Raw genomic sequence first — 1,153,433 nt, 5'->3', positions numbered from 1 at the left:
ACAAAGAATTGTCTGGTCCAAAATGTCAATAGTGTCAATCAAGAAATCCTGATCTGGTTTTAAATATATTTTTTATTCATTACTCCATGAAAGAAAGTACAATATAGAGGAAAAAGCATGGGCTTGGAAATCCAAAAGAGTTGATTTTAAACCTCACTTCTTCATACCAGCTGTATGATCTTAGGGAATTAACAGCTTGCTGAAGACTTCAGTTTCTCATCTGAAATGACGGGAACTAAATCCTGGTTTGTTGCATTATTATGAGGGTTGCACAAATTAACCAATGTACTGTGCCTGGCACACAGGAACCCCTCAATAATAGTAACTGGATGTATGAAGAAAGCACATATGTTTCAATGCATTTATGCTAAAATATACTACCCAAAACGTACTTCTTTAACTTCTTAATTGCTTTCCCCCTCAAGGAACAGAAATCTGCAAAATTACATAAAGCACACATTTCCAAGAGCAAATTTTTTTATTAATGGTGTTTATTTTAACATGAAACTTGATCTGCACAGTCTAACTTTTTCCAAGGGTTTTAATTGGAGTAATCACATTCCTCAAAGCAATAATCTCGTAAGAATCACAATTAGAAGAGGGCAAAATATGAATATATGGGGACGATAAAACAAATGTTTGAAATTGAGACATATCACTGCCATAGCTAGGCGACACTTTCAAAGAGTTTTAACTGTTAAAAAAGATAGCAGTTAGATTTAGGCTGAACAAAACAAAACAAAACAAAAACTTAAAACGTTCACCCTGATTTATGAAAGAGCATCTTAATAATAAAAAATGTCCATTTAGCTACACCACAAATCATTTGGATTTTTGCTCTCTCTGTAGCTTGCCTAAGAGAATAGATTTATAAGTTTGTTTTTCTAACTATCAAAGCAATGCAAGTTCATTATAGAAAAACTTAGGAAATATGAGAGTGAAAAAAAAAGAGAATAATAAAAGTGACCCATAATCCAATAACCTAGAAAGAGATATCATCATTTTAGCGTATTTCCCTTCTTCTCACTAAATGAATATTCTTGGGGCTGGGGTACTGCTCCAGATTTGTCCTAGGCTCAGTAAGCTTATCAGGACCTGTATTCTTAGCATCTTACACCATACTTGGCACATTTTGAGGGCATTTGATTATTAACTAATTAATAAATGTTAATTAAATGTATGTATTAAGCAATAAAATTCTATGAAAATAACACACCACCTAAGACGTAAAATCACAAGTGAACTTTTGTAACTGCTTATGTATTAGGTTGTACCACACGAAATGGTCTATATATACAACAAATTGTGACCTAAATGTGGCAATTGAATTACAGCCTGTATTATATCACGTGCTTTTCGAAGTCTGAAAGTGAATATTATTCCTCTTTTATATCACCTGCAAAGCTTGGGTGAGAGCTTTGTAGAAGGAAGGTGCTCAAACATTAAACTCTGCGTCGTGCATGTATGTGTGTGCTGTGAGTACCCCCAAAGCCTTTCTTTGCATGAAGCCAATGATTTCATAAAGTGTTTTTAGTATATGATTCTATTTATATAAAGTACCCAGAGTAGGCAAATCCATAGAGACATAAAGTAGATTAGTGGTTGCCAGCGGCTGGGGTGAGGGAGGAATGGGGGTTTGCTGTTTAATGGATACAGGGTTTCCTTTTGGGGTGGTGAAAATGTTCTGGGATTAAATAGTGTGATGGTTGCACAACACTGCGAGTGTACTAAATGTCGCTAATGGAAAATTTTATGTTATGTGTATTTTACCACAGTAGAAAACATAAACCAAACCCATGTTTATTACCTGAATTCGTCAGGATTCTTTTTTTTGCAAGGGACTGAGGCAAATCAAATTGGTTTTAAAAAGGGAACTTGTGGGGGAGTGAATTCATTACCTGACAAAACTGGGAAGCCCAAAGGTAGAGGACTCAGACAGTGCTGTCAGGGTGCATCCTCGTTCTCTCTGTCTGTCTCTCTCCTTTCTTCCCTCCCTCCCGCTTTCATCTTTGCTCTCCTTGGAATATTGGCCTGATTCTCTCCTATTACAGGTTGTCTTCCACTATGTGGCAGAAAAAGAGGGTAGCACACAGCCTGACAGAGAGCCAGGCTTCCATCACCAACTGAGGGACCCCAGGTGAAAGAGAGAATCTCTTCAACTGGCCAGATAGTATTGGGTAGTGGTAAGAAAAAGACCTCCTAGCACCCCTACTTCTATCAGCTGTGTGATCTTGAACAAGCTACTTAAGCTCTTTGAACTTCCATTTCCTCATCTGTAAAATAGGAATAATCATAGTGTTACCGACCTAGACCCTTGGGCTCTTTAATCAATAGAAATTGATAAGAGTCCAGATAAGAATTCCAGGCAAGGCTTTACTGGGGCTCCTGCTGCAGCATGAGGGAGCGAAAACAAGCAACAGGTGCCCTTGCTCCCTCCCCGAGAGGAGCTGATTGGGTCCTTAAAAGGGGTAACAATAGGGGCGGGTCCATGGGTTGGATAGGAGGCGTGGCTTAGGTGGTCTGCCCACCCCCTTGGTGGTGCTGTGTGCAGGGATGTGCATGGTACCCTGCTTTTGCTCCCAGCACCTCAGAAGTGGAAGTTGGTTTGTGGCCTTTTTGTATTTTATTGTTCATAATTGCCCCAACTGTTGCATGCGTGCAGTTATTTTTAGTTCCGTATAGTTTCTTTATATTCTGTTGCTGGAGGAGACATTTGTCCAGGTGCAAGCACTCCGGTAAAGGGTCCCAGGTCCCAGCCTATCTCAGTAGTATCTACCTCCTTGGGTTGTCATGATGGTTAATGTATATAAAGCGCTTAGAGCTGAGCCTGACACACAGTAAGTGCTTTTTATAAGGTTTGCTATTTTAATCATTGCTGTCATCATCATCATCATGATCATAGTGATTATTTGTTAAATCCAGAGGAAGGACTTGATTGGCCAAGTGTGGGCCAGTGAACTCTGCCAGGCCCAGGATGCTGGAGTGGGCAGGCCCACCAGAAGCAGTTCTCACAAAGAATGAAGTTGTTACCAGAGAAGGAGCAGAGCAGACATAAACACCTGTTGGCTACCCAGTAGCCTACCTCCGCTTCAGATAGTTTCAAAATCCCTACTTCATCTGGTATAAATACGTCCATGTGTACAGCGGAAATTAGCACTTGTTTATTCACTAAGTGCCAAACCCGGTTTTAAGTCGCTTGTGTTTATTATGTCATTTGTTCCTCCAAAGACCCTGTATGATTAAAGTATTACTATCTTTACAAATGAGGCAGGTGAAAGAACTTGCCTGATGTTGCCAGACCAGGATATGAGTTCAGGCAGCCTGTCTCCAAAGCCTGAATTCTCAGCCATTCAGCTCTGTTGCCTTCCGCTTAATGGTCATTAAAACAAGTAATGAAAAGATAAGAAAGAAGTTGGGCAATTTGCGCAGGTAGCATTTGTATTGGCTAAAAAAAAGAACTTGCTTTTTTAAGAGTACAAGTATGTAACAGGTTCTGCCTTCAAGGCAAGGTTGGAAGGAGCAGTAAACTCCTGAAATCAAGTTCTGTTTGCAGTCCCGTCATGAGGAAAAAATGTTTGTCAGCTTGAATAAGTAGTTGTACTTTCCTAAGTTTAAATCCCTCCGTCCCACCAAAAATCTTGAGAGATTTGGAGGCAGGAATCTTTAAGGAAACCCCAGACACACAATTGTTACGTATTTGTGATCTCCAAGCAGGCATTTTTTTACTAACAGGCTTAACCCAAGGACGGCTGGTTAAGCAAACAGGTCTTTTCCGGACAATGGAAAGATAAACGGGACACTGAGGCATGAATGAGTGAATTGTCTTCCACTGTTGAGTCTTGCTCAAAGCACCTCTGGGTGAGAAACAGTTTTTAAGACAAAAGAAGTGCCACAGCTGGCAGTTAAATAAAATGAAATTTGCTTGTTTTGGCCATCCCATTCTGTTGGTTAAAGAAGGAAACAAACACTCTTTAAATAAGCACATAAGTAGGACTGGACCCATTCCTGTGTTTGACAAAAGAGAGGCTCTGATTTATATTTTGAGAACTGAAATAGATTGAAGTCAAACAGATTTATTTAATAACAGAGTAAAAAAGAACAGCTGTGGAAAATATTTAGAAGATGATACACAGAGAATCACACATAGCTATAGTTGCAGCATAGACCATAAAATGGTGCCAGGATAATCAGAGGGTTTTTCCTTTTTTTCAAGTCTTATTTTCCTGAAGTTAAAAAAAACACAACAACTTTGTGATTTAAATGATGCAGTTAATAAATGGCATTTATAAAATATTCAAATAGCAAAGATATGTGGTATACCTAGCACTTTTTGAGTACTTCCTATGCATCAAATAATATTCTAAGCATATTAATTTATTCAGTTTTCTGAATTCTATGGAAATGGTTGTCATTACTAATCCCATTTTAGCAAGTGGGGCAACTGATGCCCTGAGTTGGGAGTTGCCTTGGGTAAGATCACCCAGCATCTAAGCTGGACCCAGGCAGCTGGATCAAAGCTATGCGCACAGCAACTAATGGAACTCCCTGAAGTCTGTAGACACTGTTTAATGAAAACAGTAGAAGGGCCACAGTTCTGTGCCCATCTTCCCCTCTCCCACCCCACCTCCAATCCCATCATGGCCCAGAGGTAAGGTGACCAATTCATCCCTCTTTGCCTGAGACTTTCCCAGTTTTGAAACGAAAGTCTTATTTTCCAGGAACCAGCACACTGGGATGGTTGTTCACCCTACCCAGAAGGCACCTCACAGATAAGTTTGTTTTGTATCTTTTCCATGGATATATAAATGTACTTCCATAACTTTGTTCACACACACACACACACACACACACATGCTCCTCCGTGACCTGCTTTTCTCTTGTTCAATGTATTAAGCAGCCCTTTCCCCTCCCTCTCTTTTTAGTGATTGCATATGCATTCATTGTAAAGTTGTATGGTCACTCATATAACCACCCCCTCTGAATGCTCTGTTACAGAAAAAAAGTATTATAAATGAAGAGGAAAAATGGTGATATTTGAGGAGGAAGCCAACACTTTAAAAAGAGAAAGAAAAAAGAAAGGAGGAGAGATAGAAGGAATGTGGGGAAAAATTCCCAACAAGCAGAAACAAAGAAGAAAACGTGCATTGGAAGATAATGAGAATAATATTATCTTCAGAGGAAGGAAAGTCTCAGTGGATGAATGTCAGGAGGTCAGGGATCCAGCCCTGGGTCCATCCCTGGAGAGCTGTGTGACTGTGGATGAACCGCTTCACCTCAGTTTCCACATCTGCAAAATGGGATCAGTAAGTCCTGCCCAGCCAACTGGAGAGAAGGCCTGTGAGGACTGAGTGAGTATAAAGTACAACTATAAGGCATTTTTATTAGTATCCTAGTTAAAGTACTAGCTGACAGGTTTGACTGTGCTCGCTGAACTATGGTTCAGAGATCACAGGGTGATGAAAGAGTCTAAACTGTTGATTCTCACACGTATAATATTCACCCAGGGAGGGAGTTCGAAAATGAAAATCAGGAGCCCCACCCCAGAATTATTGAATTAGATTTTCTGGGAGTGGAACCTGTATATTTGTCATTTTCATGAGTTGACTCAGGGAATTCTATTTTATTTTATTTTATTTTATTCTATTTATTTATTTATTTATTATTATTATTATTATTATTTGTCTGCATTGGGTCTTCATTGCTGCGCTTGGGCTTTCTCCAGTTGCTGCGAGCGGAGGCTACACTTCGTTGTGGTGCGCGGGCTTCTCACTGTAGTGGGCTCTCCTGTTGCGGGTCACGGGCTCTAGGAGCTCGGGCGTCAGTAGTTGCAGCATGCGGGCTCAGCAGTTGTGGTGCACGGGCTGCGTAGTTGTGGCTCGCGGGCTCTAGAGCGCAGGCTCAGTAGTTGTGGCGCACGGGCCCAGCTGCTCCGTGGCATGTGGGATCCTCCCGGGCCAGGGATAGAACCTGCATTGGCAGACAGATTCCCAACCACTGCTCCGTCCCTGACTCAGGGAATTCTGATGGAAACCATCCAAATTCGTGAACAGTGGGCCAGATTGCCACACAGCAACAGGGGGCGCTATTCACTTGCTCTGCAATGAGCATATCAGTTGCTGGCGCTGTGCCCTGGCTGGCCTGGGAATCAGGCTCTGTGACGATCAGGCCCCAGTGAAAACTATCAGAAATGGCCCTTGACCCTTTTCTAATAGCAGAGAAAGGGCCATGAACTTCTGCTAAGCACCCACTATGCATTAGAACTTTTCACATACATTATCTTTTTTAAAAATTAAAATTTCTGTTGAGGTGGAATTGACATAAAAATCAACCATTTTAAAACCTACAATTCAGTGGCATTTAGTACATTCACAATGTTGTGCAACTACCACCACTATCTGGTTCCACATATATGTTATCTTTAATCCTCACAACATTCTGAAAGATTGACTATTTGTTAATTTGCATTTTCAAGTAGCAGAAGAAGGCTAGGAAAGTGTTAGTATTGTAGGAGATTGGACAATTAAGGAGGGGGGGAGGAAGCTGGGATTCAAATTCAGGTCAGACATCCAAAGCTCTTTCAAATACATGAATGGAGGGAGGGACCCCAGTGTTCCCTATTTTCATGTGTTCTACACATGCCCAATCACAAGTTTAAATCTAACCACAAGGTAAGTCAACAACTTTACCCTGTTATATACCCTCAGGAAAAGAAAGGGAACTTTCTCAGACTATAGGTAAACCCATACAGAGTAAGATGTAAAAGGATGTGTCTTCAGTCGCTGGATCCATAGGATCCAAGCGTGTTCAGCCCTGGTCTGCAGATTAAAGTGGAACAAACCCACTTTCAGGTAGGGTGACCATGTAATTTATCCCCCAACTGGTACATTCTCAAAAGAATACTTGGACTGGACACTAGAATGACAGGCCACACAAGCGCTGTCCAAGACAAATGAGGACGTATGGTCACCCAATTCATAGACTCTCTTACCAGGAGGCTGAAAAGCCATTACTCCCTCAGCCAAGTCCCAAAGCAGGAGAGGAACAAACAAAGTATACTGATAAATAAATGAGAAATGAACACTTATAAAACAGTAAAACTCAACTAGGAAAAATAAAGCCAAGTAAATACCTGTGAAGATTTAAAGTTACTTGATTGCAAAACAATAGGGGAGAAAGGAGTGAAATGTAAGAAAGTTACACACGAAAATATGGACCTGGCTAAGCCAAATGAATCTCAGAAATCCGGCACCCATAAAATGAGCAGAAACAAAACTTCAGCAAGGGACTGTACCAGAACAATTAAGTCCAACTGAAACGACTATAAAAGAAAATGCATCTTGAAGCTGGAGCAGCATCTAAATGGAAATCAGATGACTTGGGAGAAGACAAGCCAGCAAATGACTCATAAAAATATCCCTTGAAAAGGAAAGTTAACAGAAAAACAGAGAAACATCCAAATAATATGAATTCTACTAGTTCAGGATCTGGTCCAGCAGAAGGTTTCTTGTGACCTATCGAGTCTCAGACACAGAAGAGAATTGCCAACCCTGCTTGCAGCCCAACTCACTCTGTTGGGTTGGAAATTGTTAGGCAGATGGCTGGTTGTGTGTGTGTGTGTGTGTGTGTGTGTGTGTGTGTGTGTAGCTGAGCATGACAAATGTGGAGCTTCCCAAGACTTAGTAAATGAGTTATGCACCTCCCAGCCTCCCTGACTCCCAGTTCTCAGTCCGTCCGCCTGCCGGGCCCTCCCTGGGCCTCCGCAGCGTGAAGGGCTTCAGGGCAGCGTGGACTTAAACACCACCTGCTTCCTGGCTGCAGGCGTCACAAGTAGCAAAGGTGAACTGAGGCTGTGAGCAGGGCAGTTAATAAGGAAGGAAGGAAGGAAAGAAAGAAGGGTGCACCCTTTACTGAGCACAGCAACAAATCTTCATCATTTTGAGAGGACTTTTGCTTGCCCAGTGTTGCAGTGTTCTACAAGCAGCGCTGCCCTGTGTGATTGGGTTGTGATTGGATTGTGATGGGTTTCCCCGTTTCATCCTGGGTGATAGGAGGAGCAAGGATTGGGGAATTTTAAAGGCCTGGCCTCAAAGCTTAATTTTTTTCATCAGTAGCCGAGTGACCTTGGGCATATATATACCTTTAGTTCTCCTGGTCTTAGTTTTCTTGTCTGTCAACAGAGAAAAATATCTCTTGTCTTGATACCTGCAAAGTTCCAGATCCCCCTCGGGAATTCCCAGGGGGTTCATCTACAGCCGGTATGTGCTCACAATGAAAGTCGTTCTTTCCCCTTTCCTATAATAGCAAAGAAATGGTGAAAGGCACAGAAGACTTAAGTTCATAGTCAAACACTATTTACTCTCCACGTCAGGACTGAGATCCAGTGCTTTTGCCTTTACCCAGCACGGATGCTGTTCTCAGCCTGCTCCGCCTCCCTGTGGCCGCCTCTGTGTTCACCTGCGGCTGGGGTAGAACAAGAGCTCCCATTTCAAGTGTGGGCATGGCCCTGCTCTCCGTGTGCCCTAAGACTTTCTCCACTACCATGGCAATGACTCCACTTCAGCAAGACAAACCTGTAAGTGCAGTGTGAAGGGCGGGTTAATATGCCCCAGAGGCAAACTCCAACCGGTGAAGGTTAGGAGTCAATGGACAAATGGCCCCTGGTCTCTCTGTCCTGGTTCCTCCAAGGTTCTCCCTTGGCCTGGAGTGCTCACCCACTTATTCCACGCCCGTTATCAGCTTTTCTCCCTTTCCCGTCTCACTCCCTCTCCCTGCCTCTCCCTGCTTCCTGGCTCCCACATAAACCGCCTGCATCCAAGTCCTCGTCTCAGGTCCTGCTTTGGGAACACCCAACTAAGACGGCATCTGATTTCTCTGTCTTAGGCTTTGCTTTCTGCCTTCTGCTCTCAGAACTGCAAATATCTCACCCCAAGGAAAGCATCATCATAAGGGCTCCGTTTACTGAGCGCTTACTATGTGCTAGGTAAGGTGCAGAGGGAAAAACGTATAACTACAAAAAACTTTTCTTCTAATGGCGCTAGCCTAAGTTATATCAGTATGGGGATAAGTGTGTCTACCTTTTTCCTCATACTGAGAGCAGAGAGGATGGTGAGGCACACCTGAGATTTTTGTAATCATGTTAAAGAACGGACGTATGTCACAGGTTCCGTGGCTGCTTTGCTATGTGAGAAGGTAAAGGTCCTCCAGTAGATGGCCTCTTGTAGAGCAGAACCCTTTATAGAATTCTGGATATGCAGCTGTAGGCTCAGTTTAAGGTGGAGTCACGAAAAGCTAAAAACGCAAACATTCAGGAAGAGGTTATAGGCGACTGTGAGAAAGAAAAAGTGGATGAGGCCTGGAAGTGTGGTGGGGGCATGTGGTATCCCCAGCAAAACACATTCAGTGACAGATTTCTGTGGGGAATGTTTAATAAAACTTTAAGAGCAGCTAAGTTTACTAGACAGCTGTATTTTGCTGGGACGTAAGTCACCTGTGCTACTGGGCATGGGCCACACAATTGCCTTGTGCCAGTTAACTCTTGCTGGGGACGGTTAACGAAATAGTCCACATTTCCTTCAACACAGGGCAGAGAAAGGAAAGCAGCAGGCAAAGAGCAGTCACAGTTCAGAGGACACAGGGAACCCCAGAGTAAGAAGCTACTAGCAGAAAAGTAACCTCCTCCCACTTGAAAACAATCCAGGGACCCCCGGATTTCACAGTGTAGATGGGAAGGTAGATTTAGCCAGGTTTTTTTTTTTTTTTTTTAATAAGGGAAAGTGACTCAGAGAGCTGTGTTTTGGGGTGTGGGTTTTACCAGTAGTTGACTTATAAATTCGTTACCGCACGTAGTTCTCAGTGATGAAATGGTGATGCCCATTTGATGGATGCGGATGCTGAAGTTCAGGAGAGTGAAAGTAAATTGTCTGAGGTCTCAAAGGTGAGATTTCAACCCAGCCCTGCCTTTGAAGCCTTACGCTACACACATCCTGCACTGGGCTTACGTTAGACTAGAAGGGGACACACATCTCACTCAGATCTGCCCCTCCCCTTTCGGATTGTGCTTTTTAAAACCCAGTTTCAAATGTTTTTCTCATTGGATAAAAGTATAAGACAAAAGTCTTGAAGATTTATGAAATTCCCTCTTTTTACCCTCTAATTACCAGAGAAGAAATTAGTTCTTCCTTTCACATTATGTTCATCTTCAAAATCCTGTGTGGGACACACACACACACACACACACACAGAGCAGAGTCTACTTGGGAGAGTAAAAACTGGCGTTGCATATGTGTCACTGCATTTCTATTGCTGATCATTATAGAGTATGAATTGTGTTAGAATAAAAGCTACATCTGGCACCGGGGACTGTGGCTCTCCATGCACATATATTCATTGCAACCAAAACCCTTAATAGCTTCAAGGTTCCCAAGCATTTCGTGTCATGGGCCAGGAGAAAGCATTCATTCATTCAATCAAGAAATACTTACCGAGTTCTCTCTGTGCATCAGGCACACTTTTAGGCGCTTGGAATCAAATTAGACCAACCAACCAAAGAAACCCCCAAAACCTCTGCTCTTGTGCAGTAAAAGGAAAGTACAGAAAATAAATAACATGCATAAGAATAATAAATTAGGTAATATATTGGAAGGTGATAAAGGCAACGAGAAAGGGAAACACTAGAACAGTGTGAAAGATTAGGAGCGGGGGGGTGTGAGTTGCTGTTTTAAACAGAGGCTGCATAGGACTCATTGAGAAGGTGACAATTGTATAAAGACTTGAATATTAATAATCCACGAACAAAACCGTTAGGACCCCAGGGAAGCTTTCTGATTGGCTTGGAGATGAAATCCTGGCCCTGAAGTTTCACCGGTCTATTGACTGTGTCTATGAAACTCCACAGGGAGGCAGCAGATCCTAGTGATGATGGCAGCCTTGGGGAATTTGGATGATGAAGGCCTTGTGCTTCCCAGTTACAGAAGAGGGTCTCAAGGAATCTGTCTTTGACCTGAGTGCTTGTCAAGGTATTTCTTGTGTATTCAAGATGTTAGCTGGATTTGGCTCTTCGTAACAACAGCAACAACAGTAGCTTTCACATATTGAGTCTTTACTCTGTGCCATTAGTTGCATTGTTGCATTTACAGTCTCTGAGCTTCATCTTGTTGTCCCCATTTCTCAGATAGGGATGCTGAGGCTCAGAATCTCATCACAAGTGAAGGTGGGAACCAGGATTTGCCATAAAGTCTTTGGAAAATCTTTGGACCCTGAGTTGATAGAAGGAAGGAATCTTTAGACTTGTTTATGGAAGTTTCATGTGGGATGCAATTCAGTTAATTGAAAGCTAGAAACTCAAAGATCAGCAATATCAAGGTAATAGTAATAACCATGTTTACTGAGTGGCGCCAAGCACTGTACTAAATGCTTTACATACATCATGTCATTTAACCCTTACCTATTTGCTCACTCCATGCTGGGCATTATCTATATTGTTGTATCAATTTCCCTCCCAAAATAACTTTATTCATAAATGTCATACATGATCAAAATCAATATTCAAACAACCAAAGTTATGTAAAATGTAACTGAACTAAGACAAAACCTCTCCCTGCCATGTCAACCAATGTAAGAGTCTTATGTAGTCTTATAATAATTAAAATAGTAATTATCTATATCTGAAGCTATATACACATAATATCTGAGTATTATAAGTTTTTATTAAACAGTATAGAATAATATTATGAAAAGTTATGTCTCTCCTGGTCTTACTACCTAGAAAGAATTGCCAAAATCGTATTTGGGGTTTTTTCCCTGGCATTTACCATTAAACTTCCATATTGTATTTATGCTGTTAGTTCTTCACAGCATAGCTATTTTCTCCTTGCTAGCTTGTTATTACCCAACAAACTCCCAATTTTTGTTAACTCGGCCTTTTCAGTTTTTTTTCCTACTGATTAATTTTGGGGCTTTGATTAATAGTACATGTAAGTTTCCATTTTTAATATATAAAATTTAAAACGTGTTTGCTAACTTTTTCATACTCAGAAGAAGAGAAAATTCGTGAGCTCATTTATTGCATACTTACTGTTCACCTATTTGTGGTCCACCTTCCTCCTGTCTCTTATCACTCACTGGTCAAAGTTTGCCCCACTGGAATTAATTCACCTACAATGCTAGTTATATCATCCATCCCTTCTGGGGGAAGCCAGGACGCACACCACTTGCAGAAATGGTGAGAGAAGCCAGAAACGATGGGGTGTGACTGGTTGGCCTCACATGATGTAACTGCCTGGCAGTCGTTACAGTGTTAGGTGGGCTGAGGCCCAGAGTGCCGCTGTGCGTCTGTGAAACTGGGGAAGCTTGGAGAATCTGAGGCTGTACCTTAGTTGTACTTGTTGTATCTCATACTGTCTTGTTGCCCCTTTTTATGCATTTATTTATTTTTTTATGCATTCAGTATTTTCTTGAATATTATTAAGGTTATTTACTGAAATTTGCTAATCTCAACTATTCCCTGAATGATTCTCTAAATGCTTCTTGGAGATTCAGTTGTTCTGTTTGTTTATCTTGGCTCTTCCATTTATTGGTTTTCCTCAGATAATCTGAGGCTTAGGTACTTGTTTATTTTCATAACTGTAGAATGTTTATGACATCAACAAACAAACACTAAATGAATATTTATCATATGCCAGCAACTATTACAAGCACTTTTTAGGATCGCCTCCTTTAATTGTTAACTCAGGTAAGGAAGTGTAGTGCTAAGTGCACGATACAGGATTCAATCCCCAGCCCTCTGATCCTAGAGCTTGAACTCTTAACTACCACATAACACACAGTGTTGTATTTGGTTTGCTTTTAGATTTTATTTTGATTAAAGTTTCAGAAATTTAAAGTAATCAATAAGTGCTTATGGGAACAACTAGTTGTATTCCATATCCAATCTCCTGTTCTTCCACAGCAAGAAATCTGTAGCCAGGCATGTGTCTGTCCCAAATAAACACTGTACTTTAAACTCCCTTTGCAGCCAAATGTGGGCATGGGATAGGTTCTGGCCAATAGGGCAAGCAGGAGTGTTGTGTGGCTTCAAGGAGACTTCCTGAAAAGACTGCTAGTCCTAGCCTGACATGCTTTCTTCTTCGTCCCTTTCCCACCTTGTTGGGAGGAAGGTGGCTTTGGATTGCAAAGGCTACTTGCTAGGGGGTTGTGAGCTGGGAGGAGTTTTGTCCTCCTGAGTTTTATTCATGGAATGGAGCTCCCACACCAGAACTGACTACACCCCTATGGAATTTCATCTGAGCGAGAAATAGACTTTCTTATATTTAAGCAGTTGTTACTTGCATACATTTTGTTGCTGTTGGTGTTACTTGCAGCCTAGTACAACCCTAACTAATATAGTGCTATAAGGCTTATGATGAAAAAAATAGTAGTTTCCTGGCCTGTGTCCAGCTCCCCAGCCATGTGCAACACTTCCTGCTGATTCTTCCCATGTTTCCATCCACATTTCTAAATGATTTACTCTTGCTGCTTTTTCTTTTTTTTTTTTAAATTTATTTATTTTATTTATTTATTTTTGGCTGTGTTGGGTCTTCGTTGCTGCTGCGCACAGGCTTTCTCTAGTTGCAGTGAGTGGGAGCTACTCTTCATTGTGGTGCGCGGGCTTCTCATTGCGGTGGCTTCTCTTGTTGTGGAGCACAGGCTCTAGGCACATGGGCTTCAGTGGTTGTGGCACGTGGGCTCAGTAGTTCTAGCTCGCGGGCTCTAGAGCACAGGCTCAGTAGTTGTGGCACACGGGCTTAGTTGCTCCGTGGCACGTGGGATCTTCCCGGACCAGGGCTTGAACCTGTGCCCCCTGCATTGGCAGGTGGATTCTTAACCACTGTGCCACCAGGGAAGCCCTGCTGCTTTTTCTTGATTAATCAATTTGGTATTTAATGACTGCCTCTTATAGTACATGTGAACTTTACTCTCTTAAAATTTTCCTTCCCCTCACTCACCCTCCCCATGTAGATCTATTATAATGTATTTAGTTAAACTGATATTCTCTAATTACCTTGTTATGCTGAACTAAATATTATCTACTGATGAGGCAAACTTTAAATTTTGGTTACATTTCTTCTTGTTTTTGGTATAATTTTCCTTTTTATAATTGTAGGTTTTCTCCACAATTGTCAGATTTTCCTTTAATCCTCCTATTGGACAGGTTTTTAATTACCATTTTATAGCTGAAGACTTTCAGGGGTTTTTTTTTACTTTAATGATAATAGCAAACATGTAGTGGGTGTGTACATTATGCCAGACCCTGAGCTTGGTGCTCATTTAATATCCAGTAGTGCCTACTGTTGTCCCTGCTTTAAAGAAGCTGAGGCAATAGAGCTTAAGTAACTTGTCTGAGATCACAGAGCTGGTGGGAGGCAGAGTCAGGATTCAGACCCAGGTCTTTCTGACCCCAGAGCTCACATACACCTTAACTCTCTTAATTAGGGAGGGGAGGAGGAGGAAAGGGATGTTGCCAAAGTATATAAAATTCAGTGCAGGGTGAGAAGGAGCAGACAGAATAGCTGCTGGCCTAACCAGAAAGGAAGACAGCTGTTTTTTACCAGTGCATACCAGATAAATATCAGCTCTATCTTAACTAAGAACTCCTGACTCAGCCCAAGATGAAAAGACAGCATTTTGTTTTTGTGTTTGTTTTCTGTTACCAGTTTATAGATGAACCTGCACGTTTAGCTTTAAAGTAGAAGAAGGGCAAGTGACAGGGGCCTACAGACATTTATTTTCCAAGTAGAAAACTTGAATTAAGCAATTTGCCTACGGTCCCACAGCTACGTGGGAAAGGGAGGGTCTCACCCTAGACCCTCAGCTTCCATAATCCAGACTCTCCTAACACTGGGACATTTTTCATGGTTGTGCTGTCAAATTTACTGCCTCAATAATCTATGGGGAAAAAAATCTGTGGGGCTTGGGGACGACATTTTTTCCAAGTTGAAATACATGCACACACACTATGAAAAGACGATTCTACTTGTGTATGCCACTGTCGATCTGGGAGATGACTTGAGATGCTCTAATAATGACACTTCCTTGAGAGAGATTTTGATGATATGAGGGGGAACACAATAGGATCTTTAAAATTAGAGCTGTCCCAGAAGATCTGGGGACCTGTCACCAAAATAGAGATATTGGAAGTAATGAGATTAATAATGAGACATTAATGAAGTAATGACCCATCTCCTGCCAGTTGAGTTAGCACCTGCCTATGTGTAAATAAGTAATGAATTACAGGAATAACATTACCTGAGACTTATAGAATATCTCCCAACTGTTTGAAAAAGCTGTCTCTCTCTGAGGATCAGTCAGAGGGAGATTTTTTAAAATTATCTTGAATTACAAAGATTACCATTTAGTAGTGAATAATTTCCTACTGGACTCTCAAAAGGACTTAATTATACTTAGAGAATAATTTGCTCCAGCTTTAAAAATAAACTTGGATATTGCCTAAGTCCCTTTCTAAAAACCCCTATGGGAATATGGTACCTAATATAAATGAAATCAGTGTCTACACAATTCCCAGAGTAGCAGTGTAGCCTCACCCCAGTCTGTAAAATTAGTATTATAATCTTACCTCTTGGGGTTTTGGTGAAGGCTGAGTGATGATAATCAGCAACTGGTTACATACCAGGGTGTTCCCAGCACTTCATATATATTAACTTACTGTCCTTACAAGCACCCTATTAGGTGGGTACTACTGTTATCTTTATAGATCAGGATACTGAGGCACAGAGAGGTTAGGTAACTTGCCTATGTCACACTGTCAGTAAGGGATAGATCTCAGATTTTAACTTAGACTGTCTAACTGCCGAATTCATGCTCTGGGAAAGAAGAAGATGGTTCAGTTGGGACAGAAGCAAAGGGTGTGTGATAAAATCGCATGGGGGGTAAAAGCAGCCAGACACAGCAGGGGAAAACAGGTTATGACTAATTGATGATGCTAGGTGCTAGGAGTATTAAAAAAGTGGAAAGAGAGCAGGAATAGTATTCTCAACATTAGGAAAGGGCCAGTGGTCTCTGTGTCCCACCAGTACCGCGAGAACCCCTGCCCACTGGCTGGCCATGCCCTGGGTAGGGAGTCTGGGGCTGGCAAGACCTCAGAAGGGAATGGCTCTAGGGGGGCACCAGGGAGGCTGTACCCTGGACCTCTGGCCACAGCAATGATTCCTCTGCCCTGCAACATGGCAGGGAAACAGAAAGTCTCTGCCTTCAACCATTAAGAGAGCGCTACATTTGGAGTTGGTTTGTCCTAAATTACAGAGTTGACTTGACTTCATTGGTGTTTGAAGGAGACCAATGAATAGCACTACCTTCCTACCCGCCTCCCCAGTTCATAAGCAAGGAAAAGATGGACTCACATGAGAAAGAAGTAGATCTAAGTACAAATTTGTTGCTGTTGGTGGTGGTGGTAAAAGTCAGTTGAAGAAAGTAGCCTGATCTGCAGCCACTTCTGGGTCTCATAAGTATTCTGCCCAAATGTAGACCTTCATGCATGTCACCCAAGCAAGAATTTGTATTCATGGGATTACTACTTTACCCTCTTCCTGGAACAGAGAAAGAAAGATGAACTTCTGAACCTGATTCTTGAAGGAAGTCCTGGGGTCAACTCTTACATCCCTACTATCTGGTAGTAGGAACAGAGCGTAAAACACTCATTTCATCCCAAGTGCACGTTGATCCAGAACCAGAAGAAAAAAGAGAGTCAAGAATCATGCTGTTTGGTACTCTTGACCACCTAGAGGGGTGAGATAGGGAGGGTGGGAGGGGGATGTAAGAGGGAGGGGATATGGGGACATATGTATACATATAGCTGATTTTCTCTGTTACAGGGCAGAAACTAACACAACATTGTAAAGCAATTATACTCCAATAAAGATGTTAAAAAAAGAATCATGCTGCTCTGTTCCTTCTCCCAACATTTGTTGAGTGCTTTCTGTGTGCTGGCCAACTTTCTCAATGCTTTCATGAGTTAATTCATTGAATCCTTGTAGTGGCTGAATGTATTATTATTACCAGCTCCATTCTTACAGCTGAAGAAACTAAGGTGCAGAGAGATTACCTACTTTGCTGGCAAGTGATGAACTTGAACATTGAACTCTGTCTGGCTCCAGAGCCCTCACACTTACCCATTCCCCAAAAGTGCTTCAGAAATGTTACCTGTTTCTTGGGGAGGAGGGAGAAAGGCTGGATGTGTTACTTCATTACTGTTGCTAATACAAACATGAGGATGGGAGATTAAAGTCCCCATTTTCATCCCCGATCGTGGGGCCAAAAAATATCAAGTCACCTCTCTGATTCTCAGTTTCTTCATATGTGAAGCAAAGAGGTTGGGTGTAACAGGGTGCTATGTTTGTGACATGTGTGCAGCTACTCTCTTTCCTCTTGCTGTGAAACACCATTGCTGATCAATCACAGCCAAGGTCTGGGGGGCCTGAAACTTGTACAACTGGGGGTACTCCTTTAAGCAAAAGAATACAAAATCACAAATACGAATATTGTGTATGAAAGGGAATATATGCACGGAATGAGAAAAGGGGAATTTAGGACTCAAATTATGTTTCATATAGGGTATGCTCAGCTTCTCTGGATGTTCTTTCTCTCAGAGCTGACTTGGTTCTTTTCCTGCAGATATACTAGACTTTAGACACCAGTTATCGTCCAGTCAGTTAGCATCTATCTTGTACCTACTTATTAGACGAGCTGGGTCCCCGCTGAGCCTCCACCTGTCATGCACTAGAGTTCAAGACAAACTCTTTGGTTTAAGGAGTAGCCTTTGTTGGAGAAAGGAGAAACTTACACAGGTCAATAGCAGCAAGCGAAGAGAAGGCCTGAGTCCCCATTCTCTCATGATTCCACAGAAGTCCACACCAGCTCAGGGTATTCCACTGCATTCTCTCCTGTGGTGGGGGGGGGGGAGTGGGTTGGAAGTCACAGGTTTCTTGGTACTAGATGGCCTCAATCTGGGGACCAGCTCTTCAGAAGGAGTTTTCTGGCAGTACCAGGTGCCCAGCCCCTGGAGACCTTGGAGCCTATGCGATGTTGCAACCTTCCCCATAAGGGAAAGGGAGCCCCTGGTTCCATGGGAAGCTGAGCTTGAGTGCAGCCCCTCCTTATAGAAGACAGGGGCACCTCTGATGTGATCCCAGCTAGCCCGTTGTCCACTTAATCTGGAGGGAATACACACGATCACCTCCAGACATTTTTGCTCATTGCACCACACATTTGGTTCACATTAACTGATGATTTTAAATGGTTTGCTATACAATCTAGCATTTACTGAGCACTTAATACATGCTAATCAAAAAGACTATACCTATATAATCCCACTAACTCTGTGGGATAGGTACTATTAAATGTACTATTATGATCTCCATTTTGTAGAGAAAGAAATGGAGGCCTAGAGCAGTCGTGTAATGCATCATCACGCTTAGCACAAGGCAGATGTAGGAATCTGACTCTGTTACCAAAGGCAGTGTCCTAAAACCTTTTCCCATAATGACTCCCAGCATGGAAAGGAGGAAAAACCAGGGCTTGGAAAATCAAACTCAGCCTCAGTTCTGGGACTCACTCTGGCAGCCTTGTTGTCCAGTCACTTCCAGCCTTAGAGCTGGCCGTAGAGCTAGCTCCAGACCTGAGGGCATGAAGGGTCCCTCCTCCTGGGGTTGAAGAATCCATCAGAGGAGATAAATTTCTAAGTGGAAGCACTATAAAAATGTTAATGAATCAGAGTTTGTGTCTTTTGCATTTTTGGATCTTTGGTGTCTGTTGGGTACTCAATGATGGTTGTTAAATGAATGATTGAAATGAGAATTACTATTGGGTCAAGACCTAGAACTTTAACATGGGTTAGAAAACAAAAGGCTTAAAGAAACAGATAAAGTGGACTCAATAACATCCTATTTTAGTTCACATGTCTTTGATAATAAGCCACTGAGGTGAACACATACAAAACACACACACACACACACACACACACACACACATATCACACTACATACACCATACACTGCAAATGATTCTTGAAGCTGCGTGTGACTAAATTACGTGGCAAAGCTTTCAATGAGATTCAAAAGCTTCCTTTTAAATTGTTGCTGACATCATGCTATCAGATTCATTTTTTTAAATTGATGTGTCTTGGGTGTATCTTGGAGGTAAAAATGAAGAACTATATTTCTTCCTTTCTCACCTTTCTAGTGTAACTTTCAGGTACAAATATAAATTGAAGTGTTGCTGTTGTTAAAATGACACACTTTTTCACATGGGCTAAGATTAGAGAGTTTCAGAAGAGAAATTTGTAAGCCCATGGTCCAGCCCAGGAGAAGGAAGAAATCATTCAGTTTCCCTGAGTTTACTACCTACCATGTGCTGTGGATGAGTCAGAGAGACGTTATAAAGATGTTCTTGTCTTAATGTATTTTCAATGTCATTGAAGAGGCAGGGCCTAAATATAGGCACGTTTACTAAGGGTGCATTTAGTGCCTAAGAATTAAGACTCATGACTAGTATTATAGCTAATAGAGGCTTAAACAGTAAAATAATGTAATTGACTACATACCAAGATTTTTGGGGGTTAGTAGTCTTAGGATTGATTGAGTGATTTAACCATTTCAGGGATAGGAATTTCTGAGATAGTCCTGGTTTTTTCCTCAGGATCATGAGACACCTGCTACACGTTTAGAATCTGCACATGGCTGTGTCCAAAGGCAATGAATGGGGTATCCAATGAGAGAGATCTCCTTGAAGACTTCTCTCTTTGATCATACAAAAGAACTTTAGCCCTCCCAACAAGCATACTCTTATATTGCATTGGCCAGATCTGGACAAGCTTACTTGCAAGGGAGTCTGGAAATAGAAGTATCTGAGTTTTTCAGGATCTGTAATAGGCAACAAAGCAGTAAGGGAGTTGGAAATTGGCTATGGAAAAGCCAACCCAAAGTCAGAAACTGTGATTAAATGCCAAATAACTGGCATAGACTTAGCCTTCCAAAAGAATTTTCTGCAGTGATGGAAATGCTCTATGTCTGTGCTGTCCAATATGGTGGCCACTAGTCACTGTGGTTACTGAGCACTAGAAATGTGGCCAGTGTGAATGAGAAACTGAATTTTAGTTTTATATAAATTTAAATAGGCACATGAGGCTAGCAGCTACCCTACTGGACAGGGTAGAATTATAAACAGTGTCTTCTTGGAGGTGAGAGGCAACAGAGACATAACTATGGGCCAGGATAATCTGGTAGCCTTCATGGAGGCTGAGGAACTTGACATGGATTCGAAGAATAGTTGGGGTCTGGAAGTTTTCTAAGAGGGTGGACTTGCCCTGAGACAGGGAGGCAGAAAATAATAAGACATTTTTGGGAGATGCTAAGCAGATCAGTTAGGCAGAAATGTGTTTTTTGGAGAGGACTGGCCAGAAAACTGAAAAGCAGGTTTAAGTCAGATGGCGGGAATTTTTGGACTGTGTGCAATGGGAAACTTACGATATTGAGAGAAGAGTGAAATAAGAAGTGGTTTCCTAAGTGGGAAACCATTAGCTTTGTGATGGTAAAAAAATATTAACGTGGTGATGGTAAGAACGATGGATAGAAGGCAGAAGATTCAATTACAACAGTGTTTTCCAAAATTTTCATTTTATGGCACATATGAAAAAAGATGAATGTATTGCTCACTGTGGCAATTAGACAATACAGCTCCTGGTCGGGAGTGACTGGTCCAGAGACTCCAGCTGCCCTAGGCATTCACCCCAAGATCTTCAAATGATGATCACCCTATCCTTCATACCTTATAACCTTTTCGTAGCATGGTAGTGAGTACCAGCACACAGCTGGAATCCCCTAAGTTAGTAGACCGTCCTGAACAAAATAAGTAGTGGCAGTGTATATGAAAAAGAAAGGAAAGAATGTGAGATATTTTACAGAAAAAAGTGGAAAAGAATTAGATGTAGTTAGGATAGATTTTGGAGTCAACAATAACTCCTAAATTTTGAGAATGGTGATACCAGAAGTAAAAATTGCAATGTGAGTTTGTTTTGAAGGCACATGGTGATTTCAGTTGAAGATATGGAGGTGAAAAATGGACCCCTATGGTGGACCGTCTCTTTGGTGGTCCCTAGTGATCTATGGCTCTAGTAGTCATGCTCTTGTATAGTTCCCTCCCACACTGACTCTGTGCTTGGCCATGTGACTTATTTGGCTGATGAGACATTAACATAGTGCAGGAAGAGGCTTCATGAGTGTCTGTGCATTGAGTCTTGTCCTCTTGGAACCAGCCACCATGATATAAGGAAGCTCAGGCTAAACTACAGAATGTTGAGAGGACTTGGGCAGAGAGATATAGGGCTATTGAGAATACATCTTGCATGTTCCAGCTTCAGCCAAACTACTAGCTGAGTGTAGGCAGGGAGGTAACTGCAGCAGAAGAACTACTCAGCTGAGCTCAGTCAATCTGAAAATTGATGAGAAATAATAAATCATTGTTATTTTAAGCCAGTACACTTTGGGTTTTTGTTAGGCAGCAATAAATAATAAAAACAATATCCAAATGAAAATGTTCAACAGGTCCTTGGTGATATGGGCATGGAACTCAGGCAAGAGGTCTGGGCTGTAGATGTAATTTTGCAAAGTATGCATGCTTCTGTCATAGCAGTTATATTGTAATTAAATTGACTGCTTATCTCCCTTGCTAGACTGTGAGCTCTTTGAAGACAGGGACTGGGTCTTTTGTGTTCACAGCAGATGCTCAAGAGATCTGGGCTGAATAACAGAATAGTGAAGTGTAGTGGAAAGGGAGTGGACTCTGAAGTCAGATTGACCAGTCTTGAACTCCAACTCTCCCAATTGCTATCTGTGTGACCTTTAGTAAGTCACTGATCCTTACTGTAAGATGTAAGTAATGCCAGCTACCTCTCAGAGCCATTGAGAGGAGCAAATATACAGAAGACACTCAACAAACAGTAGCTGGTACTAGTAAGGATAAAGTGATCATTGAAATGTGAGAACAAATGAAATAAATAAAGGAGTCGGTATAGAAAGAGAAGAGCTCTGAGCCTGGAGAAGACAAGTAAGGACTAGAAGAAAGAAAATGATTCACAGAGAGATAGAAAGCAGGAATGAGAAGATAAGAGAAGAAGAACCAGACCAGTTGGAATGACAGGAAAAGAACAAAGGTAGGGTGCATTTTAATGGCCATAAAAGGGCAAGTCAACCCTACTACACTGAATGGTTATAGTTTATGGAGTATATTTTTATGTTTTTATTAAAACTCAGACACTGCTCCTTGACTGTCACTAGTGAAATCTCTGAAGAAAAAGATTAGGCTGTCTTGAATGATCTGTGTCTTTACTAAAAGCAGTGGATAAGACAGAATTCTGAGGTATGCCCACTGAATGCCTGGTGGTTGATAAGAAAGCTTAAACTTTCTGTGGTTGGGTTTTCAGCATCTAGTAGAATCATTGGGAGGAAGGAATTTGTTGAGAATAAAGAAATGGTACAAGAAAGGAGAGTGCTATCCACATTAGGCCTCTTGGGAGAGAGATCTAATAGATCTAACCTTAGAGATCTAATTCTCTGAAGTCATTTCTCTCTGGAGAGACAAACAACATAAAGACTGAAAAGACACAGTTCTTTGAAACATTGTAAAACATCCAATAAAATCAACAACTGCAAGAACAAAATCATCAGTTATGCAAATATCTCTCATTCCATTGCCGTGGAGTTGGCAAGAAATTAGGCCAGACTCTCAATGATATCAGATTCTGTGAGTAAGAACTCTGAAGTTTACATATGTGAGTTTTGCTGCCCAAGTCCATTCTTTTTTTTTTTTTTTTTTAATCAGATAACAGCGTGGGGATTTTGTTTTGGAGGAGCATCTTTCTCCCACTCTTAGTTCATATCTTTTTTTTTTTAATAATGTAATTTGTTTGGTTTCTTTTTAAAAATATATTTATTTATTTATTTTCGGCTGCATCAGGCCTTAGTTGCAGCACGTGGGATCTTTCGTTGAGGTGCGCAGGCTTCTCTCTTGTTGTGGCGCATGGACTTAGTTGCCCTGCAGCATGTGGGATCTTAGTTCCCCGACCAAGGATCAAACTGGCATCCCCTGCATTGCAGGATGGATTCTTAACCACTGGACCACCGGGGAAGTCCCTTAGTTCATATCTTTGAATGGCGTTGCTTTCACCTCCCCTTTACCCTCTGCTGCAGCAGTAGATGTGTGACAAAGACCCAATCAGCAGAATATCACATTCATGCAACCATGCGATATATTCAAAGATGGATATTTACCCTAAGCCAAGCCAATCTGGTTCAATCTAAGCTAATTCTGATGTTTTGCTTGAGCACCTGAAAAAGAGATATGCTCCTTTTCGACTGACCATAAACTTGGGATGATGTAAGCCTGGAGCTGCCAGATATCATCCTTGGAAGAGAAGTTGTCTGACAATACGGTCAACAAGGTAGAAAACAGCATGGAGGAATGGAGAGGGATCTCTCCCCAGTGACATCGCCTAAACCTCTGGATGCAACTATATCTGAGCTTTTTGTTATGTATAAGCTAACAAATAGCCTTTACTGTTGAAGCCAGTGTGAATTGGATTTTTATTATTTGCATTTGAAAGAATCCTGACTAATAAAACACCAAGAAAATGTGAATGCATTAGTGTATGGAGATGGAAGAGTACCAGACATAGATGTTTCAACATAATTCTCAAGTGTTCTGTTATATTGGGCCCACTAACCACTCCATTTTAAAGATGAGAACTATGATGCTAAGAGAGACGAATAAGTTTGTCCAGTGCCAAAGAAGGGGAAAAAAAGTCATTTAAATTGGATGACAAAGGAACAGTCAACAAATTACTACAGGATGGCCAAATCCAGCCCACCACTCGTTTTTGTATGTTACACAAGTTAGGAATGGTTTTTATATTTTAAATGGTAGAAAAGAAATTAAAAGATGACCATGATTTCATGATACGTGAAAATTATATGAAGTTGCTACTTTGGAAGACAGTTTGGTAGTTTTTTGTAAAAGTACACATGCCCTTACCATATGATCCAGCAATCATGCTCCTTGGTATTTACCCAAAGGAGATGAAAACTTATTTCTACTTGAAAACCTGCACACAGCTGTTTACAGCAGCTTTATTCATAATTGCCAAAACTTGGAAGCAACCAAGATGTCTTTCAGTAGGTGAATGGAAAAATAATAACTGTGTACATCCAGACAATGGAATATCATTCAGCACTAAAAAGAAAAACGAGCTTATAAGCCATGTAAAGACATGGAGGAAACTTAAATGCATATTACTAAGTGAAAGAAGCCAATCTGAAAATGCTACATACTCTATGATTCCAACTCTGTGACATTCTGGAAAACGCAAAATTATGGAGACAATAAAAAGATCAGTGGTTGCCGGGGTGGAGTGTGTGTGTGGAGGGGTGGCGGCTGAGATGAATAGCCAGAGCACAGAGGATTTTTAGGGAAAATCCTTTGTATAAGATTGTAATGATGTATAATCATTATACGTGTAATGCATTTGTCCAAGAGTGAACCCTAAAAAAAAAGGAGTGAGCCCTAAGGTAAACTGCGGAGTTTGGGTGATTATGATGTATCAGTGCAGGTTCACCCTTGGTGAAAAATGGACCATTCTGGTGGGGGATGTTGATAATGGGGGAGGAAGCTCTGCATGTGTGGGAAAAGGGGGTATGTGGGAAGTCTGTGTACCCTCCTCTCAATTTTGCTCTGAAAAATTGTCTTTAAAACAATTATATAAAGTTCAAATTTCAGTGTCCATAAATAAAGTTTTATTGGCACACAGCCATACCCATTCATTTATGTATTGTCTATGGCTGTTTTCACATGTCAACGACAGAGTTGAGTCGATTACACAGAGACTATATGATCTGCAAAGCTTATATTATTTACTCCTTTGTCCTTTATGGAAAAAACTTACTGTCCTTTGTGGTGGAGGATATACACATGAAGAAATCTTTGTTCCTATGGCAGGATATCTGCATGTGCACATATTGTATGTTGTATATGTGAATACAAGTGCACATATGTTTATGCATACATGTATTTTGGAGAATAAGAATAGAAAGAAAACAAATCAGCTCTTTTTCCACTTGGGGATGGCCCATTGCTTGGAAGTGATGCCATAGGAATAATTTCCTTCAGATGGAACAATAATTTTGGAATATTTTTAGCAGCAGAATCCCTTTCTCAAAAGAAATTTCTGGTAATCTCCCAGAATATGTAGTAGTTGAAAGCAGGGCTTTTGTATGTGTGTGTCTCCATCCTTGTCTACTAATCACTGCCCTTGGCCTCACTTCCATTCTCCCCCAGCCACTGCCACCCCTACCAGTTCCAACCGTAGGCCCCGGACACTGCCTTGATACCTGAAGACAGTTTGAATCGCTTAGTTTGAAAAGCACAGAGAGATTTTTGCCCTCGGCCAGTGATTTTCAAACCTGTCTGCTTGTCTGAAAGAAAGGATATTACATTTAAATGTGAATTCCTCATTTGCTGCCACACACCTCAATTCTCTATCAGAAGCTCTGGGATGCGGCCCCTAAATCTGTATGCTTCACAAGCTCTATAGGTGATTCTCCTAAATTGCTAGGATTAGAGTTCCTGTCGCAGGTAATTACAAATTATCTCAGTGCTCTTCATCTCTTTCTTTCTCTTTTCAATAAAATATGGGCGTACCTGTTAAAATTCAAACTCTACAGAAGAAAGTTTCCCTCTGGCTCGTGACCCAAAGTCCACCAATTGCCTCTCCATTGGAGTTCAGAGGTGCTAATTTTGGGTACATCCTTCCAGAGATAGCATATACAAGTATTTGTGCCCATCTACCCTTTTCTTTTTTATATCAAAACTAGAAAACCATACACACTTGCTATTTTTCACTTAATATTATATTTGAGATCATATGTGACATCTGAAATACAGAATTATCTAATTAGTTTTATTGTGTGCATAGTATTATTATTCCTGCACACTACTTCTTCACAGTATTATATCCTATTGAAGGATGGTTGGGCTACTAATCAATAATATGATGTGTATGTACGTGTGTGTGTGTCTCACACACACACATGCACACACACACTTGGAGTTACATGTTTGCTGACATAATGTAAATCTAAGGGGTGCATTTCAGAGAGCTTTACATTAATTTCTTATGATAGTGATAAGAATTTAAACGAAACATTCTCTTTAAATATCTTGTTTTTTTCAAGTTTACTTGTTTGGGTTTGAAGTGGCAATCAGGCATAGGAGAAAAGAAGTGCCTGAAAATTGTATTTTTAAAAAATCTATCTAATAAGAGTTCTACTTTTTTAATTTAAAAAGTTACCAACTATCCTCTATGGGCAGCCACTATGCTTACGTTTTTATCTAATTTACCTTATTGAAACTTCTGTGAAGTGGATGTTCTTTTCTTTGTCTTACAGGTGAGGAAGCTGAGTCTCTGAGGAGTGGCACAAGCCACTTCTGTTCCCATGTGTTATAAAGTAGCAAGATGAGATTTGGAACTTGGTCTTCCATTTTTAGAAATCCAAGTTCCTTTCACAAGACAGGGTACTTGAGCCTTAAAAACTAATCTAGTGAGATGCTATCTAATGATTTCAGGTTTAGATTTTTAAAACCCTCCAGTGACGAGTAGGAGTAATATTCCACAAACTTCTCTTCTTACCAATGCACCACTGAGGTACAAAGAGGAGGGACAAAACCCCGTTTCTTCCAACATGTGAGCAGAGAGATGGGAGATTTATTATATAAGAGGGCTATGAACAGAAATAATAGAAAATAGTCATCCTAACTGAATTCAATATCTGCTTATTATCTAAGTCTTTCTAAATTTCTCTCCTTGACAGTACCAATTAGCTACACCTCAGGAGGAGATTTATAATCTGAGAAGCCTGAAACCCTGGTAATTAGGAAACTCCTCATTATCACTCATCTTTTGAACAGTGCAGACTGGCAGGCAATTGTCAGCTTTAAATTGGTCAAGCCGTAAATTGGCCAAGGATTCCTGAAGCCTCTCCCTCATGTCGGGAGGAGAAGAAAAAAAAGCTGCAGAGTTTGGGGCCCCTTTCTTGAACTCTCTGAAATGGGATTCAAGCCACATAAGGGGGTCATCTTACTAGCTGAGGCTAAACATCTACTCTGACCTCTGACATCCATGGTTTTTTAATTGGTAGTCTCCATATAACAGCCTAGATTTTCCAGTTTACATCACTTGTGTCCTGTCTTAATACTTAACAAATCACTCAACATATTGTAACTGTGAAGCAGAAAAGGCAGCCACACTCTTAATTAATAATAATGGCAGTTAATATTTATTGAATTTTTTTTCACTAAGCACTGCTTGAAGATCTTTCACATGAATTTCCTCACCCAACTTAAGCAACACCTCTGTGAGGTGGGTTCTCTTAACTATTCCATTTTGCAGGTGAGAAAGCTGAAGCACAAGAAATGAAATAACTGTCTCAAGGACTCATTGTTTAGAAGTTACAGAGCTGGAATTTGAACCCAGCTTACTGACTGACTTCACAATCATAGGCTGTAAATATTAGGTTCTAGTACATGGAAAAACAAATTCTGTAATTACAAATCTCCCCAATGGAGCAATTTTCCGTTTGCAGGAGATGGACACTTGCCATTATTTTGGGGCTAAATGTCCCTTGGTTAGGGGAAAGCAATGATTATACAAATGTGACAGAAGATCCTTGCTGGAGGAACTGTGGCTTGAGGAGTTTAAATGCTCTGCAGGGGAACACATAAGACTATTTTAGTCAATGAAAATCTTCATCTCTGCAGACTATGATTCCTACGATGTCTATATACTATTGCTTGGTTTTGGAGTGGAGTGTGTGTGTGTGTGTGTGTGTGTGTGTGTGTGTGTGTGTGTATTTAAACAGTTGTATGCTGGAGAAAGAGAGCCAAGAAAATAAAATAGCAGGAGGGATGTGTAGACCTGATTATCAAAGTGAACCAGAGGAATTCCTTGGTCATCTATGCTTTCCCTAAACTCTTGATGTCTGACAGCACTTCTGTGGAAGCCCTGAGATCACTCTTGGGAAAAACATGGCCCTGTTGAAAGCCTTAGAGCTATGGAGAGAATGGTAATTCCCACCACAAGTCATCCTGGAAAGAGGCCAGTCCTGACCCAAAAATAAGGACTTCATTGGAAAGCCTAAGACTTCAGGGGTAAAAGGAGACCTCCTTCATCTGTTTGGTTTTCATAGACACAGGCAGAAGAGGTGTACTCAAGGTGTCCCAGAGAGGAGATGTGAGCTGTTCCCTGAAACATGGGGCAAAATTTGGATTAATTACACACCCAACTGATGCCTCTTGAAATGAATTGGACCTATGGACTCTGAGAGAAGACAAATTTAACGACTAATTTAAAATTTCCCTGTGTGGTAATGAACTTCAATTGGTCTGAGGTCTTTGGTAAAGTCTTGCTGAACATTATAGCCTGATCTCAGCCTCCCATTGAGTTGAGTAGATTCTCTTTGATTACACTTGAAGTGAGGTGATTCGAAGAGGAACAGCAGCAGACTGAGTAAAGAAAGTCTGTAACTGATGTTTCCTGGTTCAGAATGTCAGATAGACCACCTGTGTTTATGTATTCCCCCTCCAAAAATTCCACAAAATGACACCGAAGCGATAAGTAAGTTATTAATCCATATAGTAGATGGTATTGGTGCCCTATTCATATCTCTCAGATTCATCATGCTATTAGATGACCACAACAAGCATATTGGAAAATAAAGTTGAAGAAACATGTTGGGATGAAAAGATCAAGAGACAGTCAATAGAAAAAGAAAGATGAGGATTAGAAGGTCAGTTCTACAGAAGCAAGATATGACTCATAGGGAAAAAAAAGAAGATAACAAGAAAAAGGAAGAGAGGAAACTATCAAATAATAAACACCAGAAAATTTTCCCAAAATTGAAGGACTTAGGTGTTCAGACTGACTAAGTCCAGCAAGAGCTCAACACAATTATTAAAATAAGACCCATATTATAGTGGATAATGTTGTGTGCCACCCAGATTTCCCTACAGGACTGAAGCACTCATTTCCACATGACCCAGCTTTGTTGATAGTTGACAGTTCTCAGATGATTCCCTCTTGGGCGTTTAACACTGTCTCAAGGGCGTTGCCTCATGCAGGATCAGTCCCTTCTTGGAAATGGCTCAAATCCCTGACTAGTCAACAGGGGAAGGGCGCATAAAGGCTCAGCCTACCTGCCTAAGGTGGGACAGCTTTGAAGTGCTATTCCTCCTCACAGAGCTCTCCCTCTCTATGAGGAGGAAGCGTTGACTGGCAGAACTCTCCATAGAACTGGCTGAAGTCTCTGCGGCAGTTCAGCTTCTGCCCCTGCCCAATCCTGCCATCCCTCTCCCTCACAGCGTTGTTTTCAAGAGCAGTCCCCAGTAAGCTTCCTGCACATCAATCTCTGTCTCTGGACCCAAGCTGAGACCATACCAAGGCATACTGTGGTAACATTTCATAACTCAAAGGAAAAAAAGATGATCCTAAAATCTTCCAGGGAGGAAAAACAGTAGATCAACTATAACAGAACTGGAAGCAAAATGACATTAGTTTTCTCAACACAACAGCAGTATTGAAATCTTAAAAAGCACCTTTTAAACATTTTCATCCTAGATTTAGATTTACTCCTAGACTCTAGATTTTATCCTAGGAATATATACCTATCAAAATAAGTGCAAGGATGGCATAAAGAAATTTTCATGTGCACAAGCACTCAGTACATCAGTATCTCAATCTTTCTTTGGAAAAGACTGGAGTGAAATGATGCAAGGAGGAATAGAAGCAAACTGAGTATTGATAGTAGACCAAAACAAAGGGGTAAACCAAGAAAGAGGGAGATACGAGGTGTAGGAAAATATGGGATGTTATCCTGAAGATTGGCAAAGGGCCAGCCCTAGGAATGCTGTCTTGCAGCAAGCTAAGAGAAAAATCAGCCCAGGTAGGGCGAGGAGGACAGAGGGCTCCTGGAGGGAGGGCTCTAGGAACCAAGAAAATTAATACTCATTATTAATAAAGTATTAACTCCAGCAGAAATATGTGTTTGGACACAAAAGGAAGCATAATTCTAGTGAATTGAATAGTATTTGCAAAATCATAAAAATGTAAACATGGACTATTGATTTAGTAAAACATGACTATGTTGGAGTGTTATGGAGAAAAAGAAAAATGGTGGGACATGACGATGGGCTAAGTCCTTATGCAGCATGTAGAGAAGTCAGTGGATACCTTAGTGTATGCAAAATTCTAGAATTAAGGAAGTAAATACTGGGGGAGGTAGCTAGAAGAGTTAAGGAGGCATTGCTTCTGGGGGACAGAAATGAAGGTCAGTGCAAGGAATAACTTTTAAAATTATAAACCTTTAAGGACTGCCTATGTTAGACTTTTAAGGTTATGTGCATGTGTTCACTAAATACAAAATTTATGGGGTCCCCCGCCCGCTGAGGAGATGGATGAGGATGGGCTTCCTCTCATGGGGTCAGGCAGAGACCTGACTAAGGTGCCAGCTATTCAACAGAAAAGAATGATGGCATTTCTAAACCAATTTGTGGTGCACACTGTATGGTTCCTCAACCACTTCTCTACAGTTTGTGAGGAGAAACTGGCAGACCTTTCTCTTCGTATCCAGCAAATCGAAACAACTCTCAATATTTTAGATGCAAAGTTGACATCTATCCCAGGGCTAGATGATGTCACATTTGAAGTATCTCCTATAAGTGTCACTAGGATCACAAATGAAACACATTGTGAAACCACTTCAGAGCAGTCACAGCAGTTTAGAAGACTGTGGACACAGGAAAGTGAAGTAACACCAGAAAATATCTTAACTGTAGTCAAGGATCCAAGAAATGCCAGATATCTCGAAATGGTTCAAGTGGGTATTCCAGTGACAGCAATAAGAAACAAAATGATATTGGAAGGACTAGACCCAGGTTTTCTTGAGAGGCCAGATGCTCCAGTGCCTGATGGTGAAGGTGAAAAAAATACACAAGAAAGTTCAGATAGCATATCTTCTTTTAGTGACTAAGCTTAATTTTGATAACAATTACATATACATGTGTTGGTGCACATTTACATTCTATAAGAAAGAGAGCCTGAGCTTTAACTCTTAGTCATAAAAACATCAAATGGCTACATATGCACCACCAAGCTTCCTCTATGTTAAAAAAATAAATAAAGCATTTATAATAATAAAAAATTTTTAAAGTTATTTAATAAAAAATTTAGAAGTGGTAGAAAATGGCCTGCTCCATCGTGATAGTGGCAAGTGGGGAGTGCAAAGATGCAGAGCTGGATGACTGATGGAGATGGCATGCATCAACCAGCACAGACTCATGGAACATGCAAGCATTCCCTGCGAGTTGCTAGAAAACCTTGACAAAGGAATCCTGGTAAAAGATTGAACTTCCTAAAATCAAACCATCATGATACACCACTTTCACACTTGGGTTCTGCAGGCGGGTCTGAAACATAATGACAAGTGCCTGGCATCCGTAAGCGCTTGTGCTGATGGCTGATTGCTAACTCAGCACTGCTCTATTCCATACATAGGTATGATCAATTAGCAATGTCTGTCATGGGCACAGAAAGGAGGAGTGGCAGCACATTTGCCTAAACCCTGTAGCTTCAGAATCCTTCTCAACACAGGGCTCTAAGAGCCATACCCCTGGGGCAGTGGGACGACTCTGAAGGGCTGTTCCAGTTTCAGAATTCCTCATAGGATTGATATCCCTGTATACAATTTGCCATTCCTAGTATAAAAGTCCAGCTTCAATATGTTAGTTTGGGTCCTTTCAGAAACAAATGCTAGCACAGGATTAAATGTACAAAATTGATGAGGGGAAATGGCTGTGAGAGAAAATGGAGAGGCTGGGTGACCCTCTCCCCGACCTCATTGCAAATCTGTTCCCAGTGAAAAAGAGAGAAAAGTTCTAAGTGCAGTTCTAGGGAAACTTTGGCAAGGCCATCAAGAGTTCTCAAGCCAAAGTCACCCATCAGAGGAGCTCTGTGCCCTCCAGGAATGGGCCTGCCTCAGTATCCGTCCACAGTCAGTCCCTGGCCACTGGAAGCGTGGCCTTAGCCCAAGCACAGTGATGCACGTCAGACGTAGCAGCTGAGGCTTAGTCAATAATCCTCCCTGCACTTGGAGGTCTGTGGTTCACATTCGCATGGTCAGCACACCCCACCTTGGCAAATGAAGAGAGCCGAGTAGGTTTCAGAATGGCCTGTGGAACTAGATACCTGAAATCCCAGGTGTGACCATGGAGTCACAACGGAATAGTGAGGAATTGCAGTGCGGACCAGGCCAGACTTTAGGCAGTAGCAGACAGACTCGGTTGCTGGTGTCTGCCTCCCAACAGACTCATGATGGCCACTGGCCAGGGCTGGATGGGGAGAGAGGGACAGGAACTTTGTTAGCCTGAATTTGGGCAGTGAGATGAGAGGAAGAACTCAGAATCAAGATCTAGGAAGACTCTGATAGGAACCCTCCTAAGTGTTTGTCCAGGACTCCAGAGCACTGATCCAACATATTTCTGTTCAATGGCTCAAAGCTGTTCTAATCAGTAATTACAGTAAAAGCTACAATTAGTTACTGCACTAACAACAAAAACAATTAATAAGCACATATATACACTAATATGTATAAAATGGATAACTAATAAGAACCTGCTGTATAAAAAAATAAATTTAAAAAAGTCTATGTGTTTGAAAAAAAAAAAAAGCACCATCTAAATACTTATTCCTATGTAGTGGGTATTAAAAACACAGTTCTTGACCTCCAGATTTTTATAGCAGAGTTGTAGCATAAGCAAACTCAATCAGTGTACACTGCAAACACACACACACACACACATCCACCCAACAAACAAAAAATGAGCAGTTCCCTTTACTTCAAAGAAAGATGTTTGCACAAAAGAGCCCCTAAAAGTTAGTTGCTTCATCTGCTATGCCATCAAAGAAACAGACTTATTTCCAATGTTAGATAATACAGTTTCAGTCTCTAGTTGCTTTTTTCCTCAAACTCATGATGTAAGAATCTTCCTATTTTGAATTCATTTGTGTCATCCTGTCTACAGAACTACACAGGCCAAATCACTTAGGTTATTGAAAAGCATCCTTTGTTCCATCGAAGGCCAACATTGGTCATTTAGACATATCTGTTGTAGTTGATTCCCATTAAAGGCTAAGGTCATTGACACAACTGTCAAAACACATAAGACTCTATAAACAGTCATCGTGGTTGGAGGTACTTACAAAGTGCTTAAGATTCTCTGTCATGTTATTAAATATGTGGTGGGATGGAGTGTCTTCCCCTGCTTCCAAATCTGAATATCTGAGTAATAAACAGCACCAGGAAAATTCTAGGTTTGGCTTATATATACGAATTCACAGAGCTTCAATACTCTGTGAAGGATGAATTTGTTACCCATTGGAAAGTTAGGGCAGCTGTGTTAGAGAAGTTATTCAAGGTCACATCATGAGTCACGAGGCCGTATCGGAACATGAACACTTGGCTTAATGTGGACTTTTGTGTCCCATCATATGTGTCATCTGGTCCAACCTTGTGTTGCCAGCAGCGCTCTCCACCAAATCTAGACTCTAGAGAACATCAATCAAGGTACTTGGCAGAGAGTCGTCTTTGTCATCGACTTTCTAAAGCAAAGACCAAGCGACTCTGCTATTGGTTCCTTAATGACACCACATATTGTTTCCAAACCTACCTTCTGAATCTAAAAGGAATAAGGAAAAGACTCGAGAACTTTCAGTTCTTTTGGCCAGTCTGGTAATTATAGTCAAATAATCTACCATTTTATCCATCTCTGGAAAAGTATTCTGCTTTCAAAAATGTGACGTGAAGACCAGCTAAAAACGACCGGAAGACACTCTCTGAAAAAGAAGAGGTCCCCAAACGGCAAATGCTAAAGGCGTTGATCACTCAGATGCTAGCTGTCCTCTCCGAATAATCCAACACTTCCGAAGCTGCACACTTATTATGTGCCTTGGCCACATCCCTCCCATTAGCACTAATGAACATCTCAGGGACCTGCCTAGCCACATTCCCATTGTATGTACTGAGCTAAGGACATACTCCGCATGGGATACTCAAAGTCCTTCCTTCCCCTGGGAGTTGCTTCATCATATTTGGGGGGGGGTGTAGTATATTCCTAACTCTGTGTAATAAAAAAACAGTTGAGTTCATAACGTTCTGCATTTGGGAAGATGATTCAGGATTTGTCTGAGAAGTGGTAGCACTTTGGGGTTTTTTTGTTTAAATATTAAAAATAAGAAGGAACATTTGACTGAAACCCAGTTCTTAAAGATACTGTATCATTCTAACCATTAAATATAAGGAATTTCAGTATATGCTTCTTAACTATTATTTTTGTCAAATGTGTAACTCCTGAAATTTCCCCCACTCACCTTAACTATATTAATTTTACTCCAACTACAAAAAGCAAAAAGAAAGTCATGCTACAATTCCTCCTTCCCCCAAGCAGTTGTTCTTTGGTTCATCTTTAAGAGTTAAGAAAAAATATACTGAAAATTTAAAGTATTCATCTAAAGAATGTAATTTTCATGAGGAAATAAAGAGATTAAATAACATTTTACCTTAGAAACTATCGTGACAGAAAAAATAACGCATTTCAGTTTTACTCTTAAAAAATTCTGTTGACAATTTCCAGCAAGCATACACACTGTCACAACACAACACGCATGCTCTCACCCATATAAACTCACAGACACTCTTAGACACCACACGTACACCCTCATACGTGCATGTCCTCATGTGCACACCCTCACCATGTTATCTAGATTATACTGCATAGGTTTATATCTAAGTAGTGATTTCCTTTCGGAATGGTCAAAAGAAAGTGTTTTTTTAATTTTAAAAATAATTTTATTTTATATTGCACTACAGTTGATTTAAAATGTCGTGTTAGTTTCAGGTATACAGCAAAGTGATTCAGTTATACATATACATATATTATTTTTTATAACAAATGGAAGGACTAATTCTGTAGGATTTAAATAGGTGTTCCAAAATCAGTGTGTGTGTGTGTGTGTGTGTGTGTGTGTGTGTCTTGTGTGTGCTCCATGGTCAGATAGGTTTGAGAAATAATGAGATAAGGAAAGTTAAGTAGGTCTTCTTAGGGTAGAATCTTAAGATAGAATTTCTCAGAGCTTTTAATGAACTAATGTGTTCTATGTATACCTAAGAGAGGTATACTGTATATAGGGCTGTGCTGTCCAATTGGCAGCCACTTGTCACATGGCTATTGAGACCTGAGTTGAGATCTGAGTTGAGATACGCTGAAAGTGGAAAACACACACTGCCGTAGAGAAGAGAAAGTAAAGTATCTCGTTAATAAAGGTTTTCTATTGATTACATCTTGAAATGGTAATAATTTAGATATATTGGATTAAACAAATAGATAATTAAATTTAATTTCACCTGTTTCATTTTACCTTTATTTATGTGGCTACCATAACCTAAAAATTACATAGTAGGCTTTAAATTCTGAGATTATACTGTCTACCATTAAGATGAGGGAGCAGTCAAAAGTGAAGGTGGTTTTGCATTTACCTGGGAGTGCTGGTGGGACTGAGGATGAATGTTGTGTCTAAAAGTAGTTTCCTGTGATCCTACTCTGTGCCAGCCAGGCTCTGTATTAGGCAAGAGGATAGGTCAGTGAATCCCATATACAGTGCTCAAAACCCTGCAGTAGAGACCAGCAAGTAAAAACATTGTGCTTTCAATGCTTACTCAAATCGGATTCCTGGGCACCGCTTCAGACCTACCAGATGAGCTCTCTGGGAGTGGAGCATTTTTAATGAGCACTCCTAGTGATTCTGAGACACACTGAAGTTTAGAACAACTGTGCTAGCTGGATGCATAAACACAAATAAAAGAACTTCGTTTGTCAGCTTCTTGGTTGCAGACAACAGACATGGACAGCAGCTATCTTAAGTAAAAAGGGAATGAATCAATTGGAAGGAGATCAAGGGCTTACAGAATTAAAAGCAGGCTAGAAAAACAGGCTTGGAAAACAGAAAGCAAGGACATTTCAGAGGCTTGGCAGCAGGAGTTGTAGCTTAGGTCTGGTCAAGACACCACCAAATTTTCAACCTCCAATGGTTTCCACCATCTTTGCATCATGCGTGTGAGATTCAAAGTGTGAGATAGGTCGTGTATATGTGGGGGGGAGGGCAACGTTTGACCTCTTCTCTTTCTGTTTTAGGAAACAGCAGTGAGAGGTAGCTTCTGGGAATAGCCATCCCTTTCTACCAGCCCCACAATTACAAATAATGGAGAATCCCTCCACAGGAGAGGTCAAAATACTACTCAGAAAGTGTGTGTGATGAAGTGAAAGAGGGAGAGATTGAATACTCAACAGCACCCAAATAACCATCATTCCTAGAGTAAAATAGTCTCCAAAGTGGACAATCTAGGGGAGCGGTATTAGTTGAGAAGGGGATATTAATATATATTACTTGGGATTCTTCTGTAAGGAAGATGTATTTCTTCTTCTTAATTTACTTATTTATTTCTCATTTTTTTCATATCCTTATGGACACATAAATATTTATGTTATTCTTTGGGTTATAATCCAGTGCTGGTGTTACTTATCTTGTTGCTCAGTTGTTTTAACTTTGGCCATTGGGAGCTCTTTCAGATTGGCTCCTATGTCCTCTCTTCAAATTAGTCTCGGGACTAGACTAATCATAACCTTCTTGAAGGTTATGATTGTGTCTTACATGACTTTACAAAATGAATAATGCCTTATCCGTAGATGTCACTGGGTTGGAAGTTAAAAGTCCAAGTTATTCTTCTAATGTAGCAGATACTCTTGAGTGTGAGCTTATGCAACAAGTAGCTTTTCTCTAGGACAATAACAGGTGCAGAGAGTTGAATGATTTCTAATGCATATCCTGATGCATGATGCCATTCCATTTCCCCACCACCCTGTGAAGGTCGTGTTCAAAATACTTGATAACCAGTATTGGTATGAGCACCACTGACCAGTCACGGCCCACACTGGCCTTGGCAGTGGAGCAGGGCCTCAGGGGCTCTCTGCAGGGTCAGGCCTCAACTCTTTAGCTGCTGAAGTGGTCTAGGTCCAGTCCAGGAGATTCTGAGAAATAAACCTGGGTGTCTAGGACAGCAGTTTGGGGACAGTTATCAGGCATGAGTCAAGGGATGTAGTTCTGTGCCAGTCACTGCAAAAATATCTAAATATTTTAACATTTGGTATAGCCACATTGGTGTATACCAGAACATAATGACTGAGAACTTTCCCTGTCTATAAGGCAGGGGTTAATATGCCATTTTATAAATTGAAATCAAATAATGTGCCCAAGGCTGCAGTTAGAGGTGAGCCTAGATTTTCCAATAGTGTCTGTTCACAACACCGTAAAATTTGGAAATTAAGGAAATTAATTTGAATTTTGAAAGTAAACCAGATTCAAATGCACCTTCTACCTTTCTCAGAATTCCTCCTCATGGTATAAAAGGGCACATTATTGCAGTCAAATTCTAAACCAAAGATGCTCAAATTGACACCTGACACTTTGATTAGACTTCCTGTTTACAGGGGGGAGAAAAGGTACTCTTTCCTGTCTTTTTTGATGTACACCAAGTATTAAAGTGTGTTTCCCTATATTCCAACCTGGAACTCCGTCCTTCTGCAAGAATGCTCTGCTCCCTGGAGCTGGCAGGTCTCTAAAGGCTTAATGTCAGTGGTGGCCACGTGACTTCCTCCTTAATCTACTTCATTGGACCATCTGTAGCTCTGCACAGCCAAGGTTGATAAGAAGTTGCTGTTCTCATTGGGCATATTTTTAAATTCTTCATTTCAGCCTTCATTCTGCAGATCAGATCCTCATCCCTGGGTAGATGTACAGGTTTACACTTTCTGCCTTCCAACAAGGGAGTCAAATCAATGCATACTCCTGTGTAAATGGATGTATGTGTGTGTGTGTGTGTGTGTGTGTGCATCTGTGTGTAGGGGATTGTGGATTGTGGCCTCAATTTTGCTTTTTGCTGACTCATTCAAAAGCCCAGAGGTCCTAACTTTGAACAGGTGTAATTAAATTTTTTAAAAAGCCTTAGCAGATATCTGTACAGGAAGATGATATTATCCATCACTCTGTGTGAAAATTGCATATTTACTCTTTTCAACGTGATATGCAGGAAAGATCACTGCAATGCATTGGGCTGTGGTTAGGCATCCGGTAAAAATAACCCAAATTGTTTTTCTATACATTTTATATGGAGGTGGAGGTAGATCGTAGTTTACTTTGGGAGGGTGTGATTATTCAATTTCTAAATTTGGTAACTCTGCCTCTTTTTTTTTAATGATAGGAATTATCAGTGGGCTTCAAATAATTGTGCTCATGTGGAGACTCTGAACACAATATTGATACTGTTCATTTTAAGTAAGAGAAGGTCTTCAGATCCCTCTAGAAGCAGGCCAAGGCCTTTCTTTAAAAAAAATCCAACTGAATCAATTGCCACTAACTACAAAGGTTATGCTTTATATTAATATCATTCCCTTAACAGAGTATCTAATGAATGTTTAAATGTTCCTCCTGGACCTGATTTGCAAGATTTTCCACAGCCAGGCTCCCTTCTCTGGATCCTTCACTGTTCTCAGTATCTACTAGAACCTTTCCTCCTTGGGCCTTCTAGGAGGAACAGGGCCAGTGAAGATGCAATCCTCACAGAAGATGCAGCAGTAGGCAACCATGTTCAGAGACAGCATGTTTAGTTTCTAAGCCTGAAAGTTCCCATCTTAAAAAGGGAAATAATAATAGCACCTACCTTATGAGGTTGTGTTGTAAAATAAATGAGATAACTGATAAAAGTTTCTTTACCCAGAGTTAATGTTCAATGCATATCAGCTAGCATTATTGTTGTGTTCAGTCCTTTGGGGCCAGGGCTGACTGGACCGTAAGTAAGGGAAACCAGCATCCTATGTCAAGGATGACATAACTTGATAAGTCCTCAGAGGACTTACTAAGTCCTCTTGATACTAAGAGGAAAAGCTATTCTTTGTAGACACTAAAGCTGTAAGGTCAGGATGTAGAAGAAAGGTCACAGTGGGAACTGTGATGAACCACAGAAAAACTTAATCTCTAGGCTTTTCTGATTTCTGCCTTCTGTGAACACTTTTTGGACTATTCAATGTACTCATTTGGTCATACAGTTTTGTTACTTTTGACTTTTGAATGCGTGTGTGTTGGTTTTGTGTCTCGGTGTCATTTAGGGTCCAGATAAGAAAACTGCAATTACTCTAGGTGTCTCAAACGGAGGAATTAATATAGAGGGTTGGTTACACAGGTGATGAAAAAGCTGAAAAGTGATACAGGGGACATGAGATTAGAAATAGTGGGAAGCTAGTCCCAGCCCTAGGACTGGAGAGAGGAAGTTTCCAAATAAGTTATTTGATATAAGTTAGCAAAGCCCAGTATTTGGGGCCATATGCTGGAAGCTGCCAGGCAGGAACTGGGGTCGAGAAGAGACGGGCTATCCTGCAGAAAGGAAGCTACAAAGCAGATACAACCATCTCAGAGGTACCCTGTGAAGCAGAGAGTAAAGAGGAAGTACAGCAGCTTCTGCCCTCCTCTTGTTCTTCAGTCTTGCATCAATGCCTGCCATTGGCCAAACTGCCTGAAAGCCAGAGGCAGTCAACAGAGCCAGAGGCAGTCAACAGAGTCTGAGGAATGTCATTCCCTAAGGAATGGAGCTGAGAGCAAAAAGGCACAGGACCAACAAGGGCCCAACCATATAAGCTGCCCCATGTCATCTCTGGTGTCTGCTGGGTGTTCCCTCTCTGTAAAGCTTTATCCTTGTGGTAGACATGTATTATTGCCTCTGTTTGAGGTGTGGTTCTCTCTCTAAAGATAAGAGCTATGAGAAGAGGAACACTGAAATTCCATAGTCAAATTCAAGAGAACAGGCTTAAAAGTAAAAAGGATATTTTTAAACTCATAGAACTCTGCAGCTCATGTCTCATGTTTTCCAGCTACATCCTGATGACTCAGAAGATTTTGGGGGGGTTTTGTTTTAGCAAATCTTGATTATTGATGTGATCAGCCCTTTCTACCGAATCTGGAGGGAATGATTAGCAGGAGGCTAGCTGTGAACTGAACAAGATAACTTTGCACTTGAAAGGGATTCATTTTGCATCCTTAATCTCAAGGATATTTTAAATAGCATTGAAATAAATGCACACAACCTGTGTTGGTGATGGATTCTGAATTTTGCATATGTAATTACTTTCCCAGTTACTTCGATGTGTGTGTGTGTGTGTGTGTGTATTAATCACATCTAGATTAAAATATCAAAGCAATTGAAAACCCCAGGCAGTTCTTACATTGTAAAAGCTAATTTTAGTTCATCTATGCAGTGTCAGAAATTATATCTGCTTGTAGACTGTTACTTTGTGACACAGCTTTTGCCATTTCCATTGCCTCATGGCAGAGAGGTAGATATCAACAGGACTGGCCATTAACATTCTGCTATTGCTAGACACAAACTAGTAAAGTGAGCTAGACGTCTTCAACATCTGGAAACCCTAAGGAAACTCCGTCCAAGCATAGTTTTAACTCATTCTGACACTTGTTCCTTTGTTCATGCTTTGCCTTGAGGAGTTCACCCACAGTGTATTTATTATTAAACCAATCCTTGTAAGAGTTATCACCTTACTGACAAACAAATCAAAGACTTACTCAGTTTTGGGCTGAAAATATCCCTGGATGTCCATGGAGACTGGGATTACATAGCCATGAACTCCATAGTTTGTAACATAACATGCTACATTTCACACATTGTCTCTAAAGTTACCCCTTGTTTAAAAAAATATTATCCTTCCTGCCATTTCTAGGTGGAATCAGTCCAGCCATATGAACGTAGGTGTAGCCTGTTTTGGAAGATCCGGAGGAGGTTCCCCAACTCTCCACATTTCCATCTCACCATCAGTTCCTGAATATGGGGTCCAGCGGAAAACTTATGTCTTATCTTTCACTCCTTTGAGTGTGTGAGGCATTTAGAGTTGGATACTGGTGGTGTGTCTGCCAGGCCCATTTTAACCCTCTTCCTCTGACAATTGCCCCTCTCCATACATGCAGAAGATTGGACCCCAGGCAGCTGTGTTTCTACAACTTGACTTCATCCACATTAATTGGACTAGAGTGGTCAGGCATATGACCCATTTAGGGCCAATGGGTTTCTCTATCTCTAGAATTTACAACTGACAGACTGCTCTTCAGGGTGGTCTGGTGCCCTGAACCAAGAAGATATTACCTAGGAAGATATAAGTGGCTATTTCAGCCAAGGGCATGAAGTTGAGGAATTACATGGAAAGAGAGGAGAGAACAAAGAAGATATATAGAGAAAAGCCAAAGAAAAAGAGCTGAAAGTATTGCCTGGTGAATTCATTATCTCTTATTGTACAACAAATCACCCCAAAATGACCAACATTTAATAGCTCACATAGTTTCTAGGTTCAGGAATCTGAGACTGACTTAGCTGGATATTTGTGACTCAGGATCTCTCATGAGTGTGCAGTCAAGATGTCAGCTGGGGCTGGAGAATGCACTTCCAAACTCACTCGTGTAGCTATTGGCAGGAGGTTTCTGTTCCTTGCCATATGATCCTCTCCATTGTGTTGCTTACTTGACGTGGCAGCTGACTCCCCCAAGAGCTGAGAGACAGAGAGAGAGAGAGAGAGAGAGTGCACCTGAGATGGTGGTGGACCTTAATTCTCCTCCTCTAGAGTGTGTGCTGGACTTGGTGCCTCTTCCAAAGAAAAAAATATGGAAAGGGAAAAATAGTAACTATACAGTGGAGAAATATGGTAGACATCAGCTTAATCAAACAATCAAGGTTGACATCACTAATGATAAGTCATGTTGATATTATATACTCCTGATATGATATGATGAGAAGCTTACCTCACCTTGTGGTATTCTTCCCCAAATCCATAATCCCAGACTAGCTCTGAGAAGACAGTAGACAAACCCAAACTGAGAGACATTCTACAAGATACCTGTCCAATACTCGAAAGTTATAAGGTCTTAAAAAAAAAAAAAGACTGAGAAACTGTCACAGACTTTAGGAGATTAAGGATATTTGATGAATAAATTCAATGTGGTATCCTGGATTAGATGCTGGAACAGAAAAAGGACGTTAGTAGGAAAACTGGGAAAATCTGAATGAAGACTATGGTTTAATTAATAGTATTAATTTCTTAGTTTTGACAAATGTACCATGGCTATGTTAACATAAGGGAAAGCTGTGTGAATGTGATGTGGAAACCCTCGGTACTATCTTTGCAACTTTTCTGTAAATGTAGAATTATCCCAAAAGTAAAAAAACAAATTTTTTTTAACTAAAAAAAATCCTCGAAAAGCAAACAACTAACCAACCAAACAAAAAATGTGCAAAGTGACAAGCCCTGGGTGGGACGAGAACTTTTAGGAAAGAGATCTAGGTTAGACTTGTATGTGGGTGGATGGAATAGTCCAAGAAAGCTTCTTAGAGAAAAAAGGGGCTGGTGGCGTACAAAAGAGAGTGAAAAATATAGCTGTAGCATCATGAAATACTCAGATAACTTCCAATAGAATTGTATAAGCTCAGCAAAATGGGGTGGCCATGGTGGTGATGCATGGGGTGAGAGAGAGAATCACATAAACAATGCTAGAGAGATAGTCCCGGGCTCTTTGGTTAACACTGACACAGCATTGACTTTCTGTAGGAGATTGTAATAGTCAGCTTGGGATGCCATAACAAAATACCATAGACTAAGTGGTTTATACAACAGAAATTTATTTCTCACAATTCTGGAGACTTGGGTAGTCCAGGATCAGGGTGCCAGCCTGGTTGGGTTTTGACCAGGACTCTCTTCCTGAATTGCAGATGGCCGCCTTCTCGCTGCATCCTCATATAGTGGAGAGAGGTGGAGAGAGGGCTCTTTGGTGTCTCTTCTCAGAAGGGCACTAATCCCATCATAAGGCCCCCACCCTCATAACCTCACATAAACCTAATTACTTACCAAATGCCCCATCTCAAATATACATCTGTTAGGATTAGGGCATCAACATATGAATTTGAGGTGGGGGAGGGACGTAAACATTCAGTCCATAACAGAAATCTTTTGAGACAGTGGTATCTACCTCTGGGATAGATATACCCCATGATATGCTGAGGTTATAAAAATACATATCCCTAAATCTCAGTGGCTTAAATAAAACTTTATTTCTCATTTATGCTCCATGTCCATCATGGGTTGGAGCTGGGGGGAGGCTGTGTTTCTTGTCATCCTCACTCGGGGACCCAGGCCATAAGGAGTCTCTACCATCAGTGATTGCTGTAGATAAGGGAAGAGAATGTGACAGATCACTGACCATTAAAGGCTTCTGCCTGGATGTGACATGACTTGCTTTCATTCACACTTTTTTGGCCAAAGCAAGACACATGGCCAAGTCTAACTTCAAGGGTATGGGAAGTTCAGTCTTACCATGTGCCTGGAAGAAGGAAAATGGAATACTGGTGAACTGTCCTGAAGATCACCAAGGAATCCATGGAAGAGCGCCACAGGGAGTGTCACTGTCCTTCTGCCTTCTCATCCCCTTCTGCTTCCTCCTTTTTACTTCCCTCCTTCTTATCTTTATATCTTTTTCATCCTTTTTTTTCTCTTTCTTCCCCCTCATTCCCTTTCCTTAATTTAAACAATTATTTTCTAATCACAAAAGTGATATATTTAAACTGCAAAAAAATTCAAATAACACTGAAACATAAAAAAATTGCTTACTTCTTTTCTTCTGCCAGAGATGACCACTCTTTTTTTTTTTTTTTTTTTTCCTAGTGTGAGCACTATATCTTTAATATAGCTTTAGAAGAGAGTTGTGTTCTCCTCTGGCTCATACATCACTAACAAAATTACTAGCAAAGATCCAATTCTCAATTACAAGCACAAAAGAGTCCTACATTTTATCATATATCAAGCCCGTCTAGTTCAACAACTGTTCTCTGACATTGATGTATTTCATCAGTACGGGACAAGTCATTAGAAGACCTTGCAAGTTCCCCTAATATCATATTATTAGGTTGTATTTTTCTTTTTTTTTTAATGTCTGAAACATTTATATTAACATATTTCCATACAAATACAAATATAAGATTTTTAGAAATTTCATGCAATGTCTGAAACATTTATATTAACATATTTCCATACAAATAACCCAATGAAAGTTTAGTATTAGTTGTTTTGTTTGTTTTTTTATACTGCAGGTTCTTATTAGGCATCAGTTTTATACACGAGATGACCACTCTTAACAGTTAGGATGGGGAACCTAATTCCAGATCATTTTTTTTACACAATGCAATTATAAATATTACAGTACGTTTTAAGTTTACAAAAGTAAGATCACACAATACATAGCATTTTGTGAAGTGCAGTTTTTACTTAACAGTATATCCTGGACACCTTGCCTTATTTTTAAGTCAGGAAACAAAAAAAATGACTACACAACAGTAACAGCAATCATTTGTTGAATACCTAGATTGTGCACACCACTGTTTTAGGGATGGGGTTCTCACCATGAAACAAGATCCTGTTTCTGTTCTTAAGATTTTTATATTCTATTGAGGATAGATCTGTGCCTGGTCCTGCCTCTGTCACCAGCAGTTGTGAGACCTTAGCCAGATATCTTGGCATTATTGGGCCTGTGTGTGTTTGTGTGTGTGTGTGTTTTAAACAACAACAAAAATCAAGGGGTGGGCCGTATGTTCTCACTCTACCTATGAGTCTAGTTCTAACTGTATTAGGACTTGTGTTTTTGTTGTTGTCAACAATAGACACTGACTCTCACCAAGTAAAGCAAAAAGAAGGAACTAACTGGAAGAATATTGTGAGACTTGGAGACCAGAAGGAAGAGTTGAACAATCATGTCTGGGGAAGGGCAGGAACCAGGGGTCCTTGGGAGATCTCTGTAGCAAGAACCCATGGGTTGATTTTGTAGGGTACTGCTATCAGATGTCTCAGCTCCAGTGGTCTTCCCTCCTGGGGTTTCTGTAGGAGATTCAGCTTTCTGGATGAGAGAAGCTTTTTGGTGTAGCTTGGGTCAGCAGTTCACTCCTTTGACCAGAGGGAGTTGGGTACTGTTGATTGACAGATGTACCAATACCACATGTGATGGAGGTGGGGCAGTTCCCCAAAGGGAAAGGGAGGTGCTCTTAAGAGAAGAAGGAAAAAAGGAAGGAAGGCTGACTCAATCAAAAAACTGATGTTCACTGCACTAATTTCCTTCTTTTTCCCCATCCTGTTCCTATCTTTTTTTCCCATTTTCTTTTTCTTTTCTTTTTCCCCTTTTTTTTTGTTTTTTGAAGTATAGTTGGTTTACAGTGTTGTATTAGTTTCAGGTATACAGAAAAGTGATTCAGATTCTTTTCCCTTATAGCTTATTACAAGATATTGAGTATATTTCCCTGTGCTATACAGTAGGTCCTTGTTGGTTATCTCTTTTATATATTAGTGTGTATATGTTAATCCCAAACTCCTAGTTTATCCCCCCTCCCTTTCCACTTTGGTAACCATAAGTTTGTTTTCTCTATCTGTGAGTCTATTTCTGTTTTGTAAATGAGTTCATATGTGTTCTTTTTTAAGATTCCATATATAAGCAATATCATATATTTGTCTTTCTCTTTCTGACTTACTTCACTTAGTATGATCATCTCTAGGTCCCTCCATGTTGCTGCAAATGGCGTTATTTCATTCTTTCTTCTTTTATGGCTGAGCTGTTCCTGTCTTTTTCTCTCTCGTTTCCTCTTCTGAATTTTCTGCTTTTATTCTGCCCATCACTGTCTTAGGTTTGGCAGCCAGTGACAGGCTTTGTGTAATTGAGCTTGTCGGGTTCCAGTGTCTGGGGGTTTCTAATCTCTACTTTGATGACTCTAAGAAAATGTCTTCTGCATAGATGTTTGAACTGCAGCACATTCACCTGTTTTTCAACAAAAAGAGTCTCAATAATATCGCAGTACTCCATACCTTTCATGTTTTCCTGAACATCGGAATTGAAAACTCCTAAATTTACTTACGGCACTGTTTATAACAGTGAAAACTGGATACAAACAAAATGATCAAGAAGGCATTGATTAGATAGTCATAACATCTCTTGTACAGCTATATCATAGGGTGACTCAACTCTTTTTTTTTTCCTTCTTTAATTATTAGTTAATCCTTGGAGAATCTGAGAAGAAATGCGGCCTCCCTCTCTAGAAAAATGTGCATGCACTGTCCATACAATTTCTCATAAATGTTTTGGGTATTTGCAAACTCAGTAAAAATTTACCTCTAAATCCAGGAGTTGTTGTGAAAACCACTTTATATTCTCTTGATGTAATGGAATACTGTGTAGGCTTAATAATTATGATGAGTATATTTTTAATATAAAAGGCTGTTCAAAATATACTATGTAAAGAAAAATTGGTTACAAAAGAAGAGAATAGTGTGTGTGCATGCGTGTGTGTATGTGTGTGTGTGTGTAGTAACATTAGTAATAAATTTGGACAGCTGTCCAGGAAAATACTAAGTGTATTTCTCTCTGGTGGTTCAGTTACAGATAATTTTTTCTTTTTGTTTATTGTAGTCTTTTCCAAGTCTTCTAAAATGAATATATATTGCTCGTGAATATTTTAAAAAGGGAGTATGATAAAGGAAATATATACTTTAGTCATTTATGGCTCAGCTTTTTTATGCTGTCTGGTTTTCACGGCTCTTTGATTAACTGTAGAAATAATTGGGAAGCGTGGATAAAAGAAGGTCCTATGTCAAGCACTAAAGCGAATCCTAAGGGTTAAATCTATAATTTATCACTTTTTCTCATCGTAATCATTGCCATTCTTGTTACTGACCCAAATGGCAAATTTAAAATAACCATTTTCCCCTTTACTTTCAAAAGCCATATATGTATGTTGTTACAAAATAAGACATTACAAAATGTGTGATTTTGAAAGTGAAATTTCTTTATAATTCCTCCTTCAGCCCCAATAATAGCCATTAATGGTTTAATTTATATACACCATCACACGCACACACACACACAGAGACACACGCAAAGTTTGTTCCCTAAATGAAAATAGAATTGACATAAATTGTTTGCAATGTGCTTTTTTTCACATAAAATTTATTTTGGACATCTTTCTATGTCTGCCCATAGAGCTCATTCTCACTGTCTCACTTGCATAGAATTCAGCTGTAAGAATGCATCATAATTTAACTATAGCCTCTGTGCCATGGACCCAGTTTTCCAAAATAATGAAAAACATTGCAAAAAAAATTCTTGTGTATGCATCTTCACACCTTTGTGAGAGTATTTCTGTAGTATAGATTCCTAGAAATGGAATTCGTATTCTTACTTTTTTCCCAGGTAACTGATTTGCAGTCCCCATTTCTTAGTTAGTTTGTGTGTCCTACTGAAATGGTAGCAGAGTACAAAGGGCTGAGCCATCCCAGGTGGCTGTGGATTGAAGGTACTCAAGATTCCTGCTTGATCAAACAGCTTAAATATTAAGAAAACATGATTTTCTGAGTCTGTAGCAGGTTGAAAAGTGTGTTTGCTTTAATTGTCAGTCAGAGGAAAATATATCCCAGGAGGGTGTATGTCTCCACCCCATCCTTTCCTCTAGTCTATTTGAGAGGCAGAGAAGTCTAGTGTCTACTTCTCTGGTGATATGAAGGACAAGTAAGGCTGTCACTCGGGATGAGTATGTTTACAGTGAAAAGAGAGAAGGATCATTCCAAAAACTTCTTGTTTTTCGGTTATTCAAGATATCTGGATTACTAAAATACTAATGGTAAACTTGGCCTCAAAGGTGTCAAATGCTATTTATCCTCCCCTCCCATACCGGCAGAAAACTGCCTCCAAATCAAAAAGTATCCCTTCTCAAGCCCTGCAAGTTAAGAATCCGCCCCCCCCACACCCGACCCAGACAAAAATGTTTATAGAAGTCAAACCAAAATGTATCCATACAGTAATAGAAATAAAGTTACACACAGTATCATACAGATGTATCTTTAAAAGAATTTTGAGTAGAAGAATCAAGATACAAGAGAATTCACATTGTGTAATTTCTGATTACTTATCTATTGCTGCATAACAAATTACTCCAAAGCTTCTTGGTTTAAGACAACAGAAATTATTTATTACTGATCATGGTTTTTGTGGGTCAGAGATTTGGGAGTGGATTGGAGTGTTTCTGGCTCAGGGGTGCTCATGAAGTTGTAGCCAAATGCCCTTTGGGGCTACAGTCATCTGAAGGCTTGGCTTGGGCTGGGAGATCCACTTCTAAGGTGGTTCAATCACAAGGCTGGCTAGTTGGTGCTGGCTGTTGGTGGGAGACCTCAGTTCCTGTCCACATGGGCCTCTTCTAGTTTCCTCATGGTCCCTTCAGATTGAACAATCTGAAAGTACGTAGAAGTTGCAATGAACTTTTTTGATAGCCTTAGAGTTTGGTCACACAAACCAGTCCTGCTTCAATGTAGGGAGAGGTCACCAGGAGACCAGGATCACTGGGGGCCATCTTGGAAGCTGGTTAGCATAATTTATGTAAAGCCCCCAAATAGGCAAGAATAAACTATATTGCTTAGGGTGGCATATTTAGGTGTTAAAACTATGGAAGAAAAGAAGAAATGATTACTGTAAAAGTGGTTACCTCTTTGAGGGAAGAAGTTGTAAGTGGACAAATACCATTATTTGTAAAAGAATACATTTATGTTTTGTGCACATTTCCAAACTGTAATTTATTTCATAATTGCAAGAAAAGATCTTTAAAAAAAAAGAGAGAATTGACATTGGAAACAAAGTGTTCTGTTCTCTTTTGTGCCTCAAACATAGATTGGTGGATTCCTAAAGGCTAATTTAAGGTATGGTCAAAAGAGGAACAGAAACAACGATAGCAACAATCCACAGTAATAATAACATAAAATTAGCCAAGAGTTCTTTTTTTTGTTTTAATTATTATTTATTTATTTATTTATTTATGGCTGTGTTGGGTCTTCGTTTCTGTGCAAGGGCTTTCTCCAGTTGCGGCAAGCGGGGGCCACTCTTCATCGCGGTGCGCGGGCCTCTCACTATCGCGGCCTCTCCCGTTGCGGAGCACAGGCTCCAGACACGCAGGCTCAGTAGTTGTGGCTCACGGGCTTAGCTGCTCCGTGGCATGTGGGATCTTCCCAGACGAGGGCTCGAACCCGTGTCCCCTGCATCGGCAGGCAGATTCTCAACCACTGCGCCACCAGGGAAGCCCTAGCCAAGAGTTCTTATGAGTTCCAGACAATATAAAGCAAAGTGCATTATACTGATTTCCTTATTTAATTCTCACTAACACCAATTTGGTTCTATCACCCCATTTTTACATAAAAGGAAATTGAGATTAGGGCGATTAGGTATCTTACTTAAGGTCACACAGCTGGTTAGCGGTGGAGCCAGAGAATAGAGCCAGCCAGTGGGCCCTTCTGATGCAGAAAAGGAGGTCAGACTATTACTATACATTTAAACCTATTTTTGCTTAAATTGAACAAACTCTGGAAACCTTTAGTGAATCAGTCAACTAGTCTTTCTCAGTATGTGAGTGGCACAGAGTAAGTACTACACAGATATTTTTTAAATGAATAAAGAAATAAAGATTTATTTATTTTACTTATTTTGCAGAAGTCTTGTGTGGAGTGTGTCATATGCCATTCACTGGTCTCTGTGTTTTACAAGTATTAATTCCTTTGTGGTCCACTCTAATTCATCGCTAAGAAATAAGTCCCTGGGGACCACCCCTTCTTCATTTGCTCCTAGGCCAGAAGTTTTCTGTTTTTTCCAGCTACTTGACTTTGGTCCCTAGAGTTTGATATTTTAGCATACTACTTTGGCAAACCAATTCAACAGCAGTGCATTGAGTCTTTACTCCTCACTGGGTTCTAGGGGGAAATAAAGATGAATATATTTTCATCTGCAACCTGACAAATGAGTCCTTGTCTTTTAAAACTTTCTGACGCTATTTTGTGCTAACATGGTTGGGAACATCAAATCCCTTGAGGTTTACCCCTGCTACCTTCACAACAGGAAATGTGCATGTATCTTGGCTTATTTTGTTTTCTGATTTTAGTTCCTTTAATAAGTGCTAAATGATTCATTCGGTTATTTTCCAGCATGATATTTTTCCAAATCTCCCACTAGCAAGTCTGAATATGTCCACTTGTTGCTCTAATGAAGAGATCTCAGCTTCCTTATCAGGAATGCTACTGGGATACAGGCTAAATTCTGCTCTGATAAATCAATTCAGACTAGGATAGAGCATTAGTGATGGAGAAGAAATTAGTTATTTTGTTCCATCAGTATTTGCCTATGTACAAATGGACACTGTGGAAAACCTTCTGAAAATTCAATTTTCACTTGCAATATCCTTGCTCTCATTACAAAAAGAAACAATGTGAGTTTGCTAAGAAACATACTTTCTTTTACTTGGTGGCTAACCCATTCATTTATTCAATAGACAGTTCTTAAACATCCGTTGTGGGCATGGTTCCAGCCCTCTGGGAGCTCACAGTCTGGGCAGGGAGAGGGGTGCGTTGGCTGTGTGTGTGTGGTGGTGATGGGAATAGGGTTGTGGGGTGGTGGGAGCTGTGTACAGAAAGTTAAGCAGAAAATTACAATACAGGGTACTGGAGATAGTATATCTAGGGAACTTAGGGATGGGGCCCTTAAACCAACGGGGAACTTGATGAAGGTTGGCAGGGTAGAGCAAGGCTTCTTGGAGAAGGTAACGTTTGAGCTCAGTCTTAAAGGCTAAAGAAGTGTGTAGGCAAAAGAGGAGAGAAAGGTGCTCCAGACAGAGAGAAATGGACTGGCATATTCCAGGAGCTTCAGCAGTTTGGGGTCACTGGAGCTACTTAATATGGAAGTCAGGGAGTGATCTCAGAGGAGGTCCAGAGGGGTAGGAGGATCCAGGGCACAGAGAGCTGGGTATCCAATGCGAAAGGGCCTGCTCTTTATTCTGGAGCAATGGGGATCCTAACATTTTAAAATATGGAAAGGACAAGATGAGATTTGTGTTCTAGGAAGAGCCCTCTTGAAAAAATTTCAAAAGCATGCCTGCTTTTTGGCCTAGCAATTCAATTTCTAGGCGATTATTGTGGATGGGAGCAAAGATTTACTTACTAGGATAGGAGCAAAATTACCTGTAATAGTGAAAAATGGAAAACAATCTAAAGGTCCAGTAATACAGAAATTAGAAAAATAAGTTCTAGTATATTTACTGAAATTACCTGTAATAGTGAAAAATGGAAAACAATCTAAAGGTCCAGCAATACAGAAATTAGAAAAATAAGTTCTAGTAAATTTACTGAATGGAAAGTATATTTTAAAAATATTAACATGATGTTATAGACAAGGAAAGCCACTTATAATACTACATGAAAGGGAAAAGTAGTTGATGAAATGGTATATTTAGTATGATCTTCTGAATATTTCTTGAAATTATATATATGATATATATATATATATATATTTATATATAATGATATGTATATATGCCTAGGTACAAATATCTCTGGATAGTGGTATTATGGGTGTTTAAAATTCTTTCCCTTTTACTTATCTGTATTTTCTAATGAAAAAAATTATTACTTTTCTAAAAGAAAAATATGTTTTAAATATTTTACATACAAGCCAGTAACCTCACTTTGGTAGCTGTTTATAGGAATTCAGAGAAGCAGGAATGCCCACTTTGGAGTGTGTATCTCCTCTTTCTGCTATATTATCTCATGGAATGTTTGGTGTTCTCCTTCTTACTTCAGTTCCTGTGGCCGAAGATAACTTGGAACAAGAATGAATGCATGACTTTCACTGATAGCTCTGCATTGGGTTTAGAGTCAAAGTCCAGACGAGGGTCAAACCACTCTTCCTCCATTGCCTTGATAACTGCGGGGTGACAGTCACCTGCTGCCACAGCCTGGCTTTGGGCCTCATGAGCTATAAAAGGCACTTCTTTTTAAAAAAAAATTAAAAATTTTTTTTCTAATTTTAAAAATTGAAGTAGAGTTGATTTATACAGTATTAATTTCAAAAGTACAACATAGTGATTCAATTTTTTATAGATTATACTCCATTTAAAGTTGTTACAAAATGTTGGCTGTATTCCCTATAAAAGGCACTTCTTTGCTTTGAATCTCTCCTTGACGAAATTTTAGTCTCCTCTGAATCCTCTTCCCAACTAGGCCTTGACTTTTGGACTTCCACTTGCATTGACCAATTTTAGCAAGAATCTTGTCAAGTCAGTTTAACCAGCACCTCCCACCCTCAATATCTGATCACCTTTTTCATCCCCGCCATCCCCCAGGAAATATCTGATTACCTGAGCCTGCCTTCAGCAAGAATCCTGTTAGGTCAGTTTAAGCCAAGAATTACACTACATTTTAGTAATCTTCTACCTGCTGACCACCTTCCGCACCCCAATACGCATTCTGTTTCTTGGATATAAATCCCCACCTTTCCTTGTTGTATTTGAAGTTGAGCCCAATATCTTTCCTCTACTGCAAAACCCCACCCATTGCAGTAGTTCCTACACCTATGGCGATAGTCCCCCTGAATAAAGTTGGGCTTACTGTTCCTTAATAAGTGTCAGAATGATGTTTTCTTTAACAGTTCTTAACAAGGTAAAACTCTCCCCAGACCCATTGCTCAGCTCTTAACCCTGGTGACTCTTCAATTGCTCCATTGCAATCAGCTCTTCTTGAGACTCATCAGACTTCCCTTCCTAAATTCATTTAAATTACCCTTCATGTCTTAGCCAGCCCTTTCCTAAGCCATTTATGTTGCCATTTATATTCATATCCAAGCTTCACAAATTTTGCATTGGATTATTTATTAATCATCCTCTTTGCTTTGCTCAAATCAGAACTCAGATAAAGTCTACAAAATGTATTTGAGTGATATGTCTCTTTTTTTTTCCAGATCATTTTTAAAATCAAGATGTAATTCACATATCTAATACGTCTTTTAAATCTTTAAAAGCCTGTACCAGTTCCTCCTTCCCCTTTATTTCATGCTATTTGTTTTTTGAAGATTTCTCAATGTCTTGTAGAATTTCTCAATATCTGGGTTTGTCTTATTGAATCCTTGTGGTATTATTAACATATTTCTCTCTCATTTTTTTTTTTCTGTGAATTGGTGATAGTTTTCATATTTTATACCTTAGATTTCTTCTTTCCTTTCTTTCTTTCTTCCTTTCTTTCTTTCTTTTTTCTTTTTCTTTTCTCTTTCTCTCTCTTCCTTCCTCCCTCCCTCCCTTCCTACCTCCCTTCCTTCCTTCCACTTTCTTTCTTTCTTCCTTTCTTTTCTCCTCCAAGAACTCATCTCTTTCTTGCCCTCAGTGGTTGCTCCTTTTTCAGACACTTGTAGTATTTACCTGTCTATCACTTTATTTATCCATGAAATCATTTTCATTCCTATTCCTAAAAAGGCAGGGACCATGTCCTGAGTACAGGGAATACAGGTGGCTCATCACTGCTATTTCCCCTATATCTAGCACATAATGTGGCTGGCACAGAATAGGTGCTCCATAAATAGTTGTTAAGATAAATGAATATAAAAGTATAAATCACACACCAGTTATCACTGCCTAGCATTTGCTGCCTTGGGTGTGGTTTCTCATTGTGTTGCAAACCTTGACTCAACTCCTGGACTTCGAGCCTCTTGAGGGCAGGAAGGAAGTCAAACACATTCTTGTAGTCTGGGTACCTAACACAATGCCATGTTCATAACCAGTGCATGTTCAATGCATATTAAAATGGGGACCCTTGCCTATCTATCCTTGCTGGATTTTTTAAAAAATTTAATTTAATTAATTAATTTATTATACAGCAGGTTTTTAATAGTTATCTATTTTATACATATTAGTGTATATATGTCAATCCCAATCTCCCAATTCACCCCGCCACCACCATCCCCCCTGCCACTTTCCCCCCTTGGTGTCCATATGTTTGTTCTCTACATCTGTGTCTCTATTTGTGCCTTGCAAACCGGTTCACCTGTACCATTTTTCTAGATTCCACATCTATGCGTTAATATATGATATTTGTTTTTCTCTTTCTGACTTACTTCACTCTGTATGACAGTCTCTAGATCCATCCACGTCTCTAAAAATGACCCAGTTTTGTTCCTTTTTATGGCTGAGTAATATTCCATTGTATATATGTACCACATCTTCTTTATCCATTTGTCTATTGATGGGAATTTAGGTTGCTTCCATGACCTGGCTATTGTAAATAGTGCTGCAGTGAACATTGGGGTGCATGTGTCTTTTTGAATTATGGTTTTCTCCGGGTATATGCCCAGTAGTGGGATTGCTGGGTCATATGGTAATTCTATTTTTAGTTTATTAAGGAACTTCCATACTGTCCTCCATAGTGGCTGTATCAATTTACATTCCCACCAACAGTGCAAGAGGGTTCCCTTTTCTCCACACCCTCTCCAGCATTTATTGTTTGTAGACTTTTTGATGATGGCCATTCTAACCAGTGTGAGGTGATACCTCATTGTAGTTTTGATTTGCATTTCTCTAATAATTAGTGATATTAAGCAGCTTTTCACGTGCTTCTCGGCCATCTGTATGTCTTCTTTGGAGAAATGTCTATTTAGGTCTTCTGCCCATTTTTGGATTGGGTTGTTTGTTTTTTTTAATATTGAGCTGCATGAGCTGTTTATATATTTTGGAGATTAATCCTTTGTCCGTTGATTCATTTGCAAATATTTTCTCCCATTCTGAGGGTTGTCTTTTCATCTTGTTTGTATTTTCCTTTGGTGTGCAAAAGATTTTAAGTTTCATTAGGTCCCATTTGTTTATTTTTGTTTTTATTTCCATTACTCTAGGAGGTGGATCAAAAAAGATCTTGCTGTGATTTTTGTCAAAGAGTGTTCTTCCTATGTTTTCCCCTAAGAGTTTTATAGTGTCCTGTCTTACATTTAGATCTTTAATCCATTTTGAGTTTATTTTTGTGTATGGTGTTAGGGAGTGTTCTAATTTCATTCTTTTACATGTAACTGTCCAGTTTTCCCAGCACCACTTATTGAAGAGACTGTCTTTTCTCCATTGTATATCGTTGCTTCCTTTGTCATAGATTAGTTGACCATAGGTGTGAGGGTTTATCTCTGGGCTTTCTATCCTGTTCCATTGATCTATATTTCTGTTTTTGTGCCAGTACCATATTGTCTTGATTACTGTAGCTTTGTAGTATAGTCTGAAGTCTGGGAGTCTGATTCCTCCAGCTCCATTTTTTTCCCTCAAGAATGCTTTGGCTATTCAGGGTCTTTTGTGTCTCCATACAGATTTTAAGATTTTTTTTGTTCTAGTTCTGTAAAAATGCTACTGGTAATTTGATAGGGATTACATTGAATCTGTAGATTGCTTTGGGTAGTATAGTCATTTTCACAATATTGATTCTGTCAATCCAAGAACATGGTATATTTGTCCATCTGTTTGTGTCATCTTTGATTTCTTTCATCAGTGTCTTATAGTTTTCTGAGTACAGGTCTTTTACCTCCTTAGGTAGGTTTATTCCTAGGTATTTTATTCTTTTTGTTGCAATGGTGAATGGGATTGTTTCCTTAATTTCTCTTTCTGATCTTTCATTGTTAGTGTACAGGAATGCAAGAGATTTCTATGCATTAATTTTGTATCCTGCAACTTTACCAAATTCATTGATTAGCTCTAGTAGTTTTCTGGTAGCAACGTTAGGATTCTCTATGTATAGTATCATGTCATCTGCAAACAGTGACAGCTTTACTTCTTCTTTTCCAGTTTGGATTCCTTTTATTTCTTTTTCTTCTCTGATTGCTGTGGCTAGGACTTCCAAAACTATGTTGAATAATAGTGGCAAGAGTGGACATCCTTGTCTTGTTCCTGATCTTAGAGGAAATGCTTTCAGATTTTCACCATTGAGAATGATGTTTGCTGTGGGTTTGTTGTATATGGTCTTTATTATGTTGAGGTAGATTCCTTCTATGCCCACTTTCTGGAGAGCTTTTATCATAAGTGGGTGTTGAATTGTGTCAAAAGTTTTTCTGCATCTATTGAGATGATCATATGGTTTTTATTCTTCAGTTTGTTAATATGGTGTATCACATTGATTGATTTGCATATATTGAAGAATCCTTGCACACCTGGGATAAATCCCACTTGATCATGGTATCCTTTTAATGTGTTGTTGGATTCTGTTTGCTAGTATTTTGTTGAGGATTTTTGCATCTATATTCATCAGTGATATTGGTCTGTAATTTTCTTTTTTTGTAGTATCTTTGTCTGGTTTTGGTAGTAGGGTGATTGTGGCCTTGTAGAATGAGTTTGGGAGTGTTCCTTCCTCTGCAATTTTTTGGAAGAGTTCAGGAAGGATGGGTGTTAGTTCTTCTCTGAATGTTTGATGGAATTCACCTCTGAAGCCATCTGGTCCTGGACTTTTGTTTGTTGGAAGATTTTTAATCACAGTTTCAATTTCAGTGTTTGTGATTGGTCTTTTCATATTTTCTATTTCTTCCTGGATCAGTCTTGGAAGGTTATACCTTTCTAAGAATTTTCCATTTCTTCCAGGTTGTGCATTTTATTGGCATAGAGTTGCTTGTAGTAGTCTCTTATGATGCTTTGTATTTCTGCAGTGTCCGTTGTAACTTCTCCTTTTTCATTTCTAATTTTGATTTGAGTCCTGTCAAATCAAATAATTGATTTGAGTCCTCTCCCTCTTTTTCTTGATGAGTCTGGCTAAAGGTTTATCAACTTTGTTTATCTTCTCAAAGAACCAGCTTTTAGTTGTATTGATCTTTGCTATAGTTTTCTTTGTTTCTATTTCATTTATTTCTGCTCTGATCTTTATGATTTCTTTCTCCTTGCTGGATTTTTAAGTGCTCCAATAAGAGGTACATATGACAAATGTGTAAAAAAAGTAAAGTATTACATAAATATAGGTCATATTATTAATGACAATAATTATAATCTCTAGCCATTGCCTTGGTGCTTTTAACAGGCATGGTCCTTGGTTGAAATGTATGGAGCTATTGATCTTTATCACCTTTTTAAAAGAAGAGGCATCTACTCCTAGGGTTTAATTCACTAATGAAGAGGGATTACAGGGGTCATCTGCCAGGAGCCATCCCCAACTTTTTGTTACATGAATTAATGGTATGGAAGTCCACAGAAAACTGTCCATTAAATGGAGTAAAAGGTTTTTAAGGTAATTACTCAAAGCTCTTTTGGTTGCAAGTGACAGAAGCGTAAACCAAAACAGTTCCACCAAAAAGAAAAAAAAAATTTGGTTCATATATCTGAAAAGTCCAAGGATATCTGGCTTCAGGTATGGTTGGAACAGGGAGCTGAAACAATGTTATTGTTGTTTTCTATTTCTCAGTTTTGCTTGTTTCCGCTTCTCTTTGATTGTTGATCATGTCTCATTCTCTCTCATTTTTGATCAGCTTCCCTTTGGGGCCATAAGTAATAAGCTCTAGCTTTCCTTCCATCCACCACTGTGCTTCCAAGAATCAGACAGTCTTCTCCAGTTGCCCCAGAAGAAAAGTCCCAAGGAGGACTTCTAGTCATGTTAGGGTACTGTGTCCATCCCTAAAGGAATCACCATGGCTAGGAAAATGGACCCATTGATGGGTCAGGACTAGTCACATATCCACTCCCACTAGGTAGTGATGGCACTGTCATGAATAACCCTACTATAGGTAATGGAAGAGTAGGACGAACCAAGAGTAGGATGAGATCAGAAGAAAAGGTGTTTGGGAAAAAATGACAGCTATCTCTGTGTACCTCCAGGCAAGCTTACTTAGTTGGAGCTAAGTTCAGGTGTGTTAGCTTTTCTGACAGTTTTTTCCCCTTTGGGTTTGGTCCCTTAGGTCTAGCAGGTCACTACTGGATATAATGACAAAATGGACTGTTTCATTATAGTTCTAAAGAGCTTATAAACTACAGTTCTAACTGAAGTCCTTGATAGCCTTTAAAGGTCAACAGACCAAAATTATGCACAAGAATCTTGTTTTCATCTACATTTTCTGGGGAGAGGGTCCATAGCTTTCCTCACATTAAAAGACTTCTGGTGAACCAAAAGAGTAAGAAGACTCCAGTGTTTCTCAACGCGGGTACCAATGATATTTGGACAAGACAGTTTGTCATTGTGCAAGATGTATAGCATCTCTGGCCCATACCCCTTAAATGCCTGTAATACCCCAAAGTTATTATGATAATCAACCCCTTCTACCACATTCCAGCCACCTACAGTTGAGAAACAAGATGAGACTAGGAGTCTAGACTCAATGTTTCCTGCATGTTTTACATTTCCTCTCCCTTCTGGCAGAGAATAACACTTTTTTTTTTTTTAACTTTTAACATCTAATTTCTAGCAGTCTCTATCATGGAATCTGGGATCCCATATTCATGAGCACAAAAAGCCTATTTTTCTTAGGAAGGTTCAGGTTCTGTCATATTTTAATGGTATGGACCTAATGTGAACTTAAAAATGCCTCATGTGAGGCAAACTAGCAAACAGCCAACTCCTGGGAGGTGCCCATCATAAGTCTAGCCTCCGTAGAGTTTTCTCACAGGGTGATCATTTGATTTATTACTTTTGAAAGGACAAATTCACAGATGAAGTGTTAGTCTGAAAGGAATATCTTCAAGATCTAATAAATAAAACAATGACCATTGAGCAGCATTTTTATAGATTACAAATCACTCTCTTGCATTTGACCTTGCAACAGCTTCAAAAAACAAGTTTGCCAATCTCCTCCTTTACAGATGAAGAAATTGAGGCTTCTAGGAATCAAGTGACAACCTGACGATTACACAGCACTTTAGAGAAGGACTCGGGATTTCAACTGTGGGTCTTAGAACTTTAAAAGCCACACTCTAACTCTCTACTTCCTCCCTGATGCCTCAAAACACTTTTAAAAGGAGGAAAACACCCTACTGGAACTAATCAGAGGGAAAGACTGGAAGTTCAAACGAGCCATAACAGAGCCTGTTAATCTGTTACCTAAATGAGTGCCGGGAAGGTGGGGTGGGGGTGGGGGGTTGACGCTTGTACATTTCATGCGCCCCACAACTGCACTTCTGAAATGTCAGGACAATTTCATTTGAACTCCCAGTCAACTGAGAAATTAAAAGCAGTCAGTGACGACGCTGTTTTGTAACTTCGTGCGTTTTAAAATTAACCACACCTTTCAAGTACCGCTTTAGATTAGAAGTGGCTAATTGGATAAAGGGGAGAGTCATCCAGATGGATGAACAGTATTGTAAAAGCCCAGATTGAGTTAGTTACGGAAAAGGAACGCGCAAGAACACTTTCTACAGTTCTGTTTTACTTACAAAGTGAAGGAAAGTTCCTCCACTCAGTTCCAAACCGAGGACAAGTTCATTTGTCGCAGCAGCGCTGGGAAGCATGTAGCCTGATATAAAGTCTGGTTATTTTAAGGGAGGCTTGAAGGCTGAAACTTTTCAGTGTCAAAACCCTTTTTTTAAAAAAATAAGGACTTGGCGTGCCCTCGCGAATGTGTGAGCTGGGAGGAGGAGTGATGGTAGGAGAGCAGGGCTGAGTCCGTTCTTATTAATATTAAATAGCCACGTCTGTACCCTTGAAGCAAGTAGCGAGAGAGGAGGGACAGGAGCTGCTGACATTGACAATGAATCCAAACAGGAGTTGCACTAGCGGTGTCTACCACGTTGCCTCTGCCCTCGCTTGGCCTTCTGGGAATTGTAGTTTTCGGGGCAGCGGCTTTCCTGGCAAGCCGGGAGTGCCCCGCCCGGCCGGGACTACAGATCCCAGGCGGCGCCGGGCAGCCGCCCCTCCCGCCCGGGTGGGAGTGTAAACTCCGGGCGCCTGGGCTGGCGGCCGCGCGCGGGCCAGCGGGCTGAGCTCTGCACTGCGCGGGGGCGCACCGCTCGGGGACCCAGGCCCCGCCACCTCCCCTCCGCCCCCAGGCTCGGTTCTTACTTTGGAGCAGTGGGACAACGGGAAGCGGGAGCCATGCAGTCGGAATCGGGGATCGTGCCGGATTTCGAAGTCGGGGAGGAGTTTCACGAAGAGCCCAAAACCTATTACGAACTCAAGAGTCAACCCCTGAAGAGCAGGTGAGTGGTGACAGCTGGAGGGAGGCGCGGCCGGCGGCTAGGGAACCCCGCGCCTCCCACCCTGGGGCGAGGAAAGCCGCTCGCCGGGGCTCTGGGACAAGGACCCCGTGCCCTTGCCCCGGGGCAGAGGGCGAACTGATCCCCGCAGTTGGGGGCCGTGACCGCTGGGCCGGTGCGCCAACGGGGTTCTCCGCCCAGGCGCACTTTGGGGGTGCGGCGGGCAGCCCGGGACGGGCCGCGCGGACGAGGGGACCCTCGGTTGGGGATACCAGCTGCTGAGAGCTGTTGGGGGCTGGGGAGTGCCGCGGCGCGGAGGTGGGGGAGGAGGAGCGCCGGGCCCGGACGCTGTCCGGGTGGGAAGGAGGAAAGAGTTTCGAGTGAACCCTTTTCCTGAAGATCCCAGCGGGCTGAGCACTTGGAGAGGGAGAGCTTGGGGTGGATCGAGCGGGATGTTAGAGGGAAGCAATTAGCTCCTGTGTCGTTGCCTCTTAGGAGTCCGATCCCTCTGGGAAAACCCGCCCCAGGCGGCCTCCAGGTGAGGTTTCCCAAGGCCCGCCCCTCACCTTCCCGGCCGCTGCACCCCAGCGCGGGAGGGGCGGGGGATGGCGAGCAGCGGTGGGGGGGGCCGGGGGGGGGCGGGGGGGGCGGGGGGCGTGTCTCCTCGTCCAGCTTGAACTCCCCGGGCTATAGGGTCCCGTTCAAATGCAGGCCTTCCCTGTAGGGGAAGAAGCTTTCAGATGGAGGGTTTGGGGAGTGTCCCCTGTTGGGCAGCGACAAGTGTTTAATTCTCTGGGGATTTCAAAAACTTTTTGGGAGAGGAATGAAGACACCTGCTGCTCTGGCGCCCCACCACCCCTAGTGCCCACTTCCTATGCTGCCTCCATTTCCACTCATCCGTCGGAACGGGTTGGGTGTCTTCCTTTCTCTCTGCCCTGTGGCTACTCAGGACATTTCCAATGTTTACTAAGAGGGAGATGGTCATTTGAGGCCGTGAGTAGAGAGGGTTTAGTTCCACCTCTCTCTGTTGTGAGGTAAGATGAGGCTGTAACTGGAAGGTTCTGCAGTGCTTCTGCACCCTTCTCAGACCTCCCTTCCCGCCCCTCTCGGTGGGTAGGGCCTGGGTGAAGGGGCCTGGCTGGCAGAGGGGAGGAGGGCCCAGAAATCAGGGTGAATGAAGAGAGACAGCTGAATCAGGAGTGAGGTGGTGTGATCTTAGCTGCTGGGGCACATGGGTCTGGTACTTGATCCAGTGTAAAGTGTAGCCAGGTTTGCTTCTTTCAGGGCTGTGTGAGACTCTGAATCCAGTTCGGGGAAGAAAATGTGGGAACAGCGCACCCACTGGGTGGCTGAAGCAGCCTCTTGGCAGACGCTTAACAGAGATTGGAAGGAAACCTCCTATGCAGTTAGTTGCCTAAAACCAGCCTTTAGTTGATGGTTTCTCTTCATAATGGCTGTTTTGTGTGTGAGCCTAGATTGTGTGCATTGGGGGTTGGGGGTGTGGAGTAATAGTGTGTAAAGGGTATTGTTGGTTATGCTCATTGGGGCTTTATCTGCATTCGGCTGAAGGGACCAGTGTTTTACCGAGCAGTCTCTGCTTTTGCTTCTATAAGCAAATGCTTACATGGCCAGAATGAGGGTGTGTGTGTGTGTGTGTGTGTGTGAGTGTGTGTGTGTGTGTAGTCCTGAAAGAAATGAATTAACCGGACTGTTTGGAACGTTTTTGATGGTAGCTGATAAATAATATAAATGAGTTTCAGAGAGTGAGGAAAATACCATCTGGAAAAACCCAAATGAATGTCATGAAATTCACGTTGGAGGATTTGGGGCCTGTTCTTTTTCAGAGTCGGCAAAAAAAAAAAAAAAAAAAAAAAGACTTGCAAGGGTTGAACGTCCTCAGGAGCTAGCTTGCATGTGTAAGGAAGAATTCGGGGATGTGGGAAGCTCTAGCTTCACACGTTGAAGCTGGAAACAGGTGCGGGACAGAACTGGTGTGCAGAGGAAGGCTAAATTAAAAACGCTGTAAAACTTGTCTGTGGAGCAGACACATGCTCTTTGAAATAAACCAGTGAAATAAAATCTGTGAATAAATATATGGGGTTGGCAAAATTTCCGTATAATACTGTTTTCCACAGTTGTCTAATGCACTGTCATCAACATCTGTTGTATGACTTTACAAGGGCTGCACGTTCAGGGCCTCCTCGTGGCTTTTTGTCCTTAAGTCTTTGCCGAGGCATCTCCCTTCTTTGAATTTTGCTTGGAAAAAGTTGAAATTGGAAGGTGAAGACTGCTGCAACTATTTTGTCTCTCAGTTTCATTTTCTGGATTGTCTCTTGGAGTTGAAAATATGTCTAGAATCTGCCCACTTGTCACCAACTCCTCTGTCTCCACTTTGGTTCAAACTGCCGCCCACCCTCACCTGGGTGACTGTCTCTTACCTGGTCTCCTGCCTTCATCCTTACCGGCTTTCAGTGGTTTTTTCACACAGGAGCCAAAATGTTCCTGTTAAAACTGGTGTTCAACCTAGGGCTGATTTGCCCCCCAGGGGTCATTTGGCAATGTCTGGAGACATTTTTGGTTGCCACAATGGATGGGGGTTGCTACTGGCCTCTAGTAAGTAGAGACCAGAGATGCTGCTAAACATTCTCCAGTACTCAGGACAGCCCCACAATGAAGTATTATCTGACCCCAAATTGTCACTGCTGAGGTTGAGAAACCCCCTGTTAAAATGTGTTACATCACGTCATTCTCTCCTCAGAACCCTCAAAACACTCCAGTAGCTCCTAAAATCAGTAAAACTCGAGACCCTTAAAATGGTACCAGGCAGATTGTATGGGAAAGCTTCTGTCTGCTCTCATTGTATCTCTTGCTGCCACTCTCCTGGCTTCCTCTGCTCCAGCGGTCTCCTCACCGTTCCCGGAATACTCCACACCCTTCCACCTCTGGGCCTTTGTATGTTGCACTTGCTGACCCCTCTTTCTCTCTTTGTCCAGAGAGCAATAGCATTCGTTCCTTCCCCAGCCAACTTCACATCTTCCTTTAAATGTCATTCCCACCAACCCTACCTGACCACGCTCTACGCAGTGGCTGTCCCTCCAAACTCGCAGTCTTCCTTGGCCTGCTCTGTTTTTTTCCATAGTACTTACATTATAACCTAGTCTATACTTTTCTGATGTGTTACATTTATGATATGTTTCTCCACACTAGACTGCAGGGCCCAAGGGGGCAGGGATTTCTGTCTCTTCCTTGTTTACTGTGGTGTCCCCAGAGCCTAGAACAGAGTTTCTCAACCTCAGTGCTGTTGACATTTTGGACTGGATCGCTCTTTGATGTGGGGCTGTCCTGGGCATTGCAGGATATTTAACAGCATCCCTGGCCTCTGCCTGCTAGAGGCCAGTAGCTCCCCTCCCTCAGCTGTGACAACCAAATTCGTCTCCAGACACCACCAATGTCCACGGGGGACAGACTCACCCCTGTTGCAGGTTGACTGGCCTAGGACAATGCCTGGCACAATAGTGTTTTGTCGTTTGAATATGTGTTGCTTTCTCCCTTTGCATCCCACTCAGGATGGGGTGTTTGGTTCTGGTTTCTTTTAAAATAGCTATCCACCAGGGTCTGTCCAAAGAGGAGTTTTATATTCTTCATTTGGGCTAAGCTCAGATGTGCAGGTGTTTGATGAGGAGAGACAGTTTCATTCCTAACCCAGACCTCCTGGCCTTTAGGAGTGTGAAGCTGATGGATTTAGATGATGGGAACCCCGTTTTGCTCACAGTGACTGGCAAAGCTGTGTCGTACGTTGGAAGACACACACTATGAGAAAAGGTTCTCATGAAGAACTGTTTGCAGTTTGGTTCCTCCCCAAAGGTTTTTGAAACGTTTGTGTGTTCTTCTGGGAATGAGCCCTGAATGGTGGGTGGCAGAGGAAGAGTGCCGAATATGAGGGGGTGAACCCAGAATTCACACGTTGGCACAGTCAGGTCAGGGTCAGATGTGGAACTGTTGAATGGGCTCCTAGCAGGGAAGGGACTCTCTGTAGGGCTTTGGGTCCTGGAAAAAAAACATTAAAAAATATGGTAGCATCTTTCAGGTTCATGGTTCTTTTGTTTCATTTATGCGGTGCTAAATTCTGTGATTTTGTAGCTGCTAATGCCCTTTTCCTGGGCAGACTTCAGAATTGGCTTAATCTAATTCCAGTTTCTCCTCTACTCAAAGTTTTAATAATGGTTTAGATAATGGTTATTTAACTTCCCACAAATAAGAAATGGGAATGAAAGTGAGAATTAGGTTTATAATGGCAGGACGAGATACAGCAGTGGTTCCCAAATGCTGATTCAAAGAGGTGTGTGTGAAGCTGTCACAGGTTTGTGTCGAAATGAGAAAGAAAAAGACTGTTGTGTCACATGTACACTCACACATGTATTTCTGTGTAAGGCTACTGTCATTTCTTGGACTTATTCTGAGATTTTTCCCTCCTGTCTTCCTACTAAACATACCCTTTCGTTTATGAAATGATAATCCTTTCTTGGCAGGACAAAAGTGTCCATCTTTTATTGATTTCTGAAAGTTTTCTTGATTTTTTTATCTGTCCAATCTGCAGGGAACTGCTTTGCATGGAGATTAAGAGCATTGTTCTGGCATTTCTGTCTGTCCCTAATAAGCTGGGTGACCTTGGGGAGGCTGGGTGACCTTTAACCTCAGTTTCCTCATCTGGCAAGTGGGGGGCCTGCCTCCTAGGGGTCTTAAGGACATTAACTGTGTTATTGACTATGGAAAAGTATTAGCATGGTGCTGGGCACATGGCAAGTGCTCGGTAAATGTTAGCAGATGTTGTTCTTGTTGTTATTTCTTTATTACTTAGCAGAGAGTCCTGACCTTCCAGAAAGTGTTCACGTTTGGTTGACTCTGGCTTTCTTCTCTAAGGCCAGTGTTTTTATGCAATAAAATTACCCCAAGTTTGGTAAAACCCTTTTTGCTTTCCTCCTAATGAGGTGCTGCAGATAAATCTTTCGCATTTTATAATTTTGATCCGGTCCTTAACAGTTCCTTTATGCTGGTTAAAAAAAAAAAAACAGTTGTGGTGTCAGCACATACATACAAATTCATATTCAACATATATCTATTGAGTACATGCAAATTAATACCAATAAACCCAACTAACATTAACTGAGGCCACACTGTGTGCCAGCCTCTGTTCTAAGTGTTTTTATGTGTGTTAATCTTGCAAAACCCACATCAAATGATAATAATAAATGAGAAAAATAGTGTTGTTAATTATAATTTTGAAAACAGGTAAAACTTATGCAGTGCTTACTACATGCCAGGAATGATTCTGAATATTTTACTTCTATTAACGCAGTTAATTCTCACTTCAACCTTTGGTGTATGTATTTTTATTATTCTCATTTTACAGAGAAGGAAACTAAGGCATAGCAAGTAGATGGGCCTGGATCTGGCTCTGGGCCCGTGCTCTCATGAGCTAGGCTGTGCTGCCATGTGCAAGGCGCGGGGCCTGCCCATGGGGAATCAGGCTGCACCTTCTCCAAAACTTGCCTCAGTGGCGTGAGGGAAAGAGAACATGTAGATCCAGCCAAACAGACAGGATGGGGTGTGATCACCGTGGGGCGTGGGCATCAGCAACGGGAATTTAATACAGGAAGGGAAATTGAGGCTCAGTCTTGTCAGTGAATAAGGGTATTCAATTGGGCCTTGAAGGTCGAGCAATACTCAAATATATTTCTTTATAACATTAAATAAAACGTTAGATGCCTTGGAAGGCATAAGCTTAAAACAGACTTCTAGGATTTCTGGTTGCCTTTTATATGTCTAACCAGAATCCCAGCTCTTCCTTGTGGTCTTTGGGCACCTGGGGTGGCAGAGACTGGATGCATGTGGACAGGTTCAGAAGTAGCTGTGCTTAAGTGCTGTGCCCACGGCTTTGCCACTTAACTCCCGTGTCTGCGTTCAAGACAAGACGCTTAGCCTCTTCGAGTCTCGATTTCTTTACCTGTAAAGTGGGATCAGTAGAAGCATCCTCTTAGGGTTGGTGAAGTTTTAAACGTGAGAAAACACATGTAAAAGTGCTTTGCAGGGTGCCTAGCACATGTTAGTAAGTAATATCAGTTCCTTCTCTTCTACTTTACCATGATTGCAATTTTCCCCCTCCTCATAACAACAATAAAGCATGTACAGAATTACGTATCTGAAGCAAAATAGACAAGATTGGGGTGCCTTAACTTGGCAGATGTTCAGATCTTATTATGCAAATTGCTTGTGTGGTATGATTAGATGGAAAACTTGATTAAAGTGGAATTCTCTAAGTGTTGGTTTTGTGTGTTATTGGAGATTTCCTTTTCCTGAGTACTGCTATTTATAGAATTATTTAAGTGTATGTATGTGTGTGTGTTTTTAATTCCCTTTGAGTTCTGCAGGGCAGTTTGCACAGGCTGATGTTTATATCTGCTCCAGTTGTGCAAGAAGTGGAAAATATCCTTTTTTTAGAACAGGTCACATGTGCTTACTGTCAGGAATAGGACCTCAGTGTAAAAAAATGTATCTTGGGACAAATCAAAGTTACTAAATTTCTGCTTCCAACTGCTCTGTTTCAGAACTGGCGGTATTAGGATAAATAATAGGGGAAAAAAAAACTCTGGCTAAATGTTTTTTGTCATTTTTCAAGGACAGTAAGCAAGAGTTTCATTTGTTTTGTGTGTGTGTTTTAAGTATAAAACGTACTTTGCTGTTAGGTCTGTCTCATCGAACTAAATTATAAAAATATGTTTGACTCATCTCCAAATATGCATTATTTGAAGAAAATAGTCCAGAAGGCGGGTCAAAGATAGTTAATGTAGTCACTACAGGCTTTTGATATTGTAAAGACAAATGTGAAGTTTATAAGGAGGACTTTGTGAGTCTGGTGAACACTGTGTCCTTGAGGGCAAGGAATTAAAGCAAGCCATGAAGTCTGCATCTTTCCTGAGGCAGCTGAGGGCTGAGGGTGAGAGGACCTGCAGGCAGGTCTGGGATCTCTGTTGAAACTCCCACACCTCTTTCTGTTCCTGAGGACTTGGGCAGGAGGACCAGGCTCCTCATTTCTCTAGGTTGGGTCTTAAACATGGCTTCCTTCTTTCTTTGCTGCGTCTTTCCTTCTGTGACCTTTCTTGCACATCATGAAGAATAAAGACGTACACCTTTGGAGTGTTTACACAGAAGTTGAACCCAGGGCAGGCTGAGAGAGATGCAGTGCTTTGGGGAGTGGTGATACTGGTGAGAGAAAGACACACAAGGATATAAATGGTACCTCAAAGTCGTGAGCCCCTGTTGTCTTCCCTAAGTCATTTCTAAAACGTCCCTCAGTCACTTTCAGCAAAGGCAGAGTATCACTTTGGGGTCAGAAGGACCTGGATTTGTTTGTTTTTCTTCTCTTCCTTCCCTTCCTCCTTTCTCTCCCTCCTTACAATATTTATTTATTAAGTGCCTATCGTGTGACAGCTTTTCACCAGCTGTAGGGAATCAAAAGTAGAACCAGACAGAGTAGGTTCCTGCTAGTATGGTGCTCCTGTCTTGGAGGTGGGGGCATAGCTAATAATGAACTAAATAGATGAACAAGATAAGTTTTGGTGCTATGAAAACTAAATAGAATGTTACTGATAGAGTGTGACTGGGAAAGAAGGGGCTTTATTGGGTGGGTCTTTAGGAATGACCTCATGGAGGAAGTGATTTTGAGGCACTGAATGTCTGAGTTAAATGTGCAGATCTTGGTGCTGTCACTCATTAGCTGTGTGACTTAGGACAAGTTGGCCAACCTCTCTGAACCTGAGTTCCCTCCTCTGTAAAATGGAGCAATAGCTACCTTGCAAGGGTGCTGTGAAGATGAAAGGTAATGCGTGTAAAGAGTTAACAGTAGGCTTGACCTTATAGTTGCTCAGGAAGACACATAGGACTGGTTTAAGGTAATTTTAAGGTAATATATGAATAGTAGAAGAAGAAATGCAGACATTAATCTTCCCCATAAGTGTTTATAACTTGGTCTTAAGTGTTTTCCTGATGTCAAGTGAGTCAGAGATATATACTTGTCTTCATAAATCTACCCCTGGACTAAACGTGGAGATGGGTCTTGTTATTTTTATTATCCTTTCTTTCCTCCAGGATCATCTTACTCGAATTGTCCCCTTGGCTCATCTCACTGTTGTTGCATTGAGATCATTCAGGTCTGAGCATACTTCCCTTATGTTTAGTTTAGGAATGATTTTTGGCTGCATTTTGAATTACTTTTTGGCACAAAGGAGAGGTCCAAGTCATCTAGGATTAAACAGTAAAACCTGAGATTGATTTCCCCAAAGACGCACACCACAAACAAATGACCCATGTAGAACTCCTGACTCCCAGTCCTGTGTTTCAGCCTCTAGATCACACGCTTCCTGTCTACACTGATGTGAAAATGTCAACGTTGGTGCAGAAAGGAAAAGAAGCCTCTTCTCCCACACACCACTTCGACCTTTCACTAACATTGACATCCACAGGCAATGGTGTGTTTTTAATTCGACCCTTTACGAAAGAAATCTTCAAAACATTCGAATTTCAGTAGCTGTGTTCTTTGATTGAAGTGCCCACGGAGTGGTGACTTTCAAAAGAAAAAAATCCTGGGTCGTGTGGGAACAAATATTTTAAATTCAAACGTAGTGAGTTGTAGGTTTAGGGAAGGCACTGGTAGAATCATGTCTTTCTATAAGAAAATTGTGGGTTATTGAGCAATTTCAGGAAGGCATCTGTGGCCTGGGCCCTCCCCGCCCCCTCCCCAGAGTGGGATAACTTGCTGACTCATTCACACACATTCCCCTATTTTCCCACGTGGTCGAGGGCAGATGGGAAAGGTGCTTGTCCCCACTGGTGGGAACATGCGTAGCTGTTGTTTGTAGGATAGGTTTTCCTTCTGGGAAGCTTAACTTGCTTCCATGGGAAGAAGATTTGAGGCAGAGAAGATTTATTTAGCCTGATGGTTAAGGGTGTATGTGAGATAAGGATAAAACAGACAGACAGGAATGCTCTATTTACTTCGGTACCTTTATTGTGATATGTTCCTAAATATTAACTGGTTCTAAAAAGTATGTTTTTCAAAACATACATTTATTTTTATAACTGGTGATTTGAAACTTGGTATAGGGAAGAGCACACAGAAATCCTAAAGATGATTTTCCTGTTTAATTTGGAATCTAGTGCAATCTCCATATAGTCTACCTGGGCACCTCAGTGAGCTGTGGCCACCTTGTTCCTCTTGCATGAGTCTGTCCCAGACAGCTGGAGATAGTATTCACAGACACACCAATATTGTACAATCCCTTCTCCATCAAAAGGACTGGGTATATTTTTGTTCTATTTTTTTTGCATTTGAAGTTTTTCACCAATGATGAAAAGGTATTATTTCAGGGTCAGCTTTGCTCTGTGGTATTGCTAAGCCTGCATAATCACACCACCTAAATTTAGAATATTGGCACCTCAGCCAATAGAACACTTTGCAACAAATTTATAATACTTGGGGCAGAGAATGACTATGAATAAACATTAAAATAGTATTGGCCAGTTAGGGTCATTTACTTTCAAGGGAAAAGGATGACATCAACTATGCATTCTTGAAAATTCTATTTATTTTTCAAGGTAGAGTTTACAGTAGCTTATGTAAAACAGTCTCTAAAAATATAAGCAACTGGCACTCTTCCTGGTGACATTCCAAATAAAAGTTGGCCCGTTTGCTGCAAAGAAGTGTGCTTGGAGAGTAACTTGGAGAGATTGGCCACTGGCTTGTGGTGTATTGATAATCGGTGGGTAGACTTTTTGGAACCACATCTTGCATCACCTTGGCATGGTCATTAATCCACTGGTCTTTAGGTGGATAAACACTAATCATGTCTTATCTAGATAAAGGCTAGATGTATAAATGCTAAACGATGGGGTCTTGGAATGCAGTTCTAATGATACTGATTGTGTGTGGATGCTTTAAATCCTTGTTGATTCAGAAATGAATGAGAGAGAGGATTTGATGGTGCTTGCTTGGTCATAGTATCATAGTCACTAAAATGCATGCTTTAATGGTAGGGGGCTGAGTGGCAAGCACAATTAATTGGGATTTGTTTCTGGGGTCAGCGATGCACAGGTCACTCTGCTGGCTTAGGGTATCCCTCTTTCTCACTCTTGGGTTCATATACCTGACATCTTTCTAATCAGATCTCACTGGCAGCCAGCTTCCCTTTCCTTATGCATTTCCCCTAGTGGACAGTAGAGGAAATGTATTTTGCCTGCCTGTAATCACTTTTCCAAATTCTTACAACAACCCCTTCCGACATGCTTAGCCCACGTGCTTGAGTGTCATGGCTTTGGGGTGGAGAATTTGACACAGACTTAGCCACTCTTCTGTATCACAGGGGTTGCTTTCAGGGAGTTACACATTGACTATGTCTCGCATCCCAGGGATTTGCTTGGGTGCTAACAGAAAGAGAGTCTCCCTTTATTTCCGTTGATCTTGAACTTGGGAAGGTGTTGTGCTCGAGAATAAAGCCTTATCTTGGAGGCAGAGAAAAACAAAGTCCTTGTATTGGGTTAATGTTAGTTGCTATAACAAAGTGGCAGGCGATAGTCACATAGGTAGTAGTTCCTGGTTGGCAGACAGCTTTCCTCCGTATGACAAATCAAGAACCCAGGCTCCTTCTATCTTCTGGTTCTGCCACTGCCTAGAACCCTGGCATCTTTTGTGTCTGCTGGTGGAAAGGAAGAGGAGAAGGCACAACTAAGGTCCCAAAGTGACAGGCATCACTTTTGCTCACATTCTTCCGGCAAGGACCAGGTTCATACCGAGATCTGGATGCAGGGGTGGAAACTGGGGAATAGAGACCCCAGCTGGACATCAACACCACTGTCCTAGAAAAGAGAACACCCTTCTGGTGGATAGCTAACCATCATTGCCATGGTCCTAGTAGTAGGGTTTTGGCTTCTGGATCAAGTTGTCCCTATCTTTGGTTAGGTTTATCTTTGGAATTTTCTGTTATTTTATCAATAAATTCTTTTTCTGAGTAAATTCGGTTAATTTGGATTTTCTGCCACCTGAGTGGGGGCTGCCCAAGCTGATCCGTTCTCAGAATCCCACCTCTATGCAGTGCTTCCTGTTCCAAGTTCATGGATTAAATCACTGCCTCACTTCCCAACAGCAACAATACATCCGTCACTACCACCACCACCTTAGAGCAATGGTTTTCAAAATGTGGCCCACAGACCAGCAGCTTCAGTGTCACTTAAAAACTTGTTTGAAATGCACATTCTCGGACCCTACTCCAATGCCTCCTGAATCGGAAACTGTTGGTGGGGAGTCCCAGCAGTCTGTGTCTTTTAGCAAAAGCCCTCCAGGAGATGCTGATGCACACTCAAGTTTGCAAACTACTTCCCTAATGCTTTTACCATAAATCCTTTGTCTCCACATTAAATTGTTCCTGTTTTGGAATGAAAAATATCCTGGATTGGAGTGCATTTCGTAAAAAATGGCGTGTTGCTTGTTATGGTCAGGCTAGAGATGATCATTGATAATAATCACTCACTGATTAAAAAAAAAAAAAAAAAGGAAAATCCCCTCTAGAAAGTTAGCTATCAGATTTAGGTTAATGAAACCAGGTAGGATGCTTGGTTGTCCAGACGTGATCTCTAAGAGACTTGGAGTTAAGCTAGCTGTACTACCATAAGGAGCCCTGGCCCAGATCTTGGAGGGTTGTAGTTTAATGGAGACTCACAAAGTGTGAAACTTGAAGCACACTGCAGTCACTTGACTGAATGATTTGGTGGAGAAACAGGGTAATGGTGGTTATGAGCGTGCCCACATGACCAAATTGTTTTTCACAAAACTTCTGCTGAATAAAATTTGAAATACGACTGTCAGCCTGTTTTCCCTTCTTAATGAATTCCAGACAGTTTGTAGAGTGTGGGAGCTTCCAAAACAGAGGGGCGGGGTGACTGCGACCAGGCAGCCTCTGTTTTGTCACATGTTAGGGTGTCCTGACATAACAGATCGTCCCCCTCATCCTGAATCTCACCAGGCCATCTTCATTTCAGGTGGAGAGGGAAGGGCAGGGTCAATGTTGTATCAGACAAGTAGGACCTATAGGGCAATTCTGGACTCCTTACTTACCAGGAAATTCAGCCTACTCTTATTTTTAATCCACTAAAACCCAAGCATTTTTATTTTATTTTTTTTTTCCCTTTTGCTGCATGCTGACCTTCTCCAGACAAAAAGCCCTGATGCTTTTTGGCAAAGAATCTGTTCTTATTGTAAACTGGTTAAGAGCTCTAACCAGTCTAAGAAGTCTAGAGTTCTGGGTTTAACCTTCAGAGAGAAGAAGGATTTTTAACTTAAATTTCAATTTGACCACTTAACTAGCTTTTTTCTCTTTGGGCAAGTTATTCTTGTAGCCTCTATTTCAACAGAGGACTAAGTGGGGTGAGTGGATAATAGTATGATCTAAGTTGTAGTTAATTGTGTGGATTGAAAGAAATACTTGAGTAAAATCCTCAGCCCGAAGCCTTGGCTCTTGTGCTCATAACCGGGCCCTCATTCTGGTTCCGTCTTTGCCCACAGCACCAACAAGGTTTTTGACTTGAAATGACTTTTTAGTTTTAGACTCTGTCATTAAGAGAAAACAGCTCAAAGGCAATCAGCAGGAAACAAGAGGGTCCATAGAAGAGAAGGGAAGTAGGGCCAGATCATCCCTTGCTTGGATGATCAACATCAGGACCTTTGGGAGTGGATGCAGATCAGATAGTGGTGAACTTTGGGATGCCTAACAGGGAGGTATTTAAAGACAGCATGTGCTATTTACAGGTAAGGCATTACTTTTGTTGCCAGAACAGTCTTTGTCTTTATCAACATGTTTCCTTTCATCGTAATGATAGACTATAGCTAGGTGGAGGAATAAATAATAAGATGCACTAACTGGGGTTTCACAACACCGTGCAGGGTGGAAGCCGAGCTCCACGGCTGTGTCCACACGGGCATCTGTCATTCCTAACTGTCACATTTAAACTTGGCCTGTAGTGAGTTCCTGCTTTATCTTTTCACATTTCACAAGACAGCCTCATTATACAGTTACCTCTATCCAGTATAAGCCATAATACCCTGTGTTCTTGAATCTCAAAATCTTTATATCTTTCACTCTTCTAGGATTTTTCCCTCCTAGTAGCACTGCGTAGCGAGGCTAGGTACCCACACCAACACGATAGCTTGCTCTGCTTTGCTTTTTTCCAGCTTTATTGAGGTATGATTGACAGATAAGAACTGTGTATATTTCAGGTGTATAACTGGATGCTTTGGTATACATATACATTGTGAAACGATCACCGCAATCAGATGACATGCTTTGCTTGAGCCTCACAAAATTTCTCCCCCAAACCTGTGGCTAAACCGATCCCTGGAAAGCAGAAAGGGGGATTAGCTTGAAGAGCCACCATCTTTCTTAGAAGGAAAATTCCCATTATCTTGCACACATAAGTGGATGTCTTCATCAGTTACAGCTTAAGACGCGTTACCTCGGTAACGAGGGTCCCTGCCTCATTGGCTGGCTGGGAAGATTCAGTGAGGTAATGAGAGTACTATCTGTAGTTAAGGGCGCAGTAGATGCTGCTGCCCCAATTACCGCTCCACCTGCTGCTGTACCTGCATTACTGCTGCTCTCTGCCTGCTACTGTACCCAGGGGCTACTCCTGGGGTCATTGCCATTAGAATTCAGGGGTTTACATAGAATGAAAGAAGTGGTTCATCTGTGTAGGTGCTGCTGACTCTACCATTGTTTTGTCACTCTTAAGTACATATAGTCAGTTCTCACAACCAACCATATAGTCAGTTCTCACATGTTTGGGATTTATGCAGTGAGTTTTCAAACCTGGACTTGGACTTGGCTGTCACCCAGCAGTCTTCCGGACCACTTCCTCCAGCTCTCAGCTGTTGTGTGCAGAGGGATGGGAACTAGTTTGATTACCAATTAATGGGAGACATTTTCTACCAGAAACCATACATATATTCATACCAGCACATACAGGATTCTCAAAACAGTATTTTTCAGAGTATCTTCAGCTTTTCTGTGGTATTGTCCTGACTAATTGAAATTTGGTTCTTGACTAAACAGTTCCTTTCCTGAGTTTTATAACGAAACAGGGAAAATGGCAGTTTCCCTCTTTCCATGTAATTGAAACACCCCTGCCTCCTCCACACCCCCTAACCACACCCCCCCCCCCCCACACACACACAGAGGTGAAAGATGCGTAGAGTTAGATGCTTTAGGGTGAGATCCAGTGTGCTTGGGGAACTCAGGAGCACAGGACAGAAGGAAGCCTGAGAAGGATGGTCAGAAACCACCCAGTGTGATGGGTTTCTGAGCTCTGTGTTTTTGTGAGAGAAGAGGATCAATCAGCTGTGCAGGCTGGAGTTAGAATGAAGATACCCATAGCTCAGGGAAGAGGAAATGGACAAGGCAGGTTGGGGAGTTTTCAGAGTAGATTTATTTCTTGGATGTCTCAAGAGGTGGACGTGAAGAGATCTAACTCTCCCTCTTATTTTTTCAGAGTCATGGTTTGGGAACTATTTGGAAGATCCTTCGGTAAATTTTCCTTGCCTATGAGGTAAAATGATATTCAGTAAATATTTATTGAGTCTACTGTGGAGTCAGGAGATAATGGTGAACAAAAAGGTCAACCGTAAACTGCCATTGCTTTTGGCAGATGGGTGGCTGCCAAGGGCTGGCACGGAACCCAGATCAGGTCATCAAAGGCTAGAGGAGCTCTTTCTGGGGGAAGAAAAGAGCCCACTTGGTTGTCACATCAGTTACCCTGTGAAAGAAATACATTTAAGTGATTTATTTATTTATTAAATAAGAGTAGTATGTTATTTAATCCAATACATCCAAAATAATTCCAAGTCAAAATGTAATCAGTATAAAAATTATTATTATTTTTATGGAGGTGTAATTGACTTATAACATTATATTAGTTTCAAGTACACAATGTAGTGATTCATTATTTGTATATTGTATATTTATATATTGTCATGTATATTGGGAGATGATCACCACAATAAATCTAGTTAATATCGGTCACCATACATAGTTACAAAATTTTTTCTTCTTGTGTTGAGAACTTTTTAAAGATTTATTCTCTTGGCACCTTTCAAATATGCAATACAGGATTTTTTGTTTTCTTCTGATTTTTATTTAAAAAATTATTTTTTAAAAATTGAAGTATAGGTGATTTACAATATTATATTAGTTTCAGGTGTATAGTATTGTGATTCAGTATTTCTACAGATTATAGTCCATTAAAAGTTATTGCAAGATAATGGCTATAATTCCCTGTGCTATGCAGTATATCCTTGTTGCTTACTGCAATACACTATTATTAACTATAGTCACCATGCTGATTACATTCTCATGACTTATTTATCTTATAACTGGAATTTTGTATCATTTGAGTGCCTTCAGTCTTTTGCCCACCCCTAGTCCCTGCCTCTGGCAATCACCATTCTGTTTTCTGTATCTATGAATCTATGAGGTCCTTTTTTTTTTTTTTTTTTTTTAGATTCCACATATAAGTGAGATCATATATAATGTAAGAGATCATGTATAGTATATGTGAGAACATATTTTAAACTGATATTCACTGAATACAGCCTTTAGCTCTTACCTTGTTTTATGTGTGTTTCTGTTTAAAGACACTTTATTTAATAATTACTGACTCATTAACATTGAACTCATGGCCAACAGTACTGTAAGTCATGTCTGAGGGAGCTTATCTGACACTTGCGCTTTTCTCCCTAAGGCACCTCACAGCCGTCTCATGCCCAGCAACACTAGACTGCACTTCAGCACTAGGTAGGCTTGGAGGTCGTCAGTAAAGTCACCAACAAAAAATACAAAGATGCAAAAAGCATAGCACTAAATGGACCCCCCCGCCAGAGGACACTTGTTTACCATGTGAAAACTGAAACAAGGAGACACAGGATCGCCTTGTTTGACCTCGGTTGGGAATGCATGTTGTGGGTGGCTCAGATTTCTCACTTCTCTGTCCACAAATGACTGTAAAAATGCTGCATATATTAATTTTGGGGTTACAAATACATTTTAGTGATAGGTAAATTTGAAAATAGGGAGTCCACGAATAATGAGGGTTGACTGTATTCAAAATTGTTTTCTTGTGCCTGTCTTTCTCTGGCAGTTCTTTGTCTGAGCTAAAAAACATGCTCATTGGGGAAAACATTTTTAAACACTGTCTGCGTCAACATTGTTGTGGACTATACATGAAGCCACAATAATCAAGCTTTTCCAGATACCCAGTCTTCTATTTTTACGAGTTTATTTGCCAATAAAAATGACCCATCAAAAAAAAAAAAAAAAAAAAAGGCCCATCACTTCCAGATCTTTAAAGTTGAATGGGGCTGTTCAGATATGTTACTCTTTATTTTGGCATAATTTCTACTGTTCTTTAGAAGGTGGAGAGTGAGAATGGGGACCTGGGGAAAGAGCACAGAGAAATTGTGGGGATCACTGCTGAAGAATCCAGCAGAAAGCAGTAAAATGGCTTAGAAATTCTGGTGCAGGCAGTTTTTGAAGTAACCAGGCTCAACTTACTCATGGCCTAGAAGATAAAGGTGATGTTTTTGACTTCTCAGTGTATTGAAAATTAGCACATTATAATTATAAGCCTAGTCATTATTGTAAACATTAACTGAGTACTTGTTTAGAGTGCTTGGAATTCTTTTAGGAAGGAAGGAAGAAAAGAATTGTTTTCAGTAGGTCCCGTAGTTTCAAGTGACATAGCAGATAGATCACACAATTTAATAACAACAAAGAAACACAAACAACAACAATAATAACAGCAGCACCTAGCATTTCAGAGTCCTTACTACAGGCTGTGTCTTGTGTTAGTGCTTTAATTTCTTCTGCATTTTGGAAACCGAAACCCACTGGGGTTAAAGTGATGAAAATTATAGAACATTGGAGTTAAAGTATTGAAAGTTGCGTCTTTTTCTGCCTTGCATCTGTACCTTTTGCATTTTCATAACGTATCCTTGTGTATTATAAAAAGAATGGCTTCTTCATTTGAAGCAACATGGATGGACCCTAGAGATTGTCATACTGAGTGATGTAAGTCAGACAGAGAAAGGAGAAAGATTGTATGATATCGCTTATATGCGGAATCTAAAAAGAAATGATACAAATGAACGTATTTACAAAACAGAAACAGACTCACAGACTTAGAGGACAAACTTATGGTTACCAGTGGGGAAGGGTAGACGGAAGGGATAGTTATAGAGTTTGGGATTGACATGTACACACTATTATATTTAAAAAGGATAACCAACAAGGACCTACTATATAGCATGGGGAGCTCTGCTCAATGTTATGTGGCAGCCTGGATGGGACGGGAGTCTGGGGGAGAATGGATACCTGTATATGTATGGCTGAGTCGCTTTGCTGTGCACCTGAAACTATCACAACATTGTTAATCGGCTAAACTCCAATATAAAATAAAAAGTTAAAAAAAATAAAAAGAATGGCTTCTTTACTTTGTATGTGTATGTATATATGCATATGTATGTGTGTGTGTGTGTGTGTGTGTCTGTCTGTCCATCTGTCTTAGTCCTGGGATAAGGAGGGTACCTATGTAATTTTTTTTTTCAGATTTTTCTTGTGTTAGAAAAGTCAAGAAGCTGAAACAGCAGGAATGAATAACTCAGATCTAGTTGAATTACAAACATATTAAGACATGTACTAGGTACATTTCAAATGCTTTGTATATTTAATTCTGTGAGGTAGGTAGGATCCCATTTTAAAAGAAACTGAGGCTGCGCCATCTTAAATCACTTGCCTAAGGTCATTCAAATAAGGGTGGAACCAAGACTTAAACTGGAGGACTGTCTAACTTCAAAGCTTACCCTCTTATCTGCCCTGCTGAAGTGGTTACTGTATATATTGGGGCATGGAAGGGGGAGGCAGGATAGGAAGAGATCAGGGGCAACAACTCATGTTAATTTTGGAATAGAAAGAGGACTAGGTGTCTGATGAAGTAAAGGGAGACTCTGGGTATGGTTGAACATCTTAATCCAAGATAAATAGATCTATTAAAGGTGCTCACAGAGTGCTTGGCTGAATAGTCCTTTGTTTTCAAAGCTGTTTCTGATGATTTAAAGGAGGTAGGCTGTGAAGGCTTCAAGAAAGGTAGCAAAAGATGGGATGGTGGATGCTTAATTATTCACAAGGGTGTGGTATTAAGTTACAGATTTTCCTCATTCCTCATTAAAGATCTTTGAATGGCCCTAGTTGGTGACATCAAGAAGTCTTGTCTACATACCCATCCTTGTGGGCTACCATTGAACATGTAGCTCCTAACATCTTGATGTTTTCCATTCATCTCTCTATTTTTCCCCTCTAACCTGAGTTGTTAATTGCTTTCCCTGTATGTCTTTATGAAGTCGTAGCCAGTCTATTACGTTCTGGACTGTTTATCTTTGAATGCCAAAGGTCTTGAAACATCATAATGTTGTGTAATGAACATAACTTCTGCCTTGACACGTGGGCGTTAAGAACATTAGTCATTGCAAAGTATTGAGTTAAATATTTTCAATAATAGGATATAATGATCTAATAGAGAAGGAGAAGTTATAAAAATACTAGATGGTGGCTTTAACGATGAGTCGTATATATACTCAGTGGGTTCCAGCAGTGATAGGTTAGACATTCACCGAATGAATGTAAAGGCATTCTTACTTTTTATTAGTGGGAAAGGAGAAAGACCAACACTAAAAAAAAGAAAACACTTAATTCTCATGCATACTAAGAAAAATGTAAACCATTTGAGTTTTCAATGCTTCTGCTCCTGATTTACTACCTCACATGCATCTTTAACTGCCACGAGAAAAGTTGGAGATTTCCATGAGATATTATCAATAGGGACTCCTGGGCTGCGTCTTGTCAGGAAGCCCTTAGTCTTTCAATGATCTGTTTTTTGTAGAGCATCAGGTCATCCTCTGCAACACCATCAGAAAGCCAGGGATTTCCTGAGTGAATGAACGAGGTGGGTCTTTACTTGTGGAGTTGATTTTATGAAGAATTTTGGTCAGCATTAGTCGTTATGAAACTATGTGCCTGCTGCCCTGGTTTATCTCTCTAGACATCTCCCCATGGCAGAAGATGGAATCCTCGTCTCTCCATGTCTCTGGGCATCTAAAGATGTTAGAGCTTCATTGGTCTATTTCTTGCTAGGGAGTGTTCAGTAGATACTGGTCTTCTCTGAGGGAATATTGTCTAGTTGAGTGTTTGGTAATCAGTACTCTTATTTCTTGGGGTTGGGAGGTCTAAACTGGAGATACTGGGTGCTAACTGTCCTCTACCTTGCCAGAAATCTTCAGTCATACCAGTAAAAAACTTCTGAGCTAAATACCTTTTCTTTCCTAGAGAGGTTACAACCAAGAAATTGTTTTAATTTCAGACTAGAGAGCGTAAACTGTGCCTGTGGCTGCTGTTAAAAGTTTCTTAACAGCCTGGTTATTTTCAAAGGATGTCCAAGTCAAATATATCACTTATGGGAAAAATGTTCTTTTCCAGTATGACATCATGTACAAGTTGATAGTTATCTTCATGATCAATGTATGACATTTTGGGTGTTGGAGAGTGTGTGGAAGGGAAATCAGGGAAATCTGTGGTAATACTTCTGGAAGGATTATTGATCTCTTAGTCCTCCTGTATGTGATTTTCAATTTATTTGCTCTCATTATTAACTGAATGTGTAGATAAAGAGGTAGTTTTGAATGGGAGCCAAGTAACCTGTTGATGTAAGTCTTTTTTACCTTTTATGATTCCCATTGTTAGCACCTCCCTCTTTGCTGGCTGGATTCTCTGTCATTTTAAGTAGGCAGCAATTACTGGTTTGTTCAAGAAGCTGGCTCCTGCTGCCAAGAATCCTATTAATTATCACTCCATCTCTCATTTAGTCTTCCTAGTGTTGAGAGAAGGTGCATGTAATCGTGTGGCAGAGCAGCTACAATCGCATCTTTGTAATCATCTCCTTTCTGAGACGGTTTAGTGTACTCAATGTTCAGCCAAAGGGCTGAGGCAGCCATGGTGAGTCTTTTCAACTCTTCTATAGGTTGTTTGGTCAGTCAGGTTTGGTGTGGTTTTCTTCTCCCTCTGACTCTGACATGAGTAAAAGGTAATGGTTGGCATTTATATTGGGAGTTCAGACCTGTTCCAGGTCCATCTGTGAACTCAGATGGGACACCTTGAAATTACTGCAATGGTTTTTTCACGAGCTGTTTTCTCTCTCTGGGGAAAAGGAGACCATGGAATTGACTGTCTTCAAGAAGGTAATGCAAGTAATAACCAAAGTAACTCAGTTTTTACAGGTTCTCGTATAGCATATGTTTTTTTGAAGAGTGACAATCTTTGTATAATATTGAATCTTTGGTTCTTGTCATTTACAAATGGTTAGATTGCTTTCTGTCTGTTTTCAGAAATGTTTACTTCACTTATTTCAGCGACATTCTTTTTTTCAGACGTTCCACTGGGTCATTTGATTAGGTTTGGGGTGCTTATGCTTCCTTTTCCACTTTTTCTGTTTTTTTTTTTTGGCAGCGTTGGTGTTTGAAGCTGTTGAAGTGATTCACTGCAAAGTGAATTAATTTTCCACGTCTTCAGATGTGTTTTCCAGTTGCCCCCAAGTTTCTTTTCCCCCCTCTCATATGATTCTGCATTCGTAGTTCTGTCATTCTTGCTGGATCCAGTATAAACGCTGATGTCACTGAATTTCTTAAATTACAGCTGGTGGGGATTAACAGAAATTGTAAGAGAATACCACTTCCTCATTTTGCTGTTTTCTTGACTAATTATTGTCCTTTCAAGTTCTGTAGGAGGATGGGGGTTTGGAAGTAAGTTCTCTGTCTTGAAGTTAAAACAGCACTTTTCTGTTAATGTTATTCTTCAAAAATAATTTGGTTTTTACGATGCTACCCTAATGTGCTCTTTAATAACCTCGGATATACTTACCCCACTTAGGATTTTGCACATCGAGTTGTCTTCTGTCCTGGGTGAAGGGTTTTGAATACTTCCCTTAAGTTTCCTTATATAGAATATTTTTACTCAACAGCCCTTCGCCAGCTCCAGGCTGTTAATGGTAGTAGGTGAAGTGTTGTGATTCATTTACGTTTTTCTCCAGAGCCTTTTGTTCTTTAAGGAATGCCTACCTCTGTCCCCATTGTTTTCTTATTTAGAATCTGAATGTTCTTGGTGAGGGTTCTGGTTGCTCGACACCTTCAAAGATTAATTTTTCTGGATTTCCAGTGCTTGTTCTAGCAGTTGGAGTCTCGGGTCCAGACTTTCTTGTCACTTTCTCTGTGGCTTGATTGATGGCTCCCTGAACCTTGTCTGGGAGTTCTCTGGGCTCTCTGGGTGGGACATTGGAGGCCACCTGGAAGTGTGCATAAATGGCGGCAGAGCTCTGCAGGCGGCGGTATTGATTGAATTGCAGTCCATGGAAACAGAAATAGAAAGGGTTCAGCATTTGCACTTTCCTCTGGTGGTGTTTTTGCTTATTTTGTGTATTTGGAAAAGGCAGCCGTATGCAAACTGCTGACTTACTATTTTCCCTGGAATGGAAACCATTTGGATTATTTCAATGAGTTTTAGCTAAGATTTGTTTGCTCACAGTATTAGTTTTGTTTTCTGGTGTCCTCTTTAGAATAAGGCCAGAATGTGTCTTTTTACTCTATGGAAATAAGTGTTCCTAGGTGCCTCGGGATTTTGCAGACCATGAATTTGAAAAATCATGTGTTTACTCCAGAGTCAAAATGGAAACTCCTTAGTGAAAATTATAGGTACATAAATATATCTTTTTGGGTCAGTTACTTTCTTTGAAAAAAAAATTTTTTTTGGCTAAATTATTTAAGATTTCAGAGCAGTCCCTTTTCCTGCTTACTTTTCCCACAAATTATTTTTTCTCATTTAAAAAAGAAATTTATTTATTTTATTTTTGGCTGTACTGGGTCTTTGTTGCCGCACCCGGGCTTTTCTCTAGTTGAGGCGAGCAGGGGCCACTCTTCACCGCGGTGCTCGGGATTCTCATTGCGGCGGCCTCTCCCGTTGTGGAGCACAGGCTCTAGAGCGCAGGCTCAGTAGTTGTGGCGCACGGGCTTAGTTGCTCTGCGGCATGTGGGATCTTCCAGGCCCAGGGCTCGAACCCACGTCCCCTGCATTGGCAGGCGGACTCCCAACCCCTGCGCCACCACGGAAGCCCTTTTTCTCATTTTTAAAGAGAAAAAGATGAAACTGAAGAATTGCAGACCAAAAGCATATGTACTCCACTATTTGATGTAAGATGGTGACTGGTTCTTTTCTGTTGTCTTTGATGATGCAGTGGATTTAGTTGAACTTTTAGTGGTAAGATTCGGATTAGGTTTAAAACTAGAATTTCCTTGCTGTAAGAACTATTAAGCACTCGTTTGAGTTCCTCAGTATAAAGATGATTGTTCAACCTCTGGAAAATGTGAACTATAGGGTCTCTATAAGCTTAGCTAACACTTCCTTCTAACTTTGTGATAAGTTCTTTGATGATAAGATCTGGGAATGATATAGCTATCTGAAAAAAATTTCAAATATCACTGTGGAGTTATTGGTTAAATGTGAGTTTTTAAAAGTTTGGATAAATAGAATGGGGGGGGAAGAATAGTTATGAATTGGTTGAATTGTTTGGAATTCGGTATTTTTTTAAAAACAGGTTTTTTTTTTTTCTGGGCAATGTCACTACATATAATAAAATGGGAGTTTTATAGTGGGGAGGTGGGAGTTGGAGACATTATGAGGTAGTAGGAGGAGCTATGGATTAGGCATTGAGGAAACTGAATTTCACTAGGTTGATGACCATGAATATTTTTGTTCATCATTTTATCTCAGCATATGGCACTATGCAGGACCTAATAGTCACTCAGTAAATGTTGAATGAATGCACGTATTGGCCAGCTGTGCCACTCACTAATCATGTGACCCTCAGCTAACCATTTCTGAGGTCTCTCTCCTCTTATGTTCAGTGAAGGGGAGGGACTAGATCAAGGTGACTGTGTGGTACTCTACTGCTTCTTCCCCCAGCTACACCACTGTAGATATTGCCTACAGTCATCTCCCTTTGTTCTGTAAACCCAGGAGGAGCCTTGGGCCCTTCTGAATTCATTGCTCCAGGCTTCCACGTCTCACCATGGACATTAGAGGCAAAACTTATTTGCTATCTCAGAAGTATCTTCTTTCTGAGGTCCCTTACCATGGGTCCTTGATTTTGGGTCCTTTTGTTTTTGATACCTCAATCCCAATTACAAGTAGGCAATATTCTATGAAGTTTCTTGCTCAGCAGGTGTTCACAATAGCAACAACAACAGGACACACCATTGTCCCTCCTTTCATTAATTTTTCTGGTAGATTTAGCAGATAAATATAGAACTTAATGAATGGGTCCAGACAATATTCCTCCAGCGCAGTAAGAGATCAAGAAATGATTAGCTTACCAAAGTTTTCCACTTTTATTTTCCAAAACCCACTTATCCATCAAGGAAGGGATTATTCAACACCTACTACATGCCAGACACTGTGCTAGTGATAAAATGGCCAGTCCATAATACATGCGCTCTGCCTTCTTGTAACTCACAGTGACATGAATGTGATGCTAGGTCTGTAATTACACCTTTAGGGAGAAAAGATGGAGGGGTTGGTTCCTCTGAGGGGAGAAGGGAAGAGTAAGGTCTCATAGAAAAATAAAGTTTGAGTTCATTATCGAAAGACGATTGCCAAGCAAATGAGAGGAGAGCCTTCAGGGTAGACGGGAGCCTTGGAAGTACAGCACAGTATGGTGCCTTTGGGACAGTGTAAGCTTTTGAGTGTGGCTGGAGCACCAGGGAGCATGGCTGGATTTAAGCAGAGGAATAGTACTCTGGCTGCCAAATGAAGAACAGGTTGGAAGATGGCCAAGGTCTAGTGTCACAGAGGCCAGTTAGGAGGGTGCCAGCTTAATAGTCTTTGTGAGAAATGATGATACACATGCACTATTCAGCCCTGAAGGGAGGTTGGGATTGCAAGAGGATACAAGTCTTGGTTACAGATTTTAAGGGCAATGAGGCCAAAAGTAAGATTGTGTGCACACTGCTTACTGGTGGCAGTAGTGGTTGCTCATTCATTCATTCATCCTATCACTGGGTGCCTGTTTTGTACCATACACCAGGGAAGCGCAATGGTGAATACAACAGGTATGGTCCCTGCTCTCAAGAAGCCTATATTCTCATGGGAGACACAGTCAAGTATTCAGACAGTTTTAGATTACTACGTAGTTATAAGTTACATGAGAAAAATTCTTTGTGTCCATTCTATCCACAGATAACCCCCTCCTTTTCTTGCAGCTAACTCATGTTCTGAGCAACGTGCCCTCTGCTCCCTATAGGAAATTTTGAGGGGAAAGTCACGTAAGCATTGTATTGTATGTGCCTTGTATTGCACATGCTTAAACACACACTCCCTCTCATTCTCTCTCTCTCTCTCTCACTCTCTTTCTCTCTCTGATTAAAGACATCTGTCTTCATTCCAGAGGTAGACAAACACCTAAAATAACACATATGAGGGTTCCCGTAGGCAAGTCTGCTCCAGGTAAAGTTCTGGATAGCTTCTGATATTTTCTGAACTCTGATGTTTTACATGCAGTAATGCTGGTTGTTTAGTTCCAGATCCATGCAGAAAAATCTTCGCTCTTGTGATCTTTTCACACATAATTGGATCTTGAAGGTGGCTTTGGTGGCCGGTTCAAATTGGCCTTCCTGTCTGTGTTCCAGGTTGTAGCCAGTGTTTGGGATTCATGTGCAGGAAGAAGAATTTGTCTCCAGGCAACAAGACTGGTAGGCATCAGATAAGTGGCTTATTTGAAAGAGATGTTTGGTACAGAAACGACAGCAACAACAAATTCTTCCCCCAAATAGAACTCTTCTCCACATTCCCCATCTAACTCAGGATAACCTTTAGATTATAAGGAGTCGAAATTCAGCTGGATGGATCTGATAAGAATTCCGAGGAGGCCATTCTAGGTTCAAGCACTGTTCTTTGAAGATGAAGCATTCTGACTTATGACAATGGTAATCGCAGCTGGTTTAGGTGGGAAAGGGACTTTCCCCACTTGGCATGACTTGCAGAGGTGATGTATTGTTGGGACTAAGACTCTGGATTCAGACTCTCCTAGGTTTGAATCCCAGCTGCACTGATGAGCAGCTGTGTGTCTGGGCAAAATGCTAAGATTCTCAATTTCTTCACCTGTAAAATGTGGTAGCCGTTAAGCACGTTAAGCCCTTTTGTTAAACCTGCCTGGGTTTGACTCTCCACTCTACTAGTCTGTGACATTGCGCAACTTGTTCACCTTGTATCTTGCTTTCTTTGATAATAATAATAATAGTAATAGTAATAATAAAAGTTCCTACCTCATGAGGATGGGCTAAGAATTAAATGAGATAAGGGTTTGGAATAGTACCCAGCACATAGTTAGTTTAGTACTCAGTGTACTTCACTTTCTGTTTTTCTTGCAGTCATTATATCGAGCTTTCTGAAATGTTCTATAATGCTATAGATGACTTATTTTATTCTTTCTGAAAATTAAACCTTCACAAAATGCATTCATTGCTCTGTGCTTTCTTTTTTCTTTCTTTCTTTCTTTTTTTTTTTTTTTTTTGTAAATACAATTTCTGGGTTTGGAGTAGTGTCGGCAGATAAAATACTGGATGTCCAGGTAAGTTTGAATTGCACACAAAGAATAAGTTTTTAGTTATACTAGAAAATACGTGCCTCGAATATTTCATGGGGTGCTTATACTAAAAAAATTATTCTTTGATCATCTGAATTTACATTTAACTGGGCATTCTATATTTTTATTTGGTAGATCTGGCAATCCTAGTTTTGGGGTAATACCCCTTTACCCTCTGATCCTTTTTTTTTTTTTTTTTAACTCACTGAGAAGTATGTGGATGCTTATGCAAACACAGTGAATGAAATCCTTGGAACATGAGCATAGTAATAGTTACACAAATTTGATGGGACATTTCTTAGTGTCTCTAGTAAATATGTCTCCTAATTCATTGTGAGCAGTGGGGCCATCACATTGAGATTATGTTGACACCTGAGTACTATGTAATGAGGAGTTGCTTGAAAATTCTGAAGTGCTCTAGTGTCATTTCTACCCAAAGTGAACTGGGTATTAATAATGACACATTAATGGGGAGGTGTGCATTCCAGAGAATCCTGAAAATCTCATCATCTTTGAAGGAGATTACCTCATTATTCTTAGAGTTGCCTATCTAGGGATGGTCATACCCAGTGGCTGGCCTGTTTTTCCAAACTAGGAAAATAAACACATCGAGTGGTTAAGTTAATTACTTAGAGTGATTTCATTGTACTTAAAACTTAAGTTAATTTTTAAGTAGGTTTGGTTCTTAAGCTGTTAGACTAGTTGGAGACGTTGAGAGAATTAAATACAAGACTGAGATTCTTTCCATTCAACCAGTATTTATTTAGAGTATCTCTTGGGTGTAAAGCAACTGCATAGAGGTAGAGAGGAATTGAAAGGATAGTTCTGGTCCCCCAAATCCTTAGTGTTAAGTGGAGCAGTAAAGCAAGAAGCCATTATGACACAAGACAAAATAAATAAAGTCAGGGTCTAAGGCAGGTAAAGCCAGGTCCCAGATGGCTGAATGTAGGAAGTGATTAAATCTGAAGAACAGATGGAGTAGGAATGGATTACACTGTATTAAGAAGGGCTTCTTGGAGGGTCGTACTGGAGAGAATTTTTCAAAGATGAGAATGATTTCATTGGGGAAATGAAGTGTTCTGGGTGTAGTCTTAGCCTGAAGGTGGCCACATTTTGAAATGAATATGATATTTAGACCTGACAAAAATATACATAGCACCATCACTGCCTGTGACCTCTTCTCTCCTGTGTGACTGTTCATGGTCTAGAATTTCCAGATCAGGAACTTGACTTTATGTAGGAGGAGCTGGGCTCATTCCATGCTGGCTTCCTAAATATTTTTTCATGCACCTGCTGTTGCTATGTGTGAGGCGGCCCGAGAGACCTGGGCAACCTTCAGAGACTCTTCGTTAGTCACTTCAAACCCACTGAAAGTCACTCCATTGAAATGTGGGTTTTTCCTGAAATGAACATTTCCAGTGATCTCTGATTTAAATTGGGCAAAATCAACAGCAGAAGAATTTAATGAGAGGCTTTTTGTGAGGTACTCTGACCATGGGAATATTTGCTTAAATGACTTTGAAGGCTAGCTTAACTCATTTCCTTTTGGGATGACACTTGTTTATTAGACTTGACCCAAGTCAGAGTTTATAGCCTTAATAGTTTGGAATGGTCCCCAATGATTCTCCAGCTGTGTGCCATTAGCAAGTGGGGAGGTTTCTACAGATGGCATATAATACACAAACATCTGCTTCAGCCGTTGTAGTTTTAAGAGAAGAGCTATCCCCATCTTAGATTTAGCTATGGAAACATGGAGTACTGGAAAGTTAGAGTTACCATTGCAGTAAATGCTAGAATATTTTTCAACAGCCTTTGGCTCCAGCATTTGAAACTTGTAGAGATCACCCCAAATTCTCCAGGAAATGAATTAAAATGTAACAGGGAGTTCACATTGGTCAATGGATAATAAGGCATGTCATGAGGAGTATTGGATTGGGTAGCATGTCCATTGCATGGGAGGGACCACTGATAGTGGGAATGGAAAACTCTAGTTTTCAATTTGTCTATTTGTTGGGCTGTCAAGGTCTAAATTAGACTAGAAATTAGCAAGGCATTTAGAGTTCCCTGGTATTTCCTGTTTGTAAATTAGGCCTAGCTTGTGTCTTTCAAGTTCAGACAGGTAGCTCTTTGTGGATGTTTTTGCTATTTCAGGTGCTGGTGGGGTGAGATATAGCCTGGATGTAAACCTTCATTGGGTTCTTAGACATGAAAGACCATAAACTGCTTATGTTAGTTTGGGTCTGTCTGAATGTTGTTGTTGTTGTTTTTTTTTCCTTGATGACTGGGCCAAATATTACGTAGTTTTAATATCTGCCCTTGGTTCCTACTGCCTTGTTTTTGGCTACTCTTAGTATCTTCCTTTATATATCTGTCATTAAGGTATAATTGAAGCTTGGTGTTTTATGTTTAGAACGATGCATGGAGGTTCAGCTGTGCCAGCCATTCAGGCTTCATAGCAAATGTGGGTTCATGCCAGTTTTTGAAAAGTTTTTGAAATCTCGTCTCTTTTTTGGGATGTCCAATTTGAGCAAACCATCCCCTTCTACTTAAGCTGAAGGGCACAGGGAAGCAATTCAGAAGTGATTTCTGCATCTGGACATGTAAGAGGCATCTTGTTGCTGATAAAAAATATTGGCTTGCTAGTTGCCTCTCTAACCAAGAGTCATGAAGCCTCAAACAGGATTGCTTTGACAAGTCTTCATATCACTTCATTCCTTAGTTTACTGTCTTTCACCCAGAGTATCAGTGAATGCCAGTTCTGGAGTGGGCACATAGTGATGGTAGATGACACCCAGGCCACAGGCTGTTTCTCAGGGGCTGCCAGACTCTGTCAGACATTTCACAGCTCTTAAATTCTCTGGATTTGAGCCACTTTTGAACTCCATCCATCAATCCATATAACTAGTTATTCAACTTATATTTACGAGGTTTTACTGTGGGCCAGGCATTCATCTAGTTTCGAAGAACAGAGCAGTGAACCAGATGGTTGAAAATCCTTGTATTCATGGAGCATACGTGGTGGGGAAGGAGAGAGTTGTAGAAATAAATATATAAATAAGTAAAATATACAGTATGTTAAATGGCAATGTGTGCTATAGAGAAAATAAAGCGTGGATGGGTTTGGGGTGACATGTGACTTAAAATTGAGTGGACAAGGAAGGCCTCACTGAGAAAATGACATTGGAGGAAAAATCTGAAGGAGATGAGAGAGTGGGTCATGCCAGTATTTGGGGGAAAGGCTCAGCAGACGGAGGGAAGGATTAGGACATAGGCCCTGGGCAGGAGTGTGCCTGATTCAAGAACAGCACAATTACCACAGTGGCTGGGACAAGCTGAGCAAAGGGATAAGTGGTAGAAAAGGCATGAAAAGAAATGGGATCCAAGTGGAGGAAAACCCTGTAGGGGTTTGTACACACTTTGCCATTTACTCATGAAAAATGGAGAACCTTTGCGGATTTCCAACTACAGGAGTAACATGATGTGACTAATTCAGGTGGCAGCCCAGTGTGGTGGGGAAAACAATGATCTAAGAACATGGAGATCATTTAAGTCATGGTTTTGTCACCAGGTAGAGGCATATTAGTTCAGCATTCTGAGCTTCAATTTTTTTCCACCTTATAAAGCAAAGCTGGTGGAGTAGATAATTTTAAATGACCTTCCAGGGTTTGATACGGCCTCTCTGCATTCACTGATTTCCCCCCCCACCGAATCTCAATGTGTTTGAGTATTTCATATTTGTGGCTGATTTCATTTCTGTGTGTATTCAGAGCAGGACCTCAGGTGTATGAAATCTCATACTGCACTTTAATTTTTTGTAATTTTCCATAAACATCTCACACTGAAAACCTTGCAAACTATGAAGTAATTTTATGTATTGATGTTAAAGGTTGCTCGCAGACTTATTGGTCTAGATCAACACAGATTATAAAGCTTTTGTCTTATAGTCTTAATACTAGTTTTTGATTATCTGACATAGAGCTAATTTATCGATAGCTCACTGCTACAGTGAGCTATCAATTGGGATAGAGTGGTAAACAAGACACAGCTTCTGCCCTCAAGGAGTTGAGTAGGAGGAGACAGGTCTGGTTAAGAAAGTACCACACGAGGCAGTGTTCATGGCAGGAAAGAGGGCAGGAAGTCATGGCCAGCCTGAGGCCCATGGGAGTCCTAGGCAGATTAATCAGGTGAACTTTCACACCAGTATTCTTTAAGTATGTTTGCACCATCCATTTAGACCTAGTGCTATGCAAGGTGTGAGGTGTCAGGAGCGCGGCAGCCTCTCTTCTACAGCCCCGAGCAATTTGGCTCTGCCCCAAACTTGCATCACACTGTTTAGTACATCAAGGTCCTGCAATTAACCCTCTTGAGGAGGCAGTGTAGGGACCATCTTTTATTACTTGAGAATGTCCTTTGGGCATCTCAATCCTCTCCCTTCCATCAGAATGTTTCTTCTGCTTCTTTTGACGTTTCAGTGCCGCATACAGACTGGTGCCCCTGGGAGGTGCACGGCTGGTCAGTTCCTCTATCTCCCTTGTGGAGAAGTATTGCCCTACCTTTGCCTTATCTCAGGCCTTCCATGTGAACTCTTTTGTCAGGAGTCAGTTGGAGCTCCAGTCATTTTACCCACTGACATAATGTATTCCTCGTGTTCTATTAACTGGCCTTGTCTTGGGCAGCCTAGAGATGTCATAAGTTTCCAGGTGGATGATTCTGGACACAGCTTCCCAGGAGGTAGCAGGGCTGCCACTTGGCTAGAAACCTTTCCTCCTTCACGGCTCCTTCCCACTGGCGCAGGTCCCGTCCCTATTCTTTTGTCTCTGTTATTTCTTTTTTCTTTTACCCTACCCAAGTACGTGGGGATTTTCTTGCCTTTTGGGAGGTCTGACGTCTTCTGCCAGCGTTCAGTGGGTGTTCTGTAGGAGCAGTTCCACGTGTAGATGTATTTCTACTGTATCTGTGGGAAGGAAGGTGATCTCCGCGTCTTACTCTTCCGCCATCTTGCCCCTACTTGCCACTTGGCTAGACTGGCCCTTCCACCGAGTCTCCTGGCATGTTTTGGGGAGTGGGGTGCTGGAGGCACTGCTGCTAGTGGGAGTTACTATGGTTCCCGCCGCCACGACTCTGAGAAGAATGAGGCCAGCCCTTTAGCACTTAAGCTGTCCTTGTGGCAACACTTAGGAGGCCATTGACTGTGCCAATGAGCGCTGTTGGAGCTGGAGGGGAAACTGAGGCCTAGAAAGGTTGAAGGACTTTCCCAGGTTAGTGGTTGAGCTGGAAATAGAGCCAGGAGTTCTTGACTCCCATGGCATTGCCTCCTTTTAATCCTTTTCTACCTTAGGCCTTTGCACACATTCTTTCTGCCATCTTGAACGCTTTCTGAGCACTCTTTTGTCTACTATCTACTCCATCTTTCAGTCTCAATTTAAAGGTTGCTCCTTGCCCCCTCATCTGAATTAGCTTGCTGTGCTATTCTTTTATGGTTTCCTGATCTTTTCCTTCATACTAGTTACTTACATACTCAATTACTTACATAATTATCCTATATTCATCTATGTCTTCACTGTCTGTCTCCCAACTCCATGAAGTCAGAGAGTGTGGCTATTTCGTTCATCATTGTGTTCCCAGAGATTAGCCCACAGATAGACACTGTATAAATATTTGTTGATTAAATGAGTCTGTAAATGAAAGAATGATTAAAAGGCAGACTCTGCATTTTCTCTTGTCTATTCATATTAAATGTCTGTGCCTATCCTGGCCAAGGGTAACAACTGTTACTGACTTTGTATATTATTGTGGATGCTGAAGATGTGATTTTTGTCTCCATATGACTCTGTGGCCTTGTGGAATTCTATTAAAGTTGTCTCTGCAAGAACCAAAACCCAGTGACACACACCAATCAGCATTCTTTAGTTGGTGTGGGCCTGACATGTTAGGCTTTGATTTATCAATTTATTTTGCTGTAGTTGCATTTTTTATTTCTTAATACTGTTTCCAGAAGTGAGCTTTAATTCTTTTTTAGATCTTACCCATTTCTTTTTATTAAAAATGAATAAAGAAACAATTGCTTTTTCTTAACAAGATTCATAATGCCTTTTTGGAGAGATTTGTTTAGGTTTAAATAATGGGACTTTTAAGTAGATAGGAGTAGAAAACTGAGAGGAACTTTCTCTAGAAGAAAGAGTAAAGTTTCATACTGTGTATGAAAAAGAAAAGCAACAACAGTGGACTTTCTTTTTAAAACTAAATTGTCCTAAGTGTTCATATTGCACAGATGGTCTTTTCCCAAGCTGGGTTGGCGTGTTTAATCTATAGAGAAAGCATGCATTGTTCTGAAGTGTGCATTGTGGTTGCACTGGCTCCCAGTAGATTAACTGAAAGGTATCTATGAATAGTTACACCCTAAATTACATGAACTGAATGGTTTTACAGAGGTGGAAAGTCTGATGCATGCTGTTTCCCAGCCACTCATGCCTCAGGAAAGGAATTGGGGAGGTAGGGAGCGAAACCCTACTGTTGCTCTTTATATTTTCCAATGTGGCACTTGGCTGTGTGACCCTGGGCAAGTGACTTAACTTCTCTGAGCCACAGACCCTCCATCTGTAAAGTGGTGGTAAAAATACCACCTACTTCAGAGTTATTCGAGGATTTCATGAGGTAATGTATGGAAAGTTTCACAATGCCCAGCACATGATAAATGCCCTAGAGATGTTATTACTTGGGGGATAGTACAGTGGATAGGGCGGTAGTTTAAAGGTACATACTCTGGAGGTGCTGGCCTCGGGGTACATCCTGGATCTGCAGCTTACTCTCTGGACCATTTTGACCTCGTAACTTGACCTTTCCATGTTGGAGTTTCCTCATATGTAAAATGAGAATAGTAATAATACCTGCTATGTAGCGTTGTTGTGAAGATTAACTGAGTGTCAAATCCTGGTACATGATAAATGCTATGTGGATGTTTGCACTTGTGATTAAGAAGCCTGGGTTCTGCAGAGGGATGGCCTGGGATCATAAATCAGTTTCCATTATGTACCAGATGTGTGACCATGAAGAAATTGCTAACTTCTTTTAGCCTCAGTTTCTTCTTTTTGTAATATGGGGATGATTCTAGTTGTAGTGCCAGGTTCTGTGAGAGTTCAGTGAGGTCATGCATATGCGTGGTGCTTAGCATAGGACCTGGACCATGGAAAATACTCAGTAAGTCATAGCTACAGCAAAGACTTTTGTTGTCATTGTTATTACCATCACTAGGATTGTTTCCGTTTAAAAAATTTTACTGATAGTATGTCTCTGTCTTATATAGAACGTATATTCTAAGATGGATTCCACAAACCCTCTTTGGAAATCAACATGATTAATATGTGGAAAATGATGTTGAGGTCCGTTGTTACAGTTGATATATTTATATAAATGGAGCTATTTCAGCAAATTGAAAATACTCAGTAAAAGCTTTATAATCATGCATTTACAATTTTCTGTGTTGCAAAAGATCAAAGTTAGTCAGGGTCAATGTTAGGTGGACAGTTTTATATTCATGGAAAATGACTCATAGGAAACGTCAGGAACTAAACTTTCCAAAATAAAAAAATAAAAAGCCATCACATGAACCATGTTTAAATCAAGTCTGTGTCTATTTCATATCTTAACGGGCATTGTGTTCATGAAGTTTTGACATTGTTTGAATTTCTGCTGTTAAATCTCATTTAGGACTAACAACCATGCATCATGACCACACATCACCGGAAATGGGTAAGCACTGATTCCAGTGTTAGTAACATTTTCCACTTCAGTCATCTGGGTCACTGGGTCTACAATATCCATATTTAAACCTTTATGTTGTTTTGCAATATATCTTTAAGTTCAACTTCCTTTTTTTAAAAGGAGAAAAAACCCAAAAAAGGTAGGGAAGCAACAACAGCGATTGTAATCCAGAGCTATAAATGGCGTTTGAGAAAAGCCGGGTTTTGTCTTGTGATTGACCCGGGAATCCCCTATGTTTTAATGGAAGGTGGGAACTTGCACTGAGCCATTGGGTGTGCAGAGAAGTGCAAATGGTCGTACCTGGGTTGTAGAAACTCACAATTCAAAATATGGAAGTTCTGATGGAATTCCTAGATTATATGTTCTGGAAGGATGAGTAAAGCTATTCAATCAAAAATATGTGGGAGAACTTCCTCCAGGCATGTGCAGATATCTGCGGAGATGTGGGTTGGTTTGAAGGCTGGAGCTTGGAGAGAAAGTTAATTTGAGTTCAGTGTCAATGGAGGACCTTTTCAGCCATGATTAGGAGGGCAGGCTTTATTCAAAGGCCAATAAGAAGCATGGAAAAGTTTTAAATAGGAGCCAAAGGATCCTGTTTGTGTTTCTGAAAGATCACTGTGGCAGGGGCACAGAGAATGGATTGCAGAAGGTGGTGGCAAAGAAGACCAATGAGGAGCAGTGCAGGTAGGAGCTGATGCCCTCCTGGACTTGCATGGTGGTTGTAGAGATGGATGGGACTGAGAAATACTGGGGATGAAGAAGCACAGCCCTGGGTGATTGGTTGGACTTAAAGTGGAGAGTCAGTGAGGAGGGAAGGATGGCTTTTAGATTTCTCACGTGGGCAGGTGAGTAGAACAGTAGTGCTGTTTACAGAGATGGAGCGCTTGGGAGAGAAACAGGTTGGGGAGGGTGGATATTAGTTCTTCTTTGTACATGGGGTGTGAGGTGGAACAGCTGTCACCTGAGAGAGCTTTAGGGCAGGCACGATTCTGGGGGTAGAGTTTGTGTTTCAATCAGGTTTACATTTTCACGCATGAAACTCAAGAGCCAACTAACAGTTGCCTAAACAGATGGGGATCCATTTGTCTCCCATACAAGAAGCACAGGGCTACGTGACCACTGCCATTCTTTTAGTGGTTCCATGATGTCAGAACCATCCTTGCAGTGCTTTGTCTTGGCTTATTTCTGATGCTTTTTACCTTGTGGCTGCAAGACGGCTGCTGCTCCTCCAGGCATTACACCTGCTTTAAGAGGAGGGGAAAAAGAAGAGGGTAAGACCTGTAGCAGGAAAACACAAGTCTTTCTAGAAACCCCCTGTAGGTGTCTCCTTGCATCTCATTGGCCAGAACTGTGTCAGGTGGCAGCTCTTCACTGGGCACGTTGCTGTCCTGAGCAAATTATGGTTCTGTTAGTAGGAAGCAAAGGAAGTGGAGCTTCTGTATGCAAATGGTCACCTGGTTTGCCTCAGCCAGGTTTCTGGTAAGGGATGAAGGGGTATGAAATGTTTGAGGACATAGAGGAGTTTAATCACATGGATGAGAGCTTTCAATGGACACGTTTTCTCTTAACTCTGTAGTCAGCCCCAAGCTATCATTTCCTATTAACATGTAAATTATGAGGTGTGTTTAAACTTCAACTATATTTTTGTTTGTTACCTTCAAACACGTATAACTCTGAATTGTCTTTAAAATATATTAAACCCAGCTTTTCCCCTGTCTGATTAAAATTCTCAACCTGCAGAAGACATTTTTTTCAAATTTATTCCAAATCTTCCTTATCCATAAGCTCTCTCTCAGTGGATCCCTTTGGGATTAGAGCAAATGAGGAGAATTCCATTTGGTGTTCACTTACTGATATGCATGTAAAAGCAGGGCTGGAAAATGTCATCCCCTTTACTATGACTTTTGTATCTGTGAAGGATATAATTATTCTGTGTTTAAAACTAGGGAGAGGAAATATTTGTTCACTGTTTTTGAAGGTAATGTTATTCAGGGTATTGTAAGATGCAAATATTTGTCCTCTATTCCAGTTTAATTCAGGAGAGTCTCCCCACCTAATGTATGCGGAATTCTCTTAGTGACTGTTTTAGCTGAGAGTGGTTCTGAAGATAAATAATTTTTCAGCCCCTGAGGTAGAGCGGAAGGAACAGAGATTTTGGAAGGAGGCATCTCAAGCCTCCCACTATGCTGTGCGATCTTGGGAATATAATTTAACCTCTCTGAACTGGTTGATTCTATGAAATTGGGATGAGAGCAGGCGATAGTTTTATGGTCCCTATCACATACATATAGGAAAATACCTCTGCAACAAGGGTGGCCGGGGCACACTGAAGATGCAAGTAAAATCCAAGGGGGTGTAGAGTAAGGAGAGATTAATTTCTGCTGGGAGACTTTAAGAAGGCTTTTCGGAAGAGAGGGTTTGAACCCCATGTTGGAGAATGCTGTAACCCATGAGGGTTTAGGGTGATGGAGGATGGCCCCAGGCTGAGCACATGCAGGGTATGTTTGAGGATTTCAGAGATTTATTGTTTTTAATAGAGGACAAAACGAGGAGAGCCTTGAAAGTCTGGCTGAGTGAGTTTGAACTTTGTTTCACAGGTGATGGGGAGCAACTGAAGACACTTAAAAAATTCGTACAAATTCAATTTTGATAGAAGTGGATATAATTATGGGTCAACGAATATGTACATTTAAAACTTTCATAGATTTTAAAAATTAAACTTTGTATTTGAGATAATGGTAGATCCCTGAAACACATGGTTTTAAGAAATAATACCCAGAGAGCCCAAGTACTTGCCCCGTTTTCCCCAATGGTACCATCTAGTACAATATCGTAGCCAGAAATCCACTGAAGACTTTGGAGAGGAGTCCACAATGTGCCCGAATCTGTGTTTTAAATGGGTGATCCTAGTGGGGATGGACTGGAATGGATTGGAGGGACAGCCTGGAGGCTAGGAGACCCTTTGGAGCTTCTTGCAATGATCTAAGAGAGGACATGAAGACCATGGTGATAGGCTTGGATGGGAAAGGATAGCCAAGGTAGTCAATACAGGATTTGGCAATCATGTGGGAGTGATAAGAGCATTTGATGCTTGGTGCAGTTGCTCAGTAAATAGGTATCGAGCACTAGTTGTGTGCCTATCACTCTGCTAAACCTCGGGTTAAAAGATGATCTGACAGAGACCAGGCACTGTGATTGAGGGGAGGTGGGCCCGGTGAAGCTGTGTTGCACTGGACAGGACAGTGAGCCCTTTGTAGAGGGGATAACTGCTATTCTGTTGCTGCTGGTTATGACCATGCGGGAATGTAGATCCAGTGTGGTGCATGTTCCGGTTTCTCAGAAGCCAGCAATCTAGATTTTTATGTGAGATCTCCCAATTTTTAAATGTTATGTAGTACAACTTAAAAAAAAAAAAAAAAAAAAAAGATGCACACTAATTAGCACTCATCTGTGGGCTTGGTTCACCTCATTATTGCCAGTTCCTAGGCTCTCTTTTCTCAGTGGAATGTTCAGAGCTTATTTCAGGAATGTTTAGGGTTTATTTCAGTTATCCACTGCTGTGTAACAAAATCACCCCAAACTTAGTAGCTTAAAACCATAACTGTTTTTCCATGTATATGTATGGCTGAGTTGCTTTGCTGTGTACCTGAAAGTAGCACAATATTGTTCATTGGCTATACCCCAATATAAAATAAAAAGTTAAAAAAAAAACATAACTGTTTTATTAATTCTCTCTGTTCTCAGGGTTGACTGGGCTCACCTGGGCAGTTCTTCTGCTGGTCTTGCTTGGGGTCCCTCATAAAGGTAGCGTTGTAGGTAGATGATGGCCAGGGCTGGAGAACTCTGGAGATCTGTCTTGGGCCCTGATACAATTGGGATTTTGTCTTCCTCCATGTAGTTTCAGGGCTCTGATGGCATCTCCCTGTGGTCTCTCTAGCAGGCTAACTTGGTTTCTTATATGGTGGCTCAGAGATCTCCAGAGTGAATGTTCCAGGAGGGAGTAGGTGGAAGGAAGCTAACAGTCTCCTTGAAGCTGGGTCCAGAATTGCCAAAGCATCACTCTTGCCACCTTCTGTTAGTTAATGCAAGTCACAGGCCAGCCCAGATTTATTGTGGGAGAAAACTACACAAGGGCATGAATACTGGGAGGCCTGTTTCGTTCATTGACTACAATCTTTGGAGACTACCTACAACTGAAGTCTAGGTGTCTGGATATTGGTGACATTGTTGATCAAGATCAGTTGGGAAGGCAGGGCAAATTCTTACCAGCCCATGTTACTCTGAAGTTTTTGAGAAGTGTCTGATGCTAAGTTTTTTTCTGCGGTCTGTGATTCTGGAGAGAATTTAATTTTCAATACAATGATGTCCTTTGGAAACATAACTTATTTGTAGTTATTTGCTTTCTAGTCCTTTAAAAATAATAATACTATTAAGTGATGAGGCAGACTGATTCTGGTTTTGGTGAGTGTGTGTTTCTCAAATATGTGACCAGGTTATTAATTAATGTTGGATCCCTAATCATGTATCCTTTCAAGAAGCAAGCCCTCAAATAAAGTCTGTCGAATAAGAATCCCAAATCTTTACTGGCCCCAAATAGGTGCAGCTGTCCATTATTGTGGCACTTTTGTATTCCTAAGTATTCCTAGAACCAGCTACATAATTGGGAGGGCCCAGTACAAAATGAAAATGTGGGGCCTCTTATTTAAAAAGTAAGAATTTCAAGATGGTGACAGCAGAGCATGAAACCAAGCCCAGGCCCAATGCACTGCATGTCACGCGCCCACCACGCTGGCCCTGTTTAGACCCTTGAACATGTGTGCAAATGTTGGGGTAAAAGTATGTTTTTCCAGTTGAGGGCCATTGGCTCTAATCAAATTCTCATTCGATTTTGACACCCAGAAAAGTTTTAGAAGCACCGCTTAGACAGATCAGAGAAGGCGGAAGCTTTGTGTTTGAACAGTCCTCCGCTCCCGAGCAAGCAGTACGCCGTTGGCCACAGCACCTGGTCTTGGCAGACATTAGGCTGAGCATTCTGCTGTTCGTCCTCCTGAATTCCAGCGGCAGCAACACAGTAGGGATGGTATATGTTGCCGAGCCTTTGATAGGTCGTCTCCGGAATGCACTTGGCTCCCTTTTTACTGAACTCTGTTTCTGAAACGTACAGAATAGATTGCCTGTCCAGTTGATGGGCATTTAAGTTCATTTGGAACAGACAGTAGCACTGTTCGTTATGCTGGGGATTTGGGGATCAACATTTCTGGAAGGCGGTTGGTGGACTTCAGATAGGTCTGCCGCATTGCCCGACTTCACAGGGTTTATTAGTTTGTGAGGGCTGCCAAAACAAAGTACCACAAGTGGAGTGGCTTGAACAACAGAAATGTATTGTCTTACAGTTCTGGAGGCTGTAAGTCTGGAATCAAGGTGTCAGTAGGGCTGTGCTCCCTCTGAAAGATCTAGGGAGGGATCTATTCCAGGCCTCCCTCCTGTCTTCTGGTGGTTCCTTAGCTTGTGGCGACATAACTCCAGTCTTCACATGGCTTCTCTCTGTTCAAATTTCCCCTTTTTATAAGGACACCAGTCATATTGGATTAGGGGCCCGTTCTACTCCAGTATGTCTTCACCTTAACTAATTGTATCTGTAATGATCCTATTTCCAAATAAGGTCCCATTCTGAGGTATTGGGGGTTGAGACTGCAACATAAAAATTTGGGGGGGCACACAATTCAACCCATATGAGGGGTATTTTCAGATCGTGGTTTAGGAATGGCAGGTCCTGGCATTGTGTACCGCTCAGCCCAAGTGGCCCTACACAGAGAGAGGACTTGCCCTGTAAGGACCTCAGTCTGCTATAATAATTTAGAGAGGTGTTTGTGGAGCTGGTTGGTTATTTATTTATTTATTTATTTATTTATTTATTTATTTATTTATTTATTTATTTATTTTTGGCTGCATTAGGTCTTCGTTGCTGCACGTGGGCTTTCTTTAGTTGCGGCGAGCAGGGGCTACTCTTCATTGCGGTGTGCTGGCTTCTCATTGCGGTTGCTTCTCCTGTTGCGGAGCACAGGCTCTAGGCACGTGGGCTTTAGTAGCTGTGGCTCGTGGGCTCTAGAGCGCAGGCTCAGTAGTTGTGGCGCACGGGCTTAGCTGCTCCGCGGCATGTGGGATCCTCACAGACCAGGGCTCGAACCCGTGTCCCCTGCATTGTCAGGTGGATTCTTAACCACTGTGCCACCAGAGAAGCCCCTGGAGCTGTTTTTTTAATAATACATGAGCCACTTTGAATTACTTGTTTGGGCCCTTGACCTGTAGCATCATAAGCTCTTAAATTATTTTTTTAATCATCCCTGTCAGTCAGTAGATGCCAAGGTCAAATTACTGTCACGCCTACATGCCTGACATTTATAATAGAATAATAATAAGCTAACATTTATTGAATGCTTATTATGTGCTAAGAACTCTGCATGCATTATCTAATTTTATCTTCACAACAGCTCTATTATATAGTTGCTGTTTATCTTCCATTTAACAGGTGCGGACACTGAGATCACGTATGGTTGTATGACATGCCCATAGTCACATAGCTAATAAAGTGGCAAGCTGAGATTCAAATCCAGTTCTGTCTGATTTCCAAACCCAAGCAACATTACATTGGATGTGCCCTGTATTTTTAGAGGAATGTTTGCATATGACAGTTCACCATTCAAAGCCTGTTTTATCATGGGCCTTTTCTTTTTCTCTATATCATTCCCTGATTAAATATTCTCCACCTATGTTTATCTCTCTCAGGATTCTTAACCTTTTTCAAAGTAACCACCAGGCTTTCCATAGGTTTTATTGCTATCTACTTCAATAAATCTAGGAATGTTCATCTGAATTAATTGAAATTACAAATGGTAAATGGGATTATGTTCAAGTTGTGTGTTTTACAGATCCTTAAGAGAACATAGAAATTAACTAATTTCCTTGACACAGGTAAGAATAGAGCCTTAAACATTGCCAGAGAATTTCCTAGTAGTGCTAAGGAAATTTACTCTCATCTAATTTATACTGCTTTCAGTATAGTGTGCTATATGATAAGAGTGAGGAGACCAATTCTCTCGAAAAACACCTTTTTTGCTTTGTTCCTTCTTGCCCAGGTAGCAACTAGAATTCTCTTTCTCCATCAGAGTGATAGTCCAATTAAATTCATGCAGGTGAATAGATAGGTTCTTCTGCAGGTGTGTGAACAGTGCTGGTTTGGAAGCAGAGACTGGGTATCCTCTGACGGGTTATGGGTAAGTTCACATGCCAGAAATTATATTTTGCTTGGATGCTTCTTGTCTCTCTTGCCCAGCTGTACAGTATTAAATTGCAGACAGTATGATAGAGTCATCTTTTTTAAAATCCTTGTTATTCTTGACTATTAGTTTATTTTGGGCAGGTAGAAAAGAAAGATAAGGTGCTTTATTTGACTGTAATATACTTAGTCAAATATGTATACAGAAACACATACATATATGTGTATACAGGCACACACACACACACACACACACACGCATATATACACACACATACATCCACATAGAGCCTTTGTTAAAATGGCGTGTCAGCTTATGTTGCTTTCAGCACAATAAAAATTGAGAATTTCCCTACTCTAACTGAAGTATTTGCCAGGGGCTATGGGATAATTTATTATACTTATTTGTAAGGTTCTGTAAAGGATGTTTTGAGTAACCCAGAACATGTTTTTTCCCCCTATGTGTCTAAAAGGAATGTTTCGCAAAGTGTAGTCCGAGGGTCACCTGTGTCAGAATCATCTGGGAGCACATTAAATATGAATTTCTGGGTCCTGGGACTCCAGCCCTACTGATTTCGAGGTTTCCAGGAAACTGCATTTTGCCCATCTCCTTTGTGATTATTTGCCACACCATCCTTTGAGAACCGTGGTCTGATATGTATCAACAGGAGAATAAAGATTCAATTTCATTTTCTCCTTTTTGGTTTACTTTTCTCTTGTCTGTCTTTCCTCCTCCTCCCCTTCCCTCAAATATATTAAAACTATTTCAGGAGTTATTCTAATGGCATATATTTTTTATTGTTCATGAAAGCCTTTTGTTAATTTTAGCAATATCACAATTCCATCTTTTCCTTTGTGGTCTATATAAAAGAAGCCATTGGGGAAGAGAGAGAGTATGTGTGTATGTGTGTGTGTGTGTGTGTGTGTTTAAATACCCACTATTCTTCATAGCAAATCTCCAGGAAGGAACAACATGCTGTTTGTTCTTTTCTCAGGATGAACCATGGCTTTCTTTGCAAAACTGGGTATTGTCATCAGTGCTTTTCAGCAACTTATGATCCTTCCTTTTTATAAATCCCAGAATTTAGTGCAGACATTTAAAAAGTTTCTAGAGGCTACTTTTTGGGGCGGGTGAAGGGAATCAGAATTCTCTGAGCAATCATTTCGAGGATTTTCTGGGATCTCAGAATAGGCAGTAAAGACTCCCTCAGTGTATAGTGTCGAGGACTTTGAGGTCTCTAAGTATAGGAAACAGTCATAAAACTAGAGGTTTTAATGGATTTTTAGAAATAGGAAGTTTTTAACCAAAAGTATTCCTGACAGGTGAATTACGTCACTTTCTCCCCCATATTAGAGAAATTCCTTTGTTGAGAAGCTGAACTAAGATTGTCTCCACTTTAATCCACGGTAAATAACTCGTTGGATTTCAAGAGATTAGGAATTTTCCAGGTGACTTGGATGGATGCTTCTAAAGGTATATTAGTCCAGACAATGATTTTAGGGACAGATTCTTCTTTATAAAAGGATTTTTTTAGCCTAGGAAAATCATAACTTAAGTATTATAAAGTTAAGAAAATGTGGTGGTGGTTTCTTCTGAAGTGTCAGATCCAAGGTATGCTTTCTCTTGGAGACCCTCAGGTCAATCTCAGGCGTCCTGTATTCCAATCTGGAAAGGTTGGCCTGGATTGTGGGCTCCAGCAGCTAACTGTTTTTTGTTTGTTTGGACTGGTTAATACAAGTGAGAGTCTGTTATTATTTTTGCCTATGTGCTGCGGTTGGTTTTTTTTTTTTCCCAAGTGGTACAAACGTCTTATCTTCCCGCTGTGTCTCTTCCATGAAAGCTTTGCGCTGGCAGAGAACCCCTGGCTGCAGAGCTGGGCTGATAGACGTGGCACTGAGTATAATTCGGGTTATTCTGAGAGGGGCTTGAACGTTCTTCATGAGGGCTGAGGCTGGCTGGCTGAGTGGCGGTGACGTGCTGGGACACTTGTGTCCTGAAATAACAGCAGCGGCAGCAGCAACAATTTAATAGCAGTAGCTGGCTGATCATTTATTGATGCTTCCACTGTGCCAGGCACTGTAAGTGCCTTCCATGCATTATCTCATTTAAATTGGCAATAGTCCCATCAGCTAAGCACCATCTTTAATCTCCATTTTATAGATAATCATCTCAAAGACAGGAGACTAGTAAGAAGTAGAAGTGGAACTTGAACTCTGATCTCTTGGGTGCCCACATGTGTGCATTTAACAGCCACATTGCATTCTCTCTGACTGAAGTACACATTGTTACCGGCTTTTTTTTTTCCCTCCCCTTAAATCACATCATAGTTTTTTCTAAGTAATTCGTACTTAGTAATCTAGGAACCTGAAGACTCTCTTTCCTTATTTTTCATGAGTTGAGGTTTTGAGTGAGTGAGAAAGTTCAACCTTGGGAAACTGAGCCTGAGCATGGACATTCAACCTGAGACCATGTCCATTTACTGAATGCTGGGATAAAAGGAATCTTGGGGCGGGGGAAGGGTTGGGAGGGTTGGGTAAGAGAGAAAGAGATAGGTGGACACATCCAGGGTGATTTTTGTCTTCTTAGAGGAGCAAGAAGGATAGTAAATATAATTTAAGAACTAGAGTTCAGAGGTCAGCCAGGTAATAATGCCGTAGGATGCTTTATGTAAAAAAAAAAGTTGTGTCATCAAGTAAATTTGGTAAACTACCTTCTAACATCCAATTGGAGGGCGTCAACAACCGAAGCACCCATAGCACCTAACACTTATTGAGTGCTTCCTGTGTGCACTTTATATATACCAATGCTATAAGGTAGGTATTATTTTGATCCCAATTTCACAGATGAAGAAAGGTTATCCTGCTATTGTGTGGCAGAGCTGGGATCCTAACCAAGGCAGTATGGCCTCAGATACTGGACTCCTACCTACTAGTGCCTCTTTTGTGACATCTACTGAGCACGTATATATGTGCCAGGCCCCAGTCTTAGTTCTTATTTATGCTTACTTTTTAAACTTCTCAAGCATCATAGTGTGCATCAACATATTAAAGGTTCTGAAATGTCCAGCAATCAACACACTTGTTTATCTTTGTCCAGTTTTCCTCAGATTTACTTGACTACAGAATTCTCCTGTCTTTGGAGGGGAGGAGGAGTGAAAGGAGAATATCTGCCTATGTGCACTTGGGGAAATGATGAGCAAGAGAATCATTTTATTCTGACTTTGCTTCCTCCCAAACGCAGATTTGAGACATGATTTATTTTCAAAACAGAGCAGATTCACTGAGAGTCTGGCCTCATTCTATAACTGCGCAGTGTCTGGTGACCTTCATCAGGGCTCCATCTTGCTGACCCCGGGGCATGAATACCTGCTTCTCTCTACTTTATGGGAATGTTGACAGTAAATGACTGTGAAGCTCTTTGAGCTCCTTAGAAGAAAGAAGCTATTGAAGTCCAAGGTCTTTGTAATGTCATATCAAATATCCAGGGTTCCTTCATTTTGGTTAACATGGAAAAATGAATGTATGTCCTAGCAGGACAGATTAAGTAGTGTTCGCTTACTCAGGGGAGGGAAGGAGATATATCTGGAAAATGTTTACTGCTCCCTGGAGTCAAATGTTCAGGCTCTTATAGGCGGCACGGAGATGATTGCTCACAACACTTGAGTAACATTAATGTTGAGTTCCCTATAAGACTGTGGGAGCCATAGAATTGTTTGTGTTGTCTTACTCTTTTGAGGTACAAATATCTGAGGCCAGAGACCCAAATGCATACATCTGGGCATACATGCTTGGAAGTGTACACTATTTTAAAAGTGTTGCTTTAGCGTTAGAGTTTGATCGGTATATCAGGTAAAAATCCATTCAGTTGTAAATGACATAAAATCCAGCTCGAGCAAGAAAGGAGATTTACTGGTTCATTGAGGTGAAGAGTGCAGGTCCTTTCAGGGTTGGTTTGAACTTCAGGATTGTTTTGACTGAGAGGCCTGGCGTTAGTATCATGGGTCTTGCTTCTGGTACCGTACACTGCGCCTTCACGGTGACGTGTCACCTTTAGTCTGTTTTTGGTTCTACCTCATGTCCAGATGTCTGCCAGATATTCCTGAGGCCGCTTGTCCCTTCCACATCCAGAGAGAGGGAGTGAGAGAGGTTGAGAGATCAGATATATTTCTGGAGGCTCTTTCAGAACAGCAAGGAAGAAGATCAAACCTTTCTTATTAACCAGACTTAAATCGTGTTCCCGTTCATGAGCCAGTGCCTCTGATGAGGGAATGGGTTTAGGCTGATTGGCATAGACAATGGCGCCATGTTCTACTCCTAGATTCTAAGGTGGCGTGAGCTTTGCCAAGGAGGTATGGAAAATCAGATGGTTTCCAGAGTAAGTGAGAATGGATACAGATTTAAACTTTTGAGACTCATGGCACAACTTACCTGACTCTTTTCTCTTATACACTCATGTGAGCAGTTACATGTAAAACTGGCCAGTTAATGAATAAAAGACCTAGATCAAGATTTAACTTCTAAAGGATTTAGTTTCAAGCTCCTCTCTTTCTTAGTAGTACAGGCTACACCAGACCAAACTCACAGATTCTCTTCCTTTTAGCTTGTTGGAAAGTGTTGGTGTTTTAGTTTTGAATTTGTAAAGCATTAAATTGAGTTTCTGTCTGGCCAGTGGTTTTCTTTTTTTTTGCCAGTGGTTTTCTATACCAAATGCATTTTGGATGAGTGAATCTGAGGTTTCATTAAGGAAGTATAAATTACCCTAGCTTTATTACTCTCTTTGTATTAATCTCAGCATGACTGCTCCTTGCTTCTGACATTGAGCTCCTGTTTTACTAAATAAAGGATATCTGTTTCCACATTGGTGTCCTAGATGCCTGACATTACATTTTATTCCATAAAAATTATGCCACTGATAAAAAGAAAATCATTAATATAGAGAGGCATAAATTCCAAGATTGATGGTAGTAGTCAGAAGTGGATTGAGTGCTGACTGTGTGACAAGAAAGCACTGTGCTAAGTGCTTTATATGCATTGTTCTGTTTGTTCATCACAACAGCCCTGGGAGGTGCTGTCATTACTTCCATTTTATAGATGGGGAAACTGAGATTAAATAATATACACGAGGTCACATAAACAGGAAATTGTGGAACCAAAACACAGATCTCTTTGACTCTGAGTCTTGTCCTTTTAATCACTATTCCCTCCACTATCAAAGCCAGGATATTTAGATGTATCTGCTCCATCTAATGTTAAGTTTGGAATTCCTGGGAAGTTGCATTATGTCTTTAAATCCTTCTGAAGTTAGTGCTTCTATATTCTAGTAGTGGTAGAGGATTGAAAAAGAGCATTTACTAGCATGGATCTTGGAAAAACCTGACCTAAGAGTCTTTCATGAAAAATGTGCATTTTCCCTGATAGCCAAAACAGTTTTGAAAAAGGACAGAGTTGGAGGACTCACACTTCCTGATTTCAAAGCTTATTACAGAGCTACAGTAATTTAAACAGTATGGTACTGACATTAAGACACACAAATAGACCAGTGGAATAGAATAGAGAGCTCAGAAGTAAATCCTTAGATATATGGTCAGATGATCTTTGACGGGGGTGCCAAAACCACAAAATAGGGAAAGGACAGTCTCTTTAACCAGTGGTGTTGGGAGATATCCATATACAAAAGAATGAAGTTGGGCCCTTATCTTACACCATATACAAAAATTAACTCAAAATGGATTAAGATCGAAATATAAGATCCAAAACTATAAAACTCCTAAAGGAACATGGTGGAAAAGCTTCATGACATTGGACTTGGCAATGATTTCTTGGATATGACTCCAAAAGCACAGGTAAGAAAAGGAATGATAGACTAGTGGGACTACGTCAAACCTACAAACTTTTGTGCATCAAAGGACTTAATCAATAGAGTGAAAAGATAAGCTGTGGAATAATAGAAAATATTAGCAAATCATATATCTGATAGGGGTTAATCCAGAATACATAAAGAACGCCTCAACTCAACGACAAAAAATCAACTCAGTTAAAAAATGGGCAGGGGTTTCCCTGGTGGTCCAGTGGTTAAGACTCTGCCCTCCCAATGCAGGGGGCCTGGGTTCGATCCCTGATCAAGGAACTAGATCCTGCATGCCGCAACTAAAGATCCTGTGTGCCACAACGAAGATCCTGCACACAGCAATGAAGATCGCACATGCTGCAACTAAGACCCGGTGTAGCCAAATAAATAAATAAATAAATAAATAAATATTTTTTAAAAATGGGCAAAGGACTTGAATAGACATTTCTCCAAAGATGACATACAAATGACCAACAAGGATGGGAACAGGTGTTCAGCATCATTAATCATAAGAAAAATGCAAATGAAAGCCACAATGAGATATCACCTCTCACCTATTAGGATGGCTATTATTAAACAACAACAACAACCAACCAGCCAACCCAGCCAAAACAAACAAACAAATAAACAACTCAGAAAATAATGAGTGTTGGCAAGGATGTGAAGAAATTGGAAACCTTGTGCACTGTTAGAAGGGATTGTAATATGGTGCAAGTGCTGTGGAAAACAATATGGTGGTTCCTCAAAAAATTAAAAATAGAACTACCATATGATTCAGCAGTTCCACTTCTGGGTACGTATCCAAAATAACTGAAAGCAAGGTCTCGAAGAGATATTTTCACACCCATTATTCACAACAGCCAAGAGGTGGAAGCAACTCACGAATATCTATTAATGGATGAATGGATAAACATAGAATGGAATATTATTTAGCCTTAAAACTGAAGGAAATCTGTTACATGCTACAACCTTGATGGACATTATGGTATGTGAAGTGAGCCAGTCAGAAAAAGGCAAATATCGTATGGTTCCACTTATATGAGGTCCCTAGAGTAGTCAAATTCATAGAAACAGAAAGTAGAAGGGTGGTTGCCGGGGGCTGGGGGAGGGTGGGGGGAAAGGGGAGTTTTTTTAGTGGGTATTGGGTTTCAGTTTTGCAAGATGAAAAAGCTTTGGAGATTGCATAGCAATGTGAATGTAATTAACACCACTGAACTGAACACTTAAAAGATGGTAAATTTTATCATATGTGTTTTTTTTAACCAGAATTGAAAAAAAATTGTATTTGTCTCCTGGTACTAATTTAACTACTTAATTGAGTTATTTGAACATCTTCAAGTTGTAAACCATGAGCCTACAGGCTGAATATGGACCACAGACATATTCAGATGGATTCATAATCTTTTTTGGACAAAATATGAATTAGTGATCAACATTTTTAAAAAATTAGGAAATTTCACATCAAAATCTCTACTTCTAGCTTCTCTTGGAAAACTGGGCCTTGTCCAGTCAACAAATGACTGGAACTGAGGAGTAGCCAACCTCTTTTTAGACAGGGCATGAAGCAGACTACATTTCTCTCATCCCCTATTTTCTTATATCAGGTTCAAGGCCCTCATGTACAGTTGATCCTTGAACACTACAGGGATTAGGGGAACCCACGCTTCTCAATCCATGGAAAATCCACATGGAAAATGCCCCTCTGCATCCGTGGATTCATCCAACCGCAGATGGTGTAGTACAGTAGTATTTACTGCTGAAAAAAAATCTGAGTATAAGTGGACCCATACAGTTCAAACCCATGTTGTTCAAAGGTCAACTGTACGTATACTAACTTCCTGGCCTATTTGTAGCTTTCAAATACTAAACGCCTTAATTCCTAATGCCTTATTACTAGTGATATTGCCCTGTGGGTGCTCTGCTGGTCCTATACTAACTAATTAGGGTCTGTCATCTCTAAGTAGCCTCTTCTCTTTTAGGTCTGGGAGTTCTGATCTGTCTTTCTGTAGGAGCAATATAGACTCAGTGCTTTTTTTTCTTTTTTTCTTTTGCTGTTTCACTTGCAGCAAATGTCCTACAAGTCATGTTCTAAATATAGATGTGTTAAATTTCAAATGTGAAAGTTTTTGATGGGTCTGAAGCCAGTTTGCTAATCAGGGCAAATGCTATGATTGGCGCCAGTGTTTACAGACCCTGGGGGTATTGTGAAATCCACCCTCGCCACTGTGATTCAGCTCTGGGGTGGAAAGAAGCTCCTTGACCCCTGAAGAGTTCCCTAAGTTGTTTTTCTTCTTAACAGTGTGGTGGTTAGTTGAATGTCATAACTTAGAAAAGAAAAATATATGTTCCTTAGTTCATTTTACTAGTGCTGGATTAACAGTACAGTGATAAATCATTTTTGCAAGCAAAAACAAATCATTTTTTTCTGAATTTTTTTATGTGCCATCAGTAAGTAAATGCCTGTCTATAGAAAGAAATCCAGAGACCCCAGGGCCTGCCTCTTCATATGAAGTTAAAAATAGTTACTTGTGCAAAATGTAAAAATCTTGGCTATTTGAAAGTTCAGACTGGCCAAATTTTTTATCTTGTATCTTTTAAATCTAATTACTTACTCTTTCCAGGTAGGGCTAGTGCTGTCCATTTGTTAAGTAGCAGCAAAATACTGGAGAAGCAGCAGTTTCAAAAAATTTTCAAAGCTACACAGTGCATGACATTCATGTGTGTGTGTGTATGTATGAGGCGTTATTAGAAATGCCTGTATGTTTCATGATGGGTCTATTTCATTTGTGTAGTAGAACTTGGAAAATGCATTTTCATGCATTGAATAATAGTGACCAACAGTAGAGGAGGGCTTAGTTTCTAGTACTGGTGGAGTAGAGGTATTTGGAGAATTTTCTGGTAATGAGACTTGGGTAATTAAGTTGCTGTGCCCTGAGAGTTACTCCTTAAAGGGGAGCCTGATGCTCTCAGTCCTTATCTTCACTTGCCAGAAGTTGAGGCTGTCATCTAGCGAAGTTGGTGTCTGAAATGAGATATGACTGTAGTTGATCCCATCACTCTCTGGTGCAGAATTTTTCAAGATGAGCAGCGGATCAGAGAAATCAAACAAAACAAGCCAGTTGAACCAAACTGTGCTTTGCTAGCTGAAGGGACCTGAAAGTGAACAAAGTGACAGGCATTTGGAGTTGCTTTCCCAAATTTGGTTTTGCTGCTTTTATCCATTAAATTGGTCAACAGCAGCACTCACTGGTAAAAACAGGAACAACAGACTCAAGTTTTGCTGTCAGCTATTACAGTGATGTTCTCTCTTTTTTCTTGCCCCTCTCTTCTCCTCCTCCTTCCTTTCTTTGATCCTTCTCTCCCTCCCTCCCTTCCTAAGTTCAATTTTCTTTATAAAAATTTTTTTTAATTCCAAAGGAATAATAACATAAAGAAAAATTTGTTAATCTTCCTCCTCGCCATCCCGAATCCTGCCCTACTAAAGAAATCAATATTAATAATTTGTTTTGGATCAACAATCATTCCCTTGCTCACGCAAACAGGATCTGTAGACAGAGAAATTTATTTGTTTGAATTTTTACAAAAATGGACTCATGTTGTATACTGTTACTTTCTTTATTCTCCTGACGCTATTTTGTGGCCATCTCTCCAAATCAAGACATTAAGCTAAAAATCGTTATTTTTAATGTGGAAATATTTCATAGTATGATTTTATCATTTCTTCATATAATCCCCTGTTGACTGATTCTGTTTACAGATTCCTCCCCACGCCCCCACTAAAACAAATAGTTTTGCTTATTTTAACTGCATTTTTTTTTAAATGATGATGAAAGCTTGGTGGTATTCACATTGCTTAATTTGTGTCATGCTTTATTTATTTATTTATTTATTTATGGCTGTGTTGGGTCTTCGTTTCTGTGCGAGGGCTTTCTCTAGTTGCGGCGAGCGGGGGCCACTCTTCATCGCGGTGCGCGGGCCTCTCACTGTCACGGCCTCTCTTGTTGCGGAGCACAGGCTCCAGACGCGCAGGCTCAGTAATTGTGGCTCACGGGCCTAGTTGCTCCATGGCATGTGGGCGCTTAAAGGGCTTTTTACTTTTCATTGTGCATCTATTTATTTTCTATACAGTTTCATCTGGTTTTATGAGTTTAAGTCTTTAGCTTTTCTAATTTGCTAGTTTACCTCTCGGAATCTTTGCATTTTGGTTACCTATGTTACAGTGCTGGGTTTCTCACCGTCGGCGCTCTTGTCATTTGGGGCGAGGTAGTTCTTTGTTGGGGGTTCCATCCTGTGCACCATAGGCTATTTAACAGCATCTCTGGCCTCTACCCCTCAGATTCCAGTAGCTTGCCAACCCCCGCTCAAGTTGTGAAAAATGTCTCCAGGCACTGCTAAATGTTCCCCAAGTGGCAACAGGGCGAGAACCACTGCTGTAATGTAGAGTGTATATAAAGTATGTGGCAGAGCTTTATTTTCCTTATAGGTTCATCTGTACTTGACAACATGAGTCTCGTGTTACATAGTATTGTTAGAAATTAATTTCAGGACTTCCCGGGGGGGTCCAGTGGTTAAATCTCTTCACTCCCAAAGCAGGGGCCATGGGTTCGATCCCCGGTCAGGGAAGATCCTGCATGCTGTGTGGTGTGGCCAAAAACAAAAGGGGAAATTAATTTCTATCTTGGGTTCCAAATAATTTGGAGTGAACCTCAGTTGGCTCATGTATACAAGACAGCCTTGGACTCTTCTTTAGCTTATGCCGTTTTGGTGTCGTACGGTGGTGCGTCGACATAGGGCCCTCGCTTGTAAGCCACGCTATTTTCTTTTTCTTTAACATCTTTATTGGGGTATAATTGCTTTACAATGGTGTGTTAGTTTCTGCTGTATAACAAAGTGAATCAGCTATACGTATACATATATCCCCATATCTCCTCCCTCTTGCGTCTCCCTCCCACCCTCCCAATCCCAGCCCTCTAGGTGGTCACAAAGCACCGAGCTGATCTCCCTGTGCTATGTGGCGGCTTTCCAATAGCTATCTATTTTACATCTGGTAGTGTATATATGTCCATGCCACTCTCTCACTTTGTCCCAGCTTACCCTTCCCCCTCCCCATGTCCTCAAGTCTATTCTCTACGTCTGCGTCTTTATTCCTCTCCTGCCCCTAGGTTCTTCAGAACCATTTTTTTTCTTTGAAGATTCCATATATATGTGTTAGCATATGGTATTTGTTTTTCTCTTTCTGACTTACTTCACTCTGTATGACAGACTCTAGGTCCATCCACCTCACTACAGATAACTCAGTTTCGTTTCTTTTTATGGCTGAGTAATATTCCATTGCATATATGAGCCATGCTATCTTAATCAGATAGTTTGAGTATTTCTTGGCTGCGGTTGGGGTGACACCTACTCAAATTAGGGAAGCATGGGAACGAGACGGGAATGCTGTTTGAGTCTTACATCATTTTATTCCACTAGGATTTAGGTACTTCTTATGGTGCACAAGGTCCTGCCCGTGGCCCTCCAGATATTTTATGTGTGTGGGAGGCAGTCGCACCCACAGAGCCAACCACGAGCTGCCCCTCCTTGTCCACCTTCTACAGAGTCTCCCTAACTTCTGACCTTGGGCAAAATAGCCCCAATTGGGAGGATCACGGGGGAGCTCCCTATTTTCCACATATTCTATAATTTTTCTCTGCAAAGAGATGCATTGTGTAGTGCTTTAAGTAGCTTCCCATTTTACAAGTGACTATTTATGGATGATTTATTGAATTAACAGGGTGTCTGTTACTATACCTGAACAAGGCTGGGCATCAGGCCCTTAATCAGAAATGTGGCCCCTTAGTGTGAAGTATTGTTTTTTGTGTGTTTGTTTTTTTTTTGTTTTTTTTTTACAAAAAGTCAGATGGCCTAGTGTTAGTTTGACTTAGTGCCTTTTTCAGATAGGTGATTATAAGGATTACTGATGTTTCTGTGCACTGGAGAATAAGCCATGTGCATCTCCCTTCTTTTGCCTTAGTAATGAGCTAAGATGACTGAGATTTGATTCTCACGTCCTTGGTTGGCGTTTTAGTTGTGCTAGCTTTTTTTGGTCAAGGTAATAGACAAACATTAAAATTTACATGCATTTTAAAAAGTTGTAATGTCATCCAGACTGCTTTGCATCTGTGATTTATTTATTTATTTATTTATACACACACCTATAACCTCCCGCGCACCCACACACACCCATGTGGCTATTACCCAGATCAAGAATTAGAACGATTCCAGAACTGTGGAAGGTTCTCCCGTGTCCTTCTCAGCCAGTAACCACCCCCCAGAAGAAAAACCATCAGTCTGACCTCTATCGCTCTGACTTAGTTTTACCTATTCTTGAACTTCATGTAAATGGAATCATTTGTATTTGTTCCTTTGCCTCTTCTTAAGAAAGCCTGATATAGAACACTTCAATTAAAAAAAAAACAACTATGTAATCACTCTTCATATTATAAAAAGATCACCTTTGGTTTTAAAAAAATAGTGAATTTTCCTTTCTTGTTTAAAAAATCAATCTGTTCATAAAATTCAAATGTATGTACATAGCACGTATCTTAAATCAATCTTACATATTTCAAATACACATAAAATTATAAGGATATGATACATATTTTTAGATTATCTGTGATTTCTCTTAATGTCAAGTATGCTTTTTATTTTTATATTTATTAAACAATTTTTAATTTCATATTGGGGTATAGTTGATTTACAATGTTGTGTTAGTTTCAGGGGTACAGCAAAGTGATTTAGTTATACATATTCATATATCTATTCTTTTTCAGATTCTTTTCCCATATATGTTATTACAGAGTATTGGGTATAGTTCCCTGTGCTGTACAGTAGGTTGTTGGTTATCTATTTTATATAAAGTAATGTGTATCTCTTAATCCCAACCTCCTAATTTATCCTCCCCACCACCTTTCCCCCTGGTAACCATAGTTTGTTTTCTAAGTCTGTGAGTCTACTTCTGTTTTGTAAATAAGTTCATTTGTATCACTTTTTAGATTCCACATAGAAGTGATATCACATGATATTTGTCTTTCTCTGTCTGAATTACTTCACTTAGTATGACAATCTCTAGGTCCATCCATGTTGCTGCAAATGGCATTATTTCATTCTTTCTTATGGCTGAGTAATATTGCACTGAATATATGTACCACATCTCCTTTATCCATTCATCTGTCAGTGGACATTTAGGTTGCTTCCATGTCTTGCCTATTGTAAATAGTGCTGCAGTGAACATTGGGGTGCATGTGTCTTTTTGAATTATGGTTTTTTGCGGATAAATGCCCAGGAGTGGGATTGCTGTATCAAATGGTAGCTCTATTTTTAGTTTTTTAAAGAACCTCCATACTGTTCTCCATAGTGGCTGTATCAATTTACATTCCCACCAACAGTGCAAGAGGGTTCCCTCTTCTCCACACCCTCTCCAGCATTTATTGTTTGTAGACTTTTTGATGATGGCCATTCTGACTGGTGTGAGGTGATACCTCATTGTAGTTTTGATTTGCATTTCTCTAATAATTAACGATGTTGAGCGTATTTTCATGTGCTGTTGGCCATCTGTACGTCTTCTTTGGATAAGTGATTTCTCTTTATTTTTGCTCATGTGCATACCATACCAAATTATATAGGACAGGGGTCCCTTACATCATAAATCACATAAAATCCTTTGTTTTGAAACACAATTTTAATTTTCTGTTGTTATTTTTGAAGGCTGGGTTTAGTTGGTATTCCTTCAAGGAGTATGGCAGTAATTCTTTTTGATGGAAAAAGGGGATATGATCTGACAGGATTTTTTCTTTCAGTGCCTGTGAGGAATCTTTTGAAATAGTTTTCCAGGTAGTAAAACGTTTAATGCCGTTTGGATGCACTGTAGTTTGTGAAGCTGACAAGCAACATCTCTTTGGAGTGGTTGTGAAACAAATCCTGGGACAGATTGACTTGTTACTTAGTCCACATCTGTTGCCTAGGCAAAAACTAAACATTTCAAAATACTTGGGCAAATGCCACCAGCAAGTGATGCCTGGGGATTATGCTATTAAAGCAGAAGCACCAAGACCACATTTAGATGATAAAGGTTGCAGAAACAATATCCACTTAGTAAGAGATTTTTATTGTAGGTTTTCTGAGTCTAATGTACGGTAAATGCATTAGCAAAGAGAAAGTCTTGTACTCTAAGTTTAGAAATTATTTTTACTTGGAATAGGCAGCAATTTGCATTGTATTTTGGTCTAAAGGGTATACCCCTTATTATTTGGCTTTCATCAAAGCAATTTAGTGCCACATGTGAATGAAAACTGGGTTAGATCTGTCATAGTAGCTGAAGGTTAGGGTGACACAGGGAAACATAAAATGCCAATCTTTGTGCCTAAGTGTTTTTTGTTTTTAACCTATGTTCTCACATTCTTTTTTTTTTTTTTGACATTAATTTTTACTGCTTTTTCTCTTACTAATGGTAAGAGGGCTTTAGTTGGTTTTTTTTAATGTATAACATAACACATTGATTTTTTCCCCCTTTATTTATTTATTTATTTAAGTTTTTGGCTGTGTCGGCTCTTAGTTGCGGAACACAGGATCTTCGTTGTGGCATGCGGGATCTTTTGTTGGCGGCTTGTGGGCTCTTTGTTGCAGTGCGTGAGCTTCTCTCTAGTTGTGGCACGCGGGTTTTCTCTCTCTAGTTGTGATGCACGGGCTCCTGAGTGTGTGGGCTCGGTAGTTTGCAGCAGGCGGGCTCTCTCATTGAGGTGCCCGAGCTCAGTAGTTGTGGTGTGCGGGCTTAGTTGCCCCACGGCATGTGGGATCTTAGCTCCCCAACCAGGGATCGAACCCGCGTCCCCTGCATTGGAAGGCGGATTCTTTACCACTGGACCACCAGGGAAGTCCCTCATATTCACAGAGGTATTTGTTGTCTGGTTGGTGATATCTACAAATCATATAAAGGAATACTTGTTATAGCATCTCCTATTATACTAAGGATCATTCATTACATAATTTTGGGGAGTGAATAGGTTATAGGAAAAAAAAAAAAGATTCTTTTGGCCAAACTGGAAGGATTTTCTATTTTGTTGGACTCAGTGGGAGGAAAAAAAAAATCCTGTTGCAGATTTATGTATTTGAAGGGGTACAGGTCATGATAGTTGAGAAATTAGGAATTCAGGGAGCCTCTTTCATTCTTTTCTGTTTTCGTGAATTCTCATGATCTAACATCATCCTCTTTGGCTGTAAGTGACATTTATTTTCAGTCTTGATTTTGAAATGCTGTTACTTTAATTATATACATTGTGAAAAATAATATAATTCCCCATAGATGACTTGATTGTCAAAGTCATTTCTTCTGCCCATCTTGGTGGAAATACTCAGTATTTTTTCATCTATAACCAAGGTTATCTTTATCTTTATGAGCTGTCAGTGGTGTGGTGACATATGTAGTGATGCAAATCTGGGACTCCCAATGCTGTGGGTTAGAGATTACAATAAAAATACAAAAGTGAATTTCAGAAGCAACATGCATTTTAGATTTTCCAGAAGGCTTTAAACAGATTATAGGTAAAGTGTTGACGCATAGTTTTAGTTTTTAATCAATCTGTATCTTGATTGAAAAGGAAAGACCCTCCAGAACTTTATTGTCTTCATTGCATTCGAACCCCAGTTCTATGACTTACTGAGTCGGGAACTGTTAATGGGCCCAGTTTATGCCTCTAGCTGACCTGGCTCTGCCTCAGTTTCCCCATCTGTAAAGTGGGGCTACTGCTGCCCATATGACCCAGTTGTTGGGAAGATTAAAAGCCCAACTAATTTTCAACATACTAGCCCAGTTCCTGGCTCCATAATAGTTGATACTTTTATTATTTTTATGCTAAGAACACTGTGTTGTATTAGTGGAAGCCAGGCAGACTTTATTCAGTTCCTGTTATATCACATATCAGCTGCATGGGATCTCGGCCAGGTCACTTAACTGACTCTGAGTCTCAGTTTCCTCGATTGTAAAATAGGAATCCTAATATTTACCATTCACAGTTGTGAAGAAAAAACGATAATATATTTATAGTGCATAGCATAGGTCTTGGCACGTCATAAGCTTTCAGCAAATGATAGCTGCTGTTGTCATTATGGTTTTTGGTATTATCATTTTTATTATTATTTGATGATGTGTCTACATCGCAAAATTTCTGCTGCCATTTCCATAGCCCAGCTACTGTTATCTCTCTCTGGATTATTGTAATAGCCCTTTAACCCTTCTCTCAGTGTTGGGATAAAGACTCTAGATCATGATCTGTCCTTTGCCTACCCCCCTACCTCTCGCCCTCATTTTCCCACATTGCTTTCCCATAAATCTTTCTGTGCTTTGACTACCACGGACTTTGTTCATTTCTTCCAATATGTTATGCTACTTCTTTGCACAGGGCCTTTGCATATGCTGTTTTTTTTCTCCTTGAAATAGGCCTGACCTCTTTTTCCTTTCCCTTCTACTTCTTCACTTCCCTCCCTATCCCCTTATTAAATACCCTCATAGGTCCTTGTGCTTAATTCTTTAAGTCACTTGTCATGTTAATTTTTTTTGTGCTCACTTAATGAATTCCATGCCCCTCCCCCCCCACCCCCCAGACTATAGGTTCTGAAAGAGTAGAGGTACTGTCAGATTTGGATCACCACTGGGCCTTCATTTAGTTCCCCTCCACACTCATTTGTTATGGGAGGGAGGGAATGACTGGATGCATGACTGAGATGGGAATAGAAAATAACTGGGTAACATTTGAGGAAACAGACGAGGTAGTGGGGTGTGAGGCTTATCACTGGGGAATGCAGAAACAGGCATATTAGCTCATGGTCTGGCATGCCGCAGAGGAAGAGTGGTGTGTTTGCGCAGGAGGAGAAACTGTGCAAATGAAGAAATGCAGGGAGGAAGGAAGAAGCTTAGCAGGAAATAGTTGTGGAGGATTGGAAAGAGGAAATAACTGAGAAGTGACTTGATAGAAAATTGTGCATTTATTTCCTCTGCTGTAGCTCTTATTTTTCTGGTGTACACATTTGACACCTTTGGTTTTTTTGTTTTTTTGAGTCTGATTTGTAGTAGTCTCTTTTTTTCCCTCCTAGGATGCCATGTCCATTTATTTATACAAACTGATACACCAAAAATGAGCAAACAGACAATGGCAATGTAGCCTCCACGTTGTTTTCTCTTCCTAGGACAAACTCTTCCTCCCCTTTGTCAGTTTCTTTCCCTGCCTTACTAGTTCTTCTGTCAAAAGTACACTTTTATTTTCTTGTGGTCCTCTGCTCTGAAATGGATTTAAATCCCCTTCCCCTGCTCCCCTTACCGTTTATAATGTTTAAAGATTCAACATTGGCGTCTCATTTCAGCTGTTCATGTCACTATAATGAAGTGGAGGGGGGGTGGATTTTTCAGGGCAGAAAGCTCTTCGAGACCACTGTCAGGTGCTGGGTGGTTGCAGGGGGTGAAGAACTAACTGCACACCTCTAAGTTGAGTGTTTTTCTTTTTTAGTCTCTAACCTTTTCTTCTAGCGTTATGTTAAATTAAGATGTAATTCACAGAACATCAAATTCACCATTTTGAAGTATATAATTCAGTGGTTTTTAGTTTGACTTTCTTGTTCAGTCATCACTATTATCTAATTCCGGAACACTTCCATTACCTCCAAAAGAAGCCCTGTACCTTTCAGCAGTTAGTTCCAACTCCCCTTTCTCCTGTCCCCTGGCAACCGTTCATCTACTTTCTGTCTTTATGGATTTGCTTCCTGGATATTTCATATAAATGGCATTATGCAACATATGGCCTTTTTTTTGTCTGGCTTCTTTCACTTAGCATGAAGTTGTTAAGGTTCATCTTTGTTGTAGCGTGTGTCAGTACTTCATTCCTTTCTGTGGCCAAGTAATATTCCATTGTAGGGCTATTCCACATTTTGTTTATTCATTCCTCAGTTGATGGACATTTGAGTTGCTTCCACTTTTTGGCTGTTATGAGTAATGCTGCTCCAAACATTTGTGTGTAAGTTTTTGTGTTGGAATATATTTTCATTTTTCTCAGGTAGTTACCAACAAGTGGAATTGCTGGGTCATATTGTAACTCTATGTTAAACCTTTTGAAGAACTTTTAGACTGTTTTCCATAGCAGCTATACCATTTTACATTCCCACTAGCAATGTACTAAGGTTCTAGTTCCCAGTTTCTCCATATTCTTGCCGACACTTGTTATTTTCAGTTTTTTAAAATTATAGTCATTTTAGAGTGTGTGAAGGGTCTTTATGTCTGACTTTTTACATGGTGGGACTTGATTCTTCCCCCCACCTCCACCACTGCCTCTTTCATTTTAAAAAATGGATATTGGTCTTGTCATTTTTATTAGATTTTGAAATGAGCCTTTGCTAAGACTGAGGGAATCTTGAATAGTATTTGAAATACTACTTTATGGTTGGGAAACAACATGCTTAGAGACAGTAACTGGAACAGAAAATAGAAGTTATGGCCTACAAATTAGGATTTTTTCTACCAAACTAAGCCTCAAGTAAATATTCTCATGTATAAATTATAGAAACCTATCATTATACGAAAAAAGTCAAAAAAGAAATTTGGTAATAAAAATTTGTGTCCCTCTTTGGTTTGGTTTCTTTTCCTTGTGTCCCGCCATGGTTTGGTTTCTTTTCCTTTGGTTTCCTTTCTTTCCTTTTTCTTTCTTTTTTTTTTTTTTAACTTTAAATACTTTTTTGGCCGTCATATGCTATTTCCATGATGATTAATAAATTCATTTATAGACTAATCTTGTAAGATCTTTTAAATCCTTTAGAAAAAGCTCTGTTAACATTAGCCAACCCCATTTTTATTCTGTTGTTTCAAGTGGAAACATCATGGCTAAGGGCCCCACATTAAGAAGCTTGAACAATTATAGACTCTTTATCTTCCCATTCATTAGATATAATTTAGTATTTAAAAAAATAAAATTACTCAATTTCAGTTGAAGTTTAGCTGTCTTAACCCTTTCTAATATTCTCTATATGGCTTTTCATTGTAAACCCTGAACATGTCAAATCAACAGCAATATATTTTTGTTACTCTCTAGTATAAGATCAACACTATCACCCATAAACATGTAATGAGCACTTCTATTATGTGTGGAAACTGATCTCTGATCTTTAGGAACTTACAGTTGAATACAGAGAACGTTGATGCCAGTAGATATTATGGACGTAAAGCATTTCCTCTTTGATGCAAGAGGCAACTATGATATAATTGACATGGGGATTTTAAGGTATCATTTCCAGATTTCATGCAGTAGGGAAACACACTGAACTCTGATTATTCCAGGGAAAGAAAATTAGGAAAAATGTTGGAAGGAGACAAATATTTGTTGACGACCTACTGAATGACAAGCTGTATTTGGAGATTGATTATGTAGAGTATGGTGGGTGAGAGCTCGGGCTCTTGAAATCAGATGGCTTCAATTTGAATCTTGGCTGTGACAACGCTCATTTGTGTGATTATTGTGAAAATGGGAGTGAGTGCCCACAATCCATAAGGGTGTTGTAAGGATTGGAAGGAATCAATTTAAATGACTCCTCTATTCAGTGCCTGGCACATAATGGGCACTCAAATAATGTTTATAGTCTTGTTGTTGTCAGAATTTTTTGTAATTATAGTTATTTTAAATTTAATTATTATGACCATTACTTAAGAAAAGTGGTATTACATACATTTTTAAATGAGAAAATGAGGCTTAAATAATCAAGAAATTTGCCTATAGCAATGGTTCTCACCTGGGGACGATTTTGACCCCCCAAGAGACATTTGGCAACATCTAGAGAGATGGCCTAGGTTGTCACATCTGGGGTACACGGTGATACTGACATCTAGTGAGTAGAGGCTGAGGATGCTGCAGAACATTCTACAATGCACAGGACAGCCTGTACGACAAAGAATTATCCAGACCAAAAGGTCAGTAGTGCCAAGGTTAAGAAACCCTGGCCAAGAGCCATGGACCTTCTAGGAAGAGGAGTAGGATTTGAACCAACTTTTCTCAATCATATGTTTATGTTTTCCCCTTGAAACCATTTCATTTCTTCATGAGAATCCAAGGAGTGAAATAAAGTAAGTTTTGACAAGTCCCTTTAAGATAGTCTAGTGGCTTGGGACTCAAATATGGCTTCATGGAGAGGATGACAAACCAAGTCCAGAGAAACTGAGATGATTTATTCTTTCACCATTCATTCAGTCATTCATTCATGTATTGATTTGCTATTCATGTTTTAATTCATGTGTTGATCATTAAATTCTCCACACACTTAGTGAGCACCGACTCTGTGCTAAGTAATGGTCTGTATTCTCATGAAACTTCTATTCCTCTAGCCAGACAACTCTCAGAAATGGAAGAGAACATTTCTGAAATGTAGCATAAGAAGTGAAAAAAAAAAAAAAAAAGATTCACTATAAGAAAATCTAGTTTATGAAGTTGTCTCATTTGAATCCTCACATTAATCTTTGTTCGTTTATCCATTGACTGCTCAAATGTATGTATGCATGGTATCCTCTGCTAGGAACTGTGTTAGGTCCTGGCACTGTATACACAAGGAAATCTGTCTTCTGTTGAACTTTGCATAAATCCTTATATAGCCTTCAGAAAGAAATTGCAGTTTTATCATTCTCATTACCAGTAAAAATCTTTTTAGAAACAGGAGCTATATTGGTCTGTGTTTCAGATGACTCCTGAAATGAGGTTAATGCTTGGAAAAGAATCTTCCTTGGATATTGACTGAGCCTTGTGGTTTACTCTTAATAATTATTTTAGTATGAAAGAGTATGCTGGGTTTTGTGGGAAGTATCATAAAATACCTAATTTTCCTAAAAAAAAAAATGCTTGACTTATAAAAAAAGATTGGAATACAGCAATTCTGTTTTTTAAAAAAGTCTCTATTCTGATAGAAATTCCTTTAATGACAAAGAGCAAGTGCGCACATGTATACACACACACACCCTCACCCTCAAAAAGATAAATCAAAGGCCTTGATTCTTAACAGTTTGTACTTTTATCCCATGAAAAAGCAAGAATTACTACTCATATTATTGTTATTATGAACTTCACTGACCTAATAGCTCTTTTTTTTTTTTTTTTTTTTTTTTTTTAAGTAACCACAAATTTCCCCATAGTGAGGAAGAGGCAAACAGTTTCCTTGATGCTGGGAAGTCCCTTTCTTAGAAATGTATATTCATCATGGATGAGCTAGGCTAATTTTTTTTTGGTTTGTTTGTTTGTGTTCTAATTGAAATAGAAGAAAGAGTTTGTGAGGCAGATATACCCTGTGCTATCCAGAAGGAAGGACTGAGTCAGCACCACAGATCGGTTTCATCGGTCACTCTTGTGTAGTCCGAGCCGTTTAAACAGTTTAAAAGTACATGCACTGAGAGGCTTAATTCTTTACTATGAGACAGCCAACTCTACGATCTTTCTGAAGCTCTAAAAATATATATAACCATTTGTCATGACAGATAGTATTATATTTTGCTCCTTGATCAATTTTTGCCAGTTTGGTTTGTCTCCCCTGCCCCTCACATCAACAATTAATCTCTCTGAACCCTCTGCACACTTTTGGGGTTGAGGCCCCCCCGTTTTTATTCTGGCTCCCCTCAACCCTTTCCCCGTTGTTTACCACTTACATTTTTTCTCTATGATTCTTCCATGTCCAACATTGAAAAAGTTTTTTATGTTTAAATCTCTTTAAAAAATACACATTAGCACTTGATATTTTTGTGTTTATTTTTTAACTGAAATTTTGGAAAGTTTATGTACACAAGCTCACTTACGAGTTGATAGTTTCAGGGCTTCCCTGGTGGCGCAGTGGTTAAGAATCCGCCTGCCAATGCAGGGGACACGGGTTCGAGCCCTGGTCTGGGAAGATCCCACATGCCACAGAGCAACTAAGCCCGTGCGCCACAACTACTGAGCCTGCGCTCTAGAGCCTACGAGCCACAACTACTGAGCCCGAGTGCCACAACTACTGAAGCCCGTGCGCCTAGAGCCCATACTCCGCTGCAAGAGAAGCCACCGCAATGAGGAGCTCCCACTCACTGCAACTAGAGAAAAGCCCGCGCACAGCAACGAAGACCCAACGCAGCCAAAAAAAAATTAAAAAAAAAAAAGAAGAAAAAGAGTTGATAGTTTCAAAATGTGGTTTGTGTTTGTAGTATATGAGGGCAAGATTTTTCATTTGGCACTAATGCATTATCCTCGCGAATTCGTTTTCTTCTGCTTTTCTAGAGCCTCTGAAGGCTCTCAGAGGGGCCCCGAGAGGCAGAGACCACCCTGAGGGAGGGAGTTCTGAGTCCAAGGAGAACCACGGGTGTTGGCTGACTTGTGGTAAGCCCAGCATGATGTAGTCCTAAGACTTCACCATGCAAATCTTGTCCCTTGAATTTGAAAAGCTGTGAAACAATTTTGTTCTACTCATTAGAAGAGTGAAACCACGGTGGGGTATATGTGGAGGTCTTACAGCTGTAGTACACGTGTACTGCTAGTGGTTCTAAATCTAGTTTTCAAAGAAAGCTTGCCAATATCTGGATGTCTTATAGAGACAGATGTTACAGGAATCACTCTCTGACTTTCACGCTTGTATTTAAGCTAACAAGAAACTGAGTCTATAAAATGACACAATTTTGTCTTGTACTTTTTTCTCACCTGATAATTTCCTTTTGCCGTCTTAGCTAACCAGTTCAAATTAGAAAATTAATTCCTCTATTGACACATGTTTCTTAACATCCTCTCCATTTTTTCCCGATTTGAGATATTTTGTCTTGTTAGATAGAAACTAGAATTTTAAAGTAATGTTTTAACAAATATTCACTATTTTACCTAAAATTTTGAAGATAACTTGGTATTTTTAAGGCAATTCAGCTAAAAACAAGAAGCTCTCTACAGTCTCCACTAGCTCTGATTATTTAAAGATTTGTTCTCTTTTTCTGGGGTGGAGGGAAAAAGAGTGAGGCCTTCCCTGACCACCTGATGTTATACTAAATCACAGCTACCTGTTGGTTTCTTTCATAGTGATTAAGAACATCCGTGAGCACGTATTTTCATCATTTGCTTATTTGCTTGTTTATTGTCATCTTTTCCACTAGACAGTACATGCTATAAGGGCAAGAAGAATATTCATTTTGTTCACTATACCTCAATACTGAAAACGTTCATGATATATAATAGACACTCAAATATTTGGTGAGTGAATAAACGCATTTTTAGAAGCATGGATATAGAGTTATTGAGTCATTTAATGTGAACTAGTTATATGAAAAACTACCTTGCAAAAGCAAATTTGGGGTTCAGGGTATCTGTTTGAAGTAATAAACTTATTTTTTTTTAAACTGAGGGATTTTACTATTGTTTTAACTGAGAGTGTTTTTAGAAATGAGGAATTCATTTCATAATAAAATGTTCTTAACATTGAGGGTCAAGAGCCAATTTATAATTTGAAGCTAAGGATTCTTTTCTGGAAAGATATATTTAGCCCATTTTAAGTTTATGTATGTAACAATAAGATTTATGGAACTTTATAGGTAGGCCCTTGAACCCATATGCTAAGAACTCAGGCTGTTCTCTCTGAAGCTTTGTATAAAGAACAAATCTCTGAATCCCACTACTGGGCACATACCCTGAGAAAACCATAATTCAAAAAGTCATGTACCGCAATGTTCACTGCAGCTCTATTTGCAATAGCCAGGACATGGAAGCAACCTAAGTGTCCATCGACAGATGAATGGATAAAGAAGATGTGGCACATATATACAATGGAATATTACTCAGGCATAAAAAGAAACGAAATTGAGTTATTTGTAGTGAGGTGGATGGACCTAGAGTCTGTCATACAGAGAGAAGTTAGTCAGAAAGAGAAAAACAAATACCGTATGCTAACACATATATATGGAATCTAAAAAAAAAAAAAATGTTCTGAAGAACCTAGGGGCAGGACAGGAATAAAGATGCAGACATAGAGAATGGATTTGAGGACACGGGGAGGGGGAAGGGTAAGCTGGGACAAAGTGAGAGAGTAGCATGGACATATATACACTACCAAATAAAATAGCTAGCTAGTGGGAAGAAGCTGCATAGCACAGGGAGATCAGCTCGGTGCTTTGTGACCACCTAGAGGGGTGGGATAGGGAGGGTGGGAGATGCAAGAGGGAGATATGGGAATATATGTATATGTATAGCTGATTTACTTTGTTATAAAGCAGAAACTAACACACCATTGTAAAGCAATTATACTCCAATAAAGATGTTAGAAAAAAAAAGAACAAATCTCTGAGAGTTTAAAGATGGAGCTTCTTTACTTAAAACTCTGTGAGCCTATGGACTTGTAATTAAAACCGCAGTTATTGTTAGATTGGTTCCATGTGTAATTAAGACAGGAAAAAATACAAGCCAGTAAAATGAGTAATGCAAGGAAATTCTGATGCACTGCTTCCTTTTTTTACTTTTTTTTTTTAATGTATTTTTTTAAACGCATTGTTTACTTTGTTTATTTATTTATTTATTTTTGGCTGTGTTGGGTCTTCGTCTCTGTGTGAGGGCTTTCTCTAGTTGTGGCAAGGGGGGGTCACTCCTCATCGCGATGCGCGGGCCTCTCACAATCGCGGCCTCTCTTGTTGCGGAGCACAGGCTCCAGACGCGCAGGCTCAGTAATTGTGGCTCACAGGCCTAGCCGCTCCGTGGCATGTGGGATCTTCCCAGACCAGGGCTCGAACCCGTGTGCCCTGCATTGGCAGGCAGACTCTCAACCACTGCGCCACCAGGGAAGCCCCACTGCTTCCTTTTGAAGAGGTTTTTACACATTCATCCCTGTCTAGTTCTCTGTTGAAAATTCTTATCTTGGATGCCTAAATTGTTCAGAATTTTCATCATAAAGGAAAACAGTTGAAGTGGCCTGCCTTTTCTTGGGGAAGCTCTCCAAGAAAGTATTTCTAGCTGGGCCAGATTCTCTCTTAACTTATATGATTTCCCCCAGCGTGTTGGTTGGTGGTCTTATTGCCCGATTTCTCTTTTATTTAAAATTCCTGTGTGCCGTTGTAGCTTTCTGGAGCTATATTAGGGATGACCTAGCACACCTCAGACCTGAGGAATGCTTGGATGTTATTTTATGGCCTTTGGCAGTCAGTGGATATCTTACTTCTTTCTGTCTGATTAATGGGGAATTCAGAGCTATAGTTAGGAGATAGTTCACCTAAACTATTACTGCTTTGATGGATTTAATGATAAAATGTTGGCTAGTGCCCAAAGCAGATACGTGAACTGTGCTCTATTTTACATTTACCTTGTCAAAGGCAGTTATGCAACAAATGCCATATATATATATTTTATAACTGGTGGCTTTTATTAATTAATTGATTTTTGGCTGCGTCTTCGTTGCTGCACGCGGGCTTTCTGTAGTTGCAGCGAGTGGGGGCTACTCTTGGTTGCGGTGCGCGGGCTTCTCATTGTGGTGGCTTCTCTTGTTGTGGAGCATGGGCTCTAGGTGCGTGGGCTTCAGTAGGTGTGGCTCGTGGGCTCTAGAGCACAGGCTCAGTAGTTGTGGCACACCGGCTTAATTGCTCCATGGCCTGTGGGATCTTCCTGGACCAGGGATTGAACCCATGTCCCCTGCATTGGCAGGCGGATTCTTAACCACTGCGCCACCAGGGAAGTCCCTACAAAAGCCTTTTATATTGATTAAAGCCAATTAATAAATGGAAATGTAATTTAATTTGTTCCTCACCTATGGTTGAATGTGATGAGTCTTGATTGCCTACAATGACATTTATACAGGTAACACCTTCGTTTTCTAAGTGCAATAATTAAGGCAGAACATTTTTTGCTGCACCTCTGTGGTGGATAAACCACTTTGATACCTTTATTTGGGTCAAAGTGTTCTTTATACAGCCTTTGAGGTACTGACCTTATCAAAGCAGTTGATCTTCCAGTGACCCATTTTGGAATAATATGGGCACAATGGTGCTTCTCTAGAGTTGATCTAAAGTATTGTGTATTTAGTAACTAAGCAAAGTTATTCTCAGTGCCAAAGACTATTAAGACTTGACTATATATTTGATGGTTCCCCTGTTTAGCAGTTTGGTATGTTGGAAAGCTACTTGGTAGATCTTTTTTTTTCTTGATATGAATACATATCAAGATTATATTAGATTTTATACTCATCAATAGTTCAGTCAGTATTTGTTGATTACTTTATAGAGCTGCTCTAGCAGTAGTTACCAGGATTCAGTGATGAATCAAAACCAGGAGAACCATATAGGTTTCAGTCTAACTGGGTATCTTTTGGAAGGCAAAGGTGGTACGCTTAGTAATTATTCTATGACAACAAGTGTAACCTTGGATTATTCCACGAAAATTAGGACTAGTGGGTCACTTTAGTTAACACAGGCAGGGTCTCTGTCCTCATGGAGCTTGTAGTCAATGGAGGAGATGGAAGTTAATCCAATAATCAGATAATCAGACTTCCCTGGTGGTGCAGTGGTTAAGAATCCACCTGCCAATGCAGGGAACACGGGTTCGAGCCCTGGTCTGGGAAGATCCCACATGCCGCGGAGCAACTAAGCCCGTGCGCTACAACTACGGATCCAGTGCTCTAGAGCCTACGAGCCACAACTACTGAGCCCGTGTGCCACAACTACTGAAGCCCTCGTGCCTAGAGCCCGTGCTCCGCACCAAGAGAAGCCACCGCAATGAGAAGCCTGTGTACTACAACAAAGAGTAGCCCCCGCTCGCCGCAACTAGAGAAAGCCCGCGTGCAGCAATGAAGACCCAACACAGCCAAAAATAAACAAACAAATAAATATATAAAAAATAATCAGGTAATAAATACCAATTTATAGTTGTTAAAAAATTATAAAAGGCCATATAATAAGGGAATTTGACCTGGCCATGGGGTTAGGGAAGGCCTTCCCAAGGAGGTAAATTTTATGCTGAGTTCTGGTAGAATATTTCAGAAGGAAAAAGCATGTGCAAAAAGCTTTAGGGTGGGAAGGGAGTATGATGTGTTCCAGGAACAGTAAGACAGGAGTGACAGAAGCATAGACCTCAGTGTAGAGCGTGTGGGGGATGAGGCTAGGAAACCACACCATGCAGGGCCTTAACTGCCCTAGAAGGGTTTAGATCTTTACCCTAACCGAAATGGCAAGGCATTATAGAATTTAAAGGGGGGGGGGGTGGTCAAGTAGGTGGAAGGGTCACATGACCAGGTTTGGTTTTTGAAAGATCATTTAGGCTGCAGTGTGAAGAAGAGATTGAGCAGGGGTGGGTGGGATAAGACAGGGCTGGGGGCAAGAGGAAATCTGGGGAGAGTGGTGAGATAGTTTTTGTGTTAGTCCAACCAAGAGACAACGGTGACTTTAACTAGGATGGTAATTTATGGTGGAGTTAGAGCAAATGACTGGATCTGAGAGGTATTTAAGAGCAAAAGTCAAAAGGACTTGGAAACAGGGTCTTATGGAGAGTGAAGGGTGTTCAGAATTCTTTTGTGCCCACTTGTGATGATACGCAGTTCTCTTGTATCCACTCAGCCTGTTTCATAAATTAAAAACGGCGGCACTGAGCAGAAACCACAGAACAGATAGAACTAGGTTCACCGACTTCTGAGAAGTGACTGGAGATGGTTCCTGAGAAGTCAGAGACTCAGAAAATATCTTAACTATTTGGCATCATCAGCATACCCTGTAGTGTGTGGTGGAAATATAGCACAAAGAATGAGCTGTGTCGGGGGGAGAGTACAGCTCCTTACGTTCTTATGCAAGAGTTGAACTGTAGTATGATCCCAACCAGTATTGCTGTGTGGTTGATTTCTTACCCTGATCTCTCCTCAAGTAACCTGTAGGGCAGCATGACTAAGGTCTCATTTAGGGTGCTAAAACAATAATTTTCTAAATAATACCCTGGTACATTGAAGGGGTTAAGGTAAGGATGCCCAGATGCTTCATCTGTGATCAGGGTGCATCTTAGACATTGGACCCAACTGGTTTATCACATGGTTCTTTCACAAGGCTGTTGCTCATATTAAAGTGTGATGTAATAGAACTTATGAATTAAAAATAAAAACCCACAGGGTCACGTGAGTGTGGATAAACACTAGGGAACTAAGTATATCTTTCTTTGTAGAACATAATGTTGTGGGTAGAAGACTTTTGCTTTTGCACGTGCCATAGCATCAGGCCGACATTAGTACTTATGTATTTGCCTGATGATGAAATAGTAGTTGTTAGTAGCAGTTTGCTTTTCCCTATAGTCTGGATTATGTCTCATTCATTCTGCCTCTTTGCTGACATGTGGGCATACTTTTTAGCACCAGTTGAACCAGGCCTGTTTCTGGGGCTGTCTTGCAATCTTAGCTCAGATACTGTACTAAGAACACCAACATTTATATTAACATAAGAAACATTCTGTTTACTCTTTAGATATGAAATACCAATTTTATGGCATTCTGAAATTCTTAAGTGTATTTTAAGTGTTCTTCCAAAAATATTGTTTCAATTAGATAAGAAGAAGCACAGGTTCTTTCATGGGTTTCTCTTCACTTCTTTTGCTTTTAGCTCTTTAATCTCGGTGAATTATGAAATTCTAACCCAGTTTATACATAGAGATCTGGTTTGCATTAGCAGTCTTTTTTTTTTTTTTTTTGGCTTGACTGGAGGTGAGGAAAGATGTTGTTAGGAATTTTCATTTTCTTCTCCTGTCTCCTCCTTTTTGTTTTTCTTTTATTTGTAAAGCTTAGTATTTTAAGCAGGCTCATCTACCTTTGGTCCTTCATCTTGAGCCTAGCATTGGCTAGTTAGGAGAATTGGATGTTGTTTTCCAAAAGCTTAGTACAGATTTTGATAGCTTCTTGAAGGATTTGGTACTGAGAATGACCAAGGCCAGTGTTCAGGAATAATTCAGGTGGCTTTGAATATTGCTTGCCAACTCATTGCTTTACTAAGCTTTGAGTCATATTTTAGATTAAATGTGGTTAACTTTTTCCATTCAATTCTTAAAACTTTACACACTGAGTTAGATATGTGGCTTAAGTTTAAAGTGTGTTTGCCATAAGTGGGGTTCCTATATTACTGTCCAGTGTGAATTTGAACAGTCCAAAGATTTATTTGGTGGCAATATGCTCAGATTTTGGAATTAAATAATAGAGATAATATTCAAAAAAACTTTTTTTAAAAATTAATTAATTAATTAACTTATTTATGGCTGTGTTGGGTCTTAGTTTCTGTGCGAGGGCTTTCTCTAGTTGCGGCAAGTGGGGGCCACTCTTCATCGCGATGCGTGGGCCTCTCATTATCGCGGCCTCTCTTGTTGCGGAGCACAGGCTCCAGACGCGCAGGCTCAGTAATTGTGGCTCACGAGCCTAGTTGCTCCACGGCATGTGGGATCTTCCCAGACCAGGGCTCGAACCCGTGTCTCCTGCATTGGCAGGCAGATTCTCAACCACTGCACCACCAGGGAAGCCCTCCAAAATAACTTTTTTTAACACAGCAGTTTTTTGTTTTTTTGTTTTTTTTTTTTTTTTAAAGATTTATTTATTGATTGATTGATTACTATGTTGGGTCTTCGTTTCTGTGCTAGGGTTTCCTGTAGTTGCGGCAAGCGGGGGCCACTCTTCATCGCGGTGCGCGGGCCTCTCACCATCACGGCCTCTCTCGTTGAGGAACACAGGCTCCAGACGCGCAGGCTCAGCAGTTGTGGCTCACGGGCCTAGCCGCTCCGCGGCATGTGGGATCCTCCCAGACCAGGGCGCGAACCCGTGTCCCCTGCATTAGCAGGCAGACTCCCAACCACTGCGCCACCAGGGAAGCCCCAACACAGCAGTTTTTTAAAAAAAAATTTTTATTGAAGTATAATTGATTTACAATGCTGTGTTAGTTTCTGGTGTATAGCAAAGTGATTCTTTTTCATATTCTTTTCCATTATGGCATTACAGGATATTGAATATAGTTCCCTGTACTATACAGTAGAACCTTGTTGTTTATTTTTTATAAATTTATTTATTTATTTATTTTTGGCTGCGTTGGGTCTTCGTTGCTGCACAGGCTTCTCATTGTGGTGGCTTCTCTTGTTGCGGAGCATGGGCTCTAGGCGCACAGGCTTCAGTAGTTGTGGCTCACGGGCTCTAGAGCGCAGGCTCAGTAGTTGTGGCGCACGGGCTTAGTTGCTCCACAGCATGTGGGATCTTCCCGGACCAGTCCCCGAACCCGTGTCCCCTGCATTGGCAGGTGAATTCTTAACCACTGCGCCACCAGAGGAATCCCTGTTGTTTATTTTATATGTAGTAGTTTGTATCTGCTAATCCCAAACTCCTGATTTATCCTCCCCCACCCCCTTTCCGCTTGGTAACCATAAATTTGGTTTCTATATCTGTGAGTCTGTTTCTGCTTTATAAATAAGTTCATTTGTATCATATTTTAGATTCCACATATAAGTGATATCATGTGATATTTGTCTTTCTCTGTCTGACTTACTTCACTTAGTATGATCATCTCTAGGTCCATCCATGCATTGTTTCATTCTTTTTTATGGCTGGGTAATATTCCATTGCATATATATACCACATCTTCTTTATCCATTCTTCTTTTGGTGGACATTTAGGTTGCTTCCATGTCTTGGCTCTTGTGGGTAATGCTACTATGAACATTGGGGTGCATGTATCTTTTTGAATTATAGTTTTGTCCAGGTGTATGCTGAGGAGTGGGATTGCTGGATCATATGGCAACTCTAGTTTTTTTAAGGAACCTCCATACTGTATTCCATAGTGACTGCACCAATTTACATTCCCAGGAACAGTGTAGGAGGGTCCCCTTTTCTCTATAGCCTCTCCAGCATTTATAATTTGTAGGTTCTTAATAATGGCCATTCTGACCATTGTGAGGTGATACCTCATTGTAGTTTTGATTTGCATTTCTCTAATAATTAGTGATGTTGAGCATCTTTTCATGTGCCTGTTGGCCATCTGTATAAAATACCAGTTTTGATCTTTGATCAAAAGATCAGTTTTGATTAATTCTCTGAAAAGACGTGTAACTTCAACATTCTCTGTATGATAAGTGGAGCGCATGTGTTACTCTAAGTTTATTAGAGTTTTTCTTAGCTTAAAAATCCTCATTAGTGACAAGGAAACAAAAATGCCTACCTTCAAGAGCCATTATGAGAGATAAATAAGAATATTCATTCATTTGTTTGATTAACAAACATTTGTTAAGCATCTACAATGTACAAAGCACTGTACTAGACATTGGGATATGACAGAGAACAGCATGAGGTCCTTACCTTCATGGAGCTTATGATCTACTTCATAGTTGTAAAGCACAGAGATGAGCAGTAAATGGTAGCTCTAATTGTTGCTGTCCAAAATTTGTGTAAATCTTGTGATCTAAAAGATGTTAAATTATTTGAGAATTTTCCTGATTTTGAATTTGAATTAGAGATGTTAAAGAATTTCTATAGATATATTTGCATATTAATTTTAAGATTCTAAAGCAGTGATTCTGAACTCTGACTGCACATTAGAATGACCTGGGGAGCTTTTAAGAAACTATAGTACCAGTGTCAGGAGGCTGTCCTCAGGGATTCCAATATAATTGGTTTAGGGTGGGACATGGGTACTGGCCATTGAGGAGCTTTAAGAAGCTCCTCAGGTGATTTTAATGGGCATGTATGGTCGAGGTGTACTGCTTTAAAGGTAATAATATTTCATGAGTATTTACACATTGTGGTTAATGGTAGATTTGCTATTGACATACCAGGATGTTTAGCTGATAGGTTTGATGTTTAGATGATAGGTTTCAGAATAAAATATGTGGCTTCAAAGAATCAGATATGTGGACTGTACGTATGACTGCCATGGTGCATCTGTGTCACCTTAGGTAAGTCACTTTACCATGCAGACCTCAGAATTCTCATCTTTAAAATGAGGGATTTGGTTAATGGCAATACTAGCATTTTGCTCTGTTATGATGTATTATTTTAATGTCCCAGTCTATGAATTACCCTGTTACCAGGATGATTTCCTGGCCTGCTGTATTGTTCTCTCCCTTTCTCATAGCTAATCAAACCAGTGGTGGACATCCAACCAAAGTCTGTCCGACCATCATCTGGCCAAAAGACAGCTAACTCACTCTTGAGAGAGTTGGAGTAAAGATACAAACTTTATTACAGTCTGTGAAGCATGGAAGAATGAGGAAGGGGTAGGGGAGTTTGATGATAACCTTGGACCACGTCTGGACTGAGGCCGACGGTGTAAAGAGAGACTAACTAGGGTAGGTGTGTGAGGCGAAGCACAGAAGCCATGAGAATGCAACAAGATGACCCACGAGAGAGACGGCAAGGGGGGCTTTGACTTTGACCTCATCCCAATTCCAGTCCCCAGGGTCCCAGCTGTATAATTCCTGTCCTAAGACAACTGTGAGGTGGCCTGCTGTGTCCTTATCATTTCTCCTTCGTTGTACCCCCCTCAGTGGGTTTCTGTCCTTTGCAACCCCATATGCTTTGAGTCGAACATTAGGTTAGTAGAAACTTTGGAGAAACAAATGGGGCAATGATAAAAATAGAAATGGGGTAAGGAGAATAAGCAAAATAGTGCCATATTGTGGAAAGAATGAGGATAGTGAATTAGAGTCTTAGCTCTGTCCCAAAATAGCTCAGTGACCTTATCCAAGGTGCTTGACACTAGCAGGCTGGTCTAAAATGGGAATGGTGCAATCTCATAGGGATGGTGTAATGAAAAATTAGATTACAGTTGTAGAAATGCTTTGAAAAGGTAAAAGGGTATGTCAGTGAGGGGCTCGCCTTGTTAACGTATCTGGAGAAGGCAAGTTTTGAGATGTTTGCTCTCAGAGACAGAGACAGTAGAGAAGAAAAGCAGAGTTATAAAATATGCCTGAAGGACCAAGTTTTTAAGTATTGATTTAACTCTAAATAGACTATTTCTTTCCTTCTGTCAATTTTTAATTTTCACAGCTTGATTTTTCTTTCACTGGTTATTATTTCATTCTTAGAACTTCTAGTTGTTTGTTGCCTAAATTGTCTCGTAGGGTTTTTCTGATATATATTTTTAGATACAGTTCACTTTCTTTCATGAAGTTCTGTTGCAAATATGGGTAATATCAACAGAATTCTGTGTGTTATGAGTTAATGATAAAGTTACTGTTTTTCTTGGGCTTCAGTGAAGAGTAAGGATTGGGTCATGAGTGCAAGCGATTTAGCTCGTTGGTTTCCTTCTTGTCCTCAGTTGACACATCCTAAAATCATTTTGTGGTCTCCCACTCAGTGGGCTGGGCAGACAATGGGAAACATTTATGATTGGAATCGTAAGGGTGTCCAGAGTTCAGGACTGAGGGAAATTGGCCCAGCAGTGAACACGCTTAGCATTTGGAAACCTGACTCAGACAGGATTTTCTCATCCTTCTGCGTTACTCTACAAGGTAACTTTTCATTGACACAGTTGGGTAATTAAGAAAGATAACGTAAAATGAAAGGAAAATTTGATTGGTCAGTAGGTAGAATGTGTACACAGTCTTTTCTATCATTTATGCATTTATTTACACCGAGTGGAATAATTTTTCCCTCCTGGAAGTGCTCTTATATTTCTTAGTGTATTTGGGCATGAATATCATTCCGTTTCTTGGAGCCACTTACAAATTCAGTTTATATCAGAGGCACAAGCATAAGGATTTTTTAAATAGATTTTACCGCTGGAAAGACCTAGGCCATTTTTCCTTGTGTTCCAAATTGTTTTCTGTTGCTTTAACGGAAAAGGAAGATTATCAAATGCTGCTCGTAGATCTGACATTGGACCGCGGGTTTCTTGAATCATTAGCAGCTTTTATGGAGTTATCTAGCAGCCAAATATTTAAGATTTCTTTAAAAGGTATGAAGTTTATTATGTCCAGTGAAGTATGAATGGAGCATGCAAAACTGTTCTTTTTAAAAACTTACTGACAGGACTTCCCTAGTGGCACAGTGGTTAAGAATCCGCCTGCCAATGCAGGGGACATGGGTTCAATCCCTGATCCGGGAAGATCCCACATGCCATAGAGCAACCAAGCCCATGTGCCACAGCTACGGAGACTGCTCTCTAGAGCCCGCGAGCCACAACTACTGAGCCCACACACCACAGCTACTGAAGCCTGAGTGCCCTAGAGCCCACACGCGCTGCAACTACTGAAGCCCGCATGCCCTAGAGCCCACGCGCTGCAACTACTGAAGCCTGTGTACTCTAGGGCCCGTGTGCTGCAACTACTGAAGCCTGTGTACTCTAGGGCCCGTGTGCCGCAACTACTGAGCCCGTGTGCCACAACTTCCGAAGCCCAGGCGCCTAGAGCCCATGCTCCGCAACAAGAGAAGTGACTGCAATGAGAAGCCTGCACACCACAACGAAGAGTAGCCCCCACTCACCACAACTAGAGAAAGCCCACACGCAGCAACAAAGACTCAGCACAGCCAAAAATAAGTAAAATTATTAAAAAAAAAACTTACTGATAAGTTGATTAGAGTTTATAGAGTTAAGTACAGTGGAAAATCAGTAATTTTCAGAGGGTGCTTTTGTTTTTTTTTGGTTGGTGTTATGAACAAAAAGTGAAAATACTTAAGGATCACAGGTAAAATTCTGTAATAGGGCACTGGAAGAGGGTTGCTGATCCGTTCTTTTTTAGGGACACGTTAACTACAGAAACTTAATGGAGGGCGATTAAGTATTTAATTTAAGTGTCCCTGGAAGATATTATATGCTTATCAATATTACGATTGAGTATTGTTTCGTTTAACCTTCTGTCGGTGGGTTAAATGGTATATGATTGGCTCCTAGAAACCAGGAGAAGAGCTACATACCCTTCGTCAGGTAATTGTGTGAAAGGGCAACTTCTTGATTTCCCTCTCAAAGAATCAGTTCTCCACAGACTTTTGATCATCTTCCCAACACGATGCATTCATAGTGTCTGATGACCCAGGCTTATGGTACGTTTTATAAAGTATAACTTAAATATTGATTCATCGATTCATTCAATAAGTCTTTCCCCATTCTGTATTTTTTTTTTTTTTTAACTTTGGGTTTATTTATTTATTTATGGCTGTGTTGGGCTTCATTTCTGTGCGAGGCCTTTCTCTAGTTGCGGCGAGCGGGGGCCACTCTTCATCGCGGTGCACGGGCCTCGCACTATCGCGGCCTCTCTTGTTACGGAGCACAGGCACTAGACGCGCAGGCTCAGTAATTGTGGCTCACGGGCCTAGTTGCTCCGCAGCATGTGGGATCTTCCCAGACCAGGGCTCGAACCCGTGTCCCCTGCATTGGCAGGCAGATTCTCAACCACTGCGCCACCAGCGAAGCCCCCCATTCTGTATTTTTAACCCGTCAATTTTACAGCCATTTTTCTCTGTAGTCTGAAATTTTGGTATCTTTATATCCAGAGATGTGCCAGCTATTAATTTATTGGTTCATGTAGAAACAAGTGCAATACTTTCAGGTGTCCCTTTCCAGTGGAATCACATTGGGGTTCACTTAATTTTCCAGCAACAATGTGTAGTAACACATGGAAAGTGTTGCCAACCGAGGATGTTTACCTGAGCCTTGCTACTCCGGAATTTTTTTTTTTTTTTTTTTTTTTAACTTTTGGGTTTATTTATTTATTTATGGCTGTGTTGGGTCTTCGTTTCTGTGCGAGGGCTTTCTCTAGTTGCGGCAAGTGGGGGCCACTCCTCATCGCGGTGCGCGGGCCTCTCCCTATCGCGGCCTCTCCCGTTGCAGAGCACAAGCTCCAGACGTGCAGGCTCAGTAATTGTGGCTCACGGGCCCAGTCGCTCCGCGGCATGTGGGATCCTCCCAGACCAGGGCCCGAACCCGTGTCCCCTGCATTGGCAGGCAGACTCTCAACCACTGCGCCACCAGGGAAGCCCCTGGAATTTTTTTGAAGGTCGTGTCATGCCCCTGTGACTGACCTTAGCTGCTCTTACTGCACCCACTCCCCCACCCCTTTCCCACCCAGCAAAAACAGCTATTCACCCTAAATCACAAAAGTGAGGAAAAGAGTTTAAAAAGGTAACAAAAGTTAGGAAAACTTTTCTAGGGTAAAGTTTTCTGGTAAACTGGTACAGCATGGCCCAAGGCCTCAGGCATACAGAAAGAGATGTTCACCATAAGACAGTGTGGCTCAAGAGCTCAGACATACAAAAACACTCTTATCAAGCAGAATATTCCAAGGGCTCAGAGGTTATCGCCTAGAAGCCAATGAAGGTCAGTCCTGAAGACAGGCCTACCTTTGGAATGTGCAGGGTTTGAGCAACCCAGGCCTGCTGAGTTTTTCCTGCCCACATATTTAGTAATATTTTATTAGATGATGATCATTGTGAATATTATGCTGTTGTGTCTCTGGATTTTGTTGCCTTCCTTTAAGAAAGGTTGAGTTTTCTCCTGGCAGGCAGTTAGTTTACTTCAGCTTGATTCTTTTGAGGTTGTTTTTATTTTTTGTGAGAGTGGATCTTGTGTAGTCTTATCCTAGGCCTGGTTTATCCCTACTCTCCACAAAGGCCATACCTTTCTGGACAGTAGGTATGGCCTTTCTGGAGTCTCCACGGAATGCTGCAGGTGTTTAATGAAGTCTCAGGCAGGTTGGACTTTGTCTCCCTGCGCTCTGTGAGCTCTGAAAGCTGTTCTGCTTATAGCTTCCCAGTAGAGGTTTTTTTCCTGGTAGTCATTCTTCTCTGGTAGTTATTCTTTGCCCAGCCTTGCAGAGTTTCACCCTCTGCATTTGTGTATTACTATTGAACTAAAGACTCAGGGAGACCCACAGGAAGAATTCAGATTTCTTTTTTTTTGCACAACTCTTTCCTTTCTTGTACTCTGTCTTACATATTCTAACTACCTCATTCTCCCCAAATTCCAACCTTTTCTTCTCAGCTCACTGAGATTGCTCTGCTCTGCCTAGGTTGCCCCTCTCTGCCTCACAATCTGGAAAGTACTTCTAGGCAGAACTCTTAGGTGGCTATATTGCTCATCTCATTTGTTTCTCTTCCTTCAGGGATCACAGTCCTGAAATGCCTATTGTTTAATGACTGAAAACTGTTGTTTCATATATTTTGTCTAATTTTCTAGTTAATTACAGTGGGAGAGATAATGTGGTAGCAGTTACTCTGCATGATTAAAAGTGGAATTTTTTTCTAATGTAATTTTTATGTAATGGTTAAGATCAGAGGTTGAGATTCAGACACGTGGACTTCAAATTTAGTCTCCAGCATTTACTATCTTTTGATCTTTGGCAGTTGGTTAACGTCTCTCTGACTTAGTTGCCTTATCTGCAGAATGGCCATAGTAATATCTAAGTCATAGGGTTTTATGAGCGTTATTTTTTATAGTGCAAGTAAAATGCTTAGTGTAGCTCCTGACACATGTTAAGGCTCGTTCTATGTTGATGAGGATGACGACGATGACAGTAATGATAGTGATGGTGGTGGTCGTATTTGGCTGTATTTGCGGCATTAAGTGAGGATGTTACATGGGAAAAAAGTGCTGTTAGGTTAGAAAGTCAAGGTACCACATTTCTTGTGGCAGTTAATTGTCCCCGAAGTGTGATAGGATTAAGGAGAACATAGACATTTTCCGTTCCTCTGCTTGAAGAACTGTCAGAGAAGTTACAGAAAAATTCACTAATGACTTCCAGGCATGGTAGCCAAGAGTTGATGCTTGTTCTGAAACTACTCATATAGACTTTAGGCATGCAAAACTCCTGAAGACTGTGCAAAATGCCTTTGAAAATCAACCTGATTATATCTTTAATGTTTTGTTTCTTACGCTGTGTGATGGATGTGTTTATTATATTTGTCCTCGTTCTTCTTGGTACACCTGAAATGTTCCATAATTTTAAAAACCTGTCTTACCCCTTCACATAATCCTGATGTGCATGTTTAAAAAAACTATTGAATTAAACATACAAATTGCAGTATGATGGGTAGGATAGGTCTCACTTAGGTTAAGTTTTAAAATATGTGTAGAACATTGCCATGTACTCGTAATGACTGTGTGTGTGTGTGTGTGTGTGTGTGTGTGTGTGTGTGTATGAAAAAGTTGGTTTGGAAAGAAACAGCAATTTCAGGAAAGCAGTGTCTTTGTGAGGAGAGAAATAAATGGGAGGGAGAACAGGCAGGGGTACAAAAAGTCTTAAATTGAGTCCCTGATATTTTATTTCTGACAAAAATTGAATTAGAAATTTGGAATAACATCTTAAGATCTGAATGGTGCTTACATGGGGATTTGTTATCTTCTTCTTTGTATATTTGATATATATCTTAAAAACAAATACAATAACAAGTGTTCAAGTTGGGAGTAAAACTCTTTGCTTCAGTGCCTTGGTTCATGTTATATCAAGACTTTTGGGGATGTTTCCAGGAATGTGATTATAAAATTCGGTATTGTCTTACTCCAGGACAGTTGTGGAATATAAAGTTATGCCTCAGGACCAGGAATACTGCTCCATCTGTATATATATTTGCAGCAGTTATTATTAGGATAAAACTTGGTGGGTGGTCTACCTCAGTTTGAGTTTTGGGAATCAGAGTGCAGGTACTATCTCCTGGGCGAGTCTATGCTCTCCATCTAACTTCCTCTCTTCTGAGCCATTCAAATCTTCAAACTCCGAGATGGCTTCTCACTGCTAGGACGTAGTCCGTACAACTTAAGGAGACCTATGAAGTACCCCCTGTTGTTCCTCCCAAACATCAACTACTCTTTCTTTTTGCCATCCAGCCATACATACTTTGCTTGCTTTCTTCTTCTTTTTTGGTTTCCTCTCAGATTTCCTGTTCATTCGCTGGTTTTCGTTCCAGGTGTTTCCACTTGATTTCTCCCTTCATCTATAACTCCCTCCCTGCTTCCCTCAGTTTTTTTGGCTGACTTTCTTATCATGCATCAAACCTGAGCTTCAACAGCCCTGCCTATGTATGTATGTATGTATTTATCTGTCTGTCTGTCTGTATGTATCTATCTCTCATTTCTTCCCTCCCTCTTTCCTTCTCTCTCTCTTTCTCCTTATCTGTCTGTTTTCTACAATTACCCAATATTAATGCTCATATTCTTACAGTTATTACTTACTTATCCATCTTCCAGCTTAGATTTTAAGCTCCGCTAAGGAGAGACCATGTTTCTTTTCCTTTCCCCAGCACCTCTGTAGTATGTGTGTAGTGTCTGGTATAATGTAGGCACTAAATAAATATTTGTTGAATGAATACGTGAATGAAGTACAGTTTGAGCTTTTGACTTCCATATTCTCACTAAATATTAAGTTCTTTAATGGAAACTACTGGATTTTAATAAAACATTTGGGAATTTTATGACTATTTTCATAAAACATTAAGAGCATTTGGAGTCAAAGGTATATTTTAAAGTCAGAAGTAATGTTAGAGTCTGTGGGCATTAAAATAGGTTAATTTTCTTTTAAATTGTTTTAAAATTTTCTCACAAGGAGCACATAGTTTGGGAAAAAATCAAAGAAGAGTGTTTCTTTTTTTTTTTTTAAAGCACTTTTTTAAAAAAAATTATTTATTTATTTATGGCTGTGTTGGGTCTTCGTTTCCGTGCGAGGGCTTTCTCTAGTTGCGGCGAGCGGGGGCCACTCCTCATCGCGGTGTGCGGGCCTCTCACTATCGCGGCCTCTCCTGTTGCGGAGCACAGGCTCCAGACGCGCAGGCTCAGTAATTGTGGCTCACGGGCCCAGTTGCTCTGCGGCATGTGGGATCTTCCCAGACCAGAGCTCGAACCCGTGTCCCCTGCATTGGCAGGCAGATTCTCAACCACTGCGCCACCAGGGAAGCCCCAAAGAAGAGTGTTTCAAATGAAAATCACCATTCGTCAGCTACACTGTTTCTAATCCTGTTTGATTAATAGCTTAAAACTTCAGTAGGATTCACCTTCAAGAAGAAAAAGATATATACATATGTACATCAGAAGACTGTAATGTTTTAAGAAAAGCAACTACAGTTGTTCAGTTGAGACTATGATGGGAATAAAAGGTTCATACTGAAGGGACTTTTAAAGTCACAATTTGTTTTTTAAAAAATGGCGTATGAAGGGCACAGTGTCTCTTCCAGTGTTAGCCAGTGTTTCCTTTAACCTTCTTCCTCAAAGGCCCATCCTAAAAAAAGGTTCAGCCTTGGTTTTCTTCCCTCTTTCAAAGACAGTATCTCAAAAATGGTACTAATTTAAGCCCTGCTAAATGTCCAGATGCAGCACCTGGGGAAAATGAAGTTCAGAAGTGCAGGATTTGGAACTGCTTAAGCTAGGAGAATCTTCTTGCTGCGGTTGCATGTCTGGTTCTAGAAGCTGGTAACTTCTTTCAGGTGGGCATTGATCCATTGTAACAGATGGCCCCAAGTGTGGATGTCTCAGAGAGTGAGGCCTGAGTGTGAAGTTGTCCAAGAAGTTGAAACACTTCTCAGAATGTCTTCTTTTCCCGATGACAGCTTTGTCATTCCAACTAGAACTTTCTGGGTTGGAAGAGTGAACTTAATGAAGCATAAGAGAAGCCTTTAAGCTGTGTTGTCCAATATGGTAGCCCTGGCCACATGTGGCTATTAAACACTTGAAGTGTGACTAGTCCAAGTTGAGATGTTCTCCAATTATAAAATGCACACCAGTTTTTGTATGAAAAAAAAAATGTAGAATATCTCATTAATAATTTTTAATTTTGATTAATGTTGAAATACTCTTGGGCACACTGGGTGAAATAAGATAAAATTGATTTCACCTGCTTCATTTTTTTTTTAATACAGTTACTAGAAGATTTAAATTTACGTATGTGGCTCGCTTTATATTTTTGTTGGGCAGTGCTGTTTGGGGTAGAATCTTTACCAGGGATCTACATGAAACTTGGTCCTACTTATACTTTGACATGACTGTTTACTTTGATACATGTCAGTTCAGATCTGGAATGAAAAGCTTGAACTTTCTAAATTAGTTTCTTCATAACTTGCCATTTAAATGGAGCAGTAAAAGCAAGAGTAGGATTTTTTTTTTTTCAGTGGTACAAGAAATTTCTAGAAACTTCAGCTTTGCAGAGCTAAAAATTCATTCCCATTGTTTTATTTTTAAGCTCTATTTTAAGTTTCTGCCAGGACGAAACGTTCATTCCCTTTTGGGTTCTGATGGCCTGGTAAAACTTCTTTGTAAACCCAGGGGATGTGATAGAATTGGCACAGGAGAAAATTAATTTGGTTGGGATCCACGAATGGAATGGAGGTAATGTGCAGGGCTTGCAGAGTCCATTGTCATCCCTCACTGCAGAGGTTCTGCGGCGATGCCGGGCTGCCCCGCACGCTGTCCTTTGGGCAGCAGCAGGTCAAGATACCTTGTTCCCGAAGAGCCCTGCTCTTGTGCGGTAGAGAAAAGCGTAAACACAGACTATGCGTGCAGTTATAGGCCGTGTATACACACATTCAGTATGAGTGCTTGGCATCTATGCCTGTGTGTGTGGGTTTTTCTGGAAAAAAGTTAAATGGGGTTTTCCATAACTTTTTTTTTTTTCTCTTAAAGCGTTTGTTGTAGGATATTTTCCGACCCTACATTTTTCCAGTAACTGAAGCTCAAAGCTCATAGCAATGAGGTACTTTTCTTGTCGAAGGTGAGTCAAAAACAGGAACCTTTTAATTCTGTCACATGATGGCGGATGTCATAAAATAGTAATAGCACGGAGTTCATTTTCTTCCCCCTTCAGTCGTCAGACTTTTAGCTGCTTGCCTTCTTCACCATCGCAGAAGCCAGGAATTCAGAAGCGTAGGTCGGATATTCGCCGTAGAAAATGCATTCAGGAGCGTACACATTAAACGGGTTATAAATAGTATCTGCCCTGACAATGCTGGAATTTTCTCAACTTCTGGAGACATTGAAGTCTTTGTTCTGTGGGTCGCTGCCCTCTCCCCACCACCCCCTAAGCTTGAGTCATAAAGCCTGAAAAACTAACGAGGTTGCTGAAACTTAAAATCTAGTGAGTAGCATGTATGGGAAGCAGGGAGACATGGCAGAAACTGTACGCTTGGATTCAGGGTGGCTTCTCTCTTGCAGTCCTGAACTTGCTTACCTTGTGTTTCATTGTTTCAGGCCCTTGAATTTATTGTTTTCCTTCAGTAGGATCAAATTAGACTGAAAAAATTAAAAGAAAACGTTAAGTAGATAGCAGCAAAGCTAATATTAGCTCCTGAATATTCTGTTTAGAATAGGAAAGAAAAAAATAATCTATCCATGAAAGCAGAAGTACAAGCTAGATTAAGTTGATTTTGTGTGTGTGTGTGTGTGTGTGTGTGTGTGTGTGTGTGTGTGTATGTATATATGTATGTATGTATGTATTAGCCATAGAACTAAGAATGGTTTTTACAATTAATAGTTGTTTTCAAACACTTAAGGTAAAAACAAAAATAAAAACAAAAAAACATGCAACAGAGACCATATGGGGCCCACCAAGCCTAAAGTTTTTACTGGCCCGTGGTTTAGAATGTGCTTGCTATGTAACACTTGATACTCAGTATATAATCAAATAAGAGTTCCTTTCTTAGATTTTGTTAGTTCACCCAACAAATATTTCTTGAGTATTTGTTCTGTTCCTAGCACTGTCCCAGATACCGGGGAAATAAAGTTAAGAAAAAGAGAGACATTTCTACCTTCAAAGAGCTCAGCTTCCTATGGAAAAAAAAAGACCAAACCTAACCAAATCGAATGGAAATAAGAAACTGGAAGGTTAAGTCCCAGGAAGACAAAGCAGCTGAGTGTGAGATAGAGAGCAACAGAGGGGGTTCTGTGCGTCTCACCCTCTATTCTTCCTTCCTTGGACTGTGCTGCGAAACGGTGACTAAGTTTTTTCCCAGATTTCAAATTCACCCTCTCACCCGCCCACACACAAACACAGAACAGTGTTTGCTTTTCCCTGTGATTTCCTTATTTTTCTATTTTATTTCTTTTCCAAAGTCTCTTTTGGCCCCAACTGAAATTCATTCATTATTCAACTCAGGCTTATTGAGTCCTAAGTTAGGTTGGTGTTCACAAGGAATATTTCTTTACTTCCAATAACATTTTATTTTATTTTATTTTATTTAGTTTTTTAACATCTTTATTGGTATATAATTGCTTTACAATGGTGTGTTAGTTTCTGCTGTATAACAAAGTGAATCAGCTATATGTACACATATATCCCCATATCCCCTCCCTCTTGCGTCTCCCTCCCTCCCACCCTCCCTATCCCACCCCTCTAGGTGGTCACAAAGCACCCAGCTGATCTCCCTGTGCTATGCGGCTGCTTCCCACTAGCTATCTATTTTACATTTGGTAGTGTATATATGTCAATGCTGCTGGGACGAAGTGAGAGAGTGGTATTTTATTTTATTTATTTATTTTTGGCCACACTGCATGGCTTCCGGGATCTTAGTTCCCCACCCAGAGATCAAACCCGTGCCCCCTGCAGTGGAAGCGCAGAGTCCTAACCACTGACTGCCAGGGAATTCCCAAGGAATGTTTATTTTCATTCTACTTTTTCAGTCAGTTTTTCTGTGTCCTTCTACTTAAGGTTAGTTGCTTATATGCACCGTATAGTTGGGTTTCGAACCTTAGTCTTTTATGCTTTTTTTCCTCTTTTCTGGAAATATGGATTATGATTATTTTATTTCTTTTAGCATCAAGGTCTTTCCCTAGATCTGATCTTTCTAAAAAGCCTGCGTTTTGTGATCTGTACCAAAGTGACTTATTGACCAGTGTTTGCTTGTTTATTTTGGATCTTCCCTGTTGTTGGAATCCTTTATGACACTACCTGATCATTAATCCTGCTCTCCTAGCAAATGAGTAGTTGAATATCATTTCTTTTCTGGTTCCAAAGATGCCCTCCAGCCTGCATTTTGGTTAGCAGAATGACCAGAGCTTGGACAAAAGACCATGAGTGACACACACAGGCCTGAAATTATCCTATTACAGAACAATTACCACATTCGTGTGAATGGCTAAGCAAAGGTCAAAATATGAGCAACATTATTTATGGCTCAGTGAGTGATTTTATATTCAAAGTCTGTCATCGTTTGTCAGAAGACTAGTATTATCAAAGCTGTGCCAGGCTAAGGACCATCTAAAAAGTGATTTGGGACAAACTCAGCATACAGTAAAAAGAAGACAGTTTAGATGTATCCCAGGAAACAAGAACCCTGCCCCTGACTTGGAAGTAGTTCTGTTATTCCTGCTGTTGTCAGACTTGTTTGCCTCTTGAAAAGTGGATTTTCCTCCCTCTAAGTCAGTGTTGTCAGTGCGTGTTTCCCGCAGTGCCTGTGGCACTGAGCGGTGGGTGTTTCTCCAGTGCCCGGTTCCTGTAGTGCGTGGTGGCCAGAGCTGCATGTAGTAGCCAGCAGCTTCCTCTGGCATTCTTACCTGAGGACATTTGGAGCAGCGTGCCTCTGGTGGGCCACCTCTCTGTGAATAGCCTTCCCTGGCACCCTAGAGGATGGAGTGCAGTAAGTTCCACAGGTGCGGCACCGCAGTGAGTTTCCTGCCGTGCAGAGAGCTCAAAGGACCTGGATCTCAGCCCTGGGGAGGAAGACTCTGAGCCCTAAGAGTAGTGAGTGCTCCTTATATCTGCCATTCCTATATTCTTTAGAGTCTTGTTTACTTCTTATAAGCGAATTCCCTGCTACAGTTAATAATTCCTTACATTAAACTTTCTCCATTCAAATTACTGTGTGGTTTCTCTCTCCTGATTGGACCCTGACTAATACAGGGTCCCATCAGCAGCATTAGGTTTCTGTTCTTGCATTGCAAGAAGGTAAGAGAGTCTAATGGATTTGTACAAAGGAGCATGAAATCAGAATGTATTGCAACATAAGCTATTGTATATTTCTCTGCGTTTTTCTGATTGAATGACCAGATCTTAGGGAAAACTGGAAATATGCAGTTATCTGTGGTAAAGGTGGAGGTTGGTGGTGCTGATGACCCTAGAGTAAAAAAATCCACAAAAGATTTTGTCTGACAACTTGACCATTCTGCTTTGTGTGGGACCTTCAGGGTATGTGAACCAGGCTGCTGTGAGACCCAGTGGTGAGTGATATAATTCAGTTTCTGAGGATTGTCTGCAGAGCTGTACTATCTTACATTGATAATCAAAGGTTGATTAAATGTACATGTCAAGTTTGTTTCCTTCTACCCTTGTATCATGTGATGGAGTTGCAAGCAGTTGCTCTTTTGTTCCCCTTTTCCGTGTGAATGCTGCAGCAGTGTGATACGAGCAAGTGTAAGGCTCAGAAAAAAAGACTAGAATGAGGTGCCTTGAGGATTATTGGGTCTGATTCCTTCAATTTTTAGATGAGGACACTGACCACAGGTGAGGTTAAATGCCTTCCTCTCAAGCGTATGCACTTAGAGAACAGAAGAATACACCCAGACAGATTTTTTTGACTCCTAGTCAGTTGTTTTCCCCCAACTCCAGTCTATTTAAAAATCTCTAATGAGTTTTATTTTTTATAATTATTTTTTAATTTAAGTATAGTTAATTTACAATGTTGTGTGAGTTTCAGGTGTACAGCAAAGTGATTCAGTTATACGTATACATATATATATATATATTCTTTTTCAGATTCTTTTCCATTACAGGTTAATAATATATTGAGTATAGTTCCCTGTGCTATACAGTAGGTCCTTGTTGTTTATCTGTTTTATATATAGTAGTGTGTATATGTTAATCCCAAACTCCTAACTTACCCTCCCCTCTCCCCCCGCTATCCCCTTTGGTAACCATAAATTTGTTTTCTATGTCTGTGAGTCTATTTCTTTTTTGTAAATAAGTTCATTTGTATCATTTTTTAAGACTCTACATATAAGTGATATCATGGGATATTTGTCTTTGCCTGACTTACTTCACTTAATATGGTAATCTCTAGCTTCATCCATTTTGCTACAAATGGCATTATTCCATTCTTCTAATTTATTTTCTTACATTTGTACTTAAGATTTGTAAAGCTTGGGAAGATATAGTATGTGCTTTATTAAAGAATATTTGAGTCTAAATACATTAAAAGGATAAAGTAGAAAATGCCTTAAGTAGGTGCATCTTCTTTTGATTAAAAAATATTTTATTGAAGTGTAATCTATGTAGAGAAAAGTGTGCTTATTGTAAGTGTATAACATGATGAGTTTTTTATAAATTGGACTCCTATCATCCAGCTCTCAGATCAATTAATCAAATGACATCTGCACCCCAGATGCTCCCTTCCTGTGGCCTTTAGTCATTACCCCTCCGAACGGTAGCCACCGTCCTGACTCCTAACAGCATAGATTAATTTTGCCTGTTTGGGGCTTTATAGAAATGGATTCAGTCATACAGTCACACATAGGTACTTACCTGTGCCTGGCATTTATTCATCACGATTATGTTTGAGGAATTCATCTATGTTGCTGGGGGTAGTTGTAGCTGATTCACTTTCATGATTATATGGTATTTCATTGCATAAGTTTTTTGAGATTTATTTGTCCATCCTCCTGTTGATGGGTATTTAGCGAGTTTTCTAGTTTGGGGCATTTACAAATAGTGCAGTTATGACCATTTGTCATCGTTATTATTATTTTTTAATGTTTGGACATTGGAAGACAGTGAGATGTGAGGTTAAGGGCACAAGCTTGGAATTAGACAAACACATTAATCTAATGTGTTTGACTTTAATCTCAGTCAAGTTATTTACACCCCTGAGCCTGTCTCCTTATTTGTAGTGGGCGTACTAATTCCAGTCTTGCAGGGTTTTGGAAAAAATTGCATGAAATGATGGATGCTCTGCACAGTGCTTGATACATAGTAAGTTCTCAAAGAATGGAAGTTGCTATTATTTTTCAAGTTAAGCTTTTCTAAATTGTAACAAAGCATCAGCATAATTCACTGTCTGCATTCTGTTGTTGTACACAGTGTTTTTATGTTTTTCAGAGCTTGCACTTGCTTTGTTTGAATCTTCTTTATCTTCTCCCTTCCTCCAATACTACACTTATTACCTGCCTATTATAATCCAGGTATAGGTGCAGGTATTGAAGAAGAGTTTTTTTTTTACCGGACTTCATTCTTGAGTTAGCTTCTCAGTTTTTGCTGTATAGGCGCACCATTATAATACCATTTGCTTATTGTTTTTTCTTATTTTGCCTTAATCAACTCACTGTGTTTTACTTTGCTTTGCCCAAAGATGCAAAATCCTTGCAATAAGGGGTTTGTATATCTGAGCCTCAGTGACCTGTAAGAAATGAGGAATCAACAGTTTCCTTCTGTAATTCAATAATTATTTACTCCTTCTGCCAGATGGTGTGATAGAAGCTCTGTGGGGCTTGAAGGCAACAGTCTTGAATTCTACCTCTAGAAAATTCATGTTATAAGTACCACCAGGAATATCCTTGCCTTTATTTACAGTTGGCCCAAAGCTAGGATTACTTGCCTGGGTGCCAGCTAAGAAGTGAATCAGTGAGTATTGACTCTGTGTTCAGCCTCAAGCAGGCTTTCCTGTGGAATGCACGTTTAGTTGGACTGTGAGGAAAATCATTAACTCATTCCGACCTAAGGAAGCTTTGTGAATGGCTAGAAATTTCAGGATTATGTTTATATAGTTTCAGAGGTTGTATTTTGGGATAAAGGATAATTTAAAGAAAAAAGAAAAGGACAATCTGTTTACTTCTTAGAAGAGTCATATGTTGGTTTTGTTTATAAATTATATTTAATCCAATTTTATTTAGGTTATATATTATATAGGATAATTTTCAAGTAGGTAATGTTAACAGACTTAGAATAGGTAAAGGAAAATACTTGTGGTCCAAGCGTATATCATTTTAGTAGCATTTTAAAAACCTCTTTATACTAGTTTGCACAATAAATATATTTCTGAAAAGCTGCAGATGTATAGATATAGGAGGTAAATATATAAAGACTACATTTTATAAATGGATTAATATAAAATCACCATCATAAGTAGATACTTAAAATATATCTCATTATAATTATTCTACTAAATGTAGGATCTGTTATAAAATGAACAATCTGTTCCTAATTTCTATGCTTAAATCTTGGGATAATTTGAAATGAGGTGTAGTCAATATTTTAACATATTCTTGGAGTTTGATTTAATGAGCATCATGGAGTTGATAATTTTATTCCTAGATAGTTGAAATAGGTATCTGACAGAAATGTAATAGAAGCAGAACATTATTTTTCTCATTATGAGCTGGAAAGCAAAAGCATTAGCACCTGAAGTGAATGCTGGAATCTCCAATATACGTGTGTGTATATGTGTGTGTGTGTGTGTGTATGTGTGTGTGTGTGCGTGTGATCTGAGTCATGCTACTCCAAGTATGATTCATGGACTAGAGTGTTTCATGAACTATGTGTCCGTCAGCAGTGAGGTATGAACAGATACTGAGTGTCCAGAAACCTTTATAGCAATTGGACAGAGTGATTTTTAGGTCTCCTGAATCTAATACAAATTTGGGCTTGCATATTTGTGTGTCTGTTTTGTTTTTCATTTCATTTGTCTTAGAATTCATTTTTATTATGTTTACAAAAGTATTGATCTGTGTTGGATTTGAAATTAAAAAAAAACAACAGACAAACTGATGCAAACCACATATTACAAATGGTTTGAGAAGCATTGGTGAGAAACTTGCATGACTGAGGCAGAAAGCTAGTATAATTTCTGATCTTCCCTAGGCATGTTTTATGACATGGAATACTGTGCTTGTGTTGCATCGAGCTTTTCTAATCCCTAGTTAACCATATCCTTGAACCTTTCCAACGTAACTATTCTGTCTATTCAATTGTGGCATTTTGATCCACTGATTTCCTAGAGTGATTTGCGAAGAAGTAATTCTTTGGATTTATTCATTCATTCAACCATTATTTATTTAATGAGCATCTAACTGTGGGCCAGATACTGTTCTAAGCACTGGGAATTCAGCAGTAACAAAATGAAACAAAACAAAAAACAACCTCTGTTCTCTTCTAGCTTGTATGAAGAGAATTAAAATATATAAATATATGTGTACATACATACGCGCACACACACACACGTATGAACTGCAAGGCGGTAGATTGGGTCCACATGCATCCAGTTCCCCTTGGGCTATGACTGCATGCATTCCTCTACTCTTTGGATGTTAAGGTCACTAGTGATGTAGCTTTGTGTCTGAACCCTGTGACGAGCAAAGAGTCCCCAGGTGACGCATGTAGTTGGCTTCCCTCAGGGCTGTTGGTGTTTGAGCATGACCTCCCTGAGTTGGTGAGGACATTGGAACAAGCAAAGCCTCAGAGACTGGAGGAATCTTGGTGTCCACTGTCCTGAACTGCTGTCTCCCTTTGGGATGTCATTAAATACAAAGTTAAATCCAGGGTGTTTCTTTGGTTCAGCTGGAGGAACTATGATCTCCTCTAGGATGTTGTTGAGATCCTGGGAGTCTAGCAGGGAGATGTCAACCCTCTGAAATTAGGACAGCATTTTGGGTGTGCGCACTTTTTGGGGTGAAGGCTCCTAGCTTTCATCAGCTTCTACGAGTAATTCATGACCTTCAAAGCTGAAGAATCATGGGTATCCAGTGAGCAAAGAGCCTTTTGCAGTTTGGCTTCTGTTGTTTAATCTGGTTGTATCTCCTGTTTTCTCCCTTGGGCTTCCCTGTGGCAGCTAGACCTGCCTCCTCGCTCTTGCTCCGGCATGTCAGGCATGGCCCCATCTGGGATGCTCGACCTCCAACCATCCACAGAGCTCCTCTCCTCACCTCCTTTAAGCCTTTGCTCCATTGTCGCCCTCTGGGCTTACCCTGACTACCGTATTTAAAATAGCATTCCCTTCCTACCTCTATCTTGGTCCTTGGTGCTTTATTTTTACCCTAGCACTTGCTGCCTTTAACACCTTAGATGGCTTAGTTATTTACTAAGTTTATTGTCCATATTCCCTTTCTCACCCTAATGTTCCATAGAAGTAGAGATTTTTGTCTCTTTGTTCACTGCTGTATCCCCAGCACTTCAAACAGTGTCTGACACATAGTAGGTGTTCAATAGGTATTTGATGAATAAATAAATGAATAAATGAATGAATATGGGCTCTGATCCTCCCTTTCAAAGTGTACAACGTGGAGCTTAAATTCTGCCAGTTTAGCTGAGATTCCTCGTGTTGTTCTGTGTGTATTTCATCCCATCGGTCGTGGTTTCATGAATCTCAGTTCTTATGTTGCCATAAATTGACTTCCAATATTTTCAGTATTTTATTTTTCTTTCCATGTTTCAAGTATTCCCATGAGGCATTTTAATCTTTTTCTTATTGATTTTCACCGTTTATTGACTCTTACTTTATCCTAGACCCTCAAAGTGTTCATGGATAAAACCTAAGGCAAGTTAGCTGGCCTCTCCATCCCTCAGTTTCCTCATCTGTAAAATGGGAATAATAATAATATCTAATCTTGCAAGATTGCTGTGAGGGTGAAATAAGATGATGCTTGTAAAGCAGATAGCACAGTGCCTGGCATAAATATTGGTTGCATTGATGCTGATGACAATGTAAGCATCTTATGGCTCAGCATAGTGTCTGCACGTGGCAGTCACAGAGTAAATGGCAGTAGTTACAATTATTATGGTTTTCCCTCCCATTACCACCACTAATGATATGGTCCCAGACAATCATCAGAGAGTAGGGCATTAACAGAAAATTCTAGAGAAGGTTAAGGGTTGTCCTCCCTTCCCTTCCCTTCCCTTCCTTTCCTTTTTCTCTTTTTCTTCCTCTTTGTTTTCTATACACTGTTACTCTTCCCTTTCCATGCAACAGAAGACCTTTCAGGTTTGAAATTTATTCTTCACTCTGCAAATCTGATCTTGGTTGTCACCATCATAACAGTACTCAGTTTTTTTTTTTGGTGACATTCCATTTGAATGGATAGCAGTAGGTCCTTGAGATGTATTTCCACATATGTATTTCACAACAATCAGGATTTCTGGCAATGGTTTAATTTTTTTGGAGGGCATTTCAAGGAGCTGCCTTGTAAATCTCTGAATGCCTGGGTTATTTGCTTTCTGTCTTTTCCTCCTCAGTGCCAAGTTAGTAAAACTCTCTAGATTTGAATCTTACAAGTAATCAATCAACAAATGTTTATTAAGTTTATATATGAAAGACTTTTGGAGCAACCAAATGGCATGGTGAAAGGTGAGCTTTAGGAAGATCAGTCTTGGGGCTGTGTGTATAATTGGTATTGGAGGTGTTGCAAATCCAGCAGAGAAGGAAGGAAGGGGTTGTATTGTGGGAAATGGCGAGAACCAGAAGTGCAGCAGTGCCAGTGGGAATGGAAGCTGGGCTGGTGCTCGGGATGTATGCATGTCTGGCTTTCCTAGGTACCACCAACAGTCTCCCAAAGCAACTGCCTCAATATACATTTCCACCATCAGTGTCTGAGAGTTCTGGGTGGTCCCCATTCTTGCCAACACTTGGTTACTATTTTTGCATAACGAATCATACTAAAACATAGTGATTGAAAATAATAGCTATCATTTCATTATCTATTGATATCATGGTTTCTTTGGGTCAGGCATTCTAGAGGCCTGTGCTGGGAAGTTCTCACTCAGGATCTCTCATGAGGTTGTAGACAGATGGTGGCTGCCAGGCTTTCTGAAGGAGGAAGCCGTTGGTGGTCCAGGTATACTATACCCCTTCTTATTATCTTTCTGCATCCCAAGGCACAGGGCCAGACTAGGGTGAGCCAAGAGATGAAGTCCCGGCCCTGCCAAGGAATGAAATGAACATTTATTGAGCATATACTATGGGCTAGGTCTTGTGCAAGCTGCTCTACTATTATGAGGTTTTTATTTCCTTCAGCATGCTCTTTCTCTCAGAGTTAGCTTCCTAGACAAGCCTTTCCTTAAGAGCTCTGTATTTAAATAATATTCTTCTTTATTTCCATCTTAATTGCTCAGTTTATCACCTTCATAGCTCTTTTTTCTATTTACACTGTGTATGTAGTTGTTTGCCTATTTATTACCTGTCCACCTACGTTCCTCCACTCCCTAGCGCTAGACTGAGGGTTCATGACAACAAGGACTCTGCCTCTTTCGTGCAATGAAAATACAGGACACCCAGTGAAATTTGAATTTCAGATCAAAACAAGTAATATTTTAATATGTGTGTCCCAAATGTGGGACATTTAAAAAGCATAAGCATATCTCAAATACTTAAAAACTATATCCGTAAAAATGTATGTCTCAAATGTGGGACATACTATACTGAAATATTTCTGATTTATTTGAAACTCAGATTTAATCTGATGTCTGGTAGTTTTATATGCTACATCAGGCCACCCAAATACCTAGTATTTAGCATATTGTGTGGCATATAATAGAAGCTCAATGAATGTTTGAATCAATGAATGAGTAAATGAAAGAGTTCATATCTTTTTCGGGAACAGTTTTGCAAGGTGGATATTATTATTTTAAAACAGGTATAACTTTCTACCTTGTTTGAAAATAGGATTTGGAAAAGGGAACCCTCCTACACTGTTGGTGGGAATGTGAATTGGTACAACCACTATGGAGAACAGTATGGAGGTTCCTTAAAAAACTAAAAATGGAACTACCGTATGACCCTGCAATCCCACTCCTAGGCATATACCCAGAGAAAACCATAATTTGAAAAGATACATGCACCCCAGTGTTCATTGCAGCACTATTTACAATAGCCAGGTCATGGAAGCAACCTAAATGCCCATCAACAGAGGAATGGATAAAGAAGGTGTGAGACATATATACAATGGAATATTACTCAGCCATAAAAAAAGAACAAAATAGTACCATTTGCAGCAACGTGGATGGACCTAGAGATTGTCATACTGAATGAAGTAAGTCAGACACAGAAGGACAAATATCACATAATATTGCTTATATGTGGAGTCTAAGAAATAAAGGGTACAAATGAACTTATTTACAAAACAGAAATAGAGGCACGAATGTAGAAAACAAACTTATGGTTACCAGGGGATGTGGGGAGGGACAAATTGGGAGATTGGGACTGAAATATCCACACTACTATACATAAACTAGATAACTAATAAGAACCTGCTGCAGAGCACAGGGAACTCCACTCAATACTCTGTAATGGCCTATATGGGAAAAGAATCTAAAAAAAAAAAGCGTGGATATATGTATATGTATAACTGATTCACTTTGCTCTATGCCTGAAACTCACACAACATTGTAAATCAACTATACTCCAATAAAAAAAAAAAGAAAGAAAATAGAATTTATGTTTGCTTTAATTTTTTAGTGTGCCCACGGAGTATTGAGTCTGTACTCCCAGGAGGCATTCAACACATGAGTGAATAAAAGCTCGATTCTCTGTGTGGTGGGATTTTACAGGTGACTTTAATTTTATTCATATGTATTTTAAAAATTTCTTATCATGAACCTTTTTAATAAAAAAAAGTTTTCAAAACTTGGTAAGTAACTGGGAGAAAAATGATAGGGCTAAAATCCCTTATCCACAATTCCAAAATTCAAAAGTTTCTAAATGTTGAATGATTTTTTAAAAAAAATCTCATTTGGCAGAATTACCTGCCCTGAAATGGCACGAGGCTATTTATAGTCTTTATTATCCCACTTAATTGAATATCCATGTTTTCTGGAAGAAATATTAATATGGTTGATTATGAGCTGTTGCCCTGATCTCACTAGGGATATTGCACTCTGTATATACTTCATTATTGTTACAAAATCTAGAAAATTCTGATGTCTGAGACTCCTCAGCCCCCAAGAGTTTTTCTGAAGAATGTTTGTGTGTGTGTGTATACATACATGCATACTATGTACATAGAAATTTCGGGAATGATACATTGAAAATTGTCAACAGTGAATACCTCTAAGAGAAGGGATTGGATGGGGAGACAGTGAGAGATGAATTTATGCTTGAGTATTTCTTATTTTTCTTATTCTTTGTATTTCTAATAAAATGATTGCCTTTTTCAATGAAAGAAAGAGTAGAATTGGCTGGAGGGTTTATTAAGGAAAATAGTGGTGTTATTAATGTTAAAAGACAGTTTATCAAGCAGACTATGCCTTTACATATTAGTTCAACATTTCTGACTGCTGACAAGGACCCAGAAAAAGTTATACACGCACCAGGCAGCCTATTGCCTTTTGGATAATGTGTGCATGGTCTAGTGGCAGGGAATTTGCATCAGCAAAAACACTCATTTCTCTTAAAAAAATAAAATCAAGGCACCCAAAAATGTGATGAGTAAATGAAACTACTGTTACTAGTGATGGGTTTGGCATGTTTTACGAAGTCTGAACGATTACTCATCCTCTGTACGTTTGCAGAAGTGCTTTAACAAAAGCCAGATGCATACGTACTAGCAGGGGTTAGTAGGTGGATGAGAGGATTAAACCCACTGAGTTTCTGGAGCCCTGGTTTGTAGCTGTTTTTGGCTTGTCGACAGGCTACGTTTCTGAGTCAGCTTATAGGATGGCTTCCAAGGGTAAGTCTGATTTTGCTTTTCTGGGTTTAAAATATAAGTGGTCAAGGAGATGTGACTAGTTGCCTTTTGCATTGGATTCTCTTCATTAATAGTGCATGCATTTCTTCTATGAGAAAGACGTTTATCTTACTCCAGCATATTCTGGTGTGCCTGCTACTGATTTTTATGGCTTTACCTCACCTCCCCCTAATTTTTAAAGTGAAATGTGTGAGTGCTGAAGGGATTTGCAAGGGGAATTGCAAAGGTCATATGTAAGTTCTATGGCTGGCGTGTGGAGAGCAGTGTGATTGAGCCAGAGCCCTCTGTGACCCTTTCTTTTAAAGAGGATGTTTCTAATAAATTAGTGTAGCACGCCGTACGTGCTTGTTTATGACCTTAAAAATGGTTTAGTTCTTGCTGAGTGGCTATTACTGATGCTTTACGACATGTTATCATGGTTTCAACTTGCACATTTCTTTTTGGATTAAAACAATGTCATGCATCAGTCAATGTGAAGTTCATTTTTCTGTTTTTTCTTTTAAAGGGACTCAGGAGAACATTCAACATTAGAATAAGTCCCTGGATTCTGACTTCAGAGAATGTTGGTTCTTGAGGTCAGAAAAAGTGAGGATTCGCCAAGCTCTTACAGATGAGCTCTGTAGTAATTGCTGATGAAATTATAAAACACTGCTTTTCCCACTGGATACTAAATGCCCCTTTTCATTAGCTACAGTATGGGGAGCAAAATCATGTGATTTTTTTTTTTTTTAATGTTTAACCATAACTACTTTTAAAAGGCAGTTTTCATTTTGTGGCTGCTTTTTTTTCTTCCGGTGTCTAGCACAGTTGAGGACTTTATCTTTTTTGTATCTTTTTAGGACACTCTGGTGAATGACGGGGTCTGAGTAGCTCTCTAAATGGAAGAGGGTGCCAAGGGGCCTGGGCTGGAGGGGCAGGAGGAGCCTAATTGCATCTCTGCCAGGCGTGCTTGTGGATATATTGCCCTTCTCCCTTCCTCTGCAGCTCTCGGGCTGAAGGAGGTCACTGTGATGTGAGGACTGGGGCATGTCGGTGGCCGGTAGCTTTTCCGAGTGGCAGTGACATCTCTGTGGGCTCAGAAGGGAACTTGCCTCAAGATTTCCGTTCATTCATGTTCAGTACCCATGAGGGAGACAATTGATCTAAATGTAGTCCTTCCTCAAGAAAGACTGATAGATAAAAAGGAGTAAGGGAATTGCTGTTGATTTTTTTAAAAAAGAAAATACATACATCAGGGCTTTGAAAAATCAAAACACTTATGTTCTTAGTGGAAGTCTGAAGCCCTGTGCCAAAGACTGCATGAAGCTGGAGGTTAATGTGGCTCATGTGTTTTTTAGAGCATCAATAGTTCTTGACTATTTGGGGTAGGGGTGCAAAAGTCTCAATAATTCAACTGGTCGGTAATTTAGGAACTGTTTCCTGCTGATAAAAGCAAGAGTAGGGCTTCCCTGGTGGCGCAGTGGTTGAGAATCTGCCTGCCAGTGCAGGGGACACGGGTTCGAGCCCTGGTCTGGGAAGATCCCACATGCCGCGGAGCAACTGGGCCCGTGAGCCACAACTACTGAGCCTGCGCGTCTGGAGCCTGTGCTCCGCAACAAGAGAGGCCGCAATAGTGAGAGGCCCGCGCACCGCGATGAAGAGGGGCCCCCGCTTGCCGCAACTAGAGAAAGCCCTGGCACAGAAACGAAGACCCAACACAGCAAAAAATTAATTAATTAATTAATTAAATAATTTTTTAAAAAATCCATAAAAGCAAGGGTATATTAGAGAGTAGAATGTGAGGTGAAGTGTGAGGCTGCTAGGAGACCTCTGCCTTGCTGACGGTGAATTCAGACCACGCTCCTAGGCCTTGCTTCCAGGGCTCCTTGCAAGGATGTGGCTCCTCTGCTGAGGTGTGCTTTGGCGGAAAAGTTATGGGGTTCACTTTCACCCCTTCTCAAACGCAGCCTTTCCAGAACTGCTTCTATGGGTACCCAAGGTGAATTGCTGTGAGGTTTGAGAAAAGCTATTGCCCAGGACGAGCTGGAACACTTAATCCACCATGTCACACACACACAGGTACTTTGAAAGGGACAGGAATCTTGACTGAAGGCTTAGCTTCCACCTGGAAATTGTTATCATAATAAGACAGTGGTCTTTTTCAATGAGAGAGAGAGAAGCATAAAATGTGGTGGAGGCTGGCACCTGAATGGCATCTGAAGATGTAACCCTGTGACCTTTGCCAGTGTTCCCTCCCTCCCCTGGTTTGGAACCTGAATAATGACTTAGCTAAGTAGCTTATTTAAAATTTTTTTTAAATTTATTTTATTTGAAAAAAATTTTAAAGAGAAGAGTAAAATAATTTATCAGTGATTTTAGAGCACAATATTATGTGTCTAGATTATCTCACCTCTTTTGATTTTGTCCTTATTGCCCTCATTTCTTAGTGTTTCTCAGCAGCTCATCAACTGGCAAGAGAAGATACAACCCCAAACAGCTTTCTACACCTAGTTGTTTGTTAGCCAATTTAACTTAAATATATAGAATGACATATATATTTCACATTTTGTAGAAAAGAAAATTCAAGAATATATATATATGAGCCCAGTCTTTGATACACACACAGACACACACACACACGCACACACACACACACAAACACACACCTATATATATTTATGTGTATCTGTATCTTCCACGTAATTTACTAAACTCTTAAATCCATAGTCACACAGAAGCAAAATAAAATCTTAAAATAACCTTGCTGGAACAAATAAAGAGGGAAAATTGGTAGGCAGACTTCATGACACTTTTTTTTTTTTTAACATCTTTATTGGAGTATAATTGCTTTACAATGGTGTGTTAGTTTCTGCTTTATAACAAAGTGAATCAGCTATACATATACATATATCCCCCAAAATGTGGAACACTTCACGAATTTGTGTGTCATCCTTGCACAGGGGCCATGCTAATCTTCTCTGTATCATTCCAATTTTAGTACATGTGCTGTCGAAGCGAGCACCATGACACTTTAATATGTGTATTTACTGCTTAGAAATATTCAAATACAGCTTTGTTTTGTGTCGTTAATTTTGGTTGTACAGTATTTGAAAAGGTGACGGATAAAAGGGCGGAATGCAATTCTTGAAGCTGTAATTTGCAGGCGGCTGATAATACAAGTCCATTTTCTTTTCCAAATGTGCTATTTATGTAATTTATATTTTTAACCAATCTTAGAACTAGAATGAAAATAGTAATTAATCTTAAGGGCAAGAAATGTTGCAACTAGGCCAAATTTGGAAACTTTAAGAAATTCTCTAGGTGGTTAAGCCCGGTCTGTTGAATATTCTAATTCGCACGTCACAGAGCACAGTGCTCAACAGGTAGTACGTGCTCAGTTAACGTTAAATGACTGGGTCAATTGGACAACAGTTTTTTCTTTTTTTTTTTTTTAAGAAATGTAAGCATATTTGATTTAGAAGTGGCAGGCCAATTTAAAGCCAAGATAAGATAAATAGACCAGGCAAAATAGTGCACATGGCAGGGATAGTGGTGTTATATGTACAAAGAGAAAAAACTGAAAGGAAGAACATCAAAATGCTTGCATATTAAGATGATGAATGATTTTTATTTTTTTATGTATTTTCTTGTTTTCCTTTCGTTTTGCAAAGTGAACACATGCCTCCTTTGAAGTGTAGTCCTTTCATGACACAGATTAGGCTTTGCATAACAATTTGTTAGATGCCGAGTTAGTTAATTTATAATGAAAATGATACACATCTTATATGACATGAATGGTGTCCCCTGGAGTTGGGGGAGCAGCATGGTGGCTTCGAGGAGAACTTACATTCTAGTGAAATAATTTTCTTGCAAGTAACATTTTACTTAGTGTCCCAGTATTATCCGTTCTTCCCTAACACAACATACACGTTTCTAAAAAAATCACTAGATGATGGAAAATCATGCAATAGATGGCACAGAGTCTACAGGAAAAGTGGGGCTGAGGCACAATACTCAAAAAGTTCATCAAGAACATAAAAAAAGGAAAGCTAGGAACCTTAGAAAAGCAGTAGAGTTTTACACTTGCTAAATGGTTTAGCAGTATGCAAGTACCACATAAACTTGGCGCTTTGCCTTGAAAAGACCTAGTGTTTGCTTGTAGAGGTGGCTGAGGAGAGGGCGGCAGCTTGTAAACTGTGGTGAGGTGGTGGAAGGAAGCTGGTCTGAAACTGGGTGGAAAGTCGTAGCAAAGCTGTGGGTGGTTGCGGTGTGCAGCACGCGTGGTAAACTGAAGGTAGCGGGCAGATGTTTGCGGTGTCTAAGTTTTGTGTATTTCTCTACTGCTTGACTCAGGTGGGTGTGGTTTTCTGTGTTCACCTAGTGTTCCCTGTGGACCAAATCATACATAAGGAAACTCAAGTTCATGTGGGTTATGCTCATATTCTCCCCTGATATGTCAATCATGTTTAAACAGATTTGCATGCTCAAAACAAGCGTTAGAACTAACTCTACATGAGACAGATGGAATAAAGTTGCACTAGTTCTAGGTATGTCAAGAGCCCAGTTTGGAACCCAGCCGCCCTTTCAGCACCCCAGGGATTCCAGGGATCGTCACTGTGTGTCACCGTGTAGACTAGAGCTTGCTTGTCCTTTTGTTTGTGACCTGGAACAGATACAGAACTTTTTTGTGTGTGTGTGTGGAGACATTTGGTCCTACCTTTGTATCCTTCCTTGGCTGGTGACTGGCAGGTTCTTTGACATCCACAAAGTTCAATCCTACTGCTAGATGGACTGTCCAGTAAAGCAAATGGCTTTGAACTTGATGGTCCCTTAGAATACCTCACTCCAGATCCTCGTCAGGGGATCTAACCTTGCATCTGGTTCTACTCAGTACTTCTCAAATGCTGCTGAGAAAAACCAATATTTATGGATTACTGTCCGAAGGATAAAGGTTCATCTGTTATTCCGAATACTCTAATAAAACAATGAGGAAAGAAGCCAATGTCATTTGAAAAACCGTTTTCCAAGGTAGCTTTTACTCTGATTTGTCAAATAACATTAAAGAAAGGCGTGAGGATTTTACATTTATCAAAAGTGCTCACTGGTTAAAAAATAGTTAAGGGAAATCTACGGTAAAATCTATACCTGAAATAATCCAGACCAGCAGAAATCTCTAAACCTGAGAATTTGCCCCTACCCCCCAACCCTATTTCCCCCCAACCCCAGCAGTTAGTTTTATTACTACACTTAGTATTATGCTCTCAGTCTCCGTGGAAGGTCATCAGGAGATAGAGCCCCATGAATCCTGATTGTATGGGGTGCCTATCTTGTGGATATTCCAGTGTCTCCTTTATGAAGATCCTTGGGAGAAGTGTCTCTCTGGTTTTGATACCACAAATGACTGTACTTCTACTCAACTTTGGGTTTTTATTTTATGGATATAGTTAGTCATGTAACTGATCATGTCTTCTTCCTCTTTATGGCCACAGGCATGTTTTCTTTAACCCATACTTTTTTTTTTTTTTTAAACCAAAAGAAAACTAGTTTGCCAACGTTGGAAAATGAGAAGATTTTGCACAAGTGTGTTTGAATTTCCAGCATCTATTGAAAAATCAGATCTGGCAATGCTGGGATCACATGTCTCCATGACAACCATGGGATCCAATAAAGTAATGCCGTTTTCCTTAAAACAAAGCGTGCACTCTTCCCTTTGTTTTACCTCCTTACTTTAACTGCTTGGCCCTTGTAGACCTTGGACTCTGTGCCCCGTGGCTTAGAAAGCAATTTGTGACTCACCTTTAGAAAACGGGCAGACTCTTATTTGCCTTTTGTGAACTAATATTATCCCTAGGGTCATTTAATTCTTTTTTTTCTTGAATTGTCTTTCATCCTGTTTGCTTCACCTGCGCATGTTAGTTTTCTGTTGTTGTTTCATCTTGGAGTGTTGTGTGCTTTTACATAAGCTGCTTTAAGTTTTTTGGGGGGAACAAACAAGGTATACATAAAGAAAAATAGGAGAGTGATTTTTTTTCCCCCTCAGATCATTTTATTTTTATTTTTTGCCTGGTAAGAATTTAAAACAATTACAGCTCTTTCTCTGACCTATTTTAGAGTCTGCTTGATTCTAGTACCATCCAGAGCTCTGCAGTTTTTTGCTGGGGTTTTGTTTTGTTTTGTTTTGGTAATTCTTCATAGAGACTCTGAGAAAACATTGTCTTGTACCTAAGATTGGTTGGCGTCCCATGATCTCTCATTAAGAACTGAAAAGTTTCTGTTTTGTAAATAAGTTCATTTGTATCATTTTTTTTAGATTCTAAAACAGAAACACGCTCACAGACTTAGAGAACGATCTTATGGGTACCGGGGGAGAAGGGTCGCAGGGGGAGGGATAGATTGGGAGTCTGGGATTGACATGTACACACTGCTATATTTAAAATAGATAACCAACAAGGACCCACTGTACAGCACAGGGAACTCTGCTCAATATCCTGTAATAACCTAAATGGGAAAAGAATTTGAAAAAGAATAGGTGCAGTTATATGTACAACTGAATCACTTTGCTGTACACCTGAAACTAACACAGCATTGTTAATCAACTGTACTCCAATATAAAATTAAAAAAAGAAAGAACTGAAAAGTTAAGTCAGAATATTTGTTCATTCAGTTCTAGGAGGGAAGATTAGGAAACCATGAACCTTCTTAGAGTTTATATGCCAATTGCAAAGACCCCCAAGAAGACATCGTTCAGTGCCCTGCATGTGGCACTGCTGTGACTCCTGGGGACAGGGTCAGAGAAGACAATAGCTGCTGCTGGTCTGGGACCTTCTATTCTGAATGGTGCTGTTAGATGTTACTGTAGCCTGAGTAGTGTTGAAAACAACTCTCAATTGATCAAAATGTGGCATCATTAATTTTTATATTCTCTTCAGGATTTACGTATGCTTTTTAAAAATCTGAAGACTCAACAAATATGGGCCAACATGCGCCCTTGGATGGGTTTGTATCTAGTTCACCACACCCTCCCACCACCTGTGTCTGCATGACATTGAGGCTGAATGTCATGTGCCCTGTGTCCCTCCATTTCTCGATACGTGACTCTTGTTACTTAATGCCACACTGGTACACCACCCTAACTCATCTGCTCTTTCGCATAAACCACACTTTGGCATATTTTCCTACTGCCGCAGTCACCTTCCGCATGCTTCCCAGCCACTCAGCTCTTTCCATAGCATTCACGTTTCGTGAATTGGATTTCTGTCATCGTCCCTCTTCTCTGCAGTCTCGGGGTTGTAAGCTTCCTCAGCAGGAGTGACATGGGTGTGCCTAAGGGTAGGTCAAAAGAACACTGTGCTTATTCACCCAACACATGTTTATTGAGCACCTACTCTGTGCCAAGTGCTGTCCCTGTGCTGGGGATAGAGCAGTGAATAAAATGGGCAAAGATACGTGCCCTATTGGAGTTAACGTCCTGGTAGGAGTGGAAAGTTCTATGAAGAGGAATAAAGCCAGGAGGAGTTCCTATTTCATTTGAGGCTCAGAGGTTAGACCTCGCTTCTGAGGTTCCTTTTAAACGGAGATGTGAATTAGCTGACTGAAGAGTAAGTCATGCAACTGTCTGGGGATGAGCGTTATAGGCCAAGGGGACAACAGGAAGAGTAAAATCCCTGAGGAGGGGACATACTTGCATTTGGCATTAGGCATGGTTTTTAATTCAGTGCTGCCCTGGGGCTTCCCTGGTGGCGCAGTGGTTGGGAGTCTGCCTGCCAGTGCGGGGGACACGGGTTCGAGCCCTGGTCTGGGAGGATCCCACATGCCGCGGAGTAGCTGGGCCCGTGAGCCATAATTACTGAGCCTGCGCGTCTGGAGCCTGTGCTCCGCAACAAGAGAGGCCGCGATGGTGAGGGGCCTGCGCACCGCGATGAAGAGTGGCCCCCACTTGCCACAGCTGGAGAAGGCCCTCGCACAGAAACGAAGACCCAACACAGCCATAATTGAATAAAATAAATAAATAAATAAATAGTGTTAAAAAAAAAAAAATCTGTAAAAAAAAAAAAAAAATTCAGTGCTGCCCTTCCTAATGGTATGAATTAGGGTCAGTTGCGTTTGCCCTCTGGACCACGTCTGTGCACTCATCTCTAAAATGTAAGATTCTATATGGGATTTGCAGACACAAACTACTATACATAAAACAGATAAGCAACAAGGATTTACTGTATAGCACAGGAATTATACCCAATATCTTATAATAGCCTATAATGGAATATAATCTTCAAAAAAAATGAATTGCTATGCTGTACACCTGAAACTAACACCAGTATTGTAAATCAACTACATTTCAATTAAAAAAAAAATCTCATTAAAATGCAAGATTCTACATTGGAGAAGGACCATGCCTTTCTCACTAGTCTCTACCCAGGGTCAAGTCTGGCCTTTGGCTCTTGGTAAGTGTTGGATAAATATATATGCAATTAACAGATGGACACATAAGGTGTTGTAGAAGCATATGAAGGATCTCAAAGGCAGGGTCTTAGCTAGGTGTATGTCACTAGTTCACAGATTAAAGACAATAAACGTGGCCAGCTCTGAAGCCCATGTACTAGGAATTTTTCCTTAATGGTGACTCCACATTCTTTATGCTCAGCAAGCTGCATTTCCAAAGCAGCACTGAGGAATATATGATGGAGGAAAGGGGCCTGGACTGTGTCTTGTCTGTTGTTGGTCGTTGGTATGTCCCAACTTCTAGCAGGGTACCAGTGGGCTCAAAGTAGAAACTTAATGAATATTTGTTAAAGAGTGAATAAAATCAAAGCAGGCATACATTTTCATTTCTTTCATAAAGCAATGTTGGAATCACTCTGCAGAGATATCCATTCTGCCTGTTTTCTGCCCAGGAAAGATACACTAGGACTAGATAAGATGAGAAAGATTAAAATGGTGTCAAGGCCAGGCAGAACATGAAAGTCTTACTTGCCTTATCCTCATTTACAGATGGAGAAGTTAGAGTTAGTGGCAGATGCAGGAAGCTTGAGTCCAGGGGTTGTGTTCTTAACTCCTGGAGTGTGTTGCTTGTAGAGAAGGATAACTAGCTGGTATAGAAACAGAGGTATGAAAAGAATTAAATTCCACTGAAGGGACTGTGCCTGTGGCATTAGTCATTGATGATCCTTAATGTTGATTGAAGTTTCTTTCACATATGACACGTTTCGGATGGAGAGAAAGGTCTGATTTGTAACTTACACTTCTCTAGTTTATGTATGCCTCAAAGACTGCTTTGGTTCAGTTTCTTGAGAATTGATCAGGGTTTTCTGAAAGCCATGTGGGACTATTTCCTAACATAAATCTTTGTTTTGTTCTGGTAAGACATGGGTAAATTCTAAGTGCTCCGATTACATTCCATATCCCTCACATTCGAGTTTAATGACGCGCTAGCAACATTATCCTCTTGTCAGCCTCGATTCCTCCCTTCTGTCCCCAGCTCATGAACAAATTCTTCTACTTTATTATTCTAGGACAGTTGGGTTTTCTACTACTTTTTTGCATTTTCGATGGCGTGAACTCATTTACTAACTGTGCTTTTGCAGGAGAACAAATTTAAAGGTGAAAGGAAGCCTGGTGAATTTCTAACAGTCTGTTGGGTTCGGGGAAGATCATTGGAACACCTTTGTTTTCCTTTCCTGTGCGTATGTGCTTTCAAGTGAGGGGGACGTTGTGATTTTCGTAGCTGGTGTCAGCCTCTGTGGCACAGGGAAGCAGATATCCTGGCCATCTTTCTGGGAAAGATGACAATGGTTGTGTTTTCTCATGACTTTATTTTTCCAGTGCTGACTATATGGCAGTGTCATTCTGGCAAATATTGGCTGGCCATGGAACATTTTTAAGTACAAGGGTTTCATGAATATTCTGTCTATTACCATGGCTGAGGAATCAAAACAAAATACTCTGCACACATTTCCTCGAGCATTCATGGATGGGTTCCAGTGTATTACTTTTTTTTTTTTTTTTTTTTAATTAATTTATTTATTTATCTATGGCTGTGTTGGGTCTTCGTTTCTGTGCGAGGGCTTTCTCCAGTTGTGGCAAGCGGGGGCCACTCCTCATCGCGGTGCGCGGGCCTCTCACTATCGCGGCCTCTCTTGTTGCAGAGCACAGGCTCCAGACGCGCAGGCTCAGTAGTTGTGGCTCACGGGCCTAGTTGCTCCGCGGCATGTGGGATCTTCCCAGACCAGGGCTCGAACCCGTGTCTCCTGCATTGGCAGGCAGACTCTCAACCACTGCGCCACCAGGGAAGCCCGCAGTGTATTACTTTTATGTTAGCTCCTAGACTGCGTGAAGAATCTAAAATAAAATATTACTGAAAACACAGTGATTAAGAAGAATTGGGTATAAAATTTTGTACCATTTTCCTTTTCTACGTAGTAATGCCATGAATGGTGACATAGATGAACTGGGTGCAGAAAGGCTTTGCAAGAATTTATGTCTTTAGACTCTTGTTATGGACATGATAGTATTGACAATAGCATGTACTGTCTGTCTAGCTCTTGATAATCTCTATTCTCACATAAGAGAAGAGCAGACACTGATGATATTAAAAAATACCCGCCCCCCCCGATATCCTAACGATTGTCATAATTTGTTTTCCCCCTACTCTAGAGTGTGCTTTTAACATATTTACGTGATTAACGAGAATAACTAATTGCGTGTGAGTGTACAAGGAGTTTACAAGGAGAGTATTTTACTGGTGACTTTTTGCACTGGGGCTTTATTTGGACAAGGATCCTTCCACGGTGCCTCATGGGTCTAAGAATGTAGCAGATTGGCCCAAACATGAATCAGAGAGTTCTTTTCTGTGCAGTTTTGGAGGAGTTCTTTTGGGGAAGCCATTTAGCATCAGGCCAGGGTGAAAATGATGGCGGTGATGATGAAGTTGTTAATAATAATGGCTACACAGTATTCAGTGCTCACACATATTCAGTGTGTCAAGTGGGTATCATGCATTATTCCATGGATGGTCTTACAACAGCCTGTGAAGCTGGGGCTCTTCTTGTCCCCATTTTACAGACAAGGAAACAGGCTTAGAGGGGTTTAATTTTCCCCTGGCTGTATAGCTAATGAGGGGGGGAAGACCTTGGATTTGAACTCAGTTCTTTCCTTCCTTCCTTCCTTTCTTTTTTTTTTTTTTTTTTAAAGATTTATTGATTGATTGATTGCTATGTTGGGTCTTCGTTTCTGTGCGAGGGCTTTCTCTAGCTGCGGCAAGTGGAGGCCACTCTTCATCGCGGTGCGCGGGCCTCTCACTATTGCGGCCTCTCTTGTTGCGGAGCACAGGCTCCAGACGCGCAGGCTCAGCAGTTGTGGTTCACGGGCCCAGTTGCTCCACGGCATGTGGGATCCTCCCAGACCAGGGCTCGAACCCGTGTCCCCTGCATTAGCAGGCAGACTCTCAACCACTGCGCCACCAGGGAAGCCCCCCTTCCTTCCTTCCTTCCTTCCTTCCTGTCTCTCTCTTCCTCCTTCCCTCCTTCCCTCCCTCCCTCTTTCTTTCTTTCTTTCTTTCTTTCTCATTGCAGGGGACTTAATAGGCACATCTTGTTTTATTGCGCTTCAATTTATTGCATTTTGCAGATATTGCCTTTTTTACAAATTGAAGGTTTGTGGCAAACCTGCATCGAGTAAGTCTATCAGCACCATTTTTCCAATAGCATTTGCTCACTTTGTGTCTATATGTCACATTTGGTATTTCTTGTAATATTTGAACTTTTTCATTATTTGTATATTTGTTATGGTGATCTGTGATCAGTGATCTTTGATGTTACTATTGCAAAAAGATTACAATTTACTGAAATTCAGATGATGGCTAGCATTTTTTAGCAATAAAAAATTTTATAATTAAGGTGTATTTTTTTTTAGACATAGTACTATTGTGCACTTAATAGACTACAGTATAGTGCAAACATAACTTTGATATGCAGTGGGAAACCAAAAAATTCATGTGATGGTCTGGAACCAAACCCACAATATCTCTGAGGTCTACCTGTGTTTATATGTTTTTTTATTGGTTTATAACATGTAAGTTTCATATGTACAATATTATATTTCGGTTTCTGTATACACTGCAGTGTGCTCACCACCAAAAGTTTAGTTTCCATCTGTCACCACACTGTTGACCCCCTTTACCCATTTTGTTTTCCCCCACGCCCTTCCCCTCTGGTAAACACTGCTCTGGTCTCTGTATCTATATGTTTGTTTTTGTTTGATTTGGTTTGTTCATGTTAAAAAAATTTCACATATGAGTGAAATCATATGGTATTTGTCTTTCTCTGTTTGACTTATTTTACTTAGCATAATATCCATAATATCCATCCATGTGGTTGAAAATGGTAAGATTTCATATCTTGTTATGGATAAATAGTATTCCATTGCACATATATGTAGTACAAGATGTGAACCCAGTTCTTTCTGACCCCAGAGCCTGGACTCATACCTCATTCTCACCACATCCTTCCTAGAAATAGGAAACTCTTGTCTGGAATATTTTAGTGATCTGCTACCTAATTCCCTGCTTCCCTCCTCTTTCCTCTTTAGACCTTTGTCCTCCCACCAGCTTTCTGAAACATGCACCTCTTCCTTGAAGTCCCCCTTCCTTCCTTCTTTGCCTCATGCATTCTCTGTCTTCAGGACTTCCGTACCCTGAGCTTTCTCCTTTGAGTTCTCACAATACTTCGCTCCTCTCTTAATCAAAACCCTTTGCAGCTAGTAGTCAGCTAGTTAAGTATTCCAGGGTTTCCTAGGCTGTGGCTGCAAGCATTCAACTTTGTGTGTCTGTGCCTGTGTGAATTTTTTCTGGAGGCAGTCCGTAGTTTTCATATGAGTCTCAGAAAAGTATTTGACCAATAAAGGTTAAGGTATTATTATTTACAGGATTCTCTGCCCTTCTCCAAGTAATGAGCACCTAGAGGGGAGGAGCATATCTCATTCCAATTTATTTCCTTAGATGGCTATAATAATATAATATTTTTTGAGTAAATAACGAATAAATAAATGTCTCTATAAGTAGAGCCATGGGGATAGCCTGTGGGTTAAGAACACAGGCTCTAGAACCAGACTGTGCCTTGGATTGAATTCCTTCTCTGCAAACTCTTCAGCAAGTGATGCAGTCTCTCAGACCCTCACTCTTCTCGTTGGTAAAAGGGACATCATAATAGTGTTTAAGTTAGAGGGTTGTTATTGAGGAATAAATCAAGGTATGGTATGTAAAATGCTTAGCACAGGAGTGCGTAGCATACCTCCCATAATTAGCTGCTATTATTATTAGTAAGAACTTTTGAAAGAGGCTGGAGGATGAGAGTCTCATGATTTTTCTAGTTACTATCATGGAGATATTACAAAAAGATTTATCATGCCGCTTTGACTTTTCAAAGCTTAAAACCAACGTGTTTTCTCTAGCCAAGGTGGCAGGTGCAGCTCGGAGACGTCCCTGAAAAGTTGTTCTTGGACATTTTCTTTCCCTGTGGCCTCGACCCTGGCCGTGTAGTGGCTCAGTCTTCATAGATGGATACCCTGAAATGCCAGCTAATGGAAATTTTGTGATATGGTCACTCTGCCCCCGAGGATTTGGACATATGCTTTTTGTGTTTAAATCAACAGAAAAAAAGTGCAGCTGTAGCCACCCTTCTGCATAATCGTTGAAGTAGCCCTTTTCCTTGCATGTTGTTGGAGCCCCTGAGTGCCAGGCCTGTCACTTACTGTCCCCTCTGTGCAGCGCAGGTGAGTCCAGTAGGTCAGATGAAAGGCAGAGGCCGGCAGGGCATAATCACTTGTTTACGTAGCACTGATGAATAGCTGTACACAGATCAAGGCATACATGTTATTTATAGTAGTGCAGCCATAGGGTCACATTGGCAAGAAGCAGCCTCTAGAAAAGTGCTTTAGTTGGATAGTTATGAACTCTGGCTCATTACTGTGCACTAAATATAGAAAAGGGAGTTTGAAATCTCTTTACGGAAAATATATTGTGAGCTGGGTTCATTGACATAAGGGGAAAAATTGTTGACTCCTGTTTTCCCAGAGCTTTTTACGAGCGTATACCGTTTCTTTTCATCACTGGTAAGTGTATGACCTTTAGTAAGTCGTTTGCAAGTACTCTTTAAAAAAAAAAGGTCTTTAAAAAGTATAGCAGCTTTAATCACCATCATCAAAAACTGGAGACAGCCCAAATGTCCTTCCACTGGTGAAAGGATAAGTCAGCCATGGTTCGTCTATACAATGGAATATTAATTTGCAAATAGGTACCGATACCTGCTGCAACATGGATTGATCTCAAATATACTTGCTAAGGGAAAGGAGCCAGACTCAAAAGTCTCTGTACTAAATGATCCCATTTATATGACATTCTGGAAAAGACAAAACTATAGGAATAGAAAAATAGGTGGTTTCTGGGGGATGGGGTTGGGTGATGTTTTGACTCCCCAGGGGCAGCCTAAGGAGTGTTCGAAACGATGGAACTGTTCTGTATCTTGATTGTGGTGGTGGTTACATGAATTTATGCATTTCAAAACCTCTAGAACTGTACAGCAAAAAGGTGAATTTTAACGTTGTATAAATTAAGAAAAAAATTTTTAAAAAAGAATGACAGTGTGTACCCAACACACTGAGAGAGAAATGTGGACTTGCTTTGAAAGGGGCAATGCATGTTATTAAAATCCCATAAGTATCTTTTGATTAGCTACTAGAAGTCAGTGCTTTATAGGAAATCAGAAAAGAAAGTACTGGTCTATATGCTCAGTGGCGTAACAGTCAACTTTGGTAAACATGCACAAAAAAATAAAAGGGAACGTTACATTTGTATTATGGAAATTTAGACAGAGGAGAAAAAGGCATCTAGCTGGGATCATGGATGATTTTTGTTAAAGTGAGGAAGGTTTGTCAAGGTATTAATATAATCTTGAAGAATGGGTCGATTCTTAAAATGTTTTTTAATAAACTTTTAATCAAAGTATAACATTCCTACAGAAAAGCATACACATCTTATGTGTACTGCCTGATGAATTTTCATGAAGTAATCCAGTCTGTGAGACAGACCATTACTAGCATCCTTGCCCCTTCTGCTAGTCAACCCTTCCTCAGGTATAATCACCATCCTGACTTCTAACATAGATTAATGCTGTCTGGGTGTTATTTAACTTTATACAAATGGAACAATACAGCCTGTACTCCCATGCCTGGATTCCTTTGCCCAACATTATGTATGTGAGATTCATCCCTGTTGTCATATGTGGCAATAGTTTATTCCCGTGGAATATTCTGTTGTATGACTATATCACTATCTCTTCTGCTGTTGACGGGCATTTGGTTTGCCTACAGTTTTGCACTGTTATGAGCTGTGCTGTTATGAACATTATTGCTATATGCTTTTTGGTGAACATGCATGTACATTTCTGTTTGCTATGTGCCAAGGAGTGGAATTATTGGGTTATAAAGTATGCATATGTCCAGCTTTGGTGAATACTACAAACCGTTTCCAAAGTCTTTGTACCAATTTACACCCACAGCAGCAGCATCTGAGTGTTCCAGTGGCCCCATTCCTCGCCAACATTTAGTAACACACCTCTATTTCATTTTACTGAAGAATGTGTAGGATCTTGGTAGAAAGGGATGGTGAGTGCATGACGGGTATTCCAGGCAAGAGGAACGGTTTAATCAACAGCATACACCTGGGGTTAGAGAATGAGTGCAGTGGTTCCCTGTTATCCACAGATTTAGTTATCCATAGTCCACCACCATCCAAAAATATTAAATGGAAAATTCCAGAAATAAACAATTCAGAAGTTTTCAGTTGCACACCATTCTGCGTAGTGTGATGAAATCTCGTGCTGTCCTGTGCCGTCCTGCCCCAGACGTGAATCATCCCTTTGTCCAGCATATCCAGTCTGTTAGTAACTTAGTAGCCATCTAGGTTATCAGATTGACTGTCGTGTTCAAGTAGCCCTTATTTTACTTACTGAGGGCCCCAGAGTGCAAGAATAGTGATGCGGGTGATTCAAATATTCTCTTACTGTGCATAATTTATAAATTGAACTTTATCCTAGATATGTATGCATAGGAAAAAGCATAATATATATAGAGTTCAGGACTACTCATCCATTAGGGGTCTTGGAAAGTATCTTCCGTGGATAAGAGGTGGGGGACTACTGTATGTTGTTTGTAATGGTTGCACTAGTTACAATCGTTAAGACTAGAAAGATAAGTTGGCCTTGATTGTCAGTCTAAATAAGGCATTTGAAATTCATTCATTCTGTGTTGATAAACCATTAATTTTATTAAAGTAGTAGCATGAAAAATGAAATACTGCCATTTGCAGTAACATGGATGAACCTAGAGATCATCATACTAAGTGAAGTAAGTCAGACAAAGGCAAATATCATATGATATCGCTTATATGTGGAATCTAAAAAAAGGTACAAATGAACTTATTTACAAACCAGAAATAGAGTTACAGATGTAGAAAACAAACTTATGGTTACCAGAGGGAAAAGTGGGGGAAGGGATAAATTGGGAGATTGGGATTGACATATACACACTACTATATATAAAATAGATAACTAATACGGACCCACTGTATAGCACAGGGGACTCTTCTCAATACTCTGTAATGACCTATAGGGGAAAAGAATCTAAAAAAGTGGATAAATGTATATGTATACCTGATTCACGTTGCTGTATAGCAGAAACTAACACAGCATTGTAAATCAACTATACTCCAATAAAAATAGAAAAAAGAAATAAAGTAGTAGCATGAAAGCAGCAAAGCCATGCTTTAGGAAGAGTTATCTAGTAGTAAGTGTAGGATGTATTGCAGGGAGTGGGGAGGGCAACTTAGCAGTCCAGGCCAGAGCTGGATCATGGCAGAATAACTGTGAGGGCAGAGGAGATGCAGTGTGGTGTTGACAGGTAACATATGATAAGTGACCAGACAGTGGAGGGTTAAGGGCAAAGGAGAGTGAGAGATACCTCTGACCTGATGGTATCTTAGCCAGATAGGTCAAAATTATCCTTAATGAGTGGACTATACTTGTTATCTCTATATCTTCACTTTCCTTACACTCCTTTTTAATCCTTCATTAAAAACGTGAACTATACACATAGAAGAGCACCTAAAACCTATCAGTTAAGTGAAGAACAATGAGATGAATAACCATGTCCCCACTCTTCATCCTGAGATATAAAACACTCTAGAAGCCTCACCTTTGATTACATCCTCCTCTCTGCCCTGCCCCCAACTGAGTTCACCACCACCCTGAATTTTATGCTAATCACTCCCTTGATTTTCAGTGTTGCTATCTGTGACTGCATGTCTAAACTAGACTTTGAACTGTAAACAGTGGAGCCATATGGCAGTATTCTATGTGACTTGCCTTTTTCAACATTGTTTTTGATTCAAAAAATGTAGAGGCATATAGCTGTAGTTTATTCATTTTCACTGTTGTGTACTTAATCCATTGTGTCCATAATCTTCAATTTATTGATCTATTCCTCCTTAATCCTTACCCTCTGTGCTGTGGCTTTAATCACTCACTCAACATAATTTTTACACGTTGACAAAATACTGTGGCATATGTAACTCAAGTATGTCAGTGTACTGTGTCCCACTGACTTTAAAAGCTGTCTGATAGACACACTGAAGTTTTTGCTTATTTATTTAACACTTACAATGAGTTAGAACTACTCTGTCTCCTGTATGGGAGAGCTGCTTACTTTAAAATAGAGTTTCTCACATGCAGCACTATTAAACATTTGGGGCTGGATAGTCTTTATTGTGAGGGGCGTGCTAGGCCTTGTAAGGTGTTTAACAGCACCCTGGTCTCTGCCTCTAGATGCCGATAGCACCTGTCTCCCCATCTGTAACAACCAAAAGTGGCTCCAGAGATTGTCACATGTCCCCTGAGGACAAAACTGTGCCGTTTGGGAACCACGATTTTAAAGGATTAGGATTCAATGAAAAGGCATTGAGTTACCATGACTGACAGGAGAGAATCATCAGTGTAACCTTCCTCTTACTTCCCTGCTGCCCCATCCTGGCTCCAGGTTAGAGGTATATTCTTGTCTTTGGGCAGTGGACCTTCCCTGGTCCTGGAGATCAGCCATTTCCTCTTGCAAGTGCCTTGGCAGTTTCACTCCATGCTGGTGACTGTTTTCTATATTCTCTCTGTGTCTGCCACTGTCTTTGCTCTGATCCCACCTGCCCTAGAGGTGGTCTTTACTTTATGGGTCTGATGAGAGAATCATGCTTATTGCATTTATAAATTGCTTCCATTCCTCCCAAAGCAAAGGAAAAGAAATATTTTTTGAAATTGTCAGTTTAAAAAACTATAATAAATACATGTTAAACCAAAGTTAAAAGTGCCAGTGAACTATAAGATGATCATATTTCAAACGTTTTTACAGCATTATTGATAGTTTGATATTAATTTGGGTTTAGGAGTTATGGAACATATGCAGAGTGGTAAAATGATGGGACCTTTTGATCTTTAAAATGAAAACTTTGATCTTCAAAATTTAAATTAAAATATATTTAAGTGGTAGATGGCTCTCCTATAACTTTTTGTGTGGGTTTTTTTCATGTCCAGCACAAACCTGTATGTGAATCCCAAAGCATTATAAAGTTGGCTCCATCTAGTGTATAAAAATATTATACAGCTAGGGAAAAAAAAAAAACCCAACAACTCTACTGGGAATCTCTTCTGGTACTTTATTATGAAATTAGAAAAAAGGCAAACCAAAACAAAACTGGGCTATAAGCTACATTTGTGCCCCAGGAGATAACACAGGCAGAAGTGACCTTCACAGCGTGAGAGGAGAGGTCATTATATATTGAAATACAGCATGCCTAACATTTTGTTCTAACAGCCTTGCCTTTTTTTTTTTTTCTGGACGGAGGTCTTGTTTACAGGCGCTATCAACAATCGTGGCGTCACTTCCATTGTGATATTCTCGGTCCTACTGGCCTGGCCCCTAGTTTTCCTGTATGGAATCATATCTGTCAGTCATGTTCACTTTCCACAGTTAGGAAGTGATTAGGGCTAGGCCCACGTACTATGATTTCAGAGCCCTAGATGATTTTCTTTATCAGACTGGAATTCTTTGTAGCTGTTTGCTTCTCACTGCAATAGAGTAGCCACTATTTCTGGGCTGTGTTTAATCTTGTTTCCACTGAAGGATTCTGGTACATTCTTCATTTCTCTCAATCAGGGTTCCCAAATTTGAGCCATGCTCATACTAACTTCGTGACCTTTGCCCCCATATTCCATATGGAGGCTTAAATAAATTAAAAATATATATTTAAAGGAAATGCTATAATAAATGGCAACTACAGATGGATGTATGTGTAAAATAAATATAATGAAATTGGAAGAAAACTGTTAGATCCTGACTAGGTGTGTGGTCTAGAAGGGCCTGAGTATGAGATCTGAGCTGCTTTTGTTACAAGAGGCAAGTGTTGCGAGATTGAAGACACATTAGCATCAAAAAGACACTTTTCCTGGGATGAAAAATTGGAAAGGACCTTTCTCACTGTGTAATTCCATGGTCATTGAACGTGGAGTCTGTATGTCTCCATTTGAGACCATCCTGTATCCCACACTTTGAGAAACTTTGCTCACGATTTACCATCTTTGCCAAAGGAAGTTTGTCATGCTACCCCAATCTCCAAAGGCCTTGTTTCCCATCGAAAGCCTTTTGGAGTAATTCTTTCTTTTCTGAGTACTTCCTTACTTCTCCCATTAAAAAGTAGAAATTGTGCTGATATTTCACATTTTCTCCCTTTTTTTTTTCAATTAGATTAAGTTATCTGAGAACAAACATTGTGCGTTTCTTTACGTTTCTAGTGAATGCCATTAATTTAACTCATGCTTGGTATAAATATTCAGGGAAGCCTGCTTCATTCCTGTTTTTGTTTTTTTGTAAAGGTAGATTACAGTCAGAAGTGACCAGAAAAAGCACCATGGTCAATTCATTAATCATTTAACCCATTGACAAATAGTTACTGGGTTCTTTCTCTGGGTCTGGAATTGTGCCTGGTTAAAGAATGAAGAGGTGAACTAAACAGACATGGTTTATGCCTCCATGGAATTCAGACTCTAGTGTGGGGTGTGGGGAACAGACCACTAAAGAGTCGGCTCCAGTGCAAGGTTCTAATTTTAGAATTAGTTTGCTTCTGTGATTGTTGAGTGGCTCACAGAAACTTGGCACAGAGAACCCTAGCGAGAGGCGTGTGGGCTCTGGAGTTTCAAACCCCAGATCTGCAGCTCATCAACATCTTGACTCTAGGCAAGTTACCTCACTCCTTGTCCCTGTTTCTTTATTTAAATAAAAAGAGATTAAATAAAGGTACAGTTATCAGTGTGATGATATGATGAATTCTCTGTCTTCTCTCTTCCCCCCTCTTTTTTTTTTTTTTTAAAGAGGCAGAGACACAATCTCATTTTTTCAGATTTTCAAATTCCCTGCCTGGCACACTAGGAAATGAAAACACACTGATCCTTAAGCCAGTATTAGAAAGCAGATGTCCGTATTAATGGGACTATCATTGTGGATGGCGCTTAAAGATGGCAAATTCATGCAACTTCCAAATTGACTGTTTAAATTAATAAATGATTTGAGCATTCAGAGTTACTCCAAAACATTTCTGTCTTCAGAGTCTAAGGGCTATGATATATCATTGATGGTACCTCAAGCATGTTGAGTAGTGCCTGGGAAGTAGTAGGTGCTCAATAAATATTTGTTGAATGAATGAGTTTTAATAAAAATCTTTCTATTTTTCTATCTTTTACTCATGATTTTGTCCATATGTTTTAAAAATGAGCCAGCGTTGTTTGATATGAGGAGCTTAATAAGCTTGAATGGGAGTGGTGGTGATTCTCTGCAGCTCCATTACCAGCCTCATCTGTAATAGCTGACAGGTAATAAATACTTGGTAAATGTCAAAGCGAGAATTAGGTAGTTTTGTTAGGCACTTTTTTTTTTTTTAAGGACATATAGCTTAAGTTTTTCAAGCAAAGATTTCATTTTTATGTCACTGCATAGCAGTATTACTTGAAATTACAGAGGCTATTAATTTAAAATATTGGTTATTTTAACATTTTACTATCAACATAAATATACGCTTTGATTATAGGACTCCCTAGTGTGTAAATTAGATTCAGAATGCTAATGTGTATCAAGTTTATGAAGATTGATTAGATTTAATCAACAGACAGGAAGGATTTCTGTGCAAATATTATTTTTCTCATTTCAAATCCTGTTTGCTCAGCATAACTGAAACAGGATGTCATTAATATAAGAGTGAGTATTGAGATGCTTTAGAAGTTTGGGAAACTTGATTATTGACATAAATTTAACCTATGGTGATCTTTTGAACACAGAGAGGTTTGATTTGTTATACTTTTGCTTATTTAAATACATTATTTCCTGCTTGACTTCTGCGTATGTTTATATAGTAAAAATACAAATTAAAAACATAACTGACACATCGAGTCAGAGCTGAAGGTTCCCTGGGCTAGCAATTTTGTCTGTAGCTAAGACAGTCATTGAAAAAGCATTGATAGTTGTCCACTATCAGAAGTTTCAGATCGCCATCAACATCTTAGTTTTTAGTTCTTCACTGTGAATGAATATGTTATTCACAAGTATCTCTAGACCTTTCCTGAGCTTACATTTATTTTCACACTGCATAACCTCTTCAAATACCATGTTTCAAAAGCATTTTCATTTTTGTCTCCTAATAATAACTTTTATTTGTCCTACAACTTGAAGTTCTTTGAGACTCTAAGGGCTGACTTTCCATGCCCTACAGGGTTCTGAAAGTGTCCTTTTTCCTTGCATAACATTGATTGAGTGCTGTTTTTTTGCAGGTACTGTGCTGGGTACTTTTCATACCTAACCTCATTTAATCACATAACCTGTTAAATAGGTAATATAAATATCTCCATTTTACAGATGCAGATCTTGAGACTCAGAAATGAAATGAGTTGCTCAAGGTAAAGCTACGAGGTGAACACAGTGCATGGGGTATGTGTGTGTCTACAGTACACCACCACACTATGCTGTCTCCAGTTGAAAAACGGTGCTAAGTTTACGTCTGTAAGAGAGACTTACCAGTTGTTTACTTATGTATGAAATAGTGGACCTCTCAGAGGTTTTCTGCTCACAGGCCAAAGCCACTGCCCTGGATTCTTACCACATGCTGTACAAATGAGAGCTTTCACACCTGACACACTTTCGTACCACCTTCCACCATAGTATTGTGATTTTCCATGAGAAACAGTCTGTCTCTACCTTCAGCTCAGTTTTTGGAATACAAACATGGGATTTACGTGAATGGAATAGAAAGTCTAACTGACAAAGTACCCTTCTTCTTTATTTTCATCCCTTTTCCAGTTCCCCCTTGGACCATAAGGGATTAGGTGGTTCTTGGAGCTGCTGATGCCTTGGTGTCTCAGAGAGGGAAGCTGGGGAAGGATGGATTCACCTGCCCTGTAGCCAGAACCTCAGCTAAGGTGGTCTGTGGAGGCCACTTCTAATAGCTGAATATTGTGTTGCTTTAAAATACTTTAATATCTTGACTCTTGCTTGGAAGAAGAACGAAACTGATGTCTTTGTTGATGACGATGGGGTTGCACTCTCCTGCTTATGGCCTCAACACTGTTAGGAGGATGGCAGACACACCCTATGTGCTTATTTGCTCTTCAGGCTTTAATTACTTTAAAAAAAGAGTTACAACAGTAAGAGACAAGTCCACATTTTTCTTTTTAAATAAGTTAAAAGTCCTGAAGGCGAAGATTTCACTTCTTATAATAAAGTCCTAGTGTGAATAACTTTGTGCCCCCCCCCCCATGGCAACAGCCTTATCTTTTCCTATTTATTTACCTAGATAAGGAAAGTAATTGCATTTTTAGTAAATTTCTCATTTGAGGAAATGCCATCAAAGTGGCATAATCTCAAATCAGTGTTTCCCTCCTCAAGTTTGTGTTGTCTCACAAACTTGGTTTATTTTGTAGATTGTGGTCTGCTTATTGCAAATACCCCGCTGCCATTTATAGAGAACAAAAAGATAGCTCCTGAATCGCCTTAAATGCAGAGCAAGTATTTCTTTTGAAGTGAACTCTAACAGATAATATCAGAGAGCTCAAGGTAAGGAACTAATCTCTCGTATTGATTATTTATGAAAGACCAAGCTATTATTTCATCTATTTCTCCTTTCATTAATTGCTTAAAAATTTACTTTGACAGCATTGGAGATGTCTCTTTGTAGATTATATCTGTATTCTCAGGACAGAGTTTTCTAAACAGTTTTAAAAAAACATTATTTTTTTCTTCTGGATATTTGTATAAGCATCTAATATTTCTTTCATAATGTTGACATGAGCCTAGATTAAGTTTACCTGGGGTCATCCTGGTCTTGTCTGCATTTTCCTTTTCAACCTTAAAGGGCTTCTTTGTGAGCCAGGTACAATGAGCAGTCTTTCAGAAGATGCTGTACCATCGTTGTTACAGGGAGATCTGTTCCTGGTAGTAGAAAAAAAAAAAAAGAAACAGGATGAAAGAGATAAATGTTATTGAGTGGTACTGAACACTTATTTCTGCAGGTAAGTAGTCATTAAAAATTTCCCTCAGTCATGCTGTGAGGGGTTCAAATTAGAACTGCTGGGCTGCCAGTTCCTTGTAACTTTGTATCCTAATACTTTATCCATGAAAGTGAGTTGTGTTGCAGCTAAAAGCTTCCAAACAGAAAGTATACAATTGTGAGTCCCACTTACACCTACTGACTTCCTAATTAATTAAATGCCATCATCAAATTATATTTCATAGCTCCTTCATTACCTGATCTTTTTCATTTTGTCACTCATCCATCCATTGTTCCATCCATTTATCCATCCATCCATCCATCCACCCACCCATCCATCCATCTAGCAAAAATTTATTGAGCACTTACTTTATCCCAGGCACTGAGAATGAAATAAAAACAAAGAAAGAACCCTGCCCTCAAGGATGAAAGATGAACAAATAAAATGATTAGAAGTTGGAGTAAGTGCTATAAAAGAAAGAAAAAACATTTCCTGGGAGAGTAAATAGCAGAAGTGGGTGTTCCTGCTTTAGGTAGGATAGGGGGCAGGGGAAGCCCTCCCTAGGGAAGAAACAGAAAACCTGTGAGACGTCCTCTGAAAGGTGAGAAGGAGCCACCCTGGGAAGGAGCTCCTGGAGCAGCCATTCTGTCCTTCCTCCTCACTCTTACCATGGGCCTGTGTACGTGAGTTTGGGGTTTCTCTGGGGTGAGCCCCAGAGAAGCAGAGCCTCTTGCATCTTCCTGTTTATCTTCCCCACAGCACTTGAGAGATGTCTCTCAAATGCTGGGTGCATCAATAAATGTTTGAGTAGAAGGGCCTTTCGGTGGCATCTTTTTCCAGAGCGTGAACGCGATGGCATGTGGGGAAAAGAGGGGATGTGTTTGTTACTCTGGAGAGTAGTTTGTGAGTTTTGTAATCACTTTCATGATACTCGTTAATCAAGGCTTTCACTCAACATTCAAAGCATATCCACTGAAACTCCAAGTGAACACTTTAATATATTGAACTATTCAAGTAAAGGCTTCTTTATTCAACAAATAAAGGGAACTTACATTCTTGGGTGTTTTTCTGTCACTCTTGGAGAGATAATTTACATAGAATATATTATATATAATTATGTATATTATAATATGTTATATAATGGTGGTTCCCAGGCCTTACTTCACATTAGTCTTTTATGAGAATCTTTTTAAAAATATGGAATTCAAAACCATGCCTTTGGAGAGTCTCAATCATTTGTTTGGGGAAAGATTCTTGACATTTGTATTTTTAAATGCTCCTGAGTTGATTTTAAGGAGATGGAGTGGGGAGAAATGTCCCCATGTGCTTCTGATAGGAATACAGGTTTGGGAACCATTGGCTGGGATCACAATAAAACATGATGGGTAGGTGCTTCCTAAATTGTATGTAGGGGGTAGTTCATGCGTCAGTATAGTGCTTGGCATGTATTAAGTCCTCAAATGTTAACTATTGTGAGGGTGGTGAGAAGAAGTAGTTTATTGAAAAGAGCAATACCTATCAGAAGGAAAGATATAAGAAAATGATGTGCTTTGGGGGCAATAAAACATTTGATACCCAAATAAAACAAGAAGAATTCTGCCTGTGATAAAAGAGTGGTTCTACTTTTCTTCAGCTGAGTTTTGGACAGGATAACAAGTAAAACCTCTTATCTCTTCTCTAACATGTTCAACATAGTGATTGAATTTTTCCTTCAAAAGAGATTGAGGCCCAAATTTAGCCAAAAAAAAAAAGAAAAAGAAAAAGTTGGCTGTCACTTGGATGTTTGATAGTTTTAAGTTCCATTTTAGTTACGGTTGTCTTTGAAAAAGGTCAGTAAGAATTCTGATGACTCTAGTTGATTTGCTGGAATTTGGGGCAAGGAGTAGTAATTAAGATTTTAATTGTATTGGAGTACAGGTAATATTTTTATTCTGCATTCAGCGTTTTCTGTTAAAAAATAGTATCTTTCTTTTTCCTCTGCTACCAAACCTTAGTTTGTGTTTAAATTTAGGGTTTATGTGTATATATGCATTTATGTATATATGTTTGTGTTTATATATGTGCATTTATATATGTATATGCACTTAGGATACATATCTGAATAGTGCAAATGTGAACGAGAGTTGCTTACACATTATAGATTAATCCATTTTAAACATATGGATATCAGCCATGGACTATTTTTTTTTTAAGCATCTTTATTGGAGTATAATTGCTTTACAATGGTGTGTTAGTTTCTGCTGTATAACAAAGATAATCAGCTATACACATATATATATCCCCATATCTCCTCCCTCTGGCGTCTCCCTCCCACCCTCCCTATCCCACCCTTCTAGGTGGTCACAAAGCACCCAGCTAATCTCCCTGTGCTATGCGGCTGCTTCCCACTAGCTATCTCTTTTACATTTGGTAGTGTTTATATGTCCATGCCACTCTTTCACTTCGTCCCAGCTTACCCTTCTCCCTCCCTGTGTCCTCAAGTCCATTCTCTACGTCTGCGTCTTTATTCCTGAACCATGGACTATTTATTCTACTAGGTTCTAGGGATACAATAGTAAACCAAACAGACATGGTTCCTGCCCCTCAGAAGACATTTGTTGAATAATTGCATGACTACTTGAGGGGCAGTATCGTGGAAATGTATGTAATGTTTCATGAATTTTGTAGATGGTGTCAGATGTGTAGGTCAAGCTTTATTCCATTTGCCAGTGGGTATTTCATTGCTGTGTTCGGGGAGATCCCCCAAGAACATTAGCATAATATAGATATTTCTGAAGTACCATGAATAAGTTGAACACGTGCCCCTTTAAGGTAATTTTACTTGGACACTTATGTAAATGGTCAATAGTTAGCCTCCTTGGGGTGGTAGATTGTCCAGGACAAAATGTCAGGCGATGTCATTGGCGGGACACGCCAAGGGAGCATTTGGCACCACATTCTGTCCCTGCTGGAATGGCTGGAATTGATTCCATTGGTTTCGTGATCAACGTTTGAGAGCCCACGGAGGGTACAGATTTTCCCTGTGTGTAAGCATGTAATAAATCAGGGTTTCAGTTGTAAAACTTCCCCGGGTGCGTTGTAACTTAATGCAGCTTCAAACAGTGTCCAAGGTGGGAGAGAGTCCAGCTTGGTCTTTTAAAAAAATCATCCCTTTGAGGTCCTGATATGGTAATTTCCTACCCTCTCTGTTTTCTTTGATCTTCCAGTTTCTTTATGGTTTTTTTTCACTCTGTTGCATTTCCATTGGTCAGTGTGCATCCAGAATAGACAGTTCCAACTACAATCATAATTGTAAGAGCTATTTTTTAATTGAGAGCTTACTATGTGTCAAACTGTGCCATACACGTTACATATATTGTTTCCTTCAGTTTTAACAATAACCTACAGGATAACCATTTATCATTTCCCCTTTCTCAAGTGAAGAAACTGGGGCATGGAAAGTTTAGTAAATTTGCACAAGGTCACAGAATGAGTAAGTGGTGGGATTTGAACCTGGGTAATTTGACACCAGAACCTGTGTTCTTTTTTTTTTTTACTGAATTAATTAATTAATTTATTTATGGCTGCGTTGGGTCTTCATTGCTGCATGGAGGCTTTCTGTAGTTGTGGTGAGCGGAGGCTACTCTCCGTTCCCGTGCACAGGCTTCTCATTGCAATTGGCTTCTCTTGTAGTGGAGCATGGGCTCTAGGCGCGTGGGCTTCGGTAGTTGTGGCTCGTAGGTTCTAGAGCACAGGCTCAGTAGTTGTGGCGCACTGGCTTAGTTGCTCTGAGACATGTGGGATCTTCCCGGACCAGGGCTTGAACCTGTGTCCCCTGCATTGGCAGGCAGATTCTTAACCACTGCGCCGCCAGGGAAGTCCAGAACCTGTGTTCTTGATTTTTATGCCAAACTGTGCTAGAGGCAGGAGAAGTGAGGTGTGGAGTAGGTTAGTAAGGGGAAAAGTGTAGCATCTTAGTCATCTGTTAAACCTAGTACCCAGCACAATGCCAAGTGTGTAGAAACTCCTCAATAACTATTGTTAATGAATGCAATCATTTGCATCAGGGACGTGGATTCCCCACCCCACCCCCATTCCTTCTGTTTATTGGTCTTTAGCTTTACCAGTAATCTACCCACTTTAATCCACTTCTCTCCACTCTTGTCCCTTCTCCCCTCCCCCTCCCTCATAAAGTATCATCACCTCCTACCAGGACTATTGCAGTAGCCAGTCTTGCTCCTTCTCTAGGTGGTTCTCGATATAGCAGCCAGAGGGACCTTTCTAAAAACTCAGATCTGAGCCCATCACTTCCCTGCTTACAACCTCTCAATGGTTTCCTGTTCATCTTGGAACAAAATCAGTGACTCTTCTCTGGTCTCCCAGATTCTGATGGTCTGGTCCTAGCCACCGCTTTAGTCTCACAGATGCCATGATTTCCCTTACACTCTGTCCTCCAGCCACAAAGAATCTTCCTTCTAACTCCCCACTTCAGAATTCTTGCACATGTTGTTACCACTGCTCAGAAGACTCTTCTCCCGTGCCCCCCTCCACACCCGTAACCCATGACTGCTACCCCCACTCACTTCTATGCCCAGAGGTCCCTGCCTAAGGGAAGCCTTTTCTGACCCTTTACATTTTAAGCTTTCCCAGCTCCTTGTAGCATTTACCACATTTCATTATATATTTGGGTGATTATTTAATATGTGTCCCACTAGACTGTAAACTCCACGAGTTTGCACAGTGCCTGGGACGTAGTAGGTGTTCCATAAATATTTATTCAACAAAAGAAAAAATGAAAAATGAACAAAGAATAAAAAGAGCCAGAAATCGCTTGTCGGAGACCCCTGGCTGGATATTTGCTATTATTAAAGGGAAATTAAAGAAAGATAATTTCATTACATTATGAAATTCAAGTTGGATTATGGCTTATAGAGCCTGCATTGTTTTCCAACTATGTACTTCGGAGACAAACTCTTAGGCACAGAGAGGTGAAGTAACTTGCCCAGGGCACACAGCTAGTCCATGTCAGATGTCTTTTTTCTGACCTCTGAATTGTGTGTAGGGAGAAACAGACATATTTTCATAACTGTGCAGAACATCTTTGGTGTGCTGAGTCTGTAGGAGCTGCATCAGTATTCGATAATATTGACGTCATGTCAGAATTTTAAAGCATCTTTTGAGAGCATGTATTATTATTTCGGCACGTTCAGAATTTAATTAGATGACAGTCTAAGAATACACAGATGTATGGCCTAAAGATGTCCTAAAAGATAGTGGCCACAGTTGAAGCAGCTTGTGTTTGACTTCCACCAGGACTGGGCAAGGGTAGCCCTCCATATATTCTTGGGGTCTGAGGGTAAGGAATGTTGTCCAGATCTCTAGCTTGTCGGCAGTAGAGCACGTTCAGTCATCAAGCTCCAGTTCCCCAAATGCCTGTGCATGACACAAGGCAGCTAGAGGCGTGTGATGAGCTGAGGTCTCCCCAGTTGAGAAGGGGCACAAGCTGTCCCACAGCCCTCCTGGATTCTGTGGCTCTTTTAAGTGTTAGAAATTCACCGGTATGTGAAATGACCTCAGGTTTCACGTTCTCTGTAACGCACAGCCACTGCAAGCCTCCACCGGTACCTGTGCTCGGGAGGGCTAAGTAAGCATCCCAAGGTGCCGTCACCTGGCTGCCGGGTTGGATTTCTGGTGGAGCCTGTGTCCTGGCGAAGCCCCCGTTGCAGGGTGAGGCAGCATTTTTGTCCTGCAGGTACAGTAGGTACTGGATTAAACAGGTCTGCTGTTTCACACAGACACCAGGCACCGCTGTAGCACGAGCTGTGTTTGGATTGGAGTTTCCAGGGCCTTATCAGGAGCCACCCCTAGTGACACAGCCGGTGCCAGAACTAACTTTGACTTTCACTCTTCACCAAGGGCTTGCAGAACACCTTAAAGGAAAAAAGATGGAGGCGCTTAGAGTCCAGATGTTCATGCCTTGTTCCTTTGAAAGCTTATATCTGTAAGTGAAGTTTTATTCTGGAAGTAATCCTGGGACCACTTGACAGGAGTTTTGTTTTTGTTTTCTGTTTTTGCTTTTTAAGGGGAGGACAGAGAAAGGGGCGGTTCTATTCGGAGTTAAAAATACTGGAACTGTTACTCTGTGACTGCGGGTTTAATCGGCTTCAGCTGTAACCTCTAGTAGGTGGCTATGACAAGGATAACGACTAATTTGTGGGGGGAGGCGGGATTGAAATGCTAGCCCATTAGCTCTGCCTTCTCTTTTGAAATGGAATGTTGGTCTTAAATTAATCATGCCAAAAATGACTGCTTGAAAAATCTGAGTGAGAACAGAGCTTGATTTATGATTACTAGGTAGACTGCAGCCCAGCTTCGTGATGAATAAAAAAGGGTTTTCTTCAGGAAAACGAGCGTGCTTAGTGACATTGGTCAAAATTGCCCCATTGCTAACACTTTGGATTTTTTGCTTTCTCCCCCCCTGCCCCCCCGCCCCCCCCTCCCCCCCGCAACTGTGGAGTAGTAACAGTTGCATTAATAAACATCTCGTTTGCATTTCTGCATATTGATTTTTTTTTTTCTCTTTGAGAGGAAAACAAAACATCCAAAATCAGAATCATCTGTCTGGCATAGAAATGTAGAACAAGCTTGAAATTGGCACTTTCAAAGAAATACTAGAATGGAGAAATGCTAAATGGATCATAGCCCTCCCCTCCCACTCCCCCATTTCCTTCAACATTTACTTTCAATGTTAGGTGATAAGATTTGAAAACAATACTAAAAGCTGTGTCCCTAAGTGAATAAGCATTCAAGCAAATCAACTTAAGCAAAAGCCACCTCTGGAGCTTAATAATTATTTACTGAACGTTCCTGGGTCATGAGAGAGGTTCTGATTAAGTCAGAAAAGCATTATGTTCAGCAGCTTGTGAAGGTGTGTTTAAAGACGGCAAGAAAAATGGAAAAATACTAAGTGTAGCAGAACTATTTTGGGAATTTGATTCTGAAAAAAATAAAATTCCCATAAATGTAATTGTGGTAAAAGTTCCTAATGTTCAGTAGGTAAATCTTTAAAAGGTTTTACAGTAGCTTTTAAAATTATTTTTAATTTGCTATTTTTGCTCTATTGTTTGCTTTTGTAGATGTTTTTTCATTGTATGTCATTAAAACAGTTTACTCATTTCTCTAAAATGAAAGAACATTTTATGAACAGAGTATACATAATTGTGTATTTAAAATGTCGTCCTGTTAGAAATGTTATAATTTTCTGCTTTGTAAATCAGATACTAGTTAGGGAGATGATGGCTATTCTTTGTGATTCATACCCCACAAAAATGCCCTCTATAACTTACTAATTTTTGAAATATTATTTTTAAGCAAATTAATGGATATCATGATTGGATAAAACATGCCATTCAGCTTAAGGACAGTAGTGGTGTCATCCTTGAATTTACACCCAAATTAATTCTTAATTTCAACTACTTTTGCTTAATTGATTTTGAATTTTTTTTTTTTTTTTCTGGTTAACTAAACTACTGGCCACAGGAACATGCTTCCTTTATGAACTCGCAGAATGAAATTCTTAGCACACATCTTTGACAAAACTTGTTCACTGAGCTGTTGCCCATTAACTTCTTTGTGCCTGCTCTTTTGGGGAGGGCACACACTGTGAATTAATTGTTTCTATTGTATTTTCCTCTAGGAAAGCAAAGAAACAACATAGCAGAAGGCAACATTGTAAGAGATTTGGCTTCCTAGAAAATAACTTGTCAGTTTTCACTAGTTTAAAGTTACTAGGAGCCTCAGAGGGTACCAATCCAGGAATTGAAGTACAGCACAGAAGAATCCATTGCCTATTACTTATTGATTATTGTCTGCAGGGTGTGCTGGCCACTACTCTAAGAATCTTACTTGCATTAATACGTTCAGTTCTCATACTTGCTCTATGACAAAGGTACTTTTTCCTACCTCCATTTTGTAGATGACAAAATTAAGGTTTGGGCAGGTGAAAGATCCTGCCCATGTCATATAGCTGAGAAACGACAGAGCTGGGATTTCAACAGAGGTATTCTGGGCCCATGTCTTGTGCCTTTCTCTGTTCCGTTCTGTGGATTCTCATTTCAGATACTGAATGAATTGATGTTTCTTCCTCTGCCTTTTAATTGAGTGTGTATCTCCGATGCTCAGATTTCTGAATTATCCAAACTATAACTCCTTTGAGCTTTTGAGTGGCTATGATTAGTCCAATGCCACAGTACTTGTCTATCAAATGGATTTCCTTATATCCAATTCAATGTTGATTATAAGGTGACTGTTCGGGGGAGATGAAAACTCTACTAAATGTATACAATGATTATATGACCTATTCTGACTTGAGAACTCTTAAAATGTGGAGGGAAAGTTTGTCTTAGAATTAAGGTAATACAGTAGGTCTCTAGAACTGAGCTTTTTGGAAAAAATGTGTTCTCTGCCACTGGATGACTCAAGCAAATGGTTTGACTAAAGGTCTTCCAACACTAAGGTTTTAGTGTTATCTGATTTTAGGAGGTGGGGTATTTGTTAGAAGAGAGACACCAGATTTACTCTTTGGATAGATATTTATTTCATCCTACTATATGCTAAGTATTCTTTTAGGTGCTGGGGAATTTATATGTGAATAAAACATAAATCTCTGCCCTCATCGTGCTGGCTCTGTCTGGTCATGAAGGGCCAGGAACATTCCAGCTCTGTCCTTAAGTCTGGTTCTCATCCTCGTGGTCCAAAGTGGCTGCTAGTCCTGCAGCCATTGCAGCTAAATTCAAGGAGACATGATGGCAAAGATGGGTATCTCTTTAGGGAGAATTTTTGGACGTACCACATGATCTTTCTGCTTAAGTCTCATTGGCAAAACTTAGGCGTGAAGCCAACCTAGCTCCTGGAAAGCTGGGAAATGTTGTGAGTGGCAGTGTACCAGCCTAAACAAGGAGAAAATAGAATGGATACTATATTGTTTGAGTTGTAGCTCTTAGGCTGAAACATTGATTTTTTTTTTTTTCTTTTTTGGAGTAACTGATATTTTCTAAAATGCCACAAAAATGAGCTATGGTATAACAGAGCACATCCAACTGGCTTAAACAGAAATGGAGATTGAGAGTCCCTTGTAAATCAATATCCTATGTCCAGGGTTATCAAGTCTTCAGGGATGGTTTGATCCAGATGCTCTGTGTCATCTAAACACTGGCTCCTTCTTCATTCTTCCTTCTTTTCAGGCTTCTGTTCCCTCTTTCAACTCACATCACTGTTTCATTTAGTTTGGCTTTCTTTTCACATGGGTCCAGGAAGTTCCAGATTTATATCCTAGCATCTTTCCAAACATTAGTATACATAGAGGTCTTTTACCCCAATATTTCTAGTCAATATTTCTATTTCTACTCAGCATAGGGCTGACTGTTATTGGACCATTTTAGAGCACAAGCACATTCGATGGGTATGCTGATTGGTCCAACTTACGTTGTGTTTCTATGTCTGGAGTTGGCAGCACCGCCATAACCTACCTCGTGAACGGAAAGTGAGGAGGCTGATTTTTCAAGGTGAAATCAGGGTACTTTGCCAAAGAAGTGGGACAGGATGCTGGGCAGGCTTAAGTAACATGTGACCACCATAAATCATTACCACTATTTGTAAGGCTGGCTTTTAAACCGTGACAGGTGCACACATTCACTACTCCTGAGATCACAATTGGTACTTTTGTCTTGATTTCCACACAGTATTGCAGACTTTGCATCTTGGTTGATATGTTCTAGACATGCAGTAATTGTTAAGCGGTTAAGGCTTTTGAATCTTCTCTGACCTGTTGTGACGTTGTCTAGACAAGTGGTCAGAGCATGCCCTGTGACTGGGGCAATTATTTGAGTAGAGATAGAAGGCTTTTCTGTCTTTAAAAAGATCCTTCCAATTACTTTCACACTCACGTCTGAATTCTGTCATTAGATTGTCATAGTTTTGGATAAAAAGTTCTTTCTTTTAAAATACTCTAAGTGGGATATCTTGTCATGCCATATCAATTACTTACACCTTATAGGTGAATTTTTCAGAGCCTTTTAAAGCATGGCGTCTAGATATGAATGAGATTCCATAGTCGGACAGTGTAAACAAGAATTCTAGAACATGGTCTAGTGAAAGGCAGCTTGATAGGAGAGACAAGAAGCGTGAGTGTGGGACCCTCAACTTTATCTGCTTTATAGCTTTTTGATAGTAGGCTGACGGAAATAATTTCTTTGAGGGGAATTGAGAGTTAGGAGCATGGAAACCCATGGGGGCATCTGTGGGAAATGGAGGACAGTCATGGCCTTAAAATGAGGAAATGGCACCCTCATATCCTTGTTTGAAAATATCTTTTAGTAAGAGAATCTCCTTGGTTGGAGTGTATAGAAGTGAGAAACTCTCTTTGGGAGGGGTGAAAATAATCAACTTAAAAAAAATCTGCTGAGAAACGTTGCCTAGAAGAACATTGGTCTAATATTACAGAGGTCTCAACCATTTTTGGTCATCCCTCCTAGTTAAAGTAAGGTTTTTTTCAAGCAGACTCTCTCAACGTGTTTTTATTTTACTTATAAATTTTATACATGTGCCACTATACTAATACTATATTATAATATACAACATACACAAAAATAGAAAATAGAAATGATGGATAAATTTTACATAAATTTTAATCTTTTCTTTCTGCACTCCAGGGTATCATTTTTTTATACCCTCTTTTGAAGAATATTGATATATTGGGAATCTCATTATGTTTCTCTTTGATTGTGATATAATCAATTATTGAAATTACTCTTACTGGCATCTGTCAAAGGTCCAGCTTAAAGAATACTAATCCTGAGTAGATACAGAGAGACTACGATGTTTTCAAACTAATTCGGGTCCAGGTGTTGAAAAGTAACAATTCTAGCTTTTAACTTGCGTATGATTGGTGGTTCTTGCTTTTTAGAATGCTTTCCTCCTTTTGTACCATGGAGAGTAAAGAGCTCCAGAGGACAGGTGTTCTGTCCACTCTGGACACCATGCTACCCTCACGTCTGGCAGAACCCGGCCCTTGGAAATGCTTTGCCAAAGCATTCAAATATTTGTTGAAGGAAAGAAGAGGAGGAAGACAAGGTGCACTTTGCAAGTCTTTTTATTTCCTCCGTGCCAGAAACCTGTAGTATTTATTGTCTGAGCTGGTAATGTTACCAGAAAAAGCTGGATGTTTGGCATGTTTTCATGTTTTTTTCTTGACCACTAAAACCAAGGTTGGTGATGCCTGAAGTCCACAAGATCTCAATTTTTGAAGCCAAACTGTGAAATCTGGTACTTTCATGTTTACATGAGTTATACGCTCAGTTATTTTAAGTGAGATATATATTTATCATATATATCATATATACCATATATCAGACATACCATATATTTCACATATATATCACGTAGACAAGTAACAATGTATTTTCTTATTGGTACTTGCTTCCACCATTCATGATGAAGAAGTCATCTTTACGCTTACAAAGCGATGACTTTGGAAGGAATGGAAAGGTTAAGATAATGGAAGTACTGATCATTCTAAAATGTTAGATACCCAGACTGCCATTTAAAAAGATATGTCCATTTACTGACTCTTATTTCGGTGATTTACGCACTTGGACTTACTTTCTAAAGACTCTTAAAAATTTCTTTTTGCTGACAGAACAACATTTTTGTAGATTCAACCTGTGGATTTTTTCCTTATGATAGAGTAGTTGTGTTGTAACCATGACGATCCATTGGCAGTATCTGCACAAATGTTTTTGTCTGTTTGATTTTATAGCCTGTTTGGCAGGAGTAGGTAGTCCTTCCCATTTCATTCCGTTCAACATGTTGGGTTCAGTATCAGAAGGACTCTTCAGAGCTCTTGTGAGGGTTACTGGAGGTGGGGAATGGAATGTGCATTTCCTCAGACATGGAAGAAAGTGTTCTGGTCTAAGAATTAAAGATGTGGGTTCATGTCCCAGCTCTCCTACTAAACAAATGGATAATCTTAGGTGTTCTAGTTTCTAAACATGGCATCCGAATCAGGAGCAGAGTTTTTGTAGACACATTGATTCCTAGGCCTTACCTAACCTGAAGTCAGAATTTCTAGGGATAGAGCCTGGGCTTTTTTTTTTTTTTTTTAATAAATTTATTTATTTATTTTTGGCTGCATTGGGTCTTCGTTTCTGTGCGAGGGCTTTCCCCAGTTGCGGCAAACGGGGGCCACTCTTAATCGCGGTGCGCGGGCCTTTCACTTCCGTGGCCTCTCTTGCTGCGGAGCACAGGCTCCAGACACGCAGGCTCAGTAATTGTGGCTCACGGGCCTAGTTGCTCCGCGGCATGTGGGATCTTCCCAGACCAGGGCTCGAACCCGTGTCCCCTGCACTGGCAGGCAGACTCCCAACCACTGCGCCACCAGGGAAGCCCCGGAGCCTGGGCATTTTGACTTTAGACAGCAGATATTGTGGCAGCCAACCTCTTGCATTTGGAAACCCTGGTAGCTTAACCTGTTCTCGGTATAGCTTTCTTACCTGTGCATGAGGTTAATTATCATGCCTTCCTGCATCTCCACTGTGTATGTGAACATTAGCCATTGTGCTTTCCTGGACATAATTACATTATATCCAGTACAGGCAAACGCTAGGCTTTGAGCTCTATCACCTGAAAGATTATAAAGAAGATTAGTTTTTCCTGGAGAAAAATGCTAGGATTTTTACTTTATATCTGGTGAGAGAACTGCAGGATAAATTATCTTCCCTCCACTCCTGCAAAACTTTGTCAGATTCTCTGAATTAAATAGGGATTGCCTAAACCTTAAAAGGCAGATCTGCTATGGTCCAAACTTGCATATAGGCTTATGAAAATTCACTTTCTTGCATCAAAAAAGAAGTAGCATGTTCATGGTTTCATATTTTTTTACTACTAATTTTTGAGCTCTGTTCCAGTTTATCTGACCTATGTTCTGGTTATTGTGCTAAGCTTTTTACATCTATTACAAATTTTAATCCTCCTAACAATGCTGAGAGGCAGATATAGTAAACAGTCTATAAATAAGGAAAACCGAAGCTCAAAGAGATTGACTGACTTGGCCATGGCCACAGGTTAGTAAGTGTCAGGGCTGTACTCTGCCTGAGGAATTGAAGAGAGGAAATGCAGGGGAAAGTGTATCAGCTCCTTCCGCCTGAAAGGTAAGTTTCAACTGACAACCAGATTCGTGTCTTGGATGACGATGATATGGAGACCAAAGACCGATTCCTAAAGTCTGGGGAGGGGGTATTGGCATCACTGTTAAAGGTGAGGGGTGGTCAGGCAGGTGTTGTTTGGATGGCAAGGTATTGGATTTCATGGAATTTCTGATACATTTAAGTGGTTGATCAAGGCAGTGGAATTAACTCTGAATTTAGGAATATACCAGATAATTCAGAGCACATGTCCACATACCTCTGTCATCACAGAGAAGAGGCAGACTTTGAAGGTTAAAAATGTAAATTCAGCCATCGAGGTAGGAACTTGAGTCACATTTATGGCTATATATGTAAGTGTCCATATTCTAGCTGCTGTGTTGAGCACTTTAACTTAGCTCACTCAATCACTGCTGTACATTTAGGGGGTGGGATTTGGAGAGGCTCAGAGAGGTTGAGTGGCTCGTTAAAGATCAGATTGCTCAGCAGTGACTGAGCTAGAACTTGTGTCCAGTTGATGGCCGTCCTCCTTGAGTCACCATTGAGCAATTCCCACTTGTCAGGGAGGTTGCACGTCTGGCTTCAGTGATTCGGGTAAGTGCCAGTAAAGGCATTTGTCTCCCCTTCATTTGGCTTTCAAAGGGTGATTTCTTGTGGTGAGATGTATACCTTCCCATGTGGAACTAGATAAGAGCCAGATAGTCTACGTAATTGACTTAATTTTAAGGCATCGTAGAAAAATTATGTGACCCTGGCTTTAAACTCTATGAGATTAGAAACCAGGTGTTCCCAGCAGAGGAAACACTCAATAACTATTTGTTGAATAAATGACCTTTACATAATCTGATTAAAAGGAATCAGACTGATGGAATTAGGATTATCTAATGCAGATTGGGCCCTGGATGAGTTCAGTTAGCTTTTAAAATTAAATACATTGGGACAACTCTTCTTGCTTATTATTAATAGTTTAAGCATCAGGTCCTCATTTTAAAAATAAGCTTTTGGCCACCTGTAATATTGTCACATAAACCTCGACTTTGAGTTCAAAACATTATGCTCATTTGACCTGCCAACATTTTGAAGTGTAGGTATCTTCATTTTTGCCAGCAAGGTGATAATTGCCCATTCAATTATTTCTAAGAGAAAGCGATGTTGAAAAGATCGAGAGTAAAGCTGAGAATCTGAGAGTCATCTTTAACATGGAAATATCCCGCAGGGAGTGTGTGTAGTGAAGTGACTACTTTTTCCTTTTTTTGAGAAGATTTATTAAAATGTCAATTAGCTGAGCCCTGCTAGATTTTCTTTTGTGGGGTTTTAATTTATTTATAGGGGTCTACCATATAAATATGTATTTTTTTTCCTGATAGGCTATTTCAGTACATGCTTTAAATGATATTGTTGTTGACTTTAAAGTCTGCAGCCTTAGTGTGGTTGATAGCTAGTAATTTTAACTTAAGATGTCGCAAGAATGCTTTACTGTTAATTGAAAGGATTTTCCCCCCTGTATCACGGCCAATGGCTTGTCTTGAGCAGCTAATTAGTGCGATTTTTCCACAGCTGCATTTGCTACGGCACAAAGGTCTGCTCCTGATTTTATCAAAAGGATCAGTCTCTCTGGGAATGTTTTAACCTGACAGGCTTTGAATAGTAAGACCATCTATTTATTTATTTATTTTTAAATAGCCTTCTTTTCTGGGTTTAGGAAAGTACATCTGAGCTCTGAACACATACTCAAAAGTGGGAAAATGCATTTTCTTTTGATGTCCTTTTAGCAGAAACTTACCAGGTGAATGGATTATTTTTGAGGAATGGCTAGGTATTTTTATGGTGCGGATGAATGTATGCTATAGAAATAATAAACAGAGTATTTACATTGTTCAGTCTTTGTACATCTGTAGGGAACTATAAAGGAAAGAGGGATTAAGTCTTCCGGGATTCTGAAGACTTCCAAGAGAACCAGTGTGCTGGATATAAGTCAGTACTTTCCCATCTTATTGTCAAAATACTGTCTGTGATGGATCCAGTGTCTTCTAGCCAAACGGTGACTTTGATCACTCAAGTTATTTCTTCATGCTTGTGAATTAGTTCATGTTCCTCATGTTCTTAAATTAGTGGCATATATTCTGCCATTGAAAAAATATTATGGCTTTATTATGGTTTGCAGGGGAAAAAGTAAAGAGAAAGAAATTTACCTATAATTCCACTCCCACAGTGGCAACTATGATCGTCTTGCTAGTCATGTGTGTATTTGTGTACATACACACTCTGTCCTTATTTTAAATTAGAATGTAAATCCACTTTAGATCCTACTTTTTAATTTACTCTTAGGACATGCATTTCTCACTTTGTAGTTGTGCGATTAAAAAAAGGTATATTATCAAATCTATGTATCATAATTTACTTTTTTTTAAACCTATTTTATTTTAAAATCTTTTGAATGGTTTTATTTGTTTCCTCAACTTTACTGAGGTATAACTAACAAAATTTTTTAAGGTGTATAATGCGATGATTTTTTACATGTATGCTTTGTGAAACACATTTATCACCTCACATGGTTACTATTTATTTTCTTTTTTGTGGTGAGAACACTTAAGATCTGCTCTTTTAGTAAATTTCAAGCGTACAATACAGTATTATTAATTACAGTCACCGTGCTGTGCAGTAGATCCCCAGAACTTACTCGTCTTATAACTAAAAATTTGTATTCTTTGACCTACATCTCCCCTCATAATTTACATAATCATGTTCATATTAAGGGACAAATTTAGGTGGTTCACAATATTGTGCAATTTGTCAACAGCTTTGTAATGTCAGGTTTTCCACATTTTGAATTTTTTTCTTAGGAAAATTATCCATCAATGAAATTTCTGAATCAAATTGATAATACTGTTATTTTCTTTTTTTTAATTAATTAATTTACTTTTGGCTGCCTTGGGTCTTTGTTGCTGCACGCGGGCTTTCTTTAGCTGTGGTGAGCGGGGGCTACTCTTCGTTGTGGTGCGCGGGCTTCTCATTGTGATGGCTTCTCTTGCTGTGGAGCACGGGCTCTAGGCATGTGGGCTTCAGTAGTTGTGGCGTGCGGGCTCAGTAGTTGTGGCTCACGGGCTCTAGAGCACAGACTCAGTAGTTGTGGCTCACTGACTTAGTTGCTCCTTGGCATGTGGGATCTTCCCCGGACCAGGGCTTGAACCCGTGTCCCCTGCATTGGCAGGCAGTTTCTTAACCACTGCGCCACCAGAGAAGCACAATACTGTTGTTTTCTTAAAGGTTTGTGATAATGTATACTGGCAATGGCTCAGGATAGCATTATCTTTGCACTTATTCTTCTAGTGAACATTTTTTTAAGTTGAATCCTACCTTGAATACTTTCTTGCAGCTGGGTTTTCTAAGGTTATTATATTGTGTAGTTTTTATTCACACCCATAAATATATCTCTACACCAGTTTTAGTGGCTATATATAGTGTTATAATATATTAACTTATCACAGTTTATTGAACCAGTTTTCTGTGCTGAGTAATGAGTTAACTGCTAGTATAATTTTTATTATGTAATTTTCTGGAACTATGTGAGGGTGAAATGCAAACATTTCTTCATCCTTTAGCATGTTTTTTTACCTGTAGAGTTTGAAGGTTTCTATCTTTAAGGAGTTTATAAGGCTGGTCTGTGATTTAACGGCTTTATTTTGCCTTTGTTAGAAGATAAGGACAATATTGGGATTTATACTCAAGGAGGGAAGCTTAAAGGTGCAAATACTTCTTTTGAAGAGTAATTTTGGAGTGAATATTTTGTCAAATGTTACTCTTTTTCTGTTTCCAGTGCTAGTTAAATTTTATATTCTTTGCACTAAATAGGGATTTTTTTAAAAAAGAAAATGATATTACTGGAAACAATTAAAATTTCTAGATAATAATAATTGCAACAGCAACATTTATTAAGGCAGTACTACATAGCACTCATTAAGGGATTTGTGTGCCTTATTTCATTCATTATTTTATTTAATCCTCACAAAATCCCTAAGAGGTAGGGCTTTAGCGTATAAATGATGCAAAAGACATTTAAAAAACATCTCCCATTTTAATAAATGGGTAAGTAAGAAAAATTATTGTTATTCCTCTTTTTTGGATATGGTAACTAAGGCAGAAAGGTTTAATTTTTTGTTGATGTCATAGAGCTGGCAAGATAAGCAATAGAAAACCATATTTAGGAAAATCAGGAAGTCCTTTCTTTTTGACTTACGACAAGGGTTTAAGCTTTTTAAATAATTTTGGGTAGTATAAGTACCAATACCATTAGAGGTAGACCTCATAGGGAACTCACAAAGTGTGTGTAGGATAGGGCTTGCCAAGGTGAATCAGAAGAAAAGACAGTATAAAGAAAAGCAGGGAAAGAAGAAGTGGGTTGTCAAACTAGCTTGTCTTCTGCCCTCTTTCCTGAAGACTGAGGTCGAGTTCAGTGTTAACATTCTGGTCCAAATGCTTCTTTCATTCATAATTTTTACTTCCTGTATCATAGAAAAATTTCCCCACGACAAAGTTCACCTTTTCTTTAAACTATTCTGTGTTAGTAAACATTTTAGATATCTTCAAGGAATTTAGATGGCACGTAGGAGTAGTTATTTGGTTAGATCTGGCTATAAAAAAGGAAATCAAACAATTTATTTTTAAATGTGGAAATCTGGGTGCCATTAAGACGCCTCTCTTCTTGGCACTTCATATGGTGGCACTATATTTGGTGGTGATGAGTAGTATGCAGTATAAAATGTCAAAAAAATAAGCGTATGATAAAAATGCCTAGATGCAATCAAGCTGACTTATTTTAATTCAACTACTAATGACTTAAATCCTGTCAGCTCTTGATTTTCAATTAGGTGGAATACTACTCCGCGATCTGATTATATTTGCCCAGGCTCATGTCATAGTTTGGTGCAATTTAGGATACCCCAACATGCAAATGAAGGGTTTCATTAGGGAACTGAATCTGTGTTTTTTTGGTTTTCCCACAGCAGTTCCGAGGAGCATCCTGGGGCCTCCAAGCCTCCAATAAGCTCCTCCAGTATGACATCACGCATCTTGCTACGCCAGCAACTCATGCGTGAGCAGATGCAGGAACAGGAACGCAGAGAGCAACAGCAAAAGCTGCAGGCGGCCCAGTTCATGCAACAGAGAGTGCCCGTGAGTCAGACACCAGCCATAAACGTCAGTGTGCCCACCACCCTCCCCTCTGCCACCCAGGTGCCAATGGAAGTCCTTAAGGTACGTGAGTGTCACTCTTGCTGGTTGGGCCAAGCCTTCTTCTTCTTCAGCATTTTCCATTTTCTAGGTGTTGTATTTATCTCATCGTGTATTTGGTTATATTGACCCATGTGAATCATATCCATAAATGTCAACTCCATTGATTTCTACATGGCTTTGTATTTCCAAAGAAGGATGCCAACTAGCTGGAAATTTACTAGTAACCCTCACTAAATGGGGGAAGAGTGTTGATGTTTCATGAGAAATTACAAGCAGGAATAGATGTCTGTTATAAGGATATCTTCCCATCTTTCTTTGGGAAAGTTTCAAAATGTACAAGTTATCTGAAATGAGCTGCTTCTAATAGCTTGCATATATTTTTTACCTAAATACGTTCCATGGCCATTCTTTAGTTTTCTTCTTTCTTGAGTAAATAATCTTGGCTGTAGAATCTGATTCTTTTAGAAAGTCTCTTCAGATATATATAAAACAGTAGAAGCGCTTTCTACGCTTTAATAACCAGACTGCATAATCCTTTAACTGAAGTGAGTTGTCTGTTTTGGGTCCCTTTGATTTCTTGCTAGAGTAGAAACTGCAGGAGCTTGTTAGCGTCATTCTATTGGGGACATATAGCTTCCTAATTACCACGGAAAATTGTAACGAGTCTAAGAATAGAATTCCATCTCACACATGGGTCCTCCACATCACATTGGGAGTTACTCCTTGTTTAAAGATAAACACTCCAAGATGTTAAAAAAAAGAAATTAGGTTAGATTGAATTTTTCATTATCATTTCAACAAAGTGCTATTTAAAAAATTAAAATTTGAGAGAAAAAGCAAATTGAGCAATCTTACTAATGAAGAAAAATGTGTCTTAAGTCAAATTGGCAGTACATATTTTTTATTATTTAAATTTAGAAAGATATAGCACATTATTTAGATGTTTATGTTAACGTCAAATGTTTGTTTTAAAAAGAGTATTGAAAAGTAAAATAAAATAATAAAAATAGAAAAAAAAAAATAAACATTCCAACTCTTAAATGTGACTGATGCAAGTAAAGTTAAAAGAAAAGTAAGGGGACTTCCTTATTTTTTAATATTTTTAATCCCATCACCTAATTATTTCATTCAGAAGTGTCCCAAGTATTAGTGTTCATTAAACAATGTGAACTTCACCCTCCGGTGATTGATTGTTGGGCTTTGTATTCATTTCTGTGCTCAGAAAAAGGCCATCTCCCACTATTTAAAGTTTACTATGAAAGCAAATAGAGAGGATGCTGTGTTATAATTGGGAAGCAATCTATGATTCTTACCAGGAAGTAGGAAAGGGATTCTTTAAAAACAAATTTTAAGTCAGTTGTTTTCTTATTTGCAGAGACTCTTAAAACGTAGTGATGAAGTACTGAAACTCTTTCATAGAGAAACCAATTAAAATTCTGTTAGAGTGGAAAAGATCCAAATGGTTTAGCATCAAATTTTACTCTAATGTGATTGAAGTTGTGGATATTGCCACAATTAATGGGTATTTTATGCATACCCTCTCCCTCCCTCTCCCCCAAGTAAAGGCAAGGTTTTCTCTTTTACATTAAATCTTTCTGTTCTGCTTGGGTGAAAATCGACAGTCACTAGGTTTTTACAGATCTAAGATTTATCTAAGATTTAAGTTGTCTGGTGTTCACAAGAATCATAATTGTTTTGCCTATACCTTAGATTATTTAAAGTTGTATGAGTTAAGTAATAATATAATAAAATGTGGAGAAATATGTCTGTTTTACTTACTATAATAGTCTATTTTTCTAACCTGAAGGACAAATTTTGGAAGAGATGACATGGACTTGTGTTAGTAGTGGTTTATGTTTAATTCAAAGGTAATTCTTGATATTATATTAAAGTATATTAGCTGAAATCTATATTCCTATTAAGGCAGTTATATCCAGTGGAAGAGAAATTACCCAAATATGTTGAAAAATCATTTCCATATCATTTTAAAAAGGGACATCGTTTTAAAAAGTTTGTATTACTTAGAATATGTAATCGTGAAATGATTAAAATTTAAATCTATACTAATTGGTTTGAATAATATACCCGTTTTTCCTTATATATTACTATGTCCTGGTAACACTGGCCTTAGCTGCAACCCTCAATTTAGTTATGCCAGAAATATGTCCTAAGTTAAAGCACGAATAAATTGTTAGAACTGGGAGACCTAATCTAAATAAAAATGAACAAGTGGTAAATTTATATTTCATACTGAGTTAGTTTAATCTCTATTTAACTTGTGCATTTTTATACTTCATTTATATAAAGTAGTGAAGTGTGTCATATAAATGAAAAGAAAGAAGTGTAGGCATAGCAATGTGGATAGGTTTGGTAGCTATTTAGACAGATTTTAGTATCCTTAGGTAGGTGAAAGATCAAATATAAATATATGATTTCATATACGATGGCATTCTAAGAGATTCAAATTACATTTTAAAGGAGAGTATCATAAATGATTACTTCAAATACTTAAAATACTTAGTACTTTATGAAAATAGTTTGCATATTTTCAAAAGTTTTATGTATGAAAATATTATGAATTATTTATTACGGAAAGGTAAGTGAGAGAAATGTTTTTTTCTTTTCTCTTTTTTAGTTTTTAAATCATAAGCATATTATTATGAAGTAAATGGTTAATAGAAAAACAGTTAATTTGCTTAATCTTGGCCCATTTTTCTATGAATATACATTTTCAAGGCATAACACCGAGTGTACTAATTTATACATAATGATACAGATTATTTTGAATAAATATCCTTTCTAATAGTATAGTCTGAGTAAATTCATCATTTAATTTTTAAAGATTTAAATTGCTAAAATAGAACATACCTGCTTCTCAGTGGAGGTAGATGTGTACAGTCAGACATGCTAGCGTGTGCTGGAGAATCCTGGGCAAATCTCTCCTTCTCCAACTGGTTTGCAAGAACTTGATAGAAAATCACACACACAAACTCATGTTACCAACATTTTGCTGCCAGGGGGTTGAATGACTGATTTTGAAAAGCTAAATTAGTGTTTTCTGGTTAATCCCTTTTCTTTTGTAGAGTTATGCTTAAAATATGAAGCTTTATAAAACATGTTTTAAATTGTTGACAGCTTCTAGTAAATTTAGGACTAATCTTTGGAATTCATAGGGATTGGAAATTCGCATTACTTATTCCTCACATGGTCGTCATTCAGCCTATAAATTCATGAAGCTTTGCAGGATTAGCCTCTGGTTTCTACATTGATTTAATTAATTTATGACTTTATTCATACTATTGATTTTTATGTTAGGCGACATGGAATGATTAATCGTATTGCTATGTATTTACATATTGGAGATATCCTTTAGGTTTCTTAATAACAGCCCTATTCAATTGGGTATTGTAATCTAAGGATGCTTCTTTGTCGTAAATGAACCAGTTCCTGGAGTGCATAATGCATTTTCCACAGTAGTGAACAGACTCTGTATGTCAAACTGCAAATGAACAAAGTATGTCATTAAGAACCATTAATGGAAGCGGTTTCTTCCACAGGTGGGTTTTTGACTTGCAAACCTGAGGTTTGAAATTTGATCTATAGCTTCTTTCAGACAAAAGCAGAGGAACCAGGGACAGGCCTTGTGGCCACATGTGAGGTCTCATGGCCGAAGAAGCACCACATGGTAACCACTACATTTTTGTCCGCACAGCCGTCAAGCATGCATTTTCACTGTCGCATCTCTCTAGGTCTGATTGATTATAGAAACACCTGGTTGCTCTAATCTTGGACCGGCAGGTTCGTCAGAATTCCTCCCCCTGCATGGACTCTGACAGTGTATACCTTGAAAACATTAGTTTATAGTTTGAAAACATTTCTCTGTTTAGAAGTATATAGGAAATTGCAAAGGATTTCCCTCTCTACTTCCCTTCCTTCCTTTCTTCGCCTTGGAATTTAAAAATTTAAAGGCAAGGTGTTTTCTCTGGAGTAAATTGTATATTGAATTTTTCTTTCTCCTGAGGAGAAAAAATTATGTATTTTTGGTAATTTTAGGATATCTTCTTTTAAGTAGTTTGAAGGAATTTATTTTTAAATTTTTCCTTTTTTCCAAATCATCTCAGGTAATCCAAGGAATTAGGCAGATTACTGCAGAGTGAGAAAGGACGCTTGCTGTTCATCAGATACCAAAACACATTCTGCCAGGGCCCTCTACATTGTAAACTAAATTTACATTGGCATTTATTTGGTGGTTGTCTCATGGTGTGGCATCCCATTTAGATAGTGATTCTAACAAGTCAGGATGGTTGGATGTCCTGTTTTCTTGTCACCATGTCCGACAACCAACATTCCTTGAGATTTCACTGATGAGGGAAAGGGTGGGTGATTGAATTGCTGGCCTTTCTCTGTAATTTATGAAATTTACCTGATGTTGAATTGTCAAGGTGTGGGTTATGCTTTAGGTATAATGCAGAAATAGGAAGAAGGTGTGTGGAGTTACAGGTGAGTTGGTGAGTTACAAATTAGAAGAAGGGATGGCTCCCACACCCCATTATGCATTTGGTTTTCTTCCTGGTTTAGGCAGGAATACAGAACCTTAATAGCATCACATTGGCCAAAAGAAGCAAGAACAGATGCAGCATGTCTCAGATCGGCTTGCCTTGGTCCCCTTAGTTAGGGGACCTTGCTGGAGGTGCTGACCCCATAAGAAAGGACATCTGAGTATTCTTTTAATCCCATAGTCCATGGGCCATCATATATTTTTGTTACCAGTCAGTGTGACTTGCACAAACATTCAGTGAGCTTTGATTTCAGAATTGTTTATAAACTTCGGTGTCCTTTTGTTTTTGAATCAAACACGGTGTTTACAAGGCCACATCTTCTCTCGGGGACAAAGGGATTCAGTTTCCATGTTCCACAAACATCTTTTCATCTTCCTAGAGACCTTGTTTCCCTATAGGGTCTTTGCATCTCTCGGTCGTATTACTTTGATGTGTTCAGTGTCACATATAAGGTAATTTTCTTTCCCTTTAAAACTTATTTTTATTGGAACTCCACTCAATACTCTGTAATGACCTGTATGGGAAAAGAATCTAAAAAAGAGTGGATATATGTATAACTGATTCACTTTGCTGTACACCTGAAATTAACACATTGTAAATCATCTATACTCCAATTAAAAAAATTACAGACAATACTTGTTAACTTGGGACCGATTTAAGCAGCGTGGAAGGAGAATCCAGCAGAACACTCTTCCTCCCTTCCTCCACCTCTTCCCTTTCTGGAACTCCTAGGAGGGAAGCTGTTGTTAACAGTTTAGGGTGCAGCCTTCCTGACTTCTGCTGCTTTCCAACTTACAGTTCCCTTTTGTGGGAGCGAGGTCTGAAGAAATGTATTAGGCAGTTTCGATCAGGTAGATGTAAACCCTATCTTTCTTTGTTCACCTTTTCAAATGCCATGAAAGAAATAGTTTCTTCTCTTTCTGGGTTGTCTGTACTTCTGAGAATATTGCTTTAAACTCCCTGTTCCTTAGGCAGAATGGGAACTTCTTACCCTGTGTATTGGAAACACTTAGATCATTCTGGTGCTACAAGTGTGCACCAGTTTGCCTGGGCAGTAACCGGTGGCCCTTTTGCTTCCCATGCAAATGGGAATGCATACCTTCATGGGTAAGGGGTTAGTCATCTCAGGGCTGTCACAAGAAAGTGCTCCGTAGAATTGTCTTACATTGGTGAAATCTAACTCTAACTTAACCCAGGCTAAGTAGTGCACGCATCTCAGTAAATGTGCATTGATGAATTTCAGACGTCTTTTTCTTCCTGCACTGCTTTTAGTAACCAGGAACTAGTAATGAAGTGCTGGCTGAAGAAAGTCATCTTTGCTTAGATTTCTAGGCCTGGTCCACTTGAGAGAGCAGCCCTGTGGGGAGCAACCATCTAAAACAAAATAGTCAACCTTGACATTGCTAAGCCTATGAATTAATTCCACTTTTCTGGAAACACTGAAACATCAGCTGTAATTCCATGTTCACTTGTTAATAGTGGCACACAAACTGGAAATGATTTCTCCCACTATGAGCACATGGCCATTTTTATGTGGCCAAGGGGTACCATAGAATCGAGGTGGTGTGATCTCCTCAGGTAGTGGATCGGGTCCGCTGTGCTCAGTGGACACCTGAGCCATGCAGGTTTAGGAGGGTCACCTTCTCTTTAGGGACACGGATCTTTATCCTCTTCTCAAAGAGCGACTTTGCCATCACTGAAGTCACCTTGTGGGTTTACATGAGGAGCGGCTGCTCAGCTCCTCTTTTTCTGTTGTTAAAAGAAGCCATACTGATAGGTGCAGTCTCTTCTCATTTACACAGTTCTCATAATCCTATAACTGGAGGTCAAGGTAACATCTTAAGGAGAGTACTAAGGTCTGGGGCCTAGGAGTGAGGACTGAAAATTGGAGTGAGCCTCTGTTTTTATCTGGCTTTGAATGGTAATTTCTTTTCAGTGTGATGAAAAGAACGTCACATTGAAGAATGCATGTGACCTATAGCACCTGCATTCTTAACAGGGGTTACTGTCCCCCAGGGGTGCAAAAATTGGCTCTTGAAGGCCAAAAGAATCTAAGATGTTATAATGGTTTGTGATCCTCTAAAGGGCCACAGTACATAAGCAGATATACAGTATGTGTACCTGTTACAATTTCCTGTGGTTGGGGATGAGGGAAGAGGTAGTTAGGGGGAAAAAAAAGGTCTAAAGAGGCTGCTTAGGGGAGGTGATAATGGAAAAAAAAAGACTTGAGAAACATTCCTGTTTCTATGCTGAATCTTTCTTAACTCCTCTCTTTGTGTTGTGCTTAGAGAATAATTAGGCTCTTATAGATGTGCCACCTGCCTTCCAGCTAGTCTGTACCTCCTGGAGAACTGTTAGAATAGTAGTCATGGTTGGCATGTCCAGCACTGGACAGTTATTATTAATGTCCCCATTTCACAGATGTGGGAACTGAGGCGAAGGGGTCAAGTAGCTCATTGGAAGTCGATGAAGCAAGTGGTACATTCAGGATTTGAACTCACTCAGTTGGACTCTGTGGCCCCAATTTCTTAACCATTGGTGGTAGTTCCTCTCCTAGAGTGAATGACCTGAGAAACTTTAGGAGGCAGAAGTAGCAGTGTTTAGTTTCTCAACTGACATGGTAAGCTGGGACCTGTAGCAAATGTTTATTACAGATCTTCAGGTCATAGCTTAAAATTTTTATAGAAATTACTGGTATAACTGTGGTACTGCCTAAAGCAACTTCGAGGAGGACAGGTGATGACTGCACAGACATTAATTACTGGATGTGTTGGGTTGTAAGCTGAACCCTTCATATCTTTTGTCTATGTGTCCCTCTAGAAGCCCTGTGAGATAAGTACGATAACCCTGATCTTCCGCAGGAGGAAACTGATGCATAGAGAGAGATAAGTCACTGAAGTCACAGTTAGTCTCCTCAGCCTACTTTATTTACTTATAACCACATACCCTGCTTCCTCTATGTTTTCTACATAGCTCAAGGATAGCCTCTAAACATTTCTAAAAAAATCACCGGTAACAGACTATGGTAGAGCAAAGTGGGAGGTCGAAGAGAAACTACAGAGGAGTCTCACAGGCTTAATGGAAGGATACTTGATCTTAAGCATTTGAAATTAGTAAGGGGCCATCCATATTGAATAATTAAAGTGTGTCCCTGAGTCTCCATGATATGCCAGATGGAAGACCTGGATGCGTTCTTGCTGTATAAAAAGACCGCCTAGCCACATTGACCACTATGGTAATTTATGGTTTAGTTATAGTCATCATTATTGGTCAGAAAGCACTACAGTGAAAGTTTCTGTAACAACATCCAAAAATCATAACTCAAGATGACTTATGTTCTAGAAATCCTATTGGCCCAGGCTATTACAATTCATATGCTTTATAGTTCTATACATTTCAATAATACATTTGTATTGTTGTAAATGATTTTTGAAATACTCAATTTGGTAGACTTAACACATGTTTTTTAATATGCATTTTCTCCTGAGATTATGGTTGCATTAGAATTTTTCTTCCCCTGCCCCACTGCAGTATGTATTATAACTTTTGCTGTATTTTAGCACTTAAAGCTGGAACTTTTTCTGGTTTGCTTTTAAGTTAATAATGTCAGCTGTCATAAATCTTATATTACTGTATGAAAAGGTCATGAATCTTCTTCACAATGTTACCTACATAATCCCAACAATTAAAAGAAGGACTTAGATTTGAAAGACCACCTTCTGTAGGTATGCTCTTGAACAATAGAGATTGTGGACATGTGTAAGCAAAATCTAATTTTAACATTGCCCTAGCAAAATAAGTGGGTGGGATCTGTGTTTAAAAATATGTAAAGTAGTACAGTGGCTTTGCACAAGGTTAGAGCTGCAATCAGTACTAGTATATTGGCTCTTGCCCTGAATATGTCTCTTGTTATTGACGTCTTTGAGCATCAGTCTAAACTTTAAGGAAAATTTAGCTCCCAACAATACCCTAGTCTTTCAGACCTCGTTTATAAAGTTAGATGTTTTTGCCTATTAATTTATAGCTTTGCAAAAATGAGATGAATCAAAATTGGAGCAGATAAAATAGGAGGTTATTAAAGTAGAGACTGGTCCTAGAAAAAGAACTGTTGTAATCACTGTTTTAAAAACTAGAGAATATTCTAGAAAAGGACCTAGATGAATCTCTACCAAACTGTTCTTACTCATTACCTCTGGAATGGGTTTGGGCATTGGAGATGGTGGTGGTCAAAGGCTTTATTTTATTTTTTTAACCAGGAGAGCATATGCATACATTTTTCGTATAATTAAATGGGCATCTCTTAATGCATTTTATTAGGAGTCTTAGCAAAGTTTTTTCCACCGTAACTCTTTTGAGCAGCCGAACTCTTCCATCGGGCGAGTTTACTAGATGTGTGCACATTATGTAAGTCGAATGGTCTTCCTTAAAGGAAAGACAGCAAGGTGTAAGCGTCCTGAAAATTAAAAATGAATAAAAGGATTTGAATCACCAGGTTATGAATAACTTATTTTTTGGAATTTTTGAATTTTATTTATTTTTTTATACAGCAGGTTCTTATGTGAATAACTTTTTAAAGTTGTTAAGAGGCCCAACGTGAAAAGCAAAATTCAGATTTCTACTACCTTACCACCAGGCATAGCTTTGTTGTAATCTCCCCTGTTGGCCCTGAGTTTCGTATAATTAAAATTTAGGAGCTAGAAATTTTGTCGAGACTTAATTAGAAGTGACAAACCAGAGACATTCCTGCTGGTTAGGAAAGGCTTAAGAAATTCTTATTGGCTAAATTACAAATATGTAACATTTTTTCAGAACACTGCATGGTAGTTCAGACTGCCTAAAGGTGACAAGATTAGCTCTGTTTTTCTAGTGAAGTAGTAAAAATTAGATTAATAAGTACCAGGCAAAGAACCTTTTCTTTTTTTCAAAAGGAATCTTACCTTGAGTACTTCTGGCTGTGGAAATCGGTGCCTTAATTAGCCACATGTTCTTTTTACCTCCTGGGAAATAAGTACGGGATAAAATTGGGGATCAAGACGTAGACGCACATTGACTTAGCACACGCCGCTAAGTAATTCATCAAGGAATGTTGGTAATTAGTCCTGCCTCTTTCAACTCTTGGCTTATTTCATAAAACCAGTTGATTTAAAATAATGCCTGCTGATTTATTACCAACACGTTTCAAGACTGAGACTTGGCTCTTAAACAAAAGCAATATTGTGCAGTGATGGAAACGCGCCCTCTTGTTTTAGTGTTTTACAAATTCTGAAGGGCATCTATAGTCCCCTATTAACTTTGTTGCATTTTCTTTTACCCCATTCAGCATTTTCTTGGGCTTTCTTTTGTCTCTTGGTGAAGAAAAAGGGGGAGCAAATTAGAAAAAAAAAATTCCAAGCTCTTGGAGGTTTTGGATGTGAGGTGCTTGTCAAAGTGTATTGACTCAGTGTGATTTGATGGAATTTAATTTGAATCCTTCGTCTGGTAAGACAGGCTGTCGTGATGGCCTTTGGTCCTCCTGCATTAAGTGTTTGGTGATATTAATGACAGCCAGGTTAATCTTAAAAGATTGAATTTATGAGAAGTACAGAACCTTATGACTTCAGCCTCGTAGCCTTGGTATCCAAACACTGCACTAAATTATTCTTTGGATGCCAAATTCTCCTTAATGCCAACTGATGTGCTTCATTATGCTTTGAGATGCGACCATAATCAGCACCCTCAGAATTGGAGCGTATGAAGCAGATAGTCTCCAATACTTAACTGGGTGACCTTAGGGACATTTCCTCTTCTTTCTGGTTCTCAGTGTCCTCATCTGTGAAATGGAGGTAATAGTGTCTGGCCTGGAGAATTTTTGTGAGGGTTCAATGAGATAATTCATGTAAAGCAGCACTATCCAATAGAAATAGAATGTGAGCCACATATCTAGATTTAAATTTTCTAGTTAGTCACATTAAAAACAGTAAAAAGAAACAGGCGAAATCAATTTTAACAATGAATTTTATTTAATTCAGTATATCCAAAATGTTATTTCAATATATAATCAATGCAAGAATTACCAAGTTTTTGTATTCTCTATTTTTTCCATATTAAGTCTTCAAACTCAGGTATGTATTTTACACCTATAAGAACATCTCCATTTAGATGCTAAATTTTCGTTGAATTACTCAATCTGTGTTTAGATATTAGGAGATTTACAGTTGAAAAGGTAGATTCATATCTACCTATCAGATTGTTTCAAACACATTTAAAAGATTTCCAATAACTAAGTTGAGTATAAGTCTTTAAATTCAAGTTTAAATGAAGTAAGAAGTTCATTTCCTCAGTCACACTGGCCACATTTCCAGGGCTCAGTAGCACAGGTAGCCTGCGGCCTCTTTATTAGCAAAGATCAAAAGCATTTAGCACAGTGCTGGGTTGCTAGAAAGTGCTCAGTAAAGGATTCTGCTTTGTTGTTGTTAATTATGAAAAATATAAATATAGTAATTATTATTATCAAATCCAAATTCCCATCTTCATTTGCTGCCATTATACCTACCCAACACGACTGCTTTCCTACTGCCTTCCTCCCCACCAAAGAAGACCCCAAATTTTTTAGTCATTATTTTCTTTGTCACAACCCTTTGGAGCCCAGTTTAGTTGACATATCTTATGTATGGTTAATATTTCCTGTCAAAACACCCTTTCCCAGGAGAGCACAGGAGAGTCACCCTTGGTAAGGTGGCATTTGAACCCACCTCTGCCAACAGCCTTCCATTCAGGCCTGAGCAGTGACAGCTCTTAACTCGTTAGTCACACGTCTTACTCATACTCTCAATCCAGTTTCTTCTCAAACCTACACATATCACACTTAAATAGCACCTGTGCAGCGTGTTAAAGATGACTAAAGCCTCAGGAACATATAAGCACCTCATCAATGTTCGTGGTGCAAAAAAGACATTGAAGGAAAAGGAGATTAGTTAATCCTAGTTCTTCTTTAAATATGTATTCAATAGTAGCTGAACGAACATGTTGGACATTGAAACCTACTTTTTTAAAGGAGTTTTATATATAATTTTTATTTGTGCTAATGTTGCTAAGGCAATTTCTTCCCTCAATTAACTTGCAGTATATTTTTAGGAATTTTCAGCACAGCTGATAATTCCATGAAACAGTTTTTCCTCCTTTTCTTATTTACCAGGCACCCAAGTTTTCTGTTTCATACTAGTTTTTGACCATTTATTAAACCAGAAATAGTACACCTAAAATGACATTTATATTTTATTCGATACCTTGTCATTCTTAATGCAAACAATGAGTTGATTATAGTAGAATCAGTAAACTATGTTTGAAAGACTTAATGTGTTCTTCATATAAACACTAAGAGCCTTAGAGTTGCATTTTTGTCCAATTACAACAAGCGAGAAAACCAAGGGAGTAAAAATATTAACCATGCCTTAAGTTCCAGAAAGAAAAATCTTTCTATTGTTAGATTTTATGATTTCCTGAGTTTGGAGTTATATATTTTCTCAATGTTTATTACTTATTTTATTATCATCTTAAAAATAATATAAGTTAATAAATATGCACACCATTGTAAACTTGATTTCAGTTTTCCCAGTAGCTTTCCAAATTTATATTAAAATCATATACCTAAATAATTTTTTCAGCTCATTAATTGGCATAACATTGATAGAATTCATAATACAATGTTAAGAGTATGAGACATTGTGCCCATTTATACTGACACCTAGGACCACTGATATAGACAGGGGAGGAAAAACAGAACATTCTGGAAGGACATTTAATTGTGATGTAAAATCCTCAGTCAGCTTGACCTGAAGCTTAGGTGTGTAGAACTTAACTCCAAAAGGTGTTTCTGGGAAAGTTTTCTGTAGCTCAGTGGTTCTCAAAACGTGGTCTGGGGCCTGCAGCCCCTGCATTACCTGGGAGCTCTTTACAAATGCAAATTCCCTGGGTTCACCTCAGACCTACTGAGCCAGAAACCCTGGGGGTGGAGCCCATTAATTTGTTTTAGCCAGCCCTCTGGAAGATTCTAATGCAGGCTCATGTTTGAGAATCACTGTTGTAGAAACCTGGAAGTTAATTTGTAAGAAACATAAGTAAAATGGGGAAATGCTAGTGCAAATAAGGTCAACCTCTTAGACCTAAAGTAAACATATAAAGAGTTATGGAAATCTCCAACAGTGGTACAGTTGGTAGGCACTTTGTTTGAGGAGAGAGGGGAAGAGGAAGGCAAGCAAAGGAAATGTTGCTTTCGGGTAAAATTGATCAGTGGAAGTTGCAAAATATCCAATAGCTCTTTAGAGCCTTTTGGTACATCCCGTTACATGCAGATAATTATGCAAAGTTGATAAAAATAGATTAATCCTGCCAAATCTTGGGGAGATGAGTTGGGGATAAAACAATAATAAGAAACTAGAATTATACAGTGGTTCCCACTTTAAGTGACGGAAACCGCTGTGCCTTTGTAGGAACTCTGAGGGATCGATGAATCCATTTGTCTGCAAACATTTATAAATTAAATATCCACCTTACTTAACATATACATCTCTTTTTCAAATAAATGTTGATGCTGTTGGAATGAACAAAGTACAAATTAATACCAAGGCCATATATTTCATTTTATTCCTTATCTTTACACATTTTCTTAATCAACAAAAACTAAAAGCACAAATCCTAATCAAACAGGGCCTGGAAATATTTGACTTATAAAAAAGGTTAAGAGCTACTTCTTTTTAGGAAACTTTTTCTTAAACTATCAAGTGTTATTTCAATTCTACTTCTAGAATCTACTTTCCTCTTTTTCAAATTGGATTTAGTTAATGGTAACACAGAATGCCCTTTTCAGAGTCCCAGGGACCCTAACATCTATCATTTTGCAAGCAGCAGACCCTTGATGGTCAGTCTCTGACATCAAAGGTCTTAACTGAAGTGGCCATAGTCTTGGCTTGGCCTTTTACACTGGAGCATTGACATCAACAGAAAGTGTTTTTCTTTCTTTTTCTTTTCAGTATTAGTTTTCTGCTGGAAGGCAGTATATCCAGTGCATGAGGCCAGCTTGCCCCCAGGTTGGAATAAAACAAATGTTCATTTTTGGAAGCTCTATGGAAGGACCAACTCTTTTTGATGCTGGAGTCCTTAATTTGCACACCCAGCGTGCGGACCCAAGTACAGCCTTAAAAGAGGCATGGCTCACATAGGAGCCATGAAGTGCCCTTTTCTTCCACCAGAAGACATGGATTATCTTCTTACCTCCCACCTAGTAAGAGAAGAAAATCAGAAATAACTCAAAAGATGCCTCTTGTGAACTTCTGCACTGATCATGAACCTTGTTTCCTAGACCTACGTTGCTTTTCTGTTAGGGTTTCCACTTTTCAGTTAAAATTCATTCAAAAAACTCTTGTCCCTAGGTGTCTGATTATGTGTCACACCTGCCCTCTGGTTGCAGCATACATGTTTAAGGACATAAGCTCTGGAGTAAGATGCGCAGTGCCCAAATCCTTTCTGAACCCCAGTGCCCTTGTCTGCATGACAAGGATAATAAAAGTCCCTAGCTCAAAGGGTTACTATGAGAAATAAGTGACATGATGCTTGCAAAGCACTTAGCACTGTGTCTAGCACAATACTTATTAATGTTGATCGCTGCCATCAGCATTTCAACCAGAGTCACACACCAAGTCCATGGTGATTGAACCACACAATGGGTTCTTGAGAAATAATCAAAACGTTAATGTTTTGGCAAAAGGTGAGGGAATTTGATTCTACATACAATCCAGAATTAATTTCTCCAGATGTGTATGGAATATATAAAGATTCATTTAACCAATAACTATTGAGTTACATTTCAGCAGCAAGGAATTTTTATTCTTACAAATCACCTGACTATGCAGGTTCCCTTAACAGTGACTTTTTTTTGGAGGGGGAGAGAGTGATGCTTGGCCAGTTTTTAACTTCTCCCCAAATTATACCCATTACTTAAAATTCTTAGAATTTGTTTTGATGATGTACAGCCAAATTAGGCAACAATTAAATCCCTACCTATAGAAAACTCTGAGGAAAATGGTAAAAATTGGGGCTAATTTTCAAGAAACATTAATAGGTGTCAGAGGCTGTCAGAATGCTCTGATTCTGAAATTAAACCTTACCTTATAGGTTGGGAAGTCAGCAGTTTTGGATCTGGATCTCTGGTTAAAAACAAGTGACCATATACAATTTTATTAGCTGTTCACTTTTGTAAGCATTATTATTTTTAGGCAATTAGAGATTCAAAGTACATTTAATCACAGCCTCTCATCTCCGAGCCCCAGGATCCACTCGGTAGAGCCAGTCAAGTGGTGGCGATCATTATCTATGTTCAGAAAGTTTTCATTGCTAACCAAATTGCATAATTATATAGTCTGCAAGTGCTTTGACTCATATGCTCTGGGATTACTTGACTTCTTCTTTACATGATCCGCCCTTTTTTTTTTTTTTTTTTCTAGTTTAAGATCCTGCTGCCCAACTCCTATTGCTTGTAATTTATATAAAATTTTGACCTTTTTTTAGTTTTTACATTTCGGAAACGTGTCACCTTGAGTATTCTGTACTCACTAGTAACTACTTGCTGACCTTATTTTTGCTATTAAACCGTTTATCTTATTTCCATGATCCATACTATCTTGAGATAAGACGAAAGGCCATTCCTCTCAACCTATCACTACTTCAACGTCCCTTCAACGTCCACTACTTAACAGTTGATACTACCTGAAATCAAGCATCCATGCATAGTATCCATGCCCAGGCATGGACCCGTAGTATGACCTTGGAGAAGTTGCCTTTCTGGGCCCCAGTTTCCCCATCTGACTAGGTGGTCTCAGAGTTCCCGCCTAACTGACATTTAGTAAACCGTCTCTACTTTTTCCTTGAGAGGTGACCACCTACAGATTACTGAAATTTCATTCATGATAAGATGAAGAGGACAAAGGACTTTAAAAGCCCTTGAAAGAAATGTTAGGATTGTTTTAAATATTAGATACACAGAACAGTTGTCATGATAAAGAGCATCCAGTGTATATATTGCTTAGAGTTCCATGGTAGTTTAAGTTTCTCCTTGAGGGTGGCAGAAGGTGGTTTGGAAAACCTCTTTTTTGTTATTTAGTTGTCTTATTATTTTGTCTTTGTGTGTTTTGATAATAATAATAATATTAATAATACTGGCTATCACTTACTGCATCTCTGAGACTTTACTGAATACCTTTTAAGCAGAGACTGAGCACAGACTTATTAGGAGTAGACGACGAGGAAGTTGACCAAACTGCCATGAGTTTTTAATACAAACATCTTAAAATCCATATTAAATATTTAATTCTCAGGTTTACTAAATCTCTAACATGAAAATTTATTTCTGACCTAATTTGTGGTCACAGAATGTTCTATAGCTTTTAGTTCTTTTCCTTATTAAGAAGGAAAGGGGTTGAGGCTAAGGGTGTTTATGATTGATGAGTGAGTGTGAAGGCAGGAGCACATGACTCACTTCTATATATTTTTTGTTAATTTTCCTTTAGTTTACATACTAATACTCATTTTAATGAGAGAGAGAGAGAGAGAGAGAACTGACATGTTTTCTCTCAAAGGCTTTCCTTTTTCTTCAATTTTTCCTTTTTTCCTGCCTTGGAGTACACCTTTGTAGATGTTAATCTCCCACCCTGTCGCCTTCCCTGCTTTGCTTTCTGCTTTCCTCCCTCCCTTCCCCCTTCCCTCCTTCCTTTCTTTCCTTCCTCCCTTCCTTCCTTCCTCCCTTCTTTCCTTCCTTCTTCTTTCCTTCTCTCTTTCTTTAAATGCACAAATCTGGAATTACACAGCTTGCCTTTGAATCCCAGCTCTGTCATTAGGTAATATTGGGCAGGTAATTTAGTCTCTAGTCTAAACCTTAGTTTCCTCATCTATAAAATGGGTATAGTATCAGTACATCTTATTCTGGTGTAGTGTGTTTCTTTAATGTGAACACCTCCAATCTTAATGGCAAATAAAGAACTCATGCTGTAACATGGAATTCCTTTTGTTCCTTTTCCACAGCATGTAAATGTTTGAGGCAGTCAAGGGCAAGATTTATGATATTTAAAGAGAAATCCTTAGCCATAGGTGAAGACTTTACAATAAGCCAAATATCTACAAAGCATCCACCCCTCCTGCAGGTTTAGTGGCATCTAGGCTTCAAGAACTGCTTGCCTTTCCATGGTGCTCCGCTCCTGCAGAAGATTTGAGTGCAGAGGAAGAGCTGTAGAGACGTTTCTCTCTGAATTAGCACAATGCACTCACAACAAAGGCTATATCCAGGATCAGATTTTAATTTTTAAAGAAATGATCTACATTAGAAGCACTTAATATACAGGGTCTACCTTTTGAAGGGTGGAAGCAGGAGACTCAGGGTTGAAAACTGTCCGTGAAGCTGGCTGCAAATGCCAGTAGAAATTTAACCAGCTGGTGTTGAATTAGGATATACTGATTGTTGTTATTCATGCTCTGGTTAACAAAGCCCCAGAGGTCTAGAGGGGTTGCCCCTAACCTTCTCTTTTCCTATATGCCTCGTTATACATAGTGTGTGATTCTGCAGAACGGGGCCTTTTCTCAGGACTGTATAGATGGAGTTAGAGCAGAAACACCTGAATCAACTTCCCAGTTGTGATAATCCAATGAATTAATGTATGTGAAGTACACAGCATAGCTACTGAGGTGGTTGCCTTTGCGTGGAGTCTTGAAGGACAAGTAGGAAAGCACTGCACAAATATTGGCTAGTGCCCTTAAAGCCTTCGAACACTGCAGTGTTTCCTTCTCCAACGTTGAAGGCAGTCAGGCTGCCTTGTGGGGTGGTGCTGTGGGCACATAGAGGGACTGCCTCAGTAGGTGAGGAAAGTATCCCTGGAGTGGTTCATGTTGAGTGGAACCGTGAAGAACAAGTAGGGTCATTCCGGAAGGACTAGGATAAGGGAGGATGGCCATTAGGAGAGGAATGAACCTACAGTGCATGTTCTAGATTCTGGTGTGAAGCAGTGAAATGCAAGATAGTAGAAGGTGAGACCGAGAGAGTGTTGGGAGGTGATGGTGGTCGTGTGAGCAACAGCCAGGTGATAAAGGGCCTGTACGTGACCCTGAGGAGCTTGGATCCAATGTAGCGGGTGTTGGGTAGCCGCTGATGACATGTGTTTTTGTTTGTTTCCATGTGTTTGTTCATTTATTTTCATTTTAGAGGAGAACAGGGATGGTCAGGTGGATATCTCTGGGAGCTGGTGGAGGTGGGAGATCTGTCAGTTTTAGAGGAATATGATTGTAGGCAGGGAGGGTGTCAGACTAATTGGGGGAATCAATTATGAAAGAATTGACTCTAGAAGTCTTAGGAGACATAAGAAAGCATTAGTTAAAATAAAGGGTAAAGTGAATGGAAACTTACTAGATTAAAAGGAGAAGGAATAAAGCATAATACTATATCCATTTTACGTAGAAGAAAATTGAACATAGAGATTAAGAAATCGGTCTACACCTGGAGTTGGCAAACAATGTCCACAGGCCAGGTTCTGCCTACTGCCTATGTTGTAAAGTTTTATTAGAATACGGCCATGGTCACTCATTTTCATATGGTCCGTGGCTGCTTTTACACTATGATGGAGGGTCGAATAGTGCAACAGAGAATTCATGGCCCACTAAGCTGAAAATACTTACTCTCTGGGTCTTTCTAGAAGAAGTTTGCTGACTGATAGTCTCTGTACATGGTTAGTAAGTGGTAGACCTAGGCTTCAAATCTTCCAGAGTGGGGATTGTATCTCTTTTGTTCACCTCTGATGGTGAGCATTTTACATTGTATCCAGTATGTAGTAAGCCCTCATAAAAAAAAAAAAAAAAAAAAACCTCTTATTGAATGAATAAATGAATGGACAAACTAGCAAAGTCAAATCTACTTGATTTATAGCTTGTGCTATTCACCATTATTCTGTACTAATTCTTATAAAGATATTAAGTGGGAGTTAATATAAAAAACATACATTTTATTGAGTGCCAGCAATGTCCAGGCATTGTTCTTGGTGTGAGGATTTTTATGGGCCCTTGTGAATCTCACTGCTAACAGAGGAGGCAAGTGCTAATCAGATCATCACAGAAATGATGTATAGCTGCGGTGTCGACATGTATCAGACAAGAGAAGGGCACAGTGCTATGGGAGCTGGGAGGATTTGATATAAAGAGTCAGAGAAGGCTTTCCTATATTCACCTAGCCCGTGGTCTGAAGAGTGCATAGGTTTCAATTTGGTAGAGAGAACTACCTGTGCAAAGGCCCTGTGACAGCAGGGAGGCAACAAAGAACAAAGAGAAGGCTGGCCATGCTGAGGGTGAGACTGGAGAGATGGGCAAAGGTTTTGTGATCAAGATATGGGAATCCATCTGCTCCTAGAGCCAAGTCTGAACTTGAGCCACACATTTGGGCCTCGGTAGTATAGTATTTTAATCCAGAGAGAGTATGAGGTCACCAGAGAGAGTGTTGTGAGAGAAGATGTGGGCCTTGAGAAGAACTCTGGAACACACCACTAGAGAAGGACAAAGTATGGAGAACCTATGAAGAGATGCAAAAGCTAGGAACAAACCTTGGAGAACTTGATGTGATAGAAAAGTTTGGAGGTGGAAGAACAGCTGATCAATTGTAGGCATGACATGTGTGTCCCAAGAAGTGAAGGATTGAAATGTGTCCATTAGATTGTTCCATTGGGAGGTCACTGTGACCTTGGAAAGAGTAGATTGAGGGGAAGGAAGGAGGAAAGTTGGAGCTGCCGATTTGTAGAATGAATGAACAGAGAGGAAAGGGAAATGAGTATATATTCTTTCATTTATTGAACAAATAGTTATTGAGCATCTGTGTTTGAGGGATCCAGTGTTGATTAAAACCAGACATAGACCTTGTTCTCCTCCCCAGAATTCTCCTCTCCAGACCCCTTGCCCTTTGCTTCCATGGCTGGCTGACCCCTGTCTTGACACGCCCACTCCTTCTTTGCTATTAATACATTTAGGCAGCTAGATCTAGCCTGGTTGGCCAGGAGACATTGTGACTCTTTAGGGCAACTTGGGGAAGCTTACTGTAAAGTGGGGGAGATGGACACTTAGTCACACAGTTTTCACAGCACCACCCCAAAAGGTGAATGGACAATTTAAAACTCAAGTGTGTGCTATGAAGGAAAAAAAAGAAGGTTCTGTGGGAATACAGCAAAAGGCAGGGGAAGAGTTTGTGTAGGGAAGAATTCTCTGAAAGTGATCCTGGAGCTGAAGGAAGCGTAGGTGTTAACTCTGTGAAGTCTGTGGGGAGGTGACATTTCGGGGTGTAAAGAAAAGCATGTGGCCAGGGCCCTGCAGTGCCAGAGGGTTTGGCAGCTCCAGGAAATAAGAAAATAAGTCTGGGTGGTTGTGGGCAGAGAGTGAGAGTGAGAACTGTAGAGTCCAAGGCTAAAAGGTAGGCAAGAGCCAGAGCCCCCAGGTCCATGCAGACCGTCTTTAGGATTCATGTCTTTATCCCAGCAGCAGTGGGAAGCCATGGAAAGGTGTTGGCCAGGGTCACCAGACTTAAGTCTTAGGAAGTGTTGTGTGCTGTTTGTACAGAGAGCATGAGCCTGTTATTCCTTTCTGAACCATCATGGGTGGGTGATCTTGCGAAGAATTCTCATCTCAGGGGGGTGTCAGTCCGTCCTCTGAGAGTGTGCGCACCAAAGCTCTTCAGGGAAACACCAACTCCCATACAATCTCTGCTACTTTGGCCTGACAGCATGAAAGTTTCTCCTGAAATCACTTGGAGAAAATTCACCTGAGGAGAATAATGTCCGTGTTGACTTTGTAAATTCAGGAGACCCGAATTTCTGGTTCAATCAATTGCAGGCAAAAAGAAAAAAAATGCAGGTGACTTCGTACAGAAATGATTTTAAGGGCCACTGGCTTTATTTAGGCTTGAGTTACCCCTGGGTGGTATCTCTCCTTGGGGTCTACCTGGGAACATGACAGTAAAGCAGACACGTGTTTTCAGAGACTTGCCCACTTCTGTACTCCTGTTTTTAGATCTGATGAATCAAGAAAGCCTTGCTGAGAGTGAGTAACTTACATGATTTCCCCCAGGAAGTCTAACTGTATGTTAAGAAGACTTGACTTCTGCTGGCATGGGAGTGGGGGGGGGGGGGGAGAATGATCGCTTTTCAGAGAAAATAATGGCTGGCAGTGATGGGGGCTTTCTCTGCTACCCTTCCGATCGCAGTGGGTGGGTGGCCCGTTCCTCTGCTCCCAGTTCAGGCTCACCTCACCCAGCCCTGTTGCACCTGGTTTATTTTTGCCTCAATGATAAATAACCTTTCTCCACAAAATTAAAAAATGTGATACTTCCCTGTCTTGTTCTTCCCTATCTTCTCCTGTTTCTAAACGCTTTCTGTCTCTCTCGATCTCTTTTTCCAAGAGTTCCTCCTTAATCAGTTTTGTATTGTATGTGTGGTACCATTACTTGAATTTCTTTTCATCCTTCCTGGTGCTGTTTATCCAAACACCTCCCACAGCTTTGTTCTCTGTGCTTATTACTGATTGACTCATGAGGTGACACTGACTAGTGACCTTCTTTTTGGGCTGGAGTCGACAAAAGCTGATAGAAGAGGATAAAGAGTGGATGGAAGCATGCAGCCAGCTCTTTCTTCATTAAGGAAGAAGCAGCTTATATGAATATAAGAGGAAGTTATGTTGTGAATATTTGGGGAATATTTGACTAGATAATTTGTTCAAGAACAAAAGGAACATAATTAAGGCAAATAAAGGAAGAGGGGCAATGCTCCCTAAGGGAAAAATGCAACAGATGGACAGAGTATTGATAAAAAGTGATTATACAGTGTCTACTTTGGAGATATTACTTTGTGCAAGTCCTGTATTTGTTACTATTAAAATTAGAAGAATTTGCCTGGGAAGGTAATACCTACATAGGAAAAGTGGGTTTAAAATATGTTAAGCACTGGAAGTCCCCCTTTGCACATCTCCCCAGAAAAGTTGTTTCAATTCAAAAGAAGAAGAAGAAGAAAAAAAAAAAACCTGTGAGGATGGAATGACATATGTGTGGATCGATTCATGTGTTGATGGATGAAGTTGCTACAGTGTAACTTTATGTCTATGACTTGGGTTTTGATTGTAATTTCAAGCAGCATACTCCCAGATAAGCTAGATAAAAGGAATTGCTCTTTAACTAAGTTAGCAGTGATATGAACCAAAGGGATTTTAAAAAAATTTATGGTCAATTAATCTTTTTTTTTGTTCTTTTTTATATGATTTTTAAAGTTTACACTCTATTTACAGTTATTTAAAAATATTGGCTATATTCCCTGTGTTGTACCATACATCCTTGAGCCTATCTTACACCCAGTAGTTTGTACCTCCTACTCCCTACCCCTCTACTGCCCCCCACCGTAACCATTAGTTTGTTTTTTATATCTGTGAGTCTGCTTCTTTTTTGTTATATATTGACTAGTGTGTTGTATTTTTTCAATTCCACATATAAGTGGTATCATACAGTATTTGTCTTTCTTTGTCTGACTTATTTCACTTAGCATAATGCCCTCCAAGTCTATCCATGTTGTTGCGGATGGCAAACTTTTGTTCTTTTTTATGGCTAAGTAGTATTCCATTGTGTGTGTGTGTGTGTGTGTGTGTGTGTGTGTGTGTGTGTGTATAACCACATTCTCTTTATTGATTCATGTATTGATGGACACTTAGGTTGCTTCCGTGTCTTGGCAATTGTAAATAATGCTGCTATGAGAATCAAAGTGATTTTTTAAAATCCAGTAAATCTTCAGTAATATTTTTCTTCTGTGTTAAAATTAGTAATATTTAGCTTCAATTAGAGCATTTTTTCCCCTAAATATGAATAGTCTGCGATGAATAATGCAAGTGTTCTGGCTCTTTTTTTAAATTATGTTTTTATATCAGTTTTTACAGTTTCCATTTTGTCAAGGTTTAGATAAATTTCATGGGTTTGAGCACAGCTTTCTATTTACACACCCAAGTTTTTAGCCATTATGCCATTGATACTACTCTTCTATTCATCCTCCATCCCTCTCCCATGGTTCAAATTTCTTTACGAATGCCTTTGTCAGCATACACTTAGAATGAATAGTGCATGAGCCCGTGGAGGTTAGCTATTGCTCAATTATTTTTCTCCCAGTGGCTCATGGTCTAATCACCATGTTTTGAGATAGGACAGTTGGTCCTATTTTATGAGTTGCTCCATACTTCTTTATAGGTTGTAACCAGATGAAGAAACTGATTAATACGATGGTAAATTGTGAAAACAGGCATTTAACATGTCACCACCTGTCTCATTCAGACAGTTGCAGAAAAACTTGGGCGGTACTTCGAGTTTCCGAGACATACTGTGTTTTGAGTATAGCTTCCTATCCTATGTCATTAAGAGCTCGTGGTGTAGGCAGTTAACTGAGCTGTTTATCCCAGCATGAGTCTATCTTGCAAATGCACGTGCTACAGACTTGGAGTTGGCCCCTCTGTGCCTGCATGGGGGTAGTAGAAGGAAATGGAGCCCTGGCCCAGTCTGGCAAGGTTGGGGGAAGTGGTAGAAACGCCATTTGCTTTAGAACTGTTTGCTTTGCATTGGAAATTGAGATGTGGCCCCCATCCAGCTGGCAGTGAAGAGGGGGCCTGACTCGTAGATTTTGTCCCCCATGCTTGGTGAAAATAAAAGTGGGTAGGTGGCCATCGGTGAAATTGAAACCTTTTACAGCAGAGTCATAATATCTAATAGGAAGAAATACTTTCGTGTTTTGTGGTTGTTCCTTTTTCTAATTTTTTCTTTTGTTTCTCCAGTGATAGGTTATTTCTTGTGCATCCTCAATCTTTCCATTTATATAAATTTATGAGCCTTCCATACTTAATATATTTATTCTTAAAGTTCAGTTTTAACTTCATGAGGACATGGATCTTGGCTTATTGCTGGGGCCTCAGCAAACAAAATAGTACTGGGACATACTGTGGGCTCAATAAATGTTTATTGAAAGGAATTGCAGTTTAATCCATGACTCACTCTTCACCCCTTGATTTTTCTGTTTGAGTGAACTAGCTGTCCAGTGGGCTTGTGAGGATGATTTATATTTTCCTCCAAATGAAGGGTGAAACAGAGAGCTCATAGGTTATTCTGGTATAAAATAGACCCCTTTGAAAACCAGCCTGAGGCTTTTTTTTTTTTTTTTTAACATAGGACACACTGGTTTGATCTTCTGACAAAAATACTACTTCTAATTACTGTGCAGTCTTTGTTACACTTATAACCTCTGGAACACTGAGATGGCAACACATTCAAGTCTTTGTCTTTAAAGATCTTGCCTTTTGAGTTGGTTATTGGCAGTTCATATTTAGCTGGAATTGCATCTGTAACATTTTAATATGTACTTTATATTTCAAGGTAAAAAACACCAAAAAAAAAACACCCCAATCCAAAGGGATTTGTTTTTGAATTTTAAAATTACTTTTTTTTTTGTTTTACAAAAATATAGAATAATTGAAATAATGCAATAATGGTATTTTCTATGAAGTTTCATCATTTCCAGTTTTGTTTGTAGAGATTATAAGCTGTGGTCTCTTAGTCTTCAAAGAGTTTAGGAATTAGATTTCCCTTTTAAGTTGACCACATTTCATGGGTTTTAGTTTCAATTATTATGAAGCCATAGAGATGAAAATTCAATTTGTATGATAAGAACAGTTTTTTCCCTGGGAAGTGGGTCTAGTTTGCAATTGAGTGTAGTGATTTCCAAACTAGCTAATCATTGGGAGACCCTGGTGAGCTTTTAAAAATAAACATAGCTAGACACAGACCTATACTTTGGAAGTGCCCTTTCTATCTTTATTTTTTTAAAAACTCCCTCATAGTTTCTGATGATAAGCAAAGTCTGGTTTAGAACACTGGATCAATGAGTTCAAGGTAATGAGTACGATTTGTCTATTGCTCTATTGATAGTACTTACTCTCTTCTATGACCTGAGACCTGCTTCTGACCATGACCAACTCTCAGATGATGAGGCAGGTAAGGTCCTCTTCTCTGAAGACAGCTCTTTTTGTTAACTACGTCAAGAAGCAGGCTTGTCTCTGGGATCTTCTTTTTTTTTTTTTTTTCTTTTTTTTTGGATCGATGGTCAGTGGAGGGGTGTTGTTGAATTGCCACTAGTTGAGACACAGTGGTCCTTTCCAGAATTGACTGGAGTTGGAATTCAGAAACTCAACTCACTTCTAGACATCACAGCTTCTACCTCTGCCTTGGTGTAGGAGGTGTTTCAGGAGTGTGTGAGCAAATGGTCCTGGAATCAGATCGCATGGGATTCTGCCTCTGCCATGTCCTATATGTGTTTTCTTGGCAGCAAAATTTTAACTTCTGAGAGCTCCTGTTTTCCCATTGGCAAAATGGGAAATATGTTATGGCAGTCTTTAGAGAGGTAAAACTGAAACTTTGCTTTATCACTCTGGTTAATAAACGCCATAAAGCAATAATAATAATAAGATAAGGTTGTTGGAGATATGAGATAATGCCTATGCAAGCAAAAAAGTAAGTGCTAAGTAAATGTTAATGGCTGGTATTTTTACTGTTAATATTACCACAAGTTTTGAATAAAAACTCTAGAGACAACTTGCCATGATTGATTTGAAGCAGTATGGCTCATAATTGTTCATTACTTCTGTTCTCTAGAATTTTTATTCATTTCACAAATACTGACTTAGTTCTGACTATGTGCCAAACAGGGTTACTGCGCACTGGAAATACTGTAGTGAACAAAAGAGACAATACATAACTGATAGTTTAAAAATTGACACTTCATTGCCATTTGACATCCTCACCATTTAACCATACTGAAGACCAAGAGAAAGGCTGAGATACTTAACCAATTTTAGATTTTCTGTATTTGCCCACACCAGGCATTGACCAGCATGAAAAATAGCAGCAGAAGTCCTGACAGTTTGCTCATAATATCTTCTGCTGGTCTGCCCTCTGTCTCCATCTGTCCTCGGCCAATTGCTTTTCCAACCAGTAAGGCCCAGCTCAAACACTGCCTTCTCTGTAAAACATTCCTTGACTTTTCCTCCCCTCCCCTCCCCTCCCCTCCCCCCCTCCCCCTCCCTCTCCTTCACTCTCCACCCACCTCCTTCATGGAATTTTGCTTGTATTCCACCTACAGCACTTACTACCACTTTATCCTTTCTACTACCATTAGTTATTTTCACCCTAATAAGCTGTAAGTAAGGAAATGACTTCCAGATCTTTGCATGATCCTGGCTCTTAGGACAGTTCCTAGTACATATTAAGTAGTTGGTATGATGCAGAGTTAATTGAGAGAGAAAAAGAAATCTCAGTCTACATTTCTCCACTGCTCTGTAAAACAGGAGTAAATAATACCTACCTACAGGGTGGTAAAGATAAGTGAGAATATATATATATATATATATTCATATATATATATGAATGTTGGCACAGGACGTTCATGTTATTGAGGCATAATTGACATATGATACACTGCACATATTGTGAAGGTAGGTATTTTGATAAATGTTGATATATTATACACCTGCAAAATGACTACCTCCGTCAAGACAGTGCACACATGTCCTTTACCCTCAAAAGTTTCCTTGTGCCTCTTTATCATCCCTCCTTCTCACCCAGCTCAGCCCTTCTCCCCTCATCACCAGGCAACCACTGATGTGATTTCTGTCATTATAGATTAGTTTGCATTTTCTAGAGTTTAATAAATAAGGATTTATACAGTATGTACTCTTTTTTGGGGGCAGGCGGTCTGGCTTCTTTCAACCATAATTAATTTGAGATTCAGCAGTGTTGTGGCATGTATGAATAGCTTGTTCCTTTATATTGCTATGTAGTATTCCTTTGTATGGATTTACCACAATTTGTTTATCCAGTCACCCTTTAATGGACTTTTGGGGTTGTTTCCAGTCTTGGAATATTACAAATAAAGCTCCTATAAACTTTTGCATACAAATCATTGTATAAATGCATCCTTTCTTTTCTCTTACATGAAGACCTGAGAGTGGACCAGCTGAATCATACAATAGGCATATATTTAAGAAACTTCCAATTTTTTTTTCCAAAGTGGTTTCACTACTTTCTATTCTCACCAGCAGTGTATGAGAGCTCCATTTCTTGTTTGCATTCTCTCTAACACTTGGTATGGTCAGTCTTTTTAATTTTCTGGTAGGTGTGTATAGTGATAGACATGTAATGCTAGCTCATTGTGGTTTTAATTTGCATTTCCCTTTATGACTGATAATGTAGAACATCTTCTCCTTTACTTATTTGTTATCTGTATACCTTCTTTTGGTGAAGTGCCTGTGCAAATCATTTGCTCATTTTAAAACTGGGTTGTTTGTTGTATTTATTTTGAGAGTTCTTTATTTCTTCTGGATCTAGAGGTCCTTTATCAAATATATGCTTTGCACAGGTTTTCACCCAGTTTGTGTTTCGTCTTTTCATCCTATTAATAGTGTCTGTTGAAGGGCAAAAGTTTTGAATTTTGATATAGCCCAATTTATTAATTTATTCCTTTACTGTCATTTGGTGTCATTTCTAAGAACTCTTTGTCTAACCCAAAATCATAAAGATTTCCTCCTAATTTTTATTCTAGAAGTTTTACAGCTTTAAGTTTTATGATCCATTTTGAACAATTTTTGTATATATTGGAAGTTATGGGTTGAAGTTCATTTTCTTACATATGGATGTCCAGTTGTTCCAGTATCATTTGTTGAAAAGACTGTCCTTACTCCATTGCATTGCCTTTGTACCTTTGTCAAAAATCAGTTGTTCATGTATATGTTGGTCTACTCCTGTACTCTCTGTTCAGTTCCAGTGATCTGTCTTGACACCAATATCAAAATTTCTTGCTTACTGTAGCTAGTAAGTCTTTTTTAAAAAATAAATTTATTTATTTATTTTTGGCTGTGTTGGGTCTTCGTTGCTGTGCGCAGGCTTTCTCTAGTTGCGGCGAGCGGGGGCTACTCTTCCTTGTGCTGTGAGGTCTTCTCATTGCGGTGGCTTCTCTTGTGGAGCACAGGCTCAGTAGTTGTGGTTCGTGGGCTCTAGAGCACAGGTTCAGTAGTTGTGGCTCGCAGGCTCTAGAGCATAGGGTCAGTAGTTGTGGTGCATGGGCTTAGTTGCTCTGCGGCATGTGGGATCTTCCCGGACCAGGGCTCGAACCCGTGTCCCCTGCATTGGCAGGTGGATTCTTAACCACTGTGCCACCAAGGAAGTCCGCTTGTAAGTCTTGAAGTCAGGTGGTATCTGCCCTCCAACTTGTTCTTCTGTTGTTATATTTTAAAGTAAAATTTAATGGTTAGTAGTTGTGTATATGGTGACAGTTTTTAGAGAGGTAAAATTGAAACTTTGCTTTATTACTCTGGTTAGTGAATGCTATGATCTGGCATTCTGCTAGGTGTCCTTCTCTTAAGATACTTTAACTGAAGCATTTCAGAATTCTCCCAAATAGCAGAGGGGTGAGTTATGTATAAGTCCATTTGTTTAATCTTTAATTTTTTCTAAGTCTGATTTTTCATGGTCTTTAATTATATAATTATTTAACATTTAGGAAGTGACTTCAGAGTGCTTGTCACAAGACTGATTAAACCCTGGTAGCTTCCGAAGTGGATTGCAGAATCTGTCCAGGAGGAGTGTGATTGAGTTTCTTTTTGCTTATTTTATGAGATGCCTAAGTGGAAAGGGTCTAGAATGAAGACTGGCAACCATTAGACTGTTGGGTGTGATTTAGAATAGATGCTGTCAACACACTGCCTTTTCTACTTCTTTGCTCACAAGTACACAATAAACCAGCAGCTTTTATTTGTTGGCTACTTAATATATACTGGTCACTGTGCTAAGTACTTTACATAAATTGTCACATTTGGTACTTATGTTGTCAGTGTGAGGGAGGTGCTGTTAATGACTGGTTTGCTTGGAAAGAAGTTAAACAATTTATTGAATGCCACACAAATAGGAGTGATGGAGTTTGTATTTGATCTTCTCCCCGTGTCCCCAAATAATCTTATGTTGCTAACCACTATGCTGTAATACCCTTAGTATTGATACTTAAAGAATGAAAGGGATTTAAAACTTGAAATATAACTTAAATAGGCTATTTATCTCTGGAATTTTTACTTTCTATGTCCAAAACTTTCCTGTATATGATCTCTTTGGAAGCATTGGATGAGAAAATCTCATCCAATATTTAGAGATGGGGCCCTGTGGGTCAATCTGCTTGAATGAATAAATGGGTCATTTATTCGTTGAGTAATTCAACACAAATCTGTTAAGTATTTATGTGCCAGGCACTCTTAGAGGTGCTGAGAAAACAGCAGCAAAACAAACAGAAAAACAAATAAAAAACCACAAAGGTCTTTCTTTCATGAAGGTTGTATTCTACTGGGGAGAGACATCATGGACACCTCTGAGATTATACGGATGAAGTTAGTCTACAAGTGGATGTAGTATTCTCCTCCAATCCCAGTCTAAAGGCCTGGATTACAGTGACAAAACTTATAGTTGAAATTACCTTTGATTTCAGACAGGAGACCCAGCCTTCTGTCCCTGTCAGTTTTGAGCACTATCTAGTTTGGGTAGATCATCTGCTTTACCTTAGCTTAGGCCATTGGCTGTCCTTTCTAATATTGAGTTTTCCTGAAGACCACTCATCTCTCCACATACTCTTTAAATGTATGAGAGCAAACTCCCCAAAACTTAGTCACTGCTCTTGAGAATAAACAGTATCTGAAAGAAAGAAGAAACAAGATATTTCTGCTGGGCTCAAAAAGAGTTTCTCGAAATTGTCTCAGGAGAGGCTTAAAAATAGTAAATATTTATTTGGCTTGAGTTTCAAATTGACTAGTATTTCCCTTCATCACCTTCTTCCCATTAAAAATAATTACTAGGTAGTTGAAGTTTTTAAAATTTGACAATTAAAAAATAGTTGCACCTTAACAAACATAACAAAATCATTATTGTTAAAAATCATATTAAAATAACAGTATTAAATAATACCAAATAAAATAATGGTAAGACTTTTTTTTTTTTTTACCACATTGATATTTGTGTATTTGTGGTTTGTTTACTACATTGCGATTTAATCTCTTGCAGTGTGTGGAGATAATAATGCTGATAATAATGCTGATAATAATGCAAATTGGTGCAGTTTTTCTGGATGAAAATTTGGCAAAATGAATGAAAAGCTTCAGTGTTTTGTTTATGTTCTTTTATTTCGTAATTCCACGCAGGATTTATTTTTCTCCTTAGGAACAATCTGAGAGCTTTTCTTCCTATAGGAGCAAACACAGTTTCTGAAGATTTGTATTAGAGTTAGTTCCTTTGTACTATCAGTTTTGCTTTTAAGTTGAGATTATTTATGTGATAAAATTTATTTAATATAAGTCCTTAGAAAATATGTCTTTGATGATTATGATTATAGGAAAAGGTGATTTTCTTTACAAGCTGCTAAATTCTGTTAAGTTTAAACCACACTTTTAGGAGATGATATTATAAAAGTTGAGACATTAATGCTGTGATTATTTGACTTTTAACATGAAAGGCAAATTGAGTTGCCACAGAGGTGATTCTTAGTTATCATATAAGGTTTTAATCTTCTGTATTAAATATGAATATCATTGTTAGTGATGTATTTAAATAGTGAATCTATTTGTATACAAAAGTTCTCATTTTAAAAAAAGTTGATTTTCCAATCTTCAGAAGCCAATGTTATAGACTGACAATTTAACTATAATGTTTATGGGTTAGTTCCCTAATAATATTATTAACAATAATTTTCTCTAAAATAATTTTAAAAACAGTTTATACTTTATTTTTTTTAACTTTTTCATTTTACTTTGGAAAATTAATGAAGCACAAATGCAAATGGGACAAATGAAAATGAAAGATCTCTTCCTATGGCTTTTATTCTTGAACCATTTTCAAGGAAGGTAGAAGTAGTTAAATAGAAACAAAACTAAAAGACAAGCAGTAAATAGGAAAATAGTATCGCTAACATAAATGACAGGCATAGGATTAGTAGCCACAATATATAAAGAATTTCTAAAAATCAATAAGAAAACAGTGGGTTGAGAAGAAGGGCAAAGAAAGACAATTTACAAAAGCTCAACCCGATTTTTAATTAGAGAGCTGCAAATTCAAACAATAACATACACTATTTTATGTACAACCAGATTGGCAAAAATTAGAAAGCCTGATAATACCATATTTGGACAGAACAGGGAAATCAGAACCCTTATATGTTGTTAGTGGGACCATAGATTGTTCAAACACCTTGGGAACAATTTGGCAACATTTAATAAAGTTTTCAATGTGCAGAACCTACCATCTAGCAATTCCATTTCAAGGTTTATATCCTAAAGAAACCACAAAGGAGACACAGGAGTGTTCACTGCGGCATTGCTTCTGATTGCAACAAATCACGATCAAACTAAATGTCTATCAGTAATGGGATGGGTTACATCATAGCATCAGGAAAATATATGAATTAGATGTGTATATGTTATTGTGGGTAGATCTGAGCAATGTAATTATCAAGTGATAAAAGCAAGTTGGTTCAGACATACATATGGTCAACGTTTGTGTTTCTTTAAATAAAATCATCCAAAATAACACAGATGCTTTATAGGTGCTACATTGTAAATGCATAAAACATGGACTGAATGGATACACAACAAATTCTGTGCAATAGTTGCCACTGGGGAGGGAGAAAGGGGAATAAGACTGGACGGGGGAACCTAAGGGACTTATTTTTATCTCCAGTATTTAATCTAAAGCCAACATGGCGATATTTACATTTTTTTCACTCTGGGTGCTGGAAGATGGTTATTAGTATATCATTCTTCCCAAATTTTAAAAATTGAAAAAAAAAAAGGAGGGATCACTTTGAGGTAAAAAAAAGTCATGAGTCAATCCCAACCTAAGAGACTACCAAAGTGCTTTATCATAGAAGCTTATCATCACTTTGCTTAGTTAGCTTCCTTGGGTACGGTCTTGGGTATTTTTTAGTTGTCTTCCTTGTTGCAATTTCCCCTTACACTGTAATTATCTTTAAGGCGGGAGCTTTACCTATGATTTCTTTGAAGTCAAGCGTCTTAAAGTTTCCTAAAGAAAAGGTGACACTCATTCTTTAAGCTGCTTGTAAAAATTGTTAGAAAGCTTCTCAAACCTGTTGGAGTCAGCGTTGGGGAGGGTGTGGGTAAGAGGCTACTCGGATCCTCTTTTGGTGGGACTGTAAGTGGAACAGCCTTTTGGCAGAGAGTTTGAGCAGCCTCTACCAACATGTAAAACAGGCACTCTCTTTGCCCAACCATCTTCCACCTTAAAGATTCCAGCCCCCACAAAGATCATATAACAGTGCAATGTGTTCACGAATGCAACAATATCCAATTCTGTATTACTTACTATAGTAAAAATTGGGAACCACCTAAATGCCCTTCAATCTGGGAATTATTGAAAAATATATTAATAGAATGGAACACTAGGTGGGTGCTTTTAAAAAGGGAGATAGATCTAGTTGTCTATAATATAATAATACATATTTTTTAAAAAGCAAACTACGAAAACATATGCATCACACAGCCAAATGTTTATTCTAACTGCATATATTATACACTACCAAATGTAAAATAGCTAGCTAGTGGGAAGCAGCTGCATAGCACAGGGAGATCAGCTCGGTGCTTTGTGACCACCTAGAGGGGTGGGATAAGGAGGGTGGGAGGGAGGGAGACTCAAGAGGGAGGAGATATGGGGATATATGTATATGTATAGGTGATTATCTTTGTTATAAAGCAGAAACTAACACACAACTGTAAAGCAATTATACTCCAATAAAGATGTTAAATTAAATAAATAAATGCATATATTTTATATATGTGATTATATTTTTATTTAATTCTATTTGAATTAGCCTAGAAATATAAAAAGTACATGTCAACTCTAAAATTGATTAAAGAGTAGAACTCAAAGAGAGGAATGAGATGGGGCATTGTGTTCTAGATTTACGTTTGTCTCTATTGTTTTAAGATTTTTTTTTGAATTTTATTTTATTTTTTTATACAGCAGATTCTTACTAGTCATCCGTTTTATACACATCAGTGCATACATGTCAATCCCAATCGTCCAATTCATCACACCATCACCCCCCACTGCTTTCCCCCCTTGGTGTCCATACGTTTGTTCTCTACATCTGTGTCTCAATTTCTGCCCTGCAAACTGGTTCATCTGTACCATTTTTCTAGGTTCCACATATATGCGTTAATATATGATATTTGTTTTTCTCTTTCTGACTTATTTCACTCTGTATGACAGTCTCTAGATTCATCCACGTCTCTACAAATGACCCAATTTCGTTCCTTGTTACGGCTGAGTAATATTCCATTGCACATACGTACCACATCTTCTTTATCCATTCGTCCATCGATGGGCATTTAGGTTGCTTCCATGACCTGGCTATTGTAAATAGTGCAGCAATGAACATTGGGGTGCATGTGTCTTTTTGAATTATGGTTTTCTCTGGGTATGTGCCCAGTAGTGGGATTGCTGGGTCATATGGTAATTCTATTTTTAGTTTTTTAAGGAACCTCCATACTGTTCTCCATAGTGGCTGTATCAATGTACATTCCCAACAACAGTGCAAGAGGGTTCCCTTTTCTCCACACCCTCTCCAGCATTTGTTGTTTGTAGATTTTCTGATGATGCCCATTCTAACTGGTGTGAGGTGATACCTCGTAGTCTTGATTTGCATTTCTCTAATAAGTAGTGATGTTGAGCATCTTTTCTTGTGCCTCTTGACCATCTGTATGTCTTCTTTGGAGAGATGTCTATTTAGGTCTTCTGCCTATTTTTTAATTGGGTTGTTTTTTTTTTAATATTGAGCTGCATGAGCTGTTTATATATTTTGGAGATTAATCCTTTGTCCGTTGATTCGTTTGCGAATATTTTCTCCCATTCTGAGGGTTGTCTTCTCGTCTTGTTTGTAGTTTCCTTTGTGTTTTAAGATTTTTAAATGAACTTGTTTTATCATTGTTTAATGAGCAACATAGTAGTGTTACTGGTATTTGCATGACATTTCGGTCCAAATATATGAAGGAAGCATGTTGTGTATTGCATTTCATGTTTTATGCCATTGTTTTTCTTTAGGAGATAACTTCTTCCTTGAGAGCTCTCATTTGCCTTACGTTTGTAATATAAGGTTTTTCTAAGGTTCCAAAGAAGAAGCTGAAGTAATGGAGCAGTGACATAGTTGAGTCTGCATGAAGGTGACTCAGTTTTCAGCCCCTGAGATACTTGAGCACCAGGCACGGTGATGAACTGCATCTCATTTATGATAATGCAGTCGACTCTTCTTGGATATAAATATTAGCACAGCTCATTGGACAGGAGGGTAGAGCCAGGCATTTCCACAGGTGTCACCAGCATGTAAACTAAGCCAGTGATTTTATATTGTCATAACAGACGTGCTAATAGCATGATAAAATGCATGCCCTTGAATTGTTTTGGTGCTAGTACCTACTCAGCCTTTCCATATCCAGGAGGACAGAAAGATGTAACTGGCTTTCGTGAATGCAATATAGATTTGATATTGCACTTTTTTTAAAAAAAATTTTTTTATTTATTTATTTTTGGGTGTGTTGGGTCTTCGTTTCTGTGCGAGTGCTTTCTCTAGTTGCAGCAAGCGGGGGCCACTCTTCATCGCAGTGCGCGGGCCTCTCACTGTCGCGGCCTCTATTGTTGTGGAGCACAGGCTCCAGACGCGCAGGCTCAGTAGTCGTGGCTCATGGGCCCAGTTGCTCCGCGGCATGTGGGATTTTCCCAGACCAGGGCTCGAACCCATGTCCCCTGCATTGGCAGGCAGATTCTCAACCACTGTGCCACCAGGGAAGCCCTCTGCACTTTTATTGACTGTGACACGATGGATTTTGGCACTTTAAATAAGAAGGGGAATTCTCCCTCTTTTTGAAATGTGAATTAACAAAATGCTTATTCTTGGGAGAAGTTGGTTTTGTGGCCTTCCTCATTTGTTTCCGTTGTGGTACCCCTTCTCCTGCTCCTTTATTAGACAGACTTACACACAGTTCATACTCATCAATGCTTGCTATCAGAATTGAACAATTTTGTTTTCAAAGAACAATTTTGCATTTCAAAAGATATTTAAACTGGACCATGCAGTGGACACCCTCCAGCAGATGAACTTGACGCTGTTCTGTATTTATTGTCTGTCTGTGCAGAAATGGTTACTTCTTCCAACTTAGGGATGCTTCATCCACTTGTGAGGTGGCAGTAGTGGACACTTACCTACCCCATGGGGGTGTTGGGTCAATGCCATCACTGCGCAGCGTCAGATGAGTAAATAAGTGAACAAGGGTGACTGCTAAAGGCTGGGACTTTTTGCAGGGGTGGGCTGTAATAGTTGCCTGGTTGTTTTTAAATAAGAGACTAAGAAGAGGAGCCCTGAGCTTGTCTTCCTCTAGGGGACCTGAACCTGTAAAAATAATGAGCAGTTCAGGATAGTTCACTGTCCATTCAGTATTTGCATATTTATTGGATACCTGCTATGAACAATGTGTACTGAGCATAGGAGGAGATGGAGAGCCTAATTTAGTAGGTTCTAATGGAATGGAAACATCGTAAAGTAAGTGTCCTTTTTTTATAGAACAAACAGCACTTGTATTCCGTGGATCAATCACTGTGCAATATGCAGATCCAAACATGGATTTTAAACATCGTCAGTTGCTCTTTTCTGCAAAGTTGAATAGAGATACTTACTACCTGCTTCCACAGACTACATTTAATTGTAAGGTGTAGCCAGACAGAAATGCTAGCAGCTCATTTCACTTGTTTCCATTGGGAAGAAATTATCAGAGAATGCATTCATTTGTGGTTTTTCCATACCATAGAATTCTTTTCTAAACCAGAGCTTGTATTCCTTTAAATGCAAGAAGTGTACATCACAATCAGGCATAATAAAAATGAATCATACCATATAGTTCTTGTTTGTGTGAAAAGTTCCTAATACTTAAAAATTAATAAATGAACACCCCCCCTTATATATATGTACATAAGTATATCTGCATACATAAATGCATATATTCATATATATTTAGGTATGTACCTATTTCTATAATCAATATATATATATATATATATATATATATATATATATATATATATACGCATCTACATATATATTTATAAAAGTAGCCAAACCTTAGCCCTGTATCAGAGTTTTTAATAGCTAGCAACATTGGTTAATTTTAAAGAGATTTGTTGACAGGATGTTGGGATACCTGCAGAGTTATTAGGTAGGTAAGAGAACTAGGCTTGGAGCCATGAAGCTGAAACACCTCAAACCACAGCATGGAACTGGTCTGCAGAACAACCACTGAAGCCTGCTCTATTGCCCCTACTGCACCAGAAACCCAATATTCCCGTACCATGACCATCCTCAGTGGTGCCCACTGCTTATCTCTAGCACATGAGTCCCATGCAAGTACATCCGATTGGTGGATCCTAAGTCACTTGTTCTCTCCTGAGCTGCAAGGGAGGCAGGAAAAGAAATACCCATGATTCTCTACTTCTCTAGTAGAAGGCTGGCTCTGCAGCAAAAAGAACTTGGCAAATTGTTATAATCATACCAGAAAGTTTGAAAGGTAGAGAAGATGAAAATATCATATTCCGTTGTTCTGATATAAAAGTATTTTAAAATACAATTTTCTTAGTTTTTAAAAAATTCATGTTTTTCTGTCAGTGCAATTATAGCTTTTATACTTTTATATCTGCATTTTATTTTCAATATCATGTGTTTTTATATTGCTGTATATGTCCCATATGTATCATTTTTAATAGTTACATAATAATACAAATGAATGTACTTTGTCATTCTTCTAATGTTGGAGATTGCTTACACATTTTCATTATTATGAAAAATAATGTGGTGGATATGTTCATATCTGAAGCTTTGGCATCTAGATGTTGGATTTAGGGGTTAAGAGCCCAGAGAGAAATCTTATTCACTCTCCATTCTCTAGTAAGAAAAATCAATACATGTAACTTACACCTTTCTCTAATTTCAACATAGACACACTCCTGACTCCTTTTGATGTGAAATTTTATAGGTTCATAATTGAGTGAGTTAAATTTGAGGCTGTTTAAACCTTCAAAAACATTTTATGTAGGCAAGCTATATTTGTCAAGCAAAAATTTACTAAATAGCACTGCTTTTTAATTTAATATTAGGAGAACAGATCTATGACCAAATAATAAGTATCCTGTATCTAGACTAGGTAATTTGATAGACATCATAATAAGCTTATGGCTGTCATATGACTATTAACATTTAAAATGAAACATTTCCGGTTCATCAAGGTCACACATTTTGGAATGAAATTCTCCTTACTTTGTGGATGTTCTGAATCAATTACAGTATTTACAAGTATACTCTTTTAGAATTAAATGATATTATCATAAAATGGACATACCATGGTTTATTAGCCAGCTCCCATGGTAAATCTGTCAATCTACTATTGCCATCTTTAGAAGACTTGCTCTCTCTTGTAGGATTGTGGCTCATGCAACGTATTGTTTATTAGAAATAGAAACATGTAGTACAGTGCACTAAGCCAGACACTGTACTAAGAACTAGGGGACAAGAACAAGAAGGCCATCTGCTCCGCCATCAAGGAGCTCACATCAAGAAGGTGGTTTTATAGTCTGGAAAGATATGTGAATGGATACTTTTGAAAAACCACAATAGACTGTTTTGGGAAATAATGACCAAAAAACTCATTTGTACATATTTAAGTTGTTGGCATTTAGGTTAGTGTGCATGATCTGGGGACTCAGGTCTGGAAAATTGTTAGGTATTGTTCATCATTTTTGACTTTGAAATCTGGGGATATTTGACTTGATACAGTTTCTGCCCTCTTTTTTTTTTTGCCACTGTTGGTTAGCCCTTCAACAGAGTCTGGGTTGTAATTCTGCTCTTAGGTGAGGGTGGTTGCATGTATGGCATGATGTAAAACACATTAGTGTGGTGAAATTGGAAGGGTTAGGAGGAAGCATAGGATTTTTCCACATTAAGTCTTTCCCTCTATCATATTCCTTGTATTCTTCTTATTGATGATTCCATGTCTACTCCCTTGATACCTGGCGCAGGGCTATTTGTAGCTCCAAGTATTTCCTAGAATTGGGACCTTACAGCATGTAGTTAAAGAGTAGGGGAAGTAAAATATAATTTAAATTAATAATCCAAATCAGAGCTCTACTCGCAGAGATTAAACTGGATGTGACTTGCAGGATCTTGGTGGGTCGGTTCGCGAGTATGTTTTGTGTTTTAGAGATGTGTATAAATCCGCCTTTAGGGAAGACAGAGCCTTGGTCTTTTTGAACAAGATAACTTTTGTTCCAGTCCTGCTAACCTTGCCTGTGTCCACATTAAAATTCTACTTTGATCAGTAGAAAGATAAATACTATAATGCTGTCAGGATTTCTCTCTCTGTATAGAATTATTTCTGTGGTTTTTTCCCTTCCCTTTCCTCATCTTTATTTTCTAAATTTTCTCCAAACATATACTTTACATTTCTTAATAATAAAAGTCATAAAATTTTTGTTTCCTCCCTAGTCTTGAGGGCACTAATAAGTTCAATAAAATTCCCTCAGTGGTTTTTCTCTGATACATTCCTTCTTGAGGTGACAATTTTGGAGGTCTTTAAATAAGCACATTTGCCATATCACTTGTAGCACAGCATTGGTGACTCCTGAGAAGTGAAGCCTCGATGAATCCTTCGTATTTTGGTTGGTTTGGAATCCAGCAAACTTGGGTTTAGATCTCTGACAGTGTGAGAGCAGGCAAGTGACATTGGACTAGTTATTTAACCTCTCTTTTCGGTTTCCTCATCTGCAAACCAGACTAGTGATAGCACTTTACTATTGCTGTGAGCATCAAGTAAGGTTCACATCTGTAAAGGCCTGAGCCTATGCCTTATACAGAAGAGATGCTCAATAGAAGTTAATTTTCTTCTGTAATTTTATTTTCTTTAAACAGAGAGGGTAAAAATTGTGTTAAAACTCAGTCTCCTACCCTCTGATGACCATTTTGAATATGGATAATTACATGGCTTGTTGTTAAGTAAATAATCTTGTTGTATCTAAAGGAAAACCAACCAAGAATATTGCATTATCTGGCTTTTCATGACATGCTTTTCCTTAAGGAAAAAGAAATCATTTCTATTTTTTCTCTCTCTCTCTCATCATTTTATATCAAAGGATAACTTTGTAAACATATTCAGTGGTAAAATATGCATCATTGCATATTTCAATACTAAAGGGAGAGAACACTCAAATTCAGCTATTGCAATGCAATAATTTTTTAGAGTACTAATTAGATAAAACACAGAAGAATATAAGGAAGCTTCAGTTTAGCAGTTGAAATTCACTTATCATTTTGCTAAAACTAAGAGCCCATTTATGGTCATTTAGAGCCACACTCCAGGCATCATTTGAGACAAAAACTTTTTGAGATGATATTGTTTAATTAGTGCAATTTCTTCCACTTTAGCTTTTTGTTTGTTTTTCCTTTCTGAGTGTTTACAGATTTTTTTTCTCCCCCTAAATGTAGAAGATGGGGAGGCAGATAGCAAAATAAAGCCAGAGCTAATATCTTTCAGACCAAAAAGAATTTGCCATTGAAATAATCAGGATTAAATTATTTTATATAAACACCCAAGGCAACATTTGTATGTGTGTGTGTTTGTATGTCTAAGAACTGTTTAAACATTTTTTTTATGACTTTTATGATGGAAAATTTGCAAGATACATAAAAGTAGGAAGAACAGCATAATGAGCCTCCTCAACCCCCATCATTCAGCTTTAACAGATAGCAGCATTTGCTTCACTTCTACTTCTACTTTTTAAAGCAGTTAGAAAATAAAAATCTGTGTGTCATATACAAAATTATAAATTAATGGCTTTTAAAGTTGTTAAAATATATTGAAAAAATAATTCCTTTCTTAAGATATAGGAAATGAATTGATGAAAACTTGTTGTTTTGTTATTGTAGTTTGGGAGAGTAAGGAGGATTTATGTGAAATGTAAAACTAAGAACTGACGTACTCTGGCTTTGTTTGCAAGTACAGTAATGTTCCTTTAGTATTTGTCAGATAGAAAAGACTTTTAAGTGATATTGCCAATGCCCTCACAGTTGCCAGTACACTCAGAGATGCCAAAGCAAGTTCCCAGTGTGCTTTTTGAATCATTAGAATTGTTTGGTTTTGTTCTGTGTAGTTTTAGGGCACAGTTGATCATTATCGTGTAGAATTGATAATTCTCAATTTACTTTTCCCACCCACATCACTGTCCAGAACTCAAGATCTTGATACAGGATCTCGGAGTTTGAATTAAGCTCTTCACAGTGACAATGACATTTCCTCCTCCTTCCGTTGAACTAAAAGGTGTCCTTTGCGTGTTAAGACCAGGCCTGAAATAACTATTGACTATGAAACTCAGACACATGTGGAAGCGCGTCAGGAGTTGATGAGGTATCTACGCCATTCCTTTGGCTTGACTGGTTTTGTTGCCTTTTTTTCTGAAATCTCCCCCAGAGAGGTTTGGGGTGGTGAATTGACACAGTATCTCTTAGCGTAGGGCTTCTCCACTATCGAGATTGGGGCCGGGTCATTCTTCGTAGAGCGGGCCTGTTCTGTGCCCTGTAGGACGTTTGGCATCATCCTTGGTCTCTACCCACTAGATGCCAGTAGCAGCCACACGACTGTACCCCCAGTTGTGACAACTAAAAATGTCTCCAGACGTTCCCAAATGTTCCTCAAAGAGCAAAATCGCCTGTGGTTGAGAATCACTGTTTTAGAGTGTAGGACCATCTTACGTGTAAATTTGTGTGTGGGTTTCCCTTTCCTCTGTCCCCATCCTAACTCTCCATTTGTAAGCTCCTTGAGGAGAGGAATGAGGGGGTTTCTTTCACACTGAGGTCCCTCTTTTTATCTACTACACGTAAGATAAAGACTTTTGGGGACTGACTAAACCACTGCCTTTTGTTTTTGTTTTTTTCCAAACCATGTAGTGTATTGGGCCACTTAACAAAAGAGTAATCTGGACACTTCTCTTCCCTAACTTTTTTTTTTTAAATTGGTTTACCATTAGGTATATGGCGACTGGCATTTCAGTGATAACAGTGGCTCATTTTCTTTCTTATAAAAGACGTTACTATACTGTACAATGGTTTAACCTTTCCTTTAAAAATCCCATGATACAGATGCTTTTGGTTAACAAAAATTCCTTTTGAGTCAGGAAGATTCTGTTTGCCTGCCGATCCCACCCCCTCCCCCAACACATCCCCTGCCTCCCCCCAAAAAAGGAAGAAAGTAAGAAGAAGCATCAACCCTTAAACTACTCAAAGTCCTGAGGCAGCTTTCCCATAACAGATGTTCACATTGACTTCTCTTTTGTGAAGTTCTGTCTTCATTGGCCCACTGCTGGCCTGAGGGCTCCTTCTGTTTGCTTAGGAATGGGGTCGTGCTTTGGCTTAATGCCTGGTGTCCACCCAGTTGATCATTATATATTAAAGAGAGACTATTTATAATGAAAGTGTGAAAACAAGTACTCAGGAGAAAAACGTATTCCAAAGGGTCTCTACAGTTTCACAATCAGCAATACTATGCTGAAATATAAATTCTACAGATAACTCATAACATGGTAGTATTTAGTGTAGTGGTTGGGAGCCAGCCTCAGATTTCTCATCCCTAAAATGGGACTAATAAGACCCCTTACCTCATAGGGTTGTAGTGAAGATTAAATGAGCAAATCCATTGAAAACTTTTAGGAAAACTACCTGGTATATGAGTTCTCAGTAATTACTTCATTTTCACTTTTTAATTATTTTTCTTCTTTATGAGAAACCCCAGTATGTTCCCATATTCTTATGTCTTTCAAAATTCCCATTTCTGTTCTCAAAAGAAGTATTTTGTCCCTTTCCTCTTCACACATTTTATCCATTATTTTTGTCACACAAAGAAATCCACATGGGGCTACCTCAGTTACATATATTGATTTTGTATAGGTGTGTCCTACCTTTTTACATTTTTTATAGATTTGCAGCAAATTTTAAATCCCTCTGAGAATTTGCTTTGTAGAGTGTGATAAATCTTTTTTTTTTTTGCAAATGAACAGTTTTTTTTTTAGTCAGGAAAACCAGAACTCCTCCTAAATGTCTTCATCAGCTCAATTTCAGATGACTGTACTTTTTTCTGTGACATAAATGTAGATCATCAGCTACTTTGTTTGAAAGAGGTTGTCCTGATTTTGATCCGAAAAGGTCCATATGAATTCAGTTTTGTACCCTCTGCACAAGTTAATAAATATTTCAGGGCTTCCCTGGTGGCGCAGTGGTTAAGAATCCGCCTGCCAACGCTGGGGACACGGGTTCGATCCCTGTCCCAGGAAGATCCCACATGCTGTGGAGCAATTAAGCCCGTACAGCACAACTACTGAGCCTATGCTCTAGAGCCCACGAGCCACAACTACTGAGACCGTGTGCCACAGCTACTGAAGCCCACGTGCCTAGAGCCCGTGCTCCCAAACAAGAGAAGCCACGGCAATGAGAAGCCCTCGCACCGCAACAAAGAGTAGCCCCTGCTCGCCGCAACTAGAGAAAGCCTGAGCACAGCAATGAAGACCCAATGCAGCCAAAAATAAAAACAAATAAATAAATAAATTTATTTTAAATATATAAATAAATAAATAAATAAATAAAAATTTCATTTGTAGCTAAACTACACACTCCTGATTCTATCAGTGAGAACACTACATGGGCAGATCCAACTTACTTAGTTAACAAAATGTGTCTCTGAGAGGCGCTCAGGCTGACAGTACAGAGGAATGACCTGGAGCATATTGAATACAGCGATCAGTTCATGCAACATCAAGTCAGCTCCTTTAGAGGAAAGCTTCAGGCAAAGACCGAGAACAGTGAGCAAAAAAGCAGACATTTATGCTTGTGGTAGGTTATTAGATTGACCAAGTGCTTACTTAGTAAATATGCTACCATAGGACTTTTCTTTTTATAGAAAAAGAAGATAGAAAATGAATATAAATGAAGTATCTAGAATGTAAATGTCTATGCACTGTATGAATGTGGATAGGTTGTTTCAAACTTAAATAAAATCAGAGAGAATAATATAATGAGCCCCTCATATACTCATCACCCAACTTCAACAGTTATCAACTCAGGGCTCATCTTGTTTCTGTATATACCTCCCTCTTACCTGCAAATTCTACATGTAATTTCATCTTTAAATGTTTCAATATGTTAGACCTCTTCCTAGAAAAATGCAGAGTCAAAAGTTTTCATACAATTTTCAGGAGTTTCCACTTTCCCTAAGACCCAGATTAAGAATAAGTAGCTGAGCTAGCTCCTTTGGAAGTGGGAGAGAAAAAAGATTTCACAAAGCCTTCTGTATGATACTCCAGCTAACGAGTGTCCCATGCTCTATGATTCTTGTTTCTCCCCTTTTACTCTTATCTTTGGCATCCATCTGTGATATTTGAGTCAGCCAAAGAGAAAAAGATAAAAGGATACCGAAAGAGGCTGAACTGCCCCCCTCCTTTTTGCCCTCTCCACTCCTTCAAGGTGACCTTTTTTTTTTTTTTTGAGATGGATGAGCTAAATGATCTAACAATGACCTACTTGGATGTGAAAACAAAAAATCCAGGACTAACAATAATAGAGAGCATTATTAATTTATTGAGCATTTACTACATACTAAGTACTTTTCGTGCATTCTATCACTTAAACTAATCAACAAGATGAGCAACTACTAGGTAAGTAGTATCCATGATCCCATTTTACAGATAAAAAACTGAGGTCCAAAGCAGCTCGCTTAGGATTTGAGGTCAGATCCCTCTGAAATTCTAGCCAGATACTAACAAGACAAGGCTGCCTCTCTCCATTGCACTCTGGCAGTTGGCCATACACTTAGCTTATGTGTTCCAAGCAGGTATACATGGAATATTTTACAACACTGTGCGTCATTCATCGTTACTTCTTGGTGTTGGTGTGAGACATTTCAGAGCATTGTGTAAGAAAGTCCTTTAACATATGTGCTATTCTTAAATTAGTTTTGATGGAAGCCAAGAAGCAGCCAGAGACAAGAGCTAGTAGCATGTATCTCATATCCAACTGCATCTTAATATTTGAGTCCAAGGCATCAGCAGCTCTCATATATGTAGCTACGGGAGCCTCCTAATTGTTTCTCCTGTGTCCACTGTTCTTTCCCATCAACATCAATCCCAGAGTGATATTTGACAAATGTTCATCAGGTCTTGTCCCTTCTCTGCTTGAAACCTCCCAAAGGCTTCTTATAAGCAGCAGAGAAGAAAAATCAAATTCCTTTCTGTGTCCTGCAAAGCTCCATAATATCTGGTCCTGACCATCTCTCTCAGTTTATGCACTGACCTGGTCACTGCTCCAGCCCTGCTGGCTGGGTTATTGATGTCATTCTTGTTTTTCAAAGATGCCAACCTGCTTCCGGCTCAGGATTTAAGCTCCTCTGATTCTCAGCGCACATGGCTTCTTCTCATCATTTGGGTTTCAGCTGGAATGTCCCCACCGCAGAGTAGCCTTCTTTTCTCCCAGTGGCTTTCTTTCTTATCTTTCCTGCATTGCACTGGTGTCACTGTATGAAGTTCTTTCTTTGTTGATTTGTTGCCATCGTGTTTGTCTCTGCTTCCCCAACTTCAGTATGGCTTTTGCGGACTCAAGAACTCTGCTTTAGTGGCTGCTGTATCCTCAGTGCTTCCATAAATGCTGGTTAAATGAACGGCTGGGTTGTTCAGTGGGGTAGTTACGATGTACCTGCATGTAAAACTCTCAGTCAGAAAGTGCTTGTGAGCTGCTACGGTTATTGTTTGAGTTGTTAATTCCAGACTGGAATTTCATTATCACATAGTCTATACAACAAGTTTTAGGAATTGCCCAAGACAATGCATTTCCTCAAAAACCAGGAGGACCCCTCAGTCTCATGATCTAGGCCCTAAAGTCTGTGTTATTATGAGGTGGCTGCTTTTGCCAGTTTTCGGCTCATGTGGACTTGACCTTCAAACCAGCAGCATTCAGCTCTCATTTCTGACTGACCTTTTACTTAGGCCCAGGGCAATGTTTTCATCTCTGACAAACTGGACCACTGCTAGTTTCTTAAGAGTGTCTGTCCTTATGAAAAGGGATTTTGCTGCCTGTGTCATAATGATCTCTAATACCCGATAAACTGCAAACAATAGGGGCATTTTGGGGGGATGCTGAAACAAAAAGGCGTCTGCAATTCTGAGGCAGTGCTAAACTGGGGCACGTAAAAAAGTTATAGCATGTGGAATGCTGCGCTCGCAGCTCCCATCAGGAGGGGGGAGAACTCGACGGTCCTTACAATGAGCTATTATTTTAAGGGCACCATGGAACCACGTAATTGCGGCCCTTTACAAAACCATAAAAATGTGTCAAACATTGTACCAACTCAAACTGTCTGGGCTTGAATGTTAGACCAAAAATTTAATAATTAACGAGGTCTTCTTAATCTGATCAAGTATTTAAAGAAAAAAATTGAAATGAGGCAGATTTCATCATTATATAACAACTTCATAGGTTTATTTGTGGTTTTCAAAACGTTCAGTAGAGGAATTCTGCCTGAATATATTTTTGTTTGTCCAGATCCACAGACTTTAATTTTTGTGGAATTTATAGATTTTTTAAAAAAAATTACAAAGTTAGTGCCATATACATTATAGAAAATATTAAAAAGAACCAATAAGGTAGCAGCCACCTATAATTTAATCATCCTGAGACAGTCATGAAGAAGATTTTTGATGAATGATTTGTAACTGGTTTTTGTGTGCGTGTATATGCATATGTATAAACAACATTTTTAAGCCCGTTTAGGGTCACAGTGTATGTAGTGACTCTAACCTGCTTTGTGTTCCTACTTACATGATGAACTTTCCCCTTCATTTAATAGTTTTATAAAATATGGACTTCATTCACTGGATTGTATCCATCTATATGGGGGCAGTTCCCCTCCCCACCCCAAGGACATTTGTAATGTTGGAGACATTTTTGGTTGTCAAAACTGGCATTGGGGGGCTTCCCTGGTGGCGCAGTGGTTGAGAATCTGCCTGCCAATGCAGGGCACACGGGTTCGAGCCCTGGTCTGGGAGGATCCCACATGCCACGGAGCAACTGGGCCCGTGAGCCACAATTACTGAGCCTGCGCGTCTGGAGCCTGTGCTCCGCAACAAGAGAGGCCGCAATGGTGAGAGGCCCGCGCACCGCGATGAAGAGTGGTCCCCACTTGCCGCAACTGGAGAAAGCCCTCGCACAGAAACAAAGACTCAACACAGTCATAAATAAATAAATAAATAAATAAAAGAACGTGAATTTCTAAAAAAAAAAAAAAAAAAAAACTGGCATTGGGGGGAAGGTGCTACTGGCATCTACTGGGCGGAGACCAAGGATGCTGCTAAATATCCTATAATACACATGCAACCCCACAACAAAGAAGTACCTGGCCATAGGGTCAGTCGTGCTGAGATAGGGGAACCTTGAACTTACATGGCTCCCTCATAATTAATTGAATGCATTGCTTTCTATTAGATATTTGTTTCCAATATTTTGTTATTAGAGATTAATGGTTGGCATACTTTCTCTGAAGAGCCAGATAGTAAATATTTTAGGCTTTGGAGGATATAAGGTCTATTACTCAACTCTGCTCTAGTATTGTAATAGCTTGAAAGACTATAGACTATATGTAAATGAATGGGTGTGGCTGTGTCCCAATAAAACTTTATTTACAAAAATAGGCGGTGGGCACTAGGGTAGTAATTTGTCCACTTCTGTTTTAGGCAATGCTCTGATGTACCTCTGTGTTCTTAAATCTTTGCCCTTATATCTGATGATTTCCTTAGAAAAGTTCTTGAAAGTGTGAATTGCTGGATGAACATGTATGTACCTTTTAAACGTTTATATCAATTTATTATTTTTTTCTCACTCACATCATATGAGATTGTTCATTTAGTGCGGCTTATTCTAATCCCACTTATGCCACCATCATTCCATCAGATTTGGAACTACCTCCTGGAATGTGGAGTGTGAAAGGTAAAGCAGGGTTTGCCAATTTAAATGCCTTCAGAAGTCAGGCAGATTAATGAGTAAATCAGGCCAGTTGTCAGTGTCAGAATAAGGAGTGGTAGGAATGTAGCAAAATGAAGAACAAGTGTCCCATCAAAAGAGGGAAGCTGCTTCTCAACTCTGCCCCCTGCTGGCCCACTAGAAGGTGGTTCATTGTTGCTAGATCTTCTGTTTTATCCAGAGAAATCAGAAATCCAAATTTTAGTATGATAACTCCCAGTTTTTAATTAAATACTCTGTAGGCAATAAGGCATACCTGTGGACTGTGCCCATGGGCCACCAGCTTGAGGACTGCTGCTTTAACTGTGACTTATCAAGGGGTCTACAGTTTAGAGATGGAGACAGATCTCCAGGATCCTGGCCCTAAGCATCGTGGATGAGAGCTATAAGAGTTGGCAACCTTTGGGTCTGTCCTCATAGAAAAGGAAGCTTTATAACTCAGACTAGGGAGGTGCACTGTGAATCAACGGCCTGGCTTGGAGATATTATCTCCAGAGATTTCTGAATTAGTTAGGAAGAGTGAGGGTCTACCACTTCTCCATCTCCTCAGGACGCTTCTAGAGGCTTCAGGATCCTAGCCTCCAACCTGTACAAGGCCTTACACAATCTGACCCTTTGTCCTTAGTTTCTAGTCTCCCCCCTCATTCATGCATTTCAGCCACACTGCCTCCATTCAGTCATTAATTATCCAAATATTTGCTGAGCTCCTACTATGTGCCAGGCCATGTTCTGGACAAAGTAGAGCAGGGTATGTATGGGGATGGAGAGCACTGGCAGGGTGGGAGTTGGGGTCTCTAAGTTCTTAGGATGGTTGTGGGAGATAAGATCAGAGAGGTCATGACCCCAGGGTGGAGGGGGAAGGGGGCACAGTAGGCTGGAGTCTTCAAAGTTTACTGTGCATAAGAATCTACCTGGAGAACTTGTTAAAACATAGATTTCTGATCCTCACCCAGAGATTCTGATGCGTTAGCTCTAAGATGGGGCCCGAGAATATGCATTTCTAACAAGCCCCATAGGTAGTTCTGGTTTAGGGACCTGTAGGCCATTGTAAGTAGTTTGTTTTCTCTCAGACATAAACAGGGAGCCATTACAGAGGGGTTCTTTTTGCATAGGAGTGACATGATCTGCCATATTTTACAAGGATCACACAGTGTATTGATCATAGGCTGCAAAAGAGCACAGACAGAAGTAAGTGGAAGAGTCAAGAGGCTTTCAGTCATCCAAGTGAGAAATCATGGTGGCCTGGATCAAGTGGTAACAGTAGAGATGGTGAAAATTAGTTAAATTCGGGATATATTCTGAAAAAGAAGGCAGTACTTCTTGATAGAGTAGATGTGGGGTGTGAAGGAAAGAAATGAATCAAAGATGACCAAGGTTTTGGAAATGAGCAACGAGGTTGAACCAGATGAAGGTCATTTTTTTGGTAATTTCATATGTTTTAACCTAATGGAAGAATGGGGGTACCATCTACTACGATGGAGAAGACCATAGGGGGAAGAGGAGGATGGACACTTTAAGTTTGAGATGTCTGCAGTCCTCCCAATGGAGTAAGCAGGTGGAGCTGAGTATGGAGTTCAGGACATCTAAACAGGCTGTTTAAATCCAGGAGCCTGGCTTAGGTCACCAGGGCTGTGCGTGCAGAGAGAGGAAATCAAGCTCTGAGCCTTGAGGCGTTCTGACATTTACGAGGGAGAGAAGAGGAGAAAACTAGCAAAGGCCACTGAGAAGAAATGTTGAAAGAGGCAGGAGGAAAACCAGGCGAGTGCGGTCAAGAAGCAGCCAAGGGAGGAATGTGTGTGAAGAGCCTCCTTGCTGTTCCCTGAGCATGGGAGGCTTCTTCACACCTAAGGACTTTTGTACTTTGCTGGGTTTCTCTTCCCACCCATCTGCCTGGCTCATTCTCTTCCCCAACTTCAGGTCTGTGCTTAAATGTCATCTTCGGGGTGAGGCTTGCCCCAAACAGCCTGTGTAAGATGAAGACAGTTGCCTGGCATCTGGTTGGTACTCAGACAGTATTTGGTGAATGAATGTGAAGATAGAACTCTCTTGATCGGGGCAGAAGTCCAGGTGAAAACCTTGCACTCAAGGTGTGGTGTGGTTTGTGGACCAGCAGGGTGGACATCCCCTGGGAGCTTATTGGAAGTGCAGAACCTTGGGCCGCACCCCAGACCTACAGAATCACACAGCACTTAACAAGATCCCAGATGATTTATATAGACATTAAGGCTCGCACCCAATCCTGTATTTAGTTCTTTTTGTATTTGGTAAGAGGACGACTGGGTATACTCTCTGATGGTAACAACTCAAAATAAGAGGTTAAAACTATGAAAATCCAGAGTCCATAGTTCCTTCTGTATTCAATCAGTTGTCGTCATATGATCTTTAAAAATTGTGAGGAGAGGCTTTCAAGAATACTTTGTAGGCTATCCAAGTGATTTCTTAGTTTTATTTTGAATTGACCTAAGCTAGGAGTGAACATATAAAATGCACATCATCAGGTACATGGTAGACAATTTTGAGTGAATGAATGCTAATTGTTTTCTGTGTTTTAAAAAATCTTGGTACTTATGACATATCATAAGTAGGAGATAATAAGCATATCCTGTGTTCTTATGTCCAGTTATATGGAAAAGCACCTATAAAATTATTTATACATATACTATTTCTCTTTAGAAAAACCACCTGATTCTTCAAACCTTGCTAAAGCTTCAACATAATAGGAAAGCTGAATTCTAGATTGGTAAACCTTTCTTACAGAGCACTGGTTGACATTTTCTGTAAACAGTAGATATTTTAGGCTCTGGGGGCCACGTGGGCTCTGCTGCTGTAGTGTGGGCGCAGCGTGGACAGCATGTAAACGAATGGACGGGGCTGTGTGCCAGGAAGCTTTATTTATGGACACTGAAATTTGGATTTCATAGAATTCTCATGTATCATGAAATATCATTCTGCTTTTGATGGTTTTCAACCATTGAAAAATGTAAAATGTATTCTTAGTTTCTAGGCCATACAAAAACAGGGAGCAGGCCTGACTGGGCAGGTGGGCAGATCCCTGTGATAGAGAAAAGGACCTGGGCATATCAACCTTGGTCGCTTCTGACTTTCCTTTATTTAAGTACTCATTGTTTTTGCTTTTTGTTTGCATATGACTTTTTTTTTTTTTTGCATATGACTTTTTAAAATTGAAGTATAGTTGATTTACAATGCTGTATTAGTTTCAGTTGTACAGCAAAGTGATTATTATACATATATATATCTATTCTTTTTCAGATTCTTTTCCATTATAGGTTATTACAAGATATTGACTATAGTTCCTTGTGCTGTACAGTAGGACTTGTTGTTTACCTGTTTCATATATAGTAGTGTGTATCTGTTAATCCCAGACTCCTAATTTTTCCCCTCCCACCCCTGCTTTTCCCTTTGGAAAACCATAAGTTTGTTTTCTATGTCTGAGAGCCTGTTTTCTTTTTTGTAAATATGCTCATTTGTATCATTTTTTTAGATTCCGCATGCAAGTGATATCATATGTTATTTGTCTTTCTCTGCCTGACTTACTTTACTTAGTATGATAAACTCTAGGTCCATCCATGTTGCTGCCTATGGCATTATTTCATTCTTTTCAATGCCTGAGTAATAGTCCATTGTGTATATATACAACATCTTCTTTATCCATTCATCTGTTGATGGACATTTAGGTTGCTTCCATGTCTTGATGATTGTAAATAGTGCTGCTGTGAACATAGGGGTGCATGTATCTTTTCAAATTAGAGTTTTCGTCTTTTATGGATATATGCCCAGGAGTGGGATTGCTGGATCATACAGCAACTCTATTGTTAGTTTTTTGAGAAACCTCCATACTGTTCTCCATAGTGTCTACACCAATTTACATTCCCACCAAAAGTATAGGAGGGTTCCTTTTCTCCACGCCCTCTTCCAGCATTTATTATTTGTCTGCATATGATTTTGATTCTTCTGTCTTAGGTCAGGATTTGTATTCTTGTTGTCCTTCTTTTTTGTTAGGGAGACCTTTGTACAGGTTGTACAGCAAACACGACGGAGTGAGAACATGTGTTCTGGGCTGGTGTTTTCTTTCGTGGTAGTGTTACAATTGTGGGACTGAAAAGAATCTTGGCACCTCTCAGATGTGACCCTGGGCAAGACTTTGCTCAAATTATTTCAGAAAACTAGCTTCCTCTGTTTCATCATTTTCTCAGGGATGGTGATTGCATCGTTGACCGTCTCTGTACATAGTCCTTTAAAAAACAGAATGAAAAGAATAGTGGTTTGGGAGTGGTAGTGGATAGCAATTGATTGAATTATAATCCTTTTACTATTTCTTTAACTTGCTGAGCAAAAGAACACATTCTCTCTCTAAACACAGAATGAGAAATCTAAATACTTTGTTGACTTGTTAAAAAAGTAAAATCAATTATAAACTAAAAGGATAATGGGAATCTTCGCTCAATTTTATTTTTATTCTGGTTTACAAATAGTAGAGGGAATAGAAGGACGGTGAACATCAGATGGGGATTTTTTTTCCTCCAGTGAATTCTTTTGTCAGCCAATTTGATAGTATCTGCAGGCACCATCTTACCTTGGGCTCCAGGATCTCTTTAGAATGAAACTGATGGAAAATAACCTGTCAGTGTCACCTGGGAAGTGGCGAAGCTAAACTGTGACAATTAGAATGTGATTTATTCCAGTTCTCTTGCTATCAATTCAGGATCTGAATGAAGAAAGGAAAAAGGGCAAAAAGATAGTAGTAGTAATAAGGAAGAAAAGTTTCAAAGCCAGTGGATTTTTGCCCTTGATCCAGATAGCTAACATACTTTATTTATGTGAAATATAAGTTACGTCAATAAAATACTATATTTCGATAGAGTAAGAAGTATTCCAGCTTTATTTTGTGGTCTGTGCTTCTAGTGCTCAGCAATACCCAACTTTTGGTATCCGAATTCTGTGGTATAGTTGGTTTCAAGGTCAAAAACATGAAAAAATTATCAGGAAATCATGTAGATGTTTAACACCACGTATGTTTTCAGTTGCATGCTTGTTTGGCTATTTAAAAATTAATGAAAGGGAAATCGCTCACTAAAAAGCTATGGTTTAGGATGGTTGAACACAGAACATTATATTTATATGGCTTTTAAAATATTCCAAGGACTGTAGTATAGAGCCTCATAATAATGCTATGAGAAGTTAGGGCAATTAGTGTTTCCCTCCAGCATCTTTTGGATATGAGGGAAGCAACACACACAGAGGTTGTGTCACACACCACCACCACACAGTGGGGATGGCATGGCTAGGATGGGGTGGAGATAATGCAACAGTACTAACTGTTCCAGAGCAGCGCTTCTCAGAGTGTCTCAGAGAGCCCTGGGGGTCTCCAAGACTCCTGTAGTTCTGTCAGGTCAAAACTACTTTCATAATAATACCAAGAGGTTATTTTCCTTTTTTCATGCTCATCTCTCAAGTACAGTACTATGCCACTTTATATTAGGGACTTGAGTATCTGTGGATTTTGCTATCTGAAGAGGTCCTGAAACCCATCCCCATGGATTCTGAGGGATATCTATATACAGAAGAGTTTTACAGAGGCTACATGATGTGTTAAAATGTCATTGTTCTAATGGCCAGTGGACTATGTGCTAGTGGGTAATCTTATGTTTTAAAAATCTCTTAGTTTTAATTCCTAAGATGAGAAATATGGATGGATATAACCCACATAAACACAAGAAGTTCAAACAGTTTAAAAGGGTCCTAGGACAAAAAAGAAAGTTTGAGAATTGCTGTTTGAGATAGGTTGCTAAGCCTGGTGGAGGTGTGATTTCATTTAATACTGAAAACACCTCTAAGAGGCAGGTTCTATTGTCATTCCCATTGAGCACGTGAGGTGACGAAGGCCTGGAAAGGTTAATGACTTGCAGAAGGTCATAAAAGTAGTAAGCTGCAAAGTCTGAATTTGAACCCAGGTTTCAACTTCTTAATTCTTCTGTTGACTGTGCTGTCAGGCATGATATCCCTGTCAGAGAAGCACCAGGAATGCTTGGATTCGATGCTAAGTTCTAAGAAGAAGAACTAACTTCTCAAAACCTAGGCCATCCCCCCCAGGGAATGTAGATAGGAAGGTTCTCCTTGTGGGCATTGTAGAGCAGAGACCACATTCTATTGGCTTGTAGGCTGAGTCCAGCCAACAGATTTGTTTGATTTGTCTTCTACAATATGAAAAATCAAACAATTCGGTGTCATTTTTGTAATCTGGGAGATTTCATTTAAAAAACAAGTTCAGATTGCCAACTAAATTGAAAAATTGGAAGATCTAGCTAGACTGGAATAGTTTTCCCATATGGCCACAATCAGTTGCAGTTTATGTTAGCTATTCCTTTTAGATGAAATATCCGCCCTCTAGTTTGCCACAGACTTCACCACTCCCTATTACACACCACAGATTATGACCTCATTTATGTTACCTGTTTTAGGTGTTTGGAATGGAGACATCTGGAGATGTTCTGTCTTCTCCATAGTGTTTATAGCCAATCTGTTCTCAACTTACTTAAAAGGACACTGACAGTAAAAGGGCAAAAATACATCCCTCTCTGACTACCCCAACCTGGTTGCAGTTAAAGACCTCACTGACAGTGCCAAATAGAGAACAAGTTGCTTTTTTCCTTACTGAAGCTTAAAATTCTGATTCATTAAAAATAAGGATCTGCCAGTGAATTAACATTTATTTTTAAATGTGCAGCCCCTTGTGTTTAAAGTGTAATAGTGAAATAAGCACATTACACCCATTGCCCTCATTTTATGTTTATTTTAGAATTGTCTATTGTCCTCATCATTATCGTGTCTGGACCCTTTATGAAACTTAAAATGTCTCTGTGAACCTCTGTGTGCATGTTAGATCAGTCATTTGAAACAATTTGAGGTTGTCAACTAAAGGACTTCATTATCCTGGGCATTTGGATGGAATTATTGAATTTCAAATTCTTGTGCTTAAAGTATCTCACCAATTCAGCAGTGCATATCAACCATTATCATAATTTTTAGATATATATTTGTTTGCCTTTTATCTTCCTTTGCCTCCCCCCAGACTCTCAGGGTCATAAACCTGGCAATTATATCTACTTGCTCACAATGTGTATTCTGTGCCTTGCACAGTGTTTAGCACATAATAACAGTAAATAATGGAATGAATAAATGAGGAAATATATAAATGCATCAGTTGTGTATATGATAACTCTTATTCTTCTCTAGCCCCAAGAATTATATTAAAAGATTTTTTAGTGAAAAATGTTATGCTTCCTAATTTGAGGATTAAATTGGGGAGATGTGTATTTCTTATTTTCCACATAAATATATAACCAAAACTGCCTCTGTATGTATGTATTTTTCCTTTTCTATTTAGAATAGCTCCCCCTCTTCCGGATGCAAGGTCAGTAGGAAATTTATATATCTGTCCAGCTAAGAATGAGATGCACATTGAGATCAGGATGCAAAATGAGGCTGTTGAACTTGAAAGTTCATCAGAGACTCCCCCATATTAAAAGGCACTCTTTCTGCATTTGGAAGGGCTGAGTTATTCGGCCATTAGCAAAGTCTCATGTGTAGCTTTTAGGCAATGTTCTCCAAAGGGGGCATCTAGCTCTTAACCTATTGCTGAAAAAGAAATACCATTGTCTATTAATACTACTGGAACTAAAGATGAATAGTGAATTGGCCTTGATCTGACAGTGAGTTTGACTTTGATAGCTCATCCCTTAAAAAGGTTCTTTTATATTTATGAAAAAAAAGTATGACGTCAAGCTGGGTGGGGTGCGGGGGGGTTGATATCAATATTTAAGAGCAAACTCGTAGGGCTTCCAAAAAAAAAGCCCTTTGTGTGAACTTTTTTTTTTTTTACATGCATAACTAATTAGCTTAGGTTATTATAAGCAGGGCTGCTGTGATAAAGTTTCCGGTGGTGTCTCGGGATACCTTGTTTATAGTACTTTCTCTATGCCAGTCTACGAATTGGAGTTACAGAAAGTAGAGGGAGTGAATAGTCTACCGTTATTTGTTGGATTGGGGCCACCTAAAACGTGGTTATGCTGGAAATGCTAGAATATAATCACTATCAGGTGAGCTTTATTCTTATATTTAGTCTCTGAAATGTAATCAATAAATTGAGCGTTTCACCTTTTCATGTTATTGTAGTAGACACAGTTTTCAATAAGTACATGTCTTCCCATTTAATGCTGTTTATTGTTTGATACCATAATCAGTAATTCAATGTAGTTTTGAATAAAGTAAATATTAGTAGGATTTTTTTCCCCTGTTGCATGGCTGTGCTCTCTCCCTCAGCTCCTGTTCATGGCTCTAAGATTAAATTGTGTTTATCAAGGAAAATGTGACTAAATTGAGTACCATTGATTTTTTTTAAAAAAGTTCTTATTCTCTATTAATGTCTATAAGAAAGAAGGAAAATAATGTTGGTGGCTTAATATTCATGCCTTTAAAAACATATACATAGAAGTGCTATGTGTTTGAAAGAAACTGCTTAATGTGGAATTGCTTTTTATGTTGAGTTTAAGATCTTAATTAAAATGTTGAACAATCATGTCCAAGTGCAAGTGGGAGGAACTGATCCACAACTAGTTGATTTAATCATCCGAATGTTTCTGTTTCCGTTCTACAACCGTTTTATAGTTGTTCCTTAAGGAGGGTTTTTTGTGTTTTTTTTTAAACAGAAAGCGGTTATGTTTGCCAAAGAAAACTGAAATGAATCAAGTTATGCGCCTTCTTCTAGATTGTTGTTTTGATCTTAACAAACTCTTTCAGGTGTGTTGGGGAAATTTTTGCCCTACAGATCGTGGCAAATTTTTAGTCATCAGACATGAGAAGAAGGGCACAAGGTTTTAAAGAGATGATGGACCGCCAATTAGCAGGGAAATGAAACAGGGCAGAGTATTACCCCAAATCCTAAGAGTTAGCCTTTAAACTTCAGTAATATCAAAATCCATCAGCACAGTGCCTGGTACCTAACAGGGGCTTAATAATCTATTCTGTTGGTGGACTGGCCCGTCTCATGCTTGTGCCTGAAAGAAGAGCTGTCCGAAACTCACCAATAACAGCGCTCTCTTCTCTTCCCTCCGTGGCTATGTTCAGGTGCAGACCCACCTCGAAAACCCCACCAAGTACCACATACAGCAAGCCCAAAGGCAGCAGGTAAAGCAGTACCTTTCTACCACTTTAGCAAATAAACATGCCAACCAAGTCCTGAGCTTGCCATGTCCAAACCAGCCTGGCGACCATGTCATGCCACCAGTGCCCGGGAGCAGCGCACCCAACAGCCCCATGGCTATGCTTACACTTAACTCCAACTGTGAAAAAGAGGTAATTCATGTCTCCTCCCCTCTCCTTTTTCTTACACTGAATGACTGTCTGTTGGATCTCCCTCCCGCACTTGACCGTGGACTCCAGTCTGTCCGCGTGGCCACCTTCGCTGGCCATTGTCCCCGATTCCCCATTCTAGCTGTCACCCTCCAGCCTCTTCTCCCTGTCACCATCCCCGGGTTATTGGGTTATGGCTCCTGGCAGGGGACCTGGCCCCCTCAGGGCAGAACCTAGACGCGAGGACGCTTTTTCTTCCACCCTGTTTCTGCTTCGTTAGCTGAGTGTTCTCTTCCATTCCTTTCCGTTTACAGAGCAGTGAAAATGCAGGGAGAGAAGGAAAGGTGGAAAAGGGAGAGTAAAAATAGAAAAGGTGTCGGACAGGCGGTTTAGAAGTTCCGCTTGCTGTGAACGTCTGGGATGTTATTTTTATTTCTCCCTGAGTTGGAAAGGAAAATAAAAAAGCACAGAGTGTGCATGGCTGGATTGGAAGAATATAGCACATGAAAATCTAACAGAAAAGCAAAGATTTCCTTGCTGGGTGAATTCGGTTTCCTAATAAAATTGCCACTGCTGGTGAAATCTACTTTTTGTAAAGGCTGGGTTGGAGACAAGACTCAAACGTACCTCAAGCTAATTGTTGCATCGAAATTTGAAGCATACCTAACAGGAGAGTTGTGATTTAATACGTTATTTCCAAATATGAGATGATGAGCTTCATTTTAGTGGAGTTTGTCCTCTGAAATATTCATGTGATTCAGAGGTGACTCTTCTGAAGTTTGGTTGATTTTAATTTCTAGAGGGACTAAGTCTTTTCCCTTTTGCCCAAACCAACCATCTTATTCTTCTCTGTCCATGTTTGTCATCTGTCAAGCTGATTTACTGGAAGAAGTTCTTCCTTCATTATTTTGTTTCTCGGTCAGATTACACTTTATCGGAAAGCTTAGTTCATCTTCTTGCTGCGCCGTCAGCCTCGTATGAATATGTCATTGAAAAGTCATTTGCAAATCCAGATCATAGGCTGATTTTGCTTGTGTTTTTGCAGGGATTTTATAAGTTTGAAGAACAAAACAGGGCGGAGAGCGAATGCCCAAGTATGAACACGCATTCACGAGCGTCGTGCATGCAGGTACTGAATGACTCAGCAGCCCAAAGATGTAACGCTCTGTAATGAGGATCTATATTTGTGACTCATCACACTTTCCTGATGACTTAAGGGTTTTTCTTCCCCCCATTGATTTTTTTTTTTTTTTAATTGAGGAAGCTATGAACAGGGCTATTTTCTTCATAATGTCTCATGATTAAAAAATTACTAGGGAAATTATACCTAAAATGCATTTTTCCCTGAGTTGCTGTAAGTCATTAAACAGTGCTTAAAATACATAAATTTTAATAAAATGGAATGTAAGCTGTTGTACTTCATTTAGATACCATCACCAAAATATGTTATACAAATTTATAGGTTAGCAACTTTGAGAGGATATTTGTAAAACCAAGATGTTCGTGTGTGTGAGATCTATATATTGTTTTATAAAATGGAGTCTCATGGAAAATATATTTTGAAATTTTATTTATTCATTTAATGATAAATCATGGATATTTTCCCAAGTAATAAAAAGTTCTTCTATGACATCCTATTTAATGGCTATATAAATCATGCTACACCCATTTATTAATATATTTATATATTTTTAATGTGTGTATATATATATATATATATATATGAGAAAGAAGAATAAGCAACAAAAAATTCTTATTTTTTTGCTTTTCTCTACTGCCTTTTATCAACATGTATGACTCTTTTCATAAGAGAAAAAATTCTCTCATACCAAGCCCAGTAATTTCATTTCCCTAAAAATAAAATTAAAAATTTACAAAGAAAGGTTGCTCAAGTCTTCTGGCCCATTTTCCAGTTTACCAACTCATTTAGAAAATCACCTCTTAAAAACAAACAAACGAAACAGATACAACTGGTGTACCTGGAAAGGAAACAATGTGCTGACAGTTATTCAAAACTGACCTCCAGTTATTCTCAGGGGTCACTTAATGCCACTCAGTTTTTGAATGTTTACTATATTCTTGGCACTGTGAGCACTTTATATGGTTTGTCCTGAAATCTCGCAAGAATCCAATAAGGCCATGAGTATTATTACCCCCATTTTACAGATTGGGACACTGAGGCTTGTAAAGATTAAGGGTGTTGCCCCAATCCAGAAAGTGGGAGAACTAGGATTCCGACAAGCCCCATGATGTTGGAGCCTGTCTTCTTTAATTAGAAAATGGCAAAAAGACACAAAGGAGCATCCCTCTGAGTTCTGAGATTTCATTGTGTACTTGTGAAGCACTATTAAGACCCAAGCGTGTGTGCACACATACACACCAAGTAGCTCAAATATATAAGGTGTTTGCGAAGAAATGTTTTCACAGACTTGTCTTTGCAACTGCTGCAATGCACATGTAATCACTGTTGTTTATTATCATAACTAATGTTTTGGTACTACAGGAATAAAATTGATCTGGAGGGAATGTCAGCTCCACGACTGTAATGATAACCTCATCCTGGTGTACTCCTCTGGGAGTGCCAAGCACACTGGCAGCTGTACAAGGAGAAACTTATTTTAAAAGTCCTTGTAAGATTAGTGCAGGGATACCCAGTGGCCTGGGAGCCACAGTGCCCCACACACCCCTGTGGGAGCACAGGGCTGAATTGCCATCTGTGGTTTTTTATTCCAAGGAGGGTGTGGGAAAGGTACAGGGCATAGTCTTTAGAGGAGAAAAGGAAAAGGCAGCTATCATTCAAAATGAAATTTCCTGGTTCATCTTTCCTGTTTAAGGCAGGGAGTTTTGCATAAAAGTTCAGAGCATGGTTCAAACTGTGGCTCTAACCCTTCTCCGACGTGTGACTTTGGGCAAGTTGCTTCTCGTATATCTCACCTGGAAAATTGCTATAATAATAGCACCTACCCTGATAGGGTTATTGTCAGGATAAATCACCTAGCCCATAAAAAGTCCTGCGCCCAGTGTCTGGCACCTAGTAATCACTCACTAAGTGCTGGTTGCACATGTCATCCTCATCACCCATTAGTGTTAATGGTCTTCAATAATATTCTTATTTGGGGAGGAAGAGGACAGTTACCTCTCAGAATCTAACTAAAGAATGTTATTGCTTTGGGTCAGGAAAGACCATGGATTTCTTTTTGGGTTGCTTTGCACAGTTTTTGCTTATATCTGTCTGTTTTCCATTGCCTTTTTCCTTCAGATGGATGATGTAATCGATGACATCATTAGCCTAGAATCAAGTTATAATGAAGAAATCCTGGGCCTGATGGATCCCGCCTTGCAAATGGCGAATACGGTATCGGTGACCTTTTTTTCTAAAAGAAAATCTTGTGACATTATTTCCAGTGTTTTCTCCCTTTTCCTGAATTTTCAGTTTATCTTTGCAAGTGATTCATTGAGAGATGTATTGATGATGAGGCAGAGAAGTATCTCAGCATCACAGATAAATGACTTAGACATCAGAAATTAAGAATTTCTCATGAGTTTATCAGTAACCCCATGATGAAGCTCTGCATTCCCTGGAGTCCAAGTCCACTTTCAGTAGCACGTTAGATCTTCCAGTTGCCCTTGACATCTGATGCCCAACTTAGAACACTGCTGCCAAGGGAAATACTCTGGACTGTGTTATTTACAGTGGTTTTCTAGTTGGCCTGAAAAGTTAATGCACTTTTTAAAGGAGATCCCTTATTATTCACAGGTGATAGAGTGACATTCAAGTTACCCTTCTTCAACAGCAAATTTATTCCAATTTTAGTTAATTAATCAGGGGTCATGTTTGCTCTTCTCTGTTACTTATTCCTCTCTGCAGTTTGGAGCCTTGCTTGTAGAGTTTATTTTCTTTCACTCCTTCCATTTTTGTCTTATTTGGTCCTTGCAGGAATTCCTTGGGTCATTGCCTTCCGTTTTAGGGTTAGGAAAAGTTAGCTTGTGTTGCCCTAGATTACACAGCTCGGATGTGTCAGAGCCAGGACTCCTCGGTACATCTTTGAATGCCTAGTCCCATCCTCTTCTGTTTTCTATACGAGCAATGCCATGAGACTATCATATTCTTTAGTAATCAGTATTTAAAAGACAAACTTCCATGGTGGTAAGGGGGTAAAAGGGAGCTGTTGTTAATGGGTATAGAGATTCAGATTTGCAAGATGAAAAAGTTCTGGAGATGTGTTGCCCAACAATGTGAATATACTTAACACAATTGAACTGTACACCTATTGCATTGGCCCAAAAGTTTGTTTGGGTTTTTCCTGAAAACCCGAACGAACATTTTGGCCAACCCAGTAAAAATAGTTAAGATGGGAAATTTTAGGTCATATGTTTTTTACCCCACATACACACAAAAAAGTTTTAAAGACTAAATTCTAATAGTAAGTTTCCTTGGGAAGGGAATGTGGTAGCTCTTACTTATTTATACCAAAATCCCTAGAAAACCAATTTTTTTTAAAATTTTTATTTATTTATTTATGGCTGTGTTGGGTCTTCGTTTCTGTGCGAGGGTTTTCTCTAGTTGTGGCAAGCAGGGGCCACTCTTCATCGCGGTGCGCGGGCCTCTCACTATCGCGGCCTCTCTTGTTGCGGAGCACAGGCTCCAGACGCGCAGGCTCAGTAGTTGTGGCTCACGGGCCTAGTCGCTCCGTGGCATGTGGGATCTTCCCAGACCAGGGCTCGAACCCGTGTCCCCTGCATTGGCAGGCAGACTCTCAACCACTGCGCCACCAGGGAAGCCCAAAACCAAATTTTTATAGTTAAGTTTTCTTATCTATCTTGATCCAGTCCTTTAAGTCATTTACTTGCAGTCTTGAGGGTTAAGGACGACTCCCCTTGAAACCTCTAAGCTTCTTTTGGGATGGTTAGTTTTGTCAATTTACTGTCCATTTAAACTCACCCCCTCGTTTGAAAGAACTAAATATTCTTTCTGACAAATGTTTCCCTGCCAAACTCTTCCCAACCTCTTGGAGCCCTTGGTTGGCTTCTGTGGAACCCTCTTGCTTCCAACTTTTGCGCATCCCGTGAGGCAGACTGCACTTGTCAGCTGTCAAAATCCTAGGACGAACAGGAGCAAAAACTTTGGAGGAGCTTGCACTGGGGAATTTATAAATATACCCAATGCCCTAGCAGTACTGATTAGCAATGGCCCAGTCATCTCAAAAGAACCTTGCTGGCGAGGGTGGTCGTTTTTCCATTGGCATCAAGGGGATACCTGAGCACACTCAGGAGGACTGTAGAATTGGCATGATTTTTAAAAATTATTCCTTTTTAAATTTTTCCCCAAAGGTGAGGACCTTGGGTGTCATCTGATCCAACCTAGTACTTACTCATTGCGTTAACCTCCTCTTGCATATCCTTTGTCTTCCCCACCAAAATATCAGGCATTTGGCTTCTTAAAAGCCTCTAGTGAAAAATATGCACTCACTTACAAGTGAAGCAGTAAAGCACAATGGTTGGGAGTTGAAGATTTATGATCAGACCTGGATTCAAATCCTGAGTCTGTCATTTACTGTCTGACCTGGCACATTACTTTGCTTCTTAAAGTCCTCCGTTTCCCCGTCTGTAAAATGGGACTGATCACTGTTTCTACCTCACATGGTCATCTCATAAAGTATGTACAGCATTTAGCGTTGGAAACATAGCTTGTACTCAACAATATCTAAATTATTAAATGTAATTTATTATAGTTTCAAGTAATTTTGATAGCATTTTTTCTGGGTGTTATTCACTCAGCACCTGTAATGTGTGAAGCTCTACGTTAGAATAATATCATTCTCGATAATGGAAATATTTCTCATAGTGAGTCTCTCTGTGAATTCCAGATATGGGTCCCAGTTTGCCTCATGGAGAACTCGTCCTTGTGACAACCCTTCTGGAGATGTGACCTTTAGACTGAATACCCGTGTCTCCTCAGTCAGTCTACATTAGAGTAGACATCCTAGTCTTTCATTATCCGATTGCTCCTGAACTCATTTTAAGATTGATTTAGCATTTATTAAAGGCCTCATATGTGACCAGTGCTGGGTAAGGTGCTGTGGATGCAAATGACTCAGGTCTCCTTCCTGGTCTCATTGGGCTTACAAGTTTAGAAAAGGAGACCACTTCAGACCTTGAATGGAAAAGGATAATTCAGAAGCAGAGAGGCCATCTCAGGGGAGTTCCCAGATAGGAAAGAACCCCCAGGTAGACTTTAATTAATTCCCAGTCAGGAGAGGAGTAACCTGCAGCCACCCTCAGGAGTCACTGACTTTGTCCCAGCATCCGTTTCTCTTCTGTGTTCCCCCGCACCAGAGCTTTCCCACAACAAACTATTTTAGCATTTTACTACGGGCAGAAAGACACTGTAACATAGAGGTTTGGAACACAGACTCTGAGCCAGACATCTGAGTTCAATACATACTCTGGAGTGAGTTATTTGTCTTCTCTGCCTCACTTTCCTTGTCTGGAAAATGGGGACAATAGTAGCATCTAAAACAATAGAAGCCATGTGAAAATTATAAGAGTTAATCTACAAAAAAACATTTAGGACAGTCTTGCCTGACATGCTCTCACTGAATGTCAGTTACTAGCTCTTATTCATGATAAATTTGGGTTTTAATTGTCAAAATTAAATAACAAAGCCACTACAACTTACTAATGTTTTAATTTTTTTTTTCCCCACAGGGAAATTTAAACTTAATGTTCTTTATGTTGGGCATTTTTCCTTTTATTTGATTCTTTGAAATGGTCTATTTCAAGTAAACTACTTTAAAAAATAAAGTGGAAGGAACACTTAGAGAGGAAACTATCCTAAGGGAATTGGAGTCTAGAAATAACTATTCTGAGAGCACAAGGGCCCTCTTGTACCATCACAAACAAAGAATAAAAGTCCCAGTTTACTCGTGCTAACAGTAGTCAATTGATATTCAGAGAAGGGGACCATCCAGAGAGAAAAAATAATAACATTTTACAATTATCATTTACTTGGGAAAATATTCGTTTTGGTAGAGCAGAACACTGAAGAACTTGATTCAGACCAAGTTTAGGGCACATACCCATGTGTGTCTACCTTCTCTTTATTTGTCCTAATTAGGTTGCGGCTTTCATCTGTCCATTGTGTAGCTTGTGCACTGGAAGTGAAATCTTGTCCATCAGGTTAATGTGCTAGATAAAAACCCAGCAGAGACACAATATATCCATGTTAACAGAAGAGGCCTCTTCCTCTTCCTTAGCTCCAAAGGTGTTATTTTGACCTAATTTTGATGTTAACCGTGTTTATGAGGGGATTTTTCTAATTCAGAAGGGGAACCACAGAATCATTTCTTAAATTTGCATGGCTAGGAGACTAATTTCTAATTAGAAAGCCATATTATTTTAATCAGCCTTCCTCTGAGTAGCTTCAACAAGTAACAGTCATTAATACAAAGAGCATAAGCCATCATTTAGAGCAGAGTCTTTCAAACTTTGGTACTGTTGACATTTGAGATGGATAATTCTTTGTTATGGAGACTGTCCTGTCCATTGTAGGATGTTTAGCAGAATCCCTGGCTTCTACCCACTAGATGTCATTCACACCTTGCCATCCCACTATGACAACCAAAAGTGTCTCTAGACATTGACGAATGTCCCCTGGGGAAAGGGGCAAAATCACCCCCAATGAAGAAGATTTAGAGTAGTGAGTGGTCACTTTAGCTCTGCAGATCCCCTTATTTCTGTGCTTAGATCTGCATTGCAGTCCAATAAATTGGTGCAGTGGTCAACGGGATGCTTGGCAATTAACATGGCAGATAGTTTTGTTGATCAAAGTGAAAATTAGCTTGACTATCCAAAAACTGTAGACTGGGTATACGGTACTTTCCAGAAAACTATATCACTACACGTAGCAGTTTATCAGTCACTTAAGAAGCAGGTACTCTGTTTCACCTACTTTTATCTCGTTTACATTTTACAGAACCCTGTGAGTTGGGTGATATGATGGCCACTTTTCAAAGAGGGACATCTCACCTCAGAGAGGTTAATATCATGTAGCAGGTCAATGACAGACAGGTTCTTACCTGGGTCTCTGACTCCTAAGCCCCTAAGCCCAGGCTGTAAATGACTGTACTGTTAATTTCTAAATTTGAGTATCCACACTTGGTTAGTGAGCAACTGGGTTTTTATTTGCTCAGGTTCAGTTGGAGATTAATTGAAAATTGCAGTTTCTAATTGGTTATTATCAGCAGGTTGATCCTGCCCCCCAACTACTACAATTAACATGCAATGTGAACCTCCTGTCAAAAACCTCCACTCAGACACAGCAAGACTTTCCTTTTTGTAAAGTCAGCAAGATAAGCTACACAAAGTGCCTTTCTACTTCTGTGCCTGGCTCAGAGTAGGCGCCCACAAAATTAAATTTTCCCCAGCAAAATATTCCAGCAGGCTCTACGCTGCCCACTCCTAACCAGCAAGTATTGGAAAAGCAGCCGAAGCGGGAAATCTTTTAGAGAACTCTCCAGAGGGTTATAAGCTGCTTTTTCAACTGGAAGTAATGAGGTTTGACCTCAGTGGAGTGCCCGATACGGCGTCTTGTTATCGAGATTTTAATTCCTCTCTCTTCTTGGCCAGCACTGCTGTCAGTCCAGGCAGTCTTCTCTAGTTTTTAACCCCTTCCCAATCTATTTCTTTCTGGGTTTCCCCCACTTCCACCCCACTTGTCCATCCATCTCTCGCCCCGTCTTGGGTTTGTGTCTCTCTCTTCCTGTTTCCATCCTGCCCCTTGTGTCTTGGTCTCTGTCTTATTCCTAGTTTTTGAGTTTTTCACCCTCTTTTTCTCTTTCTGTGAGTCTGCATTTATTAAATATATGTACATATAACATCGTCCTTTACATTGTAGTTAGAAAATATATTCTTGTCCTGGAGAAGCTTATAATAGAAGATATCTGTTCAATAAAGATCCAGTGATGACTTAGAGGGTTTTTTAAAAAAGCTAGTTGCATTTATCACTTGCCTATTGTTTATCTCTAACAAATTATCATAATAACACAATTGCGTGTTTTGCATACAATTTGCATATGAAGCATAATACATATGATCTATATTTCTCGAGCCATGGAAACAATTGTTTTTAGCTTGTGGCATTGACTCTGAAGTCACATTCTTGGTTTATTAATACCTGGTAGTTCTTCCCAAATCTAAAATTCCAGAAGGATAGGAGGATAAAGCTTTGGAATCTAGAAGGGTTACCAGATGTCATACCAGCTTTGTACGTTTTGACTCTCTGACTGTACAGTGCTGTATTGAGACATTTGAGCACCTTTCACTTTGCTGTATTAAGTTGGACAAGAATAAAACTGAACACACACAGGGCAAGGCTGACCCTGAGAAGGTGACCTATTTCGTATAAAACCACTAAGTGAAATGACAGCTAATAATCAAGGTCACTTTTTTTTATCAGTTCCTTAGCTAGAGGCCCTTGAAATGTGGTTCAAGGGCATTTTACATTATCACAATGCATTGTTCATATGCATATGTATAGTAAGATACGTGTAATCCATTTTATGTACATGATTTAGATGCTGTCTTCACAAAGGAGCAAAAGACTGAGTGGAGAAGAGAGATGTGCCCTGCTGATCTGTCTGTGCTACCTGCCCCCAGCCCCAATCGTATCAGAGCAAATGTCACATTAACATGTTGGAAAATATCTTATTCTGTGCACAGCCCGCCCCCATCTCTCTAGCTAGGAGTTTAGTTCATGGAGTATTTATTTAGAAGCCATGATAGGAATACGATGGCTGATGGCTACCAATAAGGGGAAACACATTTGATTCTATCTTTATTTCATGGTATAATTTCATCTGTATGTTAGTGGTTATTTGAAAGAGTGAAATGTGTTGTATTGTGGTACAGCCTTTACCAGGTACCTCTTGATTACTAAACATTTTAATCATACTTAAATGTTATCTAAATTTACTTTTCTCAGATGCAGAGTAAAATTCAGAGTGTATAATCAAGTAAGGGAAGGGCTGAATGACATAAAATCTCACCTGGTAATAATAGTTACAGAAATTATTTGAGTCAAGCTGGAAATGGGAAGTTTCTGCCATGGAAATAGTGAAGCCACCTATTTCCCAACAATTAATATTTAGAACTTTATTTCAGGGAGTGGGAAGAGGAAATGTCTTGGATCTCTTTCATCTACAAAAACGGGTGCATCAAACTCATGACAGTGAACTAGTTACAGGAAAATGCATATGTGGCAAAGGGAAGTCATTGTTGGGAAAAAAACAGGTTCATTACTTGAAAATGTTCAATTCAGAATGAGAGACAAACACTCTTAAGATAGTTTAGGAAGGCTAAGTATTTCTTTCATTCTTTTTCTTTTTTTTTTCAAATGTAAAGTTTTGTTCTTTTATGAAAGCCAGTGGGCTCCCTCTTGTGGCTTTGTGAAAGATTTCAGTTTCAAGGAAAATAGCTTTTTGGCAGTAAGGAAGTCATTTCTTTTCCAATAAGAAAACACTGTTAATTGCTTTTCCTTATAAAGAGAGAGAAAGAAATAAGGGAGGGAGGAAGAGAAGGAAGGAAAAAAGTTGACTTTGATGAAAAACGTGATTTGGTAACAAAGCCATGCCACATGTAACCCTACCTATAATAATAGCCAATATTTACTGGGTGTCTTCTATAAGCTACTACATGTGCTAAATAATGAGTTTGCACATTATCCTTTGTCTCCATGCTCAAAATAAACCTATAAGCTGGGTAGCAGAGTGATTTTATGGGCATGAGATTCTGCCTCCTTTCCTGTCTCTAAGGGGAACCCCCTAAGGAGACCATATATCTGTGAATGAATGAAAAGGTAAACATCTCATCTTTTCCTATGTTAAAAAATATCTTTTTACATCAAATCATTTCTTTTAAATAAAGTCTGGAATAGGATATGGGTTTTAGCTGAATAACTTAGGAATCGTTCAACAATTCATTTCCATTACTCTTTTTCTCTCTCTAGTTACCTGTCTCTGGAAACTTGATTGACCTTTATGGAAATCAAGGCCTGCCACCACCGGGCCTCACCATCAGCAACTCCTGCCCAGCCAACCTTCCCAACATAAAAAGGGAGCTCTCAGGTAAATACCCAGCAAACGGGCCTCTTACTAGAGATTTTCTGTTAATTTTCTGGTAAGCAAAGTTATCCAAATAGTGACCTCCAGAAGTATTTCCAACTCGCAGACATACTTTTTTAGGTCTATGCAGTGGTCAAAACATTGAGCCATATTTTAAGATAGAGGATGTATCCTTGAAAATCTTTGTTTCCAGTATTTCTTGAGATACTGGGAATCAGGCTGCCGTAACTCCATGACACCCATTATTGTGTCTATGGCTGCTGTCTCTTTGGGGTGAGGGCAGCAGGCAACACTTTCAATTATGAGATGTCTCTCCCCAGTCTGGTGTTTTCCTTAGTTGCTCGGCCCCTAGAAGCCTTTGAGTTTGAGAACCCTGGTCTGAATTTTCCTTTGACACACATTCAAGCCCACAGTTGGGATAGGGTAAGAATATATTTCTTACATCTTCAGATGCCTCCTGTTATTTTTGCTGTGTCATGTGCAAAAGATTTATTACACGGAGTGAAAAAATAAATCATCAGATGGAGCAATGGATATTGTTTGTTCTTGAGGCAAGTGTGAAATTACCTCTTTTGCCATTTTTGTTTAACACTTTAGGGAAGGCATTTGGCCATTAAAACATGATGAAACTGTATTAGAACTGGTATTCTACCATGCTGGGTTTTGTGGCCTTCACCTCATCCCCCTTTTTGTTATTTGATCCTTGCATCCTACAGGATTGGGTGAATAGACTGAGACTATGGAATATAGATTTGGTGCAGAAAATTCCTGTTCTGTTCGAGGGTGTCTTTAAAAAAAAAAAAAAAACTTCAGAAAATTGTGGCAGGAGAAAGAAATTTTTTTTAAAAATCATTGATTTGGTTTAAAAAAGATGATTAATTAATACATAAAAACCATCAAAAGCCAACAAACCAGTAGATACCGTACAGGAAGGAAAAGTACAATGAAGTCTTAGGAAAGATAGCTAAATGAAATCTGTATTAAATAATGATAAAATATGGTTAGAGTGACATGTATAAAGTTCCTGAGTGCAAAGTGGAGTTTTGAATTATGTATATGATTGTTCCTTCAAAAAGAAAAGAAAACAACAGAGGCTGTGGGTAGGAGGAAGAAATAGATGAAAGGGATATACATTTATTAAATTTGTAAAAAAGCGGATATAACAGACAATATACTTCTAGAGTCACTGGTATCTTAGAAAATGCCCAGTACAGACTGGACAAGGGTAAACCAGCAGGAAAAGGAGAAAAGGGACAGGAAATGAGGTTCAGACCACTGATAGTTTGGGAGGCAGCCTAATGTAGACAAAAAAGAATAGGCTTGGGAGTCAGCAAATCTGATCTAAGAGGAAAAAACATTATCTTTATGAAGTCCAGCTTTCCCACCTGAATTAGGGTCCAGTCAGGAAGCAGAAACCACACAGGGATTGGAACAGGGAAGGTTTAAAATAATTATCAGTCATGTACAGGCAAGCAGCTGCTAAGAGAGGAAAAAACTAAAGAAAACCCTAAGGCTGCAGGGGAGTGCCCAAACTTGGAAGAGAACCCTCCTCCCCAAGGCCAAGAGGCCAGCCTCAGGGGGCAGGGTGTGGTTGCTGCCACTAGGTGGCAGAGACGTTCACTGGTTGCCTTGACCAGAGCTGGTCCACAGTTGGTGGATTGAGGGTGACAGGCAGAGAGAACCACAAGGTGGGGTGGGCAAGCTGAAAAAATAAAAAACAAAAAAGAAAACAATAAAAAAGTTAAGATACTGAAGCAGAGGGTGTGTGAATAAAAGCTGTCTGTCATGCTTCTATGTGAGAGGTAAAAAAAAAAAAAAAAAAAAAAAGAAATGATTTGGATTGATCTTCCTAATTGAAATAATTCAGCTTCTGAATTATTTATTTATATATCTATCTATATATATAAATACATATAATAATAGCCATATAATAAATATATGCTATAAGTAGTGCTGAAAAGATTTCTATTTTGAAATAAAGTTCTGAAATGATAGTGTGATATTTTGGATACCACTTCTGAAAAGAAAATAACAGAGGTTCCTGAATCCTGGGATTAGTGAAGTAACATTTTTTTTCTTGTTTTATTTTGCTCTCTGTAAGGCGGAAAGTAATTCCTTATCACAGAGATCTCACCAGAGTTGCTATGCAAATAGACCTTTCCAAATGGAGTTGCTACTAAATGCCTCTGTACCCTATGCCTATTTTTGTTTTTATAAACTCAGACTAGTAAGTAGTTGCCCCTAAGAGTCATTGAATCATTTCATTCTAGCAGGTTCTGACAGAACCTGGCTCCAGGTTCTTAAATAATGAGTTCATTTCCATGAATCAGTTAGAGATCCAGTTTGGAAGCCTCTCGGCTTAGTTTTCATACCTTCGTAACATACCAAAGAAAGACTGAAAAGATCTATTGCCTGAAAAGAAAATTTGACTCCTGATAATACACTATCAACAGCAAATTCCCATAGTTTCTAGTTATTTATTTTTTTCTTATTCTTACCTGTATGTTTACAGCTTGTCAGACATCTTTATTACTGGTCTTTTGCCATTTTGTAGAAGCTGAGTTTTTGCATTTATTTGATATATATTGCTTTTGGAAAAAATGCAAGCCTTTTAGAAGTCAAAAATTTTAAAACCCTATTTTTATTCAAGTCATATAAGTGTCCATTTCTTTAGAAAATAGGTGTTTTGTAATTTACACTATTGTATATGCCTTGAACAATTCTAATTTCTAATGACTTCATTCACATGCGCAGCGCATATTTTTCCCACAGAGTCTGAAGCAAGAGCATTGGCCAAAGAGAGACAAAAAAAGGACAATCACAACTTAAGTAAGTTGGTTTTATGTTCATTATATTGGAGTTGATGTTTCCCCTTATATCAAAAAATTTCCAGACATTTTGGAGGAAAATTGGTTTCACCTGTTAAAGGTACATTTTATGGAAGAAAATTGTTTTCTGGAGAGACCAAAGTATATAATTTTCCCTGTATTTTAATCTCAGATCAAATTGAATTACACACACACACACACAAGTTTTCAGTATCTTGAGGAGTTTGTTGTTTTGTTTTTTTGGGGTTTTTTTTTGGTAAGAGGGAGTCTTGATCCCCAACTACCCAAATATAAGTTGCTCACACTGGAACTTATTTAAAAAAGGGGATTATGGGATCACCTTCTCCAGTGAGATTTAAAAGAAAAAAATTAAACATCTGGAGGGGAGTCATTGGGTGACATGAGGTAGCCTCCTAAATTTCTGACTTTACCTGTGACTTAAAAAAAGAAGTTTTCTAACATTTAAAATTATTTTTTTTACATGCTTAATTTACTCTTGGTCACATCTTTAAGCTTTTTCCTATGAAAAGTTAGGATTTTTTGTTTCATAAACAAGTGAAAGAGGCTGAAAATAAAAAAGGGATTGGGCTTGGAAGTAGAAAATAGTTTGTGTGTGTATGAATTTCTCATCTCTTGCCCCCTATCCTTTTTTTCTTAAATTGATTTTTAAGGATATAAGTTATGTATAAATACTTTGTCCTTATAAAAATGATAGAATAAGGCCAGAGTTCTCTGATCCCTAAAAATAATCATTGTTGGGTTTTTTTTCAATTTGCTGTTTGTCTTTCCAACCTCTTTCCAAGTTTTTAAGAACATACACCCTTACACTTGCATGCAGAGGTTATAATAGAATGGTTTTGTGTATGAGTTAACACAAACAGTATCGCATTGTCTGTATGTGTTACTGCCTGCTTTTTTACTCACCAGTATGTCCTGAAGACCTTCTGCTGTTATTCATCTAGATCTATCTACTTTTAAAAAACTGTTGCGTAGTATTCCACAGTGTAACTTGTGATATTTCATAATCTTCCTACTGCTAAGTGTTTATGTTGTTTCTAGTTTCTCCCTATTATAAACAGTGCTACAGTGAACATTTGCAGACACGCCTCTCTGTGTACAGTGGAGTTTGTTTCTCCAGATTAAATGCTAAGAAATGGAATCACTAGGTCCTTGGGGGAAGGAGGTTGTGTGTGCATTTCTTCTTTTAATAGATCCTGCCCTTCCCAGTCCCTGTTTCACTTAGAAGAAGCTTTCCTCATCTTTTAACCAAGAGATTTCAACTAATATTTCTAAGGTCTCCTCTGGCTTCAAAGTAATTTTACTGTAAGATATTTCTTCTTTTAAAATACCTTAGAAATGAGATAATGATAATTTCTCCTAACTGAAATGTGGAAACTAAGTTGGATGCTGTCAAAAACATAATCCGCCTTTACTTAGTCACCTAAACGCTCAAGTTCAGGGTTGTCAGTAAAGTGTAAATATGATCAACTCTGAGGGCTATAACACAACCTTAAGATCTCATTGAACTGTTGGAAATTAATACTCAAGTTTCAATTGCCCATTGGCATAGCTTTTCCTCTTCTAGGAATTTATCTTGTAAGAGTCCTTGCCAAAATGGGCAAAAGAATACATTCATTTATTCACTCATAGCTACTTTTTGAGCCCCATTATGTACAAGGCACTTTTCTACAGAAGTGAACCAGATAGACAGGTCTGCCACCCTGAGGAGCTTACATTAGAGTCAGGGGCAGACAGAATAGATGAGCAGTCAGATACACGCAGATGGTTTTTACAGCATAGGATAAGTACTGTGATAGGAGTAAAAAGTACACGCGAGCGTTGGCAAAAATAGTCATTATACCTTTGAAAAAGAGGGAGAAATTGGAAATAGTCTAAATATTCATCAGTAGAGGATTTGTACATAAATTATGGTACATCCTTATGAGGGACACTCAGTGCCTCTTAAGAAGAATGGGGTTGGTCTGTTTTACTTGTCTACAATGTATTACTGAGTGAGGAGAGCAAACTGCAGAATAATATGTATAGGGTCCCATTATGTAAAAAAGAAAACACTGTATGGTTGTGTGTGTGTGTGTGTGTGTGTGTGTGTGTGTGTGTGTGTGTAAGAAGATCTAGGAGTCAGCCTTATCATTGACAGTTTCGTCAGGCAAAAAATGTTGGGTGGTGTAAAGAGTTTGCTTTTACTTTTTTCTGTATACACTTTTGCATGTTTTGCAAATTTTTGCAAGCTCATACCACTTTTATAATTGGGGAGGGTAGGCAGTGAATTAAAAATAAAATGCAGTACATACAAATGTTGACGATGAAAGGTGTCAACAATATGCTGTCGAGTGAGAAAAGATAGATGCAGAATGGTTTTTAGTGTAATTCTGCTTTAACAATGTCATTCTTTATTCAATACATTGTTGGGGGCCTACTGTGTGCTAGGCTCATATAGGTACTCGGAATGCCTCAATGAATACACATATAAATAAATAAACAGACAAAAGTATGCAGATCTTAGATAGTATAGAGCTCTATAAATGAATGGAAGAAAGAAGTATGTAGATGTTAGGTGGCAGAAAGTTCTTTGAGGAGACATACTGCAGACAAGGGGGTCAGGATGGGAAGTGGTGGTTCACTTCTAAATAGGTACTCAGGGAAGGCTCATGGGTAAATTTGAGTCACCTCACCTGAGGGAGGTGAGGGCCGAGGCATTCACGTATCTGCGGGAAGAGTGTTCCAGGCAGGTGGAACAACAGGAGAAGGTCCTAAAGTGGGTAGTGTGTCTGGCTTGGTTGAGGAAGAGCAAGGCCCATAAGGCTGAGGGTGGGGGGAGCACAGGTGAGTCACCATAGAAAGTGTGGTCACAGTGGGAGATGAGTAGAAATGAGGTCAGAGAGATGGGAGCCCCCAGATCCTTGGAGGACGCCTTGAGGACTGGGTGTTTGTCTAGGTGAGAGGGGAGGCGACTGGAGGGTTTTCAGCAAGAGATTGACAGGCTCTGACTTATGTTTTAACAGCTTCTGTGTTGTAGTTAGACTAACGGGGGTAGGTAGTGATGGGCATGGGTGAAGCAGAGATACCACTCAGGAGGATTGCAATAATCCAGGCAAGAGATGATGGCGGCTTCTATTCAGGTAGCAGTGGAGGTTTGAAGTGGACGGTTCTGGAAATATTTCGAAGGTAGAGCGAGCAGATTTTGATGATGGATCAAGTGTGGGATGTATTGATTAAAGAAATAGAGGTACAGAATTGATGCCAAGGCTCTGGCCTAAGCAACTGGAAGGACGGAGTTACAGTAAGTGAGCTGAGAAAGCCCGTGGGTGGAGCTATTTGAGGGGGGAAGACCAGGAGCTCAAGTTTGGAATGCTGGGGCTGCCTGTTGGACCTCCATATGGAGACATCTAGTAGTCAGACTTATGAGTCTGGAGTTCCAGGGAGATGCCTGGGTTGCAAATACAAGTATGGGAGTCATCAGTGTATATGTGGTATTTAAAGTCATGAGGCTAAATGTGGTCACCAGGAAGTGAATGTAGACTGAGTAGAGTCCTAAGAACTGTGTCCTGGGCGTACATCTAGGCCACGTGTGTGTTTATTCTTAGAGCATAAAAATAATCACAAAGGATATATAACAGATTTTACAGTGGTGGTATCTGGATCATCGGGGATTTTTATTTCATGTGTTTCAGTATTGTTTGTTTTTTTTTACGATTATCATATTCTTGGAAAAAGTAAGAAAACATGTCATGCTTCAGAGTTTTGGGGGAAGTTAGCTAGAAGATCAGAGGTCCAAAAATTTCTTCTTTGGAGCCATTTAGTATCACTTACTGTTTCTATTTTATAAAAGTCTGATAATAAGACAGTATTATACATAACTGATTTAATCATAGAAATAATCACTCAGCTAAGAAAAAATGCAATATATATTGAGAAAGTAGTGAATAATATTATTTATCTAAGTGTGCAGAATATTAGTGAGTCAAATATAAATATATATTAGGTTTTAATATGTGTAAAGTAAAATATATCTTTAATCCAATTTATTAGACTTTAAGTTATTTGGAATTTATTTGTCAGACTAGGTAAATGAAAAACATTTATTAACTCATATGCCTACTATTTCACCCTCCTGTAAGAAGATCATAATTTAGTTAAACATACAGCTGGATTTATAAAAGAAGAATGCTGTTAGGATGCATGGTATAGTTAAAGATGCTTGACTTCTAGGATTATTTTATTCAGTACTGTAACCCCTGGACACATCTGCCTATTGAGCACTTGAAATGTGACTAGTCCAAATCGTGGTATGCTGAAAGTGTAAAATAGACACTGGATTTTGAAAAGTTAGTACAAAGAAAAGAATATTAAATATCTAATTTATAAATTTTTATATAGTTTACATGTAGAAATTATAATATTTTGGATATATTGAGTTTAATAAAAATATTAGGGCTTCCCTGGTGGCGCAGTGGTTGAGAGTCTGCCTGCCAATGCAGGGGACACGGGTTCGAGCCCTGGTCTGGGAGGATCCCACATGCCACGGAGCAGCTGGGCCCGTGAGCCACAATTACTGAGCCTGCGCGTCTGGAGCCTGTGCTCCGCAACAAGAGAGGCCGTGACAGTGAGAGGCCCGCGCACCGCGATGAAGAGTGGCCCCCACTTGCCGCAACTAGAAAAGCCCTGGCACAGAAACGAAGACCCAACACAGCCATAAATAAATTAAAAAAAAAATATATATATATATATATATATATTAAATTACACCTCTTTCTTTTTACTTATTTAATGTGACTACTAGAAAACTAAAAATTACATATGAAACTTGCATTATATTTCTCTTGGGCAATACTGGGCTAGAGGAGGGGTTTTTGTATGACCTGTAGCCTAAGGATGTTTTTTACATTTTTGACTGGCTTTAAAATATCAAAATAAGAATAATATTTTGTGATATATGAAAATTATATAAAATCCAAATTTCAGCATCCAATGTTTCTTGCTAGTAAAATAGATACAAAAATTGTATCTAGTTAATATTAGTACATTTTGAATTTTGTTAACACAAAATTTGTGGAAATCTGTTTTCTCTCTTGCTGTGTACGTACCTAATAATATGCTTAATTTTGCTATTTGGCCCACAGAGTACTCACAATCAGACCCTTTGCAGAAAGCTTGCTGCCCCTGGTCTGGAGGATCAGGGTTGAGTTCAGGCTGTTCTCCACTTATTGCTGGGTGTCCTTGTCAGGTCCCTAATATCACCAAGGTAGTTTTGTCATTTGTAACTGAGGATGGTAACTCCAATTTCAGGAGTTACTAGAGTCAAATGAGAAATTACAGTCTCTGGGCTTCGTAAATGATAAAGTTCTATACAAAGCTAGCTCATTTTTAAAAGGGCTTTATCCTCAGTACCAGAACTAGGAAAATAACCAGGAAATACGGATTCAAGTTTCTGTTGTCCTGACCCAGCAGAGTTAATATGCACATGCCTTTAATGAAATATGCTAAATGCGTACATGTCACCATTACTAATAGCCCTTTCCTGTGCTCTTTTCTTGAAGTTGAACGAAGAAGAAGATTTAACATAAATGACCGCATTAAGGAACTAGGTACTTTGATTCCCAAGTCAAATGATCCGTGAGTACAATTGCATTGTATATTTTTTCGTACCTTAATGTTTTTTCATATGTTGCAAAAAAGCACACAGTTATAAAAACTAAAGAAGTACCCCCTCTCCCTTTGGTTCCATTTGTGAATACTTGCACCTTTCTTTTGGTTAGTCTCATCAAACTGAAATTTCAAGAGAAATGAACTGAATTGTTCAAAAGTATTATTGGACATGAGCTGTTCAGCTTTGGATGTGAGGAGGTGACTTCCTGAAATCTGAGAATCCTTGGCAACTAAACACCGAACTACTAAAAAAATTCTTTTTATCAGTTCATGCAGGACAGAGATTTCAGTAGCTGATAAAGCAAGATTTGTTAGCTATTTGTTTGCCAACAACCTCATACAATATCTGTAGGCACGGAGAGCTGATACTGGAGATTTCAAGTTTAACAATATTCAGCAGACAGAAGGTCAATTTTTTTCCCCAAAATTACATGCCCTTTGTTTTACCAATCTAGGAAAAAGTAATTTTTAATCCTCTTATAAGCACAGGTCAGCTAATTTGGATTTCAACTTTCAGTCTCTCATGCCACTCTTTCAGAGATAACGGTTGTAAAGATAATTTTCCTACCAGCAGTGTCAGCAAATAGGACAACAAATACACAATTTTTATCCATTAGAAATTGGCCCATTTGAAGTAAGGGGCTCTAAGATGTATACATTTTAATGGCTCCCACAGGCGGTCTATGAAATTAGCCTTTGAATATGACCTTTTAGCTACCTAATAAAATGTAAAGATGAAATCAAGCATTATTCATGCAAGGCTTATTAAATTTGCTATTCACATTATTGTCAGGGAATTTGTGACAAAATAAAATAAAACCATTGCCCATTCTAAGGTGGTTTTGATGAATGTTCAAGCGCAGTCTCCATCATCAACATTTCGCCTTCCCAGGTTTCAAGGAAAGCTGTTTTGAAACTCAGAACATTCAAAATCTCAGTTCTGCAGCACAAATGCATCCTACGAAGGGGCTGTGACCTTCATTTCCTATAGTCAGTCTTGCATGATAGTTGAAATTGAATTCCCATTTTCCTATTCTTTATCAGCTTTCACTTTTTAGCATATTCTTTTAAACTGCAGCACGTGGATCTCTTTAGCAACATATTATGAAATTATGGGGCTGCAGTGGAAGCCTCTATTTGCATATCTTCTTTCTCTGTTGTATCAGAATACTTGTGTGTTTATCATCTGAACTGATAACAATCTTTAATTGTAGGCATTGTTTCAAGCTGAAATGGACTGCAATCTGTATGGGGGGTTTCCTATACCAGGTTTCTGGAACAGACTTTGGGGCTGCTATAGAGACATAGTCTAGCTGATCACGGTCTCGGCCCCATCCCCTCTCCTGCCCTAGAGTAGATCTGCTTTTATTGACTTATATATTAGGGATCTGTTTACACTTCTGTGTAAAAAAAGGGTCGCTCTCGTTGCAAAAAAAAAAAAAGTTTGGAAACCCCAAAGCATAATTGATTAATTGGGTCTCACAAGGAAGTAAAACCCAAGAAAATTGGTTGGAATAGTCTCTTCTTAAAAACGGAGTGGCTGCTTGCGTGTTTCAGTACTGGTCTCTCACCTTACTGGCCTAGTGAAGGCATCTTTCATTATAATTTTATTTCTCTCTGGCGGCTGAAGTTTCTGTTATTCTCTTCTTAGCCCTGAACATTAAGCGGGTTGCCTTTGTGCTCACTCTGAGTATCTCAGGACACCTCCCTGGGTTGCCATCTTTGGTGCCCAGACCCCAGGGATCAACCCCTGGGAATTCTCTGGGGGCTGTAATTCAGCATCCCATGGGAGAGCTTCTGTTTTGTTCGTCGTCTAACCCATATGAGGATCAATTACTTGGTGGCTTGTTTTAATGGCCCTCCATTCACACGTCCCAGCTGATACTTCCGATCTCCTTTTAGCAGCTATAGGTTATGGGGTAGGAGGTTTTCCATACATTAAATTGTTTTTGTTTTCATCATTGTCATTAACATCATGAATATTTTCTATAAAAGAGCTCAGGTTAATTTAAAGCACTATAAAAATATTACTATTAGCTATAATTCTATTCTATAATTGTTTTCTGGGGTGCTCTAGACTTTTCAAGTCATTTTTACCTACATTTTAATGGCATTCTTAATGTTCTCATATAGGAATACAGTAGCGCTATAGTGTTTAAAAACTGAAAGGCACCAAGCTCAGGCTACCTGGGTTTGAATTCCAAAACAGTCCCCTACTAGATGTCTGTCTTGGGGAAGAATTCTCATATTTCATTTTTCTCATCTGTTAAAAAAAAAGGGGGAAGGAGGATCAGAATATTCCTACCTAGTCTAGTTGTTTTGAGCACTCAGTCACATAAGAGGAAGAGTAGTTTAGGGCATGGGGTCTGGCACCAGATTCTTCAGGCTTCCTGGCTGTACCACTTCCAGGCTGTGTGACTTTGGGCAAATTACTTAACCTCTCTGTGCCTTTGTTTTCCAGTCTGTAACATGGGGATAATATTAGTGCCTACCGATTAAGGTTGTTATGGTTAAATGAGCTGTAAAGCACTTTGAAAAGTACCTGTCATGCAGTAAATGCTGTTTAAAGATAGCTATGGTAATTACCACGTTAAGTCCTTAACACAATGCCCGCTCCATTGTTTGAACTGCATTCTAAACTTTTCCCAGCATATTCATAGAAAGTGCCTCCTTTGATTCTAACAACATACCTATGAGCCTGCTCATACAAGCATGGTATCACTGTTTTGTAGATGAGGAGGTGGAGATCGGAGAGAGGTTGATATTCATGGGAATATTCATGATAAAACCCAAGGATGCCATTTTTATGCCGCATACAATCAAGTAGTGGGATCTCACAGAATTTTTTTTTTAATCATAACTTATTCTATCTGAGTGAGTTAACTTTTATAGTCCTAGAAATCTATAACTACTGAATATAGTGTTTAAGAGTATTGACTTTGTCATCAGCAGACCTAAATTTAAGTCCTGACTCCACCTTCACGTAGCTCTGGGACTGAAGGCAAGTTGAATCATCTCTGATTCAACACGTGCACAACGTCCCTCTGACTCCAGGTGCCTGTCCGGGTAAAAGAAGATAACGTAGAAGTTATGGGTGGACGGTGTCCAGCGCGTTGCCAGCACTCAATGAATGATAGCGATTCTCAACTTCTAATTGTTATCTCATCTTTAGAAACTGAATGCTCTGAATATTGAATTTTCATGGAGCCTCCAATCCTAAAACAGTCTGTTTCCTTCCATTTTCATCCCAGAGACATGCGCTGGAACAAGGGAACCATTTTAAAAGCATCTGTGGACTATATCCGGAAGTTGCAACGGGAACAGCAACGTGCTAAAGAGCTTGAAAACAGACAGAAGAAGCTGGAGCACGCCAACCGGCACTTGTTACTCAGAATACAGGTACCAGGCGTGTGCAGGGTGAAGGTGACTACATGTTAGTGACTTGAAGATGGGAGAAGAAGTATAATGAGCCATGAGGGAGTTGATTTATGTGATCCTAATACAGTCTGTACTCATTATTTGTGGATTCCGCTTTGTGATTTTTGTTTCCTCGTAAAAATTTATTTGAAACCCCCAAATCGACACTTGTGGCACTTTCACGCTCATTTGCAGACATGTGCAGCATGGCAAATGTGACTTGGCTGGTGCGTTTGCTCCTAGTTAAGGTTGGGCAAGGCAATGCTCTGTCTTCTTGTTTCAACTCATACTGAAACAAGTGTCCTTTTTTGCTGTCTATTTAGTGCCATGTGTTTCACATTTTTGTGGGTTTTTTGGGTGATTTGCTGTTTAAAGTGGCCTCTGAGCATGGCCCTGAAATGCTTTCGCATCTTCCTAAGCACAGGAAGGCTGTGATGTGCCTTATGGAGAGAAGTTTCATTCAGGCATGAGTTGTGGTCCTGTTGGCCTTGAGTTTAATATTAATGAATCAATGATATGTAGTTAACAAGGTGACTTTAAACAGAAACACGCATAAAACAAAGTTACATGTTGATTGGTTGGTGAAATGTTGTGCGCAGATGCTTGCAGGACCCTAATCCTCTGTTTCCTCCAGGAACAATGGTTCGGCATTCACTAATTCAGTGTTCATAGCAACTCTGTAGCACATCTTTGGCCATTCATGCTCCTGTGACAAAAACACCATAGACTGGGTGGCTTACACAACAAGCATTTATTTTTCACAGTTCTGGAGGCTGGGAAATCTATGATCAAGGTACTGGCAGATTCGTTGTGTGATGAGGGCCTGCTTCTTAGTTCATAGATAGCTGTCTTCTTGCTGTAACTTTACAGGGCAAAAGGGGTGAGGGACCTCTCTGGGGTCTCTTTCATAAGGACCCTTATCCCATTCATGAAGGCCTCCCGCTTGTGACCTAATCACCTCCCAAAGCCCTACCTCCAAATACCATCACATTGGGAATTAGGTTTCAGCATATAAACTTTGGGGGGCATAGACTTCAGTCCATAGCCATAACTACTACAAATCATGAGAATTGAGAGTAGTTGTTAAATACAAAGATACCTTAGTATTGAGTGGGGTGCAGTCCATGGTCAAAGCTCATGTTTATAGGGAACCTGGGACACCCAGAAGATCTTATCATCAGGGTATAAATTTTAGAAATAGTTACAGATAATGAAGTTATACCATATGTATCTTTAGCTTACACACTCTTAAAGGGAGAGATACTAATTTTAATTATACATGTAATTCATCTGTCATTCCATTTAAGGAGTGTACATACCAACGTAACCATGAGATGGGGGATCCCTGCCATATCAGCTCCTGGTGCTTCATCATCACTTGGCTTTTCATGCTGAATATAAAGATGCAACTTCCTCTGGAACTGTCTTGAAGAAGAGAAAGAAAAACTGACTCCTTGCTAATGACTAAAGGAGTTGGCTAGGGTTATTTTAATTTACTTGCTGACTTTGAACACAACCAGCCCGTAAGGGTCGATGACGTTGTGTCTTCTTCTTAAGTAGATGGACCCACTTGTACCCAGTTTCGCCATAGAGCAATGGTTGATTTTCAGGTTTCCAATGCAACTAATGATGGAGTGGCAGCGTAGAGTATGGCACTTTAGAGACTGCCTGGTGGTGGTTATTCCCCGATGTTGAACTTATTTAACAGAGTCGTTGACTTCTGATTTCCAAGCTTGTTAATACCCCACAACACTGTGGACATTTCTAGATGTCACATCTCTCATGTCATGGCAGTGATCTTCAGCCCTGGGTCAGAGAGACAGAAGGTGGTTCTCCTTTAGGGGGTGCCTTTTGGAATCTTGGTAGTGAAACAGAGGTTATGTGTCACTTGAAAATCCCCCTTCCCTGCTTTCTCTTTTTTTGGCTTTTGCTGCTGGTTTTATGTTCCATCTCTTCAGTAATCAGCCACGGGTCTTTAGTCTCTTGTACTTAGTATATATACCTATTTATAAAAGCAACTCGTACTAATGCGTCATTTCTTTATACAAATAATAAAATATAATAACTGTTTTGAAAGACAGGCTAGGTTTTGTTTTAAGGTTTCAAACGTATATATTCGTGTGAAATACGAATACCGTGAAAAATATGAATTGGAAGTTGCATGGTGACGATGTCTTGGGTTTCTTCCAATGTCAGTGAAGCAGCCTTTAGAACTTCTGTGTATCATGGAAAACATTATTAATTAGGAAAGCTGTGCTGTGCAATGAGCCTGAGTTCTCTAGGTGAGATCTATCGCATTATTTAGCAATCTAAGTAACACTTTATTCAGCTGGTAAACATTTTAAATTAAACAACAAAAGATTAGAGTAAAGATGGATGCCTCTCTTAACCCAACTCTTTTTTTATTTATGACACACTACACGTGTGAGAGCGCTGTTCTTATTACGTGGGCGTAGGTTTACAGTTGTGCATGTGCTCAGCTTGGGCCTAAGGGGTTCCTTTCATTTTCACCCTAAGTGATACATGCCAAACTGTTCACAGAATAAAGAGCATGAAGCCTTAGTGTCACTGGGACTGCCATTTTATTAAGCAGCCCAGGGCTTTGAAGTGATGCCCAAGGAGACTTGCGTGTCTGGAGACTGTGTGAAGGAACATGCAGATACTGGTGTGACATCTCAGCCTCCCATCTCTTGTACTGCATCTCGAGGAAGACCTTGCTAATCAAACATCCTTTAATACAGGCTGAACACAACTTTTCAGGAACATGTGTTTCTAGGCTTGTGGGCAAAGGTTGAAAGGTTGTGTCCTGTTGGAGAGTACATTTCCCCCTCTCATGACGCAAGGTGACTTGCTTCAAATGTATATTCTGTTATTTTTATTGTACCACAAACTATAGGAAGATGGCATTGGCTTGTAGAAGCAAATTGCTCTTCAGGATCAATTGGGGTCTTTACGGTTCATTGTAGGAGGGTGGTCTAGGCATACTCAGAAAGGGAAAAGGAAAAGAGCTTGTTTGGAAGGTATTTGAAATGAGGCACTGGGGCAAGTCTCTGACACTCAGGAAGTGAATTAGGCACCTAGGGCTGCCATTACGAATACCACAGACTAGACAGCTTACACAACAGAGATTTATTTTCTCCCAGTTCTGGAGACTAGAAATCCAAGATCAAGGTGTGGGCAGTGTTGGTTTTTCTGTGGCTTCTCTCCTAGGCCACCTTTTCCCTGTGTTTTCCCATTCTTGTGGCTTTTCCTATGTGTGTGTCTGCGTCCCCATCTCCCCTCACCAATATTAGATGAGGACCTACCCTAAGGATCTCATTTTAACCTAATCACCTCTTGAAAGACACTATCTCCATGTACAGTCACATTCTGAGGTCCTGGAGGTTAGGATTTCAACATAGGATTTTGGGGAGGGGACACAATTCAGTCCATAATAGGAAGGATGTGAAGAAAGTGTAGGAACAGATTGAGGACTTTCTTGTGGAATTAAAAAAAAAAAAAAAAAAAACTCCCTTTGCCTTGGTGAGATGGGTTAAATGATGCATCCCAAACTTCAGTTACTTGTATGGAATTTTCATCACTTTTGCCATTACTGTGCAATCGTTATTAGTTCCCAGTGCCCTTAATATCTTAGTAACTTTTTCATTGCACCTTAGACCAAAAAAATACCTACCATTTCCTTGTTAGGTGCTAACAACTTAGTAGCCATTTGAAAATATAAAACATATAAATTGAAAGAAAAATCGCATTTTAATTTTATTTTTAAATAACCACGTTACTTACTAGTGAGATATGTGTGCCTGTGAGGCACTGCACAGCTCCTCCAACCCTGGAGTCAGACTGGACACTGCCACCCTCGTTTCCTATTCCACACTGATGTTCATGCAGGAGTTGGTTTTTTCTTTTTTTCTTTTTTTTTTAATCACAGCAACTACCTGAGACCCGGCTTTGTGTTGATATGATGTGATGGAAACAATGTAACACAACCTAATACTAAAACTGTAAAACTGTCTTGAGTTTGATCATTCTCACAGTAGGGTGCATTCCCCTTGAAACTTTAAAAATATCCCCAGTGTCCTGGGAGTTCATTATAGTACCCGTAGATATCTCTGCACAGTGTAGGGACCGTAGACCTGTACTATCTACTGATTATTTTCCTTCAATCAGGTCACATTTTGACATTTTATTTTTACATTTTTTAACTTATCCTCCCTGTTAACATTAACATCTATGAGAAACCGTCTCTGTATTTCATACATAATAAAATCCATATACCACCTAAAAATCATTTACTGTATTACCAGTGATACTCTACGTACTTTAAGAAATACGCTGTTTATTAATTTGAAAGAGCAAAAAAATTTTATTTTCACCATTTATTTTTTTGCAAACGTATGATTTTTTTTTATTAATTAATTAATTTATTATTTATGTTTGGCTGCGTCGGGTCTTTGTTGCTGCGCGCGGGCTTTCTCTAGTTGCGGTGCGTGGGCTGCTCCTTGCGGTGGCTTCTCTTGTTGCAGAGCATGGGCTGTAGGCGTGCAGGCTTCGGTAGTTGCAGAGCACGGGCTCAGTGGTTGTGGCTCACGAGCTCTAGAGCGCATGGTCAGTAGCTGCGACGCACGGGCTTAGTTGCTCCGCAGCACGTGGGATCTCCCCGGACCAGGGATCGAACCCGTGTCCCCTGCATTGGCAGGCGGATTCTTAACCACTGCGCTACCAGGGAAGTCCCTGATATTTTTAAAATACTTTTTAAAGCAATTTCAGGTTCAGAGCAAAATTGAGCCGAAGGTGTGGAGAGTTCCCGTATACCTCCTGCTCCCACACGTATATAGCCTCCCCCAATATTAATATCCCCACCAGAGTGGGGCATTTCAACACTAGATGAACCTATAGTGACACATCATTATCACCCAAAGTCCCTACTTGACATTAGGGTTCACTGTTGGCGTTGCACACCTTCTGAGTTTGGACGAATGCATAACGACATGTAACCGTCATTATAGTATCATGTATTGTACAGTAGTTTCACTGTCCTACAATCCTCTGTGCACCACCTCTTTAAGTTTCTGATTTTTATTTTACTTTTAGGAACTTGAAATGCAGGCTCGAGCTCATGGACTTTCCCTTATTCCATCCACGGGTCTCTGCTCTCCAGATTTGGTGAGTCGGATCATCAAGCAGGAACCCGCTCTTGAGAACTGCAGCCAAGACCTCCTCCAACAGCACGCAGACCTAACATGTACAACGACCCTGGATCTCACAGACGGCACCATCACCTTCAACAACAACTTTGGAGCTGGGACCGAGAGCAGCCAAGCCTATAGCGTTCCCACGAAAATGGGATCCAAACTGGAAGACATCCTCATGGACGATACTCTCTCTCCTGTTGGCATAACTGATCCACTTCTTTCCTCGGTGTCCCCTGGGGCATCCAAAACCAGCAGCCGAAGGAGCAGCGTGAGCATGGAAGAAACCGAGCACGCTTGCTAGCAGGTTCTCCCTGCTCTGCATTCTCACAAACTGCTCCCTTTCTTGATTAGCAGATTTAATAATTTACCTGAAGGGGTTTTCTTGATCATTTTCCTTTAATATGAAAAAATTTTTTTTCATGCTTTATCAATAGCCCAGGATATATTTTATTTTTAGAATTTTGTGAAACAGACTTGTATATTCTATTTTACAACTACAAATGCCTCCAAAGTACTGTATGGTAGTGTACAGTATCTGTGAACTGAATTCACCCCAGATTTTGGCTTTCAGAGCAAGAGGATTTTTGCATCAGAGAAATTTCTGTCCATTTTTATTCAGGGGAAACTTGGTTTGCTCTTTGCATGCCTGTGACTTCCTTGGAAATGAAATGTAAAGTTTAATTGAAAGAATGTAAAGCAACGAAAAAAAAAGAGAAAGAGAGAGAGGAGGAGGGTGGGGAAGAAAAGAAGAAAAAGAAATCCATACTAACACTTTTCCATTTTGTAAATGTATTGATTCATTGGTACTGCCTTAAAGATACAGTACCCTTTTAGCATCATTTAGTCTTTATACTGCAAACTATTTAAAGAAATACTATATTCCATAAAAGAAAAAAAAATGCAACCATTTTCATGTGTATTGTCTGGTTAGAAAATGTAACTGATACCTTAGGTGCAACTGAAATTGAAGGGAGATATAGACCAAGGCTCTGAAACATGGGGTCTCATCTTGTTCTCATTCATTCTGTGCTCTGTTACAGTTTTCCTCATCAGGGAGTGTGATTCAATTTTTCATAAGATATATTTTATTTTGAAATGGAAATTAATGTCCTCTCAAAGTAAAATGTTGAGGAGCACTGAAAGATTTCCTCTTTTTTTTTTTTTCCTCTTCAATTTCGCTTTTGATAAGAAAACCAAACTGGGCACATTTCTAATTGGCTTTACTATTTTTATTTTTAAATTATGTTTTACTGTTCATTTGATTTGTACAGATTCTTTATTATCATTGTTCTTTTCAATATGTTTGTATTAATTTGTAAGAATATGCATCTTAAAATGGCAAGTTTTCGATATTTTTACAACTCACTGGTGGTTTTCCGCATTCTTTGTACACACATGAAAGAAAACTTTTATGCAAGGTCTTGCGTTTAAAGAGAGCTTTGTGAATATTTTGTATATTACAGTCTCACTCAGAACTATTTTCCACACATTTAAGCTGTAGTATAAATAGGCTAAAACTGGCTTTCTAGAGAGAAACAACTTACATATTTATTTTTAGTGATATTAAACTAGCAATATCCTTGGAGAATGATAACCATAGCGTTAATATGCCCGTTATGGTCATTTAAATTGGGGTTTATTTCAGCAAACCTGCTGAATGGTTTTTAAGGAGAGAAATACTGTATTGGCCAATTACTGTTACTTGATAACAATGTTTTAACAAACAGCAATGTTATAAAGTTAGTTTCAGTGCATTATCTACTTGTATAGTCCTATGCAATAACAGTAGTGTTACATATATTCTATCAGGCCTAGATGTTTTATACAGATGACAAATGGTGTTAAGAGGCAGGCTGTTGAATGGAGTTTCTCAGTAGCAGCCTACAGTTGAATAGCAAGTGGCATAAAGCATATCCATTCAGAATGAAGTGCCTTAAATATAGCAGTAGTCCCTAGCACTGACTGAACTGTAATGTAAAAGAAAGTTTCAAGATGGTATCTATAATCAAGAGGAACGTGTAGCATGGTGCCTATGTAGACAATATAAGAGCTTCCAATTTTCCTTCATATATTTTTAATATGAAATATATTTTAGTGACAGAGTGCCAACTTCTTTCATCAGGAAACCTTATTCAGGAGGTATTTTTTTTTGTGTGTGTGCTTTTTTAAAGAAAAACAGTTTAAATGTCAACTGTGAATTGGTGATGGGTATTGGAGGGTTCAGAGAGAAGGACTGTCAGATGTATGAATGGATGGCTTACGTGAAAATAATCAACCGCATAGTTACCATGCACGGTGGGCAATGAGAATCCTTGGAAACGTTGATGATGCTATCAGTTTTACAGCTTTATGACTTAAGGGGCTAGGGAAAATTAGTTCCCATTCTTTCAACCCCCTTAATTGTACAGCTCTTTTCCTAGAATAGTGATGCAAATCTGCATGAACAGCTAATTGTACCATAGTGTTCATTGATACAATCATAGCAGTGTCTATTTTTCTCTTCATATTTATATGGGGGAAGGGGAGCTGGGCGCAAAAGTCGAAGATCGCGATGGTATGATGCTGGTTTTCCTTAGCTGATTTAGAGAGTTCTTAAAAATAGAGCAGGTTTGACTCACCCATGGCCCAGGGAATTTGGCCACGGTTAAGCCACCTTATAGAAAGCTTTGTTGAAAGAAAGCATGGCATCTTGTACCACTGCCCTGATGCTCGCAGCTCCTGAGCTCACCATTGCCTGCTTCTCCATCCCCTTCTTCTTAACAGACAATTTCTGGGAGGGGGCAGGTGAGCAAGCTCAGGAGAACGCTGCAATCTCTGGGGCGGTTTTATTTATTTCTTTTTTGCCAAATAGAGTGTGGATGCGTTTTAGAGACTAGCTAAGCCAAGAGGCGGTGGTTTGAGCTCACTGTCTGTGACAAGAAGAATGGTCCACACCACTCCCCCCATCCCTGGGTGCAGAATTGTGACTTGGGGTTGGGCCTCCATATGGAGTGACCAAAATGCCAAACTTGTCCACCTGCCTCTGGGGTATGGCAATGGAAATACCAAATCTTCTGACTTTGCCAAAAAACCATACAACCAACCTGGTCATACATAGGATGACAAAGTTCTTTCTGGTTGTTTTAAAATACTAAAGCAATAAGAACAAATAAAATACATAGGAAGTTAAAAGATATAAAATAAAGCACAAAGGAATGCACTTACTAATTTTTTTTAAATGCACTGGGGAAACGTTGATGTTGATAACAGTATATAAAAAAAACCCTATTTCTTGAAAAAAAAATGACAAATGACTGTCTCTTGCGGACGCTTGGTACTGTAATGTTAATACTAGTCACCTGCTGTTGGATGCAGCAATAATTTCTGTATGGTCCATAGCACTGTATATTATGGATCGATATTAATGTATCCAATGAAATAACTGAACTGTTGTTCTTGATAGCCTCATTAAAGCATTTGGTTTTTCACTTAGTGGTGGCCAATTGTGTTTAGTTAATGCCAATTTTGAATATTTTTTGCTTTATCAAAAAATAGGAGCACACATTTTCTTCTGATTTAATGAATAACAAATTGCATGAAAAATTTTTAAATGCCAGTAAGTACTTTTTTTGTTTTAAATGCCACTCTAAGATACTACTTTTTGGTTTTAAAGATTTTTGATTACTTTATGACTTGCACTGAGATGAACTATAATTATGCAGCTTTTCCCCCCTCTGAATTTAGGGAGTTTTAAAAGTCCCAAATGCCAAGAATTCATTTTAGATATAGGAGTTTTATTTTAAATGTTTCAGTGAGAGGTCGCTTTACAAAGAGAGAAATTGTCAGAGAAACTCTTGCATATTTACGAAAAAGGTATTGGGTTTTTAAAATACAAATTTGTGATAATGAAAGCTTAATATACCCAGGTTGCCAGCTTCTGGCTGTTTTGTTTTTTTTTTTAAATACAGTACTTAAGAATCATTTGATAAATGTTGGATTTGAATTGGGAAGTGTCAGACAAAACATGTCTTTATTCCCTAGCTAGACCTTAAACTTCTGCCCTTTAAAAAAAAAATCATCTGGTTTAACCTCTGGAGAAAATGAGCAAGAAACTTCCCATAACATTTCTGATCTGATTGTCAGCTTTTTCTTAGGCATGATTTTTTTTCCCCTTAAATTGTAATATACAATAATTGAGCCTTTTCTTTTTCAGAGTTAGTTGAATCATTTATATTTCCCATAGACATGTGATTGTGTGATGTCTTAAAAACGTGTACAAGTAGGAAGATTTCGTATCTGAACAAGAGAATTTTCTGGGCCACACAGAAAGCAGGTAAGTTGAAAGCTGGGGCTTTTCACCTCAGGGGGTCTGTACCAGGACTTTAACCCAAGTTTCTGACCTGTTAATAAACATTCACTTCACAGTCTATGAGGATCTTTAATCTCTAGCTCCCCGCCCTCCCAAACTGTTACCTGAACATCAGACATTGGCCTACAGCTTGTATGATTTTATTTCATATCCATAGACTTACCTTTCTTAAATTTTTTATTAAGCAAACTCACTTAAAAAACAAACATATATATCCCTGGCAAAGCATGGACTTTCAGCTAAATGTACTGATTTTGAATCTCATCTCTGCCCGTTTCCAGCTGTGTGATTTTGAGCAATTTACTTAGCTTCTCTGTCTCAATTTTCTTTCTGTTCATTGGAAATAATAAGAGCAGCTACCACAGAGTGGTCCTGTGAAGACCATTCAAATTAATACCCTAGGATTTTTGCTTGACAGCACATAATAAATCCTCAGTAAGTGTAGCTATTTGTATATTATCATCATAACCACTTTCATTATTAAAATAGAAGAACGTTCCCTGGGTCACCTAAAACCATCATATGTATCAACAGAAGCATGCACGTGTTGAGAAACACTGCATTTTAGTATATGACTAACGTCTGTGTGAATTGGCAAGGTAACAGAAGCCACAGGCTACTTTGGAGAAGAGGGCATCGTTGTCTCTAGAATCCAGGATTAAACTATTTTAAAGAATTAGTAATAAATCCAATTTACATTGTAAAAATATCTTCAGCACAAATGACCTAAAATTTAAATTGTTTTAAACCTTTTTACTCTGCATGTATGCCTCTGCCATGAGAACTATTATATTATTTCCAGAAAATTTGTCTTGCTGTAGCTGAAATCTCTATTATATTCCTTAGAGAGTTAAATTTTTTAATCCTTTATGATATACAGTGATGTTATGTATCTGAAGAGTGGTGTCTTGACTATATCCTATCCGTTCACTTTTCTATCAATATTTAAATGTTTTTCAGGTTTTTATTTTCAATTATACTTACATTTGATGACTTCTTTAGAACACCATCTGAGGAGTTAATCTTCATAATCCAGCCAACATAAATGAACCTTTAGAACTACCCTGTTTTTATTTTTTTGTGTATGCCAAGATTTAATGCATAGCCAAGTAGCATGAGGAAAGCTCATTTAGGAAGAGTGTTGTAAAGTTAGATTTTCATTATATTTAGAGAGAGATGGTGATGATCTCTTAATTCTTTGCTGCCACATCTGAAGCTCAGTAGCGATGGTTTCATGTCCTCACCCATACTAACATGAATCTGTAATATACAGCTTATGCAGAATATAAATGAAGAAGTTTCCATTCCATTCCCAGTTTTCCCAAGAGGAATGTTACCTGCCACCCCGCCACCCCAAATACAGAGTACATTTGCCATATTAAAATTGTCAGACTTGTTTGTATATAAAATTTAGACATGGCTAATCTTATTTGTGTTCAATATTTATAGGTCTTTGGAGCCTATTACCTATACCAGATATACTGGAAAGTAATACGACTGTACCCAAATCCAAATAAATCTCAGCAACATGTCTGAATGGTAAAAGGCAGTTTGCTTTTGAAAAATTTGCATTTTAAATTTCTAATTATGGAGTCAGCTGAAGTTATATCCAAATGGGTGCAATTGTCACTCAAAGTTCCTTACATATTATTCAGACAGCAAAATCTGTGTAGATAGAAGCCACTAAACTACTGTTTCCCAAACTTTGCTTTGTGGAACTAGTTCCACGAGCTGTTCCGAAAGTTGCTTTGGGGAATGGGGGTTTTGGAAGTTGGGGTAGGAAGCAAAATGCTATAGTTAATTTTCAGAGAGTTAACTTTGGGAAATACTGGGTTAATCCAATTTAAACAGGTATCTACTGCAAGACTTTTCACATTCTAAAATATGCAAGTGTGCATTGAGAGTTTTTGGGACTGGGAATAGTATGTAATGTTTCCCAGTCTTTTTGCTCACAGGAGCACGTGCGTGTGTGTGTGTGTGTGTGTGTGTGTGTGTGTATAAAATACCTGTTAATGGCTCCACAGAACATAGTTTGGAAAATTCTGGAGATTTTGCAGAAATTATATAGTTAATAAGGATAATTCCTTTTGTTTTCCTAAGGTAGGTGTGCTTACATTTGTTTATTGTTCTGTAGGAAGAAAATGATGTCATTAAAACATTATTATTCATGAATAAGCATTTTAGCTTAGCTTTTCATTTCCAATGAAAATATAAAATTCTGGTTAAGGAAACTATTGCCACTAAAATATCATTATTCCTGAATTCAAAAAGTAATTTGTGTTTTGATTTTTAGTGAACATATAAATTCTGGTTATGCTCATATTCAGTGTACCTTTTCTATAAGTGGTAAAAAAAAAAAGCCTCTGGACACCTGATATTTGGGAAGTTGGGTGGAGGTCCTGGGCACAGTACAATTGGTTTATAACTTTAGGTCCTGCTCATTGGTGTTTTGATGGAAGGAAGTTGGGAAGAATTGCATGAGGTTCAGAATTTACAGAGTCTTGTCAATGATTTCTTTTTTTTTTTTCTTAAAGTCTTTATTTATTTATTTATTTATTATTTTTTTTGGCTGTGTTGGGTCTTCGTTTCTGCGTGAGGGCTTTCTCTAGTTGCGGCAGGCGGGGGCCACTCTTCATCGCGGTGTGCGGGCCTCTCACTATCGTGGCCTCTCTTGTTGCGGAGCGCAGTCTCAGTAGTTGTGGCTCATGGGCCTAGTTGCTCCGCAGCATGTGGGATCTTCCCAGACCAGGGCTCGAACCCGTGTCCCCTGCATTAGTAGGCAGATTCTTCACCACTGCGCCACCAGGGAAGCCCTCAATGATTTCTTTTTTTAATGCAGGCAAATCCTAACTGAAGGACCAGGTTAAATCTCAAAAGTTCAGTTACTAATTGGTTGTAGGCCAACCCAGAAAAGCTATGCTAATCATCATGTACCTGAAGTATATTATAGTACTTATTAAGACTGCTCTAGAATGGAAATACCCAGTATTGCAAAGCCTGAGGGAAAACACATTAACACATCTTTTGCACTCCTTACAAATGAGATCAGAGATTTCTTTCATTCATATTGTTCAGTTCCCACTCTTTGCTTGGAAATAAATGGTGAACAGAGGAACTTCTCTCCAATGGGAAAGAGGAATTTATTGGCTCATATTACCATACAGTCTAAATGGTGAATGTAACTTCCTGTGTGCCTGAATTCAAGGGCTTCAACAAGGTGTTCTCTCTGCCTCTCTGTAGTTTTCTTGACTCTGCCCTCCTCTCTGCATCTGAGTCTTCTCCATTGAGGACTCCTCTGGCAGCTTCAAGGTCCAGTTGAAAGCCAGCACCTCTTCTCTGTTGCTAATACCAAGTCCCTGTATTAGTTCTCATCAGGCCAACTTGAGCATGACCACCATGGCCCAAAGATGGAACATGCCAGTTGGCCCGGTCTGGGTCACGTGGTCCACTCCGGTATATTCAGTGATCGGCCCCTAAACTATGTGGACCAAGAGAAAGGGAGGTGAGATTCACCCAGACTCCAAAGGGTGATGCTGCTCTAAAAACAGGGAGGTGAGGACTTCAGGAAAGCAGAACAACAGATACTCATCTCTGTACCTTTGGAGAAGCTTGGGCAAGCGCTACCTTTTCCCATCTCTTGCTACTCCCAGATGCATCCATTTAGGATTTTTCTTTCCTCTGCCTTAACCACAAGATGATGGAAAGGGAGGGCAAGAAGGTATTAAATCCCTACATCTGTATCCCCCTCCTCCTTATCATTCATGGCTAGGTCTTCGTAAATTATTTTCCAGCTCTCACCCCTGCGCCCCAACATAATCCTCTACCAGATGGAGATCCTAAGACCCAAGCTTTTCAATAAGATGTTTAGAGAATTCACTAAGCACACGTTCCTCTAAATACACATGGACTTTTCTGTCATTTCCAAAGCCCACTGAGTTGTCAGGATGTTTTCAGTTACAGGACAGAAGCGAAACTCCATTTGGCTTAAACTGAAAGGGGGGATTTACTGATTCACATAGAAAAACTCCAGGATTGAGAGTTGGAGTGGTGACTTCAGATGTTCAAATGACACTTCCTGAATCGGTGCCTCTCTTTCTTTGCTCTGCTCTCCTCTTTGTGGGCTTCATTCTTAGCCAGACTCTCTCTGTGAGGTGGCAAAATGGCCGATGGCCCCAAACCACCCTTGCTGTTTACCAACCAGCCTGGAAAACGTGTTTCTGTCCTTCCAGAGTCTCCTTGGCCTGAATTGGCTGGTAGGCTTATTCCTGGACCAATCACTGTTGGCAGGGGCGGGGCATAGATGGGCCGCACAATCATATTTCCACCTTGAACCAGGTGGACTCAGTCCTTCTGGAGGGGAAGGGGGCAGCCTTGCAAGCTGGAAGGTGGTCCTCCCATGGTCCTTGTTCAGATGTCCTTTCTGCCGGTGAATGTCTAATTTTTGCTCTTCCAACAGTTGGCTCCTTATTTACATTTCAGATTAAAATTCACCTCCTCAGAGAAGAGGGCACTGACCACCTTACAGAAAGGAAGCTCCACTTCTGTTTTCTTAACACACCATCTTATTTCCTTCCTACCCTATTTTTTCTTCCTCTTCTACTGCTTATGCCTCTTCCCCTGTCCTTGCCCCTCTCCCTTCTCTCCTCCCCTTTCCCTTAAATCAATTTGAGCTAGTTTCCTGCCACTTGTGTATAAAATAATCATATCTGTGACCAGTAGACCAAGACTGGCAAGTTTTGCCACAATATTGTCAATAAAAATAGTCTTGTTTAAAACAAACATAAAAACATAGATAACATTGGAAAAAAGTTGTAGGTTAAAAGAATCTGTTTGCTAGGACTGTGGAAATATCTGTTTACAAGCACATGCTATCACATCTTATTTACATGAGTTCTTGGGAGATGAATTCAATTATGAATAATTTATCTCTCTAAATGGCCAAAAGTTTCTCTTCCTTGTTTTTGATGATAGACTTTCTCAAGTGTATTATTCTCTGCCTCTTGAAACAGAATATAAAGAATATAATTTTACCTGTGCTTGATGGTACAGGACCATCACTTCATTGAGCTGTGATGCAGTGGTGTCCTTGGGGACTTCAGAGATGGAATGGAGGTTGAGGTCTTTATCTTAAGAGACCTTAGAGAGCAGTGCTCTTACCCTGTCTCCTTTCCTCCTCAACCCCTTCAGATTTACAGCTACAGCTGTACTGTGGGTTTGGGCAAACTGCTAATCCAGTTAAGTCATTAACAGTTAACAGAATTGTGCCTTGTACGAGGAAAATCTGGCCTGTGTGAAGATCTGGGTGTTCTCCTCATGTGCAGTGCATGAACTTTAGTGCTTTCATGTGGGCTGTACAGAAACTTTTTTCTCCCCTAGTTTCCTGTTTTTTTCACTGGACCTTGGCTCATAGAAGTTGCTGGGTTTGTGACCTAGTTAAAGAGGTTTTGCTATGATTAGAAACACAGGCCAGACTCCTTGGGGTCATGGGGTTCTGTTTTGCTATGCCACTTGTAAGCCATTCTTCTTTCTTTGCTTTGCAGGAATTCCACTAATTTAGTTCAGCTCAGACCGGGGTCAACAAACTTTTCTGTAAAGGGCCTGATATTTAATACTGTGGACTTTGCAGGTCAAGAGGCAAAATCAAGGAAATTATGTCAGTACTTGTATAACAAGAGAGAAAACAAATTTCCACAAATTTTTCATTGGTGAAATTCAAAGTGTAATAATAATAATTCAGCACCATGTTTGTAACTCAGATCTACTCATGAAAAGAAGGGAATTATTTTTGAGGGGAATAACATTTGGCTTAGCTGGGGTTTGAAGTTAGCGTTTCCTAACACTAACCTGATTGTAAATGTTGATTAAATTGATTGTAAATGTTCATTTGTAAAAGTTAACTCACAGGCTGTTCAGAAGCAGGGGACAGGTCATATTTGGGTCATAATTTTCCAACTTCTGGACTATGGCATAGATGGATAATTGTCCCTATTTTCTCTTCTTCCTGTTAATAATAGAATGCTCTGAATTTTAGCTCAGCACATAGCCACATTGCTCACTTCCTTTTTTTCCAGGCTCCCTTGCAACTAGGTGAGATCATGTCATTAAATTCTGGATAATAGGATGTGAGCAGCCCTGTATTTCTTACTTCCTACGGGCTGGAAAACAGTGAGAGCTGAAGCAGCCACTTGGAACCCAGAGACAGATGCCCGACACTGACTGTGGCACAGCTGCCCGCCAGCCCTGCACCTCTCCTCTCCAGACCGTATGTGAAAAAGAAAGAAATTCATTTAAAGTCTGTAGTCTGAAGTCTTTTGTTACAGCTTAACTGTGCTCGCAAACATATGGGAAGAAATGTTTTCTCCTCCTCTTCCTTCTCCTCTTTTTCCTCTTCCTCCTCTTTATCCTTTTCTTCAGTGATGTTATTTGAGGATTTTCACTATTTCTTACTGGCCTACTACTCAAATAATCTAAATCAATGCATTTTTTCTGCTTAAGCAAAAGCAGATTAAATTCCTCTTTATAGCTTGGATGAGAATAGTTGAATTAGAAGTTAAAAGCTATCTCAGTATTTTTGTATGTTTCCTAAACAAGGCTTATGAGATGTAGTTGTTCTTTTGTAATAGTAGGAAGGAAAAAAAAAAAAGCAAACCGAAACGTGAGAGGTGTATCTTACTTTGGTTAGTGAAAACTATTTCGCAGATTTTATCTCTTTATTGGGATTATGATAAAAGACTAGATAACAGCCTTGAGTATTTATTTGTCTCTGTTGTCAGCTGAACTTTTTCTTTAATCATACCTAGTCTGAGATGAGGAACTGCTAAATAGAGACTGTTTTATATATATACACAATGCCAAAAATTGAAAATGATACAAGACACAATGAAACTAGTGCAAATGCTATTGTCTGTGCTATGATGCACTGTGGGGAAAGAAGCCTAAAGTGGCATTTTTCTCACCATTTTTTAAGGTTATGGGATATGTGATAACTTCTCGGGCAAATAATTTTCTCTCTAGTTGTGTTTATACCACAGTGTTTTGTTTCAAACAATAGTTGTCTTTTCTCCATATAAGGTAACTCTGTTATTAGCCAACATATCTTAGTGTCTGTAAAGCCCAAACTGCATTTGGCCATAGATGGTGTGTGAAGTAGTAAAAGACATCCAACTTCTTTTTTGTGTGTTATCTTTTAAGTAGACTTCCTTGAGAGAAAAGACCAATCGTTGCTTTTCTTTCATTAAAAATGCTAATAGGATCTTCTCAAATAGGTGTGCAGATTGTTCTGAAGGATCCACACAAGTTCTGGGCCACACCAAGCTCTACGATGTAGTGCAGAACATGGATGCCAGAGGCAGAATGGGTTTGAATTCAGTGCCCTCCACTTACAATTGTATAACCTCAGGCAAGAACCCTAACATCTCTCTACCTCTCTTTCTTCTTCTGTAAAATGTCAATAACTAGTATTCCTTACCTCAGACAGTTGCAAGGCTAAATGAATGAATACATGTCAGAGAACCTTGTCACAGACTAACATTCAAATGTCAGCTCTTGCTGTGCCCTAGAGGCTGTTTTTTTTTTCTTGGACCAGCCTTCCAGTCTAGCGATGGGCAGCTCCAGCTCACTGCCTTGTTCTTCTTGTTTCTGTTTCCCAACTCTTCTACCTACCTCTTGCTGCGTAACAAACCAGCCTGAAATCATGGCATAAAGCAAAAGACATCTTATTATGCTTATGGATTCTGTGGGTCAGGAATTTGGACAGGGCCTAGCCAGGATGGCTTGTGTTATCTCTGCTCTGTGGTGTCTGGGGCCGCAGCTGGGAGGACGCCGACAGCTGGCCATGACTCAGCAGCTGAGGGCTGGACTCGTCGGGAGGCTCCTTCGCTCACAAGTCTGGCGCCTAGGCTGGGATGACTCAAAGACTTGGCTCAGCTGAGGCTGTTGACCACAGTGCCCACACGTGGCCTTTCCATGTGGCTTGGGTTTCTCTCACCATGGTGGCTGGTTTCTGAGAGGGAGGAAGCCAAGAGTGAATGTTTCAAAAAACCCGGACGGCACCTGCGTGGCTTTTTATGACCTGGCCTCACAAGTCCAAAAGCATTACTCCCACTTCTCTACTGATCAGAGCAATCACCAGCCCTCTCTGATTCCAGAGGAGGGGACGTGGACTCCCTTCTGGATGGGAGAAATGTCAAAGACTTGAGGTCTTTTTCCTTTTTTTGAAAACTTTCTTCTTATAAATTTGGCTCTGTTTCATCGTTAAGCACTTGTTACCCAAGTTCTTCTGGCTACTGGTCCCTGGTCTTCCTCGATTGCTGTGTACCTTTGACTAATCCTAACCCCTAGAATTTGTACCCTAGAGCATCCCTCTGTTAACCTTCACTTGGCCCTTCCACAGCCCAGACAGCATTCCCTGTCACCGCCCACTCGCCACACCCTGCCTCTCACCTCCTTTCTTGGCTCCAACTCCATCTGCCCACCGAGAACTTACTGGGTAGAATCATATTTCTGTAATACTAACCAAACTTTCTCTCAGTATTATAACTTCCTCCTTGGTCTCTCTACAACTTCATGAAGTTAGTTTATTCTATGCTCATCGACCCAGAAAAGGGATGTTACTTCAGAAAGTGGAAAACAGAGGAGGCTTTTCAGAGTGAAATAGAAAAGACTCACAGCATAGGACAAATACTTGGATACAAAAGTTTCCTTAACAGACTGCGAAAAGATTCCCAGTTAGGGGTGAAGAGAAGGTCGGAGGGAGGGTAACGGGAGCAGAGGTGTTGATGGGCACCAGAGAAATAGGCCCTCCGCACTGTTACTTAGGCCACAGCCTGGGGAGGTGGCAAAAATCTCAGGTAGTTTTGTGGGATCTGAGAGCAGAGAGGACAGGAAGGTCTCCCCAGATAAGTTCCCGGAGAGGCAGCAATATCTAGAGGAAAAAATGACTCCTGGTGTATTTAGGTAGGATGGAGCCTTAGGCAGCATGACCACTCACTAGAAAGACCTGGAATTAAAGATGGAAACAACCAATCGTGGAAGGACCTTGCAGAGAAGAATGAAGGAAGACTCATCAGTAGCCCAGATGGGCCCATCGCCAAGGACCAGAGATGGTGACATTAAGGACCTGAAGCCTTGCTTCCCCCAATGCCTCTTTTCTACAGACTCCCCTGAAACTGAAGCAAAATCCCATGGGCAAAGGAAGAGAACCTCCAGTTTCAAAGATTAGTCTTCCACCTCCTTAATAAGAGGTGGTAGACTCCAATTAGAAATGAAGTCTAATTTTAGAAAAATAAAACAAGTTGTTTTTTTTGCACACCTAAATGTGTGTACTGCAATCCATGGTCACCGCGTACATGTAATGTTTCATATTGAGATAGGTTTCCAGAGGGAGGGAGATGTATACAATAGAATACCATATGGTATTGGTTTCTCGATAATCGATTCTAATTTCTGTGGTCTTGGAATTTTATTATATACTGGATTTCTGTCAAACACTTTGGTAAGGACTTAAGAGAGCTGTTGAGTAAGTGGAAATTGTTGTGAATGAAAGTTACCATTCATTCATTTAAACCTTACTGAGCAACTGCTATATGTCAAACATCGTGTTAGGTGTTGAAGTTACAGAGGTAAAAAGGACATAGTCTTTGCACTTGAAAATGAGGCTCACATTCTAACAGCTTCGGAACAGACATGATTTCTTGGTGCCATAGACTAGGTCTTATGTTCATAGCTAGACGCATTAAGATGTGTAGGGAATCTGGTCAATTTAGAAAAAGTATATTCTTGGAGCTTCTTCTTCCAAACTTGTGATAGTGATCTCCACGGCAATTCCCCTCTTCTGTGGTTTGGTCAACAGACTCAAGAAGAAGGCTTAAAACACACGTATACACACACACCATCTCTGTATTCTGTAGTAGGGCATGATGCCATTGAAAGATATATTTAGGCAAAATTCACTGGCTTTATAATGATCTTTGTTCACATGAAATCTACAGAAATAAATAGTATTACCGATTCCTTTTTTCTGTTTGATGTCAGTGTACGATATTCTTTAAGAAAATTCACTGGGTGTGATGTTACCTTAATTACAGGATGGGAAGGCAAATTCCCCTTTATAGCTTTAGGCTTTCATGCCACGAGGCTCTTCTGTTTATTCCAATGAATTACATTCTGGCACCCATGGAAATCACGTAACAAATGCATAACGAATGTGACACTCGCACAAAACATCACATTAGTTCCATACTATCAGTTCTATTCCAGTGAACACCAAACCAAATCACATTATTGTAATGTGAGTTGTGATTTAATACCCTAATTTGTAAGTGGTTTTGTCTGAATCTAACATGTTATTTACACCACTCGTGGTGGTTTCTAAGACATACTAGATGCACACTTATTCAGCTTGGCTACCTCATCCCCACCCTGGTAGACGCACCCCTAAATAATATATCAAGTAGTATTTTGTTACTAAATATGTTCTCAGCTATCTTCCTACCAGGTTCAAAATTACAGGTGACAGTGGTTGTCTGTTGCAATAAGCTCAGAATTCCCATAATGTAACATGCTTTGAGATTTGGACAACTAAGAATTAGGGAAGAAAACAGATTATCAGTCAGCTCAGGAAAACTTAATAGTTACAGAATATTACTTACAAAATTAAGTCAAAATCATTCTGTGAGCAGAAGTCAATCTATTTTGAAATAAGACATTCTTGTTGCCTGAAGGCCTTTTCCTCCAGTGTACATGACAAGGTCACTTGCATGCTTTAGGCTTTACCTCAGCTGTTACCTCCTGAGTACCCTATTTGACAACCCTATTTAAAGCAGCCCCCTCTGTATCAGTTACTCTGTGTCACGTCATCTGGTGTGGCAATGTCTACTACCTATCTTCATCTGCTCTCCCTGTTTTTTTAGTAATAGAATTACTGCCTAATTTCCAGGTGGGCATTTGACCACCTAGAATGAAGGCTACCTGTTCTAGCTCCCCTTGCAGCCATGGACTATATTCTGGTTATTAGGATAAACACTAAATTATCCTCAAGTGGCAGAGGTATGGCTCTCTTTTCACCTTTGTTCTTCATGTAGATGTAATGGCTGGAACCCAAGCAGTCATCTTGGATCATGAGTTGGAAGCCATGGTGAACAACAGATCTAGGTCCTTGGACTTGCCTGGTGGTGCAGTGGTTAAGAATCCACCTGCCAATGCAGGGGATACGAGTTCAATCCCTGGCCTGGGAAGATCCCACATATCGTAGAGCAACTAATACCGTCTACCATAACTACTGAGCCTGCGCTCTAGAGACCGCGAGCCACAACTACTGAGCCCGCATGCCACAACTACTGAAGTCCACATGCCTAGAGCCTGTGCTCTGCAACAAGAAGCCATTGCAATGAGAAGCCCGCTCACCACAATGAAGAGTAGCCCCTGCTCGCCACAAGTAGAGAAAGCCCACATGTAGCAACGAAGACCCAACGCAGCCATAAATTAATTAATTTTAAAAATTGCCATCTCTCAAGTTACCAACAAAAAAAAAGTTAAAAAACAAAACAAAACAAATCTAGGTCCTTGATGAATTCATGAAGCTGCCTTAACCATTATGAAGAAACTTCCTTAATGTGAGAGAACGAAATAAACTTTTTAAACCATAATCAATATGCAACATACATACAACTTGTCCAGCATATGAATCTGAACCAACCAAAGAGAATCAGGCACTGATCAGTCAGAATAGATGCCAATTTAAAAAAATTGTTGTAACTACCTCAGTACCTACTGGGCTGAATCACAGCCTTGGTTAAAGCCAAATGATTTTGAATCTTCTGTCACTTGCAGCTAAACATAATCCTAAGTAATATACTTTATTTCTTTTATAACCCTTGTTATAGTCTGTGATTATTTTTTCATTGTTTTACTTATTTATCATCTTTCCCTTCCCTTAAATCTCTATGAGGGCAGAGAATGCCTTTGGGGTTTGCTGCTGGAACATGACTTTGTTGAATGTTGAAAGAATGAATGGACTAATTCTTTAATTTTTTATCGTGAGATATAATATTTTGGGAATTGCAGATCTGGAGGAGTGAAAAGAATTCTATTTGGAGGACTAGGGTTGGCAGTGCAATTGACAAAAGTTTTTTTTTTTTCCCCTCTGACTGAAAAAAAAAAAACCATGATGAAAATAGTGGTAGATAAAAATTCATTTCTAGCTTCTAACAAGGAATCACAAACAATGGAGGACATATAAATAGAGTAGCAGCTTTATTAATAATCCTTTCCTACTCCATTTGTGATCTTTTGATGACAACCCTACCAGAGGCACTCTTTATCAGGCACTAAAGCAATTTAGATGCTGTCATATGCCTTTCTTGATATATACGTATTAGACATAAAGCAGTCTTCTGTTCTTTAGCTTATTTTAGTATATAATTAAAACTCTGACTGTCTGCTACTAAGCAACGGGGCATGGCCGAGGTTGATCACATCCTATCACAAAGATAGAAAGAGGAAAAATAATAAAAATAATCATACACATTCCCGTAATCAGTCTTCAGATCTTAATTATGTTTTAACTCCTTTGTTATGCCAAAGGCAGTGCCTATGGGCATTTAAAGGACACTCTCACTTTCCTGCCTAAGTTCAATCTAGTTCTTTCATTTGGATCCTCATCCATTTATGGAATCCTTCGGGGGTGTTTGAGGTCACAAGGGGTGATAAAAACTGAGATAGGAGTCAGGAGGCTTACGTTCCATTCAGCTCCCAAACTGGTCCAGTGGAACTCCGGGGAATAGTGGCTGGGCTGGGGGTGTGTATAAGCCTGGAGGAGGGGGCAGGCAGAGGGATGCAGGGTTTGCACCACCTGCAGGTGCCAAGGACACACGTACCCCAAACAGCCCTCTCCTACCTGTCTATCTGTCTCAAGGTATGACCTCTGAAGTTTCAACTGTGTATTGTACTCTGCTTCCAAAGATGCCTTTTCATCAGTCTTAACTTTCATATTAACAGTATTTCTTTAAAGTTGTTGAAAATGCACCCACTTTTGAAAATAGGCTCAGAGGGAATAGCCCATGCTCGGCTCTGACGCCTTCCTCCTTCAACTCCCCCAAAGACCTCTGAATATGATCCTTATTCCTTCAATTGTTTATTCGTTCATTCACTCAACAAGTAATTTCTGAGCCCCTATCTTGTGCCAGGCACTGTTCTATGTTCTAGGGCAATCACGGTGGCCCTTGGAGAGCCTCCATTCTATGGTGAAAGACAGCCAATAAATAAGAGAAGCTCTTTTAAGAAAAGGAATGAATGGCTGCCACGTTTTGAACTCTTGCTACACCAGACACAGCATAGTCTTGTGAGGCCATTAACTCTTCACCCAGCTAATGAGAGAGGTTCAGAGGATAGATAGGGTGGTGCATGGGTATGAGATGCCATGCCTGGGCGTGATTCCCACCTCTGCAGCTAGGTGGTTGTGTAATCTTTCTTTTTTAATTAATTAATTAATTAATTAATATTTTTGGCTGCGTTGGGTCTTCGTTGCTGTGCACAGGCTTTCTCTAGTTGCAGCGAGCGGGGGCTACTCTTCGTTGCAGTGCGTGGGCTTCTCATTGCAGTGGCTTCTCTTGTTGCGGAGCACGGGCTCTAGGCATGAGGGCTTCAGTAGCTGTGGTTCGCGGGCTCAGTAGTTGTGGCTCGTGGGCTTAGTTGCTCCACGGCATGTGGGATCTTCCTGGACCAAGGATCGAACTCGTGTCCCCTGAATTGGCAGGTGGATTCTTAACCACTGTGCCACCAGGGAAGTCCCGCTGGCCAGTGATTTAATCTTTACTTGCCTCAGTTTTCTTATCGGTAAAATGGGGGTTCTATCTTGCAGGAGTTTTGGAAGAATATTTAATGTATCTGTAGCCTTTAGAACAGTGCTTAGTTGTTGTATTGATAAATTGGTCCAATTTTACAGGTAAATAAATCGAGGCATGGAGAGATTAAACAACTTGTCCAAGTTCCCATGTACCTAATAAAAAGTGGGAATCAAAATTCCAACTCAAGTCTCTTTTGCCTCTACAGCGTGTGCTCTTACCCACAATTATGCTTTGTTCTTCTAGCAAAGTCCCTTAAACTCTTGAAGGATCAGTATGTTCATCTGCAATCTGGGTGTGATAATAGCAAACTGCCTGTTGTGAGATTCAACTATGATAAGGTATTTGCAAGTGCTTTGAAAACTATAAAGCATCGTGGGAAAATACAAATTGCTATTATTACTACTATTGATTTGTGTTTTTATATTCAGCATTTTAATTTGCCTGTGATGGGTCTGTTTGCATATTTGTCAGATCAGGCTTTCTGTTTAATCTCCCGTGCTTATTACAGGACCCATTTTAGCCATCCTGGGGGTCTCTGTGTTGTCTCCTCAGAGTTTTTTGTTTGTCAATCCACCTTTTGAAAATGATCCCTTCTGTCATTTCTCCTCTAAATGGAAGAGTAAAGACAGAACATAGGGTCTTGAAGCCATCTACAGTTCTAGATACTTGTTGGATTTTCTGTGAAAGTTTTGGTTGTTTGGGTGGAGGGTGAAAACACTCAAACTATTGGCAAAAAGCATGGGAACAGAATCTGACACACGTGAGCCTGTCAGAGGAGTTCATTGAAATGATAGAGGATATCTTGGCAAATCCAGAGTAGCCAGCCTTAAGGAAACCAAGTTACTCTCCTTGCTTGCAGGGGTGACCTCCTGTGAGTTCCAGATAACCTAAAAGTGGCCAGTGCTGTCATGTAACTTGGGAAATATTTCATCTTGGAGAAGCCAAGTGACTCCACGGGAGGAAACAATGTGATGTCTCTAACTCTATTCAATGGATTACCTGTTGACCAGATTTGTAGAGATCAACACAAGTCCTTTCCCTCCATGTGCAACACTGAGAGGAGTTATTTAATGTCCCTCTTTACCAGACTCACCTATTCCCTGACATCCATGGAACTGCACCACCAAAAGATGTCTGACTGTATTAGATTTTCCAGAGCCCAGACCTACATAACTTTCTTTTGGGAGGAGCCTATGGAGGGATGATGATGGATAACTATTAAATCATATAAGACATGGAAGAGATCTGGAGTTAGGGGAGGCAGGAAGGGTTGTCCTAAAACAATTAGCTACATTAGGAAAACCCAAAAAGTGCATTTATATGTAGATGTCTCTACACTTAAACTATATAAATTCTTGGTGGGGGTGGGCAAGAGGAAAGATTCCTTATGTGTTCTGGTGGCCTGTTTCATTGTTTTTCTTCTTAGGTTTTTATCATCTTCCTACATCTTAAGAAATTAAAGCTGGCAGCATGATCTCTTGTCTTTTTCTCTCAACACCTAAACAATTCTTCTCCTCCACCCAGGCTAACTCCTGTCTCTGTTTAGTCACCTTTTTTTTTTTTTTTAAAAGGATAAAACAATATCTTTATTTTACACACAAACATTGATTAGATAATAACTTGCTTCAGGTAAGAGTCTTTTTTTTTTTAATAGACCTTTATTGGAGTATAATTGCTTCACAATACCGTGTTAGTTTCTGTTGCACAACAAAGTGAAACAGCCCTGTGCATACACATGTCCCCATATCCCCTCCCTCTTGCATCTCCCTCCCATCCTCCCTATCCCACCCCTCTAGGTCATCGCAAAGCACCGAGCTGATCTCCTTGTGCTGTGCTGCTGCTTCCCACCAACCAACTATTTTTCATTCAGTAGTGTATATATGTCAATGCTGCTCTCACTTCGCCCAGCTTCCCCCTCCCACCCCGTGTCCTCAAGTCCATTCTCTATGTCTACATCTTTATTCCTGACCTGCAACTAGGTTCATCAGTACCATTTGGGTTTTTTTTGTTTTTTTTAGATTCCATATATATGCATTAACATACGGTATTTGTTTTTCTCTTTCTGACTTAGTTCACTCTGTATGACACAGACTCTACATCTATCCACCTCACTACAAATAACTCAATTTTGTTTCTTTTTATGGCTGAGTAATATTCCATTGTATACATGTACCACATCTTCTTTATCCTTTCATCTGTCGATGGACATTTAGGTTGGTTCCATGTCCTGGCTATTGTAAACAGTGCTGCAACGAACACTGGGGTACATGTCTCTTTTTGAATTACGGTTTTCTCAGGGTATATGCCCAGTAGTGGGATTGCTGGGCATATGGTAGTTCTATTTTTAGTTTTGTAAGGAACCTCCATACTGTTCTCCATAGTGGTCGTATCAATTTACATTCCCACCAACAGGCAGGAGGCTTCCCTTTTCACCACACCCTTTCCAGCATTTATTGTTTCTAGCTTTTTTGATAATGGCCATTCTGACCGGTGTGAGGTGATACCTCATTGTAGCTTTGATTTGCATTTCTCTAATAATTAGTGATGTTGAGCATCTTTTCATGTGCCTCTTGGCCATCTGTATGTCTTCCTTGGTGAAATGTCTATTTAGGTCTTCTGCCCATTTTTAAACTGGATTGTTTGTTTTTTTGATATTGAGCTCCATGAGCTGTATGTATATTTTGGAGATTAATCCTTTGTTGTTTCATTTGCAAATATGTTCTCCCATTCTGAGGGTTGTCTTTTTGTCTTGTTTATGGTTTCCTTTGCTGTGCAAAAGCTTTTAAGTTTAATTAAGTCCCATTTGTTTATTTATTTATTTATTTATTTAAATTTTTTATTTATTTATTTTTTATTTATGGCTGTGTTGGGTCTCCGCTTCTGTGCAAGGGCTCTCTACAGTTGTGGCAAGCGGGGGCCACTCCTCATCGCGGTGCACGGGCCTCTCACCATCGCGGCCTTTCCTGTTGCGGAGCACAGGCTCCAGACGCGCAGGCTCAGCAATTGTGGCTCACGGGCCTAGTTGCTCCGCGGCATGCGGGATCTTCCCACACCAGGGCTCGAACCCATGTCTCCTGCATTGGCAGGCAGACTCTCAACCACTGCGCCACCAGGGAAGCCCCCATTTGTTTATTTTTGCTTTTATTCACATTACCCTAAGTGGTGGTTCAAAAAAGATCTTGCTGTGGTTTATGTCAAAGAGTGTTTTTCCTATCTTTTCCTCTAAGAATTTCATAGTCTCTGGGCTTACATTTAAGTCTTTAATCCATTTGGAGTTTATTTTTGTATATGCTGTTAGGTAGTATTCTAATTTCATTCTTTTACATGTAGCTGTCCAGTTTTCCCAGCACCACTTATTGAAGAGGCTGTCTTTTCTCCATTGCATGTTCTTGCCTCCTTTGTCATAAATTAGGTGCCCATATGTGTGTGGGTTTATCTCTGGGCATTCTATCCTGTACCATTGATCTATGTTTCTGTTTCTGTGCCAGTACCATACTGTCTTGATTACTGTAGCTTTGTGGTATAGTTTGAAGTCAGGGAGCCTGATTCCTCCAACTCCATTTTTCTTTCTCAAGATTGCTTTGGCTATTCAGGGTCTTTTGTGTTTCCATACGAACTGTAAAATTTTTTGTTCTACTTCTGTGAAGAATGCCATTGGTAGTTTGATAGGGATTGCGTTGAATCTGTAGATTGCTTTGGGTAGTATAGTCATTTTCACAATATTGATTCTTCCAATCCAAGAACATGGTATATTTCTCCACCTGTTTATGTCATCTTTAATTTCTTTCATCAATGTTTTATAGTTTTCTGAGTACAAGTCTTTTGCCTCCTTAGGCAGGTTTATTCCTAGGTATTTTATTCTTTTTGTTGCAATGGTAAATAGGAGTGTTTCCTTAATTTCTCTTTCTGATTTTTCATTGTTGGTGTATAGAAATGCCAGAAAGTTCTGTGCATTAATTTTGTATCCTGCAACCTTACCAAATTCATTGATTAGTTCTAGTATTTTTCTGGTGGCATCTTTAGGAATTTCTACATATAGTATCATGTCATCAACAAACAGTGACAGTTTTACTTCTTTTCCAATTTGTATTCCTTTTATTTCTTTTTCTTCTCTGATTGCTGTGGCTAGGACTTCCAAAACTATGTTGAATAGGAGTGGTGAGAGTGGACATCCTTGTCTTTTTCCTGATCTTAGTGTAAATGATTTCAGTTTTTCACCATTGAGTATGATGCTTGCTGTGGCCATATATGGCCTTTATTATGTTGAGGTAGGTTCCCTCTATACCCACTTTCTGGAGAGTTTTTATCATAAATGCGTGTTGAATTTTGTCAAAAGCTTTCTCTGCATCTATTGAGATGATCATTTGGTTTTTATTCCTTAATTTGTTAATGTGGTGTATCACATTGATTGATTTGCGTATACTGAAGAATCCTTGCATCCCTGGGATAAATCCCACTTGATCATGGTGTATGATCCTTTTAATGTGCTGTTGGATTCTGTTTGCTAGTACTTGTTCAGGATTTTTGCATCTATGTTCATCAGTGATATTGGTGTATAATTTTCTTTTTTTGTGATATCTTTTTCTGGTTTTGGTATCAGGGTGATAGTGGTTTTGTAGAATGAATTTGAGAGTGTTTCTCCCTCTGCAATTTTTTGGAAGAGTTTGAGAAAGATTGGTGTTAGCTCTTCTCTAAATGTTTGATAGAATTTGCCTGTGAAGCCATCTGGTCCTGGACTTTTGTTTGTTGGAAGATTTTTAATTACGGTTTCAATTTCCTAACTTGTGATAGGTCTGTTTATATTTTCTAATTCTTCCTGGTTCAGTCTTGGAAAATTGTACCTTTCCAAGAATTTGTCCATTTCTTCGTGGTTGTCCATTTTATTGGCATATAGTTGTTTCTAGTAATCTCTTATAATCCTTTGTATTTCTGCAGTGTCAGTTGTGATTTCTCCTTTTTCATTTCTAATTTTATTGATTTGCATCCTCTCCCTTTTTTCCTTGATGAGCCTGGCTAAGGGTTTATCAATTTTGTTTATCTTCTCAAAGAACCAGCTTTTAGTTGTATTGGTCTTTGCTATTGTTTTCTTTGTTTCTATCATTTATTTCTGCTCTGATCTTTATGATTTCTTTCCTTCTACTGACTTTGAATGCTCCACTGTTTGCCACAGAAAGAGAAAGCAGACGCAGAAGAGATTGAAGTGAGGACAGAGGAAGTATGTAATTGGTCAGCATCAACCAATGAACTGGCTGCAGTGGAGTCAGATGTCTATCCTTGTCCCAGTTGGCTATCATGGGGGCAGGGTCAGCTTTTGAGACTTTTTATCAAGAAAGAAGTGGAGGTTTGGGAAACCTTTTCAAAATTTCTCTACTTTTGGTAGTCTCTGGAATTTTTTAAAAATTGAAGTATAGTTGATTTACAGTGTTGTGTTAGTTTCACATGTACAGCATATCGATTCAGTATTTTTGCAGATGATATTCCGTTATAGGTCATTGCAAGATAATGGGTATAATTCCCTGTGCTATACATTATTTCATTGTTGCTTGTCTATTTTATATATATATAGTAGTTTGTATCTGTTAGTCCCATACCCCTAATTTGTCCCTCCATTTTACCCCCTCCCCTTTGGTAAACACAAGTTTGTTTTCTATGTCTTTGAGTCTGTTACTGTTTTGTGTATACATTCATTTGTATTATTTTTTAGATTCCACATGTAAGTGATATCATATAGTATTTGCCTTTTTCTGTCTGACTTATTTCACTGAGCATAATTTTCTCTAGGTCCATCCATGTTGCTGCAAATGACAGTGTTTCATTCTTTTTATGGCTGAGTAATATTCCATTGTGTGTGTGTGTGTGTGTGTGTGTGTGTGTGTGTGTGTATATATGTCATATCTTCTTAATCCAATCTTGTTGCTGGGCAGGTGGGTTGCTTCCATGTCTTGGCTATTGTAAATAGTGCTGCTATGAACATTGGGGAATTTTATTTCCACACAGTCTGTCCAACTCCTATTACCTCTGCCCTAAACTCCATGTTACAGATAGTTAAGTATCAGTTATATTGTCATACCGAATATTTATTAAGGACCTTCCTCTATGTAGCAATGTACAGGTTACTTTTTAAAGTAACTATTAGTCTCTTTGTGAGTGGAGTGGCTCAGAATCTTACACCCAAAGGTGATCCCTAGCCATCCAGGAACACCATCAGCTTGACACCTGAAAAACAGATTAACATGTGGTTCTGTGTTTTATTCTTTCAGTCAATCTACCAACCCCGTGGTCCCTCTATACTTAAAGCACTACAAGGAACAACAGAATCTGTGCCCTTGAGGAGTCTTAATCAAGAGTGGATCATGACATATACAAGATTTTAACATTTTCTCCCAGTCCAGCTGTGACATGGGCAACTAAATTGGCCCCTGGAGACAAAAAATTTCCTTCAATAACATCTTCTATTACAATTGCATGTAAAAGTTTTAACTGCTTTCTTCTTAACTTCCTTTCCTGGTGGGATTGTGCTGAGCGGTTGGCTACCACTCAGGAAAGCATTATAACTAGGCACTAGCTCAGCCAGAAGGCCATGTTTTTGCTTTAGGGTAAACTTGTTAAAATTGGGAACTCAGCCAAGGTCATCCATCTACGAACATTGTGAAAGCATCTTACGGTTGTTCATCTAGCTACAGTCTAATTAATTTTCAAATGGACAAAGTAGCTTCTTGGGCCACGTAACAAGCATTTTCATTCATTTAAGCAAAGCTGGATTTGGCTCGGAGCAGGGTCACAAGAAATTCTAATAGCGTCCTCTCTTCTTTGTGTGTCCTCAGGAGAGCTCGCGTTGATGTCAACAAAGCAAGATTTGTGCTCTGGGCAGTCGGAATAGAGTCAGTTTCCAGCCAGCTGAGTTCTCTGACTCCCTGAGAAGGAAAGGGTCTGAAATTGAGCATATGGGAAGGCTCTGTAGGCCCTTTTACTTTATTGGATTTAGCTATGCTCACATAATGAAATTGTTGGGATTGTTTAAACCTTCTGCAGGGACTTCTGTTAGCAGAGAAGAAACTTGTACTAAAGCCATAAGAAGATTGTATTATAGATATAATGGAATCCTTTTTATCTTTTGCCTGGTTTAATGTGCAGGGACTGACATTTTTGGGGGCACCAAGCCAGAGGTCTATTTAATTTCTTAAAATTTCACATGGTCACTGATACTGTCCCCACCGATGGCAGTTTCATAAATTAATAAAGACATAGCCATTTGAAAGGTTGTGAATCCTTGCAGTTAACTTCTAAATAACGTTTGGTTATTTTACACAGTAAACATGGTAACGCCTATGGAAACCAGGCTCTACAGTCTTCAGGAAAATGTTTCACTGATATAATCCAGATTTCAGTAAAACATTAAATTTGTTTATCTTTGTCCTGAGACCATATCTATGATTGAATAAGGCTTGAATAAAAATGCAGGTTTGCTTACGTCAAATGAATTATCAGGATCAGTTGAAGTGATATTACTCTTACTTTTATTGCATTTAGAATTTGGGGGCGGTAGTGGCATTTTCCATTTTGAACTTGACATCTTACTTATTTTTATATTTTTTAGGAGTTTTTTGTTTTTGCCAATTTAGAGACAGAATTTGTTTGTTTCTTTATGTGTATGAGAGAGAGAAGACCAAGGCAGCTTCTCATAAAGGACCATCATGATCATTTTTACTGTAAACAGTGCACCCCTTTGAATACCACAGTTTCCAGAAAATTACTGTCATGGAACATCCTCCGCCGCTAGCATCCATTTCAAGAGCACCCCCAGTTTGCTTGCTTGCCCCATGGTGGCCAACCCAGGGCTGCCAAATGTACATATAGAAAGTCATCCTGGCTTCCACAATCCCATCTTAGTAGAACTATTTCTCATCAGAGGCTCTTAGCCTTTCCTTTCTCGTGCTATAAAACTTCCTCTCCTTTCTAACACCCTTGAATCCCCGCTGAAATGAAAGTGACAGCCGATAGGTTCCCTTGCAAGTTTATAAATAAATAGTCTTTGTGAATTTTGTCTCAGGCTCAGTTTTGTCTTTGACGGATGTATCCCCAGCTTAGAGCAATACCCTGCTCATGGAAAATCAAATATTTACTCATTCAACAAATATCCACCCCTTACTACATGTCAGACACTATTCCCAGCATTGAGGTGTAAGATACATAATTTGCCCTCTGTCCAGTTTACTAAGGTTAATCCAAGAATTCCACGAATAGTAGTAATGTATCACTAACAATGCTTACTGAGATGTAAACCTGCTTTTTATAGTTTAGAGAGAAGTGGTTCCTCTTTTATATGTGTAACCGAAACTAAATTGTTTAACAGAACATCATAAACTATTTGTGATAGAGAAATAGTTATTATTGTTATTGCCATCACATCACCTTAGTATCTGCAATTAGAGAAGCATCACATTTTCAAAGAAAAGAGTAAATTAGTTGACACTTTCACAGAAGAGTTTTCTGTGGCTGGTGAAATATACTCTCTTTTTTTAACTTCTAGAACTATAAAAATAATTGTATAATGATACATATTGACAATATTCCTCTTTCACCCACTTTTTATATGTTTTCAAGAGTAAATGAAAAAGAATATTCTCAAAAAGCTAGCAAAAACAATGGAAAGCAAGAGTTTATGCCAAATATAAACATATTTCTGTTTAGCAGATAGCAGGGGTATAGAAAACATTCCCATTTCTCTTCTCACATAACAGAATGTTCTATGCTTACTGTATTAGTTAACAAATTCAAGTCTGTTTGTTTTGTTTGAAATCCCACTTCATCCATAAATTACAGCATCACACAACAATAACACCAGAAGGACAATATCACCATTGTTTGATTCTACAATCATCTCGGCCCACAAAATTCTGTTCCATTGTCAGCTTGCTGTCATCAAGCCATTGTTTTCCTCTTTTCAGGGTCTCCCTCCTAATATCATTCAAATTATTTAGACACTCAGCAATGTTTTTGCTATCAGTGCAGACTTCTAAAGAGCTGGAGCTCCAGTGTGATGACCAAATAACCCTTGACTATTTGTATTTCCACAGTCATTCTTCCCTGAGGCCCAGGAGTAGCTGAGTTGCAGTGTGTGTCATGCCGCGAGGGAGCTTCCCCTGCTGAAGCTGGTTTGTTCCACTGGACAATGCAGCCTTTTCTGCTTGACTGTCTCTCTGGGCACATACACGACGACATGGTGCAGGGGAGAGGGGGTGAGGCCGATCATTTATTACAATAATTCCCAAACTTCCTAGAATAAGGAATTTTCAAATACAAAGATATATATATACATATATATATATATATACATATATATATATATATGTATATATATATATATATATAGTAATTACTAATTCTCTTTACCCTCTTCTCTAATTGTAAAAGGATTACAGGTACTTGATTTTAAAAAATTAATGTATGAAGAGTCAGTCTCTCTCTCTCTCTCTCTTTCTCCCCCTATGTCTCCTCTTCTCTTCCTTAGAACTACATTCTTTTATTCACTCTGCAACTTTTTATTGTGAGCCTCCTGTGTGTTTGTTGTTGAAAATACAGCCTGGGACAGACACAGTTCTTATTCTCAGGGAACTGAAGGCCTAATGAAAGGTAAAGGTGTTATGCTGTTTCTAGTAGGTTTTTAGTTTTGTTCATTGGCTTGTTTTTAAGAATACCTTCTATACATATACATGTAATATATATTCTCTCATTTTTAAGAATACAAATGGTGACTTACTATACATATACTTTTATGTTTTGTTGTATTCCTGTAACATTATGTAGAGGACACATTTTTTTTTTTTTTACTGTACAGTATTCTTTCTCCCTTACAAATAACTCCCTGACCTTATTTTGTGGAATCACGTCTTTCTCATTTTGCACACTCCTTGTGGGAATGTAAATGAAGTCCTTTGTCCTCTGGTAGCAAAGGGTGAGGTATGCAACCCAAGCTCTCACGCTCTCTCTCTCTTTAGAGTGAATCTCAACCAGAGTGACTGAAGGATTAAAACATTTGAAGGGCACTGCCAACATCCAGAGAGGATGATGGAGTGATACCTGACGTGCTGAGTAGTCTGGGGTTGCCAATTCCTCTTCTGTTCTCCAGCCTCCTGGCCATTCTGTGGACCAACTCCTAATGTTCCAATTCATTTCATTTTTGCTCGAGTACTCCAGAATTGACTTCGGCTGCTTGAACCACAGAGTTTTAATCAAAGGCATACAGTCCATCAGCATATATAGACCTATCTCGTTCTCTGTTAATTCCTGAAAGATGTTTTTTTATATCCATGCATCACCATTTATTTGACCATCCCCTGTTAGTGGACATTGTTAGTGTTCCAGCAACAAATACTTCAGAATATACATCTATACACAATATATATTCTTGTATATCTGTGTTTAGACAGATGTGTGAATATGCTTTGGGAGATAAATTTCTGTAAGTGAAACTGCTGGGTCAAAGCATATGTACGCTTTTAATAACATCAGTGTCTAAGGCCCTCAAATGAGAATAATTGTTCTATTGTAACTACTGATTGAGAATGTAAATAATGGAAGAACTGTAGTGACACTCTATTTGTAATAACTCTCTGTGGTTGCTAAGTGAAAAGGTAATTCTTACTGAATTTAGAAAAAGTTATTCTTGCTGAATTTATGAAACTGGGAAAATAAATATAAACAAAGAAAAGCCAGCTGCCAAATCACTTATAATTTTCTCACCTATGGTGGTAGAATTACATTTACTCATCATTATTTTTTTACCCAGGTTTTAGGGATGTTTTTGAATAGGATTGTTCTCAACAAGCAATTCCATCACAGCTGGAAATAGAGGCCACTGAATATATTTCTTAAATTCCAAATATATGAGATTTTCTAATTAACTTTTTGTGTTTTTGATTTCTAATTTAATTGCTAGTAGTGAGAGAACATACTCTGTGTAGTTTCAACCCTTTGAAATTTGCTGGGACTTGTCTCAAGGACCAGTACATGATTGATTGTGGTTACATTTATGTGTGTCTTTGAAGAACATCTTCTCTAGTTTTGAGCGGTATTCTTTGTACTTGCTTTAAACTGAGTTTGCTAATTGTGCTGTTCAAACCTTCTACATGCTTACTGATTTTGTGTACTTGATCTGTGAGTAACAGAGAAAGACACTTTAAAATTTCCTGCGATGATTATGGGTTTGTTTATTTCTTCTTATAATTCTGTCAGCTTTAGCTTCATATATTTTGAAGTTCAGTTGTTAGGTATGTAGGAGAGCAGAAATGTTCCTCTACCCTTCTAGGTTCTTTCAGCTGATATAATAATCAAGTTTATGTAAGATAGATTAACAGGAGGAAAGCAAATTTAATTTTGTAGGTACAGAGGCCTGATAGGTATAGGGCCTAAGACCAAAGCAGGCTGGCTGTATACCTTTTTAGACCAAGAATCAAATTTTTGTGAGGATTTGTGAAAACAAAGGGGTTTTTGGTTGAGATAGCAAAATAATGAAGAATTAACAAAGTCTGTTTCTACAGCTTTCTTGGCCTTGAATTCCCCATCTAGGACAATGAGGATGCCCTCCATCCTCCCAGAATAGGGAAGATACCTTCCCATGGAAGCTTGGTTTCCTGCTTTCAGGGGAACAAAGGAGGGTCAGAGGGTTCTTCTTATACCAGCTATTTCTTAAGTAACTTTAATTCAAAATAATCAATATGCCTCCTTGGTATATTTTGAGGCAACTTGCCCCGAGCCCCAACAGTTACATAGAGATTTAGAATTGTTATATTTTCCTGGTGAGTTAAATATTTATTATATAAATTGTCCCTCCTCAACTCTAGTAGGGTTTTTTACTTAAAATCTATTTTGTGTTATTTCATAGATTCCTTTCTGTTAGTTTGTATGGCTTAACATTTTCTTTCCCTTAAAATCTTTTGCTTTCAACCCATTATATTTATACCTTGTAAACAGCTTGGAATCAATTTTGTTTTTTAATCCAGTTGAGTGGTCTTTGTCATTTAAATGGAACATTTAGTACATTTATATTTAATATAGTTACTGATCTATTACAGAATGTTTTCTATCTGTCCAACCTGTTTTTTCTTCTTTTTCCTTTATTTTTTGGTATTATTTTGGATGAATTGAACTAAAGAGTTCTTGAATGTCTCATATTAGTATTTTTAACCTCTTTATGGATAATCTGAGGACTTTAATATTAGCTACTTTACTGCTATTTATCCACTCCTGACTAATGTAACATCGTGTGCTTTAATTTTATATGCTGCAAAAGCAAATGAAACATTAGTGTTATTGTTTTGTACATTTAATATCCATTTTGACATATCCACATATTTACTGTTTTTGTTGCTTTTCACTCTTTTCTCCATCTTGTTGTTTCATCTGGGATAATCTTTCTTCTATTTAAAGAACCCTCTTTAATATATTCTTTAGTGAGTATCTGCTGGTGACAAATTCTTTTAGTCTTTTAGAATAAAAATGCCTTTATTTTGCCTTCATCGGGAATTAATTTTTTTTAATTTACCAGTTCGAAAGGTGATAATGGTATTACACTGCTTTAATTTGCATATATTTTATATATTTACTACCTTTCTCTTTCTTTTCTTAGGTACTTAATTTCTTACAAGATTAAGAGCACCTTTTTCTTTTTTCTGGAGATGAGGAGATGCATTATTCACATAACTGAGGTTAAAGTATGACGTATGCTTAGGGTAACTTATCTGCTTCTTGTTCACATACAAAGAAACAGAAACCCACCTAAGTGCTGCCTATGGCTAATAAATTAACTCTTTATATGGACAAGCACATTATTAATACCACCAACCATTCTTGCCAGTCACTCTGATTTCAGATAACAGACTCCTGGGCCAACATCTTTTCCTCAACTGTGTGACACTTTGGGCATTTCTCTCCCTTCCCAGCAATGTTTCAGAAGAGGAGCTCTTCTTTTTGAAATAGCTTTCAAGGGTTGAGATAATCCTAGGTAAGCAGAAGCTCACTCATTCAACCAGATATTTTATTTTGAGCACTTACATCAAAAGTTGTATTCATTCCCTTATCCCTGCTGCCTTCATTTAAGTTATCTATTTTTGGATAACTGAGCAACTCAGAACTTAGTGGCTTAAAACAATTATGATTAATTATCTTTTGCAATATTTGCATCAGGAATTCTGGTAGAGCTCATCTGAGCAATTCTTCTCTTCCATATCGGGTGGACTGGGCCAAAAGGTACAAGAAGATGTTGCTTCCTCGTCTGGCATTGCCTCTCTGTGCTTCTCCATGTGTCCTTTCTCTCTCCGTGTGGTGTCTCATCATTTAGTGTTCTGGCCTAAGCATCTTTAGAGCTTGGCATCTGGCTTCCTACATCAAAGGTGGAGGCTCTTAAAGGTCTCTTGAAGACCTTGAACAAAGCTTGCCAAGAGTCACTTCCACCATATTCCAGTGGTCAAAGCAGATCACAGGGTAGGTGCAGATTCAGGGGAGTGGAAATGGAATCCACCTCTTGATGGTTGGAGTGACATGGCCTGCATGCGGGGAGAAGGAATTGATGGGAGCCATCTTTGGATACTATTCACCACTCTCCCTTGGCAAGTATTTCATATTTCTTTTCTGAAGACCAGAACACATTGCTTCTTTCAAACTTGTATTTATTTTAAAGCATAAATTAGAACATGAGTTGCACATATGCTTACCCACTTGGTCCTTTCCTTATGGACTAAAGATAGAACAGACTTGTTCTAAACAGGCTGCAGTTAATGCAAAGTATGTAGGCCACCCCTATAGAAGCTTGGCTTTATAATAAAGAATTCATGTAATGCTTTAGTTTTTCAATTGCTTCAGCCCTCCTGGTATTAGCCAATAAAAGAATTATAGTTTTAATAACTAGTTGACACAGCTGATTTTATCGATTTTAATAAATAATCAAACATGCCTGAAAGCGAAAGCATCAAACAAATGATTTAAATCCCTAAAACCTTGCTTGTGCTAATCATGAAACTCAGTTAAATGACTAAGATAAAAACAGATTAGTGTCATTAGGCAAAAAGAAGAACACGTACCAATTACAGAATATGTCTTATCAGTTTGCTTAATAAAAACCTGAAGTGCGAAATGAGCAGCTGTGCTCTTACCCATTCGTGGAATGCTTCAGGCTCTCGTTTTAAATAGTCACCCAAAGGAAACCAATAAACACAGCAAACGGAGGAGCAAGAGGATGTCAAATGAGTGCCTGCCCTTCCTTCATTGCATTTTCTCTTTTGTTATCCTTACGAGCCCTATAAAGTTTGACAAAGATGGAAACTGACACTCACAGAGATCAAGTAAGTAGTCCAAGGACCCAGAGCTACCTAGAGATGGATGTGGGGTTCAAGCACAGGACTCAGTGCTTCACAAAGTCCATATGAGTTCCTGCTCCCATGCTGACTCTCAACTAGAATAAAATCGTACCTTATCATGAGAAGTGCCACTTGGGGTCAGCCCTGGGCCCATCCGATTCTATTGATGTTCTCACCATAGCGCCAAGGAGAGGATGGATGCTATTCTCATTGATGTCATTCTCATGTCTTATGGTTTCTGTTAAACCTTCCCAACTTTTAATAACCTATTTATAATTTCATCATATATAATCTCTCAGGGATAATTGGTTCCTTAGAGGTGTGTATACAGAGCACTGGTTTTTACACTTTGGAGTGTTACTCAGAGGTTAACCTTTTTTTGTGTTTCAGATCCCTTGAAGGTATGATGAAGACACCTCACATTAATGTTTCTAATTGCAATACAAAGGAAACCAATTTTACTGAAATACAGTTTAACTTATTACCCCAACTTGAGTTAGCTCAAGTGAAAAAGAAAAAAAACATGTCAGGAGTGGGGGTGAATTTATTGGCTTCAAGAACTAGATCAGAGGTTAGCAAACTATGACCCATATGCTAACTCTGGCCCATTACCTGTTTTTGTAAAGTTTGTTTAAAGACCATTATTTTCATTTGTTTGTGTCTTGTCTACAGCTGCTTTCTGAGAAGGTAAAAAATAAAACCAACAAGTCTCCCATTCTCTTATGGGAAGAGCAACCCACTTCTCCCTTGCTCTCTGTGCAAACTCCATTCCAGATTTCCTTTGAATACCTAAGCATTTGGCCAAAGTTTTAAAAGTACCTTCAGTTAGGGTCTAACCAATGGCATTCTGTTTTTAAAAAAAATTTTATTTATTTATGTATGTATTTATTTGGCTGCGTTGGGTCTTCGTTGCTGCTCGTGGGCTTTCTCTAGTTGCAGTGAGCGGGGGCTACTCTTCTTTGCCGTGCATGGGCTTCTCATTTGCGGTGGCTTCTCTTGTTGCGGAGCACAGGCTCTAGGCACACGGGCTTCAGTAGTTGTGGCTTGCAGGCTCTAGAGCGCAGGCTCAGTAGTTGTGGCGCACGGGCTTAGTTGTTCTGCGGCATGTAGGATCTTCCCTGAGCAGGGCTCGAACCAGTGTCGCCTGCAGTGGCAGAAGGATTCTCAACCACTGCGCCACCAGGGAAGTCCCTAACCAATGGCATTCTTAAATGTAGGGTTTTTCTTCTCCCCAGCCCAATGTATTGGTAGGGAGAGTTTTTTTGCTTTTTGTTTTTTTTCCTGTTAGTCATTCAGAATGTATATAATTTGTCTGTAATCTTAACAAAGGCCTAAATTGGCCCATGACTGCTTTCATTTAATCCAAAATTCAAGGGCGGGAAAAGATCTCAGAATTGTATGCAAGACTGAAATGAACATAGATTTAATTTTTTTTTTTATTATAGGAGTGAAGTCAATTGGTTAAGAAGTGTCTGAAAAGAAAACTGGGTATTTCACTTCCATTTCTCTAATAGCAAAGAAAACAAAGACTGGGAAAATCTGATAATGCCCATTTCAACATGACCTGGGAGGGAATCCAAGAAAGCAAGCAAACAAATAAATCACTTACTATTATGAAGCGTGGAAAGCACAGTGATCTCAGACCTAAACAAGGAAATAATCACTATTCATAGAGTGCTTTAAAAACACAGTTATTAAAGGGAGACCTGTGGAAACTTATTCTGGATGTAGCAGGTGAAATTAATTCCCGCAGGTGATTGCATTCCGGCAACCATAAGTGGCAATGCTCTGGGTTAAAAGGCAATGTGACTTTTGGCCTAGAAGAGACAGGGATCATTGTGTGAACTGTCTCCACCCCTTTTTCTTAGTTCCCTCCCAGACTGAGCCCAGGGCCTGCTGGTTCCACCCCAAATCCAGAGTTGGAGTAGAGAGATTGGATTGAACACTGACGTCATGAAGTTGAAATTATTTTCTGGAAGCAGTATCTGTTGGCCTCTGGGGATGCTGAAACCTCCTCTGCCTACTGTGGTAAGCAGGGTAATGGCTCCTCAAAGGTGTCCAGGTCCTAATCCCTGGAACCTGTGGATATGATACCTTACATAGCAAATGTGATGAAGAACCTTGAGATGTTAGCCTGGATTATCCAGGTGGGTCCAATGTAATTACAAGGGTCCTTATAAGTGAAAGTGAGAGGCAGGTGAATCAAGGTGACTCGAAGATTCTACACCGCTGGCTTTGAAAATGGAGGAAGCGACTGCAAGCCGAGGAATGCGGGCCGCCTCTAGAAGCTGGAAAAGGCAAGGAAATAGATTCTCGCCTGGAGTCTCCAGAAGGAACACAGCCCTACTGACCCGTTTTAGATGTCTGACTTCCAGAACTATGAGATAATAAATGTGGGTTGTTTTAAGCCACTAAGCTAGTGATCATTTGTTACAGAAGCAATTGGGACCAAGTACACCTACTTGCCCCTTTCCACTCTACCCACAAGAGGAGCTTGCTATGCCTCTGTCAATTCAGAGGACATATATCAGGCCACAGTTTAGAAGGTACAACTTTTTTTTTTTTTTAAAGGGGCTCACCAGCAGTTTTTGATTTAACATCATTAACAACCACTCCTTTTTTTTTTTTTTTAATTTATTTATTTTGGCTGTGTTGGGTCTTCGTTTCTGTGCGAGGGCTTTCTCCAGTTGCGGCAAGCGGGGCCACTCTTCATTGCAGTGCGCGTGCCTCTCACTATTGCGGCCTCTCTTGTTGCGGAGCACAGGCTCCAGATGCGCAGGCTCAGTAGTTGTGGCTCACGGGCCTAGTTGCTCCGCGGCATGTGGGATCTTCCCAGACCAGGGCTCGAACCCGTGTCCCCTGCATTAGCAGGCAGACTCTCAACCACTGTGCCACCAGAGAAGCCCCAAGAAGGTACAACTTTGAGTGTGATATAGGGACAGCTGGGGTTTTGCGTAGCTAGTTTTCTGCTTCTCACCTTTAGTTTTCAATGGGAAGTTATGATCGTTTCGGTTTCTTAGAAGTTCTGGCTTCTTACATGGGTGAGATGGCATGAGGGTCCTGGAGCCTTCTACCTTGGAAGGAAGCACTATTGTTCCTTTTCATCCAGGCCAGGTAACGAAGATAGTACATTGGGCAAATCTGCAGACTCTGGAGCAAGACCATCTGGTTTTGGAACATATTCACTGTGACTTTTTAAGCAAATCAGTTAACCTTCATCTCTCCATTTTTAATTAAAGGATAATAGTATCTAAATGATGAGTTATTTTTGTCAAACACTTGAACAGTGCCCGGAACATAATATGATGATGATGATGATGGTGATGAAGATTTGTCTAGGTTTTGATTTTGGCTCTATTCTTAGGTTTGTAATCTTGTACAGTGTTCTTAAACCTGAGTGAATCTCAATACTTTTTCATTTATAAACTAGAGATAATAATTGTAACCACCTCAAATGTTATGAGAACTAAGATAATACATATAAAGCATGTGGCACACAGTAAGGGCTCAATAAACTTCAGCCATATTGCAGTCAGCGGGGTTTCAGGCAAAGGAGGCTGGGAGTCAATGCTTAAGCCTCCCTAGGATGTAATTCTTCATCTTCTTTGACTTTTCCTTTCTTTGCCTTCAGGATAGTTAAGATTGAAAGAACTAAGAAAGCACTACTGCATCCTTGTTCCTCAACCAGGCAACCCAAAACGGGTCCTCAGCAGTGAGCCAGGGGGTAAGAAGACACTGTATAAACATGGCACATCTTCTGGGAAAGTCAACTTTACTCAAAGGTAAATAATTTAACATATTTTTCTTTTAAAATAAACATGATGTATTATGAAGGAGAATGCAAATTCTGCATGAATTTTTAAGAATAGGAGTGGATTACTCAGTCACTTTCTTATTGAAGCTTTAGAAACTCAACTCAAACTAGCTTAAGCAGAAGAGACATTATTGCTTCTGTAATCTGAAATTTTAGTGGGCCATATTTCAGCGATATAGCTGCATCCAAGGGGCCTAACATTGTCATCAGGAATCATTACTTTTCCATCTTCCAAGTCTGTTTTCCTCTGTATTGGCTTCAGTTGCAAGAAGGCCATCTCTGCTCTGATGGCAATGATGGTCTTTTCACCAGGCTTATTGCCCATGGCATCTACTATTTCCAAAGGGGAGAGAGAGCTTCCCACTCTTAGGTCCCCGTGTTGGCTGGGACCCCAGATTTTATCCACAGGACAGAGGAAATCTATATTGGCTAAAGTAACCTGCCTTCCAATAATGTTAGAGTGTCTTGTCCCCCAAAATATGGAGGTATCTAAAAGGAAAATAAAACACGTTCTTATAACTGAAGAAGGAGAGGATTGTGGGCAAAATCAACCCTTGTCCACCATGAGGAGACTTTGGAGAAATTGCTTGCATCTGGGGACCATGCTCCCTGATTACTCAGGACATATATTTATTCTATTCTTTGATATGTTAGCTTTCAATCTAGGCAAAGCCACAACTTTTCCCTGAGCCCACACCTTCCAGCCAAATCTAGATGCATCAGTTCTGCTCTGTGGGATAGTGGTGGGAAAGAACACACAAAAGTGGCACCCACCTGTGATCACCTTCTCCACAGAGTCTGGAAAGGTACCACTTTGGGAGAATATGTTTAGGGACAGAACCAATCACCTTAACTTTCTTCCAAGTCCCAGTGTAACTTCTGGCCTTAATCTTCAAGGGTCTACAGTGGAGTTTGTGAAAAAGACTTTTTCATGGAAGTGTGTGATTTTGTATGAGTTGTCCATCTCTCTGTATCTCTCAAGGACTTGTGGTTTTAGTTAAAGATCTGGAGCCCTGCATCCTAAACATCATACCAGCATTCTTAATCATATAAGAATGATTATAGGGTTTCTAAATTCCTCCCGTAAGTAGATCATATGAACTTGGGTTACCAAATCTAAGTAATTTAAGACAAAAAGAGCAAATCAGGATGTAAAACCATCTTGGGACTTCTCCAAGCATTTCCCCAAATGTTTAGGAGACTGCTAATTCCGTGAAATGCTCTGTGCAAAAAGTGTTGAATGATCAAGGAAGTACCTCTCTGGGGAATTTCTGTTCCCTGTGAGCACTTTAAAGGCTCTAAGCAGTCTTGCCGTAAGGGACCTGTTTGGCTTTGTTTGATGTAGCCTTTCTTACCCTGATTGACAGCTTGTATAATGACTATTAAAGTTTGGAACACTCTCAGTGAAGAAATGCTGCCTCAAGTCCGGGAACTGGAAGTCAGGAAGTTCTTACTTGGCTCCTCGATTATAAGCAAAGAGTATCCAAAGACTTTATGTAACGGTAGAGTCAAAAGTGCACTATGTCCATCACAGCCAAAGGCTGGAGTTTCTGCGGAGCACAAGGTACCGGGCTGAACACCAGCTGTGAGTCTGGGATGAATCCCTGAGTGAATCTTGAAAAAGTGAACACTAAGCACAAAACATTTGGGTCTAAAAGTTGTCTTTATTCTTTTTTATCCTTCTCTTTCTTTCTGTCCCCTCAACTCTTTTTCCCATCAAGAGCTAAAAGATTAAAAAGGCAAGCAAAATTCAACAGGAATAGGGTGATTCAACAGCACCCTGGGTGAAAGAGTACAACTTTAACATGTCACAGGAAATGGCCCAAGGAGTTGAAAGTATCCAAAAGCTCTGTATTTGTACAGGTCTCCTTTTACTAGCTCCACTGCTCTAGACTGATGTTTATGTGCCCCACAAATCCCTATGTTTAAACCTAATTCTCAAGATGGTGGTATGAGGAGGTAGGGCCTTTGGGAGGTGCTTGGATCATGAGGGTAGAGCCCTCGTGAATGGGATTGGTGCACTTACAAAAGAGACCCCAGAGAGCGCCCTTGCCCTTTCCACCATTTGAAGATACAGCTAGAAGGAGGTCTGTGAACCAGGAAGTGGGTTTTCATCAGTCATTGAATCTTCCAGCACCTTGATCTTGGACTTCCCAGCCTCCATGACTGTGAAAAATAAATTTTGGTTGCTTATAAGCCACCCAGCCTCTCGTATTTCTGTTATAGCAGCCCAAACGGACTAGGACACCTGCCCACCAGTCTGGAGACTGTGGCATCTGTGGGGATGGCAAATCAGTCAACAGTCAGGCCTGTCTACAGGCAAACTTGACCAGGAAGTGGTGTTTATCTTAGACTTTTTTCTTCCCCGACTGTAGTGGGGGAACCGAGAGCCCTCAAACTGCCCTTCTTCCACTACTTTCATCTTTGCATTTCTCTCCACCTTCTAATGATGTCTCTGACTGAGCCAGCTTGGGACTCCCTCCTTCCCATTAGCTAATGGGAATAATCATAATCATCAGAGAAGTAGCAGCTTCAGTTTATTGGACCCCTTGTACAGTTCAGGAGGCATGATGCAAAGTAAACCCTTTACAGACATCATTTCATATCACCTCCCCAGTGACTATATGGAACATGCATTGTTGTGTAAATATCCATTGTTTACCAATGAAGGGGTTCAGATTTAGAACATTTATGCAAATTTCTCAGTTCCACAGAGGGAGGCAATGGCAGAACCAAGTTATGAAAGAGTTGTTAATGGTGAGTGAAGTGTTCTCCCCTCCCAGTTGTAATATCTGTATTTTAGCATGGGCGTTCTGGAGATTCTGATGCCTTAGCTTCAAGGAGGGAGCTAAAAGTGGGAATTTTGTTTTTCATGGGAAATGACTAGAGACCTTTCTCTTCACCGCATCTTCGGTTCAAGGAAAGAATTTCCTGTGTGTGTGTGGTGGGTGTGTGCGGGGTAGGGGGAGTGATGGGAAGGGAAGGAAGGATGTGAGGAATCTTTACTCAGTAAGAGGCTACCTAAACACATTTCCTGCTTTTATAGTTAGTATAGTGAGTTTTTGTTTTCAGTTCAAAATGTGCATTTTTTGTATTAAATTTTCATTTACTTCTGTTTGATATGTTTACTTTTCAAGAAAGAAGCTAGCATATCCTCTGTCTTTCAGCCTTGTGAATCGTTTGCTCTTTTTATAATTGTTTACCTTATTTTTTTCTTTCAGTTTTATTGAGATATAGTTGACATACTGCGCTGTATAAGTTTAAGGTATATAGCCTAATGCTGTGATTTACATACATCAGGAAATGACGATCACAATGAGTTTAGTGAACCTCCATCATCTCATATAGGTACAGAACAAAAGGAATAGAAAAAAAATTTTTTTCTTGTGGTGAGAACTCTCAGGATTTACTCTCTTAACAATTTTCATATATAATATACAGAAGTGTTAATTATATTTATCATGTTGTACATTACATCCCTAGTACTTATTGATCTTGTAATTGGAAGTCTGTACTTTTTGACCACCTTCTTCCTATTCTCCCCTCAACTCAGCCCCCAGCTCTGGTAACCACATATCTGATCTCTTTTTCTATAAGTTTGTTTGTTTGTTTGTTTTTTGAAGTATAATTGACTTACAACACTATGTTAGTTGCTGTTTCACAACATAGTGGTTTGGAATTTCTACACACTTTGAAATGATCACCACGACAAGTCCAATTGCGATATGTCACCATAAAAAATATTATATAGTTGTTGACTATATTCCCTACCCTGTACATTTCATACCCGTAATCTATTTTGCAACTGGAAGTTTGTACCTCTTATTAATCTCCTTCACCTATTTCTTTCCTCCTTCCACCCTCTTTCCCTCTGGCACCCACCTGTTTATTCGCTGTATCTATAAATATGTTTCTCTTTTGTTATGTTCGTTCATTTCTTTTGTTTTTTAGATTCCACATATAAGTGAAATCATACAGTATTTGTCTTCCTATGTCTGACGTAGTTCACTTAGCGTAATACCCTCCAGGTTCATTCATGTTGTTACAAATGGCAAGATTTCTTTTGTGTGTGTGTGTGTTTGAGTAATATTCCATTATATATATATAATATATATAGTGTATATAATGTATACATATATATATCACATTTTTTAATCTATTCATCTATTGACAGGCACTTGGGTTGCTTCCATAATTTGACTATTGTAAATAATGCTGCAATGAACATACAGGTACATATTTCGAATTAGTGTTTTTGTTTTCTTCAGATAAATACCCAGGAGTGGGATTGCTGGATCATATGGTAGTTCTATTTTTAGTTTTTTAAGGACTCTCCATACTGTTTTCCATGGTGGCTGCACCAATTTACATTCCCTCCAAGGTTGCACAAGGGTTTCCTTTTCTCCACATCCTCGTCAGCACTGGTTATTTGTTGTCTTTTTGATAATAGCCATTCTGATAGGTGTGAGGTGGTAGCTCATTGTGGGTTTGATTTGTATTTCCCTGATGATTAGTGACGTTGAGCATCTTTTCATGTGCCTGTTGGCCATCTGTATGTCTTTTTTGGAAAATGTCTATTCAGATCCACTGCCCGTTTTCTAACCTGGTGGGGTTTTTTTTTGATATTGTATGAGTTCTTGTATATTTTGGATATTAACTCCCTATCAGATGTATCATTTGCAAATATCTCCTCCCATTTAGTAGGTAGCCTTCTTGTTTATCCTATATTTAAAATTTTTAGTCTATGAAAACTATGAAATTTATCCACTTAAAAAATAAAACATCTGTGACAAAATAAAGAGGTGGCAAAATACTAAAAGAACCAGAAAAAAAAGAGCTGTTAAGAAAAACATAGCTTATTTAAATAATGCCAAATGAATATATACTATACCTGATTATATTTTCTTTACTTTTCAAAACCTCCCTTTGATTTTCTGTAATTAATTGTCATTAAAGATCCAAATCATTTTTGGTGCAATGTCTCAAAGGATTTCTCAGATTGTGGTGATATTAACAGGGGAGAAATCAGCATTATCGTATATTTTATTATTTTGGAATTGTTTTCAAGCCACTGGAGTAATTGGACTGTAGTCTGCTTCAATAAATAAGGTTTTTAAATGTATTTCTACAAATCTGTTTTTTTGGAAGCAGAAATCTTGACCTAAAAAAACTTGCTTGTAGCTGAGGCTTATTGCTCTGCATAGTTAAAGCCTGGGAGGCATTTCTTTTTTAATAATTATTTTTAAAGAAACCTGTGAAATCTTCATCAACATTTTTAAAGAAAAAGTCCCTATCAAGGAGAAGAAAGACTTTGAGATCTAAACCTGTTTAGCCATCATGGTAGGTGACAGAGTCTCAGGTCACCCACTGAGAAGTGGTGCTTGCTGGAAAGCAACACATTTACAAGAAGGGCCATTTGTTTTTGCCAACCTTAAAGATTCTGTTCCTCCAGTCATCTGTTGTCCTTGAGTTGAGGCTGGAATATATGAAGCTTTCTGCAAAACTGATTCTCTACAGAAACTCAGAGGATTCAAATGACAGCATGATGTCCCCCACTGGCCCCCAAATGTACATAAGTTGATTTCAATAAGGAACTGTGTTGTGAGACAGCCAGCTCAGAAGATAGACGACTGGTTATTTCCAATAGTCTTCATTTTTTGTTTTCTTTTGTTTTTTTGGTCTTTCAGTTGGGAACATTTATGAGACTAATTTCATTTCTTACTGCAAAATCTATGTAGTACTCTGGCTTGCAGCATAAATTCCAAAGGGAATTCTAATTGACCAGATGAAGTAAGTACCCTTTGGACTTCAGCATCTCACCATTTCACTTTGTCTTCCCAGGGTGTTTCTCAATAATATCGTTAAAGAATTCATGGATGCTGATTGATCTGGTGCACAGTTAAAGGACCTATAAGAGTTTTAAAGTTCAACTTGGTTTAACTTTCTCATCTTTAAACATAATGGTAGCTACCATCATTTTCAAATAGAATAGCTTCTGTCATTTTTAAATAGTCTTCATTTATTTTTTATTCTGGATATGGAGGAAAGATTGCATGGATACATTTCTTGTGAAGAAAAAGCTGGGTTGATATCTTCATATGATTGCCTTGGATTAAGAAAATGGGTGGAGGAATCCAAACTCTTTTTAATGTGGCATTCAGCTGGGATCTAAAGCATCTTCTATGACATCAGACTTGCAAAATCTCAACTCATTTCATAATCTCTCTCCTGAAACTGGCTCCTTAAATGTTGTTAATTTCAGTGGAAACTACCAAATAATTTCCAGTCTTTTGAAGCAAGGTCTTCTCCCCATTTCCAGCTGTCACCATGCTCAGTTCTGTCTCTGTCTCTCCACTCACATTGAGGCCTCCTTCTAGGATGCCACACTTTTTCCTTCTGCCTGTCTCAGTCTGACCTTCCCATTCAGGCTTGGTTCAAACGCCTTTTTTCTATCCTCTTCCCAATTATTGTCACCCACACTAGTCTGTCCCTTGTTTCAGATGTGCTTCAATCACCGACAGGTCCAAATTCCGTTATTCTATGTCTGTCTTGTTTCCTCCACCAGATTTGCAGCTCTTTGACTCAACGAACCAGGTCCCGTACCTCTTTTGTATTCCAACGTGACTGGCAAAGTTTAGACATGTACTAGGTGCTTAATATTAAACAAGTGTCTTATTAAGGGAACCAATGCATGATTGTCCAACTTTCACTGATATACCACGGTCAAAGCACAATAGTTTGCTGTATCGTTTTAATGATTTATCCTCTTTGTTTTTCAAAGCTACCTCTATTTGCCTCAAATTAAAAATGAGGCAGACATATCCTTTCTGATTAGAATAGAAGCTAGAAAATATTAGGCCAGCATGCCAAGAATAATAGTAAAATTAGCAAATATTCATCCACAAGTTATCATATACCACCAAATGAAATGGAAAAAGGAGAAAATAGGATGTTAGCCCAAAGGCACGGAGCTAGAAAGCAGTAAAGCCTCAGATGCCAGAGGACCACTGAGCCATTACACTCTGCTGCCTCCCAGCTGAATTTTACTTTGTCCTAATCTCTTGTTCTCCACAAGGTCCCCAAGAGATATATGTGGGGGAAGAGGTAAAGGAAAGCATCAGAATGCTCTTTTGTTGGCTAGGACTTTGACTCCAAACCTCAGTGTAGAACTTTGCCATTTAGGCTGGTCCCAGTGACAGGCTGTTTTGTTTTCCAGAGATGAGAGCCTAAATCAAATCATCTGCTTTGCCCTATGTCATGCAAATCTTGGATCTTAACATTGATGGCAAAGAAAGAAAGATATAGCAGAAAAGGAGCAAGGGAGGCAATAAATTCGAGAACATCTGACGACTCAGGTTTGCTTAATCAGTTATGGGCAGAGGTGTGAGAAAGATGGCCTGAAGTCTTTTGTGGTCATGAACTTGTCCCATTCTTGGTGAAGGGGATGAAGGAGGGGCTGGAAAAGGCCTTGAGCTTCCCACAGAGGACTTCATGGGCTAATATCTACACTTACGTGCAGGAGACATGTTATTTTAAAATGAAATCAGCTGAACTCCATAGTTTTTGAGGGTTGGTGGGCATGGTAAGGTTTTGAGACATACTTGCTTCAAAGGGTTTGGAGGAAAGGGATCTTGGAATAAATACGGAGTTTTATGTTAATACTGAGCCTTCAGTTGTTTTTGTATTTAATAAGCTAACAGCCACCTTGAATCAGAAATCCTATTCTCAGAAAGAACTTAGAAAACAGGAAACAGAGAGGAGAGCAAACTAGTATAATGGAAACGACAAACAGTGAAAGTTTAGTAATTCATCAAAGTGAAAAAGGAAGAAATAGTTTTGGAAAAGTATTCAGTGACACAGTGATATGTTCCTTAATTAAATATTTTATTTTGCCAAGGTTCTCTCTTTCACGAAAGGAAATAATGTCACTGGAAGATGATATTCAGCGCTGTTCTCGAGGCATTGAATAGATTCTCTTTTAACTTCTAAGAATAGGATTTCTGATTTAAGATAGGTGTTAGCTCATTAAATATAAACCAATTTGAGGCCCAGCAATTTATTGCTTTTATCCATTTCTTTTTCATTTCTTCTTCCCTTCTGCCACTCTCTCTCTAGTCTCTCTGAATTGTCTGTATCTCTTTCTGCCTTTTTCTTTCCCACCAAAATCAAGATTTCCTGGTGGTTTAGTAAATCTGTCAGAAATAACATAGGGTATTGCCTTGTCAGAGACAAAAGATGACAGACTGCAGGGGCATTGAAAACATATCAAGTCCCTGATCACCACAGGCAAGTGGTCTAGACTAAGGTTTTTTCTCCCCCCGACACCTTCCTGTGGGAGGAGAATAGTTTGCTGGTTAAGGCCAGTTAATAAGACAGTCTTACAGCAGGCTGAGAGACATGGAGAGACCCAAGTCTCTCTCGAGCTTCATGTTGCTGGGCGTGGAGTCAAAGGAGCTGGACTCTTCCAAGTTCATCACTAAGATTCTGAACTGGTTGGCATGTTAACATAGTTGGAGGAAATACACTAATTGAACATAATGGTGAGATGGTGCATACATGGAACTTTTTTAAAAATTAATTAATTAATTTGTTTGTTTATTTATTTTTGGCTGCATTGGGTCTTTGTTGCTGTGCGCGGGCTTTCTCTAGTTGCGGAGAGCGGGGGCTGCTCTTCGTTGAGGTGCGCGGGCTTCCCATTGTCGTGGCTTCTCTTGTTGCGGAGCACGGGCTCCAGAGCGCAGGCTCAGTAGTTGTCGCGCATGGGCTTAGTTGCTCCGCGGCATGTGGGATCTTCCCGGGCCAGGGATCGAACCCGTGTCCCCTGCATTGGCAGGCGGATTCTTAAGCACTGCACCACCAGGGAGCCCACACACATGGAACTTTATCCTCTCAATCTTTTCTTTTTCTCTTAGCATAGGGAGTATCGATGAACTCCAGTTAAGGAAGCATCATTGAATGATGGGATTCAGTAGCAAGTTGGATTGGGGCATCACTTTAACACTGATTCCTGGAGGCACAGTGCTTCAAATGGGCAAATAGGACCAGTTTCCAAACTGTGCTGGGAAGTTTTTAAAGTGGGCACTTTGAACACATTTTAACAAAGAAGTCTGTGGCCCTGCAGGTTACTCTAGCAGGCTTGGATTGAGCCATGTAGGTATTTTCATTTGCCATCATTTTCTTTGAGTTTGAATGTTCATAATGATTTATTTCAGTAGTTAGCTAAAATATTTGTGTCCTATTTAGGCAAAGTAATGGAGGGGACAGCATTCTGGACTTTGAGGAATGGAAATGGGAGAATTGAGCTTTGGAAAAAATGTATCATCAGCCATGTAGAAAGCTAGAATTTGGTATAGACGAATTAATTGTGACTCAATTTTTGTTCTCATACCCTTGAGGACATCAGACGTTAATCTCCTCTCTCTGCTTTGGAGAATCTACTGAAAAATTTAAGTGAGCGAGAGGTGGACTAAATTCGAGTTTTCCTGAAAGCCATGATTGAAATTTATCATCAAGCTTGGGCTAGGTTATCCCTCAATGTACCAACCCACTAGTTTTAGAAGCCTTCCTTCTTTGTCATGAAAAATCAATTTAATGTCATGAATAATTGTTTTTTTTAAATCAGGGAAGTTATAAAGATTGTTATGAGTGTTTGAGGGGTTGGTTGAGAACAACAAATACTGGTTTATTTCAGACTAACACTACCAAGGTGGATCTATACATTTATTCTCTTAGACCAAATCTATTCTTAGACCCATTCGTCTCCAGGTGTTGCCATCTTCGGAGCCATACATCATCAGAGTGAGGTGCTTGTATAATATATTGCACTAATACATTGTGCGAAGGACAGCACTGATGATAAATTTCTTAAATGATGGTGCTGTCTAAGGCCAATGACTATCCGAGCAAATGCAAGGTAATGCAGTGATTTCTTTTCAGTCCCCAGCAAAGAATACAGAGGACATCTTAAAACCATTTTCACTTGGAGATAATATTGAAATAGATGGTATTTCAAGGTCTTTGCAGCAGACAGTTAGGCAATATCAAAGCAAATGTAAATGGCTTTGCATTTTCAGTTAAAACCCATTTAATGCTTTCCTTCATGGGAGTTAAGCTTTTTTATTTTTTAATTAAAAAATTTTTTTCTGACATCTCTCACCTGACGTTGTCTCTCTCTCTCTTTGTGGGTATGATGTGTCTTATACTTTTTGTATAGGTAGTGTTTACTTTGAGCTCTTTATTTTGAGCAGGAGATATGTTCCCAAGACTGTTTTTCCCATGATTGCAGCCAGAGGGAGGGACTAACTGGCAGAATTTGTGGCTGGCAGATTCCTGTCTGGCCAAAGATATGTGGGTGGGTGAGAAATTCCTGTGTGTGCCACAGAGTTGTGTCACATCCATGCCCAGAAATTGTCTGGTTATTCATTAGTTGGGAAAGGAACAACCCTAAATTTGAGCAGGCAAGATGAAAGATTTAATGGAATGTTTTGGTAGAAGTCATTCCTTTGGCCAGTGTGGTGTTATTTGTTTGTACTAAAGACAGCAAAAACTGTGACCAAATCATTTCTCAATACTTGGAAATGAAACCTCTCTAGATAGTATCATTGTCATTCTTTAGGCATATCCAAAATAAGGTTATCTAATATTTTTCCAAGGAAAGAAATGTAGGTCCAAATATCATCCACACGATAGATAGAGTTTCCTTCTTGAATAGTAATAGTAATCATCAATAACATGTATTGGGCATGACCAGCCCCTGCTCTGAGTGCTTCCATACGTTGTCCCACTGAATTGAGGTGGGCACAATTTTTATGCCTGTTTGACAGAAGAGCAATTTGGCCTTGGAGAATATAAGTTGCTTGCTCATAGTAGATCCGGCATTTGGACCATCCAACTCTTGAGGCTACGAGCTAAACCATTAAGCTATATTGCAGGCTGATGTGTTTTAAAACTAATCCTATGTCTCCTTCCCACATCACAATGTGAGATAGGATCAAGTCATAGACTAGATCTGAAAATGGATAATTTCCTTGCCCAGTTCATTGACTTTTACCAGATGATAATACGTTTAATCCATTCTTCTTTCCAGCCAAAGAGATCCACAACAGGAGTCAGTTCTTTCCTCTTGAGCTGGATGCCATACCAAATTCTGAGAGTTTTAAAATGCTATCACTCTTAGCCTTTCAACAATGGATGAGACCAATGTGGAATCTTTCCTTAGTCTACTGTCCCAGCAAAGGTCTCTCCTCTCTGTTAAGAGCTAGAATAGTAGTTCTAAACTTCCCTTTCAACCAGAAGGAAGCATTATATTTCTGTTAATTATGCCTTAATTTGCTGATGAAAATAGTTATGTGTTGAGTTAGGTGCTTTGGAGTGTGATTTTAACTTCTTATAATAGGAATATTTGGTTGAAATCCTTGCTTTTTACTGTTTGTGAATTACAATACAAATGATTCTTTATCTGTTTGTTACCTGATAGCTTCTCACTTCTAGAATTGTTTTCTTGAATCCATATTTATTGCAGATCCCGCAGTTGTAGGGAAAGAATCCAATTTTAGTAATCTTTTAAAATGAGCTTAATTTTGGTTAATACTCTACAGAATATTTATCTTGTGTGAGTGCCAGTAAGAGGGGATATGGGATGACAATATAGTTTTATTTGATATTTTTGCCAATAAATTTGAACAGGTGTGAATAAGACAAAAAAATTACTACTTATGAGTGCTTAGTTTTAGATACTGAGTCAAGTGTTTTACAAACTATTTTTTTTCCATTTAATACATTATTTATTTATTGTCCTAATAAGATTTTCCTTTTTGGAGCTTAAGTGATTGAGGGACTGGGAACAAGCGTCTAACTTTAGCTTCCGTCTTTATCAGTTTCCTTTAAGGTGGAAGGATACCGCCGGCCACCTTCAGAGACTGTATAAGCAACTAGTTCTGATGTGTGATTATTTGCTACACTTTCTACAAAATAACCAGAGAAGATATATATATAGCCTCACCATTTCCCTAAGGATAGATAACTAATATTTTCAGAATGCAACTACATTTGTTCAGTTCTAACCACATGCTACACATTCTACTAAGTGATTCTACATTACTACCTCATTTACCTCTTACAATACTACTATGAAGTGGTTATTAATAACCTCATTTTACAAACAAGGAAACTAAGAATTGGGTATTTTATGTAGGCTCCATAGACTAGCAAACATGTGTTTGTCTAATGCTAAAACCCTCGATGATATTTCTCAGTGTTACCAACTTCTTAGAAATGTTTCAGAAACGTCAGCTAAGGATAATGGCACAAACTCTATTCATTTTTTCTTTTGTTTTGCAATGCACATTTAATAAAAATGTTTTATTACGTTTATGATGTTTTAAACATTTTATTAATAAAACGTTTTAAATGTTTAATAAAAATGTTTTCAGTCAGTGCATTAAAGTTAAAAATTTTGTAATGTTTTGATGTTGGTCATGTAAGAGTAATGCAAAAAAATGTTATAAAGAAACAATAAAGTCTTTTTCTTCATGCTTTCTACGCCTACCACCCAGCAAATCGCAAAGCACTATTAAAGACCTGTTCTCTCTCTCTCTCTGTCTCCCTCCCACAACCCCAGCATAACTGAGATATTGACATATTACATTGTGTAAGTTTAAGGTGTATAGCCTGATGATTTGATACAGGAATATATTGCAAAATGATTACCACCATGAGGTTAGTTATTATCTCCATCACCTCACATTATTTTTTGTATGTGGTGAGAACATTTAAATCTACTCTATTAGCAACTTTCAAGTATATAATACAGTATTATTGACTATATTCATTGTGTGCTACATTAGATTCCCAGAACTCATTCCTCTTATCATTGGAAGTTTGTTTCCTTTGACCAACATTTGCCCATTTCCCCTACCTCCAGGCCTTGGCAACCACCATTCTACTTTCTGTTTCCATGAGTTCAGCTTTTTCATTTCACATAGCATTATGCCCCCAAGGTGTATACCTGTTGTCACAAATGGCAGGATTTCCTTCTTTTATATATATATATCTCATTTTCTTTATCCCCTCATCTGCTGATGGACACTTAGGTTCTTTCCACGTCGGGCTATTGTGAATAGTGCTGCAGTAAACATGAGAGTGCAGCTATCTTTTTGTTTTAGTGATTTCATTTCCTTATAATATATACCCAGAAGTGGGATTACTGGATCCTTTGGTAGCTCTCTTGTTAGTTTTTTGGGCACCTCCACAGTGTTTTCCATAGTGGTGGTACCAATTTATGTTCTCACCAACCCTGCACAAGGATTCCCTTTTCTTTAATCCTTACCAATGTAGATCTCTTGTCTCTTTGGTAATAACCATTTTAATAGATGTGTGGTGGTATCTCACTGTGGTTTTGATTTGTATTTCCCTGATGATGGGTAATGTTGAACATCTTTTCATGTACCTGTTTGAGCCACAGGCTTCATAGTCTCTTCACTTAAGGAAATCCTGGCCATGAACTACTTCGATGATTTTCTTTGCTTTTCATAACAATTTTTCTTTTTATGGTTTTTGTTCGTTCATATATTTGTTGCCAGATACGGTGATCAAAGGAAAACATCATATTCAATATGAAATTTGAGATAGCTGAAATGCTTTCATTTCTTTTCTAACTTTAATTCTGGGTCCAGGGAATTGCATGACTTAATCTGAACCTGCGCCTGTTTACAGAATCCCTTGGCTAATTAGTGATGGATTGGATTCATCTGGGCTACAGAGTCAACTATCAATAAATGCAGAAGTGAGGACCCATCATTTTGAAAGGTAATGCCATTTGTAACTTCTAGCCACAGATTCTAGAACAGGTTTGTTCATTAGTGAAATTATCCAGTATGGTTAAAAGACCTTCCTACTGAGACCTTCATTCCTGAGTCATTGTGAGATGGAGATCACTGCACCAGGTGAATCCAGTGAAACCTGTCCTTACCTTGAAGTGAAAATGTGAGGAAATGCTCCTTTCTTGCTCGTGTGTGGCATGAAATATTTAGACCTGGAGCTACATGATAATTGTATTTGTATATAGTATCTGACTTTTTCAAAATAAGGAATCTAAGCAACGTTGGAAAATACTGTACTAAAAATCTCACATTTTGTGCAGTGTTGAAGATCATTGCTCTTTACAGAGTGTGAAATTAATTGAATTATTGCTCTCCAGTGGTTATTGTTCACAACTGACTCATTGAAACTACATTTAAGAGACCCCCCTCACATATATGGTCAACTGATTTTCAACAAGGATACAAAGTCATTCAATGGCGAAGGATGGTCTTTTCTCATGTGGCGCTGGGAAAATGATATCCAAATGCAAAAGAATGAAGTTGGACTCTCACCTTAAACCATATACAAGATTTAACTCAAAATGGATCAAAGACCTAAATTTAAAAGCCAAAACTATAAAATTCTTAGAAGAAAACAGAGGGGAAAGTCTTCATGACTTTGGGTTTGGCAATGACTCCTTGGATGTGACCCCAGAAGCACTTACAACAAAAGAAAACAGATATGTTGGCCTTCATGATTAAAAACTTTTCAACATCAAAGGACATTATCAAGAGAGTGAAAAGACAATTCACAGAATATATATGTAATATATATGCACATCATATATCTAATAAAGGATTAATATATTGACTATATAAAGAACTCCTACAACTCAACAACAACAAGAAGAATATTCATGGTAAGAGTGTAAAACAGTGCAGCTGCTATGGAAAACATTTGGCAGTTCCAAAAAGGTTAGCCTAGAAGTACCATATGATCCAGCAATTACACTCCTAGGTGTATACCTGAAGGACTTGAAAGCAGGAACTCAAAAAGGTACCTACACACCAGTGTTCACAGCAGTGTTAGTCCCAATAGCCAAAAGGTGGATGCATCCCAAGTGTCTGTCAACACATGAACGGATAAACAGAATATAGCATATGCATAAATGCAATATTATTCAGCCCCCAAAAGCAATTCTGCTACATACTATAATGTAGATAAACCTTGAAAACATTATGCTAAGTGAAATAAGCCAGATACAAAAGGACAAATACTGTGTGATTCCATTTATCTGAGGTACCTGGAATAGGCAAACCCATAGACACAGAAAGTCCATAGAACAGAGGTTACCAGGGGCCGGGGGAGAGAGGAATGCATAGTTATTATTTAATGGGTACAGAGTTTCTGTCTGGGATGATGAAAAAGTTCTGGAAATAGAGGTGATGACTGCTCAACATTGTGAACGTATGTAATGCCACTGAAGTGTGCACTTAAAATTGCTAAAATTATAAATTTTATGTTATGCATATTTTATACATACATATATATTTTGTATATGTATTCTATATACATATATATGTATATACATATATACATATGCAGAAGTGGGTAAAATACTTCTGGGCAAAAAAAAAAAAAAAAGACTAGGTGAGAACTGGAATGTAAATCTCAGTATAGAGTTTGGTTAAAATTGTAGTGGCTATCAGGTTTAACAGATGGTAAACATTTTTGAAGGGAAAAAAATTCTTTATTTTAGGTGTATTAGTTATGTAATAGTTTGACAGCAGGGCTGTAGATCTTAAACTTCCTATTAATGAGTTATGTCATGTATCCCACATTATTAGTGGGATATCAGTTAGCTTTGCTAAGTGGAACCTACTTGACTTTCCAAGAGAGTTTGATGATGAGCTATTAAAACACTGTGGACTTTTGGAGGCTGACATGGCAGAACGGTTCTGTGTCCCTAATAATAAATACATCTACCAGCACAGTGCCAGCGCATGGGATGTGCTAAGCAAGTAGGTATTGAATGGTAAGTTTAACTTTACCAAAAGCCAACAGCAACATAATAATTCAACCTTTAAGGATTATTTATGAGTTGTGTATTGCACATTTTTGGGTGCAATGCACATTTTCCCCAGCCATATGTTTTATAAAATGGAAAAATAATGCAAACTGGCATGCTCAATCAGAGGCACTGGAATTCTATTTTAAATTTATAGGAATTTGCGAGCATGATTCTTTTAGGGATGAGAGCTGCCCAGAATTAGGATGAGACGGTTATTGTGATCAGCCTATTAACATTTCTAGGCTGCCCCTCTGAACAACCACCCATATTTGTATTGAATTTATGTCAGGGCGCATCAAGCAAACAGGAGGAGAAGGGTACAGAAAAAAAAAGTCATTCGAATTAATTTGAATGAGCCTGGAATAGAAAAAAATAGAGCTACTTGCTTAAATTATTTTAAAGGCAACTTTGTATTGATTAAGTTTATAACAACAACATTTAAAAAATATAATAAAGATGTATTGACTAGTGACTTAAAAAGTATCTATATAAAATTTTAAAATTTCTTCAGCCTGGAGGATTTTGCTCTCTTGTCTCCTTTACTTATTACTTTTAAAATTACAAAAGCCAGGAAGAAAACAACTTTACTGTACCATTTTGAATTGAATCTAAAGTATTTGGTCATAGTTTGACAGCAGGGCTGTAGATCTTAAACTTCCTATTAATGAGTTGGTAGCTTATCTTTTTATCTGTGTTCAAAATATGTAGAATTAGACATTTAGGATCATGGAATGGCTTAGGAGAAGCTTTAGTTATTGATTCATTTAACAAATGTTTGAGGAATTCTAGAATGGAGCAACTTCTCTACTAGGAGAACATACCCTCTGGGAGCTCACAGCCTAACGGGGGCAAGAAAGTGAGCAGTAAACAGTCACAATAAACTCCAGAAGTGCTGCAGTAAGGACTAAACACAGAGGGCTTTTGAAGAATTCCTGTTGTTGGAGGAGCGGGGGAAAGCTTTGCAAAAAAGATGTAGCAGATGCTCTGGGGGCCTTTTATCACCTCCCCTCTGTCCACCTCTGATTCCGTTGCTTAGGCAGTGGAGAGTTCCCACACATTGAGGGTGTGAGCTGTGCCGGCCAGCTTTGCTGTCTGAGGTTTTTTTTTTCTTTTTCTGAAGCATCAGGACCTGGAAGTAGAGTGCAGAAGTGCCCAGGTAGTTAATGCCCCCAGTGGCCACCTCCCACTGATGGGGCAAGGAAAGCCAGTAGATCAATGCCCCAGTCTCCCCACCTTTAATAAAGGAACAATTCTAGGAAGGATTCATTGTGGTTTTCAATGGTCCTGAGATTGCCAATAGCAACCACCTTGTTACTGCAGCTTTATTAACTTTTCTTCCTTTGCTTCCTCAGTCTTCCCTCTTTGTTCTCCTGCTTTCTGTGAATAATTTCCAAGTTAATCACCTGCACACAAGTCCTCGATTCAGGCTCTGCTTTTAGAACCCAAATGAAGACAGAATGTGACATTTAAACTGGGAGTTGAATGATGTGAGTAGAAGTTTGTTGAGGGTGAGTGTGGGCCAAGAGGCAAGTTACCTTCCGGGCACATTGAGCAGCTGGTGTAAAATCACTAAGGACCTGGAGTGTGTCTTGGAGGGCCTAAAGATGACAGGATGTGTGGGAACGATGGGAAGGTCAGAGTATGGGGGCTGAGGGGTCTGGGAAGGGGGAGAGGCTAGAGAGGTATGCTGGGATCACTCATGAAAAGCCTTCCGATACATAGGAGGGATTCAGTCTTGTAAATGACCTCGGAGAACATGATCTCCAGGGATGCAATGATCAGAGGTGAGAGGCAGGAGGCAGGGAGACCAGCTAGGAGATGCTTGTAACTGTCAAGATGAAAGAGGATGAATAAGGGAGACTCTGATGTGAATGAGCAAGAGGGGATAGATTGGAAGGATGTGGGAGCAGTTCACTCAAGGGACTTGGTGACTCCATGGAGGCTGAAGGAGAGGATGAAGTTGAAGTTTTCACCCTGCTTTTTAGCTAGGTCAGGTGAATGATGATGCTTCTATATGTTGAAAACTAAGCCCCAATGTGATGGTATTTGAAAGTGGGGTCTTTGGGAGATGATTAGGTCATGTGGGTGGAGCTCTTGTGAATGGTATTAGTGCCCTTATTAGTGCCCCAGAGAGCTCTCTAGCCCCTCCACCATGTGAAGACACAGTGAGGAGATGGCTGCTTAGGAACCAGAAACTGGTCCTCACCAGACACTGAATCAGTTGGTGCCTTGATCTCGGAATTCCCAGCTCCAGAACTGCAAGAAATAAATGATGTTTAAGCCACCCAATCTATGTTATTTTTGTTATAGCAGCCCAAACAGACTAAGACACCATCTTGATGTGGAAGGATGGTTTGTCAGGTAAAGTTAATAAAGTTGTGGAGTTCAAAGTGTGGAGGGATTTGACTATCATATTAAGATGTTGGATTATATTAACCTGGCACTCTGTATTGAGGGTTATTACAGTTGAGAAAAACAGGTCAGAGGATATGAGTTAGCCAGTTTAAAATACTAATCCAATTTGCTGTTGAGTGGCAATATATCATGGGTATATGGTAAGTTTCTTATCTGTGGTAATTTCTTGTTAACCTCAATCAAGGGGAGTTTAAAAACTTCTTAGGGATCTTAGCATAAAGTAGTTTGTACCAAAAGGCATTCTGGCATCCTGGACCTCAAATACAGCTGTAGAATGAAGGTCCAGGTAACTGTCATTCATTATGAATGCAGTTCCAATAAATTCCAAAAACCTTTGATGGAAATTCATAAGTAAATGAAATTTCCTTAGAGCCCTGGTTTTCAGTTTGGATTCATGGGGCCCCACAGTGAGATGAAGATTTTGTGAAGGGGTTGAGTGAGTAGGGGCAATTTGTCAAACAGACAGGTGAAGCTGGAGTCAGAATAGCGCAATTCATAATAGGAGAACACGTGGAGTGAGACAAACACAAGCAGAGGAGTTGAGTAAACTGAAAAAGTGTGGAGTGATTCAGGAGCTAATCAGGGGCTAATAGAGATTGTCTTGGGATGGTTTCCCCAGAAGCAAAGCCTGAGACAGGGATTTGGTTATGTTGTATGTGATTATTGAAGGACAGCTTCTTATGACAAACCTGTGAGAGAGAGATGGAAGCTGAATAGGGAAGGGGAAAGTCCAAGCAATAATATGATCTCATGTAAAATCTAGCCTCAGTGTGGTCCATAAAGATGTCCTACCTGGGCTCTTTGAATCCTGTATCACTCACTGGCCATCTGAAAGTGGAGGGCCTGGGGGTAACCTCCTGCAGTGGTTAATTTTATGGGTCAAGAATGTTTTTGGATGAGATTAACATTTAAATCCCTGAATTTTGAGTATAGCAGATTGCCCTCCATACTGTGGGTGGGCCTTGTCCAATCAGTTGAAGGCTTCTCAAGCGAGAAGGAATTCTCCAGCAGACTGCCTTTGACTTCATGTGCACCATCAGCTCTCCTGGGTCTCCAGGCTTCCAGCTCACACTCCAGATCTGGACTTGCTAACTCTATAATAGTGTGAGCCAATGCCTTCCTTATAATAAGTTTCTTCCATACACACATTCTCTTTGTTCTACTTCTCCAGAGAATCCTGACTAAAACACCTCCTGGAAGTCTCTGTCTCGGGGGAAGTGACTGCCATCTGCCAAAGGCAATTCTTTTGCAGAGGTCACAAAATAGCCCTTTGCAGTGGACCTCCCAGCAGCTGATGGCCATATGCACCAGCTGAGAAAGGGGATCTTGGTGAAGCACCAGCCTCCTTCCAGGAGCCTGATTTTGGACATCCCTTTTATGGGGTGCTTCAAAAAATGATGCAAGAATAAAGAGTAGTGAATTACATTTATTTAGTTGCAAGTTAAATTTATGGCCCTTTATAAATCCCTCCTTGGTACTTTGTCAGTTCTTGCAAAGCTCCTTTTAGCAACATTTATTAGTGTGGCACCATAGTATGGTGATTTCAGCTTTCGGGGCCTTGAAGTCAAAGAGCTACATGGTCACATTCCAGCTCCCCACTTACCCGCTGAGCCACACTGACTGACACATGTAACTTAACTCCTGGCTTTTGATTCCACAGGCGTATGACAGATATTACAACAACTACCTCCCAGATGTGTTGTGAAGGTTAAAATTAAAATTGATATCATGCATGGAGAGCAAATAAATCTCACCCACGAACACTGAACACTTCTGTGCCAAGCAGTGGGTTAAGCAACTTAAAATCATTTTCAGGTTAAGTTCCTACAGCAGTTCTCTAAAGTAGCTATTATTCCACTGGTTTCCTAATGTGGAAACTGAGGTGCAGAAGGGTTAAGACACGTGCCTCAGGTCACCAGGCTGGGAAGCAAAGGAGCGGACATTCTTCTGAGGGTCTATCAGGAGATAAAGCTCTGTGTGGCTTCTAATAAATCGAATTCTAGAAGCTTTGAGGCTTGGCTGTCGTGGAAGCATGAGGTCCTGTTCCCGGGATCTGAGATTACAGGGAAATTACATTCCCTTGGGCATGCGCAGCAAGGGTCATGAGCGGTGGAAATACCCGGGACTCCAGCCGCTGCGTTCGCCTGTTGGGTGGAAAGCGTTGGGCGTGGCTCCGCCTATTCCCACCCACCTGCCAATCATCTCATCGCACGGGTGGCTTGGGGAGGCGGGTCAGTGGAATCCAGGGCAAAATGGCGCTTCTAAGCTTTTCAGCGGGACGCGAATTCACGAACGTCTCGGGGGTGGAAAAGGTCACGAACAGGAAACCTGCCGCACCTCTGAATTTTTACAGATTTCAGTGATTTGGTTCCAATCCAGAAACTATCTCGAGGCAATAAAAAGGCTGCTGAATGGTAACCGAGAAACACGGCTAAACTCTCAGCGAGCTACTTTAACGGTACCAGAGGTATTTAATTTTCATGGTCTCGCAATAAACTTAAAGGCAAATTAGAAAAGTAAGGCTCAGTTTTGCTAAGGCTCCAATTTATGTGCTTTGGGCTTCTTCTCAGTAGCCTGTGGGGGAAGCTGGCTAAGAGCGTTGAAATTTAAAGACTTTTGCCAAGTGTCCTGCGTGAAAATTTCCAGCGTTCTGTGGAGTTTCCAAGGGCGTCTCGCTGTATACTCCTAGGCCTCGTATTATCCGCAGGTTTGGAAAGTGGGCCTTGGCTGCTGGGACGTCACATTTTAAAGGGCAAGTGCTGAACTTAGGGAGCAGTTCACTTCGTCTAGTGTATTTGGGGAAATCGCTTAGTTTGTTTCGGTGTTAAAATTTAATCATTGCTTTAGCTTCACAGTTTGCCTTTCGAGGCAAAGGGAGGCCTGCAAGGGAGGTGGTTCGCATAGTGAAAGGAATCTCTGAGCCTCAGTTTCTGTATCTGCAACTCGTGGATGTTAGTAACACCATCTCGTGGTGATGTTCGTTGGCATAAATTCAATAATGATAGCAAAGTTGCCGGTATGTGTTGAGTCCTAACACAGTAATCGTTGACAGGGAAAAACCCTCTGTTCCAGGATGAACAAAATAGTTTGCCATCCGTGAGACTGGGAACTAGAGCAGTCTGTGGGTTTTAATCCGGACGGTAGTTGGATTCAGGGGTGTGGCTTGAATGGCTCTGAATGAAGGGGCCTTTTGAAGGAGAGCAAACGAATGTTCTGTTTACTCAGCGTCAGCTGACACTAAACAGGCCAAGGAACAGTTTCATGGAGGATCAGGGTTCGGTTTTTACAACTGGTCGCACGCGTCCCTCATTTGAGGGTTCAAATGGGTAGTTTAAGAGAGAAGATGAATGTCTACGTTCTTGAAGGCCAGTTTGGGCGTGCACATCTGGGATTTGGGATCTCATTGGAAAGTCTGTGTTATTTAAATTTCTAAAACGAGCCCTCCTAATATGACCTCAAGCTAATGTGTGGGTCTGTTTGAATAACAGCTTTGAGTCATTTCTTCCAACAGGCCTACTAAGCAACTCAGGATAAAAGTATTGTTTCCCTTGAATGGTAGAATTGTCAGGAAGGTAACAAATTGCCCTAGACTTCTGTGGGTGAAATAGAATTCAAACTTGTTTCAATTTTTCTGGACTTAAAAAAAAAAAAAAAACCTTTGAGAGTTGACTGATATGAAAATACTGTGTGCTTGCCGGTGATTCTCCAGATGAAGACGCGTCGTGTTACAGTCTTGCCTTCTTTTTCTCTTTCCCGTGTTCCCACCCCCCATCTCTCACCAGACAGCATAGGTGAAGAGGTTGAGTTGTAGATCTCATTTCTCCTGTTTTGCTGCTTGTGAAGTCTGCCAACAGAATCCACCTTGACAAAGTCAAGGACTGTGCGTTTAATGTTGAACTGAGTGAATAAATTATGCATGAAATTGTACCGGAGTCTCTTGTGTGCAGAATTGCTCCTTTTGATATGAAAGGTTAATTCAGAAAGGAGTCCAAAATAGCTGGAAATTGTGGGGATAAGTGGATAGTATTCACTGTTGTGAGCTGTTATTACCAGAAATTGCATTCCCCTCTCTGGCTTCCCAGGAGATTTCGCTTTGCCAGTGAATATAAACTGTACTCAATAGAACAGCATTTAGGAGTAACAAGAGTGTATGTCCACACACAATGAGATATTCTAATGGTGTTTTAAAAAGAAGTTGTACTTTTTCATGTATATCACGCACCCCAAGGAAGAATTTCTATTGCATTTAGGTCAAGAACAAGGCATATCCAACGTTATGAGTTTTGAGCGTATATGGATTGCAAGGGGCTGACCGGGACTCCTACTTTGGAGCCTGGGCTGGTCATGCCACTGATTAGCTATGCAAGCCTGGCTCCTGCTAAAGCCCAAACCATCTTTGCTTCAAGAAGGAGCCGCCCCAAATTGTTTTATCACTACCTCTTACACATCCAGCTTTAGTTTAATCTTTGGTAAATTTATGAAGCCCTTCAACCTGTTTCACTTAAATGTCCTTTTAACACACACCCTTATATCATTTTTATGTTAGTTCATTATTTCCAGCAGAAAAGCATAGTTGTCTGGAAAGCTAAATTTTCCTTAAAATACACATCCACATATTTTGGGAGCTTGTTAGAGACTCCTTTTTGTGTTTCCATCACAAGGGAACAGAATTGTGCCACCAGACTGTGGAAGTTGTTTATTTTTGTCGCTCTTATGTACATTTTCAGAAACCATCTCCTTCTTAATCTCCACTGGGGACCAGTAGTTTTTTTCTCTAATTATAAAGTGGTCTCATTTCTGACCTGGGGTAGTTTTAAATTTTAATTCCTGGCTTCTGTTTATAAACTGTTAGACTACATTATCCTGTTGGGAACATTGAGAGGAAGGCTTCAGTCTTTTGTGTTGGTTTTAACAATTAGATATTCATTCAGTGTCTTGAAATGTATTTTGGGCCAATGAAATATGCATTTTTGATGTAGATTTTTTTCTTTCCGTGTTTCACTTATCTATGTATTTCACATTAGCAGTGAAGCTTTTCAGACTCTGGATGGGTGATGGTGAATTTCTGTTAGTATTATTAAAAATCTAAGAGGCGTGAACACAATTGATAGGGTTACTTTCTTTAGTATTCTTTTTTGGTTTCAAAATGTTTACATGGAAAAAGGTGTAGAAATCGTGGCATAGGGAATATATTTCTACAAATTTTGGCAGGTGCTGGGTTAAAGTTGCTCAAACATCAAGGAGCCTGTGGGTTTTTTTTTTCAAAGTGTTATTTTGTTACTTTATGGCATTACTAAGGATCCTTTAAAATGACTAATCCCTACCCGACTCATTAATGCCAGGAGTGTTAAATTTCTTTTTTCTGCTGTCTGTGACTCATTAGTCTGTGTTCTGGACAGCAAATTGGCAAAATGGCCTTTTGTCACTGGAAAGTGTTCCTTTTGCACTTGGAGAATATAATGTACCTGAGGGGCTGCAAAAATTTTTTTCATGCGAACCTGGATGCCCCAGGCTGCTAAAACCTAAGAGTTAAGTCACAAGGAGGTATGGAATCATGCTTAACCTCCTGAGGACTTAATTACAGTGGTGTCTACCCTTGTGGTACTAGATTCGATGTATTTTAAAATCTTTGGGGCCAAAGATGCCGTTTTGATGCAGATTTAAATACCTTCAGCAGATTAAACTGAAAAATCCTTGAATAAACAACTTTGTAGCCCTGGGGACAGGTACTGAAGGTAGTGAAGATGCCGATTAATGTCTTATTTTAATTTACAGAATTCTGCAAGATTAAGTAGTAGAAGTTTTCATAGACTTCTGTAGAATATGCATCCATGTATGAATAAAACAAAAACCGAAGTTCTTTTAAGAGATGTTCCATCTAGCATTTACATATATCTATGTATGTATAGAATAATACATGTAATTGTTTTACATATAAATCTATAATTTTACATATAAAACAAATAATTTTAAATATTTTATAAAATTTTAAATATATTTTGAATATATTATAAATATACTTTACATATAATTTGAATGACACAAATATATTTTCTATAATTTTAAGTATAACATTTAAATGTTATACTGAAAATTATGGTGACAGATTGTTAACTTCTACCCCAGACATTTTTGCCAGCAAAGAATCACCCAAAGAAACAATTTAGAAGCAAATGGAGACTCTTTTCCGTAAAGTAATTAATACCTTTAAAAGCATGTTTGAAATAACTAGTTAAGCAAGAGAATCAATCTCTTTTAAAAGCTTTCAATTCACCAGAGGCCCCTTCAACAGCACACACCTGCTCACCAGCGGTTCAACACCCTGACACCATCAACGCTTTCTTTATCCACCCTCCTTTTTCTTGAGGGAGGAAGAAGCAGATACATATTTCCTTAAAAATTTATACATCCCTCCACCCCCAAGATCCAAACGCATGATGCATTCAGTTTTCATTATGAAGTGACTAGTGAATATTTAGAAGCCTGCGTTTAAAATTGCGGGTATTAAATGCACATAAAATGAATGTATTGTTTGTGAAATGTTAAACACAAGTCCTTTTTTTCCCAGTTGTTAAGCACAAATATGGGTCTGCCATGCATGTGTGTTATCTTGGGAAAATGTGGGGCTTTATTAGCCCTTCTTTAAATCATACAAATTATTCCTTTTAGCTATAAAGGATCTTTTCTTTTGTAAGTTTTTTTGACTAAAGGTAACTTCACAAAAGCGTATGTAAGTTAACCAGAAATGCAAGGAAAAAGTAACACTTGTTCAGAAGTGATGTATCTTTTTAAGCATCATTTGGGGGCGATAGAAAAGGCAATTTTTAAAATGCAAGTAATCTTTAGGAAAAATATTATGAAAAGGCTTTATTAGTATTATGTTGTATTGTGTTAGCATCCATTTCATGGGAAAGATGTTTCATTTTAACAAGATCCTCCACTGGCAAGAAAATTAACTTTTTTTCTGCTTTGGCACAGCTCCAATCCTTTTTTCCTTTCCTCTCCTAGTGGATGAAATGATCTGAGTGGAAAAAAGGTTTTTTTTTTTTTTTTTGGAAAGAACAGATTTACAGGTGAATGTGACCAATGAAAATATTTGAAGTGAAAAAATGAAAATCAAGTGATTGCTGCATATCTTTTTGGTGAGCAGTTTGGAGTTCTGCTGACTGGGTATAAGGAATGACCATCTAACCCAATTGGTGAGAGAGCACATTTTAATCCACTAATGTTGCGTATTGATTTTGGAAGATGTGCAATGTGATACATGCAATAGGAATTTTTGCAGCTGGTATCAAGTATATCCAGTGCTAATATTTATTTTATTATTCATTACGTTCTTGTACTTTACAGCTTTTAGGCAGAAAAGTTGATATTTACCCTTGATATACTTAAAAAAATTTTTTTTATTGGAGTATAATCGCTTTACAATGTTGTGTTAGTTTCTGCTGTACAATGAAGTGAATCATCTATATGTATACATATATCCCCTCCCTATTGGACCTCCCCCACCCCCGCCCCGCCCCCATCCCACCCATCTAGGTCATCACAGAGCACTGAGCTGAGCTCCCTATGCTGTACAGCAGGTTTCCCTGCTATTTGGAAACCTAGGAGAGATGTTTTCTTTTTCGGTTGCTGTGTGGATCAGTTTCCTATTGCTATTGTAACAAAGTATCACATACAAACAATATAAATTTATTATGTTACCATTCTAGGTCTCACTGAGCTAAAATGAAGGTGTTGGTAGGGCTACATTCCTTTCTGGAGGCTGTAGCTGGTCATTTGTTTCCTTGGCTTTTCCAGATTCTAGAGGCTGCTCGCTGGCATTCCTTGACTCATGGTCCCTTCTTCCATCATCAAAGCCAGCCATGTTGCATCCCTCTGACTATTCTTCCATAGTCACATCTTCCTCTGCCTGTCACCTTAGCAGGAAAGGGCTCTGTTGACTCATGTGACTAGGTTGGGCTCATCCAGATGATTCAAGCTCATACCCCACCTCAAGGTGATTAACATCTGCAAAGTCCCTTTTCTCAGGTTAGGTAATATATTCACAGGTTCTGAGGATTTGGATGTAGACATCTTTGGGGGACCATTATTCTGTCAGTGTGCAGAAGAAGGATGAAGAGAGTCAACAGCAATAGCAATCATTGCCATTGATTTTATTTGGTGCCTCCTTTGGCTATTTACAAAACTGACCATGCATGATGCACAGTAGGCACTCAGTGAGTATTTATTTAAGAAAATGAATGAATGGATTCATTGATTCTTGTCTTTATTCATCAGATGGTATTATTTGGAGCGTGTAGCAGAAGTGAGAAGGCACTTCAGGTTTGGTCAGTAGCAGAGAAATGGAAAGGTTTTGCAGGAATTTATTGATATATATAAGCAAATCCATTGCTTGGTGTAACATTTGCCAGAGGCATGAGGCTACAGGAACTTAAAACTAAGCATCAGGTGCTGGAATAAAGTCACTGCTAGTGCTCAGAAGTCAAAGTACAAATCTGTATACCTGTTCCCTGAAGGACGCAGACAGCAGAAGGTCCGTAACGCTGAGTGTGCCTTCAACCCTGTGAAATATACTAGGAGGGGACAAAATAAAGTTCAGCACACACAGGCCACCTAGAGTGATCTGGCATCATGGACGATTCTTCTTGGGCACAGTCAATGGGGTTATGAAGCTTCTTTTAACTACTGGGGTTTGGCTGGCATGAATCTCGTGTGTCTCTTTGAGAGTAAACAGAGCACACACCTGTCTTTGTTCCTGTTTCAGAGTTGAGATCCCAAAGTGGAAAAGGCTTGGGCTTCAGGAAAAGACCTGCTTTAAATTCCTGCATAACTGGGTAACCAAGTATCGGTAAAATAGAGATAATAATATCTACTTTGTGGATTGCTGGAAAGATTAGGGAGACCTTTATAAGGCCTTTAGCAAAGGAACAATGAATATAGTAGGTACTCAATAAGCATTATTATTATTATTATCATTATTATAACATTTCTGAGCCAGCCTCTAATTTTGCTAGTAATGTGTTATACAAAAATGTCATTCATCTCAGATAACTAAGAGGCACACTTTAGTTAAGAGTTTAGGCTCTGATTTATTCATCCATTTATTCATTCATTTTTTTTTCACACATTCCAAAATGCCCTATTGCTATTATGCAATGGGCTGTGAATATAACAGTGAACAGAAGTTGTGGTCTGTTGCCCCATGGTGCTTTCAGTCTAGTGGAAGGGACAGGCCATCAAGTAAATAAAGAAATCCAGGCTCATATTCCTGGTGCCATAACTTACCAGCTGTGTGGTTCTGGGCAGATGACCATTACTTCTCTGAATCTTTACTTCCTCATCTGTAACTGAGGTTAACAGGACTTACCTTGAAACGTTGTTATGGAGATTAAATGATGTAACGCACATACATATTTAACATAGTCGTTGGCACATAAGAATGATTATTTTGTAACTGGTTTGGGGGAGTGTTTAAAGAAGATACATTTTTGATGAGATAGCTGTGTCCTTTACAGGGAGAGCACCACGTAGCATATAAACTTTTAAAAAGTGCGGCTGTGTCCTCGTCTTTCCTCCTGGATTCCTCATGCTCAGTTTTTCAGGGGGTACTTTTCCTGCTAATACTAGTGCTCCTCTACCTACAACTACAGCTATTAATACTATTGCTGTTACTACTGTACTTAGCATATACTAAGTTTTTGCTCTGTGTCGGTCACTATGCTAATCACAGTACCTGTGTTATGATGTTTAATCCACCTCCTGGCTCTGTAGCATAGATTAGGTGCTGTTTTAGAACCCATTTCACTGCTAAGGAAACAGACCCAAGAGGGTTAAACCTTAGCTCTACATCAAGGGAGTGATGGCCCAGAATTCTACCCCAGGTAGTCCAACTCCAGTGCCTGCCATTCTTTGGAAGGAAGCAGGTTTGGGGATAACTTTCCAGTGAGATAAATTTCATGGAGGATGATTGGAAAATAGAAGAGGAATGTAGGGCTGAAATTCCACTTGGCTGCTCTGTGATAAAGGAGGTAGAATTCATTTGCTGATACGCTCATTCTTCGATCAAACACCTACCAAGTGCCTACCAGTACTGGGTGCCCTTAGAAGAGATGAAGTTGGTGTCCCCAAGGACTTTTCACTCCGTTGTGGGGGCACGAGTGACAGGTTGGTAAACACAGTGTGCTGCCTGGTCTCATAGAGGCCTTGTGCATGTGGTAGGAGAGTTCAGGACATCCCATCTAGCCTTGGGTGGCCGGGAAAGGTTTCCTGGAGGATGTACATCCTGAGGAAAATTTAAGATTTGCTTACCAGAACCTTAGAAAATTATTTACTAAGACATGTGGACGAATGCATAGCATAATGGTTAAGAGTACAAGCTTTGGAGTTAAAATTGGCTACTTTCACCGCCTGCCTCTTCCATTTTCTAACTCTGTGACCTTTTCCCATTAAGCTCTTAGAGTCGTTATCTGAAAGTTGGGAACGCTCAGAGTATCTCTTTCTTTGGAGTGTAGTGAAGACTACAGGGAAAGCTGTTGGCAGAGCACCAGGTGTGTGGTGAATGTCAACAGAAGTTAACCTTTATTACCACTGTTCTTGTCGATATCGCAGTTGTCGTCGTCATCGCCATCATCATTTTTCTTTTAGAAATAATCCTGAACAGCACGACAGGTAATAAAGGGATGTTTTTAGTTGTTGTTGCTGAATTCTTAAGAAACCTAGTACCTTGGTCTTAATTTTTAGAGCTGGAAAAATTTCAGACAGTTTATAAGTGCCTGTGATCTTATACAAATACATATTACTGGAATGATACGTGGAAAGAGCACAGTTTGTTTTCACCCCAGCTGAAAATGTGCAATGACATAATGTAACCCTTTAAGATAACAGAAGCTAGCTGCCCCATTCATATTTAAATATGAGTCACCTTCCAGGGAGACTTGCAAGATTCTACGTGACAAGCTGGAAAAGTAAAAACTGCTAGCAAGGTGGGAAAGAATAAATGCACACTTGGAGGGAGGTATTATAGGCTAGAGGCCCCATCTAGCCAATTCCCGTTTGGAGCAGAAAAATGACACCCTAGCGGCCAGAGAGAAGAACTGCAGCACCGTGACATCATGGTCCAGATTATTGAACTATGGGGCGCTTTTCACATTTGAGGAACCCTTTTCACTTGTTTAGAAATATTTTGTATAAATGGCATATATGCCCAGGCACAAACATAGTCTGCTGTAATGACTTTTAAAAAACACAGTGTAGTTATTTCTGAATTTTCCCCCATTGGGACCCTCATGTGTCTTGGATCAGGTTGGCCAAACCACTTCCAATATCTTCTAGTTCAGCCGAGCAGGTCTCAGAAGAAAAATAAAGACCAAATTCTTGACAATAAGGACAGCAAAAGAAAGGTCAGAAACTTCAAATAATGTCCATCTCCATCAGTGTTTGCTGAGAACCCATCAGAAAGAGGAGGCCTGAACGTGGTGCTTGGGGACAACATTTAACAAATTAATTAGTTATGTAAATTGAATTGACACATAGACAGTTGGATGAGGTTAGGAGGTTAGTTTGAAGGAATGACAAACTGCTAATTAGGGCTCCTCTCACGGCTGAATCAGATTTGCTATGGGTCTGTCTCTGTGAACTTTTACGTGAATGGTAATTCAGTGATCAGTACTCAGTTGGTTGAATCAAAACCTGGCAGTCACTTTAATATAGGCCGTTTTGGACAGGCTGTGGCATATCTCCTGTGCATAAAGTAATCACTGTCATTGAAAACAATCCTGCTCACCAGAAAAGGCAGTGGGCATGACTTTCAGGAGTAGAGTCAGGTTGTTAGAGAAGGTAAAACAGCGAGTGTAAAGGTGAACTTGAATTTTGCCTTCCAGTAAAAATCTCTTGGAGGGCAACGACTATATGAACTACACTTGGACTTCCAATTCCTCTTCTACCAATTTAACAACATAATTCAAGATGTACGTAGGACTTAACAATGAAGATGTTCAGAGTAGCATTGTTTACTTTAATGAAAGATTGGAAATAAAATATTTGCAGTGAGGTATTGATTAAGTAAATTATAAACACCCAAACAATGAAGTATTTTTGTGCTGTATATATATATGTATATATACATATGTATATACATGTATATGTGTATATATATACATATATATGAAACAACATAAAGATGTATACTGTATATTACTAAGAGAAAAATAAGATGGTAGTTCTGATTTTGATTTTGATGATGATCTCATTTAACTGGTATCTTTTTCTACAATATTCTTTAAGAAGAAATTGTGGAACGTCTTTCCTATGTGAGATCTTTCCATTTCTACTAACTTAATTATTCAGTTTGTTTTGGTCGAGTTTTGATGCTTGATTTCTTAGCTGTGTCAAAAGTAATGTTTACTTTTAGTAAAGATAATTTAAAATAGAAAAGTTAATTATTTTCTTAACTCTAACTACTTATTCATAAGAAAACCAAAAAAAAAAAAAAAAAAATTACCCGCGAGAATATTTTTTCACCCCTAAATCTGCTTGAGCAAAAGCCATCCTATCTCTCTTCACTCATCACTTCAGCAGCTTCCTGCAGTTATTGAAGAAGTTGGGAGAGTAAATGGTGTTATATTATCATAAACACTGCCTCCATTTAATGTATGTGGAGAAATATTTTATAATTTCTGTGTTAAATTTCATTTATTGCCTATATGTTGCTATTGTAGCAGCAAACATTGGTTAAATGTGAGATTCTGTGATTGCCATTCCACCTAGCTTAATTTGGTGAAAGACAGTGTAGAATGGCCTTCTGGCATTAATGCCACATGTGATGCTACACACACGTACATGCATGTATATTAGATCAGGGTTTCTCATTCTTGGCCCCATTGACATTTGGGGTTGAATAATTCTTTATTGTAGAGGGCTGTACTGTGCACCGTAGGATGTTTAGTGGCATCCAGGGCCTCTACTCACTAGATTCCAGTAGCACCCCTCATCTACCTCTTTCTGAACAGTGAATAACCAAAAATGTCTCCAGAAATTGCCAAATGTCCCCTGGGGTTGGGAGACAACCCTGGCTGAGATTGATATACGTACAGTATTAATGGGTGTTATTTTGGGGTGGTGAGAACATGAATGATTTCCCTTCTCCTGTCTGCTTTTCTCGTTTTAATTTGTTTATACTGATGTGTATGACTCTAATATTCGAAAAAAGGCCAAAAGACAGAATATTCATAATAAATGAAACAAAGCTCTGAAAAGCAGGACATAGAGCACTAAATCACTTATGGTCCTTGCAGTTGTAGAGTGCTTTGCAATTTGCAGTTACCTTCACACATACATATCATTCTTTTGGACTTTCAGTTTTGTGAAGTAGGTGGATAGGGATTATTACCATCCTTCTTTACAGATATAAATACTGAGGTCAAGATCAAGTGGTTAAAGAGCAGACCTTGCACTAGAGCTCCAACCTCTTGACTCCTGAATTACCTTAACCACTGCTCCGGGGCTGATCACCTGTTCCATGTGTGACATGGAGGCATGGCTCTGATATCTACTGGGCTTCGTATCCCTGTGGTCAAATAGACTCTTTAATGGAGAATTAGAATTAACAAATAGAAAAGAGAACAGAAGGGCAAGGCATCTCCTATTAAAGACCCACGTCTGGGTCTTTAGATGGATGAATGGTCTGGTCTCAGATGGATGAATGATTTCCTTGACTGAGCTTCCTCCTAGGGTCCCAAACCATGTTCAAGGTTTTTAGGGTTGCCAACTTTTATTTTGCCATGTAAAACCATTTAAAATTTACTATTTATGATTACCATTACTTCCATCTTCAAGTTTTTAATATACAAAGGAGACTGACAAGTGTCAATTTTGTGAGTTGTTTTCTATGAAATCATTTACATACTCAGCTTTTCTGTCCTGGATGCATATTTATTTTGAGAAACTTAAATGGAATTAATTCCCCTACTTCCAAGGGAAAAGACCCTTCCAGATTTCCCATTATATTAAGTTTCTGGGGATCTCTTTTTTTCCATGGGTGCATTTCCTCTCGTTGTATTAACATAATGGGAATTAAGCATGTGCATCGACTGATATATCTCCCATATGCTGGGAATTTAATTTCCCAGTCTAGGTGTGTCTTGGATAAGGCACAGTAATTATTATTACCCATTAATATCAGAGTGCACAAAAATACCCTGAGAAGTAAATATTTAATATTTCACACTCATTGCCTCTTTTTAGTTTTTAATTTACTGTGTGCATAGCGAGCAAATTATATGTCTTTTCTTGCACCAGTCTTAAAATTAAGCTCTTTTAATTTTGAATAGCATCTGGTTGTCAAACACACACCATTTTATTTTCTTACATTGAGTCCTGAGCTTTCCAGCCTCTCTGAAAAGGAGTCAACATATAGATATAGGTGAGTGTAAAAGATCTTATTTTAGATTTTAATTTTTGTTTCAATTTTAAGAGCATTAATACGTCGCCCCAGTGACTACACTTTTAATTTAACCTACTGGGCTTGCATTCTCACATTTCAAAACTGACAAATGAATGGGGAAGGAGGGAAGGCTTTATGTAGTGTTGGACTTGGCGTTACTCCTTTAAAAGCAACATTACCCATCTCTGGATCTTGGAATGCCTTGCAGAGAGGAAAGCCCAGCACATAATTTGGTTCTCCAAATAATTCTTGAACTAATCAAATCAATCTGTGCCTCATAACTCCACCATTCCCCCTCTTGGCTTCCTTGTGTGTTGACTTTGCATCTTCTCTTGTTCTGCCCGTGGTTTGACCCTAAAATGTGAGCATTTGTTTTCCGGGTTGTTCCTTTCTGTTCTGTCTGTGACTTTTTCAAGCCTGTAAAGCTAAAGCATGTCTCTGGTACCACTTAGGACATCATTTACCCGAAAGCTCTAGGAGGGGTTCCAATCATCCAGCATTTCTGTTAGCTTAGATTTAGGATTGTAGACTCAGTTGTGTCCAAGAGCCAGACAGGTGATGTAGATGTGTGGAGTGTGCAGCGGGCAGGACGATAGGGAGTAGTGAGGAGTGTGGTGAGCTGGAGCATGTAAGACCTGCATAAAAGGGGAAGTGGCTCTGTCATTTCTGCTCAATGTTGCTGTTCAGGAATATGTACCCAGAGTTGCCAGATATTTTTGTTAAGAGAGAAGTCAGAAATCTAGACTTGGTTGAAATATTGCCATTTTCTTTTTTTTTTTTTAATTAAATTAAAATTTTTAATTGAAGTATAGTTGATTTACAATATCATAGCACAGTGATTCACTTATACATATGTATATATTCTTTTTCAGATTCTTTTCCCTTATAGGTTGTTACAAACTATTGAGCATAGTTCCCTGTGCTATACTCTATTTTCAGATATGACAGTAAGTTCCTAATTTTTAAAAATGCTGTTGCATATCAGAGAATTTTGAAATTTGCCTGGATATTTGACAATGTGGAGGAATTAGTGTTAACTTTTGGGGCATGCTGTTGGTATGATAGTTATGTTTTTTAAACTGTCCTTATATTTAAAAATATTCACTGAACTCTTTACAGATGCATGATGCAGTGTTTGAGATTTGTTTCAAAATGATCCAGGGGTTAGGGTGGGGAAGTGGAAATAAATGAAACAAGGGGTAAAAATGAAATGACATTGACCATGGATTGATAATTATTGAAACTGCATGATGGATGAATACACGTGTATTTAAATTTGTACATGTTTGAAGTTTCCCTAATAAAGAGTTCAATAAACAAAAAACAAAAACAAAAAACCGTGGCCACAGTCTAGATTTTACCTCAGGCTACGAGAGTTGTCTTTGATCCATGATTTTTTCTATACATGTCCCAGTCTACTTATGTTTTCAATCTGTACTGTGTTCGGTTATGGTATTTTTTAAACTTTATCGTAAATGTACCAATCTAATGCTGTGTGAGCTGTCTCTCATTCCACAGTTCTTGAACTTTTTTGAACAAGTGCTTGTTCATCTCATTTATTTCGTAAATTTTTTGAACCTCCAATCGTATTCCCTTGAGCTTTCATCATTCCAGAAGACTTTTATCTCTTTGTTATTCTCTCCTCATGGGAAAGTTCTCAGATTTATTAACAAGCATTTCAGAGGATTTTCGTGGAACTTACCTCTTGTGATGCATTGTGTCTTTTCTAAGGCACATGTGAATTTGCACAAGTTCCAAATGTGTCCTAGGTTGGAAAAAGGAGGGTCAGTTTTCCTTTTAATTTTGTCACCTTTCTTACCTATTTTTCTTTTCTTTTCTATCAGGATTGGAATCTGCCTGTCTATTCCCCCCTCTTTGGACCGTGAGCTTTCTGAGGACCATTATGGTTCGCACCCCAGTGCTGAGCCAGCGCCCATGTGGGTGGACAGCCTTTCATTTATTCAGAGAGATTTATTGAGCCCCTTACTCTGTGGCAATTTTTTCATCTCATTTCTTCTCGCTACTTCAGTTTCACTTCTTTTTTTGCTGAAAGTGAGGTAGTCTTACTCTTGTGAAAGAGGAGCATACTATTCCAATTATCTTTTGGGTACTTTCTGTTTTCTTATTCTCAGGTTCTATATAGACTGATCCACAGCCTCATTTACTGGTTAGTTTTGATCTTTCTTCTTCTTTCTTCTTCTTCTTAGGAAACCTCAAAGTGACAGGTGAAAGGCTCCGTGGAATTCCTATTGCTTTTTACCAATCTCAGGTTTTATATCCTGCCTCGACAAGCTCTCTTCCTTTGTTCCTTTATTTAGCAGAGATTTTTTCGAGCACCTACTGTATGTCAGGCACTGTTCTAGACTGTGAGGATCTAGTAGTAAACAAAACAGACAAAAATCCCTGCCTTAAATTACTGAGGAAGATGGATAAAAACTGGGTTTCCACAATGGGAAGAAGGATTTGGTAGCTTCTTAAAAGCTGTATCTGTTCATCAACAATTATGATACCTTTCAGATTTTCTACTTTTGTTTCCTTTCTGGATGTTTAGAGAGAACTCTTCCCTCTTTTCCTTTTTTTAAAGACCTGTTTGATGTTCTACATATGGTCTTTATTTCTCTTCATTAAAAAAGTTAATGGATATATACTGGCTAGGTGGAAAATAATTTAATAAAGTAAAGTTAAATAATATTAAAATTCATAGCATATCAATAAAAATGTTTATATCTCACATCTAACACTTCTTTAGGTGTTAAGATAGAGTGTTATTGAAATTAACAAAAGATTCTCATTCATGCTAGAATGTAAACAGCCCTAAGCCATATATTCTTCCCACTGTGAGTATTAGGCCATGTTCAATCCTTATCAGTTACATGTACTTTTCCTATGACAGGAGGCCATATTTTGATGCCAAAGTTAACTGGTGCTATCTTGAAAAAAAAAAGCCTTATCTATATAAACGAACTAGTTTAAAAATACTATGGCTTTTAGTCAACTAATCAGCTATGAAAGTAGCTGCATCCAGAGAAAACATTTATCTGTTAAGAAATAGCTAATCTGTTTGTGTCCCAAAAAAAGGCAGGCAGGAATTTACGGATGTGATAGCCAGAGATGAGTGCCAAGAGAAAAAGACATAGCTGCTTAATACTCCTACTCAATTACATCAGAGCTCTTCCTTTCCCTTCTGTTGTCACAAAACGACCCTGCCCAACTTTAGTCAAGCAAAACTGCAGAATAAACTTTATGGATGATTTGTAACTTTCTCTTGGGGAGGGGAAGCGACGACAGTGATTGCTTCATGCCCTTCTTTCCCATCTTCCTTCCTTCCTTCCCTCTCTCTTGTGGAATGTTTATTTATCTTCTTTTTAAGGCTATTTGATCCTAAAGGGGTGGAATATTTTTAATTCACTTTAAAAGAATGTTTCCATATACATTTTAAAAATTTTGGATTATTCTTGTAGGACTTTAACACAACACTGAAACTTTGGCATCTGCAAGCATAATTCAACGAAGAATTGTCTTTGCCTTGTTTGAGGACATTTAGTTTTGAAATAACAGCATTAGAGTCTTTTGAAAATAACAGAACATGAACAGAAAATTATTTCCCTTGGAAAAAACTGTAGCTAATTTTTCCTTTGGCTGATTTGCTGCTGAAATCACACATTCGTATAAATGCCAAGCTATACATATGCATATACATATGTATATGGATGTGCATGTGTGTGTGTGTGTGTGTGTGTGTGTGTGTGTGTGTGTGTGTGTAAAACGCCACTCTACAATCATGCTATAAATTGGAGAATTTGTCTTTTGAAATTAACACTCATTCACATCCAGGTCAGGAAATAATGCAGAATGTTGGTGTTGCTAGGACACTTCATCTAAGATTTTAATTAATTAAGTTTTACAATTCCCCCATGCAGTGGGCAAATACTGTCATTATCTCTGCTTTATTGATGGGAAATTTGAGAGTAAAATCTTGTTCAAGGGCAAACAAAATCCAGGTCCTCAGAGCCAGAGTGAAAGGAAAATCTCAGACATTTATGTGCTATTTCACTTGAAAAGTATTGGTTGAGTGAATGGAATATCCATATAAAAAAGATTTTGGATCTGAATTGGTCAAGATATCTTCTTATTTGTTTTTCCTTTTGAGAAAAATGCCGTCTAACCTCTGAATTTAGTTGAATTTCATGCAGCCTCAGGAGAGTGGATGAAGAAAGGCAGATGTACAGACCTAAACGGAGGTAGTCGAGGCTGGCACTGCACAGGGATAGCAAGAGAGATGAGTGCAGGAGCCCCGTTCCCCCAGCCCATTTGACGGGATGTTGTAACAGGGTCTCACCAGCATGGAGCTGAATGGATGTTGAACTCCATAGCATGAAGCTGCGTTTCTGCTTGACTTTACTTTGCATCTGAAGTTGTAGTTTGCCTCAGTTTTGGTGCAGTGAAAGTCCAACTAACTCAGAAAAGACGCTGGACAGAATCACCAGATTTAAAGCAACAGTCTCTTAAAATTCTAAGAACAATGGGGAAAATGACAGATTTTATACATTTTAAAATATAATGCCTGTCCTGGGCCCAGATTGAGTCTCAGTCCATAAAAACCCAGGGCTAACTTTTGTGACCGTAAGACTGAGGAGTAAGCATTTTTTAAAAAAAATTCTTGGAATATTAGGTAACTGATCTTGTTATCATTTAACTTTCCAATAATCACCAAATTGGGTCATCCCTAGAAACTATTCTTGTCCAAAGTTCTTTTCTAATGACATTGTCTCATTCGTTTCTCTCTAGTAATAGAGGGCCTGCATTCACTGAGCAGTTGCTACTTACTAGCAACTGTATACATCATCATATATATCTCACAATAGGTAGGTTTTATTTTTAATTTCATTTTACATTTAAACCAAGACAGAGAGATTAAATTGACTAATGACTAAGAGCACACAGCTATCATGAGATAGAGTACAGATTTGAATCTGGTCTGTAGGACCCCAAACCCTAAGCCTACAGGAATTATTACTACCCTTGCCAGTAGGCAGATATTAATGTACCCATTTTATGGATTGAGGAAACCAGGAAGGTTAATTGACCAGCTAAAAGTCACAGCTCTCTATTTTTTTCTAACAAAGAACTCATTCCACCAGACCACAGACTTGGGGGATGAGAAAAATGTGTGCTGGCGAGAAGGTTTTTGTACGTATTATTTGTAAAGTGACATGTTTATGGTATGAATAAATAATAATTGAACTTGAATCAATAGAAATTTTATTTTAAAATACAGGAAGAAGACATTAGGTAAGCATTTTAGATGAGATCATAAATTCAAAATTTGGTTTCTAAGGTTCAATTTGGTGATGGCGGGCTTTTTAGCTGTTTTAGTGAAAAACATAATCATTTATTCATTGCACCTGCAGGTATTTAGATCTGTCACCTGTATATTGTTAAAAGTGGTAATAAAAAACTGGAAGATATAGACTCTCTTGAAGATCTTGAATTTCATATCTACTATGTGGAAAACCACGAGTAACAAGCACTGTGAAATGGCTGTATGGATTTATAGGAAAAGAGAGATCATTGTCAGTTGGTATTAGTCAAGGATGTCTTCATGGAGATCATTTATCTTGAGCTGCATCTGAAAGGAATAAGAGAATTGGGATTTGCTAAGAATTAGATGAAGGGGAAATCACTCTATTATTGTAAGGTTTATGACTCATTGCTAGAGAAGTAAGTGCCCTCTCCATGCCAGGCACTGTCCTAGGAGCTGGGGATACAGCTGTGACAGTGACACACAGTCTGTGCCTTCATGGATTGTACAGCCCAGAGGAGAAACCAACATTAAACAAGGGATTATTAGGACATCGGTGCTGTGAGAGCCCAGGGCAAGGGAATGTGACCTAACATGGGAATCAGGGAGGCAAAAGCTCCCGGGGGAAGTGTTCTTTTCTTTTTTTAAGAATTTATTATTTATTTATTTATTTATGGGCTGTTTTTGGGTCTTCGTTGACGCACATGGGCTTTTCTCTAGTTGCGGCGAGTGGGGACTACTCTTTGTTGTGGTGTGCGGGCTTCTCATTGTGGTGGCTTCTCTTGTTGCGGAGCATGGGCTCTAGGCCCAGGGGCTTCAGTAGTTGTGGCACGTGGGCTCAGTAGTTGTGGCTCATGGGCTCTAGAGCACAGACTCAATAGTTGTGGTGCATGGGTTTAGTTGCTCCGCGGCATGTGGGATCTTCCTGGACCAGGGCTCAGACCCGTGTCCCCTGCATTGGCAGGTGGATTCTTAACCACTGAGCCCCCAGGGAAGCCCCCCTTTTCTTTGATAAGAGATGAAAAAGTCAAGAGACTTGCTGACTCTCTGTAATTCATACACAGTAACATTTAATCAGTGGCCAACCTTCCTCTGCCCCTCTGGCTGTTTCTGAGCAAACTTTTCTGCTACCTGTTGGTGAAGATTTAGAGAATTCCACTTAATCTGAAGGTTTCCCTGAGAGAATATTATGAGCGCTCGGTTGTTTCCATCATGTCCTATTGGGTAATCGTAACTCGGGGGAGGAGCTACTAATATCCAGTCCATAGAAGCCAGGGATGCTGCTACATGTTCCACGATGCACAGGACCACACTCCCCCCCAGAAAAGAATTTTCCAGCCCCAAATGTCAATAGTTCTGACACTGAAAAACTCTGATCTACATATATGGAAACTTAGGCTGCGTTTGGGAAATTGGGTAGTTCTTACTGGCAAAAGCTTAGGATATGTACAGATTTGGAAGGGCCTTTCAGTTGGAAAGAAATGTTGGGCTATTGTGAAGGCGTAACGATACTTGATCATGAAGAGGAACGGATGCAGGTGAGCTGAAGTTGTTCGTTCTTATTGTAATAAGCAGTGGGGAAAGTCATTTCAGGTTTCTGGGCTGAGGCTGAAGTGGGTGGCACAAAAGAACTGTATTTTAGAAAGATGAGTCCAGTGACAGGTGTAGCATAAGAGGAACAAGGAGCGAGTGGAGGTGGGCGATTATCTCAGAAGTCTGGATTGGAAGTCATGAGAGCTTCCACTGGGGATGATGACGATGGAGGTGGGTCAGAAAGAAGGATGGATGTCAAGTCGCTGCAGAGGACAGGACTTTAGGATGTGGCGTTCCCTCTTTCCTTTCCGTAACCTTCGGTAAGCCACATCTTTCTTCCAAGCCGGGGGTTCTGAACTGGCAACCCGCAGGCCCCACCTGCACTGCAGATGTGTTTTGTTTGGCCTGCATAGTGTTTTAAAATTCTTTAAAATTTCTAACAACGTACACATTGAGAGACTGCATCTAGAAATCCGTCTTTTTCGCTTGTCTTGAAATATCAGAGCATCTGGCAGTTCTGAGTTCTGGTTTCAGCATGGCAGCAGCCTGCGCTGTGGCTCAGCTGTCCCTTTTAGACGGGGCACAATGTCTCCAGGTTTCCCCCATCCCCCACTCCCTGTTAATTTCACCTGGCTGGCCCACTGTGTGCATTTACTACCTGCCTCAAAACTGAGTTTGCAGTCCCTGTTTAGGTTATGACTGAATTACCTACGTATCTTTGAAAGGAACCTTTCTGGAGACCGGTGCCCTCAACCTCTGCCCATTACCACGTTCCTCCCACCTCTACTGCCTCCACTGTGTCTTATTTCTGCAGCAGCTCCCATCACTCTCTCTAGACTTTCTTTCTTCTGCTTTGCACATGCACAAGCCTCCCCTAACTGGCAAAGTCCTCACTTGCTGTTCCCACCTCCCCAAATCCTTTGCCCTTGAACGCAGTCATTTTGGTGAATGAAGGAATGATTACGTGAGTGAATGAATCTGCTGCTTACTCTTCTTTCCTTTGGAACCCTGATATTCTTGTTAACTTTCTGGACATGGTTGTCTTTTTCCAACCTGCTTGTCAAATCCAGTTTCCTCTGGTTGCCTTCTGAACCACGTAGCTATTTACTCCCGCTGGTTTCCTTGTTCTTCTTTGAGTATGGAGCCCGTGGCGTCAGTGGCAGCAGCTGTGGGTGTCCTGGAGGTCAGTCCTTCCCATGATTCCCACCAGCTCCTCTTACTTTCTCTAGGCGGGATCTGTATGCCTCCTCCGTGAACACAGCTTCAAACAGGTACGTCTCAGAGCTGTCCCTTCCCTCCAAAAAGATCTCCATCCTAAGTCCCTTCTAGAGGGAAATTCTAGAGCTGCAGCTGCACATCCCTCCCTCTGCCCTTTTGCTGAGCTCATCTCATTCCTCCAGAAACCCCTCTGCCATCCTTTCTGGGCCTCTCATCCTTGTCATGGGAGATGGCACAGCAAGGTGGTTCAGAGGGTGGGCTGTGGAACCGGGCTGACCTGAGTTTGAGTCTTAACCTCTTCTACCCCCGTGGGTGGGATGCTCGTTAGCAAGATGAGGTTGTTTTGAGGATTAATTAAGGTAGTGTTTGTAAGAACTTAGCTCAGTGCCTGGCATATTTTGAGCATCATTAGTGGCTACGTCATCATTCTTCATCATGATTCAAGGACCACTGTCTATAGTAAATCTTTTCCACCAGGGTCAGTCTTCAGATTTCCCCTCCAATTCCTACTGCCCTTCTTGTTTGGGTTCTTCAGAATTCACCCAGTTTACAGTTCTTTATTGTATGACTATACAATAAAGAACTGTAAAATGAGCTTTCAGAGCTTTCAAAGGGCCAGAACCATGTTGCATACCTCTGTGGGCCCCAGTCAGCGTATTCTAAATGCCGGTGAGTATCCCATGAGTATTTGTGGGATCAAAAATTGTTTAAGACTGCGAAGCACAAAACTGTCTTAAAACAGAGTTCTTTTCATTTAATTAGAAGGAGGATGTTTCCTGTTTCTCTTCGATCTATTGTGCTGAAAATAGGAATAATAAAGTATACCGGGTTCTCATCCAGCAGACATTCTTAGGAAATTGGGACTTCACTCTTTAATTAAGAACTTGTAGTTCAGCGTTTGGCCAGAAGATGGTGCAGTGTTCAAGGAATCATTCCCTCTGAAAGTCAAAACCCTGATTTTAAAGGAATGAACTTGCAATCCAACCAAGTCTATAAAGAAACAGAAGAAAGTGATGCCAGTTCAGCTGTGACACCGTCCTAGGGCTTAGCAAGTGTCATGCTTTCATGTAGTTTCTTACTTCCTACTGCCTAGCATAATGAGCAGGATTCTTCTAATTAGCTGAGTATTATTGTACATCAGAGGGGGCTCTGCTTCCTGGACATTCTTATTTGTGTTTTGTCAGCCAGAGGAAGAAAGCTGTTTGAGGCAAGAGCAGATGTAAGAAAGGCACAAAACATGCCAGGAAGTCATGGTACTTCTTTATCGTTAAATAAGTCATTCTACTTTGCATACTTTTTTTCTGATATTAGTATGAATCCTTCAAGTCAGTCTGACTGCAGAAATCTTTTGTGTGAGTGTCTGGATGTGTGCTGTGTGTACCGTGTGTATGTGTCAAATTTTTCTCTACCTCTGAAAACGTCAGATGAGCAGCCTTTTATTGCTGTAATACCCAATATAAAATATAAACTGACATCATCTTCTCATGATTATTATTATATTCAGTAATGTACCCAGCCAGGTTAATAATCATGCAGTTTGCTTCAATTTCCTATTTGCATTGATTGGAAGCAAATTTAAAAAGAAGACTCGGAGTTGGTGCTGATCAGCCATCTTCTATCAAGTTTGTGTATCATACTTGCTCCATTTTTTTTTAACCATGTAAAGGCTTCTGAAAATTGAAAACTAATTTATTATCATGTAGTTATTTGTGCAGTCAAAAAAGAGGTCACTGGTCTTTCCTTTAATTTCTGTCACAGTCTACAGGCCGTCTTACGCTAAATCAGGGATAAGGGGAGATAATTAACATAGCAACTCTGGCAAGTTTAATAGGTGAGTGATGAACATTTCGCGTTGGGTTTCAAAATCCATGTCTTAATTACCACCCGCCTAAGTGCAGTGATGAAGCGATATTACAGTTACCTTCTATCAGGCCAAAGTTTCTGTGAGTTGTCTGTAAAACTATGATTAGATCGAAAGACTTCAAGGCAAGGGAAGAGTATCTTGTGTTTTGTTTTAAAAAATTGTGTGAGAAATCTTAAGCCATTCTAGAAGCATCCACCCTACTGCAACGGTTCTCACCTGGGGTGGTGGTGTCACCCCGGGGCCATTTGGCACTGTCTAGAGACATTTTAGGTTCATCTAGTGGGAGAGGCCAGGGTTGCTGCTAAATATCCTGCAATGCACAGGACAGCCTCCAGACAAAGAATTGGTCCAAAATGTCAACGGCGCTGAGTTTGAGAAAAACTGCCCCAGAACCATCCGCTGTTATCAGTGGTTGTTTTGCACCACTGGTTGCCAACAGGTGTCACCCCAGGCCCTGTTCTATTTGCAGCATTGTCAAAGAGAGGGTTCATAAACCCTAGTAACATATGGAATGAAATCCCCACTGCAAAGCTTTTGTGGAAGGCAGTTACATGCTGGTGAGCTGAGGCCTATGTAACCAAAATTGATCAATTACACAAATTAAGCAGAGCCCTTAAGGAATTTATTTTATTGGTCTGGACATCTGTTGCAGTGTTGTCCAAATCCAAAACTCAAATGGTGCCTCGGGTTGCCAAGTTAGGCAAGAAAATCTAGTAGCTATAAAAGTACAACTGAAAACCCTATATTAATATCACGTCCATCTGCTGAATGTTACATAAATATGCAGACTTTTTATTTTCCTTGGGAATAACATTTATTTTTACTGTGCCCAGTTTGACATTCTTATGACATTCTGTTCAGTTTATTACACTGTAACTTTAAATGTTTCTTCAAAAATGCATTTATAATGTTGTTGTTAATCTTTTTTCAAGGGTCTGTACCACCTGTTTAACTTATAGTTAAATAGAGAAGTCCTTTTTCTTATAGGAAGAATGGGAAATCTTTGGACAAAGAGGCTCAGAAAAGATTTTGAGTAACACTTGTGTAGTGTAAAGGGAAATTATATAACAGCCATGAATGCTAATATTCCATCCTGCTCTTTTACAAGTTGAAATGTAATCTCCATTTTAAACTAAATTAGCATCATTTCCAAACAGAGTATCATATTTATATCAGATTTATACAACCACATCAGATTACTATTAACATGTAAAATAGTCTCTTTTATGCTGTGGGTAAAAAATAGATTGAAGAGAATGATTTGATTTCCACTGCTTTAAATTAATCTGAGAGGACATGTTGAGGTTGAGAGTCGCTCTAACATCAAAGAAACAGCAGGTAGGGGCAGCTTTACCTTAAGAACCTGTTGTGATCCTGGCATGAAGAAAACCTTGCAGTTATAAAAGTACATCTGAAAATCATGATGTTTCTATCATGTCCATCTGCCGAATGTTAAATAAATATGTTGGTTGGTTATTTAAATATGTTGAGTGGTTAAGCCAACTGGAAAATTATAGGATATGTGTAGGAAAACTTAGAGGACATTTTTGTTCATGTTTTTTTCTTTTTTTCCCCTTCATTCTCATTTTATGGATTCGGTAACACACTTTTTAGTAGTCAATTATTGAATGGCCTGTAGTCTAATAATGAGGTAAACCGGGATGGTCAGGGAAACTTAAAAAGCAAAAACAAGACTAAACAACAACAACAACAAAGCAAACAAAACTTGGCACGAGCTTCAGGGAGACTTCCTTATGGTATTTTCGACATGGTATTGATATGTATATAAAATTTTGTCAAATGCATTTTAAAGAACATTTTCATTTGCAGAAGTGGAGCGTGCTTACTATGGGACATTTAGGTAATATAAACTAAAAAGAATATTAAAAACAAATGTGATTTTCTTTATTTTAAATGAACATATATTGACCCTGATCTACAAGGATGTGAGATTCAAGAAGACGGCACCAGTGGGTGTTTTTTCTTTACTAGAAAGTCACGATTAATTGACTGTCATCCATTCCAGAATTCTGGTATCCCCACACACTTTTTGAACTAAAGAAGGGAGGATTGTCTGGATGAATCCCAAATAAATTCAGATTTAGGGAAACACACCTCCAATGTTAAAGAAGATAAATTTTCAGAGAAATGGAGGAGATGTCTGAGGGTCTGTGTTGGCCGTGAAGGCGAGAAGGGCCAGTTGCTTGCCGTTTATGTATTGGTTGACTAATCCTGTTTGAACTGAGGTGCTTTTTATCGTTATGCTTGTACTGGAAAAAGAAGAGCATGACTGAGGGATGTAGGATCCCCTGCAAAGAATTTTCATGCCGGAGGTCGTGTGATAAAAATGTGGCATAGTAACTCCTTGAGGTCGGAGCATCCGCCAGATACACCTGGGACCCGACCTTTTCCCTCTGCTTTTACTGCTGTCAGCCCTGTTCTCTTGGGTAAATCAGTCATTCCATTGGTGAAGTAACCAGTATGGAAACTGTGCCCCAAAACTTCTTTTTCCCCCTGTGGTGGGGGAAAAAAAGTCCATAAAAAGGCATCCATAGCTCAGAATTGAGCACTGTACCAATATCTAGGGATCCCTGTGATTTATATTCATGCACCCAGTTAAGTAGATGGATGGTTGAGGAGAGAAGGTAACTTGCTTTTGGAGGGATCGACTGTAATTGGCCCAACTAAGAATAGCTCTTTGATTCCCAATAGTCTTTAAACCAACAGGCATTTTCTTTTCCTGATCGAGAACTGCTGCATTTATTGAAGTCTATCTTTAGACTCCTGACGTAATTTCTGAATCACCAACCATTTCTGAGACCACAAGATAGTTAAAAGTAAGCTAAGAAATATTAACTGAGACTCCCTGAAGCCTGCAAGGGCAACGAAGGTACCACAGCAGAGGTTTACTGTGGAATTTCTCTCCTGTAGTTCTTGCACTTTGAAAATGACATGATCTATCTATCCCAAGGAATAAAGCCTGATCCATTTAAATAGCTGCAAGTGATTTATCAGAAATGTGCTTATTTGGAAGGTTTAGCAAGACTGCTTACAGGAGGTGGTGGGGTTAACTACCAAAATTGTGCATAACTCGGATCCTGTGTATGGCAATTAATCAAGAAATTATATTCTTTGAGTTTCTAACAACCCACACAGAGTGCTACATCTGTGGCATGTTTAAATAGAGAGAGAGAGAGGTGAAATATTTCTTCTAATAAAATGCTAATGGTTTTGTTTTGGAGAAAAATATTGAATTATTGGGGTGTTAGATTTATCTGCAGGAGGGTTTCTCAAGGCACAGTCCATAAGGACTTAGGACAGAAAACCGACTGTTTCCTGAAGATGATCTTCCAGTCCTTTAAATGACTTCAGGATGATGGCAAGACTGCTTTGTGATGAAGAGGTGAGAGCACAGGAATAAACATTGTTACAGGAAACTGTAGCATCCCAGGCCATTATTGTGGGCGTTTCTTAAATTTTCAAGTGTATTACTTAAGACAGCACATGGGAATATGTTAATAAAGACAGGGAAGGCATTCCCATTGATTTGTGGTGTCCTCTGTAGGTGTAACTTGCACCTACTTAACTACTCTAGGACCTGAGGGTTTAAAGCAAGGATTGTTGGCCAATGCCTCCTCTGCTTTGGAACCCAGAACTTACAACACTCCTTGAGGCTTACTTTTACAAATTCAGTTTCTGAAAACTTAAAAGAGGTGCCATTATCATAAAAAGAAAAAGTTTTCGGCAACCAGAGTGGTCCTGTAAATGTCTTTTTCACTCCTGGGGTCCTTTGTGATGTGGTTCAAGTGGTTAGTTTTAAAGTTTTAGTTTTCCATCCTGAGCTTTTTAAAAATTGCAATTTAACAAACATTTACGGAGCATCTCCTTTGTGGCGACACTGGGCAGGAGACAGAAAGCTGGACTAGTAGCTGACTTTTGCCTATCAGGATCTCATAGTGCAGCAAAACAGAGAGAGTCAGAAGAAATATTTATAACGTAGTAGATGCAACACTAACAAAAAAGTCTGGTGCTGGACGCTTACTGTGTGCCTGGCGCTGCAGCATCATTCTATTTTTCAGACAAGGGAGCTGTGGCATGGAGGGAGGGTCGATCCTGTAGTTAACAAGAGGAGGGGCCGGCATTTAAAGGAAGCTCTGTGCGGCTCTGGTTTCCTCTTCCTTATCCTTCACTCACTTACTACAGTAGAAGCGTGGGTGAAGCACTACCCTAGGTCACAGCTGACCTTGATGTAGTGCTTTCTACACGTCAGGCTCTTTTCACCCATTGCTTCGTGTAAACCTCACAACAACCCTATGCAGTAGATACTGTTATTATCCCCCTTTTACAGATTAGCAAACAGAGGCTCTGATAGGTTAAGCAACTTGACTAAGGTGGAGCAGGTAGTATCAGAGAAGCAATCTGACTCTAGGCTCTTAACCACTAAACCTAACTGCTCTGAAATAGAGGGAGACATTGTTTCTGCCTGGGGAGGTGGATAGGGACAGAGTTTGGAGCAAAGAAGGTATAAGGTGGTCAGAGAAAGTTAGAGACATGCTCTTGATTAGGACTTGGAAGATGGTAAGACTTCATCCAGCATCCCTCAAGTCTGAGTCAATGGAAAGATATATTCTTTGTTTAGTTCTTATTGGAGTATAGTTGCTTTACAATGTTGTGTTAGTTTCTGCTGTACAGCAAAGTGAATCAGTTATACGTATATATATATATATATATATCCCCTCTTTTTTAGTTTTCCTTCCCATTTAGGTCACCACAGAACACTGAGTAGAGTTCCCTGTGCTATACAGTAAGTTCTCATTAGTTATCTATTTTATACATAGTAGTGTATGAAGGATGTATTTTTCAACCTTTCTGAAATTTCTTTGAAAGTTGTAGATCTAAATTTTAGTGAGAATCTATTTGATTCCTTGCATTGTGAAACTCTAACATAATGTCTGGGAATTCAGACTTATAAAACTTGTATGGAGGTAATTTTTTTTCTTTTGAAATAATTGTAGATATATAAGAAGTGGTAAAAAACAGCAGAGAGGTAGCGCATACCCTTGACCCAGCTTCCGCTAATGGTAACCTTTTACATAACCATAGTACATATCAAAAATGAGAAACTGACTTTCACAAAATACTCTTAACTAGACTATAGACCTTATGTGATTCTGTTGGTTTTTCGATGTGCACTATTGTTTTGTACAGTTCTGTGAAATTCTATCACGTGTATAGATTTGTGTAATTGCCGAGAGGTAATGCTGGACTAAAGAAACAGGACAATAAAATGTTTTGAACCCTCAATTGTTTTTGTATGACATTGTTATGTTTAGGGGTTACTTTGTCGAATACTCTTTTAAAATAATTTGTTTTAATTGAATATTACCATGATGCAAAAATGATTATTCCTACTACAAAAAGGTTACACTTTATAGAAATTGATTCCCCTCAGAGGATATGAAAATGATACCATTAAAAAAAATAAGGTTCAGGAACACGTATGGCTTAATCCTTACCTATTAGATTTAATTTCTAAACATTTGTAGATGGAAGTGACAGACTCTTGATTTTTCTGTATATTTCAAACAATGAGCAGTAAATCCTGTACTGAGGTGCATATTGAAGGACATGGCCTTATATTAACACAGGCTACAGTTCATTGTAATTCTGTGCTTTTTGTTTTGTAGCTCTTTTTTCTCAGAAGGATATGCAGGCAAAGCCCCCAGGTTTTCAGTGTGTTCCCCAAAGCCCCAGACACAAGAGCTTAAAAGGGGTTAAATTTTAATGAAAACATACCCTCTCGTCACTGTGCTTTAAATTATAATTTTAAAAGCCAATCATTTTCTTTTTTGACTGACATGTGGCATTTTGGAGAAATTTTTAAATCTTCCAAGTCTGTAAGAGATGAATTTGGGGGGCTTGTAGGTACTGTATTTAGAACAGAAAAAAAGGATAGCTCATGTTGAAGGGGTTGAATTAAAATCATTTGTAATTCTGCATCACAAAGAGACACAATCCCAGAACATCCATTTATATGTACATCTGTGCTTCTGTCTCTGACCTCAGCTTTCTGGTTTCTGTGTCCTTTCTTTACAAAATCTTCACTTATGCATAGACATACACATTAGAGAGGAAATTGGGGCAAATGATTTAGGAATGTGCTAATTAATTCTCATTATGTCCTATGAACCGAGAAAAAGAAGTGAAAGGTTGTCTGCCTATGCATGTACACGATGTATATTTTTCCACATGGTTTTTTTCTGAGGGAAAGTTATGTCCATTTTTTCCCCCCTTCTCCTTAGGTTCTCACACACAGTGACAGCTAGCAGCGTCCAAAGTGCTGACATGATGACTTAGAGATGTGATAAAGAGAAACACCGTCGGCATTTTCTGTAAGTGACTGTGGTTCCTGCATCCAGAGAACACACGTCATCAGATACCTGTTCTTGAGTTTCTTAATTTAAGCATCGTGATTCCTAATGAGCAGGTAGATTGCATCCATTGTTACTTTGTCTTTGGTTATCAATGATGATCAACCTTTGCTAAACAAAGATCTGTAATCCAGCTCGGGATACTCATGGATTTTTTTTTAAGGTTTTAACATTTGATAATAGGTTTTCCAATAGCTTGAAGGGTAGCTTTTAACGTTTCTTTTCCAGTTGAAGTATTTCCTGAGTTCTGTCCAAGCCCTCTGTAGTTAAAGAAAAGGCTTTTTGACATTCAATAGACAATGTTGTGGCTTTTTCTCTTCTTCAGACAAATGTATAGGCATTTAAACAACCACACCGTACTCTCGTAACTGAGACACCTTGCAGAAATGGCAATTACAGGGTGATTTGTGTCAAAAATAGTCAGAATAAATTGTATTTTACCTGATTTTTTAAAACTTTCAAAGGTACCTCTCTCTCTTTCTCTCTGTTCTTTCTTTTAAATATTAAGTAAACGCTTTGCATTTTCACATTTTGTCCAAGTTGTCCCAGGTTTTCTCTGGGTTTAGCAAAAGTCCAAAGGGACTGCTCAGAGCAAAACAATCAGTGAGGACAAAGGTGTTTTTCGTTCCTGAAATGAAAACAAAACAGATGTTCAGGACGCTCTGTTTTGCTCTGGCTCCCAGCTTGGCTGCTTGTTCTGAGAATATTCTTGCTCCCAAGTTAGTTCTAGTTTTGTTTATTTCGTCCTGAGCTTGGCGAATGTTCCAAAGCCATCCTCTTCAAGCAACACTTTTTTTTTTTTTTTTTCTCTGAGCTGGAGTTTATTTTGTGCTCAGCCTTCATTCCATGGGTCCTGTGAATAATTCTAACACAAAGGAGAAGTCTCCTTCTGATCAGTGAAAGGGGAGTCTGGGAAGACAGATAAAAATTGTAACTTTAATCCAAAAAGCAAAGGGCTTGGGAAAAGAGAGAAAAGGAGGGGAAAAAAGAAAAAGGAAAACCTTTTAATGAAGATTTCAGTACAAAACAGGTGTCTGACGAAGTGTAAGCAAAATAAACAGTAAGAAACTCAGCAAGAGAAGGGCACATCCTTGACACACATTTTAACTGCTGGGTTATTTTCATTTATGAAGCAAATATGTATTGCTACAAATTTGAATGTAGAACAAATGTTTATATATTGAAACCTATGATTTTGTTTTGATTGATAGTATAAAGTGGGGTAATGCTCCAGTTGAAAACCATTCTTCATTGGGTTAAGTATTCACTTTTTTGGTTACAAAAATGGTTAAAATGATCTTTGACCTCTGTGGAATGTTGAGAGTGGTGAAATTTCTGGTTATGGAATTATCCTCCAACTGCCTTATAGGGAATTTTTCAAAAGTTAGAAGGCAGAGGAACTCTACTCTTTGATTTACATTCTTCCAGTATTCAGTCAAAGATGAATAAAAAATTAGGACAGCATTAGAGTACAGGAGCCCAGTGGTCCTACTTAGGAGGATCACACTAATGGTAACAACAAAATGGCACTCTTTAGACCTAAATAATTTGTGATCGCAAATGTACGGGTACAATAGAATGGAATTGTTCTATCCTTGTAGTCTTAGGCATTGATACGTTTCTTTTTGAGGCTATAGAGAACAAGAAAACAGCTAGTTGACAAGTGAAATATTCAAACCATGAAGGGAAAGAAGTAAAATTTATTTTATTTCTTCATTTAGTGAGTGCCCACTCTTTGCTGGGTTTGTGCTAGTCATAGGGGATACCGGCCAAGACAGATACAGTTCCTGCCCTCATGGAGCTTATATTCTACCAGAGAGATGGACCAGGGAAAAAAGTAGTAAGCAAGTGTGGAGAATGGGCAAGGATTTACTGTACAACACGGTGAACAATATTCAGTATCTTGTAATAGCCTATAATGGGAAATAATCTGAAAAAATAGTTGTGTATGTAACCAGATCACTTTGCTGTACACCTGAAAGTAACACCATATTTTAAATCAGTTATACTTCAATTTAAAAAAAAAAAAGGTGGAGAATGGGGAGTAGCGAGTGTTAATGGGAGCATCCTGAAAAATGAGATTCTTGCTTTCACTGGCTTTTCTTCCATTTCTTCCATCCCCTCCCTCTCTCTCTCTCTCTCTCTCCCTTTTTTTCGTCCCTCTTTTCCTCCCTGCCCTCTGTTTCTCCTTCTTCTCTCTTTTCCCTCTTTTTGTTCCCTCTTTGTTCTTCTCGTCCCTGCTCAAGCTTCCCCCCCCCCCCAAACAATTTAGCCAAGCTCAAGTTGAAAAATTGAAACAATCTCACATTATTTAGAAAGAGGCAGCATCTTACAGTGGTTACCATCCCAGGCTTGGAAGGCTGTGACCCAGATTGGAATCCTGGCTCTGCCGTTAACTAGTTCACAGCCTTGTCCAAGAGAAATGGCCTCAGTATCTTCTTTTATAAAACACAGGGCTGAAAATACTTCCTTCAAAGGGAATGTTCTAGAGATTAGATGGCATACTGTAAGTAAAGTCACTGGCTCAGTTCCTGACAGATAGTGAGTGGGCTAAAATTGTAAGCTGCTGCTATTTTATTATTACTATTACCATTATTATTTTGCCTTTTATGTTCTAGGAGCAGTGTCTATATTGTAAAATAGCTAACAGTGAATGATGTATTAATCAATTGAAAAATTTTCTCTGAAACCAACCAACTAGCTTTGGTATCATGTAATTCCTTTTGTTAGGTTTTTTTGCCCATTCACAAAAGCAGGTTTTCGGAATGTTAAAGTTCAAAACCATCTTCAATAAACTAGGTTTTTGGATAAACCTTTAAAGGCTCTGCCAGATTAGACGGGATTGCTGTCTTTTCCTCCAGACATTCTGAGGACGAAAGATTGAGCCAAATTTCAATTAGCCCCTTTAAGAGACAGGGAAATTTATTAATATTTGAATCAAGAGTGATTGAGACATATTCTTCAGTGTGTCCATATGGAGGAATAGGATAAGATCTTCTTGTGTCTTGTGAAATCAGTCTTACTGTATTATAGACAGACCCTGTAAAGGTGCTGGGTGAATATGTATTTATATAATTTGATAGCACTGCAGGTGAACTTTAAAAATGAAAATTGTTATACATTTTTAAAAGTCAGGGTGTCTTTTGGTCAGTCTTCATGAGAATTTTTCTCTTTCGCAGGTGCTCACATAGCCTTCCCCACATTTTGTCTTCCCCCAGCAAAAAGATACGAAAGGTAAAGGTGACGTAGCCATAGACAGAATTCAGATCTTTCTCTCTGTGCACACTGTGGATGCTCCTGCGCACCTCCCCCTCCCCCGGCCTAAGATGTAGCATCGCCAAAAATCTCCCCCATGACTCGTCCATTTACCTTCCAGCCTTCTGTTTTGCCTGTGTGGTTCAATGCGCCTGATATGCCCTTCCCTGCCGGATTGAAGTGTTACTTACCTCTTAAGATCTGATTCCAATGTCATCGATTGTGTGATTTTTTTTCCCAGACCCCTGGGCAGAACCAACAGGTCTTATGTTAGGATCTCGTGGCACTCTGTTCCTCTCCCTGGTACCGGATAGCTGCATAAGTAGTGTCTTTCCCTGCCCCCCATACACCTTGAACTCCTCAGTGGTGGGGTCTCTGTTTTATTCGTCTTTGCACAAAACTAGATTCATGTCTTCAAGGAGTTCCCAGTCTGGGCAGGGAGACAGACATATAAACACACCATGGTATGTCAGTTTGGAAAGTGATATAAAATGTCTAAATTAGTGCACACAGATGAGCACTAATTTACTAAAGAACCCTGTTTTCTCCTGTAAGAAAGGAGCAGTAGACATGTAGGTGTAGCGTGTTTCTTAAAATAGCGATGTTTCCCCCGGTGTTTGCATCAATATTTATGTTATTGCTTGTGCTCTTAAAAAAAAAACAACTCTCAGATGACATTGTATATCTAATGTTAGTGACGAGGAATTTAGGACTCTGTTGAAACTGTGAAATACAGCAGGCGTGATGCTCGGTTCTCCAAACCAAATAAAGTATCATTGAACCTGAGCTGTAAGCTAAGACTTTAAGTGCCATTTATTTGTTGAGTTTTGCCACTCTAAATTGCTCACTCTGGCACAAGACCTTTAAAAGTATTTATAGTTTAATTGGTATGTGGTTTATTTTAACTTATATTAAAATGACATGTTTTCCAAAACCTAATATTGCCTTCAAAACATTGTCCTTGTGGTGAAAGATTTCAAAATGTTATTGTAAAAAGCAAGGGAAAGGATTTCAGACAAACACACAGCCCAGGTCTCAGTATTTTTGTGTGTGTGCCGTTCCCAGGACATAATTATAAGATCGTTTTCTCTTTTATATATGGCCAGTGTTTGGGGCTTTTGGAAAAAAAATTTTTTTTTAATGATTGTTATTTTTTGGTACCTGTCTTTTTTTATACTCGCTCTGAGTTAGTCAAATTACAGCAGGCTCATGACACCATAACCTTTATCCATATATAGCCAGCCAAAGCTTTCTGCTGTTGAACTTAGGAAGACTTGAGAGAAGGAAAGCATTGCTATTCTTGAACAAATTCAGAGAGTTTAGAAACATTATTTTGAAATGTGCTTCCTTAAAGTCAGAAGAACTTAATTAAGTTCCCAGGGTTAATTGTTTCTGAAGTGTTAACATGTCATTTGTCTATTCAAACTCCAAACCAAATCTAATACGGGATTTAATAACCTGTTTATGAGAATAGAAATTTGGGGTGGGGATGGCGTGGGAGAAGAGGGAAAAGCTAATAGGCTTTTACCTAGTTAGTGGGTTTCAGGAAGAATTCTTTCTGTCTTCGTTTGAAACAAAAGGCACATCCTAGGTTCCAAACTCCTATTTGCGAGTATAAATTGGGATGACGAGGAAGTTTCGGAACAAAACAGTATTTTTATACTTTGTTCATTTCATATTTATCACTAGCTTGTTTGCTAATTTTCATTTGCAAGAGGCAATTCTTCCAGCTAACTGGGTGCCTCAATGGGCCACTGATTTCTTTGAAGTGACAGTCTGTAAATATGCATAAAAAAGGGATGCAATTAGCGTGTGTGTGGTTCAGTGCAGCCTGATTCCATTGGCAAGTTTACCCACAGTGTTGATAAGCTACATTATCTAGAAAATTGGCCGCTGAAAAACAGCACCTCTGATTGCCAGCAAAGGTTCCAGATAACAGGGTGCTGAAGAGAAATATAATTGAGGTTGAATATATTAACCAAGGTGTCACATGCTCCTTAGAAGCTCTAATTTATCAGCATGTTGGAATTTTTATTAACATTTGGAATGCATTTCTACCACACTAATGAAGTGGAATTGGCAGTTCAGGTTTTAGTTATTGTCATTTCTGAGAAGTTAAATGTAATTTCTCGTTAGACACAGTTATGTAAATATATTTGTTCAGGGGCTACAAAAAATTATACATTTTGCAAAATACAAATACGTTGTTAAGAGGACCGTGTGACAAATCAGTGATGGCTCCAGTCCTGAAAACCAGCACGACCACGCACTTAAGGCAGCATTTTGTACGTTACAGCTCTTCTTTGTGGGGGGAGTTTGAGAGAAATGAAGGAAGCTTAATTTCATTAACTCTGCGACTTGCTCACCATTGTGAAAAACAGTTGAAATTAGGCACTGTTTTAGCCGGCTGGCACGTCTAAAAGCATTTTATGATTAAACTATTTTTTTTAAATGAAAACTTGCTCAAATTACAAGGTGAATTAAGCATTCATGCAAGATATCTGCCTTTCTTTTTTCCATCCTTTTTGGAAACACCCAAGACTTCTGTTCGTTTTCTAATTCTGATAAATAGGTTTTGACAAACGTTCGTTAGCAATGGTATTAATTTCTATCACTTAGAAATAACTTGAGGTGTGCAAACTTGAAATAATTTCAGACTGCAAGTATATGTGATCAGCTATATTTTTTAAAGCAAGGGAATAAAAATTATAAACTTTGGGATAATGAAAGAGAATGAGTCTGAACTATCAGGGAAAACACACAGGCAGCTTCAGCTGTGAAATTCTTAAGTTACATGGCGGATTCGAGAGTACTGCATTATTTTAATCCATAATCACATCTATGGAACATACATTTGTATATGTCATATATCGTAACGCAAAACATTTTTAAAGAAAATAGCTCCACCGTACTGACTTATAAATTTTCTTTTTTCATGGAAGTGATTACGAATCGCAGTCGGTAGAGCATGGTGTATTTATAACATGCTTAGTATTACTTATTTGCACCCCATATGGAGGTCACAAAGGGATGGTTCCCTTAAGGCAAATGACCTGTGTAGGGCATTTCCTCAGCTTTCCCTTTGCATTCACCCTTTAGCAACTGCCAACCTTCTCTTATCCTATAGGGCTCCTAATTTCGCTACTTCTGACCACCACCGTGCCTGGCATTCCTTGACCCAGTTCTTTATGCCTGAAGCAAATCTTCCCTTGTATCTTGTACTCTTACCCTCTATCCCTCAGCTAGACATTTCTGATCCCTATCACCAGTCCCATCATACACTCTAGGGGTGTGTGTGTATGTATTGGGGGGCACGAATGGTGTTTCCTTTACCAGCAGGAACTTCTGATTGGAACCGGCTTTGTCCCAGGGAAGTCTTTTGCTTGTTGGACAGGTAACCTCAAGTTCTCAGCAAATAAAGCCTTTGCCAGGAGGCCTACTATGGCGAATGCAGTCAACTGTCACTCAGCATTGGTTTCATCTCTCTTCTAGTGTCATCAGTTGAGTAGCTGAAATCTACAGTTCTCTGACTCTCTTGCAGCTAGGGTTCTGGACGAAAAGTAGGTCCCCAGAGGTGCATGCAGCTGGTATTGGGAAGATGGAAGCGAGGCGGGGGCACTTTCCTGTGACTTCAGCTGTTGTTGCTGGCAGGCATGAGCCTGTAGACATTGGTTTTGTTTGCAGCAGCGTCCTAGTGCCGTTCACTAACTTCCTGGGGGTCGAATGGCAGTGGTGGTGGCCTTGATCCTGGACCATGCTTGTGTGACTGTGTCTTTGAACTCAGCAGTTCCGTGGGCAGCCTCCTGACTGCCCACATTCTTGAGGGAGGCAGATGTAGAAGCTTCCCTGGTAGGCTGCTTGCCTTGCCTAACCTGCTTGCTTAGCCCTTCCAACAATTTTGCAAGCTCTTAATTCCCTGTGTTATATCCTCTTCTGCTAAAGTGATTCAGATTTGAACAAATGAGCCCTGATCAATACACTTGTAAATCTGGTTCAGGTGACTCAATAACAGGGCCAGACCTAGGGTGAGGCAAATTTTGTGTTCTAGGTGCCTCTCTTCCATCACTTTAGTATTGGCCCTGCTCAGTAATTAAATAGCAGATGTGATTTATTATAAAAATATTAAATAACATCTACAGCTGATGTTGGCAAAATACAACCCATGGACTCAACACGACCCACTGCCTGGTTTTGTAAATAAAATTTTATTGGAACAAAGCCATATCCTTCTTTTATGTATCGTCTGTGGCTGCTTTCACACGACAACAGCAGAATTGACTCATTGTGACAGAGACCACAAAACAGAATGTATTTCCTACCTGGCTCTTGACAGGCAGGATTTGCTGCCTCACGCTCTCTGGCACTGTGGATGTGCCTTGATGTGTCAGGCAACCTGAGATCAAATTCTGGTTCTCCTCTGACTGCTAAACTGCCTAAGCCCCATGCATTGTTGCTGGAGATTGGCCACACGTCTTGCCAACTCCACGTTCACAGATCGTGTTGGTAGCTTGAAATCAGCCTTGGTGGGAGAATTTACACAAGGACAGTTGGCAAATGCTACACATCAGGGCTTCCCTAAAGACCAGCAATTAAAGATTTGCTGCCTCTGTAAGTATTAGATTCTGCTTGTTCAAAATGATGTATTAGATGCAATTTAACCCATGCAGATTCTCATTAACTACCACTGCACCCAGCCCCCAGCTGCTGCAGCTAACATCTTATACCTTTGCCCTCCCCAGGGGCCGTCAATGACCTGTTGATACAGCGGGTACAGAAGGCCAGCTCCCGTACACCATTCTGTGGGGCCACTTAGGCGCCAGGCCACTCCTGCCGTGGGTCAGCCCATGGCTAGAGTTTTCCTAGGACCACATTCTTCACCTGCTCTCTCACCTTCACTCTCCTGCTTAACCCCTTTCATTACAAGTTTGTTCTAAAGCGCTTGCCCAAGGGTTCATACTAGGGTGAGGAGAGTGAAGCATCTAGAGGGCAGGGTTTAAGGAGATGTTCCCTGTCAAGGTCATGCAAGTTGCACAACTCTGAGAAGGAGTGCCTCCTAAAATTGTGTTTTAAGATGGCTCACTTTCCTCACCCTGTCTGGGTCCTGCTTACCCAATAAGTCACATGCACCTGAATTCCTACTTTAGGCTCTATGTATAAGAAACACAATCTAAAACAAATGAGAATAATAATGAATTTTTTATTACCTATTAATGTTTTAAGGACTAAATGAGATGAGGTATGGAAAGCACTTAGAATGGTGACTGGAACCATGATGGGTGGCTGGACAAACACATAGATGGAAAGATAGATTATGCGCCTTTTGTTTATATAAACTCTTCTCCCCATCTGAAATGCTTCCTCTGCCTCTCTTTCCGTATCTAAATGGCACTTTTATCTCCCCAAGAACAATTTTATCTATAACACCGTTACTAGTTGGAGCTTTCTAAATCCTGTGTCCTCACTCTAAATTAAATTACACAATTTTCCAGTTCCTTGACTTCATTGTTTTTTTCTGCCAAAGGAATTTTTCTTTTCCTTTTCACTGTCTCTGTCCTAGAACTTGTTATCTATGTGATAACTTACTTGAATAGATGGATAGACATGAGAAAACTGATATAATGGTAGTGCAAAAATTATCCTGAACAGCAGTTTAAAAAAAACAGCTGACTTTAGAAATGAACTTCTGTGCTTCCTACTAAGTACTGAAATCTAAGAATCACCTAGAGCTCACAGCTTATTTGCAGCTCAGGGAAGGGGCTGTTTGAATTTAGGTTGTTGGCATTGCCTATAAAAGTTGTTTCTTATACTTTCAACAGGTTTCAATTGCTAGATCGGTAGGGCTCCAAAAATATTTTAGCTGTATTTAATATGTAGACTGTCATGGTCGATCTCAGCACTCTGTTTCATTTATTCATAGTCTCATCACTACTTATAATTTTCTAGTTGATTTGTTTACTGGAAAGAATCTTTCTCACTGGCAAGACTCTGAGTTCCATGAAGGCAGGCTGTTGGCACGTGGCAGTCACACAATGAATATATGTTGCCATGACTGATGGAACATATGAGGTGTGTAGACTTTCCAGGGCTACAGTGGCATAGTGCAGACTCAAGAAATATTTTTAGGGTGGGGGATGGGTGAAACAGGTGAAGGGGATCAAGAAGTACAAACTTCCAGTTATAAAATAAGTCACTGGGATGTAATGTACAGCATAGGGAATATAGTCAATAATATTGTAATAACTTTGTATGGTGACGGATGGTAACTAGACTTATTGTGGTGATCGTTTCGTAATGTATAAAAATATTGAATCAATATGTTGTACACCTGAAACTCATATATTTTAAGTCAATTAGACTTCAATAAAAACAAATATTATTAGAGTGAGTGAATGAATGAAGTCACTTAAAGAAATTTACCAGCCTGTTTTCCATGAGGCCAGGAGCTTTTCTTATTTGAGCTGGATAAATCTTGTACTTTTCTACAAAGTGCAAATGTACATTCATGGGTCTTTTTTCCTGAAATTAGTTCTTATGTGAAAAATATAGAAACCATGCCACATCTAAAATTGAAAATAGATTTTACTTTATTGATTAAGATTAAGTGCAGTATACCACAAATCATTTTCTCTGGGTACATTCAAATAGTGAGGAGAAGAATGTATTTAAGGTAGGGATTACAGTGACAATGATCAGTGTGACACTCACATGGCTTTAAGGATTGACTCAGAGGCGAGTCCACCTCGGAGTTGCTTTGCTGTGTATAATGCTGTGAGAGCCTCTTTTGACTGTAATCTCAGCACAGGAGCAGGTAACTGGCATTGAAGGTAACAGTCAAATCTCTGCTAGTGTTGGCTGTGTTTTCAAACTGGGTTCCTTGGAACCCTGGAGGGTTCCTAAGAGCCATGCTCAAAGGCTGCATAGTTGTATTGTTTGCAGAGCATCGAGTGGACAAGACAGGTGTATCTTAGGAGACCCAGTCTGGCTTTAATGAGAACAGTGCTGCTTCTATCTGTTAATGTTAATGAGCACCTGCTTAAGATTTAATTTAAAAATGCCCAATCTATAACCCATTGTTATAGATGCACTGAGAATTAAATTAGAATTCAAGACTCCAAAATCGAAACATAGGGACCCTTGTACTCTTTCCAGATAACTGAGGTAATTTAACTCTCTGGGCAGACAGCCTCAATCTATTGGTTGACTAGTTTGGTATTTATAAAACAGTATCAAAATAAATATCCCTCACTGAAGTACACACAAACCTTCTGATTCCTTCTTTGCCTAATAGCAAAGTCATGTTTAGTAAATAATTCATGTGACCTTATTTTGATATCGGAAAAAATTAGTGATTTAACTTTTGACTTTATGGTGATTTTTGCTTCCACTGCTAACAAGTTCATTATGTTATTGCAAGTATGTTGTGCCCCAGTATCTGGCAACATTTTTCTTGGACCAAAAGTCCACTCATGCGTCAGGTATTTATTGAGTTCCTATTATACGTCAAGCATTGGATCTAAGGCTATATAAGTTGACTGAGATGGACCTGGATCCTGTCTCATGAAACTTACATGCTCCTGGAAGAAATGGAGTTGAAACAAATAATTACGTCACAAATATTTCAGTATAGTTGTGATGACTATTAGTAAGGAAAGCTCCAGTGTCTTTAAGAGCACTCATCAGAAAAAAGAAAAAAAAAAAGAGCATTCACCAGAAGGAGCTAAGCTAGGCCAGAGGCACAGGGCAGTGGGTAGGGAGCATCTCTGCAAAAATGACCTTTAAACTGGTAACAGGATAAACAGGGCCTGAGGTCATATTTTGGAGGTGGAACGGCTTCACAGGCCTCTCACATCAAACCATGGAGGGGGTATCGCTTTCAACTATGTGCTGGTCTGAAATTACTTATATTCAGAAGGAATGACCACACTTTCACTAAACTTCCTAATTTAAAAATGTTTCGATAGCAAGGAACATCTAACAGTTTATCTGCTTAATGACCTTCTTGTTGTTAAGGGCGGACTTGCTAAAAAGCCATGCAGGACTTCTTGTGTTCTTACTTTTCCATCATTTTTTAAATGATTTGATTGATAACCAAGATACTTCATTGCCACTCAGGATGTGAGACAAATGTAGAGGAAACAGTCCAATGAGGCTTGAGCATTTGTAAGTTTCAAGGCTTCCTTCCTTTGCTATATTCCCTCTGTTTGGGGATAAACAGGACTTGGGCTACAAATGGGTGGAAAGGGTGGTTTGGAGAGGAAATCATTGCTAGTAAATTCTCAACCTGTCTTCTTCAGAAAATGGTGCTTGTACCACCTTGGTTTCTGGTCCTTTTCTTGCCTTCATATAGACTCATTGCCATTGCTTATAGGGAACGTATATAGTCAGCGGGAAAAACGTGGACCAGTGCAAACCTATGTTTGACTCTCAGCCCTGCCCCTTACTTAGCTGTATGTTTGTGGCGTCCTTCTTATTTTCTCTGAACCTAATTTGTTAAATAGGTCTCTGTCTGGGCTGTGGGGAGGATTAGTAATCACCCTCCTAATGGCAAACTGTGCTCCAGCGTCTCCCATGTATTGATTTTGATGTATATCATTTAATCTTCGTCACATCCCTGTGAGGTAGGTGCTGTTGCTGTCTCCATTTCTCAGATGCAGAAACGGAGGCTAAAAAGGTTAGGTCACTTGCCCAAGATCACACTGGCTGTCAAATGTTGGAGCTAAAATTCAACTCCAGACATTGCGGCTCTAGGGTCTGTGTGTTTAGTTACTAACTCTTGATTTGTAAAGCAGCTGGCTGAGTGAGCGTCCAGTTAAGGAAGCTGGAATAATTTTCATTGCCATCCCCTTGGCCATTGGCAAGTCTAGGACTCTGAAGGCCTTTGTTGGTCTATGGAACCAATCAGGGGCACACGACTTACTGGAAGACGCAGCATTCGCTTTTACTAAAGAGCTCAGGATTCCAGTTATTTGCCAGAATGGGTTGTCTTAGAAGAGTTTTATTGTTTGCCATTTGGTTTTCATTCCAAAGCCACATGTGAGTGTAATATAAATACTTTTGAAGGGATATCATTACTCTGAAGCTTAAAGTTAACATGTCAGCTCCCTGTCTTTACAGCAAGTGTTGCGGGTCATTTATCTTCTTGTTTAAGCTAAAACAAAAACCCTAGAAGGTCGTTCTCATCCACAGATTTTACATCTCCTACAGCCATGACTTCTCGCCACTGAGAGGAGGGCTGACGTTGTCTTGTCCCACCTCATCCCACCTTATAGTCATCAAACCTTGCCATGCCCAACCTCCAAAGACAGGATCAGTATCTTCGATTATAAGCCGTCCTCCTTCCAATGCTGGGTTTCCTTGACTGCTTCTTGGTGTTGAGGGGATGAAGGACAAGGTCTGCTTCAGCGCAGTGGAGACATACTTTTCTTGCTGCCTTTTCCCCCTAAACCTTTCCCTGGCTCACTGCTACATATCCCCCAGGTCTGAATTATACACGTCATTTTAGAACATAACCTCCCTTTCCTGAATAAATCAGTCCCTTTACAGTGAACTGTCATCTCATCTTTAGTTAACCTTCTTGTATTTATCACCCAGTACCATTAACTATCTACCTACCTATTACCCATCCATCCATCCATCTATCCATCCATCTGTTCTTTTGTATGATTCATTTGGGTGTCTGTCTTTCCAGTAAAATTGTGAACTGCATCCTAAGTAGGAGCTCTATAAATATGGGTTGAATGAATGAATGAATGAGTGGAGATGAATGATGCTTACCTAGGTATCTTTCCTACTGGTAGCCTTTTCAATCATCCAGACATAACTGGAATCCTAACCACAGACCTTGGTATTTGCTATGAGATATCCCAGTACATGCACTTTCAACACATTTCTCTTCCCCATCACACCTTTCCACCTTGACAGCTGCGTCAGGTTGTTCATTACATACTTGCTCTCACTTTTTTGTCTTGTTCTTCACTATGAAATTAATAAACAAACCTCACTGGGGCCCTCAGGAATTCATCCCAACCATTTTGCCTGGAGATTATTCAGTAGGGGTTACCTCTTGCCTGCTGCAGCCTTTTGTAGCATCATGTAAGGGTAAAGTGGTGAACAAGAATGGATTTGAAACAGAAACCACCATTGCAATTGACACTAATTAACAGAGCTGAGAAAATCTTTCATTAGGAGCGTTTAAATCATGCAGGCTTGTTCTCCTTAGAAGCGAAAAAAAAGTGGCCTCTGAACCATTTAATGAAATTTGAAGAGATTATTTTCCTTCTCACTTTCTCAGAGGATATAGTGGGATTGGAGAAGATTTGTTCAGAAGTAGAGGAACAGAAAAGGGTATAAGAACCCCTGCCTTCATGCCTGTCCCCACTTCCTCTGGTCCTCTGGTCCCCTGTGCTGTGTGGTTTAACTAGGCTGCTCTCTGCATGACAGAACTTTCCTTCCCTGTTACTTCTGTATTTTTCAGTTCTGTAGTCATAACCATGAGACTTTCAGCTTATCACTTACAAACAATACCGACAATTACAAAATGAGCCAACATCTGGTGAGCACTTAACTGAGTTCCAGACACATTGCATGAATTATTTAATTTGCAAGCAATTCTAATAGGTAAATACCATTATTATTCCCTAATTTACAGGTAGAAATTGAACCATAGTAGAGTTAGCAACAAATTCAACTGATAAACTAAGGAATCTGTAGCAGTGGGTTAGAAATTAATCCTTCCTGGACAAAATGTGTGCATTGCAATAGTACATTCTTGAAAATAAGATGTCTTACCTCAGAAATGGGTGGGTGATGTTTGTGGAGGGGTCAGTGAGGGGGTAAGGAAGGGGGTTAGTTACCATATCTTAAAAAAAAAAAGAGATCAAGAGATAATATTTTGGAGGTGGAAGGCTTCACAGGCCTCTCAAATCAAGCTGTGGAGTGGGTACTGTGTTCAACTATGTGCTGGTCTGAAATTACTTACATTCAGAATGAACGACCACACTTTCACCGAACTTCCTAATTCAAAAATGTTTTCTTTTAATGTATTTATTTATTTATAGAGATATGCAATTTTATTTATTAAAAAAATTTTTTGGCCACACCCCAGGGCATGTGGGATCCTCGTTCCCCGACCAGGGGTCGAACCCATGCCCCCTGCACTGAAAGGTGGAGTCCTAACCACTCGACTGCCGGGAAGTCCCCCAAAATGTTTTGATAGCAAGGAACATCTAATAGTTTATCTGCTTAATGACCTTCTTGTTGGTAAGGGCTGACTTCTTAAAGAGCCATGTAGAACTATTTCTTGGGTTCCTACTTTCCTATCACTTTTTTTTTTTTTTAACATCTTTATTGGAGTATAATTGCTTTACAATGGTGTGTTAGTTTCTGCTTTATAACAAAGTGAATCAGCTATACATATACATATATCCCCATATCTCCTCCCTCTTGTGTCTCCCTCCCTCCCACCCTCCCTGTCCCACCCCTCTAGGTGGTCACAAAGCACCGAGCTGATCTCCCTGTGCTATGCGGCTGCTTCCCACTAGTTATCGGTTTTACATTTGGTAGTGTATATATGTCCATGCCACTCTCTCACTTTGTCCCAGCTTACCCTTCCCCCTCCCCGTGTCCTCAAGTCTATTCTCTAGTAGGTCTGCGTCTTTATTCCCGTCCTGCCCCTAGGTTCTTCATGACGATTTTTTTTTTTTAGATTCCATAGATATGTGTTAGCATACGGTATTTGTTTTTCTCTTTCTGACTTACTTCACTCTGTATGACAGACTCTAGGTCCATCCACCTCACTACAAATAACTCAATTTCATTTCTTTTTATGGCTGAGTAATATTCCATTGTATATATGTGCCACATCTTCTTTATCCATTCATCTGTCACTGGACACTTAGGTTGCTTCCATGTCCTGGCTATTGTAAATAGAGCTGCAATGAACATTGTGGTACATGACTCTTTTTGAATTACCGTTTTCTCAGGGTATATGCCCAGTAGTGGGATTGCTGGATCATATGGTAGCTCTATTTTTAGTTTTCTAAGGAACCTCCATACTGTTCTCCATAGTGGCTGTATCAATTTACATTCCCACAACAGTGCAAGAGGGTTCCCTTTTCTCCACACTCTCTCCAGCATTTATTGTTTGTAGATTTTTTGATGGATGGCCATTCTGACTGGTGTGAGATGATACCTCATTGTAGTTTTGATTTGCATTTCTCTAATGATTAATGATGTTGAGCATTCTTTCATGTGTTTGTTGTCAATCTGTATATCTTTGGAGAAATGTTTATTTAGGTCTTCTGCCCATTTTTGGATTGGGTTGTTTGTTTTTTAGATATTGAGCTGCATGAGCTGCTTGTAAATTTTGGAGATTAATCCTTTGTCGGTTGCTTCATTTGCAAATATTTTCTCCCATTCTGAGGGTTGTCTTTTGGTCTTGTTTATGGTTTCCTTTGCTGTGCAAAAACTTTTAAGTTTCATTAGGTCCCATTTGTTTATTTTTGTTTTTATTTCCATTTCTCTAGGAGGTGGGTCAAAAAGGATCTTGCTGTGTTTTATGTCATAGAGTGTTCTGCCTGTTTTCCTCTAAGAGTCTGATAGTGTCTGGCCTTACATTTAGGTCTTTATCCATTTTGAGTTTATTTTTGTGTATGGTGTTAGGGAGTGTTCTAATTTCATTCTTTTACATGTAGCTGTCCAGTTTTCCCAGCACCACTTATTGAAGAGACTGTCTTTTCTCCATTATATATTCTTGCCTCCTTTATCAAATATAAGGTGACCATAGGTGCATGGGTTTATCTCTGGGCTTTCTATCCTGTTCCATTGATCTATATATCTGTTCTTGTGCCAGTACCATACTGTCTTGACGACTGTAGCTTTGTAGTATAGACTGAAGTCAGGGAGCCTGATTTCCCATCACTTTCTTAATGACTTGATTGATAGCCAAGATATTTTATTTTATTTTATTTTTTAAAATTTATTTATTTTTATTTTTGGCTGCATTGGGTCTTCATTGCTGTACATGGGCTTTCTCTAGTTGCAGCAAGCGGGGGCTAATCTTCATTGTGGTGTGCGGGCTTCTTGTTGCAGTGGCTTCTCTTGTTGCAGAGCACGGGCTCTAGGCACACGGGCTTCAGTAGTTGTGGCATGTGGGCTCTGTAGTTGTGGCTTGCGGGCTCTAGAGCGCAGGCTTAGTAGTTGTGCTCAGTAGCACAGGAGCACGAGCTTAGTTGCTCTGCGGCATGTGGGATCTTCCCCTTCCTGGACCAGGGCTTGAACCTGTGTCCCCTGCATTGGCAGGCGGATTCTTAACCACTGTGCGACCAGGGAAGCCCACCAAGATATTTTATTGCCACTCAGGACATGAGACAAATGTAGAGGAAACAGTCCAATGAGGCTTGAGCATTCGTAAGTTTCAAGGCATCCTTCTTCTGTTACATTCCCTCCATTTTAGGATGGTCAGTGGTGCTAACTTGATTTAGATTAGTTTCCTAACTTGATTGAATTTTCTACTACAGAGGTTACATTCGGTTCACTCTTGGGGACCTCTTCCTGATATATTGAAAGAGGTCAATCTTCCCTTTACCCAATTCTAGCCTCTCCTAAATTTTCTAAGTAAATTCCATATTTCTTCTTAATTTTAAAGAGTGAAGTGATAATTGTTAATATTTTAACAAGCATCACATCATAACCATTGTTAATGGACCCAATTTAGGCCCAAAGAGTTATGTCATATCAACAACCTCCAAAGTCATAGTGCAGTTACTATCAATTTTATGGTCTAGTTCTTCCAAATAAGGGAAGGACTAATATGGGAGGCACAGCAGTTGGACAAGTTCTCATATATTAGACTGGGATAGTCCTTTAAAAAGTCATAATCCGATCACCTTGTAAAACCACAAAGACAGTCTATGGCTCCAGGCTTTCTGTTTAGACTTAAGGAAGAAAACAATATTAAGAGCTCTGATTTGCTTATGAATGCCTAAGAATTGACGCTAGGATTCTTAAAAGCATCCCTTTTCAAGTAAGAGGTTTCTTTGTGGCAGCTGTATTATTTCCAGAAACTTTGCAAGAAATTCTTTTGTGATGTGGCTGGTCATTTCAACAAAAGGTCAGTCTGTTATCACTAAGAAAAACATGGAAGGAAGCAAACTCTGGTACTGACAAAGAAAATCCCTTTGGGAGACTGGCTCAGGGACCATGGCTCTCCTTCCCTCTCTTCTCATATCTCCAGATGCTACAGTTACGCGTGACACCTCTATTTTGTGGACTCGTGGCTGTCCTCTGTGGGTGCCCCACTCCCTTTATCTTATGTCTCAAGTTTGAAAAATTCTTTTTTCCTTATTTCACCCAAAGCAAATTTGAGTGTTTTCAAAAGGATCTCTTACTCAGAAACTAAAGTGAAAGAAAATAAATACAAAGACAGGGAACTAAGCTTGTCCTGCCCAGAATCTTATCCAAACAATAGTTGAGGTCTCGCTACCTATTGGCTTGACTGGTAAAGCTTACTGGGCACCCTGCCCTAGTTTCTTTTGCCACATTCATCCCTGTCTGGGTTGGATATTAGAGCAAGAAACCCAGACTTCCAGCCCATAGTAGATTTGGGTTGGAAGTTCTGCCAGTTCTGGTGAGACTTTTTGTCCTTTTTGGAAATAGCTTCTTACAGTTTGATGAATTCAGGTCCCCAAGTCCTGTGCTATAATGTTCTTGAATTCTTTCAAATGTCCTTTAAGAAGTCTTTCCATATATTTCCAATCCCTTGTGGTGACTGTGATTAGTTCTGATAGCAGAGTTCAAGTTTATTGAGCACTTCCCATATGCAAAGCAGTATCCTCAGTGTTTCATACATGCAGAGGGCTCGCTCATTCATTTAATGCTCGTGACAATCCCACAAGGCCTCCCATTTCGTTGAGGGGGAAAAAAAGAGAGGCTTAGAAAAGGTAAAGTAACTTTTCCAAGGTTGCAAAGCTCGTGGCTCAGGCCAGATTCAAGCCCATGGCTATCTGACTGAGAAGTTGATACAACACAGAGCTGCTTTCTCTGAGCCTGAAAGATTTTATCTCTAAGTTTCAGGCCATCTTGAATTGGCCTTTGCTTTTCTCCTAGAGGACTCTTAGGGTTTGTTACATTGAAGTTCTCCTCTTGCTTGAATCTCTGCCATGTCCTGTTTCTCAGAAATGTTCCAGTGGCCACTGGTGAAAGGCTAGTACCCACCGAGTTGGTCAAGCCCAGCTTCCCAGCCTCTGACCTTGGCTTCCTAGCTTTGGACCATAAGTTGTCTTCCAGGGTCATCACTTCCCAACTCATTAGTTTATTTAATCTGATGGAAAATCATCTTAGAAAGTTTCCCGTTAGATGCAAATGAAGTTATAGGAGAAGCAGCCAGTGCCGTGCGATTTGGAATCATATTCCTTCTATCCTAGGGGTCCCAACCTCTAACTTTTTTCCTCTGTATGTACACATAGGCATAAAATAGACCCCAAATTTGAAATGAAGCAACTTTATTGCCTCAATAGTCTTGTGGACTAGGCTCCCTTCTACATGACATTTGACATGTAGAGCCTACTGACATCTCCTTAGCAGAGATGACACCTGAGTTGTTTCCCTACTTAGTCAAGCACAGGAGAGAAGAGAAAGATGATTTTTTCCTATTTAAGAAATGGAGTGGGCTGGTCAATGCATCATCTTTGTTATTTATTATCCACACTGCCTGAGGACTCAGAGAAATGTACCAGGAATAATGGAAAGATAACCAAGGGCACGTCACTTCTCCAAACCCTCACGTCTGTATCAGACACGCACTGAGGCAGGTCACGACTCAGAAGGACGGCAGCCTGCTCATAGATGCAGGCATGTGTGTATGCATGAATACTATTCGGGAGAAGACCAAGAAACCCATCCCATTTGGATGTAAATTAACATGGGGTTCTATTGGCTCACATAACTGGAAAGTCTAGGGGATAGCATTGCTTCAGGCATGGCTGAATCCAGGGACTTAAATGTTCATAGAAAAATTTGCTTTCTTCCTATTTTGGGTCTGCTTTCCTCTGTGTTGGCTTTATTTGCAGGTAAGTTCTCTTCACTGAAGATCTCCACATGTTGTAGACTTAGAGTGTAGAATTGAAGCAACTCTAGGGTAAAGACAACCTCTCTTTGCTGATGCTTCCAGTGGACATAGAATAATAGTCAGGCTTGCGTTGCATGCCAGTCCTTGAACCAGGCTCTTCAGCCAAGATCTGTGTGCTCTGATTGACCAAACCTAGTGCCCATACCCAATCTTGTAGCTGGGAATAGGTTAGTCCTACTAAGTCTCATGAACTGAGAATGGAAAAGGGGTTGTTTCAAAGGAAAACTGAGATGATATTTACAAGAAGGGTGAGGAAGGCAAATATAACAGATGTTCACCACGGTGCATCTGTAATGGAAGTGAGACAGTAACTAGGGTTGGAAAGTAAGGCTTATAGTTCAGATTAAAATGAGAGAAAGTCTCATGTATACACTGACCGTATACATGGCTCGTTTCTGTTTAATTTGGGAGACTTTGTAGAGAAGGTAAGATAGCAGCTGTACTTGGTACCCATGGGCTGTTGTTCATTTACTGAGCCTTGGTTTCTTCTTTTCTGTAGCTGTGTGCAATAATATCTCTGTAATAGTTTTGTTGTGAATATCAAAAGGGATATTCATGGAACGGATGTCAAACCATTTAAGGTATTATAATTGTCCCTTGTAGTCATAAATCTGCAGACATCTCCGTAGCAAATGATTCTTCCTTTACAATGAAGTGGAGATGATAAGGAAATAGAAGTGGTCCCTTTGGGTCTCAGATGAAGTTACTGTTGATAACAGTGAACTGGGAGATGGATGTCGGGCAGGTAACTAGACACCTTCATTAGCCAGTGACTTATTTTACTCACAGATCTCTGATGTGATCCGAGTTCCTGTCTCAGTAAGATGACGAGCAGATCCTTGGGGTCACTGAGAAAGAGTTAAAGTTGCTAAATTAAAAGATTTCTCCCCTGGATTGAATTGGGGCAATAAAAGAGAATGCTTGGAAAAACAAACTGCTTACTATATTGAGGATTCTTTGGAAACATATCCTATCAGTATCAAGTATTCCACCCTTGTTCCTGGAAGACTCATTTGTCTGGCGGGGGGCTGGTGGGTTGTCACTCAAAGTGCCCAGAGAAGAATAGAAGACATTTACTAAAGAAGGCTGATAGGTATGTGCTGAAAGGCAATAGTAATATACTAAAGTAGCATTTATTAATGAATGTCCACGATGAGGCAGGTTCTAAGTGCTTTGTACGCATCAGCACATATAATCCTTGCAAATTTATGACACAGGTACAATTGTTAACCCTGACTTCCCCAATCGGGAAACTGAGTCACACAGAGAAATAGTTTCAGTGAGGTTATTTGGCTTGGAAATTATGAAGTTAGGATTCAAGTGTAGAAAGCCTTTGACGCTAACTGAATTATTGTCCTAAGGCCAAGCATTTTGTAGGCAGACACGCGCGGGTGGGACTCCCAGTACGGCCTCGGCATGGAACCTTGGCATGGTCCTAGGGAAAATGCTTGTAAGTATAGCACCTACCCCTCTGGGTTATTTTAAGGGATAATAAGGCAGTGTTTTTTTAAAGTATTTATGTCAGGGCTTATAAAGAGGGATGTTCGCAAGAAATGTAATGTTAATAATAATAATAATAGCCACAGTATACACAGGATTTAAAAAATATTCGTCAACATACAACTTCTGCTCCCATGGGTCAATCTTCATAGGCGGAGTGTGCAACTCGGCTTTCTCCAACCTCATCTCTCTCTTGGGGTCCCCCTTGGGTCTCCTTTGATGGATTAAATATTCCTATTAAGCAGATGGCTGGGTGAATGTCCCTGTCTTTGCTGGCCTTACTTTTCTTGAGTGATTTCCTATTATAGGAAGGGAGTATCCCATAATAATGAAAAATTGACAGGAGCTATTGATTAAATTCTTTTCTAGCCTTTTTTCCTTGACTTTCCCCCATTAGTTAAATCTGAACACCTCAGAGATAAATGCAAAAAGGTGAAAGGAGGTGAGCTAGTGTTAGGTTACCTTGTGTCTTTTTAAGAACAAAATATTATGATGTTCTTTTGTTCAAGTCCTATCTTGCTAAAAGATCAAGGGAAGAGAAAAAGTTTAGATTACCCAATTACTGGCAATAATTTATTTTCTTTTCTCGGGGACATATGCAAGCTTAAGATGACAAATACCATCTGAGAAATGTTCTTTTTATTTTGGTGGCACAGCAACTGCAGAAAATAGGTTAATTGGTTCAGAGACTTGCTCTTACTGTTAATGGCATTTAGCTTGTGCAATTGAACAACTGCATCTCAAGACAGAATGTTCATAAAATCGATATTCTGGTTGCTAAGTGTGTGTTTTTAAGATATAGTTCGAATTAATTTATTCAAAGCCAGCTGGTGCTAATCCCAATATAACCTCTAGGAGGAAACCTCAACCCATGTTGTGTCTAAAATAATCGGATTTTCTGTTCTCTTTCTATTCAACTTTCATATTGTATCTAAGTTAGTACTTTTGATATTTCTAAGTTTTTTTTTTTTAACATTTATGTAGAACACCACATAATTGCAGAAAAGATAATAGTCACATACCCTAGGGCCTACTGTACACTTATGTTAAAAGTACAGCTTTTATTGGCAACTAAAGTAATAACCTTTCCGTGTCAAATTGCTTTAAATTAAACTTAAAAAAAAAAAAAACCCCACCGGCTGATACCCACACTTAGTGATTGTCAAACATTAGCATAATGTGGAATAGTAAAGCTGCCTAAATCTTAGGTTTAAAAATAATTATTTACTTAGATACATTTTGTATGCAGTAGTATATTATTAGAAATCCTTTTTTCCCCTTTCTTCTAAAAATGCAGGATCCATGTATATGTTAATATTATACTTAGGCTTGATGTGTAAGTGGGACTGTAACTTATGTTAGCCTCTGAGAAAAGGGTCTCATTTAGTCTCTCCTCATCCGTCCATCATGGACCACATACAAATGGGGTGAATCGACACTTTGGATGGCTTTGCGCATTGTTCCTTGGGTTGGGTGACCTAACATGTGACCTCAGAGGGAAAAATGTGCAAGTCTGTTTTTGATGAGGCTGCAACATGGCTTAGCCTGCATAATTTCCAACCATTTCAAGGCACTTGGGAGATGAGGCTCCTAACTGATTGTGTGTGTGAGGCCCTCAGGCATAGGTCACCGCTGCCTTTCACACAGATGCATTTGTATTTCCCCGATCTCTCTGCTCAGCCATAGGGCTTTCAATGAAAACAAGCCCGCAGTGATTTTAGGGGGGCGGGATTCATTTGGTTTGCCAGGTCTGGCCAGAGAGTAGGTACCACCTGGGCGCATCTGCCAGCTAAAGCCAGAACAATTCTTGCCTACTCTTGTGGCGTATTGCTAATTTGAAGTGGAACTTTATGGATAAGGATTGGCGTCCTGTCATTCACTGACTTTACAAAATCCCACTTAGTCACCTTGAGCAACTACCTTTCAAATTTGTTGAGAAAGCATCTGGAAGGTAAGCCCTTTCAATATTGAAGGATGCTGATACGTAAGTACAGTCTAATAAGCAACAGGGCCTTCATGAGACTGTCATTTAGTGGAAAGGTTTGGCAACACCATCAACTGGGGCAATGTGCAAATATTTGGTGATGTCACCAGAAACAAAAAACTCAGGATAAGCACGTAATAGATGCTGGAGCAGCCTTTGACACTCTAAACTGTGTTCTTCTGAAGGTTGGAAGATGTGACCTTTAAGGTAGCTGTGACAGTGTACATGCAGGGTTATCAGGAGAATAATATTCACTCAGGAACATAGGAGAGATTAAATCTTCAGCTGAACTCCAGTTGCCTACCTTCTGAACCCCTGACTGCTTTCTTTTAGTTCATGGAACAAGTAAAAGAGGTGAGAGCTTTTCACTTTTTCCTCATGGAGCCTCAGACCATAATATCCAAGGTGAGGCTAGAAATAAGAAAGTGAAGATCTGGGCTTTTGACCTTTGTCTCCGCTGTGCTGCTTGGCTTTGGTTTGGAAATGAACTTCTCTTGGTCTCAGTTTGCCCATATGCAGAGTCATACCTGCTCTGAAATTTAAGCAATGAAACAAAAGAGTGATTAGATGAGGTTTTCAAAGACTAAATTTCTTTAAAGCTATGTATAAATTTTTAATATTCATAATAGACACTTCAATTTTCTACAAATATGCCTTGCTCATTTCTACCTTTGGGTCATCACTCAGATTGTTTGTACCCTGGAACAGCCCCTAATTTCCACTGGATCATCTTTCTTGGCCCAACTTTGTCCTTTATAAAGGACAGAAGGCGTTGTCCTTATTGTTCTCTCATTGCTCTAAAATCCTGTCAGCCGATCATCTCCACTATGTCGTTTATCCTTTTGTTTTATTCTGCCTTGTACTGTTAAGCTTTAAAACTGGTATTCCTTGTCCCACCCAAAGAAGAACCATTCTTCTTGCCCCCAAGCCGGGACCTTGTGTGAACTCATTCTGCTCTGCATTTATCACATTGCTGAGCAGGCAGTAGGTGCTTAATATACACTGGGTTAATAGCTTTTATTTTTCAGTGGCCTGTTCACTTAGCATCTCACCTCATCCTCTCCTAAATGCAAACGTGCCTTTGTGTATAGGTGAGATTGGGACCCTGTCGTTTGTGGAATGGAGGCCTGAGACAGCCAAGTTTAGTGATTTGCTTCATCAGGTTCTTAGGCGAGGGTCTCTGGATGCATTGTCTAGTTTTTTTTCTACCAGCTCAGTGTTCTTAAATTTTCTTCTGCAGATTCGTGCCAGGCCTCCCCCGAAACTCTCCTGGGACTGGCACAGTAAAAACGCTGGGAGGAGCAAGGGGAGAGAGAGTCAGGGGCCTGGCGAGGTGTCGTCACTGGTCCTCCTCGTTACAAGCCTTCCTTTGTTCCCTGTCTCTTACACTAGAATGTGAAGCTAAGGGCTGTAGCTGTAGCTGTAGCTGTAGCTGTAGCTAAGGGCTGTCTTTTCTCTAACATCGGTATTCTCACCTTCTTTTCTCAATATCAGTGGATGGGGCATAACCATAATAATGAACATATGAAGAACATACCCTGTTTGGACACTGTGGCCTTGATGGGTTACTTCCTTCAGTTCTCATTGGGTGACTACTGTTATACCCATTGTGCGGATAAGGAAACTGAGGCTAACAAAAACTAAATAGAAGCTAGAGAAATGCTCTGGAGTGGCCATAAGACTCTAGAGGATTGTGCTTCCTTAATTGCCATTGGCTTAGACTGTAGATCTTTGTGCCTGAAGAAAGGAATTGGCTTAGTTGCTTGGAGACAAGATAATCTGCCCTGTGTTAGACTTGTGCTATAACCGTCTTCCGAATGGAAGAAACTACCTCTAAGTTCATGTCTTATTTACACGGTGGGTGCACTCTGGGCTCCTCTCTGTGTGACATTCAGGAATGTCCTGCCCACTAGGTATAGGGGTGAAGGTTTTGGGTATGATGCCCAGAGAGGAGCCCTGGACAGCAGTGGAAGAAAGGAGTTGGGTTTGTGAAATTCCACACAGCCCGTGTGGTGGGGTGGAGTGGGCACAGATCTCATTGGTTCTTTAGTTTAGAGATGCAAACTGAGACTCAGAAATACTCCTGCAGAGAACGTTTGAAATGATGCCTGAAGCAAAACCAGATTACCCCGTTCATGAAAAAAATCTGTTTTCTAAAACCAAAGCTATTTGATTTTTAAATGAATGATTGAAGTCTTCAGTCAAAGCCCTTAGGTGCCTTTTGGGGACGCTTTGCAACCCCTATCCTTCTGTAGTAAGTTTTCTACATTTTATGTTGTGATATATGGGGAAACCACAAACCCACAAACCTGACTCCGGGGGCTAACTTTCCTGAGGCACTGCTTTTGACTTTGAAAACCATGTAACCATCAGCCTGCACTTGGTGCACGTTGTATAAGATTCAAGCTGTGCGTGAATGAAACCTATGAGCTGTGGGTGGTTGATCTCCCACTCACTTCCCTTTATCCAGTCTCTGTCGCTTTTCATCTCCTAAGTAGCTCCGATTGTGCCTGCGCCTCTCCATCCCCACCACCAGCTCCTTGGTGAGGTCACCACCATTATCTCTTGCCTGAACCAAGCTAATAGCCTCAGACACCTTTTCTTGAGTCCTTTCAATCTGCTCTAGAGTTTAGATCGTCTCAAAAGGTGAATATGCTCACGTGAGCCTCCTGCTCCCTCTCGTCCTCGTTAAACACGGCCAGTGCTATTCCATCCATCGATCTTAACAGAAAGACAAAGCTCCTCCCTATGGTACAGACACTCTGCCTTGTCTGGCATCTCTGCTCTCTCTAATCTCTCATCAATGTCTCATGCCTACCCCAGTGGTCTCATTTCATCCTGTCTGCCTTCAGTCCTTCTTCTTGTTCCTTGGAATGCTTGTCTCTCTCGAATAAACTCTTAGTCATCTTTCAGATTTCAGCTCAGGTGTCTCTTACAGCCTGGTTGGGTTAAATCTAATTTATAGTCTATCTTAAGACCACATACCTTTTCTTTGTAGAGCTTATCACAGCGTACATTTTATATCTGTTAGTGTGATTATAGCATCATGGTTAGGAAGTAGGTTCAACACCCAGTTCTGCCAATTACTAGTAATAATCCTGGCAATCTCTCAATTTCTCTTGGCCTCGGTTTACTCAGCTATAAAATGTGGGCAGTGATAGTTCCTAGGGGTTGTTGTGAGGATTAAATGAGAAAATATATAGTAAGTGCTTAGAATATTTCGTTGCTACCCTAACCACTGGTATTAATGTGGGTGCTAAAAGAAAAGTATAAAAAGTATACCTCTGGTATGTAATTGTGGGATGAATGAATGCATCTGAAGTTATCATAAAATGGCCAGAATTGTTGGTTCAAAATAAAGTTTAATTTTATTGAAAGCGGGCCAGCTTTATTCCAAAAGAGTTTGTGCTCTTTTTCCAAAAGGAGGCTAGGCAAGAAAGTATGGATGAATTGGTATAAACCATTGCCTGCTTCTAGGAAAACTACTCAAAGAAACTTCTTTAATTATCTTTATGAAGAGCATAGTATATATATTTCCATTGAATTTTACTACTTGATTTGCTGCCTTCCAGGCAAAACCCTAACTTATTTCTAATAGACACCAAATGAGGATGTCTTTGTATTGGCCGACATTGGGTGCTAAGGCCAAAGTCACTTATTCTAAAGTGTTCGGAATTATTGCAGCAAATTGAAACTCTAAATACAATTTGTGTCATTAACCTCATAGGGATTATATTTTTGACTTTCTCCTGTGTGACATATCTGGTCACATATTCATTGTGAACCAGTGCTTAAAATGCATAATCCTCAAAGGTTACTAGCAATCATTTAAAAGACCCCATATTCATCTCAAAACCCGGAACTGGGAGATAATGTTTTAAGGAATGGCTGAATAGGACACTGGCATAAACAAACCATTTCATAGTTCTTAAAATAAAGTACTTATGGAGCACATTTTTATCTACAAAGCTTGAGAAATGAATTTATTAATCCTCACAACATCCCCTGTATTATTATCACCACATAATAAATATGGAGCAAGGGGATGAAAGGTTAAATTAGCTCTTTTTACCCCCTCCCCGTAGGGAACTTGGTATTACTTTTGAACTAGAGTGGAGTTGTCTGTTTTGTTTTCCCCCTTTAAGTTTGCGTCTCTTTTGCCAAATCTACCCATTTGTGGATGTTTTTGGATATAGGATTCTTATAGAGTTAATTTGGAGACTCAAGTCCAGGTAAAGTCAGCCTCTTGAGGAATCCTCCTTGGAAAAGTGCAGGGTTTTTGTGTCATTGCTTTAGTAGCAGGAATCTCTGCCAATTAAAACTTACCTTACCACTTCCTGTCCCCCTCCCCCCTTTTCTCCCTCACCTTGATTCATTCTCCTTATTGCTATCTCTGTGTGATATTTAATATTTGACTTAGAAGTGTTTTGAATGTATGAAAATGTATAAAGAATATTATTATTTTTAAAACTTGTTTTACTGAAGTATAGTTGATTTACAATGTTGTGTTAGTTTCTGGTGTACAGGAAGGTGATTCAATTATACATGTGTATGCATATGTGTATATATATTTATACATACACACACACACATATATATTCTTTTTCATTATGGGTTATCACAGGATATTGAATATAGTTCCCTGTGCTCTACAGTAGAACCTTGTTGTTTATCCATTCTGTAATAGTTTACATCTCCTGATCCCAAACTCCTACTCCACCTCTCCCCCCTTCCCCCCTCCCCCTTGGCAACCACAAGTCTGTTCTCTATGTCTGTGAGTCTGTTTCTGTTTTGTGGAAGTTCATTTACATCATATTTTAGATTCCACATATGTGTACAAAAAATATTATAATGAGCTTTCATATCCCTGCTTTAGAAATAAAATATTACCAGTATAAGCCGAAACTCTCAGGGTCTTTGCCCCTACCTCGTAAAACACCCTTCTCTGAAGTGTGGCAATGATCATTCCCACGTCCCACCTCTATCTTTATATTGTACTGCATATATACATGCCTCCGAGCAGTATACATTATTATGTTGTGTGTTTTAAAAGTTTATATGACTGGCATCATAAGGTGTATATCTTTCTGCAACTTGCTTTTTCTTTTCTCTGCTCAGTATTATATTTAGGAGATTCACCCTTGATATGTGTGGCTCTGGTTCATTTTCATTGCAGTGTGATACTTTATTATGAGTATGAGTCTGCCACACTTTTCTGGGTTATTTCCTGTTGATTGATGTTTAAGTGATTTATATTTTTTCAAATATGAACACTACTACTATAAAGAATCTTACACAGATATATTTATATATGCATGTGAGACTTATTTCTAAGCTGTAGTACAAGGAGGGAAATTATTGGATCAAATGGTATTGATATCTTAAACTTTTATTGACTATTGCTAAATTTTTCTTTAGAATGTTATACCTCTACACACCTTAACTGTGTATGACAGTTCTTATTGCTCCATATTTTCATTACACTTGGTATTGTTAGATTTTTATGTCTGATAGATTTAAAATGCTACCTTATTATGTTTAATTTCCAGTTTCCTGATTACTGCTAAAACAAAACATCTTTTTAAGTGTCTTTTTGTAGTCATTTAGGCTGTGTGTTCTGGAAATTGCCTGTCCATATTTCTACTGGATTGTCTTTTTATTGATTTGTAAGTGTTCTTTATATATTCAGGATACCAACCATTTGTTAATTATATATTTTGCCAATATTACTTGTATTTTCTTCAAGCTTGTTCTTCAGTGCCTAAAATTCTTAGCTTCTTCTTCTTCATTTTCTAAAATTCTTAGCATGACAAATACAGACATGGTTAATTTAGCCTCAATTCCTCTTTTAGTCTTATTTTTAAACATTTTTTACCTCTTATTTATGTTTCGGCATGTATGCTTTGTCCCTCCAAGTTCCTGCTTATGTTGTTTCCTCTGCTTGGAATGCACTTACCTGTTCCTTGCCTGGCTAACATTGATCACTCTTTCACAGCCCAATCTTTTGGAAAGTTTTTGCTGCCCTCCACCATGCCTTGCACCTGTCCTTGCACAGTTCCTGGTGCAGACCTGGGAAGACTTTTCAGCTTTTCTCCTCCCAGAAATAACTGTCCTGAAGAAGAAAATAATGTCTGATGGGTTTTCCGCCTACTCATTTAGCTCTGGTGAGGTCTTCCTGAAGGGGCTACCAGGAATGGGTGGTGAGATGGCCTTTGGAAGAAATTTTTAGCCAACACTTGGCTACAGAATCCAGGTCCTGTATAAGCATTCTGATTAATTTAGCCTTGGCAGTATTTCCGCTGAGTTCCATATCATCATAGTCTTTTGGACCAGCGCAATTGATTCCAGTTTTCAAAGGCACTCATTCACTGGAGAGGAAGAAAGCCCCAAATGTTGTTTTTGAAAGTCTAGAAAAAAAATTCCATGGATGTTTCCCTCCATTCTTTCCCAGGTATCTACTCCAAATGGAGCTCATCAAACAACTTCCTATTTCCTGCCCAGTGTGAATCTGGATTTGGGACACATGTCAGTTTACTCTGTTCTCTTTCTTGTATGGATGACCAGGACCTGAACTGGGACATCTATTATTGTGAGACTGGGATTTAACCCAATTAAGCGGGAAAAAAACCCCAACACACCAAACTGTGTATTTATTATTTACACATTTCAATATTTAATTTCCTGTCTCCATTTCACACATTTTAGTATGCAGATTATTTGCCCAACATAATTTATCAGTTTCTTGTTAGATCATATTCTCCTCAGGGTACATATTGTTCATATTTAGAAATTCTTATTAATCTCAAGAATCACATTGTTTATCCAACAAAATTGTTACAGCTTTGATGAAGCTTTTAAAGTGTAACATGTAAATCACTATTTTCTCACTTTCATAAGCTGCTGAATTTTTGATCTGGTGGATTATTACGGTTTAGAAGATACTTAGTCTTAGGGAAAATGTACAAGATGGTGCAGTCATGTGTAGATGAGGTTATTTAATTAGAACTGCTGTTAATGACAAATTGCCATCACTGTAGCTACCCCTCCTCCAAATTGCCTTTCTTAAATAGATAAATGAGCAGCGCTACACAATGTTGTTCTAAATAAGACGGGACTAATATTTAAAGCTATAAATGTTACAATAACAAATGACAGGATGGAAGAAGTAAATGAATATTAAGTGTTTATAATCACTTGTTTTCTAAATTTCATCTTGATCGTTTTACCTGGGAGAATATTAGGAGCGTTCTTTAATGAAAAGAGAACTTAAAAGAATCTTAAAAGAAGATTTTAGAGTAAGATAAAATAAATATGTCATTTGATTTTTTAAATGTCTTTGTGAAAAAATGTAACATTTTGCTTATGAGTCAGGTTTTTAAGCATTATGTACCTAACACGCTCATATATTACTAATGCCTTATATCTGAGTAGTATTTTACCTTTTCCAAGCATTTTGATATCCACTATTTCATATTTTCCTTCCAGTATCCCAGTGATAGAATACCTCATTAGACAGATGAGAAAACAGACCAGAAACAGTTATGTGGCTTGAATTAAACTGAAAAATCAATTAATAGCAAAACTAAAATTATAATTCTCTGATTTCGTACCTAATGCCTTCCTGCAAACGCAGGCAAAATGGAGAAAATGGAAAAGTTGACTACTGCTTACAAGTTATGAAAGTTTATGATACAAGTTATGAAAGTTTATGATACAAGTTATGAAGTTCTGGCAGGGTTGCAATACTAGAGTATTAGAAATAAATGATCAATTTCCTAATTACACCCAGTGGTTTCTCTCTTTGATATATATTCAGTATTTCCTACATGTTCTGTAATTAGGTCTTTGCCTTCAGAGTTAACATACAGCTTAAGACCAGTGAGCATTCAATTGAGGTGAAATGCTCAGTGATTCCATCTTTGTCTTACTTGAATTAAGTTGATAAGATCTACAGTTTTTATTACTAGAATCGGCATTTCGTCTTTTTCTGCTCCTCTCTCTCCTTAGTAATAATAAGGTAAGAATGAATATAACTCTCAAATCAATCGCCATGCACTGGTATCCAGATGACATGTAACCGAACCATCATGAAATGGCTGCAAATGTTTGCTCACTGGTTGATGTAAGAACAGTTGGATCTGGCATCCAAGCCTATGTTAAAATTGTCAATGTCTAACATACTGACGTGCAATTTCTATGATATTTGAGGGCCACCTGTAATCATTTCTCTAGGTGCCCCTGGAGTTTTTCTGGGACTCCCAGTTTGTATTTTAGTGGAAAGGCCCCTGGAGAAGCACCTCCTTTTCAGGTCCCTTCCTCTTTCCCAGATCCTTCTTCCCTTTTTGACCAATGAGGTGGGGGCTGTGTTCTACAAGATGAATTGGGCAAAGGAGGGAGAATCCTTCTCTCTTCCTGTACGAACAGCTCTAAGTTCGCTCCTGATTGAAAGGACTGCATCTTGTCTCTGGTCTGTAAAAGCATGCTAACTGGGTCTCTCTTTGTAGTCATCAGGAGAAAATGGGCATATAGACTGAAAATTAATAGGTGTATTTGGTTGTTTCTTAGGCTTTCGTCATAGGTTTCTCTGCTCTTACATTTGATTTGGCCGTAAGCTCACCCTTTCCCCTCCCTTAAGTATTGTGTATATCTCTACTGAGAGAGACTATGGTTAAACAGAAGCATACCAGCTGATTTGACAGCCAACTTGGAAAACTTTGGATCAGCAACTGTTGTTCTCTTTCAGGGATCACAAGCTGGAATGCATAGTGAAATAGGAAACATAAAAGAGTAGATCAGGCTAGGGTGGCAATAGTGAGTGGTGTGGACTGTGGCATACTGGCATGGCCTCATCCAAAGGCATGGTCTGTGGTCTTCATTCAGCTTCAGCAAATTGGTATCTTGCTGAAATGACCATGGGTACATTGAAACTCTGATTTTATTCTATCAGAATCCAGAAATCTGAATTTTTCTGTTAGAGCTCTTGATTTAACAAATTAAAAAAAAATAAAGTAAATAAATCATCATGTAGGCCAAACAAAATATGCCAGGTTGCGACTCCTTTTTTCCATAGGTGTTTGGAAACCAGGTTGAGGGAGGGAGATGAGACAAAGCCCATGGAAAAGCTTCCCAGTTTACATATTGTTGTCTCTACCTACAAGCATGAAATTCATCCCAAACCAAATGACTTCCTGCCATATAGACATGGCAGAGCAAAGCTTCTTACCCCAATGTATGCAAAATTTTGCACATCTGTATGTTTTTATGGGGAAAATGTCCATAGCTTTTATGGCATTCTCAAAAAGTCTGTCACTCTAAAAGATTGTGAATCTCTTCGGTTCCATCCTTGACAAGTTGTTGTCTAGTTTCTACTTGAATTCCCCTAGGGACAGGGAGCTTACCACCGTGCGCTTCTGTTTTAAACAGTCAGAAGATAGGAAACTTCTTAATGGCAAAATTTTTTCCTCAACCCCTTTGTTATTGGCAGCTGAAAAAGGCACCTAATCGTTAACTAGGAAAATGCACTTGAAAAAATAGTCTTCGAAATTAAGAGGTTGCTATAATTTCCTGTAACTATCAGCCATTCTTACAAAAAATGAGCATTATTAAATTGTGATAGTTACTAATGGAATTTCTAATTCTTTAACAATTAAGGTCATTGAATCTTTATGTCTTGACCTTCATTCTGAGACTATTTGCATGAAAATAAAGACTCCAAGTTTCATCATGTTCTACTGATTCATTTAAGCTTTTTTTCTATCATGATTTCTAGGAATGTAAAACTGGAAATGATCTAAGCATCTGTGATAGGACAGAAAACCCAATAATCTTATTAGAGCCAGAAGATCTTGAAGTGATAGTTCTGCTGTTTATTGACTGCGTGATGTGAAACTGGGAGTCTTGGTTTCCTCTTTTGAATTTGAGAGTCTGATAAAGTCTTTCCAGGTTGTGTGAAAAACAAAGATGAATAGGCAGTATATCATAGGAATCATCAAAATCCTGTTTTTCTTGGCTGTGATACTAAGTATTAGTTATTTAACTTTGCTAAGCCTCAGTTTCCACATCTGTACATTGAGGCTAACAGTTCCTGCTTATAGGAATATTTTAACTGTTACGTGAGAGTATGTGTGTAAAGAGTTTACGTAGTGCTTGACATATGGTACGTATTCAGTTAATGTTGGCTGTCAACATTTTGATGATGCTGATTAACATAAAAGCACTGGGTAAAATGTAACATTTAAAACTATTATGGTCACCCAGACCCTTAATATTCAGTATGGAGAGTAGGGTATGAGCAATCCCATGGTAAGAAGAGCTGGGTCATGATGTATTTGAAAGCATGGGGAACCTTTAACAAGTGCCAATTATACTTTGTGGCAGGAAGCTTAATAATTTTTAGAAAATCTTTAAAATAAACAGCCTGAGAAACAAAATGAAGAACTGTTGGAGTTTTTGGATGCAACAAGAGTTTCACAGAAATTTTGCGTTTGTGGTGGTACAGCAAGCTGCAGGCCAGCCCCTTCTTGGGTGCATATCTTCGACTGTGGGTGGGTTGGAAAGTTTGAGGCTCGCTGCTTTCCGGGCTCCTGTTTTTCAGATGTGAGTCCCATTAGGAAATAACCTGACAACTTTACGATCCTGTTGCATTCAATGTGAATTACTGGGCAGCAGAAGCTCTTTTTGCTGTAGGTTCTTCGTATCCTGAACCACGAGATGAGTATTTAAAATAGTAATTATCTGTAGATTTGGGGGAAGAGCAGAAGGGAGAAGAATCAATATGGAAGAAGGAAATAAAAGCATGTCTACCCACGTCTACCCAGGGAGTAACTCAAGCACTTCTCAAAGTTTGTTACTAGGCATAGACTCTCAGAGAGAGATTCTCGACAGAATCACGGGAAATGGAATCCCAGTGAAAAAAATAAGGTGAAATTCTAAGGAGGTGGTCTTTCCCTGGACTAATTCACTTTGCTTTCCCATTGTTAAAGAAAGAAGTTGTTGGTTTTATACTTTGTTGAAAGCAAAAGGGACGTAAAACAGCAATTATTTTTGCCCCTGGCCTGCTTTTCTTTGTTTGAGGGTGCACTATGGCAGAATAATGGTCTGTGTTTCAGAAATTGTGAGTTGGGAGAAGCTGTTGGTGTAGTTTATACACAGTACTTGTATAGTGAGTATACAGAACTGTTTTATTTGGGGATTGAATGTTTGAGGGCCAGGGGCACCCCTCCCCCTGAAAGGGCAAAGACCCCGAAGTGTGACTGCTCCCCTCTGTTTGAGTATTTGACTGGCATATCAAGATCTTTCCAGCTCGAGGTGCATAATGCATTGTGCAGGCTGACTCCCATGTGGAAGAGAGCACAGAACTTCCTTATGCATGAGGCATTTTTAGCAAATTGGACCCCATTTCAATCTTGATGAAACTTGATGACATTTCCAACTTGCAAGTGCACAAAATGAAAAAGCAAATTTTTAGCTATTTACGTGTCAGAACATCAAAAGCTCAAAAGCCATAATTAAGGGTGTCAGCCTGGTGGGGAGACCATATTTCTCCTCTTCTCAGGGGTCTTCTGGGTCTTTCCTCAGAGGTTAGAGACATGCTCCTTTTTCCGTTGAAGACTTGAATCACACCATTTGGATTTCATGAGCCCCACTTGTGATGCCGCCGCTTAACTTCCAACCCTGTCATGTTGATATTTAGTGTTTTTATTCTTTTTTTCATGAGAAGAGAAATTTCAGGAACAGCTAGATAGTTGGTGTTCCCCACTCCTGAACAGTTTTCCTGTGCTGTTTTTAGGAAGGCTGAAGGCAAAATGTGAGAAACAGTGATTTGACATGGTATTTTAATTCCTTTTTAATTTTATGTTTATGTTACATGCAGTTACCTTCCCAACTTTAAATGCTACTAAGTATACTGAACAAGCTTTTATGATGTGCTCCTTTAATAAATAGATGGACATCATATAGCTGGACATAAATATATGTCCAAATAAATGGAAACAAATGGATATTTAAAATTTAATAAATGTCCATTTAAACATTTAAATGTTTAAACTAGAGCTTCTAAACTTCCATTGTGTATGTTTGTTAAAATGCAGATCTGATTCAGTGCGTCTGGAGGGTACCCTGAGATTCTGCATTTCTAACAAGCTCCTGGGTTGAACCACGCTGATGGTCTCTGAATCACGCTTGAGTAGCAAGGCTTTACATATCTTTCTAACTAAGGGAGGAGTTTTAGAATTCAGCTGTGGTCATTGTGATGATCAACAGGTGCGCTTGTCTGGGATATACATGTTTGGTTAAGGTAGCCTTTGAATTTTCTAACAGAAATATTCTTAAAATTAATCCCTAGTACTGCTGCTGCCTGTTAATGATTCACAAAAATCCCTGCCTAATAAGAGCTATTTTCCTAAGAGCTCACATTGAATTGCAAATACTACTTCGAATCTGAGTGACATCCACAACTCACTTATATAGCCTGAGCCACAGATAGAGCAGCTTCTGTAACTGTTGGATCCTGTTGTGTGCAGTGCATTCTCTTGAGGGCTGTGTGGAATCATGACATTGAATAAGGCACATATCTGCCACCAAGAAGCTTAAACTCCATTGTGAGTGGGGTCAGGGAGACAGCATATACACCTGAAAACCAGCATGAAATGGAGATTAAGGTGTTAAAATAAGGACCCAAATTAAATGTTAATTAGATTCAAGGGAAAGAGAGAGAAAGCTCATCTGATGGCAGAGCCCAAGAGAGTCTTTATGGAGAGTGTAGCATTTGAACTAGGCCTTGAGCTATGGGATTGGGTATGTAAAAATGAGGCTGTGGGGTGTGGACTGAGGTGAGACTATATTAAAGGGAGGGAAAGTTTGAGAAAATAGATGGTAGGAAAAGTGGCATATGTGTCATAAATTGGGAATAGTTTCATTTTGGGTGAAATGCAGATTTCATGCAGGGATTTGGTTGACAATATCCCTGGGAAGGAAAGTTGGGTTTACAAATCGAATGACCTCAAATTCCAGTGCAAGGTGTTTGGGTTGACTTTAGTAGTCACTGGGGAGCTGTTCCTTACCCAACCCACTTATTCTCAGTTCTGCTTTTAATTCTTCTCAAATTTCTTTTTTTCTTCTTAAAAATTAAAAAAAAATTATTATCACTTTGCGATAATAACTCAAATTTGAGATAATAACTCAAATTTCTTTTGATAGTCTGTAAATTAAGAGATTATGAAAGGAAGAGATTTGTCCTAGGAATTAACAGGCTATGGTGGATGGAAAGAAAGATTCTGTGTACTGGCCTCTGAGAGGTGACTCTGTCTCATACACTGCAATGAAGGGATAATCCAGAGATGTGGAGAGTTTTACTTAGGAAGTATTTGAATTTATGCCTCTTAAGTTGGAGGCATCCTACAATGCGTTGGTAAGATGGGAAGGATAAACCTGGTTCATCTTCCTGGATCATCAGTTTCATTCAATTATAATTTCTCTCTATGCCATATAAAGTCTTTTAAAATATATTAGAAACAATCTTATTTATCCTTAAATTTAATTTATACAGTACTTAACACTAGTCTAAAACAGAAGTATCATTTTAGATTTAAATGTGTTTACCTCTCGTTTTTTACATTTTAATGTTTACCCATGCTGGTTGTGTTAGACTGTTTTAACTGAGCTCTTTCTCATTTAAAACAAGTATATATATATATATATATATATATATATATATATATATGTTTACATATATAGATAGATAGATAGATAGATATACATAAAGAATTAAAAAAGCATGCTAGTCCCTCACTCTGTTAATCCCCCTGGTGGCAGCCTCTGGAATTGCAGGCATAAGGTGCCTCAACTGTTGTTCTTTTTTTCAATCATCACCTACCTAAGGAGTCTTTTTTAAACATGTTTTCCTAATTGTTACTCCTCCCCTGCTATAATATTTCAATACCACAGATATCCTGTATATATGTGTATATTTGATGGCCTTTTGGAGGACCACATACTATCTAAGATTTCAAACCCCCAAGAATGAATTCTTGCTCCCTTGGGGCAATATTGCCCCCAGTGATGAACACATAATTTAGAGTTTTCTAGCCTCTCTGTCTCTCTAGGGTAAGATCTTGTTCTCATACTCCTGTGGCAGCTCAAACCTTAATCACCTGGAGCCACCCTTTTATCAACCAGAAACTTGTCAGAGTCCCTTATTGATACTCATGCTACTGAAACCCAGAAGAGGTCCATTTCCTGAACATTCATCAATGCATGTCCACTTGTCACCAAAATAATTTGTACTGTTGATTGATTGACCCTTTAGTGATTCTTCTAGATTGGATTTCTCTCCATCCTCAGGGCTCTCCTCTTCTCTCAGACAGTCATTGCCGTAAGGTTCCAGCTGCATGGAGCCTCTTCTTTCCAGTTTCAACAAGTCCTTGAATTCTGTATGCTAAAGTGGGCAAATAGCAGATACAGAGGTGCTTAAATTTGCACCCCCAATCCCACCAACCCACTTATGGTGCAGGGATAACATATAGGAGAAGAGCTTGATCTCTCATGCCCTGCAGTTTCCATTCCTGTTCTCTTTACCTTACCTGGAATCCAGGCTCTAACTAGTATGAGTGTATGTGTGTCCTCTTGGGTTCTTTCCCACACTTAACGTTCACAATAACCCTGTGGGGCATTTATCAAGAACATCCTTATATTACAGAGGAAGAAAATGTCTCACAGCTAATAAATGCTTGCTCCAGCCTTTGAATTCAGGGATCTCTGGCTGTAAATCCAGTGCTTCTATCTTGCACATTATACTGTCACCTGAGAGGTCCTCCAAGCCCTTTCTAAATAGAAGTAATAACTTGTTCTTTCCTCTGCCTTATTTCTGTATAAGTCCCCATATTTTTTCATGTCGTCATTCATTCAGCAGTTATTTATTGAACAACCACTGTCTGATAGGAACTTTGCAAGTTATTAGAGGTACTGTGAAGAAAAGTACTGTTTCTATTTTCAAGGAACTCACATTAATGAAGGAGATATACCAGTGAGTGATACTGATAACTGTGTCTGACACAACAGTGATAGAGATGGCCACAGGGTGCACCCAACCTTGTCTGGTTGGTGGTGTGGAAGTGGTGGACCATCCAGAAAACTTTGAGGTGGAGAAGCATCTGTAGTGCCATTATCTGTTCATGTGTCTTTCTCTCTACTCTTCTACTCTGTAAGATACTCAAGGACTGGAACTGTCTTTTCCATATTTGATTTGCCAGCACTAGCTAGGGTTTGGCACATTGTCAATTCTGGACACGTGTTGGCTGTCCTAGAGCTTGGTGTATTTCCCTTGCTATTTGCCACAGGCTCTGATTGTGTCCCCAGGACTAATGTCTTAAGGCTCTTCTTGTTTCAAGACATAGCAGCCAATTTGATGGAATTTAAGTGAAGATGCATAATTTATTAAAAGGATAAAGGGTGTATCCTGGAAATCAGGTGTAGAAATACACCTGGTCCCCAGGAGAAAACTAGAATCAGAAACTGGAAGAATGTCTGAATTCTCTGTTTTTCATTCCTATTTCTTTTACAGAACTGCTATATTCTTCTCTCTCCATAGTGTGGAATCCAGCTACTTTACACCTCCCAGGTTTAGGTACTGTAGGTTCAGCCACATGTAAAGACTAACTTAGCTACTCTCAGTCTTAATTCTAAATTCCCAGAAGAGAGTATCTGATTGGCTCAGCTTGGGTCAGTAAAAATAGGACCGTTTGGGACCTGTTCCTGTGGAGAAGGGAAGAGGTGGTGAATAATTTCCCCTTTTTCAGTTCCCAGAGAAGGGAAATTATTGTGAACTGGGGGGATACCTGTAGAGATGCCACCTACCCATGAAGTTGGGAGAAAAGCACCTCTCCCAGGATAGAAGAAATTAGTAGCCAGGAAGAAACCTTTCTTTGATCAAATTTAAGACCCTTCTGAAGCCATTTGCTTACAATGTCCCTGGCTTTCCTGGGGGCCTCTGCTCCTCATTTGATCAAAGTCATGTCCCTTGGTTTAACCTCATTGATAAATGATGATTTTCACCAAGTACTGTGCTATATTAATCTTAGATCTTTACATAACAATGTGGTGTGGGGACTTCTTGCTCTTGTGATACAAGGAACAGAGTTAATGAAGTTTTCTGACCCCACATAAGAACACATGGATAGGCTAGATAAAATTCATGACAAAACGTTTTATAGCTGAGTTAAAAAGAAAGATGGGGGAAATATCCAGGTTCCGGGGGTTTATAAATAGAGGGAACTATATCCAGAGTAGTTAGCAGGATAGCAGATCTTTGTGTAATCTTTAATGACAAGAGGCTGGATTCTTATCATTGATGTATCAAGACACAGCTTAGACTACTTATCAGACACCCCCCATCTAAAAAAACCCCCAAACTATACCCTGAAGTTGTTTTTATAACCCAGTGCATAGAACTCCCATGGAAAAATAATCTCAGCTGAAGATGTGTTTGCAGTAAAAAAAATGACAAATCACACAAAGAAGTGATCCATTATTAGAGAGAATAAGCTGATTATACAAACAGGAGGATTGACACTGAAATGAACTTGAGGTTATAAGAGGGTTTTATACAAGTAAGTTTAAATTGTTTAAAGACTTCATGAATGAGGAGGGACAGTATGAATGAAAGAAGAGGCAATTTTGATTTCAAAATCAGAAGTTACACAAATGAAAAATGTGGTCCTAAAATATACCTCAAGAAGTCAAAGAGCAGATTAGATATACGGTAGATATATGGGAGGTGGTGGGGGGGGTGCGGAGAGAGAGACAGAAAGAGAGATAGAGATTTAAAGACCTTACACCAATTGTTGTCCTGAAGGATAAAAAATTGTAAAATAAGGAAGTGACATTAAAAGACATGGAAAATGAAATAAAAGGGTCCAAGAAATTTACTGCATTTTCTGGAAGGAAATAATATAGTGATTGGGAGGTAAACTATATTATATTTGGTTAATAATTTTACGTATAAATGAAAGACATGAATCTTCAGATTGAAGAGTTACATTGAATACTAAGCAAGGTAAATAAAAATAAATCAACATCTAGAAACATCATAAATAAATTGTAAAATACCAAAGATAAAGTGAAAACCTTGAAAACAAGTAGAGAGAAAAGATAGATTACCTACAAAGGAGCAGTACATTCACTAAGAGTAGAATTATTAACAGTAGTAACAGGTTTTAAAAAACACTAAAATATCTGCAAAGTCCTGAAGGAAATAACTATCAACCTACAGTTATGCAGCCAGGTAATCTAATACTCAAGAGTAAAAGTGACGATATGAAGCATGTTTTCATAGAAACTTGCCTAATAGTCACCAAAAGATGGGCTTTAGGAAGAGGAAGATCGAAGCTCAGGAAGGAAACACTGGAACAGAAGAAGCATTGGTGAACCAAGATGTGGGAAATGATGTGAGTTACTTGAGAGGATATTGATATGGGGGAAAAGGCTAATATGGTAGAGGGTAAAAAAACAGTGTGGAGCTGCCATATTCCACAACAGAATGTGAATGAGCAAAGTTCAAGTGCTCTTGGCTATATCTAAAAATTTTCTGTGCTTTGTTAAGAAAGCATGGTAAAAATTTAAGATTCAAAACACTTTTTTTGGTTTGGGAGGGGCAAAGGGAAATCATGGTAAATATTTTCTATTTGCAAAATAAAATGGGAGAGATAAATCCAAATATTTTCATAAGCACAATTAGTGTAAATGAATCAATTTGCCAGTTGACAGTCTGATACTTAACACTGGTTTAAAAAATTCCAATGATGTAGTCTTTCAAAAGACAGATGTTGAATACAAAGGCAGCTGCTGACATAGTGGGCTTGATTTCTTTTTCATCTTTGAGAGTCCTAAGGAAGTCACTAAAACTCCCTTTTCATTATAGACTGGCCCAAACTCACACACACACACATTCTGGAGTATTGAGTTCCTTCTACGAACAAGAAATAATGGCAGCTGAACATGGCTGGATGTAGGATTCCAAGTATTTTAATGCTTTATAACATCAAATTGAAGAATTGCTGGTTGATGTTTGCCACAGGATTAGTTTTCACAGATGGCTGAGAATAATGCATAAGAAAGGAGGTATACATTTCCTTTCAGAACAAAATGGACACATATGACAGCATATGGTAGATTTATTTTAATTAGGAAGTTTTACCACACCATAATTAATGATAAAATGGAAATTTAAAAGGCATGAAGGCATTAATTAGCTGTGATAATGCTATGACATAATCTCTTGTTTTCTTGTTTTCGCTAAATCAATTTTCCCATGTTATTAGGCTGTTGATATTTTGATCATGTACATAGTTCTTAAAAGCCAGAGTAAATAATAGGCCAGGTTATATTCATGCAACTGCACACAAACCAAATTTACAATCACATAAAATCAATACATATACAGAGACAAAATTAGATGGCTTTTGAAAATGTAGGTAATCAAGTCTGGCTAAATGTTTATCTCAAGACATCATTATTTATATCTTACTTGACCACTGATTCAACTAATGAAGGAAGAGCTGGCCCTAAAGGATTTGGTCTAGCACACTCATAAATGAAAAATGATGTATATGAGTGTGTCTCCTGCTATGAGTTTTGGAAGTGAGATACGGTACACTGATACATGGAAAGAGGTGTTATGGACTGAATGTTTGTGGCCCTCCCCCATTCATATGTTGAAGCTCTAACCTCCATATGGTGGTATTTGGAGGTGGGGTCTTTGGGAGGTAATTGTGTTTAGATGAAGTCATGAGGGTAGAGCTCCCATGATGGGATTAGTGTCCTTAGAAGAGGAAGGGAGATCAGAGCTTTCTCTCTCTTTGCCTTGTGAGCCCAAGGTGTGAAGCTAGGAGGAGGATCTTCACCAGGAGCTGAATCTGCCAGCACCTTGATCTTGGACTTCCAGCCTCCAGAACTGTGAGAAATAAGTGTCTGTTGTTTTAGTAACTCAGTCTGTGGTGTTTTGTTATAGCAGCCTGACTGAGACAACAGGGCTCCCTGATGAGGTTGGAAATGACAAATGGATCAAATTGGAAGTGCCAATTCATTCATCTCAGTTTTACACCCACCATAGGAGATTGTGGGAAGAGGGATTGAACCTTGAGTAGCCTGTGAACCCCATGAATCTAAATCTCTGGTGTGTGCTGGTCTACTTGTGTGCATTCCTGATGAGAATGTTTAAAACCAAATCTTACCTTACATATTGTTGAGCATTACAAAGAGTAGGTTACCCAGTGTTTCTCACCTTATTGGACTCTCAAGAGGAACTGATAGGATGTCTAGATCCTTTATTCTTAGCTGCATGTTCCTTTTGGCCTTAGGTAGAAAATATTGGATAATTTTCTTTTCTCCAACTAAACCTTTTTGTAAATACAGCAAAATATAAATAAAAATTGAAAGGGAAGTAGTCAAACATAAGTTCTTTATGCAAATGGGCATCAAAGAACACGAATCAAAGGCATTTTAGTAACTTTTGTATTTATAGTATTTGTCAAGAGACTCATTTAAGCTAAAGTGGGTAGAAGTCATTTAGTTTCACAAAATGCCCACAAATATATTTCAGGGCTCATGGGTGCCTCTCCTTAGTTTTTTCTTTCATATGTCTGAACCAAAAAATGAAGTCAGAGAAAAATAGAATATTTTATAAATCAAGACACTGGGAAAAGATTTTTAAGAAAGTATCTTTGACAAAGTCAAGTAGAGATGATGAACAATGAATCTCTGTGATAAGAAATATTCCATACTGATTCAAGCACAATGTAGGGTTCAAGGTATGAAAAGATATTAATTATTCAAGTGGAGATTTTAAATAAATACTCAAATTTGGTTTAAGATGTAGCTTACTTTAGGACGTCCTTCCTTTTAGCGTTGGCAGGTAGCACTTTACCTTCATGTTTTTTTGCTGAGCATTTTTATAGTCACCAACAATAATCTTGTCATATCAATGAAACTTGTGTCCATATTTTCCTAGAGATAGGGAGAGGGAGAGCAATAAAGAATAGAACCATGCAAATCATACGGAGAGTTATGGGATCAAATATACAATGCTGGATTTGAAGGAGACTAAATTTCACATAAGACCATAATTTCTGTTGACTCAGGTCAGCTTTGACAAGATTGCAAAAGATGCCTTATTACTTCTGATTATTCATTTCAATAATTCGCTAGTCAGTAGCTCCTGTTCATTAAGTGCTTGCTGTATGCCAGGTACTGGTCTGAGAACTTTAGACTCCTTAATCATTTCAGTAATCCATGAGGTTGCTACTACTGCTATCTCCATTTCCAAAAAAAAAAGGAAACAGAAGTCCAGAGATGTGAAGTTAAAGCTTGCTGGTAATTGGTCAAGCCAGAATTTGAACCTGTGTGTCTTAGACCCCTAAGACCCATGCATGTAACTGCCATATTAGGTCTACCTAATTTTCGTCATTAAAGAGCTTTCCAAAAAGGTTTCTAAAATAAAAGTTAATACTACAAAGATTCTTTATGAATAATTTCATGAAAAAGATTGTTCCTCTAATATTCATGTATTGATTCATACTTAAAGATATATTAAGTATGTAAGTTAAATTAAGGTTGTGAAGATTTAAGCATCCATGTCTTGTACAGAGAGGTGGTGCTGAGAGATGCTCATTAAGGAAAAATGTGGATTCCATTTCTTTTGTTTTGTCATTAAAGTATCTGCCATTGTAATAAACCTATAGCACTGTATAAAATGGAGTGAGTGAAGTTAGTAGATGGAGGCAGTTAGAAGGGATTTCTTATTCCAGTTGGAAGAGGGTCTACAGATACTGGAGTTAATTCACTTAATCTTGACCTAATCTAGTTTCCCATTAAAGTGGATAAACAAATGCTTTCCTTAAACAAGATTTGAAATAAACAAACAAACAAAAGATCCACGAACTTAAAATAATATTCAGCAGAAACCACTGAATTTGATGTATGCCTTCAAATTTCCTACAGCATTGCCATCTCAAACATGTTGGCTTGGGTTTGTGAGATAAACTGGTGGTATTCACTGGATGAAAAGTTCAGACTTATGTGGTGTTGAACTCAAGAACACTTCCCATAAATCTTGTGAAAGTTTGGAATATGTTCTAGAATTCTCCACACAAAGTCTTCCAGTCACGAGTTTCATTGCAAGAGTTTTGTACAAAGCTAATCACCAAGTTAAATTTGTGACACCCCTTTCAACTTTAAGACAGGAAGATTAACAAGTGTAACTAAATTCCTGGCAAAAGAAAGGAGAGTGAGGAGGTAGATTATAAAGAATCTAACATTTATCTGAGCACAAATATTGGAAATTATTGCAAAGGGAATATAGAAAGTGACTAAGTTAATGATGTGTTTTCAAGTTTAATGAGAAAGGCATTGATTCTCTTTTTTTAAAGAAAAATGTCTGTGTTGCCTTTTTTTCATTTTATCATATTTTGATTTAAAATATTTTCTGGGATTCTGTAGTTTTGCTGTATTCTATGTACTTTCCAATAAATGACCTATTTATTTACGTGAAAGGTAAGATTCGCTAATGCAAAGGCAACATGAAAGAATTTTTCCTACCAATTTTCAAATGAAAGACATTGACAGTTTTTTTATTTGGTTCTAAGTCTCATTTGCTTAAAATGAAAAATGTATTCTTAAAACTAAATAAAAAATATCATATTATCAGTATTTCTGGCAGCAAGTGAATGAATACTTATTCTGAATAGATCTCTCTGAATGGCCGCTCTATAACTACCGTGTTTTGTTAGAAAAGTATATTAAAAAGTAGAAACAGCATCATGAATGAAGAAAAAGGATAGAAACAAAATATAAAATATGTAATCTTTTAAAAGGACCTTATCAAGGAGAATCTTAGTGAAACTTTAAATGGGAAAGTCACACAATCCCTAGGCTTTCCCATTTCCTATTCAATGAATAATTTACTTTTTAGATGAGATTTGCTAACATTATTGCAGAATAACTGTAATTGAAAATTATTAAAGCTCTATCTTTATTGCATTTTAAAATCCGTGCATTTGGTGTTTGACCAGGTCTGCCTCATCATTAAGTGTTTTGAGGGAAAGCAAATCTCTGTCTCCCAAAGAATAAAGAGCAAAAACCTTAATTGCTTTCTTGTTTCCCACAAAGATGCTAATATGATGAACTGAATGTCAGGAATAATAAGACAAAATGATGGTGTACACCCTGCAAAGAGAAAATAAAACATCTTTTTATGTAAACTGTCACCAGAACCTCAAGGAAACTCTTTGCTCTTTCCCTGCCCTGATTTTGAACTGCTTCATTAAAAGTAATTTTGTTTTTCAGGAGGAGAACTCCCACATTATTCTATAAAAATGATTTTAAGAGAAATCTTCAATTAAGAGGTTATTGTTGTCTGAAAGATTTTTCCATAGTTGGTTGGTAGCTGAAAATGTGATCTCAAGTTTGAATGGAAATATGACATTCATAATGGTTTAAAATAGATAAGTGTCTTGTCTGTTTGAAATGCCAGTGAACTTGGTATTATTTATCAGATCCTTTGAAAATGTTGGTATTTTCAGAGGACAGAATTTTCAAAAAGGAGAGAAATTAATCATCAATTATTTCTTCAAATGACGGAGAAGTTAAATTAGACAGATTGATAAAGCCCTTGTTCAATGCAATATTTTGGCTTTCGAGAATTGAAAGTAAACAAGAAATTATAGACTTAAGCTACACGCCCCCCCCACCACCAAATCTTCCTTTTTGTTTCGTTTTTGGGGTAAAGACTGTAAAACTCATCTCACTGGCCATCAAACTCCTACCCAGTGCTTGTCCTAAATTCAGACACTTAACTTGGTCCATAGTCCAACTTGATAAATGTTTAGATACAAAAATGCATATAAGCCCCTTGAAATAGCATCTCATTCTATTTTCAATTGAGATGTAGTTGGCATACAATATTATGTTACTTTTAGGTGTACTACATAGTGATTTGATGTTTACATACATTATTAAATGATCATTACAATGAGTCTAATGACCATCTGTCTGCATACAAAGTTATTACAACATTACTGACCATATTTCTTATGCTGTATGTTATATTCCTGTGTCTTATTTATTTTATAACTGGAGATTTGTATCTCTTTATCCCTTTCACCTATTTTGCACCCCTACTCCCACCCCAGGGAATCTCAAATCTTACTTTAAAAAAAGTTCCAAACAATGTATTTACTTAATAATTTGTCCTGCAGAGAGTTTCTTCTCAGTGGATACAGGAAGAGTAAACTTGTCAATTCAGGCCATGGAAATCACTTTGCAACTGAAGCAACAGTGATCTGAGTTACCAAAGAGTTTCCCAGTTCTTATGATATGGTCTTTATACACACGAGTCCGAGTGTACCATAAAAGGGTTCCTTTTGACCTAAGATGCCGTTTAGAACCTCTTCCCCCCTTTCAAACTGTGTTCTGGGAAACACTAATCTTCAGAAATACTCATCATAAAAGGGTTCCAGGTCAAATAATTCTATGGATGTCTAAATATTGAATTATATTTGTGATTGAAAAGATACATGAGCCTAGGAAATGCTCTGAGAAGCTCTTCATTCTGTTCTGCTATCTCTTCTCCATTGTTCAGTGTAGAATGAATTGTTCATGCTGCATTTCCCCAGCTTATTTAACCTTAAGAACATCCTCCTGTTTTTTTAATCTAAAGAACCCTGGTGAGGTAGGTACTTCTCTTTTTTATAGATGGGGATACTGAGGCTCAGGGAAGTTAGATAACCTGCCCAATGTCATACAACTCTTGAGTGATGAAGCTAAGATTTGAAGGCTCAGGCCTGAAGTTCTATCTTATAATCTGTCACTGTGACCTGAAAATACAAGGAAACACATTCATTTGAATACCTGGACAGTTTCTAGTTGTGTCGAGCATTTTATTTCCTGTACGCTCTTTAATGGATTTCTTTTTTCCTCATGTTCATGCTATTGGGATTTTGTAAAAAAAAACAAAAAAAACAAACAAACTCCCCTCATTACATACAGCAGTTTTGCTTAGGAAAAGGTTATTAAATTCCATGCAATACAGTAGTTAGAACTGAGCCCAAATTTATAATCAGTATGTAAAGACCTGGAGTCAAGCAAAGTGTGTATATTATTTAAAGCTGGGAATGATATTCAGTAAAATATTGTAAGTCAGTAGAGCAACATGAAATGAAGAAATCTATTTGCTGGAAGGACCTTGTTTAAGCTAATTTCAGAAATAATGAAAAGATTCAATTTTATATATAATATTCAAATGAAAGTAACATTGAGATAAAGCATTTAAATGCATTAAAAGAGTTCCTTCATAATGAAAAAAAATATACCTGCTTTTAATTTTTATGTAGACATGTTATCGACATGTATACCTGTATTCTCTGTATATACATGTGTATTTTTGTGGTTAGAAAAGCATGCACGTGGATACACAAATATATATATATATAAATATATTTAATAAAAACAACCTTGTGTCTGAATTGTTAAAATGTCCATTTTCGTTATTTTTAATGTAATATAATTTCAGATTCCTTTAATAAATGTCCAGTGGACAGATTTATTATTATTATTATTTTTAATTTCCTGCATCAGATCTAGGTCTTTGATAAATACTGCAGACAACCCCAGTGCTGTAGGATGGGCTTGACAGTTCTTCAATAAAGGGCTGTGTGATTTTTTTTTTGTCAGTGTCTTCCTCCCAGTGACAGCTGCTTTGTTCTTTTCTAGTCAGATTTTCTAGTTAACACATCAAAAGTATATCTGTGTACATGAAGTACGAAGAAAACAGTTCAAAGAGGTAAGAGATTCACTTTTAACTCTTCGCTACATTTTCCCCACACTTGTCACAAAAGACATCTCCCGTGGCAGCTTCAGAACAAGGTGAGGAGTTCACAGTGGAGCGCAGGGATGCGTATGGCATTTAGGAGTTTGCGTTTTAGGAGGCGAGCTGGTCAGGCAAAGCCCTGAGAGACTCCACATCAGTGAACGCTAAGCTGGGGTGAGGAATCTGCATTTTCCCAAGAAAACCAAGCCCAAGAGCTGGATACAGGTTTTTATATTCGATTTATTGTCAAAGCCTGATTTCTTCTTGGCATATCATGATGACAGTAGTTGCCTGCTTTATGCTCACAATTTGGAGTTGTATCTTGCACCAGTGCCAGCTGGAGTACACACACACACACACACACACACGTGCGCACGCACTTGAACTGAAAGTGGCCCTGCTTCCATGCTTAAGCAAATGTCCTGGGGGTGAGACTCCAAGATCTTTTTGACTAAGCTAGCTAAACCTGGATTGGTTTTAGAATATTCACACCCCAGGAGAGAAGGTTCTAGCGCTTGGCTCCCTCTTACATCACATTCTAGTGATGTGTGGATGCTGAGTCAGGGATGTGCTAAAGCAAAGACAGACTAGAAGGCAGCCTTCCTTCTCCCCCTCCCAGCCATACTTCGGATAAGCCCTGAGTTGGGAAAATGTCTAGAAAAATCTACCCCCCTCTTCAGTGAATCAGGTTGAAATAGGCCAGCCCTGGATTGTGTCATATGTATGTTTTTAGTGTACCAAGTGAAGCCAAAGCAATAAATATTTATTTTAAAGAATTTTTACATTTGATCTTTTAACAAAGCATCAGAGTAATCATCATGAGAAAAATAAGAACTTTGTTGGACTTTCTTAGGCTTAGTTTATAGTTGAGTATGGTTTTAAAATTTGAAATACTTCAGCTTTTCCATACTTTGGGGCTCTTTAAGTCTTAAGCCAGGGCAGACAAAAGCCATGTGCACAGCAAACAAACAAAACAGCCCTGCGTTTCCTGAGCGTTCCTGATACATGTCATGTTACTGGTACCATGAGGAGGCAGGGTAGGGACAGGGAGGGGATATGGGCTGGACGCAGGCTGCCTGGGGTCAGCTGAGTCAGCCAAGTGTCTTACCCCCTTTAACGTTCAGTTCTCTTATCTGAGGTGGGTATTCTAATGATCCAACACTCACAGTGGGTTTTTTTTTGGGGGGGGGATTATACATGTAAAGCACTTGACACAGTCCAGACACATGCATGAAACTCATAAAAGACACAGAGGGACCATGTTATTAACCAGGGGCTCCACAGACCTGGGATTTAGCAAGTATCTGTTCGCTTCCAAAGTGTATCTTATTAGCATGCTTCTGCGGGACATCTATTTTGCAGTCAACAAGGGGTAAAAAGTCTTAGCCATTAAAGGTTTTATTTTCACCTGTACTATATGCAGTCTGCAATCAAGAATGTGATGGTCTTTCTAGATCTTTCTTATTAATTTTCAATTATTAAAGAACGTAAAGGACAGAGATGTGCTTAATTAACAGAGATAATCATGTTATGAACACTTAAAACACAGTAATACTTTAAAGTAACATTAAATGTAAATAGAAAAAATGCCATTTATTTTATCCAAGATAAAAAGCTCTGGCTTTTTATCAGAACATTTATTTAACAGAACACTTTTTTCGATTTCAGGCATGTATTCTTTAAATTGTTTTCTTTTAAAAATCATGGCTTTAGAATAGATAACTTTAAAAGGTTAAGTTTGTAGGTCTCAAAATAGGATCATTTTGCAAAATAAATGTGTTTTTAAAAAAATCCTATAGTGTAACTTTAAAAAAAATTTATTTATTTATTTATTTATTTGGCTGTGTTGGGTCTTTGTTGCTGCGCGTGGGCTTTCTCTAGTTGTGGCGAGCAGGGGCTGCTCTTCGTTGTGGTGCGTGGGCTTCTCATTGCAGTGGCTTCTCTTGTTGTGGAGAATGGGCTCTAGGCGTGCGGGCTTCGGTAGTTGCGGCATGCGGGCTCAGTAGTTGTGGCTCGTGGGCTCTAGAGCGCAGGCTCAGTAGTTGTGGCACACGGGCTTAGTTGCTCCGTGGCATGTGGGATCGTCCCAGATCAGGGCTCGAACCCGTGTCCCCTGCATTGGCAGGCGGATTCTTAACCTCTGTGCCACCAGGGAAGTCCCTATAGTGTAACTTTTGAATGTACTGCAGTTGCTAGCAATACCCGTCAATTTGTGAATTCTCTGGCAAATCTCTCTACTCTTCTTCTTCCCCAAGGTTTTATCCATTATTTTGTTTGGTACATTGTTTATCTCACCTTTCTGGGGCATTCCAAATGGTGTTTTGAGCTGTGAGGAATACTCTCCTTTTGGTTCCCAAACTCATTCGTCTTCAAAATTACCTGGGGTGCTAAAAATAATTCCTAGCACCTACCCCATAAATTCAGGATCAACTGATTAGTGCCTCAGAATCGTCCAGAGTGCTCGTTAGAGCACATATCACTAGGTTGTACCCACTGATTTTCTGATTCAGCGCATCTGGGGTGGGGCCCAAGATTCTGTGTTTCTTTTTTTTAATTGAGGCATAGTTGATTTACAATGTTGTGTTCATTCCTGCTGTACAGCAAAGTGATTCTGTTATACATACATATATATATATATATATATATATACACACACATATATACATATATATACACATATATACATATATATATACACACACATATACATATATACATTCTTTTCTTAATATTCTTTTCCATTACGGTTTATCACAGGATATTGAATATAGTTCTCTGTGCTATACAGTAGGACCTTGTTTGTTTATCCATTCTATATAAAAAGCTTACATCTGCTAACTCCAACCTCACACTCTCTCTCTCTCCCCCAACCCCCTCCCCCTTGGCAACCACCAGTCTGTTCTCTATGTCCGTGATTCTGTTTCTGTTTCATAGGTAGGTTCATTTGTGTCATATTTTAGATTCCATCTAAAAGTGAAGTCATATGGTGTTTGTTTTTTCTTTCTGACTTACTTCACTTAGTATGATAATCTCTAGGTCCATCCATGTTGCTGCAAATGGCATTATTTCATGCTTTTTTATGGCTGAGTAGTGTTCCATTGTATATATGTACCACATCTTCTTTATCCATTCATCTGTCGATGGACATTCAGGTTGTTTCCATGTCCTGGCTATTGTGAATAGTGCTGCTATGAACATAGGGGTGCATGTATCTTTTTGAATTGTAAGATTCTGCATTTCTGCTAAGTTCTTAGATGATGATGATGCCGCTGGACTGGGGACCATATTTTGGTAACAACTATCCTAGATCATGCTTTTCTAGGAAACTTTAGTTTTTAAGCACTCTCAGGTGATTTTGGTGTTCAGCCATACTTGGAAACCAGCATTCTGGTGATAGTTCCGTAGGACATTAACTACTCACATGTCACCTGGTCAGGGATCTGAGCTGGGGGTTGAAAACCTCTAAGGTGCCACCAGGTTTGTGGGGCAGGGGAGGGGTTGGGGGAGGAGGGTAGGAACAGAAAGGTTAAAACCTGGAGGCTTTGGAGGACCTCTGAAGATTTCCTTTCCAAAATAGTTTTGAGACATTGTCAGAATGAAATGGAATCATTATCTGTGGGAATGAAATGGGCACACATCACAGCACCTGGCACTCAGTGGGAGCCATTATCAGTATTGTTACCTCTGAACAGGATCAGGAGATATGACTGGGGAGCTGGTTTACCAACTAACTTAATGCCCTGGTCAAGTCACTAACTGTCCCGGTTTCAGTTGCTTGAACTTTTTCTCATTTCTTGGATTCATCACTGTGATTATTTGATTGTCGATCTCCCCACACTGTATCTTGTCTTATACACCCTTTTATCTCTAGCATGTAGCATGGAGCCTAGCTCGTAAAATGTGTTGAATGAATGAATGAAGTTAATGAATGTATTTCTTTTCAGTTCCAGTCAGTATCCAAGTAGTTGTCTCAGAATGGATTTTCTATAAATATGTGCTGAATGAGCTAATGAATAGACCTGTTAAGTTAGAGATGTGACTAATCACAGATTTATACCGTTTGGGGAAGAAACATATATTTTTTTAAAAAGCTCATTCAGTAGGTGTTTGGAGAATCCCATACATATATTAAAAAGTCCTAAGCCTTCTAATGTTAGTTGAGAACATTTTTATCTGACACATAAGCGTTCTTTTGTGATTAGACTATTAAAATACCGTACCTGCCAAATTTGAGGGTCCAATTCTCTATGAAATTTGCCTAAAAGTAAGTATAGTAGACATCTCATTAAGTACATTTTACTATAAAAATTATCTAGGAAAAGGAAGTTTCATATAAATTTTTTGGATTGAAAAATTTCTCTTTCTCTCTGTTCTTTGGATTCACAGATTTGTATGGCAAGATCAATTGTGGAAAGCTGAGCAAGGCTAAAAAAAATGGCAATTTTAATCAAGTAAAATTAAGTGGAACATTTTGAAATGTCAAAGATACACAGTGTCTGTTATACTTATGTGAATGAGTGTTTTAAATAATGACCAAGACTATCCACCCTGAAGACAGTGAGCTTCTATGTCTCTGAGAATTTGGTATCTAATCCAAAATTTCACAAATAATATGTCATTTATTTTTATTCAAAAAGGAAGAATAAATTGTTTAGAGTCAAAGTTTTATTGTCACTATTATTATTTTTAACTTTCAGACTCCTCTCATTACGTTCCTCCTTCTAAGGGAGACTGGGACAGAATCCGGAGAAGAGCCGACGGTGGGTTTATTAGGCTCGGCATCTTAAACAGTCAGAACTTAATGAACCCCTAGTGCAGGATGGTAGCTAGGAAGGCCATATGTTGTCATTTTCTCCACCTGAACCAAAGGCAGACCTGGGTGATTGATAGTGGCTCCACTTCCCAACATACCACAGATGAGATAGAGGGTTTCAACATCTTTAAAAAAAATTATTATTAACAAAAAGGGATGGAAGCGCCTGTGATAGTTTAGCATTGACAAATTGGGATAAAAACCCACTTGACCTTGAATTAGTCTGTGCCCCACATTTTTTGGTGATAGTTCGTACTCTTGAGTACAAGGATTAGTTGGCACTGGATGAAGTCCCTGGATCAGGCAATTTTAAGAGTTCACTTGTTGAATAAATTGAATGGCCTGGAGAAGTTTGTAGGATCAAAGAAAATAGTGTAAAGTGAGAGAAACTTATTTGGGGGACCTTTGCTCTTCCTGTTCCCCTTTTCCAGGCATTCTTGTCTTCCTGCGGATACTGATGTTGGGAGTACTTCCGGTTGCCGCCCTACCTGGGACTGTCTACCACAGAAGTGCCTCCAATGCCCCTTACTCTCTTTCCAAATCAAAACTACCATTTCTCCATCTGATTAGCTGACACCACTGTGTGAATTATTGTTAATTCCACCCCAACACTCCCAGAATGAATGCTAGTATTCCAATGAATACTAGTCCAGAAAGAAAAATAAAAATGAATTTCAAGGTTAAATATACTTGGGAAATTGTTCATGAACACTTCTTGGAGATTCTCAAATGTTAGCTCTGAAAAGTACTGTGGTAAGAAACCAATTTAATTTTTTAAACCATTTCATATTTTTTTTTTAAGATTTTTAGAAATTTCATGTAATGTCTGAAACATTTATATTAACATATTTCCATACAAATAACCCAAAGAAAGTTTAGGATTAGTTGTTTTTTGTTTGTTTGTTTGTTTATACTGCAGGTTCGTATTAGTCATCAAGTTTATACACATCAGTGTATACATGTCAATCCCAATCGCCCAATTCAGCACACCACCATCCCCACCCCACCACGGTTTTCCCCCCTTGCTGTCCATACATTTGTTCTCTACATCTGTGTCTCAACTTCTGCCCTGCAAACTGGTTCATCTGTACCATTTTTCTAGGTTCCACATACATGCATTAATATACGATATTTGTTTTTCTCTTTCTGACTTACTTCACTCTGTATGACAGTCTCTAGGTGCATCCACGTCTCAACAAATGACTCAATTTCGTTCCTTTTTATGGCTGAGTAATATTCCATTGTATATATGTACCACATCTTCTTTATCCATTCGTCTGTCGATGGGCATTTAGGTTGCTTCCATGACCTGGCTATTGTAAGTAGTGCTGCAATGAATATTGGGGTGCATGTGTTGTTTTTGTTTTCTTTTTTTAACATCTTTATTGGAGTATAGTTGCTTTACAATGGTGGGTTAGTTTCTGCTTTATAACAAACTGAATCAGTTATACATATACATATGTTCCCATATCTCTTCCCTCTTGCATCTCCCTCCCTCCCACCCTCCCTATCCCACCCCTCTAGGTGGTCACAAAGCACCGAGCTGATCTCCCTTTGCTATGCGGCTGCTTCCCACTAGCTATCTATTTTACATTTGGTAGTGTATATATGTCCATGCCACTCTCTCACTTTGTCCCAGCTTACCCTTCCCCCTCCCCGTATCCTCAAGTCCATTCTCTACGTCTGTGTCTTTATTCCTGTCCGGCCCCTAGGTTCTTCATGACCTTTTTTTTTTTTTTTTTTTTTTAGATTCCATATATATGTGTTAGCATATGGTATTTGTTTTTCTCTTTCTGACTTACTTCACTCTGTATGACAGTCTCTAGGTCCATCCACCTCACTACAAATAACTCAATTTCATTTCTTTTTATGGCTGAGTAATATTCCATTGTATATATGTGCCACATCTTCTTTATCCATTCATCTGTCGCTGGACACTTAGGTTGCTTCCATGTCCTGGCTATTGTAAATAGAGCTGCAATGAACATTGTGGTACATGACTCTTTTTGAATTATGGTTTTCTCAGGGTATATGCCCAGTAGTGGGATTGCTGGGTCGTATGGTAGTTCTATTTTCAGTTTTTTAAGGAACCTCCATACTGTTCTCCATAGTGGCTGTATCAATTTACATTCCCGCCAACAGTGCAAGAAGGTTCCCTTTTCTCCACACCCTCTCCAGCATTTGTTGTTTGTAGATTGTCTGATGATGCCCATTCAACTATTTCATATTTTTAAAAAGTAGCTTGGTGAATCTCCATACTGTTTTCCACAGTGGCTGAAGGGGGTCAAATGTATGGTGGTGGATGGTAACTATACCTTTGGTGGTGATCACTTTGTAGTGTATACAGATGTTGAATTACAGTGTTGTAGACTTGAAACTTACATAACGTTATATACTAATCTTACCTTAATTTTTTAAAAAGGGAAAAATGTAGCTTGGTAATTAAAAAGACAAGGATTGGAATAAAGATATCATATGATTAGGAGATTTTTCTTTGTCCCTCTCCTTTTAGTAATCTTGTCTCATGTTTTAGAAACCCTCATCTGAAAGGTTGCCCTTTCCTATTCTCCTTTGGATTGTCTAACTCTTTAAGAAAGGGAACCAATCCTTGGCTATGCTCTGGGGTGACATAAGGCTGAGAGGGCCAGACAAGGAATTCTTTTCAATCAGGAGCAAGATAAGAGGCATTTGGGGCGTGAAGTTTACATTGTGGTTTATTACTAATGATGTCTATTAATAACCCTCAGTATCTCTTAAACACTCTTGCCTAATATGTCTGGTAGTGCAAGAAAGTGAAATGTATTAAAAATGTGGAGAACGTATAGCAGTGTGGAAAGTAATATCTCACAGGGTAGGTAAAGGTAGTAATTTTTAATTCTAAAAACTGCCTTACAAGGTTTATGTAAGCATAAAATGTGCGTAAATCTTTAACACCAGACCTGATATCAGTAAACATTTTCTATTAAAAATAACGAAAATGAATAGTTTCTATTCACATTTGAGATTGGATTTATACATATCTCAGTTAATATTTTAATAAAAGTCACCTCTTTTGTAACTTATTTGTTTCCCAAACTAGTATGGTGACTTCATACTCTATTAAATAATAGGCAATATATATTGAGTACTTACTATATTTTACGTTTTACTCTAAGCTTTTCTATATGTATTATATAATTTCATTCCCATAACGACCTTAAGAGGGAAACTATGTTATAATCATTTCACAGATGAGGATACTGATGTTTAAACAAAGTTAAGTAACAAAAATCACACAGATAGCAGCTGATGGAAAACATTTGTGCATCTTTTAAAATAGATGAGTTACAGAATATTTGACATGGGAAGAACTTATTTATTTATTTATTTTTTGGCTGCATTGGGTCTTCGTTGCTGCGTGCAGGCTTTCTCTAATTGCGGCGAGCGGGGGCTACTCTTTGTTGCGGTGCGTGGTCTTCTCATTACGGTGGCTTGTTGCGGAGCACAGGCTCTAGGTGTGTGGGCTTCAGTAGTTGTGGCACGCAGGCTCAGTAGTTGTGACTTGCGGGCTCTAGAGCACAGGCTCAGTAGTTGTGGAGCACGGGCTTAGTGGTTCCACGTCATGTGGGATCTTCCCGGACCAGGGCTCGAACCCGTGTTCCCTGAATTGGTAGGTGGATTCTTAACCGCTGAGCCACCAGGGAAGCCCAATGTGGAAAGAACTTTAGAGATCAACTATTTTTAAAAGTCTCTTTTATAAATAATAATACTGTTTTTTAATAAGTAATGATACTGAGACCTACAAAGGAATACAATCTTGTTCCGGATGACCCAGCTAGTGGTCAGACTCAGGTCTTTCATCCAGCCAGTGCATCTTATTCAATGATTTTATAGATTTTTATAGATTACAGTCTATAGACATAAAATTGTTCCTAATCAAACAGATCTCCAAGCTTGCTGTAGCAGATTGGACTTTCCATAATGTCCATGTCTCCAGATTTTCCATCCCACGTACTATTTTTACAGTATGAGACAGACACCATTCCATCATGGGTGACATCTTTCTTCTCTCACCTTTAACCTGCGTGGACTTCTGTAATTCAACCAATAGATAGTGGCAGACATGACATTGAGTCTACTTCCATAAAAGGACTCATTCATTAAAGGGGATGTGGCTTCTGCCTGGCCTTGCTCTTTCTCGAGAACCCATGAAACATGTTGTGAGGAAGCACGAGACATGTGGAAGAGCCATGTGCTGGTGTCCTTGGTAATAGCCCAAGATTAACTCTTAAACAACAGTTAAGACTTGTGAGCCTTCAGTGACTTTTTCCTCCAGCCTTGGAGTCTTCCTTCTGATGTCTAGGACACCATGGAGCAGCGGCAGGCCATCTTTGCAGTGTCCTGTCACAGTTCTGTGAGCACAATAACTGATTGTTTTATGCCAGTAAGTTTTGGGGTAAATAAGTGTTTAATCATAATAATAGGAATATATTTTGTACTGAAGTGAAGAGATCCCGTAACAAAAGTCTCAAATGTGTGGAAGTGGCTTTGGGACTCAGTAATAGAGTTGGAAGGGCCATGAAGACACTCTTAGTGGAGACATGATGGGTATCGAGGAGCATCTTGAGAGTGGTATATGGGTAACTAAAATCTTAGGACCCTCAAAGAGGCTATTGGTGAACTCTTAAAAAAAGTAAAGAAAATGATACTGGAAGCTGAAAGTCAAGAGCTCTTGTTACGTTGTGGTGGAAAGTTTATCAACACTTCACCTGTAGTAATGTGAAAAATGGGAAATGTACCTAATGAACTTGTATAATTTTCAAGTGAAATTTAGGGGAAACATAAAGGAGCAAGGCTTTGCGAAGTTTAAACGTAAAACTGTTTCTCATTCCAGACTCTCTACAATTGTCAGACTAGGAGCTGTTTTCCAGGTGGAAATCAAATTCAGGATAATGTAAAAAAATTTTTATAAAGGTAAAAACCAAGAGTGTGACTATAAAACCTTTTATTAAGACCTCAGTAAGGTTTAAAGGGGTACTTCAAACAAACAGTAGGGATTTTAAGGTTCTTAAAGGTGTTATCTCATACCAGCCTTATAGGAAACCCAATGTAGAGAATGGCTCATCTTGAGAGATTTGTGAGTATAACAACTTTTGTCTAACGGGGTGGATTATAAATTGATTCATAAAAATACACAAAAATTTTAAAAGAGTTATATCAGTCTGTAGTGAAAGGGATAGGCACAGTGCAAAGTGAAAAAGGGATAGAGACAAGTACAAAGGGATAGAGATAATAAAAGTGAAAAAGACTCTATGGGAAGGAAGCAGGCTTCCTTCCTGCTAACATGGGCTCCATTTTATGGAAAAAGAAATCGGACCCAGAGGCTGGAACTAAGGGATATGGTAAAAAAATTCCCAGGACTAAGGTCCAATCAAAGGATTTAAAAAAAAAATAAATTTATTTATTTTATTTTTATTTATTTTTGTCTGAGTTGGGTCTTTGTTGCTGCGCACGGGCTTTCTCTAGTTGGGGCGAGCGGGGGCTACTCTTCTTTGTGGTGCGTGGGCTTCTCACTGTGGTGGCTTCTTTTGTTGTGGAGCACGGGCTCTATGTATGTGGGCTTCAGTAGTTGTGGCTCATGGGCTCTAGAGCACAGGCTCAGTAGTTGTGGTGCATGGGCTTAGTTGCTCCGCAGCATGTGGGATCTTCCCAGACCAGGGCTCGAACCCGTGTCCCCTGCATTGGCAGGCAGATTCTTAACCACTGCGCCACCAGGGAAGCCCAGATGTTTTAATTTTAGAACTGCAGTGGAACAGTGATGACAGTGAGTCTCCCATGTCCCACCTTTATGAATAGGGACCATCTTTAGCAGTTATTCTGTGTCTGTCCCACCACTGAATATTGGATGTATCAGGGGTAGATAACTTGCCTCTTTAGCTCACAGGTCTTAAGATGGAGAGGAGAATGCTTAAGGGTCTATATTTAAGGAAGTGTGTTCAGAATCCAGGCTTTGGGTACAGACCAGTGTGAGTTTCCTCATCTATAAAGTGGAGATAATAGTTTTCACCTTGACAGGAGGTTACGAGATTAAATAAAATAATAATGTATGTGTAGTGTTCCTGACACATAGAAAACACTCAATAAATGATTATTGTTATTGTTTTTTATAAAGAGTACTCATTATGTCATGACCTAGGAAGTGGAGAAAAGTTAAAGTGCTACGTGGAGGAATCCTTGCTTTTCAAGTTTTTTGTTGATTAGAGTTGTGATGACACATAGTATTTTACCAAAAAAAAAGAAAGAAAGAAAATATTTTTTAATGGATATATACTGGAAATAGCAGTCTGTAATAATATGTAAACATATGGCTTAACTTCCATGCTTTACAGTCAAATGTAGTTATATATTCAGCATAAGCCACGACTAAGGTATTTCATTCTTAAGATGTGTATGACCTAACAATATACTACAGTATATAATTTAAATTCAGTAAAATAGGAAAGCACTTTTATGACATATTTCTAATTTATTTTTATTTTATTACTTATGCATATGATATGTATTTATTTCTAAAACAAATATATATCTTTGGCCATCTATTTTCTTAAGTTACAGGCAGTACATTACTTATGAATGGCAGAGTATGTCAGTTATTTATCTTTCCAAAGTATCTAAAAGTGAATGAAGCTTGACTTGAGCAAGGAAGTATCATAAATTAAAAAGTGAATTCTCTAAGAAAAACTGGGAAAAGGTTTGAATATAAAATTAAAGTACACTTTGCCATAAAATGTAACTGTTAAAGTGGCGTGAACTCAAATATGAATTATGATTGGATTGAATTTGTATTTTTATCTGATGGAGCACTAAAGAATCATTTTGAAATCATTGATCTTGGCTAGTTTAAATCTTTATTTTTCTGAAAATGTGTCAATCAGGTATAAAGCTGGTGAGAGTCAATTTAAGCCTCTGCATTTATTTGTCAATAAAACGTGTGCTCTATTGGTTTTTTCTCAGTTGCATTGTTTTATCATGTCAATATTTCATAAGATTATAGGACTGACTAATGGGAATAGCTATTACCACTGTTGATGTATTTTGAAAACAGCAATCCGTATTTTATGGACCAGAAAGATACAAAACCTTTACTTTTGACCTTATTGAGCATAAAAGTAAGGTCATGTAAATTTGCCTCTTATTTCACCTGTTAGCAATTAGCTTCCAGTAGCCTCAGGAGTAAATGTTAGACTTACCCTTTCTCGGTTTGTAAGAATAATTTATGGGTCTCGAATAAAATTCTTCAGAAGGCAGTTTAGGGAACAGAAGTACCTTAATGCCAGCCAGAAAAATAGACTATGAACATTTTTACATGAGTCTTTTCTCATTATAAAAGTAATTGATGCGTGTTCTCTGTGGACGTCCTAAATAAAAACATACAAGCAAAAGGAAAAAAGTCATGTCCAATCCAAACACTCAGAGACTACTGTTAATGTCATCGTATATCCTTCCAGTCTTTTTTCTTTGCATAAATATTTTTTCTCCAAAAATATATTCTATATACTGGATAATAACCTGATTTTTTACCAAATGATTTTTTTGTACTTTTTAATGCTTTGTACTTTGTCAAGAAAATAATGAGCTAAAGCAGGCAATTTTTACAATATAATTTTTCTCCACTGATGCCTTACTTCTTGTATTTATTCACTTGCGTATGTGGCTTATACAGATAGGTAATATGCTTGTATAAAATACCCTGTGTTCTCTAAGTGTTTTAAAAGCACTGATTTGTTGGTTGTCCTGTATTTGACAAGTTATAGTTAAGTACGCTTTTAAAATAACAATGATTTTTTTTCCTACCAACAAAATTAAAATATTTTAAAATCAGGTTTCCATTTGTAAAACATGGTCAACAGCTAGATTTAAGCCATGCTCCTGGCTATCTCTAGAAATGTTTTTGAACATGTGTGTGTTAGCCAGCTTGTAAATTGGTGCCCAGTGATACTTGCTGCTTGGTATTCATGCTCTGTGTAGTTTCCTCCTACAGTTAAGTAGAACTGACCTGTATGTCCTTAGGAAATTGTGGATGTGTGACTTCAAGCGTAGGCCAGAAAAGGCATTGCGACTTCCACTTTCCTCTTTTGTATCACTCCTTCTAGGGGAAGCCAGCCACCATGCTAGGATGATATTAAGTAGCCTTATGGAGGGGTCCATGGGTCAAGAGCTTCTGCCAGTAGTCGTCTGAGTGAATCATCTTGGAAATGAATCCTCCGGCCCCAGTCAAGCCTTCAGATGATTGCAGCCCTGGCTGACAGCTTCCCTGACAGCCTTTTGAGAGACTAAGCCAGAACCAGCCCCTAAGCTTCTCCTGAATTCTTGATGTACAGAAACTGTGGGGGAGCACATTTTATTTTTGCTTTAGACCCCTAAGATTCGGGCAGTAATTTGCTATGCAGCAATAGATCACTAGTACAAACTGAACACAGAGGTGTGTGATAAACCAACTTTGTTTATGCTCTGAACAAATAAGAGCTTATGAGGACATTGTAGCTTTATCAAGAGCCCAGATAATGTGTAAGTATTTTACTTAGTTGTAGTTACTAATTTAAATTAAAATTTAGTTGTATTACTAATATAAAGGGTAGAATTTGAGGCAAACTACATGCACAAATGGGAAGACAATGCAAAGAAGGGAAATTGTATTTTGATTTAAAAATATTTTCTACCATTCGTTTTGGTTCTGATCTAAGTTTTTCTCCCCAGTTTTTGTAGTTAGGATAAACAGAAAACTTGTTCAGAGGAAATAAGCATGAATATCAACATTTCAGTGATAAAGTCTTTGTGGCTATAGGGTGGAACTTTTGTGGGGTTTTTTTTGAAACTTAGGTATTAATACATTTTATTTTATCAGGATTTTAATTATGAGTCATAATCGATTACATTGATTAGGGAAACTTGACATAGACAAGTGTCTTCCTCTTTCCCTCTAATCTTATGTCCAATGGTAACAGGTTAGATGAACAGATTGGTGTATATTCATCCTTCCATAGCCCTCTGGTCATTTAAAATTAGGTAAATATATAAACATAAATTTTTTTTCTGTTTTACATGTATGAAGTCTCATTCTACATATTGTTCTGCAGTAGGCTGTTTTAGAGAAAGTACATATTGTACGGACAGATCTAGTCCATTCTTTTCAATACTGCTTAATAGTCTAAAGCAGTGGTTGGCAAACTATGGCTTGTGGGCTAAATTTGTCCTGCCACCTGTGAGCTAAGAATGTTTTTTACATTTTAAGAATGGTTGGAAAAACAATCAAGAAGAATATTTCCTGATATGTAAAAATTATATGAAATTTAAATTTCAGTGTCCATAAATAAGGTCTGATTGTGACCCAGTTATGCTTATTTGTTTATATAGTGTCTCCACTTAGCTGAGTAGTTGCAACAGAAACTTTATGGCCAACAAAACCTAAAGTATTTACTCTCTGGCTCTTTATAGAAAGAATTTGCCAATTCCTGATCTATGGCACACTGTCCAATAGAAATACAGTGCAAGCCACAAAGGTGATTAAAACTTACTTAGTGGCCACGCTTTAAAAAAGTAAAAAAGATAAAGGAAAATTTAATTTTAATAATATTATATTTTAGTTAATGCATTACATCTAAGGTATCATTTCAGCATTGCATTGATATAAAAAATTATTATTGTGACATGTTACGTGCTTATTTTGCATACTAATTCTTTGATATCCAGTGTATACTTTGCACTTACAGCACATATTGACTTGAACTGGCCGCAGTTCAAGGGCTTAATAGCCACATGCGGCTAATGACTGCTGTATTGGACAGTGTAGTTCTATAGTGTAGGTACACCATACTTTATGTATAGCTTGCTGATAGATATTCAGGTTGTTTCCAGTTGTTTTTTTGTCATTATAAACATAGCTGTCCTTATACATATTCGTTTCTATAGGATACAGAGTACCAGAAGTAGAGTTGTTGAGTCAAAGACATGGGCACCATTAATTTTAATAGGTACAAGAATTTGTTTTTGCAGTGAAGTTCAAACATAAAAGCATGTGGGTTGTAGATCATCACGAAAAGTTTTTGCTTTGTGTTGTTTTCTCTCAATGTTCTTCCCAGAAGAAAAAGAATATTTTTGTTGGCACCTTAAAATCTGTATTAGAATGAAATCCTCATAGTGTTTTGGGTTGGTAACCAAGTTCAGTAGTAAAAATAGTGTATATTTTAGAATGTCTTGCAATTTCCAAATAGTTTCCAACAGTATTTCCCATGGTGTTTTGGCAACTCCATGTAGAATGGGTTTTATCCCTGTTTTATGGCTGATGTGAGTGAGACTCAGAGAAGTTAAATGATCTCCCTGATGACACCACACAGCTAAAAAGTTAAAGCTAAGACTTAGAATAAGTCCTTGATCAGAGTTCAGTATTCTTCCTAGTACCATTTTGCCTGTTTAGTTCATTTGTTAATTTATTCAAAAATACCCCCTGGACTTTGACTATATACCAAGCCCTATGTGAGGTCCTAGAGCTTCAGCAGTGAAAAAGACCAGTGGGTTCCTGCCCTAGTCAAAGCCTGAGGGATATAATAGGTAGCAAATCTGTGAAGCACCTGTACAAAAGAAAGATAATTCAATTGCTTTAAGCATGCTTGAGTCCCTATTTCACTGAGAAAAAGCCCTTCATCTCATTAGAGGGATTGTGATCAAGTGATGATAAAAAAAACACACAAGGACTCAGAATTATCTCCGTGTGCCTTCTGAATGAACCACTTAAAGCCTCAAGCACTTTAAATCACTGAGACATTTAGCTCCTTTCAGAGTTTCATGATCTGATGCACTTACGGAACTTCAGATTTTTAGACTTGTTGCTTGACCGTTTACTGTCCCAACTCCAAGCCCAATCTGTTAAGATGATGGGCAAAGTGCAAGTATAGTTCTTGTACTATGCTAGAAAGTGGCATAATTTCTCCATGTGATGAAACATCTGGGCTTGGAATTCTAATATGCAACATCCATCTTTCAACTGGAACTAGGAGAATCAAAGGCTTGAATTTTAGTGAAAGAAGTTATACATGTGAGACCCAGAAATATCTTCTCAATGAGTAGAACCAGTAAATGAATGTACAGTATGTGTGAGTGTGTGTGTGTGTGTGTGTGTGTCTATAAAATTGGTGGTGGAGGTAGATTTATTTTAATTGTAAGATGCCCAACAGAAATTTTTTATTTCATGTGCCTATTAATGCTTTCAGTTCCCATACTTTCTCCGCCACCCCTCCATCCCCAATCCACTCTCTACTGTTTTTTTACCCAATTCTGGGCCCTGGGAGGCTGACCTTTGTGAATCAAATCATACTGTCTTGGGTTTGGCCAATGGAAGGGGGTAAGGCTGGGAGAGTAAGTTAACACCTGGCTGGGTGGTGGAGATGGTGGTAAAAGGAGTCCTCTCCTTCACCTATAGGTACTCTTGGGGGAAATGTTTGGAAATCACTCATTCCCCTTTCCTTCAGTCAGAGGGAGCTCTCTGCTGTTGCTGGCTTCACCATTCCTTGTTAATTTCCCTGACCCTTACCCGCATCTTTGTAAATAATTTTTCCCAAATCCATTTCAACATTCCTTTGATGTGGTAAGTGTTTTCTGCTGTCCTGCCAGGACATTGCCTTATATATATTTTTATTTCATGAGAAGTAATTTTTTAGTGTTCTTATTCACAGAGCTTTATAAGTGTATAAGTAGGGGACTGTAATTATGCCTCTTGCTAAGCAGTTTTGGAGACAACTTTGGATTTCTTTCCAAGTACACTTAGATATTCTTAAGCTGCTGGAGTAATTGTATGCTGTTAAGTGTGTGCATTTAAAAACAGCTTTCCTGGTAGAAGAAATCATCAAAAAATATTTAGAAAGGGCAATGACCTTTTGTAAAGGCATCCCATTAAAGTGTTTTACATTTTTACCTTGCCCATCATTTTTCTCATTAAACAATATGCAGTATTTATTAATAAGGCCATTCCCAGGGACAGGCAGCGAATTGGCAAATTGACCTTTACATTAAACTTTTAATGTTAAATTTATAATGAATAGGACAAACTGCTATATATGAAATAATTCTCTTTCCCCTTTCTACCCATAACTGAAAAAACTATAGTAGGCTGCAGGACTGTTGTGTGTATACAGGGTCCATTTCTTTCTGAAGGATTTTCTGACCTAAATTAATAAATCACACCCCTTCTAATCCTACTATCTTTGGATTCCCAAGTCTATTAGTTAGAATTTAACTTTTATTTATTTATTTAAACGGCATTCACATTTCCGTCTAAGGACTCACGTACTTTATCCATAGTGTTTTCCAAGCTATACTAAGAAAAGAACAATCTGATTATGTTATTTTCTGCTTAACTCTCTTCAATTACTCCCCATTGCCCACCAACTACCTCTTACTGGCGTATATTTGTAATCTGTTTCCCACCTTTCTCCCATTACCTCTTCCTTTTCTCCCTTCTTCTCCCTTCTTACACAGTACTCCTGTGGCCATGAGTCCTGGTCACTGAAAACCGTGTGCAATTACCCCCTTCTGTGTGCTTTCACATGCTGAATCCACCTAACAACAAAGCTTCAAAATACGTGAAGTAAAGACTGACAGAAATGAATAGTGATACAGAAAAATCCACAGTTACGGTTGGAGACCTCAACACTCTTTTCTTAGTAATTGATAAAACTAGTAGAAAGAAAATCAGCAAGGTTGTAGAAGGACTGAACAACACCGTTAACCATCTGGAATCTAATTGGCATTCATAGAACGGTATGTCAAAAAACAACAGATAACATTCTTTTTAAAAGTACATGGATCTTACCCAGAAGAGGTTGTATCCTGGGTCATAACCATACAAAATATGCTCTCTGACCATAATGTATTAAACTAGAAACCAATAAGAGAAAGATAACAGAAAAACTCCAAACACTTAGACATTAAGCAACATACTTCAAAATAATATATGGGTCAAAGGGGAAATATTAAGGGAAATTGGAGTATATTTTGAACTAAACAAAAATGAAGTCTCCTGTAAACAAAATTTGAGAGTTGCAGCTAAAGTAGTACTAAAATGAAATTTTATAACATTAAATGCTTATGGAGAATTCCCTGGTGGTCCAGTGGTTAAGACTCCATGCTTCCACTGCAGGGGGCACAGATTCGATCCCTGGCTGGGGGTAAAAACAATCCGACATGCCACATGGCGGAAAAAACCCAAAAAACATTAAATGCTTATGTAAAAAAGAAGAAAGTTCTCAAACAAATAATCTAAGCTTCTGCCTTAAGAAACTAGAAGAAGGAAGAGGAAAATTAACTTAAAAGAAGCAGGAAGAAGGAAATAATAAAGATAGGAGAAACTTGTGAAGTTTAAAGTAAAACCACAGGGAGAGACCTTCAAGATGGCAGAAGAGTAAGACGTGGAGATCACCTTCCTCCCCACAAATACATCAGAAATACATCTACATGTGGAACAACTCCTACAGAACACCTACTGAACGCTGGCAGAAGACCTCAGACCTCCCAAAAGGCAAGAAACTCCCCACGTACCTGGGTAGGGCAAATGAAAAAAGAAAAAACAGAGACAAAAGAATAGGGACGACACCTGCACCAGTGGGAGGGAGCTGTGAAGGAGGAAAGGTTTCCACACACTAGGAAGCCCCTTCGCAGGCGGAGACTGCGGGGGGCGGAGGGGGGAAGCTTCAGAGCCGCGGAGGAGAGCGCAGCCACAGGGGTGCAGAGGGCAAAGTGGACAGATTCCCGCACAGAGGATCGGAGCCGACCAGCACTCACCAGCCCGAGAGGCTTGTCTGCTCACCCGCGGGGGCGGGCGGGGGCTGGGAGCTGAGGCCCGGGCTTCGGAGGTCGGATCGCAGGGAGAGGACTGGGGTTGGCAGCGTGAACACAGCCTGAAGGGGGCTACTGCGCCCCAGCTGGCCAGGAGGGAGTCCAGGAAAAAGTATGGAGCTGCCGAAGAGGCAAGAGACCATTGTTTTGGGGTGTACGACGAGAGGGGATTAAGAACACCGCCAAAACGAGCTCCAGAGACGGGCGTGAGCCACGGCTATCAGCGCGGACCCCAGAGACAGGCGCGAGCTGCGGCTATCAGCGCGGACCCCAGAGACTGGCCTGAGATGCTAAGCTGCTACTGCAGCCACTAAGAAGCCTGTGAGCAAGCACAGGTCACTATCCACACCTCCCCTCCTGGGAGCCTATGCAGCCCGCCACTGCCAGGGTCCTGTGATCCAGGGACAACTTCCCCGGGAGAACACACGGTGTGCCTTGGGCTGGTGCAACGTCGCGCTGGCCTCTGCCACCGCAGGCTCGCCCCGCATCCGTACCCCTCCCTCCCCCCGGCCTGAGTGAGCCAGAGCCCCCGAAGCAGCTGCTCCTTTAACCCCGTCCTGTCTGAGCGAAGAACAGACGCCCTCAGGTGACCTACACGCAGAGACGGGTCCAAATCCAAAGCTGAACCCCGGGAGCTGTGCAAACAAAGAAGAGAAAGGGAAATCTCTCCCAGCAGCCTCAGGAGCAGCGGATTAAATCTCCACAGTCAACTTGATGTACCCTGCATCTGTGGAATACCTGAATAGACAACGAATCATCCCAAATTGAGGAGGTGGACTTTGGGATCAACTGTAGACATGGGGTTTGCTGTATGCGACTGACTGGCTTCTAGTTGTATGTTTATATTAGTTTAGTATTTAGAGTGTATTATCATTGCTAGATTTGTTTATTGATTTGATTGCTCTCTTCCTCCTTTTTTTTAATACATAGATACATATATATTTTTCCTCTTTCTCTTTTTGTGGGTGTGTATATGTATGCTTCTTTGTGTATTTTGTCTGTATAGCTTTGCTTTTACCATTTGTCTTAGGGTCTGTCTCTCAGTTGTTTTTTTTAAATCTCTTTATTGGAGTATCATTGCTTTACAATTGTGTGTTAGTTTCTGCTTTATAACAAAGTGAATCAGCTATACATATATGTATATCCCCATATCTCCTCCCTCTTGCGTCTCCCTCCCACCCTTCCTATCCCGCCCCTCTAGGTGGTCACAAAGCACCGAGCTGATCTCCCTGTGCTATGCAGCTGCTTCCCACTAGCTATCTATTTTGGTAGTATATATAAGTCCATGCCACTCTCTCACTTCGTCCAAGCTTACCCTTCCCCCTTCCCATGTCCTCAAGTCCATTCTCTACATATGCGTCTTTATTTCTGTCCTGCCCCTAGGTTCTTCAGAACCAGTTTTTTCCTTTAGATTCCATATATATGTGTTAGCATACGGCATATGTTTTTCTCTTTCTGACTTACTTCACTGTGTATGGTAGACTCTAGGTCCATCCAGCTCACTACAAATAACTCAATTTCATTTCTTTTTATGGCTGAGTTATATTCCATTGTATCTATGTGCCACATCTTCTTTATCCATTCACCTGTCGATGGACACTTAGGTTGCTTCCATATCTTGGCTATTGTAAATAGAGGTGCAGTGAACGTTGTCGTACATGAGTCTTTTTGAATTATGGTTTTCTCAGGGTATATGCCTAGTAGTGGGATTGCTGGGTCATATGGTAGTTCTCTTTTTAGTTTTTTAAGGAACCTCCATACTGTTCTCCATAGTGGCTGTATCAATTTACATTCCCACCAACTTTTTTTTTTTTTTTTTAGTATAGTTTTTAGCACCTGTTATCATTGGTGGATTTGTTTTTTTGGTTTGGTTGCTCTCTTCTTTCTTTTTTTTTTTAAATTACTTTTTAATATTTTAAAATTTTTAATAGTTATTTTTTGTTTTAATTATTTTATTTTATTTTTTCTTTCTTTCTTTCTTTCTTTTTTTCTCCCTTTTCTTCTGAGCCATGTGGCTGACAGGGTCTTGGTGCTCCGGCCACGTGTCAAGCCTGTGCCTCTGAGGTGGGAGAGTCAAGTTCAGGACATTGGTCCGCCAGAGACCTCCCACCTCCACCTAACAGCAAATGGCGAAAGCTCTCCCAGAGAACTCCATCTCAATGCTAAGACCCAGTTCCACTCAACGACCAGCAAGCTACAGTGCTGGGTATCCTATGCCAAGCAACTAGCAAGACAGGAACACAACCCCACCCATTAGCAGAGAGGCTGCCTAAAATCATAATAAGGTCACAGACACCCCAAAACACACCACCGGATGCGGTCCTGCCCACCAGAAAGACAAGATCCAGCTTCATCCACCAGAACACAGGCACCAGTCCCCTCCACTAGGAAGCCTACACAACCCACTGAACCAACATTACCCAGTGGAGGCAGACACCAAAAACAACGGGAACTACGAACCTGCAGTCTGAGAAAAGGAGACCCCAAACACAGTAGGTTAAGCAAAATGAGAAGACAGAGAAACACACAGATGAAGGAGCAAGGTAAAAACCCACCAGACCAAACAAATGAAGAGGAAATAGGCAGTCTACCTGAAAAACAATTCAGAGTAACGATAGTAAAGATGATCCAAAATCTTGAAAATAGAATGGAGGAAATACAAGAAACGTTTAACAAGAACCTAGAAGAACTAAAGAGCAAACAAACAGTGATGAACAACACAATAAATGAAATTAAAAATTCTCTAGAAGGAATCAATAGCAGAATAACTGAGGCAGAAGAACGGATAAGTGACCTGGAAGATAAAATAGTGGAAATAACTACAACAGAGCAGAATAAAGAAAAAAGAATGAAAAGAATTGGGGACAGTCTCTGAGACCTCTGGGATAAAATTAAATGCACAAACATTCGAATAATAGGGGGTCCCAGAAGAAGAAGAGAAAAAGAAAGGGACTGAGAAAATATTTGAAGAGATTATAGTTGAAAACTTCCCTAATATGGGAAAGGACATAGTTAATCAAGTCCAGGAAGTGCAGAGAGTCCCATACAGGATAAATCCAAGGAGAAACACGCCAAGACACATATTAATTAAACTATCAAAAGTTAAATACAAAGAAAAAATATTAAAAGCAGCAAAGGAAAAACAACAAATAAGACACAAGGGAATCCCCATAAGGTTAATAGCTGATCTTTCAGCAGAAACTCTGCAAGCCAGAAGGGAGTGGCAGGACACATTTAAAGTGATGAAAGGGAAAAACTTATAACCAAGATTACTCTACCCAGCAAGGATTTCATTCAGATTCGATGGAGAAATTAAAACCTGTACAGACAAGCAAAAGCTAAGAGAATTCAGCACCACCATACTAGCTTTACAACAAATGCTAAAGGAACTCCTCTAGGCAGGAAACACAAGAGAAGGAAAAGACCTACAATAACAAACCCAAAACAATTAAGAAAATGGTAATAGGAACATACATATCAATAATTACCTTAAATGTAAATGGATTAAATGCTCCCGCCAAAAGACATAGACTGGCTGAATGGATACAAAAACAAGACCTGTATATATGCTGTCTACAAGAGACCCACTTCAGACCTTGGGACACATACAGACTGAAAGTGAGGGGATGGAAAAAGATATTCCATGCAAATGGAAATCAAAAGAAAGCTGGAGTAGCTATTCTCATATCAGACAAAATAGACTTTAAAATAAAGACTATTACAAGAGACAAAGAAAGACACTACATAATGATTAAGGGGTCAATCCAAGAAGAAGATATAACAATTGTAAATATTTATGAACCCAACATAGGAGCACCTCATTACATAAGAATATGCTAACAGCCATAAAAGGGGAAATCGACAGTAACACAATCATAGTAGGGGACTTTAACACCCCACTTTGACCAATGGACAGATCATCCAAAATGGAAATAAATAAGGAAACACAAGCTTTAAATGATACATTAAACAAGATGGACTTAATTGATATTTATAGGACATTCCATCCAAAAACAACAGAATACACTTTCTTCTCAAGTGTTCATGGAACATTCTCCAGGATAGATCATATCTTGGGTCACAGTTAAGCCTTGGTAAATTTAAGAAAATTGAAATCGTATCAAGTATCTTTTCTGACCACAATGCTATGAGACTAGATATCAATTACAGGAAAAAATCTGTAAAAAATACAAACACTTGGAGGCTAAACAATACACTACTTAATAACCAAGAGATCACTGAAGAAATCAAAGAGGAAATCAAAAAATACCTAGAAAAAAATGACAATGAAAACACGATGACCCAAAACCTATGGGATGCAGCAAAAGCAGTTCTAAGAGGGAAGTTTATAGCAATACATTCCTACCTCAAGAAACAAGAAACATCTCAAATAAACAACCTAGCCTTACACGTAAAGCAATTAGAGAAAGAAGAACAAAAAAACCCCAAAGTTAGCAGAAGGAAAGAAATCATAAAGATCAGATCAGAAATAAATGAAAAAGAAATGAAGGAAATGATAGCAAAGATCAGTAAAGCTAAAAGCTGGTTCTTTGAGAAGATAAACAAAATTGATAAACCATTAGCCAGACTCATCAAGAAAAAAAGGGAGAAGACTCAAATCAATAGAATTAGAAATGAAAACGAAGAAGTAACAACTGACACTGCAGAAATACAACGGATCATGAGAGATTACTACAAGCAACTCTATGCCAATAAAATGGACAACCTGGAAGAAATGGGCAAATTCTTAGAAAAGCACAAGCTTCCAAGACTGAACCAGGAAGAAATAGAAAATATGTATAGACCAGTCACAAACACTGAAATTGAAACTGTGATTAAAAATCTTCCAACAAACAAAAACCCAGGACCAGATGGCTTCACAGGCGAATTCTATCAAACATTTAGAGAAGAGCTAACACCTATCCTTCTCAAACTCTTTCTACAAGGCCACCATCACCCTGATACCAAAACCAGACAAAGATGTCACAAAGAAAGAAAATTACAGGCCAATATCATTGATGAACAAAGATGCAAAAATCCTCAACAAAATACTAGCAAACAGAATCCAATAGCACATTAAAAGGATCATACGTCATGATCAAGTGGGGTTTATCCCAGGAATGCAAGGATTCTTCAATATGCGCACATCATTCAATGTGATAAACCATATTAACAAATTGAAGGAGAAAAAACATATGATCATCTCAATAGATGCAGAAAAAGCTTTTGACAAAATTCAACACGCATTTATGATAAAAACTCTCCAGAAAGTAGGCATAGAGGGAACCTACCTCAACATAATAAAGGCCATATATGACAAACCCACAGCCAACATAGTTCTCAATGGTGACAAACTGAAACCATTTCCACTAAGATCAGGAACAAGACAAGGTTGTCCATTCTCACCACTGTTATTCAAGATAGTTTTGCAAGTTTTAGCCACAGCAATCAGAAAAGATAAAGAAATAAAAAGAATCCAAATTGGACAAGAAGAAGTAAAGCTGTCACTGTTTGCAGATGACGTGATACCATACATAGGGAATCCTAAAGACTCTACCAGGAAACTACTAGAGCTAATCAATGAATTTGTTAAAGTAGCAGGATATAAAATTAATGCACAGAAATCTCTTCCTATACACTAATGATGAAAAATGTGAAAGAGGAATTAAGGAAACACTTCCATTTACCATTGCAACAAAAAGAATAAAATACCTAGGAATAAACCTACCTAAGGAGATAAAAGACCTGTATGCAGAAAGCTATAAGACACTGATGAAAGAAATTAAAGATGATACAAACAGATGGAGAGATATACCATGTTCTTGGATTGGAAGAATCAACATTGTGAAAATGACTCTACTACCCAAAGCAATCTACAGATTCAATGCAATCCCTATCAAACTACCAGTGGTATTTTTCACAGAAGTAGAACAAAAAATTTCATAATTTGTATGGAAACACAAAAGACCCCAAATAGCCAAAGCAACCTTGAGAAAGAAAAATGGAGCCAGAGCAATCAGGCTCCCTGACTTCAGACTATACTACAAAGCTACAGTAATCAAGACAGTATGGTACTGGCACAAAAACAGAAATATAGATCAGTGGAACAGGATAGAAAGTCCAGAGATAAACCCACGCACCTATGGTCACCTTATCTTTGATAAAGGAGGCAAATATACAATGGAGAAAAGACAGCCTCTTCAATAAGTGGTGCTGAGAAAACTGGACAGCTACATGTAAAAGAATGAAATTAGAACACTCCCTAACACCATACACAAAAATAAACTCAAAATGGATTAAAGACCTAAATGTAAGGCCAGACACTATAAAACTCTTAGAGGAAAACATAGGCAGAACACTCTATGACATGAATTACAGCAAAATCCTTTTTGACCCACCTCCTAGAGAAATGGAAATAAAAACAAAAATAAACAAATGGGACCTAATGAAACTTAAAAGCTTTTGCACAGCAAAGGAAACCATAACCAAGACGGAAAGACAACCCTCAGAATGGGAGAAAATATTTGCAAACGAAGCAACTGACAGAAGCTTAATTTCCAAAATTTACAAGCAGTCTTGCAGTTCAGTATCAAAAAAAACAAACAACCGAATCCAAAAATGGGCAGAAGACCTAAATAGATATTTCTCCAAAGAAGATATACAGATTGCCAACAAACACTTGAAAGAATGCTCCGCATAACTAATCGTTAGAGAAATGCAAATCAAAACTACAATGAGGTATCACCTCACACCAGTTAGAATGGCCATCCATCAAAAAATCTGCAAACAATAAATGCTGGAGAGAGTGTGGAGAAGAGGGAACCCCCTTGCACTGTTGGTGGGAATGTAAATTGATACAGCCACTATGGAGAACGGTATGGAGGTTCCTTAAAAAACTAAAAATAGAGCTACCACACGACCCAGCAACCCCACTCCTGGGCATATACCCTGAGAAAACCATAATTCAAAAAGAGTCATGTACCACAATGTTCATTGCAGCTCTATTTGCAATAGCCAGGATATGGAAGCAACCTAAGTGTCCCTCGACAGGTGAATGGATAAAGAAGATGTGGCACATATATACAATGGAATATTAATCCACCATAAAAAGAAATGAAATTGAGTTATTTGTAGTCAGGTGGATGGACCTAGAGTCTGTCATACAGAGTGAAGTAAGTCAGAAAGAGAAAAACAAATACCCTATGCTATCACATATATATGGAATCTAAAAAAAAAAAAAAAAAAGGTTCTGAAGAACCTAGTGGCAGGACAGGAATAAAGACGCAGATGTAGAGAATGGATTTGAGTACACGGGGAGGGGGAAGGGTAAGCTGGGACAAAGTGAGAGAGTGGCATGGACATATATACACTACCAAATGTAAAATAGATAGCTAGTGGGAAGCAGCTGTATAACACAGGGAGATCAGCTCGGTGCTTTGTGACCACCTAGAGGGGTGGGATATGGAGGGTGGGATGGAGACGCAAGAGGGAGGAGATATGGGGATATATATATATTCCTATAGCTGATTCACTTTGTTATAAACGAGAAACTAACACACCATTGTAAAGCAATTATATTCCAATAAAGATGTTAAAAAAAAAAAATAAAACCACAAAGAAATTCAAGAAACGCTAGTTCTTGAAACAATTTTGAAAAAAGAATAAAGCTGGAAGAATCACTCTACCCAATTAGAACTGTCTGTATAGTTGCAGTAATCATGTGTGTTATTGGCTAATGGATCACATATAGATAAATAAGATAGAGCCAGAAATAAATCCCTGCAAGTATGCCAGTTGATTTTTTTTAAAAGGTGTAAAAGCAATTCTTTGGAGAAAGGATAGTCTTTTTAACAAAGGGTATTGGAAGAATGAAACATTCATACGCAAAAACGTAAACCTTGACCTGAACCTCACGTCTTATACAAATGTTAACTCAAAATGGATCATAGATTTAAATGTAAAATTATAAAGCTTTTAGCAGAAAACTTTCTGAACTGGGGTTAGGCAAAGAGTTCTTAGACATGACACCAAAAGATAATCCATAAAAGGGAAAAAGTCCACACAAAAAACTATACGTGAGCTTTTATAGCAGATCTATTCATGATCACCCCAAACTGGAAAAATCTAAATGTTCTTCTGCAGTTGATGGATAAGCAAACTGTGTTAAATCCATACACTGGAATACTCCTCAGTCACGAAAAGTACAAACTATTGATACACATGACAGTTTGCGTGAATCTCAATAGCATTATGCCAAGTGAAAGAAGTCAGTCTCAAGAGTTCACATACTCTATGATTTCATTTATAATATTCTTGACCAGACAAAGCTATAGTGATGGAGAAGAGATTAGAAGTTAGGGGTAAGGAAGGGATGTGATTACAAAGCAATAACACGAGGGAGTTCTTTGTGGTTTTGATTCTGTTCTGTATCTTGATTGTGGTGGTAGTTACGTAAATCTCTACTTGTGTTAAAGTTCATAGAAGTGTACACCAAAAATGTCAGTTTTCCTGCAGATTAATTAAGCAACTCAGCATGGAGATGGGGACAACATTGGAGATGTGTGCAAAGGTAGTGGCTATTAAAGCAGTTAGACCAAGAAAAGGCCCTCGAGACCCATTTGATGCAAGGGATGAGAAAGAGGCCTTTGGTGGGAGTAAAAGTTATGTGTTTCACATTGAGGCAGAAGTCTGGTATTGGGTCTCCATCATGCTCTTTCATCCTAAAAAGGAAAGGGTGTTTTGCCATGAATGGTGATTGGTTTCTTGTTCTTGGAGACATCCAAGCAAAGGATGGAAACTCTTGCCCAAGAGCTTATAGAAGTGATTTCTGCAGAAAGTGAGGTGTTCCATTAGATTTCTGAGGTCAATTCATTGGCAATTCTGAGACATAACCAGGAGCCAGAGGATGACAAATCATCTATTGTTGGCAAGGTGAGGAACAATGCGGATTGGCTAAACTGTGCATCAGTTTGTGTCTCACAAAGAACAGGTGCAGTCACAATAATTTCAGAGAGTAATCAATTGGGACCCTGAACTATCAGACGAATGTGAATGTCTGAAAAATTTGCCTCCAATAGAAGGTCAAGTGGGATGGAAAGAATTACTCTAAGTTTATTTTTAAAATCTTTTTTTGTAGGTGCGCCTGTCTCATTTGAAAACATTTATGATTTTGTTGTAAAATGGTTCCTCTATTTATATCCCAGCAAATTCCTTTAAGCAGCTCTGGTTTCTGTAAGGGATAAAGTAGAGGGAGAGGCCTGAAACCCTTTTCTAGGATGTAATGGAAAGTGCTTGAATGAGCACTTGTAAACTCACTGCCACAGTGAGTAGTGGCTTAGTACAGTCCTAAGCCGTCATGTATGAATTGGAGGCTTTCTGAGCATGGCCCAGACCAACAGCCTCAGCTTTACCTGGGAGCTTGTTAAAAATGTAAATTCTAGGACTCCACCTAGATCTACTGAATCAGAAACTGTTAGGGTAGGGTCCAATATTCTGTGTTTTAGCAGGCCTTCCAGGTGATTCTGATACAAGCTAATGTCTGTCTGATGCATACTAAGGTTTGGCATCTATGATATAGTTAGTTTTGCTTCTAACTAATTTCAAGCAGGACCCTGAAGAACCCCAGGGGTGATATTCAATCCATTGGGAATTCATATTATACGGTCACAAGCTGACCATCGGGTCACAGAAAGTCCACTCAGCCAACTACTAGCTTAATTCAAGCATTAGGCATCAGAGAAATTAAAATTCCATCACACGTCTGTCCGTTTCCTCCTTAGAAGCCAATTTGATTTGCAGCTTCCAATTAAAATCCCCAGAACAGAAAGGAGGAACCAAAACACGTACCACTCTCTAGTTTCTTATGGGATTAGCTCATTATTAGCCCATTTAAGAAGGCATATTCTTTCTAAATTACGTGTCCAGCTTGAACTTCCTTTCAAAACCTCGTTATTACACTCCAGATGCTCTTTTTAAAAAAAATTTTCACTTGCTGGTTATTTTCTCATGGTGCTTGCCAAACTGAGTTTAAAACTTCACTGTCTGTCTTAATATCTCAAGTGGTTGCCGTAACATGACTGCAAGAGGTTTGTTGAACCAGAAGCATGTCTGCCAAGTAAAGCTTTAAGTTTGAAATGTGAATGTGACATGTTTCCTCATCATTTAAAGCACTGTTATAATTAAGGATTGGTGAACCCCATTTCAGTTTGAGTTATTTGAATGTCTAATGTTTATTCAAACATCCTGATTTCAATAAAAACTCTAAATGTGGGTTGCCGGCACTTTTCCCATTAACTTTTAAGTCCCTGTGTGTTTCAAGGGAAGTATAGTTCGTATGTTTCTGATTCATTTACATTTAACTCATCAGAATATTATTTTTGCTAGAACTAGTTCTTGTCCAAGTGTCACGTACCTCTTGAAATCCTTAGAGATAGGATGTTAGTTAAAACACTACAAAATACGAACTAAGCTGAAACTTAGTAAAGTTGAACCATATTTGGCTTTGTTTCTGAACTTGACCCCAAATGCCTTATGCTTAAAAGTATAATAGATTAGCAGGATTCCTTTTACTGTCCTAGCAAAATATTACTATTTGCTTTGTACCCCTGGGTGCAATCACACGTGTGATATTGGAGGTAATTATAAAGGATGTGAGTGAAAGTAAGCTACATATAGTGTTGGTGTTTTCGTTTCAGTGATGGGGAGGCCTCCTTTACTAAAATGTCCACGAGAGGAGAAGCTCTCTGCCCATTTAGCCCTGGAACTTTAATCGAAGGAAACCAGGTGTGCATCTGCTGTCCCCCTGAAGGCTACACATAGCAAATCTCCAAGAACCCAAAATCACAAAATGGTGTGAATGAACACTCACTTTCTGGAGTCAAGCTAGACTTGAAAATAAGACCTTCTGTGTTATTGGATTGACAGAAATGTACAAATCAGTACTTCTTATTTGTGGTTAACATGTCTGTATTAGTCAGGGTCCAGTCAGGAAAACAGAACCACTTTCTGTATTGCAACAGAGAGACTTTCAGAAAAGAAACTGGTTAAGCAGGTATGAGAGGACTCCTGGAGCAACATGGGAAGATTTCGGTGATGCAGAACTAAGTACAGGAAGCAGCTGTCACCCCTGAGGCTGGAGGAACAAAGGGAAGCTGAGATTCTCAAATTCAGAAGCTTGGAGGAGGGACGTGTTGGGGCTGAAGGGGCCTGAGGAAGGGTGGGACTGTTTGGGGCGCTGGTACCTCTGAGTGCTGTCCCATGAGGCTGGTTCTGGGAGTATGGAAAGGAGCTGGACGCTGGAGATGATTGCTGCTGTCAGGGTGAAGAACCCTATTCATCTGAGTTATGGTCCAATCAGGATTCCCACTGAAGCCGTTTATGGGTATTTGTCCTGTGAGTTGAGATGTTCTATGGATGCGTTAACTCCTTCCTTTGTGTCGGTTTCTAAGAACTTCCTTGTCCTCATCCATAAAATGGGACCAATAGTCTTTACTCTGCCTGTCTTGATGGTGTCTTTGGAAAATAAAAAAATATTAAAACACTTGGTCAGTGATCAAACACCAAGTCAATTCAGGATATTGTGATTGTTCTTTTTAAAGCATTACTTTACTTTAAAATATGATATTGAAATAAGAGAAATCTAAGATAAAATTGCTTATACTCCCATCATATAATCAAGTAAATGGTTTCTTTTTTTTTCTTCACATACTCATTGGTTTATATACTTCCTGATATTATTATCATTTTAAACTCAAAGCCCAGAAACTTTGTCTTGGAGGACACGAGTGAACTATTTTTCGGTTTCTCTAAAATAGATACAAATAATTTTTTTTTTCAAGAAACAGATATAGATCTGTGTCTTTATTCCCGTCTTGCCACTAGGTTCTTCATGACCTTTTTTTTTGTTTTCCCTTAGATTCCATATATATGTGTTAGCATACTGTATTTGTTTTTCTCTTTCTGACTTACTTCACTCTGTATGACAGACTCTTAACTCCATCCACAGACCTACTAGAGAATGGACTTGAGGATATGGGGAGGGGGAAGGGTAAGATGTGACAAAGTGAGAGAGTGGCATGGACATATATACACTACCAAATGTAAAATAAATAGCTAGTGGGAAGCAGCCGCATAGCACAGGGAGATTAGCTCGGTGCTATGTGACCACCTAGAGGGGTGCGATAGGGAGGGTGGGAGGGAGGGAGATGCAAGAGGGAAGAGATATGGGAACATACGTATATGTATAACTGATTCACTTTGTTATAAAGCAGAAACTAACACACCATTGTAAAGCAGTTATACTCCAATAAAGATGTTAAAAAAAAAAAAAGAAACAGATATAGAGAAGGAAGGAAGCATTTCTAAGTCAAATCAGATTATTAACAAATAGTGTTAAGGATGTTTTACAGCTGCAGATCACAGCACTGAAAGGCAAGTATAGCTGTGTTTATAAAATTGTAAATAGAAACATAATTCCATGCTGCTTGAGCCTTTTTCCTAATTATACTGCTTTTAAGCAAGTAAAAGTGCAAATATTTATAAAATAAGATATGGTTATGGCACCTGATGCAGAAATATGTTTCTCCTTCCTCTTTTATATTTCTGTATTGAAATTGAACACTTGGTTGGCAATACCATTAAGAAAAAAATGTCTTCAAACAATTTGAGGGAGGATTTAAAGTCACCATTTCAAGTGTATGGTTTTGAGCACTGGCAGTCCTTGGAAGTGTGGATAGCTTATGTTCTCTGAATAACAAAGTGTCGTTTGATGCCCCTTTGGTTTTTGGATTTTCATTTAGTAAAGCAATGTACAAATTCAGTGAAATATCTATTACTGATGGATCTTTTTTCCCACTCTCTTCTAATCAGAACTGACAGTGAATACCTTCTCCTATATTTCCTAAAGAGGCACAGTTTTCATCAATTTTTTTTTTTTTTTACTTTTTTCCTCAAAACATAGAGTATTGGCATGTTATCTTCTGTAGACCCCCAAGGTGTTTTACTGTCTAACTCTCTCTATCCCCATCACTAAAAGTGGGTGGCAATGGACTGTTTTCCCCTCGGGATATTGTTGGAATAGGCTGCCTTTATGTGTATTATTTTCTTAGTCAATGAGCTTCTGAAGACAAAAAACTATCCGTCTGTTACTCAGTGGCTTACTTCAACACAAAAATACCCTTAGGGGAACCTCAGTGACTGGTAGAGTAGAAGGTATTGCTTCATGTTTAGATTTTTCCAGTGAAAATGAAATGGAAAGTTAGAGCTGTTGTAGCATAGGGATGTTCCAAGGGGAGTGCCACGATCAATTGGAAACGGGAAATGTGAATTTGAAATAGCTATTTGGTCTTCCCACTCCAGTAGCAGGAAATGTTGAAATTGTATCTGGTCTGAAGCATTCACAGTCACAATTGAATTTCAGTAGAAGTGTCTCACACAGAGCATAAATGTATGCAGTGTCGCCGCCCCATTGGCCCTTTAATGAATCTGAAGGAGTTGCACATTCCCTAGAATTGCATTTGTCCCTAAGGGGTGTGTGTGTGTATGTCTATATACATATATATGTATGTACATATGTATACATATACACACATATATTATTTCTTTCAAGGAAATGATCCCTAAGTGAGGGCCATTATTCCGTCAGTATTTAAGTGCCCTTCGGATGTCAACGAAGTATTTTTTATTTATTTATTTATTTATGGCTCTGTTGGGTCTTCGTTTCTGTGCGAGGGCTTTCTCTAGCTGCGGCAAGTGGGGGCCACTCTTCATCGCGGTGCGCGGGCCTCTCACCATCGCGGCCTCTCTTGATGCGGAGCACAGACTCCAGACGCGCAGGCTCAGTAGTTGTGGCTCACGGGCCCAGTTGCTCCGCGGCATGTGGGATCCTCCCAGACCAGGGCTCGTACCCGTGTCCCCTGCATTGGCAGGCAGATTCTCAACCACTGCGCCACCAGGGAAGCCCACGAAGTATTTTTTAATCCTCACCCCCCCAACTTTTTAAAAATGACTTCACAAAGTCAAGAGCAGTTTCAATATGGTTGCACTGACAGCAACCAAAAAGCTGTCACAGCATCGATCAAATGTCAACTCTACAGGAACTTTACCATGTCAGTGAAAATTTACCTGTTAATACGCAGGATTTTCTGTTTGGGGAAGCCGTGCAGGTCACAGGGCATTCGCTATGACTCCAATTCACTGCACGGAGGTCACTGAGGAAGATTTCTGTGGTTGGGTCAATTTCTCATTGTACCTATTAAAAGTGAAGTCATACATTTAAAAAAAGTTATTGAAATATAGCGTTCATCTGGGGAACATGAAAGAGAAGAAAGAATATAAAAGGGTTTTTAATAGATTGAAGGTAATATTATAATCAGGGAAAACAATGTCCATTCTATATTCCTGTGACTTTTTTTTTTTTTTTTTTACTCTTTTGACATTTTTTATTGTAGTAAAATACCATAACATAAAATTTACCATTTTGACAATTTTAAGTTCGGTAGCATTAAGTACTTTGTATTGTTGTGCAACCACCATCATCAATCTTAAAAGTTTTTTCATCCTCCCCAACTGAAACTCTGTATCCATAAACCACAACCCCCCATTATAACCTTCCCCCCAGTCCCAAATTTCTCCTTTCTGTCTTTATGAATTTAACTGCTCTAGGTGTAAGTGGAATCATGTAGTATTTTTACTTTAGTGTCTGTCTTATTTCATTCAGCATAACATCTTGAGGGTTTATCCATCCTGCGATTTTTTTCAGGATGTTTGTTCTCAGTATTAAATGGTGAAGCTTTTGTGATAGCAAAGCACTCTTTGAAACTGATTTTTTTCCAGCACAGTTTTAGGGGCTATTTATGGCAACATTCAATTAAATTTAAATCAGAAACATTCAGTAATTCCTATCACTGTCCTACATGTTCAAGTATAATAAAAAATAGCATCACTACTTAGGGCTTTCTTTGTGCTAGGCATAATTCTATGTGCTCTGCATATGTTTGCTTACTTAATTCTTACAGTATCCCTACAGAAGTGGTCTACTATTTTCCTCATTTAGTAGAGAGTAAACTGAGGCACAGGAAGGCCGGGTAACTTGCCTGTGATCATACAACAAGTAAGTAGTGTTGTCTAGTTTTTAGCTCAGCTTGTCAGAGGCTGTGCTCTCAGTCACTGTATTATGTTTCCTCTCATGCACCCCTCCCACCACCACCAACAAGAGACTATCGTTGAATTGGTCTGAGGGAGGGTCTGGTCACTCACAGTGTTTTAAAGCTTCTCAAATGATTTCCGTATCTAGTCAAGTTGAGAATACCTGAACTAGAGCATAGGGAAATAATAGAGAATGAGCCATGGTATCTGAGTAGGTGGCCTTGAACGTCAGTGTCCATGAAGAAGTTGGACCTTGATTTAGCTAGCAGCGAAGGAGTACTTCACAGGGGAGTAATGTGAGCAGGGCTTGTTTTAAGAACCTTCATCTGGTAAAGTTCTTGGTTGCCGGTTATCTTTTAGCACCTGATGGTAAGTCGTGCTGCTGTTCTTAACTTTGGCTCCAGTTTAGGTTCTTGGAGAGGAAGCACCCCAAAGGGGGAAAATTCACACTGAAAAAGGAGTATTTAAATATAGGCTGGAAGGAACAATGCATTGAAGAGACTATATCCAAAGGGTAGGGCTCACACCTGAGCCAGAATGGTGCTTTAGAATAGTCAAGGAGGTAATAGAAAGTAGGTGGCATGGACCCATCAGATCAGTTGATGAAATTCATTGATTAATTTTTTAAACTTTATTTTTATATAATTTTAGTGCTCAAACACGTTCAGGTGACTGTCTTGTATTAGCTTTCTTTTCTCTCAAAAAATGCTTTACTAGGTATCGGTATGTATAATCTCAGACATGTCATCTATCAGGGCCTCTTTTTCCTCATTTGCAAAGTATAAAGTTTCAAGGACCTCTAAGGGCCTTTCATCATTGACGTTATGACTCTGGGGTTTGGGGTCTAGTCCTCTGGGTTGTGAAATCCCTTACCTTGATGCGGAGCTCCAGAGGGGCCAACGGCTTGAGGAAGGAAGCTTTTTTCAGAAGATAATGTTAGCACATTAGAATCGGACGGTAATGGAAGACGGAACCCTCATTCCTCTTCTTGTTGAGACAGTCCCTGGTGATCCATCTTTTGCCTCTGTCACCCTAATTTAGGTCATTCCTATTGTGAGGCTTCTCAAATAGTACCTGTCTTGGTATAAAATTTATGTTGAAGAAGCATTAATGCAAGCTCTTAATAAGATGAAGAACTTAACAGTATGCTGTTATCTGGGGATGATATATTTTATATACTCAAGACATGTTTAATTAGCTTTGCAAGAGTCAAATTGGTCTGGGCAGTAATGAAGCTTTCTTTTTACCCCTTTATCCCATACTCTGTTATAACAACAGGCAAGTTATTCAAGAAATCGCATTTCGGGGTTGGGGGGAGGGATAAATTGGGAGATTGGGACTGACATATATGCACTACTATATATAAAATAGATAACTCATAAGAACCTGCTGTGTAGCATGGGGAGCTCAACTCAGTACTCTGTAATGGCCTATATGGGAAAAGAATCTAAAAAAAAAAAGAGTGGATATATGTATTGATATATGTATAACTGATTCACTTTGCTATACACCTGAAACTAACACAACATTGTAAATCAACTATACTCCAATAAAAAGTAAAAAAAAAAAAAAAAAAAAAAAAAAAGAAAGAAATCGCATTTCAATTTTGGTGTATTTGTAGATCTCTCTGTTCCTGCAAAACTAATCTGTTTTGAAAATTCACTTCTTGCTCAGGATAGAGCGCAGGGAAAAGCTTATTGAGAACTACACAATGGAACAAACAGTAAAGCTGATAGGTGTTAGAGCTCCTTAAATATTGAACATGCATCTTTTTGCAACAGAGTTACTAAATATTTACTAAGCATTTACATCTGAGTAGCACTCAAGTGTTTTATGACCTTTGATACTCACTCCCATTTTGCAGATGAGGACACTGACCAAAGTTCCAGTGATTTGCTCAAAGCTTTAAGTATTGGATCCAAGACTCAAAATAAACATTTTGCCCCAAATCTATGCCTCCTTCCAAACAGAAAGATCCAAGTTTATGAATGCTGTTCCCCTACTTTTTGTTTTTTATAGAATGTTTTTTTTCCCCCTACTGAATGAATAAAAGAAAAGATGAAATCTACTAACTCAGCAGTTCCTTTGAATTTCAGGGGACAGCTGGGGATTTGTCTTTGGTGGGTCCACCCATTCAGAGCCAAGGAAGAAATGTAAGGAGCTTAATGATGATTTTGAATTTTATCCCAAATCACTGAAGTGTTTTCATACTTGTGGTCTCACTTATTCGCTCCACATGCCTTTGAGGTAGGTGGGTTAGGTATTTTGATCTCCATGTATTTTTGAGAGGCTCTCACCTCAGGTCACACACATGGTCAGTGTTGATGCAAGGCCAGGAAAATGCTGCTCCCAACCAACTAATGCAACCAGGAAGTTTTACCAAAAATTTCAATAAGTGATATTTTGATAGAGACAAGACTAACAAATGAAGCAGAAAAGAGAAGATCCCATCAAAAGTGACAAAAAATGGAATGATGTAGGTTGTTATCTGTTCTAATGTATTTTTAAAAAAGGAAGGGGGCAATTTAGAAATCGTCTGAAGAATAAAAATCTTAGCAAGAGCTGTTATTTCCTTTGATAAAGACAGGTCTTTTGGTTGAAATTTTGATGTCTAAATTCCTGGAAAATGTCTGAGTTTTTTTGTTTCAAAGAACTATAGGAGGTAAAATAAGGGGAAAATTTTCTACAATGTATGTTTCTATTTTTGGAAATCAAGAGTTGCTAAGTTGTTAATAAGGAAGACTAATTGTGATGACAGTCATGCATTGCTTCATTCATAAAAGTGCTGCTGAATATTTGCAGTATATTGAGGGAGTTTGAGAACAGAGTGCTTGGCATTTCTTTATAAGTTAGGTATTTGACACACCTAAACTCCTGTGCTTGCCTGTTCCTACTGAGTTCATTTCTTGGGTGTTGAACATTTTAGAAAGCAGGGTAGGAAGAAATAGGCTTGGGTCTCTGTCTAGCAGCCAAAGAAGATAGAACAATAACCTAGTTAAATTTTTAGAATGTATTTTGTAGGACTTTTATCTTTTGTTAAACGTATTTATTTATTCTGCAATCATTGAGCATTTCTTGGTGCAAATGTATTCTCGTAAAGATTTAATTGAGATGCAAGGATAGTAAATAATATCAGACAACATTCCACTCTGGCTATCTGGAATGGTGGTAAAGAAGGATTGACATTACATCTCAGCTTGCCAGGCAAGAGTCCCATGATTTGATCATCTCCATGGCCTCAGGCAACGGGGCAGTATGGTAGCACAGGAGTGAGATTATACACTCAAGAAAAGGTAGGTGGCAATCATGTGATTGTGTGCTTCTGAATCACATGAGTGATATGTACGTAGTAATATAGACAGAGGAGATACATATATATATATATAAAGAGAGAGGAGTTTAAGAGAGAAGCATCCCTAGTGGAATGGAATGCTCTACAGGGATTAGTGGAGCTAGAAGAATAAGTACTTTTGGGGGGCAGGGCGGGTAGTGACCTTTGGTGAAGAAAATGATAATAGTGCAATATGCCAAATTAGGAATGCATAAGGACAGTTCCTTAACCAAAGGAGCTTGAAGCCAAGCTCATTTTGGAAGAGCCTGGAAGTAATTTGGAGAGGTAGCTAATAATTCTAGCTACCAGTTGGTGAGCACTTACTCTGTACCCAACTTTGCTCAGTGCTTTGCATGCCTTGCCTCTAATGGTCACCATGATCTCACAGGGAGACACCATTATTAATTCTGTTTTATAGACGAAAAGTGTTCAGTCTCAGAGAGGTGAAATCGCTCACTCAAGTCACACAGCTGGTAAGTGGTAGAGTCAGATTTGAAGCATATCAGATAGTTCACCTTTTTCCAGGGTACTATTCCAAAAATTTTTAGTAAAACTGTGCAACCATGACTGTCCTAAACCAGGTTTAGAACATTTTTTAGTATCCCCGTATGGTCCCTCATGTGCATTTACTGTTAATTCCTCATCTCTGCGCCCCCTCCCATCCCTAGGGACCACTAATCTACTTTCTGTTTTTATAGTTTTGTCTTTTCTGGGCATTTCACATAAATGGAATCATATAATTTAATCATGTCCTATAATATGTGGCCTTTTGTAGCACATTTCTTTGATTGCGCATAATATTTTTGAGGTTTGTCAGTGTTGTGACTTGTTTCCATGGTTCATTCCTTTCTATTGCTGAATCGTTTTCCATCGTAAGGATAAACCACATTTTGCTTATTTATTCACCAGTTGATGAACATTTAGGTTATTTCCAAGTTTTGCCTATTAGGAATAATGCTGCTGAGAACTTTCATGTATAAGCTTTTTTTTTTTTTGGATGTCCTAAACTGTTTATTAGGTAAGAATTTTACAAACATTACTTATATTAGTGGTAGCGGTGGAGCTGGAGAGTATTGCGCCTTCTCCAGGCTGCGCGGCGAGAACCACCGATTGTGTGGTGGAACTTGTGGCCCTTGCCGAGGCCGCGGCTCTTCCTGCTTGCAGACGTCAGCCCCCGCATCTCCCTGTGCTTGTGGACTGGTTTGGTGATCCACTGGGTGTCAGGGTTTCTTCTGATAGCTTTATGGAAGGGATCGATGAGGATAACCTCAAAAAACTTGTATGTAGAATCTTCACCCACCCCATGTATAAGCTTTTGTGTGGATATATGTTGCTCTCATTTCTCTTGGGTATATACTTAGGAGTGGAATTGCTGGGTTATCGGGTAACTCTATGTTGCCATATTGAGGAAGTTCTAAACTGTTTTCCTAAGTGACTGTACCATTTTACATTTATGTCAGCAGTGCATGAGGGTTCCAGCTTCTCCACACTTTTGCCAGTGTTTATTATTGTCTATTTTTATTATGGCCATTCTAGTGAGTACCTAGAATTGTATCTCATTATGGTTTCTATTTGTGTTTTTCTAATGACTAATAATGTTGAGCATTTTTTCATGTGCTTATTAGCCATCTGTATATCTTCTTTGGTGAAATGTCTATTTAAATCTTTTGCCCACTTTTGATAGAATTGTTTGTCTTATTTTTGAGTTCAAGAGTTCTTTGTATAAATATGTTCCGGATATAAGTCCTTGGTCAGATACGTATTTTGCAAATATTTTATCCCAGTCTGTTGCTTGTCTTTTCATTTTCTTAATGAAATCTCCTGAAATGCAAACATTTTGAATTTTGGTGAAGTCCAGTGTATCACTTTTTTTCTTTTACAGATCATGCTTCTGATGTCGTATCTAAGAATTTTTGCCTAATTCAAGGTCTTGAAGATATTCTCTTTTCTTCTAAAAATTGTATTGTTTTAGCTCTTAAAGTTTCTGATACATTTGGACATTTCAAGTTAATTTTTGTATATGTCATGAAATAAAAGGTCTGCGTTCTCCCCCCCCCCCCTTTTTTTGGTAGGTGGGTAGTTTATTGTACTAACACCATTTGTTAAAAAGGCTATTATTTCTCCAGTGCACTTCCTTGGTATGTTTGATGAGTATCCGTTATCCATAAATATAAAGACTCATTTCTGGATTCAACTGTGTTACTTTGATCTATATGTCCATCCTTATGCCAATTCCACACTGTCTTGATAACTCTAGTTATCAAGTTATAGTAAACTTCCAAATTGTGAAGTGAAAGCCCTCCAACTTTGTTTTTCTATTTCAAAATTGCTTTGGCTATTCTAGATCTTTCCCATTTCCATATAGATTTTAGTATCAGCTTGTCAAGTTTGGAAATCTGATGATAATTTGAAAGTGATTGCATTGAATCTATAGATCACTTTGTGGATAATTACCATCTTAACAGTGTTGAGTATCCTAGTCCATGAACATGGAATGTCCTTCCATTTATTTAGATTTTCTTCGATTTCTCTCAGCAGTATTTTGTAATTTTTAGTGTACAACTGTGGAACTTATTTTTGTTAAATTTATTCCTAAGCATTTTGTTCTTTTCATGCTGCAAAAAGAATAAAATTTATTGTGAAAGGTATTCTTAATTTTATTTTTGGATTGTTCATTGTATATGGAAATATAATTAATTTTTGTATATTGATCTTATATCTTGTGACCTTGCTATATCTGTTTGTTAGCTCTAAAAATATTTTTTGTGTGTGTGGATTCCTTCTGATTTTCTGTATACAGGGCATATCATCTGCAAATACAGACATTTTACTTCTTCTTTCTAATCTGGAGGCCTTTAATTTCTTTTTCTTGACTGATTGCACTGGCTAGAACTTCTAGTAAAAGAAGTGATGAGAAGGCATTTGAACCTTGTTCCCAGTCTTAGGGCACTTCCTTCATTCGTTCACAATCAGGTATGATATTCATTGTAAGTTTTTCATACATGCCCTTTATCATGTTAAGGAAGTTTCCTTCCATTCCAAACTTGTCAGAATCAGCTGTGGCAATTTAAGAAGGGGCAATTTTCTTTTTGAATCTTCAACACTGAATATTCACCTAGAGCAAAAATTTAGTAAATTCTAGATCATTGAGGTCCAAAGTTTGTACAATAAATGTCTTAACAGATTTTCTCTTCCTTTTCCTCCAGGGAAAGAGAATATTGGAATGAGTAAAGCTAGAAATTATTGTATTTTATGGATATTACTTGCTTTAGTTGATCTCTGAACTAGCCTTATCTTCTATATAAGCCCTGTCCAACAGAAATACAGGGTGAGCCTCAAATGTGAACTATATATGTAGTGTAAAATTTTCTAGTAGTTACATTAAAAATGTGAAAAAAGTGCAGATAAAATTATTTTTAATAATGTATTTTATTTAACCCAATATATCCAAAATATTACCAAATTTACATGTAAAAAAAATTCTTTTTTTTTGTATTTAGTCTTTGAAATCTGGTGTGTATTTTATACTTACAGCATATTTCAAGTTGGAACCGCCACATTTCAAGTGCTCTGTAGTTACATGCGGCTATTGGCTACGGTATTGGAGAGTGCAGTACTATATACTTGCATATAAAACTGTAGTTAGGTAACAATATTGAATAAGTATATTGATGGAAACATAAATGGCTTGTTATTTGCTATAGAGTAATAGGTATGGAATATATAGTTGTTGATTTTTGCATTTAAATAACACTTGAGTAGAATTTTAGCATCATCTAATAGATAATCTTGTGACATGTTATACCTGAAAATAAAGACCATGCCTTAATACAGGATTTTCCAAAATGCATTTGAGTCTATATTTTCACAGTCTTTGGGCATGGTGAGCAATACACTGTCTTTTGAACAATATAAATCTAGTAAGATGCCTATAAGAACATGGTGACCGAGAGATTGACCTGAGAAAAATATGGCCAGGGTACTCCCTTCAACTTCCTCTTAGGAAACTCTGGATTTTCTCCTACTAGGAGATCTATATCTCTTGGATATTTGGTCAACGAAATGTATCAGCTTTCTTGCCAGCATAAAGAGCATCAGAGGAACAAATGGGCATCACAAAACCAGATGAACATCAGCACTGACTGCATTATGACACTCTAGCTGCTAAATCTTTCATGGTAATGGGCCATGCTGGAGATGGCTGCAGTGATAGACTTCATACTGGAAGAAGCCTGTGGTCATTGCAGGTGGTGCTAATGTCATCTTATCACTGAATTCAAAGGATCACTTGCACGGCTTGTAATGAGCATGGCTAAAGCTATTGATTTTGAACTCCATATGAATGTGAAAAAGACAATGGCTTTGAATCTTCGAGAGCCGCCCTCCTGGGGTACAGTACCACCTTCACAGAAGCAGTTTTAAGTAGTGAAAAATACAGCTTTGTTTCTGTGCTCAAAGCTACGTTCCATGAAAGACTCATATATTCTGAACTGAGGGCAAAGAGTATTCTCCTCATGCTTCCCTATTCCATCTTTGGGTATCTTGGTTAGAGCATTCGTTAGCAGGCTTAAAAAGTTCAAGGGCACAGGTTCAATCATCATACAGACTAGTGAACTTCAATATTTCCCAGCCACAGATCACCTTCCTTCCTGTAGCTGCTGTCTTGAATGAGTGTGTACTTGGTCCCAAGGGAATTAATGGAGAAAGGGGTGGGACCATCCATCACCCCTATTGGCAGAACAACTCAGAACCTATGGAGTATGGCTCAGAAGTGGTATCTTTTAAAGAAAAACAGCACATAGAGCTTATACCCTCAGGAAGAGCCATATGCTTGTAAATTGGACCATGGTGAATTTTCGGTGAAAGCATGCCTTGGTGGTAAAGCTGAGAATGAACGCAAAGCCAGTAAACAAAAGCAGCAGAAGAGATTAGCTCTTTGAAATATGGGGCCATCAGTAGATCCTAAAAGAACACAGGCTGGTAAGATCAATGAGTGCAGATAAGAATGCTGTTAGAGTTGGTAGCCAACATCAGTATTAATGTTTCCATATCAATACTTATTTATGGCCCCTCTTTTCTAACATTAGGCTTACTTAAGAGTGTTCTCCACAGATAGTATCATTTCTGCTTGTCCATCAGCTTATTAGCACATTTCTTGTTTATTATATTTACAGTGAATTTTAATTCCTCGCACTATTCTAAAGGGGGTTGTTGATTGTATTTTACCAAGAAACAATGGATTACATATGGAACTCACAACAATAGCCTTGCTGATACCTGATTCAAGTTTTCCAGCTGTTTTTTGTGTTTGCTAGTTTCCATCCAGCTCAATAGCTGTGTGTTTATCACTAAGTTTGTTATCACTAACTATGCTGAAATTGGTCTAGTAATAGAAACTTTATAACAACAAGGGCCCCATCCAGAAAGAGCTCAGCATCTAGCTGGGGAGAAAGATTCATTAAATAACTAAAATATAAAAGGAAAATTGCTATCACGGAAAGGGTTTTTGCACACATGTGTTTAATGTCACAGATCTGGGGGAGAAAAGAAAATTTGGATAAACTTTTGGTTTTGCTTATGTTGCTACCTATGAATAATCTTTCAAGGCAAAAATCCTTCTCACTTTTTAAGATGGAAAATATCATTTGAAGAAGCTTAAAATAAACATGAGTATCGGATACACTATGAAGTCATTGAGTGAAGGCTATTCAGCCACAGCTTACAGGATATCAAAAAAAAAACATATGATTTATACAAGGAGAATTTGTGGCTTAGACTTCAAAACTTCGTGGATTTAGGAAAATGTTTGTATTCTTATTTGGTTTGATTTAGGGAAATATTTCTTTAACATCTCCTTTTCATATTGTGCAGTTCACAGTAGAGACATGTCTGTGAAATATTTACACATGATTTTTATTTGAAAAGAAGTAGCTGCTTGCTGCATGAAATCTTCATGGCGAAGATTCCTTGCTCTCAAAAGAAAATTGAAGCAACATAAAAAGATTTCAAGGAGAGTTTAGAGAGGTCTTTTCTTTCTTTCTCTTTTTTCTTTTCAAGAGGTAATTGATTTGCTCCCCAAAAGGGTCTTTCTAGAAGTCTAGGTAGACAATGCTCTAACCTTGTCAGAAGAGGATAATAAATTTAACGTTAGACTGGTTTGGAAGGAAAGACTTAGAATGAACTACGTTTTATAGGAGCAGAGCACTGAGGGTCTGTTGTTAGTTTATAGGGCCTTGATTAGATAGGTTATTGATTTTGGCTGCTGGTGATATGGTTCATGTTCAGAAGGTATCAAACTCATGCTGAATAAAATAGAAGCAAATGCTTAAAAAAAAGAAACAACAGAAAGTAGTGAGACATTGGCTAGCAGTCTAGTTGTTCTTCAAGTGGAATGGGCAGCTGTGCCTTACTGCCTTTAGCCCCTCTGGAAGCAGTTATGTGTATTAAATACTGGAATAACTTGATATTTTAAAAGCTTATATGCTCATCCAAGTAAAATGGTTTTAGAAGACTACCGGGAGTTTCATGAGTTTATAGTTAAATCAATACCCAGATTTATGCCTTTTGGACAGAGAAACTTGAATTTAATTGAAAAAATGGATCTAATGAGGATAGACATATTTTGTGCAGATGTAGGAGAGGTTTTTTCTCCCCCTTATTATCTGAAAAATGAAACAGGTACTTTTGGTATGATAGATGAATATAGCTTTATAGGAAAATGACAAATGTTCAGAAACTTTAAAAGAAGATTTGTGATATTATATACAGGTTCTTGAATGTATGGAATCTGGTGGAATAATTTTTTGCCTCTTTTAAATGCTTGAATTTAAGATTCATTAATTATACAGAAAAGCACATAATATTTTACTTTATACAGCACAATTAATGGCCATATGGTATTAAATTGGCAGCCATACTCTGAAAAATAACAATTTTAAGCAGAATCACTTGCAGTCTAGATTTTCCTTTTTCTTGTTTTGCATTGATGATGCTTTACATAGAAATTTGTATTTTATTCACTAGCTAAATGGAGATAAAAACATTTTTAAAGAAAATTGTAAGGGGCATTGTTAATTTTTTTTAGAGATACCTATAAATAAAAATTCTCTAGATATTCCTTTCTGTGTTCTCAGACGTCTTCCTGGCATTTTCTAAGCAAAAGGAGAAATCTTGTAAGAAAAATTAGCCAGTTCAGAGATGTTTTGACGATCTGCAATTTATTTTCTGCTAACCCTAATTCTTCACAGTCTTTGCCCACATTTTGCTTCGGGAAATATTCAAATACACTGTTCTTACACAAACAAAAATTCAATTTCATGGAGATTCTGTCTGTGTAATAACAGCAAGATTAGACCTTGAAATGCAATGAAGCAAATTCAGCTTTTAGAAACATATGGACTCAAGTAAGTTTAAGAAAAATCATTTGAGGGCAGAATTTGGCTCTGTGATATTTTAATGCAGTGAAAGAGTTCCAGAAATAACTGCTTGCTTGCCTGCTGTCCAGAAAACACATGTTAAAAAAAATTCCCTGGTTACCTTTTCTCTCTTCTCTACTTCTCAGAAATGAAGAAGTCTATTCTTGCAGGCAGCTCTATGAACATCGTAATTTTAAAAGTGGAATTTGTATATCAAAGTGTCAAAGACCATCCTAGGTTTTTCACAAGTGTGCAGGATTGATCACTAGTAAATCTGGGAGTACCTAAGAGTTATGTCTAGAAGGTTAGCTGAAGTTTAACTTCATTGCCATATATTTCTCCTGGAAGATATTGTGAATATAAGTTAAAAAAAAAACCTTCAGACATATCAAACCCATACTGTTCAGAGCATTTATAGGTTTTATGTATAATGCTATAAATAAAAATACATTTTCAAAATGTGCACTATGGAAAATGGAAAATCTGAGTATTATTTTTGGCTGAAATAATTTTGAAAAAGCACCAAAAAACCGGACAGTGGTGTAGGTTAAAAGGCACAGTCTTTTGGAAGAGTTTTACTCCCAGGTTTTTACTCAAATATGAATGATCTTCATTTTTTTTTAAAAAAAGCATGAGGGATGTTTATATTCTTCTACTGTAACCTCATGTGGTGTGTTTAGAAATTTGTTCTGTTGTCCTTGAAACCTTCTCTACTTTTTTCAAAGTACATAATCATTATCCCAGAAAATCAAAATAATAATGAATGGATATTCAAAATGAACAAATCCTCTAATGCCCACCAAGGATTCAGGAAGACACCTGGCAGATTAGACAAAGAGAGATACAGAATTAAGTTGAAGAAGCTTCAACTTGCAGGTTTCTGTATTTTAAGGCTGTGTTGGAAGTGATTTAGTTGTGCTCATAAGTGATTTGAAAAGTAAGCAGTGACTTAGTTATTTTGTCGCTGGAATGTCATCTGACAAGGAGATACTATCTAAATGACAATAATTTAATCTAGACAGCTGATCTAATCCATTAGACATACGCTTCCCATTACAGAAAACTTTCTATTAAGCTTTGTTCAATTGTTTCATTTTTAAACATATTTTGCCTTTATCCAGTAAGTAACCACAGGCCAGGTAAAATATTTTTAAATTCCCTACAGGCTGGTTAGTTATTGGAACCCAAACAGATCCCCCCACCTCCCCAAGTTGTTAGTTTGCTTCATGAGTAGTCTTTTTTTTTTTTTTTTTTTAGGTGATAGTCTTGTTTTGGCTAGGGGAGTTCTCTGCATCAGACTAGAAAGAGTTTATGGTCTCACCTGCATCCGTGAGAAAGAGAAAACAAAACTTCATTTTTAAGTCCTTGGAATTTCTGTGCCATTAAGATACTGCTACTGCCAGTTTTCTCGTGTTATTTAAAGGGGTGAAAAGTTTATTACACTAGTTTGCTTATACGTGCTGGTTTATTTTCATGTAATTTGAAGAGACATCCTATTTCATAATAATAAATTACTTTTAAGATGTCAGACCCCTGTTTGGGTTTGGGATGGCTTTTGGCTGCAGGTAAGAAAACTCAAAAAAGAGTGGCTTGAACACAGTGGAGAGCTCAGGGCAAAGGCAGTACCTGTAAGACCTGTTCCTTTTAAAGATAACCATATTTTCCCCAAAAGCTCATTGAACAGAATGATTTCTCATGGCCCATTACAGCCAAATGTGAGGATGGGAAATTCAGGATTTTAGCTGGGCACAAAATCTGAGTTCTTGATTTAAAATGGGACCAATGTTAGGGAGCTATATTTTCCATAATAGTTATTTGTTTAATAAACATCAGTTCAGGTCACATCTGAGATTTACAACTAAATTATTTTTTCTTTATTAGAAATTTTATTCTCTGCGAATGTTCTACCTTAGTTAAGTTTGTCTCATAGCATCTTTATAAATTAATCTCATATTGGTCCTTTCCTACCTAGGATGTTGAAACCGTCCCCATAAGATGATCCAGTTCTTTGCAGGGTTTAGGAATACATATGAATTATTGCTTGCAAACTTAACCACCAACAGCCTACTGCATTTTTCTTCTCAGATAAATATAAGAGGCCTAAATTTATACTGATAGACATATTATTATTACCCTATCGTATTAATGCATTTAATAGATTGTAATACAAGCTACTGTTTCTTCAACTGTTTATTTTTCAGCATGAATTACCTTTCAAATAGCCTCTGTTCTCTTTGTTACCTGGCCTGTGTAGTGCTGCATTGATCAATTCAGTTTAATTCTTTTTTTTTTTTTTTTTTAAACTTTTGGGTTATTTGTTTATTTATTTATGGCTGTGTTGGGTCTTCGTTTCTGTGCAACAGCTTTCTCTAGTTGCGGCAAGTGGGGGCCACTCTTCATTGCGGTGCGCGGGCCTCTCACTGTCGTGACCTCTCTTGTTGCGGAGCACAGGCTCCAGACGCGCAGGCTCAGTAGTTGTGGCTCACGGGCCTAGTTGCTCCGCGGCATGTGGGATCTTCGCAGACCAGGGCTCGAACCCGTGTCCCCTGCATTGGCAGGCAGATTCTCAACCACTGTGCCACCAGGGAAGCCCCAGTTTATTCTTAAAAACATTTATTGAATGCCTACTCTTTGCTGTGGTTTTTCAAAATCCATTTTTAAAAATGGCTTTTGAATATTTCGAGAAATGGTGTAAAATTTGCCCCAATTTTTCACAGCAGTAAAAAGAAAAATCCACTTTAACTAAAAAAGCAAGTATGTGTCATAACTTGTAAGTCACCTGTTTAGGCGTTATATTATCCTTGACACTCCTCCCTCCATCACTACTGTTATATGTGCTTTTAATAAATACTAACATTTGTATATGCTCACACAGGATTATTCTTGCAAAAACTTTAAAAAATACTTTTCTCTGAAATGAGTACTTGGAGTGACCATCCATCAAGATGACAAAACTTGATACTTCTTAAAATTTTGCCTACTTTGTTTCCACTATCTTGTTAATCACATTAGCCAGGTTAAAAACTGTATCTCTGTTTAATTTTGTTCTCTGAAGATAATAAAAGGTTTATTTATATTAACAGGTATATAAATTAGCGTTTCCCCCCCCCCCCAATACTCATAAAATTTTCTCCTGGAGGTGGTATTTTCTTTTCAGTATAAAAATAATTTTATGCATTGAAATGTATAGGGGAGTGATCCAGCTGTATCATAACATGTTATCAAGTTTCACGTTTCTTTATCCGGGGAATGCAGAATGGCTGGCAATCAGAATGGCTGATTAAAAAAAAAAAAGACAAAAAGTACGAAACAAAAACAAACTGCCCAGCAAAGTGACTCAACGTGGGGATTCCTAAATTATACCCTCTCTTTAGTTATTTGGGTGTCTTTTTGAAGAGGCATCCTGTGCAGTTTAATTTCTTACACCTTAACTAGGTGCTGAATAAGGTGCTCTTTTTTGGACTGATTTTCCTATTTTTTGGATGATTGTATTGGTTTGTATTTGTTCTCAGGCTTAAACCCAGGACCCCTACACCCAAGTGTTTAATAAGATGGTTTGGAGCACGGTGAGAATAGAAATGGTTTATGCTAGGAAACTACTGTTTCACCTTTTGGAAAAACTCTAAATGGTACATGTAATCGTGTTTTGATCTCTTTTTAAGTCTGTTTTAAAGAGCTTAAGTAGCTGAGTAGAGAAGGAAGGGTGTCAGTTGCTTTATGAAGTGGTTGTATCTGAAACTCAGGCTCAGAGTTGAGCCAAAATAGAATAAACATGAAGGCATGTAGAGGAGAGGCACTGAACAAGATATAATAGTGGAGATAGAGGATCCTGGAAGTGGCCAAAGATATTTATTAACTCTAGATTTAGGTAAATAGCCATTAATTATAAGAAGAACAATTATGTGAGTTAGAGGTACTTCATGATATCTAAAAAGAATTTTCTTTTCAACTCTTCTCAGTAGTCTATTTTTCTTAAAGGATCTAGTTTTATTGTGTTCATATGCCTACAAATGAAAAATCTAGAAAAGGTTAATCTTCTGTCCTTTCAATTATCTACTCAATTAATATCAACAAGGTCTAAGATTTTTTAGGCTGCTGTCTATGAAGGGGTAGCCACTGGCCTGGAACCACTTCTATTTATAGACCATAAATCCTAAGTGGACATTCTAATTTCAGAATCATGAATCAAGCCAATTCCAACATATTTTTGTCTTATACCTTGTCTCCAAAATTTTAATAAGTACTGCCCCGCACACTCCCATATACATTTTAATGTTTTCAAATTGAACTGCATCTTAAAATCAATATGGACAGTTAATGCAGTAGTTTTTCTTTTATATCACAAAAGCGGGTATTTAATTGGCTTAAGTATAAGGAAATTTATCATACTTAACAGAAGGTCTAGAGTTGAACAGGTTTGCTTTTTAATTGTCATAGTGGTTTAACAATGTTAGGGAGCTTAGTTCTTTTCATCTCTTCTCTGCCAATGATATGAATATAGATATGGCATTGATTTAATCATGGCCATCAGTTGGCCATCAATAGCAACCAAGACACTTTAGTTCCTTATTTATGCCAAATGAAAATGACAAAGGGCACCTCTCCCCTTAGCCTACTATTTAAGTCCTTCCTTTCAATCAGATTGGGTCAGTTTAGGTCACCTGGCCATCCTTGGACCAGTCAGATTCGTTTATTCTCATCAGGCTCTACCCGTGAAGCTTCACCTGTGTCCCATGAATTACACGAGCTATATGAGAGACAGGAGGTACATGACTAAAATTAGAGGGGTTTTTTTGGTGAGAGAAAGAATAGATCTCGGTAGACAATTCATAGTGTCCATCTTAGGGAAGTGGATATGTGTGAACTCAGCCCAGTCCAGAAATCTGTGCTAAAAAGAAGAAAAAAATAATGATGATGATCTGTACTGAGACTTCATAGATATCATCCAAGGATTTGGATTTATCCTTCCCATTCCCTCTGCAATCTCCTCCAGAAACTCTGCCGAATCACGGGATAATACATTCCTGATGAGGTGATAATGGCTTAGAATAACTTCATTTGGTCAGCTTCTCAGGACTGTTGCATTATAACAAGGAACTCTTAGAATAAAACTCCCTTTTGATGATGGTAAAAAGTTGGGCTCTGTGACTCCCTAAGAGAAAGCTAGTGGGAAGGTGGGGTATCCTGACCATTCATGGTTGCTCTTTCCACTGGGCCACCAAAACACCTTTCCACATGGTCATTACACTTAATTTTTTATTGTTTGCCATTCAAGAGCACATTTCATCCAGAGATATTTCTGTCCACGCTCCAAGACTTAAATTTACCATACACATAGTATCTCCATGCGTTCGGGATTCACAGGTTAGATAAGAATTTGAATTCACCACATTTACTAAGATACAAGATATAATGTCTGGAAGAGTTCTTCACACAGGTTTTTAAAAAGAGTCTATATGATCTTCGCTTTAAGATCTAAGGCTGAAATTTTAGGCTGTGCATTAAGGAGGTGGTATATGCAAGAAAAATGATGCAGGTCTTTATCAAACATCCACTTGTCCTTTGGCATTATCCGAAAAGATGAGAGAAAATATGTACATTCATATATTCTCAGTGAAAGAAAATATCTGAAGAAAATAGTCTTTTTTTTTTTTTTTAACACTCCTTTGCTTTATCTGGACTTCTTTGTTTAAAAGATCAGCTTTTACTGCGATAATTTACATTTGTACATCTCCCTGATGGGCCGAATCTGACACTTCCCAGTTGCAGATCTTCTGCATAGGATGTGTCATCTATGAATAATAGTTTGTTCAATCAGTATTTATTGAGCACCTACCATGAACTGGTCTCTGATCCACAGGCTGAGAAAACAAAGATGAAAAACACACGGTTCCTGATTTCAAGACGGCCATAGGCTGGTGAGGGGAGAGAGCTGCCATAGGGTAAGTACAATGACAGACGCGTGCCTGGGATATAGTGAGAAACAGACAAGAGACATCAAGTTGTTGAAGGCCCTAGATGGGCACTGTATAATATCTTGCCATTTGTTTTGACTTCTGTTGATTCTGAAAGAAGTTTGGTGAGCACAACCTGGCTTGGTATCTAGAAGTAATACTGCCAACCTTTGTTGAGAATTTACCTTACACTGGATGATGTGCTCAGTGTTTTACATGCGTCCTCTCGAGTAGTGCTTACAGTTATCCTATGGGGAAGATCCCGGTATTGTTCCCATTTTATAGAAGAGGTCAGGTCACATACCTGGAAAAGGTCAGGCTGGAGTTCAAGTCCACTTTTTTCATCTTCAAAATACATGCGCCGAAGTGTTCACTGTGGTACCTTTTGCAACTTTTTGTGTAAAGAGATCTTTATTTGTTCATGATATAGCTTAAAAATTGTTTGAACATATGGACAATATATGTGCGTGTTTGTATGTCTGCAAAATATACAGTTGGATGGTCTCTATATGTACTTGCTGTGAAAAATGTATGGTGTATGTATATATCTATAAACACTCCCGCCCCATATGCTGAGCGTTATAGTTAGCAAGATGAACCAGTTGGCCGTTACACATGCTGGCAGGGCCATCCTAGGAGCAGTTTCTGGGGATGGATAGCACCCCATTCTCCAGGCCGCTTGTCTTATTGTCTTACGAGGGCTCTTCGAAACGGTTCCAGCCTCTTCTCCAGTGCCAGCATTTCTGTAGCCAGTGGATATTTTCCGCTCCTCTCTTATGCTGGAGACGTGTGGAGGGGAGGCAGGGGCATTAAAATAATTCTCTGCTCGAGGCTCTGATACACTTAAGACAGCCCTCTTCCTGGAATATATAAATGCCCGCAAATCAGCGTTTCTTAAGATGCAGTATCCTTCCTGGAAATCCTGTTAAAGGACATACCCTGGCTACTTGTCTCAGACTGAATGTGAATATAGTGAGGCTCATGATTTTCACTGCTGAGATATTAGCATAAATCTCCCACTAATGCATCTCTGCCTGTTAGTGGACCAGTTGCTGCAAGAAAATACGTTAAACTGAGAAGGGACGAATGTTTTGCAACTGGGGTGTGGTAGTGGGAAGCCAGCACGTGTGGGGCGTTTCCAGCTCGGCAAATACCACTGGGGAGGCACTGAGGATCTTCCCGCGTGGGTTATGAGAAATGATTAGATGCTTCATGAGGAAAAAGGATTTTTGTGTGGCTCATGGAGCAATCATAGGACCTTTATAATGGATAGAGCAGTTTCATCTTATGTTTTTCTCTCTGACGTCATACAGCACAACTATCTCATGAAGCCTGAGGCAGGGTAACTGTCCCCGTGTTAAAGACGGGGAAATTGAGACCCAAGAGGTTAAGTGCGTGTGAGACGTGGAACGTCAAGGCTGGCAGCGCTGCCGTGGTGCTCTGTCTTGCGGGCGCTCTCTGTCATTTTTCCTTGTTCTTTCTCCGCCTCCCTTCTGGAACCCCTGCTCCTCTTCTCTTTAGAAGTGAAATTTGTAGCCACTTAAACATTGCCTAGAGCACAGTGCTCAATAAATGTATTTTTGGTGTGTGTTGAATGAATGTTAGATGAGTGTCAATGACATCGTACGTGGGACCAAAATGCCTAAGCGTTCCAGTGGCTGCGGGGCAAGAGCAGGCCAGCATCTTGTCCCCCCCTCTTCTCTTGGCTGCGTCCACTGACCCCCCAGAGCAACATACCGAATACACCCCTAATGGGGTCCAATATCTCATTTTACTGAGAGTCTTGCTTGCTGAAGGCCGGTATCACTAGGATCTTTATTGACAAGCCCCGAGCTTTGCTTCTAAGCAGGTCTTTACTTGTTGATGAGAATGATGGTGTCTAGGGGTTGGAAGAAAACTTAGAGTCTACTTAAGCGCCTACTGCCTGTTAGGATACTTCCTGGTATAGCTGAATGGAGCCAGTAAACTTCTATGTGAGATCTTGGATTATAATGTCAGGCTTGCTATGTCCAGAAGTCTTCAGGGAAAAGTTCAACTCAGAAGGAAGATGTCCTTGTTGGGCAGGTGGATGGATGTGGTAGCAGGTTGTTCATGCACAGTTTCAACTATCCTGTGGCCTTCCTTTTCCTGCTCTGTCTCTTTTTTTCTCTTATCATGTGATGGGTTTTTGTTGTTCACTTAAGCTTGGGGTGTGTGTGTGTGTGTGTGTGTGTGCGCGCGCACGTGCACGCGTGTGCGTGTGTGTGAAAAAAGAGAAAAATGGATAAAGGGGAGGGAGTTCTGAGTTTTTTTCTTTGAGTTTTCGAGTGATGGAATTATGAACTGGAAGCCCATTGTCCTTGAGGATAAACGGCTTTGAATAAACTTAGCTTTTAATCTTAGCTCTAAAAGAATCTTGGTCAGATGTCTTAACTGTTCTAAGCCCTAATTCTTCATATGTAAAATGAAGGTATTCATACCTTTTTATGGTTTTTTTTTTTTTATGAAGCTTGGACTAAATAATACATATAAATTGTTTAGGCCAGTATCTACCACATAGCAAGCTCTCAGGCCAGTGGGAGCTACTCTAATAATAACAATAATAACAAAATGATAATAATGACAAAATAGTAATCATGTTGATAGTTACTAATATACATATATATTATATGTAATGTACATACAGTATATATAACACCCAGATACATACTAGCATATACCTGTATGGGTGTAATATATACTTATATATAACACGTAGGCCTTAGAAAATAGATATCTAAGACCTGAAAGCTTTTTACAAAGCCAGGGTCTCTTTTATATACCTGCATAGGCAAGAATCTCCTTTAATTGCACATGTTCAAGTCCTTGGCTTAACTTTCAGCTGTGCTATTGCTCATAGAACAGTCAGGGAGTACCAAGGTAGATTGTGCTACCCTGTATCCATTCATTCTTCCACAAAATATTAAATCCGTGCCAACCGTGTACCAGGGAGTATACTAGTTACGGGGTGTGCAGTGCTGTATAAAAGGCATACTCCTCCTGCTCTTACTGTGGAGTTACAAACTTAATTACGTAGCATGAAGGAAGAGAAAAGTGCTAAGGGATGATGAAACAAAGGCCTCCTAATTTAAATCTAGGTTTCAGAGAGGAAGAGTAAAAATCTGTGACCCGGAGGGCTAATTGAAGCTAGTCAGATGAAGGAACAGCCCATGCAAATGGCCTGAGGTAGAAAAGAGCACCTTAAGTTGGGGAACTGACTGTTTTTTTGCTAAGGCTGCAAGCTTTGTTCAAGGATCGTGGTGGGGAGCTTGGAATTAATCAGAGAACAATGGGAGATCACTGGAGGAGCAAGGAAGTGACAAGTTTTAGTTCCCATTCCGTTTTTAAGAGACTTCTTTTCACCGTCTCCCTAACAGCAGCTGCCCTCTTCTTGCTCCTTTCCCACCTACAGCAGCCCAGTGATGTTTCTGCCCTCTCTATCTAGTAAAACATGCCCAGAGAAAAGGATCTAATTTTCTCACTTCTGATAAGTTAAAGTGGCTGATGAAGCTGTATATTTTGTCTTGAGAGAACACTTACATCTTAACAGAGATCCAAGTTTAAGCCAAAGGAATGAATCTCTATGTGTGATTTTCTTTGCATCAACAACTCGATAAGCTGAAAGGGCTTCTTTTTCAGAGGAATGTGGCCTGCCTAACAGTGAGAGCTCAGAGATAAAGAGACCAGGGATAAAGTCCAAGCCCTGCTTCCTAGGAGTGTGAAGGGTGACTTAATCTTCTTAACCCTCTGTTTCCTTAACTGTAAATGGGGAAAATAATTCATAGAGTTGTTGAATGAACTGAAAAAATGCATGGGAATCAATACACCATTGTGGAACTTTTTATCTTCAACACTACTGTGCAGGGTCCGAGAACCACCTCCCTTCCCCTGAATTCTCCTTCTTTTGAAAACATTATCACAACGTTTCAGGATAATTTCAAATTGACTTTCTCATGATCTGTATCATGTCATCTATGTTTAGACATTTTCACACTTTCATCCGAAAACATTTTGGGTGTTCTTCCTTTAAGAAACATATACTTTCTTCCACACACATTTTTGCATATTACAAACTGTCTCAACGTGTAAATTATTTCCTTGAAATAATTGGCAATTTGGTGTCGGTGATGGGCAGGGGTGATTCAACTGAGAGCTCAAGAAAGAGATTTCAGGGAGGGGGCTGGGGAGGAGGTGGTCTTCACAGTCCATGGTGATATATGATAGGATAAAATAAATGTCAAGTAGGCTCAAATGCTCAGAATTCCAGTACTAAGATTGGCTGGAGGTCCTCATTTTGCCTTCAGAGCAGGGACTGGGCAGGAAACAAGTGTCCAATGGCGGTAACAAGTTTTTCAATTCCCATGGCATATGCCCTCCGAAAGCTTGCTTATCTCCCCAACCCCGCCCCATTCCACCAGCCCCCCTTCCAAAGAAAGGGGTAGGGGAGCTGCAAAACACTTGGCACAGGTGCAAGAAAGCTGAAAACGCCTGGCAGAGCTCTCAGGCGTCTTTTTCCACTCCGCACCAAATGTTTTACAGTCTTCGTGAGCCCATATAGATCCTGGCTTCTGCCCAGTCGTTTGTTTGAAACTGTAGGCTCCGAGAAAAGGCTCCACACTGCAGCTGGCCTTTAAACTGTATTTTATGGGGGAGAGCGTTCAGGGTACAGTTGGAATGAGGAGAGCTCGCCTTTGACGTTGGACGTAAAACTAACAGATTGGAGTGGGGTGGAGCTAACGCCCAGGAATTGTTGGTCTGTTCATTTTCCCAGAGAAAACTAAGCTTTTGGAAATTTCACCTCAATCTCAGGGATTTCACGGGCTAATTTATAAGGAGGCCCCCCAAATGTGACTTGAGCCCAATTTAGCTCAATTTTACTCAAACATGAATCTAATAGTTCCAAGTAATGGAGATGGCAGAATCGTTCTTAGTGATGTAAATTTCTCGCTAATTTAGGGCAACTGTGGCTTCGCTCCCACCTACATACAAGTTCATTATGAATGAACATTTACTAGCTAACGATTCGTCTTTCTCCTTCTCTGTAGCCTTTTTTGCCTCCTTATCATGCTTATGGCTCATGATTTCAAAGGATTAATGACTAATTAGATTTTTTGGTCACTATATATTAACGATGCAAAAGGAAAAGACTCCAACAGGAGGGTTAATCCAAAGTGAAATTTGAACATAAAAAGTCCCTCTTACTTAACAATTTAGGGAAAAGTAGGCATTTGCGTCCTCCTCAGACCTTTGGATTTACGTAACTATTCTTTGTTGAATACTTGCTGTGTCAACCACTCTCTTAGAGAGAGGTAATGTACTTTTTCACTATATCTTCACTCTGAGGTCTGAGTTTGATCTCCCTGTTCTAGGTGAGGAAACTGAGGCATAGGAAATTTAAGTGACTTGCCCAAAGAGATGACAATGAATGTACATCATGGATTTATTTGTCTGGTCCTTTTAAAAAGTTTTCAGTAACTATGACGAACAAAATATTCCCAGAATAAATGTTGCACCCACTTCGCTTTTGTCAGTGGCTTGTGTGAAATACTTACCCTGGAATGGAGTTAAAGAAAAATCCAATACTGCAGGAGCAGGGAGTTTCTCAGAGGTCAAGACATTTCTTTCTCAAACAGAGGAATCATGGAGTATGCAGCTGAATCTCCGAGTTAACTAATTAGTTAATCTGGAAGTTACAGTTTCTTTATTATTTTGGGAGCAGCTTTCTCTAAAAGCCAGCAGATACCCAATGTCCCCTGGGGTGCCAGAATTGTGACAAAAAGGTAGACCCTTCTTGAAATAAGCTAGTCATCACATACATGGCGTAATGTGAATCAGGGCCCCTGATGTTGTGATTCTATTCCGTTCTTATGAACGACATCAATAAATAAAGGAATGTTTTCCCAGTTCTCAAACTGAGAGCAGGTAAAGAAAAAAAAAATAATAAGAGCACGGATATCTATTTAGAGGGATGGTTAGACAGAGAAGGAGAGAGCACATCGCATACTGTGAAACAAAGAGAAAGATAAGAAGAGCGAGTGTGTCACTGCTTCCCCGTGGCAGAATCAAAATCTTCTTTTGGATGTCATGTTGAAAAGAATCCCAAATCTCAGTTCTGTAAAGCAGATGGATATTCCATGTTGGTGCAGATTCCTGTTTGAAGCAGTGTGGTTACAAAGATGGGGTGGGTCATTTGATTTTCTCTGAAGAACTGTCTTGTGCAGCTATCTAAAAGAATTATAATACCCCATGAAGTGCACCATCCATGATGCTTTTAAAAGTGTTAAATAAAGGCTTCAACCAATGTCTCAAATCTATTTGCCCTTATTAATAGACATGACTCTTTGGCTAATATATGTTTGGGAAATGCTGAGTTCAACACATATGTATAGGTGTTTTAACTGCAGGACTTCTCAGAGCCTTTAATCCGCCCTATGAGTCTCCAAGAAGGAGTAATATTATACCCCTTGATCTTAGAATGCTTATTCCACAAAGTATCTGCTTGAAACTAGTGTGGTGCCCAACAGCCTTAGGGAAATGCTGGGATACTGTCACTTCGCTAAAGAAGGGTCTGACTTTTTCATTTTTAGGGTAATTGAGGCTAAGCCCCCATCTACCTAGACATTCACTGTGAATGAGCTTTTCACAGTTAAGTCTTCTATCTCCCTCTCTTTAGTCCTTTTTGGTTTCTTATCATGCTTGGAGCACATAATTCCTAAGGATTAATAACTATTTAGATTTTCGACAACTATAAATTAAAGATGTAAAAGAAGAGACGAAAGCAGTAGGGTAAGTCAGAACTGAAATTTGGAGTCTTTTCTCTCACTGAATAATTCAGCTGTAAGCCCTTGCTGGAATAACTATGTGTGTTTATGTCACCTTTATGGGGAATCCTTGGGAAGAATCCTGAAATGGAGCCCGGGGTACCTCTTGGCACACTGTATTTTGCTTCTCAAGTTGTCAGGTGAGACTAATGCATTGTGTACTGAGCTGAAGCATGATGGGCAGTTTGCTTTGCCCTTTTCCTGTAAGAAAGGACTGTCTACATCCAAAGAGAATGCTAGTGTATGCAAATCCCCTGCTGAGGCCCTTTCCCATTAGGTGTGAAGTTGCTTGCCCTGTTGATGTCTAGACCTCCATCGTAGATTGCAGAAACACTTATTCTATTGGATCCCAAACAGAAGCAATTTTTATCTTGAAGCTAATGAAGCATACGCTTCCAGGGTCCTCTCTTGTACGGAGCCCCTTTCAACACATAACTGTGTTTTTATAAAATTGCTCAAGTAAGATATGTTTGCAGTCTTGAGTCTTAAAATGATTCTCCCTAGTATTGAGCACAAGCCCCACAAATCGTGAATTTGCCTCCATTCCAAAGAAAGCCTTAATTGGATTTCCCCACACAAGGAAAGGGCCGTATTAAAATTTCATCCATGGTCACATCTAATCTCAGGCATCATAATAAAAAGGCTCAGAACACCCCTTCCGTGTGCTGGAATGTTCACCTGAAGCTTTCGTACAGGTGCTCAGCTGTAGCTGTGAGCGTCCATTCTGTCTTTTCTCCCCCCAGTTATGGGACCATAGCAGCTTCAGGGCCTAGAACTCTTCAGTGATCGAAGTTTCCCACCAACCTCTGGGCAGAGCGTTGAAAACCTTGCAGAGAATATCTAGGCATTGTATAAACTTTACAGGACAGCAGAGAGCATGACTAACCCTTGAGTTGCCTCTGATACTTTTGGAAACTCCTTTTCATGATGAGTAAAAGAATCCGGTTTGCCAGATCCAGAACATACCACCTAAAGTCATCTAATTTCTATTTTAAGCTCTTCTGTGGACATTCAAATAGGTCATGCCATAGTCCTGACCCAGCGCTGCCAGGAGCTTGCAGTGTGACCTGCAAGACCCCTTCACTCCATCAGCACCTCAATACTCCCACCTGAAACACAGAAAGATCCTTTCCTCATCACATTGTATATTACCCAGAGCATCATAGGCTCTAATAACCAGAGGATTTCTTAATAGTTTCCCCTACCTTGTGTGACCATAGATTCATCCATTGGAAGAGAAAATCAAATCCTGAAAATGTTCTCCTCATATCCAATGATGGAATTTTTATTTTGGAAAATAATAACAGTGTTATTTTGAAAAAATTAACAGTTTTGTAATAGTTGGAAGGGGTTTGATTGCAATAGCGAGTTGGAGGGTGGTTATGCAGAGGATCAGAAACCTAACCGCGTAGACCTTTCTTGGGTGAAATATGACATGATCAACACAGAAGAGCCCCCAAGAAGCTTCCATGTTGTGACTTTATTCCATGGTGTGTTGAGAAATAAATGTTAACAGTATGTGTTGACCAAGCAGTACTCATGGAGTGTAGTCATAAAAGAAACTTTATATTTGTCTCTTACCACCTTTATATTTATTCAGCAAATGGAGTCCTTCCCTGGCCCTTGGATGTGAACTTAGGGAGGCCCCATGACATTCTGTTTAGTCTTCAGCAATAGACAGTCTTTAAGTCATAAACACAGCCTCAGTTCATAACTTAGCTTGAGCATTAATAGCCATGGTTCTGAATTTTATTCGGTCAATGTCTTCATCTGCTCTAGTTGGTGACTGCCATGTGAACTGGCTGCTGGAGGAGAGGATGTGTGGGTCTTTTCTCTTTCTCCAGCTGCCATTTTTCCTTCTCCACTCGCTTACTCACTCTGGTTTCTGGTTCTACCAAGGTTGAACAGGTTGAGGGGAGAGAAGAAGGGTTAGGAGGGTAGAAAACAACTAATTTGATTGATACCCTCATAAGATGGTGTCACCTTTTCTGAAACTGTCATATGTGTAAGATGCCAATTTCATTAATGATGCCTTTTGTGGGATCTTAAGAGAACCCATCATGGAGAACGTTCTCCCACTTGCAGTTCCTTTGACCTGGGAAAGTGAGCCCTATTTCCCCAGGTCTTGGTGCTATACACCTAATTGCCTTTCTGCCGAAGTCTCATAGATACTTTGGGTGGCCCTGTGACACAGGATGTGAGGCAGTTCTTGAACCGACTCTCTCCCAGGTACCTCACCCATATGTAGTCCATCAGAGGCACCCATACAACTCCTTGCCCACACTCACTCATGTGGGGGGCTTTCTCGGGGTGAAGGCCACTCTCTGTCACTCTGTTGACAAAGCAACTCACCCTTCTGATTTCCTGGGTGGGAGTTGACACTGTTCACCTCTTCCCAATAAAACAAGGGGAACACATCAAGCTCTCTGAGTGGTGACATTGAAGTCCCTCTCACCAGATTAAGGAGGAGGACAGACCCTCCCACTGCCTACCTTTTGAAATTGGCCAATCTGGACCTCAACCATGGTCTTCTTACAGCTTAAGTGGCTAACAACATGAGCTTTGGATTCACACAGACTCCTGAGTTCAAATCTCCACTCTGCCATCATGTTCCCTTGGCATGAGACAGTTATTTAAATACTGCAAGCCTCACTTTCCTCTTCAGTAAAATTCCTCAGAGTTTGTTGAGGAGATTCAATGAGATAATACATGAAAGGCCATTCATACGGTGCTTGGCACATAATAAGTGCTTATTAAAGTTATCTATTGTAATGAGTATTATCCTAATCTTGGGAGAAAAGGGTACTGTATCATAAGAGAAGGAAAAATAAAGACATACGGGAATTAGATACTCTGCTCATTTCCTGGATAAGTAACCAGGGAATAATGAAAAAGATGGCATATGGCTAAGTCTCAAAAGATTGGTGTGATGTGGGCTATTACAGAAATAGAGCATAAACATCTCTCGTGTTATGGGAACAAATGAGCTGGGTAGTGCTGCTAATAATAATTAGAGCTGAAAATGTTAATGAATGTACTATACGTACTAAATCTACACTAAAGATTTTGCTGAATTATCTCTTTTTACCCCTTACCATGACCCATGGGGTAGGTGTTAATAGCCACATTTTACTGATGTGAGACTCAGAGAGGTTTAGTTACTGATTCAATACATTTAGCTAGTAAGCAGTGGAGACAGGGCTGGTACCCACGTCTATCTTTAGACCTCAACCTTCTTATCTACTGTTACATGGCTACTTGAAGTCATTTAATAGAAGATACTTGCATTATAATTGGGCATTCTGGAGCAGGGGTGTCCTGACAGCCCAAACACCCCGAGACCAGAAGGGAGGGCCCTTGGGACGGTGAACCTTTGGGATGCTCCTCTGAGTGCCTAGGTGATATTCTGACCCCACCTACAGAAAAGGATCTAAGATCGCTTTAAACCAAAGGATGTCCTCCATCCTCCCAACGCCCTCATCCCCTAGAAGGAAGCTTGAATTACTCATAATTGCTATGTTGGCAACAGATAACACCAGAAAAACTGACAAGGATGTTTTTTCTGCATCAGTGGTATTAGTTATAAAATTTCTGCTCTCTCTGGGCTTTCACAGGGTATACTGATCATGGCATAGCTGTCTCCATCATGCAGAAAGCCCCAGCAAGGGCAGAGAGAACTAAATTTCAAGCATGACTAATAGTATATACACTGGATTCTAAGCCAATGCAAATGTGCTGAAAGTTCATCAGATGAGTTTCCACTGATTATTCCTACAGGACCAATCCAGCTATTGAGAAGTCAGTTTCCATTATCCTTCCCCATGCGGCAGAACTTGCCAGGGGCCTGGAATACAGTTTAGGCTCTAGTCAGATGGGATTTGCACTTCGTCCAACCCTGAAAAGTCACTCCTTGGCTATTAGTTTTCACTCTATTGTAAATAGCAAGAGGCAGATGAAAAAGTAAAAAATATGTTGGTTGGAAGATACTTATTCTCGCCTACCTAGGGCAATCAAAGAGGAGACATCAGCTCCAGATTTGGTAAGTAATAACTCACATTTGACTTTAATACACTGTGATAAACTTTGAGGAGTATATCTTTTAAAACATAAAATGCTTTACCTCTGATTTAAAGTTTGGGGGATTGGTCCTGTGCCGTCGGCAGGCTAGATTTAGCATCTCTGGAAATTCCAGAGCAATTTTAAACTACTCTTTTTGATCACTTGCTGCAGCTCCAGCTTTCAAAGAGAATGAGATGTTTTGGGAATGAATTGTGATGGACTTATATGAAAATTTATATGACCAAGAATTGGATTTGTTCCCCTGGAATATTATAGATTATGTTTTATGTTGGAATTACATCAGTGTGCCGAGCAGCAGAAGGCTGGCTTAATGTAGCTAAAAATATACCTTGACTTTCCACGTGGAATAAAACTCTCCCCTCCCCAACCGGTTCCTTCCCTAATGAAAATAATGGCTTCATGACTCATAGACATGATAGACAGTAGGGAATATTTGAGTCTTAAACTGAGAAGAGTTTGAGAAAGGACTAATGGTCCTTTTCTAATTTCTTTCCCATCCATCTCTTGCATCTTGTTTTTCCTGTCACCATCCTATTTCAGGCCTTCAGCACCCCATGCCTCATTGCAATGGCTTCTTTGTCAGTCTCTGGTGTCTCCTTGCTTTAATTTGTCCTGTACATTGTGTCATGGTCCATCTTCCTCCTACACCACTTTAATCATGTAACTCCCTGCCGTTCTTCAGTGGCTTTTCATTTGCTCCTAAGTACATCACAAAGGAACATCCAAGGCCCTTTCTAGATATGAACCTTGCCTCTTCCTCCTTTCCAAGCACTCACTTCCCAACCACGCACCTAGTCCAGGCCTCTACTAAGTCTTACCTGGAGCTGGGCAATAACCTCCCAACCGGTCACCAAATTTCTCTCATTCTTGCTTTCATTGAACCTACTGTTGCCAGTATAAGTACCATTGGTGGCATGCAGGATGATTTTTGGTGCTACAGACACTTTTATTCTCAAAATCATTTCTAATATCTGGCTAGTACATTATTGTAAAAATGTTACTAGTAGATCAAGACCATGAATTTATGCGTATTATTGCTAAGAATGAGAGTCATCAAAAAGGTGAGCTAGGAGGTAACTTCATGAGGTCTGTGGATCTGCTGAGGCCCTTCTTCAACATTCAGATCCCTATCTCTGCCTTATCTCTCTAGGAGCAGTTCCCCAGACTTGTGCCCTGAGCTAGGTGGTTTACTGCCTTGGCCACATGAGCAGATATTTGATTGTAACAATGGCGGAGTGACAGCTTTGGCACAATCCTACCTTCTTGCCTTCCTCCCCCATTGCAGGGGCCTGCACCTCATATTACAAAGCTGTACAGCCGTGATTTGAAACATTCATGCAGCTTTCTGAAGAGCCTCAATTACAAATGATGAGTAGCTTATCTGCTGGGAGAATCTTGTTCGATATTCTTATTTTTTTTTAATATTTACGGGAACTTGATGTTCAGTGAAGACCCTTAGGCAGAAAGTGCTGAAAGAGGAAACAAAGAGGATGTTGGAGAGGGCTGAACCTAGTGAAAGCTCAGAATCCACAAAGTAAGTTGTGGCTTTGTAAATTCACTGTAAGTACATTTGAGGAACAATAAACCATAAAAGAGGTTACCGTGACCTTGGTTTCTGCATAGCTTTTGAGATAAAAGGTCTCAGAATCAGAATGCATTTGGTTGACATAGTGTTGTTGACTGATTAAAAACAATTCATGCCCTCATGGAATACTGATGAGGGCTGGCCTGGGTGTGTGTACAGGATATGGACTCTGGAGGTAGAGATCAAAGTTGCTTTGCTAAAATGGAGCACTAAAATGTAAGCCTTCATAACCAGAGATGAATGGGGCACAGCTACTGGCATAAAGATTAAATTGCAATACATTCACTTTGCATTCACATAAAGATTAAATTGCAGTACATTCATTTATTACTTATTGGGTACATATCTTAAAAGCATATTAAAAAAAAAAAAGCATATTGAAGATGTTCCAGATTCTCATCATTGCACAGGATAACAACTTGGAAAACATTTACTATCACCGAATGGGTTTCTTTGAATAGTGTCATATTTTTCTGATTGCTTTTGCTTTAGAAGTGAATACTTGAACTTTATTTTGATTTGGTCATTTTTCATATGGACAACTTTTAGGCTTAGTGATTAAAAGCATAAACTTTGGAATGAACAGACCTGGGTTCAAGCCTTGTGACAATTGCTTACTTGGTATGGACCTTGGGCATGTTACTTAATTTCTTTAGGTCTCTGTTCTCCCTAGGAAAATAGGGATGTTAGTAGAACCTGTGTCATAGGGCTGTTTAGAGAATTGCGATAATGTATATAAAGCACTTAATCAAATATTTTCTTTTCTTTTTTTAAACATTTATTTATTTATTTATTTATTTTTAACAGTAGGTCCTTGTTGGTTATGTGTTTTAAATATAGCAGTGTGTCAATCCCAAACTCCCAGTCTATCCTTCCCCCTCTTCCCCCACCCCCAAATATTTTCTATTTGATATTTTTCTCATCCGTAAAATAAATAAGAATAATGTAGTAAAGGGAACACTTTCAGGCTCTCTGGTTTCTCCTAACTATATACTAAGAGTGCATGGTGAAGTTCAGGTGTTAGTAGATGGTATTGCAGTCCAGGTTTAAGAAATGCCTCAATGTCACCCTCCCACTCACCCTTTTTCCCTTACTGAGTTTTGGCAGAGGGAGCTATTGATTATATGGAAAGCAAAACAGCTAGACAGGCAACAGGCTCCCTTCTAGCGGTGCAAGCACTAATCAGGGCAGGTCTTTCTAGCCAAGACTGAATCAGAAAATATGGTTTAGATGTGAAGGTGTAAGTGAAGGCCTCTGCTTACTACTTCTTGAATCAAGATAGCTCTTGGCTAAGGTGCTTCCTCAATTGCCAACAGAGGTGTGACATGACCAGCTTAGTCCAAGACAGGAACCTTAGACAGGAGGCAAAATGAGAGTGTCCTGTTTTAGAGCTGATCTTTAAACCAGGTTCCCCAACCTAAATTACACCACCAGGTAAAATGTGGCCCAGTGAATGTCCTGGCTTCTGACCCAAGAGGTCAACAACCATTCCTCTCCTGGAGTCAGGGAGGGAGCTGAAGGATCATCATTTCCCCACATTCCTTCTCAAAATGTGGAGTCTGTTGAGCTAGGGCTGCTAGACTTAGCAAACAGAAATATAGGACAACCACTTAAATTTGAATTTCAGATAAACGAGGAATCATTTCATAGTATAAGTGTGTCCCATGCAATGTTTGGGACATGCTTATACTAAAATATTTTTGTTATTTATCTGAAATTTAAAGTTAACTGGGCATCCTCTCTTTTACCTGGCAAGTCTGTTTCTAATAGTTTTTTTAAGGTCAGTTTGGTGATGGTTCATTGAGACTGATAGAGAGGCTTGCAGAGCTCTTTGGGGAGGTTATCCTGTGTGTTGTAGGATGTTTATTAGCATTCCTAGCTTTTAATCACTAAAGGCTACTTGCATCCTTCCTCTTTCCATTGTGACAACCAAATATGTCTCCAGACATTGCCAAATGATTGCCAAATCACCCCTAATTGAGAACCACTGCTTTAGAGATAGTGGCAAAAGCGAGGCTGTGAAGCATATCAAGATGGTAGACCTGGATAAAGGTGGTACTTTCATCCAGTCAAGATGGTAGACCAGAAGGTGGCACTTTTATCCAATCAAGATGGTAGGCCAGAAGGTGGCACTTTTATCCAATCAAGATGGTAGGCCAGAAGGTGGCACTTTTATCCAATCAAGATGGTAGGCCAGAAGGTGGCATTTTTATCCAATGCTGATACAGGTCCTGTCCCTTCCCCCGTTTTCATCCCTCCCCACATTCTGGACTCCTTCACAGTAATGTAAGGAGCTGTCTAGACATACGTAGAGGATCTCATTAATACAGTTTTGGTCCAGTGTTGATTATGATCACTGGAAAATTATTCTTTATTCACTCTGCCTTTCTAAACAGCTCACATGAGGCTCTATATGGCAGCTCTTCAGGTTTTAACTCAGATATCTTTTTCAAAGAACACCCAACAAACTATTAAACCAAATACTTAAATTTTATAATTTTATCACAGGTCATCAGTTTGTGTACCCTGGGTGAACTTAGCATTTGATGGGCAAAATTCTTAGAGTCAAAGTGCCTCTCTTAAGTGTATGTATTATTCTTTTGCTTCATTTTGTAGAGGGAGAAATTTGGAGGCATTGGATAATGAATTCTGTCCTTCAAACGTTTCCACCTTCACATTTATCCTTGAAAAAATGCTGATATGCCTTCATGTGATGTTTCCTATTTGTAAAGCTTCCCTGACTGTGTTGTCTTACTTCGTTGGAAAAAACTGAAGGGACTTTTGCTTTATTAACTTTGATTGTCCAGCATTGATAATTAATTTTTTAGGCCTGTCAGCTTATGTAGTGGGAAAATTTCATTAGCAAGTTAAATGTAACTTCGTTTTTTCATGGCTTTCCATATTTTGTAGGCTTTTAGAGAAGCAGTGGTTTTATAAAAATACATTGAGCAAAGCAAAGACAATGTACTTATCTGGTTATATTGCTGTGGGAAAAAACATTTCTCTTCTGGAATCCCTATAAAGTTTGTATGTTCTCAGATCTCTCTTATCTAGTGTGCTTCCTTAAATCAGAATATTCTTTTCCCTTAAAAGCCCACCTTAAAGAACAACATTATCTTTATTTGTGATCACCGGCCTTCATCATTGCAGAAAAAAAAATCTGAGCCTTCTCAGATTCTGATATTTGTATTTAATCAATAACCACATTCCTTTTTCATCTGTCTTACCTCTGCAATTGCATTTTCCCAGCTGCGTATATTTTATTGTGTAAGAATTCAATTGAAAGAGCCATTCATGTTTGCAAAAAGGATGATGTTTTATTATTGGTGATAAAGAAAAGAAATTGCACACTTTGTATAACCGATCCTTTCTGTTAGAGCATGGAGCATGGTGAATTCTGAAAGTGAGGAATAAGTTAACAAACCGTGGTAAGAGAGGCCACAGAAAGATCTTGTAGTATTCTGACCACAGTATAAAATAAGACCTGACAATTCTTAACGTCTCTAATTGACAAGCGTTCAATTCACGTTTGAAATGGACCATCTTTGCCCAATTTGAGGGTATGTAGACTAGAAAGAATAAGGGGATGATGGTCAAGGTAAATAACTCCGATATGACATGGCCTGATCAATGACACCAGGTACCATATTATTGGGACAGGATTCCAGAGACCTCCTACAGGTCCAGGTGTTCCTCCTTGAGTGGCTGGATCAGGGGGAGGTGGGTGGGTGCTTGGAGAGGGGCCAGGTGGCTGGGGGTACAGGGGGAAGCCCTAAGGAGGTTCACGGTAGCAACTGTTTATGAGCCAGTCTAGTAGTAGTTTAATATTTGAACAGTTGAAGTAGCTGTACCGCTGTGTAGAGCTGGACTAAGAAGTGGAGAATCCTGGGGTGGTACAGTGTCGTTAGAAAATTAGACCACCGGTTCGAGTTCCCGACACTGCCATTAAATCACTGTACGGTCTTGGATAAGTCAGTTCTTGGGGTCCTCTATTTTCTCTTATGAAAAATGAAAATACCGGGTAAGAACAGCTCTAAGTCCCCTTCTTAAGAGTTTACATTTTTCGCTCATAAAGATCTACAAGTTCTATGCATAGAGAATAGAGTTGTCTCTGAGCTTCTGAAAAGCACTGAGACCAAAGCGTTTCATAAGGGGTGGGCAATCACATGCTCTGTACTTTGTGGAAAACATGATAGTCAAACAGGGATGAAGCCTGCATTAACCGTGGACGGTCTGTGCTATCAGGAACAAGACAAGAGCAGCTCAATGCCTTTTGATGGGAAGCTTAAAAATATTTGCAAAAGATTAAGAGTTTTCAGCGTTTTGAGGAAGTTACTGCAGAGTAGAAGAATGTGCTAGTTGACTAGAGAAACAAAACAAGTGTAGCTTTTGTCCAAAATTACCTAAGTCAGGCAAAGACAGGTATTTTGGAATTTATTGTTGTTGTTTGCCTAAATCATAAAACGTTCCCTCTCCATTTTACTTTTGTGTTCTTTGTTCGGTTATTGATATAGTGTGCTTTTTTATATTCAGTGAAGATGTCCATGGGAATATTTAAGCACATGTTTGTGAGCAACGCCATGCCTACAGAAAGTAAAGAAAATTCCAAAGTCACTTCAACCTGCCCAAATTGTTTTAATTCGTTTGAGTTGGAAGTCACTTTCTACGTTTGTATCACATCTTTAAAAAATTTTTTGTAAGTATGAGGAAGTGCTCAACATAATTATGAATCAGTTGAATTATCAGAAATAGAAAAAAAATATATGGTTTCTGAAGCACATGCTGTATTAGGAAACTTAGTGCTGAATAAGTACCTGCACGTGTATTTCTTTCAGGTGCCTACACAACTCGTCGTTCAGTAAAATGAACTGGTTCTGTTTTAATATCCTGCTGCCTATTGTACCTGACAAACAGAAATGAGGAAAATGACAAATGGATGATCTGGGGTCATTTTCTTGAAACTTGCACATAATTCCCACTTCTGCTCATTAGAATAAAGAAAAGCCTTTCTGTAACAAATTAAGAACATGCATAACCTGTTATGATATAGTCATAGACATATAATAATACAGTCTAGAATTACAGTACTCTCTCGAAGTACATCATATTCAAAATTCCCTGGATATGTCTTGGAGACATGTGTAGTAATTACAGGAACACGGTTTCTAATTCATTTAATTCCCTGTCCTACCTAAACAGAACATATAAGTGAATTTTAAGAGACTGTACAAATAAATTTTTAATTGCAAAATGATGTTATACAATGCATTATTAATAATAACCAACAATGCATAATGTTTATACATGAGTCCATTAGAAGGACAAGCTAATGTATGTCAGTTCTAAAAGAATGTGCTAATTTGTCCTGAATTTGTGAATGAAGTTGAATCCATGATGCAAGCCAATGAGTGCAATAACAGAATGGTTTCACATGCTGTTTTACAGTTAAGAAACATCTTGTACCTATGGCATTTAAGAGGTATTTAAGATTTGTTCATCACATGTGATCAAGATCTGAATTTTCAGTGAGCCATGCGGTTGGGAAATTTGGAATAAGGCCATTGAGTTGACAATACTAGCTTTTTCCCAGACAGGTGCAGAATAAAATGGTCTGGAGCATCCAAGAAATGTATACAGTCCTTACATTTCAGCGCATAGAAATCACAGTCTCATTGTAATGGAGTTTCCCCCGGGGGGCCAAAGGGTCTGCCGGAACGTGTTTCCTTTGTCGCACTAGTGGTAACAGATTTCTGAAATCTCCATGGCCAGCTCCAGACACTCACTGGTCTCCTGGCAAGATTCAAAAAGGCTGAAGTCTATGTCACAGTTGCAGTTGCAGTCATTCCGGGAGTGGCTTTCATCTGAGGTGTGGCGATACCTGTGAGAGGGGCAGCACAAATTGGTACACACCGTTTCACACGTATCCGGGAGCATCAGGAGACAATCCAAAAACTGGCAAAACAGACAGGTGAGGATGAGGGAGGCACAGTCCTCTGTTTAAAGAAGAAGAAAGACAATTACAGGTGGCCCATCTGGGGGCGCATATGAAGAGGAGGCGTGTGCAGTGGTGTGCTTGATAACTTTATAGCCAACTCTTAATTATTTATCCGTATTAGGGGCGATGTACACCAGTTATTCTCTCAAACTCCCCCTCCCCCATCCAGTACTCACTCTACTTAATTAATTGTTTCATTAACTTCCTGAGCATTTCCTATTGATTCCACGTGATCTGGTTATTTAAAGTGCTGTCACTTTTTTAAACTCCTTTATTTACGTTGCCTGCGGAGGTGCTGGGAAGCCGCACAGTTAGCTGCCTATCTGGAAACCTTGCAATGGTCTGAAAAACAGAGCGTCCTCCCCAAGTGCAGGGAGCTTGCAGCAGCAATTAGATTTGGGGACAATGAGAGATCATACACATTTCTGGCTTCTCATCACAAGGCTTTCTTATTTGTTTGGTGTGGATTCCAGTAAATCTGCCACACCCATATTCAAATGTGAGTGAAAAGCACATTTCAAAACCTAACATAAATGATTTTTAAAATAATCATAGTTGTTTCGGGTTGTATTTTATTTTTAATCCCTGTCTTCTTTTTCCTCCAGTTATGTAAAGCCTTGATTTTATATCAAGTTAAATGAAATATGGCATCGTATACACCTAAAATGGTATAAATCTTATCAGTCCTCTTTAAGAAAATTGGTTTAAAAATTTACTATGCATACTTGTAAAAATGTGAAAAGTATCTCTAAGGCATTGAAGGTAATTGGTAGTTCTAGCCAAACAGCTGTGATGGGTTATAGATTATTGTATTTTTTGTTTCCATAAAGGGAATTAGTTAGAAGATGTAGCAGTTCTCTTGTTAAAATTATAACTTCTTAACATCTTCCTTCCTTCCTTCCTTCCTCCCTCCCTCCCTTCCTTCCTTCCTTTCTTATTTTTAACATCTTTATTGGAGTATAATTGCTTTACATTGTGGTGTTAGTTTCTGCTGTATAACAAAATGAATCAGCTGTACATATACATATATCCCCATATCCCCTCCCTCTTGCGTCTCCCCCCCACCCTCCCTATCCCACCCCTCTAGGTGGTCACAAAGCACCGAGCTGATCTCCCTGTGCTATGTGGCTACTTCCCACTAGCTATCTATTTTACATTTGGTAGTGTATATATGTCCATGCCACTCTCTCACTTCGTCCCAGCTTACCCTTCCCCCTCCCTGTGTCCTCAAGTCCATTCTCTATATCTGTATCTTTATTCCTCTCCTGCCACTAGGTTCTTCAGGACTTTTTTTTTTTTTTTTCTTTTAGATTCCATATATATGTGTTAGCCTACGGTATTTGTTTTTCTCCTTCTGACTTACTTCACTATGTATGACAGATTCTAGGTCCATCCACCTGACTACAAATAACTCAGTTTTGGTTTCCTTGTACGGCTGAGTAATATTCCATTGTATATATGTGCCACATCTTCTTTATCCATTCATCTGTCGATGGACACTTAGGTTGCTTCCACGTCCTGTCTATTGTAAATAGTGCTGCAATGAACATTGTGGTACGTGACTCTTCTTGAATTACGGTTTTCTCAGGGTATATGCCCAGTAGTGAGATTGCTGGGTCATATGGTAGTTCTATTTTTAGTTTTTTAGGGAGCCTCCATACTGTTCTCCATAGTGGCTGTATCAATTTACATTCCCGCCAACAGTGCAAGAGGGTTCCCTTTTCTCCGCACCCTCTCCAGCATTTATTGTCTGTAGACCTTTCGATGATGGCCATTCTGACTGGTGTGAGGTGATACCTCATTGTAGTTTAGATTTGCATTTCTCTAATGATTAGTGATGTTGAGCATCCTTTCATGTGTTTGTTGGCAATCTGTATATCTTCTTTGGAGAAATGTCTATTTAGGTCTTCTGCCCATTTTTGGATTGGATTGTTTGTTTTTTAGATATTGAGCTGCATGAGCTGCTTGTATATTTTGGAGATTAATCCTATGTCAGTTGCTTTGTTTGCAAATATTTTCTCCCATACTGAGGGTTGTCTTTTGGTCTTGTTTATAGTTTTCTTTGCTGTGCAAAAGATTTTAAGTTTCATTAGGTCCCATTTGTTTATTTTTGTTTTTAGTTCCATTTCTCTAGGAGGTGGGTCAAAAAGGATCTTGCTGTGATTTATGTCATAGAGTGTTCTGCCTATGTTTTCCTCTAGGAGTTTGATAGTCTCTGGCCTTACATTTAGGTCTTTAATCCATTTTGAGTTTATTTTTGTGTATGATGTTAGGGAGTGTTCTAATTTCATTCTTTTACATGTAGCTGTCCAGTTTTCCCAGCACCACTTATTGAAGAGGCTGTCTGTATACTCTTGCCTCCTTTATCAAAGATGAGGTGACCATAGGTGCGTGGGTTTATCTCTGGGCTTTCTATCCTGTTGCATTGATCTGTACTTCTGTTTTTGTGCCTGTACCATACTGTCTTGATTACTGTAGCTTTGTAGTATAGTCTGAAGTCAGGGAGCCTGATTCCTCCAGCTCCATTTTTCTTTCTCAAGATTGCTTTGGCTATTAGGGGCCTTTTGTGTCTCCATACAAATTGTGAAATTTTTTGTTCTAGTTCTGTGAAAAATGCCATTGGTAGTTTGATAGGGATTGCATTGAATCTGTAGATTGCTTTGGGTAGTATAGTCATTTTTACAGTGTTGATTCTTCCAATCCCAGAACATCATATATCTCTCCATTTGTTTGTATCATCTTTAATTTCTTTCATCAGTGTCTTATAGTTTTCTGCATACAGGTCCTTTGTCTCCTTAGGTAGTTTTATTCCTAGGTATTTTATTCTTTTTGTTGCAGTGGTAAATGGGAGTGTTTCCTTAATTTCTCTTTCACATTTTTCATCCAGAAGTGTATAGGAATGCAAGAGATTTCTGTGCATTAATTTTGTATCCTGCTACTTTACCAGATTCATTGATTAGCTCTAGTAGTTTTCTGGTAGCATCTTTAGGAGTCTCTGTGTATGGTATCACATCATCTGCAAACAGTGACAGCTTTGCTTCTTCTTTTCCAATTTGGATTCCTTTTATTTCTTTTTTGTCTCTGATTGCTGTGGCTAAAACTTGCAAAACTATCTTGAATAACAGTGGTGAGATTGGACAACCTTGTCTTGTTCCTGATCTTAGTGGAAATGGTTTCAGTTTATCACCATTGAGAATGATGTTGGCTGTGGGTTTGTCATATATGGCCTTTATTATGTTGAGGTAAGTTTCCTCTATGCCTACTTTCTGGAGAGTTTTTATCATAAATGGGTGTTGAATTTTGTCAAAAGCTTTTTCTGCATCTGTTGAGATGATCATATGGTTTTTCTCCTTCAATTTGTTAATATGGTTTATCACATTGATTGATTTGTGTTTATGGAAGAATCCTTGCATTCTGGGATAAATCCCACTTGATCCTGGTGTATGATCCTTTTAATGTGCTGCTGGATTCTGTTTGCTAGTTTCTGTTTCCTTCCTTTCTTTTTCTTTCTTTTTCCTTCCTTCCCTCCCTCCCTCCCTCCTTTCTTTCTTTCTCTCCCTTCCTTCCTTCCTTCCTCCCTCCCTCCCTTCCTTTCTTCCTTCCTTCCATCCTTCCTTCCTTTCTTTCTTTCTTTTTTTAGTTAAGAAAGTCTCAAAAACATGTGAGGGTTTTGAAAAAGGGTAGGTAAGTGTTCACGTGATATAGCATCTAATTAATTAAAATCAGCATCCTGAAGACTTGATGGTTGAAAGTAACATTCTAGCATGAATTGGAGAAAAATTCCTTCCTCCTGATGGGCTTATCAATTAATTAACATTAGACTTTTTGTAATCTATTTTTCCCCCATTAAGAATGTTAATAACCTTTGGTTTTCAGACTTCAGTTGACTGTAACTGTACAAGCCTGTAGGAGAGATTTCGCTCTTTGCCTCATCTGTCAGAGCGATCTAAGTGTTCTTAGAGCTCCCTTCATTGATTTCAAACAATGTTTTCCAGAAAACATTTTTCTTTTCTTATTCATATACTTCTTAGTGTTTAAGAGAAGGGAGAACGTGGAAACTTGCTCTGAAAGGGAACAAATATTTTAAAGAAAACCATTCTTATCTCTTTTATAAACATCTATAAAGGTCTAAAGTGAGTTCTGCATATAGGTAAACAGAAATCTCCCTTCATCCCTGTGTTCCTCCCCCTCCCCCTGCTTCTCACCCTCCATTTCTTTCTTCCCCATAAGACAGTGGTAAAGAACCACACCATGACTTTTATGACCACTTTAATTGCCATATATTGTTGCAGGTGCTGTGGCCATTACTCAGTATTTGTAGTTTAGGTGGACTATTCCATAATATGTCTGTGGTGTGTGTACTCATCTATTTGCCAGACTGGGTGTATTTTTGTTCACTCAGAGCCAGTTTCTAGCATGTGGCCAACTCACCCGTATCTCATAAATCACTATAAATCTCCCACAGAAATTCAGGAGTGAGTGAGTGCAATACATAGACTCTATTCTGCGTATGCATTTCTGAAGAGGGCGTGTTGGTGGTCAAAGATTTCAGGCATAAAACCTCGTCATGTTTTTTGCAATTCCAAGACTGCTGCTACAGCAGCCCCTGGCAAAGAAGAAGTTCTCAGGAGAAAATATTCCAAGCAAATGCTCCCTGATCTTTTAGGCTAGAGACTCAGAGACTTACTCAGGTCCATGACCATATAAAAATGATTTTCCCACTAGGTGCTGTCCTTTGTAGGTGCGAGACTGAAAGTTTGGCTTGGAAGTAAGTCAGGTTGGGTGTAGGGTATTCTGTGGGGATGGGAGCTGGTGTTTCCTATCAGAGTGTGAAAACCTGTTTGTAAAATGGCCTTATAATTTCCTGTGGGCATATAACCGTTTGGTTCAAATCCTCTTGCCAACGTCTCCTCAAGTTGGCAGACTCCGGAGGTCTCCGCTACTGATATATACTATAGATTTTATTTATAAAAAAATATATATGTTGACCTAATCCTTTGGTCAAGTTGGCATTTGTTTCCTTCCACCTCTCTGTTTTGTGCTTGAGAATAGAGCCCATTTTTTTCTGTTTATAAGTCAGTCCTTTTTATTTGGTTGTAAAAGGCAGAGCCTCTTGCCTAGAGAAACATGGCAACATTAATGAATTGAAAACCGATTTTTTCCCCACTTTCAAGTGTGTTCCACACTGTTCCTAAAAGACACATTAAATAATTCTACATGAGCAGGCTAAACTGTTTTGCATATGGCCAGTTTATGTTTGCACAAAAGTAACGTAAGCAGTTCAGAGGAAAATTGACGCACTGTTTGAAAAGAGAGTTGGACTTTCCATTCTCCCGAATGGGTATATTTTCCTTTGCCTGCAGTATTCCTTGGGACTTTAATATTTAATAAACTTGATGTTCAGAGTCATAGCCTATGATTAGTACTCCTCTCGGCCCATCCAAAGCATCATCCCTGCATCCAGCTGCCTGCTTCCCATCTCTTCTGCTCTGTGCTCAGAACATCTCACACTTACCAAGGCCGCATTACGTCATGGGTGTCCCTCTTTCCCGCATCCCACAAACCTGTCTCTTCCCTCGTTTTCTCTTGTGAGTGGCTCCCGAACACGCAGATGAATTGGCACAAATCTGGGACTCATTCTTGTCATTTTCCTTTTCCTCATCATACCCTTCCCAGCCAGTTCTTTCCTGAGTTCTGCTGATGCTCTCTCAAATTCCTATTTGAAATCCATCAACCTCTATCCACCATCCTAGCTGTAGCCACCATCAGCCATCCTCAGGTCAACAGAAACAGCCTCCTGTCCTGACACTGCTTCCACACGAGCCCACCTCAAACTCATCAGCCCCTGCGATACTGTTAATCATTAATTAGAACATCTCACTCTCCCTTTAGAGTCAAGTCCTAAATCCTTGCCATAGCCTGCAAGCTCCTGTGTGATCAGGTTCCTGCCTATTTCTCTGCCTTCCAGTTCTAGTGGCCTCCTTACTCACTGCACTCCAGCCAAACTGGTTAAATTTCAGTTCCTGGGATGCACCTAGCTCAGGGCCTTTGTACATGCTCTGTCTCTGGCCTGTGTTGCACACTCTCCCCTCACAACTTTACCTAACTCCTACTCAGCCTTTGGGTCTTTAGCTTAAAACACCTTCCCTGTAAATCACATCCTTGCAGAAACTCTCATAGCACCCTGCTTTGTTTTTTTCTTCATAGCACTGACCGCAGGATAGTAAACTAATTAGTTTATTGATTAGTTTCCCCCCCCCCCCCGACTAAAACCTGAGTTACAAGAATGGCTTATCTCTTGTTGAATGAATGAATAAATGAACAGTAAGAGATAAACAACATGGTCCCCACTTTTTAGATGTAAGGACTAAGGCTTAGGGATTGTCACTGACTGTCCTAAAACTTTCACCTGTATGGTGATGGAGCAAGGAATTAATCTAACTCTGGATCCAAAATCTGTGCTCTCTTTCTCATTGTTAGATGTGTCAGCTGGTTTGTGTAAAGCAAATTTGCAGTCCTGTACACTTTACATACATCTCACATGGGTCTTGAGATAACTCTCAGTTGAGTACTACTACTGTTCTATAGATGAGGAAACTGTGGCTCAGAGAATTTAAGAAATACAGGAAGTGGTGGGGCTGTCATGTGAACCTAGATTGTCTCCTCCAGAGCCCTTAACTCTGAAGCTGACCTGCCCTTCATAACACACACGCTTTCTTCTGTCACGTTCAAGCCTGGCGCCAGATGCTCTAGGCCTCCTGGTGACCTGTTTTCCCTTCCATTCCCCTCTCATCCTACTCCCCTCTGTATTCCCAAGACTGGTAAGGTGTGTTTTGCAGGTCTGCCAGGTGGCTTCTGGCTAGCTCCAGCCAATAGGAGGCAGCTATAGGAAATGGGAGGGTGGGAGAAAGGAAAGCCTGGGGTATATCTCCTTCCTTCTCTCTGCTTTGTATCTTCCCTTTGGTTTTATCTTTTTCCGAATGTCCTTCTCTTTGTGACTTCTGCTAATGCCACTTACTAGTGGTCTGTCTACTAATAGTTAGTTACTAGTGGCCAGTGAGCTAATGCCAGTAGTAGTGATTTACTAGTGCCCTAGAGAGACCAAGGGAAGAGGTGGCAGAGCTTTCCTGTTGTCGGTAATTTCCTCACGTAGCTTTTCACCTCTCCCTATACCTTTGTAACACATTCCCAAGTATTAAATTTCTTTTATTGGACTGCCTGGCATCATGGCATAGGCTCTAGTTGCTGCTGTCAGAGTACCCATCTCATTTCCTACTTCTTCCTTCCTTAAACCTGGATTAAAGGAGGTTTAAGATGTATCCAAGACCTGCAGGCCATTCAGCTGGAAGTGGTATTTGCCTTTTAGCAAGAAGCCATGATAAAAACCCTCTCTTAAGTTGATTACATTTCCTCTTTACACCCCTAGGGTACATTGAGGATGTGGAGGCTATAACGTGCTAAGTGATATCCTTACGACCCTGAAGGACCACTGCAACTTCTAAAGGTGCTAAATGTTAACTGGATAGTGGCTACTTAAGAGGGAGAATCTGTTTCTGTTTTGTATATACATTCATTTGTATTATTTTTAGATTCCACACATGAATTCTATCATATAGTGTTTGTCTTTCTCTGTCTGATTTACTTCACTAAGCAGAATATTCTCTAATATCATCCACGTTGCTGCAAGTGGCAGTATTTCATTCTTTTTTATGGCTGAGTAATATTCCATTGTATATGTATACCTCATCTTAATGTGGTTACCAAAGGGGAGATGGAAGGGGGCCACAAATTAGAGGTATGGGCTTCACAGATACAAACTACTATGTATAAAATAGATAAGCAACAAGAATATAATGTACAGCATAGGGAATTATACCCATTAACTTGTAATAACCTATAATGGGATATAGTCTACAAAAATACTGAATCACTATGCTGTATACCTGAAATAACGCAATATTGTAAATCAAGTATACTTCAATTTAAAAAAGAACAAAAAAGGGGGTAATAGAGAGAAGAAGAATCTGCCTCATAAGAATGGATCGTGTTTAATTATAGTGGAAAAGGTAACAGTGCGAAGGAGTTTCCACTAATATACCTGAGGTCGGCCCCATGTTCACGGTCCTGTAATCCCTGAGTTTGTCTTTCCAGCTTTCAGTGTTCTTGCCACCATGATTCCCTGGGATCAGGAGGAGGGAGGAACAAGAGGTAGCTGTAGCTGCCCTCTCTGGTCCCTGGCACATTCCTCAACTCCAGAAACATGCTTCCTGCATCTTTGGGAATCATTTTCCAAAGTGGCAAGAACATGGCTCTTCCAGAAGTGACCCCAGATAAACAACAGTCTCCCTTCCTCTCCCCCCAAAACAAAGTAAGAAAAAAAAAGACAAGATGAACCTGGTCCACCCCCAGTATTCTCATACGTTAATGGTTAATGTGCTGTCCCTGAGAGAATTTGGCATAATAACAAGATTCATGACACACTGGCTCCAACGGGTCACTAAAAGTTTTTGGTCAAAGAGTATAAAAATTGGGACTTCCCTGGTGGTGCAGTGATTAAGAATCTGCCTGCCAATGCAGGGGACACGGGTTTGAGCCCTGGTCTGGGAAGTTCCCACATGCCGCGGAGCAACTAAGCCCGTGCGCCACAACTACTGAGCCTGCGCTCTAGAGCCCATGAGCCACAACTACTGAGCCCGCGTTCTGCAACTACTGAAGCTTGCGCACCTAGAGCCTGTGCTCCGCAACAAGAGAAGCCGCCACAATGAGAAGCCCGCGCACCGCAACCAAGAGTAGCCCCACTCTCCGCAACTAGAGAAAGCCCGCGCGCAGCAACAAAGACCCAACGCAGCCAAATAAATAAATAAATAAATAAACCAAAAAAGTATAAAAATTGGTTCCCACTCCCCCGACATTTAGTTCTTTAAAAAAATGTCTGTAATACAGAATAGGAATAAATAAAGTGTGACTGCCTTTCTCTAGCTGGGGTATCATCCCTGATGTTATCAATTTTAATAGCTACTTAAATATGTCAAGATCTATTTAAGTTCAGACAAGCACAACTAACATTCAAGTCAGTTCTTTAGAACTAGAATGACTAGATTTGGGTGATACTTAGTAAATTTTTGCTTATGATTTTTTCTGAGCAAATGAACTGAAATAATTATAAAATTGAAACATTTTATAAGATGACACTATTGCATTTAATTGTATGAAATTTACAGTGTAGAAAATGTAATCATTTTATTCAGTAGTCCGTGGTGTAATTAAGACTGTTCTTTTGAGGTATCTTGTATTTATGATTTTCCCCTTCCACCTGGATGAGACATCTCAAATTCAAAATTATACATCAATTAGGTATATTCTCAGGATTCTTTTTAAAGAGGCTGTTTTCTCATATCATGTGTATCCCTGGTTTTATCATCCACGGGGATGCTTTTGCAATCCGAACATAGAAGCAGAAGCAGAGACACAGATAGTGCTCTGGACTTTTTCCATTTTCTTCAGGAAAGGGACCACACAGGATGAGGCACAATTTAATAATAAAGTAATGTCGCAGTACACAGTGTGTGATGTGCAGTAAAGATCATTTTAAATTCCCATCAGAGCACACACCATGAACTGTGCTAATGGATGTAACACATTTTACAAAATCTGCATGTGTGAGGCTTCTCCATCCTGTTTTAAGTGGGGCAATGTATATAAATAATAGATATTAGCAATTAAGCATCCATTCCTATGCACTCATTTATATATTTGAAAATAAATTAACCACAAACTACATAAAAGTGGATGCAATCTTCTCTTTTCCCTTCTGTTTCCCCTGCTGTTCCTGAAAGATATTTCTGTATTTATCTCAGTATGAACAGTGACCCCAGCTCTCAATTTCTGCATCCTTAAATTAATTACTATCAAAATTTTCCTAAAATGCAATGAGTCTGACTTAACTCTTTATTTCCTTGATGTTTGCTATCTAGGATAATGAGAGGTTCTTAGCACTATCTGTGGGCCCTAGTCTAGGTGTTTTACTCTCCTTTTTAACCAGGTACCAAAAACTCTTACCTCAGTGGGGGGATTTTTTTTTTTTTTTTTTTTTACAATGTGGGAAATGAAGGATGAGCGATTACCTGTGCTGTCCGCTTAATACTGGAATTTTCTGGGTCATAGTAGCCTCTGTCCAGGCCCTAAGAAAACAGTCTAATTCAATGGTCTTCATGAATCTCCTTTGCTCTTTTGAAGAAAGAGTAGTTGGTTCTTTTCCTACATGAGGCTCCTGAGTATGTGTTTCCACTTTAATGGAGTAGTCATTTTGGTCTTCCCTGAGAATACAAGGGTTCAGGTATCATGCTAGCTGCATTGGTCCTTCTCATTCTGCCAAGATACCTGATGAGACAGATCAGAGTGGTTCCGGAGGGGCACCACTCTCCTGTATTGTGTGGATACATATAATGGTAATTCGTAATTCTGGGATCATTGCAACCAAGATCCATTACAAGTAAAATCCATGCATCCCTGACACGATCTGATAAAATTCTCTATTGCCAAAATGCAGAGAACTCTCCTCTGTTGCCTGTTTTCTTGATTAGCATCAAGCTCTAACAAAACCAGAAACTTGGACATCATCTTGGACTCAAGGTCATACCTGGCACCCTATCGGCCAAAGTTAGCTGAAAGCTGTGTATTGTCGGGAGTGTCTGGGGCTTCGTAAAAGAAATAGAACTATTGCCAACACTTAAAAATTGGGAGATTTCCTATAACACTGTAGCTCTGGCAGGTCTGAACCTCTTTTTCCTTCTGGCAACAATTAGCTGGAGCGGAGTGGAGGCAGTGTACTTCTCCTTGCCCCAGTCCTCACCCATCCCTATCACACATCTGGAGGTACTTCCTTATTCGCATTGTCTCCTGGCAACTGCTTGCAATTGTGTCTTCTAGTCTAAAGCCTCCATGGCAATGTTTTCACGAGATCATACATAACGTGTGTTAGAAATCTCTCCCCTTACTTTTTAAAACCATACTCATAATAAAAGCAAAAGTCGAACATCTGTTCTGTGACAGGTTCTGTACTGGATGTTTTACCCATGTTATTTCATTTGATCTTCAAAACACCCAATTGCGTGTTACTAGCTCCATTATATAACTGAGTCTGAGATTTAGAGATGGTAAAAAACTTAATCCAGTCTTATACAGTGAATAAATTTCAGAGCCAGGAATTAAACTGATGTGATTTCAAAGTTCCTGTTATACAAAGTTTATTTCACTTTTTTTATCTTACTTTGAAAAAGTAAATATGAATTTAAATATAGACCAGAAACTTCAGGTTTCTTTAAATGCAAATGTCAGTATGGAACATTACACAATTCCTGAATGGTTTATGTCTCCTATGAAGGTCAGTGCAAAGTTAACATGAGTAAAATTCCATATGTCTTGGTGTGGAGTCTATGGCCTTGAACTTGACTGTGCTGATCATTTAGCATCAATTCAATTTGAAATTGGTTTTGCAAGTGCAACATGCCTCTTATGTCATATATAGAGGTGGTTTGGTGTAGCTTTGCACTGATTCGAATGCCTAGAAGGTGATGTTACCTAGAGGAACCAACCCTTTTCCACAGGCTGCTGGTGTAAGCGTCCTTGTATTTTATTGCAGTCTATATTTATACTTTTCCAGCTTTGCAATGCTATTCCACCCTGTCTTCGTCTCCTCTCAGCCTAGAGTCGCGGGTTGAATAGTCCCAGATGCAAGAAGAGAAAAAAATTGGCTATTTTTTAGTCTACTTCATAGCTCCATAGCAAGAATGATTTTACCTCACTCCGGCTATTTAAAACACTTTGCCTCAAACTCCCAGCTTTGAGAGCAAACAACCTGCCAAGCACCTCATAATTGCAAGGTGACCTTGACATGTGTCATTCATCAGCGTTTTCAAATTGAAGCCTTCCTGGTTAATATTCATAAAGACTTTTTTTTCTAACAGCATATATGATGGTTTTCCAGGGGCTGGGGTTTGGGGAGCTTTATTTAGAGATGGGTTGATTGTGAGAAACATACCATCAGTGTCTCTTGGATGAACTGAAGTATGAGTTTGGAGGTAGGAAAATTTCGTTTGGCATTCTTCAAGGGAGGACAGGGATATGCTGGATTCTGACAGTTTTTTCTCACTGGGGGTTTCCTTGGCTGGTCCATCTGTGATTTTGAATTCGGATACTGAATTTATAACGATGGTATTAATGGCTTTCTCTTCTGCCTGCTTTTCGTTTGTGAGTTGCGTATCTAGATGAAAAAAGAAAACACACATACACAGACCCGCTTATAGTTGACATGACCTCACGATCCAAGAAGGGACGTTTGCAGAAAAATTCACATTCTAGACTTTTATAAGATTAAAATCTTATTTAGAAGCATGAAGCATTATTGGACAGGATTATCTTGAATGAAACTATATGTAAGAATAAAAGTTCAATAATTATAAAATTTTACCCATATTTCAAGTTTCACCTATCACAGTCATTTGTACCACTTATTTCAAAAACACAGTGGTTTTTATAGTGATGGGTGGGGAGAATCAAGGCATTCATTCACTAGGATTAACAAAATCTCATAGAATGTTGTCAGCTTATTGTCATAATGTTTTATGGATCTCAGAAGTAGTAGAAGGGTCTTAAATGCTGGACAGTAATGTATATGATCTCAATCAAGTTGTTTTATTTCTTTGTGTCTACAAACCTTAGTTTCGTCCCCTGTATAAGAAAAGTGGTCACACATAACCATCCTATAAGCTCATTTCTACATCTGCCCTTAAAGACTCTTACTTTGCCAGTCTTTTCTCTGCCTTGCCATTTGTTAGGTGTCTATGAAGGTGATAGTCTTTGTGGCTTTTGGGGTGTACTCCTTGGGAACAGGCTTTTATTTCCATATAACCACCTGGCAGGGAACCTAGAGCAAAGTCCTTGACTGAGATTCTGGTTTGGAGAGGCACAGAGAAGGCTGAAAAGACCTAGGTGCTTCGTGTATTTCAGAACTCCCATACTCATTTACTGGTTCCTGCAGAATAATTGAGGGTCTGTTATATAACAAGCACTGTTCTGGAAACTGGGGATTGAGTGCTGACGAAGACAGGCATGGTCCCTGGCTTTCAGAAACATCCAGACGGGGTAGTGATGCAGGCACTGTATAGCTTACCTACACCAATTAAATCGTCCTAAGATGGAGAGTAGAGTTAACAGAAGGTATTCTCAAACCTGCATCCAGGATGATGCCCAGGGACTTCTTCAGCCCTAAACAAGCGTCAGTCCTGGTGATTTGGCGGCACTACTGGGAGATAGTGAAGGTGCCTCCTGGAGAATTGCCTTTTCCATCACTAGCCCAGTGCCTGACTCAGTGACGCTCACTGAGTGACTGAAATCAATAAAACAGTTGGCAACCTGGTTTAATTTTACTGCGCTTAGGCAGCTCCGTGCAAGAAATACATTCTTGCCAAGTCCATTTTCATTGTCCTTCCGGAAATTGCTTCTTAGTTTGAGGTAGATGGAAATCTCTGCTTGATCCTGCCACCTAGGACAGTGGTAGACGTGTCTACAGAGGAGAATCATCTAGGAAACCTTCTAAAAATTTGGAATTTTTTTAAAGCTCAGGCAATCCCTCCTCCCCCTCAACAGATTAGATCACAGCCCCTGAGGGATTTTTGAAGCTCCCTCAGTGATTCCAACATGCAGAAAAGTTTGGGAACCACTGCCACAGAGGCCTTCTGCTTTTGAGAGTGGAGAAAGGAGAGGACAGCCCACTGATACATACATCAGTGATTTTCAGAAGCTAATCATGAGACAGTTGCTCTCCAAAGGCTCCTAACTGGCAGGGGAGCTGACAGTATTGCACGCACAATTGTATTGTCTCAGGCCGTTTTTGTTGCTTTCTGAGCCTCCAAACAACCTCGGCTTTCAACAGTGTTTAATTTTTATTCCCTACCTCTTAGGCTGCTAGCTTTAAATCTCTTGGTTGCAGTTTGATTCACCTTAAGAGGGATTGGCAGAAATAGGGGTTCAGAAAAACATCTATTGTTGATAGCAGTTAATGTAATATTGAATAGATAGAATTAGTTCAACAGATTGGGAAACTCTTGGGTTCCTCTAACCCAAGAGAGATTCACAGAATTAATGATATAGTGATGATAATGATGATGATGATGATGATGATGACAAAAATAATAGTTTATTTTTCTTGCTTGGATATCAAAGTGTCAAGTAACCAGCTTTAATCGCAAATAGTCATTCAAATTATGCCTTCAGTACTTAGAGAAGAACTGGTATTTTGGGCCAGATAATTCTTTGTCACAGGGAGATTGTAGGGTGTTTAGCATCATGCACGTCCTCTACCTACTTGTTGCCAGTAACACCAGTTGCCCTAGGACATGACAAACAAAAAGGTCTGTGGATATTGCCACATTTCCTCCATGGGGCAAAATCACCAATTTTGAATATCAAACCACTGCTTTATACATGCATACACACACACACACACACACACACAGCACACAGAGTTATATACCTTGTATGTCAAGTTCTGTGTTACCACTATGAACCTTATTTAATTTAAGCATCACAAAGACTCTAGGAGGTAGATACTGTCAGCCTCCCAGGACAGATGGGAAATGTATAAATTGGTACCCCAAGTTAACAGATGAATGAGTGTAACCAAGGCTTAGTTTATTTAGATAAGTTCCCTGAGGCTTCCTTGTTAGTAAATGGTAGAGAGCTGGGATTTGAACCCAGGCCGTTTGGATTCCAAAAGCTTTGCTCTTGTCCCTGTCTCTTTATATTATTCAACATTTTCTCCAATTTGTTCTTAGCTTTTATCTCTGCTTCCTCACTATGGGGACTGCACATCAGCAAAACCCTCTTCACTCTAAATCCCATGATGTGTCACCTACCTGAAATCAAGCCTTGCAAATAACATCGCTTTACAGACATACCTAAGCAGTCTCTGCAAAGCAAGACTACCTTCTTGCACACTTAGGGAATCCTGCCTCTTTAGTTACAGCTGCTGTATCCCCTACATTAAAGAGCATTTCAGGCAGAGCTGATAGATAACAAAACTTTGATGAGTATAGAGATTACAGCAGCTATTTACTACAGAATTAATTGACAATCAGTTCAAATTATCACACCTAGTCAGGCTGCATGTAATGTAAATGGCTTTTGCACAAAGTAATTCAGTAACAAAAAAAAAGTTGGATAGAGGTTACTGGAATATAAGAACATGCGGAGAATACAGTATACAGCCAAGTGGTATATGATTCTCTTTTTAATTTCTCGACACTTTTAAGTATAGCATTTTGAATCTAAGTGGTGTGCTACATTAAGCAACCATTTGGAGACACTGGGCTTGTACTGAGAGAATTTTATGGAGAAGTTAAACTGCCATTCATAAAGTTATTTTAATTCTATAATCTCTGTTTATATTTTTATTTTATTTTTTTCATTCCCCACTGGGAACTATCTGTTACTCATTAGAAAATCATCTGACAAACACACATTTCAGAACCCAGTCTGTTCAACCCAGAATTCTGACATCTGAAATGAGTCACAATTTTTGGGTGAATGTTACTGACATCTTCCATCTTTTATAGATGGAATGCTAACAGTAATTTCCCCAGATTCCTTCTTTTGCGGTGTTATTTGACTTTGTACCCGAAGTATTATAAAGTAGCATAAGCTAAAAGGAGAAACACATAAAAAGTGGTATCACATCTTCTGCAGAGAAAACTATTTTGGAATTAAATAAGGAACTCGTGAAACTAAATTTGGGATGTTATACATAGTTCTTGACATTAACTTAGAGAGAATAATTTTTTTCAACAGGAAAAAATCACCAAAATTAGGACAAAAATTAGAAGTTCAACTGTATTTCTTGGGAAAGAAATTAAAGTGTGTACTGAAAGTCAGGGAAATAGAAAATTTCTGTTTGGGCTAGAAGTAATTGCAGAAGCAATGGGCATAAACTTAAGTAACAGAGACGACAGACAGTAAATTAATTTTTTATTACCACTGAGCAAATGTTATTAATTTAATTCAATTAACATTTATTGAGTACCCACATGCAATGGATGAATCAATGTGACAGGAGCTATTAATTTATTTACTTTAAGTCATTAATGAAACATTTTAATGATTTTCATTTTTGCTCACTAAGTGTGACTTTAGAATTTTTACATTGGTGCATCTTCTGAGTCTCTATATATACGAATTCAAATCATGAATAAGTAGCATCTCTTCTCCCCCGCGCTCCTCCGATCCTATTCTTGTTTTCCCCCTCCCTTCCCTTCCCATTTCTCTGTCTGGGTTTACTTCTTTGACCTTTCCTATCTTGATTATTGGTTTCTTCTTTCCCTCCCATTCCTTCAATATATTTTTTCCTCAAACTTTGTTCTCTTGGTTCCTTTCTTTGTTCCTTGGTCTTAAAGTCTGTATTCGTTTACACTCACAACTTATTTTCTTTGTGCACTTGGGCCCCAAATCTCTATGCAGTTAGCCAGCCAGCCACAAAAACTATGTGCCTAGCTGTACTAGGTGCTTGGGAATTCAAAGACTAAGAGCAAATAGTCCTCAAGAGACCCAGAGTCAATTGCAGTCTCAAACTTGCAACTGACTGTTGGATGTTTTATTTGAATTACTGGCCAAATCCTTACAATTACTGTGTCTCTTTCTATTGGCCCGTCATTCTCCTCCCCAAACTTGGTAATCCTGGATGTCCCTGGAGAATTCACAGTTCAATTTCTTTTCATAGTATTGTCATTTTGCCAGTTTCATGAGCTTAAAAATATTTGATTTGCCCCATCTCTCCATTCAATGACCTTCCAGTTTTTCTTTATTATTCCTTCTAAATATCTCACAAGTCCATCTCTGTTTTTTCATTTGAAATACTACCACTCAGGTTTAATCTTCTGTGCCCTCAAATCTGGACTCCAAGGCATACCTCGGAGATATTGTTGGTTCTGTTGCAGACGGCCATAGTAAAGGAAGTACTGTGGTAAAGCAAGTCACACGAATTTTTTGCTCTCCCAGTGCATATGAAAGTTCTGTTTACACTATAGTGTAGTCTGTTAAGTGTGCAACAGCAGTATGTCTAAAAACACAAGGTACATACGTTACTTAAAAATGCTTCACTGCTGAAAAATGCTAACCGTCAGTGAGTTGTCATCTTTTTGCCATAGTCATAGCAAAGATCATTGATCCTAGATCACCATGACAAATACGGTAATAATGAAAAAGTTGGAATATTGTGAGAATTATGAAAATGTGGCACAGAGACACGAAGTGAGAAAATGCTGTTGGAAGAGATGACTCTGATAGACTTGTTTGATGCAGGGTTGCCACAAACCATCAATTTATAAAAAACACAATATCTGTGAAGCACTATACAGCAAAGCAAAATGAAACAAGGTCAGCCTGTGTTTCAGTAATCATTGATCTCAACTATAATAACAACTCTCCTAAGACATCTTACACACTGTAATCAAAATGATGTCGTGAGCAGTACTCTTCTGATCATATTACTCATGAAAAAGCAAAACAAAACAAAGCAGATGCACATCATGCATACACACAAAATGTCAGTAGCTCTTTCTTTCCCATTCTCTTATTCTCAATTAACTTATCCATTCTACTGACAAATTGCCTTTGACATAAGTTGCTTGTTGTTAAGTTTTTCTTGTGAACGCTAAACTCCAGAAACCTCTATGAAAATTAATTAGATAAGATGTTAAGGCAGGGTGATTTTAATTTTAATTCTAGACCAAAACGTTTAAGGTGAGTGTGTATTTCAAATGTTTGGACCATTTTTAAAGCTGTAATGGTGAATTATATTTTCCTTTGGATTTAAACTATACTCTAGCTTAGAATTTAGTACTATGATTATCCGTGGTTGAAATCAGATAAGAAACATACAAGTGACATTTCAAAGTGTAAGCTACTAAACCATTAATAAATAAGTATGGTTAGTAAGCTGACATGGTAGAGGTAAAAAAAGTTTTTTCCTTTGTATGTAAAGTTTGTAAAGTTCACACAAATGTCAGAAATGGTATTTTGTTGTTATTGTTAGACTATATGGACTTTATTCTCCACAGCTTGGTAGGTAATGACACAATACACAAAGTAGAGAAAAGCATACAACATGATCACACATGGTGAAAATTATTAGAACAAGCTAGAATCATTTTCTTGATGTATAGAGCATTATTTTTCTTACATTGAGTTAAATTTGAGATTTGATACTATGGCTAAAGACAGAACAAAATGAGGAAGATAAGGATTCCCTAGTAGTCACAAAAGCATAATAAAAGGTAACTGATACTCAAAGAAGGTGTTTTTTTTTTTTTAAAAAAAAACACATTTTCTTTTTTGGAAGCTGAGTGGGGTAATTTTCTCAAGGTGAGGGTTGAAGACTTCCTAGAATGTTCTCACCTTTTGAAATGAATGGCAGTAAATAATTCATGGAGTGTTCCATTGTTATATCCTGTTAGTTAGATTGGACAAAACAAAATCTTGGGTTCATTACATCTATTTTTTGATGGGGAAGGGATAAATGAACTAAGAATATTATACTGGACCTTCTTTTTCTTTAATTTTTCAAATGCCAGCTCTGGTTAGATGTCCTTTAAAGACTTTCAGGTTTTTTGTTTGTTTGTTTCTTTTATTTTTTAAGACAGTCAGGTTAAAGCAGCAGTTTTACATATTGTTTTGCTTTGTCTTCTGCAACACTTCAACTGAAACTCTGCTTCAAAAAACATTAGATAAAATGTTTATCAAGGGCCGTGACAAGAGGACATTTTAAGCCTTTTCAGTCAGCCTTAGTAAATCTTTTTTTTTTTTATAGAGAGAAAAAGCAAAAGAATATTATTCCTCCAGATGTCATAGCAATGAGTGTTCAAGGTAAAAAGGATTCATGGGGAAGAAAGTTCTAAGAGAAAGTTGAACATGGCCCCCTCCTCAGGCTTCCCTGATACCTGCAAAGCAACTTCAGTCTTTTGGGACCGAAGTGGGATTTTTGGCCTAATGTTTCTAGATAATTACCTCCGTTTTCTGCTTGCCACTATACTTTGCACCGGTAGGCAGACATAGGCTAAGTGATATACTTTTTTATAGCTTGATCCTAAACTTTAACAAGGAGCAATTCAGTCCTAGGAAGTGGTTGAATCTTCTTTAGACATGAAAACAGTTTGCAATTATGAGTCTCCATTTCATTTTCATGCAGTTAGCTTCAGTTTAACGTTAGTATAAAGTGTCTCAAGAAATAGAGATTATGTTATCTTAGGAAAAAAATAATTGGTTAGCAGTTTTTATAGCTTGATGCACTTGGATTAGTAATAGGTTAAGAGCTCTGAAAAAAATAAATGAAGCCAATCAGGCTATAAACTCATGTATAATTGGTGTTGTGTATACATTTGATTTCTTTTTTTACTGTTATGTTTAAATATAAATGTTAAAAATTATAATTATTCACAATCGTCTCTATTATGTTAAAACCGTCACAATTTATCATCCCAACTATTTGAATGTCACTGAAAGTCTCTTACTTGCATTATCTCATTTGACGCTCACAACAGTATTGCAAAGTATTATTATCACCATTATATGAATGAGGAAGTAGATGGAGTGTCAGAGATTTTAATGGTTTGCCCAAGATTACCCGGCTGGTAAGGGGCAGGGCTAGTACTTGAACTTATGCCTTCTAATTCCTATGACAGTCAAACTTTCACAAATTGCTTTATGGAACCAGGCACTCTGATATGAGATCAAGACACTTTTCTGAAGTATAACTCCCTTGTCCTTTCTGATTTTCCTTTCTCTAGGCTAAGCGATTTTGCTGGTGTTTGATTAGGAAGCACGCTATGTGTTTGCTCAAAACCAGAATTCTTACAAATGATTGCATTTTCCAAACTTATCCCTCAAAGACCATTGCAAGTGTCATCTCCTAGGTGAAGCTTCCTACACTGCCCCCCACTCCAACTGAAATTGTTACCTTTGGGAGCCCCCAGAGACCTGGGTTGGTCCTCATTATAGCCTACACTTCCATTTATTGTACTGTGGCTAATTGTGGATGTATTTCTCTTCCCTTTTCTGTTGTGAGCTCCTTGAAGAAATGTGACCTCCATTCATCTTTGATTTTCCAGCACCTAGCACAGTGTCTGGCAGGAAGCAAGCGTTAAGTAAATTTCAGATGACTGATGAACTGACTGACAGATTGAACGTGGGGTGTCTCAGCTTTCAGTTGACAATTGACTCATTTTCCCTGGGACAGGTTTTTCTGAGCACATCTTCCATTGGTCTTCCTCTCCCACTCTCGCTATGCCAGTTGATCCTGGTGAAAGTCTAAAAATTCTCTCTTTTGTGCTAAAATATATATTGATTTTTATTTTGATGTGAAAGCAACACTTGCATTTGTATCTATAAAACTGTGAAGAATACAAAAAGACACAAAGAAAATAAAATCCCCTGTAATTCTACCGTTATTAACACATTATTTCATTTGTTTCACAAAAAGACAATGGAAAAATCTGGTGTAAATACAGCATATATATCTACATATATGTCAGATTTATAATATATAAAATATGTATTAAAATTAGAATCTATATTTATCTAATTTTAATATATTATATATACAGTATATATGTATATATTATATATAGTGTTTCCAAGATGTGCCACTCACTCTTCTAGGAACTTTGCATGTATTAACTCATTTAATACTCCCAGAAACCTTATGTGTTAAGTGCTGCTAGTATCATCCCCATTTTTTGGATGAGGACCCAAGAGCACAGGGATATAAAGTAACTTACCCAAGGTCACCCAACTAAAAAGTGATGGAGTTGGGATTATAATTAAGGCAGCCTGGCTACAGGTGTGTGCTTCTAACCATCATGCTGTATTGTCTGTCTAGATAGAGGTTTAAAAAGAAAATCAATATTGCGATTTTATTGAATATATTGTATTATATATGTTACAGTTATTTCATGAATGTTTCCCTATATCCGAAAGATTATTTAAAAACATACATCTCAGCTCAAATTTGCCTCCTCAAAGAAGCCTTCCCTACACTAAGTCTAAAGCAATGGTTCTCAATTGGGACAGATTTTGCCACCCAGGGGACGTTTGGCAATGGTTGGCGACGTGTTTTACTGTCATGACTGGGATGAGTGTTTTTAGTGACTAATGGCCAGCGACGCTGCTAAACACCCTGCAATGCACAGGAATCCTCCCTGCCTCTCCCCCCGGCCCCCCCCCCAAAAAAAAGCCTACACAAAGAATATGGTTTCCTCTGAATCTGAGAAATCCTTATATAAACTCACCTCAAGCCCTCACCACCAGCCATTTCTACTACATCTCAAGTTCACTGTCTTTGTAGTACTTTCCATTATTCTGAAAATGTTTTGTTTATGTACTTGTTTACTTGATTATGGAGTATATGTCTCTTCTACCCTTGACTAAAATATCACCTTTAGGAAAGCTTTGTCTATATTAATTAATTGCAATCTCCTAGAAGGGTGCCTGGAACGTAATAGGCACTTAATAAATAAGAAGTCAAATAATGCATAACATTTCTTGCATGACATATCATAAATTATTTAACATTCCACCATTCAATAAAAATGTAAATTGTTGCCAATTTTTGCTATTATAAATATTCTTAAATGCTATTTTCATGAACCTTTTCATATATCTATTCATTTATGCAGGTTTAATTCATAAGTAAGGACTTAATTGGATTAATGGCCAAATTTCTAAAGCTTTTTGTATAATTTACTAATTGCCTTCCAAAAGGATCATGTCAATTTATACCCACACCAGTAGTGATTGGGGGAAGTTTGCATACTCTTTTCTGGCTGACTCTAGGTTTTACCAATAAAATAATTTATTTTTATCAATTCAAACAGAACTTTGAGCCAAATCTTCGGTTTTCTATATCTGAAAAGACAGTCTTTCACTATCATGAGAAGTGCGAGGTTTTTTTTCATATCCACTGCCTTTCTGAAGAATTTTTGTTCCACAGCTAGATTCATGGGTAATTCTGAGCTCTGCTGCATTATATGGAATTAGACAGTGAAAGACATTCATTTTGGGTTTATAGATCTATACGTTTTTGTTCAAAAATATTTATTGGCTGATTGACGTTTGGACTTCATTTATTTAGCTGGTTCTTGCTTTTGTGTCCTGAGGGCTCTGAGGTGACATGCCTGTTGACAGACTGTGCAGGATCCCTGTTGGCTTGTAGGTCTTGACAGGTTCATACCCATTCATAACATGCCTGTATAAATGTAGGATAGGGATGAGATCTATACAGAGAGCCTGGAGGCTAGAAGTCAAGCCACACTAGGAGGAAGGGCAAGAGGTAACAAGAGGGAGTAAGTAGAGAAGCAAAGCACATGCTCATTTACAACTCCTTTGGCCCATTGTATGTGCCCAGTGTATTATGGCATCTATCAGAAGCCTAACTGGGGTTTATGATCTATTTTCCTGGTGGCCCATCTGGTGGAAGTTTAGTCCAATGGTGTCCCTCCTAGGGGAGGTAAAAGTCTATCCAATGTGGGTTAGAGCAGCTACTGACGTTGTTTTTTTAAGAAAATTATCATATAATAGTTATTTTGGTGTATTTTATAACATACATAGAAGTTAATGTGGCAACTTATATATCCATTGCATGCACACGTGTGTGTGTGTGTGTGTGTGTGTGTGTGTGTGTGTGTGTATGTATGTGTATGCATACCTACCTAAGGTGGGCCTTGCTCTTTTCCCCCCTTTTTTACTAATAAAGGTTTACAAGAAAAACTTTAGAGACCTGCTGGTCTAAGTACTAGACTGAGGTCAGCCCTCTACATCCCTCTCCACCTGAAGGAAAATCCATTTTCTTAGGCTTCCTCTTGGTACCGAGGGTGTGGCACACTGGAAGACTGACAGCCACAGCAGCTGCAGTAGTGGCCTGAGTAGACTTTTCCTCTGAGTTTCTATAGTGGTAACAGGATTAACAGACTCTATTCTGGAAGTACTTGGGTGGCATAACACCTCCCAGCAGAACTATTCCTGACAAGGACGTGCAGATGGAAATGCATATTTATGTCACTTAAAGCCTACCAGAGACACAAGGATTTCAGCTATAACAATAAATAGAAAAAAAATTCTCCAGAGTTTTCGGTAACCCATACTCAAGTGCACTGACGGTGCTTGGCGAAAGACCTACGGTTTGCTCCTTGTCCAAGCGTAAAATATTCAGTATTCCAGCATGTGAAGGTAGACTATTCTGAATATATTTTAGAATACTTAAAGCAGGCTAGCACAAAGTTAGGTTACATTTTCAGGGCTTAAAAATAACAGAACAATTCTATGAAGTGTTTGGAGCATTTCAAGGAAAAAACACAAGTCTCCTTTAAAAAAGTATCCACTTATTCCATGTATTAATCATGCTAGGTTTTAAAAAATTATTTCCACAGGCCAAATAGTCACTGTAGTCACAGCTTCCAAGTTTAAAATATTGTCTTTATAGCAATCCTTGATAGAATTTCTCCTAGCTTCCTTCTTAAGCACCTCTGACAATATAGAAAAAGAAAAATGCTCACGTCCACAAAATATGGGCTTGCTTGTTCTGGGAAGAATTAATACAACATATCTACTCATTAGAATTGAACTAAAGAATCCAATCAGTCTGGCGCTTCGGCTAGCTCAGCTGAGAGGGCAATGAACAACCTCTGTCTCCCCACCGTGCCCCAACACCTTGCCTGGTCCAGTAATGAATATTCTGTATCATTTGGAAAATTGAGCTGCCCTCTCCTTTGAAGAGCTGTGCTTTTTGATCTGACCAGCGAGCTGTAGTTCTTTGTCACTCTAACCAATCCAGGTATGATTTTTTACAATAAACAGAAAATTTTCAAAAATTGAGATTCTGATTAGATTGCCTGAAGAAATCTGTGAAGAAAAGAGAAGAAAATCTTAAGGAGCAAACAACTGGAGGTGAAAAGCCTGCAGGATAGATCCAGAGGGACACAGTGAATTAAGAGTTTCTGAAGAAGTCAAAATTATAATGACAGAATTAAAATCTGCATTCCGGGCAGTAAAACAGAGAATTGACCCTACAGAAAATATCAATAGTCATGTAGAGAGTAAATATGAACAACTTTCCCATAGTTTAAAAGTAAAGGACAAAGGACTGAACTTCGATGATAAAAATGGTGTTAGATACAGAGGTCAGAGCACATAGATCTCACCCAAGAGTTAATAGTTTCCTAAAGAAGAAGCCAAAACATTTAAAATTTGAGCTTTGTTTAAAGATAATCTTGATGTGTATGTCTTCAGTAGAAACAATTTATGAGTATGTACCTCACTGTCTAAAATTTAGTAAAAAAGAGACCAATAATCCTACAAAGTATTTTAAATTATAAAAATAAAGATATTTTTCAAGCACCCAGACAAGAAAACTAGATCATATAAGAAACAATTGTTCTGAGGTTGTCCCCAAATCATTTTTGCCAAAGCTAAGTGCCAAAAAACAGTGGTGCAACATTTCTTAAATTTTGAGGAAAGATTAGGCCTTGACAATTTTCTCCTCAATCAATTTGTCTTTTCTGTGGGAAGGTGTACTAAGGTATTCTCATAATACATTATCAGAAGAAAATATTCTACTCTAAAGAAAACTAACAAAACCTTTTTTGAAAACATTATTGAAAGTTATATTTTCACTTCCAGAGAAAGCAAAAGCAAAGGTAGGAACTCAGGTTTTGAGATGCTGAGGCAAGGAAAGAATGACAGTTGTCTTGAGGAACGATCAATGGTTATTACAAAATTAAAACTACAATGAAAACATTGAGGTGAATGTCGTTATTCAGAACTAACACTGATTGGAGGTGACAGAGCCATAAACCAGGGAGTGGGTAGAACTCTTTGGTCTCCTTATCAGATGGTTTCTGGGTGTAATTATAAAGCAACCTTTGCAGGATTCATTTTTATTCTTCATTATGGCAGTTACCTGGAAATTATACGTAAGAAAGATTCTCAGATAAAACCTCCACTCACAAAAGTGTTTTCTGAATTTTCCAAATGCCTGTAACCAGCATGAGTTTTCCAAATTTTCAGAATCTTTCACGTTTTCTTAAATGAGCATTTTGACACAAAAGACCTTTGTAAAAACTAAGAAAAATATATTTCTTCATTGAAAAAAAATTCCTTTTCAAAATGACCAGTTAAAAATGGGGAACTTTAGGGCTTCCCTGGTGGCGCAGTGGTTGAGAATCTGCCTGCCAGTGCAGGGGACACGGGTTTGAGCCCTGGTCTGGGAAGATCCCACATGCCGCGGAGCAACTAGGCCCGTGAGCCACAACTACTGAGCCTGTGTGTCTGGAGCCTGTGCTCCGCAACAAGAGAGGCCGCCATAGTGAGAGGCCCGCGCTCCGCGATGAAGAGTGGCCCCCGCTTGCCACAACTAGAGAAAGCCCTCGCACAGAAACGAAGACCCAACACAGCCAAAAATAAATAAATAAATAAATAAATAATAAAAATAAAGGAATTCCTTAAAAAAAAAATTTTTTTTTTAAATGGAGAACTTTAAAATGAATGCTATAAAATACTGATTCAACGATATGAATTAGAAACCAAGATAGTCAAATAGAAACGTTAGTGTCTGGAGTGGTCAGCGTGTACACGTCAATAATTTTATTCTTTGGAAAGTATTAGTATAAGTATTTCCTTTGTTTAATGAAAGGAATGATGAAGGCAAGTATTGTATGTCTTTATTCTTTAGTGATCCTCTAAAATATTTTTATAAAGAAAGGCGGAAGAGAGAATTCAGGCATTTTGGAGAAGGTCCTGGAGCTAGTGAATGTTTAGATGAGGAACCCATCTCAGAACCATATGGGATGTCGAAAAGGTCAGAATCAGGGCAGCGAGCAGCACAGTAGTAATACAGCCATCCGGGCTTCCAGTTCACACGGTGTGTTCAGAGCCACTGCCTCTTTTGATCTGCAAATCCTTTCCTCCCAACAGCATCCTCTCCACACATAGACATTTGTGACTCCCAATTTTGTGAATGCCCTTTACAAGTGCCATTCTCTCTGCTTGGAGTTCCCTTCCTCCTTCCCCACCTTACTCAACTCCTCCTCATCCCTCAAACCTGGAGGAGATGGTACTTTATTTATTTAACAGCTATCTGTCATCTGCTCCTGTACTTAGAAACCCTGCCAGATACAGGGAATATGGGGATTAATGAAACCCATTTCCCATCCTCATGGGCATTTCACCTTCTCTGGAGCCTTCCTTGACTTGTGACAAAGGTTCTTTCTGTGCTTCCAAGACATTCTGTTACACGTGTGTCTTTCTTTTCTGTGAGGAAAGGTGTCCATGCCTTGGTATTCCTGACCTTAGCAGAGCATTTGGCATAAAGGTTGAATGAATGTAGACAGGTGTCTGCTTACTAAGTGGTAGGCAATGAAATGTTTAAATTCTGGTTCCCCTGGCCTCTAGTCTCTTTCTCTTTCCGCTATATTATATTGCATCCAAAACAGGTACAATAATAGCCAGGACAGGTGACATATTTTCAGGTAAGTTTTCAGATATGAAGTTCTTTGGAAACTGAGTCGAATTATAGAATTTTAGATGTTGGATAAATCATAGATGTCAGTTTCATCTTCCAGACACCAATTCATCCATCCATTCATTCACTTAGCACCTGCTGTAATAATGAAAATAAGGATACCTAACAGTCGCTCCACATTGTGAGAAGCTTTGTCTAAGTGCTTTAAATGAATTCTCCTTTAATCCTCACAGTAACCCAACGAGGAGGTTATTATACAGTTTTCCTAGCAAGGAAAATGCAGTTTAGAGGGGAAGGGGGCTGTGCTTTATTCATTGGTGTGTTCCTAAGCTAGTAAAGATTGGAGTAGGAATTTGAATTCAGGCATTTGGAAGCTACGGTCCTTCCTCTTAACAAAGATGCAGGAGGTACAAAGATGAATGTGGCGTGGCTGTGCCTTTGGGGTCTTTATGGTCTATTTATAGGAGGCAAACTTGTCAACAGATAGATTGCCCACAGGTATCCCTTCTCTGCCATCTGTAACCTGATTTTTGTACCAATGAAATGCCCCTTAATGACTAATAGCTGATCAGAAATCCCCAGTGAGGCCAAGGTTCAAATGAAGGAGCAGAAAGGACAATGTATGATGGAAGATAAGGCAGTTTGGCTCTCGTCCCACTCCCTGGGACTCTGAGGCATATGATCATGTTAGGCTATCATTGTTCAGGAGATCTTCCATATTTACAGGGCATTACGAAATCAGATGATGAGTGTTGGTCCTCATCCTCTCAGTTGGGTAGATTAATCTCCCGATTCTCTTTAAGAGCCTCTATCAATTAGGTTGTCATAGAAAAAGAACCCCTGAGCCTGGCTGAAATCCTTTGTGTCTAGCAGGTGAGTGTTCTGACTCTCACTTAGAAAATGACAATAGTATTAACCATGATGTCATCCACCCTTTATGCTTTAGATTGCTGTAGGTGCTTTTATGGTCCACACACTCTCCCCCAAGTTTATAGGACAGAGAAGCACTGCTGGTCTCTTTCTTTGGAAATCTAAGAACTCAAGTAGGAGAACAGTCATAGCCACGGAGAGTTGGAGGTTTGGGTAAAATTTGAGTTGTTCTTGGTAATTGGAGATGAAGACTCTTTGAGATTCTAGGTCCTCAGCATCTGAAATGCTTTTATGTTTCCATAAAGATAAAACTAGTCATTTTAGCTCTTTGTTAAGAGTGCATTGGCATTTGTATTTTTGTCAAATGAGTTATATGAAACTATGCATTTTAAATCACTTTAAAGAATTGATATTTGTGGATTTGTTTGTGTCTCTGTGCTTATAATTTAGTACTTTGGATGGGTAGGCTTTCAACAAAGCAATTCTTTACTACTATGACTACTACTACTACTACTACTACTACTACTACTACTACTACTACTACATCTGCTTTGGATTAATCTCTCTTTAATTGAATGCCAAATACATTTGCAAGAGCTCAAAAGGTTGAAGACAGTAACAGAAACTCTAAAGGAATAATACTTAAGGTGGAACCACAGGGCCTCCTGGGTTACGTGAACTTCCTTACAACTTAGCTAATGGGATATTTAAACCTGAAATGAGCCAGCCATACTTTGTTTGAAGTTGTCCCTTGGTGATACACAAACAGGTATAAATATACAAGGTGTTTCCAATTCAAAAATTGTGGCAGACTGGAACGAGGATTTTTTGTTTCTCTAGGAGAGCTCTGTAAGTCATCAAAAGATACTGCTGATGTTTTAAAGGAAGTACCTTTGCTCTTGTCAAGGTTGCTCTGAAAGGAATACCTTTGTAGGTGATCAGCTTGTTGAGTCCAGCTGGTAACTGTGCAATAGTTTATACATCATGTTAGCATGAGCCCACCTAGATCTTGTTTTCTAATACCTAGGAGAGTGGTCCCCAAAATTTTTGTGTAGCCATTACGAGCCCCAAGGCAACTGAAATTCAGAGAGATGAAGCAACTTGTTCAAGGTCACACAGCCAAGGCTCAAACCCAGTTTGTTCTGATTCCAAAGTCCTCTCTCTTGTTACCATCTATCTCTGCACAGATTCCTTCAAATCAGCTGAGATGAGTGCAGAGTGCCGATAATAAACACTCGCATCCAATACTTCGGGCACACATATGTTTAAGAAGATGTTTGAGTTAGAATTAGAAATGATTCTCTCTTTTCCTTTCCGAGCAAAAGTTACTTTTCTAGATTTCAAAGAGACTAGTTGCCATGCATCAATTAGGAAAGATTGAAATTCTCTTCTAGAAAATGAGTAATCTATTAAATTCTCGTACTGTCAGAATGAGACTTAAAGGCTGGTGCCCTGTCCTAGGTTCATCACCAGAACTTAACTCTGAGATATTTCTTTTCCCAACCTACTACCCAATTTTAAGAGCATTCTAGGACAGAACCAGGTCAACATGGTTACAGGCAGTCAATTTAATTCACATACAAATGAGCAAATGACGCCGGGCTTCTTTGGGTTCTTCTGGTGTTTCTTTTTTTTTTTTTTCTTCTCAGAGGTGAATTTACTTGTATCACTTTTTGGGACCCAATCTTTGACCCTCTTTTACTGTGCTCTTTCTGTGGTACCTGTTAGTCAGTCTGACTTTTGTAACTTCTCCCCCCGGCCCCCCTCCCCAGTCCTTGTGGTTTTCTTTCTTTCTTGACTTAGCTGATATGCTCTCTGCGTTGGATATGTACAAGAGTGCAGTATCTCTAGTCGTTATATATTTCCTCATGTATCTTAATCTTTATTCTTTATCATAACAGGCATTGTGGAAAACACCGGGTTCATGTAAAAGGCAAATCCTCATGTGTATCCTTGTCACTAACAAGCAGAGGGAAAATATTGAGTGTGGATGAAATGGGATTAGTAAACTGCAAGAAATAGCCAAAATATGTTTTCTTCTAAGTTTGTAAGTGGGCTTTTTGCTTACTGGGTCAGTATCCCTTGAGTTGAATTCTACACGGACCAGACACCCTGCGTTCTTCCTTGGTCTCACGAGTATTTATGATGGTGGATGAATAACCCTGGTACGTGTGCAGAAATGACTCTAGCCCTCAATGGCTGAGGTGTTTTGCTTTATTACGTTCTTCCATCTATTCTGGAGGCCCTTTGGATGGGCTCCAGATGTTTCATAAAAGGTGGCACTTTTTCTAAAGACAAACGCTTAGTTTTCTCATTGGCAGCGTTTCATGAGTGTTCTCTGAAGATAGGAAAGCACCCTGCAGAGGATGCATTTAACACAACGCTATAATTTCCACGATGCTCACTCAGGGTCTGACTTTACAACTGCCCCTTTGCCTTCCCAGTGCCCAAGGCAGTAATGGGGTCAGTTAGAGAGCTTCCTTCAACACTTGGGAGTCTTCCCTCTGAGACTTCAGTGGAGATAAACACCAGGAGAAAATTCATCCCTGTGGTTTTTTTTTTTTTGCTTTCATTTAGAGGTTCACTCAGCAAAATGCCATTTCCAATTCTGTTCTCTATTAAAACACCGCGGTTGATAACATCACTGTAATTTTTGTAGTATTCTTTTCCCCTCTTAACCATCCAACAAAGAAAGGAAATGGATGAAAATGTATGTTAAGTGAAAACATAATATTATATCTTCTTTGACTTTCGCAAAGGGCGTTAAAACAGATTCATTAGTTTTGCCTAAATGTAAGGTTTCCATGAGGATTTTTGATAAGTGACATGACAGAGTTGATACGTGCGCTCAAGACAATGGAGGTTAAAACTGTTTTGAAAATATATTTCTCTAATATATCTCGCATGTTGAGCAAGTTACAGAATAAATACATGGTAGATAGTTTTCAACGTAAGAAGAAAATTTTCAAGGCAGGTCTGTCTTTTCATGAGATGCCTTTTGTGCCATGATGAACTAGCCAACAAAAGAATTTTTGGGGGGAGGTCAATAAGAGAAAGTAATTTATAATACTGATATGTCAATATGTGTTTCAATAAATTTTCCCCCAGATTTTCTTGAATTCTCGTCATTGTAAGAATTATAATTATATGTCTTCCTCCCACTTTCAAAGTGGCACAAGGCGCCCGTATGCAGTTCTGCCGTCGTCACTAGAATAGAAATGTCACGACTCAGTTAACAATGCTTTATTATTCACATGGATCTTTTTTTTTTTACAGTGTTCTTTATCTCAGAAACATTGTAAATCAGATATCTACCTCCCACTCTTTTGTTCACTTGCAAATTTGTATTATTCTAGTTGAAGAAAGCAATGGTGTGTCAGGAGTCAATGTGTACTGTTTATGTTCTTCCTGCTTCAAAATCCTGTTTGCCATAAAAAGGGAAGATGCCAGAAGCATGCCTAATTCTAACTTCTTTATACATGTTTGTAAGAAAACTTTCTCTTGTGGATCAAAAGAAGTTTGGTGTTTCTGTAATCTATGAAGATGAAACAATGGAAGGAAAATATATTTATCATAGAAAGAAAAAAGTACTTTAGATGTATGTCTTTTAAAAATATGTCATTTGCTTCTATCTCAGCGTCTCCCTTTGGAGCTATGTATGTGGCTTTTACTGCAGCACTGCTGTGTTCAGTTCAAGATGTATGGTGGTGCTTTTATTGAAATAACTTCAAACTGTCCCTTTTAGACAAAAGTTACTAGCGGAAAGAGTGTTGGCCTCCTAGGACTTAAAAATCATGCTATCAAATCTTTGTTTCATCACCAACTATCAAGTTTTTTTTTGATATGATACTTAACGCGATTTAAAACAATTTAGGGAGTGTGAAACATAGCACCTTATTCCTGAATTCAAAAGTATGGTATTCATGTGGATTAACCACACTGATAAAAAAAAAAGATCCCTCAGAAAATATCATGCAGTATCCACCTAACAGATGAATTTGAAGCAAGACAACAATCAGTGATTCACTCATTCATCTGTGAAACATTTATGGATTCTTTACGTCATACTTAGCAGTATGCCCATGGCTGGTAGATACACAAAGGTGAATAAGACCTGGTCCCTGTCTTCTGAGTTTACCCTTCAGTGTGGTGATAGGCACTCAGATGACTTCAATAGCATATGATAAATGGATAAAAGGTTAGGTGGTACATAGTTCTCTGGGTGTGAAATTCAGGAATTTCTAATAATGCTTGGTGTATTACAGCAGATAGATGTCTAAAAAGAGACGACGTTTTCACTGGATCTCAAAAAATTAGTATTCAGCTGCCAGGTGGCCACTGATACTCAAGAAAGAAGAAAAAGTTTGTAAAACATGGCAGTGTGAAAAACAGTACTTAGTAGAGCATGGTAAGAGCATGGGGGGAAAAGGGAAAAGAGAGAAGAAGGACTGTGAGAGTTAAGGTGGAGTTTTTTATGTATATCTGTGGATTTTAGACTTTAGCCATTGGGGCAGTGGTTCTTGATTTAGGGGGAATGGACCCCAAGGAAGTATATGAACTCTTTCCTTGGAAAAATGCACCATACCCAAACATATAATACAGATTCCTGACCCCTCGCCCCCCAAACACGCAAACTATATCCAGGTTCCCTTAACTCCTGTTTAAGAGCCTGAAAGAAATGTTTTAAGCAGAAATAAAACAAGATCATATATTTGTCTTAGAAAGTCCAATATGGAGGGTGAACTATAGAGAAAGTAAACCGGAGTCCAGGATTCTAGCTATTCTTATTCGGCTACTTTCCATCACATTACCTGTAAACCAATTACAACCTTTTCCTTACACGATTTTTTCAGGGGCCAAAACTATAATATCAGTCTCTCTGAATTTTTCTGTGCCTCTTCTTGCCCAAGATATGAGAACATTTCCCAAAAATGTGTGATTAAAAGGCCAAATGTTGTAAAGAAGGCAAGGATACTTCAGGATGGAAAACAAACCGCTGAGTTTGGTAATTTGGTGACAATTTGCTAGAGGAATTTCAATAGGTGGGTGAAGCTAGAAGACAGATTAAAGTAGGATGAATGGGGGAAAACAGAAATAAGAAATTTAGAAAAATGGAACATACAGTACTCTCTCAGTAAGTAATAATAGCTAAATATTTCTAGAGGCTTTTGGTGTGCCAGAAGATGTTCTAAGACTTTTCATGTGTAAGCTTATCTGATCCTCACCACAACCCTACGGGCTAAGGACTGTTACTATCCACATTTTATATATGACGAGGCTGAGGCACAGGTAGGTAATATAAGTTATGAATTGTAATTGCAGATGGTGAATGGCAGAGCTGGGATTTATACTCAGGAAGTCTGGTTCCAGAAAAGAAGATGAGCTTTTAATTATCATGGTGCCCTGCCTATGATAAAGTAGACTTAATAGGCAAGAAATAACATTCTTAGTACATATAATATAATAAGTAATATTGATAATATAGTGGTATTATAATGGTAATAGAATATGCAGTATACATTAAATGCAAAGGAGAAACTTGAATGATATCAGTTTGAATAGGTCACCACAATTATTAGGATTTAGTGTGAAATATTTTAATATTTGGAACTGCATAAGGTGCTAACAGTAGTCTTTACTACCCTTAAGTTTAAGAAGTTTTGTTATAAAGAAAGACATTTTTTAGAGGTGAATATTTATAATAAGATGTAAAATAGACAATAATGCCAAAATACTGAAGAAAATGTAACACTATATATTTTCACAGTGAATGAATGGAAAAACCTTGATAAAAAATCTTGTAATCAAAGTTTAATTTGAAAAGTCACCCACCTTTAGCATAAGTATTTTTCTTGTATCTTAGAAGGAACTATTTGTCTTGTAACTATATTAGGCTGCCAAAAGAAAAGTTTCACTAATAGAGATTCAGAGATGGCCTCTTTTTTTTTTTTTTTTTTAAACATAGCATGCAAGTTTTGAGAGAAGGATCTTTGATAGGCTTGTTCTAAGTTGTATTTTCTCTTCAAGTGATAGTATATGAATACATGAAGGAAAGAAAATTATTTCCAAAGTCAATTTACTGGAAACTGGTGCAACATTCAAGATTGTTTACTTTTTAAAAGGTATGGTGTTAAATGTTGAAAATTGAAAAAAAAAAGAGTTTTATACTTTTATAAAGGTAAATGTATATTCCTCCCGTTTATTTTTTTCATGAGTCATTTATTCTTTGATAGCACTAAAGTTCCATTTGTATTTTGGTTTTCTTTATTGACTAAGATGTACAGCTGGATTTACCTCGAAATTCCTTAATTCATTCAGTGAATGGTATTGTCTGCTATGTGGTAGATACTATTATACTAGGGGAGGAGAAACTCAGATAAAAGACATAAGTCGGTTTTCAAATCACTTCCAAAGAGCAGACTCCGCTAAGGAGACACTGAGAATTCCATGTAACAAATGCTCTGACAGAGGTTACGGGGATACTGGTGAGGGGCACCCAGCTCAGTCTCCATCATAGAAGAGGTCTTCCCAGAGAAGATGAGTCAAGATTGGAATCTGAGGAAGAGTAGGAAGAATGCACATTTTCTTTTGTTAAAAAAAGAAAAAAAAAAAAAAAAAGTAAAACTTTTTATGAAAAAAGAGTTCAGTTATCAGCATTCTGGTACATATGTTAGACAGGGAATCAGCAAAGAAGAGTGAGGAGGAATAGTCAGAGGGTAGAAGAAAAACCCAGAGACAGCCAAGGAAGGTGAGTGTGTAAAAGAATTTAGTGGTCAACAGCGCCAGTGCGTCTAAGAAGGACAGTATATATTCAGAAAGCTCCTAATTTGCATAAATTGGCATACACAGCGCTTCAAATATGGCTGAGGAAACTACTCTCAATTATACTGACTTTAGCTAATAAAGATTTATGTTGGTGACAGAGACTGGCTGTCTACTGAGCCAAATCTTCTTCTTCTTTCTGTATACACAGTAAAAGTACGTTTTTTGGCCTCCTTGCATCTAGGTGGGATCATGTACATAGTTCTGTGCAAAGGGATGCGGCCAGAAATAATGTGCCTCACTTCCAGTTTATCCCCTAAAATACGCCCTGTGATTCTCCACATTTTGTTCTTTACTTCTTGGACAGATATAAGCAAAGCATACAGTAGAAAACTCTGAGGGGGCTTCTAGGGATGGCAGAGCCACAAGAGAAAAAATGCTTGGATCCCTGAGTCACCATGTGGTAGGAGACATCTGAGAAGTGTTTATCTGCATTGAACTTTGGGTGGCCACGAGTGAACGTTTATTAAGTTAGGCCATGGAAACTTGGGGGTTGTTTACAGCAGCTACTGTTAATCAATCTGGTTAATAACGTGTTAATTTGGAATACAACTCATAAGTAATCAATAAATATGTTTCAGTAATTATTATAGAATAATAATGATTTACTATTTATAGGGTTACAGGATTGATACAAAATACAATATATTTATTACTTTTCTCCTGTAAGAAATGTACTTAGTAGATACTGTAACAGTAGTACTATGTAGTTGTATAATAGTAGGTACTATTACTGCCATCACACAATAATGGTTAAGAAACTGAGGCTCAGAGAGTTGGAGACATTTTACTTAAGATCATAGAATTAAAATATCGTGGACAGGATTTGAATCCATACTGTCAGATATGGGAGCTGTCCTCTTAACTGTATATTGTCTCCCATTGGTAGATACCGTAATACATGTTGAGCAAGTAATATCACGTATTATTTCTTTCCTGAAGGGGAACATAGTTTAATGACATCCAGTTCCCTTTATCCTGCAGAATAATGTAGAAGATCCATTTCACCCTTAGGATGACAACAGAAATTCTTTTCACCAGTATGTCCCTTCATAAAAATATGTATTTATTTGTGGGCTAGTATCAAAATCTTTATTTTTGACCACTAGAACTATTATTTGGTTCTCAAAATCTCTGTCAACTTGTTACCGTTATGCAAATAATAGATGACTCATATATATATTTTTTAAACTCTAGCCAAATGGATGTTTGAATGACAACAGAAATCTCTCTAGAAATTGGCTGATAGACATTCTCTATTGATTATTTATTATTTAATATCTGGTTTCATTTAACAAAACAAACCTGAGCTGTGATCACAGCAAACTATAGTTTATAACTCGAGGATTCTAGTTTTTGGGTGGAAATCTCTTTTAAGTGGAGGTTTATCTATGGAACAATTCATCTTGCTTGAGTTTTAAAGACAGTGCTCTGTGCTGAATCCAAGGGCCAAATGTATATTCAAATATAAGGATGATACATGCCCACCACCTACCTGGCTTGTGTTATCATCCAAGAGGATCTGAACAAACAAAGGTCTTTATTAAAAAGGTGAACTTCACTATGGAGAACAGTATGGAGGTTCCTTAAAAAACTAAAAATAGAACTACCATATGTCCCAGCAATCCCACTACTGGGCATATACCCTGAGAAAACCATAATTCAAAAAGAGTCATGTACCACAATGTTCATTGCAGCTCTATTTACAATAGCCAGGACATGGAAGTAACCTAAGTGTCCATCGACAGATGAATGGGTAAAGAAGATGTGGCACATATATACAATGGAATATTACTCAGCCATAAAAAGGAACGAAATTGAGTTATTTGTAGTGAGGTGGATGGACCTAGAGTCTGTCATACAGAGTGAACTAAGTCAGAAAGAGAAAAACAAATACTTTATGCCAACACATATATATGGAATCTAAAAAAAAAAAAAAAAGGCCTGAGGAACCTAGGGGCAGGACAGGAATAAAGACACAGACTTAGAGAATAGACTTGAGGACACGGGAAGGGGGAAGGGTAAGCTGGGAACGAAGTGAGAGAGTGGCATGGACATATATATACACTACCAAATGTAAAATAGATAGCTAGTGGGAAGCAGCCGCATAGCACAGGGAGATCAGCTCTGTACTTTGTGATCACCTAGAGGGGTGGGATAAGAAGGGTGGGAGGGAGACACAAGAGGGAGGAGATATGGGGATATATGTATATGTATAGCTGATTCACTTTGTTGTAAAGCAGAAACTAACACACCATTGTAAAGCAATTATACTCTAATAAAGATGTTAAAAAAAATTGAGCATTGAGGATGAAATGTAAGATCTTTTTATTTCTTCACATTTCTGCTCTTGTAAGAGTCATCTAAAGTGAGTATTTCTACAAGTCTCCATTCTGACCAGGGCATGTATTCTGGATAATGTCTCTATACATATATCTACTATATAGTTGTATAACTTACTATTGATTTAGCATTTATTTAAATGTAAGCAATAAAGTACTTTAAATCGTTATAGACAAAAGAAAATCAATAAGTAATCACCAAAGAAGAATATCTGTTCTACTCCCTGAAACAATATATTGTCTGTAAAATGTATTTATGTTAGAAAAAAAAAAAAGGTGAATTTCAATTTGAATAAAAAGACCACACCCTGATCACATTTTGCTCCTTTTCCCTGCTCTCCGGCAGCTGGATTGACACTTAGGAGGGACCAGTAGCCACGAAGCACAGCAACACTGGTCCATCCTGTCTTGCCATTGCTCTGCATTTGTAACAAATACTTTTCTTTTACCTTTCCTGACAAAACAGCCCTATTGTTATCAACTGTAAATGTATTAGAAGCTCACAAGGGCATTTTAGTATGTGTATCATGCCTGAAAAATACTATTGCCTGACAGGTTCCCATTGGCAAGTGAAAAGAGGTTTTATTGAAGGAAACAGCAGTAGCAAACAGCGAGCAGTGCACAGGAAGGTAATTGTTCTTTTAATATTGGAGGCGCACATTCACTTAAGACAAGGGCTCCTGCCCGTGCCTTATCCACACCCAGAGGACCCGCCAGACAAGCAGCCCCGAAGCCTCTCTCTGGGATCAAGCTGTCAATGCAAACTTGCATTCTTTCCCTTTTTCTGAGCTAAGTAAGCTCTACCCCCAGAGCTCCCGATGCCTTCCTGAGTGAAAGCTCTGAAAGAGCTCCCTTCTAAATTGCATCACTCGCCCAGCGCTCTTCAAACTGACAGAACAAAAGAGCCAAATTCCAAAAGTCTGGTCTGAGTGACTTGTTAGTTGCGTTGGTTGATTACCTCTTAATGGGCTCTGAGAATGGGCTGTGGTCGTTTTGACGCTGCTTAAGGAAACCTTGCAGAGTTCTTTTCTACTTAGTTCCTAATTAAGGTCGATTTGCTTAATCAGCAAAACACACACTAAGCGGAGAGAGAGAGACTCCAGAAGGAAGTTACTACCATCCCCCTCCCCTCCCTTCCAATCAGTGGCAAAAAAATTACTTGGACCAGGAGTTACAAAAATAAATTCTCATTGGAAAGGACTAAACAGGACTGCTGTGATGTGTGTGTGTGTGTGTGTGTGTGTGTGTGTGTGTGTGTGTGTGTGTTATCTTTTTCCCTTCCAGAACTGATGCAACACCAAATAATAGTGTTTCCTTGCCGGCTATTTAGCGCTGTGAGTTCCCAAAGCCTTATTGTCTGCTCCTTCCACCCTGCTCCCCCCAACCCCAGCCATTAATGAATACATTCAGCCAGCCAGGGTCACTTTATTATTCTGACATAATGAACTGGGGATGTGATTTCCAAGTTCTGAGGCTGACACTGGCAGGGCGACACTTTCACCTCGAGGTGCCGCAACTGTATACTCGACACACTTGGAAGAATAAATATTGATCTGCTTTCCGAGGATGTGTGGCCATGTGAAATGTTAATGCTTTTAAATGGTTTTGGACATACAAAGCAGCTATTATTACCACTATTATTATAAGGTATAAAATCTCAGAGAGTATCTCATCTTTACCCTTTATCCTCATGATTAGTGCATCTGTGTTGAGTGCGCGGTGTAGTCACATCACTGCTCATGTGACTGGATACGATGATGACATTCACAGACAAAGACACTAATTTTGAGACGCCCCAATAAGGAAGGTAAGGATTATTCTCAACAGTAATGTGTATACATATTCCGTGGACTTCCAATGATGAATGTTTATTCCCTCACGGGGCCTCATTTATTATTGGGTTGGAGATTTTCCATTTGTCTTCCCAGGATGATTCATTCTTTTGTATGGAAGGAAGGGAAAAAATGGCCATTTAAAATCATAATTGGCTATGAAAGTTTGGGGCCCTAAAAAGGTTGGGGTTAATATCTAACCTTTGGTTTGGCAAAAGCACTTCTGGGAAAGTTTCGGTACTAAAAGTGAGATCCCCCCCAAGCCTCGGTGTAGGAGACAGTCATAGTGAAACCGCTCTGCATAAGAAAAGGTGAAATTTGTGGTTTGGGTGGTACTCTTGAAGCTTGACAGAAATAAGAGTGCAGCAAGATGGCAGGAGGCAAGGACTCAGCATGGAATAATGGCCAATGAGAATGGCCAAGTGACATAGTTAACACTATGGATGTCTAATAGCTAATTTTAAATCGCTTGCTGGCTGGTGTTTTGCTGATAAAGCCCTCCTCCCCATTGTTTTCTCACTTTTGTAAAACTTTAGTAAAAATCAATTACCCACATAACCTATTGTTGATGGCATTAAGAATAAAGAGGTTGAAATCATATCCCCTGAAACCAGCTGAGGCCCCATGTAGATCTGAGACGTGAGAAGTATTTGCAGTGAGTGACTTGGGATTGCGTATGAGACGATTCCACCTTTCTCAAGGATTCTAGACACTTGAAGAGAGGGCTGGGCTGCCACCTGAGTTATACATTTGTTTTTTTATTAAGTTATTCATTCAACTCATGTTTATTGAGTATCCACTGTATGCCAGGGACTCTGATGCAGATTGATTGGGAATACAAAAGAGACTAGTACTGTTAAGACCCGTGCTTAGTACAGTTTATGGTCGTAAGTAATGGGATGCACGTGTATCTACTTTGTAGCAATTTGGACATTTATAACGATCCTTTGTCATCTGCCCACATACTAGTGTTTCTATTTTCTTGCCCACTTCGTCCTTTCTTCCTTTATTTTAGGCAAATTCATTTCTTTATTGGATCCTAGTTTTTCAGATTTTACTCGAGTTGTTATCACATGTAACCTCCCCCCTAGTCACACCTCGCCAAGTCCTCTTTACAGCCTTGGATATCCTCAGCCTGAAGAAACCTCACATTTTTCTGATTTAATTGGTCTGGAGTTCAGTCTGAGCATCACAGTTTGTAACAACTGCCAAGATGATTCTAGTGTGTAGCCAGGGTCGAGAACCAATGTCCAGAAGTGTGCACATAAAATCTTATTGGTACAGTTTCCTATGATTGCATTTTGCAGCAGCATTTCTCAGTTCCTTTATATTTTCTTCTATCCCCTATCAGAGGAAAAGGGACCCTCCTCCTTTTAAAGATAACCTTCTGCCTTAGGAGTTTGCGTCTCCTTCTCTTTCTCCATCCGTAGGAAGCATCTATATTCACCATCATCCTCTTTCCCTGTATTTTCACTCTCTCTGCTGACTCCATCCTGCCTCTGCATGCTTGCTTAGGTACACCATAGCCTGAAAATCCTTCTTAAGCTAATTTTCCCATCACCCAGTTCCTCAGAGGAGTCCTTAACACAAGCGATTGTACCATCTACTCATTCCTTAATCCTTCACAATTGGCTTCCATCCCCACACAAGGAAAACTGATCTTTCAAAGCCCATGCGGTAATACATGCTGGCTGCTTAATACGTATTGGTTGAGTGAATAAATGAATGAATATATGACTTTCTAATCATCAAATCAGTGATCTTGCATCAGTTTCCCTCCTCCTTGATAACATGGCTTAGCAGGCCCATGATTCTGTCCGTGTCCTCTTTAGCATAGAATGCTGTTTTGTTTTTTTTTTTTTCCTATTCTGATGTTTCTTCTATGACCCCTTGGTTGGCCACTTTGCAGCATTACACAGGTTTATGGGTTGTGGTGGTAGATAAACTTGGCATTCACATCAAGCCCCTGCCACTTCATAGCTGTATGACTTGGGACACATTGCCCACCTCACTAAGCCTCATGTCTTCATCCATAGAGAGGAGATGATAATAACATTGTTTTAAGGTTGATGGGATACTTTAATGCCATTGCAAAGTCACGAAGCGCTCAGTTAATGTTAGTGGGTGTTCTCATTCCAGTGGTTATAAGTCCCTGTGGGTAGACACCATGCCATTTTTTCCACCACTCTATTCTGTCCTCAAAACCTACAGTGTTTGGCTCAGGGTCCTTGAAAAAAATTAGTTGTGAATGAATGAGCCAATGCATTGCTTCTCTTCTCTTAATGGATGATCCTTCTCAAAGCTTTGCCTTAGGCTCTCCTCACTCTTTCCCTTGCTGACCTCATTTATTCCCTGATGACCTTTTGACCTCATTCATTACTTCACTTCTCGTCTTCATGTAGATGACTGCCACATCTAACCTGAAATCCGACTCTGCTTGTTGTGATCTCCATATCCAGATGTGTTGTCTTTAAGACACTTTGCAAGCAAACATCCCTAAAGACATTTCTTTGATATCTTAAAATCCCTCATACTCAGAAAAGAACTTGTCTTTCTTCTCTCTCCCTAACTCTTATTATTCATTTATATATATTCATTATTATATATGTTCATTATATGTATTTGGAATAACCTCCTATATAAAGTATATTTATTTAGGCTATATATTTGTTTAATTTATATATACATATACACCTACAAAATATATGTATTTATCTGTGTAATGACCTCCAAAGAGTTCTACCTGCCTATTTGTTTATTGGCTCGAAGATAATCCCACCTGCAAAATGTTATTCTTCCTAATGTCTTGCTCAGGGTATTGGCTATCTACCCCACTGACAACCAAAAATAACAAGAACATTAATTTTTAAAAGTTCACACTCCTTATCCTGCCAGTGTTATTTTGGTCCTTACTTTGATCAAAAACTTCCTTCTATGTAAACAATATTTATTTATTAGGCAAGCAACATGTAGATAAAATTTTATCGTGGAAAAAAAAAGAGCTTAAGTGATATGGAAGTGTAAAAACAAAGGAAAATTCCCACCTCAGTCCTGCTGCTTGCTTCATTCTTACTACTTTTTATGGAGGTGGTTCCTATTTTCAGTTTGGGATAACTCATTTCTAGACCTTTTATCTACATTAATGAACATATGGATGTCTGATTTTTACTTAATGTAAATGGGCCGTACTGTATTTGTCAATGTGACACTGGATTTATTTTTCTTTCCCCCTCATTAATACGTCTTGCTCATTTAGCCCTGCCTCTTCCTGAAGAACTGGGACACAGTATTGCCTCCTACTGGAGAACCATGACATATTTAGGCAGACTTTCATTGCTGAATGCTTAAAAGCTACCTTGCTATTTATTCCCCATTCCTCTGTGTCATCTTTTCACTAAGCGAGAAAGCACCTTTCAACTTTTCTGTCTCGGCCTCTTTGTACATGCCTAACAGTGAAACTTCTACTTATGCCCCCAAACCCAGCTCAGATGTTAATTATACATGGAGTCCTCTTTGCAAATTCCAGCTTCAAGTGATATCTTTGAGAGATTCCTCAGTCCTTGGAGGACAGAGACTGAGGTTTTTGTCATCCCTCAAAGCTGAACATAGGGTCCTAAATATAGACTCTGAATCCATGTATTGTATAAATGAGTACATGATTTTTAAACTTTTGTGACCTAACATGTATACAGAGATAGAGTGTAAGCACCTTCAAGGTAAAAACTGATTGCAGTATGCCTTGAATAATGCAGATGTGTGATGATGTGTGTGCCAGTGCTGTGGCCACTATACTGTGGATGTGGACAAAGATGGAGTCCTTCCCTTATCATATGGCACCAAAAGTACCCATTAGCCAGTATAGGAAGCTATTACAAAGAAATAAAATGAACCTACCAGGGTCTTCCAGAGGACTTTGAATTGAGCTAGATGGTCCTTAAAAGAAGGGAAATTAAAAATAATTATTTGCGTGGATATCCTTTTTTTTGCCTTTCCAGGATCCCTTTACTCCCTTTTTCAGGAAAGAGAAACCCACTTTCCAGCGGAGGACCTATTCCATGTAGCTTGAGTGGAATGGTCTTGTCCATCAGTGCTCCCTGTACAGAGACATGGTAACCCATGTCCTCTGTTTCCCAGCCATAGCGGTTTGTTGAGGGATGGCTCTAAGACCAGGTAGTACCAATCAGGTTGCTCCCTGAGACTTGAGATTAGCCTGCTGGAAGTGAGGGTTCTCTCCTCCTTTGTGAGGTAGAAAGATAATGTAGGCCTGTGACTGACAAAAGCCATCTTTCCTGCCTTGTGTAAAAAGCCTGAGAATAAAGCCAAAACAGGGAGCCAAACGGCCAAGAAAAAGTAAAGACAAGGTACTGAATTCATCATTTGGGTCCCTGGATTCACTTACATCTGAAGCTCATCTACTCCTGGACATCCTAGATACGTGAATCTACAAATTCCCTTTACCTATGCTAGTTGGCTTTCTGTGTTCTATAATGGAAAGAGGCCTACGACATTATATAGGAGGTTTTATTCATTTTAAATATTTCTTCTGACTCTTGTTTCCTTCCCATCTCTCTTTAGAGGATGTATGCTGATGAAATTCTCTAAATTCAATTGTTTAATCTCTGCTTTCTAACTCCCAAAACGTTCACAGAGTAGAAATGTTAAATTATGTGGAGGTATGCCAAAAATGACCTACAAAAATGGATTAAAATTGGAGGCTGGATCTTATGCTAAAATAATTGGTAAGAAATAAAGAAACTGAGGTGTGGTTTCTGCTAACCTGGTCTTTCAATCAGCTCTGTTCAATTTACATGAGTGAGAAGAGGGGACAAACATTTATGTGTATTTAGTTTCTACTCAATTCAACTCTTTCATGAAATTTACCCCTTTCATGTAGATATTGTGATCCTGACTTGGAAGATTTTTTAAAAATCCAGATGCTTTTCAGAGTTTCATTCTTCTCCAAGGTCACTAGTTAGTTAGGTATGGTTGATTTAAGGTTAGGATCCAGTTGGGTCTGACCTCTGAGCCCTCCCTCTCCACCATCCGGAATGCCATACAATTAGGAAGAATGTTGACCCTTTGATCTCAAAGCATATTTCCAACAAGTCAACTGCTTTGACATTCATGGCTTGGCATTATTGTTTTCGGGAAAATTATATTCTGGGGAGAAGTGTATTGCTATATAGGGAGTTTGAGATTTGAATTTGGAGACATGAATTCTAGTCCTGTGATTTTTTTCCACTAAATAGCTCTGGGATTATGCAACTCAATCTTTTTAGATCTTAGTTTCCTCCTCTGTCAAATAAAAGATATGAGGGCTGATCATCTCTCAAGTCTATCCTAGTCCTCTTCTACTGGTAAGCGCTTCCCAGAACCCTATACCTCCAATATCAGAGATGGTAACACGTTGTGTTATGATTATATGCTATATGCAGTGATGTCTTGTTTAGTTCAGTATTTCCCAGCAACGAGCCCAGCGTATGGCAAATAATAGATGATCAATAAATACCTGTTGAATAAATAGATGAGGGAAAGAAGTCTATTCACTTTTGTGTACAGAATACTACTTTTTATATATTTTTTTCAACTGACCAAAAGAGTGATCTTTGAAATTGCAGAAAATACCTCTAATTTTGCTGGTGAGAAGTAAAAATAAGCTAATGGTAGATTCGATCAACGTTCGATTCATCAGTGTGGATTTTAAAGAGGACTTTCCTTTAATTCAAAGCTCAAGATAAGCAAAGAGTTAACTGAAATTTTTCAAATAGGAGATGTACTTTAAAGTATAGAATGGTCATTTTAGGTGGCCATTGTAATTCAGCTTTTAAGGCTTGGTAACTGAGCCATCTTGGTGAACCTTCTGTGTGAGTGAAGTTTTCCTTAATCGGCTTTTCCTATATTATTTCATCCTGGGAAAGAAAAGCAGTAGCTAAGCCAGAAACAAGCAGGAGAACAAAAAAAGGAGTCTGTGGCCAAAGCAACAGAATTACTTTTCTTTTCTTTTCTCTCTCTCTTTTTTTTTTCCTTTCACTTGTGTTTATAAAGGAGAAGTAAGAAACATAATTTTTCATCTTTGTTTAGACATTGGACAATACAAATCACAAGAACAGTTATTTTTGACATCCTATTTTTTTAGGTGTTCTTTGGGATTTGGACCCTGATTAAAAAATATGTGTTTCCTAGCCCTTCTTGCTGTGAAAATCCTTGGCAATGTAAACAGATGCACCGGTTGGCTTTTAATTCTGACACCAGACTGTCTGAAATAATAGCTCTAAGAAAGTGTGAATTCTTTCATTCCTCAAGCTTTAATTATAAGTACTTAATTTGTTTCTCTTTCTACTGCTGACTATCATACCAATCTGGTTTATTTTTTATCTGGCTAAACATGGTACACCTTAGAAGCCCCTCATTTTGAAAAGTTTATTCTGCATGGGAAGACAAAAACAAGCTAAAAGTTTGAGTTATTTTCATATTCCAGGTCACATCACTGTGACAACTAAGATGTTAAGTGGCGTTCTAAAATTTTGAGTAATACAGGCCTTTAAGATGACAGAATTAGGATCTTGATAAGCAGTTTGAAAACACTGAATGTTTCTCGTAAAAATTGACTCATCATTTGAAAAATGAGCCAAGTTAATAGCTTACTAACTCATCTTGACCTTTCACAGTCAAAGATATTCTTCATTTTTGTGTCCACCATTTTTTACATCTTATAACCAATTTGCTGTCACATCATTTTTAGCCATGGGACTGACTGTGGTGATACTGACTTCTGTAATTAGATGAGGTACCATGTATGGCACATTAGCCAAAAAAGTCATCAGTTGCTGGACGTGGGAGCATTTTTGAAGAATTGCTAGGTCTGAGCTTTCTGAATATTGTCATATTTCCACTTTGAAAGCTTCACTGTGTTGAGATGTGTTTTTATGTTTCTAAGGGCAAAAAATAAGATCAAAGAAAGACAGATCCTTGCTGGAACTCATGATAAACGTAATGAAGAAAGTCTTATGTTGTTCCTCCAGTTGGTTTCTTTCCAAGTTTATCTCTATATATGCATTTACATTTTGAGATACTTTCACCAATTATTTTGGAGCCTAATAATAAAGATGTTAAATCCCCTTTGTAAATATGATGGAAAGAATGATTATGGTTAAAATGTAATGTGCTTTAGGTTAGGCATTGTTAAGCCATTATTATTATTATGTCACTTTCATTCTCGTAACAATCCTATAAGGTATTATTATTACTATCCTCATTTTAGAGGTGAGGAAACTGAGATTTTATCCAAGTTCACAGAGGCAGGAAGCTGTGGAAGCAGGGATTTGAACCCAGGAAGGGTTCCTGCTGCTGCTAGACTTTACTACTATTAATTTACCTAATGTTTTACACACATGGCCCCATTTAATCCTTCCCCAAAACCATTAATATAAGGACTATTATACACCCATTTTATGGATAGAGAAACTGAAACTCTGATAACGGAATTTGCTCAAAGTCACTCAGTTTGCCCATCTCACTAAGTAGGCGAGATCAGCTTGGAAGTGAGGTCTGCCTGATTGCAATAAGCCTGTGCTCAAAACCTTTATTCTAAATTGCATAATAACGTTTATCTAGGGCTTCAGAGTTTACTATCTAAATCTAGTAGAAAGCACCAAAAAATTCTTTGGTGTGCAATGATTGAGGTAAACTATTTTAGGTGCCAGAAAGAGTTTAAGGTAAAGGTAAGGGCCAATGAAGTAATTGCTGTTTTTGATTTTTTTTTTTTTTAACAGTGATGAAAAGGAGTCTTGGGGGATACGTATTTCCGGTGGTAAAAGCAGAGGCTGGGGATTTGGGCTCCTGGGTTATCTTCCTAATTCCCTTTCACATGACACATCATTTAATTCATTTGCCTCCAATTTATCTCCCCTAAAATCAAGTTGGTCATGATAACAACTCTTCAGGAACTGTGGGAAAAAAAGATGGTGATGTTCTCTTGACCTTTTTGCGAAAAATGCAACCACTCTTTTGTCCATTTTTTACTTTTTTCCCATGAGTCAAAAATTTGTTTATGTGGAATTAGAGTTTTGAGAATATGAAGTCTCAGTGGCCCTTGGGTTCATGACCATGCTTTAGGGCAATAGCTTGCACAGCCATGATAGCTTCTAAGTTGTTTCCTGTTTTTCTTGGTCTTACTGCAATCCTTGCCAAAGCTTCCCTTCTCCTCTGCTGCATTAGTAATGCAAAATGAAATTCATTGTGCCCATTATATCTGTTAAATGGTTTCCATTTTAACTTGAGAAAAATGTATTGACGTTCATGTGTTTGGCATGGAAAGTGTGTATATCTATCGAAGATAGCAACTTGTCTGTTGGAATTACAGTGCATTATGTATAATGCTGCTTTTAGCTGCGCATGTACATTTCCTGGAATCTTATTGTGTCAGAGCTTGGAAAGTTTACACAAGCATTGGTAATCTAATTTTTGTCTGGTGGGTGGCTGTGGAAATATGGAGTATTTAAAAAAGCAAATGTCTTGGCCATCTGTGCCAGGCAGGGGTGTCTAGTCAGGTGGGGTAAAAGCACTCATCAAAAAAAGGTTTTAAAAATATTGCCCCAGGTCTAACCTAAATATTAATTTCCCAAGAGCAGAAAGATATAACAGTTACTGTAACATGGTTTTGAGCATATTTCTGGTTATTCTTTTTAGGTGTTCTAATTGTAAGGTGGAGGAATGTTTTATCTTTCTCCTGCCTCTTAACAATAATCCTTCTCTAGACTCTATTGTTTCCTATGTCTTTTGTCTTCTGCAGACATGAGTCTTTGGCTCATGAACATCTTGTTAAGGTCTGTTGAGGATTAGGGGCTGTGATACAATTTTCTTGCGGAGTCTTTTGATTGGAGATTTTTCAGTTGGTTTGTCTTGGAGGTCTTTGAAATGTCTTCTCTCAAGCCATGATTTTCATTTTTCTTTGTTCTCCTCAAAATTGGGGTTGTATTTTGCTCCGCTGTTCCTGGGGTCTAGGTAAATGAATTGTATTATTTAATAGGCGAGTGTGAAATCCTGTGTGCAGTCGCTGGACTGCCCTCTGCCTCTCAGAGTTGCTAAAATCCTCCTCTCTGCACTGCCGCTGAGCTGTGATGTAGTTTTTGTTTTTTAGCTTTACGTGTATTTCACTCAGCCATCTGAAGCCGGGTTTCTTAACTTCGGCACTGTTGTCATTTGGGGTGGGTAGCTCCTTGTCGTGGAGGGTGTCTTGTGCACGGTGGGGTGTGTAGCAGCGTCACTGGCCTCTACTCACCAGGTGTTAGGAACACGTTCCCCCAATGTCTGCAGGTATTCCTGATGTCCCCTGGGGGGCGTGAAATCACCCCATTTGAGAATCACTGATCTAAAGCAAGGTTGAAAGACAAGGCTGGCGTGATGTAAAGGCATTTCCATAAAAAGCACTGAACTCAGGCAACGCAATGACAATGCTGAGGGAGCTTTGTGTCTTGGAGGATATGTGGAGAAACTGTATCACACATCCCTGGAGAAAATACTGTAATAATTGTCTATAGTTTCTTAGACTGAGTAACAGAGGAGGTAAGGGTCACCTTTTAAACTGCTTTGCTTCTGATCTGCTAATTATCTCCTCACCCTGTGATGCCTTTTATCTCCTCTCTAAGCAACTTGACTCACATAAGGAAGATTCTAATTCTTTGCAGATTTTCACCTTAACTACTTTTCTACCCTAACCTCCCTGCTCTTCTGTTTCCCCCACTGGTTTTCTTTGGCTCCAGTGGGAACGTGGTGCCCATTTATTTCTTTAATCCACTTCACCACCTAATAGTACATTCTCTTCTGAGGATGAATTTTAACAAGATGCTTTTTTACTCCATAATACACTCCAGTAAAGAACTAATGTTTACCGCGATGAGTACCCTCTATTCCAACTGAAAAGCGGAGATGCCGCCGACCACTGCCGTTGTTCACTTTCTCCCGCTTAACTTTTTCTCAATGCCGCTTTGAGTGAATTACATCTGTTATATTTAATGGCAATCTTATGGGCTTGTCCAAAGGGCATCTATTTGCTACTGAAATAGTACTGAAGATAACACGCAAACGAATGAAGTCATCAGATGTATCTGATGATAATATCGAGGTTATTTTTTATTTTTCTAAATGCTGTGAAAGCTGTGGAGGGATGCTAACATATCTATTTGATCAATATATGGGATGTAAAAAAGAAGAGGAGACAAGATTGACTGATGAATAAAACGAAACTGACACAAACAGGCTGACAGCCAGCTGTAAGTCTCTTTAGGGCAAATGCAATTAACTTAGAATAATAGACTCAAATTTGATGGTTAGAAATGCATTTTTATTAACAATCACAGGCTGAATCATTATGCTCTTATGAATAAAATGGTACTTATATTTCGTGCATGTGTGTGCATGCATATATAAATATATATACATATGTCTCTCTACGTATATATCCATGCCTCTCACATTCCTATGTGCTCTGCTTACAATTTGGGTGGAAAAGTTGATTTTTAGAATAATGTACTTTAAAAAGGAAATTCATTCATAAATTGTCTCCGGGACTATAAATTCTGAATATTCTCCCAAATTACATATATAAAAATCATGCTACTTATCTGGTGCTATTAGACATAAAGCCAGTGAGCCCTGGTCCCAGAACTGCTGGTCCTTTGGGGATTTGGAATTGCAATCAGGGATTTACAGATTTCATTTTGAAGAGGAGAAGTCATTACTAGAAACCTAAGCTCATTTCCTCTCCTTTAATAGCTATTTTAAATCATTCATTTAGAAAATACATTAACTATTTAGGGTACTTGCAATGCGTTTCTCTTGGCATTGTCTGCATTTTTTAAAGAGTTTTTTTTTTTTTCTAAAATTATTTCAAAAAAAGATGATAATTAGAAGAAAAAGACCGAATGACTTTTGGGTGATATAAAATTACTTTTGCATAATATTTCCCTCTCTCATTGCCTAAGAGGAAACAACTTAAAACTTAACAAAATATTAGAATATTATAAGCAAACTTTTTAATGCCATAGAGATGAAAAAAAGGTGCGTGATCCTTGGAAACTTACAAACTGGACTTTAAATATGGTTAAGAAATGGCATATGGTTGATGGCATCTTTAAATGAATTTGTTAATTTAAATCAAAAACAGTTTTAATTCTGTACTACTTACTTAATATTGATTCCCACCTTAACTAGGATGTGGATAAAAAAAAGGATATGAGATTACAGGAAAAAATAAGGGACTTTAATTTCTACAAAGAATTCAGAATGTGGAGTCTTGCATAACCCTGCAAACTCCTTTAGATACATATTTTTTCAAATGCAAAATAAAGCTCCCTGAGTTATGTAATTGCTATTCTTCAAAAGGACATCATGAAGGTTGACAATTTAAAATGTACTCTTCCTGTCACCATCCAATTTTGTAAAATGTCTACTGATGGTGTAAAAAACAATCTCTGCAGAAGAGGGCTGCCACTGCCAATTTAGGACACTGGCTTTGTTATTAGCGTAGGCATATTAGATCATCCTCTTGCTGTTCCTGCCTGCTTTGTTCTTTTGATATGGCAGGGAACTGAAATTGACAACAGCCTACATTTATATAACAATAACTTGCATTGTTAAATATATATGTGTAGATAGACAGATCGAGAGTTCTTTTATTCCCCAAAGATATCAAAGTTCACTACACACCATGAAGAAAACCACAGAAATATGCAGATGCTTCTGGGGTGAACCATGGCAACTATTCAAAAGCATAAAGTATTGACAGCCTCAAGATTCTGGAGTAGTTCATAGTCTTTTTTAATTTTGGCTATTTTTACCCCTTTAGAAAATTTCTGTTTTCTTCAGGAGAAGAGAAGGATAAAGGTCACATGTTGTTACTTGGTGATAAACCAGAAATAGTTTAGGAAAGTGAGCTGGGAACTCAGCTGTCCAAGTCTGCAGGCTTGAGAAACAATGTTGTGGTAAACACAAGGCTGAGTAGACTGCTTTGCATCTCAGTCACCGTGTGATCCATTGCATTCGTTAAGACCACATACAGTGAACTCAAAGTGGGGAGTCTGAGGACTGGATGGGCACCCCTATAAATAGGGTTACCATGTTAAATAAAAAAATACCAAATAAAAATACAGGATGGTCAGTGAAATTTGCATTTCTGATAGATGATGCAAAAGTTTTAGGAGAAGGAGGTCGCACGCAATATGTGGGACATACTTAATACTAAAAACTTATGCATCATTTAGCTGAAATTTAAATTTAACTAGGCATCCTGCATTTAATCTGGCTATCTTCACCGTAAAAGCAAGGCTTCGTTTACTGTTTAGAAAGTAGATTATAATTGGGGAAAGAAGGTTTTAGAGAAAAACCAGTAGAACTTTAACTTTTTCTTATCCCTACAACAGCCTTACCATCTTAAAGATTGTAAACCTCTTTCCTCCTCACAGAATAGTAATGCACAATATTATGTTTAGATGTGACTCTCCGCTCAAAAATTTATAATTATAGGTCCTGGACAGAATATTCTTGAACAATGTAAGCCTCAGGTCCTATCATAATAATTGGTGTCTGTCTGTCTCCCTAACTGCCATGAAGGATAGATAATTTTTTTAAAATGTGTTTTCCTGGGTACCAAATATGGAGTCAAGCAAATGGTAGGAGTTTAATCCGCACTGCTTGAATGAATTTATTCCCTCACCATTGAATTGATTTTCTCTTTCCTTCTAACTTTTTGTCATTTCCCTCCTTTTTCAGACATAATGATAATATTTCCTCTATAGTTGAATTTCCATTTTAAGATATCCTTTAGCCTGCATAGGGTGAAATGTCATACCATCTTAGAAGTAGGGTATAGGCGATATTTCTTACAAGGATGGAACTAGATTAGATCTGGAAGGTTGAGGGTGACTTTCATGGTGATGGGGAGACTTAGTGAAGTAATTTTTTAAGGCCACCAGGAAAGTTGTATTATAGAAACATTTAATTTCAGATATTCAACTATACTCTTGAGCATTTCATATGTATTCTTTATTACGTAAAGTATATTATCTATTGTATGAATGAATGAATGAATGAATGAAGAATTTCCTTAGAGGACTTTTTTAAAGATTTTTTTTGATGTGGACCGTTTTTAAAGTCTTTATTGAATTTGTTACAATATCGCTTCTGTTTGATGTGTTTTGTCTTTTTGGCCGAAAGTATCTTAGCTCCCCTACAAGGGATGGAACCTACACCCCCTGCATTGGAAAGCGAAGGCTTAACCACTGGACCTCCAGGGAAGTCCCTCTTAGGGGACTTTAAGTATATAGAATTTTTATCTTAGGCACTGTACCAAGTTCTGAACCACAGACCCAAGCAGCAACTCCATTGTATTAGAATCTTGATATATAACATTATGTCTCTTTTAAAACTCAGAATTTTGTGACTCTTTAATAGCAAAAGGTAAATCTTTTTATCCCCATCATAATTATCATTGGTTTTGTTCCTATTATATACACGCTATGGGCTCTTGCCAAGGAAGTATAAAGTGAGAGAGGTGTGGGGTGAGGGAGGAAGAAGTAGAATGAGTTAGAGCCTTAAGAATGATTCAAGGTTACAAGCATGCGAAATGGAATTATGGTCATCAAGAAAACAGAAACTGGAAGTTCATCAAGAACAAAAATAACATCAACATTTTTTTTTTCTTAAATATAAGTTTCCATCTATTTTCTGTGATAAAGAGATGCTTACTCCTCTTTTAGATTAGGTTAGACATTACATTAACAAATAAAGTAGAATTTTCAGTTAACTTCATCAAAATAAAAGTCCAAACAAGCCAGTTTAATCCATCTTTCTACTATTTGAAGGGTAGGGAGGAGAGTGCTAGAGGACATAGGCTAACATTTACTAACATCTACTGCATGCAGGCACTGTGTCAGGCAGTGGGAATGCTAAACCATAATCTCTGACCTCAGGACTCTTTGACTCATGATCTAGTGGGAGAGATAGCCAAGGAAGTGAATGATTGCAATGCACTGTAATTAAGTGCTATAAAGACAGAGTATATTGTACAGACATGGTCCCGTGTAGAATCTTATCAACCTTCTAAAGCAATTGCAGGAATGTCTTCACTGGGGAGATAATGCTTGAGATGGGTTCTGAAGAATTAGCAACTGGCCAAAAAAAGTGAGAAGACATTTTATGTAGAGGGCACAACAGTTGCCAAAGTGTTGAGTCTGAAGCAGCATTAGAAGCAGACTGGTTTCACTGGAGTATAGAAGTAATTCCAGGAAATGAGACTTAAGAAATAGGCATAACTCAGAACTTGGAGGCCCCATAAAGTTTAATATGGTCAAATTTAGAAAGAGAATGCTGGCCGCAGATTAGAAGAGACAAGGTTAGGTTAGAAGAGCAGTGTCTGAGCTCTTGCAGTCAGTAGTTCAGGTGAGAGGTAATGAAAGCTTAAACAAGATGTCAGTTTCTAACTGGAGATGCACAAGATGTAACAAGCCAAAGAACTAAAGAGCTGCACATTCTGAGGAGTGGTGATAACCCTGGTCAGCATCAAACAGGATTACATTGAGTAGGCTGCCATATGTGATAAGTTTGCTGATGGTGGACTATATGACTCAGAGGAAAGGATACCAAGAGAAGGAAAGTGAGTCTACTTTGTTGATGGTAAAATCAGTCACCTTTAAAGGAAATGGGATAGGTAGCATTACACGCATTATTCTAAGTGACAACTTCACAGCCATCTTTTTTTTTCCCCCTATGGAGTTTTATCCCATTTGGCTGAAGAAGAACCCGAAGCTCAGAGGTGTTAGATGTAATACTGTAAATTCACAGAGCTAGGAAATGATGGTGTGGAGCTCCCTACTCAAGTCCATCGAATCACAAAGTCCCTGATCTCTCCTTTAAATTGCACACCCTCAGAGTGATGCGTGTGTTTGGACCACGTTGAACAAGGATTTAATTCTACATCAGAGACACTTTAAGTAATCTCTGCAGGAGTTTGAAGTGGTTTCAAGAGCTTTGTGTCTTTACTATTTCCTAACCAGTTTGAGAGGCCAGAAATGGATTCATTCATTCTTTCACTCAATATTTATTGAGTGCCTTCTTTCTTATTTTTAGTCATAATTTGGAGCTACCTCAGGCTTTAGTGTCTAAGGGAAGGAACTGCTCATACTGTGCAAATATGAGCATTGGTTTGGATACAGTTGAGGAGATGCCACCATTGTTGTGACCCCCAAGTTCCAGGAGAAAAGGGAACAGAAAATAATTACATTTCAAATTTTCCCTTTGTATCTTTCTTTTTGGATGAATCATCCTTTTCCCCTCCCTCTTTCATGACTGCCCCTTTAGGTCTTAGTGAATTTTCCCCTAAAATATAGCATTGTGGGTGCCCCTGCTGTGAAAACGGAAAGAAATGTAGTGTTTTTGGCCATGGGAGAGTTGCCAAGTCCAGAGTACCAGCACGGTGAGAGCCATCCTCTGTTGATTTCCCCCTTTGCCTTTTTTGGATGGTGATGAGACACTCGTGTGGCATGAAGCCTGTTTGCTCCTTGCTGTATTTATTTTGTTAAGATTAGAGTTGCTAAGATACGGTAGTCATTTCAAATTGTAACTGCTGATGCCAGTGGTCATAAGATAAAGAACTAAAATTCCTTTATTTGCTAAGCCTAATAAAAAACATTCTTGAGGGGGCGAAGGAGTTTTCTGGCAAAAAAGTGAGCAGTATGCCAAGTGGCCTAAGTTTTAGCACATAAAATTAGATCTGCTGGTCCAGCTGATGTTGAGCTATTTCAGTCAGAAATCAACAGAGAACTTCTGCCTTCGAGTTGTTTATTAAGTTATTGTTTTTAAACAAAGGAATGGTCAGGTTGTGCACGTTTCGTGTCCCCTCTTCTATTTAGTGGTTTAAGCCAAGGGATTTCTTTTTCAGTCTGTTGCTAGTTATTCTTCTCTGTTCAAGAAGTATTTTGAGGGATTTGAAGTTTCAACATTTTCTCGCAACTTCTTGAGTTGGGCCCCTTAATTCTTCTCATCTCGTGTAGCTAACGCCCTAAATCTCTCTTATTGTATTTATTAATTCTACTCTAGTAGTACATAATTTATAAGTCACTTGTGGCTTTATTGTTGTCAATGACATTATTTAGGTAATTGAGAAGATACCACACCCTATGTTTCAGATTTAATCATTATTGACAAGAAAGCATTCTGTGTTTTTCTTCATAACGAATAATTTTTTTAAAAACTCAGAATGTTTTCCAACTGAATTCAGTCAATCCTGGGACGTTCCTCTAAGCTTCTAGGTAAATATTTTCAACTAATACTTAAAAGAAAAACCATTAAACTATTTGGGTGGAAAAATAGTCTCAGAGAAGCCAGTTTGGCACAGTTTATTCTATGAATGTGTGTAATTTCAAATTACTGTATGTTTTTATTTCACAAAAATTTCCAGCTTCCCCAGAACACTTCAAATGCTAATATCCAGAGTTTCCACTGGCAATCCTTTGTTTGTCCTGGAAGCATCTTGCAATTTGGGACCAAGAAAATACTGTGTTCCCTTTGGATTTATAGACATAAACATATGTATTTCCTCTTCAGCACACAGTTCTTTTCAGGGGAAGCCAGGTTTAATGGGCAGATTGTCAAATAAGGATTCACCAAAACTACATAGCACGTTTGGCTGAAAAAGTGATCTTCGATAAAATTTAATCTATTTAGAGAAAGATAAACTATAAAATAGTGACTCATCCCGATGTGATTTGATTAAAAGTAATATTTTGTGAAATCACCATTTTCATGCATTTCCAGAGAGACCTAGAAACTGTGTTGTATACTGTGGAATTGTATTCATTAAGCCGAACTTCTGATACCCAGTGGAGCCTTATTCCACAACAAGCCTGTGGTTAATTGTAATTCCATTAGAGAAATTGCAGAAAGGTGGTTTCTGCCCACATCTTTGGAGACGGAGTGACTCCTCAGGTTCTGTGGTTATTGCTGTCTCAGGATTTTGAGATGCCAGCCCTTTGTAGTTTCAGTTCTAACATCTGAGTTCTTAGAACTTAATGTCCAGAAGGTAAAGTCATTTACCACAGTCTTCAGCCTTCATATTCTATGTTGGTAGCTCATCTTTGCCATAATAAGGGCACCATCTGAAATTTTATTTTATCTATGTATACTGAGGTCTCAGATTATAGATATACCGTGTCTCTAATTTCATATAATAGTGGGTGTATATTAGATTGATTTATTGGTCTAAAATTTTCACTCCCCTAAAATAGTATTTTACCTGCAGAACCTTGCTCTGGCTCATGGTGGGTGGGGGAGTGTACATTGAGAGTTTAGTACTGTGACTTGACTTGGCAAAGATAGGGAATGAGATGTGAGCAGCGTGCTTGCAAACGTGGGCTCCTGCCTTTTGCATTGAGAATAACATGCCTAAAAGTTGCTGGTCCACGAACGATGAGAGACATGTGGGGCAAAACTGGACCCAGCCTACAGCTTTGAGCTAAGCCCTACTGTACCCAGCCTACATTAGCCAAACTGTAGCTGACTCATAGATACACAAGCAAGAAATAAATGCTCATTGACATTTGTCACTGATATGTGGGGTAGTTTGTTACGTAGTATTATTATGGCAGTGTCTGACTGAGACACTATGTCCGATGATAGTTCCTTCACCTGTGTCTTCAGAACAACATTCTGCATAGGTGAGCAGGTGAAGGAAGACATCTACTCTTTTCTTAAGTCTTTTGGTTCTGTGCTACCTTTAAAGCTGTTTGACTTCAGCTCCATACAGATTTGAAACATTTCAATAAATTTATGAGTTGTGTGTAAGTGATCAATGCCCAAACCTCTTTCTTGGTGAAATAGGACAAAATAGAAGATTTTTACAAACTCGAAATAATTTTTGAAATGGAGCTACACACAGTCTGGGTGTAATTCTTACCCAGTATATCACGTAGGTTTAAAGTATATGCTGTAATTGTCCACTGGAGTATGGTGGCACGTACCAGTGGTCCATAAGCCTTTCACAGGTGCTGTTACTTCATTTGCATCAATGTATGACCTTTTTTTTTAATGGGTAGTAGAGGAGGGGACAAGTCTTAACTGAGGGTATAAGCTATTATAGTAATAGCTGGCAAATGGATTATTGAACTAAGTAGTTCACTTAAGGTAGATTAGAGAGTAATAGGTTAGAAGTATAATTCAAGTGTTTCAATCTCAAAACTTAAGCAAAGACAGGCAAAGAACATAATCAGTAAAGTGGGCCAGGTGATAGGAATGGGACATGCCTGGTAAACTGAAGAACATGTACCCCATTTATAGGAGGTGGGTATTTGGCTCTAACTAGTTTTGTCATGCAGGCACTGCACTGTCTTTGAACACCTACTATGTGTCCAAAACTATTCTAGATTCTACAGATACAACAGTAAACAAAACAAACAGAAATCTTCATGGGATTAATATTCTGGTTCATGAAACAGACCATAAAAAATTAAATAAGTAAAATGAAAAATATTTTAGATGGGTATAAGTGCTAAGGAGAAAAAAAAACCAGCAGAAAAGTGAGGTAACATAAAACATCCAACAACACTATGCCATAACCCATTTTAGAGAAGTTTGAAATTCTCGCATCAAATATACCTAAAAGGAAACATTCTGTTCCATGAGATGAAAATATTTAAATATATTAAAATGCACAATCACATCTAAAAACAAAACAAAATCCAGAAGCTTTTCTGTTTTGCTCATTGGTAAAATTGAGCTAGTTCAGTAGAATTAAAGAAGAGGGTTAACAAATACAGAGGTAAGATTAATTATGAATCTGTATAGTTTGATTCAAATAGCAGGAATTTAGTAGGCATGTTTATATTTTTAATATTCCTTTCAGAACATTAAAATTTTTTGGTAATTGTACATAACAAAACCTAGTTCCAATTACACAAAAAAAATTGTATGCTAAATAGTAATGATAAAACATTAGTGTCAATTGCATGATTTTAACAGCTGTAATGCCTGTTTTTGAATTCTCTTGGATTTAATGGATAAATTAAAGTCATATTTTAAGACTACTTAAAAGAATTTTTTAAAAAAATGCTCAACCCCAAACATTCTAAAATTGCTTATTTTTATTCAGTCTGTGCAATTACTCTCAATTATTATTTTTTTATACAAGTTTTACATTATTATAAACAGATGTGAGTATGATCTGAAATAATATAATCCATCTTAGATACAAAGGATATAGAACAAAAATAAACTCTTTTGGGGCTTTCCTTCTGCTAAACATTGGAGAAAATTAATTTTCACATAGAAGTCTTTGGAACAATAAATACAAGTCTATTTTCCCCAATGGTGAAGTGGCAAAGGCAGTTGCACTTAAAAACCAAAATCTGGAAAGCAATTTTCTTCTATGAAATCAGTAATTACGAAGAAGTTCATTACGTAAGTTTATCACAGTGACAGAAAAAGATAGTCTTTTTCTTGAGATTACAAAGTGAAAATTAGAAGTCCTATCATCACTCAATCACTCTACCCCAATGGAGATGTTCAGTCACTTCCCGCCCCGTAGTAGTTAAATTGTGGGCAGTTTCTTGTGCTTTTCTTTACATGATTTCTGCATATATAGCACTTCCCATTTTTATTTTATTTTTTATTTATTTTTAATAAATTTACGTATTTATTTTTGGCTGTGTTGGGTCTTTGTTGCTGTGCGCGGGCTTTTCTCTAGTTGCGGCAAGCGGGGGCTACTCTTCGTTGCAGTGCACGGACTTCTTGTTGTGGTGGCTTCTCTTGTTGCAGAGCACGGGCTCTAGGTGCGCGGGCTTCAGTAGTTGGAGCACGCGGGCTTCAGTAGTTGTGGCTCGCGGGCTCTAGAGTGCAGGCCCAGTAGTTGTGGCGCACGGGCTTAGTTGCTCCGCGGCATGTGGGATCTGCCTGGAACAGGGCTCAAACCCGTGTGCCCTGCATAGGCAGGCGGATTCTCAACCACTGTGCCACCAGGGAAGCCCTCATTTTTATTTTAAAAATGAGAGCTTATTATATACAGTGGTATTTATTTTACCCTTTTTCTACTACCCATTTTCTTTAATGATTTTATAATATTCCTCTGCACTTGACCAGTAATATGGCATTTAGCTTGTTTCCTATAGTTTTATAATACAGTCAGCCCTCTGTATTTATGAGTTTCGCATCTTCGGACTCAAACAGCCGTGAGTCGGAAATATTTGGAATAAGAAATTCCAGAACTTTTCAAAAACCAAACTTGAATTATGTAGAATTTACACTGTATTTACAACTATTTACATAGCATTTACATTGTGTTAGGTATTATAAGTAATCTAGACACGATTTAAAGTATATGGGAGGATGTACACAGGTTATATGCAAATACTATGCCATTTTATATAAGGGACGTTAGCATTGGCAGATTTTGGTGTCTGCCAGGTCCGTGAAACCAATCCCCTGTGAATACTGAGGGAGGACTGTAATAATTTTTGGAATGATTGGGGAACCAGCTTGAAGAAGAAAGAAGTGCAGATGAAAGTAATGGACCAATTAAAGGTAAATAGTTCAATTAACAAAATAGTAAACTGGTTCTTAAACCATGCTGCATCTTTGGTATCAAGGAAGTTACTTTGAGATATGTCATTACAAGAAAAGTAAAAGAAATTAAAAAATTTTAGTAAACTACAGGATAAAGAGTAGATTGTACTAATGACTGATACATTTTTTTTATAAAACAAAACTATGAATAATACTTTGTGATTTTATGGGTGTCACCAGGCACACAAATAAAAGGGCCATAGATGAGTCTAAGCTGTTCTTGACATTTGGTTCATAATAAGCAGATATGGAACAAGTGTGTTGGTTCTGTGATTCAGGACTAAATAAGCAGGCCTATTCCTCAACTTGCCTTAGCTACCCTCTGAACACTGGGAACTGGGACAAACACACACCAATTGACGGAAGCCTCTGTCTTGGTGATGGGGCAAGAACCAACAAGGTCAAAGAATTTTATCTATTAGTTTCCTCTAGTGTAAGGAACAACTTTTTGAGGCGGGTCCTTGTAATTCAGATGGCAATGTTAAAGCAGTTATATTATAAACTGTTTGCTGCTGGTAAAAATAAAGCCACTTTCTGGGAATCAAGATAACATGTGTCAAGGAGGCAAGGATATACAATGGAGAAAAGACAGTCTCTTCCATAAGTGGTACTGGGAAAACTGGACAGTTACATGTAAAGGAATGAAATTAGAACACTCCCTAACACCATACACAAAAATAAACTCAAAATGGATTCAAGACCTAAATGTAAGACTGGACACTATAAAACTCTTAGAGGAAAACACAGGAAGAATGCTCTTTGACATAAATCACAGCAAGATCTTTTTTGACCCACCTCCTAGAGTCATGGAAATAAAAACAAAAATAAACAAATGGGACCTAATGAAACTTCAAAGCTTTTGCACAGCAAAGGAAACTATAAACAAGACTAAAAGACAACCCTCAGAATGGGAGACAATATTTGCAAACGAATCAACGGACACAGGATTAATCTCCAAAATATATAAACAGCTCATGCAGCTCAATATTAAAGAAACAAACAACCCAATCCAAAGATGGGCAGAAGACCTAAATAGACATTTCTCCAAAGAAGACATACAGATGGCCAAGAAGCACATGAAAAGCTGCTCAACATCACTAATTATTAGACAAATGCAAATCAAAACTACAATGAGGTATCACCTCACACCAGTTAGAATGGTCATCATCAGAAAATCTACAAACAACAAATGCTGGAGAGGGTGTGGAGAAAAGGGAACCCTCTTGCACTGTTGGTGAGAATGTAAGTTGATACAGCCACTGTGGAGAACAGTATGGAGGTTCCTTAAAAAACTAAAAATAGAATTATGATATGACCCAGCAATCCCACTATTGGGCATATACCCAGAGAAAACCATAATTCAAAAAGACACATGCACCCCAATGTTCATTGCAGCACTGTTTACAATAGCCAGGTCATGGAAGCAACCTAAATGCCCATGGACAGACAAATGGATAAAGAAGATGTAGTACATATATACAATGGAATATTACTCAGCCATAAAAAGGAACGAAATTGGGTCCTTTGTAGAAACGTGGATGGACCTAGAGACTGTCATACAGAGTGAAGTCAGAAAGAGAAAAACAAATATCGTATATTAATGCATATATGTGGAATCTAGAAAAATGGTACAGAAGAACTGGTTTGCAAGGCAGAAATAGAGACACAGATGCAGAGAACAAATGTATGGACACCAAGGGGGGAAAGCAGCAGGAGGGGGATGGGAGTGGTGGTGGGATGAATTGGGAGATTAGGATTGACATATATACACTAATGTGTATAAAATAGATAATTAATAAGAACCTGCTGTATAAAAAAATAAATAAATGAAATTCAAAAAAAAAAAAGGATAACATGTATCTCTGTTACAGGTTCTCTGAGTCATATAGAAGTGTGCTCGTCATTTGAGAGACATGGTCTGGCCTTCTTATTAACCCTCCCTATAATGATCCAGTGTATACACTAATCTCTAAGGTTTTTTTAAGATAGGATACTGGACTTCCCTGGTGGCGCAGTGGTGAAGAATCTGCCTGCCAGTGCAGGGGACATGGGTTCGAGCCCTGGTCCGGGAAGATCCCACATGCCACGGAGCAACTAAGCCCGTGCGCCACAACTACTGAGCCTGCGCTCTAGAGCCCGCGAGCCACAACTACTGAGCCCGCGTGCCACAACTACTGAAGCCCTTGCGCCTGGAGCCTGTGCTCCGCAACAAGAGAAGCCCCAGCAATGAGAAGGCTGCGCACCGCAACGAAGAGTGGCCCCCGCTCACCGCAACTAGAGAAAGCCTGCGTGCAGCAATGAAGACCCAACGCAGCCAAAAATAAATAAATTAAATAAATAAATTAAAAAAAAAAAAGAAAATACCAATAAATTCCTCAAGTAGAAAATGTACAGGTCATATTTTACTATAGTGAAATAAAATTAGAAATTAATGACAATTTAAAAAAGATATGCCTAGCCAATTGGAAGTTTGAATATTATTCTCCAAATTGTTATTAGGACAAAGAAGAAATCAAAATACAATTATACTGTGTTTAGAAACAAAGGCAGTGATACTAAATATCCAAGTTTAAAGCATGAGTCAAATATAAACTTATGGAAAATTACTGCTCTTAAGTGACAATTACTTATGTAAGTATTCAACTCAAGAAAATTTAGGGCTTCCCTGGTGGCGCAGTGGTTGAGAATCTGCCTGCCTAGTGCAGGGGACATGGGTTCGGGCCCTGGTCTGGGAGGATCCCGCATGCCGCGGAGCAGCTGGGCCCGTGAGCCACAATTGCTGGGCCTGCGCGTCTGGAGCCTGTGCTCCGCAACAAGAGAGGCCGCGATGGTGAGAGGCCCGCGCACCGCGATGAGGAGTGGCCCCCGCTTGCCGCAACTGGGGAAAGCCCTCGCACAGAGACTAAGACCCAACACAGCCAAAAAAAAAAAAAAATAATAATAATAATAATAATAAAAAAATAATAATAAATTAAAAGACTCAGACACACCTTCACTGTGTGTGTGTCTGCTTCCCAAGAAGGAAGGGAAATACAACCTAAAAAAAAAAAAAAAAAAAAAAAAAAAAAAAAAGAAAATTTAAAAAGGAAAGGATCCTAAGGGAAAGAGAAGAAAGGGGGAACAGGTTGAATGAGAAATAAGAATTGGACAAGAACGCAAGGATAAATGAATCAGAGAGTTTATTTTTCCTCCAGGGAAGGAAAGACACCGAGAACACAAAGTTCTGAGAAATATAGTAATGCAAACCACACAGTTATACAAATAAATTAGAAATTTTAGATTATTTTAAAATTTGGAAAACGTAGAGAAACAGACTAAGAGCTTTGGAAAAAGTGGTTGAAGTCTCAACTATTAGTTGATTTTAAGGATGATTCCTTTCAAATTTCTAAGGTACAACTATTAATTCCAGCGCTTTATAAGATATTTAAAGCAGGGAAAATAAATAAGAACAGCTTCCAATAATTTTATAAAGAATATATAGTTCTGAGCCCCAAATGATAAATTAAAGGAACAAACAAACCAAAAAAAGAAAAACACAGAGCAGTCCCATATAAATGCAGGATCTGTTTCAGGGCTAAATGTTTGTTTCAGTCACTAGTAGATCAGTGGCTGATTATCATAGTGTAGGTCTTGGGCTATTTTAATTATTGAAACTTTCTCTGGTACATGTAGGCTGCTACATTAGTCCTACTCCAGTGTTTGCAAAAGGTTGCCTGGAATTTCACAGCTTGTGAGTGTTTTCTCTTTGTGTATACCTGAGTGAGTGGCTTTGCAGGGCCAATTTTTAATACATTGCAATTTTATTCCTAAAATTAGATCATAGGTCACTTCTCAGAGCTGGGAAGTTGTTCACACCTCGAGGACACCAGTTATTTATCATTAGCTTAGGATTTCCAAACTCAACATGACCAGGGGACATGAAAAGGGCCTGGGAGAAAGCAAGGCGAACTGGAGAGTATTATGCCTGGCTAAATGGAGTTGTGGTTAATCCTTTCCAACTAAGTGGTGCCATTTGGGGTGCAGATTAAGTGTCATCAGATATTTGCTTTTCAAAGAAGCCAGAAGTCTGAAATGTCTATGAAAAGTTTCTGATGTTTAAATATTGGTAATTAATTCAAATATTTAACAAGAATTACACTGCAAAAATTACATTGCACTGGACTTGCAAATTTGATCGAATGTGGCCCAGAGCCCATCATTTTGCAAATTCTGGCCTAGTCCATTACCTTCATTTTACATATGAGAAAACTGAGACCTGTGTAAGTAACTGACCCATCCAAGGAGGCCTCACAGAGAGTTGGGGGCAGGGGTGACCCTTGCATCTCAGCCTCTTGACTCACACTCGCCAAAGCTGTGTTGTAGTGAAAATCCTATCGAAAGGCACAAAAGAGTGCCATGCTACCTCTGCATGACATTAGTTAAAATTGTGATGGTTCCATCACATTTTTTAAAGGAGTAATGGCAATCCCCATCACAAGCCAAGGGTTGCTCAGCACATTTATTTTGGTCAAGTTTGTTTAAGTATAATTTACATATAATAAATGTACCTCTTCTATGTGTATGGTGGGATCTTGGCACATGAAAACACTGCCATGATCAAGATGCAGAACATTTGCATCTCCCCAAAAGCTCCCCCATTCCCCCTTGTAGTTACATGCCCCCCACCAGCCAGCCCCAGAAAACCACTAATCTGTTTTCTGTCCCTCTAGATTAAATCTGCCTTTTCCTGAACTTAGTGTAAGTGGAGCCATACTGTGTGTACTCTTTTGTGTCTGTTTTCTTTTGCTCACTATAATGTTCCTGAGATTGATCCACTTTGCTGAGTTCATTCATTTGTAATGCTGAGGTGTGTAGTCCATTGTATGAATAAACCACAATTCATTTATCTCTTCTACTCTGATGGTCACTTGAATGTTTCCTGTTTGGAGCTAATATGAAGAAAGTTACTGTGAACACTCATGTGCAGGCCTTTCTGTGGGCATATATCTTCATTTTTTCTCTTGGGTAAATACCTAGGGGTGGAATTGCTGGGTTGTATGGTAAGTTTATGTTCAACTTTGTAAAAAACTTCTCAGCACATTGTGAGTTTAGATAGACTATGTAGCAATGCTAAAATACCAAAACCCTATTATCCTTCCTCTAAGTTCTTCGATGCTTTCCTCCAAGTTTTCACTGAAAAGCACAAATGAATGTTTCCTGGGTCACTGGGTTAGAATTTTCTTTCAGCAAGATTTTGGGAAGGAAAGGAAATGGAAAAGAGATCAGAGGAGATCACTGAAATAAATAACTAAAAGAGACAGCCAGCAGGTAACATTCTGCAATAGCTCTCCAAAGAGCCCTTCCTGGTCACGTGCCTTCTAATTGGTGCAATTAAGGCCTCCGTCCAGGTCACAGAATAACGTCCCTCCTCATTTAGCTTCACAGATTCTTTGTCACACTCCTGACTACCTTTTACCAAAGGGAGTCCAGCCTGAGTTTTGTCTGAGAAAGGTTATCTGTAAAAGGAAGATGAGTAAGATCCTAAGAGGACTGCCAAATCTAAGATTTACCCCAGTGATCAGGGAGACATGAAAGGTATGCATGAGGTTTCATGCAGATGTCAATGCTCGTCCCAGAGGTAGAATAACAAGTGTGCTAAACCCAGTGAGTTCATTAAAACTTACTCGACTCCACAGTTTCTCTGAAGATTACTCTCAAGAAAATATGTGTTTATATAGTACTCATCACCTCTCTTTTCTTCTTAAAGATGAGATGCTAAGACCTTTAATCCGAAGGGAAGTCTTAAAAGCTTCAGGATGAGATCACAGAATTGTTTCTCTCCAGGAGTATTTTAGGATGATTGCCATCACCCAGGAGATGCTCCAGAAAAATCCTCCCTAAAACAGTAAACTTCAGATAATACGATAGTATCATCTAATTGGGAAAAAGTCAATCCTTGTGTAAAGTCTGTGTTATGAGGATCTTTTTTTTAAAAAGAAGTGAGGTGTCTTGTTTTTGGTTATAAGAGCATTTTGCTAGTGTCAGAGGGGGAAAAAGGCAAGCCTTAGAAATACTTCGCACACGTATGTTGCCATTCTCCATCTATTGTGCCAATGGCAGGCATTACGAATTGATCATAGTTTTTTAAAGGGTAGCTTTTTCAGAGTTGTTTAGTAGTCACATTTACAGAGAGGTCCAGAATTTGCTTTTTGATACCAAAATTTATTGGCCTTTTCAGAGCAAGAGGTTGGTATAAATATTATAATTAAAATGAAGAAATAGATGCCTGTGGAGTGTGTGTATGTGTGTAGTGAGAGAGAGAGAGAGCTGATTATTTGAATCTCAGGGAGTTCAGTTAGGCAATTCAGGTTATAATATTTTGGTGCTTTTGATTGCAGATAAATTATGATCGATGAAAATGAAACAAGGTTTAGAGTCATCATATTCAACAAAATAAACTTAACTTTTGAAAAACAGAGTGAATATCCGACAGAAGTGAGCATTGATATATAATTTTTCAATGACATTATCCATCAGCTTGGTGTTATAAGATACATTTGCAAAGTATTTTCTGGAAATAATGTTAAACTGAGTTAAGAACTTAGGAGCTTCCAAATTGAATATGCATTGAGGAATGTTATAAAAATTATTAGATGTTGCTAGTGATTTAACTTTAAAACCCAATTATTTTTTACTATTCCTCCTGTAAGCTCTGGGTTAGATTTGTTCAAGATTTTTGCCTGTTTTGCAATATAAGTTATATAAAAAGGGAGAATAAAATCTATTACCATTTGTCTGTAAAGAGGAAGATTCTCAGTACTTTGTCTTCCAAAGCAAACTGCAAAAATAAGCTGCCTCTTCAGGGTGATATAAGTCTGCAGCTGTCACTCATAACTTCCAAACAGAAATTCCCATAGTTAACAGAAATGCCTCCTCATCATTCTAACTGATCTTATAATTATATCAATGTTAGAAATTTTAACTTACGAAGAAAGTTGATATTAAAAAAATTATTACCTATTTTATATATTGCGTTTCCAAATAGTATTCATGATGATTAAAACTACAGGCCTTGGAATGGTACAGCCTGCGTTTAAACCCTGGCCTTGCCATTGGTTAGCTTTGTGACCTTGGGTAAGTCGCTTACCCCACCTCCCATACCTCAGTATCCTCATCTGTCAATTAGAGATAATAATAATACTTACCTCATAGGGTTGTTACAAGGATTAAATAAGTTTCTATTTGTGAAGTACTTAGAGCAGTGTCTAGCATAAGATATGTATGTATGTATATGTGTGTATACATACATATATATACATATATATACACGCTATATGAGGGCTTGGTGAATAAATTTCATTCAAAATAGGTACTTTTCTGCTAAAAAATTCTAAAAGTCATGTCTTACCCCATGAGTGTTTAATTAGGCAATAATTACTTAAAATCAGATTATTTATTATTGATCCAATTCATGTTAAGTGATCAACTTTGTTTAATATTCTTAATCAAAATGTCATAGATAAAATTACTCAGGAGTTTATTCTCCCACAATTAATTTTTACAAATATTTTGATGAAGAACATTTAAAACTTAAAAATATTATATGTACTTTTTTTTTGATAGTACAACCATACTTATTTAAGATAATATGTCCTCTATGTGGACAGGATTTTTGCTGGTTTTGTTCCTCCTCTATTTCAGTGTCTAGAATAGTGTTTGGTATATAGTAGGTGTTCAATAAATATTTATTTAATGAAAAATACTTTTTTCTAATAAATTTTTTTACTTCATGCATTTGAAGATATTTTTAAAATGTTAAATATTGTTCTTTCAATATTACATATCATCATTTTTAATGAGTAATTAACATTCCATCTTATACATATTTTTCCATCCACTCCCCAATTATTGGTTATTTGTGTTATTACTTCTGTTATCTTGTTATCGTAAACAAATATTGTGACAAGTACTCATAGCAAAATACTTGTACTCACCTCTGATTATTTTCTTAGGGTAATGTCTAGAAGTGGCTGGTGAATGAATTATATGGAATTTTAAGGCTTATGATTCATTCAATATTTATTTAGTAAATATTTACCAAATATCTAATTTGTGCGCTTCTCGACACCCACTTGGAGATACTATGGTAAATAAAGCAGGTTTAGCCCTATGACAGGGATCTTACAGTCTAGTGCAGAGGTTGGTAAACTATGGACCAGGGGTCAAATGCAGCCTCTCTTTTTTTTTTTAATAAAGTTTTATTGGAACATGATGACACTAATTTATATATTGTTTATGCTGTCACACTTTAATGGCAGAGTTGGATAGCTGTGACATAGACTATATGGTTTGCAAATTTGAAAATATTGACTGTCTGGCCCATTACAGAAAAATTTCACCAACCCCTGATCTGGTAGATGGTAATTTTGTCAAATTATCCTCCAGAAAGTTTATGTCCTCAACTGTAATCCAGAAGTTCTCACATTAACAAGCTAAACATAGCTTGGTTTTTACTGGACTTATTTATTTTTTTCTTAAGAAACTCCTTAGAAGCAAGTCATTTTGAGCATAGCATGCATGAATAATCACCAAATCTGAAATTCAGTGGAATCAGAAATATTGAAATTTACTTTAAATGAGACACGAGAAATATTGTCTGAGCCAGTGTGACTGACTGAGCCCTCAGCAATTTTATTGAACTTTCCTTCTGTCCTCATAAGGCCTGAGAAGGCTTCAACAACTTAAGTAGCCCGTATCTTCAGCTGCCTGGAAATAAGATTTTTAAAAATACTGGAATTGTTGAAAGAAGTAAGATATGACTTTACATATGAAATCCATTTTGTTTATTCCGAAACTAACCAAAATTACCTTAATGACTTATGTAAACGGGAATATCAGTTATTTGACTTTTTTCCCTCAGTCCTGGCCTCACACAAGCACGCTGACGATTATTTGTCAGATTGCTTACATGGTATGAAGGCTTTTTAGACACTGTAATGGCGGCTCTTGATTCACTTGATAATATTTAGAATAAGCCATAAGAGCTGATCTCGGAACGAACAGACCGCTTTTATCAGCTTTTAGTGCTATTACTGCTGTCATAAGTGGAAAATTGGCCTAATGCAAGCAATACTGCTGTGTCATACTGCAAAACTGCTGCTTGGTTTTATGGTTTATTTCTTCTAATGAAGGTATGGCCAGGTTTGGGGATTGGTCCCACCACTTCCTGAGCTGCAGAGCCTGATGCCACCACAGTCTGTGGTTTACCTGAGGAACGGAGAGGGATGTACTTAATGGTGGGTGGGAACTTGCCTATTGCCCTAGGCATGTGATCATTTGTTACATAAATGCTTGTTGAGTTCTACTACTGTGTGCCAGGTGTAGGGGATGAAAGGGTGAGACAGATCTGATTAATATAGAACTGGTTTTGATCAGAGGTTGATGATTGAGGGCCTGCTGGCTAGTTTCACTGGCCTCCTTAATGTTTCAAATTAAATTTTCATTGAGATATAACTTATATAGAGTACACAAATCTTAAGTGTACAGATTGTTTTAAGTTTTTATGTACACCCATGTAACCACTGTCCATCAAGATAAAGAACACTTTCAGCACCCTAGACAGTTCCCATGTGTCCCACTCCCAGTTGGCACCTTTGCCCCCAAGAGTAACTGTTATCCTGACTTCTGTCACCATAGATTACTTGTGCCTGTTCTACCTATAAATGGGGTTATGTGATGTATATTCTTCTATACCTAACTTTATTTGCTCACCATCCTGTTTGGTAAGATTCATTCATGTTTTTATGTGTACAAGTGGTTCATTCTTTTTGCTGACTTGTAGTGTTCCATTGCAGGACTACACCAGAATTTATTTACCCATTTTATGGTTGGGGGACTTGGAGGCTATTCCAAGTGATTGGTTGTTTTGAATAAAGCTGCTTTGAACACTCTTGTATATTATTTTGGTGGACGTAAACACTCAGTTCTACTGGTTATAAATCTAGGAGTAGAGTTGCTACGTTGTAGAATGGGCATATTTTTAGCTTTAGGTAAATAAAGCTTAGCAGTTTTCCTAAAATAGTTCCAGTTTGTACATCCGTCAGCGGCATATGAGAATGCTAGTTGCTCTGTGTTGTTGTCAGTACTTGATATTGTCAGTTGCAATATTTTAATAGATGTGAATGCCTTTATATGCTGCATGTGTAGAAAATTCAAGAAAAAATATACTTGGCTTGGGAATATGTTTTCTAAGTATACTTGAGCATGTGTGCGGAATATCATGGGCCATGGGGGAGGTGGTAAGAACACCAGTTTTGGTATCAGAGGAATTTAGGTTGACATCTCTGTCTCTACCTATTTATAAATGAGTGGCTGGGGTAAAATAACTTATGTTCCCTATGCCTCAGATTTCTTTTTTTGTAAAGCATAGCAAAACACCCTAAATCAAAGGGTTGTCATAAAGACAAGTGAAATAACACATGTAAAGTAGTGAGATAGTGCCCGACACATAGCTGGGACTCAATGAATAGTTCCTTTCCCCTCTTCTTAGTGGTCTGGGTGGTCAAGCAAAACAGTGAAGCTGCTCCAGAAAGATCCATCTATACATAGCTGCCTGTCAACTTCTCATTTTCTACCTCGTCAAGCTTTCTCTCCTCCCTAATATCCTCAGTTGCCCAAGCCAGACTCCTGAATGTCCTCCTATATTCTTTCCTCTGCCTCCCTCACTCCATGCAATAATGACAACGAGTATCATTCCACTTTTTAATTTACCAAGTGCTTTGTGCCAAACCCTGTGATAAATGCTTTACACATATTGCTTCATTAGAACCTTGCATAGTGCATATTATTCTTTCCATTTCACAGATGGGAAGAAACTGAGAGTTTGAAAGATCAAATTATCCTTAATAATTTGAGTAGGTGGTAGAACTAAGATTTGAAACCATATCTCCTTGACTCAGATGCTCATTTGATTAACTACAATTCAATATAGCAAACTAGTTAGAAAGTCCTCTTGACTGTATCTACAATACATCCCCGAATATATAATTTCATCTTTATACCCCTTATCACGTGCAAATTTTCTACACATTCTCAGCTTCCCTGGACAATGTTCTTCTTGCCAAATGTGTCACCGTGCCGTCACCTTTACTGGCACCGCCTGCTGAGCTCCCAATTCAGACAGAATCAGAGTTGAAGGCTGAGATTTGCATGGGTCTCTTGCACCGCATGCTGAGTCCTATTTACATTAAGCAGCTCTTCTGTTTCTTCATTTACATGAAATGCACACCATGAGGTGTGGAATGGGGTTTTCCAAATTGTTGTCAACGGGCTGGATTATGCATACAGGCAGGTAAATTCCTCACCCTTTGTCCTTTAATGGGCTGCTCTGGAGTATTGTTTCTCCTTGTATACCTTCTCCAGAAGTCCTGTGGGCTGCATGGCAACCCACCTGTTACGACATGATGTGGTTGTTTGTGAAGTGGTGACCAGCATAGTAAGGCATCGTAATACATCACATTGCCTTGCATCCTTTCTTTCCTCGCTTACTGATTAGTTTCTTAGGGCTGCTATAACGAATTACAACCTTGGTGGCTTAAAACCACAGACATTTATTCCCTCCTAGTTCTTGAGGTCAGAAGTCTGAAATCAGTTTCACTGCAACAGAGTTGGGTCAGCATGGTTTTACTCCGTCTGGAGGCTGTAGGGGAGCATCAGTTTATTGCCTCTTTCAGCTTCTGGTGGCTGACTGTAGCCTTTAACTTGTGACTGCTTCACTCCCATCTCTGTCTCCGTGGTTGCATCCCCTCCTTCTCTTCTGCATGTGTCACATCTCCCTCTGCCTGTCTCTTATAAAGACACTTATGATTGAGTTTAGGGCCCACTCAGGTAATCCAAGATAATCTCCACTGGTGAATATCCTTAACTTAATCACATCTGAAAATATCCTTTTTTCCTTACAAGGTAACATTTAAAAGGTTTCAGGGATTAGGATCTGATATCTTTGGGTGGTCATTATTCAGTCTCCTACACTTACCTTAGTTCTTCACCTTCACCACCATAGGTATGCACCTCTCAAGTAAGCCATCAGCACTTTACCCTTGCCTCAAGCTCTGATTTCTAGAGCAGTTGAGTGAAGGCATTATCTTTGCCATTAACTTGATTCCAGCCATCACTACTTCTTGCCTGTATTCTTGCTGCCACAAATCACATGCCAAAACTCTCATCCGATTACATCATTCCCTTGCATAAATTTCTTCAAGGCAAACCCCCGTGGATTTTGTGTCAACATTCAAACACTTTGGCTTATACAAAGGCATTCAAGGACCTCCTGATCTGTTCTATTATCTCTCATACTTTGTTATTTGACACTCCCCAGTCTAATGGCTAAGATCACATGCTTCAGTTAAACATCATTTGCCTCAATTCTGCCTTTACCATTCACTAACTGAGTAATCTTGAATAGGTCCATTCATTTCTCTGGTTCTCACTTTCCTTAAAGTTCCTTTCATGGTGATTGGGGTCATAAAATAAGATCACATATATGCCTGGCACAGGATAAATGTTGAAAAAAAGTTGCTTTGGTTATGTCATATTGCATGTGGGAATCTAAAAGTCAGGTAATATTTTATGTATCTAGGTATTTATTCATAATGGTTTCTCTCCCTGAGGGATCCTCACCACCATTGCTCTCTGCCCTTCCCCCATAAGTTAACTCTTTCTTGTTTTTGGAACTCAGTTCAAGAATCATCTTCTCTGCCAAGCTTTCCCATTAGCTTTCCAAAATTCTCGTATATGTAAGCCACTAGGGTACCTTGTTTGAAATGCAGGTTCTTTAGCCCTGGCCACAGAAATTCTGGTTCATCATATCTGAGCTAGCCTCATGGAATCTTCAATTTTATAAAGCACTTTGGTTGATTTCACCGTGTGTGGCCCCTTGACCTACTTTAACACCCTGTGTACCACACATGGCGAGTCCCAGCTTGCGTGGAAGCCCTCTTGGACAGACACACCATTCAAGAAGATGTGTCCAACCCCGTGGAATCTGTTATGTTCTCCCACCAAATTCCGAAATGCCCATGTCCTATCCTGACAACCGAAGTTTTATAAGTCAGATCATGATACTTATACATACTAATGATTACTCATTCCTTTTGAGCTAAAATTTAAAGGCTGCTATGATCTGACCTCTGATCCTCTCTGACCTTAGCTCTTAGCACTCAGCCTGGCTCATCCTACTTCACTGGCCTTGAACACGTTGAGAATTCTCTTGACTCAGAGACTTTGCACTTGTTATTTACCGTGATGGAAATTCTTTTCCTCCAGATACAAATGTGGCTCTTGCCCTCATTTCATTCTGGTCCCTGCTGGGATGTTACCTAATCAGAGTCCTTCCTTGACTACTCTATTTATACCCTACCTGCTTCTACTCCTTAACCGTTTTATCACCAGAAATACCATATACTTGTTTGCTTATTGTCTGCCGTTCTCCACTAAAATACAAACATCATGACTATTTTGTTTGTTCCTTCCACAGTGCCTAGAATAGTGTCAGGGAAATGGAGGCGTTCAGTAAATATTTGTAAAATAAATGAACCTGCCAACATTGTCTCACCAGTACAAAATAGGGAAAGGGGGAATTAGAAGACGAGTCTTACAACAATTGGGTATTCAGGACAGGCCTGTTGACAAGACTAATTCTGGTAACAAGACAGACTAGAGCAAGAGATGGAAGAAGCAGTTGAATATATCCTGATCATCAAAGCTTTTGAGGTTCATGGCTTGGGAACCTCGGTCGAATTCTCTCCACCAGTGGCTTTTGGGGTGATTAATAATCAAGCAATAGAATCCATTTCTCTTGGCGAAGAGAGTAGCACTATGGCTTGGAGCATAAGTGATCCTGTGGCAGGAGATGCCCGTCAATCCCAGCTTTACTAAGGAAGGAGGACACTGGAATAGATTTACAGAAGCCTTGTAAAATCAGCAGTGCTCTGATTGATTCTTTTTTGGTTGGCCTGCGTTTTTAATCCACTGTGCCTGGAGCATAGTAAATGCTCAATAACGATAGTATAAATAGGCCTAGATTTGGCAGAAGCTGGGACGGAACGGTTACTGTTGAGACTGATGGATATCATTATTATTCCTGGGAACTGTAGACACATGCAAAGAATAGGGACCTTGAAGACAGTCAGAGCTCAGTTCAAATCCCACATGTGTCACTTACTAGCTAGCAAATCTCAGTCTCTCCTATTGCTGGTTACCTCTTCTGTACGACGGACATGATTGTGTCACCCAACTCCGTGGTGTTTGCACGGGATTGATGCTTGGGTTAGACATTTCGTAGCTATGATCATAGTAAAAGTTAGGGTTTGAATGTCTGAATCTCCAGGGGGATTCAAGTTAGAATCCTGATTTCATACAGAGTAAGAGAGATTAAAGAGTATGTGGTACTGAGTTTTTAAAAGAAAAAAGAAAAAGGATCTGAGGCAAAGATGGCCATATGTTAACATCTGTTCAATCTGGGTGGTGAGTAAATAATATCTTTTTAAAAGAATGTGTAAAATGTCAAAAATCAAGTAGTTAATATACGTGCTGTTAATAATCTTACACGATGATTCCAAGATTAACAACTCCGCTTCTGATCCCTGATCTGTAGCCTTCCTACCCTCATACAAAAGGCCTTTACATGTTTTTGGGTGGCAGTGATACTGGCTAGTGGCTTTTTCAAATCCTGAATAAAACTTGGATTTAAATCCCGATTAGACTGGTTTTCATGAGTCTGACTCTTAAAACTGTTACCTTGTTCTTGTTAAAGTTCCATGAAAGCTAGAGTCATGTTGTGCTTCCATTTATAGTTTTTATCTCATTAGACAGGCTTAATGAACATTACGCAGCAGGAAAAGTGACAAGGCCAGGATATCTGTACTTGTTAATCCCTGTGATTTATTTCTGTAATCCTGCCCTACAGTTTTATAGAATTGTATTTGGAATTTGCAATTCCAGTTGGTAAACTATCAGAATCGGTATGTGAGTCTTCGTATGTTTCCTTGCAAAACTCTGTTAACCTATGTGAAAACAAAAGCAAAAACAAACAAAAAAAGAATTCCTTGAAGAGTGACAAACATCAAGAGTTAATGAATTGGTATAGCTGATCCATATTTTTGAAGTTTCATTGACAATGTTATGTGGGTTAAACTTAAATCACTGTGGTTCCAAATTACTTGCTTCTTACTAAGGAAAAGAATATTCTTAAAGTAATTTTACTTATCTCTGGAGGAAACACACCCAGTGCAAAAAAAAAAAAAAAGTAATTTTCACATATTTTAATGGGTAATGTCTTGGGTTCTGGACCATGTGAGGTTTGCACTCCGGTTCCCCACCTACCATGTGTTGATCTTGGGCAAGTTAATTATATTATCTAGAGTTCAGTTTTCTCAACTGTTTCTCAGTTTTTTACGGATAATAATAGCAGCCATCTCACATGAATTTTGAGAGAATTTGGTGACTTAAGACATGTAAGTAATTAGTACAGTGCTGGACAGATTGTTAGCTTGCAATATATTACACTGTTATTGTTATTATAACTAATAAATCAAGTTACTAATAACTACAGGTAGAACTCCTGTCTCCCTTCTCTGGACTGACCTAGAATCTTGAACATAGATCTGTTCCTGCACTTGTCACAGTGTCCTGTGCTTTTTCTCTTTCTTTGAGCTTATCTCCCGCTACACTCTGAGATTCTCCTGAGGAAGGACAGTTCCCTTAGCACAGCATCACAACATCGGTAGCCAGGAATGGCAAATCGTTGGCAAGCATCCTGCCATTCTCCCCTCCGGTACTCAGCACAGCGTTGCTACCCTTACCCCACTCAGAATGCCCTTCAGTACAGCCCTCCTAGGAGTTACTGACAGCCGATTAGAACCAAAGAGTTCAAGATCAATGTATTTGTTACCTGTATAGTAGATGCTCATCAGATATTAAATAATATGTAATATTTCCCTTGTCTATTTATTCATTGTTTATTGTGGAAAGAAAAAATGTAAAGAGAATTTTTTAGAGCAGTTTTAGGTTTACAACAAAATTGAGAGGGTGCACAGAGATTTCCCGCCTACCCCTGTCCCTCCGCATGCATGCTTGCTCCGCTACAAACCTCACTCACTAGAATAGTACCTTTTTTCTGTTTTTTAACCGAAGGTGAACGTAACCCTCTTCCAAAATGTACAGTCGGCAGATCTTGTTTTTGGCTTCCTGGCAGAATGTAGGAGTGTAATACTTTGTGTTCTCCCATTCTTTACCTCTTAAATTTTGTCCAGTGATTTATTTTTATTGTCATTCACTTAAGTTTTACCTATCACATTCAAGACATGATGGTTTCAAAGCTGAATAAATAATCACTGTCTTCCCTCAGAAAGCTAAACACCACTGTAATACAGAGCTATTACTCTACAATTAAATTTGTATGTTTCAACCTCTCCTGTTACACTTGTATCTCTGTGGCTCCCTTTTGACATGGGGAAAGTTACTCCACGTCTCTGAATTTAAGCTTCTTTTCATGAAACGAAGATAATAATAACCTATCTCACAGAGTTGTTGTAAGAATTAAGTGAGATAATACACAATATGATTTTCCTTCATAATATTAACAATTGTATTTAACCAATTGTTTACATTATATAATATCTGCCTGACTAAACCAGAGTCTCTCAGTGTAGATACCGTGCCTGCCTTGTTTCCTTTTATAGCTACAGTTTCAACTAGTGTGCCTGACACCTTGTAAATGCAATTACTCTCACTTTACTGTTAATCACTATTAACCATAATAACGGTGAATCTGGAAGCAATTGCAGAGATGGAGTTCAAGCTATGTTTGTCTGGCTCCTTTAATTTGAGAAATGTTGAGAAAAGAAAGTTCACAAACTTGTGATTTCTTTTGTATGTAGGAGTCTTTCATATCTGTTATGTATTTTAATGTATTATTTATGTAGGAATATCTTGTATTGGGATGAATTTTCTTCTCTTTGGGCAATAGCACTTTTAAACCACCTTAAAATTTGACAAAATCAAAATTCATTTCCAGTATTTTCGCCTATGAAATGTCCTCTTTAATGATGTGCAAACGTTTAAAAGTACATATTTGATGATGTATATACTACATATATATCTACATATAGATATATGTGTTATCTATCTATAATTTGCAGGTAAAAAACAATTACTTTCCTTTCCCTGGTTACACATTGGAATTGTAATTTAAAAATAGAAGTTTTGTTCAAAAATTTTCTTTTGAAGGTAGAATTACCCTGGTGGGTATAAGTCTGATATAATTAACTTTTCCAAAATAAGCTTAGAATATTTTTGATTCAAAATTGTCAAACATATGCAGGAGAAACATATGCACAATTGATTTCTGAAAATTTAAGAATTTATCTTTTTGAAAGAAGTAAAAGCTGTTTGTGGAAAGTGTAATCGACTTTGATTTTTGTTGTTTGAGAAGAAATAAGTAGCATATTGTATGATGGGAGGGGCAAAGGTTCAGTCTTAGCCGATTCTGCTTCCACCCCCTTTACTTTTTAGATTTCTGGAAGTGTTCTGCTCATTTGCATTTCCTTAGTTCAGGGGTCCTTAACATTTTTTTTTGAGCCATGGAAGTCCGGTGAAGGCTATAAATCACTTCTCAGAGTCATGTTTTAAATGCATAAAAATAAAATCCATAGGATTATAAGGAAACCAATTACATATAGTTATCAAAATATTTAAAAATTGTTGATATAGTAATAGATGTGCATCTTTATCACATAAATTCAATAAGTACAGAAATCGAATAACTAATGATGGGATAAAAATAAACAACATTTTGAGATATCAGTTACAATTGTAAGGTGATGTGAAAATATCCATGATTTCTGTTGTTCACATAATCACAGTTGTTGCCAATTATTGTGATGTTGCCTTTATGATTGAAGGGAATTCTAAAGTTTAGTTAGAGGTTAGTGAAAACAAAACACTTCTGCTTTAGTTGGATGTTACAGTGATATAAAACTGTGTTAGCTTGGGATTTGTCCCCAGATAAGATTTTTTTGGTAGGCTTGATCCTTTTCTTCCCATTTTCTCTTTTCAGCACAACACTAGACTTCACTAGAAGTTAACAGGATTTTTTTTTTTATGACATTAATATTCATCCAGAAAGTCTTAAGAAAGAAAAAAAGATGAATGAATATCTGACTCTTACTGAAAAGAGAGGGAAAAAAGGCCTCCTTATGAGCTTGCTTATATTTGCTAATTGGTAAAATTAACTGTGCCGTTTTCTATTTCGTCACTTTATTTACTTTTGTGTTACACATCGAGGCCTAAAGAGACTCTTGGAGCCAGAAAGAAAGAGTGGAGTTATCTGATGAAAGACGGAGCATAAAAACATAAAAAGCACAAGCTATCACTCAGGAATATGAATATAAGATCAAGGATGGTACTCTGGGCAACAGTTGAATGAATTTTTAATATTTATCAATTTTTATTAAGAGTACGGCTTGGTTTTACAAAGACATTGTCATGTTTTAAGTTTTCGCATCTGAGTTTCTTTTTCCCGGTGCTTTAGAAATGTCACTTGTTCAAAATAGTATTGCTCTAGCATTTGAAACTTGGTTCATGGAAATTTATATTTCTCTTAAGAATGAAAAATATATCATTCTTTAGAATAAAAAGTACATTGATTTTTCTCATACTATTCTTTATAAAATACACCCTCTTTTGCTAATGAAATCTGTCTACTCTAGTTCATTAATAGACCCTACAGTACAGTGTGTGAAAATGCTTTGATTCAATTCTATTTCATTTTGACAATATTTGTAAGCACTTACTGTTGATAAACACTGTTGTAGGTATGTAGGGGAATATAGAAAAGAATAAGAAACCACACGTTCCCTGATGGTTTCCATAGGGTCAAGAAAAGGGAGAAAAAGACCTAAAAAGTGACTATGAGAAAAAAAGGTGAAAGTAATAATGACAGTAGTTATTATTGGGTGCTCAGTACTTTTCATTCATTATTATTCATTCTGCAAAGTAGCCTTCAGCCGCAAATAACAGAAAATTCCAACTAAAACTTGCCTTAAAAAAAGGTAATTTATTTCTCACATGTCAATTTCAGAGGTAGGTTGGCTCAAGGGTCGATTAAATCAACTGCTTGACAACGCTCATAAGATTTTTGTTTCCTTTTTTTCCCCTGTGTTAATTTAGGTCAGACACATGACTTTATTATTAGGCTGACTTCCCTTTAGGACCATAAGGTGGCTTCCCACTTTCCGGCGTCACATATAGACTCGACAGCATCCAAAAGTGGAAAGAACTTTTCTTGTAAACTTCCTTAGGATCCCCCAAAACCTAAAACCTAACTAAAAATGAATAAATAAACAAACAAACAAATAGAGCAATCGACTCACCTTTCCTTATACAAAATAAAACAAAACAAAAACCTGTACCAGAAGTCTCTAGCAGATTCACGTCTCATTGTCCTGAATTATTTCACAAACTTGTCTAAAACGATTCCCGGTAAGGGCAATTGGGACCCCCATGATTGGGTTAAACCAATCAGAATTCACTTCACTCCTGGGACTGTTGATGGAGCCAGCCTCCCTGGAAATGCGTGGCTGTGATGAAATAGGTGGGTTTCTGAACAAAACTGAGGTTCCTTAAGAACAAGGGGAAAACGGATGTTGGGTAGGCAATCCACTGTATATGCAGCCTTTATTATTTTTGATTTATAGCTTTGGAAACTGAAGCTCAAGGATGTTAAGTGATTTGACTAAGATCACTGTTTAATTAGGAGTAGAACCAGATTTTAAATACAGGTCAGTGTGGTTCCAGAGACTCGGCTCTTGACAGCATCATTCCCAATGGTATAAATACTGCAATGGAAATATTTTAAAGTGCTGTAGTTTTGATCCATGATACCTCTTGATTCATGTTGTATATCTCAGTTGTTGCATTTTTGTTGTTGATACGGGTCTTACTTAATGAAACCAAGTATGGTTTGATAAAAAACACATGCCCCCTATTTATTTTCTCTTTGCTTCTCATACCTGCTCCTTATATTCTTTCATCTTTATGGAAACAACAAAGGTAAATTATGTGTAAAAATAGAAACAAGCTTGATTTGCAAACCTCACAGCCTCTGTGTACCCCATTTAAGACTGTGTTTAATGTGTGAATCACCTTGTTAAAGACATCAACAGAATTCTAGATCTGTTTTACATCTTAAACTTCATTCCAAGCAGCAGTATTTTTACTGATGGGGAAAGGGTGAAAGCCTTGTTTATCAAGACATTTTCTTTACTTTGTAATAAGATGAAGAGAAAATGAATGAGTAGTTTACACCTACTACGAACCTTAGATTTCCTTTTCCCATAAGCCCCCAAACAACTTGAAATTTAAAACATAAAAGGCCACGAAGCTTCATTTAAACCCTATGCTTGTTTTCCCTCTCCAGATCTTCAGCTTATTGTCTCCCTAAGAGACTGAAAGAACTCTAAACATGCTGCTTCCTCCCTATTAACTTCTGCACCCAGAGCCCACCAGAAAATATGATGGAATTCATGTTAGTTAACCGAAGTCCAAGAAATACTCAACTCCAATTTCTAAAACCCAACACTTCTAACACCTGGACATTGGTTGACATACTTCTTCAATTAAGGTAATTAAAAAAAAAACAAACCCATTTAGTTATGTAACTCACAGCAAGTGAAGGATACACTACAGTTCCTGTGTTTCCAACTGAGCAAAGAGCTTGGTAATTGACCCAGCAACTTGCATTCCGCCTTTGAGGTCTGTCTCCTTCATCCCCAGAACCAAGTTACCAGGAAGTCCTGACAATTGTAATTTTCAACGAATCCTCAAATTTTCTCTTCTCATTCATATTGTCATTTAAAAAATTTCTGCTTCGGCTACTGCAGAACCCTTCTATCTGCTTTCCGCCTCTCCCATCCACACTGCTGCCAGAGTGGTCTTTAAAAAAGGCAAATCTAATAATGGTCTCTCTGTGTTTAAGGCCATTTAATATCTTCCATTGCCCTTCAAGTAACTTCTTTCACATAGTTAATAAGTACGCTATGATCTGCCTCTCTGGTCTAGCCTATTGCCAGGCTTTGGTCCAATACCCTCCTCTTCAACCCCTACCCCCAGTATATTATGGTTTTGCCAGTGATTTTTTCTTTTTTTAATTATTTATTTATTTATGGCTGTGTTGGGTCTTCGTTTCTGTGCGAGGGCTTTCTTCTAGTTGTGGCAAGCGGGGGCCACTCTTCATCGCGGTGCGCGGGCCTCTCACTATCGCAGCCTCTTTTGTTGCGGAGCACAGGCTCCAGACGCGCAGGCTCAGTAATTGTGGCTCACGGGCCTAGTTGCTCCTCGGCATGTGGGATCTTCGCAGACCAGGGCTCGAACCCGTGTCCCCTGCATTGGCAGGCAGATTCTCAACCACTGCGCCACCTGGGAAGCCCTGCCAGTGATTTTTGATTGACTAATTAGTGTATATATTTTTCCTTATGGAAATCTGAAATGATACAAACCTATTTCTCTCTGATCTCTAGTTATTTTAAAAAAGAGAACAAATAAAATTTACATTTAAGCACAATTCTCTCCTTGTTGAATTTAATATTGGACAATTTTAATAATTGTGCAAATTATTTTGTCTGACTCTGAGTAATTGGTTATTGTAAAATGAGTCCTTACAGAAACAAAGCAAAAGAACCAAAGAGCCAACCTGTTTACTTGAATATGCTAGGCAAAGTTTAGATAAAGGTTGTAAGAAAATTGCTTCAGACCACAGAGACTAGATGTCTTGGTGAAAATGAACAGTTTAGATATTTGAGCCACTAGAGGGCTGTAATTAGACTCTACTTCTGTTTAACCCTCAAGTTATTCATTTAGCTTCTCTTATTATTAACGCCAATTTCATATAATCACTGTAGTTTCAATTGGTTAGACAGAAATAAGAATGCTTTTCATTGCGTATGTCTGGGTGCCTTGTGGAGCAGTAAGTGTATTTGTGTAATCAGAATTCTTTGAGTTGCATTAAACTTCTTAGAGGGTGGAAAAATATTTGACTCACTTTCCTCCATTATGTGAAATGAGAAATTAAAATTCTCCCCTAAGCATTTTGTTATTGTTGTTGTTTTCCGTTGGTGGGGTAGATGGTAAGAATTCAGGTAATTTGTTAAGTGTCATTTGATTACCTAAAAAAATAGCTTTATTTATAATTTTAACTAAAAATATTATTGTAAACTAGCAGGCTTCTGATCACCAAAGTACAATTGAATTTAATTTATGGTTGAAAAATACAATGGATGAAGTATCCATCATGTCTGCAATACATTGTGTTTGTTTCTGGCTTCAAGCTTTTACAGAATGGTGTCTTTTATTCTTTGCTAAATCCTACTATTTAAAGATTTAAGGGGACAAATTTTTTAAAATTCTGAATATAACAAGGAAAATTAAGGTCACGTCTAAGGTTGACCGTGGGCTGCTACTTGCTGAATATGAGAAAGCAGGGCTATGTGTAATGTAATTTTCTTGCTGGAGAGATGGTAAGACCAGATAAGGATATTTGAAAATTAAAGTTAGATTTGGCATCCAAATATCCTTAGGTCTGCAGGTTTTTGATCTGTTTATTAGCCATGCAAAAATATATTGCTGTTTCTTAATCTGATCATGGTTCATTCTGCCTCTGGAGTTATTTTCCCCCCAGACTTTGATGTGATATGTTTTATTCTCAAGTGCTCGTTTCAGAAAGATCAGCAAACAAAATAAGATTTCCACTTCCCTCCTCCATCAGCCATATTTTTTGTTTAGTTAGCCAACATCAATGGGAAGATATTAACATGATTAACTCTCTTGTGTCTTAAATGACTGGATATTATGGGAACTGAACTCCAACTTTTATCTCTTAAATATGAATGCAGCAATATTACAATGTTGTAATTCATTCTGAACTATTTAATCACTACAATCTGTAGGTAAGTTGGCTTCTGAATCTTTGCCTAATGTCATGACTAAGTCCTCTTTCCCACTTAAATCACCATGTCTTTGCTGAAGACAGGTGTTTAGAGAATCCAACTAAATGAATTAGAGGCTTAAAGATGCATTATCCGCCAGACTTCCCCAAACTTTTTTAGTTTCCTTTAATTTTATTTGTCATAATGAGTGCAGGTGAGGGGTTATTGGTTATCTACCTTCAAGTATATTTCAGAGCAGAGTCTATGGTGAGCAGGCACTGGATATAGCATCAGCATGCCTGGCTTGAGATCTGGTTCTGTGATCTGTTACCTGTGTGACTTTAGACCTCATTTTAAAAATTTCTCTGGCCTTTGCTTTCTTCCTGAGCATGGCTGTTATGAACATAAAGTGAAGCACTGATGTGCAGTACGTTGCATACGGTTCCCTGACAACGAAAGATAAGGTGTGAGGATGCACAAGGTGCTTCTGGTTAATCCGTTTAAAAGGAAATCGCAATAGATGCTGTGGTGTATTCTTTTGAGATTTCAAAGCAAGAAATTGGAAACAACCTAAATATCCGAAAGTATGGAAATGTTGACATATATTTTATGACTTCATTAGTGGCGTACTATGTGTGTAGCCATTGACGTGGTGCTATAATTCTGTATTTGTTAACCTGAAAAGGTATTGACGTTCATTTATGAGTAAGAAAAGCACATTATTAATTATATTGCCTAATCAGATTTCATTAAATTTACTAGTGTGTGTATATACACTTTGGTACACATATAAAACATGTAAGGAAAGATGTACAGTGGCTACCCCTAGCTGTTAAGATTTGGAGTAATTTTTTGCCATTTTGCGTTTTCTAATTTTTCTGAAACCAACAGATTACTTACGTAAGGGGACACACACACACACACACACACACACACACACACACAGGCATTCCAGTTTCAACCCTGAGGTTTTCTAGAATCTCTGACAACTCCTCCCTCTCTTACCCTCTAACATCTAGTCCGTGGCCAAGGCGTTGGGGCCAGCACTCTCTTGGGTGCCAGCCACTTTGTTCCCATTGTCCTGGCAACCAGTAGCCCAGTTCAGAAGTCATTCTTTCTCATCTGTGGATGCAACACTCTGTTTCTACCCTTCCCCTCAATTAATATGCTTCTAATCCATTTAAATAAAGATGCTCAAATCACGAATGTTTTCTAAAGCACAGAGTTTTCTGCCATCTTTAGGTCCTGTCTGCCTTCCCAACCCCAAGCCCAGATACACTTGATAGCTTCTCTTTGTCCTAGAACTTTCCAAATATGCTCTTCAGCCTAGTATTAAAAGTCCTTCATGACAGAACCAATGTTTATTTCCTACTGTCACACACATACCCTTTACCCAGGAAAACATAACTACTGTTCTCTGAACATGCCAGACTTTTCTGTCTCCACTTTAGACCATAGTATTCCATCAGTTTGTAATGCTACTGCCTACTCTACTTATGATTTATAGCCCAGCCACATCCCCGATTTTTCTGAATTGTAGATGTGTTCTTTCTTATATCATATATCATATATCACTTCTGAATATCATATCACCTTTGGAATTTACTTATGTAGTCTTTCATTTATTCATATCATTTTTGAGCATCTGCTGTGTTCCAGAGGCTACCTGGATGCTCAAATATAGAAGTAAGTAAGCTGGATACACCCATGCCCTTGAGCAATTATCAATCTAATACTTAACATTTCTGCTTTATTAAATCTGTTGGCTTATGGTGAAGTTTCCTTAACTACTACCGGCCTCTGCAATATCACATATACACTGATTGTGGGCACCTAGAGTGTTATTTATATCTGATTCTCTCCTAAGAAACTACTATATTGTCTTACAAAGAGAAGATAGTCAATAAATGTATTGTTAGAAGGCCAGAGAGGATGGAATAAAATATTTTGTTCCATATACATATGTATTATATATAACTATGTATGTTATGTGTATATAATATATAATTATATTTATAATTTTTAACCATGTAACTTTTCCCTGTTCAGGGTTTTTACAAATTAAATTCGATTTCCAATTAGCATTGTTAACCTGTGAAGTGATGAGAACAAGTTATTTCTCCTAGCTGCTAGGGGACTGCAAGACAAGACTGATGTCCTTAAGTAAAACTGAAGCAACGAGTACATTCTTCTATTAGAGAGGAAGTGATGAATTGAGTTTAGAACTCAGACTTGGTAATTTGTCCTAGAATCCAGAGGCCTGAGGGTAGCTTCCTAATTAATGGCTGTTGGCCTACAGAATTTAGAGGTTTAACAGTATATTGGACACCCCAGTGTATTCATGACCTATGAATATATTTTGCCTCCAAGTTGTGTTGTTATTTTTTTTAAAAAAGTCCTTAATGCAGTTTTCCCTCTTCACTAAATAAGTCATTCACATTAGAATTTCCCTTGGAAAAGTGAACTCCCTTACTATTTATTAAGTATCTTTATCTCTTCATGTTATAATTTTTCCTCATTTTAAAATGTGGACATCAGTTGTTTTTCTTTTCTTTTTTCTTTTAAGAAAAAAGGCTGGGTAATAAATTAAAGAATATTTACAAAAAGTTCTTTTCTTTTAAGAGACTATGTAAGAAATCTAAGTTAATATTTTTAAATGAATCCTGTTTTCAAGGGAATCTTTAGTGCAGTTGTTTTAGCTGAAATCTGCTAAATCCATTAAAAAATACAGCAAACCAACAAGCTCTGTTTTAATCTTAAGAGAAATCTTTATCTAAGGAATTAGGTATACCCGTACGGTTTGGTGTGTGAGAGATTGATGCTGAAAAGTTCCATCCAAATTGGTTGTGCACATTGTACTATATTTCATATAAAGTTGAAAAGCTTGCTCTTGTCTGAATCCTCTGGCACACAGGATGTGTTGTGATATTTTGTTTCTCCAACTGAATTATAAGTTCCTTGGGCACAAGAATCATGACATATTATTTGTGTTAAGTCTTTGCGTTGCAGGAAATCAAAACATTCGTTGATTTGGTTTACTTAATTGTATATTATTTTGTAAAACAAATGCCTCTTTTATGGTATGAATACTTTGTCTTATCAATCTGAGTTTTCATATAGTGATCTAAGAAATTAGTTTTAAGACACGTGTATAGAGTGGAATCTTTCTTTTTTTTATTGAATGTAGACGGAATATAATTTTTGATGAATTTTTTCTTCAGAAGAGTTTATTTATAGAAACTTTACATATTTTAATGAAATTTACATTCAGGATGTTTTAGTGTTAACATATATCTTTTGTCAACTCTGGGAGAAATTTGGTTTCCAATCTATAATTCTGAATATTCTAAATAAAGAAAATAAAATCAGCAAATGAAGGAGCTAAAATGCAGATTTTCCTCTCCTATTGTCAGTTGTTTGAGATTAGACATCATGAAGCACCTTTCTTACCTTCTGCAAGGTAGCTGTTTCTTTTCAAATCCATACTAGTGTGGAAATTCAGCTCAAGAGGAGAAATTGCCTGATGTCTTATTTAATACTACGCCTCTAGGAGTTATCCCTTCTCTTTTTTCTTGAAGTTATACACTGGCAAAACTACCGTCATTGCCCTTGCTTTTTGTCTTTGCTGCACATTTACATTTCGACAGGCTTAAATAATGGCTAAAATGGTTGAAGTGATTTATGTCTGTAGACTGATGCCTTCATTTGCTCTCTTCATATTCCTTTTTTTACTAATGGTCTGGTGCACACCTAGCACAGGTACGTTTTATTAGAGAGTATATTCCCTCTAAATGCTGTTCCTAAGCTGAAAGAAATGGGCCATAATCATATAAAAATAAAGTATCTCTTTGTGGAATTTACAAGAAATGGAATGTCCTTATTCCTGAGCCATAGAACATAGGGGACTTTTTCTCTCCCTATAAGATTGCTCTTTATACTAATGTTGGTTAAGTGAATCACACCAACAGCTGTTGTGACATAGAGGCAAATGAGTCTCCTGAAAAATCTCAGTTGAAACGAGTAAATCTCTTGAAGTTTCTAGTTAGCTACAACTTTCATTTTCCTGTTGAGACAGGACAGATTGGTTCCCAGTTTCTACAGATGGCTTCACTCCTAGTTCATAAAATTGCAGTTAATAATGGTGAGCTAAGATCATTCTGGATTTGATGTACTGCCCTATCATCATTGAAAGAGAGTCTTTAAATCTGCTGTTTTAACAACTTACAGGGACTTTGCACTGATTAATTCATCTGGTCATAGTCTCAAGGCTGACATGGCATCTTCTACGCCTTCCATTCCATTGGGATCAACATCATCATTTTATAAGAAATGAACTTACCACTTTATAGGCTTAGTTGGAAAGAAATTTCAACCGTCAGCTGTAGGATGTGCCGTGTGAATTTAATTTGTTGACCTATGAGAACACAGATCTCATCTTTTACTGGACTTTCTCAACATAAAATAAGGTTATCAGAGAAACAAAATGATTCTGACATTTGAACTTCGGTAGAAGGCCAATACATTTCAAGTAAATACTCTACTTCCTGAAATGTTCAGTGCTCCATCAACAGCACATGTCAGGTTCTTAAGAGAATATTATCCCTTGTGGAGCAAAGCACTGAAAATCGTGGCTACTGGCTCTTAGAGTAGACATTATTTGGAAGCTACACAGCATCTGTTCTCCTTTCATTCTGGTGCTAGCATACTGAATTTCATCTGAAGAAGCATCTCTCCCCCATTATGCCTAGCCTTGTGGTGCTGTCAGTCACGGTTTCCTGCCCTGCCTAGCCAGGATGGGGACTCATGGACAAATCTGTTGAGCTTTCTTCCTTGAGATTTGGAGTCTTGAGTACAGGGGGATGAGAGGACAGAAAAAGTGTGTGGAGCTCATGTTTTAGGAATGGTGACCTGAATATATTGTTAAATCTTGCTATTTGGATCACCAGAGCTAGATTACTTCCTGCCCATCCTGGACCTGAATTTTCCTTGTAGACTGCAAACCGACTCCCAGCCTTCCAATAAATACCGCTTTTCATTAATTTAACTAGAAAAAGTGTCTGTTACTTTCCTCTCAAAAACTATGTGATGATTAATTTTGTGTATCAACTTGGCTGGGCTAAGGGATACCCAGGGAGCTGGTAAAACATTATTTCTGGGTGTGTACATGAAGTTATTTCAGGGAACAGATTGGCCCTTGAATTGATAGTCTGATTAGAGAAAATCTCTTTCCAGAGTGGGTTAAGGGATAAATAGAACAAAAAGAAAGAGGAAGGGCATATTTTCTCTCTCCACTGGAGCTAGGACATCCATGTCCTGCCCTTGGACATCAGCACTCCTAGTTCTCAGAACTTGTTACTTGGACCAGGATTTACACCACTGGCTCTCAGAACTTGGGGCTTGGCCTGGAACTACTCCACCTGCTTTCCTGAGCCGCCAGCTTCCAGACAGCAGATCATGGGACTGTTCAGCCTCCATAATTGTATAAACAAGTGCCTCATAATAAATCCTTTATTATCTATCTATCTATTCATCCATTCATCTATCTTCTATCTACCTATCTACCTATCTAGCCTATTGGTTCTGATTCTCTGGAGAACTAATACAAACTATTAAAGCTTCATTTTATCATTGTTAGATCTTGAAAGTAGTATGTTATCCTTTCATAGTCCTTTACCTAATTTTCTTTTGAGCATAAAATGCAGTGGGTTATATTTTACTGCAAGATAAAATATATCTCTAGTAGGCATTTCCAGGGTAGAGAGTTTATTGGAATCCAAGATGCTGACTGATCAAGGTCTCTGAAAGGCTTGAGGCTCGGTTCCTGGGCAAACTCCCCACACTCATCAAACGCCAACCTTCCTTTGGGTCAAGATGTTCCAGCCCTTCTTGTTTTTGTTCACTTCATGGAACATGACATGTTCTTTCCCGCCTTGAAAGAAATTGTATTTCTACTTGAAATTGTATTTCATTTCCTGTGCTCTCCCATCAGCAGATGCTTTCTCAATCTTCGAGTCTAAAGCAGAATCTCTAGCCAGCTTTCCCTGTCAGCATTACTTAAAGTGGGAACTGATCTCATATATCCTCTTGCCCAATTGATAATCTTCATGGGGATTATCTTCAGCATTTCACACTTAACCTGACCCACCCAGATCTTCTGATTCTCCCATCTCCAGCCAGTTTTTCTCTTATTCTTCATGCAGCATTGCCATAATGCAGTGTCTCAAGCCAGGAGTCAGCCTTGCCTCCTTTCTTTCTGTTGGCCCACACCAGGGCACCAGCCAGTTTAGTTGGCTCTACCTCCAAAATAGGTCCCGAATCCTATTCTACCTCTTCTACCTTCACAGTTTTATCCTATCCCACTTACCATCTTTTGCTTGGTTAACTGCAGTGTCTTCTGTTTTATTTCTGTGTACACTCTTTACCACATCCAATATAAATGAGTCCTTTTATTCCCCTGCTTAGAATCTGCAGTGGCTTCTAATTCAAATTAAGGAAAAACACCTAAATTCCTGACTGTGACCAGCAAGGTTCTACATTATTTGCAACCTGAGCCCTTTTTTTCCCCTTTCCCTTCCTTACTCCCTCCCTCCCTCATTTCCTTTTTTTCTTCCTTCCCTTTCTTCCTCCTTCCTTCCTTCTCATCCAGCCATTCTGAGCCATACTATCTTTAAACAGGCTCTTTTTCCTGTTGGAATGCTCTTCCCAGATTTTTGCACAGCTGGCTTCTTCTTGTCATTTAAGTCTCCACTCAAATATCTCTCCTTCAGAACTTCTCCGACCACTGATTCTCAAGGACAGTTCCCCACACCAATTTCTATCACATCATCTTGTTTTAAAGCTTCAAAACAATTACCCTGTGAAATTATCTTGTGCTTATTTTACTTCTTTATATGACTTGCAAGGACATATTTTCACATATAATTTCTCCTTTCAGCTCTGGTTAAAAACAGCACAACATTCTATTTGGCTATTACCTTCTCCTTACCTGTATTTTGGTTATTAGGTAACACATTTTCACAAGTTCATGGAGACCTCAGAAACAAGAGCTAATGATTCTGTTTCCTGTGTGTACATAGTAAAAGGAAACCAAGATATGCTATTGGTGGAAATTAACAATTTAAAATAGGCATTAGTGTGGCTTAATTTTTAAGCTAGACACAAAAATGTAGCCCTTTTAAAAATGAAAATTATCTGAATGAGCGAATTAGCATGGATTAATATTTAGTCATTATAATAAAGCACTGAAATACATGAGTTCCTTGAGGGCAAAACCTGTGGCGTTTTCATTTTTTGACATCTTTATTTCTTCGCCTAATATGTTATCTGTGAGTTCAAGAGGAGCCTCATCAAATGCTTGTGGAATTGTATAAAGTATGCATTTTGGAATTGTCTTAATGCTCATGATCTGAAATTATTTTTTGAGCAAATGAAGTGAACTGTCTTCACTTAGAATTAAGGGAAGTTGAGTGAATTTATGAATGTCAATAAATGTAAGATTTATACTTTCTCTATCTCATTTGCAAACAAACCTTAATCAAGAATGAGCTGGGATTTTTGTGGTATGGATTTGAGGTTTTGCATTATATTGAGAAGGAAATTTGTGTAACATGGCTTTTTGGACCTCTCGAATGTTTTCCAGTATCTTGGAATATTAGTCTCTAATACTCCTGAATTTTGATTAAATAATAACCACTGTATTCCAGATGCCAACTCATTGGTGACTTGACTCCTCTACATCAATACTAAATAAGTTTAGGGGAGTTTCCTTTAAAATGTCTCTAAATAATAATTTTGAAATCACCGAAGACTGTAGTCACCATGTGACTGCTTATGGAAAAGGATCTATAGTTTGTTCAGAGTTACTACAGAATTCTCATCTCCCAGGCTCTTTCCTTCCTGGCATTTTTGGAAAGTGAGAGAAAGCTTATTCATTGCCCTCTCCCTGCCCCCATCCCCCGGCCATTTTTAAAAAATCAAGTATTTTCTATAATATGAATTTTCCCTCTGGGGCTCCACCCAATGTAGCAGGTATGGGACCGAGTCAGCATCAGGTTAGAAGATTATAAAACTATGCTTTGTACATTGAGGGCACACTTGTAACTTGGGATAATTTTATTCTTCCCTCTATTTATTACACTCATAAAGAGACTGCTTCACTAAAACTGTTACAGAGAGCTAGTCTTCTGAAGGACAAACAGTTTTATTTCGATCTTCTTAACTTCACATTTTTTAGGTCAAACCATTGTTTTGACTTTGTGTGTGTATATATATATATTTATGGAAAATCAGTTTTTAGGAAATTGTACTAGATTTTGTTAAGAGATACAAGCTCTTAGAACAGAAGTTACACACTGGTAGCCCCTGGGCTGAAATAGACTCACAGAACCTGGTTTCATTTGTTCTGCATGGCCCTTTCTTGTAATTGTTGTTTGTTGTTGTTAATTGTTATTACTTAACCTTCAGAAATCAGGAGATTTCATATAGAAATCCACTTTCTCCTGAAAAATCAGGAGACACTCTAAGAAATTGTGTGCCGTTCAAACACTGGTGATGCTGTGATTTTAAACTGCAAATGGCAACAATTTAAAGGCTTCCATCCCTTCATTCTGCTGTTTCTCTTCCCTGTCAAATAGTGTAAGAAGCAAGCACTGAAATGCTTGCCCAGAATGCTTCCTGGTTTAATGGGGTATTACATGCCATCTTATTCCACCTGTAATTTCCCCCCCAATTTCTATGTTATATCAATTTTTCCTTTGTAACATTTTTCACGTTTGGGCCTATTTTCTTCTCCTTGTTATGACTTTTATGCTGGTCGTGTTGTCCTCACTTCAGGGCTACTGAATGCATTGCTGTCTTAGCCATCAACATCCCCCTTGCCTTAAAGTTTCCTCTGCCTGCCCCATCCCACTTTGCACTCCAGTTACAGATTTAAATGACGCTTCAGTATATTAGTCCCTGACCTCAGACCTGCAGGGACAACTTAGAACCCATGTCCAACTACTTGACCTATAGTTGGAACTCAGTCTTTCTGTCTTCCTTGTTTTGTGTTAATCCATACACAGGTAACTAGCCCAAATGCCCATTTCCCTAGCGCCAAAGCGGGCATCATGCAGCCTGTGATTTGCTCCCAGCATTACTCCTCTTCACCTGTGCAAATAGAGGATCCCCACCTTCAAGACTGGCCTTTCTAGACCACTTTGGTCCACAGTTACACAGTACAGTTCATCCTGCCTGGTGCATATTTCACAATCATATTTTGTTTCTCTGATTGTCTTAAAACAGGGTTTCCCCAAGTATGGTCCCTGAACATGTTACTTCATGTTACTTGCTCGTAAGCATTTATTTCTGGGCTCCACCTATATCCTCCTGAATTCCTTAAGTTGGGACCCAGGAATTTGATCAATCTAAAATTTGAGAAGTCAAGAATTTAAAGGCAAGATGACGAATAATGGTACAAGATTGCCAGGTAGTTTGAGAGAAGGTAAAATAGGATTCAGTTAACTTGACTCCGAGTGCATTTTCAGGTTTATTGGTGTGTTTCTTAAACACTATTTACCCTAATTGTTAATAACAGCTCTGGATGTTGCTTTAAGCAGCTCTTTGACACCATTGCCAAGGCCATCAGGCCCATGGTCCATAGGAGAGAAAATGGAAGGCAAATAAGAACCTCTTCAGGGGAAAGCAGGACAATTAGATAAAATTCTTGAGTGCAGGACTGTGTTTCTTTCCTTCTTTCATTTTTTAAAATTGTTCTCTGTTATGCTCATGCCTTGTCTCCAGTGATACCGCTGTTAATAAATGTTGACTCGAATTGGATAAATTGACAATGTTTGAAGATGAGAAGTTAGAGTATCAGTACTCAGGTTGGCAGTGATGGTGCTAACTCCTGTTGGTCCCATGCTCACTATGAGGTCAGGTGCTGTGCTCAGTGCTTTATGTAGATTATGCCAGTGAGTGCTTGCTGCAACCCTAATGGGGCAGTGCTGTGATTCCCTATGTTCTAAACGTGGCCAGTATTCAGCTGGAATTGCAGAGGGACGCAAGAGGCACTGTGATGGGAGAAGCAATTCCTTTTGTTATTCATGAAAAAACTTTTGAACCACTTTCAAGTCTCTTCAGTCAGTCCTCCCTATCTGTGGGTTCTGCAACTGTGGATACAGAGGGCTGACTGTACCATGCCATTTTGTGTAAGAGACTTGAGCATCCTTGGTTTTTGGTATCTGCACAAGGTCCTGGAACCAATCCTCCTGCAGATACCGAGGGATGACTATATTTCTTTTTCTTTTTTAAGGGGGAGGGGGTTTGATAAATTTCAAATACTGATAACTGTTGGAGAAGGCATTGTGACAAAGCGGTTTAAGGCAAAGAACAGAATTTGGAAGATTTGGGTTCAAGATTCAGTTTGCCACTTAACAGCTCTGTGAGTTTGAGCAAGATCTAGTTTCTCTGAGCCTCGGTCTTTTAATCTGTAAAATGGGACAATACTACTGCACACCAAATGGTTGTAGGGACCACGGGAAGGAATTTATATAAAATGCTGTGAGAGAAACAATGACAGGAATGACTGAAGTGTCAAGAAGGACCTCCGTGTTTGCTGTCCATGCTGAACTTTGGCTGAACACTCAAAAATAAAGCTGCTGAATAGCTGCTGAATTGCCAAAAGGAAACAATAATGCTGAGAACTGGACTCTTTTTGGACTAAGGAAACCCTACCTTTCCCTAGTAAGGGATGAGATGTGCTTGATAACCCAGTTGTATATATGGAACACATTTACCCTCCAATCCAAATCTTTGGTAAACAACTTGTCTAAGCCTGCATGAACTTCCTCCTTTATTCCATAAAACCCCCTGCCCGTTTTCCTCTGTTGAGACGCTATTCTGGGTTCTTCCGGAATCTGTGATTCCCCAAATTGCAATTCTAAGATCCCAAATAAACTGCCTCTTTGCATCTTTATAGAGGTCCTTTCTGTTGACAAAGCTATTAAAATATACAGCGCTGGTACTAGTGCAGATTGTTCAAAGTGTGAACCAGGATCTCAAAAAAACATTATATTATTTTGAATCATGCTTTAAAGAGGAAAAAAAGACACAAAAGTAATGAGATCTCTCCCCCATAATTTCACAAAGTAGGTGTTATAGTCCTTGGCTAAGGAATCTGAAGCTCAGAGAGGTTAAGCAACATGGCACAGCCAAACAGCTAGTAAACAGCCGAGCTGAAATTTTAAACCTTCACCTGCCTGACTTTAAATCCTCTGCTCTTTCCATTGCACCAGCTTGCTTTAAAAAGAAAAAAAAGCCAACATAGATCCTTTTTCTTAACATTAAAAAAAAAAAAAAAAGACATTTATGTTCAAAAACTAACTCATCCTGGTAATTCCCAATTAAGATGTTGTCATCTTGCATCTGGCTCGAATCCCTTTTATGATACAGTAAACATAATTTGAGTGTAGCTTAAGTGAAGTGTCCAAATGGGCTAAAACACCCATTTAGGGTGTTAGATTTTGTAGATTATAAGAAGTTAGGAAGTTAGATTTTGTAGATTATAAGAATAATCACCTAGGAAGTTAGATTTTGTAGATTATAAGAATTTAATCCTAAATTGTACTTAATGGAGACAATTTTTAAAATGGAAATTCTTCAGGAAGCTAATGACTGGTATATCAATTTCTGTCATTATTTCTCTATGAGACATCTATAGCATGGGCAATTGAAGCAAAAGAAATAAGATAAACGTCACTATAAGTCACAGAAGAACTTCTCTGTCGTTGTGGGCTTGGTCTTCGCAAGAAAAACACAGAGGGATCTTTGGGCTGAGTTCAGTTTTTTTACTTCTATATATTTTTTTAAAGGTTAGAGAATTTCTTAGCTCTGTGGCTTTTTGAAGGGAATGATTCTGAGAATACATGTCTGTACCCACTTTTATCCTGAAATAAAGTCTTCACTGGAGATGAGTTCCAGCTATTAAATTTGATTATGGGGCCCTGGGGCAGAAGGATAATCTTTTTTAAAAAAAGTGAACAGTTAAAAAATGAGGATGGGGGTAAAGCAGGATTAAGAATAAGAGTGGATGGAAGAGTACGTGTGAAGGTGGAGGTGTTGATTTAAACACTTTAGGAAAACTTTCTGAGCACAGATCATGTCCTGACAAGTAACTTAAACATCTTTTCTATGAAACACTGTGTAAGGTGGTAGTTCAATTTATATACTGTGGAGTCACACAGTCTGGGATCAAATCCCCGCTCTGTTACTTCCTCATTTTGTAATTTTAGGCAATTTACTTAAAGTCTTTGAGACTCTATTTTCTTACCTGAATATTAGGAGCGATTAATGCTTCCTAGGGTTGTTGTGATGATTCAGCATAATCACTAATGCACATTGTCACCGTGTTTGATGTCATGATTATTATTATTATTACTGGTGTTGTAGAACTTACTTGACATATATATTAAAGTCTCCCGTGACCTTAGAAAACAATTTTTGAGGCATGGCAACTACTTAAGAGCCGTCTTTTAACAACGGAATAGATTCAGGAAATGAGGTGAAAGACACAACTTATCTATTTAGATAGAATATCAAGTTGGTTTCCTTTTAAAGATGTTCATAAAAAGATTAAAGACATTAAAGATGTTCATAAAAAGAAAAGATTATGAAACCAAACCTTCTAGTAAATAATCATGAGTTTATATGTATTTTCAAAAGTGCACATATTTGTACTTCTCCTAGGAGGACGTATCGATTTGTGTGTGTATTTCAAGCAAGCATCTTACGCACGTCGTGCTTGTAGCTGACACTGCTCTCCCGGGGGAAGGTGGCTTCTGTAATTGCAGTGAATGGCAATTCTATTTGTAGACATGACTTCCTACAGCCTGCACTCCTTTCTGTGATTATTATTTAAAAAATACTTGTCCTCAAATTATTTCATCTTCCTGGCTACAAGGGAGAAAATTCTCCAGCACAACAAGAACCTCACAGGTAGCGTGTATCTGAATTGAAAATGTATATCCTCTTACCCATAAAATCATCTGAGTGACCTCTGCAGTCTAAGGAATACAAAAAACATTTCAATACTGAACACCCTCAAACTACCACTTAGGCCAAAAAAAAAAAAAAGAAAGAAAGAAAGAAAGAAAATCAGAAGTATTAATGTCATTTGAAATGCTGGGACATTTTTCTTCTTTCTTCCACACTCTTTTTTGCTTATAAACAAAAGCACAATTCTCACATTGATAGAAAATCAACAGCAAGAGGACTTACCTTCCTTCAACCAAGAAATGTTATTTTTGTCATTTTCAAAATGCTCAGCTGTTCTGACTTTTATCTTTTCCAGCTCAGTTTCTGACATCTAAGTGGAAACAGAATTGGTTATATAAAAAATTCATTAAGAACCCAAATTTATAACATGGAGCCTTATATTTAGAGACGACTATCATATTATAGGAACATTTTATCTCTGTAGTTTTTCAGCTCCCTGTCTAATGTTAAGTCTTACATTTTATCCATGTGTAGTATTTTACAACACTGACATTGAGAACGAAACTTTAGATGATATTTTACTTTTCAGCAGTCAAGATTTGTAAGCTCTGTAAGCTCTGATTTCTGAATACGAAAGAAAAACAGATGAACAAGTAGCCCCAGATTTGTCAAAACCCAAACATTCAGTGGCTGTTTTAATGCATTTCTTAATAGCCTAGAGAAAAGCATGCTGCAAAGTGATGTGCAAAGCTAGAAAGACTAATAAACACCAAAGGACTTTTCAGCAATGTGCTGGGTAGAATGAGAACCTTATGACCTCAGCCAGGCCACGCTGAGCTTCCTGAAGGTGTTGAGACCTATTAGGCATTCTCAGTACATTGCACTTGACTTCCTCCATGGCTTGGTCGCAGTGAGCTAGGACGCCCCACTTGCATCAGCACCTCGATGTACTTACCTGTTTATTCCTAAGGGAGGAGGCCCAAGGCGTGGGACGGGGGAGCAGCGTGCCGATGCTCTCTGGACAGCCTCCCTTCTCGTCTCTCGATGTCCAGCATTCCTCTGCCCTGCCAGAAGTGAGCGAAGAAGCAAATACGCTCCCTCCCTGGGTGGTGCTAGATTTGTATTGCTGCCAGAAGCATCCAACTTGCGGCTGAGAGGGTTTTTTTTTTTTAAGGTAATGTAAAGCCTGTGGTTCAAAACAATAAAAAGCTTCTCCAGGCCAGCACTTATTTAAAATGACACTCTGCAAAATAGGGTGAAAAGAATGAACTCTTTTCAAATGGACGGAGTTTCTCCAGTCTCCTTCTTTCCACACCCGCCATTCATCACTTACAGTTAATATTAAGGATGTAGAAAGAAGAGATTGAAAAATATACGTAGGCTATTTGGGTTAAAAGAAAAGGAAGAGAAACCTCTCAGGGTTTATTTTCTAGAAGTTCACCCTGCAGCTGCTGTTTCAAAAGGCAAGTTTTTCTAACGTTTTATAGACAACAAGAAAACATTTCACGTTCTTTTGAGAGTCTGCAGGTATTCCCAAAAGAATTTGGAATCACATTCCAAAGAGGATTTGTCATTAGATTCTTAGGCAAAGATAGTACTGTTTTCAACAGAAGGTTAACAGCAGTGAGCATAACCCTTCGGAATGCGTGATAATAAATAGTCCAACATTCCTAAATGTTGTTGTTGGGTTTTTTTTAATTTTTATTTTTATTGGAGTACAGTTGCTTTACGATGTTGTGTTAGTTTCTGCTGTACAGCCAAGTGAATCAGCTATACGTATACACATATCCCCTCTTCTCATCATAAAAAATAATCTTTATTTTTTAACCCAAAGTGGTTTGCCTCCTCCAGTGTCTTTACCTGGAAACTGTCTGTTATCTGATCGACTTGTATCCATTTCACCTCTTTTCCCAACTTCATTCCTTCTTCTACTTTGCTTCCAGTTTCACGTGAAAATTGACTGATCAACGTGGTTTTTAAAAACAATAAAACTGGGAGCAAAAGATAAATTTCAGATTCCTTAAATAGCCAAGGAAGACCTTGACTGGTCAGAATCGATAACATCATTTTCAAACTGTGGCTTAAAGTTTTAAGATTTCTCAGAGGTGCCTATCCTTTCTTTCCCTTTAAGCTAATGCAATACTGCTGTTCCTTGAACTCACCTGCTTTTGTTATGAACATTTCAGAATGTTGCCTCAAAATCCCACCTCCACCCCCATCTTGAAGCCTTCTTGATGTCTAGAAATGATCATTCCCTTCTCTGATCCCCCTTGGGACTTGTGGCATCATCATCTCCATTGTGGTCTTGTGTAAACCTGTCTTATCTTCCTGACAAGGGTAGAACCACCTCCACCCCAACCCCCCAGGGCTCAACCTCTGTCTCTAAGTTTTATGCATCTTGCTCAGTGTACGACATGATCACCTATAGATTAACAATGGTTGGATAAACAAAACCAGCATATCAAAAACCAGTGGTGTTTTCCTTGTCCCAAAGTCACAGGAAACACCTGATTATGATGTTTCTTTAGGTTGTCTCTTTTCTCTAGTTATAGCACTTTATGTCCCTTCATCATAAATTGGAGACTTAATCTAATGCCCTTAATAGTTTGGGCATTGTCCTTTGGAAAAGCAAGTTATCTAAATTTTATGTATTCGTGGGGTCAGAAAGATGTTTGGTAAATGACAATCACAGTGATCTTAAAACGATAGAGACATCATCGGAGCTAAAGAAACCTAAGATGCAAGCACTGTCCAGATGAGAAGAAATAGTCAAGTGTTCAGGCGAGAATGAGTGAGCCAAAACACTGCTGATCATGTTATTCCTCCTAGTTTATTTTCAGTTGTATTTTAATCATAGACCATATGATTATCCACGTTATTCCTCCACAGAAACTATTTTTTTTTAACATTCCAAATGGTTTTAGATCTCTGTAAGTTTACAAATTGTATAACCTCTTCTTCCTTGCAATTTCTAAGGCAGAGAATCCATTCCTACCTTGAGTGTGTGATGATGAAGCCTCTCCTTGGATTCTGTAATTATGTTTACATATTTTATTTATGTTCAACTAAACTAGTTTCTAATTATCTGTCCCCAGAGCAACCTATAACTCAAATCCTGTCCACATTTCTAACTTTGGAGGTTATGGTTTACTCTTGATTGTGGTTTATGCTTTGATTTTTCTTGATTTATGCTTTGATTTTTCTTGATTTATACATGTTTTTCCACTTATTTTATACATATTTTTCTACTTGTTTTACTTTTGCAATAGCTGTGATACATTTATTTGTATTTGTTAAGTAAATTGCAAACTTTAAAATCCTTTGGAAGAATAGTTCTGAGGAGGGAATTTTTATGAAGACACAATTCATTTCTAATTTGGAAATATTATCCAGTTTTGACTGATATATTTTAAACATGTCCTAACAGTTAAAATTTTTCTGTTGTTCTATTTTATCATTTTTCTCTGCTTAGACTTTCACTGCCCTTTGATTTCACTTTTGCTCTTTGAATTGGCTTTTGTCTTCAAGAGTGGGTGATGTTATTTGAATTTTCTATATGGAATTTTTTTTTTTTCATTTTGAAGACGCCATTTTTTGAAGTTAGACAACTCATTTTAAATTCCTTTCCTGTCTTTGTTTTAGCAATCATTTAAAATGAGAACTGTAGAAATTAATAAGCATGGTATTTGATTTTTTTCATCTACTTCATCAGGAAAGATGATAAAAATAAGCATCAAGTATTTTATCCTGAACCAGTTGTGTATCACTAGTGTCCCTGTTGGTTGGACATTGCATTAAGGGTATTCCATACTGATGCCAACCTTTAAATCATTCATTCACCCACCTAGAGATGTACTTGGGTCACAGAATTCTCCATATGGGTGATGGAGTCTGATTTGGACTGGGTTTTAGTCTCTTGAGCTAGACTGGGCCTTGGGATGAATAAGATAAACCACAGTGGATGATAGGAAGTAAAAAGGGAGTTAAGTCCAGTGGGTCCCAGATAGAGCAGACTTGGAGATAGATGGTCCAAAATGAAGCCCAAAAGTTACTGGCCAGCCTCAGAGGTCAGACTGGTCTGACTAAGCTCCAAGGAGAATAAACATGTTATTGAAAGCATCCCCTGTCCAAATTATGTTTGTTGTGCTCATTTCAAATAATGAGCTAAATAATTCAGACCCAGGAATGTGGTCTCCAGGCTCAAGTTTTCTTGTTAAATTCTTTTTTTGTTTTCTTTTCTAAAAGCAGATAACTTGAATTATCCATTTCCCTTTATTTTGACTCATGCAGCAGTAATAATTCCATTCCCTTTATTTTGACTCATACAGCAGTATTTCTAGTTCCTAATCAAAATCCGATCCAGAAATAGAATCTTTAAGGGCACACTATCCAGCATAAAGCTATCTTTGCCAAAAAAAAAAAAAAAAAAAAATTCCTGCAAGATCGTCATATGTTTCATCTTCTTGTTTCTTTTAAAATAAAATTGAATGTGTGAAGCTAGAGCCTTCTTTAACAAATAATTATGTGCTATCACATTAGTCTTTTGTGATTGTCTTCAAAAGCATTGCATTGTCCCTTGCCATTGTTTGTATAACAGTGACATTATATGTATAATGCACAAAATGATATTAATCAGTGTGTAGAGAAGTCACCAACTTAGATTATTGGATTTGAGGACTCTTGTAGAGTACATCTTTCTGAAGGATTGGTGGATTGGGTCCAGATGGAAACGGTATAGGATGAGTGCTTACCCTTCGAAAGTATGTTTTCTGCTACAGAATGGAATCCTATATTATTTAGTATAGTTAATGAAAAAGTTTTCAGTAGCCATTCTAATGACCAATGTATGCCATCACGTTTTACATTTTAAAATTCTCTTTGAGATTATGTGACCTTGATTCAAAAATACACATGGAGTAAATAAACATTGGTCTAAAGTATCAGTGGTAAAGACAAATAAAACAAGAAGAAAATTCCTTATTTGTAACACAGGCTCTCCCAGCGGAAAGTTACAGCTAACACCACAAGGCATACCAATTCAAGGATTTATTAGATGTTAGATCTCATCAAAAGTTTAGGTTTAAGAAATAACACTCAGGGATATAAAATGCATTAAATTTTATCCGTGTTTCATGCCAAACCATTAAAAAAGCTGTTTACCTTGACCAAATTATTTTTATGCCTTATAGAGTTTCTGTTACTGACATAGACCTTGGTTGGCACTGAGAAAAGATATAAGAATAAACATGTGAATGACACTTGCTAGTGGGTTATGAAGATTTTTGTTTCCTCAGGATTACAGTATAAATCCTTTAATTTACTACTGTCCCGTGTAAATATTGTTCCACTTCATGTTAAAAGTAGTAACTTTATAACTATATAATGCAATTAACACACTCTCCCCTTTGTACTATTATTTTTATATGCTGTACATTTACAAATGTTATAATCTGATGGGCAGTGTTCCTGTGTGTATGTGTGTGCATGTGTGTGTGAGTGTGTGTATTTAAATAGTCAACTGTCTTTTAAATAAATTAGGAAAAGAAAAAATAGATATTTTAAAAAATGTTTACCCACACAGTTGCCATTTCTGGTTTTCTTCAATTCCTTCTGGTAGACCTGAATTTTCATTTGATTTCATTCCTCTTCAGCCTAAAGAATTTTCTTTACCATTTCTTGAAGTTCAGGTCTGCTGGTGACAAACTCTTTCAGCTTTTGTTTATCTAAAAATGTCTTGAGTTCATTCTCCTTAGTAAAGGATATTTACCCTGAGTGTAGAATTCTTGTTTGCTAGTTTCCTTCCCTCCTTCCCTCCTCCTTTCCTCCCTTCCTCCTTCCCTCCCTCCTCCCTCCCTCCCTCCCTCCCTCCATCTCTCCCTCCCTTCCTTCCTTCATTTTAATTTTGACATCCTTCCTGTTATTGTACCCCTATATCTAACATGCCTTTTCCCCTCTCTGATCACTTTAATTTTTTTTTAATCTTTGGTTTTCAGCAGCTTGTCTATGATGTGTTTAGAAGTAGTTTTTAAAAAAAGTTTTTCCTGCTTAAATTTTGCTGAGATTCTAGATTCTGCAAGTTGATGTTTTTCTCCAAGTTCAAGACATTTGGGGCCATGATGTCTTCAAATATCTTTTCTCTTCCCTTCTCTGTCTTCTCTTCCAACAGCATTCCAATTACACATGTGTTAGACCACTTAATATTTTCACAAAGGTCACAGAGGCTCTACTTATTTTTTCCCCAGCCTCTTGTCTCTCTTCTTCAGATTGAATAATCTTTGTAGAATTGCTTTTGATGTCACTAGCCTTTTCTTCTGTACTCCCCAATCTACTACTACTAAAGCAATCTTGTATATTTTTCATTTTAAACATACTTTCAGTTCTAGAATTCACATTACATTTGGTTCTTTCTAATAGTTCCTACTTTTTTGCTGATAATACTCATTTATTATCACCATTTTTTCCTTTAATTTCTTGATCATATTATTATAGCTAGCTTAAAGTCAGCATTTGGTAACCCCAACATTTGGATCTTCTATTGACTGCTTGCTTTCTTGGTTATTCAAATGGCTAATAATCTTTTATTGTATATTAAATATTTTGGATGATACATTATGGAGATTCTGGACAACACTGCATTCTTTTAAAGGGTAATGAATTTTGTTTTAGCAAACAGTTAAACTACTGGTATATCCTTTGGATCCTGTCAGGCTTGGTTTTATGTTTTATTAGGGTTGAGTCAATTTCAGTTTTTGTTTTTTTTTTTAATTTATTTTTATTTATATTTATTTATGGCTGTGTTGGGTCATCGTTTCTGTGCGAGGGCTTTCTCTAGTTGTGGCTAGTGGGGGCCACTCTTCATCGCGGTGCGTGGGTCTCTCACTATCGTGGCCTCTCTTGTTGCGGAGCACAGGCTCCAGACGCGCAGGCTCAGTAGTTGTGGCTCACAGGCCTAGCCGCTCCGTGGCATGTGGGATCTTCCCAGACCAGGGCTCGAACCCGTGTTCCCTGCATTAGCAGGCAGACTCTCAACCACTGCGCCACCAGGGAAGCCCCAATTTCAGTTTTTTTCTTAGTCTTACGAAGTAGTTCAGGCTAAAATATCTGGTTATTATGGCTGAGGCATGTCCTTTTTCAGGGCTCAGTTAAATTCCCAGGTGCTCAGTGAGATATCTCTAGTCTAGTTGGACCAGAGTGTGCTCTAACACTGTATTAACCCTCATACATGCATTCATTGCTCAGTCCCACAGAAGCTAATTTTTGCAAGATACTTCAAGTCTCATCCTATGCATGCACAACCCAGCCTCTAGCCAGGAATGCTAGGGTGAACTCTGCCCCTTACCTACTTCGTGCAGCTCCCTCTTCTCCAGAACCCTGCACTGAACATTCTAGTCACTTCAATAGCCCAAACTCCGGTCTCTGTCTCTTCACTTCAACAACTTTGCTACTCTACTTTGGCCCCATCTATTCAGTACTTGCACTTTGGTAGGGAAAAGGTTACCAAGTCAAGAGCTAGAGCAAATATGTAGCTCGTCTTTTGTTTTTACCTACTCTCAAGTATTATACTACTGTTCTGCTTGTTGTCTGATGCTTAAAAATAGCTTCTTCATTTATTTTGTCAGGTTTTATAACTATAAATGAAGACATGCAAGTCCAGTATCATTTATTCCATTGAGACCAAAAGTTAAAGAAATTTTGCACATTCCTTTATCCCTATCCTTCCAGTCAATCAGACATCAGAGACAGGTTTCAACATCCCCTGGTGTGGGGCAGATGAGTCTAGAACAAAGGGTGGCTCCTTTTTGAGATTCAAATTTCATTTTATTTTAAGTTCATAGAAGAATCAGTAGTTTTGAAAGCAAGTCCTTTTTATGAGAAGTACCAAAGAACTGAGATCACATTTAAACCATAAATCATATGTTAGGTAAGACTAAAAAATTGCTTCAAAGTAGTGTTTGAGCTAATCACCCCACCGAATTAAATTTTGACAAGTGAGTAGGAAGGGAATTTGAAGGGGATGTGTGATGGTGGTTTAGATGCTGGATGTTCGTTAAATAGGAATTTGGTGCATTATTGTTTTAGTTAATTCTTGAAACATTGGGACAGTAGGATCCCTGGATAATCTGGGGATTACTAGGGCAGAATAGTTCTTTGCCCAGTTTCCTAGAAGTACCTTAGTAGTTTTCAAGACTTAGAGAAACATCTTTGCATCCAACATGACATCTAAATATCAATAGCAGATGGAAAGACTAGGTGAAAAGATTTGAGTATTTCCATAATACAGTGTATTCTGAGAACACCTGGGGAGAATTCCAAACTTCATCCAAGTTTGAGAGAAGTGCTGAGGGCCAGTAAGCAGAAACAAGGCTCTTGGTCCCAATAAGAGATGCCATTCGTGGGTGCTGCATAGTAGACAATCCAAGCTAGTGGCAATGGAAGGGTTATGGATTTTGGGAGAAGAAATTGTGGGGAAAGAGATGATCCCCAAAGGCTATCAGGAAGTGTTCTCTCTAAGTGAAAACCAGCAATGACAGAGGATTATCATGTATTAGATTTGCTATCCCAGGGGAAGTTAAGGGGGGATTGTATATAGCCTGAAAGCCTCTCTTTGAAGCTGGAAGAGATTGAATTAGCTTGAATTTGTAAGTTTGTTTTCAACCATCAGTAGGAATGTTGGCACAAATGCTAAGTTAATATCAGTTAAAGAGAAATAAAAACACCATATGTTTTGTTGATCTGAAGACATAGCCTTGCTCTATACTTCCATTCCCACCACTCTCCTGAGATCTCTAAAGATGAGTTCACCAATGTAGGCAATATTTAGAAGTGCTTTTTAGGAGTCTATTTAGAATGGCTTCCTTCTTAGATAATGACCACCATCACTCACAGAGGTGGGTCCAGCACCCTATTCCTTGGCCATAACAGGTGGTATCAGAAATAGGTGGTTCAAGCTGGCCAATCCAATATCCTCTCTCCCAAAATTTGGAATTGGGATCCAATCATTAGGGTTTAACACAGGATGGCCTGTTTGGGTTGTGAGAAAGTGGAAAAATTGGGCAATCAGGAGAACAAAGTGGACAACTTATTTGTTCCAGTTTCTTCATCTTTAAAGGAGATATAATAATTATGGTATCTACTTTGAAGTTGTTGGGGGTGGTGGTTAAATATTAGTGAATGTAAAGAGCTTGGAAAAGAGCCTGAACATACAGTAAACACTCAGTAAAGACTTAGAAATTATGTTTATTATGAGTGAATTATTTTTCAACTCCATTGAGGTATAGTTGAAACACAAAAAGTGACACATATTTAAAGCATGTGGTTTGGTCAGATTTGACATGTGTATGAACCCATACAATCACTGTAATCAAGATAACAAACATCCCCATCACTCCAAAAGTCTCTTCATCCCTTGGTAATCCAACCTTCTCTCCACCCCCATTCTCAGACAAATACAAATCCTCTTTTTGTTATTCTCTATAGATTAGTTTGTATTTTCTAGAATTAAATCTAAATGGAATCATATACTATGGTTTGTTTGGTTTTTTTTTGGTTTGTTTTGCTAGATTTTTAAATTCAGCACAATTGTCTTGAGATTCATCTATATTGTTGTGTCAATAGTGCACTTTTATTGCATTCCATTGTATGGGCATACCACAATTTGTTTATCTATTCACCTGTTGATGGGTGTTTGAGTAGTTTCCTGTTACAGCTATTACAAATAAAACTGTTGTAAACACTTACGTATCAATACAAGTCTGTGGTTTTACTTTTTGTTTGGTTTTAGTATTTATCAAATTAAAAAATTTTAAGGGGAATATGAGAAGAACCCCCCAATAAATAAAATTGTGATTAGAAAATACAGTTTTAAAAATAGCGTTCATTAGCTTGCAAATTAATTTCACCCTAGAATATACAACTTTACTTTTAAGAGACTAGTTGACATCCAAGTGGAGTTTACAACTGTCTCATCTTTATATCTGACTACTGTGAGGTCTTTGTTGAACTACTATCTCCTAGAAAACCTTCTAAAGAGGAAAAATGTGGCTTATAAAATTCAAGACAATAAGACCAGATACTGCCCCTTAACCTCTCAAAATTGTATTGTAGAAATGAAGAGGCATATTGTCTTCCCAGAAACGTGCACTATTGTTTTTTTAAAAGATAATTGAACTTTTCATACACTTAGAACATTTAGTGCAATTTATTTAAAAAATAAATTGGAGAAATAGCAACTTTGCTTTCTCACTGGAAACCTAGATATTTTGAAATATTTGGATGCTAGCCATTACAGCCATATAGAATGTTGCTTACTGAGTTTGTATTAGAAATTACTTAAAAATTATTTATTAATGAGAAGGGATTGATTTATTGGATTCTTACATTATAGTACCTTTTGCTAAATTCTTAATAATTATTTTAAATAATTATGTAAACTAGTGGATATTATTGGTGGAGGTATGATAATACTTAAAACAAAGTCCTCTGTAATCAGTACATTATGTCATTCAAATGTACTCTTGAAATGTTAACATCTGGAAATGTCTGTCTCTTTGGGGGAGAGACATTTCTTGACTACATGTAGTTATTTCCCTCCTATTTGAATCTCGTCATTGTCAAGTTCTTTGTCATCTTCTTGGCTGTGTCTTGGCTTTTTTAGTTCCAAGATCTCCTTTGCCAAGTAGGATGGACAACCGTGATTTCTTTCATACAGTACTTGGTTTTCTACCTACATTAGTGAGGAATACTGTTTTTTTTTTTTTAATCCCTGGAGAGAAAGAAAAAAATATGTTATCTTGATCAGTCTTTTCTCCAGACCACCTCTCATGGGTCAGTCTTAAAGCAGGACATTTAAATAAATTGAACTTCAAATACAATCCCAGTTTAATAGGACTTTTGGATTCAAAGAGAAATTCTAACATTTGATCAGCTATTCACAAATGATGTCTTTGTATCCTTTAAAGAACTATAAAGCAAATAAAAAGTTGTAAGCTGTTTTATTTGATGTTCTCTGAGATAAAATAATTCTTTGAAGAGCTGTAGAGACTAATTGGAAAAGAATAGCAGTATATCCCTAAATTATGAACTTAATAAAGTTAAAACCACACAGGACCTACATAGGTAAGCCACAGTGATCTAAGAATACACAATTGTTAATGTTCTACAAGTTCTAAGGGGGAAAAAATGAGTTTTCTTGGAGAAGAGATGAGAAAGTTTTAGTGGACAGAGATTAAAAAAAAGGAATGATTGAAAAAGGGAAAGGAGTAGGGTACAGATAATAAAAGGGGAAATTCTCCTTCCACAAATTAGATGGAATTTATCCAGCTTCTCTGCAGGGTATCTACTTCCTCAGAGTTGGAGGTAGTGACAACCAACGCAGTTTCCAATCCAAACTCATGGCTTCCAGCACAAGCTCATGGGTGTCAGTTTATCCTTTTTATCCTCTGCTTTACATACCTTCTTGTCTTCCTGATAACCTGCTCCACCCACTTGAAACTCCAGCATCAGAAGCAAAACAACAACTTTATAGAGACTAATTGACTTTGCAAGTTGTGTAAGATCAAAAATCCCTGTAACAGATCCCTTACTATATAAACCTTCTAGTGGTTCAGCTTCTCTGATTGAACTCTGACTGATAAAAGTGCTCCATTCACATTGCACCATGTAAACGACGCCAACTGCTATAGTCCCGTAGTGCACTGCCTAGGGGCCGAATCAGCAGCTCTGAAAGTCTGTATTCCCATAGTTTAAGTGGCTTAAAGACTAGAATCACTTGTTTCTCGTTTATTGCTCCAGTAATAGGTGGGAAAATTGACTTCGTAGCCAAATACATTTGAAAAACCCTGAACTCATTCCTCACCACTGTACTGAGATCCTACCACCTTCACACAGTAAAGGCTCTGTAAATCCACGCACTAAAGTAATTTGTTCAGTCCATCCTTCTCCAAACTTATTTGACCATGGAATCATTTTCCAAGTAGCTCCTGTTAACATAACCCTGCAACCAGTGGTTACGAAACACACTTTGAGAAATATTGGAATACATTCTGATAAGCTCAGTCATTTAACATTTGACTCTCATCATTTCTAAGTGCTATCTAAGAACAGAATTAATGTAACTTAAAATCCCACTTAGGCAGTCAAAATTAAATGCATCCAGGGGATGTGATCATAAGAATGCAACGAGGGCTTCCCTGGTGGCGCAGTGGTTGAGAATCTGCCTGCTAATGCAGGGGACACGGGTTTGAGCCCTGGTCTGGGAAGATCCCATATGCCGCGGAGCAACTAGGCCCGTGAGCCACAACTACTGAGCCTTTGCATCTGGAGCCTGTGCTCCGCAACAAAAGAGGCCACGACAGTGAGAGGCCCGCGCACCGCGATGAAGAGTGGCCCCCGCTCGCCACAACTAGAGAAAGCCCTCGGACAGAAACGAAGACCCAACACAGCCAAATATAAATAAATAAATAAATAAATAAATAATTTAAAAAAAAAAAAAAAGAATGCAACGAAGAACAATGCTTGCTGATATGCAGTGTAACTCCTTGCAGCCCTTTTCAGGAGATCTTGAACCACAGGAGAAAGGCTGGTGGCAGAAAATGCATGCTGGTGTAGGAAAGGCACAGTGCACTACACCATGACAACGAAAAGAGGTCATAGAGGGAATACTTCTTCTCCTCTCTCCATTCTTTTTCCCTCTTAGTGTTGAGTTAAAAGATGAATATGTGAATGGCAAAAAAGGCAATGAGATAATGAACAGAAGGCATCGAATATTGAAAGCTGGGACCAGGTTAGCCTGGAGTGAAAGGGAGGAAAGTCAGGCTCAGAGCAGACCACACACTTCATTTGTATCTTAACTCAGCTGTTTACATGTAGATGAGACATTTCCATGGCACACTAGTTGCTGCAAGGCCAGGAAGGCAAAACTGTAAAATAGACAAGGTTAGTTTTTGATGCACTTGTTTTCTCTCGGTGAAGCAAGCAGTGGTTCTCAAAAGGAGTCCTTTGGGTGGCCATAATGACTAGGGAACATCGCTGGCATATCAAGGACAGGAACCTTGGGTACTGAACATCCTGTTATGCAAGGAGGATCCCGCACGATAAAGAAATGACCTCCCCAAAATGAGTTGCCTCTCTGTTGAGATACATGGAAAGTACTTCATCTGGGTCTATTTCCTTTCCTATTTCAGTGATTTCACTATGTGTGTATCTCAACTAGGTGTGGAGATCCACACCTAGCTGATTAGCTGATAAAAGTTATTGCAGGAAGATTGAATAAGACTCAACTTTCAAGTGTTCATTTACATTTCAAAAGAGGAAATCATCAACTACAAAGCGTCTCTAACTAATTGATGCTGTGAGAGGGAAAAATATATTACAATATTTTATTAGAATCGTAATGTAGTCCTCTTATATGGAGAGAAATTTTGAGACACTTCCTTCCTTTGCAATTTGCTCATTTCAAACTCTACTCTCTCTCTTTGTCCTTCTATTCACAATACTCCCTTTCCAAGAAATCATTTGTGACTGGCTGATATTACACCTGCACGACATCAACCTTTAACCTTTGTAAATACATGTTTATAAAAACAAACAGCCAGTACTTGGAGAGAACTGGTAGGTGTATCAGATTGTAAATCATGTCTCTGTCAAAGTAAAGGAAGTCCTGTCTGAACTGTTAAACTCTCTATGAAAAATAGGTAATGAGACAAAGTGGCAGTTTCTGATTTTTCCTTCTTGCCTACACATGACCGAAACAAAAATATTTCATGTTCTTGCTTGGTTATTGGTGTAATAGTCCCTTTATGCATTATTATTTCATATCTTGGGACTAAGAGCTCCAAAGGTAGAAGAATAGGAGTAGCTGATGAGTTATAGCACTAGCCGTATGTATCTAAGGAAGCTCTGCACTCTGAAATGTGCCATTATCTCCACCCTAAAGATAAAACCTGAGGCTCAGAAGGCTTAAATATCTAATGCGTTTAATGCTGAGAACTAGTGGAAGTCAGAATTGACCCCAGGTCAGCTTAGTATTTAAACTTATACTTTATTACTATACCCTACAGTGTACAGGTATTTTTAGTTTGCCTTATAGGCTGTCCTACATGAGTATGTATGTTCTAGATAGCTTTCAATATAACCAGTTATTTAAGGGAAAGATATGTAATTTAAGGGAAGGATATGTAATCTAAGGGAAGTACAGGTAATCCCTGCCATCAGGGAGGTTTCGCTCTAGTTGGAGGGATGTCACATGTACAGTGACACATACATATGGAAAGGTAGAGACTAAAACATGGCATGATATTAATTAGTGCCAGCTGAGATGCGCATTCAGTAGCTGTAGGATTTTAGCAGGGAAGAGCTCACTAGGAACTGAGATAATCGTGTTTCCACAGTGTAGTAGTTAACACGTTCATCTCACTGAGTTGAGGTAGTCAAGGAAGAAAACAAGGCTGGTTTTCAGACCTGAAGTGTTACTAATAATAGCCATAATGTATTCATTAAAAAAAGTGTGATGAGCATTTATTATGTGTAGACCTGAACTAGGCTCTGGCAATACAGTGATGAAAGGGGTGGAAAGAGACCTTGCCTGTCTTGTGACCCCTTTCTCTCCAGGCCCCAACATTTCTTATGCCTACAGAATCACCTGGGCATCCTGTTGAAATGTAATTTTTGATTCAGGAGGTCTGGAATAGACCTGAGATTCTGTATTTCTAGCAAGGTCCCAGGTAATGGACACGCTGCTGCTCTACAAACCATACTTTCGAGTAGTCAGACTCTAGAGGACGGGGTGGATGAGTGAATGGTGAGCATATAACTTTAGCAAAAATAACGGAAGGTCCACCAAGAGCATGTAACCATCTACTCTAGCTTTCAGGTCCTGTCTCCACAAAAAGACCAGGCTACCATTGCTGCTTTGTCATAGCCTGGATAGGCCTAAAGTATGGGATCAATCACTTTGGTTTACTTTCTTCTTGGTCTATATAGAGATCTTCTCTTCTGTTGAATTGTTCTCCCTCACCTATTTACAGTCCAGTTGATTGTAGCACATTTTTTTCTTTTTTCTTTTTGTATATCACCTTTTCACTGTTACTTTCCTGGTAACTTTCTCCGTATCCTAGCAAAATTGATTTGATTTCAGCACAACCCTGATATTCTTGGGATCAGTACAGTTGCAGAGCATTTCTGAATTCTGTGAATTTCTAATCTTATTTCTAATGTGTGCTCTCTCTCCTCCCTCCCTCTTTCTTCTTTTCCATCTCCCTCCCTCCCTTCCATACCTTCTGTTGTTTTTTTCTGTCATTCTGTGTTTTTTATCTACTCTTAGAGTGGAACATTTGCAAATTAGTGGGGATTCTTAATATAGCCCCCAAATGATGAGTTTCACATCCCAGCTATGCCACTTATTAGTTATCTGACTTTGGGTAAGTTATTCAACCACTCTGTTTTGCACTCTTCCTCATCTTTTAACTGAGGATTAATAACAGTATCTATCTCACAGTGTCCTTGTGGGTTAAATGATTATTAAATGTTAAGTGCTTAGAACAATTACTAGAACTTAGTAAATACTATATAAATGTTGTTGGCTATTGTTATTGTTATGTAAACTTCTCTTTCTCCTTGTGGGGCAAGAAACTTCCTTTTTATTTGACAGTACAGACGTCCATGGCACTTAGGCACGAAGTTCAGTGCAGTTGTTGTCTCTCATGTTCTGAGGAGACACTTGGAAGGTCTACACAGTTGTACCAGAGTTTTTATCCTTCCATTCCTTCTTCCTCCATGTCTTATCAAATTTTGAACATTTTTTCCATTTGATATATATTATCTTTCCTTTATTCTCGTTATTCAATTACCCCATAAATGTGTATTTCATGTACATGTAGTTTATGTCATGATGGCAAGACAGTTACGGATGAAAGCTGTTTTACTAACTTTTGGCATCATTGTACATATTTGATGATGATGATTACCACTAATACTAGTATTACCCCATCAAGTATATTATAAAGGACTTCTAGCCATAATGGAATAAGAAGAACCAGATTTACCCTTCCACTTTAAACAGCTGAAAAAAAATGTAGGCTAACATAAGGAACAACAATTAGACACTGAACAACAGGAAGTGCAGGACAGTGATCCTTGACAGAAAGAAAACAAACAAGATGAGCCTAATGATTGCCCTAGCTTGCTTCTTAGAAGGATTTTAAAAGTTCATTGCAGGGTGAGGAAACCTAAACAGAGCCTGGAAGTCTCTCAGAGTTTAGGAGACAGAGTTCAGAGATGAAGAAAGCCAAAACAGATAGAATGCCTATGGCAGAGTCCTGGGGAGAAGAGAGCTACACACAGAGTGAATGATTCCTGTCAAGAATTCAGCTAAATATGGCTCAGTGCCTACCTGTGAGAAAACCATGAGAGTCCAGAAAGAATTATCAGAAAGAAACAGGCAGAACAATACCTGGAGCTCACACAGGGCCACAAAGAGTTTATGTTCCCACCAGCCAGAGTACAAAGACCTAAAACACTGAGCGTCGAGTAAGTCTTCAGCATAACAAAGTGTAGAGGCAAGCCAAAAGAGAATCAAGTTGTTTCCAAATAACTTAGTTGTGTCCGAGAACAAAAATGAAAAATATTTCTAGGAATAGAGAATCCTCCAGCACTCAACAATGTAAAAGACAATGTCTGACATCCAATAAAAAATTATCAGGCACGCAAAGGAGCAAGAAAAGACAATTGATAATAAATAGGAAGAAATCAGTCATTAGAAATAGACCCAGAATTGCCACAAATAATAGAATTAGTAGACAAGCACATCAAGACAGCTAGTAAATCTATACTCTCTTGTTCTAAAAGGTAGAGGAAAGCATGCACATAAAAAGAGACAGGGAAGGTCTAAAAAAAGAACCAATTTGAACTTTTAGAGATGAAAAAAATTATACTGAATGGGATTAAAAGTATATTAAACACTGAAGAAGAAAAGATTAATGACCCTGAAGACATAGCAATAGATATTATCAAAAATAAAACACAGAGAAAAAAATAACCGGGGAAAAAACAACAGAGCATCATTTGAGTTGTGGAACAATTTAATCAGTATAATTTATGTAGAACTGAGGCTCAGAAGAAGTTGAAAAAGTAGGGAGACAGAAGAAAATATATATTTGAAGAAATATGGCTAGAAATCCAATTTTTTGGAAATTGAATTTCCAAATTTAATGAAAAGTATAAACCCATATGTTGAAGAAGTTCAGTGAATTTCAAGCACAAGAAACAGAAAGAAAAGTACACCAAAGCACTTCAAATTACTTAAAACTAGTGTTAAGAGAAAAATCTTAAAAGTGTCTGGGAGAAAAGACACATTACAAATAGGGTACAATAGATAAATGACAGCAGACAACAGACATCTCATCTAAAATAATGCAAGAGGGAAAACAGTGGTGCAACTTTTTTTTTTTTTTTTAATTTATTTTATTTATTTTATTTTTGGCTGTGTTGGGTCTTCGTTGCTGCATGCCGGCTCTCTCTAGCTGCGGTGAGCAGGGGCCACCCTTCGTTGTGGTGTGCGGGCTTCTCATTGTGGTGGCTTCTCTCATTGCGGAACACAGGCTCTAGGCACACAGGCTTCAGTAGTTGTGGCTCGCAGGTTCTAGAGCACAAGCTCAGTAGTTGTGGCGCATGAGCTTAGTTGCTCCACGGCATGTGGGATCTTCCTGGACCAGGGCTTGAACCCGTGTCCCCTGCATTGGCAGGCGGATCCCCAACCACTGCGCCACCAGGGAAGCCCGGTGCAGCTTTTTTAAATATTGAGAGGGGAAAATTCAACCTCAAATTCTATTCCTAGCAAAAATCTCTTTCAAAAATAAAGGTGAAATGAAGAGTTTTTTCAGGCATAAAAAGCTGAGAGAATTCAAGACTGGCAGACCATCATTACAAATATGCAAAGCAGCAATGTGCTAAGCATTTTATGTGCTTTTCCTCATCTAATACTTTTCCAAAACTTAAAGATATATACTATTGACATCCTTACTTCATGGAGTAGGGAATTAAGCTTGTGAGATCTCAAAGAAACACAGCCATGGTATAGCCAGACTATAGAGCTTGCAATAATGTACTTTAAGCCAATATGAAAAGGCTATATATTGTATGATTCCAACTATATGACATTCTTGAAAAGGCAAAACTATAGAGACAGTAAAAAGATCAGCAGTTGTAAGGGGATGGGGTGGGAAACATCAACAGGTAGACCACAGAGGATTTTTAGGTCAGTGAAAGTACTCTGTATTATACTATAATGATAAATACATGTTCTTATATATTTGTCCAAAGTTATAGAATGTACAACACTAAGAGTGAACCCTAATGTAAACTACAGATTTTGGATGATTATGTGTCAGTGTAGGTTCATCATTTGCAACAAATATACCACTCTGGAGTGGGATGTTGGTAATAAGGAAGGCTATGCATGTATGGGGGCAGAGATCATATAGGAAATATCTGTACGTTCTCCTCAGTTTTATATATATATATATATATATATATATATATATATACACACACACACACACACACACACACACACACACACACACACACATATATATTTTTTTTTTAATTTTATTTTTTGGCTGCGTTGGGTCTTCGTTCCTGCACGTGGGCTTTCTCCAGTTGCGGTGAGCAGGGGCTACTCTTCATTGTGGTGTGCGGGCTTCTCATTGTGGTGGCCTCTCTTGTTGCGGAGCATGGGCTCTAGGCACGCGGGCTTCAGTAGCAGCACGCGGGCTCAGGAGTTGTGACACGCAGGCCCCAGAGGGCGCAGGCTTCAGCAGTTGGGGCACGTGGCCTCAGTAGTTATGGCTCGCGGGCTCTAGAGCGCAGGCTCAGTAGTTGTGGTGTATGGGCTTAGTTGCTCTGCAGCATGTGGGATCTTCCTGGACCAGGGATTGAACCCGTGTCCCCTGCATTGGCGGATTCCCAACCGCTGCACCACCAAGGAAGTCCCCTCCTCAGTTTTAATGTGAACCTAAACCTGCTCTAAAAATTTCTTTGTATTTGTTTCACTAGGCTAAGTCCCAGTCTATAGCTAGGGAATAGTGTTTTTTGGCATTTGGAAGGAGGTGGGACTGTCTCAATTGAAATCATGTGTCCAAGAAATATTTTTGACAACTAAGCTATTAATGTTTTTATCATTTTAAACAGGGATCATACTTACTAATGATGTTTTGTTGCAAGAAAAATTTTAAGAAATTACGTTCTTAGTTATATTTTAGACAGTAAAGGTCCAGTGTAAATTTTAGGCAACACACGCAAAATTTTAGATAATCAATTACTTCATATATTCAATCATAGTCATTCATCTTACTTTCATAATAATAGCAGTAAACTTTCTGAAGTAATTAGAGTTAAAGAAGAAAAAGACTTATAAAAGTCCTTAAGCTTTTCAGTAGCTTAATAAAAGTGAAGGATTAACCTTATATCTTTGATAAGTTATTAAATTTTAAAGGCTCTATTAACATTTGCCTTTATTTTTTTCATTCAAAAAATTCTAAAAATGCTATTTGTGAGCAAGTTAATGGTTAAGCTGTTTTATTGTTATTTTGCTCAATTTTTCTAAAGACTATCGAATTGGGAGTACTTGAGATTTCTAACTCAATTTATGTCTGGCTGTATTAATCAACTGGTAGTAACTTGATTCTACACACTGAATCTCGGTAAAGATTTGTGCAAAATTATTGTTGAAGTATCACATCATAGAAAAAAGCCATGGGCTTATATCACTGAAAATGTAACTTCCATGCGAAAAGTTTTCTGTTTTAATGACAAATTTTCGAGTGATTCTGATATGCTGGAGAAACTAGAAAACACTGCCTATGAGAAAAAAAAATGATAATATGAAATTTAGCATGTTTCATAAAGCTCATTTGTAGATGTATTATCTGACATAAAAGGAAAATCACATGATTGAAAGAATTCTAAAGATTTTACTTTATTTAAAATTTTGAAGGAACAAGTAAGGTTATTTGCTTACTTGAAGGTTCTCAAAAATTCATTGGAATAAAAGGTTTAATTGAATAAGAAGACATATTTTGAGTAGAGACTTTCATCTTTGTATTTTGTAAATTATCAAAAAACGCCTATACTTCATACAGCTATGAAGTATTGGTGGAACCTGAAATAATTTTATATGCAATATAAAGTTACTAGATATTTACATTTTAAAAATTCAGGAAAAACATAGTCTAAGTTTACATAAGAAGACAGCTATAATACTTGATTCCAAGGTGAAAAAGGACTGCTAACTCTGTTGAAACAGAATGAGTAACCTGTAAATAACTGTATAAATTTCTTAGTAATAACTGATCATAACCCTCATTCAGAAAGAATATATAAACTTTAAGAGAAACTTAAAAGGTGATCCAAGGAATAACTAATAATATTAACATGTATAAATGTGTTTTTATATTTTAAAAAGTCAAATCATTTTAAAATCTTAATGATGAACTAATCTAAATCTTTCAAAACCCACATACCTTTTTCTATAATTAGTTATAGAACTTTGAGAACTTATCAGTAATCTGATGTACATGAAAAGTGAAATGAACAATTAACATTAAATAGCATATTCAGACAAGCTATCTTTGTCTTCGTGGTATATCTATATTTGTCTTTATATAATACCATTGAGTACAGCATTTAGATTTCCTAAGGTGTCTTATAGGTAAGAGAGAATACCAGAAAATAATCAAAGGAGGGGAAAAACCCAGTATTCATTGTTTTTCTGTATTACAGCATTTGTTTATTTATTAATGCAATCATTATTTCATGTATAATATTTTCATACCATTTAAAAACAGTTGTTTATGTGCTGTACTTGATAATTATGACTGATACTATGCTATTTGAGTCAGTACTGCTTGTTTAAAACTAGGTCAATTATAAATGAAGGATGTTTTGGGTTTTTAATTAAATATAAAAATAATAGTAGATTATAGTGAGTGGTTGATTTAATGCTGTAATTTTCTCACATCTCAATAAAACATTCCAAGTACATTAAAATTTGTAATGTACATTACATTAAATTAAACATTATGATAATTAAACATTATGATTTAAACATTAAATCATTTAAATTTGTATCGAAAATTCTATAAAAAGACATTTATTGTATAGAATCTGAATGATTGGAGTGATAGAAAATGAATCACAGGCAATTCATTATATATGATTTCATACACTTGAAAGTGAAAATAAAACAATTCCTTTTAGATTAGGCTGCGTTAAAAATTTACATATCTTAATTTAGCTCTATTTCTATTGATAACAATATGCATAACTATCCTATGGGGATATGAAACTTGGGAAAATTAAGATCCCCAAACTGAAGCTTTTTTCCTCTTAGACAAAGCACAGATACTTCAAAGCATGAACTCTGAAGATTGTTTAAATGTACATAGGATATCTCATCCTACATGTTGGGAATAGCTTCTATAGCATTATGTTTATTTCCATTGCTCTTCTATATTTTTTTTCTCTCCATTGCATGATTTTCTGCTACTGTGAACCCTCCTACTTGGCCCAATCAAAACTTCGTCCCGTGAAGTAATTGGTCCTGGTGGATGGGTGATCTAATATTGTGGACGGCTAGAGCTTATGTGCAGCTTATCTCATTGTGGTACTCCAGGGAGAGAAATGTGTGTTTTCTGTTTCCTTCTTATCAGAATGAGACTTGGGGCCACCTGCTATCAGACCCTAGATTTTACCTCACCCACAAATCCAATTTATTCAATCTATTTTAGACTTAAGCATTCCACATAGCCCTTGACGCCTTACTGGACTTTATGATAGATAAGGTAGAAAATTCAAGGTGCTGTTGATGAAAGTAAAACAACAAAGTCTGCACACACACATCTTGCCGGAGAAGTGCCTTTAACTATTTTAAAATATAAAATTCACTTACTTAAACTTTTCTAAGCAGCTTGTATATATAAATGATAGAATAAAGCGCCCTTGTTTTTGTTTCTAAAAAATTGTCAGATAATTTGCATCCCTGCCCTTTATCTTTACTGTTATTGAAGTCTTAGCGGAATAAAGTTCCATTTGCTTCTACTCACAGAAGACTGTCATATTCAGATAATGGCACAATATAGAATTTATCAAGTGCCAGGAGATTATAAAAATTAATGGAACAAAATGGTATTAGTATGAGATTTTGGGAAAATCTCATGAGATTTGGTACAGTAACTTCACAATTAAATTACTATTTCACTACTGTCTGTGCAGACAAAGGGAAGTGTGGCACTTGTGAATTCAGTATTGATAGATCTCAGGAATGATCTAGAAATGCAAAGCTCCTTTGTTTAGGTCAGTGTGAACCTTTTCAGAGAGTCGCTTTCTCTTCTCTGTACAAATATTCCAAATGAAGGACACAATGATGTAAGTTAACTAAACAGACATTTTAGGACGGCTTTCTTTAATTCAAAACACACAGCGCTCAAAAGAGAAAAGATGTGTTTGGGGAGGGAAGGACTTTGACCAGAAGCTCACTTCAGATTGGTGGTTTGTTTTCTCTTCACTAAAACTCTCTCATGAATAGTCTGACTCTTGTAGAAGGTCTCCATGGTGTTGAAATGACTCTATTTCCCTCCTTAGCACTACAGGCTAGCTGGCCTTCCCTAGGTTAAGCTTCTTCGGAATGACTCCTAGGCACTGCCCTGTAGTCCTCATCCTGGTGACAAGCGAGACACAGCTGCTGTCTTCATGTTCCTCCTGGGTGTCCGGGTATCATCTCAGATCTAGTATCCTCCAAACTGAGCTCATTACCTTCTCTGGGAAGAAGTTACATAAAATATTTCACCACAAGGATTCGAGTGAGAATTAAATGAGACCACGAGGGTTTTAGCCCAGTGCTTGGCACCGTGTAAGTTCCTAGTTGTTGCTATGATGAGCAATAATATTCTTGGATATGGTGGGTCCTTCTGTGTTCTCTATTGTATCCATGTTATTGTCTTTCCTTGACTGCTCAGCCTCAGAAACTGGGAGTCATTTTTCTTCCTGTGTCATCCTCACTCAGGCTATCCTCCTAGGTCACAAATTTCTCTACACTCTATCCTTTGGGAATTTCTTTTCTCATGTCACTGTGCTTCAGACACTGCTCAGCCAATAGTCCCCACTCCTTCCTTGTACACAGAGCCTGTTTCCCACTTTGGAGACTGAAATGCCATACATAGGCATTCCTTGGAGATATTTCATATTTGGTTCTAGACGACTCCAGTAAAGCCAATATCACATGAAAACGAGTCACATGAATTTTTTGGTTGCCCAGTTCATATAAAAGTTATGTTTACAGTATACTCTAGCCTATTAAGTGTGCAATAACCTTATGTCAAAAAAACAATGTATTGTACATACCTTAAAAAATATTTTATTGGTAAAAAATGCTAACCATCATCTGAGCTTTCAGAGAGTCATCAGAGTAACGTCAAAGATCACTGATTACAGATCACCATAACAAGTATAATAATCATGCAAAAGTCTGCAATATGGTGAGAATTACCAACATGTGACCCAGAGACACAAAGTGAACAAATGCTGCTGGAAAAATTGCACTGACAGACTTGCTCGATGCAGGGTTGCCACAAACCTTCAACCTGTAAAGAAAAAAAAATGCAGTATCTGCAGAGCGTGGTAAAGTGAAGAGTGGTAAAACGAGGTCCACCTGTACTCAATATTCCCACTGGGCCTAGAGCAAAGTCATGGGACCCAATCCTGCCTCTGAGATGTGCGTGAGATTTCTAGGAAAGGTATTCTTCTCTTTAAAAATTAAATTTAAAAATAATTACAATAAAAAACAAATAAAATAAAATAATGTAAAATACCTGAATCATGAGAAACTATATTAAAAAGACCTGTAAGTAGAAACCTAGTTTTAAAAAGACTTACAAGTGGAAACTTCCATTGTTTTTCTCACTGGAAGTTGTCATATCTATTGGGTTGGCCACAATGTTCCTTCAGTTTTTAAGTAAACATAAAAGATGCATTTTTCATTTTCACCAAGAACTTTGGTGAAATTTGGAAATTTCACTTTGGAAAGCAGTTTAGAAGTTCCTCAAAATGCTAGCATTGAGTTACCCGATAACCCAGCAATTCCACTCCTGGGTGTCTACCCAAGAGAAATGACAACAGTGTATATGCCCACACAAAAACTTATGTTGATGTCCTCCTGGAATTGCCACAGTCATCCTGATACTAGGCAAGAAATACTATACGGGATGACTGGGGGATAGATGGACGCCATCTGAGTCTTGACTTTTTTTTTTAACATCTTTATTGGAGTATAATTGCTTTACAATGGTGTGTTAGTTTCTGCTGTATAACAAAGTGAATCAGCTATGTGTACACATATATCCCCATATCCCCTTCCTCTTGCATCTGCCTCCCTCCCTCCCTATCCCACCCCTCTAGGTGGTCAAAAAGCACCGAGCTGATCTCCCTGTGCTATGCAGCTGCTTCCCTAGCTATCTGTTTTACAGATAGCTATCTGTAAAACAGATAGCTGTAACCTAGCTATCTGTTTTACATATGGTAGTGTCTGTATGTCCATGCCACTTTCTCACTTCGTCCCAGCTTACCCTTCCCCCTCCCTGTGTCCTCAAGTCCATTCTCTACATCTGCATCTTTGGTCCTGTCCTGCCTCTAGGTTCTTCAGAACCTTTCTTTTTTTTCTAGATTCCATATATATGTGTTAGCATACGGTATTTGTGTTTCTTTTTCTGACTTACTTCACTCTGTATGACAGTCTCTAGGTCCATCCACCTTACTGCAAATAACTCAATTTTGTTTCTTTTTATGGCAGAGTAATATTCCATTGTATATATGTGTCACATCTTCTTTATCCATTCATCTGTTGATGGATACTTAGGTTGACTTTCTTTTATTTGTCAAACTTTTATATAGAGCCTGCAGTCTAAAGCGGTTTTCTCACTGGTCTGCTTGTTTCTTCTTTCATCCTTCCAAACTATCCTGCACATTGCTGCTAAATAGTGCACTTCACTCCCCCACCCCACCCCCCTTCTTTTTTATGTCTCAATCCTGTTAAACATCTTTAACAGTTTTCAGTTTCCATAGTAGTGGTATCCCAATGGAGGGATGTGGGCAGGATAACCCAGTAGAGCACATGAATAAACTATTAGAAATTGTATATCAATGAGAAATTAAACATAACTAATATTTTATATATCAACTGTCAATGGCTTTCGCACTGGGTCATTTATCTGATGGTCAGCTATCACTCAAGGTGGGAATTGTACACGGGGGCGTCTATAGACGAGGCACCCTCACTGGTTCACTTGCTTTCAGAATATTTTGAGCTACTGAAGGATATTGGAGTTTTGTTAAGTAGATTTATAGATTATATAATTTCGTTTTTTCTAAACTATAAAAAGCGACATCGAGAGATCTCTAAGCCACAGTACCTGACGGTAGTATCGTTATGTAAGCATCCTTCTGCTTTTTGGGGTACAAGCTCTTTGTCAGCCTCACTGTAAGGCATGAATAATAATAAACAATAATATATATATTCAATATGAATTAGACCAAAAAATTCAGAATTATCAAGTAGACAATTTAAAATGTGGATTTACATGCAGTATTATTAATGATGACATGACCTCTTGGGAAGAGAATGTCTTGAGATATTAGCCCATGATAGAAGCATATGTATGCAATATATAAATAACTTCATGTGCATTGGGGGTATAAGCTCGAATCTGTATTTCACTAATGCTGATTTCAATGAAAATAAATTGGATATCTGTGACCTATAGGATAATATATTCCTTTTGCTACTTAGCTAAATCCTGCTCCTACTTCAAAAATGATTATAAATAAGTGCTCCTATTTACTGAATGCTTAATTGTATGCCTGGCACTGGGGTAAGCTCTATGCATGATACCGTTTATTTTGTTCACTATCCTTTGTAAACAACCTTGTAAATTATTTTTCTCCCATTTTTATAGATGAAGAAACAGATTTGAAAAATCTCAGAGTTCTCCTGCTAATAAGTTAAAGAACTGAGATTGAGGTTACATTTAAGCCTTAAATACTACTTTAAACTATCTCTTTTATCTTATCACGACTCTTGTGTCCCCCTGGGAGTGGCAACAAATCAACTAACAAACGTAAATAAATAAGGGAATTCCCTGGTGATCCAGTGGTTGAGACGCCTCGCTTCCAATGCAAGGGGCGTGGGTTCGATCCCTGGTTGGGGAACTAAGTTCCCACATGCTGCGCAGTGTGGCCAAAAAAAAAAAAGTAAATAAAACTAAGTATATAGTGTGTATTAGAGAGCATGCTAGGTATTTTAAACATTTTCTAATTTAACATTTTCAGTAACCCGTTAGCCAGCTGGCGTTCTGCCCTGTGTATTTCTGATGAAGAGACTGCAGTGCCTTCCATCCCACTGTAATCTTTCTTCCTTCTGAAATTTTTGCACAAACAGTATCTACCATTTCTTTGGAACTTAATTGTATCCTTCCTTGTGACTATTTTTAGTACCTGATTTTACTCTTCAGAACCAGTGTGATATAATGGAGATAAGTGGATTTGGTTCCAGGCTGACTTAGAATCTAATCTTGGTGCCTTACCCATAAATGAGTCACTTTAGGTTAAAAAACCACAGTTCCTTCATGTTTAGAATGGGCATAAAAGACATTCTTCAGATAAGTAAACAGCTAACCCAGTGACCACACATGAACATTCCATTACAGTTATTTTCTTACCTGGTGGGTATATCTCGTTTCCAACTAGAGTGCAAATTCCTTGAGGGTGAAGTGTGGATGTTTTACTGTTTTGTTTCTTTCAGAATATTATGTACATGGTAAATACAGTACATGTTTTTTTTTTCTTTTTTTTTTGAGATATGTATTTATTTATCGGAGTATAATTGCTTTACAGTGTTGTGTTAGTTTCTGCTGTACAATGAAATGAATCAGCTATATGTATACCTATCTCCCCTCCCTCTTGGACCTCCCTCCCACCCCCGCCTCATCCCACCCATCCAGGTCGTCACAGAGCATCAAGCTGAATTTCCTGTGCTATACAGCACGTTCCTGCTAGCTATCTATTTTACACATGGGAGTGTATACATGTCAATCCTGATTTCCGAATTCGTCCCACCCTCCCCTTCCCCTCCTGTGTCCACATGTCTTTTGTCTACATCTGTGTCTCTATTCCTGCCCTGCAGTAGGTTCATCTGTACCATTTTTCTAGATTCCACATATATGCATTAATGTACAATATTTGCTTTTCTCTTTGTGGCTTACTTCACTCTGTAGGACAGACTCTAGGTCCATCCACATCTCTACGAATGACCCAGTTTCATTCCTTTTTATGGCTGAGTAATATTCCATTGCATATATGTACCACAACTTCTTTATCCATTCCTCTGTTGATGGACATTTAAGTTGCTTCCATGACCTGGCTATTGTAAATAGTGTTGCAGTGAACAGTGTGGTTCATGTCTCTTTTTGAATTATGGTTTTCTCAGGGTATATGCCCAGCAGTGGGATTGCTGGGTCATATGGTAGTTCTATTTTTAGTTTTTCAAGGAACCTCCATACTGTTCTCCACAGTGGCTGTATCAATTTACATTCCCACCAACAGTGCAAGAGGGTTCCCTTTTCTCCACACCCTCTTCAGCATTTGTTTGTAGGTCTTTTGATGATGGCCATTCTAACCGGTGTGAGGTGATACCTCATTGCAGTTTTTTTTTTTTTTTAATTTTTTTTTTTTTTTTAATTTATTTGTGGCTGTGTTGGGTCTTCGTTTCTGTGTGAGGGCTTTCTCTAGCTGTGGCAAGCAGGGGCCACTCTTCATCGCGGGGCGCGGGCCTCTCATTATCGCGGCCTCTCCTGCTGTGGAGCACAGGCTCCAGACGCGCAGGCTCAGTAATTGTGGCGCACGGGCCCAGCTGCTCTGCGGCATGTGGGATCCTCCCAGACCAGGGCTCGAACCCGTGTCCCCTGCACTGGCAGGCGGACTCTCAATCACTGCGCCACCAGGGAAGCCCCTCATTGCAGTTTTGATTTGCATTTCTCTAATAATTAGTGATGCTGAGCATCTTTTCACGTGCCTCTTGGTTACTGTTGCTAGCTCCTGGATTCCTCAAATCTCCAAACATTGTTTTGTTTTGTTTTGTTGTGCTTGAGGATGATTGTGGTAAGCAGAACAAAATATGTACGCTCAGCTTCTGTCCCTTTGACCAGTACGTGATCATATTTCTGAAGGTTTTCATCACAATTTTATCTATGTATTTTTTTTCTTAATACCACACAAAATATTTCTATGAGAGAAGGAGCTCAGTTAGAACTGACCATTCTGAGATTTAATAACTAAAGTAGCTGCTTTGAAATAAAGACAGCCCATTTACTTAGCCACTGTGGGACTGTCCAGTGTTATAATCCTGAGTGGCACTGACATACTGAAGGTATCTTGAACGTGTGCCCACTCCAGTCTGGGTAATTTTTCATCAATACCCTAGGCTTATACCATGCTTGTGAAGTACAGAAGTTAAATTCACTTTACCAATGAGAAAACAGCTTTACTATCGCATCAGCAAAGAGTAAAGGGGCTTATTCTGATGTTTTAAAAATTAAGAGTATTCGTCTTCAAACCCCTCAAATAATAAATTTGAAATGTGCTGGTAGTCTCAAATTTATCTTCCCCACTATGTTCTTATACCTATATCAAAACAGGGATTTCCACCTTGGAAAACCAAAGAGAATTCCATGGCTAGAGGGTATCATAATCTAGGCACTCTTCTCATATAATTACAGTTTCAGGCTGTAGTTAGGAATTGGCATCACCAGCAAGACCAAAAGTTCTTCCTAAGAAGGGAGCCTTACATTTTAAGTAATTAGATCCCCAATCACTGTCTTTAATATTTAAAAGAAGCACTGTGCAAAATAGCACTCAGCACTGAGAAAACATGTGAGCATTGACATCTTCCAGTCTTACAATTTGATTCAGTTATATATTTTAACTTGAGAATTGTGATCAATTTTTTTTTAATATCTAAGAACTGCGTGGTAAGCTATGTAAAAGAAGAAAAATAAGTAGAGCCTGAGTTTTTGAAGGCAAGGCCAATTTGATGCCTTTCTAAAATATTATCCGAGTTGCTTGGGAAGCTGAGTGTTTCAAGTACACTTCCAACTAGCAATTGCAAGACAAGAGTTATCAGTGTAATGATGTGCTGTGTATTTCTAAAGTTATGCAATAGTTTACTTCCTTTCTGGAGTTTTCCATGTAATACAGAGTTCCCCTTTCCCACTCAAAGACGTATCTGTCAATCAGGGAGATTTGTGGGAGAAACTTTTGGGAGTCAAAGCTTCAGGAAACTAACATTTTCTGGCGCTTTTGATTGGTATGGACATCTCCTGCTTATGAACAACTTTTGTTCTTTATCAGTCTTGTAAAGTATAAAAAAACCACAGCAGCATAATGTCTGAGATAGGACTTGGAAGAAGAATTCAGTAGTTGAGTTTACTAGCAACCTTTTTTATTTTTCGGTGTTGTCTGTACCTAATGAATCCTTTCTTCAGAAAGAATCATCATCTTTCCTTTAGAATGTTTTGTTGCAGGAGTTAAACATGGTGGACAGTTTTGCTGTTCTTGTTGTTGTTGTTGTGTGTGTGTGTGTGTGTGTATTTGTGAGAGGGAGAGAGAGAGAGAGAAGTTCATTTCATTGAAGAGTAGATTCCTTACCAAAAGATAATAGTTCATCTCTTCCTAGCTATTCCCAGACCACCACCAGTGAATCAAATATTCTTCCTTATGTTACAGAAAATTAGAATGACTTAATAATATCTAAACTTAACAGGGAGTTTTATATCTCATGCTCTTAGGTATTTAATTTAAAAATAATTGCTCTGGTATTCCAGGATTTAGAACTGTAAAGAGAGTACCAGCTCCTCTTTGAGTCGTGGCTTCCTGCTCTAACCGTGGGCCAGCAGTGTTGGAATGCAGTTACCCTGCTAAGTGCTTGTTTTCCCTATTGTGGATTCTGCACCGTGGCTACATTTCAGCTGCTGGCTTTCCCCAAGGAAAATGCAGCAAGCAAAGAATATGAATAAATAAATGCTCACCATCTTGCATGTCCAGAGTTTATTATAATTTCTTGCAATGATGATAGACATTTTGTAAGCTTTATTTAGGGAGTTTTTTTCATCACTTGGCATAACCATATGCTATAACTGATATTTGAAGGTGCCTCTATTCCTGCTAGGATATGGACTGGCATGCTAACTTAAATAATGATTGTGCATTTCATAAACTGATCTTAAAACTGTGATTCCCTGAATGGAATTCCTCTGGTCACACACTCAATGAAAACTGGAATAAATAAAATTCAAAACTGTAACATTTATCATGTTATCTTCTATTTAATAATTACTTTTGTTTTTATATTTTTTCTCCATAGGTTAATTTGTATATTTAATCTCTGCTTTTTGTTTTTATTTAAAATTCAATTTCATTGCATTTCTCTAGTTCCTTTGAAATATATTAATTTGTAGATATCACAAAATTATACTTAAAATATTAAACCCTTTTGATTGTGTATGTTCCAGTATGCCAAGATTAGGGTCATGTATTTTTATTATTCAGTGATCAAAATTTATAATGTATTTGTTATATGATCAATTTTATAAAGCAGTGTGTTTTTTTTTTAATTTAATTTTTACTTTGTATTGGAGTGTAGTTGATTTACAATGTTGTGTTAGTTTCAGGTGTACAGCAAAGTAGTTCATTTATACATAGACATATATCCATTCTTTTTCAGATTCTTTGCCCATATAGGTTATTACAGAATATTGAGTAGAGTTCCCTGTTAAACCAGTGTTTTTTTTTTTTTTTTAAAGGAATTCCTTTATTTTTATTATTTATTTATTTATTTTTGGCTGAGTTGGGTCTTCGTTTCTGTGCGAGGGCTTCCTCTAGCTGCGGCAAGCGGGGGCCACTCTTCATCGCGGTGCGCGGGCCTCTCACTATCGCGGCCTCTCTTGTTGCGGAGCACAGGCTCCAGACGCGCAGGCTCAGTAGTTGTGGCTCACGGGCCTAGTTGCTCCGCGGCATGTGGGATCCTCCCAGACCAGGGCTCGAACCCGTGTCCCCTGCATTGGCAGGCAGATTCTCAACCACTGCGCCACCAGGGAAGCCCCCAGTGTGTTTTAATGGGGGGAAATTTGACTTTAACATTTGGACAAGCCTATGTTAGAATCCCAGTTCTGTAGCTCCCTCACAGTCATTACTTTTTTATCTTGGCCAAGATATACGAACTCTCTGAGCCCGTCCTTTTTCAGTCATAACTGGATACAGATATCCCAATATCCACTCCTTTTCTTTTTAATGTTAGAAATTCCCTTTATTATATTCAAAAAGAAAAAAGGGGGATGATGGGATATAGAAACAGAAGACCCATGTTCTAGTCCGGGGTTTTGTCTAGTATTCTAGATCTCTGATTGTGCAGAAAAGCGTTAATAGCAAACCTGAGACTGCTATCCTTAAAAAGCTCTGCCTGAGGTGTTGGCCTTTGGCTGTTGTGTGGGAACTTGGATTTGGGGAGGGTTCCCACCACCCTAACTGATAGGAGTGGCTGGCTTTGCCTAGACTGTCTGTATAAACAATGTGGTTTATGCTGAGCAGCTGCTTTCCTTCAGGGACTCTGGAGTTTTGGTATGTGCTCAGCAGAGGATGCCTAGGTAACAAGCCCCCCAACAAAAACCCTGTGTGCTGCATCTCTAATGAACTTCCCCAGAAGACCCCATTTCACAGGTGTTGTCACAATTGGGGGAATGAAACATACATTGTGTGATTTCACAGGAGAGAGCTCTTGGAAGCTTGCACTTAGTTTCCTCCGCATTTTACCCATGTGCCTTTTCCTTTGCCGATTTTGCTTTGTGTCTCCTCCCTGTATAAAACATAGTCGTGCACATGACTGTATGCTCATGTATAGTCCTGTAAGTCCTCCTAGCAAATCACTGAACTTAGGGTGGTTTGTGGACCCCTGACACAGTGATCTGGAATGAGTGAATACACCTCACTGAGTCTGTTCCCTCTTCTGTGAAATGTTTATGATCCTGACATCTCCCTTGCAGGGCGGCTGCCAAGTTAACATGTGATTGTATGTGTTGATTGTATGTGTCTGCAAAGTGTCATACATATGTGAGTTGTTGCCGTTCCCGTTATTATTATTATTATTATTTTATTTGAATCGTCTTTTAAGTTAGACCTCTTTCAGGTGCTTTGGGATATGCTTCCTTGATGCACCTGGGGCTGGGGGAGGCAAGGCATCAAAGTCACTCCCTTTTCTCAGCTTGGCCCTGCTATGATTCCGTAATTAGCCCATAAGAGACCAAGTAGAGCTGAAAGGACTTGCATATACTGAGACTGCTTCTACCCAGCTAGAATCTAGAACTGTGTAGCAACCCCTATTTTTTTTTTTTTGCCTGCTGAGCATACAGCTAATACCATCTTCATTTCCATCTATCACTATCCTGATTTTTTTTATGAGGGTAAGACTGCTTAATCTCAGAGAAGGTAGGTTCCTGTCCCAGCCCAGAGGATAAATCCTGGTTAGTCAAAACAAATCATGGTAAAACAATCTCATTCCCCTTGATCACTGATTGGTCTACGAGTAGACAGGGGACTATGTTCTGATTTATGAGATGGAAGAATAAGACTACTAGGGAGTATTTCCCTTCCTCCATAAGAAGACAAAGCCTCATGAGGCAAAAGCCCTTTCCCTCTTGCCTCTTTCTTGCCAAGAACATGAATGTGATGACTGGAAGCACAGTGGCCATTTTGAGTCCATGAGGACACAAGCTATTCAAGTAAGGATATCAGAGCAGATGGACAGAAAGACCTTTGCCTTTAATGGTGGCATGAAACATCGCGATGTTTCCTTATTGAGACACAGTGTCCAACATGAGATAAGGACTCCAATAAGAGAAACTTTAAAAATATTGCTTTATTAGTATTGGATGCATACAATATTTATAATATATCAGTAGTATATAAGGTCTGTTAATAGATATCCCTGTAAATCAATGAATGTGGCATATTCGAAGCAAACATTTGCCTAAATGGTTATTAGAACCTTGCTGTAAAACTGCCCTTGTTCAAAATCCCCAAAACAGGCTTCTTGTTGGATTATTACAAAGAAACCAACATTTTTAAAGCAATAGTAGCAAAGCATATTCTGAGATACAACCTTTAATAGAAATGCTTTATTCTGTATATACCATTTCGAGTTGTAAAATACTATTACTGTTACTATTACCATTGAGTGTTTGGGGGTCAGTTGTTTGAGGCAGAAAGAGTGATGACAGAAAGCACTTTTTTTTTCTTTACAAAAGCTTGGAAGAAGATCACATGGTATCTATAACAGGAAACTTTAGGTGACTCACTTCAAACTCACCTCTTCAGTAGCTTCAGTAAACACCTGCTGTCGTATTTGACACTGCTTGTTAATAAGTGGAAAATTTTTAAAGAATCTATATCTTAGCACAAATGCTTAGCTGGCTTAGAATTCGTGAATAATTGATGATAATTTTGAGTGAGGTGCATTGATGGTGCGCACTAGTGTAGTTGGCTTTACACCATCCTCTTTCCAAAGGATTTATGTGAGTGTCCTATTAACTTCCGAGGAACCAAGTGGCACTTTTCTTTCACTAAATTGATTGATTAATGGATGAATGTAAGCTACATTTTCTGAAGAAAGCCCAAATGTCCTGTGGGTGTTTTATAAACTCTGCCTTAGAATGTAAGAGGGAGTTTATGAGATACACACCCTTTCTTTCCAGAAACATCCTCTTTAGGCAGAGGTAAGCGACCAGTGGCTGAGGTCAGCACTGCAGGAGGTCCCTGCTGGTGACCCCAGCGCTTCCAACATAAACGTGCTTGTGTTTCTTTTCTTCTCTGTCTGTTTCATTTTCAAATTTTTCTCCCTTTCCCTTTATCTTTGGCCAGTGTTTGTGTACTGTGGCAGTTAGGAGTAAAGAGGTGGCTGATTTCCATTACGTGGTAGTTCAAGTCATTGAGCACGTGGCAAACAGGAGTAGTAGGTACTGAAAGTTAGCAGTGGGTGTAAAATGCTCTGAAGAGTTACAAGTGCCAAACAGGAGGGAACTGGAGATGTTACCTTTTTTTTTAATATAAATTTATTTATTTTGGCTGCATTGGGTCTTCGTTGCTGCATGCAGGCTTTCTCTAGTTGCGGCGAGCGGGGGCTACTCTTCGTTGTGCACGGGCTTCTCACTGCAGTGGCTTCTTTTGTGGCGGAGCACGGGCTCTAGGCACGTGGGCTTCAGGAGTTGTGGCACACGGGCTCAGTAGATGTGGCTCACGGGCTCTAGAGCACAGGGTTTTGTACTTGAAGCCAATTCCCCATTGCTTTTTTAAAATAAGCCTTTTATTCTAGGATAATGTTAGTTTTACAGAAAAATTGGAAAGAGAGTAGGGAGTTCCCAAATATCCCATACTTAGTTTCCCTTACTCTTAATATCTTACAGTGTATGGTATATTTGTCACAGTTAATGACCAATATTGGTGCATTATTATAACTGAAGTTCATACTTTATGTAGATTTCTTATTTTTTACCCAGTGTCCTTCTTATGGTCTAGAATCCCATCCAGGATACTACATAACATTTAATTGTCATGACTTCTCAGGCTCCTCTTGGCTGAGACTCTTTCTCAAACCTTCTTTGGTTTGGATGACCTTGACAAATTTATGGAGCACTGGTTAGGTATTTTGTCAGAATGCTGCTCAACTGGGATTTCTCTTATGTTTTTCTTATGAATACACTGACCTCATGGGTTTCTGGGAGGAAGGCCATAGGGGTAAAGTCTGGTGCTCATCGTATCATATCAAGGATATACACTCTCACTATGGCTTACCACTGTTGAGGTTAACTTTGATTACCTGGATGAGGTAATGTTTGTCAAGTTTCCACTGTAAAGTTATTCTTTTTTTTTTTTTTTAATAAGGGAGCTTTTTAAAAAAATTTATTTATTTATGGCTGTGTTGGGTCTTCGTTTCTGTGTGAGGGCTTTCTCTACTTGAGGCAAGTGGGGGCCACTCTTCATCGCAGTGTGCGGGCCTCTCACTGTCGCGGCCTCTCTTGTTGCGGAGCACAGGCTCCAGACGCGCAGGCTCAGTAGTTGTGGCTCGCGGGCTCTAGAGCATAGGCTCAGTAGCTGTGGTGCACGGGCCCAGTTGCTCCGCGGCATGTGGGATCTTCCCAGACCAGGGCTCGAACCCGTGTCCCCTGCATTAGCAGGCAGATTCTCAACCACTGCGCCAGCAGGGAAGCCCTAAAGTTATTCTTTTTCTTTCCCCATTCTTTACTGTCCTCTTTGGAAGGAAGTCGCAATGCCCAGCCCACACTTAAAGGGTGGGGAGTTACGCTCCACCTCCTGGAAGGTAGAGTATCTGTATAAATTATTCAAAATTCTTATGCATGTGGGATTTGTGTCTTCTCCCTCATCTATCTGTTCATTCATTTATTTATATGGATGCATGGATATTTATTTTATACTTAACATGGAAGCCAATAATGGTTCACTGTGATGCTCATATTGTCCCCTACTTGGCCTTTGGGAACTTTTTCAGCCGGCTTCTATGTGCCTTGGACGTACCTCCATGATTGTGGGTGTTTTTGAGCACTTCCTTACTTTCCAGCACTGTAAGATGCTCCCAGCTCATCTGGTATATTTGCTGCCTCAGCCGTAGCATTAGCCGTTTCTCCAAGGGTTTCTGGTTCCTTTTACTGGAGAGTGATAGCAGAAACCAAGGTCTGGGTACGAGGTCTTCTTGTTGTTACTGGTGTATCTTTGCTTCTAGGCCATCTCAGCTTAGAGAACAAGGAAGTATGTGTGTACACTTACTCCTGTGTATACTTATAAGTATCTCTACATGTAATAATCTATATCTATATTAAATTAAACATGAGTTCAAATGGATGTCTCCAACTCTAATCCATTATTACATGGACCATATTAACTTTCTCCCCTTGTTTATCTATAACTTCCCACTCCAACAGTAAGAAATCTGGTTCCCAAAGTTTGTCATCCATTTTCTTAATCGTTCAGTTCCAGCATACATGTAGAGTGGTTTCAGAAGTGATAACCTATATTCCCATAGGAAACAACTTTATCAAGTATAGGTCAGTGCTTATGTACAGTTCCTTTTGCCTTTGGTCTTATAGAATTCAGTGATTTCAAATGTTACTTAGAGCATTACCTCTCTACCTGACCCCTTTTGGTGAAGCTGTTTCATTTAATTGTAATGCAGCCAGATAGTTTTGTCACATTATGCATTTCATCCTTTGATTTTCCACCCTCCTAAATTAGTATTTTTTAAAATTCACACATTAAAGTTCATTCTTTGTTTTTGCTGTAAATTTCTATGGATTTTGACAAATGCATCATGTCATGTATCTACCATTACAGTATCATACAGAATAGTTTCATGGCACTAAAAAAAAATTCCCTTTGCTTTATCTACCCCCCTACCCCCATCTTCTCCAGAACCTCTGGCAACCATCTCTATTGTTTTTTCTATTTCAGAATGTGATATAATTGGAATCATACTGTGTGGCCCTTTCGGACTGGCTTTTTTACTTAGCAATAGCATTTAATATTAATCTGCATATTTGCATGGTTTGATAGATCATTCTTTTTTATCATACAGTAGTATTCTATTATATGGATGTAAGCACATTGATTATCCATTCACTTACTGAATCTTGGTTTTGGTGATTTTGAAGAAAGCTTCCATAAATATTGCAGATTTTTCTTGTGCAAGTTTTTATGTGGATATAAGTTTTCAAATCAGTTGGATAAATACCAAGGAACACAATTACTGCATCCTACGGTAAGATTTTATTTAGCTTTGTTATAAAGTGCCAGACTGTCACTGAGAGTGGCTGTATCATTTTGCATCTCACCAGCAATGGAGTTCCTGTTGCTCTGCATCCTTACCAACAATTGGTATTGTAAGTTTTTTTTTTTTTTTAATTTAAGCCATTCTAATAGCTGTGTAGTTTCTTATTATTGTTTTAATTTGCATCTCCATAATGAAAAATGATGTGCATATTTTCATATGCTTATTTTCCATGTGTATATCTTCTGTGGTAAGGTAACTTTTCAGGTCTTTTGCTCATTTTTAAATAGGGTGTTTTGCTTTTGGTGTTGTATATTAAAAAAAAAACCCATCATCAAACCTAAAGTTACTTTGATTTTCTCTTATGTTCTCTTATAAAAGTTTTATAGTTTTCTATTTTGCATTGAGGCATATGATACAGTTTGAGAATTTTAATTAAGGTCTGTGTCTAGGTTTATTCATTTGTATATGGATGTACAATTTTTCAACACTATTTGCTGATAAGTCTGCATTTCTCCATTGATTGCCTTTGCTCCTTTGTTAGATACCAGTTGATTATGTTTGTGTGAGTCTACCTCTGGGCTCTCGATTCTATTCCGTTGACCTATGTGTCTGTTCTTTCACCAAACCCATCATATCTTGATTACTGTAGTTTTATAGTAAGTCTTGAAATCAAATAGTTTGAGTCTTCCAACTTTGTTCTTCTTCAATACTGTATTGACTACTCTAAAACTTTTGCTTTTCCATATAAATTTTAGAATTAGTGCAGATATCTACAAAGTTTCTTGCTGTTGTTTTGAATGGAATTATGTTGAACTTGTAGATCAAGCTGGGAAGAATTGACATTGAGTCTTCTAATTCACGAACATCAAACTTCTTCCCATTTATTTTCATCTTTGATTATTTCGTTGTAATTTTCCACATACAGAAGACTTGTACATATTTCAGATTGATACTTCATTATTTTATTTTTTGGTGCTATTATAAATGTAAATTATATTGTTATAATTTCTTATTCTCATTGTTTGATAGCCATTGCTTTTATCTAAGAAAGCAATTAATTTTTGTATATTAATCATATATTCTACAACCTTGCTCTACTTATATCATTCATTCCAGGAGTTTTTGGTAGAATCTTTGGGATTTTCTAGATAAATAGTCATGTCATCTGTGAATAAAATCAGTTTTATTTCTTCTCTTCATGACTTTTTAACAAAACAATATCAAGAAGTCCTAGAATATAACAGATGGAAACAAAAGATTCTTCTTCAATTCTCTCTTAGGTTTCCTATGGAGTCTTTTTTTTCAGAAACTATCAGCACAACTACATTTAAACTTTCCTCTGTACTAGGTGCATTGAAAGAAGAGGAAAAAAATGTCTTATATATTTATTTAAGGGAAAAAATTTCTCAAACAGAAATTTCTAGGGAGGAAATGAAAACTTAGGGAAGATGTTGTAACTCTCCCAGAGTTGATTGGATTTTCCAAGTCCTCCCTTTGATGGACTAATAACTATCTTTTTTATGATATGATATTTAATTCTAAAATTCTTGCAAAACATGTATTCCAGTCTTTCTTTGCAGGAACACAATTGGACATTGTAAATGTACCATTAGCATGTTGTGTACTTGTAATCCAGTCATAGAACATCCCTTTTTCAAGGGCAAAGTAATAATCTATGGTGTGTTACACTTAAGCTTTGAGCTGTTGATTTCTTTCAGGAATACACAAATAGATCTTGCAGTGAAATTAATGCATAACCGTTACGCAAAGACATGTGCTGATTACACACTGATGATACATTGATTATGGACCTTAGCAGAAGAGAAATGGAGATCACCACCCAACACATGAATTGAGCCATTAGGTGGATTGCCCTATGCTAAAATACGATGCACAAACACTGACCTGCCATGTGAGGAAATTAATTTAGTAGCGAACCAGACTAAGGTAACACAGGCAAGTAAATACATCATCAGTCTGAACTTCTGACTGTAAGCAGTGGCAATACAAGAATTCCTTACTGTGGTGCAAATACCTTAGCAAGTTAGATTTCATTTAAGCAAGGTTGCATTTATTTGTTTAACATAAATATGTGCACTGTATGCGAGGCATTGTGACAGATCAAGGGAGGGCGGTCGAAAGATAGAAATAAATGAACTTGGCTTTGGCCTTCTTAAATGTATTAATTAGATTCTGAGTTCAAGCCATAGTGATTTTTTGGAACTGACTTATATAGAAGAGGAAGGTTATTTTGTAGGAGTGTCTTGCATAATAAGAGGAAGGGTGGAGAACGACTTCAGGATGGCTGTGGAGCCTTGGGCTCTGAAGGACACAGCAAGCTCTCTTCCTCTGCCTCTCATCTCTGTCTCTCTTTTTTAAAAATATTTTTTCTATTGAAGTATAGTTGCTTTACAATATTATGTAGGTTACAGGTGTATAATATAGTGCTTCACAATTTTTAAAGGTTATACTCCATTTATAGTTATTATAAAATATTAGCTATATTCCCCATGTTGTACAAGATATCCTTGTAGCTTATTTTACACCTAATAGTTTATACTTCTTACTCCCCTACCCCTACATTGCCCCTGCCCCCTTCTCTCTCCCCACTGGTGACCAGTAGTTTGTTCTCTAGGTCTGTAAGTCTGCTTCTTTTTGTTATATTCACTAGTTTGTTGTATTTTTTAGTTTCCACATGTAAGTGATATCATACAGCATTTGTCTTATTCTGTCTGGCTTATTTCACTTAGTGTAATGCCCTCCAAATCCATCCATGTTGCTGCAGATGGCAGAATTTCATTCTTTTTTATGGCTGAGTAATATTCCTATATATCTATATACACCACATCTTCTTTAACCATCCATCTGTTAATGGACACTTAGGTTGCTTCCATGTCTTGGCAATTATAAATAGTGCTGCTATGCACATTGGGGTGCCTGTATCTTTCTGAATTAGTGTTTTCATTTTATTCGGATATATATCTAGGAGCAGAATTGCTGGGTCATATGGTAACTCTATTTTTAGTTTTATGAGGAACCTCCATACTGTTTTCCAAAGTGGCTGCACCAATTTACACTCCCAGCAACGTCATACGAGGGTTCCCTTTTCTCCACATCCTCACCAACATTTGTCTGACTCTCTTCTTTACATTTAGTTTATGCTTCTCTTTAGCATCTGACCTTTTCTACTCCCTGGGCACATATTAGAAAACAGTTTTACATTTATTCCTCCAACAAATATTTACTGAGTGCTCATCATTCCAAGCATTGTTCTAAGTACCTAAACACAGGCAGTAATGAAGAGGAGATTAGAAACACCTGTCCGGCTAGAGTTTATACCCTAGTGTGTGGAGATAGACACTCAGCAAAAAACATCAAAAATAAGAAAAATGTTAGGGAGTGATAAGTTCTAAAGGTAAAAAGAATGAGAACAGACTGAGGAGGACTCACTGTGCTGGGAATAAGGAAGAGAGGTTGCAGTTTTAGACAGAATGTCAGAAGAGGCCTCCTTAATAGGATAGCATTGCGCAGAAAGACTGAAGGAAGTGCAACATTTGGCCATGCAGGTATGTAGGGGAAGAGTCACGGGCAGAGGGAATGGTTAGGGTAGGGGTCTCTAGGTGGACTGTGTCAAGGGTATTGCAGAACAGCACGGAAGCCTGGAACAGAGACGGAGGATAAAGAGGTTAGAGGAAAGATGTAACAGGGCCATAGGTCATGTAGAACTTTGCAGACTATTATAAGAACTGGGTTTTTTCCCCCCGAGAAAAATAAGGGTTTTGAGGAGATGAATAATCGGATTCATTTTCAAGGTTAGTTCTTACTTTCTGAGCTACGTGGAGACAGATGAGTGAAGCAATCAATCTTTCCCCTATTCCTTCTTTGTAGTCTGTGTTACAGAGGAGAGAGCTCACTTGCCTATCCCAGTCATTGCTTTCTGAGGACCTGTGGTTTGGTCCATGAGCTTGGTTCCTGGAGTGTACTTCCTTTTTTTCTTCTTTCTTTTTTATAGGTTATGTGATACAGTACCTTACATAAAGAACAATGTGTTTGCAGATTTAAATGCTATCTGTATGTATAGTGGCATATATTCTTATCAAAGATAAATTAAAGTTTCTGTTTATCAGTTTCAAAATGCATCTATATAGATTGCTAAAACTGACAAACAGAATGAGGCATAAAATAGTCAAGTGTTCTCATTATCAGGGAGCCTCCTTTTAACAGTCTTTTCCCCCTTTTAAAAAAAGTTTCAAAACCTGTACATTTTTAGGTTTTGAAAATGGTCTGTTAAAAGGCAACATTTCAGGTTAACCACCAATTCTTATAGTCTATATTCATAAAAGTAGATATGTGTAGATATAAATACGTGTAGATTATGTACATGTGCACATTGAGTGTTTCAAACAAGCATACACAGGTCTCATCCCTGCATATGCAGCATGGGTGGGCCGGCGCGGGAAAGATGAGGGGCTGGCATAGGAGAACAGTTTTCAGAAAGTGGGGAGCAGTTGGAGGGAAGAGTGTAAGGAAGCTGGGAACCCATTAGTTGTTCACGACGTGTCAGTTCAGATCTAACAGATTAAAATGTGTTCATAAATATTTTCTCACCCAGGTTATAGCTAAATGTAGTAAGAGGGGTATCGCTAAATTCTGAAGGGAGGTTGAGAGGAGGGGAAATCACTTTTTAAGTGGGTCATTAAGGCACTTGAGCTGAAAAGGCAGTTTGGATTTGGCCATGTGGAGATGGGAGTGGAGGTAGGGGTGGGAGAAAAGGTCACGTAATATGGAAGAATGTGCCCTCCCTCAGGCGGGGGTAGGGAAAGCACTGCAGACAGTATCTTCTGCACAAATTATGCATGAGTTTACTCAAGAGGCTGCCGAGCTGCTCAACAATAATGGGTAATTGCCTCTGCAAATGCATCCTCCTTTCATTTCTGCACCCCAACAAACACTTGCAGGGAAAGGGATTAGGAACAAATGTCAATGCGAAACACATTATTTTTATGAACATGATTGTTGCATTGAACTGTTGCATAGCAATCTTCTATGAGAAAGTCTATAGACAGGTTGATCAAAGAAGTAGGAAAATTTCCACTTAACCTTCTTCTCTTTGGATACTTAATCCTGAGCACCAGTGCTGGGCATGCACTATGGTCCAAATTCCAAAAATGGTGGAGGCACTGGTGTCTTATAAGCCAGAGAGAAACCCACTGGATAATTAAAATTTCCAGAATGTTAAACTTGTTCCCCAAAGTTATTATTTTAAAATATAGTTCAGTTTATTTGTTCTCACTTTTTTTGACCTCCCAAAGATTCTGTTCTAAAGCTGCTCTTTTTTTTTTTTTTTTGCCATACATACATACATATATAAATAAATAAATAACATTTTCTCCCATCGAATTGCATTGAAATTCTAAAGAACAATTACCTTTTTGGTCCTTCTCTTTTGAACAAAATATGCAAGAAGTTTGACCTCAGGATTTGCTACAAACATTATATAGAGATTCCAGTGTTCCTCTTTTTTTAAAACAGTAGTAACGGTTTATATGCTCTGAGTTTTTTCTTAATGTGTATTTAAATAAATTATGATATTGGAAATATCATGAGTCCATTATTATATGATGAACTAAGAATTATATACGAAAGACAATCCCACATATAGTATTATTTCATCCAAATTCAAAATTTCAAACCAATTATAAATACAAGACTGTTTTATCATGTGGCATACTAGCTATTCGTTCATTCATTAAAATGAAAAGTTTCTTCCTTATTAAATATATGCTCTAGAGAGAGAAGATAGAAGACAAATGTGAAATAGGTAAATTAATTAACAAGGTAATTTTAAATATTGAGACATGCTATGAAGAAAATAATGTGGGTTAATGAAATCAGGAATACTCTGCAATGGATAGACTAATTTAGGTTGGGAAGTTAGGAGCAGCATTTCTAAGTGGGTGACATTGGTTGGGTTGAACAGTGGTGAGGAGCCAGTTTTCCAAAGATATAGTTGAAGCACATTTCAGACAAAAGGAATAGTCAAGACAACTCCTAAAGTTGGAATGAGTTTGGTGTGTTGAAGGGTCAGAAAGAAGACTTGAGTAGAATAGTCATAGAACTCATAGTGTATATCTAAAATATATCCTATTTCAGGTACTGTGATTACTTTGTGAGCGTAAAATCATACCCTGAGGGCAGATTTGAATTTCATGGATAAAAAAAGTATTCACTATATAAAAGTGGAAAATATGGGGAAACTGGCCAGGTGTAGTTCATATTATTTGTTCCCCTAACACAAAAACAAAGAGAAGGATTCTAAGAATAAGTAAGTTGACACTCAGGGGATAAAAGAGAAATTAAAAAATTTCTGAACCTGGATAGAGCTTGTCTTCTTAAATGATAAGTAATCAGGGGGAAAGAAGTATAGGCTTGTTACAAGGTTCTATAGTAGAAAAGATGGAGACTGTGATATTTGAGGCAGGGAATGGAAATATACTTCAAAAATGTTTTAAAAGTGAAAGAAATATTTCTTCCATTTCCAGGGAAATGGAGTAGGTATACTTTCTCTATTCCTTCTACTAAGTTCAGCGAACCCCCCTGGACATTATACATTTTTAAAACCCTAAGAAGAAAGGTGGGAAAAAGAGGAAAGACTGGCTAGAGATAGGGGGGTTGTGGAACAACATGGCTGTGAGTTTCCAGGTTTTGTTTTTACCTCATATATCCTACACTTGCAGCTGAGGACCTGGCCCCTGGCAGTGCTTCACAGGCACAGATACACACATCCCAACAAAAGCCTGCTCTCTCTACCCAAATGACCAGGGAAGGGGAAACACAGGAAGACAAAAACTGTTAGACAATAACCGCTCTACTGTAGACCATAGAAAATCTGTGGGTCCATCTCCCTGCTATGCCAGCAAAGGTTCAGTAGGAAGTCTAGACTTCATCACTCACCAGGCTGTGATGAGTCTCCCAAACTGAATTATAGGAGATTAGAAATTATTTCATCTGAACAACAGACAGAAAATAGACCAAAAAAAAAAAAAAAAATGAACAGAACCTCAAGGACCCTTAGACTATGACGAAAGATCTATTATTCATGTCTTTGGAGTCCTGGAAGGAGAGTAGAAAGATGGCAGGCATGAAAAAGTAGTCAAAGAAATAGTGATGCCAATTTCAAAGACATGAATCTACAGATTCAGGAAGCTGAGAAAACTTCAGAAAAGAAACCCTAATAATAAATGCAGACAAAGAAATATCATAGCCAAACTTCTAAAAACTAAAGAAAAAATATCTGAAAACAATGAGAGAAATGACATAATTCAAATGTAAGCAGATTTCTTTGGAGAAACCATGGAGGCCAAAAGGGAGCAGCACAACATTTTTCAAGTGCTGAAAGGAAAGAGCTGTAAACCTACAATCCTAAATACAGTAAAAGTATTCTATAGGAATGAAGAAGTCAAAACATCCTCAGATAAAGGAAAATTGTCTTTATGTATTTTTTTAAGTATTTATTTATTTTATTTTATTTATTTTATTTTATTTTTGGCTGCTTCGGGTTTTAGTCGTGGCACGCGGGATCTTTCGTTGTGGCACACGGGCTTCTCTCTGTTTGTGGCGTGAGGGCTCCACAGCGCTCAGGCTCTGTAGTTTGCGGCATGCAGGCTCTCTAGTTGAGGCACGAGGGCATAGTTGCCCCACAGCATGTGGGATCTTAGTTACCCGACCAGGGATCGAACCCATGTCCCCTGCACTGGAAGGCAGATTCTTTACCACTGGACCACCAGGGAAGTCCCAAGGAAAAGAGTCTTTAAAAAGAAATAAAACAATAGACAAAGCAACCTTGGAGTATCAGGAGGGACAGAAGAACATGGTAGACAAAATTATGGGTAAATAGAATAGATTTTCCACCTCCTTTTGAGTTTTTAAAATTGTGCTTGACAGTTGAGCAAAACTATTAACACTATCTGATGTGATTATAAATGTACATAAAGGAAATATTTACAAAAATTATGTTACTAACCATTTTGTAGATATAGATAAGAGTATTTTAATTTTTTTTTCAAAATTGAAAGAAAGGAGAATAGCTACAACAATTTTGAAGAAGAATGAGCCTACCCCGTTTAAAGACCTATTATGTAAGCATAGAAATCAAAACTATGTGGTATTGGTGGAAGAATAGATACACAAATCAATGGAACAGAATAGATAACACAGAAATAAACCCACACAAAGGTACTCAATTGCTTTTTGACAAAGAGGCAAAAGCAATTCAATGGAAGACAGTCTTTTCAACAAATGGTACTAGAACCACTGGATATCCATAGGTTAAAAAAAACCTACTACTTGAGTTTCACACATTATACTAAAATTATCTAAAAATGGATCATGAACTTAAATGTAAACATACATTTAAGGTTAGACAAAGAGCTCTTAGATTTAACACCAAAAATACGATCCGTAAATTAATAAATTGGACCTCATTAAAACAAAAACTTTTCTCTTTAAAGGCCCTGTTAAAAAATAAATATTAAGCTACCTACTGAGAGAACATATCTGACAAATCACTAGTTTCTAAACTATATAAAGATCTCGCAAAACTCAGCATTAAGTAAATAGTCCACTCAAAAATGTGCAAAAGACATGAACAGACATTTCAATGAAGAGGATGTAAAGATGGCAAGTCATGCCATGTAAAGGTGTTCATTAGTCACTAGGGAAATACTAGTCCACAATGAGATATCACTATACTATAGACCTGTCAGAAGGACTAAAATAAAACACAGTGACAGCACTAAATGTTGTGGATGACCTGGGAAGTCAGGTCAGCCTCACATTGCTGAGGGGATGTAAAATGGTACAGCCACTTTCAGCCACTCTAAAAGACAGTTCGGAACTTTCTTAACTAAACATACAACTACAGTATTACTCAGCAGTCACATTCTTGGGCATTTATCACAGCGAAATGAAGACTTCTGTTCACACAAATACCTGTACGTCAATATTTATAGCAGCTTTATTCATTATAACGAAAAACTGAATACAAGCCAGACGTCTTCAGTGGGTGAGTGGTTAAAGAAACCATGGTACATTTATACCATGGAATACAACTCAGCAATAAAAAAGACCACCCTGAATGGATCTCCAGGGATTATTCTAAGTGGTAAAAGCCAATAGAAAAAGGTTACATAAAAATTATAGAAATGGGGAACAGACTAGTGGTTGCCAGTGGTTAGGGTGAGAGAGTGGGAGGAGGAGGTATGTGTGGCTGCAAAAGGGCAAAATGAAGGGTCCTTTTGATGATGGAAGTGTTCTGTATCTTGACTATATCAATATACATATGCTGATTGTGACTATAGTTTTGCAAGATTCTAACAGTAGAGGAACCCAAGTTAAAGGTATACCTCTCTGTATTACATCTGATAATTGCAGGTGAATCTACAATTGTCTCAAAATAAAAAGTTTGATTAAAAAGTTAACAGAAGAAAAATTTACAGAGTATTGGCTTTATACTAAAAATTCAGGGGGGAGAAAAGAGACCTATTGAAAGAAAAAGATTAAAGATGAGCTCAAATGAAGATAAAATTGGAAACCATACGAAGAATGTCAGAAAGATAAGAAATAGTGTAAAGACTAGAAAATGTAGCCATAGAATTAAAATCATCAACAGAAGCAGTAAGTAGCAGAATCAACACTTCATTACGTAAAACCAGGAATGTGGAGGATCATGATGAAAATTGTGGGACTTCCCTGGTGGCGCAGTGGTTAAGAATCCACCTGCCAGTGAGGGGAAATGGGTTCGATCCCTGGTCCGGGAAGATCCCACATTGCCACGGAGCAGCTAAGCCTGTGTGCCACAACTACTGAGCCTGCCCTCTAGAGCCCGAGAGCCACAACTACTGAGCCCGCGTGCCACAACTACCAAAGCCCGTGCGCCTAGAGCCCGTGCTCCGCAACAAGAGAAGCCACCGCAGTGAGAAGCCCGCGCACCGCAACAAAGAGTAGCCCCCGCTCGCCACAACTAGAGAAAGCCCGCGCGCAGCAACGCAGACACAACACAGCCAAAAAATTAAAATAAAATAAAATAAAAATAAAATAAAAAATAAAAATTCTTTAAAAAAAGAAAATGGTGGTGGCCATGAGAATGTGCCTTTTGGATGTCCATCTACAGCGGGGAGCATAACTGACCAAGAGCCCCAGCTGCTGGGTGGGCCTCCAGCCTTCTTTCCTTCTCCTTATTGGGGGTCAACCTTGCTTTGTGGTCTGACTGCCTTCCCAGTCTTACCTAGCTCCCTCTCCATTTTCTCTTACACAGGCATTTTCCTTCATACAATCCTTGGATTTGTAACCACATCTTGACTTCTGCTTTTTGGAGGACCTGAACTAACACAAAAATCTACCAAGAATTTGAGGCCTTAGATTCGGTATAGGGCTGAAGTACAGTAAAGGGCTCAGTAAAGACAGAGACTAAAAACAAGAGATAAATTGAAAATTTATAATTGGAAATAAGTCATCCATCCCTGGCTAATGCAAAGAATACCAGCAACCAGCTGTCAGTCCCTCAAGCAGGAGACCTTTGGTTCTTTTCTGGATCTACTGAACAGCTACAAAGAGAAGATCTCTACGTACTGACATTGGAGGTCTGCTTAGGAAAATGGCATTCCATGCCAACCTGTCAACAAGCATTACGAAGTTTCCAATCAGTTTTTTCATATTTAATTCTTAAATACCAGTGGACCAAGGATCACCAGCTCTTAGGGAAAGCCTTCAACAAGGAAGAAAGATATTGAAATGAATAAGTGGAAAGAGCCACCTGGAGCTCATACAGATAAAGTAGACATATGTAAAAGGAGCTGCAAAAGAAGACTATTTCTAATCCTCAAAGATATATATGACATTACTTCCATAAAACAGGATGCTATTTTTTTAAATAAATCGCCAGAGATTAAAAGAGAGCTCTTGGAAAATTCTCTCAAAGAAATCAATTTTAAAATTGGAAGATAAAGTCATGGATATTTTCCAGAAAGTAGAAAAAAGGAGGAAGGAAATGGAAAAATAAGAGAAACATATTCTTAAGATTGATCTAAATGTATCTTTTAAAAAATTTATTTATTTATTTTTGGCTGCATTGGGTCTTCGTTGCTGTGTGTGGGCTTTCTCTAGTTATGGCGAGCGGGGGCTACTATTTGTTGCAGTGCACCGGCTTCTCATCGCGGTGGTTTCTCTTGTTGCGGAACACGGGCTCTAGGCGCACGGGCTCTAGGCACACGGGGTTCAGTAGTTGTGGCACGCGGGCTCAGTAGTTGTGGCACACGTACTTAGTTGCTCCACGGCATGTGGGATCTTCCCAGACCAGGGCTCGAACCCATATCCCCTGCGTTGGCAGGCAGATTCTTAACCACTGAGCCACCAGGGAAGTCCCTAAACGTGTCTTTAAAAGAGAGAAGAGAGAGAAATAGAGGGCAAGAAGTGATTAAATAAATAATACAAAATAATTTTCCAGAACTGACAAATTAAAAGTGCCCACTGAGCGCTCAGTGTATGCAATGGTGGTGCGCTGGGGGGAGGGGAGTGGTAAACACCGCACATGTTGTGAAATTCCAGCAAACCAGTAATAAAATATCTTTAAATCTTTCCTATGAAACAGTAGAATCAGTATCAATTTATTAATGCTTAAAATATCCAAACAGGAGATTATGTATAAAAAATGGAAAACTGCATGAAACAGAGCAGAGATTCTTCAGATGCATAGATGGCTTGTGAATCATTTGCCTTGTTTCATACAATTTTGTATAAATGTGCATTGTTTTAGTGAGAGGCAGAGCTTTCCGAAATTTCCCTGATAAGTTCATGATATAAAGGAAGAGATGCATGAGTGGATAGATGATAGGTAAGCAAATAGACATGGATGGGTGGGTGGATGGATGGATGGATGGATGGACGGATGGATAGATAGATAAGCAGGCAGATAGAGTGAAGAAACCACAGTTAGAGAGGAAACTTGAGTATTCCTTACATCATGTCTATCTAAGATTTGCATTATTTGCTTTTTACTTTTTAGCTCAATTATATGATTTGGGCTTTCCTGGATATTACTAAAGTGAGAAAAAATACTTTTAAGACCTCAATTATCTAAAGAGCCTTATCTGACAACATCTTCTATTCAAAACACATTCACAAATTCTAAAGCTAAAACTGGAGAGTTTTAGAGCTGAACGAAATATATGATAATACTAATATAAACTGGCATTGTTTTTATGATAGTGTTTTTGAATCACGTTCACAGCCACAATTTTATTTGTTCCTTCAACAGTCTTTTGAGTTCTGGAATCCATGTTTTCTTATTACATTTGATTTACAATTCTTCACATGTTCTAAGAAAAACTCAACAGAAAAGTACTCAGCAAACAATGACAAGAAAAGATATAAATTTGTCATACTCATTACAAAGAAGTTTAAGTCAGCGTTAATCGATGGGAATAGACCTGAAATGATGTGTTCTTTATGTTTATGTGAATCTGAATTACTAACACTTGATTGAAGATCTAACAGTAATGATTCAATCAACAACATTGATAGAAGCAGATTTAATTTTAACCAAAGTTTCTCAAGAAGTGAGATTGTTCCCTTAATTTTTTTTTTTTATAATACACATCATTTTTTTATGGATTACAAAGTAGCACATGTTCTTTTTAGAAACTTGGAAATTATCACACGAAAGGACATTAAAACCACGCATTATCCTAAATTCAGAAATAACAAATATTAAGATTTTACCATATATTTTTCCAATCTTTTTCTATGCCTAGAAAACAAAATCATCAAATTGTATATACATTAACCAACTTTAATAAATTTAAACAGGTTGATAAGAATTCCAAAATATGCTATACACTTACCATTAAATAAACAGATAATCGAACATATTTTAAACTTTCCTTGATAACGCTGAGTCCTGGTCCCAACTGTTCTTTAATGACATTCTCCAGATCTCTTGGGGGGTGTCAGCCCCTGGCTCTGGTGCTCCACAGTCCCTCAGTACTCTTACTTTTAAAAAACCTGTCCATAATTCTGGTTTTGATGGGTTGTTTTCTAATGAATGGTCAGGAATTAACTGATATGACTTTCTGCTTTAAGAATAGTAATCCTGGGTAGTGTGTGTCTGTTTCTAATTTAATGTGTCTAATTTGCTGTGGAGTGAGAAACCAAATAGCTAAGTTTATTAATAATCCTGACTCCACCCAGAGCAGTAAGTATAGCTAGTGTTTTTGTTTTTATTTTTTTTTACAAAGTACATTTTGGTTTGTTGAAGGTAATACCCAGTCAGGCATAAAATTTGCCTGTGCTTAAATTTATACTCATAGCGAGCATTTTTTTGAGCACTTAGTTCATTCCAGGAAATTTCTGTGATAAATGCTTTTAATCTTCAAAATAACTGACTGGGAAACTCAGGATTAGCAGAGATTAATTCATTTGTACAAATTTATACAAAGACATTGACTTTTTAAAAAAATTTATTGAACTATAGTTGATTTACAGTGTTAATTTCTATTGTACAATGAAGTGATTCAGTTATACATACATATATTTATTCTTTTTCATATTCTTTTCCATTATGGTTTATCACAGGATATTGAATATAGTTCCCTGTGCTATATAGTAGGACCTTGTTGTTCATCCATTCTATATATAATAGTTTGCATCTGCTAATCTGAAACTCCCAATCCATTCTCCCCCCACCCTTGTCAACCACTACTCTGTTTTCTATACCTGTGAGTCTGTTTCTGTTTCATAGATAAGTTCATTTGTGCAAAGACAGTGGCTTTTAAAATTTTTTTTAATTAAAATTTTTTTTTTTAATTTTGGGTCTTCGTTGCTGCATGCGGGCTTTCTCTGGTTGCGGTGAGCGGGGGCTACTCTTCATTGCGGTGTGCAGGCTTCTCATTGCGGTGGCTTCTCTTGTTGCAGAGCACGGGCTCCAGGCGCGTGGACTTCAGCAGTTATGGCATGTAGGCTCAGTAGTTGTGGCTCACAGGTTTAGTTACTCCGCGGCATGCGGGATCTTCCCAGACCAGGGCTCGAACCCGTGTCCCCTGCATTGGCAGGTGGATTCTTAACCACTGCGCCACCAGGGAAGCCCAAGACAGTGGCTGTTGAAGCAGGATTAATAGCGCCTGAAATCTGGAGAAGGAAATTTTTATTCTGGGGATTTTAAGCCTACATGATTGGTAGGATGTTTGTGCTATTAAGAACTAGGAAAAAAAAAAAAAAGAACTAGGAGTATGCACCCCTAATGGAAGGCAAGGTGACTTTAGAGTGTGCACTAAGGCATTTTATGTACAAGGATATGGACGTAAAAATAAACAACGTTGAATTACATAATGAGCCTAAATCAGCTTCAGTTTTTCTGATTCTGTCAAGGAGAAAGGCTCGATGAGTGGTAATATGTTTTTAACTCCTTATTAAAACTTGCTATGATATCTTTTTGAAAAAAAGAGAGCAAGCCTCAGATATAAAGCTTTCAGTCAGTAGTAGTATCTAGCTAGAATTTACTGACAATTTGCTTTCATCATTTATTTGTTAGGTTTATGCCTATTTATAAAAAATGATAATGATTTTCCCTTTACGGATGTGATGTTTTTCTTAGAAGTTGAGGGTTTTTTTTCTTTTTTTGAGTCAAGTAACAAAAGATGTTTACAGATATGGCAGAAAAAACTATGAAGGTGGCCTATAAATTATTAAATACGAAAATATGTCTCTAGGAGAAAAATTAATTTTAAAAATTAGAGTATAATCCATGAAGGGGATACGGTTTTACATGCCTGGAGAACTTGGTTGTAAGAGATGATGAAATGCCCTAAATGAAAAGGGTACTGATTCTCCTTCTTGACTGCCTTCTGTTTCCTTGCCTTGCTTCTCTTAGGTCTAAGACCTGGAAGGTCTGGCACATTCATGGTGTGCTAGAGTTAGTTCATACCAGCTCCCGAGAGCTGACTGTTAAATTTTCAATATTTTGTGAGCCATTGTTAAACATAGCCATTATTAAAAATTAAATTGTACCAACTTAACATTAAATAAATTATAAACAAAGGTAATAAATACTCAAAACTCATCACTTCCTAATTATTTTACTACTTTCTTTGCTCTTGAGTTTTTTTTTACATCTGCTGTATCTCTAGATTGGAAATAAGGTCTCATGGTGTGCTACCCTACATCTCTTTCCAGTTCTGTGTTCAGTAACTTCATGTTGGCAATTCACAGTTAACCAGGTGGGAATATTTACACTGTGGAAATGGGCAAAATCAACAAGTTGGGGCCTTTTCCTTCTGGAGAAAAGGTTATTAAACAATTACCAGCACACCACTGGGTATAAGAGTAAAAGGAACTGAACTTCCATATCCCTAGCCAAGTGACTCCTGGTGCAATGTTTCTAATTGGTAGTGAAGACCTCCTTGAAAAGGAATAGATGGTAAGGAATTGAGAACACATCTACAAGGGACGGCAGGTAGGAGTTGTTAATCATATTATAACTGAGCATTTTGTGCGTGAGAAATCCCACCTCCTGCTAGAGAATATATCTTCTTATTTGTTTTTCTTGTGAAAACTGAATCCAGCTTCCTTTTGTTTCGATTATTAGTTTTTAATTGAAATGTATTTATTTCAGTCATATCTTGGCAAGGAATCATATGCTTCAAAAGTTTGATTACTTTCTTCAGTGATGCGAACTTATTCTTAAAATCCTTAAAATGTAAAATACGCCAAAGTAGAGTGATGAAAATGTCAGTTGTCGTAACAGAATTTATGGCTTTGGTTTTAATACTAAGAGTGTTTTGAAAATATCTTGTCTCTTATCTTGTGCACATAGTGGCTCTTATTCAGCTGAGAAAGAGGTTAAGTGAGAAATGAGTTGGCTCGCAAAGGATACATTTTTTCCACCCACTCCCAACCCGAACACACATATATACTCATACTCTGATGTTAATTTGATTTGAAAAAATATCAGGAAACATCATCATCAATTTCTCCTCTTGCAAAAGTGATTATTCTTGCTTGACTGCCCTCTGCTGGAAATCCTGAAATATACACTTTGCCTCTACTTCCAGGGACTAGTTGCAGGCGGTATGCAACTTAATATAATGTGCGCAGTCTTTTCAAGGCATGTTAGGTGCAGGAGCCCAGGTACGCAAGATTAGAAATAAAACTGAGTTAAGCATTAAATGCAGTGGTCAAGTGTTGATTTAATTAGCCATGAAAAATAGCCAGGTTTTGAATGGATCAAAGAAAACAATTATACATAATGGGTGAACTGAAAACAATTGACTACTACGGAGGGAGAGGAATGCTTTAATTAAGCTAAAAGATATACCTAATGTTAAATGAGGTGGTTACAAAAGCTCCATAAATAAATCTGCTTAACTGCTGAGTATAATATGAAAGATCAGAAGGAGTGTTTAAATGTACCTAATAAAAAAAAATGCAACATTATTAAAACTGTATTGCTATTATTTAAAACGATAGTGAGCCTTTACTGTGTTCTGTAAACTAAGCTACCACATTTAAGAATATTCCTTTACTTGTTTAAAATATTTAGGTTCCTTATTTATTATTAATTATGGTACAAAGATAGTGCTTGTGTATACTTAAGAAGAGTGTATTTCTTGTGATATTTAAAGAAAATTCTTTTAGAGAGAATAATGACTGTGGCATATCATACCTTATAATGTACTAGTTTAGCATATACTTATCTCTATATTTGTCAGGCTCTCCGGAGTTAGAAGAGTAGAAATCCACTGACAAATAGGTTGAGTTGGTGGTGAATTGGCACTTTGGGACTCACGCTTGAATGGTATTACTCTGGAATATTTTTACTATAAAGATCAAATCCCTCATCTGTGGAATTTGAGCTAGTAAATGAAACAGACTTCTATCAGTGTATTTGCTGTTCAGTGTCTGAGCCTTTATTTCCTGCCCCATATTCTTTTTATGTCATTAAGAATTGAAGAAGGAGATTAGAGAGGAAGGGACGGAGGAGAGGATGACGAAAAGTCAAAGAATTAATAGAAAGGAGAAGAGCAAAAATCCCTTCTCTCCCCACACTATTTTGTTTCCTTCTTGTCCCTCATGTGGATTAGACTGTAAAGTTATGCTTGTAAAAAGCCAAGTTTCCCAATTCAGCGTATGCATTCTTCATCATTGAACATTATGACTCACGTATACAATAAGGACAAGACCTTCTTGGAAACAATGCTAATCAAGTGGTTATAGATGTTAATTTTTTTTTTTTTTCGGTAATTTCTTTATTTTATTTATTTATTTTTGGCTGTGTTGGGTCTTCATTGCTGCGCGCGGGCTTTCTCTAGTTGCGGTGAGCAGGGTCTACTCTTTGTTGCGGTGTGCGGGCTTCTCATTGCGGTGGCCTCTCCTGTTGCGGAGCACGGGCTCTAGGCACGTGGGCTTCAGTAGTTGTGGCTCGCGGGCTCTAGAGTGCAGGCTCAGTAGTTGTGGCGCATGGGCTTAGTTGCTCCGCGGCATGTGGGATCTTCCCAGACCAGGGCTCGAACCCGTGTCCCCTGCATTGGCAGGCGGATTCTTAACCACTGCACCACCAGGGAAGCCCTAGATGTTAATTCTTTTGCAGTAAAAGCTGATACTGTACAAGTCAGTCATTTTTCCTATTGTAAAAATGACAGTTATGTACTTTACATTGAGGCTGCCAAGAGAAAGAAGGAGATTATAGAAACTCCTTCACTTCCCCGGACTAAATGCGCTCTATTCCACCACCCCCGTCAGCGGTGGCACACCCAGCACGTTTCCCATACTAATTTGAAAGGAATATCAGAAGGCAGAATAAGATGGTTGATCTGGAATTTGATTTAACTTTTTGAGTGTCATAAGGTGAACTCTTTAATCATGGATGTTTTGAATGGGCTAAAACAATCCAAGACTTCTCAGAGTAAGATGTGATAAAACAATAATATAAATGGAAAAAAATCCAGATTTGGGGAAGGCATGTACGTTCTAAACTTTGTTGAAATTATACATTCATATTTCAGGGTGAGAATATTAAAATATTGTTTAGTCTAATGTCATTCTAAATGAAGAAGTAAACCCTATTGTATGCAAAGGAGAAAGATTAGTAAAATATAAATGTAATGAATAGCTACAATGTTTTACATTTTAAAATGTTCTGTCACTGTGCTAATCATTTTACCACCATTATATCATTTAAATTTTAAAAACTCTGCTCTGAGGTGGGTACTTAATCATGCCCATATTACAGATAAGAAGAGTCAGGCTGGGAGGCCCAAGGTCACAGAGATGCTAAGTGCTAAAGTCCTTAAACACATAATGCATCAGTGATATAATTCTTTTTTTGAAAACCTTTGTCTCCTTACAAGTCACCATCCTGGTTATAAGACAAGGAATAGGCAGAGCTCTCGTGTTTTCGTACTTGGGAAATGAGGATGCTTGGGTTCTCTTAACTAAAGGCAACTGCACGTGACATTTCTAGATTGCCAATTTTCAAAGAATGATAAGAAATTATACACAATGCTGAAACCCTGTGGAAGACAATTTTCGTCCTCTTTGGATAAATTTCCATTGTCTACAGGCCATCATCTTTGTTCATGTTTCCAGAAACCTATTCTGGGGAAATGATCTGACAGACAGGCTGCTCCCAGAGCAGCACTCCCCTTTCCCCACTCCCATCTCTCTGCAGCATCTGCATTGGGCATGAGCCCGGATCCATATTTACGAGACATATGTAGACACTTTTCCCTTTCTTGGCAAACGCATAAATAGAATCCTAATGTCTACATGTAGGTACTATATAAATACAAAGTTGTGCATACTCTGTGGATGTCATGCATCATTTATCCATGTATTTTTAGCGTCACCAACACATTTACATATGCTGTCATGTTTCAGACTGCACCTCAATATAGTGCCTTTTTCAACTTGAACTCGGCAGCAGGCAACATCATTCTTGTAACATTTTCACCACAAATGAAGATCAAAAAGCAAGAAAATAAATCCAAAGATAGAAGACACGTTTTAAATGGGTAACACTTTCCTAATATGTTCTGAAGGTACTACAGAATTATCTAGAGGAGAGGACTGAATCTTTTACTCTGTAATTAGATTCATGCAATCAGCTTAATGTATCTATTATGCCAGGATTTCCTGAGATGGATGTTTACACCTTGGCCATTGTCTAAGGGGATATAGATATGCAAACCATCATTTCCAGTTCTGTGTTAAAGTCCTGTGAAGTACAGCAGCAAAAAGGGAAGGATTCTTTAAATATGACTGAAGGCGTTAAAGCATCTTCACTTGGGGATATAATATTTGAATTGACTCTTGGAGGATGAGTAGACCTTTGGATTTTCTTTTGTGTCAATCATTAGAGGAGGTAGAAATCAGTTGACCTAACAGATCAAGTCTAAGATCAAACGTAAGAAATTAATTGATCTGAGAAATAAAGTCCATGATGTTTAGATTTCTCAACAGGGATCAATCTTACATTTCAGAAAACTAGAAGGGAGCAGATGATTTGCTTTTCTTTCTTTTATTAAAGCCCTGGACATGTCTATCTTTGACCTTATATTTCTGTGTACTGTGGATATGGAAAATCAGTTTAAGAGGTTTTTGGTAGAACCATACCAATAGTTTTTCAAGCCTTTTCCTTGAGAAGCAGAACATTTTATTAAGTGAAAAATTTCATGGAATACTAAGTGTGAAACAGATAAAGGCAGACAGCTAGTCTGGTTGAAGTAAGGGACGGGAAGAAAAGACCACCTACATGGTACTGTTTGAAATTTCCTGAATTTGTTTTAAAAAAAAAAGTGTGTGTGTGTGTGTGTGTATGTGTATGTGTGTGATTACCCTAAGTCCCTAAATTGCTTTAATTGCTCATAGCTTGTATCTAAAGAACTCTGACTCTAACCCAGTGTGTTTACCTGGTTCTGTGGAGTTATGGCGACCCAGGAAAGATCTGTGTTTGTCTGTCCTTCATCTCTTCCTTCCAATGGCTACTTAAGGAACAAGTGTTATGTGTTCGATTCAAGAGTGGTTTTCAAAGTGTCGTGTGAGCAGTAATCCCACAGGAAACATGTTAGATGCAGATTCCTGGACCATCTCCAATGATATTGATACCTGTAGGCCTAGGGTAGAGCCCAGGTATCTCTATGGATGTCAGTTGCCCTCCAGGCAATTCTGATGAAGTGGTCTATCAGATGTATGGGCTACAGTGTAGACCACAGTGGAGAAAAAAGAGGATTGAAAGAATAATAAATTGAAAGGAAAAGCAGAGCAGGAAAGAGAGAGAAGTAGAGCATATGTTAATTGCAGAATGCCAATAAAAATTGCGTAGTGGGCCACATGGTGAAATTGAAGGCAGTTTGCTACCTCTGCTTTAGAACAATAATTAAAAGAAACCTGTAAGGGCCCTAAGGTATGTTTTTCCAAATTGCAAGCATTTAGTCAAGCTGCATGCATCTCTTTCTCTCTCTCTCTTTTAATCTTCCCCTCCTCCTACTTATTTCTCTAGCTATCTTTTAAAAGAAATTACTGAGTTTTATAAAGAAAACTCTGCAAAGTTTTTGGTAAACATATTCCAGAGCTTTAGGACTACATGTGCCTTGCTAAATGTTTTCATGTGGCAGCAATCATAGAATATATCTGTATATGTTTGATAAACTCCTGTTTTGTCTCTTAATGTTATTTTGTAAGCATTTCTGTCTTGTTATCTATCTTTTTCTAGTATCTACCGTAGTACTATAGAGGTATGAGGATTAAAATATTTAGTGCATGTAAAATTCATTAAAAGGAATGGCACATACTTACTCTTCCATAAATTACAGCCTTGTTATATGCCCTTTTCTAAGCTCAGAATTATCTTTTTATAGAGACCCAGAAGAAATTACTGGGTATGAACATTGTTTTTGTATAAACATTTGAAGGTCTTAGTACAAGGTTTTTATTTTTTTGATATTTGATACATTGCTTTTCAAAGAGTCATTTTCACTTTCAGTGCCACTAGCATTGTTTGAGAGTGTCCGTTTCACTGACCCTCATTAGCATGTGTAATTTATCATTTTTTTAAAAGCTGGTATTTTTTAATTGCATTATTGCATTATATGTACGTGTGTGTGTGTGTGTGTGTGTGTGTGTGTGTGTGTGTGTGTGTGAAAGAGAGGGGAGGATTTACCTGTAACCTATTCCCATATATTTTTTGAGATTTTAATATTTTCTTATTGTTTTACATGGGCCATTTCATGCAGTATGAGCTGCAAATATATGTCTAGCATTTTTTCTCTTTAGTTTGGCTCTGGGTTTTAAAAAACTTAGAAATGTTTTTCATTTTCTTGAGGTCTTATCTATTGCTATCTCAATCCTCCCTCCCCCTTCCTAATACCTATCATTTCTATCATTCCTATATTGCAAAGCATACAATATTTATGATTAATTCCTGTGTTCATTTCTGTTTTATTTCTACAGTTAAACCTATTCAGTGCCCACTAGTGTCTCTTTGCCATAGTTCCTCGGTTATCTCTTTGTAAGAGGAAGTTTGTCCTCTGGTAGTTTCACCAAGAAAGGCTCATAGGAAACATCATCTCTGAGTTCTTCAATGTTCAAAACTGTGTGTATACATGTGTGTTTTAAGAGCCTTATTCCTGGAGGGATATAAAATCTTTGCATCACCCTTTACTTCCTTGAGTATTTTGTAGATGTTGTTCGACCCTCTTCGGGTGTTAAAAGTATCAACGTGAAGAAGCCAACTGCATTTAATTTCCCATTATTCTGATCTTCTTTGTGGGACTCTAATAATACAGATGTTTCATCTTCTTTCCCTACATCCTATAGCTATTTTTTTTTAAACTAAGCTTCCTTTTGTCTTAGTTTTGTTTGTTTTCTCTTTCTATCCTCTGAATCTCCTACCGTGTTTTCCACAGTAGCTGTTTCCACTTGTTTTCCTTCCAATTTTATGCTCATTTCTCTGGTAATTTGCAGGGGGGTTGGTATTAAATTGAACTTTTCATTTTGAGGTAATTGTGGATTCATAGGCAGCTGTAAGAAATAATGAAGAGAGAACCCATGGAACCTTTACCCAGAAATCCCCCTATGATAACATCTTGTAAAACTATGGCACAATACAGTACCACACTATAATATGATACTATACCCAGGACAATGACATGGATACGCTTAAGATACAGAAAGTTTCCATCAACACAGAGTTCCTTCATGTTGCCCTTTTATTGCCATACCCACTTCATTCTTTACTCCATGCCCCCTAACAATCATGACCCTAGCAACCACTGATGTCTATTTGTTCTCTATACGATTGTCATTTCTAGAATGTTATATAAATGAAAGCATACAGTATGTAACCTGTTAAGGTTGACTTTTTGGACTCAGCTTTATTCTCTGGCAATTCATCCAGGTTGTTGCTGTGTCAATCGTTTGTTCCTTTTTATTGCTGAGTAGTATTCCCTGGGATGTGGGTATCAGGATATTTCACCATCCATCTGCTGAAGAACATCTGAGTTGTTTCCAGTTTTTGGCTGTTACAAATAAAGCTGCTAAAAGTATTTATGTACAGTTTTTGTGTGAACGTAAAATTTCATTTCTGTAGAATAAATGCCCAGGAGTACAATTGCTGGGTCTTATGGTAATTACATGTTTCATTTCTTAGGAAGCTGCCAAACCATTTTCCAGAGCGGCTGTACCATTTTACATTCCAACTAACAATGTATGAGGGACCCGGTTTCTCTATATCTTCACGAGCATTGGGTGTTGTCAATGTTTTTTATTGTAACCTGTCTGATAGGTATGTAGTTAAACCTCATTGTGATTTTATTTTGCATTTTCCCAATAGATGAGATTAAACATCCTTTCATGAGCTTATTTGCCATTTGTATATCCTTTTCACTGTAATTTCTGTTTATGTCTTTTATCCATTTTAAAAATTGTATCATTTGATAATTTTCCCTATCTGTATCTGTTAAAAGTGAATTCATATTAATGAATATTTTTATGTGTAACTGTTTGTATCTATATTAGACTAAACATGGGTTCATAGAAATGTGCCCACCTCTAATTCATTTCCACATATATCAGTAGAGCCTCCTCCCTTTCCTTATCTCTAAAATCCCCTTCAAACAGTAAGAAACCTGACTCCTACCATTTGTCATCCATTTACTTTATTATTAATTCCAGTAAACATTTATAAGGTATCAGAATTACTAACCAGTGCCCCTGTAGGAAATAACTTTATCAACTAAAATATAGTGCTTATTTACAGTTTCTCTTGTCTTTCATCTTAAAAATCCACTCAGTTACCTAGGTCAGCACATTCTGCTCAACCCCTTCAGTGAGTTGTTTTGTACATTTGTAATGCATTTGTTTTGTTACAGTCTTCATTGATTTGTAGATGTTCTTTATCAAGCTGAGGAAGTTCCCCTACATTGCTAGTTTGCTGAGTTTTTATCATGAACGGATGTTGGATTTTGTCATGTGGGTGTGGTTTTATTCCCCAAGTGTTTTGAGATTTTCCTCTTATCTTTCTATTATTTATTTCTATATGTTTTGATTCCATTTTAGTCAGAAAACATGCTATCTATGGTTTAAATTTTTTAAAATTTGTTAACATCTGTTTCATGAGAAAGAATGTGGCCTATTTTGGTAAATGTATATATTTCACGGGCTCTTGAAAAGACTGTGTATGCTGATATTAGTGGATTGAGTGTTCAACAAATGTGAACTAGATCTTGTTGATTGTTGGTGGTGTTGATTTGTCCTATATCCTTGCTGATTTTCTGTCTTGTCCTATCAATTGTTGAGAGAAAGAGAGAGATGTTGTAATTTCAAACTATAATTTTGGATATGTCTATTTTTTCTTTCAGTTTTATCAATTTTTGCCTTGTTGTTTGGTGCATATAACTTTTGTGTTTCCCCTTCATTCCTAAGGATATTTTCAGTGGATATTTTTATGCAATTCTGGGTTAACAGTTCTCGTTTTTCAGTTCTTAAAAATGTGGTACCACATCTTTCTGGCCTTAGTTTCTGGTGATAAATCCACTGTACATTTGAACTGTTTTTCTCCTATAGGTAAGGTATTGTTTTCTTGTTGCTGCTTTCAATTCTTTTCTTTGTTTTTCATTTTTAGTTTGACTCTGATATGCCTTGGTGGGTACTTTTTGGGGGTTTGTCCTTTGGGCCATTATTAAGCGTCTTTTTTTTTTAAAAAGTTTTTTTTCCCCAAATTTTTATTTTTTGGCCACAGCATGTGGGATCTTAGTTCACTGACCAGGGATCAAACCCATGCCCCCTGCAGTAGAAGTGTGGAGTTGTAACCACTGGGCCACCAGGGAAGTCCCCCAGCTAAGCTTCTTTAAGGTTCATGTCTTTTGCCAAATTGGGAACTTGGTTCATTATTTCTTTGAATACCTCTTCAGCCCCACTCTCTTTCTCTTATGCTTATGAGATTCTGATGACAAATATGTTAGGTCTTTTGTTATAGTCCCACAGGTCCTTTAGGCTCTGTTCTTTTTTTTTTTTTTTTTTTTCCCTGTCAGTTTTCAGATTGGTTAGCTTCTGTTGTTCTGTCTTCAGGTTCACTAGTTCTTTCCTCTTTTCCTTTCATTCTTCTGTTGAGCCTATCCACTGAGTTATTTAATTTAAATTATTTATTTCAGTTATTATACTTCTCAAGTTCAAAAATTTTCATTTGGTCCTTCTCTGTATCTTTTATTTCTTTGCTGAGAGTTTTCTACTTTTTAAAATTGTTTCATCTGTGTTAATAATTGCTTATTGAAGCATTTTTATGATGGTTGTTTAAGATCTTTGCCAGATAATTCTAACACTGCTGTCATCTCAGTGTTTGTGTTTATTGCTTGCCCTTTTTTAAAGAAGAGCTTTTTCTTGTTCTTGGTATAATGAGTGATTATTTCTTCATTGAAACCTGAACATTGGAATTATTAGGTGACTCTGGATCTTTTTTAAACCTTTTCTTTTAGGTAGTCTCTTCTGACACCATTCCAATAGGGGAAGGAGGGGTGCCTCCTTACTGCTAGGGGGGTGGAAGTCCAAGTTCCTCTCGTTGTGTCTGTTGACGTTCAAGATGGGAAGAGCTTCTCATTGCTGCTAGATGGTAGTAGGATTTCTAGTTTCTCACTAGACCTCTGATGGTAAAAACCTGTTTGGGAGGGTGCCTTGTTATTGATCTCTATATGTGGCCTCCACTGATACCACAAGGTAGGAGAAGCATTATTGATGCCTAAAAGGCGTGAAACTCCTGACTCTGTTCTGTTATACTACCCCAGCAGGGACACTGAGTTGCTTCTAACTTGGCCTTTGCTATCATGGCTGGGGCAAGGACCACAGTTTTTTCGTATGTTATTTGGCTGGAGTATAGTGGCCATTATTTAAATGTTTCTTGTCCCCTTACCTGATCCTTTGGCTAGAGAGAGCAGGCTTTGGTTGGGTCCTAGTTTTGTCTGCACCCTTTGGCATTTCTGGATTGCTGGCTTTTCCAGTATTCAGTCTGATATATATGAGGCAAAATAAACGAACAAAAAACCAACCAGGGAACACAACACTGTGTTATTCCTTGGGTCCCAAGATCCTTAGTGAGCCTGCCATCTCTTCAACTTTCAGAATCTTCCTATGATTGTTTTATAGATAGATAGATAGATAGATTGATAGATAGATCGATCTCCAGAGTTTTTAGCTGTACTTAGTGGGAGGAATATTGAAAAGTACATCTGCTTCATCTTGCTATAAGTGAAGTCCCTCCTAAATTTTTGTTTTTGTATTCTACTTCTATTCTATGTTCTATTCATACACGTCCCATTTTATATCCTCTTTTTTTATCCCTCATTGTTTTCCCTAAATTCTTGCATTTATGCAGTGTTCTTGCATTTTTCTTTGTGGTCTTCCTAGTGGTGGTTGCTACCTCACATTTTCAGAATACTCCATGATATTTTTAGCTGTAATTTTTTTTCTGCTTTGTGACAATATTTTATGGTAAATGTGTTTTTTAAATCTATTAACAGTTTGCTGTTCTTTGCTGCAGCTTTCATGTTATATCTTTGTGTTGATGCATGTCTAGAACTTTCTTATTACTCATCTGAGTGAGTTGGCTATTTGCAGATTTGTTGTAGTGGAAGTGTTCAGAACAGGGAAGAGCAGGGGAAGTCCTCCAGGTTCACAAACTAAAAGCTGTCTCCTTCTTTACTACCACAGGGACAAATATGCAAATATGGCACTCCTAAAAATATGGTATTGATGTGATTATTCGTATAGGCCCACCTCGTCTGCTCCTGTAAATTGAACCAAGTCAAAGAGTTTTCTCAGTTGCCAACCCTGTCTACTACATTTTCTGACCCCTTATTGCCAATGCCGGATATAATTCTTTTACCACAGGGAGAGGCTCTCACCTTCAGGAAGTGTATCATTCCTGACTCTTTCTGATATCCACTGTTGCTGGGCCCTCTCAGTCATCTCATTTTTTAAAATTTTCCTCACTTTTTCCCTATCAAAGCAGTTTCAGCAGATCATATACGTGTCTCTGTGTTACGTCTATACCTTAGCTTCATTGTAAATGGAGTTTGCAGACTTTTTTCCCCAACTTCTTGTTGCTGTTATATGATTTCCAAGAGCAGAACATGAAAAAAATGCTGACTTCGGGAGGTATTTTCATAGTGGAAAATTTTAACCTGCGTTTATTGAGTACCTAATGTTTCAGCCTTTCATTTTCATACTTCAGAAGAATCAAAAGAAGACATACTGGAAGATGAGACAGTAAAGAACATGTAGATAGGGTTTGTTCGGGGGTAACAATTTTCAGTTGGCAATTTAGCCTTCATGAAAATACTTTCTAGAAAATCCACAGAAATTGCTTTTGAGTTAACTAAGCATTATCTCCGGTTCATCCTTTGACTAGTTGGTGATTTCAGGTAAAGTGCTTTCAAAATTTCTGTGTGAAGCATTTATTATATGTCGGAATGAAGTTATAAATGCCCAATACACTAATTGCTATTACTTCCCATGAGCTCCAACATAACGTTTATGTTGGAAGCCTGAACTGGTATGCTTATTTTAGAGTTTCTGTTTGATAAGGAAAGAAACGTTCTACATATATAATGGTGCTATGTAGTTTGACTGAATCCATCAGACACCTTGTCACAGAAGGTTTTTTATAGGTCTTTCTCTGACAAAATGGGACTTTGGCACACAGCAAGAGGTGCCGCTTATTTTTCATTATTGATTCTAGGATCCCTAATTCACTTCCTCTTTCGGTGGGCAAAATAGGAGAGTTTATATGCGTTTTATTCATCCAGAGCCATGCTCTGGATCCAGCCCACAATAAAAATTTGAAAGCTATAGAAAATTATACAGGGTAAATAAAGGTCATCTACAGATTTTCCACTCAGACATGTCACACTGTTAACATTCTAGAATATTTCCTTTCAGTCTTTTCCCATGCATTTTTACTTAATTGGCATCATGCTGTCCATGTAATTTTGCTTCTTTGCTTTTACTTGGTTTACTATTAAATGTTATTCTATGTCATTAAAAATCTTCACAATTGTCATTCTAGTTATTGAATATTCTTATTCACTCTTGCTTAAGTAAATAAAAGTAGACCACAAGAAAGCAAAGGCATACCATTCTTGGACAGCAAGATGTATCAAAAAATGTCAGTCATCCAAAAATTAGTATATTAATATATAAGTAAAACATCATCTGAATTAGAAGTTCAAAACTTCTTTCAAACTATTTTTGGAAAGAGTGGAAGGAAAAAGGTCAGACTATCTTAATATCCATGTGGAAGAGTACATGTTCAAAATATCTAAAAATTGTGTTTAAAAAATTACATGAGGTGATTAACTTCTAGAAATTAAAATCTGTATTTTAGTATGATAATCAAAATCTTAAAATACTAGCAGAGGAACAGACAAATATGTGGAAAAATATATCTGAGTATACTTAGAAAATTATTATATAAAGAATATGACATTTTGATTCAGTAGAGAAAGAGTGGTTTATTTATTTATTAAATGTGCTTTCAAAACTGGCTATCCACCTGGATAAACAGCAGTCTTGGACCCCACCCCCAGCCCAGGCTCACACAATAAACAGAAATAAATTCCAGGTAGATAAAAAGGTTAAATGCTTTTTAATAAAACTAAAAACCTGGTAAGAGAATTTAGGTGAATGTTTTTATAACTTTAGGGTGAAAGAAAGCAATTTGAGCAAGACAGAAAACTCAGAGCCATAAAAGGAAAGAGACATTTAAATCCATAAAGTATTTTTGTATGTTAAACTATACTAAAACAAAATCAAAAGACAAATGAGAAGCTGGAGGAAAATGTTGCAACACATATGACAGGAAAAAAATGTTAGCTGTAATATTATAAAATACATACAATTACATAAGCAAAAGCATTGTGCCCCAATAGAAAAATGTTCATAATAAGCAGTTGACAGAAGAGGAAATTCAAAAGGCCAATAAACATGAAAGAATGAATTATTTCATTAATAACAATGTGATACTACTTATCACCCATCGGATTGGCAAAAATTTAATAAGGTGCTGGTGAGTACAAGGAGGCAAGTCACTCTTACGCACTACTGGTGGGAACGTTTATAGGTATAGACCTTAAAAAAGTAATACGGAAATATGCATTTCAAATTAAAAAGTACATCCCCTTTGACCTAGCTACTCCACTTCTAAGAAACTTTTCCATTAAAATAAAAATCGCTCATATGTGGTTATATGTGTAAGGATGTTTATTTCAGCATGGGGTGGCAAAATAAAAACAAAAACCTGTTTACACTGAATGCCAATAAATAGGAGAATGGTTAAAATAAAGTATGTTTCACTCACATTAGGAAATATCATTCAGCTAATAAAAAAGAATGATTTAGAATTGTACCTGGTGACCCATGTCCATGATGTATGATGTTGAGTGAGAAAAGCCAGTTATCGGGAAATGTCTATAGAATGATCACATTTATATAAAAATAAGGAAAGACAAAAATGTTGTCTGCATGTGAATTGAATTTGTGCATATAACTTCTATGAGCCTGGAGAAAGGTGAAGAAAGGTACAAACACATTGGTAAATAGGCTAATCTTAATGGGGTCAGAATGAGGTAAGAAATACCAAGACAGTAGCAAAATAGAAACAGACTGATGGTATGTTTTCTAAAATTTAAAATATCAAGTTCTAATTTATTGTAACTTTGCCCAAGTTGCATATACATGCAGAAGTACTGAAGGGTTCTCCATAAAAATGGAAACATGGATTGGGTGATGAAATTCTGGAAAATTTTCCTTTGGGTTGTCATTGTTATTCTCATAGCAGGTTTGAATTAAATTCTTTAAAAATACCATTCATTTTTATGACCACACTCTATTTTACTTGTATCCAAAATGTGGGCTGTGAACAACTTTGTATGTAAATCATCCATATTTCAGAGTATTTTCTTAGAAAACATTTCAAAAGCATAAATATAAGACTAAGATATACAACTGCTTTGAAAGTTCTCAATATCTGTTGCCAAATGCTTTTAGAAATTATTCCTACCATATACTATTCAGGTTTTAAGAGAATAATACTTCCGAATTCTGCCTGCTTTTATTCCTCTATTAGTTTCTGAATTGATCATGCTATTTCTTATATTTTTTGTCTTACATTTTTTGGAGAGTCTTTTGTTTTTAAAATTCAAACTCTAGTGTGTACACACTTACAAACAACTGTAGTAATTTTAAATATGCAATGCACTGAAAAAAAAGGGCAAGCTCTGTTAAGACTAATCAATAACCCACTGTTATGGAGAAACATATTGCTAGCATTTTTTTCTCTATCATTCCCATCATATCATGCTGTTAATCCTTATCAAGGGGAATTGGCAATGTCTAACAAAATTACATATGCATTTACTTTGTAAATATGGCAATCCCATTTCTAAGAATGTTCCTCAAAGTACATTGGTAAAAGTGTGAAATAGAGGACCTGCGTGGAAGGGGAGAGGCAGCACCTCCAAAATAGGGCCTTCAGAGTGTGGAGTTCTGGAGTTTGGAGCCGTGTGGCTGACAGGGTCTTGGTGTTCCAGCCGGGTGTTAGGCCTGAGCCTCTGAGGTGAGAGAGCTGATATCAGGACATTGGACCACCAGAGACCTCCTGGCCCCACGTAATATCAATCGGCAAGAGCTCTCCCAGAGATCTCCATCTCAACGCTAAGACCCAGCTCCACTCAACGACCAGCAAGCTACAGTGCTGGGTGCTCCATGCCAAACAACTAGCAAGACAGGAACACAACCCCACCCATTAGCAGAGAGGCTGCCTAAAATCATAATACGTTCACAGACACCCCAAAACACACCACCAGACATGGTCCTGCCCGCCAGAAAGACAAGATCCAGCCACATCCACCAGAACATGGACACCAGTCCCCTCCACCAGGAAGCCTACACAAGCGACTGAACCATCCTTACCCACTGGGGGCAGACACCAAAAACAAGGGGAACTACGAACCTGCAGCCTGCGAAAAGGAGACCCCAAACACAGTAAGTTAAGCAAAATGAGAAGACAGAGAAATACGCAGCAGATGAAGGAGCAAGGTAAAAACCCACCAGACCAAACAAATGAAGAGGAAATAGGCAGTCTACCTGAAAAAGAATTCAGAGTAATGATAGTAAAGATGATCCAAAATCTTGGAAATAGAATGGAGAAAATACAAGAAGTGTTTAACAAGGTCCTAGAAGAACTAAAGAACAAACAATGATGAACAAAACAATAAATGAAATTTAAAATTCTCTAGAAGGAATCAATAGCAGAATAACTGAGGCAGAAGAACGGATAAGTGACCTGGAAGATAAAATAGTGGAAATAACTACCACAGAGCAGAATAAAGAAAAAAGAATGAAAAGAATTGAGGACAGTCTCAGAGACCTCTGGGACTACATTAAATGCACCAACATTCAAGTTATAGGGGTCGCAGAAGAAGAAAAAAAAAAAGGGACTAGGAAAATATTTGAAGAGATTATAGTTGAAAACTTCCCTAATATGGGAAAGGAAATAGTCAGTCAAGTCCAGGAAGCACAGAGAGTCCCATACAGGATAAATCCAAGGAGAAACATGCCAAGACACATATTAATCAAACTATCAAAAATTAAATACAAAGAAAAAATATTAAAAGCAGCAAGGGAAAAGCAACAAATAACATACAAGGGAATCCCCATAAGGTTAACAACTGATCTTGCAGCAGAAACTCTGCAAGCCAGAAGGCAGTGGCAGGACATATTTAAAGTGATGAAAGGGAAGAACCTACAACCAAGATTACTCTACCCACAAGGATCTCATTCAGGTTCGACGGAGAAATTAAAACCTTTACAGACAAGCAAAAGCTAAGAGAATTCAGCACCACCAAACCAGCTTTACAACAAATGCTAAAGGAACTTCTCTAGGCAGGAAACACAAGAGAAGGAAAAGAGCAACCATAACAAACCCAAAACAATTAAGAAAATGGTAATAGGAACATACATATCGATAATTACCTTAAATGTAAATGGATTAAATGCTCCAACCAACAGACATACACTGGCTGAATGGGTACAAAACCAAGACCCGTATATATGCTGTCTACAAGAGACCCACTTCAGACCTAGGGCCACATACAGACTGAAAGTGAGGGAATGGAAAAAGATATTCCATGCAAATGGAAATCAAAAGAAAGCTGGATAGCAATTCTCATATCAGACAAAATCGACTTTAAAATAAAGACTACTACAAGAGACAAGGACACTACATAATGATCAAGGGATCAATCCAAGAAGAAGATATAGCAATTGTAAATATTTATGCACCCAACATAGGAGCACCTCAATACATAAGGCAAATGCTAACAGCCATAAAAGGGGAAATCGACAGTAACACAATCATAGTAGGGGACTTTAACACCCCACTTCGACCAATGGACAGATCATCCAAAATGAAAATAAATAAGGAAACACAAGCTTTAAATGATGCATTAAACAAGATGGACTTAATTGATATTGACAGGACATTCCATCCAAAAGCAACAGAATACACTTTTTTCTCAAGTGCTCATGGAACATTCTCCAGGATAGATCATATCTTGGGTCACAAATCAAGCCTTGGTAAATTTAAGAAAATTGAAATTGTATCAAGTATCTTTTCTGACCACAATGCTATGAGAGTAGAAATCAATTACAGGAAAAAAAATCTGTAAAAAATACAAACACATGGAGGCTAAAAAAGACACTACTGAATAACCAGCAGATCACTGAAGAAATCAAAGAGGAAATCAAAAAATACCTAGAAACAAATGACAATAAAAACACAACAACCCAAAACCTATGGGATGCAGCAAAAGCAGTTCTAAGAGGGAAGTTTATAGCAATACAATCCTACCTCAAGAAACAAGAAACATCTCAAATAAACAAGCTAACCTTACACCTAAAGCAATTAGAGAAAGAAGAACAAAAAAACTCCAAAGTTAGCAGAAGGAAAGAAATCAAGAAGGAAAGAAATCATAAAGGTCAGATCAGAAATAAATGAAAAACAAATGAAGGAAACGATAGCAAAGATCAATAAAACTAAAAGCTGGTTCTTTGAGAAGATAAACAAAACCAAACCATTAGCCACACTCATCACAAAAAAAAGGGAGAAGACTCAAATCAATAGAATTAGAAATGAGAAAGGAGAAGTAACAACTGACACTACAGAAATACAAAGGATCATGAGAGATTACTACAAGCAACTATATGCCAATAAAATGGAAAACCTGGAAGAAATGGACAAATTCTTAGAAAAGCACAACCTTCTGAGACTGAACCAGGAAGAAATAGAAAATATAAACAGACCAATCACAAACACTGAATTTGAAACTGTGATTAAAAATCTTCCAACAAACAAAAGGCCAAGACCAGATCGGTTCACAGGTGAATTCTATCAAACATTTAGAGAAGAGCTAACACCGATCCTTCTCAAACTCTTCCAAAATATAGCAGAGGGAGGAACACTACCAAACTCATTCTATGAGGCCACCATCACCCTGATACCAAAACCAGAAAAAGATGTCACAAAAAGAGAAAACTACAGGCTAATATCACTGATGAACATAGATGCAAAAATCCTCAACAAAATACTAGCAAACAGAATCCAACAGCACGTTAAATGGATCATGCACCATGATTAAGTGGGGTTTATCCCAGGAATGCAAGGATTCTTCAATATACACAAATCAATCAATGTGATACAGCATATTAACAAGTTGAAGGATAAAACCCATATGATAATCTCAGTAGATGCAGAAAAAGCTTTTGACAAAATTCAGCCCCCATTTATGATAAAAACTCTCCAGAAAGTAGGCATAGAGGGAACTTACCTCAACATTATAAAGACCGTATATGACAAACCCACAGCCAACATCGTTCTCAGTGGTGGAAAACTGAAACCATTTCCACTAAGATCAGGAACAAGACAAGGTTGCCCACTCTCACCACTATTATTCAACATAGTTTTGGAAGTTTTAACCACAGCAATCAGAGAAGAAAAAAGAAATAACAAGAATCCAAACTGGAAAAGAAGAAATAAAACTGTCACTGTTTGCAGATGACATGATATTATATATAGAGAATCCTAAAGATGCTACCAGAAAACTACTAGAACTAATCAATGAATTTGGTAAAGTAACAGGATACAATATTAATGCACAGAAATCTCTTGCACTCCTATACACTGATGATGAAAAATGTGAAAGAGAAATTAAGGAAACACTCCCATTTACCATTACAACAAAAAAGAATAAAATACATAGGAATAAACCTACCTAAGGAGACAAAAGACCTGTATGCAGAAAACTATAAGACACTGATGAAAGAAATTAAAGACGATACAAACAGATGGAGAGATATACCATGTTCTTGGATTGGAAAAATCAACATTGTGAAAATGACTATACTACCCAAAGCAATCTACAGATTCAATGCAATCCCTATCAAACTACCAATGGCATTTTTCACAGAACTAGAACAAAAAATTATACAATTTTTATGGAAACACAAAAGACCCCAAATAGCCAAAGCAATCTTGAGAAAGAAAAATGGAGGTGGAAGAATCAGGCTCTGTGACTTTAGACTATCCTAGAAAGCTACAGTAATCAAGACAGTATGGTACTGGCACAGAAACAGAAATATAGATCACTGGAACAGGATAGAAAGCCCAGAGATAAATCCATGCACCTATGGTCACCTTATTTTTGATAACAGAGGCAAGAATATACAATGGAGAAAAGACAGCCTCTTCAATAAGTGGTGCTGGAAAAACTGGACAGCCTCATGTAAAAGAATGAAAGTAGAACACTCCCTAACACCATACACAAAAATAAACTCAAAATGGATTAAAGACCTAAATGTAAGGCCAGAGACTATCAAACTCCTAGAGGAAAACATAGGCAGAACACTCTATGACATAAATCACAGCAAGATCCTTTTTGACCCACCTAGAGAAATGGATATAAAAACAAAAATAAACAGATGGGACCTAATGAAACTTAAAATCCTTTGCACAGCAAAGGAAACTATAAACAAGACCAAAAGGCAACCCTCAGTATGGGAGAAAATATTTGCAAATGAAGCAACTGACAAAGGATTAATCTCCAAAATATACAAGCAGCTCATGCAGCTCAATATCAAAAAAACAAACAACCCAATCCAAAAATGGGCAGAAGACCTAAATAGACATTTCTCCAAAGAAGATATACAGATTGCCAACAAACACGTGAAAGGATGCTCAACATCACTAATCATTAGAGAAATGCAAATCAAAACTACAATGAGGTATCACCTCAAACCAGTTAGAATGGCCATCATCAAAAAATCTACAAACAATAATTGCTGGAGAAGGTGTGGAGAAAAGGGAACCCTCTTTCGCTGTTGGTGGGAATGTAAATTGATGCAGCCACTAAGGAGAACAGTATGGAGGTTCCTTAAAAAACTAAAAATAGAACTACCATACGACCCAGCAATCCCACTACTGGGCATATACCCTGAGAAAACCATAATTCAAAAAGAGTCATGTACCACAATGTTCATTGCAGCTCCATTTACAATAGCCAGGACATGGAAGCAACCTAAGGGTCCATCAACAGGTGAATGGATAAAGAAGATGTGGCACATGTATACAATGGAGTATTACTCAGCCATAAAAAGAAACGAAGTTGAGTTATTCGTAGTGAGGTGGATGGACCTAGTGTCTGTCATACAGAGTGAAGTAAGTTAGAAAGCGTAACACAAATACCGTATGCTAACACATATATATGGAATCCAAAAAAAAAAAAAAAAGGTTCTGAAGAACCTACGGGCAGGACAGGAATAAAGACACAGACATACAGAATGGATTTGAGGACACGGGGAGGGGGAAGGGTAAGCTGGGGCGAAGTGATAGAGTGGCATTGACATATATACACTACCAAATGTAAAATAGATAGCTAGTGGGAAGCAACCGCATAGGACAGAGAGACCAACTCAGTGCTTTGTGACCACCTAGAGGGCTGGATTGGGAGGGTGGGAGGGAGACGCAAGAGGGAGGGGATATGGGGATATGTGTATACGTATAGCTGATTCACTTCGTTATACAGCAGAAACTAACACAACAATGTAAAGCAATTATACTCCAGTAAAGATGTTTAAAAAAGTGTGAAATATGTGCATAAGTTATTCATTGTGACATTGTATGTAATGACAAAAATTGTAAGTATCCCAAATATCTACCAGTAGATTCTTATAATAAGTAGCAAAAAGAAATAAAGAAAAGATATATACACAAGTGCAGAGTGATCTGTAGAATATCTTGTTAAGTGAACTCTGTACTCTTTAGGATAAGTATGTCCCAAATATTGCAGGGGACATACTTATACTAAAAACATTTCATTGTTCATTTGAAATACAAATTTAGCTGGGCATATTTTTATTTGCTAGATTTGGTAGCCCTGTTTGGGAAGGCTCTGAGATGGAGTTCAGTGTGCAGGATGTTTGTAGCAGTGCCCCTGGTATAAACACCCATCAATGCAGGAAAAGACTAAGCAGAGAGAGGTGATATTGCAGTGGAAGTCCAAATGACAACCTTAGATGATCCCACGATGAGCTCTAGAGCTGACGTGGTCCATTGGAGTGTCCTCCACTGGGCCTAAATGGCTGGGTTTTATAGCTTCTTCATCAGTCAGTCATTGGATGTGGTCAAGGCAGAGCTCTGAAGGGGCCAACAGCTGAAGACCATTTGCCTATTCCATTCCCAGCAGCTGAGCAAAAAGTCCTTTTCCAAAAGAAAACCTGGGTGACTAACTTTTATATCCCTCACGGTGAAGAAAGCAAAGTGCCAAAAAGTGTGTAATGTATTCTACCTTTGATTTTCCCGTATGAACTGGATTTCAGGGCAACCAAATAAAGACTGGTTGGTGAAGAAAAGAATGCAGGAAGAATTCTTCTTGAAGAATTCCAACTAATGAATGCAGAATGAATGATAAAATTTTTAGAAATCATCATTTTGCAATCCTTAATGAAGTAATTCAGGCAGTGGTTATCAACAGATGCCCAAACCATGAAGTGAAAGATTGACGGACAACTGGTTATTTGCCAGCTGCCAAAGAACCCCACTGCAGATAACTTTACTGGGCAAAATGCAACTTCACATTTGTGCTTTTAGGTTGTTGCCACATGAACCCATGTGTACCCACTGATGAATTTTAGAATTACTAAAAGGACAGCCCGATTTTATGTACCTCTGATGGGAGACAATACGGAGTACATATTGTACATGAACTAAGTTGCACTCGAATCTAATCAAGTATCTGAACATAATGGAAGGATTGCAGGAAGTAAGGGGAGAGAGAAACAAGTTAAATGGTGCCAAAAAGAAGAAATTGGACAAATCCAGAATGTGGAACATTTTAAAAGAAATAGGACGAAACAGATCCTGTTTCTTCAAGTCTATAGCATTGGGAGGAAAGGGGGGGGGAAGAGATTTAGAAGATATTAACAATGGAATCAATTTGTCGATATTGTTTGGATGCTGAATCAAATGAAATAATTATAAAAAGACATTCTGGGGACAATTGGGGAAATACAGGTATGTGCCATATTAGATGATGTTAAGGAATTGCCAGTTTTATTAGGAGTAAGGCTGACATTGTGATTATGTATAAAAATGTCCTCATGTTTTAGGAATGCATAGTGAATATTTAGGGATAAAATATCATGATGCTTAAGGTTTGTTTTTTTAAAAAGTGATAGATGAAACACATATAGAAGATGTAAATAAGATGTAAATAATTATCAATCACAATAATAGGTATAAAATAAAAAGTATATAAAGGTTCACTTCCTTTTTTAATTTTTTTATTGAAGTATAGTTGATTTACAATGTTATGTTAACTATTGCTGTACAGCAAAATGATTCAGTTATACATATATATATAATATATATTATATGTATAATATATATTATATATATATACATTCTTTTTAAAAAATTCTTTTCCATTATGGTTTATCATAGGATATTATTTCTCTGTGCTATATAATAGGACCTTGTTGTTTATCCATTCTATATATAAAAAGCTTAAATTTGCTAAGCCCAGGCTCCCACTCCAACCCCCCAACCCCCTTCCCCTTGGCAACCACCTCTGTCCTCTATGTGCATTATTCTGTTTCTGTTTCATAGATAGGTTCATTTGTGTCATATTTTAGATTCCACATATAAGTGATATCATATGGTATTTGTCTTTCTCTTTTTGACTTACTTCACTTAGTATGGTAATCTCTAGGTCCATCATGTTGCTGCAAATGGCATTATTTCATTCTTTTTTATGGCCGAGTAGTATTCCATTGTATATATGTATGACATCTTTATCCATTCATCTGTCGATGGACATTTAGGTTGTTTTCATGTCTTGGCTATTGTGAATAGTGCTGCTATGAGCATAGGGGTGCACGTATCTCTTTGCTGTGTAGTTTTGTCTGGGTATACTCCCAGGAGTGAGATTGCTGGATCATATGGTAATTCTATTTTTAGTTTTCTGAGAAAACTCCATACTGTTTTCCATAGTGGCTACACCAACTTACATTCCCACCAACAGTGTAGGAGGGTTCCTAAAGGTTCACTTTTTAATTTTCTCTACTTTTGTATGTGTCTGAAAACTTAAATAATAAAAAGTAAAAAGGAAAACTTATCTGAGATTTCATTTTAATACAGATATTTCTTTTCAATCTCTTTTAAGTTTGATATATTACCTCTTCTTAGTTTTCTCTTTGACGTGCTCTTTCATAATTCTACTCAAGCATATATTCCCTTAATAACTCAAAGAAATTAACCTCTTAAATACTCATAGGTTATATCAGTGTTCTCAGTTGGGAGCATTTTGGCAATATCTGGAGATATTTGTAGTTGATGCAAGTGTGGGGTACTACGGGCATTTAGCGAATAATTATTTAATTAATTAATTGATGAATAAATGAAAACCAAAATAATCTGGTGCGGTAAACCAGGAAACCTTTGACAGATCATTGCGCTCCTCTGATAACCCTAAAACATTTTATTAGAATTTTTTCTCAAGGGGATGCAATTTTGTTTGTTAGTAGGTAGATATTTGTATAGTAATTTGGAGTTTGAGAGGGTGAGGGTTTTGTGTTGTAATGACTATATCACAGATCAAAAATGGATTGAAATTCTGGGATTCTTCGCTCTGAAGTTTTATTCTTAATTCCTACTTGAGCCGATTTTTAAAATTTCCATCACAGGTACTCAAATATGGTTCAAATACTCAGCTCTTGGTTTAAATTATATAAATCTCTGAGCCCTTTCCTTTGCAGGCCTTGAGAAGGATTAATTTGAGAGAAAAGTAATTTGAGAGAATATTAGAGAGGAAAGAGTATTTAGTCATTCTCTAGTTTGGAAGGTGAAAGTTGTTGTTGTGTTTCATGTTGGTTTATTTTTTACTTCTGAATATGTGAAAATTGCTTCTTCCTCCCTTTTCCCACTCTTTTCAACCCCGGCCCCTCTTTTCCTTGCTTATTGTCTAATAGGTAACTTCTCTTGATAAATACTTTCTATAGGAAATTAGATGTAGGAAAAATCCCAAAGCGTAAATCTCTACGTTTTCCAATAGTTTTCATTTGCATTGTTTACCTTTAATTTTTATACCTCTCTGAAAATCATAAACCTACAAAACAATTAATTACATATGAAAAGATATACCGCTCCGCCAGTACCTACCAGGACTTAAATACACGTTACCCTTGTTGACCATTCTGCATGATTAAAAGTGTAGGTGTGTTCCTATAATTGTTTTCCCTTACATAAAGAAAAAAAAAAACAGAACACCTGTGGTCCTCTCAAGCTTAACAGGTGAAAGCAAGAAGTCATATTGGGAAATAGCTTTCATTTTCATAAATGCTATAATTAATCATTTGAGGAATAAAACTGTTGGCAGTGACCCCTTGTGTTCTTTGAAGTTTCCACGCCCACTTTCTGTATGAATTGGGGTGTTAAGTCCTAGTGTCAGTGCCAATTCTAACTTAGAAATTACATTCTTCCCACTCAGAAATTCCTCCTGCAGTTTCAACAGGAGAAATTAGTCTTCATTTTCCCTCCTGAAAACTGTTGTGTAGTATTGCTGGCAGAGAGAAGATGTTTGGTTCCACCACAAAGGTAGCTGGATTTCAGTGGAAGTTCAAGTGGTATCTATATATAGAACGTAAAAAGCCTTAGGCTAACTGTAGATGAAAACACTGTAAATAGGAAAGGCATTATTACTACGGAAGCGTTATTTTAACTTTGCTACAAGTTACAACGAGCCTTTAAATCTGCCCAACAGTATTGCAGCAAGGCATGCTTTCTGCCTTCCATTCTTCACCTCCAACAATTTCTTTCTCTTGTATCAACACTACCTGTCAATTTTTATTAAGCCAAGTAATTTGAGGCATTTTGAATTTTTTTACGCTAGATGTCCTTGGTGGGGAGTGAAATGACCAAAAAAACCCTTGGTTAGAGCTGCAACATTTAAGTACCAGTAAATAAAGGAGCAGAAAGCAAGCCTTGCCCAGGGATATTAAAAAAAAAAAAAAAAAAGGAAAAAATAATCTACTTCAGTCACACTGAGTGTTAAACACGATTCAGTTGCTACCTGCTGATTTAATCAGTCCTTTTCAGTTAAAAAATAGAAATTGGAGCGTAATATGCGTGTTGGAAAATTTTAATAAAACACATTGGGATTTCTTTTTCTTAATGGGAAATGAAAGTGATCTGAAGGTGGCCAGTGCACCTTTTAAAACCTCCTGAAAAAGGAAAACCAAGTAGTATGAATGCAGCGAAGGCTATTTGCAGTTCTATATATTTATTATAATATAGAACTCTTTGGTGTTTACATCCTTAGAATCAGAGAGATAAATATGGGTCACTTTGGTGACCTGGGGCCAGCCCTTTGGTTGAGGTATTTTGACTTTGATCTCTGAGTAGATGAAATAGTTTTGTTCTCCTCTGGACACAAAACCAGTCAGCTCACTCTCAAACTGGAAATAAGGGTCAAAGAGAAGAGCTTGAACGCATATTACTGTAAATCCCTTTCCATTGTCACCAGCAAGGAGGAGCACGTGTACCTCTGACTTAGTAAGGGGCCAATAACAGCTATAAACCAAAATACAACATTTTAATCAATAGGTTAAATGAGAAGCATCCTACTCCCTGTCAGAATAAAGAACAAGCTTACTCTAAATTACCTTTCCTCTCTCATCTAAAGGTGGTAGAATTCAGATTTTCTCATTGGAGTCCCAGAGAATCAAGAGCTTTTTTTCTAAGTAAGTGTTATCTGATAGAAGTCCCTGTGATGATGGAAATGGTCTATATCTGTGCTGTCCCAGTAAGGCAGGCACTAGCCGCTGGTGGCTCTTGAGCACTTCTGAAATTATGTTTATGTAATTTCCATTAATTTTAATGGCCCCATGTGCTACGTGGTCAACATAAGGGATTACACAATCTAGGCATCAGGGGAATGAGTTTGTCAAAATAGTAGGCGTCTCCAACCCAAAGTGTATCCATCCTTTCTAAGGAAACACTGGACCCGTGCTCTATGATAGGCAAGATGATGTAGGAGAAAGAACAGGGGTGATAGAGTCCAGTCGTCACTGTTCCAGTCTTGGCATTCTGCCCTTTGGACAAGTTTCCTTTAAGGCTGAATTTCTGTAAAATAAAAGTAACAATGCTTTATTTGTTGTGAAGATTAACAGAGAAAATGTTCTTAGGACAACTAGCAAAAGTCCTGTCGTATAAGAGGTGCTCATCAACTATTAATCCTTCCTCCTAATCATTAAAAATACGTAGGTGATTGAAAACCTGGGCCTAAATTGGGCATAGCCATTAGCCAAAGAGTTTTAATTATTGTAGGTGTGGGTGGATTCCTGGGAAACCAGCCAAAATTTGTGTATGTAAACTCATTCAGAGGTTAGATGTATTCCACTCACTCCTTCCATATATATCTTAGTGCCAGGCCGGACACAGCACTCCGCCAGGCACCGTGAGGGTGATGAGGAGACGCCAAGAGTACCGTCAGCTCTTGGGTTCTTAGGGCGTATAGTTCAGGACAGCCTGTGATTACGTGAGTTGGGAGGTTGCAGCCATGGTTTGTCAATAGTGAAAATTTTGACTAATGACATGACCTATGCAGTGAAGGATGTCAAAACCAGAGCTACCTGATTAGTGGCGGTAATTCAGTATACTCCCTATTTCTTCACTCTTGCCCATTATTGATTTTATGCTCCTAAAGGACAGCTATGTTGCCCTCACTTGATTTACATAGTGGCAGAGTTCACATTCTGTTTTTCAAAAAATTCCTATGGATGGTGAAGATGAACCGGTGTCAAACGATGCTTGGAGAGCACTATTAATAGTCTCTTTTCAGCTGTGCTTTTCCACCATGAGTTTTGAACTAGCAGTGTCACGCCCAGGACACATGAGGTAAGCTTTTGAACAAACATCCAAACTCAGGGTCACAAATCTGCGAGAGTTAGAATATTTATTCGCTGTGGGGAATCACACTGGCTGCTTGCCTCCGTGCTTAGAGAGCAGGACCGTACAATACCATTGGCAAGAGAGTTTTGAAGCAGCCTGGAAAATGTGAGTGAAAATCTCAGCCTTATGCTATCAGGTCAACGATTTCAATTCACACCAGACATACAGTGACAGAAGCTCCAATGATGGTCAGGGTTCCTACCTGCACGGCCTCATCTCCCATCTCAGAGTCAACAGCTCTGCCTGACTCTGATTTCAAGAGGGGAGTTGGGTTATCGGCCACTGTTCCTCCCAGCTGGTTTTCTTGAGGCCACTAGAGTCAGAAAACATGTGCTGTGGAGATTATATGCCATTCATGAAGAGATTTGACTTAGTTTTTAACTATATAAAATGAAAAAACTAAATCCACTTGAACTTTAATGCTTGAAAGATTTGATAAGTTATGAACAAACCGATGAAATCAGGATTGTGTGTTGCCCTCCAATATCAACTACTTGAACTAGAGGTACTGCAGGAATTGAACTATGATTCATCTCATGTTAAGTTTTTGGCAGATGGAGGAGGAGGAGGTGTCCGTTCAGCCCAGTGTAATTAAAAAATGATTTCTGAAATTTGGCCTAGCAATGGCTATTAATTGATTCAAATGCTAAATTCTCAAAGACCTGGTGTAGATAGATGCATGAGGGAAGTTTCAGATACTGGATCTTTTTCTCTACCGTGTAACAGATATAAGAGGGTAAATGGCAGTAGCTTGGAAGAAAATGTCCAAAAACATTTTATAGTTAATGAAAAAAAATGACACACACACAAATCCAGGCATGAGACAGTTGATTTCTCATTTGGGATGTATTTCAGGAAAAGATGGCATTGTGCCTTCCCCATCAGGACTTGGTAATCATTCCACTATTCATGAACAGATGCCTTGGTCAGATCCCCAAGTGTAAGTGAATTCATCAAAAGACCTAGGGAATTGGGGTATTAATTCTAAATCATTACATATTATAGATTTTCTGGAAACAAGTTGGGGGACATGGCAACGAAAGGAAATAGTAGAGACTGTATCTAACTCTTGGCCAGAAGTTGGTCTCCTGAGATAACCACAAGAGCTCTTTTTAGCATAAGAATTAAACTCTTAAAAAAAAAATTTAAGCAGTTATTGTCACAGTGTAGAAGGTTGATGTAAGAGACAAAGTAGAATCATGAATGCCACATGCCATATATGGAAACCCCTGGAAATAATCTTCTGGATAGAGGAGAGTGCACAAATCATTTTGTTCTTTGCATACTTTTGAAAAGAACTTTTCTGATCTAGTTTTGTGAAGGAAGCTCTGTCCCGTAAAATGCTTTAAATAATGGTGTTTGTAGTAGTAAGGAGTGCTAAATATATTGTGGCATATTTTTGAATTGGGGCTTAGTTGCTCCCTTTCCAGATTTTCATTTTTTCACTCAGACAGTTTGGCACTGGTTGATGTGTGGGTGAATGTATTTTCTCACCTGCACAATTAACTTGAAGTTATTTTTGGAATCGTTTTCATTTTCAGCTATTATGCTGATACCATACTTGGGAAAAATGCTGTTGATTTTAAGTTAAAAGATGCTGAATAGCTAAGGGCAAAGTGTAACCACTGGGGCACATGAAGAATTTGGAAATAGCGATTGAAATTGTTTTATTGAGGATAAAGGTTTTGGGTACACAGGTCGTATAGATATGCTTCTTCTTCTCTTATGGCTGTATTTATATAAATCCCATCCTAGCAGTCCTACAGGGGCTGTATTCAGTGCTTCTGGCTACCTCTCCAATGACTGAATATCATCAAGATAGAGGAGTTACTTGAAGTGCCTATATGAAATTTTATTGTAGAACAGGACTAAAATGTATTATAAAATATATTTTCTTTCTATAATGACATCCCAACTTAACATTTGCTACATTTGAGCCTGTTTCTGTTTGTTTGTTTTGTTACTGCTTGTTTGTTAGTTCCCACCCCCCAGGAACAATGAAGTGATGAATGCTTTTTTGGTCCAAACAGGAAGTGTAGTTCTTAGCAACCATGCAAATTAGTTGAGTAGAGGTGTAGGACTCTGAGGATATACATGGGTTAGACCAATGTTTGTTCAAATTATCATTCTAAAGCAAGGGTGAGCAGACTGTGACCCGCAGGGCCAACTCTGTTCCACCACTTGTTTTTTTAGATAAAGTTTTATTGGAACATAGTCAGGGCTCATTAGTTTATGTATTGTCTATGCCTGCTTTTGCAGTATAATGGCAGAGTTGAGTAATTTTGACAGAGATATATGACCTTCAAAGCCTAAAATATTTACTGTATGGGCCTTTACGGAAGAAGTTATCCAACTCATGCTGTAAAAGATAGTTTTTGATGTGTTTCTTTTTATTTTGTCTTGGGTTTTTTTTCTTTTAAATGTAGTAATCACTAGAGGTTCATGAATACAAAAGCTAGTCCAACCCACTTCTCTGCCACTATCTCTAAAATATAGACTGGGAAAATCTACACACTCAGTTTCCAATTTTCTTTATACTTAAAGGCAGCCATATGACTCAGTTCTAGTCCTTGATATAGGATTGAAAGGTGACTGTGGGATTCTGAGAACAACCATGGCCAGCACCACTTTCTTGCTTTGAGTCTGAACATGAAACCTTGAGTTGGGGCAGCTATGTTGATCTGTGTGGGACAGGTCAAGGAAAAAGCAAAAGTACCAGTCCTGATTCTCTTTGATTTTTGTTAATCACAATCATAAATTAGCCTATCTAATATGAAATGGTAATTTGAAATCTTACAAATCTCAAATGTTGGGGGGGGGGCAGGAAAGTAAATGGGGAAGGAGAGTCACCACAAACTCAGTCTAAAGTAAAAATAGGTGGTCTGATGAAGTCTAAACATACTGTACTAAATTATGACTGTACTCTCTAAATGGGACATAGTTCTCTTCCTCTCTTCCTATCCCTTTTTTTTCCCCTTTCCTTCATCCACCTGTTTAACTTCAATTTACTTTTGAGGTCTACGCTATAGTCTCCAAAGAAGGCTACCAACAACTCCTTCCCTCCCTGGGCACTCATACATTGGAGTCTGTGTTCAATCTAGAGTGGTCTTGTGACTTGCTTTGACCAATTAAATGCAGTATAAGTAACATTCTGGGACATCTGGGCTTTAAGAGGGCTGGCAGAGTTTTCTGGAGACCAAGAGAAGAGAGTGATTCAAAGAGGAAGGGGGTAATCAACTGTGTCAAATGCTACTGACAGTTCACGTAGGAAGAGGATCAGGAACTGGTGGTTGGATGTAATAAGGTGGATGTCATTCATGACCCAGATTATAGCAATCTCTGTGGAGTACTTGGAGCAATGTCCTAACCGAATTGTTTTCAAGAAAAATTTGGAAGAAAGAAATGAGTACAAATGAGTACTAGTAACTCATTTCTTCCTGAAAATCCAAGAGCAACTGAAGGAGGGATGATGATATAGGGCAAGAACAAGTTCTGAAGGTGGCAGAAGTGGTGTCAACTTATCTAAATCCTGTAATAAGAATTCTTGGGTTTAACCTATAGTTTAAAGACAGTATGGACTCATTGTAAAAACAGGATTCCTAAAAGCAAGGTTAATGCTTGGCACGTACTATCTTGGCAAATTATCTTCCTTGTATTTCAGTTTCTGCATTTGTAACATGAATAAAAATGATCATTTTATAGAGTAATTGCCCTTATAAAATTTCTTCACTTGTGGTTTTAAATTTGATAGTTCTCATTGTTCCAGATTATTCTGTTTGAACTTGGTATAAGATACAAAAACTGATGTCGAGAAACATTAATAAATAAGATATTTTTCTCTATTTAACAAAGCAAGGTACCAAATAAAAAATTTCTTAATTCTTATGATTTCCCCCAAATTTTAGAGGAATATGTCAGTTAAAAAATGGGAGGAGTATATGTGGGAGCTGAAAATATTATAAACTAAATTAGTAATTATTTATTTTTTACTATATTCAGCAAGATAGTCCATTAATAAATTTATATTAAGTTGACCCTATTTGTGCCATTACAATCTTTAAAAAATATTTTCTCACAGTCAGGCCATGTCTTGGGTAGAGTGGTGATAATTTAGAAAGGCTAAGAGCCATTGCAAAAAAAGAATCCCCTCACCTTTGCAGCTGAAACTATATATTTAAAATTCCATGTATAGAGAGTGACATGGACATATATACACTACCAAATGTAAGCTAGATAGCTAGTGGGAAGCAGCCGCATAGCACAGAGAGACCAACTCAGTGCTTTGTGACCACCTAGAGGGGTGGGATAGGGAGGGTGGGAGAGAGACGCAAGAGGGAGGGGATATGGGGATATATGTACACATATAGCTGATTCACTTTGTTATACAGCAGAAACTAACACACCATTGTAAAGCAATTATACTCCAATAAAGATGTTTAAAAAAATCAAGAAAAGAATAAGAAAAATAAATAAATAAATAAATAAATAAAATAAATAGGGAGAATGTGGGTCAATACTGCCAGTTTATGGTAACTTTGCTGAGAATTCTTGTAGTGAAAAAAAATGTTTAATAGTAAACCTTCTTCCATTTGTAAAAAAAAAAAAAATCCATGTATGTATGCTGTTTCTTTATCGTTTGAGATCACCTCTTGAAAACAGTATTTTAGAAAGTAAATCCCTATTCCTCTTTTGACAAAAATGTAATTAAAGCAGGAATGGATAAATGAGTAGAATATTTTGGAGTTAAAAGATTCAAAGTAACTGAATAAATATTTATACTCATTTTGATGCATTCTTTAGAAGTATGCCCTTTTTGGCATAATATTTTGTGTTCAATTTCAGGTTCATTTCATGTTGACACCTGCTTTCTGGGTTCTCAATGGCACAACATGTGTTTTAGGCTAGTGCCAGTAATGTCTTTATATGGTGTCTTTCATGGGATTTGTAGGGAAATTCTTCTTGTAATTGCAAGACGGAAGTTGTCTGTAATCCAATGATATGTGCATAATTGTCTGTGTTCACTATAGCCAAAGTTTGATTGTCAGGTATTGAGGGTTATGTTTTGCTTCCTTTTTATTTTAATAATTAATCATATTTCCCTCTAATAAAGGGAATTTGGAACAGAGTTTCATGTTTTTTTTTCAAGCTCATTTGTTTCAATTTCCTGGTGTTAAGCTAAAATGTATCTCCTTAAAAAGAATGGGACTTTTAATTATACCAATTAAAATTTCTCTTTACTTTTGTTACACAAAGGCAACCTTACTGACCTATCGCGGCATATATCTATGGCAAGAATTTGATACATTTTGTATAAAATAATGAAGTATTTTCACCTTTGAAGAGATCCCTAAAACAGTCTTTACAAGGTTTATTGGTTCGTTCTTATTAGATGCCGCGTAGACTCCTGTTGCATCAGGAGAGCCCTGCTATTTATCTCCATGAATGATAAGCCCATCTGCTCACAAATACCAAGCTTCCTGGGTCCAGCGATAGAAAGAGGTGGGTGCATCACCACCTAGGCTGGCCTGAGACAGATTGGAAATTGATATAATTTTTTGTCTTTGGAACTTTTTTCTTCTTTTTGCAAATATAAATAGAGGACTGAAAAATATTGAAGATCCTTTTTTTTTTTTAAGATTTTTTTTGATGTGGACCATTTTTAAAGTCTTTTGAATTTATTACAATATTGCTTCTGTGTGTTTTGGTTTTTTGGCCGTGAGCCATGTGGATCTTAGCTCCCCAACCAGGAATTGAACCCGCACCCCCTGCGTTGGAAGGGGAAGTCTTAACCACTGGACCGCCAGGGAAGTCCCTGAAGATCTTAATCACAATAATCCTCTGATTTTTGTATACTTTGTGACAAATACCATACAAAGTGTTTTTCATCCTTTATCCCATTCAAAGTCTCACCATCCCATAGAGGGTAGGTGCTATTTTATCTCCATGAATTTGCAGCTCAGAGAGGTTATGTAACTTAGCCAGGGTCACGCAGGGAGTTGCAGCATATAGCTAGGGTTACCAGACTTCAAGTCCCTTGTAAGTAAATAACGTGCATATGGCCTCCCCGGGGATAAAGGATTCACTAATGGCAGACATCTGGGGCTTTGCATCCTTATAAGACTCACTCTAGCCGGTGGTAGCTAGTAGACCATTGCTCTGCCCCCAGAGCAGTCCCACAGAGCTGCTCTGAAGAACGTTTGAAGGGAGACCAACAGGTTAAAATTGGAGGCTCTATCAAAGTCACACCCGTGTTTGAATTCTGCCTCTACCACCAGCTTCGTGATTCTGACTAAAAGATTTGATTCCTAGTATCCCCATCTGTAGAGTGGAGATAATGACAGGATTTGCCTCATAGGGTTGGTAAGGGATGAAATGAGATGAAACCGGTGATCATTTTGACTCAGGCCAGGTGATGATGGACCATACCAGGTGAATACAATTTAACTCATTGAGGATTCAACTAGCAGAAGCCCCAGGGGAGCATGGGATAGCCGACAAACTCAGGCTTTGGAGCCGGGTGGACTTTGATTTGCTTCCCAGAGCAAGTTTTGCGAGTTTGGGGACCTCCACTGAAGATTTTTGCTCAGAAAAGGTAATTCCTATCTCTTCCAAGGAAATGTGATTCAAGCAGGAAAAGAGTAGGGACTGACGGCAATGTTTCTGATAAAAAAAAAAAAAAGCTTGAATATCTGAATATGCTTTTGATAGATTCTCCCATACTGTGTCCTTTTATGACTCGTACTGTGAAGCTTTGTGGTCAATTTTTATGTTCACTCTGCACTGACGTTTTCTGGGTTCTCAAAGACTGGTATACCAGTTTTTAATTCACAAAGCTCAACTTGCAATATTTGGCTTCAGGCAAGTCCATAAGACCCTCTGAGCCTCCATTTTCTCACATTAAATTGGGACGCTAATATGAGATAGTATACGGAGAGTGCCTTGTGCGATGTTTAGCACTCAGTTGATTGCAACCAATAGTGGCTGTTTTACTCTTTTTCATCAAAGCTCTAGCACTTGTTTAGTCATTCAGCACGTTGTTTGAGCACCTACTGCATGCCGTAAGCAAGGAGAGCGTGGTCCCTTAATTAGTAGCACTTGCTTTCTAGAGGTGGAGAAAAATAAATATATAAGCCCATAAATAGAATGATATAATTACACAAGATTTATGATAAGAGCTTCTAAAAAACTAAGGTGTGAAAGAATAATTTAGTGCCCTTCTCTAAAGAGATGAGACAGGTGGAAATTTGAGGAATGGGAAGGGGTCAGCCGGGCAAAGAGCAGAGGGGCCACCAAGGGCAAAGGTCTGGAGGTGGGAGTGAGCTTCACTGTTCTGACTCTGAGCAAAGCAAAACACATGAGACAGGGAGGGGCTGAACTCGGAGAAGTGGCTGCAATGTGAGGTTTGCTGAGGAGTTGCATTTATTCTACTTGCATAGAATAAATAACTTAAAACTTAGGAGTTTTAAGCTGGGAAATGGTTCGATGCAATGTTGTTTAAAGATGCCTTTGGTAGCTATGTGGAGGATGGATTAGAGGGAGACGTGTGCAAAAGTGCTGAGAGAGGAGGAACTTGCAGGTGAGTGCAGATGAAGGTGTTGATGGCTTGGGTTCAAGCAGCAGCAGATGTCAAGGAGCAGCAGCCGCTTATATTTTGTTTATCATTGGTTTTCTGTATTAATTTTCTTTTTTAAAATTTTTATTAGAGTATACTTGAATTACAATGTTGCGTTAGTTTCTGCCATATAATTTTCTTTTTTAAATCATGCATTAAAATATTTATTTTGACTGTTGGGGTTCTTTTTTTTTTTGATCCTCCCTTAAGTATTACGGGCAAGGCCAGGACCTCACTCACCTCTTTGTTTACGGTTTGAGAACCATCACCTAACTGCTTAGCAGTCTTGAAGTGGACCAAGAGTCTCTCAGAAACAGAGCTGGTCTCAATCTCATCCTGGGAGAAATATCGTTCTCTGTTGCTGTTAAGCCTCCTTAATCCTGCCAAGGGTATCTGTCTCTCCTCTCCATGCTACTCTTCTCCTCTCCCCAGGACGCAGCGAAGGTGGGAGAGGGGTAGGGAACCCATCGCCTGCACCAGTTCTCCTCTCCCCAGCTGTCTCTCTCTTTGTCACTGTCCCCTCCTGTACTTCCCACTTGCCCATAAAAGACTTTGATCTCTTCCCTGTGTGGCAAGAAAGTGACTTCATGTCTTTAGCCCACAGCCTATGGTTTGAATTCTCCCTCTAAAGTTGTGATACTGATATTCAAACCAAGCTTAAGAAATGCCAGCAAGACTCCTTTATTTTCTCCCTAAAGTGCCTAGTTTTTGCATGTTAAAAGCACTTCGGTATTCAGGTTATTACCTCTGCTGTAGTTATACAAAATCCACGCAGAAATGTATTTGATGTAGGCTTTATGTGACTCTCCCTGAAGCAGCTGAATGGTTAGGAAGTGTAATGGGTTCAAGCAGCCTGGAGTGGCAGAGACAGCTATGTAATAGCCCCAATATCATCATCCCACTAAGTATGATTAAATAAGCTTAAGGTGAAGTATTAAGTGCCCCAGGCCAGGACTCAGCAGTCTGGTTTCTAGCTGTAACCAGCCCCGAAAGAACCAGCTTCTTCACTAAGAGGTTGCATTGCGTGGTGTTTAAAGGCATGAGTTTGGGAATCACATGACCTGGGTCTAACCCCCTGCTCGGTTCATCCCACCCCTCCTATCAGACACTGGGTGTTACTTCATCTCTCTAAGCCTGTTTTCTCTTCTTTACACTTCCTAATAATTACAATCCCCAGTTTACAAGGCACCTAGCTTACAAGGATACTAGGCTCATCCAAGCCCATTTCCTTATCTTTAAAATGTAATATTTAACACTGAGGGTTAAACATGATCATGCTTGCAAAGCACTGGGCATTGGTATTTCCTACATAGTAAGTGTTCAGTAAATGATATTGTCTCCATTTATAACAGGAAAAAAGAATGTCATCCATGGTTGATTCATAGTTTATTGAAAGACTGAAGTGGTATCATAAATAAAATATGGCATTATATATTATAAAGGGTTAGGCCAGGATAAGGGATTCCTTTACAATGATTTCCAAGTATCATTCAGTGACTAATAACCGTAATTGTAGAGTACTCAAGAAATCAAAGCCTTTAATGATCCTCAGCCGTGTTGAGTTGTTCTGTGACTATTGCAGGAGCCCACAGGCCCTATGGGCAATAATTCGTGTATTTATCCATTCAGCAAATATTTAATGACCAGCTACTATATACAAGACATGATTCTAGCATTGTTCTAGGGATATGGGGCAGTGAGTAAACCAAAGCCAGAATATCTTAGGCCTTGGATATTGTAACTGTGAAAAGCCTATAGGTAACCAAATTAAGATTTCAAGTGGACAGCTAAATGTAGGATTCTGGGGTTGCAGAAAGAGGGAAGCCTGGCTTAGAAATATAAATTTAGGAATAATCAGAGTAGATAATATTTTGCAAAGTCAAACTGGGCATCATCTTAAAATTTAATTCTAATTTCCAAATCAAGAAAAAAAAAACAAAAAACGATTTTTTTTTTTCTTAAAAGGAAAAAAAAAAAGCAAGGGATCATGTGTTTTATCCTTAAATGTTGGGGGAGGGAGACTTTGGGAAAGAAAGAAAAAATCACTCCGGAGAACAAGTTAAAAGAAAATGATACTTGCTTATCTTTCTAATTTTTAATTTGGCTTTGAGTGGAAAAGAAAATTCCATAAACTTAGCTAATGCTTAATGAGTCCTTTATTTGGACTACGGTCTACTACATAAAATCATAAAACACTGAAAAAGTATTCCAAATTGTTTTTTTATATATATACACATACACACTCTTTAGTAGATAATGTGATAAAGAAAACAGCAATCACCCTAAATCTCACCACAAGAAATTGTCACCATTACAACATTGATAGATTTTCTCAGAGTTCCTTTTTCATAAGCAATATATATAATTTTAGCCAAGATTTGAGTATTGCTATATTTTGAGTTTAGTATTCAATTTTTAGCTTACTCTTATACCAGAAGATTCTCTAATCTTTCAGCATTTGTTCTCTAATAATCTTTAGAAAAATTATTCTTGATGTTGGGGGAATGTTTGATGGAGGGGATATACAATGATCCATTAGCAATTCCTCAGCTGTTGAAAACTAAATTTGTCTCCACTTTTCAATTAATAGTGTGCATGTATATGTGAATATGCATATATATATGAAGTATATATATGACTTCATCTAATTTTCTTAGAAAAAATCCTAAAAGTGAAGTTACTGTATCAAAAGGTATAAATATCTTAATATGCATGATCTAACTACCTTTGAGAAAGATGATATCAATTACACTTTCAACATCGGAAAAAAGAGAGTTCATTTCCCAGTGCCCACATGAGAGTATTTGGTTATTACTTGATGATATATTAGACAAAATATAATATCACAATCTTTTCTTTGCATTTTTTATTATGAATAATGTTGAATGTGCTTGTGAATTCTGATTTTCTGAGCTTTTCTAGTATCTTAGCAAATATTCATAATTTTATATCCTGGTTTCTAATAGTTATATATTTTTCCTTACTGAATTATTTATAATTTCCAAAACAACGTTAATTAACAATGGTCATAGTGGCCAATGTCTAGGAGCACAGTGTCTGGAAGCAAAGCCATGGTACACAACAATTACACCAGAGCAACGTGGGAACAAATTACATAAGTTACAGAGCAGATGTTAAACGAAAAATATAAAACTACGCATGGCTGTGGGTGGTTTAAATATGTTTGTTCCTTGAAAAGAGAGATGACTTACTCATGTTGGTTTTAACCTGCAATCATTTTTACTGATCTCAGTAGAGAGTGAATGAGGTTTCTTGTATATTTTGGACTAAATAAAATCAAAGGCTTTTCATCCAAAATGAATTCAGAATCATCTTGCAGATGATATCTTACGATGTATTTCTCGCTCTTGCTGTAATTTACAAAACCTGGTTTCTTCCACAAATCAACAGAGAAATTTCTCAACTCACATAATTCTTTTTTAACAATCCAAATTAAACATAGCACAATCTTATTACTAGTTTTCTTCTCAGCAGCACATGTCCTTGTGATCCTTAACCAAACTATTCGTTTGACCAGTTTAAGTGGATAGAAGATGTTTCTGAAGCATTTTTTTTCACATTAAAAGAATATATTATAAAAGAGCATTTATATGACCTGAAGTTATTCTTCATAATTTTTGGAATCCTAAAAATGTCCTGTAAATTTGATACCCATCCCTTCAAATTTCACTTTTCACTTCATCAACAACACAGGGAATGTGTGTGGTAGAAAATGTAAATGCTCAGTGCTCTGCTGAGACGCACATAAATATAGATTTGTTGGAATTACTACAGCTGTCTGTCAGCCTCGTGGCTTTTGGAGCCAGAATTCCCTAATTCCAAAAGTATGAGCATGTGACAATATGATTTATATTGCTTTGTGAAACTAGGGCCTCCATATACACAAGGTAATAGGCTGAGAAAAAAAATGGACTTGAGCAAATGAGAAGTGTGTCTTAATTTGTCTTTTAGAGATCATTTGAAAATGTGAGTCTTAGACTCATTCTGTTTTAGAGCTAGAAACATCTGAAAGACAATATATGAATCTTGCGGTTTTAGTCTCTGAGATATTTACAATGGAAATAGAGGCAGAAATATTTTTCCTTGGAGTCAGCAGCCAGCCCACTTTCGCTCCCTCTCTGTCTTCTCCTTTTGCTGGTTGGCAAGCCACCCCCTCATATTCCACAACATTCCTGTTTTAGTTCTTAGAGGGAGACTTTGTAACAGGACACCCTAGCCGGCAAATTCCAGTTATATACTCCTAAGCGAATTGTTCAAATTCTCTGAACATAAGTTTTCCCATCTGTAATGCTGGTGGGGGGTGACAAAGGTACCAAGTTCATTGAGTTATCATGTGAATGAATTGTATGTAAGTCAAGAGCCTGATATAGTGCCAGGAGATATGATAGCAGTTAATAAAAGAACTTGATTATTATTTACTCTTGGATTTCTCCCAGGCTATAGACAAACTAGAGGTTCATGCAATTAAAAGAAAACCACAACGAATATACCTATTGATAGCATTTTACCAAAATGTTCACAATTATAAGAACACTTTAATGGATATCAGTTTTTTCTCATTAATGTGAAGTATACATTTCTAATATAGGGTAGTTTTTCTTTAGGGTAAGCAGAGTATATGATAATTTTATGTGATAATAGTTACAACATTTTTTAATAATATGGTTTTTATTTTAATATGTATTCAAAATATAGCTGGAACATCAAACCCTTGATTTCATGGTGATAGTAAGTTTTCTTTGTAAATGCATTTAATTAAGAAAAGATCAGGTCAATTAAAAACAGTTAGCAGAAACTAATACAACATTGTAAAGCAATTATGCTCCAATAAAGATGTTAAAAAAAAAAAAAACAATTAGACGTTGCATACAAACAAGGCAAGAATTTCGAATTTGATACATGAGTCACTGTGATTTGGAAACCACTAACCTAGGGGAAAGTTAAAGGGAGTTAGAGATGATTGTCACTGAGAATTTCAAGATAATATATAATCATTTATAATCAGAGAATTTATAATATATAATCATTTTTATTGCAGTTAAGGATTAATGTCAAAATATGGTCCACCAGTGTTTTAAACTATTAGTCTTATTCTTTTTCTTTAACTCTGTTGTTGCCTTCATTTCTAAGGCCAAATTCTTTTCCACTTCATACTGACAACTTATAAAATAGATGTTTTCTTTCTCCCCACAGGGAAAAAATTTATCTCCCATTACAAGTTAGTAGAGTCCAAAAGAGCACAGATTTTTCTGGATAGTCTTCATATTATTATATAATCCAAGGTAGGAAAGTAAAAATGAAGAGCTACAACTCATTTGCTAGGTTAGGCAATAACTTGGGTAAATAATGAAGTTGGCAATGCTGAAGAAATTCTAGGCGATTCCAGAATGCAAGTTTCAATGTAGGCTCTTGCCTTACTCTCACGTAAGGCAGTCTCTAGTACTTTGGGTTAAAGAATTCTCATTAATATTCTTTGGATAAAATATAATCCCTAGTAATTTGGATAAACTAATTCAGTCACATGGTTTATTGTTTTCTCAAAATAATACGAAAATGAAATGTAAGTACAAATCAGATTATTTTTTGAGAAAAAAAATTCTTCTTGCTAATGCCCAATTCTAATTTTTCAAAATTTTGTTCTAATTTTTTCTGGAATTTTTTTTCCGCGTGAAAATAATCACTTTCTACAATTCAAAAACATTATTGAAAATGTGTTTAAGATTTAGTGTGAGGATCTGTTTCTCGCTGAAATACAGCTTTTAGCTTAGGTTTCCTTTTTGAAAAAGCTCAAAAGCAAATTTATTGGCAAAAATCTCCCTTTTGCCTAAGGCAAAAACAAGTGAAATTATGCCATATGAAAGAGATTATTAAATATTTTATTTTGCTTTTTTTGAAAAAAGTCATGAGCAAACATTTACAAGGTTCTTCTTTATACTGAAGTTTATTTTTATAAACCTTGGCTAAAGTGTTTCTTGTTCTTCTCTTCCTAATCATATTTCTTGAGCTTGTCTTTAGTACTCACTAAAATTCAACAGATAATTAACCAGCCCCATTTCTCCAGGTTACATAAAAGTGTGACCCTGTGCTGTGCGCTCTGCTAAAATCTCTTAGGTCCTTGTCTTTCCGTATTATCCATTACCTCAAATCTGTTCTGCAGAGGTAATATGTTTACTTACATAGAGTACCTTCTAGGGGAGTGTGTGGCTATTGGCAAAATCTTGGTTCCTTTGTCATTTCACTTGTTATTCATTCTGGGGTAATAGAACTCGGCTTAAGGAATTTCCTACCGAAACACCATCTGAAAATACACATTCACTTTCATAAATTGAATTGGCCCCGTTGGTATTTTCTCCTACATTTCATATGTTAGGGTAAAGGAATTCATGTTGGAGTGCCTACCACTTGCCATGTACTATCATGGGCACTTCTGTATGTTCTCTTAATTAAAATCTCACCAACAACTCACTGTTGTTTCAGGACGCTCATCACACATGGGTTTAAGTTGGCATATTTTTCGGAAAACTTAAAAAAAATACTTTAACAAGACTGGTGGAGTATAGCATAGAGTCTCTTAGGATAGTTTATTTCAAAATTAGCAACTATGTGCCTGCTGGACATTTTTCCTTAATCATCTTGATATTGGGCAGGACTACTAATTTATAGTCACAGACATCCAGTTCATAAATCATTTCCATTTTGCTACTAAAACTAGTTTAGGAAGGTGCAGGAAAAAAAAAGAGATGGTTTGGGTCATGTTATTCTGCATAATGATCTGTGAAATTCAAATGATGGTCTTAAGAGGTCAGATGCCCAACCCTCACCTTGCTCTGGGTAGACCCATCCAAGGTTTGGGACATAGAGAAAAAACCATGTTTGATAGTTTTGCCTGAAGCAACCAAAGCAGAAAAAGCTGGAGATGAGAGGCCTGGTCAAATTTTTTTTCTAAAGAGTTGCTAAAGAGACCAAATACCCAAAGCCAGGAGTGGAGCCAAAAATGAAGATGAAAACAAGCACAAAAATGGACTGGAATGGGAACAGATGGAAAAGTGTCTGAGTTGATTTCTAGCGCTTGAGTGTTACTGATACCCTCTTGTTGGCACTTAAACAAGACCTGGGCACCCACGTTTGACTGTCTGAATACTTGAAAGCTGACCTTAGTTAATGCCTGGAAAAGTATCTGTTTTAAAGTGGCTTAGGACTAGTGCTAAACATCACGGATTGGCAAACTATGACTCCCCGGCCGAATCTGGCTCACCACCTTTTGTGTATGTAAGTTTTATTGGAACACAATCCCATGCATTCGCTTAGTGATCTTTCATGGCTGCATTCACACTGTGATGGCACAATCAAGCACTTGTGACAGACTCTGTGGCCACAAAGTCTGAAATATTCACAATAGAGTTCTTTACATAAAATGTTTGTTGATTCCTGCTGTAAAGAAATCTCATAATAGAATACCAAATGTCTTCATTTTGGTCATCTGATCATAGATAAGATGTACACATGTATGTGTGTATGTATATAATATTGATGTGTGTGTATATATATGTATGTGTATATATATGTGTGTGTGTGTGTGTGTGTGTGTGTATATATATATATATATATGTTAGTAGAAACTTCCTTACATTTGCTAACCTTCTTGACATAGAACAGGTATGTTTTCTATCAAATTTCACTTTTAGGATCTACGTAAAATTTCTAGATTCTGACAAATAGCTTAGAGTTTTCAAAATACAAGGTCTATGTCTGGAAGCAGTCTCAAATGTTTTTTTCATCAACTTTCAAAATAATTATATTGAAACATTCAAATGAGCTGTGAATGAATTTTTGATTCTGTGTTAAATATTTGAGTGATTAAAACTTTTACCGCTATTACGTTTAAGCTAATTTAGCATGCTAAATTATATATTATATAATCATGGATGTTATATAGTTTCTTATTTTCCTCGTATCATTACCATCACTACCACAATGTTTGCTTATATTCTTTTTGGAGGATTTGTTGATATTTAGGGTCATGCAATTGAGAAATAACTCATTATCTGTGAATTTGAGACCAAGGAACGTTGTACATCAAATTTAACCTATATAAGACATTCATGAACCTTGTATTGACCTGGACCCATGTAGATATCCTTCCATATGGCAGTTTTGATCTTGTCAAGATTCAGAGATACCTGGTAGACATAGAAGACCAGATGGGAAGGAGCTATGCTGACTTGATAAAATTAATCTTCTTGGGATTCAGGCATAAGAATAAAACCATAATAAGGATTGTATATAGTTTGAATTAGCTTAGATGTTATCTTATTAAGTGAGTATGATTCTATTTTGCTTTTGAATATGATGGAGGAATGGTACCAGATTTGCACTCCTATCATCAACAACCAGAATCTGAACAAAATTTAAGAAATGAAATCAGATAAAATGCAGTACAAGACTGCAGTTTGTAAGAGAAGGGAAACAGAAAGCAAACCCTATGATTGCCTTTGATTTCTATATGAGGCCATTTCTAGACAACAGTGTAAGGTGGGAAACATAAGCAAAGCACAACAGTTTTCCTTAGCTGAGGATACAGAGTTCAGAGTTTGGTGAACCTGAAGCAGCTGTAGTTTGATGGGCAGAGCATAGGCGAGAAGGAAACCATACTGAGAAAGAGACCCAGAAATCTGTAAAGGATTATTTTGAGTCTTTGCCATAATATGTAACCGTTTACGTGTAGGGTGAGAATCCATGAGGCCAACAAACGAAAAACACTAGTAAAAGAATAACTGCCAGGTAGCTGTAAGTAGAACAATTCCCAGAGCTCTCACAAGCCTAGGAGACATTCAAGTTCCAACCAACTAAAGTGACACAACCTCATTAAACAATGGGATGTTTGGTAGATACCAAAAAAAGGATCACACCATAGTATTAGGCAGGCTACACAAGTCCTAAATTAAAGGTTATTTTAGACTTGCCCTAGCAAACTTTTAAAATAAGAGCCAAAGGATAAAGCTTAACTGCTGGCCAGAAAAAAAAGAATTAAAATCCTTGACACTTATTACAGAAATGAAAATCCAAACACTCAGCAATATTTAAAATTGTCAGGGTCTGATAAAAAAAATTACTACACATAGTCTGGTAGAGGGAGCAGGAAAATGCAACCCATGACCAGAAGAAAAATCATTCAATAAAAAGAGACACAGAAATGACAGAGATGATAGCATTTAGAGATACTTATTATGAACGTGTTACATGATTTAAAACATAAAAGTAGAGGAGTTTCAAGCTGGCGGAAGAGTAAGACGCGGAGATCACCTTCCTCCCCACAAATACATCAGAAATACTTCTACATGTGGAACAACCCCTACAGAACACCTACTGAACGCTGGCAGAAGACCTCAGACCTCCCAAAAGGCAAGAAACTCCCCCACGTACCTGGCTAGGGCAAAAGAAAAAAATAAAACATAAAAGTAGAGAAATGGAAATTATCAAAGGACAACCAAATGTAAATTCTAAAGATGAAAATACAACAACAAATATAAAAAATTCACTGGATATGTTTAATAGCAGACTGGACACTGCAGAAAGAAAATAAGTTTGAAGACATAGCAATAGAATAGAAACTATCCAAACTTTAGCACAAAGAAAAATAAATTGAAATAATGAATGGAGACCCAGTGATTTGTAGAACAAATCAAGCAGTGTAACATGCATGTAGTTGGAGTTCAGAAGGAAAGGGAGGAACAGGAGGCAGGAAAAATGTTTGAAGAAATAATGGCCAAAATTTGTCCATTTTTTCTTAGAAGTTTAAGCCCAAAGAGCCAAGAAACTCAATGAACTACAAGTAGGATTAACCCAAAGAGGACTATACCCAGGCACATCATAATCAAATTTTATAAACAAATGATAAAGAGAAAAATCGTAAAGAGGAAAAGTCATATTAAATACAGGGAAGTAAAAATAAGAATCGCTACTAACTTCTCATCAGAAGCAATTCTAATCAGAAGACAATGAAAGAACATCATCAAAGTGCTGAAAGAAAAAATGTACAGTTAACCTAGAATTCTGTATCCAATGAAGATATTCTTTAAAAAATAAAAGTAATTTTTAGACAGATGAAATCTGAGAGGATTTGTTGCCAACAGACTTGTATTTCAAAAAATGTTAGAGCTCTGAGTCCAGAAATGGTATATATGTGGAGCAAATTAAAGACTTTGCTTTCTTGGTTTTTAAAATTCCTTGAAGATAATTGACCACTTAAAATAGCAATAATGTATTGAGAGAATATGTAGAACATGAGAGAATATGTAGAAGCAAAATTTATGATAACAAGAGCACACAGGATGATAGAAGAGAAATGGAAGATTTTTACATTGTGCATGATATAATACAATATTATTTGAAGGTAGATGGTGAGAAGTTAAAGACGGTGTGGAACCCTAGACCAACCATTAAGAAACAGAGCCAATAAGTACATCTAAGAAAGCTGATAGGCTGATAGAGAAGACTAATTGGGATCTAAAAAGAAACTTAATCCAAAAGAAGGCAGGAAAGGAGTAAGAAGAGAACAAAGGACAGAACTGGCAAGCAGAAAACAGTGAAATGACAAAGTGCAGCGTTGTATCATTAAATGCTCATATAATTGAGGATCTTGCTGTGAGCCTGTATTTTGATGATCCAACATAATGATTGGTACCAACCATTATTTTCTTTTGTGACTGTTTCCTCAAAATATATTTTGTTGTAAATAAATTAGTGGGAGGCACAATAATTGGATAATGAAGTTTTAATTTTCTTAGATTAATTTCATGAAATATGATTACCTTTTAAAAATATCATGAGAAACCAAATTTTACAAAACCAAAATCACTTAAGAGAAAGAATAAAAGTCTCAGAAAACTAAAATGCTTTTCCTATAGGAAAAGAATTGAAGAAAAATTTAAATATTTAGTTGCTGACCGAGGAAGATATAGACATGTATTCTGGTTGCAGCATTGTCCCCAAGTAACTGTGTGACTTTATCCATGTCATTTAGGCTTTCTGATACTTGGCATCCTCTTCTATAAAATCAGAGTAGGGTCTGTATTATTAAGGTGCTTTGGGACCAAAAATCAAATTAAGGTGCAGTTAATATATCAGTAATTATCTAATATTTTTTAAATGTACTCCTGCTTTCATTATCCTTTGTGGCTTCAGGAATTAGGAGAGTCTCATAGAAAGAGATATATTTAACCCTGGTGTCATTCAGAGACGGCTTTTGATACTCAAGACTCAGGCTTTTGAACTCAAAAATCTTTTCTGCCTGAACTATTCTTCATCTGATCTTCCAGTATCTTTTTTACCTCTTCACTTGCCTTATGCTGTTGGCATCCATATTTGACTTCCTCACTAGACCCTGCTTGTGAATCCTTTCTACAACCTGTTTTCTACCAAGCTAAATGCAGTATTCTGGTAAACCAGGTAATCTGTTCCTTTTATAGCTGCAGAAATGAAGATGACACAGCCCTTAGTCCTGATGCTTTGACTCTTATTCACCCCTACTCTCTAATCATTCCTCTGGGCTTATCCTCTGCTAGGATATTAAAGAAAACAAAAAAACAGATATAAGACATTGACAGTCAACAATAGGGACATAGAACACGAATATAAGGTCTATTTTCCAAAATGTGTTTAGAAATGACCCCCCAGGAGATCTAAATATAAGGTACTTGAGAAGGAAGAAAAGGGATCCAGAAGCAAACAAGTTAGAGATATTGATACATTGTGGTAATTAAGACAAAATGGATTTATTGACTGCAGGCCTTTTTAGAACCTTCCATGTGGTAATGAAGATTGTGAAAGGGCAATAAAATAGAAGTGCCACCATTTTATAATTTGTTATGATCACTTAAGTTTGGTGAGGCTATAGCCTCTTTGTATCATAATCATCCCTTGGCTGTATACTTCTTGGGGGCCAGAACGCTGTCTCATTCACCATCATATCTAAGAAGCATCGGGGTGAACGGTGGTTCAGACTATCTACTGCCTTTGAATTTCCTCTATTCCACCTCCCCAGTAGGATTTCCATTCCTCTGAAGGCCGCCATTGATTTACCTACAGTTGCACAAGTATGAACTGGAAAGCTGGTAGTACTGAAAAGCCAACAGAAGCGAGAATTCTGCAGAAGTGTTTAGGCTAAAACGAAGACAGATTTATTGAGATTTAAGGTTTATATCCAAATGAGGTTTTTGCATTTTGTTTGTCAGATTCAGTCTGTCTTAGGTGGCTTAGCTTTGAGTCTTTCTAGAGATTAAGATTTTAAATCAGTGAACTAGTTCTTGCTTTGTGGATAGGAATTTCATTTTAGAGAAAAATCTTGAATATTTCAGTTCAAAGCTTTCCTCCACCTCTTAGTTAGATGAGAAACATTCATGTCCATTCACGAACAGAATCTACAACTCTTTTCTTCACTGTTTATTTCTAGACATTGGAAGTTTTTGGTTCTGGTGCTAAGTGGACAGGATAGTATATGTATAATGATGAGAATGGTTTTGCTTATGCTTTATAATGAAGGGAAATGTGTGTACCTGTGAAATATGTAACAGAAAGTCCTTGGATGTTTGCAAGCAAGAAGGACACTTCCAATAATAATTGGAATTATTATTTCCAATAATTTTAATGATCTCACGACCCGTTCTATTCACTCTTCCTTTCAATTTCCTTTCAGGTTAATGAGGGGAAGCTTTTAAAGGACTAATTCAACACTGATGAAATTAAAAGAAGCAGTTAAACTTCATGAATTGAATATGTAGAAACATATTAACCATTATGGACTTATCTTACCAAAGTGATCAGACAGACTTCTTTAAATGTGAAGTGGTTTGGGAGTCAAACTTCTATTTTTACTATTATATCACACATCCATCCTAGTTTAAACATATCAGACTGTCAACTGTCCCGTAATTTTACGTTTAATATTTTCTCAATGCATGGTACATTTAACAACATATTTGATCATTAAAATAGGTTTTGAAACAAAGGAGTGAAATGCCTAGATGCTCACTTTTTCTTTAAACTTTAAGAAAAGTTTTGATGTATACAAAGGGATAGCGCCAAAAGCCCATTTAACATGTATAAAGAGTTGTCAGTTTACTGAGTGGTTTCTCTGTTCATATAATGACGAACATGCAGAAATGTCTGCTGTAAAGTAAGGTACAAGTAGGTATGCTTGCTGGGTTCTGACTAGGACTTGAATAACACAGCTCAGTGGCACCTTCACAGTGTTTAAACGCAGTGTCTCCTTTGCCTGCATTGACGTCAGAGTAATGCACCTGCTGTGACACGGCAGAGATTAAACATAATATAGTTCGTAGGTCTGAATCGTCTTAGAAGCCCAAGGGAACTCATTTAAACACCTAGAATCAAGCAACTGGTGACATCCTGAATGAAGTAAGGGACTTAAATTACTATGCTGAATAAAGGTGTTCTTAACATATCACCAATATTCCAGTGTCTTACTTCTAGAGATTGCGAAAAAATATATATTCTTAACTTGCCCAATCATAAAATAAGACATTTCACCTCAAAATTGAGGCCTGGAATGCCAACTTTGGCAATGACAGCATCTTCAGCTTGACAGTTTTTTTAAAACATAGAATCTGCAGTTCTTAAGGAAATATCCTAAAGATAAGTCTTTTCAAACCCTTTTTTCCTAATTTAAGAAAACTGAGAAAAAGGAAATCAAAATATTAAACAAATGGAGGAGATGTCAACTATTGGGTGTGTTCTGAAGCTTCTCCCCTGAAAATTCTCTTTAAGGGCTATAATTCTAGATACCCACACATGGAGGTTCTTTCTTCTTCTTCAGTAATCTGTTCTAGCCTTCCATTTTAATTCTTTCTATCTATCAAGCTGAGCTCTATTGCTTCAAAAGACATTTAGGCTACACTTCATTCAGGCTGGACAGATATCCTGTGTCATTTGTTCTCTGTAAATAGGCTTTGTAAAAACTCTCTTTCTGTGTGTGATAGCACCAGTGGGCTTCTGCAAAGTCGCCCTGAAAAGGACCAGAAAAAGTCAGATCAGCACCCAGCTGAAGTGCTTATTATAAGCCTGTCCTACGGAAGCCAAATTAATCGTTAGAAGCAGAAAATGTATGCAGAGTAATCAAAATACAACATCAAATATATTAAAATTACATAAAAAGCAGCTGAAAGCTGGAATACCCCCCAAGAGGGCACAACCAGAAATTTGTCCTCGAGACATTCCTGAGACAAAAGGGACCCAAATACTTCTTACAAAACATTTTGTGGAGATTCTGCTTGCCATGCATATTCTGTGTATTTTCAGAAATGGTGTGTATAAATAGCATGTCAAAGGAGGGCACTATTTAGGGAAAATAATGGGCATTAATTAAAATATGGACAATAGGGAGTGAAGGTTCTTCGGTTTCTAAAATTAGAGGAAGATGATTCAATAATAAATAGCTCTGCCATTATTAGTTTGCGGTGGCTTCTGTTAATTGTACCTTTTGTTACCTTTACAGTCTGTCTAAACATAGTGTGCTTGAAAGCTCGATACTGTTTTCCAGCTAGTCCTTTGTAGAAACTGTTCCGCAGCTTATCAGGCAAAGAAAAAGTGGGAGAAGGGAGAATCCAGTCTTTTGTAGGAAAGAGCTTGATAAATAGAATACTAGAGTAATTTTTGATATCTGTCCTACATTTGTCTTAGATAGTTTTGTTTTATTGAGAGCTCTCTGAAAATCTCTAGTTTCTGATCATTAGACAATTTGTAAAGGCTCCTGTGAGGGGCACACATTTTTGACAAGTAAAAAAACTGATTTGCTCTGGTCTAGAAGTAAAACCCTGTTATCATGGGGTCATTTCAGCTCATCCCAGGACCTAAGTATTGAGGCACAATCTCTCTGGGTCCATTTCTAACTGGATTCATAGGGCTGATAAGTACAATGAGATGAGAGTCTTTATCAAAGTGATTAATTTATGAATTTTGGAGCTGGGGGAAATGACTGAAAATGAAAGTAAACACACTAGTATGTAATATAAAAATGGGCATTTATATTTTTATAAATAACTTACCTATTATGGTATCATAATAAAGGGAAACCCCATGGGGAGATGTTCATACTTGCAGTGAGCAAGGCTGTCACTTACTGTGTGACCCTGGGTGAATGAATTATCTTCTCTGAGCCTGCATTTCTTTATCTATAAAGTGGTGATGGCTAATACCTGGTTTTCCTGTGAGGTTTTGAGATCATCAAAATCGGAGAGCAAAATACAACTGTAAACAGTTTGCTAGACAATTTTTGAGACTATGCCAATATTAGGTATTTAATGTGACCTGGATCTTAGTTTTCTCATTTATAAAATGAGTTTGCACTAGATGAACCCTGACAGCTTTCAGTGTTAAAAAAAACCAAACAAACAAACAGAAAAAGAAATCATTTGAATTGAATTCTATGAAAAGTAACATTTTTCAAAGGAGGAAATTTTAAAATGAAACATGATTTTAGTTAAGAGTATTTCAAATCAGTTAAAAATTTCATGGTCCCAGTGGCAGAAACTAGACAACTGCAACTTTGTAACAGAAAGGAGAGAAGAGGGAAAAAGATCCATGAATACAGAGAAACAAATGAAGAGAATGGGAGTGGGGGAGGGGGGAAAAACTATAACAATTACTGTCCACTGTAAGTGTAAGGGGGAAATGGAGGAAATTACATCTCTGTTGACTTCTGCCCACACAGCCCCCTTCCATTCGATAGAACAAAGGTGAGTGAAGCATGGCTGATAATATTTAAGATATTATGAATTCATTTTGTAGACGAAATTTAGACTGAGAATGAGGGCTCATCTGTCATCATTGCATCTTCTGTCAGATTCATGTTGCCCTTGGCAATGGGTCTGCTGTTACTAATTTCGTTTTTTGTTTAGACGCTTACCTCCCCTCTTTGGTGCTCTGAGTTGCTGTGAATTTAAAAAAAAAAAAACACCACCACAAAAGAAAAATGTCTTTGATTGATTTCTGATGTTGGCTCTGACACGATTGTACTTAATCTCAGTGCCAACCTGATTGTTTGATGTTTATTACATAGGTGAGTGGGAGGAGTTCCCCCCTCCTTTTTGGTTGCTGCTATTGTTATAAGACTGGATCCCATTTTTAGTTAGATCTCAGGGAAAAAGCAGTAGCTGTTAGCCTGTGACAATTGGGAAGACCCAGTTTTCTGTTCAGCCTTTCACTATGGTAATACTTTCTAAAAACTGTCAGGAGAGGTCAATGTCCTAATCAAATTTCACTGTCTTTAGCCCTGAAAAAAATTTAGATGCTTCTTGTAAAGTCTGGGACACCATCTTCTAAAGGCTAAATCACAGAACACCCCAATTTTGCCTGAATTCCTTCTCACTAATTATAAAATATACTGAACAAGAGTCATATTGCTAAATGTTGCATACTGAGCTACCCTTTAATTATGTAGTCTTATAAATGGCCTTTTAAAACAGTCTTCCAGTATATATTTCACATTTTGTTTTTGCTGTTTAGTTTGGATTCTTTGTACAGCAGAATGTCTATCTTGTTCTTCTATCTATCATGATTTTGCTGTAAAGACAGCAGATCTATTTTAAATTATTCATAAGCTTTAGATAGAAACCTAAGCAAATTAAAATGTAGGCCAATATAGAGGAAAATGATAATGGGCATATAAGTATTTGTAGCTACTGTAGCTTCCATTGGGACAATCATAAAATTAATTTCATACCTTGCACAGTAATTTCAATGGAAACAATTTCTTAGTTCGTGGTCAAACTTGTTTCCAACACTGATGGAGATGAACACTAGAGAAAGTATTGAATTTTCTTTCTAATTAGCTTTTTCTTATGAAATAGCTTCTTAATAATTTCCTTTCGTGTCCAGTACATAAAGGTATCTATTCCTTTTAAACTGTATGTGAATTTAATTTATATGCCAATGATGTTTAATGCATTGTCTTGTCTGCATCTCATTACTGTCATTAATAAGCAGTGGAGTACATCTAGTTACAAGGTTAATTGGGACAAATCTGGACTCCTTCTCTCTACTGTAAATATGCTCTATCTTAGCAGTGTATTACTCACGGGTGGGTGGTAAAATTTACGGTATTTTACATCACATTTCTCCTTCTGTTGTCATCCAAATCAATCTAAATACAATGAGGTGATTTTACTGCATGTACTGTGCAGACCTTGGTCAGTTTCTTCTTTTTTTAACCGACCACATAATTTTATGGCTGATTTAAATGGAATCGCTACTCATCTGTGTGGTATAGAACCCCTCCTTCCCCTCCCCCACTCCTCTCACCCTCATTTTAACTGTTGAAAGGGATACATATCACCGGGAAGCATCCCTTTGAATTTAGTGAAATTCATAAGAATTTTCCATGAGAAAGTTTCAGGCCAAGGATTAAATCTTGTTTTAGTTGTAACGTTAGATATTGCAAGTTTACATATCAGAAGCTAACAGAAGCTATTGAATTTCTTCACTGACCCAGGAAATTCCTGTTGGAGTAAAAGCCATTGCTCAAGAGCTCTGCTTTTGAGACTAAGACTCTATAGCCAGGCAGAATAGCAAAAACACCTACCGTAGATCATACCATTTCCCCCACCAACTCCTGTGAACAGGCAGCAGTAACCAGCTGAGACTACTTTTCTACTGATCCCAGACCCAGTCTCAGAATGCTCTTCTACACACTGTTCCCGGAAGCCACCTGGAACAAAGCTGTCAAATAGCTTGCCCCAGGAGTAAAACCCAGCACCCTTTCCTGAATAGGGAGACTTACCCCCTCAGAATATTTCACCCCTTTGCCCATGTCAATCATCATGGGACTTACTCAGCCTCCTTCCTCGAACCAAAACATCAGTCAGGTAAAAATGATTTAGGACACGTTTAAAATGGATGTCATTTATTAAGTTAAGGAACCCTCAGCGGAACAAAGTGTACAATCATTCTATTCAAGTGTCCTTTACACAGTCTTTCCCAGGGCAATTGTCAGTTTGAGGCCACCTTATTTTTCTCTTTATAGTAGTACCTTGAATCCTCCTTTAATTTGGGGTTATAGGAAGATGTATTCATCAGAACGTTTTGGTCCCAAATGACTGATAACAAACTCCAACTGACTCAACTAAAATATGGGAATTTTTTTTCTCATTTAAAAAAAGAGAAAAGAATGAACTTGACTTCAAGCATGGCTGGATCCAGGGGCTCAACCAAGAGAATCATTTCTCCTCCTCTCTGTGTTCTTCTCTTTGACTTTCTCTTTTCCTTTCCAGGAAGCCCATTTTCCCCATGGCAGTAAAGACCAGTAACTGAAGGTCTTTATGGTTATAAGGACTTTGAGTATCAAAGGGGAGAGATCCTCTTTGTCCCACATAAGGATTCTGATTGGTTCTGGTTGATCACATGCCCACTCCCAGCTTAAATGACACTTGGTTTAAAGCCAGACTGGGTCATAGGCCCCCACTTTGTATTGAAAGAACAGAGGACATGTGATGAGCAGCTGTCCGCCTTCTACCTTATCCTGATGGGATAGGGCCAGACTGATAAGAGATAGATGGTTCTCTAAATAGAAGAAATCAAAGAGACACTAGGGAAGCTTTGTCACCGTTTGTCCATCCGGTCCTTCACCCTTCTCATCCCAGGACCTTAGCACGTTGTGTGTCAAAGATCTGACTACTAACCTCAAGTACTTCTCAATCTTTGATAATACTCACTAATGCTGACTTCTGAAGGGGTCTTTATTTTTCCCTTTCAGAGAAAGCGGTGAACAAACTCAGGTACAATGAACGTAACTTCCCTCATAACTAAAAGCCTGTTCAAGCGTGTGATGTTGGACAACTTCACCTAGGAAAGTCCACTTTAGCCCTGTCACTTCTGTGTACTCACTGCTTCAGGTTTATACTTTGTCAATTGTGAGTCTCCCTTCTCCATCTTCCTTCTTCCTAGGGTGGTTAGGTGCTACTGTATTATTTTTAAGTGGGGATGGGTGTCAGGGCATCTGCCCCCTGGTCCAGCTCTCCTACTTTTGGCTCTGCTGAGATCCAGCCCTTTTCCTGAGGTCCTGGGCATTGATACCCTGCCATTCTAACACTGGCTGGGGCATCTGTGCTTCCCAATGGCTTTAATGGACAGTCTGCTACTTTGTCTTCTCCCAACCCCATCCATTAGACCTCTTGAAATCTAATAGCCATTCCTCAGTCAACTTCTCAGTCTCCCTCAGTGGGTGGGGAAATTCAGATGCTTCTCCGTCTACCTCCCTCCCTTCCCTCTGGGGTTTTTAGCCCAGACACATGGCAGAGTACAAGCCCCATTTTAGAAACCTGGGAGAATATAACTCTATTCCTTTCCTTCCAGCTGTTCCTCTCTAATTCGGGCAAGATTTACCTGGAGAAGAGGTGGTCAGCTAATGTCCTTCTCTTTCCAGCATTTATAAAATAAATTGTATGCCCTGCAGTAGATACCTTGGTGTTGCACCTGGTCCACAGTTCAGGGCCCAATGCACCCATCTCCCAGCTGCTGCAAATACCGGCTGCAGATGGCTTACAGCTGTGTCCCTCTGCAGCGGTGAACTGCCTCCCCAAGGTTATAGTTAGGGTTAGGGGTGGCCGTCAGCCTGCAACTGACAAATAAAGGGGGATGCAAAGGCACCAAATCCTTACCTCGGACTGGGACCACTCTGAAGGGCCTCCCCAGCTCAAGAGCTCCCCGTGGGAACGGGGAGGTCTCAGTCACAACCACACTGCAGGTCAGCTTCTCTGTCAGGCCAGTCCTGCCTTCCTCACTGCTTTCCAAGTGTGTATCCCAGGAGTGCACCCCAGTACACCTTCCTCAGGCAGCTTTCTGATGGGGAGCCTATTTCCAGGGAACCTAATACAAGACGTGCGTGGATTTTTCAGAACATGCTTTTGATGTTCACCATTGAGATTTTCTAATATAACGAATTTGTAGATTTTCCCATGGCCAACTCTTTTGTTGTTGTTGTTAAATGAAATTAAATTTTTTTTTAAATTGAAGTACAGTTGATTTACAGTGTTGTATTAGGTTTCTGGTGTGCAGCAAAATACAGCAAAGTGACTCAGTTTTATATATATATTCTTTTTCATATTCTTTTCCATTATGGTTTATTTTACAGAATATCAAATATAGTTCCCTGAGCTATACAGTAGGACCTTGTTGTGTATCTATTTTATATACAGTAGTTTATATCTGCTAATCCCAAACTCCTAATTTATCCCTCCCCCCTGCCATTTTCCCCTTTGGTAACCATAAGTTTGTTTTCAATGTCTGTGAGTCTGTTTCTGTTTTGTAAATAAGTTCGTTCATATCATATTTTAGATTCCACATATAAGTGATATCATATGATACTTGTCTTTTTTACTTCACTTAGTATGATAATCTCTAGGTCCATCCATGTTGCTGCAAATGGCATTATTTCATTCTCTTTTATGGCTGAATAGTATTCCATTGTATATTTATACCACATCTTCTTTATCCATTCATCTATCCGTGGACATTTAGGTTGCTTCCATGTCTTGGCTATTGTATATAGTGCTGCTGTGAACATTGGGGTGCATGTATCTTTTCAAAATAAAGTTTTCTCTGGATACATGCCCAGGAGTGGGATTGCTGGATCATATGGCAACTCTACTTTTATTCTTTTAAGGAAGCTGTATACTGTTCTCCATAGTGGCTGCAGCAATTTACATTCCCACCAACCATGTAGGAGGGTTCCCTTTTCTCTGCACCCTCTCCAGCATTTATTATTTGTAGACTTTTTAATGATGGCCATTCCGACCGGTGTGAGGTGATACCTCAATGTAGTTTTTATTTGCATTTCTCTGATAATTAGTGATGTTGAGCATCCTTTCATGTGCCTATTGGCCATCTGTATGTCTTCTCTGGAGAAATGTTTTTTAGGTGTCTGCCCATTTTTCGATTGGGTTGTTTGGTTTTTTTTTTTTGTTTTTGAGTTGTAAGAGCCACTTGTATATTTTAGAAATTAAGCCCTTGATGGTTGCATCATTTGCAAATATTTTAACCCAGTCTGTAGGTTGTCTTTTTGTTTTGTTTATGGTTTGCTGTGCAAAAGCTCTTAAGTTTGATTAGGTCCCATTTGTTTGTATTTGCTTTTCGTTCTGTTGTCTTGGGAGACTGACCTAAGAAAACATTGCTACGATTTATGTCAGAGAATATTTTGCCTATGTTCTTTTCCAAGAGTTTTATGGTGTCCTGTCTTATATTTAAGTCTTTAAGCCATTTTGAGTTTATTGTTGTGTATGGTGTGAGGGAGTGTTCTAACTTCATTGATTTCCATGCGCCATGGTCAACTGTTACAAGTAAAATGTATCCTCTTTCTTTTAAATATCAAAAAATTATGATAGAACTCAAAACCCAAAAGTTGAACTCTCTTTTCCTTGGTCTATTTACCTTCTTCATTGAGTCAATGAGGTAATGCATGGAAGTAACAAGTCTCACGTAAGATCTCCAAATTTCATTCTACTACATAGTTATTGCCCCCAGATGGTTCCCTTTCTGTTTGATCAGTTCTCAGGTTAGCGCTGTGACTAGATGTTTCCGTGTTTGCCAATCTGGTGCTGATGGGAAGAAGGGTTTGAGAAAGTCAATTGCAGGATATAGGTTATGTAGGAAATAAAAACAGATACCCCAACAGGTGAAAACCCAACCACAATTATACTCTCTGCAAAATGGTATTATACATATAGAGCTTCTTCTTTTATCTTGGTTTATTGTCATACTCCTTGTTAAGAAAGGGACTAAGAGTTTTCCAGAAACTCTTTGAGAGAGAAGCAGAAGAGACTGAAGCGAGGCATATGCCCTGTATGAAGAGACTTTCTGGTGAGAGGTCTCCAAATTTTATGACTCATTGGCTAGGCCCTAGGTAGTACAGGCTAACTGGCTTGTAGCAAAATGGTAATAGAATGATTAGTTGCCTCCCATGTCCTTGTATATACCTGGTGGTTTCTGGTGTACTTTCAGAGTTGTTTCCACTGTGTCAGAGAACTCATGAAGCCCAAACCAGGAAAGACACACATGTAGACATTTCCAAACTAACCACAAAGTCAAAGAAATTTCAAAGGAGTTCATTGCATGCTTTTAAGAAGAAAAAACCATTTATTTTCAGAAGTGTGCTGGTAGCTTGTGGGTCCATGATTTGATTTTGCTTTGATTAAAGTAGAGAGAGCAACTGTCTCTTCGTGTAGATTTTCCAAAAATCAATGTACAATAAGAACCACTATTTCCTAACTTATCATTAATAGTAAATATAATTCAATGTAATATTCAGTTATTTCCATCGACAGATGATCGTGATTGATTAGGAATAACAGAGTTTTCCTAAAGGCTATTTGAATGTCTCTAATGTAGTAGTATTATAGTCAAATTGCTTAAAGTTTTTATTTTTAAAAGTTTATTATAAAAATATTAAAAGAATAAAAATCAGATTTTAGCTGTGTAAAAACTTCACCCTAAAATGTCAACCTCTATTTCCAAAGAGACTCATAGCATTATTATCTCTTCTTGCTTGCACTGAGGGCAGTTTAAGATGGTCTAGTTTCAGAAATAATGTATAGGAGGAGATTGTGGGAACTTAGATAGAGATTGTTGATTTGTTGTCGTCATTGAGCAGGGGTAATAACATTTTTCCAAAACTATTTAAGCTGGAACCCAACAAGACTAAGCGGACATGTATGCCAGTGTGGAGAACCCAGAGCAAGGACCATACACGCAAAGCCTAGAGTAGCCCTGCAGATCATTTAAAAACATGAACAGGGCCACATGTAAAATAACAATTTTAATTTAATTTAATTTTATTCTGTGCAAGCTAGTTCATTGTTGTCTGGAAAACTGAAAGTGTTTAAATATTTAGATAAATAATAATTACACCTTTTATTTATATTTAAAAGGCTCCAGGTTTTTAAACTATATCTCATTTAATTCTTTCAATCTCCCTTCCCCCAAAAAGGAAAGATTTTTACAAAGAAATGGGCAAAGTAACTTGCCCAATTTCGGTTAGCAAAGACATTTTTACTGTAATGTGTCTTTTATGCTAGCCATGGTAGCTGACTCCAGGCATAAAGAAAAACGATAAATAGACGAAATGCTGCCTATGCTGAAATTAAAAAGAAACATATTCATCTGAGAAACAGCTTTAGATCTAGAAATACATCTTCTTGAGTAACTTATACATAGGCTATAATTATTTGGTAATTAATGCTCCCAAATTAATCCCTTTCCTAAAGAACCTCTAGTGGTTCTTATGCTCCAGTCGACATGGAAAGCTAGATCTTAGGAGGATTTCCCTCTAAACTCAGAGAATGTTCATCCATGCAAGTTTCCAAGGGCCTACAAATAAAATCTTGTCAGGTCTGAAAGCAATCAGGTCCAGCCAATCAGAAATCAAGCTGTGGGGCAGAAAATCAGAATTTAAATAAAAGTTGCAATTAGAACCCCCAGAACTGGCGTGACACTCGTTTGAGTTCTTAACGCTCAGAGACAGTATGGAAATTACCTCCACAGTAGAAATAAGAACGGCTGGTGAAGATTTTTGCCTCCTGATAGAATATTGAAAATTATCTTCATCAGTGGGTTAATTGGCTTAATTTTCCTTCAGATGGTAACTTTCAAATGCTTGGTCTTAATTAGCATGGGTAAATGAGAAATGTAGGTGATTCACACTTTTCAGTTTTCTTCTTCTCTAGAGATTTCCATTCCCTTCCCTTAAGAACATGAAATGGCTGAGGGCTACATTGATTAAAATAAATTATGCCAGTATTTTACACCAGTAAAAATGTAGATGGAATTGACTCATGCCTGGTCTGTTGAAAAAATACAACCCGCAAATATCATAAAAGAGAAAGTCTGTATGAGGTACTTAAGAACCTTGTATTTAGTATGTTAAAAATTATAAAACCGTAATTTTAAAATATTGTGTTAGATAAGGTATGATATTCAATTGAGAAAGTTAAAAAAAATTAGAGGCACTTGTGTATTTAATAAAGTCTGTGTGAGGGAAAACCCATACTAAAAAGGAGGACAGAGGAATAAAATGAGAAATATATGGATTGTTATTCTTTGATTATCTTCTTTGATTCCCATTTGCCTCACACCTAATCCCCACAACTTCAGGTTTAGCTGTAACAAAGAGATAATCAACACCAAATATTGTTTTTAGAATCTGAGAATAGTTTTTATCTTCATTGACTATCACACATTATATAACTGGCTTTCCTTTTTTCATATTAATCACTATTTTATTCTAAACAACATATTATTTAGTAATCTCTGATTTATAACAATCTCTGAGATTATGGAATTTGTACTAGAAGAACACAAAAGAACAGTTTGAGTTATTTGGCACAAATATATTGTATAATACTATCTGAATTTAGAAAATTAAACAGTAGCCACATTGTACTGTGAACCTTACATAACAATTTCTGTAAGTTATCTAATAAACTTAAGGCTTTCTCATTTCATTTCTGTCAGATTCACCTATGAAAACTAATCAGGATGATAATAAAGCTGAGAATTCATTTCAGAATATTTAAAACAAAAATGATTTTAAAATTTGATTAATACAGTATGTACTTTTTCTTCTGTTAGTACCTATATAAATAATAATTAAAATTAAACTTTTTATTTTCTTTCCATATATCCTAAAATTTGACACAAAAGCAAGCAATTATAAATTTTTATAATGTTAATATAATTTTAATGAAATTCATGTTTATAATAAAATTCACATACTTATAATGGAGTTGCAAAATTTTTTAGTGATATGGGAAGTATATATCATTACATGAAAAAGCAAGTTACTAAAAACGATGTATACAAGGGGTACTAAAAATTAAGTTTATTTAAATAAACAGATATGTGTATATAAAAAAGGCAGAAAAATAGAGAGAGAAACAGAGGTCAGTTGTCCGAGAGAGAGAAAGAGAAAAAAAGATATATATCATGCTCATATTAGCAGTGTTTACCTGTGGGTCTGGAGATTACAGATATATTTTGTGTTTTTCTTTGTGCTTTTCTGTATTTTACAAATTTTCTAGAATGAATGTGTTTCTCTTTTAATCAGATAAAATGTTATAAAAATAGTCCCTTTCCTTGCCTTTTCATGGAGAAATAGGACCAAGATGGTTTATGACCTGTAAGAATTTCAGTTCTAGAAATACTGCTGCATCCTTGCAGGTAGGCATGCAGAGTGCTCAACATGGAGATCACATTTTACCTTTCTATCTAATAGCATCTCCCATTTCCAGATTGCTCCCCAAATAAAAACAAGCCTAGAGCTTCCAATCAGTGATGATAATTTAATTTCCCTCTCAGCTGTAAGTACCAGAAAACAGTCAGGCAATCAGTGAAAAAAAATGTGTTCTCCTGGTTTATTTTTACATTAAGTAATTAACATTTTCCTCTCTAACTCACATGAGGTCTAAAAAGTATAGGCTCAGTGGACCTAATTGTGTAGGACTTCTTAGAAACAGAAGGGTTAGGTGGGGGTAGAATGGAGGAATGAGATCTTTAAATAAAACTTGGAAGTGACTCTGAGTTCTTCTAAGGGTTCTTCATAATACAGAAGCTTCTGGACTGACTTGTGCCGGGAAAAACTGTCAGTGACTTGGAAATGGGCAAAAGAGATTACTGCATGTCTTTGAGTGGAGTACTGGGCATTGTTTAGCAGACCTTCCTGGTCTGGGATTATGGGATCCTATAGGGGTATGCACCTTTGGTGGTCTGTGTCTAAGTTACTGTACACCTCTATTGGAATAGAGGTTAAGTTGCAGTGATTTTTGTTCATAATGAAGTAGATGAATGTTATTCCAGTAGATATACAATTAATTTCCATCCTGTAGAAAAGACCCCAAATGTTACATTTTATTGCCCAATGGAATAGTAACTAGTTTTGCCATGTCAACATTTCTGACTGGATGTATGTGTGTGTGTGTGTGTGTGTGTGTGTGTATTGATGTTATTCAAATTCTCCTTTGAACCAGTTTTAGTAATTTTACTGGCTCCCTCATTAATTGATTAAATACTTTTTTGACTCGTTAATTTTATATTTGCATAAAAGTCATGTGTTATATTTTTTGAAAAATCGGGTCTTAGTACTTGGACTATATTATTTGCAGGTTATAGCAAACAGATCAGAGCAAGAGGTGGTCCATTTTAGGAATCTTAAAAATGTTTGATTTGGATCTCACTTTTAAACACATTTTTACATATTTTTTCAAATGATAATGAAAAACAGACTAAAATATGTTAAATACCAAGTACCGCCGCCCCCCACCCCGCACTGGATGTCACTGACATAGTAACTGTGGGTTTTCATTGAATGACTCCATAATATGTAACAATTGTGGATCTGTGCTCATAAAATAAATCTATTCAAATCAAAACTGCTTTTATTTCCATACTGGAGTTATACGTAAGAGATCATTAAGAATATAGAAGATTCTACCCTAAAAAAAAAAGAACTAATCTAAATAATACCCACTTTTAATCACTGCAGAATGTAACTAGAGTAGGCTTTATCAATTTCAGTCCTATTGACATTTTTGATCTTCCAGATTGATTTTTTTTTTTTTTTTTTTTTTTTTGCTGTTGGTGTGCAGGAAGGCTGTCCTGTACATTATAGGATGTTTAACAGCATTTCTTGGTTCTACCCACTGGATGCCAGTAGCACTCCCTTCCCAGTTGTGACAACCTGAAGTGTCTGCAGACATTGCCCCCTGAGGGACAGAATTGCCCTCATTTGAGAACCACTGAACTAAAGGACTGAAGAAGAAAAAGGAGGAGAAAGAGGAGGGGAAGATGGAGAAAGAGGAGGAGGAGAAGGAGAGGAGCAAGGAACATTTGTAGGAGGCACATTGACCTAATAAGCACTAGACCATGTGTCAAGAGATGAGTGTTCTAATCACTGCCCTGTTTGGAATCAGCACTGAGAATATGGTCACATCATTTAATTTCTTTGGTTCTCAGCTTCTTCATTTGTGAAATAACAATGTTGGACCTCTTGATCTCCAACCTCACTTTTTAGCACTATTACCTTTCTCTATTACGAGCACCAAAGAAATTGAACCAAGAAGTTCCCTGTCACACCTTGAAATTTTGCTTGTATACTCTGTTAACCAGTGGACTAATGGCCTATTCAGAGTTGCCTATTTTCTATATTAATTGATGAAAATACCTAGGAACACTAATTTAGCAATTATTTTAAACCAATAAGAATTACTTCTTATTTGAGGCCTGTGTGAGGACTCAGGATGAGTAACCTCTAAAATTTAGTTGTATGTTATTTGAAAGAAAAAAATTCTAATAATTCTCCTGTGGTCAAGTTCAACAGAGAAATATTTTTGAAGTTACCTTTTTACCATCTGCATCCATGGCTCTTTAAATTCAGTGATATTGTCAAAAACCTACATTGACCTGAATTTATAGTTCTCATTGAAAAATTAGCAGAAGCAATATATATATATTTTTTAATTAATTTATTTATTTATTTATGGCTGTGTTGGGTCTCCATTTCTGTGCGAGGGCTTTCTCCAGTTGTGGCAAGCGGGGGCCACTCTTCATCGCGGTGCGCGGGCCTCTCACTATCGCGGCCTCTCTTGTTGCGGAGCACAGGCTCCAGACGCGCAGGCTCAGCAATTGTGGCTCACAGGCCTAGTTGCTCCGCGGCATGTGGGATCTTCCCAGACCAGGGCTCGAACCCGTGTCCCCTGCATTGGCAGGCGGATTCTCAACCGCTGCACCACCAGGGAAGCCCTAGCAGAAGCAATATTGATTGGAAGGAAAGGTTTAGAAATGTAGCATCTAGAATATTTTCTTGTTTGGCAACTGCTTGCTTAAGCCTTTATAAATCACTCAGTAATTCAGTAGGATTGGGTCCTTGTATTGAACATGGAACAACATGACAAATATTAAGAAACGTGGCAAGCCTGTTGTCCTCTGTCATCCAACAGGCTGTTTCTCAAGGCTGAGTCCTTTTGATCCTAACCATTTGTCTGACAGTGAAGAGACCTAATCTGACAGCTTGGATGAGGTTCCTGTCCCCAAATTGCTTTAACTCAACAGAGCATATCTTTTATTAGAAACAATAGTATATTGCACACAACCACTATGATAACTAAGCAGAGATTTGAAGAGGAACTGCAAACTAAATCATTTTGAGGAGGTGACCTACCCTGATCAAGAAAGCCTCTCTTCATAATCTGCAAGGATTCCTGGGTTGAGGATTCTGAGGCTGTTAAACTTAGATACTTAACATGGAAAGGCAAGGATTTTGTTTTCATCCCCTCCCGTTTTCCCCTCCCTCTCCTCCCCCTCCTTCTCTTTCTTCTAATAAGTGTGACAAAGGATATGGTCTAAATTCCTCTCCCACTAATAGTTTTTTAAATATCAGCATCACTTCCATGTCAGTAGACAGAGCTTTTGGCCATTCCCAGACTAACGTTTTCCTAAGATAGTGGAGTTACTTGTATGCCCTGAAGAACACAGGTCTATTTTGGATTCTTGGCATCTTTTGAGACCTTAAGTGCAGAAAGGATGAGTGTGAAACTATGCAGAAGAAAATTAAACCTGCCTAACTAACTGGATCACACAGAAGAATGCTCATGATTCGTTGAGCAACTGATCTCACATCCAGATCACCTACACATTCAGAATTTCCCAAATAGATTATATTCAGCTTGTCCAAGGTAATTATGGAATAAAGCTTTAACTTTTGCTTAAAAGGTATCTATGATAAATATACTAATAGTTGATGAATATCATAAATTCTTCAAAAAGTTACTCCACTGGCTTCTCAATCTCCATATAGTTTAAGACAAAGACAAATCATGTGACACATATTGCTAATCATAAAATGTGATCAGACTGAAGAGATGCGTAAGGAAAGTCTTCTAACATCTGAGTTTCCACTAAGATGGCATAGCATATTCTAAAATCAGTGGTGGCAGACAGTTCAAAATTTTCTGTATTCAGAGTTGATCTTCCAAGCATTCATTGTTGTACTCCTCATCTATTCATTCATTTGTTCAAATGTGATTTGTTAGTAGTGTGTACTAGATGGTATTTGTATAGAGTTTTAAAGTTTACAATGTGTATTTCTTCCATATTTTCTCACGCAAAAGCACTGAACAGAATGTTCTAGTGATACAAGTATAGTAACACCCAGAAACTATCCTCATAAAAATGTATCAACAATCTCCATTATTCACACAAATTGTAAAGTCCTGACATTTGTAGATGTCTTGACTTCATTGGTAACTTCAAGGATATCTTTTTCAATCAATGTAGAATCCTTTTTTTCCAAGGTTGAAGGATATAATATCAATATTTAAAATAAATGTGTTTCCATAGACTTGCAACCAACAATCAGGAAACAAAATTTAGAATAAGAATTTTATACTATTTAAAATAGTGTAAAAATGTATGAATTACTGAGGGGTAAATCTGACATAATATGTGAGAAACCATGACATTGAATGCTGTAAAATATTGCTGAGAGAAACTAATGAAAATCTAAAGGAATGGAGGTATATACTTTGCTTATGGGTCAGAAGACTCAATGTAATCAAGGTTGCTTCTCCCCAGATTGATCTATAGATGGTATGCAATCTAATCAAAATACCAGCAGGCTTGTGTGGAGATTGACAACTGATTCTGAACTTCATATGGAAATGCAAAGGGCCTAGAATAGCCAAAAAATTTTAAAGAAGAAAAAGTTGGGGGACTAAAACTACCTGGTTTCAAGAATCAGTGATCAAAATGGTGTAGAATTGTCTTCAACCCAGATAAATCAGTGGAAAGAATAAAATCCAGAAATAAACCCACGTATAGATAAACCACTGACTTTTGACAAAGGTACAAAGGTAATATAGTAGAAAGTGCTTTTAACAAATGATACTGAAACAGTTGGGTATCTATGTGCAAAAAATTGAGCTTGAAATCTAATGGATATCACCAGTGAGGATGTTATAGGCTATAACTGGGATTTCTCTCTTCTTTCTTTGATACCTGATATAGGTCACCTAGTATAGGCTCTTGTGAAGGCTTTTATATGTCATCCTCCCGTCTTATTGTGATGATTCATTCATTCAACAAAGAGATTGGAGCTACAGTGATGAACAAGATAAGCATGATCCCTATCCTGATGGATCTTTGAAGATAGTAAGTGGTGGAGACACAGTAAATGAATCATCACAACACTAGTTATATAAAAATCCTAATATGTTTGATTGCAAATTCCAAGTTGTTATAAGAGCATGTGACTTGAGATTAACCTAGTAGAAAGAGCTGGGGGAGCAGTTAGGAAAGGTTTCTTAGAAAAAGAGATGTTGAGGTTGAGACCTGAATGGTTCTTAGCCATTAGTTTTTGTCTTAGCCAGGCAAAGAGTGTGCAAAACATCATAACTGGAACCCTTGAGTTGATGAAACCAAAGGAACAACCCAAGTCCTAAACTGTAAGCTTCTAACCTTGGACTCATTAAAGACCATTATTTTTTATTGTTCATAGCAGCACCTGTGGCTATCTCCTAGGCACAAATTCAGACAAAGTCAGGTTTTAAAGTATCCTTCACCTCATCAGATTCATCAAGGATTTGGTTGATAAATACTTTGGATATGGTTTTGCATTTGTGCCTCATCACAATATGGTTATAATTTCTACTCAATCTTTTTTTATCTTTCCATTTTAGTTTTGAGATAATTCTACCAGGGTTTAGAACAAAGAGGGTACTTCATTTAATTCAATACCTGGGCCCTCATTCCATTTTTTTTTTCACTTGAGAAATTAAATACATTTCCACTGTTTGGTGATTGGACGTGGATGGGTGATCACTGAATTTTTCTTTGAGTTCCTGGTTTCTTAGAGAATAGTTTGGACAACCTATTGAGATATTCATTGAAAAGAGCAGAAACTCACTGAAAAAGCTCAAATGAGAAGAACAAAGAAACACTTAAAAAATAGATGCAGTCCTCAGAAAAGCTCAAAATGCTTTAAATTTTGAAGAAGTGTCCCTCTTCAGTGAAAGAAAGCTCTCACTAAAGTGTTGATTCTTATGAGCTTTGAGTTTCACATGTTAAGGTGGTGATGTTGTTCAGAAATACGGCATCGGTAGTTACAAAAGTTCATCAGTTTGTCTCGGGTGAAACAAAATTCTGAGACACCTCATTAGGTAAAACATACCTTCGTGTCTCACACTTAGGAGCATTACGTGATTCTCTTGTGAGACATTCATTTTTGCTGGTTTAGTGTAGAATGAAACTCTCTCAGGATAAGAATTGCTGAGAGTAATAAGAATATAATAAAATATTTCAATCTGTCTCCAAAATGATTAGCTTGGGAACAGGGTCTGCCCAAATTCTATAGTAGGAAACATTTTAATTCATGTGTGTATATTTTATTGTGCTGGCATCTGGGCATTTATATTTAGCTGTAATTAACATAATGTAAAGTACATAGGTCTTGAATGTTCAGTGAGTTCTGACAATTGTATACACCCATACAATGATCACCTCAAACAAGACAGAATATTTCCCAAAAACTTACCTAATGCCCCTTTCCAGGCAATTTCCCTTGCAACTATTTTATCCAATTTTTATCACAATGGATTAGTTTTACTTGTTTTTAGATTTCACAAAAATGGATCACACAATATGTGTTCTTTAGGTTCTGGCTTCTTTTGCTTAACAGAATGTTTTTGATTTTTTTGCATATTTTTGCATATATAATTAGTTCATTCATCCTTTATTGCTGAGTGCTTATATATTGTATAGATATACCACAATGTATTCCACTTTTCCACTCTTATGAATAATGCTGCTAAGAAGATTCAGATGTAAGTCTTTGTGAACATAGGTTTTTACTTCTTTTGTATGAATACTAATGGATAGAATTACTTGGTCATGGTGGCCATGGGGTGAGACTATTTATAAGAAAAAGCCAAATACTGTGTCAGTGAGGTTGTATCGTTTTACATCCCTACCATTAATGTCTGAAGGTTCCATTTGTTCCATATCGTTAACAGGTGGTTTTGTCAGTCCTTTTAATTTTAGCCTGTCTAGCGGATATGAAGTGTTAGCTCATTGTGGAGTTTTTCATATACCTATTGTCCCTTAATATATATATTTTAATGAGGTATCGAAGCTTTTTTTGCTAATTGTCTTCAGGATATTTTTCTTTTATTGTTGATCTTTAGGAGTTCTTTATATATCTGGATACAATTCCTTTGTCAAATCTATGTAGTATGAATATATATATGTTCACATATATTTTATATATATATGAATTCACATATACATGTATATATACTTACACATATATACATATATGAATTCACGTGTATGTGCATATATATATTCACAGTACGTATATTTGACAAAGGAATTATATCTGGATATAGAAAGAACTCCTAAACATTAACAATAAATGAGGAATAACCTAATAAACAAAAAAATGTTAACAGATAACTCATAAAAGAAAATATATTGAGGCATATATATACATGTATAATGTACTGTGAATATATATATTTACAAGAATTGTCAAATATTTAACAAAGAAATATGTGGTGTGTGTGTGTATATATAATATGTAGCTTGTTTACTCATTTTTCTTAAGCTTTCTCTTTTTTGATTAATAACCTTTATTTTTTTACAGCAGTTTTAATTTACAGAAAAATTGAGTAGAAAGAACAAAGAGTTCCCATATAACCCCTCAGCCTCTCAAATACAGTTTCCTCTTTTATTACTATCTTGGATTAGTGTGGTACAATTGTTACAATTGCTGACCCAATATTGATACATTATTGTAAACCAAAGTGTAGTAGTCTACATTAGAGCTCATTCACTCTTTGTGTTGTACACTCTTTGGGTTTTGACAAATGAGTAATTACATGTATCCATCATTGCAGTATAGAGAACACTTTCACTGCCTTAAAAATCCTCTGTGCCCCATCTACAGTAGTACTCCTTATCCATAGGGGGTATGTTCCAAGACCCCTAGTGGAGGCCTTAAACTGTGGATAGTACCAAACCCCATATATATGTATACTATAATTTTAATGTACATAAATACCTATGATAAAGTTTGATTTATAAATTAAGCAATCCCACTACTGGTCATATACCCTGAGAAAACCGTAATTCAAAAAGAGTCACGTACCACAACGTTCATTGCGGCACTATTTACAATAGCCAAGACATGGAAGCAACCTAAGTGTCCATCGACAGATGAATGGATAAAGAAGATGTGGCAAATATACACAGTGGAATATTACTCAGCCATAAAAAGAAACGAAATTGAGTTATTTGTAGTGAGGTGGATGGACCTAGAGTCTGTCATACAGAGTGAAGTAAGTCAGAAAGAGAAACACAAATACCGTATGCTAACACATATATATGGAATCTAAAAAAACAAAAAAATGGTTCTGAAGAACCTAGGGGCAGGACAGTAATAAAGATGCAGAGGTAGAGAATGGACTTGAGGACATGGGGAGGGGGAAGGGTAAGCTGGGACGAAGTGAGAAAGTGGAAAAAAAAGGCACAGTCAGAGATAACAGTAATGAATAATAAAATAGAACGTTCATAATATTACACTGTAATAAAAGTTATGTGACTGTGGTCTCTCTCTCAAAATACCTTATTATACTGTACTCACCTTTCTTCTTGTGATGATGTGAGATGATATAATGCCCACATGATGAGATGAAAACAAGTGAATGCTAAAGGCATTGTGACATAGCGTTAGGCTATTGTTGACCTGCTCACAACATGTCAGAAGGAGTATCAGCTCCTTTGGGTGACCCTGGATCATCCAGCCATGATGTTGTCAGTGGTTGGATGTCCGGAGCAGGTGATGTTATGGTTGGAGATGCCGGGCAGGAGGGAGTGCACAACCCAAGATTTCATCACGCTGCTCAGAATGGTGTGCAATTTAAAACTTAAGAGTTCATTGTTTCTGGAATTTTCCATTTTCATACCACAACTGACTGCAGGTAACTGAAAGCACAGAAAACGGAACTGATGCTGAGGAGGGAGTACTGAGTTCATCCCTCCCTGACCTCAAATCCCTGGCAACCACTGATCTTTTTACTGTCTCCATAGTTTGGCCTTGCTTAGAATGTACTACAGTTGGAACCATGCAGTATGTAGCCTTTGCAGATAGGCTTCTTTCCCTTAGCAATATGCATTTTATGTTCCTCTGTCTTTCTGTGACTTGATAGCTCATTTCTTTTTATCACTGAGTAATATTCCATTGTATATATGTACCAGTTTATTCATTCATCTACTGAAGGACATTTTGATGGCTTTCAGTTGTGAGTAAAGCTGGTATAAACATCTGTGTGCAGGTTTGCGTGTGGACATAAGTTTTCAACTCCTTTGGGTAAATACAAAAGAGTGAAATTGCTGGAACATATGGTAAGAGTATGCTTAGTTTCATAAGAAACTGCTGAGCTGTCGTCCAAACTGGTTGTTCTCTTTTTTTTTCCCACCAGCAATGAAAATTCCTCTTGCTCCACATCCTTGCCAGCATTCGGTGTTGTCAGTGCTTTGGATTCCAGCCATTATAATAGGTATGTAGTGGCATCTTGTTATTTTAATTTGCAAGTCTCTGATGACATATGATGTGGAGCATCTTGTGCTTCTTTGCCATCTGTGTTTGCATCTTTGTTGAGGTGTCTGTTCAGATCTTTTGCCCATTTTTTAATAGGGTTGCTTTTTTTCATGTTGTTGAGTTTTAAGAGTTTTTAATCTAGTTTTGATACCAATCTTCTGTCCAATGTATGCTCTCCAAAGATTTTTTTCATGTCTGTGGCTTGTCTTCTTATTCTCTTACCTGTGTCTTTTGCATAGAAGATGTTTTTAATTTTAATGAAGTCCAACTTATCAGTTTTTTTTCTTCCATGTATCATGCTTTTGGTATTATATCTATAAGGTTATTACCAATTCCAAGGTCACCTGGACTTTTCTCCTGTGTTATCTTCTAGGAGTTTTATAGTTTTGCAGTTTAGTCTATGATCCATATCAGGTTAATCTTTGTGAAAGGTGTAAGATCTGTATCTAGATTTTTTTTTTGGCATGTGGATGTCCAGTTTGTTGAAAAGCACCATTTGTTGAAAAGACTAGCCTTTTTCCACTGAATTGCTTTTGCTTCTGTGCCAAATATCAGTTGACTCCATTTGTTTGGGTCTACTGCTTGCCTCTTCAGTCTGTTCTCTTGACCTGTTCATCTGTTCTTTCACCAGTATGGCAATGTCTTGTTGACTGTGGCTTGATATTAAGTCTTAAAGTCTGGTAGTGTCAGTCCTCCAACTTTATTCTTCTCTTTCAATATCATGTTGGCTATTCTGGGTCTTTTCCTTTTCCTTTTAGAACCAGTTTGTAGATAGCCGCAAAATAATTTCCTAGGGTTTGGATTAAGATCGCATTGAATCTATAGATCAAGTTGAAAAGACTGGGATCTTGGTAATATTGGGTCTGCCTATCCATGACATGAAATATTCTTCATTTATTTAGCTCTTCATTTGTTTTGATTTCTTTCATCAAAGCTTTGCAGTTTTCCTCATGAAGATCTTGTACATATTATGTTAGATTTATACCTGCGTATGTCTTTTTTTGGGATGCTAATGTAAGTGGTATTACGTTTTCAATTTCAAATTCCAGTTGCTAGTATATAAAAGAACAATTGATTTTTGCATGGTAACCTTGTATCCTGCAACCTTGCTTAGTTCCAGATTAAGATTTTCTACTTAGACGATAGACAACCATGTTATCTGTGAACAGAGACAGTTTTATTTTTTTCTTCTCTTTTTCTTACATTACTGCATTAGTTGGGACTTACAGTATGCTGTTGAAAGAAGTGGTGAGAGGTGATATCTTTGTTCCTCATCTTAGCTGAAAAGTATTTAGTTTCTTACCGCTAAGAACTGTGTCAACTGTTGGTATTTTGCACATGATCTTTACCAAGTTGAGGAAGTTACCTGTATTCTTAGTTTACTGAGAGTTTTTATCATGAATGGATATTGGATTTTGTCACGTTTTTCTGCATCTACTGATATCATATGATTATTCTTCTTGAGCCTGTTGATGTGATAGTTTGTATATTAATCAATTTTCAATTAAGCTATCTTTTGATGAGCAGAACTTTTATTTTTGATAAAATCTCATTCATTTTTTTTTTATGGTTTTTGCTTTTTGTGTCCTATCTGGGCTCTTTGTAATGGGATTCTCTTTCATCATTAGCCGGTAAAATAGTAGGAAATAATTTAGGACTTTTTAACAGCAGCACTTTGGAGCCGTTAAAAATTACTCAGAATGAATTCTTTCATAAGCCACGCTAACAAACAACTGTAACAAGGGAAAAGAAACAGAACATGGACATTAAACCATAGAATCTCTGGCAAAGCAATCAGTGAATTTTTGGCTTATAAACCCCTCAGAGTTCACCTTAGTTTAGATAATATCAGCCTGCCTGAGAAAGCAGGTCGACAGGAAATCTAGCCAGCTGGCCCTGCACTCAGCAGGCAGCACCCCCGGAGGTAGGGGCACTATTTTCTAATCAATCAAAGGTACTGTCCCTCAAAAAAGCCTTCTAGGGAGACTGCATCAGCCCTGAAGGTGTCGATTCAAGCCCTTTGACAACCAGTTGTCTGAGTAAGTCTTATTTAAATCTTAAGTGCAGAGCCAATGCAAACTACGGAAGTTCTGCTATAATGCTTGCTTTGAAAATGTGATTTGTTACAACACAAATGATATGTTGGGGAACATTTGAGCACAACGTGAATTTCGCACTTGCATATGTGTGCTTTTGTCTGCAAGAAACGCTTGATAAATGCAGGAAATGCACCTAGCTAAACCCAGTCCCACAGGTATATACAGAATGCACATGCAAACATACCTTAAGCCATCTACTTCAGTTCAGCATGTGTTATACACACCCATTCACATCTGGATAACCCTGTTTCAATTCCAGATAACCCTGTTTCTACCGCTCACAATAACTTACAAGCTGAACCCTTCTAACACCCACTTCTAAGAGCAAACTTTAGTTCGTATCTATTGTAAAGTGCCATATTTATTGTCATATTTCTGTATTTATTAAATGTGTAAAATTATGCCACTGCTTTTATTAGGTTCCTTTTAAAATTTTTTATTTTTATGTGTCACTGTTTTTGAGTGCTGCACCCCGACCCCATTTTTCTCATAAGCCTTGGGGTCTTTATTGTGTGAATTTGCATAATGTGATAATTTTTATAATGCAGCGCCTATGTTGCATTATAGTGGAATTGATGTATTTAGTTCCAGTCATGAAGAAGCTATTTCCCAAACAGTCTAAACCTAAAATAGCAGAAATTGTCACAAGGTAGAAAAGGAGAGAAGAGAGGTGTGTATGATTCAGCACATATCTCTCACCACTCCTACCTCATGGGAGAGGGAAAGAGAAAGTTATCCCTGTCTCATCTTTGCTTCCTGAGTCCTCCTCATTCTTTAAAACCTGCCACTGTGCTGCTTCTGGATTATACTCATGGCTTCACCTTGGCATTTATCCCTCTACTTTGTGTGATGGTGAGACATGCGTGTCCTTCTTCCTTTTACTATAGGCGAAGGGCAGGAACTCTATGTTTGCTGTTATAACCTGTTACAAGGTGTGAATCCTAAGAAATGCTTTGTGTGGAATTACAAGAGTTCTTGCTACAAATAAAGGTTCTAAGAGATCATCTTAGGTGAACTAGGATGAAAGTTGTTGTTTAACACCTAACTGCCAAGCACAATGCTTGGGTGATAGTATGTACTCAAATCTTTAATGGAGGAAATAGTGAACGGTTATGAAGGTAATTGGTAGCCCATAGATCTGCTGAGATAATCAGTTAATATGGAAGTTCCGAGATAAGACTATATTTAATCAATAATTCTCTATATTGTTGTATCACTTACAAATAATAAAACAAGAATAATATGGAAACAATTATTTTGGCTAGGAGCGAGAGAAAGGAACCTATAAGAATCTTGCATAAATTATGCTTTTTAAGAAAGTCCTGTCTCTTGCATTTGATCTTAAGATCTGAAAATGGAAGTGTGCCCCTAAGTAGTTTCTGATTTCTAACTAGCTTTGCCTAGGAAAGGCATTTAGATAGGTGTAAACAATTAGGAATGGTATTAAATTAAGCCTATGCTGTGTTTCCATCACACTGTTACTGCTTATACCTGGATTCGAGTCTCCCTTCCCTCAGCGGATTCCTGCCGTCCTCTCCCCTCTCCATGCATATCTCCTGACAGCCTACTCTCAAGACAGCCCCTTTGAACAGTCCTCTTAAAATGTGAATTAGATGACTTCAGGCTCCTTCCTGCTGGACAGCCTGCCATAGCCCGCCATCTTGCTCAGAGTAGAAAGCCAGTGACCTTCGCTCACGTGGCTCTGTGTCCTTCTTACCTCTCTGTCCTGGACCCGTATCTCCCAGTCCTCTCTCCCCTACGCCCACCTCTCACCTCGGCTCCAGCCTCAGCGTTTTCTGACCCTTCTACCTATCAGAACGCTCCCATATTTTCTGTGCACTGCTTCCTCTGCTTGGACCATCACCCTGCAGCTATTGAAGGGCTCCCTCCCTCCCCTCCTTGAGCGCTTCCTTCAGATGACACCTTCTTAATAATCCCTATCCAGACTACAGTATTTAAAATTTCAACCTCCACACGCTCCCCCCGCCCCCCCCCCCCGTTCGTTCCCTTTTCTTTGCCCATATCACCTTCACTTCCTCACCTACTCTGTAGTTTTCACTCTATGTTAATTGCCCATCTTTCCCATTCTAAAACATAAGCTTTAAAAGGGCAGAGATCTTTCTGTGTTTTGTTCACTGATGTGTTGCCAGGGCTTAGAATAGTGCCGAGAATACAGTGGGTGCCCGATAAATACTCTTGAATGAATAAGAATGTTAATCAGCATTTCACAAATCCTTCTACTACCGCTGCAGTGTATTTCTAATGGTTTCAAAGTTCACTAACAGCAAGCACAGCAGGCTTAAAACTAGAAGGGTAATGATGAAACGGAAAATAAAGTTTCAAGTACAGCCAGGCCGAGCACTAAAACTGCAGTTTTGGTGATGAAAACACTCAGATAGGGACTGTTCACATAAAAGCAGAAGTAAAAAAATCTATTAATGTTAAGGTGACATTTGGAAGGAACACACATAATTTGTCTTTTTAAATTTTAATTACTAGGAAATACTTATTGTTATTTGTGATGTTTGCCCCTCACCATTCTATTAAAGATAAAGATATATTGACTATAATAATATTGATTCAGCTCTTTCAAAGAAGGAAGAAAAACTCTTAGCCTGTGTTTTTCCGTTGGGATTGTGCTATTTAAAACAGTGTGGCAGAAAAGCAAGTGAGCATGACTGTTTAATTACAGTTAGAACATGCTACCAATTCAACTATTGATTTTACTTCATTTGCCATCTTATAATATATTATATACTTTTTCATCCATTCTACATAATGTTAGGTATAGAATTTCATATTTATAAATTATTTTAATATTTAATGCCTTCCCATTTAGGTTTTTAAATCAAATGTTTTCTAATAAACTAAAATAATCAGCATCATGCTGAAAATTTAGGAAAAAGGTATAGCTATAGATCAAACCTTATGATATATAACAATTTTGAGCATTTTTAGAAAATGCAAAACTGTGTATCTCAATATTAAATGTACCAAATTATATGTATTAATTAGAATTTATAGATTCATGTAATAGAAACTCTGTGTAATGGTACAAATACTGGACAGCAGTATATAATGAAATGTAATTCATATATGTAGGTAATATGGAAACTGAAATGTAAATTTATGTGATTTAATAAGGTTGTTATTGAACAACATATAAAAATTGAACAAGGAAAAGCTTGGCTTTATTAGCATGGGATACTAATTATTTTTTAAATTTTATTTGAAACATAAATTTTACTGCTATGTATAAGGGTTCTAATTCTCTTATATAATAGAGCCATGATATTTTAGAAAAGTGATAAGATCATTAACAATAAACTAAAGATCAATATAAATACTACATACATACTTGTTATTGTGTGTGTGTGTTGTAGGTATAGCTTATAACCACTGATGTATAACAGTAAATATTAAGTGAACAAAACTGCCATATATAGCCGAGCAAGTTGGTAACGGCCTTTCATCATTTGTTACAACGAGCAAACAGGGGAAAAAAAATATCCGAAGTATATACGGCTGGTGTTATTCAACACCACTTTGGCCTTTGTCTGCAGGTTGTTTTCTTGATCTATGAAAGCATTAGGGAATGACCACTAATTAGTGTTATAAGACCAAACGATGGTAATATTGGGTGCCACCCAGGCTATGTGAGTTGCTAATGTACAATCCCATTCCAGGAGAGCTGTCACTATAAAATCAGGTCAGCATGGCAGCAGAAATCTATAAATATAGTGCCTATGTCATATCCTATCATCTCTGGAAGGAGCACGCACCCTGTCTTTTTAAAAGAGGTTTCCATATGCTGTAGGAGACATCTGTGATAAATTAAGCACTTCTTTCTAGACACTGAAAACATAATAGTGATATAATTAATTACAGTCATATTCTTGTTAAAATTGTTCAGAAAAATTACACCTTTTTCGATTAGCATGAAATATAAGTGTCAAATCCGTAATAAAACCCTGATCAATAAAACAATAATAATTGTGTTGTTAAAAGCAGACATTGCAAGGTGTTCATGGCAACATATTTTAAAGGTTAGAAACCCTTTTAAAATAAACGGATTTCATCTTTACACTATGTCATCTAAATCATTACTGTGTTTGTGTATACAATTATAATCAGACGATAAATTGCAGCTATTGAATGGATTAAGTCTGCACTTCTTGACCTCATAAATCTGAGATTGTCATAGCTTTAGAAAATGCTTGTGTAACAATCAGTTGATTACATGGCATGAGCAGCTGCGTGCATGTTAAATATGAAAGGGAAAGGGTAATGCAGAGTTCAATGGTAGGACTTTATAACATATTTGACACTTTCCTTTAACACTTTCAAACCCTTCCTTTGGAATGTGCCCTACATTTTAGTAGATTTACACATGCCATAGAAGGATGTTAAGAAAGTTTGAACTAACCAAATGAGCTCTAACTGAAATGTCAGTATTCCTTAAGATTCCCTGGAAATATCCATTCATATTAAATCATTGTATTTTTAACAGAGTATTATGAGGAAGGATGTAGTGGTGAGAAATACTTCGCAGTACACTTGAGTTAGCGACGTAGGGGAAAAAGAAAACTTTGCCAATCCAAAATGACATTCTAAGTGTACCATTTGCACCAGGTATGTTAGGCCTCTGACACAACCTCAATTTATTTAAAAAAAAAAAAAAAATTCACCAGAGTGTGTGTGATGTTTTATATTATCAAAAAATTCAAAATTGTAAAAGTGGTTATCTCACCACTAATGAAAGTAAAATACTTAAAGTAGCAATACACTACTGGTTTCTGTAAGAGGCTATCCCTGAATCTGCTATTTTATGCTTAATTCACGGGGTATTATGTCCATATTAAATCTTCTTAGAAGAATTAGTTTTAACTCAAATTTATCTATTTGTATATAGCTTCCACCTTCAAAAATTTATAAGAATATGACCCAATTTTGAAAATCTCATATATTAAAATGGTATTAATCAAAGATTCAAAGAGAATTAGATTATTAATAATGAAATATTTTCATTTACTTTAATTTTCTCAGATGAAGGGAACTAAAGTGTGCTTTAAGCGTTAGTTAGGAATTTACAGCCTGCTCGTAAAAGTGGCATTTTTCTCATTTTGTATAAAAAGAGAGTATAGAATAGCTAAATAACTAATCCCAAGGTCACAACCAAAAGGGGAATCAGGGGCAACTCAAAAGAGATTCCTGAATTTCAAGGTTCTGAGAAACAATTGCTTTTTTATAACCCCTACTTAATAACATTTAATGATTAAATTACCATGAAAATAAAACATCTTGTTCAAAAAGTGGCCTAGAGTGGAAAAATACAAGACACTGATCTATGATACACGCTCAGTTTCATTAAAACAGTCTTATCGTAGATTAGACCTGGAGTATCCCCACCTGCCTGGAGAGCCTGCCAGCTTTCAGAGAGCTGTGTAAGGGAGCGTCCACATCCTAGAAGAGATGGGATGTTTTGCCTCCATGGATTTTGACCCAGGTAGTTGATGATCACAAACAGTTGCACAGATGTCTCATTCTGACTTTTGAGGTCATATCCACACAGATTGCAACCTCATTGGATGTTGAAATTGACAGTTTTGTTAGATATGCCAAGGAGCCTGATGTTGTAGTCTTTGGTAACTATGAAAAGCTACTTACTATTGCCTAGGAATAATGGTTAAGATTTGAGCGTCAATCTTTGCATTGGATAACGTACTTATTGTCTTTCAAGCAACCCACGATGAAATTATCGTTATCCTCAATATCCAGATTAGAAAATTAAGGGATTAAGTGTATTGACCAAGGTCACAGAGCTGGAGGATGGTCTAATCAGATGTAGGACCAGATCTCTGAACTTCCAGAATTTGAATTCTTAACCCCTGAGCAATACTGCCCCCAGGCTTTGCTTTTCTCAGCTCACATTGATGTCCCAGACGGGGGCTTCTGAACCTCAACAAAAAGCCTTTCAACAGGCTGCTTTCAAAGATCCTTTGCTTTAAAAGTAAACATTTTAATCCCAAATTTTGGCCTAAATATGACCCATAGACCAGTATTGCTGGTTTTCTTTTTTCAACATCATTGACTTGACTAGCTGTATGATAAAGTACAGCTCCTCCAGTGATCAGTGCTGATGGGTATTCCATTTAGGTGGAAAATACAGTCAGTTAAAGTTTACCGTTTCAGTCAGACCAGAATGTTTTTCAAATAAGTAGTTAAACCAATCAAACAACTGCTGAGAGGAATATTCCTTTAAATAGAGTGCTTGTTTGCCACCATACGAACTGAAAGGGACTTACTCAAAATTTGTCAAATCAGTTTGTTGTTTTCTTTAGCATCATTGATAGAAACATTCAATGAATTAATTCCATCATTTAATTACTTTAGGTAAATATGCCAAATGGAAATAATGGCATTTGGGGTTCTTTGATCTCTACGGTTCTGTGGCATCAACGCAACCTTGCTTAACTTGATCTTTTCTTTTTTTTTAAAAGAAGGTTCTTTTTGTTATTTTTAAATTTATTTATTTATTTTTGGCTGCGTTGGGTCTTTGTTGCTGCGTGCGGGCTTTCTTTAGTTGTGGTGAGCGAGGCCTACTCTTCGTTGCGGTGCATGGGCTTCTCACTGCGCTGGCTACTCTTGTCGCGGAGCATGGGCTCTAGGGCACACGGGCTTCAGTAGTTGTGGCACATGGGCTCAGTAGTTGTGGCTCACGGGCTCTAGAGCACAGGCTCAGTAGTTGTGGTGCATGGGCTTAGTTGCTCCGCAGCACGTGGGATCTTCCTGGACCAGGGCTCGAACCTGTGTCCCTTGCATTGGCAGGCAGATTCTTAACCACTGCGCCACCAGGGAAGTCCCAACTTGGTTTTTTCTTAACTGAGTTCAGGCAATTTCTTCCACCATGTTCCCCCTTGCTCTCTGGGTTCCTCCCTCATTATCTTTCTGACTTTTGAAAGTACCTCTTTCTACCAACATAGGGTCTTTAAACATGTTTTTCCCATGGACATGTTTCCTCACTCCCTTGCCCCACCCTGTCCCAGTTTCAGTATGTCTTCAGATTTAAAGTTAGTGGTCCCTTCTCTAAGGAAGAGACCCTGACCTCTGTGACTAGGATGAAAGCCTCTACTGCACGGTACTGGGACACACGGTACCTTCCTTGGTAGCAGTTGTCTGCATACTTGAATTATGTATTTATTGGTGTCATTCTTTGATTAATGCCTGTTTCTCAACAGCCTGTAAGCTCCATGCAGACAGGCAGCATGTCTGCTTTTGCTCATCATTTTCTCCCAGTACCTATGACAGTCCCTAGTAGATATTAGATAATGTTGAATGAAGGGATAATGAATATCATGCTGACTAATCCAGAGACATGATACACCTGTGAGTAAAAAGGTGAATACATTGACTTCTAACCAACTTTAATGAGATCCAATTTGCAATAAATGAAATGCACCCATTTTTAAGTGCTTTTGAATTGAGTAGTTTTGAATATATTGATTTTTCATAGGTTGCCTTTTCCCAGTACTAAACTATAACACAATAGTCAAGTCTTCGGATGTCCCTGGACTTCAGACTTCGTCTGTGATAAGGGATTAGGCTGTTCCTAAAGTCCCTGCCCACTCTAGGATTCTAGATCTGTGCTCAGGCCATGTGTACTTGAGAACACCTTTAAAGATGTATTTTCTTGAAAGGGTAGCTGTAGCTTTAGAAACTGGTCAAAAGATTAGGTCAGCCTAGCCTGATGACGTTAGTAGTTATTTGCTTTCACACTCCTTCTTAATGTATCAGATTTGAATTTTTAAGTTATCTCAACTTTGAAAAATGAGGATCTCGTCCCCTTACGATAGCCTTTCTCTGAATATGTGGTTCAATATCTTAGTCAACATTTCCATATCCTAGAGAATTCTTTCACTATATATACGTATATCAGACCATCATATTATACACCTTAAATATATTACAATTTTATTTGTCAGTTATACCCCAGTAAAGCTGAGAAAAATTTCATTTCTTAGAATTGAAAACAGAATATTTAGACCACTTCAACTAGAGTTGTGGTAGCTCTTTTCCATCAAGGCCACTGAAGCATCAAAAGAAAAATTAAACCAGGACTACTTTATTTATTTACTTATCTATTTTAATAGATCTTCAATGGAGTATAATTCTTCACAATACTGTGTTAGTTTCTGTTGTACACCAAAAAGCATAGAGATAAAGATGTTTCTCTTCTTTCTGCCTATTTTTGTATCTTCTTCTTGTCCACATACTCCCTCCTTCCCTCCTCCTCTCTCTCTTTTTTTCTTCCTCACTGCCTCCTTCCTTCCTTCCAGCCTTTCTTCCTTCCTGATTGCCCTCCTTTCTTATCTTAATAACAGAAATACAGAAGCAGTCCATTGCTCTACTTTTTGAATTGAGAGCAAGGAATAACAAATTGTTCACCAAATGTAACATATAATTGAAAACATACTCAGACACTGTTCTATGGATGGCAATTAGAGAAGGATTAATTGAATGAAAAAAGGAAATAAAAAGAGAGCAAGAACAGATGAGCAGTGAGAGCAAAACACCCAACAGACTGGAACCTCCCAAAGAGGAATGGAAAGAAAAGAGGAGACACAGAGGAAGCCTGACACAACCACTACCTACAGGGGCATCTATTCTGATAAAATAGAGGCTCTCTCTTTTTAGGTGAGAAATACCCAGTGGTGAATATTTAGGACATTGATTCTCAGATGATGCCCTTGCACTGGACATTTGAAGCGGAATATTTTTAAATGATCTAATTCACACAGAAAAAAATACTTTGTCAATAAAACAATCTCCCGTTGAAGATTGTTCTCCCATTATTTCTTAACTAAACCTTTATATCTGACTGCTTATCTCTACTAGCATCTAGATTTAGCATGAAAATAGGTGTTTAGTTACATTAAGAATAAAAAGATCTGTATTTTAAGGTAGAGCCTTTCAACCGAAAATGTATAAAAACCATTCATGCAAGTAATTGATGTTAAAAATATTTTTCCCAGTATGTTTTTCCTTTGTGAAATTTTAGTACATGAATCCGTGTACTTAGTTCGAGAAAACCAAATGGGACAAAGGGCTTATAATTAAAGGAGTAGTTGGCCACCTCCGTCCTCAGTGTCTCCAGTCTTGCTCACTGAGGAAATCACTTTCAAGGGTTTTCTGTGCAGTTCTTTGGAGTGTTTGCTTCCGAAAGTTAAATAATATGGTTAATTTATATATCTCAATTTATCACATTTGAATGTAAAATATTGGACATAAATGATGGGAGGCTTATGCTACCACATTTATCCTACCCTGCCCCCACTTACTACCAAGTTTTGATAAGTTTTTTGCCTCTCTAAAGAACTTTATACTTTTAAATAGTGTATTTAAACTGCCATTTCATGTTCACCGCCTACCCTCAACACCCTACTATATAAGATGAAAATATTAGGACCCCTATTTTCTCTCCACCTATTTTCTCTACCATATGTCTCTTCCTAGTTATAATACCACATCTCAACTTGAATCTTTATATAATTTTCATTCTGTTCTACAAAGATAATTTTGTCTTCTATTTTTATCTATAGAGAAGGGGGCTTAGACAGCCAATGGAAGGCATTTTATAAGAGGAATGGTAGTACACAGTGGGTGGTATGGTTCTCCAGGGTGGCGGGTGATGTAGATCCAGTTTCCTGTCTTTCTTCAATATCATTAGTAAAATATCGATTAATTTTTGGAGTTTGGAGTAGAATATGCTTTTTAAAGGTGACTTCACGTGCTGAATCTTGGTCAAAGGTGAGCATGGATCAAAAAAGATTTTCAAAGGTGATGCAATCACACTTTGGTTAAAAGAGTATATACATAAGTCTTGAATCATGTCTTTTTTTTTTTTTTAATTTATTTTTGTTTTTTTTGTTTTTGGCCGCATTGGGTCTTTGTTGCTGTGCTCAGGCTTTCTCTAGTTGAGGCGAGTGGGGCTACTCTTTGTTGTGGTGCGCGGACTTCTCATTGCAGTGGCTTCTCTTGTTGCGGAGCACGCGCTCTAGGTGCACAGGCTCAGTAGTTATGGTGCACGGGCTTAGCTGCTCCGTGGCATGTGGGATCTTCCTGGACCAGGGCTCGAACCCGTGTCTCCTGCATTGGCAGGCAGATTCTTAACCACTGCGCCACCAGGGAAGCCCCATGTCTTTTTTTAAACTTTTATTTTATATTGGACTATAGTTGATTTACAATGTTGTGTTAGTTTCAGGTGTACAGCAGAGTGATTCAGCTATACATACACACATATCTATTCTTTTTCCAATTCTTTTCCTGTTTAGGTTATTACAGAATATTGAATAAAGTTCCCTGTGCTATACAGCAGGTCCTTGTTGGTTATCTACTATCTATAGTAGTGTGTATATGTCAATCCCAAACTCCCAGTTTATCCCCCCACTCCCTCCCCACCTTTCCCCTTTGGCATGTCTTGGAGTAAATCTTTCAGGGTTATATACAATGGTAAATCCCTGATACTGACGGTGATAAAATAGCAAAGCAGTTCTCATTAGAGTATCTGGCCTGGGTCAAAGTGAGTAGAAACCTGGGATACTGCCATGTTGGGGATGTTAAGGAGAGAGCAAGTTTTGTTCTTTAAAAAGTTTTTTTTTTTTTTTTAAATCAAAGTCTCTAAGATGTGGGGTTTGAATATAAAAGTGTTATGGGTATTCTTTGAAGTGTCAATTTTGAGGATGGTGTATAAGTAGAAGGCAGATTAGCTAGGACGTGAAGGGGTGATGAGAAAAGGCATCTACAGAACTTGCTGAAGAATTTTGTAGTGAAACTGATGCAACAAATTGGAAGGGAAAGCAAATTTTATCCTCAAAGGTGCGTCTCAAGTGCCATCTTTCCATGAGACTCTTTCTGCCCTCTCCATCCTCTACCTAATTAAATGTCATCTTTCCTTCTTTCTCATTGTCATGGTCATCTTTCTTTCTTTACCATGTCGCGGTTCCTCTCTTAGGGAACTTGTCCACCTTTTGCCTTGTGTTAGGTTATTTACAGCGATTTGATGTCTGCTCTATTAGATGATAAATTCATGTCTTATTTAACTTTACTTTCCCACCACTGAGCCCAAAGTCTTCCATGGAGCAGGCATTGAATTAAAAAAATTTTTTAACATAGTAATGTATTCATGCCTGAGTAAAAGATGTATGTATCCAGCTGTTTTCTTTATTTCCTCCTTTTGTTTATTCCTTCCTTCCTTCTTTCCCTTCCTTCCATTTTTTCCCACCTTCGTCTTTTGCTTTATTTTTCTTTCCATTCTAACAAAGAAGGGGCCTGTGCGTGCACGAATAAGGAAAAATGTGTGTGCAGATTAGTAGAATTTGAAGAACCTAGAAAGAGAAAAGAGAATAGAAATGATAAAGAAGAAATGTGATCCAGATATTACAAAAGGCAGGAAGGGGAGGCAGGAAGGCGGGCAGGAAGGGGGAGAAGGAAGGGGGGCAGGAAGGGGGCACAGAAGGGGGAAAGGAAGGAAAAGAGAATGCATAATCCTCTCTCTGAGGCCAGAATGGCCAGGCCAGGATATCAATGTAAAATCTTAACTGAACTTGAACGGATATTATTTCAATGATGTTTGCCTAGATGTAAAAGTAGAGGAGTGTTTAAATTCCTGCCATTCCTCTACACTAAGAATAGATTGAAAAACAAACAAGAATCAAATTACTGTAAGCACATTTCAAATATCAGTGAACAGGGGATTCTATCCAAAGAGGAAAAAAAGACAGGGGCTTTGTATAGTTTTTGTTTTGGAAATCAGCAGTCCATGAAACGACTGTCTGCATTCAAAGTAGCTGTCAGAACTGATGAACATTTTTCTATAGACTATTATTACTTTTTGAGTTCTATAGGCATCCTGCAGGTTTAATTAAAGGGAATCTCAAGAACCTAAAGAAAATTATGGCATTTAATACATTTAAAATGTACGAAAGAGAGCAGAAATTTCAAGGAAGAAGATGCTAGTTACTTGCCAAGCCAAGACCTAGGGTATCTTGGTGAATTGAAAAAGTTTCAGGGTCTGGTTATCCCTTTGAAGGCTCACAAACTTGACTTTATGCCCTAAGAGTAGAGTGACCTCTTAAGGCCAAACTCACATTAACCAAATTGGTAACACACAGACTTACTCACTGGGGTACCATCTTCTCAAAGTCCACTGAGAAATGTAATTGTCAAGGCCTCAAGGACGTGCCTGTCCTCTGTTTGGCACTTTATCTCTTTCCAGGCAAGCTGTGTGGGAAGATAAATTGTAACTAGAATTTTATTTGATGTTTTTTGAATTAGAGGCAGCAGAGTAATATGTGTGGTTCAAGGGTTTTCTAGAATCCATTGACAGTTGTCCAGTGCACCTATATGTTTGAGAGGAATCTATCTGCTGCTAGGACTCCACAGGTCCCATGGACTTGACATTTTTTTCAATTGGAATTCCTGTGGGACTTTCTATTTACATCATATTTTTATGTGTTTCTCAACATCATTATATTTATATAATCTTCTGCATTCACAAAAAGCATTTACATAAGTTACATCATGATCTCCCCTGCAGTGCGTACTGACATTGTCATCTACATCTCACAGGAAGGGAAACTGAGGCTCAGAAATGTTAAGTGACTTGACCAAAGATCCTACAGATGTTAACATATGAACTTTTGAAAACAGGAAGCATAACTTATATTTTTTATAGTCGCAAGAGTAGTGCTCTATAACTAAGAGGCACTTGTAACATATCTGTTGATAATAGTAGGTTTATAGATATATGTAATAACAAAACTGATATGCTTAAATATTTATAGAAATAGTCTTCACTTGACTCAATATTTCACAAGTTTTTCTTTCAATATTGAGTTTTCTTTAATGCATTTAAAATGTGACTTGCTTTACAAAATTTGGATTTTCCCACAATATTCTAGGAACTCATCTATGTTTGAAAAGGTGACTGACTTTGAGCTCTTATTGTAAATTTAAAAAGGACAGATGATTTTATTCTCTTGGGTGGCGTATCAGTTACTGTTCTTAGTTGCAAACAACAGGCTCCACTCTAGGAAATTTGAGCAGAAAAGAAATTTACTAATGGGTATAGTAAATACAACCTGTGCTTTGCCCAAATACCCCTAAATTCCTCTTACTCTGTTTGTGTATTTCATACCCAGATTCTCCAGTAATTTTCTTCCGAGGTTGGCACCTGCAGCTTTCTTCAGATACCTGCCCAATGGCAGCTCCTGCTGCTTTGCCAGTCCGGAGAGCCTGAAGTGCCAGGGAGATGAGGTCCAGTGGGGCAGTCAATGACTGACCGGCTCTCCTGACAGGAAGCATGAAAGTAGCTCCTTTGCTTCCAGTGGGGACAAACTCTGGATGTAATTTAAACCCCAGAGATCCTTAATAGGATGGGGCTGAGGCTGGGACTTCGCCTGAGATCTCATGCATACTTGGTTCTGAAATCCTTCCCTGTCCTGCTTTCTCTACTTTCTTACTGGTTTCTCCTGGAAGCACTTTCTTAAAAAGTCATGTATACTAAATCCTCGTCTCAGGATCTCCTTCTGAGGAACCCCGCTGTAATAGGTTTTTAGGGTTGCCGTAACAAAATACCACAACCTTGGGTGGCTTGACAGAAATTTATTCGCTTATAGTTTTGGAGGCTAGAAGTCCAACATCAAGGTGCCAGCAGGGTTAAGCTCCCTCTGAGACTCTGGGTAGAATCTTTTCTTGCCTCTTCCCAGCTTTGGTGGCAGCCACAGTCCTTGGCATTTCCTGGCTTGAAGCTGCCTCACTCCAATCTCTGCCTCTGTCGTCACATGGCATTTTCCCCGTGTGTTTTTTAATTTTTCTCTTCTGAGAAGAACACTCATCATATTGGATTATGAGCCGATGACTTTACCTTAACTTGATTACATCTGCAAAGACCCTATTTCACAAATAAGGTCACATTCACAGGTGCCAGGAGTTAGGAGTTCCCCACATATCTTTTTGGAGACATAAGTCAGTCCAGGACAGGAACCTAAGACAGATGAAGTTAGGGAGCTCACAGGAAGGGCCAGAGTCTGAGCCTTGGAGACTACAAAGCAAGGAACACCACCCTACCACAAAGGAATGGTTCCCAAGAAGAGACACTTGTGCTTACTATGGACACCACAGCTTTGGTTACTGCTGCTGCTATTGTGTGTGAGATTCTAGAACGTCTGCCTTCCTGCCCTTGAGAGGCAGGCCCCTCTGCTCTCCTGAGAATATGAGCTCTGTGTATGGCACCAGTTTCTCCATGTTGCTTCTTTCAAAGTGAAGTCTCATGTGGAAAAAGCCAAGGTCTGAAAGGGAGGTGAGAAAGCAAGTTTTTCACCTTCTATCATGGGGATGCAGGACTCCTAAGATGAGACATTCTTCCAGTACAGGAGGAATATTCAAAATGTGCAACATAGGCAGAGAACACAGAGAGCACAAACCACCACTACAGTTCGACTCAGTGACAAATTAGAATGCCTCAGGTTGTATAGAACCTTCTCTGCCTTGTTAGACATGAGTTTCATTCTTTTTTGGAAAAAGAAGAAACAAAAAGTTTTGACTTGGGAAGCTTGTTGTGACTCTTTATATTTTCTCACTTAAAATACAGTTTTCCTTACTCTTCCTTGTCATTGGTGGACATTGACTTTACAGTTCATTATCAGACTAAAACCTGTGAGTATTCAGCTTTTGGCTGTGTAATTATTTATTACAGAGTCCTTAAAGGTATTTATATTTAAATTATTTGTGTAGGAAGAAAAACTTAGATTTGAAAAATTTAGAGAAACGATTTCATGTTTCATTCATGATTTTTCTGTGACTAGCTCTTTTTAAACCTTTTACATATTCCTTTATGAGACTTATATCTATCTTTAGGTAAAGTAGGAAAATATCATCAATAAATGCTACAGTTTTTCAGTGGAAGGGGCTGGGGTCTAGTTAGGTTCATGGTACTGGTTTTGTTATCTGTTTCTTCATATTGCCCGGCACACAGCCTACAAATGACAATAAATATTTGTTAATTGAAAGAGAAAGAATAGGATTCTTTGGGGTTCTAATTTTTTCTATTGGAAGATTTCAAAACTTGACACATGAAATTTCTTTGGTCAAAATGGAGGTGATTTTTGAACTGTGTCATCTGTCTTGTCACTCACACACAACAAATGGAAATTACTAAGCTGCAGGTTTTGGTGGATGGCCAGACAACTGTGATCTTATTTTCATTCAGTGGTCAGTACTCTAGAGCAGATGTCACCAAACAATGGCCAAATCTGGCCCACCGCCTGTTTTTGTATGGTTTGTGAGCCAAGTATGGTTTTTACATATTTAAATGTAGAATGTAAGAAAGATGGTGAGTATTTCAGGGAGGATAGATGTTAAAAGAGTTGAGGACATTGCTTCTTGGCCACCAAGCCTAAAATATTTACTTTCTGACCCTTACAGCAAAAGTTTGCTGATCCCTATACAAGAATACGTCTAAATAAGACTTCTGTATTGAAAGCATTCGGTTTCCCAAGAAATGAGAGTTTACTGAATGCGTTACTACATTTTTCATGAAGAAAATTAGACCTAAAAGGAAAATAATTATATCTTGGATAAATAAACTTAAAATGAAGAAAATACGATCTGGGATTGTAAATTAAGACTACAGAATGCTACTCTCCTATCTCTTTTCTAGAAATGTATATAGATGGGATAACAATGTCCACCTTAAGGCCACAAAATACATACAGAAATGATTCGTTATGTTCGTATAACACCTGTAACTTTTCAAAGCTCTCTCATGATAGTATTTAATGTCTTATAGCTGTATTTTAGCAGTAACTCACATTTTTTTTGTTGTTTAGCACTATGAAACTCAGTTGTGTGTACATTCTTTTTATCTTTCATGATGACAGGTATTCTGTTGCTTGACCGAGAGATTAAGTTGGAAAACAAGAAATTCCTGGAATACACTACTTGCCTAAAGCTTTTTCTGGCTGGAGCCTTGAGGCTCTAAGATACTAGAACAATCTTAAAGTTATCTTTATTTCTTAATTTAGTAAAACAGTGATAATGGTTTTGAAAAAAAACTCTCTGTGCTCAAAAAATGTATTTTTTTGGGGTGTAGATTCTATATACAGTGTGAATATAAATATTACCCCAAAGACTTCAACACCCGATGGGGAGAGTAATTTAAAACATGATTATTTTGGTTATCAAGAAGATGTTGCCAAATGGTGTGTTAAGGGATCCCTTTTGAGACCACTGTTTCCATCGTGTTGAACTGGCTTAAAGCTCCAAAGGCAACGCTAATTTGATTTAAATGAGTTGAAGTTGGGAGATTATGCATTAGAATCTAACATATAAGGCATTCAAGGTATGGCTTAATAGCAACTGGTATGGAGAAGGCTTCAAGGTTTTAGTTGATTGTTAGCTGAATGCGTGTCAGTGGCATGATGGGGTTGAAAAATGTTTGTGATCGTATGGTACAACGCTTTAGCTCAAGCAAGGTGATGGCTCCTCTCTATTCTGGGACCCCAAAGTCCCAAAGTGCTGGATCAAATTCTGGATAATATACTCTAAGAGGGTAGAAGATCAGGGATGGCAAATAGGTTTTATGTCTTCTGTCAATTCTCATTGTTTGTGGCTGCCTTGAGAAATAGGTTGAGAAGGATTCTGAGGGCTTATCCAGGCCCAGTGGGAAATGGTGCTGGGTTTGTCTGGCAAGGAGGTCATGCGTTATCATTATATGTGTTGAAGATTGGGTGACAAAGGTGATGTAAAGGTGCTGACAGAAGGGTTCAGCTCTCTCATCTCCTGCGCGTTTTTATTTTTTCTCATTGGAGGTTAGCACCTGTTAAAACTTTCGTATGTCTCTTAACAACGCCATCTCTTAGAACAGGGGTAGGCAAACTATGGGTAAGCAGCTAAATCTGGTCTATTGCCTGTTTTTATATTTTAACTGTAAAATGTGAAATGTCATGGTTTGAATTTGTTACTCAACTTATGTTTGGTGGAATCTCACAAAAGGTGGTAAGTCTCACTTTTATTATCTCCAAAAAAGTTTATAATGATATATTTGATTTTGTTTTCGGCCAGTCGTTTTGGGGGGTTAGGGAGGAGATTGCTTGCTCTTTAACATCTAGTTTTTATAATGTTAGTTTTTAATATTAATCTTACTTTGTTTATCATGTTCAGAGACTATATTCTGTGTCATTTATTGTGTACAGGGTGTATTCAATATTTTTCAGTCTGTTACATATTCTTTTGAATACAGCTCATTCATGCTTAAAAAGGATAGTTTTATATAGCACATGAACATTGGTATATGGTTTTTTAGTCAACGTTATTATATGTCGTTTAAATCCTTATTTATTTTTAAATAATTTGTCTATCCTAGACTGATAGTAATGTGTAGGAGTATCCCACAAGACTGTATATCTGTCCGTTTATCTCTGTAGATCTAATTTTTTTTCAGTGGCCTTATAATGAATTTATCGAGAGGAGCTATTGAAGGTAGAAGGATACTGATTCGAGATGACTCCAAAAAGAGTTTAGAGATGGGCTTCTGTTTATCTGGCCGGCACAGCTTCTGTCTCTGATGTAAGATGCTGTTAGTGAGGACTTCGTTCTTACACCAAGTTAACAGAGCAAGAAGATGCTTAGCCACCCGCCTCCCTAAAAGATGGAATTACTGGAAATTCTATTTGGACTTTGGATAGCTTTGTCTTCGTGTTTATCAGACATTTTTATGAGTGGATGGATGAAGCAAATTTGTTCACCTAGCTTGTCAAACCACATATTTCCATTATGTCTCATTACAGTTTAAACTAGTCCAGAAATAGAATACTCAGTGTAGTTAGACATAGATACCAGGTAGTTGGTCTTCAAATATCACTAGTCATACAACAATTATTCAAATGCCATTCGAAGCAGGAGCCTTCATGTAGAACAAACAGATGAAAAGCTGCTTGCTGGTCTAGAGGGAGGACAGAGAGTAGGACAAAGGATGGAGGGCTACAGAGGAAAGGGAGGTCTCTAGGACCAAGGAGGATTCAGAGGAATAGATGAGAAGACAGATGCTTCAGAGATTTTTAAAATAAAGATGTGTAGATAAATATAGGTGGCTAATTGCACCCCAGTGTGCAAAGCAGCCCTATTTACAGTAGCCAAGACAGGGAAGCAACCTAAGTGTCCATCAGCAGATGAATGGATGAGGAAAATCTAGTATATATATATACAATGGAATATTACTCAGCCATAAAAAATGAAATATTGCCATTTGCAGCAACATGGATGGACCTAGAGATTATCATACTAAGTGAAGTCAGACAGAGAAAGACAAATACTATACAATATCACTTATATGTGAAATCTAAAAAATGATACAAATGAACTTATTTACAAAAGAGAAAGAGACTCACAGATATAGAAAACAAACTTATGGGTACCAAAGGGGAAAGCTGTGGGGAGGGTGTATGGGATTAATGGATACACACCACTATATAGAAAATAGATAAAAGACGGTGGTTTACTGTATAGCAGAGGGAACTATATTCAGTATTAAGTATTTTGTAATAACCTACAATGGAAAAGAATCTGAAAAAGAATATATATATTTGGCGGGCACACATTCAGGAAGCTTCTCCATACTTTCCCATTCTTAGCCTGCACAGGGCCTGCATGTGGCAGTATTGAGCCTGGTGAGGGTTTTGTTTTTGTTTTTAAGGAATGTGCTGAAAGACATTTATTGATATAAAAACTCCTGCAGGGTAACTCCATTTTATGAAATTAACAGTCAATTTCAAGTATGTGCTAAATACACAGGAGAAGAGGGGCATCATTCAGCATCAACGGTACTGCTTACTGCTTTCTTGTGCCCTCTGGCAGTTAGCAGGACCACATTCTCCTATTGGGTCTCCAACAGTATGATTAGTCCATATATGTATGTGTGTGTGTGTGTGTGTGTGTGTGTGTGTATGTATATATATATATTTGCATATATGTATACATATATGCATATATATGTAAACTGAATCACTTAGCTGTATACCTGGATCTAACACAATATTAGAAATCAACTATAGTTCAATAAAAAAGATAGGTGGATAATTAAAGATATGTGGATTATTATGAGCGCTTAAATACTTTTATATAATAGTGAATATTAGAATGTTGAAAACCAGCACAGTAGTCGCCAAAGATACACATAAACCCCGCTTTGTTTCACATGATAACATCAGAGGGGGTAATTTTTTATGGGAGTATTGTAAACACAATTTACTGAGACTACCTACATTTAACGGCAGTCCCTGATGAAATTTTAAAATTTGGGAGAATTTCTATTATTTCAACTTTTCGCATAAAGTGAGACTTCATTAATACTTTTTTTGTTGTACTACTTCAATTTAGCTTTTTCAAGTTCTCATAAAAGTAGATCACACAATACTAGATATTAAAACTGTACGTTTGTTTTGCTCTGACACAAATGTCAAATTAAGGGGAACAAGGTGCTATTTGCTAGATATCATCCTGTTTCCTACTCTATAGAAGTTGACTGTTATCGTCACAAAATTCTAAGGGGGCATTTTAAAACCCATAAACCTAGATCACAGTAAGGTTTAAGTTTGCTGGAAATGATGCATAAAATTCCATGGCTAGTGACTGCAGAAGAAAAGGTGACTCCAAGAATGGAAGGCTCTTATAAATTAAATTCTCGCAGGATATCAGATAGGAGTAATGGGTCTGTAAAGAAAGACCTGCAGTGAGTTAGTAACGGAAAAAAAAAAGGACTTGAACAAATGATGACATGAAACAGAAAAGCAATGTATAAAAGGCCAGTGTCTAAAATGATCTGCAGCTTTCAAAATGCTCTAAAAATAATTTTTGAAAAGAGGGTTTTTGTGTGTTGTTTGGAGGAAAAGAAAGCACTGGGAAGAGATGAGGCTGATGATGGTGTATTGATAACTAATGACAGTGAGAAAGCAGACTGCTGGATGCCAGCTCTCCTGCTTCCTCCACTGGAAATAATCTTCAAACTGAGATGGAAGGAAGAATCAGGAGGCCCAGAAGAGGGAGTAAACAGACTGTATGGGGCTCTTTAGAGTAGGTTGTCCTAAAGCTCATAAGGATTTTGTCCAGGGTACCATTTGGAGTTATAATACTAGAACATATCTCAGTCATCTACAAGGAATTCTGGAGGAGGGGAGAAGTGTTAGAAAATTAGAAATGAGTAAATCCTGTTATAATTTTCCAAAGCGTAGAAAAATTCAAAATCTAGAAGAGACAACCTAATGAGGTTGCATTGATTCCTACCCAAATTGGGCAACTCGTTCTTAAAGTGGCAGATGGGGAGGCTCAGAAAGCAAAGCATTTTTTCTGTTATCCACAGTAGAGGTTATAATACCACGTCATACCAAACAAACCCCTTTTCTTTACCTGATAAAGGAGAAAAAGTGAATATAATAAAGGGTTTGGGGTTTTGTTGTTGTTATGTTACTGTTTTTCAACCTCTTAACAACCGTGATACTCTTCTGGCCAGTGGTGAAAGGGTATAGTAATATCCATAGAAGCATATTAACTTTTTTAAAAATAAATTTATTTATTTATTTATTTATTTTTGGCTGTGTTGGGTCTTCGTTTCTGTGCGAGGGCTTTCTCTAGTTGCGGCGAGCGGGAGCCACTCTGCATCACGGTGCGCGGGCCTCTCACTATCGTGGCCTCTCTTGTTGCGGAGCACAGGCTCCAGACGTGCAGGCTCAGTAGTTGTGGCTCACAGGCCCAGTTGCTCCACGGCATGTGGGATCTTCCCAGACCAGGGCTCGAACCCGTGTCCCCTGCATTGGCAGGCAGACTCTCAACCACTGCGCCACCAGGGAAGCCCGCATATTAACTTTTTGAAGGACAGTATCTAAATCATATTGATTATTGATCAGTGCTCAACAGGTGTGATGGCTAATTTTACATGCCAACTTAACTGGGCTAAGGGATACTCAGATAGCTGGTAAAACATTGTTTCTGCATATGTTTGTGAGGGTCTTTCTGGAAGAGGTTTAGCATTTGAGTCAGTAGGTAAATTCGTAGACTGAGTTAAGAAGATTTGCCCACACCCATGGGGGTGGGCATCAGCCAATACCTTGAAGGCCTCTGTAGAAGAAAAAGGAGCAAGGATAAAGTCCCTGTCTTCTTGAACTGGGACGCCCATCTTCTCCTGCCTTCCAGCATTGGAGTTCATGGTTCTTGGGACCTCGGACTATGGAACTTCAGCCTCAGACTGGGAGTTACACCACTAGCTTTCCTAGTTCTCCAGCTTCTAGATGGCAGATTGTGGGACTTATCGGCCTCCATAACTGTGTGAGCCAATTCCTATAATAAATGTCCTCGTATATATGTATACATTTGTATATATGCATATAAAATGTCGTCAGAGAACTGTATATATATGTGTGTGTGTATATATATATCCTATTGGTTCTGTTTCTCTGGAGAACTTTGACTAATGTAACAGGAAAGTGTTCTCTATAGATATCCATTCATGAGCCAATCCCTAGTCATAGACTAATTTGTAATTTTATCAGTGGCTTAACTGAAGACAGCGATTGTTCTGTGCACTTGACAGAAAGCTGGGAAGGATAGTTTGTTCTTTTCCCAATAGGATTCAGACTGAAGCATATCAGTCCTGAGCTTTTCCACTTGCTGGTTACATGACTCTGTCAAATGACTTACCTTCTCTGAGCATCCGTTTCCTCATCTGTAAATAGGGATAATAATTGACTCATAAGACAATTAATATATTGATAAATATTAAGTATGAAGTACAAGTGACAGGGTTTGGGACATATGTTCAATACGTGGGAGTTAATGATTGTGTTATGAATATGGCCTAGGGCAAGGAGCTGAAGCAATGGGCATGTAATGTACACAAAGAAGGTAAAGTTCCAGGCCTGTGTTTAAAAGAAATTGATTATATAAATACAGGATGAGGAATTCCATGTGAACAAGCCTTAAGGGCTTTACCTCTTTACAAATTCAGTATCAGCCTACTGTGTAACAGTGTGAGCAAGCTGACCTAGACTTTATTTTTGTCTCGGGCAAGAGGAACAGCATCCCATTTCTGTTGTGCTAGGGAGAATATGCTTTAAGAGAATTATTCAGTCTGAGGTGTAATATTTTGAGAATGACATCAGTAAATTGGTTTGTGGCTAGAGGTCATTGAGTGATTAAAGTTTGTCATTCAGTAAGTAATCAAATAAAACAGAGGTGCATAAGCTGGAGAAGAAATGGCAAAAGGGGTTTGGACCCGTGGGTTATTTACATACAGTGGAATACCACGCAACCATACAAAGGAACGAGAAGGCTCTCTGTGCACTGCTATTGAAAGATGTCCGAGATACATTAAGTGAAAAAAAAGTACAGAATAATCTGGGTATATTTGGTATATTTTATTTTAAAAGAAAGGAATAAGCGTCTGTATTTGCTTAGAGTTTCGTAGAATTAAAACTTGGAAACTAAGAACATATCTTACCTATTGGGGGTGAGAACTGGGTGGAGGGCGGAAAAGGATGGGGACCCAAGAGGGACTTTCTACTTCAGACCTGACTTGATCTGGTTCCCCCAGAAGCTGACCTTGAGTTGGCGATTTTCATTGTAGCTTTCTAGGGCGAGATCCCAGGAAGCATAGGCAGGGGAGCAGAGAAGGGGAGGAAGCGATAGATGATGAATGATTGAACAGGTTACCACCATGAGTAACAGCAGTTCCACACCACTGGCATCCTCTGGCAGACGGTGTGAACTGCACATCAGGGTGACCCCAGCAGTGGGCGGAAACCTCATTGATTGATTGACAGCTTGGACGTGAGGAGCCCTTGGGCAGAGCCACAGCTGCTTTTAGTCATAGGCATGGCGTAGTAAACCCAGAACCCACAGCATCCATTTTAATACCTCCCAATCCTTTTTTGATTTTTGAACCACCAATCAGCATCTTCTGGAAGCTGGTGAGAAATGCAAAATCTCAGGCCCTGCCCCAGCTTTCCTGCATTAGAATCTGTATGTGAACAAGATGCCCAGGGGATATTGTATGCATGGGAAAGCTTGAGGAGCAAGTTTGATAATGTTTAGATTTCATAACTACTTAGTATAATTTGTTCTATTCTTAATGGACATATATTGGCCTGTATTTAAACCACGTTCATTTTAATTCAATTAAACAGTTTAATTTACAATTTGAATTCCCCACAATAGCCATACTACTTGATGATTATATGCACCTTTAAAAGTACCACCTTAAATACATTGTGCTTATGTGATAGAAGTAGATCATTCAGAGCTGAAATTTTTTATTTTCTCAAATTTGAGCGCAGTGCCAAGGACTGATACAGTTCTCGTGCCCAGGTGTCCTCAGGGCCAACTAGGTGACCTATTAAAATACAACAGTTAAGTAGTTTTCTTCAGTTCATTATAAGCTTCACTCACAATTGTGAGATACTCTATTATGAGCTGAAACAATGGTACCTGAAAACATGAATAATACATAGTGCTAACAATACTTTTGGAACCATTATGGCGTAGAATATTGTATCAATCCATAATTTGAAGATGGAACTAAATGGATCTTTCATCTAAAAGAGCTGCTCGGATGTGTCACTTTACACGTGATGTTAATAAGAATATACTGTCACCTAAAATCCATATTAAAATATTTTATATAAGATGTACTTGCATTAATAGATATCTGTCATTTGTTACTAAATACAGCCATTAAAAGAACCTCTTAAATGCTTTCAAAATTTGTTTTTAAGACCTTGACATGGGATGGAAAAAAAGTATTATAGAACCCATCCTTCACTGTGAAAATGGACATAATGGATGAAATACTGTATGTTGCTTACTTCATTTTTGCCAGGTCAAATTGAAATTCTCATCAGCATTTGACACCCCTTACATGACCACATAATGCATGATGGAGAACCTAAATATGGACATTAAATATTTCATCGTCACTAGACATTATTATCATAGAGTTCAACTTTTGAGAATATCTTTCACATTTCTTCCTTGAACGTTATCGTCTTTCATTGTGAACCTCTCCTGTAATAGGGGAGTAAAATAAGGTAGCTCACTCAATTATGAATCATTCTGGATTATAAATTCATGTATCGTTCACCATGCATTCAACAAGTACACAGTGATCTGTTTGATCTGAAATTGCATCAGAGCGTGAAGTAGTACTTTAGCAGGATTAAATTAATAAAATAAATTGAGCAAGTGTTCAATAGAAGTGAAATATGGCACCTTCACCTAAGGGTAAATAAATAAATCCACTGTTTACATTGTTCGCCTTTGACTTCATTTTCTCCATCATCTTCTTGCTGACACTAACTGTTCCTCCATTTGATGGAATCAATATTTTAAATATGAATCAAAATGCAAAGTAGGGGGGCTTAGGCACACATAAGTTGGCAATAATTTTTTTCTAATGGCTTCGAGCCATTTATCTTAGTCTGAAAGGTTTTTGACTAGTGGTGAGAGAATCACAGTCAATTTCATTTTTATGAAAGTTGCTTTTCATCTTCAAAAATACACTCTCTATGATTGCGTTTAAATAAAAGGTGCTAAGAGAAAACTGAACGGAAAGGCACCACCCTTTACCATTATTATTGTTATTTTACAGAATGAGTGTGGAACATGATTACTATGCTGCTTTGGTATTGTATTTAGTAAAAAAAACAATTTCTTTTCCAAGAGGATTTTAGCGTTTGATCTCCTTCATGACTCTATTTTCTCTATTGCTGGAAGGATTCACCTGTGAGTAGCAGGCTAAATGTTATGGCAGCCTTACAGAGGGAATTTTGTTTTATTTATTTAAAAAAAAATTTTTTTTAAGATTTATTTTATTTACTTTGGCTGTGCCGGCTCTTAGTTGCGTCAGGTGGAATCTTCGTCGCGGCATGTGTGATCTTTAGTTGCTGCACGCAGGCTTCTTAGTTGCGGCATGCGGACTCTTAGTTGTGGCATGCATGCAGGATCTAGTTCCCTGACCAAGGATCGAACCCGGGCCCCCTGCATTGGAAGCTCAGAGTCTTACACACTGGACCACCAGGGAAGTCCCCAGAGAGAATTTTAAGGAACCCCTTTAAATGACTAGCTAGCACTTTGAGGAGCAAGTCAGACTTGAAAATGCATAATTAAAAAGTTTTATGTCTCAGTTTTCCTGCTGATTTCCAACCACTCCCATGTATGGTAACCTGTTTCCCGAAATGTAAGCAGACGATGAACATTGCCTTGGTATGCTCAAAAAAGTCTAGAAGTTCTGGAATAATTCGGCACTCAAAACTGTCTAGAACCTGAGTCGTGCTATTTAGAGAAATAGGTTAAAACTCATTTGTTAACAAGAAGTAAATTACTTTCTGCCATCTGTGGAATTTAAATTCTTCATAATCTTGATATACCACGTGCTGGATTCTACCAGCATAATCGAGTTGAATGATGTTCTTTCTCCCACTGACCACTTTCTTTCAGAGCTTTTGTAGCTGGGATGGGGTATCTTTGATAGCTTCACTTACAAAATGCACAGTTTAAATTAGACATGTGGATATAAAACTTTATTTACTGAGGGAGGAAAAGAAATAGTGCCTTAGAACCACAAAATCAATTGCATCTCAACAAACTTGAATATCTCCAAGAGAAGATAAAACACAGAATGTCCAAATGAGCCAGATTTCACCTGTTTGTGCAATCTCATTTGATCTTTTGGTTACTTCCTAGCTCAGTTTTCCATCACAGCCTTTGCCTTACCTGCTGGTCTTTTCCTTCTAGTTGGCACCCAGGCCATCTTTAAATGGATTCCTAGTTTGTCATTCAGCAGACAAACCGCATGCTTTGTATCCCCTTCCTGCCCCTCCCACACCGTACCCCTCCATCACTAACACACTCTCCCATTACTTTCAGGCCACGCAGTGTCACCGTCTTCATGCTTTTCCTCCCACTCTCCCAGCTGATGTCCGACATCCTTCATTTCGCAGCATCTGAGCAGAACCACAGGATGACAACTTTAGGATCATAATGCGAATTAGTTATGCTCTCACCATTTCCCACTCTCATTAAATCATTGTCTGGACAATGGATTCATGGGGTACCATTTCCTGTTCTCATTACAATTTTTGTCACAGGAATGAGGTATCAGAATTTCAGTGCTTCGAGTAGTCTTTGAAAAATAATAGTTACCTCTGCTGCTTTGACCTTTTTTTTTCTATTCTGCATTTGGCTCAGCCCTGCCCTCTCTTCCCTGCCTATGTGTGGCCTTGGCAATTAGAAGATGAAGCATCTTCCGTATATACGCTACCATGTGTAAAATAGACAGCTAGTGGGAAGCTGCTGCATAGCACAGGGAGCTCAGCTCGGTGCTCTGTGATGACCTAGAGGGGTGGGATGGGGGGAGGGTGGGAGGGAGGCTCAAGAGGGAGGGGATACATGTATACATACAGTTGATTCACTTTGTTGTACAGCAGAAACTAACAACACTGTATATACTCCAATAAAAAATATACTCCAATAAAAAAATGTAAAAAAATAAATTGATGCAATTAAAAAAAAAAAAAGATGAAGTGTCTTCAGTAGGGCAAAAGTTAAGAAATCACAATGATGGGATGGCATTAAAACTTTGCCTTTCTCTTTTCAGTTACAAAACTAAACCTGACATTGCCACATGTTTTACACAGAAGTTAGAGCGTGTACACATGGTCATTTCTTAGTTAAGTGGTTTATTAATATTCTTTCCCATTTTCATTTTCATTCTCCTTCAACTTAACAAATATACTCCTTGTCCTTAAAAGCAAGCGAAGACTTATCGTTCATGTTTTTAAAGGATTCCAAATTTAAGTTACTTTTAGGAGAAAAAAAAAGTTCGTAGTGTTCAAATATACAATTTGAATAAATTGCTTTATTTCCCCTCCCTACTGATCCTAGCTGCCTTTACCAAGGTTTGTTTTACAATTGATGGCTTTGTTCTTCCCAAGACAGTTCCATGCTCTGTTTGGGTTCAGGTAGAAGTCTTGCAAACACTGTGTAATGATTTGTTAACTAAACGCTCCTGAAGCTGTCTGTCAGCTCTCCCTGCCACATAATAGCAGCTTCACCTGCCTGCAGTCACTTCAGGGTGCTCTCATTAAATGCAAACTTTGTAAAATCCCAGAGAAGTGCAGGGAACGTGGAAATGCTATAGAAATGATCCTCTTCGCTTTGGTGATATGCTGTTACTGGTTTTGCTTTTGGTTTGGTTCAGAGTGTTATAATATATGAGAAAAATAGAAATCATTTAATTGTTAACACATCTTGAACCCTATTTGGAGAAAACTTCTTAACTTGTGATAGGCTTAAAGTTAAATTGCAATTCTTATCCAATTTGGAAGAGGGAAATTGAGTTCAACTTGGTTAGTATTTTTTAACTTGCTCCCTCATCTGTCACCTTCTCTGTATGGTGATTTCACTGGCTGCTTGTTTTTCATATTTCTTTTTGGATTATATATTTAATTTCTTAGAATTGCAGCCCAGCCCAGTACCTGAAGTATACTAGGCACACAATGAATGTTTGCTTGGGGAAGGGAGGAAGGAGTGGTGGAATACAGTGAGATGGGTTAGAAATGAAATAGTAAAACTTGAAGGTAAAATGGTTTTCAGATAATTCTAGTATTGTTTCATGGTACATATGTATTGTTTAATTTAGTAGTAACTTTCTATTCCTACTTGACTTAGACTTTTCATTAGAAATTAACAAATATCTTTTCATGGGCTATGAATGTTATCATAAATTCCTTTTATCTCCTTAAATTTATTGAGGGACTATTTAGTAGACTTTGCTGATGCTAAGTCACTTGCTTGATCACATGCATTATTTTTGGATACACTGCTGGATTTTATTTTTAACATTTTATTTAGAATTTTGCATATGTCTCTAAAAGTGAGTTAATATTATAGTCTTGTTCTGTTTCTTTTGCGATATCTTTGCCAGGTTTTGGTATTCACACAAACATGACTTCATAAAATGACTCGGGGAGAATTTTCATATTTTTCGGTAACAGTGTGTACCTCCATAAAGATCGATAAACCTCAGCTTTGAGGGCATCTGGAAATGGAAGCTCTTTCATGGCACATTTCTAACCACCTTCTAGTGTGTTTTGGGGTAAATAGATCATCCCTTTCTTTGGGGGGTAATTTTGTTAATATGTGTTTTGCCAGGTAATCACCCATTTTCACTAGGTGTTCTAATTGGCTGCCATAAAGTTTCAGGCAGAAGTGCCTTCATATTTGTTTCATCTCTCCTGAATCTTTGGGTTATGTGTCCCACTTTTCATTCTTACTCATATCTATTGTTATGTTTTTTTCTTTTTGCACCATTCATAATTACAAGAAGGGCATCTATTTTACTAGCTGTTGCCAAGAACCAGCTTTCAGTTTTATATATTCATTCTACTTCATATTAATTTTCTTTCTTTAATTTTAAGTGTATCTTGGCTTCTTTCTGTTTATCTTGTTCTTTTACTATTTCTTAAGGTGCTACATAATGATTTTATTTTATTTTTTATCTGTCTTCTCTAATAATAAAGGCTTTTAAGGTCAGAACTAGTCTTAGTAGTATAGCTTTCCCTGAACCACTATATTTGGGCTGAAATAGTCCCTATCTCAGTATTTTCTAGATTGTATTTAATTTCATTTTTTAAAGAAATGTCTAGAAAATTAATTTTAAATATAAAATTATTTTGATCATATTTTGCTTATATCTAATTGCATTAGACATTTGTATTCATTGATTTTAAAAAAGGTAGCCTGAAAATTAGAGCTCTACTTTTACAAAAATTTATTGTTTTTTTAATGGTTAATTTTTCTAAATAGTAACTGGACATAAAAAAAAGTATTCTCTAGTGATGAAAATATCTCTGTATATTTATTAAATCATTTTATTAATCAAGTCCTCTCTCTGTCTTTACTTACTTTTTTTTGTTTAATTTTTATTTATTTATTTATTTATTTATTTATTTATTTATTTATTTATTTATTTATTTATTTATTTATGGCTGTGTTGGGTCTTCGCCACTGCGCGGGCTTTCTCTAGTTGTGGCGAGCGGGGGCTGCTCTTCGTTGTGGTGCGCGGGCTTCTCATTGTGGTGGCTTCTCTTGTTGCAGAGCACGGGCTCTAGGCGCACAGGCATCAGTAGTTGCAGCACTTGGGCTCAGTAGTTGAGGCTCGCGTGCTCTAGGGCACAGGCTCAGTAGCTGTGGCGCCCAGGATTAGTTGCTCCGCGGCGTGTGGGATCTTCCTGGACCAGGGATCGAACCTGCGTCCCTTGCACCGGCAGGTGGATTCCCAACCACTGCGCCACCAGGGAAGCCCACTTACTTTTTTATTTAGTAGATCTGTTTAATTCTTTCAAGTCTATAGAAAACTCTCACTATAGTTTTATTTTTATTAAGATCTTGCATAGCTAATGGTTTTTCCTCTAAGTGTTAGTTGCTAGCTTGTTTGGAGATGCAGATGTGTTAGTTATATCTGTAAATTTTCCCTCTTTCCATTTCATAATGACCCTCTTTATCCTGCTTACTGCTTTCCTTCCTTAATTCCGGTGTCTGCTATGTGTATTACTACTATTTTTACTTTCCCTTCGTATGTATTCACTGGTACTCTTTGTACATCCTTTACTTTTTAACATTTTTTATTTTAAATGAGAAATAGTGTATAGCTAGGATTCTTTTAATCCAGTGATATAATCTCTGCCCTTTAATAGGAAAAGTCAATCACTCACATTTAGTTTAATGGCTACTATATTTCATTTTGTTTCCTCCAGAACTAAGCATCCGTTAAAGTGCATTGGTAAAGCAGAGGATTCAGATTAGTGTTGGGTTTAGCAGTAAGCCCACTTACTAAGGGCCCTCACTGGACTTCACTAACATTGTTCTTTACAGAACCGACTTGACACAGAGCTGGTTCTAGGCTGTTCTTCTTCTTGCTATTAACCATTATTTAAATTGTTATTACTAGAATTTATTGAATTCTTGTTTCTGGCAACCCTCTTGTTTTTGGCAACCCTGTAAGTATACTGAGCACATAATACACTTACAGTACCCTGAGTTTAGAATGATTATTTTCCCAAGTTTATAGATAAAGAAATAGAGTGCTGAGAATTTCCATGATTTGCTGCAGAATACTTGATACCTGGAACCCAGGTATCAAGTCCAAAATCTGTGGTCCTAATTGCAGTGGTGCCTTACATGAGTTTTCAGTTTTCACATTCCCACCATTGAGGTCATATATTGAAGGAAACACTGTCATTACATGAAAAGATTCCCTATGAACTGACCAACTAACAAAATAACTTCCCTCTAAACATTTGTCCCCAGTGAACACTACCATCTCTTCTGGCCCTGGGAGCGTCCGAGTCAGTATAACAACAAGTAACCTTTAATTGCTAACAACAGAAAACAGCACTGGCTAACTTAAGTTTTAAAATTTAATCAAAGGATTTTATCAGGTAGTTCATAGGGTGAATTAAAGCCTGCAGGATAAGTAAAGTCCAAGGAGAACTTTTCTTTGTCTGATTTGTTTTTCTTGTTTATCTTTGTACCCCATTATAAGTCAGCTATGATAGGCGGCTACCAAGTTGTCATTCCTCTCCTTAAGGAAGGTAATTCTATTTGGAAAATTTTGTTGGGGAGTTCCAAGTAATCAAATGACAGTAGTCAGTTACTGGAGTCTAAGCAAACAATAACAATAACGGCCTAACTTATGGAATATGTGGATTGCATCAGGCACTGTTCCAAGCCCTGTATTTCATTTGGTCTCACAACAACCTATTAATCCTACCCATCTTACAGAGGAGCACACTGAGGCTTAGGACTCAGAATTCAAACTCAGGCAGTCTGACTTCTATTTGTACTTTTACTGTCTCCTAAATATTAAAGGAAAGAATGCTTATTAGATAAGTCTGTGGATAAGAAATAATATGAGTCATATTCCTTTTTAGATTCAGTAGCACATCTTACCATTATCTCTGGAGTTTTGTCAATATCCAATGTGTGAATAATATATTTCTGGTTCTGCCCAGCATTCATTTCTTTAGATTGTAGTAAATCCAATATAACAAGATTTCTTCCCTTTAAAGTTTATGTCTTTTCAACATTTCCAGCCACTTTTTTGGTCTAGAAGAAAGGTGGTCCAGTATTAAGTCTAGAATTCGAATTCTTCTTGTTTGCCCTACAAATAGACATTAAATTTAGAAGAACAAAATTATTATCACTGAGGAGAATGTTCCCAACATATGCAGAAGGTAGATTACAAAATATTGTGTGTATTTCTGTTTTCATTCATGCTTTATATAAACATGTGAGCATACAAACATATACACACATGCACACAGACATTTTAGAGGGTGCATGAAACTCTTAATACTAGTTATCTCTGAAGGTAGTTTTATAAGCAGTTTTTATATTTTTTATTTCTTCTTATATGTATATTTCTACATTTCCTACTATGAAAAGGCTTTGCTTTATTCATGAAAGGAAATGATTATTTAAAATAGTGAATCATTTTTAAAAGTATAGCCCATTTCAAAAGCTGTTTTACTCTGTAGCAGAATACAACTTCCTAGACTCATCAGAAGACAAAACTATCCTCCTTCCTATGACTGTTTACTCCTTTGCCAGTTTTACAGTTGGTATTGAGTGTCTGTCTGGGCCAAGCTATACAGCAGATGCTCAGAGAAAAATCCCTGTTATACCTCTCTCCTCTTCCTCAGCAAGCAATATTCTCTGCATTTAGTTCCTGAATTTCTCCCTTCATCCCATGGGTGCCCTTTCTTCTGAGCCACGTGTGTACATACAGCACCCCTTCCTATACCTACCATAAATTCCCCATACCTTACTAGATAAATGGGGTCAATGTGGTTAATCTTTAAAAACTTTCACAGTGAGTCCTACTCTACCCATCTGTTTGAATAAATGAGTTCACAAGGAAAGTTCAGTGTTAAATTCAATGCTGAAGCAATTACACAAGATTTACCAGTGTCTTTTATTTTTTTATTATTTTTTAGCATCTTTATTGGAGTATAATTGCTTTACAATGGTGTGTTAGTTTCTGCTTTATAACAGAGTGAATCAGCTATACCTATACATATATCCCTATATCTCTTCCCTGTTGTGTCTCCCTCCCTCCTACCCTCCCTATCCCACCCCTCTAGGTGGTCACAAAGCACCAAGCTGATCTCCCTGTGCTGTGCAGCTGCCTCCCACTAGCTATCTATTTTACATTTGGTAGTGTATATATGTCCATGCCACTCTCACTTCGTCCCAGCTTCCCTGTCCCCCTCCCCGTGTCCTCAGGTCCATTCTTTACGTCTGCCTCTTTATTCCTGTCCTGCCCCTAGGTTCTTCAGAACCTTAGGTTCTTCAAAACCTTTTTGTTTTTTTTAGATTCCAAATATATGTGTTAGCATACAGTATTTGTTTTTCTCTTTCTGACTTACTTCACTCTGTATGACAGTCTCTAGGTCCATCCATCTCACTACAAGTAACTCAATTTCGTTCCTTTTTATGGCTGAGTAATATTCCATTGTATGTATGTGCCACATCTTCTTCATCCATTCGTCCGTCGATGGGCATTTAGGTTGCTTCCATGACCTGGGTATTGTAAATAGCGCAGCAATGAACATTGGGGTGCATGTGCCTTTTTGAATTATGGTTTTCTCAGGGTATATGCCCAGTAGTGGGATTGCTGGGTCGTATGGTAGTTCTACTTTTAGTTTTTTGAGGAAACTCCATACTGTTCTCCACAGTGGCTGTATCAATTTACATTCCCACCAACAGTGCAAGAGGGTTCCCTTTTCTCCACACCCTCTCCAGCATTTATTGTTTGTAGATTTTTTGATGATGGCCATTCTGACTGGTGTGAGGTACACCAATGTCTTTTAAATTAAGGATTTCCATACTTGCTCTTGCTAAAATAAAACTATCATTTTCATTTTTCAGAAATAAATATAGCCCAAGATAGGATGGCAGTAATATTTGCAAGTATTTATATTAGAACCACACTTCTACTTTTGGAAGTTGTTATATTGTAGGGGCAACCTAAATTTCCACCGACATTCAAATAAGGTGCCTGAAATTACAAATACTATGGTAAGGGAATCTTTCTGTTGAAAGCATGTGCCCATTTTAAGAGCTCTAAATTCCGTGTAGTGTGATGACTTGGCAGCATGGAGCTGTTGCTTGAAATATAATAACAAAGAAGAAAACCAGGAGAAAGACGCACACATTAAATTTTCCATCTAGTCCATATAGTCTCGGTGTTAAAATGGACTGAATATTTTTGTCTGTTTTCCACACACAAACCTTGGGACTAACCACCTCAGCTAAGTTTAAATAACTTGAATTTTAACATGAAAATTCAATCCATTTCATTTCCCCTTCAAATATATCTAGCCTCTCAACTTGATCTTGAAAGCTGTTTAAGTCTTTCAAAGTTTTTACATCTGATTTGAGAATTTGGCGTATAATTCAAATCTCAGTACTTGAAAGTTCTAACAAGGGAAAAAGATCGGAAGTCCTTGAAAATTGCTTCAGAAGTTCATGCTCTTTTATGTCCGAAACAGGGTTGACGTCTGAAGAATAAAATTAGAGTAACAATAAACCCAGTTCTCTGGAATTTAGGTTCCAGGTAGCACAGAGATGTCCCCTGGAAATTCTTCAGGTGGAGGTACCTCTCCCGAGGAAAGTTGAATTCTCTTCTGTCTGAGTAAGGTTAGAAAGGGCACCATGATCATTTCTACAGCAAGAGGAATCTGATCAAGCAAATAATTTACAAAAAATTTGTGACTATAGAACAGGGCTTGAGAGCATGGACTCTTAAGTCAGAAGACTCTGATTTCAAATCTGGACTGTGGCCACTTGATGAGTAACTTGAAATCTTTATGTCATAAGGTTTAATAGTTACTGCCCTACAGAGCTATATGAATTAAATGACATAATCCATACAGAGGGTTTATCAAAATGCTACCATATCTTAAATAGCAGCCATTATTATTAAGTTATTGTTGCAAATAAAAGAAGTCTTCACATTTGGTATGTTCATAAGGGAGTTTTCAGATTTGCACATGCAACTATGAGATCATTATTGACAAATTTGTTTAAATAATTTTCCAAGTCTTGTTTTAATTGGTTTTTTATGAAACTTCCAATTCTAGACTTGGCTTTAAAAGAGCTACATTTTCCTTGACAGCTGCTAAACTGTGGTTGCTGCTGTTTTGTAAGGAACAAATTATTTCTTTGGGTCAGTGTATGAGGACTAGTCTCTGAATTAAAATGACCATCGAACCTTTTCAGATAACTCATCTGCCAACTCACACTACGCCCTGCAGATTGTGATGTGTGCCTGCCTCTCCTCTCATGCTCTCCTCCTGTTGTGACTGAGAAAAATTGGCTGAGTTTTGAAGATAAGATAAAATATGGGCCTACCCTATTGTTACCCAAATAGGACACTTTGGAAGAGGAGGATTAGAAATAGAATGGTAAATAAATAGAAAGATTCTAAACAATTACGTCAAATTGGAAATCTATCCATTTACAGTAGTTTTGTCATCACCCAGATGTCTGTGATTGTTTTCTTTTTATTTTTGCAATGTTTATTGAGCATTTATTATGTTCATCTCTGTGCTTTCTATGGTTAACTCACTTAATCCTCTTAACTGTATAGGGTAGATATTAACTATTATTATTCCATTTTACTGATGAAAAAAACTGAGGCAAAGTTCAGTAACCTTGCCCAAGGTTGTATAGCTGATAATCACAGGAGAGGGATGTGAGCTGAGGCACTCTGGCTTGAGAGTCTGTGTTCTTAACCACTGCACTGAATATCTGGTGGGATAGTTAACAGTTACCGTTTTGCAAATAAGTGAGTTATAAGTAGAGAAATTTAATAAATTTATAGCTTATAGTAGATAGTTATGTTCCTTCCTTGTGATTTATAAAAATGAGAAAGAAAAAATTACTTGTCTTTTATGATATCGTTTGAAATCTGGCAATACTTTTAATTGGTGACTCTGCCCATGAAAGTGCTCTGGAGAAAAGCAAACCTTCTGTTACTCTGTAATTGCTATTTTTCCAGCAATATGAGATAAGGACAATGAGGTTTGGAAAAGAAAATGCTGATTTGGGGAAATGAATGGTCTATATTTTCCTTACGTTGACCTGCTCTCTAAAAAGAGTCTCTATCCTAAAGTTTTTTTTATTATTTTTATTAGTCTATACATAGGAGTTGATTCTGCTCAAAATCTAAAAGGAAGGCAAATGATTTTCTCAGATTTCTATGATGCCAGATAAATTGCCTCTTATCCCATGCCTGAAATGTTTTGAAACCTGATGACAGTAAAAAAAAAGAATTCATTTAGATTCAATTGGATATTAAATGATAAATTTTCTATTTGCATAAGTTTGGCTTCTTTAACTTTATACTTAACATGTCAGTTTTTAATGTAATTAATCCATCTGTTTGTGCCTGTAGAGTCCTTTTTAAAAGAGAGCCTTTCAGAATAGGAGATACTTAACTGAATTCAGAGTATAAAATAAAGCTCGCGGGAATGAGCATTTTCAGTTTCACTTAAGGTTATATATGGTAATCTGTGTCTGTTCAGTCACATTAAATAGACCCCAGAATAATATTCTCAGATAAAAACAGCATTTTTTTTTATTAATCATTGTAACTGTGTGCAAATGAAATTCCTTTCCTCCCTCCGTATTTTACAAAAACAGAATGGTATTTGGGAAAACAGAGAACAATTTAAATAGCTCAGAGAGTTCCATATCTCACCCACATAGTGAGACTATTACATTTTGCTCCTTGGCATATGCTTATATTTGTGCAAAATAGCTGTGTAGAATACAGGCAGTGCTGGATTTAGAGAGGACTCAGTGTGTGAGTTTCAGTGAACCCAATGCCATGCAAAGGGAGGACTGCCTGTGTTCAGATATTTTTGTTTAATTTCTATTACGCATCTTCAGTTTTTTTTTTTTTTTAAACATCTTTATTGAAGTATAAATTGCCTTACAATGGTGTGTTAGCTTCTGCTTTATAACAAAGGCATCTTCAGTTTTGAATGTAAAATTTTGTACAGTTTTTGGTCACGTGAGATAAGAAATCGATATTTCTTTCTTTAAGTAGGCGGGAGTCGAATAGAACCAGTTTTGCCTAAGTGTATATCATATTATGGAATATCTTCCTATATTAATTTGATGATAAAAATTATATTTTTTCCTTGAAATCTTTAATGCTTACCTCATTTTCCATTGTGGGTGGATATATAACAGGATACAAGCTCTGCTGACATGGATCATTTGGATATGTAACATTCTGGAGACAAGGCAATCTAGTGATGGGTTAAGTTTTCATTTGTCTTTCCGTTGATTTGGCCTTGTGCATACACTTATCAGGAAGAGGTTAGGGATCACATTTGGAAAGAATTCTTAAAATTTAGTCAAATAAAACGCCTCAAGGTATTTGTCATAATTTTTAAAATACCCTGAATTTTATTATTTGCTTGCCTGTTAAATTTTATTCACCTGGTTTTGTGCCCATGTTTAATTTTACAAATAAAAGTAAGCTTTAATAGCTACCTGACTTCCTAGATTTTAATATTTTACAACTGCCTTTTGGCCCTACGTAGTGGATTTTACTCCATTTCCAAGTCCTTCCATGGATCTTGGAGCTTACAGAATGAACTATACAACAATGTCTGTCTTTTATCCTAACACATTCCAGGAATATGTTTGAAATGCTGAATATCATAAAGTAGCTAGTATTTTCACCTAAGAACAATGTTATAATTGGTCAGGAGCTCAATATCAAGCACAATATAATATTAAGGAGTAATAATATTTTGAGAAAGATCAGATACAGGATCTCGGGGAATTGAAAATAATAAATATATTCTCCAAGACATGGAATGATTATTCAGGTACCTGATATTATCTAGTTTTTGGTGTGCCCAACTTTATGCATTTTCAGGCAGATTTCCTAATTTTTTCCTTATCTACTTTCCAACTATCCTATTATTTATTGAGTACTTTTTGTTAATCCAACTCGTTGCATAAAGTTTAAATTAAAAAAAAAAAATTAATGCATTGTTTTATAACCTGCCCTTGATAATTCCAGTATCTGAACCTTTGCAATCAATGAACGAGTATGGGGTTTCCATTTGGGGTGATGAAAATGTTTTGGAACTAGTGGTAATAGTTGCATAGTATTGTGAATGTACTTAATGCCATTAATTGTACACTTTAAAATGATTATAGTAGTAAATTTTTATTTTCTATGTATTTTGCAATAATAATGACAACAATTATAATACAGAACAGTTCAAGGCCTGAGGGTTTGGGGGCAAGAAGATTTTTGGACCAGCCAGGTGTTCTTACTTGTTCTTGAATATCCCTGTAACAGCAGGCTCGTGGTTGTCATTTCTCAGAGATGTTTTTCTCTCCCTGCTCTGCTCAGCAACAGGACAATTTCCTGTAAGGCCTTTGGGTTTGGGAGGGATGTGGTGAGTCTCCCTTGGATTTGTGCTTACCTAGAGGGCGAAGCCCAGCTGGGTCTCAGTGGTATGAAGGGAAGCTGTCTTCCTAGACTTTGTATTTTGGGGAGACCCAGCTTTGAATTCTCTGGATCCAGTGAAATCTCCAAAATCACAGCTCAAGTTCTCTTGGCTATACACGTTCTCTGAGGGTCCACTGTCTATCTGGGTTCCCACTTCCGTTCAGTTACTGTTGCGGTGATTCCTTACTACCTTATTAGCAAATTCAAGTGCCAAAGAAGGTGTTAAAATTGTTTTTTCAGTATTTTCAGTTGTTTTCTGCAGAGGGTTGGGTCTCAATAGTCTCACCCGTCAATATTGTTTGACATCAAGTTGTACAAACACTTTGTTCTGGTGACCCTCTATTAATGTAGTTCGGCTGTCTCCACATTCTCCTCTCCCTTTACTCTTTTTATTCCTACCAGGGAAATTTTTTCAGTCCTTTCGGTTCAGTTTACTGAGAAGTGGGGTTGAATCGTCTCCCTAGCAGTCTTTCCTTTCCAAAGAGAGTTGAGAAGGACAGGTATCATGATTGGATGTATCCAGTGGGCACTGCAAAGCACTTTCCTAGGCTTTCTTTTTTCTACTCTCCGGATGTAGATGGTGCAGATATTTTCCCAGTCTCAAAGTTGGGCTTAAGGAGGCTTAGAGAAGGTGAGTTAATTGTCCAACTTCACAACACCTGGAAGAAACCATAAAGCCCGTTTACCTGTTTCCTGGATCCCTTGTTCTCAGTGCTGGGCTGTGCCACTGATACTTGAAAGAGGTCTGGAGGAATGAGTTCAAGCGGACTACCCACCAGGAAGAAAGGGGACAGCATTTATTCAGGAAACACCGAGAAGGCCATTTTAGCTGCCGTACGTGTGTTAAGATTGTAAAAGAGACAGGAGGAAAGAAAGCTGAGTGTGAAGAGTTACTAAAGTTTAGAATTGTTCTTTCAACTTCTCCGGTTTCCATCATACATTTGATTATATTTGTATTAGACTTCAAATGAAGAAATGGGCATTTTTGTAATTTTAAGGCTTTTCTTGTAGGCTGTCTCTAATGCAAGTACAGTATGTATACAGTACTTATATATAGGTATGTATGTAAATATATATTCAATCATTTTGTAGTATTCATATTTGATACATATAGTTCATTCAGATCCTTTATATTCTTGTTAAATCTCTTCCAGTGCTTAATATGAAAAAATTAGATTTCCATGAGTAACATGGCTCTTTTGAGCTGGCATAAATGACGTTCAGTTGAATGGCATGAAACTGCATGGTTTGGAGGGCACCGAATTAGCTCCCAGTTGATTCCAGGGCATTGCTTGTTCAGATGAAGGCTGGGTGACTGGATATTAACTGTACTTCTGAATGAAGGGCGCTTTCACTATACCTCTGTCCCTTATTCTGTCACCTCAGCATCTTTGTTCCCCATGCCCTACAACTGAGGAAATCTCTTGTATTCTCAGGGTGAGGTGAAAATTTTTGTTTTTACCCCCCTTCTTAGCGGGGTGTTCTCTTGTGGTGCTCTGCAGAGACAGGGGAGCGGCTTAACCGGATAGGCAGAAAGGAAGTCATCAAACACGCCCATTTCATGCCACTGCTTCTGCTTTTAGCAGCTGTGGGCTACTGTTTCGGATGCACGTGGCTGGCACAGCTATGCACTTAATAAGTTGCTTTCTCTTAGGAATCATTCTGCAGAGAAAGACACCAGAGATATCCTTAGGGTGGTTAGTGTGTCAGCAATGCCATTCTAAATCTGATCTTCACATGCTCACTCTATGGTCTGTGAACAGGTCAAACAAGTTCTGTAAAGAGCTGGCAACACTCAGGACACAAGCAGCCTTCTTAAAAAAGAATTTCCGGGGAGTAGGGTTTGGGATACGGGCTATGGATAGTCCTAGAGTGAGAGAGAAATGAGCTAGTAAAGCCAGAATACATAGATAACAATAGTAATTCCCGCCTATGGTCATCATGAGGATTAAGAGGACACACGCAAGAATCACACAGTAGCTGGCACATAATATGCACTCAGTAAATGAGAACTATTGTCATCCTTTCATTTGAAGTTTGCTTGAAAAAAAGAACTGGAGAAAAGCCAAAAGTATAAGAATTTATGATCTTCCTATTTATAATTTCAATGTTTACGATATTTGAGATTTTAATATTCAAAACATATAAGTGTTGCAACATATTTTGTTAGATGCCTCTTTTGGTATGGAATTACATTTCAACTATAATTTCTGTTTATCTCCTCTATTCCATATCTCCTTCACTGTCTACCTTTATTTTTTTCAACCTCTAAAGCTCTATCTCCCCAGGTCTTTTCTTTTGCCTCCTTCCCAAATATCGGCAAGCCCTTCCTAAGAATCCTTCTTTGTCTTTGTACCTAACCCTTCCTTTCTCTTCCTGTTATTCTAACTCCTAATTTCAGGCAGGATTACTGAACATGGGGAAGCTAGCCCTTTCACTCAACCGTGTACTCATTCATTTGTTTATTTTTTTCATTTAAAAATTGTTTCTGAATGCCTGCTGTCCTCCAGGTGCTGCAGTAAACTTTGTGCTCTAATGTTGAGGTTGCACTACCAGAATTTCTGTTGTTTATATTCCCCTGGCAGAGAAAATTATGTCATGACACAGGTAAATAATTACAAGTGGTGATACAGACTGAAAAGGAAAAATTAAGAGAGCTTTTCAACACATGTTTGGGAAATCTGAGGATGTTTCCTGGGGAAGTTTTGGTGAACTCTGAATGACCTTAGGGTACCCATAGAGCCCACCAAAGGGATGAATACAGTGGAAAGCATTTTAGTCTTGTAGTTTTGACACTGTGCTTTCTAGGCTTCTTCCTTAATTCTTCTGCAGCCCCCCAAATTTCCCCAAACACCTGTCTTTATGTAGCCATAAATCACCTTAATTGAATTATATTTCTATACCTTTCCGATGTTTCAGTGGCATCTATTTTCTTTTGCCCTACTTAAGATTAATATTCTGCAACCTTTTCTTCTCAACCTATAAACTCTGAGTTACTTTTCTTTATTTTGTGTCTTGTCTTTAAGAATTGATTGTGTGTCCTGTTTTCCACTCAGCTCATTTCTCCTTATTATTAATTTCTAGCTCAGTGCATTTACCTGCCAACTGTTTCCCTTTGAATTTTTTTGGCTTCCTTTGTACTTTTACTCCACCCATCAACCAATATAATAATATATCCTATTGCAGTAGATGTGTCAGATCATGCATAGCAGTTAATCCCTTAATTTCCATAAAGGTGGGGCTTTTAAATTATTCTCTGTGATTTTTCTATATTTGCCTTTGTGAAATTAAATCATTTCAATTTGCTAAACCGGCTCATAATGATTAATGCAAATATCAAATCACCAAATCTAATGAACATGCCATTTTTCCACAAAATCAAAGCTCACATGGAGTTGAAGAGTGTAAAGACTGGCATTAGCGCTCATTGAAGGCACAGAAAGTTTTCAAGCATCTCATAGAAAGCATCAGTATTCATTTTTAGCATGCTGCCTTATGAATCCTTATGTTTATAACACTTCTCTCCTGGAATAAATCTTATAGCTGATTATCACAGCTGTTGGCCTAGAGCCAAAAGCAATTCTGGGAACGGTATTCAATCGATGTGTAAACTAGTGAAATACCAGGGACTTTTGGAAGACCAAGAAGGGTGATTAGTTATTGAAAAATAAACAATAGTAAAACATCAAGCATACACTCTCAAACAGTGCAGAAAAGAATTTTCCATCAGTTCATATGAGTATAGACTGGGTTATATTTTAGGATGTGGGTTCCACCAGGTGATTTATATTTTGTTATATTGTCAGAGAACATTTAACTAGTACCAAGTATGTCATTTAGAGTTGAAAGGAAATAAACACTCCTATTATTCAAAGTAATATGTTTAGAATACCACTATCAACATATACTTTTATTTATAATTGAATAAGAAACTTGATATAGAAAAATAGAAACAGTAATAAATCGATGAAAGTAAAACCACGGAGCTGAAAACCTAGAATTGTGAGCATTAAGATTAGGTTAAACAGAATGTGAAGATGGAGATTGGATCTTTAAATAGAGCAGGAGCCCTCAGTGTATGTAGTCGATACATGGACCATATTATCCAACCTTCTGGAATATATTCCATTTGGATTTTAGAATATTTTTTCTTATTTGCCATTTTGACAGTTACGTTATCAGGCATATCTTCACATTTAGATTTTCAGAAGGAAATTGTCACTTTTTTGCTCTACATTTCTTTACCGCAACTCCACTTCAATGACACATACACGTGAAATGGGCCAGGACCAATCTACTCATTTGTAATCCTTAAAATGTATGGGCAAAGCATCAAGCAATGACTTAGCTTATGACAATCAAGTAGAACAAAAAGATGGCAAAAATCAACCAATCATCCCATTTTTCATTACATTGTAATTTTAAAGCTTAATTTTCAATAAGAGATACGTACTGCACACATGTGCATGTGCACACACATGCACAAAGAAAGAAACATATTATTCGTTACAGTCAAAGCAAATATTTTACCTGTTTTTACTTAAGGCTCCAGTTAGCAAAATAAGATATAGATCTTCTTTTAAAATAAAAACACATGTCTAAAAAAACATGAACTATGCCAATACATGACAAAAATCAAGGTGAGATTATTTAAAACTGCATGTAAATGACCTTCGGTGGCCTACATCATGGGGAGGTTTATAGACCACCATACATAATTCTGGAAAAGGTACAAAAGCAATATTTATATACAGTAATATTTTAGGAACCAGCATATTAACTCAAAATTGCAAAATGGATTTACAGTTAAGACTATGCAGAATGTTTTCTGGCTTTCTAGGATTTGAGTATTGTCTTATTAGATGATTTATTAATTCCTAAAAATTCCCGTCATTTGTCAGTTTTTCTTGAATTCAATTATATGTGTCAGGTGTGTATCAGGTGTTCTGAGGGAGAAGGGAATTCATTCAGCATATGTTCCCTCATTGACTCGTACATATAAGAGAACATTTGCAGATGTTTTGGTAAGGAAGGGTTCAAATCATTTGTCCTAAGGCAGTATTCGTAGTCACACTTTGATCAGTTTTACAGTGGTTAGAGTATTTTCCCTGCACAAATTACCCCATGACCCCAAAGGACAAGAGAAATATTAGGTGAGAAAATTGGAAAACATTGGACTGGCATGTTTCAGCAAGTGGACCAGAATGAATTGTATTCAATCTGATTTCAACGACTTAATGTAATACGTTTAATACCACAGTGCGTCGAGAGAAGCTGACAGATAAAACCCACAGAAATCTTAAAAATTGCTTCATTGCCACAATATTTATAGACCTTTAATGGTAATATCTTTTCTTTCAAAAGTTGTAGTTGCTTACTTTCCTCACAGTTACTAGGCTTTGCAGGGTGTTTGATGGTTTCCATACATAATCATATTTAATTCGCTGAAAACCCAGAGGCAAACATTCATATCCCCTTCTTACAGATAGGAAACCAAATGTTCACTTAGAAATCATGATATTTTTTAAATCACAAAGGTAGGACCTCACAAAGCTGGGACACAGATTAAAATCATTCAAATAACTATGCTATTCTCCACGTTAAAAATATTCCATCTGTTGTTTTTAGAAAAGTATTTTAATGGGAATTTTAGGATTAATAATTAGAGTAGTAGTAGTAATGATAATAATGGTAATAAAAAGATAACATAGCAACTGAATTTATTGATCTTTTTTCATGAACTGTTATATAGGCTGTAATTTCCATCTTTACAGAGGCAGAGCTGCGCCTCAGAGAACTAATACCTTGTCTGAGGTTAGCAAGCCAGTGAATAGTGGAGCTAAGGTTTGAACCCAGAACCTCCAATGCCAGAATCTGTAGTCTGAGCCAAGCAAAAGTTAAATGTGAATAATACATGGGCACAGAGGAAGAGTGCAGGGGGCAAATTTTTATAAAAGTATAATTTGTAAAGAGTTTTATGTTTTACCACATTTGACATTGTTTCTCTTTACGTGCAAAATGTTTTTCTGTATTCTTTACTTGAATAATTTAGAGAGTACTGGAGAATATAGGACTACATTACTTTTTTGGTACCCTGACAGCTTTCAGAATATTAATTTGTTGAGAAGATAATGTAATAATATTTTCCATCTTCTTGGAGTGTGAAAACTTTTATCATAGAATTTCACATTAAAAAATTAAGATTAGTTGTCAGTGACTACATATTCTGTAATTTCAAAAAATTTCAAAAACCTTGGAGCCATTCAGAATTCTGAATATTGATGGTCCCTGTTGCCCCATCGTCACTGGTCAGTGTAAAGAGACAAGACCACAGCTTCTACATTCGGTCATCTCTCAGCTCCATATTTGGTCCTCAATTGATTTACCCTTTTGTCCCTTCAGATATATACAAAAACTTGTGTTTTCCCTAATGAATATTACTTTTACATGTTCTATTATTTCTGATAGAAAATGGGTCCTTCTATTGGGAATATTTATTCAGTTACTGAATTGCTAGCACCGTTTTCCTGTGCAAGATTATTAACCTCTTTATGTTCAACCAGGATAGACAAAACTTATAACATGCAAAGAAGCAATTTTTGAAAAGTTTATTCAGACAGAATTTTCCCTTCTACTTGTCTGCTAAAGGCAACACTCTCAGCCTTTTTTCCCAAGAGGTATACATGTTATATATATATATTTTTTTAGAACAGTTTTGGAGAAAGAACATTATTATATTTGTAATCTCATATTATTGGAAATCAGGGAAAAATTTATGTCCTATCATTTCAAATATTTTAAAGTATTTCTTTAGTTGGAGTTCTTTCTTTTGGGAGTGCCTAAAATGCTTATTTCCAAGCATGAATGGAGCTCAATTTTACAAATAAAGTCACAAACAGAGTGAGAACATGAGGTAAGAGATAATGAAAGCAGAGTGACTGTATATAAATGCCGGATTCAATTGAATCCATTTGAAGACAACTTCGTGGTGGCTCACGGTACTTTTACAGTACTGTAGAGCCATCTGATTTCTAAGATACAAAGCTTAAAACTTATGTGTGCAAACTGCCCTTTTTTTTGCATCAGATTTCTTAGATATTTAGTTTGACTATGTAGGTTGCTTGCCCTAGATCTGTTATTTGGTTATAAACACCCACCACTGAGGCATGGATCTTGTAAAACTAAGCATTATCTTCCTGCTCTGAAGATGATTTTACAAGATAAACAATGACAATCTTTATGCTGCTAGAGGATTTTAACCATTTCTTAAAATGGGTGCTGTTACTAAATGGACAGCCTTTACATGGGAGAGCCTTTTATTAAAATCACATTACTACCAGGATTTTAAAATTTTTCTGTTAAAAATCTAGTTTTCCTGAAGTGTATTAGTTTCTCTCTGATTCAATGAACATACAAAGATCAAAATTATGTTGCCTGATCTTGTTTAAAAGTGTTCATTTACATTGTCATCAGCCTCCAAATGACAATACTTAAGAGGTTCAGGCTGTCTTAAATATGTGAATTGTCTGATTTAAATCTTTGCAATCTTAGTAATTCTTTATATTTTCCTCTTGTTAAATGCTCTTATTAAGAAGGGGTTGTTTAATAAAGTACAAATGATAGTAATTAAATTAACTGTGCATTTTAAAGATTTCTTATATATTGCCTCAGATAGCAGTATTGGAAAAATTGTATTTGAATAAGCTGGAGCATAGAGGAAACGGCAAATTTTTCTTTATATTGGAATTTACCTAAGTCCCAGCATAAAACTCTTTCTGTGAAAGACGAAACACTTTTTATATCACTGAGCATGAAATTACTTCATAGTTTTCTTGTTGTTCTTTTTTTCCTTTTTTGCCACTTCTTTAAATATTGCAAATGGTAAGAGTGGAGATGGTGATGTCATTTGCAGGGTTCTAGAAGGAAGTGCAGATACTCGGATCTGAACCATGCAATGTAGCAAATCCCTCATGAAGGACGACACAATAATACGTTTGACATTATACTGGCTAAATGCTATTACACAAGCTCTTATCAAAACCCAGCATTCCCTTGCAGTCAGTAGGTGCTCATTTATATTTTTGTATGAATTATAAAAGAAGGAACATGGTTTTAGGACAGGTGAGATTCTGAAATGACATAAGCATGAATTTAGTGAAATATGTATGAGGATTAGATAGTGCCCTATTCTTAATCTAGGTCTAGGGTTCAGAGTATAAAATGTGGCAGTATTATTTGTCATATCATCCAGGAATGACCATACTTACTTACCCCATAAATCTTAGGCAGAATTGTTCCACTGGAGTCATGAAATTCAACCTTTTATTGAAGTTTCTTTTTCTACAGTATTTGTATGTAATTTGGACCAACCAATCTCAGATTAGCACTTCAAGTAAACTATCCCCTTCCCCATATCACGGTCTTTAAAATGTCCATAAACGGCTCTTCTCCTGTTTCATCTCACTTAATTGGTTTAAAGGGAAAATCTGGTTCTTCTATTTTCATTCCTAATGGGGGATTTATTGACTTACCATATAGTTATTTCTTGTACGTATATGAGAATATTGACTTATCAAAAATAAAGGCAAACCCTTGGCTGTCTCCACTTTAACTCTGTTACAAAGGCAGGGATTAGAACAGGCGTTACCACATTGTGTCACTGGCACTAAGCCCAGTCGTCAGCAGATGTGTGGACGCTGAAAAGAATCAGCAACACATTTATACGACTTAATAATACAAAGGGCGGAAGAAAAACAGATCAAACCGGAAAGCTGAATATTTAAAAGCATGACTATTTAAGTTTTCTGGTTGGATGAAAGGGGAGAGGAGAGTTACCCTGTTTTGCTCTATGCAGTTCAGACTCTTTTTGGAGCATCCAGAGTTCATCAGAGACCTTCAAACTTGAGCACAGACGAAAGGAGAGTGACCAAAGTGGTGAGGATCTTTGAAAGCCTCTGATTTGAGGGATGACCGAAGATGTTGGGATGTTTGGCTTGAAGGACTATAGGCTTGAAAGCTGTCTTTAAATAACAACCTGCATTACGAAACTGGCATTATAGAAGTGTGCTCATTTGCTCTTATTAGCTTTACTTCACAGATGAGAAAGCTGTAGCACGGAGAGGTTAAGTAACTTGCACAAGGTCACACAACTAGTACTAGAGTACCTTTCCCTTCCTTCTGCAATAACACTTTAGAGGAATGTATACTCCAAATTGCTAAGATGCAGTTTTCACACAATGAAGAAATGAAATATACTGCGATCTGTGCCACACCTTGCTTTGCTCCGTTCACCTATCTCGTGGTCTTTCTCTAAAGCCTCCCCTACTGAACTTCACCTTGTTTTACTTTGTCTTTGAACTTATCACTCGCACATACGTTCTTCTCAATCAATGTTTTTGAAAGCATTCACGTTTTTCTTGCCTTATATAGTCAGGATTTACTTTAAAGGTGTATTTTTCTGAATGAGAAAATAATAAAGTAATTTTATGCATGTAAATAGCCTTTGCACATACAGCCTCAGGAACCTACACCCTGTTTTGAGGGGATGAATTAGGACATGAAATAGGACAGAGGAGAATTTAACAGTGTAACGAAAGCAGCTTTGCTCTGTTTAAAGAGAAATTAGGAAGCCAGAAGCCTTGGATCTGGGTAATTCATAGCTTCACCAAAAACTGTTCTTGAATCACCAAGTTACTGTTGCCCCAAGAGAAGACCACATTTAGTCACTCCAGGTAAATGCTTATTTATTATGTTGCCATGGCTGAGGGGAAAAAAAAGAAAAAGAAAAAAGGAAAGTAATAGCCGTTCTGCTCCAGAGAACGTTAATTATTTATCCTGATACAAACATAATTACCTGGCAGTTCATGGAAAACAAAATGAGGCATTAGAAAGGATGAAATAATTAAAATATATTGATAATGAGCACACCGCTATATTGACCCAACGATGGTTAAGATATCAAAGATGCATGCTTCAAAAGGGTATTATTTTGTAATTAAAAAGAACTGTAGAAGAAGAAACTGAAGACACGATAATTATACAGTGCATTCTGTGTAGTTGTCAGTGGAAATGCCATTTAAGGAAAATAATACCATGTAAAAAGAAGTTAACGTAAGAAAAAATCTGAAAAGGAACTTACTATTGATATGAGTAGGATCAATTATACACGTCTGGAAGGCAATAGTTATATATGATGGATTTTTAAATACTAGGCACTAGAAATATTAGTTTCATGTTCAACATCTTGTTTTCATTGGAGGTGGAAGGTTTATCATTTCCCATATTTGTCATCACTGACCTTCTCTTACTCGATATTCTTCTGTGCAAAATATGTTATTGCTCATGATCACAAAGTATATATTTTCTTAGCTCTTGAATTTGATCTTATTTGAGAGTGATATTCCCTCATTAATAGTAGATAAATTATTGCCCTCCCCAAGACGAGGGACAGAACTGTTTATATTTTGAAGGGTGCAAATGCTTGATTTCACCAACCCAGTGGGGAACAGTCACTCTTGGCAATCATCAGAGCAAAAATTCTTTCGTCCTTTCAGCTTTCTTCCAGCTGTGTGGGCATCCTCTTTGTGGAAAGCAATTTCTACAAATTCAAAAAGAATGAGTGGTTTGGGCCAACCTATGTCTAGTCTTTTTGACGATTTTGAGATTGAGCCAAAATATTTTTATTGAGGACAAACACTCAGAATTACAAGCAGCTAGTCACATAGGCTGACACTACAAACTGATCATTTGACACTGCATTATAATGATTAGAAATTTGACTGGAGCATTCCAGGAATTCGGTAATAATTTTACAACCCGATATTTATATGTATTACTGACTGTACGTCAAGACACAATATAGAGACAAACTTGCACTGCATTTAGATGGAGGGTACATTTTAAACTATCCAAGTTCTCCATAATTCTACAAGTAAAGCCACTGTGTTTAGTTAACAGTGAGTCAGAGTATGTCTGGTTGTCAGATGGACCTCATGGAAGGCAGGCCTTTTTAGAGGTGGAAATCAGGTTACCTATCGAATGGTAGGATTTGATGAAGTCTGCCTACTGTTTTGAAGACTTAAATGGCATATCTTCCAAATCAAGCCAATTCCGTAAATATTTGAGTGTTTCCTACGGGTCAGACCCTATTGGGGTGCCGAGCGGGTGTGCGACAGGAATGCCAAGTACTAATTGTGGGACCAGCACGCTTCGTCCAGCATCCTCCCACCTTTGGTACAACCAGTCAGCTCTTCCTGATGCTTTCTGTTCTCAGCACACATGTCGCTGCCATATAGAGGACTTCCCCTCGTCTGCAAATGACAGGGCCGCTCACCCCTGCTTTCCCCAGGTGTACCGGCTCTCACGATTGTGACATTGTTATTTGTCACAATTGTGACATTATTCATTGGATAGTTTGTTGCTTGTTCATTGACCATCTTACTTCCTAGGCTACAAATTCCTAGGTTTCAACCCCTATTCTGAGTAACTGGCACAGAGTTAGTAATCAATAAATATTTATCAAGGAAAGGAAGGAAGGGAGGGAGGGAAGGAGGGAGAGATTAATAAAGTCAGGAAGGTCACCTAGGATTCATTTCCGTATCTAGGCAGCAAATGATGATTGTATCCTAAGGTACCTTATTAGGAAGAAAAAGACTTCCCTAAATCATCTCTTTCCAAATATCATAAATTTCTGTCCACAGTATAACTCAGTATGCTCCATATCTACTTATGTTCTGGCCTAAATGTGCCCAAACTCCTCTTGTTAAGATAGCAAATGCATTTCTTAGGAGAAGTATCTTTATTATGTTTTCATCACATTTTTTTGTTTATTAAAATAATATACGTTCGGTGTAAAACATTTGGGAAATACCTAAATAGAAGAAGCTGAAAATTTAAATAACCCATGAACCTACCACTCAGTAATAGTTATTTTTAATACATTAGCATATTTTTCCCAGGTTTTTTTTCCCATGCCTATCTATGTCATATTCCTAGTTGAGATTGTAGAGTGTATATGCAATTACTTATTTTTATATTTTCCACTTAATGTATGACATAATTTTCCCATGTCAATAGTTATTTAATGAGGCCCTGTTATTTGATATTAGTATTCTTTCCATTTTTCTCACTATTATAAATAATGCCATAATGAACCCATTATATTATGGTAATGTAGAATATGATAAACATATTTCCAACAAATTTAGGCTCCTATTATTATGTGCATACATCAGGTGGAAGAGAAGGTACATCCCTCAACTTTTAATTTTCCTGGGGAAAAAAAATGAAGTATCCATAAGAGAAGTTAATAACCAAAACCAGAAAAATTTGGCCTAACGTAACACGTGTTTTCTCAAGTGTAAAACATGATTTGCATTTGGTCTCTTCTAATGCTCCTAACTGTATAATTTCATTTAAACCACAGTGCAATTCAATACTTAGTGACAAGCAGTCTTGGTGTCTGATTTAAAGGTTCAGCTTTATTTTCATTTTGATTATTTCTTCTGTTTTAGCTGGGGTTTCTTGTGAGGAATAACTAGGGAAGGGCTAACAGGAAATGTCACTGAGGCTTTCCCATGATATAGAAACAGACTCCTACAGTTGTCCCCCTGGAAGAAGTTTTCCAGAGGTCCTCTAGTTCATCTGCCTTCCTCCAGTGAGATATGACACTTAAACGTCATATACTCAAGAGGCAAAATTGTTTTCTCTTGCAAATCTCTACCAGAGTTGATTCTGTAGCCTGAACTGGTAAGCCAATTTGAAGATTATTGAATAAGTTGGAGGTTCATACATGGTGTAAAAGCATCTTTGAAATGCACAAACCCAAAAACTTGTGTGTGCAATGGAGATTGAAGCTAAGGCAAAATTCCTCCCAGCACCGCGTAACGTTTTTGACCCCAGCTGGTCAAATATAACAAGAATTTGCCTGCGGTGTTCATGGAGAATAAAATATGAATAGTTTATATTATATTAAGGTACCGTAGATATGTTTCCCTGATCCTAGCTCTCATGTGCAATGCAGCTGTGTCACAGAGACAGGTACAAATAAACCCAGGTTACGCGTGTGTATAGCTCCCTTGTTCTGTTTATTTGGGTGATCTTCGGGGCCCCTAAACCCTTCGGAAGCTCCAGCATCCTGCTTTTACTTAGAGTCAACGTTTCTCCAGGTTGTAAGGAGCTGGCTATGCTTGTCCTTGGAATTTGTCTAGTTTCTAAGAAAGAATGCCAAAGAACCAACCTCCCTGTGATTAATAGGGCAACCAGATTGGAAAAGTAACCAAAGTTCACCTGGGTTTGCAAGCCTCTTGAGTATTTCCCCACAAAAGCTCAGTAAAAAAAAAAACCAATCCTTGTACCCATCTCCATTTCACGTGTAACAGGAGAAGCGAAAGGAAGTTATGTGGGAAATCATTTCTTTCATTATAATGACATGTTCCCCCCTCGTGGTCATTCTTGAAAAGTTGCGCGTTAATGATTTACACCCTTAACCCCAAACTTTTTGCTTTTAGTGGTAATAATTAATTCCTGTTCAACACCACACATAAAGCATAGAGGCCAAAAAAAAAAGCGACCGAATCATCACAGTCCTACTTAGTTTCCCAAATACCTCTGTCACCTAATTAGTTTTTCATTAATGTGTGGAATCTTTTTAAAAGATGAGAAATGTCCTTTCCTCTGTAGAGTTAGACGTTGATTGCCGAAGGTCATTTTTCCAACGAATCCCACACATGAGTAGGAAACAATTTGTCTTTGTGTCAGAAGGAACCCCTCGGACAACTTGGGGCGAGGCCGGAGAACAGCCGCACGTGTTGGCCTGAAGTCTTACCTGGAGATACGGCTGGGCTTCTGTTACCCAGGCTTCAGCTGTATAAATACATCGTGCCATCTGCACATGGCAGGGGAATTGAGCCTGTGGAAGCTCAAGGCCTGTGTCAGTGTTTTCACAGAAGGACTGTTTATGAACAGATGTTCAGTGGTGTTTTTCAGAGAAAATGGACTCTGGAGAGAGAAAATGTCTATCAAGTACTGAGGTATTATGTATAACAGCAATTTTTAACCTTGAGAATGAGACTTTGCAAGTTCTCGGGAAACTGTTTTCAACTGTGACCATTTTCTTTGTCCCAAGGCAGACTCAACCTGGTGTCCTAGGCAAACTATACCCATGCTGATAGTTTTTGGAGATCTCTTAGTCCCACGAGATTGCGTTCTCCCTGAAACAAGATAGACTGGATGTTAGGATGCTTTCCTGATCGGAAAACCTTTCCATCGATGCACAGACTACTGTCACCTTTGCTTTTTTCTTTCCTGATAGAAAAAGAGAAAAATAAAACTGTGGGATGGAATGACCCATTTAGGTTTTCTTTTTCTCAGGTCTTCTCAGCGTCATCCTTGCTTTTGTAAGGAGACATTTAAATTGTTCTAAATGTTAATTATGCCCCAGACAGTCAAGCCTTCAGAGTTCTACAAAGTAAATTCATTTTCTGTAGTGTGCTTCCTGGATTAAATCTAAGACCCATACCGTGAGAGAAAGGTCTAGAATACTTCAGATGCAGCATGTCAGAGATGCAGTTATCTCCGACAGCAACACCAAAAGCATGGAGGCCCTTCTGTGACCTGTTGACAGACACCATGTTTTGCATAATATATATATTTTCATTTCCCCTTAGCTTTCTTATTATTTATTCAATAAATCCTTTTTTCTTGCTGACAGCAGTTGTATTTATAAAGCTAAATCCAACACAGCAAAATGTTCATCACTTTATAAACTAAATGCTAATGTTTTATTTATGTGCAATGAAGAGAGAAAAAAAGAACTGAATTGATGTTTACCTAACAAGCAGCACAAAAGTGCAGTACCATAATAGTGGAGTTCATAAGCATTCTGGCATGTAATTTTGGGTGTCAACATTTGAATTGCAGAAAGAGTTTATGCAGACATAGCACGTACACAAGTGCAGTTTAGATCCACATCTATAAAAATAACATCTGTTTAAGCATACATTACATTTAAAAATAACTGTACAGTGCTCAGCTGGTTAAGTACAGTTAACCAGATGTCGTTTTAAAGGGCCAGATGGAACTATGAAACTAAGATTGAAAAATTAAAAAATACTGTGAAAGGTCAAACCAATTAAGCAACCTGTTTTGTTGGCATGTAACAGTTAAAAAGTAAGTTCGGCTACTTAAGGAGGGAGCGACACTAAGACGGACCCGTTCAAACAAGATCCTCCTTCTCTGAAGACAAAGAAAAATAATCCAGACCGGAACTGCTCAGTTAGTAGAATCCAAAGGAACTCAGCTCAGCATCAGAAAGGGTGAATTTTCCTTGACGTGATTTAGAAGTGTCTCGGCTATCTTGGAAGTGTGTGTTTTCTAACAAAAATTCAACTTCTGTTTTAAAGTCACAGGATCCAATTATATTGTCTAAAGCGCAAGCTATAACCAGGTTAAACATTTCCATGGTCAGTGAGATACAGTAAACATGTTAGTATGTGTCTTAACTAATAAATCCGAGCCTTAAGAGAGGGCAGCCTGATACCTTTCTAGAAAGATCAAATCAATTTTTTTTTTCTCATGCTGGATATCACACACAAGGAAAAAATGAGAAATATTTTATGGTATGTCTGTAATGAGGCAGGTTCTGTTACAGACACGTTCGCATCTATCAGCGGTCACAAGTGGAGGCTCCCTGGGCTTACGGGGCCTGCAGATGTGTTTTGTTTGGCTTGCACAGTGCTTTAAATTTGAATTAATTGCCAACAACTGAAAATTGGAAGGTTTCACTTAAAAGTCCGGATTTCCAGCTTCCCGGAAAAATCTGGCAATACCAGGTCTCCATTTTTTCCATTGCAGAAACTGGCTGGAACCGAATAAAACAGCTGCCCCTTTAGAGGTTTAGAGGGACAGAAGGCCTTGGGATTATTGGGTGTGGCTCCACCACTCCCTCGGAATCAGAGACTCCCAGCTGCCGTGTATTGTCTTATACCCAGCCTACTTGATTCACTTACTTTACCTGCCCAGCTCCTGTTTGAGTTTTCAAGCCTAATATATATTCATCATCTCCTTCAATTCCCCCAGTCTACCTTATGAAGGGAATATTGTTTTGTTACTACTGTCTTACAGGAACCTGGAAACAAGATAATCCTGGTGACTCCTTGGTAACTGACAGAGGCAGGATTCAGATTTGTCTCTTGATTCTAATATTCTTGTTAAAACGTCGTCAGTCTTCATAACTTTTACCCTTCATCCTTCATGTGGCAGAAGGCACCATTCCTTTGAAATGAAATAAGTTGGTCTATTAGGATACAGTTTTTGAACCTACACAGTAGACAATTTATTAGACATGGTTCCCGTCCACAGATATTGACTGGTTGGCTGGGAGTCAAGATATCAAAAGTCATATCAAAGAGCATAGGAATGTCAAAGGGATTCCATCGCCCCAGTCCATGTGGTTCTGTTGTCTTTGCCCACTTGGGGAAATGGAGGTAAGAAGGAATCTGTGGATACGTTTGAGCGGACCAGGGAAAAACTATAGCCAAGAAGGGAGAACATCGTGGCCTGTGTCATAATGTATTTTTTTTATCGGTAAATTGATCAGGACACTTTTTTTCTTCTTGGCAATATAAGCTTCCTCTTGGAAGAAATTTCCAATTGTACCTTCTCTTTCAGCATTGACTTTTCTTACATATTTTTCTACAGTAGATTAAAAACAAAAGACCTAATATCTGCTCAGCGTTCTTTACTTTCTATCTATTCATTTTCAAATTGCAAGCCTCTTTCTTTGTCTTTGGCTCTTGCTATTTCCTTAAATTTTAAAAGAAACCTGCCAGATAAAAAAGAAATTTTATTAAGGAAAAGGGGAAGGAAATCATTGTACAGGTATGTCACTGAACCAGAAGAAAGTCAAATATTTCTTTGTATAAGGATTCAGTTGCACAGTCAAAAAGCAAGGAAACATTCAGAGCGGGTTGGAGTCACCGTGATCTCATTTAAACACAATTTCCATTGTCCTGAAGGTGAAGTGTCTTACATGGGAGAGAGCGAGGATAAAGGACAAATTTTAAGGGAAAGACAAGTGATAAGGACTGAAAAATGGAAGTTTCCACCTAATCTTTCCTCCACCCAGAATATAAACTATGAAAAAAGTTCAACAGAAATAATGCTCCAGAGTCTTTTTTTTTTAACCTCTAGAAAACCTAAGTTAACAAGACACATTTGTGGTATTGACAATTTGGTACGAACCAGTATTACTGGATGTAGTTCAAATGCAACAAAAATACCCCAGAAGACACTGTGTACCCAGCATTTTAAATACCATGAGTCAGTGATAGTTGGTGGTGAGTGTCCTGGGGTCATTGCTGGGAAGAACTGACTCAGAAAGCATCCAGGAGTAGCAGTTTCTTGCCAAGAAAGAAAGGAAGAGAAAAAGAGTGGATTAGAGAAAAGAGGAGGGATACGAAGGGGCCAGTTAGAAAGAGGAGCAGAAAATCTGCGAGGAAACTTCACCAATACCCAGGGCGTCCTCTTCTGAATCCACTCCCTCCTCCTCGGTTAAATGAACTGTTAAAAGACCCAAACCAAAGCGGCCGCTACTGAGCCAACAATAAGTGGTGGTGGTGGGGGGGGTTCGAGCAGATGGCCCCACCTCTCCATCTGCTGACGGCGCATCCGTACCCTCCCCGCAGCTCAGTCCTGCAGCCACAGAGCACAGGCGGGTGCAAGGCGGCCACTCCAAAGAGGAGGCAGGAAGAGCCACAGCTCAGGTTTCGGAGCTCAGGCTGCGTTTAGAAGCCCATTAATAATGTGTCTCTTGACCACTCAGTTTTCTGAGTTTCAGGAACGCACTGCAAGCAAGCTGCCTATTGCACACAGAATCATCACTTGCTGGTGCACCATCTGCAGGAATATGTGACCCATGGAGAGTTCTACTGTTTTAGTTGAAAACATATATCACACATTCTTTTTTTTTTTTTTTTCTGGCTGCGCCACACGGCACTCGAGATCTTAGTTCCCCGACCAGGGATCGAACCCCTGCCCCCTGCAGTGGAAGCGCAGAGTCCTAACCACTGGACTGCCAGGGAAGTCCCACATCGCACATTCTTTAGGCCATATAAAGTGAAATCTGGCAGAGGAGGAAACATCCATATTTCTTAAATGTCATGAACCCTTGAGCTATTGTTCCAGTTATTTGCTATGTCTTTCCTTTGAAAACATGCAGAATGAATCATATACGAAGGGGACAGACCTTCTGATTGAAGACCGTTGGGTCACTAGTTAAAATGACCATTGCCTTCCCAGCCCCGTGCAACGTGAGTGACACGCACCTGCTACGTACGACGTTGGTGGGGGACATAGGCAGCAGGCTGGCGAGGCTGGGTTTGGTCTAGCCAAAGGTTTTAATCAGGGTGACCCAAAGTACTGGGTGAGCCCTTGATTTCACCTGTAATGTTGAGTGTGGTTAGGTTCCAGTTATTTAGCTAAAGGTAATTTTCTGGTGACCAACTTAAAATACATCCCCTATTAGGGAGATAAAGAGAATTTTCAAACAGAAAAGAACCATAAGAGAAAGGTTGTTGAGATCAAGGATTGAAAATAAAAGAAGTCCCAAAATGTAAATAAGTGAAGCAAGCCAGGTACAAAGTCACCAACAACAATAAATGGTACCCTACTCTCACTTCATGTCAAGGCAGGGCTCTAAGGATTGATGGGGGTTAGGGCTCAAGGGAGAGTGAAGGGGATGCCCTTTCTTTTCTTTTTTTTAATTAATTAACTAATTTATTTATTTTTGGCTGTGTTGGGTCTTCGTTGCTGTGCGTGGGCTTTCTCTAGTTGTGGCGAGCAGGGGCTACTTTTCGTTGTGGTGCGCAGGCTTCTCATTGCAGTGGCTTCTCTTGTTGTGGTGCACAGGTTCTAGGTGAGCGGGCTTCAGTAGTTGTGGCACGTGGGCTCAGTAGTTGTGGCTCGCAGGCTCTAGAGCGCAGGCTCAGTAGTTGTGGCGCACGGTCTTCGTTGATCCGCGGCCTGTGGGATCTTCCGGGACCAGGGCTCGAACCCCTGTCCCCTGCATTGGCAGGCGGATTCTTCACTGCACCACCAGGGAAGTCCGGGATGCCCTTTCTAAATTGGATGACCATAATTGCTCCAGCCAGCGGGTCTGCTATCACAAGACCCTCTGCTTTCTCAGAAGGCGGAATCTAGGTTATTATTTGGAATCTCCTGCATTTTAACTGTTGCCAACTAAATCTCTGTCATTTTTACATTAAGCACTGGGCAGACAAACAAATATATCTGCATGTCGAATGCAATTGGGAGGCTACAAGTTTGGGACTTCTGGTTACATTTAGGATATTTACCTCTAGATGTATATACAAAAATATAAGAGAACACAGACCTGAATTTGCCAATAAGAGGACAGGGTCAAGCCTCAGCTTTAGACGTTAGTGGCTACATGCCCAAGACCATTGTGCGTGGGAGCTTCTGCCCTCCCCATCTATGAAAAGAGCAGTGACCTGTGTCACACTGTCAGGGAGACTTAAAAATCCCCCAGCCCAAGCTCTGCAATGCCAGGTATTCTCTTATTTTTAAAGTCTTTTATTCTACAATTAGAACATGACATTGAAAAGTAAATACCCCTAGGAAGGACAATAAAGCAACTTAAATACTCCCTGAGTTGCATATAGCTAACAAAACCCTTAAAAGTGGTTTCAGCAAAAAGAGATGGAGCCTGTGGCTGAAGGTGAAAGAATGTGACACCAGAGGAATAAAAAAAGGGACTTTGGGGGCCCTGAAATCAAATCAAATTTAGCTTCCCAAGGGACCTTAAAGCCCCATCTCCTTAAGTGTTATACAGAATACTAATTTCCTGTGAATCACTGTTCTAGGAAAATAAACATTTGAGAGCTCGGTTAAGTGAATATTGTGACTGCGGGACTTTTCAGAACCTTTGATTTTGCCTATGCGCACTGCAAATAAGGAGCATTCCGTATGCTGTGTTTTCAAACCTTTGACCAAAAGACATTTCTTCCTTCTTGTTAGGGGTCTGGTGGCCCATAGTACACATCTTCAGAAATGTTGATCTACAGTAAGGAGCTTGTAGTGACTTTACTCATATTTAGCCTCAAAACCTGTTTTACCCTTCTTTTTTTTTTTTTTTTTTTTTTTTGGCATTACTGCTTTTATGTTGGACAAAAAAAGACATGTGTTAAATATTTTGGTTTTGTTCTTTCCAAGTATCAATATCAGTATAAACTTCCCAAGTTCAAAATCTTCATATTCAGTCATGTCTCTAAACTTTAGTCCAAGTAAGAAATGCCTTTATTTTTATGGTTTTTTAGGTCTGTTTTACCAAGTGCACACTTACTGGATTAAAGTTATTACTAATATTTCTCTAAACAATAATTTATACCTAAGCCTTGAGGTGGGCCTTTAAGCACATTGCCTTTTCCAGGCCTCCCACAAATTAAGACAGGATTTATGATTTGAGACTTAATATAAATTAGAATTACTTCAAAAAAGAAAGTACATCCCTACTATTTTTCACTGTTGGTTTTGCTACAAAGCCAGTTCCTGGTCACAAGATAGTGCAATAAATATTTTAAAATTTGGACGTCTCACATTGAGGCTAATATGGTCTTCAGACCTCACTTTACACTTGGTCATCAACGCACATCTTAATGTGCTAGCAGTCTTAAATATTATAATCCTAATTGTGTTAAGGATTCACAAAACTACTATTATTGGCATCTGAGTCTTAATTTTTTCCCCATTGATTTAACTGATCTTCAAATAGTAAAAACCAAGTAAAACAATTTTGAGAAATATGGTCAGAATTTTTTGCCTCTAATCTTACAGTTTTAAAAAACAACCTTTTGTTTCAGTGCCTCAGTTGTTTTTACTCTAATTGTTTAATTTTGTTTTCTGTGTATGCACATAATTACATCATTCATTAATCCACGAGTTCATTCTTATATTTTCCCTTATTTATTTTGCAAATGTGAGGCTTTCCATTTATGCGGGCTTTTTATGAGGTCTAGTGTCATTGTAATCCTTTTCTTTCAATCATAATTTTTCCACAGACATGAAAGATTTCGGCAAAACATGCTGAACAGAGAGCTCCCTGTGAAACACGGGTAGCTTTTTCAAAACCTAACACAGTAAGAGTACCCTGAGAATAGAACAAAAGAAATTAAAGCGCTAGATATGCCACAGTTGTCTCATGCAGCAGTTAGAAATTTAATTATTTTATCTCGTAGAATAATGTGCCCTTCAGAAATCATTTTGGACTAGATGTTTCAAACCAATGATCTGTAGTTAATTATCTTTAATAACTGTTGCACATTATGGTTAGATCTATGTTTTTGCTAAACCAATTAATAATATCTTCATTAGTGTAAAGACAAGGTAGCAGGATCCTTTCATTTTTCACATTGAAAGAGTAGATATTTTAAACACTGTAATTTACTTTAGCCATACATTCCCGATGATATGACTAATTAATGAAACTTCAAAGACATAACTTCCCAAAAGCTACTTATTTTAAAGTCATTGTTGAACATTTCATGACATTAGGTTGGGGGCACTGCTGACATCCTAACTAGCCATGGCCTAGAAGTGACTAAACCCATTTAAACTACCAACCGTGTAATGTGAAAAAAAGAAAAAAAGAAAAAGAAAATTAATCGAATATTATCTGTTGAAAAGACCTGTTGATTACAGAAGAAAGGATAAAAAGTGGATGGCCTCTCTTTTTCTTCAGTGGTTGTAATGACCACGGGACAAAAATATTTCCTTCTCAGTTAAAAACGCTGGTGGGCCCGTAGGATTTCTGCTGATTGTTGGGAAGGGGGGCTGCTGACGGTGCCGGTGGCTAAACCCCTCTGAGGCCGACCTTTCCCTTCCCTTTGAAGTCCTGTTTATACTCACAGAAGGGGCGGCCACAGCAGGGAAATGTTCTCGGGCCTAGTTCACTAAGGTCAGTTCCTTCCATCTGACCTTGCAGTTGCAAAGTCTGTTGAGATGCACAGCCCATTTAGATCAATTATTGAGAAGCCTGGGGCCAAATTCTAGCATTCACCGTCTTGTTGGCTACATGCAGACAGAATTTGGGGTTGGGGGGCGCAGTTTGTGCAGTTAATTTGTTTGGGTTGCCTTGGAGCATTTCAATCCCACAGCTATGTCAAAGTAGGGAACCTGATTTTGCAATAATATTTAACACATATTTTAATACACTTAAAAGGGCATCTTTTTGGGAGAATCTAAGACAGCCAAACCTTACTTTATTTATACCTCCACATTGTTAAAAAAAATTCCTTTAGGTGACTTACAGAAATACATTCATGAGAAGTAAATAAAGAGAAAACTTGGGCAAAAGAATGAAAGGAAAAATTAGTGTTAGTGAATTCTAGGTTTATTAGGTTGTTGGAAGCACGTTAAGTGTCATTTACAGGAGCAGATACGTGCCTGAATCTAGCCTTGTGATGCCTGGCAGCCAAAGCAAAAAGGGAATTGCGCCTTGGAAAGTTAATTCACCTGAACACTGGGAAGTTCTATTTTTTTCTGTATAATCAGGCCCAATATATTTGATTTTCCGTTAATGACTTGAAGAACAGAATTGCTGAATTAAGAGGAACATTTCTATCCTTCTGGGCCATGTATTCTTCTTCTGTCTCTTGCTGGGGGCATGTAAGTTCTCTCATAATTACATATACCGAGTGGCATAGACTTCTTAAAAGGTGAAATTAGAAAATCAGTCATTCAATAATTTTGTATGTCATATGACTAAAATCTTCTGGGGCTGTAATATGGGATGGGGGGGGCATAATTAAAAGAAGATAATTTAGTGGAACTAATTCAAAGGCTGGAAATTGGTTGGCTTCAGTTCTGGCTACCTCCAAGAGAACTTCCATGGTGAAATCCCTTACATATTCTAAACTTGGCAGTAACCAGACTACTTAGAGAGCCTCTAGAAAAAAAAGAAAAAAAAAAAAACATAAATCACAAAACTGCTAGAAAAAAAAGAAAAAAAACACATAAATCACAAAACTGCTAGAAAAAAAAAAGAAGAAAAAACACATAAATCACAAAACTGCTCAATTCCATAAAGTTTTGGTTGAAATCAGTGGTCGGGGTGAATCTGCTGGGTGTCGATCTGGTTATGGAAGGCGTGAAGTCAGGAATCCTTATTGCCAACTTGAAGCAAATAAGAGAAAGAAAGAGAGTTTTACACCAAGAATGAAAATACTCCGCTTGTAATCTACATATGTGTTGAAAGCCATTCCCTCTACAGCAGCCAGACAGACCGTGTACAATTCAGATCTGCTCACGTTGCCCCCCAAATTAGAATCTAACAATGCCTTCCCATTGCCTGTAAGATAAAGTACTAACACTTGGCCTTAATTTCAAGGCACTCCAGGATCTCTGTCTTACCCCACCACGTTAGGGTCACTGCTGGCATGAACATACTTGCAGGTGGTCTGCTTTGGTCTATGAATCCTGCCTTGAATCCTGCTCTCTCTCAAGTCAGAGACTTGACCCAGGTAATTCATACTCATCTGTCTTTTTTTAAATTACAGTATAGTTGATTTACAGTATTGTGTTAGTTTCAGGTGTACAGCATAGCAATTCAGTATTTTTGCAGATTATATTCCATTATAATTTATTACAAGATAATGGCTATAATTCCCTGTGCTATAAAGTATATCCTTCATGTGTATAAACATATATATATATATGTATATACACACATATACATATATATATATATATAAATAGTAATCTGTTTTATACATAGTAGCTTGTATCTGTTAATCCCATACCCCTAAGTCATTCCTCCCCTACTTCCATCTCCCCTTTGATAACCACAGTTTGTTTTCTATATCTGTGAGTCTGTTTCTGTGTTGCATATGCATTCATTTCCATTATTTTTTAGATTCCACATATAAGTGATATCATATAGTATTTGTCTTTCTCTGTCTGACTTATGTCACTAAGCATTATAGTCTCTAGGTCCATCCATGTTGCTGCAAATGGCAGAATTTCATTCCTTTTTATGGCTGAGTAATATTCCATTGTGTGTGTGTGTGTGTGTGTGTGTGTGTATCACATCTTCTTAATCTGGTTGTCTGCATCTGATCTCAACTTAGAAGTCACTTCCTTAGGAACATCTCTGACCACTTGCCCCATAGACTAGTTTAGATCCACTTTTCTTTTTTTTTTTTTTAAGACAGTTTTGGTTTTTTTTAAAATTTATTTATTTATTTATTTATTTTTGGCTGTGTTGGGTCTGCGTTTCTGTGTGCGGGCTTTCTCCAGTTGTGGCGAGCGGGGGCCACTCTTCATTGCAGTGCGCGGGCCTCTCACCGTCGCGGCCTCTCCCGCTGCAGATGCGCAGGCTCAGTAGTTGTGGCTCACGGGCTTAGTTGCTCCAGGGCATGTGGGATCTTCCCAGACCAGGGCTCGAACCCGTGTCCCCTGCATTGGCAGGCAGATTCTTAACCACTGCGCCACCAGGGAAGCCCTAGATCCACTTTTCATGTGTTCTCAGAGCTCTCCTTACTAATTAGTCTCTCCTTTCTTTTTAAAAACGTTCCTCAAACTCGGAATTAATTATTCCTTGACCTTCTCCTGACACAGTTTCTATGAGGATAGATATTGTATTGATTTGCACATCTGCAGAGCCCTAAAACAATGCCCAGCATATAGTAGGAATCGATAAACATGCAGTAAATGAATGGATATCCCAACCAAAGTGTCAAAAATTTAGGGACTCTCTCTAGTAAGATACACAGAAACACCATTGAATTGAGGGACATCATGAAGTTATATTTCAGTGGACTTAATTTATGGACTAAGGATAAGATAATATACATGTTACTGTCTTAGGAATAAAAATGAACTAGGGCCTGACTTTCAGCACGTTACTGTAATTCCAACTAATCAAGGTGCATTAACCATCTGAACATTCCAAGCCGATTCTCACAAGCTAAAAGCTGCAAATGGAAAAATGCCCCTACAGTACTAAATGAGAAACACAAATCATGATTTTCCTTGGTATTCTGGTCATTCAGGAATCAGTTCAGAAAAAAAAGGACATCCTCAAGTCATGACGTGTTGGGCTTTCCCCCTGCTCTATTCTGAAACTGCTTTGTGAAAAATTACAATAAAAAAGTTGCTCTACATTTGCAAATAGCTTTTAAAACCAGAGCTCCCTCCTGGGACTACGATCCTAATAGGATAGAGACAAGGCTAAGTTGCTGTATGCTGCTGGTCATTATTCTTTTGTTTCAGCTCAAAGAAAACATGCACAAATCTCATAACTAGACTCCCGGGCATGTGTTTTTGCTTACTGCCTAATGTGGTTCTAATAATGCAAACATTCCACCTAAGTAATGATGACACATCTACAGCTATAGATATTAGAAGCTTATGCAAGGGAAACATTTTGGGAAACACAAAGTAAAGATACAATAAATGTTTTATTTCAATTTTCTTGTTGCCATCAGATTTAAACTCATTCTGGCCTCTGTTAACATGAAAAAACTAAAGACATTAACATGAAAAAACTAAAGAGGAATTCTAGGAGTACGTGCTTCTAAGAGCCTTGAAATGTACTTGATTCAGACTTAAGTCCTTCCTTTGTGGATACACGTTGATGAATTGGAGAGTAAATTTTTTTTGGAATTCTTTTTAGCTATATCATTCATTGCTGTGTCTCAAACATGTGTCAATGATATATTCTTTGTGTAAAAATAGGAAAATATACTTACTCTGTTTCTTCTTGGTTTTGTTTAATTTAATCATTTTAAGGAGACTTGGATGCCAGCCCTTTCAGGGATCAACTCCAACTGAGACGCCATCATATAAGGAGAGAGTATTAGATGTTGGTTGGTTGCATTTTTCCCTTTGGCTCACAGCTCCTATATTTTACCTCCCTCATTTGTGGCCATGTGTTTTGGGTGGGAGCGCTCCTGCCCTTGGAGCATGCTTATACCAATCAGCATATCTTCCTGCTAGGACAGAGTGTTTGGTGAGAGACTGAGCACGTGACGCTATTAGGCCCAGGAGACCTGACTTCACTGCTTGCAGATATTGTTGCTGCCAAGAGTGGCACCTTGCCTGAAGATGACATCACCACATGGAAGCGAGAAGAGCTGAGAAAATAGCAGAACAGGGCATGATGACATCTGGATCAAACCTCACCTGAAGCCAGTCTCACTTTTGAATTTCCAGTTATTTGAACCGAGAAATACCTTATTTATTTAACCTCACCTGAATTTCATTTACTTATACCTGCAGTCAAGGATTCCTAAATGATACAGGAGGAATATGTTACAAAATTCTTTACAGAGTACAATCCTTCAACTGTGAAGTTGAGGACTTTTGAAAACTGCCTGCAGTCTTTTCCCAGTCCTAACTTTCTGATCCCATAGAAATACTCACCCATCTATGTCTTTGTACATGAAAGTCCCTCTGCCCAGCAGGCTTCTTCTTATCCTTGGAGACCCAAGTCAAGTATCACTCCTGATGTGACATTTCTGTCAACCTTCTCTAGCACCTGGCCCTCTGGGTTACCAGAAAACTTTGTCAGTATCATTAGGATGGTACTTTTCACGTGATCACTGAATTGTTTACTCATCTCCTTCTCCCCCTCACCTGTTGTAATAATTGTCACTATGTATGGAACACCTGCTTTTGGCCAGGGACGTTACATGCTTTATGCTAAAGCCTCTGAATGCACTTGTTTGTACAGAAGAGGAAATGAAGATGGAAGACAAATGGCTTCTAACTTTCTCAGAAACAGAAGATAGAGCCACTTGAACTTCATATAATTCCAAAGCTACTGTTTTTTTCCCTCTATCATGAAGGACTGGGTCCTGCTCATTCTCTGTTTCTCAAACTTAGTGTCTAAATTGTAAGTTCCAAAAATGCAGTTACCATTCTGGGTGTGGCATTATTGTAGCCCTGTTCCTAGCACTATACCCAGCACAAGACATTAAATAAATATTTATTAAATGAATTAACCAGTAAATAATAAACAGATTTAGCACTTGTTCAGTTCTTGCTTAAACACTGTTGGATGGTCTTTGGTCTTCAGCCGGAGCAAAAAAAAAAAAGGCATTGCTAAACCCTACTGAAAAATACAGGTGATGTTGATTCCCCAAAGATATGTGGAAAACGAAGAGAGGTACACGAAGTCATTGATGCTGCTAGAAGCAACACTGAAAGGCTGTGTGACAATGGCTAGTTTTCTTAACCTCTCTGAAGCTTCATTTTCTGATCTGTAAAAAAAGAAGATAATAAGCTATTTATAGGTTGTAATGAGGATGTAATAAGAATGCAGCCAAAATATACAGCAAATAATGAACAGTCAGTGACCTTGAAAAATAAGTGATTACTATCCTACTGATGACAGGGAAGAACATGTTTGTAAAATAATTTAGATAGAACTGAACCCTTATGTTAACAATAGGAATCAGTATGTTTATCACCAGTCTGAAAGCTTTCTCTACTACAGCGAAAATGGGACAGAAATTTTGAAAATGATATTTACATAAGTTTTTCCATGCTCAATACCAAGAAAAAAATCAGGACTGTTACCACACTAGCTTTGTAGCTTATGAAGTGTTGACTGTTGTTCGGTAGAGAATATAGGTTTATATTTGTTTTATTTAAGTAATTTTCCTATATCCACTTCTTACACAAATCAAGATTGTTTAATAATAAAAAAATGAATAATTTAAATTTTGGACTATTCAGCAAAATTTAGATTACCTTGTTGTTTGATTTTCAGATTGTTTCCCTGAAGAAGCTTCTTCCCCCTCCTCTCCAGTGAAAAAAATATGATGACTCAATAGTGGCAACAAAAATCATTGCACATCATGTTCTAAAGTTTAAAGCATCTATTGTATAACTTGATATGCTTCAAAACCTTTTTAATGAAAAATGTATTAATTTGTTCTTTCAATTTAAAATTAGAGTCACTACTCAAAAGTGCTAAGATACGTTTTTCCTTAATGGATTAGTTAGAGACGTTTCAAGTATTTATCCAACAGATGAACAAGGAGAAATTAGAAATTACAATATATTATTTGATGTTTTGTCAACAAGGATTTCCGTGGTGCTGTAATGCTAAAAGTTCCAAGATGCTGTTTCTGTGATATTGATAGCTAGATTTAAATTAAGCGTCCACCTGGACGTTTGTTTGTAATTTGAAATGTATGTAATGAAAAATTTTCATGTCAAAATTGAAGAAGAAGGTGGTTTACACAAGCATGTTCTTTGCAGGAAGTCGAGTTGAACTTTTTCAATCCAGCCAAAATCTGAAAGCACTATAAATCTCCCTAGAAAACAAGTTTATAAATTCATGTTATGTTTAAATAAACATTGTAAGCTAAATTGCTGGACTGAACCCTAGAATATGTCCAGTTTTTCTTATCACTGCTTTTCTGGTGCTGCAGTTAATTCTATGGTGACTAACAGATTTTGTAAATTTTCTTGAAGTAGAGTGGCAGAATTACTTCCAGTGTCTGTGGAACTGCTTTGATTAAAAAAAAGCAGGACAGTGTTATTCTGATTAAACGCTATTAACCGATATTGAAGTCCACCTCGCTTTCTCCCCATCTCCTGTTTGTGGATGTCAGGAATTCCTTGAAATACAGTGAGATAATCACTTGAAGACTTTATGAATCTCCTTGGGCTTAAAGAAATATTTTTTGGACTAAACTCAATGAATTAATCTTTAATTCTGTCCCACCTCTATCCTGTACTCATTTTTGTCTGGTTCTGTTACTGAGCAAGATTCATAAATTAACTCACTGGTTTAAATAAATACTCAGTTCTTTTAAATTGTCCACAAGGCGGCAGTAAAACATCTTTCTTCCCCCCAATATCTTGAATTCCTAAGTCTTCATTTTCTACATATTTAGATATTATACTTGCCTGAATAATCCTAAAAACTATTTTGCCTTTAAGTTTTCACTTTGCCATCCAAACAGAATGTATTAGTAAATATGAGTTTGTCACGATGAGACAATTAATTTTCCTTACTAACGATGAGTAGAAATCCTTAAAGTTTTGATGACATGAACTGCCTATTTATATTGACAAGCAATACTCCTTTCCTGTTTTTCAGGGTGACAAAGAGTCCCTCTAGATTTTCTGATATGAGAAGTTGCAATTTGAGCAATGTTACCTTTGATACTATTTTTTTTTTTTCTCTCTCTCTCTTCCTAACATATTCTGTGACTATGGCATTCACATGTGATTTTTCTGCTCGGAGTTTTTAAATAAAATGTAAAATTGGATGTACCCATTGGTTTAGTAAATGCCCCAACAAACCATTGCAGTACAGAAAAAATGCTCTTTTAATAGGTTTCCTTCACGAGTGAGAAGAAAGCATCTAATGACAGTGAGAATGGATGGCTATAGTAGGTTTTCCTACTCAGAACTGCTATAGTAGGTTTTCTACCAGCCATGGGAACCACCAACTCTCTTGTTAGTGCTGTGGCTTACCTGTTAGGTGCCTGGGCTGGAGACTGTCTTCCATGATCTCATGTGTCAAGCCAGTGAAGGGGTACCTTAGAGCTCAAGCCCCACACAAGAGAAGGGGACGAAAGACTATGGGACTGGGTGACCTTGCACTGTTCACTGACTTACTGCTGCCAGAATAATGGTTGCCCTGAGGATGAGAGGCTGCCAAAGGCACCTCTGGAATTATATGTCATCCTAGTAAATGCCTGCCATTCTAGAGAAACAGATAGAGGTGCGTGCGTCATAGAAAGAGAGAGGGGGAAGAAAGAAAAAGAGAGAAAAGAAAGAGAGAACAGAGATTCTTTGGCACAATAAATTCTAAATGTACTTCAGTGTAGGAGATCAAAGCGGCAGTCTTCATGCTATCCGCATGCCTGTGAAAGCTGCAGGGAACTTGGCTGGGGCAAGATAGTGAGATTGAGTCCAGCATTCTACCAATGCAGGCATAGCGTGTTTGTGTGTGTGTCTGTGTGTGTGCCTCTGTCTCTCCGTATGTGTCTGTCTGTCTGTGTGTTTGAAGTATCAAAGCAAATTATGTAAGAAGTGTATTCGTATTGCAAAATGCAAGGAAGTCGTAATACAGCATAAATATTCAGACACACACATACTCACCCTTTCCATTCTATCCATTGTCTTGTTTAACATACGTACTGCCTAATGCCTTTAGAATTGAACATTGTTTGGCCAGTAATAAAAGACATGAGGTTCATAGCCATTTGTGCCTTCAGAAGGATGGTTTTTTATTTAAACTACTCTAAATTAAAACATACATCACCCACATAGCACTTGATTTTTGAAAATGCATATGCTTTTCTAACTTGCTACTCTAGGAAAATGTGCTGAATGATTTAATTTCATATTAAGGTGCAAATGTAGTACTGGATTTGTGTCGAGACACAAGTGTTTTGTGACTGAGAGCAAAGCCTTCTGAAAGATTTTTACCACCAGATTCAAAACTACCGAATTTCAGCGTTTGAGAGTAATGACATGATTCTCATCCTTGAAGAAAAGCACATTGATTGCAGACATATTGAAACTCAGAAGTTTTAGAAGTGTGTTTGGGTGAAGGTTAAGTCGTCCTTGACAGTATTAAAAGAAAGGTTTGAATTGTTGAATAACCACCTTTCACCCATCCCTAATTGTAATTTAAATGACAATATGCTCTCAATCAATAGCTCTTTGTCACACTATGACGATCAAGGGATGAGATTTCACCCCATGAGTTTACCAGGCAAAAGCTCCTTGTTCATAACACGAAAATGTTGCATGAGAATATCTCTCCTCCAACAATTCGTCCTGGATAAAAACATTTAAGTCTTACCTTATAGATGTTAATATTAGAAAATGCCTGAAGTCTTTATTTTTGTAATTTGCTCCCAGATAGATACCGTGATAAAAATTTTTAGCCCTTTAAAAAAGCCAAGCTATCTATATACTAATTTCTCTAGTTTAACTTTAGTCATTTCATCCTAATAGCTAATCTTGTCAGCATTTACTATGTTCTGGGCATTGTACTAAAGCATCTTTACATTAAATTTTTTTATTCTTCAGAGTCAGCCTCTGAGGTAGAACCTAATATTTCTTCCCATTTAACAGATGGGACTCAGAGAGATTGAGTCACTTGACCTCTTGTCACACAGCTAAAGAAGGGAAGAGCTTTGACAAAATAAATTCTAAATGTACCTCTGAGCACTTAACAAGCCTCTTCAGCTTCTCATGGGATGAAAATTCATCCTGACTAAACACAACTGCTGCCTTTTCCCCAAATCTCTCTCTATGTGGATGTTTATAAATATATCATAAGCACTTTGCTTATGTACTATTATAATGTAAAACTGCGTTTAGCACTTATAGGGTACGCTTTATGCATAGAAACGGGCACTTTTCATTTTTTCTCCTGCTTTCCAAGTAGAATGCATTCTTGATACGCTGGCATATGCGTTGCATTTTGTTTTTATGTTCATGGGATGATACTGAATTTCCACTTGGGCTTGGCACATTTCTTTAAGTTTAGATAACATGGAACTTATTGACTGAGAGTACTAACTGATAAATTCATAGTTAGCTCTGAACAGACAGGACCTTGGGCCATCAGTTAATTTCAAGGATTCCAGCATCAACGTCACTATATGACCAGACAGTTGTTGTGCAAATGTTAAGAGATTTCCAATTTGGGTTGTTTTTCTACTAGTGGCAAGACTAATAATAATAATAATGACTGTTATATATTGATTGTTTATGATTTTTAGTCTAGAGGTGGAAAGAGATGGACGAAGATCCAAATCATATTCTAGAACAGGTTCTCTCTAGCCTAGGCAGTGGATCTGGTAGTGTTTCTAAAATATGAGTTACTGAGAAATTTCGTATGAAAATGTATGTTTTTCTGTCCCTTGGGGAAAAAATTGCCTTGAAAAATTAGAAAATCTAGAAATACTGAGATCGATTCCTGCCTGACAAAAATTGGGTGGAGTGAATTACAGATACCCCTCCTTTTGATGGCCATGTTTTTTCCCCGTCACAACCATGCCCATAGCCCAATTTTATTCTTATACCAAAACAGCTTCTCTCACTGAAATGACTGGAATGCATTCATTTTTGGAATCCATGTGCAAGAAGGAAAAGCACTTTACACCTACTATACCATGCGTCTTTGTATTATTGTCTATGTGGTAGGTGCCATATACCCATTTTACAGATGAAGAAAGAACTCAGGGAAGTTAAACAGCCACATAATGCCATAGCTGATAAGTAGTGGAGCTGGGATTCTACCTCATACCTGTCTTACTTCCAAGCTTGTGGGTTTTTTTTTTATTGAAGTATAGTTGATTGACAGTATTTCAGGTGTACAGCAAAATGATTCAGTTATATGTACATATCTATTCTTTTTCAGATTCTTTTCCAAAATAGGTTATTATAAGATATTGAATATAGTTCCCTGTGCTATACAGTTGGTCCTCGTTGTTTATCTATTTTATGTATAGTAGTTTGTATCTGTTTATCCCTCCCCCCACCCCTTTCCCCTTTGGTAACCATACGTTTGTTTTCTATTTCTGTGTTTCTCTTTTGTAAATAAGTTCATTTGTATCATTTTTCTAGATTCCACATATAAGGGATATCATATGATATTTGTCTTTCTCTTTCTGACTTCACTTAGTATGTTAAGTGGGTCTCTGGGTCCATCCATGTTGCTGCCAATGGCGTTATTTCATTCTTTTTTATGGTCAAATCTTGTGTTTTATCTCCTCTGTTGACTAAGGTATTCTCTACTACACGCAGACTTCTCCCTTTCTAATTAGCAAAGTGCATTTTTAGGAAAACTACCCAGGACTGGGGATGTGTTGGGGGACTAGAGGTCACTAGCACGTCTCAATGGCGTCCCATTCTTGTCTCTTAAAAGAAGATGCCAGGGTTGCCTAGCCGGGATGGATGTGGCTGGGAAAATAGTACACATTCACAGTAAGAACGTCTCGCTTAGATGACTTTAACTTTGCGAGACTGGCGACAACCCCCCCAAAAGGCGTCGGGGAATTAATTTCAGTAGTGCCTGTCTACCCACTTGCCACTCCATGCTGGTGTGAGAGTGAGGTGGGAGCTGGCTATTCGCTGTTCCCTCAGCCCCTCTTGGCCGACTTGCTGTGTGAGTCTGTTGTTTAAAGCTAAGTATTTAGCCATCCTCCTCCTCCTCATCATCATTAGTATTATCTTGATACAAAACATTTGCGATTTGAATGCCATCACAGATCTACAAGTGTGAGATCTCTTGCAGTTCCATAATAACTACTTTGGACTTTCCATGACATCTTGACCTATCCAAAGGCTAGATCACATTTACAAAATTAGTTGTCTCTGGGAAGCTGACGTCTTGGGATGCTGTGCTGAGAGCATTCACATGTCATCTCTGTTAACTCAGCCGCTTAACGAACAACAGACAAACTCTAATCAAGTCAGATTTAACGAAGTGAGTGGGAGAGAGAGTGAGATGTGACTAGAGTGCCTGGGCACTGATTGGACAGTGTCACGACTATTTAAAGAAGCTTAGACAAGAGGAGGTAAGCAAGTGTCCTGTAGTCGCCCTGGGTCCGAGGCAGACATTGCTAATCAATCTTTCCTGCTAAACAGGCAAGGCTGGTCAGACTCTTCATAATCCACCTTTAGAGAACTGTATGTGAGAGCCTCCCTTTCCATGTGAGATTTCAGTCTGGTCTTGCCTGGTCTCAAGTTAGTTCCCTGTCTAGCGCTCAGCTGAGTGGATGGGCCTGAAGGAATTGATGACAGCCTGCTCTGTGATGATACCCAAGTTGCTAGGAGGGGATTCAAACTGCTTATTTTGTTAGAAACAGAGGTTGGAACAATAAAATAATATGCAAGGATTATTTTAAATCACTGAAGTATGTATGTGTAAGAAAACACCAAAAATGTTACAGAACAAAATGCATATACGTCCATCTCATGGGCCAAAGGAATGGAATCAGATTGATTGTGTTGAAATTGTGGGAATCAGGAGAGTTATCAGATCTCTAGTCACTTGTATTGAGGGGGAAGGCAGAGAGACTTTAGGCTCTAGAGGAATCATTGCCAAGAGAACCCATTCCCCTACCCTATGTGACTCCCAAGACCACCCCTAAAGGGACATCAGACAGGAAATCTTCAATTCAGGAATAAAAACCCAATCGTCTCCCTCCTTCCCTTCCTCCTTCCCTTTCTTCTTTCCATCCTTCCTACCTTCATTTCCTTCTTTCATCCTTCCATCCTTCCATTTCTCTTGTTTTCCCCAAAATGAAACATAAAAGCTACTCTGAGCTTTTCTTTCACACCTGAGAAAATAGACAAGGGGTGATCATAAACCCTAGCCCCCATACCAGATCTCTCTTGTGTTCTGCTTGAAAATCTTTTCAGGAAGAAAAAAATGCTGGCAACTCCACAGAAAAAAAAAGGGTTTAAATGCAAATGAGAGCTCAAGGTAACACCTGAGTGTGACAAGTTTCATTCAGAGTGCCAGTCACTCAGCCTTCACACATGATTGACAAGAAATCAGGGGGCTCCTGGCACCGGGAGGATTGTCTTTGAGAGGTGGGGGGAGGAAGCAGAGAAAGGTTAGAGGTGAAGAAGACACATTTTGTGCCTTTCACAATTTTCCAAGGCTCATCCCTTCTGACTTTATTTGGAAAATGAGTCGAGGCCATTATATTTCTAGGATTTGGGAAGTTTTTTTTTTTTTTAACTTTTAATGGTTCCAGAATTTGCTCCTAGAGTGTTTTTGAAATAGAAGATCTCTTCTTCATCTCATGATTCCTCAAACAAACCCTCAACCTGCGTTGATAGTCACAGCTCATGGTCATTTAGCGAGACTGGCTGGACCTGCTGGGGAAAACATTCGGGTAATTCTAATTTTTCACCTGCAGAGCTACATATAATGATCCTAAAAATGAGCAGACCCCCCACCCCCTCACACTGTCAGGAATCAAATTGATCTATCTGTCAAGGCTGTCTTATAAGTGGCTCTGCCACAGCACTCAGATTTTACTTTATAAATGCTTGAAATATTGGACAACACTTGTGGATTATTCATGGAAAACTGCAACCTTTGTGTTTGGTCCTCTCTTTAGGTCATCCTCTTATATGCGTTGGTTTGGGCTTAAGTAACACACAGTGAAGCCAGAATATTTCAAGCACATCATAATTGGAAGGTGAAAACAATTAATGTAATCCAGTTTTTTAAAAAGCAAGAATTTCAGACTATTATTTGAAATCAAAAACCTGCTTGTTTCTCTCAGTTGCAATTCCCTATGTATTTACTGAATGTCTTCTATTTGCAAGGCATGTTAGAGACCCCAACATGAACTATATATTACCTCTGTTACATATACTATACCTCTGTTATCCTATAGTTAGTAACTAGCTCAGAAAATGTTGACTGCCTCAGTGGTCCTCTGACCAGGCTCCTTGGCTGAAGGAAGGTACTCTGACACTAAAATGGAATCATCATCTTTTCGCAGTTCACCAAATCAAATTAAGCAAATGGACCCAATTGTCTCAAGTGAAACCTTTTCTCTCCCGTGGTTTTCTTAAATGACTGGAACCTCCCTGAATGCTAATAAGGAATTTATAAAACGAACTGAGTTTGCGACCAATGCAATACTGGACATGCAGAAATACACAGTAACTGCATAGAGTAGTGTTTCTCCAAGTGGGGGTAGCACAAGAATGGGGCCATTTAATGGCATTCCCCAATCAGGAACCCACTTCCACGTTGAACTCCAAGTAGGAACATGCCTCTCACTCAAAATAAGTTTGGAAACTGCCTTCCCATTACAAAGAACACAGGTGGGTGAGAAAAAAATAAGATTTCCTTGGAGAGAATGCAAGCTTTGTCTGATTTAAGTGTCTTGACAATTGCAGGAGACCATTGTCATTCCCATTTTACAGATGAGGACAGTGAGTCACAGGAAGGTTGAGTACTGTCTTGGCCCAAATCACATCCTAAATGAGGGGCGGGACCAGAATGTGCACCCACATACTGGGGAATGAAATGAATCACACTCAGGTTGGAACAGTTTCTCACCTATGAATGTGACTTGGACTTGCCCAAGGAACTTTTCCAAAATGCTTTTGCCTGCCCTCTACCCTAGGGATTCTGATTTAACTGCGAAGGATCAGATAAAATCACATTTTAAGAAAGAACAAGAGAGACAGAGAGCTACAGCTATCGAAAGAGACAATTTTTTTTTTTTTTAATTTAAGGAAATAAAGCCGCCTGAAGAAATCAGCCAATTAAATACTCAGAACAGAAATATCTTATTTGGCGCAAGAGTATAAGAAGGGGTAGAACCTTCTAATGAAGGCCTTGAGGTGAGAACAGGACTTTCCAGGACAGACCAAAGGACTACATGGCCCCAGCACAGCTTGGTCCATACAGAGGCAACTAGACCAGACCAGCCAGTGACAATTTTCCTGGATAATGCTGGGTGGCTTTCCCAAGTTCCTGCGACTGTAAAACAGACCTCAGTCAATGTCACTGCACATAACTTAGTGCTCAGAATCCATAAATTGGAGGCGTAAACTCTATGCCAATTTCCTGAATGATTGTGGGTTCAGCTAAAAAACTGGAAGGAAACACATTTCTTGAAGTATCATTTCATAATATATGAGATACAGATATGTATATGTACATTATATATATGATATAATATATAATGTATATGTATTAATATATTTATATATAGTATATTTTTGACAGGGTGGCCCCTACTTAGCTATGAGTCAAGATTTGGGTACCATATTGGGGAAAACCAGGTCAACAGCTCCTGTTAAAAATTCTATCCTGAGTCTTAGGACTGTCTCAGGGGGCTAAATTGTTACAAAGTACTTTAAGCGAACAAAGAAAAAAACTGCTGTTTATAGTTTGAAAGAAAACTTTAAGCCACCAAGACTTTGAATTGACAGTGGCATTTGATGAGAATACTTATAAAGCGATCTTGTTGTCCTATGTTTGAAAATTCAAGGTACTATACTAGCTATTAACCTTATAGTAAAGGTGGGGAAGAGGCATTCAGAAAATATTTACATTTAGGTGAGGGCAGAAGCAAAATGAACAATGAACGGACAGTACCAGGCAAGAGGGGTAAAGAATCTGTTTAAGTTTAAATTTATACAGGTTCTGTTTCTTGTCATCAGAAAATCACAGCTCTTCTTCCCAATGTTTACAGAAAACGTGCATAAGGCCCCCTCAGACCTTCAACTTCAGATTCGAAATTTTGATTTAATTTCTCAGGAATATAAACTTTAACTTTAGAGCCTGTATTGACCACAAAATTTGAAAAGCATATATGTTGCAGAAAGCCTAAGGAATAAAAGCAACTCACTAGCTTCTTTGGTTGGTTAGAAAACTGTGAACTGTTTGGGTCTGTCCTTCTCCTAGCTGACTTTTAGGAAGTACTTCTAGAAAGTACTGTCCAATAGAACTTTCTGTAGTGATGCAAACGTTCTGTGTCTGTGTTGTCCACAATTGTAGCCGCTAGCTCTGTGTGTCTGTTGAGAGCTCGAAATGTGGCTAGTGCAACTGGGGAACTGCATTTTTAATTTTGTTTAATTTTAGTTAATTTAAATTTAAATAGCTACGTTAATGCTCTATTGGACAGCAGCAGTACTAAGCAATCACTCGCAAGAGCAAACAGATTAATCCTCTTTGTTGTTATGGCTGTTGATAGGGTTTTTTTTCATGATTGGCAGTTTATATTATGTATATATTATTATGAATATATAACAAGTTGTATTTTCTGCTAGTAAAATTATTCGATGTTCGTAAAATCAGTTGAGATGTAAGAATAGTTTCTACTCTGTGGTCGAAAGGACTGAGACTTTCAGGGAGTCCATGCCCAGAACAAATTTGAGAACCCTTGCACCAATATGTAGGCACCTCCTTTTTCCATTCAAGACTGGTAGCAAACAGAACTTTGAGTCTCCAAGTTCACTAATAAAGTAAGCAATTATTTTTTATTTGCTTTGAAAAATTATTGTTGGGGTTCATCTTTTACATCAACATTAGCCTTTTTTTTTTACCCACATAGAGATACACCAATATTTTTTACAGAAACTTAATTTATTCATTCATTTTTTGCTTTGCTTTGTAAATTTCATTGCAGTACGGCATACGTAAGAAAAGGTGCACACATCATGCCTGTATGGTTCCATGACTTTTTATAGTATTGCTAATTAATTGTTTTGTTATAAGTTTAGGTAAGGTGGGTAAACTTCTAAGGACTGGTGAATGCAGTAAATCTTGCTTTCCTTAAAGCGATCTCTGGATAGCAGTCGTGGGGAAGGTCTTAGCCTATTCTAACCACTTTCCTCCACATCCAAACCTTCCCATCCATATCTCTGCATTTACAAATGGTAGCTTGCATCCCACTTATCCAGAGGTCAAAGACAGTTGTGTAGTTATGTGAATACATCTGGCTTCCAACCATCAAAGTCTATTTTCATACAAATCACTTCCAGGTTCCAGATGCTGAGTTCTCTAAAGAAATTCTGGTCTTTTAAAGAATTAATACATCCACCTAGTTGAACATCTAAATATTTTTCTCCTTAACTTGGTTTCAGTATTCTCTCTCTCTCTCTCTTTTTAAGGTTTTGCAGGCTATAATAATGTCTGTTACTGAATATATTTTAATTTTTTAAATGCTCTTCCAGTTTGAATTTTAGGCCTTCACGTAGATTGGTCGCCTAGGCTGTTTTGAAATATATGATTTTAAATGCATGGAACTCATCCTTTAAAAATGATTTGTGAGTGTACATTTGAAAATGGTTAATGCTTATTTATTACAAATGGAATAATTACAGTTAATGGAACAGTGCCATTTAACACCAGTATAGTGGTGTGGAGGAGCTTTATAATTAGCAGCTGGATAAGTGCCTTTTTTTAGATTATGGAATGACAGCCCCGGAACACCTTTCCGTGAAATGTCTCAATGTGCTAAATTCTCTCTTATTTATCTTCATTGGCTGTAGACAATGGAATTGGGGACATTTGGATTTAATTGAATTTTTCACCACCTGAGTCTTCCTCTGACTTGGAAGGTAGCCATTTTTTAAAATATTTGGGATAGAAATCACTTACCATACGGAACAGGATTCTTCTATGTAAAAATTGCATTTCTAAAAGTTCCCAACTACCAAAGGTAGCAGTGCTCCCTTTTCAACAGCCTGCCCCTCAAGATAGGGGGGATTATAAATTTGTGTTTAAATGACTGTTTGTCTCTATCAACGATCTACCTCTCTGATTTCATTTTCTTCCACATTCTAAGTTTGACTTAAGTGTTAACTAGGAAACCCTATTCAGTGCCTTTCAGGAAGAATGACCCAAGGAGCTGCATTTAAAATTAAACTTCTCCAATACATAATGTTTATGTATTAAGGCTTCTGTAAAATACTGTGTGTTCTTTCTCCCTCTCTTTGAGAACTAAGAGATTGTGATATTGGACCTAATACTACCCTTAGAACTTCCACTGTCATCAGTAAGAAAGGAAATAACAAGTAATTTATTCCGAGTCAGGAAGACATTTTCTAAAATGCAGTGCAACCCTAATTTAGAATAGAGGGGAAAGGGTTTAAATTAGGTTTTTTATAGTGGTAAGTATTTGCAGACAATGTAGAGATTTATGGATTAATTTGTTTTAAATTAACTTTTATAGGGTGACTAATAGTCCACAGGGATAAACCAGACTTTCAATTGCCCATGATTTTCAGTCAGATCCTAGAGAGGGGATCATTTCTCTCAGGAAACGGTGACACACTTTTTAAAGTGCCCTGTACAATTTGTTTTTGGTCCATGTCCAGAGAAGATAAATAAGTTCTGGGCTGTGGAGAAAGATATTCACAACTGGCCCAACATTTGATGTCACATTTCACTCGGAGAAAGACCTTGACCTCCACCCTGGCAGAGATCTTTCATCAGCTGATTTCACTGCAAAACATAACAGTGGCGCCCAAAGAGTGTTCACGGAGACAAATGCTCTCCATTATGAACACATAAAGCTGTTTCCCTGCATTTCCTTTAGGCCAAGAAACACGAATCAGATCCAGGAGCTGAAAATTCAGAAAATTAGCATTTGGGACTCTATATTCTATCAGACTCTGCCAAAGAGGTATTCAATGTCAGGGCCAGATACAGGTGATCAAATTAGTCCACAAAATATCTCTGTCTGTCTGTCTGTCTGGGTGTCTCTCTATCTCTCTCTCTCTCCCCATCTATCCATCCATCTGTCAATAAATATCCATCTATCCATTTATCCATCCCTCTGTTTGTGTATTTCCTGAGCATCTACATTGAGCCTAATGCTGGGACACGGGAAAGTGAAAGAACTTTTAGATTAGACTGATCACATCTATTTGGGCCTTTGTAGGTGACCAAGCACATTTCATTAACAGAGCAATTTTATTAACTACATATTTAAATCTCACAAACAACCAAAGAGTATACCGTGCTCTTTTTTTTTGCAGCAGATCATGGTGAAAAGAACAGTACCGTGATGTTGTATCTTTTTAGACAACACAAAGTACTTACATGTTTTAATTCTCCATAATTCTCTCCCAAATTAGACTATTTTTAGATTGACAGTGATTTTCTCTTAGAACTTTGGAAATCATCATTCTGTGATCTTCTGGCTTCCATTGTTGCTGCTAGCCTAAAAAATAATTTTTTTTCCCATAAAACCCTTTCTCTTCTTGCTGCCTTTAGGATCTCACTTTTATCTTTGCTGTTCTGCAATTTTTCAGTGATGCATTTTGGTATGAATTTCCTTATATAGAGCAACCTTGGAAAGTTTTTTCTTCCAGATTCTGAGGTTCAGGTCTTGCATCACTTCTGGGAAATTCTTAGCCTAACTTCAAATATTGTCCCTCATGCTCTCCATTAACCCCTTTTGGCATTTCGTGTGTGAATGTATGTGTGTGTGTGTGTGTGTGTGTGTGTGCGTGTGTATGTTATGAGATATACATATCTCATAACTTTTTTCATAACTTCCATCTCTTAGTCTCTTTGGACCATATCTTTCATTTCTTTTGATGGAACTTCTGATTAATTAATTTTTTAAAGGTATCTAGTTTATTGTTTTTTTTAATTGGAGTACAGTTGTTTTACAATGTTGTGTTAGTTTCAATGACATGAATCAGCTATATGTATACATATATCTCCTCCCTCTTGGACCTCTCTCCCACCCCCCCACCCCCAATCCCACCCCTCTAAGTCATAGAGCACCGAGCTGAGCTCCCTGTGCTATACAGCAGGTTCCCACTAGCTATTTTACACATGGTAGTGTATTTATGTCAAACCTAATCTCCCAATTCATCCCACCCTCCCCTTCCCCCTCTGTGTCCACACGTCTGTTTTCTACATCTGCATTTCTATTCGTACCCTGCAAATAGGTTCATCTGTACCATTTTTCTAGATTCCACATATATGCGTTAATATACGATACTTGTTTTTCTCTTTCTGACTTACTTCACTCTGTATGACAGACTCTAGGTCCATGCACATCTCTACAAATGACCTAATTCATTTCTTTTAATGGCTAAGTAATATTCCATTATATATATGTACCACATCTTCTTTATCCATTCATCTGTCGATGGACATTTAGGTTGCTTCCATGTCCTGACTGTTGTAAATAGTGCTGCAATGAACATTGGGGTACATGTGTCTTTTTGAATTATGGTTTTCTCTGGGTATATGCCCAGTAGTGGGATTGCTGGGTCATATGGTAGTTGTATTTTTAGTTTTTTTAGGGAACCTCCATACTGTATGAATGTGACTGTATGAATTTACATTCCCACCAACAGTGCAAGAGAGTCCCTTTTCTCTGCACCCTCTCCAGCATTTATTGTTTGTAGATTTTTTGATGATGGCCATTCTGACTGGTGTGAGGTGATAGATACCTCCTTGTAGTTTTGATTTGCATTTCTCTGATAATTAGTGATGTTGAGCATCTTTTCATGTGCCTTTTGGCCATCTGTATGTCTTCTTTGGCAAAATGTCTATTTAAGTCTTCCACCCATTTTTTGATTGGGTTGTTTGTTTTTGTGATATTGAGCTGCATGAGCTGTTTGTATATTTTGGGGATTAATCCTTTGTCTGTTGCTTCATTTGCAAATATTTTCTCCGATTCTGTGGGTTGTCTTTTCGTCTTGTTTATGGTTTCCTTTGCTGTGCAAAAGCTTTTAAGTTTAATTAGGTCCCATTTGCTTATTTTTGTTTTTATTTTCATTACTCTAGGAGGTGGGTCATAAAAGATCTTGCTGTGTTTTATGTCAAAGAATGTTTTTTTCCTATGTTTTCCTCTAAGAGTTTTATAGTGTCCAGTGTTACATTTAGGTCTTTAATCTGTTTTGAGTTTATTTTTGTGTCTGGTGTTATGTAGTGTTCTCATTTCATTCTTTTACATTTAGCTGTCCGGTTTTCCCAGCACCATTTATTGAAGAGGCTGTCTTTTCTCCATTGTATATTCTTGCCTCGTTGTCATAGATTAGGTGACCATAGGTGCATGGGTTTATCTCTGGGCTTTCTATCCCATACCACTTGATCTATATTTCTGTTTTTGTGCCAGTACCATACTGTGCCAGGACCATACTGTCTTGATTACTGTAGCCTTGTAGTATAGTCTGAAGTCGGGGAGCCTGATTCCTCCAGCTAGATAAAGGTATCTAGTTTACTATCTAGATAAACTAGATAAAGGTATCTAGTTTACTTGGTTAGTTTGTTGACTTTTTTTTCTATTTTGGGCAATAAATCCATTTAAGAGTGGCATTTGCTCTGATTTATCAGGGTTATCCTTTTCTTTGGACATTAGGGAATTTTTGTTATGTGAGCGGTGTGTGTGAGTGTGTGTGTAAATTTTTTTTCATTCACAACATACATACAGAAAAATACACAAATCCTAAATGCAGAGCTAGATGAAATTTTATAAATAAACACATATTTATAACCATTATGGATAGAGTTGCTATACAGTTTCTTGCATAGTTCTTTGGATGAGAATACGTTGAGCATTTTTATTGAGTTTATACTTGGAAGAATTGATTTGTTGTGGAGTGTATGTCATTCAACTTCAGTGAATGCTGCCAAACAGTTTTCCGAAGTGGTTTTACCCATTTACCCTCCTATCAGCAATATGTGAGAATTCCGATTGATCTAAACCCTTGTTACTATTTAACTTCATATATCAATATTATAATTTCTCAAAGTCATTTGATTATTTTATTTAGAAATTCTATTTTATTCCTTTTCAGATTTGACTGGTCATTTGACATATTTTTAAACTTTCTTTTATTTTTATAGGCACATTAAACATTCTTATTTTATATTCTTTATATATGTGGTCTTTGCCCATCTAAATCAGTGATTTGTTTCTTTGTGTTTTATGATTTTTGTTTTAAATTGTGAGCTTATTTTTTAGTGACACGTGTGTAGGAATTCTTTGAAGCCCAGGTTAAAAGTGTGTTCCTCCAGATGTAATAATCTGTGCTTGTCAGATTATAAAATAATCCATGCTTGCCAATGGCCTGGAAACACCACTGAACTGGGACAACTTTATAATAAAAATGGGCTGAAAACCCATAAAAGGGCAAGCCTGTGGTTACAGATTTTCAAAGGAATCTTTTTCCTTCCAAGACCAATATTGAAAGAAAATTTCCTTGTGTTCCTTTCTAGGGGGGCAGGTCTTTTCCTTTATTCACCCTTTTGCTGAGATATGGTAGCCCTTTGGGGTCTTAGCATAAAGCTGAGAGCTCATTGGAGTTGCCACCATTGAATTAACCACTTTGGGGCAACTCTAATCAGTTCTTCTGACTTCTCCACCCAACATATCTGTCAAAGTCAAATTTATTGGCCACAAAAGATGGACATGTACCCCAGGATCAATTTTCCCTTACCTCTCTGGATTTGTGCTCTCGCTTCAGTTTTATTCTCTAAGGATAGCTTTTAATTTTTTGTCAGTTTAGGAGTGAAAATAAAGAGATGTTTAATAATTTCATTATTGCACTAGTTATTATTTTTGAAGGAGAGAATTGTTTGAAACAGCAGTTCATAAAATGTGGTTTAAGAGCCTGTGCGTGCCTCTGAGACCCTTTCAGAGTCAAAACTATTCCCATAATAATAAACAAGATAGAATTTGCTTTCTTCCTTCCCATTCCCTCAGAGTGGAGTGTACAAAGGCAACATGACATGTGATGTCATCATTCTGACAACTAACAGAATGTATGCTTTTATGTTCTCATGATTGAAGAAAATTCTCAATTTCTAACACAGTAACAATTGTATAACAAAAGCCCTTTGGGATTCTTAATGATTTTTAGGAATTAAAGGGATTTTGAGACCAAGAAGGTGGAGAATTGCTGGTTTGGTGTGTCCTTTGTGCTGTGTTGTAAGACATAGAACTCCTCAAATGCTGTCAGATATAGCACCGTCAATCTGTGCTCTAAACATTCAGCAAGTAGAGAAGCTCCATGTTGATGTGTTCAAAGGTTTATGCAAATATGTTCCCAAGAGACCATGAGTTCTTCCAGAGCAAGAACATTCTGGATTTGGAAGCCTGGCTTCCTCATGTGCCGTGAGATCCTGAGCAAGTAGCTCACATTCTGATTCTCAGTTTCGTCAACTATTCAATGTAGGAATTAATAATCCTATTTCTTCCTCCCAGTGTTGGACCTGTGTACAGCAAGATGATAGACAATAAGATCATTCTTGGGTCTTTATAAGGTTTTAAGTTGTTGGAAAGGAAGGCATATGGAAACTAGCAAAGATATGTTTGTCTCAAATTTCCTTCTTAGATAAAAATGACTGGAATTGAAACTGGACGGTAAATTTAACTGGTAACTTCAAGATACGGGATATTAAAGTCATCTCTACCCCGAGTTTAAAGACACAACCCCTGCAAAAATGATGAATACTCGTAATATTACTAGGGAAAAGTCAAATGTGACATTGGGGAGTCAGTCTGATGGGAAGAAAACCACGTTAAGGAGGCCTGAGTTTCAATCTTTGCTCTGTAACATACCAGCCGTGTTTTGGTAGAGCGTTACATGCGTGACCCCCAAGGAATCACATTTTCTGGTATTCATGCCCTTCTGGAGTCTCTTCCCACCTTATCTCTGGGCTTGCTTTGACAGCGGGACATTAGCAAGCGTGATGCAATCAGAGGCTCAGTTAATGCTTGCACATTGAGGGTGTCCTGTTGAAATGTTTCCACTTGGAAGTCAACCTCTTTGTTAGAAGCTCAGGTTAAACTACTAAATAATGAGTAGCTATATGGAGAGAAACCTTTGTGGAGAAGAGGTCACCTTGGATATTCCATTACCCAGGCAAGGTCCCAGCTAAATGCAACTTCATGAATAACCTCAGTCTATACCAAATGGAGCCAATGCACTGTCCAGCTCAATCCATTCAACTCACAGAATTGCGAGAAATAATAAATCATTGTTTTAAGTCACTATGTTTTGGGGGTGGTCTGTAATGCCATTATAGATGACACATTCTAGCCACTTTTGTCTAAAACTCTTCAGCTTAAAAATAGGAATGGAAACCTTTGTCCCACCCACCTCAGAGAGCTTGTATTGAGTATCAACTTAGTTAATAAATGTGAAGTATTGCTACTATTTTTTCCATTGAACTAGATATGACTAAATACTGTGGTTATGTCTATATACACAAACTGGTTTGACTGTTTTGACTGACTTGACCAGTCAAATCAATCTTTACAGGAAGAAAAAAAAAAAAGGGAAATTACAGTTCAATTTTTGACTGACTTGATTATTGTTTTGACCTCTCTGACTTTTTTTGATTGAGGTAACCTTTTTTTAACTGGATAACTTGACTTAGCCAGTTGAGTCCCTCAAAATAATCAAAACAGGTTGGGTATATAGAAACAGTCTGTGCGTAATATTTTCCTCTGATTTAACTTTAGTGGAAAATTATGTGACAGAGGCCCATATATGCATCGCAAATATGGGTATAAACTTCTACTTATAACTACTCAGTTTCAAATTACTGTATAGATTCTAGCAGCGTTTGTTTGGTAACGGGAAAAAATATAGTTCATTTTTATTTCCCAGTGGCATGCTACATTATAAGTCCATTAGCAGTTGCATACGTTATTGCTGTAATTCTAATAACGGCCATATATTATTATGGCAATAATAATGTAATTCTTACAGTATGCAGTAGGTTTTATTGAACAGGGCTGGAATTTATTTTTTAAATTGTAAATTTGGCTTGCTTTTCAGCAGTAGAACTCCCTCTGTCCTGCTTGGGGAGTTTAGTCATATTCCTTTTGTTTGAGCAAGCTGTCAGAAGAGCATGACAGAGATGAGTGCATGCCAATGAATGTAGAAGCTTGGCAGTCATTAAAGTCCTGGGTTAGAAGTGAAGTGAATGATTGGAATGCAGGTTGAGCAGGTCCATTCATATATGTCATATTGATACTACCAGAGCTGCTGACTAGGTGATTCAAATATAAGCCACCATTATTGGAGTATTCGTAGATATTCTACTGCGCTTAAGGTTATGACAGATGAAGCTTTCCTTATGAATTGTCAAAAGGATCACAAACCCCTCTCCTGCTTCTGTTTCTGTCACCAGGAGCTTGCTTGCTTGCCTTTTTTTTTTTTTTTTTTTTCTTCTAACGCCCTTTGAATATAGTTCTTCAGAATCCTCCATCACAAAAGACTGTAAAAAGCTCTTGAGTTGGCTTGCCTGATTCCAAACTAGAATGATTTTAGACTGTTCCAAGAAGATAGGTGTCTCTCTTTTTCTTTTAGAGGTCTAAATAAAAATAAAATTGTCATACTTGTTTCAATGTCTTTAGCCCATTTCGTGAAGTTCTTTTTGACTTAACTACTCAAATATATTGATTACTCAAATATATTCTATTTTCTATATTCTATTGATCTAAATCTCAATAAACCAAATCCCTCTTACTGGGTGTAAACCAGTTTGCATCCATGTTGGGAGAGGCAGATGGCCATGGGCCCTGACTGCCCCTGCATGTTCTTGCTGAGTGTGTCAGACTGTAAGCCCTCCCTGTCTTCTGATGCTGTGCCCTTTCTATAGTTAGTCACATAGGCAATTAATAAGTCAAGGCCACCGCAACTGCCTGTCATACGACTCCCTTCATTTGTTTCCTTCTTCACTCAAAAAAAAAAAAAAAAAAAAACTCAGCCTATTTAGATTTTCTTAACAGCAAACCTTCACTGTTTAGTTGCCTCTTCTCTAGGTCTTCTCTCAAATTTCATTGTCTCTCTAGAGTTAAGGAATTCCAAAATTGACTCTAAATAGAGCCTGGCCAAAGTTCGACATAGACATAGGAACTAAAACCTGTCATTTGTCATTACCATTCATACCTTTTCAGATCAATACTTGTTCATGCTTTCATTCAGTCTTTCTTTTCTCAGCCAGTTATTCGTTCTTGTGTTTATTCAACAAATATTTATTGTGTACTCATGCAGTCAATAGCTAACCTATAGGTATACACAGTGAATTGGGCATGATGCTGAACTTGGACATCTTCTGTTTCTCAAAGCTAATCAGTATGTAATCTCATGTCCTTTAGGGACCATCTTCTGTAGGTAGAAAAGGCACACCAGATCACAAGGGGCCTGAATGCCAAAATGTCAAGGTGGAAGTATCTGCTAAAGAGTACAGTTTCGGAGTAAATATATTCAGGAAGGCTCCTTTGATAGAAATGTACAGAATGGATTAAAGAAAGGGAAAATCATAAGTAGAGTCTTCTTCAAGATGTTATTATGATAGCTAAAATCCACATTCACTCCTTTGAATTCATTGAGGCCAGGTGTATTTTGGATTCAGAATTTTCCAGATTTTAGAAAGGTGCTACAAGGCATATACCATATATTAGATAACACTGGGGTCTAGAGAAGCTCCCTTTATTTCCAGATAAATTTAAACTAAATATTATAAATGATGGCTATAAAAGCCTCATGTCAGTTCAGGTAACAAATTATTTAAAAACAAACAAACCAAAAAATAAATAAATAAACCCACAAAAAATCTTGGGCTACCAGAACTTTTTGGGCTTCAGAACAAACTGGCTGGTTTGAGCTAAAGGGAATAGGTCCATGAATTAGTGTGGTAAAGCAGTAAAGAGGAAGAGTAGATGTAAAATATGTTATCAAGGTAGCATTGCTGGTGCTTGTCATTTGGTTAAATATTAGGTAAGAAAAGAAATGTGACAATCATGATTGTGAGGTTTTAAGTCTGGGTGGCTGGGAGGATGGCAGTGCCATTAATAGAAAAGAAAGGAATAGGAAAAGGGGACGCTTGATAAGGGGTTGGGTAGAGGGGAGGTTATGATTAATTCAATTTGAAATATACAAATCTCCAGGACATCATGAACCTGCCTGAAATTAGCATGATTAAAGGTGCCTCTCACAGTGTTCTGGTGAGTATGTGATGGGGAACTAAATTAAAAATCAGTAGCCTTTCGCATATAACATATTTCATTAATCAAATTTGAGAGTTGAATCCATCCAACCTAAAAAGTCATCCTAGAATCTTCTTTAAGAAAATGGCACAAATGCAGATGGTATTCTAAAATTAGAAACAGATTTTTAAAAGAGGATCCTTAAAGTTTCAAAATTCTACCTGGATCCAAATGGAACTATTTTCATCTATTTCTTCACAGGTCCTTGAGACAGTAAATATAAGCTTACGGCTCAGTTGCACAAACTATCTGACCCATTTTGAATGATAACTATACATTAGGTTAGTGATTTAAACATTATCATTGGTATGAAATATCCAGTGGCTGAACCTACAAACACCATGTTCTTAAATAAGAGTGAAGTATGGCCTAAAAACATCAAAAAATATTTGTTTTCAACTCATGTATATTTCTAGGAATGTAGTAACTCTCTTATAATTATTTAGAGCTGCAAAGAAATTGATGGAATGTTGCTTAGCTTATATGACATAGTTACCCAGAAACATTCAAATTTTTACTGGTTTGTTTCCATGTCGGTCAGTATGCTCCAAATGGTTTGCTTCTTTCACCACTGTCTATTTCAAAGTTCTCATGATAGAGGTAAATGGATATATCTCAGATTTGAGGGAACCAGTCTTACCCAATTATGTCACTGGTCGATCTCTTCAACAGCTCTCTTGCTACGTAGAAGCCTTTATTTCCTTTTCTGCCTTTACATAGAGGTGCATATTCAACTGTGAATTCGTTGGGCAGTTCCTCTTGTCACCAAGTCTGATGACTGATGGCAATTAAGCTACAGAAACAACCTATCTGTGGTGAAGTTCTGATAGGGTGTGATTACAGGAAAAGGGGAGGCACAAGGAATGGCAGGTAAGCCCCCAAACACTGTATTTTAATTTAATCATTAAAATGAGAAGAAGAATCTCAAATAATGAATGTGTGCTTTCATGCCTGTTTAAAAAAAACCAAAAAACAAAACCAGTTTTCTGGGAAGATAGAGAAAAACACAAATACTGTTTGAATCATGCCTTCACTTACATTATTTTACTTTTAGCTACAGGGTTTTCATAGAAATCCATTTGAATATATTTGTAGTTAACCTGATCCTCTCAGAAAGTGTTTTCAGGAAAACAAACTTCTTCTTTGATAGGACTGTTAAATCACCCTCTCTCATCCTGTAGCAGTTAATTTTTCTCAACATTTTAAGCATTTTACTGTCAGAACATCCTGGAGTTTCTCTCCCTATCAAGGGTATACGTTTAAGAGAATGCATTTCAAATATTAAAAGAAAATATCACAGAACATACCAAAGAGATGACTCGCTTTCAGTGTAGAAGGTGGTATTGTTTATAATACTATAACAATGGCGACCTTCTTGCGTTATAGTTAGCAAAAAGGCAATGGCTCCTGTGTGCAAGACAGAAGAAAAATAAGTTCTTTGTCCCGGAAGCCTCTCTGCCTCAACCTCTCGAGGCTCCTGAAAGGTGACTTTATTCTTCTTCCCCTGGCTTGGATGTGGCTGTAGAAGTGTGGACTTCAAGGTCCAGGGTATTATGAAGGTGGCGTGGCTGGTGCTCCCCTTCCCATGGAGGAAAGGAGAGAAGCAATCATTTCAGTGATTTATGCCACATACAAACTCAGGTGGAGCAGCTAGGACCTTTGAGAACAGTAGGAAAAGACCTAGCAGCAGGAAGAATTTGGGCTCCATTTCGGGAAAATACCCCAATAAGAGAATTGTGAGGCCCTGGTGCATATTACCAAGGGATTCTGTGGAATCTCATTATCTGGTGATTTTAATGACTAACGTGCAACGATTTTTTTATAGGATAATTGATGTGAAATGCTACCCAGAAGCTGAGGGATGAATAAATCCACCTTCACACATCTTTTCAGCCTTTAGTTCTATGATTTGTGCATTATATTATTTAGCAGAAATAATAAAGAACTAAATATGCTTTTTTTTTTGTACGTGGCATTAACTACCTTTGTGTGTTAATGTGGTACCTGCCAATTACTTGCATTAAAGCAAATGGCTAAAATATACAAATTAAGTTATGAACACACTGCTACATTTAACAGATTAACTGAAAACCTGTGAAGATTTCAAGAGTATATTAAATGCGTAAAAACCATTTCCTTGATCTTGAATTTGTAGGCTACTTTTTTTCCCCCACAAAGGTATGTGGTCTTAGAGCCCTGAATGTGTTCTGAGTGCAGCAAAAGGAATTTAATATACACTGAGAAAGTGTGTGCTCACTAGGCTATGTACTTAGGGAGGCACTATCACAATTAATTTTCACAACAATCTAGGCCATGGTCAGCAAACTTTATCTGTAAAAGGATAGATTGTATCTGCTTGGGCTGTCATAACAAAATACCATAGACAGGGTGGCTTAAACAACAGACATTTATTTCTCATGGTTCTGGAGGCTGAAGCCCAAGATGAAGGTGCTTAGATGACTTGGATCATCAAGAGGGCTCTCTTTCTGGCTTGCATACGGCCACCTTCTTGCAATCTGTTCACCTGATTTTTCCTTGGTGATTGCACATGGAGAAGGAGATCTCTTCTTATAAGGGCACTAATCTCATTATGAAAGTCCCACCCTCATCACCTTGGCTAACCCTAATTACCTCCCAAAGGTCCCACTTCCAAATACCACCCTGTGGGAGAGCTAGGGCTTCAGTATTTGAATTTGGGAGGGGCACAATTCAGTCCAGAGCAGATAGTAAGTATTTTAGGCTGTATGGGACATAAGGTCTCTGTCCCAACTACTCAGCTCTGCCATTGTTACCTTATAATATATAAACAAATGGGCATGACTGTGTTCCAATAAAACTTTATTTACAAAAACAGGCAGCTGGCAGGAATTGCCGCACAGGTCCCAGTTTGCCAACCCTTGATCTGGTGATAACTATTATTTCTGCCACTTGTGGAAGATAGAAGTGAGGCCCCAAAGGGTTATTTTACTTACTTAGGTCTCATAGGTAAATGATGGATTGTGAAATCAAAGTAGTACTAGTTAAATTTGTTTTAAAGTATATCAATCAATAAATTACAGTGGTATAGAAAATTATGTAACTTATTCCTTCACTTTCCAGTAGGCTATTCTGGAAGCCCTAGCTATGTGGTTTACTGCTTACCTTACACATGCCCTCTTCTATGGGGACCAGTCCTGCCCACAGCCCTATTGAGTGTGTGTGGTCTCTGTGACCCTGGCCCTTGCAACAGCTGATTGAACGAAAGATGGGAACTTGGCCTAACTGTATAGTTTCTAACAATTTATGACCTGTCTGGTCTAGTGTGAATTGCAGCGGTTCCAATGGATTCTTCTCTTGGGAACTTGGTGTTAGAGAAATGGGAAATTCTTGATTGGAAAGGGTTACTAGAACTGGAAGGTTATGAGTGAAGGTTATTTGAGGCACTAGAATAAGAGTCAGTAGAGCAGTGACTTCCCTGGTGGTGCAGTGGTTAAGAATCTGCCTGCCAATGCAGGGGGCACAGGTTCGAGCCCTGGTTCGGGAAGATCCCACATGCTGCGGAGCAACTAAGCCCGTGAGCCATAACTACTGAGCCTGCGCTCTAGAGCCCTTGAGCCACAAGTACTGAAGCCCGCACGCCTAGAGCCCGTGCTCGCAACAAGAGAAGCCACCGCAATGAGAAGCCTGCGCACCACAACGAAGACCCAACGCAGCCAAAAATAAATTAATTAATTAATTAAAAAAAAAAAAGTAGAGGAAGTTGGGGGGCAGAGGTGGGGGATGGGGGAGCAGTGTCTGTGTGTGTGTGTGTGTATGTGTGTGTGTGTGTGTGTGTGTGTGTGAGAGAGAGAGAGAGAGAGAGAGAGAAACAGAGAGAGAGAAACCACAGCCCCCAATAAATGGAGAAAGATTTCATTGTTGAGCTTTCAGTTTCTGATTCTAGCCCTTGTGAAGCCCAGATGTGCTTTGTTTGAATCTCTCCATATCTGTGTTGTATCCTTAAAATAAATCCCCCTTTTTTAGTCTGAGCTTGAGGGGGAACCCTGATTGTTGAATCAAAAAGACCTTAATTAGCCAATGAAGTTATGAGCTATTCCTTTTATATTCAACTGGATAAAATCTTCCCTCTGTCCTCTTCTGGAGGTTAGCAGGTTGGAATATCAAACTCCAAATCAAAGCTTCTTAAGTTTATTCTTCAGCAGGTAGGATTGCCCAGTACTAAATATAGGTGTACAAAGAATAGGACTTCTGGCTTTCTAAAGTCATTTACTGTCTCTCCCTCTTTTCATGTGTTTCAAATCCAGAGGGAAAAATATATAGACTCGAAGGAAGGGGTGAAAAGGTAAGCAATCAGCTGTTTGGTGCTGGCTCATGCTTCTCTGGCTCTCAGTGCTGGTATAGTCATGACATAATAAGGAATACAGACGCCTGGACTATTGAACTCAACTGTTGGCCACAGTGTTCAGTACAGGAACCCCCATCCACCCATGGGCACCTTCCACCCCTCTTCTCCAAGCCCACTTCCTTGAAAGATGTTTCTAACTTGGTATTAAAGGTAATTTTTTTCAAGTCCCCATCTTAACTCTTACAATATGCTTAAAAATTGTTTAGCACATGCACTTCTTTCCCCTTAGCTGAATTATGAAAATATACTATATCTGATTAAAATAAATGTGGCGCTTGTGATGCACCTTGTGGTGTCTAGTTGGCCCAGCTGATTTCAAGGCAGCTATGGCGGACAGTTCCCTCTACTCCCCAATGTCCCACGAGCAATAGGGCTGAGGCTTCCTCCATGTTGCTTTCTCTGAAGCTGTGAGAGGGTAACAGAACAAGGCAGCAGATAGATAGAATCCAGGATTACCCCGTAGAACAGCCTTCAGCCCAAAGGAAATGGGGATGAGTGGATAAATGCCCATTGCTTCCTATCCTTCTGAGTCAGTTATGAATATCATTCTTACGCATTTCCTCAGGATAGCGCCAGTGTGATTGAGCGCTAGTTTCCAACCTGCTTATTCATGCTCCCTCTTGGCTTTTCTCTCTTCCGTGTCTCACTTTTCCCAGTCCCCCTCTTCTGCTTCCTGGCATCACCTCCCGAATAAACAACCTGCACCATAATCCTTATCCTAGGGTCTGCTTGGGGGAGCATCCTAATTAAGACAATGACCAATTTATCATTTTAACATATAACAGTTTATATTCATATATAATACTCTCTGCTCTCTGGATCTCAAATTGTGTCATTGTAGACAGTTCTGCATGGTAAGTGGTGGAACATCTGATGAGAGAGAATACCTCCCCTAAAAGCTTTCCCTTTCCCACGTACAGTCATGCCAATCATTTTTCATAGACTTCAGTATATTTTACTGGCTTATAAACACTGTTTATCTAACCTTTTTTTCACAAGGTATTCATTGATTCAATCCCAAATCAACCCCATGTGTGCAAAATCATCTCTTCCATTATTTTTCTCTATCAGCAATGTTTTTGCCATTGATTGAGTGGTTGGAGGATAGGCTAACTAATTCTATGCAAACAATATTTATGATGTGAAATCGGATTTGCCCATCTTTGCTAAGATATCATAGGATACAGGAGCTGGGAGGTTCTTGGACCCAGTCCTGCCCACTCCCTTATTTGACAGTGGAGGAAACTAAGGTCCAGTAGAATTAAATAACCCTTCCAAGGCTGTAATTCATAACAGAGATAAAATTAGAATTCAAACCAATTGGTTTTCAGTAGACAAGGGTCTCAGCTCAAAGTTTTCAAAGCTAAATGTAATGTTTGACTGTTTCCCTCTCATATCGCTTTTCAAACTATATCTATAAAACTCCAGGTTCTGATATTCTTCTGTGCTATTCTCATGTTGGAATAGATTCAGGTGGTACAGAAGCTATTGTTACAGCCACAGAATAGAGTCTGGCACTGGCAGTGGTACTATTGCAGCTTTAATCACGGACGTCTGGTCAACATATTACTTGGGGCAAGAGGCTGAACTAACATCGATCCCACCCCTGTGAATCTTCATGGGATCCCACTCTATAGAAGAACCCACTACCTACATAGAAGCTGTAGAATTAGGCACATTAATAATCAAAAGTCTCCAAGAAAAGCTCTCCATCAAATTAATCCAAACATTAGCGACGCAGCCAGAAACGTTTTCTTGGAGTCTTCTCTTTGATTCTCACTTATTTTCTCACCAACTGCTAGCCCCACTTTTTTTGCCCTGGAACCATCCCCATTATCAAAGACGCCAAGGCAAGCTCTGCAATTGGATTGTCTGAAAATGAACAACACACAGATAGAGAGGAACAGATATTGTAACGCCTCACCGTGCCTGTTAAAGTCACACTCCCAGAGAACTCAAACAGTCCAGATGACTGAAGAAAAGGGAATCTCCCAGGAAAAACAAGGAACTGGGCAGATAACACCGAAAAGAGATTTTCTGGCAAGGCAGGCTGAGAGGGAGTGACCGTTCTTCCTGGAGAACATAAGGAAGTGTTGACAGGGTCAGTTCTTAATGTGGCCAAGAAAGAACTTAGTTCCAGTGAAGGAAACTGAGTGAACGCAGATGACAACCAGCCATGTTTTTCATAGAGCTAGAAACCCATTACGTGAGGCCCAGGGAATTCACAGAGGCAACCTTGGCAAGGGTGACCTTTTGAGGACGTTCCCAAAGCTCAGGAATGTTAAATAATTGGTCTTTTTGCTGAGACATGAATTTGAATTCCATGCTAGGTGAGGCTGGGACCAGGACACAAGTCACTTAGCACATTAGTACAGCACAGAAACACCCAGGAAGAATCTCTTCACCACCAACCAACCATATCGCTAGGCCTTTCTTGAGTGCTGATTTCTGTGTGTGAGGATTGACCACACAGAGGTAAATCCCAGTGGTTTTTTTCCCGTTTTGTGACACAGCCATTGCAAAGGGAAGAGGCACCCTCAGTTGGCATTCTAAGCCTGGCCCTCTAATAGCCTTGCACCCGTCATCTGCGAGGATGTTAAGATTTTGTGTTTGGTGTGCAGGTTTTTAATAACCCTGATCTAGTATTTCTTCCTAGTTCAGCAACATCCACCTTTCTCATTTGAGTCCCTGCCTTAGTTTGGGTGTCCCCAGAAGCCAACTCTAAGTCAGGGCTGTTCAGCCTTGGCACTGTGGACGTTGGGGGCTGGATAAGTCTCTGTTGTGGGGAGCTTCCCTGAGCGTTGTAGGATGTTGAACAGCATTCCCAGCCTCTGGATGCACCCTGTGGATGTTATGACAACCACAGATGTCTTCATATATTACCAAAGGTGTTCTGGGGCAAAAACCACTTCTCCAAGTCAAGGGTTCAAGCAAACCCTTGACTAACTAAGTACAAACATAGTTTAGTTGGAAATCGATCCCAGGAAGCACTGGTATAGGAGTGGAAAAGCATGTTAGTTAGGGTTCGCCAGAGAAACAGAACTAACAGAATGTGTGTGTGTGTGTGTGTGTGTGTGTGTGTGTGTGTGTGTGTGTGTGTGTAGACAGAGACAGGAAGACAGAGATTTATTTTAAGGACCTGGGTCACACAACTGTGGACATATAAATCCAAAATCTGTGAGGTAGGCTGGCAGACAGGAGACCCAGGGAAGAGCTGACGTTGAATTTGAAGTCTGAAGGCTGTCTGCTGGCAGAATTCCCTCTTCAGGGGGGAGGAGTCTTTTTCTATTAAAAGCTGCAACTGATCAGTTCAGGCCCACTCCCATTGTGGAGGGTAATCTTGACTCAATCTGCTGATCTACTAAAAAGTTACTCATTTAAACAATACTTTCACAGAAACGTCTAGAGTGTTTGACCAAATATCTGTGGCCTAATCACATTGACATTTAGAATTAACCATCAACAGAAAGGAAAGGGAAAAGGCCAATAAAGGTATGTTACTCAGCAAGTTCTCATGGAAATGGGAGTGCAGTTCTGCTGGGGAAATTCGAGAAATGGTATAAAACACCTGTCTCACAGTTATCCATCCCATTCAAGGTGGGGTGAGGGAACTGGGGTATTTGTACACCAGTTCCCATCAGTCATGGATTGAGGTCTGTTCCCAAGGAGCTTTAATTCCCAGGCACTTCTGGTTTGCTGCATACCCAGGAAAAGTAGGCTCTGGCAGCTACTGAAACCCAGAAGGCCAAGAGGTGCTAGTGCTGTTGGCAACTGGAATTCTGACCGACATGGAAGAAAGTGGTCAGTGAAGGCCTGTGGGTAATGCACTGACAGCATCTGCTGCACTTTGAGAGCAGTCCATCGATAATTGTTCCCGTACTCTGGCTGGTGTTAGGATCTTCTTCAGTGGCACTGCTGTCATCGTTTATTGGCCTCTTTTCTCCATGCCCCAAATATTTGAACTTTTAAAAATTGTAGTAAAAGACACGTAACAGTTTGCATCTTAGGCATTTTAAAGTACATAGTTCAGTGGCCTTAAATACATTCACATTGTTGTGTTACCATCACCACCATCCATCCACAGATGTTTTTGTCTCACAACACTGAAACTCTACCCATGAAACACTAACTTTCCCCTCTCCCCTCTCCCCAGCCCCTGGTGACTTCTCTTCTGTCTCCGGGAACTTGACTCTTGTAGGAACCTCATTTGAGAGGAATCATACGATCTTTTTCCCTTGGTGACTGGCTTATTTCACTTAGCATAATGTCCTCAAGGTTCATCCACATTGTAGCATGTGTCAGAACTTCCTTCCTTCTTAAGGCTGAATAATCTTCCGTTGTATGTAAACCCTGTTGTGCTTACCTATTCGTCCATCACCGGGCATTTGGGTTGCCTCTCCTTTTTGGCTACTGTGAATAGTATTGCTGCAAACATGGGTATACAAATATTTCTTGCAGTCCCTGCTTTCAATCCTTTGGGGGTATACCCAGATGTAGAAGTGCTGGATTGATTGCCTTTTGAGTGCCCTACATAACAAGTAAACACAGTGTATGGAAAACAACTGGTCAGAAAGATGAGCATTCTAGGGAAGGAAATAAATTGCCCATAAATTTCCAAAATCTGGATTCATCGCTTGCCATGACCTCAGTCAAACCAGAGCTGCTTTGAGTCCAAAACACATCTGTGAATTGTACATAGTCACCATAGCTTCACGTTCTAAAAACAGTTTTATCTGTCTCCTCCTTTGCCTTCTGATGAAGAGCTTTGTTTATGAAATGCCTGTCTTCCGAAGTTCTTGAAAGATCTCCAGTGAGTTGCTCTCATAAATGAAGGCAAAAACATTGCCTGGCAGAGTCTGTGACTGACAACATCTTTTTTTCGTTACCTGATCTCTATGCCTTAATTCTCTAGCACTTTCCATTTTCCCTTTGTTTCCCAGAGTTTTGCAGCAAACTGCTGTTGAGCAAAGAGAAGCCACATTCAGACTTAGGCCAAACCCTAGTTGCAGTCTGTTTCTTTTTGTTGTTGGTACCGGCATCACATCCCACCTGGCCAGACCTGCCAAGTGTTTTGGATTTCCTAGAGGAGGTTTTTATTCTGTCTGCTTGTCTGCACTTGTATACAAAACCTGTAATTATATAATAGGTGAACTTACTGGTGTGCTATTGTGCTTTCTTTTCTTTTTTTAAACCAGCTGAATTGGCCCTTTTTATATTTTGAGCCTATTGTTACCTTTCTGTTACAGTTTCCTTCCCCCTGGCTTCTGATACTTCAGCCTTTATGCCAGCAACTAAATATTTATGCAAAGAAAAAAAAAAAAAACATTTAAAGTCATTTGTCTTTCAGTGAAATCTTAAAACTTTCCTATTTCCTACTACAATCTGAATCTTTTAATGTTATAACTGCAAATGACTGTTGATGAAAGCATTTTGTTCTTAAAATATGTTATCCTGTTTTTAGATAAGAAAGATCACCTATGGAAGTCATCAAAAGTTGTGTGCATACTTAACTCTTTTGCTTAAAGGTACACATCATCTAATTTGTGACGTTCCTAGTCTACCCTTAATTCAGAAAATGGTTTGTGGTTAACACGTCACACAGGGCTTTCTGAAAAGTTTTATAAAATATGGGAAACTTAAAGTGCAATAAATGCTTGATAAATTTGTTGATTGATCCAAATGCTGACACTGTAAAGAGAAGAGAGGGAAGGGTACGTCACTGTCCATTCTGTTCTTCAATGTGGCAGACTTTCCTTCCAGCTTGTTAATCTCCTGGAGGCTAACACAGTGCTCTTCAATTTCTATAGGTTGTGTTTTTCCTAAGATCTATGGCATCTTCGGTTGTAGAACTGCCTTGTTGTCCTTTTTGTGTTCTTTGCCTAAAGGACAAGCTTGAAGAGAGATGGATTGGATCTGATACTTTTCCTTTGACACTCAGTAGATGTTGAACTTAAAGTGCTTAGAATAGTGCCTGGAACCCAGTCAGCCTCCCAAATTATTGGTTGTTGATGCTATTGCTGTTCTAGTTGTGGGGGCCATTGCTCATTAACCCTAAAGAGATTACCAAGGGATTTTGGATTAGCGTTCTTGGTGAGCATGCCTGAAGACAGCTGTTAAATGAAACAGTAGATAAAATACATCAGTAAGAACTGAATGTTAAGGCTTTATGTCTGGGTATGTATCTCAGGGGTAAGAACTTGTGGACAGCCAAATCTAATGTCTCGTCCCACTTCCAGTCTTTTTTTTTTACCAATGCCATTCTTCTCTTACCCATCTTCTTCTTGAATGGCTCTTGCAGCATTTTTGTTGATGAGGTCAGGGATCTTGCTTTATTTCTCTATAACAGGGGATAATGTGGTATCTGAGTAGTTGACCAGAGAAATAAACAATATCATTTCATTGAGTAGACATCTTTCACTTCCTCTGAGTCAGAGAATGTTACCCAAAACCATGCAGAGAGAATTTTTCAGGTGGAAATGATCAATGCAAGGTAGTCCAGAGTTCATGTAAGATGGAACAGTTTTCTATAGTAAATGCAGAAGCAAACAGAAACACAAATAAGTGCTCTTGAATTGACTCTACAAGCCAGAACGAAAATGTGGTAGGAGAGAAAAGCAAACCATACTGTGAAAGAGTAAAGTTACATATGGTCCCAGAGACTAACCAGATTGATTGGGAGCCACTTGTCCCAAAAGTCAGTACTACAGCAAAGAAGGACAATCTGGGTCCCTTCTTAGATGGCCAGCAAGCCTTCAGAGACCTTTTGCTGAAAAGGTAGAAGCAGTTATTCAAGAGGCAAAGGTGATGTCCAGTTCCAAGGAGATGGATCCCAAAGGAGGATGGAATTTGACATTTAATTTATCAGATAAGGAGGCACAAACACTGTCAATTTGATTCAATAAATACGTATGTAGCCCTTTGGTCTAAGCAAAAAGACAGGAAAGAGCACTTTGCCGTAGCAGGGATTCTAATATTAAACATAACAAGTGAGTCCAGAGCTGATCATTTGAACCCAGTTTAATTCCCTTTATGTCTTCGGGCAGCTCACCTTCTTATTTGAGAATACACATGAAAGAGCCATCCTGGGTAGTCAAAAGGGAACTAACTGTGAGATCTAGTCCCAGCTCTGACTCAACCTGTGTGACACCTCTGGTTTAACTTGACAGTGTTGAAGCATTTCTTTTTCTAGCCTTAGCCCTTTTCTTTTCAACTATCTTCCCTGAAACCCTAGTACATAAAACAGATTAAAACAAACCTATTAGCTCTGGTTCAACTGAGGGCGAGGGTCCCAGAATCCAACCTACAGAACCTCTTCCTTTTGTCTCCACCCACTTGCTCATGACCCGAGCCTCTTAAGCATGAGGATTCTGCAGAAAACAGTTTGAAAAAGGACCCGCTGCTTGTTCTTCCAAAGACACTTCTGACTCTGAACATCCAGTATCATTTATATATTTCACATCCATTTCATCTAGGCCTTCTCCCTCCCGTCAAAATGCCCTCCGTCACATGTTCTCACTCAAAAGCAGCAGAAATCTGACTCCAAACATTCGGAAGCAATAGAGATGTTTTTTAGACTAATAATCTGTTCCCAATGGTCTTGTTCCAGATCTGGAACAGGAAATGGGAAGTTCCAGGGTGTACAGAGCAGACTAAAATGTTTACCACCTAAGAAAACTTTCCTTATGTACCTTCATGCCCTTTCTTTTGTCGAGCTGTATTGCCACCAGCCACTGACCTTCATCTTTAATTCTACATTTTCACCATTAATTTCAGATCAACACACACACACAAAATTCTTTCTTGCTGAGCAGGACAGAGGATCTACCTTTCAGGACAAGGAAACAGAAAAGGGGTGCGATTATTATGTTTTTCTCTCCCTGTCACATAGCAACAAAGAATAACATGGGATTAAGTGTCGTTCTGAGTAAATAATATCTTTATGGGCCACTGGGGGAAAAATGCTCTCAGTAGACTTAATCATAACCTCTGGGGTTTCATATAATTTTGTTTTATCTTACTTTTAACACTTGATATTTGGTTTGAATGATAATTTAGGGATAAACTTGCCTTCTTTTCCTATTATGTTGCAAACTCCTTAAGGGTCAGAACTTTTCCATACACAGCTCTGAATCTTTTCTAGGGCCAAATATGTTGCCTAGTATAATGTAGCTGTTCCAGGAAATCATGGTGAAGTGAATTGAGAAGAGTCCAAAGTCGATCTTCTAAATAGAGGTTGGCAAACTACAGCTCTTGGGCCAAATCTAACTCACCACTTGTATTTGTAAATAAAGTTTTATTGGAATACAGCCATGCTACTTTTTAACATATTGTCTATGGCTGTTTTCATGCTCTAATGGCAGATTTGATTCGTTGTGACAGAGGCTGTATGACCTGCAAAGCCAAAAATATTTGCTATCAGGCCTATTAAGGAAAAAGTTTATCAACCTGTCACCTAAACTCCAGGTGGATGAATACTTGTAAATATTTTAGTGATATATATTTTTGTTATTGTTGAATTACTTTCCAGTCTGTATATTTTCATTAAGCAAATTTACTACTTATGTTTCAGTTATTGGTAAATAGCCATATGAGTCAAGTAGATATGAAATTAATTTACCCGCTATCATTGATTATTTTTATTATCTTTGGGGTTTTTAACTATGCAATTGGAAAAAAAATAGTTTTGCCCTTCCATGTCTTATTAGTTAAAACTCTTCCAGTTTTATGTAAAAAAAGACAATCTCAAACTAGCCATCTTAAAAAAACCTAAAGTGATTGGAGAAGAAATTGATTGCCTCATGCAACCAAGGAGTTAAATGTTGAGCTGGCTTCAGGAAGTGCTGGATTCAGAGGCTCAAAGATGGTGTCAGGGCTCTCTCACCAACTTTTGGCACAGCTAAATTCTTTTCGTATATTTGCTTTCTTCTTTTTTTGCTAGTAGATGGTCCACATCCTCTCACATGGAAGAAGGTTGCTGCTAGCTTCAACAAGTAGCTCTGTATAGCTTGTTATCCAGAAAGAAGAGGAACTTGTCTTTCCTAGTATTCATGTATTAAATCTGTAAAAGAGCTCTATCTGCTCAAGTCGTGTGGCAGCCCTTAGATCAATCACTGTGGCCAAAAAGATGAGATGTCGTATAATTGATCGGTCCTGGGTCATGTGCTCAACTCCATGTGTACTGCGTTCTATAACTAGTCCCACGATAACAGAGCATTGTGGATAAGGGGCAGTGTCCCAGTGGGAAGAAGGCCACTTTACAAGTAAAAACAGTGATGTCTATCTACTGTAGAAATATTTTATACCAGAATTTTAGTGGAGGGCACCAGATTTTACAAACAACGAACAGATCTAGGAAAAATGATTTCACTCTCCCGCTCTTGTGTTATCTTTCGTCATCATCACCCTCATCATCTTTCATCCTGTCGAACATGTGGCTCCAGGGAACTTCACATTACAGTTTTAGCTGCTTTGGAAGCAGATTCCATGTTCAAAACTCTACCCAAGCTCCCATTTGCATCAAAACTTACATCTTATGCTCTTGGATTCTGCTTGTTCTCTTCCATATAACTTGTTGGTTCTGGGTTTAATGCAGTTACATGGCTGAAGTGGGAATTTATTTGTGACGTTGCCCTGAAAATGTTAAACTTCAACCATTAAATGGTTAAGATGTAAGTGTTTTCAAAGTGAGATTAAGGAGTGAAATGAACAGGAGAAATGCCAGGGTGCAAAGGGATGGGACAGATTTTGAGGGGTGGGGAGGGGTTAGGAGAATGTCTTATCCCCCCATGCGTCCCTACCACACTTCAACCCAAGAACATCTAAACTTTTAGATCCTGAAAAGTGGCCTCAAAGGGGCTCTAAACTGTGTGAGTGAATCATTTAGAAGTCTTAGTATAGGTTATATTCCTCCCTGCTTGTCTTATAGCTTCAAGACACTGTGATTGGGATGTAAAATAATTACTACTCTTCAGTGTCATCCACACATAATTAGCCTCAGATTACAATGAATTAACATGGTTTGCCCTGTTCATGAAGTGAAGTGATTCTATTACTGGTTTTTTCCCTCTCCCATTTTAAAAAAAAAACACTTTGAAACTTCCATTCTATTAGGTGAAATTCCCTCTAAAATGTCAGCTCACAATGAAGGATAGTTAAGGATGGCTAGGTAACCAGATCGTCTGAGTTAAGGGCACAGTTCAAATGATTCCTGGCTCCTTTGCTTTCTCTAAAGCTTTGCACCTGTCTTTAGGTGTCTCTTAAGAAGGCTGTTTCCTTCTCCATGTCTCCTCCTGGTGAATACATAGAAAATCCCCAAGTGTGATAAAGGTTTTGAGTCATTTTGAAAGAATCTGAACCAGAGAGATTTATTTGTTTCCATAATCTATAGAACTTGGCGTAGACAGATGTTAGTAATAAAAGCATTACACAATAATTCTAAATTTGTTTCTAAACAGACTTCAAGGAATATGTTTCTGAGAGTGAGAGGGGGAAGGAAAAGATTTCAGAACGTGGACTTACCTTTTAACTCTCATTACATATACACAGAGCAGCTGCATGAAAATTCAAGACTTTGAAGCCAAAGTGCCCAAGAATTCCCACCACTCTCTGCTGTCCCTACGGTTTTACTTTGAGCATCTCAACATGTAATCCAGTGTCCAGCTCATAGTAAGCAAATATCCAAATATATGTATGTCTCAAACTGATTCCTCCTCAGTAACCTGGGGTTTTCTTTGGCACTTTTATTGCCAAGCCACAGGTTTGAAGCTGAAAACAGGCTATTTTCCGTGGAAGTTTCTCATGTATAAAAATCCATCTCAGATTCCAACCAACGCAATCAGAGAAATTAGTTTATTGATGAAACTCTTGTCCATGAATGGCTTTTTGAAAATAAAAATGCCTTTTTTCCTTCTTGAAAAGGATGAAACAATCCCCGTATTGTCCTACTTGCTTCGAATTTATTTTCCATTCCTTATTATGCATGCCTCCTTCATGTCATCGATACATAATCCATTATGTGCCTCTTATCGTATTTGCTACAACTATTTTCTCAAGATGATGTCGAAGGACATTAGATACCAGAGACTAACTTTGCAGGAGTGAATTAATGTCAGTGTTGAAGGAGTCTATAATCATATGACTAAAGGGGCTTTCAGGAGGCCACACAGTACGCTGATGACAGAATCAAGAATGAAACTTAGGAATTCCAACCATTTGTCTTGTGCTCTGTCCACAAATGATGTTGCGTATTCTTAGTCTTTAGTAAAGACTTGCTGAAATCAGTCCATTGACTGGTAACGTAGAGCATTCATGAAGGAGTTTTTTAAAAATAATCCAATTGAAATTTCTTTGGTGATTATACAAAATTACTAAAAGAAAATGCTGTGCATGTATGACTCTACTCGCAGTGTTTTTTGGTATAAGGTAAGATTGTTACAACTTGAAGTGCATTGAAATTTTCCTTTGATAGTTTATTTTATTTAGAAGTCACAAGGCTCTAGTTTATCTGATATTAAGGAAATGTTTATGCTATCTATGAAATTATTGCTGTGTGGCATTGGGCGAAGAGTATGGACACATGAGTCAGATAGACCTGAGTTCAAATGGATTTCCATCAGCAACTAGCTCTTTGATCTTAGACAAGTATTTATCATTTTTGATACTTCTGTTTTTATTATTGTAAAATGGAGGCATTAAAACTGATTTCTTTTTTTAAAGAAAGACTGATTTCTAGGCTTGTGAAACTTAAGTGAAATAATGCATCAAAAACCTTTAGGACAGAATTTTGGAAAGATGGCAACTGTCGTGTGGAACATTTTAGATGTCCCTCAATCCCTGCATAGAATCAACAGAGCCACTCGAGAGCCATACGAGAACCCTGTAGACAGTGTTGGCAATAAGATAAAGTGACAAGATAGCACCATGAGTCCCAAAGTGCAATAGGATGAGGACAGAACAACAGAAGCCACCATATCTGCCTGTTAGTGGAATCTGTGCAGAGTTGAGGGAGTTTCTGACAACCGAAATGACCAGACATCAACAGAGGACTTTTGTGGATGTATATATAACTAAGCTTACATGCTTTTTCCACGTAGACATAGTACAGTTCTAAAAGAAATGATGAAGAACAGGAGAGTGATTACAAAAAAAATACTTAACTGTTTTCAGGAATGCAATTTGTGATGGTATTGAATAATTATTCTAAGATAGTTGTGTTTGTAATATAAGATAAAAACAATGAGTAATTGTGAGATAGTGCTAATTCTATCATTCCCTGTGTCCTTGAGAACCAGGATTCTCAGCATGTAAGATATAATATACCAGTGGTTAAGAAAAATCTGTGACCCTGAATTTGAACTGAAAATATCAGTATGAAATCATAAGGCATTCTATTTTAACCATTATCTCTATGTGTGTGTGTGCACGCGTGCATGTGTGTGTACATAAATATATATATAGTATTTCCTGGCTCTACTGGAAAGGTCTAGAAACAATGAGTAGCATTATGGTCCTGAAATACTATTTCCTATTAAAAGAAAGTAGGTCTTCTTAGGGAAATATGGCTGATTCAAGGCCTGAGGAAGGAAAGTAAAATACAATAGAAGTGATATTTTCTGAAAAATGTTTTTTTTTCAATTCGGTCTTATGATTTTTAATATTTCTATGAAATTACCTTTAATCTTCTTCAAAGTTGCATTTTAGGATTAATAGAATAGAAATTATTGACTCCACAAATTTTTTTTAAAACTTGGAAAAATATTAAGTATTTAATTTTAACTTTTCATTTAAATTGGCCTTTGCTGATTCAGAGGAATGGGGACAAAAATTCAGCTTTTAAAATTATTGGAAATTCTGTCAAAACTGAATTATGACATATATCTACAATATATATTATGGCGGTCATAATTGTTTTTCCAAATGAAACCATCAAGTCACTAAAATAGTGGATTATATGATATATCCTTGTGTATAGTATCTGAAGCTGAGAAAATGTGCAGAGATATTTGTGACTTGGTAGTTTCATTTGGAATAAAACATGACCAAGATAAGAAAACTCTTAGAATTTGGTACCTTTTTTTTTGAGGTAGTAATCAGTTTCTCAATGTGAAGAGGATACCAATTACAAAAGTTGTTTTAGCAGTTCACTTAGTTCTTACCATTTGAACATCATATGTATATTCTTTTTGTTGCATTTTTTCAAGCAGACAAAAGTCAACATTCTAAGTCATAGGGATATATGATATAGTTTCTTTGCAACAAAGATCTTCTTATTTAAATTGTGGTAAAATATACAGGTTCATTATCTATACATGAAACCCTTGAGGCAATATATGTTTTAGAATTCTTCAGATTTTACAAAAGTAATTCAGTGCAAAACTCTACATTATATAACACTCCCACCCCCAAGCAGGGCTGGGGGCAGCCATCTTATAATCAAACACATTAATGATTCTGCAAAAAATATATATATGAATATTCTTTCACTAAGTGGAATAAATAAAACCTATAAATAGGCTTCTATTGACTTGGGTCACATTTTGCTGCCAAATGAGTTTATGCAAAACTTGCGGGAGGAAAAAAAAAGGATTTTCAAAGCTTTTTCAGTTTTAGAATGGTGGAGGAAGGGATTGTATATCTTTCTTAGTTGTCTCTTTTTTTTACAAAAGCAAAGCAGCAAAATGTACTGAGAGAAGGACACCACCCCATTCTGTTGTCATGCCAAAACATGCATACCTTGATTTTAAACATGAACAGATATCAGAAAAATTCAATAGCGACTGAGGTAGATGGAATAATGGTGCCCGCAAAATGCCCCCATCCTTATCCCTGGAACCTGTGAATGTGTCACTTTACGTGGCAAAGGGATATCGCACATATGCTTACGTTAAGAATCTTGATATGGGAGGAGTGTTCTGGATCACCCAGGTGGGCTAACTTAATCACAGTCTTATACGAGGTAGGCAGGAGGTCAGAGTCAGAGATGGAGACGTGATCCCAGAGGCACAGTTACAGTGATGTACAACCATATGCCAAGCAACGTGGGCAGCCTCTAGAGGCTGGAAAAGACGAGGAATAGATTCTCTTCGCGAGCCTCCGGTAGGAACACAGCCCTGCTGACACCTCGATTTGGCCCTCTAGGACTCATCTGGGGCTTCTGACCCATAGAACTGTAAGGTAATAAATTTGATGTTTTAAGCCACTAAATTTGTGGTAATTTGTCACAGCAGCAATAGGAAACTCGTGTAAAGAAATCCTAATCCCACGCACCTACAGTCAGTTAATCTATGACAAAGGAGGCAAGAATATACAATGGAGAAAAGACAGTCTCTTCAGCAAGTGGTGTTGGGAAAGCCGGACAGCTCCGTGTAAATCAACAAAATTAGGACACTCCCTCGTACCATATACAGAAACAAACTCAACATGGTTTAAAGACCGAAATGTAAGACATGGCACCATAAAACTCAAAGAAGAGAACATAGGCAAAGCGTTCTCTGACATAAGTTGTAGCGATATTTTCTAAGATCAGTCTCCCAAGGCAAAAGAAATAAAAGCAATAATAAACAAATGGGACCTAATCAAACTTAAAAGCTTTTGCACAGCAAAGGAAGCCATCAACAAAACAAAAAGACAACCTATGGAATGGGAGAAAATATTTGCAAACAATGTGACTGACAAAGGGTTAATATCCAAAATACGCAAACAGCTTATACAACTCAATTTTGAGAAAACAAGCGACCCAATCAAAAAATGGGTGAAGACCTAAATAGATATTTTTCCAAAAAGGACATACAGATAGCCAACAGGCCCACAGAAAGGTACTGAACATTGCTACTTATTAGAGAAATGCAAATCAAAACCACAGTGAGGTATCACCTTGCACCTGTCAGGATATCTATCATCAAAAAGTCTACATAATAAACGCTGGAGAGGGTGTGGAGGAAGGGGAACCCTCTTGCACTGTTGGTGGGAATGTAAATTGGTGCAGCCACTATGGAAAACAGTATGGAGGTTCCTTTAAAAACTAAAAATAGAGCTACCATATGATGTAGCAATCTCTCTTCTGGGTATATATCTGGAAAAAATGGAAATTCTAATTTGAAAAGATACATGTGCTGCAATATTCATACCAGCATTATTTACAATAGTCAAGACATGGAAACCACCCAAGTGTCCATCAGCAGATGATTGAGTTAAGAAGATGTAATCTATATTGAATATATATCACACACACACACACAGACACAGACACACACACACTGGAATATTACTCAGCCATAAAAAAGAATCATATATTACAATTTGCAGCAACATGGGTGGACCTAGAGAATATTATGCTTAATGAAGTAAGTCAAACAGAAAGACAAATACCGTATGTTATCATTTATATGTGGAATCTAAAAAATAATACAAGTGAATCTGTATACAAAACAGAAGCAGACTCACAGACATAGAAAACAAATCTATGGTTACCAAAGGGGAGGAGAGGGGCAAATTAGGATTATGAGATTAACAGGTACAAACTACTATACATAAAATAGATAAGCAACAAAGACTTACTGTATAGCACAGAGAATTATATTCAATATCTTATAATAACCTATAATGGAATATAATCTAAAAAATAACTGAATCAGTATGTTGTACGCTTGAAACTAACACAATATTGTAACTCAACTATACTTCAAAAACAAGTAAACAAAAAAGAAATTCTCACTAGACTCTTCAAAATGTCTAGGTCATGAAAGATAGAGAAGACTGGAGAACTATCCCAGATTGGGAGAGATTAAGGAGACATGACAACTGAATACAGTGGGGGATCCTGGATGAGAAAAAACAGCATCAGTGGGACAATTGGCAAGATTTGAATAAAATTTCTAGATTAGTGAATAGTATTGTGTTATGTTAATTTCCTGATTTTGATCATTGTACTATGGTTATGTGAGCTGGCACCACTAAGAGAAGCAGGATAAAGGAGAGGGGAAGTTCTTGGGCTTTTTTGCAGTTATTGTGTAAGTCTGAAATTATTTCAAAATAAATTTTGTTGTAAACCAGTAAAGGTAAACCAAAGGGAGTCCACTTCATTTCCTTCATCATTTAATAATAATAAATAATTAACATTTATTTAATGATTACTATGGACTAGACACTGCTCTAAAGCTCCACATACATTAATATAAACCTTAGGCTATTATGGGGGGGGACTATTATGATCTCATTTTATAGACACGGAAGTGTGGAGAGGGTAGGAAACATATCCAAGGTCACATAGTTATGAGAACTGTTAAAGTCTAGAGTCTGTTCTCAACAGCTATTCAAGGTGATTGTCTTGCACATTAAAGTTTGAGAACATAACGGCATGAATTTCACTACTCAGTTACAGTAGAGCATTTGACTACTCAGGAACCTTTGCTTACTTCCTTATTACTGGCTCTTTTCCATATTGGTGACATTGACAGATAACTGAACACAGCTAGCCAAGTTGTTACACTGGTAATATTTTCAACTGATGTATATTACAACAAGGAAACACTGGTTCTACAGAACTAATGGAGTTTTTCTATAGAATTATCCCTTTGTTGTATTACTTTTCCTCATTTTTATCGATCTGTGTCTTGACATATTAATTTTCTTTTCTGAAATTTTTTCACAACTCCCTGGTCCTACTTGTTTCCCTCAAAACGTTCAGACTTTCTGTCTGTCTTGGTGCTTTAAGTACAATTTCCACACTTTCATTCTAGAGTGGTATGCATCTTATACTGACTATAGTCTAATTTTATTCACATGGCAATAAGACAGAAGGAGTGGCCAGAAAAACTGGGGGCGAAGGAAAAGGTAGAAAGACTGGGAATGACATTCTTGAACACTTGTGTGATAGTGATATCTGAGTTAAGAAGTAGGAGGAGGGAAAAGAGAGAAGAGGTAGAACTCATTGTCTGCTTTAGTTTGAAACCCCTTAGGGTTATTTTCTCTGCCTTATGCCGAGTCAAGCATGTTGTCAGTACTCAACAATAAATAATCGGCCATATTGGCTTTACATGCTTAATTCCCCATATGTAGAGATTAAAATGTGCCTCTGAAAATAAGACTCTAAAAGAGAGTCTTTGATAGGTTCTGGTGGAGGCTGTAAATCATAGCATTTTATGCCCAATCTTAGATAAGTTAAATATATACCGTTTTACCCTTTCATTATATCATGTTTCTTTTTAATATTTTAAAATAGGTGCCTGCAAACTGAAAGTCTTATTCTATTTAGAGGCTTTCGACACACATCTATCCCCACATAGATATGGATATGGTTATACCTAGCTATTTATCCATATGTAATATATAAAGCAATTATTCACTGGTAAATTTGTACATTTCATTTTCCAGTACAGTGTATTCACTTTAACCACATACTTTCTAATCTTTTTGCCTCCTAGTCTCAGATTTTTGAATTCAAATTTCCTTCCCTTTGTCTGTATTTAAAAATAATAATAATCATTTTACATCTATTACAAATAACAATACCTAGTCCCTGATTGAATGCTAACATTGTAATTCATTCTCAGGGTTCGGCTGCCATTCATTCATACCTCGAGCTGTGCTCTCGTTATGTATGACATCAGCAGAAACTCTCAATTCAATTGCAGTCTTTTATTTAATTAGGGACTGTGTATTATTTGGTTTGTAGCCCCTTCCACTGTGTAATGGGAAAGGAAGAAAACTTTGAATATATATTCTAATTGATATTTTTAATACTTACTCTAAAAGCAATCAAAACTTATGTTAAATATTAATTATAATATTTTTCTGCTTTTGTGCACCTTGATTTATTGCTGCCCTTTTGGTCTCACTTTTAATTATATTACAGGAAAACAAAGGATATTTTTATTGGAAGAGTTATTTGGCACAGACAATACGTTCAATGGCGATGGTTATACTGAACTTTATATTAAACTTAATTTTCAAAAGCATATTTAACACAGTTTGCCAGGCTTTTTAAAAATTATTTTTCCTTCCTTTAACAACATGCCTCTCGGGTCTCTATATTAGAAATCAGGGACAAAGCTCATAAAGGAACAAAGACCCAAAATCAGGGATGGTCTTTTAAAAGAGGTACAGTTTCAAAGACTCCTAAAGATATAAATCAAAGTGCTTTTGAATACAGAGAGCATTCTAAAAGAATATTGAACTGTTTGCTTAAAATCTCACATTATTTCCTGCTTTTTAAACCCTGTTCCTTTTTGAAGGCTAGCACCAGATAGGGACAAAAGGAATATTTTCATGCAAAAATCAGGGCCAGGTACAGAGGCACAGTCAGAGTCTATTTCAAGGGGGGACAGGAATTTAATTCAAGTTATTCTCCTCTTTATTCCACATTTAACAGATTTGAAGGATTTCTCCACCTCTCTGACACTTGTGCAGACATCACTAGGTACTGGTTGCACCAGTGGCAGGTACCAGGAAATCTTGGTGTGGAATTTTTAGTCCCCTTGGAATGGATTCTGAAAATACCACAGAGTTTAAATATGTCTGCTCAAGAAGGGTGGGGCTTTATGTTTTTTACAGTTGCCCTTCTGGTCCCTTGTAAGAATAAAAACAAACTATCAGTCTCTATTCCTTTTAAAAAGAATCTTTTGTGACCCACAGGTGGGCCTTGCCCCAGAGACGATGTTTAAAAGTGTGAAGAAAGAAAAATCTTCAGACTTTTGAGAAAGACAGAGATTTTACTTACCTTGTTGTAGATGTACGCTTTTTTATGTTTTATTTTTTATGGAATATTTCTAGCACTTTGGCTAAATCAGTACAAATACCAAAAATAACTGATCATTCTATAACAAATTTCACTTTCCAAAAATTATGACCAAATACAAGGCTTAAGCCCCTATGATATGTGTGTTTCATTAAGGAAGTGTAAAGTCATACCTCTAAGTGGAGCAGGTATCTGTGATTTTTCATGTTTCCATAGCAACGTGTAATTTTTATTGAACTGTGGAATAAATAGGCAAATAAAACATACATAAAATATTGATGGGTGTTGGGTCTGCTGTCTGGGGCTTGAGTAACTTATGGTCACTACCATTTCTTTTTTAACTCCTGTAGCCATTTTCCTAATTACAGCCTATTTTGTTTACTACAATTTCTTTATTATTCATCTAACGCATAAAGTTTGCTTTTTAATGTGGTTTCCAAACCCCACCTTATAGTATACATATCGGAGAGAATACTGAGGATTTAACAGGAGCATGGAAATAAAACAAAAAATGTTTTCTACATTTTCTAAGAGAATTTATGTGATTTGCTTTGTCCTATATTGACTTTCCAGTTTTTGACTAATTTTTACAAGCTATTGACAGTGACTTACGTTCTGTGTTAAAAATATATAACACTGATGAGAAAATAACAAATACAAATTAAAGTGCATTATTCACATTTGAGAAGGCAATTTGTATATGAAAATAGGTATTCCAACAGTATAAGCTAGAAAGAAAAAAAGAAATTGAATCAATTAGATTATTCATTTGAGCTTAAAAAAGGAAGAAATAGAAGATGACATTGATCTAACATCCACATATTTTATTGAAGGTGATTATTATGGTACTATGTATAATATGTATATTATTATTATAGTACTGTGCAGCCTTTATCATTTCAGTTTTATAAGTATTTACTGGGAGATAAATTCATGCTCGGTATTGTGCCAATTATTTAAAAAAAGAAAAAAAGGTCTCTGACCTTAAGTTACATCCTGTTAGAAAAGTTATGGTAAAATAGACAAAATCGCTTAAAATTCAGTATAGTGTCTGGAAAAAAATAAAGCTGTATCCCTACCTCATAGCTTACAGCAAAATAAATTCTAGATTGATCAGATTAAAATTTGCAAAATGAAACCATTAACATAGTAAAGAAAACAAGGACTTTTAAAAATATTTATAGAATCTTAGTATCAGAGAGAGGAAGGCCTTTCTATGTGTGATCAAAACCTCAGAATCCACATTTAAAAATGATAAAATCTGTTGCATAAACGTGAAAAAAATCCACACAGCAAAAGAATATCATAAAAATGTCAAAAGACAAATATTTTTCTTATTCATATCACAGTAAAGGACTAAATTTTAATCGATATAATATTCTTACAAATTAATTTAAAATATACAACATAATAGGAAAATGGACAAAAGAAAAGGAAATACAGTTGGCACTAAAATGTTTGAGAAATGCTCGTAGGTGAGCATTTATGAGATAAAGGCAAGTTAATGAGATACCATTTAGCATACTGGTAGAAATTTTTAAAGTTTTATGACTAACTTGTTCGCAAGGGTTTAAGTATAACTTGTTATAAGCATTGTAAGAGTAGAAGATAATTTATGATCTGCTTGGAAAACAATTTAGCAATATCTATCCCAAAAATGCACATTATTTCATTTCTAAGGCATTCTCACATATGGGCAAAATGCAGGTTACTTACTGCAGCACTGCTTGCTATATAAAAATCATGGGAAATCATGGAAACAACCTAAGTGTAGAGGACGCGGTGAATGTATTTCAGTACATTCACACAGTGGAGTACTATGCAGCCATTAGAAAAACGAAGCATCTCTTTGAGTACAAATATGGAGTTACATCTAAGAATATTGTTAAATGAAAACAGCAAGGTGCAGATCAGTGTTGTAGTGTGCTCCCACTTATGTAAAAACAAAAACAGTAAAATACAAATATGCTTCCATATGCATAGACTATCACTACAGGTGCACACAAGAATACTTGTTATCCCTGAAGAGATGAATTTGTTGTGTAGAGAACAGAGATGGGATGACAACTTTTTTATCACTCTGTATCCTTCTGTAAATTTTGAATTTTGTCCAATTATTTATTGTGCCTATGTAATTAATTTTTGAAAATAGTTGTTATTTTTAAGACAGTATAAGGGCAAATACAAAAAAAAATGTTTAATGCTGGGGAAATTTTAAGTGACAAATGACCACCCTATGATGCTTTCAGAAAAGGTTTAGAATAAGTAGGTCTTGAGCTAGACTTGAAACTAAAAATGAGATCAGGAAGTATAATATTACCATGAACTAAGATGGCCATAACCATATCCATATGGTACAAGGTATGGCCACATCATTCAAGCAAGTATAAGATAACGTGGAGGATAAAAAGAGACAGAGATTATGGAAATAGAGAAAAAGAGTGGAAGGAACAGTGAGATGAAATTGTCTGTTTTGCAGTGAAAGTAAAATAATGGGTTTATAGTTCAGAACAAATATTCAAATAACAAGGTAGAAAGTACGATGGTCTTAATGATTATTTTGCAAAAGCACCCTTTTTTGCATAAATTCTTGGATGAGGAGAAGAGGTGTGATGTATTAGAAAAGGCCATGAACACAGAACTCAGGAGACATTTCGTCTGGTCCCTGTTCTGCCATTAATTAGCAATGTAACCTTGAGAAGGTCACATTGTCTCTCCAGCCTTCAGTTTTATTGTCTGTTATATAAAGGGGTGGGGGGCGTGTAATAGATTCATGATTCTACAATCATTTTTTATATGAAGAATTTTTTTTTTCAAATGAATTGTGAGTGCAAACCAGTAAAACAGATAAAAGCAGGGAAACTTTGTATAAAGCAGGGATGGGTGGCTCAGAGCTCTTCTGTACAATGTCTTTCTTTCCCATTATGGCCCTCTTTAATGGAGCTAAATCAAAGCCTTGGGAATCAGCAAAGTTCAATTTGAAACTATTTACTAGAGGATTCCTAAGGTCCCTTTTCATAAGAACATTCACAATTCTAGGAGGTAATTGATTCATAGGTTTAATCATGTTGTGAAGTTTCTACAGAAATATTTGAAAAAATAATGGAAATAGTGTGAACCTGTGCAGGAAGTAATTACTTCAACAAAGGTTTTTTAAGCATCTTTTCTGTGCTTGGACCCCCCCCATCTCACAAGATACAAGGCTGGCTGAAATATGATCCTGCCCTCCCTGATTCTTGCAATCTATTGGATTTTTTAAATGTGTGTAGGGTTCTCTAAGCTTCTTGCATACTTATGTTGAAGTCTTTTATTTGTTTGGGAACTTTTCCGTTGTCTTTTTCCTCCCCTTCTGGGACCAGTTCCACATATGATAGTACTCTTGACTGTCTTACATGTCTCTTTTGCTCTTTTTTCTTCTTTCCATCCTTTATTCTTGCTGAGTTTCAGATGGAATGTCTTTTACTGACCTGTCATTAGTTTACCGATCCTATCTTCTGCTTTGTTAAACCCCTCCTCCAAGTTCCTAAATTCAGATGTTGTATTTTTAATGCTAAACTCTTCATTTGAGTCGGTTTTTATAGAATCAAATATGTGTTTTGTATTTCTCCATCCTTTATTTTGTCCGTCTTTTTCTCTATTTCTTTGAGCACATTAATCATAGCTATTTTAAAGACTTGGTTGGCTAATGTCAGCATCCGGATTATCTGTGGGTTTGTTTCTGTTGTCTGTGTTTGCGCTTGGTTGTTGGTTTTGGCCATTCCACTTATTCTGTTGAAGCATTTTTGACTGTATGTAAGACATTGTGTATAAAATACTGTAGAGACTTCAAGCATTGTCAACTTCCGCAAAGGAATTCTCCTCTTTCCTCTGCTGAAGCCGATAGTGTGAAGGGCTGATTGGCTAAATGAAATCAGGGATTGTGCTGTATTGGGACTGAGCTGTAACTTTTCCAACCTCAGCTTCAGTTTAGCTCTTTGATCGTTTACCTCATGCAGCTTCAACATTGAGTAAATGTATTAAGGCCACATAGTGGAGGCCTCTAAGTGTCCAACCCTAGGTGTCAGTCCCACACAAATATCAAAAAATCATAGTTTCTCGTTCCCCTTGCCCCTCAGCTTCAGATGAATCTAGAATCAGTAAACGGACCCAAGTAACATTAACTGCAAATCTTTGGTGCTAATTCATCCCTCCTTTAAGGTTTCTCATGTGTTGCTCAATTTGTTTTCAGGCCTTCTCCCCCAGAAGGTCTTTGTTTCCTAAGTCTGCAAGATTGTGGAATTTTTCATTCTCCCTTCTGGAATCTTTTAGTCTATTTCTTTAGCCTTTCACACAACCTTAGATTGATCAGTTCATGTATTGATAGAAATGGACTGTCTGGTTGAAAGCCCTCAAGTCTCCAAACTTTATTATTCTGGCTTCACGATACCACTAAAAACTTTGCTCTTTCTCCTTCTTTCTGTAATGACCATCTGCTTGCACCAAGATCTCATCCTGTGCCCAGTGTGACAAATACCCCCAGGAAAAGCACCAACGCTCATCTCACTCATCAACTCACCACCTACTGGTTCTCCTCTCACTTACACTGTAGTCAATCTGGTCTTTGTTGCTTTCCGATGCCTGTAAAAACATGACTATTGCAATTTATCCAGCTTTGTCTCATTGTCAGTGCAAATACCCATCTGCAGTAACCTACTACATCCTACTCAGAAACAGACTCTCACGATCCAGATTTTCAGGAACCTTAAAATCTAAGCAACATGAGACAAATTTTTTAAATGTTAGTATATGACATACTATTCATGTTATCATGTATGAACAGCTGTTTCAAGGTTTTCCTCTAAATGGTTTGTCAAAGTATGGGATAGTCTCTGGTCATGTAATGTAAGATGCAGTTAATAAATCTACTAATAACTGAGGCTAAAATTTCTTGTACATATACAGCACTACCTAGTAACTTCACTCTGGCAAAGCAGAATTCTTTAAAACAAATGAAAACAAGTTTTTATAAGAATAATCATGTAGGATAAAGTTAAATAAAATTTTAAATTAGATGCTAACTTTCTAGGCTGTCATGCAATAATCATAAGTAGTACCTTGGGTGAAGAGAATGGTATTTTCCACTGGTGTATGTATAGAACATAGGAAGTATTGTCTTATAACATGCTTTGAAATTCTAAGCCACTGGTGTCACTATCATTTTTTTTGGCTCCCAGCGTGTATCAATGTGCATTTTAAACTATTTCTTCAATTAACTCCAAGATATCCATCATGCTAAAATTTTTAGAAAGCCTGGAGGGCTTAAGAAATTGTGTGTATGTGTGTGTAAAAGTGTACTTAAGAAATGAATTTGGTTTGCATACCTTGGATTACTGGGGATTTATTTTATTCTTTCTTTTGTTCTTGATTTTCTCATGTTTAATCAATGTTATATTTGTAAAGCAATTCAAATCTAGATTAAAATTTAACCTGTAAAAGGGTTGCTTGAGAAATGAATGAACTCTCTCTGCCATTCCATTTTTTCTTTTGTTTTCTTTCTTTTTTAAAATTTTTATTGGAGTATAGTTGATTTCCAATGTTGTATTAGTTTCAGGTGTACAGTAAAGTGACTCAATTTTATATATACATATATCCACTCTTTCTTGGATTCTTTCCCATATAGGTCATTGCAGAATATTGAATAAAGTTCTCTGTGCTATACAGTAGGTCCTTGTTTATCCGTTTTATATAGAGTAGTGTGTATATGTTAATCCCAAACTCCTAATTTATCCCTCCCGCCTGCACCTTTCCCCTTTGGTAACCGTAAGTTTGTTTTCTAAGTATGTGAGTCTGTTTTTGTTTTGTAAATAAGTTCATTTGTATCATTTTTTTTAGATTCCACATATAAGCGATATCATATGATATTTGTCTTTGTCTGACTTAGTGCACTTAGTATGATCATCTCTGGGTCCATCCATGTTGCTGCAAATGGAATTATTTCATTCTTTTTGATGGCTGAGTAATACTCCATTGTATATATACACCACATCTTCTTTATCCATTCCTCTGTCAATGGACATTTAGATTGCTTCCGTGTCTTGGCTATTGTCAGTAGTGCTGCAATGAACATTGGCATGCGTGTATCTTTTCGAATTATGGTTTTCTCCGGATTTCACTTTAGTAAATCTGCTAAACGACTTTCCACTGTGGTTATACCAAATTATTCTCCCACTAACAGCATAGGAGACTTCTAGTCATTTCACCGTATCACCAATGATGGTTAGCATTGCCTTTTTAAAAAAATTTTAGCCATTCTGACAGGTTGGAATATCATCTTGTGGTTTTCATTTTCTTTTCTATAATGACTTGATGCAGTGGAGTGCCTTTCACATGACCTCAGATGGCTGTTGTGAGAATTGAAGGACACAGTGCATGCCAAGGTCTTTGAACAGTGTCTTACACATAGCCGGTGCTCAGTGAAGCCAGGCATTCTTATTAGTATACCTTTACCTATTTGATTGCAGTGAAGGACCGTGGCGTGATCTCAGTATGGCACATTCCTACCTTTTAATAATCATTGTTCTTTTCCTTTCTGGGTTGCTAAGGCAAAAACAGAACAAAACAAAAAACAAACGAAACCCAGACAACTAGACAAATCATAAAAGAGAGCGTTAGTAAAACAAGAAAAAGAAACATTTTTATGGCTACGTTTCTATTTTAACTAGTATAAGCAACCAAGGTTTATTTTATTGAGCACCACTGAATTAACACAAATGAAATGTAACCTCATTAATCACCATTTATTGATTTACACCTCACTAATGCAATCATTTAGGCAAGTAGCTGTTGGGTAATTGTGTCTCATTATAGTTCTTGTGTAATTTCCAGATAGGAATTACTATCAAGTATGTCAAATGGGAATCCTGTGCACTGGGTGTGCGATAATCTGGGTACTCAAAGAGTTGTGTAAAATACCACAAGGGACCTTTCCAACTAGCCAATAATGAATAATGTACTTTTCCTTTGCCACACTTTAAAAGGAGTTTTCCTTTGCCACACTTTAAAAGGGGTTTTCCTTCTGGGCTTTTATCATTTGGCCTTAAGTTAAACAGGGATGTAGCAACCATTTCTGGCCACATTCTACTCCTTTGACTACACAGAGTCAGAGAAAAAGATGGCCATGAATTGTGGGCAGTAAGGGAAGTAGAGGTTTCTGAAGACAGACGGCACAACCATGTAAGTGAAATGGCATCTGTTCAGGAATTTAGAACTAGGAATGACATGGCAGAGGCCACAGAATGGCCTTAAATTTTGAGCTGTCTAAACAGTGACAGCAGGCGGGCATCAATCAGTGCCATCCAGCATCTGGACAAGAAAATTTATCCTGAGAAAGTAGCTTTTATTTTTTGAATCATTGAATCGTTCATCATTTCTTCTGCATGAATGCTGACTAGGGGAGGTCTACAGACACATTCTAATACAAATATTTAAAGTGTAACGATAAATAAATTCACTGGTGTGGGATATAGCACAAACTATACAGAGTAAGAAATGTAATTTTTTTTTCATTTCTGAGATTATTGTAGGCTGTAAATATCTTGTCTAATGTATATACCACAGGTTGTGCAATAAAGTAGTGATTTGAACCACTTGATAGAGAACTGACTACAAAACCACAATGCCGTTTGAGTCAACAAATATTTACGTAGTCAGTGAGGGGACCAAGGCTGCATTTGGTGCTATGGTGGATGCAAGGATATATATATATAAGTAAACGTGTGTGTAATTTGTATACATAAGTTTAAATCAAAGCAAGGTATGGAAAGTGTGATCATAACCAAGCCTCCTTGAGCCTGTGTGGAGCTTGACCATATGGTTTAGAGTGGTGGTTCTTAGCAGGGATGATTTTGCTCCTGAGGGGACATTTGTAAATGTCTGGAGACATCGTTGATTATCACAACAAAAGGAGAAGGGACTGCTGGCATCTAGCAGGTAGAAACCAGGGATGCTGTTCAATATCCTACAGTGCACAGGGCAGTCCTTACAACAAAGAACTCTCTAGCCCGAAATGCCAATAGTGCTGAGGTTGATAATCCCTGATTTGTAGCATTACGCCCTATCCCCAGGGCTCAGAACAAGACCTGTCACATAGTAGGCTATCAACAAATATGTATTAAAGGATGAGCATTACTATGAAGTTACTAACCTATTCAACAGGAAATTTTAAAACACAATACTCAAATGCGTGAATTATGCAGTATGTGAATTACACATCTGAAAAGTTCTTACAAAGCACAGTGATCATTTTACTTTTTATAAATATAAAATTTGCAATTTTTTCACATTTTCATGTAAGGTGTTCTTTTTTACAAGTTGATAACACAGAAAACAGGTTAGCATTTTAATTAAAAGCTGTGGCTTAGAAGTCAGACAAATATGATTTAAAAATCCTCATTGACCCTCAGTTTCCTGGACTGTAAATTAGGATAAAAGTAAATAAATAGGGGGAAATTATATATATAGCACTCATTGTGTATTAATGATTACAGTCTCCTAGCATGGGATATTGTCCTCAAATTCAGCTGGTGGTATACTATCCTTTGGTACAGGTGGTTGGCAGACAGGGTTAATTCCTACTTTGTGAAAGAATTACTTTTTTCTAAGGTATTGCTCTAATATGCTATTATCCGCTCCCCTAACAAGCCATTTTGTAGTAGAAGCTGCTTCTGCAATAGCAACCTCTTCAATAGAGAGAATTTCTATGTGCCAGGCACTGCACTAAATGCTTCACATGCGTCTCATTTTCTAATCCTCCCATAACGTGATGAGCTTTGGGGTACCAAGACTCAAGGAGGTTTGGCCAGCCAGGTAGTAAACTGCAGATCTGGGATTCAACCACACACGTGTCTAACTCCAAAACCAAAGCTCTTACCCGCTATGAAAGAATGTGTCTTTGAGCAATCAGGAGAAGATTTCATCAAAGATGGATCAAATTTATATACTTAAGAGGGAAAGGAGGTCCGATGAAGATGGAGCAGAAGTGGGGGTAAGCTCATCTCCCAACAAAAGCTCAAGTATTTCGTAACGTACAAGTTGTTCATTGTTTACAATAGTGCATCACTGGAATCAATTGTTACGAACATCAGTAGGGGATCAGATGAAGAATGTAGAATAGTATACACAACCACTGCAGTTGATGAAGCAGATCTCTATACTTAGAAAGATGTCACCTTCGTTATGGAGATGAAAACGGGTTATAGAATGAGGTGTGCATATATTCATATGTATGTGTGTATACTGGACAGAATCACAACTGTACATGTGACTGGAAGTAGTGCCTATAAAGGAGGAAGAGATTATGGGATGGAGTGACATTCAACAGGATTACACTTCCTTTTTTTTCTCTGTTCTTCGAATGAGCATGTATTATATTTACAATGTCTAAAAATCACTGATTTAACAGATATTTATTATACACCTGCTGTGGCCAGGAACCACCCTTCTACTCATTTGTATCCCATTCTTGCTCTGTAATTAATCTAGAAGCATTATATGAGTTTGCTTCATTGATATCTAAGCCACAGTTGAGGAGTGAGCTGATAGTAGCCTAGACTAAGGTAGTCATGTTGAGAATGCAGGGGGTGGGGAGGGAGAAGTTCACACAATCCTCCTCTTGTGTAGTCTCGAGTACGTGTCCCTCCCATGAGCCTCTCCATGGCATCATTCATGAAAAATCTAGGGGCCAAAATTCAGTCCATGCGTTCAGGACACAGGAGAATGAACCATTTCCTGAAAACCAGGGAGGACTGAGGAATTTTTAAAGAGTCTCTTCAGACCATTGTTCCTGTTTGACTATAATATGACTATTTATTCATATAGTACTTTCCACAGATTCTGATTTTTATGGTGCCATAAAGTAAGATTTTCAGAAACTTGGTGGTGGGTAACATAATGCCATCAATGACACAATTAATTAATGAAGAATTCTACTTAGTGAGGGTGAGCATCATATTTTTCTGAAAATGGATCTTGAAAGCTTCCTTGATTATACTGTGTTTCTGCTTCCATTATCATTTAGAGATTGAGGCATGAGATGGGGCTGGTGATTATAATGATTTAAGAGGAGAAATAATATGTCAGAACTATGGGAGATTCTATAATTTCATGGTCTATAGCATAAAAAAAATACATCACATCACTAGATCTGGGTGTGTTGTACTTTCATATTGGCTGTTGTGATACCTTGCACAATGTACCTGATTGCAAATTTATACTGAACTCCCCTGACACCAGTGGCATATATATTGTAGTTCCTAATGAAGAAAAGAGAATGCAATACACTTTTATTAGAAATTTCTTTAGGGTCTAGGCTGTAATGGCACATATGAGGGGGAAGAAATTACTCATTAAGTATTTCCTAGGAATTATTCATAATTTCATCTCACAGTATGACAGACCCTAGACCCCGTGGATGCTTCGGCTGGTGCTGAGTGGAACTGCCCAGCTCCGTAATGCCATTAGCCATGTGGAGCACATAATACCTCTGATCTTAAACCTGCAATAAAGATCGTTTTGCTTTCTGGGGTAATGAGAGGTTCTGACAATTAGAGTCTTTAACAGTTTGGGCCTCAACTGTGGACCTCACTCCTCAACTGTGGCTTAGATATCAGTGAAGCAACTTCTTCAGAAGCAAGAGTTTTTATATGTACCAAAATCTGCTCCTGAGATTGTGTGGGTCACTGGAAGAGTTTGGGTTTTGATTCTTGACACCTCAGCCATTAAAATTAACAGTGAAATATGTCAGATATACATTCCAATATACAGAGATGTGGCATCATGTGTAGTCAACCAAGAGGGTAACTGACTTTCCAGTTGCTATCTGATTATTATTATGTTTTTTAAATAATCAGATAAATTCCGAGAAACGTAAGTACCAGATTATTTTCCTCAGGCATCAGATGTCAAAGAAATAGAGTTAAATGAATTATCTTTTTAAATTTTGTGCTTTTAACTTTTTCAACCATATTTTACTGAATCTAAGATGCATTGAAGGTAGAACACACCATTATTTTATGTACTGTTGAGAGCTGTAATTATAAGACTCATCTCAATTTTGAGAAATGTGAAAAAATGTATTCTTGTGATATGTAAAAAATATATTTTAGAATCAGTGAAATTTGGTAATCACACGTGATGCATGTTGGGAAAAAGCGAACAGCATACATCTATGTAGGTATTCTCCATTCCCAAACCTGTGCTAATAGTTTGTTCTGCATCTCCCATAATTGCATACACAGTTTTTTACAAGGTGGAACCACTCGATATATTTTGAATTGCAACTGTTTTTGCATGAAACAATATATTACGGTCACTCTTCCATACCAGTTACCTCATTTTTTTAAATGACTAAAATGTTATTCAGAAATGTCTTTTCTATCTTTAAGCTGGAAGTTACAAACTGTGGCCCACAGTCCACTGTTTTAAATACCATAAAAATTCATGTATATTCCTGCTTTTCAGCTTCTCTTAAAAATCATGTCAGGGTGATGCTTTTGCGTGGCGACAATTTCCAGCCAAGTAGTGACTGGCCCTCTAGTTGGAGGATGCATCTTTTTCCTGGTGCACCATGTTCCCCACGGTTCCTTATTCTCATACGTATAGCCTTTATCTCTTGTTTACATCTCCACCTTGCCCCCCGCCCCTGGATTTTAGGTTTGAAAACTCAACTTTAAACATTTGGAACAAAACTTACTATGCCAGCACAGAAAGGCCTTTTTGTTGCATTCCAAATTCACTTAGAAAATTACAAAATTTCTCACTGTCTGCCACCTCCACCATTTTTTTTTTTTTCTCCTGCCAACATTTAGGTATCTGACTGCAAAACTTTTCAATTCTCCCATGTCCTTAAAGTTACATTAAAGGAGTTACTGGCTCCATTTAATTGGCCCCAGTTATTTGCATTAGTCTTTCCTATTATATGCATCTCATTTGATTATCATAGACCCAACAACTCTTTCACATTGGAAAGTCATCATTAAACTTCTCTAATGATCTGCCATTGTCCACCCAAAATGAAAATGTTTCCTTTGTACCATTAGTTATCCCAGCTTTGTCCCCGCCGTCCAACCTGATCACTTCTTTAATTGTTATTCCGCTAGAATTTGGGAGTTGAACCCACCTTTTTGTCTCCACCGTTTACTTAGTTGGCAAAGAACATTGTGGAAATGTCTCTGTGAGTGAGCCTTAAGAACAGGAAGAGATCGAGTATTCCATTTCTTGATGTGGCCCACTTTCCAGTGCCATGGTTTGATGGCACTGGATATTGATTTGATATTGATTAGTAACCCTAAGCAGGAAATTGCAAATTTTCTTAATAGATTTCTTATTATAATAATCTTACCACTTAAACAGATTTCTTGGCGAGAGTCTTAGTATGACTAATGTAGCACTATTTTTTGAATGTGTATGTTCTACAAAATAGACAATAAAATAATTTGAAAATAATCTCTGAATTTCTGGAAGACACACAGACACATTACTATTCTGCTTCAAGCCAGAAATAGAAAAATAAACTACGCAGCATTGAATTCAGTGCAATTGTGTGACTACCAGACAATGAATATTATGAAGAATTTATTCTGGACTACTAGTTTACATATGTCACAAGTAGATAAAAGACTCTTTTTTGTGCCATCTCTCTCTCTCTCTCTCTCTCTCTCTCTCCCTCTCTCCCCCTCTCCTCTGTGCCTATAATGTCATGCCAGTTATGATAGCCAGTGAGTGTTTTCCCCCTGAGGAATGATATGGTAGGACTGAATTGGACACCTTGCACCCAGGGGCTAAACTATAATGGTGTTATCTCTTCAAAACACCCATGTCTCTTAGGTAGATCTCTTCCCATGGGGAGGCATGAAAGCAGAGAGCCTCCTGGGTAGCTTGCAGTTAGATTGTCTCCTCTGAAATATAAATTAGATGCAAAGATGTGTAAACTAGGAACTTTTCCAGACTTATTTTTAAAGAAGTACAGCATTTCCCAAGACTTCCATGAAAGCAAGAGTCTTTGGACTGTCAAAAAGCTCAATAGCATCATGGAAATTCTGTATGCTCTCTGGGTGTGTTGGGTAAGGGACAGTCAAGAAGAGAGCCAGTTGTGTGGAAGCTGAGTGGATACAGTTACATTTCAAAAAGTCCTTAAACTATCATTGTTCTTTTTAAGTAAGCCAAAGATTTAAGACATGAAGCCATCTTGTTTTACCCTGATTATATGTCATGATCCTGATGACTATTTCTAAATTTCTGATTGCAAAAAAAAAAAAAAAAAAAAAGCTTAATATAGAAAATCTAAACTATAAAGAGGAATAGAACAATAAAGCTCCCGTAATGCCAACACTCAGAGACAAACTCTGTTAATATTTTTATGTGTTAGTTCTAGTTGAAGTGTGTTTTTTTTTGACACGTTTAAATTTTTTGAAATGATACCATATATCAATATTACATCCTTCCCTTTTTATTTAATTTATAACATGCTCACACATACACAGGTACATAATGTATAATACAACCAATAATATATTTCAGAGCTATTTCCCCTAGCTTATTGAAAATTTCTGAAAGCATAATTTAATGGCATCATTGTATGGCTGTCCATTGTGTCAACATAATAAAATTTGCTGAACTGTTCTTCTATTGTTGGTCATTTAGTTTGTTTTCACTTTTTGCTGTTATAAATAGCCACATTGCAAAGCATTTGTAGTGATTCTGGGTGAACAAAATAAGTGGGTAAATGGTATGAAATGTTTTAGACTCAACAAACATATTACCAAATTGTTTGACAGAAGTATTATTACCAACTACGTGCATTGAATGAGTCCCAATTTCAGCCTAGTCTCACTGGCACTGGGTAAACTTATCTTGTAAACATGTCTCTTTATAAGTAAAAGTGGTAATCTCTTCGTTGTTTGAAAGTACACTTCTTTTATTCCTGGTAAAGGTAAATATTTTTTCATTTAAGCATTCTCTTTTGTGGGAATTGTTAAATTGCTCAGACAAGGGTGGCCTTACACAGTGTTGTCTATGCCTACTTGAACATCAGCCTTATTTATTTATTTATTTATTTATTTTTGGCTGTGTTGGGTCTTAGTTTCTGTGCGAGGGCTTTCTCTAGTTGCCGCAACCGGGGGCCACTCTTCATCGCGGTGTGCGGGCCTCTCACTGCCGTGGCCTCTCCCGTTGCGGAGCACAGGCTCCAGACGCGCAGGCTCAGTAGTTGTGGCTCACGGGCCTAGCTGCTCCGCGGCATGTGGGATCTTCCCAGACCAGGGCTCGAACCCGTGTCCCCTGCATTGGCAGGCAGATTCTCAACCACTGCGCCACTAGGGAAGCCCCTTATTTTTTAAAAACTTTTTAATTTATAAAGTGCTGTCACATACATAATTACCTCATCTGAGTCTTACAACAACTTTTTGATGTAGGAAAGATCAGGTATTAATTCTCTATTTAAAACTGAGACAAGTGAGGCTCAGGGAAAATCAGTGACTAGTCCAAGTGAATCCCATTAGCAAGCAGAAGAGGTGTTTTTATTTTGTTCTCATTTTTTGCTATTGAATCAGTTTCACTCTATAAACTACTTTACGTGAAGTAAGGTCCAGTTAAGGCAAAATACAAGAAAGTAAACAAGGATTACTGTTTAATGCCCTTCACTGGCTTCCTAAAACAATGTACAAGACATCAAGAAAAAGACAGGTATCATTTTTTTACATGGCGTCTGAGACACTCCATTTTTGAACCAGAATAAGTGTTTAGCAAGAGAAAAAAAAAAAAGGATGAGCTGGAGGGCTGTTTTTCTGATTGTTGACTCATAAAGTATTAACCTTAAACACTCGTGAGTTTAAACATAAGATGACAAAAAGTAGTATCTGGAAGGTGTGCAGACGATGGGCAATATTTTTGAGGCAGTATTTTTCAGGATACCACAAGCCAAGCAAGTTAGAGTGTCTCTACATTCAAAGTAAAGGTTTTGTTTCTCCTTCATTATTGCATCAAAATATTTGCTAATTGCAAAAAGCTAACTCTGTCTTCTGAGTTGCTGATCTAAGGGGAAATAGTTATAAAAATGAACTTACAAGAAATTTAAGAATTGAAACCCTTTATATAGATCTTCCCATTGAAGAAAAATCACACAGCTTTCTGAAAAAGAAACCTCTGGGATTTTATTTTTAATTAATATCATCAATTTTATGCATTCTGAAATTTTTTAAGGCACAGTATAAATTTTAAACCAACGGTACATGTATTCTCGTGAAATGTGACCACGTATAAGCCATATGGAACTTACAACCGTGTGGAACTTAGGTGTTCTATGTGCTGTCATTTGGGCACTGTACAACTTGAGACGTAGCAGTTGTGTCAGTTAGGATTCTTAGTTGCAAGCAACAGAAACTGATTCTGGTAAATCTTGGGCAAAAATAGAATTTATTGGCAGGCTCTAAAGGGCTCACAAAAATTAATGACAGCCAGGAGGACAATTCTTGAAATGCAGGCATAAATCTGCAACCCTCTAAGTGGTCCTACAGCAAAGAACATTCACACCAAAACCAATTAGAGCTGTCCAACACCATTCACAAATATAACTCCAAGTATCGCCATATTCTGTGTCATTAGTTCAGAACTCAAAGTCCTGGAGGAGAACCTCTGGTTGGATAAAAGCATGCAGACTGATAGCAAATATGGGTGTTAATTTATACAACCTCATTAAAGTCTGAGCCATTCTTTTTAAAATAGCTTCATCCAGAGTCAAAGAATAAGGTAAAGTTTTTGTATTTCAGTATTTCTAAACTTGGCCCACTTAGACAGTCTTTTTTTCTTAAGGAATGGCTTGAATTCTTTTCTGAAAAATTGTTGTCCTGCTTCTAAGTGGTTTTGAAATTACATTTCTTCCTTTATTGCCTAAACAAATTCAATTTTGGTGTTATTTTTTAAATGCATATTCAGATTATACATGGATCAAATAATTTAGTCTTTACACTTTACCAAAAATGATAGTATAAATATGGCAAATGTATATCTTTAAAAAGGTATATGATGATTCCTCTGAACTGCTATACAATCATTATCTGTATTCTTCATACAATGTATTATAAATTTTCATACTTACACTGTGTTTTTCTATTAAATTGTTATGATCTTGAAGACAGACATTCTTCTTGGCATCTCCTTTAGTTCCTAACAGTGAGTGTTATACATGGAAGGTAAAAAGCAGATGTTTCATTTACTCATTTTTATTGATTGTAACATAATAACCCTTCTTAATAAAAGAATTAAATCATTCTCATTGTAAACTATACAAATAAGTAAAAAGAAGAAAATAAAAAATAATCCCACTATCCAGCGATAATCAATAGCAGATAATTAGAGTACATTCTTACAGTCCTTTTTTCCATTTTACACACATATACACACACCACACACACACAGATGTGCATTGATATATATAGTGCATATATAATAAAATGAGATCATATTAAACAGTACTTTGGTGTCCTGATTTTTAATGATATCATGATCACTTTTTCAGTAATTTATTGGATTTTGTACTTAAAGTTAAAAATTAAACCTCACTGTCATGAAATCAATTACTAAAAAATATACATAAAGAAAAAGTATTTCCCCACCCTCCCCTAACCCACATCTCTGAATTATAAACATTATTAACAATTTGGTATCTAGCCTTCCACACCTTTCACTGTGTATTCTTTCAAACATAAATAAACAGAAACACAAACCTTAAACACATATATAAAAGGTTTTAATTCATTAACTGCATTTTCACACACCCATTGGATCACAGTATGAGGAAATGAATTTAGAAGTCTCACCATTTCCCTTCCAGGAGGTTAGTTGATAAGACTGGCTGAGATAAAATTAAGTAAAAGTTGATAAACACAATTTTTCCTTACATTAGACTCCTCATTAGACTACTCTTATTAGAATTTAAATTCTGAATCTACAGGGTCAGTCTGTCTTAGGACGCATCTCTGGTAAATATGGTTTCTATGTAGACAAAGGATGAGGAAATTATTCCTTTTGCAGTTTTCATTTGAGTTCCTACAGATGGATATCTGTTAAATTCAATAATCACTCAACATTGAGTAAAATTATTTCCTCTCAAGTGCCAAAGAAATATTTGTTGTTATCTTATTTAGTATGTACAAAATTGGAATCATATTCTTTCCAAGCTCTTTTTTAAAAGGGCCCATAGGAAAATAACTTGAAGTTTAATTCAGTAGTCATTCAGTTTACAGAACGAGACACCTGCAATTATTAAAAAATATTAAATTATTTAAAAAACATTTAAATTCATCAAATTGCTTGTCAAACTTACTTTGGTCCAATTAAATGGCTGTTTTCATCACTTCTTATAATTTATTTTACCTTAGATAAGAGGCAAATATATCAGTCTCTGAATAGTATTAAATATTTCCCTCATAATGTATCGTCAACAAAGTCCTGCTGAATTAATGAATTGTGTGCATGTTTGAAAGTGGGATTGTACTTGTCTAATTGTGGCATCAGTTGTCATGGTGACTATCAGCCAATCAGTGAATAAACTCCCTTACTTGGCAGTGTTTGGGTGAAGAAAGCTTTGTGCAGTTGTCAGCCTGAGATTTATGATGGTAAAACTATATTTGGCAGGCAGATCAATGTGTTGTCCACTCTTTGTGTTTCTGGCCTCATTTTAAGTCAACCTTTTGATATTCAGCTAGAATATTAAGAGACCCTGGGTCTTTGGAGCAGTTTTGTTATTAATAGATCACTTTTTATAAACTGTGTATGGGATGACTAGCTATTTGTATACATATCCAATGAAGGCAACTCCTGGTGTTTCTTTGTTATTTGTAATTGCAAATGTCAGATCTTGAAAGCAAGTGGGTATTAGAGGATATCTTTTTATGTCTACTATTAAAACATGTCGAGTGATCTATAAATTACCCCACATAGATAAACAGTGGATTAAAATTAGGCACTCTCATTCTGTCATCACTACAATATTAATCATTGGAGTTTAGGTCTTTAATGTTAATATATACCTTTTAGCAGTATATGTCACTACATATTAAATTACATGATAGCTGACAGATTTTTAAATCAAAACATTTTTTCTCTCCTTATGTCATAACATGATAAGAAATAAAGAGTGATTTTTGCTTACATAGGATATTGTTTAATCTTTGCACATGCTGTTTTTTACTGTTTATATTTGCAATGAACTAAGATGTTTTTATCAGTACCTCTTCTTGTTCACACACATACCAAAATAGGGGATAAACATTTTCATTTAATATGCAAAGAACTATACAAAGTAATGCCCATGAAATCTATACTATTTTACCAATATTTAGTACAACAACATTAGGATAAAATACCAAGTTATTTATTTTCTTTCCCCTAGAATGAATTTTGTTATCCCCAAACACATTTTGATGAGGAAACCCGTGACTTTCATGCCCTAATCAATCCAATATAGAAAGCCTTACTATATGTCCTATGGTAAAGAATGATTCAATTACTTTAACTCCTTATAAATTCTGAACATTTGGGGAAGTATGCATAAATTACATATGGTTAGTTGATGTAAAATGTATCTATTGATGAATGGATAGTTAAGGTTGCTTTCATCATAATTAATAGGCAAAACCAAATCCCTCCTAGAAGTCCACTGACATCCTAGATTTTCCATCTGCTACTCCACAAATCCACTGTAGAAGGTGAGGCTTTATGGAATAGGCACATAGTAAGATAGTGCTTTGTACAGAGTAAGCAGATAAATGAACCAGCCTTTCTTAATGTATCACCCACTAGACTAAGTGTAAAGTAGATCTTTCTCCATTAGACTGTTTCTATTGTAATTTTTGTGGTTATTATGATTAAAGGTTAGTCTCCTCTAGGAGACTGTGAGATCCACAAGGGAGGGAGCCATATCATATTCACCACTGTGTGTTGAACATTTTGAACTATGCTCAGCCCTCAAAAATATTTGAGTGAATATAAGTTAAGCTGCTTTTTAAAAATTTATTAATGGAAGTTAAAAATGTATAGCATTCTTAATTTTTTTCCTCTCAAATTTTCTTTAACGCAAACATATTCAATTAATGAAATAAAAATGATCTCTGGTATCAAAAATAAATCCTTGAAAATAAGAAAAAGAAAGTATTAGACGTAACTAGAAAGTTTTAAAATAATGTTGTATGTTATGAATTTTTAAGCATTTTAATTAGTATTTTTTAAATAATGTATAAATACCAGAGAGGCTTAACATAGTATATCAACAATAACTTTTCTGTTTGTGTCAATTTATAGTTCCGAAGATGTTTTTCACATATATTGACTCATATCCTTATTCTAATTTTACAGATAAGAAATCTAAGGGGCAGAAAATTTAAAGAACTTGCTCAAAAACAGAAGAAAGTTATTCTGATTCCAAATCTAGTCATCTTTCTTTTATCAACAGTGAATTTTTTTTTATTTCTTATCTCTATTTCTTTACAAACGACATGTCAGGACTGAAGAGAAGTAAGGCTTGCAGGTTTAGTAGCATACTTCTGTTTTATATTTTAAGAATTTAAAAAAAAATCTCAAGTCTCAGTGTCTTTATTATAACATTGATAACAACTAACACAATTGTCCGTCTTGGAAGAAAATAAAGTCCACAGACTGTGATAGGCTTTCAAGTAACATTTAGGGTATGATATCATCAAGAACATGCAGCTGGCAGAAATATCTCCACTTGAGCATAAAATACTTAGCCCTGAGGCTCTGACAGTTTATCATTGCCATGAGATACATTTACCGCTGTGTACACACACCTCTGCAATGCATGAACAGCTTGCAACTACAGTTTCCTCTACCTGATGACGTAGACAAAGAACGAGGAAGAGACCGTCAGTAAGACACTTCCCTCCACCATAGTCACTACTTACACTTATTTATTTGCCTTGATATCTCACATTGTTTTCCTTGGTTTCTGTTCTGTTTTAAACACTTGGTTTACTTTCTGTTTCATTCCCTCCCTGCCACTGTTACTCTTGACATAGAATTTAGGAAGCAGATTATTATCCCTTCTCAAAGCTAACACTTGAACATTTAACATGGTTTACACTCACTATGTCAGCTGGTATTCTTCACAACCAAAATATTCTATCAGTGAAACTATTATTGGTGAATTTTAAACCAGTCTCCATACTGTATTCCCATATATAGTGAGTTCTTTAGATAGAATGGATTTATACAGTAGTAAAGGTCACTTGTATTAGTTGTTATCTTTCTAGGAGTTTCTTCATTCTGCAGAAACTTGGCAAATAAAAATCAATATGTATAGTAGAAACTTATTTGTCATAAAACTTATATGAATAAAAAGAATAATAAAAGTTATTACTTAGATCTACTTAGGGCATATTCACTTAATAACTAAGGCACAAATGAACAAAGACCCTTGATAAATTCCTTTGTTTTACTTCAAAATATGCACTGACTATAAGACAATATTAATAGGACTGGTAAAATGTATAAAATATTCATATTTTACTATGTAAATAATGGAAACAAACATCCGTAGAATCTCAAATAAAAATATTGTCATACACACAATAAAGTCAAGTATGTAGAAATTATAATGACTTACTGATTTAGGTATAAAATATTATATAATTCCTGTGCATAGAAGTTTGATTGTAATAATCTCCTTAGTAATTGGTGACATATGGCACTTATGGGGTTTAAACTTTTCTGCGTAAATTCAAAACTTGTTTCCATTTTCTAGGTCATCCTGATAATTTTGCTTTCTTACTATTCTTCCATTATTTATCGCCTTTCAATGTCTCAGAACTATTTTAAGGGAATGCTTTTCAAAGGAAGAAGTGAAAAAGGGAAATATGACTCAGTCTTCAGTGATTTGATTAAGAAAAGAGAAAATATCTATTTCTGAACTGATTGACAAATTTCAACAGTTGTAGTCAAAGTAGGAACAATTTACAGATTTGGGAATTTCTTTTGCTTTATTTTAGCTTAAAAAGTAAAATAGTATTTGTTATCTTTCGAGTCTTGATCAGATTTTTTTTCCATATGGAAGTATAAACTCATTGGGTTTCCTGGTGAAAAGTTAAAAAGTTGTGAATTTAGGCATACTGACAAAATATCTTGATAAGAATTATTGATAATCAAGTACAGTTTAATAATCAAACAAGTAGTTTTCGGCCTGAATTACACAGTGGTCATAGGTGAATTACAGTTTTTTTTGCTGTAGATTTGAATAGGATTTCAGGATTCCATATATAATTTTCTCTCACTGATATCCTCTTGTCTGAAGTTCAAGTGACCAGAATGTTTTGTCTTTATCTACTGGTATTGCTATTCTGGCATATTTTCTTCTTCATGAAGATTGAAAGTTAAATCTAGCAATGCATAACGTGCTGTTGGTTGTGGACATTTCTTTTGAAAACACAGCAATCTCCACACCAACTGTAAGTGAAGTTCAGTACTATATCTAATTTGCCTGCTTGCTTTTTTCTTTATATTTATGAATTTATTATTTCAGGAGCTAGTGAAACATGCAAAGAATAACATTGCAACTATTTGAAACCATCTGTTTGAGATAATGTTACTGGTGGCTTTTTTTTTCTTTTGTTAGTGTTTAGTCAAAATTATTTTTTTAATAATTTGATGAAATAGCTTAAAATTTTGCTTCTTGAGTATTACCGTTAAGGAACGTAGTGCCTGATTGTAATGAGGAAGTTTCTTTTATGTAATTTGAAGTACAGCACAATGGCTAAGAACATTTCTTTTCCATTGTTTAGGAGGAAGATCATTTGGTATGAGAAAGCAGGATTGGATTAAATTATGATTGTGAATTGTGAATCTTCTCATTTAACATTAGAGTGATCAGCCATTCAACTTCAGTAGGAATTTTGTGTTGGGTGTGGTTTGGTTTCGCTTTGTTTTTGTTGTTGATGTTGGTGTGGTTTTCTTAGCCAAATTTAGTTCAGGATGTATTTCTGTAACAATAATTTTCTCTGATAGAAAAAGAACTATTTCATGTGCATTTACTGTTTTTAGCCTAGTTTTAACCTAATTGTCTACTTACACACTAATTAACTGTTACGAACAATGTTCTGTTTTTAAATGCAAACTTACTAGAATACAGATTGCTGAGTCCTATCCCTCAGGATTCTGATTTTAATAGATTTGAGATTAGGCCCAAGAAATTGCATTTCTAACAAGTTCCTGGGTAATGTTAATGCTGCTGGTCCAAAGACTGATTTTGTAAAGTACCGAGTTAGATCGTATGTGTTAGAACATCAGAAAGATGTGTCATCCATTCTGAGTACCCATCTCAAGGAATGAGAAAAGTAATTACAACTTAAGACAAAAGAAAGTCAGAGAAAGAATAAAGCTAAGAGCAGAAATGAACTTACAAAGAAAAAACATAATAAAATAGAGAGTCTCAACTGGCCCAAAGATTAAAAATAAAAAAACATAGTTGATAAAGCCTCAACAAATCAGAACAACAAAAAAATGAGAAGGAACAAATAATCAGTGTCAGAAATTAAAAAATAAATATCACTGTGTATCTCAAAAGACAATAACAGAATATTTTGAAAAATCATATGCTTATAAATTTGAAACTTTAGATGAAATTTTTAAATTCTCAGAAAATCACAGCTATTGTGTTGTTATACAAGGAGAAATTCTATCTATTTTAAAGGTTGAATATGTAAATAAAACTTCCATCAAAGAAAATTCCAGGCTAAAATGAAGCCACCAATTTTATTTAAAGAAGAAATACAATTTCAAATAAACTCCTCCATGGAATCAGTCTGCTCTCATTTCACTTTTTCTTAAAAGATAGTTTTGCTGGGTTCACAATTCTAGTTTCACAGTGATTTTCTCTCAGAACTGAATATAATTCACCTTCTTGCTTCTGTTGTTCCTGCTGAGACCTCAGTCTAATTTGCATTCATTTGACCTGTTCTTTCTCTTGAGCTTCTTTTAAGACGTTTCTTTTGACTTTGTGTTCTGTAGTTTCACCACAGTTGTCTAGTTTTTTTTTTAATCTCTGCATTTTATGTATTGTGCTTTTTATATCTGTGAGCTCATATCTTTCATAAGTTGTAGTAAGGTCTCAGACATTTTCTCTTCTCCACCATTATCACTAGTCTGTACTGAAAGTATACTCAACCTTCTAATTCTATTGTCCATATATCTTAACCTCTCACATTTTGCATCTGTCTCACTGTAATATGTTTGAGTAGTTTTTTTGGATATGTCTTTCATTTCCCTGGTTCTCACTTTGGCAGTGTCTAATCTATTATATAATCCATCTATTGAATTTAATTTTCAACAGTTACCTTTCTTTTTTTCTTTTTTAAAAATATTATTTATTTATTTATTTGGTCACACCAGGTCTTAGTTATGGCAGGCAGGCCCCTTAGTTGCGGCATGCGAACTCTTAGTTGTGGCATGCATGTGGGATCTAGTTCCCTGACCAGGGATCGAACCCAAGCTCCCTGCACTGGGAGCATGGAGTCTTAACCACTGCGCCACCAGGGAAGTCCCAACAGTTACCTTCCTTATTTCTAAAATTCAATTTGGTTGGTCATTATTGATAACCTTTTGTTGCTTGCTCATATTTTATTCTACTTCTTATTTATTTAAACTTATACTATATCACTACTGTATATTCTATGTTTGATAATTCCATTAGCTATACTCTCCAGGTGGGGACTTAAACCTCATTGTTTGTGCTGTCACTCATGCCATATTTCTTTTTGTGTTTGGTGATATTCCTTTTATTGTGAGCTTAAATTTTGTTGAATATGACCTATAGAATTACTAATGGCATACACTTGGGATTCATTATTCTAGAGGGGATTTGCAGTTTTAACCTAGGACCACTTTAGCATTTTTCAGTTTTTTAGCTTAATGCAGGAATCACAGGTTTAGCCTCATCGACAGTAGCAGCCCCACAGTTAAGCCTCCTGGCCCCAGAATTGGTGTGACATTTACTTCCAGGACTTCTCTCGCCCTAATGAGATCAAATAGCTTAGTTAATTAGCTTATTTCCCTAACATTCCTGAGAGTCCAGCAATGCATTAAAAATATACTGGATGCACATTATCTTAGGCCCTTCTGGGTTTCTAGTCCACAATACTATCAGAAGCAGAAATCCCCAAAGTAACGTTTTCCACTGTAGAACATTTAGAAAATCTATAAAAGTCAAAATCAAAAATGGCATCATGTGCCATCCAGATAACCCTAGTTAATAATTTGATGAGTCTCTTTCAAACATAAACACATACTCACAGAATATAAATATAAGTATATTTTTTTGTAGCTCAATAGAATTTCTTATGCTATTTGGATCACGGTTGCCAGATATGTAATTTGAATGTTATCACCACTACCTTCTTCACCCACCCATGACAGACAACATCAATCAGTTACTGCTTTCCAGTCCCTGGGATTTATAACTTCATGTCATATCATCAAAAAATTATGGGCAACAATTATTAGTCGGTTGGAGTTAGTTGGTACATAAGTTGATGGTCTTTTGTTCCTCTTTTAAAGTTAATAAATAATGTTCATTTATATTTCAGAGTCTTTGGAAATTAAAATCATCAGAAGAAGCACTTTTATAAAACTCAAATAAAGAGAATTATATTATTTTTAACTAATGAAACATTCAGAAAATGTAGGAGGAGAACATATTTAGGAAGTAAAACTGTCACCCCCAAAATAGTAAATGTCAACACAAATATGGCAATGGAGGAAGACGTTCCAGGTATCAGAGTGGATTAACATACATAGATTATAAATGAGATGCGTTATGCCACAAATAATCTTCACCCTTAATGAATAATACATCTTTATTGAATGTATAAAATATATCAGAATTATACTGACAGAGGTGCGGAAGAGAGATGCAGCCCTGCCCTCACAGGTCTATATTTTGTTTGTAAATGTAGGGGTCAACAAACTGCAACCCCAATCACGCGTGCCTCCTGTTATGTAAATAAAGTTTTATTGGAACACAGCCATGCCTATTTCTTTACATATCATCTATGGCTGCTTTTGTGCTAAAACTATAGAGTTGAGTAGTTACAATATAGAAGATATGGTTGAAAATATTTCCTTTCTGGGCCTTTACAGAAAGTGTTTGCTGATCCCTCTATGTCATTCTGGGGTTGATTACACAATAAACCAAGGGTAAGAGTTGGCAAGAACCTAGGTTTGTCCTCATTTCCTCTTGCTTCTCTCCTGAAAATTCATCCTAATTTGCTGCTTCCTCCATCTTCCCCTGTATCCAGCTTACCACCTCACTGTCACCCCAGGGTAGCCCTGCCTTAAGCCTTGACTCTTGCTATTACTGCCAAGACCTGCTTGGAGGTAACTAACTCCCAGGCACCTGCTAAACCGTGTTTAATCTGATCGTGTACAGTTCAAATCCATGTCTTTTCTTTTATCCAAATTTAGGGCATCTATTTCTATCTCCACACATCTTCCCCCCCCCCCCATTTGCTTCCATTAACAGAAACTATAAAAAAGATAAATGACATAGAAGTGCCAAATTTACAGTTCCAAAGTTAAGGCTCCTACATTTGAGAGAGAGAGTCTAAGAGAAAGGGTGTTATTTGAGCCAGACCTTCAGGGACAAGAGGAATTCTGATAAGTATGAGGATTAGGACAATTATTGTCGTCAAGGAGAATGGCAAAATCAGAGGGACAAAGGAAGGACGGCACATAGGATAATCAGAAGCAAAACCAAAATAAAGCAAAAATCAGGGGGCCTGGAGTAAGTGGAAGAGAATTTAAAAGAGCAGTTTAGGATGTGGAAGACCTTAAGTAGAAAAATAACTGGATTCCATTTTGTGGGCACTGGTGGTGGAAGGGCTTTGACCTGGAAAATCTGAATACATGCAAGGTCATTTTCCTCAGCGCATTGAAATTGGCAGTAGCATATAGAATTTGCAGTGAGTAGCATCTTAATACCAGTGGCCAAGTATTATATAGATGGATAGAGATATGCATCTGTGACTATATATTACCTATTTCCTTCTTTTGAACAACCCATTATCTTCTCCATATACATGAGGAAACTGAGATTTATTCAGAGAGGTTTAGCTCATTGCCCAAGGTCACACAGCAGATGATGGACACTCTTGGATTTAAATTCCAGCCAGTCTGACTCTGGGCCCCTTGTCTTAGTCACTGTCCTGTACAGCCTAAGGTCAAATTTTAAAGGTACATGTATTGATTATGACCATTTCCATCAGATAGCAAATGCAGGGGAACCAGAAACACCACACCAAAAGGAAAAAAAAATAGAGAATGAATGAAAGAAAAATGTTTGGCAATGAGAACTTAAAAATATGGCTTAAATACCCTAACTTCAATAAAAGAGAAATGAACTATGAAATTATTGAGGGAGGCAATATATGAAAATGAAGGCATTGATACTTCATGCCAACCTCTTAATACATAAAGTTAAATATTCACTCCAGTTTAAGTGAATGATTCTGTCAAAAGAATTAATTTTCTGAGCAATGAGGATATTCATTTAGCATGATTCCACCATCTGCAATTTATGAACCAAATTATACTCTTTCAGAGAAAAAGGAAGTTCATACAATGCATTTAAACGACATCCAGACCAAATCAAAAATGTTTCCCTAAAATTGAAGAAATCACCAAGTGAAAGTTAATTGCCTGCACCCTTAGTAGACAGTGACCATTACAGCATAATAGATAACAAATGCTTTACTCAGATGTTTTTTTAAAAAAAACTTTAGCACTTTATTCATGATATGTGAAGGCAGAGATCAGTTCTTATCTGAGAAGGGAAAGTCTCACAGCAACATAGCCTTCAACAGTGCTGGTGTCCCAGGACAGCCTTTTTAAACACAGTTTAGTTTCCTAAAGAATCTACAGGGATCCTAGAGAAAAATGCACACCAAAGCCTGTCAGGCATCTGGAATGGGGAAAGCAGGCTGCACGGACACTATTAAAAGTGGAAGAACTTTCTCTTTATGTGGGAAGCACCTCAGATCCAGCTAATTGTTTCCATAAGGAAGTAAGGAAGGCCCCATTGTTGTAAGCTGTTCCAACTGTTCAAAAGGAGCTAGAATTCCAGATACTTGGGTAAACTGTCCTGTATTTAAAAAATGGTAATTTAATCCAAATTTTTAAGATGCTAAGCATAGCACTCTCCAGGTCCATCCATGTTGTCACAAATGGCAAAATTTCTTTCTTTTTTATGGCCAAGTAACATTCCGTTGTCTATGTATACCACATCTTCTTTATCCATTAGTGAAATAAGTCAGACAGAGAAAGACAAATACTGTATTTTTAAAAAATCTTTATTGGAGTATAGTTGATTTGCAATGTTGTGTTAGTTTCAGGTGTACAACAAAGTGAATCAGTTATACATATACATATAGCCACTCTTTTTTAGATTCTTTTCCCACATAGGTCATTACAGAGTATTGAGTAGAGTTCCCTGTGCTATACAGTAGGTCCTTATTAGTTACCTGTTTTACATATAGTAGTGTGTATCTGTTAATCCTAATCTCCCAATTTGTCATGACCCCCCTTTCCCCCCTGGTAACCATAAGTTAGTTTTCTACATCCGTGACTCGATTTCTGTTTTGAAAATAAGTTCATTTGTACCGTTTTTTTAGATTCCACATATACATGATATCATATGATTTTTGTCTTTGTCTGACTTACCTCACTCAGTATGACAGTCTCTAGGTCCATCCATGTTGCTGCAAATGGCATTATTTCATTCTTTTGATGGCTGAGTAACATTCCATTATAAGGAATGTATATGTACCACATCTTTTTTTATCCACTCTTCTGTCGATGGACATGAAGGTTGCATCCATGTCTTGGCTACTGTATGTAGTGCTCCAGTGAACACTGTGTTGCAGTGTATCTTTTCGCATTATGGTTTTCCCTGGAAATATGCCCAGGAGGGGGATTGCTGGATCATATGGTGGTTCTGTATTTAGTTTTTTAAAGAAACTCCATACTGTTCTCCATAATGGTTGTACCAATTTACATTCCCAGCAACAGTGTAGGAGGGTTCCCTTTTCTCCACATCCTCTCCAGCATTTATTGTTTGTAGATTTTCTTGATGATGGCTATTCTGACTGGTGTGAGGTGATACCTCACTGTAGTTTTTTGATTTGCATTTCTCTAATAATTAGTGATGTTGAGCATTTTTTAATATGGTTTTTGGCCATCTGTATGCCTTCTTTGGAGAAATGTCTATTTAGGTCCTCTCCCCATTTTTTTATTTGTATTTTTTTTATATTGAGCTGCATGAGCTGTTTGTATATTTTGGAGATTAATCCCTTGCCAGTTGCTTCGTTTGCAAATATTTTCTCCCATTCTGAGGGTTGTCTTTTCGTTTTGTTTATGGTTTCCTGTGCTGTGCAAAAGCTTTTAAGTTTAATTAGGTTCCATTTGTTTATTTTTGTTTTTATTTTCATTACTCTAGGAGGTGGATCAAAAAAGATCTTGCTGCAATTTATGTCAGAGTGTTCTGCCTATGTTTTCCTCTAAGAGTTTTATAGTATCCGGCCTTACATTTAGGTCTTTAATCCATTTTGAGTTTATTTTTGTGTATGATGTTAGAGAGTGTTCTCATTTCATTCTTTACATGTAGCTGTCCAGTTTTCCTAGCACCACTTATTGAAGAGACTGTCTTTTCTCCCTTATATATTCTTTCCTCCTTTGTCACAGATTAGGTGACCATAGGTGCGTGGGTTTACCTGTGGACTTTCTATCCTGTTCCATTGATCTATATTTCTGTTTTTGTGCCAGTATCATACTGTTTTTGATTTGAGTATGTTTTAACTTATATGTGGACTGTAAAAAATAAAACAAATGAACAAATTAACTAATACATACTCAAAGATAGAACGAATGAGTGGTTACCAGAGAGGAGAGAAGGGTGGTGCTGGGAGTCCAAAATGCGTAAAGGGGATTAAGAGGTACAGACTACTAGGTATAAAATAAATAAGTTACAAGGATGTAAGGTACAGCACAGGGAACATAGCCTATATTTTATAATAACTTTTTATGTAGCATAATCTACAAAAATATCAAGTTGCTATGTTTCATACCTGAAACTAATATAATATTGTTAAATCAACTATACTTTGATTTAAAAAATGATTGTTTAAAATGCTGAGCAGACAAAAACCACATTTACAGGCTAGGTAGACCAGCAGGCTGCACCTTATCCATTGTGTACTGGAGTGTCTGTTATTTACCAAAGATTGAATCAAAACATGAATGTGCACAAAAGGAAAAACCATTAAGAGAAAACTGTGGTACTCTATATAACAGAGATGACTAGCTGATTATCAGATTTGTCTTTCTTTCACTTCTTCCCTTTTCACTGATTTATTCTTTTTTTCATTTATCCAGTATTTGCCCATTCTCTCTTAGGTGTCAAGGTCAGCAGCTGATGAAAGAAAAAAAATCATAATATCAAAAAATTACAACTACTTAACATGTGCTAGTTAAGGTATATACCAAAGTACTGCATGCTCTCATAGTAGGCAAGTGTTAACTCTCCCCAGAGAGGTCAGGAAGACTCAGTGGACTGAGTGGGCACTTGCCGGTTTTGCTGGCTCATCATCCATTCCTCTTTTTATTTATGACATTGCTTCAATTTTAGTTTGAGAAATATATTAGTCTGGATAGGTTAAAATAAAAGCAACCTCAAAAATTTACCTCTTGTTCATGCTACATGTTCTATACCAGATAAAGAGGGCTTCACTGGCCCACAAGCACTCAGGAACCAAGGTTCCACCTCTTTCAGCTACACCATCAGGAACACATGGCAGATATAGCTAGAGGGCCTTGAAGTTGCCCTTCTTTGCCTTCCTTTAGGTATGATAGCTTAGACATGTCACTTCCTCTCATGTCTCATTGGCTCATAAGACATGAATGAGCTACGTGTTCTTATTTAACTTCAAGGAGGCTTAGAAATGTGAGAGGACACATGGAACCATCACCCCTTGTCACTGCATGCAGTCTTGGTGGGACTGTCCATCCAGACGTCCCACCAGCCCCTGGTTGAGACACGGGAAAGTTACCCAAGTTGGGAAATCATATAATTGCTTTCTTTGAGTCTTGAATCTTAAATGGAGTCTCACAGAGTCCAGAAACAGAAGATAATGTGTTTCATTTGGGATACACCAGCCATCCCAGCAATCCATTGGATATATTTCATGGTATTTATGATAGATATTGGAGAATCATAAACACAGTGGTGGTAACTGAACCCATAGACATAGATGAGGTGTGTAGGATGAAAAAAGAATAAGACCAAAGAATGGACCCTTGGTGGAGCAGATGAAAGCAAACAACAAAAATTCAACAGAGGAGGATGGGAATGGGCCAGAAAGCTAGAAACCAAAAATAAGAACATTTTGAGCAGCTGTAAAGTCTAGGGGAAAGGAACCAGGAGAGGGGAGTGGTTGCAGAAGCAGTAGAAGATAATGGATTTGAGAAGTTCTGTGTAGGTTAGAAGCAAAAGGGATTCGGCCTAGAGTGGAGACATTTCCATAGAAAGATATTTTTGCATTCCTGGGTGGGGGAATGAGTTTATCTGGGAAAAATGACTCAAGTATGGAAGAGAAAGCCATTCTCCTTCCTTTGGGGCAGGAGGAAAATGGGGCAGATAGTTGTGAGTGAAGGTGACTATCAATGAGGAAGGATATTTGCTGAGGGTTCTATTGTTTTCTCTTTGGTTTTCTTTTCCTCTCTAATGCCTGCCCTTTATACTGTTAGGGGGTAAGTAGACTGTCTTAGTAAACCATTGTGAGGCAGGAATTAATGTTGTAGATCTACATCCCCAAGACCATTCTTTCATAACTTCTCCCTTTTTCTTCCCAGTGTCATATCCAAGTCCTCATTGCAATTCTCTGCCCGAGAGTTTATCTGCCCCTCATCTCTATCAGATACACACTCTATACTATTGCAAATTAATCCCTTTAAAATACAATTTCAATTATATGACCATCACCACACATACACAGACAAGTACACACACTCACACACATATACATACACACAGAGACTTAAGAAACTGATCTCATTCCCTACTAAATTGAATACTTTAAGATCTACCACCTTGTGTCCCCAAAATATCTATCTTCCTTTCCTAGATACAGCCTATGCCCCAACTAAAATAAACAATCCACATTCCCCAAGCTCACCCTGTCTTCTTACTTCCATACCTCTGCTCCTTTTATTTCTTCTACCAGAAATGCCTCCTGTCCATCCCTACCGTCTTATTTATGTTCATTTTTTCAATATCAGGGCCTTTGATGGGATGGGAGGAGGGCCATTTGCCTTAGAGCTTTACATGCACAAAAAACCCTCAAATTTACCTTCAATGATGGTCAAATAGAGAGAGATGTTATATTTCTTTGTGGTGAAAGCATTAATTTCTTATATGTGAATGTTTCAAATGCACCTCCATTCTCTAACAACCCTATTTGTCATTTCTTTATTAATTTATTAGGTGCGACAAAAAAATGAAAGTGCCTTGGGTCCCATTAGAATCCTGAGAGTGCCTGTTCAAGCTTAATAATAACAGTAAATATAATAATTATAAATTTTTTTAAGAGCTAACATTTATTATCGAGTGCTTACTATGTGCAGGCACTGTTCTGGGTACTTTATATTTTACCTAATCCTTTAAAAACAGTCTCATGAAATAGGTGTTATTATTATGTAAATATTAAAAGGAAGGAAACTGAGGTTTACTGAGCACGGGTAATTTGGTGAAGGTCACACAATTTTCACACCACCTATTTTACAAGTTGTGCTTTTAAAAAATTCTGGTAAATAAGAAGTGCTCTCTCTTCTTTGAAAACCCCCAACAGCAAATGTTCATATTTTTATGATTCTCTTTACATTGCATGATAATTTTGTTGAAAATATAAATTAATCTCTACAGTAGTGTGATTGCTTCTTCAAATTAAGACTTCAGGCTAAATGGGTTCTTTGTAATCCCAGTGCCAACACTGAGCCTTGCACACAGTAGAACTTCACTATGTCCACTGTGTTATATTTTGGCATTACAGTTACTTGATCACACCAGCTTTTAAACAAATTCAGCATTTATGCAGGAAAGGAAAATACAGGTCGATGTTAGTATAATTACCAGTATAGTAAATCAATAAGTACTGAAAGCATTAGCGCCATAAAGAATATGGGGCCAGTAATGATAAGTCATAGAGAAAAATCTTATGTTTGTTCTTGCAGACAATTTTCTCCCATTCTTTCTTCTTCTTTTCCACCTACATTTAATTAGCCTGTCTTTTGTTCTTTTTCCTTTAACATTAAACCTTTAAGCCCTTGCTGGGTGATGAAAATAACATGTAAGAATGCCCTTGCCATCTGTGTTTTTGGTTCTAAAGGGAGAGAAATAAACCCTCAAATATGTGAATCAAATGGTAATCTGTTAGAAATAACGAAACTAGTTACATATTCTTGTGTAGAATATATGCCATATGATTCTTTATTCTCTGCTCACTTTTTGTAATTTCATTCATTTTATGTCTTCTTAGAAATCCTACATTCTTTTCTTTCTTTTCCTCTTGCTACCTGGGTCTCTTTCTTACCTTTCTTATTTTCCCTCTGCCTATCTTATTTTCTAATATAATTCAGGATTTCTTGTGAAAATCCAAAGAGCTTAATGAAGAAAATTTTAAAGTAGAATTACCTGTACAATTTGCAAAAACATTTTACGCTTTGCCAAGATAAAACAAGGTACTGAGATGTATTTTATTCTCTCTTTGGCGGTTAGACCCTGATGTAGACATTATACAGTGCATCTTTTAGTTACATATTTCCAAATTTAAATCTAAATATTCAGAAGCATCTCAGTGAATGAATCCTTGATAATTTGGTCACAGTAATTGTCGTTTTGACATGAGTTACTTATTTGTTTTCTTCTTGGTGATACCTGGCTATTGCTTTTTTTTTTTTTTTTTCAGTCTTTATTGAATTTTGTTACAATATTGCTTCTGTTTTATGTTTTTGGTTTTTTTGGTCATGAGGCACGTGGGATCTTAGCTCCCCACCTGGGGCTGGAACCCGCAACCCCCGCATTGGAAGATGAAGTCTTAACCACTGGACCGCTATAGGGAAGTCCCAGGCCATTGCTTTTCCATTCATGACTTAACATTGGATATCCACATGTTCATAGATTCCAGCACTCACTCCCTATATATATATTTTTCCTATTTATAGGCTTTGAGGTAGCCAAAATTTTGTTTGTATTATTTTTTGATACATTATAAAATAGTAACTAAAGTCCATTGAACTTGCTCATTTTGTAGATTAATAAGATATCTCTCTTGTAGAGCCCTGGGTCACATAGACCGTAAATAAGCAAAATAATAAATTAATAGGAATAAAAGATTTCTGGTTCCCATTAGAGCCTGAATATAATTTGACTAGAATTCTTTTGCCTTTTGACACAACTTTTCATGAGGTACTAATGAGAAATTTGGCCCCAAACCTGTACATCTAACTCAGTACCCTCTAGAATCTGGTTATACTTTGGGATGCAGTCAGATGTTCTCAAACTTCAGTGTTTGAGGATGGGACTTATAAGTAACAGTCCAGAAACTCCGTGTAACACTGCATAATTTATCAGTAATTTCACGTGCATTATCTCATATCTCATTTCAAAGAAAGTATCAAGAATGGTCCACCTTTTTATAAAAGTGTGGTGAAAGGAAACTGTTGGGAAGAAACCCAAATTAGAACAAAAAAGAGTTAGGCACTGTTACCAAAATTTTATCTAGATCTTAAGGAAGAAGGGTGCTATTTTCATATATACATATATATTTAATATCAGGTAATATATCAGGTATATTAACTATCAGGTAAGATTAGTGTCAGGCTGCTTATAACAAACAAAAACAAAATCTAGAATAATCATGACATAAACAAGATATAAGTTTATTTCCCTCAGCAGCCTTAGACTAAAACAGCAGCTCTTCCAAATCATTTAGAACCCCTGATTCACTATCCTTATACACAGCCTTCATCCTCATTGCAAAATGTGGCTGCTTGATCCCCAGTCATCATATCAGAGCTCCAAGCGGTAGAAGGAAGGAAGAGAAGACAAGCAAGCCCTCTCCTTTTCTGAGGAGATTTCGAGAATACCTCATACAACATTTCTACATGCATTTCAGTGACCAAATCATAAATACATGGCCGCCCTGGTTGCAAGAGAGGCATGGAAATGTGGTATTTTAGCTGGATGGAAATGAACCTACAAAGGTGAAAGGGAGGATTAGGCAGCCAGCAGTCTCTAGCAGGGAGGGAGAGAAGCATGGAGGCGGGTAAGAAGCAGAGCAGAAAAGAGAGCTGCCAGCTCAAATTCCTCACTACCCCAGGGGTTAACTTCTACCAGCCGTTAAGTCTTCCGTGAATAAGAGTTGAAAATTCAACTCACTGGTCATTTATAAAACTCTCTGAGAACGATGCAGCACACCTGAACACTGATGATTGGCTTTTGGAAGTAGTAGCAGTAGTAGGAGTAGTATTAATAGTAGTAGTTGTAATAATGCTACTTCTTCAGGTACTCAATATGTATTCTTGGATATATAAATATATATCCATTAGAAAGGACAATGAAACTAAGTTTCTATTTGAATAAACACATACTTTTATTCTATATGCTTTTCTGACTTTTCCAATAGGTATTTATAATTCACTATACTTCAGATAAACTGATGGATATTTGTACTCTGAGGTAACTGGGTTGAAGCAGCTTCCCAAAGGCCAAAGGAGTCAGTATAGCTTGTGGCTAAGAAGGTGAAATTTGAAGTTAGGGTTAAACCTAGGCTCTACCACTGAAGAACTATGTGTGACCTTCCCCTTCAATGATTTATTCTCTAAGCCTTAGTTTCCTAAATTATAACACAGAGATAACAGAAAGCAAAAATATTTAACTTGAAGGGCTGTGGTGAGGATTAAATAATACATAAAATACATAGGGTTCAAAAAATGTTCATAACAAAAAACTTTTTTCAAGATCTTCTCAACGAAGTACTAAAGAGTAATCAGAGATTATTTTTTTAAACAGAATAATTCCAAGGGCAAGATGTCCCTGAGCACTTTGGCAGTATACATAGGGTTTACAAAGAAACATAAAGATAAATACGTGTAGTTAGGCAAAATATGCCTCATCGGATAATACCACTGAGCAAAAAATAAGAATATTTGTTCCCTATAGCTGGTAATAATTAATGGTTTTTAAAACACCAGAAAATTAATTATCTAAACTAAGAATGGCTCCAAAATATCAAGGAGTTCCTTTTAATTTCTGAATATGGTATAATTAAATAATGCTAGCAAGTGTTATTACTTGGAAACCCAATTTCTCTATTAGTAGCATCAGAACTAAGTAGCAGAGAAGCTTAGAGTCTGGGCTTTCATGGTACATTTTCTTTGGTCATTTCCCAAATACAGTATAAGAGAAAATCCTTTTTTCTATTGAGATGTAATTGACATATAAGATTGTATAGGTTTAAGGTGTACAATGTCTTGATTTGATACATTTGTATATTACAATACAATTACCATCATAGTGTTAGCTCTATAGTGTTTAGCACCTCTATCTTGTCATATTATTTCTTTTTAGCCATAAGAACAAGTAAGATCTATTGTCTTTGCAACTTTGAAGTCTGTAGTACAGTCCTGTTGCCTGTATTCACTGTGCTGTATCTCAGATCTCCAGGAGTTATTTATGTCCTTATTGCAAGTTTGTACCCTTGAACAACATCTTCCCATTTCCCCGCCTGCCACCTACCCCCACCAGCCCCTGGTAACCACCATTCTACCCTCTGTTCTTACTAGTTCTGCTTTTTCCGATTCCACGTTAGTGATATTATATAGTATTTGTCTTTTTCTGCGAATACTTTTAATGAATTAGCTCCCATAATTCTGAGCTCAGAGATCTTCATTTTTTTTTTTATTTGCCTGGCTTGAATAATGATACTCTCTTTATTGTCACTCATTATATCATATATTTGGGCATTTACTTTTTCCAAAGAAGTGTTTTCAAACCCTTGGTAATAGGGTAAACATCTGTTTCACAATCCAAGTTGTGAGCAGGTATTTCAAGCTGTGTAACACTAGCTCTGTGTCTCTGAGGGGAATGTGGGCCCCTCGACCTTCCTCAGCAATTGTCTAGGTTTCTCCACTTCTTCCCGTCCCTTATAGGCAAGCTGTCCCCTTTTCTTTTCTTCAGCCTCTTCTTTTCTTTCTGCCATAGACAGCTTCAATTACTGCCTGCTACAGATAGCATGCAGAAACACAAAGTGATTGAATAGTTAATGAATATATTTATATATCCATTCATTTAAACACACACACTTACTTAAAACCTACTGTGACATGCTAGATATTCAGAAATAAAAGTCACTGGCCTCAAGGATTTCACGGTTTTGCAGTCAGCAGACACATGAAGTATTTTAAGGGCTCTGATAAACACAGGCTAGCATGCAAGACTGATCCTGTAGGAGGAGTTTCTGAGCTACCCGTGGGGCAAAAAGCCTTTCAAAGAAAGATGACACATCTAATCTCATTTATTTGTATGTTTCATTAGTCTGACTAGATTGTAAGTTTGTTGAAGTCTGGAGAAATGTCTTGTTCATCTTTTTTTTTTTATCTTCTGCTCTGCTAAGAATGTTAGGCTCATACGTTTGCTTTGCTGAATAAAGGAATTTACTCTGACTTGCTGATGCTGGCACATCCCCAACTACCAGTGATTTCTTTGGTTAGTCCAAAGGGCAAATGGTAACTTTTTAATATGAGCCATTTACATCTCAGTATGAATGAGTTCGTTAAATATCTTCCTTGGAGTAGGCAGATACACATAGCAAACAACGTGTGGAGTAGAAAGCAATCTTGAAGACACTCAGAACCTGGGGATGTTACTTATTCTCAAGAAGGGAAGGAAGTGCAGAAGTGAAGGCTGGGGGTTCTGGAAGATTAACTTTGCCCAAAGAATTCCTACTCTGTCTAAAACAAAGCTTCTGCCTCAGAAGGTCCTTACCCTAAGTTTCAGCACTGAGTACAGACTACCAGCATATGCAACAATCTGCACTGAAATTTTTCTTTTGAGACATGAAGGGTTTAACACTGACTTAACCCTGAGAAGGGGCCTCAAATTCTGAAGATTCAGGCGTAAATGATAGCATAATAGATGTTGTAGTAATCACGTTGTAAACGATTAGAGACTCCTCTTTAATCAGAAAGATATGAGGTGGTTATGAAAATATCAAATAATTAACTGAATTTTCCTAATCATAATCACCTCTCAAATTAATAAGAAAAAAGATATCAGTGTCCCTTTCTATTTTTTAAAACATGAGGTTATTTAGGAGTGATGATAAAATACTGATTAATTGTTTTGTTTTAAAACAATTAGATTAAAATATTGTTTGAAGTTTCTCATTTTACCCAGTTGACATTTTAATGTACAAATATAATTACAGACTCTTCAAGAATGCTTAATTTTTGCCTTGATATATATGTTAGCAATTGTGTGTTTGAAAGAGAATCATAAAATGTAAAACTTTATGTTTAATCACCAGTGTCAAAAATTATTAGGTAATAACCACTGAAGAAGAGGATGTGTGAAAGATACAAAGGCCCATATTTAAGACATAATTTTCTAATAGTTTCTCTGATTTTAAGGTGTCATGGCGTCATATGAAGGTTAACAGGTCAGATACCAAATGGACTTTTTAAAAAATGTTAAGCTATCAATTTGTACTCATAAAAGGGTTAAGATTACTGGAAGTTACCGTCCTCCTTGACCATCATCTAGGTACATTGCTAGCTAGAGAGCCAATAAACTCTGGCTCTCCTGAGTGTCCAACTGGTGAAACAAAAGTAGATCAAAATAGTTCCTCAAAGGAAGACTGCCCCCCCAAAGTGGGGACAGAATACAATCCCATCACATATTGTCAAAGTAGAATTTTAACACTAGAAAATATTGTTTGAAGATGTGCTTCATTACTCCTCGTGCCCCTGTCTCCTCCTCTCTGTAACCTAAATCTCAGACCTCTTTTTCCTACTACAAGACTAAGCAGGAGGCCAGGGTACCACCCTTGCTGAGGTTGCGTCAGGGAAAGAGAACAGTTTTTTGACAAGACTGATTCTTTTTTTTTTTTTTTAATTTATTTATTCATTTATTTATTTTTTGGCGGCATTGGGTCTCAGTTGCTGCGCACAGGCTTTCTCTAGTTTTGGCGAGCGGGGACCACTCTTCATTGCGGTGCGCGGGCTTCTCATTGCAGTGGCTTCTCTTGTTGCGGAGAACAGGCTCTAGGCAGGCGGGCTTCAGTAGTTGTGGCACGTGGGCTCAGTAGTTGTGGCTCGTGGGCTCTAGAGCGCAGGCTCAGTAGCTGTGGCTCACGGGCCCAGTTGCTCCGCGGCATGTGGGATCTTCCCGGACCAGGGCTCGAACCCACGTCCCCTGCATTGGCAGGTGGATTCTTAACCACTGCGCCACCAGGGAAGTCCCTGATTCTTTTTTAAATTGTACTTTTTACTGTTGAAAACTCTGGCTAAGAGTGTGTTTAAAATCCATTATGATTGTGAATATGATTTAGTTTATTCAGCCTGTGTCTAAATGCTGAGAAATAAAACTTGGAGTAGAAATAAATAAGAATAAAGGAATTCTTTCTGTTTCCTAACAGTCTAACTGGATTCTCCCAACAAAATATGACACCTAATTTTTTTTTAAAGGCAAGATGGGTGTTAGGAAAAGTTTTGAGAGATGTGGTCCTTGCAAGAGCATCCTAGAGTGAATGATTTTCTTAAGTTAAAATTTTTTTCGAGTATGTGAGCCCTCTGAAATTTTTTTAACGTGGTATAAAATTTCTAAGAATTTAGGATGAGCAGCGTTAAGGCATCACAGTAAGTGAGAGTAATTTTACACATCATGCTCACCTCCAATCATTGGACCCAGACCTCACATTCATTTTGGGTCATGTTATGATAAAGGTTATGTCTGGAGAGTGTCAAAATAGCCAGATGCAAATGAGAAAAGCCAGTCAGTCAGGCTGCTTTGTTTATCAGCTACCAAACTCCTCCTGTTTTGAGGCACCCAGCTGATTGTCTGAAATGATGACATTGCATCTGGATGTTTAGCATTGTGTAGCCACAAGGAAAGACAGAGTGCTAAGTTTTACAGCTGTTAGGGTAACACCCTTTTTTTCTTCTTACACGTCATAGAAATAATCTTCTTTTACAGGATAATTTTTTCTCAAATTATACAATTGATGCTGCAAGCCCAGAAAGTCAGAATCCTGTTACACACAAGAGGGCAGGACACTGTGGAAGTGAGGATTCCATTGGAGGGCAGGGGAGGATGATGGAAATCAAAGTTTATTAGGAATTCTCATATTTAAGATAATCTGATGGACATGACAGATCTGATGGGAAATTGAAAAATAAATTAAGAATGACTTTTTAGAATACAATGTAAGTGAAAATAATGCTTATTTATTTATGCTGGAGGTGGGGCACAAGAAATCAGAGTGTATTACTTGGAGCTGCAGCAACAATAAGCAATATGATTTAGGTAGAAAACTACAATAAAATTTAAAATATATCTATCATATATGTGTATGAAGGTCCATTCATTGACTTTGATCTAGACTGCTGCATCTTTGAAATTATTAATGACTTCCTATGAAAGCTAATGTTTATTTTAAAAGACATTTAAAATAACAGGAGTATCTCTTTTCTCTGAAAATACGTGTATGTCTGTGGCAGCTTTACAGTTTTGGCATTTAGTGGAAAAGCGTGGCATAGTTTCTTCAGAGCTTTGCCTTGTGATTTTCTCCATGTACGTGAGTCATTGTCTGCCTCACTTTCTCCATCTGTAAGGTAGAAACAAATCGTCTTCTTTTCCCAGCCCAAAGTTCTCTTATTCTTTCCACTCTGACAGACACTGTGAAATGTATTAAAATCTGAGAAATGTTTTGAGTTACAGTAAATTGAAATCATGAGACTTTTACTGTAAAACATCACACAAGAAAAAAAATTATCTTTGTTTAGAATGAAATTATCAGATTTAAGACAGATAACTTCTACTATAATATCTTATTCACAGTGTCGCAGATTTGATCAACAAACTTTTCTAATTAATATGAATTCATGAAGGATTCTTAGGACTTGGAGCATATCCATTGAAAGGGCATTATAAAGGAAAACTCCTAAAAAAAAACACAGAAAACATTAAACCTGTTTAACTTAATAGGGAAAAAAGTGCTGAGTATATGAAAACAAAATTCTACTGACACAAATAACTTTTTAAGTAAAAGATGTCTTGTCCTTAGGAAAATATATTAATTATTTCCCCTTCTTCAATATAGTGTCTTTAGAATAAGGATGAGAATTTCATTTATTTAATAGATGTAAGTTAAATAATCAAAGGCTCAGCATTAAATTCACATCTGTGGGTGAGGAGTAAAAGAATAAAAGTATTCTCCCTACCATCGATAATTTATAAGTTTATGAGGGCAGGATTACTACATTTTAAGGCATGAGACTTGGCTTGAATTAAGGACCCAGTTCCAATGTGTTTGTTATGTGGTGGGGGGAGGGGGGAGGAGGGGGAGGGTTTCCACACCAACAAGCAATTCTCAGACACCAGCTGGGTGTCCTATAATTCAACTCAATTAGACACTATCTACCCAAAGATAGCATCAGATCCACAGGTTAAGGGATCAGTCCTACAAGACTGCCCCCCCCCCCAATACAACTGTCAACACCAGTCCCAAGTCCAGGTTGTCACCTGTGATTCTGACCAGCTGACCAGCTATAGATTGAAGGTTCCCACAGACCCTTTCTTGGGTTCAGTTGATTTGCTAGAGCGGCTCACAGACCTCAGAGAAACATTTTACTTACTAGATTCCTTTTCTATTATAAAAGGGTATAACTCAGGAACAGCCAGGTGAAAGAAATGCATAAGGGAGTGTATGGGGCAAGAATATGGAGCGTTCATACTCTCTCTGGGTGCACCAGTCTCCTAGCACCTCCACATGTCCATCAGCCCATAAGCTCTCCAAATCCTGTCCTCTCAGGTTTTTATGGAGGCGTGAAAACAGAGGCATGATTGATTAACTCATTGGCCATTGGAAATCCAACCATCAGCCCCTCTCCCTTCCCAGAAGAGGTGGGGGGAGGGAGGGGTGAAACTCTCTAATCACCTGGTCAGTTCTCCTGTTTACCAGCTCCCATCCTTAGGGGTGGTCCAAAAGTCACCTCATTAACACAGCAAAAGAGACCTTAATAGCTCTCATCACTTGGGAAATTACAAGGGTTTTAGGAGCTCTGTGCCAGGAATGGGGTTGAAGACCAAATACATATTTCTTATTATAAATCACAATACTATACCACCCACCTACTCAACAATTCAGGGCACTTTATCCATGTTAGCGGTGTGTCTTCCATGTTCCCGAGACAGCCTAGAGAGTGTTATTATCGCCATAATTTCTATTAATGTGTAGCAAATATGCGTTCATAGATAGTTAACGTCATAATCATGCTAATTCGGTTATGTACTCTTCCTGGGATTGTGACTCACTTTATACCACTTGGAACAAAGAAACTGAATATGTAAAATGCCATTAAAACTAAATTTAAAAAGAAATACTTTTATCAAGGCATGTTTTCTCCATCTATCTAATGCCAAAAGAGTTTCCACTAGTGCTTCCCACTGTGTTATGGACTTCGGGGCCAAATTTCTGTCATTGTTTTCCACTTACATCCTACTTCCTGTTAGTAACAAAGCTATTTGATTCCTACTTCTAGGACATTGTATTGAGCACCAACCACAGCTACCATCTGTATATATTCATGATCAAAATTACAAGAAGAAAAAAAGTAGCTGCAGGTCTGGTAGAAGTAGAATATTGACCTAATATTCAACCAGAGAGTTAAAACATTTTGCAACTAAGAGGAGAAGCCTTGAAAAATACAGTGAGAGAAATATTTAGGGTACAAGGAAGATACACGAACGAAAATTTTTAAGTTTGATGTTTTAACTTAAATCATGTCAAAGACTTTTTACTCCAATAAGATTATTTTGGTGAGAGATTTTGCAAGGTGCTTAAGTTAGAATAATCACGATGCTCAGCATATTGTTGTACTAGCTAGGTAAACCTAGGTATTTTTTAAAATTTTATTGAAGTATAGTTGATTTACAATGTTGTGTTAATTTCTGCTGTACAGCAAAGTGACTCAGTTACATATATATATATATTCTTTTCCATCATGGTTTGTTACAGGATATTGAACATAGTTCCCTGTGCTCTACAGTAGGACCTTGTTGTTTATCCACCCTATATATAAAAGTTTGCCTCCGCTAATCCCAAACTTGCAATCCTTTCCTCCCCTACCCCCTCCCCCTCTTGGCAACCACAAGTCTGTCCTCTATATCTGTGAGTCTGTTTCTGTTTTGTAGATGTGTTCATTTGTGTCATATTTTAGATTCCACATATAAGTGATATCATATGGTATTTGCCTTTCTCTTTCTGACTTACTTCGCTTAGTAGGTTAATCTCTAGGTCTGTCCATGTTGCTACAAATGGCATTATTTTATTCTTTTTGATGGCTGAGTGATACTCCATTGTATATATGTACCACATCTTCTCTATCCATTCATCTGTCAGTAGACATTTAGGCTGTTTCCATGTCTTGGCTATTGTAAATAGTGCTATTATGAACATAGGGTTGCATGTATCTTTTTGAATTATAGTTTTCTCTGGGTGGTAACCCTAGGTATTACAGCAAAAAAAGTAAGAAATGAATGGGCTTGAAGACAATAGAAGTCTATTTCACCCTCAGATAAAGTCTAAAATAAGTGTCTCAAATTGGCAAGTGACTTTCTTCCAAGCAGCAATTCAAGGACCCAAGGCTCCTTCCAACTTGTGGTTCTGTCATCTTCAAGATGTGGCTACCAACATTGCCATCTCAGGTTGATCATGTCACAGAAGGGTATCGATCATGAAGCCTTGGGCATGAGAGGAGTTTTATGGGCCAGTCCTGGGAGTGATACATCTTATTTCCAATCCCATTTCATTGGATAGATCTCTGACGTATGACTACACCTAACCTCAGAAGAGACTGGAAAATTTAGTCTAAGAAAAAGAGAAAACTAGTTGAATGTCCGTCCACCTAGCCAATCTTTACCATGAATATAATCAGAACTTTTAGATTAACTTTATTTCTCTAAAAAATTTCAAGCTAAAGCTTAATATGTATATCATATAGAGCTTTGTAGCTATAATAATACTTATTATAATAAAAATTATAACAGTGGTAGCAATACTTATTGTGACCTTTGATGAGTCGTAGTTCTAAGTGCTCTATGGAAATATATTACTTAAACTTCATAGTTTCCCCCATGAGGTAGATACTATTATTATTGTCACTGTTACTTAGGTGGGGAAATTGAGGTAAGAGAGAACTCAGCTAACTTGCCCAAAGTGGTGGATGATGCAGACAGTAAATAAATTGGTGGGACTTAAATGCATGGAAAGTTGCCATTGCAATTCAACCAAAAAAAAAAAAAAAAAAAAAGTCTCGCCTAAAACTTTGTGATTATTAGCTTCAAATGTTATTCATATCAATATTTCTTCTTGTATTCAACAATCTTCTTAAACAAATTCTTATATAAGCATGATATATTAGAAGTAATGTGTTGCCATTCCAGTTACCTTACTTATTTGAGAAACTAATGTGACGGGGACAAAAATGTTTAATGAATCAAAACTTCCTATCTTTCCTCTCTATCCAGTACTACCACTCTCTTCCTCACCACCTAGACATTTACAACACAACACAGCACTTTACATTACTATGTTCATCCTATTGTGTACCTAGATGTAGTCAATGGAAAGAAAAATCAAGAAGAAGATATAGAGAATTACCTCTTAGTACAGAGGGAAAGAAAAAAAGTACAAAAGTTGGGTGGGTGAGTAAGAAGACAATGCCTTAGTAGATGTGGTAACTAGGAGAATATTGATGGAAAGATTTGACAGGAGAAAATAAGAGAGTTGATAGAAGCAGCTTTCAGAGAGAAGGAAGAAATGAAAACTTAAGAAGTCTTTATTGTAAATAATTGATTGAATCCCTTTCAATGGTGTCCAAGCAATTCAAAAAAAGGTTGTAGTTACTTTTAACGTGCCTTGCAATTTATGGTCCCTTTCTTTCATTGTGGCCCCAAAATGAGTCAGAAGAGGCCCTGTGTTTTATTTGGGTTACAATGAGACCATGGCAACACCAAATCTTAGAGTTGGAAGGAATCATAAAGATATGCAGTCCAGTACCTCTCCCAATACAAGAATGCATCTTTTCATCTCAAAAAAAAAATCTCCCTACCGCCATTTCAATGGATTTTATAGTAAAATATTTGTTTCCTGATGAGGCAGATCATTTCAATTCTAAACAAAAGTAAATGGTTTATTATATTGAATCAAACTCTACCTCTCTTACTTCCACAAATATGCTACAAATCCTCTTCTGTACAAAGGCACCTTGATCTAATCCATTCTTCATATAATAGTTCTTCAGACATTTAAACATATTCATTATCTTTTCTGCAAATTCTGTTTTCTTTGATCTAATGATAGAATTGTACTTGGACCTTATTCTTCACCCCGTCTACTAGTCACCTTTTGGATGAGGTTCACTTCCAAATATATTATTCCTGATTTTTCAGGTTATATTTAACATCTTTCCAATTTTCTGTTGCCCCATGTATCTGCAAAAATGTAAAATTAGGAAACTGATGGGACTCTCAGAATGATTTAAGGAAGGTTTGTTGACACAGGGAATTTTCAAAGGTATGTGTGTTGAATAACTAACTGAGGCTGGTAGTATCCTATCTAGTACCATCCTAGGCCTGAGGAAACAGGCAGAGACACTGGTTATCAGAATAGGGAAGGAGAGAATTGTATAGAATGAACTACCATTAAAGAAGCAATTATCTTCTGCAAAGGTACACTGCCCAGTCAAGGCAACTCACAGGGAAGGAACCAAGAAATCGAAAATTAATACATGACTTTGCTCTTTTCACTTACACCAAGCTTCTGAAGGGGGTCCACCATTGACTGAACCCAACGAGAAGCCAAAAGACCAGTCTCTCAGAGCAAAGAGCAGATGGCGAAGGGTGGAAAGAAGGACCTAGAGGAAGAAATGGAAGATATTTGACATATTCCATAACATTATTATAGGTATCCCACCAAAGTGAAATCTGCTGTTCTCTGAGGTGATCAGAATCATTCAACCAGTTGCAGCGCTCAAAGAGTGATACGTTGTTTGCTTCCTGCTAAGCAACAGACACTTGATTTCTTCCCCCACATATTAGAAGTCTAGTCATATAGAAAAACTGGCCAAAAGTAATCATAATTCAGAACCCACATGTATACTGTTATGATGTCTCTGACATTTCGCATACTTAAGCTTCTTGGGTGTCCCATAATGAAATTTAGCCTTCTGGTGGAAAGTGGCATTTTAGAGTCTGAGCATGGTGGGCTACCACAGGCATTGATACTGCCTACTATAACAAACAGTACTAAAAAACGAAAACTCTTAACAGAGGCAGGTTGCTTTGTTCTTTATACAAATGAAAGGGGAGATGTGGTTGGCTTCCAAGGGAGGGACAGAAAAACAAGCTGGGGAATTGACAGTAGAATTGGCTCCATGCCATCTCTCTTTTAGCTTTGCTTTAATAAGTTTTTTGCCAATATGGAGTACAATAGACCTCGTTGCATACCTGATGCTGTGCTGGATAACAGCCCAAGGCTTAAGAAATCTAAGCGGAACACGTAAAAAAACTAGAAATATTTGCATTTATTAAAAAACATCCTTCTGAATAGAGGAGGTTTTTTTACACAACCAAGATCCTTATTTATAAGTTCACTCATTTATAGGAAAATGTACTCTTTTCTTGCCCATCCATTTGCCTTAAAAGAGCATAAGTAAAGCAAAATGAAAGAATCCAATGAACCTCATGTACCCATTACAGTACTTTAAAAAGTAGAAGAAACATTCCATCAACAAAGCTGAGATTACTTGGCCTTTATCATCCAATTTACTTTTACAGAGTTTTTGAGGTTTGGCTGGAATAGTTGTCATCATTCCTGAGGTGCCTTGATGCCATTGTTGCCTAGTCAGTTGTAAGCACTTTCAGGCCTAAAATGAATCCTGCAATTCTAGGTGCACTTTGGTCAAGCTCAGTGCTCGGTAGCTCCTAATGTTCCTTCAAATCAAGTATATCCTTCTTTTTTTCTTGTGCTTCTTTCCTGAGACTCATTTCAAACTTGTAGTCATCATTTATTTTAATAAAGGGCCTCAGATCTGGTAGGTTTGATGCTAAAGAAGAAATCTGGAAGCTATTTCCATGATTGGCTTGGGAGCAGTATTCAAAGTCACCCTTCATAAGACCTTGCTCTAGCTCTGTTCAGATTCGAGTCACAGTACTAAATGGGGAAAAGTGTCATCAAGCACAAAAAGAAAGTCAAATAGGTTGATATCCAAAAATGAACTCCACTAGAAAGTACAGCAAGTATGGGATGCCAGTCGCCAATTTTTATTCATATCTGAAAATAAGTAATTTTTATGTTACGCACTGTTGGAAAGGCATGGGAGAAAGATGTGGACGTGTCAATGTAAAATCATGGTTGAAAGACACCAACGAATGGGAGCATAAACTTCAGTTAGCTCCTGTCGGCAGAAGAGCCCGACAGAGCCTCCAAGGACCTTAAAGGTTAACAATAAAATCTCAAATTGAATCCTCATTTTCAGTGTGAGCCAATCTGTTATAAAACAATGAATTGGCATGAACGTACCAAGGCCAATGAGTACAGTTAAGGAAGAGCCTGTCAGCCTACCCATACTTTATCACCCATGCAGAGAGTAACTCTCCATGACATTAAGGATGCTCTATTTGATAGAATGTCACAGTTAGTTGACACTGGCCTTATCTCGGATCGTAGATTGTCTGTCACATCCTGCCAGTTTAGAGCAGGACCTAATGATTACAGTGTTTTACCTTATAAGCCCTGATGGGAAACCAAAGCTGAGTTTAGCTGTGTAAATTACTGCATAGTGTCAGAGTTGCCAATGGGAAGTGATTGATAGAGAAGATGACCAGCCATAAGGAGGAAAAGAAAGTGAAGAGGACTGTGCCCTGATCTTGAATAGAAAAGCTTAGAATCCAATCAAACCAAAGGAAAATGCTTAATATGAGTTTCAAAGAATTTTGAGGCCACAGACCATTCCGTTCTTTGGTGACTTGAATGAAACAGAAAATTCATCTCTTTTTTGGACACATAGCAGATAATGCCTACAAATATACAGAAGTTTGGACAGATTCGTTTTAAAGCATATAATTACATGAATATGTATTGTCTGTTATGTGCCAGGCATGGGGAACGTAGTGGTGAATACGGTCAAACAAGCACAACTTAACGGGATTTATTCATAAACGAAATTTATTTTTGTGTCCTACTGTCTCCTTCAATTTAATCAGTGGGCAGAAGCTTTCCTAGATGAAAGCTCAGATACTCTCAGGCCTTTTCTGATGGTTATTAGGCCATGCAAACAATCTAATAATTTAAGTGTCCATTCTCATGTGTTAGTCACAGAACAGTTGCTTTACATCTGAAGCTGCTTCTTCTCCAGTTTGTTCTTGCTGCAGAAAGGAAGCCTGCAGGTGGGGAAGGCATTGTGGCCTGCTTTCCTTCCCTGTCTTGAACTTTATTCCTCCTAACTGTGTTTGCTAACCTCAGATTCAGCACAGCAGACCTGGAGCAGGGCATAGAAGGGGAGGAAAAGGATGCAGGAATGTTCTCAACTGTCATGGTGATCCAGCATGAGTGCTCTCTGGGCAGGGGTTTCAAGTTGACCCTTTCTCTTTCAGGTGTTTCTGTGAGTTCTTAAAAGATACCCAATCCATAGGCATCTCTCTCCTGAAGCTCATTGGACATGGTGAATCCACTTCAATTCCAGTTGATTGCTTTTGACACCTTCTGTAGCTCCTAGGCATTTAGAGGCCCCCCTTCTACTGAGTCGCCTTTGCCCTTTTGGGGGCCCAAGGAAGCTCCTTTATGCACACGGCCTCTGTCTGTCGGGTCCTCAGGAAACAATCACTCCTCCTTTGCTCTAATGACATTTAGGAGAATAGTTACTTCTCAAGCCATGGGCTCTATGGCTGTATTCTAATACCATGGGATCTTTCTCCCAGACTCCTGATTTTTGGATTTCTCAAGTTGTTTCATACATCAGTCTTCCGTGCCATCCAGGGAATCAGAAGATCTGCAGGGTGGAGGTTTCGCTTCATTGTTCTAATATCGTGGTTCACGACCAGAGTTAATTTTGCCCTGCGGGAGGCATTTTTGGTTGTCACAGCTGGAGAGGAGGTGCTCCGGGCATCTCGTGAGTAGAGGCCAGGTAGGCTGCTCAGCCTCTCATAATGCACACAATAGCCCCTCACAGCCCACAACCAAGCGTTGTCCAGCCCAAAGGGTCAGTACTGCTGAGGTTGAAAAATCCGTTTTCTAGAAAATTCTTACTTTAAGTTTCTTCTTTATTTTTGAGTAGACTTGAACTATAAAGATGAAAACAATATTTCTGACACTTCTTCAACTCCTTATATGAATTAACTCATTCACTGTATATATTAAGTGCTCACTAAGTGCCAGGCACCGTTATCAGGGCTGAGATACAGCACTTCTTCCGGAGCTTACACAGTAGAGGGGGAGGGATATAGATAATAAACAAGTAAACAAATCATCAGCAAGTATCTTCTGAAATAATAGTGCTCAAAAGGCAGTTAAAGCAAAGGAATGTGATGAAAAGAAAGGGTGTCGTTGCTTTGTGTTAGGATGGTCAAGGAAGGCCTCTCTGAAGAAGTGGTGAGTGTGCTGACACCCAGAGGATAATACGGAGCCATTCTGGGGAAAGGGCATTCTAGGAAGTAAGAACAGCTAATGCAGAGGCTGTGGGCAGGAACAAACATGTAACACTGCAGGAAAATTAAGAGGTATTGTGAGCGGTGGGGAGCATGGCACAAAATGAGGACAGAGAAGAATGCAACAGGAATGCAATAGGTCTTGTGGGTATTCCAGTAAACAGTTCTTTTTAACCAAGAAACATTTGGAGGGACTTTGATCCTGGAAATATCTGTGAATCCTTTTAAAAAATTCACAAACTTTTACGCATATGTCTATGTGTGTACTTTTCATCCGATCCTCAAAATTGACCCTGGTTTAGAAAAAGCACACTCCTCCCATGTATCCTTTTTACTTCCACACTCACAATACTTCTTTATTTATTTTATTTTTTAACATCTTTATTGGAGTATAATTGTATCCTTTTTACTTAAACACTCACGATGCTTCTTTTTTTTACTTTATTTTATTTTATTTTTTAACATCTTTATTGGAGTATAATTGTTTTCAAATGGTGTGTTAGTTTCTGCTTTATGACAAAGTGAGTCAGCTATACATGTACATATATCCCCGTACCTCCTCCCTCTTGCGGCTCCCTCCCTCCCACCCTCCCTATCCCACCCCTCTAGGTGGTCACAAAGCACCGAGCTGATCTCCCTGTGCTATGCTGCTGCTTCCCACTAGCTATTTTACATTTGTTAGTATATTTAAGTCCATGTCACTCTCTCACTTCGTCCAGCTTACCCTTCCCTCTCCCCATGTCCTCAAGTCCATTCTCTACGTCTGCGTCTTTATTCCTGTCTTGCCCCTAGGTTCTTCAGAACCTTTTTTTTTTTTTTTTTTTTAGATTCCATATATATGTGTTAGCATATGGTATTTACTTTTCTCTTTCTGACTTACTTCACTCTGTATGACAGACTCTAGGTCCATCCACCTCACTACAAATAACTCAATTTCGTTTCTTTTTATGGCTGAGTAATATTCCATTGTATATATGTGCCACATCTTCTTTATCCATTCCTCTGTTGATGGACACTTAGGTTGCTTCCATGTCCTGGCTATTGTAAATAGAGCTGCAGTGAACATTGTGGTACATGACTCTTTGAATTACGGTTTTCTCAGGGTATATGCCCAGTAGTGGGACTGCTGGATTGTTTGGTAGTTCTATTTTTAGGTTTTTAAGGAACCTCCATACTGTTCTCCATAGTGGCTGTATCAATTTACATTCCCACCAACAGTGCAAGAGGGTTCCATTTTCTCCACACCCTCTCCAGCATTTATTGTTTGTAGATTTTTTTGATGATGGCCATTCTGACTGGTGTGAGGTGATACCTCACTGCAATTTTGATTTGCATTTCTCTAATGATTAGTGATGTTGAGCATCCTTTCATGTGTTTGTTGGCAATCTGTATATCTTCTTTGGAGAAATGTCTATTTAGGTCTTCTGCCTGTTTTTGGATTGGGTTGTTTGTTTTTTTGATATTGAACTGCATGAGCTGCTTGTATATTTTGGAGATTAATCCTTTGTCAGTTGCTTCATTTGCAAATATTTTCTCCCATTCTGAGGGTTGTCTTTTCATCTTGTTTATGGTTTCCTTTGCTGTGCATATGCTTTGAAGTTTCATTAGGTCCCATTTGTTTATTTTTGTTTTTATTTCCATTTCTCTAGGAGGTGGGTCAAAAAGGATTTTGCTGTGATTTATGTCATAGAGCGTTCTGCCTATGTTTTCCTCTAAGTGTTTTATAGTGTCTGGCCTTACATTTAGGTCTTTAATCCATTTTGAGTTTATTTTTGTGTATGGTGTTAGGGAGTGTTCTAATTTCATTCTTTTACATGTAGCTATCCAGTTTTCCCAGCACCACTTATTGAAGAGGCTGTCTTTTCTCCATTGTATATTCTTGCCTCACTCACAATACTTCTGACATGAGATGTGTGGGTTTTCCATACATCAAGCAATTCTCTGTGACACTGTCTGGGTATCCTATAATTCAACTCAATTCTGACACTAACTGGAATTAAAGCAGACCCCACTGGTTAAGGGTTCAGTCCCACAAGACTGCCCCCCACATCAGACGCCCATCACAAACACTAGGTCCCCAGGTTACCTACAACTGCTGTCTGACTTGGCTACAAGTCGGAGTTTGCCATGACCACCTCCTTGGATTCAGTCATTTGCTAGAATAGCTCACAGAACTCAGGGAAGCAGTTACATTTACAATTTTTCATATAATAAAGGATTTGGTAAAGGATACAGATGAACAGCCAGATGAAGAGATACATAGGGCAAGGTCTAGAAGGGTTCTGAGCATAGGAGCGTCTGTGCCTGTGGGGTTGGGATGCACCACCCTCCTGGCAGGTGGATGTGCTCACCAATGCAGAAGCCATCTGAAGCCTGTAATTTTGAGATATTCATGGAAGCTTCATCACCTCGGCATGTACAGTCATTAACTTGATCTACAGTCCCTCTTCCCTCCCCAGAGGATGGGAGATGGGGCTGAAAGTTCCAAGCTTTTAATCATGGCTTGGTTTTTCTAGTGACCATCCCTCTTCCTGAACCTGTCAAGGAGCCCAAGAGTCGCCTTATTTGAACAAAAGACATTCCTATCACCCAGAAAATTCCAAGGGATTTGGGAGCTCAGTGTCAGACACTCCTATCCCTGAGGAAGTTACAAAAGTCTTAGGAGCTCTGTGTCGGGAATGGGGTCGAAGTCTAACTGCGAGAACAAAAGATTCCTCTACACCCCTCTTTACAAGGGGCTTTAGGAGCTCTGTGTGAGGAACTGAGGGCAGAGACCAGTATATATTTCTTATTATTTCACAATAAAAAAGTAAAGAATGATAACTAATCATCAGAAGTCTATATTTGCAGAGTAGAAATCTGTGTACAGTTTAGGGCCAGTTCTTCTCAGAGTACACCCCATGTCCATGCGGAAGCAAAGCCTAGTTTAAGATTTTTCTGAGATTTGGGTAAATTCCAAGTTCTGGAAGCCGTAACTTATTGGGTATCAACCCCCCTGTCTTCTTGTGATTCTGAAAGAAATGTCAGAAAGCAATTTACTAGTAAATTAGGGACCACCATTCTGCCCCCAGGAGATGCCCCAGGAGGTTAATCAGATGCCCCTTTTTTTGTCTCTGAGAAGTAGGGACAGGTGTCAAATTGGAGGGCCTTAAAGGAACCCTCCAGAGCGAAGAGGAAACTGCTCCCTTCTCTGTAAACAGCAGAAGTCCCGCCACACCACCCCTCTCCTGCTGAACAATGAGACATTGTGGATCGCTTAAAGAACAGTACCTAACTGCAAAGGGAATAAATTAAATTAAAGAAAATAAATACCAGTAGGCCAAAGCCTGGGGAGCTCAGAGGCATTCCATAGAAAAGCTAGGGAGGAGAGTGGCCGGGTGACGGGGAAGGGACAATGCCTAAAGAAATGACAATATTCAGGGAGCAGGGCCAGTTTCGTTATGGCAGCTAAGTAATTTCAAACTACAAAAGGAATTTCAGGCTTCAAAACTCCAGCTCCCAAATAGTGTTATAATTAGTATTATTTTCAGATTAAAGAAAATACCACTTTTGTGTAATAAATTGCCTCCATTTTAAAAGCAAAAATAATATATTTCACTTCATAAAAAAAAAATGCCCAAACGGAAACATTCTTACATTAATTATTTCACTCTATTCAGAAAGCATATCCCTGCTTGCTTTTTATTATGCCTTCCAGCTCCTACTTTGAAAAACATGTTAAGAAGCTGGAAGGTATTTTTTTTTTTTAAATGAAAGGAAAAATGAAAAATAAATAATCTTTGAAGCAATTAGAGCCAAAATACAGAATGCATAAATACACATGTACATACTTCATTATTTGCCCCCTAGATTTAACTCCCATTTTCTCCCACTTCCCTTCTTGGCACCAAAACACGAAGCATCTTTCTTTTCTTGAGCTTCAACAGCAGGCAAATGTTTGCCCCAGAATTGAGTCAGATTCTGTTCTGTGGATTGATTGGCAAGAGTTTTCATAAAGGGGGTGGGGTCCCCAGAGGGCAAATACATAATTTTCATAATGCATTTCTTCTTTTTCCCCCGGCCTAGGAACCTCAGTCTATTTCTGAACCATTTTGTCTGAGAGTAATAATTAGCAGCACATTGCAAAAGACAAAACAGCGTCGTCATGGCTTCATGGGGTCTGTAGTCGCTCTTGTAAAATTACCAAGAATATAATTTTACTGTGGGAACAAAGAACATATGTAAAGTAAATATTGTTACAGCTTTTAGAGTTTTGGGAAGAAATTTTTTTTAATTTGAATATTATATAAAACCACGGGAAATAGAGTTCAAAATGGATTCTCTTGGTGATTCCCTTTACTCCGTTGACTGTGGGTGAGGTAAATGTCACTTTGTGGGAAGAAAGCTTGAGTGCAGGCCTTTCTAATGGTAGAAAATTGAAACACTGGAATTTAAAACACCTGAAAAATTAAGATACCCTCCCCTGCCCCGCCTCATCAGTGTAGCCGCAATATCTGGAAATCAGCCCCCAAATGAAAAACAAATATGCTTCCATCATTAGCAGCCTTTCATATGGAAATATTTCAAATTATATTAATATTAAATATGATCTTTAAATTTCATGTGTCTTTAATGGAAATCATAATAAGAAGGTAAACATAAATGTGTGATAATATTACGTATTCGTACTGGGATTGAAATGTTGACAGTGCCCTGTATGTATATCTCAAGAAAGGCTCGGTTCTTTTTACCAGATTTGGAAGAGTGTGCTGATCTGATGGTGGTGCCTAGCCTGGCCCAAAGGCAAAATCAGTGTGTGTTTTGGAGACCAGTCTTCTGATAACATCACCTTTCCGAAAACCTAGCTCTGAACCAGAAAGCCTCGGCCCTGTGCTTTCACTAGGTGGTTCCAGAGACTCTCATCAGGCATGAGGCAAAGCTTCCTGATTCAGATTTTCCCCCCAATGCTGACAGGGCCGGCGATCTGATTAATCATCCCATAGCACATTAGTCAGAGCAAATTAGAAGTGGGGGGTTGGGGCGGGGGCCCCGAGGCAAGGACAAAGCTGCAGATGTGAGAGACAGCAACAAGACAAAGCAATAAAACGACTGTACAGTACTTGATGGTCATTAAGATGAGCCTGAGTCATTCAGGGAAAGCTAAATTACGCTCTTATGCTCTGCCTAAGAGAGAAGGATAGTGTACCAGGAGTCCGCAGACCTGGCTGAATATCACATTGGCCTACAATATTCTGGTTCAGTCGGTCTGGGGTGGGTGTGCCCAAGAACATGCTTTTTAACATGAGTGTCGGGGAATTCAGGTTCTGATCTCCAGAATGATATTTTGGTGCTTCTAATGTCATAGACAAGGAAACTTGGGCACATAAAGAACTTCCCAAAGTCCCCTAACTAGTAGTAAGTAAAAGAACCAGCATTCCAACCCAGGCCAACTCTAGCCAGATTGTTCCAGGCTTCTTCTGCATCTTTTAGCTCATTGGAGCCTTAGGTTGGCTTGACTCTGGGCTTCTGAATCTACTAACCCAGTGGTTCTCCAAGTATATCACCTGGAACCTTGTTAGAAATGCACATTCTCAGGCACCACCCTAACCTTGTGAATCCAAAACTCTGAGGGGGGTGGGCGCAGCAAGCTTTTTAAACAGACTCTCAGAGAGATTCTGATACACCCTAAGAGATTCTGCAAACCACTGTACTGACTCATTTCAGATGTAATTTAAATAAACTTCAAATACCAGGAGGCATAAAGTATTTCATTTGGCAACTCTCAAGAATACCCAATCTTCTTGGTTTCTAGAAAGGGCATCTGTGTCCCCAGAACTGTCTTTTTGTGCATTTCAATCTTCAGGTAGGGGTCCTTTTCTCCAAGTCTGAGGTATACCCTTGTTCTTAGGTCCTCTTCTTCAATCGGCCTCTTAAAAACTCTTTCACAGGAAACAGTCTCTTGAGGACACCTTATCAGTCAGAGTTCTTGATTACAAAAAAAAAAAAAAAACAGAAACCAACTCTGGAGTGACTTGATCAGAAAAAAAAGTCATTGGAAGGATAGCAAATAGCTCATAGAGTCAATCAGAGGGAGAAAAGAGGCCAATAAATTGTCAAGGGACTAAGAAGGTCTACTCAGGATACATCTGAAGTCACACCCCATGATGCTCCCACTGGTACTGGATATTTATCACTGCCCCTGGAGGACTCACAGCTCTGCCAGATCCCATGAATAATTTCTAAGCATCCATACCTTTTTGCATCACTCACTCAAGATTCAATGTTCCAAGAGAAAGCATCCGGTTGGCCAGATCTAGATGGAATCCCCAAGTTCCAGCAGCTGAAGAGCAGGGAGCCAGACTCTCTCTGTATACAGTAGAGTTGTCTACTATGGACTGCTAGTACCTGACCCAGCAGCCCAGAATACACAGTCCCAAAAGACCATGTACAACCGGAATTTTTACAATCACACATAGCTTGGGTTCATAGTATTTCATTCATATTTTTCCTAGTGGAAGTGAATTCATATATAAAGTTTTCCAAAATCTTTGGGATGCGGAACTGATATGCTGTGAGGTTTTTTCTGTTATTTACTAAGCTGCTAACTCCATAATCTTTCTAACCATGGAAAGGCAAACTACTTCTCAGCTCTGAGAATCTATGCATGCTTTTGAATAAATTAAAGCCTATCTCAGTCATCAGTGTTTCTGAAAACCAAGATCATTCCCGCCACAATGGATAATTCTGCTTAATCTTAAATCTTCTGTACGTGAATAATTTGAGTATACCATCTCTGCACCTTTCCTATTTATTTATTTATTTATTGAGCAAATGTTTTGGAGAGCCTGTTGGGGGTTAGAAATAGTACCAGGTAGTAAGAATATAACAATGCTGAAGTATACATACTCTACCCTGAAGATGTTTCTAGTCTATTTTAAGTGTTTATTTAGTAGTATATATTTTTCCCTATCTTTCTTTCAATCAGTATACATTGTAGCCTTAGGTTGGCTTGACTCTTGGTATGGGAGGAGTGGGTAGAGATCTCACACGTTTCTATTAGTTACTCGAATTGATCTTGGTTCCCCTCTCCTTTCCACCCCTTAAGATCTTACCTCTCCGACCTTGCACAGGGCAGGCAGGAAGTGAGAATTCATGCCCTTCCCCCAAGCAGCCATTAATCAATAACGGATGGGCGCAACTGTATAATCTACGTCGCTTTCCACCTGGTGAGACAGGCTCTGAGGCTTCATTTCTGTAGTGAGTCCGAGAGTTCCCCAGTGAGATTAAGCTCCAGTAACCCATAGTGGTTACTGCTAGATAAGGACCACTTTGCTGCCTGTCTCCTCTTCCCCATCTTTCTTCCCCTCTCCTTCCCATCATATTTCCTGGGACCCCCTCCCAAATAAACCACACTCACTGGAATCCTTGTCTCTGGGTCTGTTTCTGGGGGAACCCCAACTAAGACAGAACTCATGAGCCCAGGAGATTAGAAAATCACTAGTCTAGGGGCAGACAATCAAATGAGAAATTTCAGTTCTCTCCCAATATGGTCAGTGTTCTTAAAGAGATGGTCCTAGGAAGGCACCTGGGGAAGGGTTTTGTAAGGAAAGTGGAAATGACATCCAATCAGTACCATTAGAAAAAACTAAAAGACCTCACCAGGTTAAGAAAGAAAAAAGAAAAAGGGAAAACACTGAACCCAAATCTTTTAAACGTTTTCAATCTCTTCTCTTCCCCTAATGTCTTTCCTAAAGTCAAACCCTCAGCAGAGGACAGAGGAAATCTACAAGCATTATTTATGTTTGATGAGGGAGAAAGTGACATCGGTCCTACACAATATTGAAAGGCAGTGCCTCATCCAAGGCTGAGCTTCGTGAGACACTGGGAAGCCATCCCGTCATGTGGGTGACAAACCAGCCAGCAGAGCAGGGATCTAACATTTCGTGTTTGCTTGCCTGCCTGCTCGATGCTGAGTGGAGTCTAACGTGGCAGGAACTGTTTGTTATATTATTTACTATGTGTCTCTAATGTAACCTTTTTATGTGGATTGGCTTCCTACAGAGTGAGGAGACAAATCTACTCCCAGAAGAGACGTTACAAGCATGTTAGCTGAAATGTTGAATAATGGTAAATTCCTTTGAGTTCCTTGCGACGTTCTAATCCACCACGATGAAACTTTCATGTTTTGTCAGCTATTGTAATTTTGCTTTCACAAATGCAATACAAATTCTTCCCGTATAAGTGACTTTCAGGTGTAGCGGTAACTTTCAGGAAAATTCTACTATTGTGATTTTAGGTGGCATGTGTTTTAGGAGCTCTATAAAACACACACACCTAAAAGGTTTATATTTTAATTCCTTTCATTTTAGTCAGCCGTAGACAAGTTTTAGTCTAGATTTTTAAATAATTGACTCCATTATATTTGATAAAATATAGGTTAGTTCTGAAAGCAATAGGTAGCACTTACAGAAAGAGCTTTTTTTAAAAAAAAAAAATCTTTTAAAAAGCTTGTAGACCTGAAATAATTTTCTTGTCCCTGTGAGGCAAGTAAGAAGCTCCAGAACCCGCAGCTTTCATGAAAGGAAACTGAGGCAGGGAACTGGGAACGAATTGTAAACACTGAACAGAGAGGAATTTAAGGGGCAAGGGATCTCTGTGCAGCTGAGCAAAAGCTGCTCTGTGGTACACACTTCTCATCAGCATCTGTTGACATTAGGGGAAACGTCCAGGCTTGTAATAATTGCAGAGGTTAGAAGTTGTAATTAAAACGACATAAAATTAATGGATGGACTTAGAAAAATTTATGTGCCCTGAAATAAAAGTATTTTCAACTAGTTGAGATTTATATCTGGGACTTGTCAATTTTGTGTGTGGGTGTGTCATTTTTAAAATGAGGTAAGTATGCAATTATTTAAGTGGGCAAATATTCCCAATTTCTCTGAGCTACTGGTTTGCATCAAAGCAGGACAAAAGAGGACCATCTGGGCCACTCTCTTGTAGGTCTCTACTCTGAGGCATGATTATCTTTTGAAAAACAGCTCTATCTTACCCATGACAAACCACTGGAATTTGGTTAAACCAGTACCTTGGAGGATTGCAGATTGCTCTGCCATTTCCCAATACTGGAATGAGTGTGCCTACTTTTCTTCAACTTAATTCTCTTCATTTTCGAGGCTTGCCCAGAAAAAGAAGACACATAAGTGACCAGCTGGGTAGTATGAGGAAAATAAAAGAAGGTTTTCTCCTCAAGATAAACATTTCATGAAGAGGGGAGGATGTGGTTACAGGATAGGAAGGTGGGAAGTGTGTGTGTTGGACGCAGAGAGCGAAGCGGAGGGGAATAATTCACATTGCTAGCAATAATAACTACTGCCCAGTGGTTTTCTAACCAGATTTCATTTCTCCAGTTATTCTCGAACTCTGATCTCATTATGTTTTGATGAACCACACAGCCATTTTCCCAGCCCAGGTAAATTCCTCTTTGGCATTTTAAACATTTTCTATATAGTGGTTCCTTAAAAGGGTTTTTAAAAGACTATCTTTAAGGATGAACCTGTCATATGATCCCAGCTTTCAAGTGTCTGAGATGATGAATAAGTGTTAAGATTGTTAAACTTTTTAAACATATTCATTATCTTCTATAGTTTTTAGTGCAAAATCAAAACACACGTATGTAAATGTCTTTCCTTGGACCACTTAATGGCAGACACTTTATGATGTTAAATGTATATGAATAGTAATGCTGTAGGAAAAAAAAAAAAATCCTTCCCCCGTCCCCCAGTTAAGAAAACAACATTTTCCAGATGGAAACAGGTTGTTCAGGTGGTTCAGAATCCGACTGGTATTTCCGGCGAGGCTGCATTGGAATTCCGAGTGCAGGGGTAATCACGCCTTGCTAAAAGAGGGAGCTATCTTCACATCTCAATTTGCATAATTGATCCAGTATGAAATAAGTCCTGTAGCAGATGAGTACTCTGGGGATTCCTTGTCTATCTCAGCATGCTCCAGGTCTGGGGGGCGTTAGCCATCAAATAGATGAGTGCGTGCGTCGCCCTTCCTCCTGGCTTTCCTGGGAGCTCAAGGAAACTGCTTAAACTAATGATAAAATAATCAGAGGCATAAAAATGTTTCTTTGGGACAGATTTGACATGTTACAATGATGGAGTGTTTACGACTCAGAGTCACCCCCAACCACGGCCACTGTTTTATTTAGAGGAAGCAGGCAGCGTAGGGAGGCAGGCAGCTGCAAAAGTTTCCTACCAAGATGAAAGTCGTGAAATTCCTACTAAACGTGGCTTGGCTATCAATGATGAAATGGGTCCGGATACTTGGGGCTGTGGCTCACAGAAGCACCATTGTCCCCGTCTCTCATCAGAATATTTTAAGGTCAGGTTGCAATTCAGACACAAGCAGGTGGAAATCTCAATAATGAGATGTGGTGATGTTAGCCTGACTCTGCTGTTGGGAAAACTCCATGGTGGTGGTTGGTTTTCATTTTCTACAAGCTATTTATGGTACATGTTTAGGAACCAGAATCTTGTAGGGCAATGAGACCGATCCGATATACACAAATGTGAAAAGAAAAGAAAAAAATACTTTTGGGGAGCTTCCAGACCATGAATGTTTGTCCACAGACTTTGAAAAAGTGATACCGGGGTACAAATATAAAATCGCCTACCAGTAAACAAAGCAATTAAATTATTTAAAGTGTAATTGTCACACACTCATAAAGTGTAATGAAAATGACCTTGATGTGCACTTAAATTAAGGCGCTTATCTGGGGCCTGAGAAAATGATGAGGTGAGACAAGGGTGGAAGATGAGTGCCCTTCAGGCACTGCTCTCCACCCCAAACAAGAGAACAACACTGATGAGATGGTCATTGAGGAGCAGAGAGACCAGAGGCTGGCGTGGTGTGTGCAAAGGGCAGACAATGGAGGACGTTACTAGCATATGAGAAAGCTTAGAATTTATCCTATATATACCCATACAGAAGTAAAATAAACAAGGAAGCAAAAGGTCTGATCAGATTAGCCTTTTAGAAAGAGTTCTGCATATGCAGGGTAACTTTCTCAGGGTGTGATTAGAGGAAAAGAGTGAAGGAGATGTTTCTTACTGGAGTGACTGGGTGAAGAGTGATGTTATCCAAGGTCTTGGGTAGGAAGAGGAGAAGATTTGAGAGGGGTGGTACTGGTTCACTTTGGATCTGATGAGTTTGAAATATCCTTGGAATATCCATGTAGCGATCGATATCTAGCAACGGTTGACTGTACATGTGAAAAAAAACCAAAGGAAAATATTGGAAATGTTGACTGAGAACTTCTCCAGAACTGAAATGATAGTGATTAACGTGAAGGGGAAAATTAAATGATTAATATCTGCTGAATACTTAAAACAGTTTCTGGCTCATATTATGCTCTCAATAAATGTTTTCTCATCATGATTACTCTAATGATACTCTCCCATGAAGTTGCTTTCCTTGAAAACACTTAAGTCGGTAAATACATATTATTCAGTTGTGTGTTTGATTGATTGAATATCTTCCCCATTAGAGGGCAAACTCGAGGGGCAGGGGCTACGTCTCTTTTAATTTTGGAATTAAAAAATTTTTTTCTTTATTTTGACATAATTTTAGACTACCAGAAAAGTTGCAAAAATTATACAGAGACTTCTTGTATGTTCTTCCCCCATTTTCCCCTGAAGTTAACATCTTATATAACTGTAGTACAATTATTAAAGTCCAGAAATTAAGCCTGATAAACAATACTCTTAACCATAAACCTTACTTGGATTTCCAGTTTTCCTACATGTGTCCTCTTTCTGGATCAGGATCCAATCCAGGCTCCCACGTTGCTTTTGGTTGACCTGTCTCCTTAGTTTTCTTCAGAGTGTGACAGTTCTTCAGTCATCCTGTATCTTCCATGAGCTTGACACTTTTGAAGGGTACTAGTCTTCAATGTACTCTCCACTTGGATGTGCCTGGAGTTCTCTCATGATTATAGGTACATTTTTGGCAAGAGTGCCACAGAAGTGATGTCATACCTTATCAGTGCATCCCATCAGGGGTACGTAATGTCCAGGTTTCTAATTACTGGTGGTGTTCACTGTGATCTCTTGGTTAAGGTGATCTGTTAGGTTTCTCTGCTGTAAAATTACTCTTCTATTTTTGATCATCCTGATGTTTTCAAGTCTTAGCACAATGCCTGGCCTATAATGGATGCCTAGTAAATATTTGTTCATGAATGAATGAATGAATGAGTGCTGATTGACTAAATTTCTTTCCTCAAAGTCAGGCAGCTGAGCAATGCACTGCCTCTCTGTTTGCCCAAGCCCACACAGCCCCTGCTGAAAGAGCTGTCTTTGTTAATTTCCCAGATTTTTCCCTGAAAAGAGCAAGTTGGTGCCTCGATTCTCCCCCCTGTATACATCTAGCCTGAACTTGCTAAATGTACAGATTTATCATTATCCTTTTGTGGGAATGGGACCCCAATTCACTTTGGTCAAGGATACCAAACGGGGGTAGCTGGGATGCGATCTCATGGTTCGGGCAGTCAGAATCAGAAGAAGCCAAAGGCCATCTTTTCATTTCTTTCCTCTGAAACATTTTTCTTTCCATAACGGTAAGGGCAGAGTCTACATTGCAGGAATTCTCCAATGACAAAAAGTTCACAGGCAGGAACTCCGGTAAGCTCTGTCAGGCTTTTGCATAAATGCGCATGCCTTCAAAGATAGTTAGTGTAAATGTTACACATTTCTCCATTTCCATAGTTGAAGGGGAAAAAAATCTACAAAGTTCTTGCCCCAAATCCTAATTTACTCAGTAATTAATCTGAAATGAAAGCTGATTTCTTTGCTTACTCCGACAAATATTTTAGAACAAAGGGGTTACTTAATTTTTTTTTAACTGACTCGCTAATCTATTTTTGATGACACTAATCTTTTTTGGCTGGAGGCAGTGGCTGAGTGGCCTCCCCATCACCGTAGTTCAACCTAGACTCCCTGGAGCCAGAGGTTCAAATCCGAGCCGGGTCACCCCAGCGGAAGGCTGATAAATTGAGTGCCTGTGATGTAGTCCTGACAGGGCAGTGATCTTTCAGCAGAACCCTTGAAAGCTTAAGTTTTTTCTGGACATTAATGATCCCCAAATAAAATAGACCACAGTATCCAAAGCCTATTTCTCATTAGTCCTCTAACCCCAAATGCATGAGAGAATGTTTATGATAGAGGAGGAGGTTAAACGTGTTGAAAAAGACAAACTGTGCCAAACACTGGAAGATCCCAAACAGGTGTAATGGGAGGCAAGTCTGCTGGGAGCCATGACAGCATCCAGACCTCCAACCTTCTCACCAGCGTTAGGGAAATCCTGAGCCTTTGGACATTACATATTCTGAAGCAGTCAGTAAAATATGTTTGGAAAGCATGAGAAACACGTGTGTTATGGAAACGTAGCCCCCGTGGAAATGGTGAAAGTGAAAACCGTGGACCAACCTCTACACCCTGTCTTAATTCTGCGTCCCTTTATGATCTCCACTTTCACCACCACTCACAGGTGCGCCCGGGCAAGCACGGTGAGCTAATGCGTGAGCAAGAGGTGTACAAATGTCACCGTGGTACATCGTTTCTTCACGTGTTATTCAGTAAGCATGGGATCACAGTAAGAAAAAAAATCCAGCCTGCTTGCCGGAGACCGGGGGTGAGGAAATAAACACGTCGGTTTCACTGCACCAGTTCCACCAGTGAAAGTGGTGCAATTTGCATTGCTCTTCCTTTAATTGTATTACGTACTTACAGACACACGCACATATGCACACACATTTCTAAATATTAAATAAGTGATATATAAAGACATGTACAAACAAATCTAGTATATGCACATTCACACACATATTCTCTGATCTTTCTGGGTTTATGTTTTCTACATGAAACGATCCACAAAATAATTGCTCCTAATCAAAAGTCTAATACAGTCATGTTATTTACGGACTTTAAAAGTAGTTATTCAATTATTCACTGAATTTAACTATTCTCCCTAGGGTTTAACTCATTATTTTTTATTCAACAAATGCTGATCAACTTTTCTTATGTTCAGTGTAGTACTCTATTCATTTTGCCTTTGTTTATGCTTTGCCATTTGTACGTGTATGTGTGTGGGTGTGTGTGCACGGACAGATGACAATTCATCACACGTTAACCTTCTAAAGGGCGAGGGTGATGACCAGAGAAGAATTAAAAAAAAAATGTTGGCACATTAGTGAGTTCAGCTCCAAGAAAATCAGTAAAGGAATTAGATTTTAATATTCCAGTGATGACCAAACAGAGACATTAAAGAAGGTACCAATGATCTCTCTGGACTACCTTTGTCCTAGAGTCAGTCCAAAATGGAGTAAATTGTATTTACAATGGAAAGCGTTTATTAAAGGCCTTAGGGAGAATTTCCTGGCTGTGAGTGTAATAGAAGCTAGAACATTGTCTTCTCTTTTCACAGTGTAGGTTCTTCCATTTTATGAGCTGAGGAGAACTAAAGAGATTATCTCATTCATTGCCTCTTCATCTTTTGAGGGGTCATCTAACCCTTTTAGAATCTAATTAACACTGTAGACTTTCCTCCTTGGAAAAAGTTCACAAACAAAATGTGGTATGATATTTCCACAGGGTTTATGGATACCCTCCTTAACCCCACCTAAAACTCAAGGTGATGCATTCTTGATCTCATTCATTATTCCCATTGTATGGATAAATAAACTGAATCCCAGAGATTTAGTAATGTTAAGTGTTTCCCCTCACCAGCCCCAAATTCATATGTTGAAGTCCTAACCCCCAGTGCCTCAGAATGTGACTCTATTTGGGGGTAGGGTCTTTAAAGAGTTAATTAAGTTAAAATGAGATCAGTAGGTTGGCCATTAATCCAATATGGCTGTCGTCCTTAGGAGAAGTGAAAATTTGGACACAGACCTGTACGGAGGAAGACAGTATGAAGCTACAGGGAGAAAGCAGCCATCTAGAAGTCAAGGAGCGAGGCCTCAGAAGAAACCAGCCTTGTAAACACCTTGATCTTTGACTTCTAGCCTCCAGAACTATGAGAAAATTAATTTCTGTTGTTTAAGCCACCTTGTCTCGGGTACACCATTATGGCAGCCCTAGAAAATAATCCAAGTTACTTAACTAATGGTAGAACCAGACGTGGGATCTCTTTCCTCAAACTTTCTTCTCATCCACTTCTCTTTCAAGTGTTGTATGTCTTTGAATGGAAACAGACCTACTGATCTTCCAGGATTACTATTCTTCTGCCGACTCTATGGTACTATTCACTTAAGAAGTTTAAAATGCCTTTGGTCAAATTATCTAAACACTTGTAAAAATAGGGGAAAATGCTATGCCTCTGGTTTATTAGTAGTCTATAGTTGTTTTCTATGCTAAAGTTATTTTTACTATTCTTTATAACTGGTGAGTCCCCCATCTCAACTCCTGAATAAATACTTATAATACTGAGATGTTTTAGTATGAATCCTTCTCCATAATAGCTCAGAATAAGTCACTGTAATTACTAAAAGCACAACTGAGTATAGAAGCCCATCTAGAAGGGCCTCATCTTATCACGGATGTGGTTACACTGTGGGTAGAGTTTAGTGGGTGAAAGCCAAACTCCAAAATAAAAATATCTGGATTTGAATTCTTGGTCCTCAAATAGAGTAATGACCTTGGGTAAGTTTCCTAGCCTCTCAAAGCCTCAATGTCTGTATCAATAGGATGGAGATAATAGTAGTACCTATCATATAGGTTTTTATGAGGATTAAATAAAATAAGATATATTATCTGCCTAACACAGCATGCTCCCAAGGTAAACATCTACTACAGAAAAATGTAGAAAATATATACATATATAAAAATAAACTTAAAATTAATCATAGACATAGAAAAACCCAAAACAAAATGTTTTTTAAAAAACCATGAATTTGTGTTTTAAAAAATCATAAATAGGGTTATACGAAGCTTTTTAGGCTGTGCAGAAAAAGTCCAAACCAAAACGAAAAAAAAAAGATAAAAGTGGACTTCCTCAAAATTAAAAACTTCTGCTCTTCAAAAGGCACTCTTAAGAAAATGAAAAGCAAATTACAGGCTGGAAAAGTATATTTTCAAAATGCGTATCTGATAAGAGACTTGTATCCAGAGTACATAAGGAATTCTTACAACTCAATAAACAGATGACAATTGAGTTTTTCAAAGGGCAAAAGATTTGAAAACCTATGAATGTCACATAAACAGATGAGAAAGTATTTAACATCATTAGTCATCAGGGAAATGAAAACTAAAACCGCAGTAAGGATCTACCAGATGGCGAAAGTGAAAGAGACTGACAGTAGTACACGTTGGAGAGACTTTGGAGCCACTAGAACTCTCGTTCACCACTGATGGGAAAGTAAAATAGTACAACTTTGAAAAACTATTTTTCAGTTTCTTAGAAAGTCAAGTATAACACCCACCATGTTATCCACCTATTCCGCTCCTAGGTATTTACCCAAGAGAAATAAAACCAAACATCCACACAAAAACTTGCAGCACAAATGCTTATATAATAATATCCTTGTCGTGATATTGAATGCTCAAGTTGGAAGGAATGAGGGACTCCAGAGAGGCCAAAAAAATCTTTTGTGGTGATAGAAATAGTCTGTATCTTGAGTATGACTGTGTTTCATGAATACACACGTCTTTCAAAAGTCAACAAATTGTGTATTTTAAGTAGCTGCAGTTTTTGCATGAAAGTTATACCTCGATCAAGTTTAAACAAACAAATAACACCAGCTCAGGAGTCAACGCACCCAAGCATGAGTCCCTGTTCTGTTCCTTTAAACTATTTGAAAGTTACTAAAGTTTTGGGGCTCTGAATAGCCATGGAACAGATGATCTCTAAACTACTGTGCTTATGTGAAATATCATCACGTTTTGAATCAATCTATTAATAGTGCATAGCACAGACACTGAATTCAGACTGCTAGGGTTTACAGCCTGGCTTCACTAGTGCCTAGCTGTGTGATCTTTGACACGTGACTTCACCTCTCTGCGTAGTGTTTCTTGATCTGTAAGATGAGACTATCAGAAAGAAGAGTATATCAGTAAGAAATTAATGTGTTGCTATGTGAATAGTATTTAGAAAATTGCCTTTGGTTTCACTCTCAGGAAAAAGAATCAAGCTGTATATAACTTATAAGGTGCTGCATCATTTTGGCCCTTACTTTCTTCTCTTGTCTCATCTTATTGCCTCCATGTGCACTCTGGTCACAGTGGTCTTCCTTTTCACTTCTCTAATGTATCATGATCCCTTCCATGACCATGATTTTAAATGTCATCTATACACTAATGACTCCCCAATTTTTCTCATCAACTATGAACTCTCTTATGAGTTCTAAACTCATATGATCAACTATCTACTTGACATCTTCACTTTGATAGCATATAAGCGTCTTAGATCTAAACTGTCTCTCTTGAGTTCCATTCCCTGAAGTAGACTCTGAGACAAAAACATGAATGTGGTTTTTTAAAATGGTTTTCTCTTCCTCATACGACAAACTCAGAATTGTATATATATCCTGCATCCTCCCTCTCTGCGCACTAGCCTTACCGACACACACCCTCTCACTGCCAGTATTCTCCTATTTTATGCCTCCATGACTCTCTTCTCCCTGTTCTCCCAATTGGACTTTCTTCTCCTAGCTCCACCCCTCACTTTTCCCATTTGAAATCCAGCTTAAGCATTACCTTATTTTGAATCTTTCTGAACTGCTTGCCCTATCCCCTCCCTCACAGGCAGAATTTCTCTGTTCAAACTAGTGATAGGTTGTAGCTCTCATTCCATTGTTCATTGCATATCTCCTAATATCAATTCATGGTTAAAGACTGCTTTTATACAACTCTCAGCATGATGCCTGGCACAAAGTATTATTAAAAATTCTATATGTGCAACTTTGCAAAATCCAACACTTTGTAACCTTTGACAAAATTAGTCAAAATGAATTTATTTTCTGCTTTTTTTTTTTTTTTACAAAAAAGAAGCTCCGGAGTTTCTTCAATATTAACCAAATCATCAACATATGATTGGAACAATTTAAAATGCATGAAATTAAGTAGTTTCTGTCTCGTGTGAATATGCTTTGCCCTCATAGTTACAATATGGGTTCCACCAAACTGCGTACTCTATAACGAGGTATTCTTTAAATATTTGGCGCTTGAAAAATTTAACGTAAATAGCACGGGCTGTACACCAGTCAAGGTAGTTTAAATTGCTCAATATGCCACTGCTATTTGGGCCACTCTTTAAGATTATGGAATCCCCAATGAGGACACTCGGGAATCTTCATGTACCTTCTGGATTATTTATCTCCCATCCTCAAGGTTAATTCACATGAAACAATTTCTCTTGTTAAATGCCAATTTTGCCCTAAGGTATGAATGTTTAATCCTCATGAAGGTAGTGGGGGTTACATGTGTGCCGTGGCTACAGTCCCTTAACTAATTAGTGGTGAGAGGATGTTAATAAGAGAGTGATTTATATAATACTAAAGATCGGCCAAATACAGTAAAATCTAATTTAGACCGACTGGTGGAAAGCCAGACTTAACTGGTAGAAAAGTAAGAATTATAGAATATTTTTAAAGAAAGTATATATCCTAACTTTCCACCATATTTGGTAATTCAAAGTACTTCTCAAGCTTTAACGGACCAGAGGGCATCAAGTGTTGCCAAGTAGAGATGCTTTTGAAAACTCCTTTAAATGAATACATGAGAGTGATTGGGATTATCATTTTGTAACATTTTTGAACATTAATTAATATTTTCAAGTTTGAGACTTTATTTCCCTGAACCTCCTGTAGTCCTGCATAATTTTTTTTTAAACATCTTTATTGAAGTATAATTGCCTTACAATGGTGTGTTAGCTTCTGCTTTATAACAAAGTGAATCAGTTATACATATACAGTATGTTCCCATTTCTCTTCCCTCTTGCATCTCCCAGTCCTGCATAATTTTACTTACATTACTGCATTGCGGAAAAAGCCATTCACTGACTTGGCTTGAACATTCACTTGAGCAGTTCTACTTTCTGGGGACCTGAAAAGGCAAGCAAGTAGCTCTTAGCTTTTCCTGGGCTTACAAATTAGCTTGTGAAATCAGACAAATAAATACAGTAAAAACCCAATGATCATCGTGGTTCCGTCATTATTTGTATACAACAAATATTTATAGGGCGCTTACTGTAATTCCACTCGCCATTCCAGGCTTTGAGGTACAAAAAGTGAGCTCTGTAGTCCAGGTTAGTGTCTGGGTTTGGTTTGAAGAATCACAGGAAGTCATTAGACAGTTGTAATTAACAAAATATGATTTGTATTTCTGCGCAGGAGGTGAGGGGAATACGGGTAGGCTGGACCAAAGGTGCAGAGGGTTGTATTTATCATATTTCTGGGATCATCACACCCTGCCATCTCGGACTATGTGAGTCTCCTTTTTCTTCATTTATATTTGCATTCCCTTTTATTCAAAGGACTCACTCCCATCCTTCTCTCCACCACAGATAATCATTCTAATCCATTTGATACCTCTTTTTTATTAGTATGTGCTCTCTTAAAGCATGCATTGTTGTTCATTCCCTTTACATGTATTTTTATGCATATAGTACCACGTTACATAACTTCTTCAGGCTTTCTTTTAAAATGAATTTTTAAAAATATTTATTATTTTATTTATTTATTTTGACTGAACCAGGTCTTAGTTGTGGCATGCGGGATCTTCCTTGCAGCACGCGAGATCTTCCTTGCAGCACACGGTATCGTTTTAGTTGCTGCATGAGGACTCTTAGTTGCAGCATGCAGGCTTCTTAGTTGCAACATGCATGTGGGACCTAGTTCCCTGACCAGGGATCGAACCCAGGCCCCCTGCATTGGGAGCGCAGAGTCTTACCCGCTGGGCCACCAGGGAAGTCCCCTAGGCTTTCTTTTTACTCAGCACGGTTTTATTAATATTTGCCAGTTTGTTTGTGCCTCTGGCTGGTTGCTTTTGATGGTTGCACAGTATTCCAAAGCGTTAACCCATTGTAAATTTTATATCCTTTAATCGAGCAATGAACAAGTAGATTGCTTCCAACTCTTCACTACCATAAAACTAAGAGGCACGTCCTCATACATGTTCCCTTAACAACCTGCATTGAGACTCTCTCTGGTATATATATACCTAGAAGTGCAATTGTCTCCTTATAGAGTATAAATATACTTAACTAACAACTCCAGAATGCCCCCCAGGAAAGGTTCCTCCTGTTTACACTCTCAAGAGAAGTGTCTGGGAAGTGTCCTATATTCCCAGACTCTTGCCAATAATTTCATTATTTAGCTGTCTAATTCTTGTCAATATTTGAATATGGGTATCTTGATATATGTTTGTCAACATTTCGAGTTTTTAATTTTCTGTAGTGCCTGTTCATATCCTTTACCTATCTTTTCATTGGTATTTCTATTTCTTGATTTGCAGAAATTCTACTTGTATATCTCAGTATGAGTCTCCTATCAGTTTTGGACATTGAAGACGTATTTTTCCAATCTTCCACCTCTCTGTTAACTTTGCCCATTACATCTTGCATTTGAACAGATGTTTAGATTTTGTAATAATCAAATTTATGATCTTTTTACTTATGGCTTACACTTTGGGGGCACTTATTTTAGAAATCCTTCCCTAATTTAGGTCCTAAAATTGTTCTCCTACGTTGATTTCTACTTACTTTACATGTTTACCTTTCACACTTATGTCTTTCATCCATGTGGAGTCCACATTTTCATATAGTATTACAAAGGGATCTAGCTGTATTTTGCTCCGTGTACCTGAGCTAAATTTCCTAACATTATCCAATAAACAGTCTGTGTTGATTTATGGTGCTAACAATAAAATGGTAAGTTTACTGAGCTCCCAATATATACAATTATATGTATAATATATATAATCGGGGCGGGCAATCGTTAGAGGCAGGAAACTACAGAGACAGCAGTCCTCATCCCTAGCCAGCTCCTTGATTGTAGCTGCATTCTGCAGGCATAGGGGAACAGACTAAAAAAAAGGAACAAGGAAGTCATTATACTATATATAATATCCATATATAATATTAATTATATATATGTGGGACTACATAATGTGGAGATATATATACACACAGATACGTACACACATATACATATACATCACATGTAATATATGTAAGACCACATTATACAGTCCTATATATATATCTAAGGTTCTGTTAATTTTTTTTCTGTATCCTTTTTTCTTCCTTTCTTCAAACTTAGTAATTTCTATTGCTCTGTCTTAAGTTTATATAATGTTTCTTCTGCTGCTGTTGGGATCACATTGCAAATTTTTATTGCATTTATTGTGCTTTTCCACTTCAGAATTTCTATTTATTTTATTGATTCCATGTTTCTATTTAGATTCCCTCTCTGTTCATTCACTAACGTCATATTTTTCTTTAATCATTAAAAGTGTTTCCATTCTTGCAAGGTAATTATAATAGCTGATTTGAAGTATTCTCTAGTAAATTCAACATTTGGGCCTATTCAGAGTCAGTATTTTTTTCAACTGCTTTTTTTTTTTTCCTGAGTATGGACTACACTTTCTTGTTTGTTTTCTCGTCTGGTAAATTTTGGTTGAAAACTGAACATTGTTTGCAATGTTTACATTGTTTACAATAGCAACTGGCATCTTCTTTTGAAGATTATTGAAAATTTGTTTGTTTTTTAGTTGTTGAAGGAGACATTAAACTTGTCTGGATTAAAAGTGTCCACATTGACTCTTAGTAAATATGCGATTGCTGATATCCATTTTATGACTTCCTTGTTGCTTTTTAAAAATCTGTTCCCAGTACCTGCAAAATGTGACTAAAACCAAGGAGTTGAAATACTTAGAAATTAGGATTGCTCTCTTTGTAGTCTGCTTCGAGGAATCAGTCCCTAATTCCCAGCTACTCAGTCAACTTCAGACTCTGTATTCTAACATCTCAAGCCCATGCATTTCACCTTTCTGTCACTAGGGTTTCAAAGGGTTATAGTACACAGCCAGTTAAATATCAAACTACCAGATCAGGTTTCATGTATTTCTGTCTTTTAAGACTGTATTTCTCTGTGGTCTCTGCCTGCTTTCTTAAGCATCTCCCACCCTCACACTTCCCCTTAGTTTAGCTACAAGTGATTTGGTTTGTTTATGCTCTGTTTTGGGGAGTGGGTCTCATATTTTCTTAGGTTCTCACAATTCTCATATTTTCCCTTTAGATTTCCAGCTTCTTTCCTACACCTGTAGTCTGATCTCTGATACCTTTAGCCAGTATGCTAGTTTTTCCCCCTGCCTTGTTCTCAGCCATAGCCACGAGAGTTAAGCAATGTTATTAAACTGGAGACTCTCAAATTCAAATTCTTATCTCTTACAGCTGCAATACTTGAGATTAAACTCTCCTCTGGTTTCTGTCTGCTTGCTCTTAGATGTTTTTAGTGCCTTTAAGTAGTTTTTTAAATATAATATATTATAGTTCTTACCTGAAAGGGTGAACATAAACATTTCACTTCTCCACCATTAAGAGAAGTTGACTTGCAGTTATTTTTATGGAAATTTGTTTCCTAGCCATCTGGTTTGCATTGTTTCCAGTAAGAAGTCAACAGAAATTCTTATCATTGTTCTCCTATACATATTTTTTTTCCTGTGACGTTTCTTAAGATTTTTTTCTTTACTGTTCGATTTCAATAATTTGATTATAATGTGCTGAGGTGTGGTTTTCTTTTTTTCTCCTGCTTGGATTTACTGAATGTTTTGAAAATGTGAGCTGATATTCTTCATCAAATTTGGAAAGTTTGGGCCATTATTTCTTTAAAAAAAAATTTCTGCCCCAACCTCTTTCTGGGACTCCAGTTATGTGTATGTTAGTCAACTTGATATTGTTCCACAGTTCCCTTAGGCTCTGGTGTGGTGTTTAGTTTGTTTTGCTTCTTTTTGCCTGCCATGTGCTTCAGTTTATATTGCTTCTATTACTATATCTTCACATCCATTGATCTTTTCTTGTCTAGCATCCAATCTGCTGTTATGCTTGTCAGTTAATTTTTTATTTCAGATATTGTAATTTTATTTCCAAAAGTCCTGTTTGGTTCTTTTCGTAGTTTCTATTTCTCCACTGAGAGTCTTTATTGTTCACTCATTATGTTCATAATTTCTTTTAAATCCTCGAAATATTCATAATTGCTCTTTTAAAATCCTTCTCTGGACAATTCCATCATTTCTGTAATTTCTCAGTTTTCAATTTAATTATTTTTCTCCTCATTATGAGTAACATTTTCCTATCCATTCCTGTGTCTATTAATTATTTACTTTACGGTGGACGTTGTGAATGCTGTTTTATTATGTAGATGTTTAGTATTTGACCAGTGGCTCAAGGGGATCCCTACACAGATATTTTAAGAGCTTGTGCTTTGCCCGACTCTTTTGTCAGGAACCCATATATTCCAGTCATCTCAGAGCCCCAAGCTCAGTTCTTTGTCTCCTCAGTTCAGCAGAATTGCCCTACTCTGGGTTTCCTCACCCTGCACCACAATCTGCAAGTGTCTTTATGCAGAAAGGATGACTATGGGTCTCACCTTGTTTGCTTACCTTCTCTCAGAGATCATAGTTTAGTTCTGTGCTACCTTTTTTCCAACATCTTAAAACAGTTATTACATACATTTTGTCCCATTTCACAGTTGTATACAGAGGAGGGGTGGTCCAGTACAGTTACTCTGTCATGACCAGAAACAGAAAAATGTTTTAAGTCTTATATCTCATTAATATGTAGATAAGCCTGGTCCCAGAGCCTGTTATGGGGCTAAAGCATATAGGAGAATTAAATTATTCCAGTTAAAGGGAGAAGAGTACTCTGTGGGTATAAAATCAGGTTGGCCCTGGAAAGAAGAAACTTGGATTAGATAAACTCTCAGGGCCTTCTCAAATTCTAGATTCCATATTTCTACACTTACTATGTAAGTTAGGATACTTTAGGTTACAAATAATAGAAACCAAAGATCAAATTGAATTAAACTATGAGTAAATTAATTAGTGGCATCAAAGGCTTCAGGACTGAATTGATCCAGGGATGCTGTGAGATTCATCTTCCCATCTCTTTAGTCAGTTTTCATCTAAGTCTAATTCTCCTCCTAGTCACATGATGACTGTCAATGCCTTCTGGTCATATCTTTGTTCCTTTATGTCTAGAGGGAAGTCTTTTTGCTCTCAAGCAGAAGTCCATAGCTTCCCTCTGACTAGGCCAACTCGAATCATATGTTCATTCATGAGCCAACTTTGAATTAGTATACTTCTTTTTTTTTTAAATAAATTTATTTATTTTATTTTATTTATTTATTGTTTTTGGCTGTGTTGGGTCTTCATTGCTACGCACAGGCTTTTCTCTAATTGTGGCGAGCGGGGGCTACTCTTCATTGCAGTGTGCGGGCTTTTCACTGTGGTGACTTCTCTTGTTGCGGATCACAGGCTCTAGGCACGTGGGCTCAGTAGTTGTGGCTTGTGGGCTCTAGAGCGCAGGCTCAGTAGCTGTGGCTTGAACGCTCTAGAGCGCAGGCTCAGTAGTTGTGGCTTGTGGGCTCTAGAGCGCAGGCTCAGTAGCTGTGGCTTGAAGGCTCTAGAGCGCAGGCTCAGTAGTTGTGGCACACAGGCTTAGGTGCTCCGTGGCATGTGGGATCCTCCCGGACCAGGGCTTAAACCCGTGTCCTCTGCATTGGCAGGCAGATTCACAACCACTGCGCCCCCAGGGAAGCTCCTGAATTAGTATACTTCTAATTCAAAGAAAATAGAAAAGCTTTGATTAGTGCACTTTTCTAAGCTAATCATGTGACTAGAGAAATGTGATAATTTTTATTGTTTTAAACAAATTAGGGTTCATTCCTAGTGTTGGGCCTGGTGTTGGCAGCATTCAAATCACTGGGCAGCAACATAATGGAGGAAGAGACAGTGGATATTGGGATGACAGCTCTAATGCCCATTCTAATTTCACTCAAAATTTTGAAAATATACTACTTTTTCTTGATGGCATATATGCTAATGTGTTTCGTATAGCAAAAATTGCTTTCAAAATCGTAGGTGCATTTATCAAGATGACAGAGGGGCTCTTAATTATTAATATTTTGAGTGGAATAAAACAGCCTTTAAGATATTTTATAACAAAAGATTCGTTTGTAATCCATATCCTGAAATTTGTAGTGGTTATCTCTGAGTCAAAATTATAATGACTTTTTCTGGGAGTCCATATTTTGTGTTTTTCTATCTTCTCCTACATTAGGCATTATTTCTTATGTAATTGGAGAGAATAAAAAAATCCATTAAGATGATGCTAATGGAGTTGGAGGAGGAAACAGTATTTTAGCACTAGGAGAAACAGTCATTGTTATAACTGAGAACCATGGTTCATGGGCTAAGCTGACCTAGGCTTATGGCCTAGATTTACCATATACAACTTCTGTAAAATGGAGCTAATCGCATGGTACCATTAATTGAATGGATCAGGCACTTTGACAAGCCCTATCATAAGCAATACAATTTAATTCTTACATTAGTGTGAGATAGGAGTCTTTTTTTCACATTTCACAGGTAAGGAAATGTAAGTTCTGAAAGATGATATAAACGTCCAAAATAAACCAACCAGTAAGAAGAAAAGCTGATTTGAACCCACATCTGCCCAACTACAAAGCCCTTCCTCTTCACCTCTGTTCACATGAGTCTGATACTTTGATGCACATCAGAATCACCCACAGGGCTTGTTAAAACATAATTCAGAATTATCAATTCAGTAAGCCTGGGTCTGGCCTGAGAATTTGCGTTTCTAACAAGTTCTCCGGTGATATGCCTGCTGCTGGTCTGAGGACCACATGCTGAGATCCGCTGTCCTACACTACGTTTTCAGTTACTGTGTGTGCTCAGTGATACAAGAATTTTAGCATAATCCTCATACATGCAAGTGTTAACTGTTCTTTATTGGGGTGTTTGTTTCCTAATCCCTTGTCTTGGTGATTTTTGCATTCTAGTAAGGTCCTCAGGTGTGTAAAGAGGCTTAGAAATCCTCCCTCAAGTCATTATTCCTAGTACTTTCCTCAGTCCAGTGCCCTAAATGGTTTTCTAGTGGTCTAAAAGAGTTAACGCCCTTCCCACTTCATAATTTAATTTTAGGGAGTAAATAAGCCACAAAACAAAATCTGTGATCATATCAATCCATTTACCAGGGTTTGGAAAGCATTAAAGTAATTTATCACAAAATCCTGTCACATGAATGAAAAGCTCTCTGTAAGCTCCTGGTTTCATTTTAAACTTGATTTTTCTCCTTGTTCTGCAGCTATATGGGTGGGTTGGTAATAAATTTGACCTGTGGGGCTTTATTACCTTAAGGACAGCTTTTCTCTCTCATTATTGTATTGGGCTTTTCTACCAGCCTCAAGGTTTGGTCAGGAAGATCACATACAGCCTGGGCCAGAGATGCTGTATGCAGTGTACTGAGTAGCAAAATGTGTTATTACCTTCTGAATGTTCCATTTCTCAGATAAATTGTGATGTCATCTTAGAAGGAAAATGTGATCACCTTAACAGTGGTCAAACCACCCTCTAGTTATTTATCATCAATCTAGTTAGATAGCATCATATCATCCTCTAGTTAGTATATGTCTGACTAGAAGATAAAATTTTTTTTTCCCTAAAATAATTGCTCAAAATAAGAAGGAATCTGTCTTTGTGTAATGGTGAACTCCCAATTACTTTATACTGAATTAGACAGTAATTAAAGCAATGTCCTCATGTTATGCAAATGGATACTTGTGATTAGGAGTTGACTTATTTTGGGTTATATATAGTACTTCTATCATTTTTATTTCCATAATATTTCAGATCTAAGAAACTGAAATAAATCAGCTTAATTAAGATTATTTAATTACAAGGAAAAGGAACCCATACAAGCTACATTAGCTTAAGCGAGAAGTGGGATTGTTTTACAAATGCAGGGTGTCTTCTTGAATTCCAAGGGCAGGAAAGACTGAGGTTCTGCAAGGGACCACAGTAAGGAACTGAGTATTCAACAAGAACCCAGGCAGCATTCTTTTTCTTGTCTTTTCTATTCTCTACTGCTTGAATCTTTTCTCTCTGCACATCAGCTTTCTCAACTTCTGTGTGCATATGAAGGAAGAAAGACTCTCCCATGGCTCTTGAGAATACATTCTCATTCAAGAAGCTAGCTTAGATGTTCAGTTGCCTCTCACTCCCCTTCCTAAATCTAACAGAAAGAATGCAGTTGGTTCATCTTGGATCAGATATTTAAGAGTACTTAATACAAAATGGTTGCCAGGGGCCTAGCTTAGAAAAGTAAGAAAGTTTTCTAATACAGTTGATCATTATGAGTTGAGAGAAAGATACAAAGTACCTACTTGTTGAACGAATTATTTTTAAGAATAGAGTAGTTTGCTTTAGAAATCCCGTATTTGGTATCAAGTAAACCTTTAGTAACAGTATATGGTGAAATAGAGAAAGTAGTATTATTTGTTTGTTTATTTGTTTTGCCTGCCCAGAATCTCCTCTCCCTCTGCTTATAAAACCACCTCACTTTTAAAAATTAGGTTATAGATTTTCCCCATTCCCTGAAATCCTGACGATAGGGTAAAACACATGCCTCTTCCCTCTGCCACAGTAGCGAGGTGGCACCTGCAACCCATGCTGGCCAGAGAACCATGTCAGTCTAGATTGATTGGTTTAGGGATAAGCATGTAAGCAGACCCATCAGATACTCCCTGAAATTTGATATCTGACATTGGAGGGGAGGAATGTTCTCCTTTTGGACCATAAGCCATGAGGATGCGAACTTGGGGTTGCTACCATTGCCAGCATGTGGTGCAATAATATCCTCAAGAATAAAGTCAACAGGCTTAACGGGGGAACGCCAAAAAAAAATCCTTTGGGTCCCCAGGATCCAGCATACCAGAAGTGTACATTTGTTATGAGAGCAAATCAAGTTCCTTCTTTTTTGTTGCTGTTTCTGTTGTTGTTACACTTAATTTGGGTTGGGTGTCTAGTGCTTGCAGCTGAAAGAGTTTACCTGATGCAGTCACATTGTGTGTCTGAGTTGACTATGAAACGTTAGTGGGAAATACGAGTTCGCAGTCCTTTACCCAAAAGCCTTTGGGTTAAATATATTTCAGAATTCAGAATTGTTTGGATTTCTGAAAGGTACAAAGATGCATATACCACACCTTATGTAACAGACACCTCAGAATCTGGGGTTCTGAGCAGCACACCGTAAGCAAACATGTTAACACTTCCTCAGCAAAATGAAAGAATATTCATACCAAGTGGGATAAGTGAAATCTATGAGTCCCTTATGTTAGCTGAGGTTTGGTGACATTTTTGCTTCCAACAGAGGCAAGAAAATAATATTTTAGTTTTCAGAGCAGTGCATTTTGCAGTTGTGCGTAAGAGATTGTGGACGTAATGGTCAGTTGAAAGCCTCAACCTGGTAAAGACACTGCCGACCCCTGGCTGTGCCTGTGCTGAGCCACCCTGGGGAGCTCTACTGAATGGAACCTATAACCTCTTCCTGTTACCAGTTAAAGTCATATAAACCCAGTCATAATGGAGCTACAGAAAAGCTCGGCAGAGTCAGATATCGTGTATTTGAATCTCCAGCTTCACTCTGTACTTGCTATGCGATCTTGGGGCCATGTGGTGTGGATTAATGAGATAGCACATGTCAGGCACCTAGTAAGCAGTGAAGAAATATTTGATCTATTCTCTTTGTTTCCCATCCATTCAGTGGCCTAAGCAAATTACCCTTGAGTTGGCATTCCAGTTGTGACTGCTCAAGTGTGACTGTTCTCTGCTTCACATTCTGAAATCACTTAGGGGGCCATCCCTAGGGGAATCGGTACCCCAGGCTCATCCCAAGTAAGTAATGGGAAAGTATCACCGCCCCCTCTAGATCCCTCCTGCCATTTTGCTAGTGGTGAAAACCATTGTGGTAGGCTGAAAAATGACTGCATGAAGGTGTCGACGTTCTAATCCTCGGAACCTGTGGGTATGTTGCCTTACATGGTAAAAGGGATTTTGCAGATGGGATTAAATTAAGGTCATTGAGCTCGTGAGATTATTCTGGATTATCCTGTCTGCCCAATGTAATTATAAGGGGCCTTATAAGAGGGAGGCAGCAGGATCAGAGATTGGAGTGATGCGCTTAGAAGAATGGGGAAGGGGCAACTGGCCAAGGAATGCAGGCAGCCTCTAGAAGCTGAAAAAGGCAAGGAAATAGATTCTCTCCTAGAGCCTTCAGAAAGAACCAGCCCTACTAATACTTGACTTTAAGCCTAGTAAGATTGATTTTGGTCTCCAGAACTGTAAGATAATAAATTTGTGCTATGTTAAGCAACTACATTTGTGGTAATTTGTTAAAGCAGCAAGAGGAAACTAATACAGTCCTCAAGGGCAGTCTTTAAAAGAAAAAGGAAAGAACATTTTATCTGAGTATTAAATAGAAGGGGCAATGTTCATTAGCATTATTTACAGTAGGCAAAAGGTAGAAACAACCCAAGTGTCCATCAACACAGGAATGGATCAATAAAATGTGGAATATCTTTAGGTACAATGGAATAATATTTGGCCATAAAAAGAAATGAAATTCTAATATATGATACAACATGGATGAACCTTGGAAACACATGAAGTAGAATAAGCCAGACAGAGAAGAACACATAATATATACTTCCACGTTTAAGATGTACCTAAAATAGGCAAATTCATAGGGACAGAAAGTAGAAGTTATCAGGTGCTAGAGGGAGGGGCAATGGTAAGTTATTGTTTAATGGGTACAGAGTTTCTCTTTGCGATGATGAAAAAGTTCTGGAGGTGAACAGGGGTGGTAGTTGGACGACATTGTAAATTACTTAATGCCACTGAACTGTCCACTTAAAAATGGCTAAGATGGTAAATTCTATGTATATTTAACCACAATAAAAGCCAATAAATCGAGAGGGTGAGGTGTCTTACCACCTTTCCTTGGTGGTACTTGGAGTGGTACAGTGGAGTGACCTGATTGTGTTCATCTCTGTGTGTGCACGTGTACGTGTGTGTGTATTGCTTTGTTTTGCTTTTTTTAAGCACCTGTAAGTAGAGTTGCCTTGTCTCTTTAAGATCCCCAAGTTGCTCTCTATCTGTCTGATCCCTACAAAGAAACACCCCCAACCAAGCTCCGGACTGGTAAAGTAAAGCCATCAGAATCCACTTGACCCTAAAGCCAGTCTTGCTGAGGCAGTCACCAGAGGGAATTAGTTCTTTCCCATAGAAATATAGTATATTAGCTCAATCCAGCATTTTCCAAACTTTAGTCTCTAGCAAGCCAACGTTAAGACTTTTGCTATATTTGCACACTGCCTGTACTATCTTACTTTATTTTTCTTTAAATCAGTCATGATTTGGGGGCTGGAGGGAAGCAAATAAAATCTATCACCTACCACCAATAGTAGAAGCCTGAGCACTTTTGCCCACTGCATCTGGGTATCAGAGTCAGTAAGGAAAACACCACACAGCTGAGCCCTGGATGAAACAGTGCTTGACTCATATAGAGAAGAGGCATAGGAAGATCTGTTTCAGTCATGGGCATTGATCCCTCATGGCCAAGAAGACCCTCCTAGCAGCTGACACAGGGCAGTTGGCCTGCACATACCCCTTTTGTGCCATTGGATGAAGGACCCTGTCCCCTCCCTGAAGGAGACAGATGGAGTAGTGAGGTTGGCCAGGCACCAAATGATGTACGCACTTAAGCAGAACAAAAGAGCACACACTGAGTCTGAAACAGGGACAGATATTCCCACACAAGGTAGCAAGCCCAGCACAGGCTGTGAAGACTCTCAGTAAGGAATTGTTCCACGCCCAAGGCCCATTCTTCTGTGTCTTAGTTGGGGTCGAAAGACTGTATTCACAAGGCTGCCTGTCTCAACAATTACCATTCAAATAAAGCTATCAAAAAGAAAATGTTATAGTATTATTGTCAATATAAAAGTGGTATCAACTGTCATAAATAGGTCATCAAAAATAAATATGATAAAAAAATAAAGCATGGTACCAAATTCTTATCACTGCCTGTCAAAGGATCGAGGCTTGTTTTTCCTCTCAAATTATGAGCTGTTAAGTCATCGTAACACTAAACAAAGATGCGCTCTTTGACTTAATGAGAAGATTTGGATGAGGTTTGCGATGAGTGTATCCTTTTCAGATTGAGATTCAAGTTCATTCAGTATTATGTCCTGTAACACGTTACGCTGTCTTGATTTTAATACCAGTGTTTTGCAGGCCTGTTCTTTGGGAATCATGAATTTCGTTCGGCCGTCTTATTTTGATGGTAGGGAGACAGATACCTGCCAAGGAAAGGGCTTTCTGAAGTTGTACCATTAACGATAGCTAACCTATATTAAGTATATACGGCCCTGGATGCTACCAAGTGCTTCACACTTATCACTTCTTGAAACCCTTACAGTGATCTCGCACTGTAACATCCTCATTCTGAAGACAAGGCTCAGAGACATTAAAATTCTGGCCCAAGCACACACACTTAATAAGAGACACCATTAGACCAACCAGAGCTTCCAAAGTCAGCAGCCAGTATGTTTATATTCGATGCCTACAGCCTCCATGGTTTCATGTTCCTGGGTTTGACTATATGTGAATGCAGAATCCTGCTTTTCTCTCCAATGATAAGGCTTTATATTGGGTTTCCTGTGTATTTTTTGTATGTATTTTTATCCTCTCTTAGAAAAAATCAAAATAACCACTGAGTTTCTATGCAGAAACATAGCTGATGAAATTTTAACCAATAGTACAGAAGATATTAATTTTTGATAAAGATAAACATGTATTAAACCTAACTGCATTGTGTTTTTATTCTTTAGTTTATTCATTTTTTATCCTTTTTTAAAAAGGGCATCTATTAATAAGTCTGGTCTAAGATTGTACCATGAGTAAACCTTTTACAAGTATAATCTTTCTAAAATAGCAGAGTGGAAAAGCATGGGAGGCCAGATAAATAAAAGCTATCTTTCTTCTGAGCAGAGAAACCTTGCTTTTCTTTCCACTCAGCTGCTTACTTCTGTATAGTAACAGACTGAAGAAGATCATGTTGCAAAATTTGGCATCTACAGAGTTTATATTTTTCAGAATATTTAATAAAAGGCCACCAAATGTTAAAATAATTATCCATTTCCTGTACGTGTGCAAATTTTCCCTACTGCTAAAAATTCTTAATTAAAAAATTAATTTAATGGGTTCTTCTAATTAAAAAGCAATTGTAGACCTTGCACCAAACCCTGAAAAACTTTTATTTCCTTCATGGTTGTCTTAATCGCCGTCCCAAGAAGGGGAATTCGGGTAGATACATGGAAGACCCTTCTCTCTTGAAATTGCTTCCATGGACTCTTCTGTCCCGTGCTTTACTTTCCTCATTCACTTTTTTAAACTGATTTGATTTTCTTACAATGGAATCATCTTGGTATACTAATTTGGTATAATATCATGTAAACATTTAATCCACTTACATTTATTCAGTTTTGTTTCATAAAGAGAGGAAGGTCAGCAAGAGTGAAACAAAGTATGAAACAGAAAACTAACAACTTAAGAAATGTCACGATTTTGCTTCCCATCCGCTCAATATGCTTCTACCCTAGTGCGAATATGATATGAGAAACACGAATCTGTTGTTCCATTTGTGGGTTTCAGTTCTTGGGTGCTTTTTATAGGATCATCATCTCCCCACAATGAGTGTGCTTGAATGTTTTATTATATTTTAACAACATGTACCATATACACTGATTTATTCTATTTCTTATGTAAGATACAGCTCTGGATGCAAGTCAAAAGGCTTTTGAGTTTAAGTAGAGATATATATATATATATATATAGATCAGTAGCGAAGTATATGCAGGTTATAAGCTTTCCTCTGTCTCCATAACATACTACTGGGTATTTTACTAAATTCTCCCATTCATCGTTTTCAGACAAATCCATTGTCCTGACACTCTCCCTTTTCTTTTTCCTCAAACTCTGCCTGCCTTACCAATGACAGGTGATCGTCACTCTCAATCTTGCAGAGGTTTTAATGAGTTGCCTCATGAAACAGGGGTACATAGGAAGCTTCAACTGAGAGGTTGTTATTTTGTTCCTTCCACCCCACAGTGTTAATATTCTTAAGAAATATTCAAAGTAATTCTCTTCCTATGCTATATGTTAGAAAAAAAAAAAAGTAACTCTGTTGCTGCTTCTTTAACGTGGTTAACTTCCCTTAGTGAAAGATAAAAGTAAAACTAGAATCAGGTGAAGTCCTAGCCTCAGCCTGGTCCCTAAGGAGCTCTAGAGAATTAACTGTCCCTCAGAGTTCGCCCTACCTCGAGGCAAGGATGCTAAACGGTCATGCGCCCAAGACAGTTGGAGCCATGTTGGCTCCGTATCGTCCACAGAGAGATAGAAACTCCCGGCTCAGTTTTCTGAGGCAAGTTGCAAGGAGGAAGCTTTGGAAGCAAAGCAAGCAGAAGTGGGGAGGTGGGCATGTAGAACTGGTAAGAAGGACCAAGGAAACCAGGCAAAGCACCACAGTGCCACCACCACTACAACCAATAAGTAGGACTTTCTCTCCAAGGCATGAAAAGCACAAGTCATAGAGAAAAAAATTGTAAATCTGCCTCCATCAAAAAAAAAAAATTAAAAAAGTTCTCAAGAACAAAAATAAGAATATAATCGAAGGCTAAAGATATATTGGAATTTTAAATCAGTTTCATTTTTCTTTAACGATTGGGTATAAGGATGAGGGCAGAATCAACTTTGACACTGGTTCCTTGCTTGGGAGCCTGGGTAAATGGTGATGAAAACTGAAGACTGTAAAGGGGGGATGATGAATTTGTTTATTTATTCATTTATTTTATTGGAGTAGAGTTGATTTACAATGTTGTGTTACTTTCCGCTGTACAGCAACGTGAATCAGTTATACATATACATATATCCAGTCTTTTTTAGATTCTTTTCCCATGTAGGTCATTATAGAGTATTGAGTAGTGTTCCCTGTGCTATACGGTAGGTCCTTATTAGCTACCTATTTTATATGGGTGATGAGTTTAGATGCAAATATTTGAGTCCTAGGGTGCATGGGACTTCCAGATGGATGTTCCCAGGGGGGATTTTATTCACTTCTGTCCTCAAATGGCATTTTTCATGCAGTTTCTCTGTGCTAGGCACTGTGCTAAGATGCTAGGAATACATAAATGAATAAAATAAAACCTGTCTTTGAGGGGCTTACACTCTTCTAGGAGAATGTAAATATTCAGACACTCTGTCAGTCCTTCAATGAACCAATATGCTAATGTGCTCTACATGGCTCTAGGCTTTGAGTACAGAGTGGTGAAAAAAAAAATAGTTTCCTGCTCTTGTTGGATTAACAATCTAGTATGGAAAAATAGGCAGTGAACAATTAAAAATATATAATAGTTGTGATAGTGGCATTTAGAGAGGACTACAGAGTGACTTGGAGGGGAGTTATTTTTCGGTTAGAGTCAGGGAGGCCTCAGCCTAAAGAGGTGACATTGAAGCGGCCATGTCCATAGCAAAGATCAGTCCTTTGGAAGAATAGAAGGAAAAGCATTACAGGCCAAGGGAAGTGTAAGTGCAAAGACTCAAAGATAGGAAGGAACTTGGTGGGTTTGAGGGACAGAAAGAAGGGCCTGGTGGTGAAGTCGAGTAAATGAGGGGGAGAATGGGATGAGTGTGGTTCAGCAAGAACCGCAGTGGCTAGATCCCACTGACCTGTCTGGTTTTCCTCATTAAACTGAGGTTAAATCACGCACCTTCTCAAAACACAAAGACAAGGTGAATTCAAATAATAGCACTGAGATGCTTCAAAGCACAGTTCATGTCAGTGTTTCTCAGATTGTGGGGAAGGGAAATATTTGTTAGCACTTTGGACCAATGCATTCAAAAAGTATAATGAATATGAAATAGAAATCTGAGATGATAGGAAACACAAGCTCATTTTTAAATGATGCGATTTCACAGTCCTTGTCTGATTGCTAGAGCTGTTTCTAAATGATCAGCCTCAATCTCTGTATCTTGTGGACTGACCCCAGATCCTGGAACACTATTGCAGTAGCACTGGACTATGCAACTGAAAGTTTATATTATATTTTAAAAACTGGTCATTATTTACAGACCCCATAGGCATATTTTCCTTTCATGTCATTTAATAATATTTGATTCGAAAAATTATATAATTTCATCTCATATCCTGACGTTAATGGGGTGAGTGTGTGTATACGTGTGTGTCTGTGATCCTGTCAAGAATTTATTAGGCCCTTGATTTCTTTAAAATACAGTAATATATGAGCCCAGTGTTCCCAATGTGCTTTTGGCATTATTTATGAAAAACAGTCTTTAATTACCAAGCTTAACACATTATCCTTGGTGGAAACTCAAATCTCTTTTCCAACTTTAAACTGAGCAAAAGCTTTCATCTGGCAAGGTACTGAAGCCCACTATGAAAATTTCGTGCATAGAATTATCACCAAGAGCTATTTGGCAGCTTCTCCATCTAAATGAAAAGGACTCTGTATTTTATCTTCACACAAATAACTCTCACCACCATATAAATTATTTTCTCAATTATCTTTCAACCTTTTTGCAATAAGGTTTCCTGAATAAGAACTGGAAATATCTACATCACATTCCATGTCACATTTCTTGATCCAAATTCTTTTAATTAGTTACTTAGCCCAAATCTATTTCAAGCACAACAATTTCCTGTATATCTGGAAGAGCGGTGGGAAATTTTTACCTCATCTAACCCAATCATGGACCATAACCCCGTATTAATCTGGGACACAGCCAATGCTTTTCTCTGGGGTGGTATTACTTCTCAGTTAGCCTGCAAGATGTTTGCGCATTGGAAGTGAAATTTCGTAATTGTGAAAGAGATTCTTAACACACATTTTCCAGTTGATCCCAAGTGAAGTGTAAGCCATCGGAGTATCTAACGGCATCCCATCCAATCAGAGTAGTGCCTCTTCCATTCTTAAAGCACAGATTTGATGCTCTTGGTAGGGAGCCAAGGGAAGTGCTGGATCAGCCCACTCAATTCCAAAGGAGCATCTAATTTTATTGTCTCCCCCTCTGAATTTCAGAGAACAACGGGCTAGCCATAAGTCTACGGTGTGAGTCTACAGTGTGGTTCTGATTGTTAAGTCATTTTCAGATCAATTGCACTCTTGAACCAGTTGCTTTCCTCACTTTCTTGGTAGCATGCATTCTCTGTGATGTGCCTGAAAACAACTGACAGCTCTGCATGACTACCTGAACCAAGAGATATCACTTAAACTTGGGCAGTCTCATGAGACATTGATTGTTGTTGACTGTGGCCTGGAGTTCTAGTGCAAAAGCTCACATGAAAAAGGTGCTTTGTTGAGCTTTGCTGGAGAGAGAGAGAGATTCTTCCCTTGTAGCCTCAGCGATAGCTTTGAATGGGACCATTTCTAATACACTACATGTGAGTTCGACTAGAAGCCTTAAAATGCCGTTATCTAAAAATCTAATGAAACGTTTGGCTCTGTCTGAAAGAAGCACATGTGAATTGCTTATCAAACTATGAATTTTCATTTCACGAAATGACTGATATCTCTGTGACTCTGTGAGGAGAAAACACTACACTTTCTTTCAAGGGCAAATTTTATACCACCAGTAGATACAGAGAATGCACGTAGGCAGAATCCCCTGTCATTAATTCATCACTAATTTTCTCAGGTAAAGTGTCATATTGTTTATATACAAAACACTTTCATTTGGGGGATAAATGACATCCTTTGTTTGCAAAATCTGCTCTTTGTTTTCATGAAAAACACAGACTTATTCATGGTTTAAAAAAAAATTCTGCTAAATGTGATTCCAAAACAAACTGGTACTACTGATGTGTCTCAAGTGACCCTCTCAAAAAAATGTGCCTTGGATTAGCACAAGCCAGTTTCGAATTTCTAGGAGCCCATGATCTGTTCTTCCCAAAGTTAACTTTTTTGGGGGCACAGGGGGTATCTTGAAAAATACAACAAAAACACACTAAAAAATCTTGAGTGTGTTTAACAGAAACTCAAAGAGGAGAGAGAAATAGTAGCCTGAGGTAAAACAGAAGGGGGAAAAATGCTATAAATTGCTAAGGGGGAACTTTCTCACTCTTGGTCCCTTTTTCTTGTCCAGTGAAACACATCCGTATCCAGGCATGGTTTCCACACGTCTGATGAGAACGGATAAAGCTAACTCTCCAACTTTCTAAGGAACGGAGAGCTGACAGGCAGCCCAACAAACCTCCTGGCCACAGCCGGGCAGGTACCACATGTTTAGAGATGCTGACATCATTCCACCCACCTTTACAGCTCTCTCCCATTTTAAAAGCTGTCATAAAAGTGCCACAGAGACTTTCTTCCTCCAGGCAGTCCCTTTCTATGTTTCTTTTGTTGTTCTGGCTTTTCTGACTGATTGCTCTTCTCAATCAGCATCCCCTTCACTTTCAATGTACTTGAACAGCTGGGCTGTTTTTTCCCCTTTTTTCCTTTCCCGCCTTCCCTCTCCATCCCTTTTCATCCTTCTCTTGGCGCAAGGACTTCACTTGCCAGACTTCTTCTCCTGCTCATGCTCAGGTCTTCCTAGCTCACTCCTCCCTGGCCTCTCCCCGCGCCCCCCCCGCCACCCCCGCCCCATCGAGCCCTCTACCTGCTCAGGGCCACGACCACGTGCCCCCATCCCGTATCCCCCTGCTGCTAGATCCTTCTCCTCATCTGCTTCCTACGTGCCAGGCAGGCGCCACTCCACAATTTCATCAGGTGGCCTGGGGGGAAGGGTGAGCGAGCTGTCACTTAAATTCCCTCCCTCCCCGCCAGCCTGAAATGGAAAGTGTGATAAATGGAACCGTACCAGGCTCCATTTCGTCTGGAAATTTCCAACTTATGATGTTCAAATAGGTTCATAAATTCCCCCAGAACGCCTCTCTGCTCTCCCTAATACCCGGTTGCAGGTTTCAACTGAGCGGGCCTCTCTACCTGTTTTTACAGCCCAAGGTATTCAGGTCTTGGCGTGCGTCTCATGCCTGGGCTCTGGCATGTTTTTCATCTAGTGCCCAGTTTGGGGATGCGGCCACCGCATACATATTGGCTGATTCTTTTCCAGGGGAAGAATGTCGACAATGGACGACAACAGGTAGTCTTCAGAGGCATTTCACTCAGGGCCGTGTTTTATTTTTCTCTGTTTCTAAAAGCCAGCCGTGGCTTTGTTGTTGCCAAATATGTTTCTACACGTCCTGTCCTGGGGAAAAATTGTCAAGTGGAGAAACTTCAAAATGTGCTCTTGTTTTCTCCTGGAGAGAAAGGCTTTTCTTCTCCATTGTCTCCCTCTTATCTTCCGGAAATAGTCCTTAGAGTAATAGGAGTATGCATATCCAGATGACAAGCAGAGAAGGGTCAGCTGTGCCTTTTTTGTACAGAGCAAAAGCCAGCACCATGAGTTGGTTTAATAAAATTTGAGCTGCAATCCAGTTAAATGGGTAAAAGGCTAAAGAGAAATTTAAATAAGTAACATTTTCTTTCTTTTTTCATTAACGTATAATTATAAAAGCAATCCAAGAATTATTTCTGCATCTCCCTTGTCCGTCTTCTCCAACTTAGGTAACCCTCACCAGATATAACTACTGCTTTTCATACTATATTGACTTATTCCATTTACATCATGTATGTCTGTAGAAGTACGTGAGTTTTGTGTCTTTTCAAACAAAAGGGATCATCTTGCACGCCTTGTTCTACAACTCAAAATGTATCTCACAGATCTTTCCTTATTATTAGATACAGTTGTAATTCTTCATTCCATATTAGTTCATAATATGTCTGTATCAAGTTTTTAAAAATACTCCCTAGTGACATGTAAATAGTCTATATTTTTTTCTATTTTTCACTATTGCAAATAATATTTCAATGAATACTTCTGAATATATACCCTAATGAACATCATTGATTTATTTTTTTTTCTACAGTAGATACCAAGAAATGGAATTACTGGATCAAAGGGAATGTCCATTTTTAGTTTCATAAATATTGCCAACTTGCCCTCCAAACTGGATTTAGCAATTTGATATCTCTTCTTGTGGCTATTTTTTGATCATGCCATCTCTAACCCCTTCCAAACAGAAAGTTAGCAGCCTGAAACCAGAAACAAATGAACAAGAATTTTATAAACTTAACACTTTGTTCCTGCTGTGTCCAAGTTCATAACTTAGGCTTTTCTGCCTATCTTAATTTCTGTAATGTTAAAAGAGAACATGTTTTCTCAATGCAAATACTCAACTTAGAATAAAAGAGAACAAAATACATTAAAAGAACTAAGAATATTTTCCTATCCTAAGTTGTTGATGTAAGAGAAATCACAAAAGGTACAGAAATATTTTTCGTATTAGAAAGCATTTATTTCAAAAATGTTCTTTCTAATTTGAAAATAAAGCTAACTTTTTAGTATGTTCTAGTAAATACATTAATTTAAAGTACAGCCCCTAATGTGGATGACATGCTCACCCAGACATTGTGAAGGGGTAGTGATTTAAAATTAGTAAGAAAAAATAAAATAAAATAAAACTAGTAAGGAAACAACTTACACTGAAAAATTCAGGTATTTGAGTTAAATGTGTGTGAATTTCAAAACTTGATATTTCCAATTATTGACCACATTCAATATTTAGCTTTGTGTGTAGTTGCAGTCTTAGGGTTTTTTCGGTTTTTTGTTTTTTTTAACATCTTTATTGGAGTATAATTGCTTTGCAGTGTTGTGTTAGTTTCTGCTGTATAACAAAGTGAATAAGCTATATGCATACGTATATCCCCATATCCCCTCCCTCTTGTGTCTCCCTCCCACCCTCCCTATCCCACCCCTCTAGGTGGTCACAAAGCACTGAGCTGATCTCCCTGTACCATGCGGCTGCTTCCCACTAGCTATCTATTTTACATTTGGTAGTGTATATACGTCAATGCTACTCTCTCACTTTGTCCCAGCTTACCCTTCCCCCTCCCCGTGTCCTCAAGTCCATTCTCTACGTCTGCGTCTTTATTCCTGTCCTGCCCCTAGGTTCTTCAGAACCTTTTTTTTTTTTTTTTTTTAGATTCTATATATATGTGTTAGCATATTTGTTTTTCTCTTTCTGACTTACTTCACTCTGTATGACAGACTCTAGGTCCATCCACCTCACTACAAATACCTCAATTTCATTTCTTTTTATGGCTGAGTAATATTCCATTGTATATATGTGCCACATCTTCTTTATCCATTCACCTGTTGATGGACACTTAGGTTGCTTCCATGTCCTGGCTATTGTAAATAGTGCTGCAAAGAACATTGTGGTCCATGACTCAAGAAAAACAGAGCTGGAGGAATCAAGCTCCTGGACTTCAGACTATACTACAAAGCTACAGTAATCAAGACAGTATGGTACTGGCACAAAAACAGAAATATAGATCAATGGAACAGGATAGAAAGCCCAGAGATAAACCCATGCACATATGGTCCCCTTATCTTTGATAACAGAGGCAAGAGTATACAATGGAGAAAAGACAGCCTCTTCAATAAGTGGTGCTGGGAAAACTGGACAGCTACATGTAAAAGAATGAAATTAGAATACTTCCTAACACCATACACAAAAATAAACTCAAAATGGATTAAAGACCTAAATGTAAGGCCAGACAGTATAAAACTCTTAGAGGAAAACATAGGCAGAGCACTCTATGACATAAATCACAGCAAGATCCTTTTTGACCCAGCTCCTAGAGAAATGGAAATAAAAATAAACAAATGGGACCTAATGAAACTTAAAAGCTTTTGCACACCAAAGGAAACCATAAACAAGACGAAAAGACAACCCTCAGAATGGGAGAAAATATTTGCAAACGAAGCAACTGACAAAGGATTAATCTCCAAAATATACAAGCAGCTCATGCAGCTCAATACCAAAGAAAACAAACAACCCAATCCAAAAATGGGCAGAAGACCTAAATAGGCATTTCTCCAAAGAAGATACACAAATTGCCAACAAACACATGAAAAGATGCTCAACATCATTAATCATTAGAGAAATGCAAATCAACACTACAACGAGGTATCACCTCACACCAGTCAGAATGGCCATCGTCAAAGAATCTAGAAACAATAAATGCTGGAGAGGGTATGGAGAAAAGGGGACCCTCTTGCACTGTTGGTGGGAATGTAAATTGATGCAGCCACTATGGAGAACAGTATGGAGGTTCCTTAAAAAACTAAAATTAGAAGTACCATAGCCCACTACTGGGCATATACCCAGCAATCCCACTACTGGGCATATACCCTGAGTCTTAGGGTTTTTAATTCAGTCCTCCAATAGGTCCAGCCATAGCTTTTAAACAATCATATTCTTTGGAGCAGGAGTTGCACAATACCATTTTTTAGACACACATGCCCTTGGTAAAATAGGTTTGGGAAATGCAACCCACATCTGTCCCACTCTTAGATGTTCACAATCACATTAGTATATCAAAGGCTCCAGAAGGCTTGTAATGCCAAAAACTGTCCACCTTCATTCCCAAACCCGATTTGTCTATGATAATCTATTTTTCACATGACATTTTTAACATCCTCTGGAACTGCTATTGCAGGCAATATACTTTGAGAAACACTGTGTAAGTACAACTTGTCAGTAGAGTGAAAAATACGAAACCAGTGAGCTTCAAAGGGAATGAAAGCAAGCTACATTCAGCTAAACAGGAAGGTGATTCTAGATCATGAGGAAGGAAGCTGATGACAAAGGCATAGTATGGACTGGAGAATCCACAGAAAGGTGACATAACTTCATTCAACAAATATTTATGGACTGCCTATTCATACCAGGCCCTGTTCTAGGTGCTGGGGATAAAGCACTTATGAAAACAAAACAAAAAACTCTACCCCTGTTAAAACACTTCAAAATATTATTTACTGAGAAGCTCAAGTTCCAAGAGTCAATAAGTGGATACATTAAACATTTCTATATATCAAAAGAGACTATGAAAAAAAAAAAGTTTTTAAGACCTACACTGGGAGAATATAAAGAACTCCTACAAATCAATAAGAAAATAAAAAATAACCCAATTGAAAAATGGTCAAGAAACATCAATGGAGGAAGAAACCAAAATAGACAATAAATATGTATGATTCTCAACCTCATAAATAATGAGTTAAATGCAAAATCATACCACGAATAGAAACTATTTCACAGCTAAAATAGCAAAAATGAGGGGGTAACAATACCGCGTATAAGCAAGAATATGGGGGAATTCTTAACATCTCTCCTGGGGGACTAAATTGGTATAACTACTTTGAAAATTATTTGGACCAGCTCTGCCTAAAGAAAATAAAATGTGAGCCACAGATGTAAATGGCACTTTCTAGTAGCCACGTTTTAAAAAGGTAAAAGAAAACAGGTAAAGTTAATTTTAATAATGTACTTTACTTAGACCAGTGTATCCAAAATACGATCATTTCAGCATATAATCAATCTAAAAATCTATTAATGGTATTTTATGTTCTTTTTTTCATACTCTTTCTGAAACCCAGTGTGTATTTTACACTTAGAGGACATTGCAACTCAGACTAGGCACATCTCAAGGGCTCAATAGCCACAAGGGTTCAGTAAGCAGCTACCATATTGGCCAGTGAGCACAAGTCCACATCTAGTAAAAATCCGTATTGTATCCAAGAAAACCACTGCAAATTTGTACCAGGAGTTTGAGGAATATTCATTGAAACCTTGTTACAGATTTTTTTTTAATGGAAACAATGCAAATGTCCATCAACAAAAGAATGCATTTATGAAGTGCAGTATATTCGTATCATACAAAACGACAGAATGTGAAAATAAATGAGGTAGAGCCATACTTAATGTAAAAGTATATTGTGTGATAAAGACAAACTGCAGAAGAATACGTTCAGTATGATACCACCATGCAAAGTTCAAATACCTCCAAAACAATATTATTTATTCCTTCAGTCTCCATACATATATAATAATAGTTTAAAGGCATATAAGAAAATAATAAATATCAGTTCTGCTTGATATTGTTTACCAAGGAGTGCTGGAGGGAAATGATCTAGGAGTGGGACACGAAGGATTGAAATTATATTGTGATGTCTTATTTCCTAACTTAGGTGGTATATATACTTGTATTTGTCAAATTACTCTATATACTTATTATATATCTGAAATATTTTAGAATGTTTGCCAAATGTCCAATTTTGTAATCAATGAGAATAAGGCTTATACTCATGGCTATGTGGTTTATTTCCTGGTGTGTGTTTTTTTTTTTTTTTTAATAGTGAGTAGACATTTAAATTGTTTTCAGAAGGAACATGCGCTCTGTCTCCACTTTTCCTGCAGTGCCCCTTTTGCAGTAAAGTTTGGTTCATTCCTGTTTAAATGAGAGATGAAGTAACTTAGTAGCAGCAAAGCCCAGCCCAAAGCTAGATGCCAGGAAGAGGACAGGGAACATACAAACTGAAAGATCTCGCAAGGGGAGAGGGCAGCGCTGGTTTGCCTTGGGTGCGTGTGCAGACAGAGCTTGTTGGTCTGCAACAGAGCTTGATGTCTCCGAAAATGATTTTCTGACTTGGGTTCCGTTTTGATTGTTGCTCTGTCCAAGCTAGAACAAACACATGCACAGATCTCAAACATCCCACCAATGTAATTGCAATGTCATAGCTATCAGATTGAAATGTACCCAAAAGCAGGTTAAGTGGATGTTTGTTCAATAGTCAGCATTTTGAGAAATGTATACCACATTGACACACTGACACCAAAAACTTTTTAAAAACCCACCAGATGTGAAACTGCCACATCCGGCGCTGCTCTGAGAATCTTACATAGCTTCAAAGACACTCCCACCAAAAGCCAGTTAAAAGGAAATCATCATTGTTTTTAAAGGTGGGCGGGGGGCAGTTCTCTATGGTACATATATTCTTTGAATAATATAAAGTATTATTGTATTTGGTGAGTAATAAAGTATGATCTATTATACCATAGCCTTACTATACAGCACTACACTCCCATGTAACGTACTACTTGTATAGTCTACATTAGAACTATATTTTGCCAATTATAAAAATTGCCTGGGGCGATGGAGAAAACTCTTCGTCCCAGCCCCTCCCAGTGCCTACAGAGTTAGAATCTCACTGGCCGGGTTTCATCCTTATGACAGCAAGTCTCTAAGTGTGGTACGGTAGCATCAGCACCACCTAAGGACTATTTGAAATGCAAATTGGCATATTCCACTCTAGATTTATTGAATCAGAAACTCTGGGACGTGGAGCTTCACAATTTGTGTTTTAACAAGCCCTTCAGCTGATTCGAGGTCGCTGCAGTTTGAGAACTGCTGGCCTTGCGCCTGGTCATTCATAGGTAGGATGCTGGCAGAATCCCCGGCATCAGCATCACTTGGGAGCGCATTAGGAATGCAAAATCACAGGTCCTACCCTCCTGAGACCGAGTCTGCACTTTAACCACATCCCCAGGGGATTTGTTTGCTCACTAAGCTTGGAGAACCACGGTTCTCTGAACAAGGACTTGGTATCACTTCCCCTGGGTTTGAAGCCCAGCTCTGTTTCTCATCAGGCTTGTGACTTTAGGCAAGGTATTTGATCTCTCTCGTCCTCAGTGTCCTCTCCTGCCAGTGAGTCTGATGATAATGGTTCTGGTAATCCATAAAAGATTGTCCTGAAGATGACCTGAGATAATGCATATGCAGGGCTTAGCACGATGCCTGGCACGTAGCAAATGCTCATTTAGTAGTGGCTCTGATTATTTTCTAATCATCTTTTAAAAAGAATCCCCTTCTCTAACACTGAGAAGATCTCTAGAAAGGCCAGTATGGTTTCATGATATATAACTAGATAATTTAAACCACAAATACAGGAGCCTGAAATATCGATGTGCTTGAGATTTTAAATTCTCAGAGTACATATTCTAGCTTTTAAACCCTAAGACACAATTAGACAATAGCTACGAAAAAAACAAAACAAAAAAAACTTGGAGAATAGCACACCCATCATGAATAGGTTTTTCTCCGTACATTAAGAGCCTTAGGAGGCCTTGCTGGGCTAAATGAAGGTGAATGGTAATGAAGTACATAGAATAATTTTGGTCTGAAACTTCCTTTTTTTAAACAGGAAGATAAGTTAAATTAAGTGAAGTTCTAGGTTTTTTTCTCCCTCTGAGTTACCCTGACTGGGGTGTGAAAATGATTCGTTTCTTCTTTTAGTACTCTTCTGTCCTTTTATGTTAAGCTTGCAGCTCTCACAGGGACAAAAACAAGAGAATGAATGGAAAATCATTTATTCCATTAATATGTTTTCTCACCAACTCCAATGGTTAGAAGAACTATTTTTTATACATTAAAAAAAAAATCTGACCTGATATTTTAGGGGCATCCAGATTCTTCTTTAGTTGTGAAATGGCTCTGCTCTATTACCAAGCATCTTCTGTTTTCTGAATTATTTGCAAGAAATGAAATTAGAATGACTTTCTGTTTAAAGGGAACATAAAGTCCAATTATTGACACATCCTGTCCCTTGCAGCTGCAGGAGTGCCCAGCTATGACAGGGGACCTCCAGGAATGGAATTTATAAATTAACTGCTACTGAAAAGCCAACAGAGGGAGCACAAACCATTGTTTTCTGTGACACACAAAACACGGGTATTAAAAATAAACTTTCCTGGGGGCATGGCATAGATTAAAAAAAAATGTCCATGGAGCTGGACTTTAGAAGTCATTTATCAGGTCATAACTATTAAAATGAGTCCTATTTTCTTTTTTACAATTCTGTCAGAAACAGAGTCATGATTTAGGAAAAATATTTTGATGACGGGGAGAAGTGAGCTGACCTGATGATTGTTCTCAGCTTATCTCCTCGTATTTATGAAGTTCTAGCAAAAGCCCTTAAAATGCCCCTTGCTCCTTCTCTTGCCTTTTCTTGGTCATTTCCTCCTTTCAGTCAATAATGAAGGGCAGCGTACTCCACATACGTGGGGGAAGAGCAGTTGTATAGCCTCATTCCTTAAAAATTTAGATCTTCAATCGGAAATTTCTTTTTCTTCATTGAAAGAACCTTCCATTTCTCATACATATAGATTTCTGCCCTAGGAAAAACCCGGAGACCACTCAATGATTTTGCCTATAAACATTTTCTATAATTTGGCTTCTTCTCAAATTAGAACTTCAAAATGAGCGTTCTTGTATTTAAAGTAGATTGTCACGAGGCTCCTGGTTTACCAGTTCTCCTTGATTTTACAAGGAAAACTTTGGTATTTGAGTGCATACAAATATTGACACGCTACCAACGTATTAACAATTTTTAAATATTTGGTTACTTAAAATATAGACAGTTCTCTCCATACCTCCCTACCCATAGTTATTCTAAAAAGATATCTATCAGTAATGATTTTCCCCTGGTAAAACACCTTAACTTGATGTAAATCTTCGGGGTTTGTTTACTTTTAAGACCGAATACTAGAAATGATATTTGTGTTGATGAAACAATCATTTATGAATAATTGTCTACGTCTCTGATAGTTTGTGAGGAGTACAGAATTGCGCTACCACCAAAAAAGAAAAAAAAGGTTTAACACCCTGGCTTTATTGCTTTGTTGCAATTTTGATAGTATCAAGATCACTAGCTATTCAGATATAATTTAAACCAAACTGCCAGCTGCTGTACTCACACAAAAAGCTCTGTACCTAACCATCTGTGCCTTATAAAGCAAGTTGTTGCCTTTCCCTCACCACTACTTTTTAAAATTTTATCAGCAAGCTGTGGTTGGTTGTTTTTCCACCATCCAAACATACCTGGCTATGTTGGAGTTTTATTTGTCGGGGTAACTTCTAGATGAGCTTTTATGTATGTCCTAATCTAAAACATAAACTCCAGCAGCTTCCCCTTCTGCTTGGTTTGGGGGCATGGAGGGGCAATGCATATTTTTATAATATATAAAATTCGGTGAATGTTGCTATTAGAAGTTCCTTATGAGGAATGCCACCATTTGGAACTAGGTTGCTGGACTGACTAACAAAGACAACCTTTTAAACTGACTGGTAGGATACTGCATCTTATTTTTTTTTTTTTTTTTTACCATCTTCAATATAATCTTGTGTTTGACCCCCGCCCGCCCCCACTATCAGCATTAAAGCTACCCCCGTACATATGGCCACCAGAATGCAACAAAGGGAAATGGTTAAGTGATTTAAATTCTTTACCCCTGAAAGCTTTCAGCTCATTGATGTTCAAAAATAAGTTGAAGAATCTAGAACAGACTGCTCAGAAAATAACAAATCAATGTGCCATTCACCAAACACACAAGGCCAATTTTCAGCTACACCACCTTCAGACTATTCATGGAGAGGTCCGTTTAAGAGAAAACTGGCCCAGTGTCTCCTCTTCGCGGTCTTCAGGTGGCCATTCAATTAATGAAAAGAAGTGACAACAGAAGTTAATAACTATTCCTGATCATTGAAGCAATGTAAAGAGGGGGCTGGGAGGCAAAAGACCTGGGAGACCTTGAACCTGATGGGTGGAGCCATATAAATATCCTCTGCTTCCCTACTATCCCCTTTCCACAAGGCAGTACCATGGCATCTGCTCCCAAACTGTTCCCATCCTGTTCAGAAACTGACCTGCATATATATTGGGCTTAATGACCAAATGTTTAAAAATTCATTGCACAAGAACAGCTGAAAGCGGTTGATTGGTTTGAACTTTATTGTATGCACCTTGCTTCCCAGACCGCAGTAAAGAGGAAGGTCAGCTGGTAAACATTTGGGCGTTTAAAAAATAAGAGGCCCTAGATTGCCTTGTATCCCTGTCTGTTTTCCTTACTCACAGTGTTAGGCCCTACTAAGTTGTGTGCTGACCTGGTGCTTTGTTTGGTTTTGTCTGACCGAAGGGTCAGAGCAGATCTGCAGAAATGGTTACCTGCTAACTCCTATGGGACCTCTGCCCTGAGAAATTCTTTCCGGAAGCGTTGTCCTCATTGACTGGGGAGCCGTTTCAGGTGCAAGAAAGCAGGTGATTTTGTTTTCTCCTCAAGTACTGTTTGTGATTGTCACTTAGAGAGAGCGCCTCTCCAGGAAAGGCCACATTGTAGTACCATATTCTAGGCAGACTTATCCCTGGCTTGTACCGCAGAAGTTTGCCCTGTGTGCAAGCATTCAAGCAAGCACGAAGGTACTGGAAATTTCATTGTCATCCAGAAAGTTATACTCTCAAACTGTGGTGTTCACTTGCAATATATTATTGGGAAAAGAGGTTATTTGTTGAAACAGTGAGTGCTTAGCATGAGAAAACGGTCTTATTAATTCAAACTCCAGCTTACAGTGGACCTCCTAAGTAGATAAAGTCCTAATTCTGGACAAGCCAGTACAATCTTTAAGTTCCATTCTTTTTTTTTTTTTTTTTTTTGAGTTCCATTCTTTATGAAAAACACTGCTCCATGCTTTCTCTTCTTTGTTGTCTGCCGATGCAAACCTTTGTGCGGCTCTACTTAGCTCAGGTTTGAACAATCTGATTCTAGTCGTTATTGACATGAACAAACCACAAAGAAAATAAGGCAGTAGGGCATCTATTAAACAGAAGACGTTGGACGAAGACATTTCAGGTGGGAGAAGGACTGAGGCCTCGTGGAGAAGATGGTATACGTTTCCTTCCCGCAGTTTCAAGCTATTTCTCCCTGTGATCTCACGGTGTCGACCTCTATTTCCACCCCTGCCATCATTTCTATTATAAAAAATCACATCCTTTTGCTTTATTTGGGGGCCCTTGGGCATAGGAGTTTATGTGTGTTTTAAACTCACTCTCCTCTTTAACAGATTTATTCCTTTCTTCTTTATAATTTTCCCTTTCTCAGTATGTAGCCCTTTGTCATTAGAATGATAATCATAATAGTAGCAGGAATATAATTTCCCATAATGCTAATAGTAGCTGTGTGCACCTACACGCCCAGTTTATTCTTAGGTTCATTTACGCTCTGACTTCTTCATCTCGTATTTAAATACAGCAGGTGTTTATCTTCATCAAGAAATATTTGTTGAGCTCCTCCAGGGAGCATGGGGCTGTCCCTAGGTGCCGTGGGCTTACACAGGGCAGATTCAAAGATGTGGGAAAATGTTTTTTTCCCCTGAGATCCAGGAGTGTACATTTTATTTCATTTCTTCAGATGCTGTAAGTGGCAGAACCTTTGCTTCTGCTTACTTGAAATTCCCTCTTCTGTGTCTGCAAGGACAGACAGACCAAAGCATATTATCTTGAGTCGTTGAATGTGTCCTACTTTTAATGTGTGCTTCAAAAGTATGCTTGAGAGGGATTCTCTTTTTACAGCCATTAGATGGAAAGAATAGATGGTGATTATATGAGTACTGTGGGTGTTTTTTTTTTTCTTCTGAAGCTCTTCGGCAGCCTTAGAACATGGCATTCTTCTTCACAGAGCCTTTATGGTACAGGTGGAATTCAGTGGTACAAGGAAGTTAAGTAGATTCCTCAAAATGGATTATGTAGAGTAATCATAATAATACCTACTATTTCTTAAATCATGGTTTTGAGTTTGAAAAGTGGCTCTTACTGTCCTTTTTTTTTAGAGCTATGTTCTGATGTATTTAAGAAGAATGGAATAATGGAATGTTGGTAATTTATTTAAAAGAATTCATCGAAAATAGCAATGCAAATATGCGAAATATAAACAATTATTAAATCTCAAAAAAAAAAAGAAGAAAACAACAACAAAAAGTGCTTCATCTTGTTTCAGCTTCCCAAAAACCTTGTGAAGCTGCAACAACAAAAAGTGAAGTCCCTATTATACAGATGAGGATAATGTGACTCAGATGTTAGTCATTCAGGATCACCTGGCTAATAGCTGATTTGGTCAGGACCCGAGTTTGGATTTTCCAATTCCAAATCTAGTGCTTTTTTTTTTTTTTTCAATTGTAGATGGTTGCTCCTTGACAATTACTGGTAGATTCACAATTTAACGTTGGGGTTATGGACCTAATCCTCTAAGATCTGGAATGACAAAAATCTCACTTTCATGTACAATCTCTGGACTAATCAGACAAATTATCCAAGGTAAAACTTAAGATATGTCCCCATTTTCAACAAAAACTTAAAATATGTTCATGTTTTCTATCTGTTGAATGTCTTCAATTTGTTAGGATAACAGAGTGTTAAGGGCTGAACTTCTGGAGTGCATCAGATGATCAGGGTGAACCTGGGTAGGTTATTTACACTCTCAACACCCCAAAAGCCCATTGCCATAATGTAGGTAATAGAAACTTTTACCTCATAAGATTGTTGTATTCAATACAAAACTGTATATAAAGTGCTCAGCACAGTGTGTGTTATGGAGTAAAAGCTCAATAAATACTATTGATTAGGGCTTCCCTGGTGGTGCAGTGGTTGAGAATCTGCCTGCCAGTGCAGGGGATGTGGGTTCGAGCCCTGGTCTGGGAAGACCCCACATGCCGTGGAGCGGCTGGGCCCGTGAGCCACAATTACTGAGCCTACGCGCCTGGAGCCTGTGCTCCGCAACAAGAGAGGCCTCGATGGTGAGAGGCCCGTGCACCGCGATGAAGAGTGGCCCCCGCTTGCCACAACTAGAGAAAGCCCTCGCACAGAAACGAAGACCCAACAAAGCCATAAATAAAATAAATAAATAAAATTAAAAAGAAAAAAGAAAATGCTCCCTATTTCACTTACAAAATTAATTTTAAAAAAATACTATTGATTATTTAGTTATACAGTTATACAGTTTTTAATGGTGAGCCTACCACGTTTCTAATAGATTAGTGTACCTTTAAAACTCTCAGTGGCTGTGAACATTTAAAATTGTTACTTAAAAAAGAATAAATTACAGAGAATTTAGGCCGTGTGAAAAATAGTTAAAATAGGTGTATCTTGGTCACTTGGTGGGTACAATCTGGGTACATCCACCAGGACACCAGATAGCAGGACCAAAAAGAAAAAAGAAAATAGAGTCAGGATGTTCACTTTATCTGGAGTTAACAGCAATGGAGATAAAACATGAAGATAACTGAAGATAGTGTGATTTAAGCTTATTGGTAATAAAAAGCTATAGTTTCAAAAAATGAGTGGACAATTCAACAAGAGCGTATCTATGTCATCAGTGACCATGACAAGATCCTCCAGATCATGAGTATTCAGAAGTGTAAGTTAAAGTAATAGTGAGATACTATTACTACCTAACAGATTGTCAAAATATTCCAGAGAATTTAGACCATATGAGAAATTGTTAAAAATAGGTGCACCTATTTTATTTAAAGTGATAGTACAATTGCTTGCAGGGATGCACAGAAAATAGCAACCTCAGACACTTTAAGTAGAAATACAGTTCTAGTGACATTCATGAAAAATAAATTGTGTACGTGGTTGAAACCAACACACCCATTTCTGGGGATCTATCTTACCTGTAAGTACAAAGATATCCACTGTGGTGGTGTTTCTAGCAGCCAAAAGCTGGAACCAATGAATGGGTAATAATGTTATGGTACATCCACACCATTTAATGTGTGTATTAAAAAGAATGAATTAGTCCTCTTCCAGTTGACTTGGGAGAGTTTCCAAGAGTGCTTTGAGCTGAAAATGTAAGATGCAGAGATAGGTGTGCCATATGGTCCCATTTTAGTAACGCTAACAGTATACATAGAGGTCTGTGTGTATGTTTCATAATCAGATATATGAGTATTAAGGAAATTAAAGAAGAACGTACATGAGTGTTAAAGGAACTTATGATGTGCAAGGGGCAAGCAAAAAAAAACCCCAAAAAACTGTTTAAGTACACCAAAAAGAATATATACCCACGTTCACACACCACAGTACATATGACATATCCCACTTATTTGAAACTGTGGCATATGTAATCTGTGTATACGTTTTATATATGTATGAAGAAATTAGAGGAAAAAGAAATTCTATTTGACTCTTACTGGAAGTTGATAGAGTAATAAAGCAAGTTGCAGTGTAATTTGTATGGTTTGGTGCTTTGTGATTTAAAGGCAAATGAACAGATAAAACGTGTGTGTGTGTGTGTGTGTATAAATATTCAATCATAGGGCAGCAAAGTAGGCCTTTTAGGCCACATCCAGCTGGTTGTCTATTTTTGTACAGTTTGGGGGGATGCAGCCATGCCTATTTATGAGTTGTCTATAGTTGCTTTGTCGCCGCAAGGGCAGATCTGAGAAGTTGTTATAAAGACCATATTACCAGCAAAGACTAAAATATTTGCTATCTAGATTTTTACAGAAAAAGTCGGGCCTCTGGTGCATATGATTGTTCATATTCACGTAAGCAAAAAGAGAGGTGATGACGTACACCACACTGTTACCGTTGGTTATGTCAGGGAGCAGGATCGCATGGGGATGGGAAAACAGTAATTAGCTTTTGTTACACTTCCTACCATAGGCATGTATTAGTTCTATACGTTGAAAACCAGTCAAGAGTACTTGAAATTTAACAATTTAAGTAAAAACAAAGAAAAAATCGCCTTAGGAAATTTATTATTTTGGGGATTTGGCTGATTCATTCGTCAAAAAATATTTGAGTAATTCCTATGTGTTAAGTACAAGGGACATATATAAGCAGGACAGCAGGAACTCATAGGCTAGTGCAAGAGGCCAACGTAAGGCAGTGTAAAAACGCTGTAATGAAGATAAATAAAATGTGCAGAGAAGCAACCAGTTCACTGAGGAATTTGGGGAATGCTTCACATAGGAGGTAATGTTTGAATGGTGTCTCAGAATTGCCTGTGCAGAACTGAACAGAAAGTACAGTGGCTCAACAGAAGAAATGAATGAGGGGCTTCCCTGGTGGCGCAGTGGTTAAGAATCCGCCTGCCAATGCAGGGGACGCGGGTTCGATCCCTGGTCCGAGAAGATCCCACATGCCGCGGAGCAACTAAGCCCATACACCCCAACTACTGAGCCTGCTCTCTAGAGCCCACGAGCCACAACTACTGAGCCCACATGCCACACTACTGAAGCCCGCATGCCTAGAGCCCGTGCTCCGCAACAAGAGAAGCCACTGTGATGAGAAGCCCGCGCACCGCAACGAAGAGTAGCCCCCGATTGCCGCAACTAGAGAAAGCCTGCACGCAACAACGAAGACCCAACACAGACAAAAATAAATAAATTTTAAAAAGAAATGAATGAGAGCTCCTAGCTCATTCAGAGGGCAAGAAGAATTTAGGCACGACCCAAGAATAAGGGGCAGGGAGCTGGGAAGGAGTGAGGTCCAGGAGCCCAAGATAGGTCTGAAATTATAGGTTGGCCTCACCTTTTAGAAAGTGACATATGTTGCTTTGAGCTATATTGTATCAACAACAGGGAGTCACTTCAGGGCTTTGAAGAAATGGATATCCTGAGATCTATGTTGCAGAAAAGTGTCTCTAGCACTTGTGTGGTGATTTATCAAGTGCTAGGGGGATACATGAGCAGAACAAGCTACGTGGAACTTCTTCATGTAGATAGGCCCTTTCAATAAACAATAATGAGGAAAGTAATGATTGTAGCCAGCAGTGATTATTATGTATCAGATACTCTTCTAAGCGCTCCACCTATATTAACCCGTTAATTCGTCACATTTTATAGATGAGAAAACTGAGAAAAAGGTTGAGTAACTTGCCCAAAGTCACAGAATAAATAGGTGGCAGAGCTGGGATTTGAACGCAGACAGTTTGGCACCAGCCAGTACTCCCAACTAATACAGTCTTCCATTTGAGGCAAGTTAAGTAGTCATTTCCTGAACAGACATTTCTTCACCTCCCACCAGGTTCCAGGTAGTGGGCAAGGTGCTAAGGGTAGAGACCTTGCTTTGTAAGAGCTCGCTCCTAGTCTGATGCCATGCTGCCAGACGGATTGATTGGAAGTGGCTCACTAGTGTGTTGCATTGAGAAAGACTGTGACTCTCCATTCAGACTCCAGGGAGTGCTTGGTGATTGATTAGACATGTCTGCCATGGCTGAGGGAAGTGGTACAGGCAGCGTAGGATAAGCTGACCTAGTCGTCACTTATGTGGATCCCATGAGTGGCACAAAAGTCAGAGTAGGCATGGATTGTCCTGTTTAGAGTGGTTGCCCACGGGAGTTTGGGTGACATGTGCATATTTCCATGTGAAATTTTATCAGATTCCGCCCCTCCCCACAATGCCCGTCCCACCCACTGCACTCACCCAGTTGTACAGTTCATTAAGTCAGTTCCCTAAGACGCTAGGTCACTGCTTAGAAATGCAGACTCCAGGATTTATTATTGCTGTCTCCCAGCAAATACGTGAAATTCACTTTAGTTCAAACCGCCCAAGCATGACAACTCTAATAATGATGTTTTAATAGTGTCTACTGTGTTAAAGTTTTTTGAAATCTGATATCTTACATGAGCTAATATAAGCAATATCACAAGTTCCCATTTTTTTTTTAATAAAACAGTTCCTTAAATGAGGGACTCAGTCGTACTGTACTGATAAAACCTAATGATTTCTAAAATGACGTTTTACTCCAATATTTATAATTTCATTGTTAACCAAGATTGTATTGTGGTATTTCAGAATATAAGCAATAACGTTCCCCAGTCTAAGTACATTGAATTCACCTCAGAAAATTTAGGTAACTAATTATCCAAAACTACTGAGGCGGCGACTGTTTGCTTCCTGTATGATTATACTCTAATGTAGGGTTTTTCTGTAATGGAACAAAAATAATCCACATTCTATACTCAGTATGCTAACTGGCTACTCTAGAAATTGCTGTTAGGTTACTTGCAAATTTTTGTATAATGAGTATTCAGGTTCGGCTTAAAAAGGCTGAGATTGTTTGGGGGGTAACAGATGTGTGCTTACATAGTTTTAAATGAAACCAAGCTCCAAAGAGGCTCAATAAACAAAGGACAATGTTTGGAAAAGAAAGAAGCTTGTTTCCTTTGATAGGGTGCATGGAATTTAACCAACCTGTGTTTATAATTACTGTCTGGTTTAGTTAGTGTGAAAGAATCTACTTGTTACTCACTTATAAATAAACAAAATAGATCTACTTGCCTATTCTGCAGCCGGCTTGTTGGAGTTTATTTTTCTTTTTCTTTTTCTTTCTCTTTTTTATTGACTACAGACCACTTACTTTATGTCCAAATTATGTTATTGCATTTTAAACATTCTTCTGGTTTGGGTTTTTTTTCCCCCTTAATTCTTGGCCTGACTTACGAAGATGACACCTTCTCCCAAATTTCAAGTCTCTCCCCCCGCCCACGTGAAAACTGTAAATTACTACATTTAAGTCAGTTGTCCACATGGGGATATTTGGTTGTATACCAAAGGTGGTATTTTTTTTGGCAAGCTTGTACAGAGAGCAAGTTGCTACTACCCAGTTAATTGTAAAACAACATCAAATGAAGGCTGTCAACTTGGGGCCACAAGAGAATGTTGTATAGCAGATGAAGTCAATTGTTTGGATCTCCTGAGCAGGCATATATTTTTGGATGAGAGATTAAATCTCACCTTTTAAATACACGAAAGCGAGGCTGTATAATTTTGTGAAGAACTGTAGAAATCCATTAACTGTTTTGAAATCTTCCCTTGGAGATCTTGCTATCAGTAAATTTACTGTGTTCTGTAAGTCTGTTGTTGGTTCATTGGAGTAGGTATATTCAGTTAAACTTTTGAGTCGGCTTTGCACACTGCTTCTTTTATTTTTCCCTCAACTTAAGCATTAACTGTGCCAACATAAAGATAGATCATAAGGAGTAAGATATTGCATTTTCATTTCCATGCAGTAATAGAAAAAAATATAAAATCTAGTTAACCAAATGCTTTCTCAAAATTATTTTGCTCCTTGAAATTAACAGTGGACTATTATTTATTACTGAAATCATTGTTCAGTGTTAAGACAGATTTTTTACTAGGGCGTGGGCTTACCTTTTATGAAGATTGCATTAATCCATCAAGAAAATTTTAAAACTCAATAAATTCATTTTACCATAAAAGATGTATAAAGCCATAAGCATTTTCCAGATGTGGATGTGGATATAAGTAAAGAAAACTCGTCTGTTCTGAGAGAGGAAAAACTGTTGACATTTCTTTGAAGTGTAATCTCTTTTGTTTATTTGGTTTTTAATAGCTTCCAGCAGTTAGCCACATATTTTTTAAGTGATGAGGCTCACATACTTTTTTTTTTTTTTAAGTTGTGAGTGGCATTAACTTACTGCCATAAATTTCAAAGCTTAACCTGTAAAGGGAGGAGACCTTCATTGAGATGGATAATTGAGTAATTGCCACAAAGTGTGAGGCACCATTTTCCTTAGCAACTGTTCTAAACTGGGAATGATGGGCAGCAGGGGGCAAGGAGTCAGTGTACTATTGTTTTAATCTTTAATATTTGTTTATAAAGGGCAATCTGTAGCTGTTGCCTATTTAAATAACAAAACATTTTATCCTTTGTCTGTGTTCATCATTTGACCATTCAATATGAACCCAAGAAAAGAATGAAGAATTTTTCAGATAACCATGATGTATGTCACCCACATCCCAGGATATATAACGTGTGCGTGTATGTGCGTAGGCTTACACAAATGTGCTGTAAATGAGGGGACATTTTTAGAGTGATAAAAAAATCGTTAAAATTGACTGAGTGGCTGAAAAGTCTATGACACTGAAAAATGGAAACTATTTGGAAAGTAAGTGAAAACTTAAAAAATAGATGTGTACAAGCTTTTGACATTTCATAATGATTTATATAACAGGCTGCATGAGAATTAATTTGAAATCAGAGGTAATGCTAGCTGTAACCTACTGCACAGAGCAGAGAGCATTCAAGGTTGAGGAAATTTTTTTATATATAAATTAAGTTGGAGGACCATTTCTCATTCTGTCCAATCAATGTTTTTTAACTATTACTTATAATAATGTGATTCTACAAAGCTTAGTACGGTGGCCTTTGAATATGTGAGTGTATTCATATACACTGTTTCTATTCGTAAAAATTCTAATGGATAGCTGTATACATGCTGTATTTAAATGTTGAGTTTCTCTTTGATTGGAACTTACTTTTACCTATCCAAAAAAATAGTCCTGAGGTTTCAAGAAAATGCTATTAAAGAGATATAATTTTTATTGGTATAAATAAATAGAAATGTGTCCTATAATTTTGAAGAAAATCATAGGCAAGATCAACTTGCTTCATGTTTTTAATGCAGTTCTAAACAATGTGCTGAAAACACTCGTAATAAAATTATTTTAAGGGATGCTCCTTGACCAGCAACTCAAGCTACACATTAAGATTTGCTCTGTTTTTCATGTGTTTTCCATCAAGGAAGTCTGTGGTTACCTTCCTGATTCTGCTGGACTGGAAAAACATAGCTAATATGGTGTGATCTTGAGAAAGCTTTGATGCAGGGACTTTGCAAATAAACCTCCAGATGCCATATGGTTTACATTCATCTCTCAATTTATTTCCTATAAATGTCTATTGAATATTCCATTGAACCAACACATGTGAAACTAGAGCTGAAAAAGAGAACAGTATACAGAATACTTTGTGGCAGCAAGTGATTATCATATTTCTTTCCCGATATTGCTACCAGCCTTAAATGCATGGTAAATTAGTCAAATGCCAAAGTTCTCAGACTCAGAGCAAAAATAAAGAAAAAATATTTCGAGAGTTATCAAAACAAACACTCCGTTTTTATGTTTGGGGTAAAGAATTGCACACGCTGGAGTGGGAGTTCTTCCTAGCAGTTCTGAGTCCTGTGACTGTGTTGAAGTTGATGCCACTTAAAGAATAAAGTTCTCTAAGCCTCAGATGCAGAAATACATGCTATTAAGATGCTGCAAAGAAAAAAATAAATGTTAGAAGAAGAATTTTACATGAAACTGTTGGGGAATTGACACATTTTATATCATTCTCTTTGGTTCCATTCTGTTCTGGAATCCAGGCACCAACCCCCCTGTTTCTGTACCAAGGAGATAGCCAGTAATTCTAAGAATTACTAAGTTTGCTTAATGTCTCACTTTCCAAAATAAGTCCATTCTTTTCCCTCTTAAGGCCAGCATTTGCAAAGACGGATGTCTTGGATGGCTGGAGAATATCCTGGAATTTTAGAGAATCTTTTTGTTTTCCTTAATCTGCCTGCTGATTTACTGATTTTTGACTTCCAGTGAAGAATCCTTTTTTTTTTTTTTTTTTTTGGTCCCAAGCAACAGCCCTGTGAAAATGGAAGCATGTTGCCTGGTAATGACCTTCACACACTCATGTTACTTCCAGTGAATGTCTACCATTACCTGGCTTTTAAATGTTGATGCTAATACAGACAATGTAAGCACTAAATACAGGTAGGGAAAAGGGAAGGAGGCAGTATTTTGTTGCTTTTCAGATTTCAGTCTTCCAAAACTTTCATTTAATGCTTTGGTTTTAAGGGTTTGGTAACTTAATAAAGCAAATCAGAAAAGCACAACAAATCAAAGTGTGACTAAGTTAAGTCTACAAACAAAGAACTGCCTAAGTCTTGAAGAAAGGAAAAGAGAACAGTATTTCCTCAGACTCTAACCATCCCACAGTACGTCCCCTGGGATTACGAAACTTTGGGTGTTCTACACCAGCGACTCAACACATGATTACGTTTATTTCCTAAACGAAAACCCATGGTATCAAATGGAAAATCATCCTTCTTTGGCCAACGTTTTATGCATGTTAGACCAAATTTTACATTACAAATTTATACTGCCAGTTGCACCAAATAGCAAAAAAAAAAAAAAAAAAAAAAAAAGGAAAGAGAACAAATAAGAAGAGGGAGAAATCACTTAAAATAACTGAATTTTTCTTTTGTGCATCATTTTTTTATGATACCAAAGCTGGGGTTGAGAAATCCTAAATTAAAATGTAAGCCTTTGAATTTAAAAACAAGCATCTCGTTCAAATGTTTTTTAGATGAGTGAATGGAAGGGGAGAAATCCCATGTTGTTTATGCTTAAATGTAAAAGATTTGAGATATTTTTATGTGCTTTTCCATCATCATCATCATTAGTATTATTATTATATAATGGACACGGCCAGAGTTTCCTTCAAATGTAAGGGCCTTTAAATCTTTAAATGACTGAATAGAGCAGGATGGGGGTGAGGAGAGAGATTCAGATCACATGGGAATAGTTTATTTGTAAATAAAGTATATTTCCAATCAAAAAATAAAATACTTTGATGGCCAAAGAATTTTATTATTTATCAAGAAGAAAATTCTAATACTATGTTTGTTCCCCATCTATGTAACATACAATTAAGAAGTTTACTGTTTTCTAATTTTGCAAGTTTTTTCTTCCTTTTCAAAATGCTCTCAGGTTAACATTTTTTGGTTACTCACTCCATTGAGAGTCATTTTCTTTTTTCCTAGTTTAGCATTTTGTTTACAGAAGTAAAAATGCTTCCAAAAGAAAGTGAGCTGCTTTCAGATAGGTGCGTTTGGGGCTACCGTGTGTGAAGGAAAAACAATTTCAGACATACAAATTTCCCAAGAGTAGCTTTCTCTTATCTCATTTTTGAATCAAAATTCCAAAGACAAATTATGTGTGCCTCTTAAAAATAAATTTGCCGCATCTAATTCCATCTCAAAAGCTCAGTCACAAGTAGTAAATCACATCATCAAAACTGCTGCTTGTGATTGTGTGTCTCCGATTCCATGCGAGGCCTGCATTCCACAAGTATGGTGAATGATTAAAGTTAAGAATTTCTAGATGTCCCTTCCTCTGGTTTCATTGTGATCACAACTTTTGATTTACTAACTAAGGACAAAATTAATGTTTGACTCTTCTGTTCCCTAGGCTTCTGAGGGTACTAGGGACTCTTACATAGTGTAACTAATTTCAAAACCAAAAAATTGCCTTTTGCTCACTTCTCTGGTCCGCAGAACAACAGAGGATTCCAATTTCAGTTCTGTCTGGGGTATGTGCCTTCCATTAATAATCGCAGAGCTAACCCCGTGTCCCCAGGGCTTTCATCCTTGCCAACTGGTGGTCCTCTCCTCCAGCCCTTGCCAACTGCTCCTGTGTATGCCCTGTGTATGCCCCTTAGACAGGCCTTCCATGTGAACCCCACCAACTTGGCACTTCTGTTCACTGCCCTGAGAATCCTACTGCCAATCTAGATGCAGAATTCTGGAAATAAAAATCTCCCAAAGATATTAACTTTCAGTGTTGGCCTTTCAACAACAAATACACAAATTTCAGGTTGCTATGTTCTAGAACTGATATATCTACCTAAGTAGGATGGGAAAAGACTCAAAAACTGTGTGGGCATTCCTATTCACCAATCATAGTGACTTATATTTGATCATCAAGGTAGTCTGCCAAATTAAATGGTGTTGGCTTCTGACTATTAAAGGGAAGGCATTAAAAGTCACCCTAAGACTGAAACTTCTCTTAAAAAATTTATTTTTTTATAATGGATTTAGATAGGCCCAGATGTTTCCTGGGGAAATTATGATCAGAGAAAGTACTGGATTTTGAAAAAGCAAGAGATGGATCTCCAAGTAGTTTCTTCTTGGAGTGTGTGTGTGTGTGTGTGTGTGTGTGTGTGTGTGTGTGTTTTCTAGGTAGGGATGTTACCTACCAGGGTTCGTAGCCTCCCCCAGTCAATAGAAATTGATCAGAGGCCAGACAAGAAATCCAGGCAAGGCTTTATTGGGGCCCCTGCTGCAGCAGGGGGGGAGTGGGAACAAACAGCAGGTTCCCTTGCTTGTTCGCTCCCCGGGGGGGCGGGGGGTGGTGAGCTTGTTCCTTATATGGGGTGAGGGTAGGGGTGTGGCCAGGGGTCCGGCCAGAGGGGTGGCTTAGGTGTTTTGCCCACCCCTTAGGTGGTGGTGTGTGCAGGGGGCATGCGCAGTACCCTGCTTTTGCTCCCAACACCCTGTTTTTGGCTCTTCAGAAGTAGCAGTTAGGGTTTTTTTTGGTCATTTTGTATCTTGTTGTCCATAATTTGCCCCAGTTGCACATGCACACAGTTATTTTTAGTCCCTTGTAGTTTCTTAGTATTTTGTTGCTTGAGGAGACGTTTGTCCAGGTGCAAGCACTGCAACAAAGGGTCCCAGGTCCCAGCCTGTCCTCAGGAAGAGTGAAGAAAAGTCAAACGTTTTTGAATAGAGATAGTTTCTTCTACTCCCTTCTTGGTCATAAGATTAGAAACTCTAAATGGAGAAATCCTCTAACAGGACTTGGATATTTCAATTTTTCTTAAATGACTTCATGACCCATTTCAATTACAAAAAAAAAAAAAAAGGTACTCACAGGTATTTTTCCCTTGGAAATCATTCATCTTGGTCTTTTCTGGAAGAGATGCATCATTCCCACGTTTCTAACCCTAGAAATTGAACCCAAAGCATAAAATCACACAATGATTAGAGAGGTGACACACCATAAATTTGTGGCACACCTAGGTCTCAAATAAGGTGTAAGACAAGTGATTTTTGGCTAATGGTGATCAAAATATAAAAGGTTGAGAGTAATTTAATTACCTTGTTGAGTAGAGCAGAGAAGTCTTCCTTCTCAATCCCTTTCCCTCCAGTAGGGACATGTAGGGAACAAGCTCCTGCCCTGGGAACTTCTCCTAAACCTCAGCCAATCTTCTCTCTGCTGAAACAACACACGCATGAGGGTCATTTCTTTCATTAAGATTCTTGTGTTGCAATCAGCAGAAACACACTCTCTAACTTCAGCAGAGAAGCAGTGGATGAAAAGTTATGATGTGTCTCATGGAATTGAAAGAAAGGAAGGAAATGCAGGATCAGGCGAGGCAGCCCCCAGTGCAGCTGTGGGGCTGGAGTACAGTTTGGTCCACATTCATCCATTGCTGGATTAATGATTCTAGTTCTCTTTTTGTTGTTTTATAACATCCACTATAATCTTCTATCCCGTGGGTCAGGTTGAAGAGCAACCTGCACAAGTGGGCTTGTCCTGCTGCTTCAATAAGCAAACAAATGCAAGCCTCCTTTCAGATGACACACAAGAATTAAATGGTAAAAATACACAGAACTGTTTGGGTCCAGCCTTACATATCTCAGATTTTGGTGATACCCTTTAGCAACTTTGGGCCTCCAGTCTTATCTGTGAAATTAACTTAGCCTCAGTGACTCCTAAATTCTGTGTGTGTGTGTGTGTGTGTATGTGTATTCAGAGTCTGACGTCTCATGTTTTATCCAGTAGCATTGGAATAAGGAAGGGTTTCACACCCACACAGTTCCCATCCGTACCTTTCCACAGGATTGACATAGCAGACACTTACACATTGACTGAAGTAAGTGTCATTACATGAAGTTTTCCTTGTATGCTTTAGAATTCAGAACCACAACACAGTTTGCAAAATCAAAGGAGACTTAACATTTCTGATCTGATTCCCTGTTGGTAGCAATGATTGTTGCCAACAGGACAAGGAGAAAACAGGCCTGCGCATTAGGAATGTGGAACCTTTCCAGACGGTCTTATTGATTGAGGGTTCCTAGCTGCTTTGTAATACTCTTAATGTTAAAATATTGTTTAAAAATACCTTCTTTCCATTAACTCAAAATACAGAAACCAAATGTCTGTGGTCCGCATCTTACGTCAGACGAAGATAGGCTTAGCTGGAAAAAAGACCTCCCAACTATTGCACTATTCAAAATATTCATCTTTATTTTTTCTATACCCTTCCCCTATATCACTCAGTGAGTTCTCTGGAAATAAAGGTAGATTTTTCCATGTCAAAAAACAAAAACAAAAAACCACTTTCCGTGTGTAAATTTTTGTTTTGTTTTATCCAGTTTTCTTCCCCATTCCCTCTTAGTGGATGCCATTTTCCTATGTCATCTCCAATAATATATGGGCCGCTACCTGACTATAATTTACTAGGCAAGTGAATGGAAAATGCTTTCATTTACATGATTAACATTTAATTAACATTGTTAATTAACGTTGATTTTTTTAAACTTTTTCAGCTGCGGTGTAGCACTTAACATTGACCTTAACTTTTAAAATAAAAGCTAGGTGTTAAGAAAGCCCAGGAAGTTGATGATTGATAACATGTATTATGATCTAGCTCCATGTGATCTGGGTGGAAGTTATGAAGTAATGTGCATCGTACCATATAAAATCCTAATCATGGTTAATGTTAGCTAATTAAGATGAACACTGAATGGAGCCAGCCTGGCTCATGAGGGTATTAACGTCCTATTAGAGCCTAACAAAATATTATTTTAATCAAAACCATAGATAGTGAATCATTTTAGATTCTCACTAAGAAATACATTTGGAATCAAATTAGACATTAAAGCCATATTCTAATCATCGTTGCCAACAGAGATAATATTAAACCCCTTCTTGAATTTAATGCTATACCATGTGGGGTTTTTGTTTCATTTTGTTTTGATCTCAAACATAGAGGTATGCTGTACTTGTATATTATCACCTAGGAAATCATGAATATTTACCACTCCCAAGTTTTTTGAAATATCAGATATGTTTCATGTTAAGCCATCTGAGTTCATATAAGTACATGTAGATAGTTCAAAACAGCTACCTATATGTACTTTTATGAACATTTCTACTAGCTACTGTATCCATCTTCTATATCCAGAATAACATTCATTAATTTTCTTTTTCCCCAGTGAAATATCTTTGAGATGCATTTAAATTGACATACTGTGTGATTTGCCTCTCTGGGCTACAATGTCCTTGTGCTTAAGATGAAGGGATCATACCATAAGGTCACGATGCCTACAGGTCCTAAACTATTTTATTTCCCATAAATTTAGGACATTTTTCAACATTTGAATGCCTAAGCATGGCATTAGGCAGTGGAGATAAAGACATGAAGGAAAGTCTGATGAGAGAGGCAGGAATATTTCAATATGCACAATTTTGTTGGTTGACAGGACTTAGAAAGATTCCTCAAATTGGGCAACGCTTACTGTGCTTGCCATGAATTAGTCCACAAATGAAACCATAAGGCCAGTTTGTCAATGGAAAGACCAGTCCATTTGTAGTGGGAAATACTTACATCATGTCTTTGTACTACTTACTGGCCTATTGTATTATTTCTGTGATCTCTAAGGGAAGAGGTTGATAACTGGGGTGTCTGAAAAGCAGGGCTGGCATGTAGACCTACAAGAAGCAACAGCTACTGTGGGCGAGTCCCAGAACATAGGAATAATTAGTCTGTTCTCAGGCAAAATGTCCCGTGCAGTTAAATCATTTGACTGAGTTAAATCGTTGAGTCTTTTAACACACTATCATTATAGTAAAAGCAAACAAAGACATAGAGTCCAGCTTATGAATGGAATGTGAAGATCAGAAATGCTGGTTTGCTGAAATCCTCTGTAGTTTCAACATGAGACCCTCAGATACTCTCCTCTGTGCTATGAGGGCTCTTGGGGGTTGAGGATGAGGAAGGCTGATTTGCAGTCTATTCCCAATGCCCACCCCACCCCACCCTCTGTGGCAGAGTGCACATGTGCACACACACACACTTACACAGCTCTGTCCATTCACTGCTCTATATCCAGTGCTTAGAGCAGTGTTTCCACAGTGAACTCAGTGATACATTTAACGAATAAACACATGCACTTTTGCATGTGAAACAATTGGTGGTTCCATTTATTTCTAAATATAATAGATGCATAAGAAATTTTTATTGGGTTGAAATAAAATGCCTGTAATGATGTCATTAATATAGACGTAAATATATTGGTATGGAGTCCATTCCCACGGCAAAGCCTCTCACACCTCTTGAAAGAGACCCTCTGAAGGAAGATGCCATATCTGTTTTTGTTTTACATTACTCTGGAGAAGTTGTGAAGGTAGAAAAAAATTTAAATGGAATATTGAATTATGTTCTGTTTAAATTTTAGTATATACTGTGTGAGACCAACTAGCTTCTATGGAACGATAAATACTATATGGTTAGACTGGTTGTCATGGGGGAGTGCAGTGGGGGGTTGGGCTGAGGATGGAGCTCTTCATTTTATACTTTAGATTGGAGTTGAAGACTGTCAGTCCCTAGACAAATCCATTTCTTTTTTTTTTTTTTTTTTTTTTGGCTTTTCTGTTAGCTTCTAGATAGAAAGAAAATTTTCCAGTTGGGTTTCAAAATACTTGTGGTTCTGATTTATTTCCACCATGTTCCTGAGTCCTTTGTAAGGAGTCTCTAGTCTGCATCTCTTTGTAAGATCTGCCATCTCTGTGTTTACCTGAGGGCAGCACCCAGCTCTGCATGTTTATTTTTCTCCTCTCTGTACATACTGGCCTTTCCACTGCTCACATCCTGGGGTGGCTCACGTTGGAGTGACTGACAGTGAATCAAAATTAAAAACACCAGTTGGTATTAAAGGTCACTGCTTTATTAGAATTATTCATTCAAATACAATTAACTTACCCCTGCTCTGGGGGGAAAAGAAAGAGTTTACGCCAGGGAGAAGGAAGGATCTAAGGGGTTCTCCATTTACAGCCTTTCTCCCATTTGAATTTTTTTTTCCAACAACTTTATTGACATGACAGGCAGCTTGAAACAAAGGAAGAGCAAAGACTGGGAAGGTGTTTCCTTTGATATACACGAGGTAGGGGTAACTTCCTTATTTTGAACATAGAATGAGGTTTGGGACAAGTGGGTTCTTAGAAAAACTTGCTCAAATAGTGATCCAAAGAACACAGAGGGTAAAGATTGCAGCTACCTTCTTATATTAATAGGATAGAAGCACATTGAGGGACCCTGACTCATCACTATTTTACCTCCTCTCAGTACTTACACAAGGGGGCGCTTTCATTTTTGGATCTTGGCTGCCTTTGAAATTCTAATGAAATCTATGGATGGGGACATTGCAGCAGGAATGTATACTACACGCGCCTAAAAGATTGTAAACAAATTCATGAGACCTCATTAGAATCTCCTCTACCATTAAGAAACTCTGTTCCAGATTAAGAATTCCTTTCTTTGTTATTCATTCATTCATTTGGAGTCAGACAACCTGGGCTTCAAATCTTGACATGACCCTGGGTGTGTTATTTAACCACTCTAAGGCTGTATCCTTATCTCTGAAGGTGATAAAAATAGTGCCTACCCAGTGACTGTTTTAGGGATTAAATTGGAATTTGTAATGCTCTTAATGCATATTTAAAGTAAATGGAAGTTTTGATAAATATTACATGCCATTATTTATCACCTATGTTCTGGCAGTTGTGCTAAGAGTTGGGAAGAAAGGGTTAAAAAATAAAATCACTATCCATGCCTTCAAGGAGGTTAGAATCTTCTCAAGGAAAAGCACAGAAGAAGTATCAATAGCAAGGGATATGATGAAATCTATAGAAACAGAAAGTAGGTTAGTGATAGTCAGAGGGTGGGTGAGGATGGGGAATGACAGTAAATGGGCACAAAGGAACAAAAGAACCAAGGTTCTTTTTGGTGAAATGTTCTAAACTTGGATTGCGGTGACGAATGCGCAGCTCCATAAATTTACTAACAATCACTGAATTGTATATTGCAGTGGTGAATTTATGATATGACATAAAAATACCTCAGTAAAGCTCTTAAAAATATAGAATAGCATGACAGTGTGGGTGTCGGTATATGCTAAGGGCTGTGGTCCAAGAGAGGAAGGAGTGACCCCATGGTACAGGAGGAAGCTTCACAGAGGAAGGGATGCTGAGCTGAGTCCCAAAAACTAAGTGATGTTTGACAGGGTGGATGGTAACGTATTCTAAGCAGAGAAAGCCAAGTATCAAGTTCCTCAGGCAAGTAAGGGTCAAATTAATTTGCTGCATCAAAATGAATATGTTGATTATCCTTATACCCAAAGTATTGTCTTCTTTTCAGATAATATAGAATGCCCATTTGGCTAGTATTATGTCCCTCCTTCCCAACCCGGTGATAAGGTATGCTTGACCCAAGAGGAAGTAAGGTAGACCTGAATTGGTAAATGTGCTCCCCCTGAAATCATTGGCATGTAGCTTTGAAGTCTGCTAGTCCGATTGTCCTAAATTGAAGATGAGGAAACAGAGACTAGAGCAATGGACTCTGTATGTTTTCTGAGCACATCCCACTTAAAACAATTAAAACAAGCAAACAAAAACCATGGCCCTGGCCTCCACTCATCAGGGCCCACTGGGATTTCTTCTGTGTGCACATGTCGGGTAGGGAGAGGCTTTGTAGCACAATATCTGAAAATCCTAAGTCTTTGAGCTCCATTGATAGCTTCATTAGATAGTCATTTTAGCTCATGAAGATGAGGTTTGGGTTTTGTTCATTAACTTAATAGTATGTTATAAGTAGTTGTAACGACCTGCCTAAGAAAGAGATGACAGTTGAATTTGCATGTCATTTGTCCAAAAGAATCAAAGAAAATATCAGCCCAAGAGGGTTTTGGACGATATGCCACGAATCGTCGAATGGAAAAGCCAAGTGGCTGAAGTTAATTGCTCAGTAGGTACATGGGAGAACCAAGGTTAGGACACAGTCTTGTTTCCACCAGAGCAGTCTGCTCGGCACCATACTGGAAGGTCAGTTAATGCCCCAGGATACAAACATGTCTTTCCTAGGCAGCCAAAGTTAGCGAAAGACGATCTTCAAACAGAATGGAAGGAGTTGACATTGGACGTGAGTCTGATCAAAGAAAGCAGGAAGGTTTGGAAAATAGGTCAAGTATTATGTGTCTGAAGCGGTGCTGGTCATCCACCTTCATGAAGCTCAAAGTGTGTATGTCTGTTGTGTTTATGGTTGCGTCTCAGAAGCTGGGTGTTCCTGCGTATGTAATTTCATTCTTTGGAACAAAGGGCTCTGAAGGGGTGCAGTTCCTAGAGCTATGCACTCTAATACTCTTATACGAATACTCGAGTAACTTCTGAAAACTCATCCTCCTGAAAACATAAAATAGGAGTCCTCATTGGTTCTACACATGGCTGGGAAATAACACTTAATCGCACTCACCCCATCTTCCTTGGGGATTTTTTGTTTTCTTTTTTTAAAGCTTTTCCTGTTTCTTTCTAGTCCTAAGACCACAGCAAGTTCACTGGAGAAATAGGCTTCCTATATAATTACAAATAATCAGAGACCAGTGTGTGTTTTACTTTCTCTTAGAATGTAGCACTGCAGTCAGGTCAGGAGTGGTGTCAAATAAACAACTTCACTGTTTTGGATTTTTTCAAGGCTGAGGCTCCAGATAAAACAACTGCCTCTTACACACAATATGCCCTGTGATCACATGTCATGATTGATGACAAGTCAAAACAAACTTTGTTTACTCAGCTCTAATGAGAATGTGACCATCAGGGTTCTGGGTGGTTCTGAATGTTATTAGATAAATAAGGTCCATAAACCCAGTAGAGGTAGAGGTCTGTTTTCCAAACAATGGAATGTTTCCTTTCCATACCTTTAGGGGTCAACTTCAAAGAGGAAATTCACAACCAGTTGGCTCACTCAAAAGGCTTGAGTTTCTTCATTTAAAGCGTTTTCCAAGTAGTTACTAATCTATACTCGCTTTATTTTATGTGGTCAAAGGCAGAGTTCCTCAACCTCAGCACTATTGACATTTGGGGCTGGGTATTCTTTGTTGTGGGGTCTGTTCTGTGCATTGTGGGATGTTTAGCAGCACCCTTGGCCTCTACCCACTAGATACTAGTTGAACCCCCTCAGTTGTGACAACCTGAAGTGTCTCCAGACATTGTCAAATATCCTCTGAGGGACGAAATCACCCCCAGTTGTGAGACATTGGTCTAGTGTTGCCCACAAGAAAAGAAAGTTTCAGTGCCAAATAAAAGCAACCCAGAAAAACAGTATCATACATAATGTTAAAGAAAATTCCAACAGGAACTTAAACATTCCTGACAGTAATGACTGTTTTGAATAAATGAAATTTAAGTGATCTTTAAAAAAAAAAAAAAAAGGCAATCCTTAGCTAATACTCCCATCAGTCTGGACTGCTATTTTCCAAAAGTGAAATCCAGAATTTGTTTTTCTCTTTCTATACATAGTCCCATGGTATACTGAAAGAAACAATTGTCTTTAATTTTTCTTGCAGGAAATACCGCACCAACTCAATGGGAAAACACAAGTGAGGTCATTTTTTTTCTTGCCGACTAGAACATTCCCCTGAGAAATTTCAGTCATTTCCTTATACCACTATAGTTTATCCTTGGCCTTTCCTTAAGCATATTTTAAGAAATTCTTCGCATATTCATCTTCATTGGCGCTTCTGGTGTTATAATGAGGCATTTGTTATAAACATTAGTGACCATAATCAGATTTTAGTTTGAAACCTTATATCGGCCAACTTATGTAGGAAGGAATAGGAATGCCGACAGTGTTCCTGAAGAAACAGTTAACACAATTTAAATAAAAAGGTTTATGGCTAATTTCAACTCATTGAGTGAATTGTAATTATATGATTACCTATAGAACCTCCATCGTATGGTATTTGAAAGATCAAAGTTAGTGAAAAGTCAGCATGTAATTAGTTTCTTGCTTTGGAGCATTAGGTAGAATTACTGCAAAGAGGCAAAACTATCGTTTTATAGAGACCCTTAGGAGATTTATAATGATGGTAGACAAATATATGCATACAATATCAGTTGGTATGCTAAAATTTAATTTTCGCGAGGAAATGTGGTTGAAGATGATCACAATACATGGGGATGTTCTTATTTTAATATTGGTGGATGTTATTATTAGAGAATCATATCAAAAGATATGTCACCAGGGAGAAAATATCATTTATAAATCACTAATGAGTAGCAAACAGTGTTTAGCTTGGAGGTAGGAGGCATCTCTTCACAATGTGCATTTACGATCAAACACAAAAGATCAAGTGCAGAAAGAATAGTAGGTCTGTATTTTATTCCGTTCTGCTAAGGAATATTTTTCTGTAGTTAGGGTTGCGGTGCCTATATTGCATTTCCTTCTCATCAGAAAAGATACTGCAGTTAGTAGAAAGAGATTTTTATTGTGTCTAATTTGGAACTTAGCCATTAAGATAATGCATGATTGTACAGATAACGTATTGTATACATTTTATTTATGTCCTCAGAGTAATAATAGCTGTGCCACTAGTTTATCTAAGAGAACTCATCCGGAAATCTCATGGCTGACAGCGGGCATCCCCTGGGGGCTTTGTTGAGATTTCTTGCTTTTAAATGTAGGGTGAATTCAAACGGTTCTCAAGCCCTAGGGTGGGGATCTTTGGACCTTCCATTGCCCATGTTTCAGTACATTAGAGTAGATCTAAAATTATTTTGTAAGGAAAATCTTAGTCATGGTTCCAAGCAAATCCAGGTTCCTGACTACCTCTGAATAGCCGCTGAGTTGTCCTCAGGGAAATTATGAGAACTTCTTAAGTGCCTCATTCTTTAATTAGAAGATACCAACTCTTCTTTACCAGCTCAACAGACTGTTAAAATGTACGTCTCCAATCCTAGCTGGAAACCCAGATGAACCACCAGCCAGGCCGATACTAATCTTGAACCATTTTTGTAATGGTGTATGTGTGATTCAACTGTCTTTTTCTGGAACATCTCACGTTTACACTGATAGTTGGAAATCTGTGACCTTAAGCCACACTATTCTTTGGACTAGTACCATCTAACCACTGCAGACAGTGATGATCTAGCGCCCTTAGAAATGCTTTCTTACACCTGCTCTGTAGACCTTGTTGTTTATATTACTAAGTGTCTTCTTTGTGACAACCCTTGGAGACTTCTGTTTCTTGTTTTGGTAACAAGAATAGTGCCTCTCCCAAACAGTGGGTTTGCTTCTGTATCTTCTGGGCAATAACCAGTTCTGTAACTTTTCATGTTCTCCTATTGATCTTAACTTCCAGGAATTTTAAAGTCAACTTTGTCATCCACAAAGTGCAAAGGACTTAATGATAAACATTTGTGGCTCAAATTGCCTTTTTCATTTCATTTAATATCACTACCCATGTTGTTTCTTCTCCTGATCTTTCTTATTCTAACATAGCTTATCTTTCTGAATAGTATATTTTTGTAAGTCATCTTAAATCTTTCAGGGAACCCAGTAGATATAGTACATAAAATAAAATTAGTCTAGAGACCATGCATTCTGGCTTTTTCATATTAATTAATAAGCCAGGCAGGTCTTCAGAGAAATCAGATAGGCAGATTATCATGTTTTTTATCGTTTATTTGTGAATGGCTTGTAATTTCTTCGTGAGGCATCACACCACCAATTCAGTTGACTCTTCACAGTGATAGGTTGGCTCACAGAAAAGGAGGAAGGGAAAGCTGGAAATATCCAGAAGGTAAGAACTGAAAGAGCAAAGCAGGATGTTCTTAGGAAAGTCATGGAAATCTGCAGGCATGGAGCCAAGAAAATACAATAGCAGTGTGGAGATTTCAGAGAGGAAGAAGTCTAGAGCAGCATCTTATTGATTACCAGCTGGGTCCCCCTCTGTTGCTTCAGAGAATCACTAAGCATCCTTAGTGAATCGTAAGAAAAATCACTAAGCATCTTTAAGTAAATTCCTGTTGCTAGTCTTTCTGAAGGATGCTAACTAGAGTTGCCCTTGTGTAAAGCTTCTTGACTGCAACTCAACACCTGCAGCATGGAACATGATGCAGACTTTTGGTCTGGCTTCATGCTCAAAACCTTCATTTACTTGTTTGGTCCCCAGCACTTTATCTTATGTGATCGGTCTGCCTCAAACAGGAGTTACCTTTGTTCTCCTTCAGTTTAAGAGACTCTGAAGTTTGGGTGGCTCTTTGGGTTCTTCTCAAAGTTCTTCTGCTAAAATAATGAATTCCATGTATTCCATATACTCTATATTTTAAGTCAGAAATCATTTCAAATACTTTGCTCAACTTGGTGAAAATCATTTTGTAACACCTCAATTTTCCAATCTGAGGAAAACAAAAATGCTTTGCAACAGTAGATTGACCACATAAAATGGGCAGGTTGGATGTCATCTCAAACATTCTTGGAAAAGAATGGGAAGCTTTTTACTGGACCTGTTTGACAAAAAGGTGGGTGATGGATGGGCATGTGTTCTGACTGAATTTTTTGTACTTAGAGTCGAGACATGTAGTATGTCTAGCAAAGCAAAGAATATTTTTAGGACAAACCACCTTTGATGTAAGCATTACCAACTGTTATAAAACGAATCTATGCTTTTAAAGGTCAGAATACAGGTTCCCTTGGAGTGAGAGATAGTGGCTGGAGCTGGAAAGGAGGCTTCTGGGGTCATGAGAATTATTCTGTTTCTTAATCTGGGTGCTGATTATCGTGTGTGTCAGGTTTATGAAAATTCACTGTGCTATACACTTATGGGTTTTGTACTTTTCTATACGTATGGTAAAAGGGTTTTTATAAAGTTACCATTGGAAAGCCAGGAGAAATAGGCAATCTCATACATTTCTGGTGAAAGTGTCCATTGATATAACCCCTATGGAAACAATCTGGCAATATCTATCAAAATTATAAATGCATGCGTTGCTCAGTTCAATAATTTTCCTTTTGTGAATTTCTCCAACAGATAAGTTGCACACATGAAAAATCGTGGATGAATAAGAATGTTCATTCACTGCAGCATTGTTTGTGACAGCAAAAACTCAAGCAACCTAAATGGCCACCAATAGGATCAGTTAAAGAATAATACATCTATATAATGAGATGCTCTGCCAATGTTTAAATTTTTTTAACAAAATAAGAAACTTCCCATGTACTGACTTAGAAAGATCTTAAGCACATGTAGTGAAAAAAGAAAGGAATAAAAAGTGTGTGTGTGTGTGTGTGTGTGTGTGTGTGTGTGTGTGTGTGTGTGTACCTTTTAAAAGGAGAGAAATTATATTTCTGTTCAAGGGCACACAAGAAACTGAGTGAGGTATCTTTATTAGTAACCTATCTTTTTTGTTATTTTTGAACTAGTACATAGATTTCCTTTACACAAATGATTTAATTAAAAATAATTGCAAAGTTAAAACAAATAGACTCCAACTGTGGTGAAATAGATATTGCAGGGCTTGCATTACTACTCAAAATGGGAAACAATGCAAAAGAACTTAAAAAAAGGTATTACTTATAACTTAACTTTCCTGAAGATGAGCCATGAGGCAAAGCTCTCTGGAATCCGTCCAGTCTCTCTTCATGGCTAGATAGGTTCTGTTTCAGTAACGTGGTCAGGGAAGAGATGGGTCCTTATTGCAACAGGGCTATCTTCCACACCACGGCAATGTGCTTGAGGAGCTGACTTCTCTCATCTACTCCAAGGTCCCCCAGAAGGGACATTGGCAAGCGTAAAGCCCATCCTCCTCACAAATGGGGAAACCAAGGCCCTGATTTGTGTGGGAAGTTGCCCAAGGTCACACACATGGAATCTCATCCAGAATATCAATCCAGCTTTCCCGAATCAAAGTACATCATTATGTGCACAGCAAGCCTAGTTCTCTCAGATGAAAACTCATATGCCAGAGATAAAACTTCCTTCCCTAAACTCCAGAAACCCTTTCAGTACCATTCTGAATCATGATGATCGAAATATGAGCACCTTCATCAGAATTCTTTCTTCTCCTGGGTCAACGGTCTACCAGAAGTTTCATGGATTTATGCACCAGAAATGCCTGGAGGTGGGGTGAACTGAGAATGGGACTCCAAGCCAGCTGGTGGAGGCTTTGTATAAAAGTGGGTGAAGGAAAAGAGGATGGGGTCAACTTAGTAGGAAAGTGAATCGTGCGTATCACATAAAGGCCAGATATTTTTGAAATATCTTAGAAAAATGAAATGTGGGGTCCTCCATGACAAATAGGCTTCATGTCTTGTGCCACCATTGATTGCTTGGTGCTGGTAACTGAAGGTTATTGTCAAGGGTTTTGAGGTTGCATGTACCTTCAGGTGGAAAGAGTACCATGATAGATTAATGATTAATATAATTAATTCACGATGTCTGTCGTGTGCATGGTCTCAGCGTATGGCTGAACATGCACCCTGCCCATCAGAACCTTCCTTTAATCCTTTCCCCAACTTTTTAGCACATATTCTTTCTCAGGGGCGAATGGCATAATTGCGTTAAAGATGACTTACCATCATATAGGAAAGGCAGACCCTCAAAGAAAAAATTCTAAGAAATTCCAATTAGATCCCACATTCAATCTTCTGCAACTTTTTAATGAGTTCTTACTTTCTCTTTGAAATCAAAAGCAGGAGTCACTTCCATCATCAGTCTAATTCAACCAAATGTATATTTATTGAAGAAAATTAGGGAGCATGGTGTGCCAAGCAATCTGATCTATCAGTTGTCTCCACGTCTGCAAAAACCCCTTTCTGGAATAAAATGCTTTCCCCTTCTTTGTCTCCAGTGGGTCCCTCTTCCTCCTGCTTTCCCTACCGTAAAAACACCAGGCTCTGCCTCTCAGAGCAAGTTTTATCAGAAACTCCACATTTAAGGACTGTGGCATGTGGTTCCCTAAAATAGAAAGCTTTGTGACCTTTCGCAAAATCCTCGCCATTCCGTATATCCCTCCCAGATCCACAGCCCATTCTTTCTGTTGAAGGGAACAGTGTAAAGAATCCACCACCAGCAAGAGGCTTTGGAGCCCAGCAGGGTCCTGGTGGATGCATGCATATACATGGGATCAGGGGCGAACCGGATGGGCCGTGTCTCCCAGTGAGTGAAAGTCTTAAACCGAGATTAACCTTGAAGCTCAAAGTAGATAAAAACAAATAGAAATTTCTCCACAGGAATAAGAGCTTAATATAAAGGAAAAGTATTTCGTAGCCCACATAACTTTAATTAAGATGAAAGGGTTTCCAAGTATCTGCTTCCTTGACAATCTTATGTTTAAAGATGTGTGTTGAGCTCAGCGTGAAGGAACTAGTCTATGCAGCTCATTATTCACTTTTACAAGGGCCTAGTTTGGGAGCTCTTTGTAGAGCCCTGGCGTTCACTTCCAATTTCCTCTCCACGCATGCCTTCCTCTAGCTCTTTGTTACATTCTTGGGGAATCTGTCAACCTCTTTATTGCAATGGTGGGTGCACCTAACAGCCCCTTCCAGTTGCGGGAAGGAATCAACACCCCCTTCCAGTTGTGGGAAGGCATCAACAAGATCAGAGACACCCACCTTCAGCAGCTACCTGCTGGAGAGCAGGTGTGAGAGATGGGTTGCACAATTCCTCACATGGAATTCATTAAGACAGGTTTTGTGCATCTTTTTCTAATAAGCAAGATCTAGTTGGCACAAGTTTACACATAAAGAAGAAAACAGAGAATCAGAAACCCATTCATTGAAAGACTAGAAAACCGTTCAATGAGGTTGTTAAAAAAGATTGACTGGAATTTTTTCAGTTTGTCTTAGGAATACAGTTCTGATTCTTTGGATAAGCATCTTTCTATTTTGTTTGTGCTTTTAAGCCCTGGCTAAACATCAGTATTTATCGTGGAACTTTGTAAGGCACGGATGCTCAAGGAACATCTCTGGTGCATCCAGAAGAGCAGTTAAGCACATGGATGTCAGCATCCTTCCAGATGTGCGTGGGGTTGGCCGCACAACTTACTGATTATGTGATGATACATCTTTTATGAGGCTTCCCTCAACCTTAATTTCTAATCTGTTAAAGTGAGAATTCTAGTAGCACTTACTTCATAATGGGAGAATTAAACTAAACAATACACATAAAATCCATATGTGCCAGACTCATAATAAGTATTTAAATAAATGCTGGCTATTGATCATTAAGGAGAATAGATGTCCAAAACCCTACATACTCAAAGCATTTCCTGATGATTTAACTTCACACCTTCTAGGTGGAATCTTGGGTAAATTATTTTATGTCCCAAAGCCCTGGTTTCCATATATGTAAAATGGCGATAATATTTACCTGCCTGGGGAGTGGGGCTCGGATCGTTGTAAAGATTGAGAGGGGTAATATAGAGCAAGCGTAAGCCTGGTACAGTGTCTGGCAGTAATAAGATCCTAATAAATGTGAGCTATTAGTGATTATTATCTAAAGTCTGGTTAGCATGGTTTTGATAAGTGCTGTCCTTGGGACTCCAGCATGTGAGTGATATCTTTGTTCTGGTATCTTCATGGATCCAGTTAAGGATGACCCGCAAAATATAGAGAATGTACATGATGGAGACTAGAAGATCAAAACTCGTACTTCTTGCCAACTGATCTTTTTGTGATTTTAAAAAATGGCGGGGGTGGTCTAGAACCAAATAAAACAAGTTTGGAAAATAATGCATACCAGCCCCTCCCTCTGAGTCCCCAGTCCTTTAGAGATACACAATGACTCTTTAAAAAAAAAAAAAAAAAACAGAAAGGTATTTCATAGTAAAGAAACCGTAGAATGTTATTTCATCTTGTGTTTTCTAGTCATTTAACCGTGAACCCATTTTTCCTAGAATACCTATTACTGATAGAGATATTGAAACATATCCTGGTATATGAGTATAATCAGAAATAAAATGCTCTAATGTGTTGAGATCAGATTATTGTTTCTGATCCTGGAGGAATAGCCATTTCTCAGGATTTTTTGTGAATTAGTATTCTGTAGAAGTATTATTCAAAGTATTGCTTGCATAAAGTTCAATGACAGAAAATAAGTTGACATCCAAACATGTCTTGCTCACTTCAGCAAGGAAAAAACACTAAATATTTCATCGATATAGCAGAACCCCAAGATAGCTGAGTGGTCCAAGCCATAAGGCCCCGTCTGTAGGATAGGGTGGCAAACTCACGTAGCTAGAGGGGCCAGATAGTGTAAAGAGTCAATTGCTGGGCAATTCCATGGCAAACATATCATAACAATCTATCCTTTTTTAAAAAAAATTTTTCCCCATCTTCTTAAAGCACCAAGTTTTCTGTTTTCTCACTTTTGATCAGGAGATTTCTCTACCTTAGGAAATACTGCAAAACTGTAACAACAAATTGCAACTGAGACCCACAATGGCAGATAGGCAATCAGGACTGGCAAAGACTGTAGCAAACTAGAGACACATGCTCTATGTGTAACGAGTGAAATGAAGGTGCAGCCACTCAGAGCCAGCCGAGTGATGCCCAGGAGTGTGGGCCCAGTGTTGCCATGCCTTTGGACTTTTAAAGGGAACCTGAAATCTCCCATTTTTACATATTTGTTGAAATTGTTAAATATACACACTTGTGTGTGAGTGCGCATGTGCCCACACTCAGGCACAGAAGCACACACATATTTATGGGTCCAGGTGGCTAGTTTATGATCACTTCCCAGGGCATGGGATTGTAAGAGAATGTTCTGATGGAACTGCAAGGTACTAGGTACGCTGGGGAAACACCACCATCAGGAATCCAGCACTTCCTGCATTTAGGTCTCCTCAAATTCGGACGAGAACACATGTAGCCTTTCCAAGATGGGTTCAGATTCAAGGAAGCAGAGACTGTGGGTCTGATTTGTGCCAGGAAGTATTATGCCTTTGAGAACAACTGGCTTATTCATTCATTCTAATAATATTTTTGGAGTACCTACCATGTGCCAGGTGCTGGTCTAGAATCTGCATCAGCGAAAGAACAAACCAGTCCCTTCTCTCACAGAGCTTAGATTCTGGTGGCAGGGGTGAAAAAGTAACTCTGTTTCCTCATTTTGTAACAGTCATAGTAACTACCCCAGGGAGGTGGGTGGGAGGAGAGTAAACATACAAATAAATATATGTTCATGGTGGTATGTACTATGAGGAAAAATAAGGCAGAGGAGGAGGACAGAGAGTGATGGAGACTGGGGAGATGGTGGAATAGAGAGGGATCAGGTCTCTCCTGGGGAAGAAAAGGGGACAATGCACTGAAATTCTGTTGAGGCCCAGAAAATATAGTAGTGCCAGCTCAGCTGGGGACCTGAAATATACCAAACCCTTATGATGTGTCAAGCACGGTGCTGTAAGCTTCACACATATCAGGACCCATTTTATCTGCACAGCCACCCTAGGGAGCAGAGGCTCTGATTATCCCCTTTTAATAGAAGAGGAAACAGAGGCTCAGAGGCACTGAGTCCTCTGCCCTCTATCACAGGGCTCATAAGTGACGCAGCTGGGGGTGGGGGGAGGAGGTGTCCACCCAAGCAGCCTGAACCCCCATCTTTGGTTCTCAGGTCCACTCAGTTTTCCGTTTCTTTCCTGGGATGTAGTGCAGTTGATGAGGACTTGCTTTAGAAGAGGAAGGGGCAACCAAGAAAACCCATCCCATTATCTGACTGCTTCAGCCCTGTCCCGTCAACACACATACATAGAAGAGAAGTGAGAGAATGGATTTGAGGTTCTAGAGGAAATGGAGTATCAGAAATCCAAACGACAAATGAAGAGGAAAAGCATCTCACTATTTCCATTATATTCCATGTTGGACTTGATTTTCCCCCAATTTTTTTCATACCCATTAAAATCCAATTCCTTCCATTGTGAAATCGAAAGCGAATCGCATTTTTGTGTTGGATTCTTATCCTGGTTATCTCATTCCTATTTTCTAGTTTCCATACCTTTTTGGTCACTCTGCATAGAACCTCGCTGCTGATGGGTGTTCAGTAAATGTTAAACAGAGCAGTTGAATCTGTAGTTCTGTTTATTTGTTTGTCGATGCACTTGCATGAATGTTTTCAAAATTCTTAGAGATCCTCAAACCAAAGTCATCCTCTAAGTCTGAGGTGGTGTTATTTATAACACCCATCCTGTGGAATGGTGTTGCAATCAAAAGAATTTTCCTGCAGAGCAAAGAGCAGAATGAACTTTTTATTCACTTTGTGCAAAAAGCCAAAATTAACATCTTTTTGCTTTTGCATTTGGTGTAGCATATTTAATTCAGGCCTGGGTTGGGAGTTTTTAGGATTTTTAAAAATCATTTGTTGAACTAAGGGCTTCACTGCTCCTGTGAAGTCCATCATTTCCTGGTATTAGATACAGCTTTTCATTTAATTAATTTTAATACAGTAATTTATTTTTATATTTTCCTCTAATCTTGTCAACCCAATGTGGATTTTGCTTTTAATAAAGTACAGGGTAAGCTACTTAAAGTGGACTAATTGGGCAAAGCCTGACTTGTCCATCTGATCAGAACGGACATTTGGAGGAAGGCGGGGCCAGGGGGAGGACAGCCAGCAAAAGGGAAGAAAACCCGTGCTTGGAATCCACGGGGCAGAGGCTGCAAAGTGAACAGAACTTGCCAAGCATGCAGAGGGTGAGGTTGAAACCTGCCTAGGGCTCCAGGAGAGGGTTCAGAAAATTGATTTCCTTTATGGCTTAAGCAGCAGCCCTAGCTCTTATTAAGAGGGAGAGAAAAAATTATCCAGAGTTTTTTGAAAGTGAATTATAATTCTTTATGAAGTCCTATATGCAATTCTTCCTATAGCTCTGTCCCTGGGAAAGACTGCTCACGTGCACACACTTTTGTCTGGGTTTGTAGCTCTAGATCTTTTTTCTCTATCCTGTAGGCAAACTACAGACCCTTTTTTTTTTTTTTAACATCTTTATTGCAGTATAACTGCTTTACAATGGTGTTTTAGTTTCTGCTTTATAACAAAGTGAATCAGTTATACATATACATATATCCCCATATCTCTTCCCTCTTGCATCTCCCTCCCTCCCACCCTCTCTATCCTACCCCTCTAGGTGGTCACAAACCACCAAGCTGATCTCCCTGTGCTATGCGGCTGCTTCCCACTAGCTATCTAATTTACATTTGGTAGTGTATATATGTCCATGCCACTCTCTCACTTCGTCCCAGCTTCCCCTTCCCCCTCCCCATATCCTCAAGTCCATTCTCTAGTAGGCCTGCATCTTTATTCCCATCTTGCCCCTAGGTTCCTCATGACCATTTTTGTTGTCGTTTTTTAGATTCCATATATATGTGTTAGCATACAGTATTTGTTTTTCTCTTTCTGACTTACTTCACTCTGTATGACAGACTCTAGGTCCATCCACCTCACTACAAATAACTCAATTTCGTTTCTTTTTATGGCTGAGTAATATTCCATTGTATATATGTGCCACATCTTCTTTATCCATTCATCTGTTGATGGACACTTAGGTTGCTTCCATGCCCTGGCTATTGTAAATAGAGCTGCAATGAACATTTTGGTACATGACTCTTTTTGAATTATGGTTTTCTCAGGGTATATGCCCAGTAGTGGGATTGCTGGGTCGTATGGTAGTTCTATTTTTGGTTTTTTGAGGAACCTCCATACTGTTCTCCATAGTGGCTGTATCAATTTACATTCCCACCAACAGTGCAAGAGGGTTCCCTTTTCTCCACACCCTCTCCAGCATTTATTGTTTCTAGATTTTTTGATGATGGCCATTCTGACCGGTGTGAGATGATATCTCATTGTAGTTTTGATTTGCAGTTCTCTAATGATTAATGATGTTGAGCATTCTTTCATGTGTTTGTTGGCAATCTGTATATCTTCTTTGGAGAAATGTCTGTTTAAGTCTTCTGCCCATTTTTGGATTGGGTTGTTTGTTTTTTTGATATTGAGCTGCATGAGCTGCTCGTAAATTTTGGAGATTAATCCTTTGTCAGTTGCTTTGTTTGCAAATATTTTCTCCCATTCTGAGGGTTGTCTTTTCGTCTTGTTTATGTTTTCCTTTGCTGTGCAAAAGCTTTTAAGTTTCATTAGGTCCCATTTGTTTATTTTTGTTTTTATTTCCATTTCTCTAGGAGATGGATCAGAAAGGATCTCGCTGTGATTTATGTCATAGAGTGTTCTGCCTATGTTTTCCTCTAAGAGTTTGATAGTGTCTGGCCTTACATTTAGGTCTTTAATCCACTTTGAGTTTATTTTTGTGTATGGTGTTAAGGAGTGTTCTAATTTTTATTCTTTTATATGTAGCTGTCCAGTTTTCCCAGCACCACTTATTGAAGAGGCTGTATTTTCTCCATTGTATATTCTTGCCTCCTTTATCAAAGACAAGGTGACAATATGTGTGTGGGTTTATCTCTGGGCTTTCTATCCTGTTCCATTGATCTATATTTCTGTTTTTGTGCCAGCACCATACTCTCTTGATTACTGTAGCTTTGTAGTGTAGTCTGAAGTCTGGGAGCCTGATTCCTCCAGCTCCGTTTTTCTTTCTCAAGATCACTTTGGCTATTCGGGGTCTTTTGTGTTTCCATACAAATTGTGAAATTTTTTGTTCTAGTTCTGTGAAAAATACCAGTGGTAGTTTGATAGGGATTGCATTGAATCTGAAGATGGCTTTGGGGAGTATAGTCATTTTCACAGTGTTGATTCTTCCAATCCAAGAACATGGTATACCTCTCCATCTGTTTGTATCATATTTAATTTCTTTCATCAGTGTCCTATAATTTTCTGCATACAGGTCTTTTGTCTCCTTAGGTAGGTTTATTCCTAGATATTTTCTTCTTTTTGTTGCAATGGTAAATGGGAGTGTTTTCTTAATTTCACTTTCAGATTTTTCATTAAAATTGCATTAATTTTGTATCCTGCTACTTTACCAAATTCATTGATTAGCTCTAGTAGTTTTCTGGTAGCATCTTTAGGAGTCTCTATGTATAGTATCATGTCATCTGCAACCAGTGACAGCTTTACTTCTTCTTTTCCGATTTGGATTCCTTTTATTTCTTTTTCTTCTCTGATTGCTGTGGCTAAAACTTCCAAAACTATGTTGAATAATAGTGGTGAGAATGGGCAACCTTGTCTTGTTCCTGATCTTAGTGGAAATGGTTTCAGTTTTTCACCATTGGGAATGATGTTGGCTGTGGGTTTGTCATATATGGCCCTTATTATGTTGAGGTAAGTTCCCTCTGTGCCTACTTTCTGGAGGGTTTTTATCATAAATGGGTGTTGAATTTTGTCAAAAGCTTTCTCTGCATCTATTGAGATGATCATATGGTTTTTCTCCTTCAGTTTGTTAATATGGTGTATCACATTGATTGATTTGCATATATTGAAGAATCCTTGCATTCCTGGGATAAACCCCACTTGATCATGATGTATGATCCTTTTAATGTGCTGTTGGATTCTGTTTGCTGGTATTTTGTTGAGGATTTTTGCATCTATGTTCCTCAGTGATATTGGCCTGTAGATTTCCTTCTTTGTGACATCTTTTTCTGGTTTTGGTATCAGGGTGATGGTGGCCTCATAGAATGAGTGTGGGAGTGTTCCTCCCTCTGCTATATTTTGGAAGAGTTTGAGAAGGATGGGTGTTAGGTCTTCTCTAAATGTTTGATAGAATTCGCCTGTGAAGTCATCTGGTCCTGGACTTTTGTTTGTTGGAAGATTTTTAATCACAATTTCAATTTCAGTGCTTGTGATTGGTCTGTTCATATTTTCTATTTCTTCCTGGTTCAGTCTTGGAAGGTTCTGCATTTCTAAGGATTTGTCCGTTTCTTCCAGGTTGTCCATTTTATTGGCATAGAGTTGCTTGTAGTAATCTCTCATGATCCTTTGTATTTCTGCAGTGTCAGTTGTTACCGCTCCTTTTTCATTTCTAATTATATTGATTTGAGTCTTCTCCCTTTTTTTCTTGATGAGTCTGGCTAATGTTTTATCAATTTTGTTTATCTTCTCAAAGAAGCAGCTTTTAGTTTTATTGATCTTTGCTATCATTTCCTTCATTTCTTTTTCATTTATTTCTGATCTGATCTTTATGATTTCTTTCCTTCTGCTAACTTTGGCGGGTTTTTTGTTCTTCTTTCTCTAATTACTTTAGGTGCAAGGTTAGGTTGTTTATTGGAGATGTTTCTTATTTCTTGAGGTAGGATTGTATTGCTATAAACCTCCCTCTTAGAACTGCTTTTGCTGCATTCCATAGGTTTTGGGTCATCGTGTTTTCATTGTCATTTGTTTCTAGGTATTTTTTGATTTCCTCTTTGATTTCTTCAGTGATCTCTTGTTTATTAAGTAGTGTATTGTTTAGCCTCCATGTGTTTGCATTTTTTACAGATTTTTTTGCCTGTAATTGATATCTAGTCTCATAGCACTGTGGTCAGAAAAGATACTTGATACAATTTCAGTTTTCTTAAATTTACCAAGGCTTGATTTGTGACCCAAGATATGATCTATCCTGGAGAATGTTCCATGAACACTTGAGAAGAAAGTGTATTCTGTTGCTTTTGGATGGAATGTCCTATAAATATCAATGAAGTCCATCTTGTTTAATGTATCATTTAAAGCTTGTGTTTCCTTATTTATTTTCATTTTGGATGATCTGTCCATTGGTGAAAGTGGGGTGTTAAAGTCCCCTACTATGATTGTGTTACTGTCGATTTCCCCTTTTATGGCTGTTAGCATTTGCCTTATGTATCGAGGTGCTCCTATGTTGGGTGCATAAATATTTACAATTGTTATATCTTCTTCTTGGATTGATCCCTTGATCATTATGTAGTGTCCTTCTTTGTCTCTTGTAATAGTCTTTATTTTAAAGTCTATTTTGTCTGATATGAGAATTGCTACTCCAGTTTTCTTTTGATTTCCATTTGCATGGAATATCTTTTTCCATCCCCTCACTTTCAGTCTGTATGTGTCTCTAGGTCTGAAGTGGGTCTCTTGTAGACAGCGTCTATACGGGTCTTGTTTTTGTATCCATTCAGCCAGTCTATGTCTTTTGGTTGGAGCATTTAATCCATGTACATTTAAGGTAATTATCAATATGTATGTTCCTATTACCATTTTCTTAATTGTTTTGGGTTTGTTATTGTAGGTCTCTTCCTTCTCTTTTGTTTCCTGCCTAGAGGAGTTCCTTTAGCAAAGCTGGTTTGGTGGTGCTGAATTCTCTTAGCTTTTGCTTGTCTGTAAAGGTTTTAATTTCTCTGTCAAGTCTGAATGAGATCCTTGCTGGGTAGAGTAATCTTGGTTGTAGGTTTTTCCCCTTCATCACTTTAAATATGTCCTGCCACTCCCTTCTGGCTTGCAGAGTTTCTGCTGAAAGATCAGCTGTTAACCTTATGGGGATTCCTTTGTATGATATTTGTTGTTTTTCCGTTGCTGCTTTTAATATTTGTTCTTTGTATTTAATTTTTGATAGTTTGATTAATATGTGCCTTGGTGTGTTTCTCCTTGGATTTATCCTATATGGGACTCTCTGTGCTTCCTGGACTTGATTAATTATTTCCTTTCCTAAATTAGGGAAGTTTTCAACTATAATCTATTCAAATATTTCCCCAGTCCCTTTCTTTTTCTCTTCTTCTTCTGGGACCCCTATAATTCGAATGTTGTTGCATTTAATGTTGTCCCAGAGGTCTCTGAGACTGTCCTCAATTCTTTTCATTCTTTTTTCTTTATTCTGCTCTGCAGTAGTTATTTCCACTATTTTATCTTCCAGATCACTTATCCGTTCTTCTGCCTCAGTTATTCTGCTATTGATCCCTTCTAGAGAATTTTTAATTTCATTTATTATGTTGTTCATCACTGTTTGTTTGCTCTTTAGTTCTTCTAGGTCCTTGTTAAACGTTTCTTGTATTTTCTCCATTCTATTTCCAAGATTTTGGTTCATCTTTACTATCATTTTTCTGAATTTTTTTTCGGGTAGACTGCCTATTTCCTCTTCATTTGTTAGGTCTGGTGGGCTTTTACCTTGCTCCTTCATCTGCTGTGTGTTTCTCTGTCTTCTCATTTTGTTTAACTTACTGTGTTTGAGGGCTCCTCTTCGCAGGCTGCAGGTTCGTAGTCCCCGTTGCTTTTGGTGTCTGCCCCCAGTGGCTAAGGTTTGTTCAGTGGGTTGTGTAGGCTTCCTGGTGGAGGGGACTAGTGCCTGTGTTCTGGTGGATGAGGCTGGATCTTGTCTTTCTGGTGGGCAGGTCCACATCTGGTGGTGTGTTTTGGGGTGTCTGTGGCCTTATTATGATTTTAGGCAGCCTCTCTGCTAATGGGTGGGGTTGCGTTCCTGTCTTGGTAGTTGTTTGACATAGGGTGTCCAGCAGTGTAGCTTGATGGTCGTTGAGTGGAGCTGGGTCTTGGCGTTGAGATGGAGATCTCTGGGAGATTTTCACTGTTTGATATTACATGGAGCTGGGAGGTCTCTTGTGGACCAGTGTCCTGAACTCAGCTCTCCCACCGCAGAGGCACAGCCCTGACGCCTGGCTGGAGCACCAAGAGCCTGTCATCGCCAAGGCTCAGAATAAAAGGGAGAAAAAAAAAACAAAGAAAGGAGAAAATAAAATAAAATAAAAATTAAAAAGTTATTAAAATAAAAAATAATTATTAAAAAAAATTTTTTAAGTAATAGAAAGAAGAGGACAAGCAAAGCAAAAAACAAATCCATCAATGATAACAAGCACTAAAAACTATACCAAAAAAAAAAAAAAAAAAGACAGGCAGACCAAACCCTAGGACAAATGGTAAAAGCAAAGCTATACAGACAAAATCTCACACAGAAGCATAAACATACACACTCACAAAAAGAAAAAAAGGGAAATATATATATATATTGTTGCTCCCAAAGTCCACCTCCTCAATTTGGGATGATTCGTTGTCTATTCAGGTGTTCCACAGATGCAGGTACATCAAGTTGATTGTGGAGATTTAATCTGCTGCTCCTGAGGCTGCTGGGAGAGATTTCCCTTTCTCTTCTTTGTTCGCACAGCTCCCGGGGATCAGCTTTGGATTTGGACCCGCCTCTGCGTGTAGGTCGCCTGAGGACGTGTGTTCTTCGCTCAGACAGGACGGGGTTAAAGGAGCAGCTGCTTTGGGGGCTCTGGCTCACTCAGGCCGGGGGGAGGGAGGGGTGCGGATGCGGGAGCCTGCGGCGGCAGAGGCCAGCGTGACGTTGCAGCAGCCTGAGGCGCACCGTACGTTTTCCCGGGGAAGTTGTCCCCGAATCACGGGACCCTGGCAGTGGTGGGCTGCACCGGCTCCCAGGAGGGGCGGTGTGGAGAGTGTCCTGTGCTCGCACACAGGCTTCTTGGTGACAATAGCAGCAGCCTTAGCGTCTCATGCCCGTCTCTGGGGTCTGCACTGATAGCCACGGCTCGCGCCCGTCTCTGGAGCTCGTTTAGGCGGCGCTCTGAATCCCCTCTCCTTGCGCACCGTGAAACAAAGAGGCAAGAAAAAGTCTCTTGCCTGTTCGGCAGCTCCAGACTTTTTCCCCCCGACTCCCTCCCGGCTAGCTGTGGCGCACTAGCCCCCTTCAGGCTGTGTTCACGCTGCCCACCCCAGTCCTCTCCCTGGGATCTGACCTCCAAAGCCTGAGCCTCAGCTCCCAGCGCCCCCAACCCTGCCCCGGCGGGTGAGCAGACAAGCCTCTCGGGCTGCTGAGTGCTGGTCGGCACCGATCCTCTGTGCGGGAACCTCTCCACTTTGCCCTCCGCACCCCTGTGGCTGCGCTCTCCTCCGTGGCTCCGAAGCTTCCCCCCTCTGCCCCCCACAGTCTCCGCCTGCAAAGGGGCTTCCTAGTGTGTGGAAACCTTTCCTCCTTCACAGCTCCCTCCCACTGGTGCAGATCCCGTCCCTATTCTTTTGTCTCTGTTTTTTCTTTTTTCTTTGCCCTACCCAGGTACGTGGGGAGTTTCTTGCCTTTTGAGAGGTCTGAGGTCTTCTGCCAGCGTTCAGTAGGTGTTCTGTAGGAGTTGTTCCACGTGTACATGTATTTCTGATGTATTTGTCCAGACCCATTTTTAAAGAATCCTGACTTCCATTTCAGTTTAGCATCTGCTGTGACTGGATAGTCAAGAGCCAAGCATGCTAGACACTGGGGTTTAAAGAATGAAATGTAGTTCTTGCCCTACGGAAGTTACACTCTAATTGCAGTCAAAATCCCAAAGAAATTGTCTAACTCTGGCTAAGCTGGACCCAGGCTACTCCGTCTGGAAACCATAAATACTCTTCAAATGGATTCTATGCTCCATTAGACTAGTGGGAGGCAGTGGTCAAAGGCACCAATTCTGGGGCTAGGCTGCTTGGGTTTGAATCTTGAACCCATCATTGACTAGTTATATGATCTTGGAATCATATAGTTTTCCCACCTATAAAATGGGGGTGTAACAGCATCGACCTCATAGGGTTCTTAGAAGATTAAATGAGTTCTTGTATAAAAGGTTTGTGCGACTGGCACAGAGCAAGCACTATGTAAGTGTTAGCTGATACTTATTATTTGTCAGACTATTCTGACTGCAAGTGACAGAAACCCATTTCACACTGGCTTAAGTGATAGGTGTTCATTGACTCAGTGAACTTAAAAATAACAAAGACACAATGGGATCCAGTGTGCAAATTACTTCTTCAGATCTCTTTCTCTCTTTATTTCCTGACTTTCTCTGTGTTGGCTTATCCCTCAGGCAAATTCTATCCCTTTGCCCCACTCCAGCCCCACCAAATGACCATGGACTTCCAGCTTTAACTCCAGTGAAAAAGAGAGTCTCCTTTGCTAGATCCCTGACAAAACTCCCAGGACTGTGTTTCATTGGATGGACTTGAGTCACATGACAATCGCTATGAGACTGTGGTACTCAAACCACCCCTGCGTCGCATGTCACCGTCATCCACATAAGCAAGGAAGTAAAAGCTCCTTGGGCTCAGATTAGGGGGTGGTGATTCCCTAAATATGGGTCTGTTACTAAAGGAACAGCAAGTTAGGCTGACAAACCATAGCTATGTACTGCACATGGTAAAATCATTTCCCTGTGTGTGTCACATCGCCCACTACAGTGGTTTCTGGTGTGATAAGCAGTGGTTTCTGGCCGTTCACTACAGGGGCAAGCCCTGGTTTTCCAAGTGATTTTTATTATGGAATATGTGTTTGACTTATTTAAATGACTTTTATTAAATGATGCATATACTTCTCAAAAAACTAACTGTTCACACAGTATCTGCCCCCACCCCCCGCCACTTTCTATTCTTTTAAAGCATTTTAGCCTAAAGGCGGATGCATTGAACAGTGGTAACTATTGCTTTAGGGCTACAGCCACCCTTTTCTCCTGCCACTCTCTATGGGACCCTCCCCGCCCCTAATTTCCCTCAACCCTGCCTTCTTCCCCTCTGCTTGGGACCCCCATTGCCATCCTTCCTCACCTGCTCAGAACCATTGCTATAGCCTCCTCCCCTCTTGCTTCAGATATATAATTTCACATTGATTTTAACAAATATGTCTTCCTCCCAGGGAAGTCCTCCAGTTTTATCCACACATGTGCAGTGTTGCTGGCTAAAATCCTAGCAATTAGAGGAGGCTCACATTGGTTAAAGGGAGACAGAGAAGTGGTGAGAACATGAGATTGAAGGCCAGGCATAGAGGTGGCAGAGAGGAGGGTGCCTGGCCTGGTACACCTCCATGAAGAGAAAATGGAACAGTGTGAGGGACATGTCTGAGGGACCTGTGGAGGCTAAGCCATGGGACGCCATTTAAGTAAGCATCTCTGACAGCCCCACGAGCTTCTGACTTGAAGGGTGGGTGGGACTTTCCATTCGCAATGTCAGCCTTGCTTGCTGCCTTCAAATGATTAAGTAAAAGACCTGAGACTTCGTCAAGTCCCCAAATTACCCTGTGACAGACCACCATGTTTTCAGTGGACCAAGGTGCTCATAACTTTGTCCTATTACCACAAGGGAGAGTTATGGGTGACTGTCAATGGGGAAGCCCACACCTATCACGTTAATACGTATTGTCATCAAACTGAAGGTATGTTCTGCTTTTAGTATCTCAGTCACTTCCTTTGAGCACTTTTCTCTGAGTTCATAATCCCTAAGCGTTTATGGATCCCCATCAAGTTTCCTGTGTTCATCATGGGACACATGATATGAGCATCTGTGCCCGTAATGCAATTCCAAGAAGGGTGTGGACAAGCCTGGAATGCTATCACCATCCGTTCTTCCATGACTTTAACTCTGCATTAAAAAAAGGACACTCCCTCACGGCCTACTAAATAAATAAGCATCAAAATGTGGATTCAGTGGCAATGGGTTAAGATCCTTTGTTCAGATAAAATGAAGCAAAGGAAAGTGAGTTTATAAACAGTAAGGGAAATGTCCCTCAAGGACAAGATTTACCTGTCAGTGGAATAGAGATTCTGTGACGTGGGAGAGGAAGGAGCTCAGTTCAATATTTGCAACCTGCCATGGGCCTGAGCCACTTGTGCGCAAACTAGGTCGTGACTAAGTTACGTAAATCATGATGGCAAAGTCTACTAAAATAGTAGTATCGTATTTTATCCTCTTGTTTAGCATTCCTCTGGTTGCTAAATTGGCAGAACACCTCTGGAGGGGGCTTTGACCTGCAGTAGGAAAGAGTTCTGTTTTGGATTCTGCCGTTAACATATAATTTGTATAATGCCTTCCAGATGGTACACTAACTGTATGATTTTTCTTCTTACAATAAACGTGTGCAGGAGGTATGCCAGGCAGTGTTCTAGGTCCTAGGGATTCAGAGGTGACTATGAATGAGTGGGGGTGGGGGCAGGGAATAGATAAAAAACAAATAGACAGGACTTCCCTGGTGGCCCAGTGGTAAAGAATCCACCTTCCAATGCAGGGGACGCGGGTTCGAGCCCTGGTCGGGGAACTAAGATCCCACATGCCGCGGGGCAACTGAGCCCACGTGCCACAACTATTGAGGTCGTGAGCCTCAAGGAGAGAGCCTGCATGCCACAAACTACAGAGCCCAAGCGCCCGGGAGCCTGTGCACCACAAAGAAAGATCCTGCGTGCCTCAACAAAGATCCCGCATGCCGCAACTAAGACCCAATGCAGCCGAAAATAAGTAAATAAATAATAAATAAATCTTTAAAAAAAAAAAACAAGTAGGCAAATGAGAAGATATTAGATAAGTGATAAGAATGATGAAACTGGGGTGAGTAGGGACAAATAACTGGGGGCTCTCACAGATTGTGCTCTTAGGAAGGCCTCCTGTGAGGTCTTGGTGTCTGAATCAGCCACTGTGTGAAAATGAACAAAGAATATTCCAGATAAAGGGAACAGTGTGTAAAGGGAACAGGTAAAAAGCCATGACCATTCATTCATTCCTAGGTCCATTCTAGAACTACTTATTGAGTGTTACAGTGTGCCAGGTTTTAGGCCTTAGAATTCAACAGTGAACCAAACAAAGATGTCTACTTCATAGCACCTACATCCTAGAGGTGGAGCTGGACAGTAAACAATAAACATAATAAATGTTCTACTTCCTATTAGAGATGGGTAACTATTATAAAAATAGTACATGGTAGAGGGAGCTTGAGAGAGCAGATGACGGGCAAGTGGTGAGAGGGCCAGGGCAGAGGACAGCACTAAGCAGGGTAGTGAAGGTAGACCTCAGTGAGAAGAAATCTTCCGCAAACGATGAGGGGTTAGCCAAGCAGTTATCTAGGGGAACTGAGACACAGGCAAAGAAGAGCCAGTGCAGAAAGCCCCCTGGCAGGGGCACGCCTAGCGTGTTTCAGGAGGCCAGTGTGGCTGGAGCAGAGTGAACAAGGAGAAGATCAGAAAGTTAATGGAGAATCAGATTATGTATGGCCCTGTGGCCAAAGGCAGAATTTCAATGTTATTTGGAGTGAAATGTGGAGCCATTGCAAATTTTGAGCCGAGGAGTAACATGATCTGACTTAAGTTTCCAGAAAACCACTCTGGCCGCTGAATTAAAAAGAGATTCAGAGGGGGGTAAGTGTGGAAGCAGGGAGAATGGGTAGGAGGCTGCTGCATTAATCCAGGCAAGAGACGATGGTGGCTTGGACCAGAATTGTAGGGATAGTGGGACATGGCTTGATTCTGGATATACTTTGCAGGAAGAGCCAACAGGAATTTTTTTGGTGGTTGCATGTTGGATGCATGAGAAATAGAAGTGAAGGATTACTGGCTGAGTGAGAAGAATGGTGTTGCCATGGATATTAAGAAGGCTAAGGGCAGAAGAGCTTTGGCGACGGAGGGGTTAAGTGGTCTTGGAGTTGAATTTTGGTCCTGTTGATGTTGTTATGAGTTACCCAAGTGGAAAGGTTAAATAGGCTGTTGGGTATAAGACTCTAACGTTCAGGAGAGGAGTCTGGTATTTCATGCCATAAGAGTAGGCAATATGGAAATATAAGCTCAGGCCAAGGGCTAAACTCTAGGGCACTCCAGTGTTAAGAGGTTGGGGAGAAGGAGAGAAACTATAAAGGAGTGTGAGAGAGAGCAGTCAGTGGAGTTAAAAGAAAATGTAGAAAGTGTGGAGGCCCAGAGGCCAAATGGAGAAATGTAGCAGGGGAGACAGTGATCAACTCTGTCAAATGTTGCCTGTAGGGTTAATTCACAGGAGGGCTGCAGAATGAGGGCGGGACTTAACAGCATGTCTTTGCATGGTGGGTGGCAAGAGAGGGAGCCAGATTTGAGTTAGTTTAAAAGAAATTGAGTTATTTGTAGTGAGGTGGATGGACCTAGAGTCTGTCATACAGAGTGAAGTAAGTCAGAAAGAGAAAAACAAATACTGTATGCTAACACATATATATGGAATCTAAAAAAAAAAAAAAAAATGGTCATGAAGAACCTAGGAGCAAGACGGGAATAAAGACACAGACCTACTAGAGAATGGACTTGAGGATACGGGGAGGGGGAAGGGTAAGCTGGGACAAAGTGAGAGAGTGGCATGGACATATATACACTACCAAACGTAAAATAGATAGCTAGTGGGAAGCAGCCGCATAGCACAGGGAGATCAGCTCGGTGCTTTGTGACCACCTAGAGGGGTGGGATAGGGAGGGTGGGAGGGAGGGAGACGCAAGGGAGAGGAGATATGGGGACATATGTATATGTATAGCTGATTCACTTTGTTATAAAGCAGAAACTAACACACCATTGTAAAACAATTAGACTCCAATTAAGATGTTAAAAAAAAAAAGAATGAGATGAAGAAAATCAGAGCAAGCAGATATAGACAACTCTTTAAGGAGCTTTGCTTGGCAGGGGAGCAAAGACACAGGACAGTAGTAAGCAGCGCAAACATGGTCCGGAGGACTTTCTGTTTTTGTTTTAAACAAGAGCAAGAATCGCGTGTGTCTGCACGTGGTTGAGGCCCATATAGTAGAGGGAGAAAATTGATGATGTAGAGGAGGGAAGGGGGTCTAGCCGAAACAGTGTCCTCGAGTGGGCAAGAGGGGCTGGAGCTGGTGTCCTGGTGAAGGGGCGGCTTCACACAGGAGCAGGGAAAACTTGAATGGTGATAACAGACAAGCAGGCACACTGTGTGGGTGCAGAGGCCCGTAGGTGAGCGCACGGGTTACTAGGTGTCTGTTAATTTCATTTCCTGTTGCTTCCATTTTTCGGATTAGGGAGGAAGCAAGCACAGTGAGGAGGGAGCGGGTAAGGAGTGTTGGAGGTTAGAGGCGAGGAGAGGTGTCACAGTGGCAATGTGCGTGGACAGCAAGGTTCCCTGAGATCGACTGCCAGCAGGAAGGGCCCACCTGAGGCTTCTGGCTTCCTGGCGGCCAGTGTGCCTGGGACAGAGCCCTTAATGGGAAGAGGAGCATCGGCTTGGGGATGGCAGGGGATAACAGGGGTTAAGTCAGGTAGGGTTTGGTAAAGCTGGGTAGAGACTTTAGATTTTATTCCAAATGAACCCTTAGGAAAATTATTTCAACTCTGCACCTTTGTATTCCACTTCTGACAAAATAAAGTAAGAATACATAAACTTTCACCTCTAAAAGTCTTGACTCCGTGTAAAAGAGAGAATTAATTCTTAAGTGTTCATTAAACTAACAACTCAAATCTCCTGATAATTAAGTGTTTGTTGAAAAGGAAAATTTCTCGTCCATGTATTTTCCCTTTTTATTCTTTGAATAACTTTCAACTTTGCTTCACTATCTTGATCTTCAAATTCCCTCTTTCTGGAGCTTGTGTTATGGATTCAACTATAAAATTTTTCACGAAGAAAGCAAAGAAGGGGTAATCATTCAGTATGTATTTCTTGAGCAGAGATGGTGATCCTGGCACTGTGAACTTATTTTCAGCATGTTTTTAGTACTTTGCAGGCATAGGAAGGTTAAAAGATTAGATGTGAACTTACTAAAATTTGATGGGCAAGTCTGAAACCAGAAATAAATATTCCTTGGGCTTCTAGGTTGATATCAAGGCAGGAATTTCTCTTGTGTGGGCATTTTTTTTTCCTTCCTGTTTCTTAATGTTTTCAGGTAAAGCCCATTTTGCCCTCTTGTGAGGATACTGACCACAGTCATTTGTAATAGAAAAAATCAAAAGCATCGTCTATTTCCAAAATTCTTGGAATCATAAAATAAATTACCCATGTGGTGGAAAATCTACACCCATTTAAAAATTCTCATTTTGAAGACTATTGAATAACATGAAGGAATGTTCATGATGTAAATGAAGAACATGGTAGAATAAAATATTTACTATAGCCTCAATTTCTAAGTGAATACATTTTAAATTTATAAGCTGGGATGTAATATATCATAACGTTTTTACAAAATAGTGATTCTCTCAATGTAGTATGATTAAGGGTGTTTTGTTTCTCTATGAACATTTTTATTTTAAAATATTTTTATAGTGAACGTGTATTCTTTTTATGATGAAGCTAAAATTAAATTTACTAAGACACCATAATTTTTCTTGTTTCTGGAGAGAATTGGTGATTGAAAAAACAAAACAAACAAACAAAAAAACCCAGTGTTTTTCTCTTTTACTTGAGATGCTCCCCAAGCCCCATCCAGAGGAGGCATAGAACAGACATACTAAGGTCCACCCATATCAGAGCTCGTAGCTTCTTGAGCCCCTTTGGAGGTGAAAAAACAAATGCCCTAGATTTAAGCGTATGTAAAAGTAATATGCAGAAAGAGAAGAATGGATTGAGGTTTGGAGACAACATATAAAACTATACACCAGGACTCTGATCTTGTAAAATTGTCAGTGCCTCTCTCATTCTTTTCTCTGTGTAATTTGTTGAACAATTGTTTAATAAATATTTAAGGGTCTGTTATTTAACAAACACTTATAAGCACTTACTATGTGCCAGCACAGTTTCTAAGTGCTTTTTATGTAACTCATTTCAATCCTCCTAGCATCTTTGTGACATAGACAGTATCTCTGTTATTCGGATGAGATACTTATACACAGGGAGGTCACATAGTTGGTCCAAGGTCCCACAGCTGGCACATGGCAAGGCAGAGATTTAAACCCTTGGCCTCCGCAGACCATGTTCCTACCCCGAAACTAAGTTGCCAGGCACTACACTAGCCTCTTGGTTTTACTTGCTACTAAACAGCAGGATATATTAAGTCCCTGTCCTCAGGGAACATACGGTCTTGTGCGAAGACAGACATCAATCCAATAATCACGTGAAACAAATGCATAAGTACCAAAAATCTAAAAACCGACGAAGGGAAATGTAGAAAGTGTGTGTGTGTGTAAAATGAGACCCTTGCATGTTAGTAAATCACAGGATGTCTCTCTAGGTGCATTTCTCTTCCTCATCACGGCCGTTACATAGAATCAAGGTGTAACTCACTGAATAAAGTGCAGGAGAAGAGCCAAAAGGAAAATCTCACCACCCTCAATGATTGTTACAGACCAAAGCCAATGATCTTTCAGCGGAAGATCAGCCTATGTATAGGCATAGGAATTCATTTCCTTCTTCTATAAGAGTCAAGAAGAAATCAAGTATTTGAGCAAAAGTGTCTGTCACTCTTGGTTTCTCTTTAGTAAACTGCCAATATCTCCCACCAGTATATACCCTCATTAAGCTCCTGATGTCCCCTTTGGGTGAGGAAAAGATGAAATCACAACATAGGGAATAAATGTAATTTAAATTTTTGATTTGTTTTTATTGGTACAGGTGTATGAATTTTGATAATGTAGTCTAGAGAATTTTTTTTTTTTTAATTTGCTCTTCTTTTCTAGCAGAGAAAGGAAAGCTGTCTAATTGGGAGCCCAGCCTTGTATGGGTGGGCCAATGTGAACTGTAAATCCAAATCTTTTTTTTTTTTTTTAAACATCTTTATTGAAGTATAATTGCCTTACAATGGTGTGTTAGCTTCTGCTTTATAACAAAGTGAATCAGTTATACATATACAATATGTTCCCATTTCTCTTCCCTCTTGCATCTCCCTCCCTCTCTCCCTCCCCATCCCACCCCTCTAGGTGGTCACAAAGCACAGAGCTGATCTCCCTGTGCTATGCGGCTGCTTCCCACTAGCTATCTATTTTACATTTGGTAGTGTATATATGTCCATGACGCTCTCTCACCCTGTCACATCTCACCCCACCCCCTCCCCATATCCTCAAGTCCATTCTCTAGTAGGTCTGTGTCTTTATTCCCGTCTTGCCACTAGGTTCTTCATGGCCTTTTTTTTTTTCCTTAGATTCCGTATATATGTGTTAGCATACTGTATTTGTTTTTCTCTTTCTGACTTACTTCACTCTGTATGACAGACTCTAACTCCTTCCACCTCATTACAAATACCTCCATTTCATTTCTTTTTATGGCTGAGTAATATTCCATTGTATATATGTGCCACATCTTCTTTATCCATTCATCTGTCGATGGACATTTAGGTTGCTTCCATGTCCTGGCTATTGTAAATAGAGCTGCAATGAACATTTTGGTACATGACTCTTTTTGAATTATGGTTTTCTCAGGGTATATGCCCAGTAGTGGGATTGCTGGGTCGTATGGTAGTTCTATTTGTAGTTTTTTAAGGAACCTCCATACTGTTCTCCATAGTGGCTGTATCAATTTACATTCCCACCAACAGTGCAAGAGTGTTCCCTTTCCTCCACACCCTCTCCAGCATTTATTGTTTCTAGATTTTTTGATGATGGCCATTCTGACCGGTGTGAGATGATATCTCATTGTAGTTTTGATTTGCATTTCTCTAATGATTAATGATGTTGAGCATTCTTTCATGTGTCTGTAGGCCATCTGTATATCTTCTTTGGAGAAATGTCTATTTAGGTCTTCTGCCCATTTTTGGATTGGGTTGTTCATTTTTTTGTTATTGAGCTGCATGAGCTGCTTGTATATTTTGGAGATTAATCCTTTGTCAGTTGCTTCATTTGCAAATATTTTCTCCCATTCTGATGGTTGTCTTTTGGTCTTGTTTATGGTTTCCTTTGGTGTGCAAAAGCTTTTAAGTTTCATTAGGTCCCATTTGTTTATTTGTGTTCTTATTTCCATTTCTCTGGGAGCTGGGTCAAAAAGAATCTTGCTGTGATGTATGTCATAGAGTGTTCTGCCTATGTTTTCCTCTAAGAGTTTGATAGTGTCTGCCCTTACACTTAGGTCTTTAATCCATTTTGAGTTTATTTTTGTGCATGGTGTCAGGGAGTGTTCTAATTTCATACTTTTACATGTACCTGTCCAATTTTCCCAGCACCACTTATTGAAGAGGCTGTCTTTTCTCCACTGTATATGCTTGCCTCCTTTATCAAAGATAAGGTGACCATATGTGTGTGGGTTTATCTCTGGGCTTTCTATCCTGTTCCATTGATCTATATTTCTGTTTTTGTGCCAGTACCAAACTGTCTTGATTAGTGTAGCTTTGTAATATAGTGTGAAGTCAGGGAGCCTGATTCCTCCAGCTCCATTTTTCGTTCTCAAGATTGCTTTGGCTATTCGGGGTCTTTTGTGTTTCCATACAAATTGTGAAATTTTTTGTTCTAGTTCTGTGAAAAATGCCAGTGGTAGTTTGATAGGGATTGCATTGAATCTGTAGATTGCTTTGGGTAGTAGAGTCATTTTCACAATGTTGATTCTTCCAATCCAGGAACATGGTATATCTCTCCATCTATTTGTATCATCTTTAATTTCTTTCATCAGTGTCTTATAATTTTCTGCATACAGGTCTTTTGTCTCCTTAGGTAGGTTTATTCCTAGATATTTTATTCTTTTTGTTGCAATGGTAAACGGGAGTGTTTTCTTAATTTCACTTTCAGATTTTTTGTCATTAGTGTATAGAAATGCAAGAGATTTCTGTGCATTAATTTTGTATCCTGCTACTTTACCAAATTCATTGATTAGCACTAGGAGTTTTCTGGTAGCATCTTTAGGATTCTCTATGTATAGTATCATGTCATCTGCAACCAGTGACAGCTTTACTTCTTCTTTTCCGATTTGGATTCCTTTTATTTCTTTGTCTTCTCTGATTGCTGTGGCTAACACTTCCAAAACTATGTTGAATAATAGTGGTGAGAGTGGGCAACCTTGTCTTGTTCCTGATCTTAGTGGAAATGGTTTCAGTTTTTCACCATTGAGGACAATGTTGGCTGTGGGTTTGTCATATATGGCCTTTATTATGTTGAGGAAAGTTCCCTCTATGCCTACTTTCTGCAGGGCTTTTATCATAAATGGGTGTTGAATTTTGTCGAAAGCTTTCTCTGCATCTATTGAGATGATCATATGGTTTTTCTCCTTCAGTTTGTTAATATGGTGTATCACATTGATTGATTTGCGTATATTGAAGAATCCTTGCATTCCTGGGATAAACCCCACTTGATCATGGTGTATGATCCTTTTAATGTGCTGTTGGATTCTGTTTGCTAGTATTTTGTTGAGGATTTTTGCATCTATGTTCATCAGTGATATTGGCCTGTAGTTTTCTTTCTTTGTGACATCTTTGTCTGGTTTTGGTATCAGGGTGATGGTGGCCTCGTAGAATGAGTTTGGGAGTGTTCCTCCCTCTGCAATATTTTGGAAGAGTTTGAGAAGGATAGGTGTTAGCTCTTCTCTAAATGTTTGATAGAATTCACCTGTGAAGCCATCTGGTCCTGGGCTTTTGTTTGTTGGAAGGTTTTTAATCACAGTTTCAATTTCAGTGCTTGTGATTGGTCTGTTTATATTTTCTATTTCTTCCTGGTTCAGTCTCGGCAGTTTGTGTATTTCTAAGAGTCTGTCCGTTTCTTCCAGGTTGTCCATTTTATTGGCATAGAGTTGCTTGTAGTAATCTCTCATGATCTTTTGTATTTCTGCAGTGTCAGTGGTTACTTCTCCTTTTTCATTTCTAATTCTATTGATTTGAGTCTTCTCCCTTTTTCTCTTGATGAGTCTGGCTAATGGTTTATCAATTTTGTTTATCTTCTCAAAGAACCAGCTTTTAGTTTCATTGATTTTTTGCTATTGTTTCCTTCATTTCTTTTTCATTTATTTCTGACCTGATCTTTATAATTTCTTTCCTTCTGCTAGCTTTGGGGTTTTTTTTTCTTCTTTCTCTAATTGCTTTACGTGCAAGGTTAGGTTGTTTATTCGAGATGTTTCCTGTTTCTTGAGGTAGGCTTGTATTGCTATAAACTTCCCTCTTAGCACTGCTTTTGCTGCGTCCCGTGGGTTTTGGGTCGTCGTATCTCCATTGTCATTTGTTTCTAGGTATTTTTTGATTTCCCCTTTGATTTCTTCAGTGATCACTTCGTTATTAAGTAGTGTATTGTGTAGCCTCCATGTGTTTGTATTTTTTACAGATCTTTTCCTGTAATTGATATCTAGTCTCATAGCGTTGTGGTTGGAAAAGATACTTGATACTATTTCAATTTTCTTAAATTTACCAAGGCTTGATTTGTGACCCAAGATATGATCTATCCTGGAGAATGTTCCATGAGCACTTGAGAAAAATGTGTATTCTGTTGTTTTTGGGTGGAATGTCCTATAAATATCAATTAAGTCCATCTTGTTTAATGTATCATTTAAAGCTTGTGTTTCCTTATTTATTTTCATTTTGGATGATCTGTCCATTGGTGAAAGTGGGGTGTTAAAGTCCCCTACTATGATTGTGTTGCTGTCGATTTCCCCTTTTATGGCTGTTAGTATTTGCCTTATGTATTGAGGTGCTCCTATGTTGGGTGCATAAATATTTACAATTGTTATACCTTCCTCTTGGATCGATCCCTTGATCATTATATAGTGTCCTTCTTTGTCTCTTGTAATAGTCTTTATTTTAAAGTCTATTTTGTCTGGTGTGAGAATTGCTACTCCAGCTTTCTTTTGATTTCCATTTGCATGGAATATCTTTTTCCATCCCCTCACTTTCAGTCTGTATGTGTCTCTAGGTCTGAAGTGGGTCTCTTGTAGACAGCATATATATGGGTCTTGTTTTTGTATCCATTCAGCCAGCCTGTGTCTTTTGGTGGGAGCATTTAATCCATTTACATTCAAGGTAATTATCGATATGTATGTTCCTATTCCCATTTTCTTAAATGTTTTGGGTTTGTTATTGTAGGTGTTTTCCTTCTCTTGTGTTTCTTGCCTAGAGAAGTTCCTTTAGCATTTGTTGTAAAGCTGGTTTGGTGGTGCTGAACTCTCTCAGCTTTTGCTTGTCTGTAAAGGTTTTAATTTCTCCATCACATCTGAATGAGATCCTTGCTGGGTAGAGTAATCTTGGTTGTAGGTTTTTCTCCTTCATCACTTTAAGTATATCCTGCCACTCCCTTCTGGCTTGCAGAGTTTCTGCTGAAAGATCAAATGTTAACCTTATGGGGATTCCCTTGTGTGTTATTTGTTTTTTTTCCCTTGCTGCCTTTAATATGTTTTCCTTATATTTAATTTTTGACAGTTTGATTAATATGTGTCTTGGCGTGTTTCTCCTTGGGTTTATCCTGTATGGGACTCTCTGTGCTTCCAGGACTTGATTAACTATTTCCTTTCCCATATTAGGGAAGTTTTCAACTATAATCTCTTCAAATATTTTCTCAGTCCCTTTCTTTTTCTCTTCTTCTTCTGGGACCCCTATAATTCGAATGTTGGTGCGTTTAATGTTGTCCCAGAGGTCTCTGAGACTGTCCTCAGTTCTTTTCATTCTTTTTTCTTTATCCTGCTCTGCAGTAGTTATTTCCACCATTTTATCTTCCAGGTCACTTATCCTTTCTTCTGCCTCAGTTATTCTGCTATTGATCCCATCTAGAGTATTTTTAATTTCATTTATTGTGTTTTTCATCGTTGCTTGGTTCCTCTTTAGTTCTTCTACATCCTTGTTAAATGTTTCTTGCATTTTGTCTATTCTATTTCCAAGATTTTGGATCATCCTTACTATCATTATTCTGAATTCTTTTTCAGGTAGACTACCTATTTCCTCTTCATTTGTTAAGTCTAGTGTGTTTTGACCCTGCTCCTTCATCTGCTGTGTGTTTTTCTGTCGTCTCATTTTGCTTATCTTACTGTGTTTGGGGTCTCCTTATCACAGGTTGCAGGTTCGTAGTTCCCGTTGTTTTTGGTATCTGTCCCCAGTGGCTAAGGTTGGTTCAGTGGGTTGTGTAGGCTTCCTGGTGGAGGGAACTAGTGCCTGAGCTCTGGTGGATGAGGCTGGATCTTGTCTTTCTGGTGGGCACGTCCATGTCTGGTGGTGTATTTTGGGGTGTCTGTGGCCTTATTATGATTTTAGGCAGCCTCTCTGCTAATGGATGGGGCTGTGTTCCTGTCTTGCTAGTTGTTTGGCATAGGGTGTTCAGCACTGTAGCTTGCTGGTCATTGAGTGATGCTGGGTCTTGATGTTGAGATGGAGATCTCTGAGAGATTTTTGCCGTTTGGTATTATGTGGAGCTGGGAGGTCTCTTGTGGACCAGTGTCCTGAAGTTGGCTCTCCCACCTCCGAGGTACGGTCCTGATGCCTGGCTGAAGCACCAAGAGCCTTTCGTCCACACGGCTCAGAGTAAAAGGGAGAAAAAATAGAAAGAAAGAAAGAAAGAAAGAGGCTATGATATAGTGAAGTAAAATAAAGCTATTATAAAGCAAAGCTATACAGACAAAATCTCCCCCAGAAGCATATACATATGCACTCACAAAAAAAAAGGAAAAGGGGAAAAATTAATATATCCTGCTCCCAAAGTCCACCTCCTCAATTTGGGATGATTCGTTGTCTATTCAGGTATTCAACAGATGCAGGCACATCAAGTTGTTTGTGGAGTTTTAATCCACTGCTTCTGAGGCTGCTGGGAGAGATTTCCCCTCCTCGTCTCTGTTCGCACAGCTCCTGGGGATCAGCTTTGGATTTGGACCCGCCTCTGCGTGTAGGTCGCCTGAGGGCGTCTGTTCCCCGCCCAGACAGGACGGGGTTAAAGGAGCAGCTGCTTCGGGGGCTCTGGCTCACCCAGGCTGCGGGGAGGGAGGGGTACAGAGGAGGCGGGGCGAGCCTGCGGCATCAGAGGCCGGCGTGACGTTGCACCAGCCTGAGGTGCGCAGTGCGTTCTCCCGGGGAAGTTGTCCCTGGATCACGGGACACTGGCAGTGGCGGGCTGCACGGGCTCCCGGGAGGGGCGGTGTGGAGAGTGACCTGTGCTCACACACAGGCTTTTTGGAGGCGGCAGCAGCAGCTCCAGCGTCTCACGCCCATCTCTGGGGTCCGCGCTGATAGCCGCAGCTCGCGCCAGTCTCTGGAGTTCGTTTAGGCGGCGCTCTGAATCCCCTCTCCTTGCGCGCCGCGAAACAAAGAGGCAAGAAAAAGTCTCTTGCCTCTTCGGCAGGTGCAGACTTTTTCCCGGTCTCCCTCCCAGCCAGCTGTGGTGCGCCAACCCCTTCAGGCTGTGTTCACGCCGCCAACCCCAGTCCTCTCCCTGCGATCCGACCGAAGCCCGAGCCTCAGCTCCCAGCCCCACCCGCCCCGGCGGGGGAGCAGACAAGCCTCTCGGGCTGGTGAGCGCTGCTCGGCGCCGAGCCTCTGTGTGGGAGTCTCTCCGTTTTTCCCTCTGCGCCCCTGTTGCTGTGGGATCCGCGCTGTTAGCCGCGGCTCGCGCCCGTCTCTGAAGTTCGTTTAGGCGGCGCTCTGAATCCCCTCTCCTCGCGCACCAGGAAACAGGGAAGAAAAAGTCTCTTGCCTCTTCGGCAGGTGCAGACTTTTTCCCGGACTCCCTCCCAGCCAGCTGTGGTGCGCTAACCCCTTCAGGCTGTGTTCACGCGGCCAACCCCAGTCCTCTCCCTGCGATCCGACCGAAGCCCGAGCCTCAGCTCCCAGCCCAGCCCCGCCCGCCCCGGCGGCTGAGCAGACAAGCCTCTCGGGCTGGTGAGTGCTGGTCGGCGCCGAGCCTCCGTGTGGGAAGTGCGGGAATCTCTCCGCTTTGCCCTCCACACCCCTGTGGCTGCGCTCTCCTCCGTGGCTCCGAAGCTTCCCCCCTCTGCCCCCCACAGTCTCCGCCCGTGAAGGGGCCTCCTAGTGCGTGGATATCTTTCCTCCTTCACAGCTCCCTCCCACTGGTGCAGGTGCCGTCCCTATTCTTTTGTCTCTGTTATTTCTTTTTTCTTTTGCCCTACCCAAGTACGGGGGGAGTTTCTTGCCTTTTGGGAGGTCTGACGTTTTCTGCCAGCGTTCAGTGGGTGTTCTGTAGGAGCAGTTCCACGTGTAGACGTATTTCTACTGTATCTGTGGGAAGGAAGGTGATCTCCACGTCTTACTCTTCCGCCATCTTCTCTCCTCCTCTTTTTTTTTTTTTTTTAAGTTTCTATCTGTATATGATTTTTTTGGACACACTGATGTGTGAAATTTTTCATTATGAACTCTCCTTTGAGGTATCAGATTCAACTTCAGTTTCTGGAATAAATCGAGTGTACTGAGTACAGTATCTTCTCAGCTGGAGGAATACCAAGGTGATATCTTAGATCTGGGCAGAATTTAATCCCAGTACAACAGAGCATTGAAACCAGGGATATACTGACCAGATCCCACCTTTTGAGAAGAACTAGGAAGTACTTCCGGCACGAGCAATTGTTTGGCTGAACATCTCATGATGGCAGCCGAGTTATTCTTGAAGCTCACAAGACTCTGTGTGATCAAGTGCCAGTGGGAGTGTCACTCATCTCAGCCTTACTGCTCCGTCACGTGAATAAATTGTTCTGTCCTCATCGTAGTGACAGGGAAACTTTATAGAATAACTACCAAACTCTCAGCAAACGCTCTTAACTGCCGCCTTAATCCACCCCTCAGGGTCTCTTGTGATGAGTCCCTAATCTCTCAGCCCCAGTGGCCTAGACAACTAGACTGTAAGGAGTGGGAATTTGTACCGACTTTGCCTCCCACCAGATGCCTTTCCTAGGAATTTGAAAGTGGGAAGAAGAACAGGTTCATTTCTCCATGAGAAAGTAACTGTTATCTGTAAAATTGGGAGTTGTTGGGGATCATCTTCTGTCTGCGACGTAGATTGGATAAAGCTGTTCTGACAGAGGGAAGAAAGTGAAATAGGAAGAAAGAGCCAGTCATACATGAGAGTGGGGGACAGTGCTCCATGGGTTCCAGGCTGCCTTTGGGGTCCTGGGTCTAGTGCTTCCGGCAGTCCAACAGATTTCCGACCCAGGAATCCATGGGACACCTCTGTGTCATTAGCATGCATTGTCCTTTCATTGCTTTTCATTTGGTTTGGTGGTTGGTTGGTTTTGCTTAAACCAAGCTTGATTGCTGTCACCTGGAATGGAAGAGTCTTAACTAATGGAGTGGCTTTAATAGTTCTAGGAATATACTTACCATATCGACATACTCACCAACCTCCTTAGAATTAGCTGCATCAAGTCTCAGGCTCAAATGCCTAGTTATAGACGTGCGCATGGATCACCTGTTCTCATATTAAAGTAACAAAGACATCAAGCCGGAAAAAGAAAAATGCAGAGAAGTTTTAGTTTGAGAAAAAGTAGCAGGCATTTCCTAGAAATAGCTCTGACCCAAACCCAGCCAGAGCAGATTCAACCGGAGGGATATAAACAGAAATCACACCCAGACTGCTATAATTAAACTAAACTAGATTTTAGAGGAAATTCTCCTTTGTGAGAAGCGAAGAATCTCTATAGTGGTTTAGTCCTAAGCACTTAGGAAAGCAATTATCAAATTTTTGGTTTGCAGGCAGAAATCTTTTTCAAAACAAATTGATCAGTGTAAAAATAAAATTTCCAAAATCCTTTTTATGCATGCTGAAATCATACTCATGCCGAGGTCTTGGGGGTTTAGTAGTATTAGATGTTTCCTGTAGACTGGAATCTCTCTACCCAACACGTCTTAGATAATCATCAAGTTGCGTACAGCTTTTGTCATTATGTTTTTGTCTTACCTTTATATGTGAATAATCCCTTTATCCATGTTTTATCTTCCTACTTTATGGCTGATTGTACTATTCATATGTATGGGTCCCTGATAACTTTGAGGATTAATATAAAGAAAAATGGCTTTATTAGTTTGGGTTTGTTTTATTAGCATTCTACAGTTTGATTAGAATGAGAAAGTCGAGAGAGCGTTATTTGCCAAGCAGAGTAAAAACGACATAAAATGAAATAAACTGAACCTCAGTGTATTATTGACAGAACAAGGAGACATTTTTCACAGCATTATCGTAAGTACAAAGGTCCTTGTGTTAGACAATAAAGAACAAAGACTTTTTTTCCTCCAGACTGTTTTTTGGTTTTTTTTCAGATACCTTTAGTTAAGTGAAGGGCATACTTTTTCTTTAAAAGGAATTTAGAGGAGAAGATACCAAAATATACCAGACAACTATATTGAAATATTTACCATTTGTTGATTTGGGACATAGAGTGAATGACAGATCTCAGCACAATATTTGCAGAGGGGAAAGGAGAATTTTCCATGAGCATCTAGAATGTTGTTTTGCTTGGGTTTATGCAGAAAATATATCTGAGAAAAATTAAAATTAATCTTGGGGAAGGGACGAATTCCTCCGAGAATATAACCATATAATGTCAACAGAACTTTTCAAGTGATTAGCAGTAAAGAAATAAGAGTTGTTGATGGATTTTTTTTTTTCAATCTCACTTTTGCAAAAATAAGTTGAGCTCTTTTGTAGAATGGCCACATGATACATGGGTATGATCCTAGATAAGCCATTAAAATATATATGTTCCTGGGTGCATGTTTGCATATGTTTTTCTTTTACTTTCATCTTCTCCACCACCCCTCTATGGTTTGATAAATTCAGTAGCTGGTTATAGATTTGGAGATCTTCCCTGTAAAAGCCATTTTGAGTAAAGACATATGATTAGCTAAAATTGTTGGCTGGCCAAAGAACAATAAGTGGAAAGAAACTGATTGGAAGTTTTCACTGTTTTTTTCTTTTCTTTCTCTCTTCCTTTCTTTTTGTTCTTTTTTTTTTTTTTTTTTTTTTTTTTTTTAATTTAGAGTTTGAGAGTTCTAGCCTATGGAACAAGGAACTGATTCATTGTTTAAATGGCAAATGTAAAAACAGAGCGTCAACCAATACAGAAGCTATTCTCCTTGCTTAGTAAGAGAAGCTCTCCCATACAAGAGAACTATCTTAAGAATGGAGGAAAGTGAAATAATACCCCAAGTGCCTTAAAAGTCTATTTGTTTGATAGAAGGAGTTCAGATAATATGAAACCCAGAAATAACTCTTCTAAGGAGACCAGGACTAGGCACTCTGGACATGAAAACACACCTATTACTCACAAGGTTTCTGCAGTCTTGTGGAATAATGAAAGAACAGCCATTTGTAAGTGAATGCTGGCTCTGCCACTCAACAGCTGGGTAATCATGGACAGATGGGTCTCAGTTTTCTCATCTGCATAATGGACATTAAAATATTATCTGTGAATTAAAAATGCAAGTCACCTAGCTCCCTGCCTGGCACAGAAATGCTCTCTGAAAGGAAGTTGGCACTTCCAAACTTTATATCATAAGACCCTCTTCATCTGTGCCAGAACTTCAGCTTTTATCATGCGTCATTCTCAAATGTCCTGGCTTCATTCTTGGGGATAATGCAAAATTGGATTTTATATTCTGGGTAATTTCGAGGAGTCAGATCATATTTTCTCACCCTCAAGTCTCAATTTACCTGCCATATGCTACTCCTTTCAGTACTTACACTATACGTACAAAACACTGTGTCAAACTATTAAATTCAGTTTGGAAATATACAAATTGTCAGCCTAGCCTAATCTCCAAACGCAAGAACAATTTCTATCAATTAACTCTTCCTGAAATACCTGTGAGATGGGATAGGCAAAAAAACTTTCATTTTTAATGTTAAAATCCTAGTTTCAATTTTTTTTTTAATTTCTAAAATAGTAATAATTTATTTGCAAAATATTTCAAATGTTCAGAAAGGTATGCTTGGGAATTCCCTGGCGGTCCAGTGGTTAGGACTCAGCACTTCCACTGCAGAGGGCATGGGCTCGATCCCTGGTCGGGGAACTAAGATCCCACGTTCCGCGTGGTGAGGCCAAAAAAAAAAAAAAAAAAAAGAAGATATGCTCATATAGGTAGTACTGTCTTTTATCAAGTCATAATATTTTGCCGTATGTATTTCAATTTTTTGAGGAAATAGAACTATTCAGATTTATTTGGAGCCTAATCCCAACATCTTCCAGAGTAACCACTCTTTGGAATTTTATATTTATCATTCTCAAGCAGATATTTATTCCATAATCACATACATAAGTGTCCATAAATTTAATGTATGGTTCTTAAGTTTTGAAGTTCTATAGAAGTAATATTTTACTTGCTATAATATTATACAAATTGTTATTTTTCAACATTTTTGAGATATAGCCATTTTGATACATGTAATATCATTCATTTTCACCACTGTGTAAATTTCTATACTATGAATCTAGTGAAATTTATTGGCCCATTCTTCTGTCAATGGTATTTAACTTATTCCAGCTTTTTACGGTACCAGTGATATGAACATTCTTGTAGCTGTCTCCTTGTGCACATACACAACAATTTCTCTAATATATATTCCCAGAAGCGGAATTGATGGGATGGAGGGAAAGCAGAATGGACAGTTTCAACTGTATTATGTTGGAAAGTTGTTCTGCAGAATGGCTATGACGATTTACACTCCCACCAGTGACGAATGGAAATTCCTATTCCTCCTCATCTGTCTTAAAACTTGATACTGTCAGATTTCTGAATTGTTGGGAAATCTGGAAATCATAAAATGGAATTTTAATTTGTATAATCCTGACCACCAGTAAGATCAGCCCTCTTTAATACATTTATTGGCCTTTCACGTTTTCTTTTGTCAGAACTGTATATTCCTTCCTGTGTCCTTCTTCCTATATACTTTTCTTATTATTGATTTTAGGAGTTCTTCATATATTCTGAATGATAATCATTTGCTATATGTGCTGAAGATATCTTTTCTGGCCAGTATGTATTTTAACACTGTTCATGAAGTTGTTTTTTTTTTTTAATTTTTAATCTGAGGGGGTTTTTTTTGTTTTTTGTTTTTAATTTAATTTAATTTTTTTATACAGCAGGTTATTAGTTATACATTTTATACACATCAGTGTATACATGTCAATCCCAATCTCCCAATTCATCACACCCCCACCACTTTCCCCCCTTGGTGTCCATACATTTGTTCTCTACATCTGTGTCTCATTTCTGCCCTGCAAACTGGTTCATCTGTACCATTTTTCTAGGTTCCACATGTATGCGTTAATATACGATATTTATTTTTCACTTTCTGACTTACTTGACTCTGTGTGACAATCTCTAAGTTCATCCACGTCTCTACAAATGACCCAATTTCATTCCTTTTTATGGCTGAGTAATATTCCATTGTATATATGTACTACATCTTCTTTATCCATTCATCTGTCCATGGGCATTTAGGTTGCTTCCATGCCCTGGCTATTGTGAATAGAGCTGCAGTGAACATTTTGGTACATGACTCTTTTTGAATTATGGTTTTCTCTGGGTATATGCCCAGTAGTGGGATTCCTGGGTCATAGGGTAATTCTATTCTTAGTTTTTTAAGGAACCTCCATACTGTTCTCCATAGTGGCTGTATCAATTTACATTCCCACCAACAGTGCAGGAGGGTTCCCTTTTCTCCACACCCTCTCCAGCATTTGTTGTTTGTAGATTTTCTGATGATGCCCATTCTAACTGGTGTGAGGTGATACCTCATTGTAGTTTTGATTTGCATTTCTCTAATAATTAGTGATGTTGAGCAGCTTTTCATATGCTTCTTGGCCATCTGTATGTCTTCTTTGGAGAAATGTCTATTTAGGTCTGCCCATTTTTGATTGGGTTGTTTGTTTTTTTAATATTGAGCTGCATGAACTGTTTATATATTTTGGAGATTAATCCTTTGTCCGTTGATTCGTTTACAAATATTTTCTCCCATTCCGAGGGTTGTCTTTTCGTCTTGTTTATGGTTTCCTTTGCTGTGCAAAAGCTTTTAAGTTTCATTAGGTCCCACTTGTTTATTTTTGTTTTTATTTGCATTACTCTAGGAGGTGGATCAAAAAAGATCTTGCTGTGATTTATGTCAAAGAGTGTTCTTCCTATGTTTTCCTCTAAGAGTTTTATAGTATCCAGTCTTACATTTAGGTCTCTAATCCATTTTGAGTTTCTTTTTGTGTACGGTGTTAAGGAGTGTTCTAATTTCATTCTTTTATATGTAGCTGTCCAGTTTTCCCAGCACCACTTATTGAAGAGACTGTCTTTTCTCCATTTTATATCCTTGCCTCCTTTGTCATAGATTAGTTGACCATAGGTATGTGGGTTTATCTCTGGGCTTTCTATCCTGTTCCATTGATCTATATTTCTGTTTTTGTGCCAGTACCATATTGTCTTGATTACTGTAGCTTTGTAGTATATTCTGCGGTCAGGGAGTCTCATTCCTCCAGTTCCATTTTTTTCCCTCAAGACTGCTTTGGCTATTCGGGGTATTTTGTGTCTCCATAAAAATTTTAAGATTTTTTGTTCTAGTTCTGTAAAATATGCCATTGGTAATTTGATAGGGATTGCATTGAATCTGTAGATTGCTTTGGGTAATATAGTCATTTTCACAATATTGATTCTTCCAATCCAAGAACACAGTATATCTCTCCATTTCTTTGTATCATCTTTAATTTCTTTCATCAGTGTCTTATAGTTTTCTGCATACAGACCTTTCGTCTCCCTAGGTAGGTTTATTCCTAGGTATTTTATTCTTTTTGTAGCAATGGTAAATGAGAGTGTTTCCTTAATTTCTCTTTCAGGTTTTTCATCATTAGTGTATAGGAATGCAAGAGATTTCTGTGCATTAATTTTGTATCCTGCAACTTTACCAGATTCATAGATTAGCTCTAGTAGTTTTCTGATGACATCTTTAGGATTCTCTATGTATAGTGTCATGTCATCCGCAACAGTGACACTTTTACTTCTTCTTTTCCAATTTGTGTTCCTTTTATTTCTTTTCCTTCTCTGATTGCCGCAGTAGGGCTTCCAAAACTATGTTGAATAATAGTGGCAAGAGTGGACATCCTTGTCTTGTTCCTGATCTTAGAGGAAATGCTTTCAGTTTTTCACCATTGAGAATGATGTTTCCTGTGGGTTTGTCATATATGGCCTTTATTATGTTGAGGTAAGTTCCCTCTATGCCCACTCTCTGGAGAGTTTTTATCATAAATGGGTGTTGAATTTTGTCACAAGCTTTTTCTGCATCTATTGAGATGATCATATGGTTTTTATTCTTCAGTTTGTTAATATGGTGTATCACATTGATTGATTTGCATATATTGAAGAATCCTTGCATCCCTGGGGTAAATCCAACTTGATCATGGTGTATGATCCTTTTAATGTGTTGTTGGATTCTGTTTGCTAGTATTTTTCTGAGGATTTTTGCATCTATATTCATCAGTGATATTGGTCTGTAATTTTCTTTTTTTGTAGTATCTTTGTCTGGTTTTGGTATCAGCATGATGGTGGCCTCATAGAATGAGTTTGGGAGTGTTCCTTCCTCTGCAATTTTTTGGAAGAGTTTGAGAAGGATGGGTGTTAGCTCTTCTCTAAATGTTTGATAGAATTCACCTGTGAAGCCATCTGGTCCTGGACTTTTGTTTGTTGGAAGATTTTTCATCACAGTTTCAATTTCATTACTTGTGATTGGTCTGTTCATATTTTCTATTTCTTCCTGGTTCAGTCTTGGAAGTTTATACCTTTCTAAGAATTTGTCCATTTCTTCCAGGTTGTCCATTTTATTGGCATAGAGTTGCTTGTAGTAGTCTCTTAGGATGCTTTGTATTTCTGCGGTGTCTGTTGTAACTTCTCCTTTTTCATTTCTAATTTTAATGATTTGAGTCCTCTCCCTCTTTTTCTTGATGAGTCTGGCTACTGGTTTATCAATTTTGTTTATCTTCTCAAAGAACCAGCTTTTAGTTTTATTGATCTTTGCTATTGTTTTCTTTGTTTCTATTTCATTTATTTCCTCTGATCTTTATGATTTCTTTCCTTTTGCTAACTTTGGATTTTGTTTGCTCTTCTTTCTCTAGTTCCTTTAGGTGTAAGGTTAGAATGTTTATTTGAGATTTTTCTTGTTTCTTGATGTAGGCTTGTATTGCTATAAAATTCCCTCTTAGAACTGCTTTTGCTGCATCCCATAGGTTTTGGATCAGCGTGTTTTTATTGTCATTTGTCTCTTAAGTATTTTTTGATTTCCTCTTTAATTTCTTCAGTGATCTCTTGGTTATTTAGTAATGTATTGTTTAGACTCCATGTGTTTGTGTTTTTTACATTTTTTTCCCCTGTAATTGATTTCTAATCTCATAGTGTTGTGCTCAGAAAAGATGCTTGATATGATTTCTATTTTCTTAAATTTCCTGAGGCTTGATTTGTGACCCAAGATGTGATCTATCCTGGAGAATGTTCCGTGCGCACTTGAGAAGAAAGTGTAATCTGCTGTTTTTGGATGGAATGTCCTATAAATATCAATTAAATCTATCTGGTTTATTGTGTCATTTAAAGCTGTGTTTCCTTATTAATTTTCTGTTTGGATGATCTGTCCATTGGTGTAAGTGAGGTGTTAAAGTGCCCCACTATTATTGTGTTACTGTCGATTTCCTCTTTTATAGCTGTTAGCAGTTGCCTTATGTATTGAGGTGCTCCTATGTTGGGTGCATATATATTTATAATTGTTATATCTTCTTCTTGGATTGATCCCTTGATAAATATGTAATGTCCTTCCTTGTCTTTTGTAACATTCTTTATTTTAAAGTCTATTTTATCTGATATGAGTATAGCTACTCCAGCTTTCTTTTGATTTCCATTTGCATGGAATATCTTTTTCCATCCCCTCACTTTCAGTCTGTATGTGTCCCTAGGTCTGAAGTGGGTCTCTTGTAGACAGCATATAGATGGGTCTTGTTTTTGTATCCATTCAGCCAGCCTGTGTCTTTTGGTTGGAGCATTTAGTCCATTCACATTTAAGGTAATTATTGATATGTATGTTCCTATTACCATTTTCTTAATTGTTTTGGGTTTGTTTTTGTAGGTCCTTTTCTTCTCTTGTGTTTCCCACTTAGAGACTTCTTTTAGCATTTGTTGTAGAGCTGGTTTGGTGGTGCTGAATTCTCTTAGCTTTTGCTTGTCTGTAAAGTGTTCGATTTCTCCATTGACTCTGAATGCAATCCTTGCTGGGTAGAGTAATCTTGGTTGTAGGTTCTTCCCTTTCATCACTTTACGTATATCATGCCAGTCCCTTCTGGACTGTAGAGTTTCTGCTGAGAAATCAGCTGTTAACCTTATGGGAGTTCCCTTGTATGTTATTTGTCATTTTTCCCTTGCTGCTTTCAATAGTTTTTCTTTGTCTTTAATTTTTGCCAATTTGATTACTGTGTGTCTTGGCGTGTTTCTCTTTGGGTTTATCCTGTATGGGACTCTCTGCACTTCCTGGACTTGGGTGGCTGTTTCCTTTCCCATGTTAGGGAAGTTTTTGACTATAATCTCTTCAAATATTTTCTCGGGTCCTTTCTCTCTCTCTTCTCCTTCTGGGACCCCCATAATGCGAATGTTGTTGTGTTTAATGTTGTCCCAGAGGTCTCTTAGGCTGTCTTCATTTCCTTTCCTTCTTTTTTCTTTATTCTGTTCCTTAGCAGTGAATTCCACCATTCTGTCCTCCAGGTCACTTATCCGTTCTTCTGCCTCAGTTATTGTGCTATTGATTCCTTCTAGTGTAGTTTTCATTTCATTTATTGTATTGTTCATCTCTGTTTGTTTGTTCTTTAATTCTTGTAGGTCTTTGTTAAACATTTCTTGCATCTTCTAGATCTTTGCCTCCATTCTTTTTCCAAGGTCCTGGATCATCTTCACTATCATTATTCTGAATTCTTTTTCTGGAAGGTTGCCTATCTCCACTTCATTTAGTTGGTTTTCTGGGGTTTTATCTTGTCCCTTCATCTGGTACATAGCTCTCTGCCTTCTCATCTTGTCTGTCTTTCTGTGAACATGGTTTTTGTTCCACAGGCTTCAGGATTGTAGTTCTTCTTGCTTCTGCTGTCTACTCTCTGGTGGATGAGGCTATCTAAGAGGCTTGTGCAAGCTTCCTGATGGGAGGGACTGGTGGTGGGTGGAGCTGGGTGTTGCTCTGGTAGGCAGAGCTTAGTAAAACTTTAATCCACTTGACTGTTGATGGGTGGGGCTGGGTTCCCTCCCTGTTGGTTGTTTGGCCTGAGGTGACCCAACACTGGAGCCTACCTGGGCTCTTTGGTGGGGCTTATGGCAGCCTCTGGGAGGGCTCACACCAAGGTGTACTTCCCAGAATTTCTGCTGCCAGTGTCCTTGTCCTCATGGTGAGACACAGCCACCCCCCGCCTCTGCAGGAGACCCTCCAACACTAGCAGGTAGGTCTGGTTCAGTCTTGTATGAGGTCACTGTTCCTTCCCCTGGGTCCCGATGCACACAGTATTCTTTGTGTGCCCTCCAAGAGTGGAGTCTCTGTTTCCCCCAGTCCTGTCAAAGTCCTGTAATCAAATCCCGCTAACCTTCAAACTCTGATTCTCTAGGAATTTCTCCTCCCATTGCCAGACCCCCAGGTTGGGAAGCCTGACGTGGATCTCAGAACCTTCACTCCAGTGGGTGGACTTCTGTGGTATAAGTGTTCTCCAGTTTGTGAGTCACCCACCCAGCAGTTATAGGATTTGATTTTATTGTGATTGTGCCCCTCCTACCATCTCACTGTGGCTTCTCCTTTGTCTTTGGATGTGAGGTATCTTTTTTTGTTGAGTTCCAGTGTCTTCCTGTTGATGATTGTTCAGCAGTTAGTTTTGATTCTGGTGTTCTCACAAGAGGGAGTGAGAGCATGTCCTTCTACTCTGCCATCTTGAACCAATCTCCTAATCTGAGGTTTTTGATTATCGTGTTTTTTTTTTTTAATTCTTCTCTATTCTGAGGTCATAAAAATCATTCTTTCCATATTTAAGTATTTGATCCAACTGGAATTTGTCTGTGATGCTGTGATGTGAGGTAGGGATTTGATCTTCATTATTTACTTATGAGTAACCATTTCCCCCAGGATAGTTTGAGTAGCCCATCTTTCCCCTCATATTAATAAAGATGCCTTCTACTTATTTCCATTGTTTTATGCCATAGCCCTGCACTAAAACTTATTTACAAGACCATATTATTATAGCTTTACAATCATTCTACATACCCTGTATGGTATTCTCCTCCACCATCAATATTGTCTTCAAAATTACTTACATATCCATGCTGATTTGTTCAGCTAAATTAATTATAGGTTCATATTGTTAAATTCCATGAATAGCTGTGGGGATTTTGCTTGAAGTTCAAAGATTTCATGATTTGGGGAGAATTGACAACATTATGTCATTGAAACTATCCATGTTCTTGAATATCTCTCATTTTGTTCAAGTCTTTTTTTACATCCTTTATAATTGTATTAGTTGAGATTAGTTCAACTATGTAGAACAGAAAACCTAAAATAACAGAAGCTTGAACAAGAGAGTTTATTTCTCTCTCACATAAATTAAGCCTGGAGGTAGGTACTTCGGGGTTAATAGGGGAGCTCCATTGTCACCAGGAACCCAGGCATCTTCTAGTTTTCTACTTGATAATTTAGCACATGGCTTTGTCTTCAAAGTTACCTAATCACCCCTGTGGCTCCCGTGGCATCCCCTCAGTCAGAAAGGAGGGAAGGCAACAAGGATTTGGTCTATCCGTCACCCCTTTAAGAAACCTTTCCAGAAGGCACACCCAGTAACTTACCTTACATCTTACTAAGCCAGAACATAATCTTATGTCCCTACTTATGTGCAAGGGAGACTGGCAGATGTCCTTTCATTAGACCCATTGCTGCCTCCAATAATATAGGGGGCTTTGTTAGTAAGTAAAACAGAACAAACAGATATTAATGGTCTCTGTCACATAATGCTCTGGATTCAGACTGCCAGGGTTTGCTACTTTCTAGCTGTGTCCTTGTGCTGGTTACTTAATCTCTCTAAGCTCCAGTTTCCCCACCAGCAAAATGGGGATAACTGTGACACTTCAGAGACGATAGTGTGAGATAATGTAGAGTGCCTTGAGCTTGCTAAGCAATCATAGATCATAACTGCCATTATTGTGCTCACACTATTTAAACTCAAGCAGGGAAATGATTTGACCAGTGCCACACGGTTCTAGAATCTAGCACCCCACTGATCTTTCCACTATCATGCTTTAGGTGTTGTGAAACTTGTTGCATACATAGTTTAAGCAAAATTAAAGATGAAAAGATTGACTCTAAAATAAGTAGTTATTATGATTTGTTGCATTTTGTACATGCTGATAATAAACTTTTTTTATTGTTGCTAGATTGCCACGTTGGTTACTATTTGTTCACAGTTAATTTGAGTGATGGTCAGAAATATTTATTTATTATGTTTGCCTATAGTTTTCTTTGATTCAGATTTTCAGTAATCCGGCATCGTCATTCATTGAACTGGTCTATGTTTAGATGGTCCATTACATATTAAGAAACTTTCAACAAGTGAGTTTGTTTTCTTCCAAGTGCACCTCTGATTCTGCCTGCAAGTTGGCTTTAATTTTAAGTACTGTTTTACTTTACATGAGCTCTTGCCAAAAAGGTTGGTGTGAGCCACTTATCTTTTAAAAATTGTTTGGCTTTATTGCATAGGAAGTGATCTCTTTTGTCTCATCTGGGATGTGACTTATGTACTAAATACAACTTTGTTGGGTTGTATACTGTTGTCCTATCCCATAACAAAGTAGAACTCTACAGCCTGAGAGCTCACTTTGTATTTTTTTAATTTATTTTATTGAAGTAGAGTTGATTTACAATGTTGTGTTAATTTCTACTGTACCGTGAATTAGTGATTCAGTTATACATATATATATATATACACACACACATTCTTTTTCATATTCTTTTCCATTGTGGTTTATCACAGGATATTGAATATAGTTCCCTGTGCTGTACAGCGGGCCCTTGTTGTTTATCCATTCTCTATATACTAGTTTGCATCTGCTAATCCCACACTCCCAATCCATCCCTCCCCCACCACCCCTCTCCCTTGGCAACCACAAGTCTGTTCTCCATGTCTGTGAGTCTGTTTCTGTTTTGTAGCTAAGTTCATTTGCGTCATATTTTAGATTCCACATATGTGATATCGTATGGTATTTGTCTTTCTCTTTATGAGTAACTTCACTTAGTATGATAATCTCTAGGTCCATCCATGTTGCTGCAAATGGCATTATGTCATTCTTTTTTATGACTGAGTAACATTCCATTGTATATATGTACTACATCTTCTTTATCCATTCATCTGTCGATGTATATTAGGTTGCTACCATGTCTTAGCTATTGTAGATAGTGCTGCAGCGAACATTGGGGTGCATGTATCTTTTCACATTATGGTTTTCCCTGGAAATATGCCCAGCAGTGGGATTGCTGGATCATATGGTAGCTTTGGAACCTCCATACTGTTTTCCATAGTGGTTGTACCAAGTTACACTCCCACCAGTAGTGTAGGGGGTTCCCTTTTCTCCACACCCTCTCCAGCATTTTTTGTGGACTTTTTAACAATGGTCATTCTGACCAGTGTGAGGTGTAACTCTGTATTTATTGTTGTGTTGTTTGACATTTGGTCATGGTTGGCCATAAGTAGTGAAGCACGTGGTAGAAAGTAGCAATATGGAGCTAAATGAACTAATGCGTGAAAACCATGCTTTGTGCCTCTCCTGCAGTTCCCCACTATCTCTTTCATACTTGCAGATGTTGACAAAGCTGCAATCTAAAGGTGCAATAACTGATCTCCCAGGAATTTATACTTATTGAGAAGAATATGTGCCAGTCACTGATACGACTGGTTGATACAACCCTGTGAGCAAAACTGATCCATGAAAACACGCTCCTCTACAGTTTCATATATATTTGACAGAGTCCCTTTAGGTTAAGGGACTAGAGCTCAGAAGATAACCCACAATGAGAAATTTATCACTTCTTTGTGTTCCACAGTTTGGTGAATGGACAATATTACCTTAAAGAGATCATCTTTAAAAAAGAATTGATTTAATATATGCTAAGATTAAAGGGCACATATAGACCATTTTTTCTTCCCCATTTGAATTTTACCTTTGTCCCTAAAGTTCCTATATTCATTCATGCAGTCAATCATACATTTAAGAAAAACATTTTAGATTCTACTATGTGCCAAACACAGTATTATGTGTTATTGATGCAACAGTGCACAAAACAGACATGGCATGGACCTGTATTCATGAAATTTATAATCCAGTTTTTAAAAGGGTTGCAAAGTCTGTACAGAAAGAGACCATGTAGTGCTGTGCTTTCCAATGCAGAGACATGTGATTATTTAAATTAAAAGTGATTAAAATTAAATAAATTCAAAATTTTAGTTCTCCAGTGCACTAGCATTTTAAGTGCTTGAGAGCCTCCTATAGCTGGTGGCTACCATATTGGACAATGCAGATGTGGAACATTTGCATCATCCTGAAGGCTTTGTTGGAAGGTGCTGCTCTAGAGTTTGAGATGCAGAATTAGCCAAGCAGATGGGTGAGAAGGGTCAATCCTGGAGGCCTCTCTGGAAAGCTGCTCAAGCAGGCAAAAATCAAGAGCAGAAGGAAAAACTAAGGAGCTTCTCCTGAGGTAAAAGATAAAGGCTTAGCTAAAAACTAAAGGGAGCCACTAATGTCTTGCTCATTTGTTGGATGAGAAACGTTCAGTGCTATTCTGTGGCAGACGAGGGAGCTCCAGGAAATTTCCAAAAATGAAGGATTTGGCCGGGAACATCTCCAACAGAGAAAAGTTCAATAATTGTGTGAAATCACTTGATGCTGACTTGGCCAAATTTCTGTGGCAATTTTGATCCTCACAAAATGTCAGTTATTTCACACACGCACACAAATATTTATAATGCATAATTTCAGCTACTCTGAACAATTTGCCAGCATTTCCCGTATTTTACCTTTGAATTTTGTAAAATTTCAAGATATTTTGTGGTTACATCCAAGAGAAATTTTAGGTTATTTTCTTCTTCTTCTTTTTTTTTTTTTTTTTTTTGTTTAAACCATAAGCTCTCATGAATTTGTAGTCTTCCATCCATTTCTCAAAATTAAGATGCCAAATCCATCAACTTTTCTATCAAACAAGTATTTGTCCCAAATGTAATTACGTTATTAATAAAAATAAGAATTGCTCATTTCTGTTCACGTTTAATAACAGTTGATATTGTACGTACATTATTGGGAATAAGTAGATGACTGGGAAGTGAAATACACTTTAAAATGAATCAGCAGAGAGAGTCAAAATAAAAATCCTAAAATACATTAAATCTCCCAGACTTCAGTAATATGAGTTTTCCTTCTGACAGATTTGGTCATGATGGGCAACAAATAATAAATATTACAGTTTTCCCAAATATATCTCCAATAGTCTCATCATTTAAGAATACTTTAAATTGGGAATTGGGGACTAACAGATACACACTACTATGTATAAAATAGATAAACAATGAGGATCTACTGTATAGCACAAGAAAATATATTCAATATCTTGTCATAACCTATAATGGAAAAGATTCTGAAAAAGAATACACACACACACACACACACACACATATAACTGGGTCACCTTGCTGTATACCTGAAACATTAGATATCAACTATACTTCAATAAAAAAAATAAAAATTTAAAAAATTTAAAAGTATACTTTATATACATAAAAACAAAATCCTGAACAGCTATAACTATGGTCCCTCAATAGAAACTTTAGCAAACCTGGTTTTGCCCTAAGAGATCTAAAATTGGGGCTTCCTTTTGAATAAAAAAATCAATTCTATCTCTCTTCCATCAGAAGTGTCCAATCCAAAAATGAAAACAAAATAAGCGAACTATCCCTCATCCATCTGGGCCATGAGACATCAATACCAGGAGGTACAAGACTTAAAAGTAAATTTAAAGATTTACTTAATGTTATGAAGAGAAATAGAAATTTAGCTTGAGTTTCCTGATCCCTGATGCTCGTTACTTGGCTTATTCACTAGACTAGATGAACTTGTCATAGCAAGAATTCATTCAGGGTTCTATTTGGACATGAGGACTTTGCAATAGTAATTGGAGGCAGCAATGGTACAGAAATGAGCAAAAGACTTATCTTTACTACTTTTATTAAAATTAGAGTGATGGGTTTGGTTTCCACTAACAAGGCAAGTTGAACTCATAGAAATATATGACTATATATATTCATAGTTATATAGAGAAATATTTATATATTACTAGTTATGAATGAGAAAATAATCAAACTCATGACAAGCATTTGTTGAAATTCCAAAGCAGAGTTCAAAGGGAACAATTCAGTGCAGATCAGGTAGGGAATTTTCCCTGGGTCGCAAGTTTGCATCCATCTCCATAATATAGTTGGAGCTTCCTCAAAAGAAAAAGTCGGTGTGGCTTTGTTGATCACATTCTCATTTGAATACTTTAGACAATCCATTGAATATTGCCAATGTGAACTAGGGAATTCTGAATTGCAAAATATCTTGAGAAGAAATAGTTTACTCTGGACACTTTCTCTAAAGGCTTACACTGTAAATATGGTGGAATTGAACTAGAATATCTACTAGATGTTCTTTGGAAACCTACTTTGTTTGTTGAGCTGTTTGTAGTTCACCAGCATTTTTTATCACTGTGTCTGACACTGAGTTATTCATTTTAGTAAGTGGTGGAGTTCTAACTTATGACCTCCAGTACGGCTCTTTGTCAAGAAATTTTGAAGCCAGGAGCTGGAGTACCAAGTGAATAAGAGGCTTTGCTTTTGGCAGTGAGGACCACCTGGCTGTAAGTTTGAGAATAAATAACCTAAGCATAGAAGCATCTGTTTACACATGAAAAGAGATCTTACCTTTGTCTCTTCTAGTAAACTACAAGTAAATAATCCTCTTTACCTAAGCAGGATCTCTTTGGTTTGAAAACATGTTTTTTCCTACTCTTGACTGTTTATCTTGACTGTTTATTAGGTGAATTTTTGTTTTTCTGTCTTCAGGTCCAGCTGTTTTTTGGTACCCACCCCTGTAAAATGAATACAAACACTAGAATGATTTGTAACTTTGTTACTGATTTTTCAACACTAAATTATATGCGGTTTGAATGCGTTTAAACACGGATTGGCAAACTTTTTTGGTAAAGGACCAGAGAGTTAATATTTTAGGCTTGGCAGGACATACGGTGTCTGTCACAATTCAACTCTGCTTCTGTAACACAAAAGCAGCCATAGACAACATCCAAATGAATTAACATGGTAGTTTTCCAATAAAACTTTATGTATGGACACTGAAACTTGAATTTCCTGCAATTCGCACATCATGAAATATCCTTTTGATTTTTTTCAAACATTTATTAATGTAAAAACCATTCTTAGTTTGCATGTTGTCCAACAACAAGCAGGCTAGATTCCGCCCACAGGCGGTTTGTCTGCCTCTTCTTTAAAAGTTTTCCCTGAACAATTTAATGATTTTTCTTGAAATTTCTTTTACTGTGTCATTAATTACTCTGGCAAATACTTTTCAGTGGGAAAAGAAAAACTTCTACTTATTGTCTCAAGTTACATAGCGGGATCACGTTGAAATGTCTTACTATAGGATGATTCCTTCAGGAGATAGGACGATATGGTCCTTGTTAGTGTGGCAGTATTCTCACTGATCCTCTTCTTCTTGGGAACACACTTCCAAACCTCCTTTGTAGTCAGTTTAGGGCTGCTTAACTAATTTTGGCCAATAGATTGTGATGGAATTACGTACACTACTGCTGTCTTCTGCGAGATTCTTAGCGCTTTCTCTCTTCCCTTGTCAACTGGTTGGATGTAAGAGTTCCAGTAGAGGACTCAAAGCCCTTGGAGGATGTCAGAGCCAACAGATGGAATAAGCCTGGATCCCTGCACCATCTCAGGAAGAACTGCCCACTCAGTACCCAATTTGGCTGTGAAATGATCACGAGATAAATCTTCATGTTGTTAAACCACTGAAATGTGGAGATTGGTTGCCGCAGCAGAGCCTAGCCTAGTCTGACTAAGGCAATCTGTTTTCTCGGCCTGAATGCTTAATAGAGTGTGTAGCACGTAGTGAGTGCTGAATAGGCATTTGTTGATGGCTGATAGCTATCCAAATAATTATAATTTTTACAGTGTCATGTTGTATATTACTAAAATATAACAGTATGTTATTAAAATAAAATATGTGTTATAGGTGACAAGGTTTCACTCATTGTACACATGAATTCAGAAGAAAGATAAGGTAGAAATCCTGTTCTAGTGTGATGAACGCAACCACACGTACTACAGTATTGTGTTCATTCTGGTACAATGGCAAACATTTGTTGCGGTGATACTATGTGCCAGGAACTGAGGCTAGAGATACAGATATGAATCATTTATGACAGATTCTAAGCACAGTTTTCTGAGCTTCAAACGTCACAATTAAGATGGGCAAACCAGAACTAACCAAAGAAGAGAAACCAGAGTATTCAGGAAAGGGACATATATTAAAAGTATGTGTCACCTATTTAAAAACAAAACAAAACAAAACTTATTTTGTGCAGGAATCAGTGTGAGTGGTGAGAATACTCAGATGAATAAATCATTTTCCCATGCATTAGGAATGGGAAATTTGAGGGAGATGGAGAAGGGTCTGTATATACCAAAGACATATACTTACAGCTCTGTGAGTACAGGATGAACAGTAAATAGCTCTTCCTGAGGACGCTAAAGCGTAGCATTTGAGCTGAGTCTTTAAAAGATGGACAAGGGTCACTTGGCAGATAAGGGGAAGGCAAGTGTTTCCGTGTATCTAGGGGGAGGGATATGGAGCAGAGTGAATGATGTCATAGAATGGGGTTCATGGGCAATAAATAGATACAGGCAGGAGATGAGAAAATGCCAGTTAGGCCAGGTCATGGAGGTCTTAGATGGCGTTTCAAAGAGCTTGAACTTTCCTTATTGATAGCATGGAACCACAAACAGTTTTGGAAAGGAGGAAGTAGCCTGGACATTTGTATTAAAAAAATAAATAAAATTTCAGATGCTGAAGGTGCTATAAAGGCAATATAACACAGTAATTATATGTCTCTACAGTGTCATATTATATATTATTAAAATATATGTGTGATGTGTGACCTGGTCCATGAACAGTATTTTAGATGGTGGCCAGAGAATACCTCTCTGAGGAGGTGAGGTTGAACTGAAACATGGAAGATAAGAAGCTGGTCCCTTAAGGCCAGGAAGAGGCACATGTGCAAAGGCCCTAAGCAAGGATGGAGTTGGGCATGTTTGAGGGTCAGAAAGATGGCCAGTGGGACTAGATCACTGAAAGAAGGTGGGAGTGGTAGAGCACGTGGTCAGAAAGTTCAGTTGGACCCATTAACATAGTCTTTCACAACATGAAAGAAGTATGGATTTTTTTTCTAAGCGTAGTGGGAAGCATGTTGAGGGTTTTTTGACTACCACTCCAGCAACTGTGTGGGAAGGAGATTGTAAACAGGCTGGAGTGTAGTACTAGCTGAACAGTTGCTGGGGAAATTGTTGGATCATCCAGACTACAGATGAGAGTATTTGCACAGGATTTGGAAAGAACTAGATTTCATTGGGATGTATTTTGGAGGAAAAGCTGAGAGAACTTGTTAGTGGTTGGTTGTGAGAGCTGAGATGAAAGAAGGAATCAAGTATCACTACTAGATTTTCACTCACTGAGTAGGGGAAGGATTGTACTTACTGAAATGGGAACAACCAGGGGGAGGAAGAGAATGACAAAGGAAAAGAGAGTGCTGATTACCCACACTAAATAGAAATTCCTATTAACTCTCCAAAAAGAGTTGTTGAATAGACAGCTAAATATCAGAGTTGAGCGTTTGGAGAAGTCAGGGCTAGAGATACAAATTTGAGAGTCATTAAACATATTAATTATAATTAATGCCTTGGAACCGTATGCGATCATCTAGAAGAGAGTGTAGATAGAGCAGAGTTGAAGCTTAGGACTGAACCATGGGGCATTTCAACAATTACAGATTAAATGAACTGATGAGGAGGAACAAATAAGCCTGAAAAGAAGTCAGTGAGCACAGAAAATCAAGTGAACTTTGCTTTAAAAACACCAATGGGAGAGAATGCTTCAAGCAGGAAGGAAGGAAGCACCCTTTCAAATGATGCTTGAGAACTGAACTAAAAAGAGGACAGAAAACTGACCACTGGATTTCTCCATGTGACGGTCATGGTCACCTTGGAAAGAGCCCAACGTGGATGGATTTTTAAAAACGAAAGAAAAACTTGGGACAAGAGAAAGAGCAGCTATAAATATCTCCTAAGAAGTTTCCTTTGAAGACAGTAGAGCGGTAGGGTTGTAGATGGAGGGAAATTTGAGGATAAGGAATGTGGATTAAGAAGGTTGACACTGGAACATATTTGTTTGTTGGTGTAAACAAACCAAAACCAAAGGGAAGGAAGAAATCAGTGGTGTCGGAAAGAAAGAGCATGATTGTAGGACCAGCATCATTGAGAGGGCAAGAGGATACGGGATACAGAGAACAAAAGGAGGGGTTGGTCTTAAATTTAACTCTATATGTTAGAGCAATTTCTTTCAAAAGGTTGATAAAAGCGTACAAACTTTCAGTTATAAGATGAATAAGGTCCAAAGATCTAATATATACCATGGTGATTGTAATTGAATTGAATAATTGAAATTTGCTAGGAAGTAGAACTTAAATGTTCTCCCCAAAAATAAATAAATTTTAAAAAGAAAGAAAAAAAAGGAAAGGTAAATACATGAGGTGATGGATGTGTTAATTAACTTGATGGGGGAATCCTTTCACAGTGTATACATATATCAAATCATCACTTTAAGTAACTTACAGTTGTATTTGTTAGTTATACCCCAGTAAAGCTGTTAAAAAAGGGAAGGCAGTGAGTGAGATTACAGTTGCTAGTAGGTTGATTTAAGTAGGGCAGCTCTGTTTGTATCTGTTTTACATAGTTTTAAGATTTGGAGGGGTAAATGGATCCCCCATTGGAGGAGTGAGTATTTAAAAACTATGTTATTAGGTAGTAACAATCATTAGAAAGTCCTTCCTTGCTTGAATCAAAATTCACTTTCAACTTGCCACTATCGTGAATTTGGACATATACACTTTCAAGTATGGTATGATTAGCAAAAGATTATTACATCCTTCAATGTGGATGATAATTCTGTTAATTTTGTCCAAGAGTGCTTTAAATACATTTGAATTTACAACAGATTATTTGGGGCTTGTTTAATATGGGTCAAATAAAATTCTAGATTTTTCATATTTGTAAATGTTACTTTAAATAGCCCTTATTTGGGGCTTACTTTATTGGGAAATAGCTAAAAAATTATATCTATTCATTTTCAGCTATTAAATATATTTTATCTTAATGATTTTCTCTATTAGTAATTTAGAATTTTGCCTCTTTTATCTAAAATACTGAGTTCCTTTCAATTCTGAGATATTTCATATCTTCTCAGTCAGTGGTTCCTGAATATGTTAAGTCTCAGTAGAAAAAAATGTTTGACTTACTTTTTCTCCTAATACATCTATCTTTTATTGAACAGTCAACCTGACATTTTACTAATTTCTCAAGCCTGTTTGTAATCTCCTTCCTGAATACCAGGACAAGTCTGCCTCTCTTATATATCAATGGAGCACTCCTGTTCATCCATGTTTCCAAAATATTTTATTTACTGAACATAGAGAACATTAAAAAAATCTTGACTCCAAAACAAGGTTCCTCTATGGTAACACTGGTTTCTTTATACATCTCCTCCTCCTCTTTCTGTTTGTCAGTATCTACAGAATCAAATTTACTACTGAGAAGACACTCAACATTCTTGAAGCATAGTCTTTTAGACTATGTTTAGAAGATCACATTTATACTTCCTCTGCAATATAGTCTTGAGTATATGAAGTCAAGTTTTGAGTAGCTGTCTGACTATCCCAATATTGTCTTCTGTTACCACTACTCACTTCAAAGTATGCTGGCTTCTCCTTCCGAAGTCCTAGCACAGCTTCCCATTCTTCCATGGGATCAGATTTAACTGTTTATTCCATTGCATCCTCTATTCCCAAGCAACAAAATGTGTTTACTTTCTCCTTTCATAGGAATATTAAGTCAGTGCCTCCTATTTCAGGGTTTTGATATTGTAATACTTATTTCCAGGACTAATTTCTATAGGGGTCATTCTAATCTGAACTGTGGTATGGTAACAAACAGCCCTTAAAACTTCAGTGGCTTACCACAACCAAAATTTATCTCTTGCTTAAGAAAAGTCCACTGTGTATTGGGAAGCTCTCCAGGGTATTCGTGGAGTGAGTCATACAATCCAGTGGCTTCTGTCTCATGACACTGTCATATCAACAAATGAAACCAAGGTTAACTCAGAGCAGGGAGTGGCTGGAAAGTCACACATAACACTTAAAAGCTCCAGACTGCAAACATCACTAATTCTCATAGCATATTGGCCAGGAATACTAACATGGGCCCATACTTTCAAGGGAGCTAGAAAATGTGGGAGAGCATATTGGTATTTGCTGAGGAGTAAAATCTCCTTATTAGTCAAGATTTAGTCAGGAAAACAGAAACCACTCTAGGTATTTCAAGTAGGAAGGGATTTAATACAGGATTTTGAAAGGCATATATAACCATGTGAAGGACACAGAATGTGAAGGTTTGGCAAGACACTGCTAGAGTTTAAGAAATCATTTTTCTCACTTATTGATGTCTACTTGCTCCAGCACCACTTATTGAGAAGCCTCTCTTTCCTCCATTGGATTGTTCTTGTACGTTTGTCAAAAATCAGAACATAATTACCCTGACTAGAAGCTCCAGTACAATGCTGAACAGAAGTAACAAGAGCAGTCATCCTTGTCTTCTTTCCGGTCTTAGTCTTAGGGCAAAGAGGTCAGCCTTTCACTGTTAAGTGTGGTGTTAGCTTAAGGTTTTTTGTAAGTGCTGTTTATCAAGTTGGGGAAGATCTCTATTCCAATTTTTCTGAGAGTTTGTATCATGAATGGGTGTTGAAATTGTCAAACGCTTTTTCTGTATCAATTGATGTAATCATGTGAATTTTCTTCTTTAGCCTGTGAATATGGTGGAGTACATTGATTTTTTCCAAACAATGAATCACTCTCACATTCCTGGAATAAACCCTATTCACATTCTGTAATTCTTTTTACATACTGCTAAATACTATTGATGTTTGTTATTAATATGATAAGGATTTTTGCATCTATATTCATGAGAATATTGTTCTCTAGTTTTTGCTTTGTTTTGTTTTACACTGACTTTGGTTTCATTATCAGAATAATATTAGCTTTATAAAGTGAATTGGGAAGTTCTCCTGACGAGATTGTTTAAAATTGATATTAATTCTTCTTTAAACATTTGGTAAATTCTCCAGTGAAACCATCTGGGACCAGAAATTTCTTTTGGAGGAGCTTCTCAATTACGAATTCAACTTTGTTAATGGTTATAGGGGTATTCAAATGATCTGTTTCATATTGGTGCATTGTGGTAGTTGGTGTTTTTCAAGGAATTAGTCATTTTCTTCTAGGTTGTCAAATTTATTTGTGTAGAGTTGTTTGTAGTATTCTCTTTCACTTTTGATGTCTGCAATGTCTGTAGTAGTATCCTCTGTTTTATTTCTGATATTGATAGTGTCTTTCAGTTTTTTCTTTCTTTCTTGTTGTAAGTTTGTCAACAATTGCTTCCATGAAGCAGATATTATTCTTATTTTCTGTTTCAAATTCATTGATTTCTGTTCTTTATTATTTCCTTTCTTCTCCTTGCCTTGGGCTTATTTCGTTCTTCTTTTTCTAAGTTCTTGAGGTGAGAGCTTATGTTATTGATTTGAGTTTTTCCTCTTTTCTAATGTTAAGCATTTAGGGCTATAAATTTCCCTCTCCATCCTGCTTTAGCTGCTTTCTACAAATTTTGATATGTTGTATTTTCATTTTCGTTCAAGTTAACGTGTTTTTTTTTTTTTTAATCTCCCTTGATTTTGACTCCTGCATTATTTAGAAAGTGTGTTGTTTAGTTTCCAAGTGTTTGGAGCTTTTCTTGCTATCTTTCTGTTATTGATTTCTAGTTTGATTTCATTGTGGCCAGAAGACACACTCTGTATGATTTCACTTCTTCTCAATTTGTTGAGATGTTTTATGGCCTAGGATATGGTCATTTTGGTATTTGAAAAGAGTATGCATTCTGCTGGGATTTGATGCAGAGTTCTACAATATCAATTAGACCTTGGAGGATGTTGTCGAGGGCTTATTTATTCTTGCTGATTTTCTTCTAGTTGTTCTAGCAATGGTGAAAATAAGGAGATATATATATATATATATATATATATAAACATGTATAATTGGGATTTATATATCTATAAAATTTTGGATTTTCCTTTCAGTTCTTTCAGTTTTTGCTTCACATATTTTGTAGCTCCATTGTTTGGTTTTTACAGCTTCTTGCTGAATTGGCCCTTATATCATTATAATGTAATGCCTCTTTCTGTTCTTGGTAATATTTTTGGATCTGAAGTCTATTTTGTCTGTTTATATTAATATAGCCATTTCTGCTTTCCTTTGATTAATGTTTGCATGATGTATCTATTTCCACCCTTTTACTTGCAATCTGATTCTATCACTGTATTTGAAGTAAGTTTTTTTAAGTTATTTTATCTAACTCTGTCTTTTAATTCATATAGCTAAACCATTTACATTTAAGTAATTACTTACCTGTTAGGATTTAAGTCTGTCATTTTATTTTTTCTTTTCTATTTGTTCTGTTTTTCATTTCTCTGTTTTCTTTTTCCTGCCTTCTTGTGGGTTACATGAACGTTTTTCAGCTCACATATTTTTTATCTATAGTGTTTTTATCTCTTTGTTTACCTTTTTAAGTGGTTCCTCTAGAAACTATATTATGCATATATAAATCATCACAGTCTACTGATGTTCACATTTTACCAGTTTGAGTAATGTATAGAAACTTCACCTCTCTTTATATCTCTTTAATCTACTCTGTTTATAATATAATTGTATTAAATATTTCTTCTACATGCATTTAGAACCAAATAATTGGTTTTAAAAATAATGTAATTTTTGCTTCAACCATCAAACATAACTTAGAAAATTCAAGAGCGCAAGGAAAGTCTCTTGTATTTATGAGTAGTTCATGTTCTTTTTCCTTCTTAATGTTCCAAGTTTTCTTGTTTCATCATTTTTTTTTTCTGTTAAGAGAATTTCCTTTAATCAGTCTTTTAAAGAAAATCTGCTGACAACACACTCTGTAGTTTTCCTTCATCTAAAGTTGTCTTGATTTTTTCCTTTATTCATAAAGAATGTTTTCATTGGGCATAGGATTCTACATTTCATTTATTTTCTTTCAGCACCTGCAAAATACTGTGTCCCTTCTTTTGGGCCTCCATGATTTCTGATGAGAGATCCTCTGTCATTTGAATTGTTTTTCCCCTGTAGGTAAGATGTTGTTTTTTTCAGTTGCTTTCAAGATTACTTCTTTGTCTTTAGTTTTTAGTAGCTTAATTAGGGTGTGTCTCAATACAGATTTATTTATGTTTATTCTATTTGGGTTCACTCAGCTTCTTGATTCTCTAGTTTTATGTACCTTGGCAAATTTGGGAGGTTTCATTCGTTATTTTTTTAGGTGCTTTTAACTCACTCTCTCTTTCCTCTCCTGGGACTCCAATAACACAGATGTTACATCTTTTGTTATGTCCCAGCAGGTCCCTGAGACTCTCAAATTTTTTCAGTATATTTTATTTCTGTTGTTCAGATGTGATAATTTCTGTTGTTCTGTGTTACCTTTCATTGATTTTTTCTCTGTCCTTTCTATTCTGCTGTTGTCCCCATCCACTGATATTTTGTTGTTAGTTGTATATTTTAGTTCTAAAATTTCTACTTTGTTCTTTTTTATAACCTTCTATATCTTCGCTGATACTTTCTATTTGTTTTCTAACACATTATATGTTTTTCATTTGTTTCATGCATATTTTAATTGCCCATTGAAGCATTTTTATCATGGCTCCTTTAAAATCTTCGATAATTCTAACATCTCGGCCATCTTGGTGTTAGAATCTATTGTCTTCTTTCATTCTGACTTAGATCTTCCTGGTTTGTGGTATTATCAGTGATTTTTCACTTGAAATCTAGATATTTTCGTATTATGTTATGACATTCTGAATATTATTTCAACCTCTGTTTTTTCTTACTTTTTCTTGTACGGCTCCAACAAGAGAAGGGAGGAAGCATTGACTCCTTACTGCCAACTGGTGATAGAAGTCCAGGCTCCCCACTCGGCTTTTGTTGACACCAGAGGTGGTGATGGGGTCCACATTATTGCTGGGTAGAGATGGAAGTCCAGGTTCCACTTGTGGTCTCCACTGACACCACTGGAGATAAAGGTGGGGAGGGATGTCTCATTACCAGTTGGTGGGGATGAAAGTCTCAGCTCTCTACTTGAGCTTCTCTAACACCATCCCAGTAATGGTGTTGGGGAGCCTTGTTACAATCCAACAAGGGTGTACGTCTGTGCTCCCCTCTTGGTTTTTGCTGGTGTGGATGGAGTGCAACCACATTTTTTTCTGTTGTGTTTGACCTGAGTAGAGTCGTTATTTTCTAAAAGCTTTCTTTCTGTTAGGCTGCCCCTTTCCTGATTGATTGATTGATTCATCAATTGGCTGCGTCGGGTCTCAGTTGCAGCATGTGGGATCTTCGTTAAGGCATGTGAGATCTTTCTTTGCAACACGCGGGCTTCTCTCTAGTTGTGGCGTGCGGGTTTTCTCTTCTCTAGTTGTGACGTGCAGGCTCCAGGGCACATGGGCTCTGTAGTTGTGGCGCGTGGGGTCCAGAGCACATGGGCTCTGTAGTTTGCAGCACACAGGCTCTAGATGAGACGTGCGAGCTCAGTAGTTGTGGCACTTGGGCTTAGTTGCCCCACGGCATGTGGGATCTTAGTTCCCTGGCCAGGTATCTAACCCGGGTCACCTGCATTGTAAGACGGATTCTTTACCACTGGACCACCAGGGAAGTCCCTTTCTTGATTCTTTGATTAGAGAGAGTAGGCTTTTGTTCAGTGCTGCTGTTTTTTCATTTGTTTTGTTGTTGTTGTCTTTTTGTTTTTCCTTTGGTCTGTACAGATTAGTGTTTCTGGATTGCTGGCTTCTTCAGCTCCAGGTCTGAGATATATGAGGCAAAGAGAAAACACAGAAAACTGACCTCTACCTTGTTCCTTGAGTACTATGATCCCCTAGCTGGTCTGCCTTCTTTTCTCTGTCTTTTAGAGGTGTAACTTATACATTACATATACTATTCCAGGGCTTTTAGGTGTACTTAAGTGAGAAAATTGGGGAAAACCATGTCTTTCCAGAAGTGGAAGTCCATAATTCTTTTTTTTAAAGGTAATATAAAGCTCTAAAATAAAGATCTTATTTTTGAGGATCTGGCTTCCACATTTCATATCATTTAGTAAGTAACCAATCCTACTCACCGTACTCAAAATCATTGGTAACTAATAAGTAAATAATTCATGTCTACTTACACATGGCGCCTTCTGCAATCTTCTACTTACCACAGGCTCCCAACGGGGATCTATATTTTTGATACTACCTATTTAACTAAGACATCCATCTCTAATAAAGGAGGACATGTCTTTGGTCATGGAACTGTATTTCCCTGATGGAAACCTCTAATATTCTTGGAGGGTATTGTTTAGCCCTGATGATGTGTGTACTATTAATTTGCCTGTCAGGACTAGAACATTCTCATTTACCACTTCAGTTAAATACCTCCAAACTCTGCTTTGGAAGTTCATTTGGAAGAAACACTCAAAATAGCTTCATCCACTCTCAAGTCTTTGATTAATTGACCTTCACAAATATCACCCAAATGATGGCTCCAGCTTAAAGTTATTTTCTGAGCTCCAGAGCTTTGGATACAACTAGCCACCTGACCATGTAGTCTGTGTGTCCCTTTTTAAAAAAAAATTTTTAATTGAAGTATAGTTGATTTACAATGTTGTGTTAGTTTCTGATGTACAGTAAAGTGATTCAGTGGTATAATATATACATATATATATATATTATTTTCAGGTTCTTTTCCATTATAGTTTATTACAAGATATTGGATATAGTTCCCTGTGCTATACAGTGGGACCTTGTTGTTTATCTATTTTATATATTGTAGTTTGTATCTGTTAATCCCAACCTCCTAATTTATCCCTCCCCCACACCTTTCCCCTTTGATAACCATAAGTTTGTTTTCTATGTCTGTGAATCTGTTTCTGTTTTATAAATAAGTTCATTCATAGCTTTTATTAGATTCCACATAGAAGTGATATCATATGATATTTGTCTTTTTTTGTCTGACTTGCTTCACTTAGTATGATCATCTCGAGGTCTATCCATGTTGCTGCTATCTATCTCTTCAAACTCAGTATCACCCCACCTAATCCATAACACTGCCTTCCCTATCCCAATCCATCAAACTTAGTCCTTTTCTAATGTTCCCTGTGTAAAGGTATGGGTATCACCATTTAGGCAGTTAAACAAGATAGAAACTTGCAGCATTTTTGATGATTCTTTCTCTCTGGGTATATAAGGGTCTCTTTGACCCATATGTACCCAGCAGTATGCTATTTAACAACCTAGTTCTCCAGAAAGAAAATGTAGATGTATCTATTTAAATTTATCATAGATATTATTAGTATAAAGAATGTGTTGGGACTTCCCTGGTGGTCCAGTGGTTAGGACTCCATGCTTCCACTGCAGGGGGAACAGGTTCGATTGGGGAACTAGGATCCCACATGCTGTGTGGCACGGCCAAAAAAAAAAAAAGTTAAAAAAGAATGTGTTACACAGTTTACAATGATAATAAAATATACAATACTCTTTGTAAATTTCATATAGACAATTGATTCTCATAAAATATTTTGTTTTCTGAAAAACTCTTGGGTCCATAGCCAACTTATGGTTGCAACTAACAAGCGACTATATCTGATATGTATGTTGGTTGATAGTTTGCTTTACATTAAAGAGTAAGACAAGAGTGAAACAACATAGCTGTATGTCAGAATTTCATTCTTTTATCAATGATGTGAATGACTTCTTTACTGAATCATATAATTGTTTTCACATCCTGGAGAAATATTTCTTCAATTTTGTGTGATATTAACAGTGAAATATCTGCAGACATGACATACTTTTAAAATTAATGGGTATTATTAACGTTTTCTGCATCACTTTCTTAAGTCTACAAAATCAACAAGATAATAAAGCAAGCTCTGATTTATAGCCTTTGACAATTACCAAGGAATAAATACTCCCTCTCTGACTGATTTCACGCTACCAGTGTGACCTAATTGAATGTGGAGTTGAAAAAATTTGCACAGTAACACACCATCAGATACTTCCCATAGAAGCACAATAGACATAAATAGCCTCAAGAGCATAGGTAATAGTAAAATAATCAGGAATTAATTACTTCTGAATATTTATTAACTGTGTTTTAATATAATTAATTGCCAGTTTATATAATTTAATTTTTAATAACGTCTGTGCTTAACAACCAACTAACAAAATTCCTTAAAGTTTAATTATCAGCTCTTGTAAACCAGTCCATGCCTACTCCAGCACACTACCGTAAGCAGGCCCTGATGATTCTGCTAAAAAATCCCCTAAACTAGTTTACTTTTCTCTACTTCTAGCATCTTCACCCTAGCCTGAGTTGCCATTGTTTTTTTATTAGACCCTCAAAACAGCCTCTTGGTTTTCTACATCTACACTTAACTCTTCCCAACTTATTCTTCAAGCTTCAACCAGAGGAATTTTATTAACACGCTAATATGATCATGTTATCCAGCACATTCGTTAATTTATCTATTCAGCAAATGATTATTGAGTTGTGTATCCCAGGCACTAATTTAGTTTTTAGTTGACTAGGATCAATGTGAACAAAAGACAAAAACTCCTGCTTCATGAAGAAAACATTCTCCTGGGGGGATATAGACAATACTGGCAGACCTCAGACATATTGCAGTTTTGGTTCCAGACCACTGCAATAATGGGAATACCACAATAAAGTGAGTCATACGAATTTGTTTGTTTCCCAGTGTGTACAAATGTTATGTTTACACTATATTGTAGTCTATTGTGTGCAATAGCATTATGTCTTAAAAAACAATGTACGTACCTTAATTTTAAAATAATGCTTTTGGAAAAATGATGCAGATAGACTTGCTTGACACAGGGTTGCCACAAACCTTCAATTTGCTTTTTTTTTTTTTTTTTTTTTTTTTTACAATCTGTGAAGTGCAATGAAACAAGGCACAGTAAAATGAGAACGAGGTAGGTCTGCATAGTTGTCCCTCAGTATCTGGGGCGGATTGTATCCAGGAGCCCCTGCAGATTCCAAAATCCACGGATGCTCAAGTCCCTTACATGAAATGGTGTAGCCTTTGCATATAACCTAGGCACATCCTTCTGTATACTTTAAGTCGTCTCTAGGTTAACTTGTAATACCTAATTCTATGTAAATAGTTATAAATACAATGTAAATTGCTGTGTAAATAGTTGTAAATACTATGTGTAACTAGTTGCTGGCAAATTCAAGTTTTGCTTTTCAGAACTTTCTCGACTTTTTTTCCCAAATATTTTCAATCTGCAGTTGGTTGAATCCACAGATGCAGAACCCAAGGATACAAAGGGTTAACTGTATGTAAAACATAACAAATAAATAAAGTGTACTGTACATCAGAAGGCAATGAATGCTACAAGGGGGGTGGGATGCAAAACAGGGTAAGAGTAAAGATGGCAGGGAAGTCACAGTATTAAGTCTGGTCCTCAGGTGATGCCCCACAGACAAGGGGAAATTTGAGCAAGGGCTTGACGAAGGTAAGGGTGCATCCATTTGGAGTGGACAGGGGGAGGAAATAGCCAGTGGGCACAAGGAGCCCAGTGTAGCTGGAGTAGACTGAGTAGGGGAGGGTGGTGAAAAACTTAAGTCAGGGGCTGACAGAGGACAGAATATAGAGGGTCTTGCAGGTCGTTGTATGGACTTCAACTTTCACTCCTGGTGAAGTAGGGGACCATTGCTGGATTTTGAACAGAAGCGTGTCAGACTTTGTAAGTAGATCACTCTTGCTAAAAGGCTTCAGCTGCCTCCCTTGCTCTTAAGATGAAGTCTAGTATTCTTCATTTCTTAAATAATGTGATCTTTGTGCCCTCTCCTCGTCTTCACCTCGTGCTACTCTCCCTGCTTTATTCCTTTAGGTCTGTTAATAGGGTACTGTTTTCTACCTCAGACAGGGACCCATGTCAGGCACTCAGAGCTGCCTGGACTAGTCCTTCATAATACCTATCATACTAGATAATTGCTTTTGATTTTGTGATTAATTGCTTGTCGTATAGGTTGCCTACCTCCGCTGCTACTCTCTGCTGGAAAAGAAAGTTGATTCGAGCAGGGCTGTTATCTCTGCTCTTCACTGATCTATCTCAAAGGATTAGACCAGGCCTTGGCACAAGGTAGACTCTCACATATTTGTGGACTGACTGAATGAATGTTTTATGTATTAATATATTCCAAGTGTTTAACCTAGGGTCTGTCTCATGATACACATTCTGTAATTTTTTTGGTGGAATGAATAGGTAAGCAAACACATGTTGGGTGGATGAATTGATGACTGAATGAGTGAAAAGAAAGAATAAATGAATGATTGGCTTATGCCATTCTCTATTCCAGTACTGAACCCAAAGTCTGGTTCATGGTAGGCATTCTGTATTTCTTTTAATAAGTAGATGATCAGATGGATGGATGGATGGATAATTGAATGAGTGAATTAATGTGAAGGTATGAATGAATGAATCATCTTTAGTAAAGTCACAAGGGTTTCCATCCTTCAAGAAGAATATCTCTTTTGCCCAGAGTGGGTCACTTGATCAGCCCATTAGTTCTCTACTTGGTTTTCTGCCATGGATCTATTTTGAAGAACATTTTTATTAGCTTTGGAGTCACTTGCAAGGGACTTTTGAATTCTCTTTTGGCTCGCCTGCATTCTTGTTCACACCTGACCTGCCATAGTTTGTGGATCTCCCTGGTTTCCTTACTTGGGCCACATTTCCAAGTGTCCCTTTGATCTCTGGCACATACTTTTGCTAGGCTTCCAATAAGGTGTTTTGAAACAGTCTCCAGATTTCCTGTGGCTTATTGACTTTTTAAATTATTCCTTTCATTTGTTTTTCCTACCCAGTGCCTACACTTGTTCTTAGGTTCCCTTTATAAAATTGAGTAACCACATGATATATAAATTTTCTCTCCCAGCCCAGAATGGTCACAGTGCTGTGATCACTCAGAGACACTTTTTCTTCCACATCTTGTCCATCACTCAATCCAAGTCTAAAATATTCTCCTTCCTGAATAATTCTGAAAGGTATTTTTCTAAGAGGAGGTCATTTATCTTATTCAATAAGCTTATATTCCACTTCTGATCTATATGTGAACTATGAATAAATTAGTCTCTGAGAAAGTATAGAGAATGCTGTGTCTATGTGCTATAGAACGAATGTATCTGTGTGTGTGTGTGTGTGTGTGTGTGTGTGTGTGTGTATGTGTGTGTGTGTGTACACTGTATAATGAACAGTCACTTTAAAAACCATCTCTAATCATGATCACTCTTCTGGCAGAAACAAAAATCTATTGAAATAAATGTCGTAAGATGCTTTGCGTTCCCATTTACGAAGATGAAATGCTAGTTTGTTTCTTTTTTGTCCTATTTTCACCTTCCAAGTCCTATTTGGAGATAGAATTCAACAAACCAGTGAAAATAGGAATCATTTAACATAACGAAAAACTAGCTTTCACTTTTTTTTGACCAAGCATTTCATCAGTCAGGATTTTTCCTACCAAAGATGTTTATTTTCAACCATTTCTTGCTTTATTTGGCTAAAAGGTACGTTCTTTGCTACATTTAATAGCCACGTGTATGCTACCCAAAGTAGAGATCACAGAGTTTTCATCTGCAGATTTTTACCAGACTACAGTGAACCAAAGAACATGTTAGAAATTTGACCCTATGGTGTATATATACTTCTTGCAAATATTTTAGCAGACTGGCTGGTCTTCAAAACTTTTATGTCATAAAACACTTACATAGTCGATGTTTATTCAGATTATAGATTGTGGTGTGAATGTAATAGATTGTGTTTTAAATAGCAAAAACTGAAAGCGTGCCTTTTTTCCACTTCAAACTTTTGACTTGTTCAAGTTATAATGAAGAAGCTTTAAAAATTTGGTGATATGTTTTCCCCCCATGATACTGACATAGGCACACAATTACCTTTTTTTTCTTTTTGATGCAATTTCATTATTTGTCATGCTGGCCGTGGTGCACCAATAAAGCCAAAATATCATATTAGAATTCATGACAGTTTTCACATTGTATTATCAATATGTGGAAATAATTGCTCTGAGATTAAATTACATTATTGTGTATCTTTTTCATGCCTAATAAATAATGATGGATGGCTTTTATTTTCATCACCACCTGCAACCATTTAGTCACCCCTTGATTGTTGAAGATAAAATAATAAAAGGCAAGTGTTATGTTGCAAGCAGAAGAATGTAGTCAAAACAGTTGTATGTTCCTTGTTTCCATTTGCATTATTTTAGTCCCTAAAGAGCAATGCATGGTGGTCTATAAAAGAGATCAACCTGAGGGAAACCTAGAAAACAGTTGCCATAAATGAGGGGAGAAGGATGTGGGGAAAATATTTTTTTTCTGGTAGAACAATAATTATTTCTTGGTGCACTATTATTAATCTGAAAGTGAGTTTTTTGTTCTGCTGTGCAAATCAGTTACATGCAATTAGAATGCAAAGCAGAGGCACATCTTACTGTTTAGCCTTTTTTAAATAGAAATGAAAACAGCCCGGAAATTTTAGCAAAGGTGAACATGCATGCTAGGTAATTTTGAAACCTGAAGACATAAAACCATGCATAATAAAAAGGCTACTCTAAACTCATTACATTTTTTGAAACTGGCAATTGGGAAGCTTAATTTTGAAATTCAAACTTGCATGTTTGGGAACTTATTAACTATAGTTTGAACGGTCAGTTGCATTGCCAGTGTTTAGGTGTGTTTTGTTTGTTCTCCTGTGTATAATTCCATTGCCTCCTAATTCAGTTTTATCTATGTTTGACCTGTTCAGGTTTTTCTTTTAATTGTCCGGTATTCTGCTTAAGCAAAATTGATTCATCCTTTTTGGTGAAACTTTGGAATTGAAATTAAAATCAGCAAATGTTCTGAGTCTTCAGGGGAAAAGAATTGCCTCTGAGTTTTATGATACTCTTATATTTCATCTCTGAAGAATGCCAGCCTTTTTTTAATAAAATGAATAGATGCTGTTTATAATGGAAACTAGTCATTTGATCATTTCAGTTACAACAGTGAGGTAAGAAAGCAAACCGTAGACAAAATCTTTCTTGATATTTGGTTATGAGTCACAGGCTGAGTCTACAGAACCTTTTCACGTGATCGGCTCTGTTATCTTTAAATCAAAAGATGACAGTCTTCTCAGGCACAGCAGAGACTCAGACCAAAATCCAGAGGTAATCCTATCAAATGTCAAGTTACTGCAGAGAAATGGCTTGAAAAATAGGCCAGTGGTCCATTATTTGACGAACCCCAAGTGAACACTTAGGACTGTGGAGTCTCTCTTTCGCCGGGCATTCTATTAATGCTCTTCCCAATTGTTTGAGAGCATCGATTTAAAAAGAGCAAAGGGGCCTTTCCCTTGTTTATGGCTGTTTTGTTATCTGACTAGCTATCTCCCTCTATAATTAAATGTCATGAATAAAGTAATAATAAACATAATTTTATTTGTACCATTACTCACTGCAGAAATTACACCTTTACATCTCCTACGAGAATCGAAAAGCAGCCGAGAGCTTGCTTCCTTCACATTTGAGAGAGCCGTGCTGAAGTCGCAGGCTTTTCTAGATTCTCTGCGCCTGCAAGGAATTTTGTGTGTTAGCAGCCTGTGAGACAAATTCATATGCAGTGGGTACATACGTATTTATCTTCTTTTGACGCTCAGGATTTTCCTTGGCCCAGGAAAACACCTTAGAAGACTAGTCCTGCAAAGCAGACTTGCATAAAAATCACCCAGAAGTTATAACTGGGACATCCGTCTGCAGGCAAAGAGCTACACACTGTAAAGAAAGTAAGATTCCGTACATGCCGTGTAAGTCTTCTAATTAGAAGCCCCTGCTGGTCTTTTGCCCCTACTGTGTTTTGCGGAAGTCCTGAGAACCCAAGGCTTTATCCAAATGTACCTAGCCCCAAACATTATGGTCTCACTCCCTGGCATACAGAAAGTTCTAGAATGACAATTCCATGGGATAGTTTTATTTTTCTTTTGCATCATCTCTTGTCTGTTCTAAGTTTCTTCAGCCAAAGTCTTCCTGACGTGACCTTTCAAAAAAAAAAAAAAAGAAAACATGTTGGAGGAACTGTACCATAAATACCGAAAATGGAAATGCTGAACTAGCTCCATTAAAATAAACCATTCTTAGTGCTGTAATCATTCTTTTTTTTTTCTTTTTTTTACTTTTACACTTTTTATCCTCCTAGTGGTTTGCTAGTTCTAGTAATGTTTCCCGCGTCTGTGCTCTATATATGAAGACATTCAGAAGTTTTTAATTCACATCAAAATTATTAACTTTCTTGGCTTACATATTTGCAAGAGGGAGAGGTATGAGCAAAATACTTACATCTAAGCATGAACTAAAATATTGGAACCTGAAAACTCCTCCGCTGTTAACAGTTAATAGTTCAGTGCTCTGGGCTTACAGCAGTTATTCTACGCTTCTCAGAAGAACATTTGGGAAAAAAATACTTCCAACTAATAAAATTAGTGTTAGAATGACACCAAACGTCAACAACTTTGAGGCTCTTTGAGTGCTTTTGACATTTAAAAAAGTGTGTACACAATTTTAGAATTTTTAGGCAGTGTGCCTATTTACAACTGTAATTTTTAACATCGGGGGGAAAAATCAGTTTGTCTGAAATATAGGCAATGTTCACAGCATTACCACCAGCAGAGTCATTTTGGATTAAGATTCTTAAAATAAACTTACTCACCGAGCAGTAAATACTTGTCCTAGTGGGTATTCTAAATGTTGAAATTTGTTAGTCATTTTGGTTGAACTCATGCAACACAATGAGATTGCTTTCACTTTTCCAGCAGCCGTCATAAGTCACATTAGTGTTTAACAACTAGTCCTGGGTTCCAGAAGATACTGTGAGGGAAGGAAAAACAGCCTCTTTGGCTGGAGTTGTGGAAGGAGGGTGGGACCTTATGAATTAGATGACTACATAAGATGTAGGCAGTTTTATTTTGGCAACAAATCCAGGCTTTTGCATTGGGTTTGGTTTTTTTTTTTTTTTTCATCCTCTTAATTCAAGTACACGTCTACAAGTCACCTAGAAAAAGAAAGCTTCTTACCCATCTGCAGAGCACAGGTTAACTAATAAGTAATTTTACCATTTTATCTTTCAGGTTACAGTATCGTGAGTTTAGGAACTCTGCGAGCTGTAAGATGATCTGCCCTAAGGTAAGTAACAAGGATCACAGGGTAATAACTCAAAGATGAGCTCAGATCATGTCCAAAATCATGTGAAAATAGGCACATGTTTGATGAATAGTTGAGATGATGTCATAGATCAGCTTTCATCCTTTGGTGGAATGTCTAGTGTTCTCAACTGTCCTCAAAATATTATATAAAACACCTAGAAAATAGCACCTTGAGGGTGATGATTTCTCAGGTGAAATAGTGCCCTGAACTTATCAAAAAGTTTTATTAGCTAGGCATTTATTTGGAAACTGTGGAACAACAGGAATGGCTCGTGAAATTTATGGCATCTTCCATTGGGCCAGTTGACTTTCCTTAGCAACAACAGGCATCCTAATAACAGGCTCTAATCCGCCTGTCCAGACCAAGGACAATTTGATGTAGCTCCATGGTAGCATATTTTAAGCTTTTCTTGAAGTTCAGGAATACATCTTTCAGAATCCGCCAGTACTTTAGAAGCATGGCTCGCCAAACCAATCAATCTAGTACAAAGTTTGTTTTTAGATTCCGAGTTCCTTGTTACTGCTTTGTAAGCAGATGTCTTCAAAGATATAATATGATGAAGAGATTATGTGATTTTTGGGTGTAGCGATTCTGCCAGTTATAATTAAAAGGGCCAACATCCAAGTTTTGTTTTCTTTATAAACACTGCGGAGTGTGTCAGTGGCCAATCTAAAATTACCCACAGAAGAGTGTGTGCTCTCTTCTTTAGCACAAGATAATGAAGATGGTGTGTGAAACGCGCCATGGTTATAATAAGCTGGTGGACTTGCGGTCCTACGCGCAAACTTGTCCAAATGTAATTATAAGAGTTTTAAGAGAATTGTTGCTTCCTAAACTGACTACTCAAGTGACTCAAAAGTTAATATCACCAAATTAACACCCTGACTTTGAAGGTTTACAGTTGTACCTTAGAAAATAGCTACTTGGAATTAATCATCCTTTCTTACAGGGAAACAACATCTTTTAGATGCATCTCAATGCAGGGGGGCCTATTTAGCATTCCTTGTAGACATTGCTTCTGGAAAGGTGTAGTGTATCTAAAAATGAAAAGCAACAAGGAGCTGGGCACCCAGATCTTTTTCCCATGTATGGAGGAGAGAGGGCCAGTATGAACCTGCTCTGATGTTTATGTGTTTGGTAAGGTGTGATTGCCAGGCTCCGCTGCCTGAATCACAAGGGCAAGAAATCAGATTGAGGCCCAGAATCTGACAGGGAACATCTCAAGATGATTATCTAATTGTAATCCTCTATAGCGGTGGTTTTCATATACAGAGAGGAAAAAAAATCAGGATAAAAGATTGGAGACATCAGCATATAATTCTCTCAATGATTGGGAGATAATCTAAGAAAGATGGCCATCCATGCTAGAAATCTGTGTAAATCAGGGAGGCTGAAGACATCTTTCTCCTTCCTGTTTGGAGCATAAACCTTCGTAAGTTCTGTGGAGAAATTGAAATGCCATAATGTCGTCCCAGTAATGAGAGTTGGGGAACACCAATGCCTCTTACAGGGAGTCCCTCTCGGTGGCTGGTATGGATGAGTGACTTGTAGGTTTCACAAGGGCATTGGGTGCTAGAGTCACTGAAGACAAAATTGTCACTCCAACCAGCCTCATAGATTGCTGCAATTTGGTTTACCTTGGATGTTCTCAGTGGCCTAAGGCAAGCGTCTCCTGTTTCAAATTTACCAGATTGAACTACTAGGTGATCTGTAATTGCTTTAAAGGTCGGGGGCAGGGGGGCATAAAATTAAAAGTAACTAAAATTTACCAAAACAACCACCCAGTCTCAAAAGCATTTCCAGTGCTGAACTGTTTTTATATTTCTTTTTATTTCTGGGGTATCCATATATTGATATGTGATGTTTATATTGTCACATACGCTGTTCATGTAAATATAGGTACATGTTCATGTTCAATCCATTTTTCTACAGTGTAGCCAGAGCGGCCTTTATCAAAGGACAGAAGGCAAATCTGATCATTTAGTATCTGAGCAAAGAGGAAAATACTTACTCTAGTCTGGTTTGGCCCTGCATTCTCATGCAGGCTTGGTTTATACTAATGCTCTTCATTCTCCCTCCTACACCTAATCTGGCCCTCTTTCATGTTGCCTCATACTGTCTGAATTCCACATAGTAATTGCATATCTGTCCCCCTAATATGGAATCCTTCCTCATGGGCACCTCCCAGATTAAGGCAAATACCTCTATTTTTGTGTCTGATAAGATCATGATTCTCATGTCATGGAAATGATCATGGTTGCAATCGTACATTTGTATGTATGATCCATTGCCTAATATCTACCTTCTGGTCTATAAGCTTCGTGAGGAAAAGCACCATGTCTATTTAGTTCATTATTCCATCCCCCGCACTTATCCCAGTAAGCACAGGTACCCCAAAATATTTCCGAAGTGAGGGAATGAATGTCCAGAACTGTTACTGAACATTTTGATTATGTTCTCCCGTATTACAAAGGCCATATAGCTATATTATAATATGTCTGATGGAGCTCCTAAGGGATATAGTTGGGGACTTCTCTATTATATTATTTTTTCTAGTCAGGTTAAGTAACCCTAGCTGCTGTAACAAACAGGCCCAGCATTTCAGCGATTTGACACAGCAAGGGTTGATGTTTTACTCTTGGCATAGTCATATGTGAATTGGGAATGGGGCCTTGCTCTGCCCCCAGAGACACACATGGACCCAGGCTACTTCCTCCTACTGCTCATCCTTTCATTAAATCTCAGAGTCCTCCCTGGATTTTTGATATCGATCATCCAACAAGCAAAGAAATAGAAGGCTGAGGCTCAGAAGTGGATGTATGAGTTCTGTCCACATTCTCTTGGCCAGAATATAGTCACCTGATCCCACTGGATTGCAAGGCAGGCTGGGAAATGGGGCCTTCTTTGTGCCTCACATGGTTTTGTTCCTGCTACAATTAGGTATAACTAAAATTTGCCAGTAGTTCCTGGATACTCCAAAAATTATATTATCAGTGAGAAAAGGAGAACAGTGCTCAAAACCAAACTCTCAAGGAAGGCAAGTGCCAACATTGAATGGACTGATTTCGTGGTATTGTGTCTGTCTAGGAATGTGCTACATGGTTTGGTAAATACAGTTTTCCTACTGCACAGATTCTCCAAACAAGTACATTTTGAAAATGAACTTTGAAGAATCAGCTGGAGGGTATAAAGATTTTCATATTCACTTTCAGATTTTTCATTTTCATATTGTACTAGTTAATGTGCCAAAATGAAAATAGCTTTCCACAAAATGGAAGTTACACTATAAAGTTGGAGTTGGTCTTATCTATTGCTGAATTTCAATGGACTCTCAAACAGAGTGATGTAACTATGGAAGCAGGATCCTCTCCTTCAATGTTTCCCTCAGATTCTGTCAAATAGATCAGTAAAACGAAAAGTATGTGGGGTTGACTTTTTTTTTTTTTTTAATAAATTTATTTATTTATTTTTGGCTGTGTTGGGTCTTCGTTTCTGTGCGAGGGCTTTCTCTAGTTGCGGCAAGCGGGGACCACTCTTCATCGCGGTGCGCGGGCCTCTCACTATCGTGGCCTCTCTTGTTGCGGAGCACAGGCTCCAGACGCGCGCAGGCTCGGTAGTTGTGGCTCACGGGCCTAGTTGCTCCACGGCATGTGGGATCTTCCCAGACCAGGGCTCGAACCCGTGTCCCCTGCATTAGCAGGCAGATTCTCAACCACTGCGCCACTGGGGAAGCCCGGGGTTGACTTTTTAATCAACAGACACATAAAGACCCTGATAGATAAATCAGTTGAAAGAGAACATGTACAATCAGTGACTGGCAGTATTGTAAAGACAACTTTTTAGGCTTGACATTGAAGATATTCTTGAAGAATAAGTTATCTGGGAGAAAATCAACTTGCTCTATAGAACTGCCAAATTTAGTGATACTCTACCGAATGCATCTACATCAACCTTACTATTTGGGAAAGTTTTTCTCTTTTAATTTAATTTTTTCCTTTGAGAAAATATGTAGCATGGACCTGTGTTGCTCTTTGATGTACAAAGCAGACATGAAATTGGATTTCAGATTAAGTGACAGAGGCAAACTAAGATTAAACACCAGGTTCATCTATGAAATCGATTTAATCATTTGTTTAATTGTGACATGCTTTGCCATAGAGAAATGCTCACCAACTTTGTGCTTTTGTCTTTACTAATCAGCAATTCAGTGAAAACCTCTTATTATCTTTGCTTTTTTCCATTTGTTGGGGAGGAGAAGAGAGGTGGGTAGTATCCTTCTTGGTCAGTATTTTCATCTCAGTTCCTCTCACTCTTTTTGTGCTTCACTTCTCAGACAATGAAGGGTGTGGTCCAAACTTAGTCCCATATTTCATTGAATCTAAGATACTGTCAATTGTAAAATGCGCCATTTTTGATTTACCACTAAGAAAGAAAAAACAGTGCTGCTTAAACTATAATGCAATGCTTTCTTATCACCTAGAATTTTTATTCTGTACTTACCAAAAGAACAGTTTTAGACTTAGACACATTTTTTATCATATTTCACACTGTGCAAACAGAAAAAGTAAAACATAAGTAAAATAAATTGGTTCAAGTCTTCCTAAAATTTCTGCATATTTATAGTCAAACTCTTCTGAATTCATGTTTGACGCAGTTGTTGATGTTTGTGTTTTTCCATATACTTTCATCTTCTGTGCCATCATGAACATTAGCATCCCTAAAAGAATGTTCCACTATTATTCCCCAAAACTTTCTTCCAAGCTTCTGACACTCTCTCATGCAAAGAGTTTTCGTGAGCAAGCACAGGTGACGATCACCCTGTCAAGATCACTGCTTGGTCAACAGCATGTTAAAATGCTTCCCATTAAGGTGTGGAAAAGTACATCAAGAATCTGTTAGTTTCTGTCTGTGGCCATATCACCCTGAATGCACCCAATCTCATCTGATCTCAGAAGCTAAGCAGGATCAGGTCGGCCTGGTTAGTACTTAAATGGGAGACTGCTTGGGAATACTGAGTGCTGTAGACTATTAAAAATAATAATAATAATAATTTGTTAAATACATTTATTGTTTTGTACATGTGAAAACATAACCCAGCAGCTTATCTCAATTCCCTAATATTGCCTGATGTTCTCAGAATATAAACTACAGCTAACGTTACGTATCTCTTCTTCCTTTCTTTAGCCTTTTATGTTAATATACCTGTTTAATTGTAATGGACACTCCTATGGAATTTACACCCATCCTTCATGGTATAAATTCTTCAAATTAAGTTTTCAATGAAGCTCTTATTCACCATGTTAATTATAATTCACAAATTATTTTCATAGAAACAGTAAACTTTCTGCAAAATTCATATAGGTAATGTATTGTTTCTATTCTTAAACTTTTTGGGGGCGGGATTTATTTCCTTAAATTTATGTATTTTTTAAAACAATTTTTATTGGAGTATAGTTGATTTACAATGTTGTGTTAGTTTCAGGTGTACAGCAAAGTGAATCAGTTATACATATGCATATATTCACTCTTTTTTAGATTTTTTCCCATATAGGCCATTACAGAGTACTGAGTAGAGTTCCCTGTGTTATACAGTAGGTCCTTTTTAGTTATCTATTTTATATATAGTAGTGTGTATATGTCAATCCCAATCTCCCAATTTATCCCCTGCCCCTTACCCCCTGGTACCCATAAGTTTGCTTTCTACATTTGTAACTCTATTTCTGTTTTGCAGATAAGTTCATTTGTAACCTTTTTTTAGATTCCCCATATAAATGATATCATATGACATTTGTCTTTCTTTGTCTGACTTACTTCACTCAATATGACAATCTCTAGGTCCATCCATGTTGCTGCAAATGGCATTATTTCATTCTTTTTTATGGCTGAGTGATATTCCATTGTATATATGTAACACATTGTCTTTATCCATTCATCTGTTGATGGGCATTTAGGTTGCTTCCATGTCTTTGCTAATTGTAAGTAGTGCTTCAGTGAACATAGGGGTGCATGTATCTTTTTGAATTATGGTTTTCTTCAGATATATGCCCAGGAGTGGTATTGCTGGATCATATGGTAGCTCTATTTTTAGTTTTTTAAGGAACCTCTATTTTTAGGGTTTTTTTTTTTTTTTTAATGTGGACCATTTTTTTAAAAGTCTTTTATGGAATTTGTTACAATATTGCTTCTGTTTTATGTTTTTTGGTTTTATGGCCCCGAGGCATGTGGGGTCTTAGCTCCCCAACCAGGGATGGAACCTGCACCCTCCGCATTGGAAGGCAAAGTCTTAACTACTGGACCGCCAGGGAAGTCCCCTATTTTTAGTTTTTTAAGTGCAAAATTTCACTCTCTCTAACCTCTCAAAGCCAATGGCAGTTCTATGTAGGCATTCTTCACATATTGCATTATTGTACTCCTGAAGATCTGTGAATAAATCAAGTGTTTTTAAATGGAACCGTATTTTCTACCATCTTAGATTTTTAATTCAGAATTGATTTTCTTAATTTTTGCTAGATCTTAACATTCTGCCCTCTCCCCAAATGAATCTTTGACTTTATCTCCCTCCTTCTTGACCACATCTCTCTTTAAGACAGAGTTATATAAACTTTAGTTTAACTGTATTTGGGAGTGCTCAGTGTTTCAAGTAATCTCCCTACAAACACTTCTGTGAAGCCTTAAACCCGTGTGTGTTGTGACTAATAAACCCAATGATTATCTGGTTTAGATTTGTTTTGTTTTATGAGCTAGCTTAGATTGGGGACATTTTGTTTTCCATTTATGAGTTAACACCCCTAAATGTATTCTGCTGAACACCACCATCACTCCATCCAAAGTACTTTGCCATAAAAGCAAAGAATTCCTTATCAGCTCCATAATTTTTTATTTGTTTTTTTCATATGTGTTTGTGTTTTAAAACATATTTTCCATGGTAGGGACTATGTAAGTCTTAGAAATGCAGCTAGACAGATGTACTGACCACAGTTGCCAAGGGAGCAGTTTCCCTGGCAATGGCCAACCGTCATCCAAGCAGACAACATTCTGTCCTTCCCATGTGACTTGTTCTCACATGCTGCAAAACTTGGGTAGGGGAAGCAGCTCTTTGTAAATCATCCGTCCCCAGCTACCCGCAACTGCCCAACACACCAACGGTTTTCATGAAGCAGGCAAGTGAGAACAGGTGGTAAATTGTTTGTGATGCTTTTTGAGAAGTTTTACAAGGGCTCAAGGCCACAGTTCACCATGAAGGATTTCTGGTTTCTCCAACTTTCTGTTTCAGCCAAGAATTTATTCCAGTCATTTGAAGAAGAGCCAAATATATACCGGTCAATGCCCAAAGGTCAAAGCTGCAAGAGATCCAATCACGAGGAAGAAGTCTTTTGCAGAGTAAATATTTTCTAGTGGTTAAAAGGAGAGGTATGAAGAATCAGGCATTTTCTAACCATGACTTGCAATCAAACTACATTGCCTGTCTGCCTATATTTCTACAAGTTGTGAATGAGAATATTAATCCTTGTTGGTAGAGTATTGGATCCTCTCATAAAATTCTATGACTAAGATTGATTTCTTTCATGTTAAGAAAGATTAGAAAAAATATTTCATAATATCCTTCAGACTTAAAAAATGTAAAGTGGCATGCAAAAACTACAGTAGACAATTGTTTTCCCAAAGTACACAACATAGATGGCATGTGAGTATCTGCTGAGAGTGAGGTTTCCATGTTAAATGTCTTATGTGTGCTGTGTCATTTTCTCCTCACGATAACTCCAACTGGCAGACACTATTAATATTCTCATTTTACATATGAAAAGCAGGTTTTGCGAGATAAACTAGTTTACCAAAGGTCTACCACTAGTGTGAGGATTTGAACTCCAGGTAGACTGACTATAGATCTCACATTGAACCCCACCACTCTACAGCACTCCCCCTGTATCTGCAGACCTCTTTTTGTGTGTGTCAAATTAACACCCCATAGGTTGCTTTTCTCTTTTTTATTCTCCTTTCTACATATATCAGGATGGTTGCAACCATGTATAAAATCCTAGAATTTGAGGTATTAGCTTAGAGTTTGAAAAACATAGAAAAAATGTTTCATAAACTTCCAAAAGCTTTCACCTAATCACATATTTGAGAAACAAAGAAATACCAATGGAGAGATTTATGTCCCTAAAGGTATTAAGAAATATATTTGCAATATAAAGAAGAGGCCACTCACGCTAAACTTAATCAGGTTGTTCATCCACGGAATTCATTTTCTTGCACCAGAATTTCAGTATGATTTTTTTCAAGACTTTTCAGTTTTAGGCTCCACATATGAAAATGTAGGTGGGGGGACAGAAAAGAGTAACAAAAACTACTAATATTAGGAATTGGTTCTGGGTATGCAAAGGTAGATGAAACAATAGTTGTCATACTACATATTACATATTCTTTGTAGACTTGACTGGGGCAATTGAATATTTCCTGTAAGAAGGATTTGAGGACCACCTATACTCCCTTCAACCTGAGCAGTTTTGCTCTGTTTTATATTAAAATTTTATTAGGATTAAATTATTATTAAATTTTACCTGAGGATAAAGCAGTTTGAAAATAATTTTAAAGAAGAATAAAAGATGCAAGTTTTGCATCTCCAAAAAATATGTATGATATAGTAGATGCCATTCTGTTTCTATAAGGGACAGAAACTCTATTTCAAGGAAAGAGAGTTAAATAACCATTGAAGGGAAGACTTAGAAGGAAACACTTCTTGATTCTGAGAGCATTGACATCCTACAGAAATATCACTTAAAGTGAGTCAAACAGAGACCTTCCCTGGGAACTTTATGGGTGATATAGAACCTTTCAGGATAATTTCATCTTCCCCGTCCTACCTGTATCCTACCTCCAAGTGATGATTATTTGGTGCCCACTATCTTCTACATGAGAATGTTTCTACGGGCTCCAGCTGGTTGGTAAGCTAAGAATTGTGTTCATGTTGGAGAGAATTGAACCATGTTTTGAGAATGGTCCCAATCAATCTGAATTTGTGAATTGGTAGTACATATGATTTAAAATACTTGTTTCTAGATGATCCTTTTTTTCTTAGTATACATCTCATCTTAAAAAATCAAATATGAAATTGTCCTCTGTCTGCTTTTCAGAGAGAATTTTAAAGCCTTTCTTAATTTGGTAATTGGGCACTACATATTGAGTATTTACTGTATATTTTTCTTTCTAAAAATGGATTCCTCCTAACTGTGGCCTATTACAACTCCATCTTTACCAGACACATCATGGTTTGGGTTTGTTTTTTTTTTTAAGTGACATGACATGATTGATGTAATCTGGCATGATTCATTATGATGTCAGGCATCAGCAGAACATTCTGAAAAAATATTCATCAAAATCTATTACTGTAGAAGTTGCCACTTGGAGATTCTATTTCTGGTTAATTTCCTGCGTGGTAAAACAAAACACCTTACTGACGTCAGAGTGCGTGTTTTTGGGAAGTGTGATTATTAAAATAGGTGTTCCTGAAATCGCAGTGTTGGCTTAAGGTTTATCACTAAGGGGCTAAGGACTATCAAATGAAATATCAAAGATGTTTTCTTCCATTTACCCACTATCTTTGATTAAAAGAAACATAGTGTTAAGACTGGTGCTTTTGCCTTGATCCTACCTTCTGACCCTCAAGGATGGTTGTAGCTTAATCAGATGATGATAAACAGAAGTAAAGGGCCAGCTCATGGGCTCACAACACTGTCGATTGCTTATACGGGAGGTATTTGTTATTGTACATAAAGGTCAAAATCATAAGGCAAAAGCCTAACACCTCTCTTTTTCCTCTCTAGCAGACAGACATTTGTAGACTAGCTGCATTGTTCTTGATGTGACTGACTGTGACCCTGGTAGAGGTCAGCCAAAGCTCAGTTTACAGATACTCTAAAACTAGATCATTCTGACAGTCACAAACTACTAGCTTATCGTTTGGTACCCTTCCTATTAGCAAGATGGACGAAGGCTGTAAGTCAAGAAATATACTAAGCAAAATATATATCACAAGTACATTATTAGATTAAAACAGTTCTCTAGTTTCAATATGATTGTTTCATTTTGCATTTAAACCCTTTTTTAAAAGTCTTCTTTCCAAACCTAATATTCACTATATCTGCTTAAGTATATTCAGTAATTACTATATGAAGCCTCATGTTAGCCAGTATTCACATGTCTTTTCAACTGGTTTTTAAAATATTTAGTCTTCAGCTAACCTCTTAGATTATAATCCTATCAATCAGAAATTGTTTCTTTCTTTATCCTTGGCATAGAATGTGTTATTAAAATTATAACAAATTTTAAAAGATTTGAGCAAAGGTGACCATTGAAAGATACATGTTGAAATGTAAGGAATTTTTTTTTTTTTTATAAAGAAAGGTCCTTTCGAGTAGCTTTAAAATTTGTTTTCAAAATCTATTTTAGCATAAAAATTCTCTCCTGCCTCAATTTTATCTGCACTATCAAAATATACATCACATGTTTGCCATGACACTATCTTTTTAGCTATCCCACCACCACTGTCTATGTTCTGAATGTGGCATACAGCAAACCACTCATTCAAAAAAATGTTTACCGAGCACATACTAGGTGCTAGGAACTCTTCTAGGGCCTGGGGACACACAGTGAACAAAACAGAGCCCTCTTCCCCTGTCTTCATAGGGCTTGCATTCTGTGGGGAAGGTAAGCAGTTGCCAAGTGCATAGATAAGCATATAATGTGTCAGATGTGATCAGTGTTAGGGATAAAAATAAAGTGAAGAGAGGGTATAGGGAAAAGTAGGGACACTCTGTGTCATTTGTTCATTTATTCAAGACGTATTTTTGGAACACACTGAGCACCCACTATGTGCAAGGCGCTGCAGTAGGCAACAGGCAAGACAGGCACAAGCCCTGGCTTATAGCTCATCATTGGAGAGAGAACCTTAAATATAACTAGTTGATTAAGCAGTCCGAACCCTGATGGGGTACTACAGTCATGAAATAATCCTTAACTTTCGAGTGTGCCCTGTACTGGTTTCCTGTCCTATCCCTTAAGGATCAGTGGTACCCATGTATGAGTTATCCAGAAAGCTCTACAGGAGTCCTCCTCACTGAGAGTTCCCCAATGTGGCCTAAGCTCTTCTGATGCCTCAGTCTCCTCCCACCTCAGTTTCCACCCTAAGTCCCCACCCCCAGCCTCTTGGCGGGCAACCCTTTGGGGGCATAAGATGACAAGGCAGTGCAAGCCTGGTTGGTCCACCTGACCTACACAAAACTCACATGTTCTTTTTGCATTGCACATAGCAGTATAGGCTGGTTCATTGCTGTCCTCTCTTTGTTGTCTCTCTCCTATTCATTTTGTGACACTCAAAAGGACAGCAAGTCAGATCAGCCAAGGGAACATACAAGCAAATGTTCAACCAGAGAGTGGACTCCCTGTCTTCCTTCCTGAAGATACACACCATCTCTACAAGCAAGTCTCTTGAAGTCCCCACACTTGGTTAGGAGAGTGGAACATTCCACTTTGATTCTCTACAAGGAGAGAAGGAGAAGAGCAACAATTTTGTTCTCAGGACCTTTCATCTTTCAAACTCTTTACATTTTATATAATCAAGTAAGAAATTTTAAATTATGAGATATGAAAAGTAAGAAAATGTGATATATAATCAAAGGAAAACATAGTCAATAGAAGCAGGTCAATAGATGCCCCAATTATTGAAGCTAGCAAAGGCTTTAAATAACTCTTGTAAATACATGAAATGATTTATAGGAGAAGGTGGATATAATGAGGGTATTTCTGGCGAGAAAATGGAAACCTTCCAGAGAACCAAATGAAAATTCTAGCACCAAAAAACTACAATATCTCTTACTTTTTAAAGTTCATAGGAGAAGCTTGGTAGCAGATTAGACACCAAGGAAGAAAGAAAGAAAGACTGGTCAGTAAAAAGTATTCAAACTGAAGCCAGGGGCAGGCAGAGGTTGAAAAAATTACCTACACATAGAGAGCATCAGTGAACTATGGGAAAGTACCAAGTGGTGTAATTGGAGTTCTAAAAGAGAGATTAGAGCAAAAAAACATTTGAAGAAATGATATTGAATTTTTTCCAAATGAAGTGAAAATTTTTATCCCACAGATCCAAGAAGCTCAATAAACCCCCAGCCAGTATAAGTGCAAAATAAATCACACTTAGGATAAACTAATCAAATATTAAATTAGACTAAGTTAAATAGTCTTCTGACGAATTTCTTAGAATCTCTAGCATATACATTACAAAATTCCTACAAGGGAATATAATATATACATTTTTCAATTTTTTAATAGGAAATCCTTTTTTTCAGGGGGTACCATTGTCAGGTACATATTTTGGGAAATGATGGGCTAGTGGAAGGGAGAGATATACAAACGGACTAAAAGTTGGAAGTTTCATTATAATGCTATGAAGAACATGTTTTATAAACACAGCAAATAGAACAAGTAGTTTAGGACAGATGTGCAGGTAAGCAAGAGGAATAAGAGTATTCTAGGTGAATGGAAAGATGACTTTGAGAGTAAAGTACCGGAAGGGCTTCTAAGGAAAAATTTAATGAATTCAATACGACAGGAGGGCAGGAAGAATGGAAAGTATGGCTAAAAAAAAGTATAGTGGGCTAATTTGGGGATGGATCTGTATGTCAAATGAAGAATTTTGAATTTTTTTTATTGTGAGGAGTAGGGTGAAGTAGACAGGAAAGAGGTGGGATTTGGTCAGCTTTTAAAGAAAGTTTAGTCTGCCAGTTATATGGAGAAAGAACTGGTAAAAAGCAATTGGTAATGGGAAACCAAGTAGAAAACTGTTAAAATAATGTAAGGAAAGTGACAAGTAACAATAAATGTAAGAGCTGTCTATAGAAATTCTCTCAGAGGAGAGAGCCATCTTAGTGGTGATTAATTTTATGTGTCAACGTGACTGAACCACAAGGTACCCAGATATTGTGTCAAACATTATTCTGGGTATATCTGTGAGGGTGTTTCTGGATGAAACTAACATTTAAATCAGTAAAAGGCTGAGTAAAGTAGATTGCCCTCCTTAATGTGAGTGGCCCTCATAAAATCAGTTGAAAGCCTAATTAGAGAAAAAGGCTGACCTCACACAAGTAAGAAAGAATTCCTCCTTGAGCTGACCTGCCTTGAGCTGGAACATCAGTCTTTTCCTGCTTTCAGACTCATCCTGAAACATCTGCTCTTCTTGGTTCTTGAGCCTGCTGCTGGCTTTTGGACTGGAACTTCCATCGGCCCTCCTGGTCCTCAGGCCTTTGGACTCAGATTGGAATCTAGGGTCGCCAGCTTGCCAACCACAGATCAGTGTTTCTCAGCCTCCATAATGACTTGAGCCAGTTCCTTATAATGAATCTCTTTCTATAAATATACTCATCCTACTGGTTTTGTTTCTCTGGAAATCCCTGACTAATACACATCAGGGTTTAGCTTGTGACCACTTTTGTTTGGAGAAGATATCCCTGAGCACATGGCCAGAAAAAGGAAGAGGGAGACAAAGCTATAACTCAACTTGTCTAACTTAGCAGTGAACAGGAATTTGGGGGTAAGAATGAGGATGAGTATGAGAAGAAAGATGAGAACAAAACAGAGAGGGAGGAAAGACCTTAGAACATGGTGGGTCTTTCTGAATGAGTTGACAGGTAAGAATGTGTAACAAACAGTGAGTCCTAATGGCAGCTTAAACCTGCCGTGGATACGAGGTCCTCAGGATCCTGGAAAACAAGCTTCCTACCCAAGAGAATCCTATGGTAAAAGTTGTATCCCCTGGGGAAACCCAGATTTCATTTAGAAGAGAAGGGCGGAAGGATTCTTTAAAGAGAGTTGACAACATTTGGCTTGTCCTCACAGGACTGTTCCAACTCAAGCCTGGTAATTATCCCTCCTCCCCAGAGATTCCCACAGGAGATTTATATGCAAGGAACAATAGCCAAATGAGAAAGACTGCCATCATTATGTTAGCTGGGCTTCGTCCTAAGTGCCTGCTATGGCTTGAATGTTTGTCTCCACAGATCTGATATGTTGAAATCTTAATGCCCATTGAGATGGTATTAGGAGCTGGGGCCTTTGGGAGATGATTAGGTCATGAGGGTGGAGCCCTCATGAATGGGATTAGTGTTCACATAAAAGAGATCCCACAGAGTTCTTTCCCCTCTCCCACCATGTGAGGACACAGCAAGAAGGTGTCAGCTAGGAACCAAGAGGAGGGCTTTCACCAGAACATGACCATGTTGGCACCTTGATCTTAGACTTCTCAGCCTCTAGAACTATGAGAAATAAATTTCTGTTGTTTACAAGCTCCCAGCCTGTGGTATTTTGTTATAGCAGCCGGAATGGACTGAGACAGTGCCCAACGTGCAGACTTTTGATAAAGGGGCACAAAAGCACATAACCTGGCCCCAAGGTCTGAGCAAGGCTACCCCTCTCTGCACAGCTGTTTCTAGATCTTGGAAATCTTTCTCTTGTGTATGATCATTGCTAGGGAAATCCCAAGCAAAGTCCAGTGCATAAAAGCACAGGCTTGTGTGATAAACATGGCCTTGTTACAGAACCAGTAGTATGAGTAACACTAATGAATATGGCACAGTCAATATCCTAGATTCTGCCCAGAGTGACAACCTTTGCTTCCTTGGCCAGGTTGGGGCATAGTAGCTGGGGGAGAGCAAGGGGGTGGATGGGGAGGAGGGATGCCGAAACGGAGTGGGGGAAGAGTCCAAAGACCACCTCTTCCCACGTGCTTGGAATGAACTTGTTTATGACTGAGGAGTAGTTTTCTGACCCTTGTATATTCCAAAGAAGCGTCTCAGGGGCCACTGGGGGAGGGGTGTAGAGCAACAGGGATGAGGGAGTTAAAATATCAATTTGTGAGTTCCCGCCTTCTTCTCAAAGAGCGATTCCCCTTTCATCTGGTTTGAGAATTGGTCTTCCAATAACGTTTCCTTTGAAGAAAGAATTCTGTGGCTAAATCGTTTTAAAATCTTTACAATGAGAGATTATACAGTTGGGTCAGTACGGGTACTTAAGGAATAACCTTGAGAAGATAGGAAAGAAAAGCAGCTCGTTCAATCTTAGGATAGCTGGGGAGGTATCCAGGATCTAAGAGAGGCAGAGCTTTATCAAATGATAGGATGAAATAATTAAAACAACAATAGTTGGGCTTTACTGAGTACTTACTATGTGCCAGGCACTACTCAAAACACTTTACATCGATTAGTTTCTTTAATCCTCATAATAACCCTATGATAGTGTTGTGGGTTCAATTATATCCCCCAAAAAGATATGTTTAAGTCCTAAACCCCAGTACTTGTGAATGTGACCCTATTTGGAAATAGGGTTTTGTAGATGTAATCAAGATGAGGTCATACTGGATTAGGGTGGTTGCCTTGTAAGGAGAAACACAGAGACTCAGACACAGAACCACGCACAGCCATGTGGAGATAGAGGCAGAGATTGAAATGATGCAGCTACAAGCCAGGGAGTGCCAAGTGTTCCCAGCAACCACCAGAAGCTAGGAAGAGGCAAGGAAGGGTTCTTCCCTAGGGCCTTCAGAGGGCTCATGGCTCTGCAGACACCTTGATTTTGGACTTCAAATTTCCAGAACCATGAGAGAATAAATTCCCGCTATTTTAAGCTACCCAGTTTTTGGTACTTTGTTACAGCAGCCCTGGGAAATTAATACAGTAGCGATATGGGTCTAAAGCATACAAAACTACCCATTTTCTAAATACAGATGAATGTCAAGCCATTTCATATCGTTGAGCCTATTATTACTTTCCAGATGATGAGGAAAGCTACAGACATGTAAATTCCCGTGTTCAAAGTCTCATAGGTAGAAATTGGTAGAGTCAGAATTTGAATTCACAGTCTGGCTCCGGAGCCCATGCTTTCAATGACTTCGGCACATAATTAGGCAGAATTCCAAAGTGTATGTGATGGGAAGTTTAGCAGGATTGGTTTTATTTTGTTTTTATGTTTAGTTTAGTTTTGCTTTGCTTTTCTTGTACTATCATCACTGAGTAGCAGGGACCTACTTTCACTTAGATCAGGTGAAACGGATGTTGATGAACGTCTGAAAGAAGATGGAAGGATGATATAGTAGACTTATCCTCCAGGTCTGTGGTATAACAACCATTTTCAAGTCTTGTTCTAGTTTAATTCTCTGAGTGCAGAGCCTAGGGGTTCTGTACTCCTTTTCTAAGTGCATTTGAAGTTGAGACTATACGTTCCTTCAAGTGCAACATGTACTATAAATACCTGTTTCTTGCTGTAGACTTTTTGGTGTGGCCTTATGTAGGAAATATATATGTAATATATTCTATACACATCATACATACATAGATGCAGCAAAGTCTGAAACAAGCTAATCATTAAGGCTTTTTCAAAAAACACCATTCATGTGCAATCCCAATTTGAGTCGTTTATCCTCCAGGACAAACAATTCCAGTTTCTAAAAAGCTCTAGCTTTCAGCTATGCAGGTTTCGTCAGAGAACCCCTATGCATTCTCTTGAATTTTTGAGGTCAGACAAAAATGACACTTTCATACAAAATCTTCCTTCATGTTAATTGTGCCTCTCTTTGCTGACCTTCCAGGACTTTTGCTACCAGTAACAGGAATTCTTAAACTTTCTTGAGATGGGAACATTTTGACAATAATTTTGACTCCCCAGAAAAATATACATAGCATAAAACACTGCTTATGATTTCAGGGAATTGATTCATCTTCTGAAATCCATCCTGGACCCCTAAAAGAATCTGCTCTTAGGGACTCTCCTCTTGAGATTCATGACCTGAATGGGTAAAATAGCCTGATGATGTGATGAGAAAAGTTGGGTTGTATCAGTTGGGAATTTTTCTACGTGCAAGTGAAAAAATCCACCCATCACTGGCTTAGATGCTAAAACAAAACAAAAACAATGGCGGTGAAGGGAGTAGAGGAGATAATGGTCCACATAAATCTAGGAGTAGCACTGACTTCAGACGTGACTTGATATAAGTCACATGATTTGATCCAGTTATATTTATTGCCTCTGCTTCCTATGGGTTGGCCCTTGCTCAAAAGATGTAGTCAGAGATTTCAGCCAGCAATTATTGGGGTTACTTCCCTCCAGGCCCCCATCCAACAGAAAAGTAAATATTTCTTTCTTCAACTATTAAATAAGCATCCTTGCTTTCGGGGATTGGACCATCCTGGTTAAGATGCTCTTCTGTGAACCAATCCCTGTAGCCAAGAGGGGTGGGCTCAACCTGACCTTCTCACTCCAGAACTGACAGTGGAGTCAACTTCCCTCAGTGTAAATGAGCAAAGAGAAGAACCCAAAGAGAAAATTAGGCCAAGACCCTGGGAGGCCAAAAACAGCACATGTCCACCGCAAGGATACTAATTAGGGCTTACATGTTAAACGTATGCATGAGACATGGTTGAAAAATACCTGATTGCTTCCTGGATCTGGGTAGCCGTGATCAAATCATGTCCCTTGCATCCCAACAGTGTGGGGTACCTTAACGGGCCAATGTTACTGGTCACCAGTGGAGAGCCTATCCCCTCCCTTGCACCAGTATTTTTTAAAAGGTCCCGATGAAGTCATTTATATACTTTAGAGTAGTTAATGTGCCCCCGTGGGCCTGCAGCAAAAGATGCATTTTGAAATCTCTAATGAGTAAATGGGGCATTTAGTAAGACACAGTCTAATTACTTTAGGTCTCTGTAAAATATTAATTTAAGGCAACTGCAGCATGAAGGAGTAAGTTTGCCAAGCAGTGCTCAGTGATTTAGCTCTGCGACTGCCATTAATATCAATAGAAGTCTTGCAGCTCACTTGCCGCCCATTGCTTTGGAAATGTACCCCTAAGGTATAGAAATCAGCTAATGTGAATTTTTTTTTCATTTAAAGTTCCTGGAGGAAGTGCGGCATTTAGTTTTTGTGCACAAGCATATCACCTTCATTGATGGGGCCGGGGTCTTGGGGGCTGATGTTCACAAATTCAGGTTTGCATTCCATGTTGTAGTATTGCTGTTGTTGAATATCTGGTGTAAACGATATTTCAAATTCTAGAATATGCCTGTAAGAACAAAACCAATTCTCTCAGCAGGAGAACATGATTTGCCTTGGAACTAAAATACCTTTCCAGGAAAATACATTGTGAATACACCATTCTAGATTTGCTTGTGTGTGTTCCTGAAGATGACAGATGTTAACTCTAAAATGCATAGACATGAACCCTGAATAACCCTGAATTGCAACATGCAAAAGAGTACACTGGAGCAAAACTAAAGTTATCTTGCTTTTAGCTGTCTTCTATAGGACAACCCCCTAGCGACTGACTTAGCTGGTTGGTGCCAGTGGCAGGGGCCGAACTGGTGGTTTTGCACGCCTTTCCAAAAATGCCTGATCTGTTCAGTGTAGCTTCTCAAACCGTGGTTTACTTGCCTGACATCGCTTTATTGGCGTCGTTAATGAGTTCTGCAGATTGGATGAGGAAGGTATTCTGGGAAATAAGTGGTCATCCTTTGCTCCCACCCTTGTCCCATCACAATCGTCAACTCCAGACAGGAGGAGTAGTCATGATGTCATGGTATGCAGTGAGAAGCTGCTGGGATGGGAAGGGCTGTGGAAGTGTTGTAAAGATGAAATGTGCTCTGGTGGTTCCATGGGAGGAGCGCTGATGTGGAGATGGCTGTGGAATAAGAGGCTTAGTTAATAGGACAAGCCCTAACATCCTAGAAAATGCAGAGTTGGCTTTCCTGATAGGGTTTGCCGTAAACGTTTTAAGACACAGTTCCGTTGATTGTTTAGCATGGAAACAATGCATATCATGTAAGAGAACATGCAGCAAACACATAGTCTTGGAAACCATCCAGGGTGATCCAATATCATTCATGGATTTATATATAGCCGTTCCACCTGCCTTCATGTCTAACTTCATTCAGTTCCTTCTCTTCCGAAGTCCCTAGTATCTTTAGTTTCTGGATATCCCTTTGTAAATTGCAAGAGCTAATTTAATTTGGGGGTGGGGAGGCTAAGTGTCTCTGCTCCCTTTCAACTCCAGCAAATATTTCATTGTTTGTAATGCCTCTTAATACGCTAAACAATATTTATGCTGCACTCTACAACATTTTATAACTTTCTTCTAATTGCCTTAGCAGTCTTTAAAACCAGAGCTCAGCACTTCGATAATAAGCGTATTAATTTGTCTAACGTTTAAGTTCTTACAAAGGAAGAGACAAGCATTAATTTTGTTTAGTTAAAACAAGCATTGCTTTTGAACAGCAGGTGGTAATTGAAACAAAACAAGGACTCATTAGAGGAGCGTCTGGTGGCTCATGATACAAACAGAGCACACTAGAAAACCCAAACACAAGAGCCCTGAAATAAAGTGGTCATCATCTAATTAACAGAACATGTTTTAATTACCGAGTAAACCATGCAGCGCCGTGTGTCAATTTAACTGATGTGCTAAGTGCCAGTTTACAATATCAGAAACAGACAAATAATTGGAATCTAATTACATGCAGGTCTATTGCACACCAGCGCCTCCAGCCCATCTTAATAAACAAGTTTTTACATCAAACCATGAATAGCAAATACAGCCGTGCTGTTAATTGCTACATTGTGATATTGGGACTTTGCCAGCTCTGACTATTAAAATAAGCTCTTGTGTGGATTGCAGTTTCTCTGCTACGCTTTAATTAGAATCAAATGAGAGGCAGAGATCGGGCTGTATTACTGCAATTCAATATATGTAAATAAGATAACTGGCTAATCTTTTTATTTTATTTCTGAGCCTCCATGCAATAGGCGGTTTAGTTATGGTAATAGGTTATCACTTTGCAAATGAAGTAGACTTGCGCTGTGAGATGAATCAAGAAACATGTAATCTTTGCTAGAGAGTCTAAATATTCCCCATCATCACATGTGGGATCTGGAGAACTTTCTTGCCCAAGATATATGGTGCTATATTTTTAATGCCCATATTGGCCTAGTTTTTCAGCGATAGCTTTTGATGCTGTATTTCACTTGTCTAAATAAACGCGTGATCCATAACATGCTATTTACAATGCTCAGACAGATATTTCAAGATAAACTCTTTTAATGGAGAATCATTTGTTTGAGTACTTGAAAGGTTGCAGAGAAGGTCTACATAAATACTGTATAATGCAAATTTTAAATTAAGACCCAGGCACAGATAAGGCTCATATTTCATACTGTATATAAATGTGCTGCTTGTCAGAGAACTAATCAGGAATTCAGAAATACCGAGTATAAAACTGAAATCTATGGTAGGGACTCTGATGGGCCATTTTTCTGTATTTTCCAAATAGGGAAGAAGACGGTATAGCTATTGTTGAAAAATTACCAAGTAATGATCTCCTGGGAAGATCTCCTTATGTTTCATTAGAATTGTAATTAGAAGTAGCCATGACCTTGGGAAACCTGCTTCAGGAGCAAGCTCTCCTCTCTTTTGTTTAAGAAAAACCTCTAAGTTTCCCCTACTCATGGGCCTGAGGCAATGTTAACTGAACTCCATAGAAAGAACATAATAAAGCATTTAAAATGCACTTCTCAGTTGCAGTAAACGGAAATAAGCAAATACAGAATGGATGATCCTCCACTGAAGTTTGATTGTAGTTTGTCATTGTGAATTAAAACCATTCAGGGCCATTAAAAACCATTCTTGGGGGTATTTTGTGCCATTTCCTAGATAGTCCTTAGAAGTATCTTCTGATGAAGATGGGGGGAGCTCTATTAAATATCTGGAAACTCCCAGAATTTTCAAAACAGCCATAAGCCATTTTCAACTTCTGCCTTGAAGTACACAAGCCAAGCCACTCGTTGGCTGGAGCTAAAGTCAGCCTAAAACAATACTCCCCAAACCTGGCACAGGTCCTTGCCTATTTGAATTTCCATCATACCATTGTTGAAGGCTCATGCCTTTCACATGGTTCGCTCGGTGGACATGTTCCAACTCCCAGAAGGGAGCAAGTGCACCACACAAAATCCTGGAAGAGCCTGCATGTTTCCAACACCTCATCCGATACTTTAGTGCAGGGGTAAAAACATTCCTGGTACTCGTGTTGTTGGCCACGTCACAAAGAATTTCAGGCTGGTACCTCATCCATCTCGGTTCATAAATGAAATGGAGCCTCCTGGTGAATTGTCAAAAAAAACCAAAAAACAACTCCAAGTATCCCCTGCTTTTCTCCCGTCCTCCGTGCCTCCTTCAAAACCGTGCCAACTGCACTAACAATATCTAATCAAAATGTTTAAAATGCAAAGTAAAATGTGTATAAAAAATGCACAGGGGCTGGAAAAGGAACGTAATAAGGTTAAATTTTACAAGCATAATTCCATATGTTGAAAGCATCTTGTAGTTATGTCAAATACAGATGAAGCTATAAATTACCCAGAATCAAAAGTGTCAAGTTTCAGGCTAATGCTGAATATATATATACACACAGCTTCAGAATTCTTATTAAAATATGAAAACATGCTAAACATAGAAAAGCTAACAACTGTACCAAAAGTAAGACAAAGTGTTACTAATGTCTGCCAACTGGTATTACTCACCAGGGCAATCAATCACATATGAGCAAACTTCGATGGCAGGCAACCAGGAAAGCTGAAACCCACCTCTCCCCCATGGTTGTCTTATTTGTGGTTACTTTTGCAAGGATTCTACATTATTCCATTTGCTTGCTGTTAACCCTGAGAGGGCACGGTTAGCAAGGGGAAAACGTTTATTCAATTAGAATGTCTTTATTTCTACTTAAGACACATACAAAACTGTCAGCAATAGACAAATTAGTACTTTGGGCCGAAGCGTGTGCTCAGTTTATTCTGTATTTGAGTTCCCATAAATTATATCCACGGTATTACAAAAATGATAACTGACATGCTGTCAGAGCTCTCCATGTAGATGCCTAGAAACATGGATAATGCTTTGAAAGCTGCCCCGTTCAGTCCTGTTGTAAACATCACGCTGGTTTGCTAGACAATGTCGTTATGGCTTTGGTTGGCTGTAGCTTTTCCTCACGTATAGGCCCATGATTCCGAATACGTCTTAACTCTAGAGAAAAATAACGTCTCCCTTAAGAGTTTTAATGATCTATCATGAGATTCAGCGAAGCATATGGAAGTGGTTTCCGTCTAAAATATCCTAGGCCAAGTAATAATATGGGCCTAGTTGGCGAAATCAAAACTGGTAAACAACTTCCCAGTGTACATGACGGCAACGTTTCTGGCACCTTTAAAGGGACCTTCTTCAATATTTGGTGAAATAGTATCTGCTTTTGCTAATTTGAAGTTGGACACATATGTTGGCTCCTCACCAGAAATTAAAATAGGACTTCTCGTGAATAGTGGTAAAGGGTGTCTCTTTAGTAGGAGAGATGTTTTTCGTAAGCATGCATGTCCGCTACAGTGCTAGATGCTGGTGGCCAAGGCCCTGCTTGCATGGAGAGCGTCGTCTAGGGCAGAAATCAGACAGCAAAAAATAAGTGTGATGAATATGACTAAATGGGGAGTACTGGGTTCCAGGCTTATAAACATTCAGAGGTTTAAGCAAAGGAAGGATTGGATAAGAAAGTGGGCAGGCGCCCCTCAAAGCATTCTAATCATGTGAGGAATTAGTAATGCTCAGAGAGGATATCTTGTACGTTTTACCTAAAGCACATGGTTGCAAGCAACAGAAAACAATTCTGTTAATCTAAGTAAAAGGGAATTGATTGGAAGGAAAGTTGAGGTGGAGACTCACAGAATTAATGGGCAACTAAAGAATTTGGCTTAGAAATGGGTAAGAAGAGAGGACTGGGCAGCAGGAACCAGAGTTTAATAGTAGAAATAGTATCGTGAGCTGGCTGTTGACTTCTGGTTGGTCTTTTCATCCTTATATTATCTGCTGAAGATCCAAAGTTCTGGGAAACAGTTTGCAGCTGGTTGAGCTTAGGCCTTATAGGTACTGCTGATCTCTTGCCAGGTGCAAGGAAGGTGAAGGTGATCCTTCACCCTCTGCGGTGTGAAACCATTACAAGGAATTGCCCTTCCACCACCTATCTTTGCAGAGAGGAAGAGGTAATACCCCCCCCCCCCCACACACACACACACACACAAATTGAGGTACACCAAAAAGCGGGAATAGATGTTTGGCTACAAATGACCACAAGACCTGCTTAACCACTTCTTGTTTGTTCAGAATCTTGGAAAAGAAATGCCTATCTTTTGAATTAATCAAACACTAGTGGTTTTCTTACAGTACTGTATTGATTTTCTTGACTGTCTAGTTTTGGATCAATACAGGTTGTGAAACTGACTATATCATACTCTTTAAAGGAGAAATTTCTGAATGTATGAATGTAAAATTCTTTAATTGGTAAAGATATTTAGGCAAAAATATTCCTAATATCATTCCTAAATTTATTGATTTATAAGCAAAGTGGGAAGTATAAGGATAAGAAAATTACAGGATTTGATATCATAGATCCTGCCACCAAGAATCTTAAGCTCTGTTATTTAGTTTGTATGAAAGTCAGGCAGAGTCAAGGACAGATATGCAAGTATTTATAAGAATCGTACTAAAATGCAGTGTGGAATCCTTGACTGCATCCTGGAACAGAAAAAAAAATCAGTGGAAAAAAAATGGTGCAATTCAAATAAAGTCTGTACTTTCATTAATAGTGTTGTTCTGAAGTTAATCTCTTAATTTTGTTAAACATTCTATGATTATGTAAAATGGTAACAGAAAGAGAAGGTGGCTAAGGAACAAACAGGAATCCTCTATACTCTCTTTGCAACTCTTTTGTAAGTCTAAAATTATTTTAAGATAAAAAGGTTTTTTTCTTGCAAAATTCCATGCACATAGTAGGTATTCAGTGTTAGTTTCATCCTATTAATGTCCCTCTCTTGATCTGGAAATATTTATGTTCATCAGTTTCCTAAGACATCTTCCTATTGTTCCTCTTTAATTGATCTCTCTCTAGGCACCAAGAACAAAAAAGGGAGAGGGAGAAAAGGGGGGAGGGGGGGAAAGACCACTGAAGAAAAGCCTTAATCTAATTTTGCTCTGCTTTGTTGTGAGATGAACTTTTTCTTTAAACAATGTCTTGCCATCTCTCATCTCCGGCATCCCGATATTGGCACTACAGAAATACAGTGCTAATGATGACAAGGTATGTGTCTAATGAGTTCAATTAGGTTGCTAGTTGTTCTTCCTTTTGCTGTTACTTTACTTGTAGACAAAACTAACACTGTCACACATCTTGAGAATGCTATAGTTCATCTTTAACGGATGGAATTTTGTTCTTATTTTGTTAAATGTTACATTTACATAATTGTGTATGTCATTGGTGTTTATGAGGATACACCAAAAAGCAAAAGTTATCCTACCTCAAACACAGAGAATTATTAGCCTAAAACTATAATGGGGGGTGTTCCTCACAGTGATAACTCATGGAACCCAGGAACCAAATAGATTTTAGATAATGAGACCTAGTTTTCTTCTTCTCCTCTAAGATTAGTCACTTATTCTTTGCACAGAAGTTCCACTGGTGTCAGGAATGATTTTTTTTTTTTCTTTAAATCGCAGAGTACATAGCTTTAGAAATTCCTGACAGGAGGCCAGATGACATTGCTTATGGTTGTTTTCATTTTTTGCAGTTAGGTGCCCTTAAAATTTTATGTCTTGGTGGTGTTATTCCGTTCAAGTTAAAATCACAAAGTGACTCTTGTAAAATAACACCTGGTGGTTGAATAGTTAACTGTGGAGCTTACTGTTGTCGAAATATTCTTATCTCTAGACACAAAGATATTTATATGAAAACTGCATTCTTTGTGACAAACCAGAATCTTATTTTGCTGTGGCCAAATGCAATGGACATCTGTTGTTTGTTGCCTGCCCAGCGCATATTCCTCCCTTTACTATTAGCAGAGGCTGTGTTTGGGGGGAGGTCCCACCCCTATAATCCCCTTATGGTTTTGGGAGGACCCTCATCCTCGCCCACACTTGAAGGGTGGACCTGTGACTCAGACCCGGCCAGACACTGGAGTCTTTCCTCTTGGCCACAGAGATTGGCTCAAAATGAGTGTATGATCCCAGCCAGACCAAAGAGATGCAGTTCAGAGAATCATACTGGAATGCCTGGAATAAAGAAGCTCTTCTTCCTGGAAATGAATCTAAGATGTCAACCTGGAGCTACTTGGGGAGGGGGGGAGACTTGTAACAAGCCCAGCGTAGTAAAGGAAGGACGGAGACCAAATCTAGTGACATCCTTTGAAAAGTACATGGATCCAGTCATCCTGAAGAGAATGAATCTATTCTTCCCCCTTAAACAAGTTTGAACCAGGTTTATGGGTGTATGTCTCGTGCAGCTAACATAATTCTATCTAATTCACAAAATTTTCATGCAATTTCTTCTTCCTTAGTGAATCTAACTCAGGTGAAACGCATATTTCCGTTCATTTCATACATACGTACTGAGTACATACAACACAAACCAATGAAGTGGATAAAAAGATTTTATTAGATGTAATCTGTGCCTTCAGACAAAAATGTGCAGAAAACCTTGTAGAAATTGGTTGACTTTTCAGGAAGAAAGAAAGAGAAAGTTTGAAATTTCTATTGTCTTTTCTGTAAATGGAATGTTATGCTTTTTTCTCATGGAGGACAGTTAGGGAATCCCTAGAACACAGTGTTTAAGAGCGTGGGTTTGGGCATCTGATGGCCTGATTTGTGTCTTTTACTTACCATATGACCTATAAAGCATTTAGCCTCTCTTAGTATTGATTTTCTTGTCTTTGAAGTTAGGACAAATATACCTAGATCATACAATTTTTCAAAGACTGAGAAAACACATATAGATTATATGTTATTATGCCTGATACATAGCATTAAATGGTAGTTTTTTAAACATAATTGCATAACATGTGATTCAGTATAGTTTGTCACCAATTTTAGAATGTTGGTTTGGTTTCCAACAAGAAAAAGATTATTTTAATTTACATCTCCAGCCCATATTTTCTTTCTTTGCATCAGATTCCATGCAGATATACAACTGCATGCTGGTCATGGCCACTAGAATTTCTCACAGACACAGAAAATTGACCACGCTCAAAACCAAGCTCAGTATTTCTCCTTTGCCCTAAATTCGCATCTCTTTTTGAAATCTCAGTTTCAGTGAAGGTGCCGTCATACACCCAGAATCCTGCTCACTCCCACATCAAATCAGTGACCAGATTAGCTCAGCAGCCTTCCAACTGTCTCTTTGCCTCTTTCCTTTTACCCCGTGATCTCCTTTCTACATAATAGTCAAAGTGATCTTCTAAATTAACACACTTCCGAAACGCCAACAATGGGTTCTCACCAGTCTTAGGATAAAGGCCAAACGCCTTAGCGTGGATTCCCTTCCCTTATGACCTGGTTATCTTCACCACTCAAGTCTCAGCTCTTAACCCTCCCCAGCCATACCTGCCTCACCATTCCACAATCCTGCCCTGGAAACTTCTCTCATCCCTCCCTTGCATGCTCTATTTTGCTTTATGGAGCTTGCATAGGTGGTTTCTTTTGTCTGAATAAGTACTTAATTCCCTCTCCTTATACTCCTTCCACTGGTTTAATTTTACTTATCTTTTATATCCCAACATACATAGAAGTAGTAGACTTCTTCCAAATGTCCTAGCCTTCCTCCACCCATGACTCAATGAGATATTACAATAGCCTTGCACTCTCTGATCACAACATCTGTCATGCACTATATTTTATTTCTATATAGATATGTAGATACAGATATGGCATAGTAGAATTACCAAATCCATCAACTAATCTAGTACCAGGAATTCTTAACCTGACTTGACAGACCTCCAAATGATCCATAGATAGAAATTCCGGGAGGTGGTGGCAGTTATGGACTTAACTGGGGGAAAAACATGACATCTTTTTCTCATTAACTTCAAACTGAAATTCATCATTTCCTTCCAGTGTGGATGGAGGCAGCAAAACACAGGAGTGTCAGCAGTTGGCTATGACTTGGTCAACAGTAGAGCAGAGATATTTCATAACACGTTACAGTTATTGCTGATCTCGTGAAATATTTATGCTCGTCACTATTAAGGTAGTCGCTAGACAGCCCACAAGAATTTATTTAATACATTAATAAAGACGCGCATATATTATTACATCAATTTTTAAATTATAGAGATAATTTCATTATCATTGATTTTCTTTATAGCCCTCTGTATTTAATCTATTTAAAAATATTATCCCAAGAAAGAGTTCATAGGCTTCACCAAACTTCAAAAGGGCTTTAGGGCTTTAGAAGAGGTAAGAATTCCTGCACTTGATTCAAAGCTGTGTGAGGCCAGACCACGTTTGGCTGGTTCATGACCATATTCCCAGGGCTCACTCAAAGCCTGGCAAATTGCAGGTGCTCAGTGAATATGTACTGAACTGAACTGAAGAGGTGAAAGCTAGACTAATTTTAATCTGCCATTATTGAGAAGTACACACCCTGTGAATCTGGACAGTTCACTTGTCCCTGGAGGAGAAGGTGGCCCCCGTGGTGGTGGATGGGTTACCTTCTGATCAGAGGTATGTCATGCTGATGTCCCAGAGTTACGTGGGATGAGGTCTTGCTGAGAATCTGGCATTAAAATTTAAAAAGACATAATGAGAAACAGTAGCCAATTCTTTCCCTCTATAAAAAGCAGCTGGCAGCATTGACCTTGAGCAATGCAGAGACAGGTGAATAACTGTCAATGAACAAGTGTGATCTATTTTATACAGTCCTATGTTTAACTTGACTTGGAGCCAATTTTTCAACTGGATAGCTCTCGTGCCAACATCTGCTCCAGGCTGTGCTCTTTTATACGTAGTGGGCAGCTTGTGCACCAGAGGAAGTTGTCAGACAGTGGTTGTGCCCCTGGGTCCATTGGCAGCCAGGCTCTTCTCGATTATCCACTGCAGAAGTGCTCCCTGATCAAGCTGCTCCACTCACGTTCCAACTGACAGCACTGGCTTTGGAGTGGGCTCCCAAGAAGACCATTTTTTTCCCCGCAAAAGTATTTTAAAAGGTGATGCAGATCAAAGACCTCAAAAGACCCTCAACTCCATGTCAGGAGACCTTTGAGAGCCCCTTCCTGAAGTAAAATTGGATTCATGTGTCCATCCATTCAACATGTTTTTGAGAACCTACTACGTGTAATTTATTGTTTGGGGGCGGGGTGAGTCAGTGAGTAAATCAGTGGCCAGAGAAATTAGGACAAATAATTACAACTTCCATCTGTGTCCCTTTTCAGGTCTGAAACAAATGGGTGGGGGCAGCGGCAGTGGCAGACATATCCACTGCACCTTGGATATGGCGTCCTTAGGAGTCTGCAGAGCCACCAAAAATGAGAGTCTCACTCCAAAGAGAAATTGGACTAATCCAAAGGTGGTGTTTTTAAAAGTGTGGGCTACCTGTGCCAGAATCACCTGAGCTCTGCCTTGGACCTACCTTAATCTATGGGGGTGAAGCCCCAAATGTTTCTAATACATACTCATTTTGAGAACGATTGTTCTGAGTGATTTGAGAAAGTCACCTCATTCAGTGTGATGGATTTGGTCTCTAACATCTCAAAAACCTACCAGGCAGATGGCTGACCTTGCCGAGGGAAGGGTCATAAAGCCGAAGTATAATAAATATGTGGCTGGGAAATTCATTGTTCCCCACTCACTCAGGGAATTGGTCTTCACCTTTCACCAGTGATGGTAACTAGGTCCAGGTCATATGTCATCTCCAACAGTTTGGTAGGGACTGTTTGAAGTACTGTTTTATAGATTCTGATTCCATTCTTTGGCTCAATAGGAAAGAATTTTGTAATCAATTAGCAATGTTAGACATGACTCTCCACAGGGGAATAGCACCCTTCATCACCTTGCTTCCTGTCGATGCCTTGCTTTAGCCTCTGTCACTTTTAGGAAGCAAGGAAAGGCATGCACACACTATCCAACTCTGCTCCAAATCTGAAGAGGATTTGGCATTGGATAGGAAGTAAGCGGCCTTTGAAATTAAATTATACCAGTGCGAGTTTGCCTGCTCTGTGGGGATCTGTACACTTTTGCATCTCTCTCCTGCAGTGCAGATCATTGGAAGGCCTTGTCCAAGAGGGAAAAAAATAAAAATAGAATTTGTTTTGAAATAAAACTAGATAGATCTACAGCCTTCCATGACCTGCCCTCTCTTTCATAAGTTGAGGGTCAGTGGAAAGTAATTATACCCTTAGTGCTCTAAACAAAACACTCCTTACTTCAGAGATGAGTTCTCTAATGTGACCAGGGTTTACATTTTATTATAGAAGACTTCTTTAATAAGAATTCAGGAAAATTTGTGTACTAAGGTAGTGGAAAAGAAAACTGCCGAGGCTGGAAACTGGAATCATCCACTCTTAGGGAAAATTTATATAAAACCCAATTCATTTTGTTTGTTTGTTTGACTTTTGTTTGTTTCTATGTTCTTTGATGAAAGAAGAGTTACAATATCCTTTGCCTGAATTGCTCCATATTTTTCATGAAATATTTCATACTCAGAAGCATATCTCTAATGCGTACACAAGGTATATAGATAGCAGATATCCATGCACCTACCATCCACTTATAGAAAAAGTCCTACCCTGAAGCCCCAGCATGTCCCTAGCTGATTGGATGCCCCAGTGTCCCTACCTTGACCCTTCCAGAGACAATCACTATTTAGCCATCGTGAAGTTTTTTTAATTACTAAGGGATATAATAATTATAACTCCTCACTAGGCAAACTCTTGAAGCTTTCTCATTGAAAATGTTCCAGACTGGCTAGCCATGATTTAACTCTTGTTTGTTCTAATTTGTGTTCCTCTCAAACTGCTAAAACAGAAAAGGCTCTTGGTATTACAGTAAACTGTGTTTCATAAGTGGGGGTAAGAGGTAAGGAGTTCTTGCCCCTGAAGATCCAAATGTGACCACAAAATTAGGAAGCCCACGAATGGCAGACTTTTCTGGAAGGGACTATTGAGAGATGGATGGATGACTACATAAAGTACATGAAGTTAAAGCCAAGTTTCCTGGCAATTGTTTGAAGAAAGGATTTCAATCTTACCTATAGAGGTTGGTTGGTTGGTTGGTTTTGTTTTGTTTTTGCTTTGTTTTATTTTGTTAAATACAGATGCCAGAAGGTCCAATTGAGACCTTCTAAAAATGAATGCTTGGAGATGGAGGTAGTTATGTTGTATATGTCTGTGTATCTATTTTTACACGCATGTATACACACGTGGTGAATCTGTTGTGCAATCCTGGTTAAGAATCATTGGTGTAAAAGAAGCTTTAGATTTCTTGCATCCCTTTTGCAGTCTGAAATTACTTCAGTGTTCCCTAGACCTTCAGCTCTTTAGCTAGGCACCGTGGAGAACATTTAGATGAAGAAAGCTTTGTTCCTGCCCTCAGGAAACTTAGAGTGAAATGGTGGCATTGTTCTGCAAATGAGGTGAAAACTGATGGTCCACCTGAGTGTCTCAGGATAGTGTATAAGAGTTCAGCTAGCTGTGCCTTAAAAATGTAGTAGCAAGTCTGGAAGTAGGCAATCCAAGATTGTTATCGCTGCTCAACCATCCTGGCAGGGCCCAGGCTCTTTTTAACTTCTATGCTACCCTTAGTGAGTTAGCATTCTTTCTCATGCTTGATGTGTTATGTGGTCAATACGTCTGGTCCATCTCCAGACATCACATCCATGTTTCTGGCACAAAGAAGAGAAAAACGGTAGTGTGCTAAAATGTTTAAAAAGACTTGCCAGTGAAGTCTGGCCTTTTAAAATTAGGAAAACAGGGACTTCCCTGGTGGCGCAGTGGTTAAAAATCTGTCTGCCAGTGTAGGGGACATGGGTTCGAGCCCTGGTCTGGGAAGATCTCACATGCCACGGAGCAGCTAAGCCCGTGCGCCACAACTACTGAGCCTGCGCTCTAGAGCCCACAAGCCACAACTACTGAAGCCCACGTGCCACAACTACCAAAGCCCGCACGCCTAGAGCCCGGGCTCTGCAATAAGAGAAGCCACCGCAATGCGAAGCCCGTGCACTGCAACGAAGAGTAGCCCCCGCTCGCAGCACCTAGAGAAAGCCCGCACACAGCAATGAAGACCCAATACAGCCAAAAATAAATAAAATAAATTTTAAAAACATTACAAAAAAATTTTTTTTCAATAAATAAAACTAGAAAAACAGTAGCTTTCCAGGGAGCCCTACCCAACAGATTTCCACTTACATCTCCTTGGCCAGAAATGTGTCACACGGCCAAACCTAGCTGCAAGGGAATCAGGGAAACTAGTCATTTTTCCTAGGAACATGGTCCCCCCAGTCAAATTCAGGACTCTGTTAACAAAGAAGGAAAGGAGAATGGAAGTTGGGTGGGCAACTGAGACAAGACTGATGTCTTCTTTGGTGGAAGGGAGCGTGAAATATGAGAGCTAGGGCCTGGACCTAGAGAAAGATAAGGATGCTTCCCTCTTTGGGGAGTTCACAACTTATCACTCAGTTGGAGGAAACCCTTCTTCTGCCCATTTGACTTGAGATTTGGGTTAATGCTGTTGGTAGTGGCCATCTTTCAACTATACATCTATTGATTTCCTGACTCTGAGAGCACTCTTTTCAGGTTCTTACTGTGCACTTCACTGACTCACACAAATGCCAACAGCAATAACTATGTCCCCAATAAGTGCCCAGTCCAAGTTCAAGGATATTTTTTACCCTGATTAACATAGACATTAACCAGTATTTCTGCATACAGTTGCCTCATTTAAGCCATATTATTTGGTTTACAGACTTCAGTTTAAAAAACAAAAAACTATTAAGTGATGGAGCTCACAACTAGCTGTATGCAATTTATGCCTGGTACAATCTGATTTTGGAGAAGGAGGGCCCGGGGGTGGGGGGGTGAGGCAATTAGAATGGTCTTGGGCAATATATTAGCTCTGGTTTTGTTCCCATCCAAACTATGAAAAATATATTACTGTGTGTTCTTACTACATTTATTATGTTTTGTTTAATTTAGTCATAAACCTATTCTAAAACTGCCTTCCTCCTATAACCAAATTTCCTGGATTTAATTACTTCTTAAGGACCAGTTAATTTGGGTTTTTTTCTTTTGCCCTCTCAACATGCTGGCCCTCACTTCCTTAAGAGATTAATTTTAAATTCTGGAGAAAATTTTGGTTTTGCCCACTGTGCAAAGCTCTCATTCAGAATGGACTGGGTTGGAATCACTCAAGATCCCAAACCCCCTTAGAGCTGGTAAGAAAAAGAGAACATTGGGTATCAGAAACACGATCACTGGGTATACCTACCCATGCCCCATAACTAAGCTGCCTGCTGAAAGTTAGATGAAATTAGATTTTGTTATTGGTATTCAACATGAGCTATTATGCTTTTCTAATAATAACTTCAATAATAATACAACCTTTGTTTAACTTGGGCACCTGGTTCGCTAAATGAGACCCCAGCTGTCAGTGAAATACCTACCTCAGTAAAGGAGTGAAAAGTTAATAAATTCATAATATGAGTAAAGAAAATAATAATAATGCTTTGCTTCCCTCCAAGGAATTCAAAGCGCTGTGTGGGTACTATTTCATTATTCTCCATATAAATCTTAGGTTCACGGTAGGAAAAAAGAAAAATTTTAACCTTAGAAGAAACTGACTATGGAATTACAGTCTGTTTTGATTCCAAAATAAATCCCCAATCCATCTACTTCCCTCCATCTGCATGGCGTCCATATGATCCAAGCTGCCATCAACTCGCCTGAATTACTAAATAGTCTTAACAAATTTCTCTGCACTCGTTCTTACCTCTCCATAAGCAATTCCTGACAGAGCAATCAGAATGTTTCTCTTTTTTTTTTCATTGAATCAGATGATATCACTCCTAAGCTTAAACCACTTCAATGGTTCTTCTTCATTCTTTGCCTTTACTTTACCTACTCTCTCATCCTCAGCTTCCTTTCTTTTCCTCCAACAAGCCAAGAGTTTGCCTATCTCAGGACTCTTTCAACTCGCTGGCCTCACTCTAGCACATCAGGTTTTGCCATGGCTGTTCCATTCTCTTCCTTCAGGTCTTAGTCATCTTCTCACCAAGTCTTTCTTAAGCTTCCTACCTACCCAGAGTAGCTCCCCTCTCCACGTTGCTCTCTATCCCACAAGTATTTCTTTTCTTTACAGCATCTATCTCACACTGCATTTATCTTTGTACGCTCCTATGTGTTCCCTGTTGAGGCTTCTTCCCCTCACCCCACCCACAAGTCGAACGTAAGCTCCTGAGAGCAGGCACGTTGTTGGCAATATTCTACTGGTGTATCTCCAGGGCTTCGCCTGGTGTCGGGAGCCCAGGAAGTGTTCATAAATATTTTTTGAATGAATGAATGAATGAATGAATGTTGAGATCATTACTGTCTGTATCCCGCACAACTCCTCTTATTCTTCTCTTTTCCACAGTCACAACTAAATTCAGAAGGTATGTCTGTGTCTGTGCACACCTTCTCATTGAGGTGAACTGGTTGAATGCTTGTTTTCCACCCAAGCTATCTGCTCTGCCTTATGGGGACCTCTTCCTCAGTAACACCATGTCCTCCCTCTCTGCGATAATACCCAATATCTAATCTCTGATCTTTGAGAAGCTCACTGTCGTCATTCCAGGCTCTTGTATCCTTCTGGCAAAGCTCGGGTGCATGCTGGGTTGTCCTATAGTAAAGAAATCCCTTCTTTTAATCCAGGGAGTCAGTTATTATAGATTGGATTCTCCTAACACAAGAGGTATGAGTTGGTAACAAATTCTGGGGATGATCTCCAAAAACAAGCAGGTGGAAATAAAATTCCACCTGCGAAGGTCCCTCTTATTAACGCTATGGATCCTGTTCCATTAGCGAATCTCACTGAAGGTCCCTTTTGACCATTGTGAGTTTATCAAATTCCTGATGATAGATCATAAATCTAATTGTCTCTTGACAGACTTTTTTTTTTTCTAAAGCAGATTTCTTCCAGGTGTTTGGGTATGAATCAAGCCCTGACTTTAATGCACTGATAGGAATTAGCCTCCGTAATAAACTTAATCAGAAGCCGAGGCCGCTGCAGTATCAACACACTCAGATTCTTAGCTGCTAATCAAATTCTCCTCACTTCCTTTGCAGAGGGCCACAAATCCTTTGAGGCCTAAGGAATCAGCCTCATTTCTCTGTGTGGGAAGTCTCCATGGGAGTCCATTCTTTATTAAACTTTCATATCAGGCATTTCCACTCTTATTCATTGGTGAGAGGGGTCCTCTGTGCCTAACATTGTTTGGCCCTGCTGAAATGGGCAGTGGGCAGTGGTGGCGCCAGGGCAGCAAAAGCCCCCGCCCAGAGCCATGCCAACCCATGTTGCCAGCTTGTCGTGGTTCACGACTTCATCCATTTTTTTGAATCGGGAAATAGAATTGGACATATCTGTTGTATACGTCAAGGCCCCTCATTTGTCAAAGTATTAGTGGTCCAGTGTCAACATAAATACATCTGTCCATAAATCTTGACAGGTATAAAGATTTGTTGCATCTGAAAGGCATGACTCAAACATTAGACCCCTTTTTGATTCCTAACATGATTATCTTTAAAGGCAGGCATTTCAGATGCCTTCTGAATTGACTTCTGTCAGGTGATTGAGTGGCTTCTGCTGACTTATCTACTCTTATGAAGTTAATACCATCCTGGCCCCTGCTGTCACCTGCCTCGAAGGCCACCTGGACTGTGGCAGAAATTACATTCTTGATGTGGTCATTATTCTTTACTGTGGAAATGCCACCGTTCTCAGGCTTTGATTTTGTTTTGTTTTTTGAGTAGGACACTATCATCGTTTTGTTGGTTCGCAGGGAAATGGGTTTGGTACATTGGTCAAATGAAGGATTTCCTAGCACTCGGATAGCCAGGAAACTCATAAAACTCTACCGTGAAAGCAGGCCTCTGCTGTGAGATAGCAAATAGCTTCGTAATCACTTGATGGGGGACTCTGCGAACCCAAGAGGAAGGAAATGTCATCTGGTGGTGAGACAAAAGGGCTTCTTCTTTGTATGACAGTTAGCATTTATTGAGTGTTTATTACTTGCCAAAGTCTACGCTAAGAGCTTCCCATACTGTATCTTCTTTAATCTTCCCAACCACCTAAGAGATACTATTAAACTCACGCCCAGGAGCCTTCCCTAAGCTGCCTAAGGCCGACAGCTGGTAAGGGGTGGAGCAGATATTTGACACCAACTGTCTGACTCAACAGCAATCAGATTTCCTACCCTAAACTCTTAACCACTGTCCCATGCTGCAGCCTGCTTCTCTTTGTTTCACTTTCTAAGGCACTAAGGGTTGCTTGATGCTTTAATTTACCCTGCTCTAAAATAGGCCCAGGGATGCTGGGAAAGCTTACGAAGATCACACATTTGTCTACTCTCTGGTGTTTAAGATGAGCCCAAACCCTGATTTTTGCCATTTACATTGAGATTTGGAAATCCTTCTTCTCCAGGAATTCTGTTGTAGTAAATGTTTTAAAACTAGGAGATTAGAAATATGTCATTAAAAAGAAAAAAACAAAACGATGGCTGTTGTGCTCATTGTTGAAAATACGGAATTCCCTAATTCATAGTTCCGTTTCTTATAATCTCACTTTGTTTGCAGTCCATTTTTTTTCATCTTTCTTGCTTTTCTTCCTTCCCTTCCTTCTTTATTCCCTTGTGCAAAATCACTAATATTGAAGATTCAACTTTGCGGGTCCCTTTTGGAAACCCTTTAACCTCCAGCGGGTATCTTCTTCTTTCTGAGACTCCTCTGACCCCTACCTGTGTTGTCTGTTCAGAGACATCAAACAGAAATTTCCCTTCAGGAGAAATGAATCGGGTGCCAACTCTGCCGTCCAGAATTTCTTTAGGATACTCATTTAAAGGCGTGTTTTCCTATTTGAGTTTGATGGACATTCATTCAATACCTACTGTGTATATCCTGGGAAATCAAAGGTGAAAACTTGAATCTGATTTAAATCTTTCAAATACCTGGGGGACAAATGGATATACACGTACGTTCACATATGTGAGTCAGCATTTCTTTCAACTGAAGGCAACAATTATAAAATAATGTATAAATAGTGTAATGTGGACAATGTATAGAGATGCTAATAGATTTTAGATTAAGAAAAAATTGTGGTAATACAGAAAGGCTTTGTAAAAGAAGCGTGATTCATGTGATTATTTAGTACAGTGACAGTAGTAAGTAGGTAGCCTTCAAATTGGTGGTGAGGGAGGAAAGGACATTCAGGCAGGGTAAACGCATGAACAAAGCCTGAGACAGAAGTAAAAACACTAGTTGGATTGAAGGATGGGCAGCACGTCGCCATGGAGGAACGTGGACTAAATCTGGGAGTGATAGAGCCCATTCATTTCTGGAACAGTTGGGTGACATGAATGAATGGGTGCTTGGAGTATATTAACTTGTCAGCCATGTGAAGAATGCTTTGAAATGGTGAAGAAGGTAGGAAAGACAGAGAGATGCTGCTTCTGATCTTGGAAAAGCTGAGGCTTTTGGGCCTTCCACCTTCCACCTAACTGTCACCTCTTCAGTGAGCCTTCCTTCTCTGGCTCTAGTCACTAATCAGTCCTGCTCTATCACATCACCCAAGGAAGACAAGTTTCCTACTCCCAACAATGCAAAAAGAACAGGGCCATTTCCTCTAACTGAGCTGTCTCTTCCACAGAGAACAGTCTTAACGTGATATAAGTTTTTACAAATGTAGGTTTATTGGCACCTCCTGCCACCCTTAATCCTAATGGGGCAGACGATGAAGGCCTACAAGCCCAGAACTGATAAAGGTGATAGAGATCCCCTTTCCAAGTAGGTTATAAAGAAGTGGTCCCCAAACCTCTGCACCTGGAGAACTCGTTACACACAGATGAATGGACACCACTCACAGAGTTTCCGATCCAGTAGATCTGGGATGGGGCCTAAGAATTTGCATTTCTAACGAGTTCCCAGGTGATGCTGATACTGCTGGTCTGGGACCTACACTTGGAGAACTAGGGACAGAGGGCACTTTTAACGTGGAGGAAAGAGGGTATTGCCCAACGGCAAGTTGCCATAGAGCCCCCTATTGGTCAGAGCAGGGAGTGCAGTTCAGAAACAAGGCTCCTGCCCTTAGAACTCCATCATGAACTAGTTCCTGCATGTCCTAGCTACAACAGGCTGCCCCGGCAGAGGGCTGGAGGGATCCTTCTTTTACAGGGCTGAACACAAGAATGTCTCCAGGCATTATGAGCTGGTCACACACATACAGAAATCTACCAAAATTGTGATCCAAACAGTATCAGCTACACCATCTCTGTGGCACTGTAACCACCGCTGTACATCATCTTATTTACAACTTAGAGTCTGCAAACCTCCAATACGATTCTTCATGATGCCAAGTCACACGGTTTTTCATATTGTGCCCTCCCCGAAATCAAGATGCAGCTGATATTCACTTTCCACGGGTCTTTGGTACTCACCACTCTGGTATGAGAAGGGTGATGGGGAGTGATAGGTGAGAAGAAGCAGAGAGAAATGGACAAAGACGCAGGAATATGTATTGAGGGGATGATCAGAGGAAGGGAAGATATGGAGCATCTGGGCAGAGGAGACTAGCAGATGCAACAAGTGGGGAGAGAGGGGGAGAAACAAAAGAGAGAATAAGAGAAGAGACGGAAAAGAGGAGGAAGTAGAGTGCCAAGCAGAGGGACTTCCTACCAGAATCACCCACAGAGAGGTTTCTCTCTGCCTGTTGCCACAGCGGAGGACACCTTTCCCTCTGTTTGCAAGGGTGATGTATGATATAAATCCATCTAAGTGAATTTGAAAGAGCTCTTTGCACAGTGCAGAAGACAAGTTCTAGGTGGTGAGAAAGCCTTGTGCTATATTTTAATTAAAGCATTTCTTTCTTTAGTGCATACAGTAATGGTGCTTCTTATAATTGTGGAGCCTTAGAGCTGATGAAATAGAGTGATTTAGGGAACAGCAACATGACAAAACAAAGAAATGTTTGTAACAAGGTTGGCTTTTCTTTGGAAATTTTCCAGGTGGCCGTTTCCAACATACTCTGTTTTAATTCGCTGCGTAACACTTAGCATGACAAGGATCTGCTCGTTCGATAATATTTGCTATTATTTGTCTGCTTGTCTTTTTCTTCTAAAACAGGGGTTGGCATTTTCTGTTAAAGGACTAGATAATAAACATTTTAGGATTTGTAGGCAATGAAGTCTCTGTCACAACTATTCAACTCTGATGTTGTAGTGAGGAAGCCACCATAGACAGTATGTAAACAAATGCGCATGGCTGCATTTCAATACAATTTTATTTTTTAAATAAATGGGCTGACAGGCAGTGGCCCAGACTTGGTCCCTGGGCAATAGTGTGTCCATCCCTGGTCTATAGGTAAGGTGGGAATATAAATGTGTATGCTTCATCCACCATCTTGAGCCAGGAAACATTTATTTTTAATAACAACTTTATTGAGTTATAATTCTCAATAATAACCTACCATACAATTTACCCATGTAAAGTATATAATTCACTGGTTTCTAGAACGTTCACAGATATGTGCACCTGACACCACAGTCAATTTAGAACATTTTCGTTGCCTGAAGAAGAGATCCTATATTTAGTTCTCATTCCCCTATCCCACCACTACTACCACCACCGTCCTGGCCCTTAGCAACCACAAATCTAATTTCTGTCTCATAGACTTGCTAATTCTGGACATTTCATATAAATAGAGTCATATAATATATGGTCTTCTGTGACTGGCTTCTTTCAGTTAGCACCTTGTTTTCAAGGTTCATCCATGTTGCAGTAAGTATTAGTATTTCTTTCCTTTTTTATGGTCAAGTAATATTCCATTATACGATATACCACATTTTGTTTATAAATTCAGCTGATAGACATGTGGGTTGTTCAGAACACATTTTTTAATCTTTTAACCTCTTCAGTTGTGTCACTCAAAACTCTAGAATTCAAAAATGTGCCTGGACTTACACACACACACACACACACACACACACACACACATGCATATACACATCAGGAAGCCCTTAAGTAGAAAGTTTCAATGAATTAAGTTAAAGAAACTAACTCTACTATTTTTATTGCACTTCTAGACTCACCCACATTCTCCCAATACTATGTGGAACTCAGGGCATTCCTGACAGGCTCCCTTCCCACTCACTTTGCGTTTCCCTGAATTCCCAGGCACCATGGATCATCCAAAATCCTGTGTTCAAGGAGCTTCTTGAAGGTTATATGCAAACAAGGTAGCAAGGAAGGGTGAACACACATATTACGTGCATCTCCTCTGTTCACATGCGTGGTCTGTCATTTTAGGACTTCACTTACAAAAATAAAGCGCTGGTTCAAAGGTAAAATTATTTAAAATTTCAAGATGGAGACAGCAGAGCATGAGGGTAAGTACAGACCCTTCTGAATTTAGGGCCCGGTGAGACTACACAAGCCACATTCCCATGGAACTGGCACTGTCTACTTGTGTCTATCATGAAACACATCCACGTCTTCTTCAAATGCTCAACATTGGACCTTCAAGAAGCATGAAAATGGACTTCTGCTGTGTTACATACCTGACATCTCTAAGAGACACTCAAACAACTTTCCTTAGCCCTGAAAGGAACCAGTTTTCCGTGTTCTTTGGAGGTTATGAGCTTAGATTTGGTCATTGAAACACAGTTTGTACTCTCTTCCTTAGAGCTAGGGCAGACCTCATGCAAATTTCAGCAAATGTGAAAGCCACGTCCACTAATAACATCCAAAAATGCAAGAAATGAGATGGATTCGGCATAAATTGTCTGCACTTTTCAACCCGTAACTGAACAAAGTCATAATTGCAAATCTCCTGGTTTTACTTGTCACTAATAATGGTCTCTTACTTGACCAGCATGAAGTGTTATAGTTACACATGCTATGAGAATTCTAATTTTCAGTGAGGAGGGTCAACTTCTCAGCCGTGGTTTTTACACAAGTTATGTTTCTCTTTTTGTGGCAGCTTTTAACTTGCATATGTAAATTCAATTACTTGAGGGGAAAATATCCAGGCATCTTGGGTGACTATTATAATGACCATCTCTAACTTATATAGTGTTTGGAACTTTATATCAGGTTATTTTACAAGAAGAAGTGGCAATGCACTTAGGGGTATACAGGGTTTCTGTTGGAATCCCAATTTCAAGTCCTACTTTAACAAAAAAGACTGAGTTAACCTTCCAGTGAATACTCTCTGAAACAGAGTCTTAGAAAATGGGAGAAATCTGATTTGTATGTCTCTTCTCATCAGCTTGCTCCCCAAATTACCCAAATAAAATGTTCCAAAACTGAGATGCAAAATAATTCCAATTCCTTCTTTGCTTCCTAGTGGGAAAAAAAAAAAATGTAACAGAATACCCTCTCTGGCAAACAAAAAAAAAAAAGAATGCAAATTAATTAAGCGGAGAAACCTTTTTCACTAAAGGTACACAGAAGGCCCGAAAACGCATTAGACATTTCTAAAGATCACAAATATAGCAAACACTGAGAGCACGCTGTCAAAAAAAAAAAAGAAAGAGAAAGGAAGAAAAAGAAGCCTTCTCTGAACATAAGGTTCTTAAAAGACATTTTGAGAGGAATTAAATCTCTCTTGCACCTTTAAACTCTCTTTCTCAGCTATCAATAGAGTCTGCTGGATATGGAAGCGGTTTAGGGTGACACGCCCTTCACTTATTTGGGGAATGTGAATTTTCCATCCTGCCATTACCTGGCACCCGGACAAGTGTTATAAAAATATGTCATCATAAGCAGCCTAGAATAAATACTCAAATCCTCAGGGTTGTTTATCATTTCTCAAATGTCTTCCCCGGATTTTAACATCCTAGATCTTTGTTACGTTTGGGGAGGATAGATTGTTTGCAGTATGCGTGGATGGCCAACCCAAAGGTCGTGGCATGTAAGCCAGGGAGCGTTCCAGCATGTGGCAAGGCGCCCAGCAGCTTACCTCGGACCACTTTTAAACGGATTCCTGGAATGAGGGTCTCGCCGCTGATCAATTAAAACCAGCACAAATGTTTCATTTTGTTTGATAGAATTACTGTTTAAAATGATGACCGTTGTATTCTTGGCCAATGAATGAAATGAAATCGTATCCTTCCGTGGAAGTGGAAAATACACAACCGCATCCACTTTCTGACATGAAATGCTTATTGAACACGTTTAGGTGCAGAATACCACCATGGGAGCCAAGGAACAAGGAATAGAAAGATGAATTCAGTCCTGAAGGGGCTCACCAGGCAGTGAGAGGAACAGATCACACTCACCAATTCAATCAAGTCACATCATCCCATGTCTGGAATGCCACCGACCTTGCACAGTGGCTCTTTCGGTCTGGCTTCACTCCGTTTTGTAAAAACACTGTGCACACTGGGTATATTTAACCTATAACTAAATCCAGTTAGTTTAACTCTCAGTCTAATAGATTTGAATTCAACTAACTCTCGATGATTCTATATTTTTCACTGGAAGATGCAGTGATTCTGGCCATCTGGAGAAAGGCTTCATGAAAGGTACTATTTGGAATCCACTTGCAGTGGATTAATGAACTTTAATCGAATAGAGAAAATGTGCCTGTGTGTGTGTTTATCAACAAGTCCATCAGCCAAGACATACGTGTGTAAACACCATCACACATTATAGCAGGACGTCTGTTCCAACAAGGATCTGGCATTTCGCATGACCTTAAAGCGTTCCCTCCTGGAGGCTCTTCGTTTTCGATGACAGCCGGCTTCGTTTGTTAAATAAATAACAATACTTCGCTTTCATATTGTTATATTCTGCCTTTTGAAACATTCCCTGTAGCCTGACTTTGCCAGTTCCAAGCTGGCTTTTTAAGTGATTTGTCTGTAACCAGTCAGTTTTAGAACTTTTACTTCCCTAGTCTGTGCTAAAAAGCAATTCAAGAAGACTTAAAATTCTCCTGGGGGCTGATTTTATAGCAATAGGGAAAGCGCACAAACGTTGCACGAACAGCCAATTTCTTTCTTCGGTGAGGGAAACGGCCTTGACAGTAGAGCCTCAGTACAAGTGGTTTAACGCCATCATAAAAACCACTAACCATTGGGTATTAACATGCTTTTTGTCGTGAAGTTTTTATTGAAAATGATATTTTGAAGCTACTAATTTGGCGGTGATTTTTACCCTCAGGCATTTACAGTGGATGCAACTTCCCCCTTTTGCTTGGAGGGCCACGGAATCCCTTGTCCTAGCCACGCCGGGAAAGGGAGATGAGCTTTCTCGTCCACTGCCTTGGTGGTCGTGAGCTCACCTGCAGGGGTGGCCGTTGGCTGTCAATTTCACTCCCTGGGCATGCTGGGCCAAAGAAGACACGACACCTACTCTGCCACCCACGTTCACCCCTAGAACAGTACCAGGGGCCAATAGAGGGTGGCTGGTACTAGCATCAGACCAGTGGGTGCCATTGGGAGACGACCACTCTTGGTCTGCATATTGACCCTATGTAAAAACACATGGGAAAACCTGTTTTTTTTCCTTAAAAAGAAGTCAAAACAGACTGCACGTGCACATAGAGATGGGAGAGATGCATCCAAAAAAGAGAGAGAGAGAGAGAGAAATGTTTGTGCCTGCCTTCTTCACTCCATCTGGCACATGCTTGGAGTAAACTTATTTGGGCGCACGTTGGACCCTGATCATTACGCTGCAGAGCCTAGAGCCGTTGCAGAGAGAGTGAGTGCAGCCGTGGCGGCAGGGGTGGACCCTGCACAGGGGATGCACACAGCCAAATGTGAACTCTGTACATACCACCCAGAAAAACTTGGGCCTTTCCCAAAAGGAAGTGAAGACAGACCGCACACGCACGGAAATAGCGTGTGTGCCTTCCTGCCATCTGGAACAGGAGCCCAGCAGGAGTAAACTGATGGGGGAAAATGCTGCTTTTTCCCAATAGTTATCTTAGATCTGGATGTACCCAAACTATAGAGGGTCAAACCACAGCCAGATTTTTCCTTCAAATGTCACTTTCGATATCAAGCTCCTGATGAAAACGCATGTTAATACCCACTGTGGAGTGGTTTCTGTGAAAGCTTGAAAATGTTTGTGGGTGTGTAGAAATCTTTTGTGTGTGAGTGTGTAGGACCTCTATTATTAGGGCTGTTTTCCCTAACAGGAAAAGGAAATTGCCTGCCCATGAAGAGTCAGAAGCATTTACTGGGGAATTTTATTTTATTTTATTTTGGTTGTTATTGAGTTTTATTTATTATTTTGATTTGTTTTATTTGGGCTTTTTTTTTTTTTAATATTGATCACAACCCAAGTCCTACCAAAGAAACCTGGTTACGGGTTCCCAAATCACTCTTGACAGCATCTTACTTTAGAATCACATGAGGTTCTTAATATAAATAACCCTCCCAGAGAACAACCAAATCTGGGTCTTTGGAAATGATTCATAGGAATGTGCATTTTTAGTCAGCATCCACCACCACCCCCCACCCCACCTCAGCTTGCCCACGTGATTGCAGTACACACTAGAGGTCATGAACTCCTGCCTTACAGATGGTGTGGAGATTGTGTAGAGTGTGTCTTATTCTGTAGCACAGTTGAAATAATGTAAATGTCACAACTTTCAAGTTTCTCCTTTGTTCTTTCGAATTGTCCTCAGTGTTAATCACAGCAAATAAAGGTACGCTTTCCCAGTCTGGCCAGTACTCATCTGTGGAGTGACCCAAGCGGACTGAAAAGGAAGAAATCTAAATGCAGCCTTGTCCAGACAAAGCAAAGCACATAAAACGTCTGCTGGCTCAGCTGGCATTCACGAGAGACTCCCAGCTTCTCCAAAAATAAGTGACTGAGGCATGACGAAACTCAGGAGTTCCAGAATATTAAAAGAAATTTCAAAAAAGCAGAAGATGCAAAGTCTTCTCCGAACTCAACAGTTAATTGCGCATATTAAATGGCTATACGTTCTAATTATGATACAGCCAAGGCCCAGGTGACTAATCTGCACCGGGAAAAACATTCCAGTTACTGTGGTGACTCAGGGCAGACAGGTCTAGAAGGAGCACAGGGTCTCTGGGATACCGGTAATGTTCTGCATCTTGAGCTGGGTGCTGATATCAAAGATGTGTTTACTTTGTAAAAATTCGTCCAGTGATAAATTGACAATTTGGTGCTTTTCTGTATATATGTTATACTTACCCCCCTGAAAATCACATCGAAGATGGAAAATTCAAATAATTATGTCATTTATATAACATTGAAATTGAACATAAACCTTTCCTAAGCCCTTTCCTCAGTTGTCACTTGCCTTCATACTCCAGAAATAGCCATAAGTATGTTTAATTGTTCTGGCCAGTCGGTGTGTATCATCTGAGTCCAAAAGTAAGGACAATCTGCAATTTAACAGACAAAATAATTCAGCAGAGTCACTGATCATCTATTATATGCCAGGCACTGCTATAAACACAGTGGTAGGTAAAACAGTAAGATGCCTGCTTTTGTGGAGCTTATATTCTGTGAAAGAAACACAGTAAATAAGTAAATGGGGAGCTATTGGCAAATGATAATAGAAAGACCATCAGAGCTGACGACTAAGTAAGACAAAATAAAATTTTTAAAAATTCAGTGCATCAATTTGTTAGGCAAGGGCATATACGCCGGTGGAGAAATTCCCTGAGTAGTTCACAGAGTGGAGGAAGTGAGGGGTTTTTATGTACTAGAAAAGGCAGTTAGTGGTGGTTATGTAAATTAAGGACTGAAAACTAACACTCTAGCTAGGACCCCCGGAGCCCATAGGTCAGTGGGGAGGTGGTTAAACAAGCCCTGTTGTTGGTGACCAGGAAAGTCTTGGACCAGGACTCACTGGGGCTGGTGAACAGAGCCACTTAAATTTCACGGCATTGTGTTTCAGTTGTGTCTTCTAGGTTCGTGCTGCTAAAAGGGGAACATTTGCCTTTTATAACATTTAAGATCATTTCAGGTGGTGACAAGGGGTTTGTAGAAAGAGGGTAAGGCTTACAGAGTGACTGGGGAGATGGGTCCAAATCATAGTCAGGGAAAGCCTCTTGGATGGTAGTACTTGGAACAGAGAACAGTTTGTGGGGGGAGAGAGCAGGAGACGGAGGGAACAGTGCAATCCAGGGTCCTGAGGCAGGATCGTAGGGTTACACTGATGGTCAGACTGATAAGAGCGGTGAAATAAAGGACCACAGGAAACAATGGATGAAGCTGTGTTCCGGGGTGTAAACACTACTGAAAATGGGGGAGAAACTGCAACCCCAGGTGTCTCTTGCCAATTTAAAAAATATGTGTCTGTATGTGTGTGTGTGTGTGTGTGTGTGTGTGTGTGTGTGTGTGTCTTTCTAACCCTCCTACATCCTACACGTGACTTGTGATTAATTACAACTAAGCAGTATAACAACTCTGTGATCCATTGTTTTTTTCTGGGTACCAGTAAGCTAGATAAAATACCAGGGAGTCCACTCGCCCAAGTTGTGGGGGGCAGATGTTAGAAAATTTATTGTGCTTCAAACAACCTAACAAATACCCTGGCCCGAGGCTGGTAGGCTAAGGTAGTCTGATCATTATTCTTTCTAACTGGGTAGTTTCCACTTTGGTCTAAGCAAACAAGGACAGTCTATTCAACAATGAATATTCAATCCCAGTTCTGATTTTTTGGCAGAACCCAGCAAAAGAGGAAAAAAAATCCTTTTCTTCTCCTTTCCCCTGGGGTTTTGCGAATCTCCCTCGAAAGGGTTTGGAGCAGCCTCTACAGGAAGGCCAGCCCCTTGCTTCAAGAAACTGCTTTGGTCTCTTTATGTGTATTAGAACAATTAACATCTAGTTTCACCATACAAAGGACTTTCTCTCCTTTTATGTTTTAGTTCTTAAAATTCCCAGAATGGTGTACAGTAAAACTGTTCACTTGAGAAATTAAGTACCGTATGTGATAAGACAGTTGGATGAAATTTTTAAGCTGTCATTAAAAATGATTATAATTAGGACAAACTACAAGAAAATGCTTTAAAATTGAGACCCGAGTGAATTAAAAATTAAGGGGTGTATTATGTATTATCACGTTGAAGGGCTGGGTTTTACGCGTCTAACACCCATTAACACTAATACGGGTTGCCTGCATAAATCCCCACGTGCCGAGAAGAGAAGATACCCCGTTCCTTTGTTTTTGCTAACAAGACAGTGCTTTCTGTGCTCATAGGGAGTAGGGCAAGGAGACGATGTAAACAGTTTACCTTTCCTCTGCTGTGAGAATGTCTCCCAAGAAGTCTCTTCTACCCTGAGAGGACATTAAAAGACTTCACAACCAGGCTGAGTTTTCTCTCACCCTGTAGAATGTTTCAGAATCATCTAGGGTGAAACTCTAACAATATCACCTTCAAATCTATTTTATTCCTTTAAGGGAGAAGGAGTCCTTATCCATAGTCACTTGGGGGAAATTAGAACTGTAAATATTACTCATACCCACGTACCTAAGAGACGCGTAGAACAAAGTCATCTACTATTAGCACATCCTGGCGAAGGTACACGGCAGGTCATCACTTCCCTCATGAAGCCACGTATCAGATCAGCCTGCTTCCATCTCCCATGGGCACCCATAAGTTATTCTTCTCTCTTCAATCTCCCTTCATCCTTTAGAACTCACTGGCCCATTAGCATCTTCCATCCCTATGCGTTACCAGGAACTCAACTAGACTGCAAGGAAACTGCGTATCAAAGTTTACACTTTCTTACACTGATGTTGACCTCCTCTCATAGCATTATTTCAATGTGCTCTTAAGCTAAGAAAACCCCAGCCTTTGGGCCCTTGTTCCCCTCATAGATACGGGGAAGGAATGGCAGGGATATGAAGGCAAATGAAGGGAGCAAGCAGAAAGTTCTCCTTCACTACAATATCTTGAAGAAAAGGGTGAGCATGTGTGCCTACAAATACGCCAGTAGTTTATAGTTCCATGAGGGTAGGCCTGCCATATAGGAGGTGCTCAAGAGAAGTTTGTTGATTGACTCTACAAGGTAGGAACTCTTAGAACTAGACAAGGACAGAAGACCTTTGGTATTTATAGAATTAATATTGGCATTTTGACTACTCAAGAGATGGCTCAAATACCACAATTTTAGTAGTTGGAGTTGTACATACTGTGGTGGGCAGACTTTTAAGGTGGTCCCCGTCATCCCACACCCTGGTTATTCACACTTTTGCACAATCCCTTCTCCTTGAGTGTGGAGAGGAATGTGACTTGCTTCTAACCAACGGGATATAGCCAAGGTGATGGGCTGCGTGTGATTACGTGTACACGATTGCATAAGATTGCGGTGCCCGTGTATGTGCGGTGAATGTCTCTTTCTTGCTCGCTCACTGGATTTGTCTAAGAAACACATTTCCATAGAGTAAGTGGCTTATTAGGGAAGCCCATGTGACAAGGAACCGTAGGCAGCCTCCAGTTGCTGAGGGTGCCTTCCAGCTGACAGCCAGCAAAAAAAAAAAAAAAAAAAAAGATGAAACTCTCAGTTCTACAACCACAAGGAATTGAATCTGCCCACAATCTCACAAGCAGTAAAAACAAGCCATCCCTAGTCAAGCCTCCTGCTGAGAACCCAACCCTGGCTGACACCTTGATTGCAGCCTGAAACTATGCGATGACAAAGGTGTATTGCTTAAGCTCTAAGTTTGTGGTGACAGCAATGTAGCTAATATAGGGACTAATTTTAATTTCATGTATGGCAAGCTTAGACTTCAAGAGCTCATCACTTGATTCATGAATGAGTATCTTGATATCACTGTGTTGTCTTTACACTTTGTTTTGCACAAATGCCAAAAGTCTTGTTAAGGATGTAAAGGAGTTCCTACATTTTTTCTGTGGTACTTAACTGCAATTTTTAGCCAAAATTATATTTGCAATGGTCTCAAGATATATCCTTCCTAACTTTCAAGTGTCTACTACATAAGCTCATAGGAGAGATGAGATCTTTTAATAAAAAGTCTCCTCAGCCCTGAGTAGACATTTAATCACTTCAACTAGAAGGGAGTTTTTAAAACTTCCTCATAAAAGACAATCAGTAGGTCTGCTGCTCAAGAAGACACAGCTAAAAGAGTTTGCAAAACAATCTTAGGGTTCCATGATTAGACATATTGTTACAGTGCCAAAGCCTTGTTAGTGATATTTACTATATTCCTAGTCCAGAACAAAGGAGTTTGGGTGCGTTGGTTAGATTAGATTGTTTGGTGCAATTTGCTTTTCTTTTTTGTTGGGGAAGAGAGGGGTCTCTCAAAGTCTATCAAACTCTTTTGACTATTCATTTTGTATAGTAAAAAAAAAACCAAAACAGAACCCTCACTCAAAAAACCCTCACTCTTTCTTCTCTGTCACTCCCAGTACTGTAAAATCCATTTCTTTATCTCAGCTGAGCTTACAATTCTCTGTTTTTTTAACCACAGCAGCTTCTTCTGTGATTCATGAGCTGGTTTCTTCCAGATGTGACACATGATTCAGCAAATCTGTGTGATAATGCATAGTTTGCTATTGTGGAAGATTGATAGCCCATGCTTTGGTCTTTGATCTAGATGTTCATGGAAACATCACCTTCCCTTCCAGTATGAAATTCTTAAGTCATCACTGAAAGCATTTATTAAACACTATGTGCCAGGTACAGTGCAGGGACTTGACACGCATTTGCTTCATCCCACGTCCATTGTGTGAGGCTGATATTTGTCTTCTTATTTACCAGAAGGAGAAACTGAGTCTCAGAGACTAGTTTCCTAATAACTTCCATGTGACCCCAGTGTAAATTACATGTGACAATCTGAAGGAATGATTTGATTCACACCCAAAAATGTCAGTGTTTGTGTCATTTAAGCAACATGAAACTTTCTAAGCCTATTTCAACATGAGAATTATCCTAATATAATTTGGCATTTAAAGCAATAAAAGCCTTATTTATCCTTATAGGTTTTCCCAGTGGCAAAATAAGGAAATCCACTACTGGCATCAACATTCAGTGCATGGCTTGTTTGGACCTTGGTTCTGGTCTCCGTTCCTTTTTGGTTCACTCTATCACCTTGGACAAGTCACTTTATCTGTCTTGGCCACGGTTTACTCATCTGTGAAAGGAATGAAACAGACTCAAATTTCCTCTAAAGAGAGCTTCCAGCTCCAAGACTGTAACTACTTTTTCTTCTTTTAAGAAGAAAAAACATTTTTTATTCTGATGACAAAAGTGCCACCATATGTATATGTACACACACACACACACACACACACACACACACATACACATTGTATTTTTAAGTAATGTAAGGCAAATTAGCTTTCTCTCTCGTTGGTCACTATTCACGAGCAGTGAGTACCCTTTCACTGTCCCAAATGGTTTTTGGATTGCCACTCTTCTGAAAAAATTACCTGAGTTATAAGAATTGGGCACTTGGGGAGTGTCTCACCACATCCCACCCCCACCAACTTGGCTGGACTTCAACATTAAAGCAGACTGATTAGCACGGAACCCCTCTTCCAGGCCTTAATATGAACTTGCCAGGAGTCGCCAGACAGAAAGTGACTTGATGCCAAAACACCCAGGTGGGGAAGAAAAATTAATAAATTATAGGGATATTTTATATATACAATTCCAAATATGGCTCTATGGAGTTTGGGAACATCTGGGTGATGAATTGGAATTCCACTTTTGCTTCAGCTCTCTGGCATAACGTAAACACAGCCAGCACGTCCCTAGAGATAAATGGGAGAGTTGGAAACTGCAAAAGGTAGATTGAGAAAGAATCAGATTTTAAAATTGTGGCCCATGATACTTGCCAAATGGAAAAAAATTCTAAAAACTCAAAGCAGTCCAAAGCATTTTCTCTCAGAGTTAAATTAAAGATAGAGTGTCCCAGGTAGCTAAAATTAGAAGCTAGTTTGCATATTCTTTTGCCCTTTAGATGTAAATTTGCGGAAGCATGTATTTTTCCATTTTAGTTTCTATTTCTTCTAAAGACCTATTAATGTGCTGTTGGTTACAGTTTTCTCCTATTGATTGTACATATGAACTAAGATTTTGGGCATTGCAGAACTATTTTCTGAAAATAGTCTTCATAAGTGCTATTTCTTTAAAAGTACCAGATGAAGATATACGGTATATAGTACAGGCAGTTACAGTATGAATTTTAAAGCCTTTCACATCCAATTACTAGCAATAGCTTAGTTTCTTTCCCAACCTACAATAAATCCTGTACGTATAAACGCTACAGAATTTAAATATGCGTCGAGTGTTAGTATAATAGTATATCACTAGGAATCAGTATTTTTGTTATATGTAGTACTGTTCAACATATGTGAAGTAAGATATCCTTGATTTGGGTTTGCTAATTCAGAGTTTGTGGAGCTGGTTTCAAGTTGACTGTTCATTAGGGAAGTCATTCTTCATCGGAAGCTCAAATTAAAGGTGTAAATAAGATGGCAAATGGGAATGTATAAAATACTTGAGTAAATTTAAAGTACTTTAGAAGTACCATTTGCATACGAACTTGTTATGCTAATTATAAGTAATTCATATTAAAGTAGGTCTCCTAAGATGATCTTCGAGGCAAGTTACCTTAGTGAATTTGAGTTACAGAATGTGGTGGAAAGTAATAAACCTGAGTTTCTTTTAAATACTGTATTCTGTAATTCAGAATTTTCATTAATTGTAAATTACCTTTTGCCTAATTAATCCAGATCGCTAACATTTTGCCAGCAATGTCAGCTCCGGTCTTCTACAAAGTCCAAGTAGGTTTTTAAAAAATAGGATTCAATCATAGTTTTCCAACTAAATTTTGTATTTTCCAACATCGAATTGGTAATGTTTCCGGGGTCTAATATTGTATATTTACCAGTGGTTAGAACTGACATGGGGATAAAAGTTATTTTTTAAATGGAGAGGGAAAAAAAAAAAATTTTGTAACAGAGGAATAGTCAAATTAGAATTGGTTGCCTCCTCAGGTACATGGGTTTCCTTGTCAATAAAAGAGTACAAGAAAAAGCTGGATAACTTAGAGAAAAGAAAAAGCTTAGAGAAGGTCAAGTACGGGACTAGAGATTAGACCTACCACGATTCCTAGTCAACCACACACAAGTTGTTTGTTCCGTAAGTATTCAGGTGTATGTTCCTGTAACTGTAAATACTGAAGCAACTCTTGGGAAAATAGAGACAATGTTGAACTTGATCTGAATCTGAGCTCTCCGAAGCAGAGATGATGGCCAAGAAATCCCCTACCCTCCTGACTCTGTTGCATTCTGAGAAACAGCTAACCACAAAGGATTACTCTGCTCTCCCATATTCTGAGACAACACCCACCTCTACCTTTCCTTCCAGGTAGGATCCATCTCTGTCCTTCCTCCTGACTCCCAGAAGACTCCTTCATGACCCTCTTGTTTACCTGCCTCTATAAAACCCTAAATTCACTTCCTTTGCTTTGAGATTGTTCTCATTAATAAGTTCTCCCTATTGTGATAGCCTGTGTAGAATCATCACCTGATTTGTCCTGTGTATTTTGTATTTCACAGTTTGGGCAACAGCTTGGGTAGGATTAGACCTTACCTTCAGATTCCTGCTTATTCCAGCTAGGTAACGAGGGCAATTCTTTCCTGGCTAGGGAATTGGGGACCCAACAGTGGGTCCAATTCCTGATCTTGTGCTCTGGACCCCTGTCCCTTGTAAGCAGGTAAAGATGTGATTTTTATTGTCTTTGAGTACTTACTTGATTTCCGGTGCTGACTTCCTTTGATTTCATGGTCTGACCATTTGGTGATTTCTGTAAACAGAGTCATGGTTTCTAAAACTCTTGTCTCTGTCAGTACCTGTCTGCAAGTTGCACTGGAACCTTTTGCCTTGGTCACATTGTCAATCCTTACCAAATTTTCAGTGCTTACATCTCCTTTGATATCTGGCTGCACTTCTCCAAACTAGTGTTTTCAGTTTTACTTCACTTTGATTTTGGCATCACCAAGAACTAAAGCCTACTGCCCAGATCCCTATCAGACTCCAAAATCTGAAGAAGTGCTACACACTGAAGCCTGGAGACTTGATACTAACCTCAAAGGCCTCATCATTGCAGCCAGTTATGTATGGGCCTGAATTCTCCCTGGACGAGTCACAGTCTGGACTGTTGAGATAGTCTGGCCATGCATGCATTTGTACTAGAGGTAACCAATACTGTGGACTACATCACTCACAGCGTCAGTATTCTAGCTCGAGGGCATCAAGAAATTCATAACTGCATAACCAGAAGATTTTCCTCCACAGAGTTCTTGGAACCCTCGGAACTCGTTATCCTCAGGGTTCAATTCCTGGCTCTTTATTGGAAGATTCCCTTTTACGTGAATATTTTCCTTTTTCATTTTAAGCATTCCTCTTTTAAGATGCCTGATTTCCAAAACTCTTAGAAAACTAACCTTTGCCACTGCCTCTCAACAGATGGTTCAGCTGAGTTTGGAGAAATGCAAACAAGAATCCTCAAGGCATGATTTCCTAGACCCTGTTTTTGATCACTTCTGAGATGTTCAGCAACAAATTATATTCATTCGTCTTGAACAAAAGGACAGACTGACAGTGTTGAACTTTGCCTGAGTCCTGTGCTCCACGAAACCAGCAAGAGTAGAAAAATAACCTCCTTGCCCTTTTGGATTCTGAGAAAGAGCTATCCTCCAAGGACCACTCTGCCCTCACCTATGCTGAGCTAAGACTTGCCTTCATCCTTCCTCAGTGACTCAGATAAGACTCATCCCCATCCTTCCTCATGATTCCCGTAAGACTAGGGATGACTCCCTTGTTTGCTTGCTTCTATGAGACCCAAGCCCCCCTTCCTTTTCTTTGAGATGTTGCTCATTGATGATATTATCCCTATCGCAAGAGCCTGAATAAAATGATTTCATTAATTCTCCTCTGCATTTTGTCTTTCACAGTAAAAACTGTTGTTTATTCCAGCTAGGTAGCGAGCGAGGGCAATTCTTTCCCGGCTAGGGAACTGGGGACCCAACAGCGGGTCCAATTCCTGATCTTGTACTCTGGACCCCGGTCCCTTGGTAGCCAGGTAAAGATGTGATTTTTACTCTCTTTGAGTACTTGCTTGATTTCCGGTGCTGACTTCCTTTGATTTCATGGTCTGACCATTTACATCCTATGGGATGCAGCCTGTATAGAGGGGGATGAAGGAAGAAGTTCAAAGTAAGGCAGATATTCACAGTTCTACATATTTCCTTGGTAGTTGTTCAGGCATACAGTAGTCCTCCCAGTAGTTCAATCTAAATGGAATAATTGTCAGATATCTCAGCTGGGGCAGTGTAGACACCGCCTCAAAAACTCTGGTCCTTCTTAATTTTATCTCTTCCTACAAAACCCATTTATTCATGCCCAGAGAAAAATGGAACATGAAAATTTCCTGACTGTGTGGCTACTTATTTTCTGCAGCTGAAATGAAATCACTTGTCAAAGTTAAAAAAAAAAAAAAGTTGTTCACTTTCTGCTGCTTATCACTAAAAAGACGTCAATCTAAGTCTGTTGTATAGGTCAGTTGCTGGTGTTCTCATGTCAAATAGATTTTCTCCCCCTTCTGCCTTCTGTATTTTATGAGTACTGGGAGCAAGCAAAGGAAAGATAGGAAGATAAAAAGAAAAGTGGAGAAAATGTAAAATTCAAGTAAAATATGTAAATTGGAAAACTAAAGAATTTCCCTCCATAATTGAAGATATCATCATAAAGGAGACCTTATCTTTGCAATCTACTTTATCTTCAAATTAAAAGTACAGAGAGACTAGATCTACCTTTTGACTAATAATATAAAATCCAAGTTAGTTCTGTCGCTTGTGTCATTCAAGTCCTATTTTCAAAAAATTGCCTCCAGAACACGAACTGTTATTTCTGGAGCTTTTAATAACTGACAACTCCACACTTAAATCCCAGGCTGTACGTAAACTGTCAGCATCCAAATTCGCCCAAACAGAATGGGAAAAAACAAAAATAACATGAGGAAAAAATGCACGATTAACAGCTGTGTAAATAACAGCAGCGATGTTAACTAATAAAAGGAAACTAGCAATCTCAGTTAGAACCAGAGAAGGAATTCAAGTTGCTGCAAGTGGATTTACAGAGTCGGCTGCCCTTCGTCTCCTTCGCAGATTTGGTTTTCGTTCAAAGTTACTGCATCAGGGAGCCTGGAGGAAAACCTTTCAAAGCGAACTCTTACACATTAAAGAAAAAAAAAAGAATAAAGTCAAAATAGTTCTTACCTAACCTTTTGGGGGGAGAGAGAAAGGGAAAGAAGACCAGTTATTATTCTCTTTTCCCTAATCATTTTCCTGATTTACACATTTATTTTTGAATAGGGCTTACAAATCGGCTCCAAGTCCAAAATCAGAGTGAAGAAACTTCTTCACTCCCTTTAATGCAGCCCCTACCGTTGGTCAAAGCCCCTTTGGTTGCTGGTAATAGAAACCCTTTCAAACTTGCTCAAGTAAAACAAGGGACTTTTATTTAAAAGCTTCCAGGGGAATCACCGAGAACTCAACAGTGGGAGGTACAATTAGGTCTTGTCAAGAAATAATGATCGTGTACATGAAATTTGCCAGGCATCATTCTACATGCTGGAGACCAAGGGTGAACCAGACCACCAGAGACCCTGCTCCCATGGGCTTGCGTTCCAGCTGGGGGAGACAGACAATAAACACACAAGCAAGTATAAATAAGGATACCAAATGCTATTGGTTGCTATGAAGAAGATAAACAAGTACTTATTATACAAAATGAGATGAGTCCTGGAATTTGGCAGAGAGAGAGAATGGGGGCTTCTTGCATTGGGGAGAATGTTCTCGAGCAGGTGCCACTGACATTGAACTCCAAATGAGCTGAAACAGGCTGGGGCTGTGAGTCCTGCACAGTCTTGGGGAATGGGTTTGCAAGCAGAAAGAACAAGTCAAAAGCCATGAGACTAGGGCTGCTCTCCAACAGACACGTAACACGAGCCACATACGTAATTTTGAAATTTTCTAGTTGCCACATCCAAAAAAGCAAAAAGAACAGATGAAATTCATTTTAACATATTTCATTTAGCCTCACATATTCATTATGTTGTCCATTCATTTCAACATATGATCAATATAAAAATTATTAATGAGATATTTTACATTTTGTATATTAAGTCTTCAAACTCTGGTGTGCACTCTATACTTCAAACACATCTCACTCTGGATGCTAATTTTTCCATAGATGAAGTCATTTGTAATCCTACCAAATAATAAAGTTGTGTGTGAAGGAGAAAAGGTTTTATACTGCCTCAGTTTTTAAATTAAAATGTAACTGAATTAAAATTTAACTTGATTTAAAAAGTCAGGTCCTCAGTTGCTCTAGCTGTATTTTAAGTGCTGAGCAGCTACCATTGGCCCCTGGCTACCATTTTTAATAGTATAGAATTGAGAGGACAGGGAATTAGGGAGGTGGAGGTACATGGGGTAAGGAGGAAAGATCCAGCAATGTAAGTCTTGTCAGCAATGGCAAGGAATTTGGAATTTGGGTTTCATTCAAAGTATAATAAATAGCTATTAGAACTCTTATTAGTTTTTTCATTTCTAATGTGACAAATTTACCACAAACTCAGTGACTTAAAACAACACGAATTTATTCTCTTACAACTCTGGAGGTCAAAACTCTGAAATGAGACTTACAGGACTAATACCGAGGTGTCAGCAGGGCTGGTTCCTTCTGGAAGCTCCAAGAGAGAATCTCTTCCTTACTTCCAGTTTCTAGAGGCTGGTGGCATTCCTTGGCTCACGACCACTCCAACGCTGCTTCTGTGTCGCCTTGCCCCCTTCTAGCTATCTGACCCTTCTGCCTCCCTCTTTTTTTTTTTTGTCTGTGCTGCACGGCATGTGGCATCTTAGTTCCCCAACCAGGGATCGATCCCATGCCCCCTGCAGTGGAAGCGTGGAGTCCCAACCTCTGGACTGCCAGGGGAAAACCCTGCTTCCCTCTTATAAGGACCCTGGTGATTGCACTGAGTCCACTAGATAACAATTAATTCTTGGTCTTTGCTCAACATCACCACTCCTCACCACCCTCCAAACCAGGGCCTCAGCCAAGTGGGTACCACCCACAATGAAGAAACCTCCCTCTCTTCCGTCTCCCATACCCAGTCAGATAGAAGTCATATCAGTTTAACCTTCCATACTAGAGGTTGGTGAACTGTTTTTGTAAAAGGCCAGATAGTAAATATTTTCGGCTCTGCCATCTGCTTGGTCTTGGTCACAAATATTCAACTCTGCCTTTGGAGGCGAAAACAGCCATAATCATCAGTAAACAAGGAAGTGTAGCCATGTTCTGGTAAAACTTTATTTACAACACAGGTGTGAACCAGATGTGGCCCTCAGGCCCTGTTTGCCCATCCCCGTCCTAGAGCATTTATCACTCCTCTCCATCTTTGTTTTTCACCCTGATTCACGCTCCCACCACCACTTGTCTGGATTATTGCAATCGTTTCCTAACTACCTGCTTTCTGCTGTCCAGCCAATCTCGTCTACACCCATCAGCCAGGCAGCGAGTTGTTTTCACAGATGTCACGCTCATACACACCTGGTTAAAAAGTCGCTTTGGCTCCTCTTTCTCTCATCATTATTAACCTAAAATCCTGTTGGCTCTCTCCCTGCTGATTCCCCCTGTCACTTCCCGCCACAAGTGGTCCACCCCACTCTGTGCTACAGGTCTACTTGGTCCCCCAAGTTCACTGGGTTCCCTGCTGAGTCCTGCTCTAGAGCCTCTGTTCCTGGCATTCCGTCTGCCAGGAAGTATCCCCTCTGGGACACAGTGTCACGAAGACAGGAACTATATGTCTCTGTGCATCATAGCATTAGTGGAATGCCTGACATGTAGTAGGTTGTAGAAAGATGGATAATACCTGCCCCTTCCCCCACCCAATGATGGCCGCGTCCTAATCCTGGAAACCTGTGAGTAGGTTAGCGTGCCTGGCACAGGGAGTCTGCAGGTGTGATTAATATCAGGCCGGAGTTGGCGAGCATCGCAGCGTGGATTATCCAGGTGGGCCCAATGTAATCGCAGGGCGTCCTATAAAAGGGAGGAAGAGGGGCAGCGGCAGAGGTTAAACTCTGACAACAGAAGTGGGAGCTGACATCTTGGGGGGCCATAAGCCTAGGAAAGCAGGCTCCCCCTAAAAGCTGGGAAAGGCAAGGAAACGGAATCTTCTTCAGAACGTCCAGAAGGAACGCTCCCCTGCCATCACCTTGATTTAAGCCCCGTGAGACGGAGTTTGTACTTCTGACCTCCAAAACTGTAAGTTTATAAATTTGTGTTATTTTAAGTCGCTACATTTGTGGTAATTTCTTGATAGGAAACAAATACATAGGTGCTCGTGAGATATTTATGGAATGAGGAAAGAAATGAGGGAGTGTCCGGTAAGGATTCGTGAGTAAACAGGACCCAGAGACGCTAATTTCATAGTCTCATTGATTCAGATGTAAGGAAGTAATTACCAATAGGCTGAGATAGCAAAAGAGGAATCCTGAAAGACAGGGAAGCATGTGTTGCGGAATAAAAGATGTAATTGAGCTGAAGGGGTCAGGTTAAATTTTCCTTGAAAGAGGTGTTATTCAAACTGGCAGAAGTTTGTATCACTGCATAGGGCTTCCATTTTTGCTGAAGTTCAGGAGAGTATTTCTTTTCGTTGATTTCTGTTCGTGACCGCGATTGGTTAGTAGTTTGTTCTGCTTTTAGATTTTGTAGTGAACTGTGTACAGCTGTGTGGATGGATGCAGCTCCCGATTCCCATAAATCGCAGCGGTCCCCAACCTTTTTGGCACCCGGGACCTTTTTTATGGAAGACGGTTTTTCCAAGGACCGGGGGTGGGGTGGTGGTTTCGGGATGATTCAAGCGCGTTACATTTATTGTGCGCTTTATTTCTGTTATTATTACATCAGCCCCACCTCAGATCATCAGGCATTAGATCCCGGGGGTGGGGGACCCTTTGCCTCCACTGACACAATGCTCTTTGAGAACAAATGGAGCCCAAATGGGCTGGTGCCCCTCCAGGCAGTCTCTGCTTTTGCTCTATATGTACCTACCTTAAGGCCATACACTGTCCTTAATGCATCAAAAGCACGTACAATACAGACTCCAATGCCTAAAATGGCGCTTATGAATTTCGTTTTTATACACGCTTTCCTAATGAGGCAAAAGAGAGGATTATGTGTTGAACCATTTAAAAAAACTTAATCCTATATACCCATTGTAGCTTGTCTGTGCTGCAATCTCCTTCCTCCAGAGAGCCTCTAAAGATCCTTACTTTCCCCGATAGGAGCTCTGTGGCCTCAGGTAGCATACGTTACTCAGCAGACCAAAAGCAATGGGATTCAGAGGCTTGCCAAGAAAGGAGAAAGAAGACCAAAAAAATGATCTGGAACCCTTTCCTGTTTCAGCTTGACTTTAAACTCCAATGCCTTAGTGAAAATGGAAGGCCAAAAGCAAGAGAAACTTGAGGAAGTTGATATTTGGCTTTGAGGCTTGCAAGGGACCAGATCCTGATGATTTAAATTCTTGTTCACAGGCAATATGTTTTTGTTTTTGTTTTTAACTATATATAATTTTCTCCTTAACTACTGTCTTTATAAATGAACTCTATTTTAATGTGGTAAAGTCTATGGTATTACAGCAGTGCTGCTCTTTTTTTAATTTTATTGAAGAATAGTTGATTTACAATGTTGTGTTAATTTCTTCTGTACAGCAAAGTGACTCAGTTGTACATATATGTATTCTTTTTTAATATTCTTTTCCATTATGGTTTGTAACAGGATATTGAATACAGTTCCCTGTGCTATACAGTAGGACCTTGTTGATTATCCATTCTATATGTAATAGTTTGCACCTGCTAATCCCAAATTCCCATTCCTTCCCTCCCCTACCCACCCTCCCCCTTGACAACCACAAGTCTGTTCTCTATATCATATCTGTGAGTCTGTTTGTTTCGTAGATATGTTGATTTGTATCGTGTTTTAGCTTCCACATATAAGTGATATCATATGGTATTTGTCTTTGTCTTTCTGACTGACTTTGCTTAGTATGATAATCTCTAGGTCCATCCATGTTGCTGGAAAAGGCATTATTTCGTTCTTTTTTATGGCTGAGTAGTATTCCATTGTATATATGTACCACATCTTCTTTATCCATTCATCTGTAGATAGACATTTAGGTTGTTTCCATGTCTTGGCTATTGTAAATAGTACAGCAGTGTTGCTCTTGATACAACAGCCCAGGAGCAGAGGAAAGAAAGGAAGGGACATTTAGGCTGGGCATTGTAGGATGAATAGGATCTCAACAGAAGGTGACAATGGGAAAGATGCTGCTTCGTCTCTTTTTCCTGACCTTGCAGCCTCTTCCTCTGCATAATTCCTGCTGTAGGCATTGTAGCTACACTCACTTCCTGTGGATTCTATGGATTTCTGTAGATGCCTCAGCCTTTGCACTTACTGAACCCTTCCCCCATCCCCTACCCCTCAGCCCTTGTAGTCCTTGGCCCCATGGACACCTCTTTTTTCAGATTTTATTTCAAAGATAACTTCCTTACACATTGTAAAATCTAGCACCCTTGAGTGTGACTATTTGTTCAGCGTGCAGCTTCCTCACTAGACTGTCAGTTCCATAAGCGTGTCAATCCGTCTGCTCTTGACCTCTGCATCATGAGGCCCAGAGCAGGAGCTTCACAAATATTTTCTGAATTATACAGTGAATGCTATTCACAAAAGATCCCGGTGGCTGAAATTTGGACTGTAGATGTAGGCAGACAGTTTCTGTCTCTTGCCATCTTGAACCCTGTGGGGCTGGTACTGTGTTGGGAAAGATTCTGAGGTCACATCCAGGTTCATCGGGCAAGAACACGAGGGCCTTAGTAGTAGAGAATGGCAGCCGCTGGGCCATAGATTTACTATCTGTGAAAAAAGGCAGAGGGTCGGGTAGCCTTTTGACTTGCCTTTAATAGCTTAAACAATCTGAATTACCGTGTTCTCTCGTTAAAAACACTTGGGTTTTCTCTTTCTGACTTACTCTGTATGACAGTCTCTAGGTCCACCCACCTCACTACGAATAACTCAATTTCGTTTCTTTTTATGGCTGATTCGCTTTGTTATACAGCAGAAACTAACACACCACTGTAAAGCAATTATACTCCAATTAAAAAAAAACACTTGGGTGAGATTTTTTGGGTGGGGCTGGGGGTGGAATTCTCTTGGGGACTGCTTCTGGCTTGCTTGCCTTCCAAAGTCCTGGATCTAGGAATCTCAGAGAGCGTATATATCAAATAGTGAGACCCTCCAAGTCACGAGATGGGGGGGGCAACCCATCAAGATACTGAAGATTGGCTGGAACTAACCTGTGTGCCAGTTTAGTGGCCCAGCCCACTTTCTAAATGAGCGAGATTGCTCGCAGCTTTTTTCATTCTCCTGTGTTAAGCTGACGTGGTTTTGGCATCAGCCGTACAACTTCACTTTGTGCCATCAGGCAGCACCGAATCATTGTCTCAGAGTCATTGTGACAATTGGGAGTCACATTCAAGTGACAAGGAAATTATTGCTAGAATAAAAAAAAAAAGTTGAGGGAAGTGACTATTGTGTATTCTCATTATGTGGCTTTCAAACTTAAATATTTTGGCCATTAGGAAGCATTTGTTTCTCAAAACAAAATGAAGAATTTAGGCTGCATTCAAAGGGGAGTTCCTTAGAAACCAGAGGGTTTTGTTGGTTTTTTTTTTTAACTTTTAATGAGACACTGAGCAAAGATGGGTAGATATTGTCAGCATTTCAAGACTATCTGTTGGAAGTTGGAGAAATGTTGGTGAGGAGAAGGGGGCATTTCAGAGTCGAGACTGGGTTACATTTCTAGAACTACCTGGCCTTCCTCTATTCTGATGTGTGACATCCACAAACCCGTTAACCCTCCAACTCCTCAGATGTCAAGCCATTATAGCCCCAGTGCCTATTACTGGTGTTGGAGTTCCAAAAGTTTTGTTGGATGAATAAATGAATGTGTATGTGTCATCTGGGCATTCAGATAATGTGCCCTTTCAGAGGCAGCTAGATTTGATAATCTTCCACCCCTAAAAAAAAAAAAAAAAGTCCCATTCACTTGTGAAATCACTCATGAATAAATAATTGAAGTTCTTGAGTTTGCGTTCCTGGGCATTCTGATTATTGCTTTTAGACCCTCTTGACCTTGGGGTCTGACTAATTATTCCCTTGCTGGGAAGTGATGACTGGACCTCCATTTCCCAAAGTCATAAAGACACACCCCGGGAGTACGTGAAGCCATGGTAGAAACATCTTCTTGTACTCTCTGTTAGGAATCTTCTGTTTATATTAAAACCAACACAGCTACAATATTAAACACAATCTGAAATACAAAAGGAGAAAAAAAGGAAAGATACTAGGAGACTGCCAATACATTGCTTTTACCTTTTCACCTCTGGCTTTTACCTGGAAACCTCCCATTGGTCCTGTGCATTTATGGGTACCACAGGGAAAATAGTTTGAGAAACACTGACAACTCTCTGATCTAATTCTCTGTGGGCTTCCTATCTGTGAAACTTTGGAAAATGCAAACTCTAATCTCAGTTCCTTCCTCCATAAAATGGAGATAACAGTAGTACCTCATGTAGTTTTAAGAGCGCTCCTGGGTACATAGGAAACGCTGCATAAGAGCTGGCCATTGCTACTGTTATTGTTGGGTTGTTGCTGGTTTGTTGGAGCCTCTGTGATAGTTTCAGAAAGGTAGAGGAGTCACCACTCTGTACACGGGAGCTGTTTTTAAACACCGGGGAAAGAAAGGGATTCATAAATGTCATTTAACCTAAACAAAGTTTTCAAGACTTAGAAAACAATGAGCCCAGGTATTGGGGAAGAGGTTTCCTGTGGTGAATTCCCCAGGTGTCCTCATCTTCTTTTCCTCACCCAGTTGGGAACTTGATCATTTGGGGCAGTAGGTCTGCTATTCTGTTAGTTCCAAGGCTACCCTTCTACCGCTGGCCTTCCCTTGAGGAGAGGCAAGGATAGCTCAGTGTCTCTCTGCCCAGTTCCAGACATCTCGGCCATAATCATCTCTTCTTCAGTTGCTTTGCCTTCACCACCTTCTGCTAACAGAGGCAGTAAAAGGAGGCCTGCAAATCTTTGATCTGTCACGATGCTATCTTTAATTACGCTTTAAGACAAGTTTCTCCAGGCACGTAAAGCATGGCAGAGCTTCTGAAGAGTGAACAGGCAAACACCTAAAACCAGAGAAACTGCGATTTGAAAACATCAGCATTCACTTTTCTTCTTAGTGTCTGTGTCTCATTGAATCACTTCTTGCATGCATGGTATTTATTATAAACAAAAATGTTGTTGCCCCAGACCTCACATGCTAAGGAATATTTAATAAGGTGGTTTCTTTCCTGCCTGACCAAGGCATGCCAGGAAGTGAGAGAACTCAACGTTCCTAACCTTTTATTTTAGCTGTTTGTTCTTTGTCCGATAAAACCCACACCTCCAGAAAATAAAAACTAGGGAACTTTCAGAAGCCTGGCATAATTTGAAACACAGAATTTAAGACAAAATTTCCTATAATAATAAGTAAGATTCATATTTATTTCCAAGTATGACTTTATTGGTAGTTTACTATCCTATTCTTTTTTTTTTTTTTTTTAACTAGAAGAACTCAGGTTTGCTTTAGAAGACTACCAAGCTGTATATGTTCAAGTCGTGACTATTTTGCGCTCTAACATGACCACCTCTTGATGCAGGGAACTTGAAGTATGGTGTAGAGCAGGGGATGCCAAACTAAGGTCTACAGGACAAAACGTGCCTACTGTTAGTACTAACTATGGTGGCTTTCCCACTGCAGTGGCAGAGCAGTGTCATTGAAACAGCCTACATGGTCCATGAAGTCTAAAATATTTCCTGGCCCTTGATACAAAAAAGTTTTCCAACCCCTGGTGGATGCACGTGGTGGTGTTGGACTTCCAAGGCGGCTGTTTACTTTGTGACTTAGAACAACTAACTTAACTGCTCTCAGCCCGTTTCCTCACCAGTGGGTTGGGACTGATTGTTGTATTTGGTCCCTATGGCTAAGTGTGGTTATGTGATGAAAGCAAGTCAGATCGTAGCCAGAGGACTTCATGCATAGAAGGAACAAATGAGTGAGTTGCTACTATTCTTGTTATGTCTGGGATCTGGCATAGTGTCTGTTATTAAACTAGAGTGAGGGGGGTTCCTTGGAGAATCTGGGTATGGAAATAAGACATCGCTCTATGAGGTTAAAAGGCAAGATAAACACAGAGGAGATGAGGGCAGAGGCAAGGCAGGTCTCTTGAAGACTCCAGTGGCGCTGGGCCAGTGAGGCTTCAACGGACCAACATATTTAAAGGAAGAATGTGGTGTCAATCAGGGAACAGAGGGTTTGGATAAGTGTGGGTCTGAAATCAAAGCCAAGAAAAAAATGAGCATCTGGATGTCCCTGGTTGGCATTGCCCATCCTAGTTGTGCCTATGGAGTAGAATGACTGAGGTTCTTCTTGCACCAAAGTAAAGCTCTTTGGAGTTAGATGCACCGTGTTTTCTTAGTCTGACACCATTAAATATTTGAACATTTGTTCACCAAGCAAGCTTCTAATTTGGATTTGGCTTCTCAAGTCGCTCTATCAGAAAGTGACTTTCTTACCCCAAGTACTAGAGCCTGTGGATGGGTTTGGGGAACCCATGAGCCCCTTTAAATTGTATTTAAACAATTGTGGGTTGTGCCTTTTTCCAAAGAGAAGAGACATCATTGTCATCCGAGTCTCAAAAATTGTCTGACCCCTTAAAATGTGGGCCCCACGTGAATTATGTCTCCTGGTACACTGAGAATGTGGTTTGTTTGGCTTTACTCATCAGCCTTGTTGGCATGATGAAATTGTACAGTGCACAGCCTGCACAACCGCACATGGTTGCCTTACTTGATAAATATGGCTGCTTCCTAGAGAGCAGGGGAGGGAGAAAGAAGGAAAAAGAGAGTGGGATCTGTGGTTTAGCCCCTAGACCTGCATGAATTCTCAAAGATTCTCTAAGGCTCTACTGTCTTGTCCAATGACCTAGCAGGCCTCTCTTACAGACTCCTCTTATTGCTGCTGGCTAAAAACACATCTTTTCCTATTCGAATGTCCTTTAGTAAGCCTTTCATAAAAAAATCTTTCACTTAATTCACTTAATTAACAGTCTAAGGCACTTTTAGTTAATTGGACTTGATTTGACATTTTTTATGAGAGTTCCGACTAATTTTATACTTGAGCCTGAAGAAGGACAATTCAAAAAAAAAAAAAAAAAAAGCCAGGTTTCTCTGTCAGAGCCTTGGCCAGAAATAGAAAACTTTCATTTATCTCATGGAATAATAAACAGCAGCCAGAAAGGTACAGCTAATGAAGTGAGAGGTTTGTAGGTTCAGCTCTGAGTGGGTCTGCGTCCGGTGAGGTTGGCCGGAACCTTGCTGACAGGTTGTTTATGAAGCCTCACAGGTTCTGGAAAGCATATGCTGAAGAGGCCAAACAGCTGGAACCTGTCCCTTACTACACCATTGTTTTTCTGAATCCAGGTAAATATCAGCACATTGCATGAGGTCATTGGGATACCTTTTATACCAAGAACATTTCTCATGGAGATATTTGGAGATCACCAATACAGGGAGGACCCTGAGAGCTTTGTATGCAGTATATCAGACACAGTTGTAGGAAAATAGGACAGAGTTTTCCCAAGTTGATCTCGTCTAATAGCAGATGAGAATTTGATTTTAATCCCTTGGATTTACGAGGTGAATGTTCCTTTCTTCTGCCTTGAGAATCCCTGGTTAAGGCTTCTCAGAGCTCAGCTGTTGCCCAGAGGAAGTCAGACTTGGGTTTCCATTCTACCCCAGCCAGAGCGAACTTTCCAGAAGACTCATCCATTCTGGACCACTGGGGCAATTTCTCCCTTCTGCGGTGGGGCGGCACAGAGTAGCTGCATGACGCTCTGCCTTGCTTCGTAGCAAGGTGGTTATGAGAACCCGACTTGGAGATGACTTATGTTCAAATCTCAGGTTTGCTGATGCCTAGCTGGGCCTGTGGGTAAGTCATTCTTCCTGCATATAATAGGGTAATGTCTTTCTCTCAGGGATGTGGACTTGATGAGGTGTAGGGCGTGGCACTTGGTAGTAACCCAGTATCCATATCTTCTGCTATAATTTATCATCATTTATGTCACCTCATCCCCGTTGAAAAACCCATTTTCCCTCCAACTTTAACTAAAGCACATCACTGGAATGGGTGCATTTGCCACATAGTTTCTGAAGTATTCATTATAAGCTTGTTCTAGCAAGCAAAGGAAGAGAAGAATGAATCATGAGCCTTCAAACACTCGGTTCAGTCCTGTAAATTCCAGCCATCCAGCCTCAAAGGCAAGCCTTACAGGTTTCCAGTGGCAAGAAGGAAGCTAGAAGCTGCCCCTGGGTCCCAGGATTCGGGTCCTAGTTTTGCATCTGTACTAGGCTTGTTGGTGGTAAATGGGCAGAAGAGATGCTCCAGACCTCAGCCTATGATCCTCTCTTCTTGAGAAATCAAAAGAAGTCACACTGAATAGTAGCTTTCATCTGGTCAAGATCTGTCCCCTGGAATGTTAGAAGCTGACGATAAAAGACTGCTCACTGGATGTCAGGCGCTCTGCTGTGTCACTTCTTTGAGCCCTCATAGCCATCTGAATTGGTCCTCTAATTATCCTCATTTTGCCCGAGTCATCCGAAGCTCAAAGTTGTTAAGCGACTTGATAAACGTCAAACAGCTACTAAGTGTGATAATATATGTAAAGCACTTAGGACAGTGTTGCCTGTGGTCAGTCCCCATTAATAATGTTACCTGCTGCCGCTGTTACCATTATAATTAAGGGGCAAAGCCCCATTTACACTTGGGCAAACTCCAGAACCTGTGCTCCTCACCTTTACACATAGACTGCCTCCAAAAAACGTTTCGGTTTGGGAAAATGACTATACTTGGTCACCCGGCTCAAGAGAAAGCTGGGGAGTCCATAGCAGTGAAGACCCCAAGTGCCCTTGGTGAGTTCTCAGGGCAAAGAAGCCAATGACCCTGCTGCTAAAGGAGCCCGGTGCTGAGATGCCGAGAGGGAGACAGGAGCCCTGAGTAGACCCTGCTCTGATGGGCAGGTCTGGGGTGTGGGGAGGAGGCCCTGCGCTGTAGTGGGGCTGAGCCTCCGTTGTGTGGCAGGGCCAGGGGACAGCTGTGGTTCCTGTTGTAATCAGAGAGGGCCTTGCCGGTTGCTTCTGCCTCTGACTTCCTCCCTCAAACCAACAGTAAAAATTCCGGTTGAGCACCAATCGAGCCTTGGTCAGAGAAGAATGACCAGCAGTGCCTTCACCCCCAGATCCTAGAAGCACCTTATGAGGCAGTGCTGGGAGAGAAGGGGGATGGGAGTTGGGGGAGGGCGGGTCTGTCCTTCCCCACTCTGTCTGCTCCACCCAAATACGCAGGCCTCCCTTCCTGCTGCGGTACCAGCTGGTGAGGCCTCCTGATCACGTCATAGCGGAGCACAAAAAACATTTCCCCAGCTCTACTCACGGTGCCAAGTAGGAAAGGCCTTCCTGGATAGATGTCCAGTTGCCCCTACAGCTTGAAGGATTTTTTCTGACCTATAGTTAAAAGGTAGAAACCTTTTGTGATCTATAGTTAAAAGGCAGAAAGTAATTTTTATCACAAATCTTATCACAAAGCACAGATCCAAAAATACTGCTGAATGCTAACAAAGGGTTGCCCACATTGACTTGCCCATGTGAAGCCAAAATTCCAGCCAGCATCAAGAATAATAAGGAAAAAGCTCCATTCTGGCTGTGATACATAATCCACAAAGGCTCATATTTAGTGTGCTGTATCAAGTACAGTTCTTTTCTTGCAAAAATACAAAAATGGATTCTGGCTAAGATAAGCAGAGAAACAATCTCTTGGGAGGAATGACCACTGAAATGCTTTCAACTGAAAGTAAAGGAATACTTGATGATTAATAGTTTTAAACAAATGAGGGGTTTTTCTTCAACAGCAAGAAGTCTGGAAAGGAGATAGCCATTGGAATTGGTGCTGGAGTAAAGTCTGGTACCTGAGATTCTTAGTAACTTTTCCCTCATGTTCATAAAATGGCTGCCAGTGCACCAAGCTTTATCTACCTTCTAAGTAGGAGGAAGGGGGTAGGAGAATACTAACTGCTCCTGTCACTTTGATTAGGAAAACAGATTCTGCTCAAAACTCATTGGAGAAAACTGTATCACTTGGATTCCTATTCTTTAGCTATAAGAGAGGTTGGGAAAGTGAGTATTTTTCACCCTCTAAAGGGAAACGGGCAAGAGAGGAGGTATTGGAAATAGATAGTGGAGTTAGCCCAGGATTTCTCAGCCTCACCAATATGGACATTTGGGGCCAGGTAATTCCTTGTTGTGGGGCTGTCCTGTGCATTAAGGGATATTCAGGAACATTCCTGGCCTCTACCCACTAGGTGCCAGTAGCGCCTTCCCCCCCCCCCCCCGCCCCAAGTTGTAACAACCAAAAATGTTTCCAGACTGAATATTTCCCGAGGGGGGCGGGAGCAAAATCCAGCCCCCACCCCCAGTTGAGAGCCATTGGGTCAGTCTACCCACAGTATCAGACCACTCCCAGGATGAAAGACAAAGGGAGAGCCGGAGTAGTTGCTGGGTTCTAGGGAGCAGGACCCAGGAGACTCTCTCTACCAGGCAGTTAATTACCTTGGGATGGGTCTGCTCCAACCACTTGAAGTCCGCCAAGACTCAAGAAGTAAATCCCAAGGCCCAGGGTGATAAGCCCATCCTCAGTGAGGGAAGGACAAAGCACCTTGACTGGCTGTCCTACCAAGACGATGGCCAGTGCAAAAGGAGTAGATCCTAATAGCTGTTACCTGAAGGTGGCCGAGGCTAGCCGGTGGGGTTGGAGTGAATGCTAGTCTGACTATGTGTATATACACACGCATACGGAAATGACTTTGGACAATGGCTCCTTTATCTGACTGATGGCTGAGGCCCTTGTATTAGTTTGACAAAAGAGCATTCTGAAGAGTACTTGGGAGGAACAGTCCAGAGTGGTTGTACGACCTCAGGCGAATCGCATGACCTCTTTGTGTCTCTTGCTCTTGAGGTATAAAATCAGAGTTTTAGGCAAAGGATCTCAAAGATCCCCTCGGGCTCTAACACTCAGAACCTTGGCTTCCAGAAAGAGGCTCTAGCTTCCTCCGTCCTCTGGTCTGCATGCCCCAGTTTATTTCATCTCCCGAAGCCATACCTCCATCACTGAGGTCTGCGCTATCTTGACAGTGAGAGGAGAACGGAGGCAACCAGTTTGAGCAGGAGCTTGGCGCAGGTGCATATATGCAGCTTGAGATAAAACCTTAACCCGGGTGAAGGCTATTTGTTGGTCTTCTTTTTTTTTTTTTCCTGGTCTCATCTGGACTTAATCCAATGCATCAAACTCCTGAAACAAACCACAGCTCAACTCAGTGGCCTCTGAGCCTCTTGCAGGGATCTGACTAGAATAAGTGACCTTCCTCTGGGCACTCGGCCCCTGCTAGCAGTTTCTCGAATGATGCTGATAGATTCTAGAATGGAAGAGCCCGTGGTGGTCCTATACTGCGGTTTTGATGCTACCTAGATAATTTATTTAGTGCAGTGGTAAAGAAGAGAGGAACTGGAGCAAGGGGTGGAGGGAAATGGGGATTAAAAATGTAAATATGTGATTACTTTTAATGACCTTATTACTCGACATCAAATCTGTTTGTATTGACAAATAAGTATGCAAATGTTTATATCAACACTCACTTCATTAAAATAGTAAGTGGTTGGAGTTAATATTAGTGCAGCATTGAAATCTTGAGTAGTTCTGATTACATAGCAATAAGCTACTGATGAGTATCATTACGTACCAATCATACCAAAATGAGCCACCGAAGGCCATATTTCCAAAATTGAGTTGAGCAAGTACATCCACAAAAAGAGAGAGACATAAACTTAGTAGCAGAGACTTTCTTTGTCTTCATATCAAAGCAGAGTTTGAAGAACCAAAATAGTAAGTTACATGTGCAGAAATGCAATTGGACATCCATTCAATTATGCTATTGGTACATCCAGAAGACATATGTACAGGTGTTTTAGACTGCAGAGAAAGACTTCCCTACCCCTCAAGTACCACCCCACCTTTATCCCCTTGTCTTTTTTTTTTCTTTTGATGATTTTAGCTTAAAGACAAGGTATCTTTAAAAGACCAAAATCTTTTTTTTTAACTTAATTTATTTTATTTATTTATTTTTGGCTGCATTGGGTCTTTGTTGCTGTACACAGACTTTCTCTAGTTGCGGCGAGCAGGAGCTACTCTTCGTTGCGGTGCACGGGCTTCTCATTGTGGTGGCTTCTCTTGTTGCAGAGCACCGGCTCTAGGGTGTGCGGGCTTCAGTAGTTGTGGCACATGGGCTCAGTAGTTGTGGTGCATGGGCTTAGTTGCTCCGTGGCATGTGGGATCTTCCCGGACCAGGGATCAAACCCATGTCCCCTGCATTGGCAGGCAGATTCTTAACCACTGCCCCACCAGGGAAGTCCCCAGAATCTTTTTAAGTAAGCAGGCACGTGTGTGTTTTGTCTGGTATGTGGCAAATATTTGGGTCTAATATTCCTGGAGGATCCCAGCACGTGGGCTGAGTTCTTTAGTTCTGTTACTTCTCAGGTTCTGTATTTGCTGAACACACTTAAGCATGCAAACGTTAGTGAGAAGGTAAAAACCAAAAAGAGAAGTAGGTAGAAAGGTGAGACGTCTCAGATGGACACAAAGCTCAAGTTGTTTGTTGAAGAATATTTCATAGAGGCCAGAACTGAGGTTTTCTTAGGCTTGAGAAAGCTGGCTCTTTAGCCATCATTGCCACATGTTTTAAATTTTCTGTCAAGCTCAGGAAGAGTAGAAATCCTTTGTGTTAGTGAAGTGATGAGTTTTTCAGAGAAGTGAATCATAAATACAATCTTTATTTCATAACAATGAACATCTGATTGAGCAGTGTTCAGCCAGAGACCAGGTGTTTATTGAGCAAGTACTAGGAAGAAGGTATTCATGGAAGGATTTGAAATGAACACTGCTTCCCAAGATGGTACATTTGAGTTGGCAGATAATAGACGTATTTGTACATCTAGATGTACAAATTGGATGCTAGACGCTAACGATACAATTGATCAGAAAACTGGAAGTGGAGAGAGCTTCTGTGACAGGAGGACTGCCGAACAAGATGAGATCAATGTTGGACTTGGACTAACAGGGTGGTGATGGGCAGCGGGGGGGAAGAGAGGCATTTTTGATTGCAGAGGGAAGCCAGGGGCAGGAATGGAAGAGACCTTCCCTACAACAGTGAAGAGATGGCCAGCAGCCTGGGAAGCCATGGGGGATGAAGGGAGGATGGAATCACATAACAGTGGTCCCAACACATCAGCCAAAGAAATTATGGATAAGGCTGCATCCCTGGGAGCTATCTTGTAATACTTTTTTAAAGCAAGCTCAAACTAAGAACAAAGGTGCAAGAACACTTAAGGTGAAGTTGGTGACTTGATTGGCCATACCACTTGTGGTACTTTAAAGAGTACTTCCTACAAAGAAGAACATTCTGCCACAGAACCATCAAATATTTGTATCTGATACAAATATCAAAATTGGGAAATTAACATTGTTGCATTTGTGCCGTCTGTTTCATCTCCAGCCCCATTCTGGATTTGCCAATTGTCATTAGCATCCTTTATACCAGAATGGTCCACTTCCGAATCGTACGGTGCATATGTTGTCTTGTTTCTTTTGCCTTCTTCGGTCTACAGCCATTTCCTGATTTTCACGACTTAGCTTCTTTTAAAGATTACAGTCCAGTTCCTTAAAAATGTTCCTCAATTTGGGTTTGTCCAGTGACCCTTCATCATTAGATTCGGGTAATTCATCTTTGGCAAGTGTGTCACAGAAGTGAGGCTGTGTTCCTCTCATGGCATCCTGTGCCATGGCTTGGAGTTTCATTTGTCCCATTCCTGATGATATGAGTGTGTGCCAGGCTTCTCCACTGTGAAATTATTGCACGATTTCCTTTCACTGGGCATCTTTGAGTAGAGGAGTAAAGTAGTGGTTAGGGAAAATTGGTACATTGTTGCCTCAGGCAAATGCATTAGAGAAGGAGTTAGGGCCTGGGGCTGGGTAGCCAATATCCAGTGAAGCCCTTGTAGCATGTGCCCATGTTGCCATTTGGAAAGGAGGGAATACATTGTTCTACTGTTCTGACCTTGAACTCCAGTCCGTAAGCCTTGCCAACCCTTCTTACGGGACCTCCTGAGTATACTAGGAGCAGTGACGACAGAGGAAATGCTAAGAATGGCAAATACAGGAAGACAGAGTCTGCTTTACCAGCTGTACCTGTGTCTTTTCTTGGAGTTGTGGCCTGTGATACAGTGAGCCACCAATGGGCTTTAGAGCCAGGCAGTTTCCTGTGGTGGAAGGTCCCCATTTACCGAGCTACTAAATTTTGTTTACTGGCAGGGACTGCAAGCTGAGTGCAGGATCTGAATTGCTTGGCATACGAGGCATGGTTTTTAGAGGATGTTTATGATAGGGGGCAAGAAATAGTAGGCAGGGGAAGAGAATTTTGCTTAAGTAAACAGATAGGGGAAATCTGAAGCGTGCAATGCCGATTTCTGGTTTCCCACTAAACTGTAATCTCCCCAAGGACAATGCACACAGATACATATATACATATATATTTATATATACATATATTTATATATTTATATATATTTATGTTTATATTGAAAGGAGTGAGATAAAGTGGGGTAAAAGTCCTAGGTTCAAGTGCAGCCTCTACGAGGTGCTGTCTTTGAGCAAGTTAGCTGACTTAGCTGAGCCTCAGTTTCCAGATGTAAAATAGGGAAACTAGTGCATATCGCACAGGGACTTGATGAGAATTAGATGAGTTAATGCATTTAAATGACCACGTGAAACTCTGGGCGTTAAGTTTGGTTGGTTATAATTTTAGGTGCAGTTTGTATCTTTCCAGGCACTTAGCACATTATTCTGCAAATCAAAAGCTTCAAGGGATTTCCACACAGTGGAATATTATACAGTATTAAAAGAGAAATGAGCTATTAAACCAAGAAAAGACATAATGTAAATGCATATTGCTAAGTGGAAGCCAGTCTGCTGTCATGATTTCAACTGTATCACATTCTAAAAAGGGTACAACTGTGGAACTAGCAAAAAAAAAGCAGCAGTCGTGATTGGAGGAAGGGATGAGGAGGTGGAGCACAGAGGATTTTTAGGGCGGTGAAACTATTCTGTGTGATGCTATATGGCAAATACATGTCATGATACATTTGTGGAAACTCATAGAATGTGCAACACAAAGCATGAAACCTAAAGTATACTGTGAACTTTAGTTAATAACAATATGTCAGTATTGGTTCATCAGTTATAACAAGTGTACCACATTGATGCAAGATGTTTATGGAACCTGGAGGGGGAGGGGGCTGAATGGGGAGGGGAGACAGTATAAGTGAACTCTGTGGATTTGCTTAATTTTTTGTAAACCTAAATCTCCTCTAAAAACTGAAGTCTATTAATTTCTTTTTTGTTTTATTTTTATTTATATTTTTATCAAAGTATAGTTGATTTACAGTGTTACGTTAATTTCTGCTGTACCACAAAGTGATTCAGTTAAATGTGTATATATATTATTTTTATATTCATTATTTTATATTCTTTTCCATTATGGTTTATCATAGGATACTGAATATAGTTCTCCATGCAGGACCTTGTTTTTTATCCATCTCATATATAATAGCTTGCATCTGCTAACCTCAACCTCCTACTCCATTCGTCCCCCAACAGCCTCCCCCTTGGCAACCACAAGTCTGTTCTCTATGTCTGTGACTCTGTTTCTGTTTTGTAGATAGGTTCATTTATGTCATGTTTTAGATTCTACGTATAAGCGATATCATATGGTGTTTGTCTCTCTTTCTGACTTTCTTCACTTAGTATGATGATCTCTAGTTGCATCCATGTTGCTGCAAATACCATTATTTTGTTCTTTTTTATGGTTGAGTAATATTCCATTGTATATATGTACCACATCTTGTTTATCCATTCATCTGTTGTTGGACATTTAGGTTGCTTCCATGTCTTGGCTATTGTGAACAGTGGTGCTATGAACCTAGGGAGTGCATGTATCTTTTTGGATTAGAGTTTTGTCTGGGCATATGCCCAGAAGTGGGTTTGTTGGATCATCTGGTAATTCTATTTTTAGTGTTCTGAGGAACCTGCATACAATTTTCCATAGTGGTTGAACCAACTTATATTCCCACCAACAGTGTAGGAGGGTTTCCTTTTCTCCACATCCTCTCCAGCATTTGTTATCTGCAGCATTTTTAATCATGACCATTCTGACCAGTGTGAGGTGGTACCTCGTTGTAGTTTTGATTTTCATTTCTCTAATAATTAGCGCTATTGAGCATCTTTTCATGTGCCTATTGGCCATCTGAATTTCTTCTTCACAGAAATGTCTATTTAGGGCTTGTGCCCATTTTTTGATTGGGTTGTTTGTTCTGTTGTTGTTGAGTTGTATGAGCTGTTTATTTATTTTGGATATTAAAGCCTTATCAGTCACATCGTTTGCAAATATTTTCTCTGGAAGGGTTATGCCTCCTGCTTTGTTCTTGTTCCTCAGGACTGCTTTGGCAATTCTGGGTCTTTTATGGTTCCATATAAAATTTAGGATGATTCTAGTTCTGTGAAAAAGTCTATTAATTTCTTAAAGGCTCTCCAGTGCTGAATGAGTGAATAAATAGATGTTCCATGTTTTTCAATAAGCAAGTGAGAGCATTTTATCATTCCTCAACACTACCTAATTTCAAAGGTCTTATAGGACTCATTGTCTGTCACATTTTGAAATCACCCAAATCGCAGCCTCTTCCCTATCTTATTCCTCATTACCTTTTCTTAGGACCCATTCTCTGTCTTTGAGAGAAGTAGAAAAAGCTACCTCCTCTAGGTGGGATAGCCCTATGAGAATTTGGCTTTGCAGGCAGAACTTAAGAAGTCAGCTCCCTCTTCCCTCCTGGGTGAGGATCACCATTAGTGGTAGACGTAAACCTTTGTGGTGGTTCTGTCTCTTGTGTTCTTTTTGGGTAATGCCTTCACTGACAAAGCACAGTCACCCGTGCTGCCCTCTGCTGGCCAGCTCATCTGACCTAGGGCTTCCTACCAAGGCCCTTAGCACACATTCAGCCATAACCTGCCCTTTCTGGGCTTCTGGTTATTGGCTAGGGAAACCCAAATACTCTGCTAGTGGCTAGAAATGAAATTTCTTTTAGCAGCCCCATGAATCTAATCTGAAGATGACAGATCTGGGTCTCTCTCCTCCCAGGTTTATCTCCCCCTTGACTTCTCTTGACCCCTGGAATCACTCTGGAATAGACAGGTATCCTTCAGAGCCGGCACCACCCCAGCCTTCCCACTTCCTTGAAGCAGAACCTCTGTTAATCTACGTCCTGGACTGACAGAAGGGCAAGGCCAGGACAAGGGGATCTGACAGGTCAAGTGCAGGGTCCAAAAACCAGCAAACCCAGTGGCACTACTCACCAAGCCAGATTGAGGGACCATTTAACATTGTAAATGAAGCACAGGATTTGGGGGCAGAAATGCATAAGGTGAAGTCCTGCGCTCGCCTCTTGCTAGCTATATGACCAAGTTTCTGACAGTATAACTTCTTGAGCCTCAATATGTTCACCTAAAAAAGGAGATCATTGTCTTACTGGATTGCTGTCATTTTAGACAGAATAATAGTAATAGCTGACATTTACTGAGAGCCTCCTTTGTGCCATGCTTGGCCTAGGTATTTCATGTACATTGTTTTATTTACTGTTGACAACTCTTTGAGGTAATGAATGTGCAAGGGAGAAGGCAGGTATATCATAAACAATAATGTTATCAAATATGTTCATCAGAAACAATTTTTCACCTACAGAAACACATTTCATTTGGTTCAGCCTGATAGGAAAAGGACCAGAGAGTTTACAGCTAGAGCTGTGGGCAGGTGGAAGGCAGGTTAAAGTAGGATGCAAGCCAGTGACTGGATGGTGGAGGTGGGAACAGCCCCTCAGGGGTGACAGCTCGAACGGCAGAGAACAAGCCTGTACCTCCAAGCTCCTGTAATTGTAGCCCTAACTGGTAAACTGAGGCAGAAGCTTTGTTTCACAGCAAGCAGGAACTGATCAGGCACGTTAGAAAAGCTCCAAATCCGCGACAGCCAAACTTGACCTTGTGTCTTGAGCTTGTAGAGGGCTTTATCAAAACAGATTGCTGGGCCGCACCCCCAGAGTGTCTGGGTGGGGCCTGAGTGGGGCTTGAGAATGTGCATTTCTAACAAGTTCCCAGCTGATGTAGGAGCTGCCAGTCTACAAACCTCACTTTGAGAGGCAGATTATAAACAGGCTGTGAAGCCCGAATTCAACTCAGACTCATTTTACTTTGCTCCTTGCAATGGTTTTACGTTTTCAAAAAATTTTTTTCCACACTTAAGAGATTTCGCACACACCTCCAGATTTCCGCTTTCAGAAATTGAGAATCTAGACGCTCACATTCCTGTGTCACAGCCAGTAGATGGAGTAAGTTGATACTGACCCCGATTGAATGGCTTCCCTTCTGTCTGGCTCTTGGCGGGGAGACATCATTCGTACCCAAAAGCCTAGGATTTTCCAAAGACACCTGTCGAGGCATAGTTAACATCTGTATTTTAATTCACTACTCTTTACTTTTATGTAGGCTTGAACTTCTTCTATTAGCCAGATTACCTACTACATGCTTGTTTTTTCTCCCGCCAATGGCCCATTTCCACCACAGAAAAACAAGCCAGTTAATTGTCCTGGAAATCCACCTGATTATCTTTTTAAAAACCTATTGAAATGTATTAGCCTGAATCTAAGGGATGTCACGATGGCTAGTGTATTGAAGTTTATGTATGAAAACAAAATCATAGCTGCAGAAAGTCAAGGAGGAATATTTAGGAGCATTTACCGAGAGATGGGACAGGCTCTACAGTGACCCCAGTAGTCCCACCTGCTTACTCTGAAGTTGGAGACTTTTCTCCACGGCTGTGCTAGTAGAAGTAGGGATGCCAGAGTTGACTGGGAATAAAATGTAGTTCATATCCAGGGAGATCCAGAGCATCCCTGTATAGCGCCCTCTCATGGCCAGAGTCCCCTCCCTGGGATTTTGTCCTCACCTGAGTTATCTTCCAGTGTCTTTATTGTCTAGTAACCTTGGGTTTGAAAAATTAATCATTTCATGAAGGACTTCCTATAAGGTTTATACAAGCTAAATGTGGGTCGCGGTGTTTTCTTTAGTGGATATATATTATTTTCTCTTTTCCTGTTTCACTGAGATCCACTGTAATTATTTTAATATGGTGTATAGAGTACATAAATACCAAGAAATGGCCATGTCTGAATCCCCACTGCTCAGATTGTGGCCTGAGGACCAGGGGCATCTGCATTTTCTTGGGAGCCTTTCACAAATGCAGAATCACAAGCCCAAGTCAACCCAATTAGAATCTGTAGGTTAACAAGATTCCCAGATGATTTATTTGCAAAATGAAGCTTGGAGAAATACTGCTCTAAACCAAGTCTTAGATGTACAAAACTTGGCATCTCAGAAGAAACTGAAATCATTGATACTTGGGCAAAAAAAAAAAAAAAGATTTTGGAAAAATCCTGAAAATGTAGTCTGCAGGTGACTGTCAATTCAGAGGACCCCCTTGCAAAATATCAAAAGATTTCATGCACCCACACATGCCAGGAGCTATACATTAGTGTTCATCTACTTTAAAAAAAAAAAAAAAAAAAAAACACTTGATGAGTAATGCTTCTAAATGAATGTCTGTATTATTAATCAGATCATCTATGCAATTTGGAAAATATTCATATATTTATATGTATCAGAGAATATTTTTTTGGTTCGCTTAGCAATGCTTGCACACATGGATTCTCACAGCCTTCACAGATTCACAACCCACGGATCGGGAAATACTGGTCTAGAGAAATAGTGATTAATCAATTCTCACGGGGTTGATTTCCTGCCTATGCAAGAGATGTAGAGCAATTGAAGATGGTGTACCCCAAAAAAGGTTGTAAAGAATGGTTCATGTCCAACTTCCAAACCTAATTAATACCCCCAAGCAGCTATTCTCAAACTTGGGGTGGGAATCACCTGGAAACTTGGTAGCAATACAAAGGCCTAGGCCCTCCCCTACATCAGTGAGCCTTGGCCTCCCCTGTTGCTGACGAGCTTCCCAGGTGGTTCTGACACACATCCTGGTTAGAGAACCACTGCCCTCAGCACTGTGTACATGCTGGGTCTGATACTTCTTTGTTTGGGGGCTGCCCTATGCATTGCAGGTTGTTGAGAAGCATCCCTGGCCTCGACCCATTAGATGCCAGAAGCAGCCTCCCCAGTTGTAACAACCAAAAATGTCTCCAGACCCTGCCCGAAGTCCCCAGGAGGAAAAAATTACCCCCTCTTGAACTACTGACCTACAGGATGAAATCCCGAGTATACATTATATGGGTTGAGATCTGCACAGCGTCACCAGACCCAGAGAGCTGGGTAGCTTTGCTCATTTATACCACACTTCCTGGGGCCCTGCCTGGTCAGTGGTAGTTACGAATATGGGTCCCAGACTGGGAAAAAAAAAATTCTAGTCTCTTCTGATCTTGACACATTAAGACTAACCCAGCGAAATGATTCCAACATTACTTTGTGGTTTGAGTTCAATTTAGAGGCAATATGCAAGGCTCAACCAAGCATTTGTCTTATGTCAGGGCCTAGTAACATTTGTCACACAAAAACCAGACCACGAAATATCCCTTCAAAAAAAAAAAAAGGGTCTCTTCTAAAGCCAATTTTCGATCTATGTTTGAAAATTATATTCCACCAAGATGAAAAACATACATTTTCATTTTGTTTTGAATTAGCACAGTAAACAGCTGGCTCTCTTCTTTCAAGGGGAGGTCGCCGCTCCATTTGTTAGCTCTGTTTCTGATATTTCACCTATCCTTTATTTACTTAACAGAGTCTGACAGGAAATTCTCAGAGAGATAATATATCTCCATTAATAGGGTGACTGGGGGAACATATTCTTAGGTTTCAAGTGCACTGAAACAATAACTTACGTCTTTGACATTTTTGTCAGCTACCATCCTATTAATAGCATCCAACAGAGGTTTGCCTCAACCTGCAAAGTCTTAGGAGTGTTTTGTGGCAAAGCACACTTTGGTATTTTTCAGAAGACACGGACCCATTACGCCATTATCACGAGATAATGGTGCAAATTAAAAATACTTGTGAGAAAGGCAACCCGATACCCATAAAAATGATCTTCAGGCATAAATCAGAGTGAAAATGATGAAGCTGGATTTCTGGGGGAATCTGGGGATGCTGAGGGTCTAAAATGTCTTCCCCCTCAAGGTCACCAATGGGTGTTGAACTCAAAAGTCTATAAAGAGAAATTCGTTCCCTAAAAATGTAACCTTTATTTTTTGTTCTAATTTGCTGGTGGTTATCGCTGAACCGTAGGGAGTGTCACCTAGACATAGAAGCTCCTCATGTTTGTAAGCACAAATGTGCTTTGTTCTTTGCAAGACATCAGGGAAAAAAATCCTAAAAATAAGCCAGAGAGTCATGTATTAGGAATCCCTTTACCTGTCTGATAGTTTTTGGAAAACCAGTGTAAAAAGCTACCAGAATGAATAAGGGTTGTCTTTCTATCCATGTGTTCACAGACAAATTATAGAGATGTAGCCTTGCAAGGGAAAAGAAAAAGTCCCCACCCCCCATCTATCAGATGCTTCTACAGTTATTCATGGCCCCAATTCTGTCTAAAAAGCGACTCCGATAATTGATAATGCACGGGGCATGATATAAAGTAACAATGCAATTTATAGCAGAGAGATAAAACTCAAAGAGAAGAACATTTACCTTATAATGCTATTAATATAAAAGTAATTATGAGGGTTGGTTCTAATTAGAATGTTCACTGAGAATCAAGATCGAGTGACCAGGATAGAGAGCTTCCTAGTGTTGGAACTTCATTCTTTGACTTGAAAGGTCACAAGCTTTTTCTAAGAAGGACATTAAGTTGTGCCATTTAAAAATTGATCTGCCGTTGATCATCTCCTCCATATCTGTGAAATCATCTATCAAGAGAGAGTGTAATTTACGTAATTATTATACATTGTATATTCTGTAGTACATATTAAATAGCTAATATGTACACACACAGTGTGGGTTAAATTGTGTCCCCAAAAAGATAGGTTCACTTCCTAACCCCTGGTACCTATGAGTGTGACCTCATGTGGAAATAGGGTCTTTGCAGATGTAATCAAATGAAGGTGACATCATACGGCTTAGGGTGGGTCCTGTGATTGCTTTCCCTATAGGATGAGGAGAGGGGATGCATACACCACACATACACGCACACGTATGTGTACAAACACACACGAATACTATGTGAAGATGGTGGAAAAGACTGGAGTGATGCAGGCCAGGGATTTCTGACAACCACCAAAAGCTCTGAGACAGGCATGGAACAGATTGTCTGAGTCTCTGGAAGGAATCAACCCTGTTGACATCTTGATCTTAGACTTCCAGCCTCCTGAACTGGGAGGGAACAAATGTCACTTTAAGCCACATAGTTTGTGGCAATTTGTTAACATCAGTCCTAGCAACTGATACTAATACACATCTTCTTCAGTTCTGTACGGAGTATTTTTATTCAAAATGAGTTTCTATTTGTGTTTTGGTTAGAAAAGAACTAAAACCTTTTACCATATTTAAATATATTTTTAAAATTTGAGACTAAAAACAAAGGTAGACTTTTCTTTCAGTCTTAACATACAAAAGTTGGTTTCTTCAATCAAAAACCAAATGATACCATTTTCCTTTTAAAAGCTGTCATTCTAAAAATTACTCTTTGGGCAACGTAGGACCTAATCCCTAACCAAGAAACTGACAAACAAAACAACAACAACAACAAAATATAAACATAAATCAAAAATGTAAAGTTAACTCTGATTGCCTAAAATAATCATCACAAAACTGTCACAGCTCCATTCCCTCAACTGAATCATTTCTTAAAATCTCATTCAATAATTACTTTCACTTAACAAGTATTTCTAACAGTCTGGGTTATTGGCCTGTTGCAATTGATGAGCAAGATTAGAATTGGTGGAGATATTCAGGGAAGATAAATGCATAAATTTCTATAAACCAGTGTCACTGAGGACGAAGAAAAGAAAAATTTACAAGAAATGCTGAACAATTATGTATGTTTCTAATGTGAACATGAGTCATCAAGAAAATCTAATTTCATGTTCCCTATCTTCAAATAGAAAAAGTCAGAAACCTGTAGGAAAGTGCCTACTGGAAATGTTAGATTATGAACATTTTAAAGTTGCTTCTAAGGGAAAAAACTAGCTTCAATTATGTGGACATCTTACTTATATATAGTACATATTATCCTTCAGTCTTTCTGATGACAAGTATTACTTCAGCTGCCAAAAAATAACATTTTAATTTTGGAAACAATTTTGAAATTTTTTCTTATTTAGAGAATTCCTATGAATGTAAATGGGCCTGTCTGTGATCTGTGTTGATATCTAAGGTACTTACATAACCATATGGAAAATGAGATGAAAATTCCTGTTTACATTTCTTGAACATTTTACATATTTTTTAAAGTTCAAATTTTTTAATGTTAAAAAAGTGTTCTTGTTTATAACGCACATAAATATGTTTCTCAGAAAAGAAATTTTAATAAATGTCTGTCTGCTTGAATTAAAAGGCAGTCCTTTGAATTCAGCATCTAATGTAGTATCAGAAGCTCGGGTGCCATCCAAAGTAAGAGGAGCCATTAAGCCGTCTTTCTGGAGGCTGGCTAGTAGCTACTCACCAGTTTTCTGGTCTGAGATTTGATTATCTGTGCAGACCTGCAGACAAACAATATCTGGAATCTTAAGTGATCTCTTTCCCCTGTGTAGTTTGAACCATCACCCAGAGGTTTTATGCTAGTGGTCTTGCAATCAAGTTTAGGTGGCAGGTGGGGTTTTTTTCCTAGTCTTATTCAGCACCTGAAAATTTGTTTTTAAGTTGGGTGACTTTAGGGGACGTCACATTGTAAGCTCCCCTCAGTCCCCACTCTTCTCTCCTGTCCCACGCAGGCCTGTTTTGTTGATGTACATTTCCTGTCTGTCCCTCCCGAGGCATCTGAATTTTTTTCTCTGGCTTCAGCGTATTCTTTACCCATTAGTGACAAAGGTGCCGGTTTCATCTGCACTTGGCGGTGTTAGATCTTACTGCGTGGAGTAGCCTTCAGATCTCCTTCAAATGGTTATGGAAATGTGACCATGTGGATTAATTTTGCTCGAGTCAAAGGCTGACCACAGAAGCCCCTGGCTATCCCAGGAGGACTCCAGATGCCTCACAGAACTAGGTAGAAAGGGACAGAGACAATGACAGTGACAGTCTGGGACTCCCCTCTGTTCTCTCCAGCATTTGATGCCATAACAGGAAGCAAGTGCAGGGACAGTTACTTACTCGGTTTACTGGGAATGTCTGGCCCAGCGTGGGACATAACCTGGTGCAGTCATCCTGAGAATATTGCAGGAGAAAGCAGAGCTTGGGATTTAACATTGAAAATTAGAGGTTGATCCTACTTCTTAGACAAAATTGAGATTGACAAAATTGAGGTTTATCTACATAAACCCTTAAACAAAGATGTGGTTCTGACTCAAAATTAGGGACCTGGAAAAAAAAATGAAGTTGGGGATTTGGTCCTGTTTAATTTCTTAAAGAAAACTCTTCAGAGGGAAAAGAGTTTAAGAAAGAAGGATACACAGGATCAGCTTTCGTCTTGTGCTATTTGGGGCTGGTTGCTGGAAAGCATCATGTTGGCCACACATTTTCTTGAAGGTGGCTTCCACACGTTCTATAATTTCTGAGATCATTTACAGCTTAAATTTGGATTCGAAACCCCCAACCCACTTAATTTTCTGTGAGCTAGTAAACCAAGGATTTCTTGACAAGTCATTCCAGATTTAAAATCAGTTTCCCTATGAAATGCTGACCTCAGATCGTTTCTCCATAGTTAGGCTTGATCTGTTCTACATGAAAAGTAGGCTAGTTAAAACAGATATCACAGATTTTTTAAAAACTGATAAAGAACCTCTTCTGTGGCAGCATCTCTCAGCTGTTTGCCAAAGGTCTAAAAGAATTAATAAGCAGACAATGACCTTGAGTCCACTTCAAAAATAAGTAACCCCAAGGACCTCAGTCTTTTGCCAGAGCATTGTACATTTCAGCTATACGGTGTCCAGAGGCATAGTCTGAAAAAGATTTCATTTATTAAATGAGTTCAAGTTTGCAGCATACAAGATCAACACACACACAAAAATCAATCACATTTCTATATAATAACAAACATGCCGAAACTGAAGTTAAAAACACAATAACATACACAGTGTTCCACAGAAAATTAAATACTTAGGTATGCACTCAACAAAACATCTATAGGATTTGTATGCTTAAAAATCAAAGGGCTGATGAATGAAATCAAGGAAGACCTAAATAAGTGGAGAGATATACCACGTTCATGAATTGGAAGACTCAATATAGCAATGAAGCAGTTCTTTCCCAACTGATCTGTATGTTGAGTGCAATTCCTATGAAAAACCTCCTGGGATGTTCATAGACATTGACCAGCTTATTGTAAAATGTAAATGGACAAGCACATATCCTAAAATAACTAAATCCTGAAAAAGAGTATACTGAAAGGAATTACTTGCCTGATATGAAGTCTTACTATATAGCCCAGTCACGGAGAAATCATGGTATTGGTGGAAGGGTCGGCTCATAGAACAATGGAACAAAAATCGACTCACACAAATATGCCCAACTGACTTGTGACAAAGGTGCAAAACCAATTCGGTAGAATAAGGATGGCCTTGTTGCTGGAGCAATGGGACATTTTCAGATCAAAAAAAAAAAAAAAAAAAAAAGTGGACCTAAACCTCACATTTTATACAGAAATCAACTCAAAATGGATCCCATACTTAATGGAAAAATGTAAAACTTTGAGAAAAAGACATAGGAGAAAATCTTCAGGGTCTTGACACCAAAAGCATAATCCATAAAGAGAAAAACTAATACATGACGCTTTATCAAAATTCAAAACTTCTGTTCCTTGAAAGCTCGGGTGAAGAGAATGAAAGACAAGCTACAGACCAGGAGAAAATAATTGCAAACCAGGTATTCAGCAAAAGATTGTATTCTAGTATATGTCATAAACTCTCAAAAGTCCACAGTAAAACAAACAGCAAAATTTTAAAATGGACAAAAGGTATAAACAGATATTTTACTGAAGAAGATACACAAAGGCAAATAAGCAAATGAAAAGATGTTCAACATGACTAACAATTAAGGAAATGCAAATAGAACCATTACAGGATATCACAGCACACAGATGCTAGAAATCACAGATACCAGAATGGCTAAAAGAAAAAAGAGTGACAAAACTAAATGCTGGTGAGTATGTGGAGAAACTGGATCACTTATACTATATTGGATTGTTGATGTGAATGGAAAATGGTACAGCCACTCTGGAAAATATTTGTTTAGTTCCTAAATACACTAAACATGCAACCATCACACAACCCAGCAGTTGCACTGCTGGGCATTATCGCCCCAAAATGAAATTTATGTTCACACAAAAGCCTGTAGAAAAATGTTCATAGCAGCTCTATTGTAATAGGTCTAAACTGAGATCAGCTGAGATCTCCTTTGACAGATGAATGTATAAACCAACTGTGAGGTACACACATACAGTGCAGTACTTTTCAGCCATTAAAAGGGATACATAAATAGTCGATACATGCCACAACAAGGATGGATCTCCAGGGAATTATACGGAGAGAAAAAAGTCAATCCCACAGATTTCATGCTACATGATTACATTTACATAGCATTTTTGAAATCACAAAATTTTAGAAGTGGAGGACAGTTTGTCTGGATTAGGTACCAGGATGGGAGGGAAGTTGGGATGGCTATAAAAGGGCAACAGGTGAGATCCTTGTGGTGTTGAAACTATTCAGTATCTTGTGTGTGGTGGTGGATACAGAAACCTACACAGGGGATAATATTTAGAACTTAATAGCCTGTGCACATGTACGTGAGTACAGGTACAGCTGAGGAAATCTGAATAACATATGGGATCATGACAATATCAGTATCCTGGTTGTGATACTCTACTGTAGTGAATAAGTACGAACTAAAATTCTGCAAAATTTTACCATTGGGAAGATTAAGCTAAGTGTACAAGGGATCTCTCATATTTCTCAGGATCACAGTGAATCTATTATCTCAAAACAAATTTCAATGCAAAAAATAGACAATTTGAAAGTAGGCGATAACAAGGCCCCACATAAATGAGAATTTAGGAAGTAAAATAGTAGAAATTAACTAGAAGATCTTTGCTAAAGGTAGGACCAATATGAGACATGATCTTAGCAGTCATTATGACAATTTCATATCTGAGGGGAGATTTAATTGGCATCCAGTTTAAAATGGCATCGCCTGAGAGTCACGTGCTCCAGGAATTTTTGAAACTTCTCAGCCCTCACTCTCCGTTTGCTGCTTATGGTGATGCAATGCAACTCTCTATGTGGTCAAGCTAGAAAGGCATACGTGAACAATGCGGACTTTCTACAAGAATATAAACCACCTACTTACATTTGTATATTCAGGCACAGATTGATAAAAATGACTCTCCTCCATGTTATATGTCTTATGAAGGGTATGCAAAAGCTTTGATGTTGAGGTTTCTGGCTGTAACTTCATGCTGCAGTCTCTCTGACTCTGACCATTAAGGAGAAAGCTCCATTTTTCCCTGGTGAATTGATCTTGACCTTGGCTATTTCTTTGAGTAGTTACTTATAGCGTACCTACAACCACGTGCCAGGCACTAGGCTAGGTTGACCTTGATCTCCGTTTGCCCACCCACACAAATGCCTGCATGTCTAGACCCAGCAAGGGAGCTATTCAAGTGGTCCAAGTTTGCCTTGGGATTGAAGCCTAAATTAAGACATTCTTTGAGTCCCAAAGAAAGCTTTCTGCTCCTCCATATTGGACATAAAACAGAAGTGTGGCTGGTTGGACAACAGAAGTGCCCTAAGCAACAACAGCAGGAAAAATAACAGCAGCTCACATTCAGTTCTCACTTTGTGCTAGCCACTGTGCTAAGCATGTAGGTTGTCTCATTTATTCCCACCCATTAGGAACCATTTTGATTGTTATTTTAAAGGTGAGGAAACCTGGACTTGTAAAAGCAGTGTCTACTGCATGGCCACACAGCTAGGAAACATCATGGCTGAAATTAAAACCACCCATCTCCAGAAACCCATGCATTTGAACACCATGATAGGCTGTCTACCTACTTCCTAAGGAAGCGTCTCAGCCGTCTGCTTTTCTAAGAAGTGCTTTACTTTGGAAGAGTTTCTAAATGATGCTGTCATTTTAACCACCTCTAAATGGTGTGGAAGATTCTTACATATTGAACACAGGCTCAACTATGCCTCCTCTCATAATACCCTGTAAAGAATTGGTTTAAAATCTTCCTGCCGTGTTGTTTTGCCACGGGCTTTACTACCCTTGAGAAGGTTTGGATTCTTTCTGAGAGAACCCATCTACCAGATAGTAGTATTTGTACAGGCAGGACAAAGCTTCAGGAAAAAAAAGTGTTCCTCCATTCGTTAATTCTAATCCAACAATTCAGTTCAAGAATACTTACTGAATTTATATTCTCTCTAAAACACAAAGCATTGGGAGTATTTGGGTCACCTGGAGCTTACATTCTAGAGGGGAGAAAAGACAACAAATGAACAAGTAAGTAGAGATCAGCAGGGGAGTTGGCATTCAGAGATGAGTACACGGATGCTGTTTTACAGAGAATAATCAGGGAAGGTTGCTCTGATCAAGTCACTTCTGGGCTCAGACCAAAAGGAAGTGAGAGAGCAAGTCATGAAAGAATCTGGGAAGAAAACATTCTGGGGAGTGGGAATAGCTGGTCAGAGACCATCCATGTGGGATTGTGCTTGGTGGGCTTGAGAAACTACAAGGAAGCTTGTGTGGCTTGGGCTGAGTAGCCAGAGGAAAGAAGGAGATGAACTAATGGAAGAGGTGAGCACATATCATGCAGGCAAGGTCTGTGGTTCCCTGCAAGAGCATCGGTGTTTACTCCAAGTTGGGAAGCCACTGGTCGGTGTTGAGTAGAAGGACAGAGATCCAATTTATCTTTTGACAGAATCACTCTGATGAGGAGACAGTGGCTGAACCAAGAAGCCCAGTTTGGGAGTCCTTGCAGTGGCCCTGGCAAGCAAGCAAGGTGGCCATGACATGCAGAAGATGAGGTCAGGTTCTCGGTATATTTTTGAAGTGATTTGACAGGCCTTGCCAGTGGATCTAATGTAGGGATGAGAGACAGATGTTAGGGATAATTCAAGGATTTTTGGCCTGAAGCTAAAGACTGAATTAATACTTTCAGCACATATTTTTGTGTGAATTTACTTGGGTTATGGGAATTGATGTCTAGGCTGAGGCCTGGAGAAAAAATAGCCAAGCAAATGAGAGTGGCTGGAGAGTGGGCCCACCTTGCCTGGACACGAGTGCGATCACAGATATAGGGAAGAGCATTGCCAGCAAGGCAGAGAAACCGCTCATCGTGGCTGTTGCACAGTGAGCAAAATTTGCCACGTGTCCCACGAGATACGTGTTAGTGTCAGGCTAACTTTCCCCCTGCCTGCCATCCGAATGAACCTGCGCAGCATGTCTTTCCTCAGATCACAATAGTGCCTTGGTTCACTAATATTTATAGAGAACCTGCTTGAGCCCAAGCAGTATTCTAGGTGCCAGAGACAGAGTTGGAGGCGAAGACTGACCAAGAGTCTGTCCTTGAAGAGTTGATGCTCAAGGGGCAGGTGCTCCTTAATTGTGACAGTTTGGAATTTCGTTTATTCACTCCTCTGTACAGCTCAAATTTCTTGAGCATCTACTACTACAGACCAGGCACATTACTTGGCACTGAAGATAAAGCAATGAGCCAGACAAAAATCCCTGAGTTAATGGGGGAGGGAAACAAAAATAAGCAAAATATAAAACATACTGAGTAATGATAAAGGTTAAGGGGGAAAATGAACTAAGGAAGGGACATAGGAAGAGGGTGGGAGTTGTCATTTTATTTTATTTTTTATTTATTTATTTTTCTGGCTGTGCCGGGCGGCTTGCAGGATCTTTGTTCCCCAACCAGGGATCGAACCCGTGCCCCCTGCAGTGGAAGCGCAAAGTCCTAACCACTGGACTGCCAGGGAATTCCCAGGCGTTGTAATTTTAGATCGGTTGCATCTCAGGCATGCAGGGTATCATTTGCTGCTACTCTATTTTAAAAATCAGAAATGTGGTTCAAATATGAAGGGTCTTCACTTGAAGTTGAATCATTCCCCTTAAGAAAAGGTTAACAGTAAATGTTAATTCTCAGCTCTCCAGATTTCTGCCTTAAATAGGAACGGTCTTTTTATATTAAAACATCAGGACAGTAGTCTTTGGAAAAGATGTGCAATCTAATTAAAATGGAGAGATTAGCCGCCCTCAGAATATTTGCAAAGCCTAGAAAGGTAATTTAGTGAAATGTATACAATTTTATCTGGCTTTAATTTTTAATGAGATAATTTATAACGTGTACCTATTTCCTTCATTTACCTGCATGGGCCAAACTATGAACCTGTTTACAAACAGGCAGTGTTTTAAGACCACAGCGTAGAACAAGTTCTTGAAGTAAAGACCCATTGATCAGTCCAAGACAGGAATTTCCCTCCTGGCCATCAAATGCTACCACTTAGCTTGGGTAGGAATGAGTTCCTGCTTTGAGACTCTGTAATTGAAAAGATCTGAAAAAGCTAAGCTATGCTGAAAAATATACTCCAGAGTAAGTTGGATAGTCCCCACTGACAGTTTCCAACCCAGGAGCATCAAGGACATCTTGATGCCCACAGGTGCTGCTGTATATGTTTTAGTAAAAGGTGTTGTATTGGCGCCATGACAAAACACCACTGGGTATGGACTATGCCTCAGACTTTTTTTTTTTAATTTTTTTATTTTTTTATTTATGGCTGTGTTGGGTCTTCGTTTCTGTGCGAGGGCTCTCTCTAGTTGTGGCAAGCGGGGGGCCACTCTTCATCGCGGTGCGCGGGGCTCTCACTGTCGCGGCCTCTCTTGTTGCGGAGCACAGGCTCCAGACGCGCAGGCTCAGTAGTAAACTTTTTTGAACGTTAGTGAATATTCCAGTTCTCCCCTCCTCCTAAGTACATGACCAGACTGTGTTTTCTCACTGCTTTTGAAGTTAGGCATGGGCAGATGTCTTGCTTTAACCAATGAAATGTACATGCAAATGATATGTGTCGTCTCTAAGGGAGGCTTTTAAAGCCTGTGCGTGATGCACTAGGTTTCTTTTTTCCCCAGTGGGTCATCATGGAATCATGGGCCAGGATGCTTCAGCCCGATTCCCAGGGTGACTAGAAGCAGCCAAGAGCCCGCAGCACCACGTTGGTCACGGAGCATGATTGGCATTTAATGTTGTGTTCTGTTAAGCCACTGATCTGTGGAGGAGTTTTTGTTACTACAGCATAAACTAGCATGTTCTGCTCCATCCTGAGCCAAATTTGAAGTGCTCTGAAAATAAAGAATATAAAGGAAATGAAGGAGGAACCCACACCTAGAAAGGAGTTCTTTCGATTAGACAAATTGGAAAGAACAGTGTGTAAAGGGAGCTAAATTACTTCGTGGAGGGTGTTTGAGGGTAAAGGATAGTAGAGTCGGCCTGTTTCTCTGTCCCTTCTCTTCCACTTCTCAGGTGGTAGACTTTAGGCCAAGTACTTCACACCTCTGAGTCTAAATGTCCTCTTTTGTTAAGTGAGAGAAATTGTAATATGTTACAGCAACGAATACAAGGGCCTGTAACTTTACAGCATCGAATACAAGGGCCCATAACTTAACAGGAACTCAGAATATGCTCTTCGCCCACATTGTGTTGTTTTCATAGCTAAGCAGTTCAAGCTGGTTATAAGATCATAAAGCCCAATAATGACCTTAAGCTTGAAGGGGCAGTTAAACTGCATCAGAAGATGAGAAAAAGTAAAAGAGGGAATACGTTGAAACAAAACCACAAGAACGAGGTTTATGTATCGTAAATAATTACGTTCTCAATATATGGGAAGATAGCTTTCTAGTTTAGAAGGCAAATAAGCAGCTAAACCAATTGTCAGAGCTTGATACGAGTTTGAGACCACAATGTTCATGCTAACAGTTTGGGGGAAAAAGCATCTCCTTGATGAAACGGTCTTTACCTTGATGCAAGCAGTAGGGCTCTGGAGAATCATCTGGGACGTGTTTTCGAGTGGTGCCTACTTCTTTCTCCACGCCACCTCAAATCTGATCTGCCCCCTGGGTGTGTATATCAAGATAGGATAGGATAAGTTGTGCTGTAGTAAGACAAAGCAACAACCACCCTGCAGCTGTGGTGGCTTACATCACAGGTGTACTGTCCACTCAGATTGCCCGTCCATCACATGTCGGCTGCAGCTCTGTTCCACAGCTTCTTCACTCTGGGACCCAAGCTAAAGGATGGGTCTCTATCCAAAACATCACTCACCTCGTGAGAGAAAAAAAGGACAACATGGCAAACTCCACTTGGGCTCTTAAGCTTCTAACCAGAAGTGCCTCATCATCTCCAGTCACATGTCACTGGTCACAGAAGGTCATATGACCCAGCCTGACTGCAGTGGGGAGAGAGAAGGATAATTTTCCCCTGGGTGGGGTAGCAAGTGTTTGTACACAGCAAATCTTACCCCAGAGCACGAGCCCCTCCCCATTCCACTACGGAAGTGAGCACCTCCGTCGTTAATGGGGGGTTTTCATATGCACTGACTGAGCCAGGACAGAAAATGAGGTTGAAATCCGCTTTGAAACTATGTCTCCCTTCTTGCTGTAATCCTCTACCACGTCTTATAAAATGCAGTCAAGAGAATTGAGGTGGATGTTTGGCCAAGTCAAGATGAGAATGGAGTTCTCTTCTTCAGCCCTCCGCTACTCTTGCTTTCATTCCGTACTTTAGACAGGTGGTGGATAGAACTCACTCGGTTAGGAAGCATCGAGAAGGATCGAAGACAGACTGAAGAACAGGCATGCTATTGCTTTGTCTCTTTGACATAACACTGCAAGTTAAATCATTGCGAAAAGCTTTCAGTTAAGTGGTAAAACTGGATGCAATATTGTACTGAATGATTAACGCTAGGTAGTCCATGTGATTCCTCACTTTTTCTTGCTCTTGAACACATGTGTTGATATACTGAAGTTATAGCCCCAAAGCCCAAGGTTATCAAGTTCACCCTCTGCATAAATTTCTATTCCTCTCTTGATGCCTTCCTACCAATGGCTTGGATTGAGGTCAGATGTTTGAGGCCAAGTCACAGTGTTGGCTGAATAGGGTTCTGTTTGTAGTTTTAACCCTATTGTGAATGAAAATGACGTTATTCATACTTTCAAAGCTATATAGGCACAAATCCAACAAAAGAAGAGTACCTTTTTTAAAAAAATAGCATTACCACTGTCTTCATAGAACTAAATGGAGAGTTATTAAACTGAAAGCCATTAAATATTGACCGATTCACTGGTTGGTTGCATTCCTTTTGTCGTGTTTTACTGTCCAAAAGATCCGTAAGCAAAATGTGCCATTTTCCCAGCTCAAATGTCTTGATGGAATCCCAGGTCAGCGAGATGCTCTCAAGCACATCTCGGGGACCTTCAGGGCCCATTAACATGATTTGGCTATAGCGACTTCATCGTGTGCCCTCAACATTTTGGCTCTCCTTCCGTCTTCATCATGCCCCATCTGCATGTGACTTCTAGTTATTGCTAATTCGGTTAATGTGTTGAAAGACTGCTTTTGCCTCTATCAAGGTGCTTTATGCTATGAATATTGAAACCTGCCTGTCATCTCCGTGTTGGAACATCATCACCCACTTTGCAGTTCATGACTGCAAGATAACCCATTGTTAAATGTTACTGCCAAGGGCGTGTGAGAGGACTCATGTTGTCCCAGTTTAAAAACATAGTTAATCTTGAACATCTGATGTAACACAGTGGAATCTCATGTCTGGAAAAACATTGTCGCTAGCAATCGGCATGCCTAACTTATTTTTAACAGAACTGCAAGGTCATTATCACCTCTGACAAAATGAACAGTGATTCCTTAACATTATCTAATACCCAGCCCATGTTCAAATTTTCCTTCTCATCTCAAATGTCTCCTTGTACTTGGTTTGTGTGAATCGGAGTCCAAATAAGGTCCATTGCCTTTGGTGGGTTTCCCACATTCTGATTCTAGCTGATTGTTTTCTGATTGTGTCATTTTATTTGTTCTTCTATCTCCCTGATTTCCTGTAAGTACATCGTTAGATCTGGAGACTTGATTACATTCTGGTTAAATTGTATTTTTGGCAAGAATCCTTCAGGGGTGGTGCCATGTATTTCCTCTTGCATTATATCAGGATGATTTCTGGTTGTTCTGCTTTTCGTAATGTCAAGATTGATTTGGAGTAGAGCTGACCAAGACAAGTAGAGTTTGAGTTGTGAAATTTATTCTTCCCCAGTCTATGGTTCAACTTCACTGGAAGAGTTTTGCTGATATCTCCAAGGGGAGCTCAGATTAGTGCTGCTGATCAATAGCCAGTAAAAGTCCTGACTTCATGTAAAAATCATAGAAATGTGTTTTTATCGGAATCATTTGAATGAATAAGCTCAGCTTCAGTAATGGAAATTTGTATTCCAAAGTAGACCCAAAGGGCTTGGGAGAGGAAGGTAAGAATGTTAGGACACAAGCTGTCATGTATCATAAGTGTTACAAAGTCATCATTACATTGGAATTAACCCCGGAAAGCAAATTGAAATCTGGGGAAAGAACATGCAAAGTCAGAATGAAAGAATATGCCTTGAGGACCTCATGATATATGCAGGTTGCTGAACACTAAGATTTTACATATCGATTAAGGGAAAATTGACACATGATGTTTTGCCCAAGTTATGTGTGATCTCTGGGTAAAGATCCTAAAACAACGGGATTGAGAAAAATTAAATATTACAGAGGCATGCTGTGAACAGACACTACTTCACTGGCAAAATCGAGTGGTCTTCACGGATAACATCAACATTCCCTAAAAGTCAAATTTAAATCATCTAGGGTTCCCACCCAACTCAGTTTCAAGGTGTGAAATTTGAAGAGGCACAGTTCAGCTACTGAAAGAGATTGTAAAGAAATTCCATTAAAGAAGGTCTACATACATATTCCACACGGAATTTTCTCAACCTCGGCACCACTGACATTTTGAACCAGGTAGTTCTTTGCTGGGTGTGTAGGGGCACATTGTAGGATGTTTAGTAGCATCCCTGGTATCTACCCATGAGATACAAGTGCAAGTAGCAGTCCCAGTTTTGATAACTGAAAATATCTCCAGCCTTTGCCAAATGTCCACTGGGGGAAAAGTTGCCCTCAGTTGAGGACCACTGATCTACAATAACACTTATCAAAATCCTCTTTCCCAATTTCCAGAAGCTTGTATTATGTATTTTGGGCACCAGGAGATACCTAAAGTTTTTAAATGTATTTTGATAGGCTTCCCACAGCAGTGCGTAAGAGAGCAGACTCTGAACTCACATAGCCTGAGAACAAATCCCAGATCCACCAATTTCTAGTTTGGAAATGTTGACACATCTGGGTTGCTTCCACATTTTGGCTGTTGTGAATAATGCTGCTATGAACGTAAATGTACAAGTACCTGCTAGAGTTCCTGCTTTCTCTTCTTTGGGGTATATACCCAGAAGTGGAATTACTAAGTGAAATGGTAATCCTATATTTCAGTTTTTTGAGGAATTGTTACATCATTTTCCACAGTGGCTACACCATTTTACATCCCCACCAGCGATGTACAAGGAGTCCAATTTCTGCACACCTTGACCAACACTTGTTACTTTGTCCTTTTTAAAAATTTTAAAAAATATTTTATATACAATGTTATATTTTTATAATAATAAAGTAATCCTCCTAATGGATGGGAAATGGTATCTTATTGTGGTTTGATTTGAATTTCCAATGATTTAGTGATATTGAACATCTTTCCATGTGCTTAGTGGCCATTTTTATATCTTCTTTGGAGAAATGCCTATCCAAGTCCTTTGTCATGTGTTTTGAGTCATACTCTGCATCATGACAAGAACACAGTTTTTGAAGCCAGAAAGTCATGGGTTCTAATCTCAATTCTATAGCATTTTAGCTATGTGACCTCAGGCAAGATTTTTACCATTTCCTCAACTGCCACATAGAAGAGTAGAACAACCCAGAAGTGGGTTTTCAAGCATAACTTAAGTAATATCCTGTATAAATTACCTGGAATCTGTTATTATTATTTCCCATGTGCTAAGGAGATAATTTTTACTGCAATATCTACACATAAGAAGGAGAGAAAAAAATCCCAGTAACAAAACAATGAAATTACACAAGGATTTACCCATAAGCTGGTAAAAGTTATGAAAGAAGTGGTATGAGATCATCTCAGTGTTCCCCTTGGCAAATAAGTGTTTGTTTGTTTTGCTTATTTTTGAAAAATTCTTATAATTATCAAGACCCGAATTGATACCAACTTTTGTTCGAACTAGAGGCCAAGGTGAACTAAAAGTTAATTCCGTCAGACGCTGTAGAATGTATGGTCGCTAGAGCACATATAAACAAATCCCAAGCGTACAGGTCAAGTGTTGACCTTGTTAGGGAACTCTAGGAGGAAAGGTTGTATTAGCCAGTTGGCCACAAATAGATTCCCTGGATAGCCATCCTTTCCTCACACAGAACAACCCATTAGCATGTGGAAGGAATGATGAAGACAAGCCATCCTAGGCTTGCAAAGACTTCCTACTTAAGAAGGGTATTTTCTTAGACTCCATTCTCACTTTGTGTTGACCCTTGGTTCCCTAGAAACGCATTCTCTTGAGATGTGCCTTTATTCTCTGATCTTTTTTCACTCTTCTCTTCAGTCTAACTTAGTAGTCTCAGCAATACCCATGGGCCTCAGTCACCATCTGTTTCCAAGAGCCTCAGGTACCTGTCAGGCCATCTGTGGAGAGTCATGGGGGGAGTCTCCCATAATCGTGGGCAAAATATGGGCAAGTACAAGGGAAGGAAATTAACATTTAATGAGGACCTAGTGTAAAAGGACAAGAAATTACTACCACAGGGATGTACGTGAACTTGAGCAGCTCCCCAGCCTGCCAAAGATAATTTTCAAATTGCCAGTCCAAATTTCCTCCTCCTTTCTTCTGACAAATACGGACTCTTTCTTCTAGGAGAGAGGCCAAGTGTATCTACATAATAAAGGACTGAGAAAGAGAAGATGGGAGAAAAGAGGAAAAATAAGTCACAGGCAAGGGCTGGAGAGGTTTTCTCCAGGAGATGCTGAGAAGTCCCTGAGGAGCTGCAGAGTATGAGAGAAGCAGCAGGAAAGGGGAGAGAATTTTGATAAGTGTTGTTAAAATATTTGGGCCCTCTTTAATGAAATTTTTAAGAATTCTTTTTGGCAGTTGAACCCCGCTTCTTAAAATTTGATTCCCCAAAACTGAGCCCTGTGGGAACCTTGGATTGATTAGTCTTAAACCAGTATGTATGATCTGCTCTTCTCACATGCAGTCAGTATTTGGTGGATCTATTCCTGTGTTTTATAGTGGCTGTAGGACACAGTGGAGCCTGTTGAGTCAACTGGGTTCAAGACCTGGTTCAACTACTTATCAGCTGTGTGGACATGGGTCACTTAACCTCGCTGTGCCTCCATTTTAACATCTAAAAAAGAGAAATCACGAATTAGCTCATCAATTTTCTATGAGGAGAAAATGATTGGAAAACTGTGTGGCATATAATAATTCTTCAGCAATGGATGTTAATGTTATCCTTATATATGATTAAATTCAAGATCTTGCATGACTTGCTGAAGGTCACGTAGCCCATGGGTAGTGCTACCGGGTAAAATGTGGGATGTCCCATTCAAGTCGAATTCTAAAGAAACAACAGATGTTTTTTAGTGTAAATGTATCCCAAATATCGCATGGGACATACTTATACTAAAAAGGATTTCTCTTTTATCTGAAATCCCAGATAATGGGGCATCCTGGATTTTTATTTGCTAAATCTGGCAACCCTATCCATGATGAGTGTCCCTGTGATTCAAGTCCACATTTTCTAACGGCCAAATCCATGTTCTTCCATTTGCCCCAGAGAAGTAGGCAGAACCCAGAAATAGGAGTGAGTGCCAGGTAGCTCATGGACATCCAAGGGAAACGACATCAAGAGAAAATACTGAGCACCTCCTATATGTGCCAGCCATGCTACATTGTGTGTTACATTTTCTCTAATCTGTGTAACAACTCACCTAGATCAATGTCATTATCTCTACTTTACAGAAAGGAAAATTATGAATCCAAGTCATGAAGGCCTCAGCCAGGGGCACAACAGATAGGAAGGCATGGCATTGAAGTTCCCAGCTCAGGTCTGCACTCTAGGCCACCACCTGTCACTTTAGACTCTCTTGTGAAGGCGCTTGTGCTGGGAAGGATTTATGAGGCATACAAAGATGGCCCACTGTTTCCTGGGGATATCTGGGCAAGTGGCATTTCTCTTTACATGACTCAGGGTCATGCAATAAAGTGAAGTATGGGCTGTCCTTCTGGAGGTTTAAACATATAGACAACGAATGTCTAGATATCCCAAAGCAAAAAATAATCTCGGTTGATGGTCTGCAAACCCTGCATTCGCTGGATGGCTGCCAGCATCGCACTTAGCGAGTAAGGGGAGCGCCCCCTCTTTGATTCCTGGGGCTGACGAAGTTAGCCACGTGACCTGTATGAAAATATGTGCAAAGTCACCAAGATGACACCCACACAAAAGTTTGTTCACCGTAGCTCTGTCGGAGCCAAATGTACTTTATAGATTTTTCCATATTTACTTTGAGAGTAGAATCTTTGTGTTTGACAGAGCCTGAAAAATGAAATACCCAGGGCACAAAGGCTCTTCTGATAGATAATAAATGAAGAAAAACTCTTGCAATTTTGTTTGAAGTTCGCCCAAATGCCATTAGCAATTGCGATTCCTGAGTATCCACTCATTCACTTGAGATAGACAGTTTAGAAGAGGGTATCATTTCCTTAGACCAAATGCTGATTGATATTGAACTGGGAAACTAGCTCAACCCGTAGCTGACAATGATTATCCTTCTGGCCATAGAAAGGGAATTCTGATAGGCCCTTCATTGATTAGGCTGTGTGTGTGTGTGTGTGTGTGTGTGTGTGTGTGTGTGTGTGTGTGTGTGTGTGTGTGTGTGTGTGATAACCTACAATATAGTGGGAACCAGCCAGGCCCCTGGAAAACAAAATGATGTAAGACAGTTTAGACCCTACCCTTAAGGAGCATGTAGATACCTTTCCTAAAAAAAATTGGCAAACTTTGTACTACCATTGGAAAAAAACAAAAACAAAGAAAACCAGTAGTTGTTGAACTATAGGAAGAAACATCAGGGAAGAAAAACTATAGAGATTGTTTAGCACATGATCTTTGAGTCTGAGATTTTTTTTCAGCTCTCGGTATGTCCGCCTCCCAGCCTCAGACCTCATCCTTACTCCTGTCTATTAAAGAAGAAACACAGGTTGAGACAGTGTGGATGGTTACTAGTTGAGCTAGTCCTCCACATGAAAATGTTGGGAAAACTTTGTTTCTCTTTGACAAGTACAGTCGCTCTTGGCTATTTATGTTAACCAGACCTCATTTAGTTGCAAGTGACAGAAACTCAAACTCAAAGTGACGTAAGCAAAAAATGGATTTTCTTAGGTCATGAAATCAAGTCGTCCAGGGAGTGAATGTGAATGGAGCAGGAGTTCAAGTGCTTCAGGAATATCACTTCGTCCATCTCTTGGTTCCGATTGAATCTGAAAGCCCAAGGAGTTCCAACTTTACATTTTCCAGCACAGCAGGAAAAGAAAAAATGCGTCTCTTTCACAGTGATTCCCACAAAGCGCCCCATCCCTGAACCAACCCTAAAACAATTGGGGATGATGGTATTCAAAGCTTGGAAGATTTTGATTGTCTGCGACTGGGGTAGGGCAATTCCACCAGAATATCAGGGGCAAAAAGTGGGAAGGAGGGGTCATCTGGGAAATACATATTAGGCAGAGAGAAACAAAGCATATCAATTACACAGTTTTTAATGGCTTTTTCCATGGCATTATAAATACAGAATTTAAAAAAGAAAAGACAAAGCTTTTTGTGCAAGTGGAAAAGCAGTAGTCTTCTAGCCTGAAGGTGCCTCCTAACCCAGAAATGAGGTGGACGTGGGGAATCATTGTTGAGAGGAAGAATATCAACTTTGTCTCCTAAAACGAGTGTCCACATACCTTCCAGATCGTCTGCCTGGAGAAAGCGGTTGAATTTGAATTTAGTTAAAAGTTGAAAGGACTGAACTAACAATGAACTATTAAGTTGAATGTTTAAACCATTGATTTCAAACTAAGAATCACTATGAACTTTTACATAGTGTAGTGGTCTTTGGAAACAGAACTAAGTTAAAACACCAGCTTCTCTCCTCAGAAGCTCTGTGACGTTCAACATGTTCAACGTTCAACGTTCTCTTTAAACCATAATTTCCGAATGTGGGGAAAAATGGGGAGTCCATGATAGTACCTACAGGGTCGTTTAGGGATGAAACTTGATCACTCATGAGGCTTGGCGTAGAACCTGGCTCATAGTAAGAACTTAAAACCATTGCGACATTTCCTTATTTCTCTTTTTGGAGAAAAGTTTCCTTATTTCCTTATTTCTGTTTTTGGAGAAAAGTTTTCAGTGCTGTAATATGTTGATTGTCACCAGGACTGGCCACACTATTTTCAGGGCCTGGTGCAAGATGAGAACACGAGGGCCCTTGTTCAAAGACTAATAGGACTAATAATGCCGCAGAGCATTAAACCAAGTGTGTGGTGTGCTTCTCAGCATGGGGCCTCGTGTGACCGCTCAGGCCCTACACCCAGGAAGATGGCTCTGATTCTCATATTACTTTTGCTAAAAGAAGAGAATATTAAAGCAGATCTCCTCTCAGCAAGGAGGGAGCTGGAGCGTTTGCCCGAGGTGTATTTCTTTGGAGGAGCAAACCTTTGAAAAAGAAGTTGCATTTTCTTCCCTTGCTAGGAGCAGGAGGAACTTCAGACATGGGTAGGACATGGACCCATTCCCAGGAGATGCCACTTTCAATTCATTTTAAGGAGGTGTAGAAGAAAGAAGAGACTCTTTTTTTTTTTTTTTTTTTTTTTTTTAATTTGGATGGGAAGCTTTCTGGAGATGGAAGACAAATGACAATATGGAAAGGAATTTTCAGTGAAATAACATTATAAATAGCCCTGAAAGCATAACAAACTGAAGCCAATAAAAACGGATGTGTTGCACAGTCTGAAATTCCACAAAGATTCTCTTTCAACAATACGCTTTATTAATAAATCAGTTTTCTTTGCTCCATTAAAATCATAAAGCTAATCAGTTGGTGGTTAGGTTAATGTCACTTTTGTCCTCTCTCGAAAAGCTCACTTGAGCAGCAAAGAATTGTTTTGATGTAAGAGATTTAGAAATACATTTTAAAAATTTAATTTCTATAAATTGAAAAAAAGAAATCTCATTTCCACTCAGTCATGGATTATTCTACCATTCCACAGCAACAGAGAGGAGGGCCCAAATAATCCTCTAATCTACGTGAGCTGCAAAGATAGATGGGAGAATCCTCTTGCTTTGCTTTATCCCAACTAATCCAAGGTGATGGAAATGTTGCCCCAGCTAAGAGTCAAGGGTAAGAAGCTGGGCCACACCCTCCTTGTTAGGGGTAACAATTGAACCTTGACCTTAACCATCCCCAGTAGCAAAGTGATATGCTAACTAATCAGTGTGAACATTAAATAAACATTTATTTAAGATCCAGTATATAAAAAGCAGAAAACTGGGTGAAAGGGGCATATTTACTTTAGCATCCCAAGTAAAGGAAAGAGCATATGCCAAACACAGAAGTCTTAAAAGTACTTTAAAGCATGGTTTGCACCAACAGTCAGGCAAGAAGCCCCATAAAGGTGCAATGTTTGGAAAAAAAAGAAAAAAAAAATGGGCAGAGGAAAAGTTCCAAAACAACTTTGCTTTTGGCCCATTGTCAAAAACCTTGTCAAGCTCTTTCCAGAAGACCATGGACATGTGGTTAAAATTCATTTTGTTAGTTTTTTATTAAGGAGTTTGCCATGTTGGTGTTCCACATTCACAACTGATGTGCATCTTGCCCACGTGGAGATTGCCTCTGGAATCTCATGATCTCAGATAAGTTAGAGCTCAATTTAGTGCTCGGATGATTTTGGATCTGTTAAAAGGAAAGATTTGACAACACTTGGAGTGGTTACCTCAGGACTCTAGATGTTCCTTAAGGCAGATTCACCCCTAAGAGACAGTTAAGCTTGAAAAATATGGTAGATGATTCCCATTCATTGTTCTTCCCCAGGTAGCTGCAGTACATAGTGCCTAAAGATTCAAGGCAAGATTCTGCACATCACAGTTGCCCATCCCGTATGGACTCCTGGACCGCATTCTGTGTGGGGTCTTGGAAATGGTATTTTACAACTCTTATCAAGGGTCCTGATTTGAGACCACTTAAGTCTATACAACTCTATCCTTTGGTTCTCAAAGCTAAAAATAGAGATTAGTCCTGCCTGTGTCAACCCTCACTGCAATTATCTTCCATCCTGGGAAGACCTAGATTCAAGTTGGAATGTGTATTCCTACATAGTTTGTATTAGAACAGGGGTCGACAAACTATGACCCCCAGGTCAAATCTAGCTAGCAGCCTACTTATGTAAATAAAGCTTTATTGGAACACAGCCATGCCTATTTGTTTATATATTGTCTATTGCTGCTTTCAGGCCATAAGAGCAGATTGGAAGAGTGGCAACCGAGACTATTAGCCTGCAAAGAGTGAAATATTTGCTAGCTGATTCTTTCCAAAAGAAGTTTGCAGACCTCTAGTTTAGAAGATAATAATAGCCAGTATTTATTTTGAGAGCTTACTTGCAACTAGACCACTTGGGGTACATGAAGTGTCTCATGTTGTTCTCCTAGCAGTTTTGAGGAGTAGATTTTATCTCCGTTTTCTTCAGTTAAGAAAAGTGTGGTACAAAGAAGTTCGGTAACGCAGTAAGGGTTACCCAGAGAGTGAAGTGCAGAACTAGGTTATATCCTCTGGCTCCGTAGCCCGCGCTCTTAGCTTCTATTCTTTCCGGCTCAAGACCTCATCAGATTCCTGCCATGGCTAGAAGAAAAGCCCCAGGCTACCAGTGAAGGGCATCACTTAGCTAAATGATGTATTCATCTGAAAAAAAGGAAGGATTGGGCTGGATTTTAACCTAGCCATTAATGAGCTTGTTAACCCTGACCTTTCAAATCAATCTTCTATATCTACCTTTACCTTTTAGAAAGGATTCCATTTTCTAACAATAAAGCACATTTTCCTCTTCTTGTCATCTGTTGATCACTTGCTGTAATACTACACACCGTAGCAGCCCATCAAACTATTAGTTACACATAAAACCTAAACAGTATTCACAGGTGCATTTTCTTTCAAGTCAATAAAAAGGAAACAATTTATTATAGGGGCCTGGTACTCACCTTGGTGCATTAAGACAGTCTTTTCCAAAGAGCTATGTGCTATGCCAGTGATATTTAGGGACCAAGGTAGTGAGGGAGTGAGAAAAGCATGGAATTTTCCCCCTGGCCACTTCAAGTTGTGTGACCTTGCTGGGGACTGAAACTTCCTAAGTATCAGTTTCCTCACCTGTAAAATGGGGATGACACCACCTGCCTTGAAGAACTCTTAGAGAGATTAAACGTTAAAAACTTACATAAATTATTAGAATGTTGGGCACAGAATAAGTGTTTCATAAATTTTGAGTCGATTAAAATAGTTTTTCTCTAGAAGGAAAGATGCTTCATCATCTAATGGTCAGATAGATGGATCCTCAAATTGCCCTAATCCATCTTTCAGTGGCCAGGCCAGGCCAAACAAAGGGATTCTAGGAAGGCATCCCAGACTACAAGAGCACCCACACCAGATGTCAGTCATTTCCCTGGGACGAGGGGCACTTAAAAGTTGCAGATTTTCAAAGTAAGCTTTTAATCCTTGAAACTAACTAGAGACCAACCTACTCTACTAGCCTGTAGTCCTCCCCACTGAATACCTCACTGCCACGAGATTTCCAGCCATGAGTCTTGGGCGGCGGGAGGAAGACAGTGTTTAAAACCAGTCACTCAACGGCCAAACATTCTGGAGGCTTTTAATATCTGCCCAGAGGTAGCAAGGTCAGGGATAGAGAAATGACAAGATGTGGTCTCCAGCTCACAGCCTTTTATCAACAAGGCAAGATAGATAGATAGATAGATAGATAAATAGATAGGTAGATAGGTAGATAGGTAGATAGATAGATAGGTAGATAGGTAGATAGAGAGATAGATAGATATTTTGTTTATCCGTCAATCTCTCAGTAATGTGGTCTTGGTCGTTGATGAGCATTGGTGGGAAAAGCCAGTAAGGCTGTCCCAGGTTGGAATATATTCAGTGCTCAACGGGTATGACAGGGAGTGATGCCTGCAACTGTAGGAAAAGTTTACACATGAGGCCCAGTCTGAACCGGGTTCTACAGCATGGGTAGGATTGAGCTTGGGAAGGAGGAAAGAAACTGCATTTTAGTGGTAGGGAAAATATAAGCAAATGCAAAGAAGTGAGGAAGAAAAAGCTGTATGGAGGGAGGGGCTGGGCCAATCAGCCTTGCTGATGTGGAGGATCTGAATACAGTAGATACCAGAGGGGAAAACCGTAGGGTAGGTTGAGACCTTGTTACCCACGACCGTAAACGGCTGGCTGTGAAAGTGAGAATTTACTCAGAGTGTAGAATATAATAGACCTGTATCGTCAACAGTTTTGAGGAATAAGTCTGTGCAAGAAGCAGACCATGTTAGTGCTGGTACATCTCTTCCTCTGCTCTCACTCCCAGGTTGGGTTTCTTCCTTTGAAATCTGTAAATGTTTGATCAGATCTCAGCACATTGCCCGACTGGCAACCCATCTCTACCATTTAAGCTTTAGTGTCGTGACATCTCATGTGAGCATTGGGTACTGAAGATGGCTGCTAAGGCAAAAATTGAGTAAGGTCATCATCGGCCTTGCTAATCCTTAGGAAGGTCGGACATTGGACACTGCCGTTGTGTCTCTCAATATGCCCAGGGTGGCCACTGTTGGAACAAACGGATCACTACTTGCTTTTTTTTTTTATTTTGCTTTAGTGCATGATGAATGAATGTTTCGAATGTCATGAAAGAATGAATTGAATGTTTTAGGAACCTGACGTACACAGGATATGAACCTTTTAACATCCAAATCACACTTATTTTTTTTTGAATTTTATTTTTTTTTATACAGCAGGTTCCTATTAGTTATCTATTTTGTACATGTTAGTGTATACATGTCAGCCCCAATCTCCCAATTCATCCCACCACCACCACCACACCCCCCCCCGCCACTTTCCCCCCTTGGTGTCCATACATTTGTTCTCTACATGTGTGTCTCTATTTCTGCCCTGCAAACAAGTTCATCTGTACCATTTTTTCTAGGTTCCACATATATGCGTTAATATACAATATTTGTTTTTCTCTTTCTGACTTTCTTCACTCTGTATGACAGTCTCTAGATTCATCCACATCTCTACAAATGACCCAATTTCGTTCCTTTTTATGGCTGAGTAATATTCCATTGTATATATGTACCACAACTTCTTTATCCATTCGTCTGTCAGTGGACATTTAGGTTGCTTCCATGACCTGGCTATTGTATATAGTGCTGCAATGAACACTGGGGGTGCATGTGTCTTTTTGAATTACGGTTTTCTCTGGTATATGCCCAGTAGTGGGATTGCTGGGTCATATGGTAATTCTATTTTTAGTTTTCTAAGGAACCTTCATACTGTTTTCCATAGTGGCTGTATCAATTTACATTCCCACCAACAGAGCAAGAGGGTTCCCTTTTCTCCACACCCTCTCCAGCATGTGTTGTTTGTAGATTTTCTGATGATGCCCATTCTAACTGGTGTGAGGTGATACCTCATTGTAGTTTTGATTTGCATTTCTCTAATAATTAGAGATGTTGAGCAGCTTTTCATGTGCCTCTTGACCATCTGTATGTCTTCTTTGGAGAAATGTCTATTTAGGTCTTCTGCCCATTTTTGGATTGGGTTGTTTGTTTTTTTAATATTGAGCTGCATGAGCTGTTTATATATTTTGGAGATTAATCCTTTGTCTGTTGCGAATCACACTTACTTTGGCAGCAGGTGCAAGCGTGAGAGATGCCCGGGAACAGAATCTGAGGGAGGTGCTTTTTCTCCCACTTCATGTTTGCTCTGGGCCAGGCTCTCCTAGTCTAGAGTGGGGAGCAGGACAGGCCACGCTGTTAAATTATCTCTCCACCTCTCTCTTCTTTTTTTTTTTTTAAAGATTTTTTGATGTGGACCATTTTTAAAGTCTTTATTGAATTTGTTACAATATTGCTTCTGTTTCATGTTTTGGTTTTTTGGCCACGAGGCATGTGGGATCTTAGCTCACCGACCAGGGATCGAACCCTCACCCCCTGCATTGGAAGGCAAAGTCTTAACCACTGGACCACCAGCGAAGTCCAAGCACACAGGACTCAATTCCAGTAACTTCTCCAGGCTTGTGATGTGGCTCCACTTTGCATGCGCTCTCTTATTTGACCCTCACTATAACCCTATGAAGTAGTGTCATCACTAACCTCATTTTAAAGGTGAAGAAACTGAGGCTGGGAGAATTTAGGGAACAGCAATAGCTTGGAAGCGGCAGAGCTGGGATTTGAACCCAGGTTTGTTTGACTCCAAGCCTCAAGGCACAGCTAGTCATGTAAACTTGGGCTACATACATAATTCCTTATTACATGATCATTATAAATACCGTATATTAACTGTTTATATATTAATACATATGTAACTCATCATATATTAATAGAATGGAATAATAACATATAGTATTACAGCCACTATATTATGATCTATAAAGTGAGGATTGTAGTGCCAACTCCTAGGAAGGACCTATGGAATAATGTAAATACACCATTCTCACTCAATGTGGTATCTTCCACAAAACAGCTATTATTGTCATCATTCTACACATATAAGGGAAATGTAAATCAAATATCTTTTGAATCACCATCCACAGGATCTAGTCTAACTGGGACAAGACGCGTTCATGAAAGGTATAATCCAGGGGTCCCCAGCACCTGGGCCATGGACTGGTATCTGTCTGTGGCCTGTTAGGAACCGGGCCACACAGCAGGAGGTGAGTGGTGGGTGAGCGAGCGAAGCTTCATCTGTATTTATAGCCGCTCCCCATCGCTCGCATTACGGCCTGAGCTCCGCCTCCTGTCAGATCAGCGGTGGCATTAGATTCTCATAAGAGCGCGAACCCAGCTGTGAAGTGCGCGTGCCGGGGATCTAGGTTGTGCGCTCCTTATGAGAATCTAATGCCTGATGATCTGAGGTGGAGCTGAGGCGGTGATGCTAGTGCTGGGGAGTGGCTGCAAATACAGATTATCATTAGCAGAGAGGCTTGGCTGCACAGAGACCGTAATAAATCAATTGCTTGCAGACTCATATCAAAACCCTATCAGTGAGTGGTGTGTGAAAACAAGCTCAGGGCTCCCACTGATTCTACATTATGGTGAGTTGTATAATTATTTCATCATATATTACAATGTAATAGTAATAGAAATAAAGTGCACAACAAATGTAATGCACTTGAATCATCCCCAAACCATCCCCCCACCCCCAGGTCCATAGAAAAATTGTCTTCCATGAAACTGGCCCCTGGTGCCAAAAAGGTTGGGAACCGCTGGTATAATCCAAAGGCACATATGGTAACATACCCAGAGAAGCATTCAGCAAAAGAGTGTTAATTGTTCCAAGGGCATGGTAATGGTAATGGTGGGCAAAGTGGCACTTAGGTTGGCTTTGGAAGAAAGTGACCAGATGCAGAGGGTGAGGGTGAAAGACCAGCATGGGCACGGTGTGGAACCAGGATGTGGCCTGGTATGTCCAGTTAACTTGAAGAATACCAAGATCTCATTGGAGCATTGTTTCTAACCCTGGAAAAATTGCAAAATGGTAGGGAAATAATTGATGATGATCTATCCACCAAATAACAGACAATAGAGTCTTATAAGAAGATGAAGTAGATCTTTGATATACGATATAAAACGAAGCCTGCTCTCCAGGACTCAGTTAAACTCTCATCCACAACCACTCACCGTCTCTTGTCCTTCTCTGTAACGCTCGTCACATTTTTTTGATATCATTGTAGTATGATTGTTTGAGTCAAGCCTGTATCTCCCCCATTAGACCACAAGTACCGTGAGAATAAGAACCACAGATCTTTATGCTAATCTCTCTGTTCCCACCATCATCTAGCCGAATGCCCAGTACATAATGAGTACTCATTCAGATTTGTTCAAATTTGACGGGCACATGCATGAATGAGAAAAAGAGATGAATCTATACTAAATACACATGTAAAAGAATAAAATAATTATACATAGCATGTATAGTCAGGATGACAAGTCTGATCTGTGGGTAGTGTCTGCAAGGATTCTCAGCCTTTGTTCAGGTTTGAGGAGGAAAGGCAACCCGGAGGAGAAATGCCTGTGACAGGTGCTCCATGCTGTGTGGCAGCTCATTGCCCTGTTGGATGTAAACCAGGAACATGTGTATATTATATGCTAAGAGCATGATACGATACATAACTTATCTGGAATATTATTCACTAAATATTTACAGTGGTTGCCCATGGATGATTTGGACTATTTTTTTTTTTTTGAAATATTTTTATTGCTTTAATTTGCCGAGTGTCTACAACCTTTATGACCAAGAAAAAGTAGGTGGTTCTCATTTTAGAGGTGTTCATTACCCCTCACCTCATCCGACACTGTTCTCGCTTCATCTGCTTCCTCTTTCTTCTCCTCCTCCTCCCTGAACGCTACCCCATCTGGGAGGATTTTGCTCCTCACAGAGGCATAAAGACCCCTCACTGCCATGACTGAACTCCAGTCTCCAACCTCCTTCCTAATTCCCAGTCCTTGGAGGAGGGTGAGAACAAGTCTTTACCTCGGTGGGGATGGGAAAACAGCTGCCTCATGAATGTGCAATGAATCCTCTGCAGCCCATCAGCCCTGAGCTCCTTTGAGGTCTGATATGACAGAGGGAAAGAAGCAGAAAACTCACATACAGTAGTGTGTGGAAGAGAAGAATACCCAGAGCCAACAGGCTAGAAGAAATTAGAGGTTCACTGACATTCCATTCAACCACAGGTATTCTTTATTCTAAAGAGATAATAGCTATCTAGGAAAGAGCTGTCTTGTGACTGCGTTCATTTCTGCTGCTGCCACTTGCCCAATAGAAGCCTAATGCAGTACACAGTGTCACCCAGAATGTCACTGATTGTTCCTTTAGGGCAGCAGAACAAACCCAGAGTATCTGATTGAGATTTCCCAGTGCTGCCTGCCATGAAGAAATGGGTCTCATAGGCTGGAGATGCTTAGGATTAGGAAACCTAATCTTGAATTTCAGCTCAGTTTCTCAAAGTGTGGTCCTGCAATACCCATGTGATAGGATGTTAGTGGTCATCCTACCTAACAAGGTTGTATAGGAAACAATTTTCAGATACGCTAGTTTAACAATATCAATTTTTCATTTTTTTTGTGGCACGTGGGTATAAAGCCTTCATGATGCTAATACACATTGTGAATCTCAAACAGGGAGATGGGGCTTACAGCATTTCCCAGCCGTATTTGACCAGAGAATCCTATTTTCATGGGTGTCTCGATAGACAAGTATTTCAACAAACAAATTTTCAGAAATGCTGCCATAGATATTTATGGCAGAAGTCAGAGGGACTGCCCAGAAGGATTTTGAACTGGGTTCAAGGGCCTTTTGTGTCTGATTCTTTTTATGTTTTGAACTCCTCTGAGTAAATACCAAGGAGCATGATTGCTGGATCATAGGATAAAAGTATGTTTAGTTTTCTAAGAAACTGCCAAACTGTCTTCCAAAATGGCTGAACCATTTTGCATTCCCATCAGCAATGAATGGAAATTCCTGTTGCTCCACATGCTTGCCAGCAACTGCTGTTGTTAGTTTTGGATTTTGGCCATTCTAATAGGTGAATTAAGTATTTTTTTAAAATTTTTATATTGAAGTATAGTTGATGTACAATGTTGTATAAGTCACAGGTGTACAATACAGTGATTCACAATTTTTACAGGTTACACTCCGTTTGTCGTTGTTATAAAATATTAGCTATATTCCCCATGTGTGTCTGATTCTTTTGCAGCATTTCACATCACTTTGGCAAATGAATTGCCAAAAGAAAAAGAAAAAGCCTACAACTCTTAGAAATGCAGCGCATTTTTTCTTCATTGATAATGTGCAATAAATAGAAAAGTGTCATCTTGTAAAGTAAGCTCCTTTGCCCCACCATTTCCCACTATAAGTTTTCAGATATGTTTTCCAAGAGAGGGTTTTCCTTCTTGAGCCAAGTCTGAGGCCTAGTTCACAGCAGAGGTGGTGCCGGCAGCTATTCTAAAGCAAGAATCCTCTCTTCCTGGAAACGGTCCGCAGGACCCAACACCCTCCTTTCATACCCCAGCTTTTCATTCTTGCTTTGCAATTACCCTAGTACTTTCCCCAAATCTGGAAACTCTCCTTTCCTCTCCGCTAAATCGGAATTTCTCTCTTATCAAAGGAGACCCTCCTTTTCCAGTGGAAGCTTCCAGAACAGCATCATTATATCTAAAGAAGAGTTTCTCATAATTTCAGTATGATACATAATGTAAAAAAGTCGAAGTGTTAAAGTAAATCGTAGGGAAAGGGAGGGGTTAATTGGGGACTTTACCTTGGAAAACGGAATTAATTATTAGTCCAAGTTTAGGTTTTTATATTGAAATAAATTATGGTTATAATTATAACAGTATGTACTTTTTGGGATATTATTCTATGATAGCACCAAAGAATACTCTTAACTCCACAGCTGACTTTCATATCATAGTCATAAATATTTTGCGAAAATATTCCAGAGTTTTGTCAAACTATCCCAGGGTCCTCTCATGGTTCCTTGATATTCACATCTCTTTGTTCTGAAATGCCCATACATGATTTTCTCCTCTTTCCCTGTTAACTGACCTAATTCTGCCAGATCCTCTTTTATCAGTGGCTTTGCATATGGTTCAAAACCACGTCTCATAGTGAATTCCTCTTTACTCCCCAAAATGCAGTTTTCCAACATCACTTTCATCAATTTCACGAAATTCTGCTGCTTTTCCAAGATGGATATTTTCACTTTCTAACAATTTTAACTTGTTCTGTTGGATATTTAAAAGTATCAATGAGAATGACCACAAAGACTTAGAAGTAGCAGTTAGTGCCAAGTGGGATGGGATGCTTGAGTAGAGACAAATCTGACAAGCAGTTCTTACCAATATGTGCGTGGTATAACGACATCTGGTTTTTGTGTAAACCTGGTCACTTAAAGAACTTGAATCATGGGGAGCCTTTGTCCAAGAATATGAAAATCATTAACTCATAAACAACTCATCCATTTTCAGCTTGCAATTTGACACAAGAGGAAAATCTGAAGTGTTTTGTTGGATACTAGTTAAATTCGAAAGTCAGAAGTTATGGGCATTTTAAGAGAAAAAGAAAACACATAAAATCTACCAGAGATGATGAAAAATCAGAGCCCTTCTATACTTCCATTTCTCATATGTCACTTGAGTCTCATTTGCACCGAACAGGTAATAGATCTGTTTAAAAACCTTCAGGGGAATTCTCTGGCAGTCCTGTGGTTAGGACTCTGCTCTTTCACTGCCGAGAGCTCGGGTTCACTCCCTGGTCAAGGAACTAAGATCCTGTGCAAGCCGCACGATGCGGCCAAAACAACAACAAAAACATTCAAAGATGGTACATTTGCTTCAGTTCGTGTAAAGTACAAAACTAGGCAAAACTAGTCTATGCTGTTAGAAATCAGGATAGTGGTTACTCTTCGAATTCTTCTGTAGGAAATATTTGTCTCTTTTCTCTCTCTCCCAGTTTGTTTATTCAGTACTGTATTTACATCATTATGGGCCCATACATATTAATTTTACATTTTGAGTTACAGTATAATACTACATTATTTATTTTAGCTAAATAGTTCCCCCCAAGCTTTACTGAGTATAATTGACAAATAAAATTGTGAAATATTTAAAGTGTACAAGGTGAAGATTTGATATACATATACTGTGAAAGGATTACCCCATCTAGGTAATTAACACATCCATTACCTCATATTTATGATTTTTTGTGTGTGTGCCTGTGAGAATATTTAAGGTCTACTCTCTTAAAAATTTGCAATTATACAATACAGTGTTGTCAGCTACAGGTACCATGTTATACATTGGCTCCTCAGAACTTACTAATCTTATAACTGGAAGTTTATACCCTTTGACCAACCTCTCCCTGTGTATCCCACCCCCATCTTCTGGCAACCACTTTTCTATGAGTTTCGCTTTTTTTTTTTTTTTCAGATTCTGCGTATTAGTGATACCATGCAGTGTTTGTCTTTCTCATTTCTCTTAGCATAATAATACTCTTCTGGTTCATCCATGTTGTCACAAATGACAGGATTTCTTTCTTTTTTTTTTCTAGTTTCTTTTTCTTGTGATGAGAACTTATAAGATATATTCTCTTAGCAACTTTCAAATACACAGCACAGTGGTATTAACTATAGTCACCATAGTGTACATTACATCCCCATGAGTTCTTCCTTTTATAACGGGGAGGAAGCTTGTACCTTTTTGACCACCTTCACCCATTTCACCCACCCCCACCCCATGCCTCTGACAACCATGCATCTGTTCTGTGTATCTGTGAGCTTAGTTTGTTCTTTCTCTTTCTTTCTTTTTCCCCTCCCTCCCTCCCTTCTTTCTTTCTTTCTTTTTTTTAAAAGTTTTTTTTAATATAAATTTATTTATTTATTTATTTATTTATTTATTTATTTATTTATTTATGGCTGCGTTGGGTCTTTGTTGCTGCATATGGGCTTTCTCTAGTTGCAGCAAGCAGGGGCTACTCTTCGTTGCGGTGAGCAGGCTTCTCATTGCGGTGGCTTCTCTTGTTGCGGAGCATGGGCTCTAGGCGCCAGGCTTCGGTAGTTGTGGCACACAGGCTCAGCAGTTGTGGCTCATGGGCTCTAGAGCACAGGCTCAGTAGTTGTGGCGCACGGGCTTAGTTGCTCCACGGCATGTGGGATCTTCCTGGACCAGGGCTCAAACCCATGTCCCCTGCATTTGCAGGTGGATTCTTAACTGCTGCACCACCAGGGAAGTCCCCTTTCCTCCCTCCCTCCCTCCCTCCTTCCTTCCTTCCTTCCATCCATCCATCCATCCATTCAGGGAAGTCCCCCTCCCTCCCTTGCCCCTCCTTCTTTCCTTCCTTCCTTCCTTCTTTCTTTCTTTCAATTTCATGTGTAAGTGAGATCATATGGTTTTTGTCTTTCTCTGAGTTCTTTCACTTAGCACGATGGCCTCAAGTTCCAACCATGTTATTGAAAATGGCAAGATTTTCTTCTTTTTCAAGGCTGAATAATATCTCAGTGTGTTTGTATGTGTGTGTATCACATCTTTTTTATCCATTCATTCATTAACAGACATTTAGATTGTTTTCATACCTTGGCTATTTTGAACAATGCTGCAGTGAACATGAGAGCAGAGGTATCCCTTTAAGGTAATGATTTCATTTCCTTTGGATGTATACTCAGAAGTGAAATTGCTGGATCAAATGGTGGCTTTATTGTTAATTCCTTGAAGAACCTTCATACTGGTTCCATAGTGGCTGTGCAAGTTTTCATTACTACCAACAGTGCACAGGAGTTCCCTTTTATCCACCTCCTTGCAAAAACTAGTTATTTCTTGTCTTTTTGATAATAGCCAAATAGAAGGTGTGAGGTGATATCTCATTGTGGTTTTGATTTGCATTTCCTTGATGATTAGTGAGGCTGGGTACCTTTTCATGTATCTGTTGGCCATCTGTATGTCTTCTTTGGAAAAATGTCTATTCAGATCCTCTGCCATTTTTTAATCAGATTCTTTGGGTGTTTGTTTTTTTTTTTTTTTTGCTATTTTTTAAAATTTAATTAATTAATTTTATTTTATTTTATATTGCAATCGAGTTGATTAAAAATGTTGTGTTTCAGGTGTACAACAAAGTGATTCAGTCATACATATATTTGTATCTATTCTTTTTCAAATTCTTTTCCCATTTAGGTTATTACAGAATATTGAGCAGAGTTCCCTATGCTATGCAGTAGGTATTGTAGGTTATCTATTTTAAATATAACAGTGTGTACATGTCAATCCCAAACTCCCAATCTGTGGTCTTCTGCCCATTTTTTTGATTGGGTTGTTTGTTTTTGTTTTGCTTTTTTGTTATAGAACTGCATGAGCTGTTTGTAAATTTTGGAGATTAATCCCTTGTCGGTCACATCATTTGCAAATATTTTCTCCCATTCTGTGGGCTGTCTTTTAGTTTTGTTTATGGTTTCCTTTGCTGTGCAAAAGCTTTTGAGTTTAATTAGGTCCCATTTGTTCATTTTTGTTTTTATTTCCATTACTCTAGGAGGTGGATCCAAAAAGATCTTGCTGCAATTTATGTCAGAGAGTGTTCTGCCTATGTTTTCCTCTAAGAGTTTTATAGTATCTCGTCTTACATTTAGTTCTTTAATTCATTTCTTTAATTTCTTTTTGTGTATGTTAAAGAATGTTCTAATTTCATTCTTTTTACATGTAGCTGTTTAGTTTTCCCAGCACTATTTATTGAAGAGACCGTCTTTTCTCCATTATAGTCTTGCCTCCTTTGTCATAGATTAATTGACCACAGGTGCATGGGTTTATTTCTGGACTTTCTATCCTGTTCCATTGATCTATATTTCAGTTTTTGTGCCAGTGCCATACTGTGTTGATTACTGCAACTTTGTAGTATGGTCTGAAGTCAGGGAGCCTGATTCCCCCAGCTCTATTTTTCTTTCTCAAGATTGCTGTGACTATTCGGGGTCTTTTGTGTTTCCATACAAATTTTAAAATCTCCTAATTCTATGAAAAATGCCATTGGTAATTTGATAGGAATTGCACTGAATCTGTGTAATTGCCTTGGGGAGTATAGTCATTTTGACAGTATTGAGTCTTCCAATCCAAGAACATGGTATATCTTTCCATCTGTGTCATCTTCTATTTTTTTCATCAGCGTCTTAATAGTTTTTGGAGTATGGGTCTTTCGACTCCTTAGGTAGGTTTATTCCTAGGTATTTTATCCTTTTTGATGAGACGGTTAATGGGATTGTTTCTTTAATTTCTCTTTCTGATCTTCTGTTGTTAGTGTCTTTGTCCCTGCAGTGAGCCACAGCCACCCCACCGCCTGCCTCTGCAGGAGACCCTCTGAAACCAGTAGGTAGATCTGGCCCAGGCTCTTATGAGGTCACTGCTTTTTTCCCTGGGCCTTGATGTGTACGAGACCCTGTGTGCGCCCTCCAAGAGTGTAGTTTTGGTTTCTCCAAGTCCTGCGGAGTTCCTGCAATCAAACCCTGCTGGCCTTCAAAGCCAGATTCTCTGGGGGCTCCTCCTCCCATTGCCAGACCCCCATGGTGGGGAGCCTGACGTGGGGCTCAGAACTTTCACTTCTGTGGGAGAACTTCTGTGGCACAATAATTTTCCAGTTTGTGGGTGGCCCACCAGGTGGCTATGGGATTTGATTTTATGGTGGTTGTGCCCCTCCTACCATCTCATTGTGGCTTCTTGTTTGTCTTTGGATGTAGGATGTCTTTTTTGGTAGGTTCCAGCATTTTTTTTATCGATAGTCGTTTAGCAGTTAGTTGTGATTTTGGTGTTTTCGTAAGAAGAGGTGAGCTCACGTCCTTCTCCTCCTCCATCTTGTCTCCTCCTTCCGGTTTTTTGCTGTTGAATTGAATAACCACTTATCAGATATTTGCTTGGCAAATATTTTTCTCCCATTTGGTAGATCATCTTTTCATTCTGTTCATGATTTCCTTTGCTGTGTGTAATTTTTTAGTTTGATGTAGTCCCATTTGTTTATTTTGCTTTTGTTGTTTTTGTTTTTTTGTTTTGTTTTTGTTTTTTGTCTTTAGGCACCAAAATTTTTATTAACACACCTTCTTGCTCTCTTTTAACATTATAAGCATTATAAACCAAATTAATCTCTTTTTGACCCAGAGTTGTGAGGGGAACCATCAAAGTTACAATGTGGTGGCAGATCTATGCTGCTTTTACTTTTCTGTGGCCCCTCTCAACCTCTGGCTGTCACTTCTCTTACCCTTGCTTGGCTATCCCTTAACAATATCTTCCAACCCCTGTCAAAATAGGGACTAAAAGTACCAACATCAATATTCTGAGGTTTAAGAGAATGCTGAGCACTAAGCCAGGCTCTCAAGAGCAAACTCCAATGGTTCTTCCACACCCTTTGACATAGTCCCTCCTCATGTGTAAACCAAGAACATGGGTATAAACTCCGTAGGCCAAGTGAGGGCCAAGTGAGGGCCTGGATGCATGGGCTTTGTGACCACCACTGCCAACTTCCAGCCTAAGGAAGGGTTGCCTGAGTGAGCAGTTCCAAAACTCCTGAGCTATGGTTCCCTGTGGGTAACTCCCGAGTACCTCCATCGTGACCAGGGCCTGAGGAGGGACTTCTCAATTCCCTCTGCCACACTTGGAACAGTATGAGGGATGCAGCAGAGGCCAAAGACTGAGTGACTAGCCCCAGGGAGTTGATAGAGGACATTATCAAACCAATCTCAAAGTTGGTGCCGTTTGCTCTTCGGGAGGAGACGTGGGACCCAGGCAAGGACAGCAGCTGGAATCCCAAACTTGTATCCCTCCCCACCACATTTCCCCCTTTGGTAATCATAAGATGGTTTTCAAAGTCTGAGAGTCTGTTTTGTAAATAAGTTCATTTGTATCTTTTTTTTTTTTTTAGATTCCACATATAAGTGATATCATAGGACATTTGTCTTTCTCTGACTTACTTCACTTAGTATGATAATCTCTAGGTCCATCCATGTTGCTGCAAATGGCAATATTTCATTCTTTTTTATGGCTGAGTAATATTCCATTATATATATGTACCACACCTTCTTTATCCATTCCTCTCTTGATGGACATCTAGGTTGCTTCCATGTCTTGAGTATTTTAAATAGTGCTGCAGTGAACATTGGGGTGCATGTATCTTTTCTTTTCTTTTTTTCTTTTAATTATTTATTTATTTTTGGCTGCATTGGGTCTTTGTTGCTGCACACGGGCTTTCTCTAATTGCAGCGAGTGGGGGCTACTCTTTCTTGCGGTGCGTGGGCTTCTTGTTGCGGTGGCTTCTCTTATTGCAGAGCATGGGCTCTAGGCTCTAGGTGCACGGGCTTCAGCAGTTGTGGCACATGGGCTCAGCAGTTGTGGCTCACAGGCTTTAGAGAGCAGGCTCTGTAGTTGTGGCACATGGGCCTAGTTGCTCTGCGGCATGTGGGATCTTCCTGGACCAAGGCTCAAACCTGTGTCCCCTGCACTGGCAGGTGGACTGCTAACCACTGCGTCACCAGGGAAGTCCTGCATGTATCTTTTCATTTACGGTTTTCTCCGGATCTATGCCCAGGACTGGGATTCCTGGATCATATGGTAGTTCTATTTTCAGTTTTTTAAGGAACTTCCATAATGTTCTCCATGGTGGTTGTACCAATTTATATTCCTACCAACGGTGTAGGAGGGTTCCCTTTTCTCCACACCCTCTCCAGCATTTATTGTTTGTAGACTTTTTGATGATGGCCATTCTGACTGGTGTGAGGTGATACCTCACTGTAGTTTTGATTTGCATTTGTCTAATAATTAGCAATGCTGAGCATTTTTTCATGTGCTTTTTGGCCATCTGTATATCTTCTTTGGAGAAATGTCTATTTAGGTCTTCTGCCCACTTTTTGATTGGGTTTTTTGTTTTTTTGATATAGAGCTGCATGAGCTGTTTGTATATTTTGGAGATTAATCCCTTGTTGGTTGCTTCATTTGCAAATATTTTTTCCCATTCTGTGGGCTGTCTTTTCGTTTTGTTTATGGTTTCCTTTGCTGTGCAAAAGCTTTTAAGTTTAATTAGGTCCCATTTGTTTATTTTTGTTTTTATTTCCATTACTCTAGGAGGTGGATCCAAAAGGATCTTGCTGCAATTTATGTTAAAGTGTGTTCTGCCTATGTTTGCTTCTCAGAGTTTTATAGTATCCGGCCTTACAGTTTGGAGTTTAATCCATTTTGAGTTTATTTTTGGGTATGGCATTAGAGAATGTTCTAATTTCATTCTTTTACATGTAGCTGTCCAGTTTTCCCAGCACCATTTGTTGAAGAGACTGTTTTTTCTCCATTGTATATTCTTGCCTCTCTTGTCATAGATTGACAGATTGTTGCCTTTGTTTTGGGTATCAAATCCAAAAAAAAAGAAAAAAAATCTTTGCTGAGACCAATATCAAGGAGCTTTTACCCCTTTTTTCTTCTAGTTTTACAGTTTTAGGTCTTACACAAACTGTTCTATCTTTGAGGATCAGGAACACCTTCAGGTTGACTACTGTGTCCTTTTGACATGCCTCCTACTCTTTTGTTTTTTGAGCACTTCCTTAATTTCTGGTAGTATAGAATCGTACAGGCTCATCTTGTATTTTCCCTGTCCCAGCCCTAGAATCAGCTCTTTCTGCAAGAAGCCCTGGTTCCTATTACTAAATTGTATAAAATATTAGCTTCTTGAAGACACCACATTGGTTTTTTCCACCATATTTCAGTATCTCTAAGCATCCTTGGCACCTGGAAGCACTGGATTAGTTCTCATAGAATGAATGCTCCATGACCCAGTGGATATTATAAGTTTATTAAATGTTCTAGTGGCCTCTAGACTATCATGTCTTAGGTAATAATTTATAAGAAAAAGAAGTGATGAGCTCGGGCTCTGGTTGCAGTCTGCCTACTTAATTTCTTTGTGTCTTATTTCTTTATCTGTAAAGTGGGGATAATAAAGCACCTACCTAGTAGAGCTGTTATGAACTAATTAAAGGAGCCAATCCATATAAGACTCTTAGAAGAGTATCTGACACACAGTAAGTATGCAATAAAGAGTAGATATTATTATCCTTAGTATATTATACTAAAGTATAACCTGCATGTTGGCTTGGGGTTTGTTCCATCTGTTTCCTAGGGTGGCGTCTATTGATTTACACTAATTTTTCATTTTAATCTGTTAACCAAAGCCTAGGCTAACCATCATCCCACTTTATACTACAGTCAGAGCAATGCAAGTATGTATACCCTCCTCTTTGGAGTTCTGACCCATTGAGGAGAAAAAAACAGAGTCAGATAACTAGTACGAACATAAGCTTTATCACTGGTAACTCTAGCTTTTGTTATGTTGTATGGACCTGAGGCGCAAGTAGCCTGTCTATTCATTCTCCTAGGCCTAGACTTGGGACCTGAGCGGAGATGGTTGGTTCCACAGAGGGTCAGGGAAAATGACGCTACCTTACTCTCACGTGGGACTAGGATGCCCAAAAGCCAGGCCATGCATGTGCAGCAAAGTTTAATACACTAGCCCTGTACAGGAGAGAACTGCAGACCAGCGGATTATGAATGTCGTGGTTGAGCTAAACAGTCCCTTAGAGAAACTACCCTTCCTGTTACAGGGAGAAGCAAGTGAGGAAAGGATTAAAGACAGGCGTTTTTTCTCAGGATTTCTGAGTGAGTTTATGTTCCTATTTCACGAACTTGTACTAACAACAGGAGAGGAAGAAAGTGGTCCCTCACAGTTCCCACGTTCTTCCCATAAAGTGTGAATCATAGAAGACACAAACATCCCTTCCTCCCTACTAAGAGCATGACGTCACATGTGGAGAACTTCAGCAACTAAAAAGGGCCCCTCGGATTCACCTGAACCAGAAAAAAATGCAGGAATCTGATTTATTTGATTTTTCGCTTTTAAAAGCTAACTGCATCCTCAGGCCCAAAACAAATATTATGCATGGAAGTCAGTTGCTTAGTTAGCACAAGAGCAGTTTTGTTTCCATGACATAAATTCAAGTTAGGATAGGTCAGGAGACTTAGGTAAAAACCACAGGCCTCCCTCTCAGCGTTGATCACCTGACCTGAAAAGTGCCTTTTCCAGTCTTTTATGAATGGACTGACTGGCAGTCCTGAACCCGTTGGCCTGGATGTGACTAAGGACAGTAAAGTCAAGAACTGGTCTTGGAAGTAAGTCGTACCTCACCTGTCAACACCGATGGATTGTGAATGGGTGTTTGGGGTCTGATGCCGAGCATTTTGAGGCCACTTTGGGATCCGTAGGGAAGACAAGATGGCTATGATATCTGCCATAAGCTGGCCAAGGCAGAGCAGCGGGCTTGGTTTTTGTAATCTTTATACATTCTTGTACATCTAGTCATCAGCTTTCACACTAATGTCCCCACTTCCTGAAATCTCCAAATGCTCAAATATTTATTGCCTCTTTGGATGGACTTATCCTTGGGAAGGTAAGCTACCAGACAGGATTTATGGCAAGGATTAAAAACTCAAATAACTACCAGGCAGGTAACATTACCAGAACAGAAATATAATATAATTGGGTAGTAGTAACAATGAAATGAATACTTATAAACTTGCCACAAAGTGAAATAGACAGGATATTACCAGAGTCATTGAACCTCCTTACAGGCCCATCCCCAATCATGTTTTTCATATTCTTTTCCCCCCTCGAGAAAACCACAAACTTCTTGTGTTTCTTTATTGATTTGCCATGTTTCCAAAAGAAAATATATTGTTAGTTTTGCTGTTTGGGGACTTAATGAAAATGTAATCATAGTACAGTCACTCTTCAATTACTTGCTTTGTTTTTTGCATAGTACTGGCCTGAGAATTCCAGTTTATATGGTTCATTCACTATCACTGCATTATGGGTTTCCAATTTATATACAATAATTAATTTTTCTGTTCTATTATTGATGGGTGTGTGGGTTGTTTCTGGCATTTTACCGTTACAGACAATGCAGCTGCTAAAAACATACTTTTGCGGAAGATTTTCTCTGGAGTGAGTTCCAGGAGCAGAATTTCTAGACTGTAGGGAATGTGCTTATTGAACTTTGCTAGCTGGTGCCATAGTGTTTTGTAAAGTGGGTGTGTCCTCTTCAGCTCCCACTTGCCATGTAGGAGAGGGCCTCGTGTTCTACTTCCGCCACAACACTTGGTATTGTTGGGTTGTTGATGTTTGCCAAACGACTGAGTGTGAAATAGTATCTCATTGAAATTATAATTTGCATCTTTCTGACAACAAGTGAGGTCGTACATCCTTTTATATTTTTATGGACATTTATAATTCCTTTTCCTGTGAAACAACCGTTGATGTCCTTTTTTTAAAAATAATTTTTGTTTGTTAGTTGAGGTATAGTTGATTGACAATATTATATTACTTTCAGGTGTACAACATATTCAAAATTTTTATAGATTATACTCCATTTGCAGTTACTATAAAATGTGGTCTATCTTCCTTGTGCTGTATAATATATCCTTGTAGCTTATTTATTCTATACCTAGTAGTTTGTGCTTCTTAATCTCCTACCCCTACCTTGCCCCTCCGCTCTTTCCTCTCCCCACTGGTAACTGCTAGTTCTCTATATCTGTGAATCTGCTTATTTTTTGTTACAATCACTAGTTTTATTTTTCAGATGCCACATATAAATTATAACATACTATATTTGTCTTTGTCTGTCTGACTTATAAACATAATACTCTCCAGGTCCATCCATCTTGTTGCAAATGGCAAAATTTCATTCTTTTTTTATGACTGAGTAGTATTCCATTGTATATATATATATACCACATCTTCTTTATCCATTTATCTGTTGTTGGACATTTAGGTTGCGTCCTGGCTATTGTAAATAATGCTGCCATGAACAATGGGATGCATGAATCTTTTCAAATTAGTGTTTTTGTTTTCTTCGAATATATCCCTGGGAGTATAATTGCTACATCATATGGTAGTTCTATTTTTAGTTTTTTGAGGAACCTCCATACTGTTTTCCTCAGTGGTTGTACCAATTTACATTCCCACCAACAGTGTACAAGTGTTCTGTTTTCTCTACATCCTTGCCAACATTTTTTATTTGTGCTCTTTTTGACGATGGCCATCTGACAGGCGTGAGATGGTATCTCATTGTGGTTTTGATTTGCATTTCTCTGATGATTAGTGATGTGGAACATCGTTTCATGTGCCTGTTGGCCATCTATATGTCTTCTCTAAAAAAAAAAAAAAATGACTATTCAGGTCTTCTGCCCATTTTTAAATTAGATTCAATATGCATTTATGATTAAAAAAAAAAAACAACTCCAGAAAACAGGCATAGAGGGAACATACCTCAACATAATAAAGCCCATATGTGATAAACCCACAACTAATGTCATACTCAATTGTAAAAAGCTGAAAGCATTTCCCAAAGAAATGCTTAGGGGATGCCCACTCTTGCCACTTTTATTTAATATAGTATTGTAAGTTCTAGACACAGCAATCAGACAAGAAAAAGAAATAAGAGGAAAACAAATTGGAAAGGAAGAAGTAAAACTGTCATAGTTTGAAGATGACATGATACTCCACATAGAAAATCCTAAAGACACCACCAAAAAACTGCTAGAACTTACTGATGAATTCGGTAAAATTGCAGGATACAAAATTAATATACAGAAGTCTGTTGCATTTCTATACACTAGCAATGAACTATCAGAAGGAGAAATTAAGGAAACAGTCCCATTTAAAATCACATCAAAAAAACCTAGGGACGAACTTACCTAATGAGGTAAAATACCTGTACTCAGAAAACTATAAGAGATTGATGAAAGAAACTGAAGGCTGCACAAACAGCTGGAAAGATATATTGTGTTCAAGGACTGGAAGAATTAATATTTTTAAAATGACCATAATACCCAAAGCAATCTAGAGATTCATTGCCTTCCCGAACAAAATACTGATGGCATATTTCACAGAAGTAGAAGAAATAATTTTGAAATTTGCATGGAAACACAAAAGATCCTCAATAGTCAAAACAATCTTTAGATAAAAGAACAGAGCTAGAGATATGCTACCTGACTTCAGACTATGCTACAAAGCTACAGTAATCAAAACAATGTGGTACTGGCACAAAAACAGACAAACAGATCAATGGAACAGAATAGAGAGTCCAGAAATAAACCCACTCACTTATGGTCAGTTAATCTATGACAAAGGAGGCAAGAATATACAGTAGAGAAAAGACAGTCTCTTTAATAAGTGGTGCTGGGAAAACTGGACAGCTATATATAAAAAAAATGAAATTAGAAAATTTTCTCACACCATATACAAAAATAAACTCAAAATGAATTACGGACCTAAATGTAAGACTGGAAATTATAAAACTCCCAGAAGAGAACATAGGCAGAACACTCTTTGACATAAATCATAGCAATTTTTTTTTTTTTGGATCTGTCTCCTAAGGCAAAGGAAACAAAAGCAAAAATAAACAAATGGGACCTAATTAAACTTAAAAGGAAAAGAAACCAGTGAGAAATCAAAAACACAATCTACAGAATGGAAGAAAATATTTGCAAATGATACAACTGACAGGGGGTTCATATCCAAAATATGTTGATGTGTTTTATATATTTTTTTTCTGTTGTATGTTGTGTAGATTTCTGTTGGGTTGTTCTAAGGATGTTTAAGTTCTTAAAACCATCTGGAATTGATATTTATGAGATAGGGACCCAACTTCATGTTGTTCTATGTCAAAAGACAACTGTCCCAGCACCATTATTTTGGATAATTCATCCTTTCTTCATTCATTTATAGCACCAGCTGTATCTATATATGTGGGGTTTGCTTCTTTGTGAGTTTGCTTCTGGATTCACTATTCTCATACAGTAGTTTATTTATGCATCTCTATGACATACACCACTGGCTTGATGATTGTAGCTTCATAAAAAGTGTTGATATTTGGCAGAGTAAGGTCACCATCTGGTTCTTCTTTTAAACAATTGATATGACTCTGTTCTATTTTGTGTAAATTTTAGAAGAAGATTGTCAAATTCTCCCCTGTCCCCAAATAAAAACCTTGTTTGGGAGCTGGGTTTAAATTGCATTAACTCTAAAGATCTATTTGAGGAGAATTAATGTTTGCATAATATATCTTCCCATTAATTTAGTACTTTTCATAGAGTTTTATGAATTGCAACAAACTGTACATTTTAAAATAAATAATTCCTAGGGAACTTATACTTCTGTTTCAATTCTTATAGTTATTATTTCTTTTCTTTTTTCTTACTGAAATAAATAGAATTTCCAGCACTATTTTGAACATCAGTGATGATAGAAAACATCAATGACTTGTTCCTCTTCTTAAAATAAACACATCTAAGATTTGTCCATTACACATGATCTTACAGTTTTTGTTACTAAGCTAATTTACAAGTTGAAGATATTTCTTTGTTGATCCAGTGATCGATCAATTGATCAATAAATTAAGTGAGAAGATAAATGAATATTGATGACATATAGATAGGTCGTGATCAGTGTATATTTATATTCACTAACAGTTGTTGAAACTTACCAGATTTTTCTGTTCTTAACCTTGTAATTTTTCCCTTTAATTAATATTCTGAAGTCAGACCATCCCTGTATTCCAGAACAAAGGTCTATTTGAGTAAGATACATTTATAATAAATTTTTATTTATTCAACTCTATTTTACTTAGTATTCTCATATAAATATTCTTGAGAGAAATAGGCTTGTATTTTTTTTCTTGTTTTATGTTCATATTTTAGAACCAAGGATATTCTTATAAAATAAGCTGGGCAGTTTTTTTCTCTCCCTCTTTTTCCCTCCTGGGACAAGTACATTAGGGTAAAAGTTGTCTGTTCTTTGGGAAGGTTGGAAGAACTCACCTGTAAAAGTATCTGGACCAAGGGCATATTATGTAAGTGGGTAGGTCTTTAATTACCGTTGCAATTTCTACTCTATTTTTCTGTTTTTGTCTTATGCCAAAGTATTTATTTTGTCTTCTTTCAATCTTATTGACACAGAGTTGTTTGTAATATTTTTTCCGTTAATCTCTGTAGTTATTTCTTCCTTCTTCTGTTACGTATACATTATTAAAATTTTGTATTTTATGTTGGAGTAGAGTTGATTCACAATGTTATGTTAGTGTCAGGTGCACAACAAAGTGACCCAGCCACGCACATTCTCATACCCACTCCTTTTCAGACTTTCCTCCCATACAGGCCACCACAGAGTATTGCGTATAGTTCCCTGTGCTATACAGCAGGTCTCAGTTGACCATCTACTTTATATACAGTAGTGAGCATATGCCAATCCCAACATCCCAACTTATCCCTCCCCCCCTTCCTCCCCCCACCCCAGGAACCATAAGTTTGTTTTCTAAGTCTGTGAGTCTGTTTCTGTTTTGTAGATAGGTTCATTTGTATCATTTTTGTAGATTCCACATGTAAGTGATATCATATGATACTTGTTTTTCTCTGTCTGACTTAACTTCACTTAGTATGATAATGTCTAGGTCCATCCATGTTCCTGCAAATGGCATTAGTTCATTCTTTTTAATGGCTAATTATTACTCCATTGTATATATGTACCACACCTTCTTTATCTGTTCATCTGTCAGTGGACATTTAGATTGCTTGTGTGTCTTGGCTGTTGTCAGTAGTGCTGCCATGAACATTGGGGTGCATGTATCTTTTTGAATTATGGTTTTCTTCGGATATATGCCCAGGAGTGGGAATGCTGGATCATATGGTAGCTCTATTTTTAGTTTTTAAGGAACCTCCATACTGTTCTCCATAGTGGCTGTACCAGTTTCCTTTCCCACCAACAGTGTAGGAGGGTTCCTTTTTCGCCACACACTCTCCAGCTTTTATTGTGTGTAGGCTTTTTGATGATGGCCATTCTGACCATGGTGAAACCTCATTGTAGTTTTGATTTGCATTTCTCTAATAATTAGCAATGTTGAGCATCTTTGTCACTGTTTGCAGATGACATGATACTATACATAGAAAATCCTAAAGATACCACCAGAAAACTACTAGAGCTCATCAATGAATTTGGTAAAGTTGCAGGATACAAAATTAATACACAGAAATCTCTTGTGTTCCTATACACTAACAACCAAAGATCAGAAAGAGAAATTAAGGAAACAATCCCATTCACCATTGCATCAAAAAGAATAAAATACCTAGGAATAAACCTACCTAAGGAGCCAAGAGACCTGTACTCTGAAAAATATAAGACACTGATGAAAGAAATCAAAGATGATACAAAGAGATGGAAAGATATATCATGTTCTAGGATAGGAAGAGTCAATATTGTCAAAATGACTATACTACCCAAGGCAGTCTACAGATTCAATGCACTACCTATCAAATTACCAATGGCATTTTTTGCAGATCTAGAACAAAAAAATCTTAAAATGTGTATGGAAACACGAAAGACCCCGAATAGCCAAAACAATCTTGAGAAAGAAAAACCGAGATGGAGGAATCAGGTTCCCCGACTTCACACTATACTACAAAGCCACAGTAATTAAAACAGTATGGTACTGGCACAATCATGGACACATAGATCAATGGAACAGGATAGAAAGTCCAGAAATAAACCCACACACCTATGGTCAATTAATCTATGACAAAGGAGGCAAGACTATACAATGGTGAAAAGACAGTTCTTCAATAAATGGTGCTGGGAAAACTGGACAGCTACAAGTAAAAGAATGAAATTAGAACATTCTCTAATGCCATACCCCAAAATAAACTCAAAATGGGTTAAACTCCAAAATGTAAGGCCAGACACTATAAAACTCTGAGAAGCAAACATAGGCAGAACACTCTTTGACATAAATCACAGCAAGATCTTTTTGAATCCACCTCCTAGAGTAATGGAAATAAAAATAAACAAATGGGACCTAATTAAACTTGAAAGCTTTTGCACAGCAAAGGAAACCATAAACAAAACTAAAAGACAACCCACAGAATAGGAGGAAATATTTGTAAACGAAGCAACCGACAAGGGATTAATCTCCAAAATATACAAACAGCTCATGCAGCTCAATATCAAAAAAAACAAACAACCCAATCAAAAAATGGGCAGAAGATCTAAATAGACATTTCTTCACAGAAGACATACAGATGGTCAAAACGCACAAATATACATTTTTAATCTTCTTTGTATGCATCGTCAGTGTTGCCAAAGGTTTGTTTACCTTTTTATCTTTTCAAAATACTAGCTTCTACTCTTGTTACTCTTCTCTATTTTTCCCCTCTGTTACATAGATGTCAGTTCTTATCTTTAGTGTATCTTTATTTCTATCCATTTGCCCTATTTCCTTTCTCATTTTTAAAGAGTTTTATTATAGTACAACTAACATGGAATAAAGTGTACAATTTGATAAGATGGATATATGTGTACAACCATGAGACAATTACCTCAGTGAAAACAGGGAACACATCCAGGTCACCCAAAATTTCCTCATGCCACTTCGTAACTAATCCCTTTCTCCCATCTACCCCAGCATCGTTGTCCCATAGGCAACCACTGATCTGCTTTCTGTCACTGTGAATCAGTTTGCATTACACGTCACATATATAAATGGAGTAACAGTGTATGTACTCCTTTTTTGTTGTGGCTTTAAGTCTCATTTTTATCGTTGTATAGATGTAGATGTTGTATCAGGATTTCATTCCTTTTTATTGCTGGGTAATATTTCATTATATGGATATACCAGTTTGTTTATCCATTGACCTAATGATGGACATTTAAGTTGTTTCTGAGTTTTTACTATTACAAATAAGACTGCTATGCTGTTTCATGTATAGGTTATTGTACTGACATATGCTCTCTTTTCTCTTGGGTAAATATCTAGGAGTGGAATGACTAGATTGTGTGGTAGGTGTATGATTAATTTTTAAGAAAATTCCAAAATATTTTTCCAAAATTATTATATCATATAGCATTCCCACCAGCATTATATGAATGTTTCAGTTCTTCTATACCCTTGCAAACACTTGATGTGGTCATTCTTTTTAATTTAATCGTTCTAATAGATGTGTAGTGGTATCACATTGTGAGGATATACAAAATCTTAATTTGCATTTGCCTAATACCATTTATCAGGTGAAGGAAGTTCCATTCTATCCCTGCTTTGCCCAGAGTTTTTATCAGGAACGGATGTTGGATTTTTGTCAAGGGTCTTTTTTTTTTTTTCCCCCTGTATCTCTCAAGATGATTATATTTTTAGAGTGTTAATATAGTAAATTATATTTTAAATTATTTTCTGTTTTAAATTGTTATGTGGTAAGATATACATAGCATAAATTTAATCATTTTAACCATTTTCAATATATAATTGAGTGGCATTAAGTACTTTCACAATGTTGTATACTATTATCAAGATCCATTTCTAGAAGTCTTTTGTCATCATAAACAGAAGCGGTATGCATTAAAAAATCACTCATTCCCTCAGCCCCTGGTAACCTCTGTTCTATTTTTTTGTCTCTGAATTTGCCTATTCTAGGTACCTTATATAAATAGAATCACATAATATTTGTTCTTTTGTGTCTGGCTTATTTCACTTAGCATACTGTCTTCAAGGTTCATCCATGTTGTATGTATCAGAATTCTGACATTGATTTTTGAATATTAAACCAAAGTTATATTGCTAGGATAAGCCCCACTTTGCCATGTTATATTATCTTTTTATGTATTTCTGAATTTAATTTGCTAAAGTTTTATTTAGAATTTTATATCTGTGTTCATGAGGAATTTTGGTCTCTAGTTTCTTTCTTGTAATGGCTTTTTCTGCTTATGGTGTCAGGGTAATACTGGCCTTTTAGAATGAGTTGTGCAGTATTTTTTCTTTTTCACTTCGCAGGAAGACTTTTGAAGAATTATTATTATTTCTTTTTACATTTGGTAGAATTTACCATTGTAATCATTTCGTCCTAGAGTTTTCTTTCTAAAGGTTGTTAGCTACAAGTTCAATTTCTTTAGTAAATATAAGGATATTCAAGTTATCTCTTTCTTCTTCAGTGGTTTGCATCTCTCAAGGAATTTATTTCATCTAAGATGTTTAATTTGTTGGCATATAGTTAGTTGTACATAATATTCCCTTGTTATTCTTCTGATATTGATAGAATCTGTAATGTTGTTACCCTCTCAGTCCTCTTATTGGTCATTTGTTTCTTCTCTTCACTTTCTGATAAGCCTGGAGAGAGATTTATGAATTTTGTTGATCTTCTCAAAGAACTAGCTTTGTGCTTCACTTATTTTTTTCTAATGTTTTCCAATTTTCAATTTCATTGATATCTACTCTAATCTGTGTTTTCTTCTGCTTACTTTGGGTTACCTTTTCTGTTCTTAATCTAGTTTTTGAAGGTGGAGGCTGACGGCATTGATTTTAGAACTTACTTCTTTTCTAATAAACATATGTGCCATTTTAGCAACATGCTACAAATTTTGATGTATTTTATTCTCATTTTCATTCAGTTCATATACTTTCTAATTTCTTTTTTGATTTCTTTTTTGACCCATAGGTTATTTATAATGGGGTTATTTGATTTCCAAAATTATGGGTATTTTCCAGAAATTTACTCTTATTTCTGTTTTAATTATATTGGTCAGAGAACACACTTTGTATGACTTGAATCCTTAAAATTTATTGAGACTTGTTTAGGATCCAGAATATGGTCAATTTGGGTAAACATTCTGTGCGCACTTGAAAAGAATATACATTGTCTTTTTGGGTAGGGTATGCCAAAAATATCAACTACATCAAGATAGCTAATTGTGTTGCAGAAATCTTCTATATTCTTACTAATTTTCTGTGTACTTGTTAGTCAATTATTGAAAGAGGTCTTAAAATCTCACATTATAGTTTCAAATTTTTCTATTTCACCCTGTGGCTCTATCCACTTTGGCTTTGTATATTTTTAAGTTCTGTTATTAGGTGCATAAAAATTTATATGACTTCTTAATGAGTATCATTATGATTTTTTAATCCTGATAATATTTTTTGCTATGATATCTAATTACATACCTATTTTAGCTTTCTTTTTTATATGGTATATCTTTTATTTCCATATCTTTCGTTTAAATATGTTATATCATTTCCCACCCATTTAAACCTGTTTGTTTTTTCATATTTAAACTGTATTTCTTGTAGGCAGCATTTGGTTGGCATTGCTTTTGTTTTACAACTTGATAATCTTCTTCCTTTTCATTGCAGTATTTAGACCATTTACATTTGACATCATTAATGATATGGTTAGATGTATGTTTATCATCTTGGGATTTGTCTTCTACTTGTGCCATCTGTTCTTTGTTTTCCTCCCCCCCCTTTTTTTTTCTGCCTTCTTTTGGATTGAGTAGTTATGATTCCCTTCTATCTTCTTTGTTGGCTTATTAATATTTACTTTAGTCATTACTTTAGAATTTATATGTGTTTAAATCATCAGCCCATCTTCAAGTGATGTTATACCAGTTCACATAATAATCATGAAATAGTGTACTTGCAGTTATTCTCTTCCATCCTTTGTACAATTGCTGTAAAACATTCACTTTTATATATGTTATAAACCTCAAAATACATTCTTATTATTTTTGTTTAATTCATCAGTTCCTTTTTTTTTTTTTTAAGCTTTCTTTTTTTTTTTAATTTTTGGCTGCGTTGGGTCTTCGTTGCTGTGCAGGGGCTTTCTCTAGTTGTGGAGAGCAGGGGCTGGCTACTCTTCATTGTGGTGCGCAGGCTTTTCACTGCGGTGGTTTCTCTTGCTGTGGAGCACGGGCTTCAGTAGTCGTGACACGCGGGCTCAATAGTTGTGGCTCGCAGGCTTTAGGGCGCAGACTCAGTAGTCGTGGCACATGGGCTTAGTTGCTCTGCAGCATGTGGGATCTTCCTGGACCAGGGATCAAACCTGTGTCCCCTGCATTGGCAGGCAGATTCTTAACCACTGCGCCACCAGGAAAGTCCCCGTCAGTTCTTTTTTTTAAAATTTATTTATTTATTTATTTATTTATTTTTGGCTGTGTTAGGTCTTCGTTTTCTGTGCGAGGGCTTTCTCTAGTTGCGGCAAGCGGGGGCCACTCTTCATCGCAGTGCGCGGGCCTCTCACTATCGTGGCCTCTCTTGTTGCGGAGCACAGGCTCCAGATGCGCAGGCTCAGTAGTTGTGTCTCACAGGCCTAGTTGCTCCGTGGCATGTGGGATCTTCCCAGACCAGGGCTCGAACCCGTGTCCCCTGCATTAGCAGGCAGATTCTCAACCACTGCACCACCAGGGAAGCCCAGTTCTTTTTTAAAGTAATTTAAATTGAAAAATTGTATGTGTTTAGTGATATAATTACCATTTTTGGCACCTTTAATTCCTTTGTAAAGACCCGTATGTACATCTTTTGTCATTTTATTTCTATTTGAAGGACTTTCTTTACATGTCTTGTAGTGCAGGTTTGCTGGTAATGAATTCTTTCAGCTTTTGTCTAGGTGGAAAAGTCTGTATTTCATATTCCTTTTTAAAAAGAATTTTTTTTGCTGGATTTAGATTGCTGGGTTGACAGTTCGTTTCGTTGTATTAAAGATGTTGTTCCACTGTCTTCTCACTTGTGTTGCTTCTGATGGTAAATCTGCAGTCATTCTTTGTTCCTCTATAAAATGTGCGGGTTTAGTTATGGCAGTTTTTAAGATTTTCTTTACCACTGTTTTTGTGCAATTTGAATATAACGTGCTGTGGTGTAGTTTTCTTCATGGTTCTAATACTTGGGATTCATTGAGCTTCTTGGACTGTGGGTTTAGAGCTTTTAGCAAATTTGGGGGGAAAATCAGTCATTTTTTTTTTTCAAATATTTTTATGTCCTACTCCCTACTTTGGGGATTCCAGTTAGATGTATATTATCTTGCTTGAAGTTGTCCCCTAGCTCACTGATGCTCTTTTTTTTTTTTTTTCCTGTTTCTTGCTTCCCTCTTTTCCTTCCTTCCTTTCTTCCTTCCATTCTTCCTTTCTTTCATTCTTTTTTCCCCTTCCTTTAACTTTTTATCTTTTATTCATTCCCTCTTCTCTTTTTCACTTTGGATAGTTTTTATTGCTGTTACCTCAAGTTCACTTTTCTTTTCTTTTATGATGTCTAAACTGCCATTATTCCCATCCACTGTAGTTTTCATCTCAGGCATTGTAGTTTTCATTTCTAGAAGTTCAAGTCAGGTTTTTTTGTGTGTTTTTTTTTAATATCTTCTATGCCTCCATTTAACTTTTAAAGGTATGGAATACAGTTATAGCAACTATTTTAATATCCTTGTCTGCTCCTTCAAATATCTTTGATATCTCTGGGACAGTTTCGATTTTTTTTTTTCCTTCTTATATAGGTCATATTTTCCTGTTTCCTATCATGTTTGGTAATTTTTTTTTTGGCTGCATTGGGTCTTCACTGCTGTGCATAGGCTTTTTCTAGCTGCGGCCAGGAGGGGTTACTCTTTGTTGCGGTGCACGGGCTTCTTATTGCGGTGACTTCTCCTGTTGCGAAGCACGGGCTGTAGGTGCACGGGCTTCAGTAGTTGCAGCACACGGGCTCAGTAGTTGCAGCACGTGGGCCCTAGAGCTCGCAGGCTTCAGTAGTTGCAGCGTGTGGGCTCGCTAGTTGTGGCACATGGGCTCTAGGGTACGCAGGCTTCAGTAGTTGTGGCACGCGGGCTCAGTAGTTGTAGCACACAGGCCTAGCTGGTGCGCGGCATGTGGGATCTTTCCAGACCAGGGATCAAACCCGTGTCCCCTGCATTGGCAGGCAGATTCTTAATGACTGTGCCACCAGGGAAGTCCCCATGTTTGGTCATTTTTGATTGGATGCTAGTTGTTGTGAATTTTACCTTGTTGGGAGCTAGATACTTTTTTATTCCTACCAATATTCTTGAGATTTGTTCTGGGATGCAGTTAAGTTACTTGGAAATAGTTTGCTCCTTGGATTTGCTAGTCTGGACTTTAGGATTTGCTAGGCAGTGCCTGAGCAATATTTACTCTAGGGTAATTAATCCTCACCACTGAGGCAGGACCCTTCTAAGTACACTAATCAGTCAGTGCCTTCTGAATCTTGAAGTTTTTCCATTCTGGCTGATTGTGATAGTCACTGTTGCCAGCACTGTGTGAGGGCTGGCTACTGTTGTCTCTAATACACCAACCTCTGCCTGTACTTCCACTCCTTCTGCTTCAGGCTGCAAACTGCTTCCGGCTGCAAACTCTGCAGTCTGGAGTTATCATGGGCCTCATCTTATTTGTTTCCCATTTCTTAAGGATCACTGTTCTTTGTTATCTGCTATCCTGTGTCTCAAAAACTGTTTTTTTGTTTGTTTGTTTTTTTTTGTAGGGTTTTTTTGTGTCCGGGGATCCGGGGGGGAATTGTTTGTTTTTTGCTTAAGTAGGAAGGTAAATCAACTCCTTGTCATTTCATCCCGGAAGCAGTAGAAGTGTTCAACTTCTTGAAATAATTTGTAATGCTTCTTTACTTACCAGCAAGTGTTTTAAAGCTGTATATTTTCATCTAAAAACTACTTCAGCACTTTTACAGTGATTTATTTTTATTATAATTTTTTTGATTTTGATTTTCACTTAAGTCAGGGTTACTTTGTTTTTACACATGTGGAATGTTTAAGCTATTATGTAAGAGAATGTAATTTTTCAGATTGATTCTTTTGCATTTTCAGGCTTCTTTTGTGAATTAGTTCATGGCAAATTTGGGGAATTTTTTTTTTTTTTTAATTTTTATTTATTTATTTATTTATTTTTGGCTGTGTTGGGTCTTCGTTTCTGTGCGAGGGCTTTCTCTAGTTGTGGCAAGTGGGGGCCACTCTTCATCGCGGTGCGCGGGCCTCTCACTATCGCGGCCTCTCTTGTTGTGGAGCACAGGCTCCAGACGCGCAGGCTCAGTAGTTGTGGCTCACGGGCCCAGTTGCTCTGCGGCATGTGGGATCTTCCCAGACCAGGGCTCGAACCCGTGTCCCCTGCATTGGCAGGCAGATTCTCAACCACTGCGCCACCAGGGAAGCCCAAATTTGGGGAATATTATGTGTATGACTAAGATAAAAATAGTCTATACTTTTTACATTATTTTATAAAAAGAACGTATAGTTTTTGTTTGATATACTGTTCTCTTCACATACACTTAGCCCTACTAGTTTGAGCCTACAAATCAATTTATTCAAATGTTCCATATTTGTGCTCTTCATTTTCTGATTGGTCCAACACATTCTGAGAGGAATTTGTTAAATCTTTTATCTACAATGTTTTACTTACTCATTTCTTCCTGTAACTAACTCTTTACTGCTGCTGAGTACATTTTGAGGCTATATTATTAGTCACATGTTAAGTGTTTATTATCACTGTGTTTTTTTTAAATTACTTATACCTTTGTAAGGCTTATAATTTATGTCTTTGTCCGGCATGATATTTTTTTCCAAAAAGTGCTTTCTTCCCTGTTCTTATGAAATAGTTGCCACTATTTTCTTTGGTTCATATTTTCTTGGTCTTCCTTATTGACTGCTTTATTTTTAAACTCTGTACCCTTTTGTTTAAGTGTGCTTCTTATAGAAAAAAAAAATTACTAGTGCTTATAATTTTAATATAACATCAGAGTCTTTATATTTTGATTTTTGAATTTAACATGTTTATTTTTACTGTAAAACCGTTGTATTAAAACTTATTTTAGTTGTCATGTTTTCTGTTTCCTGTATGCTACACTTTCCATCTTTCCCTTGCCCTCTACTGCTAGTTCTTATTAAAATAGGGACAACACATCAGGATATCCATGCTTCCCTATATATTTCTTAAACTTACAAAAAGCAATTTATTCCCTTTGAAAAAGACGACTCCTCTACTTTGCTCTCCCCTTCCTCTTGTTATATTCTCAGATCTGAGCCCACACGTCAACAACTCTATGTTGGTATTAACTAGAATTTAGGTTTGGATTATTAAGAATGTGTATTGTTTTTGTCCTTGCTTTTGTACAAAGCAAAGCAAGCTTTGCTATGCTATCATTATCATATATAATATTTCTCAAGGACTTTCCTTTTTACTGGAGTACTGCCCCCAGGAGTGTTGTCTAAAAGGTTTATGCTGAAAATCTACTTTTGATTTCATATATAAATGACAGCTATCTGTCTTGAATAGTAAATGTATTACTGATGTGACTAATTTTTCTCTCTAAGCTCATGCACCCTGTGGGTGTCAACTAACATGTCTAGCAAAGTGGATTCTAAGGAGAAGCTGAAGTCCAAGCCCTGGGGGAAGAGAGGATCGTTTGATCCTCTAGCATTATAGTCTGGATTTGGCCCTATCATTTTTCCACTTCTTTACAAGCTGAATCTGACCCTCATGGAATTTGCTTGTGCTTCCACTTTGGACACTGCTGTTTTCCAAGAGCAGACTCCCTCTGTTGGGGTTTTTTTATACTTCAGGGTATGGAGGAAGAGACGAGGCAGATAAGGGAATGCTCACGGGAAGTTGTCTCTGCCTATACCTCTGTTACTTGTTCTTTACCCTACCTGGGTTCCAGCACTATTACCTTATTAACCTCACCCCTCAGTTTCTAGGCTCATATCCACTCCTGAGGCCCTCTGGAAGGGAGGTCCCGGAAACACTTTGCATGTTTCTCCTACCACTCTAAACACCAGGACTTTCAAAGGTTTTTCTCAGGCTATTTGCCTACCAGCTCACTTTCCCATGGTTATGTCCTGGTCACTCCTTCTTGGCTATGGGGTTTTTTTGGTTTGTTTTTTTTTGTTTTTTTGTCTCTGAGTTAACCCTGGGAAACCTAGCTTAGGTCTTTTCACTTTTGGAATCCTTATAGCCTTACTTGGGATCTCTGACATCACCCTGGCAGGGACACTGTATTGGGTACTTCTCAGACCCAAGCATCTAAGTTTTCGTTCTCTCTGCTCCAAATTTGTCTTTCTACTTGCTCGTCAACTTCAGTTCTTTCTGGTTGGAGACACTGCTCTTACATCCTGCTAACCTACTCAGAAGTTCATAGAATAAATTCCACAGGGGGTTTTGAGATGCCATTCACAACTCTTCCTTTTCCCTAACAGAGTCTAAACTGAGAATCTTCAAGTCAAGCACCTGAGGCACAAATTGATTGTTTTTAGAATTCCAGATGAAATACTCCAGTCTCAAACTGAGATTCTTATGTATTAGCCTAAAAAGTTAAAATATGTATTAATTTAAAAAGATGTCAGCTTTGGAAAATATACCCAGGGGAGGCAACTTTTTTTTTTTTTTTTTTTTTTTTGCCCAGCCATTGCCATTGCTTCCTTTCTCTCCAGTGCTGATTGTGTTGTTTATTTATTAGGGATGCCTGAGATTTCTCCCTGAACAAGAGTAACTGAGGTCCACAGCGCGGTCAGATGCCTTTTCCCTAAGCCAACTCAGCACATGCCTTTCTTGAGGTGAAGCCATCAAAGACGGTGAGTGGGGTTGCCCCGGAGGAGACCCACCAAAATCAAATTTCTTCTCGACATAATCCATAGTGCATAAAAATTAATCAAGTCCTACCATGACTTGCTTTATTCATAATACTTAATGGTCATGTAATAGGAGGTTTTATTCAGCAGTTAAAGTTCATAAGTGTGGGTTTTACATGGAGATAGGTATTATGCTGATGGTTTAATTACACACCTTTTTGCACACCAAAGGAAATGGGTTATGCAGGTTTTGTAATTAAGGAGGGACTTCTGAGAGAGAATGAACCTAAGGTGAACTGATCTTTCTGAAAATGTTTAGTTTTAAATTAGTGTCTCTTTAAAAATGTGCAACCCAGGAACTACTTGAGGTTAGAAGTTGCTTATATATACACAACATGCTCTTTCTCTCCCCACCCCACCACCACACACAAATTTCTAGGTCTCATCTACAAATTAAAAATTTTATTTTATGAACTTAATTTAGCACTAAGTAATTACCACATCTCCTTTGCTTTAAGGCTAGTATAGGAGACTTCCCCCACCAAGGACATCAATTTTAAGTTCATTAAGTAAGTCACCTGATACTGGGCCAAAAATGATTCTGCTGGATCTCCCAATTCTTGATTTCCTTGAATTGAAACTATTCAGTTTCTCCAAATTAGATTCTGTTTTCATGGGACCAGGATTTTCTACCTTCCCCGTGTTACTGAAAGCAAAATATCATTTACTCTTTCCTGACCCATCACACACCCATGCACATATCCAGCTCCATCCTCTTCCCTAACTCCAGACTCCTTTAATCAGCTGCCTACTTAACTTCTCAAGTTGGGTGGTCAGCAAACCTGTTTGGGTTTAAAAGTGTCAGTCAATCTCCTGATATTACCTTATACCTGTTCCTGTTGAAGTCTTCCCAATTTGGTCAATGGCAACTCTGTTCTTTCAGTTTATCTTGCCAGAACAACTTGGAGTCTTCACTGACCCTTCTCCTTTCTCATGATGGGCCATAGTCAGCGGCAAATTCCGTTGGCTCTATTTTCAAAATATAACTCCTCCTCACCGTCTCTCCTGCTACCCCCTTAGTTCGAGCCACTGTAGTCTCTCTTCCATCCAACGCCTCTGCTTCCGTACTTGGTTCCCTACATTCACAGCGTAGCAGCCAGAGGAATCCTGTTAAAATCCAAGTCAGTGGATGTTGTGCTTGTGCTCGTAACCTCCAATGGCTTCCATCTCACCAACAAGAAAAACAAATGTCCTCACAGTGAGGTCACTGATGCATAACATCATCTGCTCCATTAGCTTTCTGTCCTTGTTTCCTGCAACCTCTTCCCCACTCTTTTTCTTCTAGACACAGAGCCTTTGCCTTCTCTGTTCCCTCTTCATAGAACACTCTTCGCTCAGATACCTAGCCACCTTGCTCCCTTCAGATCTTTATTTAAATGGCACCTTATGGTGGAGGTCTTTACTATGGCAACCACCCTACCAGCCTTCTTCTAGGCACTTTCTATCCCCCTCCCCTGCTATTTTTCTCCCGACTACCTATCACCATCTAACCTGCTGGTATCTGTTTCCCCTTTCTAGAGAGGAAGTAAAAGGAGGCAGGGATTATTTTCTGCTTTGTTTACTACTGAACCCCCAGAAAGTAAAAAGGTGTCTGACACACAGTAGGCACTCAGTATAACGGTTTGTTAGATGAATGATCCATCTCTAAGGTGTAACTAGATAATAAGCAACTTGAGGGCTGGGGATTATGTCTTTCAGTGGTGAAAGCTCAACACAATACATAGCACTAGTGAGGGTAGTGGACAATTGTTTTAGCCTCCCTGGCATCACTGGTATTTTTTAGAAGGAACAGTTTTACCCTGTTCAATATGGTTCTGATGAGTGTGGTAAATATTCCCCACAGGCATGGCCAATTAGAGGACGTCTCTCCTGCTGTTGGTTATTATGACTGGCTGGGAGAGGAGGGGAAGACCCAGGCTGGGCTACAGTCCTCCCTTAGACGTCTCTGATGGTGAAGACAGGGGACCCTGACTCCAGACTCACAGATACGGCACTGCCTGGGGTCTCCTTCTTTACCGCACAGAGGAAGCCAGGGACAATATTCAAAATAGTCAGCAGCTGGTATGGCATAGAGAGCATCAATCAGAATTTGGACAGTGGGTAAAAACAGTGACACTATGATATGGCTGTGTGCCAGCTGAGTTTCAGAAGCGGAAACCCACCTATGGTTGGAGAGAGTGAGTTTCATACGCCAAGAGATGGAGTGTTTGGGGTGGGATGGAGGGAGGAAGAGAAGAAGACTTATTATTTAGTAGGTGGGGAAGGAAACACAGACACATCAAATATGTGCCACTCTTTGAGTCCATTGTCTGTATGTCTCGCCTTGCTCTGTTCTTTAGCATCTTTTATATTCTTAATGAATGCTTATTTGAGACTATGAAGACATTTTTTGAAAAATCACCACTTTTGGAGAGGTGAACTCAAGCATTAGTGACCCCTCTCTCTGTTTAGCTGTGAGTCTGTATTTGAGCCTGTGTTCAGTCAGGCCTGAAGACAAATTCCCTCTGATCAAGAAATGAGAGAAACAGTATAAAATGTAGCTGAGTTTTTTTCCCAATGATCAGCTATCCCTTTTTAGCATCTTGGATGATGTTGGATTTGGTGAGAGCACATTTTGCCTCTCTTCCAGCTCCGAAGAGGTGCTGCTCTTCTCCCTAGTACCACTGTGTTTTAGAGTTGTAATTTTAATTGCACAGTGACAGGAGAAGGATCAAATAGAACATGTATTTGGCATGTCACATGACTTTTTCTTATAAAGCCATGATTATGAGTGGTCTAGCCTGGGCTTCTGTCTTAAACATTGTCTAACCTGTGCTCTCCCTTACTTTTGGAGCTCCAGACATACAGGCCTCCTTTGAGATCCTTGAACTTGGAATACTCTTTTCTGTAGCAGGGCCTTGATGCATGTTGTTTCCTCTGTGAATTGCCTCTTGCCTCGCAGTATAGTCATTAGGACTATTTGATTACAAAGAAAGAGAGCCACCTCAAACCGGCCTATGCAAGAGAATTTATTGACTCACATAATTGAAAGCCAGGAGTATACCTCTAGCTTCAGGCATGGCTGCATCCAGGAGCTCAAATGATGTGATCAGTATATCTGTATTTCTTGTTCCCAGTGTCGGTTTCAGTCCCCCCTCCCCTCCTGGCTTCCTGTCTTGGTCTTGGTCTCAGCTCTTAGTCTTTTTTTTTTTTTTTTTTATAATGTCCTTTATAACTTTTTTTTTTTTTTTTAGAAATTCACGTTCTTTTTTATTTATTTATTTATTTATGACTGTGTTGAGTCTTCGTTTCTGTGCGAGGGCTTTCTCTAGTTGCGGCAAGTGGGGACCACTCCTCATCGCGGTGCGCGGGCCTCTCACCATCGCGGCCTCTCTTGTTGCGGAGCACAGGCTCCAGACGCGCAGGCTCAGTAATTGTGGCTCACGGGCCCAGTTGCTCCGTGGCATGTGGGATCTTCCCAGACCAGGGCTCGAACCCGTGTCCCCTGCATTGGCAGGCAGATTCTCAACCACTGTGCCACCAGGGAAGCCCTTTTTTTTTTTTTTTAATTAAAAAAATAAAAACTTTATTCAAGTATAGTTGATTTACAATGTTGTGTTAATTTCTGCTGTACAGCAAAGTGATTCAGTTATATATATATATATATATATATGTATATATATATACAGTCTTTTTCATATTCTTTCCCATTATGGTTCATCACAGGATATTGAATATAGTTCCCTGTGCCATACAGTAGGACCTTGTTATTTATCCATTCTCTATACAGTAGTTTGCATCTGCTAATCCCAACCTCCCAATCCTCCCCTCCCATCCCACCCCCATCCCCTTGGCAACCACAGGTCTGATCTCTATGTAGGACACCTGCATTCAGTCGGTCACCAAATCCTACCAAGTTGATCTCCAGATGGCCTCCTGGGTCCCTCCCTCTCGTTATCCACATCGTCACTGTTCACCTCATCCTTTCTGACTGACGTGCAATACAGCGGCCTCCTCCACAGCCCCTGGGCTCTCTCCCTGGCTCTTCCAAAGTTGTCTTATGGGATCCCACTGCCTGCCTGACTACTCTACTGCTTACATAGCCACGGTATCAGCTCTTAGTCTTGTTCTGGGCTTCTACCTTTGTCTCTTTCTCTCCTGTCTCTGTTTTCCTTTATTTCCTTTTACTTAGGTGGCTCCTTTCTGTGTTATAGCACAAGCAGCCAAGCATAGCTTTTAAGCTCATGGCCTGGCCAACCACCAGTTTCTTCAGGAAGAGTATTTCTCTCAACAGTTTTCATAAAAGTCTTGGGATGAGCTCCGAGCAGGAAGGTAAAAGTCCTGCCGAAGTAACATGGACAGCGTGGGAGAGGGGAGGTTCCCCAAGGAATAAGGGTGCTGTATGTGCAGAATAGAAATGACTGCTGGGAAACGAAGTCATTGGACGTCCACCTAGATGATCCCCGCTCACCTTTCAGGTCTTAACTCAGTCTTTTGTCTTTGCAGACCTTTTTCTTGACCCCTCCCCTCAAGAGCACATTTCTCTGTGTACGACACATCCCTGGAACACTTGGAAGTTTACATTCCAGTGTGAGGCTGAGTACAGCCTGGCTCCCAGCTAGAGTGCAAAATACAGGAGGACAGGCACTGAGTCTGGTTTTCTCAACACCTTGTCCCATTTCTTAGGAGTAAATTCCGTGGCTCACTCTTGGCACACACATATACACACACGAAATCTCGATTCGTCATTATACCTATCTTGCCATGTGAGAATTTTTACTGAAGCTTAGAGACATTTGCCCAAATTTGCACAGTTATCCGGAGGCCAGGGCGACTGAAATCCCATTTATCCGGCTTCAGTCCCGGGCTTGTCTACTTCTGCTCTGAGCCACTCCCATTGCCCACCAGGCACGTTCACGGTGGTCCCACAGGGAACAAGACAGAGTGAGTCTGTCCTCAAGGAGTTCACGGTCCCTCTAGGCATCCTGTCAGGGACAACGGATCTCAGCTAAGATGGGGATTCTGGATATAAAGGTTTTTATCTGCCTATGAGAAAGACTTTTAGGGGATTTTATAGAAAAAAAAACTCGAGGAATAGGTCAGGCCGCTCACCATTTCAGGAAGGAGCAGAAATAGTCCTCTTGGACGTGAGGCAAATCATAAAAACCCTGTGATACACAGTTAATTCGGAGTGTGTCCATGCCTGGGCACTGTTCTCTTGCCATTGTATTTAATAGTGGGCACAACGGGATAAATTAGGAGGTTGGGATAAACACATACACACTACTATATATAAAAGAGATAATCAACAAGGACCTACTGGATAGCACAGGGAACTCTACTCAATATTCTGTAATAAACCTATATGGGAAAAGAATCTAAAAAAGAGTGGAGATATATATATATATATATATCTGAATATATATATATATATTTATATATACACACACTTATATGTATATACAACTGAATATATAACTGAATCACTTTGCTGTACACCTGAAACTAACACAACATTGTAAATCAACTAGACCCCAATACAAAATAAAAACTACATTAAAAAAAAATGGTGGGCGCAACAGGCTGTAGAGGGCTCACATTTAAATGGTTTTTCTCCATATTATTTGGTAACTTTGTAATGTCTTAAAAAAGAATGTCAGTGATTCCACTTTAAAGCTATATTGTCACATGAGCATATGTGGTACCTTAGGCGAGAGGCTTTTTAGAGGTAAGTGGTGTGACCAGTGCCGATAAACGGGCTAAAAGAATCAGCCATGGAGACAAATGCCAACTCTCCACCTTCTCCTCCACGCAACCTTGAGTGTGTTACTTAGAAAGCCCCAGCGTCCACATCAGTGAGATGCGGGTGATCATTCCTACCTGGCAGGTTCGGTGTGAGAATCTTAGAAATGATACTTGGTTTGCTTGGCCACGAAATACAGTGGAATGGTTTACGCAGGCAGGCTCTGGAATCTGACTGTAGGAGTTCAAATTCCACCTCTTCCCTTCCTGGCAGGGTAGTGTTTGTTCATTCACTCAACAACTGTGAGTGTCGATTCCTGGTCCACGTGCGGGGGACGCAGCAGCTGAGCACACAGCCGGGGTCTGTGCCCTTGTAGTCGGAGGGAGATGGGCCGTAAGCAAAGACACACATGAACGCAGAATGCTACAAGGCACTAAGTGCAGTGGAAGCAATAAAGCGCGTGAGGGGGCTGTGGATTGCGGAGGGTAGAGCAGGCAGGCAGGGTGCCGTGGACACCGCATGGTCAGGAAAGGCCTCTCTGTTGGGATGTTTGGAGGGAGGAAGCCTGTGTGCCGCACAGAGAGCCAGGAAAAGCCCATCCACTGCAAAGGGAAGGGAAACTCCGAGCCCTGAGGCAGAGTGTGCTTGGGGCCCGGGAGGAGCGAAGTGGCCAGCGTGGCCCCAAGAGAGGGGCAGAGAGGGGCACTTCCCTCCCTGGAATGCGAAGCTGATGTAGCATCAACTCCTCAGGAATTATTGAGCTGGACGGTGTAAAGCACTGGGATTTGTTAACAAAAATTATGATTCTGCCATATGCATGATGTATGGGCCCTGCCAGGCTGACTCTATTTAGTGTTTTTCTGTAAAATTTCTTGCTGACCCTGCCCTGAAGTCCATGCCTCTCAGACTCCAGCTCTTTTGCCTCTGCTTAGAGCAACTTCTTCTTCTTCCGAGCTGCCATACTCTTAGACATCCTTTGGGTTTCACTTAAACATGGTGTGTTCCCTCCCAGAAGCTTCCTTGATTGTCCACAGTGGGTGGGTGGTCTTCCTGTGTATTCCTGGACTTCCCTTCTCATTAGCACTCAGTGCATTACAGTACAAGCTAATGTTTAAGAACTCTCTTCCCAGTGAACCATGGGCTACAATGGGGGCCAACGCTGTGTCTATCTTGTTCCCAGGTTACCTCCAGTGTTGAGTTTGAGCAGGTCATTGAATGCATTGAATGCTTATTTATGGATGGATGGGTGGATGGTTGGAAGCATGCATGCTAGTGAAATTTGCTCCTAAGAGGGCATGTCAGAAGGCGGGGTTCAATTGGACAGTATTCTAATAGTGGTGAAAGATGGAGTGCCACACACACTCGTTCATGCTGAGATGGTAGATTTCATCAAGAAAAGTTCCCAAGGGGGAATATGTTTTTAAATTTTTAGAACCTTAAAATTGGAAGGAACCCTTCTGGTCATGTAGTTAAATGCCCTCAATTACCAGAAAGAGGAAGGGGAGGACCAAGGAGATGAGGTTACTTGCTAAAGTCACCCAGTTCGTATGGTCAGGGCTGGGTCTGGTCACTTGGCATTCAGGTTCCCCTAGCATTTGATTCCAAGAGCGTGCTGGGCTCTACTTCCAGGATCCCAGGATCCAAACACTGAAATGCTCCAAAGCAGGGATCCCCAACCCCCCGGCTTTGGACTGTTCCCGGTCCGGGAACCGGGTCGCACAGCAGGAGGTGAGCGGCGGGCGGGCGAGCGAGCGCGTGAAGCTTCATCCACCGCTCCTCACCGCTGGCGTTACCCCCTGAACCATCCCCTACGCCCTCCCGCCCCGCCACCGAATCCGTGGAGAAAGTGTCTTCCACGAAACCGGTCCCTGGTGCCAGAAAGGTTGGGGAGCGCTGCTCTAAAGGATCGTAAAAAAAAAATAATCTAATGCTGGGCAGGCGTCGGAGGGACTGTTAGGCTATATTCTTGGGGGTGGGTGTTCTTAGGTTTTGATGCATTTTGTGGGCAGGAACTGACCACTTTTCATGTGATAGCTTCTAAAGCCTTCAGCCTAATGGAATACTTTTGAAAGTAGTTTAATTTCTGGATCAGACACACCATGCTCCGACCTGCTTGACAGATTTTCTTTTCCCTCCACCGGTGGAATTCTAATATAGCAAACTTGATTCGAAAATAAATTATTAGTAAACATTTGAAAGTGAGAAACAAATTATTCCTACAACACTTAGCTCTTTCTTCCAAATACACACTTGAAAATTGCTAAGACTCTATTCTGTGAGAATGCTTGAATCTCTCCCTAAATCATAACACGGGTAAACTTACCGAAATATTTTTACAATTTTATTAGAGGTTTTAATTCACTGCTTTATCTCTGTTAGACTGCAAAATAGCTTTAAATATTCAAGCGGTAATTAATGAATCTTTTATGTTGCAAATCAAACATTTTCATCTGTGCGCTGGTGGAGTAGCGCGGTGAGGCAGGATTTAAAGAATAATTGTTTCTCCGGATTCCACACTGTTGACTAGCGTGTTGTACCTTACGTTTGCATGTGTGGCCTCGTGGGGCTAAAGCTCAGTGTGGACGGTCTGCTGTCTTTCTGGAGGTCAGGATTTCTTACGTGTTTCTTGCCAGAGACATTCCCAACTAGATGGAAAGTCTTTGAATGTGGAATTTTTGCTTGAGTGCAAAATAATAAAAAGCATGTGTATGTTAAAAAAAAAAAAAAAAGAAAGAAAAAGAAAAAAAGGATCAGCTTAATGGCAAATGAGCATTGGCTTACATTAATATTCTATTACAGTAAAAACTTCTATTTAATAAATTTTCTCCAGACTTTCCCCCTGCCCCCAGAATCTCATGTATTTTTCTAAGTGGCATGCCTACCTAAAGAAAGTGTATGTGATGCGTTTGATTTATGTTAAGTCAGTAACGTGCACAAACCATTTAAAATTGTATTTTAAGTGTAGAAATTTCAATCCACAGAAACCCATGCAGTCCCCTATATTGAGAAGGGAGGAGTATTAGCTTTTCAGAGGCTGAAATGCCTTGTAAATACTATTCTGTTTGGAAGATGTTTTTCACACGTGCTGCTTTATGTCAAGTAGCAAGAAAGCAAGTCCGAAATCCCACAGTTTAGTTGAGAATTGAAAATTAAACTGGTATTAAAGACTTCACGTAGCAAAATAGTTTTTCCTTCCTCTCTCTGTCACTAATAAGAAATGAGCCAGCGAGAGCAGCTCCCCAGAAAGCTCACAAAAGGACTGACAAATTCGTCACTGGAAGTCACCCTGTGTTCTTCTGTGGCCTAATTAATACCGGACTGGGTGACATTTATGTATCAGAGCAATAAGCTAAACAGGAAACAATTTATGTCACCTAAAGCTTTTTAACAGATCGATGCAACTATTTGTAATTGCTTGTTTCACAAGATTAAAAGTGCTAAGGCCTGATCTTCGCTCACAGATTTGTGGTCAACCTGACCTGTGCTTCCGTTGTTTTTAAAAAAAAAAAAAAAAAAAGAAAAAAAAAAAAAGGAGAGAATTGGTGATCAGCAGTGACTTCCATCAACTAATCCATATTGTTAATATTTCTGGAATTTTAATGTAGTTACAATTTATAGCCGATCAAATGTGGTTACCTAAATTGCTGTTGCTAGTAGACAGTTTAACTGTCTTTATTAATTACAGTATAATTTAATGTTTGAGTACCGGCACTTGTGTTGGTCATTTTTACAGCTAGAGCAGTTATCTGCCTTATGACGAACCATTTTAGCATTTTCAATGGAAATTTGCTAATATGATGAGTGATAAAAATGTCACACGCTGGTAAATAATGATTATTGCTTTGGCTGAAATTAATTCTTGAAAGGCCGGTTACCTTCAAATTAACATTATAACTTGAAGCTTGTCTTTTCTCCCTTTTTCTCCCTCCCTATATTCTTGGTAGAAGCCAAAGAAAAGGCTGGCTGATCATTTCAAATAGATATATATGTGTATTTTGGGGGTGCTAAGCATGGAATCTCATTTTACAATCAGAGTGGAAATAAGATGACATGGGGTATTATTTTTTAAAAAAATAAAATGCTGTTTAAAAATAAATAAAAGTCGGTTATATCTAGAGTGACGGCTTTCTAAGCCAAATATTGTCCCACAGTTAAACCAGTGTTTTTGTACGTAATTTAATTTCCCTCCAATGTGAATTCTGTCTTAAACCTTTCATCCATCAGTCAATTCGTTAAATGAAGGTTTGAGACCCAACTTCACTTTATTCAGATAAAGACTACTTTTATGTGACTCAACTACAATAAAGATGAAAGATAAATTGTGAATATTACCCTACACCTAAATATGTAACATCATCAAAGAAGGCACAACCTCGTAAGTAAGTCAAGAAAGACTAATTACACTATGTTTTAATCTTCTTCTGGGGGAAGGGGGAGTAACAGCTATCATGCAGCTGGTTAGTGTAGGTGTGAAATTGGTCTCCCTCAAGAGTTTAGGCTCTTGATACAAAGGCTCCCGTTTAAAAGAAGAGCCAACAGTTTGGGTTTGCTGCCTTGTTTATCTGAGTGACAAGCCTGAAATAAATGTCAAAGAAGATGTTCCCGCCTTAGAACGATTCCTGAAATACAGTGAAAAATGTAATATGCATCAACCAGCAAAATCTTCTCGAATGCATCGTCCTACTTGGTTTGGGTCCTTCAGTTGATTCAAATATGTGTACATATTTAATTTTACCAACTGCACATGCTGTAAGCAGTATTTATGTTTAAGCCTGGCGTTTAAAGGAATTTCAATTAACCCTAATTTATTCTTAGTAGCTAGATAAGAATTAAGGGTTCAAATGTTTTACTAATTATCAGACTAGAGGGCTTTTAGACAGTGGCATAACTGTATGGGCTTTTCAAAACAATGCTGGGAAAGAACGTTTACATAGTCCTCAGCATCAGCTGGTCTTTGCCGAATAAGAACTGCAAGGTTAATTTTCAAGTCATCTCTTGGCTTGTGTTATGTGCTCTGAATTATATACGTTAACAGTTGTATGTCACTGCGGTTTGGCCACTTAATAGTGCTGCTTTCGATATACCAATTTAATTTTTTACTCAAAGAGGATGCCCAAATTCATGAATCCTTAGAATATGTATGACAGAATAATATTAAAGAGAAATAGCACATTTTTCTAGAGGTCTGCGATTTTTAAAGACCTCAGAAATCAAGATGGTTTTTCTGGAAATATTTAGTTATGGGAGCTTTACTGTTTCCATCAGTAAAGGCAGCTATCGAACCTACTTTCTGATAGATTATTTTTGTAAAATCATTTGTCCTAATCTCGGCATTTATCATTATATGCAAAAAGATTTCTTGATGAGAATATTATAGATGGTGCATGTTTTTGACATTAGCATTTTATTTGGATGACTAATCTTGCAGATGTGAAATTTGAATGAATTATTCATGAAATTGCTTTCCTCTGAAATTTTAGTTAGCTCTTAATGCTAGTTATTCAATATTTTTTTTCTCTATAAAATGTGATGAAGGAAAAAAAAAAAAATCAGTGTGCTTCCTGGAGAGACAAGGTAGCCTGTCTTTTTCTGTTTTTTCCCCCAATTCTCTAAGTGGAGACTTTTTCACTTTGAAATCCTGAGGGTTGTAGAGCTTCAGTTCTCCGTGATGATGAAAGCTTTTAGTTAAGATTGATTTTAATTCTGGGTTGGAAGCAGCTGGTGCTAAACCTAAGGCATATGCCGAACACACACTCTGAGCAGGTCAGAAGGGGAAAGAAACTTAGGCTGTGGCGACTTTTACTACCAGTGTGAACAACCAGCATTTTTATTGCATTTGAGAATGCGATCATGTCAGTAATTAGTACTGACTACACAACATTTTTTTTTTTTTTTTTTTTTTATTGTCTGTATCCACAGACACGGAATGATGGAATTACAGTTGATGTCACGGAATGAGTTCCTTTTATGCCTTATCAAAACAAAACGAAATTTAAAAAAAAAAAAAAATTCTTGTTACTGGCAGTACATCTCCACGGAGCACCACGCTGACAGTCCGGGCTGTACCATCTCCACGCAGGCTTCTGGGTGGCAGAGATCGTGAGAACTACACCGGGCCCACAAAATGCCTTTGGAATTGTTAAGTCTCATTTCTCAGGAGAGAAAAGCCAAAATCGACTCTCAGAAACATCCAAAATATCCAGAGGGTCTACCATTAACCAAAAGGTCCCCCAAAGATTCAAAATCCTGACAAGCATGTTCTTCTTGGTACCCTTGGAAACGGAGCTCAAGCTGGAATGTGGAAAGGAGAGGAAATCTTTAACTTTTTTTTTTTTTTTTCCATGATAAAATAGCTAGTGATGGACATCACATTTTGGGTGAAGAATCCAAGGTGTCTTTACTAGGTCTGACGGAACGCGGGGAATCAGGTCAGAGCCGTCCGAAGGTGGCAGGGCTGGCGGTCACTCTTCCCGTTCATAAGCCTTGATGTTTCCTTTCACTGCTGGTTCAACGCAGGCAGCGTTAACTTGTCTTACAAGGACAGACTCTAGGGACAGCAAGTGGGATGGATCCTCATCCCTGACGGTGCATTTGCCCGGTACAAGGGACCGTTCTCCCTAAGGTACGCTTTTCTTTGGGGAAAAAAAAAAAAAAAAAGCAACAAATTGTCTGTACATCTTGGCACCTTGTAAAGTTTTCTTTCTTTTTTTCTTGTTTTTATACAAAAAGTTCAATAGCTTTGACACTCCCCATGATTAATCACTACTTCACTGATAAACTTTGAAAGTGTGACCCTGGAATTTCATCATGCAAAATATTTACTGCAGCAGGAGAAAACATTGTTTAAAACAATATTTTTTTTTTTTTCTCTTTTCAAACGCATGAACTTGTTTAAGATAGCCAGGAAGGCAATGGTAGGATAAACACAAGGGATAGGAATGTATCAAAAAACAGAGGAACTCACACCGGCAGGCACACACACCAAAAAAACCTGTACAAGATGCTCTGATCAACGAGAACAGGAAAAAAGAAAAAAAAAAAAATCTGTCAACTATGTTACAATTTTAAAAGCCAAAAAAAAAAAAAAAAAAAAAAAAGAAATTTGGGAGTTTCTCCCTCCCACATGTCAGGAAATGTCATCCAATATTCTGAAAGCAAGAATAACTAAATAAAATACATGTGCAGCATATTCTGCAATTCCATTACATACAGTAGTTTTTTTTTCCAAAGCTTTTTTTTTTTTTTTTAAAGTATCGTTAATATAAAGCAGTTGCACAAAAAGCAAAGGTGTTTTGACAAACAGGTGTATGCATTTATTCCTTTTTAGGAACAATATCTAAAAAAAGAACCACCCTCCGCCCTCCCCCAAAAAAGACAAAGAGTCACACAGACACATCGGGATATATGTACAACATAATAAACCCCATCCTAAAGAAGCAACTGGGATACCCCCAAGGGATACAGAATCAGAATTGGAAAAATCAGAGTGAAGTTTGCTTGCTGTAAAGCCTGAGAAATTTTTTTTTTTCAGTTGGTTCTTCTGCAAGGCTGTGATACCTGCAAAGATATGTAAAAGCTAATTTTTCTTTTTTTTTTTTTCTTTTTGCTACAGTCTTTAGACTAAGCATGCAAGACATACGACTAAGTGCAACTGAGTGAAATGTATTTTTTTTTTTTAATTTTAATCATTCCCTAAAGGTTTGAACTGAGGTATGCGTACTAACAGTTTCTCATGCTGTTAACTTTACTCATGTCTAGCTACACATGCTGAGAATGAACTAATCTACCAGATTTTTATCCTCTTTTGAATACCAAACTAACCAGCAACCACTCAGTTTAGAAGCACAGGGCCCCCTTCCCATGACCCTGTCTGGCTACTGCTTGCACATCATGACGCTGCCTGGAAAAGTTGGAAAAAAAAAAAAAAAAAAAAAAAAAAGTAAGTCTCGAGTGACCACAGACTGCTCTTTATAGAGAAAGCAGTGTGAAGCTTCAAAAGTAACTGCCAAAGAAGTTTTTGTACCAAGCTTGTGAGTGGACGGGAATGTTACTTTTTTTTTTTTTCTTTTAAATGAAAAATGCTGACGCAAGCCTAATCCGGAAAAAAGGAAGGAAAAAAAGGAAACCTTTTTAAAAAAAAAAACAAAAACAAAAACCCAGAGGATATATATATGCCAAGATAAACCCAAATGAATGCAGTGATCATAGCACAGTCCTTAAACAAAAGTGGCATACAATCTTTCTTTGAAAAAGAAATGTCTTCTAGAAATCCTACTACGCGGTCTAGTTCAATTGTGGAAGCTGTTCCGTTCTCTCTGAATTTTACCTTCATTTTATCTTAACTGTCTCCTAGACGGACACCCCCTAAGTTTCATGTGCCATACACTGGTTTTTTTTTTCTTGGAGATGGTAATCCCTTCCTTCTATTGCTCCCTTAATACTGTGTCCTATTTCTCTCTTCAGTAGCCCCATAAGTTCTCTTTACAAGATTGTGTTTTGGTCTCTGTAGAGGTACAGAAGGAAAAAACCAAAACCAAAACCGAGGACTGGAAAAAAAAAAAAAAAAAAAAGTAACAACTTTGGTTCCATTACCTACTTGGGTCTTCTAAATGTCCTCTATGATGAAGAAGCAGTTCTCTTAAGTTAGCAATAGCCTATATCTCATCAATTGCCTCTAAATTATTTTGCCTCCTTTGATCAACAAGAAGAGGATATTTGGCTTCATCAGATAAAGCATAAAAACAGAGAACATAATTTACCTTTGTGGAATATCTTTGGTAATTTTAGGGAAAAAAAAAAAAAAAAAGAGGTACAAAGCATATAAATTAAGCTCCAAAAGGCTCTTAAACTAAAACAAAAGCTACACTCCTAGGTAAATAAATGAGTGACAGGAAAGGGGTGCAGAGTGGAAGCGTTCAGGGGTTCCAAGGACCGAGGCGGTACTGACCCATGACTGCCATGTTCTGTGCGCCATGTTTGTTTCCCCAAAAGCCCAGGGCTGAGCTGTGCCCCCATCTACCTGATGTCTTCTGCTGTTGGTTTTTGAGACTGGGTTGGTGGGGTGATATTGCCTCACATGCTGAACTGCTGTACCAAATCTGCACATTGGAAATTAACACTTTAGCATTTGCTGAACGAAGTCCTCATTAACTCGCATAGCAAGTTCAATCTGAAATCTAATTTGCATTCAAACAGATGAATGCCACCCAGCAGGTCTGAATGGATGTTTCGGTTTGGGGCCACCACGACTTTCAGCACAGTTGCTCAGGGAAGCCAGCTTTTGGGCTATTTTGCAAACAAAGCAACCCACACTGGTTTTAACAACTGCGAGAGCCTGAGGCCCCCATCTCAACTAGGTCATCCCAGGGACGGGCTTCCACAGCCACTGTCAGTCGAACTACTGCGAGAGGGTTTTTTTTGTTTTTTTCTGGTTTGGGGGTAAGGGGGCTGCTGCCTATGTCTCCTTGTGCTGGTAAATGCTGTGGCATTTATTAAGAATGATGGTAGGTGCAACATAAAAAAAAAAAAAAAAAAAAGAGGAAAATCTGAAACAACCCCCTTCCCGAACCTTCCAATACCGCTTCATGGAATGAATCTGCATGGTTCCTAGGGTGTCTCTATTTTTTTTTTTTTTTTTTTTTTTCTGTCATTCATTCTCTTTCTGGCAGGAACTTCACGTCTGGGTGAGAGGACCTTCACGTGTAGAGTGCAGCATTTGGGACCTTTTTGCAAAAGATCAAAACGGAATGTTTTCTGACTTTCGAGAAAACAGTGGTGATGTCTGAAGGGACATGGAATGAGTGACAGAAAACTACGAACGAGAAATGACATTCAGCTTCGTATAATAAAAACACCTATTAACATTCATCACAAGGTACAGAAAACTTGAAGCCTCCAAGAGGCCGTGGGCCCGAATGGAGGCCTGAGGTCAGAACTTAAAATGGTATAGGAGAAGCCAAAAAAAAAAAAAGAGCAATACATTAAAAAGTTTGGGATAATTATTTTTAAACCCTCCCCCCAATACACACACAAAGGCCTTCCCCATCCCAACTGGAAGCAAAAAAAAAAAAAAAAAAATGGAGTAAAGGCAGTGATAATCAACATGCAGTACTGTGCAAATAGGTCGTCCATTGGAATCCTTAAATTCTGGGCAGAGGCTTGGTCTGCAGCTTAGGTGCACATGCTCAGTTGGGTGTCCTCAATGTCCAATGTCGGCAGGACTGCAGTTCAAAGTCTGCTGCTAAAAGTGAATCAGTTTAGCAAATTTACAACACTGATGTTGACTGTTAAGAGAGGAAAATCCCCAGTACCAAACAAGTCCATCCAATGCACAGAGTACAAATTCCTTTTTTCAACAAAAAGTAGAAAAATCAAAAATACTCCCAAATGGGATTCTTGATGGCACTAAGAGTTAACACATTGCAGAGTTGTCAAAATGTAGTGAAAAATCCTCCAGACTGTACAACCAATGGAGAACGATTTCACTGCAAACTTTTGACGTGTTTTGTTTTGTGTGCCCCGCCCCCCCCCCAATCTTCGCGCTCTTGGGGTCGGCCTGCCCAGATGTTCACTCCATGTCCTCATTTACTGGTTCGTCTTCGTAATCTCTGTCGTGGTCAAAATCCGGACTGTGGTTGGCTGTTGTCACTAGGGATAGCGGCCCTTCAGCTTCCTCTGGATCCAGGGGCTCTTCTTTGACATGTATAGGATGCCTGAAAAGACAGAAGAAGGCTCACCGTGGGGACTTCCCAACCCAAGGTAAGTCGGGTGTTCTGGGTGACACAAACCCCCAGTCTAGGGCTGTGATGTCCGACACGGCAGCCACTGACCACGTGCGACTATGGAAATTAAGACAGTTTAAAATTCCATTTCTCAGTTACACTGGCCACATTTCAAGTGCTCAAGGGCCACATGTGTTGGCTAACGGCTACCATGTTGGATAGCACAGAGGGAGGGAGAAATTTCCATCATCACAGAAGGGTCTCTGGACGGAAGCTCAGTGGGCGTGTCCTCCTCCCGTGCTATTTCTTACACTGTAATGTGCACCCAGATTACCGTGGGATCCGGTTAAAATGCAGCCTGTGTGACTCAGCAGGTTTGGGGTGTGGCCTGAGACTCTGCCTCTCTGACCAGCTCCCCGGCGATGCTGCTGGGGTCCGAGGACCACCCTCTGAGTGTCAGCTAACAGGCCCCGTAGTGGCCTGCTGGGCGGATGAATACAAATCTTCAAATAATCCCGTGAAGCGAGAATCGGTTAACGCAACAGTGGTTTGTGGGGACCACTGTGTGCAAGAGGCTGGGCTAATCACGGCTTGCTGTGTGTTCTGCTTTGCTAGTTAACATGCAGAACCTGTGAAAGAACTCTCCGGAGACCGACCCCAAGCGAGGGTCTATCATTAATCAACTTCAAGCAAACACAGCAGAGAGACACCATGATACATGCTGGAAACTCCAAATTAATGCATATTTTTACAAACTGTCAATAAGGCAAGAAAAGCCCTGCCAGGAAACACAAACGGAGAGGAAAAGGCGCGCTCAACACAACAATATGATAAGAAAGCAGAGCCCCGATCAGAATAATAAGGCTGTCAGCTGTAAACAAGGCAAAACATGAGGCCCGGCTGGTAGCGGCCACCGGGACGCAGGGCTCCGATGAGATCTGCCAACTTGCTCATTATAGCCCAGCGCACGGTTCACCCGAAGGGGCCTGCGGGGGACCACGCGAAACCACTCCGATAACAATTGAGAAACGTTGTTCCTAAATCATATTTACAACCGATCCTTTGCAAATACAAATTACTTTCGGTGGCGGTGGCGGGGCTTTTGATACGTAAAAGAACCATTCAAGTTTTTTTTTAAAAAAAGAAGTCCCATTGCAGGAATGGGCTGCAGAAGGGAGGATTTTTTTCATTCACGTTATCAGGTAATACTAGTAATAAGAGGAGGTGCTGGGGATGGTGGCCTTCCTAAATAACTGATGTTGTGTGCAAACCCCGAAGGCCACTTGAACCCTTGAAAAATCAAGAGAGGAGTGCTTTGGACTGCCCTTGACACGTGAACCTCCAGAAGACCAACTGACTGTAAAATTAGCACAGCCTAGAGTGTGTTTGGGGGTAGATGTTGGGATAAATAGCTTTTAAAAAATAGGGCCCGTATTCTTACAACCTATGTGCAAAACGAAATATACCCAAGTTTTATTGGAGTATGTTTTACTAGTTTGGCTCCATCTATTTTTAGATTTTTAATGGGCCTATTTATTTGTGTTTCAGCATCAAGATCCAGGACCGGATGCATAATTTGCAGAGCCCAGTGCAAAGTGAAAATGTGTTTGAAAAAGTCGTTGAGGATTTCAAGACGGAAACAGCTGAGAGTTAAAACTTTGAAGTGTGGGATCCTGCATGACTGCATACATCGCGTTGCCTGGGAAGTCAGCTCCGGGAGGACCCCCTATATTCTTTTGGGAAGAGTTAGGTGTGTTGGTTTTTATTCCTTAAAAAAAAATAAACATCACCCATAAACCCTAAGGTAGACTTTTTTGGTTTTGCCTATCCTCTGCCATTTAGGGCCGTGTTTTTATATATTGTACACGTAGCAAGAATGTGATTACTTTGCTACCTTTACAGTTTTAATTGTTATGGCTGTGAGATCCCAGTGTGATGACATTAGTCCCTTAATACTGGAATACTGGGCATCTGGGGATTGTCTTTGGCTCACCCCCGTACCCCGCCCCCGCCTTACTCTCTGTATAACACAGTGACCGCTTTTCTCCATATTTCTGTTGGTTTACCTCCTTAGGATAAATTTCTAAGAATAAAATTGTTGGAGCAGAGGTGAAAACATCTTACGGTTCTTATGATTTAGTGCGATATTCACTGCCAAAGCAGCTTTATCAATTTAGACTCAACCTCATCAGCACCAAGCACTGCTTTTTAAGAACATCGTGTTGCTGAGCAGGTGTAATAAGGAAAGCTCAGGTTACCGTAAACTGTGTGTTTTGGATGACTGACAATGGTGAACATCTCTTCATGTTTCAGTTTCATATTTGCACTGTTGAGTACTGTTACTTCAGACATTACCCCCTCCTGTCCTCTGGTAACAGGGTTCTTGTGACACTGATTGGATAGGAGGGTTGCTGGGTTGTATGTAGCCTGGATTGAGAGTCAGCTGTGTTTCCCTGATCAACGTTTTCCTATTTTCATTTTTTTCAACTACCGGATGTATTCATCTTCTCCGGTTTACAGAGCTGAATTTGACGACAGAGATGATACAAGGCTATATGGGTGGGAGGGGGGCTGGGCCCTGGAAGAGACTGGCGAGTCTTCATGAAGTTCTTGCTTTGTAATTTTAGACTCGGACAAATGTTTTGCCAGGCAGAACAAAACAAAATCCCCCCCGCCCCCAAGTCCCGCCAACAAGGTAGAGTTCACGGGAGAGAATATTTTGTTTTCCCCTGAAATTTGCAACCCAACTTCAGGAAGGTTATTTTCCGTCCCAAAGACACAGGTGACGACCCTACGCACGCTAGTTCAATCCCAGCATCTACTGCCGAGTGGAACCCCAGCAAAGGTGAACTGACCAGGTCTACAGTGTGACAACCTGACAACACAACCAGGTGAGATACTAATAAGGCTTCTTAAAACTCCACAGGAATGAAATCCAGCTTCACGATGTTTCGTGATACCAGCAGATCCCCGCCCCCCGGCCCTTCCTCCCACCGGGGGGCGGGGGGGGGGGCAAAGCAGTAACTCAGGCATGCAGGGCTTTAGAGAAAGGACCTCCATGCGAGATCCATTTCAGGTAAGATGCACACTGCTTAAGATACTGTGTTTCGTGGTCTCCCAGGTGCCTCCTGGGAGATGGAGCTGCACGTGGAGCCTTCTGCCCTTGCAGGTC

The 1,153,433-nt window shown here is 38.7% G+C and overlaps 3 protein-coding genes, 5 long non-coding RNA genes and 1 pseudogene across 36 annotated transcripts in view; 5 read left to right on the top strand and 4 right to left on the bottom strand.

Moving 5' to 3' along the window:
• The first annotated feature begins 16,786 nt into the window (after positions 1-16,786).
• LOC309607195 (WASH complex subunit 3 pseudogene) lies at positions 16,787-37,536 on the top strand (annotated as a pseudogene). Its single transcript has one exon. The product of its transcript is annotated as a WASH complex subunit 3 pseudogene (transcript).
• Positions 37,537-59,948: 22,412 nt separating this feature from the next.
• MITF (melanocyte inducing transcription factor) lies at positions 59,949-285,387 on the top strand. Of its 11 annotated transcripts, none has more exons than XM_082346206.1 (11): positions 60,137-60,257; positions 185,005-185,089; positions 197,291-197,540; positions 253,471-253,698; positions 254,741-254,824; positions 256,955-257,050; positions 264,701-264,818; positions 267,588-267,644; positions 273,202-273,277; positions 276,562-276,709; positions 281,819-285,387. In XM_082346206.1, the coding sequence occupies exons 2-11, from the start codon at positions 185,034-185,036 to the stop codon at positions 282,218-282,220; spliced, it is 1,515 nt and encodes a 504-aa protein (XP_082202332.1). In that variant the 5' UTR covers positions 60,137-60,257; positions 185,005-185,033; the 3' UTR covers positions 282,221-285,387. The 11 variants fall into 11 exon arrangements, with proteins under 11 accessions (XP_082202338.1, XP_082202336.1, XP_082202335.1 ...); XM_082346205.1 differs by having other exon boundaries at positions 267,570-267,644; XM_082346212.1 differs by lacking the exon at positions 185,005-185,089 and having other exon boundaries at positions 59,949-60,257; positions 267,570-267,644.
• LOC309607572 lies at positions 85,515-91,183 on the bottom strand. The gene is made up of 2 exons (XR_014232457.1): positions 91,093-91,183; positions 85,515-90,824 (listed from the first exon to the last, which is right to left on the bottom strand). It is a non-coding gene; the product is annotated as an uncharacterized lncRNA (long non-coding RNA).
• A 29,982-nt stretch (positions 285,388-315,369) lies between the features above and the next one.
• On the top strand, positions 315,370-1,052,252 carry LOC309607563. The gene is made up of 7 exons (XR_014232447.1): positions 315,370-318,247; positions 331,993-339,032; positions 367,228-367,317; positions 465,507-465,588; positions 700,253-700,330; positions 803,563-803,682; positions 999,584-1,052,252. It is a non-coding gene; the product is annotated as an uncharacterized lncRNA (long non-coding RNA).
• Positions 468,450-584,870, bottom strand: MDFIC2 (MyoD family inhibitor domain containing 2). 2 transcript variants are annotated; one of them, XM_082346225.1, is made up of 4 exons: positions 580,018-584,870; positions 579,345-579,432; positions 496,140-496,361; positions 468,450-484,097 (listed from the first exon to the last, which is right to left on the bottom strand). In XM_082346225.1, the coding sequence occupies exons 2-4, from the start codon at positions 579,430-579,432 to the stop codon at positions 483,838-483,840; spliced, it is 570 nt and encodes a 189-aa protein (XP_082202351.1). In that variant the 5' UTR covers positions 580,018-584,870; the 3' UTR covers positions 468,450-483,837. The 2 variants fall into 2 exon arrangements, with proteins under 2 accessions (XP_082202351.1, XP_082202352.1); XM_082346226.1 differs by lacking the exon at positions 580,018-584,870 and having other exon boundaries at positions 579,345-580,001.
• On the bottom strand, positions 851,710-861,975 carry LOC309607503. The gene is made up of 2 exons (XR_014232425.1): positions 861,260-861,975; positions 851,710-861,198 (listed from the first exon to the last, which is right to left on the bottom strand). It is a non-coding gene; the product is annotated as an uncharacterized lncRNA (long non-coding RNA).
• A 59,111-nt stretch (positions 1,052,253-1,111,363) lies between the features above and the next one.
• LOC309607568 lies at positions 1,111,364-1,128,639 on the top strand. The gene is made up of 2 exons (XR_014232453.1): positions 1,111,364-1,128,293; positions 1,128,603-1,128,639. It is a non-coding gene; the product is annotated as an uncharacterized lncRNA (long non-coding RNA).
• Positions 1,128,640-1,143,048: 14,409 nt separating this feature from the next.
• Positions 1,143,049-1,153,433, bottom strand: part of FOXP1 (forkhead box P1) — a 599,574-nt gene continuing 589,189 nt past the window's right edge. For all 16 annotated transcript variants that reach the window (XM_082346185.1, XM_082346181.1, XM_082346180.1 and 13 more), the window contains one exon: positions 1,143,049-1,150,252. In XM_082346185.1, coding sequence (XP_082202311.1) covers positions 1,150,108-1,150,252 — 145 coding nt within the window. In that variant the 3' untranslated portion in view covers positions 1,143,049-1,150,107. The remainder of the gene's footprint in view (positions 1,150,253-1,153,433) is intronic.
• LOC309607562 overlaps positions 1,150,260-1,153,433 on the top strand; it is a 9,132-nt gene continuing 5,958 nt past the window's right edge. The window contains exons 1-2 of one of the 2 annotated variants that reach the window (XR_014232445.1): positions 1,150,260-1,152,514; positions 1,153,038-1,153,433. The exon at positions 1,153,038-1,153,433 is cut by the window's right edge and continues 2,128 nt beyond it. This is a non-coding gene — a long non-coding RNA (uncharacterized lncRNA). The other variant, XR_014232446.1, reaches the window with a different exon arrangement.

The sequence above is a fragment of the Balaenoptera borealis genome, assembly GCF_965194805.1.
Source record: "Balaenoptera borealis genome assembly, chromosome: 12".
Lineage (NCBI taxonomy): Eukaryota > Metazoa > Chordata > Mammalia > Artiodactyla > Balaenopteridae > Balaenoptera > Balaenoptera borealis.
Note: the sequence above shows the minus strand (reverse complement) of the source record. Positions and strands in the feature narration are given on the sequence as shown.

Excerpts from the sequence above, each read along its gene's own strand:
- MITF (XM_082346212.1), top strand. The coding sequence starts at position 60,154 with ATGCAGTCGGAATCGGGGATCGTGCCGGATTTCGAAGTCGGGGAGGAG. Across the intron at positions 60,258-197,290 it reads AGTCAACCCCTGAAGAGCAG|CAGTTCCGAGGAGCATCCTG; the intron begins GTGAGTGGTGAC and ends GTTTTCCCACAG. Across the intron at positions 276,710-281,818 it reads ACTTGTTACTCAGAATACAG|GAACTTGAAATGCAGGCTCG; the intron begins GTACCAGGCGTG and ends TTTTACTTTTAG.
- MDFIC2 (XM_082346225.1), bottom strand. The coding sequence starts at position 579,432 with ATGTCAGAAACTGAGCTGGAAAAGATAAAAGTCAGAACAGCTGAGCAT. Across the intron at positions 496,362-579,344 it reads CATTTCTTGGTTGAAGGAAG|ATACGCAACTCACAAACGAA; the intron begins GTAAGTCCTCTT and ends TTTTTCATCTAG. Across the intron at positions 484,098-496,139 it reads TCATCCAAGAGACACTGATG|AGGACTGTGCCTCCCTCATC; the intron begins GTATGTTTCTCA and ends TTCTTTAAACAG.